This window comes from Podarcis erhardii, assembly GCF_964252035.2.
Source record: "Podarcis erhardii genome assembly, chromosome: 4".
Lineage (NCBI taxonomy): Eukaryota > Metazoa > Chordata > Lepidosauria > Squamata > Lacertidae > Podarcis > Podarcis erhardii.
Window position 1 is genome coordinate 69208411 of NC_138508.1, and position 942007 is coordinate 70150417.

At 41.5% G+C, this 942007-nt stretch overlaps 6 protein-coding genes and 4 long non-coding RNA genes across 28 annotated transcripts; 4 read left to right on the forward strand and 6 right to left on the reverse strand.

Annotated features, from left to right (window-relative positions):
- Positions 1 to 794: 794 nt before the first annotated feature.
- On the reverse strand, positions 795 to 25385 carry PRPS2 (phosphoribosyl pyrophosphate synthetase 2). 2 transcript variants are annotated; one of them, XM_081858765.1, is made up of 8 exons: positions 25144 to 25385; positions 16370 to 16553; positions 14806 to 14820; positions 9621 to 9719; positions 7483 to 7607; positions 5014 to 5187; positions 3978 to 4137; positions 795 to 1300 (listed from the first exon to the last, which is right to left on the reverse strand). In XM_081858765.1, exons 1-8 carry the CDS (start codon positions 25263 to 25265, stop codon positions 1208 to 1210), a joined length of 972 nt encoding a protein of 323 aa, XP_081714891.1. In that variant the 5' UTR covers positions 25266 to 25385; the 3' UTR covers positions 795 to 1207. The 2 variants fall into 2 exon arrangements, with proteins under 2 accessions (XP_081714891.1, XP_081714892.1); XM_081858766.1 differs by lacking the exon at positions 14806 to 14820 and having other exon boundaries at positions 25144 to 25380.
- A 69-nt stretch (positions 25386 to 25454) lies between these two features.
- On the forward strand, positions 25455 to 31044 carry LOC309340195. Its single transcript, XR_014155853.1, has 3 exons — positions 25455 to 25513; positions 25548 to 25654; positions 30848 to 31044. It is a non-coding gene; the product is annotated as an uncharacterized lncRNA (long non-coding RNA).
- A 7144-nt stretch (positions 31045 to 38188) lies between these two features.
- On the reverse strand, positions 38189 to 236211 carry FRMPD4 (FERM and PDZ domain containing 4). Of its 4 annotated transcripts, none has more exons than XM_081858658.1 (17): positions 235877 to 236211; positions 113657 to 113770; positions 95684 to 95844; positions 94025 to 94127; positions 76435 to 76480; positions 64780 to 64884; positions 62792 to 62899; positions 60219 to 60350; positions 56067 to 56186; positions 54346 to 54482; positions 51350 to 51476; positions 48049 to 48138; positions 47494 to 47676; positions 46043 to 46181; positions 44486 to 45550; positions 42864 to 44150; positions 38189 to 40138 (listed from the first exon to the last, which is right to left on the reverse strand). In XM_081858658.1, exons 1-17 carry the CDS (start codon positions 235915 to 235917, stop codon positions 38793 to 38795), a joined length of 5304 nt encoding a protein of 1767 aa, XP_081714784.1. In that variant the 5' UTR covers positions 235918 to 236211; the 3' UTR covers positions 38189 to 38792. The 4 variants fall into 4 exon arrangements, with proteins under 4 accessions (XP_081714784.1, XP_081714785.1, XP_081714786.1 ...); XM_081858659.1 differs by lacking the exon at positions 235877 to 236211 and adding an exon at positions 154438 to 154657; XM_081858660.1 differs by lacking the exon at positions 235877 to 236211 and adding an exon at positions 126648 to 126708.
- A 107998-nt stretch (positions 236212 to 344209) lies between these two features.
- Positions 344210 to 362412, reverse strand: MSL3 (MSL complex subunit 3). 4 transcript variants are annotated; one of them, XM_081858709.1, is made up of 13 exons: positions 362044 to 362412; positions 358004 to 358086; positions 357447 to 357542; positions 356499 to 356596; positions 354599 to 354690; positions 353602 to 353724; positions 352678 to 352838; positions 350797 to 350955; positions 350275 to 350537; positions 349586 to 349695; positions 348966 to 349065; positions 347956 to 348040; positions 344210 to 346206 (listed from the first exon to the last, which is right to left on the reverse strand). In XM_081858709.1, the coding sequence occupies exons 1-13, from the start codon at positions 362395 to 362397 to the stop codon at positions 346107 to 346109; spliced, it is 1824 nt and encodes a 607-aa protein (XP_081714835.1). In that variant the 5' UTR covers positions 362398 to 362412; the 3' UTR covers positions 344210 to 346106. The 4 variants fall into 4 exon arrangements, with proteins under 4 accessions (XP_081714835.1, XP_081714837.1, XP_081714836.1 ...); XM_081858711.1 differs by lacking the exon at positions 362044 to 362412 and adding an exon at positions 361451 to 361903; XM_081858710.1 differs by lacking the exon at positions 362044 to 362412 and adding an exon at positions 361276 to 361423.
- Positions 362413 to 386675: 24263 nt separating this feature from the next.
- Positions 386676 to 584086, forward strand: ARHGAP6 (Rho GTPase activating protein 6). 7 transcript variants are annotated; one of them, XM_081858669.1, is made up of 13 exons: positions 387491 to 387613; positions 536958 to 537117; positions 552872 to 552955; positions 560861 to 561117; positions 563614 to 563809; positions 565934 to 565989; positions 567236 to 567386; positions 569073 to 569221; positions 570256 to 570435; positions 576205 to 576302; positions 578997 to 579262; positions 580137 to 580217; positions 582143 to 584086. In XM_081858669.1, exons 2-13 carry the CDS (start codon positions 536979 to 536981, stop codon positions 582847 to 582849), a joined length of 2364 nt encoding a protein of 787 aa, XP_081714795.1. In that variant the 5' UTR covers positions 387491 to 387613; positions 536958 to 536978; the 3' UTR covers positions 582850 to 584086. The 7 variants fall into 7 exon arrangements, with proteins under 7 accessions (XP_081714801.1, XP_081714795.1, XP_081714796.1 ...); XM_081858670.1 differs by having other exon boundaries at positions 552872 to 552943; XM_081858673.1 differs by lacking the exon at positions 387491 to 387613 and adding an exon at positions 403259 to 403459.
- On the reverse strand, positions 513639 to 519781 carry AMELX (amelogenin X-linked). Its single transcript, XM_081858788.1, has 6 exons — positions 519626 to 519781; positions 517709 to 517779; positions 516306 to 516344; positions 515296 to 515340; positions 514461 to 514892; positions 513639 to 513809 (listed from the first exon to the last, which is right to left on the reverse strand). The coding sequence occupies exons 2-6, from the start codon at positions 517769 to 517771 to the stop codon at positions 513804 to 513806; spliced, it is 585 nt and encodes a 194-aa protein (XP_081714914.1). The 5' UTR covers positions 517772 to 517779; positions 519626 to 519781; the 3' UTR covers positions 513639 to 513803.
- Positions 584087 to 589519: 5433 nt separating the features above from the next.
- MID1 (midline 1) lies at positions 589520 to 873487 on the forward strand. 5 transcript variants are annotated; one of them, XM_081858699.1, is made up of 12 exons: positions 589520 to 589581; positions 591152 to 591204; positions 657730 to 658030; positions 806001 to 806716; positions 845926 to 846021; positions 856132 to 856239; positions 859814 to 859962; positions 863117 to 863244; positions 863688 to 863831; positions 870132 to 870293; positions 870997 to 871204; positions 872219 to 873487. In XM_081858699.1, the coding sequence occupies exons 4-12, from the start codon at positions 806057 to 806059 to the stop codon at positions 872565 to 872567; spliced, it is 2004 nt and encodes a 667-aa protein (XP_081714825.1). In that variant the 5' UTR covers positions 589520 to 589581; positions 591152 to 591204; positions 657730 to 658030; positions 806001 to 806056; the 3' UTR covers positions 872568 to 873487. The 5 variants fall into 5 exon arrangements, with proteins under 5 accessions (XP_081714825.1, XP_081714826.1, XP_081714824.1 ...); XM_081858700.1 differs by lacking the exons at positions 589520 to 589581; positions 591152 to 591204; positions 657730 to 658030 and adding an exon at positions 725188 to 725396; XM_081858698.1 differs by lacking the exons at positions 589520 to 589581; positions 591152 to 591204; positions 657730 to 658030 and adding an exon at positions 761640 to 761901.
- On the reverse strand, positions 633627 to 641068 carry LOC309340197. Its single transcript, XR_014155855.1, has 3 exons — positions 640950 to 641068; positions 634181 to 634273; positions 633627 to 633683 (listed from the first exon to the last, which is right to left on the reverse strand). It is a non-coding gene; the product is annotated as an uncharacterized lncRNA (long non-coding RNA).
- Positions 854690 to 882786, reverse strand: LOC309340189. Of its 2 annotated transcripts, none has more exons than XR_014155845.1 (3): positions 870533 to 870988; positions 860641 to 860765; positions 854690 to 855294 (listed from the first exon to the last, which is right to left on the reverse strand). It is a non-coding gene; the product is annotated as an uncharacterized lncRNA (long non-coding RNA). The 2 variants fall into 2 exon arrangements; XR_014155846.1 differs by lacking the exon at positions 854690 to 855294 and adding an exon at positions 882647 to 882786 and having other exon boundaries at positions 860444 to 860765; positions 870533 to 870649.
- Positions 882787 to 886732: 3946 nt separating this feature from the next.
- On the forward strand, positions 886733 to 888765 carry LOC309340194. Its single transcript, XR_014155852.1, has 3 exons — positions 886733 to 886887; positions 887080 to 887230; positions 888478 to 888765. It is a non-coding gene; the product is annotated as an uncharacterized lncRNA (long non-coding RNA).
- Positions 888766 to 942007: the final 53242 nt, after the last annotated feature.

A 942007-nucleotide genomic window follows, 5' to 3' on the forward strand; every position in this document is an offset into this window, starting at 1 on the left:
AGGGAGCCCGGGTAGGGAGCCAGGTCCTAAAGCCCGCCGGAAGGAAGGGGAAGACCAAGGGGGGTCAGCGTCAGAGGAGTCCAGGAAGGAGGAAACCCCAGAGGGCAGAAGGACCCAGCGAAGGAAAGAACAGCGTAGGAGGTGGAGCCGGGCTAGGATCTTAAACTGGTGTGGGAGGAGCAGTGAGTCAGAGGGGACTTAGCCGGTCTAGCGTCGAGACGTGGGTCTGCGCGCCCAGAGCTTTGAAATGGAAACTAAACTTCAATAAAGACTTTTGTATATTATATCCACCGGGCGTTGGTCCTCTGTGAGCTGGGATCTAGAGGCAGACCTGACAGATGCATTTTGAAAGAACTGCATATTCTTTGCTCTCTAAGTCAAGTGAGTTAAGCATGTGATGCTCCTCCAGATTGAGGTCCCTCATTGGCCAAGACACAAAGAGGGGGAAAGAGCAGTAGTTCTGCAAGCAGAAATTCCAGGTAGGACTGGGAATGCCCCGTCTGAAACCCTGGCTATCATAGTGCCAGTCAAGTCTAGACAATGCAGAGTGGGGTGGACTAATAAGGCAGTTTCCTATGGCTGCAAGTGCAGCCATAACTCAGCAATCCATGAAGCACTGTACTATGCTATTCCAGGTCACAGCTGTTTAGAAGCATTTTGGCGCAGTGATTTCTCAGGATGAGAGGGCAGCCGAAGTTCATCATTATGCCAGGGGCACTTTAAGAGGTGCCAAAAATTATTACCTGACCACAAACGATCTGCAAGCTTAAGATAGACACTGATTTTGTCAGAAGTGAATTTCACAGGCCATTTAATCTAAATCTGTAAATGACTACAAGTTTCTGTTCTAAGTGTGGCACAGTTAACTCTCAGCAAGTGCATGCCTCTCATGTTACCAACCCTGAGTTAACTTTTGGCCTTAGCAAAAATACTGTTTTCCCATATGATATATGCACATCTTAATAAATCACAGGCAAAAAGCATAGTTTTCTCTTTTAAAAACCCAAAGAGAATTTATAAAAAGTTGTAAGCAAAAATAATACACATATTTGCCCGGTTTAGTTATTGTCCATATTAAGAGAGGGGTAGGTGTGGTTGAGCTGAAGCTTTGCGTAGACATTTGTTACCTTCATCATGAGCTGCATTATCTGATGTGCATCCCCCATCCCCCACCCCCCGAATGCAGCAGGCCAAAGCTGGTTTGCAGTTATAGTGGGACGTGGCTGAACAGGTACGACACAGATTCGCCGTTGTGTGTTCTTCGGATCGCCTCAGCCAAAATCATAGAAATATCAATAACCTACAAGGAAAAGATAGTGGCTTCCATTGTTATCCGGACATGCCAAAGTGAGTCTCATTCAAAACCTCAATTGTCTATTGGGCGGGGGTGGGGGTTGGAGGAGGAGGAAAGGTGCCAATCACTTGTTGTTGTACAAGCTCTATTCATAAGACCCTGCAGATATGCTGGAACATCTTGATTAAGTTTTACATTTCACATTTCCCAAGACTCCAAAAACAGCCATTCTGCAGACTGATGACTAGAGCTGGTGGATAAATTGTCTGAGAAATGTGGGCTTCATATCGCTATACCAGTTTCAGACAACTTGAGCAGGCAATTCATTGCACCTGAGAAGGCGCAAGCACCACTCTGTGAGCCGGAGTGCTATCTGGGCTTGCTCAGCCAAGGGGCAGGAGGCTTCCTGCCCCCAGCTGAGCAGTTTAAGAAAGCCCCTGCAGCTTGCATGAGCCAGAGCAGTACGGGGGCTTCCTCAGGGATGGGCAATGTATCTTGGCTGCTTCTTCCTATCCTAAGGTGGGGAGGCAGAAGCAGCAGAGATACATTACAGACATTGTATTTATATATCAGCATATTTAGCTGCTGATATCTGTTTTTCAACATTGTGACTTACCCACGCGTCATCAGTAGGGCTGGGCGCTTTGAGACAGAAACTGTGCATAACGGCAATGAGAGTTGTTGCCACTGGAGGGCAGTGAGAACTGATATTTACAATGGTTCCCCTCCAACGCCTGTAGTATTATTTTTTATAATTTATTTCTCTTGTTGCGTTAGCCATGCACTGACCAGACTTGTTTTGTGTTGTTCTGCAAGGTAGGGGTGCAGTGTGGGATGGGGGCATAGAGCCAGATGTGCCCACCAAAGGCTGTGTCAGCCAGCCAGGCTCCCTGCTGGACTCTACCCAGTGATAGGGTTTGGCTGGCGCAGTGGGTTTTGTTTAGCCTCCGTGAACACCTGTGCCCCAGCTGCCATCGAAGGTCACGATGCTGCTGCTGCTGCTGCATGGTGCACATGAGACAAGTACCAAGTAAGCAGGATGCACTTTATTTACTAAACCCCAAAAGAAAAAAAATGTGTAAGGATGCTGGGGGACTGTAAAGTGTGTTCTAAGGAATCATTTCCCAAATAAGGCACCACAGGGACTTTTAACTGAGGTTAGGTAGCCACCACGGATGCCTGGTATAAGCCATAAATCAATAAGGACCTGATTTTTAGCATGTTTGATATGTATTCAGAATGTAGAATTGACCATAGATCTCTCTCAAAAGTCTTAGGATTTATACAGGGGCAGGGTGTGGAGGGAGCCTGCTGCAGCCTCACTGGCCCAGCCCCGTGTGGGATCAGCTTTTCAACATCGTAGTCTGGTGCTGCTGAAACAACAAGCTGCATTGCCCCCAGCCACTGCTCGGGATGACACAGCTTGTTCCCAGTGCTTGGGGGGGGGGCAGAGCGACATTGCACTACAGTGGTGCCTCGCAAGACGAAATTAATTCGTTCAAGTTTTTTCGTCTTGTGAAGAACGGTTTCCATAGGAATGCATTGAAAATCAATCAATGCGTTCCTATGGAGACCGTCCGGGGACAGAGGGGAAGGCGTGCGCCTTCCCCTCTGTCCCCGGAGATTGCGGGGCAGGCAACGGGGAGAAGCAATCTTCTCCCCACCACCCCTTGCTTCAAAAGAGGTCCGGGGACAGCGGGGAAGACGCGCTGCGCTTCCCCGCTATCCCCGGAGCTTGCGGGGCAAGCTTCGTTTTGCGAAGCAAGCCCATAGGGAGATGCGTCTTGCGAAGCGGCTAAGAAAACGAAAAACTCCTTCGTCTAGCGAGTTTTTCGTCTTCCGAGGCGTTTGTCTTGCGGGGCACCACTGTACTCAGCTGGCAGGTGCAAAGGCTCCCGCTCCTCCAGCTTGTGTGCAGACATAGCCTACCCTCCCAGGTAGCAGCAGCCAAGTATATGGAGCCTCTCAGGCTCCACTTGGAAAGCTGCCTCCGCCTTGCACGGGCAAGCTACCTTTCTCCAGGGAGGGCATGAAGCCCCCACCTGCGCAGCCCCAATCCTCCTCCTGCTCATTTGCAAGCAGAAGGATTGGGACTCTCCCAACGGGGGAGCAGTTTAACGGAGACCTCATTGCACTGCTGGCTCATGAGAGTCAGGGACTCCATAAAACTGCTTGGCTGAGGCAAGGGCAGTGGCACACTCCTCAGCCAAGCAGTTTGAAGAAGTGGGGGGAGGAACAAGCTGTATTGTGCCTCATTGATGCAGCATGTTGCTCCCTCTGCACCAGTATGAGGGCGGCTTCACCGAGTCCCCCCTGCCTGGATGCAGCTTGCTCTCCCTTGACACGCTGGTAGCAGAGGGACTCAGGAGCAGCAATGTACCCAGTGAAGCCGACATCATATATTGCCCAGGCTTAGGAGGCTGTGATGCTGTCATGGGCTGGCAGCATTGGACCATCGTGCAATGAAGCTGCCTTGCGCACCAGAGCCAGACTTGAGTGCAACATCCCTCTCTGCTAATCTGGCCTTGATGAGAAAGCAGCTCATTGCACCCCCCCTCAAAAAAGATCTTTCTTGGGGGGTGTCCCCAGGCACATAACTATTTTTATCCCCTTAACGTGGCTTATAATACTGCTATATAAAGCTTAAAAAGATGACCTGCTGCTGTAAATCAGCGCACCATACCTGAATCTTGGGACAATGCTTCATTTTTTCTTCCTGTGGGATCGTGTTGGTGACGACGACTGCTTCGAAGGCAGCATTATTGATCCGCGAAATAGCAGGGCCAGAGAAGATCCCATGAGTGAGAATAGCATAAACCTTAGTCGCTCCTGCAGACACTAATCTATAAAACATAGGAAGGGGGAGAGCGGGAGATGTATGAATGTCAGCACAAATCTAGAGTGCAAGTTTCAGGAAACGACAAGAGTAATTACCCACTTGGACAAATGCAGACAGACGCACAGAGCCTGAGAACGTGCTTCTCAGGCTCCATGCACCAGTGGCGGAGCTTATCTCCAAGGTGCAGGTGTGCACATGGCTGCACCCGTGCCAGGGGTGGAGGACCAAGAGGGCATGCCCAGCTGCCAGAGGGGCAATAGCCCTGAGTGGCTTTGCAAGGTCTCACCCCCGGCAATTGCCCCAGTGGCTCCCCCAAACACTACACACTTGTCGTCTGCCTGCCTTCACCCAGGACGGCAGGCTGCATCTTTCCTCCTGGAGCGACTGGCCGCCCCAGAAGGAAAGACACAGCCTGCTTGCTTGGGTGAAGGCAGGAAGCCCCGATGCCCCTCCTGCCTGCATGAGCCCCAGAGGCCTTGGGGCTTGCTCACTTATCTTGGCTGCTTCCTCCTCCCAGCATATTGTGGTGTTTAGCTGCCAACATATCACAATGTTGAAAACCAGTTATCACCCCGCCCTAGTATGCAATGATCCTGCACAGCTGTAAATGAAGACTTGACTACAAAGTTCATCTATATAGCTAGGTAGGCTCAGGGGAGTAAATTAACAGGCTATTTCCTAAAACGGTGTATTTCAATTAAGACTGAAGCTACTCATAAAAACATACTTAAGTCGTAGCAGTCAGAGAAACCAATGTTTTGTGTGGGCAAGATCTCTTTTTCTGAACTAAAATGAAACCCATCCCCTCCCCACCCCAAAGAAACCTCTGCTGCTACCCGATTCTCTTCACCATGAAGGTCTGCCTCAGTTTTTTACTCACTTGTCCGCAGCGTGACATATTGTGCCACATGTGTCTGCCATGTCGTCTACAAGAATGGCTACGCGGTTGCTCACATCCCCAACCAAGACCATCCGGTCCACTTCGTTGGCTTTCTTCCTCTCTTTGTGGATCAGCGCAAACTCGACATTCAGTCTGTCAGCGATGGAAGTGACTCTGCATCAAGCGGGAGCAAAACATAGTCAGGGCTTTTGAATTAAAAGAACTGATGCATCGGAACAAAACTTTTAGATCCTATAAAAATTTTACAACAGCAGTAGATGAGTCACATGGAGCAAAATTCAACCCCCACCTCCCCTCAATTTAAGGCAGGCGAGCATTTATAATCAGGATCTAGATTGGCTTGATGGAGCATTTTAAAAATTAGCTGCATTTGATAACATTAGCTGTCTCAATTTAGCATAATGGGTAGCTTGCTCTTTAGAGTGCAGAATTTTGTGTTAAGTACGTCTCATGCACATGATAAGCAGCTCTCGCTTGCCTCTACCACCTGTGTCTTTGTGCATATGGATGAACCTGCGAAAGCCTGCTTGTGACCCAGAATCCCAGTCGTGTAGGATGTCCTGTCTGGCATGTGAAGTCTCCCATGACCACAGAGGACCTCTCTGCTCTTCCCACAAAGGCTAGGGAGGCTGGGACTACTCAGCACGTTCCTGCCTGCGTTGAATAAAACCAGAGTGCTAATTTCTCAAGGAGGCTTTGGTAACCCACAGACTACCACCACCACCATATGATGCTGGAGTTGAAAAGACCTGCACTGCTGGGCCAGTTTCAAGGTACTTGTACCCAGAGTAAGGTAGACCATGTACAATTCCAAGTTTATCACTACCATTATTTGGGGTGGGGTGAGAAGCACTATTAGTGGTTCTCTATCAGCCAGGAGCAGAATTCCTGTCAGTGAGGAGTTGTGCTTTCAGTATTGTGGTCCCTAGCCTGTGGAACTGCCTCCCAAAAGAAGTTAGGCAGGCACCATTGCTAATGAGTTTCAGGTGCCTGGCGAGACCTAAATGCAAAGGCCTATTCCACGTTTGCCTTGGCAGCTGAAAGCAGTTTCTACATATATCACAGTGGTAACTTTTGCAAGTGTGGGTTTAGAGGGGTTTAGTGTGTCAAATTCCTAGCCAGCCATGAAGCTCACTTGCTAGCAAGTCACTGCTTCTTTGCCTCACAAGGTTGCTGTGAGGATAAAATGCAGAGGATGTGAGCTACATTTGCCAAGGAAACAACCAAACAAAATGCCAATCAGGTCCCAAGCAGACCTGGCATGGAAAGAGCTTTAGGCTCTCCAACTTGCTTGGGGGTCAAGGCCCTACTCAGCACTCCAGTTCTGGATGTGGGACATCATTGCAATCAAACCAACAAGTCATGTTTTGCCAGATGGGCACATGACGGGGCTGAGGCTCACAGAGCTTTCCTGTAAAATTTGCCAGAGAGAACTCTGTAAGATCACTTCCTTTGTCTGCTTTGGCAGTAAGCGGTAACCCTCCATACATCCTGCTGATCTGAGCAGCCTCCTCTTTCTTCATCATGCTTCCAAGCTGACTGCATGTGCATGTCTCAGCTCTGCAGCCCATTCACCATATTTGAAATCACATTTTGTACTTTTGTAACTTAGTGGTTATAAACGTGCCTTCATTTTGCTACTGTTAAGTGTTTCTTCAAGACCAAGGTTATTTAAGTAAATACAATTTTTACTACTTCACAAAACTGTGTGCGATTGTTGTTTTTAAGGGGGAGGAAATGGGCAATACCAGGGAAAATCCAGTGTGCCTTAAAGCATTCTGGATTATTGTTTCTAGGAGTTAAATGAACCTTGCCTTAGCTTCCAAGTTTAAGCTGCAAAGGATGGTACTGTGTTGTACTCATGTGAACCAAGAAGGATAACAACAATATATCATGTCCCAATGTCTGAATCCTTTCCTGCACTGGGATGATCCTGTGGGATCTCACACAAGCATCCCTAGCATTCAGGAGCTGATGCACTCAGTGGGCCTTGCCCACCAAGCAAAGTGCAGAGCTTGGAAATCATCTGGTTGGCCACTGTGAAAACAAGGCTAGATGGATCTTTGTCATGATTCAGCAGGACAAAGAAATTATTTTAAGAAGGTAAGTTTCCCAGTGCTTGGAACTCGCTGCTTTCTAAAAAATGTTCCACCTACAGAAGTTAAGCAACCGATGCATCAATCACTTAGATAAACATTAATTGCCAAAGTGGTTTCTGCTCTGTAAAAGGAATGCTGGTGAGATTGTTCCTCCCAGCATACGGTCTGAAGGCCCCTGTGGTCAGCACTTTTCTGAAGCTAAGGAAGCCTCGGTCTGGTCAGTGCCTGAATGGAGAAACCACCTGCAGAACACCATGTAAGCTGCCTTGGCTTCCGTAACATAAAAAAGGTGGGTTCTGCATGTTAGAAACTATATAATAAAACAGGTTAGCTGGAGATTGCATCCTACCTTTTTGCTCCTCCCGCATCTGGTGAGACAATGACACAGTTCCTCCAGTCTACAATATTTTCTTTGATCCACTGCAACACAGCTGGTTCTGCATACAGGTTGTCCACTGGGATATCAAAGAAACCCTGGAGATTGCAAGAAAAGAGGCAGCCAGGTATTAATTTACGGAGGTACAGATCTTTATACGATTAACAAGCTGCAGAGGCAGGCTAACAACTGCCAAAATCTCATGCAAAATAAGCAGATGAGGAGCTTTCTCTGCCACACCCATTGTCTCTCAGATAACTTCCTGGGGACTGTTGGTCAGTATTGAGTGGGACCAGTGAGAAAAGTGGGCAGGGTCACAAGAAAAACTGGGCAGAACAATGGATGAGTCTCTTATCTTTGCACTGCAGGCAACACTTCAGCCGCGTAGAAGCTGGAAGCTCCCATATGCACCCACCCACCACACCCATCTTTATCCAGACAAACTAGAGGTATTGTCACAGAACACAGACACATTCCAGCCAGGCAAAAGCACCTGAGGGAAGTGTGGAGCAGGGCTGGTACGTCCCTGATTAGAGTATATAAAGGCACGCCCCTGATTAGAGTATATAAAACAAAAGGCAAATACAGACATGGGAAGAATCACATACCACCTTTGCTCCAATATATGTCCAAGTGCAACATCTAAATGGCTGTGCTTCACCATTTTAAATGAGATGCTGTTCATGCAGTCTAGCATCAAACCCTCTTTTTGATATGTCCGTTTCACTGAAATGCTTGAAACAAGAGAGGCAAGGACACCCCAACAGCTGCGAGGAAAAAGCTTACTGAATACATTTCAGACTGCATCTAAGCAGCCATGTAACAGCCACTGCTTTGTGACAGTGACTAAATTTAGTGACTCCAAAAGGGTGGGTGGTGTTCATTTTAATAAACTGCATCCCAATTCTCATTAGCATCCAGGCTGGTCCTCTGCCTCTCTTGATTCTACCACTTAAGGGAGCCGCTCTTCACTTCTTTCTTCCTTCTGAAAAAGTTGTCACTTTTTGAGAATGAAAGAAGCCATTTGGACCTTCCTACACAATTACGCCCCCATCACATGCACAGCAAACTCAAGAGTTTGAAGCCCATGGGAGCAAAACACAGGTGTCTTACTTGGCCTTGAGAAAACTTCCAAGACTGTGTGTGTTGTCTACAGCTGACAGTCAACAACCTGAGGCTTTATGAGAGAGAGCTGGAGAGATAGCAGTTGCTTGTTACATATTCAAAATGCCCCAGCCTGGAATTTAAACAGACCACTGCAGTAACAAAGCCCATGATGCTTCAAAGCAACCCTGGAGACCACAGGATTGCCCAAGGGAAATCACTGCACCTGGCTTCAATTTTAGTAGAATCAACTGCAACATATGGATTGCTGCAGTGCAGGGCTGCTCTTGAAGGTCCAGATGGTCAACAATCGTGCCATCAGTGGCTAGCAGGGTGGATCATATGATGACAGCTGAATACATCCTCTTCACTGGTTGCCAACTTGTCTCCAGGCTCTACTCAGGTTGGTGGCTTTAGTTTTTAAAGCCATAAATCGGCCTGGAACGAGGATTTTCCCAGGAATCGCTTGTCCTTTCGAACCTAGTAAAGAACCGCACTCAGCTTCTGAAACTCTTTTTGTTATCAGCTGGGTGAGGGGAAAGGGTCTTTGCCTGTTGCGCTACTCAGATGATGGAGCAACATCCCTAGAGAATGACACGTGGCCCATACGGCCTATTTTAAGTAGGCACTGGAGACATGCTGTGAGCGTTCGAACTATCACTTTACTGCTCCCACAATCAAGCTGACTTTTTGTTTACAAAGGTGGGGCACAAATTTTAGTAGACAGATAGATAGAACAAAGGGTGGAATCAAGCTTCTACTCACACAATGGGATTTCACCTTCCTCTCCTCCCATCTACAGCCTCCTATAACCCCCCCCCCAAAAAAAACCCCCTGCACAACAGATGCGGTGGGCAGCTGGAGGTGGGAGGAGCAGAAGAGCAGGTGTCTATTCTGCTTGCATGCAGACCTAGCTGCTCATGACCCAGCACATTTTCCTGATGGCAGTGCAAACACACAAAGGGAAGCAGCATACAGGAAGGAGAGAGAAAAGGAATCCTCATTACCTGTATCTGGGAAGCGTGCAAATCCATGGTGATGATGTGATCTGCTCCAGCAACTGATAACATGTTGGCGACAAGTTTTGCAGATATGGGAGCGCGGCTCTGGAGGGAACAAAAGACGGGTTTTATGAACTTTTGGGTTGCGGGGCGGGTGAGAAGGAAGTCATAAGGTCTCTCGGTTCAAGCGATGCAAGTGGACAAGTGATCAGAGCTCTTCCACACTTCTTATAATATCTATGCATCTCTCTATATAAAGCAAGTGGGATCTGCAAACAAAATGTTGCAGCTGTATCCTCATTCTCTAACACAGTGTTTCTCAAGCTTGGGTCTCCAGCTGTTTTTTGACTACAACTCCCATCATCCCTAGCTAGCAGGACCAGTGGTCAGGGATGATGGGAGTTATAGTCCAAAAACATCTGGAGACCCAAGTTTGAGAAACGCTGCAGTCTAACAGAAGTGCTTCTGCTCAGGGTTCCAGCCACATCTTCACCTCTAGCCTCCCTTCTAGTTGCCTTTTTTATACACCTTACACTCAACATCCTCCGGCTCTTAGTATCCACTGAGCATTCTCAGTTCTCATTGGCACCAGGAAGACTATTACAGGTAAGGAGTCCCCAGTGTGTGCTTTTCGGGCTTGCATCAAGAGTTCAAATCACTTTCTTCACACACTTCAAATGTTACCTGCTGTTGCTCTCAATTCTTGTCCCAACCCAGGGGCAGATGAACTCATGTTTTTAATGGTAAAGGTAAAGGGACCCCTGACCATTAGGTCCAGTCGTGGCTGACTCTGGGGTTGCGGCGCTCATCTCGCTTTATTGGCCAAGGGAGCCGGCGTACAGCCAACATGTGGCCAGAATGACTAAGCCACTTCTGGTGAACAAGAGCAGCGCACGGAAACGCCGTTTACCTTCCCGCCGGAGCGGTACCTATTTATCTACCTGCACTTTGACGTGCTTTCAAACTGCTAGGTTGGCAGGAGCAGGGATCGAGCAACAGGAGCTCAACCAGTTGCGGGGATTCGAACCACTGACCTTCTGATTGGCAAGCCCTAGCCTCTGTGGTTTAGACCACAGTGCCACCCGCGTCCTGTTTTTAATGGTAGGAAAAGGTTAAGGAAGGGTTGCGGTAACAGAGAGGAACAAATGACACATTGCTTTTAATGTTCTTAATGCGTTTTTAAAATGTGACACCAGAGGGAGGTGCAGAGCCACCAGCAGCGTTTCGACGAATATAAACCAACAACGAAGTAAGAAAAACCATTTAAATTAAAAGTACGCCCTGTGACGTTTTAGAACAATATACCTAATGCCCTTCTAATAATGTTAGACAGGTCGGTGTAGATCCACCTCAGGAATCTGAACACAATTGTTTGGCTTTTCGGAAAGCAAGGGCTTCTGTTTTAGACCTCTTTGGATATTTTTTAAGCCACTTGCTAACTCCAGACATCCAAACTACTTTAATATAGTCAGGGCCAAACACAAACACAAATGCATGCTGAAAACCACGGCTTCTTATAAGGAAACACAACGGGGGGTGGGGGGGGGTGGGCGGGCAATCTGCAGCAGAGACCTGCACAAATGAACCACTTGGCTTCCTGTTGTTCTGCTGCAACTTCCCTTCCCCACTCAAACCCATTTGCCTTGTGAAGATAATCTGGGGGCAGGGGAGAGATCAGCTCTTCCCTCATCCCCTTACAAACACTTCCTTGACAGTTTTTTTAAACCAAGGGTTGAAAATCTGGGGCCCAACTGATGATATTAGACTACAGTTCCCCTAATCCCTGAGCACTGGCCGTGCTGGCTGGGGATGATTGGATTTCATAGAATCGTAGAATTGGAAGGGACCCTGAGGATCATCTAGTCCAACCCCCAGCAATGCAGGAATAAGCAGCTGTGCCGTTCAAGGATCGAACCTGCAACCTTGGGATTATCAGCACCACATCGTAAACAATTGAACTATCCACCTGGAGGACCACAGGTCCCCAGAGATCTCCCAAGGAGGCTGTGAGAAAAAATGGAGACCTACTTGTGACAGAGGACTTTGCATTCTTCTCTCTCTCTCTCTCTCTCTCTCTCTCTCTCTCTCGTTTAGATTTGTTATTGCATTGCATTGTATTATGAAAGATCTTAAAATCTTTTTTGAAAAAATTCTCCTTAACCCCAAAAGGAAATCTGGTTTCAGATACCTGAAACAACTAGGGGGAGAAACCAGCAGGGCAGAATTTTCAAGGTGTATCAATGGTGCTGAGCACCCCAGCCAATTTCAAATGGTCCTCTACCCTTGCCCCCACCACACATTACATTAAGTGTTGCCTAAGCAAGTGTGTATTTGGAAATATTTGGCTACTGAGGTAATATGTAGTTTGGAACTAAACAGTGAACAAATCATTCCTCTTCAAGTAGTAAACAGTGACATCATTTCCCCATGTGATGAAGTTTAGTTCTTAGGAATGATGAACCAGATTTAACTGGGAAGTGGGCCTTTTCCAAAATGGCATTTAGATACTTTGAAAGCACTAAGAAGTGTGTGTGTCGGGGGAGGGGGGAATGGAATGCATTCCAGATCACCCCATTTTTTGATGCAAAACACAACCATAAGCTGATTCCTCCATAAAGGTTTGCCTCACCAACCACCAGGTTTATCATGACTTCCATTCAGGTCAAAGCATGCAATATTTCTAGTACAGAATGGGACATACAGTATTGCTACAGAAATTCGTCTTGCTAAGATGTAGCATTTGAAAATACTTGAAATGCAACTGTCCCACTAAGGGCCAACTCTTCCAAGAACCCCCACAACCCCTAACTTTTTTACTGCTTCTTTTACATTTCATTTTAGGAAGCTTGTCCTAATTCCTACACAAATGCTCAGGATGCAAAGCAGTTGCAATGCCTGCAGGAAGTGGAAAAAGTCAGAAGAAAGGAGAGTTCTAAAAGACTGAAAATGGACAAAAGGGGATAGAGAAAGAAAGGGGGGGAGCAGACACTCAGAACAGAAAAGTAACGCAGAACAACAGAACTGAGAAAGAAACCACTACCTGCACAGCTGATACACAGACAGCCATGATATGGGGCTGAGCTCATTTAACTGAGATGGGGCAATCAGCTTCCCCTTACTCATAGCAGAGTCACATGCATGACACAATCCACCAACCGCTTCTGCCATATGGTACACATTCATTGCAATGTAGTTTGCTCAGAAGTTCTGCACCTCTCAGAAAGAATGAATGGGTGACTGCATAGCACTAGAGCTTGTGATTACACACACCGCAAACTGCCCACTCTTTCAAGAATAAATTCACACAACTGAAAATCCAAACAGTGACATTAGTGGAAGACAATATAGTCAAATACACATATTTTTCAAAAATATGGCTAATTATAAAAAATGTGAAGAATTTCATTCAGCCAAAGCACATAGCTGAAGACATACCTCTCTTCCCTGGCTATTCTGCAACATCAGCAGCCAGGAGGCAAAGTTCAACATACTGCGTACATTATTGATCTCGGGACTGAAAAATGAAGTGCTAAAGCAGCATTGATAGATGCCAGAACCAAGAGCCACTGCTTATAAGCTACATCTTGTCAAGACGCCAGTGTGACAAGCGCAGAGAGGACATCTCTGATAATTAGTAGGAAGTCTTTACTTTGCCTCATGGGATGTTCTGGCCTCTCAAAGCCCAACTGTGGATAGGTCACATCCAAGCTATTTATCTTGTTCTCATTAGCAAGGAGGGAAATTGGTCATTAACACTTTCTGAAGACTAAGGTGTCTTCCCGTGTGAAGCCATTAATATGTTGTCACTTTTTGAATATTCAGAAAACCACATCCACACACCAGCGTAAGATTTACTTCAAATAATAGCTTGTTGATGCTGCCAAATTGTAAGCGCTCTGGGTGGCATCCAGTTTGTGTCAGCCTAACTTGCACAATGGTCTTCTCCTTTCTTTCCTCCATCTCTGCCCCAAACTGCCCAAAAATCTGCTCTTCAAGGTTGGATGATACGCAGGTGGAGGAGAGAAAGAGCAAGCAGGTGCAATGTTGGCGATCGCCTTTTAGTACAAACACTGGGCAAGGAGAGACTTGCACAATCAGGTTCCACGTCATCTAGACTGCAATGTGCCTCCAAGAGCACCATGACAAAAGGTGCCTACAGGGAACAGCTTAGCAAGTAAACCCAAGTCACCCAAGTGAACAAGCCAAGTCAGACAACACGGGAGAAGACCCAAAATTCGAGGGCTGCTAGCCAAACTGACCCAAGGGAAAATGTTGTTCCTTCTCTAGTACAGCAAACATTTCCACTTAGCATCTCTTTTTCTGACTGGGGCAAATCAATGCTTCAAAAGGGAACCCAATGAGCCAACAGAAGAACCATTCATAAGTGCTAGTCTGGCATGTATGCTTCGTGAATAACATCTGGAAATCAGTGAACTGTCTAAGTTGGCATTTTTTAAAACCCTTCTAAAAACCAAATTCTTGAACCTTCAAGGAGTTAGCTCCTGGACATTTTGCTCTCTGCTTACAAATTATACTTTAGGATTAAGAGCAAGAGACAAAGCTATTAGTCACAGCTCCTTTATGTAACACAAACAACAAATATTTCAGAATGACATTAATATTTTTAGAAGATCTGAAACCTGGAAATTTCCAGTCACTTTCTCAGCATCCTATAGAACCACACCAAACTTCTGGGTCTGGACAGGTGAACTTGTCTACCACACTTTTTGGCTTATATGTTTCTACTGTGTGTGTGTGTGTGTGTGATGCCTACACAACCCAATTTCCAGTTTTCTCCTTCCAAACTGTGATTGATTTATGCTGCTTCTCCAATAATCAAGGAATTTGCTCTGCATGTGCGGTGAATATCCTATATAGACACACATAAGTCTTAAATAGTGGCTTAGATTTAAAACTTTCCTGCTCTGAGTTACCTAATTTTTCATTTACTTTGGGAAAGGTCTGATATAAACTTCAGTATGAACTTTGTTGTGTTGGCAAAAAGTAGTAATGTTATCTGGAAATGCAAAAATCCCAGGTTTTTTTCCTTTCTTGATAAGGGAGGCAGAGCTTGCTCAAACATAGTTAAAAATTATGCAATTAAACTGAAGTTGAGATCAAAATGGGTCAGCTGAGATTCTAATAATCCATGGTACATTTTAAATCAAGATAGCTGTAAAGTACCACTTACCCATCTACCTTGGTCCTATATAGGAAAACACAACAAAAGTCAATTAATGAAATATGCAAATCCTGTTCTCTCATCTGCAAGAATAGGATAAATTTTAAAAATCATTTCAATCAGAATTCCCATTGACCTCTTTCATATGCGGTGAAAATTTTAGTGTTGCGAAAAGAATGTGTATACGGGTTAAATATCAGGTAGTGAGATTTGACATATTGAAAGAAGGATGTTGCATGTGATTTGAAGAACTAAAGAGAATATTGCATCCTCAGTGACTTCCCTTTAAGGTAAAAAACTATAAAAGTCAAAAATGGAACTCTGAGATCACCTGGTTCAGCATCTTTTTTTTTTCAACCTTTAAAGCAGCAAAAGGTCATTATCAAAAACTTGTCATCTTATTGTAAGAGATCTTAAGTAGAAATAAGTTTCATTACTGGGGAAGAATGATCAGCTCTCCAATATTCTAATATGAATAGAACAAAATGTTCCAAAATGGAAAAGTGAAGCAGGTTTATCTAATTTAAAAGGGGGGGGGAATCACTATAAAGTTGTGGGGTACTGTACTTCAAACAAGTTGCATAAGATTTATAATGGTAAATAATGACTGGAGATGCAATTTCCCATGGCATTCCCTGCCCTGTCATTCCAAGAGTGTGGTTAGAACTAATTATAACTTATTGCTCAGTCCCAAAACTAATCTCACGTGGTTGTCTAAGCACAATATTTTTCAGAATGTGTTATGCCTCTAACTGATTTGTTCACAGCTGCAAAAATTGTGGTAGCCAAACACTTGAGCCCAAGAATGCCTATAATTAAAAGAATGCATTACTAAAGTATGGAAAACAGCACAATTAACATAATTGAGTAAAAGAATTAAACTGAGGCAGAGGACACAGCATAGGAAGATTTGCTAGGAGGCATCCTTTTGATTTGTTTAAAGCAAAGGTGTAACATTGACATGAATGCATACAATTATTTATCGGTATCTAAGCATGAAAAATAACGAGAACTATACTGCATACAATAATATATTCCTTGCTTCATACTATGCTGCACTATTTTTATGCCAAACACACCCACAGGTACTTACATTTGGATTTTTCAACTGCGTTTGTGGTAGAATGTACTCAGCTCTCATTTGCAACATTAATATTTGCTGTATCAACTACCAAGTATGCCATATTGATCTCAGGACCATCATGATGGGTTAGGGAGGAAGAATCCTCTTTGCCACTTAAGATAAAAAATCATTTGGGAGCAAAGTTGACCAATTTCACTGGAAACTTTGCTTCTAACTAAGAATTCTGCAGAATGCAGCTATAACTACACTAGGTTGTTTATAATAGTCTAAATGAAGGGTGGGGAACATTTGGCCCTCCAGATGTTGCTGAACTTAAACTCCCCTCATCCCTGACCATTGGCCATGCTTTCTGGGGCCAATCAACATCTGGAAAGCCAAAGATTCTAAATACATTTCATAATTTGGCAAATCAGGGCAAATGTGCGGGGGCAGGAGAAGTTGACTCTTATTTTGACAAACACCTTCAGAAAGTAACCACCGCTCACCTACCTTGTCTTTCTTATCTTGCCTAGCGTAAGGGAAACATGGGATTACAGCCGTAACTCGGGAGGACGACGCAATCTTGCAAGCATTGATCATGATGAGAAGCTCCATCAAATTGTCGTTTATTTCACCACAACCACTCTGGATAATGTAGACATCTTCCCCTCTTACACTCTCACCAATCTCTACACTGGAAAGAAAGATGGAGACACAACGATGACATGACTGGGCATGTTAAGTCTATAAAGCAGACAAGTAATACTTAAATTCTCTTCCTAAACAATACATTTTAACTAAGCAGCTTAGATCTCTGCAGATAATGTACCAGACACAGGCTTACTCCCCAAACCCAAAAATTGCTTTTCAGGCAAGAGGGGTCCTTAAAAACCAACAAGTTGTGGCAACGTGATCAGAGGCTTTACGTGTTATGACAGACTTAACCACAGGCTTCGCCTTTATAGGGTGTTGTACTACTTGGTATACTGTTAAGTCTCAACTCACTAACTCCTGGGAAGAAGAATTGATTGTTAAGCCATTCTGAGAAGTGTAGCTCTCGGCTTCCCAGCAAACTAGTTTGAAGGTTTCTAGGGAGGAAGCCATGACTATTTAAAGTGGTGCAGTACTACTTTGTATAGTGCAGACGGGGCCTTAAGAGCATAAGATTAGAGGGTTAACTATTATTCCCGCTGAAATCAGTTGAGCGTAAAAGGGCTTAACTTTGGCTCAATTCTGCCTGGAATTTGCATCATTTACCGAGTTACAAAAAAATCCACTGTATTCCAAATGTATCAAGGGCAAAACTACTAGTTAACCATTAAGATTCTACCCCATCTCCACCCCCAACCTCCAAGGTTAAACAACATTCTGCTGTGGTGATACAGATAAAATGGCAATCAAGCTAGATCTTCCCCAAGAAGAACATCAATGTTTGTTTTATGCAATTTATCAAATTCAGCCATTTGGAACTTTCAGTTCAAGTTCGAAGGGTGACGGGTGCAAAGTGCCCAAACCACTAGACAGCTGAGGAGATTTTATACACAAAGGCACACTTTTAAACCTCCTTAATTCACTTTGAATTTGCACCATTTTATAAAATGCAAGGCAGGGACCTCAGCACAATTATTAAAACAATTCCCCTCCGCCCAAAATATATTACATTCCGAATGGAATCAAAGCTACGCAAGTCAGTACTTCAGCTATACCCTCCTTATGCCATGGTACCTTTGACTCAAATGAGTATCATTCGCCTATGACAGAAATAACACACTTATATTTTGTTTTGTTTGATTCAAAGGCGTGAAGCCCAACAGCTAATGTAAGTTTCACTTGTGGACATGGCCTTGGCCTTTAATTTACAGTATCCAGAAGAGGCCCTCATGCAAGTATTCTAAAACAATTTAGGCACAATTCTCTCTCAGACCCACTCACCACCTAGGCTTATGGGTTCTCTCTTCAGTCCACAGGAGCTCCCCTATTATTTTATTTAGTATGATGGGGAAGGTACAGAGGTGAGCAAATGTACACAGAGGGGAAGAGAACAGCTAACTACTACTACTGAGCCTAGTTGGATGATCTAAGTGACATTAAGCTAGCTCAGCTTATGTCCACCTGGGTACTTGGTGCACCACCTGTCAAGGTCAGAGGAGTAGGCTTGCTATTGTTCATAAAAATGCCATCTCTCTCCTCAGAAGTCCAATCTGAACTGTGTCTGAGTTCAAGGAGATAGCTTGAGGTGTCATGCGAGAGACAGAAGGGGGAGGCTGATAAGTGTACTGTCCAGCCTGCTGCACTACAGCTTCCCTAGCTAATTTGGTGGAGGCAGTTTCAGATGTGGAGTTGGGGGGCTTCAATATCTGTGTTAGAAACTGAGATATGAAAGCCAGGAGCTAAATGGCACCTTAAACCTAGGTTAGGGGCACCACAATGGAATGTCTAGGCGCACTTTATCATAACAAGAATACAAAGCTGAAAATGAATGAACGGCAGTGAAGATATTATGTTCATTTTTCCACATGATCTAGTCCTTCCCCTGCCCACCCCCCTAATATTCTTAAGAGGGTCTCTTCTCCAGTCATCAGAGAGTAGCTGAAAGTGCAGAGGCAGAAAAAGGCCCTCCTTTCCTTTCACTCCGCAGTTTTAATCAGAAATCTTAGGCACAGTACTGTACCCAGAGCTCAGAAACTCCTTGCACCAATGAAATTCCCTGTTGCAAAATGCATTTAGAACAATTGGCGTTTCGAATGCTGTTCCAATATCCAATAATTGCAGGACTTCATGGCCCCCATGATAACTAAGGGTCTATCTCAGTACATTGTTGGTACGGTGCATATGGCTGGACATAGCTTGACCTGGTCTTTGCCACAAAATGGATGGGAGGGAGGGGCTCATTGTGAGCCTGCTGTCATGTATGGCTCACTCCCTGGTCCATCCACAAAGGCTTATGGAATCCAGTGGATGTTTTTAGAACCCACCCTATTCTCTTGACTATCATTTATTTTAAACTTTTAGTTTTGTATTTTTAAATTGCGATCATCTGCCCTGGAACCTTTTGGTGACAGGTGGGTAAGAAATTTAACTAATTAACAACAACAACAGCTGCTTCAGCTACTTGCTGCATAATCTGCCCTCAGATTCCCCATCTGGGACAATTGGGACTGAGGCTCCTTTACCATGGGCAGGGTTGAGAGTTCACGACTCGTATAACCCTAGAGCTCAGGATTCACACAGTGATTGACAAGAGGTTCGAGCAGAGACAAGCAGCAAATGGATCTCATGATGCACTTTTCGGGACTCGCTGCCATGAGAAGTTGAATGTAGCAATGGCCAATGTTTGCTTATGCTTGATAGCCTTGCCTTATGTCCATTAAACTTGCAGTCTTTGTATTTGACCACGCTCCAGACTCGGGCAATAAGCTATGCCTTTTTGCAGTAAGCTAAGCAACTGCTTTGGCCTGAGAGAAGGAAAGGAACAAGAAAGCAGGTACTTCCCAGACTGGGCCTGAATGCAGACCCCTAAAACCTCTGCTGCAGCACCAATCGCCTATTTATGGAGTGTGTCTGGATAGGGAAGGCAGATTCTTTCCTCCTGCTTAATTGGGAAATGCAGCTTTCACATTCTACACCATGTAATCATTTACATGTAATGCTGTACTGCTGTTATACCAATATTTTTCACTGAAATGCTATCCCTACATCCCCTCCCCTCGTTTTGGGATGTACATCACGCCATTCAGTTTGTATGCATTGTATTACTGCACCCGAACATAACAGCCCGTACGCAATTATGTGCAATTTTGGCAGCCGAACTTTGGGGGGCTGGATGCGCTGGCAGCCTATTGACTCTGGAACTTGCCCCCTAAGCTGGTCCAACAGAACAAGAGTTTGTTGACCCTCAGGGCAAGGCTTATCAATGTACACAGGCATTTGCCTCAGGGCTTTTCTGGGAGAGGATTACCATATTTTAATACTGAGCCAATTGGTTAATTGTTCACTTCTATTAATGCGTAATGCTGAGCACACACTTGCAAACTCCCAGCGACAGTGTTGCAATAAGCAGTGAACAAAAAAGCATGCCGCGAGGCCTGTTGGGGTATTAATCTGGATGGCCAAATTCATATTTTGCTTCTGTTCAAAAACAAGAAGAATACTTTCCCTTAAACTGCACAAGCAGTATTTGTTTTTCCAACCACAGTTGGCGGCTGCGGCTGTTGTTGACAGAAAACACAGAATGCTTCACACACATTTAAAGGGACAGATACACAGCGTTTAAACGCTATATTTGGGGGGAGGGGGAGTTAATGTATGTGAGCCACTGCATGTATTGTCCAGGACACATGCAACTTCCTGACTTGCGAATATGTGGCAGAAAAACGTGTGTTTGATGACATACAAGGCACTCCAAGGCACAATGTCAACCACCCCTGCTATCAATCAGCACCTTATCATTCCCTACTAAACAGTCAAGTCTTTGCTCTCAGCCTGCTCAAACATCCGAAGTCAACTTAGTCATAGATCCAGTGCTTGAGTGCTGTGCTTGGATGTGGGGAAACCCCAATCCAAACAGCTGGTCAACTAAGTTAGTATCTCTCAGACTAACTTGAACGCAGGATAGTTGCAAGGCTAAAATGTCACTCTGAGCACACCAGTGGGATTACACCACCACCACCCCAAGCAAAAGCAGTCCTTTCAACATCCTCCATTATTATTTAGGTCCCATTCTGATTGAGAAGATATTCAAACTTTTAAAAAAAGCTGCTAAAGAAATATATCTCATTATCAGAAAGGAGAGGAGAGAATAACAGTAACTTAAAAATGCTAAATTTTTTTTGTGGCAAGAAATAGAGCTGTCAATTGGGAGGTTGTAGACTCTCTTTCCTTGCAGGTTTTAAAGCAGAGGTTGGATGGCGCTCTGTCACAGAAGGCTTTTGTTGAGATTACTGCATTGTTACAGGGGGTCCCTTACAACTCCATGATTTTATGAAAGACTGAATGTGGACTTGCAATGCCAGGAAATCAGACATATTCAAAACAAGAGACATTAATAATGTTTTGTTTTAGTTGGCCAACAGCTACACCAAATGCAACTCTGATCCCACTAAGTGCTCTTTTCTGTGAGATATCCTTTGACTATGTGCTTCCTTTGCAACAGAGCAAGGTGCACCAAGCAAAAGGTAAATGGGCCGTCTTGCTCACACAAATTACCATTTTGTCTCACAGCAACAAGCTTAAATGCATAGTTAGTACCTATTCGTGTACGCAGAATGTGCAGCAACGAGCCCGCATGCATGCATTGCTTCTGTTAGCGTTAGTGGCACAGCCCGCCAGGAAACAAGGGACAGCAATAAATAGCAAAACAGATTTGAGCTCTTGAGCAGCAAAAAGCAGTTATACGAATGAAACTTCAAAGTGACTGAAATCACAGCTTTACACAAATTTAAATCAGTGAAACAAATCAATGAAGGAACTTGTACTTTAGCTCAGTTATTTCAACTTTATGCTATTTTTTGTTTTCACAACTATCCCAATAACACCAAGAGCCATCACTATCATTGGTGGTGTGTGTGTGTGTGTCTAAAGAAACACAAGCAATAATCTTCTTTTGTTTACACACGTGAAGCAGATGTGATTAGAGTGCACACAGTGCTTGTTCTAAGCCCCAGGCCAGATCACGTGCTGGAAAATTAGAGAATGCAGCAGCAACAACAGAGTTGCTGTGGTCCTCTTGAGTCAGTTTAGGACAGCTTAAGGTTAAAATGTTTAGCCTGTATGCTTGAAGTCAACGAGGCTTACTTCCAAGCATGAACTGTTAAAATCAGCAGTGCAAGAGAGTCATAACATCCATACTGTGCTATTCATTTTAAACGTGAACGTTTGCAGTTTCATAGGATGAACTCCTTAAACTGATGTCACTTCTCCATTCTAATGGAGCATCAGTGAGATACAAAGTTCTTTGTGCCTCTGACTTCTTGTGAGCATGTTTTTTGCTTTCATGCACATGCAGTACAAGAATGGAATACTTATGCCTAAACCAAGACTTGCTTAAGTATCTAATGTGCACTAACTCTAAGGATCCAAGCTAGGTATACAGTATACAGTGGTACCTTGGGTTAAGAACTTAATTCGTTCTGGAGGTCCGTTCTTAACCTGAAACTGTTCTTAACCTGAGGTACCACTTTAGCTAATGGGGCCTCCTGCTGCCGCCATGTGATTTCTGTTCTCATCCTGAAGCAAAGTTCTTAACCCAAGGTACTATTTCTGGGTTAGCAGAGTCTGTAACCTGAAGCTTCTGTAACCTGAAGCATCTGTAACCCAAGGTACCACTGTACTAAGGGATACAGCCCAACCACCACAGCTTTTGCACAGAGTAGCATCTCGCTTCTAGCTCAAGCATAACTTAGTGTTCAGTTTCACTGAAATAAACTCAGGTGTACTTCTATAAACAGCAGCATGAACAAGCTACAATATTTTGGTTCACCTGGCACATCGCTGCTCGCTAACTGGAAATGGCTGTTCAGGTTTAAAGCCTTTTGAATCACCTGCTACCCAAGCCTTTAACTGGAGAGGCTAGGGATGGGCCTAGGGACAAAGAATATAGGATGACAGGGAAGAATGCCCCGTTACAAAGAAGACAACCATAGAGTTGCCCATCCCGTAGCCTCGTTTTAATTAAAAAGTTGCCAATTTTATTTGTGCAATCAAGAGCAGAAAAGGGAAACTTATAGGCGTTTAGTGGTGCAGCAGTAAAACGGTTAGCATATTTGCAAAGCTAAGCAGGGTCCAGTACGGTTTCAATTTGGATGGGGGACTGTGTGTTGAGATTCCTGTATTGCAGGAGGTATAAAGTGTCCAATTTTAGTCTCTTAACAAGTTTAGAGACGCCTCTTAGCTACATTTCTTGCCAAGGTATAACCAGCTGTAAACTAGGCCAAACCCCTCACAAAAAACCCCCAAACCTAAACCGTGATTCTGGGAAGCATTCTTGAGTTGGTGTGCATGCAGCAGAAAATCTTTTTTCTGTTCCTGTGACATTCTACCAGCCACAACTACATGACAGACTCATCTGAAATGGCAAGAGCTATCTGACAGAAACAATTATATCTACCCAGGCTCTAAAGTGCTGGGAAAATGAGATAGCACTTCAGGAAAGAGATCTTGGATGCTCTACAATGGAAGACAATCAAGAAAGGCTATAGGAGCTGTGAGTAACTTTCCCATCTCAAGGAGAAACAGCCACATTCCTATGTCTTATGAGAGGAAACACAGAAGCAGACTGTTCTACCTCAGAGTAGAATTAGGGGAAACAGAGGGATAGGATATGTATGTGTGATCTAGGACAGCTCGTAAACAGCTTTGGTCCTTGAATATGAAATGTGTTATTGGACTGATCAGTCAAACCACATTTCATATTCAAGGACCAAAGGTGCAAGAAGAAGCACTTTCTTTTATCTGTCTGGAATCTTCATATGTTCAGCTTCGTCAGAAGTTCACATGTTCCAGTGTTATGAGAGGAAGAAAAACTTTTCTCTATCCACTTTCTCCATGCTGTGCAAAATTTTATAAAATTCTATCATGTCACCTCTTTTTGGTTGCTCTTTTCCGACTCTACAATATCCTTTTTGAGGGGAGGTGACCAGAACTGTACACAGCCACACCATAGATTTGCATAATGGCAATATGCTATTGGCAGTTCAGTTTTCAATTGATTTCTTAATGATTTCCTAACACGGAATTTGCCTTTTTCACAGCTGCTGCACACTGGGTCAACATCTTCACTGAGCTATCTATTATGTCTATTATTATTAGGTCTCATTCTTGGTCACTTCACACCTCATAAGTGCATATGAAATTAAAGTGGCTTTTTTTGGCACCAATGTGTGTCACTTGACACTAGTTTACACCAAATTGCATTTACCATTTTACTGCCTATTCAGTCAGTTTGCACAGATCTCTAGGAGCTCTTCAGTCTCTATTTTAACAATTTAGGGCAGTTATTGTAAGCAAACATGGCCACCTCACTGCTCACCCTTAACTCTAGATTATTTATGATCAGTAGTGCCTTTTAAACACTCTTTTGTCCTGTCACGATCAAGGTTGTCAGGAAAAGGGCAGCCTGTAGGCTTTCAAGACATGCTTACAGGCAAACACAGATTATCGGTGAAGTGCAGACTCACAATCAGATCAACAAGTGACGTACTCTTACTAAGATATGGTAGTTACTCAAAATTTGTTAATAGTACAACCAGGCATGTGGACTTTCAGATTCTGCATTTAGGCACACTTTGAGAGCCAAGAACTGGTGCAATCATTCTAAACTACAGGCTAATAATTCACACATTATGCTTTAAAACATGAATAAGGCATTTCATGTGTAAACTAGAGATGTGAAGGCCCAGAATGCATGCCTCACTCTGGACAAACGTAAATCATTCTCATCACCTCCTCTAGTCCAAGCATTAAGCTATAAAATGTGAAAGCAAAGGAAGAAAAAGAATACTACATGCAAAGACATATGTAACAGACACTTCTGAGTAGCTTCACCTGGCTACAAGTGCCTGCTGAATCTACAATTTGGGGGCCCTGAGAAATAAAGCATGCAGAGAGAAAAGCGGCAAGTGGTTTTTTGTTTTGTTTTTGTTCTTCCTAAAACGGGACAATGAAAGCGTGGCCAGAGCTAAGCATACACTTGAGGCCTCAGATATCTATCTATCTATCTATCTATCTATCTATCTATCTATCTATCTATCTATCTATCTATTATCTAGTTTGTAGGCCTCAGACAAATATATTAAACCACCCTCTTAGGGCAGAACAATTGATTATCCTGCGACACGGAGGACGCCCTTTTCCCGCGCAGGTTTATGAGCAAACAGGAGAGTGTCCACTTTGCATGAGCGTTTCCATACTTTGCATACGCACACAAAACACGCAACCCGGAGGAAAGCGCGCTTCAGCTTTCAAGGGGTTTCTTTCTCCCGCATCCCCACGCCCCCACCATGCCCGTCACTTCACCCCTCGCTTTCTCAAGACAGGAAGCTCTTCTCCGGCCCGTGCTCCTCTCCACGCGGCCCCCGGGCAGGGCGAACGCAGGAAGGCTTGGAAGGGACCGCGAGGGTCATCTAGCCCAACCCTCTGCAACGTGGGGCGACCCTGGGCTTCAGGGCCTCCGTTGTTGCTTTTAGGGAGGGGGAGGCACCGGGAATGGCTTGCAATGGAGCCGCGGAGCCGCCTAGCCTGCTCGCCTCTCCTCCCCCCGCATCCCCAATCCGCTTTCCACGCCTCACCTGGTCTCCTGGTTGCTGAATTTCTTCGTCACCACTTTCCCCAGATCCAGCCCCAGCCGGTCGGCCACGCGCTGGGACAGATCCTGGTGCGAGCTGCCGCTGAAGAGCACGATGTTGGGCATGGCTGGGCGCGCAGGGGCCGCGGCAAGGGTAGCGGTGGCGGAGGAAAAAAGGAGGAGGAGGAGGGGAAACGGCGAGCAGACGAAGAAAGAGAGAGAACGGGCGCGCGCGGCCAGCGGGTCAAATAGCCGCGGACACGCCCCCTCAGCGCCGCGGACACGCCCCCCACCGGCGCGCTCGCTCTCCCGCGCGCCCCCTTGACTCAAGAGGGCGGGGACTGAGTGGGCGGAGCTACCGGGCGAGAAGGACGGTGCTCACGCTGTGAGGTGGCGAGTAAGTGGAAGAAGGTTCCTCCAAGCGAGGCTTCCAGTGTGGGGAAACTAGAGATAAGAATGAAGAGAAGCCAAACTTCCGGGTAAAGATTGAAAGACTCTTTACCTCGCTTGTCGAGGTAACCAAGCTGCGTTGAACAGGCTGTATATGGTTTACATCGGGCAGGGAAGATTTGTCGGGATCATCTCAGATGCGCCTGACCTAGTTTCTGATGGATTCTACTTTTTTCCCCTCCTATCTCTATGGGTGGAGCAGTGCATTGTGGGCTGAAGGGGATTAGGGAAGGTGCAGGGAGGAAAGGGAAGCGCGCAGAGCGATCCTAACCTTCCTCCCCCACTCCGGGATGGAGCCCCTCTGAACTGCAGGGGATTTCGCTTGTTTAAATTCCCACCCCACCCAGGGTGGCGGAAGTACCAATAATAGAACAGTTCTGCATAGAGCAAGTAAAGCTCCGCCCCAAAATCAAAACACTAACGTTGATCATAAAGGTTTTAAAAGTCATATTGTCAGGAAAGCATTGTTTAATGTGTGGATCAGATATAAAGATCTATTGGAGAATAAAACTCCAAGATGGCTTTCGCCAATGGAGGCAAAAGCTTTGAAAAAACTTAATATGGAGTCCACATGGCCGAGGTACTGGGAAATTTTAGAACAGGAGGGTAGCAATGTTAAATTGAAGAGTTTTGAGAAATTAAAGGATAAAGTCAGAGATTGGCTTCATTATTTTCAAATAATGGAGGCTTATAAGATGGATAAGAAAATTGGCTTCCAGGTGGAGAAATCTAAATTGGAGACAGAACTGTTAGAATCCAATACTAAGAATTTATCTAAAATGTACAACTTGCTGTTGAAATGGAATACGGAAGATGAAATTGTTAAATCAGCTATGATCAAGTGGGTGCAAGATATAGGTCACAATATTATGTTTGCTGACTGGGAAAGGTTGTGGACCACAGGCATCAAATTTACGGCATGTAATGCCTTGAGAGAAAATATTATGAAAATGATATATAGGTGGTACATGACCCCAGTCAAGCTTGCAAAAATTAACCACTTGTCAGATAACAAATGTTGGAAATGTAAAGAGAATGAAGGTACTTTTTTTCACCTTTGGTGGACATGCCCAAGGATTAAGGCTTTCTGGGAAATGATATATAATGAAATGAAAAAGATGTTTAAATACACTTTCCTGAAGAAACCAGAGGCCTTCCTCCTGGGTATGGTAAGCCATGTGGTGTTAAAAAAGGACAGAACGTTGTTTTTGTATGCTACAACAGCAGCAAGAATCCTTATCGCAAAGTATTGGAAGACGCCAGATCTACCCACTCTGGAAGAATGGCAGATGAAGATGACGGACTACATGGGACTCGCAGAGATGACGGGCAGAATCCGAGACCAGGAGAAGGAGACAGTGGAAGAAGATTGGAAGAAATTCAAGGACTATTTAAATAAATACTATAAGATTGAAGAATGTTAGTTTGACAAGGATTTAAAAAATATATTGGTTTTCAGAGACATTAGCGTAAGAAAAGAAATGGAACTAGTAAAATTATATGGTGAAATAAGGGAAGGGACTTGCTGATGGAATAATGAAACTAGAATACAAAATGGTGAGGTATGAGGAAGTCGGGGAAATAAGGTTAAGAAATAAGGTTTTGAAATTATTCTTGTTGTTTTTTGTTGTTGTTTGTGTTTGTCTTTATTGTAGTTGTTTTGTATTTGTATGTTTTATTGGAAAATTTAATAAATATTATTATATAAAAAAAACAAAACAAAACACTAACGTTGAAACCATCTCATCACCTGAAGGTTTTTTTGAAGGGCCGTTGGTATCGCAGGAACTCTGCCCATGGCTAAGTAGGAGAGACTTCTTCTTTTTTAGGACCAACTAAAATGACACAAAAGAAGTCAGCAAACCTTCAGGCTGCTTTTTGTGCCGTTTTGTTGTTGTTGTTTAATTAAACAACAACAAAAAATGGCACAAAACAAGTCAGCAAACCTTCAGGCTGGGTCACAGTCTAGAGTCATGTGCGAAAGTTAGAGTTCTCAGGTTTCTGGCATGGGACATACAGTACAACAGATAACAACTGCCCACTCAAACCACAAAAACAGCTCAATTCCACAATCTGCCCCTGCCTGGCCCAAATGGCAAACTGCAGTCTTCGAAGGTGCAGGAGTTGTTAAGCAAAACCAATTCCAGATACTACTGTAGTACAATAAGCCCGCAACTTATGTGGGGGGTTACACTCGGGCTCAAGCACCTAAAGCCACAACACAATGGGTGCACTTAGTGGGTGGGAGTGGCAAAGTAATTTTTCTCAGATGCCTGCTACATTTTTTTTTTTTTTTTTTTTTGCCAAGCACATAAAGCTGAATGCACACAGGTTAAATGTGGCAGAGTCCAGCCAGCTGACACAGACCTTGGATCATCCCAGTCTTGCAAAGTGGCGCAGGGCTGGCAGGGCAGCGTGAGGAGCCAAATGTGCAGCACCCCATTAAAAATGTGCCCCAGCATTCCCACCCCCACTATGCTCCGTCTTCATAAAAACTTCAAACAACTGTCATAATTCCATTACAATCATTTGCTCTTTAAAAGCAAGGCAGGATGAGAATAATGTTTTAAAATGCCTCCCACTTTGAGGCAGCATAATTTATTTTGCCTATTCCTCTGCCATCATACCTGAGACATACATAACTTGGATGTGAATAGACCCTATAAAAGGGAAAGCAAGGCTATGATGGGGGTAATTAACCTCCTTAACCCCCCCCCCCGGATTGTGGGGGGACGGCCCTTGCCTGCTGTGCCCTATACCACCCCCGAATTTGTGGGGATGGGGGCACTGGGCACAAAGCCCTCCTGTGGGATTCTGGCACTCCTGGACGCCGTCCCTGATCCGCACCGCTAGTTGCAAGAATCTTCAAAAGAAACAATCTGGACAAGATAAATTGCACATACTTCAAGGAAAAAGGGGGAGTAAAGATTGCTGACAGAAGAGATCTCTGATAACAAGACAAGAATAAAATATGAGAAGATACGTCAAGATACGGTACGACAAATGACTGAGGGGGGAGGGAGGGAAAATCTGCCTTTCCTTTTTTTATGTGATTAAACAAGAATCCCCTCCCCTAACGAGTCAGAAATTAAGGACTTAAGCTGTGGATTTAAGGCTGTGTGGAGATAAACTTTCGAACCAAACAATGTTTCAAGACGAAGCTGGAAAGCTAAGAGTTTTGGAATGACGCAGTTAAAAATGCCGTCGCCATTTTGGGAGGCATTGTTGGAGCTCTTGGGTCTGGGAGGAGAAAGAGAGAAATCAACTTCTCGGTGGGACTTAAGAGTGACAAATGCCTAATTTATGATGGAAAGAGCGATGTTATCTACGAAGGAGATATATGGAAACCATCTGGACTTAGTTTGGAGGAATGCAGTAATAAGAAGATGATCTGAATCCCCCTTTGGATCTTGAAGTATGGGTTCCCCCAACAAAATTAAAAAATTTGGCTTTGTAATTTGGAATTTATGCGATGTGATTTAATTTGATGTGATTGGCCAGTTAATAAAAATTATTTTTTTTTTTAAAAAAAAAGGGAAAGCAGAGTGTGACACAGGCCTTTAAGTAACACACAAGGCAGCTGCCCCCCAAGCCATATATTGCTACAAAGCACACACCATACTTCCTAGCAATAGGTCACTGCCAGAGGCAGTGTGTCTCTGAATTGCTAAAAATTGCAGGTGAGTAGAGTGCTCAGGTACTACTTGGAGGGTTCCTCCTGGCATCTGGTTGGCCACTGAGGACAGGATGCTAGTCTAGATGGGTCATTTGCCGGATCCAGTAGGGTTTATGTGCTATGCCATTGAGCTATGGGCCCACTTCCCCATTGTTATGTTACAAATTGGGTGCTGCAAACTTGGGCAGAGCACAAGACAATTCTTCTGGGATATACCTTGCCTTCTACTGCTGACCTGCAGCCACATCATATGCATACAAAAGTATGCATACAGTTGTAACTTTACAGTGCAAGCCGATATTTGTCTATTCAGAAGTAAGCCCCACTGAGTTCAATGGGACCTACTTCTTACCAAGTGTCCTTAGGATTGCAGCCTTAACCAGAATTGTGGTCACATTTCATGGTAGCTAGCAAATATGTTTCAAAAGGAATCAATTAAAAATAGACTAAGAGAAAATATAAATATATAATAGGCAAAAACTACGTTTTTTATCCATCTCATGCCAGGACTAACAATTGCTTTGGGAAAAAAGGGGAAAATGTTACAGACACAACTGAACTGCATGTTCAATTTCCTGCATGTTTCATCGTAATTTTGCAGAGCAAATGACTAGATGCGCATCAACAACTAAGCTTCTGAAACCAGAAACTCCCCAAAATGATTAGATGAATGGATGTCGGGAAGTTGATCCTCCTCTGTTGGGCCTTTCTTTCCTGTCGCCTGCTGAGAGTCTTATGCTTATCATGTGAATTTTTTTTCTGGAAAGTTTCAAAACTTGTATTGTAAGAGAGAACCTCGTGCTTGTAAACTAATGCATGGATGAATTCACAACGTTTCAATAAGTGGGTTTTAAAAACATCTCTATTATAGCCAATTGTGTGAAAGTGAATTAAATAGAAAACAATTTTTTTGGATGTTCTCTCTTTTCTCTCTCAAAAGTTCTGCTTAAAATCTTTGCCAGGAAGTAATCAAAATGTGTCTATTGTGGGGTTATATTATTTTCTTATTGTTATTTAGAGTATGGTGTGGTCCACCAGATATTGTTGGATTCCCAACTCTCATCAGCTCCAGCCAGCATGGCCAATGCTGATGAATGATACGAGTTGTGGTCCCAGCAACATTTGGCATGCCACAGATACCCAAACCCTCGCTTTAGAGCTAAGACTGGATTAAGGACTTGTGCCGGATGAAGAATGATAGGGGTTCCTATCTTCTGCTTCGTAAATGAGCCTCCTTCAGCTTCATGGGGAAAGAGGAAGGAGGAGCTCATGGCTGCCGTTCACTTTTTCATATTTCTCTCTGGCTGAAGCCCAGACATGCTGGATGGCTGGGAGTCTCAATGGCACCCCTCTGGAGGCTTCACCCGAGGCAGAAACCCTGGCTAGACCCACCCCTCAGCTATGACTGTGCATTAGGTGTGGGGAGATGGGCTCCACCGAGGGTATAGACTAGGCTGATCCTGAAAGTCAGGCCCTTTAGCTGTTAGCTTTTGCCAGCAAGGGACAAGCATAAAAGGAGTGATGCAGCAGAGCCTGTGTCCAGCATAAATGCTTACAAAACTCCAAATTGCTTTTCTTTCAGAAGGAGCCTTGGATATATTTGCAAGGGAGAAACAGAAGTAGATGTTAAGCACCGCCACCACCTGCCTACCGAATGTCAACCTTCTACATTAACCATCATTCATGAGTTGGGGGGGACGACACATTTTTGCTAGTATAACAATTCTGTCTTTATCCGTTAGTCACTGTCATTGTATTGCATAAAATAATATTCTTTTAGGAGATGACTGCACTTGCACATTTCATTTTACTTGACATATATACTTTACTTTATATAAGTGGCTGCTTATACAAAATTGATCCTGAAAATATTTAGTCATGAAGTACTTGACATCTGTACTGTTCGTAGTATCCCTTTAGAGAGTTTAAGCTACTGTTGTTTCCTACTGGTCTTACATCTGCATTTGAAACACTTGGGCTATCCTGTATTCTCATGAAAATGAGAAGTTACTGTCTTGGATGGGAAACAAACACGCTAGTGAACTGCCTCCACTGTTACTGCCAGAGGTTGTTCTACCATCTCAATCATCCCAGGTGAAAGGACTGCAAATTACTGTTGGATTCGCCACAGTAATTGAATGCCAATTACCACTGGTTGGATGTGAATCTTAAAGCAGCTGGAGCTCCAACCAGTTCCAGTTCTCATAACATTAGCAGCAAATACACTCTCAGACTCAATGCCAACACAACACAACAAGGAGCTAGGTATTTAAAGAAGCATTACAACCTTGTAAATCCCTGCGGCACTCTCTCAGAGGCTGTCTCTTCTACCTCCCATCATGGAAAAAGCAGGGAAGGAGTAAATTTTACATGTCAAGGTTTCCTCTTTTCATCACAACAAATGGCAGGATAACCCAACAAGCTTTCCCCCAAAATTCTCATGCACCTCCATTTCTCATTATCCCATTAACCATGTCTGATGCATCGTGATGTGGGTCAGACAAGCGTGCTTTACAACTGGATATGAAAAACTGGTATCAGCATCCTCTCCACTAACCCACCCACCCCTCAGGAAAATGGCTCTAATATTAGACTAGGAAGCAATTACCTTGAGACAGTGCTTCAGGGGCTGTGCATTTAGCCAGGGAAAGGATCAGATGCTCTCCAGTACTCTGCTGTCAGCTTCTCTCAGGAGAGACGACATAGCAATGTGCAGGTGGTTAGTCAGGCTGATCTCACGGGTAAGAGTAAAATGCACAGGGGAAATGAGGACCACAGAAGGCTGGTGCTGTGCCAATAGGTGCATCAAAGGCATTCTGATTAATGTATTTACTGTAACTCCAAGCATTCCCACAGCATAACTGGGCAGTTTAATTAGCAATTCAATCCCTAAAAGCATGTGCCAATAGGACTTATTTTATGGTAAGAATGCTTAGGGTTGCCACAACTGGCATGTGGCATGCAACTTCCAAGCAAGCCTGAGCCTCTGCACTTTTAAAGATACTAAACAATGGTTAAGATATATCAGGACTGTATAATCCATCTCTCCCCCCCCTTTTTTTGTTCTAAAAAGTATTGAGCCAACATTCTCTCTTATTCACGGATGGACAAAAATCTATAATAAAAGTATTTTCATAAGAAGCAATTTATCTAGCCCTTAATGTTTATTTTAATATGTTATGCATGATTAGATAAATAAGCACTTGTGCTCATTACTGCGTGAAAACTGCCACATCTGTACAATGGAATCATTTCTTTATTATTATTGCTGTCATTTTCTTCATGGAAGACCTGAAGCCTGAATGTGTATTAAGCTTTCAGAGTAAAGCTATAACACGATCTTTAAATGATTTGTGTTAAATGAGTTCAGCATAGTGTGCTGACAAACCTGAAGTATGAATTAGCTCTCCATTTATTCAAACTGTCAGTACGATAGAACTGCTGAAGGTTTTGAAAGTAAAATGTGTGCGTATACCTATATCTATATCTATATCTAAATGTAAAGGTACCCCTGACCACTAGGTCCAGCCATGGACGACTCAGGGGTTGCACACTCATTTCACTCTATAGGCCGAGGGAGCCACTGTTTGTCCGCAGACAGCTTCTGGGTCATGTGGGTGGCCAGCATGACTAAGCCACTTTTGGTGAACGAGAGCAGCACACAGAAACGCCATTTACCTTCCCGCCGGAGCGGTACCTATTTATCTACTTGCACTTTGACATGCTTTCAAACTGCTAGGTTGGTAGGAGCTGGGACCGATCAATGGGAGCTCACCCCATTGCGGGGATTTGAACCGCCGACCTTCTGATCGGCAAGCCCTAGGCTCTGTGGTTTAGACCACAGCACCACCCGTGTCCGTATATCTATATCTAGTTTTCTTTAAATCTATGGGGCTTCTTTCTAAGAAAGCATCTACATGATGTTAGACTCATTTCCCAATCCAAAAGGTTTAAGGAAGGGGTGGTTCTGTGGTTCTCCAGATGCTATCCTCCCCACCCCCAGCTTCCTTCAGCCCCAGCTAGCATGGCCAATGGTCAGAGATGATGGAAAGTGGAACATAAATTTAATTGGGAGGAAGAGTGAGACGTACATTTCATAAATGAATAAATTGTCCAGAAACATCTGGGATGCCCCCAGGAGCTCCTTCCCTGGTTTAATGGGTTCCAAAGCATATTAATTCAATGCTACACAGTGGTCTGTTTGGGTATTTTCACAGCACAGGGAAACAGTGCATGAGTGTTGTACAGAAGAGAGATAGATTTTTCTCTTGCACAGCTCCATATCAGAGCACCCATATTTGTCTATAGTCGGGATCAGATTTCCACACACAAAATATGAGCAATGCCTACCAGGAAGATCTACTGTGCAGCATGAGAACAGAGCAAATATATTCTGCCCAAAAACACATTCTTCCAGATTGGTCCACAGAGTGCTGGCTCTGTTGGGCTAGGCATCTGCAAGTAGGTGTTTTACTGCCCGCAACAGTGGCTGGACCAGCAGCAGAGGGAACTCCAATTGATATTGACTCATTTAATGGAGCAGGTTCCTTTCTAATTTCTCTCCCAGATGCTATGGTAGTCTCCCTGGAGTTGCTTCTTAAAGAAGACTCCCAAGAGTCTCCCTTTAGCATCATTTCCACCGTTGTACTGTGCTAGAAAAGGGGTGTGGGGACCAGGTGGACTCTGGCTCCCAACATTAAAAGTTGTATTTATTGTTTATTAAATCTGTATACTGCCCTATGTTCTCAGGGAAGTTACAACATAAAGTCACAATATAAAAAACACAAAATACATAATAGAAACAAAAACAACCTAATAACCCACTTCCCTCCGCAACACCTTTTAAGAGGGCATTGGATGTCAATCAGCCAAAGGCCTGGTTAAAGAGGAACATGTTTGCCTGGTGCCTAAAATTGTATAATGAAGGTGCCAGGTGAACCTCTTTGGGGAGAACATTCCACAAATGGGAGCCACTGCAGAAAAGGCCCATTCTCATGTTTGCACCCTCTGGACCTCTTGTGGAGGAAACACCTGAAGAAGATGCTCTCAGGGTCCGGATAGGTTCATATGGAAATAATTAACACTTCAATCTCCTCTTCCACTCACAACCATCATGTTTGGTAAACTGCAGCTTTTAAATAAAACATACCTTTGTTAAACGCTTGCATTCTTGGGTTGCCATCTTTAGTAGAGCTATTTTGATGTGAATGAGACCTCTTCCATATAATTGTCCTGATCCCTCCAGAGGCCATCTGCGTGGAAGCAGGTTTCTGTACATGGAACTGTACATTGAAATGAATTTCCTAGGCTGATTCAAAAGCTGGAACTATGAAATACATCATCAGTCGTGCAATTCAGCTGTTTGGGAGGAAGAGGGGCTGGGATTCTGTCTTCCTCACTCTCTGCTTCCTGACAAACTGCTGATCAACACACAGTGGTAAGTTATCTGATTGGGTTATACATACACATAGTTGGACCACAACTAGTGAGATTGGCTTGAAGATGCAAATGTGATGCTGCAGACCATAGCTTTGTCTTGAATAGTGACTGAAAAATATGCTATGATGTTTCTATCTGTTTGGTTCCACCTCAAGCTACAGAGTTCAGACTATTAGGTCCAAGAGTTAGGCTAAGTCAGAAATGGACATTTCAGGGGCCACTCGATTCCCCCAAACAATGTCTAGGGAGCCAAAGAAATGTGGTATATGCCAACTTCTTCATGGGCTGTCAGGCTCTGTATTAGTGTAATAATGGCTTCTAGCCAGGCCATTACTCCACTCAGCCATAAAGCTTAGTAGGAGACACTGCAGCAATAAAAGATTGGAGCCCTCTCTGGGTATAGAATTCTCGTAGACTTTAGGGGCCTCATAAAGTTATTTGAAGACTAGATTGTGGGATAACCGGCCTCATAACAAACATGCTTAGGCCTAATTAATGCATAAAGGGACTAACACCATAAATTCAGCTGTCCTGCCAGGCTTAGCTCACCTTGGAAGGGACTAGGTTCAAGCTTTTGTTCACTCTTCAGTCTCCCTTAGAAGCTCAGCATGTGAAGAGGGCCACATGGCTCTCACCAGCCACTCTTGAGTTCCTATACCAATAATTTAGGAACTTTCACCACTGTAACTAAGCCAAGTTTTACTGTCTGTGCAACCTTTTCCGAATGCTGTATGGAAAAGCACATGAATCACACCTTTGGAGAGTTTGTAAGTAAACCGTTTTTAACTTACCAAACGTGTGGTCTTTTTCTGTCCTAGGGGAAGAGGGATTGTTTTGGAACTCACAAGGGCATATTTTAAAGGTCTAACAGCCTATATTTCCACACTTTGCTGCATGTTTTGTGATTTAAAATCTCTGCAGGGGTTCTCTCACTAATTAGTATTATTAATTCAATGCACAGTCATACCTTGGCTCCCAAACGCCTTGGGAGTCGAACGTTCCCGCTCCCAAACGATCAAAAACCAGAAGTGAGTGTTCTAGTTTTCAAAAAAAAAATTGGAAGCCAAATGTCTGGCACAGCTTCTGCTACTGTTTCCGGCACGCCTGCACAATTGGGAACCAATCAGAAGCTGCACCTTGGTTTCTGAACTTTTCAGAAGTTGGACAGACTTCCAGAACAGATTCTGTTTGACTTCTGAGGTACGTCTGTAAATACTGCCCTTAATCAAAAGATCTCAGCGCGGTGTACAACATTAGAAACACATTACAAAACATAATAGGTAAAGGCAAAGGGACCCTGACCATTAGGTCCAGTCGTGGCCGACTCTGGGGTTGTGGCGCTCATCTTGCTTTATTGGCTGTACAGCTTCCGGGTCATGTGGCCAGCATGACTAAGCCGCTTCTGGCAAAGCAGAGCAGCACACAGAAATGCTGTTTACCTTCCCGCCGGAGCGGTACCTATTTATCTACTTGCACTTTGACGTGCTTTCGAACTGCTAGGTTGGCAGGAACAAAACATAATAAAATATAATAAAAACATAGTAAAAAGCACACTGACAGACAACCTAATCGTAAAATATTGCAGTACTTGCCCCAAACTTGGATCTTGGCAACCTAGGAATTATTATTTTATACATATTTTTTCCCTTGAAGCAACATGAATGGGACCATAAATATCAGTTGATCAACTATGGGTATGGCCTAGTTATTTAAGCTAATCATCATCTCTGGGATAAGCCCTCACCCTGCAGCCACACACATGGACAGCAGCCATATTAATTATGGACTTTGGGGGATTGTTAGTTTGACATAATGTACATTTATAGGCTTAATTTGAAAACAAAATTTGCACAAAACGGAAGGCATCCTATTCCTTTTTATTTTAAAGCATGATTTAATGGTACTAGAGGTTTTAGTCATGAATGTTCAATGACTTCGGGAAATTCCTAAATGGGAAAACACAAGCAAGATTGATGTGGAAGGCTGGTGACTAAAAGTAGAGCCGTCGTATCTTAGATGTTAGCCTGAGAAGCCTAAAATCTTGAAGACAGATTCTAGCTGTTGAGAAACGCTTGAAAACAGTGTCTGGCATGTACCCAAAGGGCACAAATAGCCTTTAGACAAAAAACTAAGTCTTCTCAATAAATATCTCATTTGTTCCTCAGATAACTGTGTTGACACAGTCTCTGCTGCGTATGCTCTGGGATCAGCTGGAATAGCTGCAGATGTTTCTATGCAGCAATGTGCTCTCATCCTCTCTTCTCACCAGTATTAAGCACATGAGTGTGTACACTCCACATGGTACACACCGTAGTTTACTAGCATCCTATGGAGAGAGAAAAGACCATTTGTATGAGAGAACCAGTTTAAGTAGGCACTTCAGTTAATGCTGGAAATGATCCAGATTTACCAAGCTAAAATGGATAAAATAAATGAAGAATGCAATCATATTGTCGTTGATTAATACTTCGCTGCATTACTTGTTCTTCGTGAGCTGGAGATACGCACCATATTGTTCTGAATATTGCTTAGATCTGAGATGGGGCAATCTGTGGTACTTCAGATATTGTTGGTACACTCCAACTCCCATCAGCCTGAGCCAACATGGACAATTGTCAGGTTGATGGAAGTTGTAGTCTAGGAACAACTGGAGGACCAAAGGTTTCCCTTCATGTACACTGATATGTTCCCAAGCTTTATAGGTAATCACTGATTACTGCAAGTCTGAAATAGGAAAACTGATGTGCCAGGAAATTACAAGTTGGTTATATGACATCCTTTCAAAGCTCTATATATTGACCTATTTGAGCAAAGAGCAGAGCGGGAAAACAGACCACAAATCACCAAATGCATAAAGTAACAGAAGATGATACAAAGGAGTAAGAAGACTAGGAGATGCCTTAAAAAGCCGATATATAGAAATCAAGTCACTCTGTTCAAACTGTCCAGGATGTTATTTCATGTAATGCACAAAGCTATCTGTGGCAAGATTGCTTTTGATTCTGTTTTCAAAGGGTTGGGTGCCTTAAATCCTCTTGGGATTCAAATGAAAGTGTTCCCCACACACCAGCTTTTGTGACACACCATCTTGACATGGCAGACTAACCAAAATAACTTTGAGCAACTGCTTCAAGCCACAGCGTTGAAAAAAAGACTCAGTGTGTAGATGTGGATATAATATAAGGCCAAGCTGCCCTTTATTTTCATAGGAGGAATTGCTACCAGGGAGGGTGTGTGTGGAAAGACAGTGGGGTGAGCTTCTCTACCTGTTCTAAACCACCCCCTTTTACAGGGAATCATATATAAAAAACTGCTGTCTGGAATGTAACTTAAGGGGAGTAAACATCCCCCCCCCCGAATGTCATAAGCTGCATTTACGTGTTTGAATTTTGTATTTGCGTTAAACATTTGAGAGCAGTGCCTTTTTGATTGAGCAGTAGCACAGAAACAAACTACCAATGTAACAGATGCATCAAGCAAGCAGTATGAACAAAAGAGTAATTTATTATGCGCATATATATACACATATGTATATATATATATTTATATATATATATAATCTCTATTCAGTCACAATAGTCTCCGGGTTTTAAAATGTATTTTTGCTATATTCAATGCTTTAAAAATTATAATTCAAACATTAAATACTGTTATATACATTATGATTCAATTTCTTAGTTCTAACCATGAACAATATAGTTCCCAAGTATAAACCTGGAGGGGGAAAGGAAGTAAATCCTCTAGCATTACAGTCTTAAGAAATTAAGATCAAACACCTGTAGATTTGACTATGGAAAAAGTCAAACTTCCAAATGCTTTTATGTAGTTTATCCTTCAAAAAGAAAGAAAGAAAGAAAGAAAGAAAGAAAGAAAGAAAGAAAGAAAGAAAGCGAGCGTAGGATAGAACTGGTCAGAAGTCCCATAGTTGTTGTTTTTTAAATGTCATACCTATTTTATATAAAATAACAAAATATACAGAGAGAGCGTCAAGGTTTGTTTTTTAAAACATTATTTCATACACGTACAAGTAAATAAAAGTTTTTTTTAATGTATGGCTTTGCAAAGGTAGATTATGAAGTGACTTCTGTTTATTTATTTAAAAGCATTTTAAGAGAACGTGTTAGTGTGCTTACGATAGTGGCCATGGTGGTCGAATTACGAGCCAAGAGTTTAATGCTAGAGTTACCGGAGGTCTTACCAGACACTGCTTCCGCAGCTTTTAGAAGACAAATGTAGTTTATTACAACCTCATCTATTTTAGCTACAATTTCCTCCTGCTGTGTTTCTGAGTTCATGATTTTAACTAAACGCATGCAGGCTTCTGTTAAGCAACAGAGTACTTGAAAGCTGGAAGTCATAGCTACAAGCATTTCCTCTGGGCTTTTTTCAGCCATGGCCATTTTCCTGCAGGCACTTCCCAACTGTCTCGATTCTACAGATAACAGTTGTTTATACTGAGAAAGTTTAAGGTCATATGCTTCTGAATGATCCTCCCTCTTCCCCATACACGATCGGACCAAACAGAGGAGCTCATTGGCATCTTTTTGTGCTGCAAGAAATCCATCAGGCACTGCATAATTCTTCTCCTTCATTACGCCGAGTCTCGCTATTCTTGCATCGAAGGACATGTCGCTGAGATTCCTATCGGTTTGACCATCCTGGTCTCCATGAGTGCTCTTGCTGCTTGGGCTGCTTTCGGCATCGCTGCCAGTCTTTGTGCCCTCCTTCCCATTCTCCTCACTTTCAATGGAAGGAGGCCGAGGGGACAATTCTGCTACCTGGCACTGTATCTCGGGACGATAGAGGAACGAGAGCCGGGCGCCACCTCTGTGCTCATCTTCATCCTCGTCCTCTTCGGCGTTTCCTCTCGCTAGGAAACAATAGCTAAAGGGGCCGCGGCATTTCCAATTGCTGGCATCCAGCTTTCTTAATGGCAACGTTCTGTACTGCTTGGACTCCTTCCGGATGGCGTTCAAGACAGGAGATCTTTTGCTGCCCATGCTGCTGACATTCACAGAGCTCTGGGAATAACTTTTGGAGAACGTTTTGCCCAGAGGAAGTTCTCCTCTTTTTTCTGATTTTGTTGAGCCACCTGCTTCAGCGATGTCTGTACATAACACACTGACTGGGGCTTTCTTCTTCCCGAGAAATGTCTCGAGGCTTGTCGATTCTGCAGTGACGCTGCTGCTTCGTCGCAGAACTTTCCTGTTGTGCGGCATCTTGAGGCTTCCCCCCATCATCTCATATGGCCATAAACTAACCGCTACCCCACCTGACTGGTTGACTTTGGGAACATCAAAAGAGTCTTGGTTTCGACTTGGCACCTTTGATTCTGAGTGAATGTGGGATGATAGCGTGATGGAATCAGCTCTGGGCTGGTTAGGAAAAGCTGAAGACATGCTTCCTTGTCTTCCAGTCACAGGCTCTGTGAAAGCTACACTAGGGGGAGTAGAAGAACAAAGGGAATAATTAAGCATCGCCTCAAAAAGCCATTTAGTGGCCAAGCATTTCAGCCGTATAGTCTTAACTGTTGCTTTGGAAATTTTAAAAAGGAAAGGTTTAATATTCTGAATACACATTTTCCAGACCCCACATGCAATCACAAATCTTTCAGGAGATGTGCAGTTCATCAAAATGAAAATTGTAAAAAAATCTTTACATCAGTCATAGAATTATAGAATTGTAGAGTTGGAAGGGACCCTTTAGATCATCTAATCTAACGCCCTGCAATGCAGGAATATGCAGCTCCCCCATACAGGGATTGAACCTGCAACCTTGGTGCTATCAGCACCATGCCCTAAAAACTAAGCTAACAGTTCCTTCCATATGTTATTAGTTAACTCGGATGAAGAAGATAGATATAGGATGGATCTACACTGATCTAAAAAAAAACGCTAAGAAAAAAAGTTATATACAGTGGTACTTCGGTTTTTGAACGTCTCTGTTGACAAACATTTCAGTTTTTGAACACCATAAACCCAGAAGTAAATGCTTCAGTTTTCGAACATGCCTCGGAAATCGAACATGCCATGAACTCAAACGGTCTTCCAGAACGGATTACGTTCAAAAACGGAGGTACCACTATAGCTCTCAGTACAATTTTCCATTTACTGCTGTACATTTTTATAACTCATTTATAATGTTTTAACTCACCAGTATAGTCTATGGTGTAAAAAGAGAAAACGCACCACCTCAGCTGTGAAGCTGCTTCACAATTTGAAGTGCACTTGTCATAGAAGTGATAAATTGAATGCTTGTTTAGCTGTTGGTTTTGTCCTTTCTCCTGCTTGAAGGACGACCCCTGCCCCCTGACTTTAGGAATCAGCATATACGTTATTCTGGTCATTCAATGTTTTGCTCCATTCTCAGAACTACAATTCCAGGAGTTTCATGTGAAGAAGGATTGACTGTGAAACCAGCTGAGAATTGTAGCTCCATGAGGGGAAATAGGGGTTTCCTAACAACTCTCAGCACCCTTAGCAAATCATACTTCCCAGGATTCTCGGGGGGGGGGGGGCTATGGTTTTTAAAGTGGCATAAATGTATGATGCAGATGAAGCCTTTAAGGAAAAAGCAAACTTTCAGGAGAAAAAACACCAAACGGCATGCATCACATGGTTTGGGTTTCAAGCAGGACTAAATCAATGCAGTAACATCTCCAGCTCTGGCCAATAGAGGAAGGAACTGCAAGGAAAGAACATTGCCAAATAATATTTAAAAAAAGCTTTGTGGCTCTGATAGGCCGGAATGGGAGCTTTTGCAATCCTATACACACTCACCTAAGAGTGAATCCAATTCTGCTCAATGGGGTTAATTCTGAGTAGGCACGTGCAGGATTGCAGAGTTAGAGGCTTGTTAATACTGCCTGCCGGCACACTTTTGCCTTCTTCCTCCCTATCTTGCTTTGCTTTCCCTACCCACGGTCGGCCAGGTCTAACTGGTACCTCAACCTCCCTTCAGTTGGTCTCTGGGTTCCTGCTACAGCCTCTTATTTCAGTATTTCCAATTCAAAATATTCTTCTGAAGAGTTTGATTCTTTTATTTGTAGGGCTCGATTCCACAAATCAGACAAATGTGCATGTGGCCCAAAGCAGATAATGGAGCATGTGTTTTGGATATGCACAAAGTCTACACTCCACTGTACAGGTGGGATTTCTAGAGTAGCGACTGTGTGAAACCATGCTAAGGCCACACTCTTAACACTTGAAGTACTGTCAGGGCTCTGAGGAGTGGGGGGAAGAGATAGCGGGGCCAGAGGCTGACCCAGGAGCCCTATATATACCTGAAGGAGTATCTCCATCCCCATTGTTTATCCCGGACACTGAGGTCCAGCTCCAAGGGTGTTCTGGTGTTTCTCTCATTGCTAGAAGTGAAGTTACAGGGAACTTGCAGAGGGCCTTCTTGGTAGTGGCGCCCTCCCTGTGGAACACCCTCCCTTCAGATGTCAAGGAGAAAAAGAATTGCACAACTTTTAGATGACACCTGAAAGCAGCCCTGTATTGAGAAGTTTTTAATGTTTGATGTTTTATTATATTTTTGTATGTGTTGGAAACCACTCAGAGTGGCTAGAGCAACCTAGTCAGGGTGGGATATCAATAATGAAATTATTATTATTATTACTATAAAGGGGTAATGATTTATGGGATGTTGTGACCCCCATGAGGCAGGAGCCAGAGCTGGGGGAAGGGTCTGAGCAGTCAGAGATGGGGGAGGAAGGACAGGATGTACCAGAAGTGGATAGAGAGATGGCGCCTGAAGGGAGGGAGCTAGCAGAATCCCCTCCCCTGCTGTCCCCCAGGACCAGGAGGGCCTTAAAAAGGCAGACACAGTGACATTTCTGAGTAGGAGAAGTTGCAGGTTGCCTGTGCTCTTGCCATCAGACAAAAGTACTTACGTTTGCATGCAGGCATGGTCCCATCATTGCTCCAACTTAGAGCACAAGCCTGCAAAGGGGTGCCAGCTACCTAGCTACCAGGCGCATGTGTGTGCATGTTTAGTGTGCTTCAGGAGCTACTGTTTAGTTTGTGCTGGTTGTTTGCCCTTCTTGGGCTGTGTGTGCTCTGGACAATCACTTCAATTTTTTATTTATTTTAATGGTTTAAAAAATGCTGCCCACGTCTCTTACACACATTCAGATTAACACTTTGGTGCTGCCGTACCTGTAGTTTCTTTAATCTTGGGGATCCTGTGACATCCATCTCTCAACGTGCCGAAGAGTGGGTCAGCGGAATTGACTGTGGGATGCATAACAGGCACTGCCATTCTGTGGCACACAGTTTCAGGCTGCTGGTGCAGCTCCTTGTATGTTGCTCCGTGGCTGGAGAGCATGGCGGCTCTTTCGTCTGCCGGAATAATGTAGCTGAGGCCCTTTCCTGCCGAGTCAGGGATAATGTGCTTCGCGTCCGAGGTGCAAAGAGGAGATTCGACCGGGGTTCCGCACGTGCTGCTGCCTGTGCTGCACCCTGCGTCCACTGAGGAGCACTGCGAGCTTTGCAGAGAAAAGTGGCCTTCACTCTGCAGGGATGACATGCGCTTAGCTAGGTGATACTCACACAATCTAGTCATGCTCTGCTCTGCTTCCGGAAGCTTTGGGAGGTGGCCATCGCCAGGTGAATTAGCATCTTCGGAGTCATTGCGCTCCTTGGGTGAAGAGAGAGTAGTCACATCTGAAACAAAATGTTCATCTGGCCCGTGCCCTAAAGCCCCACTAGGACTAATCTCAGGGTGCATTTCCTCTTTACAGTCCACCTCTGTTTTCCCAAGGCTTGAAACTCTCGGAACTGCCTTTCCGTTCACCGTTTCTGAATTTGGCTTCTCTGCCGCTCCCTCATCCGAAGCAGCATACCATCTTTGGCCATCCTTGCGAAAGGCAGTTCTTTCCACATTAAAAGTGCTTATGCGCTGACCCTCTCTTGAGGAGAGAGTGCTGACTTTGCCCTTTTGCTCATCGGCTTCTGTCTTTTTAGCCCCTGGCTGTTTTTTCATAACAACATTGCCATCAGGGGTTGCTTTCCCTTCCCCTTCGGCCGCCTTATTTTTCCGTTTCGTAGTGCAAGAATATATCACGGACCCCATGTGCAGCTTGCTGAAATATTCAGTAACGGACTTTGTTTCCATGGTTTCCGGTTCCATCTCCATGTTGTCTGAATGGAGAATCTGCTTGGAAGGCACAACTTTTGACTGTAGCTCTGCAACTTGCTGATTGGTTGAGGACTGTACAGATTTCAGCAGCAGCCCTCCAGCCTGGCTCTTGGTGATGGAGAACTCAGCCTGCTGCTCCACAAGCGGTTGATAACCTTCGTTTGTGGGCAAAAACAGGCGCGTGGCATTTTCAGACAGCTTCTGTGCTGTGGCCAATTCAGAAGTTTCAGTCATTTCGGAAGAGTTAGTCTCATTGCCAGAATCTGAGGATGATTCGGGGCTATATGCTCTCAAGATGGCTACACCTGCATGCCGTAAAAAATAAGAGCCAGTTAATGAAATCACGTCAGGCACTTCAATATACCGATAAGGAAAAAAAATATGGATTGTTTTAAGTTTTTTTAAAAAAATGGTTCTAGCATACTGATTCACATATTGCATAGTTTCCAAGAAAGGCAACTTAACATTATGGTAGTTCTATCACATGGTATGTGTAGGTGATGGAGGAAAAACAAAAACAAAAACTAATAATGAAATGTTTCCAAAAAAAAATGGGCTAATGATGAAAAGGCTAAATGGTGAAAATGGATGAAATGGTATGGTTTGTTTCAGTGAATAAACGTAACAGTGGTGTAAGAACCTGAGTTGTCATTCGTCTGTTGTTCCTCGGAAGCAGCCAAGGCCTCCAGTGCTTGAAGAGTAGAAACCACAGCATCATCCAGACCCTTTTCAGATTTCCCTTCAGTATTTGTAGGAACAGCATCAATAAGCGACACTGGAATATCATCACTCCCTGCATTATTAGTCTCTTCCTTGTCCTCTCCATACTGCACTGTGTGATTCTGAGAGTCTTCTTCGTCAGAGCTATCCCTGAATCCAGGTGGAGGAGCCGCAATGGCCATGTTCAGAGAATGCAAGAGGAAGTCGTCTTCATTGTCATCCCCTTCCGGAGGTGGGAGCGATGTCAAGTCAATGATGTCATCACTGGAACCCGAAAGGCTGAGCAGAGCAGGCCTGTTGATCTCTCCCACCATCATGTCTTCCTCACAGCTGACGTCGTCCTCATCTTCAGCATCGTCTGTGTTCTCTGCATAGCAAATGTCATGCAGCAGGGGCTCCTCTATTCCTTCCGCAGCTCCAAATATTTTCCCATCGTTCAAACCTGCATAAACGGAATTTGCAGCAAACTGAATGCTTTCAGCGTCAGGGGACAACTCCAAACTCTTGATGTCGTTGGCATGGCTTATATAAAGAGCTCTCTGCTTTTCCAGTGCTTCTGGACTTTCATCCAATAGTCTTTCATAGCCAAGGGTTTGGGGGTTAATGCCATCCAAACTGTGATCTCCAAAAATAAAGGATACTTTTGCAGCTCTTGGAGATCCCTGCGTTTTCTTGTTTGATTCTATTCCTCCTGAGTATGACAGTGCAGATTGCTGGTTTAAATTTTGGTTCTCTTCTTCTGCCTCTGCAGAGTCCTCTTGTTTGGCCAGCTGCTGATCAAGGACACTAGAATTATAAACACTCTCTATGTACAAGTGCCTGTGTTCTTTTGGGCAGAAAGTGCTGTCATTAGCATCTGCAGTTTTTTGTCTCGAGTCTATATACATGTGCACCTCCTGCTCTCCTTCCGCTGGGAATGTTGTCATTTTTGCTACACAGTTCCACTCGGGTCCATGGAGGTTATGCTTCCCCTTAGTTTCAGCCCCTAAAAAATGGAACAAGGGGGTAGAGAAGAAAGGCAAATTATCCAATCAATTTATGCTATCTCGCCAACTTCAGATTAGATTGCTATTCCTAAACAACCATGTTTTAAGATTGATCCTTTCCACATAACCTTGAAATAGGTTTCTAACAGTTGCCTATTCTTAGGCTACTCCTTACTTCTCAACGAAATCAAACGCTGAATTCTTATTGTGAGAATAAATCAAAAACTCAACCCATTTTGATTGCGTAACCTAACAAGCAGACTTAATAATTCTACTTGGGTTGGTTGACACCCCGATACCGATAAGGGAATTTATATGGCTCTGAAGTCACTTTCAAGTTCAACATGCCACCTGCAAATCGGATTTGCCAAGATACATACTTTTGCTTTCCTAGAAGGTCTCTGCTGACTGAAAGCAAAACTTACCTGAAAGGTAAACTGGTACATCATTTTGTATGTCTGTGTAGTCATCACATGATAAGTATACATTACCTGCTTCACGGTTTCCACTATTTTTCTTGCAGGCCATGTTAAATATTGAACGCCTGGAATCAACTAAAAGTCTATAATATCCAGCGGTTAAACAGGCAAGATTCATGGCATCTGACGATTCCATTAGCAAAGTGATTGGCTAAGGGAAAGGGAGGAAAAGCACAGCAAAGTCAAGGCTATAATCTCTGGTGGGGTGCCAGATTTAGAGCACAAATTGGTTTGTATGTTTTTTTAAAAAAGAAAAATAGTAAGAAAATATTCTAGATGGAATTAAATTGATAGTATGATCCTAGCCACAAGCAATTTCCACTAAGTTGAATGGGATTTCCATGAATTTGAGAGAGGCATCCTTATATGTCAGACCCACCCCTGCTACACACTCTGTGTTTTCCAGGCACAACATATCTTGTGATCTTGACTCCCATGTCTTATAACATCAAAATAATAGCAGTAGAAGGTGAAAAGACTTAAAAGGTCTTCCAGAATGGACACTTGAAATTATGAATGTTCATTTTTTTAGGTGGAACTGCCAATTGAGGCAACTGAGATCTGTTTTCTTAAGCCCCCACCCCCCAATTATTGGTCCAGGACCATTGTGGACTGTGTTTTCTTCTGTCCCAGTTCTCAGGGGATAAGCTGTAGAGATAAACTGAGACAAATTCAGGCCATGCATCAATTCCACCTAACAGCCCTATAACTGTATATGGGACTGGATGCTTTTAGAAATCTACCACAGTTCAGTATTTTGCCAACAATTGGCTCTGTGCCATTCCCACAATGGTAGAGCATGTAAAATATTAGCTCATATGAAAAACACATTTTCTGCTCGCTTTTGGTCAAAAAGTTTCACTTCTAAACAGTCATTCATTTTACGCTGAATGACAAGAGTTTTGGTATAAAGCCACTCAGAGCTGTCTTGGGGGAAAATAGCACAAGTTAACAAAATATGGTGAATTCTTAGTTTGGTGGTTTAGAAAGAGCAAGGCTGCATTTTATTTTTCAATGTTTGAAAAAGGTTTGTTGATATTTATTTTTCTGAGGAGATGTGCTGAGGTTAATGTTTCCCAAATGCTTTCAAAATCCATTGGAGCATTATGCAAATAAACTGTTGCTGGTCACTTCTTTCACAAAAGAAGTACTGAGACTGAAAATAAACATTAAAAAGCAGAGAAAAACAAATATTCTTCAAAATAATAATTGTAATTATGGTACTTCTAATCAGAGAATAAAGTTCAAGCTAAGCTTGTTTACAACTACATAGTGAGCTTTGACAGTAACTAAGATTATTATTCCAAGGTACGACAAGAAAATGAAAAGAAAGGCTAATTGAACTAGACCTGATGCTGAATTTGATGGATCACCAAATTTAAAGGGATAATTGAACTCTCCTTTTTTATTCTTACGATGCAGAGCTGAGAGTCTTACTGAAACAATTGTGACATTCAACTTACTTTTACATCTAGCACATGAAGCTCAACTCGAACAATAGTTTCATCTTCTGTAAACATCTCAATTCTGTTCACGTGGCTGAAATCTGCCAGCAGAGCTACCAGATTTGTTTTGGTGTTTATTACGTGGCTGATACCATATCGTGGCCCCACTAACAGTGTCACCTCGGAACGTTTTTCACCCTGCTGCAACACAGGAAGCAAAAAGAGAAGGGGTTTTCACAAAGCAAGGAAATACATGTGGATTTAAATCAGTATACCTCCACTTAAATCAACATTATGCATCAAATCCACATTATCTAACTTAACCAGCTAAGTTGTGGATCCTCACAGAAAATAATTTTACAAGATTTTCATCAGTGTATATACTTGGTACTAAGGGATGAAAAATCTATTTTAAAAGTACCTGATTGAAATGAGCCTGCTGGAAGCTGTACTAAAGCTATTGCATGATTTGGCTCAATATTACTTGTGAAGCAAATGATTAATTGTCTCATTAATTAGCCACTTGCAGAATACTCAGCAAACATTAAAAAATGATGGTGAGGGAAAGCCTACCAATAACGTTGCTTTGAATACACGGCCCCCATAAAGCCGTAGATCACTGAGGAACTTGAGATAGTGTACCTTGGCTTGCAGAGCAGAAAGCTGAAGATAAAGAGAGAAAACAATCAAATGACCACAGGAGTTAGGCGCAATGGTGACTATAATTCACTATAATTTTATTACACACCCCAGGCAAGCTGTTAATAAGGACTTCTCAAAGCCCATAGGTAAGCCATTCTTTAGAGAACTTCCTAAGGGCAGAAATTACTTTTAGATCTTGAAATTAGAAGTCTTATTTCATCCAGTCAGATGTAGTTCAAACCATATCGGCAGCAGTGCTTGAGAACTAGAAATGATCTAGTGCAAGACAGATCTGAATGACTCATTGAAGGATTTCGGAGGCAGAACACAGCATTCCATATAGTCAGAACTAGCCCCTTTGTGAAAAGTTTTAGAGTAGCAATATACCAGATTTTTAAAACCATGTGGTGGCAACAATTCCCCAAATGTCTACTGATTAATCCCTCTGTGAGTATGTCTCATTGCTACATGTGTTATGTGGACTGGATGAAGCTCAGAGCTACCGTACTTTACCATGTATAAGACTAGGTTTTTTAAACTCAAAAATAAGGTTTAAAAACTGGGGGTGTCTTATACACGGGGAGTGGGTATGGGTGACGGGTGACTGTTTGCAGCTGCGAGCTGCAGATTGTCATTGGTGATTTGTATTGGCTGTGGGAAATGGGTGTGTGATTGGTTGCTGCATCAAGAACTGCTGAGGATTGGCTGCTGCTGTGGCAATTGCGCTTGCAGTTTACTTTTGCTGTTGGTGATTGGGCAGATGCTTGTAGCAGACGCAAGCGATTGCAAGCGTCGGGTTAGTGATTTACTGCATTCCGCCCCCCAAAAATTGGAGGTCCCCCAAAACAGGGGGCATCTTATACACAGAAAAATACGGTACTTTTTTTAAAAAAAAAAATGTTAGCCACAGTTAAAAAGAAAAGCCTGATACTATTCCACCTTCAGCTCTTGCAATCCACTCAAACTGAGGCTTGAACTGCAGCAGCTACAGCAACATCCAACCCGAGGAAACTGAGGTATAGTTGTGTTTCGCCTCTCCTCTGACGCTTCCACAGATCCTTCTAACCACCTCATAACTTTCTGCCAGCACCACAGTAATAAAGTGGAAGGGACTGTTCACACGGGCCTTAAGATGCCATACAACCATATCCTTTAATGTGGGACCTTTTCTCCCAATACTATTGGAATATCTCAGTGCAGAATGAGATGCCTCTACCCAGCAGAATGAAGTCTTAAGACACTTTTTCAGTAGGTACCTTTTAAATAGCACCATCCCTAGGTGCTGTTGTAATGTTTAAAAGTCTTCAGATTGTGTAGACAGGGCCATTAGCACCCCACTGAGGAAAGACTGTGGGTCTTTAAAATTATAGCAGCAGCGTGAGGTGAAACCACAGAAAGGTGCCTTTCGCCACATGAAACCTGCAGCTTTCTAGCTGTAGTTGGAGTCCAACTCCTATCAGCCCTGGTGAGGAATTATGAAAGTTGAAGTCCAACAACATCTGGTGGGCCACAGATTCCTCCATCCCCGATTGAGAAGTTCCTTGACTGATGAAGGAACTGATAATGGACAGTCACATGCTGGCTACTGGTGTGATTTACAAATGAGGCATAATCAAGTGATTTCCCCACTCCTCAGAAGCCAGAATAAGTAGACTGGCAAGAAGGGCAAGTCTGAGGGGGGGGGGTGCTCTCTGCTCCCATCATGATATTATGTTTTGCCCACAGGAATATCAAGATGGTGGTAGGCGCCACATCTGCTTCACATGGTGTCTGCCTTTTCAATGCCAGGTTGAGCACTGGTGCCTACCCCCACTACTGCCCACTTTCTCTCTATCCGTTGGCAATCTTACCAGAGGAGCAGCAGGTAGTAGTGGGAAATGGCAGGGATCGGGTGCATTATTCAGCCCAACACTTAGAAAATCTGGTCTAAGTGGCTACAGGTGCCATCTTTATTTTAGACCTGAAGGTGCATCTCCACCCCCATCGCTGACTGAGGTCCAGCTTCGAAGGCCTTCTGGTAGTTCCCTCACTGCAAGAAGTGAAGTTACAGGGAGCCAGGCAGAGGGCCTTCTCGGAAGTGGCACCCGCACTGTGGAATACCCTCCCATGTCAAGGAGATAAGTAACTATATGACTTTTAGAAGACGTCTGAAGGTAGCCCTGTATAGGGAAGCTTTTAATGTTTGATGTTTATTGTGTTTTTATATTCTGTTAGAAGCCACCTAGAGTGGCTGGGGCAACCCAGTCAGATGGGTGGCATAGAAATAATAACAATAACAATGATTACTGCTGCTGCTGCTGCTGCTGCTACTACTATTTTCCCTTCCCCATCCTCTGGGTGCCCATGTAGCAGAGGCATTCTGGGAAAATGAAAATGGCAGTAGTTCCTTGCATCTTCATCAAATGCATCACTTCACAGCACAAAGTTATGTGCTGCCCCAGCAAATGTCAGTAACCAGCATCAGCCCTCTATGCTAGCTGCTGACTCTGGGCCCTGATCATAAGAATTAAATTAACATGTGTGTGTGTTTTTAAAAACCCCTGTGTTCTAATTTTTTTCCCATATTTTGCCAAACTGGATGTTCAAAGTGGTCCAAAAATATACGACATGATCTAGTCTAACTGATGCATTTTAAAGCCTAATAATTTCAGGAGGAGAGAGCTAAGTATGTACTTAAGTCTCACACGGCAATTGAATTAATGGAACTTAAAATTGCTTCCGTTCAGCTGAACAGTGTCTTAAAAGTATGAATAAAATTTCAAATGTATCCAATGTGATGTGCATCTCAAGGAGCCATGCCCATTAATGCCAAAGGCAGATCAATGGACCGGGATATTTCACTCACAGAAATGAATGTATGGCATGGTGAAGAAGATGTGTGGCCGTGGAAGACTCCTAGGGTAACACAGTTCGGAACAGAGAAAGCAATTTCCCAGCAATTGTGTTATGAAACATAGAAGCAAAATGAATACAGGTAGAAGGAAACTGTCATGCCCCTGTGGTTAACTAGCAATTTCCTACCATTTTCAAGATAAAATAATGGTTTTGCTAAACTAATTCCTTTTAATTGTTCTTGAAAAAATGGCAATAAGCAGTGCACATTGTACAGGCTGGCAATCTCTGAAAAATACACTGGCCACTTATTTCTCTGAAGGATGGGATGGAAAATCTCTGTCAGATGCAGTCCTCCTGATTATGAAAATCTATGTCTATTAAGATGCAAATGCATTACCTTTTTACCCGGAGGAACTAGGTTTTGATTTGCTTTGACAAGGTGCGAAAGTGCTTTCTTTATGTTCTTTTCTTTCATGCTTTGCAGTACAGCAGATGGGAGGAAAGTCTCCAGGCCCCATTCTTTTCTGCAATACAAGGCACAACTTTAATTCCACAGTCCTCTGACAATTACCTCTTCTAAAAGGTATCCCACAAGGTTGAGGAAGCATGGAGAAACCAACTGGGGGCAAACGCAAGTTGCTCACCTGCACCCAGCAGATGCTATTATCACATGGAAAAGTACTGTATAAGAATTTCAAACGCTAGAAAAATGAATAAAAGGTCATTTTGAGAAGTGGCTTTTGTTCTAAAGCCACAAAGCATGATTGTGTGTTGGAATATGTGATGGAAACAAATTGCTGATTCACATGTTCAGTCTTCAGCATGACCCAAACTGAAGGGGCTGCAGATAACAGGCTCCCTAAGCCATTCAGAAAGTTTGCTTGCGATTGCAACCCTCACACTGGGGATTTTGATGTTCTAGATAATCCATGTGGGAAGCTTCTCATGCAATTGGCTTACCCTTGCACAGTTCCATTTCAAGTGGCCATAGCGGCTGCCATGGGCCCACCAAGCCTAAGGTGTGCCCCATTTAAATGCTTTAGTCATGGACACTGAACTGCAGCTATTAATCCTTGCTTAGAAATCCTAGTTGGGCTACTTGTTTAGGCCAATAGGACTATGAGCAAGGATTCATTTGGAACAGTATACGTATTAACATAAATTACATGACAGCTTGTGTGATTAGAGATGCTGCGGGAACCCAACAGAGTCAATTTCCAGTGTAGATATTATAGTCCGGATATTATAGTTCCACCAGTGTGGAAGTGCATCCCAGACTCTCCCCTCTGCCCAATTCTCTCATTCTCTCTGATTTAATTTCCATTAAGGGTTTGATAACTTATTGGCAGCTGGATACATAACGTTTTGCACAAGCTTAGAGATTTGTGTTCTTAGTTTGCAGAGTGACAGGATCGATATTCCCAAACCTGGTTCCCTTAAGGTATTTTGGAGTGTAAATCTCATCAGGTTGGAGAAGGCAGGGCAATAAAAAAAAGTGTGGATAAGCCCCAAATCTACAATTCTTTGATAACTTAGGAAGTTATGGAATGCTATACCCCAAACCATATGCTTCAGGAGCTCCTCTTCCAGGGAGGTTTTTCAGTGGCCATAGTATGGGATGCCAATTTTTTCCAGGCAAGCAGCTATCCATTTGTTTGTTCCTAAAGGCTAGTCACTGTTTTATTGTGGCAATGGTTTGATATAAAATAGTTCTGACACTAGGCACAGGAGACTTTTAAAGTATTGCTGCCATCTCAAGAGTGCCATTTTAAGGGTCAGTAAGCACACTACCCCAACCACATGGAGGCTAGCTAAAATAAGTTCTGTCTGGCCACTTTTCTATGCTGTTGGTGTGACATTATTGAAGGAACCCAGGTTCCTCCATCTGAGCTGGATGGCAGAAGCTTCAGAACGGGCAAGTGGAAGCACTTCTTCACACAGCAAATAGTAAACCTCTGGAGTTTGCCACTCCCAAGGTGCAATGGCCACCACATTAGATGGTGACACATTATTTAGTCACAATAGCCTTGCGGATCAGAAGTACCATGCTTCTGAAAACCAGTTGCTGAGGAAGAAGAAGAGGAGTTTGGATTTGATATCCCGCTTTATCACTACCTTAAGGAGTCTCAAAGCAGATAACATTCTCCTTTCCCTTCCTCCCCCACAACAAACACTCTGTGAGGTGAGTGGGGCTGAGAGACTTCAGAGAAGTGTGACTGGCCCAAGGTCACCCAGCAGCTCCATGTGGAGGAGCGGAGACGCGAACCCAGTTCCCCAGATCGCAAGACTACTGCTCTTAACCACTACACCAAAGCAGGAAAAGGGTATTGCACTCAGGTTTTGCTTGCCATAGGTTTCTGGTTTGCCGTTGTGGAGAGCAAGACGCTGGACATGAAAATGTCATGGATATATCTAAGGCATCACAGCAGCTATTTTGTCAATGGCACCCCCAGCATTCCCACAAAATTAAAAATGTTTCCACTGGTCCAAAAAGATGGAAACCCCTGATTTACTGTATGACTCAAAATAGGATGAATCTTACCTTATTCATCTGATCTATGATTATATAAATAAGCCGGCTGCTGGACATACAAACATGATGCTTCCGCTATGTTAGCTGTTGAGGCTTCCGCCTTATCATAGCATTTAGTCATAACCATCAAGGGGAGCCCTATTTTATACACAAGACCACACCACTGAGTGTTTTGCCAAAAGAAATATTGAAAGGCATGGTGCGGGGGGGGGGGATAATCACACACTGACCCCTTTTTTCAGGATTAACAGATTACTTTGATGAAAACAGTTGCCTAGCTGTTATCCAGGCTGCGCATGAGGTGTGTGCATATTTAATGTGTAGCTGCTGTATGTAACAGAGGTCAGATCGCTGTAACTCGGCATTGTTGTTTGACTCGTGAGAGACCTTTTGAGTAGAAGGCAATGGTGTCATTTCAACAGCAGATATAAATTAAACAGTAAAAAAGAAGCAGTGCTAGTGGAGAACTAGTAGTATGATAAGACATACTGACTTAGCAACTGTCTCAAAGTTTAACTTTAAGGTTCTTAGGAGGGCTTTGCTGAAAAATTAGCAGCACAATCCTAACATGTCTACTCAGAAGTAAGTCCTATAAGTAGCAATGGGGTTTACTCCCACTTAAGTGGGGTTAGGACTGTAACCTAAGGCTACAATCATAGCCCCACTAACCTGGGAGTGAGCCCCAATGAATTCAATAGGACTTACCTCTGAGAGGAGATGGTTAGGATTGTGCTGATACTGAAAGTATCAAATTTTACTTGGCATTTGCAGTTCCATTTCCACCACAAATTCAGCTTGCACATCAACAGACCACATAAATGGTAACCACAGATATTACAAGGTTTGCATTCTATACTTACTCAATGTATTTGAGAGAGATTTTCTGCGTGTGCTTCGTGGTCACGGTTGCAATATACATTTGCAACGCAGCCAGTCTCAGTGCAATATCATACTTGAGCTCAGGTCCAAACCTCTCTTGAACCACATCGTTACAACTCTGTCAAATAACCAGCAGAGGGAGTATCAAGCTCAAAAATCTCTGATTTTGAACATAAACACCGCATTATGACTAATTCTTCTTTAAAAGGCAAGCTTATAATTAACAAGAACTGTGACTGCCAGATGAGCCATCCATAAATCCTTGAAGATCACAGAATGAGAAATGGCCAGGAAGACACATGAAAATGTTGATATGTAACATGGAGCTTCTTAAGTGGGAGTGAGCAGAAAATCACCCTGTATACTTTCCATGGCATGGACAGAGAACATCAGCTGTTCTAACTGGTGTGCTGGGTATGACAGGTCAGAATCTAGTCATGTTCAAGGACTAGGAGCAAGGAATCTAATTCTCTTTATTATCCTTTCTCCATCCAAAGTGGTGTTCCTTAGCCAATTCATGGTGAGTGAAAGGGCAGGTGACCAATCTACCACTTGGCTTCAGCAAATTAATATGCTACAAGGTGCTAACACTGTAGCTCCTCACACACGAAAAGGCCTAAGAGTTTGCACAACCTCTTTTGGCAGAACCAGGAAGAAGGAGCACAATAGATAGGTTCAGGAATGCAGATTATAGGATGAGCGTACATGCCAAATAATGAAAAAACGCACACTGGCATCCTCTTACAAGAGCTTTTGTTTGCCTGAGGAGCTCACTGCAAATCAGCAGCTGCTTTGCATGTGGAAGGTTCAGTCCCTGGCATCTTGACATGGGGCTGGGAATGGCTCTTGGAGAGTCGCTTACATCAGTTTAGACAAGACTGAGCTTGATGGACCAGTTGTCTGACTTGGTATAAAGCTGTTTCCTGTGATCCTCACTGAATGGTTGTTAAAAGGATGAGGTGGGCCCCATGCTGCCCTAGGCTCCTTGTAGGAAGGGTTGAATAACAGATAAAAATAGTCAGCAAGGAAACCTAGGCAGTTTCATCCATGCCTGTTATTTCAAGAAGATCAGTGATCCTGGAAACTAGAGGTGGTTAACCTGTGGTCCCCCCAGATGCTACTGGATTCCAGCTCCTATCAGCCCCAGGCAGCATAGCCAATTGCCAGAGGAACCACTTAAAGGGGGAACCGCTGCGCACACAGCTTTGTGAGCCCTGTGAGTCAATGCAGCAGGCAACTTCAGTGGTGGGTGGGATAACTGAAGCCTGCTTTTTGCAAGCACTGGCTCTCTTGTTCAGCTGATTTAGCAGGCTTTGGTTTTCCTGCCCATCAGCTGGGGTTGGGGAACCGAAACCTGCTTTCCCTTGCAAATGCACCATTGCCCGTGCACTTTAAGGCTCCCAATTGTGCATGGGCAGCAACAACTCCACCTGCACACACTGATGTCACATGAGATGTTGACTGTGGAGCTGGGGGGCATGGTTTGGAGAAAATGGCCTAGTGGGATGAATTTGAACCACTAGCAAGAGGCCAGGTTTGGCCCACCCCGATCTAAACCCTTGTGCCGTTTTCCTGCTATTCTCATCATAAACAAAATGTTGTTTTCTATTTCTTTTCTCTGCTCACATGTCACACGCCTTTAAAAACCTTCTCTTAAGGAAGCCCAAATTGCCCTGATTTATAGTAAACCCATCCAACTCACCTGTACATACAGATATTCAAAGGCAACCGCATCCCTTCGTAAAAGGTCAATGGGATCCTTTGGGACAAAACTAATTCTGAAGAGACATCTCATCTTATGGGAGCTTGGCCTCTGGGTCACCTGGAACAACAAAATGCATGTGTGGAATTCCTGACATTGCATCCTATTTTGCATAACACACAAACCTTGAGATGACTAGAGGAAAATCCTAACAAAGGGTATTATTATTATTATTATTATTATTATTATTATTATTATTATTATTAGTTCCCTCTCCCCCTTCATTTTTTTTTTTTTTTACAAATGGTAAGCCAAAGCAGCTTACAAAATAGTACAAATATTAAAACTAGTATAAAACCAAAACAAAATGAAAACCCAAAAACACAGGCAGGGAGCCACCACAGAAAAGGCTCGTTGTCATACCACCGCCACCACCCCGTGCCTCCTTTGGAGGAGGCATATGAAGGAATAATCCTCATCAGGACGAATGGTCTTTTAACCAAAGGGCAAGTTATTATCGCTCTGTTTATTCTAACAGAATGGGGTCTTAACAGTTATCATAAGGAGGCTATGTAGTATGAAGAAAGAAATAAAGGAACCAAAATCAGTTTACTTTGATTTCAGAAAAGGAGGAATCCTAAATTATTATCATCTCTTACACACACACACACACACACACACACACACTCCATACGCATCAATGGAAAATACTAGTATTTCTCTTAGTTCTGAAACATCCCAGACATCTTATGCAGTGTTTCATCATTGCACAACCTACCCAGGACAGACTTTCAGAAAGCAGCACTCCCCACCCAGATTGCTAAACACCAATAAAGCACAATGAAAATCTAGGTACTCATAGTCCTATTTCTTCCCATAGTCCTTCTCCCTGACCTATCTGCTGAATGCCTCCGCCTGTTAGCATGTGTCATTTTGACCTACGTTTACGCTGCTCCTGACCCATCAGGGTCTCCACCATAATCTCTGAAGACTGGCACACTGACTTATATGGCACACAGGCCATTTCCCACACTTTCCAAATTAAACAAAAGGCTCTATGGAGTAGCCAGAAATTTATCAGGAAATCATCTCACAGAGAAAATACAATCAAAAGACAAACTTGGTGTATTATGAAGCAGAAAATCTTAGCTAATAAGCTAATTATTCACAGAAATATTATACTGCAGTGTGTAATACTTGCTTGCTAATATCAACATTGGACAGCAGTTTGATTCAATCGTAAGATTTTTCTTTAGTTCAATTGGTTTTTGGCTAAGCCCTGTTATACCCAATCGAGAGATTGCATTAAATGCAAGCGTCAGTCAGAAAAGGTATTGTGACCCACTCATCCAATTACAGTGTTTCCATTTCCTAGTAAACAGTAAGAAAACAAGGTGGATGAGCATTAAAACAAACCACCACTTGGACTAATATAAAGAGCAGGAAATCAAGGATATAAAAGGGAGAAACTGAGGTTGACTATTGATAGCTTAATCATTGTTGAACTTCCAGGTTTATGCAATGTAGATCTAAAATATTGGGACTGTATACAGTAGGCTTCCCCAACCTGGTATCTTACAGACCAGAAGCCCCATCATCCCTAATCATTGGCAATGCTGGTTGGGGTTGATAAGAACTGTACTCTAAAACATCTGGAGGGCATCAGGTTGCAGAAGGCAGCAATAGAGTAACACAACCCAGAAACCTACCTATATATTTAACAATAGTAATTGGGTAGGGGAAATGGCCACCACTATGCACCCTTCCCCATGCATTCCTTGTATGTAATTCTGTCTCCTGTCTCTTGTGGTCTCCATTTCGCACAATAAATGGGACAAGATGGTGAGTGATGTGACAAAGGGAAAGAAATAAAGCAGGGGATGCTGTATGGGCAGTTTCCTGAGGCGCCTGTATTGTTAAAAGGCACCAGTGAAGGCCTAACAAACAACTCCACATGACATTAATAGCGTTGCTTGGAGCAAGTAATTTTAAAAATAGGCATGGGGGCCAATTTTGATTGGGACTGCAATGCACAGGGAGGGATGGGTTAAACCAGCTGCAATGCCACAGTGCAATTAAAAAAAGCTCCATTTGGCACCAACACTAATTTTGTCATGAATTTAAAATGCTAGGTTGGTCTTATGAAAATGAATGTTTATTTGGATTGCCGTATGTTTTGAAATAAATTGGTATTAGAAAGTTTGTGGTAATGATGTACTGATATATATTTTTTATATTGTGCTGCTGTTATATTATGGGCTGCTTTGGACATTTTTATGAGGAAAAGTGGCTTATGAGTTATTATTATTATTATTATTATTATTAATGGCACAGAAGGAAATCACCACAAGATCAATTTATTATTATTTTTTTAAAAATCCCCTGATATCACAGTGACACAATTAATGCAGAGGACCTACTGTCTAGGTGGCAAATAAGCAATCTGAGAGCCAATGTTTGTGCTTAAATCTCTCCTATTGAAGCCAATAGGAGATAAAGATGCTTAACTTTGGCTGAATTGTGCCCAGCTTTGTTTGCTTTGATTGACAGGAAATTGGCAGCATTGTTCTTCAGCCTTTTTTTCTCTTCAGTGCCCATAATACAGTCTCCTAATTCATAATACAGTCCTCTGCTTTCCTTGCTCTAACAAGCTACTTCCTAATCATCAAAAGGCAGGCAGGCAAGCACACAAAGGAAGAAGCACTAACAAGCTATTGGTGAGCTTTTGAAAGGCCTTTCCAAAACAAATAACAAAGAAAATAACAATTGATTCCAGTGACAGCAGAATTAGGCCAGAACCAACAGCTTCTAAGAATCCCACACTGCTGTTTCCACAATGAGCTTAATCTTCCTTAATGATCTAATAAATGAAGTCACCCAACAGTGTTTTCTGCATCACCATTTATCACCGCAGAAGTGGATGGATTATGGCATTACTGAAACAATCAGGGAACAGGTTTCGTTCGAGCAGGCTTGAGGAAACATACTCAGTGTGATTTGGATATATATATATATATATATAATATTTGCTTTCGTAGATTTTCACGGGTACAGGAATGCAGGTTTTGGTGTCCTCGGGTGTCTTCCCGTGTAAAAGTTGGGGTGTCTAGGCGACGTTTCGACGAGGTCTCACTCGTCATCTTCAGGCTGGTGCTTTCGGCTTCTTGTTACTGGAACAGAGCAGGATCTCAGTGTTTGAGTTCCTATAAATACTGTAGAGGGGGTGTGGTGTATAGCCTCCAATGTTCTGGGCAGAACATTGGAGGCTATACACCACACCCCCTCTACAGTATTTATAGGAACTCAAACACTGAGATCCTGCTCTGTTCCAGTAACAAGAAGCCGAAAGCACCAGCCTGAAGATGACGAGTGAGACCTCGTCGAAACGTCGCCTAGACACCCCAACTTTTACACGGGAAGACACCCGAGGACACCAAAACCTGCATATATATATAATATATATATATATATATATATATATATATATATATATATATATATGTAAAACGAGGAAGACGGAGGGGGGGTAGCTCAGAGATCAGGCAGGAGATACAGGCAGGGGTTTTTAATTCTCTGCTTAATGCTACTCTTCTGCAGCACAATACACAAAAGTGAAGGAAGGAGATCCCACACAATACAGCACCTATATTGCTGACCAGAGCACACACATAGAGCCCCACCCCTGGGATACTAGCTGGATGGGGACGGAAAGGCTCCTTTTCCAAGCCGCCAAGGGCAGGGGGAAGAACATGCAACAAGGGCAGCCATAGACACACACTGTCACCAGAAACCAGGAGATAGATTGGGCCCCAACAGAGGCAAAGGAGCAACCTTTTTTGCATGATGAGGGTGGGAGCAGAGAGTCCTGCCAGGAGCTAGAGTTGCAGAGCTCCCAAGAGTTAAATACACACTGCAGACTTCACAGAGCAGTTCCCTAACCATTTCAGCTACAGCAGCAGGACAGAAGATCCTGCTTATAGCGCCATCTTTGATTTAAGTCTAGTTCATTGCATTATAACTAAACACATTTATATGCTAACAGTAGTTTTCTGACACTGCTCTAGAAATAATAACAATACTATATTCCAGAAACTTTATTTCAGGATCCACAACGCTTCATCGTTGCATGCTTAGTTGCATTATTGCACAAACCTGAGTAAGAGTCTCTTGTTCGTGTAGCAAGAGAAGTTTGGTTCCAGACCCATCAGTCTTCTGCTCCAGCATCAGGGAAAAGTGTTCAATACACTTAATTGAGAGCTTCTCTTGAAGCGTTAAGATGACATCCTTCAAAAGAGAACAGATTGAAAACAACCACCCAGAAGAAAAGAAACGGATAGAATGGGGACCTTGTTTTCTCTCACTCTGAAATGTAATTTCTCAGTCCAAAGGGGTAGGAGTCTGTGGGCCAGACCTGGAGTTGCTCAGCTGCCAATCACATGATGTCCCACTGATGTCCTCTGCAAGGCACTTTGAAGTCCCAAGGTCAGGACTTCAAAGCACCTTGCAAGGCATTGCTAAAAGGTTTTCAAGAATCCCTTGCTAAAATGATGGTTAACAACCCCCAGCTCTCTAAGCAGGAGATTCAGATACACACTCTTTCTGAATTTGGCTGAGAACTGCCTGCAAAAAGTGAGGGCTTTCCCCTTGCTTTAGCTGAAGTCCACTTTATGGCATTTCCCCATATACTTTCCCTCCACTTCAGTAATAAGCAATGATGCTGTCATAAAAAAAAAAAGATTTGTCTCCCCCCTCTCTTCTTTTTAAAAGACATTTTTTTCCATCAGTAACATTCTTGTTATCTTCCCACTGCTAAACATCTGAGTGGATATTTTTGAACAAGCTTTTGTATCAATCTCTATCTTCTGTTATTACATCTAAAATGACGATTAAATGTCGATTTCCCTAAATGCAGTTCTGATTTCATTCAAAACTGACCACCCATCCGTACAGATCCGCGTTATTTTCAATTTATCTCTGAAGGTTATATATAGGTTAACCTTGCCACCTGACAAAAAAATTGGTGAGTTCAGTATTAGAAATGGATACCTAGTAAACTGAACATAAGAATTCTTGTTCACAAAATCATTATTGATGCTAGGGAGATAAATAAATTATTGAAGCAGTTAAATAGTTCCAAAGATTTTTGAAATATATGACTGAGATGCATCACAGAAATATTGATGGTACTTCCTCGCAAGTTCACTTATTTTTGCTAAACATTTATTTTTAGATCAGAAATTAGGCAAAAATGTGCACACTGAGTATATAACTAAGGGAAACTGACTGTAGAAAGGACAACACATTACTGCAAATGTGAAGTTCGAGAGGTTAGGAAAGCTATCAGTAGGGAACCAGAGCGAAGTCTCTATTCTCAGAAAAATAAATAAGTCACAATGTTGATTGAAGTGTATTATATAATCTGCATTTATCAACATGCTTAAGTTGTGCTAATGCATTATGGGTCAGAGTTGGATAAAGGCTTTGTTTTCCTCAGATAGGAAGGCACTGCCCATCCACAGAAGGCCTTTGATCAAAGTGCCGGGGACTGTGGCAGGGTTAGCCCACCCATGAGGCAAGTTCAGGCAACCGCCTTGGAAGGCAGGATCCAGCCTCTGAGGAGTGCATCACCTGCTGCTGCCGCCTCTGCCATGGTGGCAGCGACTGCTACGGCATGCACCTTGGGAGGCCAGATGTGCCTCCTCCTTGGCAACCCTACCCCAATACCGCCTCTATTGTGGCTTCTCACAAATAAGAGGCACTGCTGGTCTCCTCCCACTCAGGAAATGACATGGGCTGCTCGCTGGGGTCTCCTGGGGTCTGTACCTGCCCGGCATGATTTAGAACAGGCCCATTTCCCTCTGCGCTGGTCTTTGATTCCCAAGAAGGTGTCATTTTGTGGTTTGCCTCAGGTGCCAAAATATCTTGGGCCAGGCCTGGACAGTAGGCTGCTACTTTTGTTGACTTTCTCCTCCTACTGCATCCCAAATGCTGCCTCCTGCACTGTTCCAGAAGATCACTAAAGCCAGAGTAGCTTCCGGCTCCCATTAGTACCATTCACATTGTGAATTTATTTCACAATATCCCTTATTCGTTTAGCCTGTGGTCTACTTACTAGTAATACAATTCACTGCTGGCATAACCCTAACATACCTCCAGTTACAGATAGGTAGCCGTGTTGGTCTGTCATGGTCAAAACAAAATAAAAAAATTCCTTCCAGTAGCACCTTAAAGACCAACTGAGTTAGTTCTAGGTATGAGCTTTCGTGTGCACACGAAAGCTCATACCTAGAACTAACTCAGTTGGTCTTTAAGGTGCTACTGGAAGGAATTTTTTTATTTTGTTTTGTCCTAACATACCTATTTCTCATCTTATTGACCCATATTTGTTGCAAGTTATTCAATTAGCAATCAATATCTTAATTTCAGCTGGCACAGCATGCTGACTTCTGGCAGCATATCATGACTTCTTAGTGAGGTCCATGTAATTTTAATTAAGTTGCAGTAATTAAAGCCGTCACCCCTATTTTTGAATCACTAGCGCCACATTAGAGTTTATGAGCATAAAATTCATTTAAATCCACAAAATTCGTCACAAGGAAGCCTTATAGTACAAGCTTGAATCCTGCATACAAAAATGTTATTGTAAGGCTTGCTGGAACTTTATTCATTGATTTTTTGCAGTTTAAGATGCAATGTATGTTGAAGATTCTGAGCAGCGAGCCTACCTTTATTGAAGTGCTGCAATCAAACCGAAAAGATTTGGTCTGCCCATTTTCAAGATACACTTTCAGAACGTTTGGCATGAAAAGAAGTGAATTATCTTTAACAGTTTCCTGTCAGAGAGTCAAAACAATGAACACGATCAGAGCTCCCATATAACAAGGCTTTAAATTAGCCTAGAACTCCGATTCAGGGGAAGGAACCACACAAGCTGACTGACACTTGAAAACAAGGACTCTGGATCCCCCCTAAGCAAAATTAATTATTATATTTACCACTAATATTGAGTCATTTTCTGGTGGCCTTCACATGGAGGGATGGTGCTCAAGTTGTCCTTAAGCCACTGATGTTACAATCCTGGTACTTATTACCAGCGCTGAACTGCCCATGAGGCTGACTGAAGCAAGTGCCTTGGGTGGCGGAATCCCATGGGGCTGTGACCCTGCAGGTGTGCCCCTGCCACCACTTGGGCCATGCAGTTGTGGCTTCCAGCAAGATCTCATAAGAGTTCCACAAGATCTAGCTGGAAGCAGCTGCCCCGCGACCCTGGAAAGTGACACTTTGGCGGGGAGCACCTTCTTGTTTCACCTCAGTTGACGAAATGGGATGGGCTGCCCCTGCTCATTACTCATAGTCAAAAAAGAGTTAGAGAAAAAGATGGGCTCAGCTTTGATACAATATATTGCCAAATTACTGTCAGCAGCCTGGTCTCCTTCCCCAGCAGTACCTTTTATGTAATATGGCGCAGCATGAATACCCTTTTTGTGCATTGGGGGGAAGGAGTGATTGCAAATCCATCTGCTGCTTGCATGTTGTTCTTCCATTGTGCACCTCCCAGGGTTTATTTGTTTTATTGCCCACAGATTGAATTCTGATCTGAATGGGTCACTGGCGTGACCCAGGGTGGCAATTATTATACCCCTCTTCTTTTATAAAATTACAAATAGAAATGTGCAACTGAGAGGCCATGTTGCAGGGATTAGTTTACGGAAAGGACGAGACAATGATTAACACAGTACTCGCTAATTGGTGCTCGTTCTTCACAGGAATGAGCAAAGGTAAAAGTTGGAAGCTTGAAATTCAAAGAAACAAGATACAAAATTAAGCAACGGTGAACTCTTTTTAAAGCACAGCATTTATAATATAATATTTATAATATAGCTCCTATATTAGGAGATGATGCCTATGAAATATTAATGCAGAGATGTTGCTTACTTTGCCAAGAACCAAAGATTTCATTGTGCCCTTGGTTTCATAACGGGATTCTTTAAATTATTAAGAAGGATCAAGGAATAAAAAACATACTGTTGCATTTTCTGAAACACCTTCTTTCTCAGGTAGGCAATTGTGGGGCCTTTGTGTAAGCGGGAAGGACAGCTCTGTCCCCCCAAGTCTCTTCTGAACTGCCAACAAACCTTTATTATGGCTCAGGCACAACCATTCAGTTAATTACACAGTAAGGTACTTTCACATGATTTCACACATTGAGTTGCTCACTTGAAAATACTCAACGTCAAAACTAAGAACCTTGTGAAGAGTTTATAGATTTGTGAGAGAGAATGCTTTCCGTCTTAAGAACTTGTGTGTCATAATGGATGTTCACTGTTATGTAAGCTTTGCACATGATGTATAATTTCAACACAGAGATATTTCCAAACAAGCAGCGTTGAATAAAATATGCAATGGTACAGAGGAGCATAGGGACTATAACATACCACTGATTATATGCTTGAATTGATCCTTAGAATCCTGGATAACTTCGCTTTCTTTCTTTTTTTAAAGCATTAATTTCCACCCCAAATCTTGGCATGGTTTGGATATAATGTCTATAATGAATACATTGCTCACACATATCTAGGCAATTTATCATACTATTGTCCATTTAAAACTTTAGAGAGTGATTTTGAATGAATCTCTCTCTCTCTCTCTCTCTCTCTCTCTTGCTTAAAAGAGAATTATATTTTAAAATGAAGAAATAAATATTCACACTCACAGAAACCTGGCCATTAATAATGACCTCTTCTGAGAATCGCACTTTGACTGGATTCGACTTCAATCTGGCCTTTTTTGCAGCGCTGATAAATGCCGATTTAGGAGACTAGAAAGAAGGGATGAAAAGGGTGGAAAAGGCAAAGATGACTTGAATGACAGTTAACTGCCAACCACTGCTATAGATCTTCTGATCAAGTCTCATTTGATTCCATCTGTCAGAAATATTACTGCTTCTGCCCAATGCTATTTATTATACAATGGAAATAAAAGCAAATCACATCTTTCTGTTAGTGGTATGAAAAAATGTAAACACAGTCGGTCAGATGCAACAGGAATAGGCTGACATTCTTTCAGTGACATGAAGGCGGGAAACATTAACCCCACCATATGGGAATCCCTCAAAGACGATCACAGTGCCTGAAGGCAGACCATCAGGTTATGTAGCTACAGCAGTGACCCGAGGAGGAATGGTTGCTGGGAGGAGCAGAGAAAGAAGAAACACCATGGTTTACCTGTAGCAGCACAACTGGGCACCTTCATCTCCTCCACCTGAAATAAAACATGTGTCTCCTGTATCACCCTCCACAGCCATAGTTGGCACTGTAACTCTCCAATGGTTTGATTTTACCTCCAAAGGGGCACTCTTCCACTGTCTCCCGAGACAGATGGATGCCAACAACACAGTCCGTAAGAGGGTATGCAAAATATTTTCACCAGTGTAGGCTTTTGAAAATAGAGCAGCTGTAGTAGACTGCAACCACTACTATGCTATAAGATCCACTATCCTGTAATATTACATGTGAGCCTGTTCTACTGATGAAGCCTAGGATGGCGAAACAAGGCTAATATTCTGGAAATCCTTGTCTTAGACTCTGTGAAAGGATTCTGTGGAACTTTAACAACCCTTCATGTGGATTATTGGACTCTTTGAACAGACAGGTGGAATAGATAGTTTTACATGTATGGACCTTATGCATGAACTGACTAGAGAATGAACTGATCCACTGGGTCTTCTGCTTTTTTCTGTTGAACTTTATGAGACTTCCGTTGAAATCTACAATTTGATACAATGAATAGTATACCTTATTGATTCAAAAGTACAGCTGGTTACATCTTGTGTGTTTATTGAATAATGTAGTAACTGGGTCTTCGCATGGAAAGAGAAATTCATAGGCAATTACTATGAAAAAAATCCAGGGATTTTTATTTTTTTAATATAGTACAACTGTATTGATCCAGCAGGCTGCAATGGTTTGCTGCCATAGTCTGCTGCAACTTCAGTTCTGCCACAGACTTGCATTCAGGATGCAAAACGATGCACCAAACTTCTTTCCAATGAATAAACTGATAAGGAGCATGTGAAACAATGTACTGCACAATGTGCATTGGGGAAGCTGTCTATTACTCTATATATGCCCCCATTTTAGGTGGGACCAATATGTGCACAATTGTGCACAGCGCCGAACCTGGAACTAACCTGGAAATGTCATAAAATACATCACTTAAAAGGTGTAACTGGGGTGGAGGCAGAGCAGGGGCACAATGGGGCAGAGTGGGGAAGGAGTGGGGTGTTTCAATTGCATGCGATTTCACACAAGTGTGCAATGACTCTGAATGCAATCCCCGTATATGTGTCTGTGTACGTAGGTGTGTGCCTTTAAGAAAATAAGTTGTTGTTATTTTATGCCATGGAGAAACAAAAGAATCACAAGAATTCCCAAGTTGTGACCTTCATCTGACTGGCTGGGCAAAAAGGTCATTACAATTGTTTTGCTAATTAATAGAGTATGGCTGCTGTCAAAGTAGCATGTTTTATATCCTTTTTAAAGGTTCTGTAGTACAAGTAAAAAGTTTTTCTTTCAATTAGAGTAAGAGAATGGCATGTCTGGTAATTTTAATATTTTCTTTTTCTTGCCATGGAAATCTAATGCAAATGTCCAGAGCACAGGTGGGTGAATGTATGCAGATGTGAGTTAAAGGTCCCTTAACCATGATGGGTTCTAATGGGTGTCCTAAGTATCTACAGTATGACGGATTTTCTGGTGCTTCAGGCATGGAGATTTCCCTGTCCAGGGCTCCGAAATGCAAATTAATAGGTGAATACGGAGTATTTGACTGCATTGGGGACTAAGAAGGGAGAAAGGCACCTGCATACTCCAGAAGTCTCACATATGTTGCATGAATATCAAGAGCTACTTCTATTCTCTGTTAATGGAGGTGAGCCAAGGTGCACATGTTGCTTACTTGTCCTAAGTCTCAGCATAGCCTACCTTCTTAGGTAAAATGGTGACTTTAGAGGCAAGGTGCTAAGAAATACCAAAATGGCAGCAAATTTGAGCCTCTTGGTCATACTAGCAATCACATGAGATCAGGAATGGGGAAGTTCAGGTACAAGAGCTGATAATGTTAATAGTTCTTGTCTAGACAGAGGATGGAGAGGGATGTGTGAGTGCAATGGAACTAGCCTCTTGTACAAAGGTAAAATTCATATCCATTTCACTGCCCATGTTTGCCTTTGGCACCACTGGCCTGTGATCCCTGGAAGGTTGTCTATATGGCCTTGAGAAGAAAAAGGATTCCCCACCATCACCACTCTTGCATTAGATGATCCAGGCTTATCAGATCCATTGCACCCATCATATATGGTGATTCATGCTAAATACAAAATACAAACTTTCCCAGTGATCTAGGGTCAAATGTTTAAATACTGTTGTTTTAGAATCTGAACTGCAATATCATTGAAGGCTGCTGCTTCAGCTTTTAAATGTTTCAAAAGGTGCTTCTCTTACTAAAAGAACTTGATTTATATTTTCAGAGCTCATGTGTACAACAATAAGTCCAGCAATAAAACCAAAACTGATATGTTGCAACAATTTCTATTTTAATACCTTCATATTCATATTGTGAGTATAAGAGTGATTAACGGTTCATGGACCAACTAGTTCATTTTTTTATTATGAAAGCACTTCTTTTTAGCTAAATAGAAGACATTATTCTCATTTAATGACCTTAAGCAGGAGCTTAAGCAATGCATTTGTCAGGGAATGCAGAATATAGAATATTTATAGGGTTTGTAAGATATAGTCTGTAATAAAATCAGCAATAAAGCCAGTCTCATTAGCACTATGTTGTTGGGAGTAGGAAGAATGAGAAAACTCTAATACCTTACCGTAACCAATGCCAGCAAGAACTCTTCTGTGTGGACCAATGACATTTTTTCATGGCCACAAGTGTGGAAGCAAATTGCTTATGATAGTATGAACACAATAGTAGGAATGAAAGAGCACTACAGTTGTACCTTGGTTTTCAAACAGCCTAGTTCTCGAACGTTTTGGCTCCTGAATGATCAAAACCTGGAGTTTCCTGCAGCCAATCAGAAGCTGCGCTTTGGTTTTCAAATGTTTTGGATGTTGAATGGATTTCCGGAACAGATTTTGTTCGACTTCCAAGGTACGACTGTATTCCAAGGCACTCTCATGTGCTTCATTTGTTTGCTTTATGAAACTCACAGTTACAAAACCATATTAACCTACTACAAATCTGTTAACTGCACAGAATACAACAGAATACAACAGTAACAAAGGAAGCTTCCTTATTCTGAGTCAGACTATTGGTCCATTTGGCTCAATATTGTTTACACTGACTGGCAGAGATTGAACCTGGAGCTTTCTGCATGCAAAATATGATGTACTTTACCGCTGAGCTGCAGCCCAGTTAAGTCCATAGATAACTGTGCACATAATGTTCAAAAGACATTGACTGCACAAATGCAAAATGCCTATCCACAATATCTTATCCTAGAGTTACTGGTTCCCATAAGAGATCTTACACCATATCATGTTGCTACATGACCTTGTGACAAATATTGTCTCCTTTATTTTCCACTATTGTTATTTACAGGATTGTGAAAGTTTCAAAAAGGCGCAGCTATGGTTGCATATAAAAAAAATACAAAGGGGTTTTAGCTTAATAACAATGAAATGGATTACAACACGTGTATTAGGTGGGAGAGAAAAAAACGTTCTATGAAAGTTATGGGGAATTTCATACTTTAACATTCACTGAGAATGAGACAGTGAAATCAGATATAATAAAAGATGAGCAAGGTTTGCATATCTTCTTAGATGCTCACATTAAATATGCTATTAAATGAACTTCATCATTACATAACAGTAAACACATTAACTATGGTAATTAATAGCCACAAGCTACACGCCGGCTAGTTTACAGCAACAAGAATTGGTTCACTGGGAAATAACAAAATTAAAACAATAAGAATTGAGAAGACACATGTCTGCAGCCTTTATTGTGAGGCAGGCTTTTTTTCTTTCTTTTTTTTGAGAAAAAGTTGCTTAGATTTCCACAACAAATTTATGTCCCTAGTACTTATCCCCATCTCATTCATTCTCTCTTCCCAGCACTATCCATCATGGCCAACTTTTTCTTGACTAATAATTATGCAGCAACAGATAGGTAGCCGTGTTGGTCTGCCATGGTCAAAACAAAATAAAAAAAATTCCTTCCAGTAGCACCTTAAAGACCAACTGAGTTAGTTCTAGGTATGAGCTTTCGTGTGCATGCACACTTCTTCAGATACACTGAAACAGAAGTCACCGGACCTTTCTATATAGTGAGAAGGTGGGGAGGGGTATTACTCAGAAGGGTGGTGGGAATGGGTGATTGGCAGATAGCTGCGATGAGCCTGTTGACGACTCTTAACGACTGCAATAGGTCTAACAGGAAAAAGCAAGGGGTGAGAAGGTGAAAAATGGCTTTGTCATGTATAATGAGATAAGAATCCAATGTCTTTATTCAAACCAGGTCTCTCCATAGTTTTAAGTTTGGTGATAAGTTGCAATTCAGCAGCTTCTCTTTCCAGTCTATTTCTGAAATTCCTTTGTAATAGAACAGCTACTTTGAGATCTTGTATAGAATGTCCTGGGAGATTGAAGTGTTCTCCTACTGGTTTTTCTGTCTTGTGGTTCCTGATGTCGGATTTATGTCCATTTATTCTTTGGCGTAAGGTCTGGCCTGTTTGTCCAATATAGAGAGCTGAAGGACACTGTTGGCATTTTATGGCATACACAATGTTAGACGATGAGCAATTAAATAGTCCCGAGATGGTATGTGTGATGTTGTTGGGGCCAGTAATGGTGTTGTCCGGGTGTATGTGGCAGCAAAGTTGGCATCTGGGTTTATTGCAGGCTCTGGTGCCAGTGTCCGTGTTAAGTCTGGTTATAGTATTATTGTGGGTTAGGAGTTGTTTAAGATTGGGGGGCTGTCTGGAGGCAATGAAAGGTCTTCCTCCCAGAGCTTGAGAAAGAGAACTGTCATTGTCCAGGAGAGGTTGTAGATCTCTGATGATGCGTTGTACTGTTTTAACTTGGGAGCTGTATGTGATGACTAGAGGTGTTCTGTTATTTTCTTTTTTGGGTCTGTCTTGCAGCAAGTTCTCTCTGGGTATCAGTCTGGCTCTGTTGATCTGTTGTCTAACTTCATCTGCTGGGTATTTTAGTTCTAAAAAGGTTCTTTAGTTCTTTTAGAACTAAAATACCCAGCAGATGAAGTTAGACAACAGATCAACAGAGCCAGACTGATACCCAGAGAGAACTTGCTGCAAGACAGACCCAAAAAAGAAAATAACAGAACACCTCTAGTCATCACATACAGCTCCCAAGTTAAAACAGTACAACGCATCATCAGAGATCTACAACCTCTCCTGGACAATGACAGTTCTCTTTCTCAAGCTCTGGGAGGAAGACCTTTCATTGCCTCCAGACAGCCCCCCAATCTTAAACAACTCCTAACCCACAATAATACTATAACCAGACTTAACACGGACACTGGCACCAGAGCCTGCAATAAACCCAGATGCCAACTTTGCTGCCACATACACCCGGACAACACCATTACTGGCCCCAACAACATCACACATACCATCTCGGGACTATTTAATTGCTCATCGTCTAACATTGTGTATGCCATAAAATGCCAACAGTGTCCTTCAGCTCTCTATATTGGACAAACAGGCCAGACCTTACGCCAAAGAATAAATGGACATAAATCCGACATCAGGAACCACAAGACAGAAAAACCAGTAGGAGAACACTTCAATCTCCCAGGACATTCTATACAAGATCTCAAAGTAGCTGTTCTATTACAAAGGAATTTCAGAAATAGACTGGAAAGAGAAGCTGCTGAATTGCAACTTATCACCAAACTTAAAACTATGGAGAGACCTGGTTTGAATAAAGACATTGGATTCTTATCTCATTATACATGACAAAGCCATTTTTCACCTTCTCACCCCTTGCTTTTTCCTGTTAGACCTATTGCAGTCGTTAAGAGTCGTCAACAGGCTCATCGCAGCTATCTGCCAATCACCCATTCCCACCACCCTTCTGAGTAATACCCCTCCCCACCTTCTCACTATATAGAAAGGTCCGGTGACTTCTGTTTCAGTGTATCTGAAGAAGTGTGCATGCACACGAAAGCTCATACCTAGAACTAACTCAATTATGCAGCAGTTGCTGACTACCAATATGGCTCCAAGGCTGTCATATTTGTCAATATTTATTTTAATGAAAGTATCTTGGAAAGGCAGTGAATTATCTCCAGGCAAATAATGGTACATAGTCAGTATGCACTTTTTACTGGGGTAGACCTCAGAATTCCATGGAAACAAAGGGTGTGTAATGTTCACACATCCAACAGAGGAAAGAGCACAATGATGTTTAAGTGGAAGTTATAACGTCTAATGATATCTATAATTAGGCTCTTCCCTAAGAGCTTAAAACACTTCACATAATTCTCTCTGTGGCATTAGAAGCCTTACAACAAAAGTGCAATGCAGGCCAGCATTATTATATATCCATAGGACCGACAGCACACGGGAGGACTGAGTCTGCAAGACACCCAGATCTGAACTAGGGGACTACCTGCTCCACCACCAGGTATTGGAATGTTTTTAATAAAGTATGACTGAGCATCACAATGTATTTGAAAACAGTCAAGGAGTGTATGAAGGAGGACTGGTGAGGAATGCGCCCTGGAGAGAGTTCTGAGGGGCATAAATGCCTGGAGGGCCACATTTGACCACTGGGGCTGAGGTCACCTCCCCCCCCCACCTGCCCGATATGAAGAAACAGAATTAGGAAATAAAGGGAAAAACACATCAAGAGAAAGACAGAAATTCAGGAGCAGCCAGAAGTGAAGCAGAAAGCAGCTGCAGTAAGAGATCAAGCCACTCTGCCCTTTGGCCCCAGGCTAATTCACTGACTCTCCCTCTCTCTCTGCCCTCTATTTTCTTACTGCAGGATTTGCTGGTAAACCTTCAACTTCACTTCATGGCAATAATTTGGAGCAAATAAAGACTGCCATGCCTACCCCAGCATGGAAGAAAATGTTTGATTTTCTAGCAAACATCTCTGGATAACTGGGGGTGGGCAGGAGTGGGGGTGAAGACCAGAGCTGTTTTCCTGATTAGGTCTATATCAAAATACATTCCCACAATAATTTCAAAACACCAAATAATTGTAAGTCCGCAAAACAACCCACATGCTGAAATCAGTTTGTATAACTGTGTATACTTTATTGTTTATCTGTATAGACGTTGAGCTTTACAGTAAAAGGATTCATGGGGATGATTAAAGGGTCTCCTTCCATTGCCAGCCTCAGTAGGAGCAAAGACTTGCTTATGCTGTTCCCTCACAGCAAGATACCTTCTTAGGATTTAATAGCTTTCCAGAATGATGGCTTATCAGACCCTCAATTGAAATTTATTCTCCAAGCCTGAATGCGCAGCACAATGGATAAATGATCTAATTGGAAATATGCCTAAGCCTAATAAACTACCCATTGCAATGATAACCCATTTACAAAACAAAATGTTTTCAACAGATAATCAAATAAACTTCCAGAAAAGTGAAACTTCAAAGTGCTCCAAGTGATTAAGCTCTTAAATCCTTTCCTTATCAGTACAGATGACATTCAAATTAACCTGAGAAAGATTTATTAGATTGACAGGAAGCACAAAAGAAGAATGTTTGGCTTTGGTTGTAATTAAACTGAAAATGAATGAGCTTAAGCAAAACTAATCTGGAAGACACTGAGTGAATTATGTTCAACAGATGACCAGAGTACTGTAATTCTATAATAGTGTTAGTTTCACTGAGTTGTTTTCATGATGGGTTAGTAGCAAGCGTATATATACTACTGGTTTTATCCAATTCAGAATACACCTTTGCTCTCTCTTCTCTTTACACAACTGCTGGACAGACAACACTTCTTCAGGAGTGGATTATGGGAAATTGTTTAGTTCAGTGGTGTATTTTTTAATGTTCTGTTTATTGCTCACAACTACAACATAATAAAAGTAGTCATGTATTTTTTTATGTTGTAAGCCACCTTGACCATGGTTTGAACTGTGGAAAGGTGGCATAAAAATAAAATTATGTTTGTAAGTATGTATGTTATGGGCAAGTTCAGAGGCTCTGCTTTTATTTCCTTTGGTTCTTTATTTTAATTCAGACTTGGGCTGGACAGCCCTTCAAAGACAGGACTGTCCTCTGTAAACTAGGAAACATGGCTACTCTAAAATGGTTCGTATTGTTTTGTTTCAGCCAATGAGAAAATTCAGTACATATAATAGGAGAATTTTAAATACACACACAGAGTAATGCACTAGGTCCTTCTGAGGTTATTGTAGTGGTATGAGTACATCTGAAGCTTCAAGTTAACTACCTTGGCTTGTTTATTCTTGCAGTTGACCTAATATGCTTCTATGTTGTTGCTTAAAAAAAACAACACACCAAGCAACAGTTCATTCTGAGTACACAGCCAGATACTGTTTCAGCATTCTAAATCTCAGGAGCATTATAAGTGTACAAGAAAAGGATTGCTGCCATCCAATCAGAGGTAGCATGGCCTCAGGCCAGGAATAAAATTTATAACATGCATCCCTCTGATTGCATTTAGCACTATAAGAATGTCTCCAAGCTGCATACAGCTTCACTGCAGGCTGTATATTTTTGCTTTCTATATTATTAAATCCAATAACGGAACAAGCAGTTGTGTTTCTTAATAATAAAATGTGGAATGAATTTCCTAAAAACCATGGCATCAAATGTACTGTGAGTTTAATTCTGATGCCATTTTATACTAACTTACAAACCTTCAATGGATCCCTGCTATGACTTCAATTAACTGGAGTCAAAAGGAATAAGGTACATCAAAGACACAGACTTTAGGCCACAAATAGATCTCTGTTTACATAATAATTGGTGCAAACATGATCTATTCCTTGCTGCTAGCCTTAGCTACCTGGAAAAGATGCGGAATAAAGGCAAGGGGATATATTATTACCATTTAAATAGGGGGCTGTCCAAGCATGAAGGACACTACTCACTTAGGAGAATTCTGCATAATGAGTTCTGAGATCTATGAGCCAGATTTCTTCCATCATTTGCTCACCGCAGTGAAAGCTACCATTTTATCACATAGTGTAAATAAAATGCCATGTAAATTAATAAGCACATTAAATAAAATGCCAGTAGGCTAAATTGTGTAGATAAGGCTAAAGGGAAAGAGAATGATGCAATATTTTATGGTAGAATAAGAAGTATCAGAGCATCTTAGGAAGTGTCTATATCTCAGTCTATCAAGCGCTTGCTTGGTCAGAATCAGGGATGGGGCTGGACTCACCTGATCCCCACACTTCTCAGGTCAATGTAAAAATCAGACTGTGACCTTATTCAGAATCTGCACTGGACCAAATTCCTCCATGAGGTAAATCTGAGGGCTTTAAAATTGTTCCCCCTCCCTTTTGGATGACTTGTACTCAGAAAGGTATATAATAAAGGTATATAATAAAAAAAGACAAAAAGAAAGGTATATAATGTTGTGACGTGGGGTTTGTGATTTCAGCTCTCTTGACATAATATGCTGGAGTCAGTTCTCTAGTAACACTTCTTTATTAAAAGCAACAAGACTGAAACCTGAGGAGGGGAGAACTACATTTATAGGGACAGGGAACTAGTTAGAAGGGATACATTTTGGAGGGAACAATATCAGGCAATCACAGTCCTGCCTTTTGGAGGCAACCAATAAGACAGAGGATCCAAATACAGCAGCTTAAATGAACCAATAGTAGCTGTACCCTCTGGAACCAAAAGGCAGTTACTTTACCCTAATGCAATTACAGACAATAATAATATAGATATAAAATCCTTTGACTCAATACAAAACATATAATAAAAAAGACAAATTAATGTGAACATCCCAGGCCCTCACCACCCAGAGTGGCTAGGAAACACTTGCTGTGTGGTTTGCAAACAGGGTCACAAATTCCTCTGGGAGCATTGGGGTGCAATAATGTTCCATCCCTTCAGAGACATTATATGGGGAGGAAGCATGACGGCTGCATGGGAGGAGTAGGATGTCATCACAGCTTGACACTATTAGGGGCATTTATAGACCATGCTGCAGCAGCTACACTTCTTAGCTGATCCAGACAGACAGTTTATAAAGTTGGGAGAGAGTGAGCTTTAATGCTCTTGGATGACCTTCATAAGCACTTACTTTTTGTTATATGCAGACAACTCTATGAGGCCGAGGTGTCTTCAGCCCCCTCAATACCTGCTGGCAGGGAGCCAGGCTCCCTCAGTGTTGGGGGGGCTGAGCGTGGAGCCAAGCATGGCATGGTTCAGTGACCAGCTTGCTCCATGCCCCCACAATCTTGGGTGCAGAACCGCACCTCTGGTTATATCTATGTAGATTATTTGCCAGGGAGGGCAGCTTGAATATTAACTGCAGAAATGGGATTGGACTGTTTATATCCAAAACCAAAATGAACATGAACTAGGTTTGGAGAGATCTATTCGTCAGTATGTCATCGTCCACATTTGTAGCTTGGGCACTCAGAGTCTCCTCTTAGCTTAAAGCACTCAGTTGTCAGAAAATGGACATCATATGTACCCCAGGCACTTTTGGAGGAGTCTTTCCACCTGTTTGAGACAGGCCTGTATTTTGCACTGTTTCGTGTGAACAAAGGGATATTGCCTGCCACATGCCTGTGCACTTGCCCGTACTACATAAAAACAGGCAAATGTTGCTTTTGTGTCTTACAGTCTGCAGGGGTGGGGGATACCATGAATTGCCACATCACTTTTTGCTCTGTTACTTAACTCTAGCTGGGTCTTTAGTCTGCTTGGGTCTTGCTCAAGGGGAATAAATGCAGCCCCGTCACCAAAAAAAGGGGGGAAAGACCCCCTAGTCATTTAAAACCCACTGAAAAGGAATATAATCACGGTGTTGCTAGGGGGAAAACGGAAGCAAAAAAAAATAAAAAAATAAAAAGATTGGCTAGTATACTTGTGAAATGTCTTGGAGTAGAATTCAATATCCTTGTTCTTCTGCCCCCAAGAAGCACTCCTCATACATAAAGGGACATATCCATATTTATTTAAATTACACTTACATTGTTCCACTTCTGCCTAGAGTAGTATATAATCATCACATTTATCTTCAAAGACACAGCTCGTACTTCACTTGTGCTATTGGTTATGCAGATAAGGAAGACACACACAGAGAGAATAGGCAGACAAAAGCAGTAAATGTTGCTAGGAAACTAATTCTAAAAAACACGATAACTACTTACAGGATAAGGCTGAATAACAGTAAGGAGGATCGATTCTTTGCAGCTTCTGTAAAAAAGGAGATGAGAATGACGATTCATATTTTTATGCTCCAGAGATAACAAGGTTTCCTTTTTTAGTGGAGAGAATTGGGATCTTGTAACAGGACATTTGTTAACAACAAAACCAAGAGTATTGAGAACAGAGCTGAGCCAAGACAAACAGCAGTTTCCCCAGATATTTTTGGCTACAATGAAATGTCCACACCATACCTGCTTTCTCTGAAACAGGGTGACAGTTTGCCCATCAAGAACGAAGGCAATTCTGGTGAAGAGAGTCTTCACTCTGACTTATATTTCTTTGCCCTCAATGATGTTATTACACGGTCAAATCTGATTAGTTATAGAGTATCCTGGTATCACTCCATCTGCTATATGGTTCCACACTAGCTGGGGACCCAGAAAGAAGAAATATGGGGGCTGGCAATTGTGCCAAAGCAGTGGCGACTGATGCTGGATTCAGATATCACTTTATTCCATCTTCACAGCATTGTCTTACCTGTTCATTTTTTGCATCTTATGCTATCTTTAACATGACATAAAAGTCACTTCTGGAAACCTTGTGGAATCTAATGAAAGTTTAGCACTAATTTCCATGTTTATTGTTTCCATAGAAAAATCTGCTTGCAAGCCCCTTAACTCAGAAAACTGCGGGAGTTTTATGTTGATGAAATTTCAGGTGGTATGCAGTTTCTCCAGCCATTTATGGCAGTATATTGATTTTAAAAAGGCCACAGTTCCATAACACTGCAGTTTAAAGGAACATTAGAAATCAAGACAGAAGCACAAGCATTATAACCAGTAAACCCCATGTCTTAATGCAGCCGGAGAGGGGGGTGGGGAAAGCAGCAAAGAAGAAGAAAGTAAATATTACTACATTATAGTGGCTTTTAAGGTATTTCAAGCTCTTCCTACTTCTTGCAGTCCACAGACAAACAGACCAACATCTGATAAAGCCAGATTGACAGCAAAACAAATGAACATATGTACATAAATACATAAATATAGGAGTCAAAAGTAGTATAAGAATTAAGGCACTTTAACGTGCATCATAGCAATCCAACTTGTATATTATTACTTATTTTTCTAATGAGAACCAATAGTGTCATATGCCTGTACACATATGTTATCTGGTGTTTGCTTTCAAAGTGGAACAGCTTCCCTCAGGAGGCTAAGGACTCTCCTTCTCTGGAGGTTTTTAAGTAGAGGTTGGATGGCCATCTGTCATGGATGCTTTAGCTGAGATTCCTGTAATGCAGGGGGTTGGACTAGATGGCCTCTGGGTCTCTTCTAATTCTATGATTCTATGAGTCAACACTTAGGTTTCAATCCTAATGCTCAATTTTCTTGGGAGTAAGCCCCATTAAACACTGTGGGACTGACTGCCAAGCAAACTTGGATAAACTTGCACTTTTAAAGCATGGATAAGATATTTGCAAGGCCCTGTTAGGATTTTCAGATGTTTGTAGCATGATACTTAAAAAGATGTCTTTCCTTCTTTGTGCATTTGCTGCCAGAAACGCACGCCAAACATGTTTGTCACATCAGGTGTGCAGCTGCCCTAAGAAAATGTGTTTGCACGTAGTCAAAGGTAATTTTGGGTCACACAAGGATAGACTCAGCCATTCAAATCCTTCAGCATCCTCTAAAGGCTAAGAGGAAAGATTCTGAGGAAAACCACAGTCATTATCATCTACTTATAATTAATTTAAAGTAATTAATTGATAGCTTTCTGAAAAGTTGAACCAGTACATTGGTAAAGCAGCAAAATGGGACACAGAGATTGCAAAAAGCCTGTGCTGGAGCATTCAAAGCTTTTGCTAAGGAACTGTTATGAAGTGTTAATCTTATTGAGTATCTCAGAAACACATAGATAAATGCATATTTATTTGCCATGTAAACACCCTCAAAGCCAATATTTGTTTTATTACATCAAGGGGCTGTTTTTCTTTTTAACATTTGGGAAAGGTTAGTTGCCACTTGATGGTGATGAACTTGAGTTTCTGTTGGCTCCCCCGATTTCCAATGCAATTAATTGCCTGCTTCTGAGATTTATTGCCGGGTTGACTGAAGTGCAACTAATTTGCATGCCAGTGCTGCTCAGTTGGAAAAACAAAATAAATCACCACCACTGCATTAGCCTGAATGAGTGCAAAGCCCAAAAGAATTTGCTCATGAATAATCCAGCCGCTGAAGTAACTGGGGACTCCTGGTAAGTGGTTCCACATTTGCAACTTACGTGACTGGTCTTAAAACACTATTGATTTCTCCATCCCATTCAGTCTACAACAACTCCGCGAAAAGCAACCATGTGTCAGGAAAGCATTCTAGTAGCAGCTCTTCCTTAAGGCACATGACACAGACTCTGTCTCCCCATTCCCACCCAAGGGACAAAGTCTTTTTCAGTCTTTTCAGCCAGAGTGGAAGGGGGGGGGGAGGTATTGGTCCCTGTAACTTTAGAGAGAGGAAACAAAAATTCAGAGAAAGGCCCATTTGTGAGCAGCTCTTTGGCTAAAAGGGAGGCTTTCAATGCGACACTGTCAGGGTGGAAAACATATACTTGAAGATTTTGTGGTAGTTGTGTACTGGATGAAATCATTGTATTGCCATGCTGCTTTGTGTAGTTCTTTGGACAAAGAGAGAATAACCCTATCCTTTTATATAGCTGTGGAGTGAAATATTCCCTTGGAGGTTTATAGGATGCCTCGTCCGTGGTTATCTTTGTCACAGCAGCTTGTAAAATCATGCAGCTGGTTAGGATAGGCAAACATGCTCAAGTGTGACAGGTTATCATGGGCTGATTAGTGGATGGACAATTTATTTCAAAAGTGAAGAATGTTGTAGGACTGAGAGACATAAACTCATGAGGCACCACCAGAGTTCAATGTAAGGCCACCAATGCTATACTTGCCATTTTTCAAACCCATGATAACCATAACACAATTGGATATTCCTGTTTTACAAGTTATTCTTGAATGATTCAGACTTCAGAAATACATCTCCTGCCTCAGTCAGTCAATACAGTGAACCTTGCACCAAATGTTATTAAGAACCACAGCAAATGCTATTAATTTCAGCCCTAGAACTCAAGAAGCAAAATCTCCCTTTGCTGGTGTTTCCATCCCTTTGCTAGCTATGCCTCCCTAGATACAGGAAGAACGGTGTAAATGTATATTCCACCCTGAACAAAGGCAGATTTGAAAAGAAACCAGAGATCATAAAGTGGCTTTAGTTAATATGCTCTTTGTGTAGCTAACAAAGAATCCATATGCTAATAACCAGATTTTCTTTATTTCCAGAGAATTAACACTTGCTTAACAACAGCAACAACCTGAATGAGGATTTTTCTAAGATTAGGGGGATTTCAGGGCCATCCACTTTACATTTACGGTGCATTCCGCTTGGACTGTATTTGGCAGTTCTACCCAGTTTCATAGAGATACTTAACATGCAAGAAATGTGGAACATAAAGGTGAACAGAAGTACTGTATTAGATGATGGAACATTACAAAGGTCAAAGCAGTATTGCTAAGTATTATCTGTCTCGGACTACATGAAGCATGGGAATTTTAATATAAGATTTGCCATTGACTTTGTCTGTGAACTTGCAGGTGCAGAGGTCTCCCCCCCTTTCTACTTATTCAGTGGAGAAGGAAAGAAAGAAATTTTGAGAATAATGTCCCTGCATGGAGATGAAACATGAAACAGCTGACCCTGAATCATATTCTGATGACAAATGACTTATGAGACATTAGTGGGATAGGAGGCCTGATCCTAACAGAAGGCACTAGAAAATATGAAGGGCATTGATGGATATTGGCCACCACAGAACAAAAATCCAATCTTTATGGGTCAAAAAAGACAGACAGAATAGCTAAGGCTGTTGGCAGCGCAACAGGAGATAATTCCATGTGTTACTTAGAGTTCATTCTCTTAAAGTTAAAATGATCTAGCCAAGAGGGGACAGGTAATGCTCAGCAGCCAAGCAGAGTGGCATGCTCTATATTGAGATAGCATGTGTTCTGACTGGCTGTGTTGTTCTGATGGAGTTTTGCTCTGTACATTTGGTCAAATGACACCCTGCTATGTACAAGGCCTAAAATAAGAAAGGCAAAACCTCTCTCTATTCCTTTCTCTTCAAATTATTCTCTGTTTTTGTTCAGTTTTCTTAGGAAAGCCTTCTCGAGACTTTTATCTCTGGATTCAGATTGCATTACTTAAGTGGCTTTGCTCACAAAAGAAAGGGTCAAGCAAGGAACTATGTGTGTGAGAGGGGATATACAGACTTCAGGGATAATTTCACAATGCAAATTCAGTATGACACATTGCACAGGAGACAACATCTTTCTCTAGAGAGCTTGACATTTACAGGCAATCTTAATCAGAGAATGAAGTTAGAGAACAAACATAAAATTTATTTGCATGATATAAATACTAATTATTATAAAAATATGCAGAGGGCCTTTTCGGTAGTAACACTCCAGTTATGGAATAGCCTCCACAGAGAGGCTTTCCTGGTACCTTCTTTATTATATTTTTGGCACCAAGTACAGACCTTTTCTTATTCACCCAGGCATTTGAACAGTATTTTAAACCACTCTGGGGCTGTAGCTGCTTAGTGTAGTTTTGATCTGAGCTGTGAACTATTTATACTGCCTCTGTTGCAAGGAAATTTTTATTGCCTTTTATTGTTGATTTTAATTACCATAAATTGCATTTTTTAAAATATTGCCTGTTTGTAAGCCACTCCAGGGAATATTTGTTGCTGGGTGGCCCTACAAATCGAATAACAAAATGGCGAATTCTTCACTGAAATGCACCCAAAACTTTCATAACACCCCTCAAGAGCACAAAACAAAACTAATCCTTTTAGACATTATATGAAAAGAGAAGGCAAGAAATTATGTATCTAGAGATTAAAGTAAAAGGTTGGAAGGGACCTCAGTCTGTTTGTTCCATGCTTTTCAGTCACCAACCTAGTTTTCTTGAACTCCATGTTCCTTTGCAATCTCTGCATGCACACACAAAAGTGGCCAACAATTGAAAAATATTTCTAAAAGCAATAGATGATATTGATTCATTGCACAAAGGAACTAATTTTGAAATGTTAGAATCTTGCCCACCATAATGCCAAATAACCAAATTTCCTATTGAACCAAAACAAACAATAAAGGCAATTGCTATGCAGTTAAGTTAGCATTTATCCCTCCTAAATAACCTGATGGTACAAAGCTGTTTTAGTTGCTATGGGACAAACAGAGACTTAACATTGGCATGCAAAAAAAAAGAGATGAAAGGGTCCTACTCTTGGTAAGTAGGGCAAGGCTTCTGGGCTCTGGTTAATTGACATGAAAAAATAACAACACTACAATCCTTGGCTCAACACCTACATCAGCACCAGCTTCTGGATCATTCAAAAGAACCTTATGAAGCCAGTTGTTTGGCAGCAGGGACCAGTAACTATTGTTGATGACTAGGACGGAATTCAGCTTCTTAACCACAGACCCGATATCAATCATTTTATGCTAGCAATCCATTTCATAATATTTTCTACTGTCTATCTCTCTTATTCCCAACAACTCACCATACACTATTATTTAAAGCAGGGGTCAGCAAACTTTCAGCAGGGCGACAGTCCACTGTTCCTCAGACCTTGGGGTGTGTGGATTATATTTTGGAAAAAATAATGAACAAATTCCTATGCCCCACAAATAACCCAGAGATGCATTTTAAATAAAAGGACACATTCTACTCATGTAAAAACACGCTGATTCCCGGACCGTCCATGGGCCGAATTTAGAAGGTGATTGGGCCGGATCCAGCCCCCGGGCCTACCCATGATTTAAAGCAATAGGCTTGTGAATGGCTATTTGCTATGAATGGATTCTTTATGTTTGGACTGAGTATATCCTTGATTGAATTATGATACAGATTAATAGTAGCAATAATGAACTTTGATTACCAGATGTAGGTGAGAAACAACAGAGATTGTGGTACATAAAGTTTTAGTATGCCATAAACACCACAGCACCATTGATTTACGTCTAAGTGCTAACATTTATTCCTAATATTGAGGGATGGAGCCAGGTTTGAGAGAACCCTTGGCAAAGTGGGACCCTTCCTACATCAATGAGCCCTGGCGGTCTTATCTTACAGCAACAGCAGGCAAATTACCGGTAGGTCTCATCCAAACTTCTGCTTGTCCAGGCCTAGAAAGCATGGGTCTGAGCAGTTTTGCCTTTGCCCCACTGCTTTCCTCCAGAAAACCCACTCCTTAGTGCTAAATCAGATGAAATGTCAATCCAGATAAAACTGACGTATGCTCCAATTAGCAGTAAAGAGCGGGTTTCCCTGGAGGAAAGCAGTGGGGCAAGTGGCAGTATGGATGAGCCCTTAAGCAGAATTCTGGAGAAGGGCTGGATGGCTTGGATTCACCACTTGAATCTCCTGCAATGTCCAAGAATGATTCTTCTGGGGCATTGTGGAAAATCTAAATGGTAGCTCCCAGCACCAGGTACTTTGTAAAAGGAGATCCTAAGCAAGGCATGAAAAATGAGCCCTGTAGCTGCCCAAGGATACAGTGCTTTGAATTCCTTTGGGTAAGAAAGTGCCGGATCCTTATGGTCTATTAGTAATATTTGCTTTATTAACAAATACGCAAACAGAGCATAAGAAAAGGCATGCTGATTTTAATAGTTCATCAAGGGCCTAACAGAAGAAGAAGAAGAAGAAGAAGAAGAAGAAGAAGAAGAAGAAGAAGAAGAAGAAGAAGAAGAAGAAACCTTCGTTCCAGAGCCAAACACTGCAATCCATTGTCAGATGGAATAAATCAGATGATTCCGCCCAGCAAAGGAACTTGCTGGCTCAAAGGGTACAGATTAAAAATAGGCATTAGAACAGAGTCAGATCACAGGAAGTAGAACAACCAGCCCCTTGATCCCATCTAATCTCTTATCTCAATGCCACCTTATCTACATTGTTCAAAAACGTCTTCATCATTTCACTATAAAGAACTCGAATCTAAGTGTTGGGGGTGCTGAGCTGAGATGGCCCAACTGCCTCTTGCTTGTTCAAAGCAGAATAAACATGTCCTAATTATTTGCAATGAGAAGCAGGGTCATCCTAGGGGAGGAACAGGGCCCGAGGCAAATCACTTTGTGTGCCCCCCCCCCGGGGCCTTTATATCCACCCCCTCCTCATAGTGATGGCAAAGGAAAGAGCCCTCCTCCCCACAGCTTTCTTCTTCTTCTTCTTGACACACCCCTCTCTCTATCCACCCCCAGCTTACATTTTTCTATTTTGCCACTGATGTATCAGTGATGTGCCTCTAAGACCCTTGGCCTCCACATCCTCCCTTCACTGCCTTGCTTTAAGATGAGAGGAGGTGGAGAGCCTCAGCAGGTGAATGGAAAGGTGGCAGGAAAGGCAGGACAGCAGGTTGTGGCCGCTGGAACCAGGTGCTCCCCATCCTCAAATGTGAAGGACTGAAATAGACACCTGTTCCAGCCCTGCAGGGACAGCCTTGCCAAAAGGGTAATGCGTTTGTTAATTAAAATATTTATATTATGCCTTTCAGATCCTCATCCCCACCTTCCAGCAGCCCACAATATTAATTACAGATTTTTTATAACCAGGGCTATTCTTCAGCCGGAACTCACCTAAGCTACTTTGTATTTAGGCACAGCTAGTGATTTTGCCTCAGAAGGAAGACAGAAACAGCCTAAGCTGCGTAAGTACCAAATTTACAGATATCTGGACAAGGGAAGGGATAGAGCTCAGCACCTAAGCATATGTTTTGCAGGAAGAAGTCCTGTTTCAAACCCTTGTGCAGGCAGGGGAAACCTGTTTCAGCCCAAATGCTGCATTCCTTTCTGGACAACCTTGGGGGGATTCAGGACAGATAAAAGAAAGTACTTTTTCACACGATACACGGTTGAATTCATTCCCTTAGGAGGCAGCGATGGCTACCATCTTGGGTAGCTTTAAAGAAGATTCAAAGGAGACAAATTCAATGCTTTTTTCGGCAGGGGTGTACGCATACCCCTAAACATTTTGTGAATCTAAGTTTGGCCTCATTGAGGGGCAGTATTTCAATATGAGTAGGAAAATGAGAGTACCCCTAAACATTTTTTAAGAAAAAAAAGCACTGGACAAAGTCATGGGGAATACAGCTATCAGTGGCTACTAACCATGATGGCTATGTTCTGCCTCCACAGCTGAAGAAGAAGAAGAAGAAGAGTTTGGAGTCTCAAAGCTGCTAACAATCTCCTTCCCCTTCCTCACCCACAACAAACACTCTGTGAGGTGAGTGAGGCTGAGAGACTTCAGAGAAGTGTGACTGGTCCAAGGTCACCCAGCAGCTGCATGTGGAGGAGCGGGGAAGCGAACCCAGTTCACCAGATTACGAGTCCACCGCTCTTAACCACTACACCACACTGGCTCTCATGCTTCTGAATACCCATGGCTGTAAACCACAGGAGGGGAAATTCATATTAGTGGGTTTCCCATAGGCATTTGGTTGGCCCCAGTGAGACCATGATGCTGGCCTAGATGGGCCATGGGCCTGATCCCACAGGCTCAGGTTCTTACGTTCTTAACAGTCTGGCTTGGTATATGGCAGCTTCGTATCTATTACCTACATATTTATTTTTACAAAAACAAAATGAAGGAAGTGGGTTAGTTAATCTCCTACTTTGTCACGCCGTAAAGCTTTTCAAGCTCAGGAATTCTTCAAAGCTTTAAGATGTGAACTGCCCTGAGACTTGCAGGTATAGGGCAGTATGCAAAGTTTAGTAATAATGATGATGATGATGATGTCTTTCCTACAGACAACCTCATCATGAGATGTTCCATTTCCTAGATTATCAACATACATAGCATTAGAGAAAGCCAAGCAGAGTTGCCAGGTTAGGAAAGAAGATTCTCATTTCAAAAGAATGAGTGAGTTTTCCAAATGCTTTGCAAATCTTCTCCTATGGATTGCCAACACACACACACACTCATGTAAAGTTTTATGTTTCCCTCCATCTCCAGCATAGAGTGCAAGCCAATATAAGAGAAGGTAGGATCGGCTCTCAGTTGACTTAAAGGTCAACTGAATGAGGGCAGAAAGCTCTCAGAAAATCAACCATCTGTTATGACCACGGAGAAAACTCCATTAAAACTAGAAAATGTGCTGGTTTCTTGATGTACTTTGAGGAGATAAACAACCAGATCTATAAACCACCTGAGGCATTCCCTAACTAAGGTCACATCCAGAAGTGGAGGATGTGTTAGTTCAACGTATGAGAACAAGCACTATGTTATTTAACTCTTAATTCACATTACACCAACAAGGCCCCCCCTTTCTAATTCTTGGAATAGCCAGGCTAGCTTTCTGGTGAGGTGATCATCTGAATGATGGGCCATTAAGGGGAACAAACGAAGTGGATTTGTGCAAGACAGCAAATGGGTGGGGTGCCCCTCTCTCCCAGCTCATTGGTAGTTAGAAAGACAAAGTTGAGAGCTGAGAATTGGAGTGATGTGAGCTGGATGCAAAGGAGCAAACTGGGGAGATAGAAACAGAGCATTTTTTTTTAATTTCTATTTGAATCCAAGGCTGTGGCTGTGGGCAAAGCAAAGCCCTCTTGGGTGCTAAAGCTATGAACCCCTCCATCATAGGCTCAGGCTGTAGAAATGCATAAATAAACCATACAGACATCACAGACTCTATGGAACCTCATTCCATGGGTAAGTGCCTGGAACTCCTGGAATCTTGCACTGCTCTGAGATTGGGGTGATGCTCAACAATATTATTCCAGTAATACAGATGTCTAGGTAGACTAAAATAAAACATTTTATCTGTGGCTACACACCACCCTAAACAATGAAGGAATTGCATTTAGCACAATATTTTATCAGAACTTTGGAAAGCTGTAGCTTTCTGAGAGACAAACTCTATGGGAACTTCTACCCCTCCCCCCCAATGTAAATGTCTCTGAAAATAAATCGGAACCACAGCAGTTAGAGGAAATGGGTAAAACTTCCCCTGTCTACGGTCCTAATCTGGATCAGGCCCACTCTGCCTCCAACTGACTTTGTAAGAGCCATTTATGCAATTGCTAATTGTGCAGATGGCATCCCTTCTAGTTTCGATCTGAGAATATCCTGATGTTAAGATTGGCTGGCTTGTGGCAGGTTTTACGAGTTTTGTTTGATGCATTAAAAAACCCTTCAAAGGCCATTTGACCATACATGACAGCGAGGTAAGTGCACACACCACAGGCAACATTGCCTCTTTCAGATCACCTTCAAGCCTCTGAAACAGCTACCCTCTGTCTCCTTTCTAAGTTCTGCATATTCTTCCATGGTTAAATCCAGCAATTTCTGTGAGTGTCTGACAAATGCAGGGGACACATGCTGTTTGCCTTGAGCCAAATGGTGCACAGCTCTCCTCTTTCCTCTCTTTTGCACTAATTAACCTATTTCCTTTTTTCTGTATTAATTAAAAACTGGCTCTTTTGGCAAAATATGTATTAACTTTAGATTACTGAATTTTTCCTCTTTTAAATGAAACCTCTCTTTTTTGGCTATTTCCCACATTTGAGAATAATTTTCAAAATCAAGGCTAGTTAAAGAAATAATAGCTTCCCCCTCCTCCCAGGCCTTTAGAATTCTCTGCAGCTTGCTGAGGCTGAACTTTCCTGTATACGGTACTTAGTAAAGTTAAAGAACCCCGGATGGTTAAGTCCAGTCAAAGGTGACTATGGGGTGTGGCACTCATCCTGCTTCAGGCCAATGGAGCCGGTGTTTGTCCACAGACAGCTTTCCAGGTCATGTGGCCAGCATGATTAAACCGCTTCTAGCGCAATGGGACACCATGATGGAAGGCAGAGTGCACGGAAACACCATTTACCTTCCCTCTGCAGAGATATCTATTTATCTACTTATCTATTTATCTACTTGCACTTTTGTGTGCTTTTGAACTGCTATGTTGGCAGAAGCTGGAACACAGCAATGGGTGCTCACCCCATCCTGCAGATTTGAACTGCCAACCTTCTGACCGGCAAGCCCAAGAGCCTCAGTGGTTTAGACCACAGTGCCACCCACAGCCCCTTTTATACTAAGTACTGACATACGTACTACTACAATCAAATGCATTAACATGAATCAACAGCTATTCTAGGTTGCATCAACAGAAGTATAGTGTCCCAATTAAGGGAAGTAATAGTCCTGCTGTACAGTGGTACCTCGGGTTACATACGCTTCAGGTTACATGTGCTTCAGGTTACACACTCTGCTAACCCAGAAACAGTGTTTCAGGTTAAGAACTTTGCTTCAGGATAAGAACAGAAATCGGCTCTGGCGGTGCGGCAGCAGCAGGAGGCCCCATTAGCTAAAGTGGTGCTTCAGGTTAAGAACAGTTTCAGGTTAAGAACGGACCCCCAGAACGAATTAAGTACTTAACCCGAGGTACCACTGTATTCTGCCTTGGTTAGACCACACTTGGAGTACTGTGTCCAGTTCTTGGCACCACAACGTACGAAGGATATTGACAAGCTGGAATGTGTGCAGATGAAGGTGACCAAGATGCCAAAGGGTCTGGAAGAAGAACAGTTGAGCGAACTGGGTATGTTTAGCTTCTAAAGAGGAGACTGAGAAGAGATACCATAGCCATCTTCAAAAATCTAAAGGGATGTTACATGGAGGATGGCGCTAGCTTGTTTTCTCCAGCTCCAGAGGCTAGGACCTGAAACAATGGATTCAAGTTATAAGAAAGATGATTCTGCCTAAACATCAGGAAGAACTTTCTTACAGTAAGAGCTGTTCACCAAAGAACAGACTCCCATAAAGGTAGTGGGCTCTCTTTCCTTGGAGGCTTTTAAGCAGAAGTTGGATAGCCATCTGTCATGCATGATCTACTTGAGATTCCTGCATTGCCAGGAGGTGGACGACATGACCCTTATTCAATGATTCTATGAAATCTTTTAGTCACTATTTTCAAAAGTTTCACTAATACTCTAAAAAAGTATGGAATTTATGTCAATTGATTGCCCAGATCAGATTTGTTCCTTTGCTTATTATAAACTTACAAGCTATATCAAAGAACTACACAAATACCACGGTATCTACTATCTTTAGGTACCTAAGAGCTTTCACACAATTCTATGCAGTCAAAGGAAATAATAGTCTTTCAGCATCCTCATGTGTTCAGCAACAAGCACCATTAGTGTCAAATAAATCCATGTTTATGATTCAAATGCAGACTCCAGGTTCTTTAATTGTTTGGGAAAACAACACAGAGAACCATAGGGATATATGCTAAACAATGTGACAATTTGTTTTAGAGGAGTGTTACTCACTTTTCTCATGTATGAAATAAAACTGACAGCACAGAGATTCAAATGAGAAATCAAAATGTTCTCAACTGTGCCACATTAGCAATTAGAATATGTTGTGGCAAACTGGGAAAAATTGAAAACTTTCTTAAAACAGTAAATTAGTCTCAGAGAGACCATTTCAGTTTCTCCCAGCAAAAAGTACTCATCCAATGATTGGTCTATAAAACATTAAGAACACTACCTTTCCTAGGGAACCAACAGGCTTGAACCAGGAACTCTGTCAGTGAGAGTCAAGTGTTTTACTCCCTGTGCCAATGGGCAGCTCTCAGGTAAGAGGAACTTTAGGACTCATTTTGCTGCTATAAAGTACTATCCAGATAATGGCCAGAACGATGTACTGCAGCCTATCAGCCCAGGCCACGTGGACCCAGGAGCCAATAGGGGACCAGCTAGTCTTATATAATTGCTGCCTCCTCAGGAAAAAATCAGACAGAGTAGCTGCTTCCCTTCCACTGCAATGCTGCCTTTGGAATATCAGCCACCTGTCTGCCTGTACTATACAGGGTAGACAGAGGTTAGATTGGAATCTACGAGTAGATTACTGGATTATTTTTGTAGATCTGACAGGCTGACTCCTGTAGTAACTCAGATATAGGCCTGTACTTGAATATACAGCTCATCCAACTAGCACCTGGCATCATTCTTGAGCCATTATTTTGGACCTAGCTCCACCCCTCAAACTGCTAATATGCCCATAATAGGCATAAAATCTGAAGCTTAAGCCAGATAAGGCAGATTTAGCTTTAAGTCCCCTAGCATCACAAATTTGTGGATCTCTAACTTCATTCCATCACCTCCAACAGGTCTGTCAGTCAAGTCCCCTTGGCCATTAGGTGGATGCCACACCTAACGGTCAGGGGTATCTTTACCCTTTTACACCTAATGAGTGCAGGATACTGAGTAGTAGCCTCAGCTGTCCCTGGAATACAGCAGCAGGAGCACATAGTCAAGCACTGTTTGCTCAGGATATTTGTGCAAGGAAAAACATTCACAAAGGACAGAAAGGATAAGTGGTCACAATTTCTTTGCGTATATTACGTTATAGGATTTGGCAGCTGGTTTCAATGCTGGCTGCAGGTCTCAACCAAGCCTGTGGTTTCCTATCTACAAGAGGGGAGTTTGTCGTAGAAGGAACTGCTGAACTGGTCAGAGCAGCTTGTTTGCCAGGCTAATATGCCATAGGTGGACCTGTAAGCACACTCTATTTACATGAATGAAGAGCAGGCCATGTTGCCAGAGAGATAAATGGGTGGGCCTTCCCCTTTCTCACCTGGTCAAGTGTTAAATCAACCTAGAGGCAGAAGAACAATAGCCAGGGCTAGTCCCTAGATGATGTTGTCTGGGGCTGGAAGGTGGAAACAGAGAGGCTTGATTTTATCTCTGTGCTAAAATGATAGCTATGGCTTTGCAAACCCACCTGGAAGCCTTCTGGGGAGGCAGGATCTGTTGGAGTGTTATTGCAGTGAGCCCTTCCATCTACTGCTCAAGGGCTGCCACCTGTCCTGTACAATACAGAATGCTGCATCCTGTATTGATACAGTTTTGTCCTATATTTTGGGTCTTCTCTCTCTCTCTCTCTCTCTCTCTCTCTCTCTCTCTCTCTCTCTCTCCCTCTCCCCCCCCCCCCAAGTTAGGGATCCTCTCCAAATGCACGTGTTTGCAAGGGTGCAGGAAAGGTCGTGTATTTAAGCTCTGGGTAGCCAAGCGCAGACAGATTTAGCAATTCATGTGTATGTGTGCGCACGACAAATTCCAGAGGGGCCATCCTGTTAGGCTGCAATAGACTCTAACAGATTGCTTTGAAGTCACTTTAGTACCAGATTGAAAACAAAAACCCAACTGCCTTGTCCTTTATCTTGCCAGAACGAAGGTGGCAATCCTAGTTCAAGCTGTATATCTGTGTAAATGAAGCCATATATCCTACAGACACCACAGTTGCCACTGACCTTCATTCCAAAGAAACCAAACCTGGGTAAGTGCTCAAACCCCTGAAGCCTCTCATTGCTTGGAGATGAGGGTGTGTGCAACAATACAAACTGAAAATCATACCTCACTCTTGGCGATTAAAGGCATAAAATTCCCTTCAGTCATTATTTGTATTGTACACTTTGCAGCATGCTCGACATGGAATAAATGGAGCATTTTCTGGGGGGAATGCAGAAGTCTGCTATGGTGTGTGTTGATACATACATACATACATACATACATACATACATACATATTTAAAATCACTCTAATTCCAAACTATACTGTGATTAACTTTAAGACACCAGAACAGGCACCACCAGTATAATAAAATCAGTAGCAGCTGCTGCTACGTAGCAACACAGCAGGTTCTTTAAATAGACCTCAGCTGCTTGGCATGCACGTTAACCACTCTCCTTCTGCAGTTTAATAATATAGTAAGAATTGAGCTTGGCTTTTAGAAGCAACTTATTCCCTGTTTCTTTGCTTGTAAAAGAAGCACCTCTGCCCCTCTTGTAAAGCACAAGTCTGGTTTACAGATACTGATATAAGCAAGCCGTTTTCTTATTTTTTGTCCATGGGGGGGGGGGGGTCATTCACCTGCGGGAAAAGAAACCCAGCAGAGCAAAACGCAAGAAGAAGGGCAGTTCAGTGTGCCAAGGAATAATGAGAGCTTACCGATGCAAACTATACTATAACACTATCTGAGCAACTGGGCTTCAAAAGGCGACGAACACTCTAATTAAGCATGGTCAGCATAGCAGGAGCCCAGTAAAATGAGAAATGTGGATGAACCACAGTTCATTATTTTTTAATGAATCTACTTGGTAGTCTCTAGACCTTTAACTTCACGTTCTTCCAGAGAGAGTTTTCCTACAAGAAGGCTGATCAACATGAACCGTAATAGACTCTCAGTCAAAATTCCTACCGCAAGGCAGGAGTCAAAATGCACACATTCAGAAATATCACTTCAGATACACATTTGGAATACAGCTGGAGGATCACATTTGTAAATCTTTTGCGTCCAAAAACTACTTGCCTGTAGACACCTAAGGACAAGAGTTCCTGACCAGATGCTTCAGTGACATGCCGCTTTTCTATGATTTTTTTTTAACCTGTTAAGCAGTAAATAATGTAATCATGTAATAGCCAGCAAATAGCCAATTATATGTAGAGTGGATATATATAAGACGAAGCATTAGAGGAGAGCTATTATGTTATTGGCTCGGTATGCCAAACATTTAGAAAACTGCAAACACTTTGCACCTCCCCGGTTTTGCTTACTGCTACACTGCCAGAAGCTAAGCTATGGTTTCACTTAGTGATACATACAAACCTGGGCCCTGTGGTGTGTCTACCCCAAACCCTGGTTAAAACTCATGGTTTGTTTAGGGAAAGACAAACCATGAGCCCAGGTTCGAATGTAACATTAAGCCAAACCATGGCTTAGCTTCCAGTAGCAAAGCAGCAGCAGGGGAGGAGTGCAGCAGCCCTGGTTTTCTAAATGTGCACCAACATGTTTGCTCATTCATATTAAGCCATAGTTTGGTTTAGTATTACTTGCCAACCAGGCCATAGTTTCATTTTGTTAACTTTCATTATTTTGTGCAGAAAAATCATACCCCTTGGATTCATGTATCTTTCAAGTTTATTTTTTAGAGAGAACTGTGGGTGCAGGAATGTGGGAAGGAAGGGAAGCCCAATTTCTGAATACATAAAAGTACCCAAATCATTTATAATCTTGGGCTATGTTGCCTCACAGAAGGGATGCCTCATCACATTGTCACCATGGATTACTTTTTGCCATGATGTGGTGATTGTACTGTACTTTTCCTAATCATTCCAGATGTCCCCATTGAGACGATAGTAAGCTCTTTATGTGGAATGAAGTATTATGTAACTGTAATACAGCTCACTGAAACTCATTAAAGGGAAGACAACTGCTGTCAAAAGTTCCAGCGGCAGGCAGACACAGGAAAGAAAGGGTAGCATTCTACAGTAAGGACATCACCATTGCAGTATTCCTCCAAGAATTCAGTACCACTTACAGGATCCGTTTACAATTGCCTGACTAAATTGGTATCAAAGGGGTTACACACAGAATTAGCCCTGCAAAATGCATGGCTCATCTAGGATTCTAGAATGACAGAAGTTTGCTTAAAAGACCTACAATCAACTGCCTGAATTCGCCTGCAGGAAACTGCATACTGTATGGTCCAGGATTGCATACACCATTGCTTTGAAGCAAAAAAAGAATCTGATGCCTAGGATGGAGTACAGACTCCTGAGACTCTCTGCTTTCATTTAAAAACCGAATGTCTCCAGTTCTTATGGAGGCTGAGAAAATCACGGAAGTCACAACAGGACAAAGTAGAAATTCCGAGGGGGGTTCTGCTCACAGCAAAACTCCTTGTTCTTCCTTCATAATCTCATATTCCTTGAAGCTGGCTTCAGTAAGTTCCCAGTTTCCATGGCTCTCTTTCTTATAATCCTTCTGTCTTTGTCAAGATGATTCTAATACACAAGTACATATAACTAGCTATTAATTTTATACTTGTCACCTGCCAAGCTGTTTCACTAGTAATTTGTTCAAGTCGACAGCTTTTGTGTCTGCCATAGTCAGACTGTTAACCTGTATAAAATCCCTGCTTGTCACAGGTGGTCTTGGGGAGTAAAAAAAAGAAAACACCTTTTAAAAGCCATAGATAGCTTTTAAACATATTTTCTTTTCACAGACTACAGTTTTTCATCTTTTCCTAACATCACCAACACTTGGGCAACCTAATTCCAATATATGTAGAATAGGAACAATGAATGTACCACATACAGCCATATACAATATTTGTAAGCTTCTTCCCCACACAGAGTTACAGTTCCCAGAGTGGTTTAATAATCCATCCATCTGGGAAATACAGCTCTATGAAGGGAATATGGGTCTCTGAACAACTTTTTGCACCCATAAGAAACTACAGTTCTCAGGATTATTTGAGGGAACACATGGCTTTTGAAAGCAGTATAAAAGCTGAATTTGTACCTCAGGTTTGAGGGTAGGGTTGGCTTTCTGTCTTGTGGCTTATAGCTAAACCAATAAAATTATTACCTACCTATTAATACTACTAATACTGAATGCAAAAGTGAAATGGTGTTTATCAAACCACAGCTTGCTAGAGTAGTTTATTACTCAAAATAAAACAAAAACAAACAACTACCTGACGAGGTCGATGACTCTCTCCCTTGGAGCAGTGTTGACAGGCTCATCATTAATCATTATGATCTGATCTCCCGGTATAAGTTTTCCTTCAGAGGGACCCCCTATAAACATATGACATTCAAGCACAGATTATACATCATTTCAAATGTGCCAATAAAACGTCTCTGTTAGGCAGATAGTAGATATTCATTATATATTACTATGATGGAGATGTGAAGTACCTTCTACATCCAGATCATCCTTGTTGAAGGCTAGTTTTAATCATTCAAAAATATTAATTCACTTTGCTTTTAAATTGCCCTACATGAAAAACAGATCCCCGGGTGGCTTACAAAATATTATATAAAACAGAACCCAATCTCAACAACAGACACAATACAGTTCTGTTGATTCTATCATAAAACTGTAACACCACCAACAAGCAAGTGAGAAAATGGTTTTTTTAAAAAACATCATTTCAATAGATTCAGCAGCAGTACATCATAAAAATAAGATAATACTCAAAATGATAAATTTCCACCAAAAGCTTGGGTGAACAGACATGTATTTAACTAGATGCTGCAAATCTAGAAGTACAAGGACCAGTCACAGCACTGCAGAGAGAGAATTCCACATTTGGGGATCCACTAAGGAGTAGATCCTATTCCACTTCACCACACAGTGAGCTACACTCACTAGTGGGATACCCAAAAGGACCATCTCTACAGATCTCTGGGCTGGCTCAGCTGATATAGGAGGTGGCACCCCTTCAAGCATTTTGCGCTGGAGATATCAAATATCAGTGGGAAAGCAATGATATCTGCCCGTCCACGTGAGATGTATAGATATACAGTCAAAACTTGCTGACAGATCAAAGAATTGTACCAATAGTAGTTTTAGTATCAATTTCAGCTTCTTATTTCAGACTTCTGAAATTCCCTCCTGGCACATGAAGCAGGGATAACGCAGGGATGGGCAGAAGCTAGACCAGGGTCTACTGGTAGATCACTGGGTGATTTGCAGTAGATTATCAAACATTTCTTACTTCCAAGAAACAGCAACATTAGTATTTTTTTTACTTTTCAAATTAGCCTGCTAAAATGAAGAAACAAGGCAAAAATGGGAATGGATTATGAGCTTTGTTCAGGTCCTGAAAGCAGGAATTCCTGAGCTCTTTCTTAATTCCAAGTGTATGTCCATATTGCATTTGTACTTGATTCTTGCAGGTTGACCTAGGGGTTCTAAGGGTGGGAAGAAGAACCGAAGTAGATCCTGGTTAGGCTCTGCCTAACCACAGATAACCATCTACCCTTGCACACTTCCCAGAAGTGTGGTCCTTGTGCTTTAAGAAGCATCCAAGATATCCCAGATCCTGGGATACTGAGTAGGTAAAGCAGGCCAGGTCTGTGAGATGCTGTTCTCCATTATTAAGTGACAGCCACAGTGGAGGAATGATTGATAGTAATGTGCCACCTGCTAATTAATTTAAGATGAGGGAAAGAGCCAACCAAGTCACCAATACAAGCTTTAATGTTGATTATGGCTGTACATTAGAAGGATTCACAGCAGAAAGCAGAAATGTTGAAATCATAATGCAGTCAGTTACACACAATAATCAGATCCATTCTTCTGCTAGGTCATAAGTTTTAGAATAACTCAAACATAGAAGGAACCATACCTGGTGTGACAGAGCGCACCACCACAGGCTTTTCACTGCCAGCCACAAAACCAAATCCCAGCACTGGATCTCGCCTCATTTCCACTTTCCGAGGGGCTGGAGGTGTGATTTGGCAGCTGTCTAATCGTGGGTCATCAAAAGGGGCAGACTGCGTTATGTGACTAAGGGGAAAAGAAACATAAAATATAAATGTTTGTTATCTGTTAAAGGTTACTTACCTAGGTGACAGAGTGACATGGTGATAAAAACTGAGGACAAAGTCATATTACTTTAAAATTCATCATCTTATGTTGGAGAAATGAGGAATAAAACTTCAAATCTACATAAAACATCCTAAGTACATATCAGCAGAACACTCATAATTGGGTTCACCTTGTGCCTTCTTGGTGTTTACACAATACATGCAAGTCCAGTCAAAGTGTTCCAGAGAGTAATAACAGTAGTAAAGTTACACTTCAGTACATCAGCATGGACACTTTCTTACCTAGTAAATAACACACAGGGGGACTAGCAGATACGGCACTGGTAAATTTAATTCAAATTTTGTCTCCTAAACCAAGGTTTGGAGGCTGCGGTGGAGTGGATGGCAGTGGGATGGATGAAGGTGAATAGTGAAGGGGAAAACTGAATTCAGACAAGTTGGAGAAGAAGGATGCTGAGATCCTGAGTAGGGTTAATTTAGCTGTGATACAGTGAACTTAGAAAGCTGCCTTATACTGATTCAGACTATAGGTGATGGTAACTCCATCTGATCAGAAGGTTCTTGGAAGTGATTTGGCAATGATTCTAGAAAATAGGCTGTTATAAAATGTAAGTATTATAAAGAGCATTCATAATAGACACCAGCTATGTGTGAGAAGATGTTCAGGAGCAGTCACATCAATGGCATTCCACCCATCAGCCAGGAAACTCCCCAGAGCTATCTGGAAGACATCTGGATCAGTCAACTTCCAGGTGTGGAATATTCCTATATGTCAACAGAATGTTACCTGCCCATGACAAGGGGACAGTTGTAAAATCTCCCACTTTCAGGTCACCCTCTCTTCTTGCCTGGCTAACAAAACCAAATCCAAAGTGTGTCAGCATGAATACTGACATTCCCCAGGACTAAACGCGGGGTTGATCAGCACCATGTCCAAGGCAGCAATCTGTCCAGCTCACCCAACACAAATTACAAACATTCAGCCAGACAGGAAACCTGGAAAGAGTGATAGATGGACTTCTCATAGACTACCACAACCCCCTCCAAAACCCTATATCCTACCCTGATTTAAATTTTCTATTGTTAAATTTGTATAGTATTTAGATCTCTTTTCAAAGTCAACTTAGACCTTCCTGTTAAAGTATTAAAACCAGGAGGAATAAAATAGGAACACTGGAATAATGTGTTTGTTATGTATTTATCTCTCTACCTACAAACTAACATCACACAACAAACCATTAGTATTTGGCAGTCAAATAAGTACTGTGAAGTTAACATCTTCTGATCATTTAAGGAAAATGCCTACAGGGTGTAAAGCAAAGCAAAGCGAATTATCATGAGGACTCTTGTATGAATACTTTGTCTGCTCAATCAGCTAAAAAAATATTCATTTCTAAAAGTCAACTTCCCCTTTCCACAATTCTGCATTTATAATCTTCCTTTTCTGCCCTTTCTCTAGGAAGCTCAAGGTGGTGTAGATATGGAGTCGTCAGACAGTCTTACATCAAGGCAACAAATAGGCCCAGACTAGATTACATTCAAAATGGCTGCTTCGTTGTCAGGTGCCTCTCATGCCCTGGTTCCTGCATTTTCATCCTTACAGTGTTTTACTCAATATATATACTCAATATATAGGCTATATGACAACCACATCAGGTGAATGGGAAACTTCGCATCAAAGCAAGGGGAGGGGAATTCTGATTTTTTCCCCCTTTTCTGACAAAGTGTCAATTCTATTTGTTCATAAGCTTCTTCAGCGATTAAATCCTCTGAAGTTAGGTCATTTTATAGCGCTCTATAAGTAGAAGCCATCTGGATGAGCATATGGTAGAAATGTAATTAGAAAGGGGTGGGGAAAAGGATCTGTTTTTTGTTTTTTATATAAAGTCCATTTTCTTTTTAAAAATAAAGTCACATACAGCTTTTACATAAAATTGATCTTGGTCAAATCAATCATATACAAACATGCCAAAGGCTGCCTTGCCTTCCTCATACAAAATGTAGAACATCTAGACCTAAACACAAGAAAGCAGAAATACATCTACAAACCTGAACAGAGAAATGGTGCATAATGACTTATAACTGGGGACTTTGGTATTTGTTTTTTTTCTATATTGCAATTTCCCAGATACTTCTGAACCCCACATAAATGTAACTCATCTCTCTCTGGTGTATACTAGTGAAGTTGTTGTAGGGTGCCCAAGGCTGACGGAAGAACTCTTCAGTGAGTGAAGAGGTCCTTACGAAAGTAGGAATCTCGTCCTGTGAGTGGGAACGCCTTCCGTTACATCTCACACAATTTTTTTTGTATGGAAGCCACCCTGGCAAATTTAATTTGAAGGTTGGGATAAAAAATCCATTTAAACTTGAAGTTTCTATTCACAGAATGAAAATGTTGGATGCAGCCAATTATGTCGCCGAGTCAGCACACTTAGTAATCACTCTGAAAGGGCATCAAGGGAATCACTCTTAAGTTGTACAGGTGTACATGGGCATGTCCAGATCATATGTAGTACATACCTTCATGTGGAGTATTACTAAATTTGAAATTGTGTGAACACAAGCCTTTGAGGATTTTTCTCTATTCACATTACCGCTGATATGTGCTTATGCCATCTTCCTACGTTATTAGTCAACAAACTTATGCTTTAGAAAAGAAATTGGCCTGAGAAGAAAGAGACTGAGAGCTATTTTTTCACCTCATAAAAATGCATCAGTGAACCCGGTTGCAGAGTTTTAATGAAATGCAGTTTACAAGATAAAGCAGAGTAAAGTGGGCTGGAGAACTGAAAACACATGGTAAATTAATTGAGGTTGAAGGGCTCTGTACTAAAGTGGAATGAACAATTCTTGTTAGTTGTGTCTGTGACAGGTTTCATTCTAAGGGGAATGACAGCAACACATCTGCTTAAATTGAACCTCAGTCTACAAACAGAACTCCAATATGCCTTCAGGTGATGTTCTCGAACTTTTCTTCATCATGAAGAATAAGGCACTGATGTGTCTAATCTATCATGAAAAAACACCTGTAAGCCCAGCAAAACTGATATACATGCATACAGGCATGTGTGTTTGTGTGGTCTAGACATTAGAAGACTAGAGTACACAGTACTCAAATGCTTCTGAACAAAAGTTCCCAAACCAGTAGCATGTAATCAGAATGCTCTTAACATTTTTGCAGCGATCCCAGGCAAATTTACTCACTAGTCGCTTTAGCAACAAGAGAAGAGACGATTATCACACTTGACATTGCATGTAGACAAAGTTCAGGTTTTTAAAAATGCCAACTGCCTCAGCTGTGGGAGGGGCTGGTATGAATGAGAATAATGGGGAATTCTCCCTCCCCAAAGCTTCCGTAGAGAGGTTCTTCTCAGGCCTGCTCTGAAATGTCTAGTGCAGTTTGGCCCATAGATTGCTGTCAACAGAAAATCTAAACAGTTGTAATAAAGTAACTCTTATTTATTCCTCTCCTTAATGTCCATTCGCATATCAATTAAGTGCAGAGATAAACTCCAATAATAAATACATCTTACCGTATTTTTTGCTCTATAACACGCACCAGACCATAACACGCACGTAGTTTTTAGAGGAGGAAAACAAGAAAGAAAATATTCTAAACGAAATAGTGGATATATGATTTTTGTGGTTCATGCTGTGGCCACAGACATGTGATCTGACAGTGAGTTTGGAGTAGCCCAATGCAAAAATCCTGAGGATCCACGTGGATCCATGCTTTGTAACCACGGAGGAGGGAAGGAAGAGGAACCATGGATCCTCTGCTCACGACTGCAGCAGATCCCCCCCGCCACCCGCAGGCATTCGCTCCATAACACGCACAAACATTTACCCTTACTTTCTAGGAGGAAAAAAGTGAGTGTTATGGTGCAAAAAATACGGTATATATTTAACAAGACACAGAGATCACTGTGCTTAAAGACCTTTGCAAACATTAGCTCAGCAAATCTATAGGACAGGCCAGTATCCCCATATGAGGAGTTGCTTTAATGGATTTTGAAATGTATGCATTGCCTTCTTATTAATTTATGTTTCAACTATTGAGATACTGGAGGCTGATTGTTTATGATTTTAGGCATTGCAATATTTTTGTCAGTTTGATGTAAATTACCTGGAGTATATATGGGAAGGGGATATGCAAATAAAACTGGTGTTTGCATTATCAGATGGGATGCGGGTGGCGCTGTGGGTTAAACCACAGAGCATAGGTGTCAGGTCTGCCTCTAGATCCCAGCTCACAGAGGACCAACACCCGGTGGATATAATATACAAAGTCTTTATTGAAGTTTAGTTTCCATTTCAAGGCTCTGGGCGCGCAGACCCACGTCTCGACGCTAGACCGGCTAAGTCCCCTCTGACTCACTGCTCCTCCCACACCAGTTTAAGATCCTCGCCCGGCTCCACCTCCTACGCTGTTCTTTCCTTCGCTGGGTCTTTCTGCCCTCTGGGGTCTCCTCCTTCCTGGACTCTTCTGACGCTGACCCCCCTTGGTCTTCCCCTTCCTTCCGGCGGGCTTTAGGACCTGGCTCCCTACCCGGGCTCCCTGCTGTGCCGCTCGCCTGTACATTTAAACTTGGCGCGCGCGCCCAGCCGGTAACCTTCCTCCTGACCGTTTCCCCGCTTCCTGATGTGGGCGTGACCAAACCTGACTCCTCTCCTCCCGCTGGTGGTGAGAGCACTGGTCCCGATTCCTGGGACTCCCCCTCCCCACTGCGCTCTGGTGGGGAAGCTGGTCCTGATTTCCAACTGCTGCTCAGGGACTCCCCGCTGGCCCCTTCCTCCTGGGGCTTCCCCCCTGGAACCCCCCTCGCCCTGGCCATCGGCGCTCCCTTCTGTGAGTCCTCCGATTCGCTGGAGAGGCTTGTGGAATAACTCTTTCCACTGTCACTGCCTGCTCCCCCCTCATACTCCTCCTCCTCACTCTCCATTTGCTCCCCCTCCTGTGTCTCTCCTTCTGAACCCCTGACAATAGGACTTGCCAATCAGAAGGTCGGCGGTTCAAACCCCCACGACGGGGTGAGCTTCCATTGCTCAGTCCCTGCTCCTGCCAACCTAGCAGTTCGAAAGCATGTCAAAGTGCAAGTAGATAAATAGGTAAACGGCGTTTCCGTGCGCTGCACTGGTTCGCCAGAAATGGCTTAGTCATGCTGGCCACATGACCCGGAAGCTGATCCCTCAGCCAATAAAGCGAGATGAGCACCACAACCCCAGAGTCGGCCACGACTGGACCTAATGGTCAGGGGTCCCTTTACCTTTTGTATTATCAGAAGAGCGGGGATAATGGCTTGCCTAAGTGAGTTCACTGGTAAGTTTAGACCAGGGGTAGGCAAACTAGGGCCCGTGGGCTGGATGCAGCCCAATTGCCTTCTCAATCTGGCCCGTGGACGGTCCGGGAATCAGCATGTTTTTACATGAGTAGAATGTGTCCTTTTACTTAAAATGCATCTCAGTGTTATTTGTGGGGCATAGGAATTCATTCATTCCCCCCCCCAAATATAATCTGGCCCCCCACAAGGTCTGAGGGACGGTGGACCGCCCACGGCTGAAAAAGGTTGCTGACCCCTGGCTTAGACCCTTCTCTGCGTGTGTTTGTGTACACATGCATGTAACTGCTATGCAACTGAGGTTTCCAGCTTAGAATGTGAAAGGGAAAAGTCCAATGACATGCAAATAGGTGACCACACTCATTCATGCAAAGAGGCTTGTTGGACTGTAACCGTGTAAATGGCTTGGATATGCTGTACTGTGAAATGTCAGGAAATTACTACAGCCAATGCTGCTGTTTAGGCTCCAGGTGTTACTTGTGTATAACTTACTTCCCCTCCAGTCAGTTTTTCTTCTTTCCACTCCTTCCCTAACAGTTACTTCAAAATAATTGAACTGGAAGTAATGTGACATTTGGATCTTGACATTTACATTTGGGGTAATCAAGGAAGCATTGCAACTCTCTAATGAAACAAACAAAACAAGAAATGAGAGTAAGATAATTCAAGTTATTTCAGGGTTTGGGTTGAGTTCTTTTTTAAACAAACAAACAAAACCAACTTCTAAAGCAAAATATGCTACCCAACTGTTTTCCATTAAAATTGTGAAGCCTTCTCTTCCAACCTTTCTCAAAGTCAAAAGCAAATGGTTTTATTATATTGCATTTGGCAGAGAGCCACATTTCGGAGCTAGGAAAATCCTAAATAGACTGCATCAATTTTTGATACGGGCTGTGACAATGATATTTTGAGAATTATATTCCACTGGAGTCATCCGTACTGAGTAAACTTTTGAGCACTCAGGACTGGGAAGTCTAAAGTTCCAAATGTCTTAAAAATGTCATAAGTCCTGTGGATATGTAATGGCAAGAAACATCAGATCCTGAGGTGGAATGGGAGGAGCCCAGAGAATTGGAACTAGGTGACCTTGGGGAAGGTCCAAGCAGGATGAAGGAGGTGAGTCTGAAGAGGTGTTCAGTAGTCCAGGGAATGGAGAGCTGGATGCAGGAGAGGGACCAAGAAAGTTAGCAGAGGAATGTCCTTTTCCTGTGACACTGGAGACCTCCTGACAATGAGAAATCTCTTTTGGAGGAGGCAACTGAGAATAAATCTGATGAGCTGGTGCCACCTTTGCCTCTGTATCCAAGGACACAGAAACACCAGTGCTGGCATGAACAAACTTTGCAAACCCAGGCCACTTGAGGTATGCCCATTTGGTTGCCCAGTCCTGGGACAATGGCCACTTGTCATGCTAAATGCTGTGCCCACCCTGTCTTTTAAAAGAAAAGTACTGGGGTGTGTCACTTGTTGGATCAGTGTCTTAGTTTGCTCTTGGCCATGCATCTCTACCTGTTCTGCACTTGTTGCCCTGTGGAAACTGAGCTTTGCCTATGAACTGTTTTGATTAATGCATTAGGGCTTTTGGAAGCCGAGTCCAATTCTTCATCCAGCACTGAGGGCCAGGACACAAAAGAATAAAATGAAGTAATATAATTCTGATGGAATATGCACAAGATTTATGTATATTAACTTGTAGATTTTTGAATTGCATTTGGTGAAGTCCAAATGAAAATGAACAGCATAATTGGCAGAACAACACTTTTAATTAATAGTGACATATTTAAGTTGCTCAAGTTAAATAACATATTAATATCAGGAAATCTAATAATTTATTAATCCCCAATTAAATTAGCATGCCTCCTTATTAACCCTAATTTAACAGAAACTTTCTAATGTAATTGATCATGACCACCACCAAATGCATGCCATTTACTGAATTCAATCATAACTTTATGATAAAATATTTCTCAGAATTAGGGCCTCAATTCCAGAGTTCTTTAGCACTGGTTCATTGTACTTAGCAAAAAGTAGGAGATAGGAAAGCCCTATTCCATGAGCAGAAATCTATTCATGGTAGTTAGGATTAAAGCCAGAAAGTTTTGCTGTCATTTCCTCCTTCTGTGATGGCCAAATTACTGGTACCTGTGATGCTAAACATGTCAGCTTAAAAAAAACCAAAAAAACCAGCAACTGGGAATTAATTTTCAATTGGCACTGCAGCATGGGGGGGGGGGAGTTAATCCTTCTTTCCCCAGCTACAATGCAGATGAAAATTCTTATTCTTTGCTGCCTCCAATGAAATTATTATATAGTTGCAATATAATTGTGTTATCAATAAATAATCTGTGACCTTGAGAATACCGATATGTAACTCATTGCTTCATTTGTAATCACAGGTATAAGACTTTATACCTGTGACTTTATGCTAAGTCAAAGGATCTCTTAGCAACTAGGACCTTAAAACTTGCCTTACTGAGAAAATCCTGCAAACTTATCACTTAAGCAACTGTGCTTATCACCATGAATAATGAGCCCACAGTTCCATCACATGCAGCCCTTAAATTGTTATTCACAAAAGTAGGATTTTCTTACTTTCCTGCATATTGACAAAAGGTTTATAGTACCCATTCAAAGATAAAGCATAACCAAAATACACTGAAGTTGAGGCGCTGTTTTTTGTAGTTTCTACTTAAACTCTTCTGCATAGAAAAAAGGGAAAAGGCTACCATATGAGACCTAAACTCAAGTTACTAAGTAGAAGAATTGTTGCCTCAGCACAAATCTATACAAAGATGGGCCTCAGTAACCAAGGTAACAAGGTAAGTTCATGTAAACTTAGTATATAAATAAGGCAAACCTTTTGAATTTAGAAAAACAAACAGTAGTTAATAAAATACGCAAAACACACTTTCATCAAGGCAGGCAGAAGATATGATTACATTGGTTTAAGAAGCTATTACCCCCCCCCCAACAGTCTAGTTTATAAGCCAAACAAATTGAATAAAAAGTGAACCTGGAAGATAAAATCAGTATATTTAAACACACTTTTGCCAGCTCAGAGATTTCACTCTGTCACAGAATCCATAAATTTAGTTGGACAGTAATATCATTTTATGAAGCCGCATTTCATTTCATTTTCTTTTGTGAAAACCTTGACAAAATATTTGACAAAGAAAAGAACAGATTTTGCTTTCTCATTTCCATAGAAACTATGGCCCCCCAGGAATTAGCAGAATCCTTTTTGTCTTCAGACCACAAACTTGTCAGAAACGGAGAAAAAAGCATATCCCAAGCTCGCCTGAGAACTGGAGGGGGCAAACTGGGCAGTAGTAGGCTAAATGTTTTTACCCTTGCTTTGGAGCCCAGTTTGCTTTAAAAGAAGCATTTTGAGTGCATGACATAAGTAGGGCTTGCCAGTTGACCAGAAAAACCAACGGTATAAGATGTAGCACACCATCACTTCCTGAAAATGCTGCCTCCTAAATCTCAGTCAGATGACTGAGTAGATGTGTGTTCAAGTGCAGACTCAACAAAATCAGAAGCAGCTTATACAGTACAGACACAGGAAAACAGCCTTTCGGGGGGCTTCTTGGCAACCTGTTCATTGTTGTTGTTTTATTATTATTACACTTATTAATTGCCTTGTAAACCACCATAAATTACACATAAAAAAGTTTAAAACGTTAAAAACCACAAATGCATTTAAAACAAGATGAAAGCCCTAACACATGGAAACACGTGGTAAATACTGGTTTAGCCAGCTGGGGAAGCTTGTCAGGATAGTGGGTACCTGTTGTATCTCAACAGGAATGCTATTCCACAGAACTGGGGCATCCACACTAAAAGCCCTACTACAAGTTACTGTGGAGTTGGTTTCTGAGATCTTTGGAAGGAGGATTCTTCCGTAGTCTGCAGCAATCTACTGGGTGTATAAGGGATTAGGCCAGGCTTCCTCAACCTCGGCCCTCCAGAGACTACAATTCCCATCACCCCGACCACTGGTCCTGCTAGCTAGGGATCATGGGAGTTGTAGGCCAAAAACATCTGGAGGGCCAAGGTTGAGGAAGCCTGGATTAGACAGTCTGCTTATTGAACATTCATTCTGCTTCCTTTGCAGGGAGGTTAAATAACCATCTGCTTGTGTCCTGTAACCTGAATCTCATCCAAACTGGGGCTTATGGGTGTTCTGCCAGAATTTCTTGACATATCTTTAAACTTGAAAGTGTAAATAAAGGGGCATCCATTGAATGCCCCCTGTAGAAGTATGCTATCTTCTTATAGCAAAAAAAGGTCTGATCTTTTGAGGGAAGTGGGGTTGTTGCACAAGACCTCCCAATCAATGATTGTGCAACCAGAATTTGTCAGTATGTGATTTTCACCTCAAAATAGCAACCGCCTGGAAATGCCTTAAGTCCCTAGTCACATGCATTCTTTATAACGGGCTGAAGTGTCATCCTCATTTGCTTTTGGTGCTCTCAGGTTGCATCAGCTACTTTTGCCTACTGAGTTCTCTCCTTCCTAAATCCTTCCGGCCATTTCAACAATACCAATGTAATCTTCAGGTGAAATGAAAACAGTCCTAGCCATGCTGAAAGCACTTAATTTGCTTTCCAAATCATGATGCAAATGCTTTCTTCCCCTTCCTGGGGGTTGGACGAGAAGGGCAAGGAGAGAAGCAGAAGGAAGAACAATTAATCCTTTCTGTCAGTATAAGAGTGTGCAGCAATGTTTTGATCAGACACTCAGAGTCACAAAGTGAAGGAGTATTTGTGATTCATAGCAGGCAAATTCTCTGCAGCAAAATTAGCTATTCATCTCCATTCTTAAAGGAGCAAAACGGGTTGCAGCCAAACTGTGGGCCTCTACAGGCTGTTAAATCATTCTGAATGCTCTGAATGCACTGAGAACAGGCACCCGGTAGTGATTAGTTGTCAGTAATTGGTACTGCTGAGTTTTTAAAAATAGAGAGAGAGAGAGAGAGAGAGAGAGAGAGAGAGAGAGAGGATCCCATTATAAAATCCTGCATGAAAAAACCATCCTAAGCAGATGCAAGGATTTGTGTTTATTTTTAATGACTGCATTTTGAAGAGTTATTTGTTCATAAAATAAATCATGAGGCACAGAACAATCTTTGAAGCCAAGAAGCTAAGACAGCCATACTCACTAAGAATTCTTAAGGCAATTCTATTCAGGTTATCCTAGCACCACACCCAATATAACTAAGGTGCAGTTGGCATTGCTAGTATTGCCCCTTCTTTTTATTTCTTGGCCAATAGTGTGTGGTTGATTAGTCTGAGGAAGTACAATACACAACCTTCAGAAGAGAAGACCTATCACTTCTTTAGTTGGTATCAGTCAAACATAGATTGCATGAAGTGTAGCTGTTGTGGCAGAAACAAGTTCTATCCTCCACTAGGCTGCACCAGTTCAAAATGCAGGTGGGAGATTGCATTTTAAATGCCCCTGTCTTGTTCCCTGGTCTCCAGCTACAACATATTTTACCTCTCAAAAGAAATACAGTACTTTCAAAACCCGATATTTGAGAAATGAAGTTTGCACTTCAGTATCAAACCAATCCAAGCCACTATGGTTCTCACATATGCTGCTGTGCTCTTAAAACTCCTTTTATTTTTGGGCCTCCTATATGGCTTTCTGTTACACTTATATCAGCAGCAAGTATAATCTGTCCCAGAGCATAACTAGGGAAGGAGAAAGAGGGGGCATCTGCCCTAGCAGGCTCTTGGAATTCAAAACAGCGTGCAATATATTCACAGTGGTTAAAATAGTGTTTAATTATGTAGGTCAGGGTCAGCAATTATTTTATCTGGACAGGCAGAAGGTGGCAGCATACAAACCTGGATATGTTAATTGACTTGTTACTGCTGCTCCTATTTGTGCAATTGTGTAAACTTCCAAAACGCCAATAAAATATTGCTGATGCACTGAATTTCTTGTCCAAACATTTATAGCCCATTTTACTGCTTTTACTTTAATAAGATTGCAGGTGTACTTCCTTTTTAACTTGAAAGAAAATTGCTGGGTTTTTTCCCCTTGACCATTTCTTCCCATAAATAAATGAGAAACTACATTTCTGCAGCTGCCTTTCGATGGTGGCAAAATGGCTTTTTGGCAGAGCTGTCATCCATCATATTGTAACACACTGCATTTAGCAACTACTATTTATAGTGTGTCTGATGCCAAAGCAATTTTTCAGAGCATGCACTGACTTGAGAAATGTTATTGTACAAATCCATTGGTCCAAACGTGCATTGGAAATTACCTGTAGCTCAGATTTATTTTATGTAAAATAATGGTTTCCCTTCATTGGGGTCACTTAATATAGTTATGTTTTCTAGGGGCAAATCACTAAGATTCTAGGATAACAAAACAGAACACAACTAAGACTGACAGAAATATATTTAGTCCACCGTGACCAATTCAAGTGCTATTTCCTTTTTGCAGAATCACATCCTGGTAGCTGAAAGAAAGAAAGAAAGAAAGGAAGGAAGGAAGGAAGGAAGGAAGGAAGGAAGGATGGATGGATGGATCACAATAGCGATTTTGAAAAAAGGAAACCATGCTTCCAGTCCTGACAAAATCTTGGTACTTGAAAAGTGGAATAAAAATCCCAAAGCAGATTAGTCAAACTACAATGTGCATGTGCAGAGTGGACACAATAAGCAAAGCAGGCTCTTATAGGGGCTCTCCTTATCTTCCTCTTCCCCAAACATGTTACCTCCAGGTTTCCTGTGTCTTGGCAAGCTAGTTACTGTAAGACTTTTCCATTCATCACACATTATGGCATCCAACAGAATGCTTCTCCCCCAGACTCCCAGCTGCTTTCACCAAATTGGGATCTTTCCCACCTTGGATCATGGCAAGTTTAGAGCTCCAGTTGCCCCTTCCCCCTCCTATGGCTGCTGCAACAATCCCATATGTCTGCCGGCCTTTCTTACATTTTTATCGTTAACACGCAGATAGACACACTTGCACCTCAGTTATTTATTCATGGTTTGCATGTTTATATCTGCACACACACATCGCACCCCTCTGCATTAGGCCAAGGAGCATCAAAGCAGGAGAAACGGTGATATCAGCAGGAAAGGAGACACCTGACATACCAGAACACCCAGGAGAGAAACAGGGTTTCTGCCAGTTTTCCAAAACCCCATACCTCATCATCACAGCCCCCTAGATTCTGTTGCTCCTCTCCCTCTATACTGCAGGTATAACTTCAAAAGGCTTCAAAATGTCATGTGCCAGCATTTTTTGTTGTTGTTTAGTCGTTTAGTCATGTCCGACTCTTCGTGACCCCGTGGACCAGAGCATGCCAAGCACTCCTGTCTTCCATTGCCTCCTGCAGTTTGGTCAAACTCATGCTGGTAGCTTCGAGAACACTATCCAACCATCTCGTCCTCTGTCGTTCCCTTCTCCTTGTGCCCTCAATCTTTCCCAACATCAGGGTCTTTTCCAGGGAGTCTTCTCTTCTCATGAGATGGCCAAAGTATTGGAGCCTCCAGCTTCAGGATCTGTCCTTCCAGTGAGCACTCAGGGCTGATTTCCTTAAGAATGAAGAGGTTTGATCTTTTTGCAGTCCATGGGACTCTCAAGAGTCTCCTCCAGCACCATAATTCAAAAGCATCAATTCTTCAGTGACCAACCTTCTTTATGGCCCAGCTCTCACTTCCATACATCACTACTGGGAAAACCATAGCTTTAACTATACAGACCTTTGTCGGCAAGGTGATGTCTCTGCTTTTTAAGATGCTGTCTAGGGTTGTCATTGCTTTTATGCCAAGAAGCAGGTGTATTTTAATTTCGTGACTGCTGTCACCATCTGCAGTGATCATGGAGCCCAAGAAAGTAAAATATCTCACTGCCTCCATTTCTTCCCCTTCTATTTGCCAGAAGGTGATGGGACCAGTGGCCATGTTCTTCGTTTTTTTGATGTTGCGCTTCAGATCATATTTTGCGCTCTCCTCTTTCACCCTCATTAAGAGGTCCTTTAATTCCTCCTCACTTTCTGCCATCAAAGTTGTGTCATCTGCATATCTGAGGTTGTTGATATTTCTTCCGGCAATCTTAATTCCGGCTTGGGTGTCATCCAGCCCAGCCTTTCCCATGATGAATTCTGAATATAAGTTAAATAAGCGGGGAGACAATATACAGCCTTGACGTACTCCTTTCCCAATTTTGAACCAATCAGTTGTTCCATATCCAGTTCTAACTGTAGTTTCTTGTCCCACATAGAGATTTCTCAGGAGACAGAGGAGATGATCAGGCACTCCCATTTATTTAAGAACTGGCATTAGGCATGCAGTATTTTGGTACCAGTGAGGTTTGGTCCAAGTAAGAACTGTGCAGGCATGCAGATACTACATGCATATGGGGAAGAGCAATTCAGATGTAATGCCAGATGTGTGGAGGTCACTTACACAGGTAACACTTTTTGGCAGATTCCATCAGGCTTTTCACACATTTAAATCAGCTTTCAGTGACCTGAATGCACAGGCAAACTGACCCTGATGGATACAGTGCTTCATCCTCTTGCGTATGTGCTTAAGAACAATGAAGGCAATAGACTTAACCACACCTCATAGGGCATAAGGGCGTACTCCAAGCAAAACATACAGTTAGCATAATATACAGCAAATTCTTTCTCTCTCTCTCTTATACACACACACACACACACACACACACACACACAATATTGGATTCCTCATATGCATTTATTTTCACGATTGGTGGCTTTATTGTTCTTCTGAACTATATTGAGGCACAAACATTATTACTGTGCATATTTCCTGTGTCCAAAAATAAAACACAAACCTTGATTTTAATTATGGGGAAATGATTAAGCCCTAAGGAAGCACATCTACATTTTTGTCTGCCTTGTTCCTATTTGTAATCCCTGCTAATTACTTCCCTTGTCAGAAAAATATTCTCTGAAGTCCTAAGACACAGGAGAAACACTTCAGTTCCTTTCATTTTGTATGAAACGGGTTGGATGAAGTTAGGTGCATTTGTGGCTTATTGACTGATGAAACCCAAAGAGCACTCACTAATAGTTCCTTATCATCCTGGATAATTTATGGGTTAATTGCAGCAAATTAGTTGCTCCTCAAGGTTGACCAGAGATATTTTGCCACCTGGAGAAAAGGATAAGCTGGTGCCCCTTTCTGCATTCCTCATATTGAAGCCAGCTGGCAGCTTAATCTTATTACAGCACTGGTAATGGGACAGAACCCTCTCCCTGTATGCCACCCCCTCTCCGTGGGGAGTCCACAGAGCAGGCTTTGAGGGGTCAGGATGCATCAGAAGAGGAGAGGGTAAGTTCTGATGAGCAGACAAAAACCTTTGTACTCGCAGAAGCATTTCATTGAATACTGCCCAATATGGCTTTCATTAAATATTCTAAATCTCCACATTCACTTTGAAGTTATATTCACTCATCTGCATTACTGAATGATCAACAGCTGTATGAGTTTACTGACACCACAAATATTATTTGAAGTGAGCTGAGGTTATATGAAAGCACTGTGCATCTCTGGAATTTCCCCAGAATTATGTAATGACACAGAACGGAAAGCATCCAAGTTTTCTATAAATCATGTTGCTCTGATCTCACCAAGACAGAGGCATCTTCTAAACTGCATCTGTGAGGCTTTTGTTTAACTTTTCTAGCCTGTAAATTTTTAACTATTAGCTTGCAGAGATCTGCACAGTAACTGACATGATGTGGGCAAAGTATGTTTAAAGGGTAAAGGGACCCCTGACCGTTAGGTCCAGTCGTGGATGACTCTGGGGTTGCAGCACTCATCTCGCTTTACTGGCCGAGGGAACTGGTGTACAGTTTCTGGGATAGGTGGGCAGCATGACTAAGCCGCTTCTGACGAACCAGAGCAGCGCACGGAAACGCCATTTACCTTCCCGCCGGAGCGGTACCTATTTATCTACTTGCACTTTGTGCTTTCGAACTGCTAGGATGTCAGGAGCAGGGACCGAACAATGGGAGCTCACCCCATCGTGGGGATTCGAACCACCGACCTTCTGATCAGCAAGCCCTAGGCTCTGTAGTTTAACCCACAGTGCCACCCGCACTGTTTAGCAATCTCTAATATATATATATATATATATATAGATATAGATATAGATATATATAGATATACACACACACACACACACACACTCTGAAGGTATAAAATATTCTAAGAAAATTACTGCATAGAAAGTTCATTCCTTATTAAGCATGTAGTATTTGTTTGTTTATTTACAATCAAAGTATTCGCAAAGGATGCACATTCCCTTCAAACATCATTCAGAACAACACTGGGTCTTTAAAAGAATTGTACCGCCCATGTAAAGAAGCCTCAGGGACATTCAGGATTACAGGTGTTAAGTAACAACTGGGAGTATCCCTGATTCTGTGATCAAGACAAAAAGCAGCAAAAATATATAAAAAATTCAAGCAGAATAAACATTTGGGCCTGATATTAGGAAAAGCAGGCAATGTATAATGCATGCCCAATAAAATATATGAAAGCAACACAGCCTCAGAGCTGGAAACTATAAGTAGATGGGAGTCAAAAACCTTGACCTTCTCATTTGTTCACTATTGATCTCGAAGCATAAATTGATGAGTATGTTTGTGAGCCTCTGTGTTGAATACTGTAGGTGTTATTAGTAGTTAGGGAGCATCGCCTACCAGTGACATGCCATTAATAATATAAATGATGGAGTTTGGCTCTCTCAGAGCCAAGGAAAGCTGCATTCACAATAAAGAAAAACAAAACAAAACTCATTTGGTTGCATCTGCTTGGGTAATTGCATGGCTTCTTCAAGGTGCTTAAAGAAATACAAGGCAGACGCAACTAAAGAGCAAAAGGAAGCATTGTAACAAATGCACTACTTTATTACAATTCAGTTCTTTGGGCTATATATGAAATTAAATTCTATCACTGTGAGTCCCAGTGCAGAGAAATGAAGGCTGTTGTGTCTGAGAGTTTCAGTACCCAACATAGAAGCTTTTGCGTACTCATCTGCATGGCTAGAGAATTTAATCCAAATTTTAGACTCATATGAACTGCCATTACTGGTAACAAACCACTGTATCCTTTTCATAATACTGTTGTGAGTTTGGGGCAGGTGTAGGCTGTATGCCTGAGTCCCTTCTAATTCCTAAACGGCCTCGGTCCTCACTGGGGTTGCGGCGGTAATCTTCATAGAAAGGAGGGGGAGAGAGAAAGAGGAAAAAAGATCAGGCTAAGTTCAAATTGAAAGCCAGGCGGAATAGCTCTGTCTTACAGGCCCTGTGGAAGGAAGTTAAATCCTGCAGGGACCTGGTCTCATGGGACAGAGCATTCCTCCAAGTCGGAGCCATCACTGAGAAGGCCCTGGCCCTGTTGGAGGATAATCTGACTTCCTTAGGGCCCAGGACCTCTAAACTGTGATTATTCATTGACCTTAAGGTCCTCTGCGGGGCATACCAGGAGAGGCAGTCCCGTAAATACGAGGGCCCTAAGCCACAAAGGCTTTGTAGCTATGTAAGGGGTAAACTACAATGCCCAGGATTCTTTTTTTGGGGGGGAGGGGGAGGAATGCACTTTAAATGAGCTTTAAATATATCATGCACATGCAGCCTTAGAGCTCACTCTCAGTGGATTGGTATTAAGGTATGTTTGGGCTTTTGATGCACCTGAGAAAGCAGAAGTACAGCAACAAAGCACGTACAGCCCCGCCCCCCCCAGCATTTGTATGTCCCTCAATGTACATCCACTAGGAACGGAGACCTCAAAAAGGAGATGAAACAACACACATTTCTTCCTTTTTATTGTCCCTGTTCTGGAACACCTTCTTCTTTTTTCCCTTTCAGCTGAATGCTTTGAGTAGAGACCTCTTTTACATTCAGAGTGCTGAATATATGGCCTTGGCCAATTAACTGTATTTCAGACATTACCTCTGCACCCCGGGACCTTCAAATCAGAAACGCTTATTTGAAAACAAGGAGCACTCAGGCACACAATGGAGACCAGCAAAGCTAAAATGTAACATGCTGCATGCTTGGTTAATGAATTCAACAAGCCTACACCTTGTCTGAAGCCTTGCATATTTGCTCAGGAACAACCTGACATAGGCACAATGGACATAGGAAGAAAAGTAGCTGTGTTATATTGGTGAGAATGCACTAACTTCAGATGAACAAACTAAAAGAAAATATGTTTGACATGTTTTAAATATCCAGATTTCAAACACTGAGATGCTGTTGTTTTTCACAATACACATGTAAGACTCTTCGTGGAAGATGCTGCATACAGTTCATGTTAACATATAACCTATTGGCTAACAAATTTGCAGCTAGCACATAGCATAGCATACTTAGGTTTGAACTCTACACTTCAGTCTGCATACAAAACTCATCAAGCAGCAACCTACTTGAAGTAGTCTCTCCCATCTCTGTTTGCCGTCATCTCCCATCCATAGGAAGATCCCTGGTTCAAGGTCCAGGTTCCTGAAGGGGGAGGCCAGCCTGAAGACTTGGTTCTGTGGCTAAAAACAAATGAAAATCATTAGTATTTCAAAATGAGCCTGATCCATTCAATCCAACAGTGACTTTTCTGTATTTCTGAGTGCAAGTGAATTCATGTTAAATCCTATTATATGTGTGGAATTGTGACATAAGCCAGTGATAATTAATATAACCATAACACACTTTAGGACCTAGATGTTTAGATGCACTTTGTTGAATAATCATCGGACTCCTTGTTTTATTAAAATCTAGATTTACTTTGACTTTGGCAGACCAAATTGAACTTTCCAACTAGCTTTTCACCTGTGACCTTAAAGAGAGGCTGTTTCAAGAAGACTCTTTAGGGAGGTTCATATAACCACCCTTGCATATTAACAATGGAAACTGTGTGAAGGGGCCTTACATACATACCAATGCACATAAACAGGTTTCCTGCATGGAGGATCAGTGTGCACCTACTACCCTTTCACACAGCTGCCAAATGCATGGCTGGTGCATATGCCACCATAAGTGTTAGAGTAGCTGGTATGACCCCCAAGACCCACTCATGGGCGCCTTCAACCATTGGGAAGGTTGTATGAACCTCTTCCATGTTGTGCACACATGATAAGAAATAGACCTAAACTGGGTTTGGGGAAATACATAATGCGAAGTAAGGACCACTCAGCTTTTTCCCCAGTCAATGTCGTACTGAGTGCCCTCATGCTTTCCAAGTATTAGTCACCTTAGACCATTTCCTGAAGAATGAAAGGATGAATAATTCATGAATAGATTCATCATAGTACACGCCGTAGGAGCACGGTTCCACAAAAGAGCCTTTGCCCTTCAAAAAAGGTGTCATGGTTGCTGAAAATCTCAACGGTGGGGGGGAGTGCTCTTGAGCTCAGGTCCCACTGCAGGTTTCCCAGTGGTTGGCCACTGTGAGAACAGGATGCTGGGCTAGATGGGCCATTTGCCACATCCAGAAGACTCTTCCTACGTCCTTATGGCATTGACCCATTTCTAAGGTGCTACTAAAATACATATGGCAAAATCTTAACTGCAGTGTCAATTTAATCTGGATGTGCTCAGTGCAGAAGAAAAGCAGAGAAAGACAAAAATAACTGAGCCGAACTGGATACCCTCCTGATCATCTTCTTTTTTTAAAAAAAAGAAAAAAGCAACAGAAATTATTTAAACACAAACATAATTTATCTTCACTCTTCACATCCGTAATTATTAGTTACTTTACAGGGATTTATTTTGCGTTTCCCATTGCTGGATATAAACAGTAGCAGGATTATGTTATAATCTCCTTTGAAAGCAATCCTTCAAACGTCAAAGTGCACCACTCAGAGGCTGTAAAATGTGCGCAACAACTCTCTGTGTTGTATGCCAGTGTTTACAATGCTGTTGTATACTTAAACTAAAAGAAGCAAAATTACTCATGTAGTACCCTAGAAGTCTCCATACACATTAATGGCATAGCTTCTAGAAGAGAGGCTATTGCTGACTGCTTTGCATGCAGAAAATCCCACGCTCAATTCCTGGTGTTTCCAGGTAGGGCTGGGAGATAATCCTGCATGAAACCCTGGACAGCTGCTGCCAGTCTGTGTTGACAGTACTGAGCTAAATGGGCCAACACAGACTGAGGTCAGTCAAAAGGAAGCATAGCTAAAACTACAGAATTCACCAGCACGAAGATGTAGCGATGACCGTCAAGTTGGATGACTTGAAAAGAGAACTAAACAAATTCACAGAGGTCAAGTCTATCAATGGCTTCTAGGCACGACTGCTGCATATTAACTGCACGATCAGAAGCAGTAACCTCTAAGGGCAGTTGTTGTGGTATGTGATTTCTGAACTGCTCTGAGATTTTAAATTAAGGCTGGCATATGCATGAGTTTAAATCAATAAAATCCTAGGTATGTTTACTCAGATGTTTCATTGTGACTGAGGAGTTGGGCAGAGCAACCCAAGTCACCTTTTGGCCAGGATGGGAAAGGGGGCTGGGTTGAATGAAGGTGTCCCTCCATCTAGCTCTTCCAGTTAAACCAGTTTCCTACTGGCTGACAACAACAGACTGATGAAATTCTCAGTCCATCAGTGTGGCAACTCCCCCTACTACCAGCAGTACCCAGCAGAAGGCCCTGAAACAGGGCATTTCAAATTCTGCAAGGACTGAGCCACCTTTCCATCTATTGGATCCTGAGCTAGTCTTACTGCCACTGCACAATGGCATCCAGAACAAAACAGCCCTGATAACTATGCCCGATAGCTCTGTAAAAGCCACACTGGCAGGGAGGGGAAAACTGCATCTTAAGCCTGTTTAGTGCTGAAAGCTAAGAAGCTGACCTTTGTGACAAAGCTGTTTATGACACCATCTGATATAAAAAAGGACTCCAATCTTAGTATACACTGCTCAAAAAGGAGGAGTGAAAATTTAAGGCAAACAAAAATATGGCAGCAGTAAAAGAAAACTCTCTCATCCCGTGAGGTGAGATGCAAAGAAACGGTTAAAGATATAAAACACTGAAAAATGGCATTGTTTCTGTGGCAAACAAGGAGAACTCACTCCTAAATCTGCTTTCATCACATGCTTTGATGTGTTATATTTTCTCCATGTAATCTTCAGGTTTGATCCGACCATTAATATTTACAATCGTATCAATTATGAAATAGATTCAAGCACTCAAAACTATGACAGTAGTAGTGATTGCCACTGAAAATGTTCTTGTATGAAGGAAGAAATAAAAGATATGCTGAAAACTATGCTGCAGATGAACAAAAAAAATACATTTCATGTGCATTTAAATTAATACACCTTTAATATGCTTCTCTGTTCTTGTTTGTTTGTTTGTTCTTGCTATAACTGCATTTCAGATAAAGATGGCTTTAATATGGACGTACAGATCACCTTATAAAGAAGGAATAACAAACAGCACGACAACATTTACAATGTTCATTCCAGCATCATACACAGCATGGTACAAAGTACTGTTTTTCACAGTTGCTCACATTTTAGCAGATTTTAGCAGCTTGCCCCCCAGAGTTCTTCCCTGAGGAACAAGGATTGATTTCCACTGAAAACATATATGCCAAAGCTGTAGGACAGCAGTTCTCAAACTTTTTGAGACCACTTGGAAATTGTTGAGGGTTTCAGTAGACCACTTAATAAACTTATTTTTGTTCTACAAATCAAAGCAGTATGCAACACATATTTTAATAAGCAGTTTTGACTTTCTAATGTGATGGATATGTTTGTTGTCAGTGTCGGCCTTAACATTAGGCAGAGCAAAGTAGCTACCTCAAGCAGCAAATCTGAGGGGGGATGGCAGAGAATAATGGCATCCCAGAATAATATTAGAGTTGTGTGTGCCGTGTGACCTGATGATATTCCCTAAGCTAGCCTGCTGCCCTCAGGTTGTGGCAGATATCTTCAGAACGGGATTTCTCTGTATGAAGTTTACAATGCATTTAACTGAAACACTTCTCTGATGTGTCTAGATCCAGCCTGGATTAGGAGGGGAGGACACCATCTTGTCCACGGGTAGACAAACTGTCAGACTGAGTTGTGATTACATTGAATATACAGCGGATGTAAATATGCCTATGTTGACTTCAATTAAAGTTAATTTTCCTTACTGAATTGTTATTAAGCAGGCTAGTTCATGGTTGTTGTTGTTGTTTAAAAAAAGAGATAGTCTTTGAACAAAAGCATTCCCCCCCCCCTTTCAAAACATACCAAGATATCTGCCCCACTTAGTTTTCAAAACTATGGTCCTGCTAATAAAAAGAGAAAAGAAGATGATGACGACAAGGGGAGAAAAAATAAGATCTACTCTAATTATACAACACATACACACAGCTGTAACATCTTGTCATTGCTCTGCGCCAGCACCCCCTTGAATTTGCTGCCTGAGGCAGCCACTTCACTCCGTCTAATGATAGGGCTGGCCCTGACATACTGAGTAATTCAGAGTCTGTTTGTCCTCAAATTGCTTCTCAAATTCTTCCCCATTTAGTGCTGAGTTATCCCACTTTGCTGATAATATTAGGAACCGATAAGAACAGTATCCTTATGAAAATGAGCAGGCTTCTTGTTTTTGACCTGCTCTGAAATGTGAGCTTGAACATGCTCTAGAAGTGGGAGGGGGGGTTCCCCCCTTACTTTCCTTGGGACTTAAGAATTTCAGAAATAAAAAGTATTCTCCCTGCTACTGATATCCGAAAAAGATTTTCTAGCTATTTTCTTGGTAGCATATTGACTAGAAAACAGGAGTTGTTACATGATGGATATACATACTGTAGGAAAGCATTCATCTCATGAAGCTTAGGAAAGCTTATGACAAACTACAAATGTTTATCAGCTTGTACTGCTGTGACTTGGGTTTCTTGGAAATCATAGGCTTTCTAAAAAAAAAAAAAAAGGTACTAAGAGTTAAAAAACAACTCTCATTTTTAAAGCCCCTTGTCATAAACACAAGTCCCAAGATTCTTAATGGACTCAACACAGAGTCTAATAGACCCTCAGATCCCCTTATGAAACTACAGTTCTAATAATAATAATAATTTATTATTTATACCCCGCCCATCTGGCTGAGTTTCCCCAGCCACTCTGGGCGGCTTCCAATCAAGTGTTAAAAACAATACAGCATTAAATATTAAAAACTTCCCTAAACAGGGTTGCCTTCAGATGTCTTTTAAAAGTAAGATAATTGCTTATTGCCTTCACATCTGAAGGGAGGGCGTTTCACAGGGCGGGTGCCACTACTGAGAAGGCCCTCTGTCTGGTTCCCGGTAACCTCACTTCTCGCAATGAGGGAACTGCCAGAAGGCCCTCGGCGCTGGATCTCAGTGTCCGGGCTCAATGATGGGGGTGGAGACGCTCCTTCAGGTATACAGGGCCGAGGCCGTTTAGGGCTTTAAAGGTCAGCACCAACACTTTGAATTGTGCTCGGAAACGTACTGGGAGCCAATCTCTCAGGACCGGTTTTATGTGGTCTCAGCGGCCACTCCCAGTCACCAGTCTAGCTGCCGCATTCTGGATTAATTGCAGTTTCCGGGTCACCTTCAAAGGTAGCCCCACATAGAGCGCATTGCAGTAGTCCAAGGGGGAGATAACTAGAGCATGCACCACTCTGGCAAGACAGTCCGCAGGCAGGTAGGGTCTCAGCCTGCGTACCAAATGGAGCTGGTAGACAGCCGCCCTGGACACAGAATTAACTTGCGCTTCCATGGATAGCTGTGAGTCCAAATGACTCCCAGGCTGCGCACTTGGTCCTTCAGGGGCACAGTTACCCCATTCAGGACCAGGGAGTCCCCCACACCTGCCCACCCCCTGTCCCCCCAAAACAGTACTTCTGTCTTGTCAGGATTCAATCTCAATCTGTTAGTAGCCATCCATCCTCCAACCGCCTCCAGGTTCCCTGGCTAAAGAAAAATACGGATAATCTGTAAGTCTGTAATATCATTAACCCCTCAGGTGCCAAAGCACTTTTTATTCAGAAGTTCTTGTAAGGAAAGGAAATATTATTTATAGAGTTCAAAAATTCAAATGCTTTTTTAAAAACAAAAACAAACAAACAAAAATGCTGTTAAAATCATACTTCACCTCTGAGGCAGTCTTTTGACACCCTTATTTGCTGTTTAGCTGAGAATGTAGAAGAAAATATTGTAGGGGGAGTGGAGGGCTAAAATCAGTATGTGACAAATGGGTACTGCAGAAACTGCCCTATTTTCAAGCTGATGGGAAAAGCTTTGAATGATGCACCATAAGGAGTATTAATCTTAAACAGCTCATTCTCTTTTCCTTTTGAGGAATGGGAAAGTTAGCAGGCTCTTTGCACCTCTGCAGGAAGAACTACAAGCTAAAATATTCCTTCAGGCACCAAAACAGGTCATTTTCACTTTTACATATAGCAGAATGATTTACTGTACAAAGCCAGGGATACATTTGCTTTGTTATTGTTTCCAGCACTGTAAGAACTTAGGGAGGAATGTGAGGGAAGAAATGGAAGCTCTCAGACCAACTAAATGCATAAGGTGCCCGGAGCTCCTGTAAATCTGCACAAGGTGGAGAATGCATAAGGCAGGTCAGGTTGAGAAGAAAAAAGACAAAACCATTTTTATTTACTTTTTCTTGGAAAAACGACCTTGTAATAAATTTTGAGGGGGGCAGGGGAATGAAATGAAATGTGGAGGGCTTCAGAATTGGCTGCTATCTCAGGCTGTCCTGTGGTGATTTTGATTTAAACAAAATAATTGTGCTTATTAAATGAGTCACTACTGTGGAGCTATGAGCTTTTACTGATTGCCGCTGATGATCTGCTGGGAAGCTACGTTGTTTATTTATTTGTTAATTTACTGAGCTGGGCATAACTCTTTGAACCTGGAAGGCATTATATAAATGCTAAGCGTTATTTTGTATTTAGAACTTGCGCAGAACCTCTGGAGTGTTCAAAGTGATTTTGGGTACATTATTTCAGCTGTTCTCTTACCACCTCCCTGTAAGGTAGGCCTGCATTATTATTCCCATACCACAGAATATTAGCCTTCCCCAACCTTGTGTTTCAAGAGGCTGTTGGACCACACATCCTATCTCAGCCAGGCTGGATGGGGATTAAAAGAACTGGAGTAACACAACATGTGAGGAACGCTGCCATTGTGACTGCTTTGTACTGAAAGATCTCTCAGCTATAATTTGGGCACAACACTACAGGGTTGTTGTTTTTTCTGTCTTATGCAATTTCCAGATATCATGTATTACCAGGGGAGGGGGGAAATGATTTCATAATAGACTTCCATCAGCCTAACCAATGAGCCTTCACAACAGAGGCCAGATGTTCCTACCAGTGAACTATATTGGGGGGGAACCTGTGGCGCAATGGGTCAGTGTAACTGGCTGTTAACCAGAAGGTTGTTGGTTTGAGCCCACCCAGGAACAGCTGCAGGCAAGATTTCTGCATTGCTAGGGGTTGCACTAGATGATCCTTGGGGTGCCTTCCAACTCTACAATTCTATGATTCTGTTTCGCAGACCGAATCTTATTTCTGCCATGGTCACTTGGAGCACAGTTCTTCAATCTTGGTTCCCCATATGCTGTCAAACTACAACTTCCACCATCCCAGGCCAGCTTAGCCAATGATCAGGGGTGATGGGAACTGTAGTCCAACAACATCTTTGGCCCCAGGGTTGAAGAAAGCCGACTTAGATAATTTGTTCAGTCAGATATTAATGCAATGCTATTGACAGCAGCGAACAAAAAACACAAAAAAAACCCACCCTTACAAAAAATATATTAAAATCCATCATTGACCCCAAAATGTGCCAGTTCAGGAACTGCATCATACACAGAAGGTGGATTTTTAAAAAATCAAAAAGAGCTTGCAGGTGCATAGCAATTTCACTTTCCATCATTCTCTGTAAACAAATGCCGCTATTACTTATCTGAACACATGTCAAATGGTTTGCAAGATGCATTTCACATTTTCCAGTGAGTGTTAATTTGTTTCTCTTATCCTCTACAATTATTGTCTTAATTGCAGATGGCTATTCATAAAATGCGAAGGAGTTTTAAGGATTCTGAACATTCTTTCATCTTTGAAGACTATAGAAGGCTCCCCACCATGCCTGTCCCATTGACAGTCCTAGTCGCATTAAGTGTATTGTGGTGCACCTGAGAGTAAGGTGCCACACAGAAATGCAATGCAATAAAGGTATGTGGAAACAGCCAAGAAATGAAAAACAAGAGAACCAAGTTTCCCTCTGTCTTATCTTTAAGTGAAACTTTTTTTTCTAGAAATATGCTATAAAAAGGGGGATATGCTTAATGGCAAAATACCTGTATTTAAATGCAGGCTTGTCCCAATCATGGGTATAAAAAGGTAAAGGGACCCCTGACCATTAGGTCCATTCGTGGCTGACTCTGGGGTTGCGGCGCTCATCTCGCTTTATTGGCCGAGGGAGCCAGCATACAGCTTCCGGGTCATGTGGCCAGCATGACTAAGCCGCTTCTGGCGAACCAGAGCAGCGCATGGAAGTGCCATTTACCTTCCCGCTGGAGCGGTACCTATTTATCTACTTGCACTTTGACGTGCTTTTGAACTGCTAGGTTGGCAGGAGCAAGGACCGAGCAACGGGAGCTCACCCCGTTGCGGGATTCGAACCACCAACCTTCTGATCGGAAAGTCCTAGGCTCTGTGGTTTAACCCACAGTGCCACCACCAGTCCCATGGGTATATCGGGGTCAAAATACAAAATGGGCACAAGATAGGCGTATGTGTCCTGAATTCCTTCCCCTTGTATCCTGGTCCCCCCACTGCCATCTATCCCCTAAGATATTCTTACTCCAGTAACCAGATGTGACCCTAGGCAAAAGGGGGAAGTGGCCTGGAGTCAGTATGGAGGGGAGACAGTCATGGTATAAGGAGGATTCAACACAGCTACCTGATTTCCTGTTTTGTACTTTATATCAGTACCCTCAGTTTGAAACCTTCAGTTTAGATACCTGGCTGAAGGATATTTGCATTTGATGATATGATTGGCCCACAGAGAGCCCCTGGTGTTGTAATACATTAGTCTTTTCTGCAATTAAATTCCCATTAGCAATTATGGCATTCCACTACAATAAGAACCTTTTGGCTGTGCATATGAATAACCCTTGACTCCCCCCCCCAAAAAAAAAATCAAATGAAAAATGGTAAGTTATCTAGTCTTGTAGGTTGTGCCCATCCAGCTAGAATTAATATGAAGAGCCACACTAAGTGCACACAGCAAGGAGAAAATAATTAACATATGTACTCTTGAGCGCCATTCATGTCATAATGCCATAACGCCACATAACAGAAAATACAAACACACAGCAGATTCTGAACGCTGTATCAGAAATACAGCAAAAGCCTTGTGATTATACACACAGCAACACAAAAATAACCACCCAAAAGCTGGCAAGGGAGCAGCATTAAATACACAAATCAATGGGGGCCTAATTATCAGAGAAATGTGTAAGGATTTTAACACAAAGGCCTTTTTCCAGTAAGAAGTAAGGAGTAAATGTTCATGTATTCTAGAAACAATCAAAAACTTGAGAATGCTTGAGAGTTCATGATTTGGAGGAACTAAAAAGATACACAAACACATATTTATCAGAGTTAATAAGAGGAAGATCAGTCCCTTACTCTCTACTGAAGACACTATGGAGGGAGATAAATTGTTCAAGCTCCTTTCTCACTACTAAGAAAGCCAGTGGAACAGTTTGCTAAGGAAGCAAACATCTGTCATGGTAGCTACTGTGCAACTTGGGGAAAAGCCTCAGGAAATACACATGTACTGAACTTGAAAATAGCCTGCTACTACTACTACGACAAAAAAAAATCAAACTTGCAAGGTATTGAGAGAATGCTCCATGGTACAATCATAATTTACAGTACTAAACAAAAGCCTTGTTATTTAATCTGAAAGCAGAGATTCTTATTGCAGATAGCAGTTATATACACAAGAAGAGTTAGACAAATAAAGGCTTATTCCTGGCAGAATGACACATGTCCCCTCATATCAGTTTACCAAAAAACAAAACCCCTACTCCAGGCATTTCTTCCAATTACCTCTTCACTTTCGGTATGATTTCCCTTTCCAGGGTTCTGTGAGACAAACATTTTAACAGTTCGGCTCATGCTGTGAGTTGTCTGTGCTCACCTTCAAAATCTTAGACTGTGGTGGCAGAAGCCAACATTAATAATTCATTTCTATAAATAAATGAAAAATTAATAGCCAGTCTAGTATTCCAGGATAGCCACTTAAAGACCTGGAGCTACACCACAGTATCATCACAACCCCCCAAAGTATACAAAGTGGTTTATTTGTGAAACAAGTAATGCTCACAGGATTTATGTCCAGCCAATGTTTCAGTATATACATTAGGAGTCTGATCCTATCAGTCCCTTGCATGCATCATTTAGCTATGAGCTGTTCTCTCCTACAGGGAAATAAAATCGATGAAGCCTTGCCAAGGGAAGTCAAGGTTGGTGGAAGAAAATACCCAGGGGTGGAGCGGTGACACTGAATAGGGAGGGGTGCAGCGGGTGGCTCGAGCAGACCCTTTGAAACTACTGAAAAATAGGTCTACTTGTTGACAACAGAATGTAAAAGTTTGAAACAGGATTTACTTCCAAAAAGGTTTGTAAATAGCCTGGGAAAATGTGTTTTGAATTTGCTATTTTTAATCAAAACATAGTTATTTAGGAGAAAGCAGTTTTAGGCCAGGATCCAAGAAGGAATAGCAATTTTACAATATACGCCCCCTTCCCCTTTTAAAGAGCTACCTTTGCAAAAGCATCCCCCTAACTCATAGCTCACTTGGTTAGAGCATGGTGCTGATAACGCCAAGGTTGAGGGTTCGATCCCAGAATGGGGCAGCTGCATATTCCTGCATTCCAGGGGACTAGAAGCGACCCTGAGTATCATCTAGTCCAACACTACAATTTTGCGATCATCATCTAAAATTCAGTCCACATAAGACAGAGTTTCTCCCAATAGGTGCTTCCCCCCCCTCCCACAGCTGAGTGGTGTTCATGTGGGAGGTAAAGGTAAAGGGACCCCTGACCATTAGGTCCAGTCGTGGCTGACTCTGGAGTTGCGGTGCTCATCTCGCTTTATTGGCCGAGGGAGCCGGCGTACAGCTTCCGGGTCATGTGGCCAGCATAACTAAGCCGCTTCTGACGAACCAGAGCAGTGCATGGAAGTGCTGTTTACCTTCCCACCGGAGCAGTACCTATTTATCTACTTGCACTGGTGTGCTTTCGAACTGCTAGGTTGGCAGGAGCAGGGACTGAGCAACGGGAGGTCACCCCGTCGCGGGGATTCGAACCGTCGACCTTCTGATTGGCAAGTCCTAGGCTCTGTGGTTTAACCCACAGTGCCACCCGCGTAGTAGGGGGTGCTCATAGATTCAGCATTGCAACTGGAGGCGCAAGTAGCCTTCATAGAGAGATATACAAATATAATAAATAAAATAAAATGCTGTTTGAAGTGCTCAGACATCAAGAACTAATTGCGTTCTCTTTCAAGTATCATTGGGAAAAGGCTATTTAAAGGGTTACACTTTGATTACGCAAAGAAAAATCTTCTGAAAAAGTTGGTTGGAGAAAAAAGCCTAAGAATTAATCAAGGATTAAATATACATAACTAAAACCATGGCACAAAAAATAAAAATGAGAAAATAGATATTTTAAGACATATTTGATTATCTGTAAGTTTCTGCTAACTTTAATGAGTTTTACAAAGTGGCACAAGATTAGTCTGTGGAGTTCAAAGTTTTTAAATATGTCTAAGTTCCTTCTTTCTATGCTTTCACTGTAATTAGAATAGAACAATGGGCTCTGAGATACTAAAATATATATGCTGCGAAAAGAACCTTCTCTTTAGAAAAACTATTTTGCAACTTACCAACAGACTGAGAAGCCCCTTCATGTCTGCCTTTGATGTAAATGTACAATCAAATTCCTAATACATTTAAAGAACAGGCAAAGTTTATAAAACCAAGCTGCACTTTGTTTAACAAATGTGGAACAATAACATTTATCTAGAACTTTTTACAACTTCCATAGCATTCAATATTTTTTAAAAAATCAAGTGTTGACACAGAGTTTGAAACTTTACCAATGAAGTGCTGCATTGTGTTGCACTGGAAAGTTACAGGTAGGGCTCTTTTGAATTTTGTGAATTTTTATGTTAAGGTTACCTTGATCAGCAACTCCTAAATAAATGTGGCAGATCGGAATGTGATTATGCTTCAGATTTCACACTTCTACAAATACAGTGCTCAGCTCAGAAACATACCATGAATACATATTAAGTGCATTTTCCTGTGATAAAATGAGTCTAGTAATGGATACGTTCAAATGAATATCTCGTGATAAAATATCTAAATATGAATTTAATGTAGCTTTTTAATTAGTTGTTAAAATAATTAAAGTAGAAAAATGCAGATTAACATGGAAACAGGATGCAGCAAATTTATAAATAAACATAGGCAAAATTGGTACAAACCAAAAATAGTCCAATATACCTATCTTTTGTTATAGTTCAGATCTCTTCTCATTGGTTTGTCTTTCCCCTTCCCTCAGCCTGATCTATCTCGCTGGATTTTGTGAGAATATAATGAGAAAACCTCACATACATAAACCTTAGACTTTTTGAAGGAAGTATGATAGCTTGAATTATCAAGCTCTTTGAAAATTCACAGGACAGAAAGGTAAGGAAGTGCTTTAAAAAGAGAAAAAACAGGATAAATTAGGGAAGTAAAAATAACCACAGAGATTTTAGTCACTCAAGTAGCAACCCACCCAAAGGATACATGGTATAACAGGGCATGCCCTGTATGTTTCATAATTGGGAAATCAAATCCTTAATTTCAGAGGAAGTTTTCCAATAGCTAAAAATGACTTCAGTTGAGAAATGTGAAAAGATTTCTGCAGCACTAAGCCTGCAGTCCCTGCCATTAATCTTGCAAATGGTGCCTATGTGCATCAATGGAAATCCTGCAAAATAGAACCTCAGAAAACATACCTCAAGGGAGAAAGTAAAGCAAATATTGTCCCTACCTCTGCCTGTCCCTTTAAGAGAATGCCTCTTTACCAGGACCATGCCATTAACTAAGAGATAGCCAGCCACCTCTAAAGCATCTCCCATCTTCACATCCACAGGTGGTGTCCTTTCCCTAATCCACTCCCCCCACCCCAACCCCTACCCCGCACAGTTATCTGACAGGAAAAAAGAAAGAGGAGATTGGCCTCATTGACATGCATTGTTCCAACAAGCTTGCAAACACAAATGACAAAATCCCCCTCTGAGTATATGATGGATCTCCAGGATGCTAAGTAGAGTTGGATTTCCTGCATTGGTGGGTCACCTTCATACCTTTTAATCTCCAGGCCCTCCCCTTTTGCAACTGCAGAGATAAAAAGAGCAAAGCTTCCAGCTTTCTTCCATCTCCCATTTGTGTGCCTTCGATGAATCACCTGGGATGACCCATACGGTTTTGCACGTCAACTGAACATATTTTTTGTCAGTTGCTAAGACAACCTCAGATAGTGAGTATGTGTTTTCTTTCCCTTTAAAGCCACTTCCTACTCCTTCCACTCTCTCGTACTGATTTAAATAATTCTGCTCTTTTGATCTGAACTCAGAAATGGACAACCATTTTGCCTAGTCAAAGGACCTGGTTTTACTCATCTTGCCCCACCGGTTCAAGCTTCCAAGGAGAGGGACTGGGAACTGCAGACTGTACTCTGGCTGCCCCTCGCTCAGATCACTGTTACTTCTTTAAGTCCACACCTCTTTCCCCTTTAACCCGTCTTTGTCTCTGGGTGGGAAATTGGGGTTGGTGCTACCCGGGAGTAAAAAACTGAAAGAGAGCATCAGTCCTACAATACACGTGTGAGTGTTTCCTTTGTGTTCCATAAAGATTTTGATGTAACACAAAACTGATTTTTGTTTTTAAAAACTCCCCCCCCCAAAAAAAACGGGCAGGGCTGGCCCTATCATTAGGCAGAGTAAGGTGGGCACCTTAAACGGCACATGCACAGGGAATGATAAGTAATGGTGACAAAGTATTGGATAACAGAGCTGTGTTTGCCATATGCCTTTCCTGTGCCCCATACACAAATCTGCTGCTCTCAGGATGTGCCCTGTCACTAGTGTTGAAAGAAGATTCAAATGAGAAGATTCAGCTATCATCCTGGTCAGCTTCTATACATGAAAATACATGTCATTCACCTCAGGCAACAAAATGTACTGGGGGTTCTGCAACATATGCCAAAGAAGGTGGCTATCTAGCATTTGGTTTTCTTGGACTCCCTTCCTCTTTGCTCCACTTCTTCAATGTGTGCAACACTAGGACTTCAGTATACTGCTTCATTTGACTGCATAGATGCAATATTGTAGGTATGGCATAGGACTAAAGCCGTTGCTTGATTGTGTATTACCAGGACAATGGGCAACCCATGAGGGGTCTTTTTTATGCAGCTGGTTGTCAAAGGCAACTTTTACTCAGAAAGGCTTTTTCAATTCTATGCCAAGATGCATTGAAGACTGTAGCATTTCCTTCCCCCGACCAAGGAATCCATGCTGGCTGAATTAATGAGAAGGCCTTAATTAAAGGAGTTCATACTTACTTGCTTATGTATTCTGAATGTTGAGGTCTCTGGTGGGTTACATTGGAAATCAGTACAGTTTCATTTATATGCTGCCTAACTCCTACCTACCATACGCCCCTTATAGCTCAACTGTTTCCAAATCCAGGAAAAATAACTTGCTTTTCATGAACATTTTCAAAAAGTCTATTTTATAACAATGACCACTGTCAGATGCTTGTACAGCATTTCCCTCCTATTGCTGGAGCACCATAATGTAGGCTATTCCGTCTTGATATATAATCAATTGAAATGTGTCCAGATTTCTATCAAAAGCATGCTATGTTCTACTGGTGACCAAGCATCACACATTTTTAATATAACTGGCTGGTTCTCCTTCACACAGCTATTTTGTGTGTGTGTGTGTGTGTGTGTGTGTGTGTGTGTGTTTTAAAGGAAATCCATAGCTTTGTTTCTTTTCTGTGCACAAATTTTCTGGGTTTTTTTTAATTATTGGTTCATTCCTCAATTGGCATATTTTCAGATTGAATGGTTACTATTGACTCTGTTTTCTGTTCATTTTGGGTTCAGAAGGGGAGGGGGTAAATAATACCTTAATGTGCAATTGGATTCCATTTTTGTTATGCTCTAATGCTCCAGAAAAGAATGAACTGCAAAACAAGCTGTGAAAGCAGCGATTTCAACAAGGTTTTTCTGCTTTACTTTAATATGAATGTAGGTCATTGCATCAGATGCGCACTAGTTGAAAAGAATGAAGAGGATAAAAGAGAGACGGCTGGAATCGCCATCTAGAATGCCACTTAGTAAACTGATAAATATTATGCAAAAGTGGGTTGTAGAGTCAGGGGATTCATGTCGCAGTCCAGAGAACCACAAGAACTGCATCACCATCATCATCAACAACAACAACATTTGTATACTGACCTTCACTCAAGGATTGCAACAGAAAAATACAAAATGAGAACACAAAATACATAATAAGACAAAAGCAAACTAATAACCCCACTCTCACAAATACATTTAAAATGCTGCAGAATGTTAATCAGCCAAAGTTATAGAGAAACATTTTTGTCTGGCGCCTAAAGATATGTAATGAAGATGCTAGATGACCCTTCCTGGGGAGAACATTCTACAAAATGGGGAGCTATCGCAGAAAAGGTCCAGTCTCGTGTTACCACCCTCTGGACCTCTCATGGAGGAGGCACACAAAGAAGGGCCTCCGATGATGATTGCAGGGCCTGGCTAGGTTCATATGGGGAGAGATTTTGTGGTCCTAAGCTGTTTAAGGTTTTATATGTCAAAACCTGCAAAACTTGCCCAGAAATTAGAAGCCAGTGCAATCAGGGCCAGGATCAGGGTAATATGCTCAAACCATCTTGCTCTGGTGAGCAACCTGGTCGCTGAATTCTGCGCTAGCTGAAGTTTATCAACCATCTACTGAGGCAGCACCACATATAACATGTTGCAGTGCTCCAAAATAGAGGTTACCAGAGCACAGACAACAGAAGTTAGGCTACCCCTATCCAGACAGGGGTGTATCTGGGCCATCAGCCAAGCTGACAGGAGGCACTCAGCATCACATGAGCCACCAGAACCTCAAGTGACATCAAAGGATCCACTGTAGATGACTGTGTGTTTCCTGATGTGCTCACAAATATCAAAGAGCTGTTGGGTTGTTTCTTTGAATAAAGGGTTAACTTAACTGATGCCATGTGAGTTATTACTGACCTGCTCTTGGCATCACCCCTCACAATAACTGTTCCTCCTTTAGCTCATATCATAAGCCCCTCAAAACTTCACTTACAGATGCCCATTTCATTGTTTCTGCCCCATAAAACAATGCACATATTTTCTGAGGGACTTTACTAAGAAGCAGTTTGCCAAGACAATTTGACACACCTCTGTAATTATTAATTTTGTTTTATTGTATTTTGCTATGATTTTAACTGCGAGCCACCTTGAAATGTCTTCGGTTCTAAAATTAGCATAACATTATTTTAAATAAACAATTTTTAGCTTCTTTCATTGTACAGATGCCTGTGTTGCCCATATTAGGTGGCTCTATACATAAAAACTTACCTCCATAGGAATTAATATCAGTATCAAAGGCCTTGATTTCAGTATCTTGGAGATTTAGTTAGTGAGTTTGTTAGTGAGCATGAAAGGTAGGGTCTTTCTGTGGTGACGCTGCAACTCTGAAAATCTCTCCCAAACTAAAAGTGTCAGACTCACTCTCAGTTTCTCTTTTGTCAGAAATTGAAGGCACTTTTATTTTGATGGACGATGAAGACAAACTATTAATTGTATGAAGCTTTCAATGCAGATTTGAAAAAACAGGAGAGACAACAAACTGGAGAGAGGGAACGGAGCAGGAAGAATAAGGGGTAAGTGTTAGCACATGCAATTAAACACATCAGGGAGAAACTATTGTTTAGTGGTAGAGAGCATGTTTGGATGCAGAAAATCCCTGGCGTCTCCAATAAACAGAATCACAGGTAACAGAACTGGAAAGGACCTAAACCTGAGACCTTGGAGGGATGAGGCCAGTCATTAGCTATGGTACTGGGATAGATCAGTGGTCTGACTCAGGATATGACAATGTGTACAGCGATTCTGAAGCCCTCTTTGAAAGAAATTTGAGCATTCGTTCCCCTTGTTTGCTATTTGCTGCCAGAGTTCTCCACTCTCAAGCTCAGAGTAAGACAAGAAGCGGGAGGATGCACCACTCGGTGAACTAAAGCTTCTCATTCTGGCATTTTCCAAGCTGGAAAACATGGTCTTACTTGACGGCACACATCCCCATGAAGTTCTCACAGTAGCATGCCATGGGAGCCAATGGATATAGAATCAGGCAACACCACTTTTTTTAAAAAACCAGACCAATTCTCAACTGGGATAAGGTCCAAAGTGGTCCCAGGTGAGCCAGCCTTCAGAAGGCCTCAGCCTTCTGCTGAGGTGACTGTTCTCCCTATGTGAGTTAAAACACTCCAGCCAGCACCTTCCAGAATGCTCTGTCCAGGGTCCTGACAGATCCTGCCTTGTCTGCCACGATCCTCCTCCTATTGCAGTCAGCTTCCCTTAAGCTTCACGCTATAACCCACAGAATAGGACACAGTTTTGGCATTCTTTTCCTAATGGAAAAATATAAGGCCACATCACATATTACATTTTTTAAGGGTTTGCCTCAGTTATGATATGTGTCCCTGAAAGGGACTTCATTGGAAGATGGTGAACTGTCATTCCCTGGAGGTTTTTAAGCAGAGACCGTGGATGCTTTAGTTGACTTTCCTACATTGGAGAGGGTTCCTTCCAGCTCTACAATTCTATGATTCTTTAAATGCTTCTACTGTACAGTTACAATTGACAGGAAGCCATGACAGGAAGTCAGCAACCGATTGAGTACACACAGTGGCAAGCCTGGCTTGCTTCTACTAGGTGTGTGAAGTAGCCCTCAGTGATTACAGTAACATGACCCCATATATCAAAATGGATTCTATTGCCATTCAATCTCAGCCGGGGGCAAAACTACATTAGGGTTGAATATATAAAACCCTTGTTTACTACAGGAATTAAAAGTATAATTTTATTCGGCATGATATGTCATGGAATAAATGCAACCAGCACACTGCATTTATATAGCTTGCTTCTTGCTGAACATTTCTGAAGTGTCACAATGTTCACTTTATAGCATATTATTCTGCTTATTAATTTGCACTATCTATAGTCCCTCTTTTCATCCTTCTTGAAAATTATTAGTGCTTTTCAGGCTAAGGATAATAATTTTAAGGAGGGTTTATATTATACCGATCAATATCTGGCTAATGACTTAACTCTGACCTTTTACAAACATTTAAAAGAGCAGCCTGTTTTTATTATGAACATTATTAATTTTGTGGTGTGTAATTGTCATAACTTTTATGGCTGGCCATAAAAGGCATGTGAATTACTTGCTCAGGAGCCAAAATAGCTAGTTTCTAGAAATGAAACATTGCAAAGGCTTTCAGTCAAGCCATAAATAACCAAATCGAGGTTAACTGGAGAGTGGCACAGATCCATTTACCAACTGATGGTTATATGCACTGATCTCTGCCTTCATACTTCAGCAACACTAGCTATGGAATATCAAAGACCAGGTGGATTGTTTGTGCCCGGTTCCATGAATTCACAACCCTTTGTAACATGAACCTTCTGGCCTAGAAAGACAGGGCCCTTTGTCACTATGGCAAAGATTGTTGTGGGGGGCGGGGGGACTGGAGGCTGTGCTGGAGAAGGAAGTAGCTCATTTTCTGCCTTGCAACAGGCAAGAATACATTCAACCAAGGTCTCACATGGGCAACGAAGAGGCAACAGCCTGTTTCCCATCTGAGCAGCCAGTAGACAGAGTAGACAAGGAGCTGTTTGTGGTGGTAACAACATCATGGATGCCAAGACCATTGAGAAATACAGCTTCTCATGGCCTCCAGTGCTTCCAGTTGCACTTTGGTATCCAGTGCCTTTATCTCCCTTGGGTTGGTCCTAAAGAGGAGGCTATGACTATAAATGTTTGGTCAAACCCTGAGCCCTGATGTTCCTAGCCACTGTTGGCATGCTGACAAATTCTAAGGAATCCATATGGCTTTTGTGAGGAGGCACCTCTTCTTTTGGGTACATCAAGAACATATTAAAAGAAGTAAAAGAAGTAAAAGAAGAATAACCCATGCACACTTCAAATAGATTTGATGTGTCAGAGCGGGGGTCAGAAATACAGACAGGGAATTTTATATTTAGCAACAGATTCCGGCCAGATGTCATGGTAGAGGTTAGAAAATGCCTGACTTTTGCTCTCCTTTACAGCATTCCGGAATTATGGTACTTTGTTAACTATAATTACTGGAATCATTAAAAAATTGGGGTAGACTTGGGGGTGGCTTGAAAGTGGAACCACAAGGATACAGTATGAGGGGACATGGCAGAAGTTTTTAAAAAGTATGCATTGGGGCAAGGAGAAACTTTTTTTTACCCATCTCTCATGATAGAAGTCAGTGAAACCCAATGGAACTGATCAGCAAAAGATTCAGGACACACTGAATAGTTATCCACACAGCACATAATAATTGTTTATGGAGTTCATTGACACAAAGCATGCTAATGGCTACTAGGTGCAATACTAAGTATGTGTACTCAGAAGTAAGACCTATTGAATTCAATAGGCTTCTTCCCAGGCAAGTGGAATTAGAATTGCCATTTTAGATCCCTTAACTGGAAAATAAATCTACCATTGGCTACTAGTTGTGGTGGCAATGTGCAGGCTCTTAAATTCAGAGGCAACATGCCAGTAAGTACCAGTTGTTTGAAAGGAACAATAGAAGAGGGATATCACATTCATGAGCTGCTTATAGGCTTCTCAGAAGCATATGAGAAACGTAATGAATAAATACATAAATAAATAAAATAAATCTGAGTGTCCACAATGAGAAACAGAATGCTATACTACTGTATGTGCCAAGTTGGTCCAATACAGCAGGATTATTATGGTCACAGGGTTCTAGAAAGCAACTCTGAGCAACTTCATGGCAAATTACTCTAAGACAGTAATTTGCACATTACTGCACCACTGGTGGTGTGTAGTGCAAGAAAAAAACATTACTCAGTAACTCACAAAAGGTTCTCTGATCTCAGACTTCTTACCCACAGACAAGTCTCTTGCTGAACTTCTGCATTATTCCCTTTTCTATCCCCATCTGTACAAGTAATTCTTATCTTTGTATTGTGTATCATTCCATCATTCCCAGTACACAGATATTTCCAGAACTGAATGACTGTGGAATCTCTTTTGCTCTGCTCATCCCTAGCACTAACTCTTATGCACTCAAAAAGTAATTCTGTAAGTGTGTGCATTTGCATGTGTTTAATTTTTAAACGCCCTTAATTAGATTAAAACAAAACAATAATTTTACAGAAGCATATTTCTAGTAAATTGTTCTTTCAGTTTTAACTCTGAAGAAAATACTACAACAAGATTTAGGCTGCAATCCTGTACACACTTTCCTGGGAGCAAGTCCCACTGAACCTAGCAAGGACTTAACATTATGGAAACATGACAGGATTGCAACGATCACTTTAAACCCCACAGAATATACACATCTACACAATTATGTTTGCTATCTCTGTCTCTTCCATAGTTACTTACAGGGAAAGCTTCACTACACAGAAGAAGTAGCACAATCCAATCATTTGAAGAAGAAGCAGAAGAAGAAGCACACAGAAGAAGTAGCACAATCCAATCATTTGAAAGAAAATGAATGCCTAATAGAGAGCAATTTGAGATTGAAATAATATATGATAAGAGAACAAACATGAAAGAAAAATATTATCAGCTTGTTAGAAACACCTAAGTTATGTGCAACACAGAACTGGAATTCTCCAAAACAAAACAAATTCCTTCCAGTAGCACCTTAAAGACCAACTTAGTCAGTTCTTGTTATGAGCTTTCGTGTGCATGCACACTTCTTCAGATACACTGAAACAGAAGTTTCCAGACCCTTCTATATAGTGAGAAGGTGGGGAGGGGTATTACTCAGAAGGGTGGTGGGAATGGGTGATTGGCAGATAGCTGTGATGAGCCTGTTGACGACTCTTAACGACTGCAATAGGTCTTACAGGAAAAAGCAAGGGGTGAAAAGGTGAAAAATGGCTTTGTCATGTATAATGAGATAAGAATCCAAGGTCTTTGTTCAGACCAGGTTTCTCCATGGTTTTAAGTTTGGTGATAAGTTGTAATTCAGCAGCTTCTCTTTCCAGTCTATTTCTGAAATTCCTTTGTAGTAAAACAGCTACTTTGAGATCTTGTATAGAATGTCCTGGGAGATTGAAGTGTTCTCCTACTGGTTTCTCTGTCTTGTGATTCCTGATGTCCGATTTATGTCCGTTTAACTGGAATTCTCCAGACATTAACCAATTTTGCATTGGATTCATAAAGTACTGGGTATAGCGGCAATGGAAAAGCATAGCGCAGGAACTAGCCAACATTAAGCTGCTTTAATGATGTTCCATTCATAGAAATTTTTTAACACACACTTGTTGCAATCAACGGAACTTTAAAATGCTCAACTATGGCTGGCTCAGGATCCTGCTGCCTGAACATGAAGAAAGAATGAAACACAGGGCTGTGCACACACTATACTTTACAAGAACATTTGAAGGACATTATCCCCATCTCAATGAATTCTGGACACTGTAGTTTGTTAAGGGTTGCTGGGGATTGTAACACTTTGATGGCTAAGCTACATTGCCCATAATTCTATGAGTGGAATAATGCGCTTCAAATGTGCTTTGAAGGTATAGTGTTTGTGCAGCCATAGTCTGCAAATCTCCAGAAGAAAATACATTTTAATTGCTATATAGAATAGCCAAACAGAATAGCTACATTCACTTGCAGAAGTTGAAAGAACACCTCTCCCCACCCCCTTGACTTTATAAAGCTGATTTGGGATAATCATTCAACTAAAATTGTTTTCTTTCCTTGTTTGTGGAGAATTTCAGCTGTTAAATCATATACTTGGTTGGAGTTCAAATAGCTGCCAACTGCCTATAAAAGAATCCACAATACATGCTATTTTTCCTGTCATACCTTAGTAGGCTTAGTTAATGGATTACATAAGTGGTATCACAAACTATTTTCCATCACATGAATGGGCCATGAACCCAGTCAGCACACTTGGATCAATTTGCAATAAAAACATTTCATTAAAGAAGAATACATAGAATAAAGGTGCTTTGTGAAAGAAAAACTATTATACATTCTAATGCTTTCAAAAGATACTTACACTCTTGAAGTCTGAAGGAAAGCACAAACTCTGAGTTCCACAGCTCTTTAACAGCCACCAATAATCTCTTACTACATGTGCTACTTCTGGGTTGTATCCAACATGAGTTCTACTCAGAGGAGACCCACTGAAATGAATAGGCATGCTGATAATAAGGCATGCAGGGAGACAGAGACAGAGACAGAGACAGAGACAGAGACAGAGAGAGAGAGAGCGAGAGCTGCAGCCCAAGATAGGAAAAGAAGCAGTAATGGAAACCTTAGCTACTGTAAATGAATTCAAATCTGCAGGGCCTGATGAACTGCATCCATGGCTACTTAAGGAATTTGCAGATGTAATCTAAGAGCCTCTGTCTATAATTGTTGACAATAGGTGAGGTCCCAATAGATGGGAGGTGGGCAAATGTTGTCCCTATCTTCAGAAGGGTGTGGGGAGAAGACCCAGGCAACTACTGACTGGTTAGCTTGATGTTGATACCAGGAAAGGTGACCTCCTCTACTTCCTAAGGAAGGAGCTATTATTTGCTTTTTAGTCCAGAACCAAGCTTTGTAAGAAGGATGAAGCCCCATTACATGTTCAAGAAGTCTTCCTAGAAGCCACTCAATGCTGAAGGTCACTGTGGCTGCTTGTCCCATATCCCCCCCCCCAACTACAGCACTAAAACATGGGAAAACATCAGCAGGAAAGAGATTAGGCCACAAGAGACTCACACATAATAGGGAGCAACCTAGTCGCCACCACAAACTCCATGAACTAAGCAAGGACTGATAATCTGAGCTTTTCCATCAACTCTTTCAACAATAGTTTTAGCTAAATTCCACTCACTTCATTCTCATCCTAAATCCATAATTTCAGTGGTGCCCATTATGTTTTGGTCCCAGATATTGTCTTATTTTTACTTTCAAGGTATTGCCACTGCAGCTCATTAATCTTTCCAAGACAGGAAAGAACTCAAGCAAAACTAGCATCCACTATCCCTTGAACTTGTCTGTCTGATAGTGACAATCCAACCTAATATCTAAAGCTTGAGTCCTGATACTTGGGGAAAAGGGCAAAGGAAGATTGGACAAGTTTTCATCTATCTCAAGGCTAAACATTATTGAGTCCTAAAATAAACTGTCACTGGTTCACATCAACACATGATGGGATATACAAAGCTTAGACTTTGTAAACTTCTGCATGGTGTATCTTCCCCATGCTCTGCAAGAAAGCCATTTAACAGGTGCATTAAATAGAGCCTTTAGGAATGCCAGCCCACATATACCACCTCAAACTGAAGAGCATGGTGGGGATGCTCATCTGGAAAATGATAATTCACAGTTGCACAGCATGCGTGTATGTTTATAATAAGCTCTCATATTTCAAACTCATGCAGAAGACCACTGTGCTTATGGAAAATGTAATTGAGCTTGTGAAGTCAAGATGGACTATGCCGTTCCCTACATCCTGAAAATAAATGACTCAGCTAGAAACTTAATGCCATGAAGCTATTAGCTGCAGACTACTATTATCAATCAAATGTTCAGTAGGAATTTTTCCTGTCTGTAAATACTAACAGTGATTTGAATCCAGATCACCTGCCTGAGAGGGCTCATCTGCACTTTTTGTTAGTCCCGGTTAATGTTTGTTCTGATTCAATGGTAAACGCTAAGTTTTCCCGAGGAAAGTGGAATGACCCGAAACAAAACCAAACAAACCTGATAAGACCCTTGCCTACAAATCATGGACTGTGTCTAGAAATCGCGGCATAAATGGAAGTGTGGGTGACCCCTGTGTCATAACACTCCCTCTACTATACCACATGTAGAGGACAGCATGCCACAAAATATACTGCTGATGTCCCAAATAATCTTTATTTTAAAAGGAATTTTAAGGCATTTCTATCGTAGCTGCATGGAGACTGCCAGATACCTATAATCAAAGCTTTCAGACACCATGCCATGCTTTTACAAGAGAGAACAGGTTGACTCTTCCATACCTAACAATTTTCTAAATGTAGCAACTTAATGTAAAATACTTTTTATGGCACCATTGTTATTGTTTAAGTTGCAAGTTCCACGCAAGAGGAAAAGAATTCACTGGACACAAATTAATGCCAAGGTACCACTTGACTAAATTGTCTGTGCTGCAAGATGGAGAGTTTAAGAGGTATTTGGTAATTGACAAGACTTCTATAATTTAGGTGAGGTAGTTGCTTCAAGCAATTTCAAACATCTCTCTTGGAGTCTCTGTGCTGTGCTCATATACATATAAATTCATTTTATTGCACAAAAATCACAATTCAGCACAGAGGGAAAGAGAGAGATAACTGGATGCCATATAGCCAGCCTCAATTGCAGAGTGCTGTCAAGCTGAACCTGCCATAGAAAGATAAAAAACTGTAAAGCAAGGGATATGCACAGTTCAGAAGGTAAGGAGTATAGTAATTGACTATTAATCAGTTATCCAAATTGCTTCCATTTAAGCAAGATGCAAGATGGTGATGCATTGCTATGAAAGGCAGCCAAATTTGGAATTATGCCCGCTCTTCTCAGTTAAATGAATCAGAAAAGTACTCAGCAAGTGTACTGTCCATTTGGGAGCTGGCAGTCTTTCCAAGGTTCAAGGTAGCTCTGTTGGGAATGGATACTTAAAGAATCAACAATCCTACAAATCACAAGAGGAGAAAAAACACTGCAACAGTGCAGATGGGGGAACATCCACCCACCCAAAAACCTGGGGAAAGAGGTGCATCTTGACCCAGTGCCAAAAATTATACAACAATGGTGCAAGATTCAGCTTGGAAGGGAAGCCATTTCACAACCTGGAAATAACAGAGGAGGCCCTCTCACACAACACATATCCCTCAAACCACAGCATGTGGCAGTTCTGCTAACAGGGCTTCTTCTGTCCATCTTAACACAGAGAAGCAGGCTAATAATGAGATAAGTGCTCCTTCAGATATTTGAGGCCCAAGTTGTTTAGAGATTTGTGTGTCAACGTGTGTGTGTGTGTGTTGTTGTTGTTGTTGTTGTTGTTCTTGTTGTTGTTTAGTAGTTTAGTCGTGTCTGACTCTTCGTGACCCTATGGACCAGAGCACGCCAGGCACTCCTGTCTTCCACTGCTTCCCGCAGTTTGGTCAAACTCATACTGGTAGCTTTGAGAATACTGTCCAACCATCTTGTCCTCTGTCATCCTCTTCTCCTTGTGCCCTCAATCTTTCCCAACATCAGGGTCTTTTCCAGGGAGTCTTCTCTTCCCATGAGGTGGCCAAAGTATTGGAGTCTCAGCTTCACAATCTGTCCTTCCAGTGAGCACTCAGGGCTGATTTTCTTCAGAATGGATAGGTTTGATCTTCCTGCAGTCCATGGGACTCTCAAGAGTCTCCTCCAGCACCATAATTCAAAAGCATCAATTCTTCGGTGATCAGCCTTCTTTATGGTCCAGCTCTCACTTCCATACATCACTACTGGGAAAACCACAGCTTTAACTATACGGACCTTTGTTGGTAAGGTGATGTGTAGTAATATGTAAATAAAGTAATGAAGACATGACATCTTAATCGATATGCATATGGATGTATATTCTACAATGCATTCATTATAACTTAAAGGCAGAAAGAACTTCTGTGAAAGAAAAGTAGTTTTCTTTTTTTAGTTACCACATTTTAAAAAGGTGATATTCTTCATGTGACTGATACTTTGAGAATTGAGGTTTTATAGTTTTGCCTTTTCATATGTGGCATACTGTGATTAATGTTAGATTTTTGAGCATTTAAGCTTTGTGTGCTGTACATATTGTGATTGAATACTGTACTATTTGTTGCATTCAGTTTCTTATGTTGGGTATTTGGCTTTCTTCAGTGTATAATTTTATCTCTGCTTTTAAACACATTTCCCCTTGATAGATAGTTTCCTTGATGCACAAACCCACCCATGCACCTTCCTTTCCCATAACTACTTATTAACTGAATGTGTCGTTAAAGAATTCAGGTAATTTATATGCAGTTCTTTTATTTGTCATATAGCCATCTGAAGTATTTATGTTATTCTAATACTTTGCCTCAAACCAAACATCTACCTTTGTGAAATATATTTGCTTTTAGTGGGTCACAGCTAAAGGGAATTTGCAAAGCAATTTATATTAACCTGGGTTGCCTTTGATCAATATGGAGCTATGAAGCCACACAATTTGTCCTTGCACTTAAAATAGCTGTAAGCCATTTAGAGTTGGAAAGTAACACAGAGATGCAACCATAACAACAGGTGAGGCAAACAGAAGCTATGCATAAAATTCGTTGTGGAGCTTCACATTAGGGAGAAATATTTTTCATTTAGCAAAAGTGAATGATGGTAAACTCAATAAATTATACGCAGGAGAAGCCAAACAGCATGGTAGCTAGCCTACCTGCAAGTATATTATGAGTGAAAATTCTTAGGATGGTTTTGCTTTTTATTTTGAAAGAGATTCATGATGAGAGACAAATTACTTATTTGCTCAGGGAATTGGTTTCACAAGGAACATGGAAACTATTTGCAGCAATAACACAAAACAAAACAATAAAAATGTATCTTTGCTCAGCTCCATGCCACACAATGACAACATAAAGATCAACCCCTTTGTCTGCAAAAGAGGTCACAATAGCCAATAGCAATTAGCAGCATTGGTTTGTGACCTGCACATAAATTAGATAGCTCAGGGTAGCGGCTGTGCACTAATGATATATTGTCTGCAGTATTTAAGTGTGCTGAAATAATACCCTCTCTCTCTTCCCAGGTTAGCGTTCCCTTTGAAATTTACACAGCTCTCATTTACTCTGGAGGTTTCTAAATACTTTCCCCACACAGCCAGTTATCCTGTGTAAGAACTCCTGGAATAACTTAAAACTCTGCTTTGCTTACACATTTGAATCAGAAGCTTTCCTGAGCTGAAAAGGTGCAAAATCAGGTGCAAAAAAAAGGTGCAGAATCTTTGTCAATCTGGGGTAATTGGCAATATAAAACAGTAGCATGATTATTATGCCTAGAATGCAAATTGTTGTAGAAACATGATAACCTCTGTAAGTGGCCCATGAAAGGAGGGATGCACAGATCAGAACATTTCTAGTTCATGTCATTTTGTTTCTGTTCATTCATGTCTACCCCATTTTGTTTATGATGTAATGTGCTGTTTTTTAAAAAAAATAAAATAAAACCCACAAAAAATCCATTTAGATACATATTCATTGCTAAAAGTGTGTTTTATCGTAAAGATGCATTTCAAAGCACATTTTTGTACATTTTCAAGCAGAGAACTGTATTATAAAATTTGGAGGCCTGTAAAATCTGAAGGATCATTGTGTTTGCCTTCTGTACATCTGTCTGGAAAGTGTCGACCAGGGTTAATTTGCATCACAATTCACAGAAATCAGAGTGACGAAAAAAGCCCAAAACACATAGTATAAGGAATTATTTGTATATGTGCATGGCTAGCGCAAAATACAGCAACTAAGGAAGCTCAGTTGTGCATCCTTACCACACTCACATGATGCTGTGTTAAAGGAATTGCACTGGCTGCTGATTAGCTACTGAGCAGAGTTTAAGGTTTTGTTGCTAATGTTTGGGGTTCTGGACATCTTAGGACCAGGCTATCTGAGAGAACACCTCCTTCTGTACAATCCAGTCCATTCACTGAAATCACTGGAGGAAGCTGTTCTCATCACACCATGCCTGGAGATCTGACTACCTGAGGAACGGCCTTCTCCACAGTGGCCCCCATACTATGGAGCAGCCTTTCCCAAGAGATAGGGCAAGGCACTTACAGTAATGCTGGTACACTGACTGACTGATATATACTTATTCATGAGATCATTCACAAACATTAGCTTTTAGTACTGGTTTTATTAGAATTTTCAGATATATGTGGGTATTTCTGGCTTGGTTTTGTCTTTAGTAATTTATAGTCTTCTGCATTCCATCCTTGTTAATTTATATGAAAGGCGATCTATGGATGATTTAATGAACATATCCTGTTGTTTCAGGATGGCAACTCAGGTCTAATTCAAGATCACAAATCATACATCAGAGACAGAAAGAGGTTTCATATTACTGCTCTTCACAACAGCATGGATCCAAAAATTTGCAGAAAGGATTTCTGCTCATTCAACAGGACCTTCTTGACCCCCTTCCTCCTAGAGTCTCTTATTTCCTTCCCCAATAGGTTGTTCCTAAGAAGTAGAGGATTTGGCATTGGGAATCCAGGGTGGAATTGGCAGAAATCATGCATACTTTCTGCTCCTGCAAGGAACTCTTTGGAGTCCATATTTTTCAGTGGAGGCAGCAGCTGACACATTCATCTATAAGGTACTAGCTGACTGAGCTCTTAGCAATGGGAACGTAAATGATGCACATACGTATATGAATCAGCCCTACAGCAACAGCTACTAAAACCCTTGATCATGAAACCATGATTTAAATCTAGAGAAATTAATTAATACCAGACATATCCAGCACACTGCAACTGCCACCAAGAAAGAGAAAGACAGGCAGAAAATGATTTAACAATGAAACTCTAGTTCCTGTAGATGCCACTTTGGTTCAGAGTCTCAACATTTTTCATAGGAAGCAGATTTATTATTTCCAACTCTGTATGCTCCTTAATCACATTATCTTGAAAGAGGCAGAATTCCTTCATTTTTCATAAGCTGTTTACAGTATATATATATATTTAGAGAGAGAGAGAAATACACCACAACCTGAGGAACCAGTAGGAACTATAATGTGCACAAGGCTTTGCCATCTGCAATACTGACAGATTCACAGAACTGTCCCAGTACTACAGTTACCACCGATCTTACTGTGTTTCATAGGAGCCAACTTCTAGGATCGGAGGTCTCTTCACCACCACCCCAATAATATATTTGAGGAGGCCAGGGCCTCACAAAAGTTGATTGCCATTCAAATGGTGTGTGTGCACCACATCTTGTGATCAATTATGCGGGGCGAGGCTTACCTGTCCCCCCAGTATTTTATTCAAGTTGGCACCCTTTCTGTGTTTGTCTATATACACATAAAACTTTTGCATCACTATAGCAGATATCTAATTGCATCTGCTAGGGTAGGGGTCAGCAACCTTTTGCAGCCATGGGCTGGTCCACCATCCCCTCAGAACACATGGTGGGCCAGACTATATTTTGAAAAAATAAATTGAATGAATTCCTATGCCCCACAAATAACCCAGAGATTCATTTTAAATGAAAGCACGCATTCTACTCATGTAAAAACACCAGGCAGGCCCCACAAATCACACACCGATGCATTTTAAATAAAAGGACACATTCTACTCATGTAAAAATACGCTGATTCCCAGACCATCCGCAGGCCGGATTTAGAAGGCCCCCAGGCCTTAGGTTGCCTACCCCTGTGCTAGTGGATCAAACTTATGTTTCTGAAACAGGATTTCTGCTTTCTTTCTTACCCCCAGCATGTGTTGCCAAATCTGCTCTAGAAGGTCTTATTATGGACTGATATGGCATTCACCAATCACCAACAGCAGCACCAGGTTGCCATGACAACTCAGGATTTACCAGAGGAGGGATGGCTCAGCAGAAGCCACAGCCTTCAATTGTCTGTCACCTTTTCACTTTTCCAGGCCAAGCCAACCCAACCCACAACACCATAAATCCCTTTGTCTGTGAACTGGGCAACCTTGGCTTCTCCCTTTCCCTCCAGCAATTCCACTCTCCCACGCACATAATTCACACCTCACTGTATCAAGGTCAAAACTACTTCTGGGTAGACTATGCAATTCTGTCACCACCAGCAGCAGTAAGATATTACAAATACTGTAAGTTAGAATTCATCACCACAGAGATACCAAAGATCTTAAGAGCATACTTCAATTAACTTAAATAAATAAATAAATAAATATTCAAAGTCCTTTTAAGACCATCAATTTCATAAAATGCTATTAGTTTTCAGGTATAAAATGATGGTGAAATAAACTGGAATTAGTCAGATGTAGCTTGTAACAGAAATGGCTCACCAACAGGTAATCACAACAGTGCCTATGTGGATGACGTGTTTAAATTAAATTATAATAGAAATGGAAGATTCACAGAAATGGTTGCTGCTTTTTACCAAAGTTCTGCTGTAAATCAAGATGAGGAGTTTACAGAACCACAGAATAGTATGCTTAGAAAGAACTTGAGAGATCTGATGAAGTTCCAGCTCTTTCCTTGAAAGTGGAGCATCTTAAATCTAATGCATCTTTGACAGCTGCCTGATAGACTCTCCTCAAATGTGGAAGGCAAGCATGGGAGCCTATAAAGCAGCTTTGGAGTGTCCACTAAGGTTTACTGGACATCACATTAATCTTACTTTGTCTATACAATTTTCCTTTAATAGTTTGGTTGTAGGATATATTTAGGATTCAGTGGCTTCCCTCAGTTCTGTTCTGAGATAGTTCTGAGAATGGACACAGAAATGGCAATATAGAACAAGGTGGTAGGAAACTATTTTATCCACCCAGGATGCTCTGTAACTAACTGTAAGGTGGCCATCCTTGAGCAGACAAACTTCTAAGGGAGACTGCAACATGAAAACATTGAACTACAATACACAAGAGGCTCAGCACTATCACTTCTGGACTAAATCAGCATTATGGATTTTAAAATTCCTCTATATGTATTAATTGGCTTCTAAATGCCAGGATTTGTGAATGGCCGGTGCTAATAAGGTAATTATCACTGTCTATACATTTTGGCATTTCCTTTCCTTCTGACATTTCCTTCCGCTATTGACAAACACCCACACACGTGTAAAGAGAATGAAAACAAGTAATGTACCTGCAAATCAGGATAGCACTTCATGCATCTGAGTAAAGACTGTAATGAATTAAAGTTTATGCCTCAATAAATTCGTTAAGGTGCTACAAGTCTCTTCTTTGTTTTCGTTGCAAGAGACTAAAACAACTACACATCTGGAAATTGTGGCATCAGTTTGTGAGATTAAAGGGATGGGGAGAAAAGGCAAGATATAAAAGTAATCATAAATATTCCAGAAATGTATCTCATGAACAGTAACTGGTTCCAATGTGTTGAGCTCTGTTTCAAGAAACATATCTGTTATGGAAGAGCCTCAGTATTTGGGATGGAATTTGGGAGTGGCAGATTCCATAAGCATCGCTAGTTATTGTCCATTGTTATGGGCATTTCCTAAATATGACTATTATTTAGGAAATGCCCATAACAATGGACAATAACTAGCGATGCTTATGGAATCTGCCACTCCCAAATTCCATAATTCCATAATGATTATAATAAACCCTCAATGAATGAATCGCCTTCTAAACCATCATTGCAAGGTGATTTACACTGAATATAATTAAAAGCAGTTAAAAAAACAAATATAACAAATAAATGTAAAGCAAGACTAAAACCATACAAGAGTAGACACTTGTGGTAAAGACCCCTTCTTATCCAGCAGGGATAATGGGGTCAATGATGGTGAAGAGGTCAATACCCTCAAGCCTAATAGTGTCACCAGTCTCCCACTTTGAGTTATGGGTAGGCAAAATGATGGAGCTCAGTCTATGATTTGGGAATCTTATGGTAGGTGAAAGACTTAACCCACATTGTCATTTGCCAGATGTTTTCTAGAAACATAGGAAGCTGACTTGTCTTATACAGAGTCATACCATTGGCTCATCTAGCCTGGTAATGTCTACAATGATGGGCAGTGTAATTATTAGCTCTTATGAAGTCAAATACTGTATAACAGCTGCCCAAACTAAGTATTGTAAATAAAAAGCATCAAAAACACCAGGTGCACTATATGACTGAACTACTAGTATATACTGACATTATGTAACTTCAATGATAATGCCACTAAGTTTCTACCCATTAAGTGGTTAAAATTATCTTGTGAATGTATGTTATATAAACTGCCATTAAATGCTCACAAATATTCTGCAAAGAGGATGAAAGTGTCAGCAATCAAACCCTGGCAGAACAGTGTCGTTTTTATTTTATTTTATTTGGGAAGAAAAGGTTTGTTTTTGCTGAGTACCTGAGCCCAGGGCTGAGTACTGCTAGCAGAGATTGCAGTGGTGGGATTTGATTTTTATTTGGTTGCATGAATTATATTTATCTGGTTTTATATATTAAAGCTCCACCGATTACAACAATTGACTTAATTCTACCAGTAATTAACATTAAAATAACTCAGCATTTTTATTTCATGGGTTAGTTTCACAGTACAGCTGGATAACAACAATAATCCATGAAAAATTCTGTCTGGGCTTTGATAGCAAGTTGTGCCTGTTCAATGGTCAATTCCCAATCTCTCCCATGGTAGATTTTATGCCTGCACAGTAGATACCTGGTTGTCTGAGCTTTCGAAGTACCATCCAATAGCAGATTAGAAACACAGTGTGCTCCAGATACCATGTTAATAAGCATTATGCTAGTTTGCAAAATTAGTACAGTATATTGGATCTATACTTAGTCATATGTCTAGCAAAGACTCACTCTACTCTACTCTACTCTAAATCATGACTAAACTAACACTGATTTTGAAGACCTCCTCCAAAGTTTGCTGCAAACAACCCATCAATTTCAATGAAAGTTTATCTTTTAAAAATGTAAAGAAATAATGTGTGGATTCATCACATATAGCACATTGCCTCCAAGTAGGATAGAAATATAAACTGTAAAATATCACCATCAACAACAACAACAACAATGGCACTTAGGTCCTCTAGACAGCAATGAGATATACCGAATCAATGTTAACAAACAACTTGGCTACATACAACACTTTCAACCAGTCCAGTATTCTTTTTTCAAAAAACAAGAAAGCTAAAAGGTATGCTATGTTGGTGATTGACACATTTATAAACAAGCAGGGTGCATTCTGTTGTTGTTCTTGCCTGCATGAGTGACTACAATCACTATTATGGATTGTTCCTAGTTTGAGAGCTCTGTCCATATTAAGCAGGTAAATTTAACAGAGCTCTAGAAAAAACAATTCAGCAGAACAAGAAGAATAAAGGGTGGAGTTTGACCCTCTTTTTGTGGGGAAGATACAATTGTGTGTCTGAAGAAACTTCTGTGTTTAGTTTTAAATATAGGAGGCAAAGAGTAATCCTTACTATCCTTCAAGAATAAAACTACAAACAAGGACAGGTTACCTTGTAGAAATATAGGTCAACATCCAGTTGTATCAGTTTAGCCCTACAATGGATGTTCTGCACAAGTGAACTCATCTTTCCTCTCCTCTCCCTGCAGCTCCTTGTACACACCTAGATCTGCTCCAGAGGCTTGAAGGGCCCTCTGGGGAGGATGTGGGGAAGGGAGGAAGGGGAAGTCCCACTGCATGTCTACAAACATGATATTACCCATAATGTTTATTGGGTAAGATACAGGTTGGTCTTCTTTGGTGAAGCTCAAGAATAGATGTTTTCTATATTACTTGTTTTGAAAACTGAAATTGCTGTGCCATTCAATAATAGGAACAATGTGCATATTAGCTATGGTGGTTACACTCTGCTTCCATGGTCAGAGGCAGTAATGCTTCTGAATATCAGTTGCTGGAAACCACACAAGGGGAGAGTGCTCTTATGCTTGGGTTCTGCTTGTGGGTTTTCCCACAGGCATGGGGTTGGCCACTATGAGCTAAGGTTGCTGGACCAGATGGGCTATTGGCCAGATCCAGCAGGCTCCTCATAGGTTCTTACATGACCCAACAGCCATTGAAAAAGATGGTTACAACAAACTTTTAATATCCTATTTTGCCAGCAGTGGTAAATGGCTAGACTGACTATAGTGTACCAAGTGAGAAGGTGGAAGTCTTATGGAGATGGGTAATTCAGCAAATGTGCAGAGCACTTCTATGTAGACAATGCAGGCTTCCCGTATCTACTTTGAATATCTGCTCTGGAAAGAAGCCTCTCTATGATTCATTGTCCTGTGCCATTTTGTAGCCACCTTCTGTCACCTTCTCAGTTTGCTGCAAACTAATAGTTCCCCACCCTTTTTACCACAATCCATTATTACAGTCTCCTGAAATTTAATCTGCCATTTAGTCCTTGGAAAATGGAACAGAACAGAGTGATTAATTGTTGTTTTTACAGCAATATCATCATCTCATCCTCATTCTACCCTTTGGATGAGGCATAGGTAGTCGTCTGTGCAAAAGTTAAGAGATTCAAGGACAGTTTTTGAACACAAAGTGCTCTCAGCTCCATTTTCCTGCGTTAAAAAAACTCTTCAAATCTGTCTCATAATGAAAGACTTTTATTGTTTTAAACTGGTGTTTTAATGCAAAGATTGCATTTTCAAAATAAATATCATTTTAAAGTACGGTAGTTCAAAGGCACCTTTGGGTAATTTTCTATGTAAATGTAAAGTTACATATACGTGCTTTATCTTCATTATTCCATCTAAACCTTTTCATTTATACTCCTCCCACAAAAGATTTATTTCCCCATGATCTCTGAAGCTCTTTAGTTACCAAGGAGATCTGTTCCTTTGTCAGCTGTGAAATACGGCCTTTGATATTTTATTGATCTGGTGTAAACCTGCCAACATCCCTATACAGCATGAAATAAACTTATATTTCAACATAATCTAATGGAACATCAATAAAATAACCTTTCTCTAGTTACTCACAAAATGAACTATTTGCATAATTCATTTCATCGTGAAAGTCCTTAAAACAAAATTATTTTACTGAATTTCTATGCAAGGACTTTTAATATCTGCATAGAAATGTGTTTCATGCTTCACTGGGATGATATTGTATGTTTGAAACGTGAAGCACTAAATTTACACTGAGATTAACATGTTCCACAAAAGAGAAATATGGGTGGCTATTGACTAAATACTTGAGCCACTGAAGTCTCCAACATAGGTCTTACACCTCTAGCTTCATATGACTTTCGCAGTTCATGGAACTTAGTTTAGTTCCAAAACTACTGCAGCTATTTGAACTAATTTTCCAGTCTTCTGTAAATGTGAACCAGCTCTAAGAGTATACCCCTCCCCCATCCACCCCAAACACCTTACAGTTTAGAAATATCTGTAGGAGGTGAACTTATTTTTGAGAACAAGAACTGCTCTTGTGTTACAGTGACTTAATTCCGCTGCTCCACTGGGATCACAAAAACTATATTTGCAATTGCTGAGCTACATGCTCAGCAAATTCATATTCTAGAGTTGTACCTGGAGTATTTGGATTCAGACTGCACATAAGAAACTGTATTTTTGAAGGTTAAAAAAAAAGCTAGCACTTGATAGAAACAAGGTTCTACTAAATCACACCAGTCCAAAGAGTGAAATGGTAGGTTTATAATTATACCCTTCCCCCTAGTACAGTCATACCTTGGTTTTGGAACAGCTTAGTCCCAGAACGCTTTGGCTCCCAAACACCACAAAACCAGAAGTGACTGTTCCGCTTTGCTAACTATTTTTGGAAGCCGAACATCCGACAGGGCTTCCACGGCTTCCAAGGAAGCTCCTGCAGCCAATCAGACGCTGTGCTTTGGTTTTCGAATGGACTTCCGGAACTGATTCTGTTCGACTTCCAAGGTACGACTGTATTTTGCTGTTGTTGTTTTATAATGTATCAGACCTTCATAGCCCACATGCATAGATGCTCAGAGCAAATAATAACTTTATGGACTGCTTCATTAGCATCAACAGAAAGTAATGCACAAAGTGGTCTGTACCTCATTTATTTGCATTAGTATCCGACCACCGCATCAACTCCCCTCAATTATGTTTTTTGGGAGGAGGGTCTATAAAGAGACACCAGTTTCAAATAAATGTGAAGCAGTCCAGCTCCTAGAATCCTAGTATGGAAGGGACCACAAGGATCATCGAGTCCAACCTCCTGCAATGCAGGAATCGTTTGCCCAACGTGGGGCTCCAAAGAAAACTCTAAGGAGTAAACCCTCTCTAAGACGGTTAGATGGCACCTTGTTCTCCTCCTTCTGGCAAGTCCTGCAGCCAAGCAGGTGCCAAACATATTGCTCTGCATTCCTTTGGACCACATCAGTGAGGCTGAGAGTGGGGTCTTGTTGTCTGGGAAGCCCAGGATCTCCATATGCACTGCCCAGGCTTGCATCCCAGAGAGGTCACTTTGGTGCTGCTAATGCAGCAAAATCAGTGCAGGATGGAGCAGTTACAAATCAGCTTTCCCTGCAGCCACAGCAGGTGCTGTGATTCTCCAGAAGTTTAACTTCACCCCTGGAGGTGCACTCCACTGTCTCTTGAGACAGATGGATGCCAACAAACCACTTAATATTCTGAAAATCTTTAAGCAGTGTGTACAACATAAAAACAGTAAACAATCTCACTAAAGCAACAAGAACATAAAAACAGTTTTTTAAAAAAGCATATTAAAACATAGCAGGGATTCGGGGAACTCATACAGATAAAAACAGGGGCTGGCTGGTCTTACAGCCCAGGCAAAAAGATACGTCTGTACAAAATGTCTGAAGCAACTGAGGGTTGCTGCTTCTTGTATTGTGTCAAATTTATGATCCTGACCCTGGCATGAAACATTCTGCTGAGTTAGTTTGCCCTTGTTCTTTCTATTACTTTATCATGCTGCTATTCATAAAAATGGGATTTTATAGGTATAATACAATATTTCTACGTATTAGAGATGAACAGATTTTTCCTGCCAGTTGCACTGTTGTTATGTGGCTTTGCTCTCCCAAATCTTCACTGTCTTCTTCCTAATTTAATATGGAGAATGTCTGAACTTAAATCCTGGGAATGGTGCATGGCAGATTTTGGAATTTCACCACTTTCCTTATTATGCATAAAATATTACACTAGTTTTCACTTATGCCCAGGGCTTTTTTTCAGCCAGAACTCGCCAGAACGCCATAGCCATCATAAGAGAACAAGAGAGGCATTCGTGGTGAGTTCTGGCACCTATTTTTCTAGAAAAAATAGCACCAATTATACATAACGAACAAGGAATACCAGATGCTACATGGAATTCCAACAGGACAATCCCTATGGTCCAACGGAGCCACAAAGGGCTCGTCTACACTTCTGCTTGTTCTGCGCCTAGAAAGCATGGGTCTGAGATGTTTTGTGTTCTCCCCACAGTTTCCCCCTGGAAAATACACCCTTTAATGCCAAATTAGACCATATGGCAGTCTGTGGATAACCCGATTGCTGTTTGGTCTGATTTAAGAGTAAACCCCAGGTTTTCCCAGGGGAAAATGGTGGGGCAAACAGAGGTGGGGTCTAGCTGGTGTACCGTAGCCACAATCCTATACCAAATCTAACAGAAATGACATAAGGTTCCTCTGAGGAAAATTTCCTAGGAGGAGGGTTCAGCTCTGACTGTGGTGTATGATTTTACACACACAACACTAATAGCATGGCACATACCATTGGGACTGGCCTCTCCATCAGGGGAAGAAGATTTTGATGAGGGAAAGGAAAGGAAGACACATTCATTTCCTTTCAAGGAAGAAAGGAAACCAAAGCATACAGGATCTACAGGAAGCAAAATGATGGCACCCCATTTATTTGTGGCACCCCTTTGCTTCCTTTTTCTGCCATTCCCATCCCCTCCCCCATTTTTATTTGCTGCCTGAAATTGGGTCACAGAATCTCCAGCCTTGTCTTAGGACATGAGATGTTTGGGACAAGCCTGTCCCTGTACATCTGGCATACACTGGGGATAGCAACGTGCCGCAAGCCAAGCAACAGGGCAAACCCTTCCACCTCCATTTTCCAGCCAAGATAAAGATAAGATGATAAAGATAAAGATAAAGATAAAGATGATAAAGATAAAGATAAAGATAAAGAGAAAGAGAAAGATAGTACTTTATTTATACCCTGCCCATCTGGCTGGGTTTCCCCAGCCACTCTGGATGGCTTCCAACAAAATATTAAAATACAATAGTCCGTCAAACATTAAAAGCTTCCCTAAACAGGGCTGCCTTCAGATGTTTCTAAAAGTCTGATAGTGGTTTTTTCTTTGACATCTGGTGGGAGGACGTTCCACAGGACGGGTGCAACTACCAAGAAGGCCCTCTGCCTGGTTCCCTGTAACTTGGCTTCTTGCAGCGAGGGAACTGCCAGAAGGCCCTCGGCGCTGGACCTCAGTGTGGCTAGTTTCCAAGGATACACAAATTACTGTGCCTAGTGGCTAGATGAAACTGTTCTCCAAACCATATCCCTGCAAAGGACACAGGTTACCCAAGAATATGATACTTATTACCCTGTGTAGTGCTGATCACTCACTGAAAATATACAGTGATTCATTTTAATAAACCAGGTGTAGGCCCAAGCAAAATAGACACATCTTGCTGAATATACACACTGCCTACTATGTGAAAGGTAGAGTGCTATTTAAATAAGAGCAGGTTTTGGAACCACTAGATATGTAACCACTTGTTTCCTATTTCATGTCTGCTAATGGCAAAATATTATTTAATTTCTCCTCATATTCTCAGTGAGAATATACTTTCCTTTTTAAATATCACAATTCCCAGTTTCCATACTGTTCAATATAAAGAATAATAAGACGGTGCGATGTTGGAAATAGGGAACTTTCATAGCATTGTAAACAAGGAAATCACACCTCCAAACAAAAACATTAAGGCATAAATTCCAGAAAAGTAAGTTTTCACCTCCATTAGACGAAACAGCACTGCCATTAATGCCTGCACTTTTCCCCCCAACAAAACACTAAAAATATTAAAACACATGGATATTACCAAGACAAATGTAAGCACTTTTAAAATGCTTTTGTTTCAGTGGGAGAAATTCAAGAATGCACTTAAACCCTTCCATTGAAATCAATGGGACTTAAGGATAACCCTGACTTGATCACCTCCATTCAAAAAGGCTAAAAAGTGAAACTTGAGAAAGCTCATTGTTAATATGAGGCAAAAGTTTAACTGAACTTCACAACACATCACTTTGCTGCTAACACAGAAGAGAACACAGAGCACACAGAAAGAACATTCCCTTACCTCAGAAGTCTTTAATGGGTCGGAACAATTTGGATTGTCTCTTGCCCTTTTTCTATGCACAACCATAAAATTTTAAAAGAGCTCTTTGCTAGTCTCCACTGCACCAGATAAAAATAAAATGCACAAGCTAGAGCATTTGACAAATGGAGGTACCAATGCAATCCCTCACCCTAATTTATTGCCAGACAACTTGTCACTTTCTCCCTCTCTTTTCTTATTGGATCCTTCTTGGAATGTGAGCCAGCTCACATTCACATCAGCCTAAAGCAGCAGAAATAGCAAAACAGTCTCACAGGTCTTTAAAAAAATGTTTCATATGACAACAGTTCACATAATCATTTGCCATCCAGAAAAATAGCTCCTTCTGAAAAATTCACCAGGGCATTAATTTACTAGTGCAGCAGGCTCTGTTTATTGAGAATTTGTGGTCCTCATGTATAGGACTGCCACAGGCCTTCTTAAATTATCAGTCTTAAACACGGATTAAATCTACTTTCATGCAATAAATGGAAAACAGCCCCTTATGATACTCCTTTCCCAGTGTGCATGAAATAAATTGCAGCCTATGACTAGATTGTAATATTCAAAAGAGGACTCCAGCCAGTAAACGTGAGGATATACTAGGCTGAACTCACATCCAGAGAATATATATGCTCAAATAGCAGTGACATGAGGCTTACTACACAGTTTTGCAGCTGCTCTTTCAGGCACACCAATCAAGTGGTTCCAATGGCAAGGCTTGTTACTCATTAGTGAAATTCTTCAGCAACGCAGTGTGTGAGTGTGTGTACAAGTGTGTACATACACTCATGTGTGCATACATTTTTAATCTGAAACTTTTTGTTCCTTACAGGAAGTAAATTTTCACCAGCAAACTCTGCAGATTCATAATAAACTGAGTATTAGCAGCAAACATTTTCTACAGATTTCTGTCTCTGAAATATCATTTTCATCCTTTGCATAAAATAACAGTGTTGCAGTGCTATAGAATATACTTTTTGGCTCAGTGAAACTTGAGGCCTCTTTAGTAATGCAAGTTGCCTAATGTTCAAGGAGGAAAACACACGAGAAGCAAATCCTCACTGACATTGTGCAATCACTTCCAAGAGAGTAATTTCTCTTTTCTCTCAATATAGCTGCAAAATCTGAAGCCAAATAAGTTTGAAACATGCATGTGCCTGGAAGTTACACAGAACATTAATCTTAACCTTCTTGTTATTATCTAGTACTCTCATTCATTTGCTGTGCCAAATTAATACTGTTTCTAAAATATCAAGTAAAGAAGCAAGATGATACCCATACCCCATTGCAAACAAACATCCGATTCCACTTAAATGAAGAATTTAGTGCAATACTGAAGAAACGATCAAGTCTAGGATTGCTTCTCTGTATATTAAGCTTCCATGGCTATGAACGCCCAATAACCAAAAAGCATGTCTCAAAGGTATACTTTTACTCACAAAAAAATATTGCTTTAGGATAGTCATATCAAACATTCTCATTTACAGTCTCATTTCGTTTCAGCACTAAAATAGAGAGATACAGGAGGGGGGGTGAGAGAAAGAATGAGGGAAGGGGGAGAGAAAGTGAGAGGAAAAAATGAATGAGAGCTCTGCAGTGCTGTTACAATTTTAAGAAGCAAAATGAAGAAGGAAAACCTGGAAAGACATTTGAATCCTTTGTGGCCCCTGACACAACACTATCCATTCCACAGAATGCTACAACAGGTGACGTTGTGACGAATGCAACTTTGTAAAGCAGTTATTGGTTAAATTTCGTCCAGACCTGGGCTATGCAGAAATCTGTAACCTTGCCAAACGATTCTTTGAAGAATGTCTTCAGCGTGCAGAAAGACCAGCAAATAAATATCCAGTAAAAGAGTAGGGTAAGTAGCTGACAGCTTTAACCTTTCCTCCCCGCTCCCAATAAACCGGTAGATAAATAAATAAATAGACAGACAAGCAGACAGACTGTTCCCTGTTTGCTCAAGATGCTTCTCCTTCCAACATTCAATTTGAATGAGCCAGTGCAAATGCACTGCTCATCCTCTCATGAGGCCAGGATGCATTTATGTGAAACATGAGGAGAATGCCTAATGCTGAAACATACTCTCTGCATCTTCAATGAGATTTCATTACAAGGCTCTCTTTTCACTTCACTAGCACATACTATGGTACCCTGCAAAGTAGTCTCTATCTTCCCTGGTCATTCATTGCAGATGCAGGAAAATGTCACTTTCAGATACGTTAACTATGCCCTCTGCAAACACCAAGCAACTACCATTCCCAGCACCCTTAACAAACCACATTTTCCAGGATACTTTCAGGGAAGTCATGTGCTTTAAACGTATGGTGTGAATGTGACCTATCTTCAAAAGGCGGTGCAATAGCGTTCACAAGAAATGTGCATAAACACACATGCATTGCTGCATGTTTTTAGGGCACTGAAATATCCTGTAAATATGAAGGGTACCGGGCAACTGCTCAGAGCAGACCCATTGAAATCAACATTACGTCTCTGGAGCCCATTGATTTCAATGGGTCTGCTCTGAGTATGACTTACGTGGTTATCACCCATTGTAATATGAACCATGTGTATCTATGTTAGAGCTGAACACAAGAATGTGGGGGGGAAAACCTGGATAATCTCAGGCAAAAACAAGTAAAGTGCCACCGGCTTTAGTAATACAGTGGTACCTCAGGTTACATACGCTTCAGGTTACAGACTCCGCTAACCCAGAAATAATGCTTCATGTTAAGAACTTTGCTTCAGGATGAGAACAGAAATCGTGCTCCGGCAGCGCGGCGGCAGCAGGAGGCCCCATTAGCTAAAGTGGTGCTTCAGGTTAAGAACAGTTTCAGGTTAAGTACGGACCTCCGGAACGAATTAAGTACTTAACCCGAGGTACCACTGTATTATGTTTTTGTATGTGTTGGAAGCCACCCAGAGTGGCTGGGGCAATCCATCCAGATGGGTGGGGTATAATAGAATTAGCAAAATTATGAGGAGCTATTTGGGAAGGTCGCCTGTGATGTGCCATTCTGGTGGCATTTACTGTGCATGTATAAGAAGATGAAATGTGCTGAAGATCTAATTGCTGCTAAAATCTATCATTGCAGAGAACACTGAGAACTGCAGAGGACTTTCCCAGCCCCCGTTAGAGAAGGGGAAAATGTAGGTTAGGGTGATTGCTTAGAAGCATTTCATAATGACAGTATTTTCTACCTGAAGAAATATTTATTCATACCCACTTCCCCTATAATGGAAAACCTGTTGACCGAGACCATTTATTGCTGCCTTTATAATGTCTGGTACTAGACCCTTATTTAGCAGCAGCATATAATGGTGACTAATTCCACAAGTTGTAGGGACACCTTGAGGATAACTCTCTTATTTTCATCGACCAGAAGCCTGCAGGCAACATTTATTCCTTTTTAGCACAATCACAGCACAGTGCCTGACATTTGAAGCACATAATTTTTTCTTATTTTATTATCTGACTTCAGGTTTTCTAAACTGCTTCCTCTGAAGGAAAAGATTATACTGCACATATGGAACAGGCCCAGGCACTATAAAAAATAGGGAAACATGTTGACCTTTGGAAGTTCCATATACTCATGTGATTTTGACTCTGGTTAGGGGAGAGATTTCAGGCAAAGTGCTGAAGGTAAGTTTCAGAGGAAGACTTCATTATCATTGCATCTACCTGCCACTATAGTGAAACAGAAAGCCTATTTTTTATTGCAAGAAAGTGGACTGTAGCACTACAATTTATGCTCATAGCAGCCTTCCTTAATATGGTGCCCTCAAGCTGTTTTGGATTGCTGGGATAGCTCAGTTGGTAGATTAATCTCAGGGTTGTGGGGTTGAGCCCCACATTGGGCAAAAGAGTCTTACATTGCAGGGTGATGACCCTCGTGGTTCCTTCCAACTCTACAATTTTATGATTCTATCAGCATTCCTGTCAAGATACGACAGGAAAAAACTGGAGACATTTTTGTTCCAACAAGCTATTCACAGTTGGATCACTATTTCTCTGCCAGAGTCTACACTTTGTTTTGTTTGTAAATTCATCATCATGTTATTTTATATGCTGTTTTTAATCGTATTTGGTACACTGCCTTGGGATATATGTGGAAGGCAATTAATAAACACCACCACGGATAATAATAATAATAATAATAATAATAATAATAATAATCAGCCCCAACCACCATGTGGTTAATGGGATTTCAGATCCAAAATATCTGGAGAGTCCAGCCTGGAGACGGCTGGTTTATAGCAATATTTAGGCTACAGCTTAAACTGGATATATGGACATCTTAGAAAAGTAAGTCATTTTCATGGAATTTAATTGTGGCACAGGATCTTAATCCACCTGAACAAATTGACCCAAATATAATATAATCAGCTTTTTTTGCCACCTCCCATTCTTATTTTCTTTTTAAAAAATGATTCTGAGCCCTGGCCATAAATGTAAAGCATAGCAGTTTTGAAAACTGAATGAATTTATATCCATGTCTGCTCAGAAACAAGCCTGAACAAGTTCCATGTGGTTTAATGCCCAACAAGCAAGTTATCAGATTGCAAACTAATTCTTGATCAGCGTACTCTGATAATTTCTTCTACTCCTTTCCAAGCCTCAGTCCTTTTCTTTGATATTATTTACAGGGCCAGATGTCATAAAACAGTAACTATTGTCCAAGGGTGAACATCAATGACTGCACAATATAAGTAGTTATTAAAGTGAAAAGGAGCCTGTATTAAAGTTATTTTATTTCTACAAAATAATAATACTAATAATAATACGCACAGTTCTTTAGAGTTCTTATACAAACTTTCCCATAAACCATGCTACATTGAACATGCCTCTAAAATGCAACTTAAAGTTTCCAGTAACAGCATATTCCATAGAACATATTCCAAATTCTTCACAGTCTTCATTTAATTTGTACACTATACCTTTCCTTTTCCTTTTTAGATCATTTTATCCTTTCCAGGTTGCCTTCCCATTATTAGGGATGTGAATTCTGTATGAAGCTGGATGTGGGGAGGGTTGTGCGCATCTACTTTATACAGTTGCTTTCGTACCACTGCTTCCCTCCAATGGCCCAGAACTGACAGAGTCGGGCCAAGTTTATAAAAGCCTGCCCACTGCCATAGTTCATTACCTTGGGCATGGTGTAAAGCAAGGAAAAATGACTTTAAAAGACTTACCAACCAACGTATTGAAATCTGTATTGAGTTAGACATCAAGCAAAGGAAGAAATTAAATACAGATCTGCAGCTAAAATGCTGCAACCCCACAGCAAACATTAAAATATATATATTTATATTTATACTTTTCATTCTACAACAAATACAAAACATAGATTTAAATTATTCCACGCATCATATTTTGACTCTCCTCCCCCCCTTTCTGCGGTTTCTTATATTTATACTACTTTTTCACTGCATCTCCAAGTTAACCCTATTTATTTTTTATCCCAATCAATATATGTCTTCTGTTACTGCACATTTTTACTTTAATCCTGCTAATGTCTTAATTTGTTTACAATAATTTTGTAAATATTCAATAAAAGGGTTCCATTCTATATTTAAAAGTTTATCGTCTTGGTTTCTTATTCTTCCAGTAAATTTCGCCATTTCTGAGTATTCTAATAGCTTCTGTTGCCATTCTTCTTTGGTCGACATTTTCTTCTTTCCATCTTTGGGCAAAAATCACCCGAGCGGCAGTGGTCACATAAATAAATATTTATATTGCTTAATCCACATATTTCCCACAGCAAACATGGTGGAAATTGAGACCTGTCTCCAATCTACGTAGAACAGCAGGGTAATGCTCCTTTCAGTAGAGAGACTTTGCTAATTATGAGACACATTGCTAATGGGTAGTGTGGAAAATAATTCTTCCACTGTCTGTACCCTGTGCTAATCTTCCAAATTGCTGCAATCAATTGACTGGTGCAAGAAAAAAACCATTGTGCTGCTGAAATATTACGCAACAATCCCACAAGCTCATCAGTGAGGGAAGGAACGGCCTGGATCTATCCATACCCCCTCCCTTTCAATTGGCAATTAAGCCCACAAATGAGAGAAATGGTTATGTGCTGAAAGTAGGCTTTACTGACAAAAGTACAGGTAACATACCTCAGGTCCCCCTTCATATCTGATGTATAGATGGCTATGACGGCACGGGGACAGCTGCTGAGACTTTACCAGGCCAGGAAGCTTTTGACATTCTTGGACAACATGGCCCAATGGGTACCATCTCAGTTCCCTCTGGACTGGGGCAACTGCATTGTTATGACTCCATGGATACCATGGAGTCTTCTACTTCCTGATTAGAAGATTATTCTCTTCCTTGGAGAATAAGAGTCTTCCATTACAAGCAGCTGCTATTTCCACAAGAATTTCCTTTTAACATTAGTAGCTCTAGTCTGGCAGCTCCGTCAATTTAGATAACCAATGCATTACTCCAGTATAGTTTCAGTTACTCCTAAGTGTTCAAAGTACACCAAGCTCTCTAGTTTAAAAGGCTTTGGCTTCTTAAAACTGAGGGTCTTGGGAGCAAGCCAAGCAGGAACAAGGTGGGAAGATTTTATGAATGCGCATCTTTGGCCAAGAGTATAGAGAAACTCAGTATAGAAGGCAAGTTCCCTGTGCCAATCTATATCCATTATGTAACCCTCAAGGACCCCAAAGATCAAATTTAACTGCAAGGGGCTTCTCCTCACTTGCCAGAGTCCCCTCCCCCCACATAAATTCTAGGGATTTGTTCTGATTTGCAGTATGTGTGAATTATATTCATGCATTTAGCTCTATGGATGAAAAGGAGAATTACAGCAGTAGAATAAGAGTGATTCCTTTCTTCTAGCTGTCTCAGAGGATGCTCTGCTTCATGCAAGTGAGCTGCAGCAAATCAGGTGGTAAATCAGAAGCTTGAGTGCTCTTAACCTTTGAAGAGTTGGTCAGCCAATCTAGAATTTGATTGACAGTCCAGCCTGAGGCTGCAACCAGGCCCTTAAAATTAGAATTTCAGCTGGATCTTTCATAGTTTAGCAGCAAGACAGGTCACCTTGAGATATCCTATCTCTCTGCAGATAGCTTGCTCTTGAGGAAATGATTGTCAGCTCACTGAATTGTCCATTAAAAGTGATCTGCTTCTCAGCCCAGTGACTCTTTTAGTCTTCTTCTATTAGTTGCTCTGTGATTTCAGACAGCAATCTGGATAAAAACCTCAGCCCCATGTATAAACTTCCAACAGCACCCTCCTTTCTCTTTAGCGCTGGTATAGTTATGGGGAGGTTTAGTCTTTCCTCATGCAGATCACTCTCTAAGAAGCTGAGCCACACTCTGTATCCCAAATAAAGTTTTCTAAAGCAGAGAGTAATCTTAACTCTGAAACAGACCATTCACTAATTGCTAACCCAATTCCTATGGTACTTCTGTATCCCCCCCCCCTTTCTTCTTACACTGTTTCTTCCCTCAAATGCTTATATCATGGTACAAACTTACAACACAGAACAAACACAACATGTTGGATTAATCATAACAGAAAATGCTTAAAATAAAACTGTTGGTGACATTAAGTCTTCTGAGAAATAGAAAAATACAGAAATGTTCTCTGACATTTATTGCCGAATTCCAGTCATAGGTTAAAAAAAAAAAGAACAAATTCGCCCAAGGCTCTTAACTATGGTTGAATTTACACACATATTAAAAAGTTCTGAAAATGCTTTTTTACAAAGCATTTTTTAAAATGCATTGAATTTACCATAAGGCTCACCGTCATCTAGTGTCACGTTGTATATTGCACTTAAAACACACTTAAAATGTCGTATTTGCAGCTATATGTTACATATAGGTTAAGTGTTTTGTTTTTGTCACAAAAGCAAGCAAAATTAATTTTTTTAAAATAAAAAATCCTAGATGAGAAAGGCAATTCCCTTTATTAAAAAAGACTACAATAAATTGCTAGTTTTTCAAAGCTTAAACAAAGCACACAATGTGAATACATAAAAAAAGTTAGATTTGTGTGGTTCTGTTGGAAACATGTTGATAGTTAATACAGAGTAAACAGATACCTAAAATGCTATGAACTAATGGTTCGTGTTTGGGAACAGGCATTTTCTTTTTACTGAGTACAGTAAAAGATATCATACCAAAAAAGGTAAATTCCTTTAAATGTCTCTGTTCTTTAGTATCTTTGGCTTGGTGCAAATGTATTACACACCATGGAATTCAGCTTCTGGGAGCGTGCCCCTCCCCCACCTCCTTTCTCTGGAGCAGGGATGGGAACCTGTGGCCCTCCAGATGATTTTAGACTCCAACTCCCATCAACCTCTGTGAGCATTGCCAATAGTCAGGGAAGATGGGAGATGTAGTTCAGCAATTTCTGGAAGCTCACAGGCTCTCCAGGCCTGCTCTAGAGCAACACTTTCCCATGACTTTTCCATCCTGACATTGAACATTATTTTACATTACCTAGGTGCTGATAACCATAGATTAAGGGCAGGGAACATTTTCTAGCTAAAGGGTCACATTACATTATGGGAAACATTTCAGGGGTTTCATGCCTGTGGGGTATATAGCCAGAGGTATAAATAGCCAGCCGTGACTTTTACTTTTTTATTTTATGCTTCATTTCAGCCATGCAATAATAATAATAATAATAATAATAATTTATTATTTGTACCCCGCACATCTGGCTGGGTTTCCCCAGCCACTCTGGGCGGCTTCCATAAAAACCAGAAATACATTAAAATATCACAGATTAAAAACTTCCCTGAACAGGGCTGCCTTAAGATGTCTTCTGAATGTCAGGTAGTTATTTATCGCTTTGACATCTGATGGGAGGGCGTTCCACAAGGCGGGTGCCACTACCGAGAAGGCCCTCTGCCTGGTTCCCTGTAGCTTAGAATCAGAGAATGCAAGAATCAGAGGTTTCTACCCGCTCACAAATATCTCTCCATTCTCCACCCAAGTAAGCAACATATGTTAATAGGTTAATTCCAGCCTGGCAAAGGTACTCAAGGAGGGTAAAGAGAAGGGCTGGTGGGAGGTGTGGCTTGGGGAAAGGAAAGGGTATGGCTTGGGCCAGAGGCTCAGAGAAAAAGAATTTGACGGTCTTATTTGGGAACCTGAACTTCCCTATTCCTGCCATTGTTAATACCAAACATGTAAACTTAAACCTATGGTTTTAAAGCTGCTGTTGTATCGTTCAAAATATGCTGTTGTATCGTTCAAAATATGGGATCATTTTATGATGGCACCATGGTTTGCATTAGCTTGCATGTTGAAAGTCTATGCTTCAACAAAGGCAAAAAACCGCATGCCTTTTTTCTCCGGAATTCAAATGTTTTTACTCCAGTCTTAGGCAACTGGGGGGGGGGGGGGAATGCAACAGCTAGGTCAAAAAGACTTAGTAAGCAGAAAGCCAACCTGCCTGCTAATACATTTTTCCAAGTCCTTCAGATAAGATCACTTTACCCTACTCTATTACCCTATTAAGATCAATGAGGCTCAAATTTAAATTGGCCAGTTCTAGAACATCTTTCTTATGAATCAAATATCTGAAGTAGTCTTTGTCCAGAACACAGAGGTATATTCACAGAAGCATGTTTGGAAAAGTCTAAGTCATAATTTGATTGACTAGGACCTTTCTTTAAGTTCTGGATCACAGCAAGGACACTGCCTCTGTAATAAGCCAACAAGCCAATTGCTATTCCTTATTGCACAGCTCCATTGGATTTGATATCTGATTTGATGTTCCCATCACTCAATCTACTTGCACATTCCTCAAATGAATACACTGTATTTCCTAAAACGACTTGGCTATTAACCCTTAACAATTATGTCCCCTCCCACTCTCTGCCAAAAAGCTGGAATGGCACAATGCTAATATTTACCTCCCCACCTTTTGCTATTATCTACAGTGGTACCTCGGGTTAAGTACTTAATTCGTTCCGGAGGTCTGTTCTTAACCTGAAACTGTTCTTAACCTGAAGCACCACTTTAGCTAATGGGGCCTCCTGCTGCTGCCGCGCTGCCGGAGCACGATTTCTGTTCTCATCCTGAAGCAAAGTTCTTAACCCGAGGTACTATTTCTGGGTTAACGGAGTCTGTAACCTGAAGCATATGTAACCCGAGGTACCACTGTATTTAAATTCTTACAGACATTTTGAAATTATAATGAACTTTAAAAAATAATAATCAATGTCCATTTGTTACCATGCCTTTGAGTAAGCACATTTCAACATCATGGAAAAAGTCGGGAGGCCAGCATCCATCCATCCAATCAATGATTATTGCTTAGAGCATAATCACTGTGGCCTTTTTTTTTTTTTAACCATATAAGTAGGTCTCAACTCTCTGCAGGACAGAGGTTTGCCACACAAACAAATGCACCACAGACATTATCAGATGTTATTTGAAAACTATTAACCGTGACATTCCAGGTGATCTTTCTTGTTTGCTTCACAATAAAAAAAAGCAAGCACTGGCAGATTAATATTTTTTAACACAAAACCTTACATCTGCTCACAACAGATGGCTCAGTTTTCAACTTCTTTTATGCACATGTTGTGTTTCTTCCATATTTAAGTGTTGCATAAATAAAAGCTCTTTCATGATATTGCAAAGTTACTTTCAAAGTGCATATGCGTGGGCAGGGGCAATTATAGGAATAGCATACCCATTTCTATTTAACTTTAGAAAAGAGAGGTTTCAGTCGCTGCCTGCACAGAATACTAGTCAAGGTTAGTTAGTATACAATAAGCCAGGAGTTGCACACCTTGTCCCAATGCACCCTAGCAAGTAATGATTCCCTTGACCACACTGGTGAAGTATCCAAGCCTAAAAGACTTCAGTGAGTTATCTCTGCCCATCCCACTCCCCACAACTTCACACAGATGTGTGTTTTCAGAAGGGGTGCTGGTTGGCAAGTGAATCCCTAACAAGCTAGACAAAAATTCGAGAGCTTTGGGGCTTATATTTCTGAACTAGGTACAGTTCACATTCCAACACAGTTCAGTCCTGAAATGTTTCAAGTACAATGGCTTTCTATACTCTTCCCTTGATTTAAGATACCTACTCTTGATCACCAGGCAATCTGTAAGGAGTTGATTGTCTGTCAGATATTATGTGGTTTGGCCCAAAAAGTCTTATAGTCTTATAACAGAAACTATTGGGGAAATGCTGTCAGATTTTGGCTACAGTGATAGATTTAGCACAAGCTATAACTTATCAGACATCAGTTCCCCTTTTTGTAGTCTGCAGAGGATCCAATGTTTATCAAAGATGTTTGCACACTTGCCTGGAGGGTATGGTGTATAGAAGGGGAAAGATGCCTCTTCAAGGATATGTGTGTGAGACAGAGGTGGGGAGTGCAGAACTACGAGGGGAAAGGCGATTGTCATAATCTACTTGGCTGTTCTATGCATTTATATGAAGAGCACAGATTATTCTGACATTTGGTTTCTTCTTCTTGTACACAGGACAGCCACCCAAAATAATAGTCCCATGTCAATTTTCACCTTCCCATTTCAATAAGGTTTAGTTCATCTTACCCTATCTTTACTAGTACCCCACATTACTATCACGTGTTTCCCTGCCCAGCACCCTTGGCTGTCATTTTCAGATAGAAGGAAATGCACTTCACAAAGACATGAGGACATAGGATGCACTGAACTAGAAACACACCTACTATTTGGGGGTGGGGGGACAGTCTCGTTTTCTTAACAGCATGCAGTTCTGCATCAAAAACACCAATTTATGTATGGAGTTATCCTATCTGCTGCTCATGTTCTGCTAGCAGCCAATCATTCTCAGAGCCCAAGCTTTTAACACCCATACTCTGTAAGTGCAACCATCACCACATATTTGACACCCTAGGGCTTATCACATACTCATGCTGACCGAGAGCTTACTCTTTGAGCTGTTTTATTCGCCAGTACCAAGTTTAAGTTGGGTTCACAAACAGCCAATTGTACATGCCCATACAAGCAGATGCTATGACAGCATTAACCTTAAATGCAAGTTGTTGACACACCGCTGCAATAATAGTGGTGAGGGAGATCCCAAAGAAAACAATACGTTGATTTAACACTTAGATGTCTGAAAACAAGTGCAATTAATATATTAGAGATCTCTATAACTCTATAATGCTGAACATCAAAACAAAATTACTTTTGACTGAATAGCCTTGAAAGACCATAAGGTCACAACCCTTTCATATATAAACCTCAGTTTAAGAGCAGTCTGGTTTAAGAACAATTTGGTTTACGAACTCCACAAAACCGGAAATAATGTCTTGGTTTGAGAACTTTACCTCGGTTTAAGAATGGAATCCAAATGGTGAAAGGGCACTGGCCGCAGAAAGCCTCATTAGGGAAAGTGCACCTCGGTTTAAGCACGGCTTTGGTTTAAGAACTGACTTCCAGAACTGATTATGTTCGTAAACCGAGGTACCACTGTACGTATATACTGCAATCCATTTACTTCAACTTGATAATAGCCAACCAAGCTGCTTCTTTTAACTGCAGCACAATAGGCTTTTATTTTAACATACCATAAATATTCATGCACTTCCTCATTTTCTGAAGTTGTATCTTGTACAATGAATAATACAAGTCATTTTAGTCTAAACGAGGCCCTGCTTGGTCATTTGGTAGCAGGTTAAAAAGCAGCCCAAGCCGGCACTGAGGATGTATCGGCTACACTGCATCATGAAGAAGGAGGATGTAACATGATTTCTTCCCTCGGGCCTTTCTTCTAACTGAGCCAAGGAAGGAAGCTGCAACTTGGCAAATAAAATGGCTGCATAGGAGCCAAGCAAGGAAGTGGACTGAAACATGAAATGCTGCCAAGATTTGTTCAGCTTTCCCAGATATGAAAATTAATTGAGTAATGAAAATGAACCACAATACAGTTATTATAAGAATGTTTTCGTAATAAACCTTATAATGGAATTTTAACCCCATGCACCACATTTTATTTTTTTCTCATAAAATGTTTGTTTCACACCTCAGCACCTCCATGTATCTCTCAAAACCCTCTTGAGAGGTTGCACACTATTGTGGAACCCAGCACCATGAAAGTATTGAGCGGATGATCATCAAATTTGCAGACACCAAGCTGGGAGGGGTGTCCAATGCTACTGAAAACAGACTTGGGATTCAAGATGACCTTAGCAGATTGGAGAACTCTGCCAAAACCAACAAAATGAATTTCAATAAAGACAAATGTAACGTTCTATACTTAAGTAGGAAGATAAATCTCTGCACCAATGTAAGATGGGGGACACCTGGCTTGCCAGTATAAGTGTGAAAAGGATCTAGGGGGTCTTAGTAGACCACAAGCTTAACATGAGTCAACAGTGTGATGCAGCAGCAAAAAAGCTAATGCTATTCCAGGCTGCATCAACAGATGTATAGTGTCCTGATTTAGGGAAGTAATAGACCCTCTCTAGTCTGCCTTGGTGAGACCACACCTGAAGTACTGTGTCTAGTTCTGGGCACCACAGTTTAAGAAGGATGTTGACAAGTTGGGACGTGTTCAGAGGAGGGTGACCAAGATGATCAAGGGTCTGGAAACCAAGCCTTGTGGGGAAAGATTGAGGGACTTGAGTTTGTTTAGTCTGGTGAAGAGGAGACTGAGAAGAGATATGATAACCATTTTCAAATATCTAAAGGGCTAATGGCAAATAAATAATTGCAAACTTTATTCATCAGGGCAAGAGACCTAGACTGCAAGTAACTGTATTGAATCAATATTCCCAGAGAGAGGATAAGGGTATTTGGCGGGGGGGGGGGGACGACGACACACCATTATGTCATTATATACAATGTAATGGAGAAGATTTGGATAAAATTACAATTTAGATTAACCAGTGCAACACATATTACCAGACACCATCCCATTTTTTTATTCATAACAAAACTATCTTAGAAATGATAATAAACCCATTTGCAAAATTTTCAAGAAAAAGAATATATCTAAAGGGATGACACAAGCTTGTTTTCTCCAACTCCAAATTCAAGTTGCAAGAAAGGAGATTAGGACTAAACATCAGGAGTAACTTTCCGACATTAAGAGCTGTTCGACAGTGGAACAGATTGCCATGAGTGGTGATGGACTCTCCTTGCGTGGAGGTTTTTAAGCAGAGGTTGGATGGCCATTTGTCAGGTATGATCTAGTTATGATTCCTGCATTGCAGGGAGCTGGACTAGATGATCCCTGGGATCACTTCCAACTCTACAATTCTATGATTTTATGACCACAAATCAACTTCCACTAAATCCCTGTCCACAGGTTCTCTTTACTTGTGTGTAAATAAGTGTGTGAGAACCAGTTGGGGTGAATGTCCAAAGCAGGGAGCCTGCTCTACCCTTGGGAGGTTACCTGCATGATTTAACCCCTGGATTGTGCAGGTCACATATTTCCAGTTACTCTGTCCTTAACAAAATCACATTCATCACTTAACATGGAAGAATCAGGGGCATGAACCCAAAGCAGCTGTAAAATAAAAGGCAAATATGTCTGATTGACAGACATGAAGTTATGTTTTACAACTGAGTGAAGTCCTTACCACAAAAGAGGCTGAACCAATATGTTAGCCAAACACCTTCGGCAAACAAAACATGTAAAAGGAAAATAATTTCCTACCCATTAATTTTATTTACTAATAAATCATTTAAACATTGAAAAATGTTACCAGGGGTTTCCAAGGGCTTATAAATCTATTATGCATCTATTATACAGGCTTGTCATCGTATATTTTACCCAGCTATAAGAAATGTTTTCACCTAAGTGACTAGAAGTCTTGTGAAGTGTTCTAAATCATATCATATTTATCCAACACAGAAATCAAGTTAAGCTTTCAAGTGTCTCATGGCAAATATAAAATATTTATCAATCTGAGCGACAAAAATTTGCATGTATATACGTCACAGAGCAGCCTATGGGGTGACATGGAAATGTCACTTACCCCAAGCTCATGGAGAGTCATAAGTCAAGCAAAAACATTTGTCTATTGCTCGTGAATAAACAAAATGCAAGGCTAATGAGTCAATGGGCATCAGCTACTGTATATAGTAGCCTACATCACTAGCTGATAAGTAAACCTTTGCTGTAATTTCCTTTCCATTACAGTCTAAGTAGACATTACATTTGCTATTAATGAGGTGACGAGTAGACTAAGGAAATGATGTGGCCGATTTGAACCAAAGAAGCACTTAAACAACAACATTCCGCTGTAGATCTTCTGCATGATGAAGTCTGTGACCTTCTTGGTTTGGATCACAGAATATAATTTGTCAGTTGATGTGCAATGCAGCATTGTATCAGGTGCAGAAAGACTTAAAGACTTATACTTTACCGACTTTCCACTTGATAAGAGATGGCACCCTTGATTAACAATTCTCCACGCGTTAGGCCTTCAGTAGAAACTTGTTGAAGCAACTTTATGCCTATTACTGGTCCAAATCAAATCAAGCTAATTTTCTCTTTTGTGTTCTCAAATGCATATAGGAAATTAATTAGCTGGGAATTCAGATTAGGTATTTTTGGTATGCACACTTCCTAGGAGTGATTTATAAGTGTCACAATATTTGATTTATTTGACAACTTCAGAAATATACATCCTTTAAATAGATTCAGCAGGAAATTGCATCAAGATTCATGACTCCCAACACATTGAGGCATCGCGTGCAGGAGCTTTATAAATTCTTAAGCAAAAAAAACAATTAGAAGAATATTGGCTATTCTTCAACAAATTGCCCATAAGTTTTCTCATTGTTCTTCTTGGTACTTAGCAGTCAACTTTAATTCTGAAGTGGCTAGAAAATTGTTTCCCTATGTCTATGACACAGCAAATGATTGCTGCAGCTTCTGTAGAAATTTGTGCGGAACACAACTAGCTTTGGTGAGCCAACTTGGTGAGCCAACTGTGTAGGGCAGAGCTTTGAAAACGGCAGAGATTTCCTGATTTAGCAGCATATAAGAGGGTCTCCATGGGAGGAATTCAACTGAGTGCCATGGCCATTGCTCCATCAGTACAACCATTTCAGCTTGCCAAACAGAACAATCCATTGTCTCCCTGTACAGTGTTTTGGGCATTCTCCTAGCCCTTGCCCTGAGCCAGTTGGAGGAATATGAAGTTAAATGATGGGCATGGGGGGAAGCTCTGCTGTACTAGGGGAAGTCCCTGCACATATTTCCATTACTCGGAGTCATTTCTTAAATCTGCCCCTTGTTTCCCAATTGCCCAGGGTCTGGTCTTGTGCCACTATGGCAGACTAACCCAACTTCCCAATAGCTCTTACTGAAATTTCACTTTTAGACATTCAGCACAGCATGATTTAAAATCAAGAATATAGCTTTTCCACAGTTGTTTTGGACTAATATCAGTGCTCTTTAAGAAGGGAAATGGGGGCACAATTTTATTTTGTTTTTGTAACTTTGATTATTTCTTCTGCTGAGTATTAAGGGAGGGTCAGTTCAAATAATAAAGGCATTATAAGGGAGAAACAAGTACAAGAATCTCCACATTTTCTGTTCAAGAAAGTACCTAACTTTTAAATATATTACTTAGTAGCATTATCATTTTGCCACACATTTCCAGCTTGTGATTTTTGCATTAGAGAGGCAGGATATATTATTATTAATATTTATAAAAATCATATGCTGCCCTTCATCTGATGATCACAGGGTGGTTTACAACATAAAAACACAAAATACATAAAACAACAACAACAACATGCCCCACAAACACAATTTAAAGGTCATAGATTGTTTAATCAGTCAAAGGCATGGGAGAAGAGGAATGCTTTCACCTGGCACTTAAATATATGTAATGAAGGCGCCAGGCAAGCCTCCCCAGGGAGAGCATTTCAGAAGCAGGTAGCCACTGCAGAAAAGGCCTGCTCTCGTGTTGCCATCCTGTGGAAGGGACACACGAAGAAGATTGTAATGACTGAGATTGTAATTGCAGAGTCCAGGTTGGTTCATATGGTAAGAGGTGGTCCTTACATCATTGCAGTCCTGAGCTGTTGGTTTAATCAAATCTAGTTGTAATGAAGCAGCATGTTGTTGATTACAATGGGGGCAATTTTTATGTGGTGGTGCCAATATGTAAAGGTAAAGGTAAAGGGACCCCTGACCATTTATTGGCCGAGGGAGCCGGTGTACAGCTTCCGGGTCATGTGGCCAGCATGACTAAGCCGCTTCTGGCGAACCAGAGCAGCACATGGAAATGCTGTTTACCTTCCCGCCGGAGCGGTACCTATTTATCTACTTGCACTTTGACGTGCTTTCGAACTACTAGGTTGGCAGGAGCAGGGACAGAGCAACGGAAGCTCACCCCGTCGCGGGGATTCAAACTGCCGACCTTCTGATTGGCAAGTCCTAGGCTCTGTGGTTTAACCCACAGTGCCACCTGCGTCCCTTAGTGCCAATATAGAAAGGCACATTTATTTTGATGGTTTTGTTATTGTAACTTCAAAAGAAAAACATCAAAGGTAGCACTTTGGAAGTGAATGGTGGCTTTTGTGTATTAAACAGCATTTCATTCAGCATCTCAAACATGGCACCTAAACTGAATTTTTGCTTATATGCAAATTTTAAGAGACTGGTAATTAAGCAGTTAATATTATTTAACTGAGAGAGTTCCATTACAATGGTGGAAATGGACCTAACCATCACCATCATCTTCCATATTCTATACTAGCCTACTGCAGGGCACTCAAAGCTAAGAGAATAAAACATTTGGGCTGTTAAGTAGCAATTTACTTCTCGACACTCAGAAAGACAGACTTCAAATATGAAAGCCTGTCCTGAGGGTTTCCTCTAGTCTGAGGGAAGTCAGAGAAACTTGGAAAATGTGGCCTGAGGACATCTGAAGAGCAAGAGTTATGGTGGGAAAGTTACACGGGGGGGGGGGGGGAATGAAGATACCGGTAGTTGCACTGTCAAAAAGGAGAAAAAATGCAACCGCACAAAAATTGCATATCCTAATTTATACAAATGCAGATTTAGAAATAATTGCTATAATTTAAACAGAAATATTTTGCATACTATCATAGTAGGGACAACTGTGACTAGGTGACGTCTGTGCCTGCTCGGTCTGCTTTCCATGTGCTTATTGCCAATGGACAATATCCAGGCCTCTGCTCCACTTTCTTATGGTTCTTTATCTTTAAACCAGACTTGGACTGGGCTTCCAAGAGGTGACTCCTTTAAGTAGACTGGTGGTCTCCATAAAGTAGGACATGTGACTATCCTATATCACATCTCTATGGTATTAACTATTTTTCACATTTTATCCTGGCCCCCTGCACTAAACATTTTGACAGTGCATATGTTACAGGTTAAGCAGGAGAGAGAAACTACGGTAGCCTCCTACTTTCAGGGGGAGGAACAGGCCATGGACCTAGGCCTCCACCATTGCTGGTTTCTGGTTTTTGCTATAGCCAAATCCACAAATTGCAATATTTAAATAATATCCTGAATGTAGGCTGATTTTTCAAGCAACCCAGGTTAAAGCCCAGCCTTTGGAAAATCTGCTGTAACTTGTAAGCTGAGACACAGATAGCCTGCCACAGATGTTCGCTTTGCAATGCTTAGGCCAAATCAGCCTACCTAGCCCTCTGTCTGAATAAAATAAATGCCTTGCAGCATTACTAAAATCCTTTGCAATACACAGTGGTTCCTTGGAGGATGTTGGAGAACAGCCTTTACCAAAGGTGTCATGGACTTTAAGACACTCGAACTACCAAAGATGTTGTTTTTATTCCAGATGTTACCAATATTAAAAGGAGTGGCGATTTTTAAGGAATGGCAAAGGACGATTTCCAGATACATATGGCAGGGCAAAAAGCCGAGAATTAAGTATAAATTACTAACAGATGCAAAGGAAAGGGGAGGCTTTGCCCTGCCAGATCTGAAGTTATACTACGAAGCATCGTGTCTTTGCTGGTTAAAAGAATGGATTAAACTCAAAAATACAAAACTCCTAGACCTGGAAGGATTCGACAACAGATTTGGGTGGCACGCGTATCTTTGGAAAGAAAAGAAGAAGGGATATAAAACTTTTGAAAACCACATCTTCCGGAAATCGTTATGGGAAGTTTGGGACAGATACAAAAATATATTGGAAGGGGGGGTGCCACATTGGCTATCCCCGTTAGAGGTCATGGGGGTCAAAAAAGAAAATATGAGAAGCGATTGGATTACCTATGGAGATTTGGTGGAGAAAGAAGGAGGAAAGTGGAGATTAAAACCATACGAACAAGTCAAAGAATATGTCTTTGATTGGCTGCATTGCCATCAAATAAATGAAATGTTTAAAAAGGATGTGAAAGAAAAGGGGTATAAAGAAAAAGATTCGAGATACCAAACAGAGATAGTGAATAACGACTCCAAAACAATTTCTAAAATGTATAAAATTTTGTTAGAATGGCACACAATAGATGAGGAGGTGAAAGTAGTTATGATTCAATGGGCCAAAGATTTAGGATACAACATAGACCTCGGTGATTGGCAGAAAATATGGAATGAAAACTTGAAATTTACGGCATGTGTCACATTAAAAGAAAACGTAATGAAGATGGTTTACAGGTGGTATATGACACCAGCAAAATTAGCAAAGATGTACAAAACCTGTAATAAATGTTGGAGGTGTAAGGAGAAGGAAGGTACATTTATGCACATGTGGTGGGACTGTAAAAAAGTAAGGGGGTTCTGGGAGATGATACACAATGAACTAAAGAAAATGCTAAAATATAGCTTTGTTAAGAAACCAGAACTCTTTCTGCTGGGAATAACAAGAACGGATATAAGTAGGAGAGACTGTAAACTGTTTCAATATGCTATCGTCGCAGCAAGGATATTGTTGGCCCAGAGGTGGAAACAAGAAGAGGTTCCGACTTTGGAGGAATGGAGGTTAAAACTAACAGACTACGCAGAGTTAGACAAATTAACAGGGAAAATTAGATACCAAAAAGACCAGAAATTCATTGAGGACTGGGGGAAATTTACAGAGTATTTGAAAAACATATGTGAGGATAGCACAACGCTAGCGTGTTTCAAAGAAGCTTTGTGAAAATAGAAGGAGTATTGCCAAAAGGCAAGCAAGGATAGAAATATAACATTTAATGGCAATATTTAATGAAGGAATGTGAGGAGAGGATTTGAACTACGAAAGATTGTCAGAGAAGTTGAGGGAGGTCCAAATAAGGCGAAATATGTGATATATAAATGGATTGGTTTATTGTTTTTTATGGAAAAATTTCAATAAAAATTTATTGAAGTGGCAAGACACTCGAACTCAGAATGCAAGGGAGAAAAATGCTAAGAGGAAGGCACGCTTGGCAAATCCACACCGTGATCAACTCCCACCTGGGAACCAACGTCCCCACTGTGGAAGGATGTGTGGTCCAGAATTGGCCTCCACAGTCACTTACGGACTCATTGTTATAACATTGTCTATGGAAGACAATCTTACTCAGCTATGAGTGATCGCCAAAGAAGAGGAAGAAGAAGTGTGGAGATTCCTTGGACGCATGAAACCTACCGATGTAGGATGTACACTAAGAAGTATGACTGGAGGGTAGAACAGTGCTTAATTTGCTTTTTTAAAATTATATTTTAAATATTTCTTTTATCTGGAATATTTATAAACTGCTTAACATTCTAAAATGCCAGGGTGGCATAGAATAGTAAAAAGCAAAACAAGTTACAAAAATAGTACAGTTCAAGAGTTCTCAAATAAATAATAAATTCATCCTTCAGTGAAAGCTTGGATTAATTTTACAAAATGTTTTTAGCATCTGGTGAAATGTGTACAATGCTAAAACCTGTCTAACTTCAGCAGGCACTGTGTTCCATTTTTATTTTTTTAAGATCAATACCGCATTTGTCAACATGCTTCATTGGAAAGCCCGATTGATTTCAGTGTTTACAAATAAGTGTTCTTAGGATTAAATCAGAAGAACTAGGTGTTCTTAGACGCAACATGAAAAGTTTTGACATACTGATTGATTCCATCAGCAAGAACATTTGTCAACAAGCCTAGCAGGATTCTGCTTGTATGTGAACACACCCTAAATATCCAATTCAGTTGTAGTTTCTTACTTATCACTAAGCCAACCCCTACAGCTCAGTTGGCTGGCCCCACTTGTTTTCCTGAAATCAGGAGCACTTCCTAGGTTCAAGCAACACCAGTGAAGACTGGCTGCATTTAAAATAGCTTGCTCTATATTTAACTGACAGGAGCTCATTTTCCCCTGTAATGAGTGCAGGTGCAGGGCACTCAGAGAGCAGGAAAAAAGAGCAAAACGTTTGGGTAATTAGAAAAATTTCAGTGCCTGAGATGCAGAAACCCAGGCGTTCACTGGGAAAAGGCCGAGGTTTTCCAGTAATCCAAGGAAAACCAGGGAAACTTGAACACAGTTCGTATTTCTCATCACCATTCCAATGAGCAATCAGTTCTTCAGAAGACAAAATACTCCCCAGGGACACCAAAAAGGGGAGAGGTGATATAGATTAGTCATTCTGTGCAAACAATAAAGGTAAAGGGACCCCTGTCCATTAGGTCCAGTCGTGGCCGACTCTGGGGTTGTGGCGCTCATCTCGCTTTATTGGCCAAGGGAGCCGGCGTACAGCTTCCGGGTCATGTGGCCAGCATGACTAAGCCGCTTCTGGCGAACCAGAGCAGTGCACGGAAACGGCATTTACCTTCCCGCCAGAGCGGTACCTATTTATCTACTTGCACTTTGACATGCTTTCGAACTGCTAGGTTGGCAGGAGCAGGGACCGAGCAACGGGAGCTCACCCCGTCGCGGGGATTCGAACCGCCAACCTTCTGATCAGCAAGTCCTAGGCTCTGTGGTTTAACCCATGGGTTATATTCAAATTCACACCAGAAAGCAACTTGCACAACTGATCTCTCTCTCCTCGCCTTCCCTTCTCCACGGCTGCAGCCCCTCAAATCCTCTTCATAGCATTTTTTCAATGGGGGGTGCACAATCACCTGAACTATGTCTGCTTTCTTGTAAGGGTCTGCAGTGGGAGGATGGAGAAGCACCTGAAATTAGGAAGAGGAACCTTATCTAAGTACTCCCGGCTCACCTGTTGATAGAACGTACAAGTCTTTCTGACCAGCAATAAGGTGTGAGGTTAAAATACATGTCCACAGTACAAAAGAAGAATGGCAGATGAAATTAATAGACTACACAGAATTGTACAAGATGACAGGAAGGATTCGAAACCTGCGGAATCAGAGATTCTTAGAGGACTGGAGTAAATATGTGAACTATTTGAAAAGCAATTGTAATCAACAGATTACGCTAGTAGGATTACAACAAGTTTTGTAAAGAGGACTATGCGAAATATTACAGAGAAAATTTGCGAACAGAATTATTAGTGAAGGACTATAAAGCAATAATGAAATAATGAAATGCAGACTAAGTGATAAAGATTGAAAAATCTTCAGATGTAGTCCAAAAACATTGTATAAGATAAGAATAATAATAATTTTTGGAAATCATATGCAAATCAAATATAAAAATACATGTCCACAGTTTGTGTACTGTTTCCTCCTCAAGAAATGGGGGAATAATTTTGCAGCTCATCTGCAAATGTTCTCTCGCCACACATTATACTGGAGGCAAGATGGGACCATGTAATTTCTCATTCTCTCCTACGGTAAGTGACCATACGCACACAAAACTCTTTTCTCCTTCCCCAACCTTGTTCTGTATACAACACCTACTGTCTCACATATGTAACTGATATATGGAAAATACTTTACAACCTGAGAAAAGAGACAATGCACATACTTTGGTAAACAAAAAAAAAATTAATAAAAATATTTTTTTAAAAAAGCCACAGAAGCGTTTCTATGCTTTTTTGTAAGCAATGCTCTTTGTGTTAGTGCTATTAGACTTCAGTTCTCTCTCTATCTCTCTCTTCTTCTTCTTCTTCTTCTTCTTCTTCTTCTTCTTCTTCTTCTTCTTCTTTTAAAAAAGGAAAGTCGCATGCAGAAAAGCATCCTGAAGTTTTCTGCGGTCATTCAGTTCAAGCAGAAAAGCAGCACAAACTCTGCAATTTGTATTTTCATTTTGTATTTTTATGTCACAAACCACCCTGGGATCTTTGGATGAAGGGCAGTACACAAATTTAATAAATAATAATAATTGGTACCAAGCAACTTTTCACAGTCATTTCTCTAGTGGCAGCTTTCTCTTTTGATGATTATTTTTAAAAGCATTTCAGTAACATGGTTCCAGTAGGAAACGTCTGAGGATTCTCACTATTATGCATTTATGTCAGTGGCCTAAGGGAATTCCTCTATGCTTAGAAACATGCTTACCAAGAGTGGGCGGAGGCGGTGTGTATAAGGAGGATGCTATCTGTTTCGTTACAGTGGTACCTCGGGTTAAGTACTTAATTCGTTCTGGAGGTCCATTCTTAACCTGAAACTGTTCTTAACCTGAAGCACCACTTTAGCTAATGGGGCCTCCTGCTGCCGCTGCGCCGCCGGAGCACGATTTCTGTTCTCATCCTGAAGCAAAGTTCTTAACCTGAAACACTATTTCTGGGTTAGCGGAGTCTGTAACCTGAAGCGTATGTAACCTGAAGCGTATGTAACCCAAGGTACCACTGTAATTTTTTTTATGAAAGGGAGGACTGCACAAACACACACACATGTGGGTGGCTCCAGTGAGAGGATGTTAAAACATACTAGAACATAAATAAATAAATAAATAAATAAATAAATAAATAAATAAATAAATAAATAAAATACAGTAAATGAAAGAAATTATTCAAACATTGCTGGAAGGAGCTCTCCGATGGAAGGTCATCATAGCTCCATTATTATGGGCTACGTAACAAAATCATTTAGCCCAAAATATGCACTGCATAGATTTTGTGTTCCATTAGAGTGCTTTATCAATAAATGGAGCACTATGCTCCAGTAAAGCAGAAAGTAGTTCTAGTTTCAACATGCACCACTGGACATATTAGCCTACTTTCCTGTGTTTTCCGCTACTACATCTCTATTTCCTCAGCCTACCTTTTCTTTATGCTGCCTACATACAAATGCTGCCTAAGGCCTCTGTTATTCATATCATTATTATTATTATTATTATTATTATTCATGTCAAAAGTGATTGCATCACATAAGTTGATGTTTCCTTGCATGTTTCCTTCCTTGGAAAATATTCATTCTTCAAAACAATTCAAACCTTTGATACTTTTTATGTACTTCCACATTACTATAATTTACTGACTGTATAGGTACTTGCCATTGTTTCATGAGTTGAGGAAATCTGCTGATCCAAAACAAATGCTTACATGAATCTTCTCTCTCAAAAGTACATGAATTGAGGAATCCAGGGAGCACTTACATCTGAGCTCCCACACCTGCAGCAAATCTCTGGACTGTGATGAGCATGTTTATAGAAGATTCTTCTTTAAAAGATATTCTCCTGTCCATATTTTTGGTGAAACAGTCCAGACTCCTTTGAATGTGGACTGAATAAAGCCTCTGAAATGTTTTTTTTTCCTAATAAAAATAAGAAATTGCTGTATCCCATTATATGAGACACAACATTTATTGTAAGGTATTAGTTTTAATAACCAACTTATTTAAATAGTGTTTTGTTGGGTATGTCATGCAATGGAAAACTGTCATCCTTTCATATATAAAAGAGATTCTCCTTTTTAATGAGGTACTTTGAACATAACTTGTTCCATGAAAACTGTCAATCATAATAACTATATTGGTTTTTTTGAAGGATGACTCACAGTTTACTTTGCAAATACAGTGGTACCTCTGGTTAAATACTTAATTCATTCCAGACGTCTGTTCTCAACCTGAAGCACCACTTTAGCTAATGGGGTGTCCCGCTGCTGCTGCACCGCTGCTGCCACGCGATTTCTGTTCTCAACCTGAAGTAAAGTTCTTAACCCAAAGTACTCTTTCTGGGTTAGCGGAGTCTGTAACCTGAAGCGTATGTAACCTGAAGTGTATGTAACCTGAAGCGTATGTAACCCAAGGTACCACTGTAGTAGGAAGCCCAGGCCTTGGTTTCTTGGAATTTTATACAGAGAGAAATTGAAAAGCAAACATGAGCAATAGTATAACTCATGGGTAGGCAAACTAAGGCCCGGGGGCCGGGCGGGCCCAATTGCCTTCTAAATCTGGCCCGTGGATGGTCTGGGAATCAGCGTGCTTTACATGAGTAGAATGTGCCCTTTTATTTAAAATGCATCTCTGGGTTATTTGTGGGCCATAGGAATTCGTTCATTTCCCCCCCTTCAAAATATAGTCTGGCCCCCCACAAGGTCTGAGGGACAGTGGACCAGCCCCCTGCTGAAAAAGTTTGCTGACTCCTGCTATAGTATAGCTGATGCCAGGGACCAGCAATGTAGGGTTATGTGTCACCCACAATCCAGAAATTGGGGCTGAGGGAAGAGGAAGAGTCATGGCTGTCAAAGGGGGGGAGTGGCGGGAAGTATCTGAAGGGGAGTGTGATGGCCTGGGATTCGGAGTCAGATGCTGAACCTGAGGAATCCCAGCCTGCATAGGATTCCCCGCCTCCAGAACCAGCTGAGCTGGGGCTGGGGCCTGAGCCTGAAGGGTCCTCACCTGTGCTGGATCCTCAGGTGTAGGCACCAGCTGAGTCTGCTCTGGCTCCTGAGGTGATGGAGGACCCATTGCCTGCAGGTGCTCCAATCTCAGCCCCGGCAAAGGAAGCTGAGGTTGCCTCTGGGTCCGATAACCCTCCAGCCTCTCCTGGGCTGCAGAGGCTTAGGGCAGAGAGACGGAGGGAACTAAGTTCCCGCAGGAGGAGTGCTCGCCTCCAGGCCAGGAGAGGCGAGTCACCTGAGGACCAGGGCCGCCCTGTGCCTCGGGGCAGATAAAAGCCAGCCAGCCCCAGTCCCAAGTTGCAGAAGCAACGTTGTTGGTTGTCAGATCCTGCCTGTACCCTGCCCTGCACCCAGCTTCAACTTTTACGGACTGCCTCCTGATTGCATCATTGACCATGGACTGGACTTGGACCTCACCTCTTGGTTAACCCCCGGGACCAGCACAGGGAGAAAGAGATAGTCCCTGGGAGAGCTGGGCCATTAGGATCTCCTATATCCCCTCCTCTGCTGTCTCTAAGGACAAGAAGCTAGCTATGTAGCAGGAGAGGTGTGTATATCCTGTGCACTTTGAGAAATGCTGCAATTTAGTGCTTTGCCAATAAATAACTTACTACCCTTTGTTCTCCGTGGGCTGGGTGTGCTCAGGACAACCTCTTATTAAAATTGTTGTTGTTGTTGGTTGGTTGTTTAGAAAAATCAAATATTTTGGAGCAAGTACCATTTTTACATATCAGGTTGGGCATATAACTAGCTCTTCTAAAAGCCATGCATATTGTTTAGACAGTGATGCGCTGTGTATGTTGTTGAAGCTCTGACACTGATTCTCATTGCTATATATTCCTATCTGAAGCATCATTGGTGATGCTAGTAGTTGTGTCACAGGTCAAGTATTTTGCTCTTTGCTGTCACGCACATGTCTTGGGAACACTGTTCTTACTGTACTCAAAATGACAGCTGTTTCCTCCAGAGATTGGATATATTGCACACGGTAGTGTCAACCATGACAAAAGTGTTAAATGATATGTGGTTTGTGTGTGTGTGTGTATTTCTGCATTACTGCCACAAGCTCAGACTGTTGTTTACTCCCGGAATGGGGGAGACAGATTTCTGCTGCTTTATGTATATCAGAACAGGCTGTGCATCTGTATGCACGCTGCCAGGAGTGCTTAGAAATATATTTCAAACTTTAAAACCAACTTCTTGAGGAACATCAATATCTATACAGCTCATCATTTTGGCAGTGACGATAGAAATGCTCCATAATGTCAATGTTAGGGTAGGGCAGGCATAGGCAAACTCAGCCCTCCAGATGTTTTGGGACTACAACTCCCATCATCCCTGGCTAACAGGACCAGTGGCCGGGGATGGTGGGAGCTGTAGTCCCAAAACATCTGGAGGGCCAAATTTGACTATGACTGGGGTAGAGTTTGACAACAAGCATGGAGAAGCTAATGAGTCAACCAAAACTACTGAATTAAGATGAGAGGTAGGTAGGTAGCTAAGTATATTTCTAGGCAAGAGGAATAAATTAGAAAGTTCAGACCAAACCAAATATACATATGGAGAATTAACAGGAACAGCTAAAAAGTGAAAATCAGTGAGTTATTCTATAGAAAAGCCCAAACAGACCGTGTTGAAAGTAGCGTAATACTGTACACAACGCATATAAAATGAATATAAATCCTGACCCATTTTCAGTAGGTCAGAAATTTACCGACTTATGAAATTCCAAGTTCAAACCCAAAGAAAATATTTGCGCCCTATTTCAATAGAGCAGAGAAGTTTTGGCACTTTGTACTTAAATATGCTCTGCCTTATTGCCCATTCTCTTGCTCAGTCTAAGGAATTCATTTTGGAACTATGCACAGTTTGCTTGGGATTTAACCTACCTAAATCATTTGGTAGCTCACTTTAATCAATCCATTTTTAAAGGAGTGTGATACTTATTATCCATTTAGCCACCATACTTTCTATGGTTTAATCACTATGTGTTAGTGGGATTCTTTCTTTCTTTCTTTCTTTCTTTCTTTCTTTCTTTCTTTCTTTCTTTCTTTCTCTCTCTCTCTCTCTCTCTCTCTCTCTCTCTCTCTCACACACACACACACAACACACACACACACACACACAGAGAGAGAGAGAGAGAGAGAGAGAGGGAGAGGGAGAGGGAGAGAGAGAGAGAGAGAGAGAGAAAGAAAGAATGTTCTCCATGGATAATGATTTGTATTCAAATTTGCTAACAACACTGTAGCACAACTAAACCTCAACCAGTAGCTCATAATAAGAAACATTTGGATGTTTTGATTGTTGGCCAACCTGTATGCAGCTGAATGTGCTTTATCCACACGTTTCATCTTTAAAAATAACATAAGAAATAACTTATGCATTGCTATTTATATTTCTTGTTAGAAATTTGCTTTTCAATGATGTGGCTGAGTGATATGCCTTTGCATACATCTGCAAAAATTCAGTGAAGAATCTGGCAGATGCTGGCTTAATTATTTTTAAATGGATAAACAATGCAAATTGATTACAGTAAAAAAAAATTAGCATAGTAAGAATGGATATGCTAAATATGCACCCTGAAGCAAGCAGTAACTTATGTGACAACAAGTTATAACGTAGTTTTAAATATACACATTGGAGCCAGGCGTCACACACATATGGCAATCACACTCTATGCATAATTCAAAATGCTAATTATGAATACTGTGCATCTTAATATTTTAACTACATATCTTTCCTGATGAATGAAGAAAAATGATATTTAAATTGAGCTTTGCCCTTAGCTTTTTATCTACGTTAAACCTTTCCATGCAATATATTTTCAAAGTGACATCCTAGAGGTAAATCTGCAAAACAGAAATTTCAGTGCCTACTCGGAATAAAACAGGGTTGTATCAAATGCTGCAAAAATGGAGTTCTGCTTGTAAATTGGACTCCCCCCTCCTCTTATGCCCCCAAAACTGCTCCAGAGGTTCCCCAAACTCTCTGGTGCAGATGTGGATGGTGCATGGGGGCGGGGCTACAGGAGAGAGGTGAGGAGAGGGAAATTCCATTGTGCAAGTAGAAGTCTGTTGCATAGGAGGAAAAGCAGTGAAGGATTCAACTCAAATAACTCAGAGCACAGCTTTCACTGTGGCTGCCCCTGTTCTGTGAAATAGCATTCCTGTTGAGATATGGCAGATGCCCACTCTAAACTCACTGAAACAAATGAAGATGTTTTTGCTCCAGAAGGCTTCCCCAGCTGGATTAATGGGACTTTGCCATGAGTGTCTATTTTGTATTGTTTTCATTTGAATTTAGAAGTTCATACTGTTTTTCTGTGTTTTTAACTTTTTTTGCTGTTTTAACTGTACATTGCCTTGAGATAATCGTGTAGAAGGCCGTTGTTGTTGTGGTGGTGGTGGTGGTCACGGTAGTGGTTGTTATCATCTATCAACAACGAGAGTCCCTTGTGGTTTGCAATAATACAGGATATAAACATGTTTTGGGGTGGCATCCCTAAAGCTACTTGCCATGAAGTAGTCCCAATGAAATTATTGGTACAATTCAATAATGCATCTTACCATCTTGGAAGTTACACCAGATGAGTACAATGCTGGATGCTATGGAATAACAGACTCCATTGCATCACATTAGCAAGTAAAAACAATATTGTTTCTCCTACGACCTGCTTTCACATGTCTTAAATTTCACATACTTGGGGACATAGCCTAAAGAAAAAAAAAGTCACATTCATCCCACTGAATTAATTAATTAATTTTCCATTACACATTCTCTGTAAACTTCACACAGGGTTATGTTTGAAGCTCTAATGTAAAAATATCTCATTCAGGATTGTTGCAGGTCATATATGCTGATACATTTCCTCCTACAAGATAATGGGTTTTATAGTATTTATGTTGTCATGCTAAATTACATGACAAATATCTTCCAAAGGAAGTGAACTAAATTCCAGACACGCAGCATTCAAAATGAGTTAACTGGGGAAACAGCTATACTGGAAAGTAAATAAAAGTCACTTTAAAAGATTCAAATATATATTTAAAGAAATGAGAGCATAATTTTCATTGATATCAAAATCCTATCAAAGGTAACTGACCCTTTTCTGGCCCTCCAAAACAAATAAACGAACCTGTGTTTATATCCATTTTCTGTCTTGCAAAAAAGTCTTTTAGTAAAGCATGTTAAGTGGCCCAATTACTTTCCATTTTTGTTTCTTTCAGTGTCAGCAGATAATTTAATCCATGACTCATCCTAGATATGAGTATATGCCACATTTGATGTTCTGCATAGATCTCCCCAGTAATAGCATTTTTTTAAAAAAAGCAAAATAGTTATTCCTCCCTCCAATTCCGTTCAATCTTTTGACACTACTCTAGTCCCTAAATCTTAAAAAAAAAAAAAAATCCTGTCGATCCTATACTAAATTTCAAGACACATGTGGATACAGTCCAGATAATTTTAATTTTTTATATTCCATTAAGTGGGGGGAGAGTTCGTTCTTTAACATTTTCCTGTTGAAATGATAGCACTTGAAAGTGCTTCATTTTGTCTGTATCATGACCTACAGGTCTAATATGTCTCATGAGAAAATAAGAAGTCAATATTCTCTCCTATGTGCACATACCCCTTCATTTGGGTTCTGTATTACTACTACTACCACTACTACTACTACTACTACTACTACTACTACTACTACTGAAATCAACATGTTTCTCAGTTGTAAAAGAAATGTGAGTGGTAGAAAGGGTGATTAAAAAGCCCTGTGCTTATTTTGCTTCTGTGAAGCTGGGGAGATAGCAGCCCTGCAAGGGATGGATCATCTGAATCAGGCAATGATGGTGGTCTCTCTTTTGACTTGGAGGACCCATACCCCCACCCAGGGAACCAGCCTGAACCTCACCCTATTCAGAGTCATTTGCAACTTTAAAAGATTCTTCCAAGAAAACTTCACAGAGCCTACTGGGGTTTTTTTTAATGCATTAGCACTGCTACTGCTGAGTCTTGCTGCTGTGCCCCTATGCTTCCTGGTCATTCAGCAGACTTGTTTTTTTAAAAAAATCCATAGGCAGTGTATATTCATACGTCTCTTTCCTGCACAAGGAACTTGCCCTGAAAAAGCTGGCAGCCTTGAACATATTGCTGCAAAGTGAAAGGGACAAGTGCACAGCCATAATCACAGCAAATGCTGAAAGGTCTGGTCCTAGCCATTTTCTCTCTTTTTTGCTATTAAGGGGTTTTAAAAATAAAGACCACTGATCTCAGCCAGGTACATCCAACTCCCAAGAGACTGTGATCTACTCCCAGTATTTTAAAAAACTTTTTTAGGATGCGGGTGGCGTTGTGGTCTAAACCACAGAGCCTAGGACTTGCCAATCAGAAGGTTGGTGGTTCGAATCCCCACGACGGGGTGAGCTCCTGTTGTTCAGTCCCAGCTCCTGCCAACCTAGCAGTTTGAAAGCACATCAAAGTGCAAGCAGATAAATAGGTACCGCTCTGGCAGGAAGGTAAATGACATTTCCGTGCGCTGCTCTGGTTCGCCAGAAGCGGCTTAGTCATGCTGGGCACATGACCCGGAAGCTGTACGCCGGCTCCCTCGGCCAATAAAGCGAGATGAGTGCTGCAACCCCAGAGTCAGCCACGACTGGACCTAATGGTCAGGGGTTCCTTTACCTTTACCTTTAGCCAGAGTTGTTCCAACTCCCTACTGAGATAACATCTGCAGCACGAGCTGTCTGAGGTCTTGTCTTTGCCTCTTTGCCCTGTGAGCCTCAAGCTCCCATGGAACTGGAAACCAAGGCAGCCAGAACCAGGTAAAAACAATGATTTCCTTCCAGCTCTGTTGTTGTTTTTATTGAAAATATTGTAATCATTATATGGACATTGCCCAAAAATGATTGTAAAAGTGCCTTTCTTCTCTTAATGGCCATTTAATTAATGGCCTTCTGGTGAACCCTACAAAAAGCCAAACAGTGTCCTTCTATGTCAGTTGTTGCTCCATTTCCTGATTAAAATCATTGCTGGGCAATAAAACTCATTAAATACCGGGGTGGAAACACTTTTGAAAAGTCATCTTAAACCAGAAATCCATTGTTGACCATGCATATGCTTTGCAGCACTAAGACTACAATCTAATAAACACCTACCTAGAAGTAAGTCCCACTGAACTCAGCATACATACACACAACACCAGTGGGTATTACTCACAAGCCCATTTTTGCCTTTAACATGCAAGTATATTTAATAAACTATAATACATAGATCCAATTAAGATGTTAAAATAGATGGTCAGCTATTTAAATCTTGAGGGAACAAATACAAAATACTACAATTTGTGAGATTTACATCTTCTGCCAAGCACAGGGAATGTAGTCACTGTGTGAAAATGCTGCCATTGATTTTATGGACAAATACATTATTAATTGCTTTCAACATTTATGTCTTAACAAGGGATTCATTATATCCTGATGACAAAACCTTATTATCCTACAGTTTATATATTGATTTAAAATATTTATGCCCTATCTTTTTACCCTAGCACTGAAGACCACTAACGCATATAAAATCCTATGTAATCCCTTCATAATTCAAAATAATTCAAAAATAATTTGAGCAGAAGGGTAGCAATAGTTTTTAAAAGTTTATTTCTAAAATTCTCACCTGAAAAAACCAAAAATATCTGGCTTGACACTGGAATGATAAAAGGGAGGGAGTAGCCTGGATTTCAAGAAAGAATTTTCAAAGTAAACTACTATATGATTGGGAAAATCAATCACCATGTGATCAGAAATGATTAATTGTGATTAATTTCTCCTTCCTCCTCTCCTTCCTCACTGTGCTTTTTCTTTAAGACTGTGCACACAAACATGAAACTGGGAACATTTGAAATTCCCCTCCCCACTCCAAACTCCCCTCAGCTACTAATACGCAGAAGCTGCAAACCGTTGGGTCCTGCTGCCAAAAGATGATTTGCAGCAGCTAAGCTCTTCAAATGGGCAAAGTTGTCTTGCCATTTTGGTCTTTTGCTGCTAGGCAAGGCTTGCAATGAAAGGGATTTATATTCAAGAAAGAAACTTTTAAGGACATGACTTTGAAGCACATCACCAAAGATAAATTGTGGCATCTTATTTTAGAACACTGATAAAATAAGATTCAGAATCACAGATGCTGTGATATTTCCCATCATGTAAGTGTTGTGTTATTGCCAGGCAGTTATACAGTTCACAGGCTAAAATAAATGTCTTCCAACAAGGCTTGACATGACAAACACTATGTTTACTTGCCAGATGCAACAGCTACAGTGAGAGGAGCAAACAATGGCATAACTGTAGCTCTCAAGTTGGCTTGAGATACAAACTAGGTATTCCGTCCTTTTCTGCAGTTCCTTTCTGCAGAACATTGGCACTGCTCTTCATTCTTCTTTCCTCCATGGTTCTACCCATTTTTGCCTCTGGCGCTGTGCACCACTGGCATGCAGCTCTTGGGAGCTTGCCCATAAGGAGATATGACCCTTTGTCTGAAAAATGTTTCCCATCCCTGTTGTGCTGCGTGAGCTGAGAGCCTCTACATATGTAGCAGAGGAAAGCTTTAACTGAGTTTACAGGAATCACATGGAACTACTAGTCAGCTGTTAGATAACAGAATGAGAGTCAAATTACATGTTTCACAGCAGCCACATATAATATTGCAAAAAGGTCCATTTTCTATGCAAATCAGGATGATTATACCTTGAACCACATTAAGTATTGCAGGACCCCTGAGAACAGAGGAAGGAGGCAGGTCATAAAGAGGCAGATGAGGAAGCAGATGGAGATAACAGTCAAAAGTTTAGCAGAGCTGAAATTTCTCAGTTATTTTTTTTCTGAGAATTCAAGATTTTTTTCCAACCTCCCCACTCTGAAAAAGGCCACTTTGCAGATTTTACTCTGAAAACTTTCCACCACAATTTGTGGGCAACCCCACCCCCACAATGCCCTAAAACAACTCTGGGGGTGGGGCTTTGCAGCAGTGGGGTGGTATTGTTTTGTTTGTTATTATGGTATGCATTTTTGTGTTTCTGTATTGTAAACTGCCCTATGACCCTTGGATGAAGCACAGTATATAAATTTAATAAATAATAATACCTAAAATAAATACAGTGGTACCTCAGGTTACATACGCTTCAGGTTACAGACTCTTTGCTTCAGCATGAGAACAGAAATCGTGCTCCGGTGGCACGGCAGCAGAAGGGGGCCCCATTAGCTAAAGTGGTGCTTCAGGTTAAGAATGGTTTCAGGTTAAGTACGGACCTCCGGAACGAATTAAGTACTTAACCTGAGGTACCACTGTAAAGTGGTACATAGTGGTAGCTTGGGGTGTGAATGGGATCTGTTCCGGAGCCGCGTTTGCATCCTGAATAGAACGTAAAACGCAACAGCGTGTCTGCGCATGCGCAGGTCGCGTTTTGCCACTTCCGCACATGCGCGTGACATCATTTTGACTGTCTGCGCATGCACGAGCAGCGAAACCTGGAAGTAACACACTCCATTACTTCCGGGTCACTGCGGAGCGCAACCCAAAAATACTTATCCTGAAGCATATTTATCCCAAGGTATGACTACATAATAACAAAAGGTAGTTGGGATGCTTACCTGGATTTTCTCCAAAGCAAGCTAACCCACACTGTTCTCCTTGGGTGATGCAACAGTACTCCCCCAGGGCTATAGTGCTTATCAGGCCTGGTATTCCTCTTAAATCGAGCCAAAAACTGTACAGCTTCTCGCAAATCTAACCTAAAAATCATCCTGTTATGGTTATGACAGTCAGTTTTATGTGAGTTCCCTTGAGCCAGTCTGTCTGCTATGCCTTATTCTTTTTACAGTCTCCTATTACATCAATAAATCATAATATGCATTCTGTCATCTCTCCTGCATGGCATATGCTATAAAGAGCAGGTAGCTTTGAAGTTCCCTTCTGTAAGAATTTCTCTCTGCTCCCCGCTCCCCACCACCTTCAGACCAGAATATCTGTTCCCTTAAAGCAATATACTATATTTTAAGCCCACACTAGGATACAATTCTGATGCAAAAACAACTTTAATTGGTGCACTGCTAAGATAGTGTAAGATGTTGAAACGTTGCCTGCCTATCTTACACACAACTTCACGCACAGGAAGAGTATGTATCTGAATACCAGTTCTCAGAATCACAAGTGGGGAGAGTTTTACTGCGTTCATGTCTTACTTCTGGGGTTCCCATAGACTCTTACTGGGCAAAATGAAAACAGGATGCTGTAGCAGATGTGTCTTTGGCCTCATCCAACAGACTTCTTATTATATTCTTATGAGATCTGCTGGCTTCTCTCTCAACACAGGGTGGGCCAGTCACTATTAGAAGTGCTAAATGTGTTCCTGTCCCAGTGTATCATTTTCTCTAAGCCAGTGTTTTATTTCTTGTTTCATCTCTCTGAACTGTGTCTGGTAAAGCGAAGCACTCCTGAAGATGATATGGGTGGATATTAAGAACGCTTTTGGTTATTCCTGTCTTCTGATGCGAGGGTCTGTTCTTAACCCCTCTCAGTTACGTCCCAGATTGAAACCCACTTATTCCCCCCCCCCCATATAACTCAATAGGAGAATCTGAAAATGAATTTATATCTTCCAAGATTGGTAGTAATGTGATTCTGTGTTAGGGTTTGTACAGTACAGACCTGAACCAAGGCTTCTGTGAACTGAACTGAGCAGCCATGGAGTCCCTTGTGTCTTCTTCATATGAACACCACCCATTTTAAGAAGAAAAGTTACCACCTGGGACTTGGTTTTTATTTGGAACTGTTATTTGCTGTTCGTGCTGATAGAACAGGCTGCCCATAGACCAGTAACAGCATCAGCCTTGACATCAGTTTTATAATTCTGACAACTGAATGTCTGGGGAAAATATGGGTTTGGGAACATCAGCAAGAAGAATGTCATTGAAGTAGAAATATATTTTAAAAGAAATTACAGATTGAAAGCTTCTGTTCAACAGATAGATGTGCCATCAAAAATGGCATAGCATTTATCTTTGGTAGACTGGCACTGCTTGGCACAGTTAAGGACCGGTTTATAGACAATACATTAAAAAGCTAGTTCCCAAGGTTCTTCCATCACACTCTAGCAGTATATCAAGATGTGAAACTTCTTGCAATAAATAGGTGCAAGTGTAGGGGCATGCAGAATGGAAATGATTCAGTTCTCAAGGACTGCAACACAATACACACACACACACCACTTTATTGAGGTCCATAGACCCAAAATACTCAGTACAACAAAAGATTATATTAAACCCAGCATGGGGCAGTGTCTGTCAGGGCCATTAGGACTTCCTCCAAGTCATTTTTTAAAAGATTAAACAATAGGGGAGCAAAAATACAACCCTGTCTGACGCCTCTTGACATCATGATTTTGTTAGAGTGTTGTCCCAGTGGATCATATCTTACCTGCATGTTACTATCACTATATAAGGCAGGCATAGGCAAACTCGGCCCTCCAGATGTTTTGGGATTACAACGTCCATCATCCCTGACCACTGGTCCAATTAGCTAGGGATGATGGTAGTTGTAGTCCCAAAACATCTGGAGGGCCAAGTTTGCCTATGCCTGATATAAGGTATAGGAGTATTTTGTCCTCCATCACCAAATACAACTTTGACCATAATTTGGATCTTGGGATGGAATCAAAGGCATATTTTAGGTCCATAAAGGCCACATATAAATGGCCTTGGAGTGGCTATGAGGGGAAATCAGATAGTCCACCAATAATAATAATAATAATAATAATAATAATAATAATAATAATAATAATAATTTATTATTTGTACCCCGCACATCTGGCTGGGTTTCCCCAGCCACTCTGGGCGCCTTCCATAGAAACCAAAAAACACTAAAATGTCACACATTAAAAACTTCCCTGAACAGGGCTGCCTTAAGATGTCTTCTGAATGTCAGGTAGTTGTTTATCGCTTTGACATCTGATGGGAGGGCATTCCACAGGGCGGGCGCCACTACCGAGAAGGCCCTCTGTCTGGTTCCCTGTAGCTTTGCTTCTCGCAATGAGGGAACCGCCAGAAGGCCCTCGGCGCTGGACCTCAGCGTCCGGGCAGAACGATGGGGGTGGAGATGCTCCTTCAGGTATACTGGGCCGAGGCCGTTTAGGGCTTTAAAGGTCAACACCAGCACTTTGAATTGTGCTCGGAAACGTACTGGGAGCCAATGTAGGTCTTTCAAGACTGGTGTTATGTGGTCTTGGCGGCCGCCCCCAGTCACCAGTCTAGCTGCCGCATTCTGGATTAGTTGTAGTTTCCGAGTCACCTTCAAAGGTAGCCCCACGTAGAGCGCATTGCAGTAGTCCAAGCGGGAGATAACTAGAGCATGCACCACTCTGGCAAGACAGTCCGTGGGCAGGTAGGGTCTCAGCCTGCGTACCAGGTGGAGTTGGTAGACAGCTGCCCTGGATACAGAATTGACCTGCACCTCCATGGACAGCTGTGAGTCCAAAATGACTCCCAGGCTGCGCACCTGGTCCTTCAGGGGCACAGTTACCCCATTCAGGACCAGGGAATCCTCCACACCAGCCTGCCCCCTGTCCCCCCAAAACAGTACTTCTGTCTTGTCAGGATTCAGTTTCAATCCATTAGCCGCCATCCATCCTCCAACCGCCTCCAGGCACTCAGTGATCATTCCTCCCACCCAAGGGGCACGTTTGGCCCTGCCTGGAAGTAACTGGGCAAAGTTTGTATGTGACCTTGCTGTGGAGTTAAGTAGTTCCCTGCTGGGACCAGGGAGCAAGTTCCTTGCAGACAAATTGGGCACATTTGCCTTCCTCATAGCAACTACCACAACTTTTGGTGAAAAACCCTAGTCTAATCCACAGGGTTGAGAGGGAGCCTCACCCATTATACAAGTCAAAATCTCAGTAAAGGGGTCTGGGTGGAAGGTTCTGTCTGAAGGTCCAGACGGGGGCAGATGGGCCATAGAACTTCACAGTTGGTAGCCTTAAGGGGTGGGGAGGGTCACCTTCGTTGAGTTTCACTTTGAGGGGACCTTTAATCCAGGACAGACCCTTTTGAACAATCAGCCAGGAGTTGGGCTGGTTGGTTCAGGATACTTATCCAATTGTGATGCCAAAGCCTACTATTATCTGTAATCAATAAAGTTGCGGCCATTTCAATTCAAATATGTTGTAATGTCATTTTTGCTGCTTCTATCTCCCACTTCCCCACTGGTTTCACTGGGCTCACTGGACTTGGGTCCACAAAACTAAGGATCATGCTAACTCACTCACCCATTAAGGCCTTTCTCTCTCTCCTATTCACTCCAGATGCGTACATAGACACATTATCCATCCATCCCTCTCTCATACACACACACTCACACACATTAACTCAGGAATTAATCTTGCATTTTTATATTGTCCAAAGAGCCTCATTCTATCAGCTAATACTGCCAGGAAAGAAAGTGTTTCAAGTGAATGCAAAGGCACTTTTGATATTAAAAGAGTGCATTCACAGCAAATGAAACAGCAAATGAAACTTGATACAAATGACAGCGAGAATGAATTAATGCAGAGCAACTCATCTTTTCAAAGCAATGAGCAATCTGAATATTTTTTTTCCTTTACAGTACTGACAGTTTTCAGCTTCAGTCATTTAGCCTTCTGCAGGCAATATCCCATAGCGTGTGTGTGTGGACTGTTTTTACCTGAGATAACATTTTTACTAAAATCTGTTGCTTCTGTTAGATTAAAATTTGCAGAAGATTTTTCTTAAAGTAAGCAAGTATGGTAACAACTGTTCCATGTTATTTTACTGATCTGACAAGTTTAAAATACAGTGGTACCTCGGGTTACAGACGCTTCAGATTACAGACTCCGCTAACCCAGAAATAGTACCTCGGGTTAAGAACTTTGATTCAGGATGAGAACAGAAATCGCGTGGCGGCAGTGGGAGGCCCCATTAGCTAAAGTGGTACCTCAGGTTAAGAACAGTTTCAGGTTAAGAACAGACTCCAGAACGAATTAAGTTCTTAACCTGAGGTACCACTGTATTTCTTTCAGTCCGCTCACATAAAATAATTATCAACATGTATGCAATATTTTTGGAACAATGATGGAAACACCTCATTACAGAGGATGATTGTCAAACCATCACAACATTCCTCAAACATGTTAGCTCAGGAAGGTTCAGAATTTTGCCCAGAGGTAAGAAGTGCATTGTGGCAGTGCATTCACGCACACCCCAGCTCCCTAAAAGCTTGCAGCATGTCAACAATGACTTCTTGTTTCACAGAAACAGTGTAAGCATGCCCTGCTCCCACTGCAAACAAGCCACTTTCTTTTCCTGTCTGTCTTCCACAGTGAGAGGCTGGAAGGCGAAAGGAAAGATCCCAGGTGAGAGCTCAGAGGAGCTACTGTCCTCTGTGGGTGGTAAAGGCCAAGAATTACTTGGATTCCATATTTTACTTACTCGATTTGTAATTTCTGTAGTTGTAATTTTACTGCATTATGGAAAAATCTTAATCTTTATTCATGAGAATAAAATCCACTTTATTTCCCAATGACTCAACAGGACACACTGTCAAATCCCAAATCTTTTTTAACTGGCTATCCACTACTAATTGTGTGATTCCCCCCCCCAAAAAAAACACACTGATGTCTAGTGTAACTGCTTCCTATTTTGAGGCAAAGATAGCTATGACTCACAGAGTAACCAACAAACCATTTACTCCAACAAAGTTTGCCTGGCTTGGCTCTGGTTTAATTATCATGGCCGATTTCTTAACGCTACTTTAAAGAGCTGGTTTTTAAAATTGGTATAAAAAAAAATCTTGTAAATGTCTTTACCTTTTCCATCAAAATATTTTCATGAGAAACAAATATCTCAATAATTTAGGAGTGTTATGACTCAGTGTCACATTGAGTTTTACGCTATACCTCTAATTACTTTCAGAGCCACAACGGAATCTAGCTGGGGGGGGGGGCAAAAACCCACCAGGCTCTCCACTCCCCTATACACAACTTTTTATTTTATTTTATTTTATTTTATGGGGAAAAGATTCCACTGTCTAGAACATCTGCTGTAAATCACAAGGTTATTATTCCAAGTTGACAGAATGCCCAGACCCACTGAAATTAAATGTTGCTTGCTCATCCATGATCCCCAACAGCATATTGCTGATGTTCACCATATTACTAATCCTCACATGCTCACAAAAGAAGCCTGCACAGAACATGCGGTAATGTTATTACACAGTTACCTGTTGCAGCAAACCCTAAGAAGAATATTAAAGTTAATTTTTAAGTGTCAAATATAAAGAAGAAAACAAAGGTCGGAGCGAAACAATACAAACTTAAAGCTTTTGCAGATGACCTAGTTTTGACCCTGCAGGAGCCAGAATCTAGTACGAAAAGAGTATTACAATTGATTCAGGACTTTGGTCGGGTGGCGGGATTTAAATTAAACAAACAGAAAACCAAGGTGCTGGGAAAAAATTTGACAGATACAGAGTCGGAACGGTTTCAGAGAGAAACAGAACTAACTATGGTTAAAAAGGTAAAGTACCTAGGGGTAAACATAACAGCAAAAAATCTGAGTCTATTTAAGGATAACTATGAAAAATGTTGGTCTGAAATTAAGAGAGACTTGGACAGTTGGACAAAACTGAAGCTTTCTTTGTTAGGCCGAATTGCTGCTATTAAGATGAATGTATTGCCAAAAATGTTGTTTTTGTTTCAAACACTACAGATTGTGGACAAGACGGAGTGCTTCCAGAAGTGGCAGAAAGATATATCTAAATTTGTCTGGCAGGGCAAAAAGCCCAGAATTAAGTTTAAGATATTAACAGATGCGAAAGAAAGAGGGGGCTTTGCCCTGCCAGACTTAAAGTTGTACTATGAAGCCGCAGCTTTCTGCTGGCTAAAAGACTGGCTACTTCTCGAAGACACTGATGTATTGGACTTGGAAGGTTTTAACAATGCTTTTGGTTGGCATGCATACTTATGGTATGACAAAGTTAAGATCAATAAGGCCTTTAAGAACCATATTGTCAGGAAAGCAGTGTTCAATGTCTGGACAAAATATAAAGACTTATTGGAAAATAAAACTCCAAGGTGGCTTTCACCTCTGGAAGCTAAGGCCCGAAAAAGACCCAATATGGAGGCCAAATGGCCAAAATATTGGGAAATATTAGAAAAAGATGGAGACAATTAGAAATTGCAGAGCTTGGAGAAAATGAAGGATAAGGTGCGAGACTGGTTACATTACGCTCAGATTAAAGAAGTTTTTAAAAATGACAAAAAGTTAGGGTTCTAGGTGGAGAAATCGAAGTTAGAAACAGAATTGTTAGAACCAAAGACTAAGGTACTATCTAGAATGTATAACTTGCTGTTAAAATGGAATACACAAGACGAAATGGTTAAATCGGCTATGATAAAGTGGGCGCAGGACATTGGGCATAACATTATGTTTGAGGATTGGGAAAGGTTGTGGACCACTGGGTTGAACTTCACTGCATGTAATGCTCTGAAGGAAAATGTAATGAAAATGATATATAGATGGTACATGACCCCAGTTAAACTTGCCAAAATATACCATTCGTCTGATAATAAATGTTGGAAATGTAGAGAAAATGAAGGAACATTCTTTCACCTCTGGTGGACATGCCCTAGGGTGAAGGCCTTCTGGGAAATGGTATATAATGAGCTGAAAAAGGTATTTAAGTATACCTTCACAAAGAAACCAGAGGCCTTCCTTGTGGGTATTGTCGGCCAGAAGGTGTTAAAGAAGGACCGAACATTCTTTATGTATGCAACAACGGCAGCAAGGATACTCATCGCAAAAAACTGGAAAACTCAAGATCTACCCACACTGGAAGAGTGGCAGATGCAGCTGATGGACTATATGCAACTGGCCGAGATGACTGGCAGAATCCGAGACCTGGGAGAAGAGAAAATGGAGGAAGACTGGAAGAAATTTAAGATGTATCTACAAAAACATTGTAATTTGGTTGAATGTTAAGAAGGATGCTAGATTATAAAAAATTGGCCACCACTAAATTAGATTTAAATTTGATGATAAGTGAGACTAAAGAAAATATAAAATTTTTTGGAAGAATTGCTAGATTATATTTGAATGAGTGGATATGAGATTGTAAACAGGTTGATAATTTGTTTGGAAAAAAACTTTTAATGATGTAAATGGGAGCGGGAGACGTGAGGGAGTCCAAAGAAGTGATGAAACTATGTTTGTGACAGAAGTAAGATTGTTTATTATTTGTGCATTTATATTTAAAAACTTTAATAAATATTTATACAAAAAAAAAAAAATAAAGAAGAAAACAAAGATACATTTTTAAAGGACAGGAGGAAAGCACACACTGCTGGCAAACATATAAGGGAATGAATGCCCTCCAGATAGCTTTCCACAGAAAACTGGTGTATATGAAAAATACATGCAAAAGCAGCCAGGGAAGTGAGGTCCTCAGACTACTGCATAATTGATAGTGGGTATTTAGCCTTCCAGGCTTTAAGTATAAGTCTCAAGGGCCACTTTTGTTTGTTACTGATATGCCCAGTTATTATTTGTCAGTCAGTTTTATGATTTTGGATCATACAAAGGGGTTGAATTAATAAGCATGTAGTAAGTATTTACTTTTTCTTTCATGGAACAAGATGCATCAGTTCCATTATGAATTGTACAAGGAAGTGCTGAGATAGGAGAAATGAATCACTTCTATTTCCTTCCTCTTACTCCTTCTTACCCTAAGGGGCAGGTGTGGCTCATCAACCTCACAATACAGGTGGATGCCAACCAGAAACCCCTTCCCCCAAGAGATTCTGCAATACACATACCCACTTATCCTCAGTTGTTACAGGAACAAGGCACATGGAGTGGGAGAACTCTCCAGAACCCTGTCATTTGTTTGGAGAAAGACCAGAAAATATTGCTCTGAGTGATCAACACCTCCACATTTACTAAAATTATTAATTAGTCCATTGCAGCAAGTGTAGAAGCCAGATGGCCATATGGAGGAAGCTTCACAATGATTTGGAAGCAATTTGATACATGATTCTTTATAGGTGTTTTAAATCAAAACTCATCTAAGAAAACAAGGCTTTCAAGCTTTTCATCCTTCCAATGTATTTCTGTCTCCCAAATGTAGGACAGGAGCTTTCAAATTGTGGCATAATTACTCTGTGTATGTGTGTTTAAAAAAAGCTTTTTAAATAGTTTGGGTTTCCTAAGGGTATAATTGAGAAGACACAAAAGACAGATCACATGGCTGGCAGAACTCTTTCTCCGTCTCCCATCACTGCCTTGGAAAGAAAGGAATAGGCAAAGGCATATGGGCTGGCCAAATGTTTCATGGTTCCCAGTGGGGAAACTGCACAGTAGCAGAGCAGTTTAAAAAGTGGCAACTTCCCCTCCCCATCTCCTTCAAACATAGAACCCAGCCCAGAGGCAGCCCTATGCAAGTGGACCCAAACATATGCTCCCCACAGACCACTTAAATGATTCCCCCCCCCCGCCTGCTGTAGCAAATGTAACATTCTGTATAAGATTCTATATGTTTATTCTTTTATTTCTTATATACTGTATTTTATTGGATTACAATTCGAATTCCATAGACTCAAACACAATTAAAAATCATTATGAATATTGAATTTTCATCCAACGCCACAGAGTACCTGAATGAAGCTTACAGACCACTGGTGGTCTGTGGACCACAGCCTCAGAAGACCCTGCCTTTAAGAACAGTTTCAGGTTAAGTACAGACCTCCGGAACGAATTAAGTACTTAACCCGAGGTACCACTGTATGCTGTAAGTCACCCAGAGTGGCTGGGGAAACCCAACCGGATGGGTGGGGTATAAATAATAAAATGATGATGACGACGACGATGGTGATGAGTAACTCAGGTGGTGAATGCCAACATTAGAGCCGAAATGGGGCTAGTGAAAAAAAGGGAAAGAATATTTAAAAAAAAAATAGACATTAAAACCTGCCCAATGATAATGTTGGAAATGTAAAGAAAAAGAAGGTACTTTTTATCATATGTGGTGGGAATGTAAGAAAGTAAAATGCTTTTGGGAAATGATTTATAATGAATTGAAGAAAATGTTGAAATATACATTTGTTAAGAAACCAGAAGCATTTTTACTAGGCATTACAGGTAATGAGATAAATAAGAAAGAAAAGAAGTTATTTTTATATGCAGTGACAGCAGCAAGAATATTGATGGCCCAGAAATGGAAACAGGAAGAATTACCTACGATAGAAGAATGGAGAACTAAAATGATGGACTATGCAGAATTGGACAGAATGACAGGAAGGACCCAGAATCGACAAGATCAAAGATTTACAGAAGATTGGGAAAAGTTTATCCAATATATGCAAAAACTGAGTGATAATCAAATTACATTTGTAAGTTTTAGGGAAGCTCTGTGAGGGGAAATGGTTAAAATGGCAGAAATGTGTAAAAAGTAATAAAGGGAAGGAATTTCAGACAAATTGAGGGAAGTCCAAAAAGAGAAGCAAGATGTAATTAAGATGTATGGAATGTATAAATTTGTTTTTATATTTGAAAACCAATAAAATATATTATATAAAAAATAAAACCTGCCCAATGATATTGTGTGACAGTAGGAAAAGAAAAAACATAACATTGGTTGGTGGAGGAGGAGGGGGAACTGAATGGAATATTCTTGAGCGAGAAATGGAACCCTGAACAGATACGCTGGATACACTGCAACATTTTGTTGTAAGACCATTTGTTATACATCTTGGGACGATATGGTATGGAGAACATTGTCCCCTTGAACACAACTGAGATGAAACACAGCCAAAGTGGTAAGATTTGAGAGCTTGCATTTCTTCCTTAGAAACTGTCTATGTACCATTTCCTTAAGAAGGCTTATCTATTATTTTGACAGCTATAGATCTAGAAACACAGCAGTTATTTAATTTCACTATAAGAGAAGACATTTGATTTCATTTTATGAGAAGACACTGTTATAGCATCGTACTGGGAAAAGTGTTGAGAATACCTTGTATCAGTCATACACCCCTTTTATACAGAGTATAAAAACCCCAAGCGACATCTTCTTGCACAATGGAAATTTTCCAGTTTCTCCCCCCTGTATGCCTGAAAATCTGGTCTGAAGGACCCCCAACCCTATACAGCAGATTTTGGGGGTGCACTGGGGGTGGAACTGCAGAGAGGAGATGAACAATCACTACTGCATGAGCTACTGCATGGACACACATTACACCTATGGATGTATAATCCATGGGCACGCATCACACCTATGGATCAAAGGTTCCCAAATGACTTCTTGAAAAAAGAAAAATGCAGAAATGTGAAATATATATATATATGGAGTGAAGTAATGCAATTACATCTAGCCTAACACTTTTGCAGAGAGTTTATCCTTCAACACCTATGCCAGATCAGCCTACACGACCATGCCAGCAGTGTGCCAGAACAATATGGGTGTTCTATTGCCTGCTATCATCTTCACTGAGGTCAGGGTTTTTCTCCCTTTGGGAAAGTATGTTTTCTGCCAAAGGAAAGGAGGGACAGAAATGAAGTATGATGTAGTTCAGGTGAGGCTCTATTTGGAATTGTGATCAAACTGAATTTAGACTGCTTTCATTGAACATTTCCCATAACAAACATTCAGTGTAACCCCCCACAATTTATTTTAATTTATTTTTATTTTTGCATATTCCAACCTAATATGTCATGGGCAAGACTACCTTAGAAGTCTTCCCCTAAAATGCTAAGTTCTTTACATGTGCAAAGGACCTTGTGTGAGGAAATGTTCATCAGATATTTGAAATGGCACAAGAAGATTATGAGATAAAGCTTTCTGTTCTGAACACACAGAGTTACTAATGGATGTCTAAGGGTTTTTTTAAAAAAATATATATTAAAATATAAAAAACCGTTCCTGAAAGACAATATCTTTTGGCACCATGTGGGAATAAGCTGATACATATTCCTTGAGAAAGAACCACACAACCAATACATAATTTAAGATATACTCATATTACAGGTATACTCCAGCCCTGAAAGTTATAAAATATGGGCAATTACCTTATTATATACAATTAAAGGTCAATCACCTGAATGAAGAGCTGACATGCCCTATCTCAGCTGAGGAACTCACAGACGGATTTGGCTTCTTTGGATTTTATTCCAGATCACTTTTATGAGTAGCAGCGCTTTCTTTGATATACCACAATAATCCACAATGAGCTCAATAATTTTCATGTTGAACAAAAACTCTGCACGGTTTTACACCTTACTCTATCAAGGGGCTTAGTTAACAAATCCTTTGAGAGAAATTTGTAATAGATACCTAAATGATTTTTTTCTGCTCAGTCTGCAGTTTGAACTTGAACAAAATGGGTACTTGGGTGCAGCAATAAAGATTCAAGTGACATTAACAAGTTGTCATTTCGAGATGGGTACGGTGCTTATCTGAGCATTTGTGAAGGGCATAGATATTGCTATAAGAAAGCTTATGCTTGAAGCGAGCCCTTGGATGATTTATTCTTAATAACAGAAGCGTAACAGAGATTTATGTGGGGAGTTTGAATCCAAAGAGGCATATAGGCCATGCCACTTTTATTTCCCCATAAATAAAGTTGGGAAGATGAAGATAATGAAAGTAAAGTTCAAACCACCAAGATTAAAAATTTAATAAGATCATCATTTGAAGTTTTGCATTCAAAGCAGAAGCGTAGGCATGAGATAGAGGCAGAGTGGGGTGGAGAGTTGAGATGACCTGGAATAATCAATGAAAGGGTATTCCTGTGAACCAGTGTAATATATTTAACTTGTGGGTCTTGTAGCTTGTATACTCCTGATATTATGATGCCAAATTGGTATATCACAACAGAATCAAACTCTAATATAGCTCTTTAAAATATTGCCTTCAAATGCTACAGTTCTACATTTTAGCTTAATGTTGTACCCATTAAATCTGCTAAAGTATCAGGCTATTAAATCCCATATATATATGGATTGTGCCTGTGACTTACTGTCTCTTAACTCTTATTTGAGCTGCCATGTCATGTCTTACTGATACACAATTGTATATTGCTTGTAACAACCGATTCATGAACAGTAATGCATGATGCTGTGCGTCTTTTCATTGTGTGTTGATATATGGAAGTCAAAGTTTCTGGTCAGAGTCAAAGTCAAAAATGACACATTTGTTGCACGCATGGTGTAATCTAGGCAATGAAAAAGGCTGGCCACCCCTCTTGGAATGGACATGTGAATTGGTTGTTACCATAAACAGAAGGACAAAAAGATTTATGCAATTATCAGTTTGTATAAAAGTTCTGAACTCCATCTGGATTATGATTAAATGAACCCTGTGGGAACATATATGTGATGCTTTTGAAGTCACAGTGAATTTGGTAATGAAATACTGTATGTTTTTGGGTCTGAATGATGTTTCGTTAGCAAGAGCTTCTGGATTGCAATTCTTTTTAACAGTACTGTTTACAGTTCTCCTCATGGGAATTTTTTTAAGGGTCCATTGCATATAGTTATATTTTATTACAAAAAACTATAGTTGAAAGTAGTAACATGATTACAATGAAAAGAATGTTTTGTAGAACAAATTTTTTGCTATACATTTTAAAGTACCTGATTTATTTCCATGAGCAAGTTTACAATGTTTTGCAACGATACAATCAGAAACTGTAGTGTATGCTTTTTCCCAAACACTTTCATCTAAACTTAGCTTGTAAAGGATATGCAGGTAGTAACCATTACATTTAAGAAATCATTTTTGTTTGGTATTCATAAATATCAATGTTTGTTTGTTTTATTAAAATATTTATATCTGGCTTTTTGATTTTACAGAATCTCCGCTGGCAGCTCTTTTAACAAATATGCAAAGTAGGAATTAAAATAATAAAACAAATACAACAATGTAATAAAAAATCAACAGAACCTCTTAGCAATTTTGGCAACAATAATAAAACACCTCCTTTGATACATAGTAGAGATGGATTTTGTTGGTGGCAGGAGGTTGGGTATATTTGATCTCTCAACTTTTACCAGCAGATGGGAGAGCATTAAAGGCAAAGTAATGTCTAAATTAGAGCTATAAATTGAGAAATATCCGTGGTTTGGTATGTTGAACTTTGACTTCATAACGAAATACTTGCTTATTTGTTTTATTTTATTTATTTTAGACCTTTTGCCTCCACCATTCATTATAAAAACATGTTTGTAAACAATGCTAATAGAGTTTGCTTCATGTTACAGCTGGCTATAACATGTTTTTGAAGAGATGTTACATTGGCCAACTTGTGATTTGTTCAATATTAGGATCTGTTAGACTGAGTCATGTCCTATGGTAACCCCCAAATATTTACAAGTACAAACACACGAACACGCGCGCACACACACACACACACACACACACTTGCATGAAGGAAACGCCTTTGAATAAAATTGCCTCCAGGATTATGGAAGTGGGTTCACTTAACAGGGCTTATTCTGAAATCTCATAAATGTTGATTCTGGGTAGCTGCCCCCAAATTAAGAAATTTCTTTCTATGGGCACAAGTTTGAGAGTTAGTATCCTTCAGAACCATTATAGACATTCCTTTTGGGAAATACATATCTCATGCTTTGAAGGGTTTTTATCTTGTGTGGAATGAGTTATTTATTCAATTTATTTTGATTTTGTCACCTGTCGTGTTCATTCTGAAGATAGTGAAAACATAAATAATTAAGAGTCTAGAACTTTTTATCATTCAGTTTTAAAACACAATCAGAAAACTACTTCATCTGAATCCAGGGATATTTGCTGGATGATTTTCCTACATCTGTGCCCATAGTATACAGCACAGATGGGATAGAAACCACATACAGATTTGAGTGAAGAACAGGTCATAGCTACATTGAATTGATCATTTCCTTCGGCTGATTTAACATTCTATGGACTTTAAAATGTGTTTGTGAGAGGGAGATTATGGGTTTGTTTCTGTTTTATAAAGTATTTTGTGTTGTCATTTTGTATTTTTATGTTTTCAACAGTTTAGGATTAAGAGAGCAGGGCACAAGTGTTATTGTGGCCTAGTAACTAGAAATTGACACTCTCTCTTTCAAATTATATTTCATCCACTCCATATTAATAAAACCTGGAGAATGGAGACGGTGGATGGGCAGTGTTTGGTGGACAGTAAACAGGACTCTAGAGATCTCTCATTATCACCAGCTATTGGGGGGGGGAGCAGGCTGCCTCCAAAAAACATTCAGGACAGCATTCTTCAAATGGATCACTCCAATTAATGACCATTATAAATTAACTTCACTGTGTGAATTTTTATTTGTGGGCCTATCAGAGTGTTTTACAAAGCTATGCTACATTCAACAAATGCCAAGCTACATTCCAAACAAGTTCAATATAAGAAACTAAAACTATTAATTTAGAGGTACAATAATTCAAGTTGATACAAATGTTGAGCTATTAGACAAGACCTATAAAACAAAAAGCAAGTAACCTGAAGCAAAATAAAAGCTAGTAAATAGTAGCATTACTGCAATGCAATATGACTGGCCACTTGGAAATAAATAAAATACACTCTATGCAATACTCTTAAGAGAAACATATTCACAAAATAAAATATAAATCACAGCTAAAGAGACAGTTTTATTGTATTCTTTTCTGAATACTTCACTGCCTTTAGTATCAGTGAACCTATTTTAATACATGCATTATTGTTTCACATTATGATTTAAAAAGTAGCTGCAAAAAAGAAAGGGTTTTTAAAAAGCAGATATGCTTGTCTCTCTGCAAGGCTCTGCAGATGTTGCTGAACTAAAACTCAGAACATCCCTAGCCATTGCCCATGCTTGTTGGGGCTGATGGGAATTGTAGTTAACCATCTGGAGGGTCAAATATTCCCTACAGCAGCTCTGAATACAATAACAGCTTTATCAGCCAGCCATTAAGATACACGACTGCACTAATATAAGATTACCATAGAAATACAAATTATTTCAATAAGGTCAACTGGGTCACTTCAACATTGCTCATTCAAGTAGTTTTCAAGTCAACCTCAGATTGGCCTGATATTTTCCCCTCCTGCCTACATGCAGCAAATGTATCATTAAATCAAAATGTTATGAACTATTGAGCAGTCCATATTTTAAATATATTTGGTGCTAGGTTTTTCCCCCCTTTAGAGAAGCTTATCTTGATTTACCATCATTGGGTGTTTGCAGAGTTTTTTCTGCAATCCTCTTAATGCTGTCATATTCTTTTCCTGCATTATTAAACTTGAATCATACTCTAGGTATTTTTAGTGGGTAAGACTTCATGAATTATGCAGCTGGCTACTGCTCATTTGTCATGACCCAAGACAAGGATATGAGGACACAAAGGGAGGAAGGGAAAAGGTGTGTTGTGAGAATGATTCCCATAGCAAAACTCCAGAAGATGCCACTCTGCCAGAAACTTCTGTGAGAGAAGTACCCGAGAAGCCAGCGCCAACTACACATAAGCAACCCAAGGGAACTACTCTGCTTTCCATGTATTCTGAAGACTCCAACTCCAAACCTTTGGAACAGCAGGGTCTTCCTGCCCTCATCTCCTTCACTAGAGACAATGCCAGAAGAATCAATAAAAGCCTCTTTAAGCACCAACAGCTTCCTCAGAGGCAGTGAAGCTAAAAACACTTGCCATCGCCTACAACTTCAGGCCTTTATTCCAGCTGTACTTGGAGCTGTCCATGGTTCTGCTTCCCTTACTCATATATGACTTGTATCTGGATAACCACGAAAATGTTGCAATGAGGTCATAAGTGATCTAATTATTATAATTAAAAATAAAAGGCTTGATTTGGCATAGAAACAGATCTAGGCTGTTTCACAATCCACATACTTCTCTCTGTGCAATAATGGTTTTTACAATAATTATTAGCTCTACTCAGGCATTCAGCCAAACTTGCAAAGGTACAAACTGTATGGTGGGCACAGAGCCATGTGTGCCCACCAATTCCACCCGCCCCCACTGTATGCCAGCTCAGCCTCTTTGACTCCAAACCTTCATGAGGACAGAATACAGCTTGTGAAGATCGGGGGAGGGGGCAGGACTAGTATGCTGTTTGTGCCATTTATTGATTATTCATCAGTTACATACAATGAAATTTACATAGGCAATTCTTCAATGCTTGTGGGTGTTGGTTAGTAAACAAACTATCAGCAAGTATTCAAGGACCAGTGTATCACAAAAATATTTATTTATGGGGGTTTTGCTCAGATAACAACGTTCATTCTACAGCCTCTATTAGCCCAACACATTTCAAGTCTTATGACTCTTCCTCAGGGGCAATCCATTTTGAAGCCATTTAAAAGATAACCAAAACTAGTATGCTGTTTGTGCCATTTATTGATTATTCATCAGTTACATACAATGAAATTTACATAGGCAATTCTTCAATGCTTGTGGGTGTTGGTTAGTAAACAAACTATCAGCAAGTATTCAAGGACCAGTGTATCACAGAAATATTTATTTATGGGGGTTTTGCTCAGATAACAACGTTCATTCTACAGCCTCTATTAGCCCAACACATTTCAAGTCTTATGACTCTTCCTCAGGGGCAATCCATTTTGAAGCCATTTAAAAGATAACCAAAACTGTCTGTCACACTGTCTCAATGCAACTCTGAGGTCTCCTTTCTTTTTGTTTTTATATGTGCATCCTCCTTTCCCCTCTTCTCTGACGATGCTGACTTAAGCATTCAAGTTTGCTGTGGCTATTTTGTGCACTGTGCAAATTTGTACCCCAGCATTGTACCATCGCACACTGTTCAGTTCTATTATTTAATCTGAATCCACTTAACAGGAGTTGCAATGATGTTTGTAAAACCAGGAGTTCCATCCTACAGCTCAGTTCAAGCTACAATCACTTACCCAGGAATTCTGTGAATATGCCATAGTCTCAGTACACACAGAGAAATCCCTTTTATAAAGCATTAGTTCATTCCCTAGGGTTTTTTTTTTTAATGTCCTGACTGCTCTGTGCCCTAATAATCTATTGGAGATCAGCAACATTACACAGCCTTGCAGAACTGCTCAGTAATTGCTCTGATATGCCATGTCAGAATGATGTTATATAATAAGACACCAGCTCAGCAGAACATCTGAATTTATTTCAATTTCATTCTGGGGTTTGTTCTCCAATAATTATTTCCCACTAGTCTTACTTATGTATTACCACTGGCATTTAATACAAAACATTGAAATCAAGCATACTTGATTCTTGGTGATATATTCTTTTTTTCACAGACTCGGAACTAAAACACTGTACTGTACACTGAAACCAAGTATTTATCATTTTAAAAACATTGGAAATAATATGAAATTAAAATTATTGCATTAGACTTTAATACTTTACTCATTGTAAGCTTTAATACACACACACACACCCCAAACCATTTTTCTACTAAGCTTCATGTTTTATCTTTGCTTTAGAATCATTCCCTTCCTTTTAAAAATTCCACAAAAATGTGGAAAAATACCTTCTGTCTAAAAGAAGAAACATATCAGTATTTCAGTTTTAATTTTTCACTTTAAAGAAGAATCCTTTATCCAGAGTAAAGTTTGATTCCACTTCTCTCCTGATAAGACCCAGAGAGCTAGAAACATTCCCTTTTGCTGCTATGGTTACCTGAAAATTTAAGCTTGAAAGCTGTCTAAATTGAGGCAATTATTTACAACTACTTGAAATGTGTCCAACATGTCACTATTTATCCTTGCAGAGACCAAGGTAAATAATCAGAATGAGCATAAGCACCCTCCCAGTATTTACCAAAGGGCCACAATACCCTTTTCTCATAGAAACCTGTCTCTCCCACTGGTTTTAATGGGAAGGAAGAACTTATATGGGTGACACACTTGCAGAAGAGGAAGAAAATGCCCAGTGGTGACCACTGTTGACAACTTATTCAGGACCTGAACTGCAGAGAAAGAATGCATGGATCCTAAAGTGTCTCCATGCTAAATCACAGTTAGTTTACCAGTTTATGTGCCATGTTTATATGGTGGCTGCTGTTTAAATCTGGACCCAACCCATGCTATACTGTTGGGTATGCATAGCAGCTATCATCACTGTTACCACAAGCTTGAGAAGTACCCTTCTGACATGAATCCATTGCAGTTCCAGAATACATGGTGTATCAGCACAGAATGGAACTCAATTATGCAGAAGCCTCCTTCACTATAAGACTCCTTCACTGAACTCTTCTTGGTGCCTGAGAAAAAACATGCTTGTTTAGACAAGCCTACCCAGATGCTGAGAAAGTTCAGCAATTTTAATACAGTATGTTTTAGCAATTTAAATTTTGTACATTTTAAAGGATGGCTATAATTTTTGTTCTTGATTTTATTGTTTTGTCTTTTAGTACAGCACTTTGTGGTGTGTGTTTTTACAATCAAGTGGTATATAAATTTGATGAAATAAATCAATAGTGTCTAAATAGATCAACCAAACCTAATGGGTTGTATTCCAACAAAGTTGTACCAAAAGCACAAGGACTTCTGCCTGCATAACAGGACGTCCTCTCCCTTTGCTCTACCACCCCAAAATCTGCTCTGAAACATTGGTAAGAAATACAGAACTCATTTGGGGGAGTGGAGGGAACATGCAAAGAAAGAAGAAATCCCATTGTGCAGGCAGACCCAACAAGACAACTTTGTTGGATATAGCCTACTATGTTTCCAGCAAAATCCCTCTAAATATAGAAAAATAATCCTCCTAGTCATGTGCACAATTGTTTATTCCCCATAGTCATATCAAAATAGGACTTGTGGAGTCAAAGAAATCTGTCCCAAATCAGACCACAGAGCTTCAAACACTCCATCATAAAGCCTTCAGTAACATTAAAAACAAAGAACCACTGCAAAATAAACCAGTGAATTCTATGTCCAAACAATACAAAAGGCCATTTAGAAATATACGTATAAAACCTTGTCAAATAAATATGAATGTAATCTACCAAAGAAGTAGCAACCTAAAAACCACTCATTTCAGATAAAAAAAGCAATCATATCAAATCATTTGAATTTTATGCTGTGCTACATCACAGATTTCTGAACAGGTGGCTACATACTTCAGACGAACCAAAGGAAGAGTAATGGAAAATACTTTGCCAAGCAAACATCAATCCTGGTAGACTACATTAAAACACTAAAGAGATGATCAAAAGAAAAGAGCTTGCTCTAATTTCTAGAAGAAATGTTCTGTTCTTTTTAACGAAGCATATGTATTCAAACAGAATGCACAGAAAAATGTCCCACCAGGTCTCAAAGTACTAGTTAAAATATATTCATGGAAACCTTTGTTATGGCTTCATATACCAGTATGCCTATTATGGCTTGTGGAGGGTGTCTGTGTACGTGTGTGGACTAGGATAGTATATGCTTGCTTTCCATGCATTATGCATTCAATACAACTCTTCCCAAGTGTGCTAGGATAGCCATCTCTGTACAGCTGTATGGATGGAGGATCTTTCAGGCTTTATAATGATCAAATGGAAGTTAAGACAAATTAATCCACCGCTTCCACATATTCATATGATGTCTGAATAGAACATTATTAATGTCTTCTATTATCCCTAACATTATAGGGGATCCCTAAACCCCTATATGGATCCCTGAATGGATAATTGTTAAAGAAACTTTAAATGTCTACGTTTAAAGAACCACCACCACCTCCTGGGCTGAGAGACAATGTGATAACCAAGCACAATAAATCTTCATTATTATATCCAGAAGCAAAACCTCAGAGTGATCCATACCTATTGAAAAGTTTCATGCTACTCTCTTTTTTTCACAAGACCAGGGATATACTTTATTTTCTATCACAACAGGATAGAATGGAATGGAAGAAAAGTATGACTGCATGGATCTACCCTAAAGTATCCAGTATAAAAGCAAAGTACTTAAGTTTTGAATTGTGCACACTTCACTTTTTCCACAATGTCAACTCAAGACATTTTGCTGCCTGATGCATAGCATCAAACTGTCCCCACAACAACAGGACTAGCACTTTAAAAAGTCTTGCTCCTCATTTCAGACATCAGTTTGACAATCTATTCTCATGAATTTAACAGCCTGAAGGAGCTAGCTTCACCCTGCTGCATAGTAGGGCTGTTTTCCAAACTACTTTAACACACAACTTTTAAATTGATTTGGAGATACACAGTACAACTGATTAAAGATTCACTGTTGAAATAGTATTTGCTGATACATCCTATTTTTTTCTTGCGGCTCTGTGCTTAGGTTTAAACAACATATAGCATGCAAGCACGCGCACACACACACACACACACACACACACACATCTTTCATAATTTATTTTATGTCTGGTGATGACTAATAGTGATTTCTAAACTTTTATATTAAAAAAAGCTTCAAGTTAAACAAATACAGTGGTACCTAGGGTTAAGTACTTAATTCGTTTCAGAGGTCCATACTTAACCTGAAACTGTTCTTAACCTGAAATACCACTTTAGCTAATGGGGCCTCCTGCTGCTGCCGCGCCGCTGGAGCACGATTTCTGTTCTCATCCTGAAGCAAAGTTCTTAACCTGAAGCACTATTTCTGGATTAGTGGTGTCTGTAACCTGAAGCGTATGTAACCTGAAGCGTATGTAACCTGAGCTACCACTGTATACAGAAGTGGACAGACTCCCATATTCACTTGAAACAAAAAGAATGTCAAAAAAGCCAGCATTCCAAAATAGGTAAAAATAAAAAAGGCACATGTAACTGTTTGCTGCTTATCAATAAGAAAAATTGACTGTTCAAATACGTACAAGTGACAAAACATATGATGTGCTCTAATTTCCATTGGAACAAAACTACACAATTCTTAAAACAAATCATAGCTACAATTCCAAATGATCTGTGGTGAGGAGCCAATATAGAGCTGTAGATTGAGTTTCACTGGGTGGTTTATAAACATTAAAACATTTGTTAACTCATGCATCAAGAGGAATGGGATTTTAAAATCAAAATTAGAAAGACTGTTTAACTTTACTAACTGAGTGAAATGAACTTCTCAAGCCTGCCATTATCAAAGTAATATCACTTTAATATTTATTTTGTGTTAATGCTTGTATATGGACAGATTACAGTTTGACTTTGGGGGGAAACCTACTGAGTATTTTATATCTGAATAAGCTAACTATGGAACTTCCGGGTTGGCGCCTCCGGCAATGGCTGAATTCCTCTGATCGGGAGGAATTTGCCTCGTGGAAATCTGGGTCTGGCCGCCACAGTGAAGGCAGAGACCCACCAAAAATCACAGGCGGGTGAAGCCTGTGAACGTGGGATTCGGCTGGCACCTTTTGCACCTCCCCTACTCGCGGGGAAACCCGGTTTCGGGGATCCGGAGTGACGTGGGGTGAGCGGCGCAGTGCTTCGAATTGACTGCTTCTTCCACGGAGCGAAGCCGCATAGCTGTTGCTGGAGAGCGCTGACTTTTTCCTGTGGTCAATTTTATCTTAAAGCAACTACCCGTGAGTAGAGCGGAGAATTGGATTTTTAAACGTCTTAATTTGGTGGGTTTTTTTGTTTTTGTATTGTATTGTATTGTATTGTTTAACTCTTTTTCTTTCTTTTGTAGTCTTTAAAATGTTAATAAATATTATTTTTTAAAAAATGAATAAGCTAACTATGCAGCTTTCACTTTTCCTCCCTTGAAAGGTGACAGACTGACTAAATTGTGAAGCCAAGTGCTTTCCTTATAGATTTTTTATAATATGAGAAATATCTACATAACCAGCTGAACTTGCATGTTTTCTCCCCTTGCAAAATGTAGTATGTAATGAAAGTTTCACTAAACCAATTAAAACAAATCACAAATTAGCCAAGACTAATTTTTCCCAGTCTGGAGAGCACCATGTTGAGGAAGACTATTATTTTAAAGTAGTCTTGCTCTGGTCTTCATCCAAAAAGGCTCTCAAAATAGCTTATACTAAAATCAGCAAAAATAACCCTTAATTAAAAATGGATGTTTGAAGAAGTGGGAATGGTGACAGCAGCTTTCCTCTGCTTCCAATGGCCACTGTGAGGTGAGGTGGGTCCAATCATAGCTGGTGTAGCAACAGCAAGTGGAGAAGGCAATGACTGCATCTTTTGTTCTCCCAAGTCCCAATTCTCCTGAATCCTGGAGAATTTCTAAAATTAATTCCAAAAACTGGAACATGAGCAGGTTGGCACAGATTTCTGTCCTCCTCTGAGTTACCACATGTTCACAGATAGAACAGAATACAAAGGAAACAATATTGGCATGCTAGTAAGTACAATTTCATTAAGATTCTTTTTTGAACAGTGTTTTATTGATCCTGCACATTCAGCATACTCTTGCACACCAGTAAAACACATTTAAAAAAATAGTGAACTACATGTACTATCAAATCAAATGTGCTTCTTTAAAGTGTTCTCAGTGCATCATAAAAACACCAATCGCACATATGTCAGGTGGAGGAGAAGAGGACAGAGGCTGGAAAAGGAATGTCACTCCTCGCAATGGTAGAGGAGTTCCTGGGCTGGGACACTGAAGCATTCTCAGGAAGAGCCTGATTTTTTCTTTCCAAATAATTCTTCAGAAACATTCAGAATTTAGATGTCAGATTTCACCCATCGCCACCTTGCGTTCATTTCAATTTATAAAGCAATCAGAAATCATCGAACTTCCATGTGAGATGACCATTCCACTGAATGGTCATCTCACATGGAAGTTCAATTTTAAAGCTAGTAGTTGATCTGCAGGAATCTTGATTAAAACTAAATAACTACTTAAACAATGTATTTATGGCATTTTAAAACGTATGGCATTTTAATATACTATTTCAAAATTTGCTAAGGTTTTACACATGAGTGGAAATGGATGCTTTCTATCCCAAACTACAAAATGTCCCTCCACCATTTTCATCTGCTTCCTGACTACAGATTGAAGAAAACTGAATAAAATCAGATTAAGTTAATCTGAAGCAGTTTGTCTGAAGTCAACTCTTCATGCACTTGGCTTTTAAAGCCTCGGATTAGCAAACCAAAGAAAACTTTTTTTGAGCTGCCATTTCAGTGTCATATCTACACATTTGCGTATTATTAAAATAAGCATAAATATACTGAGTTTTATATTGCTGCATATATATATATATATATATATATATATATATATATATGGCTACAGATGGTCCAGAGTAGCCTCTCCCTCTACCCATTACAATCTTTAATACACTGGTGAGGATGAGGGATTGTCCTCATAAAAAGAAGATAGACTAGCACAGGAAAGAAGAGGCAATTTGGCAGAGTCTAAGCAAATGCAGATTAAAACATGCAAGCTACTGCAGACAAGTACCAGGATAAATAACTCATTACTGCTTAGAGAAGAGACAATAGTTAAAGGCACAACATGTAAAGCTTATGTAAGAAAATCACATTCCCAGCAGCAGTAGCTTTCAGTATTCATTACTGCAAAGTTCATTTTGTATACGTACTAATATTGGGGAGGATAGAAATTTAAAAATTAAGTCAACACTGGCTCTTGCATTGCAGGACACACATCTCTTTTCTAAACAATTTGGAGATGTTCATGTGCTATTACACTTAATTTGTTTCCTTTCACTGTTCCAGGAGAAAAATCAAACCAACATAAAAGTAAAAAACTAACTGTATTTGCTTTGTCATTTGGTATATGGAGCATTAAGAGTAAAGGAACACCTGTTAAGTAACCAATTAAATTGTGCATTGAAGTAGAAGTACCCCCCAAAAATCTGATCATTCCCCCTTCCCCTCCCCCAAATTCCACTACAGTGGTATCTCGGGTTAAGAACTTAATTCGTTTCAGAGGTCCATACTTAACCTGAAACTGTTCTTAACCTGAAGCACCACTTTAGCTAATGGGGACTCCCCGCTGCTGCTGCGCCACCGCCACACGATTTCTGTTCTCATCCTGAAGCAAAGTTCTTAACCCGAGGTACTATTTCTGGGTTAGCGGAGTCTGTAACCTGAAGCGTCTGTAACCGAAGGTACCTCTGTAAAAGCTTAAAATAAGCAACAGTCATCAAATCCTTTAGCTTATGTGGGTCTATCCCAACAGCAGATGGGTCCATTAACCTAAGGTTTGCCTACTTTTTTAAAGGCCTTCTATATTCTGACAAATTTTATCTGGCTTGTGCTTATAGCTTTAAACAACTTCCACCATTTCCTTTATAGCATGCACTTTATCTAGTATCTATTATAGGCAGTGGGTTTTTTTCTGGGGCTCCTCAAGGGTACACAGTACAGGCACCTTTCTTAGAAGAAAAGCACTGATTACAGGAGTCACTATAAGAAAAGGGGTTCTTCCCGAAGGTATGCCCTACCTATTGTAAGGTTTTATACTAAGGTTACCAGATTTTTTTTTCAAAGAATCTGGGGACACTTTTTTTAAAAAAAGAGAAAAGTTATTTTTAAAAAATGGTTTTGTTGTTGTTGTTTTTTAAAAAAGAAGTAATATCTTCTCTTCTGTGGTCTCCTCTGTCACGCAGCCTTCCTCTGGGCCCCGGCCTGCTCTTTTGGAGCACTAGCCACCGTGGAGTAGGCTCGGGTCGGGCCTGGGCTCGGCCACGTGTCCTTGCCCTCCCGGTGCTCTCCTACCTCTTCTCCTCAGCGGCGGCAGCGGCGCGGCAAGGTTGGGGAACCCCTCTTTTTTCTCCTTCCTTTACTCTCTTCCTTCCTCTTCTCCTCTCCTCCTTCTCCCTGCGTTGGCTCCAGGGTTTTCCTGGCCCCGGAGTTGGCCAATTGCTCTCAGTTCCAGCTCAATTTGGATCAAGGGGGGGTCAGCGGTTCCCCCAGTTGAAGCACCAGGGGTCCCTGGTCCCCCCTTGGCAGTGGCAGTGGCAGTCTCAGCAGCCCAGAGTCAGCCTGGTAGCACAGTTGGCTCTAGTTGGCTTCAGGAGCTGTTTGCTGCCATGGTGCCCACCATTTTGCCTCACTGGAAGTCCCCATATGATGTGTCTTGTGTTGTTGAACCAATCACGCAACATTCATTCCCTACTAATAAATCCATAACACTTAAAATATAAATCCGGGGACATTCCGGGGACAGGTTTTGTCCGGGGACTGATTTATAAATCCCAGGGGACTGTCCCTGGGGAAACAGGGACATCTGGTAACCATATTTTATACACCTTCCATCTCTCTCGTGGTTGGGTTCTTTCAAATATCCCTATATGTGTTTTCCTTAAAGTCAGTTAGCATTTCAGAAAACCGGTTAAGACCAGTGTTTCATTAGTCTCAAAGTATGTACTTAATGCAGAATTCTAGTTTCTATTTTCCCTTGTACTAACTTCATTCATACATTTAGCTATATTTTGTTCAAAGATGTTGCCTTTTACTTGTTTTAATTACCGTGCTGTAATCCCAGGCAGCAAGGCAGACTCACTCCTGATACAACAGAACCTGTAACTGGATCTTTTTCTATGGCATTCAAGACAAGGATTAATCCCAGTCATTGCTAAACCTCTTAATGCTGCATGTGAGCATAGTACTTTTGTTCCTAAAGTAGATCCTGTACAGTGGTGCACAATGGAAAATTAGCCAAACAGAAACCTTTTGGTAGATTTATATCTTCGTCTTGCTTCATCTTCTTGCCAACCACTCCTCTCAAGTCCCCAAACACATGACAGTAGCAGCAACCTCCTGGTTCAGTCGCCAATTATTTAACATGCAACCTGCACAGTAAATGCTGACTGACCATCATGACTCTCAACTCTCTGCCCTTCTTTTGATTTTCAGTTCTTTTGCTTTAAGGTTGTTTAAACATTTCTAGACATCTGGAATGCCCCTTCTTTGCTACTTTTATGCTTAGCATCCACAAAAGAAGGGCAGTAAAGTAGTAATTTAAGAGTCTGATTAGCATGACACTCTCAACGATGCCTTGCTGTCTTAAGCTAATTTCAATTTTTATTGCTCCAAAACAAAAGCAAGTGCCACTGTAATGACTAGCTTCCCAGAAGGGAGGCCATAATTACGCCTTCCATGGAGCTGCCAACTTTTTTTTTTAAAGTCATGAATTTCCAAGGCATGCAACATGCTTTTTCAAATGTCTCTGGAGTAAAATCACCACATAGAAATATGTAAATACAAATGTAATATTGCATTTTATATACATGTGCACTCTGCCTTGTCTAGACACAGCTCTCTTTAAGACTTCTCCAATGCTTTTCAGTCTATCCACTTTGGGCTTCTGCCATATGTCCACTAGTATAAAAGATGTTGTTTGAGAATTACTCTATAGCAGCATTAGAATATGAAGCAATATAGTTACATATTGCTTCAATCCATACTGCCGCTCTTTCATACCATGATAAAGGATAAAATAGGTATAGCGATAGAGATATAGGAACCATTTCACTTCCATGCCCTAAATGGTGATCAGCTGCAATCCCAAGTAACTAGGAGAAACATTCCCTTCAATTCTTTAATTCTAAGAAGTAGTACCCAAATTATATTCCCTCTTCTGCTGCTGGAGCTTTCCACTCTCCCTAATTATTGGAGGACCTTAAAACATCAAGGTTCATAATAATAATACCTTTATTGTCATTGTACAATCTGTGTACAATGAAATTAAATGAGCTTCCCTCCCCCCCCCCACACTCAATCTCTTATCAAACAACACACCACCTCGCGCTATGTTATTTTCTGTTCAACAGCCTAACAGCCCACAGATAGAAGCTATTTTTTAGCCTGTTGGTACGGCTGATTATACTTCTATATCTCCTGCCCGAAGGTAGAAGATTAAAGAGGTGATGGCCGGGGTGTGCATCATCCCTGAGAATTTTTCTTGCTCTCCTAAGGCAACGATCCCTTGCGATGTCATCTAGCAGACTCAAGGGACAGCCCATGAGATCATGTGCTGTATTTACCACCCTCTGTAGAGACTTTCTGTCTGTGGCTGTCAGGCCAGCATACCACAGTGTGATACAATATGAAAGGACACTTTCTATTGTGGACCGGTGAAAGGAGTTCATCAATTGTTTAACATTATTCTTTTGCAAGACCCTGAGGAAATGGAGTCTCTATTGGGCCTTTCTGACCACCTGAGTTATGTTGATTTTCCAAGTGAGATCCTCACTAAGGTAAACTCCCAGGAATTTAAAGGAGGAGACTCTCTCTACACACAGCCCTTCAGAAGGGAGTAGCAGTATTCTGTAATGGAATCTGGTTATCAACAGATGTTGTGTGTTGTGTTCTGGAAATTTAGCAAGGAATGTGAATGTATGCTCTAACCAACCTACCTGGAAAGTGTACAGAATCATAAGGGCCCCGCAACACATCATCATCATCATCATCATCATCATCATCATCATCTCTTTCTTCTACCCCACCCATCTGACTGGGCTGCCCCAGGAACTCTGAGCAACTTCCAACACAATATAAAGGAACTCAACAAAACATCAAGCACAAAAAGCTCCCCAAAACAGGGCAGTAGCCTTCCTATGTCTACGAAAAGTCATATGATTGTTTCTCCCTTTGACATCTGACGGAAGGGCATTCAACAGGGCCTGGTGCAACTACCAAGAAGGCATTGCATACAACCACTTTTGACAGTCTTTAGATTGTGCTAGAATGCATTTCATCATTGTCATTTCTAGTTTTTGATGCTGCAAGGAGCCTAATATGCAATGATCCGTTAGAAAGATACAAAGCAAACAGAAGTTTGGACAGAAGTATTTATTTATTTCATAAAATGCACATGCTGCTTGATTGTAAAATAAATAAATAAATCTGAGAACAGTACATAAGAAAAGCCTGCTGGATCATGTAAGATGGGCGTGACCCATCTCCTCCAGCATCCTGTTCTCTCAGTGGCCAATCAGATGCCTATGGAAGGTCAACGAGGAGGGCCCAAGTATTTCACCTTTATTTGGAATAAAATATCTCCCTTAAAAGGAATAAAATATCTCCCTTATCCCTAGGCAGGTGGTGAGGCTAACCATGCAGCTTCCTAATCTGCTATTTCAGATTTGGGTGAACGTTGCTTTGCTTTCTCCTGAGCTTGAGCCATTGTGGGAAGGGGAAGGACAATGAATCAAAAATAAACAGTAGAGCCCTTTCCAATGCTGTCTGCCACACTGGTAGCTATGGCACACATTAGCAGCACAGGGGGCAGGACAAGCCCATACCACCCCCCCACCTCACCTTTTCATATGCACACAAGCCTTTCTATGTTCTTCATTTTTTTATCCAAAGGGACTGTGCACAATGCAGGTTGGCTAGTCCTTCTGACAATCACCACATCTCCTCATATTCTCTCTGGAGCAGATTTTCAAATTTAAAAAAAAATAAAATCCATCTGGTACTGTGTGCAAGGCAGAGCATGGGATAGGAGGAGGGTGAAAGAGGAAAAAAAAATAGCATTTGATTTGGGGAAAGTATGCATGCTGTCTGGAAAGCAAAGTTGAAGGAAAGCTGGACTTAAAGCAGAAAACAGCACACTGGACCATGTGTAGATACATCTGAACACAGCAAATGTCCCTGTGCATTTTGCATTATTTACACTGAACATTTGATTGATGGACATCTATGCTGTAGTCCCATAAAGCCAAGTCTAAGAATCTGGGGATTATTTTTTTTTTACTTCAGCAATTTAATCACATTTTATATGTGAAGTAATGGGTACTGAAAACGTTAGCCTCAAGACAGGAGGCAATCCATCATTCCTTCAATTTTACTGAACCTGACACAATAAATCTTCATAAGACTAAATGTATTTGCTGACCTTATTATGCTTAATTGCAAATTACTGTAGCAAAAGTATCAGGGTATCTGGTCAAATCACATAAAGCTACATCTTATCTGTTCCAAGGCAAAGCAGTGAAATAAGCGAATGTTCTACTCTGTCACTCTGTTTCATACTGAGTAGCAATGTGCATTAGTGCCAAAGGATATGAAATTAACCTGTGTCACCTCCATTGATCCCTGCTGATAAAACATTTTTTGACATGTAAACCTCACAGTGTTTTCAGGATGGATGTTTTGGGTCTTAACCATTCCTTCCTGGGAATATTTATTATCTCTCTTTCGCTCTCACTCACTCATTCGTACAGAGTTAGAAAAAGGATAATGAAAAGGTAATGGCTGGCTTAGAGAGAGCTTTTCTAACTATTACTTGGAAAGAGCCTGGGCTGTTAAACATCACCATTTGAAGATAAAGAAACGTCTACCATCAACTTTCCTCCAGGATACTGCAGCACACATCCTTTAAATGTAACAGTCAATCCAATGTGTTAGCGAACAGTGGATGCAGTGTTCTAAACTACCACTACACTTTCCTAAGAATTATGCTTTAAACATGTGGGCACATGTTCAGTTTATTTTGCTCTTCTTAATACATGTGTCTGCCTGATTATCAAATATGCTCAGATTCTGGTGTTTTTTACATTAGCCTAGAATAGCGGTGCTGGAGGAGACTCTTGAGAGTCCCATGGACTGCAAGAAGATCAAACCTATCCATTCTTAAGGAAATCAGCCCTGAGTGCTCACTGGAAGGACAGATCCTGAAGCTGAGACTCCAATACTTTGGCCACCTCATGAGAAGAGAAGACTCCCTGGAAAAGACCTTGATGTTGGGAAAGATTGAGGGCACAAGGAAAAGGGGACGACAGAGGACAAGATGGTTGGACAGTGTTCTTGAAGCTACGAACATGAGTTTGAGCAAACTGCGGGAGGCAGTGGAAGACAGAAGTGTCTGGCGTGCTCTGGTCCATGGGGTCACGAAGAGTCGGACACGACTAAACGACTAAACAACAACAACAACAGAATAGCGGTGGAGTAGCCTATTTTCATGTAGCCTTCTGAACAGTACAGGTCAACTCTTGTTCTGTGGACTTCCCCACTGGGAATTGCTCTGCCTTCTGCTGTGTGTGTGTGTGTGTGTGTGAGAGAGAGAGAGAGAGAGAGGGGGGGGTGGTTGCCATGGTGTTGGAGGAGCCTAGAGGACGAGAAGGAGGGTTAGAGGAGAAGAAAAATGGAAATAGATAAAGTGGTGGAACCCAGGAATACATAAGAAAATAATCAGTTCTGATTTGTATTAATTGAATGGGTATGGTGAGACAGGCAGAGAGGAAATGAAAGAGAGAGAGATCACTCTATGAGATTCTGCAATGTTGCAACCAGCACACATGTTTGATGGGGACTCTGAACCCATCTGGTACACGCACTGCCCATTTATGTTTCTTCCCACTGCAAACCACAGACTGTAGCACATATCTGAGAACAGAGTCCATTCCTTTGCTCAAACCTGTATACAGCAGCACCAAGTCAACGATAGCAAAACTGAAAATAAATGGAATGTAACAAGAACTCAAACTTAGTATCTTTAACCACTCATAGTTGCAGTAAGGGAGGTAAAGGTAAAGGTACCCCTGCCCGTACGGGCCAGTCTTGACAGACTCTAGGGTTGTGCACTCATCTCACTCTATAGGCCGGGAGCCAGCGCTGTCCGCAGACACTTCCGGGTCACGTGGCCAGTGTGACAAGCTGCATCTGGCGAACCGCCAACCATGCGATCGGCAAGTCCTAGGCGCTGAGGTTTTACCTGCAGCGCCACCCGCGTCCCTCTTGCAGTAAGGGAATGAATACAATTATCTCCAAGTTGCAGGAATTCCATGTTCTTTCTATCTATCTATCTATCATCTATCTATCTATCTATCATCTCAACAGATATTAAAGGGAGGAAAGTGGCCAGGCCAGCTGTAATTCCTTTCAGTTGCACTCATATGTGTACCTGCGCTTTTCATAGCATGAGCTTCCCTGCCAGTAGTTCAGGCTCAGTTATCTCACTTTCTGATTTGTGCTCCATCTATTGGCTTAGCAAGGAAACATCAGGCAATCAAGCAACTATCAATTAATTTGTTGCCATTAAGAACTGAATTGCACTGAAAGAATAAGGGTTTTATAAACTGCAGAACACTTCCCACAGAATGTGAGCTGATAAGGGCAAAATCAAGGCAGGGACCTTAAATATAGCACTTGACAAAGAGTAAATGGCAGTTTGTTTCAATGGAGCATTAAGATATTAACATATGAAGAGATTTGAGCCCTACCTACTGAATCATACAGAGGGATCACAGACTAGTCATGGTGCTTCTAAAACTAATACTTCATGCACAATATGGTAAAGAATCCCCTTCTTAAATATACACCATATTGTAAATATGTCTTCACAATATGTTTATAAAATGACAATGGAGTGGATTAAGTCTGGATTGAACCCATTATGCTATTTCCTGTTTCATTTTCCATCGTTTTCCTAAATCATTCTTTGTAAATTGTAGCTGTAGCACAATAAGTTGCTTAATTCAATGTGCTCTCTGCCTTAACATCACAGTTCTCCTATCTTTTTTTCTTACGTGGTCTGTTTTCAAGAGCATTTATTCTCCCATTTAAAAAATCTACTACCGATAGGTTGAAGGAAAATCAATGCTACGCTAGATGCAGTGATTACTTCTACCTTCAAACACTGAAGTTGTCTTTAATGATAGTGAACTAAATCATATGCCTAAGAGTAACTAACTTCATACATCCCAGAGTAATCTTCTCATGGAACACTGTAGGTTGGGGAAATAAACACAAGGGGTTGTATCCAATGCTGCTGTTTAACTTGTGTAAAAGAACACCCCCTCCTCTTCCCTGCATATGTATGCACACCCTCAAGGTCTGCTCCAGAGGACTTAGGGATCCTCTGGGGAAGACTGGGGGAATCACAAGGAGAGGAGAGGAGAGGAGAGGAGAGGAGAGGAGAGGAGAGGAGAGGAGAGGAGGGGCATTCCCATTGCACGAGGGGAACAGTGCTCACACAGCATTGGATATTACCCAAGGACCTGAGCTTTAGTGTAGCATGGTAGTTGAAGTGTTGGACTGGGAACTGAGAGACCAGAGTTCAAATCCACCTTCAGCCATGAAGCTCCAGGAGCAACACTGGGCCAGTCCCTGTCCTTCAGTCAAACTTACCTCACAGGACTTTTTAGAGCATACAGTGGGTAGGAGGAGATCCATGTATACCATCCATGTATACCACCTTGAGCTCCTTATAATACCATATTTCCTGTAACTGTAATAATAAACTCCGTGTTCAGTAGGTATAATATTTCAAATATAGGACTGTATCCAAAGTTGCACTAAGTTACTGCTTGCATGATGAGAATGCCTTCCACTTGCAGTACAGTATTGAATGAACCTTATTACGGTCACAGATCAAAATTAAGAAAAGCATATAGATAAAATAGCAGTATTTTCCCTTTACCCCTCGCTTCATGCGCCTCCTAAATACGTCTGGGTTTTCTCCCATCCAGAGAAATATCCCTCTGGAGCAGATCTGGGCATGGTGCAGGTGCACATGGGGAGACGAGAGTACATTGTGCAAGCAGAGGTTGCTCCTCTCACACTTTAGTTGGATACCGCCCAGAGCACCAATGAAGTGGATTATTTTACCAACAGAGATTATTGGTGAGGGACTTTGAGTCCAAATAATACTACTGCTGCTATTTCTCTCCCCCCGCCCCCCAACTCAATAGTCTGTTTTTATACTCTACAACTTAGGCCTTTTAAATAAACCACAATCAACCACAACCATAAATCAACTTAAAATCAAACATAATATTAGAAAAAGCTGCTCCCTATTCAAGTGATCTTAAATATAGAATTAAAGTGTTGCTGAGTGCTAACAGAAATGAATGCCAGACCTGAAAGCGGCAAACTTGACTGGCTTCTTTTTTGGACTCTGCCCCATCACCTACTGCTGACAGATGGGTAACAAACCAGTAATATTCCCAAGCTCCACTGGCTATGCCAATTTTATTGTTATAAATGCTGATAAATGTTTTCTTTATCAGCAGCTAAATAAAAGCAAAAAAAACAAACAAACAACAACCTTAAGTAATTCTTGATAACATTTTTTCTATCAGAAATTAAAAGCAATTCTCTGCTCTGTTTCAAATACGTCTTAAATAAGCATAGAAAACAGATTTTTTATCTGAACTGACTCAAACATCCAAAAGCTTGAGGGTAGAAGTTGTTCGCCTTTTTTACTTTTCAATTAGGGTGATATGCTTCACTAGAGGTCTATTTTCAGAAAGCAATGTTTTCCGGTACTATAGTCTTCTCAAGTCCTTTTCGTAAAAACTGTCAAATATTTTGACAGCTATGTTCTTTCGAGTGCTGTTCGATTTGGAATCAGATGCATTTTGTTTGGCCTTGTCCTGCAGTAAATGTGAACATTTATTATCTTTTCCAATCTACTAGAAAAGCTATTTCTGCAGGTTTTAGACGCCCATAGCAGTGAAAAGAGAGAACAATTCCTATATTGCTCTGTGAAATTTTAGAAAGGCCTAGGCTAGAATGTGCAGGTGCTACCAGGTAAAAAACTGTACGAGAAGGAAACCTGTCTTGCTGTTAAAATGCATCCTATTGAAAGAAGCTTCCAACATAAGAAAATACATAAGGATCACAGTGAATTTTATTACAGCAAGAACGACTGCATTACATCGACCTTCCTTTAAAGAAAAGTACTCAAAAAGGTTCTATCATATTTTAAAAGATACAAAACTGAATCTATGATTAAACAGGCCCCAAATATATAGAATATTCCATTGGAAATCTGGGGAACTTATGGGAAAGGACACACACATTTTCTTTAAGCATAGTTGGGAAAATAAGCAGTATGAATAGAAGTTATCCAGGCATATCCTGGAAGTGTAAAAAAGAAAGGGGAATTATGATATATGGTAGGAGCCGTAGTTTGGTTTAAAAAGGGGGGAGGGAGACAGAAAAGATCAAATGCATAATAATTTCTATAGCATGTTTTTGTTTGAGTGAGTTTGAAACTGCACCTGCCTAGCACTGCCAATTAATGACTGATTTGATTTTGATTTATTATATTTCTATTCCGCTTTTTATTCAAATGAATCCCAAAGCAGCTGGCAAATACAGCATAAATCACATAGAGTAATTATCAAATTATCAATGAGAGAATTATAATCTAGGTAAAGGTGAAGGACCCCTGAACGGTTAAGTCCAGTCAAAGGCAACTATGGGGTGCAGCGCTCATCTCGCTTCAGGTTGAGGGAGCCGGCGTTCATTCAAAGACAGCTTTCCGGGTCATGTGGCCAGCAGAACTAAACCACTTCCGGCGCACAGAGGACTACGACGAGTGTCAGAGCGCACAGAAATGCCAGATTCCAAGAGCTTGATATACAGCAAGGATCAAACTCAACCATGATGATGCTAAGTTCCATATCTTTTGTTCCCAGTGACTTTGACCAATGCAAATAGGAAAGAGAGGTCTTGACTCCTTCCCCTTAAGCCATTTCCCCACTCAAAATCATCCCCTTTGATTGCTTTTGACTGTGGGGAACAAAAAGCAGCTAGGGAGGCATGATTTTGGGGAAAACCAACGCGACCCAGAAATGGGTAAGGATACCACTGCCCAGTACCACTTTCCACATTTTTTTGCCTTAACTCCACTTTACTGGGGACAAATTACACATGACTAAGTATCACATGCAATCTAGCCCTGAAAAGTCATGCCAATATGACTCTACAAATTATCTTTTACAAGGAGAATTCATTTTGCTAACAGAACTCATTGCCATGAAGGCTCTATTGCAAATGGGATTTTTCTTCCAGATACTCTTTCAAACAAAACAAAAAGAATATATCCAAGTGACACCAACAAATTAGTTATAATATGTTGCTGATAATGAATGTCTACCTTCCCTTCCCTCCCCCACCCCACCCCAAAAGACAACCTCTTATACCATATTGTGTTTGGGACACATGTTTTGAGGGGTGGATGATTAATACTAGTCTACTAAGCAAATTCCAGCATTCATTAATATGACAAACACCACGAACTAACAAGCTATCCTGATTACACAGTGTGGCTGAAATGAAGATTTGGCAGAATAAAGCTGATTGAGTGGGCTGAGGAGGGGAAAAAACTAATGAAGGACAAAGAAAGTAGGGCACTATGAAAGAAAATCAAGCAGTTAAGTGTACTAGAAAAAGTGAAATAGCAAAGAGAGGAAAGCAACTTGTTCCACATGACTGCTTTTGCACACAATAAAATGTGAAGATCTCGCTGATTTATTCTGCAAGATTAGAGCATCTTCCTTCAAAGGTAGTACTTTTGCACCACATTCTGCAACTACATATAACACAGAATTTTATATTGCAGAAAGGGCACTTTACCCCACTTCACACACCAACTAGTATTGTGTCCATCATATGAAATGTAATTGCTTGAGGGACGGGTAGCTACTGGATATTGCCAACAAATGAATGAAAATAAATGAATCAATCCCCACTTCCCTGGCCTGTGCCTTTTTCTGAAGTTGTATTATTGGCAGCACAAACCTATAAATATCTACTCAGAATTCAACCCCATTCAGTTCAAAGGTACTCACTCTCAGGCAAATGTACCGGTATATAGGACTGAATATACAATGTTTCTTTTAACACATTAAAAACAGAGCATCCCTATGCACTATCATCACATAGAACAAGGCAGATAGCACCAGTATTCAAAGATATCAGAAGCAAAAGAAATTAATTGACACTAGAGGAAACAATGTGACTTGGGAACTGCATTTTTAGCTGTCATTTGGGTTGGGATGTTGAGCAACTGGAATTCAAGTTACAAATAAGAGACCCTGCCAGAATATCCAGACACCATATTTATCATTTATTGTAATGCAGGTTAGCACAACATTCGACCCATAATACCCAAATGGGGGCTTTTCTAGGATTTCAAAATGGGTGTGTATTAAGAATACATGGCTGGCAAGATGCAATTGGCTTGGTGCAATACGAGGACAGGCCTGCTATAATGAGACTAATAGGTCATGAATTTAAACATAAAAACATTAGTAGCAGCATAAATGGAAGAAATAGATTTTCCATAAAATGAAAAATATGTTCATTCATACAACTACACAGATGACTGCAGAGAATGCAGTCGAATTCTCACTGTTAACATTATCTTCCATGTCATCAGATGTACATAATCATGACATGCATAATCATAATAATGACCTGTAACAGTGAACAAACTGATAGCATTTTTAAAAAGCACATTATATTATGGTTTAAGGAAAGCCTTGGAAAGCCCAACCAGGCCATGATGTTTATAGAAAATATATTTCTATAATTTAATGGAATTTAATATATAATTCTATATACTAATGGAAAAATAAAAAGATGCTGATGAAACAAAGTGAGATTTAAAGCTACTCTATCATGAAGGTTTTAACTTCCTCAAATAGGATGAAATTTCACAAAGTTGTTTCCTCAAATCACCTGTGATAAAATCCACATTATACAAATATAATGCTTACTTCTGAAAAAGTACCATTACACAAAATCTGTATTTCTTTGGGATTACATTCAATTAGACACAAGAGGCATGTTTAACACAACATTTGTATGCAGTATCAAAGGTGCATTCATTACCAGAGGTCTGCAAGAGAAAACAGTTGAAATGAGAAGCAGGAAACAGAGGAGGAAGGCAGAGATGAGGTACCTGTGACTCTCCAGATGTTGTTGGACAATAACATCCTTAGCCCAGGCTGTTTGAGGCTGACAGGAGTTGGAATTCAACCATAGCCCCTGAAGGTCCATAGGTTCCCCTTCCCTGAACTAGGGACATAAAGTATTTGTTATATATTTCAACATATATAAATCCACACAAGAACCAAAGTGAAGTAGAAGCAGTAGTTAATCTTGACACTAAAAAATAGCATGCTGAAAGTTTATTTCAAATTATTGGCCACGCATATATTTTCCTTTCATAGCCAGGCCACCCGGCTTGCTTTATCAGTATAGAACTAAGTAACAAAGGTGAATTGAGCAGCTAAGCTTCCACACCCAATCCAACATACATTGTGTTCTACTAAGACACTCATCTCCTGCATCCTACTTCCAGAGAAAAAGATAATGTCCATGCTGAGGTATAACACTAAACCATGGTTTCACAGTGACTTTCCCCCCAGTTCATCATAACCACAGTTTGCTGATTTAGACAACACAACAAGACGCTGTTGAGTAAACATGGAAGCTTTTGGAACCCTCCTGATAACCAGGCGAGAGGAGAAGAGAGGTGGTTAGAATGTGCAAGCCTAATATTAGCTTAGCCTCATACACATCTCACTAAACAATGTGATGCACGGGTACATCTACTTTGTTAAAATATATTTGAATAATTTTTAGAATCTACAGAAGGCCAGGATGACACTTCCAGTGATCATGAGATTCCTAAAAAATGCTATGCTCCTAAGATCTCCCCTATCCTTTTCTACCCCTATCCAATTTTAGCAAAATCCCACCACAGAATTATGCCTTAGAAGTTAAGCTTATGCCATCACACAATCAACTCCAGGCATGACTATGACCACCATTTTTAGCTAGCACATCTACAGTTCTCTGCAAAAAGTAATTTGATCAGTGATAAAATGGAACAGCACTAGGGCAAAACAAACAAAAGCCTGATCTCTCTCTCTCTCTCCCTCCCTCCCTCTCTCTCTCTCTCTCTCTCTCTCTCTCTCTCTCTCTCTCTCACACACACACACACACACACACATATATGGGCAGCTGCTGATTGGTTCATCCATTTGACTAGATAATGCTGAACATGAGGAATTCATCTTAAAAACCATAGACTATATTTTTAGTACTTATAGCATTAATGTTCTTTGTAATGGTTACAGATAGGTAGCCGTGTTGGTCTGCCATAGTCAAAACAAAACAAATTCCTTCCAGTAGCACCTTAAAGACCAACTAAGTCAGTTCTTGGTATGAGCTTTCGTGTGCATGCACACTTCTTCACTGTTGTTCTTTGTAATGATCTGCATGAAATATCGTAGTAAGTACTTTACTGTATACTATATGAAGCTAAGATGGTTAAGGCAATCCTAAAAATCAATCCCTTGCTAGATTTTTGCATCAGCACCCTTATGCACTGGATTGCAAATCTTTCTAAGCTCCCTTTCTCCTAGGGTTTAAAAACCATAGTAGAGTGTGACAGTAGAAAAAAAACAAGGTACATGAATGGAAGCTGCACACAAAGCTGTAACAGAACTTACTCCCACTGAGTTGAAGCATATTTACCAGGGTTTGTAAACTTACATAGAATTTGCTAGTGAAATATCTAAATGTACACACACACACTATACTAGAACAATTTGCTACAGATGAAAAAGAGAAAAGAAGCAGTGCCTCAGAAAAGTCCTTGCCATAAGTAACATTCTTGGATTTCTTCACCTTTTATAAAGCCTTCCAAACCTTGCAAGTCACACATAGCACTTGGGTTAAAATTATTTGTAAAAGTCTCAAAAAGTGCCATAAGACCACAATAGTTTGGCTGCAGGACCTCCTAATCCTCTTTTAGCTGTCCAGCAGCCCTCGTGACAGTTATACTATCCTTAGCAATAGCTCCTTAATGGAAAGATCAGTACACACTTTCCACACCCCAGCAATGACAGAGAGGTTGGGGTGCAAGGAAGTTCACATATCACTGTGAAATAATTTAAAAATTACAGTAACAATAACAATTCCAGTCTAGCAACCATATAGATTCTAGGAGTCACACATTCACTGAAACAAAAGATCAGTGGGGCAAACCACCTATGGAAGAGGCAGAATATCCTTTGACAATAATCCCCCCCCCCCCCGAAAACAATTGTTCAAGGATCCATCCAAGATACTTTAGGTGTCTCTCACAAAAAGCGGAAGCGTCCCACAGAATGTTTAACAACTCTTCACATTTCCTTCAGAAACCCTACATTAAAGGGTTGTGCACATTTTAAGGTAAGATGTGCAATGAGTAATTCTTAAATAATTTGTGAGTGAGTGAGATTTTTTGTATAACTTTATTAATCAAAGTTTGGCACAAGCTATGGAACAAAGGTGAAAGAAAATGTTTTTAACAAGCACTGATGAAAAATGATGCGAAATTCAAAGTCAAACCAGAAATAACTTTTCCCAGTTATTGGTGACTCATACCTTCTTAAGCCCTACTTTGGCTCGTTCATAAAAATTCCAATTAAAGTTTCATATGGCATATCTGGAACTGAATTTTTTATCTACAGTTTCCTTGAAAAATGGACTTAATATATTAAAAAAAAGTCTCTGGAGTCTCATTTGGAGTCTCCAAATAATTTCTACCAAGACTAAAAGGAATAATTCCTTGAAGATATGGGGAATTTAGTGAGCTTCTTACCCCTACCCCACATGTATTCTATCAAGCAGTCCTACTTTCTAACAGCTTCCTTCTTCATAACTGCTTCACCTTTTTACCTGACTTTACCAGAACAATGTACCCATTTCCCCCCTCTTTCAAGCTTTTGAAGTCCGCTAATTGCAGTAAAACCTAGAAGAAACTGGTTGTATCTAGCAGATGTGCTGCTAAAAGAAAACAGCATTTGCACCCTGAAACTTTACTTATAATGCCTTTATCATAAAGCAATTCCTCACCTGAGAGATGTTCTTCCTTTGCTCATAATCATTATTTGGCCCTGTTGTGGAAGCTCCAAAATTTTCTAGTAGCAATTTCCTTTGCAGACAACAGCATAATAATCCCCCCAGCTCCTTCAGAAAGAGAAACTCATTAATCCCTAGTACTTAACAAGAAAATCTCCTGTTTAAAGAGCATCCTATTCGCCCCTGCCCCATCCCAGGTCTTAAATCATTAGATAATGAAGAAATATTTAGGGTGTGTTGATGCCACTGGGACTAGTACAGCAGCTAACAGTAGATGGAGCCAGAGCCAATGACAGGTGGAGTCAAATAATTCTGGTTTTGTCTCCATTCCCCCTCCCTGCTATGTTCTACAAGGGCAACACTGAGATGAGGAAGTTAACAGCTAAGGTTTGGCTGTAAGTAAAAAGGCAGGAAGGTGTGGGTGGCTAAGGGCAAACCAACATTGGTGGGGCACTCCCTCATTCACTCTAATGGATCAGCCTATACTACGGATGGTAATACCAGATTCTTCTCTATAGCATGCTCAATACATTTGTGCTTCCAACAGTTTTTAAAGATGAAAACAACTATTCCTGTCAACACACTACCCAAAATCCCCACCAACTCAACAGAGAACACAATAGACTTGTTCTGAATAAGGTGTCCCAAAAAACTCTGTCCAAGTGGAGAAATTCATGAGAATGGGACTCATGCGCATTAGCAGGTAAGCAGAAAAAGTAGGGAGGGCACAATTTTGAAGATTAGCTGCATATTATGGAAGTGTTGGATGCTTATTTCTCGCGGGCTATACCTCCTATAATCTATATGAGAGTAACAGAAACCTCATAATCTACATGAAGTGGTAGCATAAGTAAAATGTTTTCAGCCCTCCAAACAAATAAGCAATGAACAACATTCTGTTGTACTGCACAGGAAGCATAATCTAATGCATATTTACTGGGAAGCAACTAGAGATGGGAAGGCCAATTTTTCTGGGGGTTTTCCAGGCCTTCCCAACTCTAGAAGCAACTGAGCTTGGGGCGAGAGGTTACTCTCCAACAACTGTATTTAGGATTGCATTCATAAAGCAGGAAAGGCACCCCAAGACCTCAAAGAATGAATTTATATGAGGATCTTACACTGACAACCGTATACGGTTCGGATGTCTGGTATGCAAACAGTGCATTAACACTTGAGGTTTGGGGACATGGTTTTCAGACCTACAGGCATACATCAAATGGAATGACTGTTTGACTGACTGTTTTATATTGCATGAGTAAACTTTTTGTATTAGTATTATGAACCCAGTTGATAACGCGGTCAATACAGCAGGGGTGGACCTTGGTAATATAGCGCCCTGTGCAAGACCAATATTTGACACACATACACACCTCACCCATCCCAAAGCTGCCTTCCCAGAGTCAGGTAAGGGAGGCGCCAGGCTTTGGAAAGGAGGAGTGAGGCTCTGGCAGGGTCATAGTGCCCTCACACCTCCTTTCCAGAACTGCGTAAGTGCTAACTAGGCTTTGAGAAGAAGCAAGGCAGTGCCCATTGGCCCCTGTAGCCTGTGCTGGGGAACCGGTTGTGCTGCCCTAAATCTGCCTCTGCTTCCAGTTCAAAGTGTCTGGCAAGGGTTGTATTGATTTCCAAAGCTATGCTATTGAATAAATGCAATCTGTGATGGTTACAGCCATACTGCTTGCAATCTTGACCCAGCTCTGTAGAGAAGGTGAATTTGGTTCTATTTTGCATTCAGCTGTTCTGCTGAACTCAATAGTAAAATTTCTTCTGTCTAGTTGTCTTTTCCTTAAAATTAATTACACACTGTAACCCAAGCAGTAAAATTGTTCCAGAAGAACATAACTGCCCCAAGGCCAAAAGTATACAGTATGGCTTCTCTCATCCTTCTAAGTTTCTGCCTTAGGGTTGTTGCCTTCTTCCTCTGTGGATTATGAAAATTAACATCTACTTTCAATATACATTATATTTTACACTTTTTAAGAAATGTTGCATCTTCTGGCACTTGAGGAAACTCAGCATGTTTACAAATAGGCCTAACACTTCAATTAAAGATATGTTAGTAGATTTATAATATGAGGGTTAGTTTATGAATTGATTAATTAAGTTAAATATTTTTTAAAGTTATATATTACACATTTCAACTACATTAATTCAAGGTGGCATACAGCATAGACGAGAAACAAATACAAATATATACAAATTGCACAATAAAATCAAAGTTTTATGTATGGGTGAGCAGATAAAAAGTGGGGAAATGAAAGATTCTACTGAACGTGTTTGATCCTAATCAGCTTGTTCATGCTCTGCTATTAATCCAATCCAAAATCTTCAACATCTATCATTTAAATATAAAATTTTGAGGAACAATAATGCTATTGTTTTTAGAACTTATCCAACTATCAAGCTGCAATCCTAAAACCCATTGAATTCAGCAAAACGTTCTTCTGAGTAGGCCTGGTTAGGACTGTGTTATTTATAATTATTGTGTTGTTACTTTTATTTATTCACATTTATCTCAGCTATCTTCTAAACTAGGAAAAGACTGAAGTTGAGTTCCAGAAAACACTAAAGCATTTGTAAAAGTTTATTGAAGGATTGGTCAGCATATTTTATGATGTTTCCATTGCAGTATATACTCTTAAGCACACTCAGGGGAATTTCAGTTCAGCTCAGGGGGACTTCTGAAAAAGCTTGCACCGTATAGGTTCTAACTGAAAGTGATTTCCCTTCCCAATTCTTCTTAGCAGTGGAGATCCTCTGCTTAGATATTAGCCAGTTGGTGCTTTTGTGCATGGTCATGTGCTTATCTTGCATACATTTGATTGGTGTAGAGAGATGCCAAGAGCTGTACATACTGCATTTCATGGTGTTCCACTCCCATATTACATTGTTTTCCTCTACAATCGTGCAACATTAGACACATACACAACAGAGAACGAGCTCCCATGCATCATTTTGTGGCCCTATTCCACAGCCGCTCATGCCACCATAAATTGGATAAGGTGCTGTGGAGCATGTTACTCCAAGGAAACTGCAGACAAGAGAAGGAAGGCTCTTTAAGCAATGATATCCCTCAACTGTACATAAACATATCTAAAGAGTAGCCCTACTTGTTTGAAGAGTCCCTTTCTTCTACCTTTTCATATTTGATCTTGTGCATTAATTCACTTTATACATAGTAATGCACTGTCAGTTTAGAGAATAAAGAGCGGATCTTTACATGTATCCACTCTGGCTTTTTTTTACTTTCATCACTTAGATGCTAAATTGTGATATACACAGTAATCCCTATTTCAGAAAATTGTTGAGAATGCAATAGAACATCAATTCTTTCCAGCAGACCTGAGAATATCTACAATCCATTTATAATTTCAGGCTCAGGCTTAAAATACAATTGGCTGGCATACCATAATAACTGAAAATGACACTAAATAAGAAAAACCTACCTTCAAAGTGTCTCCATGTTACAGGCAATGAAAAGCACCCTTAGCACTAAAATCGTCTTGGTCAATTTAACAGTGCTAAGTGCAGAACAAATTGATCCTAAATAGAACCAAGCTCTTTCCTGGCATATGCCTACACTGAATAAAATCCAGCAAATCCCATGCAACCCTTTCCCCTCTTTATCAAACATTCCATAATGGCCAGGCTAGATTTAAACGCTATCATATAATGCTTGAACCAAATGGCACACAAAGTTGGCAGTAAAATCCCAGTTAGTTCAAAGTCACTGGTCAAATATGTCCCCTTCTAGCATTGCAGAAGACCTATTCTCAACTTCTGAGTGACAGAAGTATGTGGAAATGAAAGAAGGCTAAACAACATAGCCCTTTGGGGCTAAATTTGCTTATAAACTTATTTATGTCATGTTTTCAAGCACCACTCACACAAAATGGCTTCCATATAAGAAAAACACAAAACATACCAGAGAATTTTAGGTGGCAACACAAAAAAGAAAACACAGAGCAGTTCAAAATAAAGCATCTGTAGATATTCTAGCAGCTGAAAAATTAAACATTCAAAAAAAGTTCTTTTATGTGTGCTCATAAAATAAAAGTCTAAGTCAGGAAAAAGCAGCCCAAAAGAAATAATTTTCCAAAGCTCACTTAAAGATTTGCACAGCTGAAGATCTGCAGAGTTCTACACTTCCATGGAAAGGGAGTTCTGTAATCTTGGAGTCACTACAAAAACGGTCTTGTTTTTCATTTTTTAGCTTCACAAAAAGTTTTGGCACCACAACTTTAACAAATACAATTAAAGGCTTTATCTTCACTATCCTTTAAATACAACATAAGGTATATGGTACACCAACAAAACACAACTTAGAATGTTATGCTACATGTGCAAAGCTTCAATGTTGAGCATTCTAGAGCACTTCTTCAGTTTAACAAGTAATGTGTGTGTAGTTTATTTAGCAACTGGAGACAGAAATGCTTCAAGATAAATCCAGCATAAACAGCAACTACTCAGAAGCAAGTCCCATTGCATTCTTTGGGGCTAACTCCCACGTAAATAACTCAGCATAGGATTGTAGATTTAAACTACAATCCTACATGCAATTTCCTGGAAGTAGGTTCAACAGAACTCAATGGAGCTTACCTCTGAATAAACAAACCACGTGATAGGACTTTAACAGTGCAATCTATGTAACAAAATATATCTTTCATCAAAACTCCCTAGCTTGTATCTATAGAGAGAAGTTGCATTGGTGCTGCTACAGCAGCTTATAAACAACCGTTCCACCTGGGAAAACTAATAAACTGGAAAAGTTGTTTCTTCTTTTTTTGAGTCACTACTGTGTCATTAATTAAGTATTAATTATGTGTGGGCAGGCAATCAACTACCAATTTCAATTGTATTCACAAAGCTTAATTATGTCCAGAATATTGACATGTCTGAATGAAGGCTTTCAAAACAACTGAATGAGGGAAGGGGGTCACCCCAAACCACTTCTGCTTCCAGAGACATGAAGGGGGCATCTGACCCAGGCTTCGTTCCCTGTGTCAAGTCATTAACACCATCAGCAGTTTTCCTTTCTCTAAAGACACATTTTATTTTATTTTTAATAGAAACAATTTTATAAATCCAAACACAAGCAAATTGGCCACTGAAATTAGCATTATGTTCCCTCAAAAGATGATATGTGGTTAATTCCATTATGCAGAAAAATAAAATGTGATCAGTTGTGAAGTTTTTCCTGGGCCATGGGGGGGGGGAGCATTTACAGTACTTAAAACATGTTCTCATACATGCACAGTTTGTTTGTTTGTTTGTTTGTTTGTTTGTTTGTTTGTTTACTTATTTACTTAATCAATCAATCTCCATAGCTCAGTAGCAGAGCACATGCTTTGTATGCAGAAAGTCCTATGTTTGATCTCTGGCGTCACCAGTAAGAATTGGGAAAGTCTCTGGTCTAAAATCCTTGACTGTTGCTGTTATTCTAGACTAGATGGATCAACAATTTGACTTGGCATAAGGCAACATGTGCAATGTGACACAAAGTCAACTGTATTCATCACAACTTGCTACAGAAAAAAATCTTCCTGTTTTATGGTCCTAAAATGATAGAAAACTATCCATGAAATGATAGAAGACGGCAAGATCTCAGATCAACTATCCTAAAAAAAATAAGGGTCTACTGCTTAAGTTCCACAGAAGCTTGGGAGTAAGCTTCATTAAAAACAATGCATTTGAGTTCAAGTAATTTGAATTAGCCTGCCTGTAAGGAACAATCTTGTACTCCACACCACCAGACAACACTTAACAAAGCTAAAATTTTAGGCAAAAAAGAGACCACTTTTAGTTAGACCTATATTGATATTTGTAGATGAACACAACCAGTTCACATACGGAAGTTTTTATCCTAATTCACAGGTGCTCCTTGCATATGAAGAAGACTTTCCACGGTAATTGATAAATTGATTTATTTATTATTTATTAAATTTATATACTGCCCTATACCCGCAGGTCTCAGGGCAGTTTACAGAATAAAATCACAATATAAAACCACAAAATCCATAATCAAAATACAAACAACAATCCAATAACCCCTCCCTGCAAAAAACCCCCCACATTTTAAAAGGGCATAGGATGTCAACTGATAGACCTTCTAATGCCATGACTATAACAGTTATCACTTGAAGTGATCCTGTGTCTTAAAGAACAATTCATCAGATTTTTTATTATTAAATGTGTTTCATGCACAGAAAATTAGAAATAGGCCTTACTGGTTAGCACAATCTTGCATCTGTTTTCTCCCATCTAAATATGTATAGGATAAGTGCATTGTGAGGGATCAGTCTCACATCTGAATCCATGTACAAGCCTGAGAACAAACTAGAATTCTAATTGTACGCGCACTTATGTGAGCATACGTCCCACCGATTTAAATTAAATTTATGTCAAAGTAAGTATGCTTAGAATTTTGACGTTCACACAACAAGGAATAACTAGCAAAATGCCTCCCAAATGATGGAAGTGTGTGTTCATGGAAACATGGCCATAAAAAGACTACTTCTGATCTGACAGGCAAGTGTCACCCTCAGTTCATACTTCCTGAGGACTTTGCCCCACATTTCCCCACGACTTCCCCTGTCTCAAGTCCTCCTCCCATAGAACTTTTGCTTCCATCATTCTTATTTGCCCCTCCCCCACCATCTCATCTGCTCTCTTTCAGTCAGGTCTCTGCTGTCCCCCACCTCTTCATCGTTCCTTTGCTCCCCTCTACTTCCAAGTTCTCTCGTCCTTTTCTGGATTTTCATCCAATTTTTAGTCAGTTGATCCCCATTATTCAAATTCAGATGATTGCACTATTAACCACCACCATCAAATTTGATGATCATAAAATATTATACATCTTGAACAAGGAATACCAGATGTATTTTAGGAGTCAATTTATACATCTAAATTTCCCCCTGATGTATTTCTATCTGTAGATTTTTAGAGTATGCAAGTCTTAGGACGGGATCAGGCATTCCATTATACACATGATAAACGTTATAATTATCATTTATGACTGTGAAATAATAAAATGGATATAACCCACTATCATAAGGTTGCACATCATAGGTCAGGTTCTTTCATAACGTTAAGCAACTTTTGCAAATATCACATGAGAGGTATAGCTTCAAACCTGATTATTACCTCACCCTCTGAAGGCCATTTATAATATACCAAAGTAGCTTCTGAGATGGGTTAGGTCAACCACACAGCTAAAAACCTTAGCAATTGACACAGGAAGATGTAATAGGGATATTTTGGGTAGAAATAATTTGAAAATACGGGGGGGGCGGTTATAAAGACAATGGATTTTTTTGTTGCTTTTACTGGAGAGGCAGCTTGGCTTAATATGGTTTCACACCTGTGGCATTTTCCAACTTTAGTACACACTGTACTATAAAGCAAACATTTGTCAATTTGGCAGGTGCACAACCTATAAGACCCTGATATAACGTATCTGCTTTTTACAGTGGTACCTCGAGTTACAAACGCCTCAGGTTACAAACTCCGCTAACCTGGAAGAGTTACCTCAAGTTGAGAACTTTGCCCCAGGATAAGAACGGAAATTGTGTGCCGGTGGCGCAGCGGCAGCAAGAGGCCCTATTAGCGAAAGCACGCCTCTAGTTAAGAACAGTTTCAGGTTAAGAATGGACCTCCGGAACGAATTAAGTTCGTAACTAGAGGTACCACTGTACTTCTGCAACAAGAGTTTTCTTCTTTGACTACATCTCATTCCAGTCAGAACCTCAGAAATGGATAAAGACCAGTGGTAAATATGACATGTTAACCAGCATATATGAACATAGTAGCAACTCGGAGTGTGTTGCAATCTAAAGTAAACTCCTTAGTAAGATTATCCTTATCAAAAACCATGAAAGTGGTGGACCACTTTCACACCACAACCTTGAGAATGTCTGTGGTTTCCATAATACCTTTTTCCCAAGAAAGCCTAGTCCTGTTTTTTAACCACAAGGAAATGGCTTTCAATGGTCTCAGCTTCCTTGTGCATGCATATCTCTGTGTAGCCTTAGGCCTAACTTTTCTCTAAAGAGCTTTCCTTTCTACAGCAATAGATCAACAATCAGCTACTATTGGGAGAAGAGAAGAGATATCTACGCATAGGGAGGTGGAATGTATCAGACACATAAATTCATCCTCTGGAAAGATGCATTTTCCACCTGCTGTGCTAAGTAAGGACACAATTAACTCCTCATCACTGATCAGCTGGTACCAATGCAAGGCAGAACTGAAAGGCATGAGCATTGGTACACATCTTCTCTTTTAAAAAAACACACAACTCTTAGTGCGCAACATTTCTAATTTACTAATGCCAGCTTGATAACCAAGGAGCATCACCATAGTTCAGTAACCAAGTTGGGGGTAGCTAGTTAACCAAGACCAGGTTGCAAGTTAATTCACAAGATTTCTAAAAACTATATAATGCTTTCCGTAAAATTGTGGATCCTCTTTCCTTCTCATCCAAGCAGGTCTTCAGGGCATCTCAATTAAGGCTGGGGAGGGGCTTTCTCCACCTAGGGTCACCCAACCAGCTTTTGGAGTGCTGGTGCGGGAATCGCCCACGAACTAAAGAGGACCTACACCTGGAGCTCAGCCAAAGAGTTCTGACACCACTGTCCAAACCCCCCGATCCCACGTTCCCCTGTCGAGGAGCATCGTCAACATGATGATCCATGCAGCGCACATAGGGAGCCTCTGGCTGCATGACAGGAGCCCAGAGCAGCTGCCTCGGGCGGGAGGAGGGAGGGGGCGCCCTCCGCCAGCAAACGCAGGACCTCCGCTGGAGCGGCGAGGAAGTTGGAGGGGCTTCGCGGACTCACCTCTCACGCCCTTCCGTTTCTCCAGCGCCAAACGCCCAGCATCGCCCCAAATGGACCAGAGAGACCAAGAGAGGAGGAGGAGGAGGCAGCAGCAGCAGCTGAAAGAATTCGAGACAACCTAAGAAAGACCCAGTGAAGAGAGGGAAGGACCTACCCGGAGAGCTTGGCAATCTTGACAAAGCTAAACACATCCATCCATGCAGCCGCCGGAGCTCTGCCTCGCTTCGTGCCCCGCTCGCCCGCTCACTCACTCCAGCAGCAGCTCCATGCCAGGAAGGAGGGGAGGCATGGCTCTTCTCTTCCAGCACCAGCAGCAATCCTTGCCTCGGGAGAAGGAGCTGGCGACGAAGGCGGTGGCTGCTGCTGCTGCTACCCCCCTCCGGCCGCGAGCTGAGCGTGCAGCATCTCCCAGCGGCGGCACCATCGATAGCAATGAAACTGCTGCTGCTGCTGCCGCCGCCGCCGCCGCCTGGGCTGCTTGCTTGCTTGCTTGCTTGCTTGCTTGCTTGCTTCCCCGCGCACGCGCGCACGCGTCAGCCCGGCCAGCTCTGGGGCTAAGCCGGCGAGGCGTCAGGCCGGCTAGGCGAAGGGAGGAAGCGCCTCCGCGTCTGCGCAGAGGCCCGCTCGGCGCAGCAACCAAGCCGGCAGCCTCCTTGCTGTGGCGCGAGCGAGCAGCCTCCTCTCAGGGGGCGGGAAAAAAAGGCGCCTCGCGCGGCCCGGAGCCTCAGCCAACAGCTGGGGAAGCAGCAGCTGTTGCTAATCCCGTGCACCTGCCGACGGGGCCCACCAGCTGCCTCGCGCCCGCCACTGTCTTCCCTCAGGCGCGCAGGGCTTCTGCTCCATGGCGGGGGGCGGAGGCGGCAGGATTCTCCCTGTCATAGCCGCCCGCGAGGCCATCTTGGAGGGGCTGCTCAGTGGTGACACTTCGTGTAGGCACACGGTGTTTCTCATTTGTTGCTGCAAGACACTCGCACCGTGGCAAACAAGTCCCCGGGAGAGTTGCAAGCGAGCCCCTTCTCAAAATGGAGCTGTGCTTGGAGATGCAAGGTTGAGAGTCAATGGGCGCCATACAAGCCAACTCCTAGGGGCCAAGCGGAGCAGGGGGGAAGCTTCCCCTCCTAAATAAATAAAAATCAATAAAAATACTTAACTGACATGCCCCCTAACAAAAATCGTGTCTATGCCCATGTGCCCCCCATAAAAAATATTTGAGGGTGCTTGGTGCCCCCAAAGTTAATGGGCATTGCCATGCAAATGGTGTGCTTGCACTGCGTCTTGTAATCGATTACAGTGGTACCTCGGGTTACATACGCTTCAGGTTACATACAGTTCAGGTTACAGACTCCACTAACCCAGAAATAGTGCTTCAGGTTAAGAACTTTGCTTCAGGATGAGAACAGAAATCGTGCTCCGGTTGCACGGCTGCAGCAGGAGGCCCCATAGGCTAAAGTGGTGCTTCAGGTTAAGAACAGTTTCAGGTTAAGAACGGACCTCCAGAACAAATTAAGTACTTAACCCGAGGTACCACTGTATGTAGTGCGGGGCTTACCTGCTCCCCCAATATTTTATTCACGTTGCCACATTTATTTTTAAGCACCCTGAGTGTTTCACAGCCCCTCTTTCATTTTGAAGGAAAAGCAGATCAGCAGCTCTTGCTGGTTGGGAAAGAGGATAGAAGCAGTAAAAAAAACCCAATCCCTTCTTCAAAGGGAAAGCAGTGTGAGGTGGAAAGAGCCCCAGTCAGGAATCCCCTTAGAAACCATTCCTGCTGGGTGCCACCTTGGGGAACAGCTGCAGCTATGGATGGCCTCAGGTGGAGTCTCTGGCATCTCCAGCTAAGTTTGGGAGAGATACCCACCTGGAATCTGGATTAGCCCCTGCCAGTCAGTGCTGACGTGCCTGAGTTAGATGGATCTAGCATTTGAGTTGGTTTAAGGCTGCTTCCTTTATCCCTCTTCCTCTGAGCTCTGCCACTTCCAGGGAAGCCTGCTGGTCCCACCTCCACAGTCTTGTTCACGCTCTCTCTTGGCACTGCAGCAGGAGGGATTGGGGCCATGGTGCTACCTATTAGAGAAACTGTAAGCAGCCACTTGTGCCTCCTCACTGGCTCATTCTCCTGCTGTTGGGCCTGTGGTATAGACTGGTTGGCACAATGGTTGGGATTCTGTCCAAGGAGCCCAACCCTTCCCACCATGCTTCCCACAAGTGAAGACAAGCAGAGGGCTGGGCAAACGATGGTCGCTACTACTGCCCTTGATAATTGCCCACCTGCCCTCTTCCCCACGGAAAGCTCCCTCTGCTCACATGTCCTCTGCCTTATGGGATTGAAGCAAGAAGGGCTGAGTCCAGCAGATGCCATCCAGAGGGAGCCTGTTGGCAAAATAAGGCAGGCCCCCCTCTCTCGCTGGGTGGTGAGGATGGCAGGATTGGGGTTTTGGACCCAGTTCCAACCACTGCACACACACCCCACCCCAAGGGAGAGTACGGGTAAGAAGGAAGAGGCTGTTCCTTCCATAACTAACATTCTGGGCCAGGGATGGGGGAACTGGCTGTGGCCCTTGAAATGTTGTTGGGCTCCATCTTTCATCAGACCCCAGCCAGCCTGGGATTATGAGAATTGTAGTACAACAACATCTGGATGGCCCAAACCTCCCCTCCCCTTTCTCTGTGCTGCACCAGAGGGAGGGAGCTGCTCATAATGGACCCAGTTCTCCCTGCTGTAGTGCCCAGAGAGGATGAGAACGAGAGGAAAGGGAAGCAGCCACATAATAATAATAATAATAATAATAATAATAATAATATTGTACCCCACCCATCTGACTGGATTGCCCCAGCCACTCTGGGCAGCTTGCAACATACATAAAACATAATAAATATTACACATTAAAAAGCCACTATCTTTTTCTTTCTTGCATACTTCCCTGACACCAAGTGGAACAGAATGGATGAGGAAGTGCAGCTGGGGAGATGAGCACCTGGTGTCTTCCTGACGGGGGACGTGGGTGGGTGCCTGTCCTTTCAGCCTCTTGCCTTATTCATGGCAAAGGAAAGGCTGAGAGATTGCTATATTTTTGCTTCCCGTTTGATCTCCTCTCCTCACCAGCAACAGCTGCTGATTGGCTCCCCGCACCCTCCACTTCCAAAATGTTGTGAGCTTGTCTCCTGAGAAATTGAAAGGCGTGATCTAGAAGATGAGGCTGTGTGCAGTCTGACTGTGGGAAGTGCTGTTGTTCATCTATTTGGGAAAGGGGGGAGGGGGGAGGCTTGATTGTCCCTCCTCGTACACATATACGCACAAATGTAGAAGCGCTGTCTTGCTTGTTTTTAAAAGCCAAGGTTGATTTTAAAAAATAATGTGTGTGCTTTCTGCTGTGTGTGTATGTGTGAGAGTCACACACCACCAACGGCCTGCATCTTCCCAATACAGCCCTCAAGCTAAAAAAGCAAGGTTAGTGACCCCTGTTTTAATTGCTGTGTGGTAAGGTAAGGAAATGTTTGTTAGGTGCAGATTATTCTGTCTCTGTGGCACTGTGTATGGGGAAATCCACCTATGCTATACCGTCAGACTACTGATCCACCTCTAATGGTAAAGGGACCCCTGACCATTAGGTCCAGTCGTGGCTGACTCTGGGGTTGCGGCACTCATCTCGCTTTACTGGCCGAGGGAGCCGATGTACAGCTTCCAGGTCATGTGGCCAGCATGCCTATGCCGCTTCTGGCGAACCAGAGCAGTGCACAGAAACACCGTTTACCTTCCCGCCGGAGCGGTACCTATTTATCTACTTGCATTTTGACGTGCTTTCGAACTGCTAGGTTGGCAGGAGCTCACCCCGTCGCGGGGATTCGAACCACCGACCTTCTGATCGGCAAGTTCTAGGCTCTGTGGTTTAACCCACAGCGCCACCCGATCCACCTCTAGGTTAGTATAAAATCTGCCAACTGTTAGTAGCTGTGTAAAGCTCTGTAAAGCAGCCTTCTCCAGTGGCGTTTTCTTTGGAGATGCCAGGGTCAGGGACAGAATAGAGGTACTTCCATTTGCAAAGTGTGGGCTGTACGTTAACTAACGTATCATCCTCCACTAATGTCTTCTCAATGCCTGCTATAGATGTAACGTTCTGTGTGTTGTATAATAGGCTAGTTTCTACACACACACACACACACCTCTATTGTCCATCAAGGCAACCAAGAGGCATTATCAGAGTTGAAGGATACATTCCGGCCAAGCAAAAACACCCAGAGTGCAAATCAAGGGCAAGTGAGGGGGTATGTGGCTTGGAGAGAGTTCTGCGATCCAGAGTCCTGAATGGCCATTTTTGGTCCCTGGGCCTGAGGTTTCCCACCCCTGGCCTATAAACTGAAGCCAGAATATTCATACTGGAACTTTCTCACACAACCTAAATCAGTCCAGGATGTGGAGTTCTACAATAAAACAAAACTAGGATCCTCCCACACCACCTACATATAGCCTGAAGAGAACAAGGAAGCAAGTAGATGGAAAATCATGAAATACCTGCGGACGGGAGTTGTGGAAGGGAGCACCATCCATCATTGGGATATTGTTGACAGAATCTACCCTTCACCCTCTAATATTTTTGGAGTGGTTTCTGTAGGGATCCATAGGTGGGAGGGCATTTTCTGCTTCAGGCACACCAATAAGAGCAGGATTTATTCATTGTTTCCTGTTGTAATTTCTGCTTGACAAGAAGACTTGCAGCCGGTCTGTGCCTGAGCTTCCTGATCTTGCTCAAAACCCATGCTGTGGAGATACATGCTTGTGTACAGTCCTTTCCCCAAAAAAAGTTCATGTGAACATTTTTTAAAAAAATCTTCACAGGTTTATCCGTCTCCTCAGCCAGCTTTCTACCACATGTCAGCCATATCTGCTACCATTCCGCTCAATGCCACCCTTCCTTATCTTGGAACACCCCGTTTTTCTTCAAATGAGCATGTTTACAACTCATGCATGCTAAATACGGATGAAATCAGTTTAGAGTTGGGTACATTTCTTCATAGTAGATAAACTATGCAGTCTAAAATGGTCTAAAATAGTCTTTTCAGACTGCAGGAGCAAATCTTGCCCTAAGTCGTCTTTTATGCTCATCTATATGGGATGCATCTCCTTCACCAAAGCTGTGGGACCTGGTAAGATCTAACCACTGCATCCTTGAAAGATCCAGCAGATCCTTATTTGTGTTCAGAATGGTACCGGGTAAAAGAGGAACGTTTTGTACAAACACACAAGGAACTGTTGGTTTCGTGCTATTCTATTCTTTAAAGCAACAAAGAAGAATAATTGACTGCCTCCTTACCTTGTGAGAACTCTGAGCACCCTTGACAAGAAACACCCATTCATCTTAGAAACATACCACGGGCAATTACACAGCATAGCATTTAATTTAGTGTTTGTGCTAAGGATCTGAAAACTTCCCAATTAAATCTTCTTGTATCAATTCAGAATTAAAATTGTACCAAAATTAAATTAAAACTACAGAATCTTGGCATGTCATTTATCTTAGGACTGATTCACAAACATGTACCCAAGAAGATCCAGTTTTGCCTACTGTAGTACTATCAAAGCAATACAGTAGTAAATACAGATTTAATTCTGCACACACACACAAATGCCCTCCGCTTCCAAGTTTGGGACAGAAACCTCTTTTCACATCTCTCCATTCCATGATCTCACATGCATGCACAGCTCATCCAATTTTCATACATATATTCCTGAACACCAGTGTGATTTCCCTTCTTTCTTTGATCTGAGACCAGTGCACATGTGTGAAAGAGGAATGCTTTTACCTCTGCCTTGCATCTGCCACAGTTATTATCAGAGCTCCCAACCTACATCATGACCTCTAAGAATCACAAGAAATGAAGTTACTGAAATATTAGGTCTTTTCAGGCAACCACCAATTTTCTCACTTGCTCACACCCCCATAGATTAGAAAAGAAGATAATTCCAGAGGACATTTCTCAAGATGTGCCAGGCATTCAACAGTGCTAGACCTAGCACATTATGATGCATAGCATATGTTATAAAATATATTTAGGGCATTATTAGAGTGCATTTCCAAAGGGGCAAGATCTCTACATTTCATTTTAATTCACCAAGCAATTTTTGTTGTTTTGCAGGATACATCTAGAAAACTCTGATAATTTCATTGCACTTTTGACTCTACAGCAAATGAAAACTAATTAAGTCAGTTTGAATGTAAATACTTTTCATAACTTCCAATTTGCTTTAGTCCCAGAGAAGCAATTAAAAGCTCATTTTCATAAACAAGCTTTTTATTTTGTTACTATTAAATACACCTTTGTGCGTTTCTTTTTCGTGGCAGATCTGTTGATTTAAAAATACTGTTTAACAGAACATAATTCAAGCTGGATGAAGAGCCAAACGGTAAACTCAAACTCCTTTTGCTTCTATATCATTTTTGTCTATCCCACTACGTAGTCCCTGGTTTTTCTGTTATACATTTATAATATTGTTGTGTACGCCCCAAACTCTGAGAGGCAAGAGAATTCAGGAATTCCAGCACTTATTCAGGGTTCAATTTCTTTTGAATGAAGATGGTGTCTTTAATGCATATGTTGTGAGCATAGGCTCACAACACTAACTATCCAACCTATCTTGCTTCCCCATTAGGTTTCAATGGGGGAAGGGTTCCCCAAAGCCATAGCTGTGGATTCAGTACACAGAACAACTCAAGTCAGCAGCAGTTCTGTTTAGCTGATTGTAGCCTCTGGGAGCTCATGACATGGACTTGTAAACAGGGGCGTTTGTGTGGGCATTTTAAGGGGGAGGCCCAGAGTAAGGTAACTAGCAGGTCGATTTGCGTGGACAGGCGGAGTCCCCAGATCCCGAGCATTCCCCCCCCCCGTCATGTGGAATAACGACTCAAGTCAACGTGCTATGGGATTAAATTGGCCACAACTTTATTAAATTTCAAATGTGGGTAGACCTTGGCTCAGGCATTGGGCGTTCTCCCTCCCCAGTCCCCAGCCGGGGACCTAGGGAGCATCAGGGTTATCCAGTGTGGGGGGGGGATGGGCCGGCTCTGGAGAACATATGTTCAAGCAGAGATAGCCGCCCCCATTACGCCGCCGCCGCAGGGGAGAGCAATGACGACCTTTCGGCGTACGGTCAAAGCCTTCCTTCAGAAACCCCTTTAACGGGGAACCCTGGTATCGCCGCTGCAAAGAGGAAGATGGACTAAAGGATTCCGCCCAAGGCCTGATACCGCCAAAGTTGTGATGTTTTGCTACGGGAAAGGCGAAACCTGTCAATGCAGGGAAATTCCTTTCCGGCCCTTTAACAGCGACCTTAATGTAGCAGCGCCCACATACCTGTGAAGAAAAGTTAACCTGCAAAATAAGACATTAACTGAGGGTGGGTAGGGTGGGAGAAGCTCTGGAGCCAAGTGAGGATTCCCAGGTAAGATCCTCCCTCTATTGTGTGGGCAGGTAATCCCTCCCCTACCTGGCCCGGTCTCCTTGGCAACGCTTCCCCCAGGTGGGATTGGACAACTGACTGAGGTAGGCGGAGACCTCCAGGTATCCCACCCGAGGGAAGGCAAAGCGAAGCCTATGCTGATGGAGCCGCTCCAGATCCAGGGGCTGCGCGCATCCACGCAACGGGCGCCCCCCGTTTTAAGCGGGGAGCGGTCATTGTAGCTGGTTGACTGGCCAAACAAAAACTGACAAGTGGGGTGCTGCAGGGTTGTGTCCTGAGCCTGCTGTTGTCCAACCATTTTATGAACAACTTGAATGAAGGAATTGCGGAGATGCTCATCAAATCTGCAGGCTTAGAATAAGAAATTATTGCCCAGCTGCTAGCTGGTGCACCTTTTATCCACCTCCTTACCTTAGCTGGCTTGTGGGCACCACTTCTGCTGTTTCTGCAATTTGTATCCTGGCTCCAGTTTTAACCTTCCTTCCTAAGTGAATAGCTCCTCTGTCAAGCCCATGGCTCCAGGCCTGGCAGTTCTTGTATTGGCAGGAGTAGGATAGTTGGCTGGGAATAGTGAGCAGGAGAAGCCAGTTATTTAGATAGTGCAGAATGATGAACGGGAAAACCAGGCTGAAGCAAGGCTACAGTGCAGGAGGAAATGAAATGCAGACTGGTGACAGCAGTGAAGCACACAAAGATATAAATGCCGTAAGTAAATAAAGAAATAAGACCTCTCGCTATAATATGACAGCTTCCATTCTCACTCAAGCAGCTCATTTAGTGTGGCAATACGAAACCAGCAATGTGTGGGGATGGGAGGGAAGTATCGCAGCAAAAATGAAACAATTAGCATGTGAGGATGGGTGGGTGTTGAGCTAGAGTACCTGTGTTGGAATGTGCCACCTGCTGATCTTGCAAAGCCCAAGTCTGACACTTTTGAAGTCGAAATGAGAACTGACCCAGCCTAGGTGCAGCTTGTGAGTGTCAGAGCAGGCAAGATCTAAGGTAGGGTCAACAAATAATACAAATAAAACAATAAAACAAATACAAACAAAGAAACAAAAACAGGAATATGCAATCTTGTAAAGACAACGGATGGTCTGGAAACAGTATTCTATTTCTCTTCAGCTCATGACAGTTTCCTGGAGGCGAGAACGCTAAGGAGACTTCTGAAGCCATCCTGAGTGTAACAGCTCAACCATGATTGCTGGACAGCTCCCTTGGAAGGTCTGTGACTTTCAAGGCAGGTTTCGCCCCCAGCAATTACCATTTCGTAAACCCCAGAATTCGGCAAACCCTAGGCTCTGTGGCTTAGACCACAGCGCCACCCGTGTCCCAAGAGACGTTTGGGCCATAATGAATAACTCAATGAAGATGCCAACACAGCTGTATGTGGGGCAGCTGTGAAACAAGTGAATTCCATGGCAGAGACCCTTAGGAAGGGAACTGAAAATAAAATTGCTGATATCATGATACCATTATACAAATCTATGGTGCAACCACACTTGGAATACTGTGTACATCTCGGGTCACCTCTCCTCACCTCACCTCCCAAAGGATATTGTAGAATTGGAAAAAGGTTCAGATAATGGCAAAGGGTGGACCAACTACCCTATGAGGAAAGAATGCAGCTTTTTGAGCTTTTGGGTTTACAGAAAAAGTGAGTAGGAGAAGACATGGTAGAAGTTTATAAAATTAGGCATGACATAATTTTCACCCTCTCTTATAAACTGGAACTCAGATACATCCAGTGAAGCCGAATGTTGAAAAGGTTCAGGACAGATAAAAGAAAGTGCTTCCTCACTTAGTATTGTAACTGCAGATACCTGGTAATCTAAATGGCTTAATAAAAACACTCCTGAGATAAAGAACTATGGTTACTAAACAAAGCTTGATATGCTGTCTTGTTCAAACCCTGACTATACGTTCTTATCCAAGTCAAGTGCTGTGTGAGTTTTATTTTTCTAAAATGCTTTTGATAGCTCTATATTTGCCTTAATAAATAACTTTTTTTGTTAGACCTGGGAGAAGAAAGGATTGAAGAAGATTGGAAGAAATTTAAGACTTATTTACAAAAATATTGTAATTTGGTTGAATGTTAAGAAGGATGCTTGATCATAAATAACTGGCCACCACTAAATTAGACTGGAATTTGATGATAAGTCAGATTAAGGAAAATATAAACCTTTTGGAGAATTGTTAGATTATATTTAAATGATTGGATATAAGATTGCAAACAAGTTGATAATTTGCTTGAAAAACTTTCCAACGATGTAAGTGGGAGCAGAAGACGTGAGGAAGTCCAAAGAAGTTATGAAATTATGTTACGATATAACCAATGTTGTTTATTATCTGTGCATTTCTTTTAAAAAAAAACCTTAATAAATATTTATATATATATATAAAAATAACTTTTTTGTTATGCTACGAGCTACAGAATTGCGCTTCTGGCTCCTGAGTGGTTCACTGATATTATCTGTGACTATGCGAATGACTTGTGTAACAAGTCTGCTAATGTGCCACTCTCTATTTTGTCTTAGGTTAACCAGGCTGAAGGGAGCCAAGGAATAAGATGCATCCTGGACCCAAACGAAGTTTACTATATACCCTCAGGTATGAAAAATGCCTGGTTACAAAGAACAGTTCTGACAGCAGCACAGAGATCCTTGTCCAGCCTCCATCCTGAGCACCTGAGAGAGTGAATTCTAGTCATGGAGTGGAGCAGTGATGGGCATGTGAATTTATTGCTGGGGGATTCAGCATGCAAATGACAACGTGTGGAGGACAGAAGAACAGCAGAAAACTTCACAGCCTGTCAAACCAAACAAAGCTAAATGGAGCTGAAAGCAAATTCCAAAGCAACAAGTAAAATATTCCACTATTTTTCATTTTCTTGGAGCAAACAGTTTGACATCACCACAATATGGAAATAAATGTATGTGCTTGCCGCTGCAGTGACAGATGAGTTCAATATCTCCTCAGTTTAAGGGCCAAACTAGATATTACATGTAGATCTGTGCAACATCCACACCCCAGTTCATTTGAAAAGCAAAATAACCAACACCAAGGAAAGGACGGCACAAGCAGGAGCATAGGAACTGCATGGGAGCTGGCACTTAAACTCTTTCCATTCTAACCATCTAGCTGTTCCAAATTGCCATCTACTGCTTCCTGCCAGCTTCAGAGTTCTAAATGTGGGCACACATGCTGGAAATATAAGGAGCTGTTGCTTTGCAGAGAGAGAGAGAGAGAGAGAGAGAGAGAGTCTCAATCACAATACATTAATAGATCAATCAATCTATAGATAATAGAGATTTCAAATCAGATTTCAAGATAGAATAGGAAACCGTGTCTTCAGTGTATCCAGGCAAATTACCAAATGAGAGTGGCCTAAGTCCTTAAAAAGAAATGGCTTCAACTGGCTCTCTGCCAATGCTTCATTTACATAGTGGTATGGTATGGTTGTTCAGATAATCTCAGAATGCCACTAATATTAGTATGCAGAGGGAACAGAATTTGTATAAAGTTGTAAATTGCCTGGCCAATTGCCATTAATTGATACAAAGCATGACAAGGTGACAATGCTGTCTGCCAATTTAAATCTGTTTTCCCATTTCTGTGATTCTTTGTGATGTGTTGTGTATGCACTTTTGCAAGGCAATGGGGAACTGCCAAGTGTGACATGTTAATCTACAAAATAAAGCAAATTGGTTCATTAAAAATGGCTTCCGAAGGTATCCTTCCTCCAGCAAACTCAACTGAATTGACTTGTCTCACACTTAAAAGTATGCAACAGGCATATATTATCCAAAGTTATGAAATATCATCTAAAGCCATTTATGGATTCAGTATACTACCACGCTGCAAATAGCACAGCTCATATTTTCACTAGCCTGCCATCCCCTACATACTGTACTTGTGTTAGCCACTTGAGGAATATTGACAAGCTAAATGAAAATGCAGACAACCAGCTACATGTTGGCTTACAATCCTATACACTAGTAAAGGTGGTCCAAAGCGATAGACCATGACTGCAACTGCTTCAAAACAGAAACAGAACATAAAGGGAAAAATAAGTTTGCATCAACAAACACATCTACAAGGCAGGCATAGTCAGGAACAACCACTGCATCCAGGATTCAAATTACCAAATGGAAAGCCAGCACACTGGTTATCTGAGCAGACAGGTGTAGCAGATAAAGCATTGGACCAGCGGTGGGAAACCCAGATTCAAGTCGCTTGCTCAGCCACAGACTTCACTGGCAGGTCCATAGCAGTAGCATCATGGAGTGCTCCTAGTGAGCAAGTTCTAAGAAGTTAACTCAGAAATTAACCGAGGCCTTTTGAGCTTTTGCCTCCAATCCCTCTTTCCTACGCTCCTCTATCTTCTGGTGCAAATGTCAGGAGATACAGACCACATTGTGACATCCAAATGCAACAAGTATGACAACATTCTGGTTGATTTTGTTAAGCAGTGGAACGACTCAGCCCCAGCTCTCCATTAGATCATTTTAAAGATGGCTTTGCAAATGAGCTCTGCTGGACTTCCCTATACCCTCTTTTTTCCTGAATACATGCACAGTAATCTTCTACACAAACCCTTACTTGGATGAGCAGTTCAGGCCAAGAGATGGGGTTAGCAGCTATACAACTGGGCAGTTTTGCATAACCTTGAGAAACTCCACTGAAATCAGTAAGATTATTCTGGAATAATTGGTTAGGTGATTGCAGTCTCAGTATCAAAGGACCCCGAGCTCTCGGTGCTGTTATTAAAACCAGAGCAGGCACATAATTCTGAAAGCCACATTTTGTAGCAAAAGAGGACCCTGGTTTGTTCAATGTTCATAGGCAATGCTGGGGAGTAATGAAAGCCAGAACCTGAAGATACCTGAAGTTTACCCAAAATGTTATGTGTGTTGTATTAAATTTTGACTCATCCACTTATTAGACACTCTTAATTGTTTTCTGATAGGATAGGAATAGACTTGCACTTTATTTATTTATTTATTTATTTATTTATTTATTTTTCTGTAGCTGACATTGTCATCTTTTTTTCTGTGCAAGCTCATGTCATTGCCAAGAAAAGAAGCAAACACGCTGAAAGGCAGCAAATGCTTTCAGTGTCTGCATTTCAAAGGGAAGTGTTTCACCCCATGGAGAAGAGTAAATATTAGGAAATAGTTCCTCAAGTTTCATTTGTAAATTTCCCTTTGTGACAGCTTGTTATTTTACCATTTTCTTCTGTAGCAGCTTGTTAGGAGAGCAATTGAAACCATAGGGGATTTTATTATATTTCCCCCCATCTTTGAAACTATACAAAAATGGCAAGACAGATGTTTCACTGCAGATTTGTTTCAGGCCACAGCAATTTTAAACTGACAAAAAATGTAATACTCCCACAACGTAGCAGTTAGGAATTATAATAATGAGAGACTATTAACTGCACTACAGACAAGAAAAGAGCATTAAAAAAAATAAAAATAAAAGGAAACAAAAAAACCACTAGAGTAGGCAGAGGGAGGATGTTTTTAGAAGAATGTAAATGTATGCGAAGCAGTAAATTCTTCTGCTCTCTCATTCAAGCCGTAAGAGCCAGAGTTAGACTTGGAGCAGAGAGACCTTGGTTCAGCTCAGCATCTTGGGCCAAACACTATCTATCTTCCTAACCTACTTCATTAGGTTACTGAGAGCATGAAATGATGTAAAAAGGGTAAAGGTAAAGGACGGTTCAGTTAAAGATGACTATGGGGTTGCGGCGCTCATCTTCACTTTCAGGCCAAGGGAGCCAGTGTTTGCCCATAGACAGCCTTCTGGGTCACGTGACCAACATGACTAAACTGCTTCTAGCACAACGGAACACCATGACGGAAACCAAAGTGCACAGAAATGCAGTTTACCTTCCCACTGCAACGGTACCCATTTATGTACTTGCAATGGTGTGCTTTCAAACTGCTAGGTTGGCAGGAGCTGGGACAGAGCAATGGGAGCTCACTCCATCATGGGGATTCAAACTGCTAACCTTCTGATTGGCAAGCCCAAGAGGCTCAATGGTTTAGACTACAGTGCCACCTGCATAATCCCATGAGTACCACCTTGAGCACCAAGAGGCACGGAAGAGGAAGTAAGCATGAGCTGTGCATTCTGTTTTAACATGGCATTGTAACACTAGGCAAGGAACTTGCATGTGGGAAATATATAACCAATTTCACCATTCAGAGGCTTCTGTTCAAGTTCACTTTCTAACGTTACCTTTCCTCTGTAAGAATTGAAATTATTTACAGTGGTACCTCAGGTTAAGAACTTAATTCACTCTGGAGGTCTGTTCTTAACTAGAACTGTTCTTAACCTGAAGCACCACTTTAGCTAATGGGGCCTCCTGCTGCCACTGCGCCACCGCTGCATGATTTCTGTTCTCATCCTGAAGCAAAGTTCTTAACCCGAGGTAATATTTCTGGGTTAGTGGAGTCTGTAACCTGAAGTGTATGTAACCTGAAGCGTATGTAACCCGAGGTACCACTGTAATGGAAATTACAACTCTCCTACCCTTTATGTGCAATGTTTGAAGCACATATACAATAATGGCACATACAATGGGTTGGATCTAGAGTTAATCATGGTTTACTTAAGCCCCATTAGTTTCAGCAGATCTACTTAAGCATGGCTAAGTCTGGATCCAACCTATGATTGCCATAATACCAATGCATTGCAGGGGTTTGGGCTAGATAACCATTTGGGTCCCTTCCAACCCTACAACTCTATGATTCCCTATTATGTTAAAAGTGTTATTATTGCAGCCACATTATTTACTTCTTTCCTTATTTGCTATAGCATGTATATTTCATCTTTCCATCGTTGGCCCTCAGGATGACTGATGATGATAAAAGTTTAAACAGACAATAAAAACTGAACAGTGAGGCTTAAAAAAAAAAAAGAGAAGGCACACAAAAAAGCAGAGATAAAATAGGGAAAAGCTTTACACAGCACAGCAGACAATTCTGATCAAAGGCGTTAGTTAAAAGGCAAGCTTGGCAGCATATGTAAATGCAAGAAGCATATCAGCATATCAGTCTTTCTAGGAAAGGCATTCTACCACTTCAAGAAAGCCCTGTTTCATGTCCCTGCCTACTATACTTCAAACAGTAGCACAGCAAACAACTTGGTATCAAGTGTTGAGGGTATGACCCGAGCTGCTTCACATGGAGACATATGTTTCTTGAGATGAACTGGTCTCAGATACTCAAGACCAGCATTTTGAATTGGGCTCAGAAGCCAACTGCCACCTAAACCTGTGGCTCAAGGAATGTACTGAGAGATCCAGAAGAATTAGCAAGATAAGAATTAGCAGAAGTATCAGCAGGTTCACAGTCTCCCTCTCCCTTCTTCCAGCAAAGCCCATACACCAAGGTGACCAAGGTAGATATGAACCCCAAACCAGACCAGATGTTTGCTGGAATCTCACCCTTTTGTAAAGAGGCATTTTTAACTTTCAGCAACCAAGATGCTAGTCCCAAAATTTAATCAGCTTGCAGGATAGCGCAAGTGGTCCATCTCACTTTTCCAAGAATCCTGACCACATCTCACGTGGCATAAGCTGTAAAGAACCATATGCATGTTTAGAACAAGAAGAAACCGTATGAATGATTAGAAACCACATCTCTAACTCTGCAGTCCAACTTGGAATGGATGTGAGTGACTTTAACAGCAAGTTGTACTACGACCTGATCACAACAAGGACACCACCATCCCCCCATATGAGCCGTATGAAACAGATGCCTGCCTGTCCATTAAAGTTCCACTGCATTGCCCTAAGAAGATGCAACAGTGGTAGGAAAATGATCTCTTCACCTCTACCATTGCCCAAATGAATTCTAGCTTGTCTTTGTGGTATTTCCTCCACATTCGCTTTTGCCAACATTACAGGCAAAAACACAGTTGCAAACACTTAAGATCAAGAAACCATCTGCTAATGGTTTGGTGTTTGTGTTTCTAAAGTTCGTTTTCTCAACTAAATAATGATGAAACACATTTATGAAAAGGGGGGGGGGGTCACTTGCTAAAACTGCCATATGTACAAAAAGGAATTTGTTCTTTCTTTGGCCAAGAAAAGTCTCACTCTCAAAACACCAACACTAGCTTGACATAGTTACAAGAGCCATACTGAAAATCAGATTCTACTTTCTGCAAAGGAACAAGCTGCTCCATGCACTAAGTAAAGTGGTTGATACGATGTACTGCTTTAAACACAAGATAACTACTCTGGTGAGTGACCATTCCAAACACAGAAGGCCTATGTTTTATTTGTGCAGTTGTGGCTGCCAATAAACAGCATGACGTGTCTCAGACAGATGTTTGCTGCCGGCTCCAAACATTGATGCTGATGAGTAAAAAGGTCTGAAAGAACTGTGCTGTCAAACAAGATAATAACCCTTCAGCAGGTTGCCTTCTGCTTCCATGTGACACAGATACAGACAGTTCTGCATACAATGGAATGACTCTGCTTCATCCTGCATCTGGGAAAAGAGCTTTCTAAAACTGACAGCTCTTCTCCAAAGTACCAGGTAGTTATCATCATAGTGAGAGCTATGGTCCATAATTTGAAGAGTAAAACAAAACCAATAAAGATGGAAGAGAGATGAATTTGAAATCCAGCTTTGAATGCCTTTGAATAAAGTGGTCTCAGTACAGTTACAAAAAGCTAGAATTTCAGTACTGATGAGCTATACTGATGAGAGGTATGTGGATAATACCATATTTGGTTCCCAATTCCTTTAGGTTATTAAGCCCCAGTTTATGATTGCATAAACCTGTGTTTTAAGGAGCTGGAAGTTGCATAGATCCTCCTCCCATTACAGTTCAAAAGAAATGAACCTACGAAAGGATTACAACAATAAGCATGTATCAAGTAGACCATAAAAGAAGATACAATTTGTGTGTGTGTGTGTGTGTGTGTGTGTGTGTGTGTGTGTGGATCTTCATCGGAAAGAATAGGTTGAAATGGCAAAATAATAATAATAATAATAATAATAATAATAATAATAATAATAGCAACGACAGCAACAACTATCTGCTATATGAGAAAGCTGCAGTTTCTTATTTTCACAATAATTCCTTTTGGATACAGCTAGTACTGATTACTGCATACTGCTTTCTGAGTTGCAACTCGCAATAAGCTGTCCCAAAACCAAGCCTATAGAAGCGCTCCTAGGCTTATTGCCCTTTTACAGGGGAACAGCCCACACTGCCCTAAATCCAGCGTCACTGAAAGAGTACAACATGAGATCAGTGCAAAATATGCAGACCACAAGGCTGGTCACCTGTCCTCATGCTAGTAGAAAGTGCTCCCTTTCCTGGGAACATTTCCTTTATTTTACAGAAGTGCCCAATTTAAGCAGAAGACAGCAGGAGAGAGAGCTGGAGAGCCAGGAAAAAATGGACATACAGAAGCTTTTTAGAGGCTGCTCCCCATTTTATGCAATTTCACTTATGTGCACGGGGCTCCGGAATGAATCCTCCGCATGGGGGGGGGAGGGACCCTGTACATTATTCTGATTGAATCCTGGAAACAGTATTCACTCTTCTGTTTCTTTTGTGTCTGATCAGAAGGAGGGCAACTGTTATGTAACTGGGTTAAAAAAGAGAGAGCATGTGTCAAGGGAGTTTCATTGAGTTTTAGCACTGAGCTTGGCTGGGCATACACAAAGTGGAATCCTTTTGGAGCTGGAAGTACTTAACCGTATGTGAGGTTGGAGGATAAACAACTCGCAGCAAAAGAATAATATAGACCCCCCTTTTTTGGCACATTGTCTCATATAGCAAGGACTTAGTCCCAATTTTTTGCACATTGTCTCAAAATGTCAAAATTGCACAAGGATGGAGTCCTTCTTCTGCGGAACAATTTGAACAGATGTGCAAATGTTTGGCCTCGACAGCCACTTCTTTAAGGCATATTGGAAAAAGAGATTATCATGCAATATGTCATAACTCATAACTAAGTGGAACTGAACTCTAAATTATTTTCTCTCTCCCCCCCACTTCCCTGATAGCACACCTCTCAGTGCCTCATAAGTACTTGCTATCACATCCTTCAAGTCTTAGAACTTCACAGAGAAAGATAATTGGACGTTCACATTTTCCTTTGACATTGCAGTGATTGACATTGCTATTAACAGTGACAGCTGACCTTCAAAGTCTTGGACTTGAAGTTCATTTGGGATAAGCTCACAGAATGTTTGTAGGATTCTCAGACACAAATATGAAGTAGATGAGCATTGTTTCGTGCACCTCTGTCTACCTTCCAGAAGTGGGTTGGCAGTGGTGAACCAAGCATGGAACTGCTTCAAGAAGGCTGAACAACCAGATGGTGAAAGAAGAAGCTGGAGTCACCATGGGGAACTGAGCCTCAGGATCCTTTGTATCCTGATCAGTACTCTTCTCTGGCTAGTAAATGAATCAGAGTGTGTTAGAAAAAGAGATCTTTCCATTACTCATGCATTCCCCACTAGATATGTATTGATGACATCTGCTGGGAGCCGCCCAGAGTATACCCCACCAAATGGGTGGGGTATAAATTATTATTATTATATAATTACACTTGCTTAGGTCTGAAATTTGTTAACAAACTTTGATAAGAAAATTTGCAACAATAGCTTTTCACTACCCTATGGCGCTGTGGGTTAAACCACAGAGCCTAGGACTTGCTGATCAGAAGGTCGGCGGTTTAAATCCCCGCGATGGGGTGAGATCCTGTTGTTCGGTCCCAGCTCCTGCCAACCTAGCAGTTCGAAAGCACGTCAAAGTGCAAGTAGATAAATAGGTACCGCTCCGGCGGGACGGTAAACAGTGTTTCCGTGCACTGCTCTGGTTCGCCAGAAGCGACTTAGTCATGCTGGCCACATGACCCGGAAGCTGTACGCCGGCTCCCTCGGCCAATAAAGCGAGATGAGTGCCGCAACCCCAGAGTCATTTGAGACTGGACTTAATGGTCAGGGGTCCCTTTACCTTTACCCTATATTCTGCCACAATTTTGGAATCCAGCTAGCAATGATTATCTACCTGCTAGGTATTTAGCAACATTAAATAGTCCTGGACACAGGAGATCATTTCTGTTCAATGCTTTGCCATCAGCACTTATGGAAGGAAAGTTTGGCAGGTTGCCTTGGCAATTGGAAGTTTCCCCTTATGAAAGTGACTCAGCCAAGATATTGGCCCATGCTCTACAGGGGTTGCCAACCTTTTTGGACCAATGGGCACATTCTGAATTTTGAGGTGTAGTCCTACTCACAGAATGACTGCCCTCGGGGCTTAGTATAAGACAAACTTCAAGACAATGCAGTCATTGCTGCTAACCCTCATGCCCCAGAATCTGAAGCTGACTATGGGAAGTCAGCTGTGTCCTGCTGGTCTTAATTATTTCTGGAGTTAACTCCAGTAAAATTAGCAAAAATGTATAAAAATAAAGTAAGTGTTGGAAATGTAAATCAGCAGAAGGGACATTTTTTCATATGTGGTGGGATAGCAAAATTGTTAAGAAGTACTGGGAAATGATATATAATGAATTGTAGAAGATGTTTAAAATAATGTTTGTTAAAAAGCCAGAAGCTTTCCTACTAGATATTACAGGAGTGGATATACCAAGATCGCAAAAAGACTTATTTAAGTATGCAACGACTGCCGCACAGATATTATTAGCACCATCTTTGGTGTGTCCAGACATACTAACTGTGGCGGCTGCAAGGGAGCAGGAGTAATGAGTGAATAATGTTATGCAGGCAGGCAGCTAGGACACTGAAAAGAGGCTTTAGGAATTTAATGAAATGATTGACTCAACTGTCACTAACCAGTCGGATCATTAGCATTACATTGATCTGCTGTCGTTCACCTATCTTGTTATTCAATTGCCCTTCTGCTGAACTATTGCTATTGAACTAACAGGTTGCTAGTGCTCTCAGGAACCGAGGGCCCTTCAGATTATATATATTTTTAATTGAATCGTCTATAACCATTGATGCTAAAGGCCTACATACGTACACTTAGGGTAAAGCCCCATTGTGTTCTCTAAAACTAGCTCACACATAAGTAAATTGGTTTAGATTATGGTGATGTACACATGGAGCTTCAAGCATCTGTAGGCTATTCATTCAATATACCAGGCAGTAGCCTAGAACCTAGGGACGCGGGTGGCGCTGTGGGTTAAACCACAGAGCCTAGGACTTGCCGATCAGAAGGTCGGCGGTTCGAATCCCTGCAAGCTCCCGCTGTTTGGTCCCTGCTTCTGCCAACCTAGCAGTTCGAAAGCACGTCAGAGAGCAAGTAGATAAATAGGTACCGCTCCGGCGGGAAGGTAAACAGCGTTTCCGTGCGCTGCTCTGGTTCGCCAGAAGCAGCTTAGTCATGCTGGCCACATGACCCGGAGGCTGTACACTGGCTCCCTTGGCCAATAAAGTGAGATGAGCGCCGCAACCCCAGAGTTGGTCATGACTGGACCTAATGGTCAGGGGTCCCTTTACTTTTAGCCTAGAACCTACTGAGGTTCTTTGATCCCACAACAGTTAAAGGGTTGCTCTATGGGAAATATATGTTGGGAGCCCCTGCTGATATTTTGCCTTTCCTCAGTATAACATTTATCCAAAGCAACTAGTAGGAGTGATCATGCTTCTTAGTTAATGGCAAACATATATCTATATTGATGACCTTGTTGTGATATATTATATTTTTGTTACCCTACAGCTGTTTTAACAGCGCTTTGCCCACCATTTGAACTTTGCCATAATTTAAAGTAATATCCCAAGTGTCTATACAATTTCCAAAAGGTGTGTTTTTAAAAAGATTTAGTAGTGCAATTTCAGAAATATTTCCTTCTTTCTCTGTGTGATACACTGACCTAGGTCTGGGAATGGGCTATATACATTTCAGGTGTTGTGATATGATATGTTTACTGTCTTATATTGCAACCCATCAGGGACAGGAATGAAAGTTTTACTGCTGTGTGAATGGGAAAGAGCCAGCTTTGCAATGGAGAAATGCACCATTGTGATTGATTCCAGACTACTAGACCACACACAAAAATAATCCACTGATGCAATATTAAAGTGTCCTTTGAGATATTAAGCAATAAATCCCTCCAAAACTTGTATAGTCCAACTAATATTATTAATATGGACTTTGTAAGGCAGAAAGATACCAAAACCTTCAATGAAACTGTTTTTTGTATGTTGACTAGTCAAACCTTACCACATATGACATGGATGGGGAATCTGTGTCTCTTAATACAGTCCACTGCCATTAACCATTCTGACTGGGCTGATGGGATTTGGCAACAACAATCTTCGAGGGCCACAGATTCCTGATTAAATTCTCTATCAACAGATGAGCTGGAGATATGTTGGTGCATCTACAGAACATACTGTATTTTTTGCTCTATAAGACTCACTTTTTCCCTCCTAAAAAGTAAGGGGACATGTGTGTACGTCTTATGGAGCGAATGCAAACTGCGCAGCTATCTTAGAAGCCAGAACAGCAAGAGGGATCGCTGCTTTCGCTGCGCAGTGATCCCTCTTGCTGTTCTGGCTTCTGGGATTCAGAATATTTTTTTCTTGTTTTCCTCCTCCAAAAACTAGGTGCGTCTTATGGTCTGGTGCGTCTTATAGAGCGAAAAATACGGTATATTGTTACCAACAATGAAATCCTGTCACTTAACAACTATGACAAAATGATTGTGTGGATGGTCATAATAAGTCATAGCAAAGGAACAGACATTATGAAAAAACTGCTGGGTTTAGAAAAATCATTTTTTCCCTTAGAGTTGTGCTTTTCTTTCTTGCATTCTGGAGAGCACACAGAATCCTAGACTTAATCCTGGGGGAAAGCTTAACCGTTTAGGTACGATTCTCTTTGCTTGAGAGATGCCATCGTTAAAATGAAGGACTAGGACCACAGAGATCAGGCTTCAAATCTTAACCAGTCATAATGTTCACTGAGTAACATGGGCCAGTCACCATCTCTCAACCAAACCATCCTCACAGGGTTGTTGTGAAGATAAAAGATGGAGGAGGAGAACCATGTTGTTGAGAATAAAATGAAGTGGGGAACACCTTGTATATTTCCTGAGATCCCTCAAGGAAGTGTGTGAAAATGTAACAACCAAACAGGTAGCAGCAGCCTAAAGTCCAAGTGAGCAAATTTATCAGGTTGAGAAATCTTTCCTCCTCTACTGACAAAAACAAATTAACTTGGCCCTACAAATGTAGGAGAAAATTCTTCATGGCAATAAGACCATGGAAACTCAAATGTTTCCCTCTTGTAATAGTCATCAGTGAGCATAAGTTCACTGATTAGAGTCCGATTAGTGTTAAATTGGCTAGATTTTCCTTCATTAGACTTTTAACAGCTGAAATCTTTAGTCAACACAATCCTCAATATATGGAAGTGCAGACACTCAGATCAAATACGCAAAGGTTGAGCCACTAGAGGAGCAACCAAAAAAGATGACTCAGAAAACACTGATCACCTGCAGACAAAGTCATGAACATATCTGGTGGCCTTGCAAGTACAGTGGTATCTCGGGTTAAGAACTTAATTTGTTCTGGAGGTCCATTCTTAATCTGAAACGGTTCTTATCCTGAGCTACCACTTTAGCTAATGGGGCCTCCCACTGCTGCCGCACCGTCACCACGTTATTTCTGTTCTCATCCTGAAGCAAAGTTCTTAACCCGAGGTACTATTTCTGGGTTAGCAGAGTCTGTAACCTAGAGCGTCTGTAACCTGAAGCGTCTGTAACCCAAGGTACCACTGTATTTATCTCTTTGGAAAAAACAAAGGAAGCACATTGTTTTCCATTTATTACGTACAGAGCCATTACACTGAACTGATTCCATTATTAATTTAAAAATCTACCAAAGACCTAAATCTTCAAATATCCCCATCAGCAACAGTTGTTGTGTCATTTCCTGTATCAATTCCTGTATGGGACTTGTTTAATTATACTAGATGATAAATATGCTTTTTGTGTTATCCATAGGAAATGCATAATTCCTGAATTTCCTTTTCAAGTTTATCTTCCTTTAAGTGATAATTTTGATGTATGATTTAAAAAAAAATATATTTCTTGAAATTCTTTTAAGACAAGTTGATTTTTTTAAAAAAAGTTAAGTCTACAGTAGTACCTTGGGTTAAGCACTGGAGGTCCGTTCTTAACCTGAAACTGTTCTTAACCTGAAGCACCACTTTAGCTAATGGGGCCTCCCGCTGCTGCCGCGCTGCTGGAGCACAATTTCTGTTCTCATCCTGAAGCAAGGTTCTTAACCTGAGGTAATATTTCTGGGTTAGCAGAGTCTGTAACCTGAAGTGTATGTAACCTGAAGTGTATGTAACCCGAGGTACCACTGTATATGCCAAATATACTGCTAATAAGAAAAGAAAGCACATAATGCTATACAAAGTGACAGTAAACGATGAATTGATGGATTCCTACTTAACATATTAGAAATTTTTACTATTTTACTTTTTCTACTTGCCTGGGAGTAAGCCCTATTCAACTTAATGGGGCTTACTTCTAAGTAGACATGCATAAGATTTCATTGTTAGTTAATTGTGTCCTAAACACCAATAAACACAAGACAATGCACTTATTTTCAGTAGATTCCCTTCTGCCTTTTTGGTGTAATTCTTTAGCTACTGTATCACAAGCTTAATCTTCCTCCCACAGAACTATTTCCTTAGTTACCCATCTTCCCCCACTCAATGAATGCTGTATGCTTAATTATTGAAAGTCAGAAAAAAAACCACAATGGCCACGGTCTTTTTCAAATGTTTTGATGAGGATGAAGGTAAAGACTCTCCTCCCTGAAAGAGAGGGGAGTGGTTGTGGGCGGGATCCTGAGCACCGCCCAGCAGGGGGCATTTGCCCCCTGCCTCCAGCTCACCTGGCTGGCGCTCATTCCCCCTCCCCTGTGGCCATCCAACCAGGTGCCACGGAGGGGGCGTGTTCAGCAGCCTTTTGCTGCAGCGCCAGCCTTTCCCTGGCCTCATTCCTCGTCGTCCCGTTGCGAGTCAACAGGTCTAACCTCCTTGCTGTCTGCAGAAGCCAGGAAAGTATTTCGCAAGGCCTAGAGTGGGGGGCGGCTGTTTATTGCTATTGGAGCTAATTCCTTGTGATTAGAGTACTGGGAGAGTTTGGATCTTTGCTTGGATGTAAATTGCTTCAGTTTACTTTTCGTTGAGCTAACTTCCCTATTGCCCCCCATTTCTGGTGTCCGGTTTAATTTCAGGGTTGTTAAGCAGGGGGTTCCTAATTTTTTCTAAATCCAAATCTGCTGGACTGCTGTCTTTCCCCCACTCCTAGTGCCTGGTTACACACATGCACACACGCACGCACACACACACACACACACACACACAAAGTATCCTTTTCTGGCTAGCCCCACTCATTTCGCGCGCAAGTGCAAGCAGTCCGAATTTGGTTTCGCCACCGTGTGTGCTGGGGGAGTGTGCATCTATTTGTGATCCCCTGCGCCCCGCTGCAGCAGATTTACTAATATTACCGCAAAACCGGCTTAACCCCTGCTTTTATTACGTTACCCTCCGTTTGCCTCAGCCCACATGGCCGCTTCCGTTTATCCTCAGCTACTTTTAAGCCTCCCGCCAAACAGCTGATGGGAGCAATTTAAACAGCTGTTTTGGCAGTAATTCTCCAGAGTTGCTGTAGACAGCGGGACATTTGTTGGGGCTCCCCAGGGGGTTCCCCCCCCCCAGCGGCGGCCTGCAGTGAGCGCGGCTCATGTTGCTTGGGTTCGCCGTTGCTTTCTTGCGACGAAAAACCACTGTTAAATTCAGTTCTTCAACCCCCCCCATTGGCCCCCCACAATGGCCACAGTCTTTTTCAAATGTTTTGATGAGGATGAAGGTAACATGAATACATATATACAGCATTTGTGCCAAAGAATACACATTCAATTAACCAGCTATCTTAAATCCTATATTAGACACTTCAGTGTTTCACTGAACAAATATTAACCGTTTCCAACATGTAAATGGCAAGCGACTCCAGTTTGATTCTTTTCTAACAAAATTGCTCATATGGAACTTGCAGCAGTGCTCTTGTAAAACTTCATGCTCCATTTATCTGCCTTCCAAATGTTTCCCAACGTCTTTAAATAAGTTATGTACAAATTCTCATGAAAGGGATACATTTCTACAGACTTCTTTATGTGCCCTTTGATCTTGGCCTACATCTTCTTCTTAAAGGATTCCTGTTCATAACATTTCTTGGCAAGTGTATTTCATAGGCTCCTTTGGGATGAAGGGTGTGGGGTATACATTAAATTAATAGATGACTATTCACAAGACAGAAATGACAGAGCAGTATAGGTGCTACTACCTCAGTCAGGAACAGGCAAATCTGTCGATTTCAGTTTCACTCATTTCTCATTTTTCCAATCTTGAATTCATTCCTCCAAATTCACATCAGTTTGCAAATTTTCAATTCCTCATGAAAATTCATCACTATTTTTGTGTGAATTTCCCTTATACACACCTTTTATGCAATTTTACTTAGTGTACACAGATTTATAAGTGATTCTTCCTAATATAATGCATTTTTGTATGCTTTTTTTTACAAATATGTGCATTTTTATGCACACTTTATCACAGTAAATGCATTTTTGTATACAGTACCTAACTGGCGAAATGCACTGCAAAATTCAGAGAAGTGTGAATTTTAAAATACAGCTGCATTTCAGTTTGCATATTGTTCGGGAAGTTAGAATTAAGTAATTACCCCTTTTAATGTAAACTGAACCAATTATCTACACCATCCTTACTCTCAAAACATATCTGACAAGCACTGTAGCAGTGACATGCATCTATATCCACATCTATGATGGTTGGTGTCATGTGCTATCATGTTGGAAAAGTTGTACTAGGAGTGTACAAAAGATTTGGATGAATCAAGAATGGAAGCAGCCAACTTAAGGCAAATTTGTGGCATGTCTAAGTTGAAGTGGAATCTCTCTCAAGTGCTTCAGGCCCAAGCACTACGTGGTGCTTCAGAGATTTGAATGTTTTAAAACTGCTGCAAACAGCATACCTCTGAAATTTGAAAAGTTTCTCTCCGAGCTTGCCACCTGAGGAAAATACCAGGGAAGAGAGAGGTGGAGAGTAAATAAGAATTTTTTGTGATGAATAGTTCCAGCTTGTAATCGCAGAGTGCTGAGCTTACTGTATAACTGGGTGATCCAGGCAAAGGCACAAAGATTGTTTCAGACTGCTAGACTTTTGGGAAGACATGTTTAAGTTATGTATCACCATGTTCCTGTCTGTTCTGTGCTCGTAAATAGCTGGACATTCAAGTCCTTCTGACTGCACCACATGCCCACCCATCCACTCCACTCAAATCATCCTTACACTTAGTTTCTGTGGCTTTTGGCACCAGCTGAACAGAGCACAAGCCTGAAGCTCAGATTATTATTTTTTCTCCATTCAACATTACTCCCTAGCTCCTGCTGCTATCCTGAAATTTTGCAGCTTACTTTCCTGGGGGCACCAATACTATGAATGGCATTTTCATAATAAAACTGTAGCCCAGAAAATCACAGGGAGAGGGGCAAATCTGTCTTAAAGGCATCAAGCAGACACAAAAAAGCAATTTTCCTGTAATCTGCCAGTTTTCTTACCAGGGATTGCTCTCCTGTGTTTGAAATTGTCAGACTAATTGCCCACAAAACATTAGGGGACATTTTTTTTTCTTTTTTATGTGTGGCAAACTGTAACCATTGCCCTCAGCCACTACAGCTATCCTTCCAAAATGTGTCAGGCTTCATCCCTTCAGATGCAGCTTCCATGCCTGCATATTTCATCCGATTCTGCCCCCAAATAAAGATGTTTCTGAACTACAATTCCCATCACCTCTGACTATTGGCAATGTTGAATGGGATTGATCAAAACTGAAGTCCAAGAACAGCTGGAGGGCCATAGCTTCCCCATTCCTGATTTACTGTGTGTGTGTGTAACAATTGAGAAAATGAGGTAGTTAACACAGCATGAATTGTAGCATCTGTACTCCATTGACAGTAGGCATGTTCACATATCACACTGAGCAAAGGGTACAAATGGTCTCTACACTTGTAACAGCGTTCGTGCAAAAGTGTGTACACTTACTGATTAGTACATAGGTACACAGGCTCCAGCGCTGTGGGTGGCGCTGTGGGTTAAACCACAGAGCCTAGGACTTGCCGATCAGAAGGTTGGCGGTTCAAATCCCCACGACGGGGTGAGCTCCCGTTGCTTGGTCCCTGCTCCTGCCAACCTAGCAGTTTGAAAGCAAGTCAAAGTGCAAGTAGATAAACAGGTACTGCTGCGGCGGGAAGGTAAACGTGCGCTGCTCTGGTTCGCCAGAAGCAGCTTAGTCATGCTGGTCACATGACCCGGAAGCTGTACGCCAGCTCCCTTGGCCAATAAAGCGAGATGAGCGCCGCAACCCCAGAGTCAGCCACGACGGGACCTAACAGTCAGGGGTCCCTTTACCTTTACCTTTACACAGACTCCACACTCGTTGAATGTCATGTGTGAACATTTCTAGCCATAAACACCTACAAATGTTAGACCTAGAAATCTAGCATCAGAAGAGCATGACTATGCTGTACAGTGCAGACAAACAAGGGCAAAAGAAACCTTTAGTGAAAATGTACACACGTATACATTTAATATTGCTAACTGAAGCTCTGCTTTCCCACTGATTATAATTCCAGTCATTCAGTTCATCTGGGCGAGAGGCAGTAAAATGAAGTGCACTGCATCACTTAAGATACAGAGTGTGAGATACAACTGATAAGAGCAGCTAAAAAAAGATGACCAGACTCCCCCCACCCCCAGAGTTATAGGAGAAAAACAACCTGAAGGTCAGATGTTTCCAGTTAGTGATTAGAGAGGTCAATGGTCAGCTGACCATCTACTGCCAAGAAATGTATTTAGCAGGAGCCATTATTGTATTAAATTCCGGGAACATAATACCTTAAGTTTTTCTACTTAGCAAAAGTTAAGTCAGGAAATTCATATAACTCAGTATGTACAATTATGCCTGTATCCCAAGGGGATTCATTTTTAGCTGATGTCTCCTATTGCTGAATATACCCTTCCTACTTTTCCATCTAAACAAGCTTGGTGGAGGCCATGGAATTTGGAGAAAAGAGCAATAAATTTATTTACTTATTAACAGGTTTACACCTCAAAGCAGTTTACAAAAGATAAAACAGTAAAATCCAATGCACATTATTATATGAAGGATAAATTCTTAGGACCAATCCTTTCGCATTGAACTCTGAAGCCAGCTAAGTTTGTTGTAGCTCAAATGTTGCAGCCTGTGACACTGAGATGATGCCAACCTATATGTTAGGGACTTATTGTGCTGCACTCCAAAGATGGGAAGGTGTGGGGGGCAGGGGAAGGAAGGTGGAATTGTTGATGGCCTACAGCATGGATGGGAAAACCAGGTACTTTCCAGATGTTGCTGTACTACAACTTCCACCTTCCATGATCATTGGCTCTTCTTGCTGAGGCTGATGGAATCCAACAACATCCAGAGGTAAACCATTTTTAGCTTACCAAATGTGTGCTCTTTTTCTATGTAAGGGGAAGGGGGAAGTTTCTGGAACTCTCAAGGACATATTTTAAAGGTCTAACAGCCTATATTTCCACATTTTACTTTGCTGCATGTTTTGTGATTTTAAATCTCTGTTGGGGTTCCCTCACCAAAGAGTACTGGTGCCATACCTGGTTTTTGGCATCCAGGGAATTCTCATTTCTATATCTTTTTTCTTTCTTACAGCAACAAACCATAGGCCTGCTTACCTCTCTTCCCCTGCCCAACTCCAGAGGGCCTCTTGGGTGGTTCTTGTATTCCATCCAGCTAGTCCAAATATTACTGGACTCCAGCTGCCACCATTCTTGACCATTGGTCAAGCTGGCTGGAACAGATGAGAGTTGGAAACCAAAAACATCTGGACAGTCTCAAGTCTCCCAGCTCTGAAATCTAGCAGCGCCTCATCTGCACTGGTTTCTGACCCTTCATTGCAGGCAGATGCACAGCCAACTCCTAGAGCTGCAGTAAGAGTAGCTTAGTACACATTGGATCACAACCTCAGATGGCTAATTTACACTGAATAACTAAGAAGAATAACTCTTCAATATCGTAAAAGGTATGGAGGGGAGATTTAATGTGTACTGCGTTCATAAATACAAGGATGCCTTTGAAAAATAAGAGAACTGGTATTTATGATAACAATCTAGGATTAGGGAGATTTTCCTTTCCCTGCTGAGCAAAGACACCTAGATGGCACAGAGCCTAGAAGTGGATTACCTTTAGAATGTTGTGTGTTATGTCCATGAAACTGGGTTTTATTGTACCTTTGCAAACTGGAGCACTGCCTAGAAACAGAAGAAATTATAACAGGCCTCACTACTCTTTCGACGTCAAAAAACGGCAGCCTTTCTGTTCACAGCGAACATTTCTGTAAGAACTTCCACCAACAAGACCAGTGAAGCTAAAATTTGTGACCTTTGCCATGAAGAAAAACTGCTAATCTTTTTCATGGAAGTGAGCTCTTAATTGCAAGATTTGGAATAATGAAGAGCAGGTTAAAAAGAACAGCAGCAGTGTAAACCAGGGATAAGGAACCTCTGGTTGTTGAACTCCAACCCTCAGCAGTTCCAATCAGTATGGACAGGAATGATGAGAGTTATAGTCTAGTTGACCACAGGTTCCCCATCCCTGTGTTGTTTTTTCCTCACAGAGAAATGTGTAGGATTGCAGCCTCAATGTTTGGATTTTTGTAAAGTACAAATTTCTCTGGATCACATACAGAAAAAGGTCTACAGAGCAATAAACTACCCAAGCAGCATCTACTTTCTCCACTCAATGTTTCATTATATTTATCAACTCAAATTAATAATTTCTTGATATAATGCCCTTAACTACTTAAGCATATAATTCCTTCTTGCAGCAGTTTTCCGTTTAAGTGTTCACCAAGCTTGAAGCAACGCTTAATTTTTTTTTTATTAATTACATTTCCATAATTTTATTTTTTTAAATGAAAATGGAGCATGGACTGAAAATCTTTTTTCATTTCTTAACCAAAGGTAGCACTCGCAGTCGGTATCCTGTGAAAGCCAGCCTGTCTCTGGTTCTTCCAGATGGATAGCAGCCAAATGATCAAATTACAGAGAGCAGGGGGTTGTAAGGTCTTGGCCCCTCCCATTTTGTGATGCCCTGCTTTTAGAAAGCTATGGCCTAGCAAAAATTCAGGTGAATCAGGGAAGGAGGTGTGCTTGCCGGAAGCACAATCAGGCATGAATAAACTCAGAGACAGCCTCTCAGAACTGAAAGAAGTTGGAGCTGATCCAATAAGTTTGAGGAGTCGGCGAATAGGAGGGTTGTTAGACAGGAAGCAAAACAAGAGATGTAAGGGTCGTAAGTTCAATATCTGCTGAAGACGACAGAAGAAGTCTTAAGAAGGGTCATCTTGAGTAATGATGCCAGAGGCTTTGTTAGAGCCATCTGGAGCTATCTGTTTGTTTTTGCAATAAATCCTCCTTTTTAATTAGCTACACTTACTGGGGCCCTAGACTCCTGACAGTTTCTCTATGGCTTCCCTCAAAGCTTTGAGCATAGTTATTATTCACTCTGACCATCAGTGACTCTCCAAGGGTCACAGACAGATGCCGTACTACCTGAGACCCTCTTAAATTGTATCTGCATTACAGACATTGATTACAGATGGTGATGCCCCCCTTTTTGTTGACAGAGAACTGCATGCCAGAGAAATCCAAGAAATTATGGCTTTTTTGTTGGCTTGACAAATAGATTATTGTTATTATCCAGCAAGGCAGTTCTTTTGTTCTTAGGAACATTGTGGAATAACCTCAACTTGGAAAGCGTCCTCAAACATGCATTTGTTTTCGACAGAAATTTAGCCTGCCAGTATTAGCCAGAATTCAGTTACTACTTGATGTTCATACACTTTTTTTTTTCCTACAAGGAGCTCCCACCCACTGGTTGAGCTACTAACCCTAATGTTTCAGTCAGCTAGCAACAATATATGTAAGCCACCCTCCCCCAACCAAGTACTACTCACAGTTGTTGGACTACAACCCTCTATCATCCTCAGGCAACATGGCCAATGGTTAAGGATGTCCAGCAACTTCTGGAGGACTGGCCTTTTTTAATCTGGTCACCACAGTTAGAATCCTTGGTATGTAGCCAGCAAGAGCTATGGCTTTCTCTCCATCATCTGCTTGCCCTTGTTTTCCTAGACTTTGACAGCTATCCTTCCTCACTAGCTCCTTTTCTTGCCTGAGCCTCCTTGCTGGTTAACAGGATATCGACCTTCACAACCTTCAACAAGACTTCATTCCTAGGATTAATGTACATAATGGATTTTGTGGCCTAACTCAAACAAAGCCCAGTGGCCCACAACTATTTACAGCTTGGGACCAGGATGCCCAAAAGATCATCTCATCCCCTATATACCCAACCCACCACTGTGCTCTGCAGGAGAGGGGTTCCTGCAGATATCTTCTCATTAGGAGGACCATTCCATACAATGCAGGAATTGGACCCTCAGTGTGGCAGCACCTACCTTTTCGAACTCTGTCCCACTGCTTTCTGACTGATGTAATCTCTATTATCTGTTGGAAACCTTTCTTTTCCAACAAGCATTTTAGAAGATATTGTTATCCCAAGCTAAAACTGTGTTCAACTAGAAATTGTATTTCTTGTTGATTTTTAAAAAATTATTAATCACTTCAAGTTGTTTCATGGGAAGTGATTACTAAATGAAATAAATGGCTTTGCAGCTAATGCCCAGGCTTCTGGGCAAAATGCTGGATAAGATTTGAGAGGAAGGACATGAGCATCAGCTCCCCTCCTGGTATATAGCAAGGCTCGCCAAACACTTGTCTGAAATGCAAGAATGTATTGTGGAAATTTTCTTGCTTTGCAAAGCTGTTAAAATTCAGCATAAGACCTTGCACTAAGTTCAAGGTACCATCAGTCAGAAAGTCAGCTGGTATAAACTAGCAGAGATTAATTTTGTCCCAAACCCTGAGCCATATTTTTCTGTTGTAGAAATCTCCTTTTTCTGCAGTAGTACTTAACCTCTTCTGCCGTTGCACAAGCCTCAACTAATTCAACCACTTTGGGATTTGAGATGTTCACAGGAATACTAATATGGACCTGGAGAATCTTATCTTGTATTTAGCATCTGCAAAATATTTGCATACTAGGAGCTAGTTCACGCCTTACTGCGGGGAGGTTTTATCATCTTAGAGTTGTCATCAGCTTGCATGAACAATACAGCTTTATTACTGTTGATTAAGATAAAAGGGGATTAGACGAATCCATGGGCTTGGTCCTAACAAGGCTTCTGCTTGTGGAAATATCCCCTGAGTGGGATTCAACTCATGGGACATTCCCACCAACAGAAAGTGAGGAGGCAACTTTTACTGATTCCCCTTTTCCCCTGCAGCTCCTTGAAAAATCTTCTCTTGAGGTTCGTGGATTCTTCTGGAGTAGCCTGAGGGTGCTGCAGTGGTGAGGGGAAACAATCAAAAAGAGTATCCTGTCTTTTGTTTAGTGGGATACTTTGCTCTCACTCCTATCCATGAACAGAGGGAAAGCTTCTGTACAATAGCATTGGTGTACAACATCATTAAAATCACCTCAGAACACTAAAACTTTAAATTGAGTATTATTGTGAAGATATTTGATCATGAAAAAGGAGGGAAACCATTCCCTCACACTGCTGTTGATAGCCTCTCGGAGGAGGGCACATAGCAACACAGGAAGGTGTCTTATACCAGATTAGATTATTTGTCCAGCGGTGTGTTGTGTACTCGTGTCTTGCAGCAGCTCTTTAGAGTGTTAAGCTGTGAACTTTTCTATGAATCGCTGCTTTGAACTCAAGGCACTCTTGGTTAAACCTTCTGCCTACAGCTCTTTTGGATTAGAGCTCCCAGCAGTCCAGCAGAGTGTGGCTGAGAGGTGCCATCTGGGGCTGGGTATGGTGAAAGCTGTTAGACAGACACAAAAATTGCTCTACAGTGAGTTACCATGTTGAAAGATGAATTAGTTATGCACAGTTTGGTCCTTAGCAGTTTTGGGTGCCATCTTGCACTCTGTGTAATCTGAGCAGGATGCAGAGCATCCTCATAAATAAAAGAAATCAGTGCAACCTGCCAGCCAGGGCAAGTGAGCAATTGGTACTTGGCTCTCAATGGATACCCTTCTGTATCATGTATCCCACAGCCCAGGTTTTATTCTGCTTTGATTGGAAGTAGACACATGCTCTTGTCTTGGGGGAAATCGGGCTGTTGGGTGACCCTGAGGTCAGGCATTTAGAGCAGGGCCCTCCAGATGCTTATGGATGATACAATTCCCATCATCCCAGACCATAAGCCATGCTGGCTGAGGCTGATAGGAGTTGAAGTTCAACAGCATCTAAAGAGGCATTAGTTTCCTATCATAGATTTTGAAATATGAAGCTGCTGAGATGCAATGGACTTGGAATGGCAGTGATACACTAAGTAGACAGTGGAAAGGAGGCCTTCTGGTAGAGCAAAGGGAAGCTGTAGGGGCTTCTTACAAGAGGCCACTGAGCCTCCTTCTCTGCTTAGACAGGCTGCAGGATTCCATCTTTTCATGGCAACATTTGAATAGATTTTCAGTGATAACAAATTTGTCCCTGCAGAGGATAACACTTACATTTATCTGTAGCCTGATAAAATGAAAGCAATAAACAACTTCCAGGATGCCAAGAAGAAAAGACGGGGGCTAATAAAAATGTTCCCTAGTCAATATTTAAAAAATAGCATCTCTACCTATCCCTGTTTAGGTAGAAATTAAAACTGAAAGAGTTTTTGGAATGAAAGAGATCTGTGTTTCTACGCTGTGAAGCAGAAACAAGGAACACCATATGCTATCACTGTCTAAACTGGTTACGCCAACTTACTAAACATGTGATAATAAGTGCAAATGAATATTTGAAAGCAAAAAAGGGAACAGCGCTGCCGCTCTGTCCTGCACCTCCGCTTCAAGTGAGGGCAATAGGAAGGCTTCATTAGCCCTCTATAATGTCACCATGGCCAAATCTGGTTGACTGCATGATGCCATCACACTGGTCACGTTCACTATGTGATCTCCTATAGTCTTCAATCATGCAGAGAAGAAGCCCTTGCAAGTTTTGTTTTGTTTAAAGATGATGTACCAAAAGCAGCAGCAGCAACAGATTTCTGAAAGAATGGCTGTGAACAAGCATGAAGGAATGGGAACAGTGTTCTTGCCATTCCCACCACCCTAGGTGCTGCATCAACACCTAGGCTTTACAAAAGAAAATGGCACAATGCCATAACAGATTTGTTTCAAAAAGCTAAAAGGCAACTGAAGCTTTATATCTGAGAGGCTTTGATTACTTCTCAAAGCGCAGTCCATCATGAGCAGACAAGGCTTAATACTCCTACCATTATCTGTAGCCTCTAAGCAGATCCAGCACCTCAGACATGGAACTATGAGGATAGGATGGAGCCCTGTGTAGATTCCCCAAAGTTTCCAGGTCCCACTCACATGAATGTATGCTTGAAGCCAGAATGCTTCTCTGGGATGACACAGACATGACACAGTCTGTATAATAATAATGATGATGATGATGATGATGATGATGATGATGATGATGATGAAGCTCAAGCTTTTGGATGAAGACAGTGATGGAGATGTTCTCAGCATTTGGAGGACTACGTACATCATAGTATAACTGTTGCGTCAAAACTGAACAGATTATTTCAACAGTCATGTGGAGTAATTGATTGTGCAGTTCTGGCCAGGTTACAGATCCCTAAGGAAATTTAAATGTGTAGTGCTCATAAATTATATTGTAGCGTTACTGATTTAAGTTGGATGGATCTGAATAAATATAAATCTGCCATAAAATAGAGATGCAGAATGTTATGAGATGGTAGGTGCAAGGCACCCAAAATACCAGATCAAGCTAGTGTTAGAATTTAACTAAGGCTTGTGTGTTAAAATTGGTTGCTAGACCCATGTGTGCATTTAAGCTGTGTACTAGAAACTTCTAATTCTCTGGAGTCAATACGCATAACAGCTAATTAAGTCAAGTTCGTGCTTCCTGTGATATGTCAAAAGTTAACTAAGCCAGGACTAGCCTTCTGTATGAGGCAAAAGCCTGGAGGGTAATGAGAGATTATGACGACAAAGGGTCAGGAGCAAATCTCATTTGCAAATGAGTTGGCTCCCTCAACAGAGAGTTACTTTAAAAGACAATGCCAGTTGTTAAGAGTTTTAGGATTGCAGTTAGGAATTATTATGCAATCAAGTTAGCAAGCAGTGGGCTGGAGAGAGAGTCAGACAGCTACGTTTGAGAGCAATGGTTGGGGTTAAGTTCAAGACTATCAAGCCAGAAACTCTTGGGGTGTTAAGGCTGTGAACACTTCCATTATATATATATATATTTTTTTATAAATTTTTATTGGATTTTCAAATTTTTTAACAACAAACAACACATATGACTTCCCCCCACCCCCCCACATACATCCCACTTCCCCCATTTAATTCAGCAAGTTCTTATTCCTCTCTCTAAACTTAATCTCATTATTCTCCAACTTAGTTCATCTTATTAAACCCTATATTATTACCCTATCTTCTTATATGCAATAAATCCTTTTTTCTAAGATCAATCAAAATTTATATACCAATCTCCCCTTTTTTATATTAAAGTATAAATCAAATTTACAATATCCAAAAATCATAAAGTTTTTCAAAAATCTGTTTTCCCCCCTCCCTCCCTGCCCGGGTATCTGTCCCTTCCCAGATAGTTATCCTCCCATAAAATTCCTAGCCAGTAATACAGTTTTGTCCTTTGTTCAGCTGTTTGACAGCTCAGTTGACAGCTGTCAAACTCCGATTCCTTAAGGCTAGATTGGTGCAGGACGTTCCCAGGTCCAAGGGGGGGGGGTCACAAAAGTTTCCAAAGTTCGTCTCTTCCCTCCAGCACAACTTGGCAAAATAAAACTTGTTCTTAAAAGTTATTAAAGTCTCTTACCAATTTCCGTAGACATAAAATCTTTTTTCCGATCTTAGATTTTCGCTCCTTGCTTCCAATTGTCTGTATGAAAGGGGGGTGCGGACTTCCCTTTAGCACATCCCCCCGTTTGCCCGATTTACAAATAACGATTTTTTTAAAGTCCAAGTTTTCTTCTACTCACGGGGTGTTTGTATCCAATCGAATTTTCAGGTAGAAAGTTGACGCTCTCCGGTGAATGGCTTGCGGCTTCACTCCACTGAGGTAGCGGTTTTACTCTCAGCACCACGCCACCCCCCGTACCTTCTCCGCAGCCTTTAAAAAGGCTCTTCGACTGTCAGGGGGGGCGCTTAAGGTGCCCACCGAGTCACCAGGTCCACAGGTATCCGCACCTGTGGTTTCTAAGGGTCCCCGCGTCGCCGGCGCGGCAAGACCCGTCCTCAGAGGAGCCGATTCCCTCCGGAGCTCGGAGGGAATCCGCCATTACACCGATCGCGTCAACCCGGAAGGCTGAACACTTCCATTATAGGCTCAGGTTGTATATGTGTGTGTAAATAAACCATATATCATAAAGACACCACAGTCTCTTCTGTGCCTCATTTCCAAAAGGGAATATGAACCCTTGGTAAGACCCTGGAAGCCCTTGATTCTTGTATTGCTGTGGAGATTGGGAAGGGTGTAACACAGAAAAAATATTTGTGGATTTGGTATGTGTGTGATTTTATCAGTGTCATATAAAGCTGAAGCACTTGGCATTAAGGCACCAGTATTCCTAACTTTCACTACTTTGTTCATTCCATTGCGTCAGTGGTGAGTTCTCTTTTTCCTATTCGAATCTCCCAGACCCGTATGACATTCATTTGTGTCTCCTGTTTCCTCAGCACTTTACGCATGTGACAAATTCTTCCACCCCATTCCAGTTATTTAGCAGAATACAGAGAGAGCAGTAGGAAAATAAGGTTTATTCGATACACATCTTGCACTTTCATTTGACTATGAGATTGCTGCTCTATTTCTTTTAGATTTCTAGCCATTTGATTGCGGCTATAAATAGTTCCTGCACAGCTCTAATATTGCCTAGCTCCTCAAACTAGGATAACTACCTTTAAAATTGTGGCAATAATTCTCCCCTGAAAACTGAATCTTTTGTCTACCCTATTGATCTGAGATTACTACAACAAGCAATGGCTTGTGTCCAGTTGTGCCCTTTTGCTCCAACAGAGGCCTCTGTGAATGGAAGTGGGGCGGAGGAGATTGTAACAGATTTCAGCTATTTCCTGCAGCATCCTTCACCATCTTTCAGCCCTCCTGAGATGGTTTTGGGGTGGTACCAAAGGAGGCTGCAGGAGGAAGGGAGAATCTGCAAAGAGCCTTCCATGAGTGAGGAGACAGGTACCACCCAATAATTCCAAGTGGCTATGTAGACACCATACACTTTAAACACATTTAAAGCACATGACTTTCCCAAAGAATTCTGGGAACTATAGTTTGTTAAGGGTACTGGGATTAGTACAGTTCCCATGATTCTTTGGGGGAAGCCATGTGCTTTAAATTTATGGTGGGTACCTAGCCAGAAAGACTATTATGATTTCCAGTAACATGGAATCATTGGGTTTTTTCTCAGTTGCGAAAAATATGTTTTGAGTATACCTCCTTATTCCATTACAGGGGTTCAGTGAATCAGATAAAATCAGCAGTTCATTTGGAAGGACTTTTAATGGAATTAAATACAAATTGAAATTAAATTTCAATTTATGAAGATAAATATTGACTTCATGCGTTGTAGCCAATTTGTGTCATGTATACATCAATCCCATCCTATTACTCCATAGGGTGTTTCTGAGCACAATTCAAATTGTTGGTGTTGACCTTTGAAGCCCTAACAGCCCCTGCCCTGTATACCTGAAAGAGCGTCTCCACCCCCATCCTTCAGCCCGGACACTGAGATCCAGCACTGAGGGCCTTCTGGTGGTTCCCTCACTGAAGAGAAGTGAGCCTACAGGGAACCAGGCAGAGGGCCTTCTCTGTAGTGGAGCCCACCCTGTGGAGTGCCCTTGCATCAGGTGTCAAGGAGATGAGTAATGATATAATCTTTAGGAGACATCTGAGGGCAGCCTTGTATAGGGGAACTTTTTAAGGTTTAATGTTATACTATGCTTTTATATATGCTGGAAGCCGTCCAGAGTGGCTGGGGGAACCCAGTCAGATAGATGGGGTACAATTATTATTATTATTCCTTTCCATTCAAATCTCTCTGCAAATTGAGATTTTATACCTGCTGTTTTCTTATGTGTCCCTAATAGAGGGGAAACAAATTGCTAAACTGTTCTCTGTCACACTTTCTGATTGCTTTGCAAAGGTACAGCCATACCTTTTACCTCTTCTTGCGAACACTTCGTGTTACGTTTTTTCAGGTTGTGAATGCGGCAACCCGGAACTGTTTACTTCCGGGTTTCGCCATGCGCATGTGCAGAAGCATTCTGCACGCTTCGAGCATGTGCAAAAGCGTTCTGCGTGCTTCGCGCATGTGCATAAGTGCTCTATGGCGCTTCACACATGCGCAGAAACACCGCTCTGGTTGTGGACTTTTCAGGGTGCAAATGGCACCCCGGAACGTGGCAGAATCCGAGACCAAGGAGAAGAGTTGGTGGAAGAAGAGTGGAAGAAATTTAAAGTTTATCTTCAGAAATATTGTAAAATTAAGGAATGTTAGAAAGATGTTGGGAAAAGAAAATTATGTGGTTTTAGCAGAAAAGATATAAAGGATTAAGTAAAAATGATTGGTGAAATAGAGAAGGTAAAATTATAGTATATTAAGACAAATTATCAAGATAAAAATAAGGTTGGAAGGATTTGCTGAAATAACAAATTGAATTAGAATACAAAAATGGGAGGTGTGAGGAGGTCAAAGAAATAAGTGAATGTAAGCAAGTGATGTAAAGGTTTGACTTGTTTTTTTATCCTTTTTTCTTTTTTCTGTTTTTTGATGGTGTATTGTTTTTTCTTTTTTCTTTTTATTTTGACTGTTATTTAATCTTTAAAACTTTAATAAAAATTTAATAAAAAAAACAAAAACAAATGGCACCCCGGAACAGATTGTGTCCGCAACCAGAGGTACCACTGTAGCTGTAGACGTCCGATAGGCTGCTTTTTGCTATAGTGGTCACTTTCAGACAAACTGTTTATTGAGCGTTCATCATGATTTGTCTGCACAAAGATTGTGGAGAGTTTAGAAGTCATCAGCTATTGACTTAGCACACATTCTGATTTGCTTGCAGGGAGATTATACGATGTTGGATCAAGCGTTTTCCTACACTTTCTAATGCATTTTCCCAGAATGTCAGATTCTTTCAGGAAGTGGGTTTGTTGTGTAACAGATGCAAAAGAATGATTATTGCGCAACCTGAATTTGCTGGTATGTGATTGAATATCACCCCCCCCCCAAAAAAAAAAATAGTGGCAGCCTGGAAGCACGCAGTACAGTGGTACCTCAGGTTACAGACGTTTCAGGTTACAGACTCCGCTAACCCAGAAATAGTACCTCGGGTTAAGAACTTTGCTTCAGGATGAGAACAGAAATCGTGCAGTGGTGGCACAGCGGCAGCAGGAGGCCCCATTAGTTAAAGTGGTACCTCAGGTTAAGAACAGTTTCAGGTTAAAAACAGACCTCCAGAACGAATTAAGTTCTTAACCCGAGGTACCACTGTATGTAACTAATTAAGAGATAATAAAAATGTAAACAGCTCTAAGGAAGGATCATAATTGAACCAAACTAAATTGAGTTTTGGATTAGATTATCAATAAGGTAGCCTCTGGCAAAAATAAAATAGAATAGTGCAAGCTCAATGACAAACCTAATCACCATCAGGATTTCTTCCACCTAATAAATGCAATCAAATGTATTACAAGTATTCAAATATGGTGTTGAGTGAACTATTTAAATAACTGCAGTGAGCCAAAACATTCCCAGTATTTTCCCTGCAAACGGCTAAAAAAAGAAGGTTGCAAATCCAGTTTTCATCTACCAGCCTGTAGTATCTGTCCAACTGCTGCTGCATGCACAGCTCTGTGATGGAGTTTAACTGCCCTGATTAGAGAACAGAGGTCACTCATCATCATCCCCATTTGGCAGGTGAGGGCTTTTTGGGTTTGTTTTTTTAAGAGAGAGAGCTCATTAAGCCTGCCAAAAGCTGCATTAAATAATCCGCTCTGCATCACATTTATAGGCACCGTAAAATCACAGTACAAACTATAATAAAGACTGGGAGATTGGTTGTTGATCTGACTCTAAGGCTACAATCTTATGCTTGCTTACCTGGGAAGGTAATTTATTTTAGCGACTTCTAAATAAACATGCATAGGACTGGGCAGAATAGCAAAGAAAAGCAAATAATTTCTAAGTTTACTTTAATCATGGAAAAGATGTTATTTTGTTATTTGGGTATTTTTTTGTTTCTTTGTTCTTTTTTGGTAGGTGGGTAACAAATAAAAAATTATATTTAAGTTCACCTTCCACCTGCCATATGGACAACCATAAGATAATTAATGAAGTCAATCATGTGATGCATGGGGCTTACGAGTACTGAGTTTGCATTGTATAGACCAGGTGACAGCTTCAGTTAAAATCTGATTATATATTCCCTAGTAATTTGCATGCTTCTGATCTCCATGACAGGGAGATCTGTACAGCTGGCTTCAAAAGACTGGCATTAAATAGTTTTGGAATAGTCACTCTACTATATCTCTGGTTCTGCTCCTAAAGTGGCGAATTAGTGATGGCACTAAAGCCTGTGATTTTCTGATCCAGAATATCAATTTGTGCCATTTGAACACTGCAGATAGCATGGGAATTATCACAACTTCATAAAAGCTCAATAATTTTCCAAGTGATTATCAACTTGACCCAGTCACACTGACCACACCAAGTACAGTATAGCACACTTATACAGATTTAGGCAAAATACGTCCCAGAAAGACAATATGTACATATACAGAATGTTGTATGAATTGTCCAGTTATGAAATGGATATTGGAACAAAGTGAAATCTTAGGGTGAGCACAATCTTATTACAATATCAGGCTTTTTCTGAAATATGGCAGAAAATAGCTTCCTGCTTCTTCAAGCCAAACAAGTGTTGATCAGGAAAGAAATCCACATCAAATTTTATCCTATGACAAAGCATTGCTATGATGCTATCAAACATTTTATAAGTTAACCAAGCAGAAAGAAAGAGTGTTAAAACAAGATCTATATTGCTGTAAATGTTATCAGATTATTCTCAAGATTTAAAAGTATTATCTTACTCACTGGATCACAGTAAATATTCCCAATGGCTTATCATTAACATCCATTGTATTTAAAGTAGATTGCAGAAGCAGAAAGGTCCTTTATTGGAAACCTCTGTCTCTGGTCTCTCGCACACTCAAGATCTTCTGGGTCTATCCAGTTCCCTTCTCCAAATGAAGTCAACCACAACATGGTTAGTACTGTATTTGTGGCTTAAAAGTAAAAATAACTGGTGCCCGCTAGGCAGAGGACTGCTATTGTGTCACACTTCACATTGCATCTCTCTGTCAATATAGCAGACATGAGGAGAATCAATGCAAAAGCCATTGTCCCAATGCTCTATGCTATGACAATTATGTGACAATTTAAAAGCATTTAAACTCAACCTTGAAACTTGCCTTGAGATTAACCCAAATACATGCAGTTTGATGTACAGCTTTAACTGGAGCTCGTAATGACTATAGTTATGTGCTTGTGTGTGCTTGTGTGTTTCCATGCAGAAAGTGAGAGTGGGCTTTTAGTATATATGATATCTACTATTCACTGCCCTTAGTAGAGGAATGTTTAGTTCTCTTAGGCTGCAATCTTTTCCACACTTTCTTCAGAGTAAGTCCCACTGAATATAGTAGGATTCACTCTCAACTAGGTAAACAAGCCTAGGATCACACTGCTAGCACATTATGATGGATCTGTGCTTTTCTATTGTTAAATGTACAGCTAGTCATCTTGGTTTAGGGGTTATTTGAATGAAGCACATTGGGTTGTCTCCATAGCTGTGCCAATGAGGTTCCACTGGCACAATGGAGCTTCCCTTTCCTCTCCTCCCCCATGTGTTCCAAAAATATTCTCCAGAGAATCCCCCAAGCCTCCAGACTTCGTTTTAAGGGTGCAGAACAGGAAGCCCTGCAGTGCATGCAGAAATCTGTTGTGCCAGTAGAATCTGGTGTACACAAATCCCCCACTTTCTGGGATTTAGCACAATGCCAGTGAGTTGAATAAAAAAAGCAGCACCTGTAACTGAGGCACCTACCGCAGTGGGTTTTTTTTTATAAGAAGGAAGCAGCTTTTTACTGCTGCTCCAGCAGAAGCTCATATGTGCAAGAATATTCAATTATATAATAATAAAAAAATCCCTGCCAGTTTAAGATCAGAGTTAAAGCTATCTGATGCTGGCTCAGGCTCCACAAAGCCAGGAAATTGGAAGCTAAGACTGATGCCATAACTGACGTGCCCTGTGATCAGCAATAAAGTTGTGCAATGTCACAAATTGTGCTTGCTTACATATATTGCTTCTATATATTAGCCCAGCAGATGCCATTTTTATAAGCTGTAGAACTCTGAGGCTTATAATAATGGAACCTTGTTATTGCTACTTGCCTTAACTATAGGAGAACAGAAGCAAGACATGAGCATAATAGCCCTCCTGTGCTCAAGTAACACAAGAACACCCTGGGATCAAGCCAGAACAGAGGGGGCCAGGTGATTTTGAGAGAGCCTACTCTGAGTCCCCCTAGTAAAGGCAAAGGGGGACCCTTTGGTAAATATCATTGAAACTGAGCTTACATTTCCCATCTGACCTGAGCCTATTACCAGTTTTGCATGGCCCTGCCTGGGCTCAATAATCTGATGAAGGGCGGTCTAGAAATCAAAATACTAATTAGCAAAGGACCACAAACCAGTTCACACAACACATTCATTGTCAGATCAAACAGTCTAAGATTGGCCCAGGAAGATGCTTGCCATGGGTAAACGGGCAATTTGATTTTCCTTACAGCTGCATCTGAATAAATTGACCCACTGCTGGTTATCTCTTTTACAACGAAGTTCACAAAATGCATTCATCCACATCAATGCACTGAGCAAGGAGGGCAGGCTGTTGATGCAGACAGGGAATGTATTGTGGGAACAGACCTAGATCCAGGACTCAGCTACATTCATAAAGATAAAGCGCTTTATATGCGTTATAATGCTGTGACACCAGATGGTGCTGTGGAGTCCCGTCTTTCGCCTATGGGATTTCCCTGTATGAAGTTTACAATGTGTTTAACTGAATCGCTTCTTTGATGTGTCTAGATCTAGCCCCAGAGTAGGTGGCAGTACTGATAGCCTGATGTTTGGGGCTCAGAGTGGCGGCATTTTGCTAGGGATGCATTTCCCCCCATCACAGTGGAACTTTGCCTTTCAAACAGTTCTTAGAGATACAGAAGTCTACTCTGCACAAATTATCTAGCAAACCTTTATAAGACAGGGACAGTACAGCTTCTCCAAGCAGGTGATTCCTGTAGTGATCCAAATAACTAATTAATAAAAGAGATAATAATCTAAAGAACTAATAAAAAAAGAGATAAGAATCCAAACAACTTAATTAGGATATGATATGGCAAATTAAGCTGTTTTCCCTACTTTGCAAAAAGCAGAACGTAGAATGACAATAATTGCAAACTTTGGGAGAATTCTGGATCTTTCATTTTCTTAGCATGGACTCAGGCACCCCTCTGAAAGCACTGAGCTGGCTCCCTTACAGTGAGGCTCTATCTCATGTTTTGTTGTTGTTTAGTCATTTAGTTGTGTCCGACTCTTTGTGACCCCATGGACCAGAGCACGCCAGGCACTCCTGTCTTCCACTGCCTCCCGCAGTTTGGTCAAACTCATGTTTGTAGCTTTGAGAACACTGTCCAACCATCTCGTCCTCTGTCGTCCCCTTCTTCTTGTGCCCTCAATCTTTCCCAACATCAGGGTCTTTTCCAGGGAGTCTTCTCTTCTCATGAAGTGGCCAAAGTATTAAGCAATTACAAATCCGGGACAGTTCAATTTTTTCAAATTTGGGTATCTTAGAGTGATGCACATATTTTTGATTGGACAGCGATTTCCTACGTGGTTGTGTTAGCACAGAGATGCTAACTTCATTGCACACCTCTAATTACTCAATCACCAACTTTAATGAATGATCTTGTATGAAAAGCAAGCTCTTAAGAAATGACCACATTTGTTCAGTGAACCAAATGGAAACCCCAGGAACTGAAATTACTACCATGCTGTTTTAAGAGGTGTGCTTGTTCATATTGGTAAGTGGCTGAACTACAAGGTCTGAACATCAAGCATTTTGTCTCAATGACTAGACATGATTATTGCAGAACTGAATGGCGCACAGCTGTGCCATAATAGTAATTATGGTACAAGACCCGAGAACTGGCACGGCTGAAGTTTGATTCAGAGAACACAGTTAGTGGATGAAATTCTACAGCTCCATTTGATAGTAGCAGGTGATATGTGTAACAAATGAGATCAGTAATACTAATACTAATAATTTTAAATAAATTATACATGTTTACAGTTACAAAGAAACAATGCATGTTAATAATTACAATAAACCAAAACATATACAAGGTTGAATATTGTCTAGAGCATCACAAATGAGTTATACTTTCTATTCAGAACATCACAATTAAAACTGGCTTTCTACAAATTTATTCTGCCACTTTTCATTACTTGCTCTCAATGCAATATGTTAGTTTAGATAGTATTACTCCATGTTCTAGTAAACCATTCGGAAATTATTTGAGTGTTGTTGCTTTTTTAAAAAACAGCAGCAACATATTTTTAACCAATGTAGACAGGGATCATTCTGCCGACTCTAATTGGAAGCATATAGAAGCCCATTGCTTATCGTGGTACGTTCCAAAGAAAAATCTTTTATTGTATTTCAAGGACAGCCATTGCTGGTGCAGGTGCAATAAAAATTCTTTCCTGTTCCCATAATTGGCACAGTCTAGAGCAAGAGTTATCTGGGTGAGAGAATAAGATTTGTTCACACTCCTGGGGGATTGGGGAGTGCACAGTATTCTTGCTGCTGGAGCTGCCTGTCTCTGGGGATCTTGGTGTGCTGGCCAAGAGAGGCTTAACCTAGCCCTCAGGAGGACTGTAGGAGTTCAGCAGGACACATTTGGGTCTCTCCAGGTGCCTTCAAGACAGCTGTCAGGTGATCAGGGGCAAAGAAGAAGGACTTACATTTCCACCTCAAGACTAAGAATCTTATTAGATTTTTTTTACTCTTCCTTTCAGTGAAGAATCAATCTGAATATTTAAGACTATGTTTAACTGAGATAATAAGACTGGGATCACCTGTACATTATCATTTCCTGGTAACTGCAGATCACACTAGCATTTTTTTCCCCTGCACTAGCCACTTGTAGGGCAATCGCAGATATAACAAGGAGCTTCTGACTCTGCTCCTGGTGCCAGTGTCCTTCACTGACCCTTCTCCTTCACTGTCCACACGTTCTGCATGTTGTGGGTATGGTACCTATGAGATATCCTATAATCCCTGTTTTAATATAGCTGCACCTGCTGCATACCCCCCCAAGTGTCCCCATTTTCCAGGGATGTCCCTGATGTATAAATAGTAAAATTATCATTATGGAATGGGACATCCCTGTTTTCATCAGAGAAACGTTGGAGGTTATGCTGTTGCCCATTCATTTCTGGTCCCAATTCAAGGTGCTTACAATAGTGTTTAAAGTACTAAATGACTTAGGACCGAAACATCTGAAAAGCTGCCGTCTTCCCTACACACCCTCTTGGTGCTAAGGGCAGCAGAGGAGGCCCTCTTGGTAGCTCTGTCACCTTCAGAGGCTTGGTGGGGGAGCGGGCATGATCTGTGGAAGCCCCCAAGTCATGGAACTCCCTTCTCCACAAAAGTACACCCAGTACCTTCACTATGCAGTTTCCGGCAAATGTTGAAGGCACACCTCTTTACCCTGGCTTTTGACACTTGAAGCACATATTTTTAAGTCCCACCTTGCTTTTGTGACTGTGGGTTGTTTTCAACCATTTCTAATGTTGTGTTTTAATGTTGTAATCCGCCCTTAGGGTCAAGGGCAGGTTTATTATTATTATTATTATTATTATTATTATTATTATTATTATTATGGACCAAGATATTTAAAGAACCTTCTTTAGTCACATGCCCTAGCGCACTCACTGCAATTGATGTACGAAGCCCTGCTTTGTGTCCTGTTGCCATTGGAGGTTTGGCTGGCCAAAATACAGGATGAGGTATGTTCAGGTGCAGCGGCGCCTGGGTTATAGAACCCCACCCCCCACCCTAGATCCCCCAATTGCCCCCCTCTTTCTAGGTGTTTTGTCACATGCCCAAAATGCGGATATCTTCAACTTGGTTAAGTTTCCCCCTCCCTCCCTCCTTTTAATGTCAGGCTTAGTCTTTCAGCTTTTGTTTAGTATTTATGTTTTTATGTCATATTGTTTTGATTCATATTCTGAGCCACTTTGGAGTGATGGTTCTGAAATTTATTGATATGTAAAATGCCCCATAGTCTCTGCATAGGTTGTCTAAAACAAATATGCATGGATTTTCCAGTTAAGGAAGACTATGGTGCTAAAATGCCTTATTGAAAAGATCCTTCCTGTAGGTAACCGACAGCGGTATAAAATAGAAAGAATTTTGACTCCTAAGCCAATTAACTCTTACCACTTATGGCCATGTTGTTCTGTGTGTGCATCTCCGTCTAGGCAGACAATGAAATCAGGCTAATTGCCTTTATTCTGCTCTGTGCTGTAATTAGTTTCTCGTATGGGAGGGAAGTGTGGCTGTATTTACATTTTCAAAACAACAAGGGAATGTTTAATCCAACTCTCTTATTCCCTAAAAGCCTTACTTACCTCTTCCAGTATTAATGAATCATAGGTATCTATCTATGCATCTATGTTAGGCTTTCCTTAATGATCCAGAAATAACTGCTGTGATTTACATTCAGAATGCTCTTGGTTTTAAGCCTCTTGAGAAGCCTTCTCTAGCAACTGCGGCAACTACCTTGAGCAAGGCTTTCTCCCTCTTACATCCTGTTAGGAAGAGGAACACAGGAAACTGCCTGATGCCAAATTAGACTGTTGGGTCCATCCAGCTCAGCCTACACTGATTGACAGCAGTTTCAGGCAAGGACTCTTTCTAGCCTGACCTGCAGATGCCAGGGATTGAACTTGAGACCTTCTGCATGCAAAGCAGGTGCAGTGAAATAAATAATACAGATTCTGGTTATGCTCTCTAATTCCCTGTTGCAACCCCCTCCAACAGAAATTCTTTTTGACTTGCTTGGAGGTCCCTGGTGAACATGGCAGAGCTGAGACCCTGACCTATTTGTTCCGTCCTAGTTGAACTTTGCAGTAGCTTGTTGTTTTTTTTAAAGACCTCTAGTTCCATGAATGTGAGAGAGAATTTTACAGCAAATCTGAGTGTATGCTCTTTTTAAAAACAAAAAAATGCTATTTGTAAGCATTCGGTGTTCAATAAATGAAGGATAAAAATAGTAACTTGTGAGCTATTATCTCTGATTACTCTTACATATAAATTATATGCAAATCAGTGCTAGTCAGCTATAGCACAGCCTTTGATGACTTAATTGCTGTGTGTGTGCCATTTTCTCTATAAGAAATAAGGACAATAAAACTTGAGCTTGTGAGCCACATGACACTCCCATAGACAACAGCTTCCTAAATCATCAATAGTGGGATCATATACAGTTGACAGGACAATTATTGAGCCGTGGGATGGGTAGTTTGGTAGGAAAAGCCCATGCTAGCGTATCAGTTAGCTCTAATGAGGACAAAAACGCAGACTGCATCAAGCTGAAAATATTAATAGGTTTCAGCTCCGCATTTCCTGTTTTTGGCTTTAGGTTTAAATAGATCTTCCCTGCACAATAAGTGCATTTATTCCTCTGCTAAGTAAGTTACAGTGCATCCCAAAATATGGTTTCATACTATTGTACTCCTCCATAATTAGCCTGATTGTTCAAGTAGGTCAGCACCCAACTGCTCCCATCGAGAACAGGAGCAATTAGAGGCTGAGTACTTTTGAAAATTGGCTCTCTCTCTTGTTTATGCTCTCTGCTTTTAAGCAAAATCTTCCATTCTTTATCTTCATATTTATACAGATGTAGCAATGCCTGAGCACTTAGGACTTTAGGACTTATTAGTGTAGTTAACTTTAGGATAGATAGATAGATAGATAGATAGATAGATAGATAGATAGATAGATAGAGACATTGTATCCTGAATGCGGTAGGCAGGTGCTGGACCATAATCCCTAGATGGATAATTCAGCACCCCTGGGGTCTGCTTGTTTTGCCCAGCTTTTTAACTATAATATACAAACAGGCACGTTTATCAACAAAAACACAAAAATATCATTCAATAACTGTCCTGATTTAAAACTTGAACATTCAAACTGATGAGCTTTTTCAGAGTTGGACTCCGTACATCTGCAAAATTGCTCTCCAAGCTCTCAGATAAAAAGCAAAGGAAGGCAGAATGTGCTACCCTGTGCCACTGAGGAAACATTAAGCTCTCTGGAGACACCTGAAGAGAATGTAGAACAGCTACCACAGAGGGCAAGGTTGGGAAAGCATTTCCTACCCAAGGGGCATAAGGACAAACTTCTGGAGGTTGTATTCCAGTGCCGGTTGGGGGCCTAGTGTAAACATAGGTAGAGAGAGTCCTGAGAACTAGATGGAGAGGCCTGGAAGGCTGCATTCAGCCTCTGGGCCTAAGCTTCTTCATCTCTTTCTAAGGCTAAGAAGAGATACCGAAATGAAAACCTCCAGGAAAAAAAGATCATAATCATGTGAGCAATTTATAAGAACTCTGGACAGCAACGTGGGGCTATACCATTTTATTCTCACAATAGGATATGAACAAGTCATGGCTTGGTTGTTTTTCACATACAAGGGAGATATAAAACAAATCAGAATGACCCCCCCCCAGTAAATTACAATATGGGTTGTCTTGCCCAGATCCGAAGTGCTTTTGAAAAGAAAAAGGCAAAACATTTTTTTTCTTCCTTCTATTTTAATTTTACTTATTTATTTCATGAGATTTATATACTGCTTGATTGTAATGAAGCCTCTAAGACAGTGTTTCCCAAACTTGGGTCTCCAGCTGTTTTTGAACTACAAATCCCATCATCCTTGACCACTTGTTTTGCTAGCAAGGGATGATGGGAGCTGTAGTCCAAAGAAGAGCTGGAGACCCCAGTTTGAGAAACACTGCTCTAAGCAGTTTACAAAAAAAGAGAGAACTATATAACTTTCAGTAAAAAATAAAAGGTTAAACACAACTATTTAAAACATTCAGAAAATAATGAAAATCGACATAAGCTGAAAACCAGATCAAAGCACGTGTCAACATTCTATATGTTGACAAAATACACGATATTTTAATATGTTGACGACAAAAAGGCACCCCAAAGAGTACAGTGAAGGTGCCTGCCTGCTGCCAATAGGCACGGAGTTCCAGGGTTTTATTTTTAATCGCAAATTCAAGAGCAAAAGAATATAAGAATATCCCTGCCAGTCAGCTGAAAGGCCCATCTAGTCCAGCATCCTGTTCTCATATTGGTAAACCATATGCCTATGGAAAGTCCACAAGCAGGACCTGAGTGCAACAGCACTCTCCCCATTTGGGATTCCCAGCAGCTGATATTGAGAGGCATACTGCCTCCAAGAGTGGAGGCAGAACATATCTGTCATGGCTAGGAGCCACTGACACCATTTTGATCCTCCATCATTTTGTTCTCTTCATTTGGACAAGACTTCCATTTTCTGAAAGAAGTCTTCTTGTCTGCAACAGCGTCCTTGACTCTGCTCATTAACCACAGAGGCACCCTCTTGGTGCTGGGGGTATCTTCCCTGATCTGCAGTGTGCATTTCCACTGGGCTTCTCAACCCCCAAGAATTCTGGAAAGATTTGACCTTCTTCACTTTCCCTTTTAACTTCCTTCTCCCCAATCCTTTCATTCAGGGGAAGTTTCCTCTTTTTTTTTTTTTTTTTTTTTGAAGTAAAATGTGACTGTGAGCACAGAGCTTATATTTTCAGGCTGTCACAAAAATTTGTTCCTCTGTACGACTGGGTTTGCTTCATTGCTTTTTATTTTCAATTCAAGTGCCTACAGAGTTCAGCCATTCTTCGCTTGTGAGATGACATGGAATCGCAGAGTAAGGAAGTAGCACTGGGGAGAAACACTAGCATTGCTCAGCATGATGACTGGAATGCCATTTTTTGTTTCCAAAAACATAGCTGATAATTGCCACCTGCAAAAATCAATTACGGCAATGACTATACCTGCCTTAACGTTATTTAAACTACAGAACCTCAAACCGCAGAAAATACCATGCGGTGTTTTCAGCCTTTTCAACCAGCATTTATTCGATCCTTTAGACCAGGTTTGCCCAAACTTCAAACATTCTGAAACAGTATTTCACTGGTTTAAAATTGTATATACATTTGTTGGTTGGCTGGCTAGATGGTTTGTACAAAAATCCTCAGTCCCACCCTTGTAGTGTTCATTCATCACTCAAGGTGGCTCAGGGTTGCCGACTTAAATAAAATAAGGGGGGCAGGTAAGCCCCGCCAAACATAATTGATCACATGACATGGTGTGCACACACCATTTGGATGGCAGTGCTCATCAACTTGGGGAGGGCATGGCCCCCTGGAACATTTTATTGGAGGGGGTGAAGACACCACAGCCACTAGGATTTGACCCCTATGGGGTGGGCTATAACATTTTAATATCAAAATACATATCTATCTATGTATGTATCTATACATGCATATGTACGTACGTACATGTACACTCAGCTCACAACTTGTGCAGGGGTTAGGTTCCAAAGATTGCACATAAAGCTGTAATTGCATTTAGCCAGAACAATCCTGGAACTTCTCCCTACTATAGCTGCTACAACTATTTCTACTTTTCCAGAACTGGTGTGCTAAGCAGGCCTTGCCCTGTGCCCCCCAAGGCAGAGAGCTTTTAAACTCTCTATATTCCTTACTGGGCTCTGGAAAGATTTCGTGGCTGCTATAGGAGGCTCCTGCAAAATCTGCCAAAAACCTCCCAGAACCCACAAAATACCTTTCCAGAGCCCAGTAAACAATGCAGAGAGGGTTGTTGTTTTTTTTAAATTACATGTTGGTGAAACCTGTCACAGAAAGAGCTTTTAAGCTCTCCGCCTTGCATACTGGGCTCTGGAAAAGAATTGTGTGGGTTCTGGAGGCCTTCACAAGACTTCTCCATAGCTTGGTAAGCAGGGCAGAGAGCTTCCTCTCTTCCTTAAAAACCCTGCAGGAACCACTGCTGTTATTTTCTCTAGCAAACTGCCTCACCGACCACGGCTTGTGACCATGACACTCTGAAAGATGCAGACATTTGTACAGCCTTTCCTTCTCAAAGCAGAAGCAGGAGGGAATTGACATTTAAAATGGTTTATTTTCCAGTTAAGGATCAGCCATATTCTGTTCAGCCATCCAGAAATAAACTCTCTCCAGCCCACTGATTGATTTTTAAGCTATTTAGTTTTGCTAGCAGAGTACAGTTGGATGTAGTGCATTGTACAGACTAGTTTCAAGGAGAGATGTCATATTCTGCTACAACAGTTCATAAAGCATTCCATCTTTTTATTGGAGCTTGTTTCCTACAACACTTTAGAAAGGCTATTTCCACCCCATTAATCTCAGTGTGGAATCTTTCGTTGACCTGTAAGGCCTCCAAATGAATTATACCAGAAATATTTTTCTCTTCTTATTTCTGTATGGCCAGCAATTTAAATTAATTAGTACCAAATTCTCATGTGTGGTTTGATATTGTGAACAAATTTCTTTAATGCATCTATTCAGTGTGGCACAGGTTCACTTGCAGAGCTCTGCCAGTTAGCTAGGGTACTCATTCTTAATTTGTGTCAAGATGCTCTTGCCTAGGAGATAACAGGTCTAAAGTTGCAGTCAATTGGCTTCATCAGGTCAGCCTTTGGAGTAGGCAGTGCTCCACGGTTTTTTTTCTTAGAAACCTATTCACAATCCTCAAACTAAATCATATTTTGACTCAGGAAGAGTTGTACTGGTGTTGAGATCAAGCTTTCATGCCAGTCTTCTTGGTCCTATTTCAGCATCTCAACATCACCTGTTATTTGAGATCAGCTGCAGCCCAACTGATTGCTGGGGCTATTTACCAAATGTCCTTAGAAATTCAAGCAAGCATCAGAAACCCCTAGAACTTTTGGTGGTAGTGTTTCTGGTTTCAAGAGTGTTTCTGTTTGTATGGATTCCCTTTCCTGCTTGCTTCTGAAACTGCATCTGCCTGCCTGCCTGCCTGCCTGCCCTGTTTGCTGGAAGCTGGAATTCTGGTCTTGCCTTGGTTGTCTAGAGTTTCTGGAACTTCACTCTGTAGAGACTGTTGGATTTGCCTTGGGTTCCATTGCCTTGGCTCTACTCCCATGTGTCAACATGCCTCGTGATTATCTCTGTACAGTATTCATATAGTCCTGCTGCTAATCATGGCTCCAATCTACTTGAAGGTTTTGTTAGCCTTCCAATATCATAAGACTAGCTGGATTATGTCTGGATTGTTAGAGCAGGAAAACCTGATATATTTAAAATATGCTGCTTCGTTTACATGCTTAATTTGCTGTGAATGTACAGTGAAGAGTTGAAGATTATGAAAGTCATCTTTGGCAGAATGGTAATTGAATTGACCAATAATTCCATTGCCATAAAAAAAAAATCACTGCCCCAAAAACCAAACTCTTATTTATTACCCTGATAAATTCAGCCCATAAATGAAGCCTTTGCTATTGCTCTATAAACACTTCCTCGGTGGCTGGGATCCAGGAGTTCTTGTGAGCAGAACACTGATCCTAGTGGTGGAAAGGAGAGTGGGATGATTTTTGTGAATTCTTCATCCTTAACCCCTTATGCCCCCTGAATATTTGACAAGTGGTGTATGTTTTTAAGGGGAACTGTGAAAATCACTGTCAGATTATACAGTGGTACCTCTGGTTAAGTACTTAATTTGTTCTTGAGGTCCGTACTTAACCTGAAGCTGTTCTTAACCTGAAGCACCACTATAGCTAATGGGGCCTCCTGCTGCTGCCGCGCTGCCGGAGCCCGATTTCTGTTCTCATCCTGAAGCAAAGTTCTTAACCTGAAGCACTATTTCTGGGTTAGCGGAGTCTGTAACCTGAAGCATATGTAACCTGAGGTACCACTGTAGTGTGATCTGCAAACAGAAGGAATTCCTCCATCTATGGCAACACAATTCATGGTCTAACTCAGCAGGCTAATTCTTTTGCTTGAAGTAATTTCCTTGTTTGCACCATATCATATAGGTATGTATTTTTAAAAACCCCAAATTCCTTATCAAAACATTGTGACAACTTCAGTAAACCATGAAATGAGGAATATTTCATTTGATATTTGTTCAGTTGGAACAAATCACTGAATTCCATGAACAGTTACTGTACATCTAATAAGAATTTATACAATGAAGTTGCAGCAGACTTTTGATCTACAACTGAATATGCAGTCCCTTTATGTCCATGGGGTCTGATTCCCATGCAGCTGTTCTTAGCTAGAAGAGGGCAATAACATTTTAAGCCTTTTTAGATCTGTATTATTATTATTATTATTATTAATCAACAATATTCAAATTTTACAATTTGGAATTTGAATTCAACGTTCAAATTTTATGATTCACATATTCCGTCAAAATTCAAAATCTGACTGAGATTTACTCCCTACTGAAGACCCTCTTTTGAGATTAGGTAAATGAACGAACATAGCATAAAATAACAAACTTCATGGCAAATGTCATTTGTCAGCTAATGTTAAACAACTGTTGCAACATACCAGCTGTCAGATACTGCCAAATGCTGACTATTTCTGAAACATCACTCAATGTCAAATGCTGAGATTAAGTATGTTCTTATATTTCTACTGCCAGGGAATAGGCATTGTCTACATTCACAGAAGACAGCACTGAAAGGAGTTTTGGGGTAGAAAACTTCTTGTGCACAGGGTGTTAAAAGGCCAAGTTATGAGGAAACAGCTTCAAATCAATCTCACCCTAGGGCAGCAGCTCCTGTCTTCATGACTACTGGAACGGTATAAATTTAATCAGAGTGTCTTTTAAAGGCCAGACCTTGCCATTGAGCTCTGTGAAGCAGTCACTTTCGGTAGTGCAAAGGGAATTTGTCATAACAGCAACCAGGAATTATTTAGATCAAGACCCAGCTCTTTTCTCTTGGAATCACTGTAGTGACTTGCCAGAAGAAGAATTCCCTGGCCTGTAATCCACTCCACTTAGGCACCACTTATGCCACAGGCTTTAGAGGGACAGAGCCTCTGTAGCTCAGTGGTAGACAGACCCAAGGCATGTTGCTGCCCAAGGCAAAGGACCGAATGCTACCTATTTGCATCACATGTACAAAAGCCAACCAGACTGGCAACTGAATCTTACTTCAACACTAGTGACGGGATCTCCACTGCATCTGAGGGCAGCAGGCTAGCTTAATGGGTGCAGATCAGGCCATAGATGAGGGACACAACTCCATCTTCCTAACACCTCATTGCTGTTCCCAACGTCCCAACATATGTTGCCTTAGGCAGCTGCCTAATGGCAGCAGAGCACATAATATGCATGCAAAAGGTCCCAGATTCAACTCCTGGCATCTCCAGACAGGGGAAGGCTCTCCTCCGAAACCCTGAAGAGCCCCTTTGGTCAGTGGAGACAACACTGTTAGATGGACCACTATATGGCAGATTAGAATGTTGATAAGGAAATGCTTCCACTTGCTTGTCAGGTGACCCCATGGGGTTTTGTCTGGCTCTATCAAGGCCAGCTTGGGAACTTGTCTTTAGGAAAAGAGACTTAGCTGATGATATGACCTTCCCCCCGCCATGCTGTCCGCTCATTGGTGCCTGACTTTCTTCTTCCCTGAGTTTCCAGACTTCATGCCTTGACATAAGCCCCTGTGAAAATATCACATTACCAGATGCTGGGGAGAACTGCAACGTGAAAGAAGAGATGGCGTGAGGGGGGAGAGAGAAGAATGAAGAGAAGAGAACATTTCAGCTGACAGCATGTTCTGTCAGCAGAATCATATTTCTAATTTAGCAGTGTGCACCACATGGATATTTCAGCAGGGAACTCATGCCTGCAATGCACACATGTTACCCGTGGGATTGGACACTTTCCTTCTTTCAAAAGCAACATAAGAATCAATGGCAAAATTTCATAGTGAGTTTAAAAAGCAAGGAAATGTGGGGCTGAGCAATTCGTCTGCTTGGTGGATAGGAACAGCAGCAGCCTTAACTAGGAAATGTGACATAAAATAGTAGAAAGAATCCAGGCCTCTGCAGCAGGGATGAAGAACCTGTGCCCCCAAACATGATGTTGATGGACTCCAACTCCCACCACTCCCAGCCAGCATGACCGATGGCCAGGGCTGATGGGAGTTGTAGTCCAGCAGCATCTACCAGGCCAGTTTCCCCATCCCTGCTCTACCATCTTGAAAAGGGTGCCTGCCTCTTGCCTTAACTCTGTGCTTAATGTGTCTGCCAATTAATATGCCCGCCAAGTCCAGGATAGCTAAGCAGTGCTTCCAGTTGTGGCACACAGAGTGATTAGTGTTGTCAGGCTCAGATGGTAACTTATTTTGTCCTCATTATAACCTTGGGAGGGGGCGCTGAAGTACTTTATAATTATGCTGCTTGGTTGTTGAGCTCTCCTCTGTTGCATTTTAGAACTTCCCAGCCTGTTTTAAGCATTTAACACTCTGCACTGAAGCATCTCTCAGGTCACCTCTAACGATCCTTAAATATTGATTCTTTCTAATGAGCTTTGCATAAGTCACAAGGGGGACTTTCCAATTAAAATATACTTTTGGAATACACTAAGCAAAAGAGGCTAATTCTGCACCAGCTAATTCAGGGGCTAATTGATCTAAATTTATTTCCTGAATCTTTTCAAGAAGAAATAGATCAGATTACCCGGTTCTAGCCACCTTTGGTGCCACTGGCAATTCTTTCCACTTCAAGTATAATATTTCATGATGTACCCCTTCCTACATACAGTACAGTATGGTATATTGTCAACATTTTTACATTCCTTAATTGGATTTTTTTATTTATTTAAAAAAGTGAAGTTATGCCTTTAACAGCTCTGAACAAAATTTGTGAATGTAGAATTTTTTAAAAATGCCATCTGCTGTTAAATAATGCAGGGCATTGTTGAAGTTTCTGCCACAGTTGTTTTTCTCTAAATATGAAGCAGCACGAGCTACTGGGCTCTGCTTTTGAATGTTAGCCTTGACTTATTTCCTGTGCTGCAAAAAAGCCCACAGTAAGTCATGGAATCAAGATGTTTTCGCCTGTCATCCCCTCCTTCTTTATTCCATTATGAATCAATAAGATCCCCAACAAATTGCTAATGAAATTCATCAGAATTAGAAGTTTTAATTAAAAGTAACAATTGTTGGCATTTTAAAATGTACATCACTTGGTGCATGTACTAGCAAAACTGTGAGCCATATATTTTAATCAAGATGATACTGACATAAGCATGTGAGAGAGCTGATTCTACTATCCTAGCAGCTAGGTTATTTATTTCAGTTTACTTTTGCAAGATTGTTATGCTGCCTTGGTGTATACAATGCAGGGCAAAAGCATTAAGGAAATTCAAGCGTATTGAAAAAGAATTTCAAATTAATTTCCTGGCATCACAGACGCAGATCCTAGTGGGATGTTAATATAAATGCCATTTCTTTTGAAACATAATGTGAGTCTGTTTAATCTTTCATCATTAATCTTCATAAAAAAATGAGTTAGCAGAAGAGGCAAGGAAGAAGAATCCTTACCACATCCTGCTATTTATAACATCATGCAGCTTCCTTCAAACAAGCAAAAATATTATCAATTTGCTCCCATTTACTCTCTCAATTGCCACATTTAAGCAACAGATTTTGTTGTACAATATACGAGCAATGTGGTGGGTTCTAAAATTAATCTGTGCACTGTCATAAAAACTGCATTTCTGATATACCATTTGAATCATGGACTCCTCTGTACACAGACAGCTAATCTTAAACAGCTCTTTATGCCTGAGAACTGTTGCCGCATTTTTTTTTAATGCCCTGCTCTTGATTGGAAAATAGGATTCTACAAGTCGGAACATGTTAAAATTCACAGATGGCAGTGGGAGAGATTTGCATAGCCTATCTGTGTTTTAGCTAACGTTGGATATTATACCTACGTACTGTACCCATTGCTGTTCCTATTGCCACACCCCACTCACCCTCCTAGCCTTTCCCAAGTATTCACCCCATTCAAACAGACACGAATTCCAGTCATAGTAACAAGAGAAGACATGGCTGAAGGAAGACAATAGAATCCTTAAACAAAGTGGATTCAGTAGCACTGGAGTCAGGGAATTGGGGGAGACAGCTCCTCTAAGGACTGGGAGAGGTTAAAGATTGTGCCCCTGTGGTCCAGCATGACTCCACATTCCCTTGGCCCCACTCAGCCGAGCCATCGTGAAGGACTCTGGCAGGCCAAGCAAGGAGAAGTGAAGTGGTAGACAATATGCCACATCCAAAGCTCTGCAGGCTCACATCAGGTGACCAGAGGGAGTTTGGATCCAGGGGAACCCAGTGACCCTTGCCCTGGATCACCTATTTAGGAACAGCTGTCAGTGGCAGATTTACACTTGAGAATCTTTGGGGCCACTTGGGTGAACCCTGCCCCTCCTGTTAGTGGATGGTCACTTGTTCCCCATGCTAACCGATGGGTCAGCGCATCTGGCTGTTTACCAGAAGGTTGGTGGTTCGAGTCCACCCAGGGATGGCTGTGGGGGGTTGGATTAGATGATCCTCAATGTCCCTTCCAACTCTACAATTCTATGATTCTTTTATTCTAACCGGTTTATCTGTGTAGGATTGCATGAACTATGTAACTGGTCATATGTAATGGATATTCTGTGCATAGTTTTTAAAGGTAAGAAAAAGTCAAAGATAATAGGTTTGTGCCCCTAACACATTGGTCGTGAGAGCTAAATAGAACCTCCACATATATCTCTAAGTACCAGAGGAAAATGACAGGGAATGATTTGCTTGCAAACTTCTGGCTGGTCACTATTGGAGACTGAAGATTGGATTAGAGGGACTCTGGATTAAGTTTGTCCCAAGCAATGAGCATGTACACCACCAAAAGTCTTGTGCAAACAAGCCAACATGTGCAGTAGCATGCAGAGGAAGGTGACATCACTCAACACTTAAATTTAAGCTGCAGTAGCACTTGAAAATGCAAAGACATTTGAGTCCATTGCAGTACATGTTTCCATGTCTCCTTCCATTATGTATTCCTCTTATGATGCCTATTATTTCCATTCCGTGAACTCTTCTATAAGGCAATGCTGCGTATGTGTCATAACGGTTAAAGCTTCTCAAGATGATTTTGCCCTAGACTGCAAACTATGTGCCAATCATGTGCTTTTATATCTCTGTGAGAAAGACCTGACTTAGTTAACAAGGCATGTCTGCTATTGTTATGGAAACGGCATTTTTATGAGCACATTCTCTAGCATTAAAATAGCTCTGCGCTTATACTTTGGGGTGAGTATGGTTAAGATTTCTTATCACGAAATAGAGACTCTAATATTCTGAAAGCGATTCTCTCTTTAGGAAATTGGAGAGGAAGATAGTAAAAAAAATTATAGGTATCTCTACTCTACTTGTCTTAAAAAGCCTTCTTTACCTGCAGTAGCAGAAGTTTCTTTTTGTGCCATATCAGCAGATTCCTGTCTACAGAGAGCCAGTGCAGTATAGTGGCTAGAGTGCTGAAATAGAATATGGGAGTCGCAGGATCAGATCCCTACTCAAGCTTAAAGATCACTGGATAACCAAGGACCAGTCATTTGGTTGTATCCAGTCTTAGTTCTACTCAGAGTAATTGGCATTATTAATTTAGGTCCATTAATTTCAATGGGTCTGCTCTAAGTAGAACTTAGTTAGATATAACTTGTTGTCTCTTGTCCCAACTAACCACATAGGGCTGTTGTGTGGATACAATGCTAAATTTATTATTGTTATATTTGCATCCCATTGGAAGAAAAGTGGAGTACAAATGTAGTAATATTGATAATGATGCAGGCCTGGACTCTCAATAGTACATTTCTTAGACTATAACAGTATCCCAGCTCCTTGAAAAATGTAACACAAGTACTTCAGGGAAAACATTTTTGTATCCCAATATAAATTCAAATGTATCTTGGGATAATAAAGGACTCAAAACAAAGCCATTGTGTGTTGAGTCAGAATAAGGCACCTTAAATCTTTTACTTTGGAATCTGTTTTGTTTTTTTTTTCAAAAAAAAAGGCACAGGCCATTATTATCCCAATAGCATTAGCTGGAAAAAGAAAGCACGCCAGTGGCAGATTCCTTGAGATATTGGTTGCCCCAGGTCTTTGTTTTGTTTTCAGAAAAAGAAAACTGCTTGGGGCTGAATTATAGAATTGTAGAGTTGGAGAGAGACCACAAGGGTCATTTAGTGAAACTCCCTGCAATGCAGGAATCTTTTTGCCCAACATAGGGCTTGAACCCACAACCTTGAGATTAAGAGTCTCATGCTCTACTGGATGAGCTATCTGAGATAAAGAGCAGTTTTCATTATATATTTTTTACCTCAGCATTGGCTAGGGTGAAAAGCATTCCACATGTAAAAATCAATTGGTTTCATTCTGATATCCAGCCCCTCCCAGCATTTTGTTGTATGCTTTTTGTCTACAGAAAGAAAACTGTAAAGGGGAAGAGGCTGAAATTTGGGGATGTTTTTATTGCTGTGCAGGTGACCATGTCCTAGAATACAATGTGATAGGTCGACTTCTGTGTCAATGGGTTGATGAAAAGTGCCCCAGCAAAAGTAATTGCACTACAAGGTCTGGGTTAGGGCTATATCACGATCCTGGTTTTCTTTCTGTTGATTAAGTGAAAGAACATGAAAAAGTTTCAGCTTCCAGTTCATTCTGTAGATGTTGGGAACTCAAACAGAACAACTTGCAAACAAGGTACCATTCAATATAACCCCAGCAGAGCCAGCTCAATACATTTTGCTGCCTGTGTGACATACACAGCTCTGCCTACTTCCTGCCTCTGAACACCTGCCAACCCTAATTCATGCATGCAGTCTTGACTTAGCATCAACATGTGGGTTCCCACATAAGAGATTGTGGCTGCTACATTCCTCCCTGGTTCCTCTTGATGCTGCACTGCTGGGAGCTAAGCTATGTTTTGGGTTAATGTGTTATCCATACCCAAGCTCATGGTTTGTCTCCTCCAGACAAACCATGATACCAAGTTTGGATGACGCACTAAACCAAACCATGGCTTAGCCCAACTCAGTAAGTAACTTCAAAATCTTTTGTTATAAAGAGCAATAAGCTTTCATTTTTAGAAACCAAATACCATGCATGGCAGCCCTAATGGAATAACTTTAGTATACTACAGAATTGAGAATTTTGAAGGTACCAGATAAAGTATGTACACACACACACACACACACACACTTACAAACACCCAGTTTAAAGCATTGTTTTACCTTACATAACAAAACGCATTGAGCCCACAGAGTAGAGAAAGGCAATACCAATTGCAGGCAATAATAAGATCATGTAGGGTAGGGACATCTGGGCTACAGCTGATCTCTCACTCCAATATGTCATAGCTCATGAGAGTTACTCTTGTGAAGAGATGAATCAATCTGCCAAAGAGCTAAGCATCCTCACTTCTCAGTGGCCAGCAAAAAAAAAAAAAAAAAAAGGCACTCGAGCCCTATGATTTCCTTACCAGTCCTATCCTGATATCTAGACAATGCAGGAGAATTGTGCCCAAATGTATTGACCTCTGTATTACATTTTTGGGGACAGAAGAACATGGAGAACCAAGGAAGTGTCACTTCAGATCAGGTTGTTGTGTGGTGAATGGACATTTCACAGGCTGGCTTGAGACATCTCAAAATGGAATCGCTTATTCACAGATGAAATGCTGCTCTTTCTTCCATCAATTTTTAACTTCCTTGAAGGGAAAGCATCTTTTCTTGGAGCAGAATTATTTATATATTCCCCTTTAAAGTGCCTTTTTTCATATTATAGATATAGGCAATCCACACTGCTTAGAAGTGTGTACTCATTTTAGAAAGTTCGCTAAAGTCTTTGCCTTGGTTACCAACATCTTACGGCAATGATTTCAAGAGGGTAATTAGCCATTTAATTTACAACCGTTTGTAATTTAGAAACCCTTTGTGCTACACTATTTGGTAATTTAGAAACTTCAAGCTTTGTTGGTCTTCTATCATATGCTGTGTATAAACAGAACAGCCTGATCCCATGATGGCTGAGGACCTTTTTCTACACACCTGCTCATTCCAAAACACTTCGCTTAGTTAGTGAAGCGTTTTGAGAGCTTTGAGTCTCCCTTCTGAATGGATAAATCTTTTATCCAACCTTACAGTTTTGTTGATAATGTTAGCTCTTTACCTATGATGGCCTGACCTGGCCAGATAGCTGGCACATATTTGGACCTTGTTGGTACAGTTTAGTGGGTATAGGTTGGGAACAGGATTTCACTCTTAGCACAGTATAGTAGTTAGAAAAGACAAAGGTCAGAGCTGAGGTGTGTGAGCTAGAAGCTAGAAGCAGGCAGAAGTTAGAGAGAGAGAGAGAGAGAGAGAGAGAGAGAGAGATTTCTGCTTGAATCCGATGCTGCGGCAATGGAGTGTTAATGCTGTGAACCCCTCCATCATAGACTAAGGTGTGTAAATAAACCATATATCACAAAGACAGCTTCGTCTCTGCTTTTCCTCATTCCAAAGGAAACATGAACCCTGGGTAAGTGCCTGGAAGCCCTGGAATCTTGCAGCTTTCAGAGATTGGGGAAACATGCAACAAACACTATGTATGCTTAACCAAGAAACAAAACACATAAATGTTTACTACCTTTAACGAACAAAAGCAATTACATTTGTTGTTATACTTTCATATAACAAGATTCTCTTAAATTATGGTCAGCATTTTTAAGTTGCTCATCCGGTTGTAGTTTATTCCACTGATTCCTTCAGGACAAATTTATTTTCTTTTTCATCCCTTTAGAAGATATTTGGCCAAAAAAACACAAACCTTGTATACCACTGATTCTGCTCTTGGCTAATCAGATACCCTCTTATTCTGCCTTTCCCCTTTCATTAACTTAGATAATATTTTCCTTTAAAATGTCTGTTCCAGCCAATGGTTGTGCAATTATCAACTCCACAAAGCTGTTATGTGGTTTGTTGCATTGGTAAGCAATTATTACTTAGCTGTGAGCTTCATTGCATTCGCAGGAACAAATACCAATCTGTAATTGTAAAGTTACAAATACAAGCTGTAATTCTGTTCAGCAAATCAGTTGCTATAGCTTTGATTTGGAACCGTGATTGCCTTGGCCAATATATTGTATAACAGACAATCCCTGTGCCAAAAAATTGTACTAACTTGTTAGATAATGATCAGAGCATACCAAAGATAATTGGAATTTGGGACCATCAGGCTACCTCACAAACTAAAACTTTGGCCAGGCAACCCAGCCCACTGCTCCCTCATTTACCAGAATGATATTTCCGGTTTTCAGCCCCAAATCCTGCTAATCTGATTGATTGGTACATGGCCTTTCTGTACTTTTTCTTCTTTCCTTCTCTACCTGCCACTGCTCCTCCCTCCCACCAGCTTATTTGACTTGATCATTCACATTTCCTTTCTTTTCAGCCATTGTATAGCAACATAGCACAAGTTATAAAGCCTGCATATGACCCAATAATATGGTATGTGCTAACAGATGTTTCCAGACAAGGCTGTGATCTTTTATCCAGAGCTGTAGCTCATAGCTGTCCACTTTTCCCTTTACTTGTGAGAAGTCCTATTCGGAATAGGGGAATTTCCCTTAAAAAAAGGTTAAACGTTGACAGCTATGCTGTAGCTTGCCATGGAACGACGCACTGTATTCTTAATTACTTGGTTGCGGTCAAGGCTAGGGGCTAAAAAGCACAATTGCTAATCAGAACAATGCAGATTTCTCACCACAGTATGGCTGAGCAGCCTTAGAAGGCAAAGGTAAGGGTCATGACCCATGAGCCAAAAAAGAAGATTGAGTATTCTACCTCTATACCAGATTTGAACTGGAGTGCCCAAGATGTGCCACATGCAGAATGGAGGCAGAAGAACTTTGCCTTAAGAAAGTGAAATGACTACCCATTAAGTTGCTGGAGGCTTTCGTCATGACCAAACGTTTGTGTTGGCAAACAGATCAAGCACATACATAGGACATTGAATTAGCATGCATCTGGAGTTCTTGCTCCTCCACATGCAATGAGGACAAGTTTGTCTGCTAGCAGCAAATATAACTGGTGTATGCAGAGGTTTGCTTCCTCTTTGTCCTTGAAAAAGCCAGCACTCATTGTACAGAGTGCAAAAGAGCAAAGCTAAAAAGGCCAAAGCGTACAGGTGCCAGCTGAACTAAGCACCTTGATAACACCCATGAATACAGTATTTACGCTGTTGGCTACCCTACTTTATACAAGGACAGTCTATGGGCAAAAATATCTAGTCAACCAGAGCACGGAGTACAACATCTTGGCACTCTTTTTTTAAATTTTTTTCACCTGTGAACCTATTAATGCACACATCCAGAATTTCAAACAGCGCTACTATGATTACTCGGAAACCTGTAGAAGAGTGTAAAGTGCCTACATCCCATTTGTCAGGCTACTTCACAGAATACCATATTACATCTTAGAGTAGACAGTACAAATTAATAAAATGTAAATCTTTAGGCTACATTAAAGTGCAGCTCTTGAATTCAAATATTTCACTCTCTTTCTTGCAACCGTTCCCTTCACACCTCCTCCAGCCAGCTCTGACAAAGCAAAATATCAAGATGGATTGTTTTCTTAGCACCCTCGGGGCATTACTAAATGTGGATAGTACATTGCAAGAGAACCATGCTGAATTTGAGAAATGTGTGTCTAATGCAGTTAGTTTACTAATGCAGACAGGCTGCTGACAAGATAGCTGTTTCCTTCTCCTAGTGTGCACCATAAGTGGTTGCAATTATTGAAGAGTTCACATAAGGAAACAAAATCTAAGGCTACGGTCCACCAGGATTTTTTCCCCCTGTGCAGACTTCTGTCAAATTAGCAGGTGCAGCTCCCATTTCAATTGTGCTTGCAAAGAACTAACTAGCACAAATGTGCCATTTGAAATGGAAGAGTTAGTGTTCCCTATACCACCCAAATAACAGGTCTTAAAGTACTGGCATCAGGTCAGCAAAGCCTTTGGGATAAATATTGCCATCTAGTGAATAATGCTAAAAAGCCCATGGTGTTATTCTAATAGCAGCAGGCTACAAATCAAGAGTGTGTGTGTGTGGCTTTTGTGAGCCAAACCTCACCAGCACATGCTGTAAAACTCTCCCCTATGTATTTTTGTATTTAGCAACAGATAAAATGTGACTATGCCCCTAAAGAATACTAACAACAAGTATATAGACATAATTGCACATTACAGCAATACACTTCAACCAAAGCTACTTTAGAGCTCTCCTGGGATATATAGGTAGAGATAGAGATAGAGATAGAGATAGAGATAGAGATAGAGATAGAGATAGAGATAGAGATAGAGATAGAGATAGATACAAGTGTAGGAATCAAAACTTCGCCTTCCTACATACTGTTAATTAGCAACATACTTAGGTCTGAGACTCTTATTCCCACTATTGCTGGTTTCTTGGGAAGGGTGAGTTTTTATCTACTATTTTAGTTTTGTTTGTTGAGGGTCTGTGTTTTGCCTGCTACTTTTTGGTTTGGTGGGTTGCTTGCTTTGTTTTGTTTGATTTGAGGAGTGTTTTCCCTCCTTTATTTGGTTGTATTTTCTTTTGGTTGTTTGGGGTAGGGGATTGCCTGTTTTTTGTCTGTGTTTTGTTTGGGTTTTTTGTATCTGTATGCATGTGTTATGCCTCTTTTGAGAGTAGGGGCGTTGTTCTGAGCATACCCATTTCACAGAAGAAAAACTGATTTTGCATAGCCCGTGATAGTTTATTGGGTTTCTAAATGTGCCTCCAGGCTAAGGTTGGGGGTGGGAATTTGATTCAGTTTGCATTTAAAGGTAAATCTACCTAACTCTCACTTTCTGAAACATTGCATGAACCGAAACATAACCGTCCTTTCAACTTCACACTTCCCTGAATTTTGTAATGCAGTTCTCCAGCCAAGTCATATGTGCAAAAATTCATAGTAGTGCATATATAGCCCCCCAAAAAAACACACACAATAGAACACAATATAAGAAAATGTATTATATCAAGAATCAGAGCTTTGCAAAAATGTTATGTTAGGCAAAATTACACACAAATTACATGGAGAAATTCACACTAGAGTGCTGGTGAATTTTCATGGGGACTTTTTAAAAATGCAAACTCATGTGGAAACCTGAACTTAAGATTTCAACAGTGAGAAACTGAAATTGACAGATTCGCCCCAGACCATAAAAGGCTGTAGACTCCATAGAGTCTGGCTCTACTCAGTGTTTTGGATCTCCCACCCCACTCGACTGTGTCTCTGCCACTCCCACTGACTTGAAGCTCTCCTGTTCCTTGGGTTGTCAAGGAGTTGCCTGATGACACTTAACTGACCACATAAACTTTGGCAGCAACATTGCTACTGAGTGGGATGCTGTAGCAGTGTCAGAAAAAGCCAGCAGAAAGAGTCCAAGAGAAAATCAGTAGTTATTTTAGGATTACTGATTCTGGTCTTATAACCCCAGAAAAAGAAATGTTTTGGGGGGAGGACCCTGAAACTCAGCACATATTGGCAAGTGCAAAGAGGAAAACCATCTTTCTCCGCTACTTTTCTTTTCATGCTTAAAACAATTGGCATAGATATATATGTAATACCGTTGTCATTCTCTGTGTGGCTCTTTATGCAGCCAAAACATCACACATAACAGGGCAGCATCAGCAAGCATGAGAAAATCTCAAGGTTTGCAGAAGTACACCAAAATCTTTAGAAAAGCTCTATGTGGGAGGAGGCATAGCAGGTCAGTAAGGTGCTGAGTATGATGAGTGCTGCTTAGTGGGTGAAAATGGACACTTCGAGCAAGGAGGGGAATGGAATGGAGTATCCTGGAAGAAGGCATGTCTGGCTAGAATACTGAACAGGGGCACTCCACACTGCAGTCTTTTGCTGAAAGGCACACTTGAGGGCCTCATCACAGGCTGTAGCAGCAGTGTCCCTTGTAAGGTAAGGCTCTTTGATCCAGCAGAGTCTTCCCTCAGTGGAACAGGGAGGGAGACATTTTTCACTGATTTCCCTTCACCATCTGCCACACTGGTCTGAAGGGTACTCTCCACCCTCTGGAGCAGATTTGTGGGTTGCGCAGAAGGGAATGGGTGAAAATCACCACACACCAGTGGTGTAGCGTGGGGGGTGCAGGGGGGGCCGGCCGCACCGGGCGCAACATCTGGGGGTTAGGGTTAGGGGGCGCAAATCCACGGGTTAGGGGGCGCAAATTACTTGCCTTGCCCCGGGTGCTGACAACCCACGCTACGCCACTGCCACACACCCCATTCCACTGACAGATGCTTCCATGGAGCTTTCTGCCAGCGTGATGTACATCACTGGATACAATCCTAAGTATTTTGCTAGGTGTTAAGTATTTGCTCTAGTCAACTGAGACGTTTTCTAGAGCAGTGTTTTCAAACCGCTTTGCAGTTTCAGGTTCCTTGGAAGCTTGTCAGCAGGAATTAGTCAATGGGCAGGTCAATAATGGTCAACGTTCCTTGAAAGTTTTCCCACTGTGACCAATCTTCCTTAGCTTGTATTTATTTAATGAATTTTATATACTGTTTCATTGTAAGAAAACCTCTGAGAGGTTTAGGAAAAAGTATTTAAAAAACATTAAAATTATTGCTAGAGAACAGTTAAAAACAGGTATTTAAATATATTCCTCATACCGAAACATTGTGTTGAAGTGCACAGACTCATTTCACAGAGGGCAATGAGAAATCTCAGCAGGCCTGGCCAGGGCATTAATTGAATATGCATCCCAAACATGACCAGAATCCTTTACTGTATTGCCAAAGCTCCATGAAAAATTTTTTGCAGGACTTCCTTTGCAAATGTGTTCATATAAAAGCCATTTTGGCATATAAGCTGTGCAAGATTCCAGGGGTTCAGGCACTTACCCAGGGTAAGTGGAAATAAGGAATCGTGGAGACGGTGGTGTCTTCATGATATATGGTTTATTGGCACGTATACAGTGGTACCTCAGGTTACATGCGCTTCAGGTTACAGACTCCGCTAAGCCAGAAATAGTGCTTCAGGTTAATAACTTTGCTTCAGGATGAGAACAGAAATCGGGCTCTGGCAGTGCGGTAGCAGCGGGAGGCCCCATTAGCTAAAGTGGTGCTTCGGGTTACAAACAGTTTCAGGTTAAGTACAGACCTCCGGAGTGAATTAAGTACTTAAACTGAGGTACCACTGTATACAGCCTGAGCCTATGATGGAAGGGCCTTTACAGCATCACACTCTGAGAGTTCTCACTTCTCCCAAGCCCACAGTCTTGGATGCCAGCAGAAATCAGCCATGGCCCTCTGTCCCCCTGTCCCAACTTGCTGCTTACACAATTAACAACCCCCCCCCCCCCGTAGCTCACATCAGGCAAACTGCAATCCTAAACACAACTCTGCTAACTAACTCGAAGCTGGAGAAGGGACCCCACCCCTCTGACACCTGGCACAGAGTCTCTGCTAATGGTGCATAAGCTTTGTTTGCTTAATGATTTGGCCATTGTCAGCAATTGAATCCCTGCATCTGGGGAAATCAGGGGCCTTGGTTAAATTCTAACCCTTTGCTGGTTCTCAGAATTTAGGGGACTCTGAATGAAATATACTCAGAGTCGCAAAGTGATTTCATGCTCTTTATTCAGCTCATAGTGGTGAGGAGGAATGAATGAAAGTCCCCTCACAGTATCTGCTTTATATACATTATTTACACAATGGGCTGCACATGATTGGCTAATTCCGGAATTCTACTGTAAGCCAATCAGGTTGTGGATTCACTTCTATCTGGAGCATGATTGGGTGGTTCCTGCCAACCAATCATACTGCTGCATTGTTCTAGGACCAATCAGACTGCTGCATTCTGAATCCTATTGTTCTAGGACCAATCAGACTGCTGCATTTTGGATCCTATTGTTCTAGGACCAATCAGACTGCTGCAGTTTGGATCCTATTCAACTCAGTACATAACACTGAACAATAAGTTTCCTTGAAGGAGAACAGGGTTGGTGAAGCTGTGGTCCTTCAAATGTTGTTGGACTATTGCTCTCATCATTCCTGACCATTGACCATGGTGGCAGGGGCTGATGGGAACTGAAGTCCACCAACTCCTGAAGGACCACAAGTTCCCCATCCCAGTGGTAGTGCATTAAAAAAAACACTGTTCCCATGCATTACAAAATCTAGAAAGTGTGGGCTTCCAATTGCAACTATAGTATAAATATCAGTAGCAAAAAAAATGTACTGATTTTTTTCCCCCAGCAGGCAGCTTCCTGAGTTCCCATTTTTTCCCATTTCTTTAAGTAACTCAAACACCAGAAGTAATTTGCTATGTTGAACTATAGGTCTTTCTGGAATTCTACCATTTCATGGGCTATTGACTTGAAAATGTTGCCATCAGTCCAATATGACATATGGTCTTCCACCGTAGGAAAACACTAGCACAGCAGATGCACATTTTCACAGGGTAGCTATAGCAGCAGGAAATAATACTTAACCAGCAGCAAATAATAATGTGCTGGAATGAAGGCGAACATATGGTATTTTGACATACTACTCAGCTGAAAAACGGGTCAATAGGACCCTGCCCTCCCCACTCCCAAACGAATAATGGGCTTACTCTTTAATGGAAAGGTGCTAATTGTATAAAATTGAGTGTTGAGTGTAATTCAGCCCCTTATCAAAAAATTATGCAAAGCCGTGTGACCCTTAAACTAACTAAACTTTACGATTCATCATGTTTGATGAATACTTGCAATTCAGCAAATAATTACCTTTATCTCCTTGTGCTGAACATGATTGTTGGTGTGTAGATAGACCTAAAACATTCGTTTAATAATAAGTATATTTAACAGAGAAATGTTTTCCCCCTTTTGGTGGTCATTCCATAATGTATCTCAGTTCATTTCTATTTAATTAAGCAATCACTAGAATTCTATTATGCATGAAATATAAAGTCATATCTAGATTTGAAGGCTGTGTCTTTTTTAAGTCCTCCACTTTTAGACATAAAAACAGTTGATTGAAAACATGTTAAGCCCAATTAAAACCAAATAAAAACTCAAATCAGCTAGCTCAATGTTATGTTGACCGGAAGCTGCTTTTATTTCAGTGTCTCTGCCTTGGGTTTTTTTAAGTCATATATCCAGATATTCCTATCTGTTCCAAAACATAGCTTTTATGGACTCTCCCACACACTTTCTCATGATGTTGTGCTGGACACATAATAAGTTCGATCCAGAGGAACTTCCTCTGATAGAGCAAACTCCTCTGGATCAGACGCAATGAGTCCTCTCTTTTCTCATGGCAGTTGAAAATCTATTTATCTGTGAGAAGTCCATACAAGTGTAGAATAAAGCTTTCATAGATAGCACTCTTGACGGCTGATGTGGATGCCAATTCCAGTAGCAGTGGGGAAGGGCCATAGCACAGTAGTGGAACAACTGCTCTTCATGCAGATTCAATTTCCAGGTAAGACTTGAATATATCCTGTCTGAAACATTGGAGAGCCACTGCTGGGCATTCTGAGCTAGAAAGCCAATGGCCTGACTTGGTATAAGTCAACTTGGTATAAGTCATCAGAGCTTGCAGGGCAGCAGCTGAAGAAGGAGCAAAAAGGGTTTTCTTGTGTGTGTGTTTCTTGTGGCTGATTAGCTGCTCTCCCTGTGCAAAGGTCAAAGGGGGCAGGGTTTCTGTTGAGGTAGGTGATTAGCTGTGGGAGGAGCTTATCAGAGCTTGCAGGGCGTGTGGCAGGCAGGGCAGTTTGATCCATCTTTTAGATTTAGGGGAGCTAGTCTCAAACGTTTGTTGGGAGAGACCTAGGTTTTTTGGGGGGGAGTTATTTGTCCTGTCTTCACGCTTTTTGTGATGGAGGACCGCTGTAGTCACCCCCAACGACACATTCTCAAGATGGAGGGTGAGGGAACAGCTGCAGTCGCCTGCAGTTCCTGCGCAATGTTTGCCATCTTGCCAAAGGTTGCAGGCAGCTTTACCTGCAGCAACTGCATGTTGATTGCCCTCTTAGAAGACAAAGTCCAGCAACTGGAGGAACGTGTAGCTACGCTCCAAAGAATTAGAGAACTGGAGCTCTTCTTGGAAGCAACAGAGCACACTGTCTCCACCAAGGAGGAGACAGGGGACTCCCCTGAGAAGGAGGCTAGTTCACCAACAAAGGAGCCAGATATATGGAGAAACGTGACTCAAAGAAGTAGGAGGCCCAGGGTTCGCTCTGATTGTTTAGAAATACACAATCGCTTTGTGGTCCTCTCCCCTAGCACGGAAGACGAAGAGCAGACTCCATTTGAGGATCTCTTCCTCATTACAGTCGATCAGGTATATGAAGACGAGCAGCAAAGTCAGTCCTCAGGGAATGTGCAGGCGACCTTGGAACAGACAGCTCACGGAAGAACCCCGACCAGACCTAAGAGGAGGCATGTAGTGGTGATAGGGGATTCCCTACTGAGGGGAACAGAAGCAGTGATCTGTGGGCCTGACAAGATGTCTCGGGAAGTGTGCTGTCTCCCCGGGGCTAAGATCCAAGATGTAACTGAACGACTGCAAGGAATCATAAAACCCACTGACAAATACCCCTTCCTCTTGGTTCATGTGGGAACCAATGACACTGCAAGCAATAGCCTCCAGAAGATCAAAAGAGACTACGAGGCTCTGGGCAGGAAATTGAAGCAATTAAATGCACAAATTGTCATCTCATCTGTCCTCCCAGTTGAACGACGTGGCCCAGGGAGAGAGGGAAAAATAGTGGAAGTGAACAGCTGGCTTCGCAAATGGTGTAAACAGGAATGGTTTGGATTCTTAGATCACAGACTGCAGTTTCTTGAAGATGGACTTCTGGCAAGCGATGGGCTGCACCTCACAACGTTTGGGAGGAATGTTTTTGCCAAAAATCTCAGAAACCTCATCAGGAGGGCTTTAAACTGACTAATGTGGGGGAGGGAGACAGTGCTCCTGAAGGTAGGAATCTATCAATTGATGAAGATGATCATCCAAATGTCATAGACCAAATGGAGCAAACAGCACGCAGACCTAGTGGTGGGAGGAAAAAATCCTTAAATAAGAGACACGGGGGATTGATTAATGGACTTCAATGTCTGTACACTAATGCGCAAAGCATGGGAAATAAACAAGATGAGCTTGAGCTCTTGGTACAGCAAACTAAATATGACATAATAGGCATCACTGAAACCTGGTGGGATAAGTCCCACGATTGGAATGTAATAATGGAGGGATACAATCTATTTCAGAGAAACAGACCAGACAAGAAAGGAGGAGGAGTGGCGTTATATGTCAGGGATGTGTATACCTGTGAAGAGATCCAAGATTTAGAACCTCAAAGCCAAAGTGAGAGCATTTGGGTCAAAATTAAGGGAGAGAAGAATAACAGGGACCTCATTGTGGGAGTTTACTATAGATCCCCAAGCCAAACGGAGGACATAGATGATGCCTTCCTGGAACAGATGGCCAAGCATGCAAAAGGAAGGGAGATAGTAGTAATGGGGGACTTCAATTACCTAGATATTTGTTGGATGTCAAACTCAGCCAAGAGCATAAGGTCAAACAGATTCCTCACTGGCCTTGCAGACAACTTCATTGTCCAGAAAGTGGGAGAAGCAACAAGAGGAACAGCCGTTTTAGATCTGGTCCTAACCAATGTTGATGACCTGGTTAGTGGGGTAGAAGTGGAAGGATCATTAGGCGCGAGTGATCATGCTCTTCTGAAGTTTACTATACAGCGGAAAGGAGCAGCCAAGCATACTAGGACTCAATTTCTTGACTTTAAGAAAGCCGACTTCATAAAACTTAGGGAAGTGCTGGGTGAGATCCCATGGACAGTAATACTAAAAGGAAAGGGAGTTCATGATGGCTGGGAGTTTGTTAAGAGGGAGATAGTAAAAGCACAACTTCAGGCAATACCAATGAGACGGAAACATGGAAGGTGCCTAAAGAAGCTAGGGTGGCTATCTAAAGAACTTTTAACTGAGTTAAGATTAAAAAAGGATGTGTACAAAAAATGGAAAAGGGGGGAAACCACCAAAGAGGAATTCAAACAAATAGCCAGCACGTGTAGACACAAAGTCAGAAAAGCTAAAGCACAGAATGAACTCAGGCTTGCTAGAGAGGTTAAAAGCAACAAAAAAGGCTTTTATGGGTATGTTTGTAGCAAAAGAAAGAACAAAGAAACAGTGGGGTCATTCAGAGGAGAAGATGGTGAAATGCAAACAGGGGACACAGAAAGGGCTGAACTCCTCAATGCCTTCTTTGCCTCAGTCTTCTCCGATAAAGAAAACAATGCCTGACCTGAAGAATTTGGAGCAAATGATTCAGCAGAGGAAACACAGCCCAGAATAACTAAGGAGATAGTACAAGAATACTTGGCTAGTTTAGATGTATTCAAGTCTCCAGGGCCAGATGAACTGCATCCAAGAGTATTAAAAGAACTGGCAGATGTGATCTCAGAACCACTGTGTGCTGGTCCCGGGGGAAGGTACCGTGGGTGTAAGCAGAGTCCACACGAAGAGGGGCGAGGTCCAAGACGGGGAGCCGGGCGGGGAACAGGTACGCTGGAACAGGAGGCCGAGCTGGGAACTGGAACACCGGATAGTCAGGAACAGGAGGCCAAGCAGGGATCAGGAACACAGGAAGGTCCAAAGCCAACAACGACGTTGCTCCCGCAACCTGGGGCCAGGCTGACTGGGCTTTTATCCTCTTCTAAGGCCGGGGGAGGTCCCGACCCCCAGGAGCCCCGCCTCCTCTGGCCTTAAGGCGAGCACTCCTCCTGGGGGCAACCAGTTCCCTTCGCCTCTCTGCCCTAAGCCTCTGCAGATCAGGAGAGGCCGAAGGGTTACTGGGCCCTGGAGGAGGCTCACCTGTGGCCACTGAGTCGTCAAGCCCCTCTGGGGCCAGAAGGGCTTCACCTGGGGCCAGCTCCTGATGCTCTGTCACAGGTGCAGGCTCTTCAGCATCTAGGCCTTGCCCCAGTTCAGCCGGCCCTGGAGGCGGGGACTCCTGTGCAGGCTGGGATTCCTCTGGTTCATCCTCAGAATCGGAATCCCAGGTCATCACACCATCCCCCCTCCCAGGCCCCCCCCTCAACCGAGGGTCCGGACCCGGCTTGCCGGGGTACGTCGCATGGAACTCTCGGAGGCAGGCAGGTGCGTGGACGTTGGCCGCTGGTTCCCAGGAACGGTCCTCCGGTCCATACCCCTTCCAGTCAATGAGATACTGCAGCTTTCCCCTGCGGTATCGGGAGTCCAGGATGCGTTCCACCTCATACTCAGGCTCTCCCTGAACCAACACTGGCTGCGGACGGGGACGGTTCGGGTGGAACTCGTCGGGTGGGGCCACCGGACTCAGCAGGGACCTGTGGAAGACCGGGTGAACCTTCAGGGTTGCGGGTAACCGGAGACGGAATGCTACAGGAGAGACTTGGTCCACGATAGGGAACGGGCCGGTGAAGCGGGCGTCCAACTTCCGCGAAGGTCGAGAGGGGTGGAGGTGGCGAGTGGAGAGCCAAACCAGGTCACCGACGCGAAGTTCCGGCCCCACCTGGCGGTGGCGGTCGGCCTGGGCTTTGTATGCTTCCTTGGCCTGGTGCAGTTGCTCCACCAAAAGCTGTTGCTGGGACTGGAGCTCTTGAAGCCACTCCGTCACCGCCGGGACCGCGGATGCCGGCAGCACATCTGGAAACAGCCGTGGATGATAACCGTAACTGGCCTGGAACGGGGTCTGCTGGGTGGATGCATTCACCGCGTTGTTGTAGGCGAACTCCGCCAATGCCAGGTGGTCGACCCAGTCATCCTGCTGGTAGCTGCAGTAACACCGGAGGTACTGCTCCAGCACCGCGTTCGCCCGTTCCGTCTGGCCATCGGTCTGTGGGTGGTAGGCTGACGAGAGGCAGACCTCTGTCCCGAGGGTCTGGTGTAATGCTCGCCAGAACCGGGATGTGAACTGAACGCCCCGGTCGGACACCACGCGCTCTGGTAGGCCATGCAGGCGGAAGACATGCTGAAGGTACAGCTGAGCGGTTTCCTTGGCTGTGGGTACAGATGGGCAGGGGGTGCAGTGCACCATCTTGGTGAAATGGTCGGAGAACACTAGAAGGCAGGTACAGCCACGAGACGGGGGTAAGTCCACTACAAAGTCCAACGAAACCGTGTGCCAAGGGCGCGGTGGAACTGGCAATGGCTGAAGTAGGCCGGGGGGTCGCCCGGTAGGACCCTTGGCGCGCCGGCAGACATCACAACCAGCAACGTAGCGAGCCACGTCGGCCTTCAGGCGGGGCCACCAAAACTCACGACTGACCAGATGGGTGGTCCGATACCGTCCAAAGTGCCCCGCTGCTGGGGCATCATGGGCCATCCGGAGAACCTCCAGCCGCAGTGGCCCTGGCGGGATGTACAGACGGCCGTGGTGCAGCAGAAGGCCCTGATGCAGGGCCAGCCCCGGATACTGTGGGCTGGACCCTTCAGCCAGCTCCCGGAGTCGTTCCTGGGCCCAAGCGTCGACCCGCTGCTGTTCCCGCACCCGAGCCTGCAGTGGTTCCGCCTCCTGGGTGGCCAGGAACGCAGCTGGAGGTAGGATCGTGGTGGGTTCTGCTTGCTGTACCGTGTCTGCGTTGTCTTCAGGTTTCCGGGACAGGGCATCTGCCTTCTGGTTCTGAGAGCTAGGGATATAGCGGATCCGGAACTGGAACCGGGAAAAGAACAACGCCCACCGGATCTGTCTTTGGTTCAGCTTGCGGGTGGTCTGGAGGTACTCCAGATTCCGGTGGTCGGTTCTCACCTCCACCGGATGTCGTGCCCCCTCAAGATGGTGGCGCCAGACCTCAAAGGCCACCTTGATGGCCAGTAGTTCCCGCTCCCACACAGTATAGTTACGCTCCGCTGGTAGGAGCTGGCGGGAATAGAAGGCACAGGGCAAGAGTGGCGCTTCAGGTCCATTCTGTTGAGACAAGACGGCACCGAGAGCCGTACTGGAGGCGTCGGTCTCCACCACAAAGGGTCGAGAGGGGTCAGGATGTTGTAAGATCGGCGCCCTCTGGAAACAGGCCTTCAACCCCTGGAACGCCTCCTCTGCCTCCTCGTCCCAGGAAAACGGCGTCTTTGGGCGCAGTAGCCGGGTCAACGGGGTGGTGCGATGAGCATAATCTGCGATGAAGGTCCGGTAGTAGTTGGCGAACCCCAGGAAACGCTGTAGGTCCTTGCGGTTCCGGGGTGCCGCCCATTCTCGAACCGCTGCCACCTTCCCAGGGTCCATCTGCACCCCATCTGGAGAGAGCCGGTGACCAAGGAAGTCCACAGTCCGCTGATGGAACTCGCACTTGCTGAGCTTTGCGTACAAACGGTGCTCACGCAAGCGCTGCAGCACGGTCCGGACATGTCCCTCATGGCGAGCCGGGTCACGGGAGTAAACCAGTATGTCATCCAAGTACACCACCACGTACTTATCTAACAAATCCTGGAACACGTGGTTGATGTAGCGTTGGAACACAGCAGGCGCGTTGCATAAACCAAAAGGCATAACCAAGTATTCGAACTGCCCGTACCGGGTCCCAAACGCTGTCTTCCACTCATCCCCGGCTCGGATCCGAATCAAGTTGTAGGCCCCCCGGAGGTCCAGCTTGGTGAACACCTGTGCCCCTTGCACCCGCTCCAGCAACTCCGAAATAAGGGGCAAGGGGTACCGGTCTGGGATGGTGATTTTGTTCAGGGCTCGGTAATCATGGCAAGGACGGAGTTCCCCACATTTCTTCTTAACAAAGAGCACTGGTGCCGCAGTAGGCGAGGTGGAAGGCCTAATGAACCCACGCTCCAGGTTCTTGCGCAAGAAGTCCTGCAAAGCCTCGCGCTCTGGCTCTGTTAGAGAGTATAAGCGACTCACCGGTAGGGGCGCTCCGGGCTGGAGGTCTATGCCGCAGTCAAAAGACCGATGCGGCGGCAGCTGGTCTGCCCCCCGTTCCTCGAACACGTCTTGGTAGTCCCGGTACACGGCTGGGAGCGTGGGTGCTGCCTCCTCCGTGGGTGCGGCCGCTAGCATCTGCGACTGAGCATGGGAACTTGGATCTGGGAAGTGTACGGTCCGTTTGACCCAGTCAATCTGAACGTTGTGAGCCTCTAGCCAGTCCATTCCGAGCACCAGGGGGAACCGGGGCATGGAGGCAATGTCCAAGGTTCGCACCTCCCGGTGCTGCTGGAGACACAGGACCAAGGGCTGGGTCTCCCGAGTGACGGCACCCGAACGCAGGAGCCGTCCGTCAATTGCCTCCACCTGTACCGGTTCTGGTTTGTTCTGAAGTGGCACCTGATGATGCGCGGCAAAGGCAGCGTCCATATAGGAGCGGGTTGCCCCCGAATCTACCAAAGCGTGGGTAAGAATCCAGGGCCCACCTGGAGGGTAGAGACGCACCGGTACCATGAGATGTCGCAATTCTACTGGTGAGGGCCCTTCTTGCATGGTTTGGGACCCCACGTTGCTAGGGCCTTCGGCTACCGAGGTTGGCGGTTTCCCTGCGACTGGTAGCTTCTCGGGACAGGAACGGGCGTAATGTCCACCCCCACCGCAGTAAAGGCACAGGTTCCCCTCCCGACGCCGCGACTTCTCCGAGGGGGAGAGCCGAGGTCGCGCAGCCCCGAGCGGCGTTGGCTCGACTGGTAACTCGGCTGTGGGCGTGGACCTGCTGGGAAGGACTGGCGCCAGGAGTCGGGAGTGCTGGCGGTCCCGGGTCTGGCGACGGTCCTCCAACCGATCGTCTATCTGCAGGCTCCGCTGAATGAGGGTATCCAGTGTGGTGGGACGATCCATCATGGCCAACTGGTCCAGTATCTCGTCCGACAGTCCCTCAAGATACTGGTCCCGTAGTGCAGAGTCATTCCAAGACAAGTCTTGTGCCAACAGCCGAAATTCTGTGGCGTAGGCGGCGGCTGTGGACTTGTCCTGTCTCAACCGACGAATCGCCCGATTGGCTTGGCTCTCCTTCAGTGGGTTACCAAACGCAGTCTCTAAGTGGTTACAAAACCCCACATAGTCCGTTAGCAAAGGAGAGTCTTGCCGGAGCAGAGGCAAAGCCCACTTGGCCGCCTGGTCCTTTAACAAACTGATTAAAAAATGCACCTTGGTGCGGTCGTCAGGGAAGTTCCGGGCTCGCCCCTGAATGTACAAATTGGCCTGGGCGAGGAACATGGGAAAACTGGCCTGGGTCCCATCAAATTTCTCTGGCAAGGCCACTGGGTACTTGCCTGGAGCTAGGGCGTCGGCCCCAGGATCTGGAAAGGCTTCCAACCGCTGCTGAAGCGCCGCAACCACATCGCTTAGCTGCTGAACGGTGTGGGTCAAGGCCTGGTTTTCCTGGGCCAATGCCACCAGCGCAGCCGCCTGGTCAGCCATGGCCTCTGGCTCTTCCCGAACGCACCCCAACGAAGGGGGAGTGCGGGGGTGGCGGGAGCAAACTGTGCTGGTCCCGGGGGAAGGTACCGTGGGTGTAAGCAGAGTCCACACGAAGAGGGGCGAGGTCCAAGACGGGGAGCCGGGCGGGGAACAGGTACGCTGGAACAGGAGGCCGAGCTGGGAACTGGAACACCGGATAGTCAGGAACAGGAGGCCAAGCAGGGATCAGGAACACAGGAAGGTCCAAAGCCAACAACGACGTTGCTCCCGCAACCTGGGGCCAGGCTGACTGGGCTTTTATCCTCTTCTAAGGCCGGGGGAGGTCCCGACCCCCAGGAGCCCCGCCTCCTCTGGCCTTAAGGCGAGCACTCCTCCTGGGGGCAACCAGTTCCCTTCGCCTCTCTGCCCTAAGCCTCTGCAGATCAGGAGAGGCCGAAGGGTTACTGGGCCCTGGAGGAGGCTCACCTGTGGCCACTGAGTCGTCAAGCCCCTCTGGGGCCAGAAGGGCTTCACCTGGGGCCAGCTCCTGATGCTCTGTCACAGGTGCAGGCTCTTCAGCATCTAGGCCTTGCCCCAGTTCAGCCGGCCCTGGAGGCGGGGACTCCTGTGCAGGCTGGGATTCCTCTGGTTCATCCTCAGAATCGGAATCCCAGGTCATCACACACTGGCAGTCATCTTTGAGAATTCCTGGAGAACAGGCGAAGTCCCGGCAGACTGGAGGGGGGCAAATGTTGTCCCTATTTTCAAAAAGGGGAAAAGAGAGGACCCAAATAATTACCACCCAGTCAGTCTGACATCAATACCAGGGAAGATTCTGGAGCAGATCATTAAGCAAACAGTCTGTGAGCACCTAGAAAGGAATGCTGTGATCACCAATAGTCAGCATGGATTTCTGAAAAATAAGTCATGTCAGACTAACCTGATCTCGTTTTTTGACAGAATTACAAGCCTGGTAGATGAAGGGAACGCAGTGGATGTAGCCTACCTTGATTTCAGCAAGGCATTTGACAAGGTGCCCCATGATATTCTTGTAAAGAAGCTGGTAAAATGCGGTCTTGACTATGCTACCACTCAGTGGATTTGTAACTGGCTGACTGACCGAACCCAAAGGGTGCTCATCAATGGTTCCTCTTCATCCTGGAGAAGAGTGACTAGTGGGGTGCCACAGGGTTCTGTCTTGGGCCCGGTCTTATTCAACATCTTTATCAATGACTTGGATGATGGACTCAAGGGCATCCTGATCAAATTTGCAGATGACACCAAACTGGGAGGGGTGGCTAACACCCCAGAGGACAGGATCATACTTCAAAACGACCTTGACAGATTAGAGAACTGGGCCAAAACCAACAAGATGAATTTTAACAGGGAGAAATGTAAAGTATTGCACTTGGGCAAAAAAAATGAGAGGCACAAATACAAGATGGGTGACACCTGGCTTGAGAGCAGTACATGTGAAAAGGATCTAGGAGTCTTGGTTGACCACAAACTTGACATGAGCCAACAGTGTGACGCGGCAGCTAAAAAAGCCAATGCAATTCTGGGCTGCATCAATAGGAGTATAGCATCTAGATCAAGGGAAGTAATAGTGCCACTGTATTCTGCTCTGGTCAGACCTCACCTGGAGTACTGTGTCCAGTTCTGGGCACCACAGTTCAAGAAGGACACTGACAAACTGGAACGTGTCCAGAGGAGGGCAATCAAACTGGTCAAAGGCCTGGAAATGATGCCTTATGAGGAACGGCTAAGGGAGCTGGGCATGTTTAGCCTGGAGAAGAGGAGGTTAAGGGGTGATATGATAGCCATGTTCAAATATATAAAAGGATGTCACATAGAGGAGGGAGAAAGGTTGTTTTCTGCTGCTCCAGAGAAGCGGACACGGAGCAATGGATCCAAACTACAAGAAGATTCCACCTAAACATTAGGAAGAACTTCCTGACAGTAAGAGCTGTTCGACAGTGGAATTTGCTGCCAAGGAGTGTGGTGGAGTCTCCTTCTTTGGAGGTCTTTAAGCAGAGGCTTGACAACCATATGTCAGGAGTGCTCTGATGGTGTTTCCTGCTTGGCAGGGGGTTGGACTCGATGGCCCTTGTGGTCTCTTCCAACTCTATGATTCTATGATTCTATGATTCTATGATTCTAACTTCCTCTATTCCTCCTACTCCAGCCAAAGACCCACTATTTAAATTCCACTGGTTTCTATGGGAAATACTTAAGATGGATTCTAACATCAATGTGACATGGCGCTACAAAGGAGTGAATGTTCTCACATTTAGACAGCTATCTTGTCAGGTTTACATGTTGTTGTTTTCTAAAAGATAGTCGAGAATGAAGTCATGTGCCTGTTGCAATACGATCACTGTGTAGAAATGTTGCAGTCAGTCCTATTATCCAATTGGGACAAAAGCCAGACTAGTGAATGGTGGAGTATTGGATCAGATGTTTCCCTAACGCTAATTGAAAATACATCAGCAGGGAGGCAACCATTAGTTAAATGAGAAACCTTATAGATGCTCCTTGAGCTACATGCCAGATCTGTACTTAATAAATCTGGCTTGTGAAGCAATACTTTTTCATCATTAATGTCAAACTATTAACAAGCTTTGCTAATTCATATTTACCAAAGATACTAGGCTTTAATCACAACCAAGCATATAGCCTGCCATGGAATTCAGTTATCCTCAAAACTACCTTGCAGCTTCTTATAGGGTTCAAATTTAGCAGGACAGTGTACTCTTCAGGGTTGTTGTTTTTTTTTAGGGAGTGCATTGCAGACTGCTAGATTTCTCCAGACACCATGACATTTAGTAGGCATAAAGGCGAGGTTACTAAGCAGAATTAGGTAGTTTTGAAGGGACTGCTATATATACAAGACCCCAAGGCCATAATAGTCTAACGTATCAACACCAAGGTAATTGCAATAATTTGCTGCCTTTGTGATACATTGGCTTCTAACTGCTTTGTAACCATAAAATGAACCTAGTATTGGGAAGAAATGATTTCTGTTTATTCAGTACCCGATTGATTTTATATCCCACCACTTCCACAAGATGGGCAGGAAACTTACAACAGTAATAAAACTCAATTATGCATGTAGCCCTGCGTATTGCTCCAGAATGAAGGCATAAAACTTTTGTAAGTTAACACTGTACATAAAGCAATTAAATATATTTAAAAAAAACTTAAACTAGGGGTGAGGAATCTTTGGCCCTTTGGATGGTGCTGGACTGTAACTCCCATCAGCCCTAGCATGCAGGGCCAATAACCAGGGATGATGGGAGTTGTAGTTCAGCAACACTTCTGCCTCCCCAGGACACGTTTGCATACAGAGAGAGGGAGAGGGAGACCTTGAGCTCTTAACTGTGTTTTTTATTTATAGGCTCTTCTAGTTTTGAGAAACGGCAGTGGCTAGTGGAGAATACCCAGATGTATTTCTACACATCCATATTTGGAAGTATATTCTACTGAAACCAATGGGACCTTCTTCCAAATTATGGAGGTGTAAAGTTCACAGCCCCCTGACAGAAAAGGTGACTCAGCTTAACAATGAAAAGAACAATTAATTAGCCAATCTTGTTTGTCACAGCGAGAATCCAGAAGTTGACTGGACACTGTGTCAAAGCAACCTGAGCATTCAAGGCAAACAGCTTCATATTAATCAATGTCTATTTTGATTCTCATTAGATTCAAGGTCAAAAATGGCATTATAACTCTGTACTATTTCTTACATGGTGCAGAACTATGGGGTCAGAATTATTGAAGGAAACCACGATTCCTCCACTCCGTTATACATTATAATAATATGTTCTTCATTCTTAAGCAGGGGTTTTGTTTTTTGCTTTTGTTTTGTTTTGCCTTGAATGCTCTGGAAAGGCCAGCATTCCTCCATATGCATGAAAGCATTTTCTTTTTTCATCTTTTTTTCCTGACAGAGGCAACCATCAGACCTCAGAGATATTCCTGACAATGCTCTTTGGTATTGTGAAAAATAAAACCCCACTGTGGAATATGGGGTGTTTACGGAGGCAGGAAAGATGCAAGATGCAGTCGGTACAAACAGTCTGGTTTTGCTGAAATGCAGCGGTACTTGGAAATCGTCCAAAGCCACTCCTAAACTGTCAGGTTTCTCGGATCCCTTGGCTGTTCCTCTCTGTAAAATGCTATATTTGGCTGCACAGCTTCTGACTCACCAGGCTGAAAGCAACCCACCAGCCATATATACAGAAGCTGCCAGGTGCCTGACATTAGTATCTACTACCTCCAGGATCAGAAGCACCATCCCAATCACTGTGGAGCAGTCACAGGTGGGGTTGCTACACACACATCCAGCTTCCCAGACACACCCTGGTTAGCCACTGTGGGAATGGGATGCTGGAATAGGTAGGCCTTTTGTCTGATGCAGCAAGACTCTCCCTGCATCCTTATGAGTCTCCCTTGCTTTTTTGCATCCCTGGGCAGACAGCAGCAACAGGAGAATTAGTTTCTGTTGCGAGTAGTGACTGCTGATGTGTTCCATGTTTTGATCGCCATCTTTGTCATATGGGCTGCGATGCATATGGAAAAATGGCATCTTGGCAAAATGACTATTGTAAAGAAGGGGTCCTGATCTCTGTCCTTCATTCTGCCTCAGGAAAGAAGCCATGTTTTCTCTCAAATCCACAAGTTGTTGCTTTAAGACCTGTCTGTCAGAGGGACAGAGAAATCCTGTGGCCGTCAGCACTGTGACAGCATCTCCCCAAATTCCCTAAAGGTGTCAAACCTCTACCTGCTGGATGTGACATGACCTTATCTGCCTGCGCCAGCTCCAGAGCCAACCTTTAACCCGAATGTATGCCAGAACCCTGCCTCTGTGACTGGCCAGAGTCTGACAGGTCCTTATTTGTATACATGGCATTCAAATTCCCATGATAAGATAGGTAGAACGAATATTTCAAGCATCTTGTATAAGGAGGTATGTGCAATTGTAGAAGAGTTTTCAAATACTTGAAACTGGCATTCATGATAGCGTCTTCAAAGACAAAAAGGCACAATCAAAGCCACAGCTATAATTACAAAGCTTTTCATTCCAAGAATCAGAAACTCAAAAAATGCATGGATGCTACACTAATGGTATATCCAAAACTTCAAGCAACAACACACAACCAGGGAGGACATAATAACATGTAGAAAATAAATTCTTAGAGCAAAAAGATCTCTCTTTGAATGGCTATTCATCTCTTAATAGCAATCAGATTCTCCCCACCCCCCTCAAGTACATAATTTCCTGCTTTTCACCTTCTGCAATTATATGCATCACAAAGCAATGAAAGAGATGCGAATGGGGAATGTATTTCAGATAGATCCGTGTGTCAATGGGAGACTGTTCTATAGACTGAGAAACAACATTTTCTCTGGCTGGTTACAATTCAATGAAATCGGCTATCATTATGCTAGCTGTGTATATATATTGGAATGGTACTTTGCAAGTAACTCCACCAACCCAGTTACACACAAAAAGCCCTGAAAGCGGCAGCTGTTGAAATGAGACCCAATTCTCTGAAGAGGATAAGGTGCAGTATAGGATCGCTAGACTGTTTTTCAGGATAATCAAAATAATGTATATCTGTGGAAACAACTAAAAAGGAGACAAATCTCAACTTGATACTGAGTACAGTAGTTCCCAGGATTTGGTGTGTGATGAATTGACCAGGAACAATAACCATGGTGTTGTCAAATGTGTGTGCATGGCAAGGTGCCTAGAAGGTCAACCTTTCCTAATTTAAGGAATGTACAGACTACCTTTTAAGCACCAAGTTCATTAAGTGGCTCACAACAGTATGTATTAATAAGTAAGCTATAAAATTTTAAAACCATGTAAAACCAACTATTGCATTTCAAATAGCACAAAATATTACTAAATCAATCAGTAACAAAACAGCATTACTCAGCAATTCATGCCCATACTAAGAACCAAGACACTTCCACGAACTAGCAACAGTAAAAGACTTTGTGGTCCATTTAAAAATGTTTAAAGATGGAGTCATGGGCAGATCCACACTATACATTTAAAGTAAACCCAACACACATTTCAAGCCTTCTGGGTACTGTAGTTTTGTTAAGTATGCTGGAAAGTGTGGCTCTGTGAGGGGAAAACTATAGATACACACACACTTCTATTGCCACTAGGCAGCAGACCCTCCAAGTGTCCCTGTTTTCCAGGGTATACTCCTGGATTTACAGAAGCCATCCTGGTTTCTAATTTGATCCCAGAATGTCCTGTCCCCTCCCCCCTATTTTCACTGGGAAAATGTTGGAAGATATGGAGCTATGTGACCTTTGAGCCAAGAAGATAAGTAACTATACAACCTTTAGAAAACATATAAAGGCAATTATGAATAAGGAAGTTTTTAAAATGTTTATTGTTTGATTATATTTTTATATATTTTGGAAGCCCCAGAGTCGCTTCCCCAGAGTGGGGTATAAATAATGTTGTTGTTGTTGTTGAATAGGATGGCCCCTATTTTTATTGGAGAAATGTTGGAGGGTATTAGACCAGTGGCTGCAACTGAAGCAAAAATCCATGTAGAAGTAGGCATGCAAATTATATAAAATTATAAATGGTGGAAGATTTTTTTTAAATTGAAAGATTTTGCATGTGGTCCGAATCTACCATGGCAATTTTTCTAAATGGTTCTCAGTTGTTGCTGCTGCTTTTAAAATAAGCATTCTTTGTAAGTTTAACATGGAAATAAGTTATGTAACATCACAGATGAAACTAAGCCTTAGAATTTGAGCACTGTGGGGGTGTGCTGATAAAGTGTTTGATTTTAACATTCAACCGGTTAGCTTCATAAACAAAATACATACACACAGTGTGTTTTGGAAATATGTGGAAATAAAATATGCCAAGAAATAAAACACAGTGAAAATTGGGGCTTTTAAAATAAATAAATCAGACCCAGAAGAATCCCAGGCTTGCCTTGGGTGTCATTAGTAACACTGGCAAATGTGCAGCTCACTCCTCCTGAAATTCCCAAGGGAGCACTCATACAATATGTACATATTTGAAATCTGCACAAATCTGTTATGCCTCTGCAGGCATTACCACAGCAACTCAAGATTTGATCAGTGAATCTGGTTAAGGTTTATGAAACGTGTGTGTGTGTGTTTGTGTCTTAAAGTATATTTGGTTTTTCACCCCAGTAAATTCATCTTGCTAAATACCGGGAAAAGGTAATCTTGATTCTGTATACAATGGGCATCACAAATGAGAATACTGTGGACATTGCACATGGACCGCTTTTGGACAGCCAGCTGGTATCTGTTTCAAGTAATATCTGACATCTGTTGCAAGAAATAATAGGTCTTGCTGGAGTTGATGTGATTTACACTCCAAATTACGTGGAAGGCACCAGGTTGGTGAATGCCTATACTATATTCAAAAGTATCCAGAAATGGAAGTTCTGAGGTTGCAAATAAACCTAAAGATTATTAATCTCATCCTCAAAGAAGCATGTACAGTTTTCTGTACACAAGACTGAGGAAAATACGTTGCGGGAGAGAAAACATAACTGTACATTTCTCCAGCTTGGGGTTGTTCCCTTTGCGATACAGCTCTGTACTGGCTTGTTAACTTTCCTGAATACAAAGCTCAAACCAGACAGTACCTTTGTTCTGCTTTCAGATGTCACAAGGGGAGACTTTTTCTGCAAACAACAGCAAAAGCAGATAAATTATTTAAAAATACCTTTTCTTTTTTTTTTTTGGAAAAGTGCCTGCTGTTGAAAAGGAGAAGCAAAAAACAAAAAAACCCCAAACAACTGAAAAACTATCTTCTACAGAAGTTAACTTGATTTTCACTAAACTTCTAGCTTGAAAAATCATATGATGTGGCTTATATCTTGGAGGAAATAATATAGATGAAAGTGAAATTTATACAGGAACCAGTCCTAAGAAGCCAGTTTGCCATTGCTTCTATGGGAGAGGTGGAGAGCATGCAACCCTCCAGATGTTATGAACACAGCTCCAACTCCCATTGGCCTCAGCCAGCATGGCCAATAGTCATGGATGATGGCAATTATGGTCCAACATCACTGCTAAGGCCACAGGTTCTCCATTTCCGTTGTATGGTATAAACTGGGTTGGGAAACTTCAGGCCTAGGATGGGATGAAGGACACACACACACACACACACACACACACACACACACACACACACTTTCTAAGCCATTGACTTTGCTTGACGCATTCCATACCTGGAATGTGTCATTTGACCATGATAATACCTTTGGCTTAGTTGCTTGGATGGAGCAGTAGGTGTCTGTCTGCCTGCCTGCCTGCCTGCCTGTCTCTCTCTCTCTCTCTCTCTTGCTGTGTGTGTGTGTAGAACCCTCTAATCTTTGTGTGATTGTAATGTACCGTACAGAAGGAAAAGTTGACTCTATTGCTCCATCTACGTCCCCTTCTATCATTGCTGACCCTGCCCACTGAAAGGTTATCCAGGAAGAAACAAAGGTTTTGGGCTGAAAAAAAACCTCCCCATCCCTGGAATAAAAGGTGAAAAATTATTGCACCAGGTACTTCCCCAGCATCAAGTTTTGTAGGGCCAGATTATTATTATTTCTTAACATGGATGGCAGGCTCCTTCCTTTCCCAGAGGAGAAGTAAAGCTCACAGCTTCTGTGGTGTGTTAAAGGGGGAAATATTGTTATCCAAAAAAAGACATCAAAACTGAATTTATGTTGAATTTTGTTTCCTGGTACCAATACTCATCAGGGCTCAACACAGAAAAAATGAATTACTGCTGAGGCACATAATGAATCTGATGCCTTACAAGTTTTGAAAGTGAAATACAGCTCCCAGTTCTTTTGAACTACAATCAGCCATTACTCCCAGGAGTTCCAGTCCGAAACAGCTGGAGGGAACCAGGTTGGGGACAGCTAATCTAATAGTTTCAAGACATACTTCTAGGTTCATGTTACCTGTATCCATGTGTGATAAAATGGGCAAAGTAACAGGAGGGAGCACAAAATCAGGAAATACGGACACAGATTTTCAATGTAAACCTGCTTTCTTCATAGATGTCAGGAAATTGTTTTTAAAGTAATACCAACAAGGTATCCTCATAGCATAGTAAAAAATTTGTTCCAATAACATAACACAACATAACAAAATCCTAGTAAGTGTTGGAGCAGCCATAGCAACAGAGAAACCTACCTACATTTTTGGTGGCAATGTCCAATGAAATCTGACATTGGGCAAGTTTCCTTAGCTGAATAAATAGGACTTTTGTTAGGAACAGCCCAGTTTCAACTGGCATTATGATGGAAATACCTCTAGGTTCAACCTATTAAGCAGTATTTTAACAAAGAATAGGGATGGGAAAGGAGTCAAGATGGCAACACAAGCAACACCGTCTATCTTTCACTCTGCTTTTTTCTTTCTTTCTTTTTCTTTCTTTACTACTGACCCGTTTTAACTGCTTTATCTACTACATGCCACCCCACGTTTTCCACCTCAAGACAAAAGAAAGGGTATTGTAATGAACAAAACATAATCTGTGCAATTGGGAGCCCTAATTTCAAGGATGATTTCTTGGAAATGCAGTTCCTGTTTCTGATATCTCTTGACTCAAAAGATGAATTTGGAAAAGCCCTGTCCTTGTGATACCGAGAAACACATAAACAAATCAAGCCAAACCCACCCCCCCACCCTGTCATCCTTTTTATTGTGCATTGATGATGAGTTGTTATCATGAAGGAATCAGGCAGTTATACACCATGCCACTGTCAATACTGCTTGCACATGCAAATGTTTTGGGATGATAATTGCTTTGTTTCTAATCAATGCATATACCTTAACGTCCCTCTGAATCACATGACTGTAGATACCACAAATTTTCAATTTTTTGTCTTGCTTTTTTGCACTATAGTTCAGGAGAGTCACTTCAGACAGCAATAATGCAGTAACAATGGTGAACCACTGCAAAACAACTAAAATTGTGTCAATTACATACTGTAGAATACGCCTTCAAAAAACCAAAGCGAGGCAACCCCCCCCACCAATTTGGAGGGGCCTGAAGTTTTAAAAAAAGATGATGATGAAAATCTGAACAGAGACTTTCAATTAATTTGATCTCTGCTAACTCTGAAAAGAGAATATGTAAGTGAAAATTGGTGCTTATGTTTGAAATGAAAGGTTAATGAAATATTGGTCCATGTGATGTTCTTCTGTAATTGAAAAATCTTCAAATATAATAGATTTTTTTTTAAAGGACAAGTTTCTCCTGAAAGCTTTTGCCGTATTAGAGTAAGTCAAATATTTCCCTGTACCATTTTGCCATTTAAAAACAAACAAACAACGATCTCAAAGGTAACGTGGGGTGATTTGGGTATTCCTCAGCCCGGGCTCTTTCTATCCTAATGGATTCAAGAACGAGGCAACCAATTTAAACAGGATAATGTAAACAGGTTTAATAGTATTGAAGTCACACCTGTTTAGCTGCATTCCCCTGAGCTTGGACTGCCACGAAGTTAAAAAGATAAAGGTACCCCTGACCGTTAGGTCCAGTCGCGAATGACACTGGGGTTACGGCGCTCATCTCGCTTTATTGGCTGAGGGAGCCGGCGTACAGCTTCCGGGTCATGTGGCCAGCATGACTAAGCCGCTTCTGGCAAACCAGAGCAGCACACGGAAACGCAAAATCATGCCCCTCTCTTTAGATTGCATATTAACTACAACGAGGCTTTAATACCATCTATCAAAGTTTGTGAGAAGGAAGTACAAGCGAACAAATGCAGCCTATAGGTAGGAAATTGTGAGGCCTTCAGATGCGGAGAGTTCAAGTTTCTGCAGCCTTCTCTCCCTTCCTCTGCTTCTCAGTCAAGATAAATGATCTATTAAATCACAGAAATCCCAGGCTCTTCAGTTCCTGCTCTCTGGGAGGATTGCATTAAACCCAGTCAGCAATTATCTGTAATGTGAGATAAAAATCTTTACTCTAAAAGCAAGCTCTAAAAGGTCAAAATGTAATCACTGCCTTCAAAGGGGACTTTTTACTGTATGTTTGGCGGAACGAAGACAGCAATATAAAATGCATTCAACTTCCAGGCCTGCATTTCACAACATAAAATCCTTTGGCTTGTCAGAGTTGTGGGAAATGTAATGATAGAACTCTTTTAATACTATCTGTAATGCTATCTGAAATATTCTAGGCTTTTGTGACCTTCTTATTTGGAGTCTTTACATCTAATAACAAGAAAAACATAATGGACCTTTGAGAAATGGGAAGTCATGACAACAGGGCAGTTGGAAATTAAGTTTCTTTTTCTTCTTTCAGGGCCAAGCTAGAGGTGACCTGGGAATGCACAGATTATTCTGTTAGCCAAAACATATGTGGACAAGTAAGCTTTTACTGGTGGGCAAGCCAGCAGCTTCAAGTGGGTGATCTTCATCATTCAGCCCGGACACTGAGGTCTAGCGCCGAGGGCCTTCTGGCGGTTCCTTCACTGTGAGAAGTGAGGTTACAGGGAACCAGGCAGAGGGCCTTCTTGATAGTGGTGCTCGCCCTGTGGAACACCCTCCCATCAGATGTCAAGGAAATAAACAACTATCTGACTTTTAGAAGGCATCTGAAGGTTGCCCTGTTTAGGGAATTTTTTAATGTTTGAAGTTTTATTCTGTTTTTAATGTTCTATTTGAAAGCTGCCCAGAGTGGCTGGGGAAACCCAGCCAGATGGGCGGGGTAGAAATAATAAACTACTACTATTATTATTATTATTATTATTATTATTATTATTATACATATAGTCTACCCCCTTCCCTACTCTGCTACAAACTTGATCCCCCACCCACAAGCTGCTATTTTCAAAAATTTAAAGAGACTGGAGTGCTACTCTTATCCGTGGTCCTGCCTAATTGGGTCTTTCAATGTTAAGCAGTTTCATTTTCAACTCATCTCATGGTTCTGCCAAAAACAATGGCTACCACCATTTTACTTTTCATTCAATTTTTCTGTTATTAACAATGGTGATGAACATTACACACACATACAAAAAAACCCCAAATCAGCTTAGTTGAAGTCTGACTGCAGCATTCTGTTACCAGAGAATAAGGGCATATGGATGAATGACCAGAAGTTGAATGCAGACAAGATGATAGCTGGCAACACATAATGAGCAATGAAATAGATAGAGGTCACTTACACTGCAATCCTATACATGTTGGCTCGTTTCTCCCATTGTTCTCAGTGGGGCTCTCTCCCAGGTAAGCGTGTGTACCATGCCTTTTATATTCAATTCCTTAAATGCATGGGTTGGTAAGGAACGAAGTTCAAACTAGACATAAGTTGTGGTGGTATAATGGTTTTGTGTATGTAGTACCCTAAGGGGTATATGAGGTGTTAGGGGATGGGTACCTCTGGGGAAGGACATGCTGTGGTGCTTCTTTTTCATCTTTGGTCCCCACTCTGCACTCAGCTCTCACCTGTGGCTCCTAGAAGCTGTCAGCAGGTGACACTGGCCACACCCCAGGAAACAGCTTCAACTGGCTGGCTAAACCAGCTGTGGGTAGCTGATGAGTCTCAAACCCTCAGTAAAATAGGGACTTCCCTCCATTGTGAAGACAGCCTCCATTGGACTGAGTGAACAAGACTAAAAGTGGGTCCAGCGGTCAAGGAGGGGATTTCTGAATGTGCGGTAGAGAGAAGTCAGGGACAGGTGGGGCTCGTCAACCTGGGAAGGTAGCCCATCTAGGAGAAGGAAAACTCTGATCCTAAACCTCCACTGCCTTGTGAGCTATCTTTGGGAGAAGAAAAGGCTAAGGAGTAAACCCTACACAAATCTAGAGTGGAGTTCCTAAGATGGCTGGATGGCATTTTGTATGCTTTCTTCTGGCAACTCCTGCAGCCAAGCTGGTGCCAAATATATTCTTCTGCATTCCTTTGGACCATCTCAGCAAGGCTGAGAGGAGGGTTTTGTCATCTGAGCAGCCCAGCACCTCCATACGCACTTCCCAGACTTGTGCCCCGGCGAGGTTACTTCAGTGCTGCTATTGCAGTAGTTTGACTTATGTTAGAATTACTGGCTGGTAGGGCCAGCCACAGTAGATGGGTTCACACCTCCATTAAGAATGGGAGAGAAATTCAGTTCAGTTTGCATTTCAAGATAAATCTACCTACTTCACACTTTCTGAAAGGCTATGTGGAACCAAAGCACAACCATCCTTAGAAATTCATACTTCTCCAAATTTTGCAATGCAGCTTACTGGCCAAGTAATTGTACAGAAATACATATACTATGAACACATATTAGTGCAAAATGTAGTATATCAGGAGAAATATGCATTGCAAAAAAATTGAGCACTAAGAGAAATCTGTAATAAAATGCTGGTGAACTTTCATGAGGACTTTAAAAAAAGGAATTCTCAAACTGATGTGGAAATAATGTAAAGAACTGAACTTAAGATTTTATTAAAAAAGAGAAACAGAGAGAAATGAAAATTGACAGTTTTGCCCATCCCTATTTCTCATCTATGTTAGAAATAATTATAGCAGCTCAAGTATATTTTATACTTATGGAATACGAATGCTTCTGCAGTGCTCTCTAAACAGTTTCTCAGGGCTAGTTCTGCTTCAAGTATTGAAATACTGCCTGGGAAATGTGAAGCTCTCAATGCAGGATCGCCCTCTTGTACAAACAAATTATCTGCCTTAACATGGCAGGTAGCTACTGCTGAGGAACTATTGACAATACACCTCCAAACTCTATTTTTATTCTCAGTCTGCCTCTGCTTCTTGGCAGGCGTCGCATGTAAAAGCCAATGTAAAGATGGCAAAGTGGAAGAGGCTGCCTGCTACTAAGGTCTGTTCAAAAAAATTTTTGACAAGTTTAGGGGGGAGGGTTAAGGATGGAGCCGTGTTTGTGGTGCTCATTTAAAAAACCAATTCAAGGGAAACGGATAAGGGGAGGCAATGCAGCGGAAGCAAAAGTTCAGACATTGAAGGAAAAACCAGAGCGACACTGGTCTCAACAGCAGAAGGGTAGTGTAGATAGAGTACTAGGCTTAGGCTGGAGAGCTCCAAGTTCAAATATGTGTTCAGACATGAAGCTCTCTATTTGACCTCAGCTACTTGTCTTTTATTCACCTATCTTATCTCACAAGGTTGTTGTGTGGATAAAATTGGAGGGCACCATGTGTGCTGCCCTAGAGGTAAAAAAAAAGGGGGTGATAAAAATGGAATATATAATTATAATAAATAAAGAAGTTTGGAATCGGGAGGATTTTGTTTCTAATTTTTAGAAATAAAACCAATCTATCTAACTTATTTCTCTGCAGTTCTGTCAAGCAGCAGATAGAAGATGCCTGGATGAAAATAAATGGCAACGTTAGCAAATTCTGAGGTAGCAAATATGCCACAGCCTCTCTATTATATTTTTTTCATTTACCGAAAAAGTACATCCATTCATAGCTACTGCTTTGATTTAAATAAATAAAAAAATCACATGCATCAGCATGTGCATGGCCATTTGTTAAGAAAATAAATGCAGTGGCATATTTTGTACTGATCAAAAGAGACATCAGCAATTACTATTGAATTTTTCAAAATAGTGCTGCACTTTTTTTTGGTACAAAATTAAAATGTAAGGAAAACATGACATTGAAATAGCATTGCTCTGTCAATCTCCTGCCTTTCTGGCTTCATCTTTGCAGCTGCATTAACCACACATATCCTGCGTATTAAACAGCATACAGACTATCCTTATGCATATTGATACAAAGGGCAAAGAAGTTGTGAATAAATAATGTATACGTATTTCGCAAGAAACTACTTTATTGAAAAACATTGAAGAGAAATAATTTATACAACCAACATTATTCCACAGAGCAGTAGCAACTAATTTACTTTCATTCATTCTTAATTCTGTGTGTGCATGCTATACAGTTTGCATGATGTGTACAAATGGAAGCACCCAACCGATAGGACAATGAACTGATAACGTTCTCTCTTGAGAACATCATCTCTAATTGCACTCATCAGCAGTTACATACAAATGCAAGGGGCCAAAAGTACTTTTTTGCTTTTTCGTATCTCTTATGTTGATTGTGCTGTGATGGATCATATAGAAATCATGAAAAGGATGTTATAAAATTAAATATTTTACTCACTGACAAAACTGCTTCTCATCTTCATCTGTGACTTTGGCTGTGCCCCAGGAAAGGGAGAGGGTCTGCTGAATTTCTTCTTCAATGAAGTTTCTCTCCATGATCTTTAGAAGTACAGAAACTAATTTATATATTTGCTCTTCATTAGACCAACAAGAGAGACAGCTTTGTTACTGGTATTTTTCAGAAGGACAGCAGCTAAAGTTCTTCACCGGTGAAAAGAGACAGCCACAAAAATAGCGAAGTGTGCAAGCATGGCTGTGGCACAGAGACTAGGAAAACAGAGGCAATAACAGCTTGGAGACCAATCATATTTCATTATTCTGCTGAGTAGAAACAAGATATGCTTAAGAGGTCATGTGCTTTGAGTGCCTTTACAGAAGCAAAGGCTCTGATAAGATGTCTCCTCACCCTTAACAGAAATATGGTTTTCTATTAACGGTCAGATTTGATGGTCAGACATACAGATTTCCATCAAAACATCCAGGATGGCACCAAATGCTGAGCTACTTTAAAAAAATATGTTTTTAAACCCTAAACGTTTTTTTCTTGGCTTGCTTAGCAAAGCTTAGGATTTCTGCCCTTCTGTAGCATACTTGAAGTCGCTAAAGCAGAAAGTGGAACGGTGTGAGAAAATACCTCTGCCAGATAAGGAAAACTTTATTGAACCAGAGCAATTTACCACAGGGATAAAGAAAGAGCAGAAATTTAGAGCTTCAAGACTGTCCTCTCAAGGAAGGCATCAGAGTTCAGCTGTACAGAGAATTAAGCTTCATTTAAAATACACAGCACTATCAAACCACTTACAGACTATTCTGATTCCTCACAATAATCCTAAAAGGAAGGGGGTTCAGAATTGCTTCTATTCTAATAAAACCTTTGAAAAACAAACATACCAAGGAGCTGTACAATATTTAAAAACCTGGAATTAAAAACAACAAGAAATAATAACAACATATAGGCTTATATTCTAAATACACAAGAAGGATGGGAGAATGGGAAACATGTGAATATCTGTACTCGTTTGACAAGTAAATTATTTAAGGATATAGATGTGCATGCGAAAGTGAAATGGAAGATTCTGTTTGCCAATCATGTAACAGCGCAATTAAATAAAATTTCTCACAGAAAATAAATATGTATTTATGAAGCAAAGGGTTGTGCACTATGCATTTGAAATAAAAAGCATAGACACCCCAACTTTTCAAATTCTGTACAGCGGCAGAGGAAACAGAATGGAAATAATTGAATGGAAATAATCACCCAACTGATTTTTCACCTTCCCTATTCTCCCCTACAGTCCCATCCAGAAGTTCAGGCGGCCGAACGGGGCATGAGAGGTGTTATGCAAGAACAGACTCTTCTGCAATCATATGGAGATAAGCCAAAATATGCAGTTCCATATTGAACACCCCTCACTCTTTGGGGAAGGACAGAGGATTCTGCATCATATCTGAAATGAAAATGTGAATTTCCTCATTCTTAGGACTACCGTTCTACAATTCAGGCCCAGCTCAGCAAACAATGATTAATGTCGAACCTAAAGCAGAGTACTGTAGTTAGAAGCATTTTACCACTGGGCCTAATGTTCTTCCTGTTCATGCCAGTATTTTTCAGAGTTCTACTAATAAAACATATTGTATATGGCAGTGGTTCCAAAGCTTCTTTTCTCTGTGAACTGCTTGAAAATTGCTGAGGGTCTTGGCAGACGATTTAATAACGTTTCTGTCTGTTGTGGCTATGGTAATGCACTGTGCTATATGCTGTATGTTATTTAATTGCTTCTTTTATTTACATTGCCTTTTATTGTAGTACAGTTTTAATGCTATACCTTGAAGGGTTGTTGCGAGAATAAATCAGATCATTACTGTAAGCCCTGTGCTTTATTAAGGAGTCTTATAGAAATGATTAGCAATTTAAACAGTAATAATAAACGAAGCATCAGCAGTACCTGTTCAGCATACAGAACTTACCGTCTAGCACTTGTAATGTTGATTCAATAGAAAGGGGCATCATCACCTTCTTCCAAGACAACTAGATCCACTAAAGCAGGCTGGGATGCTGGATGCTACTTTGTTTACACCTATGGAGTAAATTTAGAATATTCAGTTGCAGGTGAGCAGCATATTGTCCCCAAACCTTTTGAAATACGTATGATCTGACCCTTGTTGCCTCTTTGGAGAGATAATCATGTTGGACTCTTCTTGGGGAGTGGGGTAAGAGGGAAAGAGAAGGCTAATTTTGCCTTTTGGGGTCCAGACTTGTTATTTTGTTGGTGGGGTTCTGTCACATAATGGCAAATGCAAGTTGCGCAGATGAAGTAGATTTGGAGCTTTTGCACAACAAACCTGCTTCCAAAGACTTCTGCAGTAAGGAAAATGTACTGACAGGTGCGAGATAACAGTTGCATGATGTGGCCATGTAACCTCCTTCCAGCAAATCAGAATGAATGCTCGATAAGCAGGTCCTCGAGAAGCAACCTTTCTAATAAATAGAGGCCAATGCCTTGAACAACTGGTAGCTACAAATCGACATAAACGTTTCCCACTATGGAAGTTTTGGGCTTGTCAATCCACTTTTGTCCCATTTGTATTAGCCTGGACTAATCCCCATACACATGTATTTGAATTTGTATTCACTGGGCAACTTTGGTTTTTCCTATTCATACCAGTAGGTGCTTCCTTTTGTGCTTCCTCCTGGCTTCAGATCTATTGTTTCTGTTATGGCAATTAAGTACCAACAGGGAATGCATGCACATAGTTGCATGTGCACCTAGTTTTTAAAAAATCCCCACCTAAGAAGGGTGGTAATGCACACTCAGGCAATTGTAAATTTGCTTGCTCAGTTTTCTAGTTTTGTGCAAATCTGAGGGCTGGTTCAATACAGTAAATGAAATCTCCAGTAGGATTTAAAAGGACTGCCAGCAACAATTTGGACTGGCAGCCTAACCTTATATGGAGAACTAACTGTGTGATTTTATTGAATGGTTGATTATTTAATTTCTATACCACTTAATATATTAAAAATATTGCAAAGCAGTGTACAAAAAAACTGAAGCAGCAATCAACTTAAAATATTACAAAAATACACAGTTACATAAAAATGTTTTATTAGTACAAAGCTACTAATATATGCAATGGGACGCGGGTGGGTTTGTGGGTTAAACCACAGAGCCTAGGACTTGCCGATCAGAAGGTCGGCGGTTCAAATCCCCGCAACGGGGTGAGCTCCCATTGCTCAGTCCCAGCTCCTGCCCACCTAGCAGTTTGAAAGCACATCAAAGTGCAAGTATATAAATAGGTACCGCTCCGGCGGGAAGGTAAACGGCATTTCTGTGCGCTGCTCTGGTTCGCCAGAAGCAGCTTAGTCATGCTGGCCACATGACCTGGAAGCTATACGCTGGCTCCCTCGGCCAATAAAGCGAGATGAGCGCCGCAACCAACCCCAGGGTCGTTCGCAACTGGACCTAACAGTCAGGGGTCCTTTTACCTTTACCTTTACAGCCTCCCTCTCAGTCTCTAGATTTGATTTCCAACTTGCGGTGTGTTTTATTTATGGGTTTCATGGACCATTCAAATTAAGCCAATTTAAGAGAAGGCTATCTCCTGCTATTGAAATGAAATGTATTTCTTTTCTTCCCTAATATCCATCCTTCTTAACTATTGGTTTTTATGCTGGCTGGGACTGATGGGAGTTGGAGTACAAGCAACAACATGTGGAAGGCAACCATTCTCTAAACAAGAAGATGGGGGGAAATTTCATCAGATATTCAGATGATGCAAAACAGGGAGGAACAGCTTACATATCCAAAGAGAGGAATAAAATTCAACATGACCTTGACAAAACACAAAACTGGGCTGAAACTAACAGAATAAAATTCAACAGAGAAATACATCATTCTCCACTTAGGCAAGCAAGCAGGTAAACAGGCATAGAATGGGAGATATCTTACTTTGCAGTAGTGCCTATGCAAAATATCTGGGGAATTGTAGTGTCTCATAAGAGGTACATAATCAGCAGTGTTTTGTGGCTGCATAAAAGGCTAATGTAATTTTAGGTAACTGCCTAGACTCCAAAGACTCCTCTGAAGAGAGTTAAGTTATGGGGAGAATATTTCTTAATCTCGCTGTGTTTTACATGGTTATTTCACCAATCATCACTGACTTTATTTTAAGATGCAATTGATCTAAGTGATTAGAGAAGCAAATTGAGCAGCATTAAAAAGAAAATAATTAACACATTTCATCTTTTAGTTAATTTATCAAAAGCCAGCAGCAGAGCCAGCATTTAGTGTTTCGCCTCAACAGCAGAAAGATCAGGAAAGGACGTTATTCATGGGTCAGACCTCCAGACTGCACCCTCCCCCAATCCGTTTAGGATGGTCAGGAAAACCTTCAGAACAGTTCATGGGGGGGGGGGGATAGCTTACAGTGATGAAATGATTTCCTTAGGGCTATGTTGAAACACACACACACACACCTTATTGTTTGGCTGCAAACACGGTATGGCTCATGCATCTGTATAAAGAAACAGATCTGACATAAGTTCTTCAGTACTGCTAAATGCACTGCAAGAATACTGAACGGTGGTGTTGAGGGAATTATGAACATGGTTTCCTGCTTGCTACCTTGAAATCTGTTCCCAGAAGCATTTAAATACAAGCTCTCTCACATATTTGTTTTGGTAGATGCAATTTAATTGACCCAGGTGCTTACTAGGATAGAGTTGTGTTTAATTTCACAGTCCAGCAGCTAAAGATGAAAAGGAAAAGATGCAAAAGAAATATATTCTTAGATATGCCATAACCTGGCAACTGCAGTGCTAAATATTTCCAGTGCCTCACTAAATGAGCAAGCACATAAATATACAGATAGTCACTGGGTTTTACCCCTCATTCCCAATTCCCAGTTTTGCTCCTTAAAATGAAGCAAATGTTTCTTTCCTTGGCTGCATATACTTAGTACAGTGGTACCTCTGGTTACGTACTTAATTCGTTCCAGAGGTCTGTTCTTAACCTGAAACTGTTCTTAACCAGAAGCACCACTTTAGCTAATGGGGCCTCCTGCTGCCGCCGCGCCGCCGGAGCACAATTTCTGTTCTCATCCTGAAGCAAAGTTCTTAACCCGAGGTACTATTTCTGGGTTAGCAGAGTCTGTAACCTGATGCGTATGTAACCCGAGGTACCACTGTAATGCATTGAATGACTAAAGGCTTTACTGTGAAGGACTGGGCATATGCAAAGTCATGAGAAAAGCAAACCAGATTTATTTAGTTTTTAAGCAACTCCATTTTAAGCAACTCCATTGTACTTAATCACAGGATATACTTTGACTATGAAAACTACAATGAAAGCCAGTTGGTTTCTAGTGCTTAATAAGAAACACAGGCAACCTCATCTTTGAAATAAATATACGTAGAAACATAATGCATTATATGTGGTTCCACAATGTGGGCATACGCATAAGAACACAAGAAGAGCTCCACCATATCAGACCAGGTGAGCCAACCAGTTCAGCATCTAACCACAAGCTTCCAGGGAGCCTGAAAGAAGGCAAATTGCTTTCTTATGTCAACCCTAGTCAGGCATCTGGTAAACTGCAGGTAACAAATGCATTAAGGGTCCAGTGAAAGCATGAGAGGGTTAACCTCACTCCCCTCAGTGCCATTGTACATGCTGGTCACAGCCCTGGTGACTCATGCTCAGTGTCCTTCTGAAGGAGGGCCACTTCTACACCCATAGGGTTTCCAAATTTGGCCAGGATTTTGGTTCCTGTTCTCATGAAGGAAACCCCATGCTTGTAGAAGTGACCCCCTTCAAACAGATGCTTGTTATCACAGTATGTGGTCAGCTTATGCAGAAACATCAAGAGGGTGGAACCCTTCCCATTCCTACTGATCTCTTCCCAAGTTTGGTATCCATGGTTACGAGATGCCTGAATATGGCCTGCTGTTGCTCCCAGTAACTGGTACTGCCACTGAAGACAGGCATTTCATGTTCCAGAGAGTCTCATAGATTGCATACTAAGTATCAAGGCTTTACTCTTCATAATGAATTTACACTGAGCAGAAATTTGTTGATAATCGGATAGAACAATATATCTAACTAGATACTATATTTATGTCTCTCTTTTTTCACTCACTGCACACACCTCAGAGCAGCTAGGTTTACATCTGCTATTTGCCACAGTAGTCTTATTCTGGCAGATCTGCTGTAATGACCTGTAAATGGTATCATCCAAGCCATCAGATTAGATCATCATTACTAATAAATGGCAAAGCGTGCTGGAACCTAAGCCAAGGTTTTCCTTGCTGTTATTTTACTACCATACTAACAACAACCTATTACAATATTAGTCATATATCAAGATCAGTCTTGTAACTAGCTATTTTTGTTCTATATTCAGAACAGGCTCCATACTCCCCCGCATTAGGCCCACCACACAGATTCAAAATGACTGTCCTGCCTTCTCAAAGGTTATATTGCTATTATTATGTCCTTTTAACGAAATCAGCATTATTTGGGACAGGAAGAGATTAAAGAGTGTACATGGTTTCCTTTCATACCATTATAGCTCATGAACAGCTGGTGTGTTATCATTAAGAGTGTTTGACTAGATAGTAACCAAATGAGCAGAAATTTCAGGTTCAAATCTCCCCGAAACCACTAAGATCAGTGGGAAAGCGCTCTCTCTCTCTCTCTCTCTCTCTCTCTCTCTGACCTCAGACGATTGCTATGAGGATGAATGCACAAATACCATATTCCTCCTCCTCACTTGGGGGGGAAAGGCAGGATAAAAAGGTAATAAAATGTTTGCATCAAAATGAATGCCTGCTTCAAAGAGCCATGCACTTAAACTAGTCTGGTTCTTCTTCCTTAAATAAATATACCACAGAATTTAATATAAAGCATTAAACCATTACATCCCCCAGAAGTACATAACAAAACCACCATCCGCAGAGCTTAAAGGTCAGAAGCAAAGTGGGCATTAAGTATCTACTCTCAGTTCAATGTGGTTTACATTTCTTGTTCTTTACTTTACAGTACTTTTATTGAGCAGTCCAGGCTACTCCCATATTCAATCAATTTCTTCCTGTCTTGACTTCAGTTTATTTATAGATTTAAAGTTAGCAGTCCCCATGTCTAACTGGGCTTTTAGCTTTTCATTTAACTTCTTTACTTAAGAAAAGGTGGAAATCTATAGTCATACCCTCCTGAAAACAGTATGTGAAACTGTTGCAAGAGGATCTGTCTACTGAGCCAGTGATGACTCATTGCTACCACATTCCATTGTCAAATCCTTCTTCCTTACTTCTTCCATCACATAATGCACATCTTTATAAAGTATTGTGAAAGAGCACCTACACAAAACACTTTCTATTCATAAATGTAGACCGTTAACAAAATATTGCAGTGTATTTGCACTCCCTAAGGGTCTCTCCATACATCCTTTCTGTTGCACATTCATGATGATTTGTGCTCATGATGCTAACGGGGCAGTCACATGTGATCCTGCTTTCAATATTTGTTTGCACCTGCAAAAGTTTTGGGATGGTCAAACAACTTCATTCCCAATCGGTGCATAGACTTTGTGCTGAAATTCCATAACTTTTTATAACGCTAATGCTCTGTTTATTTTTCTCTCGCTTTTGTTGTGCTATTGCCACTATGAACAACATTGATGTGGTAGCACAACAAACCAAAGCAAAATAAATCACCACTAATGCACTATCAAGCTGCTTAATTCACCTCTTCCTACTACTTTTTATTTTTTCTCTTTTCCACTGCACTCAATATTCCATGGTTTGCCCCCTCGGGATTTCCCCCCACTCTAAAGATTTCTGCTTCTGCCTCACTGCTATGCAGACATTGCATATAATTGTGTGTGTGTGTGTGGATGCACGCACGTGCACACACATCACTTGAATTGAGTGAGTTTATGGATTTCAGCAGCAGCAGCACATGTGCCTATCTGCACATGGTTCCCTCTCTGTTCCCTCTAGAGCACAAGATCCAGAAAATCAAAGGAACACAGACGGGCATCACGGCTGTAGCAGAATCTTGACAGGCACACACATTAAACAATTTCAGTGATAATGATAATAAAAGCGTACTTGCAGCTTAAAAAAAATACTTGCAAAGACTAGCGTATTATACCTTTTATCTATCAAATACTTTTTAAAGAGAAATATACAAGTGTACATGCATCTTACAATGCCATTAAAATGTGGTGGTGGTGATTTTCTAAATACAAAGAAGTATACAAGCTCAGTTTTTACTGGGCTGCTGAACAGGGTAGTTTATTTGTCTAATTCATATCCATCAAGACCAGATTTGAATTTCCAAAAGGTATTGTCTTTTTTTAAAAAAGAAAACCTCAATAATCACTCGTGCCTATAGGCAGTGCTTTTTTTCTTTAAAAAAATGTTTAGGGGTACTCTCATTTTCCTACTCATACTGAAATACTGCCCCTCAATGAGGCCAAACTTAGATTCACAAAATGTTTAAGGGTATGCGTCCCCCTAGGAAAAAAAGCACTGCCTATAGGGGTTAAACCAGTGTCTCCTTTAAGGATAGGGACAGGAGGAAGCTAACTGAGTTAGTAGTTTACTCATAAGCACAGCACTCACAAATGGCAAAGGTAGGAAGTTGGCTTCACCCGCACAACTGCGGAATAAAGAGAGACTGTGGCTTTATTCTAGGAAGGGCTTTTTAGAAGCTGAACTGTATTTCAACTCCCTGTCAATATCATTGGCTCCATAGTATCATGTAATCACACAGATCGATAGCCTGCCATTTCACATACTTGTCATTGTGAACAGAATCTTTCTTTTCTTCTCCACAGTAAGCATATTAGCTTTTCTATTGTGCAGTAAAACCTGCATGTTGTGAAACCCTGTGGCTGCCCCCAAAAGTCAAGGCACTGAAACTAGATTTAAAGCTGATGATTAGATGTGATACAATCACCACAGAAAAGCAAGATATGAAAAATGAAGATGCCATAAAAATGACTCACGGATGAATTATTTATCACACTGGTGATCTTGAAGTCCATTAATAGCTATAGGTCCAGAAAGTATCTGAAATTACTCAAAGTGACAGTCTTAGAGCAATTCTGTATAACTCGAAATGAATCTATGGACACCAAAAGACATCAGCAGACATATTTAAGTGAAGTGTGGTTGGCGGCCGTCAACAAGCTACTGAACTTTTCCATAATACTACTAAATGAAGCTTATACCCTTCAAGAATTGATGTATGCTTTTAGTGCTGCCTTCTTCAAATAGTTGTCTGAAGTGTTGTCTGTAAGCCAGGCACTATCCAAAGTACAGCCAGACTTGCTTTGTAATAGGATACTAGATTCTATTTTGAAGTTCATTTTATCTATAAATAAATAAAATAAATCCAATTTTCAAATAACAAACAATATATTTTAGTCTGTGTGCTTACCAACTTCAGCTTTTTAAAAATGCTTTGATCATTTTTCGGTACACTTAATTCTGCCCCTCTCCATTTTTTTCTATGGAAGATTTACAGGTGTCTTTCTTGCATCATTTTCCAGAAATCCCTGGTGACCCAGAAATACTTTTAACTATTTTTTTGACAGGTCAAGAAAACTCTCCACTATTCTTTTCCTGTCAGCAAAGGGACCTACATTCTTAGAAGAACCTAGAGACACTACAAGTAAAGCCCTCTTCAGGCTTTAACAAGCGCATGGTGATAACTGAGGGAGGAGAGTCTCTCTCTAGACTCAGATCATGACAGGACAGCCTGTCAAATACATGGAGGCTGTCCCCAAGAGCTGAAATCCTGAATGCTCAGAGTTGCAGCTCATGGGAGGCTCGCCTGGCATCTTCACTATACGTCTTTAGACGTCAGGCGAGAAAAGGTGTCTCTAGAACTAGGCCTTTGGCTGACTAACATTCAATGGTCTTTTAAATGTTTTTGTGGGAGAAGGGTGTGGTTGGCTTGTATTTGTATTATTATGTATTTAGCGTTCTCATTTTGTATTTTTATGTTGTGAAGCTGTATTTTAATTCAAAAAGGAGCCATATACCAAACAAAATGAACTTATTCTCTCTCGCCTACCGCCCCCTCCTCCACCACTGGGCAAAATTGTCTATCCTTAGTTACTCCTTATTTTAACTGAAGTGAGAGATTTTGAGATTTTGCCTGGAACAAACAAACCTATTCCATTTGTGTCAGTCTATCAATTTTATATTGACATACAATATCTCACATATGTTACAGGCACTTTTCTTTCTCCAAAGCTACTGAAGCTAATGGAATCACAGCAATCAATCAGATTTGCTTTGCACCTGCTGCTCACAAACATATCAAATTCCACTCCTTATTACTAACATTCTATTTAACCATTAGAGTAATTTACCTAGTTTATAATAGCTGAGGGAAAAGTAAAAACAATCCATCTCCCAAGTATCAAAATAGTATAGTGTTTCACAAACTCTCAAACACGCAACAGTGTTAAAAACAAAAAGAACAAAACAGTCCTGTCACAAGGTAACAAAAGCTGAGGTGCACCACAAACACATTCAGGTTCACACATCACCTCAGTGACTCACTGCTGCTTGCTCTATTATTAACTATTATTATTAGATTTATTACCTTCCCCATAAGGTTCTGGGCTGGGTTACAGCATTATAAAATGCAGCATTAAAACAGTTAAAAAACTAATTACCATCACAACTAAACATATCTCTGAAGTATCAAAGGGTAAGGAACTGCATCTTCAGCAAATAAACAAGTTACCTGAAGGATTTGAGCTGCATTTATTGTACGAAGATAAGAAATTACCACAGCAGACATTTATGAGCAGGCCACAAGAGTGAAGAAAATGACCTGAGGTAAATTGTGAGCCAGCCCTTAGGTCTGCAGTAGGAAAACCTTTTGAGGGAATAAGAGAATGCCAAACAACACAACTCATCTCACAGGTTCCCAGAAGGTAATTTACAGTGCAATCCTAAACAAATCTACTCAGAGCCAATTCCTATTGAATTCAGTGGAGCTTACTCCCAGCTAAGTGGTATTAAGATGACTGCCTAACAGATCAGGAGTCAGAAAGTTGTAGCCTCCCTGATGTTGTTAGACTTCCATCAGTCCCAGCCATGATGGGAGTATCTGGAGGACCACAGACTCCTCATTTATAGCCTTTAGGGCTATGTTGGAAAAGGGACTACAGTGGTACCTCGGGTTAAGTACTTAATTCGTTCCGGAGGTCCATTCTTAACCTGAAACTGTTCTTAACCTGAGGTACCACTTTAGCTAATGGGGCCTCCTGCTGCTGCCGCGCTGCCGCAGCACCATTTCTGTTCTCATCTTGAAGCAAAGTTCTTAACCTGAAGCACTATTTCTGGGTTAGCGGAGTTTGTAACCTGAAGCATATGTAACCTGAAGTGTATGTAACCCGAGGTACCACTGTATAGGCATCAATCGGATGGACTCTGAAATATTTTGAAGCCTGAAAAGAAACAGTTCCCTTGAACACAGAAAAAGAACTGTTATGTCAACACATCAACATACTAGGTTTCTGTAGAGAGACATAAAAGCACCCATTTCCTTTCAAGTAGGCAAGTTCGAGACACAACTGGCACTCCATCTGCTGGAATCTCACGACCAAATTCTTTTATCTGTCTTTGGAGACATTGCAGAGATGCTGTGTTACTTCTGCCCTCAAGGTTCTTAGATGGCTGGAGAGAGACAGTGATGTGTATGAGCATAAAGCTTGAAAACGTGAGTCTCCACTTGTTCTCGACATCAATTGGCAGGGCATTTTTCACGCGAGTGTTCTCAGGATGTGCAGCAGCCTTCCTTTTGCTGAACTGTTGGGTTTATCATGGCTCGTTCCTTCCCAATCCTGTGTAATATTGCTAGCATTGATTCCTCCAGGCTGCTGCTGACCACACCAAAGTCCAACCCTTTAACAGAGGAAGCAAACCACTTATTTACAGAGTTACAGGTGGTGTTTGAACAGCACAAGAATGGTGGAGGGGGGTGCATCTTTGCAGACTCCAGTCTCAGAAGAGCTGTCAGGACCACAGCCAGATAGCGACACCTTTATTATCCCCAAATGTGATTTGACCATCGTGAACACACCATGGTTCGTTTTCCACAACTGGAAAACGAACAAACCCATGACTGCAATGGTAAATCTATATTCTAGGGATTATTTTTTTAAGTGCTTACCAGTTCACATACACTGAAAAGCATGGAAGACATGTTAAACTTGAGAGCATTCCACAGCAGGAATGGGGGCCACCTGTAGGACTTTACCTAATGTCATGTGGGTGAGTGGGGCATGGATGGCAAAGGAGCTATCTGCCTTCCACCAGCAGCGTGATGGGCAAAGAGGAATGAGGTAGGAGTCAAGGGCAACATAAAGTAGAGAAAGGTAAAAGGGTGACCCCACCCACATCTGTCTCTGGCCATGCCAACTACCAGCTTCGGCCTTGTCTACATGCATTATCCCTGAAAAAATGCCCAGGGCTGTCCATGGCCTTTGGTACATAGATTGCCCACTGCTGTGTCTTTTCTACTCATTGATTCTTAAATAATATGCCAATATTGTCATCATGAAAATGTGTAACTTGTCACTGGACACAGGGTTTTCACTGGGAGGAACAGTAGAAGGTTAGGCATGACTTTGTTACTTTTGGTCAGGAGAAAGAAGACCGAAGGGGAAAAGAGAGTACTAGCAAGTAGTGGTTCTCCAGTGGAAGTGAAGAAGGCAGCAGCAGATAGCTGCCATCGATGCTGGGAGGATCTGCAGGAAGAGTTTGTGCAGCTGTAGCCACATTTATGAGCTATAAGTTCAACAAGGAAGCTGAGAGTCTGCGTAGCTGCGAGCCAATTGGGGTGATTCAGATGGCTGTGTTCTAGCTCCATGGTTGGAGGAGTATGCTTCTGAATACCATTTGCTGGGAACCATAAGCAAGGAGAGCTCTGTTGTACTCACCTTCCACTTGTGGGTTTCTGAGGGGCATTTGGTAAGTCACTGCGAGAACAGGATATTGGACTAAACTGACATTTCACCTGATCCAGCAGGCTATTCTTATGTTTTCACACACACCCTGCATCAAACTGCAATGGCAATAACTCTCTGCCTGAGCCAGATCAAAGCCTCTACAAATCCTCATGTTGCTATGTCATTTTTGTACTTTTCTGTCCTGTATGTTTACCTATAGGGACGCGGGTGGTGCTGTGGGTTAAACCACAGAGCCTAGAACTCGCGGATCAGGAGGTCGGCAGTTCGAATCCCCACGACCGGGTGAGCTCCTGTTGCTCGGTCCCTGCTCCTGCCAACCTAGCAGTTCAAAAGCATGTCAAAGTACAAGTAGATAAATAGGTACTGATCTGGCGGGAAGGTAAAGGGCGTTTCCTTGCGCTGCTCTGGTTCTCCAGAGAGCATTCTGGCCACATGACCTGGAAGCTGTACGCCGGCTCCCTTGGCCAATAAAGCGAGATGAGCACCGCAACCCCAGAGTCGGCAACGACTGGACCTAATGGTCAGGGGTCCCTTTACCTTTACCTATGTTTGCCTATATCTATTTCTCTAGGTCCATGAGCTTTGCAAATGAGGCTGTGAAATGTCTGTGGAGCACTAAGCAGCTCTATACTGTGTGTGTTTTTAAACGCACAGCAGTGGAAAACTTTAAAAGAGGTAACAGCTTCATTTAAGTTTTAAAAATCCTATACTGCTATGCTTTATGGAAAAGTTCACAGGAGCTTTTAAGAATACTGCATGCAGCATTCCAGTCTCACATTTTAAGGCCTATCAGAGGACACAAACAAACCGAAAAAGTGTACAAGCAAGAACACTCTTAATTATTTTAGCATAAAAGTAAGACAAACCCTGGTCCCCCTTCCCTCCAATAAGGGATTATGAAGGAAAGTGAATCTCTTTTACTTCCCTCTGGGGAAAACCCCATAGACCTATGTGTGTCTAATCTGTCAAGCTTAATTCACTCTTAATCCACATATACATGCACACACTCAGTAGATAACTGCTGGTAAGTAAGCACCGAACAAAGCCTAATTCTAATATCTAACCTGTTAAGTAATTGTGTTTAATACTTTGGTTCAACCTTAAATAAATAATCTTGTTCTGTTGGACACCTTAAGCTTGACTCAGCTACTGTTATAAAGGGGAATAAGGAACTGTACCAAAAGTAGTTGGTGGCTGCATAATGTAAAATAGGTTCACTTTTGCATAATGGCAAGGATTTTTCTAAGCATAAACACTTCATACATAGCAACAATTGGTTGGATTTAAAAGTTACCATATTTTGACATCAGTATGAATATAGCAGCAGCATTTTAAACTCATCTTCAACAAGCAGTGGGACTCCAACACTGTAGCATAATATATCCCATACCAACTTCCAAAGTAGTTCCAAAGAACTTCCAAAGAACTTCCAAAGAAGAACTTCCAAAGAACTTCCAAAGAAGAACTTCCAAAGAAGTTTCCCATACCAACTTCCAAAGTAGCTTAGCTTGAATGGTTTATAGACCAGCTAACCTAATTGGTGTCAAGAGTTCATCATTACAGCTGCAAAGCCAGATTGATGTGTGTCAAGTTGCTTCCCTGTAAATAGTAAAAACGATGTTCTATCTAAGATGGGGTTCTGTTTCACAACTGTTTCATGTTTCGGCCTCAAGAGGCGTTCCCCCCCCCACCCCCCACACTCAAAAGCTTGCTGGCTCTTAAGCAGTTAGTGCTTTATCATAATTATAAATGTCTTCTCATTTTTCCCTCAACGCCCGTTGGATGCATTCTGTACTCTAGGATCATCACACAGATGGAGGAAAGACTAATTGTCAGGTGGAGAAAATAGATGATGGCAGCAGAATTACCAATCTAGGTCTACTCTCACTCATACAAATTGAAGTAGCCTTCTAACAATAGAAGATTAATAGAAGTGGCCAACTTGTTTGTCTAGAAAGGGCATCAGTACATAATTCAGTGATTTTTATCTCAGATACAGGGGTCATCCACACTTCTGCTTCTCCTGTGCCTAGAAAGCACAGGTACAGGAGATTTTCTGCTTGTCCTGTCACTTTCCCCTTGAAGGCCCGCTTTCCCCTAGAAAACTCAACTGACATTTCTTCCAACTCAGCCATCAAGAGTTGGGTTTCCCTGGGGGAAAGCAGAGGGACAAGCGGATGTGTGGACAAACCTAGTCATGGAAAAAGTTGTGGCTACTTGTGTCTATTTTTTGCATTTCCTTAGAAATAGTTATACATAGTGTGATATGAATATAGATAGTAACACAAGGCAGTGCTTTATTTTCTGTACATGTGCATGAGTACATACCTGGGTAAACAAGTATGTAGAATAACTTAATCGGGGCAGATGAGGCCAGTGAGTTATCAAGGTAATCTGAAGAAAGCAAAAAAAAAGGCCTTGGACTTCCCCTTTAAAGTCCTAAGTTTAAAGTTTCTCTACGTAGCAGTAGACCCCTTTTTCAGTTTTGTGAAATAGCATCTCTCATTCAAGAAAATATGCAAAGTATCTATAAAGAAATTTTAATTATGCTTCCTTGCATTGTGATTATAAGAACCCATACTCTGGGTTACATGCAAGAAAATGTAAGAAAGAACTGGATATGGACTGGATTTTTGAGTGAAGTACTCAGAAAACAATCTTTTTGAACAGGGTTTTAAACTACCATGCTGCACTAGCAAATTAACAGATACACAAAGTAGTATTTTGCGCTCCCAAATACACTTTTTTTTCTTTTTTCTTTTACAGTTTAACAGCAACTACACAGGAATGGTTCACTTTTGGTCATTAAGGAGAAGCAGCCCAACAAGGATTAAACAAGACCCCATGGAGGGAAGTGTATAGAAGTCAAACTGTAAGATAAACAATACTGATATATATAAAATGCATAAATGAATAAATAAAGGAATGGTTCATTTCAGCCATTTTATTTCTATACACTGAATACAACAAAAGACATTTGCCATACAGCTGAACATACAATTGAAGGAATTACGGATCAAGTTTTTGGTATTATTCTATATTAACTTACTAATTATTGTAACCATTTTGTACAAACAATATTTATATCAAGGCTATCAAATGCTTTTGTCATTATAAAACTTCAAACTGGAGACCAAAATCATTCAAAGCACTTTACGACCTATTGTCGGAAAGCAAACCTGTGTGGAACCAATACATTTATCAAACTCTAGCACCCAAAACAGCAATAGTCCACAAATTAAATGGCCCTGTGACACCTTGCAACCGTTCTACCCGCAGTTGTCTCCTGCCTGCACAAGCCAGCCTGTTACAATAGTAGGCCTGCTATCTGCATGGGCATACTGGTACCTCTAACATTCTCTATGTTATCTCAAGAAGCTACAATGCCTAGTAAAGCTTTAAGGTGTGAAAGTGTGTCAGTGGGGTTGGAGTCTAAAGCTATTTCCCCTGCAACTTCAAAATTATTAACTGACTAGGCTCACAACCTGGGATTTTGTTTTAAGAAAACAGGTTGCAATCATTTGTTAGGGAGAAATCATCTAGGTGAATTATCCCAACATTTGGGAGCAATGCCTGAACCAATTGCTGCTGCTACTACTAGAAATATACAACTTAGTATTCAGGGAACTCCGTCCCATGGAAATATTAAATTCTTAATTCATAAATTAAGCTGACCAATACAAAGCCTAATAAAATTAGGGGGGGGTGGTTCAAGTAGTGTGGATACAGTATCAGACTACTTAAGTGATAGTGTGAGCCCTTCTTACTTGCCTACTGGCTTTCTCGATTACAGAGACTAAATTAAAGTCTTTTAAATGAGCAAGCTATTTTTGCTGGCATGGGCATATGAGTCTAACTCTAAAGGTTATTTAGGTCTAGTTAGTATATGAAACAAGATCTATTTCATTTATGCATCATCACAGTCACCACATTAAGATAACGCCAGCAGGCAACTGTATGCCCAGATCTCTACCTATGTTGCAGCACACATACTCCTAAACTAATCTAAACAAAATCTGCATCTCAAGCTGAACAATCCATATCAGAGATTCATTTAGCAGCCACTGTTGGTTTTCAGAACTCTTGCCAAAGTAATTGTCACTGTGGCATTCTTCATTCCCGAGAACAAGTACACCCTGTTCTTAACAATTGCTGACAAAAAAAATAAAAAATCACCAAAGCAATTCAAATCACGTATGGGGTGTATTAATCCAAATCCAAGCTATTCAGGCATTGCCAACACACCTACCGTGGGAAAATGTTAATGCAACCTTAAAAGCAATCCTGGGTTCCTCCTCCCCCCATAACCACAGAAATCTTGAAGCTGAGATCATGCTAACACAACACTTGCTTATTCTTTCTTCTATAAATATTGATTTATGTCAAAATAGCTTCATGTAATGAGTTATAAATTCCAAATGAGAAAAACTTGTACAATAGTCACTCCTAGATTCGCCTTAAATGGAGGTGGTGTTCCGGGAATTCAAGGTGAAGCAAGCTTATGTTAAAGTGGAACGAAGCATGGTTGGTTCTCGTGAAGTCTGTTCTAACGCATCTATTCCTTTTCCTCGCTTTATTGGTATGCAGTTCTATGCATCAGCAGTCAATGCAGAGCTTCTTTTATCTAGAAGTGAAGGTTATCTAGTGCTAGAATGCAATGTCAGCATACCTCTGAAATGAAATGTGATTCTCTTATGTCAAAAGAATGACTTAGAGCAACTCCCTTTGTAATTTTACAACAATGTATTTTGATTTTTCTCTTGAAGTAGTGAAGTAAAGTAGTAGCCATGGAGTATGTACAATTGGTTATGTCAATATGGATTGCTTCAGTAGATGGCTCGTGGGTTTTTTGTACTATAGTAGGCCTCACAGGCAGCGACATAAGATGATTCTGGGAAAAAGTCGTCATGGTATTCTGCCAAAAACCTGGAAAATCAGAATATGTATTAACAGTTCTGTAATTCTTTAACATACCTACATAGGTAATTTTTCAAACATCCAACACAGAATATTACAAAATCAATTTCCTTAATGGGAGTCACACCTTCAGGATTTTGGAGTCTTTTTGCCACATTTCTAGCGATGCTGCTGAAGATCAAAATTAGTCAGTTCACAACTCAAATTTGGTGAGCTTGTAATTCTCTAATGTATTATTTGCTGACTTCAAGCCAAGTATTTTTGTAATTCAGAGACATGTTACAATTTGTATTTCCTGTGCAATCTGCATGGTTTCTGAGATTAAGAAGCTAAAGTCTACCATCACTGAACATGCACAGTTATTTGTTGTTGTTGTTTGCTTTTTGATTTCCCAAGGACATTAGAATGTCATTTGTAATACACATGAAAAGGTTTTAATTTAACCCTTTGGTGTTCTCCTTGAATCTGCAATATGCTTACAGCAAACACTCTTTGCCTTCTCTCTCCTCTGAGGGATCAACAGAGTGCTGGGCTCTCCACAGGACCTGGTGCCACCTCTACTGTGTCCTCACGGTTTCTCTCTCAAATCACAAGGATAGAGAGAAGAACAGAAGGTGGGAAATATTGTTTTCAAATAATAAAAAGAGAGTGTACGGAGCTGCCTTCTCTGAGCAGGGAGGATGAAAAACTGGACTGGTAGGTGTGCCAACAGTGAGGTTTGTTCTACACAGCTCTACTTTTTGGCATAAGTAGGAGCAGCAATCTCACTTTCATAGGCCACTAAAGCTGCCTCATGCAGAGCCCTTTAATCCATTGACACAGAATGGAAGTGGCAGAAATCCTTCCCAGCCCAATTGGAGATTGCAGGGACTGAGCCAGACATGTGTTCTATGATGGTTTCATGCTGCAGTGCGAGAAATAAAAATAAAACTCTTTTTTTTGGGGGGGGGAACCGATCTTATGTCATCTCTCAGTTACAGCTTCTGATGATACTATCCTACACTTGTCTACTAAGAAGTAAGCCCACTGGGTCTTATGGGGCTTACTCCTAAGTAAGGGGCAGAGGGTTACAGCCTAAAAATACTCTAGTTTCTCTAACTAAGGCTTAACTGAATATACTTGCAGCCTCTCAGTTATGTATTATAGCTAATGTTGCCTGGCACTGTATTAACTGCATACTGGTACAGACTAGTGGTCACATATCATTATTGCAAGTTGAATTCCACAGTGCCTACTCCTCCTACAAATAAGACTAGATGCAAGCTCAAATCAGAAAAATGATCAAGTTAGTATTATACGGCAGAAATGCTAATTCAGTGTTCTATATAATGAACAAATATCAATTCTGAATGGCAACTGTGTGCGCACCGCATAGATGGTAGACCAATCTGAAGCACTGGTGTATCAAGAATGGATGCTAAGGACAGCATTGGACATCATGTAATGATCATGCATATCCTGTTGTGCATCTAAAGCACTCCTTACACCAAAGCTCCCACTTCCCTTCACATGTGCAATCAGAGGATACACAAATCAAACAATGTGTCAGCTTCTTATTATATAAAATGTTAACGGGAAGCCCTTTGTGAAGGTAGAATTAACTTCTTGGGCACACCCTCTCACTTTTCTTACAGACTAAGCTGTAAGACAGTCACATAGCACAGGACTCTTCCATTATTAAAATGATTGCTCTTGCAGTTACTAGGTGCCATTGAACATTTAGACTTAAAGACTTTCTATAATTCACGGTCAAGTTACCTTAGGAACAACTCAAAGTGCTTTACTAATGCCTTTAGGTTTTTGTCAGGAAAGCTCATCTTCCCAAGTATCTCTGGAAGCTTTACTGTAGAAGCAAAATGGGGAAAAAACAATATCATAGTTAATTTTTAATCAGTTTCTATGCAACTGTCTAAAGACAAAAAAAAAATTGTGAATTTTTAAAGTTTAGTTAAGTTTCCCACTGCTCAATACAACATTCCATTTGTAAAGGTATATTGATCCTCAAGGCATACAGAATGGCTTGTGGCTCAGCCTGTAAGAGTTTCTGAAGAAGATAGTAAATGTGCCCTGCTATGCTGTTCATCAGAATTTGAAACAACTAGATCAAGTCAAGAGGTGCCTCTAGTTAATTGGACAAGTGATTTATTATTATTTTTGGAACAAAAAATGTGTAGATAAAAGTATTTAAATCAAATGAGAAATATGCTGCCAGGATATGCAGCTCAACTTTGCTAAAATAGCTTGTCTTCCAGTTTGGAGCTGTACTACCAGCTTTTTGTAACACTTCAACGAGTGACAGCTCAGGTGAATCTGCATTGACTCTCAACAAAGCAGCTCCCCAAAATACATGTGATGTTAAACCAACAACCACTGTATCCCATCCTTATTTCTCCCCCAGCACAACAGTAAGTAGAAATGAACTAGCTGAGCTTCCCATATTAGCACCCAGTTTGAACAAACATTATGTTTTTAAAACGACCTGCTTGAGAGTTATTAAGCCAATACTAGTTTAACAGGAAACACTCAGTATTTGAATTCTTGCACCAGGGTCTGAAGATGGAGTAGATAAAGTATATCTGGATATGGGAGACTACCTAAAAGAGAAACTCAAATTCTCTCAAGAGCTCAAATTGCTTATTTGGAAGAGTGTTACTGTGGCAATCCAATCCAAACTTCATTGCGACAAAGCGTTATTTACATCCAAGTAACTGTGTACAGGACCTTAGCGCTACACATAATCTATTTTCAAAGTGAAAAATGTATATTACCAAACATGCGTAGCAAATGTTGAGATCCATAAATGTAAGAAGGCGGTGGTGGCTGATCACCTGGGGGATAGCTCTCTGGCATAAGTTTCCATGACAACACCTAAACATAAAATTAGCACGTTTAAGAATACATCAAAGCATGGTCCATAATAATATCCCCAAGAGATTATATAGGCCCAGCTCATACATCACAATAAACCATAATTAATGGTTTATCGTGAGTGTAGATCTCAGACTCACTGTGTTCCTCACCTAGCATCAGTGGGAACAACAAACCACGATCACTGCTTCAAATGACATCTGAACCAGGGATCTCAGCTTGTTTTGCTCAAACAAACCACAATTAGTAATTCAAGAGCAAACCTTGGCTCTATGCTATGTTGTTTGGAGAGAAACAAGCCATAAAGTCTGTTTGGACACAATAATCTGGTCTGGAACTCAGAGTTTGTGGTTTATTGTTTCCGCTCATGCTAGGGAAGCAGCAAAGTGGGAGCCATGTGTACATTTGCAGGTACAGCTATACTTTTCCGAAAGAGATGAAGGACAACTTGGGTTCACAGCTAAATTTGGTTCTTTTAACATAATTTAATCTTAGGAACCTGCTAAGATTAAGAGCTTACCTCGTTTAATTCATTGTTTCTTCTGCCTTCAAAACCAGCAAATACTGCCCCACCCTCTTTGCTAGGAGTCAACGTGATGGGTGACGATGACCCACTGTGGACAGGAGTTTCTTCAAAAGAAAAGCAGAGAGCTATATTATTCACTGATGCATCAGGAACAGAACTTTTATTCAAATGAACTTGATGCAACCAAATTAATGCATGATTTATTATTTTTGTTATTTATTAAACTTGTATACCACCCTTCATGGGAAGATCACAAGGCAGTTCACAACATAAAAATACAAAACGAGAACACAAAATACATAATAAAAACAAGAACAAGAACACACCAATAACCCATCCCATGAACATATTTAAAAGGACATAGAACATTAATCAGTCAAAGGCTGATTATTCTGGGCTTTATTCTATGTTTGAAGCAAGTCTACTTAAGCAGAGTGGGGAGTGAAGGCAGCTGAAATTATATGAATCAAAGCTTAAGATACCTGCTACCTACCCAGAGGGAAAGGTTTCGGTGCCACCAGTACCTACTTTTCTTCCACAACTAGTATAACACTCAGCATGCACATGTCAAATGTCCTTCCCTACTTCTTAAAAAGTAACAGATGATAAATAATGTTTACAACAAAATGGTGTCTGCCCCTGCCCCCACTAAATAATTTCTCCACCTCGCTACAACGACATACTCTTTTCAAGGTGCAAAAACAATTTTGGCATTGAAGTAGGAGCCTCAATGTTCCGTCGCTTTGGTTGTGGTGAAGAACTGCTTTCTGACAATCTGTCACAGTTGGATGTGTGACGTGTAGAGCGCCTTAGGGACTGTAGTATTTCAGGTTCGGTTTTTCGGCGTTTTGGTGTTACTGATTCTCCCGTCACAGGCTGACTGTCCGTAGACTGGGGAGTCGATGGGTTCAGAAGTGGTGGGCTTGGGGAAAGCTCTTCTTGATTTCTGAAGAAAGAGAAAAATAAAAGTGCACTAAAGTGGTACGTGTTTACCGATGCAACTGTATGTTATGCAAAAAAGTATTAGCTATAGTAACTATGTGACTTCCATGTTTTTCAAAACTACTTTCTTCTACTTGTTCTTAGCCTACTGGAAACCAAGCTCACTATCACAAAAAGCAAGCAAAGGTTAAACGCACTGCAGTTACACCATCTACTTAAATTATACTCTAGAGAAGAGGGGGGAAAAGAAGCACCAAACCTACCTGTTAGTGTTTGCTACACTCTCTTTGATTGGAAGAAAAAATTTGGAGGAAGTCACCTTCTTAAACTGTGCTTGCTCATAGGGATACAGAAGAATCAGAGGAAGAGTGAAGTCGAATGTTATTCTTAGCCCATCCACCATTTCTTTACACAATTCAACACTAGAAAGTTAAGGTTACAAAAGAAATGCATAAATATTTTCTATAATTAATATGTTTATGTTAACATGTCATAAGGCAGACAATTTTAAGAGAAATTGTAAGTGAATGTACATTTTAAGTTATTTGAACTCTAGGGAACTGCAGTCATGGGGCCTGACACACAAGAGCACAAATTCATGAACATTTGCGCTTCTTGAGTACAGGTCCACAAATTTTGGAATGCCTTCCTTGATAGCCAGCCAAAATTTGAAGTCACCAAGGTTCTTCCCCTGTGGAGGAATGGATGGGTCTCGCATCACGCCACATGGGAGAATTCCCTTCCCCACCCCAAAGCTCTGGAGAAGAGCTGGATTCATCGATGTTTCACTGTGTTTATGAACTGGCCAGAGCTTCTCTAAGCTATCACAAGCCCCAGCTCTTGCTCCAGGCTGGAAGCTGGGGACTATATCTCTGAAGTTTTGCAGAAGAAGCTGAAAACTGACCAGTTAGTAGTGATCCTCTACTCCTCGCCCACTGACTGAGCTGCACAGGGATGATGCTGACAATAGAAAGTCAGATTCACAGGAAGTCAATTCCTCATTAAACACAGAGTAGCTGACATACATTGTAGAAACAACTGTGTCACATTATCACAAGCATAAAGGGTGTGAAAGTATATGAAACAAGCACGGACAAAGATACAACACTGTAACTGAACCAAACACTTTGTCAGGTGAAAATATTCTTTACGCAATGTGGGAATAGCAGGCTGGCTGGGGAAGCTGGAAAGCTAAGGTCTGGGAAGCTGAAATTATGAAAAGAGGGCTCAGAAAAATGGTTGCTGAAGGAAGGGGAAGAGTAGATCATATGCTGAGAATAAACAGACTTGAGGGAAAGGGGTGACGGCAGGGGAAGTCAAAGTAGGACTGGAAAAAACTCACATAGATCTTAGGGACAGGATGAGTTATGTACTGCTGGCAAGCAGAGAGGTGAGGTCATTTGAGGCGAGCAGTGAGCTTAGAAGGTTTTGGAAACAACTTAAAACTTATTGTTTGAGTTTAGAATTTGGACTACTAGCATGAAACATCTGTTTTGATATTATCTTTCTTACTTGCAAGAGATGTATCTGGTGAGGGAAACTGCATTTAGATATTATGACTTGGTAAACAACCAAATCAACAAACACCCAGGCAAAACACCACACACCCTTTAAATAACACAGTGAAGATTTAAACCCTCTGCTACATCTTCACCCTGCTTACTATCTTAACTATGCAAGATGACTTTATATAAACATAAACGACATACAGAAAAGGCTCTATATGTACCTGGTGTTTCCTGAGAGCGGCCATTTAGGGAACCTTAAATTTTGGAGCTTATGCTCAGGGACAGAAAATGAGGTTGATACTAAAAGGACTGCCAAACGTTATCTCTATTTAAAAACAATTGCCTTTTACTTCCAAGACAAAACCTGCCCAAACCAATTCCTTAAGTTGTATCTATATTACCCCCACTAGGAAGGTAATTTTAACAGCTCCTAAAATGGCCTTTACAGCTCAACGAGATCCATCTCCATATTGCATTTTCAAACATTATGATTTGCTTGTGTAAGCTAACCTTTCACTTTATCCTCAGAGTGACCGAGTTCATTTACAGTAAGTGAGCACATACCACTTTGAAAACTTATGCCTTCATTTCAAGAGGGATACTTTAGATACATAAAACAAAAAAACGCTTACTTACTTCTTTTCTGGTGGGATATAGTGCAGATTCAAGTTGGTGTGTGAAGACATCTGATGGTGCCGTGATCTTTCATTGGCTGAAAAAGCTGCATTGATGGCAAAATGCTTCACGTACGATTCCAAGATGGTTATTATATTTGTCTGACATGGCAGTTTCACCAGCTAGATGAATCAATCAAGGGCCAAATTGAAGGAATTGTTTATGCAACAACATAATAAAAGTTCATGACATCTGAGATCTGCTTACCACCATTCTTTTGAAATACACATTTAAGTAGACAAGCCTGAACTCAGAAAAATAAAGTGTACAAGAGAAACTTGCATCCAACCTTTTCTGTTTGGAGAGTAAAGCAGCCATAGAAATTCCAGTAACACCAACTACCTACTGAACACCAATAAAACCTATATTCATTTTACTTATATGTTCCAGAGTCTAAATGTTCAGTGGGACCGAACTTACTCTCTTGTATCCACACATTTGCTGTATTGTCTACGTGAGTGGTATAAAAAGGGATATGTACATATACCCCAGCACATAATTTGAATCCATTGGTTTGGGTCCTGCTGTCTGGAGCAACAGAAAACAAGCTTGTTCCATTTCCTATGTGACAGCCCTTCTGATACTTGAAGATGGCTATCATATTGCCTCTCAGAGTTCCAGAGCTTAGCAGCACAAAACGTACTTTCCTTAGGCTATAATCTCCCTCTGGGATACCATGGATGAAACAATACTCTTGCAGAATTCGGGTTATTTTTAAAATTACTCCTTCTGCAGTATAAATTAGCTATTCATCATCAATCCAGAACTCTTTCACTAGCTTCCATAAAGCTTATGAAACAAATAACTAAAATGGTTCAGTCTTCTGAATACAAGAATTTGATATAAGTGCTTTCAAGCATCTTCATTTGATTAAGTTATTCATACCCGTTTTCTCCTATTAATATAGTAACAATCTTCTTCAAGCTTTTTTTTCAAGATTTCAGGAATTTCAATGTTTATTGCTCTTTCTTCCATGTCCCATTTAGTATGAGTCTCTTGCTCTTCTTTCTGTACAAATACATACAAGATTTTTAAAAGTCTTTTCGTACATTGTAGCTGAAGTACCGGTAAATTACATAGAGAGAAACACTGGAATTATTTATAACATACGAACCAGGACTGATGCTAGTAGCTAGCTAAAGTTAATCCTAACCAACTTATGTCCACTAATTACTCCGCATATGACTTAGCTGCACCACCCACCTAAAACAACTGCGCACTAACACATTTTTTTTGCATAGAAATGTTAATGTCATTTATAACATTTTTTTTAAAAAAATGTAACGCCACCCATTATTTTGATAACAAGTCACATTACATTTAGGTTTCACTTTGAAACAATACGCCTCTACGATCAGTGCGAAAAACAATTCTGGAGTTATATGGTATACTACAAAAATGGGAAACTGGATCCAAACAATGGGCCAGATCCTGATGTTCTCCAACTCCCATGAGTCACTTTTACAGATGGATGGAACCACCCACTTCTCAGCCACCTGACATCAGATTTAGTATTTTCCATTGTGGACTGGCTTGAATTCAATGCGGCAGGAATCAGTTCCCGAGTGGAACTCCCAGGTCCCATTGGAGCTTGCTTGGATATTAGCAATTTGTGAAATATTAAGTGGTATATATTTGATGGGCATAGCTTGGGAAGAACTAGGCTCATGTGTCCAAGGTTACCATCACTGGTCTGCCGAGATATACCAGTGACAAAAATCATAGGGTACATAGTACCATGTTTTTACATTGTATGCAACCATTAAGCTAATCTTTCGCGAGTAAGAAACTGTCTCTACACTTTGTACCCAGAAAACTCTGATTATTGCCCATGAAGTATTTTATGGCGTATCATTTATTTGTTGGTCAAGATATGGCATACCATTTCTATTTTTTCATCCACGTCGCTTTCTTCACTCTTTATTTCTTCATCTGTGCCTTCATCACTGTCATCAGAAGAAGAACTACTTATAGCTGTATAAGAAAAAATGAGTTACCTTTGACATTTAGCACACTTACCCAGTCACTTCATTTGACAAAAGGAGATGTACCGGTAATCCTCAAGCTAGATTTATCTGCCTATTTAAAAATGTTATCAATTTTCCTTTTAACTAATTAAACACATTTAAACACATCACAAACTGTGTTTTATATAATCGACTTTTATTTTGTTCTGTGTATATCACAATGTTTTTTGTTGCTATGGCTGATGGCTGATGCAAATAAAGTTTCATTCATTCATCACAAAATGTGGAAAGTTTCTTGATATCAGTGAAAAATAACCGTAATTGGGAAACTTCTTAGTACAATGCTTCAGTAATTGGAAATTTACAGAAAATAAATTGGTTTCACAAGGAACAATAAGTTGGACATTACCCAACAGAGATTCTGAAGAGTTCTAATTGCTGAAGTGTCAGAACAAGCAGGAGGTATGGTAAACCATCCTAATTACCACTACCAGTGTTGAAAAGCTTAAATATTTGATGTGCTTCTAAGGCTACGGTTCCATTCCAATCCCAAATATGTTCATTTCCAAACCTGAACTCAGAAGTATTGCCAAATTCCTTACAGGTGAATGTACTTTTTAGAAGGACATACACTATCATCAACAAAAAGCAATTCAAACCAATAATAGTGTAAGTTTTCCTGTACATAAGACTTACATGTGAAGTTTAACCGATAGTAAAGCTGCACCTTCTGCTTTCTCCCTCCTTTCCCTTATTAGCTTAAGGCTGTAAGCTTCTTAGGACTAGAGATCAATCTTTTTGTGCTGATAAAGTTGATATATAAATACAGTGGTGCCCCGCAAGACGAACGCCTCGCAAGACGGAAAACCCGCTAGACGAAAGGGTTTTCCGTTTTGGAGGCGCTTCGCAAGACGAATTTCCCTATGGGCTTGCTTCGCAAGACGAAAGCCCATAGGGAAATCTCCGGGACAGTGGGGAAGCGCAGCTCGTCTTCCCCGCTGTCCTCGGACCTCCTCCAAAGCCTGGCGGTGGGGCGGGGACACCTCCTCCCGCCGCCGGGCTTCGGAAGGATGCCCCGATGCCGGGCGGCGAGGCGGGAACGCCTCCCCCCGCCGCCCGGCATCGGAACGATGTCCCGAAGCCGAGCGGCGGGGCGGGAAAGTCTCCCCCCGCCGCCCGGCATCGGAACGATGTCCCGAAGCCGAGCGGCGGGGCGGGAACGCCTCCCCCCGCCGCCCAGCTTCGGGGCGGGAAAGCCTCCCCCCGCCGCCCGGCTTCGGGGCAGGAACGCCTCCCCCCCCCCCGCCCGGCTTCGGGGCATCGTCCCGATGCCGGGCGGCGGGGCGAGAAAGCCTCCCCCCGCCGCCTGGCATCGGAACGATGTCCCGAAGCCGGGCGGCGGGGCCGCGAAGCCTGGGCGCGCTGGCAACTCTCCGCAAGGAGCGCTCCCGCTGCTTGCGGAGAGGTCCGCGAAGCCTGTCCTGGACCTCTTCTGAAGGCAGGCGGGGGGCAAAAGTCTTTGTCCCCCCTGCTTGCCTTCCCAGGGGCTTTTAAATCGCCCGGACAGCGGAGAAGTCCTCCGCTGTCCCGGGTGATTTTAAAATGCCGCCCGCCAGAAGAGGTCGGGGGAAGGCGGTTTCCATAGGAACGCATTAATTGATTTTCAATGCATTCCTATGGAAAACCGTGCATCGCAAGACGAAAAACTCGCAAGACGAAGAGACTTGCGGAACGAATTAATTTCGTCTTGCGAGGCACCACTGTACTTAAATACACAGTTCAATCATAAGCAGAGAAAACAGACACCAAACTTACATTTTTCACTGCTTTTATCATTCTCTTCAGCAGGAAGGATCTTCAATACAGAATCAACACCAGGCAGTCTGCAACGCCCTTTCTTTCCTTTTCTTCTCCTAAAAGAAATTTAAGAAAGCCTACCATTCAACCTAGCATTTTGTTATTTTACTTAAAGCAGTAAGGGTACAAAAATACCATACAAACATAAATATTTAGGATATGCCTGTGTTTTGCCATTCCCCTGAACATGAAAGGATTCAAAGACATAGGTACTGATGTCTAGATAGTGCTAGCTATAGGTTGTTGCTACACAAAAAAGCCTTGGCAGATTATTATTATTATCATATGCTTCCTCATTTCCTTGTGTGCTGCAATCCCCTCCCTTGCTGGCAGTAAGCCATAGTTTACTCATTCACCCAAACCAGTTAACTATGGTCTAGTTTTTTAAGGACTACTGCAGCAATGGGTTGAGAGAAGACTGAGACTGGTTTGCTGGTGTCTTTCTCACTACCAAGGAGAATAGCAAGCTATAAAAGCAGTAGCTGCCGCACTCATATAGGTGCGCGGCTTCTCTCATGAAAACAAAAGGTATTGCTTAAAAAAAAATAGCTATAGCTAAATAAATCACAAAAGCGGGGCAAAATTAGTAGTGGTTCCCTCTTCTAAAAAGCACTGGGCAAAGCAATAAAAAGCCTGTCACCCATCACAACTGTTCTGACTACTAGGGGTAGGACGTTTTAAGAATTTTAGCTTTTGGAGCTTTTTTCCTTTTAAGAATTCCCAAAGGGAACAGATGGACTCGCATCGATGTGCTAAAAGAGTTTAGTGAAAATCTTAGTAAAAAAAATCACTTGGAAGTACAGAATAGCTACATCCACCTCAGCAGGTATAAAGTCACAATTGTATGTAAAAGGAGTATGCATTTAACAGATATTACTATTGGTGCAAACTTTGTTTGATCCTTACATGCGAGCCACAGCTTTCCTTGCCAATCTACGTTGTAATCTGCGGTTTTCATCAGAGTCACGAAGAACATGATCTTCAGCTGCCCATCTGTCCCAACTGAGTATTAAAAAAAAAAAGAAGCATGAGAATATAAGATTACAGTAGGGAGTAGTATTTGAAACAATACATACGATTTCAGGTCAGTTCATAATTAAAAGGCTAATTGGGATTTAGTTAATGTTGATTTTTAGTTTGATAGCCAAGTTAGTGAGATCATGCATACATTTTTTGTATGAGTGGATGCACAAGATATTGCACAAAACAGTTAAGTTGGCACGCCTCCACTTACACTGAGGGCAGGTCCTCACGATCTGGCCATGGACATTGTTACTTAGGAGCAAATCCAATTTTAGTGAGATTTACTTCAAAATAAGCATGATTAAAACTGCTGTCTGACTTTCAGGTGGGTATTACAGGTACCAATCCCTGCAAAGGTGTGATTATTTGACATTTTATTTATTCGTGAATTATGAAAAGAACTTGCAGCACTATGCACAAAGTACTAAATACATCCTCACCTTCGGTTCCAACCATTAAAATGGATCAGATATTCTGGAATCTTTCTTCCTTTCTCATCCTTTCCAATAACAATGTCAACAATCTGAAATTATAAATGTTTGTGCATTATTATATAAACATGGGAAGAGATTCTACAGGTTTGTACTTCAGACCAAGAGAATTAGTTTCGTTTCCAAGTAAGCTTGTTTATTTTGAAGGCTTAGAGACAATATCATATGTGAAAGCAATAGTACTGCTGTTTCAGAAAGGAGTTGGGGAACTAAGCCAAGAATACCACCCAGAGACAATACATTTAGTGACTGAGAATATGTAGGGGATTGTTGAGCGGCTCTCTTTTCAAATGCATTATTTGTTTTGAGGATGGATCACCAATTACTATTTGTCACAACACTTCAGAGACTGGATTTCTAGCCAATACTAAGAAAGGAACTGGTGCTGTATTCAAATCCTGAAGAAGAAACCGCAGACACCTGCACTTAGGAACTGCAGTTTTTGCTGAGGGAGTAGGCGGAATGTAACTGCTGAGTGTAGCCAGTGGTGCTGCTACATACAGTATGAGGAAACCCTGGGCTGGACATCATCTGGGAGGCCTATGCCACTGTAGCCAGTCTCTCTCACCTGCACCACCCTGGCCACTCTGCTTCTTCCCCCACTTCCCACTGAACTGAGTAAAAACAAAGCAAACACATTGACACTGTTTCACACCTTTCTACTTTTCCAGCCTTAACAGTACAATTCAAAACATGCCATTGAGTTTAATGGGTCTTGCTCCCAGGAAAATAGGATTAGAAGATGGTAGCCTTATTAATAGCCATTATTGCCAGACACTGTTTGAAACTCCCATTGTTCTAGGTGCATTTTGCGACAGGGAACTTCATTAGCGCGAGCAGTTTCTGAGCTCTGGGCGCAGTACTGTACCTAAGATTTCAGATTAAAACTGCAGAGTGGAAGAAAAGGAGGGCCTTTTTCTGCCTCTGTATTTACAGCTACTCTCTGATGACTGGAGAAGAGACATTTTAAGAATATTAGGAGGGTGGGCAGGGGAAGGACTAGACCATGTGAAAAATGAACGTAATATTTTAGCTGCAGTTCATTCATTTTCAGCTTTGTATTATTGTTATTTTAAAAAAGCATGCCTAGACATTCCATTGTTGCACCCATAACCTAAGTTTAAGGTGCCATTTAGCTCCTAGCTTTCATATCTCAGTTTCTAACACTGTTACCAGATCTGTGGAACTTGTGTCAGGGGTGTTTTGAAAATAGGGCTGAGATGGGCAAAACGTTTGCAGATCAAAGTCAATCAGGCACTTGTCATAAACAGAGGAGAGAAGACTGAGTGAGGAAACCAATGCAGAAAAGAGGAAGAACCTGATTGTGCATACTCTGGCCATTTGCTTCTGCACCACAGTGTGCTGAAACTCTCCTCCACCACCACTTCCTATGGGAGCTGTCAAACCCCCGCACACTCCACACTACCCTCGTCCTGGTGCTCACCCCACCCCACCCCCATCAGGTGTCATCAAGAATTGACCCTCCTTTCCTTTAATCAGAACTTCTTTTTCTTTTCCTTTTTTTACAAAAAAGAAATAACCTTCTCCCTTTCTGATACACCATCTGGCAAGCTGGGATGAGGGAAAAATTAAAAAACAACCCTGCTTTTCCTGACACCAGCTTGGTAAGGGGGTGTTTGTGTAAAGAAATAATAGCAAGGTAAATGCTAGTTTCACTCTGCTTTCCCCCCCATCCCCTTACCAGGTGGCGTCATGTAGGGCCATAGTTTCTCTTTCCTGTTGTAGCAGCAGTGAAACTCCTGAGCTGACTCTAGCTATATTCACCTGCTACCATCCTTGTTTCCCAGGGTGCCTGGACTAGACGCACTCTGGGAAACAAAGGCGGTGACAGGTGCAGCTGGCTTGGCAGGCGTTTTGCTGAACAGTGTGCCTGCTACTGAAGATCCATTTTAAAAAGCAAATGAACGTATGTTGCCACCTGTCTCTAACAGTCATCATCAATATACACACAATTTCATTCAAAAGCCACAAAACAGGGGAAAGAATACCACCACAACAATATGCAGGGTTAAGTATACTAAAGCCCTTTGATTTCAAGGACTTAGGTGTGACAAACTCTGCATAAGATTATGCTGCAGAGTATAAAAGCAATATACGTTTTTCCAGTTATTTCCTTTGCAGTTCCCTATAGAGTTTATGGCTACAATCCTAAGCACACATCTATATATCTTTTACCAAGGCTTACTTCCAACTAAATACAGTATACACAGAATTTGGCTGCATAATCTGGTTTGGACCAACAGGAATTGGAAGGATCTGGTGTACATACCAGGGAATTGCCATCACTGTATTCAGTATTAAGCTGCAGTCCTGAGCTATTTTGCAATATATTTTTCAAGCATATGAAATGGTTTCAAATACGCTTGAGATTACAGCCAAATATATTATTTTCAGTCCTACATCCCAAAGAAACCTCTCATAAACTGCTAGGTAGATGGCAAAGAATTATCTACAAGTTTGCTTCAATATATAGATTACCTTAAATGTTTTAAGCAAGCCTCGTTTATAGCTTATAAATATTACTATAAAACAAAGTATGCTTGTCTTTAAAAAAAAGCAGTTCTCATTCACTATAAACAAGAGTATTTATGCTATGCCCTTTTATTAAAGGTCTTTGATTTTCAATGCATGGGGAGAGTGTCGAAAGTCCATACTGAATACGTATACGACAAATCCATCCATGCTAAAAAGTTGGTAGTGCCTTCATTATCCAAAGTCCTATTTACTTTAATAGAACTTGGATCCAGTTCAAACATTACAAAATGCATGAGGCAGTTTTGTTTTTCTGCCTGAACACCCAAGTACCACACTCTGGTTAGCTGCAAAGGGTCGTGCCGTCCAGTGCCTCTGCAGTCAGTGAATAAACGCAACTTGAGTTACATGCCAATTACTACATGGAAGCAATTTCCACATGTGGCTTTTAAGAATATTTAACACTTGGATAAATATTACTTCTAAGTAAATTAGCATGGAATTGAGATATTCGTTTCTAGTGTTGCCAAAAGAAACCAGCTTTCTTATAGGAAGCCCACAGCTAAGAAGTCACTGGGAAGGCCTTTCTCTCCTATGGAGAACAATGGAATTGGCCTTGCCATTGCAGAAAAGGCACAACTGCAGCCTTCTATATAACCTTTGCAGCAGCTTGAGCTAATAATATTCGGTAAACAGAAGCCAGGCCATAAAATGCAATCCCCGTTTACCTGGGCATAAGCCCCGCTGAACTTGGTATGGCATACTTCTAAGCTGATATGGTTAGGGTTGTTCTACAGCTACAGAATATAGAGCCAGCCAGCAGTAAACACGGTGGTCTGTATTGTCTTTTAAGAAGTGGGGACAAGAAGATCCGAGAAATGTCCAGGCGCTGGCAAGACGCACCTCTTCCCTCAAGAGAACACGGGCAGCCAACTTGGCATGCGGTTACCCCACAGACACGTGTGTCAAGTTGTCCCTGAAAAGGACAAGCCCCTTGTAACCAGGTAACCTATACTAGAAAAGCGTCAAAATACGACGAAGAGACTAGCGGGGGGGGGGGGAGAGAGAGCAGGAGGACTGGCGCCTATTTTGCGTTGTCTCCTTTCTCGTTCAACGGTATGTGCAATGGAGCAAAATAAAATAATATATGCCCCAATAATATGTGGGGCCAAGCGAGGTGGAGGAGCCCAAGGCAGCTGCTTTCGACCTAAGCCCCTCTCTTCCCTCAAATGGCTGTGGGGCGAGGGTGAGTTGCGGGGTTGGGGGGCAGCCAAACAGAGCTGGGCTCCCCCGCCACCCAGAGGGGAAAGGAAACAGCTGCAACACCCGGAAGCGCCACCGAAGAAAGAGGCCGCCGCTTCCGGTAGCGGGCGGGTTGCTGGGAGGAGGGGGGCGCCGCGCGCGCGCACGGGAAGGGAGGGGGCGAGACGGCCAGGCGCGCGTGCCCGCCCGCCCTCCCTCCCTCCCTCCCTCCCTCCCGGCGGAGGAATCCTCACCTTGGCATCATAGAGCACCTTCGCCTTGGTTGGGTCCGGCTCGAAGCAGAGAACTCTCTCGCCTTTGCGGAATTTAAATTTCATTCCCCGCGAGGTCATTTGTTCATCATGGCGAAAGGGAAGACTCAGCCACGCCTCGCGGCAGAAGGGCTGAGGGAAAGGCAGGCAGGCAGGCAGGCGGCTGGGCTGAGCCCGCCTCCTCCTCCTCGTCTTCTTCGTCTTCTCCTCCTCCTCCTCCGCGCTGAAAAACAGTCCGCGAGCGAAGAAAGAACGCGCGAGAACAGCGGCAGCAAAGCAGCTGGGCGCCCTCCCGAGCAAGTGCACGCGGTTGCAATGCTTCGTTTCGCTAGTCATGTGGGTTGGGATGTGCTATAAGGACGGGAGTGATGCTACCGCTGCCGCTGCTATTCGCGCGAAGAGCGAGGAACAAATCTCCGCTCAGCCATGGAGCCCGCTGGACCACCGGTCGCTTAACCTCATGCATCATAACTGTGGTGCAGAAACCATAACATTCATACCTTCCCTCCCAACATTTCTCCGATGAATATAGGGACGTCCTATTCCATAATACTAATAGTCCGTTTTATTATTTATACCCCAGCCACTCCGGGCAGCTTCCAACATACATAAAAACAAAATACTAAACATTTTTAACGTTTAATATTCAGATGTCTTCTAACTTATTGCTCAGGGGACGCATAGCTCTCCCAACATTTCTCCTATGAAAATTGGACGTCCGAAGCGAATGCGGGACATTCCGGGATCAAATCAGAAATTGGATGGCTTCTGTAAATCTGGGACTTCCTGGAAAATAGGGACACTTGGAGGCTCTGTATATACCTTGCCTTGAGCTCCTTGGAGAAAAGGCGGGGGTGGGGAGCCAAAATAGATAAACCATAATGAATACATACATCATACATTCTGGTTTTCAGTGTGAAGTGGGCTAGCTGCCCTAACTCTAGTTCTGCCCTTAGAGCTGCCAAAATCGATCCAAATTCTCCCATTTGTGAACATGTATTGAAATTGTATGCTTTGCTCAATGCACGGCTTGGTAAAAAAAGGCCACCTGTTTATTCAGCTGTTCTCCAGTGTCATGGACAGGCTGGATACAGAGGCACCAGCTGGGGAACCTCCTCAGAGCCCAGGAAGTGGGAGAAGAGGGAGCAGACTGAGAGAAAGAGGTATCAGAAGATGTAACACGGCTTAGTGAGCAGGAAGAGTCTGTGGCAGACAGAAGTGCAGAAGCAGGAGGGGAGGAGGGCCCAGAGACAAAGATGAATCAGGCTGCTGAAGAAGCCAAGGGGTCTCTCCCTCCTTCTGCTACTAGTTCCCCTCTCCCCTGTCTCCCAGAAGCAGGAGAGGCATGAAAAGGGTAGAACGATTGGCTGCATGCAGGTGCAGTCTCTGTTTGCTTGGAAAAGGCCCTGGAGAGGAGGAGATTTAGGCAGATGTGGGAAGGAAGGGGTCTTCAGCCTCCACAACTGCCTCATGGGGCAAGACCTACTAAGAAGAGTTGAGGTGCTCATTAGGCCTGGGTCCCTGAGCTGGCCTGGTTTCTCCTAATAAAGAGTTAATTTCACGTACTCCATGTGATTTATAGCTGGCATCCAGTTTTGCTTGCCCAAAGCTTAAGTGGTGATTAGACTATGCCTGGTCTTTACTGAACATTTGTTCTGATTTGTTACGGGTCACCCTACATTTATCCTAGTTTGCTTGTGTGTGTTTATATGTCTTCCAGTTAATTTGTTCATTGTTGCACTTTTCAACACATTTCCACCTCACTTTCCAAATCACAAAAAGTCCAGTTTATAAAACGCTATTTGGTTGCACCTCCAAGATAGAAAGCTATTGGCCTAATATTTGCTGTGCTGACCAGAAGTGGTTTATTGCAGCTCAGCCCAGCTGTACTAAGTGATATGAAAAACCAATAAAAAACTTGCTGGTTATAACTCTTTATTCAGGACTAGTGCTTAATCTGAACCATTTTTAGATGGAATATCTCTTTTAGAAATCTGTTTCTGTGGAGTGCTGTGGTTTGAAACCTGACTGGCTATGTACCTGCCCTTTATTCTGTTTTCTGCTCTGGACAAAGGCCTTTTAGCATGACCTGAAATACATACTTGTCTCTGACCCTTCTGGCTAATCATTTTTCAGCTTAATTCCTCAGGGGTTTAACAGGCACTATATCAAAACTTTTTATTTTCAATCAAGACTTTTAAGTGATTAATTGCTGCTGTTTTAGGCTTCTACTGTTTTATGATTCAAGATCTTAGTCATGTTTAATTATTTTCCTACAGCTCTTCTGTTTCATTATTGGGCTTTTACTGTTAGTTGGTTAATTATTTTATATCTGTCACCTTGACTACCTTGCCAGAAAGGTGAATAATATGTTAAATATAGCCTCAAGCTTCAGATACCAGTTTCTCTTACTTGCATCTTTAAAAAAACACACACACTTGTGGTTATAAGAATTGTATAGCCATTGAGGACTCCTATTCCCACACAACTTGTGGGATACAAATAAAATTGTTGTTGTTATCTTCAAGGGCAAACTTCCTGCTGGCAAATAGGAGCTACTTGAGTCTAGTGTACAACCACTAGATATGACTGACTGACTAGCCTAACTCCTGAAGCCTTTCCACAGTGACCCACCAAATACTGACTCTGTGAAACTGAATTAAATCCCCAATCCATTTTTGCTCCTGCTTTCCATGTAGGAGAGCCAACTTCTGTCCTTTGCTAGTCTTAATACCTACTTATTCTTCCTATATTGCTGCATGTTAAATTTCGATAACTGCTTTTGCCTCTTGGCTTTCTCAATTACATTGAAACTTTTTTAAAAAATTAACTGTTCTTTTTGTCAAAATCCAGCTGTGCAACCACAATGTTCTAGTAGAAGCATTCAGAAAAAACTCAAGGGTGGGAATTAGCACAGTATTTTTTTTCTGGGAAATGGGATGAGGTCATTTGTTTGGAAACAATCCTGAACTTGTGACAAAGAATGAGTACTCAAGGGGCGGAGTAAATTTTAGCAAACGAAATGCTGTTTGTATGTTTTCGGAAAATTCCAAAGACATGATTATTTATTTTAGTTTGATCTGTTACTATGTATATAGAAAATGCAGAGAAAAGAAGGCAATCTTTTGAACTAATTTGCCAAATGTACTTGTTCCCATTTTAAGTCAAATGAGACAACGCATATTTATAAGAGAAAGCTTACTTGCTTTCAAAGCCTCATATGGTACGTATTTAATATCATGTCTAAATTGGTACCAAGTTCAGGTCTTTGTAAAATAAGACAAGGTGTGTTATTATGCAAAAACAACAAACTAATAGTGGGGTAAAAGAAACCAGACTACCAATTCTTATGTGCAACAGCAGATCACGAACAGGGAAGGGACCTGTGCAACAGAAGAAATATGGCCCTATGCAACACATCATATCATCAGATTTATGTCCTTAACCATTTATTTATGGTATTTATATTTTGTTTTTCAAATGGACCTCACAAAACAGTTTACATAAAACCAGTGCTATTTTTTCTGGAAAAAGAGGTGCCAGAACTCACCACAAATACCTCCCTTGTTCTCTTATAATGGCAGTGGCACTGACCCGAGAGGTGCCAGAACTGAGCTCCAGCTGAAAAAAAGCCCTCTATTGCCATTGAAGAAACTGCTTCTGCTTTTTCTCCCTACTCCTGAGGGAAGGATGAGTTTATTAAAAGTCCTTAAAACAGCAGTTGGGGAAGGAAAGAGTAATATACAACAGTGGTTTTACACCAGGCTCCTGCATGTGGCCTGTTTATTGAGCATTCATTCTGATTTGTTTGCATGGTGTTTATACAGAATCATAGAACTGTGGAGCTGGAAAGGAACCACGAGGGCCATCTAACCCAATCTCCTGCAATGCAGGAATCTCAGCTAGATCATACATGAGTGATGGCCATCCAACCTCTACTTAAAAGCCTCCAAGGAAGGACAGTCCACCATCTCTTGTGGTCTGTTCCACTGTCAAAACAGCTCTTGCAGTCAGAAAGTTCTTCCTGATGTTTAGTCAGAGTCTCCTTTCTTGTAACTTGAATCCATAGGTTTGGGTCCTACCCTCCAGAGCAGGGGAAAACGAGGTTGCTCTATCTTCCATGTAACAGCCCATTAAATATTTGAAGGTGGGTATATATCTCCTCTTTTCCAGGCTAAACATACCCAGCTCCTTCAACCGTTCCTCATAAGGCTTGGCCTCCAGACCCTTGAACATCCTGATTGCCCTCCTCTGAACATGTTCCAGCTTGACAATATCCTTCTTTAATTGTGGTGTCTACAACTGGACACAGGACTCCAGGTGTGGTCTGATCAAGGCAGAATAAAGCAGAACTATTACTTCCCTTGATCGGGACCCTAAACTTTAGTTGATGCAGCCTAGAATGGCATCAGATTTTTTTCCTGCTGCATCACACTGTGGACTCATGTTACGTTTGTGGTCCCGGGAACTGAAGCTGGAATCTTCTATCTGCAAAGCTTTACCACTGAGCTACAACCGTTATCCAAGATAACCTCTACCTTAATCATTCATTCACTTAATCATACATTCGCTTTTTAATGCATTTCCCCATCACTTTATTGGTTATTTAAGGCTAGCCTGGAAGAGCAGTCATTTTACAACTTTCTACATTCCTCCCGTGAAGTACATGAACCTAAAGTTTTGAGAAGTTCACCTTACAACCTGAAATCTTCGCTTCTAGAAAATGTCTTCCTTCTTTGATATTGCAATCAACTTTGTCTGCCTATTGCTATTACAATTGATTTCGTGTTCTACATTACCTGCTGCGTAATGGAATCGAAGTGTGTGATTTCCAGACAGGATGCAGTTCTCTTTGCTTCCCACTAGATGGCCTGGGTACCTTCCTTGTTTTTCAAGAAAGAAAATGAAAAATATTTACGTATTTCATAAAGCAGTAGGTTGGACTAACCACATGGATTATTGGAGCAATGAAACTGTTGAAAATGAATAACAGCTGTCTCTTCTTCTTTTTTTAAGATGTAAAAAAGAAGAAGAAAACCCTGGATTCTCAGAAGCAGTACTATTGTTTTCCTGTCAATATTTCCCTGCCCTTATAAAAGCAAGATGATTCTTTTGGTAGGCTACAAGTACTTCAATCTTTACACACTTAGCTTTTATATATTTTGGAAAATTAAGGTATACAGAAGAACACAAAATCCATCTGGGGGCCAATTCTGTACCATGAATAATCAATAGGCACGTGACATCATTGTTGTTGTTGTTGTTAATGAATCAATTAAATTTCTACACCACCCTTCATCTGAAAATCACAGGGCAATATTTACAATATTAAGCAGGGGCACCAACTTGGGCCCCAGATTATGGGTGCCCAATGGCACCAGGGATGTAATGTGCCATTATGACGTCATGTTACATCAGTGCGCTGCAGCAGCACTTTCAAAGCCTTGCAAGGCCTCAGAGGTCACGTCCGAAGCCTCATGAGACCTCTGACGCAACTTCTGGTTTCTACTGGAATTCGCGTTGGAGGTCTGGCAGTGCCGCAGACGTTGCTTCCGAGGCCTTGCAGGCCCTTGGAGGTCAGGTTGGAGGCCTCACAAGACCTCCAACATGACTTCTGGAAAGTGTGTTTGAGGCTTTGCAGGGCCTTTGACATCACTTCAGAGGTTGTGTTGGACCTCTGACGCAACTTCCAGTAGAAACCAGAAGTCACATTGGAGTCCCACAGTAAAACTGTGCATGCCCAGGGCCCCTGTAGTTTGCACCAGTGATATTAAGGTAGATATGGGCACTAATTCAGAACCCAACCTGAGTTCTCTGTTACTGGACAGAGATCCTGTTTTCCTGACTAACGGTGATGCTATCCCCAGCTCTTTTCCAGTAAAATGCAAATGAGACATTGGTAGCAGCTGTGAGTCTCCTATATCACTGTAGTGTATTCTCTGCTTCTTCCACTGAAATATACTTGGAGTCCTGTAGTGATTTCATGCTCTTTATTGCAGCTTGTAAAACAGTGATTCAATCCCCCCCCCAAAAACCTCAGGCTTTTATATACATTATTTACACAATGAGTCCCATCTGATTGGCTGGTTCTGCTTTCCTCCTGGAGCCTGATTGGTCTTTTCCTGCAAGCCAAGCAGTTGTTGCATTCTAGGATCCTACTTGCGTATTTTTCTAGGATCCAAGCTTAGTACATAACACCCACCTTCATTTAATTTTTGTCTCTCCCTTTTGTGGGTAGGTCGACCCTAGAACTCCCAAGCCCATTTCCCTTGCCTTTGGTTTCCCATACTCTGCCTACTATGTTGTTGTGTAGGGTAGCAAAATCAAATGAAAAGTAAAAGGCCTTTCTTTTCAGATTGAAAGTGGGTTCTTGAGGACTGAGACACATGTTCTTGTCACTGTGGGTCGTGGCCCAAACTTTTCAGAGAACAATGTGATGCACTTGCATTAGACTGCAAATTCCAGAAAAGATTCAAAATAGCCAAGCCTGAAACTCTAAATCTTGTCATTCTCTGCCACATACTTTTAGGTTGCACTAAGATAGTTTAGGAATATTTAATAACATGATGCTTATGGAAATAATAAAAAATAAAAAATTGTCCAGTAGCACCTTAGAGACCAACTAAGTTTGTTCTGGATATAAGCTTCCTGAAACGTATCTAAAACATATCTGAAGAAGTGTGCATGCACACGAAAGCTTATACCCAGAACTAGCTTAGTTGGTCTCTAAGGTGCTACTAGACAATTTTTTAAAAAAAATGTATTTATTTCGATTGCGTCAGACCAACATGGCTACCTACCTGAATCTAGAATGATGTTTATGAGATAGTTCATATTATATTGATAACCCATATCACATTGAGGGAAGTGAGTGGCTGTGATATACTTAAGTACTTTGTGCTGAAAGTTCTGTAGAGACGAAGCAGACAAAGGCACTTAACTAAATGTTCTGATCCTTCATATGCTGTTCTCTTTTGCATGTACAATTGACACAAACTGCCTACAGTGCCTTTGTTTCAAGGTCTCCCCAAGGGTTGGGCAGCTGTACACTTTGGCCAATATTGCAAAAAAGCATGTCTCTTCCTGCCCCTTAGTGCAAATGTTCTTCAGAAAGTTTATGACCTGCTGTGACTGAATCATGACTGAATGTTTTCTCTATTTGTTATCAATAATGAATAGGAAATGTCAATTAAGCATTAAATTCAATACTATATTTGGCCCACTTAGCAAAAGGAACAAGTTTGTCATCAGCAGAAGCTGGTGAGCAATAACAAGGGCTGCTACAGAGAAAATGCATCACTTTTCCCCAAACTGGAAATGCCTCGTTATAATGACTGTGGCTACCTTGATCCATTGGTAGCTTTTGTACAAGTTTACAGCTCAGTTAGCATTTAATTGGATATGATATACAGTGGTACCTTGGGTTAAGTACTTAATTCGTTCTGGAGGTCCGTTCTGAACCTGAAACTGTTCTTAACCTGAAGCACCACTTTAGCTAATGGGGCTTCCCGCTGCCGCCATGCGATTTCTGTTCTCATCCTGAGGTAAAGTTCTTAACCTGAGGTACTACTTCCGGGTTAGTGGAGTTTGTAACCTGAAGCATATGTAACCTGAGGTACCACTGTATCAGGCAACCTCATAATGTTGGGAGGCATAGATTTATCATTTTGTTTATGTCATATTTCAGTGATACTAAAACTGTTGTGGTATAGCCATCTTTACTGTTTGCTGCTAAAACAGTGTAAAGAAATGTGCTGATGCCCACATCCCATTTATTGGACTAATTTCAAAGCCGGCCTGCCTTTTCTTTTTTTCTTTTTTAATCAATGTGTTCAGTGAGTGATCCAGGTTTGCCACATGTCTTGATCATCAACAGGACCAGCCATGTTTGTATCATTTTTAATAGAGGTACCTGTTCAGGTAACCTTGCTATATGGTGAACCTCCTCAAATTGTAAATGACTGCCTGATACTTTTGAAGTAGTTTGGATTGATTCTTGGTCTGTATAAAAATGGATCTCAAAGTCTTACACATGAATGTGGTTTGAAGATCTGGATGTCCAACTTTGGGTAATTTCACACTGGCAGTTGACTATTGAGTTTGATGTTGGGATCCCTTCTTGAAAACACGGATGTGCTGGATTTAGAAGGTTTTAACAATGTATTTGGTTGGCATGCATATTTGTGGTATGATAAGGTAAAAGCACATAAAGCATTCAAAAACCATATTGTTAGGAAAGCATTGTTTAATGTTTGGATAAGATATAAGGATTTGTTAGAAAATAAAACCCCAAGATGGTTGTCACCAATGGAAGCGAAGGCACAGAAAAAACTCAATATGGAGGCCAAATGGCCGAAATATTGGGAAATTTTGGAACAAGATGGAGACAGGGTAAAATTGCAGAGTTTTGAAAAATTAAAAAACAAAGTGCAAGATTGGCTTCATTATTACCAAATAATGGAGGCATATAATTTGGATAAAAAAGTTGGCTTCCAGGTGGAAAAATCAAAATTGGAAACAGAATTGTTAGATCCCAAAACTAAGAATTTGTCAAGAATGTATAATTTGCTGTTGAAATGGAACACTCAGGATGAAACGGTGAAATCTGCTATGATTAAATGGGCACAAGATGTTGGACATAACATTATGATGGCTGACTGGGAACAGTTATGGACCACAGGTATGAAATTTACGGCATGTAATGCCCTAAGAGAGAATTTAATGAAAATGATTTACAGGTGGTACATGACACCAGTCAAGCTTGCAAAAAATTACCATTTGCCCGAAAATAAATGTTGGAAATGTAATAAGACTGAAGGTACATTCTTTCACCTTTGGTGGACATGCCCAAGGATTAAGACATTCTGGGAGATGATTTACAATGAAATGAAAAAGGTATTTAAATATACCTTTCTGAAGAAACCAGAGGCCTTTCTCCTGGGCGTGGTTGGCCAATTGGTGCCAAAGAAGGACAGAACTTTCTTTATGTATGCAACAACAGCAGCAAGAATACTCATCGCGAAGTATTGGAAGACACAAGATTTACCCACCCGGGAAGAATGGCAGATGAAGTTGATGGACTATATGGAATTGGCGGAAATGACTGGCAGAATCCGAGACCAGGGAGAAGAGTCGGTGGAAGAAAATTGGAAAAAATTTAAAGATTATTTACAGAAATATTGTAAAATTAATGAGCTATAGAAAAACGGTGGAATGAAGTTATATGGCTTTGGCAGAAATGTTATAAGGAACTAGGTACAGATAGATTGTTAATGTATTAAAGGGAAAAAACAAGGTTAGAATATGTTAAGATTAATTACAGGACAGAAAATAGATGAAGATGGAAAGGAATTGCTGAAACAGTTAATTGAAGTGGAATACAAAAAGGGAGGTGTGAGGAAGTCAATGAAACAAGTGAATGAAAGTTAAGATTGAAAATATTGGAAGTGTTTTTAATTGTTTTTGTTTTGTTTTGTTAATTCAATGTTTTATGTAGTGTTTCTGTTTCTGTTTTTGTATTTTATTATGTTGATTTGTTTAATTCTTTTTTTTCTTTTTGTAATCTTTAAACTCTTAATAAATATTATTTTTTTAAAAAAAGAGTTTGATGTTGGGATCCAACCTAATGTGCTTGCCTGTAAATACTTTAGTATTTACTTCTAGAAGCTCCAGTAGGTTACTGCTGTTTTCTGGGTTGTGTTTGGTAGGATCACCCCCAACCCTGCCAGCAATGCCCCTGGTAATCCTCCAACCTATCTTTGACCCAGCCAGTGCAAGCCTTAAACACTCTGCTCCTCGCCCATCTGCTTATCATCATGCTGCTCCAGCAGGAAGGAGGGAGGGAGGAAGTTCATATGACTGTACGTAGAAAATTTAGCATTTGGGTTCAATCAGATTATTAGCCATGGGAAAATCAAATGAAGGAACATGAACAAGAAAGTAAAATGTGCAAAGCAAATGTATCATTGTTTGTACAAATCATTTTAATGCTCTTCGTCATCCATTCACGAGGCTAAAGTGGCAAACAACGAGGACTAAACACAGGAAGCCATCACTAAAAAATTACGAAAACCAAAATTGCGACAGTATAATAAATACCATCACAGCTGTTGATTCCCAGTATAGAAACATTACAACTCTTGTCACCAACAGATTTTTAAATTTTATATGAGCTTCAGTTATATACTGAAATATGGGCCATTGATGTAAATACTAGACAGAATGCATGTACCCACTGACCAAATTTTTAGATTCCTAACTATGGCATGTGTATTGTCTATTAAACTGTGTGTGGATACAGACCTAGTCAGTGACTGCATGCTAGTTTCCACAGATGGCTGTCCCCATTTTGGTTTTCTCCTTTGTTTATTTTGTTTCCATCTTCCTGTCTTGTTCTCTGGGGACACAGTTATTCCTAGATATCCCTCTTTAAATGTGTGTGAAGTGTAATAGTTAATTTTCGTGTGTTCAGAAATGATAATCTATTTAAACAAGCTTTCATCATGCAGAACATTATCTGTTAGGTTTTTTAAAAGAGAGAGAAGAAGCAAATGTTTGAAGCAAAAGAAGCAAAAGAGAGAGAGAAGCAAATGTTTTGTCCAATTGCACATCAGGGAATTTCAAAACAAATGTGAGACAACACTGAATTTCTGATTGAAAATCAGGTTAGGTAAATTTTCAGCTATATGTCAGAACTGATTCCAGGGCTCAGATAACAGTAGAAACATGTTTTCAGTTGAGAAAGAAAACACATGTGTTCTTCTGAAATGAGAAGGTTTTCTAAAATACAAGCATCATGTGTAGCAAGAGAGTAATTAAAATATTCCAGCACTTAAGAACCGAATATAACCCCCTTTCCCCATTAACATTCACATTTTAAGTGACTTTTGGGATAGATGCAGTAGCAACAATAAAGTTGTGCTCGTAAAAAACCAGTTTAGCAGGCAACTGCTCCAGTGTCATAAGATGCCGTAAATTATGAACCAATGGTGGTGGCGGCAAATTCAACACCCATCTGACGGACTGCCAGCTTTTCAGCCAGCCATTGTAACTTTAACAGCAGCTTGAGATGAAGAAATTAACAGCAGATAAATGTTTGTCTCCTCCTGGAATATCTTTACTGTTGATCTCTGTCCAACATTTTCCTGGCAAAAGAGCAGTCTGTGGCGATTTTGCTCCTTCCCTGCACTGGCAATTCCTGCCTTCAACGACACTAGATAAAAGTTCCTCTTATTGAAAGATCCATAAATCAAGCCTCCCCTGAAAAACCTCTAAGGACATTTCTAACATGACTAATGCAAACTCCTCATTGTTTTGTCCTTGTCCCACCTCTGCCCCTTTCGCCTCTGTTCAATATACTGCTGTTCAAATGGTTCACATCTCCTGTTTTGACTATATGATGTATCCTTAAATCCCTATGCTGGCTTCCCATATACAGCACACTTCCCATACTTGCTTTTAGGCCTGCCCTGCCCTTGAATTTTCCCTTTATTTTTGCCCATCTTTCCAAGTTTCACTCCTCCATCTCTATTATTCTCCGTCTCTCTGAAGTTCCTGTCTTTCAGTCAACTCTGCCCATTCTCTCTCATTCTTCCCTGTCCTTGGGATTCACTCCCTGAATTCTCGGTCCCCTTTCAAATCCCCCCTCTTTGTCAACCAGGACTTTGACTTAACACTGTAATTCCCATCCTCAACTGTAACCAAATTTAAGTAAATGTAGCTAGATTTGTTCTCTTCCATACCCTTCCTGTCTGCCCTTCCCTTCCCTCTGTCCTCATCATTGCCTGTGGTAAACCCCTTTACAACTGTATCTTTAGTTTATAAAATACACACACCACTCTGCAGAAAGTGCATTGCACACTACATGATGCTTTATAAAGTACAGTGGTACCTCAGGTTACAGACGCTTCAGGTTACAGACTCCGCTAACCCAGAAATAGTACCTCAGGTTAAGAACTTTGCTTCAGGATGAGAACAGAAATTGTGCGGCGGCAGCACAGCAGCAGGCCCCATTAGCAAAAGTGGTACCTCAGGTTAAGAACAGTTTCAGGTTAAGAATGCACCTCCAGAATGAATTAAGTTCTTAACCAGAGGTACCACTGTAATAGTTACTCTGAAGTGTTTGTTGTGCTTCCCAAGCGACCTATATTTTAAGTCTCCCCCACACTACCATTTCCCCAGTTTCCCAACACACTCTTGCAACCATAGGCATCAATGCCTAGGGTCCCAGGTCTCTTTGCCCCCCCCCCAATATTTGAGGGGATCACGGGGCCCCAAAATTGATAGGCACTGCTGCCTTTCTTTCTTTCCCATGTTTGGACTTCATTTCCCAAAAAGCTGTAAAGGGACTTGTAAAAGTGTTGTGAGGTGGCAAAGGAGCTGGGATTTGGCAAAAAACCTCTGACATAATTTATTACAGCCCCCGTGAATTGACTAGAAGGAGGCAGGAGGCAGCTGAGCAGACAGAGGGAATCCCAGCACCTCAACTTCCAAACAAGAAGAGGAAACTGAGATTTGCATTCTCTAGCTACTTCTGCAAAGGGTGTGTTGCTCAGTCTTGTCTTCCAACAGCAAGAGAAGCTCCCGTTGACAGTCCCAGCTGCAGGCTCCTCTCCATTAAATCCCTCCTAGAGGGCAAGAATTTGATTTAAATAAATAAATGTCTACATGGGGGAACATTCGCACATAGCACCTCTTACTTGCATTCTGAAGTTGTACAAGACTGTAGCCAACATTTTCCGTCTGCTAGCTCAAGGACTCTTGCACTACTAGGTGGGCAAATTGTAACATTGCAATCCATGGTGCAATGAAGTTGCCACAAACCTGCTTGTGCATTCTTTTGTACAACACCACTGGTGGTGCAAAACATTTCGCCAGGGGAACAAGTATACTGCTGATGTCGGGGCCTCTTTGGAAATGTTATGCTTATAGTAAGTTATAAATAGAATTCTTAGGGAAAATAACTTTTCACAATATATGTAAGTAAGAAAAAGTAGGTGGTTCATTCTTATCCTTAATACAACCCAATCTGTTACAAACTTCACTGTTAAGGGGACAGTCTACAACTGACTAATTTTTATTTTAAATTGGCACTTCTTTCCTCACTCTCATACAGTGTGGTGTAGTGGTTAAGAGCGGTAGACTCGCAATCTGGGGAACCAGATTTGCGTCTCTGCTCCTCCACATGCAGCTGCTGGGTGACCTTGGGCTAGTCACACTTATCTGAAGTCTCTCAGCCTCACTCACCTCACAGAGTGTTTGTTGTGGGGGAGGAAGGGAAAGGAGAATGTTAGCCGCTTTGAGACTCCTTCAGGTAGTGATGAAGCGGGATATCAAATCCAAACTCTTCTTCTTCTTCTCTTCTAAGTGTCTTTAATGAGGCACTATGTTGAATACAACCCATAGTCCAGAATTCTCCTGCCTCCATCTGTTTGGGCTTGGCAGTAGGCCTTTTATCCTGTACATTGGAAGTTGCTCTTAGAAATTGGCAGGGCAACAGAGTACTTTGATACCAGTTGAACTGCAGTTAATAAAAGCATCTATATATACACATATATAAGCCCCACTAAATACACAAATATTTAGTTGAGCTTCTCTGCTTCTGAAAATTTATATTGTAAGAACAGTTTCAGAGGTTTGCCCTGAACTATTTTTACTCATAATTCAGTTGTTTTCTTGCAAAGCTTTCTTTGCAAGATGCAGATAAAAAGGAAAGGAAAGGAAAAAACATTGCACGTGCATTTGCTAAGTTTTAAATGTGAGCTGATGAGAATTTGAAAATATATGGGGAACAATGCTATTTCTGCATTAAGCCAAAAAAACCTTGGAAACATGAAATCTGGTTCCAAGTTAGACCACCAAAAGAGATACTAAAGATAGTACTAAGAATAGAGCCAAATTAGTTTCTATTCTTAGATTTATCCAGCAACACAGAAGAAGCTGAAAAGGCAAAATAAAAAAGGGTGGCGGGGGGACGGGACATAGAATTAATGTTCATTTTAGAGTCACACTTAGTTTGGAGTCCTACACAAGCACCTGGGAAAAAGTCCTATTGAACTCAGTAGGGCTTACTTTTGCATAGACATCTATAGGATTGCACTGGAAGTATGAAATCTTGTGTTATTACTAGCCATCTTAATTCAAAAGGAATTTTTACTGAGAACCCAAACACTAGCATGTTATTTATTTACATAGTGCAGGGGGGGGGCAGCATTTGGATGCTGGAAAACATGCAGACTTATTTGGCAGATGAAAGTATTTGTAAACCAAACCACAAATAAAATATGTGGCATTCGGAAAGAAGCAATTAAAAGTTGCATTTTTATTATTATATGGAACCTCACATTTTGCATGCAGCTTATGACATGAACTATTGGCTCCAATACAAAATCAAAACAAAACTCTCTCTCTCTCTCTCTCTCTCTCTCTCTCTCTCTCTCTCTCTCACACACACACACACACACACACACACACATACACCCTGCACCACAGAGAAACTTGAATATGCAACACCTAAGAACCAGGGTTGTGCATTTGCTTTGAAGACAGTCAAACAACTTTGGATCCAAAGCAACTCAGGGTTGCCAGGTTGGAGTTGGCTGGTGCCAAAGCTTCAGAAATGCTTTGGAAGTGGTTTGGTGGGGGTTTTTTAAGAAAAAATAAAAACCCAAAACACTTTCCCCCCACCTGGTTTGATACCTCACCCAATCACTCCATAAATCGATAATGCCAGACACAAAAAAGCAGGGAGTGCAGCTTTACCTTGGCTCTCCTTGTTCTAATGATGTTGCTTTGGGGAGGGATGTATTTAAAGGTAAAGGGACCCCTGACAGTTAAGTCCAGTCGCGAACGACTCTGGGGTTGCGGCACCCATCTCACTTTACAGGCTGAGGGAGCCGGCGTTTGTCCGCGGACAATTTTTCTGGGTCATGTGGCCAGCATGACTGAGCGGCTTCTGGCAAAACCAAAGCAGCACACAGAAATGCCGTTTACTTTCCCAGCGGAGGGGTACCTATTTATCTACTTGCACTTTTTGGCGTGCTTTTGAACTGCTAGGTTGGCAGGAGCTGGGATGGAGCAACGGGAGCTCACTCCGTTGCGGGGATTCAAACCGCCTACCTTCTGATCGGCAAGCCCAAGAGGCTCAGTGGCTTAAACCACAGCGCCTCCCTTATTCACTTTTGTGCAAACAATACGCCCCAATCTCCCCCTTAAAGCCTCTAATAATGTTACTTATTCTACACACACACACACACACAAACAATTACAGAATTCATTTTTTGCTTAGACCATGGAGAGGACCCTCCCCCCCCCCAAACACCACAGCCCAGAGGCTTTCCTGTGCCTGCTATTTAGAAAAATAAAAAGTGCTTATTAATTTCATATTAACCTTGTATCCAGTTTGGCCCTTAGGAACCACAAGGAAGGTGTATTATACTAGATTAGACCACTTGTCCATATAGCTCAGAACTGTATACCTGCTCCATAGGTAGAGATCTTTCCATCACCTGCTATCTGACCCTTATAACTGGGGAAGTCATATGTTTTCTGCTTCAAACGACATCCTCCATGATTGAGGCAGTGTTTAACGAAAACACTGGGTGGGGAGAATGACACAACTTAGCATCATATATAGTTTGGGTCACCAGAGGGTCACTGGGATTTTTTGTAAACGTGCAGGCCTTGAGAGAGGGATTGGACATTGATATCAATATTGGAGACAATAATGGATATTACAATACTACAGCCATGCCTATGGACATTTCCTTGTGGACTTGGCACATTGCCTTTCCAGTGCAAATAGATAGTGGTTGATTTCTTAACTATCTTGGTAGGAGAGTTGAATGCGTTCAAGTTTTCTTTTCCCAGAGAGATAATATTTTTATGACAATATACTTAATCTGCTTCACAAAGTCTCACAAAAAAGGAAATATTAACATCTGAGCCCTGGACCCCCCTTAGAATAGTTATTTCTGTGAAGGAATTTACCGATAGGAGTAATGCCTGGGAAAGTACTGGTAGATTTAAAATGTGCTTTGACAGAAAGCCACATGTAAAAATATAAACTCAGGCTTCCCTAGTTAAAGGTTGAGTCAGGGTCCCCATTCCCCACTGAGGTGGCTTTATTTTTTTGACACGATTTTCAGCATCAGCTAGGTCAAAGGAAACGCACACAACAATAATAATAGCAAATTAATAATAAACTCTTTTAGTCAGCCACAGCCTCATCTGTTCCATGCTGCCAAAGAGGCTCAACGCAGGGGTTGCTGTTCTCTAAGTCATGTTACTTCTGGCACTTTTTCTATTTTCAGTGTTTTTAATGTTTCCTTTCCAACAACAATGAACGTCAAACTGGGATGCTGAAAAGTACATCTGTGAAAACAAATGTCTATCTTCCTACAAGATCAGTAATAATAGACCTATCTGGAATTCTCCCAAGTAGTATGTAGCCCTTGGGTCTTGTCAATTATTTTGGAGTCACATTACTCCAGTATGGTTCCGATTTCTACAAGTTGGGCTAAAACGTTCAAAAAATAAGGTAAATTTTCAGAGGTAAATTCTACACAGAAGATGCTAAAAATTCTGCATCGAATGATAAACTTTTGTCATATTCTCTCCTCTGAGGAAACTATGCAAGTTAGCTAGATTATGTTTGATAGTCATCGCTTAGTAACTGCAAGGTGGCATTGAACCAAGATGAAGACTACACATCTATAATGCATCCAGAAACTGGAATAAGCTGCTGACTTATAGCTTGTACCCCCTCCCCCCTCTTCCTTTGTTATACATTTCAGAGCACAATTCAAAGTGTTGGTGCTGACCTTTAAAGCCCTAAACGGCCTCGGTCCAGTATACCTGAAGAAGTGTCTCCACCCCCATCGTTCTGCCCGGACACTGAGGTCTAGTGCCAAGGGCCTTCTGGTGGTTCCCTCACTGCGAGAAGCCAAGTTACAGGGAACCAGGCAAAGGGCCTTCTTGGTAGTGGCACCCGCCCTGTGGAACACCCTTCCACCAGATGTCAAAGAGAAGATCAACTACCAGAATTTTAGAAGACATCTGAAGGCAGCCCTCTTTAGGGAAGCTTTTAATGTTTAACAGACTACTGTATTTTAATACTTTGTTGGAAGCCACCCAGAGTGGCTGGGGAAACCCAGCCAGATGGCCAGGGTATAAATATTATTATTAGTAGTAGTAGTAGTAGTAGTAGTAGTAGTAGTAGTAGGTTGCTTCTCCAACATATACAGGATCCACACACATGCCCCATCCTGTTCTCTGCTGAGTATGAGAGGAGCCCACCCTATGAACATCAGCAGCAGTGACCATGGTGTTCCCAGCTGTTCCTCCATGGGATTGTTAACTTTTGTGTTCCAGGACAGTTATACAACAGGTGAAGGTGTTCACAGCATGAAGTAAAATAAAAATACTTAACTAACTGACCAATTGTGTCACAGATAACTCACTTCTGCTCCCCCCAACATAATTCCTGCCCCCACTAAAATAAATCCTGGCTGCGCCCATGTGAGGTAGAGCAGCAAGTTCTATTACCGAGCAGAATACTTATTAAACTCTTGTTTGTTCAGGGATTTCCTGACCAGTTTTAGATTGCACTGCTCAGTAGTTTATTGATGGTTTATTGTGGATGTTTAGTGATGGTATGTAGTTTTATTTGTACTCTTGGCCTTGGTTATGTGGAATGCTAAGGATTGTAGGAAAGGATATATTGAATAAGTATTATCCTTCCTTCACTCATGCTAGTAAGTGATGTAGCAGAGCAAATTCCCCTCAATATAGCTGGAAGCTAGTTTGAAGATTTGTTTGAATCTCTTGGTTAAGATTATTTCCTGGTGTCCCCTTTTGATCCCTCTTAAAAGAATAAAGACACAGGAGTCTTTCTGAGTAAAGTAACAAAAAGTTTACTCACATTTCAGTTCACGATTTGATCCCTGAAAGGCAGGCTTTACTTGGTAGTTACACAAAGAAACTGTGAGTTCATATCATATGGAGTCTGCATTCATGGGCTGCTAGCTGAGAGCCAGCAGACAGCAAAATTACATTAAGAATACAAAATGGCTGCAGGAGAGCAGCACTGACTGCACCAATGGATTACACCCCACAAGTTATATAGTTTATAACTTTGTAAACTATTTAGAGAACTTTAAATAAATCAATTTAATGCAAAAAGTAACAACAACAACAACAATTTATTATTTATACCCTGCCCATCTGGCTGGGTTTCCCCAGCCACTCTGGGCAGCTTCCAACCGAATATTGAAAACAATACAGCATAGTGGTTAATTTGATAAATAAAGGCAACACCCCAAAGTCAAGTTGCCTAGTTATCATTTCCTTGGCTAGTCTAGTTATTTTGGTATCTGATGCAGAAAAACTCAAAAATGCTACACACACCACCAGCACCAATAAGGTACATTAATAAATTGAAGATTTGTTTCCTTAGGACACCCCAAATCAGCTGCCTAAAGTGGCTGCCTCACGCTACGTAATGCAGAATTAGACATAGCTAAACCCATAGATAAGCTTTTGTCTGCCTAGATGAAAGTGATGGACTATATGGAACTGGCGGAAATGACTGGCAGAATCCGAGACCAAGGTGAAGAGTCGGTGGAAGAAGATTGGAAAAAATTTAAAGTTTATCTACAGAAACATTGCAAAATTAAGGAATGTTAGAAGGATGTTGAAATGAAGTAATGTGGTTTTAGCAGAAATGATATAAGGGATTAGGTAAAAATGGATTTGTTAATTGGTGAAAGACGAGAATGTAAAATAACAGTATATTAAGATAAATTAATAGGATAAAAACAAAGCTGGAAAGGATTTGCTGAAATATCTAATTGAACTAGAATACAAAAAAGGAAGGTGTGAGGAGGTCAAGGAAATAAGCAAAGAAAAGAAAGTTATGTAAAGGTTTGATCTGTGTTCTTTTTAAAAAAATTGCTTGTATTTTTTCTGTATTTTTTATTTTTTATTTTTCTCTTTTTTGTTTTTTGTTTTTTTCTCTTTGTAATCTTTAAAAATTGAATAAATATTATTATTATTTTTTTAAAAAAAGATAAGCTTTTGTCTGCCTAACTAAGCCTAGGATTGGGATGATGCTAAATGGTTTTTCAAACAGGATGCATAAGAAGTGATGCAATATAATAACTATATTAGGCAAAACTTCTGCATAAAGTGCTTTGATTTTATTGCCCTCGTTTTGTGGTTTCAGTAGAACAGTTTTGATATGCTTCAAAAGCTGCACATATACCAGCAAAATGTTTGTAATCCCCATGGCAACTGTATTTTCAAATCACACTGCACTATCCCCAAACATTTAACCATTGTTATGTGCCAGTAGTTGCTGGGAGAAAAGGTATTCTGTGCAAGAGGACTGTCCACAAATTGCAAACCACCACAACAATAAAGTACGTACATTACATGACAAAAGGTTCACTCAAATTGGAACTACATTATCTTAAATGCAAGTGGTCTGAACTGAAAGAGCTTTGGGATCATGTTTTTAAAATTGTAACTACCTGCTGCCTTGAAACCAATTTTAGGTGCACTTACGTTGAAGTAAATCCCATGGCAATCAGTGGGATTTACAATGCGTTTTTACTACTGGTAGCAGTGGCATTCTACAGGACAGTCCAAATTGAATTCAGTCCTATTGAATTCAGTGGGTCCTCCTCTCTAGTAAGTGGAGTTACTACCACAGCCCTAGACATTTAGCATGAAGCTAATTCCACAGATCTGTATGTATCTGTACTGAGGCGCTGATCTCGTGCCATTGATCTTGGTTATTTTATTGACGCCAAGCACTGCAAAGCTATCCCTGGGTAAGTCTGCAACTCTATTCTTGCCCTAGGGGAGCTTGATGGGCTTTCAAAAGGCCACAGAATGATATTTCCTTTATTTATAGTCCCCAAAGGCTCCCAGAGCACCTTACTAAAGATTTACACAATAAAATAAAATTCAGTAAGAATTGCATACTTAATCAGAAATAACCCTGTGCCAAGTTTATTATGGCAATATTTTTTTGCCCTCAGTTTTGGTGTTCCCTGGTACTGCCAGGCAGCAGGTCCACTGGGGATCTCTGAAGTGAGGTTGAGAAGGCTAGACCTTGCTTAGTCTTCCCTTGCCAGTATGCTTTATTCGGACCAGCTATTATACTTTTTCTCTCTCTAATCTAATGGATAAACATGGCTGTCTAAAGTTTGTTTGCTCTTGGCATTTATGTCAATGCAAATAAACGGACAAAGAAATGGCCTCACAATCGCTCTTATAAGCTGTTCTTCTGGCAAATAAACATTCAGGATGGAGTGAAAGAGCTGCCACATAAAGCAGCATTATGACATGTCCTACAGTATCTTGACAGAACAACAAATGGTCCCATTCACAGTACAGCGGCATGAATCATCATTGTTACTGAGGCAAAGCTGTCACTGATATACAACCCAGAATTAGATGGACGGTAAGTTATGCTGGCGTGGATCACTCTTATTTCTGACACCTTGATGTCATTTATTGTGAAATCACTTTGATATATCCTACGGAAAGTGATTTATAAATCTAAATAAATATATTTAGATCAGAAACATCTACACCCTTGTTGTTCCATAAGCTGTTTTCATAGCTATACCCTCCTCAGTTGCGCAAGTGGGAAAATAGGTCATCATTCATTTCCGTTCCCTGCTGGACAATCTTGTTACCCTATACCAGCCTTATAGTATCTGTGATATGAATAAGCTCCTGGTTTCGACAAGAATACTGGAAAACAAATCTTTACAGCGTTAAGATTTTCCCAAAGCTGTTCTGCAGGAAGTGGACAAGCTAAGCGTGGATGTGGCCTACTTCATCTGGACTGCATACCATCTGAAATTCTGTGCAAGGCACAAGGATAGCATGCAGATAAGTTTCCAGCATGTATTTGGGGTCTTCAGAAGCTTTCAGGGAGTCTTCAAAGTTGTTGTTTCAATTTGTATACCACCCTTTATAAAAGATCGCAGGGTGGTGTACAACATTAAGAACACATTACAGAGCATCCATAATAAAAAGCTTAATAACAGACAGCAGAATCATCATCATCATCATCATCATCATCATCACAGCCCCCTACCAGCTTTAACAGGCCATAGATTATTTAATGGCTAAAAGCCTGGGTAAAGAGGAATGTTTTTGCCTGGCACTTAAAAACATGCAATGATGGCGCCAGGTGAGCTTCTCTGGGGAGAGCATCCCAAAGTCGGGGGGCCACCACAGAAAAGGCCTTTTCTCTTGGCATCACCCTCTGGATATCTTGGGGAGGGGAGACACAGAGAAGGGCCCTGGATTACAAGTGCAGGGTCTGGGTCGGTTTGTATGGGGACAGGTGGTCCTTAAGGTATTGAGGTCTTGCACCATGTCCTGCACTTTCCAGGCATGGTAGAGGGGAGACAATGCAACTTCCAGGACTGGTGCCCCGCTCCCTACAGACTTGAAGTGCCCCTATGTTTGAAACCCACTACCTGGCCAACGGACGTGGATGGCGCTGTGGGTAAAACCTCAGCGCCTAGGACTTGCCGATCGCATGGTCGGCGGTTCGAATCCCCGTGGCGGGGTACGCTCCCGTCGTCCGGTCCCAGCACCTGCCCACCTAGCAGTTCAAAAGCACCCCCGGGTGCAAGTAGATAAATAGGGACCGCTTACCAGCGGGAAGGTAAACGGTGTTCCGCGTGCTGCGCTGGCTCGCCAGATGCAGCTTGTCACGCTGGCCACGCGACCCGGAAGTGTCTGCGGACAGCGCTGGCTCCCGGCCTATAGAGTGAGATGAGCGCACAACCCTAGAGTCTGGCAAGACTGACCCGTATGGGCAGGGGTACCTTTACCTTACCTGGCCAACATCACTAAAGGTATGGTGGGGGGACTGTTGTTATGATTAATTTATTATAAAATGTGTTCTTAATACTGTCCACCACCCCGTGATCTTTTGATAGAGAGTGGTATATAAATCATCACCATCATCATCATCATCATCATCATCATCATCACACTATGGTGCAACTGCTGCTTCCCACATGCTCCTGCCACTTGGTCCTCTGCTGACCCAGAGCTTCCCCTGTATCTGGTAAAGGCTGTAAAGGTATCTGAAATCTTAAAACATTTGTGTGGATTTGGAAGAGAAAAACTACCTTGGGAAGTGACTGTCCTTAATGAGGACTCTCCAAAACTTAATCGGGTGTTTTCAGATTGTCTGCATGAAAATTTCAAGCTGTCCAACCTGTACTGGTGGGATGCTGGTCCAATCCAACCTCCTGGGTATTGAGAAATTGCTTCACAGTTCCCTCTGCTTATATCTGTGATTTTGTCCGAGAATGTGCCCAGCAGTTAATGTCTTTAAACTAACTTCTGTCTTCACCATCAAGGGGAGGAGTAGCTCAAAGAAAATGTTAAGAGTTATAATTGCGCATCTTTCTAAGTTGCTTTGCTCTCATGTGGGTACTTCAACTTCCCTGATGCCATCCCACTGGGGGTCAGCTTATCAGCCTGTACTCCTATCTGCTTGAAGGGGAAACTGGAAGGAACCAATGCAATCCAAAGGTGATACTCCACAATCCAATGGAAGTACTTCTCATTGACCATCCTGGTCATTTGCTGGGAAGAGGTACAGTACATGCCTCTTTCTGCAGATGATTCAAAATCACTGTGCAGAAGTACAATGGCAGAATAAATAGACATGTGGGGTTTTCCCTGCCGAGAGGAACATATGGGAAATACTTTGGATAAACTTTGAGAGAAAACCTTTGCTGTGAACATGTTTATATAAAAAGGTTTTGTATTTGCAATTCATCTTTTAGAAAAGCGGCTATGGGGCTTACACATGTATTATGCAATTGGGTTTCAATAGAATAGGAAAGAGCGAAGGGTTCTGAACTCAGCCCAGAGGCTCATGTTGTTTAAATAAATGTATACAGTAATCGTAAGCAAGAGAGCAAAAGTATCCAACATAGCCGACACAGAAGAATGCTTGCCATGGTATTTTATAAGCAGCCCATAATAGGAAGGGAATGTGTCAAGCGATTTTTTAATGGCTTGTATGTTGGGAGTTTATACAGCCAGTCATGTTTTTGCAACAATATAGAGAAAAACCACCAAAGCCCTAAGTGTTGGAAAAATGAAGTTTCTTTTCATGAGACATGGAGAAAGTGCAAAAAAGAGATAGATAGATGATAGATAGATAGATAGATATTTAAAAATCTATTTTGCTTTTACATTGTTGCAACGTGACAAATCTAGAGCCAGGAAGTACAAATTTTCAAGGTACTTTGAAAGAGATCTAATCAATTGATGTCAGTGTTCGAAACCCCCATTATTCTAGGCACATTTTGTGACAGGAAATTTCATTTGTGCAGTTTCTGAGCTCTGGGCGCAGTACTGCACCTAAGATTTCAGATTAAAACTGCAGAGTGGAAGAAAAGAAGGACCCTCTTCTGCCTCCGCACTTCCAGCCGCTCTCTGAAGACTGGAGAAGAGACCCTCTTAAGAATATTTGGGGGGTGGGCAAGGGAAGGACTAGACCATGTGAAAAATTAACATATTTCAGCTGCAGTTCATTCATTTTCAGCTTTGTTATAAAAAAAGTGTGCCTAGACATTCCGTTGTTGCACCCATAACATAAGTTTAAGGTGCCATGTAGCTCCTAGCTTTCATCTCTCAGTTTCTAACACTGTTTGAAGTGCAACTCACCAACTTTGGTCATGAACCTATTTTGGGTGTTAGGGCTTAGCTTCTAAACACCTGAAATAGACAAAGATGTTTCTAACTATGTAGGAAGTACTTTTCTTACAGCTGTGAATAAGAGCGCTTCTAGATCACTGCTTCCAGTGCTTGCATGCATTTTGTTTTTTAAAAACCAGAATCCATACAATGTTGTTGGCATCAAAATACCAAATTGCTATTTTTGGGCCCCGTTTAATCTGTATTTACCCTTTCTACGGAAGATCAGATAAGCAACAAAACAAAACCCTGTTGTAAATGAACTGTTTGGAAATTAAGCCCCCTGCAAGCATCCCAAGATCGGGGAGAACTTGTGAGGTTGGTTTCACTTCTAGACTAGTAGGAATTCTTTCCCCACTTCTCACTTTTAGGTATACCGGTCACACGATGCCAGGTAACGACTAGAATGGAAAGAGGGATGGAGAGCATTTGCAAATGCCATCTCCTCCTTTATTCACATTTAGACCAGGGCAACTCCCAGGTTCCAGTTCTCATAAGAAGAAGAACCGTCCCGTTTCTTCTACAATATATAAAAAAACCACCGAGGAGACGCAAAAGGGGGCGGAGTAGGAGGGCAGGTAAAAACAGCCACCTGCAACGCACTCCTCCTTCGGATCAAGCCCGTGCTGTGAAATCCAATAGCTGTGGGACAGCGACCTGACAAAAGATTCCAAGCAGCGGCGCCCATTGCGCAACGGGGAAGGCGGGCAAGGCAACGCGCGGGGCTGGTCAGCCTCAGAGCGCGGCTGCTTGTGGAGCCTGTGCGGAGAGAGCCAAGCCTCCCTTTCAGGTGGGGGCCCCGGCCGGGCCGGCGGGGAGAGAGAGAGAAGGAGCGAGGAGGGCGAAGCCAAATTAGGCTCTAACCGCGGAGTTCACTTGGCGGGAGCGGGGCCAGGAGGACAAGCACGCGGCCACCGAAGCCACACGGGCGAGGAGGGAAGCGCGCGAGCCGCCTGTTGAGGCGACAGCAGTAGCAGCAGCCGCCGCCTCTGGGGCCGGCGAGGTGCCTGAGGGAGGGAAGGGTGAGCTCCCGCCGGCTCCATAGCAGCAGCGCCGGAATAAAAAGCAGCGGCGGCGTCTCCCCTCCCTCCTCTCTCGCGAACTCTTCTCCCGCCGCCTGAGAGCGAGCATGCGAGGAGCAGCCCCTCGCGGCGGCCAGGAGGAGGAGGAGAGGGTGGCGGCGGCGGCAGCAGCAGCTCCTTGAGGCGCCTGGGGCTGAGGGGAGTCCTCCCGCCTCGCCGCCGGGATGTCGGCGCACAGCCTCCTCAACAGCGTCTTCTCCTGCTCGTCCTCGCCGGCGCCCGGCGCCTCGCCCTCCTTCCCGCCCAAGAGCCTCTCCAAGCGGAGGCTCCGCCAGACCCGCAGCCTGGACCCGGCCGTCATTGGCCGCGGGGAAGAGGCGGCCGACGGCTCGCTCCGCGCGCCCCGGGCCAGGGCGGCGGCGGCGGGCAGCCCTTCGACCGAGTGCTTGGCGGCCTTCTCTTCGCGCGCTCTGCTGCGCCCGGCCGCTCCGCCGACTCCGCCGCCGCCGCCGTCGCTCTCGACGCCCAGCACCCCGCTCGACAAGTCGCCGTCGGGCAGCTTCCACTTCGACTACGAGAGCCCTCGAGGCAAGAGGCACACCGCGTGGGAGCTGCCCTTCCTGGCGCGCGCGCCGTCCGCTTCGGCGCTCGGCAGCGCCCCCGGCGGCGGCGGCGGCGGCGCCAACAGCATCTTCTTCTCTCCCCGAAAGTGGCTCCAGCAGAGGAAAGGCCAGCAGCTGCCCAGCAGCCATGCGTCCGCCTACGTCGTGTGGAAATCCGAGGTAGACAACTGGGCTTTGCTGTACTTGGTCCGCAGCTTCCCTATTCAGTCGCCAGGCCTGTGGTCAAGGTCTGGGTCTGGGCTGCCCATAGGAGCCAACTCCTAGGGGCAGAGGTCCCCCCAATAAAATATTTGAGGGCGTGCGCCCCCTCCCAAAGTTGATAGGTAAAGGTAAAGGGACCCCTGACCATTAGGTCCAGTCATGGACGATTCTGGGGTTGCGGCGCTCATCTCGCTTTATTGGCCAAGGGAGCCGGCGTACAGCTTCAGGGTCATGTGGCCAGCATGACCAAGCAGTGGCGTAGCATGGGTTGTCAGCACCCGGGGCAAGGCAAGTAATTTGCACCCCCTAACCCGTGGATTCGCGCCCCCTAACCCTAACCCCCAGATGTTGCGCCCGGTGCGACCGCCCCCCCTGCACCCCCACGCTACGCCACTGTGACCAAGCCGCTTCTGTGACCAAGCCGCTTCTGGCGAACCAGAGCAGGGCACGGAAACGCCGTTTACCTTCCCACCAGAGTGGTACCTGTTTATCTACTTGCACTCTGACGTGCTTTTGAACTGCTAGGTTGGCAGGAGCAGGGACCGAGCATCGGGAGCTCACCCCATTGCGGGGATTCGAACCGCCAACCTTCTGATCAGCGAGTCCTCGGCTCTGTGGTTTAACCCACAGCGCCACCCGCATCCTAAAGTTGATAGGCCAGTCAAATAGTGTGCTTGTGCCGCATCAGGTGACCGATTGCACAGGGTGGGGCTTACCTGCCCCCCATATTTTATTCAAGTAGGCAGCCCTGGGGCTGCCCCCACCACTGAATTAAGTACAGAAGGTGGGGGTCCAGGTCACAGGGTGGTGGCTTCGGGGCAGGGGTGCCAACTCGAATGAAATATTGGGGGTCCAGGTAAGCCCCACCCCACATGATTGATCACAAGACATCGCGTACGCACACCATTTGAATGGCAATGCCCACTCATTTGGGGGGGGCAGACCCCTCAAATATATCAATGAGGGTGACAAAGGAACCTCCACCCCCAGGAGTTGACTGCTATGTTTGCGGGGGCCACAGGCCCTCTCTTTGCAAGTTAACTACTTTTTCTTACACTTCATGTCTCTGATTATGGAATGGCAGGCATGGACAGTACTGGGGGCTGAAGAACTGTGAATTGGGAAATTTCTGCTTCCGATTTTCTCTTCCATGAACTCACCACGATGTCTGGGAAAGCACTGAAAGGCAGTGGTTCCCAGTTGGTGGCTCTGGACCCCAGGGGATCTGTGTCACCATTCACGTAACAAAAAAACTACCCTAGAGATATCAAAACTAGGGGTTCCATAGCCTGGCTTTTGAAAATAGGTGGTTTGCAGTACTTTGCTAATTGGGGACCACTGCATTAAGGCATGTCTTACTTGCACCAAGTTAACCTATGTATCAGCCCCAAGTATAGACCTTTCCCTTTTCCCTTCTGTCTTCTTTAAGTGCTTTGTCTTAGGTTTCTATATTTAATATTTTACAACGACAGATTCTGGGGTTGTAGCATGTCTGGATGTTCCCCTGTGGCTTGATTCCTAACCCTATTTATATACAGGAGTGGTTGTACTGAAGAGGGGAAGATGCTCAGAACATGCTTGGTAGCATTCATTTTTTTAATACGGAAGATTTGCACATTCCACGAGACCAATCCACGATACTGGGTAGGATCCTAGTAAGCCTTGCTTATATTTCCATGGGTAAAGACATGTGGTGTTAAGTACTTCTGTGGTGTATATGTCAGTACAGTATTTGGGAACAATGTGTTGCCTGTATTGTGGCTAGTTCCACTATCCCCCCCACCCCCCGGTCATTAGGTTGTGTTACATGTTTCAATGACTTAGAGAGTGGATGTGTTCTCTGCCAGTTGCTCATAATTAAAGTTGAATTATAGAAGCTTGAACATTAAAAAAATCTTCACGCCATTCCATCTCACCAAGCATACAATGTGCATATAGCACTGTTATAGTTGTCTAAGGGCAGATAGCCCATCTGAATCCCTTATGTATGACTTGCTGCAAACCTGTTCAGACAGACTCAAGTGTGAATTGGTTGCTGTCTGAAGAGGCATAAAGGTGACAGGGCAGTTTTCAAAAATGGGTGTTTTTATAACCATGTAGTTGAAGTTACTGATAGACAACCATCTTCACTGATTGTCATCTGCATCAATACTTGGCTACGTTTGGTTAGTTAATATCATTTATATTATGATGTGCTGCGGGTAGAGAGTAGGAATAGACAACACATGCAAAGCAAAATGTGCATCTGTTGGAATTGTGTTACAAGCATTATTCTTTATTTAACTTGTGTGCTGTTCTCACTGAGTGAGAGAACAATAAGCAGTAGTAGGCTGGTTTCTCTGAGGATGGGAAAGACAGAAAAGGGAATAATTTGGATATGTTCTTCAGTCTTGTGAAGGGCAAGTAGTCCATGTAACACTGTTTGTAAAATGTGCTTAGGACATGTAGAATTTCCTGGTGCTGAACACATCAGTTCAAGTAGTGGAAAACTTTGAACTCATGATTCCTTTCCCAATTATTGTTTGAGTTTCTATATGTCTACTCTAGGTTGTTCTATATGAATTATAATTGTAACATTAGGTGCATGGGTTGGACTTCCATTAATGAGAATGTTTTGGCTCTTGGCAAAAGATCTGGAGATGAGGCTGTTCTGAACGCTATATAGAGCTGTGCTTTCACAGTGCTCCGCATGTAGTTAACTATGGCTGTTGGCTGAGGACAAATCCTATCTATATCAATTGGGAACTGTAATATGTATCAGAGCAACTGAAGCAGGTGTGCTAACTTACAGGGTAATTGACTGAAAAAGAAGTGATTTAATATGGCACATGGCCCCCCTCCATGTCCGTCACCTTGCTAGATGGTAAACGACAGCCCCTTGAGTGTAACCCCTCCCAAACAATTGTTAAAATGTGTGGGATATACCTTGGATGGTACATTGCTGGGGTCCAATTATATTCAAAGGCACTGCATTTTTTGAGCCATGTAGATAGGTAAAAGCGCTTCTACATTTGGGCTAAGGATTGTAACTTTGTTTCTTATGCATTTCTAAACCTATATTTCTGCCTTATGGGAACCAAAGGATAAATGAGAGGATATAATCAAACATAGTTTCTGTGGCTGGATACAACTCCTCAAAAAGCATAAAGAGGTTTTTTTTTTTTGTTACCCCCTCATATGTTCCAACTGAAGAGAATTATTTAAGCTCACATTGAAAAGTAAGCTGTCTGTTTGTAGGGTCAATTGCTATACCCTTGGTTTATTCCATATATAGTTGTAATGCGTACATAAAACTTTCCTCGCAAATGATTAACTGTAAGCATGCATGACCCTGGTAGGATTAATTATTTCTGCTGTATTCACTCAGGCCATTTTTGTAAACTACGTGGTAGTACAATATTATTACGTACTGAGGAAGCTGTGGTGTACTCTGTCATGTTGACAAGTATGCAGAGGTTCATTTAGAATTCTTGGGTGCATATGAACTAACCCACCTCTTCTGGGTGGAAAGAGTGCAAATATCCCTCCCAACTAATTTTGACTATATATGGATGAAAAATAGTTGCAAAAGTAAAAGTAACACTCAGTCAAACACAATGAGGTTGATAAGTTACTGTATTTTATTCAGAGATTTAGGAAACAGACACAAACACTGCTGTGATGTATACAAATATATACAGGTATTGAAATAGCTCTGCAGACCTAGCATTCCCAGGCAAAAATGGCTAGCTTTGCATGCAGTACAGTTACTAGAATTACTTGAATGTAAGTAAGCGCTGCTAAAATTGGAGAGACTCGGAATATGTTCACATGACCCCATTAGCCTGTGATAGATCCAGTTTTTAGTTGGCCTGTTGGCCTGTACAGTGATGGGGGATGAAGCAATTGCATACACATTGCAGCCATAAGCAGCCTTCCTTGGGTTTTTGAATCATAGAATTGTAGAGTGGGAAGGGACCACGAGGGTCATCTAGTCCAACCCACTGCAATGCAGGAACATTTTGCCCAATGTGGGGCTCGAATCCACAACCCTGAGGTTAAGGCTCTCATGCTCTACTGACTGAACCATCAGTGTAGCATTCTTAAGTGAGCTGTTTAGATGTAGCTTTCTTAAGTAAGTTATTTTGCAGGCACATACTGTAAGATTCAGTAGTAAGTGAAGAATCTTTGCAAAGCAGAAAAATAAAACATTTGTCTACTTTTAGGATGCTTCAACATTGTCACATCCTGGCAGATTATTGTCACACAGTCAAAGCTTATTTGAAGCTCTTGCAAAACAAACCAGCTTCCCCAATAATCATACTTTTTATGACAAGACCAGTGACAGTAAGATGCACTGGAAAGTGTGGGATAACACTTTCTTTACACAATGTCATTGAATTTCCTCACAAACAAATAAGGATGAATGCCCATTAAACAGGTCATCTGGAAATGGCCTTAGTTAGTGCCTTGATCAGTAGTACTTCAGAACCAAGTCTGAACAGGTGATCAGCTACCACTGCCTCCTTTTTTCTTTTGCAAAGAGCTGCTCATATGACTGGTCTTTTCAGATGAGTTGTATAATATTGGAGTTGTAAAATCATGCAATATTGCCGCTCCTCTTCTGTCAACTTGCAGTTCATAGAAAGGAAGTTGTAGCTCCCATGACTTAGTTGTTGCCACATTAGCAACCAAGCAGGTTTTTATTTTTTATGTGCAAGAGATGGTTGGTTATCAGCTCTGACCCAAAGAGGGTGGAATTTAGGTGCTTCAAAACCATATTGGAAGTTTTGTAGCTATATAGGCAATACAAAAGGGTCTGAATCTTTTATTCACGAGTAGAGAAACTAGTAGATGTTTGTCTTCTCTAATCCACATGTCAGATTTTTTATTAGGCAGCAATCAAATTTTATAGGCGCAGCACAGTTTCAGTAGCAGGAACACACAATGAGATATTGGCAAAGGCAATTGGGTTTAAATGTGAAATTATTGATTGTAATTATTCTAAGACAAGACAGAAAAATGGAGATCCTACATGCATTTACAGACTGCACAGCCTTACAGTTTAGAACATTAAATATATGATACTTTAGATGGTTTCTCCCCTTCATGCATCACTGCCTTGCCGTGGCGAAGGGGCTTGAAGAACTCAGAGAAGCTATGAACTATGCCGAGCAGGGCACCCAAGATGAACAGGTCATAGTGGAGAGTTTTGACCAAACATGATCCACCTGGAGGAGGAACCGGCAAGCCACTCCAGTATCCCTGCCAAGAAAACTCCATGGACAAAGACAACAGGCATATAAAAGTTATGACACTGGCAGATGACCCCCTCAGGTCGGAAGGCGTCCAACATGCTACTGGGGAAGAGCAGAGGACAAGTACAAGTAGATCCAGAGCTGATGAAGCGGCTGGGCCAAAGCAGAAAGGTCGCTCAGTTGCGGATATGCCTGGAAGCGAAAGGAAAGTCCAATGCTGTAAAGAAAAATATTGCGTAGGAACCTGGAATGTAAGAACCATGAACCTGGGTAAGTTGGATGTGGTCAAAAATGAGATGGCAAGAATAAATATTGACATCCTGGGCATCAGTGAACTAAAATGGATGGGAATGGGCAAATTCAGTTCAGATGACCATCATATCTACTACTGTGGGCAAGAAACGGAGTGGCCCTCATAGTCAACAAAAGAGTGGCAAAAGCTGTACTGGGATGCAATCTCAAAAATGATAGAATGATCTCGATATGAATCCAAGGCAGACCTTTTAACATAACAGTAATCCAAGTTTATGCACCAACTACTGGTGCTGAAGAAACTGAAACTGACCAATTCTACAAAGACTCACAACACCTTATAGAAGTGACACCAAAGAAGGATATTCTTCTCATTATAGGGGATTGGAATGCTAAAGTAGGGAATCAAGAGATAAAAGGAACAACTGGCAAGTTTGGCCTTGGAGAGCAAAATGAAGCAGGGCAAAGGCTAATAGAGTTCTGTCAAGAGAACAAGCTGGTCATCACAAACATGCTCTTCCAACAACACAAGAGACGACCCTACACGTGGACATCACCAGATGGGCAGCATCAAAATCAGATTGATTATATTCTCTACAGCCAAAGATGGAGAAGCTCAATACAGTCAGCAAAAACAAGACCTGGAGCTGACTGTGGCTCAGATCATCAGCTTCTTATAGCAAAATTCAAGCTTAAACTGAAGAAAGTAGGAAAAACCACTGGGCCGGTAAGATACAATCTAAATCAAATCCCTTATGAATGCACAGTGGAAGTGAGAAGCAGGTTTAAGGATTTAGATTTGCTGGACAGAGTGCCTGAAGAACTATGGATGGAGGCTTGCAACATTATACAGGAGGCAGCAATGAAAACCATCCCAATGAAAAGGAAATGCAAGAAGGCAAAGTGGCTGTCCAATGAGGCTTTACAAATAGCGGGGGAGAGAAGGCAAGCAAAATGCGAGGGACATAGAGAAAGATACAGGAAATTGAATGCAGATTTCCCAAAAATAGCAAGGAGAGATAAGAAGGCCTTCTTAAATGAGCAATGCAAAGAAATAGAGGAAAACAACAGAATGGGAAGAACCAGAGATCTGTTCAAGAAAACTGGAGATATGAAAGGAACATTTCATTCAAAGATTGCCATAATAAAGGACAAAAGTGGTAAGGACCTAACAGAAGCAGAAGACATCAAGAAGAGGTGGCAAGAATACACAGAGGAATTATACCAGAAAGATATGGATGTCTAGTACACCCCAGGTAGTGGGGTTGCTGACCTTGAGCCAGACATCCTGGAGAGTGAAGTCAAATGGGCCTTAGAAAGCACTGCAAATAACAAGGCCAGTGGAAGTGATGGTATTCCAGCTGAACTATTTAAAATTTTAAAAGATGATGCTGTTAAGGTGCTACACTCAGTATGCCAGCAAGTTTGGAAAACTCAGCAGTGGCCAGAGGATTGGAGAAGATCAGTCTACATCCCAATCCCAAAGAAGGGCAGTGCTAAAGAATGCTCCAACTACCGCACAATTGCACTCATTTCACACGCTAGCAAGGTTATGCTGAAAATTCTACAAGGAAGGCTCAAGCAGTATGTGGACCGAGAACTCCCAGAAGTGCAAGCTGGATTTAGAAGAGGCAGAGGAACCAGAGACCAAATTGCAAACATGCGCTGGATTATGGAGAAAGCTAGAGAGTTCCAGAAAGACATCTACTTCTGCTTCATTGACTATGCAAAAGCCTTTGACTGTGTCGACCACAGCAAACTATGGCAACTTCTTAAAGAATTGGGAGTGCCTGATCACCTCATCTGTCTCCTGAGAAATCTCTATGTGGGACAAGAAGCTACAGTAAGAACTGGATATGGAACAACTGATTGGTTCAAAAGTGGGAAAGGAGTACGACAAGGCTGTATATTGTCTCCCTGGTTATTTAACTTATATGCAGAATTCATCATGCGAAAGGCTGGGCTGGATGAATCCCTAGCCGGAATTAAGATCGCCGGAAGAAATATCAACAACCTCAGATATGCAGATGACACAACCTTGATGGCAGAAAGTGAGGAGGAATTAAAGAACCTTTTATTGAGGGTGAAAGAGGAGAGCTCAAAATATAGTCTGAAGCTCAACATCAAAAAAACGAAGATCATGGCCACTGGTCCCATCACCTCCTGGCAAATAGAAGGAGAAGAAATGGAGGCAGTGAGAGATTTTACTTTCTTGGGCTCCATGATTACTGCAGATGGTGACAGCAGCCACGAAATTAAGAGATGCCTGCTTCTTGGGAGGAAAGCAATGACCAACCTAGACAGCATCTTAAAAAGTAGAGACATCACCTTGCCAACAAAGGTCTGTATAGTAAAAGCTATGGTTTTCCCAGTAGTGATGGAAGTGAGAGCTGGACCATAAAGAAGGCTGATCGTAGAAGAATTGATGCTTTTGAATTATGGTGCTGGAGGAGACTCTTGAGAGTCCCATGGAAGAAGATCAAACCTATCCATTCGGAAGGAAATCAGCCCGGAGTGCTCACTGGAAGGACAGATCGTGAAGCTAAGGCTCCAATACTTTGGCCACCTCATGAGAAGAGAAGACTCCCTGGAAAAGACCCTGATGTTGGGAAAGATGGAGGGCACAAGGAGAAGGGGACGACAGAGGACGAGATGGTTGGATAGTGTCTTCGAAGCTACAAACATGAGTCTGACCAAACTGCGGGAGGCAGTGGAAGACAGAAGTGCCTGACGTGCTCTGGTCCATGGGGTCACAAAGAGTCGGACACGACTAAACGACTAAACAACAACAAGAAGATGGTTTCTTGGTAATTGATGTAAAATCCTGGCACAGGAGATGGCTGCACCCCCTTGCCCTGCTTCTTTCCCTGATGGATGCAGACTGCTTGTTAGGACTTTAAGCATGAATGCTGTAACAGATCTGTATTTCAAATCTTACAGTTGTCTGTGATCTTAACAATCTAGCCACCTGCTTCCAAGCATGCTATGCATTGTTACTGATGAACTTCAGAGATGTAGTCGTGCATGAACTTCTGATGCTAGCTGCATGCATAATTCTGATCGAAGGTCAATGAAGAGTGTTGCTGTCTAAACGTGGTGGTTGCTGAAACTGGAATTTGTCCACCAGAGCAGCTGACAGTTTGCTAATGCATCAAAACCAAGTTGCCACTTGCAGAAAATTTCCTCTCCTTTTTACTACTGGTGATTCACTCAAGTGTGCGGAGGAATTCCTACTTTACTACCACCATTGCCTTGCCTTCTGCTTTCAGCCTACCCTTCCAGATTCTTCATCTGGTCAGCAGTCCCAGACAGTCACACCCACACACATTGGTGGAACTGACCTATTATGCCTACACTTTGACAAATAAGCTTTGAGTGGCACAGATTTTTTTCTCCTCATCAAACCACTTTTTCTGTCCAATGGGTGACCAAGAATTTCTATCCATCGAGCCAACCAGAATTTTACACTCTTCTTCCTCTGCATAAAAAGAACCCAGCTTCTCCCATACCTCTTACAAAACTAAGTATCAGCTAACTGCCAGCCAGAAATGGGTGCTTCACATTTAAAGCTTAACCCTTCTCAGGACCCCACAAACATGGTAAACATTGTATACAGAACAAACCTTGTCTCAGTCAGCACACTGTAAAAGTGATTCCTCTACACACCTACTACAAGCCTTCTTGGCTGGACAAGATATGAAGCCAGCAAGATTTTTAATTTCTTTGGATTTTTTTTTTTTGGGGGGGGGGAGGTGGGTATTTAGGAAAAGGATGTAGTGGTTGAACTAGGACCTGGGCTAAATTCCTGCTCAGCCATGAAACTTACTGGGTAACCTTGGGCCAGTCGCTGTCTCTCAGCCTAAACTACCTCACAGGGTTTTTGTGATGATAAAATGGGGAGGAAGAGAACCATGGATGCCACCATGAGCTCCTTGGAGGAAATGTGTAATATAAATGTAATAAATAAAAAAGGCAAACTTACCTGTGGGTAAGGTGAAATCCTTAATATCTTCTCAACAGTATTTGGACTTATTATTTTGGGGTTAGCCAACTTACTGCCTCCCAGATGTTGCAGGCTACAACTGTCACCATCCATGATAATTGGCCATGCTGTCTGGAACTGATGGGAGTTGCAGACTAGTAACATCTGTAAGATAGTGTTGGTTATACCCTTAAGTTGGAGCAGAACATGATTTCCTTAGGATATTTACTAGAAGTTTACTTGCACATCTATTTTATAGGCACTTTGGATGATATGAAACAGACCAGCTAAAAATCCCTCAAATGAAGTTTTCAGTCTTCCTTAGGTGTGCCATTAGAAACTCCTGCTCCTTCTATAGACCACAGATTGTTTTTGAGTTGTCAAGATGTGTATTCTCAGGACAGTTTTTCTGCTTTTCATTAACTAGCATTGGCTGGATGAAAGGCAGGCGAGGCTCAAAATCTTTTTTGAGCAATTGCTGAAGAACAAGCAGATTGTGAGGAGTACTGCTGTAAAATTAAAACACAGACTTTATCTATTGACTGTCAATCTCTGGAGTGGATTCATACTTCTGTGGAAAACGATTTGAGGGTGAAAAATATGGATAGAATTTTGCTTGATTATTGTCTCCTTACCTGTGGTATTCTACCCCTACCCTTACCTGTTCCTATTCGCAAGTTATTTTTATGACCAGCTATCTACACAAAAGGCTTTTATGGTCCTCAGATTTCAAAACAAGTTCCTCATAATGATTAGAAGGGTGATACTGCAGAGCAACTTTTTCTGCATCTCTTGGAGTCATGACAGTTGTACATTGTGTACATTGCAGAATCCATGGGGAACCCACAAAGGAAATTATTGTGAACCTGATAGGAAGATACCTCAGGCCCTGTTTTGGGTGTTCAGGCAATATGTGGGTAGAGTAAGTGTGCAGAGGGTATAGAGTTTATATCCTGTCTCCAAAGTTCTTGTCCTGCATGTGCACTGCTTCAGCCTCAAACATCCCTATCCAGCATGTGCTACCTTGACTTTTCCATGTTGAGCAGAAGAATGGGGCTTCTAAGAGTGTTTGAATGAATGTGCTTAGAAGTGTTGGATTTGGACCCTTGATAACATTGGATTCTGGATCAGTTAGATGCAATTTCGAGGCCATTTCAAACTTTTGTACTCAGTTTGTGAGAGTCTCCTGTGGGCATGTGGATACTGGGAATGGGGCTTTCATGCACCGCCTTCATGCCCTTCTAAACAGAGGTATTTGTTGGATAACAAAACTGATAGAGCCCCAGAACCACTTTTAAAATATATTTTTAATTGATTTTCAACATTAACAAAATAGAAACTACAAGTATTCATAAACACAGGGATTACTATTGAAAGCAAGAGCAAAATGGAAGGTAAAACCCATGGAGCAAAATAATACAGCAAACTTCCTGCTCAGGGTAGTTCATTTACGACCCTGTGGGGCTACCCTTTTAATGCTGCATTTGCCAACCCAACCCCCTCAAGGTGTTTTGGACTACAATTCCCATCAGCCCCAGTTAGGATGTATTGGAGTGAACCTGAACGATCTTTCTGGAAAAGGTGGTGAGAGAAATGCAAGCAAGGTTTCATGCCTACACTACATGTGACCTAGATTGTGTGCTATTGTCCTTCAAGAAAGACTTGAGCTATCCTCCAAAAGCAGCACCTGTTCTTTTGCATACACACTCCTTTTCTTGGTTATGATTCTGTAAATAGACTCTTGAAAGAGCCAGCAATAAGATATGTTCAGTTTTCAAGTGGATTGTCCTTGTCTTACAGATACATCTTGCATGCTTGTGTTGTACATGGCCCAAGGAGGATTACAATATTATCTGCCAATGTGATTAAGTGTTCACATAAAGATAGCCGATGGTTGTTCTGCTATTTAAACTGAAAGCTCCTAAGTTTGCCATCTGGCAAGCAACCCTGAATTTCTTAATATCTGGTTCAGGAACCGCTAGAAACATTTATTGTTAATTCCTCTTACACAGTAGGTGATCCATTGACTGAAGACTATTTTGTTTTCAAGTTTGGCTTGGAAGTAATAGTTTGGGAAAGCAGAACACAGCCTAGCTGGATGCACTGAAATATAAACAAAAACCTTTCACCTTAATGGGCAAAGTATAGTTATACTTCTCCCCTCTGATACTTCTCCCCTTACTGTGCCAGTGGTACTTAAACTAGGCCCCTGTCAAGTGCTACTTGAATGTTGTGGTGGTTCCAGTACTACTTTGCTAATGCCAAGGTAATTTGACTCCTTAGTTTTAGTTATTAGTTTGTTCTTACTACTTACACTTAGGATTTGTATTGTATCATGCGTTATCTTTTAAACAAAACAAAATGGCACACTTGCAACATTTCACTAGTTAGAATCTAGACAGTTAAAACACTTTGTTTCTCCAAAATATTATTGGTAAGTGTAGTTTACCCCTACAATTGCCAGCACTCTATTTTTTTAAAAAGTACGGTTCCCAGGATTATTTGGTGGAAATCATGTGCTTTAAATGTATGGTGAGTGTGTTTGCAGCCCTGCTTGGAGCTGCTTTGGTGAGCAGTTACCCAGCTCATATTTCTTTTTGTTCTCTGGCGCTCTGAACAATCTAAAAATATTCCTCAAACAGGAAATGTTTTTCATTCTGTTATGTCATTTGCTTCCCATGGGAGATATTATATCTAATTTATAGAATAAACTTTTGGGCTGGATTCCCATAGGAACCTAGGTACAACTGATTGTTTGGCATACTACCCAAACTATTCCTCTGTTTTTCAGAAGATGCATAATCAATGTCAAAGGGATTGTAAGCATTAGAAAGACTGGAGCCTACAGAATGTAAGGCAAGAGGAAATAACCATACTTGGTTTGCCTGCAGGTTAAAAACAAGCACCAAAGGACTTCTTAAATTTCACTTTGAAGGCATTTCTTGGCTAAACTATGAACAGAGTTTTCTCTCATCATATATATATCTTTTTGCCCAGTTTCAACCACATTCTCATTAGTGGTACATCTTTTGTCTAAGTGTGTTTTCAGAGACTTAACTTTTTATTACAACATCTTGTTTGGAAGAAGGATATATTTGATAGTTTTGAATGTGGATGGCATTCCTCTAAACCAAAGGATCTTATCCAAGCAGCTGTGCTGCTACTTCATAATCTCATTTGAAAATACGCACTCACTCTTGTGGCTTTAATAGTATACTTGCTATTTTCCCTGAGAGTTTAATTGTACATCTGAAGTCCTGCAATAGCTGGATTCTGAAGCAAGGATACTATGGATGCCCGGTAAAGTTTACATGGTTTGATGCAATGTTCAAAATTCGCCAGGTGCCAGGTGTGTTTTGCACCTGCCTGTCAGCCACTTGTGACCAAGTGAAGATGCCTGGGCACCAGGGTGGCTCCTGATGTCTCCACCATCTGGTGGTGCTTGCCTGGGGATTCTTGGATCTTGACTGTTTTCACACACCATCATCACATCCTGTGGAACTCTATCTGTTATATTTTATCTGCACAATCAAAATGAATTTCAGGAACCAATAAGGGTGACTTCTTTAGACAGTATTCGTCTAGCTCAATTCCCTTTCCCCATGGTTTTCTTCAATTGGATTCTGTTATCATTGGTCTCGCACTTCTCTTCCAGGGATAACATGGAGAACTGAACTACTGAGGTCCTAAGGAATTTCCTTTAGTAAATTCCAACAATCATGAGGTTGAAAGCCTTGTTTGAATATTCATCCAGCTAGACCTTTTGTGCAGGCAGTAACTGAGTTCAGCTGAACACTGCTGCTTAGAGTCATGATCAAACTTTGTTTACTTAACCCTGGTCGTGTATTAAGCGGGCCTCAATGACAGCCATATTATGAGTCATGTTTCTTTACAGCAGTGCTTAATAAAGTCTTAAATTCTGCCTGGTTATCTTTTATTGCTAAGAAAAATAGATTAATCTTTGTTTTTAAAGCCAAACTAGATGTGATGGCAGAAGCTATCTTTTTGTTCACAAGTCGGCATATTAAGCAATGTGAGGTCTAATTTTAACCTCAAAAGGCATGCCTCGGTAAGTGGAGCTGAATTCTGCTTTTCTTTGCTGCAGTCTATTGTCTCTTTTACTACCTACCCTAAAGGATTATTGTTTTGTGAACCGGGGGAAGCAGAATAACATTCATTTTTCATATGAATTGCCTGCTACTTACCAAGGATCACAATTAAAACAATAAACTTGCAAAACATAATAAACAGTTAAAATAGAAATGAACTGATAACATTACATGCAGAAAGTAAGCAAGAATTTCACATTCCCAAATGCCTGAGTCAAAATATATAGCCTTGTGTTTACTGACAGTCCCCAGAATTGGGCCAGGCAAATATCAGGAGGCAGAGAGTGTGGGAACCTCTGAAGGTGATGGAATCACCAACAAGTTATTTCCTGTTGATCTTTCCAGGGTAGCACTACCTTATTCTGGACAGGTTTCAAACATCAGACACACATAGTACCGCCATCTATCTGGATTAAAATGGAATTTGTTGGCTCTTATTCAGCCTATTGTCACCTCCAGACACCTTGATTGAGATGCAACAGAGGAAGCTGAGTGATAGCAGCATTCTGATGACACCTTAATCCAAATCTCCTGATGACGTCTTTCCACTGTGTTGAAAAAATTGTTAACGAAATGGAACATGCTACAGCTCAACTGTGATACTGTTGAGATTTCCCCGGTACCTTTTGTAACCCATGGGACTTAATCCTGCAACTAGGAGTGGAACTTCAGTAAAGCCATGTCCCCAGTCCCCATCTCTTTATGCCATTCCAATATGATACTGTGGTCCATGGTATCAAAATCCACAAAGAGGACAAGGAGAACAGGCAAGGTAGCACTCTCCATGTTTTCAGGGGCCCTTGGTGTTTCAGGCCATGATAACAAACACATCACACAATAAGACCTGGGATATCCTCTCAGAATTTGTTGTAACTGCAATTTCTAATTCTATATGAATCTGAAAAATTTTATCCTCAAAGTGCTTCATAGAAGTATCACAGCAGTCTTCTGACAACTCACTTAATCTTCCCCACTAGCCAGGTGTAATAAGCCTATTTACAATTTGGAACAGCTCTGTTGGAGCTACTCAGTGGAGAAGTAGTAACCTTTATTCACCACTAGATGGTAGATTCAAATAATATACTCACCCAGTGTTTTTTTTTTCTAAAAAAATGTTTAGGGGTGCTCTCATTTTGACTCAAGAAAATCACTGGGAAAGGAAATAAAGCTGCCATCAGAGGTGGTAACAACGAAACTTACCGATCACTGTGCTAGATTCCAACTCCTACTTCACGCATTAAACTCTCACTTCCGTCTGAGACTCAGGAAACACCATGACAGGAAATGAGGCCGCCATCAGGGGTAGCAATGGAACTGATGATTCACCGTGCTAGAGAAGAAACTAACAATTTAATTTTTTTAAGTTTCTTCTCCCGTTAGATTCACAAAATGTTTAGGGGTATGCGTCCCCCCAGGAAAAAGCACTGCTCTCGCCCATCTTAGATCAGGTCACATCAATTGTGTTATGCCTCTTGCCATTCCACTGCAAGACTAGAGCCCTGATAGGAACAGGACTGGAGCCCTGGCAGGATTTTATCAGGAATCCTTTGAATTTCATAGGTCTCCAATAGGTTCACCACGTTTGCACCACAACTATGTCAGCCTTCACCAAGGAATGGTCTGTCTATGACAATAGGCTGAGTACCATCTACTCCCTTTGATGTCTTTAATAGATCTAACCTGCTTGGTCTCCAAAACTGACAAAAGTGTGTCTGGCCTCTGATGTATTTGGATAGCACCATGGTTGTCATGGAGATCATGACAGTCCTGATCTGTAAGGCTAGATGCCTTCTTGATGGGAATGTCGAAAACACAACAGTGCACTGAAAAGACTGACTCCTTTGTTGCCCCTCTACACACCTCCCTTGCAAGGGAGCACACGGTAAAGGGCCACAGATGTTGAGCTGAGCACAAAAACTAATTGTTAGCCAGTGCAGTCATGTCATAATTGGTGTTATGTGCTCAGACAGTCCTGCCCCAGTCAGCTGCCTGGTAGCTGAATTCTGTATCAGCTGCAGTTTCCAAGGCATCTTCAAAGGCAATCCTACATATAGCATGTTGCAGTCATTCAATCTAGAGGTCAACAGAGTGTAGACAGCAGACGTTAGGTTACTCTTTTCCAGGTAGGAGTGTAGCTGGGCCACCAACTGAAGCTGATGGAAGGCACTCTGCACCACCACAGCCTCAAATGGCTGCACTGGATACAGAAGTCCTCACAAGCTATGTGAGTACCCCTTTCAGAGCAATCTGGATAGTGAGATGCAAGGGTGGGGAAGATGAAGTTTTATGTATGACAGGAAGTAGTACAGTATATGCTACTAAGATAGCCTTCATAAACCTGGTGCCCTCCAGCAAGTGTTGGCTGCAGCTGATTGGAGTTGTCGTCCAAAACATCTGGATGGCACCGGATTGGTGAAGGCTGTGCTAAGATATCAGTACTGATTTAATTCTACTCCCATTGGTGAGAAATGGTGTTGGAACTCTGTGAAGTTAAGCCAAGAAAAATCTATTTGGACCATAGAAAATACACATTTCTTGTCCGAGGAATCTTATTGTTTCCCTTTATGGAAACTTAGCTGTCAGCTGGTAATTAATACATGTGATTTGTTTTGAACACTGATGAAAATCAGCAGCTCCTTGTAGTCCCCACCTCTCCCTTAATTGGCATTAATTAATAGAACGTTTTTAGTTCAGTATTACATTTGGGCTATACTTGTGTTCAATAATTGAATTCCGCATGTAGACTTTCAAAGACTGGCAGTGCTCCAAGCACTGAAAAGTCCTGTTTTGTAAATTTAAACTCCAGCTATTTTTAGCTTTTATTTTTAGTTAAAACATCGCATCACTACTGGCATGAAGTCAGAATGATCTTGATACTTATGGCTAGGATCTGTTCATTCTCAGCACTAGGGCCCCGTTTGTGCAAGCAGCGGTGTAGCAGATATATTAAAATGTAGCTACATAAAAGTGAATGCAGAGGAGGAAATACGATTTGTCTCTTTTCAACTAAAAATAGTTTGGTGTGAGGTTAAAAAACCCTGGCAAGATTAAATAGAATTTATGGGTTTAGTGACCTTAAATGCTGGAATTGTCAGGCTGACTGTTCATCTTCAGGTATGGTGGGAATGCTCATCAGCTGTACTTTATTGGAGAACAATTTCACAATGTCTCTCAAATACTACAGACTGCATTATAAGACCTAGTGTTTTGATGGTTTTGTTTAAAGTGGTTGGAAACGAGGTGGAGAGGCCTCTAAGATTGTTAGCTTCTATCTTATTAATGGCTGCAAAGATCATGTGGGTAATGAAATGGAGTGATCAAAATTCCTGGCCACTCTCTGGAAAATGGCTTTGACTAGGTGGCTAAACCAGATAAAGGTAGCTGATGGGTCTCGAACCCTTAGTGCGTTAGGGACTTCCCTGCATGCAAAGACAGGCTCTGGTGCGTTAAGCAGATGATAGCAATACAGTGGTACCTCGGGTTACAATACGCTTCAGGTTACATATGCTTCAGGTTACAGACTCCACTAACCCAGAAATAGTGCTTCAGGTTAAGAACTTTGCTTCAGGATGAGAACAGAAATTGTGCTCCGGCGGCGCGGCAGCTGCAGGAGGCCCCATTAGCTAGAGTGGTGCTTCAGGTTAAGAACAGTTTCAGGTTAAGTACGGACCTCCGGAACGAATTCAGTACTTAACGCGAGGTACCACTGTAGTGGCTCCAATGGTCAAAAAGTTGGTTTCTGCACATTCTGTAGAGGGAAATGAGGGGCAGATGGGGCTCGCCCATCTGGGAAGGTAGCCTATCTAGGAGAAGAAAAACAATGATGCTCAACCTCTGCTGCCTTGTGGGATATCTTTGGGAGAAGAAAAGACTAAGGAGTAAACCCTACAACAAATCTGGAGTAGAGTCTCTAAGGTGGTTGGGTGACATATTGTATGCCTCCTTCTGGCAACTCCTGCAGCCTGGCTGGTTCCAAATGTACTGTTCTGCTTTCCTTTGGACCACATCAGCAAGACTGGTGGAGGGTCTTGTTGTCTTGGCAGCCCAGGGCCGCTATACACATTGCTTAGGCTTGCATGCCTGGAAGGTCACTTTGGTGCTGCTAACACAGCAAAAGCAACACAAGCAGGGCCGTAGTTAGGGGGTGGTGAGGTGGGCCCTCGCCAGGGGTGCAGGTGGAGGGGTGTGTGCAAAATCGGCTTTTAAAAATTGTCCATAAATATGTCTACAAAAATATTAATTATTGCTTCATAAGAAAAGGTTTTAAATAGAGGGTGAATTGAATGGGGAGTGGGTTTGGAGGAGAGGTAGACAGAAGAGCTAGTTTGTCAGTGGCTAGGTGGTGCAATCTGGACAGCTCTGCCAGGGGTGCAAAATCACCTAGCTTACGGCTCTGAACACAAGAGGCAGCCATTACAAGTTACCGGTCTCTGCAGCCACAGCAGAGCCACAGCAGACACTGTGATTCTCCAGCAGTTTTTGAAGTCACCCGAGAGGCACACTCCATTGTCTTTTGAGACAAACGGATGCCAAATGATGTGCCTGGGATCTTTGAATGTCATTTATCCCAGTCTGTATTTGTTTTTGGATTTTATATGAAATTGTTTTACATATGTTTGTTGCTAAATCACTTTGAGATGTTTTATTCGAAGCTATTCATAACTAGAATATAATCAATCAATACATACATAATAGTTGTAGGCTACCTTGAAAACACGGTGAGTATATCAGAAACGAAGGCTAGGAGAAGAGAAATGGCCTCGTAGATAATGGTATGGTGGCTTTCGATTCTCCTTATTCCACATTTTTTGCAATACATTTCAATGCTTGGGCTCGAGGCCCTGCTATCCACGAGAGGATGTGCAGAAACAGAGTCCAATATTGCACTGAGAATATTTGAGTTATATCAGGGAACAAAAACATCGTAAATCATCAGTCATTATATATATATTTTAAACCTCAGGGAATTCAGAGCTGAAAGTTGTCATGATTCCTAAATATCTTTCCTTAACTGAGCCAGGGAATACTTGGTTCAGATTCATGAAACATTTTTTAGCTAGTAGAGTGAGGTGCATGTTGCATGGTATCATTCTCAACAAAACGTTGCTTGTTGCAGTGGTAATTTTATCTTGGCAATAGTTCAGTATGTTGGATCACATATTGGGGTTGCCTACTTTTCTCCTAGGTGTAGCTGAGTAAGCAGTCTAATTAACATGTGAAGTGGCAGTATACTTTTTTCTGCAGAAGGTGTCATGGGTGAAATCTGTGAAGTGTATGCAACAAAGTAATTTGCCAACTGAGTAAGCTGCAAAGGTCTGAAGGTATGCATAATGGAATTTAACAGAACAGGCCTTTGCTTCATCTCATAAATATTGACTCTTTAATAATAAGATAGATGGGAAATTGGACGGTCACTTCTCCCTTTAAGTTTCATTCTCAGTAGCTTGGATCAGTTTTTCTGACTTTGTTTTTGGAAGTTTAGTGTGTTTTGTTTATATGCACAGGGAACCACCTTGCCAATGATCTCACCATACCACATATCCAGATACTGTACAGTTTTGAAGCCTTGCTAATCTGTGATAGTTAGTAGTAGTTGTTGCATGATTTTGAGACATTTGCTCGTTTATGGATGAGATGTACAGAGAAAGTGAATTGCTATTGGCTTGTGTGTGTGTGTGTGTGTGTGTGTGTGTGTGTTGTAGTCAATACTTTGTAAAGCTGTACGAATATTTCTAATGCAACTACCAATATCAATAGGCTTTATTCACAGAGCTGTTTCTGGCCCTGTTGGACATGCTAATTTTTCATGTCAGTCTGCAGCTGGAACTTCTTATCCATTTGGATGCCATTTTCCTTTGGCTCACCTTAAGCTCTGTGAAATTTCCGTGCTTCAATTGATATGTCAGAAAAGTACATGTGAAATAATGTGTTATGATGTGAGTGGCTGCATGAAAACAATGGAGATTTAATATAATGGGGTGGGGGTGGGGAGATGGATTTTTTTTTATTGCTTATGCCTTTCTGTTCCCTCCTGAAGGCCAAGGGGACTAGCAGCAAACAAAGAAAAAGAACAAATTTGAAATATCAGGATAATGATAAATCATAGAATCTTAAGAGTCATGGAATTGTTATAAATGTAACAATGTTTCAGAATTTAGCACGAGACAAAAGCCAAGCGTCTTTTCCTCCCTAATTAACTTTTATTGATAAAATAATAACAAAAGTCAGCTTTACAGAAACATGGAATGGAATAAAACAAAAACAAAAAAATAGAAAGTATTACAAAGGGATATTAACTGAGGTGGAATACTCATTGGTGTAGAAAGATATCACAAGTACATAAGCAAAGATACAGTGTTTTACCTTGCATCAGTGTTTCCCAATGTGGACCCCTTTTTTTCCCCAAAAGCCAAGCCATGGACCCCCTACTTTTGAAATTTTTTGATATCTCCTTGGTAGTTTTCGTTATGTGAATGGTGCTGCAGACCCCCTGGGTTCTGCAGACCATGTTAATACCCTGAGGTATGCAAACTACCAGTTGGGAACCATTGCTATGGATAAACGAGTCCTCTGTAGAGCAATACCTGAGGGACCAGAGGGCTAACATGCAAACAGAAAAATACATACTATGAGAATGGATACTACACAGTGTCACAGTGGTCTTATCATGTCCACTCAAAAATAAGTCCCACTAAGTTAAATGGAGTTTTACTCTGTAAATCCTATAGGATTGCAGCCAAAATCTTTTAATAAGCACATAAAAGCATTACAAAACAAACAGTACTCTTTCAAAGCTACTAATATTAATAAGCATAAAAACACCACAATAATCCCTGTATTATTAAAAAAACACAATGAAAAGAACATTAGCAAATAAACCTATGAACAGAAGAGGCAACTTGAGTATGAATATTTATATTTATGCTTTATTTATGAATTTTAACAAGGCAAAAATAAGGAATGTGTTAAGAGCTAAGCTACAATAAATATTATTGCCAAATGCTAGCTATAATTTATTGAAGGGGGTTTAAAATGCATAAGTGACTGCCGGTTCTGCATTTTATCCAAAGTCAGCCTAGTTATCCCCACTGCCACAAATTTTCTTTTCAAATTGCCTCCTAGCCTCTAACCTAAGCATTTCTTATTTTGTATTGCATACTCATCTCTCCTCAGTTGTGAAAGAGGTGCTGCCTTGAACTGACCACAGTTCCTGAAATGGCAACCACTAAACGGGAGATTTCCAAGGGAAAGCTACGTACTTTGGAGTTGTCTCCACTGGTGTGGACACACCATCTGTGATGAAGCTCAGGAGATACTCTTCTTCTCCAGGAAATAGGGACTGGAATCTACACATCAAGATGCTGACAGACCTTGTGGATTGGTGTTTCTGTGCCCAGTTCAGAAAATGTTCCTCCCACCTTGGTTTCTGGCTTGCCTCTGACATGGCAAAAACAGTGTTTAGATGCAACATAGCATGCTCATTTTGACATATTATGATGTCTGTTGTTGCTTTCATTGTTAATATTTTTGCTATGCCAGGTTTATTGTTTTTTCGTTAGGTTTCTTGAGCAATCCGCACATGTTTCAGCCACTGACAGACGAAGGTGGGGGTGGGGGGAGCTGTCCGCCCCGGGTGCCATCCGGGAGGGGGGGGTTGACATTGCGGCTGCCCCCACCCCCCAGGATGTTCTGCGCTCGCCATGCACGCCCTGGGGTGCGCACCACGCCTCCTGGGACGCACACCAGCCCCACCCCACGGATGTACGCCGCTCCCAGTGTCAGAGCTGGTAGCTTCGCCACTGGTTCCAGCTTTTAAAATCCTCTATGTAGTATGGGATTTTGGTTTTTTCATACAATTATTTCTCTCACCTCCCACCCCCAGTGTTTTTGGGGGAAAGGATGTTAGCCTTATGTGAATTTTGGAAGAATCTAACAATGCCTGCAGTGTACTTTTCAGCAGTCTGAAATGATGTGCATGAAAATGCGAGCAAGCTAAAAACTTCTCAGCTGATTGCTCATCAACAGATCCCCTATGATTTGGCAGCTATATTAGAGGAAGCAAGCTTAGTAATGTTGTGCTTGATGTTCCTGCTGAGATACAAAGATAAAACTGTTCATAATTACATAGGCTTGAACCCAGGAAATTCAGATCTAGTAGATATTTTAAAGTGAGTCACTATCCATTAAGGATATGCTGGAATTGCATTTAGATCCCTGGAGAAGCAGCTGCATTGCACTACAGTAGGAGTTAAGTTCTTCTATGGCTGGTTGGCAAGTACACAGGAAAAATAATATCTGAAGTTATTAGCATATCAAGGGAAGCATCCATTGATGCCAATAGAGTCTTCCCTAGAAATGCAAATAGCCACTTTGGAATGGCAATTTTTTCCTCTGGACCATGGTAAAGGGTAGGATAGGAGGGTTAAACACCCATTCTCTATCACTTAAAGTTACTAGACTTATCAGACTGTCCCATTGCTGCCATTTACTTAAGAAAAATGTGTAAACATCCCATTTACCATTCTCAGAGATGCTCAACTTGTGCAGATTTATTTAACAATTGACAACATTTGACTAGTCGTTTGATTCGTATTCCAGCCCTAGATGATTGGGGGTGAAGGTTCTTCTTTCAGCAGTAACACTGATCTTAAATGAAAGTGACTCTTAAGTTAGGCGTTAATGTGCAATTGGGAATTCTTCTTTTGTAACCCTGAGGTCAGAGTGGGCTGTCTCTAAGCCTCACCCCTTGGAAAGGTGAAGCTGTGTATCATTTTATACTTGCATTAATTAAAAATCCCGGTTATGAAATTGTCCTCAGGTTTCAAAGTTAATTAGTTGAAGTGGGGGAATTGACTGCTAAGTTTTGTTCAATTCTGTTCGGATAACAGCCTGTGGGGAGCATTTGACAGGTCAACCTAAGGTCAGGTGCCATTGCATTCATTAACATGCTTAGCAATAGCTAACAATTACTGCGTGACTAGAATCTATATCAACTGCCTGCTATGAAATGAGTCCTTTCCGTAAAGTGTGTGTTACACATATGCAACACAAACTTTCCCCTGCATCTTCTATTAACTTACTACAAATTACTTGCATATTGAAAACAGAGCATTTTCCTGCTTGATATCGTCATCTTTCTCCCTGCTCTCCTTTTATTCTAGAATAACTATTAACTACTATGGTGTAGCAGGTTATCACGATGGATCAGTGCAGTTTGTTAGAACCTCAACTTGTATGGTGTGAAAAGTTCCCTTTTTTTGTTAACTATTGCAACCCCCTGCATGTGAAGACAGGCTTGAGCATTGGTGGGTCCAATGGTCAAGAAGGCTGCATGTACTGTAGGGGGAGATGAGGGGCAGATGGGGCTCATCAACCTGGGAAAGGTAGCCCATCTAGGTGAAGGAAAACTCTAATCCTCAGCCTTTGCTGCCTTGCAGCTACACTCATTTGTGATAAAAGCTTTGGGAGTAAATCCTGAGGAAAGATATGTACCCACTGCCTTGCAAGACATCTGCAGGAGAGAGAAGAAAGGCAGAGGAATAAACCTTACACAAATCTGGAGTGGAGTCCCTAAGGCGGTTGGATGGCGTCTTGTATGCCTCCTTCTGGCAACTCCTGCACCAAAGCTGGTGCCCATTATATTGTTCTGCTTTCCTTGGGACCTTTCAGTGAGGCCAAGAGAGAGGTTTTGTGGTCTGGGCATCCCTGGACTTTGATACACACTGCCTAGGTTTGTGCCCCAGAGAGGTCACTTTGGTGCAACTATTTAACTCACCCCTGATTCTTCAAACCATGGTTTGTTAGTTCACCTGAATTCAGTCGTTGTCTCCAATTTCCTATTAATTTGGAAGCTGATGTGATAAAGAGAAAGCCTCTCCTCCCTCCAAGAGGGGAGGTGTTGTGGGTGGGATTTCTGCGTCATGCAAGGGGCATTACGCCCCTTGCCCCACTCACCTGGCTGGCACACCACACCCACAGGTAAGCGCCCAACCGGGTGGCTTGGAGGGGGTGTGGTTTGCAGTTTAACTTACTGCTGTGCCAGCCATTCCACCTCATTTTCCACCTTCCCGTCGCGAGTCACCCACCCTCCACTTCCTTAGAGTTTAGGGTTTAGTTTTTCTCTTGGCCTTGCTCTGGACCTTAGGTTGGTCGCCCAGGCTGTCCTGGGGGCCTGGTAGGAATTTTTCCATCTGGCATTAGGCCATGTGGTTTTTTCGCCTACCTCGTAGCAATCGTCACAACTTTCTTGGTATTGGTGGGTAGGTTAGGCATTGGAATGTGTTCATGGTGTGTGGAAGGGCTAGGTGTGGCCATCGCCTACCCCTTCAATTTTGGGTATTCCGTTAAAGGAATCTGGCGGTCATGGATGCTGTCCAATGCCTGTGTGGCGGGGGGCCATGGCACGACCCTCAGTGACATCAGGGGAGAGCTTATAGTTGTATTAGCATCAACAGGCTCCACCTTCTGGTGAATAAACCCCCTTCGGGCTCACCCCCTCTCCGAGTTGGTGGAGTCAATCTGTCGTGGTCCAATGCCTAAGCCAATACCTTTTCACTTGCTGTAATCAATAAAGTTGTGGCCTTTTCTTGCCCATTAACCTTATATTCCGTGTCCGTGTGTCTTCATTCCACAAAGCGGGGATCGGGTCCTTGAACCACAATAGCCTGTTAAAAAGTAAAATAATAATAATAATAAAAGTCAAAAAGAACAAAAAGAACAAAAAGTAAAAAGGAACAAATGTGATTTTCTTCTGTTGTTCTAAATTCAATTCAAAGATTACTTATTTGTACAATTTATAGTTAAACAAAACTCTAAGATGTTTACAACTTAGGTAAGATAGAGGTCTCTTAGATGTGTCCATACAAGGAGAAAGCAAGACTTAGCAGGACAAAACCTTAATCAAGTTCCATCATCCAGCTTATTTAGAAATGTTTGCAATAATTACAGAGAATTTACAGTATATATTTTAAAACCTGGATAACTACTACCAGGTTGGAGTTTTAGTAACACTTCATTTTATGGTAATGGCCATCATCGAAGCAGTTGAAAAGTACAGCGTCGTTCCATCTTTGATATTCTCCCCAATTCTTAGTCATCATTCCTCTGTGCAGAGGCTCTACAGACACAACACCATTCTTGTCTTCTGCCAACATTTATAGTCCTGATCAGCACAGCATTGTGTTGTTAGCTTGCCATCGGTGAAACTGCAGTTGTAAAGTAGTAACTTGCATTGCACATGTGGAATTACTTATCCTATCTGGGAAGAATGTATGAGGTGTGCAAGTTTTCTTATCTGCCTTTCAGTAAGTGGACAGATAAATAGTTTAATTTAAAATATGAAGCTGTGACTTCAAAAAATATATATATCTCAGTGATGGCTTTTGATATCCTGTAGCTTGTCAAGGGAGCACGTGACCATACAGTCTGCTAGTGATGTTGGAGAGCTGCATGTTTCAAGCCTAGCCTCCAGGGAGGAGGAAGAGGAAGACAGTTTAGATTTACAACAGGGGGTTGAGGGAGGTCACAGCTCAGAGGCAGATGAAGGGAAAAGTTGGGAAATCATGGGCAAGCCAGAGCAACACCTGGCTGACACGTTGTCATTAGAAAGCATTCCAGACCCTCCATCTCCTAGAACCCAGCGAGCCTTAAAAGTAGGAGAGCAAAGAGCTCAAAGGCAGAGGGCACATAGCAGCACCTGTAGAGGAGGTGATGATGACGAATGAGGAAGTGGGAGAGATGGGGGACAATGGAGATTCACCCGGGGCAATGCCATTATCCAAGAGGCTGGGTTCTATAGCTCCTCTCTGTAAAGATTGAAATAAAAAAGGACTGTAAGAAACTTTTCCTTGTCTTATACTTTCCTGGGCAACCAGCTGGGAGCTGCTGACAGCATCCTGACACTTAGGGGAGTTGGAGCCTAACAACATCTGGAAGGCCACAGGTTGTCCATCCCTGGGTAAGATGACTGGATGCAGGATAACTCCTAACAGCTACCTGAACTTTACCTTTTGGATTGCACCTTACAATATAAGCCACAAGGTGGGCTTTCATTGGTCTAGCACTAGGTGCAAAGATGCATTACAGTGGAACCTTGGGTTGCGAATGTGATCCGTGTGGGAGGCATGTTTGCAACCCGCAGCATTCGGTGCTTCTGCACATGCACAAGTGCTGAAACCCGGAAGTAACCCGTTCCGGTACTTCCAGGTTTGTTGCGGTGCGCAACCCGAAAATGCATAACCTGAAGTGTCTGTAACCCAAGGTACCACTGTACTGAAAAGATGTACAAGTAAACACCTTGGGTGTCTGGCCTTGTAGGTCTCACAAGCACTTCTGAATTCACACATTAGCCTTGAGGGGCTTATCATTGAGGGGCTGCGTGGTTGGTGGTGATGGTACATAAGAAGAACTGACTTTGTGTTTGCCGATGTGTGTGTATATACATAGTAGTTATGTTGCCTTAGATGAGCGAGCACCTGTTAATATTGTTTTACAATAACTAGATTCAGGGTCATTTTTATGAGGGATAAATAGTTTTGAGTCGGAAAGAATTTGAAAACTGGAATAGCTTGTTTAGAGCTTATTTGTTCAGTAATTTATTAAATGGATAAAATATGTGTAAATATGGATAAAAAAGATGTCTACTTAGGCATTTCCAAAAAGAAGACGAAAAGCACCACAAAAAAAGAGGACACAAAATTGCATACAGGTTGCAAATGCTTATTTATATGTATAAATGAAAGTTTGGAAATCCTTGGCTTTGCCAAATTAAAGACACTCGCATTTCTGTTTATTTCTTCTGTGCCTACCCAAGGAGCCTGTGCATTTCAGTTTAAAGTTTGAGACAGATCTGGGTTACATTCCATACTTCATTTTTTTTTCAGAGCGGGGGAATAGCCATTGTTTCTTTATCCTAGAATCCTAGGTGTGCAACTTGATATCTGTAGCATTTGGGAAGGATTTATTCAGTCTGTAATGGCATCTTGAAACATCCATTTAATTTTTGTACTTTTTTGTACATTTGTACTTTTCTGTATATCTATATCCACACAGACTTTTGGACCTTGATTTTCTGCTCATCTTTTTGTTGGGGTGGGTTGAATTGGAGCTGATCTTGTAGACTTCTTATCAGTGATCATTTTAGCCTGCTACATAAAAAAACATCAAAAACAAGTATATTAAGTCACTGATGTCACCTGCTTAGCATTAGAAGGGAATCTTGGACCCAGTGTATAAGTATGCAGACTAGTGTGATAAAATTCTGCACTGTACCAGTTCAGACTGCAGATATACATAGGATTAATGTTTGTATGCTGCTGCATGTAGGAGAACATGTCTGGCACACCAGTGAGAATTATTTAGCACCACTCTCTCCCTTATGGGCTGGTATGCAGAAGCTTTTGTTTTGTGGGGGAAGCTTTTAAAAATATGATATCTGCTTTGCTCAGGACTGACCCTACCATTAGGCAGAGTGAGGCGACTACCTCAGGTGGCAAATGCAAGGGGGTAGCAGTCACTTCTTAAGTGCCCAGCCATTCCGCTCTGTTGGAGGACAGACTTGTTTATGCTAGACAGCCAACCTTGCCCACCCTAAACTATCCTGTTGTCCCATGTCAATGGGGTGCCATCTTGTCTTTCACCTCAGGCAACAAAAATGTATTGTGTCCGCCCTGGAATCCAGAATCCTGTTACCTCAGTTCCCCTCATTTTGCACAATGTATAGGTCTGCTCTAATGCCTCCTGTTTTACTTAATTCTCCAAAAGGCTGTGTGGCCTAGTGAACCTTTTCAAGTAGAGTGGTGTGGACCAGTCATACTGATATCAGCGAAAAAACTCTTTTGGGGCAGCATAGAGCTTAATAGTAACTTGCCGTTTGCTTTTTAAAGTAGCAGTTTTACTGTAGCTTGTTATTTCTGCTTCCTCTCCTCTGACATTCCTATCAAATTAGTTTTGTTTGTGCAAGTAAGGCTTTATGAGCTTTTAAACAAAGTACAACATTTAATGTATGTGTACAGGCAGCACCACAGCAGTGTGACTTGAGATAAATATATTCAGCTGCCTCCACGGAAATGTAAAACATGACCCCTTGGGCATGTCTCCTAGTAGGCTAGAACGATGCGTATATTGGCAGGTCATTTGGAATTGTTCAATACTTGTTTTATTATGATGAAGCTTAGAACAAAAATTGGAATCTACATATACTCATTAAGCACATTTTTTCCAGTAAGTTGTTCTCAAGTGCATGATGAGGTCATCCTTCTCAGAAATTATAGCTTGTTTTCTTACAGATAAGTTCAAGTAGATTTCACAAGCCATTAAACAAAAACATTGTTCTGTGAGAAACTTTCTCTGCTGGTCAGACAACATGGCCGCTTTACATATAAATATGTTGTAGCAACATACAAGTTTGTATCCAGTCTTTACAACAAAATCACTTGCAAATCTCCAGGAGATTGCAATCTCTGTCCTAAATCTTGTGCTAAAGATATTAGTTCGTTCCTCTTTGATGATGTAATGCTACAGAAATGTAAAGTTGATACGCCGCAGCTTCAAAATAGGGACTATCTGGCTCATGGTCTGCATTATCAGTGGTGTAATAATACTCCTTTTGATCAAAGTCTTTTTTAAATCAATGGTCTCTCTGTGTGTGACTACATAAAAGTTTCAGCATGTCCAGTGTGAAGTGAAGCAGAAGGATGCTGGATAAGCTAAGGTCTTAGTCCTTGAGTAGGTTAGTTCATCAACAGGCAGACGATATTGGGTAAATGGTGTGGGAAGTGGGCAGAATCTGACCTGAATGGACTGTCTCGGGGGTGAATAAAAGTTGAGTACTAACTTTCTAAGTCTTGACTGGACCAGAATAAAGAAGTGTTCTCAAAAAGCTACTCCATGCCTCCCCTTCCACACAGCTGGCGAACCTCTGAGCAATTCTTGTTTTCTGTGGTATGGGCCAATAAACTTGCTGAGAGCTATTTTCCCTAGAGCATTTTCCTCCAGACGGCATTAAACAACCTACATCTGGAGTGTTGTTGGTGTAGTATGGCTTTCTTATCTTTGCTTATGTGAGTCTCAAAGCTCCCTTCTTGAGTTTGACATTGTACCAATGAATTATCTATATTTCCCCTCTAAATATCTAGAGTAATTATTTCAGAGATAAAACGAGGAGAGTTAAGGTCATTACAACAAATTCAAACACCAAAAGCAAGTTAAGGCATATGACCTTAACTTCTGTGCCGTGCAGGTAGTTAAATGCATTTTGCAGCCTTGCATATTATGCTTCCTTGCAGCCAGAACCCAGTCTCTTGGTCTTGCATCTCTAATTGCCTTCCTCCGGAAAATGAGATACTGAATTTGCATCGTGATCGTGGATAACTGATGGACTATATGAAGATCAATCCTGACAAGATGGGCAATTTTAATAACAGCACATAACATTCGTAAAGCATTTTCAAGTATTCAAAACATTTTACATGCATTATCAAGTTGTAACCCTCACAACACCCGGATAGGTTCACTTTGGTTCAGTGAAAGGGTCTTGTTTCTTGTCCCTGGATCTTAAGGGCATGTCTATTGTTAAGCTTGCCCATCCTTGATGTTGCAGAGTTGTCCTGTAATGGAAGAGGTGAGAAGGAGGGAGATGGTGAGAAAGAACTTTCTCCATGAGCCTCACCCCATGTCATTTTCACCAAACTGCTGTTCCATTCACCATGTAAGCCAAGAGCAACCAAGGCTGGATCTACACTGATCTGTTTAGCGTTATTAAGGGGACGACAGAGGACGAGATGGTTGGATAGTGTTCGCAAAGCTACCATCATGAGTTTGACCAAACTGGGGGAGGCGGTGGAAGACAGAAGTGCCTGGCGTGCTCCGGTCCATGGGGTCACGAGGAGTCGGACACGACTAAACGACTAAACAACAAAAACATATATATATATCATTCTAAAATGTCGCAGGGCAGACTTGTAAATTAAAAGCATTTCTTACTTTGCTTTGTCCATCACAACGCTGGTTCCCAACTGCTGGTTCTTGGTTGCTCTGCAGTGCCCTCTTGTGTCACATTTTAATAAAGCATTATGAACATTAAAAGCAGAGCGTTAATGTGTCGCTCTATGTTATGAAAACCCTTCCTTAACGTTATAAACCATGAGTGTAGATCCACCCCAAAAGGGTTTAGGAAACAATACATTTAATGGGAAGAGTGAAGGAAAAGAGGAGAAGGGCAGAAACTGGTGTGAGGGGAGGCTAGGAAGAATAGAAGAGCCAGGGGAGCAAAGGAGGATCATTGAACCGTAGCATTGTACAGTTGGAAGGGACCCTTGGGGTCATCTAGTCTAACCCCACCGCAATGTGGGAATCTCAACTAAAGCATCTGCAACAGATGGCTATCCAAACCTCCCAATATGCATTTGCCCCAGGCACAGCCATAGTATTTTCACACAGTTCATTGTTTGTATAGAAATGTAGTCGAGTGCCTATAGTTTTGCTTATAGTAAAATCTGCTTTGTGTGTGTGTATGTATGTGTGTGTGAGAGAGGTGAATGAGGGGAGAGGGGCTGGAAAATTGACCTGGCAAACCGACCTGGCCACTCCAGCAGTTCACAATCTGTTAGTGAATGTTCTAGACATCAATACCTGATAGAAATAGCAGCCTGCATGTAAACAGTGTCCCAATGGGCTCAGAATGTTTAGACTATGTGTCTTGTATAGCTAGATGCTTTCTTGTGTTGGAACCAAGTATTTCTGCACTTGAAAAGCGGGTGTGTAGATTGTGGAGTATGAGTAATAACATTTTGTCATGTACTTTATTGAGGATTTACTTGCTGGGAAACAAACCCTTCTGTCTTCTGTAAAATGGCATCTCAAAATGCATACAAAGCCAGCAGGACCAAAACATGCTGGGATTTGTATCTACTTATGGGAACGTCTCAAAGTATTTCATATTCTGCATTGGAAAGGACCGCTCGAACACGTAGCTGATAACCCTGTGGATTCTTTTTGTTTATGTGCTTGTTCTTTGAACGGCTGAAGGCAGAGCACTTCCAACAATCATAAAGTAACCTCAATATCAGGAAGGCACAGAAATGTGTGGCTGAACTCTGAGCTACTATGTATGCAGAACAAATCTGATGGTGGGCCCTCCTGGATTGTACTGCTATTAAATGCAAGTTTCATTTGTGCATCTTCCCCTGTGTCAAACTCCCTACTAAATGAAAGCTAGTATGTCAGGGGAAAATATTACAGCCAAGTCATTCTTATTCTTACTCAAATGTGTGTGTTATTGCAAGCGGAATATGTTATGGAAAGGAAATGATACGCTATTTTTAAAAAACTCTTTGAGCAAATAAAGGCACAAAGAACAGACATTTCAACTGAAACAAGTCCCTATCAGAGCCTTTATCACTACCTCCACCTTTTGGGGATTATCTTTGTTATCACAGCTGCTTGACCTTGACTAGGAATCTGATAGATGCTACTATCTTTGCAACAAACTCTGTTCTGAAGGATGAACTGAGAAATGTGAAAAACTAGTGTTTCTATTAAAACTGTTTCAGTGATACCTGTTTTTGATGGCACTAAGCCACTTTCCTAAACTGTTGACTCATTAAAGATGTCCCATTAAACCAAACATGGGAAAACTCTAGCCCGTGGAACCCAATTAGGCATCACAGAGGGCCTAAGTTGGCCTACAAGGCTGTTTTCCTCACGCCACATCCACCTGCCCTATTCTTGATGTCATATATCAGCTGATTGACAGCACTTTTCAAACCCCTGTTTGAAATCAAGTCACCAGGGCAAAGTCACAGTAATGTCTGGTAGTTAACAGGTGAGTAGCTCTGCCCACCTGCAAATTTGGCCTGCAGTGGTTGTGGGGTTTGAGGTTCTAGTCTGCTGGCTGGAAAAGATTACCCACCCCTGTGCTAAACCATAGAACCATAGTTTAGTATGATGAGAATGAGCTGCAGCAAGTCTTGGTTTCCTGTGTTCTCCCTGTGATCTGTCATGACCACAAGGAAGCATTCAGACACATTTGTTTTCAGTTTAGATTAACTGTAGCTTGACATTTTGTCCACAGTCTGGTTAATCTTAACCATGGTTTGTCAGAACCATGCCAATTTCAAATTGTAGTTAATGAAGCTTGTTTCTTTCTGCAATTAAGATTAACCACAGTTTATAGTTTAGATAACTTAACAAGAAGTAGTTAATTTAAATTAGAAGCGGAAGCTTCTGAACCTCCAGTGATTATGTAGGTGGAATGGGTGAAGGGAGGACATATGTGCAAAGCTCCCTGCTCATTCTCAATGACTTAGTTTAGCATAATATCCAAATGTCTTCTGTTTACACAGCAGCGCGTTCATCAATAAAAGGCTGTCTGTAGTTGTCAGAACATATTTCTTACTGCTTATGTAACTTTACAGCTCTTGCTTGCTTGTTACAGTCAACGTTATTATTCTTAATCAGTAGAGGGAAATATAAGCGTGGAACATGGGCCAGATCTGTTTAGCTGGTACGCAGTGACGATGGAGAGATTATCTGAGCACAGCATGTGTTTTTTTGTTAGCAAATTTTAATTTGGATATTGTTTCACTGTGCAGAATAGTACAGTGGCACCTCGGCTTACATACGCTTCAGGTTACATACGCTTCAGGTTTCAGACTCCGCTAACCCAGAAATAGTATCTCGGGTTAAGAACTTTGCTTCAGTATGAGAACAGAAATTGTGCTCCGGCGGCACGGCGGAAGCAGGAGGCTCCATTAGCTAAAGTGGTGCTTCAGGTTAAAAACAGTTTCAGGTTAAGAACGGACCTCCGGAACAAATTAAGTACTTAACCCAAGGTACCACTGTACAAAGCTAAGTTTTGAGTGTTAAAAATGTTTGTTTATAGGTTCAGTTCCAGGTGCTCACATTATTATTTAAATCTCTAAATCAATGAAAGGCTGCCTCTATTCCTCCTGACCTTGTTGAGCATGAGGATCTGCAGAGGGAGCTGTCTTGGTAGTCCTGTCACCCTTTGCCAGAGCAGAGCTTTCTCTCTGGCAGTCTCCCTCCTCACAGAGGTGTGTCTAGTATCTTCATGGTGCAGCTTTCACCATATGCTGAATTATACTCTTTGACCTGGCCTTTGACAGCTAAGATGTTTTGTTTCTGCTCTTGTGTTGAATTTTGCATCGTTCCATTCGTAATGATTTTACACGTTGTGTAACTTTTATGGTTTTATCTGCTTTTTTAAAAATAATTGCATATTTTATTGTTGTGACCTACCATAGAACTCTTGTCTATTTAGAAAAGTATTTATATGCTGCCCTCTCATAAAATATCAGGGCGGTGTGCAGCTATATGAAAAGATTTAAAGAATGAAATGCCGTGCAACCCAGTCATTAAAACGACTGGCTACTGCAACACGCCAACACACTTCAACAACTGGTATATTTAGTATACATTCAGTAGGTCAGTTTGTAGATATATCAGGCTCTATTGAACACTGGTCTGTGTTAAATCATAGTGTAGACAGGCCTGCTGTCAGATCAGTTCAGCATTGGTGAGCAGGAAGCCTGAAGGAGCCTAGAGATCTCCTTACTTGGACGTTTCAAGGAATTGCTGGGCTGGTAACTGTTCAGCCTTGGAACAGGGGAATGACTACATTTCCCAGAGTCCCCTTCAGTTCTGTCTCTATAGAACTTTCCCTTCTTGCCAATAAGACTCAGCTCCTCCAATGGCAAATCATGTAGATGAACATTTTGAATGCCAGAGGCCACAATTATAACGTGGGTTGTTATTCATTCTGTTCTGATTTAGTTGAGTTGTCTTGGTTTCTCAATCCTCTAGGGAGGGGGTTGGGTCAAGTTTTCATTGTTATTATTATTTCATTTGATAATGTATATACAGTGGTACCTCGGGTTACATACGCTTCAGGTTACACACTCCGCTAACCCAGAAATAGTGCTTCAGGTTAAGAACTTTGCTTCAGGATAAGAACAGAAATCAGGCTCCAGCGGCGTGGTGGCAGCAGGAGGCCCCATTAGCTAAAGTGGTGCTTCAGGTTAAAAACAGTTTCAGGTTAAGAACGGACCTCCGGAACAAATTAAGTACTTAACCCAAGGTACCACTGTAAAACGTATATAAAATGTTAATGACAGACAAAAATTAAAAGCAGAGAAACAAAATTATAAAATAGGAACATAGAATGAGTAGTTGCACATGAGTTAAAATAAGAAAGTCCAAGTAAAGGCTATCAACTTTACCAGATCATCAAGTATAGTGTCAGATTTACCAGGCTAGTGATGAGGGTTGCCTTGAAAATGATGGTTCCGCTGTATATGTCTTAAAGGAATGTCCAATCATATCAAAAGGTGCCTGGAGATTCTAGTCCTTGTCGAAATCTCTAATGATGCTCAATCTTAGATTTAAAAACAAGCTGGTGTGATGCTTTCAGGCTTGATAATCCTATACAGTGCATGGCCCTGGTCATGCTCATTCCTGATTTCCTGATGTGCTTATTAGGTATTCAGGCAAGAAGGGCTAATCTCCAGTATCAGTGTGACTTGTCCTCCTTGCTTTCACATGCTTCACTGCAATAAACAGGCTTGTGCTGGAAAAGCCACTTGACAGCTGTAAAGTTATTTGACAGCTGTAAAGTTATTTGGATATAACGTTTCAACAGATGAGGTCTTGCTTTTGTACTGTTTCAGGCTAGAGCGATCTCTCTCTCTCTTGCTCTCTAATATGCTAGTTTTCCATGTGCAGGGATCTTTTGCCCAGAGAAGCATTTAGTCATCTGAAGTGGTAGCACTGAGAAAAATAGTTACCACCTCTAACGTGCATGAGCCAGCATGGTGTAGTGGTTAAGAGTGGTGGACTCATAATCTGGTGAACTGGATTCGCTTCCCCGCTCCTCCACATGCAGCTGCTGAGTGACCTTGGGCTAGTCACACTTCTCTGCAGTCTCTCAGCCCCACTCACCTCACAGAGTGTTTGTTGTGGGGAAAAAAGGGAAAGGAGATTGTTAGCCACTTTGAGACTCCTTAAGGTGAGTGAAAAGTGGGATATCAAGTTCAAACTCTCTTCTTCTTCTTCTTCTTCTTCTTCTTCTTCTTCTTCTTCTTCTTCTTCTTCTTCTTAACATAGGAAGGCATTCCTTGAGTCAGATCATTGGCCCATCCTAGTATTGTTTACACTGGCTAGCAGCAATCCTCTAAGGGTTTCAGATGGGGATCATTCCCATTCTTTGTAAATAATTGGTCTTTCTTAAAAATCTTGTTCTTGTGGCAGTGAATGTTAACAGAGACCTTTTAATGCAGACCCTCCATTAGGAGCATGCAAACGAAACTCAAAATATTTGTAGAAATGTATACTGTATTAAGTCAACATATTTGTAAGAATCAAATAAATGTAATTCAGGGGCACTAAATGGAAGCTGGCTTTTTAAGCATAATATTTGTTTTGGCAGTGATTCTGAATTTTGAAAACCTGGTTTAAATTGTCTCGGAATCTGCCAGCTATAATCTCTCTCTAGTTATTAGAATCAAGGCATTCTTTGGGTAATGCAAGTAACATAAGCTGTTCACCTCAAAATGAGGTGTATACCTTTGCATAAGATATGTTTTAGAGGCATGTGCATTTTATGTGTCCCTACAAGAGTGTGGCAATATTGTGAAGTGCTGTTTTCCAGATGGTTTTTTGAGTGAACCAGATTTAGTGTCAGGGAGTCAGAGTGGTTAGTATATTGGAGTGGTTGTGTTCCCTGTGCCAATTTCTTTATAAGCCATTTTGACCAATTTTTTTTTTAAATCTACAAAGGAAAGCCAGTTTTTGTAATGTCAAGTTAGAAACAGTAATTTCCCATTGTGAGCCTCCCAGCTGTGTCATCAACACAGTTGAATTTGTAAATTTAAGATAGAAACTTGAACACATGTCATGTCCTGATCCTAAGAGGAAAATAATGAGTCTGGGATTTTGGCTGGTTCCCTGTTCGGTATTGAGATGTGCTCCCTGTTAATGAACAGGTCAGAGTTTTGAGGTGCTCCTGGGTCCATCTTTGTCATTGGAAACTCAGGTGGCCTCAGTGGCTAGGAGTGCCTTTTACTAGCCGCAGAAGGTACACTAGCTATGGCTGTTCTTGGACAGGGATTATCCATATATGGGTAACCTCGAGACTCAATTATTGCAATGTTCTCTATGTGGGGCTGGTCTGGAGGCTTCCGCTGCTGCCAAATGCTGAATCTAGACTATGGATGGGGACAGACAGTGAATAATTACAGGGTTCAAAAAATTTCAGTGGCTGCTGATATGCCACCAGGCTAGGTTCAGGATCCTTGTGTTAATTAAAAAGGTCTTTAACATCCTGAATGATGGATACCTCAAGGACTGCATAATCCCTTGTATCCCTGTCCAATCACTGAGGTCTTTGCAGGGGTTGCTGTTAGTGGTCCTTCATGACTCGTATCTACGAGGAGCCGAGAATTTCATATTGTGGATGCAATTTTATGAAATTCCCTTCCAGTTAATGTCACAGAGGCCCTCTCTTTACTGAACTTTCAGTGCCTACTGTGTGTGTGTGTGTGTGTGTGTGTGTGTGTGTGTGTGTTCCAGCAGGCATTTTAATCAAAGTTTATTTCATAGTTTTAGGAAATTTTTACTTTTTTTGTTATTGTATATGTGTAAGTTGCTTAGAGACAGTTGTAGTTAAGCCAATTTATACATTGCTTACATAAATAAATACTGCAATAACAGAATATGAATTAAGCTGGAATTATTGTCGATAGGTAGTGTATAGTACGTGGAATAATGATCCTGTGCTCATTGTGTATGTGCATGCTACTGTTGAATATATCCTTGATTAATCCTCAGAGAATGTTTTATAAACTTAAATAGTATTCATCATGAATAGTTTTACTATTGAGGAACTGTCTGCAGACAGTTGCTTATAGTGTAGAGGCCTGTAATTCTTAACGAAACAAAAACATGGGAGACTGCTGTTGCTGCTTCTTGTTACCTCGCTGCTACTCAGGTTTTGGAAATGATAACTCATCTTCTGTAATCCTTATGCAGGACTGTGGCAAATTAGTGTCTCGGATATCTTTATTTCTCTGGTTTAGACCTAGCTGGGATTGCCAATATGGTGCCCAAGAGCACCAATCTGTCTCATCCCACCCCCCACCCCCCCAGCCACTGCATTCAGCCAAGCTACAGATGCAGCAGTGATCCCTCAAGGTGGGAAGGGTTTGGATTACTCCCTTAGTTGCATTAATTAATTTTGATGGGTCTTATCTGCTTCGGAATAACACTGGAAATGACATCTAGTGTTTATTGTAATTCTCTATAAACCATCTTAGAGAAAAGATCTATGTACATTTCAGATTATTAGTACTTGATATCTGGGATTGTAGTTCCATTTGTGTTCCACAGGCTGGTCTCTGACCGTAATAAATTTCATGTTCATGTACTTGATATCTGCCAGATGGCTGTTGCGGTTGCTCGAGAGTAAGCAGGCAGGACTCCAGACCTGTCATTTACAGGTTTTATTGTGTTGCAAACTATTTACAGTGAAGAGCCCCAAAGCTCATGTCTGGCTCAATCGCTAGCAGAGTCCGGGAGTGGTCTCTTTTTGGACCTCCCCCAACATAAGAGTTTCGTTACCCCCAACCTTCTCCTTCCCTCTTTGCGCCTTAGGCTACTGCGCAGGATGGGCGATGGCAAGGGCGTGTTTCCCTCCTGTCCGCCTTGCCCAGGAGCAGTGTTAAGGCTCCCACAAGCATCCTCTGGTCCTTGCACCTCTTCCCCACTAGAGGTGGGGCTTTCCCCCTCCCCGGAAGAGGAACTGCTTTGCAAGATTTTCGGAGGCTCCCTGTAACACAACTGCCCTTCTATTCCTCGCCTCTAAGCCAATGGCAGTTCCATGACAATATCATTTGTGAGTCGGTGTTAAGGTAGTCTTCGGTTTCAAGGATACATGGACTAAAGTTGTCACTATTCTGCTGTTGGGGTTTTTCAGATTCTAAAAGCTACAAGTTCAGTAGTTAGAAACCTGATCAAATTCTTACCACTCCATGTAAAAGCGTTGTTTAGACTGGTGCTTCTAATTCATGGTGATGCTTAGGGAGACTACAGGAACACTGAATTTCACCCGTTGACATAAAACTTATTCCAAGTAATTGCTGGTTTCTTAGAAACAAGTTTTTAAAGGTTGGTTGTGGTGCTTGTGATGTGACACTAATTCTTAGGTTGCACATTTGTATAATACTTTAGGTATGTGTGACATTATACAGAATGAGCAGGTTTCCATTTTAAAGCACTGCTTTTATCATTGCAGAACTGTAAAAAGCATACAAAAACAATGGCACAAAACATTCAAAAGGTTACAGGGAATTTATGTAGTGTGTATGCTACCTTTATTTATAACACATTTCTAAAGAGGTTGGATTGGGATTATCTGCAGACTGACTCATTTAACTGGTGGGTTTGGAATGTATGGTACTATTGCCATCAAGTTTGTGGTACAAAGGAGGCAAATTTGCAGCTTCATTGATTCTTCCATTTATTAAGTACACTCTCTTTTGATCTACCTCAAACTTCACTTGGGGAAAATGGTAAAGTAGCTGGCTGCTATAAAGACAGAAGACTGACTAATGCAAATAACTTGAGCTGTGGCAGGCATGGATTGACCTATTCTCAAAAATTAGTACATCAAAACTATGTACTAGCTAATGTCTGCACTGCGGTCATGACTGGCTTTAGCATTGTGGTACTTTATAAGATGCTTAATCTTTCTGCTGCTCCTATTTGTGCTTTCTTACTTGGAATTGGGCACTGGAAGGACTTAGCAGAGAACGTGCTTGCTTTTCATCTTAGGGAGATGGGAGGGTTAACCCGCTTCTCAATGTACCATGGTCCCAAAACCTGCCCCACCCCAAAGATGTCTTTTACCAAATAAAAAAATGATAAACAGCATGTCAAGTGAAATTATTTAGTGTCACATCTAGTTTAACCATCACATTGACTTTATCATGTGGCAGTAGAAAGCGATGCTCATAAAACATAACTTTGAACATGGAATGCACAACAGATGGTGTGCGTGTTAGTGTTTTCGATAACTTTCTTAAAGCGCTAATTTGCAAAGCTTTAGGAAATCACAGATGCATTTCTGATTGCTACTGGTCTTGCTGTATTTGTTGACTCAGTCAGCTACTGAATTGAAGGGCAGCCCCAGAATATGTTATTAGGATGTGCATGTTTGCAGAAAGAGAGAGAGAGAGAGAGAGAAGTTGCGTTTTCCCAAGCAGCAGCCTGAAAGCTTGCAAAGCTGCTTAATGGTTTCTAGATCCCAGCCTTTCCATCTCACCTCCTTACTAGACTGTGTGGATTTCATGCTGAACAAGACTATTTTAGGACCTTAAAAAAAAACTCCATCTTGCGGTGCTCCTTTTCCTTCTTTGTTTGTTTTTCACAGGTGTCAAATGTTTCTGGGTGCAGGTTCTTGGCTGAAGCAGCTTGAGCGAGCAAAAGTGATCCCTTTGGAGGTGTAACCATTTTAATTTTCCTTCCCACCCACAGGCTAAACCTCTTGCTGTGGTCTCTCTCTCTCTTTCTAATGTCTTAAAATAATGTTTGCAATCATATAGCACAAGTGCTTATGTCCCCACCCCAACAGTACACACACAACCCATTCTTGCTGTCATTGTCTTTATTTTTCAGATATATGAAATAATAATAATAATAATAATAATAATAATAATAATAATAATAATAATAATACATTTTTACTTGTATCCTGCCACTGTAGATTTTGGAACTGTCTGACTCAGACTCAAGTCCGACTGTTTGACGCCCAGTGAAATAGAGCAGTGGCACAAGGGCTTGGAACTTTGCAACAGCCAAGTTTTTAGTGGGTTGTCAGTATCAGTTTTATTATTAAGCATAATATTTATGATTTAGCACAGTAGTGTATAAATATTTCAGTGTGGAGTAAAACTAACCATTCTGAGCTTTGGAAAGGCATATTTTGTGCCAAGCCTCCCATGATATACCAGCCCCCCCCCACCTTGCCCATCCACGTAGTTGGAGAATGTTAGTACTAAACATGCTAGGAGCAAGGAAAAGGTTGGTTTGGAAGGAATGGCAGGCACCCTCCTACTAGGTGGTCCTGAATTTGGCCAGGAGCTCAGCCACTATCAGAGCTGGTGCAGAGCACATTCCTTTTCCAGGAAAGCATTCACTTCAGGGCCTCTGAAATGGCATTTGCTGCTGTGTGTGGATTCTCAGATTCCAGAGTGGCTTCCCCATTCCAGTGGCAAATTTGAGAAGTGATATCAAATCATGTCTCTGATTTAGGAAAAAATGACACACACACACACACCCCGGAAGCCGTTTAAGTTAACCTTGAAGACTTCACTTGAAATGTTCGTTCATGCAGATTTTCATTTGAATTATTCCCTCTAGTACAATAATTCTTTAATGAGGTTTAAAAAAATTCTGTTGATTGGTTTGAATTACTTATTTCCTTTTGTAGTCCTGCTGCAATGATTTGTAGCTCAGTGTATCTGCCTGTGTGTATAAACTTCATTTGCCATAACAATAAACTCACATTTCAGGTCCCTCGTCCTGTGTAATAATGTAACTGCTGTACAAGCTCTGAATATTTATTTGAAGAACTCTTGATCAGTTTCAATCTGTCAAAGTTGACCTTTCATATATTACTCTTCACATTACTCTACTTCCTCTTCATATATTAATCGCTTTGAGAAGCAGACAAAAGATACCATGCCACTGTTTTTAGGGCCGGGGGGTGGGGGAAGAGCTCATAAAGTGACTTTTCTGCTTAAATACTTCACTGAACTCAGTTACCCATATAACAGAATACTAGAAATAGAAGTGAGCAGGTAAATCAAAGTAAAAGACTGAGGAAAAATAATCTGTCAGTTGAGAAAATTTCATGACAGCTCATGACAGCTGTATTTCTGTTCATATTGTCCCCCCCCCCATTTTGTGATTGCTTAAATTTGGTGCTTTCCAAATGGGAATAGTCTTACCCCATACAACTTGAGTTTAAGGATTAGATTCCTTTTAGAAATAAACTACTCTTCATATCTCCGACAGAGTATGCATTTGGGTGCAGGATGGAATTAACTTAAAATAACTGAAAGGAATGAAGAAGTTTCTTTTTATAAACTACGTCTTCACACTCTAATATTATAGAACTTCTCACAGAAAAGTTTTTTGTTTTGTTTTTAAGATTGGAATAAAGGCATTTTTTGTCTTGGCAAACTAACAGCAAAGTATGGCTGGGTAAATGGGCAAGACTGCAACTTCAGTAAATTCCTAAAAACAATCCCAAGTGGGTAACTTCCAAAAATAGTATTGCATGCTTTAGAAATTTTACTCGTGTCCGGAAAAGCCTTAGAAGGAGAAAACAAAAGGCAAACTATTGTGTTTATATACCTGATGTAAAAGAATTACATTCTTTTCTGGCGGTTCCCTCATTGCGAGAAGCAAAGCTACAGGGAACCAGGCAGAGGGCCTTCTCGGTAGTGGCGCCCACCTTGTGGAACGCCCTCCCGTCAGATGTCAAAGAGATAACTACCTGACATTCAGAAGACATCTTTAGGCAGCCCTGTTCAGGGAAGTTTTTAATGTATGACATATTAGTGTATTTTTGGTCTTTGTGGAAGCCGCCCAGAGTGGCTGGGGAAACCCAGCCAGATGGGCGGGGTACAAATAATAAATTATTATTATTATTATTATTATTATTATTATTATTATTAAAACAGATAGCAACGGAGGGTGTGCGACATCCTGGTAAACGACACAATAAAAAAATGTGAAGATTACCAATACTTGGGACTACTTGTAAAGTTCTGCAAATTTTCCTCTTGCACACTGGCCCAATTTTGTTGTGCATTCTGCAACATAGTTGCTGCTAGGAACACAAACCACTTGATTGCGATTCCGTACAGCAAGCTGTTTGTGCAGAGAGGTGGCAATGAGGTTTATGCTGGTTTACAAAGGACCCCTGTGGCAAAATGATAGCCTTTGTATGATATGATAAAAACAATTTTGAGCTATGCTTCGGTAAAGTGGTCTAGTGTATGGCTGGAGTCCATGTGTTTTACGTCCTCTGAAATAACTGTGTTTTGTGATGCATATATGAAACAAAAAACCAAGTCAAATAAACAAGTCTCCTGTGTTCTTATGCAGAGAGCAGACTGTTCTGGAAGACCTTAGTTGCTACCAAAATGCACTAATGCGCTATGGTTCAAGTAGACAAAACACAGAGTTGTAAGGTTAGTTATTACTACTTTATCACAAAACAGGTCATCAGGTTCTAAATAAGTTATTTTTCATGCTTGTCAGACAGTGTATGTCTGGACCCCTGAAAGAACTCTTCTTGGAAAAGATAACACTGACAAATTGACCAGTTCATTGTATCATTGGCCTCATTTGTATACTTAGGCATGGGAGAAATTTAGTGCTAGTTACATTTTCCCTATCTTGATGGATAAATACTTGCAGTTCACAAAGACATCCAGTACTAGTAATCTGTGTCTGAGTAGATACAACAGCTTCCTGTCACAGTACAGATATTAACAAGATCATTTTAGAAATCTTGAGTAAATTAATAATAATAATAATAATAATAATAATTTATTATTTATACCCCGCCCATCTGGCTGGGCCTCCCCAGCCACTCTGGGCGGCTTCCAAAAGAATATTAAAATACTATGATACATCAAACATTAAAAGCATCCCTAAACAGGGCTGCCTTCAGATGTCTTCTAAAAGTCTGGTAGTTGTTGTTCTCTTTGACATCTGGTGGGAGGGCATTCCACAGGGAGGGCGCCACTACCGAGAAGGCCCTCTGCCTGGTTCCCTGTAACTTGACTTCTCGCAGTGAGGGAACCGCCAGAAGGCCCTCGGTGCTGGACCTCAGTGTCCGGGTAGAATGATGGGGGTGGAGACGCTCCTTCAGGTATACTGGACCGAGGCCGTTTAGGGCTTTAAAGGTCAGCACCAACACTTTGAATTGTGCTCGGAAACGTACTGGGAGCCAATGTAGGTCTTTCAAGACCGGTGTTATATGGTCTCGGCGGCCGCTCCCTGTCACCAGTCTGGCTGCTGCATTCTGGATTAGTTGTAGTTTCCGGGTCACCTTCAAAGGTAGCCCCACGTAGAGTGCATTGCAGTAGTCCAAGCGGGAGATAACCAGAGCATGCACCACTCTGGCGAGGCAGTCCACAGGCAGATAGGGTCTCAGCCTGCGTACCAGATGGAGCTGGTACACAGCTGCCCTGGACACGGATTTAACTTGTGCCTCCATGGACAGCTGTGAGTCCAAAATGACTCCCAGGCTGCACACCTGGTCCTTCAGGGGCACAGGTACCCCATTCAGGACCAGGGAGTCCTCCACACCTGCCCGCCTCCTGTCCCCCAGAAACAGTACTTCTGTCTTGTCAGGATTCAATCTCAATCTGTTAGCCGCCATCCATCCTCCAACCGCCTCCAGACACTCACACAGGACTGTCACCGCCTTCACTGGTTCTGATTTGAAAGAGAGGTAGAGCTGGGTATCATCCGCATACTGATGAACACCCAGCCCAAACCCCCTGATGATCTCTCCCAGCGGCTGCATGTAGATGTTGAAAAGCATGGGGGAGAGGACAGAACCCTGAGGCACCCCACAAGTGAGAGCCCAGGGGTCTGAACACTCATCCCCCACCACCACTTTCTGAACACGGCCCAGGAGGAAGGAGCGGAACCACTGTATGACAGTGCCCCCAGCTCCCAGCCCCTCAAGACGGTCCAGGAGGATGTTATGGTCGATGGTATCAAACGCCGCTGAGAGATCCAGCAGAACCAGGAAACAGCTCTCACCTTTGTCCCTGGCCCGCCGGAGATCATCAACCAGTGCGACCAAGGCAGTTTCAGTCCCATGATGAGGCCTGAATCCCGACTGGAAGGGATCCAAATGGTCCGCTTCTTCCAGGCGTGCCTGGAGTTGTTCAGCAACCACTCGCTCAATCACCTTGCCCAAGAATGGAAGATTTGAGACTGGGCGATAGTTGGCCATCGTGGCCGCATCTAAAGATGGTTTTTTAAGAAGTGGTTTGATAACCGCCTCTTTCAGTGGGTCTGGGAAGGCTCCCTCACGGAGGGAAGCATTCACCACCTCACGAAGCCCATCACCCAGTCCTTCCCGGCTAGCTTTTATAAGCCAGGATGGGCAAGGATCAAGGAGACAGGTGGTTGGTTTCACTCGTCCAAGCAGCCTGTCCACATCCTCGGTGGTAACAGATTGGAATTGATCCCATGCAATTTGACTAGACAGGACTCTAGCACTCTCCCGCCCCGGCCCTGCTCCCACGGTGGCGTCTACCTCTTCCCGAATCTGAGCGACTTTATCTGCAAAAAACTTTGCAAAATCATTGCAGGAGATCATGTGGCCCGTACTGGGCCCCGATGTAGCAGGTGGTTCCGCTAAATTGCGGACCACCTGAAAAAGTCTCCTGCTGCTGTTTTCTGCAGATGCAATAGAGGCGGCGAAGAAAGTTTTCTTCGCCGTCGCTACCGCCACTTGGTAGGCTCGACATTGAGCTCTAACCTGTGTCCGGTCAGCTTCAGAATGAGTTATCCGCCACCGGCGCTCTAGCCGTCTCAACGATTGTTTCATTGCCCTCAGATCCGTGGAAAACCACGGGGCTCTCCGGGCTCCATGCAATCGGAGAGGGCGCTTCGGAGCCAAACAGTCAATAGCCCTGGTTAACTCCACATTCCAGCGGGCCACCAGGGAATCAACTGAAAGGCCATCAACATGGGATAAAGCATCCCCTACCACTCTCTGGAAACCATTTGGATCCATTAAGTGGCGGGGGCGGACCATCCGAATCGGTCCCACCTCCCTGCAGAGGGGAAGGGTCGCGGAGAAGTCCAGTTGCACCAGGAAGTGATCTGACCATGGCACTTCTTTTGTTTCACTTTTAGTTAGTGTCAGATCACCAACATCCGTAGAGGTAAACACCAGGTCCAAGGCATGTCCGCGGCTATGGGTTGGGCCAAACTTATTCAGGGACAGCCCCATGGAGGCCATGCTTTCCACGAAGTCCCGAGCGGCCCCTTGTAAGGTCGTGTCGGCATGGATATTAAAATCCCCTAGGACAACCAAACTAGGCGTCTCCAGGAGAACATCCGCCACGACCTGAAGCAGCTCGGGCAGGGAATCCTTGGTGCAGCGGGGAGGTCGGTACACCAAAAGGAATCCTGTACTGCCCCTATTGCCCAACTTCCAGAACATGCACTCAGAAAACTGGGTCTTCCCAATAGGACGCCTGGTGCAAACTAATGACTTCCTAAAAATCACTGCAACCCCCCCTCCCCGCCCACAAGGCCTGGGTTGCTGTGCGTAAGAGAAACCTGGTGGACAAGCAGCGGCAAGAACAGGCCCATCTGCTTCATTCAACCAAGTCTCTGTTACACATGCCAGGTCAAATCCTCCATCCATGATCAGGTCATGGATGGCAGTGGTCTTATGAATCATTGACCTGGCATTGCACAGCAGCACCTTCAGGTCATGTGGGTATCCCTTGCTGATTCTAGTATCCATCTGGTCAGGACCAGACCTGGAGGCAGGGATAGTCCTCAGACAACGACTAAACCTGCCTTCTCTGTAATGACATGGTCTGGTCTTAGCGTAACTCCTCCTCCTACCCGAGATCACTGAGATCGGTTGTCCCAACGCATCCCCCCCTGTGGAACATGCCGCAGCCATTTTGTTGGCTGGGACCCACTCCCCGGCAGCCCTGACCCCTCCCCTTAAAAATCTGTTGCTGTAAAAGGATTACTTTGCTTATTTAATATTCATGTTAAGTTCTGATTGAATGATCATTGCTTGTACTTTTTGTATTCCATTGCCATTCAACTCACGCCTTACATTTTTAATATTTGTATGCATATTGTCAGGGGTTCAGGGAGAGAGGCGCAGATGAGGGAGGAGACAGAGAGCGAGGGGGAAGGATTCCAGGGTGACGAGGAAGAGGACGACAATGACCCAAGATTGTCCATGAGTCCGTCCAGTGAATCGGAGGACTCCCAAAAGGGAGCCCCTCTGGTCAAGCCAAGGGGAGCTAGAGGGGGAAGCAGTCAGGAGCAGGGAAACGAAGGGGGAACCCCCAGTGGGAGTTGGGGATCGGGACCGGCTGCTCCGCCGGAACGGAGTGAAGGGGGTGGAGTGACCAGTGTGTCAGAAAGAGCAGAACAGGAAGCAGAGAGGGGAAGGAGATCAGGGCAAGACGTCCTGCCGGAAGGGGAGGAAAGTAGTATCGAGGGCAGTGTAACTGTCAAAGGGAAGGTCAGGAGCAACGTACGCGCGCCAAGTTCAAAATGGGAGGCGCGCGGAAGTGAAGAGAGTCCTGGGGAGGAGCCTGGTCCCAAAGCCCGAAGGAGGGGGGAGGAGGCGCCAGAGGATTCAGCCTCTGGGGAGTCCCGAAGGGAGAGAACACAGGGGGGCAGAAAGACCCTGCGGAAAAGGAAAGAGAGGAAGAGGTGGACCAGTACAAGCCTCTTAAACTGGTGTAGAGGCGGGACTGACTCAGAGGGGACTTCAGCGGTCTAAGCGTAACAGACGTAGAGTCACGGAGCTCGGCTGTGAAGCTAAGAATGTTCTTCAATAAAAACTTTTGTACATAAGCCGGACTGGACTTTGGTCTCTTGTGAGCTGGGACCACGGGTGACTCTGACACATATATACAAGAGTGTGCGTATACATATATATCGCAAAAGCTTATGCTACAATAAATACAACCGCTAGTGTTTTTAAGGCACTACAAGACTTGGTTGCGTTTGCTGCTACGGACTAATGCTATCTCTCTGGAAATAATTGTGTATTACTTGCCATCCGTCTTCTCCTAAAAGTAAGACTTTTTTTTTAAAAAAACAACATTTTATTTTCTTGATTGTGTTTAATGGGAATATCTCATCTGTAGATGTAAATTCTTGCTCTTTTTCTGTTATCAGGACTTCTTTTATAAAAGAATAGTTCTTATATAAAGAAAAAAATAGTTTATATGTAAAGAATAGGAAGGCCTTACAAGATAAAATGGGTCATACCAAGAGTTCTCAGGGGGCAACACTGGCTGTACGTGATGGTTCTGTGGGCTGCCTTATTAGGACTATGCTTTCCTTTGCACAGCAATTGTAGTAACTTGGAATGCTTGTTCATCTCAACTAACAGTCTGGATCCAACACAATATCGTCAGTATTCCAGAAAGATGTATCAGATAGTCCTAATGAACTCTGAAGGTTATTCAAATGCAGCTGCCTGGTCACAAGAAGCCTTTTGCTCTCTAGAAGCCGTCATAATATGGTTCTTAAGTGGAACGAAGGGCAAACACACACCTGCCACGTTGCCTGAATATGTGGCAATGGATAATTCTGAACGAAGCTATAATTTATCGTAACTTTCATTTCACTTTCTGACATCACTTAGTGCAGTTCTCAGATGCCACCAAGTGGAGATCGGAAGTATATTGCTTCAGCCTTAATATGCAATGTTTCTCTCATCACCTGTTTTCACTGTCAGATAAAATTACGAGCAAGCATTAAACAAATTTAACTCTAGTTTGTCCTTAGTAATGCTATTGTGTATCCAGTGTTGCTTTTTTTTAATTGTTTCTCAAAACAGGCGTTGCATTGTGAAAATATCTTGCATCTTGCTTGTGAACTGATGCTTGGTTATTGAGCTGTGTTTTTGTTTTTACTGTTGAGTCTGACTCTTTATTGTTAAATTAGTTACGACTAAATTTGCAGTTTGGTTTTAGTTTTCTAGAAGGCACGCTTGCTAGACGTTTGTGGAAAGTCGCCCAGTTTATGAGCATTGTAGTCACAAAGGAAGAGCAGATGTATAATTCTTAAATACTTTGCAGGCTTGGACACTAATAGATTTTAAAGGGGAAAGCTCTGAGAAATGCTATTCATGAGATACTGGAAATATTGCTCCACTCATTGTGCAAATGTAGACGATGTTTAAAAACAACTTTTTATCTTTAACTCCCTGTGAATTTAATTTTATCTTTCAACTCCCTGTGAATTTAATTTGCTGACCACAATGCATCTCAGAGAATTATTTGACTTATGCCTCGCAGAAAAAGCCATAACCATAGATTGAAACATTTTCTTTTAATGTAGTAGTTAAGTTTTCTGCATGTGCTGATGGAACGACATTCCCTCTCTTCCTCCTATGCACTGCTGGGGGGGTTGTCCTCCTGAGCCCTCCCCCACAAGCCACTATGAGGAGCATGGGGAAGCAGAGTGGGGGAAGCCCTGTTGCATCAGCAGAAGCCTTTCTGCTACTGGGACCAGTTATTTTAATCCAGCCCTTGGTCATAATTTAACAGTAGACCCATTGACTTATCTTAGTAAGTCTGGATCTAACTCATTATTTTTTTCTCTGCAATGATACTTTTGTATGATTCTCAATGGGCATTAAACATCGCAGCATCCCATCTCTGCTTGAAAAGGCCTTTGGTTATTTTCTTTTTTCCTGGTTTATTTTGATGTTTAGTTCTGATGCCTGTCCTGGAATTTGTTACTGCATTTCTTATGTTAATATTTTAATACTAGGATTGGGGTTGAAGTGGGGAGTGATGCTTTGGATTTGTTGGCCACTTTGAGATTCTTTTGTAAATTGGGTGGAGTATACTTTTTTAAATAAATAAGGGTCTGCTCATTCTAAAATTTCAACATTAAATTAGAAGTCAAGCATGACTATCGGAGTCAGTTTCCTGTTTTACTTGGGCTGGCCAAGGAATGTGGTGTTTTTTGGTTGCATCTGGAGTCAATTGAAAATATGGTGTGTGCAAACATGAAAAAAAATATTTTCAAACCTCAAAAGAATCTGGTTCTTTTTTCCTTACTGCAACATTCTGGCTGGCTGTGTATCCATGTGTGTGTGTGTGTGTGTGTGTGTGTGTGTGAGAGAGAGAGAGAGAGAGAGAGAGAGAGAGAGAGAGAGAAAGAAGAGAGAGAGAGAGAGAGAGAATTTTTGATTATCTCTTTTAACCATAAATGGCATGGTTATAAATTTTCAAAGCACTGTACAGGTATTTTTTTAAAAAAAGATAGCACCTGCCTGCAGGTTTACAGTGACATAAAAGGGCACATAAATGGGGGGGGGGGGAGAAAAGGAAGCACTGGAGCAGCAAATATTTCACTGGCTACTGAAAGGGATCAGTTTGATTCATGATGTTGATCCTGGGAGTAAGTGGGTGGAGTCTCCTAGTTGTTGGCAGACGTCAGACCATCACTTTCCATTACTGAAGTTTTAGTTATTATTTTTTGATGTGTTGTTGTGTTGCTCTATGTACTCTCCACTTTGATCGGTAATTCAGTTCATAAGAAGTTCTGTATAAAATGAAGGTTTGTGACTCCCATTCACTATAATGGGGAATTTAAAAATGGTAATAACTTTTCCCCCTTTGGCCAAAATGGATTAAATTAAGCCTGACCTGCTGGAGACAGATATATTCAGGGACTTTTTATGTGGGAAGTAAAAGGGATTCACTTGCCTCCATGATCCCTGCAGAGGGGAGCAGAGCTTTGCTTGCATGCTCTTTCTGAGCTTAAAATAATTTAGAGGTAGCCAAGTGGTTGATGCTTTTGAATTATGGTGCTGGAGGAGACTCTTGAGAGTCCCATGGACTGCAAGAAGATCAAACCTATCCATTCTTAAGGAAATCAGCCCTGAGTGCTCACTGGAAGGACAGATCCTGAAGCTGAGGCTCCAGTGCTTTGGCTACCTCATGAGAAGAGAAGACTCCCTGGAAAAGACCCTGATGTTGGGAAAGATGGAGGGCACAAGGAGAAGGGGACGACAGAGGACGAGGTGGTTGGATACTGTTCCTGAAGCTACCAGCATGAGTTTGACCAAACTGCGGGAGGCAGTGGAAGACAGGAGTGCCTGGCGTGCTCTGGTCCATGGGGTCATGAAGAGTCGGACACGACTAAACGACTAAACAACAACAACAAAGTGGTTATGCATTCTTGCATGTACATTGCAGCTCAGTCACCGCAATTTGCCTTATTATTCAGCTTCCATGCATAGTTGATGCACACCCCTACTGTCTATTATTGTTTTACAGGTGAACTTATTAGGTGAAGTTATTTGTTGTTGTTTAGTCATTGAAGTTATTAGGGTTGCACTAAATGAGTTAGAGCAAAGGTTTATCAGCAAAAACCAAGCTAACTGCAAAGTATAAACTATAAAGTTACAAAGATCTCAATCTCTGCTGATATTTCTAATCCATTATTTTAAAAGTAACTACAGAGAAGTGCTAACCTAATGAAGACACTACAGGCAAGATGACTATGTTGCAAAAAGTAGCATTGCATTGGGTGGACAAATATGAGTTTGTTAGTTAAATCTGATTACGTATTTAATAGTATGGTACATTGATGCTTCTTAAATTGTGTAACCTGTGAATATAGCATTGTATTTTCTGAATACAGTGGTACCTCGGGTTACATACGCTTCAGGTTACATATGCTTCAGGTTACAGACTCCGGTAACCCAGAAATAGTGCTTCAGGTTAAGAACTTTGCTTCAGGATGAGAACAGAAATCGTGCTCCGGAGGCTCGGCAGCAGCAGGAGGCCCCATTAGCTAAAGTGGTGCTTCAGGTTAAGAACAGTTTCAGGTTAAGTACGGACCTCCGGAACGAATTAAGTACTTAACCCAAGGTACCACTGTAATTTCAGTTATTCTGCTTGAAGTTTTTAAGTAGCTTAGGCTGCAGTCTCAACCGCACTTACCTGGAAGTAAACCCCACTGAAGTCAATAGAACTTACTTCAAAGAATTCATAGTTGGGATTGCACTGTAAATTTCTTAACAAATAAAGAACAGTAGTGTCAGTATCAAAAGCACTGTAGCTTGATGAAATACTGTATATTTCAGTATGCTTTCTCTCTGATTCCCAAAACACCAATTGTGATGGTGGTAATTTGAATGTATTGGGAACTTAACTGATGGTGCTTAATACTGGAGCAGACCATTGGTCCATCTGGTTTATTTACACACCTGTGTTGTATACTGTCAGCAAGTGACAAATCTCCCAAGTTGTCAGACACAGAATGTCCAGACCTGATTCCTAGGTTAGCTTCAGGTGGAAAACCTGGGTCTTCCTGTGTGCAATGCATGTTTTTGCCAGTGAGCTTTGGTGTTTCCCAATACGAGAACAAACTCCACGACCAACCACAGGGTTCCAGGAGTGGAATTGTTTGCTGTGAAAGAAGCAGAATCCTCAGCTCCTGTCTCTCAGTCAGAAAGCTTGATCAGATTTCTTCCTGGCCCTGTCAGCTGGTGCCCAGTCCATGTCCAGAACAAAAGAGCTAATAGACTCTGAGTAAGACATCATTGCAAGAAGGATGGGTGGAAGAGAAGGCAAAATGCAAGTTGGCCCATTGATCTGGCCGCCCCTTATTTATTCTTCAGGAATGGGCTTTGGAGGATTAATCAAATCAATCAGAGTGGGTCATTCTCAGCCTTTGGTGTGGTGGGCCTGAAGGCTTCAAAGCTGAACAGCTGCCTGCAGCAACTCTCATCTTGTCCCCTTGCTCGTTCTTCCACACTGAGCACAAAGGGGTGTCCTGCCTAAAGGTGAGTAACTGGACATAATAAGGTACTGTCGTCTGTAAACGTGTTTGGAATTATTTCCCCCTGCAGCGTTTGGAACAGTATTTGCTTCAACTTGATAGTGAAGGAACGAGTTTCCTGCCGAATAAAGTTTACAGCACTTCCTTGTTTTAATGTTTGACGAGTGCATATTTGAAATACTTTGATAAGGCAAGCCAGGTCACAGTACAATATGTAGAGCATTCGAAAGCAAATATTAATGGTTGCAGGGGGTGGGGATGCCTATACTGAAGATTCAGAAGAATTAAACATAATTTAGGAATAGGCTATTCCGAATAGCTTGTGTTGTCTGACCATAGATCAGCCCAGATTAAACCATAGTTTAATTGTTGTTTTTTTCCCATTGGCATGTGCTAGTGGGGAGGCCATTATATGGCAATCATTAGTTCTGCATTTGAATAGACACGTAAAATGATTTATAACCATAATCAGCTCTATTAGACAGGTACAGCAAAATCATATTGGATAGCACAGTTATCTTTCTGAGGGGGGAAAAACCTGACTTGAACTTAGAGCTTAGTGAAGTTAAACTTTACAATTTTGTTTTGGTGCATTTATTTTCAAAATCTTAATGTTTCAAAATGGGAGGAGGAGGAGGAGGAGAAGAAGAAGAAGAAGAAGAAGAAGAAGAAGAAGAAGAAGAAGAAGAAGAAGAAATAACAACAACAACAACAACAACAACAACAACAACAACAACAATAACAACAACAACAACTATTCTCTCGCAATACAGTTCACACACAGGTCAGCAAGCAAGAAGCAGAGTTTGCCAGTGAAGTTAACTCTTTATTCAGAGAAACGGCATACAACTCAGCAAGACTTCCCAGTATCTCTATCCTCTATAGAGCAGTTGCCAGCACTAACAGTTCCCCACCTTCAACTCCCTCTAAGGCTCCTCCTCTGCTGGATGTTTCCCAAGCAGCCTCAAACTGCGTCTGGGCACCTCTAATCTCTGTTCTTCTCTATGCACCACTCTGTATGTCCTTGGAGACAAGGGTGGAGGGGAGCTTGTCACAGTAGGAGAGGCAGGCTACCTGTATTCCTCCGCAGCCCCTTGCCCCTCCTCCTCTGCTTCAGCCTCTGAGTTGAAACTGCTCCCTGTCACAGGCTCTTCCTGTTCACTAAATCCTCTTGCCCCTTCAGCAGCCAACAACTCCTTCCTCTCTTCTCCCCCTGACACCTTCTTGGTGTTCCACCACTAATTCCTGGGCTCTGAGCCTTCCTCCTCTGGGGTTTCCCTTGCGGGTTCCCCAGCTGTGCCTCCCACCAATCTTCGTCATCTAGCCTGTCCCTGACAGTGATACTCAAAGAATCATGTTCAGCATAATAAAGAATTTACAATCAAACATAAGTGCAATTGTCTTAGTAATTTACTTGGTTTCTTTTTCAATTTAGCATGTATCAACTCTTACCTTCTCCCTGTTGTTGTTGTTTAGTCATTTAGTCATGTCTGACTCTTGGTGACCCCATGGACCAGAGCACACCAGGCCCTCCTGTCTTCCACTGCCTCTTGCAATTTGGTCAAACTCATGTTGGTAGCTTCAAGAACACTGTCCAACCATCTCGCCCTCTGTCGTCCCCTTCTCCTTGTGCCCTCCATCTTTCCCAACATCAGGGTCTTTTCCAGGGAGTCTTCTCTTCTCATGAGGTGGCCAAAGTACTGGAGCCTCAGCTTCACAATCTGTCCTTCCAGTGAGTACTCAGGGCTGATTTCCTTCAGAATGGAGAGGTTTGATCTTTTTGCAGTCCATGGGACTCTCAAGAGTCTCCTCCAGCACCATAATTCAAAAGCATCAATTCTTCGGCGTCCAGCTCTCACTTCCATACATCACTATACCTGCTTCCTATTACTATTAAATTAAAATAAATGATTGATAAATAAATTGCAAAAATGTAAGTGTCATTCTTGCTTAACATCCTGGCAGTGGTTCATATGCCTTATTCTGTGCCTGCTTCTTTTAAAATTAATACACATTTTATGTGCCAAGCTTATTGTGAGGCTTATTGTGGAGGCTGGGCTTTGTGGGTGATGCCTGGGGCCATTCAGCTCCCAGCCAGCAGATGGCATCCCAAATGCCATGAATGGCACTTGCTTTTCCCACCCACCGTGTGGCTTGTGTCACTTGTGACCTGTATGGAAAACTGCTGCTTGAAGTCACAGCATCAATTTTAATAAAGAAGAAATATGTAGTTGAAAAAGAAGTAGCAGCAGTTTTGGATTGTGAGAGAACAGGTCACCAGCAATCTGCTATCCAGGCAGATGTTAAAAAGGGACCTGAGGGAAGGAAGTAAGAAGGGAACTGTGCTACTTGACAATGTAAAGGTAAAGAGTAAAGGGACCCCTGACCATTAGGTCCAGTTGTGACCGGCTCTGGGGTTGCGGCACTCATCTCGCTTTATTGGCCGAGGGAGCCGGCGTACAGCTTCCGGGTCATGTGACCAGAAACTTGCAACCTTTTGAGAGACAATTGTTATTTGAGTTAGAAGAAAATCTCCACATCAATCAAGAGAAAAATAAGAAGCCACAAGCTAGATCACACAGTCTCTTTCTTCTTTGTATTGTGCCAAAGGATGTCCCAAGATGCACATTCATGTAATACAGGGCATTCTTCATCCTAGTCCTGAACCTTCCACAGCTTCCTTGTTGTGGTTTGTACAAGGACTGGCACACTTATTTAACTGCTATTATCACAGAATCTATTTCCAGGCATCTTGTGGGGGACTAGGGTCATAAATTATATTCCTCATGTGAGTGCGACCCTCTAGAAAAGTCAGAATGCTTAACGTGGGGAAAGATTTTGGCACTGAAAACTGTTTCTATGCTATCAATTGCCTGAAGAATGTAGTGGAAGTATATTTTAAAAATTATTTCAATAAATACTATAATCTAGCTTTATTGAGGCAAATGTGTTCCCTTTCTACTTAAAGTATTCTGGAAGGCTTTTTTCTCTAAAAGATTTTGAACACAGCTAATTTAAAACAGTATTTTTGGACAACTTGGATAGCATCCCTCTGCTGATAATACACTGATGGGAGCAGTATTTGTGTACTAATAAAAGATCTGCTAGGAAACAGAATGTGTTTTCGTTCCTTATTTAGAGTGTTTTATCATGACAGCTTTGGATGTTTTTAGTTCCCTCAGTATTTTTCTGGATGGCTCTGTCATTTAAGGTAGAATGTATTAGAGCTGAAATAAGTTGTCTACTTGCACAAAATGCTCTTTCCCATAAGCTGAAGATTTGTAGTGTCAAGAGCAAACCATTGATACGATTTTATTTTGGGATTGGGGAAATGTGGGAAATACAGGATTAGCACACAGTCTGTCTAGACTGTAGTTCTCTGAAAAGAACTGAAACTTGGCATATCTGCTCTGTCCACTCCAGTGCTTCCAAACCATGTTGTGTGCCTTCTCTTTACCCAGCAACAACAGAGGATTAGTGTAGGCTGTAGAGTCCACTTTGCTCCCAGTGCTCAAGCTGGAAACTCCATTTTGAAAATCTTTCGTGACTTAACAGTATATGCAGAAAACCCTCAGAAAGACACTGATTATGTTATGCTAGGCATTTAATGCAAATGCAGTAAGAATGGATGTGCTACTAAATAGATTGTAGAAGCGCTTAGGAAACATACAAAATCCTGCAAGTACATTAGAACCAGCATGGCATTTTTCTTGGGGGGAAAACGTAATGGCCTCAAATACAATGTATGAATTTAAGAATCCCAAGTCTTGCCAGTAGATGGCATTGAAGAATATTATTTTGTCTGGGAACTCCAACAGAGCACAACGTTTTAGAATAGAAATAACAAAACAAAAAAATTGTGTGCCACCTATTTAAATACATTTTCTTCTTTGACAAAAATAGCAAACAAGAAGCAGTAAATAAATATAAATATACAGAACAAGATCGCTCACCAGTTGTTTGGGGCCTTGCATGTTGTTTGGTACAAATCACAAGGAAATAAGTTCATGCCTTTCTCTCTGTCACAGAGCTTATGTTGCCCAGGTGAATGACCCCTGGACAGTTAAGTCCAGTCAAAGGTGACTATGGGGTGTGGCACTCATCTCACTTCAGGCCGAGGAAGCCACAAACAGCTTTCCGGGTCATGTGGTCAGCATGACTAAACCGCTTCTGGTGCAATGAAACACCATGATGGAAGCTAGAATGCACGAAAACGCCCCCTTTACCTTCCCGCCACAGCGGTATCTGTTTATCTACTTTTACTGACGTGCTTTTGAACTGCTAGGTTGGCAGAAGCTGAGACAGAGCAATGGGAGCTCACCCCGTTGTGGGGATTTGAACCGCCGACCTTCAGATCAGCAAGCCCAAGAGGCTCAGTGGTTTAGACTACAGTGCCGCCCGCATCTCTAAACTACTACTACTATTCACCTTCTATACAACTGTCCCAATGTTGTGTACAATAAAAAGTTTACTAAACACTTAAAAAAGACAACCAGCAACCAACCAACCAACCAGACACATTTTAAACAAAATTAAAACCATGCAAAATGACAAAGACCAAATTATCTAGTTTTCTCTTAAGAAGGAGGGGGAACATCCTGAGATTTTCATCAACCTGCTTTGGAGAAGAGAAGAAGAATCTAACTTCCATCCAAATTGTGTGTGTGTGTGTGTGTGTGTGTGTGTGTTTGTTTGTTTGTTTGTTTGTGTGTTTTCCATTCACTAAAATATCATCAGTGGTCTGAAATCTCACATGTCTACATATTGATGATTACTACAGAGATGCTCTTGGAGAGACCTGCAGGTAGATTTCTGATGTGTCCTATCACATTGCCAGAACAGCCAGGAGGCTGTTTCTGGTAGTCTGCAAACCCCACCAAATTATTGGCTGCTGGGGGCGGTTCACAGTCTATACTAGTACTGCCCTACCCCAGAGAGCAAAATCACTGTGCTGTCTGTCTGTCTGTCTGTCTGTCTGTCTGTCTGTCTGATGCATGCCAGTTTCATCCTCTGCTTGAGTGTATGATTGCACACACTGTGAATTTTTCTATGTGTGAGAGTATGTGTGTGGCTAATGTAGAATCTGAACCCATGTCTAGGCTGTTGGGCTTCATTGGATGATAAGCCTCATTCAGAATATGCATGAGGTAATGTTTTCCTTAAATAAAATATGCTTGCCTTATCTGACACACAGAGACATCAAAGCTGCAAATAATCTTTTAGTTCACACAGAGTGAAGCTAACTCTTATTTTAACTGGTGTTAGTGTTATTGCAGCTGTAGATTCCAATGCTAGCTTTTGTTGCTTTTAAGAAGACACTGATACTCACTAAAACTCTTTTGAACTCAAATGCACATTTATATTTGAGCCGGTCTTCTCCATCATTTGCCCTGTTGCAGTATTGCTGCTTATTCAAATGGCACCCTGAGACACTGACAAACCTGGGTGCACAGCTTCAGAGAAAGTTCATAACTCAGTCAGCAGCGGCAGGCAGACAATACTTTGTGTGCGCACGCCTCAGACAGTCTCAGAGGGTCTCATGGCCACCCGCCTGGTTGTAGGCCACACCCTTTGAGAAACGGGGTGCTCAAGAGTGGTTAGAGGAGGTACTAATATATAGGGACTAGTGCCAGATGGGGTACCAGACTTTGAACTCTCCTTTCTTTTAAAATGTGTGTCTACCACTAGAGCTCTAAAAGTGATGAAGCAAAATGTGCTGGCATTATTCAAAGCAATTTCTTTGTGAAAGCTTGTGTCCATCTTCCAGTGTTTTTAGCCAATAAGTGGAGTCAGAGTGATTCAATTCTGTATAGAAAGTTAAACAAACCTAAAGGAAGACCCAAAACCTGGAGAAGGGACTTCCTAGTTCATTCTGGGGCCATTTTGGGTTTTTCCTGGGCATAAGTTTTCCTCAAGAATCACATAGTAGAGGACTGCCTGGTTTATTTTGAAACTCTTCTTCTTATTTTCCTCCCCTCCCCCTCCCCCTCCTTCTTTCTTTCCCAGTTTGTTGCCATAACTTGAGAAATCTAGAATTTTAATGTAGCTGTGACTGTGCAATATTTACGAAAATACAATTATCATAAAAGTTCCCTGTTGATATTCTGCCTGTCAGGCACATTATTTTTATGTGTGGGCTCTGATTCGTTTTTTGGGGGAGCCCTTCACCTGTAAAAGAGGACATATATTTGCATATATTTGTATCCTTTTGTGGGGGTGGGGTGGAGGGCTAAAACCACAAACAGTGTACTTGACCATGAAAATTCTGTTGCCTCTCAGTAGCTACCAGTTAGAAAGCATCACTTTTGCCGTTACCTTCAAAGCACATTATGAGAATTACAATGTCTTCTTGAATACTTCAGAGAGGAAAACCAGATTGGACAGGGCATGAGTTTCTTAAATCACCATAAATTTCCAGTGTTGTCTTTCTTTAAGTGAAATATTAAAGTTCAGTGTTTTGAGGGTGTACCTTTTTTGAGTTCAGAGAGCTCAGTGCTTTTTGTATACATCCTGGATTCTATTGTATGTAGGATTTTTTTTTAAAAAAGTTTCTCTTTGATGTCCTTCAGGAACCTCTCAAGTTACTTGTTTATTCCAAGTCTAAAAATCATGGTCATGTAGGATAAAAGGACTGCTCTAATTTTACTTGTCTAGGAATACTTTGCTCCTGTTCCTTCTTATTATATCTGTGCATAAAGTGCATAAAGTGCTACAACAGTGCAAGAAGAGGGACTGGTCCAACACCACAAAAACTGATGGAGCGTAAAAGATAGCAGGGTCTGTTCTGTGGTGAACCTCAGGGTACCAGAACACCTCAAATCAGTGCATAAGTGCAAATTTGGAGAATTTATCCAACATCTGTGTGGCAAAACGCAATAAGGTGACTGATTTCTTTTTGCGCTTGGGAACAGCAAGGAATTTTCCTGGTTATTGTCTGATGGATCTTATGGATCCTACAGACTTCACTTGGAAGATCAAAGTTGTTCATTTGCACTGGAAGCTGCTTGCTTAATGTAAATATACAAAAAACGCGTACTTTCCCCTGTGATAAAAGTATAGTACTTCGCAAGAGTATATATCAATCAAAAGGTTTGCAATTCCAAAAGTCCTATGGTATACCTTCTCAGACTGTCTCTTCATTTTTGCCCCCAGGAATTTTGTGTTACTTTATGATACAGTACTTGGTTGGATAAACAAAATATGTTGTCAGGTTTTCCCTCTTCCAGAGGCCCTATCTCCAGACGAAAGAAGTTGAAACTTCGAAGCTTTCTGGCTAGCAGGAAGAACTACCCTAAATGACATCACTGACCTGTTTTTCACTGTACAAATGGCACAAAAAAACCTTTCTTCTATCTTGTTACATATTGATCTGTGTGACAAATCTGAAGCTTGCAAATACATCAGTGTTGACAAAAGCCAAGCCAGATGTCTTCACTTAATGGGGGTTTATTGTATATTAGTCACCATACTTTCTTCCTGTTTCATAGTTCTTAAGGCGGCTGGCTTTCCTGGAATATGAGCTGCGTGAGGCTTTCAGAGTGGGTACAAAAGCCTATACAGAATGTTATGTAGCAGCATAGCTATTACTGAGGCAAAGAGATAAATAAACAATAAGTCGTTGTCCCCACCCGAGCAGAAACTGAGCTCCACTTACCCATCTTGCCCACTTACCCTGAACATCAGCACTCTAGTGCTATGATGAAATTGCCCAATGGCACAGACTAGGTTAGGTGATTAGGAACCTGCTTATCTAACACAGAAATGCAGAGCAGGAAGGGTAGTGTTCTTATCTCTTTTCTCCCTATGGTGTGTGGGGAAGTGTGGGAAAGAGGGCAGGAATCAAAGTCAAGGAATGTGTGCTTCACCACATGCATTCCCAGAACATCCTTTTACTCCTTCTTCCAGGATACTTCTTTTTTCCTCATTATGTTTTCTTAAGTGTCAACGTTTTTAACATATACAATCAAAACGCAATTTCATATTTTCTCTCATTTTTATTGGCTTCCCATCCCATTTTCCATTGAGTTGTTGTTTCTCCCCTTCTGCTGCACCCTATCTTCTATCTATTGCTTCCAAGATACTTCTAAGCTGTTTCAAGCCCTTTCATAATTTGGAGAGTACTTGGAGGGTGTGATTAGAAGTAACATCTTCCAATCTAAACCTCCCTCCATCCTCTACACCACCAAACTCTTTTTAACTTCAAAGGGATCCCAGGCCTTAAAAGCTCCTACCAACAAACACTGAAGAGGGGGTGGGAATAGGATTAGATGTGTACAGTTTAAAGCTTGTGGGAAATTGGTAGGTGGGAGGAAACAATTACACTACTGTCAGAGCTGCCTCTAGGTCCCAGCTCACAGAGGACCAACGCCAGGCTGATGTTATGTACAAAAGTCTTTATTGAAGTTTAATTTCCATTTCAAAGCCAGAGCATGCAGCCCTACGTCTAAACTCTAGATCGGCGAAGTCCCGTCTGAGTCTCTGCCCCTTCCACACCAGTTTAAGATCCTAGCCCTGCTCCACCTCCTGCGCTGCTCTCTTCTCCTCTGGGTCCTCCTGCCCTCTGGGGCGTTGCTCTTTCTGGACTCTTCCGACGCTGAGTCGCTTAGCTCCTCCCCCTGCCTCCGGCGTGCTTTAGGACCCGGTTCCCAATCCTCACTCTCTGCTGTCCCGTGCTCCTGTACATTTGAACTTGCTTCTCGCGCCAACCCAGTGACCTTTCTCCTAACCGTTACACTACTTCTATCACTGCTTCCCTCTTCCGTGACACTGGCCGGATCTGACCTCCCTTCCGTTGTCCGACTCTCCGAGGAAGGCGTGGTAGGCTCTGCCTCGTCTCCTCTCCCTGGTGGGGAAAGCACTGGCCCCGATGCCTGGGACTCTTCCCCCCCACTCTGCTCTGGTGGGGAAGCTGGTCCTGATTTCCAACTACTGCTCTGGGAGTCCCTGCTGCCCCCTTGCTCCTGGGGCGTTCCCCTTGGGACCCCCCTGCCCCTGGCCACTGGCGCTCCCCTCTGTGAATCTTCCGATTCGCTGGAGAGGCTCATGGAATCCCTCGGACCACTGTCCCCTCCTATGCTCCCTTCGGATTCCTCCCCCTCGTTCTCCATCTCCCATCTTCCCTGTGCCTCAGCTCCTGAGCCCCTGACAAGTACCTTTTCACTTTCCCACCCTCCTGCAGTCGTCCCCTTTTGCTAAAGGGTTCAAGACTGAGCCTCAGTGGTAGTCTGGTAGAGCATAGCCTCTGCATGGGAAAGGTCTCTGTATTAATCCCTGTCAACTCAAAGTAGGTATAGGAAAGACCCTCCCTGGAATTCTGGAGAGCTGCTGCCGTTCAGACAATACTGGGCTAGACGGACAATTTACAAACTCATATGTTAAGGAAGTCCTCCAAATGTTAAAAAAAACAACCCACCTTGTCTGTGCCAAGCTGATAAGTACCACACCACCAAGTTTGCAGGGGCAGGCTTTGGTAATCTTTTGTAATATGGCACCCCGTGCAAGACCAAAATTGGGCGTCTCCAAATGGGATCTTTTGAATTACGAATATTCTCAGTTTGGCACCCCTTCGGCTTGGTGCCTTATGCTCACACCACTTTTAATTTGGCTCTGAAGTCTGGTATGATGAGGGGCAAGTGCGGCCTCCAACAAAAGGTGGTGGTGTGTTCTGCCCCCTTAAAGTAGTGCTTTCATTGCCATTCCCTCGAAACAGAGTGTTCCTCATTCCTATTCCATACCATCCAACATTTCTCTGATGAAAATAGGGACGTCCTAAGGAAAAGTGGGACATTCTGGGATCGAATCGGAAACTGGGACAGCCTCTATAAATCTGGGACTGTTCCTGGAAAATAGGCACACTTGGAGGGTCTGTAATATTTAGGGAAGTTGACCAGTAATGGAAGACAGTTTTGTAACTCAGTTAATCTTCAGACTATTGGTTGAGGCAGTTTGGAAAGGCATATGTGTGGTTTTGAATGTGTTCAGTGACTGTGTTGGGGAATTAGGTAGCAATTCTGTGGAATTATTATCTATTGACTGTTAGTGCAGGGAAAATAGAAATTTGCATTTTGAGTAGGAAAACATAGTGTGTGAAGCCCCCACTTAATGTATGACTATAACATCTCTTATGCAAACACACTTCTACCTCATTGAACTAAAGCTATGTGTAGCAAGATTAGCATTGCTGAACAGGGCCATGGCATTTTTTTCTCTTAAGTAATGAGCAGTAGTCATCCGTTAGTATTCCTGGAAGCGAGAATGAAAACAAGATGTTAAAGTCAATAATGAATCCAGCTCTATATTTTTCACAATGGTGGCTTGAACAGCACGTCAACATTTGGGGAAAACCCTACTCTCCCTTGTGAGCTCAGCTTGACATAAAATAAGAACTTCTGTACGCTAGAGAATAATCTCACATTTTCCTGTTCCCACCACTTAATAATTTTGCTTGAAAGTACAAGTTATAACAGTAAACTTCCTCAATGTTTTCTGAAATGTATTTTAAATCTCACTAATTTCAGTATTTTTAGTACTGAGTGCAAAGACATCTAGTAAGAAATAGTGTGGATATGAAAAGTTGTTTTCTTAAAAAAAGAAAAGCAAGGGCAACCTACCGGTACTTATTTCTGTGTAGAGATGTGGTTTAGAGTAATTCTGGAAAATAACTGGCATAATTGGTAATGCAATTAAGCATCAAAAGTTCCTTGGAACAATGGAAATGAATGTTGAGTATAAGTAATTGATAATTTAGGCTGATGCTCCAGTGAAAATGGATATTTCAAGGCAATCTTGTGGCAAAATCTGGGAGCTCTGAAGGGTTTTTTTCAAAATATTGAACTACAGTGGCAACATGGAAAGCTAATACAAAACACAGCATAAATAATGAGTTCATAGAATCATAGAATCATAGAGTTGAAAGAGACCACAAGGGCCATCGAGTCCAACCCCCTGCCAAGCAGGAAACACCATCAGAGCACTCCTGACATATGGTTGTCAAGCCTCTGCTTAAAGACCTCCAAAGAAGGAGACTCCACCACACACCTTGGCAGCAAATTCCACTGTCGAACAGCTCTTACTGTCAGGAAGTTCTTCCTAATGTTTAGGTGGAATCTTTTTTCTTGTAGTTTGGAACCATTGCTCCGTGTCCGCTTCTCTGGAGCAGCACAAAACAACCTTTCTCCCTCCTCTATATGACATCCTTTTATATATTTGAACATGGCTATCATATCACCCCTTAACCTCCTCTTCTCCAGGCTAAACATGCCCAGCTCCCTTAGCCGTTCTTCATAAGGCATCGTTTCCAGGCCTTTGACCATTTTGGTTGCCCTCCTCTGGACACGTTCCAGTTTGTCAGTGTCCTTCTTGAACTGTGGTGCCCAGAACTGGACACAGTACTCCAGGTGAGGTCTGACCAGAGCAGAATACAGTGGCACTATTACTTCCCTTGATCTAGATGCAATACTCCTATTGATGCAGCCCAGAATTGCATTGGCTTTTTTAGCTGCCGCGTCACACTGTTGGCTCATGTCAAGTTTGTGGTCAACCAAGACTCCTAGATCCTTTTCACATGTACTGCTCTCAAGCCAGGTGTCACCCATCTTGTATTTGTGCCTCTCATTTTTTTTGCCCAAGTGCAATACTTTACATTTCTTCCTATTAAAATTCATCTTGTTTGTTTTGGCCCAGTTCTCTAATCTGTCAAGGTCGTTTTGAAGTGTGATCCTGTCCTCTGGGGTGTTAGCCACCCCTCCCAGTTTGGTGTCATCTGCAAATTTGATCAGGATGCCCTTGAGTCCATCATCCAAGTCGTTGATAAAGATGTTGAATAAGACGGGGCCCAAGACAGAACCCTGTGGCACCCCACTAGTCACTCTTCTCCAGGATGAAGAGGAACCATTGATGAGCACCCTTTGGGTTCGGTCAGTCAGCCAGTTACAAATCCACTGAGTGGTAGCATAGTCAAGACCGCATTTTACCAGCTTCTTTACAAGAATATCATGGGGCACCTTGTCAAATGCCTTGCTGAAATCAAGGTAGGTTACATCCACTGCGTTCCCTTCATCTACCAGGCTTGTAATTCTGTCAAAAAACGAGATCAGGTTAGTCTGACACGACTTATTTTTCAGAAATCCATGCTGACTATTGGTGATCACAGTATTCCTTTCTAGGTGCTCACAAACTGTTTGCTTAATGATCTGCTCCAGAATCTTCCCTGGTATTGATGTCAGACTGACTGGGCGGTAATTATTTGGGTCCTCTCTTTTCCCCTTTCTGAAAATAGGGACAACATTTGCCCTCCTCCAGTCTGCCGGGACTTTGCCTGTTCTCCAGGAATTCTCAAAGATGACTGCCAGTGGTTCTGAGATCACATCTGCCAGTTCTTTTAATACTCTTGGATGCAGTTCATCTGGCCCTGGAGACTTGAATACATCTAAACTAGCCAAGTATTCTTGTACTATCTCCTTAGTTATTCTGGGCTGTGTTTCCTCTGCTGAATCATTTGCTCCAAATTCTTCAGGTCAGGCATTGTTTTCTTTATCGGAGAAGACTGAGGCAAAGAAGGCATTGAGGAGTTCAGCCCTTTCTGTGTCCCCTGTTTGCATTTCACCATCTTCTCCTCTGAGTGACCCCACTGTTTCTTTGTTCTTCCTTTTGCTACGAACATACCCATAAAAGCCTTTTTTGTTGCTTTTAACCTCTCTAGCAAGCCTGAGTTCATTCTGTGCTTTAGCTTTTCTGACTTTGTGTCTACACGTGCTGGCTATTTGTTTGAATTCCTCTTTGGTGGTTTCCCCCCTTTTCCATTTTTTGTACACATCCTTTTTTAATCTTAACTCAGTTAAAAGTTCTTTAGATAGCCACCCTGGCTTCTTTAGGCACCTTCCATGTTTCCGTCTCATTGGTATTGCCTGAAGTTGTGCTTTTACTATCTCCCTCTTAACAAACTCCCAGCCATCATGAACTCCCTTTCCTTTTAGTATTACTGTCCATGGGATCTCACCCAGCACTTCCCTAAGTTTTATGAAGTCGGCTTTCTTAAAGTCAAGAAATTGAGTCCTAGTATGCTTTGCTGCTCCTTTCCGCTGTATAGTAAACTTCAGAAGAGCATGATCACTCGTGCCTAATGATCCTTCCACTTCTACCCCACTAACCAGGTCATCAACATTGGTTAGGACCAGATCTAAAATGGCTGTTCCTCTTGTTGCTTCTCCCACTTTCTGGACAATGAAGTTGTCTGCAAGGCCAGTGAGGAATCTGTTTGACCTTATGCTCTTGGCTGAGTTTGACATCCAGCAAATATCTGGGTAATTGAAGTCCCCCATTATTACTATCTCCCTTCCTTTTGCATGCTTGGCCATCTGTTCCAGGAAGGCATCATCTATGTCCTCCGTTTGGCTTGGGGATCTATAGTAAACTCCCACAATGAGGTCCCTGTTATTCATCTCTCCCTTAATTTTGACCCAAATGCTCTCACTTTGGCTTTGAGGTTCTAAATCTTGGATCTCTTCACAGGTATACACATCCCTGACATATAACGCCACTCTTCCTCCTTTCTTGTCTGGTCTGTTTCTCTGAAATAGATTGTAACCCTCCATTATTACATTCCAGAGCCGTGGGACCTATCCCACCAGGTTTCAGTGATGCCTATTTTGTCATATTTAGTTTGCTGTACCAAGAGCTCAAGCTCATCTTGTTTATTACCCATGCTTTGCGCATTAGTGTACAGACATTGAAGTCCATTAATCATCCCCCCGTGTCTCTTATTTAAGGATTTTTTCCTCCCACCACTAGGTCTGCGTGCTGTTTGCTCCATTTAGTCTATGACATTTGGATGATCATGTTCATCAATTGATAGACTCCTACCTTCAGGAGCGCTGTCTCCCTCCCCCACATTAGTCAGTTTAAAGCCCTCCTGATGAGGTTTCTGAGATTTTTGGCAAAAACATTCCTCCCAACCGTTGTGAGGTGCAGCCCATCGCTTGCCAGAAGTCCATCTTCAAGAAACTGCAGTCCGTGATCTAAGAATCCAAACCGTTCCTCTTTACACCATTTGCGAAGCCAGCTGTTCACTTCCACTATTTTTCCCTCTCTCCCTGGGCCACGTCGTTCAACTGGGAGGACAGATGAGATGACAATTTGTGCATTTAATTGCTTCAATTTCCTGCCCAGAGCCTCGTAGTCTCTTTTGATCTTCTGGAGGCTATTGCTTGCAGTGTCATTGGTTTCCACATGAACCAAGAGGAAGGGGTATTTGTCAGTGGGTTTTATGATTCCTTGCAGTCGTTCAGTTACATCTTGGATCTTAGCCCCAGGGAGACAGCACACTTCCCGAGACATCTTGTCAGGCCCACAGATCACTGCTTCTATGGTTACCGGAGTTGAATTTTCCTGTTAATTCTAATACAATACACTAAATCACAGGATAATGGGGCAGCTTGTGGATTTGCCCTGTTGCAATGCTCAGCTTTTGGTGAATGCGGTATTGCCACAAACTGAATTGTGTTTCTGGTGGATGGGTGGGCGGGCAACACCTAAATTTATTCTTTCTGTGTTCTTCCACTGTAAGCTATGGGCAGGAATACAATTTACTTCCTGCACTTCAAGTGGAGTCTAGTGCTGTCTCCATCTCATTTTGTTAGAGCCACACAGTGAATGAGACATTGCTGTGAGGGTGGTCTTTGTCCTCTCCCCTTTCTCCACCGCTCACAATCACCTTACTCCTTTATCTTGCTATTGTAAAGTAGCTGATTTCAGTACTGTACTCTGTGTATGTTTTTGTTTTCAAACCAGTATAGATGCACATCTTTTTTGAAAATATAGATAGGTGTTGTCAACTATTCTACTGTTAGTGTAATTACATTTTTTTTAAAGTGCCTAAAATAGTAGTGATTAAAATTTGACTAATGCTACAGCTTCTAGGTGACATACAGTACAATGAACTTGTTTGAACAACACAGTAAGCCAAACTATGGTTTACTGAGACCACACAATGTGTGAGCATTCTGCCAGGAGTTCACAGTCACTTGGATCCTCCCTAATCCTATTTGCTTCTGCATCACGCTTAGCTAAACCAACAGCTTCACTATCACCCATGGTTGTATTTTCAGGCTGACAAGAGTTGTAGTTCAACAACCTGGGTCTTAGCTCAGTTTGGTTAGAGCATGGTGCTGATAATGCCAAGGTTGCAGGTTTGACACTCTTATGGGACAACTGCCTATTCCTGCTTTGCAGGGGGCTGAACTCAAAGTCCCTTCCAACTCTATAATTCTATGATTCTAACCTCTGGAGAGCACCACATTTGCCATCTCTAGTCTAAAACCAGGAGAAGTTCATATAAATTTAGGCCTTTTCAAGAAACAGAGAAAATGTGAGAGGGAGGTGGGGAAATATAGTTCAAACACAAAGCTTCTTTTTAAAATATGTAACTCCAACACTTCAAACTGCAGTATTGTATCACCGTATGAAACTTTATTTTGGTATGATAAATTTGCACCTGTCACCCTGTCATTCTTTTCTTCCTGCTTGTGACAAAGAGGTTCATGATTGCAGAGTACAAGTGTTATGTGTGTGTGACCATAGCCTTTATGTAGAGAAAGAGACGGCAGGGCTTCTGTGAAGTCTTTTAATTTCTATATTGCCCCCAAAATGCACTTTTTAAATGAAGTATCTTTCTGGTGCCTTTAAAAGCAAACTAGATTAGTGAAATCTGTAGGTGTAATTGCCAATACTAAATACCTTAAAATACTTTTTGGGTGGGCAGTATAGATTTCATTTCAGTTGCAACTTCAGCACCAAATGCCAGTTTCTTATTTGTGTGTACAGTATGTGTGGTGGGGAAGTCTTGGTTCTGTTCACTATTTTTCTAGGGCTCAGAACCTTCAGAATTCAAATGGTTTGTTCTAGCCCTTGGTTGTGGTCAGTAAATGGTTGGCTTTCTATGTGCTCCACAGTACTGACACTAGCACATGCAGGATGCTATCTGGAAGGCTGAGACTAGGGCAGTCCCATCCATGAGACAAACCGAGGCAGCCACCTCAGGCAGCAGAATCCAAGGGGCACCTCTGTGGACGCACCCTCTCACCGCCAGAGGAGCAGCTGCTGTAGCTTCCAGATTCTAGCGAGATCTCACGAGAGCCCCATGAGATCCTTCAAGGCCTCTGAAGGCCTCCACATGATTTCGCCAGAAGCCACAGGCCTGACCATGGTAAGCAAGGATTTGACCGGGGCAGCAAGGAGATGCGGGCGGCACAGGTTCAGAGCAGCCCGTTCCCATTTCAACTCAGGTTGCAAAATTGGATGGCTGAGGCAGACAGCAGCATTGACACCTACTCCTGAGAAGTCACTGCCACATAATTTGCCAGTGCTTTGCTACCACAGGAAAGACTCCTGGAGCCAGCAGCAAACACTGTCAAAGCCTAGGGGTGTCCTGATCTCTGGGAGTGTTGACAGCTTTGATAGCAGGCTCAGGGATTGGTGTGTTACTGGAAAGCCACCGCAGGTGGTGGGGCGACATCAAAGAGGTGTTGCCGCAAGGGCTGAGGTGATCAACAAGCCTGTTGGACCCGATGAGAGACAGTGCCTAGGTGACACAGGATTGGGGTCCTCCTCCCCACCCTTTGCTAGCAGTTTTGGGAAGTTTTCTTGCATTGCTCAGCATGCTCTGAGATCGAAGATTTCTGTTCCGGGGGGGGGGGGGATTTCTGTAGAGAGCAGTCTTTCTTCCTAGATTGGCATTTGATTTGCTTTGTTTGCTGGAATATAAATTACTGGTTTAATTTTTTTTTTGCTGTTTTGACATATTTCTGAACCCTCCCAGTTTTTCAGAAAGTAGGGGAGTGGCCTATACAGTGGTACCTCGGGTTAAGTACTTAATTCGTTCCGGAGTTCCGTTCTTAACCTGAAACTGTTCTTAACCTGAAGCACCACTTTAGCTAATGGGGCCTCCTGCTGCCGCTGCACCGCCAGAGCACGATTTCTGTTCTCATCCTGAAGCAAAGTTCTTAACCCAAGGTACTATTTCTGGGTTAGCAGAGTCTGTAACCTGAAGCGTATGTAACCTGAAGCGTATGTAACCCAAGGTACCGCTGTAAGTGATTTTTGTATGTGTGTGAAATTGGTAACTACTATGGAGGTTTTATGGTTGGTCTGCTAGGTAGCCCCAATTTCACTACTAATAACATCACCTACTTCATAGGGCTGTTAATCTCCTTGGAGGAAAGGAGAGATATAAATGTAGTACAGTACTGTAAATCTATTGCTGTGCACATACTAGCGTCACTTATCTCAGATGTCTGCATGAGAACCGTGCCTCAGTAGACTGCCAGCCCCTTTGTCTTTGGGTCTAGTCCATGACTTACTGGATATGCCATGTAATATATTTAGCCCCATCTGGAGTTCCATCCAATTCTGAAGATTAATTTGTAGGTACTGTGTCACCTTGAGTAGTTTTGGAATTGGCCCAGGAACTTAATGGTATGAGGAATTATAGATACTGATGTCATTAAAGGCAAGTTTATTTTAAAGCTGTCACCTCTTTTTTTACATTCCTAGTTAATATATATTGGAGGGGGAAGTGCTATAATTTCCAGATTCTAAGATGGGCAAAAGAAAGACCATAATATAAAATTATAAAACCATAATGTAATGTAAAACCATTCCTAGTAGTGACATTAGCCTGCATGCAGTGGTACATTACTCCATTCAGAAGTGAAATTTGGGATTGCGGGAAGGACATCTTATTTCATTTAGAGAGTAGGTCTGGCTGTTATCTTGGTGTCTCAGTATGTAAAGTTTTTTTGTGTTAGGTTAACAGAAAATGATAGACACATTTAGAAAATGTCCAGTTCTCTCCCCCCACCGCCATTTAATTTATTTTAATCATAAGGCACACCAACCGATTATTAGATTGTAAAACAAAAAGAAAGCCCCAACAGCACATGGCCTAGCAGTTTTTCTGGCTGAGATGAGACGTTCTTCCAGCTGGGAGAAGACTGCTAAGGAACAGAGCATGTTAAATATTCAGAGGTCTGACCTTGTGGGCTAGTCTGTTCCGTCCCCTTCCTGTGGATTTTCTCTTCCCTGAGATAAATTCTTTTTAAATACATACTTTCTGTTTTGCGGGGAGAAAGCATAATTTCAGGGGGAAGGACAGGTCAACTTTAAAGAAGCTGGAAGGGGAGCATAATAGAACGTATGAGTCAGGAACTTCATTTCCCATTAGCACCCCTGCTGACAGAATTCCACTTTCCTAGCAGTTCTGCTTTGAGGGTATGTAGGTTATTTGTAGAAGCAAATATGCATTCAAGTCCTTGAGATAAGAATGCTTTTGCACAGGAAAGGCTATCGGTCTTTTGGACTCTCTAGTTAGAGCTCTAAAAGTCTGGATTAAGAAATTTTGATTCAAGGTAAGATTGGTACTTTTTTGTGAAATCACCCAAGGCTTAGAGGACCAACTTGAGTGCAGGAGAGGCAAGCAATTCTACAAATATGACAATATCAGGACAGATAAAGGATTCTGTCAGACAGTCTTAAAACCATCCCTTTTTGAGTCCATGATTTGTACAGATTTTCCCCATTGTTCGCCTAACAAATCACTTGTTTGTATTTTAAAGTACTCACAGTTGCATTAATGTTACAGAAATGTTGCACTTTAGTGCTGGTTTTTCTGCAAGGAAAAGGCAACAGTAGCAGACATGGCCTCAGTTTACATGTTCAGGTAATGAAACGAAAGTTTGTGATAGAACACAGGCCCTCAAAAATCTGCCTCTGGATTTAGAGGCTACCCCAAAGTTGATGGGCATTGCCATTCAAATGGTGTCAATGTATTGCATCTTGTGATCAATTATGTGGGGTAGGGGCTACTTGGGCCCCCCCAATACTGTATTCAAGTTGGCACCCCGGTGGGAGTATTGGATTAGATACTGCATTGGCTGTGCCAAGGCAGCAGAATCCCATGCAAAACCCATTAAAACAATACCAATTTATAATACAATTATTAATACCAGTCTTTCAAATACCAAATTACAGAGGCACCTCGAGTTACAAATGCCTCAGGTTACAAACGCTTCAGGTTACAAACTCCGTTAACCTGGAAGAATTAAGGCAGAACGGAACTAGAAGCCCTGATTCAGAAAGAGGTTTGTATGGGAATCTTGCAAAAACAAAAGGTTTTCAGACAGTCCTGTGTTTTGAAGTTCTGACAATCATGGCTTCAGAGCACGGTATCACCTGATGTCATAGTGATGTCAGGTGAGTGACAGGTGAGCGGCCACTCTATGTTTTCTATTGATAGTATTTGGGAGGAGGTGCAGTAAGAGGGCCACAAGACTATGTTTTGCCCTGGATCCCAGGTTACCGCTGGGGAGCCCTGGGCAGTTCTCTCATTAGTTATTGATAAGATACTGGGAACATTTTGGCTGACTTTCCGCAGCTAAGCATAGATGCACCAGGAAATATGTGAATGACCTGTGGTATCTGAGCCATTTTGAAGAAAACAGAGCCACTAAAAAGAAAATGGAATGATTCTGAATACAAACTCTGCTTTCCAGTTTCTTAATTCAATATTTCTTGTTTGTAAGTTTTCCTCCCCTACCCTGCTTAAAGAACCTTTTGGTCTCTCACCTTCCGTTTACCTTTTGTCTGCTTTCTGGCAGCCACAGTAGTATCTTCTTGCCAGTAGGGTGTGTGAGCACATCTGTTTGAAGCCAACAGCAATATTGGTCTTAGGAGTCTGTTTTCAGGGCCTCTCCCGAAGACTGGACACTTTCCTTTATGCACTGTGGCATTCCGCACACAGTCTTAGTGCCTGGGAACCCCATACTATTCATTTCTGAGAGAGGCTATAAAAACAAAAATTGTGCCTGGATTTGTATTGGCTTGTTTTTTTGCATGAGGGGTTAAATTCCAGTTTTGCACGCCAAGCTTTTCCATGCTGCTGTTCATCCGAGACACAAAGAGAATACCAAGAGACAAAACAGGATGGAACTCGAGTAAACAACATAAATGTCAATAAAGGTTTGGAATGCTGAAAGTGAATTGCTAGTTGTTCTTGACATAGCTAAAACATATAAAAGAACCTGAAAATGTGAGGTCTTGGTGTGTCATATGGAAAACTACAGCAGTCAATTGCTTTTACACTGTTTCTTAAGCAAACGTGAGGATCTGAGACTCAGCTTGGATGGGAGAAAGACACATGGTAATATGTTCAAGGTCTGGCACCATCACATCAGGCGCACACAATTGAATTCAATTGGCCTTTATTTCTCCTTGATGTATCGGGTTTGTATATGTAGGGGGTACTTTGGCTGTGTCTCATACACTTAGTAAGGCAAATATGTATGTGATGCACACCTGTTTTGCTTCTCCCTTTGGACCAGTGGTCAATAACTTCCAGACAATATAACCATTTAAACATGAGTAAAACTACGTTACTTTTGAGCATAGTTTAATTCAGGGGTTGGCAAGGTTTACCTCGCCTAGGCCGGTTCACTCCAGCGGAGATCCCTCTGTGGGCCAGATTACGTGCGTGCCCATGATTTCTGGCATCTGCGTCTGTGCAGACACGATTTCTAGTGTCAGTGTAGACGCGATTTCTGGCACCATGGAAGCAAGTCCCCGCGCCACACTGTGCTGGTTTAGCTCAGTGCACGGGGACAAGACGAGCAGGCGACTCAGTTCTGGGGCGGCTTGTGGGCTGGTTAAATGACCCCCATGAGCCGCTTGTGGCCCATGGGCCTTAGGTTGCCTACCCCTGGTTTAATTCATAAATGTGATGTCTTATGGGCCCATAACTTGGCATTCTCAACCTCAAGATTAAAAGGCATTGAACAATCTTTATAAAGATCTTTATAAAGGTTAGACAGTGCTATGTGCAAGACTAAATTGCAGCTCTGCACTGAATTGGCACATTGCATCAGATTGTTTCTATACCTCTGCTTATAATAATTAGAGTCATAGGCACCCCTTAACGAATAATCAAGCATAGTCTGAAACGGGGGGGGGGGGGGAGCTAATCCCTCCCTCCCTTAATAGCCCCTTTAATGTTTCACAAGAATGCCAAGATAAAATGAGCACAATGTGATAAATTAGCAATAATCTATAATTTTCTGCTTAGGAGTATTGATATAAGCGAACATCTTTTCCCAGCCAATTACACAATACATTAGAGGTAACTCTACAAAAACATAATTTTGTCACAAAATCAATAAGTCAGTATGGTACATTGTTGGATTTGGGATTAAATATCCTAATTACACTGAAGTAATGAATTCACTCAGTATTCTTATCCTTCCTGGATGTGTTTATCTCCCAGCTTGCTTTCTTGACATCAGTAGAATTTGGAAGTACCATGGGAATCAAAGTGTTACCTATATGTGGCAATAACACTGATTGGCAACTGTGCTGTGTGTGGTTTTTTAAAAATCAAATACAAGGTGCATGGCTTATGAGAATTCCAGTTTGCAGGAAGGGAATGGTTTAAGCCTTCATTGCCCACCTGCATTCTCTGTGTAATACACAGAGAGAGAGCTATCAAGACTGCACAGTACTGACTTTGCCTGCAATCCAAAACAACTGTGTGACACTAGGTTGGTGAAGGTTGATGTCCTTCGGCCACGCTAGCTGATGTGCTAAATTAAATGCGGCCAAGATGACTGGAAGATTACATCAACTTTTTGTAATCACACTGTTCTTTTTCAGCAGATAGCCAAGCATGGCTTGATTTGTTTTTATCTTTGCTGTCAGCTTATTTACCCAAGTTGGTTGTAAATTTGCAGAAAGTTTATTCTGTGAGTAAAGGCATATAGGTGTCATTCCTCGTCCCTCTATATCCTAAGGTCTGTCTTAAGCAATCAAAGGCTCTGAAGCGTGTGGTGGTTTCTTGAAAAGAGAAGCACACTATGTAGGAGCTGAGTCTCTTTGGTCATTCCTACTGCTTAAGTGGCGGTAGCTCTGCAATATAACAAATGCCTTGCATATAGTTTCAAATCGGTAACTCATGACTTCCTGCCTTCCCTCAGCAATCCTTTGTTGTGGAGATAAATTATGAGACTTGGATTCAAAGTCTTGACGTGGCTGGTGCTCTCCAGGTGTTTTTGATGACAACTCTCATCTGATGCGAATTGTATTCCAAAACCACTGGAGGGCATCACATTGATAAAGGCTGCTTCAAACGGTGTTGGGATAAGGGAAGGGAAAGAATGCCACAGGCCCCATGTTTTCTGTAATGGGTAGAAAAAACAGTGGACAACATAACTGGGGAAATGACACTTGGAGTTTACTTATAGAAGGATGGGGGCCGGGAAGTAACTCATGCACTTTGGCAAGGCTTTAAACAGGTACAGAAGGGGGCAGATGGACTCCAATAAATGATTTATTCACAGGTGAGCTCATAGGCTCATAGAGTTGAAAGGGACCACGGGGGGGGGTCATCTAATCCAACCCCCTGCAATGGAGAGTTGTCTCTTACTGCACAGCCTGGGCTCACAAGCTGCTGTAGACTCCTGTCTCCATCACACCTTTGGCTGTGGAGTTGCAGCTGGATGACTTCTACATGGGGACAGAAAGCTGCTGTTCTCCTTATGCTCTTCTGGGCAGGTGTGTATGTGTATGGTTGTTTTTATTCACAACCTCTGTTCTCCCAAGTTCCTTTTCTGCTCTCAAATCTTCAGTTTGTAATCTCTCTGGTGGATTCTCCTCTGAAAAGCTCTAATGCAATCTCTTTGGAGAAATCCTTTGTTGCCTATAGCAGTGGTTAAGATCTCCACCCCCTAAAAATGATTGTGCTCCAGGCATCCCACAGAGAGCTCCACTGCACAGAATTACACCAGTATTTCTGAATTTACAGCATCCGCTGTAAAACATTTTCAGCAGTAGAGTGTGAGTCCTCTTAGACCTTTATTTGACTATGCAGTCTGATTCTATATAAGGCCTTTCCTGTTATACCTTCCTATAGAACTTGTTTATGCAGGTATTCTATACATAAATACAGCTTAAATAACCTACAAAGTGGTCCACCTAAAGCTGGAATTCTCACTTGCAGACATCTTCCAACAGATGCCTTTTCTGGTGGGAAGATACAAAACTTTATAATGAGGAAACCAGCTCATTTCATAGGGTTATCCATGAAAGAAATCTCTCCCATTTTTGTGTCCAAAAAACTGTCACACCAACCATGGTAATGTTAAGAACAGTATTTCTTATTCCTACAGAAATGTTAACTTGGTACATACTTTGCTATCACTGTCTTTTAGACTGTAATCCTGTATCGTCTTACCTAAGAATAAGCACCGTTGAGTTCATTGGTACTTACTTTGAACAGACAATGATATGATTCTCTTAAAAGTTTTGAGGAATTAAGTTAAAACAATAACACTTGAACTGGTGTGACTTTCTGGCACACAACTTCCACCTCGTCACACCAGCTGCCTCTATTGCAGTAGCAACAGCTTCTGTCTTCCACTGTGATGCAAACTGCTACCTAATGCTGACTTTACAAACATACAATTGAGTTAGGTTACAAAAAAATCTACTTTGTAATTTTAAACCTGAAAATTCCAGTAACTCCTTCAACTCTCAAGCAAGTTCCTTTTAAGTCTGTTTAATAGGAGAATGCACAGAAAATTATTTGTGCATATATTTCAATAGAGGGTTGCGCCCCTCTGTAGGGAAGAAGTTATATTTCTTGTTTTTTTCCATTATCATATGAAATATACCCATAGAGTCCTGCAATGATTTCATGCTCTTTATTGCAGCTTGTAAAACAGTGACTGAATTTCCCCCCCAAACCTCAGGCTTTTATATACATTATTTACACAATGAGTTCTGTCTGACTGGCTGATTCTGCTTCCCTCCTGGAGCCTGATTGGGCTGCTACTTCAGGCCAATCAGTTGTTGCATTCTACGATCCTACCAGCCTGATAGGCTGATTAACTTCCTCCTGGGGTCTGATTGGGCTGCTGCTGCAAGCCAATCAGTTGTTTCATTCTAGGACCCTACTTACCTATTGTTCTAGAATCCAAGCTTAGTGCATAACACCATACATTGGGTTCTTTTTGTGTACTGTATTTCAAAACTGCCTTCTGATTTAACATGGGGAGTGTCTAAGATGAATTCTGGAGCTGACACATTAAGATTTTACAGCTTTTTTTCATCCATTCAATCTTTTCGTAACCAAGGGGACGAAACCGCACATGCACCGGGGGCCTGTTCAAAGTTGATAACAAGCTCAGCAGGTTATTGACTTTTGTTCTTCTAAAAATACAGAGTCATTTTGAATTCCCAAATCTGGGAAGCATAGGAATAATGTAATAAACATAGGGATAATGTAATAAGCATTCCAATCTGGCTTGAGTTTTAAGATGTGAGTGAATAACCAGTGTTTTAGCCATGTGCACAGTGAGCTCTGTTCTGTCGCTGATTTCCTCCCTAATTTGCCATTTAGTTTAAGTCTGTCTCACTATGCAATTGTCATGCTGAAGTTTAGACTGCATTAAGTGTTGTCACATGGGGCACTTGCACAACTGCATTGCCATTACAAATGCAGGAAGAGGATTAGCAAAACACTCTACCTGTGGCTTGCATTGTGCTTCTGAAATGTTAAGTGCTGGTTGTAGTGTGCTGCCAGGAGCTTCTAGATGGGGATCAGTTGCTGAAAAATAAGAAAAGCCCACATTTGTTGACTTCTAACACTTCACTTTCATTTATAGGGCCATTTGAGTTTTTCATCTTCGGGGAGGGGCATTTTAAACACATAGATACCCACAGTGAATGTTATGTGGAAGAAACCATCACGTCTGCACACTGGTGGTCTGTTAATTTTTAGCCATCCCTCCACGAACTTCTAAGGGAAGAGTACTGGTGAGTTTGTTGAAATCATTTCCCCAAATGGAGGAAAAACAAACAAACAGAAATGTACTGAATGTGTTTAGATTTCAGTTTAAGGCTGACTTAATTTTCTTTTGACAAAGAAAAGCACTTTCTTGAATGAAATAGATACTGTGTGTATTTACCTGAGGCTTGTAGAAATAGTTTATATGACTGGGCTGGCTCCGTAAACCCCAAGATGTCTGGCTCAGCAAACTTTAAATATGAAGAGGTCTGCAAATGTGGGACAGCAGCTTAATCTGTTCTAGGCTAGGCCATCCAGATATCTTGGCCTGCAAAAACAGAGAGAAGCATATTTTTTTCCCCTGGGATGGAAAGAAGTGCCATAGAAAGTGATTTACTTTCTTTAGGATTTAGAGAAAGCTCGTCCCTTTGAAACTCATCGATATTTAAATCCTAGTCCAAAAGAGATTGTGTTAACAAGAAGCAATATAAAAAGTGTTCAGCTAAAATGTGGCTTCAGGATGTCTGTTGTCCATCCACTTCTGAAGCATCTGGGACTTTAGAGCTTGTCTTTAAAATATATTTCACGTAATGATGGTACCTATTCTGCACTTTCGCTATGACTGTTTAAGTAGTTTCTTTTTAAACACTTTTTCTAATTGCATGGATAAGTGACCTTGCTTGTGGAGCATGCTATATGTTGACAGAGTGCATTACTTCATTTTGCCTCGTTGGCAACTTGAGATCTTAAGAAAACAATACTGAGGTTACTCTCATTCTGCTATCCTTGGAATGTTGCTTGGATTTTAATTTAACTCTGTCGCTGCATGATACCCACACGGAGAGTTGCTTTTTCAAAGGCAGTAGAAATAAAACGCCTGAGATCAGGAAAGCAAAACTACCGCTACTTTCTACTCTCCCCCCACCCCCATAAGAGGTCTTGTAGCACTTAAGTTTTTGCATTACCAATTACATATTTTAGGACCACTAGAAGAATAAATGAGAAAGTAAATGGCCTCCCTTCCTTGCAACATCTTGCAGCTGTTCTGCAGAGCAGCTTTAGAGACTGAATGTAAGCTTCATTTAATTTTTCTTTTAAAGGCACAGCTCTCAGGATTCAGTCTGGCAATCTATCTGTGTTCTGGCTTTGCTTGAGTACTCAAATTATTATTCCCAAAACTTTCCCTTGAGATTCTTATTCAGAGGAAGAGGGCAGGGGAAGCGAAGGAATCAAAGCCAGTGGGAGCTAGATTCCTGCTCATACTTATCTGTGGCCAGTGTGCCAAGATTTTTAACTCTTCGCAGTTTATATTTAGTTCTATAAGTTCATTTGCCAACAGTGATGACTGTAGTCAAAAAGTCATGTTTTCCCATTGTATTCAGTAAAATAGTTTCTTTGAACATTAGCTCACTGAAGTAACTTTGACACAATTCAATTTAACTACTTTTCATTGCAACCCCTATGCATGTGTGTCTACTGAAAAGCAAGTCCCATTCAATTCAACTGGACTTTCTCCCAGGGAAGTAGGTACTAGTTCAGACACTAGTTCAGACACCAGGGCTGGCCTATTTGGGCACCTGGGGTGAAGCACAAAACGCGAAGATCTACATTGGGAACAAGGGTGGGAGGAGACCAACAGCACTTCCTATTCACCAAGAGGCTGCTGTGGCGGTGGCTGGGTGGAAGCTGCTGAGGATACGACAGATCCATCAGCCTTCAAGGAGCATGTTGCAGCTATTGCTGCCACTGCAGCAGCAGCACCATCATTGGGCAATGCATTTCTTGGAGGCCAGATCTGCTGCCCTTTGGATTCCTGTTGCCTGAGGTGATCTCCTCACCTTGCCTCATGGGTGGGCCAGCCCTGCTAAACACCAGACCATAGATGCTTTAGTGATTTGACATCTCTGCTCTCAGGATATGCTTGCTTAATGTACCCTTGCATAAGCCTTCCATGACCATTGTGTCAGCCATCACTTTATTTTAAAATGTTTATTTTCATAACATTTTAAATTCGCCCTTTTATCAAATCAGATTTCAGGATGGTATACAACAAATATAAACCACGAAACAATAGAACACCATCATCATAAATGGCTGAGAAAATAAAAATATTTCAACACCTGGCATAGATGGACTAGTGAAATAAATGCCAGCCATGCTTCCTTAGGGAGGGCATTCTAAAGCTGGGCTGCCATGACTGAAAAGGTCATCTCCTTTGTTATTACGTAACACACTTCTGATAAGGAAGGCACATGGGACCAGGGACTTGGCAAAGAGGCTAGCATGGACTGAGGAGTTTCCTCAACAGTTTGGGTCCAAAGCTGTTTAATTAGGGTTCTAAAGTTAAGTATCATCAGCATCTTGAGTTGGACCCAAAAGCAAATGTGTAACCAATGCAGTTTTCTTAAAATGGCAGTTATACAAATGAATCTGACAATACCAGTTAAAAATTACCATATTTTTCGCTCTATAGGATGCACTTTTTCCCCTCCAAAAATTAAGGGGAAATGTGTGTGTATCCTATGGAGCGAATGCAGGCTGCGCGGCTAAGCCCAAAGCCAGAACAGGGAGACGGAGAGCTGCGTAGCGCTCCGTCTCGCTGTTCTAGCTTGCGGACGGCTGCGCAAAGCCTCCGCAGGGCAGCGGGGTGCCTTCATCCCACTGCCCTTCGGAGGCTACAAAGTCTGTCCCCGCAGCCAGAACAGCGAGACAGAGTGCTGCGGAGTGCTCCATCTCGCTGTTCTAGCTTGGGGATCCCTGAAGCCTTTGGAGCGCAGCGGGACCTCGCGCTGCACTCCGAAGGCTCCAGGGATCTTTGAGGCTGGCGGTGGGGGAAAGCAGCGCTTCCCCCCACTGCCAGCCCCACAAGCTCGGGGGGCAGCGGCAAGGCTGCACAGCCTTTGCACTGTTCCCCAACCTGCTCTTTGGGGCTGGCGGTGGGGGAAAGCAGCGCTTCCCCCTGCCAGCCCCAAAGAGCAGGTTGAAAGGAACCTGAAGCCTCCGGAGCCCGGTGGGAACTCCCACCGAGCTCCAGAAGCTTCGGGTTGCCCTCACTGAAGCCTGGAGAGCGAGAGGGGTCAGTGCGCACCAACCCCTCTCGCTCTCCAGGCTTCCAAGGTAGCCACCGTAAGCCTCCAGAGCGCAGCGGGAACTCACGCTTTGGGTGAATGCACCTTGAATGCACCTTGTTTTAGAGGGGGAGAACAAGAATTTTTTTTTTCCTGTTTCCCCCCTCCTATGGTCCGGTGCGTCCTATAGAGCGAAAAATACGGTAAATTCTGGGAGCTGAATTCCGCATGATTTGGCACTTCTGTGGTCTCCTCAAGAGCAGCCTCACACAAAAAGCATTACAGTAATCCAGCTGGGAAGATACCAGAAAATGAATGGCTGTGGCTAGACTATCCTTGTCCAGGAGGAGCTGCTTCTGGCAAAGCAGCCCAAGTGCCCACTTGCATTCCTTCTTCACTATTGACACATCTGCCTCTCTTCTTACTCCTTTCAACCAAAATTCATGGGTTACTTGCAACCGTTAGGAACTGTTCTGGATGTCTTCTACGTGCGGCCTGCAGCTCAGAAGGATTAGCATGTTATTCTCCATTCAGAGTGTAGCTGCAAGCTATATTTGTACAATACTTTTCTTCTTGGGAAATTGGTTTTGTTTATACATTCCTTTAGTGGAAGCAGCTTTTGTTATTTTACAAATGGAAGGATCATGGCTGAGTGGGAAAATAGCCGAACTGGTTTTTATATATTTCAAAATGGTTACCATTTGTTACTTACATTAGAACATTAAGTTTTCAAAGGGCGCAACAACATTTTTGTGTATTTGTCATCCAAATAATGTGAAGGGACCCACCATTATTTCCATTTAGCAGATGGGGAACTGAGGCCGATGTCAGACATCAACTTGCTTAGGGCAACACTGTGTGCCCTGCATCCTCGGTATAAATTTATCACCTATCTGAAATTACCTCAGCGTCTCATGCAAATAAGGCCATTTGACCCTCTCAAAAGCTGAACAATTTAAAAGTTAAGTTTGGAATGCCTAGATTCTATTGCATCATGCCCCACCTTGCATTACATTTCATTTCTTGACTGTGACAATGTGTTCATGTCTTTCTGTTTATATTAAAGGCAATGTCCAATGTTAGTCACATTCAGAGTTGATCATATGCCACTGATAAATACCAAAACAACAAAAGCTAATGTAAAAGGTATGTTAGGAGTCTTCTTCCTTCTTCTTTGGTGATCACTCGTAGCCGAGTAAAGTTGTCTTCCATAAGCATGGTCTTAACAGTGAGTCCATAAGTGACTGTGGAGGCCAGTTCTGGATCCGCATGTCCTTCCACAGTGGGGACATAGGTTTCTGGGTGGGAGTTGATCATGGTGAGGGTTTGCCAAGCATGCCTTCCTCTTAGCACGTTTCTCCCTTTCTTCCTGAGTTTGAGCATCTTCAACGCCCATGACACCTTTGGTAAAGGCTGTTCTCCAATTGGAGTGCTTGCAGGCCAGTGTTTCCCAGTTGTCGGTGTTTATACTACATTTTTTTAGTTTTGCCTTGAGAAAGACTTTAAACCTCTTTTGTTGACCACCAGCATTACGCTTTTCATTTTTAAGTTCAGAATAGAGTAGTTGCTTTGGAAGATGATAATCAGGCACAACATGACCAGTCCAATGAATGTAAATGGTGAATTAGGAGTGGTACTCTATTCCCCATGCATAGGGCAAGTACTACCTGGTTTTTCCACAGTTCTGTAGTAGCTGAATTCATATTGTCATCTTAAGTTAGCAGCAATGATCACATGCCTAGAAGTAAACCCCGCTGAGTACAGTGGGGCTTAAAAAGGTAAAGGTAAAGGGACCCCTGACCATTAGGTCCAGTCGTGGCCGACTCTGGGGTTGTGGCGCTCATCTCGCTTTATTGGCCTAGGGAGCTGGCGTATAGCTTCCGGGTCATGTGGCCAGCATGACTAAGCCACTTCTGGCGAACCAGAGCAGCACACAGAAATGCTGTTTTCCTTCCCGCCGGAGCCGTACCTATTTATCTACGTGCACTTCGACGTGCTTTCGAACTGCTAGGTTGGCAGGAGCAGGGACCAAGCAACGGGAGCTCACCCCGTCGCATGGATTTGAACCGCCAACCTTCTGATTGGCAAGTCCTAGGCTCTGTGGTTTAATCCACAGCGCCACCTGCATCCCATTACAGCGGGGCTTACTTCTAAGTAAATATTAATCGAATTGTGGAATGAATCACATTTAAATGTATTTATGTACAGTAGACATGTTCTTGTATCAGTTTCTCTCTTTTTTTAAAAAAAGGTTGTTTGATTCTTACTTCTTTTTAGTGAAGAAACATGTCTTTTTAGATAGTTTGCAGGTTTGGCCTCTTTGGGGTAGTCTATATATATTGTATAGTGCTTAATAGGATTGTAAAACACTATGATAGTGCAGTACAATACCATACAATACAATCTAATTTAGCATGATATTGTAATTGCATAAGTTAGAGAAAAATTGAAAAGAATATGTAATTCTTTCTTTCATACTTGAAGGTGGTTTTAAAGTTAATGCTATTTTTAAAAAATAGTACAGTAACATCTTATAGCATAGTCCAGACTTAGAAACATCTAGCTGCTTTGATAATTAGTCATATTACCACTCAGAACAGAAACCAGTAGGTGGGTTTTACAATGGTCCTCTGCCAGAATTATTGTCTTAAGACAGCATGAATATAGTCAGAACTGAGGCAGAAGAATTCATTATGCTGGCAATTGCAGTTTTCTTCTTTTTAGAAGCTGTAGTTTCTAATACTTAAGTATCATTTTCTAATTATTTCATTTTCTAATGATTTCTCACAAACCAGTGTATTAGAATCATACAGAGCACAGTTTAATAAGCCTGGCTCGGTTGTTAACTAACTGCAGAATGATGGGTGGGAAAGGTGAAACATTATTCATTTGCTGATATATTTCAAATTCTATTTGGGGACTAGTTTTGTTAGTTAGAGCCCAGGATGTCTAAGAATAAATCAGAAGCAGGAAATTGTCATTATTGAATATAAACACTAAATCCAGTAGGTCAGAAAATGTTCCAGATGAAAGCATCATTTCCCAATAAAAGCGAACATTTGTTCCAAACAGATTTTGAAAACCTTCCACAGAAAAATACAAGTCAAACCTTAGTTCTGATGCTTCAAAAATTTGCAGGCCTGGATTTTAGAAGGAATGATTGTGCATGATGTAGAGGGAGGTTTTTCTACATCTCTTAAGACTAGAACTCAGGGAGCAGGGCATTCAGTGAAGCTGAATGTTGCAAAATTCCAGACAAAGAAAAACTTATTTGCACAGCACATAATTGCACTATGCAGTTTGTTCCCATACAATATAGTGATGACCATCAATTTGGATGGCTTTAAAAGGGGACTAGACAACTTATTGTAGGAGACTAGCACTGTGTTCTACCTCCACTTTCAGAGGCAATTGAATACCAGTTGTTTGGTGTATCACAAATGGTCAGAATGGTAGTGCATGGATGCACTGTTCCTATGTGATGACTTTTCTTCTTCTATACAGACTTTTTTCTATATAGCTGTGGCACTTTCTCTTTATGGGAGTTATAGTTAAATGGAGCTTCCACGAGCAGGAGCACTATACACCTAAATACTAAGCACTGGGGAGGAGGTGCTAGATTGGAGAAACTGTTTGCTTGTTTGTCTGTTTCTTAAAATTTATATGCCACTTGATTGTTGTTGCTGTGTTTAAAAAAACAACAACTTGTAAAAGCAGTTTACAAAAAATAAAACAGAAAAATAAGGGGGGGGGGCAATACAACCATTACTGTCACATTCATTGCCTGCTTGGCAACAGCAGGCTAGCCACAGTTGGGAATAGGTTGCTGCGCTTCATGGGCCTTCTGCCCAGATTCTGTGCTAGTCTTGATTTTGGAACTTCATACCAAGCTATTTTATTGATTCCATTTGCAGACTGCATGTCAGTTCATAGCACATCACGAAAACAATAAAATACTCATCAATTGTTACTTGACCGGTTTCACAAATTAAAAGCCAAAGGTTTAAAATTCCCAGTAATGATACTGCAGCAGATGTCCAAACAATGGATCCAGCCCAACACAGGAGCATGTCCCAACAGCCTGGGTGCATACGTGTGTTCTAAGTTCACGACAAAAACTCAACACAGTTGGTGATCATTGTACCTCCAGGGTAGTAGTCTCCAGCCTTTACAGACCAGGCCCCTACCTTTAACCCAAACATGTATTTTAGGACCCGTTTCTTATTCATTTTTGCCTTCTATTTGTCTGGCAGTAGTGCTGCTGCTTTTGTGACCTACCTTAAACCAGACTGTGGCCCAGTAGGAGCTCCTGACCCACCAGTTGAAGACCAACGATCTAGGGCAGGGCTTCCCAAACTTATGTCACCAGCTGTTTTTGGACTACAACCCCTATCATCCCTAGTTAGACCTCAAGGTTTGGCACAGGAGATAGCAGGAGACTATCATGCTAGCCGTACCTTCAAGTACTTGGGCCCTAAGCTGCTGCTCTATATCTGGAAATACATGTTGGATTAAGGTCTGCTCTGCCTGCCCATTCATAATAGTTGGCTTGCCATTCATGTTAGTTGGCTTGCCTTCTCTCGATGATTTCTGACACCTTTGTATGTCTGTTTTGTATGTTCAGTTCACTAGTGAAGGCAAGACAAAGAAAACGGGCACCTCTTAGCTTAGTAGACAGAGCTGGTGTGTAGACTGCCCCTTCATTGGCTTCCATTTTGAATGGAACCCAGGGCCTAAGCTTTTGTCTCTTTTTCTAGCCTGGGCCCTTCTCCAGGGCTCTGGTGCTTTACCCAGGCACAAAGGGCTTTCTTGACCACCTCTCTCTTCTGGGGCAAAGCTATAGTTAGAATAATAGAACTGTGGAGTTGGGAGGGACCACGAGGGTCATCTTGTTCAACACCCTGCAATGCAGGAAACTTTTTGACCCTTGTGGGCTCAAACTCACAGCCCTGAGATTAAGTTGTTGGAAAGTTTCGGCTGTCAAAGACGCAAAGTTGTACCCATTCACAGCACCTTTGCATAGCTGTCAACCTTTCCCTTTTTTAAAGGGAAATTCCCTTATTCCGAATAGGATTCCTCGCAAGAAAAGGGAAAAGTTGACAGCTATGCACCCTTGGAGACATTGAGTTTGTCTGTGTTAACTATGGTCAAGTGTGGAAAGGACTCGTAGGCCTCAGTGGTAGCATTCTGAAGAGGCAAAGTATATTGCTAGGTGGCAGGGGTGCCAACCTGAATCAAACATATTTTTTTGGGTGGGGGGAAGGTAAGCCCCACCCTGCATAATCGATAACAAAATGTGTGCATACACAACTTTCAAATGGCAATTCAACTTTGGGGACCATCAATTTGGGGAGCTGCCCCCTAAAATATTTGAAGGGACCTCACTCCCTAGGAGTCAGCTCCTGCTCTAGGTGGGCAAGTTGTGTTCAACAGGGCAAGATCTCTGAAACAAAAATAGCACTGTGACAGGAGCCCATCAGGAGTAGGGGTGTGTGTGTGTTTTCTTTCTTTGGGGTGCATGCGGCAGCACCCATGGTGGGCCTGCAAGTGGGAAGGAGGGCAGGGGCAGTTGGGTGCCACCAGTGAGAGGGCTCTGTCGTCGTTTTAGAAGACAGACACGGCATATTCGTCGTATACAGAGAGGCATCCTCTTTGCCTTCTGGGTGGAGCCGCTGCCTCCGCCTTGTCAACGACGGCGGCTCTTCCCTTTGCTGAGCAGAGGGGGGTTTACGAGCGCCCCCCTCTCCTCCCCGCCCTCTTTTCTCCTCTCTCCCAACTCCACTGGTCCCAGCCAAGCGCCGCTAGGAGGGCGGGATGCCGCGGCCCCGCCCCGAGGAGGCGGCAACCTCGCCTGCCGCGGCTCTGGCTTAATCCCCGCCGTGGATCCGCGGGGCTGAAGCGGCAGCGGGGAAAGTAGTTTTGCGAGGGTGATGCTGCGCCGCTGGCTTCCGCGGGCGGCGGAGGAGCGGCTGCCGCCTCTGGGACGCCTTGAGCGTGTGTGAGAGGGACGGAGGGAGTGACTGTGAGACAGGCAGACACACACCACCCACACGCGAGCCAAGCGGGGCGAGGGAGAGTCCCCAGCCAGCCATGCTGCAGCGCCGGGGCGACCTGGGGGGCTCCCCTCCGGCCTTGGCGGGGGGCCCCGTGTTGAACGTGAAGCCCTGCCTCTACTACGCGGTGAGTGCCTTCGCCTTTCTCGACGGGCTGCCGGGAGCGGGAGAAGGGGGCGAGGCGCCTGGCCAGCTCCCCTCGGAGAAGCCGCGCTTCTGAGCTGCTCCGGGTGTGGAGCGGGGGGTGTACGTGTGCACACGCAAAGACACGGGAACGGTGCAGCTTGGAAGAAGCGCGGAGTTTAAGTTGTGCCGCGGTCCCCCCCCCCCGCCCCTCCGACGTGGTTCCTGCGCCCGTGTCAAGGGGGGCTCCTCTGCTCCGCGCGCTCACCTGCAAGTTGGCGAGAGCGGGCATGGCGCGGAGAGCTTGTCCCTCGTCCCCCGTGTAACATGCATGCTTAGCATGGCTTCTGGGTGGGTCGTCCAGAGTGGAGTCATCCTGCTGCCTTTCGTTGTAGGAACTGTGAAAGATCCCAGCTCCGGGTATTGGTGGTTGGGTAAGGCTTTTGGAGACCGGGAAAAAAGTCCAAGCCAAACACCCCGCACATGCCTAATGGCTCTACATTTTGCAAGCCTACTATTTTTATTATTATTTATTTTGAGGGGGCGTGGGTGGGGTTCCTGTACTTGTTGCTAGCCCTTTTTCCCACCCCGCCGGTCGCTGGGATTGAATTTGGCACCATAGCATATGCTCCTCTGCTGAACTTCAGTTCCTTCCCTGCACCACCGCATGCATCTCAAGTGCTGATGGTATAAAACTGTGGTGGTTGACCAGATCTCCTGCCACATGATTCCCTATTTGAGGCAACTTTATTCTGGAAGAGGTTGTCAAATAGTTGGAGGTGAAGATGGGCTATGTGTGTATGGGGTGTGTGTGTAATTGCTGCACCTGGTGCTTGCAAAAATAAGAGTGTCCATTGCCACTGTGCTGTGTCTCAGGAGGACCCCTTGGGCACCCAACCCCTGGCCAGGTGCTGCAGAAGCCCGTGGGAGGTTTGGGCCCCTTGGCTGGGTGCATGCTCTCTGCCTTGCATATCAACACCTTGTTCTGCTCAGACAAGGTCCGGTGGTGCAGGACAGCTGTTGCTTGCATGCCAAGGCAATTGGATAAGTGAGTAGTGCTTGGTTCAGAAGAACAAGTGCTACTGTCTACAGTTGCTTACCTGTCCTCTTGTTCTGGGCGATGAAACTGTGAGGACCGGATCTTGCTCAGGGCAAGAGTGCGGGTAAGAAACTCAGCAAGAAGAGGTGGCAGCTGCTCTATCTGGGCACCAGCAAGCCTCTCTAGAGAGAGCTTACAAGCCAAGAGGAGGCAGCAGCTGCACATTGCAAAAGCAGCCACTGCTGCCTGCCTCCCCCCTTTCCGTAGGATTTGGTGAGGGTTGGGGGCCTAGTGATGCTGCCCAGAGAGAGAAGCCTCTGTCCACTCACTTGCTTCCTTTCTCTGGTAGGCAGATTAGGAAGGATTTCACTCACTGCTCAATATGAAGGTGTAGATAAGAGAGGGAGAGGTTAGAGGTAGTTGCTGTCTTGATTCACCTGAATGACAGTGCTGTTCCATGGCATGTATTGGGGGACAGAGCCAGCAAAAAGAGCTCTGTAGGCAGTGCAGATGTTCCAATCCACCCCACCACCACCCTGCCCCATGCAGAGAGAGAAACTGAGGCAGCTGACCACCTCCATCCCCTTCCTCTCTTTTGGAAGAGTTGAGCTGTCTGGAAGGTGAGGAAAACGCCCCCACTTAAGGCAAGCAGCTTGCCCTTTCAGTGCAGTGATCCCACTGTTGCTTGGCTGAAATTGTGTCATTTAGTTTGTTTGGCCTATAATTTTATTTCATTCAATAGTTGTTGGGTTTTTTTGGTTTTTAAAAGAAGTATAGAGGAATAATTCCTGCTGGAATAATGCTCACTTACATGTCTGGAGCTGGAGCTGTGTAAAGCTAAAGTGGTTGATTTTGGATGTTCTTTGTAGAAAAAGAGCTACTATATCTCAAAGTTTGAGATGTCCCAAGTGCTGTGTGTAATGAACTTGTGATCTAGTGAATGATATTGCCCTTAATCTTGGTTCAAAACCCTGTCTAACATGGATTCATGGGGCAAAGTGGAGCCTTTTTCCTGTGAGTTTTCTTGTTCAAAAATGAAATTATGGTGGTCTGCTTCAGAAAAAAACAGATGGCTGATCATTTCACACATTGAAACTGCTATAAAATATTGCAAACACATAATATAGCATATGCTAAAAATAATCTAGATGAAGGATCTAGAGTATTGTAGTTGTATGATGAAACACATGGCAGTATTTAAAATATTAAACGCTTCAACCTTTCAGTGCTTCCAATGCAGTACAGTAACAGTTTAATTGAATCCTGACTGGTAAAACTAAGACATTGCTACATAACATTTCAAGGATGACATTTCAAGCACAGAGTTACACAGGGATTTTGTTCTTTTCTCATCTCACTGCATTGGAAGAAGAATCACTTGTACTTGAAAGTATTGTAAGAAAGGGTCTCCTTTTCTGTTCTTAAGCTTCTTATGTGATAAGATTGCATTGTATTCATGTCTTAAAGTTGAAAAGTTGAGAAACTGCTTCCTTTTTTGCTACCCTACATAGCAGTTGTAGCTGAGGTTTTTTAAAAGGCTTGACTCCCTTATCTCTGCGCAGTTTGTTCCTTGTAGCCATGTGTAAATATTAAAGCAGTTTTAAAGCATGTAAGACATGCTGTTGCTATTTCTGCTGGTGTAATTGTGCAAAATGTCACTTGAAGAAAAACTTCTGCTTTTTAAAACCAGTATTGGAATTCAGCTGTTAGGTGGATATTTAATTTGACCTCTAAGTGGAAGACAGATGTTGTAACTTCGTGAACTGCTCCAGCAGTACTTGAGCTTGTGGTTTCTTGTCTTCATGCTGCTCTTGTAGACAGATTCTGATGTAATGTTTCTCCAGCCATAAAATTAATATTGGGATAAGTACAGACGTAAGACATTACTCTAGAATATACAATCCACTTGGCTATTGCATTTCAGAGAAACATTTCCCTTTTACATGTATTGCTCAACAGGTTTTCTTATGTGGGGAATTTGTTAAGCCTGAATAAACCCATAGTTAACCCGTTAAAAGTTTAGTGACATGCAGCTTTGGTAACAGGAAGGTAAAGAAAACTTGTCAGTTCTACACATTGTTCATTCTTGTGATATTCTTTAGACCTGGTCTCTGATATGTTTAGTTACCTTTTAAGTTGTGCACCAAGTTACATTATTGATGAGTCCAAATCATGCAAATATATGCACTTACTGTAGATTTCAGAGAGGCATAGTTTAGTATACAGAATTCTGTCTTGGACACCACACTTAAAGTACACCCTATTTCTTGTTAAAGTTAGGAATCAAAATGTAAGGAATATATTCTTAATAAATGAAAATCACAGTGGAATAGGTATGCCTAGCTCTATGTTGGCTTGTGACCAACATGTTTATTTTGTAGAAGGTATAGTTCAGTACTTCTAAAAATGTGAAATGCTGTATTGAAATCCACTTAATTTAGGGTTGCTGCTATGATCCTCTTTGCCAGTTAATGTTTTGTCACTTGTTTCTTTATTTTGTTTATAAAGAGTGTTTTCATTCCCATTGAGCAAACTAGCACCGTTTTCTTAAATAAACGGCACGTTTACATGTCTGTTCTGATGTGGCAATTATATCAATGTGTTAAACATGTTCCTTGGGAAGTCTTATCCTTTCTTGCAGGATGATTTTGTTTCTGAAGCATGTATTGCAACAGTGTTCCAAAATATTAAGTAGTTAAATTCCTCCCCCCCCCCAAATAAAAGGAAATGTGCAGAGGAAATGTCAGTTACAAACTTGTGGATGAGTATGTCTTGTGGTTGAGTGAGAAACTATGTAGATGTTCTCATGAGATTAACTTGTTAGGTTGACTTTATGTAGTTTGACAACTATCAAGATCAAATGTGTTAAGTTTTCTAAGGAGTGCTCTGTGCATTAGATATCCAGCATATCAATTTAAGTCATGATGGCGAAAGGCTGGTCTTACTGGTCATTGCTTGATCATATATTCATTTAGAGTAGTGAATTTAATGGCTTCAGTAGGAATGCTTTCTCTAAAATATAAAAGCCAAAGTAGATGTTGCATAGACGAGTTGTGAGATTTCCACTTAAAACCAGGGAATCCCGAGGAACAGTGCTATTGGGGGAGGGGACCAATAGCAGGCAGCCTGTTAACTTTTGCACTGCAGGACTAACAGCAGGTAGGGGAAAGAAAATGAACAGAATAATGTCCCTGAATGTATTTACTTTTGAAAAGTATATAAGGGAAACTTGATGCGATGGAAAGAACCTATTTGAAAGTGCATGGTTATTTCTGAATATGAATGCCATAGGAAGGATAAGAAAGGGCATATTGTTTAAAAGATATGTGTTTAATGTGCATAAAATGCCATGTTTACGTGTATTATGTACGAAACTTGCAAAATGCCTGTTTTTGCAGAGAACTGCAGCAAGTGCAAAAAGCTGCTTTTGCAGTTAAAGCTGCAATAAGAGGGTGGAATCTTTGTTTTAGCTTTGTTTGTGTTAATTGATGACTCATCCCTGCAAGACTGGGTCTGGGTCTCACAAGCTGCCAGCACAGGTGCTTTCTCTCTATTACAGCAAAGAGGGCACAGAATCCAGAAAGCAGGACAAACTCCTCCACGGAATCACTATGAGTGATGATACCAGACCCCAAGAATAACTTAGTACTGGAGATGTACTATCATCCCTCTGATGTCAAGATGGAAAATGAAATCAAATAGGTATCTAAGAGTGCAAGTGTGCTAGCAATGGCTTACTTCAGCTACCCTCACATAGACTAGGTAAATGCATGTTCGAGTTGTGACAAAGCTGTTAAATTTTTAGATCCCCTAAACGACTTTTGGTCATCAAAGTTACTGGAGGCCAAGAGGATTCCAGCATGGTCAATGAATGAAGTTCAGTATTGGAGGCAAGAAGATGTCCTTCAGAAAATTCTTGGCATCTGTCCTCACTGTGTAAAATACAGTATAGGGCAGATCTCCATACCTGAACATCAGTTAGTCTCTGTGAGAACAGGTTGCCAAACTAAATGGACTAAATGGATCAGCAAGGCCTCCTTATGTTCTTAAATTGCCCCACAACAAAACTATTTCTTGATCAGGTTATGTTGTATTTTACGCACAACAAATCTTTTCAAACAATAAAGCCTTTCTAGTAAACATGGTGGCTTGTGTTCAGTGGTCTTAAGGAAGTGTTGGTGCCTAAAATTCCATTGGGGAGATGTTCTGCCTGTTCTATGCTACTTGGTCTTTAGAAAAAGAACATTAACTGTATTGCTCTTCAGAACTTTTATCAGCAGTGTGCAGCGGAAAGGATTTCCTGCATTTATTTGTGTGCTAAATGCAGTGCTGCTAATACAAGCATTTAGACCTCAGCGGTTCCCATATTTCATGGGTGGGTACAAATAAATAAATGAGGAAAGATTTTTTTTTCCTTTTTTGACAGCTAATGTTCTGACTTCTGAGGTAGTAGATGTATATAAAAGACTTGAAGACTTAAAGCTGCTGTTACAAATAACTGAGTGTTCCCTTCTGTGATTCTAGCAAGACTTACTTCACATTTTGGTGCCATTGCATTGAATATTTTCCAGTTAGTGGTAGCTATAATGTTGTGGCAGCGGGAGCCAGTATTTCTCTAGGAACTACTTTTTGCCCTTTTTTGTTCTCTTTAAGTAGCATAAATCTTGGGTTTTGTACTGTCAGATATATTGATTAACTTTATTCAGTGAAAAGTAGGTTAACAGCGCCCTGCTGTGATAATTCATTTTCCAGACTAGATTTGAATGAACAAATAGGACAATAAATGGGCTCGCTTATGTCAAACACTGCTAAGATCAGAAATATTTCTGTGTTGCAACACGGTAAGATTTCTTACCTTGACTATGCTTTCAAATGTGAGGTTGTTTTTTGTTTAAAAAAACCTAACTTCTACACAAATATTTTTCCCCCTCTGATCAGGAAAACAACTGTTTCAAACCAGCTGTTGGCATTTGGGAGCCTATTTGCAAAAAGGATGGAACAAATATAGGGAATGTTTTTTAATAGAGGCCGTAGTTGTCTTCGGTGTTAAATGTTGGAAATCAATCAGCTTAGTAGTGCTGTTTTAACCTGTGAAGTGAGAAAACGGGAGAACAATTTTTATAGCTTTTCATTGCTAATTGGTTTTGAGCACAGTAGATTCTAGACATACACTTGAAGAAGAAGAGTTTGGATTTGATATCATGCTTTATCACTACCCTAAGGAATCTCAAAGTGGCTAACATTCTCCTTTCCCTTCCTCCCCCACAACAAACACTCTGTGAGGTGAGTGGGGCTGAGAGACTTCAGAGAAGTGTGACTGGCCCAAGGTTACCCAGCAGCTGCATGTGGAGGAGTGGAGACGCGAACCCGGTTCCCCAGATTACGAGTCTACCACTCTTAACCACTACACCACACTGTCAGTCTTGCATGCTTGGTGTGGTTTCTTAGTGCTGAAACACCACATGAGAAAGATAAACAATGTCTCCATTTTCTAATGCAGTGAAAAGCCAAATATATGCCAACCATGAGGTGTGTGCCCTGTATGTGGTGTGAACATACTCAGAGAACTGAAGTACAAAAATGAGCACTTAACTGTGCATATACCAGAGGTATTCTATGTCTAGTCATTGCACATTTGACTTGTAGCTGGTGTGCTATTTGAGTAGGATCTTAAAATTGTTCTTAAACGTGTTGCGTTTGCAAGTACTCTCTGATAATGACACTGGAAAATACCATAATGACTTGAGTATTCCATCATTATTCAAGCTCAATTTACTTTAAGCTAATCTTATTGTAAGCCATGCCTGCAGGAAAGCAGCATGACTAATCTCTTCCATGTATTGAATTCCAATTTTTCTCATAGATAGGGCCTCTTAGTGTGCTATGCCTCTATGAAGCAAAAAGCTCAATTAATGTGTGGACAAGAAATTCAGCTACTGCATCAAGGAAATATGTAATGAGCAGGAGAGCCACAACTATTTTGCATGCTGTCTGAATAGTAATTGGAATGTCTTTGTGGTCATAGCAGATATCAAACTGCAGTCAGATGTGTGAATTTTTGTTTTGCATTGCAAGGTGTATAAACAGGGGTCAGCAAACTTTTTCAGCAGGGGGCCGGTCCACTGTCCCTCAGACCTTGTGTGGGGGCCGGACTATGCAGTATTTTGTAGAAGAAGAAAAAAGATGCACGTGCCCCGGTGGCTGATTACTTGTGTCTTGCGAGTGGCAGGGGCTGGCGGTGGGGGTGGGACGATGAGCGGCACGTGAAAGGGCTCCGTAAAGGGGCTGCTTAAAATGGCGGCCGCTTGAGTGCTGCTGCTGCTGGCACTAACAAAGTCCAGCCCCCTTCCTCCTCTAGGCAGGGCGGGAAGAAGCCAGGAGGAGGGAGAGGGAAAGAACGTGCGTGCTGCTGACCCCCGCAGTGATCCCCGGACCGTCCACGGGCCAGATCCAGAAGACAATTGGGCCTGATCCAGCCCAAGGACCTTTGTTTGCTGACCCATAGTATAACTTCAGACATGAGCAATTTGAATCTAAGGTTATATATGTATAAACTTTGAAAGCATGAGAGTTCAACTGTGCCTTGTATTGGTACTGTACTTCTTTTCACATGACTTTGGAGAGCAGCGGCATGACCAAATGAATATGTTTCATTCTGGAACTGTTTGTATTGTACTATTGGTCAAAAGGTTCTTGTATTGACCTAAAATTTGGTACTTATGCATTTACAGTTTCTGTAAGTATTCCCCACAGGTACTGTGGGGTAATATTGAGGTAATAGCTCCTCTGAACTGGACTGTGGAAATTTAAACAACACTTCTGCGTGCAGCATTCAGTGGAAATAGTATCGTATTGTTTGGGCCACTAGAAACCAAATGGCTAGTTTTTGCTCAGCTGAGGAGTAAACTGAAGTAAGGCTGTGGCATTAGCAAACTACCCACCAAACCAATACATGGAATAAACCCCCCACCCCGCAAAAATGGTTAATGAACTCCCACACTAGCAATAACCAGGGATGTATGGTGGATTTTTTTTCTTACTGTATAGTTTTTTTGCAGTAAATGTAATTTGGCAATAAGCATGCATCTTAGAAAATATGAGCGAAGCAGATAGATGGAGATGAAGTTGCGCAAGAGGACCACATTTACTACTCTAGCTGCAGCGGCATGCTGTCTCTTGTAAGTGGCATGTGGGGTCAGAGAAATACTTGGCACATCTGACCCCTTTCAAGATTGCCGGGACACACACTTAATCTGTGCAGACAGTAGCTGGCAGGAAAATATTGTCAGTGTTTGTGAGAGATGCACGATGAACTGTTTGAATCTCAGGATTTTTACACTGTTTCAACCTCACTTTGAGCTCTGTTAGATACCTTTTCTAAGCTTCCCAACAGCTAGAAACACACTTTCCACCTTTATTTTGGCAAGTAATGTATGAAAGCATGTCCATTTGTGTGCACATTTTGAACACAACTGGCCTTTCTAACGAACAGAAGAGTGCTGCAGAAACTAGCATCCCGGTTTAGCCAGTTCATGAAGGTTTTTTTTTAGGCAGAAGCTATGTAGCCTTAAAAGGAGTTGTTTAAATTTTGTGTGTGTGTGTGTGTGTGTGTGTGTGTGTGTACGCGCAAGGAATATGTCAAGCTTGTAAAAAGCAAGCAAACCTTCACTACTTTTATAAAGTTAACATATTTTCTTCTTTCATATTAATAAAGGAAGAGCCTGCGTTGCAACTTTTACAAATTGAATATAGTATGGAAACGCTTTTGTTCTGTTTGCATTATTTGGTTTTTCGGGGGAAAGGGTAGATATGTGAGAGGAAAGAGATTATTCTATCCCTACAACCTTGACATAACCATCACAGAATCACAAATGTAAACAATACCTTTTAAGGCTATATCAGAAGTGCAACTAATTGCTGAGGCTATAGGTGCTGTATAAATCACTGAATGAAATGATCCTTGAAAGACTAAAAAGAATGAACAGCTGAAAATTGGAGCAAAAGCCGCAGCACCATACAAAGATACCAAGAACTATGCTATTTTTGCAAATTTACTCTGAAAACATGTGGTCATTGTTAAGAATAAAATTTAGTCCATAGTATATATTTCCACGAATTCCAACAATTCAGGCCAATAAATGCTTGACACTGAGTTCAAGGTCAAGTGAGGGTATGTTCACATTACCATTTAGTGTATTAAGTAGATACTGTAAGTAGATAAATTAAGTAGATAAATAGGGACCGCGCCCCAGCAGGAAGGTAAACGGCGTTTCCGTGTGCTGCGCTGGTTCGCCAGCCGCGGCTTAGTCACGCTGGCCACGTGACCCAGAAGCTGTCTGCGGACAAGCGCCGGCTCCCCGCCTCTTGAGCGAGATGAGCGCGCAACCCTAGAGTTGGTCACGACTGGACCTGATGGTCAGGGGTACCTTTACATTTTATATATTTCCACGAATTCCAACAATTCAGGCCAATAAATGCTTGACACTGAGTTCAAGGTCAAGTGAGGGTATGTTCACATTACTATTTAGTGTGGCTCCAGTGTGCACTGCTGGTTTTTAAGATGGGTTCATACAACATTAGCCACAATCCATCTGCATCCTGTTCCTTTTAGAGAAATACTCCTCTCTAGTGTACTCAGAATTTCTACCACACTTAAAAACAATATGGTTTTCTTCTGCTGCCTTATCTTCCACCCCTAGGACTAGCAGAACTTCTACAGATTTTTCTTACTGTATTTTCTTTATCGAATACTGTTCTTCCATCCCTGGACAGTAATGTACTCTCTGTTTGGCTGGCTAGTTTATTTCCTGAGATGAATTCACGAGTATTTTAAAACAAAACATAGAGAACAGCACAGAGAGATGAAAACCATGTTTTAGGCATGCACCGTCATGGCTAAACTTGAACACAAGGTAAACCATCTTGTGTCAATACTGGGCACTTTAAAAATGATAAGATATTATGAGATATTATGTTAATCTTGGAGTTCTGTATCTTGTTGGCTTTATGAGGGATAATGAGTAATTTGTATATTGGTATATGGCAATCTTTGCCAGCATGTTACTCTCCAGCTGTTTTGGTCAAACTCTTCAGCCCAAGTGGGCATGGCTGTGCTGTTAGGACTGATGGCAGTTGTCACTAGGTTGGGCAAAGGCTGGTACCATGGTACCTTGGTTCTCAAACTTAATCCATTCCGGAAGTCCGCTCTAAAACCAAAGCGTTCCAAAACCAAGGCATGCTTTCCCAAAGAAAGTAACGCAAAATGGACTACTCCGTTGCAGACTTATTACCAAACTTAAAACCATGGAGAGACCTGGTCTGAACAAAGACATTGGATTCTTATCTCATTATACATGACAAAGCCATTTTTCACCTTCTCACCCCTTGCTTTTTCCTGTAAGACCTATTGCAGTCGTTAAGAGTCGTCAACAGGCTCATCACAGCTATCTGCCAATCACCCAATCCCACCACCCTTCTGAGTAATACCCCTCCCCACCTTCTCACTATATAGAAAGGTCTGGTGACTTCTGTTTCAGTGTATCTGAAGAAGTGTGCATGCACACAAAAGCTCATACCAAGAACTAACTTAGTTGGTCTTTTAGGTGCTACTGGAAGGAATTTTTTTATTTTGTTTTGTCCTAAAACAGCAATTTAACATAAATTTTACTATCTAACAAGACCATTGATCCATAAAATGAAAGCAATAATCAATGTACTGTACTATAAAATAAATAAGACAGTATTGTAGATGATAAAAATTAAAATTACATCCCCCCCTTACCTGTACTGATGATAGTCATTGTTTGGATGGGGGGCTTTTATCCATTTCTGCAGTCACAAAATCAGTCCAATCAATCAATCAATCAATCAATGAGTAGCTGAACTGGGTTCCACACAGTCATAAAAACAAATTAACCGAAAAAGCCTCAAAAACAAAAACGCAAAATAGCAAAAACAAAAGCGCCAAACTTAATCTGTTCTGGAAGTCCGTTTGACTTCTGAAATGTTTGAAAACCAAGGCACACTTCTGATTGGTGCAGGTGCCCCAGAAACAAGAGCAGAAAGCCGCATCGGACGTTTGGCTTTCAAAAACCGGAACACTTCTGGGTTTTCAGCATTTGAGAACCAAGGCGTTTGAGTACCATGATGTTTGAGAACCAAGGTACCACTGTATGTGGAACAACATGTAGACATGGTTATTAAAGTGCCGTGTAAAATACTCTCTACTTTTACCATGCTATTTCTAGAGCCAGTACAGAAGCATTCCAAACAAAACTCTCATTTTTACGCAACGTATATGACTTAAGAGATGTAGCCTTAAGCAAAACACTTCCACCGGACAATAGTTCTTCATATTGTTCCACTGGAAGGATGGCCATATATCAACACTGGTAAATAGTTCACTAACTAGGTTTGACTTCCAAGCCTTCAAGCATATGAACTTGTATACTGTGAAGCTGTTGTATACAGAGTCAAAACATTGATGTCCTGTGCAAACATTGGTTAGGGAAACTCAGGCCCAGGGACTGAATGTGGTCCTCAAGTTCTTTCTGTCTGGCCCACCAAGGTGTCCTTAGGCCCATTCCTGCCAGAAACTATATCTATAAGCAACTCCCCATTTGCATGTGTTTGAGTCCTGCACAGCTGCTAATGCACAGGTCATTTTCAGTAGGGCTGGATTACAGTGGTACCTCTGTTTACGAACTTAATTCATTCTGGAAGACCATTCTTACACCAAAAGCGTTCTTAAACTGAGGCGTGCTTTCCCTAATGAGGCCTCCTGCCGGTGGTGCCCTTCCACTATTCGTCTTCCGGGGCAAAGTTCGCTAGCCAGAAAACCTACTTCCGGTTTTGCAGAGGTCATTCCCCAAATCGTTCGTTAACAGAACTGTTAGTAGATCGAGATACCACTGTATGTGTGTCCTGCTGACACACACAGTGCCTCGAAAAGCAACCACCACATAAATGGGAATTGCCTGTATACTTCTTTAGTTTGTGGGTAATACGTTATACTGTGGTACCTCAGGTTACATACACTTCAGGTTACAGGCTCCACTAACCCAGAAAGAGTACCTCGGGTTAAGAACTTTGCTTCAGAATGAGAACAGAAATCGCGTGGCGGCAGCGCGGCAGCAGGAAGCCCCATTAGCTAAAGTGGTGCTTCAGGTTAAGAACAGTTTCAGGTTAAGAACGGACCTCCGGAACGAATTAAGCACGTAACCAGAGGTACCACTGTACCACAAGAAAAAGTATGCATTTTGTCTAGAAATTTTTTAATGAGTCAAATAACTGGGCACAAAATAAGGTATGAGGGAGAATGGGAGATATATGAATAAAGATAACACCACTTATACTGTAGGCTACTGTGGAAAAAACATCAAGGTTCAGTGGCTTGCTAAGTACTGTCGTTAATACTTAGGAGGAGAAAAATATGATTATAAATTATGTTCCTTAATTGAATAGAGCAATGGCATTCAAAGGCATACACAATTTCCTGTGGAATAATAAGCACAAAACGTGATTGCTGAAACTTTATTTTTTAAAAAGTGCAAGAAAAGAACATGTAACACAATTACATTCACCCGAATATTTCATGAAAAACTAAGTGCTTTGTTTAATAAAGTACTGACCTTAATATGAGAGAATCTTTACATGTTTTATTTGCTCTTGGTTGCTTCATACTTTCTGAAAACGAGTTTTATGTTGTATTATTATCAAGAGTTTCCATAATTAAGCTTCTTGATACATCCTGTGCACTGAGCCAAAGTGTTTAAAATCTTTCACACGTCCGGTTCTAAGCTTTCGAACTTGGCTTGATGTCAGCAGGTATTTTTAAGTTAATACAATATGCAGTACTAAAAAACGTTCACCATTTCTGGTAGCACAGTGGCTGGGGTGTGGTGTGATAGTGTAATGCTTTGTGTGAGTGTGAGAGAGACCACTTCAATGTAGTAATTTCAAATGGGTACTTGCAGTACATTTTATTTTATTGCAGTTTTCCCTTCTAATCAAGTCTAAATTCTGATTTAGCCTATAGTAATGTAGTAGTATTCATTTCATGCAACCTTTATCTACTGAAAGTGATATATGTGCTTGGTACAGGGAATGTACTATGTAAACATACAGTGAAGTTTTTCAGAAAGCTGGATTTGTTACTAAGAAACCAAAGATTTCAATAGTAAATCTTATTACAAGACCATGTGTAACAAGTAAATTTTTATTAGAATGGTGTTTAATCAGGACGGCTCATTCTTAATTCTCTCAATTGTTCTTGTTTTAAGCCAACATGTTGACAGACGACACTACCCATTTATTTAATTGATCTGCGACACTGAACACCATTCTAATAAAATAATAAAACAGCTTACACTTTTTCCCCGATGATAGGATGGAAATAGATGGTGGTAGAGAATCTAGTGATTGCCATATAGCGAGCAGCAAGGGGCACTTGGGGCCCCAGAAGAGGCGCAGAGGACCTTTGATCTCACCAGGGCTAACTAATTAACACGCACCTGTCCCTTATCATGTTGGAACTAGGGCTTTACTGTGGTGGCACCTACCTGTTGCATATCAGGAAGACACCCTCCTTTTTTGTATTTTCATTGAAGAGTTCCAGCAAGCCTACTAAGCAGTGGGTTTTTACCCCAATCAGTATCTGTATTTATTTTGAAATTGTTCATATGCAGTTGTTTTCATACAAGCAATTATTTTGTGCATACTTTCTATTGTATTGTGACATCACTTTAAGATGCTTCATAGGAAGTGATTCATAAATGCAATAAAGAACAGTTAGCTTGCATTAGCCATGGCAAGTCTTGTAGCCACATAATTAGGCATTAGCATGCATCTGGGGCCTTGGGTTCCTTCCAAGAATAGGACCTTCATCCTCCAAGGTGGAGACGTAGAAGAGTGTTTGTTAGGGAGAGGCTTTTTAAGGCCTTTCCTTTTCATTTGGGACATTTGTCCCCTCCCCCTTTGGGGAAGGCATAGCAAGTAAAATATCTGTATCTGAAGAAGTGTGCATGCACACGAAAGCTCATACCTAGAACTAACTTAGTTGGTCTTTAAGGTGCTACTGGAATGAATTTTTTTAGCAAGTAAAATAGTTAGGCAAACCTTTGGAAATAAAATTTCCACCAATATTAAACCTAAAGCCTGGAATCTAAGGTCTTAGTCTAACACTGAAGCCCCAAGTCTCAGTGATCATGTGCTAGAAACCAAAGGCCCAGAAAGGATAGGGCTCCCTGTAAAATCAGCAAAGCCTTGACAGCTAGGCAAGCCAGCATCAGGACAAAGATATTCCAGCAGGTGGGGGAACAGAAGTGTTGGTGGGGGAACAGAAACACTGAAAAGAAAGGGGCATAAACCTGAAACTGTGTCTTCATTTAGACACATGTTCCAGTTTCTGGCAGATTGACGTAAGCCACAAATAGGTTTATGCAACCGCCACAGAAACAATGCCCTAAAAGCCAAGGAATATATCCCTGCCAGCCCAAGACCCACAAATAGGATGGAAGCGGCCACCAGCCTGCCTGGCCTCTGCTGAAATTGCATGCAAAACCTTCCCACCAGAATGCAAAGCAACAGAACTCCACACCTCAGGGCCTACAACGTTAGACCCCAGCTGCTGCTCCATTCAGGCCTTCAGCCTGCAACTCCCTACCAGGCTGCTGCATGCAGGCAGACAAAGCCACTGCAGCTTAAAACTGCTGGGTCCTCATCACCTCAGGGCATGACAAAGTGACATTTCCCCATGCAGAGAAGGCTGCAGGTGCCGCCGACCACGCTGCGCTTAGGCCCTGCTGACTGCAAAGAACCAGAAGAGGCTGGGGAAAGGGTGCAGTGGACGTAAAAAGCCCCTCCCTGGTGTGGCCCGACAGCAGCACAGCATGCGTCTGCATACAGCGTGGCTGAGGCCATACCACAATTTCATTCCTGGCATGGCTACAAAGGTCTGCTGTTCCCAGAGCATGCTGCCCCTCCCTGGCAGCTGAACTGATTGGTGATTGGCAATAGTTCTTTTCTTTGTTGCACAGACAACGCCCCCCCCCCAATTTACTCAGGGTTTAGGTTCCAAGGCCCTGCGCATTTCAGTGAAATCAATAATAATAATAATAATAATAATAATAATAATAATAATAATAATAAATTTATTTATACCCCACCCATCTGGCTGGGTTTCCCCAGCCGCTCTGGGCGGCTTCCAGCAAAATATTAAAATACAATAATCCATCAAATATTATGTTGGAAACGCCACTGAAAAATCCAGCATACCCTTTTTTGTGACTCTTTGGGTCGCTTCCGGATTTGGTGTGATTGCACCCATATTGAAAATGTTCTACAGGTTTCTTCATCGCCAGTTTTTTTTTTCTTTTGGAAGGCTTGCAATGCAGTGGAGTGGAGATGAGGTAAGGAATTTATTGGAGCCCACCTAATGTATTTCCTTCTCTTAACATTAAGCACGTCTGAGTGGTACCTGGGGGAGAGACGTTATGTGAAACCCAGATATATCATTCTTAGCCTAAACGCTTTATTTTCTGTCCATTAACATATACACCTCTTCTTCTTTTTCATGCTCGATTATATTCATAAATCATCAAGGAGCTTTATGTTGGTCTTAATGTTATTTATCTGAAAGCTGGTTCTTATATTTGAGTAAAAAAAGGACACATGTTTCTTTAAGAAGATTGAAACTCTTAAACAGCTGGAGGTTGTCTTAACAACACAAGAATAAAAATGGTACTGTTGTGCAACCATTCAGTGCTTTTTGTCAGCCATTTCTCTGTAGGAAACATGACGTGCCTCTGATCAGATAGTGGGAATGTTTTCTTCTACTTCCCTGAGTCACTTGCGAGGAATGTTAAGATTAATGTACCAGATGAATTCTGTCACTGCTGTAATAATGGAAATCACTTTGCTTTTGAACTTGCCACACATTTTAAATAAAAGCCAGGTATTTGAGAGGTCTAGTATTGATTTAAAGAGAAATTAGTTGCACATTTTGGTGTTAGGCATTGCTTGTTTATGACCAATCCTGGATTTGCTTAACTTAGCCCCTTACGTATGGAGTTTGGCACACTGTGTTCCTTTGTTTCTGGAAGCAGCTTTCATATTTATATATTGCTTCATCAGGAACGGTTATTTTACTCAGTTTCTTGCCACCATTCCAGCTCAGCTCAGCATAGAATAGGATCTGCAATGTAGCCCAGTCCACTACTCATAAGCAGCTTTTGACTTCAGTGGAACTCTTGAGTCCAAATGCATAGGAGTGCAGCCTTAAGTGGATAGCATAAATAAACTTTTTAACAGAAATCCAAAAAAAGACACCACACTCATCTGACCACACTGATGCCACAATGTTGTGGGCTGAGCTTAACTGTGCTAAAGTGCAGCTTTGCATCATAGCAACTTAGTTGGACAAATTATTCCACAAGTGGAAAGATCATATTAAAAAGGAGTGTGTGGTAACTATATATTGACTGGGTACTTTGAACTTATTTTTTTCCATGAACTTTTCTGAACAACTTATTTTTATCACATGCTTCAAGTGAACTGAGATGTCAGTGCATACACAGAAAAGCGCGGACACTCCCACATACATATTCCAAAACAGGTATGAGTCTGTAGACAAATTGACTCAATGGTCATGTTGACTAACACTTGAGTAGACAAATAGTTATTGCATTCAAAATAAGTGTGTAAATTTGGCAGAAATAAGCAGCATGTGTTGGAATAATCAGTAGAAAATAGTGTTATCTTCTGTTTTTGAGCTTTAGCTTATAGTGGAGGCTCTGAACTTTCAGCAAGTGATGTAGACTCCAAAGGCCTCTCCATAAATGACCTTTTGTTGTTGATGGGAAGCTTTGCATGATGTTGTGATTTTAAAAATAAATATATCCTACAACTAATCAGCCTAATAATTTAAAAAAGCAAGTTCACCCAATGTCATAAACTATTTGGAAGGAAATACTAACTGCTAGCAACAAAGGGCTTTTCTAGACTCCTTAACTTCAAATAACATTTCTGTTCCTTTTATAGCAGGCATTCTCTAGTTAATTTTCAAGCATAATAGAAATCAAAGGAAAAATAAATGGAGTGTCATGCCTGATCTTATTTCAAAATATGAATAGCTTATTGCTTCAACTTCATTTCTGAAATGGGCTCCTTTAAGTTTTGTTATGAAGTAGCATTGGCCTCTTTTACCTGTAAACAGAGCACTGATGATGATCACCTGTATCATAAAGATGCCATGCAAAGTTTATTTGGTATTTGGTATAATGATTTGAAGATAAAATATATTGTGCTAATTGCTTAATCATGTGTGCAGCTTGGCTTAAAAATGCAAATGAAAAAGACTGTTTCCTGCATAAAAGCTGTGCTTGGCTTTTACACAAGTACAAATATTTAAGAGAAAGATCAAAATGATTCATAACTTGCTCAGCATCACATGTGCAGTATTATTTTAGGTCCAGAGGGGTATTATTGGGAAATAAGAATAATTCTTATTCTGAATTATTAGTGTGTGTCCCACACATGATTAGTACAGGCACGTCTTGATTGTATAATGTACACCCCCAGGACATTGGTGCATCTGATAAAGGGCTACTGTTTGGTCAGTTGCCACATCTGCTCTATTAATACAAATGTTTTCTGCTTAGATTTATTATTTCCTGCATTTATAAACTGCTTTTCATCACTTTGCTTGATACAGTTTCCAACAAAATGAGTAAACAACCCCCTGCACATCATACAAAGTAATAAAACTTTTTAAATCCTCATGAGTTAAACAACAAAACAATACTACAGTACAAAATTATTATGAGATTGAGAGCAAAAACAATGCAGACTTAGGCTTCAGACTTCAGGCTTCAACCAAAACAATTCAGACTTCAGACTTGTGAGATCTGCTTTGTAAAGGACATACAGTTAAGATCAAAGACCAGGGTGCCCCTGAGTAAATTCTAAGCCTGGGTGAGCAAGTGTGTATTAAATAGCTAATCGAAGCTCATTAACCATGGAGCCATCTGCTTCCAAGAGAAGGAAATTCCACAGTCAGGGCACAGATACCCAAGAAGGCATTAGTGCAGGTCTACACACAGTGAGCAACACTTGCTAGCAATACTGGAAAGGGTCCCTCCACCAATCTCAGAACCCAGGAAGGCTGGTTAAGATGCCAGCAAGAACGAGGCAGGACCCAATGGTTACCAGGAAGGATTATTTTGTCTCTGAAAAGCTTACTTTTATTATAGGGGTTGTCTGTATTCAGGAATCCTGCTTGCTTTCGTTAATGTGTCCTTGCAAGCCAGAGTTGCATGGAAGCTATTGTTATAACCATTTATTAACCTTGTAGATAAATGTATGGAGTATATGTGTTTGGGGTGAGGGAGGGGAGGGATACTGTTCTGAAATAAAAACCTTAATTTACAGTAAGCGTGATGAAGGAAGTTAGTTAACATTGCTTGTAGATTCCAAGTCCCCCCCCCTTCCCTAAATTAAACTTTTTTTCCAAATAAACCTTGTGGTACAAACAGTTCTTAAGAAAATTCTATAGATAGAAATTATGTACACAAGGGGGAGTTCTGTATATACAAACCATATGCTAGTACCACTACCAGACAGACATTTTATCACGTTCTGCTTCTCTGGAGTGGTCATAGTTCTCTTGGAAAAAAGAAAAAAACCCCAGCTAAACTAAACTGTATAAAGTCTCGCAAATGCTTCGTGTCTAAGTTCAAAGCAGCAGTTAGAACTAAAATTATCTTGTAAATGCTGCGTTTGAGATAAGAGGAAAATAGCTAATTCTGGTGCCTAATGGAAAAAAGATTAAGTTGCTGAAAAACCTATTGGAAATGCGGTTGGACAGATTAAACTGGGTTCGCCTCCTCTTTTCCTATTGTATGATTATAGTAGGTATTGTACAGCCTGGCCTTTGTGAGTTCTTTGTTAGTTTGGATACAGATGAGCCTTCTGTGATGTTTGCATCTATTTATACGACTTTATGCACACCACATTTTAAATACAGTTGTACCTCGGTTGTCAAATACCCTGGAACTCGTACGTTTCGGCTTATGGACAATTGAAAACTGGAAGCGAGTGTTCGGGTTTTCGAATGATTTTCGGAAGCCGAACTTCCAGTGCGGCTTCCGATTGAGTGCAGGAAGCACCTGTAGCCAATTGGAAGCTGCGCTTTGGTTTTCAAACATTTCCGGAAGTCGAACGGACTCCCGGAATGTATTCTGTTCAAGAACCAAGGTACAACTGTTTTCAATTTCTTATTATTCAGTGTGTTTCAAGATTATGACATAGTATAAACGAACAGAGCCATACAGGGCTTCCCCTATGGACCTAAGTGGATGAACAGGTGCATGTACAGAGTTGTAGTTTTTCAGGTAACTTTCAACTCTGTATGTCAATGCTAAACCACGCAATCTTTTGTGGCTTGTAATTTTTGTGAGACTTAATATCAAGCGAGGTTTCTACTGTTCCAGGGAAATTAAAACATTAAGCTTGGTTGTAAGAGCTTTTTTCCGTTACAACTACCTTTGGTTTGCTGATTTTTAACCTGCTTTTCTCATCACACTATTTTCAGATGCTCTTGTAATATACAACAGTCTCCAAGGTTAATTTTCGTTAACTTATTTCAGCTGCCATCAGCCTTTTAGGAAAAGCAGCACATAGAAGCATTGGCCCATCCATTGCAAACAGATTCGTCATAAATTTTCCTAGGACTTTTGAGAAGTATTTGTTTGGATTATCATTAGGAGGTATTCATCTTGGTGCTTGACTCGGGTGGTGAAGCGTACACCCTTTAAACAAGTATTTTAGAAATTTCAAAGGAATTTATAACGGAACAAGTTGCATCACTTTATTGTTAAAAGTGCTGCAGCTGTGTGTACGACATAGCTGTTGGCGTTTTTAGTAGGCAATCAGTTGCAGGTATCATGAAGCAAAATGGTTATCTTCAAAGGATTCTTGCAGACAAAAGGTTCCACAACTGCCATGCACACACTGTATAACAATCCTTTCTCCACTAAATTTCTCTTAATCTAAAGTGCCTTCTCCTCCTCCACCCCTATTTCTTGCTTAATGGAACAACCATTGGAGAAACATAGTATTAATCATGAAATCCACTACTCCCATTTTTGCAGTTGTGGGTTGCTGTAACTAGGCCTATTCACAGATTCATTAAAGGTGGATAAACATTGTTGAGTAATATGGTGGCTCCTTAGATGTGTGTATTTTAACAATTAAGCAATAAAATATTTGTGTGTGTGTGTGTGTGTGTGTGTGTGTTTGCCTTGATAGATTTGATGTTATATCTAAACTTACCATGGAAAATGGAGCACTTTGATAGATCAATTTTCCTCTTTGCTTTAAAGATTTACTGATGTTAAGCTGTGTGCTACACACTTCTGCTAGGCCAGCTGTTGGTGAGGAAAACGTCACCTATATAAAATGACCTGTCAGATAACAATGTCATTTTAAATCCTTCACTTACTGCAGTTCTGCAACGTAATGGGGTTTCTGTCAACCCAGAGAACATTGCTTTAAAAGGTTTATCAAGCTTTTCATCATTTCGACATAGGCTTCCAAATTATGGATTGGTTTACAGTGGAGTTGGTTTACCACTCTTACCAAGCCAGCAGCTGCTTAGACACTTATTTTTTTTTTAAATAACCTAGGCAATCAAATTTCTGAATTGTAGGGGGTTGGACCAGATGGCCTTCAGAGTCCCTTCCAGATCTTCAGTTTATGATTTTATGTTCTTCAGGGCTCATGCAGCTAGTGTTGTAACAATCTGGTGCCAGGTGGCCAGTTAGAAGAAGTCATATGGCAAGATCACCGAGATCAAACAGATTATGACCATCTTACATTCAGTCTTGATTATAGTGCCTCTGAATGCTTCCGGAACACCATTTAATGGTGTCAGTTGGATGAGGATGTTGACAAGATGCTCAAAAGGGTCTGCTGGGCAAGGTGTGGAAATTCCAGCGTCTCTCTCTGCTGTACATGGCAAGTAAAGATTAGTACGTGGTGGTGTTACAAGATGTTTTTCAGAGAAACTTGTCTCTTTTACTAATCTTTCAAGGGTTTCTCAGAACATGGACAGAAACCTAGAGTGACTAACTCTCTCCCCACACATCCCACTCTTCGCCAACTGTTTAGATGCCGCACATCAGCTGTGACTGTGGACAAAACGAAAGAGGAGAGGGCTTAACTTAACATTATGTGGCCATCCCTCTCCTGCTCATACTAATACACAGCCAAGCACACACACATATATAAAGCACACTCAGAACACACTGCATTGCTCATACATTTTCATTCAAGTCCCTCTTTCCTCCCTTTAAATTTGAAACACCAAGGTGGTAGGGAATGGGGAGAGAATTAATGGCCCACTCTTCATCCTTTTTCTGAGGTTAGGGGGCTTTCTGTGCCTAAAGAACACCTCTGTTGACTTTCTCAAGTTTTGCAAGCATACTCTTCCTGAAAACTTGAATAGAGTTAGGAACAAGTGCATCTCTGCTTATAATATTGTTACGAGTTTGGTTGCTAGAGTTTGTGGCTGCAAGGCACCCATAATTCCTGGATTTAGTCAGTGTTATAATTTAATCAATGCTTGGTGAGTTAAACTGAAAGTCAGGCTTCTAATAGCTGGACTCAGATTTCCGTGTAAGACGATTGCCTGAGATACGATTAACAGAGAACAAAGACAGGGAGATGGGCTATCAGTGAATCGGAGACTCTTGTCAGCTGGCAGATGGGTGGAGCCCGACCTTGAGGTCTGAGATCGTTATTCAGAAGCCAGAGTTTTTGTTAGGAGGAAGTTTGAGGATTTCGGTTGGCTGTGGCATGATCGAGGGGAAAAGGTGTCACTCTGTTAAACGCAGCAGGCTGGGGGGGGGGCTGAACACAATACTGGCTGACAGTTTAAATCAGAGACTACTACAATGGGAGAAGCAGAACCCTTTTGAAGTGTGATGCTAGGAGCCCCAACGTTATTGGCTCAAGTTGTATATATGTGTCAATAAGTAAATATGCATACTGTGTCTCATTGTCCAGAAGGAAACACAGACCCTGGGTAAGAGCCTGGAATTACCTAGAATCTCATACTGCTGTGAAGATTGTGGGTGGTGTTCAACAGTATCCTGTCTTTACCTCAGTTCCTGAGGTTTGCCAGTCAGATAAAGAGAGAGAGCAACCATGTCTATACAGCCCTCCTTTTTCTTGTGTGGGCAGGAATGATTTTTATGTAAAATAAAAAGAAGTGGGCAGTGTTATAAGAGTACAGTGGTACCTCGGATTAAGTACTTAATTCGTTCCAGAGGTCCATTCTTAACCTGAAACTGTTCTTAACCTGAAGCACCACTTTAGCTAATGGGACCTCCTGCTGCTGCCACGCCACCGGAGCAAGATTTCTCTTCTCATCCTGAAGCAAAGTTCTTAATCTGATGTACTTTTTCTGGGTTAGCTGAGTCTGTAACCTGAAGCGTCTGTAACCCGAGGTACCACTGTACACAAGATTTCAGGAAATAGAAATGAATGTTTCTTCCTGTTTCCTGAGGAATTAGAGAAATACTTCTAACTATGCTGCCATGGCTATGCCAAAACATCCCCAATGCTACTAACATGTAGTTATTTTTTTATTAATATTTTTGCTGTTGCAGATGCCCTTGCAGATAAAATCAGTGGATTTTTTTTTGGGGGGGGGAGTAGAAAAATACTTTTAAAGTACTTGGGTATTGGACCTGGCATGCCAGTTAGCAGTTTTCCATCCCTGACATAAGCTATAATTCTCACTCCTTCATTTTCAAGACATAATTTTTATTTATTATCAAACCTTTATTAGGCATTATGCAAATAAAACCATAAAAGAGAAAATAACATATAAAAACCTTGAAATGTATATAAAAAAAGGCAGCAGATGGCTACATACATATATATATATATACATATAAAATCAGTAGTTTCCCTTGTTAACCTGCTCCTTGGAGGACTGCTGCCAAAAACTCAGCTACCCCCGCCGTTACCCTTTGGTCAGCGTCGGATAGGTAAAGTCCCACACATTTATCTTGCTGGATGTGAGGGCGATCTGGCTGCGACATCTGTCACCCCATTGATCGCCAGGGTTGATTCGGCTGATCTGGCTGGCTAGGCGGGTGTCCCCTTCCTCCCTCACCGCTCCATGTGCGTCCCTCCCGAAGCTGCGCGCTCGGTGGAAGAGGACGACCATCCCAGATAGAAGGAGTGTACCGTTCTTCGGTCAAGGGTATACGATAGCTGCGCTCCCCTGCTAGAACCTCCAAACAAGCTCAAGACATAATTTAGTTTTCCACAATTGAGAGAGAGAAATCAGTTGTAGCCTTTAAAAAACACACGCATTCAGACACAATATTTCTGTTTCATTTACTCATTCTAGAATCATTAGTGGTTGTGTGATCAGTCAAGGTTTTTGGGTACTTAAACGGTTCTAGTTAATTAGTGCTAACTGCAAATGAATGGGAAATTATTATTTTAAGGTTTCATTGAGTTGTAAAACTCCAGCACTTGTGGTAGTGTGGTTTTCCTAATGTGATCCTGTATTTTTAACAACTCTGGTTTGTGGTTTTGCTGAAGCATCTGCATTTCCCCCCCAAATGTGTACCTTTTTATAGATAAAACTAGTTCATAAGACAAGCGTGTTGGATCAGGCTAATGATCTATCCAGTCTAGCATTACAGGGGCTGACCAGATGTCTGTGGGAAGCCTGCAAGGTAGACAAGAACACAACACAACCTACCAGCAACTTGTATTTAGAGGCTGACAGCCATTGATAGCCTTTGTCCTCCATGTTATTTGTCCAGTCTTTCAAAGCCATTCAGGTTGGTTGCCACCACAGCCTCCTGCGGGTTTTGAGTTCTATATTTTAACTGTGTTCTGCATTAAGTACTTTTTACCTGTCCTTAATCTTCCAACATTCAGCTTCATGGAATGTCCATGAGTTCTAGCATTATTAGAAAGGGAGAGAAAACTGTCCTCTATCCAACTTTTTCCATGCCATGTATATCAGTGCTTTTTTTCTGGGGGTACGCAGGGGGACACATACCCCTAAACATTATGTGAGTCTAAGTTTGGCCTCATTGAGGGTCAGTATTTCAATATGAGTAGGAAAATGTGAGTACCCCTAAACATTTTTTAAAACACTGTGTATAATTACCGTATTTTTCGCTCTATAGCACCAGACCATAAGACGCACCTAGTTTTTGGAGGAGGAAAACAAGAAAAAAATATTCTGAAATCTCAGATGCCAGAACAACAAGAGGGATCACAAGCAGCAATCCCTCTTGCGGTTCTGGTTTCTGGGATAGCTGCGCAGCCTGCATTTGCTCCATAAGACGCACACACATTTCCCCTTACTTTTTAGGAGGGAAAAAGTGAGTCTTATAGAGCAAAAAATACAGTATATAAAACTTCTATCATGTTACTGCTTACTTGCCTTTTTTGTAAACTAAAAAGTCCCAAATGCTGCAACTTTTCCCTATCGGGGAGTTGCTCTATCCCCTTGACCAATTCGGTTGCCCCTTTCTGCACTTTCTCCAACTCCTTGCTTTTTTACAATTCATGAAAATAGCATTGCATGTGTGCTTTGGGATTTGAGGAATAGTAATGCATGGGCATACGTGTGTGTGTGTGTGTGTGTGTGTGTGTGTGTGTCTATTTGTGCAGATGCAACTGTTTTTGTAGTGCCAGTTTTTTGTTTTTGTTTTTAAATAATTCGTAGAAGTATTGTAAATGGATGCATTTAGTACATATAAACGTAAAATAGTATCTTGGCACATGTGTGTCTCTATGTGAAGCAGAAATTAAATACTCTTTAACATACACACACACACACTTTAATGAAAATGGCTGTGCTTGAAAATGGAAGGTGCTATGCAATTAAATGCATTTGATATGATGTGCACTTTTATGTACTAAATAGAGATTTATTTATTTATTTAAAAAAGCTTTGTAAAGTGGCTTCAGTTATTATTCAGTTGTTATTATTATTATTTCCTGTTTTAGCCTTTAAAGCATTAGTAATCACCAAGACTGGCTCAAAACAACTTTTCTTCACCCCAGCCTCACCCAACCCCCAAATGAGAACATGCATTGGCAGGAAAATGCATTGTTTAGTTTGTGATAATTTCACAAGAGGACAAAGGAATAAATCCTATAATATTTTCTTCACTGGGCTTTAATTCAAGGCTTCTGTTTAATAGAGAAAGTTGTAGGCTGAGTGATAGCTATGGATTTGTGATTCAGCGTGTGATTCAGTGGTCTTTCATAGTGTTCCATGGTGTCCTCGTTTTCTGTATTGCACATTTTGGTGTTTGCAAAAAATACCACAGAACTAACAAAGAAAAACATGAGAAAAATTCTGCATACTCTTGTGTTACTGATATTTTTGCCAACCAAGACAGTACAGTTTTAGAGGAAATTCATCTGTGGTTTTGAAATGTAGTTACAAACTGGTTTACCATTAGAAGAGTCAGCTACATGGACTGTAACATGAGAAGATGTTGAGTCTTCTGAAGAGCTCCTGAAATTTTATCACTCAAAGATGCTAGTTCATAGGCATCCCTAATATTCTCACCTGGTGATGAAGGGGCTCACTTTGTTTTGCTCGTTCCATGTGAGGCACTGCAAACAGGTCCATAAGAAGGAACCATCTCTGGGTCAGCTTGGTATTGAGTGGTGATCAGCAAACGTGCCCTGTGCTTCATGTGTTCAGATTCTATTAGAACCTGCCAATTTTTTATTCTGGGAACCGCCTTGAGATCTTATGATGAAGGGCGGCATATAAATTTTAATTAATTAATGCCAGGTCCGGATTGAAACTGTGAATGGCCATTTTTTAATTTTGTATTTCATTGTTTTACATAGTTGTTTCTTTAAAAAAATTTTGCATATAAAATGTGAGAGGAGGATGCTGCCATTGAGTGAGTGATTGAGAAATGCTTCAGCCGAGATGTTGAGCAGGGGGAACAGGATATAGATAGGTAAGGCAGCCTACAGGACTGTCGTCAGCATTGGATTGCAGGTTGCTGCTGTTGTTGTTTAGTTTTTTCTCTGTGCGCACAACATATATCTATCAATATACATATATTTGCTATTTTTGTAAAATACCTAAGAGACTGTTTTGGTATTCAGCAGTGAATTACCGTATTTTTCGCCCTATAGGACGCACCGTCCCATAAGGCGCACCTAGTTTTTTGGGGGGGAAATTTTTTTTTCCCCAGGCTGGGGCAGGGGGAAGCCCGAGCTTTCCCCGACCCCAGCCCCCATAACAGGCAACTCTCCGCAAGCCGCGAGAGCCCAGTGCTGGGCTCCTGCGCCTTGCGGAGAGCTGCGTGAAGCCTGGGCTTCCACGGCTTGCGGAGATCTGCGCGAAGCCTGGAGATCGAAAGCCTGCATTCGCCCCATAGGACGCACACACATTTCCCCTTCATTTTTGGAGGGGGAAAGTGCGTCCTATGGGGCGAAAAATACGGTAAATCCTCATCTGTCTGTTTGGATAGTAAAGGTATAATTTCAAGAGCTGTCTTCAGTGCTAATTGGTTAGAGTTACTTACCTAGTTCCCCTAACTCACTGGATAAGGTAACTTTCAGGTGTATTTGTAGCTGGTTGACTGACTGAACCTGAAGAACGCTCGCTAAAGGTCCCTGGACTTAAGTGACAAGTGGGGTGCCGCAGGGTTCTGTCCTAGAACCATTGTTGTTCAACGTCTTGGTAAACAACTTGGATGAAGGAATTGAGGGGATATGCATCAAATTTGCAGATGACACCAAACAGGAAGGGGTAGCTAATGCCGCAGAAGACAGAATCGGAATTCAGGAAGCCCTTAACAGGTTAGAGAACAGGGCCTAAACTAACAAAATAAATTTCAGAAGGGACAAATGTCAGGTTCTACATTTAGGCAAGAATAACCAGCTGCACAAATATAAGGTGGAGGACACATGGATTGGCAATAGTATATGTGAAAAGGATCTAAGGGCCTTAGTAGACCACAAGTTTAACATGCATCAACAGTGTGATGTAGGCACAAAAAAGGCTAATGCTATTCTAGGCTGCATCAACAGAAAAATAGCATCCTGATCAAGGGGAGTAATAGTTGCACTTTAGTCAGCCTTGGTCAGACCACACCTGGAGTACTGTGTCTAGTTCTGGGCACCACAATTTAAGAAGGATATTAATAAGCTGGAATGTCTGCAGAGGAGGGCGACCAGGATGATCAGGGGCCTGGAAACCAAGCCTTATGAGGAATGGTTGAGGGTGTTGGGTATGTTTAGCTTGGGAAAGAGGTGACCAAGAGGAGATATGACAGCCATCTTCAAATATCTAAAGGGTTATCACATGGAAGATAATAAAATCATAGAATTGTAGAGTTGGAAGGAATTCCAAGGGTCCAACTTCCTGCAGTGCATGAGGCTCTAACCCATGACCCTGAGAATAAGAGTCTCATGCTCTACCAGCGGAGTTGTGTATGGAGCAAGCTTTTCTCCTGCTCCGGAGGGTAGGACCCAAACCAATGGCTTCAAGAAAGGAGATCCTGACTAAACATCAGGAAGAACTTTCTGACAGTAAGAGCTGTTTGACAGTGAAACAGACTTCCTCCGGACCTTGTGGACTCTTCTTCCTTGGATGTTTTTAAGCAGAGGTTGGATGACCACCTGTCATGGATGCTTGAGTTGGGATTCCTCCAATGCAGGAGGTTGGGCTAGATGACCCTCAGGATCCCCTCCAACTTTACAATTCTATGATTAAATTTACTTTGTGACATGTTGCTGAATCCAGGCAGGAGAAGAAGCAATGTATAGGTAGCAGTGCATGCATCCTCCCATCCCCACTTCATGGTGTTTATGGTCCTTGGATGCTCCCACAAAAAGATGGGGAAAGAGCAGAAACAGAAGGTATTCAAAAATATATCCACCAAAATATTGCAAGATAGTGTTCAGACTTAAGTTACTCCTGAACTCTTGATTGACCTACCAAAATGTTCATCAAGTTTATGATTTCAGAAAAGAGTGACTTAATTGTGGATTTTGACACTGGGAACTGGGAAAAATTAGTGTCACCTAAATGAGCCAAATTATGTGTTTTGCTTTTCCAAATGATATTGCCTTTTAAGATGGTTTTATTTGCCTTTTTTAAAACCATAAAGTGTACATTTGCTAATATAACTTTTCACTGCTTTGAGAGAGGCAGCAGTTTGGTTTGGGGCTGCTGCTTTGCTCGGATTTCGTTAAGTGCTGAAAATGCTGATTTCTTTAAAAGGGGCATTTCAAGTGGTGTGGTACTTTTATCTCTGCAAAGGAAGTCCTTTTTTTTTTAAAAAAGGAAACTGTTAATGTCTGTACTTCTATTCCTGCCAGTTTCAGTTGAGTCATCTACAGTTGTGAAGCGCATCTCATGACCAGCTGTATATACGAATTTATAAATGGAAAGCAGAACCTGTGGAAAGCCTGCTTTGTTGATGCACAGAAAAGAGAAACCCAATCTCTTCTTTCTTAAACACACACACATTTGTCTTGGCTTACGTTTTGTGTGTTCCCCTTCCTCCATTTATATTAAAAATAAATATTGGCTAATAATACTTACCATTATTATAGCTTTGTTGTACTGTCTGCCCTAAGGTCTCATATTGTTTTAATGTAGAATGTTTACATGTTATTCATTGTAGCTGAATTATTGCAGAATTTGTCTGACATAGTTTATTATTTTTTGTCTTTCTCATTAAAGTATGTTGCTTTGTGTTCTTTGAGAATGTATATTTTCTGTATTGTTTTTACAGATTTTCCTTACAAAAAAGAACATCTGAAAATGTGTTTGGAACCAGTTTCTGTTGTTCTTTTTCTCTCTCTCCCACCCCCGCCAATTTTATGATCTTGCCAATACAGTAAACAATTTTGAGAATGCAATAACATATTGTGCCATACTAAAAATTTTCAAATAGGCAGCAATCGGCATTGTTTGCATTGCATGGGATGTGATTTTGCAGGATCTACATGTCTTGTTTTTCTTTTTTAAAGGACTCAGTAGCTGTATTTCTCTAGGACACCCAATATTTTCTTGGTTGCAGTCTATTGGAATTGCCTAGTACTGGCAGAACTGGGTTCTCTTTGTGTGTCAGGAGTGTTTTATTTTTTTGTTGTTGTTGTTTAGTCGTTTAGCCGTGTCCGACTCTTCGTGACCCCATGGACCAGAGCACGCCAGGCCCTTCTGTCTTCCACGGCCTCCCGCAGTTTGGTCAGACTCATGCTGGTAGCTTTGAGAACACTGTCCAACCATCTTGTCCTCTGTCGTCCCCTTTTCCTTGTGCCCTCCATCTTTCCCAACATCAGTGTCTTTTCCAGGGAGTCTTCTCTTCTCATGAGGTGGCCAAAGTATTGGAGCCTCAGCTTCAGGATCTGTCCTTCCAGTGAGCACTCAGGGCTGATTTCCTTCAGAATGGATAGGTTTGATCTTCTTGCAGTCCATGGGACTCTCAAGAGTCTCCTCCAGCACCATAATTCAAAAGCATCAATTCTTCGGCGATCAGCCTTCTTTATGGTCCAGCTCTCACTTCCATACATCACTACTGGGAAAACCATAGCTTTTACTATACGGACCTTTGTTGGCAAGGTGATGTCTCTGCTTTTTAAGACGCTTCCTCCCAAGGAGCAGGCGTCTTTTAATTTCGTGGCTGCTGTCACCATCTGCAGTGATCATGGAGCCCAAGAAAGTAAAAGAAAGTAAAAACCTCCATTTCTTCCCCTTCTATTTGCCAGGAGGTGATGGGACCAGTGGCCATGATCTTCGTTTTTTTGATGTTGAGCTTCAGACCATATTTTGCTCTCTCCTCTTTCACACTCAATAAAAGGTTCTTTAATTCCTCCTCACTTTCTGCCATCAAGGTTGTGTCATCTGCATATCTGAGGTTGTTGATATTTCTTCCGGCAATCTTAATTCCGTCTTGGGATTCATCCAGCCCAGCCTTTCGCATGATGAATTCTGCATATAAGTTAAACAAGCAGGGAGACAATATACAGCCTTGTCATACTCCTTTCCCAATTTTGAACCAATTAGTTGTTCCATATCCAGTTCTAACTGTAGCTTCTTGTCCCACGTAGAGATTTATCAGGAGACTGATGAGGTGATCAGGCACTTCAGGAGTGTTTGTTCTAGATTAAAGTTACCAGATTTTTTTCAATGAATCCGGGGACACTTTTCAACTTTAGTAGGAATGATAGGATTTAGTCAGGGGACTGATTTGTAAATCTGGGAACTTCCCTGGGAAACAGGGATGTCTGGTAACCTTATTCTAGATGAAATAGTCAGCTCAGTAGGAGAGAAATTGGTTTGCATGCAAAATGTCCCAGGTTCAATCCCTAACATCTCTAGATAGAGTAAAAAACCCTGGACAGCTACTTCCACTTGTTCCCTTCACCAACAGTGGTGGCTATGTCTTCATACAGGGTTGCATTTGGAAGGAAATCCACCCAGGATCACTTGAAGGGATGTTGTAACAGTGGAACAAAACAATCCTCATATTTCTTCAGGCATGGATGAAGGGTAGGAGTTTTTATGATCACAAGCTGTTGCCAGAGCAAATGATTTACTTGCCAGAAGCAAACTGACAAATTACAGCTGTTGATCCATCATTTGTTGACTAGAGTGAAGGTAGATGGTTTTCATCTGTGGATATGTCAGAAAAACGAATAATTGATCTTGGTTTGGTTGTGACATATCATAACACAAATTTCAAGCAAAAGTTTGTTTTACATTTTTATATGATACATTTTGGCATTTGTTTGGCATGTCTGGAAAGTGGATGGTGGTGAATTTGAGGAAATAGAAAAAGCCACATCAACTGAAACAGTTCTAGTTGAGGAGAGTAATGGTTTTCACACCCCCCCCCCATTATTGCTTGCATTATTGTTACTATTATTATATCCTTTAAGGAGGCATTTTCTATATTGTGACATTTGTAGTTTGTTGTACTATTAATACCAACTGACTTGCATGTAGAACAGAAAATTTAACTAGACTTTACCACTGGTGTTACATCTGATCCCTAATTGTCAGAACACCAGAACCAGCCAAATACATTTTGCTGCATTAGGTGAAGGAAAGAATAGTTTCATTTCCCATTTTAAATGCAGAAGCCAATAGGGCTGGCAGATAAATCATACTTGAGCACTGACAGGACAGGGTCTTCTACACCTTGGGGAAGGAAATATGGCAGCTGGCTTGATATACAAAACACCATCACCTTGTTGCTGCTGCCTGCTCCCAGAATCTGTTGCCTGGAATGATAACCTTCCTCTGCACAAGGGCCAGCACTTAATTTCTTAGTTTGCTTTTTAAAATAAAAAAAATGAACTTACACAATATGATTTGGGGCACATCTCTCCTCTCGTTTTTAACTAGTAACATATTTGTTTTTAATTGATCGAACTGGGAAAATCACAGAAACAATAGGATTGACTGTTCTTCTTTCGTCGTGTTTGTGTATGTGTGAAGTAATTTATAAGTTCTGCTGACTGATCTTGGTACATCTTCAGAATTGTAAGGAAGTAGTAAAACGTACCTGGCTTCCCTACTACCCCATTATACTTCAGGAAAAGCAGAAATATACTTTGCCTAATGAAGGATATTGTGTTGAATGAAACATTCATATGAAAGAATTATCTTGAATATTCATTCCTTTATTGCTTTCTAATGCAATGTGTTTCCTGTAGATAGTTTGAGGAAATTCCTTGTATAGGGCATGTGACAAAGTACATATTTGGAGGCCCCTTTCAAACAACTATATCTATACTGAAATGAAGTGTGTCATGGTTTCCTGTGACTGCCCCCCCCCCCCCCGGTTAGTATATTTAAGTTTCAAACTTTGCTATGCTTTCTCTGGGCATCATGCTCCAGCTTGGTCTATTTTAAATAGTTGTAAAGCTTCTCGGATATAAATACAGTACACTGTTAGAAAGGTTAGATGCTGGTCAAGTGTTTCTTGTCAACTGCTTCATTTTCTTCACCTTTTCGAGTTTGCTAGGATGGCCTTTAATCAGACATTGGCCAGCTCCAGTTAATTACGACCTAGATCTTTTCCACATTCCAAAGAAATCCATCTTGTGTTGCATTTCTCACTTCAAAGGACTTTTGACTGAATGATGATTGCTGATCACTTTTCAGCAGAGTATGCAGAGAGCTGGACAGAAGGGCTTAAAAAAAATGTGATTCACTGATTTGGCCTTGCAGTCGTAGGGATGGGTCTGTGTGAATTAGCTGACCTTTGTTCCGTCACTGTGACTGGGGTTATTCTTCTGGTTGAATAGTTAAAATAATGCTACAGTCATTTTCTTCATTTTCTCATACATAAATTCTGGGTCTTATATATTTTTCACCCAATCTATTTCCCCCAATGAAGCTTTATGTTGCTAGGTTTGTCTGTTTAAGTTCAAATGAACTGTGACCCTAACTTGTGTCTCCATCCTTCAGGATACCTGAAGTATTACTTAATTATAATGTATTAAAAAGAGATATAAAATGTGGCAATAAGTGTTAAACATGGGCTGCAGGCACAAGAAGATTGGAGACTGTAGTTAAGGAAAACCGGGGCTATCTAGTTAAAGATTGTCAGGTTGGCTGGAACGTTAAGAAAAAATAAAATGCTGCATTTCCTTGGAATTCCTTCCCACTAAAATGTGGTGTTGACTAGATTAAATTCTGGGAACACTGTCATATTTTAAGCTCCGGAAATAGAATCTGATTTTCCCCCCCACTGGCAAAAGGAGAATTCCTGGCTTATCATCAACTTCTGCTTCCTCATTAATCATATTCTCCCCTTCCCGTTCTCTGATATTACGTGGCTCAGACTGTGATAAACCATCCTCATAATAAAATCTTTACAACAGTGTACATGTAGCTACTTTTAAAATAATATTTAACAAAAACAAATAATGATTAATTAACTATTTTTAAGGGACACGGGTGGCACTGTGGTCTAAACCACAGAGCCTAGGACTTGCCGATCAGAAGGTTGGCGGTTAGAATCCCCGCGACGGGGTGAGCTCCCGTTGCTCGGTCCCTGCTCCTGCCAACCTAGCAGTTTGAAAGCACGTCAAAGTGCAAGTAGATAAATAGGTACCGCTCCGGCAGGAAGGTAAATGGCATTTCCGTGCACTGCTCTGGTTCCGCCAGAAATGACTTAGTCATGCTGGCCACATGACCCGGAAGCTGTACACCGGCTCCCTTGGCCATTAAAGCGAGATGAGCGCCGCAACACCAGAGTCGGTCATGACTGGACCTAATGGTCAGGGGTCCCTTTACCTTTACTAACTATTTTAAAGCAATATTGCACAGTAATCATAAATTCTGCAACTACAGGGCAGAGATGTGAGTTTCAAAAGTACCGCATTTTTCGCCCTATAGGACGCACCGGCCCATAGGGCACACCTAGTTTTTTTTTGGGGGGGGGGGAAATAAAGAAAAAAAAATCAGAAAAAATCTCAGAACCCACAGGTAAAACCTTCCTTTTACAGAGTCTTATGTTTAACCCCCTTTTTAAAAAAGCAACCACAAAGCACAGCTTCGCTACAAATAATTGACTGCTCAGAAAGTTTATACACAACCAGCACTGATAAGGTTTCCATCCTAAGAAGTCTCTACAGTGCCTAGCAGTTGTGAATATGGGATCGTGCTCCTTATGGGGCAGTGATGTCCAGAATTAAGAGACAGTCCCTGAAAATGAGGCGGAACCCTGACAACCAAGCACTTTAAGTTGTTTTGTGTTATTTATAAAAACTTTGGGAGGGGTCCGCACCATAGCCAAAGCAATGATGCACAAACTGACATTTCAGAAGTTTGACAAATGATGCATTTGCAAAGGCAAAGAAGTCTGCAGTCGTTCACTTGGAGTGTTGCTTCCTTTACCTCTCTAGCCTTAAGGCTCACTGCCTTTTAAAAAGTACTCCGGCGGGGCTAAGAAGGCATATCCCCGTTTTTTTTGCAGTGACTTGCCCGTGAATGAGCCATCCGGGCGAGTCACAGGCGGCAAGCAGAACTCTTCGTCTGCTCCGAAGCTGACTCAGGCGCACTGCACTTCAGCGGAGAAAGTTAGCACATTTGGAGCTAGGCGTCTCCAAGCGACAAGTCCACAAGTGATAAGCAGGCGCGCGGTGATCAGCCCCAAAGCGCCACCAGAAGCAGGCAAATCCGGAAGGCTAACGAAACAAGAACAAGCAATGCCTCCTCTCCCGCCACTCCTTGGGCAGATGCTTCCCCTCGCCACCCCCTCTGCTAATGCGAAGTGCCGAAAGATCAGCGGTTGTTTTGCAAGCAGCTCTTTGCCGCCTTAAGCGCGCAAGTCCCTCTCCCTCCGCAGCGCTCCGAAAATAAGTTGGGAGATCCCTCCCGAACCTCTCCGGCTTCTCTCCCCGGTGCCTCCCGCCGCCCACCCCAGCTCAGCTGCGTCCGGGACTCAGGCCCGCTGTACCGGGCAGAGATCTGGGATCCCCCCTTCCCTCGCAGCCTGCACCGCTTCCAAGGAAAGAGGGGCAGCCGGACGCACAACGCCAGGCAGCCCCGAGGTGGGTGGGCAGCCGAGGAGTGCGTGCTCCAGTGCGGCGGGGGTCTCCATGGGTGGCGCCCCGCTGTCCTCCTGCAGGGGCTGCGCTCGGCTCTCCCGTTGGGTGGCTCCGTGGCCCCGTGCTGCGTGCCCACCTGCTCCCCCAACCAACCCCGCTTGGCCGCCCAACCTGCCCGCCAGCTCACCTGGCCGGGGCCGGAGGTGCATCGGCTGCATGTCCCTGGTTCTCCCCGCGTCAGGAGCAGCTCGACTTTCCAGAAGCAGCTGCAAGTGCGGCTGCAGGCACCGCGGAGCTCAGCCGGACGCCCCAGCATCGCCTCATCTCCTGCCCAGGTGGAGGCTCCCCACGCGCCACGTCCCTGCCAGAGACGGAGTGGGCGCCTTCCGCGGGAACTCCCGCCGGGCTCCCAAGGCTTTCGCTGAAGCCTGCATTCGCCCCATAGGACGCACACACATTTCCCCTTCATTTTTGGAGGAGAAAAAGTGCGTCCTATAGGGCGAAAAATACGGTATGATATTAGATGTGAATTTCAAAAGTATGATATTAGATGTGAATTTATAAAAGGTTGAGTAATAAGTTGCAATATTTAAATGTTTGATAACTCTCACTTTTTCTTGACCAAAGCTTCAGAGCAGGTAAAAAAACAACTCATTTTTTTGTTTTCCGGAAAAGGAGGAGGTGCTATCAGGTTGTTATGGCATGGGCACAGGCAGTGAGAAGACTTCCAGCCATTGATTCTTAAGCAGGCAGCCAAAGGTTTCATTCTATCTGTTAGGTATCCAAGGGGTTGCTCGTGCGCAAGCAGGCAAATCTCTCCCTGGCTGGCTGCTAATGTAAACTTTATCTGTCCGGAGAGCCACTCACCCGTGGCTGACTCAATCGCTGGCAGAATCCGTGAGTGGGCGTTTCTTAAACTTCTTCCAGCAAAGAAGCTCCTTGACGCCCAGTCTCCGCCTTCCCTCTCTGCGCGAAAGCCTTCTGAGCAGAGAGGGCGTAGGCAGCGGAGGACCCCTTCCTTCCCCACTTGTCCCAGGCAGGGAGTCGTGGGACCGCCTCGCCATTTCCGACTCCTGCACCCCCTCTCCACTGGAGCTGAGTTTATTCTCTTCCCCAGAAGAGGAGCTGCTTCTCCCGATCCCTGGAGGCTCTCTATAATCCCTCTGGCTTTTGCTCTCTCCCTCCGGCACTGATGGCAGTTCCCTGACACTATCCCTATGGATTAGAGTCTCATTCAACTGCCATATCACAGAGGTGTGGACAATGAAGCCTGGTGGTTTGGCCAAGTTGTTGCGGTTTGTTCTGTATCCTCCCTTGCAAAGATACTGTGGACACTTAAGTGTTGCAATTGTACAGATATTTAGCACCTTGCTTAAGGTTCGAATCCCCGCAACGAGGTGAGGTCCCGTTGCTTGGTCCCTGCTCCTGCCAACCTAGCAGTTCGAAAGTACGTCAAAGTGCAAGTAGATAAATAGGTACCGCTCCGGCAGGAAGGTAAAACGTCGTTTCCGTGCGCTGCTCTGGTTCGCCAGAAGCGGCTTAGTCATGCTGGCCACATGACCCGGAAGCTGTACGTCGGCTCCCTTGGCCAATAAAGCGAGATGAGCACCACAACCCCAGAGTCTGCCACAACTGGACCTAATGGTCAGAGGTCCCTTTACCTTTACCTTAAACTGAAAAAAGTGTCTTTCTTTACCTCAGAAGGGGGGGGGGGTCCCCCTGCTGTTAACAGTTACTTCTCTGCTGGGGGGAAAGTTGCGTGGCTCCCACCTATTCTGGTTCTATCCCCATCCTCCTCAGCAAACAAACACTTTACGTTGTATCATTCCATCCATTAAAAGCTGCTACAATTTGTAATGTAAGTTCATGCCATGAATAACTGTTACATTGCACAGAAGTACAGTGGTACATCGGGTTAACTAACTAATGTACAGGATTGTAGCCTGAATGGATAAGTCTGAAAGGTATCGTGCAGAATTCTATATCTTTTTTGTGATATAGAATGGATGGAGGGTTATTAAGTGGACTAGAACTTGGGAAACCAGGATTAAAATCAGCCGTGAAGCTCAAGTTGAGACCTTGGATCAGCAACTGTCTGTCAACCTAACCTGCCTCCTTATAGCTTTGCTGTGAGGATAACATGGAGAAAGGGAGACCCATAAATGGTACATTGAGCTCTTTGAAAGAAGGGTAGAATGGATATAAATGGAATATTGCAAATAAAGAACAATAGACTTTTTAATATCTTCAGCTGCCTGTTTCTTATTTTAAATTGCACGAGGCCCTGTTTGGAATCACAGGCCAAACCAGCTGGGACACAACCAGTATATTCAGGCCTACAGACATTGGGTTTTGCATGAAGACCTTCAGTAAATCAGATATATGATTGTCTGCTGGGATAGGCTTGCCCGGGGGTAGGGTGTGCATTCAGGGTACAATATACTATCCTGTACTACATGTTGGCTCTGCACACTTGGGTTCTCATCTGAAGCATCCCATCCACCACCCTACTTTTGTAATAGCATTTTAAATTTGCCAAAGTGTTTCATAGGGTTTTTTTTTAACCCTGTTAAATAGATCACAGTGCAGTTCTAGCAAAACAAGAACAACTCTACTGGGATCTTAAAGACAACTTTATTAAGGTCTAAGCTTTATTGGACTACATTTCATTAGATACTTAAACTTTCATGGATTGCTAATGACAATTTGCTAGCCTTTAAACAGTTACTGGACTATTGTTTTGTCTCTTGCTGTAAGCCATGGCTAATTGCCTACCACTTTGATTTAAAGTCTGCTAAAGTAATATACCCAATATGAAAACAATGAGCCTATGGCAGAGAGGAACAATTTTAAATTAGGTTTCTAGATCATTTGGTGGACTGTTTGGTTTGTTTTTAAGTGTAAATACAGTGGTACCTCGGGTTACAGACACTTCAGGTTACAGGCACTTCAGGTTACAGACTCTGCTAACCAGAAATAGTACTTCGGGTGAAGAACTTTGTTTCAGGATGAGAACAGAAATCGCGTGGCAGCGGTGCTGCAGCAGCGGGAGGCCCCATTAGCTAAAGTGGTACCTCAGGTTAAGAACAGTTACAGGTTAAGAACGGACCTCCAGAATGAATTACCGTATTTTTCGCTCTATAACACGCACCTGACCATAACACGCACATAGTTTTTAGAGGAGGAAAACAAGAAAAAAATATTCTAAATGAAACAGTGGATATATGATTTTTGTGGTTCATGCTGTGGTCACAGACATGTGATCTGACGGTGAGTTTGGGGTAGCCCAATGCAAAAATCCTGAGGATCCATGTGGATCCATGCTTTGTAACCACGTTTTTGCGCCATTGCGACCCCATGAAACAGTGGGTGCGTGTGTGTTTTGGTGCAGGCTGTAGCCATGGATATGCTATGTGATCTGATGGTGAATTTGGGGTGACCTAGTGCAAAAATCCTGAGGATCCATGTGGATCCGTGCTTTGTAACCACGTTTTAAGTGGGGAGGGAAGGAAAAGAACTCAAGGGACAAGGAGCTCGCGTGGGGGGCGTGGAGAAGGATGCTGCTGATAATGCAGGAGAGGCTCCTCTCCAGCTTTGCTCCTTTAGAACAAGCAGGCTCTGCGTCTCTCCCTCCTCCCCGGCAAGGAAACCATGATAGTAACCACTCTGAGACAAATCAAGAAAAATTGCGACCAACACTCTCCCCCAAGCGCAGTGAGGTCAAAACACACACACACGCAGAGAGGGAACTGGCCCTAAAGTCGCAGGGCGCTGGGGGAGTGAACGGGAAGCAAGAGAAGGAGAAGGAGCCCTCACACACACAGAGACACACAGAGTGTCAATTCTAAAGTCGGAGGGACAGCGCAGGGAGAGTGACGGGAAGCAGGAGGAGGAGAAGGAGCCCTCTCTCTCTCACACACACACACACAGAGTGTCAATTCTAAAGTCGGAGGGACAGCAGGGAGAGTGACGGGAAGCAGGAGGAGGAGAAGGAGCCCTCTCTCTCTCACACACACACACAGAGTGTCAATTCTAAAGTCGGAGGGACAGCGCAGGGAGAGTGAAGGGAAGCAGGAGGAGGAGAAGGAGCCCTCTCTCTCTCACACACAGACACAGAGTGTCAATTCTAAAGTCGGAGGGAGAGTGCAGGGGCGCAGGGAGAGCGAAGGGGAAGCAGGAGGAGGAGAACTATAGCTCAAGCACACACACACACACAGCCCCTACAGTGGCTAATCCAAAATCGGACAGCAAAAAACTGCAGGCAGGGACAGAGAGTACGTTTTTTTTTAAAAGCAGCCAACCCCGCTCTGCTTCTCTCCCTCCTCCCGGCTAGGCTGGCTGAAAAGCTTCGCTGCTACTTAGCAGCTCTGTGGGGAGGAGAGAGGAACATAGAGGACGGGTTTTTTTAAAGCAGCCAAGCCCGCTCTGCTTCTCTCCCTCCTCCCGGCTCGGCTCGCTGACAGGAGCCGCTTACACCCGCTTTGCTGTTTCAAAGCAAGCCACGGACTGCTCACAACTGCAGCAGATTCCCCCGCCATCTGTAGGCATTCGCTCCATAACACGCACAGACATTTCCCCTTACTTTCTAGGAGGAAAAATCTGCGTGTTATGGAGCGAAATTTACGGTAAGTTCTTAACCCAAGGTACCACTGTACAAGGCTCTTACCAATTGGTTTACTGAGAAGAAAAAGGTGTAGGCCAGTCTTCCTTAAACGTGGCCCTCCAGATGTTTTGAGACTACAATTCCTAGCATCCCTGACCACTGGTCCTGCTAGCTAGGGATCATGGGAATTGTATGCCAAAAACATTTGGAGGGCCGAGTTTGAGGAAACCTGGTGTAGACCTTCAAGGAAATAGTTCCGGCCAATGTAAGAGCATATGTGTGGTTCTGATAGCTCTACTAGGCTAATGGACTACCATGGCTGCAGACCTACTAAAGTGGTATTGTGGCTGTATGCTAATATCTTGATTGGCTGAATTGCTGAAGATGTTCCTCCTTAACCTGGTTTTTGACACCTGAGGTATATTTTTTAGGACCCACCTTATTTTTATGGTTGTGGGTTTTAAATTGTTTTTCGTGTTGTTTGAACGCTACCTTAGGATGAACAGCATGTCATAAAAATTATCATCATGAAATTAGGTGTGGGGTTCTGCTGTACTGCTGGGGATAAGGAGTTTGCAACATTAATAGTAGAATAAAAGGTTTTCAAATGTTTTTGTCTGTCTGGTGGTGGATTAGGGGCCTCCTGGTCACAGCAGTAGTTTTTGGCATTAGATTTGGCTGACTGGTGCAGAGAACAGATGACCAGAGAACATGTGCTTAGTAGAAATAGCTCCAGGTTCGAAATTCAAATGAAAAGATAGGAGTATCTGAGGGGCACAAAATAATGTGACTTTGAGATTTTGAAAACACTTTAAAAAAATTTGCTTGACATTCGACTTCATAGGACAGCGCCCTGGTTTTCCTTGATGGGTCAACCTTCACTGACTTTGCCTCATATTTTTTGAGCACTATTTGTAGTTGATCTCAAGTGAACATCGGTAAATAAGACATTTTCACATAGACTTTGTTCTCTGACATTATTTTGGCATTCTCTTGTTGTGGTTCGTTTATATGTGTGTGTCGATGTGACTCCATTTTGATTTGGTAATGTTGTTTGTGTATCATGACTCTTGAGGTTTTTTCCCCTTGATTTTGTTTTCGTTTGAGGGGGTCTCTTTAGTTGCACTTTTTAATTCATGTTAAAACTATGTTTTCTGTTTGGCACACAGCATACAGCACGTCCATATTGTAACTATTTAGTTCTTGAAGTGGTAGATTGTGTTAGTGCTTCATTTTGGAGCTTGTAATTAATCTTTTGAAATTGAAGGCAAGCTTAGAAGAACTATCACATGGAGGCTTGAGCCTCAGTGTGACTCATCTATGGGACTGGTTCTTTGTGTGTGCATATTTTAAATAAAGACATGCAAATGAATGATCTGTGATATTTTTACTGTTCGATAGGAGATGCTGTTTTAATCTCCTTTTAATGGCTCGATTGACTGAAGTACTTTTTAAAGAAAAAGTCAGAATTCTATTAGTATTGATTTAAAACAAGTTTTATTATTTACTACTTTGTGTTTGTTTGCTTTCTAGCTACAGTATTCTCTAAGAATTTGGATTAATATCACTGCAGTAGAACGATGGGTTTTTGAAAGCAAGTGAAGGTGCCTAAAATACTCTTCATTATTCTGGTTTCCTGGCCCCTTTAATCCTGAAAGAGAAGGGAGAAAAGAACTAAAATTAAAACCAGTATCTGAACAGAAATATTACCATGGTTATTGAGATTGCTTGCTTCATTCAATGAAAAAACAACAACAAAAACTTTACCACCCAAATAAATACTATTTTAACAATAAAACAATCTTATTATATATTTGATTTTTTTAGTTAAGAGGCATAGGCACTGGCATGAATGGTTGGAAAGTACTGTGACTTTGTTTACATGTTTATACAGAGGCAAAGTCTTGGAAACAAGCTGCAATTTCATGCAATTTCAAAGATATAGGCAGAGTTGTGGCTTGAAGGTGAGTCATTTTCATCTGAAATATGTATTAAGTGATATTTGCCTAGGAGTGGGAAGGACTATTTGAGTTGATATGGCAAATAGTACTACTTTAATATTTTTGTTTTTCGTAATTTGTAATGGTTCATATGAGATTATTGCACGTCAGCTTAATTTGAAAGCTGGCTTCATGTCAGCTTAATTTGAAAGATGTGAAACAGCCAATATGGCTTTTCCTGGACCATCTCACGTCTTCTTTTTTTAAAATTCTGATCATCAAAATAAATATAAATATTTTAAAATGATACCTTTTTGTTTGATGTATTTATGAAATGTAATGCTATTGCAATGATTTCTTACCACTTCTTCTTGCTTGGTCTTGTCAGCTGGTGGCCATGATTCAAGGGGTGTATCTGGTATCATTGGAGGCAGGGGAGGCATTGGGTACATCGGCTGGTTTGGATTCCCTGGTTGCTGAGGGTGCATTGGCTGGTTTGGACTGCTTGGTGGCAGTTGGTGCATTGGGTGCTCTCCTCCATGTGGTTGAAGCGGGTGATGAACTGGTCCCACATGACTTGGTTGATACTGTGGCATGATTGTGTTTTGCCCAGTCATCGGCACGTACGGGCTATGACCATGACCAGGTTGCGGCATTTGTGGGTTTGGATGTGGAAACGGCTGCTGCTGTGGCTGCATTTGATGGAGGTGCATTGGATAATGAGTTTGGTGCATCATTGGCCCGGCATGGTGGTGCATCCATCCTCCCATGGGCTCAAAGGCGTAATGTGGATACTATGGAAACAAATATTAAAGATTTATTAGAAGATTTACATAATATTGATTACTTAAAATAAGTGAAAAGGTCAAAGTGGCAGCTGATTAAAGGTATCTATGGGCAACAAAATATTTTTAGAAGCACTCTATTGGGACAAATAATGTGAAGGCAGTTACTCAGAATTTTGAAGGGCAGTGATTGTGAACTATGCTGCAGCTTTCCACAAGACTTTTTTAGTCCTTCAGATGTTGCTGGACTTACTACTACTTTCTTACTGTTGGCCATGCCAGCTGTTGCCATGTTGGCTGCCCTGTATCACTTCCAGTAAAGCCTGTTTTAAATAATCTGGACACACCTGACCTTCTGAAATCTTGGCTTGAGAAATCAGTTCATAGGTTGCATATGTTATAGATGCCATACCTGGGGTCCCATTAGTTTCTGGTACCACTTTAAAGGTGTCATCACCTTGAAGATACAAATAAAGAGAAACATTTCTAAATAGCAAACAAACATTTCACAAGGATTATTTCATTTAAATTGTTGAGAAAGGATAGAATTCAATCTCGTGCTCTTCCAGTTGTTTGATCTGGGCAAGCATTGCTGCTTGTCAGAACAAACAGGCCCTTTCTGTTCCTTGTTCTGGGGGTCCTCCTAGCCCCTAGAACCAATTTTGGTGATGTGAAGGCAGTAACATGCAAAGGAAGGGAGCCCCATTGCACAAGCAGAAGTCCTTGTACAGGGCTTCCACTGACATGGCTGCTTAGGTGAATCCTGCACTTAGTGTTCCAAGTTAACAGGCCATGATAATAATGTTTTGTTCATTCGGAAGATCTCGTGCAGGCACCCCAACCCCACCTTTCCTATGTCTTTCTTAAATAAATAAACTTCTGTGCTGTGAAATCACACCACACATTAAATATCCAATGAATTATGTAAAATCAGTATCCCCAGATGTATTCTCCTTTGATCCCTAATGTTAGGTTCCATTTTTACTTGATTGCATATTTCCATTTTAAGTAAGACTGGGCTTTACTTGCTTTGGGGGTTTCCCTGTTGAATGCAAGTAAAAATTAGATTGTATGTTGTTAAGTATTTGGTTTTATTGATCATTTCGATTAGTGGTGCACTTGTCTGTAGGAACAATACAGTTGCATTACAAATTCCGTTTCCATCACATTTAATTTCGCTTCTAGTATATCAGTATAGGTTTAGTCACCTTAATTTAGCAGAGTGAAAGCAGCATATTTTGTATTTAATCGCATCACCTGACAAAATAGACTACTAAACAAATTCACTTTCCCCCTTGCTGATTAATAGTGAATATATTTTGTGCATGCTGTCATATCTAGTGATACAAGTCCTGAAGTGATCTACTTTGTTTTTAATTTACACACAAAGAACATGAATGAAAAACATTTAAAAGGTTGTACCTCGTAACTGAAATTGATATAGCCAGGATGTTGTGGCAACTGTGGAAAAGTTTAAAAAAATAAATCACACATTTGCATTTGGAGATAACTTCAGTTCATTAATTCTTCCCAGTAAATGTTTTAGCTACAACTTTGGATGAAGGGTTAGGTTGAGATACTTGCATAGTTCATAGTTTGACATAGGCCAGTTGACATACTACTTTTTTCAAGTGTACATCTAAGAAGATTTAAATGTACACTTGAAAATGTAAATTTATGAACAAGCAGAAATACATGTTTTTTCAGTAGCATATAATTGACATAAACACTTATTAGGAGGCCAGAATTGCCTGTAATCCCCTTTTTGGTTTGTTTCCACACTGGCAAACTTGCACTGTTACTTCACAATAAGTGAATAGGTCTGAGCTATTTCCTGAAGGCATGTTTTAACACACTATCTAGATAACTTCAATCATCTAGTATAAAATGCTACATGTTTTCCTTTACCGAGCAAGATTCTCATGCAGTAGAAGTGCAAAAAGACTCTCATCTTCACCAGTTTGCTAACTGTTAAGTCTTGGGTATATAGCTTTCCTGACATATATACATGCATACTTTACACATTTGCTAAAATCTTCTCCATGCATATGCTGCTGCCTCCTATTGTGTCCATAAAGCACTTTTGAATATAGAAAGAGAAAATGAATACAGTATTTGCTAGGGCTGGTATACCTATGTTCCTTTCCCCACCACCCATCATTTCAGACCTTTTCATAACAATTTTTTAAGGTTGCAGCTGTACTGAGTAACTACAGTACTTGGTATACCATATTATCCTTGTCATAATAATATTAATAATATTATCTGTATTGCTTTTAAATATTTTTACGTCGGTGTACACTGCCTTGGTGTTTTGTAACAGGGTAGTATATAAATCATTTTAACAACAACTACTACTGCTACTATTGTAAAAAAAACCATTGGTTTTAATTTGAGAAAACTCATCAATAGGTTATGGTAATACAGGCTTCCTCAACCTTGGCCCTCCAGATGTTTTGAGAATACAATTCCCATCATCCCTGACCACTGGTCCTGCTAGCTAGGGATCATGGGAGTTGTAGGCCAAAAACATCTGGAGGGCCAAGGTTGAGGAAGCCTGTGGTAATATATGTTAATGCTTAGTTTTCTTCATAGGTATGTGGTAAATCAGGGTTTCCCAAACTTGGGTTTCCAGCTGGTTTTGTACTACAACTCCCACCATCCCTAGCAAGCAGGACCAGAGGTCAGGGATGATGGGAATTATAGTCCAAAAACAGCTGGAGGCCCAGGTTTGGGAAACTCTTCTGTAAATCTTCACCTGTCTTTTAACTCTGATTTCAATTAGTGAAGAATTAAGTTACTTGAAATTAGCAATTAGCACTTACTGGAATAGCAAATGTAGTGCTTAAGAGGCACATAACAATAGTCCAGCCCTCCATTTTCCTCATGGCAGGTCCTGCAATATACAACATACAAGAGAAAGTTTCCACACATACACACACACCGTTTATAGGTCAAGCCAAAGTATACAACCATATATAATTAATGTTGCTAGGTCTCATCTGTTCTTTGTTAAAACAACTTTTAAAATGTAAGGTGAGCTGTACTGTCTCTGTTGGATGTTAATGGCTTTGCGAGGAATGCAGTCAAAGTCTATTTTACACTAGAGAGGAAAACGTAGGCACATCAGTTCTCTCCACTGAAACTAATACAGCTGAATGTGCTTAAGTTGGAAGCAACGTCTTCATGGATTTTAACCTCCAATGTGAAAAGCATAAATTTACCCATCATCTTCCACATCCTAAAATTTGCAGCATGTTATTAATCTGTAGCTTTGGCCCTCTTGACCTTGGTTTAACATTATAGAGATTATTTTTGCATGTCAAGGAAGCATGCACAGACTGCTAAGAAGTTCCCGATTCTTTCTTCTTCCTGCTAATCCTTTGTTGCACCAGGAAAGAAGCAAACCATGCTGGCTGTATGCTAACCAGCACTCATGGTTTGTTTCCTCCAAATAAATCACAGCAAGGAAGCCAGGATTTGTTTGCACTTAATGCAAAGCTAGCCTCTTGTTCTTTTCCTTCTCGGTATGGGGAAGGATTAGAAGGGAGTAGAACATATCAGAGATTTTTGGTAGTTCACTTTAAACCATAGTGCGTACTAAACCATGGGTTTAATGAGACATGCAAACTGGTCCACAATTTGATATTTGATAATTTAGTGCAGTGTTTCCCAACCTTGGGTCTCCAGCTGTTTTTGGACTACAACTCCCATCATCCCTTGCTAGCAAGACCAATGGTCAGGGATGATGGGAATTGTAGTCCAACAGCAGCTGGAGACCCAAGGTTGGGAAACACTGATTTAGTGCATAGCCTTAGGTGTACATTGACAGAGCTATTTTTTTCAATTATACAATACGGTGGGAAAATAATGTAGTAGTATGGATGTTTTAATTATTTGATGTTATAAATTAACAGTTTTAATAGATTAAAACTTATAGTTCATTTAATCAATGAAGATGGAAAAAGCAAATATGTCCTCCTCTGTCCCACATTTGGTGAAAAAAGAACCTAAAAATGACAATTTTTTGCATTATAGGCACATAAAGGTGACATGGCTCCATTTAAATAAAAAAGCAGTGCATCTATCAAATGTGTTTTTCTATAATACCAATAAGCCTTAACATTGAATAAATATTTCATATTCCCCAGTGGAAAGTGAGTGAAAGATAGCTTTTCCTACAATACAAGTGTTAGCCGACCAGATTGTCAAACTGCTTTCTTACTTAAGAGTTTCCACCAATTCAAATCTCTCAAAAAGGCATCTTCTGTACATGATTTAATTCATCAGTTAATTGACAGCTTAATAGCCCAATAGCTAATTAAAGACAAACAATCAGTTAACAGGTCTGATTGTTAATGAAAAGAATAAAAAAATCTGAGAGCAAGGCTGCAGCAGAGCAACTTTTAATTAAGTTCTAAAGATGAATGCTGGCATTAAAGGAAATAAGATAATGCACAGAAGATCTTGAATGTTCACCATTAAAGTCTTTATTTCAAACTTTTTGAATATAAGGACACTAAGGGAAAATTTAGAACTTGCATACTCTGCCCACTTAAATCTCCACCCCATCCTTTTTTTGGGGGGGGAGGGGAGAACAATGCAGAAACTGCACCCCTAAAAAAGCTTTCACATAAGCAATATGCATATTATTATGAATGAAGTTTCGTTTCTATGTCTTAAAAATCTCAGTGGATAAAGAGAAACGATAAATAAACTGTTGACATAATGAATAAGTTTACCTCTTGGAAGTACTCCTTGAATCTTGCTGTGTGTGTTGCTCCAGTAGTCTTGGTAGCTTAAGGACTTTACTTAACTTCAGCTCATATTTAAACAGTTTTCACACCTCTGACAGCCAATGAACATTTAGCTTTTTTTTTTAAAAAAAAAAAAACCCAATAAAAAAAACCTGCTGCATCATGTGTTTTCAGACATCAAATCACGCCCAGAACTGAGTATTATGATTAGAGTGTGCAGTCTTTTATTATGTTTGCATGGCTTGGTAAAACATATTCTTTTGCAACTTCTAATTCTCTATGGTTCTTGTGTTGGGTTCAGTTTCTAATCTGCAGTTCTGCCTGACTTCAGTGATAATTTTATCCTTTTGTACAAATTCCCATACAGTTCATTTTAAAATAGAGTTCTGTTATGGTGTATGTAAGGCAGAGGAACCCCCATATCCAAGCCCTGACATTGCTTGTGCCAGCCAGGACAAAAACCAGGTGAGGTGGCTTTTCCCAGTGTTGTCATGTCATGTCCCACCCCACTTCCAAATAGTTTCTATAGGGGGGGGGGAATTAACTATACCAGCTTCAGGGCTGGCATAGCCTTCCTCACATATTATTATTAGTATTATTATCTCCATTTATTACCCATCCTTCAGCATCAGGTCCTAGGATAGGTTAACACAGTTTAAAAATCAATATTAAAGACAGTTTAAATTACAGGCTTCCTCAACCTCGGCCCTCCAGATGTTTTGAGACTACAATTCCCATCATCCCTGACCACTGGTCCTGCTAGCTAGGGATCATGGGAGTTGTAGGCCAAAAACATCTGGAGGGCCACGGAAATAGGAATTTAGAAGCATGCTGGGGATGTATTGGAAGAAGGTCTCCCTCAGTCATACCCCACTGTCCTCCTTTTTCTCTCTTGCACTGTTGGAACATCAACATATAGAAAAGCATTTGAACAGTGTTTTGCTTTTTAACCTCCCTGTTTGTTTAGCCCTCCTTTTCTTCTCTAGACTCCATAGCATGCAGTCTTCTTTCTCCACGCCAACCATTACTCGCCCATTTTATCTTTCCCATCTCCCTGTGGCTCCCTCTTTTATCTCTCCAACTTATAGTGCCCCGTGGCTATTTTCTCTCTGCACTTCTGCAGGGCTCTCCGAACCCCAATCTTCCCATTTCCCATTGTCTTCTTTCAATTTCCTTCATTCTGGACACTTTTGTTCTCTCCCCATATTTCTGCTTCTCTTGGTTGAATATTGTAGCAACATGTCATGGGGCTTATGCTTTCCCAACAATTCATGGACTACGAAAGCCTGCGGTGCAGGAGAACCATGCAGTTTGGGGTTTTTGAAGATTCTGAGGTGGGAAAAAGAAGCCAAGTCCTTCACATATATCAGAATCTAGTGGGAATTGGTAATGATAAAGGCACTTTCCTAATTTTGATAAAGTTTGGGCTTAGCTGTTCCCATAAAGATCTGGGCGGACTCCACATACAGTCGTACCTTGGAAGTCGAACAGAATCCATTCTGGAAGTCCATTCAACTTCCAAAACGTTCAAAAACCAAATCGCGGATTCTGATTGGCTGCAGGAAGCTCCTGCAGCCAGTCAGAAGCCACGGAAGCCCCGTCAGATGTTTGGTTTCCAAAAGAACGTTTGCAAACCGGAACAATCACTTGTTGTGGCGTTCAGGATCCAAAACGTCCGAGTTCCAGGGCGTTCGACAACCAAGGTACGACTGTAATGTAATAGGTATATTCCAGTTTGTTGCAAATAGAGAGGTGTTTGTGATCTATCTTTAGGCCTTAACTTGTGTCCTGGTTTAAAATAACACACACAAACAAACTATTAAGGAAAGGGAGGAGAATAGATGTATTGTATTACAGATATCTAACATTTTGTAACTTTACATTTCATCTATAGTCCTTGCACGCACGCATGCACGTGCGCGCACACACACACACGGAATCAGAAAACTGGTTATGAACTGCTTATTGCGGGATTGTGTTGCTTTTTGAGGAGCTGCCAACATCCATATGTTTACTTGTTTACAATAAATGGTAGAGCTATACATTTTTGTTTCCTTTTCACAGAAATAACGAAAGCTATATGTCCCCACCCCCCTTTAAAACAAGTACCAGTAAAGCTAGCAACACTAGCCAAATTATCTGTTTAGCTTATAATTTCAAGGAGTTAAAAGAATTGGTAATTAGATGTCAGGAAAACTTCCTTGACTAAGCGAGAATGATGTGTGTGAATAGCATTTACGGCAGAAGATGAATAGCTATGGTAAAAACAGAGTGAAAATTGTTTGTCTGTCCAATCAGCAAAAAAACCCTCTTGTATTAATAGAAGAGAGAAAAAAGTTTTTTTTTTTTATAAAAAAGAAAAGAAATAAATCTTGTGTATTCATAGTAAGTCACCCCAGAAGATACAAATATTTAGTGGGAACCTATTTGTTTCTTCAAGATAATGAGTAATAGAATCATATAACTGCAGAATTTGAAAGGATCCATCTAGTACAACCCCCTGCAATGCAGGAATCTCAACTAAAGCATCCATTATTGTGAAATTATTATGAAATGATTTGCAACAGTTAATATCAAAAGTACTATAACTGAGCTGTTGTGATGTCTTCCAGAAAAGCTTAGCAATAGCAATATAGGGTAAATTTAACTGCAAGGCTGCCTAGAAACTTCGCACCAAATCCCAGGATGGAGCAGAAAGTATGTTGGTGCTGTCCATGCAGAATTCTGAGTCAATATAGTTAGTGTTCAAATTGGCACCAGCTTTCATCTCCGGGAGCAAACTATTGTTTCATTGGCTTTCAGCCTAACTTTTCACTTTGTGAACAGAAGGAGCTTTGGTTCATGAAAGGTGAGTTTTGCTTGTGGAAGGTTCCCCCCCTTCCCCCCGTGAGTAGAACTAAAAGTTGGGATCCAAGCCACTGATTCCTAAAAATAGGAAGGCATATTTAAAAACAATATGTAAGGGTAACAGTTTCCAGGAGCCCTTACAGCTGTCTTTTTCTGATGAGGAACAGCTGCTTGGAGTCTTTTCTCCCTAAGTTTCAACTGCCCAGTAAGTATTTATTATATTTTGAAGACATAGAAGACATATAGCATGCGCTCGCACACACACACATTGTGATTTGCAATATATCACCATGCTGAATATTATGAAATCATTACCACGGTGTGGACTTCAAACTGATTTTGGACAATGTATCAATACATTGCCCAGCCCTAGCCTACATCTCAATAAAACTTTATTTATTTTAAAAAAAGAAGCTCATGAATTTGAATGGGTTACCAGTAAGAAAAGGTGTTTAAGCCAAATTGACATTAGTTCAACGGTTGCTGCTTTGGTTATTGTAGCTACAAACGGATGCGCTTTGAAAGCCATTTCTTTTTTGCAGTCTAGAATCCTAATCCTTTTTTCTGCATCTTTTCCAACTTTGCAGTATCCTTTCTGAGGTTTGGCAACCAGAATGGTACACAGTATTTGTATAACGGCATGGTGATTGCGGCATTTTTATTTTCAATTCCTTTCCTAATGATCCCTAGCAAGCAATTTGCCTTTTTCACAGCTGCCGCACACTGGGTTGACATCTTCATTGACCTATCCACCACCACTCCATCCCTGGTCAGTCACCACCAGTACAGAACCCAGGCATGTGTATGTCAGATTAATTGGCAGTTTGCTATCTTCTTTGTTGTGTGACTGTTTGTATATATATATATACAGGTGCACTTTTAGAACAGTGCTGTGCAGACAGCAGCAAGAGATCACGAACAATTACTGTACCAAGCTTAAAAGGTAAAGGTAAAGGTACCCCTGCCCGTACGGGCCAGTCTTGACAGACTCTGGGGTTGTGCGCCCATCTCACTTAAGAGGCCAGGGGCCAGCGCTGTCCGGAGACACTTCCGGGTCACGTGGCCAGCGTGACATCGCTGCTCTGGCGAGCCAGAGCTGCACACGGAAACGCCGTTTACCTTCCCGCTGGTAAGCGGTCCCTATTTATCTACTTGCACCCGGAGGTGCTTTCGAACTGCTAGGTTGGCAGGCGCTGGGACCGAGCAGCGGGAGCGCACCCCGCCGCAGGGATTCGAACCGCCGACCTTTCGATCGGCAAGTCCTAGGCGCTGAGGCTTTAACCCACAGCGCCACCTGCGTCCCAGTCCAATCTTTGTCTTCTTAGAAGCAAGTCTTTTGCTTTAGTAGGACTTGGTTCCGCTGTAGCCTCAATGCTGCTTAACTGTTTCTAGAGATTTTTTTACACCTTCATGAAAAGAATTGAAGATTACTACTTCCATCAGATTAGCAGTTTCTCTCTCATCAGCTCATGGTTGGAAAACTGGTTGAATATGGTGTTATGGTTGTAGAGGCTGCCTCTTCATTATCCGCTACCCAGGAAGAAAGAGAGCCAAGATTTAAAAGCAGTCGAGTTCTACCCCAGACTGCAAGAATGTTGCATGGACCAGACTTGTGTAACTTTCTAGCTACACCCACACACCCTTACACACAATGGGGTCCCACAAAAGAAAAGATAGAAACTCAATAGCCAGGGCAGAAAGAGAGGAGAAAAGAGGTTCGAGTTGGGTTTTGCAATGAGTAGTGGATTTCAGGAATGGAAAGGAAAGGAAACAGAAATTTGGGATCAGCCAGGAAGAACAAGAGAGGAAAGATTATTGCTGGCAGGAAAATCAGCACTGTGCTTCAGCTCAGGGGGCGGGGAAGGGGAGGAAGGGATATGGCACAGCAAGAGATGGGAAGAAAGGATGGGAACCAAGCTGAGGACTGCTTCAATGATCTAGTAACAACCAAGGGAAGGCAGGGAGGACAGGCAGGTCAGGGAGCCTTAAAAAATACCACTTGGAGATAAATTGGGCTGAGCAGAGAATTCTGCTCTTCACAGGATGATCCTTTTCATGCTGCCTGCGCTAATAGCTTAGCAATGAGCCATTTGCAGATACCAGTGCTATGGCGCAGTGAAGGAAGGATGATTGGTGAAGGCACGATAGATATTGGAGCCTGTTCACTAAGTCCTTAAAACCACAGCTTCCCATTTTAAATTTTGCACCTTTGATCTCCTGCTTCGAGGCAGAGCTGGAAGAATATCGGAGACATTAGGACTGGGTTCCCTGTGTGGGAGAAGGTTGAAGGGGAAAGCTCTTCTTAGTACCGGTTCTGAACCTAGGAAAAAATAGGGTTTTGACTTGAATGGTTAAGAGGAAGAGACTATAGCGCTGAAAGTGTGAGATAAACATGTGCATTTTTCTTCTTTTCTTTACGTCTGTGGCAAATGGGAACTTGGGGATAGGGCAAAAAGGAGCACTTCTGAGTGTGACATACCGTGGCATTGCAGGAAATACTGGGTCAAGTGGTGTTGGACAGGGACATTTATTTGCAGGAGGCTCTGATCCAATCTCAGATTTGTTTTCTTGAGTAAATCACTTGTCTTAATCTAGTCCAGCACTCTGTTTTCCACACTGGCAATCCAAATATCTTTGCAAAGCTTAAGTGAAGGCGAATGCATTAATCTTCTCCATATTTTATGGCCTTAGTAAATTCAAACAAGTAGCGTTTTGTCCATGATATCTGGTATTCAGAGAGATGCAGTTGAACACAGTGTTTCCTTGTAGCTATGACAGCTGTTAGAAACCCTTTCATGGTGTGTGTGGAGTGGAGCAGCTTTGTTGGAAAAGGGTAAGGGAGGCCTGATGGGAGAAGTGGGAAATGTAGGCCAAAACTGTGGCTTTGGAGGTTGCAGTATTCTATGTAGGGAAAGGGTTAATAGGAAAACCACACAAATTTGCAAAATAAAATGATGTGCTAGTTTGTATTAATATAAACACATTTTTAAAGAATTTCTGTAATTTAAATAGAAACTTAAAGGCATCTCACTATAGCTGGGCAGCTGACACAGTAACTTGCTCGTAATTAATTTGTGCAATTATTTTTAGTGTGTCAGTTATGAGTTTTGATCATGTTGACCATCTTTGAGATGGTTATCTTTGGTAGAAAGGGTAGGAAGTTGAGATGCATGTGCCTAAAATGCATGCATGCATGCACGAATAAAACACAACATAACTATTTGGCTTCCTAAGTTGACGATTATCTTTTGCAAATCATCCGGGTAACAATTTCTCTAGTTCTGCTTATTTTAATCAAAAGTAAAATCACAGCAAAGCAAATAGCAGGGACAAAGGGATACAGCAACTAGTGAAACTAAATGCTTCCCAGAAGCAAACAGGGAGATATTTAATTGGCATTTAACAGCTTAACATAGGTGCCTGTTGAAAGAAGTTGGATTGTTCAAATTTTTGGCTGCCACCAAAGAAAATGCCCAATTTTTATGGCACATACACCTTATCTCCAGAGGTGGGGACTGCAACCTCTGCAACAAGGAATCTAAATATAGAGGTCGCTTCATCTAGGTGTAGGTGGTCTTTAAGATGCTCCAGACTCAATCTGTTCATGACATTGTAGGTCAAAAACAACACTTTGATTTGTGCTTAAGTAGCGGCCATATTCCATACTAATTGAAGGTTTCAGCCTTCTAAGATAGCCCCACGTGTAATGTAGTGCAACAGTCTATGCTTGATGCATAAGGCATTTTCACAAAACAAGTCTAGGTTTCCCCCTGTTTCTAATAAGGTTATATTGCATTATACAATATATAGCAAGTTCTTTGAAAGGCTACAGTCTTAAAAAAAATAGCTTTATTAGAGGGACATAAAATGGGGGAAGGACGTAATAAAAGGTATGCTCACATCTATCAAAAGGGTCATATCTAGATATAGATTTATTTGAGATACAGATACAAGAAATGCTGAACGTTATTTTAATCTTCAGTTAAAAACCCATACCCACCCCCATACAAAATTAGTCAGGGATGGATTGGTTCATAGTATTTCCCCCTCAACCCATTTTAGCAGTAAAATGTTATTGGCTTATTGTAAAAAGCAAGTTTTATTTTTCAAAAAGCATTTATCACAGTTTAGCATATGTGTGGCTTGTGTTTCCAATAGGTTTGCCGTTGGTGTTGCAACTTCTTGTTTGTTAGGGTCAGAGAAATTGCACTAAAGATTGAAAATCAAGGACTGACCGTCCTAGATGAGAGAGAACATGAGATGTCTTTACCATACTCAAAGGGATTTTACCAGATGTGTGCAGCATTCTTTGGAGCGTTCCTAATAAGGAAAGTTTGCACAGTTACAGTGCAGTTCTGCATTTGAAGAGCCATGTGGAAGAGGATTTTCTTTGGAAGGAGGGGAAAGATAACCACTCCTTGCACTGCTTCAAAACAACATTATGGAATAAGAAGCAGTTATAGATTGTGTGTACCTTTTTCCAACATGCAGACTTATCTAGAATTTGGCAATGCTAAACTTGTTGAACTTACTTGGAATTCCAGTTAAGAGATTAATTTTCATTTCTTTTGATTCTTAAGATTTATGGTGGTAGAAACCTGTGGCAACTAAAGTGATTGTAGGAGTTACAGTTTGGGCTGTCTCTAAGATACCTGATATATACACGTCTCCAGGAAAAAAATGTGCCTTTCTTCGAATAGGACTTTTACAATGGATTAATCTTCATCAAGTTTGGTTTCATGAAGTTAACAGAGGACGACTGTGGAAAAGCAGATTTGGGTTAATGGGTAAGAAAATAGTTATGTGATTGTGGATCACAGCTGTATTGTAGTACTTTTGAATAGTAACTTGCTCTGTTTTAATTTTTACTTGCTATAGCTAACTTGGCAGAAAAAAACAACCCTACCCAAACAACTTTTCACCATTCACAACATATTTCTTGCTTGGTAAGGGAAACAGCTCTACCTGCCACTTAGCAGGCTAAGAAGTCAACAAGCAGCGAGTTCTCAAATACCCTTTATTTTGTCTGTTTTCATGACTTTGCATGTACTGCTAACAAGTCTGAGAGGAGCAAAACCCCTTCAATCAGCAGTGGTGTTGTGTAATTAAAGTCAATTATATGACTAGACTTAAGTTGGCTTGGCTGAAAATTGTTTGAAGTCTCTGATCACTTTTTATCATGTTTATAAGTGAACATACAAGCTCTGTAATGCTAGTTACTGAAAACTGTGTGGAGGGAAGTATTACGTAGACAATGTTTAAATGCAGTTAGCGCAACCAGTCAAAGGCAACATGGTGCCCTCCAGATTGTGTTGGAATCTAACAAGCAGCAGCCACAGACAACTTGGCCCAATGGTCCGGGATGATAGGTAATTGTAGCCAACAACATCCAGAGGGCACCATGATAACTACCTTGGCTATAGAAGCATATACTCAGTGGTTTTGCTCCAAATTTTATAAAGCAAACTAAAATGGATGGTCAGTTTAATGACCTATGATTTGACTGCTCTGTTTTCTGGCTCCTAGCACCCATGCTAAATGTTAAGGAGAATTGGCATGCCTTTGGTTTCACTCATAAAGAAGAGAAAATGTTTTACTGCTCCGAGAAACAGAAGTATTTCCCAACTTAATTTTAAATCTCTTTGAGATTTGTTATCTAATAACTTGGGCTGTGCCTGAGCCTGTTTGTACTGCAAGTGCTTGCTAGTTGATGGCAGCAGCTACTTTCTAGTCTCCAGATCTTTGGAGATTAGTGTGAGCCCCCCAATGGCCATCCATGATCTGAATCTTCAAATTTATAACTTGTTGCAGAGCATAGTCCCAACTAAAAGCCGGTCATCTCTTGGCTCAGTCTCAAGAGTATCTCGTAACTCTAGCAATTGTTTCTGTTTTTCATAACAGTGGGAAATTTTATGGCTATTTTTTTCCTTCTCCCTGTCCAAAATAAATGCGCTGCTTAAAACGAAGAATGAAACCAAAGGGCACCATTTGAATTTCAGCGCACCAACGATTGAAGATTGCAAAGGGCTTCCACTTGATCTGTCCTAATCACGTGCGACACTTTTCTAAAGAGAGTCCGAGAGCTCTGACATGGGAAAGGAATGAAAGACAGTCATTGGGAGAAATGCTTTCATGTTGGTCTAATGACTGTATAAAATGCAACATGCACATTCTTAAACCCTGGCAAGTAACTGATAAGTCTAAAGGGAGCTGTTAAGTATATGTGTGTCTAATTTCCAAGAAAAACTACATCCCTCTTTTTGCTTCCCATTCTACATGTTGACTGAATTCAGGGGCGGGGGGAGTAGGATCCCACTTCCTGGCCCTGTTCCTTTGAACATTTAGCAAAGGGTGAGCATAGAGCTTCTATGTGCCTATAGCTGTAGGCACACAGATTCCACACATTCAGAATCCCTCTTGTTGAGGGGCTCCTGATCATGTCAAAGAGTCTACAAGCACACAGCTCTATGCATGGAGAGGCCTGATTTAACCTTCTGCTGAACTCACAAAGGGATGGACACCTTTGGAGGTTGGCAGGGCCAAGAGGTCTCTCCATGCATTTGATCAACATGTGGAAAGATGGATGGGAATAAGGTTAAAGTGTATCTTGAGACCAGGGAACAAAACAAATGTGTGCGTCTGTGCTATTCCCGTTTTATGCTGGTCACTTATACAATTACCAGTAGGTCAAAAGTATTCCGATTCCTCAATTGTTTCATTGGTTATATTTTATCCCCTGCTATTTAGTAAAGATTTGCTTCCAAAGTGGTATACAGTCATACCTCGGGTTACAGCCGCTTCAGGTTGCGTTTTTTCGGGTTGCGGACCGCCGAAACCCGGAAGTACCGGAATGGGTTACTTCCGGGTTTCGGCGGTTACACATGCACAGAAGCACTCAATTGTGCTTTGCGCATGTGCAGAATCGCAACCTGCACATGCGCAGATGCGGGTTGCGAATGCTGCCGGTTGCAAACGTGCATCCCGCATGGATCACTCCACAACCCGAGCGTCCACTGTATAGCAGTTACACTCCAGCATGTATGCATCTTTGGCGTGCCTTTTCTCATAGAATCATAATCACAGGACTGTAGAGTTGGAAGGGACCAGAATGTGGGGCTTGAACCCACAACCCTGAGATTAAGGTTCTCATGCTTCACCAACTGAGCTATCCAATCTGACTCTTGGCAGCTGTTGACATAGTCTAGGTTCCAGGCTGGGACAGCAGTGGGGGTGGGGAGTGGGTTGCTGCTGGATTTGAGCTCCCTGATAGTAAAGGTGACAGTCCACTGAAATGGTCCCTGCATTTATCTGTGGTATGCCTGGAAGTTGTTGACATAGTCCAGATTTAGACCATTGCTGATTTGATTTAGAATGGCAGACTAGAGTTAAAATGCTTGCATGATACTTGATTTTAATTGCATTTGTAAACATAAGTGGATGTATTGTGGGGCATACTCCTCCAGTGTATATTTAATAGGTAACATGACATCTTCTATAATTTTAGACATCTCTTGTCCAGAGATGAGCAATATGGTCAGCTAAACTCAAGCATTGTAGTGTCATAAAGATACCAATGCTTTCAAAACTGAGGCTGTGACTATTTTCTTTTCACAGAGGTCTGCTATAGTTAAATCAAGCCTCAGAAATTAGGATACTGTTTGTTTTGTTTGAATTTTCTGGGTTACTTATTTCACATTGCTGCATTCATTGTTTGTCTACATGGCCTGATTTTTTAAAAATAGTTTAATTGGATTATAATGGTAACAAGACACACAAAGGAAACAAAATAGGAGTCATTAGAGTTCAAAATAATGGGCAAAGAATCTATATACAACAAAGAGGATGTGTTATGAATATTGTATCAATTTAAGCATGAACTTTAGGGAGGGTTAATAAGAGGTCAGAACGTACATATATCCTCTCCATAGAGCAATTTGAGTCAATAGTTGACATCAGATATTCATGTTTCTATTCACATAAAACAAAAAGTGCCCTCAGATACTATCAGATTTTTCTGCCCCCCCCCCGCCCTAAGTACCCTAAGTACCCTCAGAACCACCCAGTCTACTGATATTAAGTAATGCCAGAGGTGAAATTGTGGAGGGGGTGTTGTCCTATAATAGCCTATAGTTTGGGCAATAACTCCATCCCAGTAAGTTTTCACAAAACAACATTCCCACCAAAGAAGTAACCCCTCCCCTCTCCACAACATCTCCAACAGAAATATTTGGATTTATGGTGTTTTAATTTAAGCAGAGTCCAGTGCCACCTATGGATTGTTTTTAAGGTTGCTTCTTGGATGCTTTCTGATACTGATTTCAATGTCACTTTCCTCCACGTTGCATCCCACACACTATTTTAATATTTAAGGAGGTACCAGCTTCTTCAATAAGTACCTTACATGTTAGGTATTTCTTCCCTTTCATATTGCATCCATCCTGTGCACATACCATGTAAGGCATCTTCTCGCATTTTCCACCCTTAATTATTTTCATGCAAATAACTGGATTTGAAACATCTTTAACTAGGATGGGTGCGGAGGGTATCAGAAGAATGGAGCACATTTTGTGCCATCAGGGGCTGGCCATCCTTGCGTAGGTCTACAACTTGATAACTTCTTGCCTCCTCACATCTCTGAAATTTGTGGTATTCATCAGATGGCATGAGCAATCTTCAGATGAAACTGAACTGTTGCTAACATTAATAAATAGTGTGCCTATTGATTTTGTAAGAAATCATGTTTGGATTATAAGAGACTGAAGGATACTTTCTCCATTGCAGGAAGATTTTGTCTTACATGAATTTTGTAGCAAGTAATACACGAAGCACAACTGTTTCATAGTGAATCTTAATATCAAGCTGTTTTCACACTTCCTTCATGCTCTTGGAATGCAACTGGGTTTATGTACATCCGCCCCTTTACTATGATGTAAGCTTGAACAATGATTCAGCTACTCTTGTATGTATCTGATGCAGACATATACTGAATTTAAGTTTGAAGTATGTAAGTTGTATTTCTCTTGTGCATGTAAATTTAGCCTCTCCGTGGACAGAAGGCAACGTTCCTCATGGTGAAATGCTATGCAGAACTTATGAAAAGGGGTAGACAGACATAGAACCATAGAATTGTAGAGTTGGAAGGGATCCTGAGGATCATCTAGTCCAACCACCATGTAATGCAGGAATACACAGCTGTCCCATATGGGGGTTGAACCTGCAACCTTGTCATTATCCGCACCATGCTCTAACCCAGTGTTTCCCAACCTTTTTTGGGCAAAGGCACACTTGTTTCATGAAAAAAATCTCGAGGCACACCACCATTAGAAAATGTTTAAAAAATTAACTCTGTGCCTATATTGACTATATATAAAGTAACTCTCTTTAATAGGAATCAAATAAACACAAAGAAAGTATTTTATAATTACTTTATTATGAAATAGTAAGTACCGTATTTTTCATCCCATAGGACGCTCCGTCCCATAGGACGCACCTACTTTTTTGAGGGGGGAAATAAAGGAAATTTTTTTTCCCTTTATTTCCCCCCCAAAAAACCAGGTCGGGGAACAGTGGGATGGCGGTGCTGCGCCTCCCCGCTGTCCCCCGAGCTTGTGGGGCTGGCCCATGTCTGCCTGGCGCGAGGGGCGCTCTGCTTCAGGGCGCCCCGCGCGTCCGGCGGCAGGCTACAGTCCGCAGCATGGGGAACCCTCTGTTTCAGGGCGCCCCATGCGCCCCCCGGGTGCGCAAGGCTTGCCAACACGAGCGCGGAGCACGGGGCGTCCTCCGAAGGGCGCCCCGTGCTCCGCGCTGCCAGCTGCCGCCCGCAAGCCTTGCGCTCCTGGGGGGAGATCCCCCGGGTGCGCAAGGCTGGCCAACACCAGCGCGGAGCACGGGGCGTCCTCCGAAGGGTGCCCCGTGCTCCGCGCTGCCAGCTGCCGCCCGCAAGCCTTGCGCTCCCGGGGGGAGATCCCCCGGGTGCGCAAGGCTTGCGGATACCAGCGCGGAGCACGGGGCGTCCTCTGGAGGGCGCCCCGTGCTCCGCGCTGCAGGCTGCTGCCCGCAAGCCTTGCGCTCCCGGGGGGAGATCCCCCGGGTGCGCAAGGCTGGCCGACACCAGCGCGGAGCACGGGGCGTCCTCCGGAGGGCGCCCCGTGCTCCGCGCTGCAGGCTGCAGAGGACGCCCCGCGCTCCGCGCTGGTGTCCGCAAGCCTTGCGCACCCGGGGGATCTCCCCCCGGGAGCGCAAGGCTTGCGGGCGGCAGCTGGCAGCGCGGAGCACGGGGCGTCCTCCGGAGGGCGCCCCGTGCTCCGCGCTGCAGGCTGCTGCCCGCAAGCCTTGCGCTCCCGGGGGGAGATCCCCCGGGTGCGCAAGGCTGGCCGACACCAGCGCGGAGCACGGGGCGTCCTCCGGAGGGCGCCCCGTGCTCCGCGCTGCAGGCTGCTGCCCGCAAGCCTTGCGCTCCCGGGGGGAGATCCCCCGGGTGCGCAAGGCTTGCGGACACCTGCGTGGAGCACGGGGCGTCCTCCGGAGGGCGCCCCGTGCTCCGCGCTGCAGGCTGCTGCCCGCAAGCCTTGCGCTCCCGGGGGGAGATCCCCCGGGTGCGCAAGGCTTGCGGACATCAGCGCGGAGCACGGGGCGTCCTCTGGAGGGCGCCCCGTGCTCCGCGCTGCAGGCTGCTGCCCGCAAGCCTTGCGCTCCCGGGGGGAGATCCCCCGGGTGCGCAAGGCTTGCGGACACCAGCGCGGAGCACGGGGCGATGGGATGTGGGAGGGAGCTCGCTCCCCGCCCCGCGTGTGCTCGCCGCCGCCGCCCCGCCTCTTGCCGCCCGACTCGCCCGCCTCCCTCCCACGGCACACCAGCCGACGTCCCGCGGCACACTAGTGTGCCGCGGAACACCGGTTGGGAAACACTGCTCTAACCAACTGAATTATCCCAAAGTGGTTCATGAGCCATCTGAAAGGTAAGAGAAAGTGAAAGGTCATTGAGTAATTGCCAAGTTTCTTAATACAGGAAAGGCTTGTTTCAGTGGATTATATTGACCCCATGGCTTTTGACCAAGGCAGGACATCTGTATTCAGTGACTAAAGTGCAGTCAGGAATCTTACTCAAGAACAGTAGGCTAGGGGGCACTAACATGAATTCAGTCCTTTAAAATGGACATCTAGCTTAGCATTACAGTCATACTTCAGGTTAAATATGCTTCAGGCTGAGCGTTTTCAGGTTACGCTCCGCAGCGACCCGGAAGTAACAGAATGCATTACTTCCGGGTTTCGCCGCAAACACATGCACAGATGCTCAAAATGACGTCACGCACATGCGCGGAAGCGGCAAATCGTGACCCGAGCACGTGCAGACGCGTGTTGCATTTGCTTCAGATGCGAACGGGGCTCCGGAATGGATCCCGTTCACATCCAGAGGTACCACTGTACTGCCTCCCAATTCAACCTTTAAATGAAATTGGATGCATTTAGTAGCACCATTTACATCCATTTCCTACCAATTTCTGCATGTTACTCCATTTTCTAGCAAACCCCTGCACCTCACCCTTCCCACTCAGTAGGTTAGCAATAAGAAATCTGATCATGGGAAGACATCGTGTTAAAACGTTGTCCAGTACAATGTGAACAGTCTCCTGCACGTCCCACCTCACTGACACCAGCTCCAAGGAGGCATTCAAAAACGTTCACTTCCTTTTTAAATAAACAACTATAACTTGTTTCATCCAAATCAACAAACTGTGCTTAATATTAATTATGGTTGGATTAAAAGATGCCAGTATGAAGCCATTGCTTCTTGAGATACCCAGTGCTTACTAGGGACCTTCTGTCTGCAAAGCACATTTACTCCCACAGAGCTTAGTTAAACAGATCCTTTGTGTTCTTCTTGAGAATGGGGATGGAGGGCAGGGCTTGTAACCAAGCTAGTTCTTCCTCCATTCATCAGAGGGAAGGCCTAGGTTCCATAAAGGAAGGAAGATCTACAACTGGCAACCCCCCTTCCACTTCCCCCCATAATTAAGTTGTGTTGGGACAAAATGAGCTTCTTGAACAAATGTTTAGTGTACACAAGGTTTTTAGTCTAATGAATCTTATTGTACTAGCTTGTGCCCCTCTTGTGAACGGTCTAAAGTTTTATGTTACTTTGGTTTGTTTTAATTCATTTAGTTTCTAAATAAAGCAGACAGCTGAAAGTAAACATTTATTGCTCATCTCAGTTAGATCAGGAGATTCCAGTGTTCATAACAGAGCATTTTCCAAAAATATTTTGACAGATATAGTCTTCACTAACATCATGTTAGAGTGGCCTAGGAGAGAATTTACTGCAGCAAAGTTAACACATGCTAGATTTCTTTGCACTACTGGTGGCAGGGATACATGCTCCCTGGGCAAAAAAAAATCCACTGTGGTCCTTTGTCTAGAACTGTTATTTTTGTGCTTATCTGTGAACTTGTTAGTTTTCAGGATTGGATCCTGAAAACAGTATTAAGGAGTAGCCCAGACTTCCAAAAGAAGTTAGTAGGCTACCTTCCAGATGACAAATTTAGTCTTTAGCCTTAATTACTATTAATATTGCTAAGGAATTTTAAATGAAGAATAGCAGTAATTAATCTTTCCTGCCCAAATTCCCTTTATTGATATATTAATCTTTGTCTGTTGCTACCTTACTTCATTTCATTCTGCACAAATTGTAACATTAAGGCTGCAATCCTATACCAATATATATGGGAGTAAGGCCCATGTAACTGAATAGGACACAGAGGTAAGTAGATATGTATAGGATGCTTCTTGTTTAGGTTGGCTGAATCTTCTCATAAGTGAATCACGATGCATATCTTTCAAACCACACCTGACATTTTAAGTGTCACAACGTTGAATAATACCAAAGACAAGTGCAACTCTTTAGAACCTGCGTGCCAAATATTCATTAAAGTTTCAGTGGAATGTGACTTAAAACATACAAAACATGTATGCAAATATTGTTCATGCTTATGTGTTTGTGGCATTTGCTTGAAGATGTTTATGGATTTACACATATGTGTTGCATTGAACAGTATAAACATAGGATGCTTTTTGCTTTCATTGAAAAGCTTTTTATGGTTGGAAGTTCATGACAGATTTCAGCCTTGTTTTGCTTTCTGAGTATTCTACACTGCAAATATTCTGGTATATGGTGACATGAAGTCCTTTTGAAATTTATTTCATCACTGGTCTAGCTTTTCAAGGTTCCAGACAGGAGTCTATTTGCTTACCCTTACCTTGGAGATACTGGGGACTGAACTTGGGAACTTTTGCATGCAAAGTGGATACTTTATCATTAAGCTATGGCCATTCTCTAAATTGTAAACTATTATTGCTTGTTCTCATATCCTTGGCTCTGTTAATAAGTAACATGCCTCACATTTTCAGAATACTCATTTACATGTATAATAAATTAGAAATGAAAAGGCATCGTTTAGTTACCATATTGGCCTGAATATAAGCCTCACCTCCCCCCCAAATTCCGACAGTGAAAAGCTAAAGTGCAGGTTATATTCACGACCTTACGGTATGCAGCCAGGAGTGCGGCAAAGCAGCGCCCGCCCCGTGCATAGTCCCCTGTCCTCAACCCCAAGGCCAGGAAGGGAGAGAGTGAGGAAGGGGAAAGGCCGTCGGCAACACAGCATGACTCTCCCCCCCCCCGCCCCCACTTTGCAGCCAGGTGCAGCAAGGATTTGAGCAGTTTATATTCGGGTATTTCTGGCGCTGTGGGTTAAACCACAGAGCCTAGGGTTTGCCAATCAGAAGGTCGGCGGTTCGAATCCCCGCGTCAGGGTGAGCTCCTGTTGCTCGGTCCCTGCTCCTGCCAACCTAGCAGTTCAAAAGCACCTCAAAGTGCAAGTAGATAAATAGGTACCGCTCCGGCGGGAAGGTAAACGGCGTTTCCGTGCGCTGCTCTGGTTTGCCAGAAGTGGCTTAGTCATGCTGGCCACATGACCTGGAAGCGGTACGCCGGCTCCCTCGGCAAATAAAGCGAGATGAGCGCCGCAACCCCAGAGTCGGCCACGACTGGACCTAACGGTCAGGGGTCCTTTACCTATTTCCCCCCCTTCCAATTTTAAAGGTGCGGCTTATATTTGGGCCAATATGGTACTTGTTCCTCAACTTGAATAAATGAAGACATGCTATTGCCATGTACATTAGAAGTGACACAATCCTTGGTGGGAATTACAGTGGTAGAGGTTCAATAAAGAGCCCTCCACAGGCTTCGTATGTGTCACCGGTTAAGCCAGATAGATGTCCTTTTCCAACCAATAATGTTAAAACAAGTTTAGAACGCCCTTCTGCAAAAATTATGGAATGTGCATGGTGACTGTGGGTGTTTAATAAAGCGTAAGTTAAATGTTTAGTTATGGGATAAAGGGCTGAGTGGCATTCTCAGTGAACTGTTGATTATCCATATGACCCTTCATACTTTTCCACTTGATTTCCTGCAGGGTGACTTCACTTGGAACAGCATGTCAGGGCGCAGTGTTCGGCTGAAGTCTGTTCCTGTTCAAAGTCTTTCTGAATTGGAGCGTGCCCGGTTACAGGAAGTGGCCTTTTATCAGTTGCAGCAGGACTGTGACCTAGGATGTCAGATAACCATTCCCAAAGGTGAGATGTGATCCTGAAGTCTCCTGAGGACAGTGCTGAAATGGTCGGCCCTGTCTGGTACATTGCAAACTGTTATTTCCATTTGAAGTATATAATGGGGGGGGGGGGGAATTCTTTCTATGAAATTAGTTTTTGCCTGCTGTTTTTAAGTGGTTGAATGCGGTCTCAATGTATACTACATAAATGTTCTCTTCAAGGATTGTATTCCCCAAACAGTTAAAATACCAATTTTGTTGATAACACAATCACATACGGTAGTTTGCCATTAACCCCATGAGGGAAACTAGTTACACACTGATAGCCCTGATTTTAGAATTACCCAAAGGCTCTATGCTACTCCTGAGCAGCCTTTAAAATTGCTGTATGAACTGGTGAATTAAAAATATTTGTTGTTTTTAGATATTTAGGTCTGACTTTCTAGGGAGGATAGTAAAAACAATCTCATTTTCAAGGGCTTCTTATATGCAAAATATTTATGAAGAAGAAAAATTACAAAATGTTGCTTTCTTTAGGCTGTGCCTGCGTCAATGCTGGTACTTAGCAGTGATCTATTTTATCCTTTTTATCTTTTTTTTTTTTAATAACGAAGGCAGCTGAAGAGCCTGGGAACCCACAAACAGGATTTTACTAGTGATAATAATGGGGTAGCTGTTATTTACATTATTTGCCCGTGGACCCATTGAAAGCAACTGGCTAACCACTATAAATAGGATGCTGGTGTCACTAGAATATCTGTCTGATCCAACAGGGCTCTGCTTATGTTTAGATGCCTATCTATGCATATTGTTCAGACTGAACTTGGGAGGAAAAAAATTGAGTGGGCTGCTTATCTCTCATCTATACTACAGACTGCAGCACTATTCATGCATTAGGCTTTTTAACTGGGAAAAGTTAGAACAATTCAGATGCAAGAGAACATAATGCAATTAAGTTTTATTTGGGAAAACGTAGCATCTACTAATGTTGCTTTAAGGATCCTCTAAAGGTCAGAGAATAGCTGTGTTATGAGTCAGAACCATTTATATGCCTCATTATGGATTTCAATAGTTTCTATGGTCTTCTTCTACTTTAAAGTTGCCATGCCCAAAGTAAACTAATTTAAGAAATTGCTTCTTTGGAGATTTGGATGGATCATTTTACTGCTTGCCATAACCTGCAAGCAAACTGGAAATATGTAAAGAACCTCACACTAACAAAGGGCACTTAGTTTAATCCTTCCTTTTCATTCTGGCTTCTGGGCCTTGTTATAAAATATTGAACTTATCAATGCTTTTTCTTTTCTTTCTTTTCTTTTACTGTACTTGACTAGCCAGTTGACTTATTTTGATTGACTGGCCTGTGCTGAACTTTTCATAGATAAAAAGCATAGTCTTGGAGTAAATTGTGTCCAAACGGAGCAAGAAACAATTTAACATTCAGAACCTTTATTCTGCTGTGTTTGGTTTTGTGCCCAGTATGTTACTGCTCGCCTATGAAAAAAATGGCAATGTGCTTTCTGCCTTGTGTTTATTTTGGCAGGGGGCGGGGTTGGGATTTTGGACCTCTGTTTATATTGCTCTTTGTTGTGTTTAATTACCTATTTGTCATCTTCATTCACTGTGACTATGGTTTTTACATTTTTTTGTCGTTACTTGCCATTGGTCCCTTGTATTTAGCCATTCACGATGGTGTTAATGTATCTGCATTTTTGTACAAAAGTGGAAAGGATCAGAGTAAATTTCCATGGATTATGTTTCCAAATTTTAGCACCAATTTGCATATGGTGCCTCAGTTCCCAAATATACAAGGCATAATAGACATGTACGCTATATGACAGGAATACATAGATGTACACATTTTTTCTACACAGATCTAAACCAAGATAGGGAGTAGATAGAATAACTGAATCGGCCCTCAAACATTATTAGATAAACAAAGGGTTCTGAAACAACTTGATTTCTTGTGGAAGAATGTATTCAAACAATCAGAGTGATGGCTACTTTAAATATAACTCTCACAGAGAGCTTTTTACACAACTTCTTCAATTCACACTTTGCTGCTGCAGCCCTGCAGATGGCAATGGTTGACACTGAGATTGCAAGGAAGGGTGGTACAATAGGCAGCAGCTTTTGTGTGAAAAGGTCTGAGATTGCTTCTAAAGGTAGAACTTAAGTTCTAAAATATGCAGTGAGCAAAAATAAATAATAACAGCTGGCCCTTTTTTCAAGTTTGTTTTCCCCTTTTGAGTCTTTTATTTGTTGCTGTGGCTCCCTCCTGTTCCTATGTGTACATGTATGTGTTTTGCAGTGACAATGGTAGTTTCAGGCTGTACATGATTGTTCCCATAAGAGCGAGCTCTGCAGTCTCTTAAATCCGCCACATGTGGTTCCTAGTCATTTGAATCTTCTTCCCACAGTCAAATGCAGAAAGCTTATATTTGTTTTTCTTCCATAGTAATGAACATTGCCTTTCTGGTATCTTGGAGTGAATTAGAATGAGAAACAAAGCAGTTTCACCTCCCAGACCTTAATCCTCTTAAGTTCTCTCTTGGTTTGCAAAAGTGACCATGCATCAAAGAAGCTAAATAAATGGCTATCTAAAGGGCTCCTTTGCTGTTTGGAACTAATTGACAGCCCACAACAATGCAAACATGAGTCATTGCCTCATAAGTGAGATAAAATGGGAGATGTCTCTTTTATGATGGTACTTGCTATGCTATTGCATATACGTGCATCATCTGAAAATTAGGAGAATATACTTACGGCTTCATAGCCATTTGAAACGTATGCAAACGTAACTGGTGGATATAATCATATGATTTAGTCAATGAGTTGACTAAGATTTATTTAATCTAGTTGTATCCCTGCAAATAAACAGTCATTACAGATAAAAACAAGAATTGCTAAAAACAAAGAAAAATCATTAAAATACAATTGAACATTGATAGAACTATTTACATATATAAAATTTGTATAAACCACACGTAAGTGTTAGTATGTGCTTTAGTGTGGGACTGATGTAAACAACAACCCCCAGATTCCATCTATAAATTCAGTTCAAATATGAGACTATTCAAATGAAACTCTTCTGAGGCTTATAAGCATTATAAATGTTAATAAGAGTATTGGTTGTAGGAGATTTAGGAAGGATTTGTTTTTGCTGCATCTTTATTTTTACTCCCACCCCCAAAGTCTATCTTCCTTATTTGATGTTAAATACTTTCATCTGGTTATGATTTATTTGTAAGCAAAACATCCTGCACATTTTGTAGAATGGAATCCATAAACCTTTGTAACCTTCCTATAGAATAGTTTTGTTTGGAAAGATTAAGAAATATGCAAACCAGATAGAACTTCGACCTTGAGAACTTTACTTTAAGGAAAACAAAATAATGAATTTGCAGCAGGATATATGAAGGAAAACTCACTATCTTCTGACCACCTATCTTGTTTCGACTTTAAGTTTCAATTTGTTCACTCTTATCTGGCCCATTGTTGATACTGGATATTGATACCCCTTTGATCTTGATATTCCACTCACCCCAGATAGACCCGGTGTTAAGATGGCTGCCATGCACTAAAAAAACCCTGTCCAAGAATAGAGTATTGGAGAGTCACTGGAAAATACCCAACATGGTTTATTTCCATGGGGGCTTTTTAAACTCAGTCATCCATCTCTTTTAGATACCGGGAAATATTTAGAGCAGAACTCTAAAACTCTGTAGCTCTGCAGAATATAATATGCTCAAAATATTATGCCCTAAATGAGCAATGTATGATATAAAAGTAACATCACTTCTTGAAATGTGTAGCCATCATGGGAAGGTTTTTATCTAAATGTTGAATCTGGAACTCAAGACAGGCCTAAAAGTATGGTCTAACTATTCTGAATGAACATAGGATGAGCCTGCTAAATCAGGTCAATGGCCCATCTTGTCCAGAATCCTGTTCTCACAGTGGCCGACCAGATGCCTGTGGGAAACCAGGGAGCAGAACATGAGCACAAGAGCACTCTTACCTTCCGTGGTTTCCAGCAGCTGGTATTCTGAAGCATTGCTGCCTTTAACTGTGGATATAGAGCACAGCCATCATGGCTAGTAGCCATTGATCACTCTCTCCTCCATGAATTTATCTCATCTTCTTTTAAAGCCATACAAGTTGGTGGCTTTCACTGCCTCCTGGGGGAGGAGTTCCATAGGCTGACTATGCACCATGTGAAGAAGTACAGTGGTACCTCTGGTTCAGAACTTAATTCGTTCCAGAGGTCCGTTCTTAACCTGAAACTGTTCTTAACCTGAGGTACCACTTTAGCTAATGGGGCCTCCTCCTGCTGCCGCACCACCAGAGCACGATTTCTGTTCTCATCCTGAAGCAAAGTTCTTAAATCGAGGTACTATTTCTGGGTTAGTGGAGTCTGTAACCTGCAGCGTATGTGACCTGAAGCGTATGTAACCTGAAGCGTATGTAACCCGAGGTACCACTGTACTCTCTTTGATCTGACATGAAACTTCCAACAACGTCCACAATTTCCAGTGTTATGAGAGAGAAAAACTTTCTTTGTTTACTTTCTCCACGCAGTGCTTAAGTTTATAAACTTCTTACTTTCCTTTTCTCTAAACTAAAATGTCCCAAACTCTGCAACCGTTCTTCATAGGGGAATCGCTCCATTCCTTTGATCATTTTGGTGGCCCTTTTCTGAACCTGTTTCATTTCTACAATATTGTTTTTGAGGTGAGGTTACCAGAATTGTACACAATATTCCAAATGCCATTGCACCATAGGCTGGCATTATGATATTGGCAGTCTTATTTTATTTTTTTCCCAGAGTTTCTGCGCTTACACTAATAAGTAGGTAGAGAGATTAGGGGGAAAAATGTGTTGCTTTAATACTGCAGTTGTTGTATTTCTTGGTATATAATTTCCTAAAGAAAGTTAGGAGCAAAAGAGTAACTTACCTTTTGACTGAGGAGTGGGGAATTTATGAATTCCTTGTGCAACCAAGGTTCGTTTTAGTTCACTTGAAAAAAAACACTCTTTAACTGGGAAAACTCAATGGAATTTATTGGCTGAAGCTCTTGGAATTTCCTGTTGTCTTTTGTCTGTTTATACATTGCAATTGGGACTGATTCTGACGATGTTACAAGAAATATTCTGTCAGTGTACCGTGCAATGGTTGCTGCAGCTCTTCGGGCTTATATTAAGCAGTTCATAAGCCTGTTGTTTAATTTTATTTTTAAGAGAATAATTCTGGTTTTTGAGGTTGGTAAAGAATACTTTAGTCATTATTTCCTAATGCCTCAAACTAGAACAAAACTGTACGTAATTACACATTTATTCACTTTTAAAATCTCATAATTATTTGTACATCTAATTATTTTGAAATTTTGGCTTCGGTCCAGTATGCAGGATATGACACGCTGTGAAATCATATGCAGTGACCTTGCATCCTAAAGCATGCAAGAGTGCCTACATTTTTGAAATGCAACACACCTTTAACCACTATCATTTAAGATTTGTTGCAGATGGTGATTATATGTGAACACAAATTAATGATTAATCCTATAACCCTGTCCCTAATAGGTTCGCCAAATAGCTCCTAGTGCCAAACATACCACTTGGCTGTGGAATGGATCCCGCAGCCCTCCACTCCCATTTCCATCCACTTGATTCCAATGCTTAGATATTATTTTAGTTTTGGAAAGCAATAGCAATAAATCATTTGTTGTCAGGCACCTTCATTTCACCATAGTAAAGGTAAAGGGACCCCTGACCATTAGGTCCAGTTGTGACCGACTCTGGGGTTGCGGCGCTCATCTCGCTTTACTGGCCGAGGGAGCCGGCATACAGCTTCCGGGTCATGTGGCCAGCATGACTAAGCCACTTCTGGCGAACCAGAGCAGCGCACGGAAACGCCGTTTACCTTCCTGCCAGAGCGGTACCTATTTACCTACTTGCACTGTGTGCTTTTGAACTGCTAGGTTGGCAGGAGCAGGAACCGAGCAATGGGAGCTCACCCCGTTGCAGGGATTCGAACCGCCGACCTTCTGATTGGCAAGTCCTAGGCTCTGTGGTTTAACCTACAGCACCACCTGCGTCCCTTCACTTCACCATATCTAAGTACAAAAAAAGATTGTTAAGAAAATTACCAAAAAAAAAAAAAAAAAAGATTTGGTCCCTGTGAAACATTTTCGAGACTTTACTTCTGATTTAATTTAAGCCATATTTCTCAATTGCTTCCTCTCATTATAAAATGATGGGATGGGGATTAGGGGTTGGAAGGTAGAGAAAGGCACACTAAATTGGGCCAGTGTTCTGCGGCAAAGCTGTAGGGCTCTAGCAGCATGGCTTTGTGCCAAGGATCTGTGATTCAATCCCAGAGCCGGGAGTTGGGGAAAACATAGAAGGTTATGGCCTGTCAATAGTTTGCTTGTTTTGATACTTTTATGGCATAGAAAAAGAGTTAAATTGGCATAGAATAGCAGGTCTTTTTCTTGACGTAGCCACTTTTTACATTTAGGACTTGTCAGACTAGGTTGTGTACATTCTTCCCACATACTTGCTTGATAGCACTGTGTTGAAGATTTCTTCCATATTTTTTTCACCCATTTTGCATCAGTTAATTGTTAAATGCAGTTTCTTTTCTCATGATCAAAGGGAGAGAAAATTCTCACAAGATGTGTGCAAGGTTTAGCTATGCTTACCTTGTGTTTAGGGTGGTTGAGAGGTGCTTGTGAATTACCATTCTGTCATTCTGTAAATCCTCCAAGGTCCTTGGTTGAGAAATTAAAAGAACGGAAAGAAAAATTGAAAAAGAAAGAGAAAATTCATTCAGAATTAGATTTCCCTTCATTTTCATTTATAAAATCTGAAATAAAGACAAAGTGTGGTTCTCTTCTTTTTATTTACCTTTAATATTTCCCCAATACAGAAAATATTATTCTAGGCAGAGAGGCTTTACCACTGTGCTGTAGTTCCCTTGTGAATTATAACATCAGACTGTTTTGTGCAATGTGGTTCCTTTGCCATCACCAAAGTTTCCCCTTGGCAACTCTTTTAAGTATGTACAATACAGAGCCAGAGAGAAGGAGCCCAGTGCTACATGCCCTATCATATGAGTTATGATCTCCTTGTGTTGGGTTTATGTTCATGTGTGATGTGCTGAATTATACCTGTGCTCAGGTTGGGTGGTGGTTTCGGTAAAATTCCCTCCACCAAGTCCGGGACTGGTGTAAAAGTTGCACCATCAATGGGGATGCATAGACTGTAGGTTTATAGCAGTCTTCCCTGACATGGTGCCATCCTTATGCCTCGGGCCACATCTCCCATCAGCTCCAACCAACATGGGCTGATAGGAGTTGTAGTCCAAAATATATGGAGGGCACCATATCCAGAAGGCTGGAGTATAGCACCCTCCTCTGTTTCAGCTCTGTTCTGCTGGATTATATTTGCCAACAGAATAGTTCAGCTGCCAGGGAATTCAGCTGGTGCATTCAGTTGCCTGTCTGTCATATCAGCAGTGTATATGATATTCTGTGCACTTAGCAAGGCTTCTGCTGAACCCTGTAACTCTTCAGCCAGCATTCAAAGTTTTGATTATATTTTAATATTCAACAGAAATCCTTTTAATTGATTTGAAATAGCAATTTCACGAGGTCACTAGTTGTTAAACTGAGAAAAAGAAACTTGTAATTTATTTAAGAGACTCAGAGTTTTCTGTGTTCCAGTTTCCTTGCATATTTTTTCCAGTATAATGATGTTTTGAGTTTTAGTTCAGAGATTAAGTATCTCTCTACTGGTTCTCCATAAGGATAATAATCTTTATTAGGAATGGAATTGCATAGTGATTTTGGAAAGCAGCTGTATTAAAGAAGGTTTTGTGGATTTCATGTTAACTGTGTATATTTAAATGCCTATATATGAATTTATGATGAAGGGGTAACAGCAATACTGAGTGAAGCATCAGTTTCAAACCCAATAAGCCTGTCCTTCTTGTGTTATATGCCTGGTCTAATAATAATAATAATAATAATAATAATAATAATAATAATAAATTATTTATATCTCGCCCTCCCCAGCCGAAGCCGGGCTCAGGGCGGCTAACAACAATAAAACAGTACAAAAGTACAGCACAAACAACACTCTAAAATCATTCATTATAAAATTAATTAATTCAAGCCACTGGCAACCATTGGGCCAGAGCTCCGCGAAGATTGCCAAGGGAGGGAGTCAGGCTGTGCCCTGGCCAAAGGCCTGGTGGAACAGCTCTGTCTTGCAGGCCCTGCGGAAAGATGTCAAGTCCCGCAGGGCCCTGGTCTCTTGTGACAGAGTGTTCCACCAGATCGGAGCCACGGCCGAAAAAGCTCTGGCTCTAGTTGAGGCCAGCATAACTTCTCTGTGGCCTGGGACCTTCAAGATGTTTTTATTTGAAGACCGTAAGTTTCTCTGTGGGGCATACCAGGAGAGGCGGTCCCGTAGGTACGAGGGTCCTAGGCCGTATAGGGCTTTAAAGGTTAAAACCAGCACCTTAAACCTGATCCTGTACTCCACCGGGAGCCAGTGCAGGTGGTATAGCACTGGGTGAATGTGAACTCGCAGTGAAGACCCCGTAAGGAGTCTCGCTGCAGCATTCTGCACCCGCTGGAGATTCTGGGTCAGTCTCAAGGGCAGCCCCACGTAGAGCGAGTTACAATAATTCAGTCTGGAGGTGACCGTCGCGTGGATCACAGTGGCTAGGTCAGGGTGAGAGAGGTAAGGAGCCAACTGCTTAGCTTGGCGGAGATGGAAAAATGCCGCCTTTGTTGTAGCTGCAATCTGCGCCTCCATTGAAAGGGAGGTGTCGAAGATTACACCCAAACTCTTAACGGACGGTGCTGGCACTAATTGCGCCCCCGCAAGAGATGGGAGTTGCCCCCCCAATCCCATATCGTCCCGTCCCAGCCACAGGACCTCTGTCTTCGAAGGATTTAGCTTCAACCGGCTCCCACGTAACCATCCAGCCACAGCTTCCAAACATCTGGTCAGTGTGTCTGGGGCCGAGTCAGGATGGCCATCCATCAACAGATAGAGTTGGGTGTCATCAGCATACTGATGGCAACCCAGCCCAAAACTCCGGACAAGCTGGGCGAGGGGGCACATAAAGATGTTGAAAAGCATCGGGGAGAGTATCGCACCCTGAGGTACTCCACACACCAAGGAGTGGTGCGATGACAATTCCCCCCCCCCCAGCGCCACCCTCTGTCCCCGACCAGAGAGAAACGAGCGCAGTCATTGAAGGACTGTGCCCTGAATCCCCACGTCGGCAAGGCGGTGGTCCAGAAGTTCGTGATCGACCATGTCGAAAGCTGCTGACAGATCTAAAAGAATCAGCAGCCCCGACCCACCTTGATCCAGCTGTCTACGAAGATCATCTGTTAGGGCAACCAGAGCCGTCTCGGTCCCATGACCAGCGCGGAAGCCGGACTGGAATGGATCCAGAGCCGATGTTTCATCCAGAAACCCACCAAGTTGTTCAGCAACCGCTCTCTCAATCACCTTACCCAGGAACGGAAGATTCGAAACCGGGCAGTAATTGGATAGATCTAAAGGATCTAATGATGTTTTCTTTAAGAGCGGGTGCACCACTGCCTCCTTCAGTTCCCCTGGGAATGTCCCCGTGCCAAGGGACAAATTGATGATATCCCCCAGGAGGGCCCGCACCTCATCTGGACACGCTCTAATCAGCCAAGACGGGCACGGGTCGAGAGGACAGGTGGTGGGCTTTCCAGCTTGGAGGAGTCTGTCCACATCGGCTGGGGATATCCGGTTGAAGTGGTCCAATACTGGACAGTCGAGGGGCCTCCAGTTCCTTTATTGTATCCAAATTGGCAGGGAGGTCATGGCGGAGCAACAAGACCTCCGCAAAAAAGCTCGCAAATGCCTCACAGCTGTGTGTCAAATTGTTATTTAAATTTGGCTGTTCCTCAAGGGACGTTAAAGACCTGATTATACTAAATAATTGTGCCGGGCGAGAGCTAGTGGATGCAATGGAGGCTGAGAAGTAAGACTTCTTAGCAGCCTTCACTGCCATCTCGTAGGTTTTCATAAAAGCCCTATAAGATGTTCTTGAGGCTCCATCACGGGCACCCCGCCATACTCGCTCTAGCTGTCTGAGGTCCCGCTTCATTTTCCGGAGCTCCTCGGTAAACCAGGGAGCCCGGTTTCTGTGGGGTCGCAGAGGGCGCTTAGGTGCGATCTCATTGATGGCTGCCAGGAGCTGGATTTTCCAGCCCTCAACAAGCTCAGTCAATGAGTCGCCAGGGGGAGCAAGGTCCCGCAAGGCTTGGCGGAATCTATCAGGGTCCATCAGCCTCTGCAGGCGAGCCCAAATCGGCTCGCCACCTAAGCAGGGTGGGGGTGGAACGTCAGTCCTGGCTTTCAGAGCATAATGATCAGACCATGGCACCATCATCGAAGGAGACATTATCACATCTATACCTACGCCAAAGATCAAATCCAGCGTGTGGCCTGCTTGATGTGTGGGGCCCGAAACAAACTGGGAGAGCCCTTGTGTCGCCATGGAAGACACCAGGTCCAGAGCCTGTGAGGAGGGAGTGGCATCAGCATGGATGTTGAAGTCCCCCAATACCAATAGGTTAGGGAACTCCAAGGCCCAGCCGGCCACCGCCTCCAATAGGCCTGACAGGGTGGCTGCTGGTGCACTAGGTGGTCGGTACACCAGCCAGACAGCCAAGCTCTCCTCGGAGCCCCACACTAGGCCAACACATTCAATGCCGGGGATCGATGGTGATGGTAGAGCCCTGAAAGGACAATCTTCCCAGATTAATAATGCCACCCCTCCCCCCCAGCCCACAGTCCGCGACTGGTGGAGGACGGAGAAACCCGGGGGCGCCATCTCTCGTAAGGTAACTGTTGCCCCTTCGCGCACCCAGGTCTCCGTCACACAAGCCAGGTCGACCCCCTGCGAGATAAAGAAATCTTGCAGGGTGGCAGTTTTGTTGCCTATAGACCTGGCATTGCACAGCACCAGTGATGGAGGTGAGTTAAAGTGTGTTGGGCCATTCCGTGTTCTAGATAACTTTTATCTGTATTTCAAATTGGCAAACAACAGGAGATACAGGGGAACTATGCTTGAAGAGTAACCATTTCAGTGAACAATAGAAGCATTCATTTTTCTGTGTTGTATTGCTATCAGAACATGAAGCCGTGTAGAATATTTGTACAAATTTTCAATCAGATAAAACCCAGTCAGTGCAAATGGATCAAAGAGGAGGAATTACGTTTCAATTAAATGATAACATTTGCTTTCAACAAACATAACGTTGATTCTGTTGGAGCTAGCAGAAACTCTTAAATTGAAGCAACCAGAAGAAAAGCTCTTTTCTGCATTTAAAAATATAGAATTGAAACATTGAGTGGCAGAAAGTAGATGGAATTTTAAAAGCAAACTTGTGGGCAACCAGCCCCGGCTGCCAAGCAACAGGAACGTTATGGTACCATAGTTTTTCAATACTGAACTTCAGTAGCTTGCACCTAGTTAATATTTGATCAGTTAAAAGCATGCACATTCTTGATCATATTCCATGGTATGTTTTGGTGCATTAAGCCCTCTCCTTGTCTAATCAGAGAAGGAAAAGTTCACCAATGGCTATTTGTCTATGTCACTGGGGACAGAACTACAGAACTTGGGATTCTGTTTGGCACAACCCTTTTCTACCTTACTGGTTTTGGAGAAAAACATGAGCTTCAGTCCCAGTTGTGTCCATAGACTTGAAATCTCCCTGTGCTCAGGAAATGCACTTTCATTTATCAAATGCTGAGGGCAAGCCAAAGGCACGATTCCTCCTACCATGCCCTACTTTTGAACTTTCCGGGTTCACAATGGGTTGGGCTCATAATTTAAGGTTTGATGAATATCTGCCTGACATCGTATGGCAACTCTTGTATTCTTCACCATCTGAGGTGTGTCGTTAATAAAACATTGGATATATTAGGTACTTGAAGTACAATTTGTTTGTTTCCTATGGATACCATTTGATCATCTATCTCCCACTTGCAGTCTTAAGTTGTACAGCCCAGACCTAAAAACTGAAACAGTTAAATATTCTCATGATCTAAATTAGGGTAGCTTTATTACTGTTTTATACAATTGTATAAAATCAGAACAATAAGATTTACTGGATTAATTAATCCAGTACACTGTAGAAAAAAAGCTGTAGGTCTACTACACTTTAGAAAGTTAGCTGACATGTTAAAACAGGCACCTAGTTTCAGTGACTGAATTGTGCTAATACATGTGTTGAAAGTAAAATATCGTTTTATGGCAGACAATTTACAAAAATGCTTCAGGAAGTGATAGCCCACCATTGACTTGCACTGATGCAAGAAGAAACTTGTCAACTGAGCTGCACAAGTCTTCCTTTACAATATCTTAAAGAACTGTGGAAACTTATTATTAGGGGACAATAGATGCTACAATAAACATGTTTACTTGAGAGCTAATGGTGACTTATTCCACGGGGATTAGGTTTGCTGCTTAAAGTTGTATGTGCTTAAACTACTTCTGACATATTATTTATTAATTTTGCGAACAGATACTTTATGCATTTGAATATTATACACTCTTTCTCTGTCTCTGTGTCTCCCCCCACCCAGTCCATTTCACTTGTAGGACTGGAATAGTATGTTCATATTAACATGCACACACACACACACACACACACACACACGTATGTTAAGAACAATGTAAATTGAGCAGTTAATGTGTATAGCAATTAGTCATTATGCATATTCACCTTCCATGAAGAAGTAATTATGCACATTTCCTAGTTAATAGACATAATCTTCAACAGGCCTTGGGAAATATGCATTTTTCAACCAAATGGTGTATGTTCTCCAGCCATTATGTATAATCTCCAAGAGGCTGCGAGGAATGTGTCTCTTGACCACATTTTGTACATTCTCTGGACAGTACACATATTTTCCAGTCAGTATATTCTATTTCTTGTTCAGAAGTTGTATTTTGTACTCCCTGGGCTGTTCCTGGCCCATTGCCTAATCTTAGGTGACCCACAACTTCCCTCCCACTGATCAGCCAAGCAGCACGAAGAAAGGGGGCTCCGGAGAAAGATAAACGTTTTTCTGCAGTCCGGTTCCTTTTTCACTACTGTCTGTTGTTCCCCAGTCAGCTGAGCAGCACAAGGCGCACTGCAGGGAGAGGAAAGTTTTAATCTTTCACACAATTCTGATGGAAATTCCCCTACTCTCCCATGTTGCTGTTAAGCTTAGAAAAAAGAAGCATAATAGCATCATGGGGCCAGTCATCACAGGAGAGGCGAGATTTACCCAGCTGAGGAAGGGTCTAACTGTATTCCTGCAATGCAGGGGGGTGGACTTACCAGTAGATGGCGCTTGGGGTACCTTCCAACTCTACAATTCTCTGTTTCTGTGGTTTCCCAGCAGGGGAAAGAGGGCTTGTGGGAGAGAAAGTGTGTGAAGTACAGTGGTACCTCGGGTTAAGTACTTAATTTGTTCCAGAGGTCCATTCTTAACCTGAAACTGTTCTTAACCTGAAGCACCACTTTAGCTAATGGGGCCTCCTGCTGCTGCCGCGCCGCTGGAGCACGATTTCTGTTCTCATCCTGAAGCAAAGTTCTTAAATCGAGGTACTATTTCTGGGTTAGTGGAGTCTGTAACCTGCAGCGTATGTGACCTGAAGCGTATGTAACCTGAAGCGTATGTAACCCGAGGTACCACTGTACTCTCTTTGATCTGACAAAGTTCTTAACCTGAAGCACTATTTCTGGGTTAGCGGAGTCTGTAACCTGAAGCGTATGTAACCTGAAGCGTGTGTAACCCGAGGTACCACTATACCTTGGATCCTACCCACTGCCATTGCTGGCCCAGTCCACTGCTATCAAGTTAACCTGCCCCTGCTTTTCACCTTGGCAGGCATGAAAGGTTCCCAGATACGCCAATATTTGGGTAAAAAGACTATATTACTGTTTCTGTTACAGCTTTTCATAATTAGATGTTAACGATAGAGCTGTAAAGTTCTGCCCATTTTTAGTTTCCTGCTTTGAAATGGAAGCTTGTTTGATGGTCTTCTCATAACGACCGGAAGATGAATTCACATTCTCTGACATAACATCAGAGATTTTGCATATGACCTGTTGTTATTTCTTGACGCTGCAATCGAATCCCTGATTTGGGAGCATCAGGGAGGGCTAAACGAAGCCGCAGTACCACCACTGCATCTGCAATCCTGTTGCTCATGCCAGCCAGGGCAAAAAACAGCAGGGTCAGGAAACATGGCTGAGCCAAACCTACTGTCATCACAGGCCAATTTGCACTCCAGGCTGGGTCAGTGATTTGACTGCGGCCGCTACCTCCCTTCTGGTGTGAGTAGCAATTAAACCATGATGTTTTACCAGCCAGGGTTTGGAATATGCATATATGTTGTGTTAATGATCTGCCAACATCCAGCCCTCAAGGCTTGAAAAGGCTACAACAATGAGAGTATCTTTCAGGGGCATGATTGGGCATGGCCCTCCCCAACCATGTAATCATGTTTGGTTTGGCCACTTGAGCTACGTGCAGGTAGGAGGGAGATTTGTAGTGCAGTGCACTGTCACACAGCATCATGCTGTATGGCAACACGTGATACTGCTTTGATCTGAGTATGAAAAGGAAGGCCATGCTCTTGAGGGTTACAAAGCTCTCCCAAGGGTCATTCCACTTCAGTTCAATGCATACAAGGCCAAGGATCTCAAGAGGGACAGAAACACAGATTTCACGAAACTTTGAAGTGCTATAAAATTAAAACCGTTTGAGATAGAGGGAAAAAATTTAAGGGGGTTTCTTTCAACCATAAGGGAAGGGTGTACACCAAGTTTCATCAAAATCCGAGACGGTGTGTGGCGAAACCCTTGTTTTTTTGCTTTGATTTGATGTGGAATGACCCCCAAGCGCTTCTTCAGAAAGTAGTGAGGGACTCTGTGGAAAACTCGAGGATCTAGTGGAGTAGACACATTAGTTGTCCACCCCCCAACGTCAATGAAAATTCAGCTGTGCAAAAGATAAGAAAGTATTTTGGTGAAAGATGCTATTCTTACCATGAACTTTACCAACGAGTGCTTTAAATGTTTGGTCCCTGATAAATTGCTTCCCTGTGTTTGCCCTTTGAAACACCTTGTAAAGATTTCATTGCTGTGAGCATATAAGTAGTATCACCTTTAGACGGATTAAAGATCCGGGCTAGATAGATTTCAGCAGGCATTTTAACATAGTTTTCTATTTTTAGGATTAATTTCAATTTTTCTTATTTTTTAAAAAAGCATTTTCTGTACAGCACTTAGAAATTCTGAGTATTAAGTAGCATATAAATATTTGAAATAAAAAAGACATTCACCTGATTGACCACATCTTCAGGTACATGGGTGTGTACACACACACACACACACACACAATCAGTTTCTCAAAAGGTGTAGCAAAATAGCACTCCACACATGTATTTTCCTAGGCAAAGATTCATTCTTCTTTAAGAACTGTAATATTATATTAACTCTTCTAGAAGTAAGTACCCATGTCCTTTGGTATTATAACCAGGTGAAGGGTTTGTAGGCAAGACCTCATTTGGATGGTTGTTGTTTTTTAATAAAAGAAAATCTATATGCTCTTGTCGTGGGGGACTAGTTATTGTTCAATATCAGTTCTGCTGCATTCTTTTATCTTAGCACTTTTTTCTCTCCTTAAAATATAACAAATGTTTTTATTTGTAGATGGACAAAAGAGGAAGAAATCATTACGAAAGAAACTGGATTCCCTTGGAAAGGAAAAAAACAAAGATAAAGGTACAGTAAAACGTATGTATTGAATACTTGGTGCATTACAAAAATGCAGTCACAGTTAAAATACAAATTTTGTAAAACGTATTTATTTACTTGTTTTCGGGTGGACAGTTTTTCTTTAAAGAAACCCTCACTTTAAAGAGATGCATTATATATATATATTTTAAAAAACTATGACATAAATATTCTATTTGCAGAGAAACTTGAACTTCATTAACATGGCTGTTGCCCCTCTGCTTTTGATGTGATTCATGGGCAGAGCAGTCCAAACCCCCTTGTGTGTCAGTTGAATGTTTTTAAGGTTTAATGTTTTATTATGTTTTTATATATGTTGGAAGATGCCCAGAGTGGCTCGGAAAACCCAGTCAGATGGATGTGGTACAAATAAATTATTATTATTATTATTATTATTATTATTATTATTATTATTATTACATAAGGGCAAGGACTATAATGAGCAGAAGTATTGTTCTGCCCAGCCTCTGACTAGTTGCCACTTGTGGGGTGATACCATTATCACTCTGGCATAAACTTTTACCTTCTCCCAGCCAAATAGGTGGCTGGAAGTGTTGGTGGTGGGATCCCTGCCTGCAGAAAGCACCAAAACAAAGCATATTGAGGGTCAGGAGGGGTTCCAGTGAATCCCATTCTGGCATTTGGCCTGTGCTAGCCCTCCAGATCCCCTCTCAGTAGAGACCGGGGTTAGGATTGCCCCCCTAAAGCAAGCAAGCGACTACAGAAAGACTTAAAGGCGTTTAAGCCATAAGATTGTATCAAAACAGCAATGTTCCATTTGGAAATCTCACAGACAAAAGAAGTAAGGTGAAGTCAACATTTCTGCACACACACACACACACACACCCCGCTGCTAAATCCTGTTTTCTGAAAGCCGGACAAGCCATTTCCAGCACTTGGAGAAAAATAATAAAAATCCAATTTCCATTTTATCTTCATCCGAGCATTCATCCTCTATGCTTAAAGCCAGTTGGCATTGTATTTTGAGAGTGGCAAATCTTACGTCATACTTTCATTATAGCTAAGGAGAAGATTTCACAGCCTAACAATGAAAGGAGTTATTAATGGGCTGCTGCAGTTCTGCTGGTTCCAGTATGAATCTAACTTAATTAAGTTTGCATTGGTTAGCCGTGAGACTCTCGGTACAGCTGCACTTTTAAAGTGAGTTGAGGGCAATATTAATTTTTTTTAAGTTGAAAAAATATATTTCTTCAGGTCTGGCCACAGATCAAATGGTGTTCCTAGGTGAGGTGAATCTTCAAGCACCTGCTTCCATTTGTTCTGTGTTTGAAATCCCCATTTTTACTTACATTCCCCCCTCTTTTATGTCTTTGATACAAATATTTGTCCTGATTTATCTCTGCTGTGTAAGGTGATATATTTGCATGCATGGATCTGATCAGAATCACTCACACCACTTAATTTTTTGGAAGAAGTGCTAGATTATATTTGAATGAGTGGACATGAGATTGTAAACAAGTTGATAATTTGTCTGGAAAAAACTTTTAACGATGTAAATGGGAGCGGGAGACGTGAGGGAGTCCAAAAAGTGATGAAATTATGTTTGTGACAGAAGTAAGACTGTTTATTATTTGTGCATTGATATTTAAAAACTTTAATAAATATTTATATATATAAAAAAAAGAATCACTCACACCACTTGAGTAGATAGCCTGTGAGACGTGCCCCCTGAACAGCCTTCTAAATCTGGCCCAAGTGTAGTCCTTCTCTATTGTTTAGGGGAGAGGGTGTCAGAAACAACCTAAACTGTTATTAATTGTATCACTCGGGATAAATTTTGAGAACTTGTGGTCTTGGGCAGCACACTGTTCTTACGATTAGCTAAAACTGGGTTTGGTAGGGGTAAACTTGCTTAGTGTGACTGCTTCCCTATATGATATGCATTCTTAAAAGTATTACAGTGGTACCTCGGGTTAAGTACTTAATTCGTTCCAGAGGTCTGTACTTAACCTGAAACTGTTCTTAACCTGAAGCACCACTTTAGCTAATGGGGCCTCTTGCTGCTGCCGCACCGCCGGGGCATGATTTCTCTTCTCATCCTGAAGCAAAGTTCTTAACCCGAGGTACTACTTCAGGGTTAGCGGAGTCTGTAACCTGAAGCGTATGTAACCCGAGGTACCACTGTACTAATATTATAATACAGTCTTTACTCTGATTTCCTAAATTGCCTTAAACAGGAATCAGGCGAGCTATACAATCCCCATCCCTGGTGCAAGTTTGTGTGGCTCACAATTTAAAAGTGTTAGCGTGCTTTTAGGAAGATAAATTCACTGGGATAAAGTATTTATTTGTGTATTATCTTTCCACAAAGGAAGTTTGTGTTCAAGGGCAGATCACAATATACAAAGCAAACAACAGCAGCAATATATTAAAGCAAAAAACAAAACAAAAAAAGCATTTCAGTACTCACTTCAGCAATACATTTCAAAACACATCAGTGTTGCAATAAGTCCTTAGTAATTTAGAGCCGGGGAGGGGGGAGAGGTTTCAAAAAATGAAGCAAATCAAAACCTCTGCATGGATATTAGGTAAAGGTAATGGGACCCCTGACCATTAGGTCCAGTTGTGGCCGACTCTGGGGTTGCGGTGCTCATCTCGCTTTATTGACCGAGGAAGCCGGTGTACAGCTTCCAGGTCATGTGGCCAGCATGACTAAGCCACTTCTGGCAAACCTGAGCAGCGCACGGAAACGCCGTTTACCTTCCCGCCGGAGCAGTACCTATTTATCTACTTGCACTTTGACGTGCTTTCGAACTGCTAGGTTGGCAGGAGCAGGGACTGAGCAATGGGAGCTCACCCCGTCACGGGGATTCAAACCGCCGACCTTCTGATCAGCAAGCCCTAGGCTCTGTGGTTTAACCCACAGTGCCACCCGCGTCCCACATGGATATTAAAGGCACCATAAACAATTAGCTCAGTGATGAGAGTTTTCCAAAATGCAACAAACGGGTTTGGTAGCCCACTTCACACCCTGGTTGACCTCCCTGACCCACCTGTGTCAGCCTCTCACACCATGCCCTGCCTCCCAACCAGGGACATTCTTTCCAGGGATAAATGGAATGGCACCCTTGCCGTGGATTTTATGGTGGTGTGTGTGTGTCCCTCTGCATTTCCTCCCAGCAACAACTTCTCCTGGAACAGAGGAGTGGGATAAGGCAGGTGGAACTAACCAGGCTCTTGATGACACCCAAAGACTGCTCTCGCCCACATGCATGCGCAGGGTATATTAATAAGCAGCTTCCTGATGTGGTGGATTCACTTGATGAGGCTTTGTACCATCGAGGTTATTTTTGTGGCTGCCACAGATTATTTTATTCGTTGTTTATATTTGTATCTTTTTGTCTGGCTTTCCAGATGGCTCCCAAGACAGTTAACAATTAAAAATAACAACACAATGAATGACGCAGCAATAAAATGACTGAGACAAAATTAGAATGTCAACTAAAAACACCAAAACAGATAGCAAGGTAGCTTTAAGCTGCAACTAGATAATGCAGTCAGACAGAATCAGGTACCATTGAGGTGACTGTATTTATGTCCCTCTTTCCTTTTTTAAAAAAAATTAATTTTATTTTTCATTTTTTTCAGAGATATTTTGACATAAAAACAATCCTATATTTCCCAACAAATACGTATTTTTTTTTTACTTTCCCCCACTCCTTTTGCCATTTCTTATATTTTTTTTAATTTGCAACACTGCCTCTCCTTCATTACTGCAATTAATAATTTATCCCTAGTGATCTTTTATCATTAACTGTTTGGTTTAAGTCAATCCTGCTAGTGATCTTATATGTGTACTATGACATTTCAAATAATCCACACATTTTCCCCAGTCTTTTATACAGCTGTGCCATTTCGGCACAGTCTGTTAATTTAGTCTTCCTCCTTGGTTGGTACAGAATCTTCTTTCCATTTCTGAGCATAAATCATCCTGGAATGTCCCTCTTTCCAGTCCTGTCAACGTACGCCAGCAGTCCATGTCATATTGAAAGTCACCTTGAAATTGAGTGCATATCTGGACTTCACACTTCCCTGAGATTGGTCCTTTGGTAACCTTAATGTTCACTGCTGTCCTTAACATTTTTCAGACCATGGTATTTTGCTTTGGTAAGCTGTCCCAAGCTGGTTACTGGGAGTGAGCATTCTTTCTGTGGAACTGCTAGTATGTACGTGAAATATGAAAAAAAACCTTGAAAAATGGTTTGCCTTCCAAGCAGATTATGCCTTCATTTTTCTTTGTGGGGTGTTCCTTTGTGCAGCACAATGAACCGCTCAGTATTGTTCCTCTCTGTGAGGATGTGAGTACAGTGCAGTGACTTGATTCATGGTCAACCCACGCCGTCCTAAGCAGCATTCGTAGCCAACCCCCGACCCCCCACCCTTCCCCTTTATGCCTGACAGCGAGTTGAAAAAATGTTCTCCTCTGTGCTCGCACAATTGTGTTTTTTAACAAGCCTTTCAGAAGTTTATTTTATAAAATGAATGCCTTCCATTGCCAGGCAACCTATCCAAAACAAACATTCTGCTCAGAACGGCACAGCACGTGTAGGCGTCCTAGCACAGATGTGTCTTGAGTGTTCTCATTCACCGTGGCTTTCTCCTAATTCCGCCTGCCTGCAAGCGCTGCTTTGCAGCTGTCTCAATTTTTTTATACTAAGCCTCTGGTTTAGTTCTTGGGGACTAGTGAGGAGGCACTTACTGACATCAGGGAGGATGTCGGTTTTAGATTTAGATTATGTTTCATAACCCTACTTTGACATGATTTTATGCGGAGAAGCTCATAAACGGTTGTCTTTCGTTAAGCAAGGGCTTCTTTACACAACTAGTGTTGGGGTAATTCAGAGGTACAGTGGTACCTCAGGTTACATACGCTTCAGGTTACAGACGCTTCAGGTTACAGACTCCTCTAACCCAGAAATATTACCTCAGGTTAAGAACTTTGCTTCAGGATGAGAACAGAAATCGGGCTCTGGCGGTGCAGCAGCAGCAGCAGGAGGCCTCATTAGCTAAAGTGGTGCTTCAGGTTAAGAACAGTTTCAGGTTAAGAACAGACCTCTGGAACGAATTAAGTACTTAACCTGAGGTACCACTGTATTGTTGGTTGTTATACTGACAGAGAGGTCTAGGAGGTCTTTGAGCACACGCCTGCTGTGCTGGTCATCGTGGGCTATACGTGTCACACTGTGCTTCTGTTGGGAACGTGAGACTTTGCAGACCAGAAATAATCACCTTCCTTCTGTTGACATCAGCTCCTGTGGTCCTCCAGCTCTTGCTGGACTCCAGCTCCCATCATTCCCAGCAAGCATGATAATTGGTCAAGGATGATGGAACTTGGGATCTAACAACATCTGGTGGGACAGCACAGGTTATCCATTCCTTGCTTACATGATCACTTGATTCCTCAGGCATCAAGAGCTTCTCGTTTTCCTATTAGTTTTTGACTTCTGCTGCTTTGACACACTCTTGGACCATGTGAACAAATGAGAAACAAATTAGAAATTGAAGTGAGCGTCTGTAGTTATATCGTTTTAAATCATGTCTTCTTTTAAGTTGGCTCAGTTGATTACAGTGACTACTACTGCAGGAAAGGTTGTTGTATGTAAGGTAAATTTCTCTTTAATGGAGGCAAAACAAATTCCCTTCTGTCCCAACCACACAACTCTGTCTTATACTGTATCTTTGCAGAATGGGTATGATAGCCTTCTGTAATAATGCCCCACAACTGAACAAATAGTTGCGTGGATGTGCCTGCTTTTTCCTTCTGAACCACTTTGAGCAAGACATGAAAGCTTAAAATTGAAGACTTTTGAGGTTTTGGGTGGGGGCATGGCTATTCTAATAAAAAGCCCTCTCTTGTCCCTTGTATATTCTTATTAGGAAATATATAGAGCAAAACAAATTTATTGCAGTTTGAAAAAGAAGCCTTCAGTGCCTTTGTGATGTGACCATCCCTCTTCTCACAGCTATTTACATCACTCCATCCCTTGGCAGTACATTTTCCTGCTATTTGATATATTGTTAGTGCTCTCCAATACTTCAAGACTGAACAGAAACCAACGGTGCTTCCATTCCTTTAAAAGCCAAGCAGTCTTTCCTTCCTTTTATCGGTGAAATAGCTTCAGTGGCTAAATAAATGCTGTCATCTTTAAAGGTCATTTCAAACAAAATAAGGAAAGGGCTGCTGCAAGGCGTTAACGCCAACCTTGTTTTGATATTTTTGACATCAGTGCCTGCTGTTTAATTAAAAGGAGGAAGAGTTCTAAAATCTGATTAGTCTTTTTCATTTATTGTTTTGCATGGCTCAGTTCAAGAGGACAAACAACATTGCAACAGTTGTAGGAAAAAAATAAAAATTGAAGTTTAAAACCGAGCTAGCTACTGCAACTAAAGCTTTACAGCTTATTAATTAGGTCTTCCTCACCTCTCCTTCACTACATTTCTCTCTCTCTCTCTCTCTCTCTCTCTCTCTCTCACACACACACACACACACACACAGAGAGAGAGAGAGAGAGAGAGAGAGAGAGAGAGAGATTTTAATCTTTTCACCTTTGTAGCCAAGTAGAAGATTCAGTGTTTGCAGACTAAGGAAGAAACAATGTCATTGTTATATGAATAAATGGTTCTCAAGATTTCCAATCAGTTGGCAGATTAGTCCCAGTTCCTTTGTTCCTAAAACATTTTATCCTTGAGATGGCTCTAAGCACCACCACACTCTCTGAAAAATGATACAGTAAAATATTATCCTTGAACTCTTATCAAGAGAAGATAATAAAATAGTGTGTGTGTAGTATCGGAGCATTTGAATGCTTTAAAGTTAATCTTAGGCAGAGGGTTCTTGTTGCATTATAATTAGGCTTTTTCTTTGGATTTCAATGTGGATATCTCCCTTGATCATCATTTCAGCAACTGAGAACTTCCCAATTTGGCTATGTAGGTTCTGTGTATCATAGGAACTGCTGTTTTGCTGTACCTTGTGGAGTGCTGATCCTTGTCTTATTCCGTTCCTCATTACTTCCAGGAAAAGATGCACTGCTGTGAATAAATATTTGATTTTTTTCATTTATTATAGCCAGAAAAATAGATATATTCTTTTTCCATGTTTACTTTCTACCCATTCTATGATAATATAAAGTGTTACTTTCTGTTTATGTTTGAATTGTTCAAACAATTTCAGTAATGACGTTCGTATGCAATTGCCTATCCAAAAGAGGGAATTCTCCTGGCGAATGTAAAATGGCATGTTCTTTATTTATCAGAAATGTTTTTCAAGCATTGTTTGTTCCGTATTTTGCTGCTTTTACAATTTTATATAACTTCCTATTATGCTTAGTACTTTCGCAGTAGTCAAAAGAAATCTAAATCACGATATAAAACTATACATACACAAACTGAATTGAACAGAACACGTGTCTGTGTGTATGTTGGGGGGAAAACAACAACTGTTCATATTTGGTAGACGATGGGGGGAAATAATTGGGTTCAAGTTTGCATAGCTGCCATTTTTTCCACACATAACACCTGAAGCTTAACATAAATCACCTACTCTTTAAAAGCCATCCTTCAACAAATCACATGGGCTTTGAGGTCATTAGAGGGAAACCCTTCTTAATACTTGAGTCTTCAAGCTCCCTATCCCCTTCCTAATCTCTCTTTCTACCTCTCTCCCACCCACCATTCTCCACCTATTCTGAGACTTTGTGGAGACTCACCGAGCAGATTTAAAATTATAACTCTCCGCTTCGTACAATAATATCTGTTGCCTGGGATTCGTGGAATCCATTTTAATGTGTTCAGTGACATTATAAAAAGTAAAAAGGGTCCTCTTGAGGTTGTTTGCCTTAGCACTTGAAATCTAAAAAGTAATTTGTAATTTTTGTTTTCCAGAATTCGTACCCCAGGCTTTTGGAATGCCTTTATCACAAGTGATCGCTAATGATCGGGCCTACAAATTGAAACAAGATACTCAGAGGGGAGAACAGAGGGATGTTTCAGAATTTGTACCTTCCCTTTTACCATTTGGGAGTAAAAGACAGAACAAAGAACTCTCAAGCAGTAACTCATCTCTTAGCTCCACCTCGGAAACACCAAACGAATCTACTTCTCCTAACACACCAGAACCAGCTCCACGAGCAAGGAGGAGAGTAAGTTTTCTATCAGTGGATTTGCATGAGCTGCAGGCTTTTATGGGACTTTCCCAGGCGCTGCCTTTCTTACAGAAGTTAAAATCTCAGAGCTGGTCTTCCATAGTTAAATTAAAGTCAGCCCTGATTCAGTTGATAGTAGTTGCAATTTTAATGGTCATCTCTCATTCCCAGCTGTTCGTGGGAGAGAATGAAATGGACACAAGTCTCTTGCCAACACCTCAGGGGACACAAGGATTCTTTGGAAACTTTCCTTTTCCCCAGTCAGATTCTAGTTGGTCTTTCTCAAATTATTAAAGCACTCAGTCACTTTTAAAAAGAAGAAGCTGTTTATAGTAGATGGGTTACATGCTTATGAGACTATTGTTCATCCAGTTACTCATTTCATCCCCAAAATATAATAAAAAAAAAACTTGTGTAATTAGACTCCTGGTTCTATTCTAACATTTTAAAAAATAGCATCGGAATAAGTTAAATTGCTTTTTCCTTGATAGGTTAAAAAAAACCCCTATTGAGGTTCATAAAAATAACTGGAGTAAAACTTCTAAAACCCACAGTCATGCAACCTGTTATTAGGACTAACCAAAAAAGTCACGAAGGAATGGGCAAGATTTCAAGTTATCTAAACTAGCTTGAAGCCACACATTTTATTTATGCATATTGTTTGACTATGGCTTCCTTTACTTATAGGATAACACTTGTGACATTACAGGTAAAGAATCTTACGACTGGAGATTTTTATTTTATGCCAGTGTATATTCTCCAGTGTCAGTCAGGAGTCAGTCACACATCCATATGCTTTACACAAGATAATTAAGAGAAAGGTTTTTCCTCCCTCAACAGATACAGGATAGGCAGTTTGTGCTGCCCATTAGTGGTATTTCTGGTGGGCTTTCTTTCTTTCAAAATGAAAAACCGATGTTTATAATTCTTTCCTCCCTGTATTTTCTACTAGGACATCATCCAATAAAATAAGATTCACAAAGTTGGAGCATATTACACTGATTCTGTACCAGCTCCAGTGGCTGCTAGAACATTTCCAGGCCCAATTTAAAGTCCTAATTAGCTAGAGACAAGACTTTTGAAGGCCTACGCCCAGCCCTTAGATCTGGTGGCAGAGTCTTTGATCATGGACTCTCTCGTAAGGTCTTTCACCTTTGTGAACACAAAAAATAGCCTTCTTTTTTTTAGTGGTGGCCCCATCATTCATTGTGAAAATTCATCCCAGAGGAGATATATTTAGTTCTTTTTTATTGTTTTCAAATGAGTCTTAAAGACCCACTTGATTAATTGTGGTGATAATGCAATGCTGATGTTGTTCTACCCTCTTAAGATGTAATTTTAACTGTCATTTTATTGCTGGTGTGGAATGAAATGTTTGTATGTTCTGCTTTGTAGTTTTGCCTTTAAATGGTTTTATGATTTATGCTTTGCCCTGAAAGGCAGTATCTTCCATTATGTACACTTTTTCTATTGGACTGGTTGTGCCCATGAATAGCAGATGCCTCTTTTGGCCTGCTCAAGGAATAAAGCAATTTCCCCTTCTAAAAATGGCTATTGTGTTTTATTATAGTAGAAGTATAGTCTTCTGTTCTGTAAGGTGCTAGCAGGGAATGCTGGGAATTGCCTGGAACTTGGAATAACAACCCCCCCCCTTTTTTTTAAATGTGATTTTTAAATGGATAGTGTAATTTGTGAATTTTGGGACTGTGTACCCACATACAGCAGAATGCATGGCTCATTGCATCCAATGGTATTCTAACATGATCAAAACCACTTTCTCCACCTCAGTAAACCTTGTTTGTAATCATCACACCAAATTGGGCAAAGCCACACAAAAGTCATATTTCAGTCTGCCATCCTGATTCAAAATGGTACCCAATGTCCAAACATAGACGAAGACCACCACCTCCACTTCAGGAACCTTCATGACAAGTTGGGTTACAATATCTCAAGAGGCATCCAAATGGGCGCAGTTGTGAGCTGTCCCACCAAATTGGGTGAGAAGATCCAAACAGAATGATTTGCGCCCAGGACAAATTTGGGCAAAGTTACATCAAACTGGGCAATTATGTCTTTAGAGGCCTCCACACTGGTGCAGGTTGGACCTATCACACCAAAAATCAGGTGCAGTCACATTTCAGTCCACCATCTTAATTCAGAATGGTCCCTAGTGTCCAAACGCAAATGAAGATCACTGCCTCCCCTTCAGGAATCCTTGTGTTGAGTTGGGTGATGATATCTTCAGAGGTATCCAGATCAGTGTAGTTTGGCCCCATCATGCCAAGAATAGGGCAAAGTCATAACAAAGTCACGTTTCAGACCACCATCTTGATTCAGAATTGACTTTCCTATTTTCTGCTTATGTAAGAATCTGTCCCATGTGTTTTTGGAGGTATTTTTAGTCATGGCTATCTCTGCTGTGAAGGAAGACTACGAATGGAATTCTCTCCCACCAACACCCATGTTGATTGTATGTCTTTGTGTATGTTGCAGGGTGCAATGTCTGTGGACTCCATTACGGATCTTGATGACAGTCAGTCTCGACTGCTAGAAGCCCTACAGCTGTCATTGCCTGCTGAAGCCCAGAGCAAAAAAGAAAAGTCCAGGGACAAGAAACTAAGCCTCAATCCTATTTACAGGCAAGTTCCTCGAGTTGTGGACAGCTGCTGCCAGCATTTAGAAAAACACGGTAAGTATGATTCAACCTGGCAGTGAAAGGCAGGTGACAGGCCGTCTTGTACTAGCCATTGGCCTTGACGACTTTTAAAATAAAACTTCAGTATAAAGTTTCAGATATATAAACAATGAAATAAAGATAAATAATAAGATAACAGTTAAAAGACAGTATAGTTATATTAAAACCTTTTACCCAATACAATAAAAAACCTGACACAACTTCTTTCCATTTAAAGTTTCTTTGCAGCTAAAGGGAACAGTGATGTTTTATGTGTCACAAACAGATAAATAACTCCTGACAAAAAGTAGGTAATTACTTGATCAGAACTTCTTGTTAAACTTGAAAAATCTTATTTCCTTTGGACCCTCCTTAAGGGGACATTTCAATACATAATGGATTACAGTGGTACCTTGGTTCTCAAACTTAATCCATTCCGGAAGTCCATTCCAAAACCAAAGCGTTCCAAAACCAAGGCACGCTTTCCAATAGAAAGTAATGCAAAATGGATCAATCCATTCCAGACTTTTAAAAACAACCCCTAAAACAGCAATTTAACATGAATTTTACTATCTAACAAGACCACTGATCCATAAAATGAAAGCAATAAACAATGTACTGCAGTCACACAATCAATCAGTAGCTGAACTGGGTTCCACACAGTCACAAAAACAAAAGAAAAAAGAGCCACAAAAATGCAAAATAAATAGCAAAAATAGACAGACCTCAGCGTAACACTCAAAATGGAAGCGTAACACTCAAAATGGAGCATGTTCGGTTTCCGAAAAAAGTTCGCAAACTGGAACACTTACTTCCAGGTTTGCAGTGTTTGGGTTCCAAGTTGTTTGAGTACCAGGCATTTGAGAACCAAGGTAACACTGTACATTCTCCACAAGTTTCAAATTACAGCTGCAAATCTGTTGGGAGACATGTATCCATCCAACACAGCAGAAGGCAAAATTTGTACATGTATTTATGCCTACTCCAACCTTATGTCTACTTCAGCTTTGCCTTCATGTAGCCTACTCCGTCATTCTTCTTCTTTTTTTTTTTTAATCTAAAAGATCTAAAAGTGCTGCAGGCAGATTATACATCTGTGACAGACTTGGATATTGCCACTTTGGTTTCCCGTGCTACTTGAGAAAAAGCAAGTGTGTTTTACCAAGTATATAACTCTGTCATGGTGTAAACAATGAAATGAATAATATGTGCAAGTGTGGTATATAAGAAAACTAGTATTTCACATTTTTTTAATGATTGTGCACACAGGTAAATGAATACCTGTGCATATACCTACAATGGACAAAAGGTTTATGAAACTCAGGCAGTGCAGGGAAGCACTAATTGAGGGCGGGGTAAGGTAGCACACAGGGCAAATACATCCCATCAAACATAGCCTACTAGAGTGTCAACAGAAAACACTAAGATAGAGTTCAATTGAAAGCACTTACGTGTAAAAGAACAAAGATAAACATAGACGTGGAGAAATAAGATGAGTGCAACTTACATGTGCATTAATATTCTAGTGTATACACATCCTGAGCTGCTGCCAGTCATAGGATAGAAAGGGAAAGTATCTGTCCTTTGTTACTAGGAGATAACTAAAATGGTGTTCAAATTAGCATTTTTAAAATTCTGGGATGAAAGTTGTTCACATCTACATTTACCATTTCCAGCCTCCTGCTGTTGCCAGGGAGAAAGCAGCGCATGAGCCAGTGCAATACTAAGTTCATCCATAGGCAACTTTTTTCTCTGTGCACTTAACTTTTATGCCTACATTAGTGAGCTGAGGCTGAAGTATTTTTATATAATTGAGACATGCGTGTTGTGGTTAAGATTGGTCTTAGGCTTCCCCCTAGTGTCACCCTTAAATAGTTACCACCAAGTTGCTGAAAAGCAATCATTGATGCATAACAGCAAGCTTCACTGAGGAAAGTACTCACCAATTCTACCTTTTTCTGAATTATAGGCAAGTTTGGGTTTTATGTTTGGCGTGGATGGGGAGGAGGAGTGATAGCCCCTGAGTGTTGTTACAGTTATTCATAGGATGTTTGCTGCAGAAAATGTAAAAATGCTATGATAATGCATGTTCTACCAAAGCTTTAAATAATGAAAGAAGTGATTTGTTGTATTTTTCAGGCCTTCAGACAGTGGGCATATTCCGAGTTGGTAGCTCAAAAAAGAGAGTAAGACAGGTGAGACTATAGTACACCTTCCTTTTTTGCCCTTACTTTAATGCGTACTGAGAATCTGATTTTTAAAAAGTCTAAGTGAACAATAATGCCTTTATAACTTTTCTAGACAAAGCAGTTTACAAGCCACAAAGCAAACATACTAGGGGGGAAATTATGACCACAAAAATCTCAGAACAATATTTTGAAACATTGCTAAAAGCCATGCAGACTGATACTAATACTGCATAATATAAAATTAAGAGAGTTGGGCAAAACTTGTGGAGTTCAGCCATTCAGATCAAATTAGTTGCTGAAGGCACTGGTAAAGAGGTACCATATTTTTCGCCCTATAGGACGCACTTTTCCCCCTCCAAAAATGAAGGGGAAATGTGTGTGCGTCCTATGGGGCAAATGCAGGCTTTCGCTGAAGCCTGGAGAGCGAGAAGGGTCGGTGCGCACCGACCCCTCTTGCTCTCCAGGCTTCAGGAAGCTATCCGCAAGCCTGCAGCGGCTGGGGGAAGGTCCCCCGGGAGCGCAAGGCTTGCGGGCGGCAGCCTGCAGCACGGAGCACGGGGCGCCCTCCAGAGGACGCCCCGTGCTTCGCACAGGTGTCCGTAAGCCTTGCGTGCCCGGCGGGAGTTGCCGCCGGGCTCGCAAGGCTTGCGGATAGCAGCCTGTTCTGGGGGCTGGGGTTGGGGGAAGCTTGGGGGGGGGATATTTTTTTTTATTCATTCCCCCCCAAAAAACAAATGAGGTGCGTCCTATGGGCCAGTGTGCCCTATAGGGCAAAAAATACGGTAGGTCTTTAAGATCCATTTAAAACCCACAAGGGATAAGATTTGCTTTATAAGGGCCATTGTAACCAATGACATGGTCTGTATTGTTCATAAAGGATTTCACTTTTGTACTGTCTAATTAAACTTCCTTTTTTAAAATTTAAAATTTAAATTTAAACTTAACAGGATTCCTGCAAAATTGAATGTTGGTCCCATACAATGAAATAACAGTGTACGTTGAAATCATTAACAAAAAGTGTCCATTTGACTCCTAATAATACTGAAATCACTCCATTTCACCTTAAAACAATACAGACTTTGGTCCATTTCCTCAGATTATACTGTTTTCTTAGCAGATGTGGAACATGGCACATTTTCCAACTGGCGGCCAAAGTATTAACCTAATGCATCATCTCCCCTTATTTATGATTTGTAGATTAATAATGTAGATGTCTAGATGTGACCTTTTCCCTTTGTGTTGATTTTTCCAGTTACGCGAAGAGTTTGACCGTGGTGTGGATGTAATGTTGGATGAAGAACACAGCATTCATGATGTGGCTGCTTTGTTAAAGGAATTTCTTCGTGACATGCCTGATCCACTCCTGACTAGGGAGCTTTACACTCCTTTCATCAATACTCTCCGTAAGCAGAGCAACCTCCTCTTTTACAGATTCCTTAAAAACCTATACCACACAAACTCTGCGTAAGGTGTAGAGGTGCAGTTGAAGTGATTTGTTCCTAAATTAACATGTTTAAAATGTGTGTAGGGTCCTAAACACTTCTTTGTTAAATTTTTGAAATGCGGGAAACTTAAAACCAAGTACCTAGTGTGGTTTAATGGGTGGAGTTCTGAGCATGGGCTAAGGATGAAGTCCCTAGATAAAGTAATCAGTTCTTGGTGTGTAAAATGAGAGTTGGGAGGACACAAAAGTTAAAGTATTTTGATTTCTGAGCGTGAAATAGATGATGGCTATATTCTGAAGTTGGCAAAAGAAAAGTTGGCTGTGCCATTATTTCCTGTTACACTTATTGCCTGTTCCTGATGAACCTCTATGGCTAATCCTAAGCAGCTTTCCTCAACCTGGTGCCATCCAGATGTTTTGGACAGCATCTCCAGCGTGGCCAGTTCCTAATGTTCATCATGTGTGCATGCAAATTGACTGCAGTTTGTAAAGCTATTATGCTTTCCCAAGCTTTAAATAGTAGTGCCAAACGCTTGGGGTTATAGCCAACATTGTGCAGTGAAACATAAGTACAGACTACAGGTCTCTCATTTCTTTCCTTCCTGCAGCCCTGCAGAGCACAATTTTCTTCACCGATTTTTCAGTAATTCCTCCTATCCACTGCAGCCATTTACAACACAACCCTTACTCCCTGAATGACCCCTGACCCTGTAGAGAAGCTTTTTGGGGAGTGCAAGTGTTGGAGGGCAGAATGGAGGAAGGGAAAGATTTGCTGTGTAAGCTTGCCTCCCACTTGTGGAATATTGGATCCATTGTCTACCTGGAACTAATGTGAGAGACAATGTATGATTTTGTCCACTTGTACACAATGCTGACAATACTGTATTCAGCCCCACTCACTGATTGAGAATAAGACTAAAAATGTGATCTGTAGTTGAATTTTCTCTAGAAACTTCCTCAAATGTTGATTTCATGTTAACCTGAGATGAACTCCATTAGAATATATCTGTTGCTTCATCAAGTTGACGTGAATCCTGTTTTTTCCAGACTAGAGCTGTGCACGAATGCCTCTTGAAATTTTTCTTCCTATTCTCAGGGACGGGATTCAAAATTATCAGTGACAATGGTGAAGCTTATTTTCTTTTCTCAACAAGTGACAACAGCAGCAACTATGATGGCAGCCTGGCTGCCATTTTGCATTCCCCACAATGGCTCAAACCTAGCATTATCCCAGGTCATGGGAGAAGAGAGGAATTGGTGGCCAATGATGAAGAATAGTCAGAGAAAATTCTGTGAAGTGACCTTTTCTTCTAGCAAAATGAGAGAAAATCCTCAGAAACTGTCTGAGAAAAAGGGAGGTGTTTTGGCTCAGCTCTAGATTATGTTCTTGTACAGGCAACAACAGTTTTGCCTGTGTTCAAAAAATATGCGACAATGCACACATGGGCTGTTCCACACCTGGAAGAGGGTGTGACGGGGGTGGAGTGGGGTGGAACAGAAGCAAATTGGGGGTTGCCCGTATTTAATTGCAGTTGATATAAATTATATAGGAATATCATGTCAGTTGAGAGATATGTAACATGCCTGTCCTTGTGTACATAACTGTGAGCACATTCCTTAGAGTACTTCCCCCCTTCTCTTTTAGTATTAGAGCCCCATGAACAACTAAGCACCCTGCAACTTCTTATTTATCTTCTACCTCCCTGCAACTGTGACACCTTACATCGACTACTCCAGTTCCTTGCGACTGTAGCTAGCCATGCAGAAGACAGGATAGACGAAGACAGCCAGGATGTAAGTTCAGATCATTCATTTTTTCTATGGCTATTTCTGGAGGATGCTGTGAAGAACAGAGAACTGAATCACCCCCCCCCCTCATTTTCTTCATTTCCCAGTACAGCATCTTAGTTTTTATTAACAGTTTCCATGTTTATTAATATTTTTTATTGTTAACAACAAAATAAGTGATTTTTCAAAAGTGGCTTTGATATTTGCCACATTGCGAACAAAAAAAGGGGAAAGAAATGCTTTAAAATGAAAATTCCAACCCGAATGTTTTGATTAAATTTCATATATAAATAAATTCTAGTTGGAAACAAAGCATTTGCTGTGTTTAACTCCTCTCTCCTTCCCTAAACCATACTAATCTCAGTAAATTTTATTGCAGTTAGTATTATAAGTTAGCAATTCCTATTTCATCTTTTCAATAGTTTTGTAAACTTTAATTTTAAATAATGGATAAAGTATACTGTACACAATGTCCTTTGGGTTATTTGTGCTCTGGTATAGATTTCTTTTGGAAGTTGAATATTAGGATATGTTTTGTGCTTTCCAAATATTACTTTCCCTTTCCTCGTGCATTGCAGCATAAATATGGGAGGGATGCCCTCACAGAGGAGTTTTCCACTTCAGCAGTGCAAGTTTCCAGTAACCACTGGTGCTTGAGTGGAAACTTACCACTTCATGTGGCATTTGTATAGAAGAGCCTCACCACTGAAAAGCAGCTTATCAGAAAACTGTCTCCAGCACCGCTATTATAAATATAACAGGTCATTGCTTGATGTTCTTTCCAGAAACAGTTGTGTTCCTAATCTTCAGGCATCCTTGTATAAAGCACACATAGTTGATAAACTAAAATAATAATAATTGATAAATAAAGATGCAGACATATTGAGAACAAATTTGGATCTTTTTTATGGCAGATGGTTCAAGAGTATAAGACGATGCGGGGTTCTAAACTGGTTAGGCAAATGAATTCAGCCTACGCTAAATTCTGGGCAGCCATTTACAGAATCAGGTAACTCAACTTTATTTCTGTTTTGTTCCAGATTCCTGGCAACAAAATGACATCACTTAATCTAGCCACTATATTTGGACCTAACCTGTTGCACAAACAGAAGACAACAGACAAAGAATTTACCGTTCAAAGTACAGCGCGAGCTGAGGAGAGTACTGCAATCATTGCTGTTGTACAAAAGATGATAGAAAACTATGAAGTGCTTTTCATGGTAGGCAAAGTCTTCTTTATTTTGCATTATTGCAGGTTATGAATACAGTGGTACCTCGGGTTAAGAACTTAATTTGTTCTGGAAGTCCGTTCTTAACCTGAAACTTTTCTTAACCTGAGGTACCACTTTAGTTAATGGGGCCTCCCGCTGCCGCCACGCCACCGCCGTGCAATTTCTGTTCTCATCCTGAAGCAAAGTTCTTAACCCCAAGGTACTATTTCTGGGTTAGCAGAGTCTGTAACTTGAAGCATCTGTAACCTGAAGCATCTGTAACCCAAGGTACCACTGTACACTTCAAACTTTTCTCCTGTGCTTTCATTTCAAAACATGAAACACTCTCTATTTATATATTATATATCAGCTGTGGCATTGTCTTTTTAATGTACGGCAAAACACTGCTGAAAAAGACTATTGTCAATATGTGGTGAGATAATCTCATGAGATAAAAAACAAAACACCAGTCTGGCATCATGAACTTGAGATAGCATCATATATTTTCAGTTGTTGATAAATAAAGTCCCTTATATACTAGCATACAGTGTTTTTATCCTGTGGAGTACAATTCTTTGAGAAGTAGCTCCATAAGCATTGCAGATGTTTCTCACTTCAGAAGGAAAAAAAGAATGAACATGGATGCATATACCTTCACACGCATTGAAGGCCTTCTATGGTAAGGTGAATAGTGTGGATTATGAGGTTGACAATTATAGCAGAAAGACCTTGGGAACGACAAAATTATTGCTTTCTTGCATATGAGGTAGAAAGTGGAACAGCAACTCATAATTGCTAAATGAAATTCAAAACAACAGTTAGTGTTTCCTCATACTGTCATGTTTTCTGTGCAGTAAATATGAAATAAGCATCTTTCATCAAGGTTTCACTTCTGCTGCAGGGATTCATGCACACTTCCCAGTATTGTTTACTTGGTGATGAACTTCTGCAAGATAGTGCATTGTTTTGTACATGTGGGTACTATGGTTGCATAACATTATTCCTTAGCTTGAAGAAATACAATAACTGTATCTGACACCTCCTAAGCCGAAGGGGGGGGGGTGATGCTGATTATTTGTAGCCCAAATGGACCAGAAGGATCAGTGCATGTGGCACAATCCAAAAAAGCCTATTGTGGCTCCAAAATGCCTATGGGAAGTCCAAGAACATGATATGGATTCAACTGCCTTCTTCCACTGTTTCAACCCAGTGACTGGTATACAGATGCATAATGCCTTCAATCCTGGAGGTAATGCATAGCCATCAGTATGTTATCCTCTATAAATCTGCCTAATCCTTCTTTAAATTCATCTATGTGATCATTGTCACATCTTGTTGAACCGAATTCCATACTTTAACTATGTGCTTTTGAAGTACTCCCTGGAGAAAACAAGTTCAGGCACCAGTTCTGTTTAACACAGAGCAGAGGATATTACAAACCAGAGGCCAAGGCTGCTGCTGCCATGCAGTTCTTCCTTCAAGCATCTATCTTGATGGCACTGAAATGCTTACAAGAGGGGACTGATAGAGTTGGCCTCCTCCCTTGCTAACGACATGGGTGGTCCTGGCTGCCTCGGCTGCAGAAGTCTCTCTTCGTAAAGGCAGTTGAGTTCCTTGCAAACCCTTTTTGCTTTTACCACCCTGAGTAATTGGGTGTCACCAGCAAACTTGGCCACCTCACTTCTCACCCATATCTCCAGATCATTTATGAACAAATTGAAAGGCATTGGTCCCAGTACAGATACTTGAGAGAATCTGCTTCTTACATCCTTCCATTGTGAGAAGTGTCAATTAATTCCTTCTCTCCACTTCAGCTGTTACAGAACAAAAGTGCCCGAACCCTTAGATAGCTTCCTCACCCCCCTTTCCACTTTCATATTACAGTTGCTATGGAAAATCTCCATCTGGGTACAGCCTTAGAAAGATTAAATACTTACAGCAATATGGTACCTTATGTAAGTAACTGAAGTATAGCTAAAGCAATCAAGTGTTAGAAGGCAACTGTGGTTAATATCCATGGTGTCTTCCTGTACAAATAGGTTCCTTCTTCCCCTATTCCAGCAAATGATTGATTGAGTTTGTGGGGGGTTTTTTGTGCTATTGACTTTTTACATGGTGCAGTGGCAGCCATGGGAGCCTTTGGTTGAAGAACCTCCATCTGATCAGTGGAAATGGCCAACATAGTTAATGTTATTTGTAGCTTCTAGAAGAGAAAAATATGTCATTGAATGTATGCTGGACATGAATAAAAATATTTTATTCTGTGAACTATATATACATGATCTGGTTTCCCTTATAGTGGAAAAATGACTCAATTCCTATGACTTCTCCTTTTTTGAATCACTTGTTGTCAGTATTGCTTGATTGCTTAATTGATTGATTGATTGATTGATTGATTGAATGAATGAATGATTGTGGGTTTACTAAAGCTAAAGGTAAAGGGACCTCTGACCATTAGGTCCAGTCGTGGCCGACTCTGGGGTTGTGGCGCTCATCTTGCATTATTGGCCAAGGGAGCCGGCATACAGCTTTCGGGTCATGTGGCCAGCATGACTAAGCCGCTTCTGGCAAACCAGAGCAGTGCACAGAAACGCCGTTTACCTTCCCGCCGGAGTGGTACCTATTTATCTACTTGCACTTTGACGTGCTTTCGAACTGCTAGGTTGGCAGGAGCAGGGACCGAGCAACGGGCACTCACCACGTTGCGGGGATCCGAACTGCCAACCTTCTGATCAGCAAGTCCTAGGCTCTGTGGTTTAACCCAAAGCGCCACCCATGGGTTTAATATTGCATAGCAAATGTTGATGCGCAGCAGTGCCCTTGGGCAGTGTATGGGCAACACATTTCAATGCATTACTCTACAGCCCACATTTAAACGAGATGAGAAGGCAAGAGGGAGTGGATAAATATTTGTGGGAAAAGCAGGGTGTGTGGGTATGTTTTATTTAGTTCAGTACAATTGAAAATACCTCTAATTAAGAAACTTAAGTTTTAAAGCAGTGTTATAGTATTGCAACACAGTCAGTTTGCATTCTGCACATTGGTTTTGAACCAAGCTTAAAAAGTAGTAGTATAATAGTATTGCCACCGTGTTTGACTGGAAACAAGTGAAGTGCTTAAGGCAGAGACTGGTAACCTCCCACCCTCCAGATGCTGTTCGACTACAACTCCCATAAACCCACATCATGGCATGGGGAAGATGGGTTTAAACCCCCTTCCACCAAGTTGCTTCCCGAACACTAAAGCCTGCTTTTAACTTCCTTAGAAACAAACAGGTGTTTCTGACATGGAACACTGACATCTCATCTAATTGCTTCCTAAATCTGATGAGCACAGTTGTTCTGACTGGGGCTGATGTGAGTTGTAGTTCAAAACATCTGGAGGGCTTCAGGACACATGGACTCTTGCTGCTTTGGCTTCTCACTTGCCTCATATTCCTTCACTATAATATTCAAGCACAATATACAAATTGAGTTAAGGTGCTCCTTTCAGTTCATGCAGAACCTTCCTTTTCTGAAGTCCATAAAGGATATATTTTTTAATTCCAAAAGACAGGTTCTAAATATAATGAGGTGGGATCCTGATTGTGGGGTGGGGGCAAGTTATCTTGATTCCCCTGCACCAGTCCCTACACTGTTTCTGTGTGTCCTTCAGTCCTCAACAGTGTGGGGATATTGGGTGCTGCAGTGGAAGATCAGTAAAAGAAGCTTTTCCTTCTCTCTGCCAGCAGGAGCTAACAGGAGCGATGTTTGGACACAATCTATTAAATTAACAAGGATATTTTATTTCTCTAATTGGGGGGGTGGGGGAGGGAGAGAGCGATAGGGTTAAAACACTGAGCTAGTTATCCACTGGATCATTGCAGCTGTAGTAGCCTTTTTCTACCACATCTTTCTTACAATCTGTCATAGATTACAGGGTGCGGGCAATGTCTGTCTTCTTTGCTTTTTTTAGAGCAGGTTTTATTATTTTGTTGGAGCTGATAAATATTTTGCCTCTTTGTAGGCCAAGCTAAGTGCCTTGCTGGATGCAAGGGAACAATGTACCATTTCAAATGACGTGTTTATAATTAGAGAGTGCTGCGGATGTGTGTCAGTTTGACATCAGATACGTACAGTGGGAAAGCATCTCCGTAGAGATTCTTCCTATTTGTGCCAATGTGTTTATTGACTGAACTGAACTGCTTCAGTGAATCTGGTTCAAACCTCTGCCCCAATTTAGCTGTTATAGTGGAATATACTTATATCAAGCTATTTGTGCTTATTTCTTCATTTGCTGTTAGCATTTTGTCTAAGAAAACAACAAGGTGTGTGAGTCTGCAAATTGGACCCTCATATTCTTTGCTAAGGTGGTAGATTGATTGACAGATATAGGCGTGTTGACTCTTTGTAGCAAATGCTGATAGTTCCCTATCAAGCAGCAGCAAATTGTTTTTCAAACCCCAGAAGTGGTAAGAGGCCAGGGCTGCTGTTTATAGTTAAGACTTTGACATTTGCACTAGTTTCAAATAGAGAAACATTTGGACGAGAGCGTGGATCCACAGTGTACAACTTAAGTGTGTTGCTGCCAAGTTTTCTTTCGCTCCTCCAGCTGTGACCGGTTTCACCACTGAAACTGGAGCAAGATATGCGAAATAAAATCCAGTAGAACAGAATGTGATATTTGGCCTACTGCATGGGTTTATCGTCAGGTCAGAATGGTTCTGCTTGTCAGGATGGATACATAATATTACTACAGGTTGTTTGTGTTTCTTCAGTGAATTAGGATCAGCAATCTGCTGCTGATTTTAGTTCTGTAGTAAATAGTCAGGTATCAGTTTCACATATTTTTCAAAGTTGCAGCAGAACAAAATAGAGAATACATGCACTCTACAAGTAAATTCTAACTTACCGTAAGTACATGGAGCTGTATTAAAAATTCTTTCTGCAGGGATGTGTTAAAATCCTAAATAACCTGTCAGGATGATGGAGGCTCAGTTTGGCAATTGTTTTCTGAACAGGAGTCAAACTTGAAAGCATTGTGTTTGTTTGTGTGTGTGCGCTGTTCTGCCTCCCAAGTTCATTCCATCCCAGTGTGAGTCATGAATGCCAGGTGTCTCTGCCAGGTGTTGTACAGCCCATTAAAGTCAGATATGCATGAATGAAATAAAATGTGCTACTTATAATAAAATTTAGAATGAAGAGCAATTAGTGTTTTAACAGACATGAAAATCATTGCACACCTCGTTCTTTTTCTAAGCATGATGAGTATTGATGTTTTAGAACAAATTATGCATTCAGCAATATTGTCTGATACTTGATCAATATTTTATTGAACGATCAGTAAGAGCAGTCTTTCTACAAACTGTGTACAGTCCATTATTTCATATTATTAGAACCACAGTCCTGTGCACTTATGCATAGTAAGAAAGAAATGAGTGGAAAGAGAGAGAGCATTTGTTAAATAATACTGCTTTCCTTATATACTGTATTTTTCTGTGTATAAGCCTAGGTTTCCCCCCCCCCCAAAAAAAATGTCAGAAATGGGGGGGGGGTCTTATACACGGATATATCTCCCCCCATTTTCTTAAATCTGAGTCCCCAAAATGTGAGTCCCCCAAAATAGGGGGGCATCTGATAGACGGAAAAATACGGTACTTATTTCACACAAATAGTTGTAATCATTGATCAGTTGTTCTGTAGTGTGTTTGTTTCATTTTGTTGAAGCTTAGCCTTTGACTGTATAGTACACCGGTGCATGATTCTGTACTCACCTTTCTGATGCTTCATTCATTTTTAGGTCCCTGCTGACCTTCAAAACGAAGTTCTGATTAGTCTACTTGAGACTGACCCAGATGTTGTAGACTATTTGCTGAGAAGGAAAGCTTCTCAGTCATCGTGAGTAATTTGTTTTCCTTTTCCTTCATTGTTTCCACCAGGGATGTGTTTTCTAGCTGAATTATTCAAAAACGTCTAATTTCAAAACCCTGTTACATTGATTTAAAAGAACAAGAATGTGCTGTCAACAATTGTGTCCCTTTCATAACTTAATGTGAGTGGTTGTGATTTTAGTGCCTTTAGAATCATTAAATGGTCTTCATGTTTATTTTCCATAGTCCATTTGCTTATAAAATAGGCAGGAAACTGTAATAAACTAATTTAATTGGTTCCATGGCAGCAGTTTTTAAGCATCTTCAATGATATGTATTAATCAGTAGCCTGGTTAGATTGATACTCATGAATGTTGATGGGGTTCATCTTTCACATAGCTGTGATCCTGATGTTCACCGAGGGCACAGAAATTCCAATATGTGCATACATGTTCCTTATACAGTTCAGCAAAGTGGACAGAACTGCGTACACGAAAGGAACTGACTCCCCCATTGTGGGGAATATACTTGGACAGGATGGTTTTGCCCGTATTGGGCACACAGAAAGTTTTGGATCATATCCGTGTTAATTTGTTTCTAGTGCGTGCCAATGCAGCAGCTGTTAGAATCTCAATAGCATTCTCAGCTATACATTAAGTCATTTTAAAGGTTTCCTGGACAGAGTTCAGAACTGTTCTCTCTCTCTCTCTCTCTCTCTCTCTCTCTCTCTCTCTCTCTCTCTCTTTTACACACACACACACACACACACTTCGTTGTGTCATCAGTCCAATAGTTTCCAGCTGAGTTCCATGCAGATGTGTTTATCAATCTTCTCTGAAAAGCATGATGGCACTTTCTTAAGAAACTATGTTCAAATGATGGTTGCAAATTGCAGTCACTGTACTTCCCAGGTCAACAATGGAAAATGTATGTGTCTGAGACTTATGACAGAATTGTCACTAAGCTATTGTTCTGCTGCTAATATAATTTGTTCTTTTTCCATTCATTTCATTAATAATGAGGTACCTAGAAATCACTTTTTATATGTTTTAATGTTAGCGTGTTTCCAGCCGTCATTGCGAAGTCATGGGGAAGAATTTGGCTAGAAGATGAGAGGGACAATTGTTCCACATGAAAAGAATGTGATCCTCATAAGACATGGCCCGTTCCCATTCCCATTTGGAGAAATGGCTACAAATAAACTGGGCTGTCCCCACCCCCCACCCCATGAGAAGTTGGAATGTGAGATACGCTTTTAGTTAACAACAGCCACAAAAATCTATAACCACATATCTCTTGGGACTATCCTGGTTACACTTGATTATGGATTTTTAATCTGGACAAATGACAAGGAAAATGGTGAAACTCAACAGTGTGAAGTAAGCAGTGGAAATAATTGGTTCCATGCAAAATATATGAGAACTACTCCAACACTTCTTTCTCAGGATGGCTGTCTTGAGACTGCTACTTGTAAAGTGTACATTGCGAGTTCCTCTCTGGCCTTTTCACTCAATGCTTTCTCGCCTCTGCTTTTAACTGATTGCCGATGTTTCCATTTCCTCTTATTGGAGTGCAAAACAAAGCTTGCCATGTTTATAACATATCCTGTCAGAATGGAAACAAAAAAATACAGCTGTGTTGGGCATTGTGTAATATTGCTTGCTACTAACACTACTGGAATGACCATCTATTTCTGGATTGCCCACCCACTTACATACCTGGAATTGCAAGGATGAATTTTCGATTCTTCATCAGTATACTAATATAACTAACCAAAAAACTGGCGGTGAAAGCTTTCTTGTTAAATCTCTTATAAAGCAGACAGTGTCCATCTTAAGCTTTTATCAGGGATTCTTTTTATAAGAAGGACAAGTCTTATTCAAGGTAAGGTAAGACTTTATGTAACTTGGAAGTTTGTTGTATAGTATTTCCATGAATGTTTCCCTTCACCCCACCCTCCACATATCTTGTGTTATGTCACTTTATTAGACATCTCCTACATAATAATTAGGGATGCGGGTGGCGCTGTGGGTTAAACCACAGAGCCTAGGACTTGCCGATCAGAAGGTTGGCATTTCGAATCCCCTTGACGGGGTGAGCTCCTGTTGCTCGGTCCCTGCTCCTGCCAACCTAGGAGTTCGAAAGCACGTCAAAGTGCAAGTAGATAAATAGGTACCGCTCCGGCGGGAAAGTAAACGGCGTTTCTGTGCGCTGCTCTGGTTCGCCAGAAGTGGCTTAGTCATGCTGGCCACATGACCCAGAAGCTGTATGCCGGCTCCCTCGGCCAATAAAGCAAGATGAGCACCACAACCCCAGAGTTGGCCACGACTGGACCTAATGGTCAGGGGTCCCTTTACCTTTACATAATAATTTGCCAAATTTTATATTACTTTCCAAAACTGAAATACAGCTATTACACATACATGTCAGGGAACCTTTTTTATCCTTTGATTTTAAAAATCAAATTGTAGAGAAAACCTTCGGTGTTAACACAAGAAGTGAGTTCTGTTTGAATTATAATTTCACCTGACATATTCTGCAAAACTTCTGTTGTTGTCTTTTTGAAACATCTGTTGATTTGTTTTAGATATATTGTGGCAGTGGCTTTTTTTGTTGTAGAAGCACTTTCATCCCAGTATGACCTGCCTTGCGCGCTTGTTGTTGAAATGCACCATTGATTTCCTTGGGCTGAACTTTCTGTTTTTGTGTCAAACTTTATCAGAATCCCTGAAATGCTCCAGTCAGAAGGTTCATTCTCCATGGAAGGCCGACATCCATCCATAGACTCAAATCGAGCCTCGAGTGGTGACATCTCGCCTTATGACAACAATTCCCCAGTGCTCTCTGAAAGGTCTCTTTTGGCAATGCAAGACGATATGGCCCTCACCTCTGAGTCAAAGTTATTCAAAGTACCAGAGCAATGTACATTGATCAGCAGTTTGCACCCCAAATCAAGAGAGAATTCCCTTGGATCGTGGTTTGGAAAAGGTACAATCAGCACCAAACCTAGATGTTTCTCATTGCACTGTGATGTTATTGCTGTGTATTACATATTTTAAAATAGTTCTAGGCTGTCTTTTTGGGGGGAGGGGAGTCCTCTGAAGGAAATACACATAAAAAGAATAAAACACAATTCCAAAAATTGCAATCAACTGAAAGCAGTAGTAAAGATATTTCAAAAGCCACATTCGTACAAAATTCATTTCAACACTTAAAAGAAGTAATTGAAAACCTTCAGCAATATAACACATCAAAAAGTTATATCCATGCGACCTCTTAATTAAAAGTGGGTCAGAATGAATTGTTTTTGAGGTTGCTCTGTGGCAGGGGGCAGTGCAGGATATATGCTCCACGGTATATATCGCCAGTTCCAAAAATCTTATTTGGTCCAGTATTATCTGCTGTTAAATCTCTGTGCAATTTTCTCTGGTCTCTACTTTCTGGATACTAAACATGATTGACAGTACATTTCCCTCCAGTTATTTGGAAAGAAAGTTCTTTAAAGTGTCCTAGCATGCTGTTTCTGAAAACCAACTCAGTCCTGTTTTGAGTTTTTCAATTAATTCACTCTAGAGAATGGAGCCAGCACTATATTGTAGAGTAGATACAGTTAAGCAAATAAAATAGTTTTTTCCAGCTGTTGAATAATGATCCACAGCTTGGTGCTAGATAAAAAAATCATGGGGTAAGTTTCATTGCTAAGATACTGCTACTGGACAGGTATTACCCCTGGTAGACCCCTGCCTCTGAGTTAGCACAAGCTCTTTGTGGCAGGCTAAAAAATTTTCTGGGACCTTGCTACTATTTCCGTTGTTTGACTCTTACAGAATAATCTGCATTTATGTTTCTCCTCATTTTGCAGATGCTTCAGAAGACTATTTCGACATCTGGGGAACCTGGCATTCAACACTGAAAAGTGGTTCCAAAGATTTAGGAATGACAGGTATAAATTATCTTGCTTTTAAAGCATACTTGTATATGTTGCAAGATTTTGAACATTCACTTCAGAGTATTACATTACTCTGACGTCCTGAATCCCACTCATACAGTTAACAGTCTTGTTTCATTATGAATTTTGGCCCCGCAAGGGAGTCAGGTGTGCCCCTAGCAGGCAATCTAGGATTCATTTTTAGTAGATTACTCTGGGTTTGGAATTGTGACAGGTTCCATTAAGGCTTAGATCACAGGAAGGAGCAGAGCATGGAAGCAGAAGCCTGCCATTATCATTCTCTAGAGAGCAAGAAAGGGCAAGAAAAATAAAAAAGATCCATTTTAACTGGGGGGCGGGGGGCAAGGGCGGGGAGAACTAGAAGTTACTTCTCTCCTAGAATAGACTTGTGACTTGTGACTTGTACTTTTGCTTTGTCTCCAAGGAAGAGCGATTCCTATCACCCTGTCTTTCCAGACTCTGGCTTTCTGTGTCCTTGATTAGGTGACTGCTCAAGATTGTCACTGCTGTCTATAAGCTTCTGTGGCCTTATATGAACCCTGAACTTTGGATGACTTGCATCCCCCCCCCCCCGCCTTTCCATTCTGGACACAGCTTTTGGCTTCTCGGATGAAGAGAGATGTTTCTTGGGCAGCCTGAATTAAACTGGAGGCAGTCCTAGATGGTTTTTTTTTTTTTAAAAAAGAATTTTATTAGTATTTTCCGCACAACAACACAAAAGATAACAATATGCAACACACAAAAAACAACATTCGAAAACTAAAAAGACAAAAAAACCAAAAACAAATCCATATCTTACAAATTAATATTATAAACACTAAAACAACAACAACAAGACATTGACTTCCACCAATCCCACAGCATCTCCTTTATCTCTCATTCTGTCTTCCTACATGGTTACTATCAGGAGGTTACTCCATGATAGCCATTCCTCTTGTGTGTTTGATTTAATACCTGGTGCGGGTGGTGCTGTGGGTTAAACCACAGAGCCTAGGACTTGGTGATCAGAAGGTCGGCGGTTCTAATCCCCGCAACGGGGTGAGCTCCCATTGTTCAGTCCCTGCTCCTGCCAACCTAGCAGTTCGAAAGCACGTCAGAGTGCAAGTAGCTAAATAGGTACCGCTCTGGCGGGAAGGTAAACGGCGTTTCCGTGCGCTGCTCTGGTTTGCCACATGACCCAGAAGCTGTACGCCAGCTGTACGCTGGCTCCCTCGGCCAATAAAGCGAGATGAGCGCCACAACCCCAGAGTCAGCCACGACTGGACCTAATGGTCAGGGGTCCCTTTACCTTTACCTTTGAGTGGAGATTCTGTTTAGAAATTGGAGGTTCCATTTAGCTAATAGCTATCACTCGGCAGACATTTAGAAGATAGTTTGACTTTTGTTTTTTAATGCCATCCAACCAGTGTTGATAACCACATCTTGTGGTAAGGAGAAGCCCTAAGCTATGAATGTATTATATGAAAAATTAATTTTGTTCCGATGTTATTTCTAATCAGTTTCATCAGGTGACCATGTGTTCTGGAAATAGGAATAAGAAAGAGAGATTTCTTCTGTCTTTTCAGACCTTTAAAAAAGAAAAAAGCTGGCAGCTCAGGTGCAACGTTTTATATTTTGACATTTCAAGCTGAGAACTATGTTCTCCTGAAGGCCCTAGATAGTCAAAATATTGTGGTGGCATTCCAGTGCAAAGCGGACTAGCCTTGGCTATACTACCTTAGGGTAGCTTGCACACATGAGCAAAGGGAGGTGTATTAAAGTCACCTACAGTATTTTATATTAGTAGGCTGCAGTCCTGTCCTAATATAATTGTGCATACGTTATGTAAGATCTTGGTGCCTGTGTTTTTGCTGCTGCTTAAATGTTGTGTCAAAAGTTACTATATGCTTTATTGACAAACCTTCTCCATGGGCCTGTAGGGTCATACGGAGACATCTACGAGAGCAGCTCACTGCGGCCAGGGCACTGCTCTCTTTCTCAAGGGAACCTGTCTTCACCTCGGTGGCAGGGGAGCGCCACAGAATTAGACAATGGAAAGCAAATTATCCGAAGGAGTCAGACAACGACTGCCCTTCCGGAATGCCGCCCTCACCCTCCCCTTTCTCGGATTTGCAGCACCCCGCAAATGGAAGTTGGCCGGAGGAATTCCAGCCAGTGTGATTCGGAGCAGCATTTTCCTACGAGTAATGCACAGCACCTCGTGGAGCGTGACTCGGATGCCGCTTGTTTGCACAACGCAGTGAACCCGTTGTACCCAAGGCAGGGCGAAGCACTTTGGAAAGATAGGCCTCCGCCACCACCTTATCCCAACAAGGCAAAGCAGAGTTCTTCCTCGTGCCTTCAGCCAACGGTCTCTCCAGCAGAACATCCGCTGTGGAGGCTCCAGAGGGCAGAATCCCGATCCGGGGCCACGGGAGCAAGAATAATGGCGCAAGTGCCTGAACAGTCTACCCTGTTTGAGGAGCAGCAGGACAAAACAGAGAGAGAGTGCTCCGCCACAGACAGCGAGCAGAACAGTAAAAATTTGTCAGAACCAGATTGGCATGACTGGCAAAGGGATCGATGGCAGATCTGGGAGATTTTATCACCTGATAATCCAGATGCCCTTCCTGAAACATTAGTATGAGTAGAAACCAGCACTGGCCATGCTTTTTTTCCAGCTGAAGAAGGAAAGGTAATGGTGGACTGGATTCTAGCTTTTATAGCAAACAAACGTCATTTAATTTAAAACAACAACAACAATGTTCACTTTATAAAATAATTTTAATAGCATTGTGAAAAAATATATATGAAAAAAGAATTATATTCCTGGTTTTGCAATCATCAAAGGAAGGGGAAATGATATGACAGTTCCAGACCTAACCACTCTGTAAAATATAAGCTGTGTGTACATTAAAATCTACAGCCTTGGTGTTGCTAAGATGTATTTATGTATCTGCCATTCAGATGCTTGTATATTCTGCAAAAGTTTTTTGGAGTTTTTTTGGTACGGTAGTATTGTGTTCATAGGCAGAAAACAAGCAACCTTAACTGCTTTTTTTTAAAAGAAAAAATATTTTAATCACTGCACTTATATTACCACAAGATGCATTGAGGCTCTCTTGAAGGTGCACAAGCTGGTTTCTGTGCTTTTAATTTAGCCTGTCTGTGGGAGACATATATTTTCACTGCCTACGAAAAACACTAATGTGGGATAAAACAGTTAAAAAGCCATATATTTTATAGTGAGCAAGTTAGAGAGTAAGCGTATGTACCATGTTATTTGCTTTCAAGCAAAAGAATTAAAAATTTGATGCAATATGGTAAAGATAGATATATATATTTAGAACCTTATTAGAAGGCAATTTAGTTAACCCTTCAGAAGCAAGGCCGCGCCTACACCAAACAAAGGGAGCTCAAATTCCTGCCTCCCATTCCAGATAAACTGCAATTTTATATACACAGTATATAATATATATTTATAAATATTATGGTTTTAAAGTAAACTGGAATCCAAATTTAATAATTGAAGTACTACTTTTCCTTTAAAAAAGGTTTTCCAAAGTATTATGGAAAAATCCTTGCATACCTTAAGGGACAAGTATTTACTGAATCCCATATATAGATTCCAGACTAAGTATGACCTTTTTACAGGCAGATTGTGCCAAAAATGCAATGTCATATTTGTTAAATGTTGATGTTCCTGCAAATATTAGCTAAACGGCAAGAATGTTTAGGGCCAGCAGGTGGCAATACGTTGCCATTTTTAAGTATTTCCCCCCGTTTTAACAAGGGAAATATCTGCCCATGATATTCTTATAAATATGATTGTCTTTAAGTTATATCTTGTGCCAAAAGGATGGAATAAAAGTCTACCAAAAATATATTTCCATTTGTTGGGTTTGAAATAATGGTGTCAACACACTTGAGAAGGCATATCACAGTACAGTGTGTGCAAATATATTATTTGTTTTGCTACCATACGAGACCAAACCTTTTAAGGCAAACTGTAAGCAAGGGTGATTTTTGAAGTTCTCCCATTCGGCGGTATCTGGTATGGTTTACTGCTACATTAGGAATACTCAGTTACTCCATTAAACAAACAAACAAACAAACAAATTTCTAGGTTTTGTCCAGAGTATTGCATGTGTGAAGCTAGTCGCATTTTCTTTCTTTCTTTCTTTCTTTCTTTCTTTCTTTCTTTCTTTCTTTCTTTGGTTAAGTTCACTTTCTCTTCTCCTTTGCCAGTGTATCCATGCAAATTTGTAAATCAAGAGAGGACTCCATGCGTGATGGCATTTAGATTCTTTTCCTGTTGCCTTTTTCTAATGTGCAAGATCATTGGGCTAAAGACTGCAACAAACAAGCTGGATGCTATTGTATATACAGCTGCATTAAGATTCTTCTTGTGTGCATGTGTGCATTTCTGAAAGACCACACAAAAAGGATATTGATGTATTCATACATATTGTCACATTTTTTCTAGTATATTCCCAATGCCTATCATTAACGTAGGAGAGAGTTGCAAATAAACCGAAAGATGCAGCACACTGGCAATACTCCAATTCCAAAAAATAATTTTAGAAATTCTGATTAAAAGCAGTGGTGGGATGTAGGGGAAATGCACAAGAATATTGGCAAAGCAATGAAATTGTGAAAGTCCATTTATCTATACAATAATTTTGATCCTGCCTGTAAAAATGAAATAATTATGGGGCTTCAGTCGGGGTGTGTGTGAAGGTTTATCACCAAATATAGCTAAAAAGACATTAATATGAAAACAGAGCATTTAGACCCTCCTGCTTTCATTACTGGGTGGGGTGAGGAGCTTTGGGATGGGTGGTTCTTTGCTCTACCAGAGTCAGATTGGATGGAGCTACACAACAGTACCTTCAAGTTTCTTATTTGGGGAAATATCAGCAGACAATTTCCTAAGGTTAAAAACCAAGAAGAAGGAATTGAGAGGTCCAGAAAGCATTTTGTCATGCAGAAAATAATGTATGTGTGCAGTGACTTTACCAGGTTGGCTTCATGAAGCAAAAACACAATGTGCACTTAATAAGAGAGGGGAAGGTGGCAATCAGGAAAAGGCATTTCAGAAATGGACGAGATGCTGCAGGAGTTCCTGCCATTCTGATTAAGAAAGAAAGAAAGAAGTGCAAACTAAGTGTTCCATTAAGAATGAGAGACATTTTTCCGAAGAACTCAGCCTTTCCAAATAACTGAATAAAGTAACTGCAGCACCTCTGAAGTCTGAACTGCATGGACCTGAGTAATCCAGAACAGGGACCTCTCCTCTGAGAACTTCCGCTGTATATCCCCTGGCAGTCTGTTCACATATGCTTGAGTTCATGTCAAGAGCAATGTGTATCATGCAGAGGTTGGAAGCTTCATTTTTTTAAGAACTATTCTGGTTCAAACTGTCCAAAAAGAAACTTGATTCCAGTTCACATCCTTTTCTTTAGAAATTCAACTAGCTTAGTTCATGTTCAGTTCACAGTTCAGTTCAAGTTGATCCAAATCATCGCTTGGCAAAAATAAGAAAAGAAATCATTCAGAATGTTAGAAGTTGCTGTGCTGAAGTAGAAAATGACCAATAAACATCAGTACATATAACACAGAGAGAAATCTGACTAGTTTAATTTGTTTTCCCCAACAATTATTATATTTAACCTTAAAGGCCCAAAGAATCTAAAGAGTAAGGAAAAAAAAGGTAATGTCAAAGAATGAGCTTGAAGATAGACTAGAAACAGTCCAAAGTTTTGCCTAAAGTAAAAGCAACCTTAGTACACATTCGGTTCACCCAGCAATTATGGAAACTACTTTCAGGTGTAGGGCCCTAGCTGCACTCTGCATTTAAAGGTGTATTATACCAATTTAACAGTTTTCAGAATGGTTTAGCAATCAATCCCTCTTCCCAGGGAACTCTGGGAATTGTAGCTCTGTGAGGGAAATATAGGCGTCTTGGAACAGCTCTCAACATCCTTAAACAAACCTCAATTCCCATGAATCTTTGGGTGAATCCATGGCTATTTAAAGTGGCATAGTGCTGCTTTTAAATGTGTAGTGTGGATGGGGTGAGGTTCAGAGATTTTTGTGGTGAATGTTGTTGACTGAACTGGTTCATTCCGAGCACAGGTATGTGGTATTACTTGATTAAGTTACTATTTTTAATCCACCCCCCCCCAATAAAAACATTTTTCCAGGATAGAGATCTGGCTGAATCAAGAGCCATCATCAGTTTAGGGTGTATGAATTAGATTCAAAATAGTCATGATTGTGTGTACTTTGAATGTACCAGGTAAACGCACCTTTAGTACTACTGTGCCCGATGATTGTCTTCCAAAGCAACTACTCTATTCCGAACTTAAAAATGGAAAGCGTAATGCTGGTGGTCAACAAAAGAGGTTTAAAGACTGTCTCAAGGTAAATCTAAAAAAATGTAGTATAAACACTGACAACTGGGAATCACTGGTCTGTGGGTGCTCTGGTTGGAGAACAACCTTTACCAAAGGTGTCACGGGCTTTGAAGACACTCGAACTCAGGACGCAAGGGAGAAACGTGATAAGAGGAAGGCACGCTTGGCAAATCCACACCGTGATCAACTCCTGCCTGGAAACCAATGTCCCCACTATGGAAGGATGTGTGGATCCAGAATAGGCCTCCACAGTCACTTACGGACTCATTGTTAAAACCGTGTTTATGGAAGACAATCTTACTCGGCTACGAGTGGTCGCCAAGGAATACTTTGGGTAACAGAAAATTCAGTTGTTAGTGTTTGTCTAGCTCAAGTAGTCAACAAGCTTGCTGAAGATAAAATACTGTGAAATGTTCCATTATTTGAGGACAACTTTTATTATAAACTGCTCGCTGGGTACAATAAATGCACTTTTAAAGTATGTATTTTGTATGTGTGTGATATGAAAAATCAAAACTAATCCATGAAATTGCCTTAACAGGAGTAAACACATTGTCTTCAGCTTTGTCTTTTTATTTCCTCAACGAGTCTCAGCTGTGCTTAGGTCTCAAGAGAAGAATATAAACCTCTCACAATGAATGGTGGATCTGCTTGCTGTTTGTATATGGGTGACCAATAATGTAGTTTGAAGCTTGTTGGCTGTATTGATTTAGCCCTCATTATGCATGGATAGAAAGGACTGTGGAAAGTTGCACACAGATCAGTCAAGATGTGTGGCCTTGAATAGCCTTGTGTTAGACCAGAGGTTACATTTGCAACTTCACCAGAACTTAAAATAAATTCGTGCCATTTGCACATTTAATGCTCTTTTCTGTTATTCTCCTTCCAGGGACTTGTTATTATGATGGCAATGTCACGTCTAAGTTTTGTTGTTGTTTTTTGTTTTTGTTTTGCCAGCGCATGAAATTCTAGGAGTTTCACAGTGTTTGTCATATATTTATTTTAAAATCAACTGGAAATGAGTACTCTCTCAGCTCTGCTCTGAAATACTGTGAGAAACTGTTGAGTCCACAGAATATTTGTCATGTAGCCAAGGATCTCATCTACTGAATACCTTGTGGTTGGCTACAATCGGAAATAACATTTTTGGAAGGAAGTGTTGTTGGAACTAAAGCATTCTGTTTGAAGTATGTGCACTTGCACTGTTGCCAGAGAGATTCAAATATGGCCACTAGGAGGCTGTCTTACCTCACAATACGCTAGATGTGTTTCTGTGTTCCAAGCCACAGATAAATAAATGTGTAGACAAGAATGATCACATCTTTAGAAAACTAACAGACTGGGCAAATCTATATGGCCTCATAGAAAAGCCGTGGGCATATATTCAAAATTGGCTACTGATTAAATAACCTAGATTGATTACCTCTTAATTCAATTAGAGTTTTCAGACTTGCATTAATAATTTTGAATATGAGTTCTGTGTTACGCGGCTGAAGAGAGGGAAGCTATTCAAGCTGCTAACAGTGGGCATTTAGGGACTATAAGGCAACTAGAAAAACTGGTTCAGAAAATGAACAGTGGCAATTCTGTTTAGTTGTAGAAGGAGTTGTTGGCATCCATCTGTTTCGGGAGACAATGGAGCAGTGTGCCTTTGGGTGTGAAGTCAAACTGTAGGAAGGTTGCAGTGCCAGCTGTGGCTGTAGAGACCAATACAGGAGAGACATGTTTTGTTGCAGCTGGGGCAGATGAAGGCGTCTGGTTGTGCTGTTGCAGATGCACCATGGCGTTTCTCCTCCCAGTGGTCATTCCTTCTCCGGTCACACGACGACTGTCTGTCTCCAGGCACTGTGGTCATCTGCAAGGGATTCCCACATGATGGGCTGCCATGTTTGAAGGCATCTTTGTAAAGGGGTAGAGTGTCTTCTTTTAATAAGGCACGGACCTGTCCCCAGGCTTAACCATTCAAGGGACATAAGAGAGATGGAGGGGACAGGCAGATGTGATAGGATTGTTCTGAAAATACCAGGACAAGAGGTGCATTGTAAACAGACATTTGTGTGCAGTGGTACCTCGGGTTACAAACACCTCAGGTTACAAACTCCACTAACCCAGAAGTAGTACCTCAGGTTAAGAACCTTACCTCAGGATGAGAACATTGGCGGCATGGCGGCAGCAGGAGGCCCCGTTAGCTAAAGTGTTACCTCAGGTTAAGAACAGTTTCAGGTTAAGAACAGACCTCCAGAACGAATTAAGTTCTTAACCAGAGGTACCACTGTGTTTATTATGGCCAGGCTGAACTCCCACTGGTCTTATGGGATGGAGTGGCCTTTGTGTCTTCCTTCCTCCCACATCTTGTTACAACAGTCACGTGGCAACTGACAGTCAGAACCCACTGGTGCCTTCCTCTGGTTACAAACTTAATTTGTTCTGGAGGTCCGTTCTTAACCTGAAACAGTTCTTAACCTGAGGTACCACTTTAGCTAATGGGGCCTCCCGCTGCCGCCACGCGATTTCTGTTCTCATCCTGAGGTAAAGTTCTTAACCTGAGGTACTCCCACTTTCCCTTTTTTATGTCTAGCCATAGCAGAATGCCAGATTACCATGAAACATGTGTTCAACAACAATTTGTTTTTTCGGTGTTCTACCTTCTGCCTATTTTATTCACAAAACTCGGCAGATAAATTTAATTAACTTAATTAAATCAATGCATAATCACAGTGAACCCAAACTGCATTTGGTAATACCCCATAGGCTGCAAAAATAGCTACTGCAAGCCATGCTTTTTAAGGGAAGGTGGGTGAGTGTAACAGGCACATCAGGAAAATTAACTTCAGCTGTGCTCTCAGGCTACAGGGAAGGTAAGTCTCATTTTTCTTAGCAGATGACTTAGGACTGTGGTGATAGCTATTTTTAGTTGGATGGCCTCTTTATTTACAGCTCCAAAGCATGTTTACCAGGAGGTAAATTTTATTTAACTTTAATGACTGAAATCATGTAGGAGTGGGCATAAAATAAGAACAGTGGGGAATATCAGCATCCCTTCCCCTTTTATAGTCGTTTGTGCATCCCTCAGATCGTCCCCAAACTGTACTAAAGCTGATTTTTGGGACACGGAGACGGGGAGGAAATTTATCCTGCTGGTGGATGTACCCCATTGGCTTTCACCCAGGTATAATCCACTAAACGTTTTGCTAAATTTGATAAAACTTGAGCCAGTAATCTGAAACTATTCCCAGTGTCTGTAAGCGTGAGCAAAGAGACTTCAGTGAGATGGAACCTAGAATAGCAGCAAGGTTTTTAAAGGCCTGATGTTATATTCAAAATGAAAGTGATTTGCAGACAGTGTGTGCTTTTAAGAATATGTATTTTTCTGCCACTCGGAGTAGTGATGTTAGTCTGTTGCAGCAAAACAGTTTTGTGGCACCTGAACAAAGAGACTGGAAGTATAAGAATATCAGTGGCTATCAGCCATGATGGCTTTACTCTGTCTCCATAGTCACAGGCCATATGCTCCTGAATAGCAGTTACTGGAAACTTCAGGAGGGGAGAATTGCAATCAGCCCCTGCTTGCAGGCTTCCCAAGGGCTGGCCACTGTGGGAACAGGATTCTGGATTAGATGCGCCATTAGTTTGGTCCAACAGGGCTATTGTTACGTTCTTAAATTTGTTGCCTATAAGATTTGGTTGAGGAATATTGCATAGTCTGAAACCTAAGGAGGGGAGGGGGGTCTGTGTTTTCCTCATAATTTTTCTGAAATCACTGGTGCTATGTAGGGAGAGTATCTGCAGTAACACAAACTTCTAATTTTGATTTGTGTGTTCTGCCTTGTGGGTAGGTTTTATTGGCTTGGCATCCTTATGTTACTGGCAGGCACAGAAACCAAATTGCTCTTTGAAAATCACATGGAAGCATATGATTCCCTTGTTTACTTCCAAAGCAGGCTTGATGCTGTGAATCAAGATAACTGAGTGAATCCTCAATTTAGTCATGCAGGCAAATTGATTATGGAAATTGGAAGAGAAATAGTAAACAGAATTTGGTGTGACAATAACACGTTGTGATCCAATGTCTCCAGAATGCTTTTCTCCACGAAGAACAATCCTTTAGCCGCCTTGTCTGTCAGTCACCTTGCCACTCAAATGCTATTCATGCCTGGAGGCAAAAGAAAGTTCTTAAACTGCGGAACTGTTCTCTTCAAATTACCTCAGCCAGAGAACTATATAGTTTGGTTTGGTCTATAGGGTTTTTAAAAACAAACAAACATTGATTTGGCTCCAGAGGGATGTTTCATTTTCATAAATGTGTCATCTGTAAAGGAGCATCCTATAGTTTCTTCCTATTGCCCTCCATGTCTTCTGGATGAATACATATTGAAACAAAATTCATATAAGCTGTACTTATAAGGATTTTAGAAAGCATATTTTCATTTAACATGTACTATTTATTTCATATCCTTTATGTAAGGAATGTTCTTAGCTTTTATATTAAAGGCTTACTGCGAACTTATGCTCCCTTTTATTTTCATTTAGAGTAGATGATCTGCATGCCTAGAACCCCCAAGTTCTGTTCCTGACACCTTCAGGTAAGAAGAGGACTTTTATCTGAAACCTTGGAGAGCAACTACCAGTCAGTGTAGACAATACTTAGCTAAATGGGCCAATAATCTGCCTCTCTGTATAGGACACTTTTCTGTGGTTGTAATCCCTGTCACTGTCACTGTTCTGTGTGTCCTGTTGCCGGTGAGTAGCTGTGTTAGGTTGGAAGTCTGCCTGTAAGCAAAGGCCAGCCTATATCACTCAGGGCCTCTGAGAGGAATTATCAGGATGAGTTGTAAATCTTTGATTATAATTTGGAATATTTCCTGTTGAGTGAAGTCTAAATTTGTTTGAATGATACCTTTGTTCATTTGTTAAGAGGTATGCAGAACATAATCTATTCATATAGCAAAAATCCAAACTTATTTAAAAGTGTTGGTCTTAACCAACAAAGCCTTTCATAATACCTCATGGACCAGCTTTACCTCATACATGCCTACCCAGGCCCTCAAGTTATCATCAAAAGCCATCTCCTCTAGGAGAATTCCAAAGGGTAGCAACATATTCCAAAATATGTGGAATGGTCTTCACAGGGAAGCTTGCTTAGTGCCAACGCTAACAGATGAAAACTTTTCTGCAACTATTCCGGATGATATTTTCGTTGTGTGTGGAGAGGGTACTTTTATTTATTAATTAGTGGCCATTCACTTTTAGTTTGTCATTGATTTTAAACGCTGTATTTTCATGGATTTTATTGCTGTTAATTTCCTTGAGACAGCTGTGACAGATAAATCAAATACATAAATAATACTACAGCATCTCTCTCTTAATAGTGGCCAGTCAGACTTGCTTGCTGGGAAGTGAGAGCATTTCATTCTCTGCATCTAGTATTCAGAGTATGTTGCTGCTATGTATGTAAAGGTTGTCTGTAGCTGTTGTGGCTTATAGTCTCTGAAAGGCCCATCCATCATGAATTTCCTAATGCTCTTCATAGCTTTCTAATCGAGTGGCCACCATTGTGTGTTGACTTTCATTTGTTAATTATGTGTTTTGTCTGGGGCAGGGACGGATACTTCCACTGATACTCAGTTTTGTTGGATAACCCCAGTTCTAGTGTTCTGAGAGACGTTAATGTCTTGACACTGTTAATAGCTTTATTGACCTCGGTGATATCTGCTTCATTTTTTAAAACTCAGCAATAGCTGAGTGATAGCTATTTCACATCCTTGGGAATGCTGCTGTTTCTTGGTTGTTGTTTTTAAGTTGTTGCTCTGATTTGAACACCCTTCGCCGCAGCTGCGAGTGACGTCTGCTTGACAAAGTTATCACCAAGTGACGATATGCAGAGGCTGTCAGGCTTATGGTGTCAGCCCTCCTAACACTATACAGCCATTCATTCTTTATAATGTGATGAAGCTGGAAAAAGAATGCTGTCGGGGCACTTGCCAATACTTGTCAAAGGTGTTGCGTATCACGACAGATCATGTTTGGTAATATGCCTCTGTGAAATAAGAATCCAGTTTAAACTCTGCTTTTATAGTGTAAAAACCACCTTTCTCTTTATAAATAATTATTTGGCTTGTGGGGCAGGGAGTAGCTGTGTGCGGTGAAGTAGCTGTAGAAACCTGGATGTCTGCATGCTGACATCCTATTCCTGAAGAATGTGTAAGCAAGGATTTAGCTTTGTAACCAATAGCAACTTCTCCCCATGTAATTATTTATACATGCTGTAAAGAAATAGCTTGATTATAGCTTGGGAATAAGTAAGTGTCACAACTCCAAAACACTCTGCTTGCAAGGCAGTGTGGATAAAAAACCATCTTTAGAAATAATAAAGCTGGATCTCAAGTCAAAGTAGTTCCTGAATATTAACTATTTACTTTCCCACCAATTGGTGTGGAGGTCTTGGCCCTGTTTGTCTATTGTTTAGATCCAGATTCTGGAATGTGTCCCTTTTATCCACTCTTAATTTGTACAAGAGTTGTAACAGAATTGCTTCTAGTTTTGTACTGTTAGAATTTATTTATTTTTTTTATAGACACATGAGTTGCTCATATAAATTGGTGAACTCTAGGATTAAGATGGGGACGCGGGTGGCGCTGTGGGTAAAAGCCTCAGCGCCTAGGACTTGCCGATCGAAAGGTCAGCGGTTCGAATCCCCGCGGCAGGGTGCGCTCCCGTCGCTTGGTCCCAGCGCCTGCCAACCTAGCAGTTCGAAAGCACCCCCGGGTGCAAGTAGATAAATAGGGACTGCCTACTAGCGTGAAGGTAAACGGCATTCCGTGTGCTGCGCTGGCTCGCCACGTGACCGGAAGTGTCTGCGGACAGTGCTGGCTCCCGGCCTCTAGAGTGAGATGAGCACACAACCCTAGAGTCTGTCAAGACTGGCCCATATGGGCAGGGGTACCTTTACCTTTTACTAGGATTAAGATACCAGATGTGGAAGTATTAATATTCTGCTGGATGCATCAACTTTTTTAAAAAATACCCTACCTATATTTTTTATTTATTTACACAATTTATATCCCATTGACAGAAATTCATAAAGAAAATTAAATACAATAAAATAAGAAATGCAAAGTAATATGGCAAGCTAAAATGGCAATAGTCCAATAAAAGAATCTCAGAACAGCTTATAATTAAAAATGCTAAAATTAGCTATTCTCAAAACCCCTCAAGGATAGAAGTATTTTCCCTAGTGCCTCAATGTGAGTATCAAGAGCCTCTGGCCAGCCTTCCTGCGGTAGGGCTTTCCAAAGGTGAGGAGCACAACACACTCCTTTTATTGTTAAAAGTTAAGCCTCCAACACATCCCTGCTTTGTATACGAATCACTGCATATATGTTTTTTTTTAAGAATGCTCACATCCAATTAGGCCCTAAGGCTAAATCATTGGAATGCCTAATGGGGAAGTGTGAGCAAACCTAAGATTGAGAAAGCAAAATAGCAGCATGTGCAAGTGAGCACTGTTTTGTACTTAAGGGGAACATGGCTATTGTGTCAATAAAAGGATTCCATATATGTGATAAAGTGGGCCAGCCGTAGATTTCATAGCCTTCAACTTTCAGGTAAAACAACAATTGAAATAAGGATATTTATAATGAAATTGAAGGCATCTGAAGTCAGCCCCATATAGGGAAGTTTTTAATGTTTCATGTTTTGCTGTGCTTAATGTGTTTAATTTGATGGAAGCCACCCAGTGTGGCTGGGGCAACCCAATCAGATGGGTGGCATTTAAATAATAAATAATTGAGATTTTGCTCTCCCTGTCCTTTGAAATGTTTGTGAGCAAATACTGCTATTCGATTTATATTTGACATTTATTCCAGGGCTCTGCTTCCCCTTGTCCCATGTCTTCAACTTGTGCTCATGAACTCCTTTTCTATGAGGTCAGATTTCCCAATTTTTGAGGGATAAACACAGCAGTGTGGGTTCCTTTAAAAAGAAAACCGCACACATACACAAGATTTCACATTTCTTGCCAAAATACGTGCAAGAAGCGAACCATTCCTCAGAGGGAATATTGTTGATGCTGGCATCTTTCCTTCCCTCTCCTCATCTATCCTGGAGAATTGTGCCTGTCGTCATGACAATGGACCATGATCTTCAACTTTGTTTAGCACTGAAAGGAAACTGTATATGAGAAATTCTGCATTGCTCTTTAAATATTTCCATTCTAGTGTGTCTGTGGCTCAGTTCTGCTGTCATCCAAATGAGAGGCATCACTGAAACTTATCCCAGGCACATTTGTATCTGCTGTTCCCTTCTCTTTTTTCAGCCGTGTACTTTTCATGGCACCTGAATAAACATTTGCAAATATTTATCATTTTTTACCTCACCATTGTGCACTTGAGATCTTTCCCACAACTCCCCTATGTAAAATAGCGAGCACGCGCCTCCTCTTTAATATAAACATGCAACTAATGTGCCCCATGTCACCACAGACATCTGTTATATGTAAAGTAGGCATTATATTGCTCACAGATCAGTCACTTTGTATCAGCACATGTTTGCATGGTGATCTAAACTTTGCAATTTATGTAGATAGAAAGCAGGGTCTTTCTGAGTATCGCATACGGTAATGTCAGCCCCATGGGTGGCAGTCAGCTGTGTTTTCCTTGGAGTAGACCCACTGAAATTGGTGGACCTATTTTGGTCATGTTCATTAATTTCAGCAAGTGAACTCTGAGTAAAACTTAGTTGAATACCACCCTATACTTAGAACTGAATGGCGTACACTTGTTTTGTTCTGTAGACCTTGTTAAAATGAAATGGGCTGGTGGCCCAAATTTACCACCCAGCAGTTGACAATAGGACATCATGGGGGAAGGGAAGGGTTTTTTCCAGCTGGAACTCACCGGAACTCAGTTCCAGCACCTCTCAGGTGGGCACCATTGCCATTATAAGAGAACAAGGGAGGCATTCATGGTGAGTTCCGGCACCTCTTTTTCTAGAAAAATATCTCTGGAGAAGGGGGAAGTTGAAACACACCTTTAGCCATTGATTCTTTTTCAATAATATACTTACAGTGAGGAAGGTGACTGTAGTTCTAGCAAGCTACCGTAATCTGTTCTTAAATGGGTAAATTCTACATAAAGACCTTGCAATCTAGGCTCCTCACCACTGACGCCACCTGGCTTCAAGGGACTGCATTGGCTCCAGGAGTATCTCTGACTACTTCTTTATTCAGGCAGTGTGTGGCTCCATCAGGAACAGGCCACGTACCCAATTCCTAAATCCAGAAACCACCCATTAGTAGTCCCTCCATTTTGTAGTGCTTCAACTTCATTTTATTGGATGTCACCCAGCCCACTGCTGCCTCCAGGCATCCATCCTGTCATCCCAAGCACATGGATGTTCAAGGTTGGGTGATTTAGTTCTGGTATCAACATCCTGGAATGAGTCTAGCACAGGCTTAGGAACAACCCATGTGATTTGGCTGATCCCACAGTTGTCAAAGCTGTAATGCAGAGCTCTGATTATACAGAATTGTGTTTAGTAGTAGTGACCACATTGCCATGAGTCACATTGCCATGAGGCTTCAAACACACCTGCTTGTGGGCTATAGCATGCATGTCACCAAAATGTGATGCTACAGATGATTGCCTGGGAGCTGCCATCCAGTTTGAAATTTCTGTCCCTGTCACCCCAACACATTCCTGGAGTACCACCACATTATCTCACTTAGTTGGCCTTTCTAAAACTGAGATTATTATGCTAACAAATAACACACAACTGGCAGAAATACTACATATCTCACAGCCTTGGTGTTAATTCTGATTTTGTAATCTCTCCTGTCTATATCTCGCTGGATACTTAGATGCCAGAACAGAGGATTACGGTTTAAACAACTGCTTGCCTTAGAGACACTGAATCACTATTGTGTGGCCTTTTTTCTGTTTCTGATAAGGATTACAATTTAAGCCATTGAGTCCCTTGGAGGCACCAATTCACTATATGTTGTCATTCCTCTTCTCCTTTCCATCCTTCAGTTTTCCTGCCAAACTTTATAAAGATCGATTCAGAAAACATCCCACAGCCCATATAAACCATCAACTCTTTTGAAAAAATCTTTTAGAACATCCAACCTAACAATATGCAGCTTCATAATGAGCAAAGCTAGGTTTTCGTTATCTCAGGAATTTATCAAAGTCAGTATTTTTATTTTCTGTTCTCAGACCTGCCTGTCCTTGTTTCCGCTCAAAAAAGCCATGCTTCTTCCATTTGATGAATATATAGTATGGGCCATGCCTGTTCAGATTTTTCAGCATTGTGCAGTGTTCCCTCTGCAAATATTTAAAAATTAAGCTGAAGTATGTGGCCCATACCCCCCCAGGCTCATGGTATGTAGCATACATTCTTCAGACTATTTTGGTGGTGAATAAATGCCGTGGAATGCACCCAACTCAGAACTTTGGGAAGAGGAGAAAAGAACAGGCAGCTTATCCAATACATTAAATGTGAAGGATGGAGATTTTTTTTTAAAATAGTAGCTTTTGAAATGATGCATTAATTCCTAAGCTATCTCCAAATAAGTTAGACTTTCTAAAGCTGCCAAAAATGATTAAGCTGTGGCACTATAAATTGTGCAAAGGAGTTGTGAAGTGGATCCAAGAGTGTGCACATTTCTGAACACATGCTTGACTTTAAAAAATAAAAAATTACAACTGCCTTGCAAAACTTCGTTAAAAGGGATACATTTGGCAATTAGAAATAATCGCTTTTCAAAGGAGGAAAGTTGCTGTTATGCATGTACTGGTTCCCACTGATTTCTGTTTCGAAACCTATTGCTCCTGGTTACCAAAGTGCAGTATTTTAATTCATTCAAGGGAGCTCTGTTTAGGGACGCATTCTTCATTCATCAAGAACTCTGTGAATAGCAGGGTACGTGCATTTGTTCGCAAGCCCCTTTGGGATCCAAGTCTAAGGGATGTGAGGAAGCAATTGCGTGGCTGTTTCACCACCTGCCTGGCTCTGCACAGATCCTCAAACAATCCCTTGTTTGGCTCTGTGAACTTGCCTTTCCTAAGCACTGCAGTGAAGTTAAGGCACAGCAAAAATCTCTAATCCTAAACAATCTTGTGTTTAAATTCCATTGATACCAACTGCATTTATTTAAGGTTGCAGTTAAGATTTAAGATCGTGGGACTATCCTTGACTTTTGGGGAAACCTGAATTGCAAAGATAAAGTGAGCATATAGAGAAGGCCGAGTCTAATCCATTCTTAAAACAAATACATGAATTAAAACTGTGCATCCAGTCATTCCGAGTTCTGCACTGAGAGAAGCTGGATTCTGTGACATAATTGCAGAAATAGAGGTTTGCATAAATTAATTGGCATAATTCTGTGGTGTTGAGGGTAGTGTTTTGCATTGTTTTCTTCTAGGTTTGCTAGCCAAGGGAAGGGCCCCAAACCAAGGCCCCAAAGCTCTATTCTTAATCACTGAAATCAGCCATCATCTTGGTTCTGAATATATCAGCAGTTGCTGACATGCTTTCAAACACGTCTTTTCATCCATAAGGACCACAAAGATGTTGCTGCTGTTTTTATGGGTTTCTACAAAACTTGAATCGCAGTTATGCACAGAACCTGTCTTTAAGTCGCATGTTCTAATGAGGCTATACTAATATACTTGTAATAGTTTCTGTCTCATTTACACTTTTTTCAGTTGGTTGCAAACCTCCAGTTAAATTACTTTCCAATTAAGACACTATTTGTCACAATTTATGTTCCCTCCCCCTCCCCCTATTTATCCTCATTGTCCTTGGGCCCTGTGTATAATAATAGAGTTGATATCACCCTTAATACATTGCAGTATTCATGAAACACCTGAAAATCCCAGTAGATTTTAGTTGCGGAGTCGGTTGTCTGAGCTGAATTTTTGCCAGGTACAAGGTAATTAGTTACAACAGATATGAGCTAATGCCATGCTTGAATAGCATGTCCATCAATAATCAGCTCTATTAGGTAATGTGATAAGTGTTTCCAAAGCACAGATGTTGAACAGAGCAAACCTATCTAATCAATTTAGTGCAAGGGTATTTACCTGTCACTTTGTGAAGGGTAACAGGAAGTAATTTGACTGTAAACAAGTCAGTATTAACTATGATTGCAGCCGCTTTAGAAAACAGAGTTTTTAAAAAATGATCTCCATGAAGTGAAACGCTGGGCTGACAAGAATAAAATGAACTTCAACAGGTAGAAATGAAGGTGTTCCACTTAGGAAAGAAGAATTAGCAAATACCAGTGATGTGTTAACATCCAACTTTTTTCTATATAGAGATTGATGTGACATATGTGTGTGTGTTCCTCCTGATCTGTGTACCTGCAGTGAAAAAGATGCTTTTTCACCACTTGTGAAGTGATCCAAAGTATGTAGCTTTCTTCTGACACACAAATCACAAACATTTAAAGATTAGTCTTTAAATTATGGGCCAATCCAGGGGACATTGATTGGGTGGCATACAAATGACCAAAAAAATAATAATAAATAAGTGGAAGACAACTGACTTGGAAGTTGCATTACTTGTTGACTTGGGTGACCCAGGCTGCACACATTTTAACAATGCCATCCTTTGGAATGGAAGTTCAGTACAATTTTGATTGCCTTAACATAATCGTTTAACACCTAGAAAAAGGGGGGCCAATTCTCTCCTTACTCATATCTGCAGTACAGTGGTACCTCGGGTTACATACGCTTCAGGTTACAGACTCCGCTAACCCAGAAATAGTGCTTCAGGTTAAGAACTTTGCTTCAGGATGAGAACAGAAATCGTGCTCTGGCAGCGCAGCAGCAGCAGGAGGCCCCATTAGCTAAAGTGGTGCATTAGGTTAAGAACAGTTTCAGGTTAAGTACGGACCTCCGGAACAAATTAAGTACTTAACCCGAGGTACCACTGTACTGCATTAAGTGTTAGTGTCAGTCATCATGTTTCAAGAAGGAGTAAGTATCCAGCAATTTAACCACTAGCACATTTGCAGAGCTAAGCAGGGTCCAGTATGGTTTCAAATTGGATGGGTGACTTCATATTGAGATTGCTGCACCGCAGGTGGTTGGACTAGATTTTCCTTGGGAGCCCCTTCCAACTCTTAAGTCCTATGATTCTATGATCCTTGTGAAACAGGGATATGATGTTGAAGCATAGTTTCCATTAGTCCTATTCAGAATGGCCAATGGTCAGTGATGATGGGAGTTATAGTCCAGCAACATCGAGGGACATTGGTTTCCCATCCCTAGTTTAGAATGAAATTTTATAAACAATGTTTTAACTGAGAAAAAAAGATAGTGGAGTGGTGAATCTACTGGGTTGGAGCCCTGCCCCATAACTAAAAGTAAGTGGTTGTGATTGGAATATCCATATAAATGGAACATCAGTGGCCTTCAGACCATTTTTTGTCTTGATGTAGTTTTCCTTGCTAAAGCGAAGTTTTGACAGGAAGCTGGTTTGCAGTCAACATTTTGACCGTGTGTTATCTATAAAATGGAGAGTAGAGTGATGAACTGGTTAGGTGGGGAAATTGTCACATTTAACAGTCCAGAGGAACTACTGATACCTGCTATCTGCACCTTGCTTTTGTGGCCCTAAGAGAAATCAGTTCATGCTGCAGAATAGTTTTGTGCCAGCGCTGACCATGCAAAGGAAGCCCCTGAGCCATCTACCTCTCAGTTCTGTTAGAAAATGGAGGCTCTGGGTGTTTTAAGTATTTTATTTGCCTTTGAACTTTTTATCCTTTCCAAGGGCCTGGCTTTTATGCCCAGGGCTACAGTCATACTTTCCTTCAATAAATCATACTACCAACAGTTCTAGGGTTGCTGTGGTATAAGTTGCTGTTCCACCGAATGGGACGTGTTATTAAATAGTTTGATGCTCTGGAATATTTATCGGCTTGTATTGTGTGCCGTTTTCTTCTCTTTGAAGTCCCTAATGTGCCATTTAATTCTCTTGCAAGAATAAATTTATCTGTCCTTTCCTTTCCATCATAATTTTAGAAAACTAATAGGATCTCATTGCTGAATAGATAAAAATAAATAAATCCAGTAAGTACCCGATGAAGAAATTAGTTCAAGACTGAGCTGCCTGCTTCTTTGCTACGTTCTACATGCCTCCTATACTGTGGGCAGGCTGCCTTTTCCATCACTTCAGATCAGATCTTATACTACTTTTTTGTCATTTTGACCAGTATGAGAATTGCAGGCAGATTGCAGCATATAAACGTCTCCATTTCCAAAGAGCTCACTAATTTTCCATTGACATCAAAGGAACAATGATTGATTTGTTTCCCTTATATGTAGGAATGGAAAGCATTATTTTATTAAAAATTGTTGCCAATATGAATCCCCATTAGACTGTTCTTAAACAAAAACACTTACATTTGCCAAATGTATTTGCATCTTTGAACTATATTAGATTTGCTTCAGTGCCTCTTCCAATAAATAATTTGGGCCACAGAAAAGTTGCTTTTAAAAATTAGCTGGGGCTTGAAGGCTTCAGATTGAATGCAAATAAAAATATGTTGTGTTGGATCTGAGGTTTACCTCATGTCCAAACACATGACTTCAATAATATCATCTCATAGCATACAGTATTCCCATTGTGAACTGGATTCAACAGCATTCTTCAATATACTGATTAGAAAATACCACAAAATGAATCAGTATCTGCTCTGTGGAATGTCACCTTTCCAGAATATTGATCATTCATATATTACTCCAATCAGAAATTGGAGCATTATGATTTCAGTAATATTAATTTCATGGCATCGGGCTTCCATTGTGCATTGGCTTCAATAGCATTTGTCCAATGTTCTGACAAGCGGCTACATCATGTGGTGCCACATTTTCACAATATGGGTAAGAACAGTGACTAGATTAATATTCCTGAGATGCTGGTACTCATTAATGTGTATGTCAAAGAAACCGTTTCTTTCTCACTTTAATGCAACTTCCCTATTCGTTTTTGAAGTAGCAAATTAAACATGGTGAATTGAACATGTCCTTTTCCTGCACCTCCGGTAAATATGGAGTTCAAGAGAGCTTTGAGGTTAATGGGTGTAGGGTTACAGTCTAAAAGTGCTCCCTCGATATTCTGGAAATATTACATGTAAAGCACATCAAGACCTACTCTGGACCTCACCCCCACTCTCACATACATATGTATGGACACTGGTGGCGCTGTGGTCTAAACCACTGAGCCTCTTGGGCTTGCCGATCAGAAGGTTGGCGGTTCGAATCCCTGCGACAGGGTGTGCTCCCGTTGCTCTGTCCTAGCTTCTGCCAACCTAGCAGTTTGAAAGCATACCAGTGCAAGTACTGTAGATAAGTAGTCAGAGGAAGGTAAACAGCATTTCTGTGTGCTCTAGCTTCTGTCACGGTGTCCCATTGCACCAGAAGCAGTTTAGTCATGCTGGCCACATGACCCAGAAAGCTGTCCGTGGATAAACACCGGCCCCCTTGGCCTAAAGCGAGATGAGTGCCGCACCCCATAGTCAGTTTTGCCTGGACTTAACCATCCAGGAGTCCTTTACTTTACCTTTTACATATGTATGTGTGCGTGAATCAGGAAGTGCTGTCTAAATTTATTTTCTATTAGTAATGGAATCATCTTCTAAAATGTCAGTGACCAGAGCAGAAATTCAAAGGATGCTCAAACTCCACCATAAAAGAGAATTTGAATTTTACGAAACAGTTAAGATGAGTTTGAGGGCCATGCTGTGACAAAGACTTGTTTTATTTGTTTGTTTCCATAAACAGCCTATTCTATGCGTCCCATTCCATCTGGCTGCGTTTAGCTTAAGATTGTCAACAGTAGTGCTTTTTTCCTTTTTTGAATTAATTTCCTCATTGAATTGTTTTGAGTAATAAAAAAAAAAAAAAAGCTTTTGCACAGTACAGTATTAGTTTGAAATTTAAAGTTTATTGGTGGGGGGAAAGCACACAAACATTCTGGGACATATCATTAAAATCCCAGATAATTAGACTGCACAGTCAGGCAAAGATGGTTTGCAAAGCCTGCCTTGCTTCTGATTCATCCATATTTAGCCAGCCATGCAACCTTCCTCACAGGGTCAAGCTGAAGAGCAGTTAATTCTTCCCATTTCCAGAATAACATGGCGGTGCATCATACTGATTGGCTAGACCTTGTGACAGTAATGAAACTACTTCTCATCCCCAGCTGCAATAGGGTTTTGAGGTTTTTAAAAAGAATATACAATGATGCAGATAAACATGCCGGTTGCCTGACTTTTTAAAAAGCAGACTTTCTCCCTGAAACATGGGGGAGAGGCAAAAAAAAGAAATCAGCACCAGATTATGGGTCTGATATGGGTGCTCTTAGGAGCAAAAACATGGTAGCTAGGAGCCATAGGAGCCAACTCTTATGGGCCAAGGTCCCTTCTGTAGTAGGGAGCAAGACTTTCATCCTCAGGTTGGCTCTCTGCCGTCTCTGATAAATACATAGTGCAAATACATGTAATTTTGTATAATGTTTGCAGTGGCAGGATCCAGCTTTTGCAAGTACCACATCCGAGCTTCTTTACAGAACATTTCTTGCAAAGGGTATCTGAAATCCTTGGTATACCTTTATGAGCACTGTGAACAAAGCTGATCTAACATGATACGGCATGATATTAATGGTCCGAAAGGTAACATTTTATTTACTTTTTTTATGTAAGAACTGTATTCCCTGCTTTTCATCATATGAATGGGTTTATAGAAAAAACAAAACATATAATACTCAATAACCTATTTTTTAAATCTATAAAAATAAGGACTGCAAGTAGGCTTTATGAACTATCCCTACTGCTTGATAAAATGGCAAATGGGGAATGTGCTTTTAAAATGGGTAGCCCAACACCACCTCTTCATTTACAAAAACAGTACTTTGATTTTTATATGGATGACGAGCACTGTATGTGTAAATCGACATACACGCTCTGTTATGCAACACTTTCTGGCCTCACTTGGCAGTAAAACAACTGAGTACTGTCTATTAACAGGAAAAGTTCATAGAAACATAGGTTGTGTGGTTTTTAACTGTCTTAATTCTAGTATAGCTACTTAAACACTTGTAAAACCACTCAATAAAAATTATTTCTGCTCATAAAAAGGACTATTATGAAATTATTGATATAATGAAGGCGTTGTGGTGAAAAGTTTTGGGAGTTTGGCCCACAGGAGTGTGGGATTAGTTTGAAGGAACTAAAAGTTGTTTTGATGTTCTTTAAGTAGGAGCATGTGGGGAGTCAGGGAAGCCTTTATGCACTTTTCTCGGGGGAGAGAGAGTACTCTGGAGACTTTGGGTTTCTTTGCTAATCCACATTTGTTCCTCAGGCAAGTAATGTTCATCTTAAAGCAGCATCAGGCTCAACTGCCCACTCTGGTCTTTTCCACCCAAATGTAAGCTGTTGGTATTCACCTTACTCTCCTTGTACACCTCCTGTAAAATTGGGCAAAGCTAGGTGCAGGAAAAGTTTTTCCCCACCCCCTTATTACAGCCTGGAGGTGGGTCTCCACCTGGGCAAAGACACATCTTTAAACCCCCGTGGCACCTAAGTGGCTAATTCACACATGGTGGGATGACTTTCATAGGCTAAAGTCCGCTGTGTGTTGGATCCTGGGAATTAACAAGTCTTAGCTTTAGTCCATGTGTGTCCTTACATCAGTTTGGGACTCTCTGGGTGTCCTTTTCATTGCACGTTCATGATGATTTGTAACAAAATAATAAAAAAAATTCCTTCCAGTAGCACCTTAGAGACAAACTAAGTTTGTTATTGTTATGAGCTTTCGTTTGCATGCACACTTCTTCAGATACACTGAAACAGAAGTCTATCTGAAGTGTATCTGAAGAAGTGTGCATGCAAACGAAATCTCACACCAGTAACAAATTTAGTTGGTCTCTAAGGTGCTACTGGAAGGAATTTATTTTATTTTATTTCGACTATGGCAGACCAACACGGCTACCTACCTGTAACTAGAATGATGATTTGTGCTAATGATGCTAAGGAGCAGTCATATGCGACCCACTTTCAACACTGTTAGTGTCTGCAAAAGTTTCAGAGCGGTCCTATTGCTTCATACTGCATATCCCATAACTTTTCATTCCAGAAACATAGTGGGGGGTGGGGTTGTCCTGCTTTTGTTGCTCTATAGCCCCTCCGGACAACAATAAAGTGGTAGCAGAACAGCACAGAACAACTAATAAACCGGGGGGGGGGCAGGCTAATGCACTATTACTGTGTCAAGTTCATTTTGCAGAATAGTCTACATGTGCAATAAAACACCAGCCCAGAGGAGCCATGGATGCCCTTCTTTACTTTCTAAATATATTGTCTCACCACAAGAGCTAAGAAGAAATGCAATAATGTTTTTTTGCTGGCAAGGGAAGCTGCTCTCCCTCAGCTGGTGGTAGGATCTTAATGCCAGGTGCTAACCAGCTATTGTGAGTGAACAAGTCACTGCCACAAAGTGAGATCTGGGGGTGATGACAGAGGAAAGAGGAGGAAGTGGAGACAAAGTGAACGAAGGAATTGATAATTGGGGAGGAAGCAAGTGGCATCATACAGGTGTGAAATGTCTTCTCCTAGAAAGATGGTCTCACCGCTGTATAAATAATTCTATATGAGATAGTTTGTGTAAGGGGGTCTTTGTCCAGTTCTGCAACAAAGTTCAGTATGTTAGACTGTGGGGGAAATTGACTAGAAATTCTGCTCTGGTTTGGTTCAAACTGGAAAGCCATAATAACGATGTAATTTTAGTCTTTCTGAAATGTGAAAAGAGAGGCATATTATCTGAAGCAATCTTTCTTGATATTCTTTGGCACATTTGGGATTTGCATAATAGGCTGAATAACAGTGAAGTCAAGTGATTAGCCTAACTTTTTCAGCATGTCCCGATGTATATTGGATTGCTGCCCACTCCCACTTAGAAGGCAAAAGGAAATACAGACAAATGTAGTCAGGGGAGCCATTTCAATGGAAAGGGGAGGGGAGGCAACATTTAGAAATTTCCAAGAGCCTGATCTTACTTACCCTCAAGGTTAACTTTTTTAAAAGCAGACTATTTTGCATTTTGTTGTGATTTCCTATATTTTAAAAATGTCTGATATAAATTTAGTGGGAAGGATGGGAAATCATTCAGGCTGAATGAATGTCCCGTTAAAACCAGCCACAGAAACGTCAGTGGCACAGTGGATGAACCAGCGGGGTGCATGAGATCGGATTAGGTGATGCAGTTACACTTTCTTGGTTCTCTTCTGCCCATAATTGATAGAAGCTTTTGCTGCAGTGTCACCTCTTCCTTTGAGATCCAAATAAATCAGGAAAATACAGACAAAGAAACAATGTTTTTGGTGGAAGAGAGAAGCGACAGAGCAGAACAGAGCTGCCCTGGCTTGTAATGACCGTTCCTCCATGATGAGCAGGAGCAGAGCCCCTAGTTAGTCATACTCCAGTTAGGTCCATTGAAATAATGGATTTCAATTACTGTATCCATTGATTTTGGTGGGTCTACACTTGAGGGTTACTTAGGTGTTTATCACCCATATTCAGCAAAGGAACAAGGTTTTATATACAGCCAACAGAATGCTTTCATGCATTCTATGGGAACTGCATGTAGATGCAGTGGAGACTGAAGATACTAAGGTAAGGGTATGATCGCAAAACTCCATATGCACAGTTTGAGAAGTGAATCTTCAGATCACGCTTGTTGCCTTCTCTGATTAAATTATTTATTTTTCTGGCATGCAATACGGAATCTATCTTGCAGATTCCTTGTCATAGCTGGGTTTTTCTGCTAAGAAAACAAGCAAACATTATATTAACCACTATGAAGGTATTTGGGTAAGGGTTACCTTGTGCACAGATTGTCTTTATTTTTGTTAACTATGCTTTCATTAGTGCTTCAGTGTGATATGTTTGGACACCTAAGAAGGGGAAATCAGCAATATCAAAGAAACATTTACTTATCAAAACATCATGGGAAAATGCCACATCAGAAAGTATGTAAAGATGCGATGTTAAGATCAGATTTCTTGAAATGGAAATCTGAAAAGTGATACTCATTTGAAATAGCCAACACAAACAAGGCATATTCTGAGAATGTTCCTGAGATTAGACAGGAATTTGGGGGGGGGGAGAGCTGTTTTGGGAAAACAAGTAGACTTATTTAACTTAGTTATTATAATAGTGAATCTTAATATTAACTTCTCAGGAAGTCGCCCTTGTTTGTTTTAGGGATTTTCAAAAACTGTGTTCCAGTGGATGCAGAGCCTTTTACACCTCTTCTGGCACTGATGCAGGAATAAGTAATGGACAGGGAGATCCTAGAAATGCACTTTAGCTGCTCTTGAGTCAACATCAGTTTTGTGCCACGACAGTTAAAGAAGGCTGTGCTATATTTTCAAGTGAAACAGGACACTTGAGTTTACAAAATGTCCAAGGAATATCGTTGCATCTGAGTTTCCGGTTCCTAGGCCTATAAGCAATCTGCAAGATGACACACGCAAACCAGTTTGTCTGCAAGAAAGGAAATGTTGACCCAGAGGTACTTTGAACATCTTTGTAGCAGATAAAAATTAAGCAGGCGAAGGTTTAACTAACATGGACACAGGAAAGTGGTGCCGGTTATTTTTTTGCCTGTCTTATTAAAGCCAAAGGACCTCTATTGCATTAATGCAAAGGATAATGCATTAATGCAAAGGTGAGCCAGAGCTTATCCATACTGTCCTTTCCTCTGTGCTTTCCAGGCGCAGTCCATGCTTTCAAGCTCTTTACCGCTAAATTGGAACAAACAGCAATTCATGGAAAATGGAAAAATTCCCATTTGTTGCACTTAAGCTTTTAAAGCAGAGACCTGTTCTTGGAAAGCTAGGAGCAGAAGGCAACTGTTTTCTCCTCTCACACACATATATGCATAAACATTAAAATAAAAAAATAATTGTGAGGCTGTTCCATTCCAGCTGTAAACCTTTGGTCTGACCTTGACTTCTGGTCGGAAGAAGAAGAAGAAGAAGAAGAAGAAGAAGAAGAAGAAAGAAGAAGATATTTTTACCCCAGCCACCTGGCTGGGTTACCCCAGCCACTCTGCATGTGGTGAAAGTTTCTAAAGCTTCCTCATAAGGCCATTTCTCCAAATAATTACATCTCAAATTGCAAAATGTGTGCATACAGTGATTTATATTTTTTTTAGAAAAAAGAAAAAGAAGTAGAGTGAAATTGATGCTTCCTGCATTTTCATTTGTTTATTAATTACATTTGTCAGTCGCTTTACCTTGCTCGGGGCAACCCAAAGTGGCTTACGATCAAACAAGTTGACAATACACCTCATATAGATACATTAAAATCAAGAGCAGAGAGAAATACAACACACACACACCCAGACTTCTGAAAGGCCACAGATAAAGGCCAAAGATCTGGTTATAGAGGAAAGTTTTTGCTTAACACCTAAAGATAAAAGCCAGGAAAAACCTTGTCAGTTTTCATTGGATACTAGCTGAAGGGAGGGAAGGAGGTATCATCAATTTCCGCTGTGATTTAAATATTACTGTGCCTTCCAGTGTTGGCCTATATGTATACCCCCTTTTTTTAAAAAAAAGCTTTCTACATGGCACCTGTCTTGCAAACACTACCCTTTTTTGCTAGATTCCCTCTCCCCTCCTGAGGTGAAAGCAAGGGAGTTAGTTTATCTCACTGAAGTGACTCCAACATTGGAAATGCAGTGATGAGGAAAAGTTAAAAATGAGAAAATTGCAGCCATTCGACTGCATCTCTGTTGAGAGGTTTTGCATTGAGCACAGCCCGCTGGTTGCCTTAAGATACACACTCTCTGCAATCTCAGATGCAGGCAACAGGGTGACTCCATAGTGAAGTACAGAAGCCATTCCAGATTCTGTGGTACTCCAGGATTTTTGAGGAGTGAAATGCAGTCATTTCACTTTCTGCCAAAATTTACTGGCGCAGAACCAGTGGTCCTGGCCAACAACTCCACTCCCCCCCCCTTCTCCAGCCACACCCTCTTTGGCTTCCTAGCCAAGGTGCCCTGGGTTCAGTTTGGCATTCTAATCAGACATCTGTCGGATGTGAAATATTAAGAGCTGGTACAGCCCACTCAAACTTACCTCCTGTGTCTCAGTCCCACTGTGCAGCCCCTTAATTTCTCATTAGGTGATGCAGCCACAAAAATGGGTTTCCTCTTTTTAGTATATTCTCTCTCCATTAGCAAAGCAAATCAGAGTCAATTATTTTTGTATTAGGTTACTTTATGGAAAGTATATCTCTCAACAGCAGGAAAGTCTGATGGCTTCTAAGACTCACAAGGGCATAATGAAAGCTGCCAACAAAAACGTAAAGTAATACAGATTCATATGAACCATGAAAATATCATATTGGAACTTAAACAGTAACCTTTAAACCTTAGCATGAGAACAGCAAAAACACCAACCGGGAATTTAAAATGTGTGCATATATACACATTTTTCTAGGCATCTGTGGTCTCAGACCTTAATTTTTTTTATTGGCTGGGAAAAAGCCGAGACGTTAAATCAGAAATCTGCAAACAAATGGAAACCCTATAATTTTGTGGAAACATTTTATATAGGGTTTCTTCTTTTTGTTTCTCCATTAGTTCTACTGTGATCAATGTGGTTATGATCACAGCAATCTATATCATTTCTCTTAAAAGTTTAAAATGTCTCTTTCATTCCACTTTTGTCCTTTTAATTTTGCTTCCTGTTGTGCTCCTTTCCCAGTCATATTGTGGAGACATTCCACTGGCAAAAGATCTGCTGGTTCAGTTTATATTATTTTATGGTATTTATACCCCAGCTTTCCGACATCATGGAACCCAAGGCTGTATACATCAACGTGGGAGTCAGGAACCAGTCAGCAATAACTCACAAGGTGTCAATGAAGTTAACTCTTTAGTCAAAGAAACAAAACAGCTCAGGCCTAGTGAGCACAGCACAGTACAGTGGTACCTCGGGTTAAGTACTTAATTCGTTCCGGAGGTCCGTTCTTAACCTGACACTGTTCTTAACCTGAGGCACCACTTTAGCTCTGCGCCGCCATGCGATTTCTGTTCTCACCCTGAAGCAAAGTTCTTAACCCGAGGTGCTATTTCTGGGTTAGCTGAGTCTGTAACCTGAAGCGTCTGTAACCTGAGGTACCACTGTAACTCTTCCCAGTAGGTCTTGCCCCAATGAAGCAGTTATGAGGACTGAAGGCCCCCACCTTCCCACAGTTCCCTAAGTCTCCTCCTTCTCCGGGTCCTTCCCAAGCAACCTGAGACTACTTCACCTTGTCTGTTTCTCTTCTGCCCTCTTCATACCTCTTTGGGTTCTGTGAGACCAGGGAGGAGGGTTGCATGAACAACAATCCTGGTTGCAGCAGGAGGGGGAGACTCCCTGGCAGCCTGCCTCATCTCTGCCTCTTGGCCCCTGTCCTCTCTTGCCTCTGAATCAGGACTGCTCTCTGTCATGGCCTCTTTCTGCTTACAAAACCCTATTGCCACTTCAGCTTCCAACACCACCACCTCCCAGGCTGCTCCCCCTTCTCCCCCTTCTCCCTCTGACCCCACCACCACTCCCTTGGCTCTGAGCCTTCTTCCCTTGGGGGTTCACTTGAGGGGTCCCCAGCTGGTGCTTCCCACCACTCCTGCATCCAGCCAGTCCATGACACCAGATCTGCTTCGTTTCAGCAAGGTTGTAGCCTCAGGTGCCTTCAGACTATATGCAGGTCCAGGTAGAGTATTTAGTTCACATTGCTGAGTATTAGATGGCTTGGATTCGGGAACTCATGAGTGGAGCTCTGCTCATGGAATGGGCTGCCCATAGCATCCACTACCAGAAAGGACACGTGACTCCGGCCAATTTTCATCCTCCTTCCGTGACCTCTGTACATTTCCAGAGAATTAGTAGGAGTTAGCAAAGAGGGAATTGGCAACAACTGCTCTCCGTAACCTTGCTGCTGCATTGCATACCTCCATTTGCAAAATCCCCCACTGGCAATCAAAGCCTGTTCCACAAATGGAAGGGGATTGTTGGGTCCAGTCCTATGGCACCAAAAAATACTATTAGAATCCAGTGATTTGGGGTGGAGTTGATTTGCAGATACACGTGCACTGCTTGCTGACTCACTGTGGAATTTGTGGACAGACTCTGTTTAAAAACACTTTGTTTGATGTGCAGGGTTTTTTCTGCAATTATGAGGGAAAACCAGGGTTGGGGACAGGAACCCCGACTTTCTCTCACAACTTTTAAGTTGGCCTTAGGTCACTGTTGCTCAGTAGCAGATGAACAGGTTTAGGTTAAATGTTAAAAAAAAAACACATTTCCACAGAAAATAAGGAGGCTCTCTTCTCCATTGTACATTCTTTCCCCAACCCTCTACATGTCAGAATCTCCGCTACGACCGAGCTGAAAAGCTCATCCTCTGGTGGTGACTCCATGCACTGCACAGTGGCACAAACAGAAACCAACACTACATAGTTGCGCGTTGAGCATTATGGGTTGCGAAGAGCACATCAGTATGGGGTGGAGAGGGTTAAATACAGTGTATACATTTTTCAAACCAAGTTGTTCTTCAGGGTAATTTTTGACTGACAAAATCTAAAATGAATATGTGTTTTGGGGACTTGGGAAGTGAGACCCACCAGACAAAAACAGCTTTTGGGCAGAGGGGTGGAGAACAGGGGATGCACAGAAGAAGAGAGTTACAAATCCTGCTGCGTCTCCATTTTATATTATTTTATACCCTCTTCTGTATCAGCACAGCCACGGTCTAACTGTTAGACTCTTAACACATCTGTGGGAAGCCTTTGGCCCTCTAGATGTTGCTGAACTACAGCTCCCACCATCCCTGGCCATTGTCCACACTTGCTGGGGCTGATGGGAGTTGTAGTTCAGAAACATCTAGAGAGCCAAAGGTTCCCCACTCCTGCTCCAACAGATGGGCCACGCCACTGCCCTTGAGAACAGCCTTCACCAAGCTGGTGCTCTCCAGTTGTTTGGGACTACAACTTCCATCAGCCCCAGCCAGCACGGTGGGAATTGTAGTCCAAGCCATGGCAAGAGCCCAAGTTAGAGTCTGTTGAGGAGATTTGATGACAAGCTACTTTAAGGCTGGTTAGTTATTTCTTCCCTTCCCCAGAACTCCAGGAAATGCTTTAAATGACATGTCTGCTTATTTACATTATAGCATGAAGGGTTTCAAAACCACCACTACCAGCACCCCTTAACTTCTCCTGCTGCTCTGCCCCTTTAGCCTCGTCTCCTGCTGCTCTGGATGGGGTAGCCCTTCTCTCGTTTCAAAATCAAATAAGGAAACTATTTTCGATCAGTCATTCAGAATGCCCTTGCTTTGAACTAATTTTGTTTAGAGAGTTGGGTTAGTGACTCCAGCCAAGTTTGACAGAAGGTACACAAGTTGAAGAAAACTCTGCCTCGCATCTGCCCCTCCTTCCCAGCATCACATTTTTTTGCCAGAGTAAAAAGATCCAGTCAGCTAATGAACATCCAACTCTGGAAATGTGAAGGCCTTGGAGCTTTGTGTTGGGGACATGTAAGATGCACTTTCAAAGATGATTCTTTAAAAAAAACTTACGTGTGAAAAGCTCTCTCTTCCCTGTACCAGAGCCAGATGTCAAATTATTTTGTCTGAGAAGCCTCTATGTAGAATAGTGACATCATCTTCCCTTTGCAGTTCTATTCACACATGTATGGGAGTCAGTTTCGTTGAATTTAATGAGCTGCACTTCTGAGTAAACAAGCACAGGATTGTGCTGTTAATGTGAATGCATGCACTTGCACATCTAAATAGAGATGATCATATTTAATGACAATCCTAATGCTAAGGAGTAAACACTGTTGAACACAGCAGGATTTCCCTTTCAGTAAACCTGCCCAGGATTGCTCTGTTAATCCTGGGCCTAGCTGTTCAATGTTTATCATTTGTATTGTTCACAATTATTTTCCATATGTTTCTCATGGAAATCCCTACGACTACACCATGCCTCAGGTAGGTTGCTAACAGAGACCCTATTTTTTTTTACAGTATTTATTTTTGATTATACATTTAGAAAAAAAATATTTATATACAGTGGTACCTTGGGTTAAGAACTTAATTCATTCTGGAGGTCCGTTCTTAACCTGAAACTGTTCTTAACCTGAGGTAGCACTTTAGCTAATGGGGCCTTCCGCTGCCGCCGTGCCACCACCACGCGATTTCTGTTCTCATCTTGCAGCAAAGTTCTTAACCCAAGGTACTATTTCTGGGTTAGCAGAGTCTGTAACGTGAAGCGTCTGTAACGTGAAGCGTCTGTAACTCGAGGTACCACTGTACTGCTATTCATTTTTTTAAAAAATCAAAGCGGTTTACAGTGCCAGTACATAAAACAACACTATGAAAACCATAGAAAAACAACACTATGAAAACCATAGAAAAACCAATCGGTGTGATGTTAAGTGTTTTATGAACGCTTTTAAATCAATCAGTAAAATTCTATCTTGCTTGTCCTCCCCTTTTTTTAATTCTCAGGTGATCTGGCTTCTGAGACAGGAATGCCAGCCACAACGGCTGCTGCCTTTTTCAAAAGTAAAACTTGTACCGATGTGCAACATCGTTGCTTAAACTTTTCCTTTCAATATTCCTAGAGAGTCCACCATAGCCATTTCCAGAGGGTTAGCCATGCTAATCAGTTGCAGCAAAAGCATTATTGTGGCACATTTATTATGGCGTAAGTTTCATCAGATGCACGATCAACCAAACTCAGTGAGCTTTCCTTGGCTATCTTGGCAATGGTGCAGAGCGACTATCCTGTATGAAGTGAATTATTATTATTTTACCTTGATAAAGACATCAAAATATATTCATTGCTATATTTAAGGGGGTGGAGGAATCTGTGAACTGCTTGTTAGGCTACTTTGTTCCAGTTGTCCCTGTCAAAAGTGGTCTACAGTGGGTGGGCCAGTTCTGGATCCAGGTCTCCAGGTCTGACCTCAGGGTTTCTAAGATCTTTTGCCCTTCACTCTGTATCCTATCCAGTGCTGCTACTGTGTAATCTGATAATATCTACTCAAAAGTGAACTCCATTGGATTCAGTGGGGCTTACTCCCAGGTAAGTGAGCATAAGATTGCACATCAGACGACCACTTGATGTCCATTTAATATTTACACGCCAAGCTAAATTGTTCTAAAAATTCTCAAAGAATATGGTTGGCGTGAGCTGTTCATTTAGTCCCTTGAACACTCTACATTGCATTTGGTTTCATCTGCCAGTGTTCATACTTGGAAAATATTCTTAATACAACGGAGACATTTATGTTGAAGAGTGCATTAATCATTCACTTCCCAAGCAGTCTCCCCTGCTGCTCCCGAACTCATATTTCCCATATCTGGGTTCCCTTTGTGTGGAACATGCTGCATCAATGCAAGCAACTAATGCAGCTGTCAGTGCTAGTCCCTGAAGGCATCTTTTATTCTGTCATGATGATGGCAAAATAAATGCTAGCACACATCCTGCTGCTCTAGGCAAAACAAATAAAATCTATTTGAGATGACACTTAAGGATGAAATGAGTTGGCTGTAGCTGGGACTTCACAGTGTGCAGTTACATAATGCCTGGCAGAACCCCAGCTCCCTGACCTGAATAACCAGGTGAATGGCCAGAGTTGTGGCAGCACAAACGACATAGTGTTAATTCATTTGGCCACCCCCTGGACCCATAGAGCAAATGTCCTTTTTGGTTCCTGCAAAAATCAGATCGTCAGCGTGGATGCAGTTAGGCTTTAGCTTGCCAACATGGCTGCCGTTTTAATTTCTGCACAACGCAAGGCCCACAGTGTGTTCACTGTGAGGAAATTTAAACAATGGCTGCTGGCCTTGCTATACTATCAGCGTTGCTGCTGGCTGCTGCTTCTGCCCCTCTGTGACCCCACCATCCCAGCCTGGTGCCACTGGTAGACCTGGTAGAATTCTTTGGGGCCTTCTAATGGCACTTTGCTGAGGGTTTCTTAGACATGATTCCAACCCCACAAGACATCATCTGGGCTGTGTGTGGGGGGGGGTGTGCTGTAAGTCAGCCACCAGGAGCCGCTGATGGTGGCATCATTGCTTCTGAAGATGAACATGAGCATAAGACAAATGAAATGCTAATGATTAAACGCAAATCAAACAAGATTTTAATGAATGAAACAGGAACTGAATAGGGTTTTCAGAAGCTGAATGCTAAAATGAAAAAGAATTTATTGCACATCTGTAGTATTTGCTACTTAAGCTGAGCTCTCCTTCCATTTGTGGGCTTGATTCTCAACAAAACTGAATTATATCCCCCCCCCACCATTCCATTATGGTTTGGGGTAAAATGCTCTTGTTGATGACTCATGGAGAAATTAAAAATTGTTTTTCATGCTACTCTTGTTTTTTTTAAAATGACCCATTTGAAGCATATGGCTTGCTGGTATCTGTGTCTTGCTGTATCTGGAACCAAGATAATGCAATCCACACATAAACTGATAAAAAACATTTCTTTGGGGGGGGAAATCACTGCAAAAAATATAGAGGAGTAATGAGAAACCCCTGCTGCATTTCTTTCCTATTATAAATAAGTTTAATTTACAAACCACTTAGTTTGAAGGCTTGCACATATGCTATTTTATACCCATTCAAGTCAATGTAATTCATCAAGTTGAAATGGATTGTGATTTGCAAGCTAAAGCAGTAAGCTATTATGTCAAGCTTTGAATTTTGGAACAAAACAGCATCTCTGACTTTTCCCTACGTAGCAAAGTATCCCCTGCCCTCCCCCCAACCCTGTAATTTAACTGTTATTTAAGTCTCTTGTGTTTCCTTATTTGCTTAAGGTCTGATAATAACAACTGCACAAAAATCACCACTGATCCTGATGCTGTTGTCAAAATGGATGTATTGATTCATTTAGTAAACAAGATTTAGATGAATGAGATGAATCACATTTGCCTTGGGCGATAGAATACAATCAATGCTGACCAGCTGGTCCCCTTCTTCATTCTATATGGCACTGATTTCAATAACTGTTAAAATATGTTCATGGTAGTACAATATTGAGTATTTATCATAACCAAACAAAGAATCAATTCTCCTACTTAACGGTAGAAAAGGTTTATTATTAAAAAATATATATTTCCAGCCATGGGAGCAAGTAATGATTTTTACTTACTTTTTCTATTCCATAAGAACATTATCCCAAGGACAGACTTTATATATTTTGCTTCTTAATAGCTCTCTCTTTTATCTTGTTTTCTTTTATCCATCATTGTCTTTCTCCCTTTTTCTAGCCTCTTTCCATAGAATGGGGTAGCTAAGATATTGTTGGAGTACGACTCTTATCCTCCCTTACCACTGATTCTCTGTTTAGAGCAGATGCGAGTTTATTTCATAGAATCATAGAATTGTAGAGTTGGAAGAGACCCAGAGGTCATCTAGTCCAACCCCCTGCAATGCAGGAATCTCAGCTAAAGCATCCATGACAGATGGCCATCCAACCTCTGCTTAAAAACCTCCAAGGAAGGAGAGTCCATTTCATATCTCTCTATCCCATCTCATAGGTCCCATAGACTTAAAATGATTCCCAGAATAAATTCATGCTTGAATCTGGAGTAGGAACAAAAATTAGATGGTGAATCTGTATGGAACTAGGATTATTCAGCCTCTTGTTCTTTGTGCGCTCATACCAGCTGATACAAAGGAGTGGGGCTGAGCATTTGGATCTTGCACAGTCTATGATAGAAATAAGTTTTTTCTAAGTTGGCAGTTGCTAGTCAACAGCTCCCCATCCCCACTGACCAGATTTTCTGAGGTCTGGGAGAGGGCTGAGCAGCTGAGTTGGAGTCTAGCACCGTATTGGGCACCACAATGGCTAACTCTGACACAGAAAAATGAAATCACCAGCAGTCATTTTCTTACAGCATTCCATCTGCGTTATAATTAGCTTCTTTTGTCATACAATATGTTGATATTGCAATTGCTATGCTCATAATTATAACTGGTAAATCTTCCTTGGCCTAGTTTTGTGATAGTTGAAAGTGCCCATAATTGCCTGTTCGCGTTCTGTTTCTTTCTTTGTGACGGAAGTTCATTGGATCTTGGTGTCTACAAGATATTGTTACACTAGTAAGATGATGAGCTGTGCCTATTTATAAAAGGGAGGATCTGCCTTAAGGTTTTGAATGTGCCATTAGCAAGTCGAATACAGCTCAATGTCTACTGCTTACTTGAACTGTCAGACCTCTTCCCAGGCCCAATCAAGCACTTAATCTACTGACCTTCACAGCCTGGTTGTGCATAGGACACCCAAATCCCCACACACAAACACATCAAGTAAGACCCAGCCAGAGCAGGTATTTGGTCTTTGATGCTAACTATTTTCTCCCAGCTCAGGTAACGCACATGCTCCAAAGATGCACAGCAACCATCTTTGGGGGGCGGGGGGCGGGTCCCAGATGGTTGCCAAATCCCTTCTGATTTTAAACCTCCATGATGCCAGTTAGGAAAACATTTCTGCACAAAATGAGAGAACATCAGAAGGATCTCTATATATTAAATTCTACAGGTGGAATTAAATTCTATAGGTGGGATCCACTGGTAGAATCTGTTCCAGTGGATGTCTCCATTAATGGAAGAGGAGATGTTATTTTTGCTGATTTCCCCTGTTTCCTGCAGAAACAGTTCCCCAATAGGAGAGAGTTCCCCAACAGGAACAGATTTGAGGGGTGCTGGGAGCTACAGGAGGGGCAAATTACTGAAAACACCTCCCCATCTCTCCTGTTAGGGGCGACACCTGCAGGATCAAAAGTGCTCCTTCAAGTGGAGAAGCACTGTTGCATATTTCTTAGTAAACTAAATGGGGCTTTCTACTTCTGTTTGAAAATAATCTGATCATTCTGAATCACCAGATGCCAGCATAAAGGTGTTATTCACAAAGCTAACCATCTTCCCCTAAGTTTTGGATGACGCCAAATATATGACATTCCTTCCAAGATAACATTCTGTGGGGGATCAGCAGAATCAACATGTTCATGAATCAACTTGCCTGCTTCAGGTGGGTCTTTTCCCGTCTTGAGCAGGACCTCACTTATCCTTGCTTTGTCACCCAAAGAAATGTGAATTTAAGGGATGCCTGCACTTGACAGTGGCGTCCAGGTAATTACTGTGCATAATCCACATGGTCCGTTCTTTCTCTGTCATTACTCTGGTCGTACCATGTAATTGTGAAAGGAATGCCGTAAATGTAAAGAATTTCTGCTCGATATGGTTTGGATTTTCCGAGGCATTTGCTCTCTGACCCTTTTTATGAGATGATTGAAAGGGCTTGGGTCCTCACCCCCCCCATTTTATTTTCAGTTCACAGTAAAATCACCCTGTGTTTGAAGAGCAGCTCACTTCATATGCCTGGCCACACAGTGCTTTCCTTTACATGCTGGGACAACATGCCAGTCAATGGACTTTGGCAAATTATGGTTGGAAATCAAAAGCGGGGTGGAGATCATTTAAGCTGAGTGAAATACGACTGAAAATAACGTTTTGCCTACCTTTTTCAAAATACTCTTCATATCTTAAGAATTCCCCTCTTACATCGCAATTATGCAGAGCCACACACTGTTCCATACAGAGCAAAAGGAAGTATTACATGTAATAACTATAAGCATACAAAACATAACCCAACAGGTATAAACGATAAAGAGGGAGAACAGCTTCAAATAACAAAGTATAATTCAAAGCTTTTTTGATGTGTTACTAACAAAGGGAAAGCAAGTCTAAACCCAGATAATTTAGTATTTGTAAAGGGAGATTTAAGAGAACTCTTTGAAGGAGTTCTGTTAGTAAGCTGTGTCTTCCTTTGCATTTAAGGTAATTTATCTTTTTAAAATTGGCGTCGTTAAGGTTTTTTGAGTGCTGTTTCTTATGCGGCCAAAAGAGAATCACCCATGCAAAAGAAGGGAGATTTCAGCAGGCTTGGGGAAACCCCACAGTTTTCAAAACTATGAAAACATTTTTTATTGGAGGGGGCAGGGAACCCTAGTTGAAAGACAGCCAAATGAGGACTGAGCATGCTCAGTGGCCACAGAATGCTGACTGATGGTTGGGGTCCACGATACAGAAAAGCAAGGGGGGGTGGAGGAAAGGAAAGAGGAATGGAATGCTGCGGAGCAGAATGTACCAGACCAGCTGAAAGTATTCCACACTGCAGTCTTTTGTTTCATTTCCCACATATACTTGGTGTAGGCAACATTTTTGGGCCCCAAGGGCTGCATGCCACAGTGGGGTGAGGTATGGGAAACACATTGCACTCCTTCCCTCACAAACACATTCACCCTCCCCTCCTTTGGACATGCACCCCTCATTTCACAAGCACACACATAATAGAAACAAGCATCCAAAATAATAATTGCTCAGTGTGCAAGAATACATCATAATATAAGTTTTAAAAAAGTTGATTACTATTATTATTCATATTTATTTATCTTTTTAAAATCATGTTCAGTTTTACTTTTTTAAAATGCTGCTATATTGGCATCACTCCCATTACTTAGTTTTGTTAAAAATTAATGTTCATTTTGATCTTAGCCCTTTTAGGCAGGCATTAATGGTAGTCATCCATTCCCTTTCACTCCACACTGTTGGTTTTCAGGATGTGAGACCCGTCATCACCTGATGTTCTGAGATGAGTACTGAGCATGCCGGCTGCAGCAGGTGGCCATAGAGTTTGTAGGGCAGAGGACCAAGTTGTGGTGCCTGACAAGTCTATAGAAGGAAGTAGAAAGAATAAATAAATAGGAAGCAGGAAGAGGAAGCAATATCAGCACTGAGCAGAGCACTGCAACTGAGATACTTAAAAGGGAGCAGGGAGCAGGGCAATAGCTACAATTTTGGTGAGAAGTCCAGTGGTGGTAGACTCACTTCTAATTCCAAAGTGCATTGAATTTCCCCCCATCATCATCTGAGACCCTTCTTCATGTGCTTCCTGAGAGGTCCAGAGGGCAGCTACATGAAAATGGGCCTTTTCTGCAGTGGCTCCCCATTTGTGGGATGCTCTTCCCAGGGAGGCTCACCTGGCACCTTCGTTATGTATCTTTAGGCACCTGGCAAAAACATTCCTCTCCTCCCTGGCCTTTGGCTAATTAAACAGTCTATGGACTTTTAAACTGTGTATGGTGGGGTAATGGTTTTTCTTTGTTATTATATTTTATATTGTAAACCACCCTGCGATCTTTGGATGAAAGGTGGTAGAGAAATTTAATCAATAACAATAATAGTAAATTTAATGGCCATGGGCAACCAGCAGGCTACAAAGGAAAAGACTGCCTGTGATGTGCTAGACTGATATTTTAACTTGGTTTGGAACAGCTTCTTATGTTCCAAAGAATCGTCTCTTGGTACAACAAGAAGCTGTCAAAAGAACAAATTGCATTCAAAAGAAAGGAGCATAAGCTTTCACACGCAGAGGTTTGGAATGGGGTTTCTATAGCCAAGAATCCTCACTGAAGCACCTTTTGACATTACTCTAGCAATGACTCTTTCCTCCTTCAGGCAGGGCCTTAGCTGTTGATGAGCCAGAGATGTCTGCCGCTATGGAGTCTGTGGGATGGCTGGAACCTCTGTTGGTTTTGGCAGCATTTACGGAAAAAAAGGAAGCTGCATTGGTTGGCCCTATATGCTCAGCTGTGCTCTGTGAGTGTGTTTGGTAGACCTGGAGCCAACCAGGGTACAAAGTTCTCAAAAATATTTCTTAAAATCTATCTGTATTTTGCATTGCTGTAGGTTACATTCCTGCTTTCAAAGCCCCACTCTGCTGTGATGATTCAACTGATTTTAGTTCAGGTATTTGTCTGAGGTATTTTATTTATTTTTTAATATGCTTTGTGAACTACCTTGAGACCAAGAGGAGAGAGGTGAGTAAATTGGACACAGGAGCTGTTACTTGAGCCTGGCACCTTATGAGTTGTATCCAACTGAAGTCTTCGCATTCGTGTTAAGGTCTTTCCCTTGCACAGTGTAACTTTCATCCCCTTTCCCTAGATGCCCTCACCCCCAATCTGCTCCAGAATAGAATTGGCAGGCAAGCAGAAGGAGGGGAAGTTCTTGGGCAAACAGGACAACTTGGTTGGATACAACTCAAAGCAACAACACCTCTAGCACTGGTGGGAGAGTCGACTGGTCTCTCTTCTTTCCTCCTAATATACCCTGTGAGTGGGTTCTGACCTTTTATTGTTCCCTGTTGAGTGTAGCAGTGGGATAACTGATGAGCATCGGGCTTGGTTGTCTCCCGATTAGGATTGTGATCTCACAATAATGTGTAGCTTCTTTATATTCTAACAGCTTTCTATAACACATCAGTTGTAAAAGACTGCAGCGAACTAGATGGCTTAGTGATGACAAGAAAGCCACAGGTTCCACTGGTTTAAAGGACAATGTATTCCGCCCATAGACCTCTGCCTGTGGTCTTCTCCCTCCCCTTCTTGCTTTTCTCTACCTTACAGTGAGGCTGGCTCCATTGCTAGGTTACACAGGCCTAGCTGTAGCTGATGAATATCTTGAAAAGAATTTTATAATTTAAGAAGCTGGGTAACTGCTTAGAAATTGTGCCCCACCCTCTCTTATCAAAGGACCAATATAATGAAATAGACAATATCTCACACACTCTAACAGGATGAAACAATATGATCTGGAAACTGAAACTGCTGTGGGTTTGGAATGGAATTCTTTGGGCTTTAAAGTTGTGGCTTTAGCCGTTGTATTGTTGGATCAAACTTTGCTATTTTGGAAATCTCTGTTTTTCTTTAATATTCCACTTAGTTGACAAAAGACTTTCACTCTCCAAAGTACATTAAGTGGAAGGGGCATTAAAATGGCATGACTTGCATTGATTTTGAAAAGGATGTGGTGAGTTTTTGTTTTGTTTTAAAGCTAATTCACAAAATATGTGCTTCATATTTTCCTCTGTGCTACTTACCTCACCAAACTATAATTTTTAAAAATAAAAGGTTGATATGCAGAGGCTACTAGTAGTAGTTCTCTCACACGCTATACCGTAGGCCATATTTCCTTGCGCAAATGCCATTGAGCTCATGTGTCTTCCGTGAAGCACATGCACACGGCTACTTGTGATTCCTGGATTTGAAGTGACAAGTATCAGGGTCCCTGTAATATAGGATCATGTCAGTTTTGACACAGTTGACTCCAAGAGGCTCAAACCACCTCCTTTCTTTCCCTGCCAAAAGGCAAGTTTTAAGGTAGCTACTTAGAAGGAAATCTGTTAAATTGCCTCTGTCCCTGATAGGCAAGCCTCTGTTCTGGAGACCATTATCTGCCTCTCTGAAATTTAGTATCATGTAAGCAGTACTTTTTTTTCTTTAAAAAAAATGTTTAGGGGTACTCACATTGAAATACTGCCCCTCAAAACTTAGATTCACAAAATGTTTAATGGTATGCATACCCCTTCGTCTCCCCCAGAAAAAAGCATTGCATGTAAGAATGGTGAGTCACTGGGAGAGGGACAAATTCATCAGTCAAAACAGAAAGTCCAGTTAAGTAGTTTACTATAGGACTGTGGCGCTGTGGGTTAAACCACAGAGCCTAGGACTTGCCGATCAGAAGGTCGGCAGTTTGAATCCCTGTGACAGGGTGAGCTCCCGTTGCTCGGTCCCTGCTCCTGCCAACCTAGCAGTTCGAAAGCACGTCAAAGTGCAAGTAGATAAATAGGTACCGCTCTGGCGGGAAGGTAAACGGCGTTTCTGTGTGCTGCTCTGGTTCGCCAGAAGCGGCTTTGTCATGCTGGCCACATGACCCGGAAGCTGTACGCTGGCTCCCTTGGCCAATAAAGCGAGATGAGCGCCACAACCCCAGAGTCGGTCACGACTGGACCTAATGGTCAGGGGTCCCTTTACCTTTATAGGACTGCTGTACCAGGCATAAAAGCAGGCAGCTCTATGCTGGCTGAGGGCAGACTGAAGTTGGTGGGGCAGTGCCCCATTTACCTTATTGTCCAGCCTGTGTTGCCCCATCCATCTTTCCTTTCCTTCCCCCTACCCTGCTACTCACCCTGACCTAATATTCTTTTCTTTCTCGCTACTGGAGCTGAGGGTTTTGCAAATCTGCCTATCCTCTTTCTTGTGAACCTTTTCAGGTCTGTGGGGAGATGCTCATCAGTGGTCCAATTTCTTACCACACTCCTCCATTCCTTTAGTTATCCCTTCAGTTCTTGGAGACCCATAAGTACTCAGGAAAGATTTTCTAAAAGAGGTAGCTTTTTTCTTATTCCTTAAGCCAGAACATAAGAGCTTGTCTACAAGTTCCACGATGCTCATCTCCATGCATCATTTGTAAACAAAGATAGGCCCTGAGTAGACAGAAGCTCCTTACAACTGGCTGTTGTCTTTCCTTTCACTCAAGCACTGCCATTTTCTTGGGGACTGAGAATTAGTTTGGAGGTCAGGGAATGGCAGAATTGGAAGATGCCCTCAAGGCAAGGCCCAATTTGAAGCCTACTCAAGGGAGGCCATGCCTAGAGCTGGGATCTCTCTTGAATTGTTGAGCAGTCAACACTCAAATATTTATCCCATCTCTAGTTCAAGCACTGGCATAATGCTGGGGATTTGACTTGACAAAGTAAACCAAAATTCTACAGAGGATGGCAATCACTGTACCATCTTATTGTCTTGAAAGCCTTAGCATTCTCTCTTTGTGTCAAATATAGTGATCAGCACCCTAATAATAATAATAATAATAATAATAATAATAATAATAATTTATTATTTATACCCCGCCCATCTGGCTGGGCCTCCCCAGCCACTCTGGGCGGCTTCCATAGAAACCAAAAATACAGTAAAATATCACACGTTAAAAACTTCCCTGAATAGGGCTGCCTTAAGATGTCTTCTGGATGTCAGGTAGTTGTTTATCGCTTTGACATATGCTGGAAGGGCGTTCCACAGGGCGGGCGCCACTACCTTGTACTGGTGCTAGAAACTGACCAGGTCCTAGTGTGGAGTTTTTTTGTTTTTTTTTTTAATCATTACTCAAAAAATTGATATATGTTTTCTCTTTTTGTTCTGCTTCTGGCTATTTCAGCGATGTTGCAACCTTGCAATGATTGCATTGTGTTACGAAGTCTCCGTGTGTTTTAATTTCCTAATCCATCTGAAGAATGCTAGGGGGGAACTCTTCTAAATTAGAAATGACTTCTCTCTATATTTTTATTTTTAGAAAGTAAGCTCTTTTTGTTAGAGCTTGTGGTTATATTTAATTAAGAGCATGGTCTTTTTAGGAAAAACAGCATTCTTGTTGAAATAGAATGTTATTGCCTATGTTGTGTGTATATTCTGCTCTCAAGGCAGTGATTCTGTACATGGAAGATTAATATTACCATATTCAATCAATGTCATTCTGTCACTGCAGCCTAGGTCAATCAGTTTTCAGCTGTCTGAAAGGGACAGCAGAACCCAATGGGCACAATCCAGGATGAAACAAGTTCAAATCCATTAATTCAGTGGGCTGAAGTGCACCTGGCTGTTTTGGATTATGGGCGGTGACAAAAAATATACAGCCAAAGTTCAGCTCTAAATCTATTAAAATTTAGTTTACTAAATTAATATGTACTGATGATTATGATGATCTTCACTGATTTTATTTAGAGTGATTGTTTCTGATAAAATCTCTCTTTATGTGCTTGAAAATGTATTGGGATGAAGAGATATGAATTTCCGTATAAGTTTTTAAGGTTACAGTTGAAACGTTGAATAAAAAAAGGCATAGGAGATCAAACAAGACTATTGCCCTGGGCAGTAAATTTGAGGCAGCTGTATAGAGTATGTCTAGAGCTTATGTGCAGTGTTGAATGTTTTCCTGTTGAAAGATTTGTGAAAATTGCCTCCCACTTCTGTACAAGGAAAACCTTCACAGGTGCAAATAGCCTTCCATGAGGAGAAGGGCACAGTTGGAAGCAGTTCCTTAGACTGTTTTAGAAGCAATGCTGTATGGCAAAAACATTTGCATTATGGTCACCTCATGTTATATGATGACTAATGCGGCTTTGCTGTTCACCATGCACTTATCATTGCTTGTTTTGACAGAAGTCACAGGCAATTCGTTCACTAACGTATATAAACAATCTTATATGCAATCACATGTTGTCACATTCACCCTTTATATTTCTGGATGTGTGGGGCTTACAACAGCAAAAGCAAGCCAAAAGTTAACATTTTCATTAAAGTGAAGAGGAATCTATGGCCTTCACTTGACATAGCCATTTAATTGCAGTACGTTCTCTCTGTTTGTTGTGGATGTAAGGTGAAGCCCGTTTTGTCTTTTAAGGAAGATGCCATAACTGAGAACAAAATTGCATTTCTTGGCATTTGTTCCAGACTTAGATGACATACATTTTCCTTCTGCTGCAAAGCTTCCATTTGGAAGGTGTAATCAGAGATACTTTGAACTAGATGAAGGATGGTTGTCATGTTTGCCCTGTGGCCATAGCATGTGTGTCTCGATACTATGTTTTAGTATACCAGTCCCTCTGAGTTTAAATAGTAGAGAAAGAATGACTCCGGAAACACACCAGGATTCCACTCCCCACCCTCTTACACACTTGTAAGAACAAAGCCTCTTATTATTTGTTAAATTTAGCTGATTGGGAAATATACTCTCTGTTGCTAAGCCTGTAGATGGAGTTAGGGAATTCAATAAAAGCTGTTTGCCTCAGTTCGTAATCCTGGAAACCAATAATAAGGATACACACCTCTGTTGCCTACGGACTGACAAGGTCATTGGAGGAGGCTGTTCTATGTTTATTGCAGAGACGGGAATTGTGGGGCCCTCCAATTCCTTGCCAACACTCAGGAATGATTTGAGCTATAGCCTAGTAATATTTGCAGGGCCACTGGCTCACCGTCCTTGCTCTACTAAAACAAGAGGGAGCACTTCCAAGATGGGGAAAGCGCTGAATATGTATCAAAGCCTTTGCGCCTGAAGAAAAATCACAAGCAAGCTTATTATCAAATTGAAGTCCTATTTGTGTATAGGGCTGCAGTCCGGTTACTGGTAATTAAAAGTAAGCAACGGCTTCTAGAGAGCATTTTGAGACCACTAGTGGAGTATGTAATCTACTTAATATTGCAGAGGAAGTTTTTCCATATAAGTCACCTTTAAACCTAGTCTTGAAGGTCAGGATGCAACATATCAGCTCAGAGTCATGCAGCTCAGAATGTGGTTAAATGTTGTGAGGAGAGGCAGTGCCTAGTTACAAATGCTTTCAGGTAGGACATTTGTCTTCCTGAAATGAAGGGGGTTAAAACTTATTTTAAGTCCAGGTAATATGATTGAAGTGTTTTGTGGAAGGCTGCCATAGTGTGAAAAATGTAAAACTCTTTTATTCTGCTTTTAAATTTTGATACAGTCTTTCTATTTTGAGGATAATATGCAGCATTGGCAGTGGGCTATTAAAGTAACTGAACTATGACTTAATGCCCATAATCACGGGCTTATGCAGCGCCTGCCATATGTAACTGATATCATGAAAATAATCAATTTTTAAGTTTTTCCTATATTACATAAACATGTAATGATTTTTTATGAAAATGAAAACCAATATTGAGTCTACATGCTCTGCTGTGCCAAGTTACTTATACTTATTATGAGTAATGTAATTATTCAGAGTTGAAAATCTGTCTCTTGTCAGTATGTTGCATGATACCATAAATCCAGAGCTCTAAATGCCTTGTTCATTCTCTTAGGGTGAGGGGGAGCACTTAACAGGTTTTGTCATTGTGGTGGTTTTCTTTTGTTTTATATCCTCATGGATCTCATGACTTATACCAAGTATCTTCCTATAATGCTAAATCATGGTGAGCATTTCTAGCTCAGAAGCTGCATAAATAATAAAAACAAGGGGAGAGAAAATATGTATCCAGATTTTCTTCTTGCACTAACACAGAGGTTGTCAACCCAGCACCCCAGACCCTCCCAAGTGTCTCTATTTTCCAGGGACAGCCCCAGATTTACAGAAGCCATCCCAGTTTCTAATTTGATCCCGGAATGTCCCACTTTTCCTTAGGAAACTTTTCCTTAGGACATCCCTATTTTCATCGTAGAAATGTTGAAGGATATGGAGTCATCTGACCCCTGAGCCATCTGAAGACAGCCCTGAAGTTTTTAAAATGATGATGATGATGATTGAATAGGATGTCCCTAATTCCATCAGAGAAATGTTGGAGGGTATGATCCCCATGAGCACCATCACACCCATGAAGGTTTCCCAGGCTCTGAGCTTTCATTTTTTTAAAAGAACTTCATAAAGTTATGGGGCAAAGAGTGCAGGTCCCTTCTAGGAGATTTCTGTGAAATGAGAGTGAAATAATTTTGGTTGGTATAATTATTTATACAGTGGTATCTCGATTTACGAACTTAATCCATTCCGGAAGTCCGTTCTTAAACCAAAACTGTTCTTAAACCAAGGCGTGCTTTCCCCAATGAGGCCTTCCGCCGCCGGTGCCCTTCTACTGTTCGGATTCCGTTCTTAAACTGAGGTAAAGTTCTCAAACCAAGACACTATTTCCGGTTTTGCAGAGTTTGTAAACCAAATTGTTCTTAAACCGGACTGTTCTTAAACCAAGGTACCACTGTAATTGAAACATCTTCAGACGGAGCATTGATAACAATGTGGGGTTTCTAATGAACAATTCACATCAAGTACATTTATTCTTTCTTGGCTGAATCTAGTTTTACATTTTGCGTTAGCCACATGACTTCCAATAGGAGTGTGCTGCTTTGTTGACTTAGCATATGCCAGCTGATGTGTGAATATTATCTCTCAACACAAACATACCCCATACGTTACACTTGTTGAACTTTAAATGTTCTGCTTCCTATCAGTGCAGTCCTATCTCCTAGGGCAGGTCGTGATGCTCTCCAAATGTTATTGGACCACATTTCCTGACCATTGGCCTTGTTGGATTTGCTTCAGAATTTCATCCAGTTATCGTTTGTTGGCATGATTTGTATAAAATAAATGTTTTATCTGAAGTGTGTGTGTGTGTGTGTGTGTGTGTGTGTGTGTGTGTGTGTTCCAAACATTTCAGTCAGACTTCAGCTTTAAAACTCTTGAACCATTTTCTCTTTTTGAATAGATGTAACGGGGTGGGGGGTGGGGATATGCATTTGGATTTGGCATGAGCCAATCCATCCTGCCTCTACTTCTGAATTTTTAGAAAAGGAATAACACTCCAGGGAAGATAGAGTTTAAATCTGTAAGATGTGCTAGAAGTTGTAGCAATAGTGCTACGTGAGAGAGTACAGCAACACATCCTGATTTTGCAGCTAGAAGGATTATTTTATGAACAGGTGATGGATTAATTATGCACTTAGGACACAGTATTTGTTTTCTTTTTACATAGTTAATTTGATATTCATATCCATAAGCAGCCAAAAACATTTCCTGAATATATACAAAATGAAATGATTGAATATTAAATTTGATATGTGATCATGTGATACATGAACAAGGGACAAATATGAATAAATAAAAACACAGGGAGTCGGGCAAATGTTACAACTGAATATGAATTTTGACTCTGGGTTGGTGTTAGCTATTGCTATGCTATAACTATTAATTTTAGCTTAAGAATTCTTTATTTATGGATCTGAAGTATTTCTTAGTTGTGGTGGCTTGTAAGCCTGATTAAGAATTACTAATATTGTTGTTGTTGTTGTTTTGTTTTGTTTTTTTCTTACCTGTCCTTCACCATAAAGTTCCTGAGCTGGTTACTTCTGATTAAATTACATTAGTAAAATGCTCTCAGGTGTCAAAGGCCTAGGATAAAGAGGTGCATCGTTAACATTGTATGGCAACTACATAATGAAGGTACCAAATATGTCTCTGGAGATGCAATTCCACAACTTCATACTATACAAGATGACTACGTCATATAGGTTCAGAGGAAGGAATATTTCCTCTCGGGGCACTCTTTTAGTTTGTTGTTTCTTGTTTTGTTTTGTTTTAAGCCTAGTTGTCATTGTTGGCAATGGTGTTCTACATATGACCTACCAGCAAATTCTGAGCCTTTGGGATATTTATTTAATGGGTGGGAGAAACCCTAAAGTGTTTTACGGTATGACTTGTTCACTATTGTTCATCTAGACCAAGTTCTTGCTTTGCTGGGTGACCATATTGCTTTGGCATTTTGTGTGACAGAGAAAAAAAGAAAGAGCCCTCTATACAGCACTGAACTTAGAAATAAACTTTTCGTGTTTGCAAATATCAGACGACACAAAGGCACCCTGTGTTTCAGACTGACGTACACTGGGGTTGCTCAATTATGGAGCATCAAATTAAAAATGAACTATATACGCTTGGTACGGGACCCCTGGGGCAAGTGGATGCCCTACTTGGCAGCATTCCTTAGGGGCCTATTTAAATCAGGCCAGGTTACACTACATAAAACTAACTCTGAGCCCCCTAGGTGTGTGCACAGGGGTTTGAAGCTGGAAACTTAGGGAACGTAACTACACTAGTGTTAGACGGGTTATCCCATATCCCTTCAACTTAAATCGGCATTTGTTCCAGTTGCTCAATTTCAGCTCTCTAATGAAACTGAACTTGTATTTTCCTGTTTCCTTTTAAAAGAAGAAGGTCATGACCTGAATTGAAAATTCCTGTCTGTCTTCTCTTCTCTGACCCCTGACCTTTTTTTAAAAAAATGTTCTCGTCTTCAGCTGTGCTTGTCATACATAATTTCTGGCCACATTTGTGTCAGTAGTCTGCAGCACAAGCCTATACATGATTGTCTACACTGAGTTCAGTGGGAGGTACTCGTGCTATAGGACTACTGTACAGCCTCAAACTTGTTAAGTCATCAACTTCTTTTTTTAAAATATTAATTCAAGGCAGGGTTTTAGAGCAGTTGTGCAGAGAAATGCCCCTCTCCATGCATCATGGCTGGCTATCACATTTTGAACTTGGGGGTTGAGGGGGGGAATCTGTGATGATGGACATATTGTTGGACTACAACTCCCATTTGCCCCAGGCAACATGGCCAATGACCAGGAGTGATGTGAGTTGTCGTCCACCACCATTTAGAAGTCTATGGGTTCCTCAACCCTGAAATAAATGTGGATATACACATCATAATATAAAGACAACCCCCATCTAAAGTTAACTAAATGCACCACTGTTCATTTAACTGTTACATGCAGAAGAGAGTTCTTGGTAGAGCCTCAGATGCAGTTAGCCATGACTCAGAGGTATAACAACTAGAGAATGTTTCTCAGGAAAATGCCCTATTGGTTCCATCCTGTAGCAGCAAAACTGAATGCCAGAATAAGCCAAGTAGTTTTGAGGTTTTCGTTCACTAGGGGGAAAACCTATTTTGCCATCACTTAAGGATTTCCTGGATAAAGTCATCTCACAAACCACTCATGGTGGTGGAGTACAAATACGAGATAATACGCTTGGAAACTCCCCAAGCAAAATATATTACGTCTTTGCTTGGGAGCACCCCCAGAAACTCCTGCAGACTATGTTAGAGGAGAAGTAGGATTTATGCTTCTTGAAATAAGAATTGCCATGGAATTTGTGAGGTACAATCTTAAGCTGAAACATTATGAATAAAATAAATTGCCTAAAACATATTTTGCAGCAGGGGAGAACTCAGCGCAAATAAATTTGTGACTGTTTGTCATATACACGCACATTTTAAATCATTTCTAAATTTGAAGGCCTATTGGAAAAAAGAAAAGCTATACAAATATTATATGCAGATGTATCTGTTGGTGAACCAGTCCTCTCATTCTCCTGGGTTTTTATCGCTTCATTAAAAAATTGTTCACATTTTGAGATGTTATTTACACAACTTAACTTCTCTTTCTCCCTTTCATTCCTGGGCCCTAAGACTGAAATCATGTCATCACAGTGACACAGTCCTCATGATTTTGAATATGCATGTGGTGTGCATTGTAGGAAAGCTTTGATAATTATTTGCTTTACTGTATTATATTATAGAGCGCATTGTCATGTTGTCTTGCATAGAATATCCAAGAGCATCCACTGGCATTTTTGCAGTATTAGATGGCATCTGCAACATTTGTCATGCTTCATCTTGAAACGGGGGTAGAAAAAAATCTTTCACAAACTTTTGCTCAGACAGAATAACTTCTTTGGATCAAGTTTTTCTTTTCTCACACAATGTTTCAGCATAAGACAGCCTTTTAGGCAGCGGAGAATACTACCACATGTTGAAGGGAACTTTTGAATCTGAATTTACATGCTATCATAAGCTTTATAGCTGGCAGGTCTTTTTGTCTTTTAATGCCTTCTGACAGTCACATACAACTAGTTTGTGTTAATCAACCAAAACAAGACTGGCTTTGATGTGATTTATTTTTTTTAAAGGAAGATTCCTTAAAACTTGTTAAAGGGCGGGGGATAGTCTGGGTAAATGACCATGTTTTAGCTTCTCCAGTTAGTCGGATTTCCTAAGAAAGCTCTTAGCTGACAGGATATGATGGAAGAAGTGGTTATCAGAATCTACTGTCAGAAGTCACTGGGCAGTTTCCTGCTGAGTAAGCGATGTCTATGCAAGAGAACAAATGTGTTATGTCGTTCCTTATGAACTTCGATTGCAAAGAAAATGACAATGTATTCCCAAGTTGTGCAGCTAAAAATACGCGAATTATAGCATGAAGTATTACGCATTGCTCAGCAGTGTTGTCAAGCCATATTGGAAGTTTTCAAGTGTCAACAGGGTAATTGGATGAAGATTATGGCTCAGAATGCCCGATGCCCAGATGATTTGATCTTGTTGCCAAATCGGTTGGCATGTCGTCCAAGGACCATGGTATGTTCTACTGTGGAATTAAATTTCCCTGCTTTTTTCTCCTTCTGAAAATGATATAACCACAGGCATTGATTTGTACATACATCATTTCAAACAATGCCGCCAGTATTCTTCAGATGTCCACAAAGTGTATTTAAAAAGCTATGGGTGAGAAGACAGACACCAAGAGGCTAAGTGGTTCTGGCACATTGAGCTTGAACACCTGTTCAATAACTAGGAATGAGACAGCTTCAGATTTCCATGCCTTTGTCACTTCAAATTAGACTCATGACCTCATTTTAATTAGTGCGTGCTTACATTTATTAATATGATTGCTGGGGGTCTGGGAGCAGATATGAATAGTCTCATTAACATTCAGTAGCAGGGGTCTAGCAACAAAAGAAAACAAGAAAATAGTCCTCCTCATTGGATGGTCAGTGTTACATTTAAGTTTTTCACAGGTGCACCACTAGTCAAGTCTAGTAGGTTTGCTACAGGGTTACAATTTACCCATGAAATAAGACTATGTACTACAAAAGTTCCCTAGGTGTAAGTGAACATATCTATTGAGCTGGGCTGGATCTACACTGACCTGTGTAGCATTATTAGAACAGGGCAGACTTGTAAAATAACAAGTTTCTTACCTCCGCCGAAATGCTGTTTCCCTACTGCTAGTTGCTGGTTTCTCTGTAGCAGTCTCTGGTGTCACATGTTAATAACGCATTATGAACATTAAAAGTAGAACGTCATGTGGCCATATGGTTATCAAAACCATTTCTTAACCCCTCCTTAATGAGTGTAGATCTGCCCCTGGAGTCAATTAACACAGTGCACTAGTAGAATATAAAACAAATATTCCTCCCCTTGCCCCTCATGCCTCCTGTGCTGATTCCAGATCTGCTCTGGAGGGTCAGGAGAACCCCAGAACAGTGAATTATACTTCTAAGATCTAACTTTTATTACCCTTAGAAAAGCCCTTCATGATCTTTGTTTCTAAACAATGCCTTCAGCCAATTTGGAGGGAAAGCATAAAGGGATTCCTTATGTCCAGCAGGCATGCGTTTGTAGTACTAAGGAGGTGCATTATATTTTGCATTACCCCATCTTACAGTTCATATTTGAGAGCAAGAGCTGGCTGGTCCCTGACTGATGTTGTTTGTGATGTGTTGGCAGACCACAATAGATTCATTACAAACAAAGTTGCATCCTTTGGCAGTAGCATCTTAAAAATTCACCACAATTTTCTAAAGATGTTTGCCGTGCATAGCAAAGAGACCATCCACAATAGTATTTTGATGTTGTTAGTTTCGGTTTGAATTGATAATTAGTAGTGCTATTATTAGTGCTATGTCTTGACCCTGCTTCTCTGGTGTTTGTCCTAGCAGGACTTTAGATTTGCTACCAATTTGTGATTGTAGGCACTTGAATCATAGAGTTGGAAGGGACCCTGAGGCTCATCTAGTCCAACCAATGCAGGAATACGCAGTTGTCCCTTAACGGGGATCAAACCTGCAACCTTGGCAATATCAGCACTATTCCCCTGTTTTGTACCAGCCATTGTGCCACAGACATATAAAATCCCTGGCTCACAGAAAGGTGGAGAATTCAAATTGTATAAATAACGACAAAGTATATAAAAATCAAATATGGTCAGGCACAAATGCAGATTATGAATACATTTCCTTTAAAAAGCTAAGCTATTTTAACATGGGGAGGTAAAATCATTTGAGGAGTTTTAACCCTGAATCCAAATTTCTGTGCGTTTTCAAAAATAAAAATGCCTCTGTGCCAAAGCGAACAATTAAAAGATATCTGTACTCCAGTGCCAACCACTGTCAAGACCACGGCAGGGACTCGGCCTACGCACCAGAACAAAGAAAGGAACTGCACAGAGATTAGTGCAACCTACAAAAGCTACCCATGGCACCTAAGCTGCCTAAGGAGGTCATGTGAATGAAGTCTGATTACCCCTTGCTCTCTCCAAGAGTATCCAGGCCAGGCACCTGTTTCTTTGCTTCCAGCAACAAAGAGGCTCAGGGGATTCTGCTCCTCGATTCAGACTCACTTCACCTAGCCTTTGCCAGAGCTTTTCTTCATCTCATCCGCACTTGCTTTGCCTTGCCAATGCCATTTGACCCACGCTGATTGGATGGGAGCCAGATCTGATGGCCTCCTGACTTCAATCGTGTCAAGTCTGCTTTTTTAAAAATAAATAAAAATAAATTGGTTCGGTATAAAGAAATAATTAGAAAGGTGGAATATGATTGAGTGGCACCTATATATGTACACATCATGGTCTGGCTCTCTTACAGCGCGGCGGAAATGTGGTGACGTGTAATGGGATCTGGTTGCAGGGATTTCAAAGCCACTGCTACTTTTCACTTGGAAATTAAGCCCTAAAAAATCAATAATAGAGCTTCAATATTGGGTTGTATATAGTATTTTCATTGTGGTTTTACTAGACCTGTAAAATGCCCACTGTGGAACAGTATCACAAGGAACTAATTCATGGTGCTGGTTTAAGATCCAATGTGTGCTTAAGAATTTGCGTGGAGGGAGACTTCAGAGTAGTGACAGACCCATAGAGGTTTTCGTGTTTAAAAGAGCTCTCTTTCTTCAAATGAAAGGCAGGGTAACTAGAAACTAAACTATAATAAGGTAGGTATTGTAGGATTTGAAGCTTCAAATTACCTTTTTGTGGCTGTGTGAACTGCAAAGGGAAACAGGGCTAAGGGTCCTAGCTCCACCACCCCACGCTTTCAGGCAGCTGACGCAGCTGACTTGCTGGAAAGTAACAGACTTGTGGTAAAGCAAGATTTAGTAATAACAAAAGAGCTCAGCAGATGCATTAGGAGGATTAGGGCCAGCAAAGTATTGCTTTAGTTTGAGCTTTCTGATTGGTCTTGTAAACTGTAATCCGGAGTTCCCAAGAACCCATGGAAAGAATATAAGACAGAACGTAAGAACAAAAGGGAGAACATAGGATGGGAAGGAAGGTCCATCTAATTCTTTGCTGGTTTCTGTCCCCTGTGGCCAGCCAGCAAACGCCTTTAGATCCACACATATAGCATGCTAGGGGGAGAGATGAGATTCAGGATTTCAAGGCATAGCCACCTAATTTTCACTTTCTGAGACAATGCATGAACTGAAACACAGCCACTCTTCAGAATTCATGCCTCTGCGAATTTTGCAATGCAGTTCTCTGACCAAGAAATGGCTGCTATGTTTGGCCTCCACCTCTCATAAATATTGGTAGGTTTTCGTTTTCCACGGATGAAGGACATTTCAGCCAGGGAAAGGCTAGTGTTTTCCTCCTACACATCTCCCTCATTCACACACACACACAGAGAGAGAGAGAGAGAGAGAGAGAGAGAGAGAGAGAGAGAGAGAGAACACTCAACTTTCCTCCAATGGTCATTTATATCCACCCTCATCCTCCATGGGAACGGAAAAGTAGGAATGAAATAAGAATAGTGAAAGAGATGGTGAGAATCACCTCCCTGTTTTCTATTGCTGGAGAGTTCTGCTAGATCAAAAACCTTTCTCTGATCAGGTCAATTTTGGAAGCAACCCCTTCTTTCTCTCCATTGAGTTCTGTATCTAGACTATGCTGACTGAGGTGACAGTGCATTAATGACATGAATTCTTGCTTAACCCTTCCCTCCCACCAGCACACACCCCTACTATTATTCTTTCCTTGTACAGAAAAAGTTGACTGAAGTATTATTTTTATTGTCATATGGCTGTTTGTGCAAATATTTCCTTAATGTTGTGGCAATTTATGTTATGGGGCAGCATAGGTAAAGGTAAAGGGACCCCTGACCATTAGGTCCAGTCGTGACCGACTCTGGGGTTGCGCACTCATCTCGCTCTATAGGCCGAGGGAGCCGGCGTACAGCTTCCGGGTCATGTGGCCAGCATGACTAAGCCGCTTCTGGCGAACCAGAGCAGCACATGGAAACGGCGTTTACCTTCCAAATGCCATAAATAAATAAACAACATAGCAGGTAGCTCAATCCTATAAGGCAAATTTTATCCTGTGTCACCTTGGCTAAAAATGCATATTTTGCTTGGCAAGTAAAGCAGATTTGGCCATTTCTTGCCTTTGCTGACAAAATTATGTCACACCACGCATTTGCTGTCATCAAAATAGCATGCATGTCTAACTTTCCTTTCTTGTGTCAAATTCTCCAAAATAATTACATGTGCCGGACATATTTGTCCACATTCTAATGTTTGAAACCAAAGTTTACTCGAGGTAAGTTTAATACAGCATCTTTCTTGCTGTGGTGCAACTATTTGGAGCCTATAATCTAGAAAGCAGTTATCTATAATTCACATTTTACAATAGCACGTTCCCTGTTTGCTCAAATAGATGCTCTGTCTGTTTGCCCTGTGCCAGCTGCTCTTCAAACAAAAGGAAGTGGTTGCCAAATGACTTAGCATGCAGTTAAAATAGCCTCCAAAAGTGATTACTGTATATCTAGCATCTGGTCCAAAGACAGAAGGCATCTGCTGTCAAAGATTAGGGCTGATTTTGTAGTAGTTTCTATAATGAGCTAAATAACCTTGCCTCAGATTCTACTGATGTGAAAGCAAAAATCCATTGTGGGTGGCTTGAAAAAGAAAATCTTTGTAGTCAGTGCCTGTTAGTGCCATGGGGGATACAGATGCCTCTTTTTGATGCCCTTGGTAAATACATCCTTTGAGCACAGAGGCACAGTGAGAATGAAAGTTTAGCCTTTTCCAGGTATAGCTAAGAGAAAACCATCAGCTGTATGAAGTCTGACAAAACTCTTCAGGAATGTTCCTAGTTTGTACATCTGTAGAAACTTCAGTCATTAAAAACTATAATTGTACAGAGATGTCAAATTCAGATTTACAGTCTCTCGCATTTAGAGGTGTTGACTCAATCCACTGCAGAGTACTGTGGGTATTTAAATAATTAATCAGAAGATCACAAAATTAGAAGATAGGATTTCACACACACACAAAAAAAAATTCTAGTCTGCTAGGAGGCCTATAATTTCCCACATAGCTGGAATACGTCAGTTGGAAGCAGTGTCTGGGTGGAAATCACTTGAATTTCTGGGAGAATCATGGCAACCCATGTTGGAAGTCTTGATTTTGCTGAATTTCCTTAAAAATAGCTCAAAGACTAGACTATATATATATATATATAGCGAGAGAGAGAGAGAGAGAGATTTTGCAAAAAATGTCAATGCCATTTGTGTCCAGATTTTCACCTTTGGAAATATGGCAACCCTATATTGATATATAGAAAGACAAAATATCCTCTTATCAGTAATCAAGATACCCATCCTATCAGAACACAGCAAACTTCAAAATCTGCTTTAAATTAATTGCAACAAGCACATGAAACAGTCCACCATTTTGTAAGTAGACTGTTCTAAAAATGAGTAAGAAAATACTGGTAAATATGTTTTTCCAGTAACAAGCCAAATTCTATTCTATGAAACCTTGCAGTTTTGGTGGTAGAAATATAATGCTCTTAATCAGAGGTAAGGCCTTATAAATAACTTGTAATAAAGGAAACTCTTTGAAAACTGTAGTATCAACTTAAATCACTTAGAAGAAGAAAAAAATGCATTTTAGAGAAAACAATAGAAACGATGCTTTATCTTCTCAAAATGAACACCTGATGCCTTCACAATGGTTGGTATGTGGAGCTGCAGGCAGAAAAAAAGAATTGGATGTCTCCACTGATTGAAAAACCTGTCACCCAATATATTAGCACAATGTGCTTATTCTGTAGCATTTGGAGGTGAGGCACATGCATGGACAAACTAGGATTGCTTTTCCAGATGCAGTAATTGGCCAGCATTTGCTTGTTTCATTATATCCTGCCTTTCCTTCAGCATAGAACCCAAGTCTCTGTGTACATGAGGTTCCCAGGCAAATATTCATCCAGACACTGACCAGACCCAGATTTAGTAAGCTTTATCAAGGTGATGTTATCATGTGCCTTTGCAGGCATTCCTCTTTCAGACAAATGTTTCATGCTGTGGAAATGGGGGCTACTCAACATTTCTGTGAAGTGCCCTACAGAGATCTGTGTAACAGATATTTTCCTTCTAAAATTCCCCTCCTCTGAACTTCCCCAAATTTTGGATTTGTAATTCTTGTTTCTGAAATGACAAATTAGGAAAACAATACATTAGGAATCTTTCATTGTTGCCTTTAAAGAATCTCTAAACTTTATTCAGAATGCGATCTATTTTCAGCAGCTTCTGTTCCTTTGTCTCTTCCTCCCTCTGCATTCCCGATGCACAGAGCTGCAAGGATTAAACACTGCAAAACAGAAGCAATCACGCCGTGATCTTATTGGGCATGTCACCGATTGCAGCACAATCCCTTTTTGTACGGCATTTTACCAATATACATATTTGCACATCAGTAAAAGATAGCACAAAAGGGATCTTTTCTGAGTTACCTAGAAGTATGAATGCATCATGGTTGCCTCTTGGGAGCATTTTAGTAAGGTGAATAAGCACACCTGTAATGCAGGGAGAAGCACGAAGGAACCGATAGATCTGAAATATGTTGGAAATTGTACATGTTCTAAATCCCCCCCCCCCCACTTCTTGTTGTGTTTTAAGTTGCATTCTTACATTGCTCTGCAGACCAGAGAGCAGGTGGGGATGTCTCCACCTGAGACCTATTCCCCAATTTCTTTCCCTGCCTCAAATTCCAATTCACTGAAGTTGCCTTCTGCGCATGCACAATGTCTGCCTGAACTATACACACCTCAGCTTAACCACGGCTTCTGCTTTCCAATTGGATGGAAACTGATTTGCAGGAAAGCACATCAAACAGCAGCATTCCTCAAGCAGTTACCTGTAGATTGTGGCTAACATCATGTAGCCTCTGCTTCAAACTCTAGTGGTGGGAACATGCTGGAGCAACACAGCCAGGGCCGGATTTAGGTTTGATGAGGCCCTAAGCTACTGAAGGTAATGGGGCCCTTTATATGTCCAGCTGTCCTTTGTCAACAACAAATTGTTGCTGTGTTTTGTGTTGAATATATGCTACATGGTAATTTATGGGCCTACACAACACAAAACCCTGCTGCTGTATGTAGGTTTGATTTTATTTGTTTTTTATCTTATATTTTGGAAATGTACATCCAGTTGTTGTTTTCCTTTAATTTTTTTGGGGCCCCCAAGAGAGTGGGGCCCTAAGCTATAGCTTGTTTAGCTTTTACGTAAATCCGGCACTGAACACAGCTGTGTATACAGCCTCAGTTTCTCTCTCACACACTTTCCCTCAAGATAGCTAACTTTCTAACACCGTGGAAGCAAAAGATCCCCATGTTAAAACAAAACTGTTGGGGATTCTGATGAACAACAGCAATATCTTCTACTTTTGTTAAGAGGGATCCGAGAAATTACTTTATGTTGCTGTTTGTTTTTAAAGGCTTTGATAGGCAGTATCAGACACCTGCAAAATTGAAACCACAGATGCTCATTTTATGAGTGTAGAGAGAAAATGCAATATTAATAATCTTATATTAATCTAGCACCTTGGTTTGGAAATGATATTGAAACCAGATTTAAGAAATTACTCTAGGGATTGACCCAAAATTAGTTTCCTAACCAAATGGCCTTCTGATTCATATGGAATAGGGAATGCATGTCTGTTTGGGTGGTCCCTAGCACTTCAACTGTACTGAGATAGGCAGGGTTCACCAGGGTTGTGTACAGGGAAAGTGTGTACCCGTGTCTCCCCACTTACGCAGGGGTTACATTCTAGGCCCTTGCACGCATAAGTGAAAATTGCATTAAGTGGGAAGCACCCTCTTAAAAGTCTCTACAAACCCATTTTGTCTTGCTCTCCAGCTCTTGCTCCCACCTTCTCTCCACATAACTGTCTCTTTAACTAAAGTTGAAGAATTGGGGCTGGTTGGAGGATGCGCAGGAAAGCGGCTGCTGCTGCTGTGCTGCCCCATGCATCAGCTGCTAGGCAGGGAGGCTGAGCAGCCTAAACAAAACCCCACTGCACCTCTGGTCTCTTTGGGGCTTCCTCCCCCTCACTGAAGTCCTTTTCAGGCTCCAGGGAGGGTCTTCTCACCATTTGCAGGTTTTAATCTAATTATTTCCTAGGCCACACATATATGTGCTTGTGAATAGTTAACACCTTCATTATATATATTTTTCCATTTCTGAAGAAGTGTCTGTCTGCTGTTGCAATTTGTTTTATGTGAATCATTCTGTACAAGTCTTCTTCTATCATGTTCAACAATGTATAATTGAATAATTTTTCATTTAGCCTTGGCAGAAATATAATTGAAATACTTGATCATTATTTTCTACCAGAAACCATTTAAATTGTTGGTTTTCTATTTCTGCTTCTACATTTGCACCCATCTATGAATTAGTTAACAACAAGCCAAGCATAGTCTTTGACCATAAGAAATGAAATTTCAGTATGGAAGACTGGAGCTGTCCTAAAAAATAAATTGTGCTCTAATAACTTTAAACCACAAACCTGCTTGAGTGCTTATAGAAAATTACAGAATTCCAATACTTTTGAACTGCTCTGTGTTTTACATGTAACTGTAAAAAGTTCAAACAGAAGTCTGATTTGCACTTTGAAAAGCTGCTTGCATGACCATAAAGTTCTGTTTCAATCAAGGCTGAGGTAGTAATGCGTTCAAACCAGGCTGGATTGTGGTAGTTATTAGTCTAACCTAAATGTAGAAGACAAGTCAAGAGACTAAGCCAGAGGAGAAGCAGGTGGGGTAAAAAGTGAACACAAGTACTTCGGTATTTTGTAACTTGTTTAGACATGCAGATGCAGCGTTTGATTAATGCACATCAAGTGGTGATTTGTATTTGTGAAGTGAACCATCACAAATATAATGTCATATTGCCTATGATTTACAAGTTCTTGTTATTAATAAATAATTGATCATACAAAAGGCAAAACACAGAGTGGACATACGGAGGCACAGTCAGTTACAAATTTCATCAGTGAAGATTTTCTCTATACTTGAAACTACAAAATTAAGATTTTTCCTTTGCTTTCTTATTTTTATTTCCTTGGCTTATTCACATGCTCACAACATCATGAACTCAGCTCTTGCCTTACCTCCCCTACCAAATATCTGATTGCCATATCCCCTCTCTACACAGTTGTTTTATATTTTTTGTGGATTTTTTAATTACACCAGTCAGTTTCATGAGTTCCAACCAAGCTCAGCACCAGCTTTATGGGGACTCTTGAGCACTGGGCATCAGTGGGCCTCCTGCCCCCATCTTTCTTCCTCAAACCACACTCCTTGTCCACCCTTGGCCCACCTCTTATCTTTTCCTCTCTGCTTCTTCACGTTCTCATATATTTCTACCCTTTCTTCTTCTCCTCCCCTCCTTCCACTTTTTTTCATTTTATGGTATTGCCTTTTACTCTGCCTATGGCCTTCCCCTCCTTTTTTACTCACTTTCTTCTGTCTTGCATCATCTTCTCTGCCGCTTTCATTCACCTCGCTGAGATTCTTGCCCCATCCCAATGTCACCTTGCATGGAAGACTAGGCCAGATGTACACAGTAGCTTCAGCAACTGTACACAGTGGCTTTAGGCAACTAAAAGAGAAGAGGACAACTAGGCTCACAGCAGATGAATCCCACATAGTTGGCACCATCAAAGCTGATGAAGTGGATGCACATAACCACATTCCATCCCTTCAAACCCATTTTGGGTAAGGAGACACTACAAACAGTTCTGATATTGCTGGTTATTGTCTTTCACTGAATTGGAGCATTTATTTTGGAGGGGGGTACTATTTTTCTCCCTGTATGCAACTATTTAATTGCCACAGTGAAATAATTGGCATGGTAATTTAAGGTGATAAATGGTCATATTGTTCAGCCATAAAATTGGACAAGATTAATGATTAGGGCTGCTATAATTAAAGTATGGTTAACTATTAGTACTTGCACTTCAATAATTCCATGATTCAGTTCCTGATAAAAATTTGGTTTTTAACACGTCCTATTGCTAAATATAATACAAATGTTCCGCTGCGGAAAGGCACCGAAGTTGAGAAATATATTCATGTTGTTCTTAATCAATGTTTTTCTTAATGAAGGGAAAAGCAGCATTCAAAAGAAAAAAGAAAATAGAAGTTACTTCTTTTGTTAAATCTATTTGTTTGTGCCCTGTACTACTTGTAACAATGTAGCAGAAATTAATGGATTCTTGAAAGAAAGAGACATTTTAGTATATACGGTAATTCTGCTATACATTTTGTTGTTTTACAAGTTACTGTTAATTTCCACTTGCTTCCAAAAACTTGAACTGCTTGAATAAAAGTAACAGGAAGACACAGGCAGCTGTATTATTCTGTTCATTGTGCTATGAAATGCCTGTCAAGACCTTTGCCAAATTGTGGCTTCCCTGTGTGCCCTAACTTTTTCCCAAGCACGTTCAAGTCTTCATGGGAAAACAGGAGTTTAAGTTGTTCGTCGAGATCAGCAGTCTCCTGTCACTCAGGCATCAGCAGCTTGGAACTGATCTGTCTAGGGATATTGGTCAAGTGAACTGAAGCATTTGGGCCAGTTTTATTGCATATTATGCCGGGTTGTTTTTACTACAAATAATAAATATTAACAAGAAGCAGTTTGAGTGTTGTTAGGACTAGCTATTCCTCTACATATTAGGGCTAGTAGGATGTGGGAGAGATGGTTAAGGATGGATGAATCTATTTTCAGTCTGTTATGTATGGAATAGAGAAAGTGGATAGTTCTTTTCCCTCTCTCATAATACTAGAATTCATAGACTTCCAATGAAGCTGAATGTTGGAAGATTCAGGACAGATAAATAAATAAGTACTTCTTCATGCAGCCAGCCCATAATTTAACTATGGAACTTGCTCCCACAGGAGGCAGTGTTAGCCATAATCACATGGACGGCTTGCCATGATGGCTATGTTCTGATTCCACAGTTAAAGGCAACTGTGGCGTTTGCCTCCAAGGATGCGTCAAGGAAAGGGTTAAATGGGTGTGATGTGATTGGCCAGTCAGAATGCAAGGGGGGAGTAAAAGATAGAGTGGGAGGTTTTGAAAGTCAGTTGAGGATTGGGAGTTGAGGTTTGTCAGTTGGGAGTTGAGGCTTGGGTGTTGGAGAAGGAAGAGGGAGGCTTAGGTGTGGGTTGGCAGAGTTGTATTGTGAGAGAGTGAGAGGAATTGTTAGGTTGAGTCAGATAGATAGGAATAATTCAGTTTGAAGTCATTAGGAACTAAGATTAGGAAACTGACAAGAGAAAAATAAACTGTAACCATACGCTTGTTCCTACATTTAAAAATAAACTTGATTATTTGTTTATACAGTGGTGCCCCGCAAGACGAATGCCTCGCTAAACGAAAAACCCGCAAGACAAAAGGGTTTTCCGATTTTTAGCGGCTTCGCAAGACGAATTTCCCTATGGGCTTGCTTCGCAAAACGAAAGCCCATAGGGAAATCTCCGGGGACAGCGGGGAACCCTCCTCCCACCGCAAGCCCCGGGAAGAGAGGAGAAGCTGCGCGCCTTCCCCTCTGTTCCCGGACCTGTCCTGAAGGCTTGCGGTGGGAGGTCCGGGAACAGAGGAGAAGGCGCGTAGCTTCTCCTCTCTTCCCGGGGCTTGCGGTGGGAGGAGGGTTTTTCCTCCCCACCGCCAACATTCAGAAGGCTGTTCTGAAGGCTGGCGGTGGGAAGAAAAGCCCTTCTCCCGCCTCCAGCCTTCAGAAGAGTTCCCCGCAGGGCTCCCCAAGCTGTGAATGTCTGCCGCGCGCGAGGGGCGCTCTGCTTAAGAGCGCCCCTCGTGCGGGGCAGCAGGCTGCTATCCGCAGCTTGGAGAGCCCTGTGGGGAAGTCCGGCAGGGCTCCCCAAGCTGCAGATGTCTGCCCCGCCCGAGGGGCGCTCTGCTTAAGAGCGCCCCTCGTGCGGGGCAGCAGGCTGCTATCCGCAGCTTGGAGAGCCCTGTGGGGAAGTCCGGCAGGGCTCCCCAAGCTGCAGATGTCTGCCCCGCCCGAGGGGCGCTCTGCTTAAGAGCGCCCCTCGTGCGGGGCAGCAGGCTGCTATCCGCAGCTTGGAGAGCCCTGTGGGGAAGTCCGGCAGGGCTCCCCAAGCTGCAGATGTCTGCCCCTGGCGAGGGGCGCTCTGCTTCAGAGCGTCCCTCGCACCCGGCAGCAGGCTGCTATTCGCAGCCTAGGCAGCCCTGCAGGAACTCTTCTGAAGGCTGGCGGCGGGAGAAGGGCTTTTCTTCCCACCGCCAGCCTTCAGAAGGCTGTTCTGAAGCCTGGCGGTGGGGAGAAAAGTCCTCCCCCCCCCACCAGCCTTCAGAAGAGGTCCGGGGAAAGACTGTCCCCGGACCTGGTCTGAAGGCGGTCTCCCTAGGAACGCATTAATTGATTTTCAATGCATTCCTATGGGAAACCGTGCTTCGCAAGACGAAAAACTCGCAAGAAGAAAAAACTTGCGGAACGAATTAATTTCGTCTTGCGAGGCACCACTGTATTAACAACTGTCTGGACTCCATGTGTCCCCGTGAGCAGCGGGGTGGTGGCAGCGAAGAAAGCAACCGCAGTGGTGGCACAGGGTCAGTAGACCGTGAAACGTCTGGGGGCCCTGTGTGATCGCCACAGCAACATTATTTCTGAATACCAGTTGCTGGAAGACACAGGAGTGGAGAGCACTCCTGAGCTCAAATCCTGATTGCTGGTCTCCCATGGGCATCAGGTTGGCCACTGTCAGAACAGGAGGCTGGACTCCATGGGCCATTGGCCTGATCCAGCAGGCTCTTCTTATGTTCTTAAGCATAAACGCAGGTAGGCAAATAGTATTAAAATGTTGATCCTCTTAGCTTATTTTCTTGTATATTCTGGATTCATTGCCTCCTTAGGCAAATGCCCACTGAGAGCAGCGGATTAACTATGGGTCTGTTTGTAGTGGATTTTAAAAGTTGCAGAAGTGATTGATGATCTAGATGCCTTTGGAAAGCTAAGAGGTAGAGAAGAAAGGGATGCCAAAAGCAGCAAATGAAGCTTAAGGGTCTAAATATATGTGGTATTAATAACATGATTAGCATTGGGTGTTCTCTCTTAAAAAAAAAAAAAAAGTTAATTGCTGGGGTGGGGTGGCATTCCAGATTGTGGCTGGGATTGTGATAATAAATTGCTGAACTTTTAATACCATTGGCTCACTAGGCTTTGCATTTAATTTTTTAAAACACATGACGTGATTCCTAATAATGTAATTACCTTCCTGTGTAGTGACTTGGGCCCTTAGAGTTGCAGGTGATGGGGTTCAAACTGAACTCAAGGGTATAGAATTTTTCATAAAGTTAACCAGACAGTATTCAAGGCTTCTGCAAGACCTACCTTCCAAAAGCATTATCCTTCATCTGAGAATCATAGGGCTGTTTACAATATATATAAAAAATACCATAATAACACACACACACACACACACACACACACACACACAAAACAGTACCCACCCCAGTTTAAAAGGCCATAGATTGTTTAATTTGCCAAAGGAGAAGAGGAATGGTTTTGTCTGGCACCCAAAGATATGTAATGAAGGTGTCAGGTGAGCCTCCCTGGGGAGAGCATTCCACAAATGGGGGCCACTCTAGAAAAGGCCAGTTCTTGTATTCTCACCCCCGAACCTCTCATGGAGGGGTCTCAGGAAGAGCCTCAGGTGATGATTGCAGGGGCCGTGTTGGTCCATATGGAGAGATGCAGTCCTTGAGATATTGTGGTCCTGAGCTGTTTAAGGCTTTATAGGTTAAAAACAGCACTTTGAGTTGGGCCTGGAAACTAATTGGCAGCCAGTACAGTCAGGCCAGAATTTACCTTATATGTTCAAACTGTCTTGCCCTGGTGAAAAACCTAGCCCCTGAATACTGCACCAGCGGAAGTTTCCGAGGCAGCTCTTTGTATAACGTGTTGTGGTAATTTAACCTAGAGGCTACCAGAGCATAGATTACAGAAGTTAGGCTATCTCTGTCCAGACAGTGGTGCAGCTGGGCCACCAGCCCAAGACGATGGAAGACACTCTGTGCTACTGAGGTCACTTGAGCCTCAAAAGCGCAATTGCTGGATACAGCAATGTATCCAGACGTTACTCCAAGGTGTGTACCTACTCCTTCAGAGGGCGTGCAACCCAATCAAAAACAGGCAACGTCCCTCCATCCAGTCTAGGGAACCATCCACTAGCAGTGCTTCAGTCTTAACTGGGTTAAGCTTCAATTTATTGGCTCTCAACCAGTTCATTACCAAGGCAAGACAATGGTACAGAACATCCACTGCCATACCTGCAGGTGCAAAAGAGAAGTAGAGCTGTGTGTTGCAAGCATATTGCTGACAACATATTAAGAAATTCTAATGAGGCAGTCATATGAAGTCTAGAAAATGGAGCATCCTTTGCAGTCTTTTTTTGGATTAAAAAACAACTTGGAGAATATTGCATACAATGTAGACCTCTAGACCATGGGTTTTAATCTCATTATACATGATAATTGCTGTTACAGGGATGTTGGGAATAATACAAACACTACTTTGTCAATTGTCACTATAACGGAAATGAGGCTGCATTTTAATGTTTTAATGTTGTATTTTAATCTTGTTTTTTAAGCTTTTATTTCAATCAATTGTCTTTATATTTGGTGTTAGCCTCCCTGAGCCCGGCCTTGGCTGGGGAGGGTGGGGTATAAATAAAATCTATTATTATTATTATTATTATTATTATTATTATTATTATTATTATCACTTTTTAAAAAAGTTTCCTTCTAACCTTACTCCTCTCCACCCCCACCATGTTTGTACATGCATGTCTGCTAATCAAGGATAACATTTCATGCATTTAAGAAGTGGACTTCAGCCCATTTTTGCTGCAACGGACTACCCTGCTTGTATCATTCCACACTCCCCCCACTGTATTAATTCTGAATGAACTAAGCCTTTCGTACACCTGTTGGGCATACAATCTTTCCATCTGTTCTGCACCTTCCATCGGCTTCCTCATATCATCTGAGACATTGAGGAGGATGGTGTCCAGAATATACAATAAGACCTTCTACCCTATAACATAGCTGTCAGAGGCAGTTTGCCAGCTGATAGTTATTTGTATGTATGTTTAATTACAAACTGCTTTAGCAATTCATATAATATCTGCAAGCATGTACTAGTTAAATGTTCCTCATGAGCAAGCTTTCCCTCATGCGCTGTTTTCCCTCATTTCCAGAACTGCAAGGCGCTGTGCTCTCCAAGAAATTTAATTTGTTCTTTATGCACGAGATTGATAGGTCAAATCTTTTCATGGATTAAAATAGCATTTATAATCTACTTGGGATCACAGTCCTGGCCCTTTCCTTTCCTTTTTGTATATTGGCAGCTTTTGACAATATAATAAATCATGCAGAAGGGACATTAATTTTGAAGAGACACTGCTGGGTTACTAAGAGCTCTGTTTTGGCACAACTGATGTATTCTCATGCTCACAACAATTTCATTCCACTTGATTTCTTTTTCTTTACATATAGCTTTTCCAGGCTCTTTATTCGGATTGTATTATACTATGTGCTTTTGTTAAAACTAGACTGGCCACATAAGATGGCAAGTCATCCTTGCTGTTATGTACTGAGTTGAATAGGATCCAAACTGCAGCAGTCTGATTGGTCCTAGAAAGACTCTCCTCCCTGGAAGAGAGGGAAGTGGTTGTGGGCGGGAGCCCGAGCACCGCCCCTAGCAGGGGGCATTAGCCCCCTGCCCCCACCTCACCTGGCTGGTGCCCACGCCCCTCAGCAGGCATCCAACCAGGTGCCACAGAGGGGGCGTGTTCGGCAGCCTTTTGCTGCAGCGCCAGCCTCTCCCCGGCCTCATTCTTCGCCGTCTTCTCGTTGCGAGTCACCCACCCTCCACTCCCTTTGTGTTAGGGCCTAGGTCATTGGCCTTGCTATGGACCTTAGGTTGGTCGCCCTGGTTGCCCAGGGGGCCTGGTAGGAGTTTTTCCATTTGGCATTAGGCTTTTGGTTTTTTCGCCTACCTCGTAGCAATCATCACAACTTTTGTGGTATTGGTGGGTAGGTTAGGCATTGGAATAATGTGTTGTGGTGTGTCGAAGGGCTAGGTGTGGCCATCGCCTATGCCTTCAATTTTTGGGTATTCCATTAAAGGAATCTGGCGGTCATGTATTCAGTCCGATGCTTGCTTGGCGGGAGGCCATGGCACGACCCTCGGTGACATCAGGGGAGAGCCTATAGTTAGATTAGCATCAACAGGCTCCACCTACTGGTGAATAAACTCACTTGTTTTAGAGATCCAATGCCTAAGCCAATACCTTTTCACTGCTGTAATCAATAAAGTTGTGGCCTTTCCTTGCCCATTAACCTTATATCACGTGTCCTTGTGTATTCATTTCACATTGCGGGGGTCAGGTCCTCGAACCACAACAATAGGATTCAGAATGCAGCAGTCTGATTGGTCCTAGGACAATGCAGCAGTATGATTGGTTGGCAGGAACCACCCAATCATTCTCTAGATAGAAGTGAATCCACAACCTGATTGGCTTACAGTAGAATTCCGGAATTAGCCAATCATGTGCAGCCCATTGTGTAAATAATGTATATAAAGCAGATACTTTGAGGGGACTTTCATTCATTCCTCCTCACCACTATGAGCTGAATAAAGAGCATGAAATCACTTTGCGACTCTGAGTATATTTCACTTGCCATGATGTTTCATCCCTAAGCATCATTTTGTTCTTGCAGGAGTCTCCTGGGAACTTGTATTGGGACACTGAGTAGGCACCAAACGATACTCTCATCCACTTCAATAGAATTTTAGTGAAGTGTAGCTACTCCCAAGGTCAATGTGTAGCAGACTGTTTTCTTCCGGTCTCTGTGTAAGACGATTCTCCTGCTTTCTCTCCCTCCTGTCACTATATATAGCATTCTTTCCTTGGAGGCAGTTTTAAAGTGGTGGTGCCTCTTTAATGGTTTGTTTTCACCTCAGCAAAGGGCATCTCCCAAGTGACACTGATAGGTCTCTCCAGCCATCAAAATGTCTCCTTGTGGCAAGCTCCCTCTAAGCCTTTCAACCATTGTATGTCTTGCTTCTGTGGCTTCTTGGCTTGTCGTATGTGTCAGACTGAAAAATCAAAATACTGTTCTACCCAGAAATGTAGTTCAGGTCCTAAATAGCCTAAAAAGAGAAAGTACTCAAATTGAGGGAAGGCCCTCAGTGGTAGGATCAGGGCAGGCCCACTGATAAGATAAGGTGCACCAGGGCAGCAGATCCTGATATCAATATTTCTTCCCTTTCTTTCCTGGTCGAGGGGTGCATGTACCATTTTGGGCTCTTTCTCAGGTGCCATAATTTGTTGGGCTGGCCCTGGGTAGGATATCTGCTTTGCACGCAGAAGGTTCCACGTTCAATCCCTGGCATCTCCAGGTAGGACTGGGAATACCTGCCTGTCTGAAACCCTAGAGACCAGCTTCCAGACCGGAAGAAACTGATGAGGCAGTTTCTTATGCTTATTTTATTCAGCTCCAGGCTATTTCTTTCCTAAGCAGGTAGGAGGGCATAACCTCCCCCAATAAATTTCCTTACTACCTTCCAGTGTGCAAAGCAGTTTCATCATTCCAACCAGGGGTGGAGGAAGGGGGGTGCGGTGGGGATGGCGTGTCCCGGGTGTCACCACTGGGGGGGAAGGCACTCGCCACGGGGCCTGCAGTGTGCCTGAGCCACGCATCTCTCCTGGGAGTGACACAGTGGATTGGGCGCCTGCAGGCTCTGTGCTGCCCAAACGGTCCGCCCGCCACCTCCCCCTCAGCTGTAGGGCGGCTGAGTGGGAGGAGGCAGGCAGACTCCTTGGAGGCCCCATGGAGCATCCTGCCCCGTGGCTGGCTGGCCCCGCCGCTGGGCGCAGGGCACGCACACCACCCCAGACAGTCAATCGGCTTGCTCCGCCGCTGATTCCAACAACCCAATGAAGTAACTACTAGAAATTTTTTTTCACACATGGGACCATGATCCAGAGACGTATTTTAGGCTGCTCAAGAGTTGTTACTACAAGTAAATGCAGGAGTGTGTGGGGTCTGCCATTTTTTCCCCACCTTTGTCTCTTTACTCCATTCCATTTCTTTGATCCGAAGGTTTGAACACCTACAAAACCTCAGGAGACTGGTGCTTCAAGCCAAATTACTAGTTGTAGTTTGTAGTTTCAGCATATTCATTACAATGAAGAAAACAAACTGTCTGTGTGAACTAACCTGAGAAACGCCACTACTCTGTGCTGTGCATTGTCAGGAAGAACGATTTGACACTCTTTGTTTTTGGTGGCTCCAACAAGGTGAAGAGAATACCTACACCTGTCAATCTTCTCTCTGCCACACAGCCATTATAAAAGCATAGAAAGAAATCATATTTTGCTTCATAACTGGGAAAACTATGTGCATTTTCTTTTGTAAGAAATCACAGGGCTAAGGATTGTTGCATGGCTAACTCATGCCAATGTTGTGGCTGTGCTTAGATAAGTCAGGAAATGCATTGTGTGCATAAATCCATAAGGGCTTCTTGTCACATTAGAGTGCAGATTAGCTTTTCAATTTTGCAAGGCTGCAATAAACAATAATGGCAAAGGCTTAAAACTTTGCTGACTTACCTGGAAGGCTCACACACACACACACACACACACACACACACACACACACACACTTCTAAATCTGCATGCCTCCTCCACTAAAGTCAGCAGCCTCATGCTGATGTACATTGTAAAGAATCTAGGTCAGGGTGTTTGGGTTTTCTGTGGTGGTAATCAACAATGTGATATTCCTAATTAAACATATGCATTCATTCCTTAGGTGATTAATCTCGCATTCAAAACAAAGAAAGAAACCTGAGACTTTCCCTTTCCTTGAATTATAAAGCTGCCTTTCTTTTCTTACTGCTTTCCTTCCCACTTAATGCTTTTGTTTAATTCTCCATTCATTGTTCTGAGTTGAGGTAAGTATCTGGAATTTAATAGAGTTGCAGGAAGGAAAAGTGCTCTGTTTATTTTTAAGAGAGAAAAAAAGGAAGGAAATCAGAATATACATTTTCAGTAATAGAAAATGTGCTATGTAGAAGTAAAATTCACACACGGCTCTGTATCCACTTGTTTAGATGTCACAGAAAATTAAGCATGTATATCATTCCTTTCCACTAACATTCTTTCCTCTCCCCATCCCCCATCTTTTAGTCAGATTTTAGTAGGCTCATATGTGGCATGTTGTATAAGCTACAAATTTCTTGGGTTGTCAGATTATATAAGAACTTAAAAATTGTGCATATAGGAATTCATAATACAATGAGTGTGTATGTGTGTGTGAGACAGAGAGAGAATTGGGGAAAGGGTGGGCAAATAATTCACCTAAATTCCATTTTTTAAAAATCACAATTACTTAAATGTACATAGGCTTGAGCAAAGAGAAAAAGGAATAAATTCTACAACCTATGTCATGAATGGAAGAATAGTTTGTTATAAACCAGAGGTATATTCACACGTGCCCAATGACATTGTGGGTGGGTGTTTACTAAGATCGTGACCACCACTTCCTTCTTCACTCACTAGAGGTAGATGTGGGAAGGAAAAGGCTAATCAAAGAGGAGTTTTCAAATGCTCATCCAGTAACCACACAAGGCGACTCAAGTCTAACTATAAAATTTTATGTCTCATTCTGGAAGAGAAAGCAACATGATTTTTAGGTGTAGATTTTGAAGTCATGTGTTAAATAGTTCTAGAGATAGATGACAGCAGTAAGGACTGGTAGGACAAACATTTCCCCCCATGGTCCAGTGGGCCATTACAAATTAGGGCTATGGTTCAATAAGTTTGGAAGTAGGAGACAAGAGGAGAGAAAGTCACAGAGATGGTTTTAAAAGCTGATGAACTAAGAAATAGGGGAGGGTATTTAATGTAGCTGTGAACTAAGTCTGTGGGGAGAAACGTTTTGCATTCAGTCATTGCTCTGCTGACGTATTCTGCACTGATGCATTGACACAAAACAGCAAGCCCTAAACTGGGCCAAGTGGAATTTAGAAGGCCCTCAAGCAGAAATGCTTGGAGGAAGTACTGAGAAAGTTTTCAAGCCAAAAAGCTGACAGCTATTCCTGGGCAAATGGAAGACAACATCCACCCCACCCAGTAGTGGTTTCTGAAGCCAGCCAATGTATTCTTTTAGAAGAAGATGGACCAACTCTGTGTCTACGGAAGCATGTGGTGGGTGGAACTCTTGCCTTATAATTGTGGGATACAGAGACAGAAAACCAGCTTTCTTATGCCGAAGGATTTTTGAAGCATACTTGGTCTTCAGGGATCCTTGATCCTAGTGATTGCAACTTAGTCCTACTTTAGGCAATTACTCTAGAAACGTTCACATATGCAAGCATGCTGAGATTCAAACTCTTTTTAATGTTTAAATGATAGTATATTTCTGTACCTGTCAACTATTGTTACTAAAGCCTTATGAGGATTCAGATTCAAGTGACTAACATTGAGTCTGGAATGTATACAAAGACAGTGGAAGGCCTGGAGTAAGTGGAAAGTTGTACAAACTGCAAGTCATGGTGGGTGAGGCTGATTGACTGAATTGGGCTTGGCTTCCCTGATTAGTAACCTGTATCAGGAGAGGGACTGATGAGTGTGACCCTGCTATACTCTTACAGCAGTTTTTTGAAACTTGGCCATTGTATCCTCCAGAATTGACTGAGCAGGATGGGTACTGGAGGCAATGAATTACAGTGGTTCCATTCATACCAGCAAACGATTGAGCTGCCACATTATGTAATGGCTGGAACTTCCAGGTCAGTCTCAAGGGCAGCCTCACATAGAGCACAGTGCACTAATCCAATCTGGAGGTGACCAAAACAGTGGTTGGGCTATGGTCAGTTGGGTGAAATATATTTGGATAGCTCAAGATGATATGTTTGCATCATTCTAACACAGCCAGTTTAGCTAGGTTGGAAATCCCTTTCAAACCCAAACGAAGACTCAGGGCCAATGCTTCAAACAAAATCCCTTTTCATGCCCTTTCACAAACTAAAACTCCACCCCAGTCAGTATGCCAGACCATTAACTTCACAAATAACCAACTCCTATTCCTTATAGTCCATCTTCCCTTCTGATGGAAAATATGATTGCAGTTCTTGAAAAGTTGAAATTGCCTTTTCCCTTTCTGGAAATAATCAGAAGCCTCAAGTATGACATATATCTTGACTAGGATTCTTTAGGATTTGAGGTCCGTCCCATGGAAACCAAGAAAAAAAATATTGAAGCTCAAATATCCTTTGGGAACAAACCATGAAGCATTTGAACAACATATAATTACACATCATAGCTTGTTCTATCACCAGTCTTTTATTCTTCTTTTTTCGTGGCAAAAGTTAAACAGGATACTCTGCTGAAAGTATAGGAAACACAGACTAAAATTCAGCTCTGGATTATGTTTCTGAAGGTCATTGATCTTCGTACTACCTAATTTCAAAGAAGGTTCCTTATGATTCAGTTGTTGTTGGGGATGGGAGCAGCATCTGGAACTCCCCTAGAGTCTAAATCAAGACCTCCAGTTGTATCTCCCAAAGGAAGACAAGTGTCTGGAGAGAATATTGCAGTGACCATGGGACCTGCTAATAGTCCACTTTAAAGGATTAATCAGTGGTGCTAACCTTTGTTCTTCTTCAAATTCACTCCAATATAACCTATTGCTGATTAAGGCTTTAGAATAGTTAACTATACATGTATACACTTGGATTTCTAAATTTCCTGGGGTATAATATTTTCCTTTACTGGTGAAGATCTGCTTTCTGCTTTCCTCTACTGTTCAAGCAAAATGTGTAGTGGAAGGAAGAGGTGGGTGTGTACCCTTAGCTTTATTAAGGCCAGTTCTGCTATCAAACTAACCCTTCCTTGTTTCTGCTTCAGATTTTCTCAGGATACCTTACCCAACTTTCCATGGGTATTGTCTGTTCTCAAAGCCTGAGGCATATGGTGCTGACAGTAAAATGTTTGCATACAAGCATAAACCTGTTCAGGTCACGAAGCCCAATCTACTCTGATTAAAAGGAAGTAATTTTATTTAATCCTTTGCTTTTTGTGCATGAAATAAGGAGGTGTTAAAAAAATGGGATTAGAAATGAAACTTTTATGTAGGAATAGATATGACTGCCTGAAGTGTTCCCTGTTTCTTGAACTGAGTTCCCACCGGTAGTGCTTTCATTTTTATTGGCAAGCTCAAGTATAGTCCTTTATACTTAAGATTACCAGCAACTCAAGCATAGATCTCCACAAAAATAATTCTAGTGGGAGCAAGCTCTATGACCTGTAACTGCAGGTTGTTGACTTGCCTATTTGCAGTCTTTCTAAAACTGAACCCCACACGCCATTACACGGTGCTGAAGAAAAGTCATGAGAAACTGTGGCGATTTACCGTATTTTATGGGATAGTACTTTTCAGAACTAACTTATTCCAAATCAGGAGTGCCAACTTGGCCCCACGACCGTGGGTGCCTGGAGCCGAAATTTGAGAGGGCCTGGCCCCTTCATGGGGAATTTTGTGGGTCCTCGGACACCCAGGGTCCCAGTGTGTTGGCACCTGTGTTACAAATTGCTTTATTTGCCCCTTTAATAATAACAGAGTAAGGCAACACTGAACAGAAATACTGTCTTATGGATTGTAGAGATCGGCTTTGCTTCTGGTCACAAGACAAACAATAAAATTTGATGTGCATGATGCACGCAGCAACTGGTAGGAAAGTTTTCTTGTCTTGGTGTTGCTTGATCCTGCTAATTGCTTGACTTACAAGACAACACTGTCTTTCACATAGCGTTGGTATGTTGGATATTAGATGTTGTCTTTGCATGCTGTCACAGAATGTTTTATGATGGCTTTAATTGTGCAACTGTATTATGTACATCACTTGTACTGTTCAGATCATTTACATTGAGATTAAGTCTACGGGATGAGCAGTGGACACAGGTTGCCTGAGGATAGATTGGCCTGATTTGTTCTCTTTCTTTCTTTCTTTTTTTCTTTCTTTCCATAGATGAATAACCATTGTATCCTTGTCCAACTAATTCAGTGGTTCTCATAGGGTGTGGTACGCCACACTGGTGCTGCAAGAGAGGATGGGAAGTGTGGTGGGAAGATTCAAGAACAATATTATATTTTGGGAATGAGTCATGTTCTTAAGTAGCTGCATTGTTTCAGACTTTCTTGATCATTTTCTAAAGTAGTTGTGTTCTATGTTCATTTGGACTTGTTTTGGCAAGGCCACATGATCAAAATGGATCTGGATACCCAAACTCCACCTTGTGGAATCATAGAATTGCAGAGTTGGAAAGGACCTTGAGGATCATCTAGTCCAACCTCCTGCAGCTTCCCCATACGGGGATTGAACCTGCAGCCTTGGCTTTACCAGAAAGGATTGTTCCTCCCTCCAGAAAGTAATGAGAAGTGGGGAAATGAGGAGGCTCCCATTACACAAAGAAGGCTTTGTACACTGGTGTTCAGTTGCATGTTGCATATGCCCATCATCTCCGGTAACTAATGCAAAGGGTGTGTGTGTGTGTGATTGATGGTGATGAAGGGCTCTAAACTTGATGGGAAGGCACTGGACCATTTCACAGTTCAGATGACATCATTGGGGACACAACTGGGCCTAGACTGATGCAGGTTGGGCTGCCTTCAGAATAATTAAATCAGGGCATCTGCTGGATACCTGAAATCAATTAATTCTCCCAAGTACCAATTGTCGACAGGATGTGTCTGGTCTGCCCGTCACCATTAATGAGTGCAGAAACAATGCCTTCCACCCTTCTTGATCAAACAAGCAGTCGATTTGTGTGTGTGTGTGTGTGTGTGTGTGTGTGTAACAGCTAAAAATGCTAGTTGTAGATGACCTGAAATCAGACTCCTTTCTGCTCCAGTTCATAGACAGAAAGACTGGGGATTTTTTATTCTATAAATAAATAAGTCTACAGGCTAATTTGTTAAGGTTTCCCACATTCTTGTTTGATGGTGGGATGTGGCAGAAATAAAATCTCTGAATGTGACATTATCTGAGAGACGTTCCAGCCCATTTGGGAGAACTTGTTTATTGTATGTGATAGATGTTATAAAGAAATATAACTCAGTGAACCTTCTAACTAAGGACTTCTGACAGAGTGAAGTATGTGGTTTTAGGACTGGACCCGTCATTTAATTAACAACAATGAGGAACGAACACTGAGAAGACTGTGTGTGCATGCATGAAGTTAAAAAACAAAGGTTTATCTGGTGTCCACCTCCTTTTTTTTAATGCACTATCTAATCTTTCTGTTAGCATTTCCGTTCTGTCTGTGGCTTCTTTTGGCATGGTATTCCATCACTGCCTTGTTGTTCTGATTAGGAAGCTTTTCTCTATCTAATCTAAACTGACTCTTCTTTAATGCAGAGTAATGTGTTTGTGCAGATAATGCATTCCCTGGTCAAGCTTCAACTTCCTCTTCTATTGTTTCCTTCATCATATATATATATATATATATATATATATATATATATATATATAACTGGCATTGATTATTTTTTTTGGGGGGGGGGTTATTTCAGAAGCTTAGCCTTGTCTCCTCCTGCACCGTGAAAGCCAAATATTAATATCTTTGAGGAAGAGGAAATGATAGCTAAGTATAGCATCCATGAAAATGTACTAAAGATAGTGTTTGGGTAAAGTACATCATAAAGCGTTGATATTGAGATTTGATATATTCCCACTTGAGAAGAGAACAGAGGCAGTAAGAGAGAAACTTCTGCACAGAGAGGCTTCGCTGGTCCTTTTAGGTCACCACATGTCAGAACATGTCTCTGTCACTGGTGCATCTCCTGAGTCATGGGCTAATGCTGCAGTAGAAAGAGAGGCTGACCTTTGGGCACTCTCAGCTTTTCCCCCAAGATGTTCCTATCAACATACCTCCTCCAGCTGTTCTCTCATTGCCAGCATTTCACCCACTATTCTGTTTCCTTTGAGTGTACAATTGTTGTTCTCTCCTACAGAGCAGATGGACAACTGAAGCCTGCAGATAGGGACTTGCCTGGGGCAAGGCTTGAATCAATCTTTCACTAATCTAAGTCACCAAAATATCCATGTGGGGAGGGGGGAGGAGAAGGGGTAGATGGAGGACAAGAGTAGGGCACACACTACAGCAGGGGTCAGCAAACTTTTTCAGCAGTGGGCCAGTCCCCTGTCCCTCGGACCTTGTGGGGGGCCGGACTATATTTTGAAAACACACACACACCAAAAAAAAATCCTATGCCCCACAAATAACCCAGAGAAGCATTTTAAATAAAAGGACACATTCTACTCATGTAAAAACACGCTGATTCCCAGACCGTCCGCGGGCCAGATTTAGAAGGCAATTGGGCTGGATCCGGTCCCAGGGCCTTAGTTTGCCTACACAAGCACTACAGCAGTCGCATGGAAGGCACTTTAAATGGTTGAATGCTACATCTGGTGAAATATTAATCTGCTGACATATTCATGTACAATAGCTTCCTACATGGATTGGGCAATTTCTCTACACATCATGGTGGACTTCAGTTTTTGCAGAAATTCACCCAAGTTTTACAGTGAGGTGCTTCAGGGTGTAATACAATGATACAATGTGCTGAAACCCACACATTGTAGCTGCAGTTCATACGCCAGACTTCTGGTTGGCTGTAAGTTAAAAAAGCAAGGTTTAAAAATGGGGGGTGGGACCAAAATAGCAGAGGAAGGATTGGAGTGGGGGAAGGTGGTGCAGGGTGTGGTCTTAACACTTACAAGGGCATTTAATTACACATAACCCAAAAGAAAATTAGTTTTGAAGTTTTTTTTTATAAGAGCGTTCTTTTTTTTTGTAGTGGCTGCTTTATCTCAGAATGTCATCTCCCCTACTAACTGAAAACTACTTATTGAAAGAGGAACATTTGTTTAATTTCTGTAGGTAATCAATAGTAGTTTTACTCATCAAGGAGACCCATTGAAATCAATGGACTTACTTGATTTCAGTGGGTCTACTCTAATGTTTAATGTAATGCAGTAATATGCATCACCCTAAGGCACGCTTTCAAAGTTTTACCCATTTTGTAGTGGCTTCCAAGCAAATTGCATTTTATTAACTCATTTGGCATTTCTTGAGTTAACTGAAAATAGTTTTAAGTTACCTATTCTTCTCTGTCTTCTTCCAGGAATGCAATTTACAGTTATGTATATAAGGAAACCTGTTAGACTTAAATCAGCCCGGCTGGTGTTTAAGCTGCCTAGAGAGACAAGTAAGCAGGCAGCCCACACCCTGCAAAGTGGGAGTGATTGGTAGGCTAGACAGAGCACAGCTTCCTGAATCAAACTGACTACAAAACCGTTCAGCTGGTCCTAAGAGAAACAACACAGACCAGGAACAAACACACACACAAGAACCCCTATCAAGTTTTTACAACAGAACTTCTGGAAAATAGAATCAACTAGCACAAAAGAATAATGGAGGAAGAGGTAAGATATTTGAGCTTTTTGTAGTATCTTTATTTTCAAAGTAGAGGAGGGAAATATCAGATTGTCTAGTTCTTTACAGCTGTGATTTTTGATTTTTTAAAAAATAAAAAATCTCGTAAAATGGCTTGTGTGTGTGTTATAAATATCTCCAGACAGTTTATAGTGGTTGTGCTCAGCACCAGCTGTGTGGGCAATCAGTTGTTCTGGCTTATCCGACACCCCATGCGCTTCTAATTATGCTGCACTTTCTTTTCCAAAGAGACAACAAACTTTCTTATCTTAGATGTGGAATCTGAAGGGAGGGGGGAGGGGAGGAGGAGAAGATGTGAAATTGCCGGACAAAAACAATGATTTGCACATTGCATCTTTCGGTTTGGAATTCCAAGGGAATTTTCCTTAAATCTGGAGAAAAGTAAAAATCCCAGTCTTGGAGAACACGCATTGGTGTCCTTTTTCTGCTGCACAGCATTTCCTAGTACTTGCATGCAGAAAAAACAAGTAGCAACTATTTCATCACAGTAGACTGACTGATGTGTCTGGAGAGTTGTGAGTGAAAGGGATTCTTAAACTGTTTTCTTTTGAAACAGCCGTATTCTAGAGCACCAAGTGGCATACAAAAAAACTATTCCAAAACAGGTGCAGGGCTTTTAATAGTGTGATACAGTTTTTCTTTCTCTCTAAGAATTAATTATAAGCCTTGAAGAACCACATTACCTGTATTGTAGGCTTTGATTTCATGAAGTGCTGAGAAAAGAAAATACAGTGTTAATATTCCTGAAAAGTAGTATCTGTTAAGCAGTTGGTAGTATTAGTGTTGTCACAATGTTCCCTTTCTTACCACTAAGTATTTTTCTATCTATGAATGCCTATATAATAACTAGGCAATAGAACTGGGAGCTTCATGATATCTGTGGAGTTTAAAATAAAAATTCAGAATAAAGGACAAAAGCAACTTAAATGTATTTATTAATCTAAGTCACACTCATAAATATCTATCTATCTATCTAGCATTAATAAACTGCTGCAATTCAGATTGAATTAATTAATGTATTTTCTTTTAAGAGTTTCTGCAGAGGAGCAGTGTGACTTAGCTATCTTCGGAAATGAAATGAAATTTCATTTCTGGCTGTCATTTATGTCAATGTCCCTCCCCCCCCCCCATTGATGTGCATTCATAGGCATTGCACAAATAAAATAAATGAAACTTGTCTAGGGCAGTATATGAAAGTAATATTGGGATTACACGCAAAGCTGATGGATTGCTGACCACCAAATATAATAACTATGCTCAGTAATGTGTTTCTGATTTCAACCTCTTTATGTTTGTACAATGCCATTTATTACAATGGTATTTGTCTGCAGTAAAAAATCTGGAACCTGAGAACTAGAAGTTTCCTAACTGTAAATGTACTTCATGCATTTCTGGGTCGGTTTTTATTGTGCTCCAAAATGATTAATGTAAAATGTTTTATTTATGTAAGACATTTTTATACAATCCTTCATCAATGATTCCATGGCAGTGCACAACAGTGCAAGTACCTTTCCAATGAAATTGACACCAAATACAATAAAATAATCCAAACCCATATTAAACAATCCAATTTGTATTAGTGGCTAAAGAGAAATGTTGGTAAATCATGCTTTGTTAGACTAACTGGAAGCCAGCGTGGACATATTCACCTGGAATGGAGGATCTTCAACATCTTAAGGAACTTGGCTTCACAGGAAACATGAGCATGACCTCACAACATGCCATAATCACTCGTGGTTGTATCCAATGATGTCTTTGCGTTAGTGGAAAGCAGTTCTATTTGTGGAAGGTGATACCCTACTGAGGGTTGGGGAGTCTCTAGAACAGGGGTAGGCAACCTAAGGCCCAGGGGCCAGATACAGCCCAATTGCCTTTTAAATTCAGTCCGTGGACGGTCCAGGAATCAGTATGTAGAATCATGAGTAGAATCATGAGTAGAATGTGTGCTTTTATTTAAAATGCATCTCTAGGTTATTTGTGGGACATAGGAATTTGTTCATCCCCCCCAAAAAAAATATAGTCCGGCCCCCCATGGCTGAAAAAGGTTGCTGACTCCTGCTCTAGAACATGGCACAGAAGGCTACAGTAGCTAGGGTGGAGTGGCAAACATTAGGTGTGCTGCGTGGACAGTGTTAGGTATACCCCTTTGTCTCAATACAACAATGGTAGAAAACCTGTGGTTCTCTAGATGTTATTGGACTACAACTCCAAGCATCCCTGTCCACAGGATTGTGTGTAGTTGCAGTGGAGTCTGCTGGTGGCTTTGGACTGGTGAACAAACTGAAGTGTAATTCAGACAAGACAAGCAGTGCATATATTTAACAGAATTTGTATACTCCTTAATTGTAAAAACCTCTAATCAAATGAGGTTGTGATGATTCTGAATGAGGTATTCAGCCTTTTTCTGCACTCCTCCTGAAGAAACAAGGATGGAAATGGGGGTTTCTTAACTTCCAAGACCTGGATGCTCAGTTATAATGGCAGTGGCCGCAAGCTGATTTTTTTTACGAATCATCTTCTACTCAAAATGTATCCTGTCCTAAAAGAAAACCCAGACTTAGTCTTAGTTTGATGCAATGGGCCTTGTGTGGAGCTGCCTCTGAAAATTGTCTGGAAGCTTCAGCTGAATTAGCACACAGCTGGGATGGTAATGATGGAAGGTGCCTGTTCAGGCCATATAACACCAGCGCTTTCTCAGCTTCACCAATTACTAGTTTTCTTCTAGGCTCAGGTCAGTGTGCTTGCTCTCACACTTTTAAATCCTGAAACAATTCGGGACCAGAATATCCTAGGAACTGCATTCCTCCATAGGTACCTGTGTGGGAATTCAGTTACCCTACAAGGGCACTCCTTTGGGTACCACTAGGTCTTTATGGAATGCAAGTAAGTAGCCAGGAAAGAGCCTCTTCTGTTGTGGCACCCAGGAACCTTGCATAGCTTCTATATAAATATTTATTGGCTCTTCTTGCTGTCTGATTTTAGGCAGGCAGAAAAAAATCATTTTATTTAGACAGACATTTCATTATGTATCTGTTGCTATTCATTTTAACAGCCTTTGTCAAAACCGGTTGCTTTATTGTTATAGTTCATTTTTAAGATGTGCTTTATTGCGTGCGGTATCCTTTAGAATTTATTTCTTGTATATATTTTAATGAAGGTGGGATATTAATGAAACTATAGTAGGAATAATGCTTTGTCATTTATGTACAAAGCCATATCTAGAAGTACCTTTGGTCATTCTGGTGCAATGTCTGACAAATGTTTAGCCACTAGGTGTCTTAAGTGTGCTAGAAATTAAGATGATTGAAAAAACAGTAATTATTTCAGTGGGGTGTGTTTTTTTTTTTAACTATAGTTATTTTCTCCAGTTCCTACATCTATATAGGACAGAAACTTTGCACTCTTTTGTGAGTTGTTCAAAATGGCAAGATCTGATACACTTTCTCCTTTCTCATTTTTTGCAATAATGTGCGAAAGATGGAGTTTTTCCTTTTTTTAAAAAAAATAATATTTATTACTTTTAAACCTTACAAAAAAAAAGAAAAAAGAAAAGAAAAGAAAAAAAGAAAAGAAAAAGAAAAAGAAAGAAAAAACTACATTACAATATACACAACGCAACATTAACACATTAAACTAAACAAAACAGAACAGAACAAAAACAGTTTAAAGACATACATCATACCATTTCAAAGTCTTATCCTTCATTCCCTTGTTTCCTCGACCTCCTCTCACCTCCCTTTTTGTATTCCAATTCTATTAATTGTTTCAGCAATTCCTTTCCATCTTTCTCTATTTTCTGTCTTATAATTATCTTGACTTATTTTAACCTTATTTTCCATTAATACTATAATACTTATTTATGCTTAACTCCTTATAACATTTCTACTAAAGCCATATAATTTCATTCCAACATTTTTCTAACACTCATTAATTTTACAATATTTCTATAAATAAACTTTAAACTTTTTCCAATCTTCTTCCACCGTCTCTTCTCCCTGGTCTCGGATTCTGCTAGCCATTTCCGTGAATTCCATATAGTCCATCAACCTGGTGATCTTCTGTCCGAGGCTCTTAACTCTTTTCCAAGTCCCTTTTGCATGTCTTCTTCATATTTATACATGCACTTTACTTTGTCTTCTGCTGATCTTGTTCTTAATTTCCTTCCTTTGATGCTGAAGAGTAGATCTCGGGGAAGCTCCGACCTAGCAATGTTTTTATTCCTTCTCGACAGGTCAACCAAATCTCCGTAGTTAAAATTAAAATCCAAAAGATATTTCAGGACGTGTTTCAAAATTCCTCCAAATCTGAAGGTCCCCACAACTCCAATCTCCTCCTGACCCAGGTCCAGGTCCCAAAGGTCAGTAAATCCCTGCATGAGGGGATCTATCCAACTTTCCTTCTCCAGTCCAAGCAGGGCTCCAATCCTCAAAATCTGACTTTCTCTGAATTCACTCATAGAAGGCAACAACTTATAATCATCAAATTGCCTCTGTAAAACTGGGGCTCTCTCCCTCTCCACTTGTATTACTTTAGGTTCAGCAACAACAACTTTCTCCCTCGCGTTCTCCACAGTTTGCCATATCAAAATAGATTCCTGTGTCGATTCCTGAATAGTTTCTATATAGATATTCACTTTTTGTCCAAAATTAGTCACTTTTTGACCCAAATTGTCAATTTTAATAGTCATCACGTCCATCTTCTTGTGGAGCTGTTCCAATGAATCACTTATCTTACAAAATGCAGTCACTAAGGCTTCTTCTGTCGACATTCTTAAACAATCCAAGGTCAATCCCTAGTTCTCACAATTTTTTATCTTGCAGCTGGAAATCCCCCCAGATCAACTCCTGTAACAGCTTCAAAGGCTCCCTCTAGAGGGAAACAATTTCTATTTGTATCAATCCTTTTAGGCACAGTTCGAGCAATAAAATTTGTTTCAATTTTCAGTTACTTTTACTCCTTTTTAAACGCAGAAGGAGACAATGGAAACAATGTATTTCTCTTATTTAACTAGCTGTCAACAACAATGAACTTTCCCAAAACGTTGGTCTTGCTAGCAGCCCGTTTCCAGGTTCAGAGTGGTGGTAATTTGACTTTCTTCCCTCTCTCCTGCAGGCTTACGCGATCCAAATTCCCCCCCCCCTTCTCCTGCTTCCAAGGGGGGTTTAATAATTTTAGCCGATGGAAGTTTAATCCTTTACAGAGGACTTTCCAAGACTTTAGCTTACAAGCTCTTTGCTTCAATCTATTTACAAAAGGGGAAGGCGGACTTCCTGTTTAGAGCCTCCCCGTTTCGGTGCCAAATTAAGACGTTTAAGAATCCAATTTTCCGTTCTACTCACAGGTAGTTGTTTAGAATCAAATTGTCCACAGGAAAAAGTCAGCGCTCTCCGGCAACAGCAATGCGGCTTCACTCCGTGAAAAAAGCAATCAATTCGAAGCACCGCGCCGCTCACCCCACGTCACTCCGGATCCCCGAAACCGGGTCTCCCCGCGAGTAGGGGAGGCGCAAAAGATGCCAGCCGAATCCCACGTTCACAGGCTTCTCCCGCCTGTGATTTTAATGGGTCTCCGCCTTCGCCGTGGCGGCCAGACCCTAATTTCCACGGAGCGAATTCCTCCCGATCAGAGGAATTCTGCCATTGCCGGAGGCGCCAACCCGGAAGTCTCCGAAAATGGAGTTTTTCCACCTCTGGAGTTTGGGCATCTCCCTTCATGGAATGTGTGCCTTCCTCTCTTGTAGCTTACACTGTACTGGTGAAACAATGAAGTGTTAATTACTTGTTGCTTCCTCTTTTGCAAGTTCCTGTGAGTCCCTTTAACTGTTAGCTGCAGTTCTCTGGGTTTAAGACTATAGAGTCATAAGAAAACACCTATATCTGACCAGGGGTATGAGAATGTCTGCTTACCTGGTCCAGAGGTGGGCAGAGGTGGTGGCCCAGTGCGGCAGCCCCTCACACCCCCAGGGGGAGAAAATGACTTTGCCATGGCAGCTGGCCATTGGGGCACCTCCCTGACTGGTTGCCCTCCTGAAGTTTGAATGTGCCCTATCAGGGGCAAGCTGATGGGCGGAGCCTGGGTGGTAAAGTAATAGATGATTTTAAAAAAATAATTTGTATACTGCTTATAAGCCAAAATATGTGCATCTAAGGCATGCAATAGGGACGCGGGTGGTGCTGTGGGTTAAACCACAGAGCCTAGGACTTGCTGATCAGAAGGTTGGTGGTTCGAATCCCCGTGATGGGGTGAGCTCCGTTGCTCGGTCCCTGCTCCTGCCAACCTAGCAGTTCGAAAGCATGTCAAAGTGCAAGTAGATAAATAGGTACCGCTCCGGCAGGAAGGTAAACAGTGCTTCCGTGCGCTGCTCTGGTTCGCCAGAAGCAGCTTAGTCATGCTGGCCACATGACCCGGAAGCTGTACACCGGCTCCCTCAGCCAGTAAAGCGAGATGAGCGCCGCAACCCCAGAGTCGGTCACAACTGGACCTAATGGTCAGGGGTCCCTTTACCTTTACTTAAGGCATGCAATATCCATACAATATTGATAAATGAAGATGATAATTGTGATTTTAATGAGAAATAATGCGGGCACATACAGAGAGCCATATTTTATGTTGTGCTTTAGGGAGACCGGATACTGTAATGTACCTTAATACCAGCATTTTCCTGACCACTTTGCCTAAAGCGGTAGCTGTAGAAAAAAACAATATAACAGCCTGATCTGTCTCAGAAGGAATTAAGGTCACAAGATTATTATTATTATATTCATTCTGAGGAAGGCAACTAGCCATAATACAGAGTATTATGGGAATTCAGTTTCTTAAACTGTGCTAACCCTATAGCTTTCCTCCATAAGCCTTGGGGTAATATATATTTTTAAATAAGATTCATCAAAGTACTAAAACATTAATATTTTTGAATAGTTCTGATAGAAAAGCAGCTTTCAACTTGCAATATAATCTGTGGAGCAAAATTAAAATCTAGTTTCATAAACTGATTTCTGATCACAAGGCATTTGGTTCTCTGATTTCCAACTTAATCTTTGTGAAATATGAAATGCAGCGCTATTGTTGAAAGCTGCCCTAGCAAAAAGAAAATGAAGCATTCTGGTGCCATGTCCCAACAGACCTCCTGAGTTCATGTAGGCACTTGAGGCACTGTCTTTATAGTTGTCTAAACATGAGGCAAGGCTGAAGGGAGAGAAAATCTCTTTGATATGACAGACTGAGCTTTAACATATGACTGGTTGGGATTTTTTGTTTATGTGCCAGGCTGTGAACCTCTATACTTTGTAGCTATTGCTCTTTATGGGAAAGCTGCAGTTAGTTAATTTTATACTCTGAACAGAATGAGTATTGCAGGGGGCACTTTTTAGATGGAAATACAGTCGTACCTTGGATCCCGAACGCCCTGGAACTCGGACATTTTGGCTCCCGAATGCCACAAACCCGGAAGTTATTGTTCTGGTTTGCAAACTTCTTTTGGAACCCAAACGTCCGACGGGGCTTCCGCGGCTTCTGATTGGCAGCGGAAGCTTCCTGCAACCAATCAGAAGCCACAATTTGGTTTTTTGAATGTTTTGGAAGTTGAACAGACTTCCGGAACGGATTCTGTTTGACTTCCAAGGTACAACTGTACTTAAAATCATAGAATCTTAGAGTTGGAAAGGACACCAAGGGTCATCTAGTCCAACCCCCTGCAATGCAGGGATCACTTCTGTCATTTCAAAATTTAGTAAGCCAGCCCTGGGGACCTCCTGCTCATTCTGCAAAGTAGGGATCTGTGCTTCCAGTTCACAATCCTGCCCAGACAGCAACGCTGGAGACTTGATCTGTTCTCAGCACTGCTAGTACTAATTTTGCCCTTTTATGCACTTGTCACTTTACTATAATTCAGCAAGGCAATGCCTTTGTTCTTGTTTATTTTTGTACCACACCCTTCCTCCATTGAGCTAAGGATGGTGTACTTGACTTTATTCTCACAACAATCCTGTAAGGTAGGTTATGCCCATATGGATGGCATAAACCAGAGGTAACTGCTGTATAGATTTCAGTAGAATGTGCTTAACTCTCCTTTTGCAATCAATAGAACTTAAAATTCTGGCTAGGCACACTATTCTTGCTACAGGGTGCAGGAAAAGAAATCTCAGGAGGAAGGACTGTAAAACAGAGTGGTATTAAATCTAGAGTAGGGATGGGTGAATCTCATAAACCTCATTTCTCTGTTTTCCATCTTGTCCAAACTTAAATTCAGTTCTCCACACCAGTTTGCGAATTCTTTTTTTAAAGGGTCCTCATGAAAATACATTAGCCTTTTAGTGCAGTTTTCTCCTATTGTACACACTTTTCTGTGAAATTTTGCCCTAAAATATTCTACTCATTTCTGCAAATCAGTTTTCTCTGATATACCATAATATGTTTTATATGTTGTCTTCACTAATATATGTGTGTTTGTGCACACTTTATGCCAAGTATATGCTTTCGTGTACACATTACTTGGTTGGAAAACTGCATTGCAAAATTTGGAGAAATGCAGGTTTCAAAGGATGAGTGTGTCACTTCTCAAACTGTTCTAGGAAGTGTGAATTAGGTCTATTCACTTTTAATGGGGAACTGAACCAAATTTCCTCCCCATTCCTAATCTAGGGTTGTATTCAACCTAAAAGCTGATATTTGTAGACAAACATATTGCTGCCCTATTTAATAGCATTTTTCAAACACTGGGGCATGATTTACAATGTGGTAGCAAGATATAGCGATCAGTACTCATATCTTCCCTACTTCCCACTTTATGCTTTTTTAAGGCAGCAGGTAGCAGCTTTGAAATTACTTCCTCGTTGTATAATGTCATGGTTCGATTTTCTGTTAGGACACCATTTATGCACCAGATAATTGTAATTTTTTCACTTGATATTGAATAATGCCACATAGCAGTTTGAAATGTTCTGTCTCTTGCCAGAGTTATGCAGCTGCGCTTAAAACTCTGCTGGCCAAGTCAGTATATAATATGTTTTGCTTCTGAAACACTGCCATATTACCTCCATTAGCACAGTGGTTGGTTTGCAAACATCTGTTTGCTCTTATTTTGCCTATGCTTCTTCAGATCTGTTTCTACATGACGTAAATCAGTGGCATTTGACTGGGATGTGTGATTTGTTTGCTAAATAAAATGTTAAGAAACCGAGCGAAATAGCTACCCTGGAGCAATGACATGAATAGACACATACAGGGGGAAAGATGCTGATTGTGTGTGATGTCTTTCATGAATTCAGATAGTCACGTGATTATCCATTTAGAAATAATTATTGGCCTCAGAAAACCCAGACCTAACCAGAGAAAGGATAAACAAAATCAAGGAAGTGGAATATATATATACATATATATGTATGCATGCTTGGATGCAAAAGATTTTTGTTCATGGAATATCTTCTCACTGTCAGAAGCTGCACTGCATAGTCATTGCCAACTCTGCAGGATGGCTGGAAGTAAACCCAGTTGTGTTGGAGGTGATGTAGTGTTCCCAGACTAACTCTCAGCACACAGCAGACAGAATTTTGGGAGGAGCTTGCTGCAAACATTGGTCAAGAGACAGAAGAAAGGATACAATGGTACCTCGGGTTACAGACGCTTCAGGTTACAGACTCCGCTAACCCGGAAGTAGCACCTCGGGTTAAGAACTTTGCTTCAGGATGAGAACAGAAACCGCGTGGTGGTGGTGCAGCAGCAGTGGGAGGCCCCATTAGCTAAAGTAGTACCTCAGGTTAAGAACAGTTTTAGGTTAAGAACGGACCTCCAGAATGAATTAAGTTCTTAACCCAAGGTACATCTGTATTTTTGTGGCCCAATGGACATCTGGTTAGGTAAAACATCTGGGATTCTATAGGGAGTTTTGATCCCTTAGTTCCACATCTTTGCTGGGAGCAGTCTGTTAAGATCTCGTATGGGTAAGAGATTCTAGCTGTCCAGAGGATGATGCCAAAACTGTGGGTGTGTATATGAGATACTATACAGGTCCAATCAAAGTTATCCCTCCATTCACTTTAATGGGCCTCAGTTTTGTTGATTTTTAAAAAAATTCTCCATGCATAAACTAGGCACATTGCAAGGTTCTAAATGGACTCAACTTGTTTTATATATCAACATTCTTACTGTTCCAATAACTAATGAAGGATGATAAATTGTGTGCAGTTTCCTCTTACATAACTGGCCACTTTTGCCGTTATGGAGGTCATTTATGTATGTTCAATTCTGCATGAAGTTCAATTTTTTTCTAGCACTTTGCACACACACACACACAATCTTAGCTACTTGACCTTAATATAATATTAAATGTCTACCTCATATCTATCTATCTAATTGCAAAGGCTAAAAGAAAGTGAGTTATGTAAGCTAGAGATCGCTTTAATTGAAATGGAAAGCAAAAATTATGTGCTATGGGACATAACCATCATGAATGATAATAATGGGCATCAACATGTGTCCTGCATTTCCAATAAATAGAGTCATATCTGCTGATAATTTTCCTGAGATTGACTAGGGTGATTTGCCATCTGGTCATTATTTTCAGAAACTTTTCTTTTAAGTTTGAATACAAGAGAACGGTGTTATTACGTTTCAATATCTATTCCCATTATACATATGTCAAAGGTTTGCCAGTATTTTAACCATATAGTTTTGCTTACTCTGCCTTGCCTTCTGTGTCCTGGGAGGCCATATAGACTTTTATATTTACTTCAAAAACAGAAAACAACAACTTTTCCCCCAGATTTTGTCAATTCCCTTGTTTAAAAGTAGAATTTTTCAATTAAGGGTCACATGCTTGGATCTTAAAATCAATTTCCTTACGTTTCCTGCCCCCTTCTCCCACTGTGAAAACCCTTGAAACTGCCACCCCATGACTCTGCAGGACATAGGCGGCGGCTGCTGAACAAAGAATAATGGGGCATGGTGAGGGGCTGCTGGCCTAAAGAAAGAATGTCCCCAGAATTGATGTGGCTTATTTACTTGGTCTCCACATCACATCCCACATGGTTCAGGATAGCCCCTCCCACTCTTGGAGGGACACAGGTAACTGGTGGTGGTGGAGAAACTTTCCTTCTGTAAGCTTCCTTAGTTTTCATTTTCAACCCAAAGTAGCGTATCCTCCTGCATGCATGCTTAATCAAAACTCAGAAAATCAAGCTCTACTTAGCAATATCTATATACTGATATTGATTAGCTTTCCATTTAAATTTTCCCAGTAGTGCTCACTGTCTTTACATTCCAGAAGCAACTGTTGACAGATCTGTTGCAGTGAATTTGGGGAATGGCAAGATGTGGGAGGTATCTTCATTGTATGAATTAAGAACAAGTGTTTGAATTGTCCTTTATTTCAGCCCATAAATTATGGCATGATTCACATAGTAGTCACTCTAGTTTGATGGTTACGTAATCCCCTTTGGAAAAATCCAAGAATTTATTCTTGATCTGTGTTGCCATCTGTCTATAGTTATTTTTACTTCTAGCTTTAAACTATAAAACAGGAGAGTATTAATTCAGATTCGTGGATGACTTGTTTCTTGCATCAAATAAAATAATACATTTAGAGCGATAATGGAAATGTTCAGAGGAAATAATATTAGCAATAATTGTGCATCTATTGAAAAATAATAACGATAAACATTAGTACTATTCATTATATGGCATGCTGATCCTAAAATCCTGGCAAGGCTGAGATGGGAGTTTGTAAGTAGTTCTGTAACTCATCTCAACAGGAGAATTAAAACAGAATTTAGGAAGTCAGCTGCATAACTGTAGCACAAGGTCAGTCTCGAGTAAGTAACAGGTCCAGGTCAAAACTGAGGAGTAAGCCTGAAGAAAACTGGAAATTGGAAGCAGTAGGCAGACAAGGAAGTTGGAAGATTGAGAAGGAAGCAGGTGGCAAGAAGAGCAATGGGTGGGTGGGAAGGTTAACAAAAAGAGACTTTTCAGCTTCCAGGATATGCTTTAGTCCAGGCAAAATGCCAGCTATAACCTGGAAGCACTTATAACCAGGCTAGAACCAAACAGCCACCAAGGAGCCATGTTTGTGGCCAGAAAGAATTCCCCCTTTTCTCTCTTGACTTTATACTTTATACTTCATTCGCTCTTGATATAAAGTGTGTTAATACCAAAGAGAGACTAGGAAGCACCTGATTCAAACCCTCATGCTAGTGATAAAATGAACTAGTCAAATATAATTTGGTTGAAAGGTATGGGTATGAAAATGCATCTATGAATAGTTTGTGCAATGCAATGCAAAAAACACATATCCACCATAAAATATAACTTTAAACAAGAAGAGGAATGGAGAAGAGAAGCATTGTCTGCTGACTATATCTGGAATGTGCGAGATGATGGCTGCGTGACAATAAAACAATGAATAAAATTTGTTTTGGGGCTTAGGATAAAGCACTGACTTGATACAATCAACAAATCTATACTTGACATGTCCCCTGTGGTCCTGCCACAGCACTGAGTCATTAATTACTGTGGTTTGTGTGGATCAATGTCCATTTTTTGCAGGGTATCCATTATATGTACTTGCTTTAGGGACCAATGTTATGGTCCTGTATGATTCAGGATAAAAATTAGTCAGTGAACCAAGATCAGGGTAGGTGGGGGGGAAGGACGAAAAATAGCAGCAGAGAACCATGAAAAAAGGAAATGGGATTGATTTGATTTTTTTTTATATACTTTCCATTACCTCACATTTGTGAGTCAGTATTTCTGAGGTCAGTCAGTAACTTTAGAAGTTGAGTTAGAGCAAACTTTGTGAATAGGTTTTCTCTTTCTTTGTTAAGACGGTTGCAAAGTTCCATTGTATGTGAACTTTCTTTTTGTCCTTCAGAAACAAACCCACACAAGATCAAATCTGAGAAGCTGATTTGTTACGTCAGGTGCTTTCAGACTTTTTGCCTTCATGGGACTTATCCCACATTGATTTGTCTGCCAATGAACTCTGGTCAGTTCATGTGGAAAGTTGGCCAGCTTGTCCTGAAAATGTACTGTGGGATATACTTGACACTTCCCCAAAGTTGCTGAATGGCGGTGAAGTGCAAACTATTCGCCAGGGAAACTGCAGTTACTGATTTTCTTTTTGGGTTACTCTTATAAGTTTATCTGGACTTCTCAGAGCACCTCCTGTGGCATTTTTCAGGATGGGCTTGACCTTCCAGAGAGGCTTTTCAGGGGGCTGAAGTGGGGAGAAGGGGGTGGAAAACTTTCTTTCTTTTTTTTAATATAATTTTTATTAACAGGCCAATCAAATCACATTATTTCCAAACCACATTAGTTCCAAATTATACAGCCAGATTTTTAAATTTTTGTTGGGGGTACCCATACTTCAAGCTCCGAACAGGGGTCCAAGCATCACTTATATTGCTGCTTTAATTAAACAGTTCTATCCAGTTCTGTCCAGATAGTCTCTTTATTACTTTCTTCATCTTCTTGTTGTTATCATATATTCCTTTCTTTGCGATCTCTGATAATCTTCACAAGCGGGTTGAAAACAAACATCCTCTGTGTGGGTTATACACTCTCCAAAAATCATATCACATAGGGACAGATGCCATTTCCACACCTCCGTAAAGAACTTTCCCTCAGTCTGTCGGTTAATTTTCCCAGGCTTGCCAAGCATATCTTAGAGGGTTCTGCCAGGTCTAGATCACATTCCAATCATCCTTCACATTCCGATGACCCTGGACCACCTCCCCCTGTCCTTCTTAGGCAAGCCTGTCTTAGCGAGACGCCATTTAAAACTGCGTCATAAAACTTTCCTCCATTCTCCGATGTTTACCAATCCTCTCTTTAATCAATAATTCACTCCACACAGTTCTTAAATTCCTGCTTGTGATTAATAAAATGCAACGATTCTTCTGTCTGAGGTGGAGGGTTATTAATACTCACATAAGGCAAAAAAAGAAAAAAATTTCCTCCACCCCCTTTCCATTTCACTCCAAACATACCAGTCTGTTAATGGTGATTCATCACTTGATTTATTTGTCCCGCCTATCGCTCCGCTCACAGAGATCCATTAATCAGCGGTCTTAACTCCCGATCTTCGCTTGATGTATGTGCTTTAGCTTCTTTCCAATTATATATTTCCAATTATATATTTCGAGCTAAAGCGAACCAGTGCGCTGATTGGAGACAGCATCAGGAAGAGCCGACTTCACCCGAAGGCTTGTGCCAAGTGTCCGCACCCCCTTCTTTCGAATCCGGGGGTGAATTATGGACACCGCTGGCAAGGCAGTCCCCCCCCCCATCTCCTTGGGGGGGCTTGGAAGGCTGCATACTTCCCATAGCAGCCTCTTAATTACCTCGTGTGGGTCGGAGAGATGTTATTGTCGGCCATCTTCCAATGCGCCACCTGGTGGCCCCCTGGAAAACTTTCCTTCTGCAAACATCCCTAACACAACCTATCTTAGGATCCAAGCCTATGTATTTGGTAGTGGCCATCCTTGAACACAGTAATGCACGTTGCTGACACTGACACGACAATCCTGTAAAAGGGTTCGTATAAGCACATATTTGGGCTGGCAATTCCACGTATTTGTAATGTAAACAAGCTTTTTCAGTTGGCATGAAATGAGCATTGACATCAATCATACACGTCCTGGTCATTTTCCTCTTCTGGCCGGGAAGAGAGATGCCACAAGGACCTCTTCCTGTTGCACCCAGCTATGTCAGGTGCACTAAGCAGGTAAGCCTGCCGCTGAAGAGTAGACATATGCCTAGGAATGCCAGGATTGTTAAAGTAACTAGTGGGACAGGAAGAAGATGAACTAGGTGGCTCAAATATTAAGCTGATAAGAACAGATTAATTAACATAGATGTTTTCACCTTCAGACTATGAGCTCTGTTTGTTAGAGCATGGTGCTGATAACGCCAAGGTTGCAGGTTCAATTCTCATATGGGACAGCTGCATATTCCTGCATTGCAGGGGGTTGGACTAGATGATCCTCTGGATCCCTTCCAACTCTGTAATTCTATGATTCTATTATTTTAGCCATCTAAATGTCTGAGGAAGATCCTGGTTGACTGCAAGGGCATATAACAGAACTCTCTGGCTCTGCTAATAAGCACAAAACTCAACATTCTATTGACAGGATTCTTTGCTAAAATATCTTGGTACTGCTCTGTTACTGCTTTTCATTCATAGTGCTATTGCTACAGAGTGATAACCAATGTGCGCCATGTTTTCCACATCTGAAGTTTGAATAATATGGTACGTCAGATATTGCTATGTTGTAACTGCTGGCAAATACCCACTTTTTAATGCCAAGCAGCTCTTTAGATCTCTGTTGACTTGGTTGATGTAGGTTCTTTCACGACTTTCTACAATATCAAGCTCATTCCTATAAAAAATGAAAGTTTAATTAAAGCTCTGCATCTAAAATTATTTTGTAAAGATTAAATCAAACCGTAATTCGTAAATGACAGTAATTACAGAGAGCTGCAGTTCCATATGTCTGTTCAAAGCCATTGTCAGGTAACTGCCATCGGCGCCAGAGGTGGAGGGAAGGCTCCAGAGTGATGCCGGAGAGGGTCCCAGCAGGGAGAGAGGCAGCCCATCTGCTGGGGAAGGAAATCAGCGCAACACCAGGGGTGAAGGGGGGCAGATGGGGGAATCGGAGAAAAGGCTCCAGGACTCTTCACCGGAGACCAGTGGGGAGAGCACGGGTGCTCCGCTGCCCACACCCTCTCTGAGCAGAAGACTTCCGCGCAGGGAGGGTAGGAGGAGACTTGGCGTCAAAGAACTTCTTTGCTGGAAGAAGTTCAAGAAACGCCCACTGACGGATTCTGCCAGCGACTGAGACAGCCACGAGTGCAAGGCTGTCCAGAGAGAAAGGGTTCAACCAGGCAACCTAGCCAGGAGTGGCGGCAACTTACGCACGAGCAACCCCCTTAGAACCATTACAGCCATCTTTTATCAAGTTGCCTGGAGACTTTTTTTTAATACTTGGGCAAGCTAAAGACCCAAGTAAGTTTGGAAGAAGACTTTTTACCAAGTATGATTTAGTAATATTCCTATATCAGAACCATATCTATAATTCATAATGTTTATATTTAAGACAGATATAAAATAAAGCGGGTTAATTAAAAAATCTTGTCCATCAACCTTGGGTGGCAGATAAAGCTATCTTTTAGTTGATCACAATCCTGTTAGTTTTTGTAAATATCTTGGCTGGAGTATTTGTTTCTGTGAAATAGCAAATTAAATGCCGTGTGTTTATACTGTTCTTAGATTTTTGTAAGCTTCCTTGAAGCTCCCTTGGGCCTGAAAGTGCAAGGCGTTGGGTATTGTAACAAAGTAAAATGAATAATGTAAGCCCTTTCCCTCATAACTGGAAATTATGTACAGCGAATAGATGCAGTTGCAGTGAGAGTGTATCCGGTGTCAGCCTACACACATGTATGACTTGATGCCCCCTGCTTTTCTCTGCACCCTAGATTGCAAATATAGAGCCTGGGGGCAACATGCACAGATTCTGTACAAAACAGAACCAATGAATGCATAAGGGTTAGGGGAGCAGGAACAGTTGGTTTGATCCTGCTTCTTTGTACATAATTTTCAAACACATAAAGTGACCATGATAAATGAAGTTCTTCTGGGACAGTGAAGAAAAGACAGAAAGATATGAGCCTCTCTCTGCCCCGAGCAATCAGTGGGGAAGAGCGTGAATGAGAAAGCAGAGGTATTGATTTGTATTTTAAGTTTCAAAGCCACGTTATTGAACCAAAGCTATGAGCAGATACAATATGAATATAGGTTATACGGCGGAAATATATGAAGTTGTATTATTCATCAGGGTCCTGAACGCACATGCAAATTTGATGTAATGAAAGAGTGAACAAAAGTTCATCATTAAACAATCTGCCTTTGACGTTTGGCCAGGATTCAAAGAGTACCCCAGTGACAGGCTCTCTCTCTCTCTCTCTCTCTCTCTCTCTCTCTCTCTCTCTCTCTCTCTTTGTATGTGTGCAATCGCAGTTTCTACTATGGAATTGTGATGTCATTCTGTTTAAGGATGCCAGAAGTAGTGGGGAAAGGGCCTGGAATACTTTAGGGATGATATGTATGGGAGTTTTCCTCCCCTATATACAAACTTTCTGAATTTTCACTCTAAATGTTTTGATAGCATTAAAAGATTGTGTCCCTCCTGTTACTCATCACAGTTTGCTAAGCAGCATGTTCATGCCAGGTTTGCAATGGAAAATGGTAAAGTTATATCATTTTAGGCTGTACATTTTTGGGAGCTTTCCAGGAGATCAGTTTTCTTGCATGGGTTGAATACTTTTGGGGGGCAATCAGAACTTGGGCTAGTTTCAAAGGTTGAGATAACTGATAAATGATAACAAAAAGTTAGCTTAATTAGGTGTTTCATGAAAAAGCTTTTCCCACCCATTTTATTTAGATGAAAATGTTTTGGGGTGGAACAAAACCACCTAACACATTGCATGTAACAGGTAATTGATGCAATTTGATACACACTTACCTGGGAGTAAGCTACTTTTAAAAATGGACTTCCTTCTGAGTAGACATCTGTGATTGCAATAAAAAAGAATGGAATCTTTCTACACACATCCGAAACACTTGTATTAAACTCTTTCAGATGTCCCAGAAAGTACTACAAAAGTGTGAGTGTGCTAGTACACAGATTTCATTCATTTCCATGGGACTCTTTGCATACATTTCTAGCATGCTATGCTTTTTAGAGTTTTAATGAGGATGTCTCTGCCATAGGCATAGGCCCATTCAGAGGAAGGAAGGAAAGACCCACCCACTGACAACCACTAGGAATTTCTACTGTGCAAGTTGCACCAAAACAAATCCAAACAGATTGCAAGGGCACAGAAGGCAGAGGTCCAGCATGGCCTTCACATTACCAGCCAGCCCTGTGGTTTGGATAGTCATTTATGCATTGCCCAAAAGGAGGAAATGCATCACCAGAAAAAGTGGATGTAGAATTTACATAGGTAAAGGTACCCCTGATCATTAGGTCCAGTTGTGGCCGACCCTGGGGTTGTGGTGCTCATCTCGCTTTATTGGCCGAGGGAGCCAGCATACAGCTTCCGGGTCATGTGGCCAGCATGGCTAAGCCGCTTCTGGCAAACCAGAGTGGTGCACAGAAACACTGTTTACCTTCCCGCTGGAGCGGTACCTATTTATCTATTTGCACTTTGATGTGCTTTCGAACTGCTAGGTTGGCAGGAGCAGGGACTGAGCAACGGGAGCTCATCCCGTCGCGGGGATTCGAACCGCGACCTTCTGATCAGCAAGTCCTAGGCTCTGTGGTTTAACCCACAGCGCCACCCGTGTCCCTAGAATTTACATACACAAATTTAAATCTGTAGACAATGATGATGATTCAATTTATTACCTGCGCATCACCAGCAGGCCCCGAGGCGAGACGGGTGACAAAAATGTAAAACAACAACAAAAACAATTAAAGCAGGATACAGTCCTGTATACAGTATTCCAGTATACAGGAATAGGGTGGGCCTTGAAAACAAATGCAAATTTGGAATGAATTATTCTAATTTAAGTAGGAATATGGTTCATCTTACCATAGCAGGGAAGACTGGTGGTCAGCATTGAGTGCTGCCCATTGCAATTGGTAGGGCAGAAGGCAGGAAGACCAGCTGTAGTGGAAGGCAACGCCAGTGACAAGCAGACCCGCTCCTTGACTGGGTGGGGACTGGCTGAGAACAGACTAAGGTTGGTTAGCCAGTATCTTGTTTATGGATACAAGTGGGTCAGCCCCCACTGCTGGTGCTAACTGTTGATGGGCCATTACAAGGCACTAGCTCTTTCTTATTCTCCTTTTTTTATCTTTAAACTGGACTTGGCCCAGAGAGCCCTTCAAATAGAAGCTTGTCCTCTATAACATGACACACATTGGCCACCCTACCTGCAGTAATAAAATAGGGCCTTTATGCTATGTTACCGGTAGTTGCCCTCCTGGGTCAGTGGGATTCATGGGTCTTTCAGCCATTCTGGATTGAAGTGGAGCTATGTTCTTATGTCTAAATATAGAAACACAGGCTGCAGTGAGCTGCATGTTTTGTGTGTGAGAGCAAGTGTGTGAAATGTTGATTAATCAGGAAATAGAAGTTGTCAGCTCTTAGTTCTCTAATGGCAACAATGTTTGTCCTAAGCCTCAGCTGAAAGTGTTCTCTCTTTGTGTTATTGTTTTCATTTGGTTCCCTAGAGGAATAGTAAGATCCTGTTCATAAACTGGCTGGATGTTTAGTGAAGGGTAGGAAAATAATTTAACCCATTTTTACTGGTTTCTCCTGTGTGTTTGGTGTACACTTGAAGGTCACTGTGTTTGTGGGTAATGAAAGATTAATTGTGTTGTGAAATATTAAAGAACTTTGCAAGAGAGCTTATTTCCAGTTTCTTTCCTGGATAAGAGTCCAGAAGTAGGCTAGAGAACATTGTGGTAGATGGAACTATGGATGGAGAAGAAACTCAATTCACACTTTCTGAAACAATATGTAAACCAAAATACAGTCTAGTCTTCCTAAGGTTGGCTGAATATGTCAATTATGGTTTTTCTCAGTTTCTCCTTTTTCCCAATCTTAAATACAGCTCTCTGCATTTTCACATCAGTTTGTAATTTTATTAAGAAGTCCTCATGAAAATTGAACAATGCAAGAATCTAAACACAGCCATCCTTCAAAAATTTCACTTCTTCAAATGTTGCAATGCACTTTTCCAACCAAGTATTGCGTGCAAAAATGTGTAAACTAGGGTAAAAATGAATATATTAGCAAAAGTAACATTAAAATGTGTTATATTGGAGAAAATTGCTTTGCAAAAGTGTGTATATCAGCTAAAATTTCATGGAATCATGTGTATATCAGAATAAATTAGCACTAAGATGATGGTGAATTATCAAGAGGACTCCATCCCCCCGCCTTTAGTCTGGTGTGGAAAAATTGTCCCATATCAGTAGATTAGGATCCAAGTGGTCTGCGTATACATAAATGTGCCACCAGGTGTGAGTGGGGTGGGGATGCAGGTGGATTTTTCGTATTGTTTTGGTTGTCAATTTGCTAAAGTCTTACACTTTGCTGAAGTTCTCACTTCACTCTTTTCTAATACTGTATTCCTGATCTGGTCTGACTGTTGTAACTTTATATCTATATATAATATAGATATATATTAGTTGTTATTGTTATTAATTATTAAAATGAGCTGGTGATTTCCCAGGCCGGTATGCATCTTGCCTCAGGGTTTCTGTCTGAGTGACAAGGTGATCACCAACACCCTGCAGTTAAAGCAGTTTATGCAGCTGTATTTTTATTTTACCTGCTATGTAAAGTGGAAACTTGAAATCTGAATGGAATGTAACTTAAAGCCATGAACTGTGTCAGAAGTTAACCAAAAATTGATAAAGCTTGAAAGATCTTCCACCACTGCAACAAACTTTTTATTGATTATTTTCCTCCCTCCCTCCTCCCTCCCATCTCACCTCAGCCATTTATATTCAAGTTGCCTTGGGTTATTGGAAACAGACTAGCAGATAGCAACTTTTATTGTGAAGCAAATGAGTGATCCATTTCATTGATAGATTGGAATATTGAAAGAGAAACCCACACCACCCATCCCACCTTTGCATTCCAGTACAGAGACTGCAAACCAGAGCCCTCCTTGCGAAGGATACCTAAAATTTTTATATAATTGAACTTAAATTCTTATACCAATGGGAAGGTTTGGTGCTCAGTTTTCCTGTAGCAAGTTTCTCCACCATCCCTGGTGGTGGCACCCATCTGTTTTAACACCTTATCTGTTTTAACACCTTAATATTTTCTTCAGTACAGTGCTACCTCAGGTTACATACGCTTCAGGTTACAGACTCCGCGAACCCAGAAATAGTGCTTCAGGTTAAGAACTTTGCTTCAGGATGAGAACAGAAATCTTGCTCTGGCGGCGCGGTGGCAGCGGGAGGCCCCATTAGCTAAAGTGGTGCTTCAGGTTAAGAACAGTTTCAGGTTAAGTACGGACCTCCGTACTTAATTACCGTAAGTACTTAACCTGAGGTGCCACTGTATTCATTCACTTTTCAGTTTAGTAGGTCATTTGTGCAATGCTGTTTGCAGAGCCATTCAAAAAGAATATCCAAACAGAGGCATTGATGGTATTCATTAATGGAGATCAATTCCTTCCATTATCATAAAAGAGCAAACTCTTATCATATAAACATAGAAGCTGGTGGTGCTGGAAAAGGCCCTGCGATTTTACTGAGTGCAAAGCTGAGAGTCAGTTGAGGTATTTCAGGGAAACATTTCTGAAGCAGATCTAATATGAATAGAAATAAAATTTTCTGAATGGCATCCATACAAAAATGTATTTGCAGCTAGTACCTGTGCAATTGCAGCATGGCTAAAACATGTTCAAAGGGGCTTACTCCTAGGTAAGTCTACATAGGATGTGTTGTAGTGAGGTTATAATGGAGGGAGAAAGTATTAGGTAATTCCACCTTGAGCTGTTTGGAGGGTGGTAGAATATAAATGTAGTAAATGATAAATAAATATGTAATATCTGCCTTTTTGAAATGTGTAGAAATTTAGTGGTTCATCATCTATGCCTGGAAAGTGCATATACTGGCAGTTCTAGTTAGCTCAGTGTTTGAAGGAAAGGGAAAGGGCTTTGAAAGATGTTGAAGCAACAGTCCTTGTTTGGGCACATGGCAGTCTGTTGCCAGCACCCCTGGACACAAGACAGGTGTCTTTTCCATAGCCTATCTACAGATTCCAGGAATTAGCACTTTGTTTGAAAATAATATTCCAATTTGGAAGGAAGTTGGGGGGGAAATATTAAATAAATAAAATGTGCACATGTGGGACATCACTTAATATTTTAGTTAATGAGTGATTAACCAGCCTTCAATCAGACGCACCTCAGAAAATGTTTGTGTGCGTAGTATATAAATTTTTCTCCACCCTCCCAAGACTCCACTAATTTTGGCAGGAGTGACAAACAGGAACAAATTCAAATAGCTATGGCACTGGGGTGTATGGAACAGTTTATATCTCTTTGTCAAGCTCAGGAGCCTATTAGGGCTGCAAAATTGCCTGTCCAATTATCAGACTGATTATTTGATGTTTGGGGAAGGAGCAAAAGGTTCTCAGCTGATTTGCGCAGATCCACCTGAGGAGCAAGGATGTGTTTCCTGTACTTTTGGTCACACCCATCATTAGAATGAGGCTTCCAGAGGGTTGGTCAAAAGCGAATGCAGTCCTTGGCCATAAAAAAAATGGTAGCCACCCCGATCTGCAGTTTTATTATCTGTAGTTATAGGTCATTTTGGCTGCTTTCTGAAGAGAACAATTTTTACAGCTTCAGCTGTGCCTGAAAATAACAGTGGCAGCTGAATATATTCCTTTGAAATCCTCCTTTTATGCAACTAAATTCTTATTTTTCTCCGTGGGATTTGTCTTATCAGCCTCAGCCTCTCACTTAACGCTTTCCCCTTGAACTTTGAAAAATGATAGTGGAATGCAATTTGTTCAGAGATGAACATGGGGCTATTTTCCCAACAACTTGCTATTTACACAGACTATCCTAATCAAACGCCAGCACCAGTTAACATGCTAGGAAATATTGGTGGCTTATTCTTAAAGCCAAGTTGGGAGAGACTGCCATCTGTTGTCAGCTATTAACAGATAATGTCACTTCAGTAAATCCCCGTCATAATGTAATTGGTTCCTGATGATGCAGAAGTGCTGAAACACGTATGGAAAAATAAATGTCAAAAGTGAAGCCTGTTCGTTTCTTGGAGCAGGAAATGCTGATCTTGTGATCATCTTCCAAAGGACATTTTCTTTTAAAGGCAGCCCAAGCCTTTGAAGGTAGAAAAAAAATCTGTCTTTACAATGATGAAGCAGGATTTTCAATGGCTTTATTGTTCCTTAAAATATATATATATTGTGAAATACTCCGGAAACACCAATGTTCAAAAGGTGTGTAAGCTCAATAAAAAAAAGTCCGTAGAATATCTCTTCCACCAGGTATGTTAATTCTCAAATGATCTTTATTTTGAAATTGTCTGAGTCCAGAATTCATACTTACAGTCTGATATTTCTTCTTGAAATGAAACATGGTATATAAATTATTTTTATCATCGTCATTTATCCCATATCTGGCACAAGCAAAATACACCTGAGATGCAGCCATTAGCTAATAATTTTGAAGACCAAATGCAGACCACAGTACATTCTGAATTTTTATGTTCCTCTGGCAGAGGAATAACTCCTTCATTCTTTTTAGATTAATCTGTCAGCGGTATAGAAAAGGTGAACTGTAAGATATAAAAGCTTAGTAATATTCACTCTTCTTATGCACACTACAAGTTGAAAAGGAATGTCTACCTATTTTCCTTTGGCTTTAAAGGACGATTTCAGGGCGTTTAGCGCCATCTCCACCTCCTGACAATCCACAGGGAAACTATAAAAGGCTTAAGGAATGCAAAACACAAATTCTATCTATAACAAGAGAGAGAAATGAAGTGAGCTTCATAAAACCCATACACAGCTAATTAACTCTGCAATGCACACAAATGATTACAGATGTTCCAAAAATGTAACCTTTCCCTAGTCTGTATTTGAGAATCAGACTGTCGGGATTTTAGGTTTCCTCTCCGAGAATTGTCCAGAATGAAAAAGAATATGAAAAAAAACTTGCGGTCACAAATATATATGTTATATATAAGTTCACATTATTAATCAACCATCTGAGCCTAGCTGAAGCTGCAAGAATAAAATAATTATACCTCAGGGATGTTAAGAACCATGCAGGATTTTGTGTGTGTCATTTCTTACAGTCATTTCTTCCGTTTTTCCCATGTAGCCTGTCTAGCAATAATTTAATTCTAGAGCACTATAATTTAATATTGTGTTATCGTTTGCCAAACAGACTTTAAATAAGGGTCTGAAAGAACTAAAGCCAACCTTTATTTCCCCAACTGCCAGCTCCGGGGTTTTTGGGGGGCTTTGAGCAAATGTCCCTAAGTGACAAGAGGTTCGTTTCAGTTGCCTTTTTCTGTTTTCTGCACCTTTGGATCTGGGAAACTACCCACTGAGTGGAATTTTCTTTGTATGCAAGTTTTCAGACTTCTTAAACATCTCCTGGTTACAACCAAGGCAGTTAAACAACTGCAAGAGGGCCCATTTCCCTACCAATGTCGTTCCTGTTTATGCATCCATTGGGGCTTCCCGTCCACATTGGCCAGCGGTCCTTGTGAACACAAGGCAGGACTGCTGGTGTTCTAGATTTTTTCACCGCATGGTACAGAGGTGTGAGCTTGTCAAAACAGCAATTTAGACTAACGGCAATCTGTTTCTTCTGCCCAATTTTAAAGGGCACACTGTGGGATTCAGGGCCTATAAGCTTAAAAATGTTCTCCCTAGCTATTTGGGCTTAGGAGATAGGTGCCCTTTATTTAAAAAGCATGCTTGAAAGTCACACCCCCTGCTTACTGTTTTACTCTTTAACAGCCTAACACGTTGCATCTGCCAAGAAACGTGAAGGATGTTAAATGTTGCATAGTAGTATTAAAAAGTGCAAGCGCACGATGGCAAAAACAGGATTTTAACATTGCTGATGTAAATTTCAGGGAGGCAGAGTTATTTTATTATCCTGATTCACCCACCCACTTACCTCAAAAAACCTGGAAGGGACCAGACCATAGTTGAGGTAGGTCTATCTGTGTTGCTGAATACAGGTATTCCTAAGAGTTAGATCTCCAGGCAGTTCCTCTGACGAAGCAACATACATGGATCCCTCCAACCCTGGCAAGCAATGCATTTGTGTCAGAATTTCTTCCTGGTGAGATGTTCTCTAAGGAACTACAGTAAAGCTTTCAAGAACCACTGTTGTTCCTGTGGCTGTGAGTACTGGTGTTTCTACAGTCATACCTCTGGTTAAATATACTTCAGATTGAGCATTTTCAGGTTATGCTCCACAGCAACCCGGAAGTAATGGAACGCGTTACTTCCTGTTCACATCCAGAGGTACCACTGTACAATTTAACAGTTCTTGTGTGGGGACATTAACTACTAAACATTGACATATAGGTATTGCTTGCTATAGGTCCCATAATAACAGTATAACATCTTGGATCTAGCAGGATCCAAGCCACTCCAGAGTCTTCCATAATTCCTGGCATTGAATTGCAGGAAGTACCAGGAGTGAAGGTAACACAGTAGGAAATGGGTCTCAGAGACTTCAATGGCTTGCAAAGATTTACCCTGCATTGTACTATGGGTTTGGGGATTATTTATTTTTATTTTAACTGAGATTCATTCACTTAATGACCATATTAAAGTTTCAACTTTTTAGGTCCTGAACAAATCTAACAATCTAATGTGCATGGCATAGTTCACTGAACCCTTCATTATAAATTATACTGTTGCACATAAAGTGATATTAGCATTGGTTGATTTACTCTACATTTTTCCCCCAAGTGTGAATCAGACTGCAGGATTTTGATTGGAATATCTTTAATGATGTTTTCATATGTGGATTCTTTTTCTTCCTTTTTTATATAAAAAATAGGCTTTCGTATTTTGATGAGTGAAGCACAATTTAATGGTAGATTTGAGGTTTTCTTTCTATGATTAAAAACATTTTAAACAGATTTGGAGACCATTAAGCTATAATAGAATTGGTGCCTCAAGGTAGAAGAATTATTATAAGAATGCAGAATTAATTGATTTTAAAACTGAAATTCTTTTTGGAACATGCTAATTGTGATCTAATCCCTGGCATAATGTCTATTAATTTTATTAGGAATTAGCACACATGCATGAAGGAGTAAATGTCACAATATTTTCTTTCTTCCAAAAGCTCATAGAGAGCATTTGGCATGAGAACATAGTCCACATTTATGATAGCTAGAATAATATGAGTGACCACAATTGCTGCAAAGGAGCATTATACTTTATTACTTCAATAATCCTACTGAAAAATGAAGTTGTTTATTGTACTCCATTGAACAATTAATATGGGTCAGTTGAAATTTCAAAAAACTTGGCATCAACATCTGAGCTCTGTGGAGTTAAACAGTATTTTACTATCGTGGAGAATCTGAATCTGACCTCTATGGTTTCTGTAGTTGGTTGGTTAGATTTGCCATATTTATTAGTTTTAACTTCATTGTGTGGATTGGCAGCACTTCTGTTAATTTAATAATTTACTCCATATGATAATCTGGATTGCTATGATTATTCAGTTGCTCCAACATGCCATGTTTAAATTAAGGAAGGAGTAGGTTAAGAATGTAGCTTATATTCACAGTTTCAGCTTGTTTACTCATGTTCTCGGAGCATTTTAAATGGAATTAACTGGTGGCTGTTTTTCTTTATTTATTATGGTTATAACTTGCTTTTTTCAGCCATGATTGGCTTCTAAAGCAGCTTCCAATGAAAACAACTGAAAAATAGATACCATATATTACATGGAGTAATTTATGGTTGTTTTTTTCCTGATCCCTGCAGTGGAGAACTTATAACAGGGTGCTGGTTAGGACTGGTATTACCGTATTTTTCGCTCTATAAGATGCACCAGACCACAAGACGCACATAGTTTTTGGAGGAGGAAAACAAGAAAAAAAATATTTTGAATCTCAGATGCCAGAACGGCAAGAGGGATCGCCGCACAGTGAAAGCAGCGATCCCTCTTGCTGTTCTGACTTCTGTGATAGCTGCGCAGCCTGCATTCGCTCCATAAGACGCACACACATTTCCCCTTACTTTTTAGGAGGGAAAAAAGTGAGTCTTATAGAGCAAAAAATATGGTAAGTCCTATAAACAGTGCATACCAATAAGGCAGGTGCTGCTTTGTCTATTGTAATGATTACATAGGAAACACCTCCAATCAATAAGTGATGCTCTTCAGTAGAACACTGAAGCTTAGCTAAAGCCATGAGCCCATTACTGCTCACTCTGTCTCCAGCACACGCCTGTTGTTGATGTATGAAGCTGAGGACACATGGCGTTAGCCACAATTCCATAGGTGTCCTGTCGCTTCTTGAGAAATACTCCTGTTTGATGTGGTTTCCCTCAAACTACCTTCCACGCGACTTGAAAATGAAAGCTGTGGTTAAGTGGAGGTGTGTACATTTCAGAATGCCTTTGCATATTGCAGAGATGAAAGTCTCAGTGAGTCGGGAGTTGGAGAAACAAATCAGGCATTGGGCGAAGACACCCCCACCAGGTCTGCCTGGGAATGTAAAAACGTCACTTGAAGCACAGCAGGGGGGAAGTTCCTGAAAAAGTTAGATCTTTGCTGGGAGCCTGGGCTGTAGGTTAACTTGCGGATCCTTTCTACTTTGTTCCTCCCCCAAAAGTATTACACTGTTTTATCCTTTCCCCCCTCCAAAAGTGAGTGTGGTATTGGAGCTGTGATTTGTACTTCTCTTGACTTTTTATTTGCTGCTTTCAAGGAAGAGATAGTATTCTACTGTGTTTACATGTTTAAAACCTCAGCGCCTAGGAGTGCCGATCGTATGGTCGGCAGTTCGAATCCCCGCAGCGGGGTGAGCTCCCGTCGTTCGGTCCCAGCTCCTGCCCACCTAGCAGTTCGAAAGCACTCTTAAGTGCAAGTAGATAAATAGGGACCGCTTTATAGCGGGAAGGTAAACGGCATTTCCGTGTGCGGTGCTGGTGCAGGCTCGCCGGAGCAGCTTCGTCACGCTGGCCACGTGACCCGGAAGTGTCTCCGGACAGCGCTGGCCCCCGGCCTCTTAAGCGAGATGGGCGCGCAACCCCAGAGTCGGTCACGACTGGCCCGTACAGGCAGGGGTACCTTTACCTTTACCTTTGACTTTTTATTTGCTGCTTTCAAGGAAGAGATAGCATTCTACTATGTTTACATGTTTTCTTATACTGTACCATTGGGGGGAAACTGGCGTGGCGTTTGTCTGGGATCCCCGCTAGTAAATATAGACTGTGTCCATTGAGCTCAGTATCCTGTTCTCACAAAAGCCAACCAGGTGGTCTGAAAGGAATATTTTGTAAGCAATACCTTGAAATGTGTCCTGAACTGTGTCCTAAATACTGTAAGTGTATCATTTCTTTTTGATAGTTTACTGATCAGGTGGATTGATGCATAAGAAACAAGTTTATAAATAAGATGTGGAGCAGGCCATTAATACAGCAAAGTTTCCACATCTTTAAGTCAGTTCCATTTTGCTCAGGAATGAGGAGTGAGTGGGAATTTGCTCCTAATCAGAAAGCTTAGGTCAGGGTGGGAGGGAGATGTAATTCCGTGCTGCTGTCTGAGTTATGAGCTTTCTGCAGTACTTTTTTCTGTGCCTTCCTGCAATCTTTTGTATATTCCATTATATCAGGTCTTTGACCATTTTCTGTGATTTATGCCCCAGGCTGCATAAAACTTCTTTTGCTTTGCCAAGCCTTCCAAAAACGTTTTTCATAAGGGTGTGTGTGTATCGAATTTTAGCCAGCTTTTTTTTTTTAAGTCAAGCATTCTGTTTGATGTCTCCAAGTTTGAGGCCTAACTTTCAAATTAGCTGAGCACTTTTGAACTGTTGGAAAAACATCTCTCAAATGTATCTTTTTAATGACGATTACAGTATTTGTCAAACCTTTGCAGTACATTCTGCAGGTATCCTCCCTTTTGAGGTGCCTCTTGAAGACACTTTTAATGCCAACAGACCTATGCAGTTATTTAAATTTCTTGAGTATGCTGTCATTTTAATGATGATTGTTTTATGGAAGGCTGGGCTGTGTCTGTGTGAAATTTATGGCTATATTCATTATCACTGTTACTTAATGCAAGTGTATACCAAATGGTGTTTAAATGTTTCCCACTTATTGCACATTTCTAGAATGGTTCAACCCTAGGAACGCCTTTATTTGTTGTATTCGCTTTTTTATTCCTTTTACTATGTAATGGCATGGCACCATGTAATGAATGTGCACAAAAAATAAGTGCAATATAATATTTATTGCAAAGGGGAAGTAGAACTTAGGCTTGGACCTGTGAGAGCAGTCCTAAATTGACCTTAAAGACATATCTCCTCATGAAAGATGACTTGAGACCTGATAACTTTTGCTCAGAGCAAGAGAACTGAAAAAAAGTGTTTTAAAGTAATGAGGTGGTGTTTGTTTTGTTTTGTTTTTTAAAATGCAAATGCATTCTTAAGGGAAATAATTTTCAAACCAAAAAGTGTGTGCCGTTCATTTGCATTCACAGAGCTTTATCCCCACCCCTCACTTCCATGCTATGATATTTGTATACCAGGGACAAAATAGGGGTTGATTTTGAGGATATAGCTGTGCAGCAGAACAATTTTTCAGAACTGATTGATCTATTGGTCAGAATCAAAGCATGGCGTAGATTCAAGAGTTCTCAGTTTTTATTTCTAAGGTACTTTGCTAAACGTTTGGTTTTTCACCGCTCATTTTATGGATGCAAATTCATTCGCTGTTGTAGAAGTGTATCCAATATTTTATTTTGAAGAGCAAAACAGCATTCATTATTCCAGGTTTCACCAACGTGCAACTTCTTCCTTGGGTATTATTATCTCCCAGCATGTTTTATCTGGAGTGGGTTTCTTAGCAACTAGCTTTCTTCTGCCTTTTCTGTGGCTCAGGGGACACTCCTAATCTCTGGGAAAGTAAATCCCATTGCCATCCTCCATTACATTTTCAAGGTGTAGAAAATTACAATGTGGTTTTATTTTGGAGCATCAGAGACAACCTACTTGTATTTAAAAGTGTTTATTTTTCTCTCAAACGTATTATATGACCTAATAAGTTTTGATATTTTAGGTTCAGAATTTGTGTATGCATAGTGTATGACATGATTAGTTTTACTGAAGCTTAACTATATTTTATTCTTGTTTATTCTTTTTGAAAGCTTTTCCAGGAAGGAAGGACAAAATATAAATAAAACTATATATATATAGTTTTATATATATATATATATATATATATATATATATATATATATATATATATATTGCTTTTTGAAAAGTGCAGATTTTTTTTAATCCACAGCAGCAGCTTATTGAACATAAGCAAATGCTGTAAAGAATCTACATTCATATTATTATGTTTTATGTGTTGTTCAAGATACTAATGTTCCAGACTGGGACTGCTGAACTCAGAGAGAGTCTTTAAAAAAACAATTTCCCTATACCTACTGAAATTCATCCCCTATGTGCTATTTAAAGCAAATAGCAGCTGGGGGGTGGCTTTTAAGTGGGACAGGAAGAAAGGGTTAAATCCCCTCTGTTCCATGGTGAAAGGCATTTTGTAGATTTAAGTACATATTAGTAACTCACCTTTATTGCGGTTTACAAATAAATGAGCCAAAACAATCAGAGTTTGGGTATACATATATCTTTGGTAAAAAGAATGCCTTAATAGTAACTATGACAGTTAGCTGAAATAGTGTCGCTCTAATTGAGTCCAAGCTGCTTTCTAATATCTAGATTGTATTTGTTAAAAGAAACAAGCATGCACTAAATAGATTTACACAAAAAAATTTGTTCCAAAGCCCAGCCATGACTACAGTCTAGCAGCTCCATTGTCATTGATTTCAGTGAGATGTCAGTGTGTGTAACAATACATGGACCTCAGCTATTGTATACTCACAGAAAAGATATTTCCATTTCTGTCTGCATCTACTTCGGTTAAGCTTTAGACTGTTAGGTGACCTTCAATTTACCTTGTCTAGCACAGTCCCAAAGGACCACCTGCATTGATGTGCCCTTCAGGCTTATTATCTATATCACAAGTAACAGGCATCTTCCTCCCTGCCACCCCAGAATTTATGCCATTGTTAACATCACTATTACAAGTTTCATGTGTAAATATGAGCTCTCTAAGGCAACCAGTGTTAGCTTTTGCATATGACTGGTATGTTTCCGGCATCCATTGTGCCGTTCAGTGCGGCTTATTCCCTGCTGAATGCATGTAAGTCTGGAGCTGCAATAATAATAATAATAATAATAATAATAATAATAATAATACTGGCTTTGAGTTTTTTCTGGCTCAGAGGGGAAAGAGGCATCATATGGGGAGCCATCATCTTCCCGGCAGTATATTACAGATGTGGCTTCAGACTTGGAGGGCATCCTCACAACATAGGAGTCATTGACTGAAGAATCAGGCAATACTTTAAGAAAGCAGACAGGGAAAGTGGGGCTAATATGTTCAGACAAGCCAGCATGCCATTGAAACAACAGCTGTCCATGGGTGGTTTCCAGCCAGCACCTGCCACAGCAGGTTTAACCCAAGAAATTTTGCTGCCTAAAGCAAAGTACAAAATGGTGCCCTCCCATTCCATATTTGGAATCCAACTGCATTGGCAGCTGACTCTTGGCTCAATGTTGGCAATGGGACCTTAAGGCATAAGGATTGCTCAGGAGGGGAATGGCATACACTGTTGTCTTCCAACACCCCATTGCTGCTCTGTGTCTCCCAGCATCTGCTGCTTGAGGCAGCTGCCTCACTCAGCCTAATAGTAGGGCCACAGTGGTCTGTCTTGGATTCTGACATACCATGATTTGCCTTGCCTGTAATCCTGAATATCACATGTGACTCTGCTGTGCTCTGGGGGAGTCATGACCTGTTGAGTTCCACAAACTTAAGACTGACACTGATGGATAGCCTGCCACGCCCTGGACTGGTGCTAAGTAAGAAGGCATGCAAGAGGAAGCTTGAGCCCAGGGGTGGGCAATACCCCATTTTCCCTATTGGGGCAGCCTTCCCAGGATAGACCCAGCTTTATCCTCCCACAGAGGTTAATGATGCGACAACTTCAAAGCACCCAAAATTCCATTAGGAGGAAATAATTTTAAACTGAACAGTGAAGTCCTCTAAGGAGTGAGAACTGATTTCGATCAATATTCATAGAGAATATTGTGCTAAATGTGCATTTCCCCATTACCTGTCCGTAAATGATTTGTTTGGGTTGAAGAGTAAGTATCATTTTGTGCATTGTGAAATTTCCAGATCTCTCCAGCAAGGGGGTGTGGATCCAGTTTCATAGGGTGAGTAAATGACTAAACACGGGGAAATGGAAATTGATTGGGAGGCAGGTGGCTCTGTGAAATGCATATAATCAGCAACACAATAAGCTATGTGCCCACTGCCCAGTTGGCACCTTGCCCAACGTTGACTTAATTTTACACATCGTAAAATTAGTCCCAGGAGCCCTTCTTTGTTGGGCTGGTTTTTGATGCATGAAAGTACACTTCATGGCAGCACGATCTCATTACCTTCACAATGGGAGAATGCGGAGACAGGCATAATTGCTTACTTTGAAGGAGTCTCAGACGTATTCCACAAGCAGGGCGGGGAATAGAACGAGAAGAAATGTCTTTTGGAAACAACCAAAATATAATGCAATATTTTAATGTTCTTTGATTGGGCTTTTCTCTTGCTTGACTTACACTCATTCATTCTTTTCCTGGACAATCACTTATTCCAGAACATTACACATTAATCAAACATAATAGCTATATCCCCCCCCCCCCAGAATATCCCATTTATATTCTGTTGCATTGAACCATCTCACACTAAGCATTATTAAACTAATTTTCGACACTTAACTGGTTTTTGCCCTCTCCCCCAACCGCCTCTAATAAAAGCCCCATCTCACCATGGTCATGATGTAAGCTGATTCTCTAAATCACTGAAGAACTTCAAAAGCAGTTTGATGCAGCATGGAGGGGATGAGGAGGGAGATAAAGCTTCACTGGATGTGTTCCAACTCTTTTGCATGTCATAAGTATTAGTTGAATCATTAGTATGTGATAGGACATAAGTCAACAGAAATCATGAATTGTATTTAATTTTGCAATTCTATACAAACCTTTGAGTAAGCTCCTCTGGACATCACAAGGCTTCTAGAATGGCACTGCGATTCTCACTGCTTTCAATGGGAGCTATTAATCGTGTCTCCAAAGCATTTTAAACAAATATGTTATACGTAGATCAGTTCTCCAGTGACAATTAGGGTTTATTTAAATTTTGAGTGGAGAAAGGAAGTTATGGGAAAGTATAAGTAAATGATTTCTGAAATACAGGAGTCTGGAGAAATGCAGAAGCAAGTTTTGTTGTTGTTGTTGTTGTTGTTTAGTCATTTAGTCGTGTCCCACTCTTTGTGACCCCATGGACCAGAGAATGCCAGGTACTCCTGTCTTTCACTGCCTCCCACAGTTTACCTTTACACTAAACATATGTTAAGGGTTTTATTAATATTTTGTAAGGAATGAGGTAAGGGGCATAATTGATGCTTCTTATCAGAATATCTGTATACACCCTGAGATTGTACTTTACTGTTTTGCTGATTAAGTTTTGCAGATTCGCATCATATTCAGACCTTTGTCTCAGATGGGAGATTTACATGTCACAGAGAGGGAGCTGCTCTGATAATGAAAAATGCTTTAGAGTGGGACCTCCAGTTACGAACTTAATTTATGCTCCAGAGGTCTGTTCTTAGGCCGAAACCGATCGTAACATGAGGCATGCTTTCACCAATGGCGCCTCCCGCTGCTGGTGCGCAACTTCCGCTCACATCCCAGGGCAAAGTTTGCAACCGGAGGCATCTACTTCTGGGTTAGTGGAGCTCGTAACCTGCAGTGTTCGCAAGGAGGACGGTACGTAACATGAGGTTCCACTGAATTACAGAAACATGAGTAGAGTGGCACAGTCAGGTTATGTAAATGCCACAAACTAGCAACACCAAGCCCTATGAATTCGATGCTGGTAGTAATCACCCATTTACCCATGCTAGTGCTTTCACATAAGAGTGTGAGTTGGCATTAGATTTCAAGTCACTATTTATCTTTTGCTAATGCCATGAAAGCTTTGTGTCAATGTTGTTATTTGTATCTTCTTTGGCGATCACTCGTAGCCGAGTAACATTGTTTTCCATAAGCATGGTTTTAAAAGTGGGTCCGTAAGTGACTGTGGAGGCCAATTCTGGATCCACACGTCCTTCCACAGTGGGGACATAGGTTTCCAGGCAGGAGTTATCATGGTCAGGGTTTGCCAAGCGTGCCTTCCCCTTAGCACATTTCTCCCTTGCGCCCTGAGTTTGAGTGTCTTCAAAGCCCATGACACCTTTGGTAAAGGCTGTTCTCCAATTGGAGCACTCGCAGGCCAGTGTTTCCAAGTTGTTAGTGTTTATACTACATTTTTTTAGATTTGCCTTGAGAAAGTCTTTGAACCTATTTTGTTGACTGCCAGCATTATGCTTACCATTTTTAAGTTTGGAATAGAGTAGTTGCTTTGGAAGACAATAATCAGGCATCCAAACACCATGACCAGTCCAACGAAGTTGATGTTGAAGAATCATTGCTTCAACACTGGAGATCTTTGCTTCTTCCAGTACACTGGCATTAGTTCCCCTGTCTTCCCAAGTGATGTTATTTGTATATCCTGGGCAATAATCACCTAAAGAACCCTGTCAGTGTTAGCCATGTGCAAAGTGTTAGGAGATCCCAGAGATCCCTCAGAAGAGGGGTTGGTTTTTAAACCACTCTGGAAACTAGCTCTGTGAGGAGAATGAGGTTTCTTGAAAATTCTCAATGAACTACAGTTTGTAGGATTCTTTGGGGTGGGGGAGCCATGACTGTTCAGATGGCATCGTATTGCTCTAAATCTATAGTGCAGATGTGGCCTTAGGTAGTATATTACAGAAACATAGACAATGGTCACAAATAGCACAACTTAGATTAAGTAGAGGTTTTAAAATCTGGGAATTCCTATTACAATATTTGGTTCACTCGAATTCGAGATTTACTCACCTTAAAGATATTGGGTGATATCCAAGTGAGTCATATGTTTATTACTTTCAGTGGATCAACTCTGTAATTAATGTTGGATATTACCCATTGATTGATTTTTCAGCTGCTTAGAATGTATTTTAACCCAAATTTGCTTTTCACAAGTACTTTACTGAAAATAGAAAGGGAAAAAGGAATGTCTTATTTCCACTGAACATTGAATGCCTTATTTCTGAGGGAAAACTTGGAGATTTTTTCCCAAAAATAACTGAAGAAACATGCATATGTGGGAATAAAATGGGAACTGAGGCTTGTCCATATCTCTGAGATCCTTGAGGAAAGCACATGATAAATATATAATAATTATGTAATTTATGGGTGAAAAGAGAGGTAAAGGGAAAGTCCCTTCTGATAACGGTCTTAAAATATATTTCCACCACAGTGTTGAGCCATCAACTATAAGTGAATCAGTAGTTGAAATAAATTAAGTGATTGGAATCTCAGGGTAAGTGATTATGCTAGGGGGAAAAAACATATTTAAATATTGTTGTAGTTGTCTCCGAGGGAACACTGGAAGAAGATAAGAATTATAGCTTGCTGAGCTTGAATTTTGAAACTCCTGGATCACTGTGGGGGTCCCCCTGGCCTAGCAAAATGTTCCAAAGGAAAATAAACAACAGTTCTCCATTAGTAGTAATGAATGAAGGTTGTTTGGCGCTGCACATATGTAAACAACAAAATTGACCACATTGTTAGCTATTGACCCATGAACTTGCATTGATTCCTGTGCAGGGGGTGAGTACTGGCAAATGAATCAAAGAGGAGTTGGCAACTGCTTTGTAAATGTCGTCTAGATTTTAGAGAAGTAGAAAGTCAAAGAATCTGAGAAATATGCAGAACTTTTAAAACTCAAATAAACATTTAACTGATTATAAAAATGTAAATCCACACGAGGCCACCTTAAAACAAATACATGTTGTAGCATATTTCCACCCAAATTGTTTCTCATTGTCTAAAGGCAGAGTTTCATCTGGAGTGTAAAAAAACAGTTTAAGCTGCAGGCCTATAGTTGTATGTAGCATTGTTGTGGAACAGTTGTGGTGGAAAAACTAGGTCTGCAGCTCAGATTGGGGCAGGTTTTAATATGAACACGTTTGGGCCAACAGGATCTTAATCCAAAGGAGATTTTTTTAGCAGAGTTCATCTTAACTAGAAAAAAGGGTTGTTTAAAAGCAAAATGCTAGTAATTTATCCAAATTCAATGCTTTTACTGCAATTAATTCAGTTGTTTCATCTGTGTCAAATCATATCAAAGATAATTACATTAAGAAAATCGGTTAACAGTGGCTAGAGCCACAAAGCCCATTTTGGATGGCCTTTTTTTCTTAAAAATGTTCCAAAAGAGAATAAAAAAGTAAAACAATTGCTGATAGAACATTTCTAACATCCGCTATGCTTCCGTGAGGCACTGAATACAGACAAACCTAAAATATAACCATTTATCCCCTATAATGAAGACTCACAGAAAATGCAACTCAGAGCCAAACCATCAAAACTGGATGGATTTAATTGTATAAGACTAACCCCAGGTTAGCTGCTTTGCTCTTTGCTTCTGCTCCAAGTACAATGAGTGGCTCAACTGAAGCCATTTCTTGGGTTCTTCTGTAAAGCTCTGTGATTTCACTGCTTAAAATTATGACTTATACAACCTTTAAAACTGTTCACTGCCTTGACCCAATGTGGCTTAGCTATCTCTTCTCTCTATATCGGGGTATTTTATATGGTTCCGTCCAAAAGTTGTGGACTACATATCTCAGCATCACTGACCATTGGCCATACTGGCAGGGGATGATAAGAGTAGTAATCCAGAACTTCAAGAGGGCACCATTTTTTGCTTTCCCAGTCCCATATGTTTTTTTTTTTTTTTAAATAATTTTTATTGATTTTACAACATAAACAAAAAACAAATAAACATAACACGACTTCCCCAAACCTCCCCTTCACTGCATCCATATTTTAAAATTTTTAGCAATTCTTCATCCCATTTTTATATTTAATTCTCTTTAAAAAAATTCTATTTTATAAATTTCAATTTATAGCTGTAATTCTTTGTATCCAATCCCTTGACATCTTAACATTCCGAAATTTTACAACAATTTTTAAGATAGATTTTAAATTTTTTCCAGTCCTCCTCCACTGTCTCTTTCCTCTGGTCACGGATTCTGCCGGTCATCTCTGCCAGTCCCATAAATTCAGTCACCTTGGTCTGCCATTCTTCCAGAGTAGGTAATTCTTTAGTCTTCCAATACTTCGCCAAAAGGATTCTTGCTGCTGTTGTTGCATACATAAAAAAGGTCCTATCTTTCTTTGGTACCAATTGGCCGACCATGCCCAGGAGAAAAGCCTCCGGTTTCTTTACAAATGTCCACTTAAGGATTTTCTTAATTTCATTATAGATCATTTCCCAGTAGGCCTTAATCTTTGGGCAGGTCCACCAAAGGTGATAAAAAGTTCCTTCACATTCATTACACTTCCAACAATTGTTATTGGGCAAATGATATATCTTTGCAAGCTTGACTGGGGTCATGTACCACCTATAGATCATTTTCATTATGTTCTCTTTCAGGGCACTGCATGCCGTAAATTTAATACCTGTGGTCCATAACTGCTCCCAGTCAGCAAACATAATATCATGACCAATATCCTGTGCCCACTTAATCATGGCTGATTTAACCGTTTCATCCTGTGTATTCCATTTTAGCAGCAGATTATACATTCTAGACAAATTCTTAGTATTGGGTTCTAGCAATTCTGTTTCTAACTTTGACCTCTCCTTCTGAAATCCTAGTTTTCTGTCCTGCTTAAAAGTTTCATTGATCTGGAAATAATGTAACCAATCTCGGACTTTAGGTTTCAATTTCTCAAAACTCTGTAGTTTCAACTTTTCACCATCATATTCTATAATTTCACAATATTTTGGCCAATCTGTATCCATGTTCAGTCTTTTTACCGCCTTGGCTTCCATTGGTGACAACCACCTGGGGGTTTTACTTTCAAGCAAATCTTTATATCGATTCCATACATTATACAATGCTTTCCTAACAATATGGTTTTTAAAATTTCTATGTACCTTTACCTTATCGTACCATAAATATGCATGCCAACCAAAACTATTATCATAACCTTCCAGGTCCAGAATGTCTGTATTCTCAAGAAGTAGCCATGGTTTCAGCCAGCAAAAAGCTGCTGCTTCATAATAAAGTTTTAAGTCCGGCAGGGCAAAGCCCCCTCTATCCTTTGCATCAGTCAAAATCTTAAATTTTATTCTGGGTTTTTTGCCCTGCCAGACAAATTTAGATATGTCTTTCTGCCACTTCTTGAAACAGTCCATCTTATCTAGAATTTGCAATGTCTGGAACAGAAACAACAATCTCGGCAATACATTCATCTTGATAACAGCAATTCGGCCTAACAAGGAAAGTCTCAATCTTGACCATATATCGAAATCTTTCTTCACTTCGGCCCAGCATTTCTCATAATTGTCTTTAAATAGGTTCACATTCTTAGATGTTAAATTCACCCCCAGATATTTTACCTTTTTAGTAATTTCCAAACCAGTTTCTCTTTGAAAACTATCTTTTTCCCCCACCGTAAGATTTTTTTCCAACACCTTTGTCTTATGTTTATTTAATTTAAATCCTGCTACCTGACCAAATATTTCAATAAGTTCCAGAACTCTTTTTGTACTGGTTTCTGGCTGTTGTAATGTCAAGACTAGATCATCTGCAAATGCTCTTAGCTTATAATGTTTAGTTCCGACCTGTATACCTTTAACCAGCTGGTCTCTTCTAATCATATTTAGGAAAACCTCCAGTACCGATATAAACAATAGAGGGGAAATTGGGCATCCCTGTCGTGTCCCTTTCTCTATTGGAATTTCGTCCATAACCATACCATTTACAATTAGTTTGGCCTTTTGCTCAGAGTAAATTGCACTTATACCATTTTCAAAGTTCTTGCCTACCCCCATCCCTTGGAGATTCCTCTTCATAAAGCTCCAACAAATGTTGTCAAAGGCTTTCTCTGCATCCACAAAAATCAAAACAGCTTTTCTATTTATGTCAGTTTCCAGAAGTTCTAAAATGTCTATAATATTCCTCACATTGTCTGACAATTGCCTGCCTGGTAGAAAGCCAGTTTGGTCCCTGTGAATCTCCTCTAACAAAACTTTTTTGAATCTTTTTGCTAAAATGTCTGCAAAGATTTTATAATCCACATTCAAGAGTGATATAGGGCGGTAATTCTTAACTTGATGTTTCTCAGTTTCTGTCTTCGGTATAAGTGAGATGAATGCTTCCTTCCACGATTCGGGAGCCTTTTTCCCTTCCAAAATTTGATTGCAAACTTCTTTCAATGGTTGTATTAACCAATCCTTCAGTACTTTATAGTATCTCGCGGTTAGTCCATCTGGTCCTGGTGATTTTCCCAGCTGCATATCCTGAATGGCGCTCTCTATTTCTTGATCTGTAATTTTCTCATTCAAACTCCTTCTATTATTTTCAGAGATTTTTGGTAAGCCGTATTTTCCAATAAATTCTTCTATCTCCTGTTCGTTTTTTGGCCCTTGTTTGTATAATTTCTTGAAGAAACTTTGAAAACAATTACTTATCTCATTTGGTTTATTAATAGACTTCCCATCTACTTCGAGTGATGTCACTGTATTCAATTTTTGCCTCTTTTTCAATTGCCAGGACAGTAGCTTCCCACATTTATCTGCGGACTCAAAAGTCTTTTGTCTCATTTGTTTAATTTTCCATTCTATTTCCTGATTCATCAATTCCATATATTGTGTTTGATAGAATTTTATTTCTCTTAATATCTCTTGAGATTTAGGCTTAGATCTCAATTTCTTCTCTCCTTCTTTTATTAGATTCCAAATTTTCTCTTTCTTCTCATTCTGTTTTTTCCTCTTTATTGAATTCTGTTGTATTAGGAAGCCACGCATCACGGCTTTACTTGCATCCCAAATAACTCTTTTTTCGGTGTCTGATCTCATGTTAATCTCGAAGTAGTCTTTAAGTGTTTTTTGGGCCTTTTTGCAAATTTCCTCATCTCCAAAGAGGGTGTCATTCATTCTCCATCTAAAGGTTCCAGCTGTTGTCAGTTTCATTTCCATCTTGACAGCATTGTGGTCAGAACAGGTCTTTGGGCAGATTTCTATTTTTTTAACTTTTGATGCCAGATTACTAGAAGTCCATATTTGATCAATTCTAGTCCATGTCATTTTTGCTTCAGAGAAGAAGGTCCCCTCCCTTTCCAGAGGGTTCCTAGTTCTCCAAATGTCAATCAGGTCCATAGTGTCAGTCAGTTCAAAGAATGTCTTTGGTAGTCTTCCATCATTAGATATTGTTTGTCTTTGGGCCTTGTCCATGTTTGTGGAGACGACTCCATTCATATCACCCATCATTATAATTTTAAAATCCAAAAAGTCCATTAAAGTCTCGTGCAACTTCTTGAAGAATTCAGCCTTCCCCTCATTTGGTGCATAAACTCCAACAATCAAAATCTTTTCTCCATAAATTTGAATTTCCACTGCCAGGTATCTTCCTTGGTCATCCTTAAAGATCAGTTTTGGTTCAAATTTTTCCTTGACATAGATCACAACTCCTCTTTTCTTAACTCTATCTGATGAAATAAATTCTTGTCCTAATCTCTTATTTATTAAAAGTTTTCTATGTATCCTGGCAATGTGAGTTTCTTGTAGACAGATTACATCTAGATGTTCCTTCTTTAATAGATGAAATACTTGGCCCCTTTTTCGAGGGTGGTTCAAACCATTACAGTTCCAGCTGAAGAGTTGCAGAGACATTTTTGTTACTGGGTAGCTCTTCCACCGACTGCACCAAGTTGTTGTTCCTCCTCGGTCGGTGCTCGGTTCAGTCCAAATGATAGATTTGAAATGTCCGGTACTTCCCCCTCACTAACAGTTCCTTTCTGAAGATCCTCTTGATTTCTTTCCAAAAAGAGTTCTTTATCCTGGTTTGTTTTTATTTTAATTTTCTTCCCTTTAAAGTTAAAGGACAGCCCTTGTGGAAATTCCCACCTGAATGGGATATTATTCTGTTTAAGTAGATCAACTAATTCTTTAAATTGAGATCTAACCTCCAAAAAATATTTAGGAATATCCTTGAAAATCTGGATCTGAGAATTTTTAATGACCAAGGCCTTCTGGAAATGTAGGTTCAGTATTTTGTCTCTTTGTTCCTTTGATCCCAGGGTAATTAAACAGTCTCTTGGCTTCTTCCCTTGCTTTCTGCCAATCCGAAAGGCTGAGGTTATCACAAATTCATCTTCTTCTCCATCTAACTCATCATTCCAAAAGTCTTGAAATTTATCTGTGAGGAATTCCCCAAGCTTGTCCTCTTCCTCTTCTGGAACCAGTCTTAATTTCAGGTTCTTGCTTTTCCTTTCCAGTTCTAGTAGGGCTAATACTGTATCATGTTCATGTACTTTTTTTGCAATAGGCGCAAACTTTCCTTTGGTTTCTTCGGCAGTAGACCTAGCACTCTCAGCTATTCTCCTTGTTTCCGTAGACTCTTGAACCAAACGGTTTATAGAATCTGTATTAGATGAGATTGTTGTTGTGTTCAGGTCTAGTCTTGTTGTCAACTCCGTCAGTTTCTTAGAGTTCTCTGTAGACTGTTTAGTAAGTTCTGCAGATTGCTTGGTGAGTACTTCTAATGACTGATTTATTTTGAGCAGAGCCTGTGTCATTGACTCCATTGATGCTGCTGTTATTTTTTCTTGTGCAGCTGCTGCTCCTGATAAAGAGCCTCTTTTTTGAGCTTGTTTTTGAGCCTGCTTTGTTTTACTTCTTGTTGAAATCTCTTCTGGCGGGTTGCTCATAACTCAAGGTCATTCACACAGGAAAGTTGCAAGTGGAAAATCCCGCTGGATACACCGTAATACAACTAAAGCCCTCTAGAGGAGGAAATTGTAACCATCCAAAGGCACCCACAACAAAGAAACAGAAAGTCCAAAGGCAAAAGTCCCACTAAGAGTCTTTAATTTGTAGCACTTTACTGTTAAAATTGTAATCCACCAAAGTCCCGTTAATATGTTTCAAATAAGTCTTATTTTGTAGCCACTGTCTTTTGACAGCTCACTTGACAGTTCCTTTTTCAGGCGATCGCTGCTCCGGCAGCCTGACCAGAAGTGTCAGCAGCAGAGGTTTTTTATTCCTTATCCCTTTCTTTTGCAGGTTAAATTAATTCTGTTTCCTCCCCCCCTTCTCCTGCACAACAGGGGGGAGATCCTTTCGATGTCTGGTTTAATAAGAGTTAAAAGGAAAGTCCGTTTAAACACAGCTCAGTCTTTTCATTGCTCCGTTAATCATGCAGATCCGGGAGGCTGACTTCCTTAATTTTTGCCTTCCCGTTTTCAGCCAAATCTTCTAAATTTTTAAGTCCCGTTTTAATTTTGCATTCTTACTCACGGGTATTGTTGTTGCCAATCTTTAGTTTCAGAAAGGAATCGGCGCTCTCCGTTAATGGCGACGCGGCTTCACTCCGTAAGCTGGGTAGCGATCCTCAGCACCGCGCTCACCCCGATGCCGCTCCGGAGCCTTTAAAAAGGCTCTTTCACGATGCCGGGGGGGCGCAAAGGTGCCCACCGAATCTCCTTGCTCACAGGCTTCAGCGCCTGTGATTTTAGGGGTCCCCCGCTTGCCGTAGCGGGTAAGACCCGAACTTACGGAGCAGTCCTGCCTCGGAGCTCGAGGCTAGGACCGCCATCAAACGCTGGCGCCGACCGGAAGTCCTTTCCCAGTCCCATATGAACCTCAGTGCTCGCCTTGGAATTTCCCCATTGAGGGAACTGAAATCAACAGCGTCTAGGAGTAGGGCTCTCAACAATTCAGCTCCCAGGCCAGGAACTGGCTAGGGAAAGATGCAAAGATAAAGAAAGCTCAGAAGAACATGTTAAATGCTTCCCTGACATCTGTCTAGGCAAAAATTATACCTTGGCTTTCTCCAATTGGAGGGGAAGGAGTTTATAGTTGTGGACTGGATGAGAAGGCAGTTGCAAAATCAGCAGAGTGCTAAGACTTGAAGAGCTTTAGCCATCCTTTGATTCATGGTTTGTCAGACAGTTTAGCTTGAAGCAGTTCTTGGAGTGTATGGGAAACACAGAACTATCTTTAAATCATTTTGCTCTTTAGTCTTTATGCCACTGACACCATTCTGGTGTGTGTATGTCTGTGAGGTACTGGTTTAACTACATACATTTTGTGGCTTGAAACCACACCAGGGGATTACAGAGAATTAATGTTTTGTGGGCTTCCATGAGGACCGCAGTGTGCACGGAATGAAGGTTATCCCATTCATTCCCAGCTGTGATCCCAAAGGAAATCATCTCCAAGCTATAATTATGCATAGCAAAAAGCCTCCACTGATACCTTCTTTCCTCAGCCAGCCAATGCTTGAGAGAAATGGTGATACCTTGGCAGTTCTTGGCAAACCACAAAGGGTTTTGGTACAGAAGCTAGGTGTTCGAGAGGAGAGGACCACAAACCAGTATTGAGCAAAACAGTTTATTTGATCATCTGTGTGGGTTATCCCTTCTTCAACAAACCATGGTTAAAGCCAACTATGCATTACATACAAAACACTGCTGTTATGTATGTGTATGTATGTGGGAAAGCTAGAGAAAGATCTATTTCTTACCTATCCCTCTGGTTCAGCATAAGATAGCAACACTTGAACAGCGCCCCACTTCAATACAAACAAAATTCCAATGCAAAATTTCTAAACCTGTCTTTCCTGAATGGTGTGTGAATGTTGATTACTTGTATATAAATAAAACTCTGCATGTGTGTGCATCCACACACACCTGCATACATGTCTGCCTCTCTGTCTTCCCAAATCACTACAGTACTTTATTTTGAGTTGCAGTCCTTGAAACTAAATAGTTGTGGGACTGGCTGTAATGCTGCATGTAAAGATCTTGCCATTGTGGAGCAATATCCAAGTTGGAGTCCCCGATGAGGTCTCTTGTTCTAAAAAATTATGTCAGCCGCAGAATGTTGTGCCAGGTGCTGGGAAAGCGTGTCTGAAAAGTTGCAGGAAAAGAAAGCCCCAAATTTGTATAACATTTCTTGGAAGAATTTCAGTGGATTTAACTTTTAGAAGAATGTCAATATCAGATGGGGAAAGACTGGCATTTTCCACGGCTTTATTTTTCATTATGTTCGCAATCTCACATCCTTTTTCTTTTGCGGGGAAAATGATTATTCCAGGTAATTTGGAACATTTCCCTAATGACAATGGGAGAAGCTGTTCAGGATTTTCCACAATTAGATTTGAGGCCACTTTCACACATGGCCATTGGTTCTCTGTGGCTGCTTTGAGTATGGCAACAATCCCAGGACTCACACCACATGGTTGTACGGGAGTATGGGCACTGCTGGTTTGCTATTCAGTCTTACCAAAACTGGTGCTCATCTTATATTTGGTACTGTTTTAGGGTAAACTTTAGTGGAATATACAACAGCAAGCGAAAGCATCATCATTTGATTTGACATTCGTAATTCAATCGTTGTGGGTTCTGATATGCATTCACTCAGTGGCGTAGCGTGGAGGGCACAAGGGCAGTTACTCTGCATGCAGAATTGTTAGGGGTACATAATTTCAACACCCTGTGCTGCCTTAATATAGCTGTGTGCTTCCTTCACTGGGCTCTGTTGAAAATAGCTTCTCCATGTGAACCTTAAAGTGTCCTCTCCAAACAATGGAAGACTCTTAATTTTCTTATATCTATGGCTGTGATCTCCTGAGTGACACGGCCCTGGCAATCCGTGCTACGCCACTGCATTCAGCTGACCTGTATGTGCTTCCCATACCAAGGTGTAGATCAGAACTTGGCTACCTTCCTTTCCTACCTACAAAATGGGTTATATCCAATTCTGAACACATGCGGAACACATGCAACTGAGACAGAATGGAAATAGACTGAGGCTGCAATTCTGCACTCACTTGGGAGTAAGCTCCACTGAACATAATGGAACAGACTTCTGAGGAGGCATGTATTATAGGCAACTGGGATTCTTTTATTGTGCATTTTGATGTTTGTCTAACTGGGTTGTTTTTTTACTTTGTAACCCACTTGGAAGCCCACTTTGGCAAAGAGGTGTATATTAATCAATTCATTTAATAATTAATATAGGATTGCACTGTGATTCACCTATCTGTACAGGAAATAATTCAAGCTAGAAATTCTGGAGACCTTCTGTGCTCAAAGAATGTGCTTTAGCATGGAGCCCTCCCCAATCACTAGTGGTGAAATGGACTGGATCAGATCCAATGCATCTGTTCTAGTCAGTGTTCCTTTTAAGATTTTTTTTTTTTAAAGAAGCAACTATTTAATGGCAGAGCATTGCTAAAGCAGAAGACTGGATCTTGCACAGTTCTCCCTCCCCCAGGTGGATAAAGGATCATGTGGGTAAATGGGATATGTACTCATTCTTTTAATTTCTTGGAAAAACCATGGAAATCCAGCTGTTGGGGGGGAGTACTTGGCTGAAAAGCTCATCCTAGACTTCCATAGAGACAAGATTGTGCAAGATTGAGACAAGATTTTTCTTTTAACCCTATGTGCCCTCTTGTCAGAAGTGGGAGGCTAAACTACCTAGCACCTTTTGAAGTGGTCAAACAAACTGAACTTATATGGAGCAGTTTAGGTTTGGGTGCTTCATAAAGCACTGACTTCCTGCAAAACTGGAGGCCTGCATCATATATAGGATGCATATATAGATCCAGTGAGTTGGTGGTGATGTGGTCAACTGCAGCAGCTCTGCTGAACAATCTTGCTATCTGGAATCAACGTGCTTTCTAACGTAAGATTCCAACATATATATAATAGCGCAATCCTGTGTCTACTCAGAGGTAAGTCCTGTGGAATTCGTTGAGGCTTACTCCCAGGTAAGGACTCCAGCCTAATTTATTATTTTAAGTAATTGCTGCATTACTTTGTACTTTGGCAATTGCATTAAATCGTTAGGTTGCAGATTGTTTTGAAACGGTTCCATTAGCCATTTTAAACTTTACAACAGGCTCCCTAACTCAAACTAAAAATAGAGTTGAAAGGGGTGTTCATGTAAAGAAATTGGAGGAAGTCTCCTTAATTGAAAAATCATTTGTCTGCTTTTCTACTTGAAAATATACTGGAAGGCCTCATTAGGCAGTTCTCTAGTGCCACACTCTGAGACAAAAAGCTACTGTACTTTAATGTCTATCTTCATTAGACTTTATAATATTCTGGATTATAAAGGCTTCCACTTGAGCACCCTCCCACATCTCTGTAGTCTACATCTAAGGAAGATGTAGGGGAAAAAATGGAGAAAAATTGCACTTCATTTTAAGTTTGTTTATTAGGAGTACTGTAGTTTTCTTTACCTTAGTTTTAAAATGACTTATACTTAGAACTGTTAATATGGGTGGGACACAACAAAAGGTTTTGTGTAGAACATGGGGTCCTAAAAGATTGTATTTCTTTGTTTTTTAAACAACATGTTTCTAGTCCTCATGGACTAGTCCGCATGTGCTGAAAATATAGGAGCAGAGTCTGAAAATGGTATAAAATCCTCTGGCCCTCCAGATGTTGTTGAACTCCAGTTCCCATCAACCCTGGCCTATTTGGTCAATGGTCAGGGATGATACATACATACATACATACATACATACATGCATGCATACATAATTTTAGTTGTATGCTTCCTTTCCACTGTTCCAGCCATGCTCCAGGAGGCTTACAAGATGAAAAAAATCACATAAATACAACATAACAAAAGTAGAACTAAACAATAAATAAAACATTTAAAAACACACAACCAAACTGAACAATTTCCTTATAATTCACAACAATATCTAAAATAAAGATTCAAAGGAACAACAACATCAACAATTCCCTCCTCCCACCAACAACACCCCAGCCCAAGAGTCTGTTCTTCAGCCTCAACTTTTGTAGCTGGAGTCAGTCCCAGGCCAGGTGGAAAAGGCCTGCAAGGCAGGCAGCAGGCCTTCCAGGACTCACAGCCAAGATGGGAGTTGAAGTGCAACAACACCACAGATTTCTATTGGAACCTGAAAGAGAGGCATACTTAGGGGTGATGTAGCTCCCTGTCATTTGGAATGTTATCTATTTCTCCATCCTTTCCTTTGATATATCATTTTTCCTTGATATATCATTTCTCCTTGATTTTTCTCAAGAACCATTGTGATAAAGAAGGGACTTACTCACAGACTGGAATAGGAAGAAAGACAACTCCGCCGCTAGCTCAGGACTTGGTCTTGATCTGTCTCAATATCCTCATATAGCAAATGCACCAGCCAGAAAATGCTCATGACTCATAACAATCTTCATTGCTATCCATATGCTAGAAAGTGATTTTGCAGCACTATCAACGGTATGCAGAACTTTGGAAATGTCATGTTCTAAAACAATTTTTTAAAATGCGCTTTTTCTCATCCCATCATCTTTCTCTTGTGTCTCCATGACTACTTTGCTAATGGTGTACATCTTATTCATCTGTCTAGAAAGTATGATAAAGTTACCAGGAGAGACAATATTAATGTGCTGTCAGGTATTCAGGGCCAACGTGACGGCATGAGAACAGACTTGGCAGCAATCTGCAAATGCGAAAGATAGTGTTCAGGGTTTTGTTTTGTTTTTTTATTCTCCCTCCCCCCTTTCCCCCACTCTTGGGGCACAAATCTGACCTCATCACTCAGGGAGAGTGACCTCTGTCAATATGTTTGAAATGCTTAGAACAAAGTTCCAAGCAGAGTGGAAGTTTTAGCCCAGGTTTTAAACAAACAAGGTTTTAATAACGGCACCACTGTTTTTCCAATGAACACATTCAATACTCTTTTTGTTTAAGTGGAGTACATCTTGAAGAACCTTTTAGGGCAAGATCTGTGAGAGCCCAATTCCTGCATCTTTTCCAGAAATGTCAGCAAGAAGAATTTTATATGTTTTTGTCAGGCACTCAAAGGAATTGATGAATTTTCACTGCTGCAAGAGAGAGTATCAGATTTTTGTTCCCATCCACATTTTTGTTTGTCCCATGATTTTTAGTATTTTGTATTGATCTACCGTGAGTCCGAAATGTGGCTTTTGTTTTTGTGTCCCACCACTTCCCTGGGAAAATCCGCAGTTTACTGCTGAATCAGAACAAACGTCAATCCATGGAAAATCCAAAGAAAAAATTGTCCCTCTTCTGAACCGGTCCTAAAATAGCTCCTGGGGGGATTTTGCATGCTTTCTTGGGAGCTGTGTTTGGGGCTGTCCATTCCTACCTTTATTCCAGCAGGATAATTTTTCCAGTTGTCTCTCCTGCTTCGAGCAGTGCAGTTCCAGTTTTCTTGGCATGCTTAATTTGTTTGTTTTACTTTTGCCTGTTTAGCATTCATATAAAAATTGCAATCAGATAATATACTATCCGTGCAAAACATGTGCATTGGAAGGGTCTCGGCTCCTTTTGTATGTGTTAGATTATTGTCTGATTCTCTTGTTTTCTTATTCTCTGGCTTTCTTATTCTCTGACTCTAGCCTGGGTGGGTGCAGCTGAAGGTGGACAGAAAACAACAAGTGGACTATTGGTTATAATGAACGGGAAAACATGGGGGTTCAGGGGTCTTTTCCCAAGTAAACTCCGAGGCAAAAATCACAAGAGGGAACACCCAGACCCAAAGCAAGTTGAAAATGGGGCAAAGAGGGACAGGCTTAAGGGAAAGTTTGGCTGGGCCATTACTCAGAAGAATGAGTATTTATGTGTTGTGGCCAGGTGAGAATACTTCAGGTTATGTTTCTTAACCATCAAAGACTGATGTTACCTGGCTGAATGGATTTTTATCTCCTGTTTTTATTTATTCTATTTAATAATATTTATATACCACCTTTTCTCCAATGACCTTAAGGTGGTGTACACACCTTCCCACACTCCTGTGAGGTAGATTAGACTGAGAGCTGGTAACTGACTCAAAGGTACCGATTGGGTTTCATGGGTGAAACGCAATCAGGGGATTTGAGCCCTGGTCGAGCCCTCTAACCAGAACTCTAGACTTGATCTGTTTATACTGTGTCTGTGAGTGGGGTTGTCATAATGTTTGTATCTCCATCATAGTGACATTGAGAGTGGTCTTCTAGCTTGCTTGTTTCCTCCTGACCACATCGTATGTAGAAAGTAAATACTGAACCAGATAACCCTGCAGTTGCTTCCACTATTAAGAGCTGATTTACTCGTAACAGTAAATCTAAGTTCTTTGCATAGGAAGCTGCCTTATACAGTGGTACCTTGGGTTACATACGCTTCGGGTTACAGATTCCACTAACCCAGAAATAGTACCTTGGGCTAAGAACTTTGCTTCAGGATGAGAACAGAAATCGTGCTCCGGTGGCATGGTGGCAGCGGGAGGCCCCATTAGCTAAAGTGGTACCTCAGGTTAAGAACAGCTTCAGGTTAAGAACAGACCTCCAGAACAAATTAAGTTCTTAACCCCTAGGTACCACTGTACCAAGTTAGACCACCAGTGCACCTAGCTCAGTGTCACCTACACTGAACGGCATTGGCTTCACAGTATTTCAGACAGTGTCTCTTTACCTGGAGATGCAGGCGATTGAACATGGGACCTTTTGCATGCAAAATGGATGCTCTATCACTGAGCTGTGGCTGCCCACCCACAGAGCTACCTGGAAGCTTTTAGAAGTCTGTGGATTTTACCTTTTCTGTAAGTCTATTCTGAAAAGCTATTTGGAGGTTTTATGAGTGGAGCTTGTAACAATTATGCAAGTTTACTAGTCAATTATTTCACAAGTAAAGGATAGTCTGGAGTTGTGATAGCAGCCGTATAATGTTAAGGTTAAAAATTATGAGCAGCCCTTTTAATAAAAGAAGGCATTTTGCAAGTCTAGACTCAGCGTTACCCTAAACAGTGATAAAGAGACACTTTTAATGTGCATTTCCAGCAAGGACCGGGCCCAACCTCTGCTGACTTCAGTGGGAAATAGCATGTGACTGGCTTGTCAGCTAAAATACATTTCTTTGTCAGGTATATTCTGTAATGAGCACACGCAACTTCTATAGGACCAAAGGCTTCCTCACTCACTTCTGAGTTCGTGACAAAAAGAGACATGCAATCAGAGCTGTTCTCCAAATTGAAAAGACTGGTACATCTTTAATCACGCAAATTGCTTCTGTACACACAAGAAAGAACTTGGTGGTGAGGTTCAGATCATTTCCACTGAAACCACACCAATATGGATGAAGACAGAGCCAGGTTTACCCTAACTCTGTGGCATTATCTCCCACAATCCCCCCCCCTTTTACCTGTTGGCCCTGATTCACATACTCAAATTATAGCACTGGACCAACCATTTCCCTCCCTCTCATTACTACAGTGAAGAGGATAACACTGACAGCTCTTAAGTTTAATGGAGCTGGACTGTGACATGAGTATTTTGAGGAGACAGAAATTAATTGCTGCTAGCAGTAAAATATGCAGGCTCAGTTCACGATATGGTTTCTTTTGCAGAGATAAAACAGGCAGACACATTGCTGTTCTGTTATAATTTTTTTTTATTCCATGTTCAAAGCTTCTTGTCGGTAATACTGTGCCATTTCTGAAAAATCTGGATATAAATCTGATATTCTTAAAAGGGGGGGGGGGCACTAGATTATTGCACACATGATGAAAGTTGCCATGTGTAGCCTATAATTTCAGTTGCCAGTATCAACAAGTTCCTGAGAGAATTGTACGACCAAGCCTTTGAAATACCCTGGTACCTTAATTTTCCAAGAAATCTGAGGCACCTAGTAGAATTTTTTAAACTCTCTTGGTGACTGTATAAGCATTTAATAGAACCTACTAATGAAAAAATGTGTTCGTGCAGGTGTTGAGTGTACTGCTGAGAAATTACTGCACCCTGGGGGTTGTTTACTGTGCTCACAACATATTCTGTAATAGCTGAAGGCATTTATACTGATGTCAAACACACTGGAAACACCTATTCGTTCCTGTTTTGACTACAATGTTTAACAAATGGCTCGACCTTTTAACTGTAAAAATGAAAACTTGATTAACATAAAGGATATTGTCTGTCCCGTGATTTTCCAAATATAAATCAATGAACAAGTGACTAAACAAAGTACTATTGCTAAAATTATATGTAGCCTAGTCAGGAGAGGTATAAACTGATCTGGTCCAAGAGATTTGGTGAAAAAACCTGACTTGCTATAATATTTAATATTAATATAAATGTATATACGTCAAGCAGTTTCAACTCAGGAGTGAATAATTGTATTATTAATTACATTATTCAAAATCTGGTACAGTTTGGGAGCATTGGAATTGTTTTGACTTGAAGATGCAGATGCTGTTTATGATAAAACTAGGGAATGAGCTGGCACAATCCATAGAATTTTGAACACTTAAACAGTGCTGAGTCATTTTATTGATTTCTTAAATGTTCATTCCAGCCTCCTTCCAATGAGTTAAAGGTAATATACACAATACACAGTATTTTATTCTCATAACCACCTTCCCCAGTTCACCCAACCCAGCAAGCTTCATGGCTTTCTTGGGGTTTTAAACCAGAGTCTCTCTGCTCTAAATTCAACATTCTTAACTGGCTACACCAATAGGATTGCAATGCAACTTAGATCTGAAATGTGCATAACTGTGCACAGGGGTCATGCTTTTGAAGGCAGGCTTACGGCCCAGAGCATCATACTGGACATTGACCGTAATAAAATGACTTGACTATAGCCCAGAGCATGAAAAGCTTTCCTAAATTCCTTTTTGCATGCCCAGCACATTTTAAGTTGGCGCAATGCCGTTAGCAGTACATGGTCCTTATTCTCTCCTCCCCCATCTTCAACCATATGTTTCTTAAGAAGTCAACATTGCATTTCTATAGGGGAGTCACTGTGAATGATTCAACATAAGGGCTTGGCTCCAAAGAACTACTTTAGGAGTGTCCAAAGCCTTAGTTGTACTCTGTGGAATTCACTTCTTTTCCTGTTTGAGTGGCTGACAAACTGAGCAGAAACTGCTTAAGAAACTCCCATCAGTTTCAAAAGAGGTTGGTCCTGCAGCATGGAGAGTCGCTGTTGGGTTAGACAGGCAAAAAAAGCGATCCACACCCTTATTCACAGAGAAGGGACTGCAGAGTGTAGGGATTGTGTCATTGAAGGGCATTTCTTATAAAGAGATGCTTACTTGGGAGATTTCTAGTGAGCACTATAAAATGAGTGGCAAGGGGCAATATTGAACATATGGATAGGGTGTGGCTAACTGAAAAGTGGGAAATATCTCTTGGCAACAAGTTTTAGTCAAGGAAACAGGTATGCATCAGATTCAGACAATTATCAAAATATCAAGGCGAAGTGGGGTGTTTAATGGATGGATTTGGGGCATAGCTGTCAACTTACAGATTTGAAAATAAGGGACCAGCAGCCTCGAAAATAAGGGATCAGCAGCCAAAATAAGGGATTTTGTGGGCACAGGTATGTTCAGCTTCTGAGCCCCTCCGAGCCAAAGGCAGAAAGCCCAGCCAGCAGCCAAACGAAGCCTCAAGCGGTGGTTCCCACAACACAGCAACCCGGCAAAGGGGATGCAGCAAGGAAAACCACCATCACCTCTCCGCTGGGAAGCGCTGAGCAAAGGCGAGTCCCCAGGCAACGCGGCCGATTTGATTGGCACAAGGCATGCAAGCTCCACTCCCCAGTTGTTCTTAGACTCCTTATTGGCCGGCAGGGAGGGAGGGAGAGGAGCTGCTTCCTTTGAAACCCGGGAAATTTAAGGGACATCATCAATAAGGGACAGCAGTGGGACACGGCGCTGGGATAAGGGAGTTTCCCGCCAAATAAGGGATTGTTGACAGCTATGATTTTTTTTGGGGGGGGTGCTTGTCGGAGGCAAAGCAGGATCTCTCTACAGCATCCCACTAGCACTAAAACCGCTTGACCGATTTGTCTGCAGATTGGCAAGCTTCTTATCAAGGGGCATGTCTCTCGCACCTGCAGTTTTCAGACCAGTTGCAACCGAAACACTAGAAGATACCATGGTGCCTATTTTACCCACTCCAAAAAACGCTAAGAGCTGCCCATGTAGGAAAACTCCAGTTATCCATTTCAAAATTTGACAGCATTTACATCCTCAGAAGCCCTTTGCCTGCAGGGTTCATCTACTACTGCATATATGTGTATGTTCCTTTTAGTGTGTGTGTGTGTGTGTGTGTGTGTGTGTGTGTGCACGTGTAAAGGTAAGGGACCCCTGGACAGTTAAGTCCAGTCAAAGGCGACTGTGGGGTTGTGGCGCTCATCTCGCTTTCAGGCCGAGGGAGCCGGCGTTTGTCCACAGACAGCTTTCTGGGTCATGTGGCCAGCATGACTAAACCGCTTCTGATGCAATGGAACACTGTGATGGAAACCAGTGTGCACGGAAATGCCATTTACCTTCCTGCCGCAGCGGTACCTATTTATCTACTCGCACTGGTATGCTTTTGAACTGCTAGGTTGGCAGGAGCTGGGACAAGCAATGGGAGCTCACTTTGTCGTGGGGATTCGAACCGCCAACCTTCTGATCAGCAAACCCAAGAGGCTCAGTGGTTTAGACTACAGCGCTACCCGCTTCCTTCCATATATTCAAGATAATTTAACTGACCATTTAATTCCCCCCCCCAATATGAATGTAGTGTGAGGAGGAATGAAGCAGATTCAAGCACACCCTTAGGATATTTTTTGAAAATGCATCTTTAAGCCATTATCATATCATTTGTGAACCATCAATGTGGTATACAATGCAATTAATGAATGGTTGATTGGGCTACAGTATAGAGAATCTCTGCCTTTTATTAACTAATGTCACAGCACAGTGACAATGTTTCTACCCAGGCATTTGCTCAGTATTGTATTATGGTAATTTTTATTACATGTAATAACCCAAAAAACTCATTTCTTCATTACACACACACACACACACACACACACACACACACACCCTGCTTGGTGGTAGGTTTCATCACAGAAGATGACAAACTATAACAAGTTTATACAGGCAGCTAAGGTAAAAAATGTATATGCTGTAGTTTTACATCCTGGGGAGCTTTCTAAAGATTTTCAGGAGGAACGAGCTAGAAGCAAGCAAAGGACAAGTTTGTAAGCTCTGAGCGTAGCAGATGTTCGCTTCGCTTTTCCTTGCCATGGAGTTCATGTGGACATTGAGATATCCTTGCAAGCAGGCTTGCCTGCTGATAATGCAGTATGTTTGGCAGCTGTGACTTCTATGCTTTCATAATATTTTGGCCCAGGGGCATCTTTAATGCTATTTTGCAATTGCTATGCAATCTTTCAAAGGCCAAAATATTAGCCTTGGAGAAACAATTTCTTTTTCCTTAAAATATTGGCAAAGTGTAATTGAAATATGTTTATGAAGGATTGCTGGCAGGCTGAGCATTTGCAGCTTGCCTTGAGGTTTTGATTTGATTACAGAATGTAATTAGCATCTCACCTTTGCCCCAAGCAAAATCAGGTTTTTATCTGCCACGGTGTATGGAAGGCAAAATTGGAGTTATACCAGATACAGGTTTCTCCAAGAAGCTATAATTTATGGGTTTCTTTTCTGATTGGAGTTTCATCAGCCGACTCCAGATGGGAGTTGATCAGCCATAGGAGGGAGCTCTTCCTTTTGCATAACCTCTGCATGTTAAAGTTCTCAACCTTCTCTTTATTCCTACTATCAGTTATTCTAGAAGCACTGAAATTATTTTATTTCATTGAACTCTTAGCAATCTCAGCATATCACTCCTACAGACTTATTGGATTCCAGATGTAGACAGGAGGAGGAAGCATTTAGATTTTCTTCATGTGGCATGTGAAGATGTAACACTTAAGCACTAAAGGGCCAAACTCTTTTAAAAACAAAAAAACAAAAACAGCCTTGTGAGCATCAAACGATTTCGTTGAAGGGAGAGAATGTTTACCTTCCTGATACTTGTTGCTGTTTCCCAGTGACAGCTGGACCTTCCATGCATGAGATGTGACAAAGGATTGCAGCAACCATCTCAAAGTTGCAGTGCTTTAAGGAAAATCAGTTTTAAAACTGATTTATTCAAACCATATGGAAACTTTTTATGGACATGCTTGACATTTTTTCACGAGTGACACATTGATTTGTTCTGAGAGGGAAATTTATCTGATGGAAATGGATACCGAAAATGTAGTATGGAGAAGAAGGGAAATGATTGTGAAGTTAGCATTTCAACAAGGACTAAAAACTAGATGGGGAGAAAAAAAGGGGGAGAGGAAGTGTATTAATGAACATTTTAATTTTCTATTGGCCGCCATATGCCCCATTATGTTTTTCCCCCTCACTGTAATTTTTGGAAGGAGCCACATAGTGCATGCAATATGAGTCCTTTCACGGGTTTATTAAAGCCAACCACATGCAAATTTATCCCATGATTTATCACTACGTTGCCATTCAACTCGGTTTGTGCATGTGTGTTAAACAGGTGAATTGCTCTTGTAAATTGGCTTAAGATGCATCAAAATGCAGTATTTCATAAGCTTTGACATGATAGATATGGATTGTGTCTAACGTCATATGTACATCACTTTTCAAAACAGCAGTGGAAGTGCAGAGAATGCAGAGCTGAAGCAGTTGTGTTTCTAGCCATCCTGGAGATACATATGAATATCACTGTCACCAGTGCAGAGGAATGGAGGGGTGGGTGGGATCACTGATGTATTCTGTTTCTTCCCCTACTTCTCGCTGCTTTGCCTATTTTATTGGATAATAGCGAGTTAAAGTAGCAGAGTCATTTTCTTGTCATATAAATTCAACCACCAATATCTGATGAATACTCTTAAGGGATTGGTATAAACTTGTGTGCCTTCATACAATACTGACATTAATTCAGAACCTAGACCTAGAAATCTTTGTTTCCATAAAGAGTAATTATGACGTAATGAATTTAACAGAAAACAAGGCAGCCCAATAGTAATAAAAACTATATTCAATGGTACCTGCAGAAGGCACCCCAAAATCCAGTGGTTTTAATGTGTGCTAATTCTCAGCTCTCGTGAAAGGGAAGAAATAAAACATGCACAACCACAAATGAGACCATAACCAGTATATTTCCCCAAACACAAATCACATACCATATAAACAGAAACCAGGGTGTGATCCAGTCTGTCCTGCAAACTAAAATATGTGTGTACATCCACTGCACAAGTGCAGATCTCCACACAGAGGAGGGAGTTTAGAAGCCGCGGGATCCAGTGAATGGGAGTGGGTCAAGTAAAGAAGTGATAGGGATCTGAATCACACACCCCCCCCAGAGTACTCAGATATAATCCGGGATGAGGAGGATGCCATCAATGTGCATTGTGTTTTACAGAATAATAGGAAGAGAGGCACACTTTCCTAGGAAGCTCACCATCTAAAATTTGAAAGTAGCATTAAAAAGTGGGATTATAGAAGTGAGGGTAAAAAGGAAGAATATGTCCTATTTTCAATTATACACAATTAAATTCTATATGTATGATTTAGCTGAGATTCCTGCATCGCAGGGGGTTGGATTAGAATCATGGGTAGGCAAACTAAGGCCCGGGGGCCGAATCCGGCCCAATTGCCTTCTAAATCCAGCCCGCGGGCGGTCTGGGAATCAGTGTTTTTACATGAGTGGATGTGTCCTTTTATTTAAAAGGCATCTCTGGGTTATTTGTGGGGCATAGGGATTCGTTCATCCCCCCCCCAAAAAAATAGTCTGGCCCACCACAAGGTCTGAGGGACAGTGGACTGGCTCCCTGCTGAAAAAGTTTACTGACCCCTGGATTAGATAACTCTTGGAGTTACTTTCAACTCTACAATTCTATGATTCTGTGATTTTCAGTGATAGACGAAGACTAAGGAGTGAAATCAAAGACATCACAGAAAAGCTGACTTTTCAGGAAGGATTTGAAGGAAGTAGAGTCATGGATGTGTCCAGGGGAGGCAATGGCAGGCATGTTAGCTAATTAGTGGGTTAAGAGAAATGGAATTCCTAACTGGGACATAATCTACAATGGAACAGGTAACCCTTGGCCCTTCTGATATACAGTTCCCATCGTTTCTGACCATTCGCCATGCTGGCTGGGAGTTGTAGTCCTCAAGGGACTACAAGACTCACAACTGATTTCCAGAATTTTGTTCTAATGCCAGAGCTCAGCCCCGTTAATGTTAAGTAGATGATGAAATGCACTTGCTTCCTTAGGTTGCATGCACACCATACATTTAAAGCACATCCACCACCACCCCAATCCTGGGAACTGTAGTTTACCCCCAGAGAGTAACAGTGCACAGCACCCTTAACAAAGTAAAGGTCTCAGGTTATTGGGAGGAGGGGTGTTTTAATTGTATGGATTGTACCCAGACCAGGCCTTACCATATAAAGGAGAGCAATTTCCCAGCTCCTCTTTGCATCTTTTCAAGAAAACGCTGATTTACAGGATGCGCTGGAATCCTAAAAAGGTAAAGGTAAAAGTACCCTGACCGTTAGGTCCAGTCGCGGACGACTCTGGGGTTGCGGCACTCATCTCGCTTTACTGGCCGAGGGACCCAGCATTTGTCCGCAGACAGTTTTTCCAGATCATGTGGCCAGCATGACTAAGCCACTTCTGGCGAACCAGAGCAGCGCACGGAAACGCCATTTACCTTCCCGCTGGAGCGGTACCTGTTTATCTACTTGCACTTTGACGTGCTTTCGAACTGCTGGGTGTGATAACCCACTATAAAATGTGTGCTCTAACTAGGCTGATGTCACCAAGTTGGAGAAGAATTTGCTTCAGTGTTTGCTCTGAGCTGGAGCTCCTTAAGTAGGCTGTTACTTGATTTAAAAGCTATGCTGGGGTCTTGGAATCCAAATCTCCCCTCTTATGCATTTGCTGATTCTTATTTTTCTCTATACTTGCAGGCAACAATTAGGAAAGAAAGTGTTCTGCATCACACACAGAATTGCCTTTCTTTTATAACTAAGTAACCCCTTGAATTTTTGGCACTGAAGGATTACCGTGAGGCTCAAGACCCTGTGCCTTTCCCTTTTATATATATAAATAAAATACTGTTTATAAATTTCAGTGTGTCTGTTTGCCAATTATTTGTATTACAAATTTTGAATACAATAAACTCTCATTTGCCCTTGGGCTCTTATATTATCAAAGTACTTTGGATGATGATCTTTCAGTTGAGATTTATATTGCTTATGGAAAATTGGATTTATTATTGCTAATAAGGGTTTATTAGCATAACCTACTAAGAGCAGTATCATTTCCTATCTGAATAATGACTCCAATGTTACTTTATCATTTCCATAGCACTTTAATGTGCAATGTGCTTTGCATTCATCATTGTCCTTGGAAATGAACCAAGAAAGCACATGCATGCATACAAGCAGATTGCAAATGATGAGCTCAGTCTTAAAGACATATAGTTGGAAGTAAACTCCACTGTTCAGTGGAACATGTTTCTATGTAAGCTTCCTGTTTATTATACACCCTCTCCACATTCTTATATATATTTAGGGATGCGGGTGGCGCTGTGGTCTAAACCAATCGCCACCAGGTTACACCACTGCTGTAAGGACGTGGGTGGCGCTGTGGCCCAAACCACTGTGCCCCTTGGGCTTGCCGATCAGAAGGTCAGTGGTACGAATGCCCGCGATGGGGTGAGCCCCCGTTGCTCTGTCCCAGCTCCTGCCAACCTAGCAATTTGAAAGTATGCCGATGCAAGTAGATAAATAGGTACTGCTGTGGCAGGAAGGTAGATGGCGTTTCCGTGCACTCTAGTTTTCGTTCCATTGCACCAGAAGCTGTTTAGTCATGCTGGCCACATGACCAGCCTGAAAGCGAGATGAGGGCTGCACCCCATAGTCAAGTTTGACTGGACTTAACCGTCCAGGGGTCCTTTACCTTTACCTTTATATATATTTATCCTATTTGCCTTAATCTTGCTATCTGCGCATGAAGGCTCATCAGATTTCATGTGTCCATTTCATTTATCTAAGAACCAGTGGAAATATGCAAAGAACAAGCTTTTTTAAAAAAACAAACAAAACAAAAACAAACCCTTCCGAATGTGAATTTCTTCTGTTTACTGAAAGAGAGTTGGTTGTGTGTACATTTGTGTTTTTTATTTATTTAACTCAGCTTGCTGAGTTATTTGGAATTATTTGTGCTTTTCTGGACTCAAGTATGATTTTTAACCAGAAAGAGAAGAAGGAAATAGTATTCCTGGCACACTATCTGCCGCCTTGTTTGTTTTCCCAGTCTCATTCCCCTGCATCCTCTCCCCCAACTGCCTGGGACTTCTCTCTTTCGAGCATCCACATACTGAATATGTGCAAATAAAATACATTATGTATTAGTTTACTCATTTAAATGTTCGCCTCAGTCTTTTCTCAGGCTCTGAACAGCTCGTGTTGTTGTTCAGAAAATAAATATAGAATAAGGTCAGCAAGATAGAAATATAGAGATACGAATTCTGGTCCAAGATATGGAGATGCGGGGGAGGGTGGACAAACATTGAATGTGCTTTCCTGTGCATGCTTAATATTTATCTTTGCACAGAAAGGCTGTCCCTTCTTGGCCCATGAAGACTGAGAGGGGGGAAAGCAGCCATGAGAGTGTTCAGGGCATTATAATTCAAATGTGGCATCTTAAATAGTGTTGGGAGAGCTACAGGAAACCAGCACTGACTCTAGAGCTTCATAGTAATGAGCTTTTCAGCATCCTCACAGTTGTATTTTATTTTTAAAGATACTGTGCTAATTAAAATCACAAGTTGCTGGCTAGAGGCTTCCATAGTCTAAAAGCTTTTGGAAGTCCTTATATAAATCAGCAGTGTATCAAGGAAATGGACAAAGTACTTTTCAGATTGGTATCTTTTAAAGACTGAAGAAGTGATGCCTCCTTTTGTGATGCATTGGGGAAAGGGAGCATTTTCAATGGGTGATGGATGTCATCTAGAATAAGACCAGTGCTTTTTTATTTTATTTTTAGAAAAAAAGGTGCTGGTACTCACCATGAAGTTGTTACACTAAGTGCCACACTTTTAACATTTTTTTAAAAAAGGTGCCAGTACTGCGTACCCTTGAGTATCCCCAGAAAAAAAGCACTTTGCGTTACCCATGTAGCAGAAGTTTCCCCCAGTTCCAGTCAACACACAGAGGCAGTTTAAGTTCCAAGATAATTTATTATTGCAGAATATTAGGCTTCAGTAATACAGCTCCAGTGGTTGACTTATACATACAGTTTGTAGGCTTTGCAGATACAGATACAGATACAGATATATGCAAGTACAAAATATTTGTGTTGCTCCAGCATTTCAAGACATAATGCAGACACCAATTGACAGATTCATTGACTGATTAATGAGCTGATATGCCTTAATTATTTATATAGACGGCACTGGGCCGTTGCCGTAGCACCTGGCTTGGCTGAGCTTGCACCTGGTGGCTTATCTCACACAGGGGATGATTTGCAATCATGAAGAAAATTTACCCCTTCCTCCATGTCCAGTTCCTCGAACAGTAAATTGCACTGGAGTGCTAGAGAATCGTAGGAAAGTTGGGCAAGACAAGGGATTGGAGAGCCAAAAGAGGAGGCTCTTCCACACAGAGATTTCAGGGGTTGGACGTTTGAGAGCAGGAATTGATGGATGTTGGCAACAGCATCTCTGGAGATCAGTTGTCATGACAAATCAGTGCGGTATGGGATGCAACTAGAGCATTGTTATATACAAGTGAGTCACTCCATGATTTTGCCCAAGAAACTACATGGAAAGTAAAGATTCTTTTCAGTGGTGTAGTCAGGTAATTTTAGATTCTGAACTTCATGGTTTTATTGAGGCGGGGGGGGGGTATGATTTATTTATTAGTCCCAAGAAAACTTTCAAACAAAATTACAATACTGGCTTTATTTTTAATTTTTTTTCTTTTATTTTTTGGAAAAATCTGTATTAAACTTTCAACATTAACCTACACAACAATACAATATATACAAACTATATGCACATACTTTACAGAAATAGAAAAGGGAAAGGAAAGAAAAAAGTAAAGGATGAAATACAGGGTAAATAAGATGAACTTCCGATTGTTCTCATTGTACTGTACTGTACTGTACTGTACTGTACTGTACTGTACTGTACTGTATTGCGAGTACAATACTGGCTTTAGAAGGCAGAAGTAATCCATATACTAACAAAATAATGCCCTCAAAAATTGCATTGATGACAGCAGAGCATCAGATTCTACCAAATGCCTGGGAGAACAGATGGTAATGTGTGTTACTTCACTTATTTCAAAATATGGAAAGTCAGCCCGTTTTGCATTGGCAGGAACCCTCCTGCTTCTTCTGCTGAGTAGGGACCCTGACATCTCTCCCAAAGGTCTGCACTGATGGCATCAGTGGAGCTCTTAGAGTTATTTTGGAATTCAGAGGTATATCAGAAAGCAATTCTGTCTCTCTAGCAGCAAATACCATTCCATTTAATTGAATTGCAGAGTTAGTTCTTTTCATTGTGTGATTGCAATCTCACCTGTTAATCTGGAGGTTGCAAATGGATGCTGTAGTTTCACTTACTCTGGTAACAATGTTGTTACTTGACCCAGACCTCTGTGGGAGAGATTGCAGCAGGGCATTATTCAACCAGTTAGTGGGCTAAAGAATTGAGCACAGTTAACCCCATCGTGAGTCATGCCACCAAAAACTGGAGCATCTCACCAGCTGTTGCTGCTCCAGCTTCTGTCTCTGATAGCCATCTGGCTGGACACTCCAGACCAGACCAGCAACCTACCATATTGCTGGAGCCTCTTTAGAGTTGTAGTTGAGCTGTGTGAGAGATTCACTTGTCCTGCAGAAGCACAGTAATACATAAGATGATCCCTCTCTTTTTTTCATTGAGACGGGGAAACATGAAGTTAGATTTTAAAATCAGCAAAGCTTTGTTTGTCGTAATAGTGTGTTTCTCCTATATAGCCTTTGGCAGAAAATATTTGGTATTATTCTGTTTAATTTACGCATTTCCCCCTCCCTGGAATGCACAATATTTAACTTAAATAATCAAGAAGAGTGCTGTAAATTGCTAGCATTATGCTGGTTGTTGCTTCCACCTAGGCTCTGTAATTACAGAAAATTTATTTCAAGCAGCAGAACAACAAAACAAGCCAGTATTCTGGGCTAAACAAATCAGTTCCACTGGCAGCCCTCAAAGAGTTTGGTATTCTTTAATGTTGAGTTTTTTGGGAATCCTTTCCAGTGCAAAGGACCTACTCTGCTCTACTTACCAAAGGAGGGCATTTGGCAAACACTTACAAGTGCTATTAAAAATTTAGGGTTTACTACCAGGGTGTTTTAGCTTTGTTCTTTCTTGTGAATCCAAGAAACACAGAAAGGAGTCAGTGCTATGCAAATCAGGTGTTAAAGACATACAGGGTATGGATCAAAGGAGGCTTAATTGGGAGCAAGCGAATAAGAAAAAAATATATCTGTAGTCACCTTATGTGTGCCAGCTTCCCTGCCCCCCCAACAAATCTGTCACTCTTCCCCCCTGCCAGTTTACTGACATGAACCAGTACATATTACAGCATGCTTCATACTTCCAAAGCCTGACTCTTAGAGTTAACTGGCTGACTCTCTCTAGAAAGGAGAATTTAATTTCCCTTTGGGGAAATACAGGACATATATGTTGATAACCAACTGATTTTGATTGTTGACTTGCTGGGATCCTCTCTTTCTTTGTTTATCTATGAACAAAGGCTGATTCCATATGTATTTGCTACCCATTAGTGCAATATAATGTTGCCAAGATAATTTAAAATTTTACATGTTGGTACCCCTTTCATAAGACAAGCATAGCACATGGTGACTGGCTGCTCTTTGTTAAAGCCATTGTCTGAATGAAGCAGGTTCATTCCTCTATGGCAAATGCCAGATTCAGTTCCTTTCTATCAGTTTCTGTCAGCTGTTAAGTAGCTGGCTTGTCTACCATATGCTCATGCCTATTGCCACATCCCCCAAGTTTCTACCCACCTTTGTCTTATTTAGATTCCAGTTTGTGTGCAGTTTATACAGATTTCAGTTTTGCTCCTGGTTTATATGGCCCTGGAAAATAACAATTCATAGAATCATAGAATCATAGAATCATAGAGTTGGAAGAGACCACAAGGGCCATCGAGTCCAACCCCCTGCCAAGCAGGAAACACCATCAGAGCACTCCTGACATATGGTTGTCGAGCCTCTGCTTAAAGACCTCCAAAGAAGGAGACTCCACCACACTCCTTGGCAGCAAATTCTACTGTCGAACAGCTCTCACTGTCAGGAAGTTCCTCCTAATGTTTAGGTGGAATCTTTTTTCTTGTAGTTTGGAACCATTGCTCCGTGTCCGCTTCTCCGGAGCAGCAGAAAACAACCTTTCTCCCTCCTCTATGTGACATCCTTTTATATATTTGAACATGGCTATCATATCACCCCTTAACCTCCTCTTCTCCAGGCTAAACATGCCCAGCTCCTTTAGCCGTTCCTCATAAGGCATCGTTTCCAGGCCTTTGACCATTTTGGTTGCCCTCCTCTGGACACGTTCCAGTTCCAATTACTGTTGCTGATGCTGTTATTATTCAAGTATAAAAGTTTTTACCTATGAACGAAATTCAAGCCTCACCTTGAATTTAATTGCTTGAACCAGTGTGTTGTACCCAGAACGGAATCTCAGGTAACACAGCCCCAGGGATATTTGCATACAAAGTACATGTCAGTGCATAGTTTTTTCTAGCAGTAAAGTGTACTCCATTTGCCCCTGGATCTTTTTGGCTCTTTGTGTCACTTATTCCCACTGGGCCAAAAACTGCAACACTCTCTCTGACCATTTGCAGTGGTGGCACTGCAGATATCAGGCTAGCAGTTATTTCTATGTGCTGCATGGGGGTGTTAGGGGAGGAGTAATAGGAAGGAAATGTCATGTTCCTTCTGGGGTAGTTTGTCCACCTTTGGTCCCCACCCTGCTGGCTAAACCAGGTGAGGGTCGCTGATGGGTCTCAAACCCTCAATGAGTTAGGACTTCCCCTGCATGCGAAGGCAAGTTCTGGCAGATTGAGTGGATGAGACCAACAGTGGCTTCAGTGGTCCATAAGGCAGTTTCTGCATAGGTTGTAGAGGAAAATGAGGGGCAGACAGGGCTTGTCAGGCTGGAAAGGTAGCCCATCTACGAGATAGAAAACTCTGATCCTAAACTTCTGCTGCCTTTGGGGAAAGGCTAAGGAGTGAACGCTACATAAATTTGGAGTTGGAGACCCTAAGATGGTTGGGTGGTGCCTTGTACGCCGCCTTCCAGCAACTCCGGCAGCCAAGCTGGTGCCAAACAAGTTCTTTCTGTTTGAAAGGCCCCATGTCTTGCAGGGTGTACCCCAGTGCCAGAGCTCCAAGGTAAGTAGTTACCTATTACCAATATGCCACAGTGCCTGCAGAAGTGTCATCTTGACTGCTTATAAGACAAGTAGTTTGCAGCACAGAGGGCAACCTAATCACAAATTCTACCTGAGAATTGTGTTCTCGCCAGTATCATGGTTGGGGCTTTCATTCTGCTAGGTGGAAAGAGTGAAAATATAAAAGGTGAGTAAGGCAATCTTATAGATCTCCATTTTTTGAGTGGCATTGTTGTGTTCCCTACTGAACAGCATGCAAGTGTGTTGTGGTGCATGGGATATTTACTGGGCAGAAAGGGAAAACTTAATGTGTCCTATCCTGAGAACCTTTCAACTACCTTAGAGCTAGTTGTTATTTTCATACATGAATCACTTCCCATTGAGGCATCCCAGTTGCAAATATAAACACTATTTGAAAAACAATTGCAAACATAAGAACAGTTTAAACTAACAACAGCACATAATTCAAAGCAATTCAAATCCTAGTCCGGTAGCAATTTGGATAATTTTTTTTTAGAAGGCTTGCTGAAAGCATATCAGTGAAACCACACCAGAATCCAAAGAGCCACAAGTTCAATCAAGTTTTAGGTTTTCCTCTTATGCACTCACGCTACTTGGGAAACTGCTTAGGAAACAGGACTTTCAGAAGCCATTGCAGTATGTATTTATTTCACATTATAGACTTCTTGATCATAGTAAAACTTAACATTCTAATATGATATAGGAGTCAGTTGTTCAAAAGAGGGGAAAGCCAAATATTTCACTAGACTAATTTTATTTCCTTGTGTGAGACTAAGCAGTTCTTTGCATCTCAGCTGATGGGGTCATAATGGGATCACAACTGGCATGCAATGTTGTAGAACAGATTTCCCCCGTTTGAGTTACATGGAATAGTGCTGTATAGTGTGGGTTATTTTTAGGGGGCTGTCAAGTATGCCACCCTACCTGAGTTCACACCTCTTTCTCTTTATCAGGGTTGACACCTATTCTCTTCTCTCTCCCTCTTGGTCCAATCCGCACTTCTTATCAAAGGGACATGACAAGACATGCAGGATCATTGTGCTATTCCCTTTTTTGTTGTCCCATCTCTTACTCTTTACTTTCTCAGAGCAGAGCAGCCAAATCAATGAGGAGGAGGAGGGAGAGGGAGAGGGAGGAGAGCATTGTCCTCAACAAATACCTGTCAATGATGTTCCTTCTCTTGTAAGCTATGTCCAGTAAAAGTCCATCTATGTGCCACCATAGATCTACCTATGACTGGGGTATGATCCTACAGAGTATTTAATGGCACAAGCCCACTTTCTTTAATAAGAGCATATTGGTGTTAGTGGTTACTGTATGCTTTCCATTAAGAAATATATTCCATGCCTGTTTTAGTACAAAGTTGATGCTTGAAGCATTATAGTACAGGAGACCTCTAGCTCGTTTGAGATTATTAAACAGCCTTGTATTGAACTTATTCATTTGTATGTGAGGATTTCCATGTTTAAAGCTTTTTGTAAAATTAATGTCGAAACTTTTACAAACTGTGTTATAAGGACAAATTCAGAAAAAGCCACATGCTTCTTGCTGATACCCATAAAACAAAATGTGCCTTGCAGAAGCTTCTTGTTTTTCTGAGCTGAACTAAGCTTTGTTTGGAGGTTGATGACATCACCTCATCTCCTAGTAACATCTCTTTAGCTATCGCCTCCCACACTGGTTTGAGAGAGAGTGAGAGAAAGGAAGGATGGAAGAGTGCATTCCTATCACTCTGGTCCTCTAGCTTTTCAGCGTCCATCTGCTTGCTCCATTTTCATGCTTAAAACAGCTTTATGGATCGTTTTGTTTTCGTTTTGGCTTGGGACGAACAATAATGTTGGCACATAGTTATGAAGTGACAACCTATATTATGAAGGGAGGGAACCTCATCCATCAAAAATCACATTTTGGTACAGGGTCACAGGCGAACAAAGTGGCTTGTGTCAGGTTGAAACAGCACTCGTAAAAGTTAGTGTGTTTGAAGCTGGTGGTTTGAAGTCTATTTATTTTGCTTGAAAAGCTCAAATGGCCTGCTGCTGAGTGCAGGACCAAAAAGGGGGGGAGGGGTCTTCATAAATTATTACTTGAAGGCTAACCACCGTCCTTTATGAGGTGGAATGGTGCCATCTGCTTTTTCAGATCTTTGATTTATCTTTCTTCCCATTATGGAAAGGAAATGCTCCTGTGTAAATAAACTTGTGTACATTCTTGGATAAATTTATCTTTTCCCCGTCAGCTCATTTGGCCTGTACAATTTACCAAAATCTGAAGATATTGTGTCCACTGAATTTTGAAATAAAATGCTTCACTTTACCTCAGACCCTTACTGGAAAAAATATATACATCTTGCCCATATATTACTTTTGAAGTACAAATGTATACTTTTACAAAACTTTCAGCCCCTGTTGTGGTGATGACAAGGGAGGCACAGACAGAATTGCAGCCAGCTCGTTTAGGCTCATTATCAACTTTAGAAAGCCGCTAATCGGGAATTAATGTCTAATTTTGTGTGTGTGTGTGTGGAATAATGAAGCCCATTAGCAGAAGTTCAAGAAGTTTCACGGGGCGTGTCTTTGAAACAGTAGCTGAGAGGTTGATGAATTGGGTTTCTATGCCTTGTCATGAAGCATTATTGGTATGGAATGTGGATCTGGGTGCCCAAATGTGTGTAGGCGACTTTGTTTGCATCCCCGCTCTGAGGATTAACATGCTGCGATGCTTGAATGCCAGCAGAATCTCTCCCTTCCCCCTTTCACTCTCAACACTCTCCCCCCCCCCCCAACCCCACCTCATTCTGCTGAAGTCGTTTGGTTTGTGCTGCTTTTTCCTGTGAGAGGATTAGGGAACAGGAGAATGGCTTTGTGAGGAGAGAGAGAGAGAGAGAGGAGAGCTGAGAAGAAACTAAACTAGAAGACTAGCCTTTCAGAGTTCTTTCCATTGAGGCGAATTGCATGTGATGCAGCAGCTGGGGGCTGTTGGTTTTCTTTTCAGCTCCCTACTGTAAGAGAAGCTGGTAAGATTATTTTTCCCCTTGTTCTCCTGTTCTGTGATGCTCTTGTAATTGCCTTATTGAAGGGACTCCTTCAGGAGGAAGGGAAGTTGGTTAATGATACTGAGGACACGCTGCATTGTCTTTCCTCCCCCCCCCCCCAGTAAAGCTACCTAATATTTGAAGAGGGACTATTTACAGTACAGAGGGGGCAGTTTTTGGTAGGAAAAGTTGTTTTTCTCCTTTTTGCTAAAGTACTCTTAATCTAAAACGGGGGGGGGGGAGCATGGAGGGAGGGAGAATATTTATCAAGTCGTACCAAACTGTTCGGATATATTTAAAGTTTTCAGAAGTATTTTGGGTGAGGGGGAGCCATTCCATCCGTTTGCAGCCTTCTTGATGTTATCAGCTTTGTCACTTTCCTGGACTAATTCCAGATCTCCTGGGGTGTGTGTGAGAAACATATATTAGAACCCTATTTTTCACAGGCTCCACAAAGACAACAGGGACTGCTTGTCTTAGCAACAAAAGCTAAGCAAGCAACTCCTTCTGGAAGGTGAAAAGGAAGGAATACCTTCTGAAGAGGTAGGGAGAAGTGAAATTAATCTAAGAACAAGGAATGAATGCAGTAATGTTTGGCTACATTTGAATGAAGCAGCATGGCTCAATATATACCTCAAATGCTATTTGAGTTAACTATGATTATTCCAGTTTTTTTACGGAATATATGCCACAGTGGCAATTTGTATTTTGTTTGAGTCTCTTGCTTCATTTTATATATGTGTGGGAACTGTTAAGTTTTAAATTCCTTGACAGAGCAGAGATATATAAACTTGGCTTGACGGCAATTTCAAGGAAAAGTTGAAAAATTATTGTGCCTGTCATGGATAGCATAGACGTAATTACAAACAAAACCTTTCTTTTTGGTCAAGTAAGAAATCACAAATCAAGAAAGTAAGGAATGATTGACAATAATTAAAGTGATGATTGACATGTTTTTTTGTAGCACCCTTCCTTCCTTCCTTCCTTCCTTCCTTCCTTCCTTCCTTCCTTCCTTGTGATTAAATTCTTACTCTTTTATTCAGCATTCCTATCTGAAGTAACACTTTATATTTATTACTGTGGATAAAGACATGTTCTTTCTCTTCTTCTGCATCCCACCTTCCCAAAACACTTCAAAGAAGCGACTGTGTTATATTATTTACATTATTATCTTCAGCTTTTCCTGACTTAGATCTCATTCAAGCCATCAACTGTTAGGGCAAAAGTCTGCAGGCCATAGTCATGCATAAGTGGTATAGGAAGCAGGTCATTACTGTGGGTGCTTTGTAGCTTGGAAAGAGGGTGCTAATTTTAGGAAATGGGGTTGTCATGGAGCCCTAAAGAGTGGTGGCGGGTGGGGTGGAGTGTATCTGCATGAACATTAGTGTTGCTGAGTCATGTGATTTCATTATCTCAAATACAAGACCCACTGTAAACAATTTTTACATTTAGCCCTTCCTCCACCTCCTCCCTCCATTCTTTCCTCTCACACAGACACTGGTTGCTAGGGTAATACGGTTTTTAAAAAATTCTGTCACATAATACCACAGTGGTGTTAGTGGTTGGTTACTTACTGAGTTGTTTCATGCAAAGCCTGAGTAGTCTCAACAGGGGTATTCATTGTGCTCAGTGTTCATTTAGATGTGTCACTAGTTCAAATTAGTTTTCTGAAATATAAATATCACTAGTATACACCCAGTTTTGCCAACTCTTTAACCAGCAGCTTCTTTTTTTAGAAACACACCCACCAAATGGCCATTTCTGGTTTTATATAGATTACTGCGTACTTTAACTGTGTGTATTCTGTGTTTCAATTCCACACTTTTCAAAGTAAGAATTTATTCATTAACATGTATATGCAGAATGACACCTACACAGCTACACACCTGTTGAGAGCAGCTATGGAAATTGGCTGCTTTTTCCATTTTACTTAGTTCATAAATGCCAGGCTGCTCATCCTGGTTTACTAAAGTGCTCTGCTGTGCCCCAATTGGTTGTCAGCTGATGGTATTAATTTATTTTCATTGAGGCATAAAACTCTCAAATCTGATTTGTGAAGGAAAATGGCAGATCTTTGAATCCAAATTAGCAACAATCTCTACTGTGGGGTTGGTTTATCCTAACAATTTAAGGAAAATAAAAAGCACATGCTTTGCAATCAATGGGGAATTTGCCATCACCCTTGGAGGGAGTTAGGATTTAACAGTCTATAAGAAGATTTGAATACAGCAGTGTTTGCTCTGTAGTCCTCTTCAGATAAATAACTAGGGAACACTATACAGAACCTATATACATATGGCAACATCCTTACACAACAAAACTTCTGGTTTCTCTTCTCTGTCCTCCAGCCTTTCATGCCCCTCCCCCCATATCTGCTCTGTGGGGGGTCTCTAGATTTTATGGGAATGGAGGCGAGGTGGAGATGCCACACAGCACAAACAGACACCTGCTCATGCGATACTGGATCTCACCCTTATGTTTTCCGTTTTTTGCTCTGTGGAGTTCTTCAGCTGAATGCATCAAAGTTGATGGCTGAACCTTCTAGAGCAGCTGGGGGTGGTGCTAGGGGCTACAAGGAAGATGAGAGAAAGGGAAGAGCCTTTGATGTTGTCCAATAATAATTAGCCAATTGGAGCATCCCTTTCAGGAACCAGTCAGGGGCAGGTTAGCAGTAAAACTTAAGTGAGGTTAACTCGTTATTAAGAGGAACCAAAACAGTGCACACCTAGTGATCCCACCAACTCTTCTCAGTAGGTCTTGCCCCAATGAGACAGTTGCAAGGACTGAAGGTCCCCACCTTCCCACCTCTCCTGATTCCTTCGCCAGCTGCCTAAGGCTCCTTCACCTGGCCTCTTTGTTCTGCCCTCTTCATTTCTCTGCCTGTTCTGAGAGACCAGGGGGAGAGGAGCTTGTCACAAGAGGAGGGAGAGCTTCCCTGGCTTCTTCAGCAACCTACCTCCACTCTGCCTCTTGACCACCCTCTGATGATGCTTCTGATTTTGGACTGCTGTCTGCCACAGTCTCTTCCTGCTCATTTAACCCTGTTAACTCTTCCATTTCTGACACCTCCCTCTTCCAGTCTGCTCCTTCTCCCTTTGACCACTCATCATCATCCCACCACCAATCCCCCTGCTTCTGAGCCTTCTTCCTTTGGGGTTCTCCAGCTGGTGCCTCCCATCATTCCTCTGCATTCAGCCAGTCCATGGCAATCTCATAATGTCAATACTCGTAGAAGGTTGGTTGAGGATACCAGAAACTGGGAACTTTGCAGATCAGATTTTCAGATAACTGGAAGCTCTGCCAGAAGTTCTCTTTAATTCTGCACTTTTCAAATGCTGCTGCTTTTTATTATGTTTTTAAAATACTGCATATGATTATAACCAGAAAAATATGATCTATTTAATATTTTTATTCAACATGAAAGTTGAATGAAGTTGGGTTTACCTTTTCAGATGAATGGTGGGAAGTAAATGAGTAAGTACCGTAGTTTGCTTACAAATGTTTTGTCTTCTGAGTGATGTAAAATGGGAAAACTCGAAAAGCAATGCATCCCATCAGACATAACCCAGTAGTGTAGGTGGGAAACACTAAGACTGAGTTCAGTTTAAAATCGGATGAGTTCAACTCACATATGCATATAAACACTATTTTTGTGTATGCAGCCTGAATCGCAACTCTGACAGATCTTAAACAAACACTAACAAGAACCACAAAAAATATATTTATTATAGGGATTAATATAAAGTATGTACAAAATCAGGTGAATATAAAGATAGGGGGTAGCATTGGAATCACCTTTGCCAAATTAACCCCCTGTTTAAACAGAGCTGGTCATTCAGTCTTGCAAACACTAGGTCTTGTGAAACCCTGTGCACAGGGCACTTCAATGACTTGACAGTCAGCTGATCATCAGAGCTTCATGGGCAAAAACTGGTGATCTGACATCATTGTGAAGTCAAGTGATTGGCGGGTAGGCAGCTTCGTCCACCTTTCAGACTTGGTCCACTGGGGGAGGGATAGGTACGTCCACACCTGTACACAAATATGTGAGCATCTTGGATTGTTCTGTTTTACTACCATGTGCAGAAGTTGAAGAATAGTCCTAAAAGCATGTTTAAAAAGTTAACTATAGCCATTGCACTATCATTAAGCAGAGTGAGGCAGCTGCCTCAGGCGACCAATGCCTGGGAGTGGCAGCAAGGGCCTGGAGTACAAAGCTATGGGTGCCTTGTCCCCTGCCCTGCGTCTCCTGAGCCCCCTGGGAATGGGGGACATAATGACCTGGCTTCAGCTGTGGTGGAGCCCATACTGAAGTAACCATCTCATGTAGAATGTAGGGTGCCATCTTATCCTTCACCCCAGGCAGCCAAATGTCATCAAAAGACCCCCAACTATAAGGGTAGTTTTTAAAGGGACTCACTCAGTCCTTAAATTAGACTGCTTAGGTTTTTAGTCAACTGCTACTTTCTTGCACAGCTGGGAAGAGTGATTTCCTTTCATCTCTAATTGACTGTGAAAGAGAAAGCTTTTTCTTTTTGTTGTATTCCCCCTCTTTGCTTCCTCATCTCTTTGATATAATGCATATCTCTTTGTGAAATGCACAAGACTTTAAACAACTGAGGTGTCCTCCTGCCCTCTGCTACCTTACTGGTCTTTATGGCTACTGCTTGTGGACATAGCCTTTCTATTTCTGCTTCTGTGACCCAAGCGGATAGAAGCACCCCAGAACTAATTTATACTAGATTGTGGACGAACACTATAAATTCCTAGTTCGGGCCTCAAGTGAAACACGTTACAAACCATGCAACTGAATTTAAATAAAGCAAATATAGATTACATCAGTTACTAAGCAATTGTTTATAGTAAGATTGTTTATAGTTCATTTTGCTTGTTTTTTGCTCCATTGTGATGAGTGATCAGGTTGGTTGAAAGTGAACTTAAGGATGCAGAGTAGTACCTTATGGAATCGTTTCACAAGTCTGTGTTATCTCAGAAGCCACTTTTCACTCTTGTGCTGCGATCCCTGCACTAGGCAAGCCCATTCATGCTCTCAGTCCTGCAGAGAGGAGGAGGAGGAGGAGTTTGGATTTGATATCCCGCCTTTCACTCCCTTTAAGGAGTCTCAAAGCGGCTAACATTCTCCTTTCCCTTCCTCCCCCACAACAAACACTCTGTGAGGTGAGTGGGGCTGAGAGACTTCAAAGAAGTGTGACTGGCCCAAGGTCACCCAGCAGCTGCATGTGGAGGAGCGGAGACGCGAACCCGGTTCCCCAGATTACGAGACTACCGCTCTTAACCACTACACCACGCTGGCTCTCTGGAGAAGTTCCAGAGACCAGCAGTGATTATTCTCTGCAACCTTTCCCCAGGTATACAAGTCAATGGCACTTTGGGAGAGATAAAATATGCTTTTCTTCCAGTCTGATTAAAGCAGAGAAATATATGTCTTTGCATACAGGATATTTTCTGCTTCTCTCAATTATTTTGAGGCTCCGAAGCACTGGCAGTAGAATTCATTCAAAGTTGCATGTTAAAAGTATATTCAACTCTTATTACTATTTTATAGCAGATGCAGTTGAATTTTGACATTTTTCTCACGCTGCTTGTTAAAGGCTGATTCCTTTTAGAATGCTAGGAAGGCAGTTGGTATTGGCAGCTAAACACAAGAAACACCCTGTAATGCCTACAAAAACACAGCCTCTGAGACAGCCAATGGCAAGCCTCCATTTCTATCATTCTTGTCTAGGCATTCTCAGAAATCTGCTCAGTATTGCTGTGACCTCAGTAAGTGGAACAATTTGTGATTTACAATGGATTAAGTGAGATCAGAGTTAATGCCTGTTGTGTTCTCTGATTTCATATCCCATTTAGAAGGCAATTTATCTGCTCCTGTATTGGAGATGGGAGACTGAACACACATCAAATAGCTACTACTAAGTAGCTTTCGTGACCTACATGCCCAGTGTATAGGGTTGGGTTTTTCAGGCAGCATTAGTTAGTGAAACCTTTTCCAGAAAAATGGTTGGAAATGTACTATTGATTCACACCAGTCTCAGCAGACCAAAGCCAGTAGTGGATACATTTTGAAAATCTGAATGTTCACATTACCCCAGATAGAAACAAGAGGGTATAAATTGTCTTTGGTAAATTGTAAACATGTTTCTAATAAATTGTGCGTTGTGGGTTGGTAGAACGGTTTTCCATTAGAAATAGACCACAGGGAACCTGCTTTAGGCCAGTTCAGTTTGCAATACATTCAGTAAAGTTTGCAACATGCCTTTTTTCTTGAGTCCTGCTTCTTTATTTCAGGGAATCATATGCACGTCAAATCTAATAATTCCTTTACTTCAAAACAATGCAGTCTCTGTTGCATTCTATCAATCAATGGATATCGACAATATCCCCTGTTTTATTTTATTTTTCAAATCTTGCTTTGATAAATCCTAGTGACGTTTGTAAGATTAAGAATAGTATTTCAAACTGAAGATAATTTGCTTATAGTCAAAAATCAGTGAGTAAGACCAAGTGCATCTTCCATTCATAATACTTTCCTACAAATAGATATTATTAAGAGATGATTGGGGGAAATAATTGTATTACAGTTAGAAAATAGTTATAGGAATCTACCTCCTGCTATGTGTTCTGAAGTATTTAGTAATCGTTATTGCACCAATGAACTTGGGACCAATGTGCATTGCCAATTTTGATATTGTACATTTGGTATAATATTTGTTAATTGTTGTGATTATAATGTTTGAAAATCATGCAGGATTTTGTACTACTTCCTTTACCTTTTGTGCTTCATTTATACATTCATCCACATTGCTATGTATTTTTGCGACAAATATGACATCACACTACAGAGACTAAATGCTATATTGCTGTTTCATCACTAAATTTGCAAAGTCCCAACAAGATCCGTAGAACTAAAATACGGAAGGTTTATACTGAAGATGCTGACATTGGGATAATGCTGACAAATATATTAAGCTGAGATAAGGCAATTGAAACCTCTGGTCTGCAGCTGTGTGATGTTTGCCTTACTTAGTGTCTTGAGCCCACTGAATCATGGCTACGAACCAAACTGCTTATAAATGTGTGTCTGCATGTGCAAATTTGCGCCTCCTTTCCACAACATGCTTCTCTCCACCCTCAAGCCCAGGGATCAGCAGACTTTTTCAGCAGGGGCCAGTTCACTGTCCTTCAGACCTTGTGGGGAGCCAGAATATATTTTGGGGGGGGGGGTAATGAACAAATTTATATACCCCACAAATAACCCAGAGATGCATTTTTTAAAAAAAGGGGCACATTCTACTCATGTAAAAACATGCTGATTCCTGGATTGTCCGCGGGCCAGATTTAGAAGGTGATTGGGCCGGATTCGGTCCCAAGCCTTAGTTTGCCTACCCATGCTCAAGCCTATCTCATGATTTTTTTAAAAAGCAAAAACATCTATTTTCACATGGACACTTCTTATTCTAAATGCAGCCATTGTTTGTTATGTCTAGCCAGTAATTAGACCTCAGATGGTGAGGCAATTTCAGAACATGGTTTACCAATTTACATGCTAATCCGGCAGACTGTGGTGGAGCCATGATTAGTGCAGACTCCATCAACATCTTAATTAGCCCTGGTCCCAGCATGGAGCAGTGGTGGCTATCTTTGTAGCTCTGAGAATGTTTGCTTTTTTTAGGACAAATGCATGTTCCCCAAAGCCTCCCTCCCCCCCCCCCGCTAATTGCTGTTTAAAGGAAGAAACCCAGTTCCTGAGAGAGGCTAAACATGCCTAAAAGAATGAAGCAGCAACCTATTCAGGGGACGTTCCCATTCTGCAGCTTATATTAGAGAGTAGCCAAAGTAAAAAAATGAAATACTAGTAAGGCAACTGAACTGATTTAGATTGTCTTAAAGTATGGCATATGTTGAGGGGGAAGTGTAACAACTTTTTGACACTGATATGGACGGCTGACAAAAAGAAGAGTGATTGCTAAATGTATATAAATATTTAGATACACACGCATACATATATACACACACAGTGTATATTTATAACTGTAACTGTTATATCAGTTAATTTGGATAATTTAGACTAGACCAATGACAACAGGTTTTTTTAAATAGAGGTAACTGGTTTAAATACTCATTTTTAATGTCTAGTCCAGGGGGGCTGCAGAATTACTCATGAGTACTTGTGAATTATAACTACGGTAATCATATAGCAAAAGTTAAGCAGGAAATAAAAATTATTGTTTGCATATGTGGGGTAAATAACTTAAACATATAACTCTGTAAAAGCTTCAGACATGCTGAAGAACATAGCAGAACAGGTACACTAAATTAGGACAAGTATAATAGCCTAGGAAGGTATCATGTTGTGGTACAAGGAATCCTGTAATGTGTTTTCCACCTGCATATGCTCTGTGCTAAGCCACAAATACTTGGTGGTTTTGAATGATTTAAAATATTTTCCTTTAGCATCTAGTAGACCATATAAATTTACATCTGCAATGGAAGTGTTAATCTGGTGCCTAGATTACATACATAGGAGTTTCATTGCCAAATCTAAAAAAAAGAAAAGAAAAGAGTTCATCTAGTCCAACAGTTGTCAGCCACAAGTCTCTGGGAAGCTCAAAAGCAAGGCATGATGGAGACAACTATGTTTTATAGACCAAACCACCGAGTCTCTTGGACTTGCCAATTAGAAGGTTGGCGGTTCAGAACCCCACGACAGGGTGAGCTCCTGTTGCTCCGTCCCAGCTCCTGCTAACCTAGCAGTTCAAAAGCACATTGGTGCAAGTAGATAAATCGGTACCGCTGCAGCGGAAAGGTAAATGGTGTTTCTGTGCACTCTGGCTTCCGTCACGGTGTTCCGTTGCATCAGAAGTGGTTTAGTCATGCTGGCCACATGACCTGGAAAGTTGTCTGTGGACAAACTCCGGCTCCCTTGGCCTGAAGAGCGAGATGAGCGCCGCAACCCCACAGTTGCCTTTGACTGCACTTAACTGTCCATGGATCCTTTACCTTTTTTACCATTTATAGTGTATCTAGTACAGGACTGGGGATCTTCCAGCCTGCAGGCTTCATAAGGCCCACCAGACTTCTTTATTTATCCTGTGAAGCCATTTCAGCCAAGCCACACCCTCCTGCCCTACACTTAAAGTTATATATGTTACCAGGTGTGGTCAGGTAAAAAGCAGGACTTGGACAAAAGAGACTTTGCAGGCAAAGCCCCTTGTGCAGCACTTCCAAGTGCTGGCTTCTCAGCTGGTTGTTGTCACTTGGGAAGCACTGTAGACAAGGCTTCCCCAACACTAATCAGCAAATTTTTAGTGCTTCAGAAGTATGGCAAAAATGTGTGAAGGAATGCTTCATTTTGTTTGTTCTGAACCCACTGTCAACCAATCCATTCTGGTGAATTTCTATCCATTCTCTCCACACTACTAATACTAATATAAATGCCTATCATGAGTCTACCTTAGATGTTGTCACCATCTGAGCAACTTTAATCCTTTTTTCTGTCCCTTCTCTATGACTTTCTTCTTGGGACTCGGTAATAAAAACTGACCATAGTATATGAAATGCAGGTGCACCATAGATGCAATAATTAAAGGCATTGTGAGATTTTGTGTTGTATTTCCAGTCCATTTTCTAGGTTGAAAATGTGTCTGTCAGCTCTTCCCAGTAAGCATCTTTAAAGTTAATCACAGTATCTGCCCAGGGGTAGTGACCCATAAAATGGAGATTGCTGTAAGTCCAAACTCCAAAAATGGCAGAATCAAGGGACAAATTTAAAAATTTTCACTTGCTGCCTCAAGCTGTTCCTCCAATAAACAAACGAAAACATGCCAAAATTCTTCAGAGTAATGCAGAATAATGATTTATCTTCCACTCTTCTGTACATTTTGCAATAACAATTTTATAGTACCACAAATATTGACCTAGGATAGAACATTAAGACACCAAACCTCCAAAATAAACAGGCTTCAGAATATGTTTTATACTAACATTTTTTATGGACACTCTTGCAAAATAAAGGGGAGATTTATTTATTTTTGTTTGGCATGTCCTCTGCTTTAGCTAAGATATTTGTGGCTTTGGTCAGTCCCCCTGCATATACGACCGAGAGCCAAGGACTCAGGGGAAATTTGTCAGAGCAACCACATTCTTCCTGGGTTCAGAGACTTGTGAATGTTTGTGAAAGTCTAAGGAGCCTGTACCAAAAATATAACACATAATTTTTGTGTATTTCCCTTCCCATTAAAAAACAAATTAGGATAAAATTGATATGACATGTCAGATAGAGAGCCTAGATTGGGACTGGAAGGAAGTAAAGGTCACTTTACACTTAATGGGGTATCACTTGGATCTCTTCCTTTTCATGTGCTAATGTCATTTGGGCACTGCAAATGCTTTTTCCACATGTGATTTTTGTTACCATGGTTAAGAACCATGAAACTGAGTGCCCCTCTAGGATATTCTCATTGCGATTGGATCTGTGTTAGGCATCTGATCCTTATGTGTACATTGCCATTCATGCTGTGCTCACCATGACATCTGTTGCCATTTGTGATGTTATTCTTCTCTTTTTTATTATTTGAAAAACGAATAACATCTTGTTTAAGTTTCATGAATTGTCAGCTAGTCCCACAGAGTAGGGGTTCCTTTTTCTCATCCCTCCCGCACATCCAAGAAGACCCTTTGCTGTAGGGATACGGTTATATTTGTTACAAAGTCCCCTCCTTTCTCTTTGCCATCTTTGACTACAAAGATCAGCTTTTATGCGCTCCCCTATTTAGTACACTTTAACCTCCTGCTCTGTGCAGCCTCTGTGCATAATTCTCAGTGCTTCAGCAGGATGCATTCCATTATTATTATTATTATTATTATTATTATTATTATTATTATTATTATACCTCCCTTCTTCTATGTACTCATCTATAAAGGAGGAGGGAAAGACTTGCCAATTTTATCTTCTAGTCTTTACAGCCTCTGCACGCACTTCTTAGTGACTATAAAAGATGCTGTGTATCCCACCACCATTCTCTCCCCCTCCCCTGTGCAAGGGTTTGTGCATTCAGACACCAGTACTTTTCACTTTAAAGCAGTTCCAGCACAGTACACTGTTCCACCTCAGATGGGGACCTTGCCTCTTCGTCACTGCCTCCTGACCTCAACTGCATCTCTCATTTTCTCCTACCCCTACCCATTCACTGTTGACAAGATAGCAACATGAACCCTCCATGCTTCATTTGAAGGGGCCCTTCCTCAGAGTGAGGCATTGTGGGTGAGGCTGCCCGTGGAGCATGAGGAATTGTGGGAGAGTTCATCAGGTGCCTGCACCACTGCCTTCCTGCCAGTGGCGTAGCGTGGGTTGTCAGCACCCGGGGCAAGGCAAGTAATTTGCGCCCCCTAACCCGTGGATTTGCGCCCCCTAACCCGTGGATTTGCCCTAACCCCAGATGTTGCGCCCGGTGCGGCCGGCCCCCCCTGCACCCCCCACGCTACGTCACTGCTTCCTGCAGCGGCATCAAACTCTTTTCAGACTATTTTAGTAATTGCTAAAATTTTGGATCTTATACAGTCATTGGATGCTATTGTGGCAAAATGATGGTGACAACACATGTGCTCCATGGGTGACCTTCCTCACACTGCCTTGTTCTGAGGAAGGGCCCCTCCGAGTGAGAAATGGAGCATTGTAGGTGCAGTTGCAGTCGGCTGTCCTGTCAGTTACACCTCATGCATAGCCTTGTGGGCAGTGGATGCAGAGTTGGGGCACATACAATGCGCCTCCCCTCCTATTCTGCTACCTGAACCATTGGGTTCAGTGAGGATCATGTTAGGGCTTGCCTTGCCTCATGGAAAAATGATAAAAGTACCACAACATCAAAGCAGATTCAGGATTTATAGCAGTGGCCAATACCGCTCTTGTTCCTCAACAGGGCATTACAGAAATAATCAGTCTCGTGGGACACTGAGTAATGCTCACAGACAGGTAGAAACTGAGCATAATTTGACAGGAACAATGACACAACCTACAGAAAAACTAGTTACAGATAGGTAGCCGTGTTGGTCTGCCATGGTCAAAACAAAATAAAAAAATCCTTCCAGTAGCACCTTAAAGACCAACTGAGTTAGTTCTAGGTATGAGCTTTCGTGTGCATGCACACTTCTTCAGATACACTGAAACAGAAGTCACCGGACCTTTCTATATAGCGAGAAGGTGGGGAGGGGTATTACTCAGAAGGGTGGTGGGAATGGGTGATTGGCAGATAGCTGCGATGAGCCTGTTGACGACTCTTAACGACTGCAATAGGTCTAACAGGAAAAAGCAAGGGGTGAGAAGGTGAAAAATGGCTTTGTCATGTATAATGAGATAAGAATCCAATGTCTTTGTTCAAACCAGGTCTCTCCATAGTTTTAAGTTTGGTGATAAGTTGCAATTCAGCAGCTTCTCTTTCCAGTCTATTTCTGAAATTCCTTTGTAATAGAACAGCTACTTTGAGATCTTGTATAGAATGTCCTGGGAGATTGAAGTGTTCTCCTACTGGTTTCTCTGTCTTGTGGTTCCTGATGTCGGATTTATGTCCGTTTATTCTTTGGCGTAAGGTTTGGCCTGTTTGTCCAATATAGAGAGCTGAAGGACACTGTTGGCATTTGATGGCATACACAATGTTAGACGATGAGCAATTAAATAGTCCCGAGATGGTATGTGTGATGTTGTTGGGGCCAGTAATGGTGTTGTCCGGGTGTATGTGGCAGCAAAGTTGGCATCTGGGTTTCAGAAAAACTAGACTAGGAATCCTGCCAGAAGGATCCTTGTAGGATACATACACATGTTCACTAACATGTATGCATGTATTGTGCATATAAAACAATACTGAACCTATCCTATGCCCACATGCATGTAAGGAAATCTCCAAAGCCCTTCTAGTTGAAAAACAGTTTAAAGCAAGAGTAGTATGAAAAGAAAGAGTGGGAAAGGGTTTTTTTACCCTCTCATTAGCAGCAATTTACCCAAACTAAATTGTCCCCAATCTTCCCCTAGAATTCCAGATAGTTTACTTCTATCATTCTGTAATCAAGTATCTTATGAGGAATTGTCCAAACTGTCTGTAGAACAATCTACATACTGCTCTGCCTACTTTCATTTTTCTGCTAAATTTTGCACTCTCCTAAGGTTTTATTTCAATTGGGGAGAAGGGTGTGTCCTTACTTACATACATTTCCATGTAATTTTTATTTTGCTACTCACATGAAATTACTTGAAACCAGTACTTTTCCTGCTAGAAAAAAAAAGATGGCAGTACTGCGTACCTTTGAGTACTGCCAGGGAGGGAAAATCACTGTTTGAAACCTACTTGGGAACCAAATGATGTTGTTCGAATTCCACTGTGTGTTTCCTGAGCCAATACTACCAAAGGATCAGGGTGGCAAAAACAAAAAGAGATTATAAAAAGCTCTGAAAGGATTTCTTCAGACTGGGTGATTGGGGATTATAAAGGCAAATGTAGTTCAGTGTGAGCAAGTGTAAAGTGATCTACATAGGAGCACAAAATCCTAGCTACACATATATACATATACACTAACAGTGATTGACCAAGGAAGAGATATTGGGGCCGTCTTGGAGACCTCAATGGCAATGTCAACCCAGGGGTGCAGCTGTGAAAAAGGCAAGCTATATGTTAGGGATCATTAGAAAGTGAAATGAGAATAAAACTACTGATATTGTAATGCCTTTATACAAATATATTGTGTGACCACACTGGAATACTATGTACAGTTTTGGTCACCACATCTCAAAAATTGTTACTGTTGAATTGGGGGGAAAAACCAACCCAAATTATCGGGGACTGAAGCGACTGCCCTAGGTGTTATGAGGCAGCATACAAATGATGAAAGCAAACAAACTACATAGTTTGAGGCTTTATAGTTTAAGGAACGTAAAAGGCAAATGATAGGGAGTTTTAAAATTATGCATGGAGAAAGTGGATACCTCTAACAATGTACAGTGGTGCCCTGCAAGACGAACGCCTCGCAAGACGGAAAACCTGCTAGACGAAAGGGTTTTACTGTTTTGGAGGCGCTTCGCAAAACGAATTTCCCTATGGGGTTGCTTCGCACGACGAAAATGTCTTGCGAGTTCCCGCAGTTTCCCCCCCGCTTTTTTCGCCCTTTTCCTAAGCCGCTAAGCCGCTTAACAGCTGATCTGCTGATAAGCCGCTTCTCAGCTGATCGCTAAAAGCCGCTAGACCGCTAATAGCGCTAATCCGCTAAGCCGTCAATGGGCTTGCTTCGCAAGACGAAAAAACCGCTAGACGAAGAGAATCACGGAACGGATTAATTTCGTCTTGCGAGGCACCACTGTATTCTAGGATCAGGAACCTGAATGGTGAGAGATTCAGAAGGCAGACAAAAAGACCAGCATCTGTAAAGGGATCTTGAGCCCATGTCCTGCTTGTCATCTTCCCTTAGGCACAAGATTGGACACGGGGGAACCAGAGGCTGGACTTGGCAAGCCTTTGTTCTGATCTCATCATTCATCATCCAAGAATGAAGGAAATTTTGTACATCCTTAATTTCTTAGTCGTGTTCTAGATATTAAATTGAATACAACACACACACACACACACACACACACACACACACACACACACACTTTACATAATGGGGGAAAGGCTGAAATAGGAATAAATAAATCAATGTTCTGTTGAGGTATGCAAAAAACAGATAAAGCAATTGTATGATGCTTCTTTTTCAATAGCAGTTTACTTGATGATTTAATGGTGTTCATTTACTACCCAGGACAAAAGTCATTAAGTTTCTCGAAATGTCTCTCTGACTTCTGGGTGATGCTACTGTTGCCTTTCCCTCATTACTGTTTTTCTTCATTCTTGCAGAATGCCTGCTGTGCTCCTTACAACTAAAAATTGCCTGTGGTGATAAATGGGATCATGAATTTTTGCACCTGACACCCTGCAAAGCTATAAATTACTTACAGGCTGGCTACATTGAAGCCTCCATATTCCTCATTCCAAGAGTAGCAGACAGAGGGCTCAATGGTAGAAAAAAAAATCACTAAACTTGTTAATGTGAAAAACAATTAATTGTTTTAAGGTTGGCAAGCATTTGGCAGTCATATCTTCACTGTTAGGAGGTTTATTTGGGGCTTATTTTTCATCTGTATTCTTATGTGTCATCAAGGTGATGAAAATTTGGGCTCCGCTCTGGTATATTTAAAAGCAACAAAACATGCATAAGAATAAATTAGAAAAAGATGCAACTCTCTGTGTTAACACTTTTTTCTGGCTAATTGAAATGCTTTGTGCTTAAACTCCCAGCCCAAGAGTGCTTAATAATGCAGAGGGATAGCTTCATATATTTAACATACTTGCTATTACTATAGGGTTCTATACTAGGCAGCTTAATTTAATATTGCTATGTTAGGCACCTCCCTCTTTCTCAAATATTAAAAGGTTTAGGTATCTTGGGATGTGACAGATCACAGTGGAGGCTTATGGTGTCTTTGTAATCTGTTTTACAAATATTCTATAAGAAGCAAGGATACTCTTAAAAAAATAAATAAGAAAAATGCATATTACCCAACCACCAATACTACTTCCGCTAGGAACCATAGGGTTAAAGTATAGGCCCCATCATGCCTGGCAGAAAATGCCATCTGCTATGCCATCCTGGTCCTCTTCCCAAAGTTCACTTCCCTTTGGGGACATGGTACAAATCAGTGATGGAAATTGTGCCTCTTCAAGCACTCAACCCAACCCCACTTGAAAAGGCCCAGTTCATTTTCAGGGTGAGTGTAAGCCGCTTTCCCATGCATACATGTTTTCCAACAGAAAATACTACTCACAAAAGAATATGGATATAGGACAGGTTTTCTTCTTTATGGCAAATGACCTTTCTTGTGCCCTTAGGGCTACATAGCACTGATTTTCAGTATAAAGCAATGTGGGATTTCTGAAGTATGTTGCAGGAATTCCACTGGGATTTCTGCAGAAGCAAACTCTCTCCCCTCCCCTTCAGTACTTAAGACATCAAGCAGTTCTAAGACATCAAGGACTGTATTCTTTCCCGGAATATATTTGTGGAAGTCCCAATGGTTTCAATGAAAATAGTACATGCATACCACAAAGGGAAATTGGCTTGGAATATCAACTAAGGCTGCAACCTTATATGTGCTTATCTGGGAGTAAGACCCATTGAACTCAGAGAGGCTTACTTCTGAATAGACATATTCATAGTGTAGGTCTAACTGCACGTATTAGGAAGTAAGACCCAATTGAACTCGGCTTAGTTCTGTGTAAGTACACATAAGATTTCTCTCCGTGTGGACCTTTGCTCTGCTCCAGCAGAACTCCTTGTGTTCTAATGGAATGGCTATCTGAATAAACTCATTTATTTAAAGCAATGTACTTTATGCCACAATTTAGTCTGACAACTCAAAGGGCAGCTTACATCAACAATAAAACAACAACTAAGTTACAAAATAAATAAAGTATTTAAATCATCAGAGACAGTAAAACGTACAATGGTGCCTCGCAAGACGAAATTAATTCGTTCCGCGAGTTGCTTCGTCTTGCGGTTTTTTTCATCTTGCGAAGCACGGCTATTAGCGGCTTAGCGGCTATTAGCGGTTTCGTCTTGCGAAGCAAGCCCATAGGGAAATTCGTCTTGCAAAGCACCTTGAAAAACGGAAAACCCTTTCGTCTAGCGAGTTTTTCGTCTTGCGAGGCATTCGTCTTGCGGGGCACCACTGTACTCTTCACAGCTGAAGGGAGCTGTTCACAATGTTTGTTGGCTGGCCTGTCTCTTGAGAACCACAACCATGTTTCAGTGCTCAGCAACACTGGAACTGGTAAATATGAAAAGCACTTGATTTAAAAAATAAAAAGGAAATAGGGGGAGTGGGCACCCTATCTGAAGCATAGGAAGATCTGAAGACAGCATGTTTTATGTCTGAGAAGTGAAGGCAGGGGAAGGCAGGATTTGTGCTATAGCATCTGTACCTCACCCTGTTTTGCAAGAACATATGTCTGCCTCCCAAATTAAAAATGAATAGAGTAGGTGAAAAGATTATTGAGGTGGTAGACAACACTGTGGAAATGGTTCCCTTGAGACTTCCACCCCTTGCCCCTCCCACACACATTTTTCAAAATGCTACAGTCAATTGAAATTGGAATAGAAGGGAATGAATGATTGGCTTCCTGCTAAGCTCATCAATTTGAGAGCCAGCCACATGAATGCACACTCCTGTTCTTCCTTGGGGCAGATTCCCCCCTTAGCTGTGGCTAAGGAAGTTTGTGGTACTAACCTTATCCATGGTTAAGGCTAACAGGGATTTCCACATAACACATGGTTTGAAACCTACCTCAATACTATTGATGGAGAAGTACCACATTCCCATGTTGAGTAATTTGTTCAGATTGTTGTTGTTGCTATTTATTAAGTTTGTTAGTTGCTTTATCATGCCAAAGGCAACCCAAAGCAACTTGCAGCCAAACATTGGAACTGGTTGGAATTGGAATTCTTCCACTTATTCATTGGTAGGGCCAATGGTGAGTTCTTAGTGTGTTCATCCTCATCCATTTCTATATATATTGTCCACGTTCTCAGATGCTGGCTGATTCCATAAGAACTGTTTTGTGAATCTGCTATATGAGGATTCAGCAAAGCAATAAACAGATCTTCAGATCAGTTCCCACTTTAACTTAGACCCCTTGTTGCTCCTGCAACATTCGTATCATTTGAGCTAGCTTGCCACCTTTGCAGTGGTTACCCCAATCTATGAGTTGCTGACTCCTATGCTATACAGTGGAACCTGGGTTCCCAAACTTAATCTGTTCCAGGAGTCCGACTCCCAAAACAATTTGGGAACCAAGGGACAGCTTCCAATTGGCTGCAGGAGCTTCCAAAGAACATTCAAAAACCAGAACAATCTCTTCTGGTTTTCGATTGTTCAGGAGCCGGAATGTTTGGCTCCCAAGGCATTTGGGAGCCAAGGTAGTGGCCGCAATTGCAAAAAGTGTCCACTAGTTTCCCAGCCTAAAAGAGTTCATGCATAAAAGTGTTCATGGAATTTCAAAGGAATTGATTGCTATCTGAAAATATTAAAAACCACATCTTGGGGGAAATAAAATGCAGGATGTATCTTTATATTTATCTAAATCAAGGATATTACTTGTGTGGTCCAGCCAGTGTACACAGAACTCCTATGAGAGTAATGGATTCCACCACTGATTTATATGCCAGGTGCAGTTCTCCTTGTACATTCCCCTTGCATATGTGGATGTGGGTCCCTAGAGGTGACACCATGGTAGAGGCTCCCATGCACAGATCACACGCACAGCTCTGCAGCAGAGCAATTGATCTTAGAGGGAATCTCTTCACTTCCTCAGTGCTGTGTGAATATGTGATCAACCATTTCTGAGGCAAGAAGTTTTAGCTGATTACGGTATTTCAAGCTAATAAGCATTAGGAAGTCTTTCTACTATGCCTTCCAGTTGTGCTGCAGGCCTTCTAAAACACTGTGTTTACAAAAATCGGAGCCCAGCGTAAAGCTGCTAGAGTTATCCGCTGATTTATTGTACCAGATGTGTTGGCACATTCTAGTTTGTGATAAGCAAGATCTGTGGGAAGAAAGAAGCTGGTGATTCTTCATTGAGTGTGTGTGTGTGTATGTGTGTATGCTGAATTTTTATGGCTAAAAATGTTTCAAGAACTATGAAGGGACTCTTGAGTATGATCCAAATGTATTGATCCAATAAGGACAGGATGCTTATTATCCACATCTGGATCCAGGAGGAGATACTTGTAGGAACAGTGAAAGATAGTAATCAGCCTATCAATTCTCAAGTTGTCCAGGAAACAGGATGGTGTATTTTAAATAGAGCACAATATAAAATATTTTTGAGAGTGTGTACATCCTCTGGTTATTCATTAGAATTTCTTCTCCTCCTAAAAAATCATAAGTGGGTCACCAACCAGGTATCTAAATCTTCTTAGTAGATCTTTTCCATGTAATTTTATGTTTTGAAGTATTAATATTGTAATATTTATAATGGTTAAATTTGAATACAACCACATGTGTAATAGTGTGCTGATTCACAAGGTTAATCTTATGCGAGGAGAAAAATTACAATGCTGGTGAAGCTGTCTCAAACCATGCTCAGAAATAAACTTTGGCGGCTGGCTTGTAATCTATCTTTTCTAAGGAGAGACAACTCCTCAAACTCTTCTCAGTGTTGCAGCAAAATCCAAGGCAGAGAATAATCCCCAGCTTTACCACTCCAACGAACCTCCAAGACCTCACCATTCCTAAAAGCTGCCCCAACAAGCCCCCCATCAGTCAGATGCACCACCCTTCTTCCTTGCCAGGCAATAGAAGTGGTGGGAGCAAAGCAGTCCCAAGGCATTTTGCTACCTGAGACAAAGGACAAGATGCTGACTTCCTCGTTCTACTCACAGAATCCAACTGGTCTGGAAGCTGAATCTTAAACATAGGGGACAGTGTCTTTAACGTAATCCATAGTGAAGCAGTCCACCTTAGGGACTTCAAGGCAGATGTCCCCCATCAGCAGAGGGGAACAATTATGTGAACCTGCCTGTACTCTGACAGCCACTGCCTGAGGCAGCTACTTCAGGGCCAGCGGCTGGTGGGAGCAGTAGAGGTGGCCATGTGGGGAACAGGGGGAGGCTTCCCGTTTTCTCCCTTTTTATTGCTCTGAGCTTCTGGATAACAGGCATGCCACAGCATCAAGCATGAATAAATGTCTCCTATGTCCCCTTCAGCTGTGGTGTCCCAGCACACAGCTAGCTAATCAGCACAATGAAAAGCAGGAGAATTGTGAGGGAGTCCCTCATTTCCTCCTTTGCTGCTTCTATCATCTCCACCATTTGTTAACTGTAGAGAAAGCGGGAAAAGGTTTTGATGAAATGAGGGACGGGCTGGGAAGCTGCTGAAGGCTTGTAAACGAGAGCAAAGAAGCTGAGCGGATATTTTCCCAAGCCCTCAGATTGGCTTGGGAAAATTATCCAAGTTTTTCCAACTCAATAAGGGGAAAGTCAAATAATTTTTCAAGTTAATACAAAGAGAGCGTTGGAAAAGCTGCCGATCTGGTGTGTGCACATGTCTGTGTGTCGGTCTAAATTGTCAGTTGTGATTTCAAGTGCTATATGCAACTCTAACTCTCTTGGACAAAAATGGATCAGTGGTTCATACCAGATCCAAGTACAGCCTGACTTCAGCCCCTGAAAGAAGCGACTTACCTGATCCCAAAGTTCTTAGAGAGCTTTCTTTTCTGTTGAACCCTTTCAGTGTTCGGTTTTAAAAAGCAACATTTGGAAGATACTAATAGATGAATACTACTGTGAATATATTTCATATATACTTAACATTTTATTTTTTAAAATAATCATTTGATTTTTAGCATACAGAAAAATAAAATATATTTTAATATAAACAAAAGAGAAAACAAAATCTAATTGCAACAAATAAAATTTATGTTAAAATTATCTTTCTAAGTCATCTGTGCCTTGGAATGGCAAATTTGGTGTGTGTTTGTTTTAATCTTATTTCTGAATTGCATTTCAGCAAAGCCAGTTAATAGCTTCAATTCTGAAAGACCTTCTGGTCGAGAGCTGTCATAAGAACAGATGATATTTATTAATGGCCACCAGAGGCTGCTCAGACACCACCAGACTCAGCTCCCTGAGGATTAAAATCTGTGTGGTAAAAGAATAAAGATAGGATGTTCTGCCACTTTTTTGAATTATTTCTCCTATAAAACAGCAGTGCAGTCCTTGGTGGTCTTCTCTTTGCGGTCATTAATTATCTTGTATAAAGAGGCATAAAGGAACAACGGCAGACTCAACTATCCAATTCACCTTGTTTGCAGTCTCCTATTTTTCTTACATTCTTTTAAATGCTCTTTGAAAACTGACCTCCTTCCGGATATAAAACTTCTTTTATAAAGTACATTTTATAAATCCCCCCCTTCAATTCTATAGCCATTTTTGTTTTATGGGTATTTGTGGCTACTTTTACAAGTTTTTCCTCCAGAGTAGTCTTATTTCTTGTCTCTGCACAGCTCCGCTTCACAATGACTTGGAAGAAAATGGATGCTAACACTAGAAACATAAGCAGCAGAATGATAGCCAATTTATGTGTTGTGAAACGAAAGTCTTTTGTAAGCTATAGACTGCATTCCTCATTCTGCACTTTTGTCGCCTAGGACTACCGTTGACAATTTCAGTAGCAACCTCAAAACACTCTGTGAGCCACAGGAAGAAACTGATAGGAGGAAGGATGACAAACCCTCTCTCTCCAGGAGAGAGTTTTTAAAAAGAGATCAGTACAGGGGGGTAAATTGTTGGTAAATGAAAAATATTCACTTTAAAATTTATTTTAAAAATTGAACACATGGCCATTTTTAACATGGTTCACTGTATCACAAAAATATTTTAAACTTTAATTTTGATGCAAGAAATATACTGGCTATTTTGGGTTTTAAATAAAGTGGTTGCATGTTTACTACTCATTTCTGTTAAGCATATAATCCTCTTGGGCTGCTGGTTAATGCTTTTTTAAAAGTAATTTGTTTAACATGAAACATGTCCCATTTTAGGATATTCTGTGCAATTATTTTGTACAAATTTGGAAAATGATCCTTTGAATATTGAAAGATGACTATAGTTGTATTCATGGCATCAGGCTCATATACTTCAGTGGGTTAATTTATGTGAGTAGTCATTCACCAATTGCTAGAATGGCATAGTTTCGATTCTTAGTTAAATTAATTTCACTGTTTAGAAAGTGTTTCTTTGTTTGGCGAATGCAGTCTTCTACATTTCTTCATGACAAAAGGCAGCGATGCAAAATAATTATTTAAGGGGATCAATGCCCGTTAATATTCATAACAGAATAAATGTATGAAATGAATGCTACAGGTACTAATTACTCAGTAGAGACTGACAGAGATTAAGCAAAATGTTTTGTTCATATTTTTAACAAACCTAATAAAATACACATTTTTATTGACACAGAGAGCAATCCAAAGCTCCTCGGGGGGGGGGGGGAGGTGAATGAAGAATATTGAGTATCTCCATCTCTGCCAGTGGAGTGGGAGGTCCATTGGTGGAGAAGAAGGTCCACTGCTGGAGACCTCCTGAGTGGAGTGGTGGAAAGCTCCACCATCATAACTCCTAATGTATCTGAGAAGAAAAGGGGCACGCAGGAGCAGATTGAGAGAGGCCTTCCATTCCCCAGAAACACCACATGGGAGAGAAACTATGGCGGTTGGGGGGTTGGCGTATGTAAATGATGAGAGGGATTTTTTTTAAGAAATAAAAATAGAAGGGGGAAGCAGATGATGCCCAGACCATCTGGTCTGGTCAGTGCAAGCTCAGCAGGATTTAGGAAGTGGTTATTCGCCAGAGGACCAAGCCAACATTTGAACAACTGCATCTAAACCAAGAGTCAGCAATTTTTTTCAGCAGGGGGATGGTCCACTGTCCCTCAGACCTTGGGGGGGGGGGGCAGACTAGATTTTGAAAGAAAAAAAAATGAACCAATTCCTGTGCCCCACAAATAACCCAGAGATACATTTTAAATAAAAGCACACATTCTACTCATGTAAAAACACACATTCCCGGACCGTCCACGGGCCGGATTTAGAAGGTGATTGAGCCACATCCGGCCCCTGGGCCTTAGTTATAATAATAATAATAATTTATTTACGGCTATTAGCCCATAAAATATGTACAAACATAAAAGCACAGAAACATAAAAACCAATACATCTAACAACAGAAGGGGAACACCATGATGGGTGTGTCATGAAGGGTGGGTCATTGAGCAGTGACAAATAACAGCTTGAGGCCCGGAAAGATCCAAGGGACAGTTCACAGAAAAAGGAGAACTGGAGACGAGATCCGTCATGCACTCTCATCATAACTGTCCGATTAGTTTTTGTTGTTGATGTTGTTTTTTGGTGGTTTTTGTGTGTGAGATAACCGCATTCAGGAATCTCGCCACCTGCAGAGTTACAGAAGGATCTGTATCCTGCAAAAGCAGTGCGGCATGTGACTCAACAGGCCTGCCAACCAAGCGCAGTAAAGCAGGACCCAGGAATTTAGTCCTGGCTATGCTATGTAAGGGACAGTTGAACATTATATGTGGAAGAGATTCAACTGTTTTCCCGTCACACTCACATAGCGGAGACACCAAACCCTTGGAAAATCTGTGGCTCAGCAGGTTCGATGGAAAAACATTGAACCTTGCACGAATAAATGCAAGTCGGTGTGGTACAGATGAAAGAGATGACATGTATGATGGAAGGCCAAGTGGTGGGGTTATTCCATGATACCTGGGGGAGCAGACACCCCCACCCCTGGAGAGGTTGTGTTGATTTTCAATGTCTGCTAATCTTTGCTCAATAAGGCTTTTGGCTGAGCGTAGGTTCATCTTTAAGGAGTCCGCTGGGGAAATTCCGATGCTCAGAAGTTTGGTATGGATTTTCCCTACCCACGGATTAACAAAGTCATCCCGCCAGAGGCACTGAAAGAGGTAATGGTCGGGAAGCCTATGCCAGCAGGACAGCCAATAGCCAAAGACTCGCTTCCAGATGACAGTCTCCAATGATGCAATCCTTAGCTCCAGATGTATGGCTGCATTGCTCACACACATGGGGAGTTTCAGGAGGCGACGGAGAAACTGATTCTGCAATGTCCCCAGCGATGTTAAATTGGACCCTGGGGCCCAGAGCGGGACAGCATAACAGAGGGTGGAAACCACTTTTGCGTGGTACACCTTCAATGCAGAAGGGATGTGGGAGGCTCCGTCGACCGCAAAAAATTGGAGTAGAGTGTAAAGTATTGTTTTCCCTTTGTTCAGTAAATACTGTATCTGTGGCTTCCAGCTTAGGTTGTAGTGAAAAAAGACTCCCAGGTATTTAAATTTGAAAACCTGTTCTAATTGGACTCCATCTAACTTCCAGCTGTAAGTTTTCCGAGACCTGGTAAAGACCAGTACTTTAGATTTTCCATGATTAATTGTCAGATGGTTGAGTTTGCAATAAGCCACAAAAATCTTTAGAGCTCTGCATAAACCGACTCTATAGGAAAGGATCGCTGCATCGTCAGCATATAGGAGCAGAGGGCAGCGAAAATCAGCTAGGCGGGGGGCATGAATGTTGGCTTGAGACTCACTCAGAAAGAGCTTCATGTCGCTAATAAACAAGTTAAAGAGGAGTGGGGCCAAAATGCAGCCTTGGCGCACTCCTCTATTTATTGGGACCTCATTGGATAGGTTTCCCGCCGGTGTGAGTCTCACTCTAGCTGACGACCCGTGGTGTAATTGGGTTATAAGCCATAACAGCCTTCTATCTATGCCCCATCTCTCTAATTTCTTCCATAGACAGTTTCTTGGGATACTGTCGAAGACGGCCTTTAAGTCTATGAAAGCGACACATAGGCGCCCCCGACTCGGGGCAGAATATTTTCTGGCAAGATGATACATAATTACCATATGGTCAGTGGTCGAATAATTGTTCCTAAAGCCCGCTTGTTCATGGCCAATCAAATTTGAGTCGTATGCCCAATGGGACAGCTTAGACAGCAAAAATTTTGCATAGATTTTCCCGATGATAGACAAAAGGCTGATGTTCCGATAGTTCTCTGGGTCAGCAGGGGGACCCTTTTTATGGACTGGTACGATCACGGCCTCCTTCCATGACCTAGGGATAAGCCCCGTAGAATTAATTGCATCAAAGACTTTGGCCAGAATTTCAGCCCACCACCTCGGTTGCGCGGGCCTTAGTTTGCCTACCCATGATCTAAACCCACATATGAAACCCCATTTCCTACTCAAATCCCCCTTCTATTTAAAATCAATGGGACTGAAAAGCATGTAGCTTCAATGGCTCCTAACGATGGCAAGGAGAACAATTGCCACATATTGTTAGTGTAAAAGCAACTTACTTAAGCATGACTTTCCGACGGTATGAAAGCATATGCCCATGAATAATACCGTATTAATCTGTCATGATTTAGTGTGACATTTTTTCTTTCCTCACAGTTTGCACGTCTGACAGTAGATTTCCTAAATATCACCTTCAGGTCCAGCAATTTAAAATGCAAACCAGGTGAATCAGTTGTTGGTTGGATGAGCAACATAGAACAGCCATAATGGTTCGTTTAAAAAGAGAAGAAGAAAGGTTCAAGCTATTAAAAGTGACATGGTCCATTGCCATGCTAACATGGAGCACTTTGTTCAGAATAGGGCCTTGTAAACATCTTTCTATGATTCATTAAACCCTTTGGAAAAAGAAGGAGCTTTTTCAGTGCAGCCAGTGATTCACTCATTCTTCAATTTAATTATAAACTCTCTTGATAATGAGTTCACTAGCTTCCCTACTTTTTTTCTACGTACAAAAGAAGCCACAGAATTCTCCCTTGACTTAATGGATAAGCAATGTTAAAAAGTGACATTCAGAAAGAAAACCTAAAAGTTCTGGAAATTATTTCAAGGGTGGGGAGAAGAAGAGAGTGGAGCCTTTTGGAGCCAGGAGTTAAAGAATTAATTTATAATGAAAATTGATATGCACATAGGCTTCGTACATCTGCTTAGTATATGGTGTCATATAGAACATAGTAACTATAGCAACCTCTGTACCAAGGGATATGAATGTGCTTGAAAAACAGCAACTTCTTAATGAAATGTGCATCAAAATGCCACAATAGTTTTAAAAGTAGTGCTTAGAATTTGAGGTGGATAACAGCACAACAGGGAATGATATGACATTATTTAGAATCCTTGTTGTTGTTGTTTAGTTTAGTTGTGTCCGACTCTTCGTGACCCCATGGACCAGAGCACGCCAGGCACTCCTGTCTTCCACTGCCTCCTTTGTCCGTGGAGTTTTTTTTGGCAGGGATACAGGAGTGGCTTGCCGGTTCCTGCTCCATTAAGAATCCTTAGCAACTATTAAATGATTTAATGTGTTCTTCACATTGCCTTAAAAAGGTTTACAACAGCCCTGTAAATATATTTATTCATTTTCTTTAACAAAATATGCCACTTGATTGTAAAGAAAACCTCAAAGTAGTTTACAAATGGTAAAGGGCACCAGGTTACTTACCGTATCTCATATTGCAAATAGGAGATACTCACTAGTGATTTCATACCTCACACAAAGTTTCAACTGTACATTCATTTTTGCACAGAAATATTTGTATTTCTCTGTTTATATAAAGCTTGACTTTATATAACGTTTAACTGGAGGATTGTCAGTGGTCTAGTTCACACAGCATTGTAAGCCAAACTTTGCCTATAGACTGTGGTTAAGGAGCTTAAGTATGATCCCAGGTTTCGATGACCCTGGCATGCTACACTGAACTAAAAGGACTGGGGAATGTTGTCTCTCCAGGAAATTCCATGTTCATTTACCAAGCCATGCTTTGGCTTAGCAGTATGTACAAACACCATATGGGCAACACCAGGCTAGATGAACTGATGCTCTGACTCCATTTAAGGTGTTTATGTTCCTAGATTAAAATAAGGAAATGGAATAAGGAAATGGAAGGCAAAAGATGCATTCTGCATCGTGGATTCTATCCCCAAACCCACCAAAAACGACTGGGCTTATTTCCTTGCCTACACAATGAATAAAGTCTTCTTGAAAATGCTAGGTTTCCCCTCCCTTCTCCCAAGTTCACCCCCAGTTGCCTATGATCTCTGCACCCCCAAGCCCATAATGTTTGGATTCAAATGATGGCAACCTCACTGTAGTGTGGATCTCTGGTCGTAAGGCGGCTGTGTAACATGGGACAAGTGTCTTTTTCTAACAAACATTTCTATCTTTTATAAATGATGTAATGATATCTACACCACCCTGAATTTATGGGAGGAAGGGATGGAGATTATATATATATATATATGAATATTTGAATATATATATATATTTGAATACACTTTGAATATATATATATATATATATATATGGATTCATAAAAATGTGTTCCAGATTGTAATAGCTTAAGCAACTAGCTCATGAATGAATGAGTCTGGTAGATAGTAGTTAACAGCAACAAGCTCCATCATATCCTAAACTCTAAAGCATAGCAACTAATTCTGGCTTGGATCGCCAAACATCATTTATCTCTACTTGAAATTTTTACTGGCTGTGCCATAAACCCTTGTGCGCCTGCAGTAGCATTTTGGCCTCTTTCTTCCTCCTGACCTACCTTCATTTGTAAATGTAGTGGAGAAATATCCTAGCAATCTTCTCAGCAGCTAAGCCCAAGGCATTTATATGAAGGTGGATGCCTATTGAAATCAATGAGCCGTGTGTCCAGGTATGGCTATAATTGCTTAATTTTATGTTGTTGCAGTATGACAAGTTACTTTTCTAAGATCTGCTTCCTCCTCCCCATTACCAACCACCTCTTTTTTGTTCTGTGGTGTCCTGCTTATAATAATGTTGGGTAGTATACTGTACAGGTGAAATAATTTGCACTCTGTTCACACTGGAAGATTATAATGCTTTGCATTGTTACGGTGCTATTTCTTATCCTTGTGCATTAGGGATGATCACGTACTTCTTGCATTGTAGTAATTGTCCCATTCACTGGATCTGTTGATAAGTCCTGTGAAGGGGGGCGGAAAGGCAGATTGTTTAAATGTGCATGTTTACACATTCACAGAAAGGCACACAAGATTGTGTATGCCACGTCTTGAGAGTGCCCTCATAATGCACACAGAGGTCAGTCAATAAAGAGTTTTGTTGATACAAGGAATGCAAGATCAGGCTTGCTAAAGATGTCTATTCTTGGGAACAGAAAGTTTATTAAGCGGTGTGGGAAGAACAGCTGTAAAAGGAAAAAAGAACAGAGAGGGTAAAATTCTGAGCAAGTTTCTTAGTTACTTAGGTTATGATGATGATAAGAATGATGATGATGATATGACGAAGCCTGGTGAAGGAAATTAAAATACTTCATCCTCAGGTTATTAAAATAGGTTGATTTGCAATATTATGTGGTTGTAAAATCAAAATCTATGTTGCTGCTGGTGTTGCATTTCTTCTCCCTGCCTCCCCACCCCTGGTGTTCCTCAAAGCTGGGCATAAAAACAAGAATTGCTTTTACATAATAGAGAATGGGAGTTCGATGTTGGTGGTTTGACCAAGTAGACGAGAAAAAATAGATGACTGGATGACTACCATACTATCCAAAGTTTACATGTCCCTTCTACCATGTGTCGTACTTGTCCACTGTGCTGGGACATGGATCCAACTGCCACAATGGGTGACCAAACTATGGGATGTCTAGATGGGTGAAGGGCTCAGGAAAAGAGTAAACTGCCTGGAACACAGCCATTTTCCCACAGTTTGGAAGTTGCACCTATAGCCTGGATTGTCTGTACCACTATTTCCTAGTATTTCAAAACAAATTAAGCAGAGCAGGATGTTGAATGTTTTTGTTGCAAAAGGCACTGCCAGTTTATTAGCCTGAGAACACAATAAAACAAAAATACTACACTTCCTCTTTTTCCAGGATTGCTTGAAGTTATAAGGGGATGCAATGGCATTTCTTGATTTTCTTGTTATTCTGTCAGATGAGGAAGCCTATTTGTGAACGTGTTCTTACTATTAAGTCTTACTATGAAAACCTTTTTATTTGTTTGATAGGACTGTACATGTTAGGACTTCAGGTGAAGGGGAAAACAAAAGAGACCCTCATGATAATTTTAGATTCCTTGAGGAATAGTAATATTTCCAGTGTATTTTCTGTGCCCCCCCCCCTCTTTTTCCATTTCTGTTTATCCTAATCATTTTAAGAATGGCCTGTTTTTATTCTTTACTTTTGCTTAATACCTACACATCTATTAGCAAAGACCTAGGGTGACATGAAATGGCTTTTCTCACCCTTTGGAAACCATGAGATTAGGCAATATGGTTTGAACTCTATCATGTTGTGTATGTTTTTATTGGTTTGCTTAAATTTAATGCACTCCATTTCATTACGCTGTGGGAATATAATATCAGAAACTTCCTGTGCCTAATTTAATCCACATGAATTTTAACCAGACTCTGGAATCTAAAGGATTGGATATCTGTCCAGAGAAACACAGGCAATGAAAGGAAATGTAGCCAACACTTCCATGTGTTAAAAACCTTTTAATAAAAATGCCAAAAATATTTTTTGCTGGTACCAGCACAGATTTATTTTTAAAGAAAATAGATGCATTAATGTAAGTAGGGAAATAACTTTTCTCAGTAATGTTAGGTAAACAAATTGGAATAGCATTGTGTAAATTAATATTGATCATCCTACGGCCACTCCCACACATTCAACCATACTTCATGTATTTTCAGACATGATTTCAGGACTGTATTCTTGTGTTGTCATTCCAAGAAACCATTGGTTCAAGTGTGAATGAGCTCAAGTGCTATATTTCTGGTGCTCTTATGTATTTGCAACCTTGGGATGTTAGGACAAAGGTAGTACCTCTGGTGAAGGACACGTCATGCTCCTTCTAGGGTAGTTTGTCCTCCTTTGGTGTCCACCCTGCACTCAGCTCTCACATGTGGCTCCTAGAATCTGTCAGCATGTGACAATGACCACACCCCAGGAACAGCTTTGGCTGGCTGGCTAAACCAGATGGGTATCTGATGGATCTCAAACCCTCAGTGAATTAGGGACTTATCCTGCATGCAAAGGCAGGCTCTGGCAGATTGCGCGGATAAGACCAATAGTGGGTCAGATGGTCAAGAAGGCAGTTTCTGTACATGCTGTAGAGCAGCGGTTCTCAACCTATGTGTCCCCAGATGTTGTTGGACTACAACTCCCATCATCCCTGAGCTCTCGCCTTGCTAGCTCGGGGTGATGGGAGTTGTAGTTCAACAACATCTGGGGACACACAGGTTGAGAAAAGTTGCTGTAGAGAGAAGTGTGAGGCAGATGGGGCTCATCAACCTGGAAAGGTGGCCCATCTAAGAGAAGGGAAACTCTGATCCCAAACCTCCACTGCCTTGTGGGATATCTTTGGGAGCGGAGTGGGGGGAAGGCTAAGGAGTAAACCCTATACAGATCCAGAGTGATTCCCTAAGATGGTTGGGTGGCTCCTTCCAGCAATTCCTGAAGTCCATCTGGTGCCAAACATATTGCTCTGCTTTCCTTTGGACCACGTCAGCGAGGTTGAAAGGGGGGTAGTCATCAGGGCAGCCCAGAACTTCCATAAAACACTGCCCAGGCTTGCACCCCAGAAAGGTCACTTCCATGCTGCTAACACAGCAGTTTGATTTCACTCCCAGAGGTACACTGCATTCTCTTTCGAGACAGGCGGATGCCAATACTGAATAGTGAACTTAAATTTTAATTTAGCAAGATTCCATAGGCTCCCAATTTTAGGAACAGCCGATTTTGCTTAAGTTACCGTAAGTTAAGAAAACCTGTCTCCAACTCCCACCCTAGCTGAAGAGAGCCAGCAGGGCATTGGAAGCAGTGAGTGTCACTTAACTTCCCCTAACCCATTTAGGAACATTCTGTTACTTTATGGGTTACATTTGTCCAAGTTTTATTTTAATCTCCTTACAAAATCCATGCCCTCATCATGCTTTCAAATTATAGTTCAAATATTAATTATCTTCTCTTTTGAAACAACTTACATATTCTGCTCATATTATTGCTGCTTGAGAAATGAGAGTGCAGTCTTGTGCATATCTACTCAGAAGTCAAATGAGCGCATTCAGTGGGTAAGTAGATATAGGACTGCAGCAAGAATATCCTTGTCTTCTTCAGGGTGCTATTTCCAAAATCACAGATGAAGAGAATAAAGTAAGTTTATAATGTATTTCATTCAGTCTGGTTTCAATGGTAGAAATGCAAATGGCATTTTTTTGTTTTGTTTTTGTTTAATTCACTAGATATAAGTAGAATGGTCAGTGGAAATATTTCTGTTTCCCCTCCTTCCTCCCCACCTTTTAAACGCTTTTAAAACACACACTTTCTTTTAAAAATATGAGATGGAACAAATGTAAGTCAGGTGAAAAAAAATCTCTCTCCCCACTCTCACATCCTGAGCTCCAGTCGTTATACATCTGGTATAGCTCAGGAGGGGGAGGCAAGATTCTCCTCTGATCCTTAAGTGCTAATTTATGGCGGTTGTGCTTTTTGCTTTAGTGGCTGCCCTGAGAATTGGAAATTCTCATCTCCATTTCCCTAGCCCTATGACAACAACCGTGTTATTTTGGAAAGCAATTCAACGAAACCTTGATAAATCATAAGTTGAGCCCCTGCTGCAATCTACTGAATTCAAGGTCCTGTTTGATAAGGCCCAGATCCAGCAGCTCCTTGGCTGGCAAAATCTGCTGTGCACAATGCCCCTTATGCACAAGGGCATCCTCATTCATTTTAATGAAGGGACAGCTCTGCTTGTTGAGTACAGAGGTACTCTTGTCACTAAAGCCTGCACACAAAGCACATATCAAAGCACATGTAGTACTTGGTATACTAGGAAATCATCTCTACTTAGAGGTTTTGTTACAACCAAGTGGTATATAAGTTTTGTTAAATACAAACAACCAGCTGAAGACTTTTCTATTATCCTAGGCCATTTAAACAATGTACGCTTCACAGCCTGGCCCTCTCAGTTTTAAATTGTGTTTCAGTTTATTTCAATTAATTTTGCATTGATTTATATCGTATTTTTAATTAACGTTGTATTGCTTTGTGCACTGGCTAGCTGAATATAGTGAATGGATGAATAAATAAATAGCACAATTTCTTCCAATTCTAAAGGAGAATTTACACAATCATTTCCAGTGAAGCCACCACAGAGGTATATTTATCCTCCATCATTCTGTAGTTAAGTCCCCCTTGTGAAAGTAAACTTAAATTCTGAGCTGCGAAGAAAAAAATAACAAATCCCTCTTCTAAGAATTGTCAGACATGAATTTGACCATAAGAGGGCACTGTGAAAGCTTAAGTTTTGGAGAAGGACAATAAAATGTCACCCATCCAATACGATTCTGTGAATTTTCCATGATTGATCCTTTAGTTGGCAGTCTCAATAGAAAAAGAGGGCAGAGGAAGGATACAGCCAATCTGCTGGGTAAAAGAAAGAAAATCCTGTGTGAGGGAACTGAAACAATGTCAGAAACACTCGCTGCACCAATACTTTGGAACACCTTGTTCCATAAAGCATGGATGCTCCCTCTCTGGCTGCCTTTTGCCAGGTGGCAAAGACATCCTGGCAAACTTTTGTGTGCTAAGCAGCTGTTGTAAAAGTAATGTTTTATCGGCGGTGTCCACCTTTGTCAGACATTTCTAATGTCTTTTATTTTACAACATTGCCTCATTTAAATTGCCGTAAGGCCACCCTGAGTAATGCATAAGCACCAGGCAGGAAAGACAGAAATACCTGTATAATTAAGTAATCACTGAGTAGTGGCAGCCGCAGCAGGCAGTGGATCTGCCACATTCTCATCTAATTTTATAATTCCCTCCAGCTGTCCGGGACTGGCTGGATGCAGAGGAGTGGTAGGAAACTGTAAAGAGGTAACAGGATTTAAAAAAATAAAAAAAAAGAGGTAACAGGGTTTAGTGAGCAGGAAGAGCTGTGGCAGAGGGCAGTCCAGACTCGGAGACAGGAGAGGAGGGGGTAGCAGGAGACTGAGATGAGGCAGGCTGCGGAAGAAGGGAGTCTCTCCCACCTGCTGTGACTAGCTCCCCAACCTTGCTCTTCCAGAACATGCAGAGAAATGAAGAGGGCAGAACAAAGAGAGGCCAGGCAAAGAAGCCTTAGGCTGCTGAATGAGGACCCCAGGGGAGAGCAGTGGGAAGACAGGGACCTTCAGTCCTCGCAACTGCCTCACTGAGGAAAGGCCTACTGGGGAGAGTTGCAGTGATTACTAACCTTGTGCTGTTTTGGTTTATTTGAATAGAAAGTTAACTTCACTGACACCAGGTGTTTTACTGTTGAACAACTGCTGACGCAAACCCACATCTTTTACCCCCAACCTCTTAGAACTACTCCATTATTGACATCAGTGAATGGTAATTTTAACATGGAAAAATAGTGGTGACTAATACTGATGATTAGGTACATGCAAGTATATTATAGATATGTTTCCTTCTGCGACCAAGGATAAACAGAGTAATTATAATGGTTAAATGTATGCTTTCAAGTATGCCACCTACATCTAAATACTGTCGCATCAAAGTGCTGAGACTTGGTTGGCCACATAAAAATAGCTGCCTCAGCAGTTTTACCCTGCATGACATGCAATAGCTTGCAGCTTTCCAAGGTTCAGTGAACCTTAATGGATACAGCACAGTGAAAAGGCAAGAAGGAGGGAAAAGTAAAGGCAGAGAAACCATGAAGAAAATAGGATACACATGTCATCTCAAAGGCTCTAGTTTTCTCTAGAGAATTTTATTTCTGTTCTGACTTCATGAAAGGAAGGGAAGTCCATTTTTCCTAAGAGGGGGAAAAAAAGAGGAAGAACAGCTTTCTTCAAGTCGTTCTCAGGTTGGAAGGTGCTACAGATTATGTGTTCTTGGAATAAGAGTATCTGTTTAATGTAAAGATTCTCTTTTGACTCCATCAGCTCCTAGTCTCCCTGTTCCTTGAAAGGCAGCATTATAAGTTTGTGGCAGGAAGAGTAATAAGACTGGTAAACACACATGGGTGTAGCCAGGATTTTTGTTAGGGGAGGCAGGCCTTTTGTTAGGGGGAGTAGAACCTCAGTTTGCTATGTATCTATTGAATTTTATTGATTGGGGGGGTTGCTGCCCCTGCCTGCCTGCCCCTTTTCACTAAGATCCTGTTCAAATGATTAGTCCTCAGAATGCCACCCCTGTGCTCACTTCAGACTCTTAAAGCTGGGGCAGGAATCTCTGGTGGAAATGTGCTGAAAGAGTCAGTAACTCCTGACAAGGCCAGGCACTCTTGATTTGCCCCATTCATCTTGTAAATCAGCATGATATGATTGCTATTTCTTGAACTTGGGCATTCACAATTCTTGCAGGGAGGGAACTGCCAGTAGCCCCTTGGAACTAGACCTCAGTGTCCATTCTGAACGATGGTGGAGACACTCCTTCAGATAAACAGGTCTGAGGCCATTTAGGTCTTAGTATGCCTCTGGGTGGGATACGGGTGGCACTGTGGGTTAAACCACAGAGCCTAGGGCTTGCTGATCAGAAGGCCGGCAGTTTGAATCCCCGCGACAGGGTGAGCTCCCGTCGTTCGTCCCTGCTCCTGCCAACCTAGCAGTTTGAAAGCACTTAGTGCAAGTAGATAAATAGGTACCGCTCCAGCGGGAAGGTAAATGGTGTTTCCGTGCGCAGCTTTGGTTCACCAGAAGCAGCTTAGTCATGCTGGCCACATGACCCAGAAGCTGTACACCGGCTCCCTTGGCCAGTAAAGCGAGATGAGCACCACAACCCCAGAGTCGTCTATGACTGGACCTAATGGTCAGGGGTCCCTTTACCTTTACGCCTCTGGGTACCAGTCGATGAGGGAACACAAGTGGGAGAGTTGTGCTCAAGTTCAGTTTCTGGGATTCCTGTAGGCATCTTGTTTGCAACTGTAGGAACAGAATGCTGGATTAGGTGAACTTTTGGCCTGATCCAGGAGGCTTCTTTTTATGTTCTTACACTCTTACAGTGGCTTTTATTGCAGGATATCAAACCTGACCCTACATCTCTGGAAATCCATGTTATGTCCATGTTATCAGATTCAAATATTGTGCTGTGAGTGGTAAGCTTGTGTGTCATCTGTCAAAACCTTAGTAAACAGGAAAGTTTCATAATATCTTCTCACCCACCCAGAAATCTGGATAATATATAGGAATCAGTGGCGTAGCGTGGGGGGTGCAGGGGGGGCTGGCTGCAACATCTGGGGGTTAGGGTTAGGGGGCGCAACATCTGGGGGTTAGGGTTAGGGGGCGCAAATCCACGGGTTAGGAGGTGCAAATTACTTGCCTTGCCCCGGGTGCTGACAACCCACGCTACGCCACTGATAGGAATACTAATAAATTGTCTGGGTTTCTCCATATTTTTGCATGCTTAGGCACCTTGAAGAAGAGAGAGAGAAAGGGAATAGATTTATTGGGCTCTGGTATTTCAGTGTTGATAGTATACTTCTAACACATTTTTGTTCAGCTGCAAGAGATTTCTGACTTGTGAGGCATTTTCTGGGTAGTGATTTACTACTCAGCTAGATAAGTACAGTCATTGCTGTAGCAAATCCATGATTATGAGCCTTTATTCAGACTTCGGTTTTGCTTGATTGTACCTAGAGATCAAAAGACAGATTTCCATTTAGAGTGGAACCGTAACAGCCTATTTCTTAGCTGATCTTAAAAGCTGAGAAGTGTAAAAAGGGAGATGAGGGTTTTAGTACTTTTGTTTAAATGTGTACATTTATGTGCACTCTTCTTCTTTTTTAAAAAAAGAACAGTGTAAACAACCCAAAGGCCATATACTAGACTCAGCTTCAAAGCAGGGGTCAGAGAGACTAAACAAAATGAGCAGACAGACCCCATTTCAAGAAGGGCATAAAATCCCCTAGTAATTTTCTCTAGATTGTTTAATGTGTGAATCTATTGCTACAGATGTGGGGATAAATTATGGGCATTACTTTCGTTCCTTTCTTTTTAAAACACCTTTAAAAAATGCTATTCAAGGCTATTGCCATTTAGTATGAATCCTGGATATGAGAAAGTATATCATCTGCTGGTGAAAACTTTACAGTCGTAAAACGTGCCCGTTCTTTTGTGTAGCTCTCTGCATCGCTATCGGGGAAGGGTGTAGCTATGCAAATGCAATGCACATTCTTATTAACATTGTTGGAGCTTGTTAAGCAATTCCGCCTTTCCTAGCCACAGTTATGTAGGAGAGAGATTGTCACTTGAGTTTCAGCTTAACATTTTATTTTTAATCAAATATTTCATTGGCGTATCCCAGGAGCCTTTCAGGTTAAGAGTGGACACGGAGAAGTTAGATAAGAATGAAAATAATCTCTCATACCACAAATTGACTTCCCCCTTTGTAGCCTGAGACACTGTTTCCAGCTGCTTTTCAGCCTCTTAAATCCTTGAAAGCTTTCCTAATCCTCGTGTAGGCAGCCCTTTATGTGTGATTCCTCCCTCCCCCTTCTCCTGATTGGTGAGGCTATTTCATGGCCTAATTCAGCCAACTACGACATATCTGAGCTGTGATTTGAAATAGGAGCTCGGCGGACAGTTGGCTCGCTTCTCCTGACTTGCAATAGGCTAGCAGGGAGAAGAGGGCACAACAAGGTGGAGAAACTTGACATTGTCTTGACGAGCGCGCGCTCTCTCGAGCGGGGGACATACGGAAGGAGCAGGGAGGCGGAAAGTTGCCGGCTTGTTGGGAACTGCGCATGGGATTTCGTTTCCTCCTGAAACTCTCTTGTTTCTGGCTGGATGGATAATGGGATTCTAAACATGAGGCAGGTAAGACACACGCGGCAAAAGCTGCTCTGGAGGCAGGAAGCGAAGGGGGAAACCCAGAGAGGTGGGTTAGGGGAACTGGGTGGTGCTGATCCTCCGCATTTAATTACTTGATTCTGTAGAGCTGTGGGTCGTTTTGAGTTGGAAGCTGATTTTGCAAGTTTTGCCTTCTGGATTCAACATCCCCCCCCCAAAAGCTGGTAGTTGGTGACGTCATTGGCAAGGGCGATCGGTTTTGAAAAAAAGGGGGGGGGGCTGATGGCAAAGGATCCCTTCCCCGGGATTTGCCTTGTCAGCTCCCGTTTGCTCAGCTTTAAATGGGTGGCATCGCATCTATTGCGCTCCTACCTTTTGTTCGTGACAATCCACAGTAGCATAAGTTGCTGGGCTCCTGCAAGCATGCCATCAAATGCTGAGCGTATATAGCATTTCTACCCGAACGTCATTATTTTAATATTTCAACACCTTTTGCTCGTTAAGCTCTTGCAATTGTTTTATTTATTAAACGAAGGGAAATGCAATCTATTCACGTTCCAGTTTAGCACATGTAAGCGCTAACAAAAGAGTCTGTTGTTGTAATTTGTGAAGTTTTCAGTACTGACAGATAAATGGTTGATGATTTTTGAATGATTTTATATATATATATAATGCGCCATGGCAGATTTTTGTTGTTTCTTACAGTTTTCATTTTGGGGGAGGGGAAACCCTGTTCTTTAAAGATTCCTTTTTGATAATTCCATATTTAATTAACAACTGACTGGGACATTGCCAATACCTGGAAGGTATTTTTTGTTTGCAGGTGGAGGGGGGGGGAGAGCAAGACAGAGGCTGCAATCCTAAACCCCACTTACCTGGGAGTAAGTCCCATCGCATTCAGCAGGAGTTGCTTAGGCACTGTTAGGATTGCACTGTGAATCTGCTTAACTCTGTAATGACGAAGAGTAAAGAGAAGAGACAGTTTGCACCTGTATGGACAATAAAACTCCTCATATTCTTCCCATTTTCAGAAAATAAGATTGGAGGAGTATTTTAATGGTGATCAGAGTAATTTCACAAACAAGAATGAGAGGGAAATTCTGGGAAGATTGCTTCCCTTGAGATGCCTACTTGTGGAGCTGGCTCGCCTTGTAGGAAAGCAATTTATTTACTTGTGCTCAATCAGATCATTTTCCGCGCAGTGCCTGGAGCATCCTGAGATTCATTATAACCACCAGAGGGAGCTTGGCTAAGAGAAGTTTTCAAGAAAGAAGCTTAAAGATACTTTTTAAAAGATTTCATATGTACTCTTTTGAAAGTAGTCAGGACTCCGTTCTACATAAATGTTGAGTTAAGGTACTTCTGGTTAAAATGAAGTTCCAGGCGACCTTTAAAAAGCAAATGACAAATGTGCAAAGTATGGCTTTGAGAGAGAGGGAGGCAAACAAAAATGTAATAAGGAAGGGAAGATGTTTAAAAAGAAATGGTTTATGGTGGTAATGAAAAATGCACATAAGTGGTATTGATGAACACAAAAAGAAACAAGCGAGATGTTTTTTGCCTCATTAGACTTGTCCACCTCAATATACACTTAACTCCCCTGCTCAGGCTTGGTTTTTTGTTTGTTTTGGCCTGGTGATAATTTAGCTATTCTGAACAGCTATTGTATCTTTCCTGTGTACACTTGACATTGCTCGTATTTGTCAATTGTGCAAAAAGAGACACTTATGACCCTCCTTATGTCCTCCTTCATTAACATCCTAGTCACGGATGCACCTGTCCCTTCTATGCCTGTCACTTAGAGCCGTATCTCGCATTACAAGACCCAAGAGTGGTCTCAGAATGGCAAAGGGATATGAAGTGTTTCATCTGATTGTGTAATTCGCACTTCTGGCATGCGCCGTGAGAATCTTGATGTGTATTTGCAGTGCACATGTCTGAGCAGGAGTCAGTTGCATGTATTAGGGATTCTGGTTATATATTTTTGCAGCACCACAGCGTGCTCCTGTATCTTAAGATTGCAGTATAGGAAACAGACCCTGTTCTGAATCAGCAGTGCAGATACTCCACTTAAATTAGTTCCTTATTAAGGCTGTCAAGAGAGGGCTCCTGAGACTTACGTTTTTACTTGCTCTGTACTTGGAAGTAAACACACACACCCCAATGTTCTATGGGGTGTGTGTGCTCCTATCCTATGTTGGGAGTCCTGAGTACAGTTTCTAGGGATCTCATTCAGAACATGAATTACTTCTGCGTAAATGTGTGCAACGCAGTCCTAAGCATGTTTACTCAGAAGTAAGACTGTGGTGGTATCAAAGTATGGTTAACTGAACTTTGGTGTGTACCAGCCTTAGAAGTGAACTGTGATGGTCACATTTCTGTGCCCTATTTCTTCTTTTAGTAGCCTTTAGTGAAATATCTGTTTATCTTCGTGTACTGAACAAAATTCCATCAAACCAGCAGATCAATCAGCTAGCATTCTTCAGCAGATGGAACAGTTCATGCACATCCAGACAGAGACTGACATTTTTTCTAATGTTTATTGGAGGTTTGCAGAGCTGAAGAACTAACAGGGATTCAAAAACTGAGAGTTCAATACAATGAGATGAATGTGACCAAAAGCCAGAGATGTGAGAAAACTGAAAACTAATTCTGAATTTAAATTAAAAGTATAATAAATAAAATGACACTTGGACAAAAACAGGCTTTCTGTTATCTTCCAGCCAGTTTCTCATAACAATGGTGCTACAGTTTGGATTTATTAACTTTCAGGCACAGTGATGTGTCTTATTATGAAATGGAGGCCCTATATTGCCCTGATAAATGATCTTGACCAATGCAAAATATAAATTCTCAAGAATGACAGAAAGGCATAGATCTGTGTCTGGGTGCTGTCTGGAAGAGCAAGAATTAGCTACAGAAATGTAATATGCTGCCAGCCATACTGATAAAATTCAGCCTTCACTAAAGCAGAAGCAAGCCAGGAGGTTCTATAGAGAACTAACTATATAGCCTTGATTAAACAACTGCCTGGGACATTATTGGAAAAGCAAGCCACAAGTCATGAAATATATTAAAAATATTGATTGATGTGTTATGAGTATGCTGTGCTATGAAAGGTTGCAAGAACCAACATTTATTACAGGAATAACTGTAAACATAGGAGGAATGATATCTCTGTGGGCAGTGATGGAAAACTCAACTACCTATGTGGCATTTGAAAAACTACTTTTGCTCCTTTGAAGATGTGTCAGGCTTCCACACGGTCATCTAATCTCTAACCTGCTTTTTGTCATGCAAGGAAATGGCAGGAGGATGTTTTCTGCAGTTGAAGCAGCACGTATAGCATGCTCAGTTAACTCTGTGCCTCTTTCAGGATTATATTCTGTTTTAATATTTATCTTCCGTGTCATTTTTGAGGAAAAGCAGGTTACAGATTTAAAAGCACAAACTTTGGGTTAAGAATTCGCAAAGCTTAGTAAGGATGCTAGCAGGAGCGGTTTACTTGAAAACTGGAGAGGGCAGTGTGGGATCTTCTAAAGACTCCCTAACTCTTTACCTTATACACTAGGTACAATATTTCATTGCAAGTTGGGAGTAGCTTGCTTTCACAAATCCCCACCACCTTCTACAAACTCCTTCAGCACTGGAGATGCATTTCAGCAGTATTTTGCGATGGACTTTGACAGAAAGTGGGAAGACGCCAGCCAGCGCTCTGATTCCAAGTAGATAGAAGAAAATTTGGTTGTTAGCAAGTGGATGTATTTAGGACTAGAATATTCTGAGAACTGAACAGAGAGGGGAGGTGGGGGATTAGGAAGAAATTCATCTAAAATTTAGCACTTAGCTTAGCTTAACTTAGTTCTATGGGTGGCTAGCAGAAATCGTATGAAGTGTACTGGGCCTTACAGACAGGTGTGCCTAAGAACACAACCTAGCTACACACACCCCTACAATCGTCTGCCCCCTTTTGTGTATATTCTTTTAATATCCTCCCATTTCCCTACTGAACTGTTTCTATTCCGTAGCTTAATTATTGCTAGAAGAAGAAGAAAATCTCCTTTAAAGGGTTGACCTCAGCTTTTAGTGAGAGTTTCCCCATCCTTTTGTACTGCTTCTCTGACTGAAAGAAAAATGTACTTCGTGTCTGAGAATGTTGCTGTTGTATTTGATGGATAATAAGGGAAGAAAAAGTAGATGGAGTCCATAGGCTGTGTATCAGTTAATTAGTGGCTGGACATTACCCAGTAGGAAGTCTGGGAAAGGTTTTTGTGTATGTGTGTGTTGTCTGCTTTCTTTGATCACTTGTGTGGTAAATAGACATGCAGAGTAACTATGGCAACATGTGCTGTAGGTTTGTGGGAACAGGGAGACTCAATCACTCAACAAAGGATAGTTTGTTAGAATAGTTGGTTATGATTACAAAAAGGTGGTAACAATCAGGCTATTTAAAAACATGCGTTCTGGGAGGAAAATGCACATTTATGTTACCAATTTAAAAGCAAAATATGTTTCTGTAACTACAAAGGGTTTGCTTTGGTGCAAAAGGAAAGCAGAAAGAAATATGGGACTTGATTTTAAAAAATTGACCCTTTCATAAAATTAAATGGGTTAACATTTGTGGAGGCTTTAAGTATTGCACTGAAATCAAACTGAGAGGTCGTGATAATGGCATAGGCAGGGAGGGTTAGGTTGGAAGAACAGCTTTCTGCAAATCCACAAGCATTTCTGTACTGTACATGCTTTCGTAAACTTGTGAAAATAAAGTACCTATTCCTATTACCTGCCTGTAGAGGTCAGACTTGAAATTGAATTGCTTTCTCTAAATCCTTTTAAGGCAAAGTCATGGGAAGGAATGAAAGGGAATGCCACTTTCTGTATTAGTCATACATAGAAATACTCAATAATATGGTTGGTTTGTATAGTTTTAATTCCATAATTATATTGCAAAATGGATTGGTACATATATCTTCTTGCGTCCTGACTAAATATACACATTTTATATGCTTTTAAATTATTTAGTTGTATGGCTCCAGATGATCCCCAATAGACTTTTAGTTGTTCTGCCAGCAGAAAGCTTTTGTGACAGTAGGATGCTATAAATGCAAGGCGTGGATTTTTGGATTCAGGTTAAATCATCATTCCAGAGATTGTAATCAAAATACAAATTAATGTGTTGGTTAAAAACTATTTACCATTCGAAGCGCTGCCTCATACATATACTTACTCAAGGCACTATTAATTCCCATTTAACCCTATGGCCCAATTTGGATTTAACACTAAACCATCTTTTAGTACAACCTGAATGAGCCTGGCCAAGCCTTGGGTGCATACAGGAAAGAAGATGGAAGCACCTACAGTTCAAATTAACTAGTTTGTTGTTACATTTGAGAAGTTTAAACAATGGTTTATAGAAGCGAGCCACAAGCAAATAAACCATAGTTTAAAGTAACTAAAGTTCCCTATTCAAACACAACATCAAAATGTGGTTAGTTTAAACCAGAAAACAGTTGTGTTCTAGTCTCTTTTTGAATGAGAGATTGTCATCTCAGGACTAAAGCCCTGGGATAGCAGTTTTCACCTACCATTGTGCACAAAGTCTCAAGTTCATGCATGTGGTTAACTATGGCTTGATATTACATCCAAACTTGGTTTTTGAGTAGAGAATAATCTATGATAATTGCTTCAGTTGGTCAATCCCTGTCCTTTGAACACTAGCCATCATGTTACAAGAAAATTCAAATAGCAACATCAATTTAAAATCCTCAATAAAATATATCTGAAAGTATCTGGCCCAGAGGGACTGTAGAAAATAATGTACTGTACATGGTTTTTCTATGGGATTCATATCCATTGCAGTATGCACACTAAGAGGTTTCTGGCAACTTGAAGACTAAAAAATTATTATGGTATGAGCAAGGGTCAGAGACCTTTTCCATTTTGAGGACCACATCGTCTCATGGGCAGCCTTCCAGGTGCCAGTGTGGCCAGAGGCAAAAAAGACCAAGCAACTTATGTGCCTCTCACTTTGTCCATTAGGCCACATCAAAGTGGTTTTTCTGAGACACATCTTTCCATCATCCATCTTGGCAGGCCAGAGGCATCATCACAGTTCGGACACATTCCGGCAGGACAAAAGTTCTTGAGGAGGTTGGTGAGGAGTGTGGCTTAGGCACCGTCCCTGGGGCCAGATAGAGAAAGCTGGAGGACTATCCCCTGGGGCTGAGGTTCCCCACCATGTCCATGAACACAAGCCCATTTGATCAGATGAAGTGGTATTGAGTCTATAAAACCTTATTGATCTCATCTTAAATCATTTCCAGACTACTTACTCTGTAAGCTGTACTAAAAAACAACAACATTAAAGCAGCATTATAAAACTAGAAATTCATTGTACAACAGCGTTAAGTCTTTCCAAGATACCTGAAGCAACTGATGAATGATGGTTTATGAATGATGGAGGGGAGGGCATTCCAGAGCGCAGGGGCAATGGGAGAGTAAACTCCCTGTTTTTGAGTCACTGCCCTGTGGCATTCTATAGGGTTTGGTGCCACAAGCAAAATTTCCCCAGATGATCATCTGTGTGATCTTACAGGTCTATGCAGGCGTAGGCAGCTTGATCCTTTGGGTAACCTAGTCCCAAGTTGTTCGGGGCTTTATGTGTTACTTAGAAGACCTTTTGCATGGCCCTGTAGGCAGCCGGCATCCAGTGCAGTTCCCTCAACACATCCAGGTGTGCCACTTAGCCGCCTAGCCACAGTATTCTGCACCTGCTGCAACTGCTGGACCAGGCCCCACATAGAGTGTCCAGTTGTGACTTTGTGAATCACAGTGGCCAAGCCATAATGAATTTGTTAGAGTGAGGTCCAATTACACCTGCCTGCTTGCACAAAAGGATTTCCGCTAGCGTGATGGGACTTCCAGTTTCTCACCTCCATTCCAACCCTCTGGAACAGATGTTGAGCATATGCAGCCTGGGTGAGGAAAAGCCAGAAAAGCCCTGTTATGTTGGATCTCAACTTTAGTTTTTAAGGTGCCACAAGACTCTTGGTTGTTTTTGCTGCAGAAGACTAACAAGGCTACCCTTTCTGGAGATCACTATGGTATGATGCGCTGTAAGGTAAATATTTTTAAAGGTGAAAGCCCTGCTGTCTTCTTGTGCCCATGAATTCCTTTGCAGATTTTGAGCTTGATTATTTTACTGCTTGTGTTGTTTCAGTCATTCGATTGTTTGCTATTTAAATAGAATTTTAAAGTGTCCTATTATTTTATTGGAAGGTGCCTGGAAATAAAAAATAAAAATCAGTGCCCAAAGAACATAGCTTATATGTTTAAACACTGTTGGCATACTCATTTTAAAGCATCAACATCGTCAAATTTTTAAAGCATCAGTATTAGTCAGTACAGTATAGAGCCAGTGCTTTGTGATGGAGAGCAAGGGTCCCAGTAGAAGCAAGATTGGAAAATCCATGATCCAGTCTCTTGCTGTTTTAAAAAGTTGCTGTGGGTCATAGCTGTCAACGTTTCCCATTTTTTTAAGGGAAATTCCTTTATTCCGAATAGGATTTCCCTTTAAAAAAGGGGAAAGTTGACAGCTATGCTGTGGGTGGCTCGAGATTGAGACCACAGTGGGAGCGATGAGTTTTGAGGGGCTTTACTCAGTGCTTGATTTGCTCACCTGGCAGTTCAGTTGTGGAGAGAGGTTTGTACTGCTGCTGAAAAACAAGCTTTAAGCTCTCTTTTTAAACTATACTTGACTTCTGCCTTAGAACATCTTACAATATTACATTGAAAGTGTGAGGAGATGACTTCTAGGCACAGTGCAATATGGACTATCCATCTGTGGACAATTTATTTTTGCTATTCCCATGTATTACTTTTATTGGGCAGTCTGTGGGCTTTTGTTATTTTGCAATCCATCTTCTGGCCTGCCTGCACAAAAAAGGGAGGCATTTTTGTTTCCTGCTGTGGCTCTTTTCAAACTTGATTTCATCATAACTGGGGAACAAACCTGAGTGGTTTCTTTCCTGTTGACAGCTGAATCCTTATTTGCTAGTGAGTTACACTGAGTTTCAGTGGGGTTCAGAGGAAGAAAACAAAGATGGTGGGGATCAGGTCCTATGATGAAAGTCCGGATATAAGACTATTAAAAGGCAATATTTAAAATTTGCAGGGTTTTGACGTAGTTGATGGAGCAAATATGTTTCTAGTTGCACCAGAGTGTAGAACCCAAACAACAGGTTTATAGTATAAGAATGGGGATTTCAATTAAATATTAGGAAGAATTTCATAATGGTTATGTGTTATCTTACAATGTAACAGACTGGCTTCGAAGGTGATAGTCCCTCTTTCCTTAGGCAGACAAGCATGCCTTGGTTCTCAGTTCTGAGAAGGTACCATTGGAGGGTCACTGTAAGAGTAGGTAATATTAAGACAGATGGAGCCCCGATTTGACTCAGCATTAAGTAGTTCGCTATGTAATACTTGCAACTAAATCACAGAGTTGTAGAGTTGGAAGTGACCTCAAACAAAGGTTATCTGTTTAAAAATTTGTGTTGGTCTGCCCTAAAATATTTATAGTCCACCTTCTGGCTCCTTAAAGGAGCCCACCAACAGATATAATAAGAACAGAGAGTAAAACACTAAATCAGAGCCATTATACATCCCTTCTGTAAAGGGAAGCTTCTAGCTGAAGTTGAAGTTGACAGTGTCTTCAAGCTATACAGTTTCTACGCAATAGCAGCTGACTATGAAAGGCATAAGGATGACAATCTTAGTTAGACTCACTATGACAAAGTTTGAGAATCAGCATTAAAAAACCCAGGCAGTTGGTCAGGAATTACATATGCAACATGAGAAGACAACACACACAGAGAGAGAGAGAGAGAGAGCGCGCGCGCTAGGACAGGAAAATCTAGCTTTATACACAGTATTGTGTGTGTAAAGGAGAACTGAATCGCACTGCTAGAATGTAGGCAACATTTGGCTGGTTACTACGCAAATGTGCTTACAAGACAGTACGTCCTTGCATGACAGTCATTGAAAACTTGCGAAATAAAGAGCAGCATCTTCCATTTATGTCTCACCTTGTTGAACCTCAAGAAGCCTTTGTGCACAATGGTAGGTGAAAACTGCTATCCCAGGGCTTTTGTCCTGAGATGACAATCTCTCATTCAAAAAATTTCCAGGGTGCTGCAGCTGTGCTCACTTGCTAGCTGTCCTAGGTCATTCATTTTTTTTTTTTTTATAATAATTTTTATTGATTTTACAACATAAACAAAAAACAAACAAACATAATGCGACTTCCCCAAACCTCCCCTTCACTGCATCCAAATTTCAAAATTTTTAGCAATTCTTCATCCCATTTTTATATTTAATTCTCTTTAAAAAGAGTTTCTGCTTTATAAATTTCGATTTATAGCTGTAATTCTTTGTGTCCAATCCCCTGACATCTTAACATTCCGAAATTTTACAACAATTTTTAAGATAGATTTTAAATTTTTTCCAGTCCTCCTCCACTGTCTCTTTCCTCTGGTCACGGATTCTGCCGGTCATCTCTGCCAGTCCCATAAATTCAGTCACCTTGGTCTGCCATTCTTCCAGAGTAGGTAATTCTTTAGTCTTCCAATACTTCGCCAAAAGGATTCTTGCTGCTGTTGTTGCGTACATAAAAAAGGTCCTATCTTTCTTTGGTACCAATTGGCCGACCATGCCCAGGAGAAAAGCCTCCGGTTTCTTTACAAATGTCCACTTAAGGATTTTCTTAATTTCATTATAGATCATTTCCCAGTAGGCCTTAATCTTTGGGCAGGTCCACCAAAGGTGATAAAAGGTTCCTTCACATTCATTACACTTCCAGCAATTGTTATTGGGCAAATGATATATCTTTGCAAGCTTGACTGGGGTCATGTACCACCTATAGATCATTTTCATTATGTTCTCTTTCAGGGCACTACATGCCGTAAATTTAATACCTGTGGTCCATAACTGCTCCCAGTCAGCGAACATAATATCATGACCAATATCTTGTGCCCACTTAATCATGGCTGATTTAACCGTTTCATCTTGTGTATTCCATTTTAGCAGCAGATTATACATTCTAGACAAATTCTTAGTATTGGGTTCTAGCAATTCTGTTTCTAACTTTGACCTCTCCTTCTGAAATCCTAGTTTTCTGTCCTGCTTAAAAGTTTCATTAATCTGGTAATAATGTAACCAATCTCGGACTTTAGGTTTCAATTTCTCAAAACTCTGTAGTTTCAACTTTTCACCATCATATTCTATAATTTCACAATATTTTGGCCAGTCTGTATCCATGTTCAATCTTTTTACCGCCTTAGCTTCCATTGGTGACAGCCACCTGGGGGTTTTACTTTCAAACAAATCTTTATATCGATTCCATACATTATACAATGCTTTCCTAATAATATGATTTTTAAAATTTCTGTGTACCTTTACCTTGTCATACCATAAATATGCATGCCAACCAAAACTATTATCATAACCTTCCAAGTCCAGAATGTCTGTATTCTCAAGAAGTAGCCATGGTTTCAGCCAGCAAAAAGCTGCTGCTTCATAATAAAGTTTTAAGTCCGGCAGGGCAAAGCCCCCTCTATCCTTTGCATCAGTCAAAATCTTGAATTTAATTCTGGGTTTTTTGCCCTGCCAGACAAATTTAGATATATCTTTCTGCCACTTCTTGAAACAGTCCATCTTATCTAAAATTTGTAATGTCTGGAACAAAAACAACAATCTCGGCAATACATTCATCTTAATTACAGCAATTCGGCCTAACAAGGAAAGTCTCAATCTTGACCATATATCGAAGTCTTTCTTCACTTCAGCCCAGCATTTCTCATAGTTATCTTTAAATAGGTTCACATTCTTAGATGTTAAATTCACCCCCAGATATTTTACCTTTTTAGTAATTTCCAAACCAGTTTCTCTTTGAAAACTATCTTTTTCCCCCACCGTAAGATTTTTTTCCAACACCTTTGTCTTGTGTTTATTCAATTTAAAACCTGCTACCTGACCAAATATTTCAATAAGTTCCAGAACTCTTTTTGTACTAGTTTCTGGCTGTTGTAATGTCAAAACTAAGTCATCTGCAAATGCTCTTAGCTTATAATGTTTAGTTCCGACCTGTATACCTTTAACCAGCTGGTCTCTTCTAATCATATTAAGGAAAACCTCCAGTACCGATATAAACAATAGAGGGGAAATTGGGCATCCCTGTCGTGTCCCTTTCTCTATTGGAATTTCATCCATAACCATACCATTTACAATAAGTTTGGCCTTTTGCTCAGAATAAATTGCACTTATACCATTTTCAAAGTTCTTGCCTACCCCCATTCCTTGGAGATTCCTCTTCATAAAGCTCCAACAAATATTGTCAAAGGCTTTCTCTGCATCCACAAAAATCAAAACAGCTTTTCTATTTATATCAGTTTCCAAAAGTTCTAGAATATCTATAATATTCCTCACATTGTCTGACAATTGCCTGCCTGGTAGAAAGCCTGTTTGGTCCCTGTGAATCTCCTCTAACAAAACTTTTTTGAATCTTTTTGCTAGAATGTCTGCAAAAATTTTATAATCCACATTCAAAAGTGATATAGGGCGGTAATTCTTAACTTGATGTTTCTCAGTTTCTGTCTTTGGTATAAGTGAGATGAATGCTTCCTTCCACGATTCGGGAGCCTTTTTCCCCTCCAAAATTTGATTGCAGACTTCTTTCAGTGGTTGTATTAACCAATCCTTCAATACTTTATAATATCTCGCAGTTAGTCCATCTGGTCCTGGTGATTTTCCCAGCTTCATATCCTGGATGGCACTCTCTATTTCTTGATCTGTAATTTTCTCATTTAAACTCCTTCTGTTGTTTTCAGAAATTTTTGATAGTCCGTATTTTCCAATAAATTCTTCTATCTCCTGTTCATTTTTTGGCCCTTGTTTGTATAATTTCTTAAAGAAACTTTGAAAACAATTACTTATCTCATTTGGTTTATTAATAGACTTCCCGTCTACTTCGAGTGATGTCACTGTATTCAGTTTTTGTCTCTTTTTCAGTTGCCAAGACAGTAGCTTCCCACATTTATCTGCAGACTCAAAAGTCTTTTGTCTCATTTGTTTAATTTTCCATTCTATTTCCTGGTTCATCAATTCCATATATTGTGTTTGATAGAATTTTATTTCTCTTAATATCTCCTGGGATTTAGGCTTAGATCTCAGTTTCTTCTCCCCTTCTTTTATTAGATTCCAAATTTTCTCTTTCTTCTCATTCTGTTTTTTCCTCTTTATTGAATTCTGTTGTATTAGGAAGCCACGCATCACGGCTTTACTTGCGTCCCAAATGATTCTTTTTTCTGTGTCTGATCTCAAATTGATCTCGAAGTAGTCTTTAAGTGTTTTTTGGGCCTTTTTGCAAATTTCCTCATCTCCAAAGAGGGTGTCATTCATTCTCCATCTAAAGGTTCCAGCTGTTGTCAGTTTCATTTCCATCTTGACAGCATTGTGGTCAGAGCAGGTCTTTGGGCAGATTTCTGTTTTTTTAACCTTTGATGCCAGATTACTAGAAATCCATATTTGATCAATTCTAGTCCATGTCATTTTTGCTTCAGAGAAGAAGGTCCCCTCCCTTTCCAGAGGGTTCCTAGTTCTCCAAATATCAATCAGATCCATAGTGTCAGTCAGGTCAAAAAAAGTCTTTGGTAGTCTTCCATCATTAGATATTGTTTGTCTTTGGGCCTTATCCATATTTGTAGAGACGACTCCATTCATGTCACCCATCATTATAATTTTAAAGTCCAAAAAGTCCATTAAAGTCTCATGCAACTTCTTGAAGAATTCAGCCTTCCCCTCATTTGGTGCATAAACTCCAACAATCAATATTTTTTCTCCATGAATTTGGATTTCCACTGCCAGGTATCTTCCTTGGTCATCCTTAAAGATCAATTTTGGTTCAAATTTTTCCTTGACATAAATCACAACTCCTCTTTTCTTGACTCTATCTGATGATATAAATTCTTGTCCTAATCTCTTGTTTGTTAAAAGTTTTCTATGTATCCTGGCAATGTGGGTTTCTTGTAAACAGATTATATCTAGATGTTCCTTCTTTAATAAATGAAATACTTGGCCCCTTTTTCGAGGGTGGTTCAAACCATTGCAGTTCCAACTGAAGAGTTGCAGAGACATTTTAGTTACTGGGTAGATCTTCCACCGACTGCACCAAGTTGTTGTTCCTCCTCGGTCGGTGCTCGGTTCAGTCCAAAAGATAGATTTGAGATGTCCGGTACTTCCTCCTCACTGACAGTTCCTTTCTGAAGATCCTCTTGATTTCTTTCCAAAAAGAACTCTTTATCCTGGTTTGTTTTTATTTTAATTTTCTTCCCTTTGAAGCTAAAGGACAGCCCTTGTGGAAATTCCCACCTGAATGGGATATTATTCTTCTTAAGTAGATCAACTAGTTCTTTAAATTGAGATCTGACCTCCAAAAAATATTTAGGAATATCCTTGAAGATTTGAATCTGAGAATTTTTAATGACCAAGGCCTTCTGGAAGTGTAGGTTCAATATTTTGTCTCTTTGTTCCTTTGATCCTAAGGTAATTAAACAATCTCTTGGCTTCTTCCCTTGCTTCCTGCCAATCCGAAAGGCTGAAGTTATCATAAATTCATCTTCCTCTCCATCTAGCTCATCATTCCAGAAGTCTTGAAATTTATCTGTGAGGAATTCCCCAAGCTTGTCCTCTTCCTCTTCTGGAACCAGTCTTAATTTCAGATTCTTACTTTTCCTTTCCAGTTCTAGTAGGGCTAATGCTGAATCATGTTCATGTACTTTTTTTACAATGGGCGCAAACTTTCCTTTGGTTTCTTCAGCAGTGGACCTAGCACTCTCAGCTATTCTCCTTGTTTCCGTAGATTCTTGAACCAAACGGTTTATAGAATCTGTATTAGATGAAATTGTTGTTGTATTCAGGTCTAGTCTTGTTGTCAACTCCGTCAGTTTCTTAGAGTTCTCTGTAGACTGTTTGGTAAGTTCTGCAGATTGCTTAGTGAGTACTTCTAGTGACTGATTTATTTTAAGCAGGGCCTGTGTCATTGACTCCATTGATGCTGCTGTTATTTTTTCTTGTGCAGCTGCTGCTCCTGATAAGGAGCCTCTTTTTTGAGCTTGTTTTTGAGCCTGCTTTGTTTTACTTCTTGTTGAAATCTCTTCTGGCGGGTTGCTCATAACTCAAGGTCATTCACACAGGAAAGTTGCAAGTGGAAAATCCCACTGGATACACTTTAATGTAACTAAAGCCCTCTAGAGGAGGAAATTGTAACCATCCAAAGGCACCCAGAACAAAGAAACAGAAAGTCCAAAGGCAAAAGTCCCATTAAAAGTCTTTAGTTTGTAGCACTTTACTGTTAGAATTGTAATCCACCAAAGTCCCGAGTATGTTTCAAAATAAGTCTTATTTTGTAGCCGCTGTCCTTTGACAGCTCACTTGACAGTTCCTTTTTTCAGGCGATCGCTGCTCCGGCAGCCTGGCCAGAAGTATCGGCAGCAGAGGTCTTTTATTCCTTATCCCTTTCTTTTGCAGGTTAAATTAATTCTGTTTCCTCCCCCCCTTCTCCTGCACAACAGGGGGGAGATCCTTTCGATGTCTGGTTTAATAAGAGTTAAAAGGAAAGTCCATTTAAACACAGCTTAGTCTTTTCATTGCTCCGTTAATCATGCAGTTCCGGGAGGCTGACTTCCTTAATTTTTGCCTTCCCGTTTTCAGCCAAATCTTCTAAATTTTTTAAGTCCCGTTTTACTTTTGCGATCTTACTCACGGGTATTGTTGTTGCCAATCGTTGATTTCAGAAAGGAATCGGCGCTCTCCGTTAATGGCGACGCGGCTTCACTCCGTAAGCTGGGTAGCGATCCTCAGCACCGCGCTCACCCCGATGCCGCTCCGGAGCCTTTAAAAAGGCTCTTTCACGATGCCGGGGGGGCGCAAAGGTGCCCACCGAATCTCCTTGCTCACAGGCTTCAGCGCCTGTGATTTTAGGGGTCCCCCGCTTGCCGTAGCGGGTAAGACCCGAACTTACGGAGCAGTCCTGCCTCGGAGCTCGAGGCTAGGACCGCCATCAAACGCTGGCGCCGACCGGAAGTCTCTTGTCCTAGGTCATTCAAAGGCCAGTCAATTTCTCTATGGAATGTGAACTCCACTTACTAGAGAATGCTGCCCTCCTATTGTTGACACAGTCACTTATCCTAGGTGAAAGAGAGGTGAACCAAGAATGCCTGATCTTGCCATGGGCTGCTGATTCTCCATGAGCTTCACTTCAACCTCTGCTTTCTTGTCTTGAACAGTTAAACAAATGGTAGGCTCTGGGGTGATTATCCCAAGATATGTGCATCCTGGTCCACCTCCCTCTTGGGCCCTGATTTCAGTTCACAATGCTCAAACTAGTCTGCTTTTGCTAGACCAATTAATCAGTTTATCCCTTCCTTTTAAAAGCAACGTTAATAATTGGGGAGGTGGGGTGGCAATGTCAGAGACAGTGGTAAATGATGCAACTTTAATGTGTATCAGACCTATGAAACCCATTCACTGCATTAATTTCACTTTGAGATTTATGGTTTAAAAAAATGGGTTAAACCCTTTATTAAAAGGGTTTTTAATGTTAGGTTTTGTATTGTGATGAAAGAAGTCAAACAAAACAATTCAGCTGAGGATTTCTTCTGCAGTTAAAAATGCTAAAAATGGGCTGTGGTTGTGTTTGGTTTGATTAAACCAATATGGTGATAAGATATTAAAGGAGAGCGACAACATTATACACATCGATAACAGAGGACATTAATGCCTGCAGCCACAATCTACATAGTGAATTCTAACGGGGGACGGGGGGGGGATGGCTTCTTACGTTAGATAGGTCAATGTGATTTGACCTAGTTTTGCTTTGCTACTTAGAAATTATGTCAGTATTACTTATGTCACTCCCTTGGATGAGCAATTTAACATCCTTTTTTGCATTGCAGTATTCTCCTAATACTCTATATGTTTACTTATTCTGTCGTATGATCCTTCAGGCAAAATATTGCAATCTGGATATAGGACAAGAAAAAGCCACTAGGCTTTGTTTTGAAACATGTCCTTGCTTTTGGTGAAAAGAACCATTTATTTGTCTTAAAAATATATAGAAAATCACCTTTTAAATTCTAAAATCCTCTCCTACATCCCTCCATATAATCCTTATGAAGATTAAATAATGAACAAGGCCATGGGTGCAATTAGGATGTGAACTGATCCTGCTATTGCTATGATGTCTCCCATGCTATATTATTATTTTTGACATTTATGCTGAGTGTGAGAATAGTTATCTCTTGAGTTTTCCTTCAAATTCCTGAATGCACTGAAGCAATCTTAAATGCTAACAAATTTTATTTAAAGCATAAGCTTTCATGAACTAGAGCTCCCATCCTTAGTTGCAACATACTTAGGTTTAACACATTTATGGCACAATTATTATATTACCAAATGCAATAGATATCATTTTGACTGTTAAATGGAGACAAAGGGAAGGATTGTTTACGTGTCCTATTTCTGTTATAATAATAATAATAATAATAATAATAATAATAATAATAATAATAATAATTTATTATTTGTACCCCGCCCAGCTGGCTGGGTTTCCCCAGCCACTGTGGGCATCTTCCAACAAAGATGAAAAGTACACTAAAATGTCACATATTAAAAACTTCCCTGAACAGGGCTGCCTTCAGATGTCTTCTGAATGTCAGGTAGTTGTTTATTGCTTTGACATCTGATGGGAGGGCGTTCCACAGGGCGGGCGCCACTACCGAGAAGGCCCTCTGCCTGGTTCCCTGTAACTTGGCCTCTCGCAGTGAGGGAACCGCCAGAAGGCCCTCGGAGCTGGACCTCAGTGTCCGGGCAGAACGATGGGGAGGAGACGCTCCTTCAGATATACTGGACCGAGGCCGTTTAGGGCTTTAAAGATCAGCACCAACACTTTGAATTGTGCTCGGAAACGCACTGGGAGCCAATGTAGGTCTTTCAAGACTGCTGTTATATGGTCTCGGCGGCCGCTCCCAGTCACCAGTCTAGCTGCCACGTTCTGGATTAGTTGTAGTTTCCGGGTCACCTTCAAAGGTAGCCCCACGTAGAGCGCATTGCAGTAGTCCAAGCGGGAGATAACCAGAGCATGCACCACTCTGGCGAGACAGTCTGCAGGCAGATAGGGTCTCAGCCTACGTACCAGATGGAGCTGGTAAACAGCTGCCCTGGATACAGATTTGACCTGTGCCTCCATGGACAGCTGTGAGTCCAAAATGACTCCCAGGCTGTGCACCTGGTCCTTCAGGGGCACAGTTACCCCATTCAGGACCAGGGAATCCTCCACACCTGCCCGCCTCCTGTCCCCCCAAAACAGTACTGTCTTGTCAGGATTCAACCTCAATCTGTTAGCCGCCATCCATCCTCCAACCACCTCCAGACACTCACACAGGACCTTCACCGCCTTCACTGGTTCTGATTTAAAAGAGAGGTAGAGCTGGGTGTCATCCGCATACTGATGAACACCCAGCCCAAACCTCCTGATGATCTCTCCCAGTGGCTGCATGTAAATGTTGAAAAGCATGGGGGAGAGGACAGAACCCTGAGGCACCCCACAAGTGAAAGCCCAGGGGTCTGAACAGTCATCCCCCCCCCACCACTTTCTGAACACTGCCCAGGAGGAAGGAGCGGAACCACTGTATGACAGTGCCCCCAGCTCCCAGCCCCTCAAGACGGTCCAGAAGGATGTTATGGTCGATGGTATTAAACGCCGCTGAGAGATCCAGCAGAACTAGAAAACAGCTCTCACCTCTGTCCCTAGCCCGCCGGAGATCATCAACCAGTGCGACCAAGGCAGTTTCAGTCCCATGATGAGGCCTGAATCCCGACTGGAAGGGATCCAAATGTTACTATTGAAGCAAAACTAGGTCTTTCTGTGTCTTTTCATACGTTGGCTTTGATAGTTAAATAGCAGGGCAAAGTTACAGTACAATCCCATGCTTAGTCTGAAGTAAATTACAATGTAGTCAATATGATTTTTCCTGCATTGCAGGGGGTTGGACTAGTAACCTCAGGGTTACTTCCAACTGTACAATTCTAGGATTCTGGCTGATTTATTCCCATTTGAGGTTGCTATATTTCATCTCCATTGTCAGAAGCCATATGCCTCTGGATACTTATTGCTGGCAATAACAAGTGCGGACAAAGAGGATGAACTAGATGGGCCTTGGGCCTGATCCAGGAGGGCTCCTCTCATGGTCTCTTATGGCAACCTTAGGTGACTGACCTAGGATCTAAATTAGCATGCCATGCAACAACACCCTGATGCTTCTATGTTGCACCCAGGTGGTCATTTCCACTCAACCAAATTTAGCAAAATGAACATGTGAGGTGGAAGGAGGATGACGCCCACTCCCAACACATCTTCTGATCACACTGGTGATGGCGATGTATTTGCATCAGCTACAGGGAACTAGGCGGAGGGCCTTGCCCTGTGGAACACCCTCCTGTCAGATTTCAAGGAGATAAACTACCAGTTGACTTTTAGAATACATCTGAAGGCAGCCGTGTTCAAGGATGTTTTTAATGGTTGATGTTACCCAGTCAGATGGGTGGCATATAAATAAAAAATAATAATGCTTTTTAAATATTAATTTTATTATTACATTGTATGAAAAACAAAACCTTGTTGAGAAAAAAGAAAACAAAATGACCATATCCACTAAATCAGTTCATAAAGAAAATAAAATTGAGTGTACTGCAAATTATTCATACAAGGTCAAATTTTAGGGTGGACTTGAGATTGCACCTGAATCTTGCAGTCCAGACTACCTTAAAAGTTACATATCCCCTAAATAGTAATTTAATTTAACTTTAATTTAATTGTATTAAATTATTATTTAAAACACAAAATATTTCTCACTAGTTTAAGGAGCAACAAGTAAAATTAACGTTGGTTGTGGTTGTGGTGTGTGTTCATGGGGCTTTTTTTTTAGGAAACCATGCTATGTCAACACAAGTTAGAAATTTAATCAATCAATCTTTCAACAGTTTTGTGTTTGTTGTTTTTATGGGGGGTCATGAGGTTGGTAATTGCCTCAAACTAACATGGACAATTGCTTAACTAATATTTGTGTTGATATTGGGTAAGTAGTTCTGAGACTTTTTTTGCCAAGTCCTTGAGAATTAATCAAAAGAAAGTTGTTCAAGTTTATGTTGGCTGGTTTATAATGGCAAGCTCCCTTTGCTGGTGATGTGCCAGCTTGCATGTCAATAACTAATTGCAGTTTTGAAGTCTGACACTCATCGGCCACACATTTTCTCTGCTTGTCAACTCTTGTAAATAGACTATCGGCAAGTAAAAAAAAAATCACATTAAGTTAAAGTAGTTAGTGAGTCTTGAAGATTTATTTCAAAATATGGGCACTGGGTGGTATGAGCTGAGTTTGAATTAATCATTCGTCTTTGTAAAGAGCAGTGTCTAGCATCATCCTGAAGGTCATTACAAGCCATTGGGACAAATGAGATTATGCTTCCTCTGTACTGTGCTATTGTAAGCTGTCAGTGCACCACAATTACTATCAGGGTCTGAAAAATGTGTTCAGTGCACAATACCTATTCTGGCTTTTGAGAGTTTACCTGGCATTGCACTCACACTTTCAGGTATATCTTCAAATTTTGAGGATTAGTAGCATTATTTTTTAAAGGTAAAATAAAGCTGTGATGCTCAGGATGCTGAATTCTGGATCCGTTTTTTTCATTCAGTATCCCACATCACATTCCTGACAACAACAAAAGCTTTATGATAGTGGTGCAAGTTTGAGAGAATTCCTGCAACAGTTGTCTATCGCTTTCCCAAACTAATTCTTGTTGTAATAAGCATCCATAAGAATATTTCAGCAATTTTCTAGTAATATAGCTGACTCCCCCCCCCCTTTCCAGGAACAGGCAGAGCAGAGAGAAAGTATGGGGTTGCAAATATGCATGTTCCAGCACTCCATGAAAGTTTTTAAGATGTCTGGGGAAAGGTGAGATTTTCCCATTAGTCCCAGCACATTTAATGATTGACACAAAAGAAAACCTACTGAGTGAGTGACAATTTGACATTACACGTCTTGGTCCAATAAAAGTGGGTTAAACAACATCTTAAAGCCAAAAATAACTGTTACAGATCTGGGGTAACAGAGGTTGAGGATGCAAGGGCACCCATAGCTGTGAGAGTTATTCAATGTTATAAATCAGTAAAGGGAGTAGAATTTTGCTGATATTTGAAGCAATGAAGGGAAGATGCCAAGCGGTAGATTTAACATACAGGCTGAACTAGATCCCATGTTCAGATCACGGATAGTGATGCTGTTAAGAGCACAAGGAGAACTAAGTACCGGGCCATTGTGTAAATGTGAAGGACCTCTTGACAGTTAGGTCCAGTCAAAGGTGTGTGGTCCTCATCTCGCTTCAAGCCGAGGGAGCCGGCATTTGTCCACAGACAGCTTTCCAGGTCATGTGGTAAGCATGACTAAACTGCTTCTGGCACAATGGGACACCGTGACAAGTACCAGAGTGCACGGAAATGCTGTTTACCTTCCTGCCACAGCAATACCTATTTATCTACTTGCGCTAGTATGCTCCGATCTGCTAGGTTGACAGAAGCTAGGGTAGAGCAACAGGAGCTCACCCCGTTGCATGGATTCAAATCACTGACCTTCCGATCGACAAGCCTAAGAGGCTCAGTGGTTTAAATCACAACAACACCCACTCCCCCTACCGGGCTATTAAAGAGCAATTGACCATGCAGGTGCTGTCCTCCCCAAGTGTGTTAATTATCAGAAGACAATAGCAGAATTGAGAGGTGGAGGTTACAGGAGGCATGATGTTGCACAGGGAAAATGTCCTCTTTTTTGAAAAATAGAGGGTTGGAAAAGGCGTTGGGAGCGAGCAGATAGCTGGGAGGAGTTGCAAGGGTTCTTGGGAAGGAGAAGGATAGAGCCAGAACTCCAGGCAGAGCCCATGCCATCTTGGTAGGCTGGAAGAGAGATACAGTCAGGGATGCCAGCTCCTGGGGGCCTAGCCCTTTGTGGAGGGGGGAGTATTTTGGGGGTCCAAAAAGTACAGAGCACAGTGCAGCTCTAGTGACCAGCACTGGTGGTCCACCTTCAGCCTGAAGGACCGTGATGCAACCCCATTGCTGAAGCTAAGCAGGTCCAAGGTCTGGTCAGTGCCTGGACTGGAGATCACCTGGGATTCACGGCACCTTTTATTGAAGAAAGGCAGCATATAAATGTGATCAGTAAGATAAAGAATCCTGTTCATATCCTTGCACCTGGGCTGGGAGAATACTGTGCTGGCTGTTTGCTAGCCTGAAAAGTCCACACTGATCTAACGCTGGCTTCCGAGTAAACATGAAAGCAATACAGCTGTCATGTCACACCTGAGAGCAAGCTTCAGGGAAATCTTGTAAAAGAAATTTAAATTGGTTTCAGTGGGAATCCCAACACTTGAAAGAATTTTGTTAATGACTAGACAAAGTGACAGCTAAAAATTTTCTTTCTTACAGCATAAGGAAAAGCCCATAGGATTAGATCACTGGGAATTATCAAAACTTTGATATAAACCCATGCTAATAAAGAGCATGTTTTTTCTGACAGCGACAACAGACTTCAGTTAACCTTACTATTAGGAACAGAATGGCTATGGGGAGAGGGGAATCACAAAATTGAATTGCAGAGTGAAGGCCTCAGTATAGTTTGATGCTGGGAAAGCTGCAGAGTTAAAAAGTATTAAGAGGTTTTGCCTGTTGTCCAGTACCGATGTATAATTACACTAAAGTTTACATTTGCTTGCAACAGTGGCTTTTGTTATATTTGTTTCATGGTAAATGTGGATTGGAGATCAGCTGGGTTCTGAGTCTGCAGTATTTGGAACAGACAGCTGAGAATTGGTCACCTGTCTAGCTTTTGCTCATGTTTTGATCACTGCATTTTTACTTAAGCTGTCTAAACCATGCAACTATCAGTAAAGGCTGAGATCTGCCCCTACTGTTTTATTTTTAACAAACAAGATAGAGTGCCACTGTGGTCCTATGAATGCCAACTACTGCTTTTCTGCTGTGTTGCTAAGGGCACCCAGCAGCCCAACTTTATCAACCTGGCATTGCTATTAGGTGAACCACTTTGCACAGCAGAACAGCCACTGTAGATGCAAGCGATATCACCTTCCTCCTTCCCTCTGTCAGTCAAGATCCAGCAGCATATCTCCAAGCAAAAATGTGTGAGAGCTCACAGCCTAGAGTCTGAGCAGCAAGGAATATACACACACACACACCTTAAGACCGAGGGCAAGGGTGCTTGGCTTTTTATACAATACAGTTTTCAGAAAGCTCTGTCATAAGGGATAAACTATATGTATATGGTACAAAATGTGGCTCTTAAAGAACACATTATTAGAAATAGCTACTTGTGGGCCTTATCAGGACACTGGTGTGCTGGGAGGTAAGGAAAAAGATAGCATTGGGTAAAAGAAGGGATGTGTACATGTGACATTAATGTGGTTAAACCATCCAATGTACCCTTTTCTTGTCCCGAAAAGGGTAAAGAAAAAGGTGTCAGCCCTAGGAACGCAGCTTGGACTTTGTATTTGCAAAACTAAGGAAGACATTTAGCATGGCTGTATAGGTTTCTGAAGCACTATAGAATCTTTCCACATTTACAGCTGCCCTATGTAGTTTGTAAAGTAGGCACTTGTGTCAATTTTTTATTTTGGTTTTGAACTTTTACTAAGGGTCCCTCTTAGAGTGCTTGTGCTGAAGACAGTTCTATAGTAGCATGTCTATCAGCACAACAGGTGTCTGAATTTGTAGCACTATATTTTAAGAATATGGTGTGCATTTTCTCTTTAAGGTTGCTCTCAGGCCTCATTCAGCATTTAAGTCAAGGTTAACTCCATTTTCCATAGGTTTCAGAATCTGGAATTGTACAATTTTATCCTACCAGTACATTCCAGATAATAGAATAGGCAGAAGTCAGATGTCATGAAAGCAGCCTTTTCATTTTAATTTCTTTCTTATACATTTTTGAACATAACCTTATGATCTGAAATAAAATAGGGTGGGGGGAGAGAAGCTTATACAGCACAACCATCAGGGTGACAATAGGCAATTGTTCGAGGAAGGCATTGTTTAAATAGTTTTCCGTGGGAAGGAAAGTATTAGAGCATTTCTGTCTAGGTGACGGAATAAGGGATATACAGAGCAGGGAATATGTGGTAAGTAACATGTTCCTTTCTTTCAGAATCCAGGGGTCATTCTACTCACCCAAGTAAGTGTTTAGGTTTTGGTTGGTCCAGAGTCACTGGCATATGTCTGAGAGGTGAATAGATTCCCACAGGTCTCCTCCACACCTGCCTTTGCAGTCCCTAACATTATTTAAATTTATTGTCAGATTTGTCTTTCAGTTGATATGGTTGAGCAAGGTGTAGGGAGAGTTTGCTTGTCTGGGAGAGCTGGCATGGTAGTAGATTAATCCTGTCTTTCAGTCAGGATATGACACACTCAGATGTTATTTGAACATCTAAGGGTGCTGCAATTTATGTTCAAAAATTTCCCTTTCTTACGCTACCAAGTTTCAAAATGTTAGATGGTAGTTATCTGCAACAATTAGGTTATTTTATGTTTTGCTTAAGCTTTGGAGTGTGTGTGTGTGTGTGTGTGTGTGTTTGTGTGTGTCTACACACTCTAAGGGAAAACTAATAAAGTCTGTGGTAGCATGGGAAGGAAAGAAGAACAATTTTAATGCTTTGAAGTCTATCACTTAGAGAGAATCTTATTATCATAACATATTATGATTTATTCAGCTGAGAATAAGAGATAAAAGAGAGTAGAAAACAAGGTCATAGTTCCAGGAAGGAAGTTGAGGATTAGTGAACATTGAAATGGCATGGCATTGTAATAAGAGTTGCAAACAGTAGACATTTGGCAAACTCAGATGCTGCTATGCATAACTGAAACAATGAGATAATGCCTAAATGATAGACTATCCTGTGGCGACTCAAAACACCCCATTTAGACAAATCTAAATGGCCCATAGGACGCACCTAGTTTTTGGGGGGGAAATAAAGAAAAAGAATTTTATTTCCCCCCAAGGTGCGGGGCTGGAAGAACCAGGTCGGGGAACAGCGGGAAGGCGCGCTCCACCTCCCCGCTGTCCCCCGAGCTTGTGGGGCTGGCAATGGGGAGAAGTGCACTGAGCCCAGGACTAGAGGCAGCTCTGCGCAGCCATCGGGAGCCGGGCGGGACTTCGCGCCCCGCTCCCGATGGCCGCGCAGAGCCGCACTGAGCCCGGGACTGCAGGCAGCTCTGCGTGGCCATCGGGAGCCGGGCGGGAGTTCGCTCCCCGCTCCCGATGGCCACGCAGAGCCGCGCTGAGCCCGGGACTGGAGGCAGCTCTGCGCAGCCATCGGGAGCCGGGCGGGACTTCGCGCCTCGCTCCCGATGGCCGCGCAGAGCCGAGCTGAGCCCGGGACTGCAGGCAGCTCTGCGCAGCCATCGGGAGCCGGGCAGGACTTCGCGCCCCGCTCCAGATGGCCGCGCTGAGCCTGGGACTGCAGGCAGCTCTGCGCAGCCATCGGGAGCCGGGCAGGACTTCGCGCCCCGCTCCCGATGGCCGCGCAGAGCCGCGCTGAGCCCGGGACTGCAGGCAGCTCTGCGCAACCCTCGAAGCCGGTCTCCCGAGGGTTGCGCAGAGCTTCCTGAAGCCTGGACAGCGAGAGGGCTCGGTGCACACCGACCCCTCTCGCTCTCCAGGCTTCAGCGAAAGCCTGCATTCGCCCCATAGGACGCACACACATTTCCCCTTCATTTTTGGAGGGGAAAATGTGCGTCCTATAGGGCGAAAAATACGGTAACTTGTGAATACTATAAAGTTCTTTCTGACCATACCTGAAGCTTCAAATCTCATCGGAGAAAGTCCTCAAAAAGTCCTGCAAATAAAATTTCGTTTTGGACTTAGCGTGGAAACTGAAATCTTAAGGATGCTTTCATGGGAATGGGTCTCATTGAAATTGCAACACAGAAAAATTAGACAAGATCCTGCAGCTCATTGAGCCGTCCAAATGGTGGTATCAGTTGCATGACCACCTCAGCTTAACATGGCATCAAAGATAAAGTCAGTATGGAAAAATTTAAGCCACTGCCTGAAGTAGTCATGTTGTGGACTCTGTTAAGCTAGGTCATTTTAGCTGAACATAATTATTCTGCTTTGGAATAGTTTGCCAAATGCTACAGGCTTTCTTAGTTGAATCAGTGCAAAAAAGTAAATGTAGAACAAGCCAAAAAAGCTTGTTTCTCAAGGGCTATTTCTACTATATCACTTTCTGTAGATACTATTAAATGCTAGTTTGTGCATTTATTCATATATTTATTGAATATTTCTTTAGGCTGCCTTTTGGGGACACTTTGGAAGATTTAATGGTTTTCAGTGAAGAAGCACCCAGGCTTGTGTTGCTAAATTATTTTTGAGGAAAAGTTTGTCTTTGTGCTTTTAGGACTGCATTATTGCAGCTCATTTCATCTGTGCATCTAAACATATAGATAAAAAGATGTTTCCCACAAACTAAAGAAGGCTTTAGTGTGATGCAGAGCATAAGAAGGGGGCTTTAGGGTCCGGTAACCCGGGAGGTCTAAAGTTCATGGAGCTATTGCTGGAATTGTCCGCAGATTAATTTGTGATGCTGCCAGTCAGGATAGTGCTTAATACTCTCCCATCCCCAGAATTACTTATGCATGCTGATTTATCAGGTCACAAGCAGTGGAACAAAAGAAGAGGAGAAATAGGGGGAGCTGTGCACAGATAGATGGCATCTGAGCAGTTCTTTTATAAAAAAAAATCTCAAAAGAAAACAAGGGTTGGTGAAAATCAATTGATCAAGAAAGCTGAGGCTGAATCATTCTCTTCAATAGGCAGCCACATAGGAACAATTTCTGTATTCCTAATGAGTCACACATCACTATATGGTTGCCAAAGGAAGTGCAGGTCAATGAAAGGAAATGCCAGTTTGTGATCCTGAAACATGTTGTGTGTTGTACGCGCGTGTGTGTGCGCGCGCGTGCGTGCGCACACACACACACACCCCCCCCTCTGTGTTTGTGATTTTATAAAATAGTCATTTTTCAACTCTAATTTCCAGAATGCAAAGTTTATCGTTCTTAAGTTCAGCAATATTGCTTATGCACTGGTAGGTGGATAGTGTTAGGAAAGGAAAAGCTAGACTTTGTTATTATTGTAGTAAAATACAGGTAAATTCAGTTGTGCAGGCTGTTTCAGTTTACTTTGTTTATATAACCAACAAACATAGAAGGACTTCTTCCATTCTGTTTTAAAGTATGCTAAAGTGCCTATAGTTCTTCTTTAAGTCAACTTTATCAAATCATGATTGCCTCTAGCGTCAATTCCTGTTAAGCACTTAACTTTTTTGCAGTGGCTATGCAGCTGTCTAATTTAAGTTAGCGCTTAGTGCCTCTATTGTTTGCTTGCCAAACTTTCTTACGTAACTCACCCATGCTAATGAGAAGAGAAAATATCCTCTTCGTGATCATGGCTTGATCACCATATTTACTGCCCATCCTTAAAAAGCATTTCTTCAGCGTTTTGTATAAAATGGATGATGCAGCTGCTCCGTAATAGCATTATGCCCTTAAGCTTTAAGCACTCACAACATCTTCTGATAACATTTTGCTGACAGAACAGTTTGGTAGATTTACTTCATACTATCTGCAAGCATGGGCAGGCCTATGCTGGAATGTAGAGGAGAGACCTCTTCTGCATGTTCTTACAAAGTCTTTCCACAAGGGTGAGAACAGTGGGTGATGGCAGGTGGGGCTTTGGGGACTGGGGCAGTGTCTTGTGCTCTTGGAGAAAGTTGCAGAGGGCACTGCCAACCCCTAACCTATCCACTTCAATTCACTATCCAGTTCCATATTTCTTCCGTTAGAAGCCACCTTTACTAGTCAGAGGAGCTTGGCTGCTCTCAGATCAAATGTGGAACTGCTGCTTTTAAAAGACAGCTGCAATAGTTCTGAGGAATTAGTTTTTTGGTACTGCAGTGTGTGGTGGTTCTTGCATCTTTCTGCTCTCCAACAGCACAGGCTGAAATGGAAATGCACTTGTCTTCAGCACCTCTTTTGGAGTGTGTTACAGGGCCAGTCCAAGACATTTTGCTACCTGAAGCAGAAGAGCAAATGTCAACCTCCCAATTCAAGGTGCTTAGTACCCAAGCCCTGTCAAGTTATGTTAACACCTGAGGCAGAGAAGTTCCACAGGGGTGTCTGCCTCTTCCAGACACAACAGCAGCAACAACAATTATTATTATTAACCATTAGGTTTTTTTTCATAGTATTAAAAATCAGTTGCCTGCTTCAGTTTGCCTAATGATAGGGCCAGTCCTGCTGGGGAGCTTTGAGGAGTGTGGAGCAAGGAACTTTCTTCATTCGTCAGAATATTGAATGTGCAGAGGAGGATTCACATCAGCGTCTTACTTAGAAGAGGAACACGGGAACTGAGCCACAGGAATTACTCGGGAAACATTTTCCTATGCAAGCAGCAGTTAATATCACAAGAGCTAAAGTGGCATCCAGCCTTGGGCAAGGGAAAAAAGACTTTCCCATGTTGCACACAACTGATAAGATTTTCCCCAAGCCATTCAGGTGTCCATAAAGGGCACTGCCTTTCACTGTTGGGGCAGCCAGAATTCTTATAGATTGAACCCCGCTGGGCTTCATGGAATCATGACACAAGAGGGCCAGCCGCCATGTTTTTTCAGTCAGCAATCCACAAATGAATTATTTATATTGCAATGGAGTAAGTTGAACCGGGACTTCCATTAGGTGCAAGTGTTTTCTAAATCATTGCCTTGGGCATACTGTCACAGCTGCAGCTCCTGAACATGTGCATAAAGATGCAGAGGTATTACGAAATGGGGCATGTTATGTATCAGAGGGCACAATTGTGCCCTCAACTTGTAATTTTCTGCAAGGCACATGGAGTGCTTTCTGTAGCTTGGAGGTGAAGATCATACTTCGCAGCCTAGTTTTTCCCTTACCCACCTCTTGCATTAATGAAACACATATTGATCTTTTTTATGCATCTGCAAACTGAAGCACTTAATACACTTATTCTGATCACAAAGTGTGCAAGGAAAAAGCAAGCTGAGTAGACCCTTATTCCTTAAAATAAAAAAAAGTAAAATGAAGCGAGGTGACATTAGAAACGCATGGGTAACAAGATCTGCAACTGTATTGTAGATGGGAGTTGTAAACTTCAAAAGGTTCCTAGCCGCAGGTTTTGTGAGAATACGAAGTGTAAATGATATTTACATCAGTGTGCTGCCCTAGTGGCACTTATGCTCCTCACAAGGAATAAGCAAGCCAGTTGTGTGGAGAACAGTTTGCCAGTTGAGTTTAATTCCTAGAAGAGAACTTGTTTTCCAGCCAGCTGCAGTTTGATAAGCATTACTTGCCCTGTCTTTAGAGTGTGGACTCCCCACCCCAGCTGGCATTGCAATGAGAAGCTGAGGGGACATTCTGTTGTTGTTGTTGTTGTTGTTGTGATGGGATTTATGTGATATGATTTGTACTTTTTCCAAGGTTTGTTATCTGCTCAGCCATCAGGAAAGAAGTTTCTGTTCTTGCTGAACTCATATAGTACTGTACTTCCAGAATGTAGCAATTACCATGCTCTCAACTGCTGGTTACTTTATGCAATCTGCAGGTGATATCAGTATCGGGACACTGCTCTGGACTAGAGTGCCTTTGCTTAGATCAGGGATAGCGAACTTGTGACCCTCCAACTCAGTGCATTGCCAGAGGTAATGGGACTTGTAGTACGGCAACTCCAGGAGTGCCGCAGGTTCCTCATCCTTGGTTTAGATTATCAAGCCTTTGTTTACCTGTATTTGCTTTACATGCCTAAAGAGTACAAATTTTTGTTTAAGTGTATGATTTCTTACTTGTACATATAGTTAATGCCATTCCCACAAAAAGTGAGGTCTTTTCTACAGAAAGCAAATATCACCGAAAGGATAAGTAAAATAATTAACATTTAGTCCACTTTTACTGGGGGGAAGGGGGATGCAATTTCTTGGAAAGTCTTCTCTAATTCTGACCAAATTGGTTTATTTCATTAATTTTGTTATTTTCCATGACAAGCCATTCTTCAGTTAAAGAGTTCCAAGATTTTGATATTTCTGATTTACCCGCCATCAGTACCCATAAATGGCACTTGTGAATCGTTGCTTATGATAATACAGTCATCCTGCTGTACTGTTCTGTGTTGCTTCTGGCACCTCTTCTGTTTGTGGCTTGCTTATCACCTTGCAGGCATGGTCTTTGCAAGCATCCCTGGAAAGGAGAGGTCAGAAGTTCTCAGGTAGTCTTCCTGAATCTCCTGAATTGTATCTGATCCTTCACCTCTATTCCCAAAGCTGAAGTGTTGGCTTCGTTCTTAGCAAGCTCCTTCAGGCTTGTTGAGTGGCAACAGGGGTGGAAGTGAAACAGGGCCACTGAGAAACAAGAAGGCCAATGAAATAGGCTCATGAATCCTAAGGTATGCAGAAGTACAAAACATTTCCAAAATACATGCCTGCAAGTTTTAAACTGTTTTCTTTTTTAAAAAAGGAAAATGGAAGGGGTCCTGAAGGGGAAATTTGGGTTGGGGCTGTACATGCCATGGTTTGTTTGTTTTTTAAATCTCCTTGAACTATGTGGAGATGTTTCAGGAAGAAGAAAGGGAAAGTGCACCTTTTCCCTTCTCCAGAATTCCTCACCCAATCTATAAAGCAAAAGGGTGTGTGTTCCCTTTTCCCCCTCCCCATCGCCTTACCCCCTCCACCACTAACGCCCCTTTTGTGGGCTGAAGGATACACTGCACCATTTTTGTTGCAGGTTCCACATGCCCTCTCACATTGCAAAGTTGTGGCTCTCTAACCAGTGTTCTTGGTACAAATGAGTGGCTTCAGTTCTGGGCTAGTTTTCCCATAGGCTTTCACTAGAAGGAAAGCTGTATCTTGTTTTAATAATTGAGGAATTCTATTGCCCGAACACCATATACATTTAATGAATAATCACATTCAGTGCTGTAGTGATGTGCACTTTTTTCTTTTCTTTAATGCTTTAATTCTAAGCCTGAGTGTCTTCTCTGGCTTTTTTTGAACTCACAACGTTTACTCCAAATAGTTCCCCGCTCCCTTGGAAATGACCCTCTAGCTTGAAGCATGGTTTCACACCATATAACATATGGTGAGGAAAGGATCTTCTTTCTATGATGTCACATCTGAAGAAGGAACTTGTACAGCTGCCCAGCCATTTGGAGTCTATGCCTTTCTCTTTGAGGAGGATGGAGGTATTCAAGTGCAGGGGAAGGGCGATGTGGAAAATGGAAATGCAAGTGTATTCATGCACTTTTTTTGCTGTATATTGTAATGGGAAAACGTGTGTGTGTGTGTGTGTGAGAGAGAGAGAGAGAGAGAGAGAAGGGCCTTATTTATGTGCCTAATTTTCTTGGGCCCCTCTTGGGCAGGCATAGGCAAACTCAGCCCTCCAGATGTTTTTGGGACTACAACTCCCATCATCCCTAGCTAACAGGACCAGTGGTCAGGGATGATGGGAGTTGTAGTCCCAAAACATTTGGAGGGCCGAGTTTGCCTATGCCTGCTCCTGGGTCTGAAATCAATCAGCTAGTTCTTACTAACCAGAAAGGACAACCACTTGCGTTACAAATTTGTATGTTGTTTTTAAACCGCACAAGAATACCAAAGCCTACCACATATACTAGACATGTCCCATCCATGGCTACTGAATTTTATTGCTGAACATGTTGTTTATTTGATTCATAATTTTTATCCTGAGGTTCCAATTCCAAGAAAGCACTCAAGGCTGTTCACAACTGTAGTGGAAAAAATAAAATGATAAAAACCAAAGATAAACAATGAACCATAAACCAATATATGAAAAACAATGGCAGCATTACATAATCGAGAGCCAGTAATGAGTGTTGTCAATGCACCTGCCTAAGATGAGCAAAAGCACTCCAAGCAGCATCTGCTACCTAGGAACCTGGAGTCAAGACTTTAGGTTTGGGGAATGAGATATATAGTTGTCTTCAGTGCCAGCCTTGGATAACTCCACCTTACCAGAAGCCTCTCTGTAACAGGCCCCCATTTTGCTACCACCTCCTCAACCTTAGGACATTACATTGCTGTCTTCCAAGTCCAATTATTTTGGCCCAGAAACTCAAGTGGAGTCATGCTCTTCCGCATGCAGTTTGGCCCTGCAAAGGGCTGTTCCAGCAAAAGTGGAGCTAACCACCCAGACAGAGCTGAAAACCCCTTTTAAGTCTCAGTCTGGGGTTGCCTGAAGCATCATTTTGAATCTGCTCATATGCCATCCCAGCCTGAACAACTGCATGAAGCTATCCAGGTTCCTACATTGAACTAAGCTTTGCCTTGCCTGGCTCTTCTTGGGTAGAACCCACACACTTGTGTTGAAACCCCATCTGAATGAAACTTCCACCTGGGACACCACAGCAGTCCTTCTGACTAATATAACCTCTGTCTTGTAGCTCACACCACCCCAGGCCATCACTGATTTCAGAGATCCCTTCAGACATCGGGACAACACAGTGGTGTTGATTTTTAAGACAGTCTTCTGGGTCTGATCTACCATTCTTCACAACATCACACTAGCTGTCTCTCAGTTGTTAATATTTCATATTCTTTGAAATCCCAAGGACTGTGAACAAAAACAAAGGAATTGCAACTTCCAGAAGGTGTAGTGTTAGTTGATTGCAGCAAAAACCATAGAGAGGCTTGTGGCACCTTAGAAATGAACTGAGTAATTGTGGTGCAAACTTTTTTGTGAATTAGAGCCCTCCATCTTGTATCTGATACTGGTGTCTAGCCAATGAAAGCTTATGTCACAATAAATCTATTAGCCTTTTTATATGCCACAATACACAGTGGCAAATGTCTTTTTAGATTGTGAGCCTGAGGGAATGGACCATCTTCATACTGGTTTTTTAAGCTGCTCAGAGAGCCATTTTGGCTAAAGAGTAGGGCATAAATTCCTTAAATGAATAAAATAGTTTAACAGTCTTTTGCTGGTTATGCCAAAGCTTCTCACGGGATGTCAATTAACAGGCTATGTACTCCAGTTCCATTTTCCTTCTACTTATAGTACAATATATTTATTGAACTTGATCATGACCACTGGGTTCTCATTACATATACTTGGGAGAGGCCCAAAGCCTGTCTTCGGAAAATGCTAGATCCCTGGCAACAAATTTTCTTTGTGGTGAGTAACATACAGCCCTCAGCCTAATTTCATGTGGGTTGCAGGAGAGGGGGGAACCTGGAGTCTGGGAAGAGGAGTGATAGGGAAGAGGCACCAAAACAGATGCAACATGGGGGTAGGTCCTACGTCCAGACCTCTAGTAACAGCAGATTGACCCAGTCCCAGGAGCATGATGGTCAGGAAGGGAAGGTGAGACAGAGTTGCTGTGTCTACTTTTTGGCTGTGTTCCTACCCACCACTGGCATATGGACCCTAACAGATTTTCCCCAAGGGAATGTGACACTTAGTGGGTTAAAAAATAAATGTTTCCTACCCCTGTTTTAGTAGTTAATGTTTTGAACTCATCAAGTGTTGAAGGGCCAGCAATGTTGGCATTGTCAACGCATTCTCAGTGTCAAGTCCTGAGCCCGTGTCTCCCAGTCTAAATATCAACCAAGGCTTTGGCAAAGACCTCTAGTAGGATTATGCTGTTATTCACATGTGAGAAGAACCCTTTGGCCATGACTCAACATCATGGGATAAAATGTATGATATATTTAACAGGGAGGAGGTGCCTGCCAATTTTAGGGGCCAAATGAGATCCTGCAAACGTAGTTATGTATCCCTGCTGTAGTTTTGCGTGTATTGGTGCTAGCCAATGTTGGCATATTTTTTTCACTTGATCTTATTTTCTCTGCTTTTATATTGTGCTATTTTTATAATTGCCATTTTGTATGTGTGTTGCTGCTGTTAGTTCCTTTGGGTGCATTTTCATAGAAAGGTGAATATAAATTAAATGAATAATTGAAATGACATAGAATGCCTCAATTCTGAATGTGCTTTGTTTGCACAAGTTCACAGAAATCTCTTCTGTGTACAAATGTCAAGCTGAATTAGAATCCTAGTACCTTTCTTATAATTCATGGTCAACTGTAAATGAGTCAGGAATATGAATCACCTTGCTTCTTAGAGTCCTTCAGATGCACAATGCCTTTCCTCATATCCTTTTTGCAGATGAGGAGCCTGTTATCCTGTTCAACGGTAATGCTCTGATCACTTCGCTACCTTTCAAGCGGTCAAACTACAATTCAGGCCTTAATAGCAAAGTACAAAAGAGTTAACACTGTTTTGGTTTTGTTCCTAAGTAGTAAGGAAAACCCAGTTACTGAACAAATAGCTGCAGTCAGCAGACAGAAATGTAGAAAAACAAAGCTTATACAATAAGTTAAAAGGAAGTTGTGTGTAGTTCTTTTCTTTTTTAAAGAAGATGAGTGGCTTCATTTAATATTTTGTAAGGAAATGGGGCTTTTTATTGGCTAACTTTGAAAGATCGTTGTCTCCTAAACAAAGAAAATCTAGTGTTTTCTGGCACGATCACTAATGTATCTTTCTGCATCAGATATAATGCACAGGTTTCTTCAGCAAGATTAATAAGTATGTGTAATTCTATAGAAAATCTGGGTTTTGGATCATTTTGGGAACTTTAATACAGTATTATTTACAACAGAGTTCCTTTTTTATGGGCTTCTTTTTCCCATATTGCTTTCGTTTGAATTCATTTTGTGCTGTTTTGCACACTATGCAAAGGGAAATCTGGATTTTCCATCAGTTTTATATGTGACGTATGGTTGTAGCCAATCAGTGCTTGTATCTATTGGTAAGTGTATCTGTATTTAAATAAATGTTCACAAACAAATGTTGGCCACTCCTACACTTTAAACATTTTAGGTTCACACCAAAAAAGTAGTAGGTGAAATCAGCCCTTAGGTGAAAAACCCCTGACCCTTTTCCAACTGTACACTGTAGAAGCGTTTGTACTTTATTTATAATAATTTATTAGATTTCCATAAGGTCCCAGGGTGGGTTACAACTATAAAGTACGTGGTTATAGAATATGACTGTAACTAAAGCAAAAAGGTGTGAAAACAATTAAAAGCAGTTCCAGATGTTTTTTTAAGGCAGTTAAAAATAGTTCCAGTACAGATGCAGACTGAAATAAAGATCTCCACTTAAAAGGTTTGCTGGAAGAGTATGGTCTTCAGTAAGAGCCAGACAGATAACAGACACTACTGCTTCATATGGAAAAGGTAGGTGCCACCACACTGAAGGCCCAGTTTCTATATTGTGCAGAGCAGACCGTCTCATAAGATGGTATCTGTAGGAGGCCATCTCTTGTGGAGTGTAGTAAACCACTGAGCAGTGCTTTTTTCCTGGGGGTACACATACCCCTAAATGTTTTGTGAATCTTGGTGCTTTTGTCCATTTACTGTATTTATTTTCCCTGATTTGAACTATAAAATGGTGGTTCTCTTGAGTCAAAATGAGAGTGCCCCTAAACATTTTTAAAGAAAAAAAGCACTGCCACTGGGTATATAAAGGGTGAGATGATCTTCTAGGTATCCTGGTCTCGAGCTGTATAGGGCTGTGTACACCAGTATCAGCCACCTGAACTTGGCTCAGTAGTTAATTACAACTCTTTCAGCAGCAGGGGCGCTGCCTCCTAGGGACTGAACCCCTTTTTGTCCCCCTTGTATTTCTGGGGTTGGGGCCCAGGACCGCAGGATACCCCAGAAGTGTGGAGCTGAAACACAGAGCCAAGCATGGCATGCCTCTAGTGGTCTGCTCATGCTGCTGCTGCTGTTGGAAAGGAGGGTCAAAGCAGCCTCCTGGGGGCAGCACCAAGGGGAGGTGTAGGAGGAGCCACTGGCCATTGAGCTGCACTCCTTCCGGCATCCTGACTTCATGTGTGAGACATTGGGATGTAGAGACATCATGTGTGTGACATAGCCCTCCCAATCGCCATCGAAAGGTGGTCCTCTGTTCAGTAGTAGTAAAAGGTAAAGATAAAGGACCCCTGGACAGTTAAGTCCAATCAAAGGCGACTGTGGGGTTGCGGCACACATCTCGCTTTCAGGCCAAGGGAGCCAGCGTTTGTCAGCAGACAGCTTTCTGGGTCATGTGGCCAGCATGACTAAACCGCTTCTGGTGCAACAGAACACCATGACGGAAGTCAGAGTGCATGGAAACGCCGTTTACCTTCCCACCGCAGCGGTACCTATTTATCTACTTGCACTGGCGTGCTTTTGAACTGCTAGGTTGGCAGAAGCTGAGACAGAGCAACGGAAGCTCACCCCATTGCAGGGATTCGTACCACTGACCTTCTGAACAGCAAGCCCAAGTGGCTCAGTGGTTTAGGCCACAGTACCACCTGTGTCCCTACACAGTGTAACGTGGTGGCGATTGTCTGTCCAGTGAGCTTTCAAGCTTCTCCATGTTGCCATAATTGAACTTTTCAGGGCAGCCCAACATAGAGCATTTGAGGAGGTAGAATAAAGACTTGTTGATCATCTTGGTAAAGAGTTTTACTTGCTTTGGAAACCCTTTCCTCCAAATAGATCCTCTGTATCAAAAAGAGAAGTGAGTTTCCCAAAGTGCTTAACCATTAATATTTGACCATACATGTTTGGGTTGGAATTGAGAGAACCTCATGGCAGGGGAAATCAAAAGCCCTGCTGTGTTTTATGATCTATTGCAGATGGTGTCTAAAGCTGATACCCCTTGCCATGCATACACAACTGCAGAAGAGAGCTGCTTCCTTGTCATGTGAGCCCACATCTTTGGGGAGTGCGTCTGAAACAGGCAACAACAAGATGAGGAGGGTGATAATGCTGTATTTTCCCCATCCTGTTAGCACTCTGCTAGAAAAGGATCTCTGTATATAGACGCCCATTAAATTGCCCTATGATTGTTTAATTCACACGTTCCTCATAGTGGCATGGGATTGCACTATGAGAAATTGGCTCACACTGCACTCCTTATTTGTGCATTTAATGTGAAGTCTCAATTCTTACTATTACCCAGGCAGTTTAGGTTACTGCTGATTTTCCCCTATTTGTTTTTATTTTCATTATTTCATTTAACTGGCTATTTTTAAATTGTGCATCTATGCTGAGATCTAGCCTGGAGAACTGTAGCAGTCTCAATGTCACACTATTCCGGCCTTTCTCATAAGAGAGGAAATAATGAAGGAAATTCAATTACTCCGTAACACAAATGAAATGCAAGCTTGTTGCTGGAATGAAGAGCAAATGGAACATTGCTTTGGATCCATGCTTCCAAGCATTTAATGCATTTTTAATTTTGTGACAACAATTTAAAAAGGAGACATTGCAAGATGAAAAGTGGAACACAAGGAAGCGATTCATTCCTGCTGCTTCCACTTTCACATGAATCTTTTAACACATCCATTGAAAGCCGTCTGGTCTGTATTATAATGCTCAGGAAGATACGCAAGAAAATATATAGGGACTTTTTCATGTAGTTCTTGGACTGTCAAGGCTATGTCATAAATTGTTGTTGTTGGCGAGACAATGGAGTGTGCCTCTGGGGGTGAAGTTAAACCACTGCATTAGCAGCACTGAAGAGATCTCCCTGGGGCACAAGCCTGGGCAGTGTGTATGGAGGTCCTGGGCTACCCAGATGACAAAAAAGCCCCCTTGGCCTCCAAAGAAAAGCAGAGCTTGACCACGGGAATTGTCGGAAGGAGATGTAAAAGACACCATCCAACTGTCTTAAGGATTCCACTCTTAATTTTTGTAGGGTTTGCTCCTTAGCCTTTTCTTCTCCCAGAGATGTCCCACAAGGCAGTGAAGGTATAGGATCAGAGTTTCCCTTCTCTTGGATGGGCTACCTTTCCAGATGGACGAGCCCCACCTGCTCGTCACAGTAACTACCTTCTTGACTGTTGGGCCCACTATTGGTCTTGCTCATATGCAGGGCTCTGAGACTGATCAGCTACCTTGCCTGGTTTAGTTGGCCAGTGAAAGCTGTTCTCGGGCTGTGACCGCTGTTGCATGCCGACAGCTTCTAGGAACCACAGGTAAGAGCCGAGTGCAGCGTTGGGGACCAAAGGTAGACAAACAATGCCAGAAGGAGCACGACGTGTTCCCCTCCCATAACACCCCATGCATCCCATTGTCATATGTTAGAGGTAAGGAATCTGTGGTCCTTCATATGTTGTTGGATTCTAACTCCCCTCAGATAACATGGCCAATGGTCAAGGATGATGATTGTAGTTCAGCAATATTTGAAGGGTCACAGGTTAGCCATTCCTTTTTGCAAATGAAGGGACACTATTTCATTGGTGTGTATTTGTGTTCACAGCAAAGTTCAAAGGCCCCCTCCTGGATAGATTCAAAATTAAATGCAAAAAAACCAGGGTAATGTAATTTTAAGAATATTCTGCTTTACTATAGTGCTTTTAAGAGAGAGTCAGATGTAGTCTTCCATCTTTCCTAAATGGCACCGCTGAGAAAAGAAGTCTATTTTTTAATATTAACAGTTTATTACTGTGGTGCCATTTGGCTGATGAACTTGCACAAGGAATGTTTCAGATATACACTAGCAGAAATATAATAGTCAAATGTTGGACCGTGTGATATTTGTCCAGTAGGCCTCAATCTTCCATGAGAAAGTAATCGAGTTTTGAACTCTTGGTGGCGTGACAGGTTTTGCTGGTTCAGGTCAGTCTCCCCTTACAGGCATGGGAACTGAAATCCATTATTCAGCCCTGGATTAATTACACAGCAGGCTGAGCTTCCACTTGTTCAAATAATGTGGCAGCAAAGCCCAATGCCCTTATTACAAGCCATCATTGTCGGGGTGGGTTACATGGACGTACTGTGAGAGAATCTGATCCTTGCTGCTTTCTCACTCCAAACTGCTGGATGCTGAAAGAGAAAGGATAAAGTTTGCTTTAGTGTCAGTGACAAAAGGCAACCCAATTGCGGAGGCATTTTCTAGTCCTTAAACTCTGGCGGAGGTGATTAGGTGGAGCTGGCTTTCCTGGAATTGTAGGGTAGATTTTCCTGTTGTGCTTTCGGTATCAGCTGTCTCACAAAGTACACTGTTGTCGCACTAAAGGTCCAGGATTCATGTAGCTTAGCAGAGGCTTCCACGGGCCTCTTTGGCTTTTTACAATCTACTGGGGGGATCTGCGTGATCATTTAACAGCAATGTTTCAGCAAAAACAGGTAGGGCCTAAATCCGCTGGTGGGTATACTGGTTGGTATATTTCTTTGAAGAGGTTTTAAATGTAGACCTGTCGTAGGCTATACTGTTCAACTTTATGGTTAGCAAACTTGTCTGTAAACATTACTTGTGTTTATTTCTGGTGCCTTGGCATGCTTTGCAGCGCTGCCCTAATGTTTTATTTCATGTATATGTCTTCAAACATGTGATATGTTCAATAGTTTATACAGATGCTTGTTCATGTCAGGAGGCATTTGAGTTAAAAATAAAATTTTAAACAGAGTCTCCCCATTGCCATGCAGATTTTGTAATATCTGAGTTCTGAGTAATTTGGTTTCTAATCTACGATCCCAGCATTAGATATGTCTCAGCAACCAGGCAGCAGGTGATGAGAAAGAGAATTGTGCAATTCAAAGTAGACATGGCTGGGCTAGATGGATCAATGATTTAGAAAGAGAAGGGCTAGTTGTAAAATTTATGGATTCTTTTTTAATGCTTTGTTGTTGTTTTCTGTTATTGTTTTTGTAATTGATGAACCATGTCTATAATATATATATAAATTTTATGAAATAAATGTCTGCCTGTCTGTCTAACCACAGCTGCAGTCCGAAAAGTATTTATTTGGACACAAGGTCCTTTTTTTAGGAGAGAGCAATTGCCTCAGACCTCACACGTGGTCATAATGTAAACACTGGCAAACAACACTATGTTTTGCTGTTTAACATCATTGTATCTATTTTCGTCTAAGTCAGTCATGCTGGCCAATGCATCAGTAAGGATAGGACCAGGAGTAATTTCGGTGCTGTATGTTTGCTGGAGCTTTTTGACTTCAGTTGTGGTGGACGTCCCGGTATTAGTGATCCAATTGACCTAGAAATTTATTTAATCAGCGTATCTCTCATTAATTCTTTCCCCCACACCTCTAGGCAGACCAGTTGCTTGACCATCACCCATCCAATAGAAGCAAGGAATACTTAATAGCTAGGGTTTAACTTTGTACGTGATGTCCGTATACTAGCTGATGAAAAACATAGTTCTGTATTTTGCAACTGAATCCTATAATATTATTTTTATCTTTTAGTTTTTGAGGTATAAAATAAGCATACTTTAATATAGTGGTATTAAATTCTGATAAATATAAATAGTTATTGAATATATTATTTGTGCATAACCTTTTTCCAACAGAAAAAATATAGGATTCAGTGAGAAAGAAGGGGCTGATTGAAATGGACGTCCAACTACTAGGCCTCTGAGTCTTAAAAAGGATTTGCAGACACAGACTTTCTTACTTAAATTCCTTGACTAGACTACTTCTATGGTTCTATACACTGATATCTCCCACACATGGCCTAGTGAATTGAATAGGAGCTACATTCAGTGTAGTTTTGCCTTAAATATTCCTGGTCAAATATGTTCAACAGCCCAGGTACGGTATATGGCATGGTGGTTATTTTTTGTCTGCTAGTAGTCAATGGCTTGAAGTTAGAGATCACTGGGCTTTAGTGGGGAAAATGCTTAAAAATGCATTTTATGCTTGAACAAGGTAGCACTTGATTTCAGTGAGTTTTCCCGTTTGATCTGTATCTTTTGACTTGGGTTCATTCTGCTAAATACAGTACTGTTCCATGGTTTTCTTAGTTCCTCTTCACACTGCTTTACTCACTACATTCTTTGAATGACTTCATCAAAAATATGTTGAAAATTTGACTGGGTTCCACCCTAATGGTTTCTGGATTGCAGCCTTTCCTTTATAGGAGAACGTTGTTTTCCTGAATAATAATAATAATAATAATAATAATAATAATAATAATAATAATAATAATAATTTTATTTATACCCCACCCATGGGTAGTGATAATGGAAGGATTGACATTTGTTACCATAATGTGCTAAAAGGTAAAGGACCCCTGACAGTTAAGTCAAGTCGTGGACGACTCTGGGGTTGCGGCTCTCATCTCGCTTTACTGGCTGAGGGAGCCGATGTTTGTCCGCAGACAGTTTTTCTGGGTCATGTGGCCAGCATGACTAAACTTCTGTCGAAACCAGAGTAGCACACGGAAACGCCGTTTACCTTCCCGCTGGAGCGGTACCTATTTATCTACTTGCACTTTTTGGTGTGCTTTCAAACTGCTAGGTTGGCAGGAGCAGGGACCAAGCAACAGGAGCTCACCCCATCACGGGGATTCGAACCATGGACCTTCCAATCGGCAAGCCCTAGGCTCAGTGGTTTAGACCACAGCGCCACCCGCCGTGCTACTAATTTCTTAAGTCATAGAAGCATAATCATAGAATTGCAGAGTTGGACGGGACCATGAGGGTATATCTATCTAGTCCAACCCCCTGCAGTGCAGGAATCTTTTTGCCCAATGTGGGGCTCAAGCTCCCCAACCCTGATATTAAGAGTCTCATGCTGTACTGACTGAGCTATACCAGCAGTGCTCTTCTGATAAATGGTGCACATTAAGTGCACTAGGGTAGTAATGAAATCATGAAAACCTTCTGTTACTAGATGCTACGAGGCAGTATGTAATTACAGATCCTCTCCTAGCAAGGGAGACTTCTCTGTGTTGCTGTTAGTGGCCCTCTGCTATGTTGATAGATCCATCTCCTATCTGGAAAACCAGCAGAAGTACTGAAGTAAGCACCAAGTGCCTTGAAGCCGTCATTTATCATTTTCCACAATGTTTCCATTGTCCCATGGCATTGTGGGAAATAATTTAATTGTAGACATTCTAAGCCATGCGGGGGGGGGGGGCTGCCAGGGCCTTGGCATCTGCCTGATGATGTTACCTACTGATAATGAGGTTGTTCCTATTGTCAAAACAAAATAAAAAAAATTCCTTCCAGTAGCACCTTAAAGACCAACTGAGTTAGTTCTAGGTATGAGCTTTCGTGTGCATGCACACTTCTTCAGATACACTGAAACAGAAGTCACCGGACCTTTAAGGTGCTACTGGAAGGAATTTTTTTTATTTTGTTTTGACCATGGCAGACCAACACGGCTACCTATCTGTAACTTGTTCCTATTGGTCATTCCTGTCTTTCAGTTATTTTCTGAATTCCATACGCATTTTGTCTTTAACCAAAATGGGTAAAGGGATTAGATAAAGATTGGTTCTTGGCATGTGTGTGTTAAGACATGGATCCTTAACCCTGGTTGTATTTGTAGATTGCTGGTTCTGCGGGTTTTATGCACACCAAACATCCTAGTCTAAACCGGAGTTTTAAAATCACCGGCTCAGAATAATGTGTAATGCTATTTTCTGTAATGGAGTGTCAACCAAAATTTGTTTGACTTCCTGTAAGAACTTCTTTCTATCACAAAAATGCACCTTTTAAGAGGGAAAAAAGCCCATGAATGTCATGCTCTGTCCTTTGCCCTCAGTATTTTTCTGTAAAGCAAATGGATAGTGGCAGTTTCTCAGCTGAAACCTAAAGTGTGATCCTACCTTAGGGAAGAGTCAGGTGAACATTGCTTTCTATTCTTGTGTACCTTTGTAGGCTTTGTTGGCAGTGTTTGGTGATCTCTTATCACACCAAACTGCAAACAATTTACAAATATCTTGGTTGTTGAGGGGGGGCATCATGCCATGGACTCCTTTTAGGCAACTGAGAACAATGTTTACCCTACTACATACGGTGTTGGTGGTGGAATCCAATTGGTAGCCTTGCACTTATTTTTTGGTTTTTGATCCAACGGATGGACAAAAGAGAGACCAATTTTGTCCAATTCTCCTGCAACCTCCGATGCCAACTTCCACTGGGGATACATGGGGCTTGAATCAGCAAAACCTGTCACCCTTCCTCTTCCATTACCAGAGGTGCCACCAGAGGTGCCTGCAAAATCACTGTGTTAACAGTGATCTAATCCATTTTCAGTTATCCTATTATATAGTAGATGCTGGGGGGGGGGGGACCAAGCAAACTCTTATTTGTGATTGGGTTGGCAAGTTCTGAAAGTTCCACAGATTTTTGGCAAATAAGTGTGAAACCAAATGGTACATTGTTCTCTGCCTCTGTGGGACAAATGTTTTTCTCCCCTCGCCACAAAGCAAGTATGAATAAGAATTAAAGGTTGACTTGAACTTCACCTCCATTTGTTGAACTTTTCTGTGCTATTATGGTTTGGGCTGAGGTTATACATTGCCTTCCTGTCGTCGTAACTGCAGCCCCTGGTTTAATTGTGGGGAAATGGCAGAAGGTTCAAAGAGATTTGGTTCCCAAGCTTGCTAATGAGCATAAGGCTCCATTCACCCTTAATGAACCAAGATTTCTATGTGAATTTGGGGGGCAGGAGGGGAGGTGAAAGAGAGGGGAGGCAGAGAGTTAACACAACGGAACAACGACTTTACAGTGTGCAGGGGCTGCAGCTGGGGCCATCTGAAGCTGTCCTCGGTTATGAGCAACAAAGCTTAAATAGATTGTACTGTGAAGAGGTACATTTCGGTGAGTGTGAAGCATAGCTTTTGCTTCTGCTTCACTGACCTGTCTGCTTATAACAGTGATAGGGCCTTGACAAGAGCTGAGGGAAGGAGCACCACGTAGAGCGACTCTTTCAAAATCATTCCATGCAACATGATTAGTGAAAGAGGAAACAAAATGAAGTTTCGGTCATTTTTAGGGTTGATTTCTTTGGGCAGGGGAGGAGGGGGAAGCTGCTGGCTGTTCTTGAATCCCACGCTGGAAAAAAGTCATCGTCGAATTGTGTGCTGCATTTCCAGCTAAGCTCCAAGGCTATTAACATGAATATTTGTACAGTAGAACAGCTTTTGACCTTCTTGGCTTAAAACAACAGAAATGCCTGACACCTTCACATATTATAATAAAAACCAAAAGAGAGAACAGGATGTTTTAATTCCATCCATTCTCAATTCAGCAAATACTGTGTCACCCCCACCAAATTTTTGACAAGTAGCACTGAAGCACCACTTCCTGTTCTAAATTTTTTTCTTTCTTTTCTGATCAGCTGTTGAATATTGTGCTGTGCTGATTGTTGTGGCTATAAAAGCAGTCACGTATCTATGCACACCTCACTGCATATGACTTTGAGGTATTTTACACTGTATTTGTTATTATAATTTGTATATATTTATGTATTTGCTGTTAACTTAATCACAGATAACTTTTCATATAGTTAGACATATACAATACATACATATATATATATATACACATACTGCATATGTCCAAGTGCTCTATTGCAAATGTAAACAAAACCTGGAATCCTCAAAATGAGATTGTGTTAATCTTGAGAAACAGCAAGGAAATTTGGGTGTTCTATGCAATAAATCAGATGTTCTCTGCTGCCACTGTTGATCTTAAAAGTTAACACACATTAAGACATGGTAACTCATTATATAGTGTAACTGTGAAAAGCTTTTGCAACAGCATTGTGATGGATGTGTGTATTTTAAAACACGGTTACTGGTTTGTTTGTTTTTAAGTAATGCTAATATGAATGCATTCCAAACATCTGCTCTTGCTCTTTGTCTCTTCTGGAGAGAGAGAGAGAAAACAGATAGTTAAAAAAAACACACAACAACACTTGAGGATGAGGGAAGCACAAAAGGGAAATAGAAATTTAGGTACCTTGATTGCTGGTGCATAGGCAGATATCAAACATCGTGTAGCGTTCCAGTCTGGAGAGGTGGTCAGGAAAGTGGTGAAAGTTGACAACCCCCCATGGCTGACCCCTCTGCTCTGTCTCGCCTAATCGAATTTTATGTTGTGCTTTCAGATAGCTGATCAGCTTCCCTGGATTTTGCTGATGACACAGGAGAGCTTTGCCTGAAGATGGAAACACTGGAGTCGGAACTGACCTGCCCTATCTGTCTGGAGCTGTTTGAAGATCCGCTGCTGCTGCCTTGCGCTCACAGCCTCTGCTTCAATTGTGCGCATCGCATCTTGGTCTCCCACTGTGCCACCAACGAATCAGTGGAATCTATCACCGCCTTCCAGTGCCCTACTTGTCGTTATGTCATCACCCTTAATCAACGTGGTCTAGACGGACTCAAGCGCAACGTCACGCTGCAGAATATCATTGACAGGTTTCAGAAAGCTTCGGTGAGCGGGCCCAATTCTCCAAGTGAAACTCGCCGAGAGCGAGCTTTCGATAGCAACAACATGTCCTCCAGTGAAAAAGTTCTCTGCCAGTTCTGTGACCAGGATCCTGCTCAGGAAGCAGTAAAGACATGTGTAACGTGTGAGGTTTCCTACTGTGAGGAGTGCTTAAAAGCAACTCACCCAAACAAGAAGCCATTTACTGGCCACCGTTTGATTGAACCTATTCCCGACTCTCATATTAGAGGATTAATGTGTCTGGAGCACGAGGACGAGAAAGTTAACATGTATTGTGTGACTGATGACCAGTTAATCTGTGCCTTGTGTAAACTGGTTGGGAGGCATCGTGATCACCAGGTGGCAGCTCTCAGTGAACGCTATGACAAATTAAAGGTTAGTTTTATCTTAATGCTTTATTTGTTTACACTAACGAGTGTGGCGTCCTGAAACAATATATTCTCACCTCGTTTGTTGTGTCGCTGATATGTGCAAGCGTGTCATTTACAATTCATATATTAAACTTGTGTGCAAACACCTGCAGGCACTGGTCACTGTGCAAAATATATATTTTTGAATTGAATGCAAATTTTGAATGTGAAATAGACTTGGGTTTTGCATTAGGAAACGGCTAAGCCTATGTAGAAAAATCAGTATATTTATGCATATATCTCAACTTCTTCCAGTAACAATTTTCCTGCATGGTTTGTGTACAGGGATATGATGGGGTGTGTTTGGCATACCCCGGAGCTCCAAATCTGCAGGAGCTCCATTTGTTGCATGAGAGAAGATTTTGCAGGACTTTGTGCACACTTCAAAGCCTCAGGATCACAACCATGAGCACAAGATTGTTAAAATAACTGTTAGATCTTTACACATTCCTGTGTATGTGTACTTGGAAGCAAGTCCCACTGTGTACAGTGTGGCTTATTCTGTAGCAAGTTTATTTAGAATTTTCAGCCTAAATGAAGAATTGTATTTAATCCCGTTGTTTTTCTCTGTTTGCTTCTCTGTTACACACACAAAAAGCATTTTTGTATGTACTGTCTTCAAGGAAGGCACATATTCATCTAATCAGACAAAATGACTTACATATTTATGCTACCAGCTTTCAGTCACACATGCATAACACATAAAAGCGATTTTGAAAAAGCATTTTTATGGACTCTATACATCTATACTGCAAATTGCATCTTATATCTCCTGACCAGGCTGCCTGATATTCTTTGGGCTCTCTTCTAAAATGTCCTTAGTATTCTGTTTCTCCAGATTTAACAAGGGGCTGATTTAAGGAACCCAGATAGCAGCTATGGAGAGAGAGGTGTGTCGTATTTGTGTAAGCCATGTTTTAGCTGCCGCAAAAGATGTAGAGCAGTAGACTAGAGGAAGGAGATGGAAGAAGCAAAAGCCCCCTCACAGATTCCTTTAGAGAAATTGCTTATAGAAAATTACAGCAGACAGCTCATGAGTTGAAAGCAAAGGAGAGAGTACTATATTTTGGAACTCTGTTTATGTCTAACAGAGGTTTTCTGGCAAACAACTGCGTTTATTGAAAGATACTACCTCAAAAATATTGCTTCATTTTTGTTAATATAGCAGTTTTGCCAAGAAGTCATATGCTGCATCACATTAAAAATGTGATGTCGTGAAAATTTCCTTGGGAGAGGGAAAGCTGTTTTAATACATATTCGCAAAATGTGTATACGCACTTGTTTAATCTCCGCTTGCTTTGAACTGCAAAGTTATTGTTTGTTTTCTTTTAGAAGATGCCTTTCACACTTAACCTTTAGAGTAAAGATGGGAATTCTGTAGCCCTCAAGGTGGTGTTGGGCTCCAACACCATCAGCCCCAGCCCACAATGGCTGATGGTCTCAAGGGTGATTAGAGTTGTACACGAGTGACATTTAGAGGCCCAGAGGTTCCCTTACCCGCTTTAGAGAATAGCAGGACTTGCTTCCGTTTATGGTGTAGTCCTATGGCTTGTTCTGTGCAAACTCAATGGGAACAGCTGCATAGTTCTCGCTACTTTGATCTTTTATTGCCTGTGTTTGAAGCTACTCCATTGTGCTACTTTTATGGCTGGGTGAGGTTTTGGTACATTGCGTATTGATCTTGGTGTGTTTCATTGTTTTTTGCTAGCGACTCTAGTCATTCTTTTATGGACAGAGAGAGAGAGATTAAATGAATTTGAATAAATATAGTCAAGTTGAAGAGAGGGTAATATTGAAGTAGGACCATTTCAGTTCAAAGCCGCGCAGCCCTACCCATAACCCCTTAAATCAGCTTTTCTCAACCAGTGGGTCCCCAGATGTTATTGAACTACAACTCCCATCACCCCTATCTAGCAAGGCCAGAGCTCAGGGATGATGGGAGTTGTAGTCCAACAACATCTGGGGACCCGCAGGTTGAGAACCGCTGCCTTAAATGATCCCATTGATTTCATGCACAGAATTCTGTGGCCTTTCCACCATGTGTTCTGTACCTACTGGATCAGACAGACATATTAGACATACCAGCACATATCTCTCTGTACACATTTCTTTCTGAACATTTCGTTTTTTAAAAGAAGCAACAGCACATTTCTAACAATAGCATCTTAAATATTTACTGGTGTAATTCAGAATATGTCTGCTACTCGTTTCAGAATGCACCTGTGACTGTTGCTTTCTGGATTATACATTAATAGTTCCATTCTAACCATAGTTAGTGTTGAAATACTGCCTAAAATAATATTGAAAATACAATGATGCGACATGATTTTAAAGTCGCCTTAGCAACATCATGAGTATGAGTACTCATGGCTTCTCTTATAACAATTGTCTTTTATGTTATGGAGACTTGTAGCATGTTGAAGACTTGAAGACTATCAGATGTACTATAGCACAACCTTTTGTGGATTTTGTTGTTGTTAGGAAGGGTGTGGTGTTGAAACCTTCATCTCCTGCTGTGGGCCTTATATAGATAAAGGAATCATACTTTCATTGGAATAGTAGTTTCCATTGGTATGAGTAGAAATCTCCCCACCCCACTCCCACCCCGTGCAAATAGCAGACATAGAGAGCTCAATTCAGGTCAGGATCGCAGGAAGTGGAAATTGAGCCCCAAACAACAGCTAGGATTCTGATTCCCATCAGGGGCCCCATTCCCGCTATGTATTTTTAAAAGCCATGCAAGCAATTGTTAATTTTGTGAATAACGTTTCGTTTAAGTTTGATCTTAACATGGCTACCCCTCTAGAAATTGCCTTCTGTGTGTTGTTTAGAGATAGCTACCTATGTACAAGTTATCAAATGTTGTTGTGTTTGTTTGTGCCTCGTTGGAGTGACATTAAAGTAGAAAGTACCATTATTTTAATTTTAAGCCAATTTAGAAGTCATTTTCAACAGTATTTTTTATATATATATATTGACTGCAAGGGTTGGTTTCGCTTACAATTACTACTTAAGAAAATGCAAGTGTTAATGTAGCAGCAACTAATGGGGGGGAACCCATGTGATAGTTTGTGATTGCAATCTTGAATTTAGTTATTATAGTAAACCCTATTGCGTACACGGCAAACTACTTCTGAGTAAAAAAAATGCTTAGGATAGTGTTGTGTAGTGTGGGGTAAGTTTCTGAGAATGTAATCAATCCCCTTTAAACCACCCCACACATTTAAATAGTGCGTTTGTCTTCAGAAATTGCCAAAAACTCTGTCTCCCACATCCTAACCACATAGCAACTGGTGCCTCTTGAGGAGCAGCTTTGGGTGTCAAGCTATGCTAATTACTTGCATTCTCTCCCAGCAGTGTTGCTAATTATTTAAACAATATTTCATACTTCATTAACCAGTGGACAAAAGATGCCATTACAATCTAGCTCCTTTTGTGGCAAAAATGAAACCGTTTAATTAAGAGTTCTTGTGCGCTTGTCTAACTGAAGCATGCATGCTACGCTGAGTTTAACGGTGAATGTAATAGTCATTGTGAAAATCTGGAAATGAGTACCAAAAGGATAATGCATTTTCACCTTTAATGGTTAGGTTTACAATACTGGAAATCCTGAATCAACTTCAGCTCTTGCCAACTCTGTGCTTTAAAGAGAAAAATGGCCTTGGAAGTCATAGTGATCAGCAAAGAAAATCCTACTTTTTATAAATGTAGTGTTGGAACTCGTGAAAGTAATCTCTCCATGTGCCATATACATTCCATATATTAATTGTGAAAGTTGCTTAGCTCCTCTCTTAAATAAGTAAGATTTTAATTATGCCAGATATGTCTAACAGATGTCCTGAGATTCTGGGAATATATACATAGCACGTCATGTGCCTTATTTTATCCTTGAGAGAATTAAATTAATGTGTTATTCAGAGCCAGTTATCCAAATAATAGTTATCCAAATAATTATTTGGCTATACAAATAAATGTTAATTCATGTAGTACAAAAATTTCTTCGTAGATTTATTCATTCTTTAGGGAGAAGAAACGTGGGACAAAAATAATGCTGGTGTGCAGCAAACGTCTTGTATGCTTTAATTGCGTGCTGTATTTAATCCTTACTTAATCAAAACAACTCTTGCGGCCACCTTCCAAGGAGATGATAGTTAGAGTTGAATCATTGAAATCTGTGGAGTTGGTCTTTTTACTACTGTGTGGAATGAATTGTTCCTTGCATAGTAACATACTGAGGCTGTATTTGCACAGTGTGGCAAAAGCCACTCTTGAGATCACTTCCTTGTTTGTTAGATCAGATGGGTCAGTTTTGCTCTTCTGTGCAACACTAGACAAAGGTATAAGGCTTAGATTGAATCCTGAATGACCTTAAAAAAGAAGTGGGATACTTTCTTAGTGAATTGATGGACTACCCCTTTCCAATGCTATGCTATTTAAACACAGACATCATCAAACAGTAATATGATCCGAGTTTATGTCACTTGAAAGATATTATATATGTAGTTGTGGTAAGGTAAAAGGTAGCTGTAGTATTTAGAGGACACCTAAGCTAGTAATTGTTTCTAAATTAAGGCCCTTTTAAACTCTACATTCCAGCGATTGATGCCTAGTGGTAATGAAGTCTCTGTAGGTGACCATAACATTCTGTAAAGAAAAAAAGAAATTAAATTAAAACGCAGGGACTAAAGATTCATCTTCTAAAATACTACTAGACAGCTTCGTAGGTATTAGAACAATGCTAACATGCTCAGGGTTAGCCTTACCTTGTTCCTCAACAGTGCATTGCAATTTTAACTTGTCCTTTGCTTTCTCGTTCAGTATAGGCTATGTGTTCTTCCCAGCACTTAAGCCTACTGTCTGAATTAAAAAAAAAAGAAAACAAAATCTCTGTCTTGGCCAAGGCTGTTGCTTCTAACTGGAATGGAATTCAGCTCTATCTATATAATTAATGTTTCCCTATTATTGGGACTATCCCAGAAAGTGTGAAATGTATTGTGGGTGTGCTTTAGCTTAATCATCTGAAGAACTACTAATACAACTTTCTAGCTTACGCCAGCAACTGAATGCACTCCAGCACACAGCTCTGTGTATGGAGATTGATTTCCCGCCCCCTGCTCAATATATTTCTGGTTTTATTCATCAGATATTAATCATAATGACAGCATAATATCGTATAAATTTCACAGTATAATAGCATATACAGACTAATGTCATAGAATCATAGAATTGTAGTGTTGGAAGGGATCCCGAGGGTTATCTCATCCAATGAAGGAATCTCAGCTAAAGCATCCATGACAGATGACCATCTAGCCTCTGCTTTAAAACCTCCAGGGAGGGAGAGTCCACCACCTCTCATGGGAGTCCATTCCATTGTTGAACAGCTTTTCCTGTCAGAACGTTCTTTCCGATCCTTTGGATAGAGTCCTACCCTCTGGAGCAGGAGAAAACCAGCTTGCACCATGTGACAGCCATCTTCTAATATCTAAAGGGCTATCCTATCTCTTCTCATACTCAACTCCCTCAACTGTTCCTCATAAGGCTTGGTTTCCAAACCCTTTATCATCTTGATTACTTTCCTCTGCACACATTCCAGCTTGTCAATATCCTTCTTAAATTGTGGTGCGCAGAACTGGACACAGTACTCCAGATGTGCTCTGACTAAGACAGAATAGAGTGGAACTATTACTTCGCTTGATCAGGACACTGTACTTCTGTTGATGCAGCCTAGAATAGGATAAAAAAAATTGCTGCTGCATCACACTGCGGGCTCATCTTAAGCTTGAAGCCAATAAGACCTCTAGATCCTTTTCAAGTATATGCTTCTGGCAATTCAAGTGCCCCATCTTAGGTATTAGAATGCCTGCCAAAGTGTAGAACCTAACATTTGTCCCTATTGAAATTCATTTTATTTTATTTTTTATTTTAGTTTGGGTCCAGTTCTCCAATCTGTCAAGGTCATCTGAAATCCCAATTCTGTCTTCAGCAGCACTGGCTACCCATCCCAGTTTGGTTTGATCAGCAAATTTGATGAGCATCCTCTCAATTCCTTCATCAAATATAGAGAATATAAAAATAAATTGACAACCACAGTAAAGTATTTCAACTTAAACCACTGAAAAACTCCTCATGCCATATCTTATGTACCCTTACTTGGGAATAAGTCTCCTTGAACTTAGTGGTATTTACTTCTGAGTGTGCATAGGATGACAGTCTATCAACATCTAAATTATGAACGTCTAAATTATATCTTTATTTTATAGAGGTTTCATTCAAATCCATGGACTGGGTTGCAGCTGTTAGTTATTACTTTAATAGGCTTTGCACTAATAGGGAATATCCCTGTAGCACAACTTTTTAAAAGTTTTTATGAGGATCTGAAGATATGATGACATGAATTTATTATTTTAGATTCACAGTCTTAGCTTAAACATTGAGCAAGGTAAGATGGCCAGCAGATAAATCCCAAGGGAATTTCCCCCTATAGCCCTTTTCGTGTGTGTCTTATATTAGTTGACACTTGCTTTACTTTTTTAAATAGGTGACTTAAGAAAGCTAAAAAAATCACTGGAATGTGAACTGGGCCAACACACACCGATTGTGTAGCATAATTGAACATTGGAAAATTACTCATATTGAAATTTAGATTCCATAGTCTGATATAATTAAACCATTTTTTAAAAAATTAAGGCACATAGACCTAATCCGCTTAGCTTATGTTTATGCATTTTATCTAGCGGTGCAACTTTATCTATAATCCTTCCCCATCTCACCCCTGTCGCCACCCTGACACTCAACCAATCACATCCTAAAAGAGATAAAAGGAGAGGAAGGACAAGTACAAAAGGATGGTGTTTCAATCATACTGTAGCAATAGAGAATGAATAATTGAAGATGCCTGAAGAGATAAGAAATTCATGAAATGAAGAAAACAGGCCCTTGTATACTGTGCATGAATTTTTATCCTTAAAATTTCTTAACTTCCTTCATGTGTGTTTACAGTGTAGTAGCCAAGAGTGAGCTGTGAGCCACAAAGTCTATCTGATTCATATATAGCCTCTGTTTGTCAGTTCATTGGCTAGCATTAGGCAGGCAACTGTTCTCTCTTCCTCATTCCCCACAGAAGTCCCCAGAGTAAATGATTCAGTTTGGTAGCATGATTTGATGTCATGTTGAATGATTTAGAATAATTTGATTTACTCAGGAGTTAAGGCTCTGTGGCACCGGGGCACAACAAAGCCTAGAGAATCTAGGGCCTAACACAAGGTTGCTGTTCCATACCCTCCAACATTTCTCCAATGAAAATAGGGACGTCCCATTCCATAATGATAATTTTACTATTTACACCCCACACATCTTACTTGGTTGCCCCAGCCACTCTGGGCAGCTTCCAACATATAAAAAAAACATAATAAAACATTAAACATTAAAAGAAACTTCCCTGTACAGGATTGCCTTCAGACGGCTCAGGCGTCAGATAACTCCATACCCTCCAACATTTGTCCAATGAAAATAGGGGCATCCTAAGGGAAAATGGGACATTTCAGGGTCAAATTGGAATCCAGGACAGCTTCTCTAAATCAGGGATGTCCCTAGAAAATAGGGACGCTTGGAGGGTCTGTTGTTTTCCGCTGCCTGATAAGAGAAGAAAAGAAATATAAGGGCTTAGAGCAAATGCTTGGCATGCAGGAAGCCCTAAGTTAAAAACCAGAGAAGGAGGAGGTGCCAGGTGATGGGAAAAGCCCCTGGAGACCTTAGAGAGCTATTGCAAGGCTAGATGGACAAATAAGGTAGCTGTACTGGTATATGTTTGCAATTAAGCAAGGTAAGCTGATAAATAAAGACCTGGTCCTTGAAACACACTTAAATAAACTCTTTGGGTTTATAGCCTTTTATTTCTGTAGCATACAATACTCATAGAACTGTTGAAAGGTACCCTGAGAGTCATCTAGTCCAATGCAGAAATCACAATTAAGCATCCCTGAAAAGAATAGGCTTTCATTTCTGGTAAATATTGATCTCTGCTTCAGCCCTTTGGGTCTTTAACCCTGGGGGAAGAGGAGACAACTGTCATAGTAATGTGAAATATTTGTACTGGGAGAGACTAGGTGGACCATTGGTCTGATTCAGCATGAATCTTATTATCATATTTTTTTTTGTTCAATGGGAGTGTAATAAGCACATTGTACAACTTCATACATTCTTTTTTTTCCCCAAGGATTAACTTTCAAAGGCTTCTTCTTTTCTTCATTTCTCATGGTTGAAAAATGCTGATATGAAAACATTGCTCTAAAACTATGAGACAAATGTTCATAAGTACATTTAGCCATGACTACTTTGAAATTTTGACTTGTAGGAACCATAGTCAAGAAAAAATGGATTGCACACCCAACAGCAAAACCCCTATAATTCATTTTCAACAGTACTTTAATATAACAGAAGGGTCTTTAAAGTTAAAAAGAAAAGGAGATTCAGTAGGAGGAACTGTGACTAATATTCTCTTCTGATGATTTATCTGTTCAATTATTTTTGAGCTTCACAGTGACTTCAGTCCAGACTGCCATTGTCTTCTGGCTTTTCATTGTCTTTTAATGCATCACTTTCCAAAACCAAGTGTGTGAAAACTTGAATAGCAAGGTTATTAGGTTATTAACATGAGTCCTCTTTGTTTAATCATCCTAAATTTCAAAGCTCAATTAGATTTTCAATTGTAATGTGGTGTATTAAGAAACAATATTGGTCCATTCTGACAATAATTTATAGTCAAGCAGTGTTAATTTTGATTTGCATTTCAATGGTAGTTAACTGTTCTAATAAGGATTCCATTATAACATACAAATATGTGGACTTCTGGTTTGTAAAATACATTCCTGGTTTTAAGTCAATCCCAAAAATGCCAATTATGGTATTATTAAAAGGATTTCTACTATGAGATGTATCACTAGAAGGCTCAGGTCTGAGAGACTGCTGGGACCCAAGATCTGCATGCTTTTGCTAAATAGAAAAGGGAGGGTAGGGGGAGAGATTAGGTACACGTATGGTCTGATACAGCGTGAATCTTATTGTTGACCTTATAATGCTAAGACTCCTTATTCATTATTAGAGTTCCACTTCACTCAGTCTACAGTGGTACCTCGGTTTAAGAATAGACAGTTTACGAACTATTTGGTTTATGAACTCTGCAAAACTGGAAGTAGTGTCCCGGTTTGCGAACTTTACCACGGTCTAAGAACAGAAGCTGAATGGTGGCAGGGCAGCGATGGCTGGAGGCCTCATTAGGGAAAGCACGCCTCGGTTTAAGAATGGTTTTGGTTTAAGAACAGGCTTCCAGAATGGATTAAGTTCGTAAACCGAGGTACCACTGTACATAAATTGTCAGGAGACTTTTGGTGGCAGTCAGCGGTTGTGGAGTTCATCCTGACTAGCTGCTTTCTTCTAAAGAGCAACATGTTGCATCACTGCTTTGCCATATGCACTGGCTTCCAGTCCATTTCTGAACCCAGTTCCAAGAACTAGTAGCAAACTGTAAAGTCGTAAACAAATGTGGCACAGGATACCTGAGGGATTGCTTTCTCTTGAACATAGTAAGTCAGTCATTGGTTCATGTAGCTCTCCAGAGTTTCTGATGGAATTAGCTCCCTTTAAGTATTGTGAATGCAGATTCATAACTCCCACATTGCATCCTGTTATTAATAGTGCAATATATGTGAGAAGTTAGTTCTTCATCGGAGGACTTCTAGGATTACACTTGGCTTGGTAGGATGTTTATCTTTTACGATGCCAGTGCAGTTAATGTTTTAAAGTGATTGATGGTTGATCGTGCTTCAGAGTAAGCTCTGGCTCATCCTACTGCAAACAAACACAGTCGTTTTTGAATGGATTAAAATACCACACTGTTCCATCCATGTCACTTCTGAGGCACGCCCAGCATATTAGGGTTGAAAGAGAAATGATGTCAGAAAACTGCAGGAAATGTTTTCCAGAAGCTAAGGAGGAAAAAAGATAAGATTGCACAAATGACTCCTTATTCAACACAATCCTGTTTACTGGTAAAATAAATTGGTGCTTTGCTAGCACGTGCCATGGTTTCTCCTTAGAAAAGTGTAGCAGTCACTGTGAACAACACTTCCCTGCTCCTGGAAAACTGTTTTGAGACATTTGGTGGAATGCAGGGTATAAATTTCTTAAATAAATACACACTTTCCCAGTCCAGCCAACAGCTTACCACATCCCAGCAGTAGCACTTTAAAACTAAGCCTAGAGGGAGATTAGTTCCAGACGGTTGGTCACAGGTAGCCACCATTTTGAGTTCCTTGAAATATAATGCCTAATGTGACATCAACATCACATTGGACATTACATTTTGAGGTTTTAAAATGGTGACCACCTGTTATCAATGATTGGCTTATTATTATTTTTTAAATAATCTTTATTACTTTTCAAACTTATGGCAGACAAGAAAAAAGAACAAAAGAAGAAACAATACAAGAAACAATACAAAACACAACCTTAATACTAAATTAAACAAAACAAAAAACAACAGTTTAAAAAACATATAACATACCATTTCATTAATCTATCTTTCATTCCCTTATTTCATCGACTTCCTCTCACCTCCCTTTTTGTATTCCACTTCTGTTACTTGTTTCAGCAAATCCTTTCCATCTTTCTCTATCTTTATCATTATGAATGTCTTAACATATTTTTAACCTTATTTTCCATTAATACTAAAATACTTATTTATACATAACTCCTTATAGCATTTCTGCTAAAGCCATAAAGTTTCATTCCAACAATTTTCAAACACTCATTAATTTTACAATATTTCTATGTACAAACTTTAGACTTTCCCAATCTTCTACCACATTTCTATGTACAAACTTTAGACTTTCCCAATCTTCTACCACCATCTCTTCTCCCTGGTCTCGGATCCTGCCAATCATTTCCGTCCATTCCATATAGTTCATCAACCTGGAGATCTTCTGTCCGAGGCTCTTAAATCTTTTCCAAGTCCCTTCTGCAATTCTTCTTCATATTCTTTGATGCTGAAAATGCTGAAGAGCAAGTCTCGGGAAGGCCCCAACCCAGCCATGCCCCCATTCCCTCTCGACAGGCCAGCCAACTCTCCACAGCTAGAACCAAGGTCCATACAATATCTCAAATCATGTTTCAAGACTCCTCCAGATCCAAAGACCCCCACAACTCCAATCACCTCCTGACCCAGATTCAGAACCCAAAGGTCAATAAATCCCTGCATGAAAGAGTCTATCCAACCTTCCTTCTCCAGTGCAGGCAGGGCTCCAATCTTCAAATTCTGACTTTTTCTAGGCTTATTATTTTTTAAGCAGTTCACCTAAGTAATGGGCAATTGAAGATGAATGTACATATACATATATTGATTTCTCTCTGCCACATTTTTGGGGGATACTGTAACTGGATAATTCTAGACACTTTGGAGTTATAAAATACCCCAGTTTTAATCATATTTGTTTGTGGCGGCAGGATTATCTGCCTTCAGTAGAACTCAGTTTGAGATAAATGTGGTAAGGAAAATAGCCCCCGTCCACCCCAGAAGAATTAGAAGTAAATTCTTCTCTTGCACCATAAAACTGCTGTTTTAAAACTGTAAACATATGCAGTTCTATTTGTTTCTGGTTTCTAACCCATTCTGCATTTCAATTTTATACTTAATTGTAGAATATAAAGTAGACATTCTGTTTTCTCAGTTGCCAAATCATAGATAGGAGAAGCTTCCAGTGCATATTATTTATTAATGAGATCTAATTCAACATTTATCTTTTTTTTCCTGATGCTTCTGTCATGGGTTATGAGGCCTTGTGAGTTGCATGACCTTAGACAGAAAAGTCCCCATAGTTGGAAAAACCACCACTTTTATGCTGATAGTGATCCCCTTTAAAAAAAAAACCCAAAAAATACACCATGTACACAAAAACCTTGCCACCCAGCTTGTGAATTAGCCTTTTTTTCTGAAGTAAGATTGGTTGGTGTTGCACTCTAATAGGGTCAGTAGCTTAGTCAAACTTTTGTCACTTCATAATGAGATTCAGAAATAGTCCACAATGTGAAACTAATTCCTCATTTCATTTAAATGGAATTGAAAACTGGTGGCCATTTTAAAAATATGGTACCTTAAATTACTCAAATTATTAAGGCTTCCAAAAGGAACATATTGTTAATGTTGAAGCTAAGCCAATTTATCCATTTTTAGCTTGGTTAATCCTCAAATGCTTTTGCTTATAAGAGCACTGAACTGACTGAGAATAGATTCCTATTTAGGTAGGGCCACAATCCTGGTGCACTTTAGTTTGCTGAACAATCAGCCCTACAAGTCTTCAAATGCAAGCAAATAAACAAAAAGGCTTGTCATCAGTGCTGTCAAAGGTACATTGTGCCTAATGCCACAGCGGTTAAATTCACTGGGAACTTGAAAACCTAATAGATCAAGGCCATTGTGAACAAATTAGCAAATTACACTGCTTTGATTGTCTCCTGCACTACATTGTCTTTCATAAAGAAGCCAAGCCAAGCTCTGCATATTTGGTAGTGCTTACAAACTGGATTGTCATTAGAGGCTAAGGCTCAAGTGTAGGATTAATTCTTCTCCAAATCTTGTGTATTTATAGTTGTAATGAAAATGTCAAGAAGGATAAGAAACAAGAGGCAGGCCCATTTTGCATACAGATTAATTCTTAGGTACTTAATCAGAGCACCAATTTACGGTGTAGTGCAAGGAGGAGGCTTTCTTGTTGAATATTGCTGTTCACATAGTGGACTATTAATCTGCTGTTATGTGTTTTCCTTGGGGGAATGAGGTTCCTTCCTGAGGAGGTCTGCAAGGTCATGTAAATAACAGGAGTTGGGAAGCTCTCAACTTGACTGCCAATCTCTTTAAAGAAACAGAAAGAAGAAAACTTCAAGGAAACCCAGTTGCGACTCAGAACTGTGTTCCCTGTTTTATTATGTACTGTCAATATGTAATGTCTTGAGAATTTAAATTTACTTCACTTTACTGCCAAACTCTTCTGTCTAAAGAACTGCCTAAGTGCCAAATATCTTCATCCTTCAAACATGAGCCAAAAGCACCATTTTCAGTGTACTATTAGTGTCCCAGATGTGAGCAGCCCAGGGGGGGTCATCTGCCTTTGAGCATTACTTCACTGCAAACATGCTCCTTATACCTTTGATATTGGTTCAGTTTGTCCACACAGTTGCCACACTTTGGCTCTACCCCACCTTCAAGTATGGCGTTTTCCATCCATACCAGTCAGCGTTTTTCTGTGTCAGATCAAACCTCTTATTTGCTTTCATTCCTGCCTTAGATACTCGCACTCCCGCAATTTGTGGACTGACTACGCATGGACAACCTGGACAGTAGATCATTTTTCACACCTGGTGCTGCCTATTCTGCCACCCACCATTTAATAATAATAATAATAATAATGTGTATATGCTGGACTATTAGTTCTTCTCAGCAATACAGTCATACCTTGGGTTAAAGTAGCTTCTGGTTGAGCATTTTCAGGTTGCGTTCCGCCACAACCCAGAAGTAACAGAATGGGTTACTTCTGGGTTTCGCCACTCGCACATGCGCAGACGCTCAAAATGACGTCATGCACACAAGCGGTGAATGCAACTCGCGCACATGCAGACGCGGGTTGCTTTCTGCTCAGGATGTGAACGGGGCTCCAGAATGGATCCCGTTCACATCCAGAGGTACCACTGTATAGCCATAGATTTTAGAGCTAGCAAATATACCTTCTGCAGTGTGAAGCTGGTGGTAGAACAAGGCTTCCCTTGGTTGTACACACAATCAATGACATTCCTCCCTGTGTGTTTGTTTGTTTTTTAAATGCCAGATGTGTGGGCTTGCAAATCTATATGTTACATCTATGCGCAGATCTGAGGCTGTCTAAAGGAAAATATATACATGTATAACCAGTGCTGGGCTTCCACTAGGAGCACATCGGAAGTAGTTAGGAACATTGCCAGAATAAAAAGGAAAGTCTGGGATGAAGTAGTAGGTGTGGGAATGGGCAAAGCAACTGAACCACCCACCTGAAAACTCTGGAACAAATAGTATGAAAAGCCCACCGGAGTAATGTAGAGCCGATTTTTTCCCAAATCAAAGCACATTATCTGTGTTTCAGGTGGACCCCAACTTTCAAGGGGGCAGGGACCGTGTTAGGTATTGTTTGAGGGTCGAATCATGCAGAATAAACAAATTTAATGAGAATGCAAACAGATGCTAACACATAGTAAAAGTAAAACGCTGGTATGGGTGAGCCCAAAGTCACTACAAAGCCAATCGTTCTTCCTGGGGTGTTGTCCGCAGCACTTGCTGGTCTCTCTTCAGTTTCAGATTTCCCCAAACATACTTGAGCATCACCTGGAAACAGTTACTAGCTTTGTTGTTTTGAATAAGCATTTAGTAGTTGGAGATAGTTGTTTATTTTGTAAGAGACTAGGTAAACTAGAATCTAGAGACGTTTAAATTTATTCATTTTTTAAATGTTGGCTGATGTTGTTGTGACTTAGTACATGGGAAAAATGCTCCCTGGATGTTCTTGGTAGAACTGCTCTTTTACTGTAGGAACTTGATATTTCTGTATCTTGTACCCTTTCTGCAAGAAATCAATAGAGTTATTTAAATTCTTTTCTCTTTCACAATTTTTCCACGAAATGGCAGAAAGGAAATGGGATGGAAGTATTAAAAATCAATAACTGCACATAACTAAAGTGGTTATGCAGCTAAAATTGATATACTGTATTTTAAATAAGTGAATACAGTCAAATATAATAAATAGTAAACGTTACAAAATAGATTGCATAGTTTCCCTTATATCTTATACATCTTGGAATTATATACACTGAAGTTTTTTCTCTCTCTTGTTTTTATATTCCATAGCCCACAAACTTGCTTCAAAGTTACTGATACCATCCTGTTAAGTGGGAAATGTTGACTAAATGCAGTTACTGTATTTTTGATTTCACTAAGTATCCAGTTTTAGAACCCAGTTTGTACATTTGTATCAAAACCGGGCTCGAAACAATGTCCCTAAGTGAATATTTGACATTTAGACTTAATGACAACTTCACTAGAACAAGCCAAAGATGTTACCTACTATTCTTTCAAGCTAAGAAATTATTGCCAAAGGTCCAGATGGTGCATTTATTATCACCAGCTGCTGCTGCGAGTGGTAGAGTTTGGCTTAATTATAACAGGACAAGGAAGTAATCAAAACCTTCTGGAAAAAGAACTCTATATTATTATTATTATCCGATCTGTCAAGCATTATGTGAAATAGTTAGCCACAATGAGACCTATCCGCAAAACACACAGAGAGATGTCTCTATGGTGTGTTTGTATGATACCTGTCCAGTTTAACCTAGGCAACCTGCCAGTCTGATGCTGTGATGTGTGCTGCCAGGGATGTGGGGGGTGAGGTATCTCTGTGTAAGTGTGCAGATGTGCTCAGAGCAGCCCTCCCTGCTGTTCCATTCAGTTCAGTTAGCAGAGCTTAACAAGGTCAGGATGTGAATGATGTCAGACTGTGTTACATCTTTTATATCTTGAAGATACACTCAAGGCCAACACCTTAAGTTGCTTCCATAAATTCCCCATGATAGCAGCACCGAGAGTCCCAAAACAGAAAGCCTGTGTCCCAAGAGTAAATTTTACCTCCCCAACATGCAGCCTCTCCTCCTAAGCGGGGGCGTAATATGCGAGAACAAACTTTTAATTTTGTACTTCCCAAGCAATCCAAGCAATCCAAGATCAGTTTGAAGATCCTTTTCTCTTTCATCCATTTTACTGAGATGTTACAAAGCAAAGATCCATCCCTTTTCTTCTTACTCCCTCTTCCCATCAGATAGAAATGAGCAAAGCATATTCACAAGCTAATAACAAAAATAATACATTTCCCCTTGTTTCTGATGGTGACATAGGAGAAGAATATTTCCTTTTACCCCACGCCAAAGCTGTTTCCATGGGCTAATGATGTTTTCAGCATGGCCATTCTATGTACATGTGAAACCTGAGAGAACTCAGGACTCTTGCTGATTGGTTGTTTCCTCGCTGTCCTTGGAATACAGCATAAAAATGGAAGGTTTTTAACTTGCTTTTGTCTTCATCCTTGTTGCCCCAGGGAAATACTGCTTAATCCTACCCAGGGATGCACTCATGCCATTAGTTCACCGAAGGAAGCTTTGTTTCGATATGTAAGTTGCTACAACTAATTTTAGGATCTATATAAAGTATAAGGGCTAGATGGAGAATATTGGCTGAATTTAATTTTTAATGCAACGTACCTAAATCAGAAGCCTGAAGATGACAAAGTACTCTGCCTAGCCACAAGATCATCTCGCACATAATGCTTTACCAACATGGTAAATAAACAAAATAATAGCTAGCTGAAGACCAGAAGGTTTGAGAAGGGTTATTTCTCTTCTCACATGAAGTTCTGTAGCTCTGAAGTGCCTCTGAGGTAGCGGTGATGATTTACAGAGATTCTTCTTCCCTAAGGGCTCTTCTCTGTTCCTTACAGGATGTATTTAGAGACTTTCCCCCAACAACCCACTATTTACCGGTATATACTGAGAACTTACTTCGGTTGGAACTTTTAGAGATTTGGTGGGGTGGTGGTGGTGAAATCAAACACCGACTGAGTCTCTTTCAGAAACAATTTCCCACAAGTAGATTCTTAACATTTCCATTAACGCAATACTTGTTGCCCAATATCAATTCAGTCGACAGCGCAAGCCTATGTAGCAGCTTGTCCTCACCAGAATTTACTGTGTGTTTGCAGCTGTTTGCATTCCCATTTAATTTCTGTCAGCCACATGGCAGGACCTTCAAACAACACCAGACTTGATCCCCCCCCCCATAAATTCAGGTTTACCCAATACAGGAATAATTCAATAAGTTGGGAATATTATTATTATTATTATTATTATTATTATTATTATTATTCCTCAGATTTGCACAAAACCAGAAAAATGCACAAACAATGTGCTTTTACACACTTCCTGGGGTGTGGGTTTTTTTTAACAAGGTAACTTACCTTTCAGTATAACAGAATTAACAAATCAGAAGGCAGGGACAGACACAAAATGGACAGCCTCTTGGTATAAATGGGAAAGACAGAAGTAGCTCCTCATTTACAAATTCAAATGTGTGCAGGTACAGACTATTCTGGTCTAATTTGAATGGAGGAGGGTTGTAAAATTAACAGCTAAATAATCCTCAAATGTGGACAAGCCCCTTGTCTACTCAGAAGTAGGCCCTTTAGGGTCCAGTAAGGCATACACCCCGGTAGGTGGCTACAGTGGTGCCTCGCAAGACAAAATTAATCCGTTCCGCGCGTCTCTTCATCTTGCGGTTTTTTTTGTCTTGCGAAGCACGGCTATTAGCGGCTTAGCGGCTTTAAGAAAAAGGAAACAAACTCGCAAGAACTTGCAAGATGTTTCGTCTTGCGAAGCAAGCCCATAGGGAAATTCGTCTTGTGGAACGACTCAAAAAAATGGAAAACTCTTTCGTCTAGCGAGTTTTTCGTCTTGCGAGGCATTCGTCTTGTGGGGCACCACTGTATAGAATTGCAGCCTTTCCGTATCTTTCTTTCAAGATAGAGTGGGTCTAGATAGATGTCCTCAGGAAGCACACATTCCTATTCTGAGCAGGATTGGAAGAAATATTAGCAATAGCATTTGGCCTCGAGCTAAACTTTTGTTTCCAGCATAAATCTATTGTATCAGCAGTCTGAGGCCTCTTGAATTCAGCCTGCCAGAAGGGGAAGCAAAGACAGAGAAAGGAGGAGGGTGAGTTTATAGGTCAGTCATGGATTTTGTGTAATTCATTTGTTTCTTTTTCTTTTGTAGCTTTATGAACTCAAATCTGGCTGAGATTTGGGAGGAAAACATGAATTTATCATAGTTTTTTTCTTCCAAATGACATGTTTGTGCTGGCAATTCTACAGGAAGCATAAAAGCAAATCATCCAGCCGAACTGCTTAGCACAAAAAGCTCTGCTCATGCCAGTGTTGTTGGGCTTCCATGTTTAGCACCTAAGGACTTTCTAGCATAATTTAAGGCTGGGAAGTGTCCTCATTCTTCAGCACTATAAAACATTAATGAATAAAGGTCTGCCTTTCTTTCCTAGAACACCTATGTTTGGTGGTGGTGGTGGTGATTAACACAATAGCTCTTCTTCGACAGCTTGTCCTCTTTCTCTGTCCTTCATCCAAGAATTCTGAGACGTGTGTAGGTGTAATGAGACATCATTAGAATGGTTAACGCGAATGGGAAAATTGTCCTTCAGTTCCAAGCAAGTTTCTACCATGGCAGAAATAGCTGGAAGAGAGCAAGAAAGAGGAAAATTCAAATCATCATTTTCTAGGAAGGCATGTTAGGCCATTCAGGACAATGAGGTGGTAGAGTCCTGATGGTAGATGGTGCTGGTAGAAGGTGGCATTTTTAAATTCTCATTTGTGTAAAAATATGCAAGTAGAAAACCAGCCCATATGGGGGAAATGATCAGCTCAAGGTTGTGTTACGAATTCCAACTCTACGATTCTATGATCCTATGATTTATACTTTGGGGGAGTTTTTACGTAAGGGGGTATCAAAAAGTAGGGATACACAACCATCCATCCACTGACCTCAAAAGGTTTAGTTAGCACTATATGCAAGATCTCACAGAAATATTGCAAATACATTTCCTTTTGTCTCCCCAAATATCGTTTTGGGGCTAGGAATGGGGAAAACAGAAGCGGCATCCATTCTGTCGCAACATATTTTCCTAATTGTGTTTTGTTTTGCTTTTCCATGGTAGAGCATTCAAAAACCACTGTTTTCTACTGCAGCCTCAAATGGTACATTCTACTAGAGGACCTTTTTCTATCGCCTTATTCTGCTGAGTGTGCAGATGGCTGTCCCATCTTTATACACCAAATACGTCAATTTCAGATCCTCCAAGCATCCATATTTTCCAGGGACAGCCCTGGATTTTCAGAAGCCGTCCCCGTTATGATTTGATCCTGGAATGTCCTGTTTTTCCTTAGAACTTGCCTATTTTCATGGGAGAAATGTTGGAAGATATGCAATTTTGTTATATTGTAATGGGGAGATTCAGCATGACCCAGCATTGCTCTGTTCCTTGGAATAGCAGTAGTTTTACAAGTTGATCACAGATGCCTAGTTTGTTTGCCAACAACAGTTCCTTAACTTTTCTCTTTGATACTGAGATCTGGCAAGGAGAACCAGAAAGAAATAATTCAATTCTATATGTAAGAGCTCAGGGTGAAGGGGAGATCTTCTGTTCCGATCCTGCTGTTTGTTACTATTTTTGTTTTGAAACTTAGCTGTGTCTCCTATATATATATCTGAATAAAGGACACCCTAAAATTGTCTTCATTCTTCAAACCATTATTGTGCTTGGGTTTGTGATGAAGTTGATTTTATTTTGACATTAAGAAAACAGATACAAAGCAATGTTAATTTCTGAAAGAAGAAAAGCCTCGCAGCTCCTTCCCCCTTGACTAATCAAAGGTGTGTGTTCTATTTTCTGGGCAGTTCTCTTTCTAGCATTGCTTGATTTGATTTGATTTCTTCTATTTATATGCCGCTTTTCATTCAAATGAATCCCAAAGCGACTTACAAACAGTAAATAACAATAATAGAACATCACAAATTACAGCATAAGTCATGTGAAATAATTAACAAACCATAAATAAAACAATTACAATCTATAAAATCACTGTTAGGCTAAAACAAGCTAAACATCACAATTACAGTAAAATTACAGTAAAATACAATTAACAAATCAGTGTGGCATTTATAATCTATAAAGCAATATTAACAACAGAATAGCAACTAAAAAAATAAGCTGAGCACTGTTAAGGTCGTACACACACACACACCCTGCACATCTTGCAGTCTATTCAGTTCATTGAAATACACATAATGCATGTTGTTAAGCCAGTTTAGCCAGATGTTGTGCCAGCTGAGGTCCCCTAGTAGTGAGTGGGCCATGGTGTAGACAGTGCGGCAGAGGGATGCGGGTGGCACTGCAGTCTAGTCTAAACCACTGAACCTCTTGGGCTTGCCGATTGGAAGGTCGGCGGTTCGAATCCCTGCGACGGGGTGAGCTCCCATTGTTCTGTCCCAGCTCCTGCCAACCTAGCAGTTTGAAAGCACACCAATGCAAGTAAACAGTTACCGCTGCGGCGGGAAGGTAAACGGCATTTCTAGGCGCTCTGGCTTCCGTCACGGTGTTCCGTTGCACCATTACTGGTTTAGTCATGCTGGCCACATCACCTGGAAAGCTGTCTGTGGACAAACGCTGGCTCCCTCGGCCTGAAAGCGAGATGAGTGCCGCAACTCCATAATCACCTTTGACTGGACTTAACTGTCAAGGGGTCCTTTACCTTTACCATTTTACCTTAGACAGTGGGGCTCTCGTACTTCACCTTGCCAGTGGTAAGCTGGATGTGGAATCCTGGTAGCAGAGAGATTGTTTCTCTTGCTGCATTTCAAATAAAATTTGACGATCGCTTTACACACATAGCCAGTGCACCAATGAGGCAACGCAAAGCCTTGGGCGGCACACTCCACTGGATCAGGATATCCCAAATCCCTCTCCTGCTACACTGCTGCTTCCCCTTTCTAGCCTTGGTGTGATGCAGTGGCTTCTAATTCAGCTTTGTGTAAGTCAAAGCTGGGGAGAGCAGCAACACTGCGTCATAGAATGCCCCCTTTTTTTGCCAAGACTCTCAGCAAAAACTGGTTGTTCCTGCAGAGCAGCTGCATTGCTTCTAGTCTTCTCCCACACTACTGGGATGTGGACACAAACCAAAAGGTCTCAGGCCAGCCATGTTTCCTCATCAGCACAAGTTGATGTGTATCAGAATCACCTGCTGTATGTCCATACGAACAGGTGGTGACTATGAGGCGTTGTCTTCACCTGATAGAATTGCCTGGCTGGTTTCCCCCCACTGTCTCCAACTGTGGAAATCTGAAAGCAAAGGAAAGCTTCTCAAATGTACACATCTAGGATTGAATAAGGATCCCATACTCAAGTTGGGTTGAAGCTGGCTTGCATAAAACCACATCATTGCACAGTAATTATACAGGATAGCTCTAAATTCCGGATAACGTCACGTGTGCATGGATTCAAAAACGAGCTGTGGGAGCGCACTGGAACAGTAAGCGGTAATGTGAACACAACTTCTGTTTCATGCTATTCTAAAGGATGCTTCTATTTTATAATTCCTAGTTCATTTTTCTGTCTTTGGGGGCTTTTTGATTGGGTGGGGGTGGGGATAGAGAGAGAGAGAACTACATGTGCTCCTCGTTTTAAATATTATGCAGAGAGAACTGTTATATATGCTTCTGGTTCGGTTAACGTAAGGTTGCATGTCAAATGCCTAAATGTAACAAATTAATAAAAAATAAGGTGGTGATACTGCTCTGCAGGATGTGAAAGTATTTCAGACTTTGGAGATATTTCTACCAATGTACTGCATGTATGACTCTCAGGTTTCTACAGGGTTCTTACTCCCTTCAGGGTGCTAGGCTTCACCCTCCTTGCATTGTGTCTACATACTTTTCTTTGTGTTGCTGCTACCAAAATTAGTGGGTGTTTGGAGACTAGAGCAGGCCCACACAGAGCCAGTGTGGTGTAGTGGTTAAGAGCGGTAGTCTCGTAATCTGGGGAACCGGGTTCGCATCTCCACTCCTCCACATGCAGCTGCTGGGTGACCTTGGGCTAGTCACACTTCTCTGAAGTCTCTCAGCCCCACTCACCTCACAGAGTGTTTGTTGTGGGGGAGAAAGGGAAAGGAGAATGTTAGCCGCTTTGAGACTCCTGAAGGGGAGTGAAAGGCGGGATATCAAATTCAAACTCTTCTTCTTCTTCTCTACCTAATTTGTTGCTTAGTGCATCAAATATTGGTGGAAGGAAGGAAAATATTTTTAGATGTGCATGTTTTAATGGCGTCAAAGTAAGTACGATTTTTTAAGAAACACAAAAATTAAGAAATTCTGCTGTCGGTTGTTAGGAACTATTCGGTAGAAAATGCATAGAGTGGAATGGAAAACATTTCAGGTCTCGCTGCCATGAATGTTTACTGAATCTTTGCTATTGAACTCAGATGGCTCAGGAATAAGCCTTTTTTTGCAGTATAATGTACTATGAGGTACCCGGGGTGGGGTGAGGGCTGCCATTATGGTAAACAATGCTGCAATTGTTATACTATTTCCCATCATGAAAAGCGGAGGAGCTAAAATGTCATCCTCCCCACCCTCCGGGCTAGCTTTGAATGCCTAGAATGGATATAAAAACCCTTTCATTTATTTTTTTATTTGGCAACCTGCAAGCTGTCGCAGCATATGTATTTTCTGGCAAAGGCAAGTTTTGCTCGGTGTAGCGAGGTAAAACATGAGCCTTTCATGTCTTCAGACTTGGCAGGGGATGAACAACTAGAGCTTGTCTGCTTGTTTCAGATCAGCGGCTGGTGTATAATAGGTGACTTCACAAAAGCACCTTTGCAGTTTGGCAGCCTGGTGTGTCCTGCTTTTAAATGGGTGAACTGCTGATTGGCTTGTGGAAAGCTTTCTTGCTGGTCTGTATCAGGCCAGGGGTATTTTCACGTGTCTCAAAATGCAGCTTAAGATTGTCTCACTCCTGGCATTGTTGGTGCTGGACTGGTGGTCTTAAATAATATACATGCAGTTGAGTGGAGGGCAAGTGTGTAAAACCTGACTTTCCCAAAGCAAATGTGGCTACCCATCTCCCAAGAACAGTTTCCTGCTTAGGTGCACCCCAAATTCAATCTCAGTAAGCCATTGATGAATTTGAGATTGAATTTGGCATGTATTTCATAGAATCATAACAGTTAGAAGTGGCCGAGAGGATCTAGTCCAGCGCCCTGCAATGCAGGAATCCTTTGCTCAGTGCAGGGCTCGAACCCACAACCCAGAGATTGAGAGTCTCATGCCAACTGAGCTATCCCTCAGGGTAATTGGTATAATTCAGAGCCACTTTATACAATATGAGCCAAGGGCACTAATCTGTGTACATGCTGCAAGTGGTGATTTATGCATTAGTAACCTCAAGCCTTGATTTTTGCAATGTGCTCTACATGGGCTCGCCCTGGTCTGGAGGTGCCAGTTGGTGCAAAACTCTGTGCCTGGATTGTTGATATGGACAGACTATTGACAGTGCTCAAAATTTGCACTGTTTGCCCATATGTTACTGGGCCAGCTCCAAAGTTTTGCATTAATTTACAAGGCTATTAACAACTTGGGTCTAGGATACCTCAGGGACTAATATCCCTTTGGTATATATAGTCAGCATTAGCACATTTTTATTGATTATCGGAAGACACTGCACAGTACTGTAGAAGCCTATGGGATCTTATTTAAAGAAACATGAAGGCACTCTGCACTACCTTCCTGAATGCTCAGGCAATGCAATAAATGAATTAACATTCAGGAAAAACATTATTATAGGGATAAAAAGAAAGGATAGTATTCTGTTTTAATGTATTCAGATTTGTCAGTCTGTAGATTGGGTGAATCTTGTTATTATGTTAAAGGAATGTGATCTGCTTTACCAGAAACACAATGGATTTCTGCTTTTTCCCATCAGGAAATTTATTGTATTTTAGTTGTTTAGTCATGTGCAACTCTTCGTGACCCCATGGACCAGAGCACGCCAGGCACTCCTGTCTTCCACTGCCTTCCGCACTTTGGTCAAACTCATGCTGGTAGCTTCGAGAACACTGTCCAACCATCTCGTCCTCTGTCGTCCGCTTCTCATTGTCCCCACAATTTTCCCCAGCATCAGGGTCTTTTCCAGGGAGTCTTCTCTTCTCATGAGGTGGCCAAAGTATTGGAGCCTCAGTTTCACGATCTGTCCTTCCAGTGAGCACTCAGGGCTGATTTCCTTAAGAATGGATAGGTCTGAGTCCATGGGGCTCTCAAGAGTCTCCTCCAGCACCATAATTCAAAAGCTTCAATTCTTCGGCGATCAGCCTTCTTTATGGTCCAGCTCTCACTTCCATACATCACTACTGGGAAAACCATAGCTTTTACTATATGGACCTTTGTTGGCAAGGTGATGTCTCTGCTTTTTAAGATGCTGTCTAGGTTTGTCAACACTTTTCTCCCAAGAAGCAGGCGTCTTTTAATTTCGACTTTTAATCAGGAAATACTGCAGACTAAATCTTGATAATAGATCACATGAAAAATAGCCATTAACATTAAAGTGTTAAGACTCAGGGAACACATTTCATCAATAGCAGTTCATCCTCTAAACTTACTTTCAAGCTTTCTGGGCTTGGTACACTGCTTATAGGAGATTTCTGAGATATATGATGTTTTCCAAAGAAATTATTAGCCAATCATTGCAGACATGAGAAGTCTTAAGTCAGATTTGAGTGGCAGTCAGGATTCTTGCTTCTAATGAGTAAATGTTTGCAGTTTGAAAAATATAATCAGTTACATATATTTACCTTATCCTTCTGTTTTGAATTAACCTCTTCCATGTCTGTTATCACTTTGGTATCTCAGCCTCACATTGTAGAGTACTCCTCCATGTTCAGCTGAGAGAGCAGTTAACAGGGTGATCCTGTTTATTTCTATTCTAAAATAAGTACACTTTACCATAGACCTCCTATTATTAGTTCCTCTTGTCCCTTGGTCATTTTTCTTGCTTTACTGAATCACAACCAATAGCTTAAATGTATCTTACTACCTCATACTTGTGTTTCATGGCAAGACTTAACCCTGAAATATAATAAAAAGCAGAGCATACACACATATATATGGTGGGCCAAATTCAAGTAGCCTTCAGCCTGAGATCTCTTGTGCTGTAGACTTGCCTGTCTATCTCTGAAGACTGATATTAAGTCTTGATGAAATAAAGAGATAAAACAGAATGTGTACACAAGCTCAAATAAGCCCACTTAGTTCTTCTCTTGTACAAACATTGTCCATTGCATGTGTGTCAAGAGCTTGGAAGTACATACGATTCACAATTATCCTGTTAGATTGACTGAAGCATAAAGAGGTCACTTCACTTGCAAAGGGACTGGGGGATTCTGTGGTTTAATTCTGCCAAGCAGCTACGCTGAATGACCTTTATATTTTACTTAGAAGTTAGTTACTCATTATAGAAGTTAAGTGCTGAGATAATTAGCAATATATGCAGACAGAAAAAATGTGTTCGAAAGGCACATATGTACTAGTTCACATGCCATATCCTTTTAACTTTCTAGTGGTGTAATTATTATTCTCTGTAGGGTACAACTAATTTAACACATAATTATGTAAAACAAATTAAATGCTTTGTATCCAGGCTTTGCAGTCAAAACTTTTCCTTGCCTCAAGCTCAGCTGGTTGTAATCTGCGGAACTGAGATTGCTAGAACCATGCTTCTGCTGAAGTGGTTCAATGTAAGACTGGCTATTTGTTTTACTAAGGGGAGAATTTCTCCCTCTTGCCTTTTGTTTTCATTCTGCAATACAATTGGATCAAGACTATAGGCCACCATGTGACTTTGGGTTCATAATCTTAGCAAACAGTCACTACATCCATGTGGAGAACTGTCTGAATTTATAGCTACCTTCATAATACCATTCTGTAGCTATGGTAAGATCTACAGATGAACAGCTCCTCTGAATGCAGTGGCTTCTGGGCAGCAATGTGTTATCTGAAATGACACTCTCCCTCCTGAAGGAGCAGAGTTAAATATGATTGGCAAGCCCAGTCCTTCACTAAGCCACCTCATCTCCTGCTCCGTGTTCTTCATCCTACCCTTGTATTTTTGCACATAAAGGCTAGTTTGCATATGCTTATAATTAGACTGTGTATAATTTCAGTGCATCTGTTTGCATTTACTGTAGTGGTCTAGCCTGAAGTGTTGGGAGATGAGAAGAAGCAGTTGCTGCTCATCTCTGAGAAGCTACAATTACAGCAAGTTTATGTCAAAATGTGGCCACTTAGCTATGCTGCTTGTGGTGGGTTGCTTCCTCTCGTCTGGAATGCTGTTATCTTAGATATTGTATTTGCAATGCTGTCTTGTGAAACTTACATCATAGTCTCAAAGTGTCGTTTGCTGCAGCATTGCAGAAGTTCAGAACACATGTCGACCAAGACGTGATTCACTTCTGTGGTTGGAAATGTCATAGAACCACTTCGCTTTGGACAAAATACATACTGGCCAAGTTCAGATGAAACAATAGTTGGATGTTTTGAAAATGAGCCACAGTGAAACTCAGGCTCCTGTTCTTTGACATGGGCATGAGTAGGAGTTTGGAAACTCCATTTTCATTTTAGATGAACTGCAAACCACAGTTTGTTAGGCTCCGATGACCCAGCAAACTGTGAATAATGTAAAACACAAGCAAATTTCTGAATTCCTATTTACAACTGTGCCTGAAAAAGGAGGAAGCACCCAAGAATTGCTGTATCTCATTTTCAAATGCTAAACTCTGGTTTAGGCATGATATCTGAACCAACCCATTGATTTGAATGTAGATTAGAGTAAAATGGATTAGGCAACATGGATATGGGAGCTAGCCACAACAAGATCCGTAACACATTGTGGATTTAATGTAATTTGACAGGATAAGGTTTGGTCTATATTTTGTTAAGTACAATATGTGTAGCCTTTGTTATGCTGGAAAGTATATGCTAATAGGCATCACTTAGGTTCAGTTTGAAACCAGTAGGTCTTACTTTTAGTAATGTATTTACAACAGGAATATAATTTCAGAGACAAGCTCATGCTGATACTCTGAAATATTAGTTAGGTTCATGTTAACATTCTGAAAGAAACACAAATCTTTTTTTTCCCCTAATCATTTTCTATAATCTATCTTGCCTAACTACAAGACACATTACACATTACATAGAATGAAGCACAACACTGAGGTGGTAAATTATGCAGTGAAAAACCTTTTCACTTCTCACTTCAGGCTGCAAAAGGGAGATCATATTTTTAAATGCTCCTCCATTTGTACAAGAAAGCTCCCTTTGTTTGCTCAGACAGATTTTGCACAGCACCCCCTCTGATGTGATAGCTTTCTACTGCAGAGTATGTTTACATTGAAACAACCCCCCACTTCACTCTTCTGCCTCATTCTGTGTAACGTATAGATTAGCTCAAATTAAAACAAAGGACAAATCTATTTTAATGGGAGGATTAGACTGGCTGTGCCATCACTGCATCTGAAACCTTTCCAGCTCATGCTGGCCAGGGCAGAAGATGCGAGAGGCAGGTGTATTTTTTGCCACCTACTGTTTGCAACAACTCCATTCCCACCATGGGGGGGTCTTAGGCCCTCCCCTGTGGCGAAGTGTCCCCTGAAGTGCCCCCTCCGCTGTGGTGAAGGCGGTCTTTTAGGCTGGCAGAGAGGGGCCTGCCTACATGCTGTCCTAACCACCCAGTCATCAACATGGGGTGGGGAGGGGTGGGAGGAGCTAGTTTGGCAACAGGCCTAAATGCCAAAATTGGATGTGTATATTATCAAACCTGGAACCAGTGTCAAGACTAAGTCAGGCTACTCGGCATTAGTGTTTTTCGTAATCTTTTCCCCTTTCCTTTGTGACTACTACCTGTAAAACATTACCAGTAATTAAAGGTATACTTATTCTCGCCCTTCTTTAAGCCCTATAAAATTTTATTCAACTATTTAATGCTTTCACAATTTTTTTTAAAACTCCCATTTGCAAACTAGTCATTTTGTAGTACTCAAAGCTGCAGTGATTTGGGGCCTCCCATATTAGATTACGTTGCTAGGGGTTAAAATATATGATGCCTGTGAAACATGTATCTGTGATAAATAAGTAAATAAATTCATAGGAAGTCTCAGGGGCACAGTTTTGATCTTCTTGAGAGATCTGCCTCTTAACTACTTCCCAATGATGACAAATCTGCTCTAGGTCAAAGACCTTAGATGTTTTGTGATAGAACAGGAGCAAAGAAGTGTGTGCTAGTAGCTGAAAAGTGAACAAATGTAGCATTGCTCTTTGATTTTCAGTGTCAGAGTTCAAAGGAAGAAAGGAAAGGAAAACAACCCATATGCCTTTCTCAAAGTGTTTACAAGATTTGTTTTTCTTGCTTAATAGCTTTAGTGTTGACACTGTTTCCTCAACTTAAGAATGCTGATGATAGGTAGCTGGATATTGCAGATCATACATGGCAGTTGTCAATACTTCTGTCGCTTTCTAAGAGTCATCTAACCATAATAAATCAAACTTGCACCTTTTCTAAAAATGGAACCTAATAATACTGGCGTTGCATGGTCTCAGTCCAGAAGGGTAATGTGCTATGTCACATGCTCAATCCATTTATGTTATCTTAGCATCAGTTTTAGACTTTGCTTCTTTCTTTCTTTCCATGTTCACAAGCATTATGTTGTTTAGACACTTCAAAAATACTATTTAGACGCTAATATAAATAATAGCACAGCACCGATTTAATAATGAGACCGTGCAACTCCAATGAGTAGGTCATATATTAAAGACAATACAAGGACCTACATATTCCAGTCATTCAGTCTTAAAAATAGTACTCTGTGCCAAGCTATTAAAATTCCAAATCTGATTTTAGTCTTATGCAACTGAACCAGATGTTGCATACACAACTGTCCACTGTTAGACATCTAACATTTGAACTATTTGTCCATAGTGCACATCTGCTGCACTTGATTAGACAATCCTATAAGCTTGTTTCATGCTGTCGGCTTCTTGCAGGCTGCTGATGGCCAAACATTTAGTTACATCTATGAGTCCTGAAGCCCGAACAAGTGGTATATAGACACAAATATAAGAAGCATTTGGCATTGTTAATGATTATGCACTGGTTATAAAGCAGACCATATAATCAGAATAGTGATGGAGAACACAGTGTCCTTAAATTGCAAGGGCAACAAGAACTAGATAATATTATTGGTGTAGTACTTGCTTTTCTATAGAACTGATCTAAATAAAAATAAAAATTTGAAATAAATTATTCCTTCAGCTTCAGAGGCTTTCAATCAAATGTTTGTATGATTTTGGATAAAACTTGTTTGTCTTTTGCGGAGAGATTCCGCAAATACAAAAACCACCCCTTTTTAACCAGCCTTTTTGTATCACCTCCCTAGTTTTGTATTCACATGCACCAATATAGATTACAGTCTCCATCTCCTTTGCATGCAAACTGTGTTTTATAACAAATGGAAATACTGTGTTCTCAGTGTTGTAGGGATGGGGGACTGTGGTCCTCCAGATGTTTGTTTATTTTCTTACCTTTATATCCCATTTTTCTTTCATCATGGAACCTAAGAAAATGCAGGTGTGGTTCCAGGTGGTCAGCCACCTGTGGAGCAGGTTCTTGGTCATGCCAGCAGGTGCTGATGGATGTTGGAGCCCAACAACATCTTGAGATTCCCTATCCCTAATATAGAGAACTACTACATTTCTTTCAAGCCATTTGAACATTTTTATTCATTGCACAATGCAGTTTATTTGCCTAATTGGTATCTGGTTTTGAATGAAGGAATCTAACCAATTCATACACAACTAATTCCTAAATCTTAACTGATTATTGATAAGTATCATGTACAGCGAGGTGGGCAGATAAATCGGGATCTGATGGTAGATCTCTGGGCTCTTTGAATTGGAACCACATGGATTTCTGAGTCCCAATTGAAATGGAGAAAGCAGGGCATGTGGGGGAAGGTAACCAAGACTGGCTTTTGTGTGAAAGGAATGCATGCCCCATTCAGTTCTGATATTGAGAGCTAATTCCTGGGTTTAGAATTATTTAATTCTTTTGGACTATGCTCCAGTTTGCAGATTGTGCGCCTCTAGTGCAAAGCAAAATAGGTCTCACAGGTCTGACGTCCCTGTTCCGTTTCCCAATGAACATAAGGTCTTTATTTTGTAAATATGTGCTGAAAACTCCATAGTGTAGTCATTGGAACCTGTAGCACTGGATCAGAACCCAGTACTACCACTGCTCATTCTGTATTTGTAGTGTGCTTATAATACATGAAAAGTCACCTGAATAGATTTTTTTAAAAATGTACTAATTATTTTTTTAAAAAAATAGCTTCTGGCTGGTTTGTACCAGGACTCCTTTTCCTTCTCTGCAAAACCACAGTACCTTCCAGTATATGTGTATGTAGACATATATTTCTTTTAGAAACACAATTAAATACAGAAAAACACTAGAAAGGGAAATAATAAATATTGGAGCACATGCACAGCTGTCTTGCAGAATTCACTGGAGTAAATGCTACTTAGGCTTTCTTGGCTGCTCTTCATGCTTGTCACAATATTACATTATTTGATTTGTGTACGGCCCAAGGGGAATGAGGGAAGTTGGTGTATTTTAATCGCAAGTATGTAATATTATGTATAGAGTGACTTAAGAGTGAGTTTTCTCCCATTTTTGAAGTTGGGTAGACACATGGTTTTATATACCAGCTTTCTAAAGACACTGCAGAAATGCAGTAGCTCTGAAAACGATCTTTTACCTGCTTCTGCAAAAGCCCCTTTCCATTAGTGATGTGTGAAGTTAAGAGGTTCAGATACAAATGCAGGTCGCTTGATTAAACTCCGACTTCTGTGAAGTTTCCATTGCAAACTGCCTTGTAATACCCCAGTTTGTAATTCTAGCTATAATGAGAGGCACACAAAAAGGAACAAAAAAAGATTAAGGTATTCCTGATCACTTGGTATCAAGGAACCAGATGATAATTGTGCCTTAGTACTGTTTAAAAATCTTCTGAAGTACCTGCGTCTTCAGACCGCCGCACGCTTAAGAATTTATGGTTTTATCACTGTACAGCTGGATTTCTAAGACACTCTGCAGGTGAAACTTCCCTCAGGACTAATGTTGAGGACTGAAGCTGGTAGAAAGTGCTATAGGTCATTTGCTGGGAGGTATTTTTCCTCCCACACCACCTCAACCATGAATATATTGCACATGTATTGAGTGAATTACATTCACTGCCTTTTTAGCTATCAGAAGCAATCTTAAGTTTTTAGTGGTAGCATGTGAGGGCATGAAAGGCTTGTGTGGCCACTTACGCAGAGGAAATGTATCACCAAAAAAGAGAGAGCCAGTATTTCTGTAAAATATGCATCTGCTAATTTATATATATAGATTTACAAATGATTACAATACTGTATGTCTCACCATTGTGCGGAAGACTGTAAACAAGTAAACATGTACTTGCTTAATTTGCTAACTGCTGGTGGGCAAAGTCAAAGCTCTTCATCTCCCTTTTGATAGTTATTCATCTTTAAACCAAACTGGACACTCCTTCTTCACTCCAGACATATTCAAATAGAGAATTCTCACCTGCAAAACAGGACACATATGGACATGTGGGGCCCATGGATATGTGGGGCCCAGGTACTTGGATCGGCATCTTTGACACACACACACACCCCACGCTACAAAGAAGTTAGGTACCACTTCTCTTTGTTAGAACCCCAATTCAGGAAATAGATAATTCTTGTACATCTTCTCCCAAATGCAAAGATTGCATTAGCCTTTGGACAAAGTTGACATTTCTTCAGAATTATTCTGCTTCTCCTTAATTTGCTGGTAGTGACAAATTACCCCCTATAAATAGATGTATAAATATATATATATGAATAGCCATCTTTATTTATATGAAGCATTATATGAAAACACTAAAGAATGAATCACTGGAGGTTATACAGGATTACTGAGGGTCTTTACTACCGGGGGTGGGGGGGGTAGGGATAGAGGGGCCACCCCACAAAACCTTCCATTAATAAGCTTGCAACTGTGCCCTTCCCTCATCATGCTGAAATATCTCCTCAACAACAGAATGAGTATACTTGCACTAAACCTGAGACCACAAGGTGAGGTTTAGATCAGTGTTTCCCAACCTTGGGCCTCCAGCTGTTTTTGGACTACAACTCCCATCATCCCTAGCTAGCAAGACCAGTGGTCAGGGATGATGGGAATTGTAGTTCAAAAACAGCTGGAGGCCCAAGGTTGGGAAACACTGGTTTAGATTGTGTTTGCTGGTTTAGATTGTGTTTGCATCTTGGGCCTCCTTGGCCAACACATAGAGCATTCTGGGAATGTAAGAACATAGGAAGTCCCGTCTAGCATTCTGTTCTCACAAAGACCAGCCAGGTGCTTGTAAGGTATGCTTAAACAGAACAAGAGTTCAATATCCCTCTGTCCCACACCTGTTTCCCACAACTTGTATTCAGAGTCATGTGGCCTATAATACTGGAGGTAATAGCCTCCAAAATTTATTCAATGAAAATAGGGACATCCCATTCCATAAAGATAATTTTATTAATACCCCCCATATATTTTATTAATACCCCACATATCTTACTGAGTTGACCCAGCACTCTGGGCAGCTTCCAACATATATAAAAACATAATAAAACATTTAAAAAACTTCCCTATACAGGATTGCCCTCAGACGACTCAGTGATTGGATAACTCCATACCCTCCAATATTTCTTCAATGAAAATAGTTTACTGAGGAAAAGCAGAACATTCCAGGATCAATTCAGAAACAGGGACGGCTTCTCTAAATCAGGGACGCCCCTGGAAAATAGGGACACTTGGAGGGTCTGCCACTGATTCCCTGATCCTGTGTGAATTTGTTTTGTTCTCTTTTTAAGCCCTCTAAGTTAGTGGCCATCCCCACCTCTGGTAGGAAAGAAATTCCCACCTCCCTGACTCTCCCAAGGCATGATGGCAGCCTCCCTAGGGTATTCTGACCTGCTTGATTTCTGAAGCTTCAGAATGATAGGTCTTTTTCAGACAACAAATGGGGGTTTTCCTCTTCCTCCTCAGAAGGATCCTGTGTGGAATCCAAGGATATGTGTCTTTAATCCAAGGATATGTGCCTTGGGATCCCAGTTCCTTTCTCCATTCACTGTTTTGGTGGCAATGAGGAAGGCTCAGAGAATCTTAGCTGCTGAATCTTAGGTTTTACTTCTTCCTTTCTGTCCAACCCCACTTTGGTGAATTAATAACCTCACTTTATTAAAAGGAAAATTATCCTCAGTGAATTTTTCTGTTCTCTTTGTATATAGTTAAGTCTTTATTCCCCAATCAACAAAAAAGGGATGCTTTCGAGAGTGTGAGAAGTCATACTAAAAGGCTACAGCATCACAGATTGTGCAGTCTCACTGTATATATCATAATCATTCAAATAAGGCTTCTGGAGTTGGACAGCAATTAATTTGTAGTGAAGCAGGGGCTTTTTTTCCTTAGCATATGTGTGTTATCGGGCTTTAAGTGGAACTTCAATTCCCTATTGTCTGTCTGAGCTTAGGAAGATTATAAGGTTGGATCCAGAATTAGTCAAGTTTAGAACAGACCCATTTATTTAAATCAGTAGGAATGAATATGTCAGTACCAATGGGGTCAGATAGAAGTTGCCTAAATGTGACATGCATGTCAGAGACATCCCAAATGGAGTGTTTTTGTTCAGGGCACTTGCCAGATCCATGAATTGCAATGTTGAGGCAGACAAAATTTTAGGTGCTCTGATGGTTCCTAGATTCTGCTGATGCTTTTAAGAATAGTAGAGGAAAAGTACTTTGTTAAAATCTGTTTAGCCTTCCATCATCTTCCTCAAACACCTGTGCCAGTTTAACTGCCCCTGGAATGCCACACTATGGCTTAAACTTTAAAGACGGTGTGATTAAATTTTAGCTACCACATAGGCAATTCATTCATCACCTAAAAGGCATTAATTATATGTTGCATAAATACTGTAGGCCAGTCTATACAGCTAATTTTTAGCAATGATTATACTTAAAACTTTTCTCTGTGCCTATTGATTTGTAGTGATTTCACACTTTTCTTCTAGATGGACAACATATTTGTCTTCTCTGAGTTATGTGGGTATTAACCTGTGTTAGAATCTGACTGTGTAGGGTAGGATAATGAATGTATATTACTTGTTACGGATGAATTAACTGATGGGGGAATTGTATATGTGATTAAGGAGGCAGAGGACCAATGAAACAGGCAAAAAGCCTGAGGACAGTTCAAAATTGCTGTCTGGTTTTTCTCTGTTGAGGTCAAGGATCAGAGAAATAACTGTTTTGGGTAGGGGAAAGACATTAAGCAGAAACAGTCTTTTTTTGATGAAGATAATGTAACTTTAAAGAACTTATAAAGCATGCTAGAAACGTCCAGGAAAAGAATTCTGTGTTCTGCTCATGGCTTAATCTCTTCATCTCCTCTGCTACTCTTGAATTTTACATGTAAGTAGAATCAGGAGAATAGAATCAGGAGAACGGAATATGTATTAATTTAAACAGAAAACATTAAATGATAAAAGCATTGAGACTGAAGGTTCTTTTGTATTACATTTTAAATTTAAAAAAACTAGTCCTGGCCAATTAATCCACTCCATGGTTTCTTATTGTGTTTTTCCTTTGAACTGCCAAGGCATCTTCTATTATTAGCCATATCAATATCAACAGTGTTATTGTCCCTCAGCATCTCTAATATTAAGCTTTAGGCATTTGAGGCTTGGCCTAAATTGACCCACTGCAAATATAGCTGTTCCGTAAAAGAATGACTACAGAGAGAGCCAAAATCCTTCAGAATTATACACCTCCAGGCCCAATAGTCACCGTCAAAGGGCTTGATTAAAATATAATAAGTTTTACAAAACATTTGTTCACCTAGTCACTCTAGTCCTTGGTAGCCACTCTTCTTATCTCTGAAGCAGGGCCTAATTTAGTTTCTTTGTCCTATGAATCTCACATATAAAAATAGAAGATGCTGCAACAGAACATTTTAATCTTAATTGATTAAACAAAGAATCTATAAATGATGCCCAAAACTTTATATACATATTGTGGAAGGTATCGTTCAAAAATCTAGTGTGGGGTAGCCAATGTGACGCCTTCCATATGTTTGGATGACAACTCAATGAACTCCAGGTAGCAGGGTTTTCCAACTTGGATCTCCAGCTGTTCTTGGACTACAGTTCCCATTATCCCTGACCACTGGTCAGGCTAGCTAGGGATGATGGGAGTTGTAGTGCAAAACAGCTGGAGACCCAAGTCTGGGAAACCCTGGTCTATGGTTAGAGATTATGAGTATTGTAATCCAACAGCATGTGGAGGCCGCGCAATTTTGGCTGTTCTTTATCTAGGTGTTTCACATGAGTATTATGAAGGAGACTTTGATAGTTAAGATGTGAACAAGTACTCAAGCAGAAGTCTTCAGGGCTGATTCACATTATATCAACTGAAGATAGGAACGGAAGTAATCTACGGTTGCTGATTTCCATTCTCATCACTCCTAAAATCCTTTTTCCTGAAATCTGGCTTGCTATTAATTGTTCCAGAGGTTCCAGCTGCCAACATCCGAGGTTCCAGCTGCCAACATCCGAGTGGATGTTGGCAGCTGTGAAACAGTGGATCTGATTGTAAGCGTCCACATGGGTCTGCCAGACTGAGAGATGAGGTATTAAATAAATAAAATAGTAGATAAGAAATATAGAGAAGGTAACTTCTGCATCTAATAATCCCAGTCTTTTCCAGAACTAAGATAAATGCCTTTCTTTCTCCCCAAGGAAATGGTTTCTTCCAAGTAATTCTTTAGGAGTGAGGCAGGGAGCAACGGGATGGACAAAGAATAAGCAAAATTTCAAAATCTATATGCGAAGAATTCTAAAAATCATACTTTAAGAGGGAAGCGGGTGGCGCTGTGGGTTAAACCACAGAGCCTAGGACTTGCCAATCAGAAGGTCGGCGGTTCAAATCCCCGTGACGGGGTGAGCTGCCGTTGCTCGGTCCCTGCTCCTGCCAACCTAGCAGTTCGAAAGCACCTCAAAGTGCAAGTAGATAAATAAGTACCACTCCGGCGGGAAGGTAAACGGCGTTTCCGTGCACTGCTCTGGTTCGCCAGAAGCGGCTTAGTCATGCTGGCCACATGACCTGGAAGTTGTATGCCGACTCCCTTGGCCAATAAAGCGAGATGAGCGCCACAACCCCAGAGTCGGTCACGACTGGACCTAATGGTCAGGGATCCCTTTACCTTTACCTAACAACAGAATTAACCATGACTAGGCAGTTAACTGCAACTCCATTGCTGATATGGCACAGTGGACTTGTTTGACACATCAGTGCACAAATCGTTGAATGAAAACTATTCTTTATTTATTTCATATTTGTTTCATAACATATACTGTTTGATTGTAAAAAAAAAAATCTCAAAGTGGTTTGCAAAAACAAAACCACACATTTACACATTATGGAAAATGGACAAGCAAATCATCAGTTAATAAAATATACAGAGTGATTATAAAACACACTGGACACCTGCTGTGGTGCAGACATCAAAAAACTGTGCTAACAGATATATTTATTTACTTTTAGAAAAAGTATGCCAAACCTTTCAACACTTTATGACCGTATCTTGCTTTCTTCCACACACACTGCTTCTTTAGATTGTGGGTTAAGAGTTATGTCAGTGCAAAGCAGCACCTCAGTTGCAAGTACTATTTGATATGAGTCAAAGAAAATCCAAATCTTCTATCCAAAAGGGTAACAGAAAAAAGTACTAACAGTGCAATACACAGAGAGTATACCTAAAATGGAGCAAGAAACAAAAGAATTCAATTCTGCAAAAAAGGAGTAAATGCTAGCCAAAGAACTAGAGGAACATAAAGGAATTTAAAAAAAAATTCTAGGAAAATGGGCGCTTGGGAGAAAGGAATTCCATTAGTAAAAGAAACAGATTAAATTACCGGTGATACAGCACTGAACTGAAAGGACACTGAACTCCTTTCAGTAGGGAAAAAATGTTGGGCGTGATGAGTATCATCCTTTTTCTTATTAGGAATTTAAAAAGCCCTCCTCTTATAATTTCATTTAACAAGGGAATGCTGCAAAAAGGTGGTCTAGCTGTCATATTAATCCAGATTAAATCTTTAAAAAATATTTTTAAAATTAGTACCGCATTATTCATTATTCCACAGATAGTTTAATTGCTTTTTTATTAATAAATTTTTAATGTTTTTAGCTAATTGTGTTTTATTTATTTTACTTTAATTGTGCTTAATTTTCATGAGCCGCCCGAAGTTTTGGTTTGGGGGGGGGGGGAGGCAAGATATAAAGAACAGCAACAACTATTGCCCTGGGGTGGATATTTATGTTTTCTAGTATCATGTTCTAAGGGGAAGGGGAAATCTGAATCCAGCACCCAAGCAATCCAGCAAAGCCATTTATTTTCATGTCTGAAAGGAATTAGACTAAGAACATCGAATGAAGGTCAGTGTTATGTAATGGTTAGAATACCAGACCAGAGAGTTGCCAGTAAACTAATCATTATCTCTCAGCCTAACCTACCTCGCCCTTATTGTGAGGATAAAAAGCGTAGAGGGTTATGATGCGGGGGGTGGGGCTTAAATTATTGGGGGGTAAGCACCGCCTTGCATAATCAATCACATGATTTGAATGGCAATGACCATCAGTTTTGGGAAGGCCCAGCTCCCTCAAATATTTTATGGCCGGGGGGGGGGGCAAAGATCCCTCGGCCAGTAGGAATTGGCTCCTATGCTATGATGTATGAGTATGTAGTTCCTTGAAGAATAGGAGAATTTAAATGTAGAGGAGTAAGAAACCATTTTATGAGATATAACAGGATGTATACCACAAATCGCTATCAGCAGAATCGATATATCAAGGTTAATGGTACCTTCAGTATGATAACATTGAGCAAACATCTGAATTTAATATAATAAGTGAAATAAATGATCAACAAAGCATTCTTTAAAAAAGTCAAGTGTAAATCAAACATGATTTTTGTGGTGGGTTGTGTTTTTTTAATTGTGTGGTTTGGGCATTTAATCTATTTAATACTTTATATTATCCTCAGTCCTTGGCAGATAAGCAGATATTATGCTTTCCCAGAGAAACATAATAAACACATTACGTTTTTAGCAGATTTTCCAGTGAACTGCTTCAAAAATAAAAGTTTTCAAAGGTCTCCACCTCAAGGGCATTTATAAAATAAACAGGGATGTGGGAAGCCGCCATGTCATAACAGGCTAGAATATTTGTCCACCTGGCTCAATATTCTCTGCTCTGACTCCGGGCAGCTCTTTCATCACCTAGTGCCAGGGTCCCTTACAATGGCAAGCAGTGACGTACCCATTCATGTGCCCAGGTGAAAGCTAATAAGGATCATTGTGTATGTCTATGAATGATTCAGATGTGTAGGGAACATGTGGGGGGAAGACAATTGGAACTGTGCAGACTATTTCTGCTCCTGACCTATACATGCATTCATCTGGGAGTCTGGGAAGACCCTACATACCATCATAGGCCCTGGCTGTCACAAGGTTTGGATCTCATGGATCCAAAGAGCCTGTATCCTGACTATGCCTAAAGGTAAAGGGACCCCTGACCGTTAGGTCCAGTCACGGACGACTCTGGGGTTGCAGCACTCATCTCGCTTTATTGGCCGAGGGAGCCGGCGTACAGCTTCAAGGTTATGTGGCCAGCATGACTAAGCCACTTCTGGCGAACCAGAGCAGCACACAGAAACACCGTTTACCTTCCCACCGGAGTGGTACCTATTTATCTACTTGCACTTTGACGTGCTTTCGAACTGCTAGGTTAGCAGGAGCTGGAACCGAGCAACAGGAGCTCAGCCCGTCATGGGGTTTCAAACCACTGACCTTCTGACTGGCAAGCCCTAGGCTCTGTGGTTTAGACCACAGTGCCACCCGCGTCCCTTGAATATGCCTAAGCGATAGTCAAACTGAAATGCAGAGGTTGGAATTCTACAGCAAGCAGAATCCCACTCTCCACTCCATGTATTTATTATCCACAGATTTTTACCATCTGTGTACAGGGCAACGTATTTGACTAATTTGAAGTCAATGGAAGTGTTCCTTCTGTCAGTAACCTAGTTTAACCATGTCTGGTGCCCAGTATTTTACACATTCTTGGCTAAAACTGAGTCCACTTATGTGCTACATCCAACAGTGCAACAGTGCCCAACTTTAGACGGATTTTCTGCAATTTTGGATGCTTTTCCATGTATGTACTGTATTTAATTATAGTTAAGAATGGTGCAAGATAATAAATCGTTCTTCTTTTTCATCTTTTTTTCTTTTTAAACAGCAAAACTTGGAAAGTAATCTCACCAACCTTATCAAGAGAAATACTGAACTGGAAACACTTTTGGCGAAATTAATTCAAACTTGCCAACACGTGGAGGTGAGTATTTTTTTGTGTGTGCGTTTTAGTTACATATGTCATTTATGTGTTGAGTTTCAATGTTAAAATGCTACACAGAATTGGACCTAGTAGAATTTTGGTATTCTAGTTACAGAGCCATCAGGAAAATGCAACATTTCCTGTAACATTTTAATTTTAAAAGCCCACACAACCATGTTTACATGGGGGAGACCATGTTTAGGGAAGCTTTTAATGTTTGGTGTATTACAGTATTTTAATATATATATTTTTGGAAGCCGCCCAGAGTGGCTGGGGAAACCCAGCCAGATGGGCGGGGTATAATTAATAATAATAATAATAATAATAATAATAATAATAATAATAATAATTCACACTTTTCACATGAGAAACACAAGTTTGCTACTAAGTGACCCTCCCATACATTCAAGAAAAGGAACCTGGCAGATTGTACATCCCTAAAATAATATTTATTTATTATTAAAGGGGTATTATATGGGCAAAAGTAATAATAGGCAACAAACAGCATGAAAGGTACCATTGCAGGCTTTGGCCCTGCAATGCCAAACCATAGGGGAATCATAGAAATGTAGAGTTGGAAGGGACCACGAGGATCTAGTCTAGGGTTTCCCAGACTTGTGCTAATTTTGGACTACAACTCCCATCATCCCTAGCTAGCAGGACCAGTGGTCAGGGATGATTGGAATTGCAGTTCAAAAACAGCTGAATACGCAAGTTTGGGAAGCACTGATCTAAGTCCAACCAGAGTTCATGCAGAATGATGAGTCAGCCCCAGGGCCTTCACCAGATTCTGGCATGAGCTGAGTGGTGGTGCACAAAGGTTCTACAACAGATGGTTTGATGTGGACAGGGCTCCGCAAGAATAGGAAAATGAATTCCATATTTACCATGTGTTGTGTCGCATTCCAGTTCTGTATTATGGCAGTATTTCATAAAGAGTCACATATCTTCTGATTTTGTGTAGACCCCTTGAGTACCTTGATGGTTCATTTGGTGTCAGAGAGCCAGGAATACCTTGAGAAAGGTCAGGTTACTATAAGAAATCTATGCGTTCTTGGAGAAAGTTTATTTAATCTGGAGGGTCCAGAATGTGCTATTCAGAAACAAATAATGGGCCAAGTTCAAAGTACAAACCTGAAGAACTAGACAGATGGTCTTGACCTACAGAATGTTGCAGCTGTGTGTCAGGGAGAGAAGGAAATACCAAGTCCTTACTGAACAATTTAACTATAATAACTCATGTTTCTCAGTTCAGCCCCAGAATGACAAGTACAGTGATCAATGATTTGGTTGTTCTTGATCAGATCCAAGCCATTCCCCTGGCGATAAAAGCTTAGTAAGCATTCAGTGTAGTAAACATTCACCAACAACTTCACCACTGTTCAAATCACTGAGCTGGTTGCCATATTTGGGAAACACAACTACAGTGGTACCTCTGGTTACGTACTTAATTCGTTCCAGAGGTCCGTTCTTAACCTGAAACTGTTCTTAACCTGAAGCACCACTTTAGGTAATCGGGCCTACCGCTGCTGCTGCGCCACAACCGCACTATTTCTGTTCTCATCCTGAAGCAAAGTTCTTAACCCGAGGTACTATTTCTGGGTTAGGGGAGTCTGTAACCTGAAGTATATGTAACCTGAAGCATATGTAACCCGAGGTACCACTGTATTTGCCATCTGTGCTCCTTCTCTCTTATTACAATTCCTATAAGAAACAGAAATCCTGCTATCAATACAATCGTACCTTGGTTTTCGAACAGCTTAGTTCTCTAATGTTTTGGCTCCTGAACTTTTGGCAGCCAATCAGAAGCCGCATTTTGGTTTCCGAACATTTTGGAAGTCGAACGGACTTCCGTTTGACTTCCAAGATACAACTGTACTTCATATATGTATACACTATAGGTGACATCTACTGATGTCTGCCTATGTACAAAATGAAAATTTGTCTCTGGCGTGCAACTTCTGCTTGCATCCCAGAGCAAAGTTTGCATCTGGGAGCAACTACAGAAACAAGCAAATTTTAAAATAGAAGTAGTGTTGGACCAGGCCCGGCAATTTTATTATTAGACTGGTATAACTGACTTGTAAAAACTAAATAAATATATATTGCGGGAAACCATTGTTCAGTTGATATCAGTACTTTGCAGCATGTGTCAGCAAAGGGCATAACCTCATATGTGCCTACTATGAAGGACAACAGTGTTTGTTGTATGTAACCAACCATTTAAGAAGACCTGGCTGCAAAGTGGGGAGTTCATGTTTTTGCATGTTTATTGCAGCCTAGTAGCAGCTGAAAATGCTCATCTCTAGAGAACACAGAGAGCTGCATTTCTGAAAAAGCTGATATTGTGGAATCATTGAGGCTCACATTTCTGAAGGCCACAGCTTTCAGTTACATCATCCTTCATATTAAGTTAATATTAAAAAATCATATCAATCCTGATGCACATATAGAATTGATCTCTGGTGCACATGTTAATCCTGGTGCTCGTATAGAATTTGTCTCTGAGTGAACTTCTTTGATTTAAGTGTTACTGATATCTGTGGGACTTAAAAGCACTTGCCTGAGGGCTGGATTGTAGCCATTTTCTTTTTCTAATTTCTGGTGAGGCTATTGTTTTTTAAAAACAATATTTTTCTCATTGGCTTAATTTTTATCTTTTATGACCTGAATATAAATAATCTTCCTTTTAATTTTATCCTAGACCCAGCAATTCTTCCATTATAAAGATACAGCTGCCATACTGTAAGCAGATGTGTTGCTTCCCTTTGATCTTAATTTTACAGATTCCTCTCCATTGCCAAGGCACAACAGCTGCATCTCTCATATATCACTTCATCCTATTCTCCTAAAGTCACAATAGGAAGCTAAATTCACCTTATTTACGTGCTACTATGAGGACAGAAACCTCTGGCCGTTTATACGAGTGATATTTAAGCCATTTTTAAAAAAAGCACACCAGCTCTTTGCAGATGAAATGAAAAGGCTACATTAACCGGAACACAATTTTTATTTTAAAACAGCTCCTTTTGCCATTTGACTCAATACCAAAACAACAGCAGTGGCCACATTCAGGCATTCATCCCTGGCTTCACAAACCATGAAGAACCTGATTTGCACTAAGCCAGAGTTCCCAGTTTAATCCAAACCAGTTAAATCAGAACTTGGTTTTATTATCCTGGTTTGTTACTCAACATGAAGTATGACAATAGAGAGAGGGCGTGTGTGGCCATGATGCTCATCTGTAGCTTCATAAGAAGCCATGAGTGATCATCTGGATGATACCATTAAGTATGGTGCATGCCAGACTGAAAATAACTCTTAGAATGACTTGGAATACTATATATTTCAAAAAAGACACTTCCACGTATGAAATATATGAAAACCATAAATAAACATGTGCAGCCCTTGGCTAAGTTTCTCGTACCCCAGCCCTACCACCCCATGTGAACATGTTAATCTGTGGCAGTTCATACACATACACTGAGTGAATATTCAGCATATGCAACTATAACATGATGATTTGCATTGACAGCCTGGTATCAAATCCTCCTGTGTGTTTATCGTGCACATTAAGCTGCGCATTTCTTTGCTGACACCCCCACCCATCAACATTGACCTCTTCTAATGGGTGGGAAGAAACACCAGAGGGGTAAATTCAAAATGTGACTGCTATTTTCGCATGTAGTTCTGCCCTAATTTCCTCCTTGCTTTTTAATCTGTTAGCCAGCTATCTGCCCCTCAAGGCTGGCAACAACAATCAGGGTGAATTCATTATTACATGGGTGTTCCTGAGGTGACTCACATCTCAGATATTCCCCATATAATTTGTCAAAGGAATGGTAGAAAACTGAATGCTGCTAACAGCCTGCCTCCTTCTCATTGCGGAGCCTCATTTGTGATGGTGAGGGGGGCTGTTTTTAAACGTTTTAGGGTTTTATGAAAAGCATGTATTATTTAGCCAATAGAATGGAGTTGTTTCAGTCTGTTGCACAGCAACGTAATCAGAACACAGCTGTGGAAAAATCTGGAACAATTAGCAGAGAGGAGTGGAAGGGAATATATTTTCCTGTAGATGATTTAAATGCTTCCAATTCAGCCAATGTTTTCTAACACTGAATTAAACACACACACACACACACACACACACACACACACACACACCATGAATGCTCTTACAGAATTTTGTCATTTCCTCCCACCACCCTTGATTATACAGAACAGGAAAGACCTTTCATGTATTTCTTCAACTCAGCTGTGCCAGTTCTAATGGAAATATATATTTAAATTGCTTCAGCCTGGACTCTGTATATAAGGTGTAGGTCAAAAACGGTTGTTTATTTTATGTCCAAATTCTGTAAACCCACAAAAACAAAGGAGGGATGCTTATGTTCATAAAGCTGTCCTTCACTATGACAGCATCCCCAAGATAGGCAAATCTTCAGATCAGGATAATATTACCAGAGCCAGGCATGTTAGTGGCATTTAGAGGTACCTGGGGTTTCTCTTTCTTGTCCGTCAGCCAAATTAAAAATCCCAAAAGAGCAGTGGAATGTGAGAGACTGAAATAGAGATGGAAAAAGTTTAGAAAAATAGTATTTCATTACAAATAATGAAAATGCCAATACTTAAAAAGGCTCCAGCTTCTTCAACAAAGAGTTCTTTTAAGTTTCACAGCTAAGTATGTCTCCCTTCTGTTTTCCATGAAATGGGCTTAGAAAACTTCTTGTTTGTGGTTTAACAAAAATTAGAACTATGCTGGCCGGGTTCTACCCAATAGACTCCATTAAACAATAAGAAGCCTTTGTTCGCTGCAATAAAAATAATGCACACTGTGTTTTCATTATGTGGCCCAGTGCCAGAGCTTTTACTTTTTCATTCACAAACTGAAATTTGGGAATAATTTAATAGAATCTGAAGCAAGTTTAGAAGCAGAAAAGAAAGCAGCCAGCAGGAAGGATTTGATGGTAATCCTGTTAATAGGTCATGTTGATCAGAACATAGACTAATAATCCCTTTTTATTATCTGATCATTGGCATGTATTATTTGAAATTCAGAATGTTGCTTTGGAAGTTGTTTTGGCACACACTGTACCAAAGCATGTGTGATGGATCTTTGTATAGTGTGACAAAGTAATCAACAGTGTGTTTTAATATTTAGGTTCACCTTAAAACTAAAAACAGAAATGCCAGAGTCTTGCTCTTTTAGCATCTAGAGTTTGAAAAACAGAATGTGTTTATAAGTGCAATACAAGTCTCTTAAGAGAAAAGCAAAGGATGGGAGAAGATTGAATTTAAGTTCATAGAAAGTAACTGAAGGGAGATAAGAAATTATTAGAATTTTGACAGTAACATAAGCCTAAATTCTAAGAATGAATAACCATTTCCGTTTGTAGTTGCCTCAAGGTATCCCTGAACCAGTTTAATCATGGGTAATGGTAAAGTAAACAACCAGATAGCCACAAATTGAAGTTAACTATCATGACCCTTAGAGTCCAGCCACAACTAAGGTAACAGAGTCCCCTTCTGAAGAGCTAGACTAGGTTCCTAGGTCTGAGCCAGATGCTGGTGTTTAGGGAACCAGTGACTCCCAAGCTGGCGTGCAGGAGCCCACCAAACTTGATGCCATAAGGTCAGGATCCATAGAACCAGAACCAGGGCCCATGCAGGCACTTTCCCCTGAGGAAACCAAGCATCTTCCACAGTACCCTAGCAGTCCCAGTAGCTATGAAATGCTTATCTTTAGGCCTGAGGATTAGCCCTATCAGAGACGCTAGTTTTTGAAAAAGGAGCTGAGCTTAGGAGAGGTGTACTGGAGGTGAGGGCTCAAAAGGCCTTCGTTCATTTCCATTTCTTGTTGATGCAAGTGGCTAACTAGGAGCTTTCCATGGTTCTGTGGCAACCAAGCTGGCTTCCTGGCTCATCCCATGTGTCCACGGGGCCAAAAAATAATGCTTACATACAACCATCCAAAGAAAGGACTGCAACCACTGCAATGTGGTGCTGGCTATTCCAACATGAGCAGCCACACCAGCAGAATACCATGGCCAATGGTATCAAAAGCCATGCAGAGATCAAGTAGAATTAACAGGAACACACTCCCCCATCTCTCTTCCGACAGAGGTTGTCATACAGGGTGACCAAGGCAGTTTCTGTGCAAAAAATTGGATCTAAGCCCAGGTTGGAATGGATTTTGAAAATCAATTTCATTCACGCAAGCCTGGATCAGGCCATGACACCTGTTCAGGAACCTTTTCCAAAAAGAGTAGATTAGCACCCAGCCAGTAATTTCTTAGATTTTCTGAATCCAAGAAAGGTTTCTTAAGGAGTGATGCTATTTCCTTGAACCCAACAGAGCCCACCCCCATTTCACAAGGAGACATTATTTACCTTCCTGACCCAGCCAGGTATTTGAGTTTAAAAGCATAGGTACATAGAATGTTTGGTCAAATCTAATTTGTATATGAAGAGGTAAACAGAGCACTAATATTGCCTGTGCAATTTTAGCATAATCATATGGGGCTTCAAAACAGGGCTGATTATTTTTTGTGATATTTTTTTCTTGATGCATTTCTATTGTAATATGGAAAATCTATTATCCTTCTCATACTAACCATATCATAAAATAAGAATGAAAACATCTGCATACAGATGTGTCTTTAACTCCTTCATTTCCCTTGTGTATTTAATATGAACAATTAGCAAACATTTGCCTTGCTTCTTTTCCTTTAGCCCTGAGCATAATTGAGGTTGTTGTTTTTTAAAATCTTTGGCAAGATAAGCAGAAGAAAACGGCTTGAAGGAAATAGAGTTCATACCAATGTGGTGATAATTAGTGATCTCTTTACACAGTGCCTAAGCCCTTATGAGGGAGTTCAGAATGTTTATCTACCAAGCTAATGAGAGAAAGAGATAGCGTGTGGTGTTTTGCCAATTATTGTGGTGTGATTAATTATGCGGCATGTATTTCATTTGGTTTTAGTACAAGCAAGCCATTATGTGATTCTCATAAGAGACGTTTTATTACAAGTGTAGATATTGTATATAAGTTTGTAAATTCAGCTGGAACCAGAAATAGGCATTTACACACACAAATAGACATATATCAGGAGAACCTCACATTCTGTGCAGTTCAGCAATTCATTTCTTTCTTATAGGTCAAGCAGCTGTGGGGAGGGCAGGCAGTTGGGAGCCAAGAAAATAACTGTTTAAACTCTATTGTCCCTAGTCTTCTATTGAACCTCATGCAAAAGAGCCACAGGAGAGTTGCAATCCAGAATGCCATTATTCATAAGATTCCCATTTTCCTTTAAGAATTTTAAGAGATCACACACAACAGCAGTTTGACAGCTACAGGCAAACCATGGTTTAGTGTTACGGGTGGAGCCTGTCCCAACAGCTTGACTGTGGCTTTACTGCCAGCAAAACACAGCCTGAAGTCAGGTTTGTTGTTGGTTTGCAAAACTTGGTTTTCAAGGGAGTGTACTAAAGCTAGCTACAACCTGAGTGAGAAATTCAACAGTTGATGGTGGTAGGACTTGCTGTAGCACACGCCTACCAAATGCTGCCCCAGCAAAGGCATCCGGGTTGATTTTAGAAAGATACGTCTCAGCCATTGGTACCTATTTAGACAGTTGCTTGTGATTTGCCAAACATTTGGAGTAGATGACCCTTGGGGTCCCTTCTAACACTTCGATTCTAAGATCTGCTAAGGATTCTATGTCCACCATAATAGTTTCAGTTTATGCCCACATATTACTTTCCCTAGTTAAACTGAGATGTTTATAAGCAGCAGCAAAATACATTCCACATGGAACAAGAATGAATGGTTTCTTTTGCCTTTGTCATGGTGTTGTTTGTGTGTTCCAGCTCCTTACTAATACTCTGGGAATCATGCATTTCTTTATGCTTTTAGACATCTTTTTTGCCCCAGTTTTCCCCTGCACAAAGGAGTCACTCAAAGCACCTTACAAATAAAAAGGAAACAGAAAAGCAGCCGTAACCCAATAATTGAAACACAAACAAAACCAACAAGCCAGTCTTAGCAAACAAAGTTTAGATTTACAGAATAGCATCTATTCTCCTTTGTTGGTTTGTTCAAATTCATTATCTTCATTCAGAAAAAGGTTGGAGAAATTTGCCTAAAACTACACAATTCACTTAACAGCACATCAATGCCATCCTTATCTAGTATTTATGCTGGAGCAACCTTTGAGGTTATGTTTTGCAGCGGGTTAATGTTGCAAACAGTTAATATAAGACCTGCCTGAGATTGCCAGAGCCCTGAAAAAGGAACGCTTTGGTTGCACATTATGCAGCCAATTAGTAGACCACAGACCTCTACCTTTCCAGCCAAAGTGGTTTTTGAGATTTATCTGTGTAAATGTCAGAACTGGATCACATTTCCCATTACCTTTCCATAATACTAAGGAATTGCTGAGCAAAACACACACACACACACACTCTCTCTCTTACCTGTCAGTAGCTGAGCTGCTGTGCTATCACATGAAAATGTTTACAAACAGCCTTACTTCTCAGTGGGAAGTTGTCAGCTTGTCAGAATAGTTGACAAAGTGCAGGTTTTTTTAAGATAGTGAAAAGTTAGTGTGGCATGGCGGAAAAAAACATTAGATAGATTCTGCTGGCTAGATGGGGCAGCTGCAGATTAGGAGAGTTAGGCAGCATTCAAACAACACTTTGGTCCATTATCCCAATGCTTCCTTACCAGATAATTTTTATGTGTGCTTTCACACAACGTAAAAGCCACTCCTGGAAAACTAGCAACAGTTTTAACACTCATTTCTGTGTTACATGCTTCCAGGAAGAAGAAGAAATGTTTTCAACCCTGTTATCTGGGAAAACTGTGGGAGTTTTGTGCCATAATTTCCCCATGGTTTTCCTGGATCACACCATTTGATGAAATTTGGGACAGTGTTCCAACATGCAGTCCTTTCCTGCTGTTTTCTTGGGAGAACATAAGGGCACATGTGCATAAAGGGTGATGGCAGGAGCTGGAGTCAAGCGTAGGTCGGCAGTCAAAGAAAAACATGGTGTCAGTGAAGTTAACTTTTTATTCAAGAAACCAAACCAGCGCAGGCCCAGTGATCGTAGAAATGTCTCCCAGTAGGTCTTGCTTGAACAAGGCTGTTGTCAGGACTGAAGGTCCCCACCTCTCACCACTTCGTAAAGCTCCTCTTCTCCGGGGTCTTTCCTAAGCAGTCGCAAACTGCATCTGCACACAACTGCTCTGTCCTCTTCATCTCTCTGCATGATCTAGGAGTCCAGGAGGGAGGGGAGTTAGTCGCAGCAGGAGGGGAAGACTCCCTAGCTTCTTCCGCTGCCTGCCTCATGCCTGTCTCCTGGTACCCCTCCTCTCCTGTCTCTGAGTCTGGACTGCCCTCTGCCACAGCCTCTTCCTGCTCACCAAACCCTGTTACCTCTTCTGCTTCCAACACCTCCCCCTCCCAGGCTGCTCCTCCTTCTTCCTCTGGCCACACATCGTCATCCCACCACCAGCTCCCTGGCTCTGAGCCTTCTTCCCCTGGGTGTGCCCTTGAGGGTTCCCCAGCTGGTCGCTTCCACCACTCCTCTGCACCCAGCCAGTCCACGACAGGTGGTGACATGTTTGAGGATGTCCGCTGTTGTGTCACACCACACTAGCTAGCTAAAATCTTCCACATGGAAGACATATGGAGGAAATAATATGCGACTCATTATCAGTTAACTGACAGGCCCTTCTTCCCATGGCGATTTGTGAGGTCATGGTGAGACACTACTAAGTCACTGCCATCGTGTGAGTCACATCCACAAGTGGCATGTGTCAAGATTAATGCAACTAGTTTCGTGCAGAGAGAATTATCAATATTCCATTCTATGTCCCTAACCCACCAGTTCCTACTGTCAAAACTTACATGCATGTTTTTGTAGGTTGCTACTAAGTAAATAATGTTATAATTCTTATTTTTGCTAATTTCAATGAGAACGGGTCGTTCAGTTTGTTACTTTGTGAAAATTAAAGTGTCTAAAATGTGACAAAAGTTCAGTGAAAATGGAACTTGGTTTTACATCATAGACTGATGCATTTTCTAATTATTATTTTTATAAAAATAGGTGAATGCGTCCCGACAAGAAACTAAGCTGATGGAGGAATGTGACCTGCTTATTGAAATAATCCAACAAAGGCGTCAGATTATTGGAACCAAAATCAAGGAAGGGAAGGTAAGAATTTTTACCTTGGAAGTCCTCAAATAGATTAACATTCTTGATAGATGCTTTATGCTTTGTGACTTCTCTGACTTCTTGTTTTAGTTTTCTGCAAAATATACACAAGCCCTTGAAAACTCCTTGGCAGCTACTGCATTTCGTAGAAGGAAGTGCCTATGCTGTCATAACTCATTAAGCAAACGTTCAGTCACCATTTAAAATCTACTGGATGTCTATAATGTTGATAGTATCTCGTGCAATTTTTATTTTGCTGTTATGCTGTCTTACTGTTTTAAAAATGCATGCAAAGTTTCCCCACCCCAAGATGGCAGGAAATATGTTTTTAGTTTACCAAAAGTAACTTTGCTAACATGAACCTTAAAATCAAAACAAAAGGGAAATCATGGGGGAAGACCAGGAGAATCTGAGAACAGTAGTGGAAAATTACAGGTTATATGTTACAGAAGGGAGAAGGCAACGAAATATTTTAACGCATTGCAAGGTAGAAGGAGTTCAAGTTAAATGCCATTCCTTAATCACTGTAGTACAGCTATTTCTGATGTCAGCCCATTGTGTGAAGTAAGTATCAGTTATTCACCCAAGCTTTAAATTGGTTACCTAGCTAACTGTGAAATCAGTTTGACCATGATTCCTGTTGCTTTTAAGTGCAAGCCATTCAATCTTTAACTGCTAAAGTAGCTTGAAGAAGTCAAACATAAACTCTCCCTGTGTGGGAAAAGGCTTTGACAAGAAATAAAGTCAGGGGCAGGTTAAATGGTTCACTTAGCTGTCAAGATATTCCAATTAACTTAAAATAAAAAGCCCTGTAGGCAAGAGCTGACTCAAATATGCTTGAAGACCACCATTCCCCAAGTTGTTGTTTGACAGGCCCTGAACTTCTTTATGCTATTAGCAAAATACAGCTCCCTCCAAGATCTCATGTGACAACCTTCTGTATAATTTCCTTGGTTACATGATTGCAGTGGAAACCCACATTTTTGCACCAAAGTTCATGGCAAACTTTCCATTGAGTCAGACAGGCCTGTGTTGAAGGTTTGTGTTGAAGGGAAGGAAAAGGCTTATTAGTATTATTATTGACAGAAGTGATTCTTTTTCATTGCTTTACGCCATTGGGCTATGAAAGAAGTGCTTTAACAAACAAGGCTTGTACTTATTCCCAAAGTCTCTTTTTCTGCTGACAGCAGAAGCACAGTTATTTTCCAAGGAAGGGCAGTGTGTCATTTTTTCCAGCAAATTAAGCAGGTGTTTCACCAGCTGGATTAGCAGTTTGACCACATGGTTAAGCAACCCAGCAGATTTGCCATACTCTGCCTCTAGGTTTTAGCCCTTCATGTGGTCCCACTGCAAGCTTAAAATGTAACGCAAGACATTTCTCTGGTAATGTGCTGAGAAGTAAAAAATGATAAGAATGTTTGCCCACAATGTTAAAAGAAAAAAGCCTGGTGCTCTTCCAATCTAAAAATGTAGGCTGGCATCTACATTGTATGGATTTTGACATGCCACCTCACCAAGGTATTTGGGGGAGTTGAGGTACCCTTTTGTAAAGGGAGACAGCCTTCTGCTGTGAGCTTGTATAGTTGTAATATTTTTAACATATAAGCTGTCCTGGGGTTATTTATGATGAAGTAAGTATAGAAGTTTATTGAATAAATGAAATGAGAGTTTTTAGCGTTGCCTTTGGTGAAGTTGAAACCTGCACAACTTTTCTTAGATAATTTCATGGAAGCTCAAATATATCCAGAAATGAGTATCAAAGGTCTGCATGGTTCAGCAAAGAACAGGAGGAAATGAGATATAGGCTTTATCAACTGTTTCCAGATATCTGCTGTTGAAGTTGCTTTTGCTTTGTGGGATTTATTGCATTTCCACCCAGAACTGGGTCTGTTTATATTTTGTACCTCGTTGAAATGCAGTTATTTCCCCCAAAATGCTAATAGCAATGTAGACTTTATCTGTGTGACTGTCACACGTACTCCCTAGCAGTTAAGTGACTGCATTGCTTATCCTGGTTTTGGTATTAGAGTATTTTAAAAACAATCACCACTTTCTGTTTGGATATTCAAACCAATTAGGCTAATACTTAATGAGTTATCACCTCACAATACTTTAAAATGTTGATCCACCAAAATACAGATATAAGGAACAAATGTAGTCTCTGGTGCTGGCTAGAATATAAGTATAAAACCAGTTACTATTTAAAAATGTAAGGGTGTTTAAAAAAATAATCTACAGAACACTAGTGTTGTTGGCAAGAATAATCCTTTTAAATGGTTTTGTGTTACTTCATCACCTATAAGAGGGGAAGGCAGGAACCAACCAACATTGACTTCCTGGTGTTTCCTGTGGCACAATCCAAGGTGAACTATAGATTCTTTAAGGCACCAATTCTAACACACACACATGGGATCAAGCTGAACCATATACTACATGACACTTCTGCGGAAACTTGTTTAGGATTCAATGTAAATGGCAGTCCTCATTTTTCTAAAATGAAATAGAATTAAAGTGGTTTGGACTTAAAGCTTACTTTCAAAGAAATACTCTGATAGTGGACTGTGGACATAAATCTCATGTTTGTTGTGGCCTTAAAGTCAGGATACATAACTCTTATCTTAGTTAATTGTCTGCCAGCAGAGTCATGATATGCAATGTTTATTGCTTAATAAGTGCAACCCTGCAAGTATTTTTTGTGTTATCTTTACTATAAAATTCCAAACTTGCTGCCAGTCTATTTAATTATCAATTTCCTGTTTTTTAAACATGTAATCAGAGCTTAATGTGTTTCTTAGGTACAGAGTTATTAGATTTCCTTCCTCTTCCATTTCCATTTGGAATATCCAGCAATGTTGATGCTAATGACACTCTGCTGAGGGGGGCTTCCTGTGATCTGGGGCATTGCAGGACAGTATCTTCTATCAGCTGTAGATAGGCAAGCTTTAAATTCACAACTTCAGATAGATTTCAGTAAGTGCCTGCCTGCCCCCGCTGCAAAAATTGTGTGCAGTATACACATTTTCCAGCATATCACAGACAAACATCACAGTGTTTTCTTCTTAACTAAATTCAACCCAAGACAAAGCTGAAGAAATAGAAGCATCTGAGGCTTAACATTTATTTTATTGTCAGTTCACATGAATTACTCCTTTCAGTGAGGTTATATTCTAGGGTCACTTTTTTTTCTGTAAACAAGCTCAGGAATTTATAGCAATATGTAGCACACCTTGTAAGCTGCTTTGAAAACATCATTTTGGAGGAACTGGCCATCACAATAGACTTTTGTTATCTGAGAAGCAGAGACCGATGGGAAGTGACGTTTCCTGCCATTGGAAAAATCCGCCAGCTGTGCTTACTTTGGATCTCCCCAGTGAGGAGAATAAAGCTTTTACTTGGAACAATATAGGCTCAGAGAGAGCAGGTGTAAATGGTACTTTTGCTTCTTAGTTAAGCCACTTGCATTAGCACCCAATTTATGCTGTGGCCTTGAAGAATGGGAAAATGGTAGAAAAGCATGGTTTTTGAATTCATGCACCTGACTTTTTTTCTTATATTCTTCTCTCCCCTTTTGCAGGTGGTGAGACTGAGGAAACTCGCCCAGCAGATAGCTAATTGCAAGCAGTGCATTGAGCGCTCCACTTCTCTCATCTCGCAAGCTGAGCAATCTCTGAAGGAGAATGATCACGCACGCTTCTTGCAGTCTGCTAAAAACATAACTGAAAGGTAGTGTCACAAGCACACAGGGACAACCCTGCTGGGTCAGGCCAGACTGCGAAACATTCTGGTTCTAACAGACTCCAGTCAGGTGGTTCTGAAGATCTTATAAAGTACAATGTGGCTAATCCTCCACTGTTGCTTGTCTCCAGTGGCCAGTACAGTCGTACCTTGGAAGTCAAATGGAATTCGTTCCGGAAGTCCATTCAACTTCCAAAAATGTTCAGAAACTAAAGTGCGGCTTCTGATTGGCTGCAGGAGCTTCCTGCAGCCAACTGGAAGCCGCAGAAGCCTCGTTGGGTATCCGGCTTCCAAAAAAAGTTCGCAAACTGGAACAATCACTTCCAGGTTTGCAGCTTTTGCGAGCCAAAACAACTGGTGTTCGGGATCCAAGGTATGACTGTATTCAAAAACAAAATGCCAAACATTGTTGAGAAAACTGCTTCTGGAAATATATAGGAATCTGCAAGGCTGTAGATGCTTCCACATATTTAATAGAATGGTAGACTGGTGTTAAAAATATTGCCCTCCAAGTGTTGCTGAACTACAACTCCCATCATCCCTGACTGTTGGGCTATAGATGTTTCTCAACCCTGTCATAGAAGAGGGTTTGACAAATCATAAAAATGTTATACCACCAGTTTGGAGAAGTTATATCTAATAAGCAGAAAACAAAATACTACTTACATTTCACATCCTGTTTTAACTGGGCAAAAGCTTCATTTCAAATTCCAGTTCTTTAAGGATCCCAAATTTCCTGCAGCTATTTGAATTGGGTTTCTTTCTTTGGCATCATGGTAACTACATTTCTGCTTTAAAATATAGAAAATAGCAATATGCTGTTGTGTAGATAAGGTACAGAAAAGAACAGAACAGCCCCTGAAAATGCATTGCTAAAAATGTGCACAGCGAAAACCTTGTATTACTTCCCGTGTTTTCATTTGGGTCAACCATTTCCTCCAATGGAATCTTTCCTCCCAATATGGAGGATATATTTTTGTCAGGATTAAACTCCCTTTCCATGCCTGTTTTGATCCCAGTAATAGGGTCCCACTCCCCTGGCTGCAAGTTATGTTAAACAAAAAACAAAAAACTGTGCATGTTAAATGCAAATACACAATTAATGTCAAATCTAGTTTAATCTACAAGCTTAGGTCCCAGAAGCTGTGTGCTATGCAAGGACCAATTTTGAATTTATTTTTTTTATAAGGATGGTAGGCTCTATTAGTTAACCTCAGGAGCATTTGTAACCAAGTTGTGCTTCGACATACATGGGGGTCAAGACATTCAAAATGGTTTCTGCTTGGAAAGTATTGCAAGCACCATAGAAATCTTATTAGTGGTTGCACCCAACCAAACTGTGTACAGGCAATATTTAATAAAAAATTATACTTCTGCTTCAAAGCCATTTTGGCAAGTAAGTGGTATATAAATGAATTCATCATAATTATAAGGCAGCAGCTACATGCACTCCTCAGGATGATTGTGTAGGAGCTACCAGCATGATGTCTACTTTATTTAGACAGCATGCCTGCCTTACATATCTTTTTTTAGAGCTAGGGAAATAACTGAACATGGTTTGGAATAAGTGGCTATTTTTCAGCATTCATCTGAACCAGAAGAAGTTACCCAATTCATGAAAATGCATAATTCATACTAAATTTTTGATGTCATAAACTGAGACTGAAGTCATTACCATGAGTCTTGAACTTGAATTTTCAGTACTAGGTGGAGAATTAAATCTTTCATTTTGGGAAATCGGACCAATGGAGCAATCAAAACATTTTGATTTAGTATATATTATGAGTGTAATTGATTGAAAGTATGTAGCTGCTTCCAAAGAGGCAAGATTGGCTTATTCCCCACCGTACAAGGAGGAAGCTTATTCTCTATGCCTGAGTGAACGTGAATTTTCTTTTGAATCTGCTCAAAACACAATAATCCACTTACAGTTCTGGTATGCGTTGTCATGTCTTTGAGATCCCCGACTGAAAACTTCATTGCTTTGTAAGCTTTCGTACAGTGCTGAGACTTGTCCAAAACTAAATACAAGCTACAAAACAAACCTATACAGCTTCCCACCCCCACCGACATATTATTATGAAATATTATGGCTTTAGCTTCACCCAGCAGATTGCAGAGTTAAAATGGTGTGGCTGCTATAAGCTGGAGAAGTGTTCTACACTTCTCTTTATAAAAAGAAAATGTGTGAACACCTGGAATAGCATGCTAGTTAGTGGAGCTGTGTTAAGAAAAAGTGCAAAAGAACACCTGCCAAAATCATTTTCTACAAGAAATAAATACTGCATGCTTCTGCAGGGTTTCTTGAATGGTATGAAATAAAACCCTCATTCTGATGTTTCTTTCCAGTACGTTTAATGCTTAAGCTGAATACCAGTCAAATTTTCAGCAGAATAAATAAGCCCCATTCAGTTTACTGTGTTGCAAAAAAGATATTGTGATGACCAAAAACGGGGCCATTGTTCACCTCATTCGCCCCAGTCTTAACTTGAGATGCCTTCTTTTTTTTTTAACAAAAGCAACATAAGTATGACATTACTTTGAGTAGTTTTGATGCTTGGCAATATGACCCCTGCAGTGAATCTTAGAGCAACTACAGGTTTGTTTGAGCTGAAAGAATATTTCTTCCCTGTGTCTTCTTTCTAAAATAAGATAAGCTGGGGCTCAAGACTTTCTAAATTTGCCTTTTCCCTTAATAGCAGCAGGGCGCCCCCCCCCCATCACATTGGCTAATAGGGACTGTAGAGTACTGCTTTGCCTACAATAGGCCTCAAGTCAAGTCCCTGGCATTTCCAGTTAAAAAGAGTAGGTAACAGTTGGTGTAAAAGACCTCTTTCCAAGACCTGAAGAGCTACTGCCAACCAGAGTAGGAAATACTGCACTAGATAGACAGTTTGTTTGACTGTCTACTGCACTAGATAGACAGTTTGTTTGACTGTCTATAATATGGACTTTTTCTGTGTTCCAATGGCCATGGGAATGTTTATTGCTATTTGGTGCAGTAGAAACAGCGTTCAGCACATGCCCCAAGCACACTTCCCTCCCCTCCCCACTTGTGTTATGTATGTTATGTACCCAGACATCAAAATAATTTCCCAGCCTGAACCCAGGCTCTAAATAAGCCCTGTTTCTTCCACTGCAGAGTCGCCATGGCAACAGCATCTTCCCAGGTTCTAATTCCTGAAATTAATCTCAATGACACTTTTGACACCTTTGCGCTAGATTTTACCAGAGAGAAGAAACTACTGGAATGCCTTGATTATCTTACAGGTAAGATATTAGAATGTATAGTGTATGTCTGTGCATGTGTATGCATAGATCGATCGATCAATCAATCAATCAATATCTCTCTGTCTATTTGATTAACCCACCCAATGCCCAAGCCAAAAATCCATCTACATCTCTAATCAATAAAGTTGTGGCTATTTCTAACCCAGATGATTGTTTTTTCATTGTATCTTACATTTATCCACTGCCTGGGGGTGGGGGGTGGCACTGCAACTGGGCCCACAACATATCTAGTCATTTATTTATTTCACTGTGAGTCCCCCCCCCCTTCCCCCCAGAAAAAAAACACTGCGCATACCTGACAACTTTTTGAACATAATGCGAGACTATAGAGAAGAAGTGAATGTGATAAATGGGATGAATGATTGGAATGAAGGGGGAAAGTTATGTGACAAATGTTAACAGTTGTTTTTAATTTTTCACAGCTCCAAATCCCCCAACCATTAGAGAAGAGCTTTGTACAGCTTCTTATGACACAATCACAGTCCACTGGACGTCAGATGATGAATTCAGTGTAGTCTCCTATGAGCTACAGTACACCATTTTCACTGGGCAAGCTAATGTAGTTAGTAAGTATGAATCATTTTATATCTCGTGTTTGATTTTGATTTCCAACAAATCGCAAGCCAGTCAAATAGAAAACAGAAAGACGCTATAGCCTTTCCTCAATTTATGTCAATGCTTCATCTTTTGCCAGTAATGTATACAGCAATGTATACAGGACAGTGGCAATACTCTCATCAGTGTGTTAACAATACATCAACTATAGATACAGCAATAGAAATAAATTTAATGGGTGAAATCCAAAGCTTTCTTTCCATTTTTGGGGTGGCTTTTAATCTAGCAGAGTTATCTTGCTAACATAAGGAAATGGGAGGTGATTTACTCTGCAGTGTTCTACGATCCCTCAACCCTCTTAAATAGTTTTAGGGCAGGCATGTCCAAAGTCCATTTTGGGGATCAGTCTGTTTAATCTGGCCCCTGTGGCAGTTTATTTCCTGGGGTAAATTCCTAAAAAAAAAAAAAAAAAAACTTACCAACTTCAATCCTAAAGAAAACTCAACAACTTTGAGGTAAAATCCTAAAGAAAGCTGAATAACTTCAATCCTAAAAATTTTTGGCTCTCTTCGGAAGAAAGTTTGAACACCACCGGTTTTAGGGGGTGGTTGCAGGAAGAATGGGGAATTGAAGAAAGCTGCTTTTCCTTCTCTTACATTAATGGATGCCTCTGTGGATAACTACCCATTCTGTAGGTGAACGACAGCATTAGATTTTACCCGGATAGGTGTTTGTTTTTGAAATCAATCTCATTTCCATAATGGACCTGTTTATTTTATCACAGATCAAGTTTAACTTGCCAGCCCTTACTCATCAACATCATGTATCCGTCAAATATCATTATGTCAGTGATAAAGCTATACAGTTTCTATTGGTTTATGTTATTTAAATTATTGCTTTTTCTGAAGTATTTAGTGATGACAGAGCATTACTTAATGCTGAAGGTGAAAAGGTTTGGGTTATTGAGTTTGTGTATATATTTTACAAGTCATGTATTTTTTCCTCTGAATTAGTTTCCTTCTCCAAATATTAAATGAATTTTTTTTTGTTCTTGTTAGTAGTAAGATGTGCTGCTTTTTATTTAATTGTGACTGTTGGTGTATTTTGATATTTATTTGTGTTTATGTGGCATGCTTTTATTTTTGTATGCAACCTTGGACATTTTTAAGTTTTTAAAAAAGCAGCTGGTCCATTTTATAAATAAAGCTTTTCCTAGAGATTCTTTATGGACGCGGGTGGCGCTGTGGGTTAAACCACAGAGCCTAGGACTTGCCGATCAGAAGGTCGGCAGTTCGAATCCCTGTGACAGGGTGAGGTCCCGTTGCTTGGTCCCTGCTCCTGCCAACCTAGCAGTTCAAAAGCACGTCAAAGTGCAAGTAGATAAATAGGTACTGCTCTGGCGGGAAGGTAAACGGCGTTTCCGTGAGCTGCTCTGGTTCGCCAGAAGTGGCTTAGTCATGCTGGCCACATGACCCGGAAGCTGTACGCCGGCTCCCTCAGCCAATAAAGCGAGATGAGCACCGCAACCCCAGAGTCGGCCACAACTGGACCTTTACCTTTACTAGAGATTCTTTGTTGAAATATAGGATTGTGCAGTCATGCTATTTATGCTAGTTTGGACTGAACGTCAGGAGTGGAGTAGACTTCTGCATGCATTCTGATCTAGGTTCTAACATAGATGACCATTTGCTATTTTGAACTATTGCATCTCCAAATTTGAAGTAAACTCTGTATTTACTGATGGAAAGGCATTGGCTGAACCAGTCAACAGATGTTTTAGTTTCATGGTTCAAAACTTAAGACACCTCAGTAAATATAGTGATGTGATTTGAATTGTGAATTCTAAAATATTGAAAGCATATGTCTAAAAGCTTTCATGAATTTTCCAAATAGCACTTAATTTACATCAATGATGTCTAAATGTTTAATGGAGTTGCGCAGGAAAATATATATATGGAAATCTTCCTTAGGCACTTGAAATCTGCAGATAGCCTGACTGCAAATAATCTTAAGAGTTCTGCAAAAGAATTAGAGCAAAATAGATGAAGTGAAGAAGACACAGAAAGGGCTAGATGTTTCTTTGGTTAATCACTGACAAGAAGAGAGCTAAGTGATAAAAAGCTGTGCTTCATTCTGTCTGACCCATTTCTATGCATGGTATTACGCTGACAGAAGGCAAACTGGAGGATGGCGGGAAAGACATTAGGTCAGCTGAAAAGCACTAGGGTAGGACTTTAGAACAAAGCTTCTGCATTGTGAGAAAGCTAGTGAAGGATGCCAGTCTCATCTTTATGAAATGTAGCTTAATAATGACTCAGTATCTTGTCTTAAAGGGGTTGGGAGGCCAAGTATTTATTGTATGTCATGGTTTGAATAATCCAGCAGTTATACCAAAATGTGGGGTTATTAATTGCTGCTTATTGCCTGTGTGGCATATACTAGTCAGAGTGTCAAACGAGGACCTGGGAGATTCAAAAATTCCCATGTGCAAGGTTCTTAGATGGCGGTGTGGTGATTGGTGAGTTTTCCAGTTTCCCTCACACCCTTGTGCTTCTAAAAAGATTCCTCTTCTGAACAGGAATCAGACTTATGTCTCTCTGGAATGTATTTACTTTCCTGACTGGCTTCTTTTTCTTGCTGTTTTCAAACTTTTGCTCTAGCCTGGGGAAACAAAAGTGACCTATGGAGAGGAAAAACCTTTTCCTGTGTGGATGCTTGTTACACCAATATTATCACTGTAACTCAAACAAGTTAAAATTTCCTTCTTACATTTTTGCAACATTGTGGTCTTGTAGTATGTAAACCAGGTGTTTATTATTGTTTCTCTTGTTTGAAAGTCACTAAAATTTGCTAGTAGTCACAGATAATCTGCAGCCAGGGAGTGCATGGCTCATGATCTTTGAAGAGGAAGCAGATAGCATAGCAAACCATGTGCAACTGCCATGCATTCATTCCCTAGTGACACCATAAATGTATCATTCTTGATATATGGCCGCACATTCAACTTAGCTTGCTCACTGCTCCAGAATTTGCTCTGTAGAACTGAATAGTATTTAGATGTGAAGTGTATTTAGTTGTGTGTCATTATTTTTTAAAGGGATCGCTTCAGAGGCTTAATTTCTTTGGGGGTGGGTTGTAATGCAGAGATGGATTCAGATAAACAAGGGGTGAAATTTGTTGTCAAAATGGGATTATATCTAGATAGGCTTTTAGCGTGCCTCTTGCCATAATTTAAGAAAGGAAGAGCTTCACTGTTTGTTGAAAGCATGGATTCTACTGCAATGGGGATATTTCTGTGATTAGGAACTCATCATATGATAAGATGCCATAGGTTCTGAATTTCCTGGACATAGCCAGCTCATCAACATTTGTGTCTGGATTTTCACATTTTGAAATATGGCAAACCCTATCATATGAAGATTTATCTTTGGTACTGTGGATTGTATCCAGTTCTAACCCTACTGAGAATAGATCTATTGACATTAATGGTCATGGCTATCCTAGGTTCATTAATTTAACAGTGTACTTTGAGTAGGACTTAGCTGGGTACAACCCTTTTGTTCTACGGAATTAACAACAGATTGAAGGCACATTTACTCACAATTATTTCCCAACGCTAAAAGTGTGGGCTTAAGCACATGCGGCCAGCACATACATCTATTTTAACCAGCGGCTCTGTGTCCATGCAGCAGTCTAGTCACGCGAACCATTGTTGATGTACAAATTTATTTTGTAGACAGAATTGTATGGCTGTAATTTCCCACTCCCACAATGAAGGCTCCCCTTTGTTAGCTACAGCATGCGAAAGAACTTAATACATTTATGGCACTCCATTTCCTATAGCTGATAATGGAAAGTATTTGGAGCAGTTATTGGGTCAGTTATATGGGGGTTCCCCCCCTCCTCCTAAATGAACATTCCATACAATGATGCATGTGGAAAAAATTGTACCAGACCAGAAAATCTGCATGGGTTTTACAAAAAATATATAAAAATAATAGATTCCTTGAAGAGTTTTCCTGAAAATCTCATATTGATTTTCCATTGACATTTAGTTTATAGTATTTCCCCTGTGAGAAACATTCACAAATCATTGATTGGTTGGTGTGTGTTCAAAAACTCATCAACTCCTTGCCCAAACTGATATTAAAATAAATAAATGTAAAAGACATTTCAATTAAGTTCCTTTTGAAATAGCTTTGAAAACAATTACTTGTCTTCTGAATGCTTTGGAATCAAAGTTATGTAAAGTATTTTTCGCCCCATAGGACGCACCTAGATTGGGGGGGGGGAGAATAAAGAAAAAAGAATTTATTTTTCCCCCCCAGGCGCGGGGGAAGCCCGAGCTTCCCCCGACCCCAGAACAGGCTGCTGCCCCAAGCCTTGCGCGCCCGGCGGGACCTCCCTCCAGGCGCGCGAGGCTTGCGGATAGCTTCCTGAAGCCTGGAGAGGGCTCTCCAGGCTTCAGCGAAAGCCTGCAATCGCCCCATAAGACGCACACACATTTTTCCTTCATTTTTGGAGGGGGAAAAGTGCGTCCTATGGGGTGAAAAATACGGTAAGTAATACTTCATTTAGCAAGTAGCTGTGCATGATGTACTAAAAGTTGATCTATGTGCTAAATGTTGTCAGCTATGCACTTACAAAAAGCAGAGCAGAAGAGAGGACTGCAGCTCATAAATTCCCTTACCCAGCGGCATAGGCTGAACAGGGCTAGAATTAGATTTCCATTCTCTTTCCCTAGATGAGCATCTGTAGACTACAGTACAGGCTTGTGCTACTGCAGTGACATTGAATTAGACAAAAGTTTAGACTCCTTCCAGTTTTATGAGCCATAGGCATACGAGCAGAAGTAACAGCTGTGAAGTACTACTGTTGCCCGTCAATTCAGGTTTCTGATTTCAAAAAGCAGGGCTTTGAAACAAGGAGAGCAAGTTCCCACATGTGGTACAATAATGCATTTTTAAAGCCACATTTTATAAAATGAATGGAATGCAAATTAGAGACTGGAATAGTGCGTTGACTGTAACAAGGTTATCATGCAGGATTTGTGAGATACTGGAGGCAGGAAGAGAAGAAGGATTTCTTTCTTTTTTCATTTTACAATCTGGAGGTAAATCATTCATAAAACATCTTCTCCAGGATTTGTTGCTATTGAAGTTCAAAAAGCAGATGGGGGAAAAATATTCTCACTGCAAATCCCCCTATTGCTGGACAATGGAATGTTTCAGCAAGACAATGAACGACACCCATAGTGCAAAAGTCACAGGAAGACTATATAATCTCCTGATAATTTCTGGCACTTAAAATACAAATCTCATTTATAGAAGCGGAAAAAGTGTATCAAGAGAAGGAGACAGACATATGAAGCTTTCCCCTCAGGTCTCACACTAGGTTAGGAAAAAATAAATCTGCTGAACGCAGATACTTTTTGAAAATTGTCAAGGGGGTATTTTAATGCATTTATTAAAAATAAGGTCTTTTATTTATTAAAAATAAGGTCTAATCAGGGAGCCAGAGGCTGACCCTGATGTACAGGTAGGTTCCTGGTTTTTTGGGGGGTTTTTAAACCACTACCTATGAATGGGAAGTAAATTTGAATGCACTACCTTGAATGCACATCTGAATACCCATTCCATTATGATTCTTAAATCCCCAGCTAACTTGCAAAATAATTTCTGCATTCAGACACCAGTGTCTCCCTTGCCCGCATAACCATTTCTGCATCTAGCCACCAGTTTTTTTTTATTAAAAGAAAATAAATGAACATAAAAAGGATTTAGGATAATTGTCTACCGAAGCGGGGATTGGAAATCAAACTGCATCATCCATAAGATCAATGGATGTCTTCAACGAAGTCTTATTTCAGGATTCCGAAAGCTGGCTGTTTCTTAATTTACCAGTGTAGTGGCTACATGGCAGAAGATTGTTTTCTTTATAAATAAAAACCCTCATAGGCACAGTTTCCAAAAACGTGGATTGGCAAATAGGAGACAATTAATCATGGTCCTCTCAGTTATGAAAGCTACAGTGCACTCCCATTTAAAATGCCACTTTAAATATGTGTGGATCATTTACAGTTGGCATCTCTGAACAGGTATTTGCGGTTTGAAATCCTTTAAGAAATAAAGCGTGAATCTGTCCTCAGTGAGTGGACAATTCACTTGGCCGCATTCTTGCTATTTAGAGAAGCAAAGAGCTTATTTGCTTTTGGATTCTTCAGTGACATTTTTCAGGCTCACCTCATTGTTCAGGTGCATTCCAGAAATTCCTCCATGGATTGGACTAATGGTTTTGATTTGAAATTGCAGGTCTGTGTAATTCGGCCGACAGCTGGATGATTGTTCCTAATATCAAGCAAAACCACTACACGGTGCATGGCCTGCAGAGTGGCACCAAGTACATATTTGTTGTGAAGGCCATTAATCAGGCTGGCAGCCGAAACAGTGAGCCAGGAAAGCTGAAGACAAACAGTGAGTAATGTTGCATCCACCCCTCTGTGCACTTTGTCTCCCCCTCATCTCAGTTCCACTCAGCCTGACACTTCAGAAAGATACAGAAGACCTTATATTTCTAGCACTTTCCTCAATTGTGGGCCATTTGTTTCATTTGGCAGTCATGGCTGCTAATGTCCTTCAGCCTCTGCATTCATTTATGGAAGCTAATTTAGGCTGCCCTCCTATAAAGCCCCAGTTTACTCAGTAGAACTTACTTTTGAGTAGACATGCATGTCCTTGCCCATCACACTTCACTGTCTGTGTGGAGGAATGAAGAGGGCTTCAGATGTCAATCAGAGTCTTCAAGGAGCCTTATCCAGAACAAGTCAGCCCTGGAGGCATGAAAAAGAATGCTTACTTCCTTGTGAATAGCAGACAGTTTCAAACGCTCCACTTTAGTGTCCCAAGAAGCAAAGCAAAGATGGGGGCCGTGCAGATGCAACATGGCAAGCATGATTAAGAACGCGTAGCCACCAGAGGCAAAGAAAATCCTGTTTCTTCTGCAGCACTGGCCCTAAGCATAGTCCTTGGTTTTACACTCAAAAAGGAGCAATAGCAGTCATTCATTTAAACACAAGGACATCTCTCACAGATCACCTGCAGCTAAATTTAATCTTGTGCAATAAATAGGCTTCAGGATGCAGTACTCATTCAGTCTTTTATCTTGTTCCAAATCAAGGCCAGCCATTTAAACTGGATCCCAAGTCTGCCCACAGGAAGCTGAAAGTATCTCATGACAACTTGACAGTGGAGCGTGACGAAACCTCTTCTAAAAAGAGCCACACACCTGAGCGCTTTACCAGCCAAGGGAGCTACGGGGTAGCGGGCAATGTATTTATTGACAGTGGACGGCATTACTGGGAAGTGGTTATCAGCGGAAGCACATGGTAAGTACAACACATGTTTTCCTTCATTTTTGTGATGAATAGAAGCTCGAGATTGACTGCATTTTCTTAAGCGAAGAAATAATTATGGTAGGAAAATAATAATAAACATTAAACCATTATTTAATCTCCCTGCCTGCCCCCCCCAAAAAAGTTGGTGGTTATCAGTAAACATCATATGTGATATTCAGCACCTAAAACACTATAATTGCGCAAAGGTAGCTGCAATACCATCTCTGTCCATAGACTCGCAGCTTATTCTGACAAGACCTGCAAAGACAAGGATGGATCAGGCATCTACCTCAAACAGGTTCTGGACCGGAACAGAAGTGGAGATGGCTCTATAGCTTATTTTCTGGAAGTTCCTGGGCCCATTCCAGAAGCACATGGAGTTAAATGCTCCCACCTCTTACACCTGAAAGCCCATGGCACTCCAAGCATGTAGTTGCCAGTGCAGCGGTCTCCCTATAGTTGCAACAAATGCTTTGCATCTCATTTCCTGCCCAGGAATCAAGGGCTTTGTTGTCCAGTGGGACATTTCTGGGTGCAAAGATATGTTGTTTGCCTCCTTTATAATCCTTTAGCCACCAGCCAACTTCTTTAAGACATCAGAGACCATCTCCCCACCCCCTTCCCTGAGAAGTCTTCATTGCAGTCCTTGAAGTAGGAGGGCTAGCACACTGAAGAATTTGTGAGCAAAGCAGCATGCTGTCTGGCCATCGCTGGTTTCAAAGGAGGGTCACAAAACGTTACCAGGAAAACAAATATCCCATGCAATTGCATTGTTATAGCAAATAATATTTGTGGCAGTAAGATGTGCATGACCTGTCTTTCAGATTGTAAGGAAGAACATTAATTAAATATGTGTTGACGTTTTTGGTTAGCCTTCAGCTCATGAGAGTACGAAAGGCGCAAACAGAAAGAGGCATGCATGTTACTGCAGAGCACAGTAGGTTAAAGTGCAGAAGACTGCATGAAATTGAAAGTGCATTTTCTCAAAGCTCATTTGTTTTGCAGGTATGCCATTGGCATTTCTTATAAGTCGGCGCCAAAACACGAATGGATCGGGAAGAATTCTGCCTCTTGGGTTCTTTGCCGCTGTAATAATACGTGGGTAGTGAGACATAACAGCAAAGAAATTCAGATAGAGCCTGCACCCCACCTTCGCCGTGTTGGAATTTTGTTGGACTATGACAATGGTTCCTTGGCCTTTTATGATGCTTTGAACTCCCTGCATCTTTACACGTTTGACATTACATTTGCACAGCCTGTGTGCCCAACGTTCACTGTCTGGAATAAGTGTTTGACAATAATAACGGGGCTTCCCATCCCAGACCACTTAGATTCCACTGAGCATATGCCATGATTGTTGCTCAACAGAGATGGATGATGAATGTCCAGTATCCCTCATATATACTTCCCACCGAATTTTGACTGGAAAAAAAATATTAACAGAAACGCATTTCATACAAAAGCGACCCTAAATGCTTCAAGCCAGGACTGAGAATAATGGAATGACCTCGTCAGTCTTTACTGTTTCTTTTGTATTAAAGACAAGATAAGGCTTTAATAATTTCTCAGAATGCTTTTGTATTTAGTCTCTTTAAGGAAAATTTATAAATTATTTATATATTAAAAAAAGAAAGAAAAGGAACCCTAATTTGGATATTTGCATTTGGGCACCTCATAAGAATGACTTGTTTTTGCACATTAAGGGCTCTGTCACAAAGATTTTATTAGCCATTCCCCGTATTTTGATTTTATAAAAAAGAGAACAAGTTGGAATTATTTGAGAGGAAGGATGCAATACGAATGGCTTCCGTTTTTGTTCCTGCGGTACTTTCATAAGTGCCGCTTTTATGACATGAAACACCTCTTCACTTGGAGCACATTAACTTCTACATCGAGAAATGTCAGGATTCTAAATCAACCAGCAGTCAATGTTATGGATCGCAATGTCCTTTCCTACTGATGTTTCACCTTTGTCACTTTTTAAGGATATGTACATTTGATTCTTTTTTGTCTCAGATAACCAGGACAATTGAGAGAAGTCTGGCTGCATTTTAAGTATAAAAAAAACAAAGTACCACTTGAAGGTCAAGTTCTGGTGGTACTGATGTGGATGCACATCATTTGAAAGGTACCAGGAGCACCCACATATGCTGTGCTGCAGATGGGCTATGTACACCTGATAAAAAACTTAAATGTGAGCATTTTGTTTTATTATGTTATATAGTGTATCAATAAAAATAGCAGAGGTATCTGTTTGTAAACAGTGCCAGGAAAGAGGCTGCACTTGGGTGTATCATTGTGTTTGATGCTTGAAGGGGCCTAGGGCTCTGTCTACTCCTGCTATACACTGAGCAGCAATGTCACAGGAGTGACATTGCCAGGGCTTATTTGAATGTAGTGGAAATGAAATCACATATTTTTTTCTGCCCCTGTGCTTTTTCTCCTCCTGCTTTTCCACCTGTACTAACATACACACATCTTCAGTGTGTAGCTTTCCTTTCTGCAGTACCTCATCAATCTGTTCCACTATCATGGGTCTTCAGTGAAACAGGGGCATAAAAGCCTTGTCCATTTCAATAGCCGTATAGATGTACGTGTAAAAACATGTACATGCACATCAGCACAGGTGAGCATGGTAATTAAAAAAGCCCAAGGCATGTATAAAAATCGACAAAGCTTTTCTTGCAGGGAAGATGAAAAATATGCTTTCTCTATAACACATCCATCCACAGGTGGGATGATATAAACCCAAGAAGACTGAGTGTGATTTTAAATGGAAGTTCCTGACTGGGCACCAACTGATTTAAACACCTCACATGAGAACATTTCTGTTTCTTATACAGGCACCCCTAACATTACTCCAAAATGATTTATGTGGCACATGTGAAATTAATTCAAGGAGTGTTCCCTTTTTAAAAATATAGTCTGGGTAACAGGGCAGAGAATAAAAGGTTTGAAGAAGACCTCGTTTAAAGCGATAGGCAAATAAAAATAAGACAAGACGTTCATCATTTCCCTAATCTAATGCTTTCCTGTAATATGCTTGGTAAAATGCTGGAATGCTTGGAATTCTCTGCAGAACTTGCCCTGTATAAATATGACAACATTAGTCTGTGCGCTAATCTCTGTGTTTGGGGGGGGGGGTTCAGAAAGTACACATTACTTCACTTCACTGCATCTACAGAAATTAAACTAATTAAGACTGCTATCCTATGCCCACTTGGGAATGAGTCCCATTGAACTCAAGAGGACTTATTGTATAGGAACATGGGTATACACTGTAAAAATAGTTTGCATTGGTATTCTCCTGTTTCTTTTACAATGAAGCTATAATGAAGTTTTAACTTTTCTTACCTAGGGTTTTTTTTAAAGAAACATGGCCCACTTTTTAATGGCAATTGTACATTGTACAGTGAGATTTATATTCCAGCACTACATTCAAACAATTACATTCCTTTAGTGAAACTTTGTATGAAATTAGTGTGTCTTGTAGCAATGTCTATTGCACAGATCAACTAGCTACAAATTTAGACTCTTGACGTGTGTGTGTGTGTGTGTGTGTGTGTGTGTGTGTGTTTTAAGTTAAAATGTAGGTAATCGCATCATTAGAACTAGAAAGACCATGGGAAGAATTCATCAAACCAGCTGTTTTTATGCATTCAAAAATCCATGTAAACATCCGGGGCTTGCACAAACAGCTCCTTAAAAGACATTTCATCTTGAATTTCTGGTCTGAAGAGTTCAGTGTTTTACTAAGGGCTTTTTCCATGCAGCCAGATTTGAGGTGAAGGAGCCATGAATGCAGACATGGTTGGGGACGAGGCTGATCATGTGCTCTCAGGGTTGCAATCCTTTAAAAAAAATACCATTTACTGGGTCGTAAGCCACCGAACACAGTAGGATTTGCTTCTAAGCAATATGCGTATTGCTGTTGCACTGAACAGCATCTGTTTTAAATTGATTCCCAAGGTTCTACGGCACTTTGTGAACTCTATGCAAAAAAGCCAAAGGAAAGAGAATGCCAGATGTAAATAAAAGTGGGAACTTGAATAGGGTATGTTAGGCCTGAGTTTAGCTTACGAGGCCCCCCCCCCTTTTTTTCTCCTGTAAAAAGCCTGCCTCACTGAAAATAATGCAGAGCTCCCACATTCCTATTTAACAATATATTGTAGAGAGTGGAACAATAGTTCCTTCCCCCAAAGAATGTCTCTTCTGTTTTAGTAAATCCAACAGTTCCCCCCGCCCCCCATTATTGCAACTGGAAAACAGGACCTAACTTCCAGAACCAAATTATTAAATTTTGAAGGGAACAGAAAAGGCTAGAGATTATATTCCTCCATGCAGACTGAGCAACTGCTGCTAACGCCACTATTTCCTTGGCCTGTCATTAGGCAAGGAAAAACCAAGGCTGTCTACTGCTGTTGTATATGCTATTCCCTTGTCACTTTGGAGGTTGAATGTGCTGTTCTTTGGACGCTGTCCATCCCTAACTAATACCCCATATGGACATTATCGTGTTGGTGAGCAAGATACAGTAAATAGTGTGCATCTTCTAAGCAGGTATGTTTAAGTTGACCAAGTTCCTTGGCTATTTTTTCCATAAGGACAAACAAGGGAGAGGGCAGGTGCGGCAGAGATGTGGCCACTCATCCCCCCCCCCACTTTAATCCCCCCAAGAAGGGATAATTTTATTATGCTACGGGAATGTCTTTCAGCTCTCTGCTCCTGTCATGTGAATGACAGTGGTATTAATAAAAATGTCTTTGTGAGAGAGCACTTTATGAGAGGGCAAAAAGGGGTGAAATGCTGTGAGAGACAGCTCACAATTAGATGGCAGGTGGAAGCTTGCATCTCCCCAATAGCTGGGTTTCCTGCCTGCCCTCCCTCCCTTTCCCCCCTGTCATAAGCAAGCCTGCACAGATGAATCCATCTGTTGCTTTCTCGCCTGAGCCTACCCTGCATTCCTAAAATCAATGCTTGGGGATGTGTTTGAAATCCTAAACTGCACAAAACCAGTGGGGTAGGAATGCCTGTCCCCCCCCCCCAGGGCTTGAGTTCCGTCTCGCTCAAGCCGGGATTCCAGCAGCCCTTGCTTCAAAGCAGTTATTCTTGATTTACATTGGTGTAAGTCGGGAAGGGGCCCAGACTGTTCATCTTGACATTCCAAAAAAACAAAAAACCCACGTAAACATAAGCCCCACTCTGCAATATGAACACCAGCATTCTTCTCCAAATGGCATCTGCTTAGCAATTGTTAGTTTTGCTTTTTAAAAAATATCACTGGAGCTGATGCATAGCTAAGCAAGCTTGCTGTGTGGCCTGTAAGCAGTTCCCCTACACGCCAAAGATTTGGGAATACTCCGTGGTTAGCTATGAGGGAATGACACGCATGGGCCTTTGAACCACTCTCCTCTTTACAGGTTTACGTTGTCTCATCTGACAAGAGGTTAATTTTGCTCTCCAGTCACACATCCTGGTAGAACAGAGTGAGAAGGGGGTTCTCCGTTCAAGTTGTTTTCCCACCACCAAATTGCAGCTCTGTTCCTCTCCCCCATACATGAATATAGGTAAAGAAAAGGACAGAAGCTGGGGAGATTGCCCAGGGAAAGGTGTATCTGGCCCTCCTGTGCCAATGTTCTGAGAAACAGCCCTACTAGAAAAGCTAACCAACAAACTGAAACTAACACGGGGTCAAACAAAAGAGGACACCCTCACCCTGGTATGGCTTCACATAAACAGCCCAACAAGACAATGACATGAGCACTCCAACAACATACATATTGATATGGCTAATCTGACCCAAGACACACACCCCTTACACCCACAAACAAAACTCGCTGCAATCAACTAAACGCAACCATAAAGGCATGCTCTGGGCTCTCCAACCTCTGGCACAACAAACAAAGCAAAACGGATAAATAAAGAACCAGTTCCTGCAACGCTGACACAAAAACTCTGTACATACACTAAGCAAAAGAATGAGAAATCGCTACACCCTTCTTCCTCAACCGCCCCCCTCCCCAAATGTCTATGGTATCAATGCCTCACACCAAATGTAACGGACCTGTAGAAAGGACTCTATGAATTGAAGACAGAGATGCATGTTAACTATGAAAATCCATTGATAAGAACTTTTTTTAAAAAAAACATCCTTATGTAAATAAAGCATTTTAGTGCAAATTGCTCCTAAGATACACATTTTTGTATGCAAAATTGCTTTATATGCCCCCCTCTTTTTTTTACCAAAAAATGTTTCTTATCTCTGTAACTCAATGTATAAATATAGGAGGAACAGCTTTGGTTTGATGCCAGTCATAGAAAGAGGCACATGGTTTCTACAGCTCCCAAGTTTCCCCCCAGTCATTAATGACTGCATATTTTAAAACATTGTAAAAACTAATCCTGGTAGGCAGAGATTTTTTTTTATTAAGGGGGGAAAATACTGTTCATTTTTCTTTAAATGAATGAAGCGAGACCGCACTTGTCAGCTAAAGTAACAGAGTTCATTTGATACAGGGATTTGGAAATAATTCTGTAGATTCTTGCTCAGGGTGGCTCCTTTTATGTGTGTTCTCATGCATTAATGAATTCTATAATCACCGAACCAAATTGCCTTTTTTGTGGGGTGGGTGGGAAGGGGAATTGAATGGGATCCTGAGGTCCCAACTGCTTGTATCCTTTAGAGATCACATGGCATTTTTTAAAGAACAGCAGAGAAGCAGCCCCACTGTTCTGGCTCAATGGCTGATTTCGTAATTGTATCCCGAAGGTCTGCAGACAGGTCCCTATATGCTTTATAGAAAGCCCTGGGCTGAAGAGGTCATCTTCTCAGCAGGCCTTTTTCACTTCCCTTGGCAAGATCTGCAAGAACTTAGCAGCAGGGTGGGCCATGTGCAAATGAATGGAACATTCTAGGCCCTGCTTGAAAGCACTCCGTGTGAACTGCCTTTGCCAAATCTTACCAAATAGATTAGTTCCACTTTGTGGGAAAGCTTCACCACCTCATGGAGATCTGGACTTCTTCCAATATTCAGATGGAGGACAGCAGACACTTTGCTATGAGAGGAGACCCTCCAAGCGTCCCTATTTTCCAGGGACAGTCCTGGATTCACAGAAGCCGTCGTTTCTGATTTGATCCTGGAATGTCCAGCTTTTCCTTAGGATGTCCCTATTTTCATCACAGAAATGTTACAGTGTGTGGAGTTATGCTACCCCCAAGCCAAGGAAATAAGTAACTATACAGCCTTTAGAAGATATCTGAAGGCAGCCCTGTATTGGGAAGTTTTTAATTGTTTGATGTTTTACTACGTTTTTATATGTGTTGGAAGCCGCCCAGAGTGGCTGGGGCAACTTTGCCAGATGGGTGGGGTATAATTATAATAATAGTAAAGGTAAAGGGACCCCTGATATTAGGTCCAGTCGTGGACGATTCTGGGGTTGTGGCTCTCATCTCACTTTATTGGCCAAGGGAGCCGGCGTACACTTCCGGGTCATGTGGCCAGCATGACTAAGCTGCTTCCGGCAAACCAGAGCATGCACGGAAACATCGTTTACCTTCCTGCCAGAGCGGTACCTATTTATCTACTTGCACTTTGATGTGCTTTCAAACTGCTAAGTTGACAGGAGCAGGGACTGAGCAATGGGAGCTCACCCTGTCATGGGGATTCCAACCGCTGACCTTCTGATCGGCAAGCCCTTGGCTCTGTGGTTTAACTCACAGCACCACCTGCATCCCAATGATAATAATAATAATTATTAAATAAGATGTTCCTAGTTTCATCAAAGGAATGTTGGAGGGTATGTGAGAAGCAGTGAGATGTAGTAGCCCCAGACTCAAATCTCTGTTCAGCCATGAAGTTCACTGGTTAACCCTTGGACCAGTCACTAACTCTCAGCCTAACCTACCTCACAGGGTTGTTGTGAAGTGAAACTCTTTCTCATAACCAGAAAAGAATTGTGAGGGTTAGTCTGTGGCCAGGAAAATGTGCTCTATATGATCAGAGTCACTTACTCCATATGTTCCAGCAAGGCAAATTGTGGCTCTGAAATAGATTATGAGGCTAGACCTGGGGTCAAATCAAGCCCTGCCCTCTGTGTTGTCTTGAACCCTCCTGACACCATCCTTGGCAAATGTCAGAAATAGCTTTTTTTTTTTTTTTTTTGGCTCACATAACTATCCTAGCATGTCTTTTGAGAATGCAGCTGGCGTTCACCTAGTCAACCTTTCTGAATTCACCAATCATCATTGATTAATGCAAGTGTCTCCCACAGATTAAATCTGCTGAGGGGAAATTCAAATAGCTGCACCATTATATCAACCTGACAGTAAGTGTCTGACACGTTTTGTACAAAGACAATTACTAGACCAAAAGCAGACACAGCTTTGGGCAGGGCTGGGAAGTTTATTATTTCCCCATCAATATATGCTAGTCGGTGTCAACGTAATAGTGGGCCTGGTTTCATATTGCTTGAGGTAGTAGCTATAAAGTGGTGCTCTGACCTCCTTTGGGCAGTCTCTCCTCATGATCTCAATTGTTAGGAGACAGTGGAGCTGTGCACTGTTGCCTCACAAACACTTGTGTCCCATGCCAGCTCTCCCTACCCATGTTTTACACAGAGGAAAAGCCCACAGAACACCCAAAGTCTGCTCCTGTGAGCCATAATTCTGCATGTTCTGGATTCCTGCTCATGAAGGAGGCCTGGGAGCATCTGGTAGGTGTCTCCACCATTTCAGACATCCCTCCTCCAACACAGGAACAGCAGTGGAAGAGTTGGCGCAACTGAAGAGACATGGGTGTAGTCAAGGGGGGAGATGGGGAGCAGCTCCCCGCCCCCATCAAGTAAAACAATAGAAATACTTAACGGATCAATCACTTCAGTTCTGTCCCTCTTAACAAAAATCTTGGCTACGCCCATGCAGTAAGAGTATGCATGACCTCATGATTTGCTTCCACATGACTGATTTCCAGAGCTTAGAAAGTTCATTTTTTAAAAGGGACCAGTTCTCCTTCATGTTCAATGTGTCTGAAAAGGAACAAATTCTGGTTCACGTTCATCCCTTTACAAAGGCAACTAGTTCGGCTCACATCCAGTTCAGCACTGAGGATGTTAGAAGCTGCTATGCTGGCATATAATATATACTTAAAGGGGAGCTCACCCCGTCGCGCAGATTCAAACTGTCAACCTTCTGATCAGCAAGCCGAAGAGGCTCAGTGGTTTAGACCACAGTGCCACCTACTCCACTCTGTCCCAGCTTCTGCCAACCTAGCAGTTTGAAAGCACACCAGTGCATGTAGATAAATAGGTACCGCTGCGGCAGGAAGGTAAACAGTGTTTCCGTGTGCTCTGGCACTCATCACGGTGTCCCGTTGCACCAGAAGCAGTTTAGTCATGCTGGCCACATGACCCAGAAAACTGTTTTTGAACAAACACCAGCTCCCTCAGCCTGAAGCAAGACGAGATCCACAACCCCATAGTCGCCTTTAACTGGACTTAACCATCCAGGGGTCCTTTGCCTTACTTAAAGGAGGCTAAGAAAACATTTTAAAGAACACAGTGGAATGTGGATTGTGAATTTTGTGGTGTAAGAAAGCCTACCTTAGACTGTGAAACTGATAGACATGAGTGAAGCTCTTCAGGTTTTTTAAGGAATGACTTAGAAAATCTAGAAGGCAGATTTATCTTTAAAGTATGTCAGTATGATGAAACGAGATATATGCAGCTAAAGCATAGTGTAAACCAAAACCACCTGAGAGCTGGAGATAGACTAAATAAAATTTAGTCCAGGTTCATTTATTTTCAACAAAATGATTGACAAGAATTTTCTGATAAGAAAAATAAATAAATAAACTCTAACCTACCATATGGGACAAAAATGGGTTTGATATTTAAAAAAAAAAAAAAGCTTTGCCGAAGTTGCACTGTTGGGGAGTTGTAATAAACAGGATGTATTCATCCATTTCCCTTGCCTTTCCTCCACTATATTAAAAGACACAATGGTGTCTGTTTTTTACATTAAATATATGTTGGGAATTAACACCATTGCCCTACAAATCTGTTTTTTACAGTTCAAAATGAGCGTCACCAGCATGTGAACAACCATACTGTGTTAATTTGATGTTGTCTATATTTGTATCTTACACGGCCCCCGCTGAGTTCAGGGTGACACACATAAATGTGGCTAACCTCACAATATCCTCCTAACAACCTTGTGAGGTAGGCTAGACTTGGAGAGCAAATGGCCCAAGGTCAGCTGGTGAACTTCATGAATGAGCAGGGATGTGAACCCAGGTCTTCCTAGCCAAGGCTGAGCATGCACAGGTTACTACACTGTTACTCTCAGCTGATTCCTAATCAATTGGGTATTAGCTATGTGTACATGTAGATAGAAATCTCTGGTGGGTGGAGATATCTAGGATTCAGTAGAAATTGGCAAGGTGAAGCAGGTGGGGGCAGCATTCCTTACTTGGCTTCCCAAGTGCAGAGGTCACTATCAGTAACTGAGAGGGGAAGGGGACAGGTTGGCCTGGTACAGGTGCAGGAGCAGAACCAATCTGCTGCTCCTGCTGCTGCTGCTCCTGTGCCACTACTGATCGCTATACAGTTGCATTTTTGGATTCTCCTTTGGAGCATGTCTACAAGGGGCCATCACAGTGAACTCCCATGCTTCCGAATGTACTGCTCTTTCACAGGGATTAAGGGATGCTAAAACTGACCAGAGATGCCTGTGGCTTCATTCACATGCCAAGCAAATGAATCGTGCATGTGTCAGCTCCCGGGAAAGATGGATTATGCAGGATTTCTCCACACCTCTCTAAATCAATTGTGTTAAGGAATTATCTCTGAGTCATGAATTCTCAACTTGAAAAATAAGGAAAATGTTTAATAACAGCTTTGCAACACATTCCTGGACACTTGCGTCACAGATGCACTCTGTGCAATGTCCGTGAGGCTGCTCAGCAAGCCCATGCCGGAGGGAGAGCAAGCAGCTAGTCACCTATTATTGCTTTTCCAATGAAGTGCATATAATTTAGCCGAGCCAAGTATAATAACATTTATGATTTATGAAGCTCAGACATTTTTCCTGGCAGCAGCACACCTACAATACATGGTTAATCATTCTTCAAACTGGCATTCCTTATCATCTTGTCGGTCATGGCGAACTCCTATGGTATTTATAGTTCTCTTATGAGGTTGCCTTGTTTTCTTTCCTCAGTCAGTCAAGTCTCTAAAGGTTGCAGGATTCAGGCCATGACCCAAATAGTGTTTGTTTCCCTTTGTTCTGAGAACCTATGAGGTTTAGAGCCCACCAGCACCTCATTCTGTCAACTCAAAACTTATTTTAAAAGTCTGAGAATGCAGCCATTGGGTGGGGGCGGAGAGGTGAAATCCATGAATTTTTTGGAATGTTTAATCATAAAAAATACGACTTACTCTAGTTCAACTCTCTATTCCTTCTGCTGCACTGAGGAAATGTTTCAATATGACCGAATCTAGTAATAATATTTCGAAAATGAACTGTTGCTGACTTTGTGATGGTAGGAGCTTCCTTCTACCAAGTCCATCTGGTTCAATAGTGTCTGTGATGAATGGCAGAGACCTTGCCCAGTCCTGCCTGAAGGTGCCAGGGATTTAATCAAAGTAGATGCTCTCACACTCTCACCAAACGGCTCCAATTGTGTTACTCAGGCCACATCAGTTTCATATAATGTTGTTCTAGGAGAATCAAATTCTCATTATTCTAAATGATCTCTCATTATGAGCATGCAAACCTGCACTGAAGCCAGGCCTCTGGCCCAATCTAGGGCTCATTGCTGTGCCAGCCTGGAGCTGGTACCACAACTGATCCAGATTGAGCCGAATCATCCTCCCCCCCAACCTTTCACTGTGCCTGACATGAACAGAGATCGGGTAGTGGTTCTGCCAGTCCACAAAGCGCTGCCTGCAGAGAGGGAGGTTAGAATTATGTCATACTTCATAGTGAACCCTTCAATAAAAAGAACACTCGTGCCACTAAAAAAGTCTTAAGAAATTAGGCTGGTAAATCTTAAATGCTAGAAATTAGTGGATGAGGTTGACTTGAAGTGGTGCCCCATTTTTATTTTCTGAGGCCATCATTAGCTGCTTATCAGTGATCATTTCCCACATGGCTGAACTACACTGGCAATGCCAATAGTATGGTTCTCCCCCACCCCCACTGAATTGTCACTCCATGTCATAGTTTTGTTACTGAGCAACAGCATGCACAATGGGTGGAGTGGGAGTGGCCAGCCAACCAGAAGAGTCTCTGAAATGTACTTGCCTGGAGGCAGAGTTAACATCCGAAATCAGGTTGAGTCCTAGAGTTGGGCAAACAGCATTCCACGTGGTCCGATGGTCCAGGAGTCAGGAAATCCAATGATCATGGGTTCAGGGGTCAAGATGAGCGGGAAGCAGCAAGGTAGGCCAGGAACCACAAACATTGTTACCAGCATCTGACTGCTGCTGGAAGCTGTGCTTAAGAAGACTGAAGCCAGCTGGTTCTCATCAGCTCCTCCTCTGTGTCCTTGAAGGCTGATCAGCTGCAGGTGGAGTCACTCTGCCTTCTCCCCCTTCAGGCTGCTGTTCAGCAGGCGAAGCTGACTCCTGGCCCATGCTGCCCCAATGTCTTGGACCAGCACTTATTTTGTGGGGAAAGCCCACACACCTGGTCCCCACCCATGTGGTTGGATTACTCACACATAATCCCAGCTATGTGGGATTCCAGCTACCTACTGTTCCCACGCAGTTGAGAGAAGGCCTATGAGTTTAAACAAAACTGGTGCAAAACAGGAGAGTATAATTGACTATCCCGTTTAATACTGTACTATTTCATTGAGAAGATTCTGCACTCACAGGATTACATCTGATGCTGTTAAAGTATCATAAAAAATAAAATCATTTGTCTTATTTTGGTTTTGGAGCAGCCATTTTTTCTAAAAAAGAGAAGAAACATCATAGGAAGTTTCATAGGGATTTTCATCCATGGCCCAACTTTCTTTTCTCTTGCCTGTAAGAGACACTACTAAAGAAGTGAGGAATTTCAAAGGGAAAGGTTCGTAGTGATGGCATGTCTAGAGGCTTATTTTATATTGTCCTATTCCAAGAATGCTCTAAACATGTTGCAAGAGCCACAGAGATGCTGCAGTGCTCTCTCCTCATTGAATAACATGTAGCAGCCTCTATGCAAGTGATGTCATCATGTTGTGCAACTGCACATGATTGGCTGCATCTGTTGGAACTGCAAAAATGCACATTGTGATGTGTATGTCGGATATTATCTGTCTCTTAGCAAATGGGTTGTTGTTTTTTAACTCAAGCTTGTTCTATCATGCAGAATTATGAGGTCTTCTCTCCACATGCACTAAACAAAAGGAAAGACTTTTATTTTACTTTGCTAAAAACAGCCTCACATATTTGAAGGCTTATATCAGTGACTTAGAGCCAGTCTCTCTCTCTGCAGTGTTGGTGAAATTAAAAAACAAATATTTTATATGAAAAGTAATGGGAGGGAACACATATAAACACTGAATCATCTTCTGCTCTTAGTGTTTATCTTAAGATGTAATTTAGTTTAATGATAAAAAAAAAAAAATTCAAAGGAGAGCTCTTTCAAAAAGCCACAGCTCTTGCTCATACTTCCAGATGTACACTGACACTCAGCTTTCAAAAGCATTTAGGATATTAAATGTCCTTAATCATTTTAACAGTGGTTACATTTAAGCTTCAGGATCCTTGTCTTTTTCTAGACGCCAGCTTGATAGCCCGTTAAAAGCTCAGGGAGGCTTTCTACATTTTCCAGTGAACTCCTGGAAGGCTGCGTAAAAAGCTCGTTTGAAAACCCAAACCCAGTTATGGGTGCTTCAGAACTTTGAAAAGTTGGCAGAAAAAAACTCTTGCTCTGGAAAGTTCCATGCAGGCAAGTCTTTAGCATGTGTGCCGCCGGGGTGCAAAGATCCGCCCAGCACCCCCAAATTTAGTTGTGAACGCCGTCATGGAGTCTGACAAGTGCCGCTGTTGTGAATCATAGAATCATAGAATCATAGAGTTGGAAGAGACCACAAGGGCCATCGAGTCCAACCCCCTGCCAAGCAGGAAACAACATCAGAGCACTCCTGACATATGGTTGTCAAGCCTCTGCTTAAAGACCTCCAAAGAAGGAGACTCCACCACACTCCTTGGCAGCAAATTCCACTGTCAAACAGCTCTCACTGTCAGGAAGTTCTTTCTAATGTTTAGGTGGAATCTTTTTTCTTGTAGTTTGGAACCATTGCTCCGTGTCCGCTTCTCTGGAGCAGCAGAAAACAACCTTTCTCCCTCCTCCACGTGACATCCTTTTATATATTTGAACATGGCTATCATATCACCCCTTAACCTCCTCTTCTCCAGGCTAAACATGCCCAGCTCCCTTAGCCGTTCTTCATAAGGCATCGTTTCCAGGCCTTTGACCATTTTGGTTGCCCTCCTCTGGACACGTTCCAGTTTGTCAGTGTCCTTCTTGAACTGTGGTGCCCAGAACTGGACACAGTACTCCAGGTGAATGACAAGCACCGCCGCTGGCACAACGCATCTTTGGTAAATGAGCACACAAAGTCAAAAGTCCTTTAGTGAAACAGTAGGTATACATTTCGGTACTACCTAGGTATATATGTATTCTGTTTTTCTAGCTTGATCAAAACTATTTATTATTTCACAACAGGTAGATAGTTAAGAGCTTAGGCAGCTTCAGCGGCGGGCGCCTGGCACCTCCCAGAATTTGGCGCCCGGGTGCCCTGCACCCCTTGCACTCCCGGGTAAAGATGGCCCTGGCTCCATGTAATATACTCCCAATATGTATAGGGAGCTTCTATGGAGTTGACTATCTCATTCACTTCTATTATGCCCAAGCAGGGCTAACCTGTCCTTAAGGTGGCCTGCAGCAGCTGCCTCAAACAACAAAATTCTAGGGGTGGCAGCCACAGCAGAAGCGAAAAGTGGTGGCAGCTACCAGATTCCAGCAAGATCTCACAAGAGCTTCACAAGATCTCATAGAGCTCTTGCAGGATCTCACCAGAAGCCACACCCTGCCAAAACCTCATTTCTCCTGTGCACCACCCCCACCTCTCCCCTACCCATACCCGGAGAAGTGGCTCCAGTGGCAGTGGCCTGGTTCCAGTGATATCTCACAGACCTTTGGCGAGATCTTGTCAGAACCCAGAAGCTGCCACCGCACAACCCTTGTAAGTGAGGCTTCGGCAGGGGGGAGCTGGGGGACAGCACCTTCCCAATTTGCCTCAAGCAGCAAAACGGGATGGGCCACCGCTGTGCCAAAGTGACGCATATGCAGTGCCACCCACCCATCAAGATGAATAGACAGCTCTTGTGAACAAGGGTGTTCATCACAGGGATCCTCCCAGTTGCTGGTATAGAAAGACAGTGAATTTTTCAGATTAATTTAAAATTTTGCAATAGGGAAGTTTGCATAAATTATTCATTTAAAGTTATTTCAGTTATTACCTCACTCTTCTGTCAAACAGCATCTTACAGAAGGCTGTTGGGATATTTCTTCTCCAGGGCCAGAGCTGCTGGACTTCAGCAGCAGAACTGGGTCAGGTGCTTCCTCTGCCAAAAAGAAAAAGAAAAACGAGAAGTTTTGCATAAATTATTCTCCTGATCAGGTAATCCACAAACAAACAATGGAGGCTCTTATGTGTCTGGTTTAAAATTTTAATCTTGGTCATAAAAAATAGTACCCCAATGGTTCTTGAAAGCTCTCTTTGTGAAAGAGAAATTTAATAACCTTGCTGCACGTAGACCAGGTGTTCCCTACTAACAAGCTCTGGTGATAGAGTGATGTTTCATTTTGACAGTGACGTCTCTGAGGTATTCGATTGCACTCAAAACATCGTCCAGATGTGATATCTCCCAGGATTACAGAATATCTGGTCAAACCATATAATTTTATTACACTACGGGGTTAAACATACTGAATGGCAGTGCCAGGGAACATTTGGAAACACGGTAAGCTTGATGTTCAATGTGGGAAAATTTCAAGGTGTTTAATGGCTTCATAAAATGGCACACTTTTGTCTCAGCCTATAAGATCAGCAGTAAATTTTTGCATTACTGCTGCTGTAAAATGCGGTAACGGAAACCCCAAGTTGTATTATACGATACCCCTGAGGTAAAAGTAAGGGATAGTTTTCCCTTAGAGTGGCCATAGGAAAAGCCATTAATTACTGGAACATTGGAAAGATCTAACCAAGGTTTAGCCCTTTTAAGCCCCATTGATTTCAGTGCAGGCCTACAGCTAACTTTTTCATGCAACGACAAACAAAAATGCAGAACTTGGACAGCTTTGAGTCCAAAAACAGAAAGGGAGATCAGGAAGAACCTGTTACGTGTAAGGTCACAGGATGAAGCAGCAGTCTCCCAGCACCACTTTCTTGGACTGACCAGAAAGGATTGGAGCCACCTCAAATGGTACATCCCATTCCAATCCTAGGTACCAATTTTTGAAGGTGAATGAAGCAGAATTCACCAGTGCCTTTTGCAGGTTGACAATATGGTCATTGTTCTGCTGAAAACAAAAACAAAGCTCCAGTTCTTTGATACTGGAAAATGTCCTGCCAAGAGCCTCCAAGTTGTTGTCTAGTCTTGATAAATTTGTACAGCTTTCAATCTGGTGCTCGCTGGCAACACTCTAACTTTAATGAAATTCACATGGTGAAAATCCCACACAACACTCATAACTATCATATATATAGGTTTATTTTTAGTAAACACAATGAAACTGTATACCGTATATCCAAATGAATGACCGGCCACAGTTGTTTCCTGATGTAACTGTTGCAGGCAGAACCACTGCCAGGCTATTATTCTTTTTGTTTACTTCTACGCTTTTTATTACCAGTAGCAATAGGTCCTCCTTATGGACAAGCACAGAATAAGCATGCTGAAATGGTAACATGCTCTATTTGCAGAACTAAATGACGTATAGGGAAATCAGAGCACAGAGTGAGTCAAAAGAGTGATATGATCCCCAATGTAGTCCATTAGAGTTGTCACTATGGGATCTTTAAGGTTCAAATCCAAGCTCAGCCTTGGATTCACTGAATAGCCTTTGGCAAGTCAGTCCCAATCACCGTAAGTTTTGCAACGTGTACCATAAAAAAGTTAATGGCCAGCTTCTAGGCTGACAGGTATCCTGCCAGCATCCCACTATAAAGACTACCTCCACCCAAAAGCATATTCATTTGCCTTAGCAGAGTCGAAAGGTGAACCAGGAATTGAAATGAGTTGAAAGAAAATCAACATCTGCTGGCAAGATCTGGAGCTCTCGGCTTACCTCTCTTTCATGTCATGATAAGTGAACCTAACAATCAAAAGAAGGGATGGGCAGCAATCCCAGACAATAACCTCTGGATCTTGGTTGTGTAAACAAGCCATCGCTGAGTGCTTGCGAGGAAGAATGCCAGACCAACCAAAGTCACTGATTTACAGCCAGGTCCCATTTGTCAGTTCCTGTATCTAACCATTAAAACATGCAGATTTCAGCCTTGATATTGCTTAAAAAGCCAAACATGCTATTTCTAATGAAATCTGCTCCCCCTGCCCTCTCCTCCAGCATTATCATTGTGGCAGGTGCACTGCAATGTCCTGAGCTATTCTGTGCTTTCCATATGTCTCTTTCCAGCTGTCTAGCAGCCTGTCCCTCTCCAAGACCTCGAAACGCAAATGGAGTTTGGCTATTACCTGAAGGGTTTGATTGATTGGCAGGGCCGCCACAGGGTTCAGAGAACCCGAGAGTGTGGGGTGTAGCAATCTGTCTGCATTGAAACATGGAGCTTGTGTAAGCATTGGATGCCATGACAGGACCACTTCACCAAGAACTTAGACCTCGTCTACATACACAGATGAATCGCCTAGTGTAGAGTTCCTGCGAATTCAGGATTCAAGTAGGGCAACGTCTTTTTCAAAAAGTCACAATGATTTATCCACATGTGTTGATTAGAACCATGACTTAACTCATTTGCCAGCGTGCCGTGTTTGACATTGCTTCAAGGTCCATGTAAACAATTTCTTTAAATAAGTCAAAAGAGGAGTTTAGCAGAGAAGTCGAAGAAATGGTGTTAGTGGGAGAACTGAAAACGAGAGGAGTTTCGTTCATCCATTATTTAAAAATAAATAAATAACTTTTTAAAAAACCATTTCTCATATATCGTGCACACACACATACTTAAATACCACTCTTTTATCACATTCTCCACTAAAACCTGGTGGATGTGTGTTCATTTTGTTCAATTTAACATCTGCTTTTGACACCTTAAGCCATATGATATTCATTCGCCATTTATCATCTTAATGGTTAATCATGTGGCTTGGTGTGTATATTAGATTTAAGTTTTTATCTCCATAATCTTTTCTCTTTGCCATGTGTGGATCAAGGATTTCACATTCTTTGCTTCAAATAATGGCAAACCTCAAGGCTCAGTACCAGTTCCTATATATCTTTGATTATATTCACGTCCCTCTTGAAGTGTTGATTGGGTCATATGGCTTTCATTTTCCTTTGTGCTCTGATGATATTCAGATCGGTGGTTTCTTTAACCTTTCCTACTGAGGTCAGTAACTGTATCTTTGAGTGTCTAACAGCTGTCTCCTGCTGGACGTTTTATAATTTTTTGACATTAAACACAGACAATTTGGAGGTTTGGTTAATTGGGGCTGACAGTTTCCATTGTATGTTTGGGTCAGGTTTCACAGAGTAGCTCAATAACTCAATAGCTAAGAATCAGAGTGATATTCTTGCCACCAACTTGTTGCTTTTATCTAATACTTACATTCCCCCCCCTCCAAACACATAATAATGTCACCGCCAATTATTTAATATCTCAAAAATTCACTGCATTCACTTATCAGGGAAGCATTGTGTTATCATCAGCTAAGACCAACTGACATTGTATTTATTTATTGCAAGAGTAATCCAAAGCGTGGTTAAGCAGTGGCAGGATGTGGCAGAGCAGTGTAGCCACTACTGCATCTACCACCCTATCGCACATGTCAGGGGGTGGAATAGCAATAGCAATGGAGCTGGCACAGATTAGGTCTTCATGCTGTCAAGTAACAGCACGGAGGGGTCTGCTCAGGATCCAGCAGATCAAGGGCCAGTTCCTGCCCTGCTGTTTCAGGGCTTTCTTCAAGCTTTCTCCCCAATGTTTGCCCATCTGTATTTTTTTAGCAGGTGGAATGGGGAGCTCTGTGATAGATTGGCTGTTCTGAGCTGGGTGAGTTGAGATCTCTGCCCCATTGTACACTCCCCAGCATAGCGGTTCCATACCTACTGGCGCAAGTCATAGACCACAACATCTAGAGGTCACCACATTGACTACCCCACTCGGCTTTACTGAATGGAGCTGATGGGATTTGTAGTCCAAAACATGTGGAATGCTAACCAAGGAAACACTAGGGCTGCATATGGAAAATGAGGTAAATGGCCAATATAAATCTCACACGTCAAATTACAGTAACTGAACGACAACTACAGTTTTTTGATTTCTAATTGTATAATTTTCACTGAGCCAACTTGTTTAGTGCAGGGTTGAATGGGGAAGCTTACCATTCAAGCATTTTCAGCCAATAACTGGGATGTGCTTTGCTGGAACTCTGTATCTTCAAATATCTACCGTATTTTTCATCCCATAGGACGCTCCGTCCCATAGGACGCACCTACTTTTTTGGGGGGGGGGGGAAATAAAGGAAAAAAATTTCCCTTTATTTCCCCCTCAAAACCAGGTCAGGGAACAGTGGGATGGCGGCGCTGCGCCTCCACGCTGTCCCCCGAGCTTGTGGGGCTGGCCGATGTCTGTCCGGCGCGCGGGGCGCTCTGCTTCAGGGCATCACGCGCGCCGGGCGGCAGGCTGCTATCCGCAGCGTGGGGAACCCTGCAGGGAACTCCTGCAGGGCTCCCCATGCTGCGGATGTCTGTCTGGTGCACAGGGCGCTCTGCTTCAGGGTGCCCCGCCCGCCGGGCGGCAGGCTGCGGACACCTGCGCGAAGCACAGGGCGTCCTCCAAAGGGCGCCCCATGCTCCGTGCTGCCGGCTGCCGCCCGCAAGCCTTGCACGCCCGGGGGGAGTTCCCCCGGGCACGCAAGGCTTGCGGATGTCTTCCTGGAGCCTGGAGAGCGAGAGGGGTCGGTGCGCACCGACCCCTCTCGCTCTCCAGGCTTCAGCGAAAGCCTGCATTCACCCCATAGGACGCACACACATTTCCCCTTCATTTTTGGAGGGGGAAAAGTGCGTCCTATAGGGCGAAAAATACGGTAAATGCCTAAAAGGAACCATTAACTATAGATCCTGTGAAATACGTGTGTTTGTTTTTTGTGTTTAGAGCCTATGATTCTTTTACATTTATCGCTCTCTTTTATATTTATTTATCTCTTTCTTTCTATAGTAAAAGCATTCTTAACCGATGAGATTCAGCGTGCTTTGGTAGATACGCATCATTGGTCTCTAGTTTCCTGTCTTTTGGACAAAAGTCCTGACATTACTTACAGTGAGGAAACTTTACCAAACCTTTGCAATTCTTTCAAACTTAGGGAAAAGTTTGGTTTAGATTTCCTTCCTCAGGAAACTGAGTATTATGTAACCAATAAATAATGGATTATGGTAAATGTGTTTTCTTTGTCCATTAGAGTCACATTGTTTTTGCATGTCAGGTTAGGGTTCCTACTGGGTCGTGATGACAGGAAAGAACCGTTGTTAAGAAAAAAGACAAAATAATGCATTGGGCTTTTGAGGAGTTAGCTCTGCTCTTCAGTGGTTCTTCAGAGCTGCTTGGTTGCAACTTAATTTTTGAAGGTGCCTCAGCTGGGCTGTCAGAATTTTAAACAGGCAGCCCTGTTTAGGGAAGTTTTTAATATTTAATTCTGTATTGTTTTTAACACTTGATTGGGAGTTGTTATTATTATTATTATTAACATTCCTTGCAAGGAACATTTTCTTTGATTCCACAGTTTGGCAGCAATAAAAATGGGATCTTAATTTAGAAGCAACAAAGCAAAGGGAAAGGATGGGTTGATTAAATGAGAAAAAGTGAGAAAGCAAATTTGAGAATTTCATCATTGCCGTGTAGAGCTCTCCAAAATCTCTGCAGACATTTCTTTAGAAAAGTTCGAACTGAGTATGTTGTATGCCTTTGCATTGGAGAATGGTTCTAAGATGGCTGCCAGACTGAGATTTATGTAAAGAGAAACCTAGAAACACCCTTAGATGAAATTAAGGACATTTCTCACTCCCCTCAGGAGAATCCCCTGCTCATCCTCCTCTCTGAGCTTGGCAGCGGCGATGGCAGGGAAAATAGAGGCATTCCAGGATCAATTCAGACGCTGGAATGACTTTCATAATTCTGAGACTGTCCTTGGAAAATAGGGACACTTGGAGGGTATGTACAACCTGTTATTGTTTCATCTTACTGATGTAGCATATGTTGTGTCATGAGGAGAGTCAGTTAAATATTTATTTTCTACCTCTTAGATTTAGAAGATTGGAAAGAAACCTTTGTGCTTCTTTCCACAAAGTCTTTGTTCTGCATAGGAACCATTTTCGGCCAACCTGCTCAGAAGATAAGGCCTCAAAAACAGGGTGATGGAAGGAAACTGTTTCACACATGGAATCAACTGGCCCAGTTCCCAACCTCCATTAATTCATCCTAAGATTGGAATTAGCCCATGTGCAGAGGCTCCTTTCCAACTTCAGGATCAAAACACCAAAACAGGGAAGTGGGGGAAGGAGACATAATCAGTGGATTGAACACTTCTTCTTCCACTCACCCACCCACTATATTGGTAAAATATAGCAAAAAGGGTGGGTTGAAAGGGAGATGGAAAGAGAATGGAAAGCTGTGGAAAATATCTCACAGATGCAGCCTAATGAAAGGAAAGGTCATGGGTTATATCCAGTGTAGGATTTGTGCTTGTGCAATAGGACTTTCCCCATTCTCCTCCCCATGCAGCCTCAGGGGAGGACTGATTTAGGGGGCACACAGGGGACACGAGAAGGGAAAGTCCCTTTGATTCAGCCAGTTCAAAGGGCCACAACGGATGAGAGGTGGATCAGATGGCTAACCACCATTGAATCCAGGCATGTGCTAATTTTAAGATATTTGAGTTTGTTAGGTTTTTAGAATCAAAAACAAAGACTTTGGAAGCATTTTCCATGGCAACATAGTTCCAACCAGAAAATCCATTTAATTTCCTGCCCCATAATAAACAATATACCATATTTTTCGCCCTATAGGATGCACTTTTTCCCCTCCAAAAATGAAGGGGAAATGTGTGTGCGTCCTATGGGGCAAATGCAGGCTTTTGCTGAAGCCTGGAGAGCGAGAGGGGTCGGTGCGCACCGACCCCTCTCGCTCTCCAGGATTCAGGAAGCTCTCCGCAAGCCTTGGGAGCCCGCGGGAGTTCCCATCGAGCTCCCTAGGCTTGCAGATAGCAGCCTGCATCTCGAAGCCTGGGGCAGGCTGCACAGTGCACCCCGGGCTTCAGTTCCCCGACCTGGTTTGGAGGCTGGCGGTGGGGAGAAGACTGCTTCTCCCTGCCGCCAGCCCCACATGCTCGCGGGACAGCAGGGAGGCACACCGCGCCATCCCGCTGTCCCCCGACCTGGTTTGGAGGCTGGCGGCAGAGAATTAATTTTAAGATGTATTTTAATTAATTGATGCTTGTTTTTATGTATACTGTGTTATTTATAGAATCATAGAATCATAGAATCATAGAGTTGGAAGAGACCACAAGGGCCATCGAGTCCAACCCCCTGCCAAGCAGGAAACACCATCAGAGCACTCCTGACATATGGTTGTCAAGCCTCTGCTTAAAGACCTCCAAAGAAGGAGACTCCACCACACTCCTTGGCAGCAAATTCCACTGTCGAACAGCTCTTACTGTCAGGAAGTTCTTCCTAATGTTTAGGTGGAATCTTCTTTCTTGTAGTTTGGAACCATTGCTCCGTGTCCGCTTCTCTGGAGCAGCAGAAAACAACCTTTCTCCCTCCTCTATATGATGTTAGCTGCTCTGAGCTATTATTATTTAAAATAAATAAACAAACAAAAAAGGAAGTATGATGCTTAGAAATATTGTGCTGGTCAGGTTACATTGACCCGATTTTTAAGGATCTTGCCAATGAAGGTCATTATTATAATAATGTTAGGATTTAACTGATTTGAGGAGAGAGGAATAGAATGAAAGAAGAAATGTTTATACCTTCAGGTTAAAGGTAAGAAGACCAGGCATTTTGGTGTATGGGTGTTCCATAGGCTTGAGAGATGTCAATCCTTTTTAAGGGCCCTCTCATATTCTAGTTTCCACAGCGGAGATTCCATATTCCAAGCCACATATCTAGAAATTATCCCTTCCATTTGTAGTTTTGATCTTGCATTCCAAGTGTCACATAGGTGAAAGATTTCTCCTCCTTTATTTTGAGCCAGGTGGTAGGAAAATTGGACCAGGAGTAGATTCCAAGGTTCTTGACTCATCCCAAAGTTCAAAGCAGAATCAATAGCTAGAGGGCAGATCGGAATAAACAGAACTGAGATTGCATCTTGGCTCTGTGTGCACAGAAGATCACTTGGCTTCATTCCAAAATAAAGTAGGCATGATCAGGCTGTGACACCTGATAACAAAGAGATGCTGAGCAGATAATGTGATGGGCATCAGTTTGGCATGGGGGCTGGTGTTAGAAATGTGGGAACTCTCGATCCAAATTCCCCACTCGGTTGTGAAATTCATTTGGCCAACTCATGATCTTTCCTGTTCCCTACTTCAAAAGATAGTTGTTAGGACAAAATACTGCACTGAGCTCTCTTGAATCCTATTCATCACATCCACAAATGGATACCTGTGAAGAGAGCTGATGCAAGTGTGAAAAGGGAGCATGAAAATCTTCTTTGCCATTTCTTCGTATCATGTGCTTCCCTTAATAAGCTGCAGTCATATTTTTCTTGCTCCAGGGATGCCAAATGGCATGTTACGCCATGATTTGATGCAATCTGGGGTGGAGGAAAAGTCTTACCCAAAGCATGTAAAAGAGAGCAAGATGAGAGAATGCAATGAGACAAATAATTTATAATTACCATAATTATTTTCATGCTGGAGGGGAAGTGAGTTGAAACTTGGGGTTTCTTTTTCTCCTAGGGGAGCTGTAGAAAGATTTGCGTGAAACCTTTGCAAAATATGCCAGCATGAGAGAAGGGGGAAAGCATCCATACCACAGAAAGCAAAAATCCATCAGTAATTATTGATACTAATGTGACTCAGAAAAGCAGGCTCAGTTCACTGGAATATCTCCGTTAGCTTTAGGCTGAATTCACACAAACAAAAGAAGCAGTGTTGAGTACCTCTTTGGAGAACTCTCAGGAGCAAGTGGCTTCTGCACTGTTTACATTACATCCTCCCCTCCTCTGTTTTTTAACTGCAAAAGGGATCACATTGTTCAAAATCATGAGCAGCTATCCCAACTTATTTCAAGCTTGGCTGACACAAGCAGCCTGAACTGTGTCTACATTTGGCCAGAGGCATTCAGCTGGCTGCAGCAGCTTCTATGACAAATGCTACATACAAGTAGAAAGCTCTTTCCCCAGCTATCTTCTGGGCCATTGATGCCGTCAGTCTGCCTGGAAATTGCTCATAACATTGCCGCGATGCTGCAATTTCCTGTTTGGAGATGAAAAGGGATCTCTGTTCTGCTGGAAGCTGTGTGAGAGTGTGGGCAAAGATATCAAAGACCAACCTTCTCCAATCTCGTACTCCCCAAATATTTGGGGCTGCACCTCCCATGTTCCTTGATCACTATCCATTCTGACTGGGACTGAAAGGAGCTGGAATCCATAACATTTGGAGGCACCAGCTTGGAGAAGGCTGGTGTGGAGAGAAAGCTAGAAGAGGTACAGTAGTGGTTAGAGAACTGATCTCTGGAAGGTGGAAGTTTTTGGTTGTGCAGAGGATGTTTCCAGGCTCCATCTCTGAACCAGGCCCAAGTCCCATTGATTTCTATGGAATATGCCTGGCTGTGAGTCAGTGTGTATGCATATATTATTTTTGCCACATACAAATTTAACAAGTAGTTTACTTTCACATGCTGATGAGGGATTCATGACCAGCTACCAGAGGCAGTTTAACTGAGTGAGGATGGAGCTAAGGAGAGCACCTTCTCAAAGCCTGGCAAACATTTGCCTTGCTTTGGGAAGGAAGTGTGAGGGCTCTGACAGGGTCCTAAGGTCTTTCTGCTTCCTTCCCAAAGCTGAGTAAGTGCTTACTGGGCTTTGGGGAGCAGGTGAGAGGGCTTTAGGATCCCACCTGAATTGCATTTGCCATATCATGCTGTATTTCGGAAGACTTCAATTGATTCCTCATTCAGCTCATTCCTCATTCATTCCTCATTTCCAGTCATGGAAAACTGCTGTTGTAGAATATTGCGAACATTCTTTTGGGCATTCTTACATTTCCCCATTGGTGATGTCTCTTTTCATATACAGTCATACCTTGGTTTTCAAACAGCTTAGTTCTCAAACGTTTTGGCTCCCGAACACCGCAAACCCAGAAGTGAATGTTCTGGGTTGCGAACTATTTTTGGAAGCTGAATGTCTGGTGGGGCTTTCGCAGCTTCCAATTAACTGCAGGAGCTTCCTGCAGCCAATCAGGTTTGGTTTCCAAACGTTTTGGAAGTTTAACGGATTTCCAGAATGGATTCCGTTCAACTTCCAAGCTATGACAGTACTGCAAGGTTTCCTTGCCACATAAGTCAGAGTTCTCCTTCCATACAAAGCATTGTGTCAGAGCACTTAATCAGTTTCCATAAGAACTTTAGAAGAGAAAAACTGGTCATCACTGAATAGAAGATATTTAAAGTATTTTGGAACAGGGATGAGCATTTATGCATTACATATATTACTTAACCCAAGTGTTTAAGATGGAAGGAATTATATTGAGAGGGTTTGGCATCTAGGAGAGGAAGTGAAGTACACTTAACTAAATCAATTGTATAAGAAAGAGACATATGTAAAACACTTGCACCATTTTTTATATATTCTGCATCTTTTCCACTACCATTACTGTATCTGATGATGAACTAATAACAATATGTAATTCATTCAAAACTGTTTCTAATGCTGTATTTTAAATTATTGTGGCCCACCTTGGGACCTTAGGGTGAATCAAAATAAAATAACAACTGTAGTGCAAAAATTACAACATATTGACCCTCTCTATATCATATAAAACTAATTCTATAGCTATGTACAAGTTACTAACAAAAGAAGACCCTACTCAGAATGATCTTTGTGAATGCATGAACCCACAGAGGACAGAGCATGCATTCAACAAGCCGGATGCATAAGTTCATTGAACATGAAAAAGTAGACAAAAAGGGAACCTGATCCAGCTTGCATTTTGAATATAATGCTGCCAAAACTCAGAATCTATCAGTTTGTAAGTTGAATCTAACACGTTTGTAATTCTTGAGTATATGAGGAGCCCTGCCGTTCACCCAACCAGCTTTAATATTTTTGTAATTCAATCAGATACTGATGAAGAGTAAATCCATAGTTCCTTCACCTGTGGAGACTCCATGGCCATACAATTTGTGCTATTTCTGAAGGAACCAAAAATGTTCCATTATTATCAAGATGCTCTGAATCTTCCTCACCAGAAGGCAATTACACTTAACAGGGAGTTATGGGCTCATGTGCAAGGCTGCTCCAGTAAGAAAGACCAGCACATCATAGGGGATCTGCATCAACAACCTATAGAAGCTGTGCTTGGCATATTTATTTTCCCGGTTAATATGTCCTGAGCATGTTAGCAAAGCCATGAGTAGCAACTGGCTGAAGGACTCAATTTCATCAGGAAAATCATCTATAATTAGACCGTGTCAACTAGATTATTCAGCACTTTTCCCCTTTTCTTGATGGCATCCAGAACATCCTTGATTAGAGGCTCCCTTAATTATGAATATAGGTTGCCCACTCTGCTCTTATTAGGCAACATGTCAGCTTCACTGTATTAGCTGTTCTGAGAGTGGGAGACAGAAAGAGAAGTTGAAACAAATTTGCATCCAGGAAGGTCACAGGAATTCCTGCAAGGGCAAAGCAACTAGTTAGAATGCTCCTGGTACATTGTCTTTCCTTTTCCAAAGTGCTTCATGACACGTACATACTTTATCTTTCCCTCAAGAGATAGATTATATTTAACATTTCTACAGTGCACCTTATACCTCTAGCAAAATAACTCTATAAGACAGACTCCTTTTCTATTATTTACACCTTTATTCGTGGCTCCCATAAAATGCCATTTGCTCGACTAGAAATCTTGGAGCTTTTAATGGTTTCTACCATTCTGCTTCTTTGTTCTTGATTGGGTAGGACGTATCTGCACAACTTGTGTAACCTTCTAACTATGTATTTGGGCTCACCAAGTGTTGGACATCGTAGTTTTTGCAGTCCCAGGAAGCCATAGACCCAGCAGCTCTGGGTACTGTCTGCTTGTTGTTCCATATGATCAAATTTAGGGTTCTCCTCATCACTACCATTGGCACACATATTCAGTAGAACACTCTGCCTGCAACAAATCTACCCTCTTTTGCGTGATTTCTGCAGTCAGGGACACTTCGCTTGCCTTTGCCAAAGTAAAAGCGTTCATTTCCAGCAGTCTGCCTGTTTTTGCAATAATGTACTCCTCAGACATTTTGATTCTTTTTTTATTGAGTCAGCAAGATCTCCATGTTTGGTTCAGCCTTTGCAGATCGTAACAAAACTGAAACAATTCTTCATTTTGTGCTCTTGTATGAGAAACATACTTCTCAAAGACCTCTCCCCACCACTGCCCCAAGTTCCTCAAACTTGTTTACCGCAATGTCATATTTAGACTTTTTAGTGAAAATGTATTAAAGGAACCAATTGTTTGGAGCCCTGCAAGATTCAGTATATATTTAAAAACTTCCCTTTCTCATATCAGCTCCATTCGTTTCCACGAACAGGTCAAACGGCTATTTAAATCTTTCCCATTTGTCCACTTCATGGTTGGATAAATTTAACATGCTTGGGAATTTAAGCTGCTCCATCTCTCATCTTACTATTTCAGATTTCCTAGTCACTCTGTGGACCCCTGGATCTCACTTCTAATAACATGTGTTATTCCTTGTATTATTAAGCAATCCTGGGAACTATGGTACGTGAACATCACTTTATTCTGCTTTGGTACAAGAGTTTGTGCATTTCCTCTCCTCTCTTGCAGTACATGTGTCTTACCCTCACAGTTCCCACATCTGCTGTTAAGGAAAGCTGAGAGAGCATCTGCTGGTGGAGAGATCAGGCTCTTTTCAGATCATTTCTGGTGAACATGGAACACTGATCTCAGGAATGCTGTGTGTCTTGCAAAGCCACGCACCACCAGCTACAAGCTGTGAGAGATTCTCTGTCCAAGCACAAACTGTGACTCAGTGAGCATCTTGCTGTAGCTTTACCATTTTTCCTTAGGGGGGGGGGAGCTCATGACCCTTCAACCCATTATTTGGATATGAACAGTCCTGCCAACAGTTCAGATTTTGATAGCCTATAAGCAAACTGCATCCCCTGTCTTTCCCAGGCCCTGTTACTTTGCAGTTAGATGTTGTGACAGTTTCTAACTTGAACCTAATTCTGCTCTAATGTGGCAGGCAGTCCAAATGAGTGGTTTTTTTATGAGCATGCCACTACTGGTGGTTAGCCTGGCGCAATATGTTTTCAATTTTTTTCCTTGAAATTAAAACATTTGAGCAGTTTGTGGTCAGTGAATGCAGCCAGTTACCCTCGCTATGGAGAACCACAAAAATACTGAAGGAATGAGTCATGTTCAAAAATAGTGCTGGCATCTTTTTTTAAAAAAAAGGTAGCAGAGATCCAAATCTTTCTCCCTGACAAACAGATTTCTCTATCTTCTTCCTTCTTGTCACTTCTAGGTTTAGAAACATTCAGTTTTAAATTCAGGTGAAAATTGTAGTTTGCCTGGTTGGTTTCATGGAACATTCACATAACACCATCAGAAAATAGTATTTGTGTCTATATAGGGCATAGAGGTCCAACAACTCTCTTGGAATGTTTTGGAAAGAGTTCCTACATTCTGTTTCACCTGGTCTTATTTAACGAAACCATGTCTCTGAATTGCAGTGTTCTGCTGTGGTTGCTGTGGAAGAAGCAGCAGTCGCTGCTGCAGACTCTGGGATTGCGCAGTTGCAAAGACCATCTTACTTTGTTTGTTACATCTTATATAGCTCCAATATCTTTAGTGCCAACTAGTGACATTTACTGTAACTGCGCTGACTTCTCAAGTATCCGGTTCCATATAGTACAGAATGCCAACCACTGGAAAACAACTTGCGCTGTGCCAGAACCTGTCCTCCAGTTTCTTGAAAGCCCCGGCAGACACAAAATAGGCTTCTGGTTCTTTGCCTCATTCACACGCCATGTTATAATTTTGGTGGGGTAGAGCAAACCTTATGATTCCAAGTTGGCCAAGCGTGGCGTCTGTTTTTCTTTCCATTAAATATCTGAATAGGGAACAATCACACAGCATATGGTTCAATGATGGAACTTTGTTCCACAAGAGGCAGTGATAACCATTGACTTGGAGGCCTTTAAAAAAGCATGGAGCTACATGTATAATAAGACTATCAATGGCTACTAGCCATAATGGCTATGTTCTACAAATGCCTCCAACTACCTGTTGCTGGGAATCCCAAGTGGGGAGATCCTTTTGGCTTGATCCAGCCGAACACTCTGCAATTACACCAGCTTTTATTGATCTGAAAAAATCCCCATAGGAGGAATCATTTATGGTATCTTTCACTAGATTTTAATTGGCGCATGGGATGATAGGAAGGCTGGATAACAAGTTTCCTGCACTTGCTGATTTGGATGTTTTGTTTTTTTTAAAAAAAAATCCTTTAAAAAAGAAAAGAAATACTTTGCTCTTTTTTAAAAAAATAGCAATGCCTTTACGGGAGACCTCAGCTAAGGATGCAACCACCAGAGAGATGATCCACAAAATGTAGGACATTCACAAAACCCCTTGAAAGCAAGGTTAGCCCAGGAGAACTTCACTGAATTTTCCTCTCCATTTTGAATGCAAATTCTGTCATTCATTGAGGAAGAATAGTGAAAAGTAGTAGTAGCAGTGATATTTTTGGTACAGCGCTAGGAACAACTGTAGGAGGGGGCTATTGCCCTCGTGTTCTGTTTGTGGTTTTCTTATAGGCATCTTTGGGGCCGTTGTTCGCCATTCTAGGTAAGCCTTTCATATGATCTAGCACAGTGGTTTTCAACCAGCGTGCCGTGGCACCCTGGGGTGCCTTGAATGATAGCCAGGGGTGACATGGGTAAAACTGGCCTCTGTCCCTCTTTCCTTCCCTCCCTCCTCTGATGCCCTCTTGTGTCTCTGCCTCCCAAAGGCTTGCACAGCTGTTCTTTGCAGCAGCCCTGGCACCTCCCTTTGGGGCAGGGGGGGGCAGCTCAGAGACCAAGGGCGGCGTCAGCAGCGGCCCAGAGGACTCCCAAGGAGAGAGGAGAGGAGAAGAGGCTGAGGGAACACTCCACAAATAGGTTGTTTGAAAAAGCGTGAAAGGCTGCCATCATTGGGCTCCTGATCCCCACAGGGGTGCCTCTAATCTAGCAGGCTTCAACTCCTAAGGGTAAAACAGCCTGCAGGTCTTCCTTTCTGCTATCTACTCCCAGTCCTCCCCCTACCTGGTTATCCTACTTCCTTTTGATTATCCTATTTTCTTAGCCACTAACAGCTCCAGATACTTCCCTTCCTAACCCACCCCAATTCCAAAGATCCCAATTCATGTAATACTTATTTATTACATTCAACATAGCACAGCTTGTCCAACAGACAGGTGTTAGATTGTCTTTACAAGTATGATGAATGTACAAGCCCAACTTCCACAACTCCCAATCCCTTTTCCAATCTCCCTGCTCTGTTTCAGCCCTTCCTGCAGCAGATCCTTTTGCAGCCGACTGAGCCCTGTGACAACTCTTGGGCAAAGCACAAAGAAAATAACATTCATCTCCATTGATTCAATTGAGTATCTCTCTCTAATAGTGCCATTCACTGTACTTGGGGTTGGGGGGAAGTTCCTGACTGCTATTTTTAAAAGAACAGCTTCTTTTGAAAATCAGATTTCCAATGAGTCTGGCTAGCATCTGGTTATTAAACTGAATCCAACGTAGATCAATTTAATTCAGCAGCAGTCTAATCAAATGGCATTTTGAGATTCTGCCTGCTGAGGTTTCATTTGTTCTTGATTCCATGATCGAAATTTCCTGAAAAACCAAACACTGAAATGCCAAGTTCACATTAGTAATAGTGACTCATTAATTCATTAGTAGCTGTTGTGGCTAAACCACGGCAGGAAACATTTGGGTTCAGTAGCTTCAAAAAAGGCAAAGGAATCACTGCCTTACCAAAGGAACTTGCACTTCCACTCAGCAAATGCTGTTTCACATATACCGTATTTTCCTTTTTATGCAGTGTTGTGTTTTGATAACTTAGGCTGCAATTCTAAAACCGCTGACCCAGGAGTAAAGCCAATGAAATTCAATAGGACCTTCTTCTCAGTAGACATGGTTAGGATTGTGTTGCTAGTTTCTTCATTGGCAAAGATCACAAAGCAGGTTTTCCCATAGCACAGTCCTATAGGTAAGTGAAGTTTCCTACAAGATTCTCATAGACCTATGGAACAGCTTTAACCCTTCCTAAATGTCTGCCTCTGTGAGCCAAAGCTTGGGGGGGGGGGAGATATGTATTTATGCAAATTTGTTGTTATTTCAAGTTACACTGGCTTATTGACAATTTTTTGTAGACTGAAAAAGTGCCCTTGAGCATAAGGTTTCATTTAAAAGATGTATTTGGCTCTGAGCTGTACAAATTCCTGTGGATAAATTAAGATGAGTAGATGATGACGTCCATGCCTGGGAATTCCAGCTGCCAAAATAAATAAAGTAATATATTGTCCATATCTGCCTTTGGTCATTTTCTCCAGGACACATTTGTGTATGCTGCAGTTTTACCCTCACTTTATTTGCACCAGAAGTGTAGTTTTCTGCTTTAAAGCAGGCTTTGAAAAGGATTCTCCTAAACTCCTTCCACAATATTTGGATTTGTGTGTTTATTCTAGGATTCCTGACAGTGGGATTCAGTCCCCGTAGCTACTGTCTAAAAGCAATGGAAGGGGTGGCACAACATTGTAATATTTCTTTTGTGTGGATGTGCTCCAGCAGACTAAGTTTACTCACGTGCTCCTTTGTTATTGGATGTGAACAGAGATAAACAATGCAGACCAATTCATGAAGAAGGCTGAATGCTCCACCTCAGGTATCAAATTTAGGACCCAAGTTTAGGATAATACTTCATGACAGATGGGTGCCGGGTAATGTGGCTGATTTTATGGGTGTGTTAATAGGTTTTTGTCTGTGTATTTATTTACAAAAAGCTGTGTGTTTATCTGAACCCTGACATTCATAGTATGGGGAGGCACTTCTGGAAGAAACCTGTATGTTTATCTGTTAACATTCTATGAGGGCTTAACATTGGGTAGTTTCACAACAGAGCCACAAAACTTAGTTTAGAATTCTAAGTTTTGTAGAAAACTTTTGAACAGCATTCTTTATCGAAGTCTCAGGTAGACTTTTCCCACCTAGAATGGCTATCAGAGCAATACCCATTCATCCCCTTCTTGGATTCCCCTTCAAGGAATCAAAACTGTGTCAGAGGTGTTTTAGGGTTGTGTGACTCATGTGGGCTCCATGCTGCAGGAGGTGGCACAACAGTGCTGTAGAACGGAGCTTGAGAGGCAGGGCCCCTGAATTTTAGTGTCACACAGGGAACTGCTGAAATTGCAGAGCCAAAAGTCTGCTACTGACTGGATTACTCTGCCTAGCTGGATGCAAATCTTTAAAATTGCTAACTTACCCCCCCCCCCCCAAAAAAAACCACCACCCAAAACAAACCCAAACCTTAAAGAATTGCTGAATTTACAACCATTTGACAATAATTGACCAGTCAATAGAATGGGCAAATCACCAGTCCTTAGCCACTCATCATCATATCACAGTGACTGAATTCCTCCAAACAGGTGGATACATGCAAGGTGCATTAATAGTTCCAAGATGCTGTAGCCATCTAGCCAACTGCTCCAGGAAGCCTGTGTTCAATGCATGTTCCCAACACTTCTTGTGTTCTGCCTCTGACCTCATTGCCAGAGCAAGTGGCCAAATGTACTTGGTAGAGCAACCTAGTTGTGTGGGGCAGGGGAGGTAATCTTTTTGCTGTAAGGCAGTGGGAAGGGGGATGTTAAGGTTGGCCTTTGCAAATGAGTCCCGCAGCATTTCTCTGCCTTATATAGCTGGGCTTTGGTCATGGTCAATGTCTCTGCTGTCAACCGAGTAAACTGCTTTGACCAAGTATACATGCCTTTGAAAACATTCCACGAAACTCTCTTCTATTTGGATAAGGTTTGCAGCTCGTTCCTACTGGGTGCTATAAAAGCAATGCTTTGCAATAGCAAAAAGCCTGTGGAAATTAAATTTTGAAAGCAGAAGAGAGAAGATATGGTTGGCAACCTTTCCCCACTATTTTACTGTCAATCGGGCATTGAATAAATATACTAGGTAAGTGGAAACTGTGCTCAACCAGTATTGTCCAGCTGTTTAAATATTGTTACATGTAGCATAGCTTTGCTAAGTGTGTGAGAGAGAGAATGAGAGAGAGAGAGAGAATGAGATGGCGGCGGGGCGAGAGGGAAATTGTTGCCATAGCTAACTTTTCCTTTGTGACAACATATAATAAACTTGTAGACAACGAATTTCCTTTCACACTTCCTTTCTGGTTCCACTTCTAAGGGACACATGTAATCGGAATCTAAGGAAATGGGGACCATAATTTTTTCCAGTCATTTTTTAACCTCTGAAACCTGACGCAGTATTTCCTGTGCTGATTGGCTCTGAGAAGACACCTCTGTTAAAGTGCCCCCGTGATGTAAACCTGTAAAGGCTCAGAGTTTAACAGGGAGGAAAAGGACAAGCAGAAGCGAGCCAGTGCAAATAAACCAACAGCATTTGGTGCCAAAAGCACAAATGCAAGAGAAATTCATACCGAGCTACAATGTCCTCCTTACAAGCTAAGAAGGCGCTTGAATGCTGATCACTAGAAGCATCTGAAAATGGGGTCTTTTGCACTTCACTTGAGACCATGAAGTTTGTCTTATAAGTGGCTGGCAGTCCAGCTCAGAGTAAGTGGGTAATCGTATAGGGACAGAGCATCCACTATGCATACAGAAGCTTCCAAGTTTTGTCCCTGGCATCTCCAGGTAGGTCTGGGGAAAACCAGTGATGAAATCCCAAAGAGCTGCTGCTGGTCAATGAACACAATGTGGAGCCTAGAGGGGTCTAGGGTAGCTTCTTGTGTTTGTAAGTTGCACGGATCACAGAATTGTAAAGTTGGAAGGGACCAAGAGAGTCATCTAGTCCAACCCCTGCAATGCAGGAATCTTTTGCCCAATGTGGGAATCAAACCCACAACCCTAAAAGTCTCATGTTCCACCAAGTGAGTTATCAGATGGTCTATGCATGAATTAATGTTGGGTTGGGATAGTTCTAGTGCCTTTTTACTTGGATTTGGGGCAGGAGACATTTCTAGTTTTAGCAAATTTGCATTGTCACCTGACCACCTACCATTCTCTCACTATGACCAATGTAATAGTAAAGAGGGCCTACATTCTATAAGTGTGTGTGTGTTTATGTACACACAAACACACACAAACACACTTATAGAATGTAGGCTTTCTTTACTATTACATTTTACTAATATTACTATTACTATTACATTGGTCATAGTGAGAGAATGGTAGATGGTCAGGTGACAATGCAAATGATCTAAAAGGTTTTGCTAGATTAAGGGAAAAAGGTCTCAATAAGAAGGATGATGGGACAATGACCAAAAATAGGGTCAAAGTGAGACTTATGTCAAGATCAGTCACATAATATCATGCAACAATATACAATATTTTACATGCCAATAACTAGGGAAGTGAAGGTGCAGACAAAAAGAGAAGACAGATTGCATGATTATTTTGGAGCTGACAGGATGACCCCAATGTTTTGGTAAGTTGGGTTTTCCCATTAGTTAAGCGTTGAAATTAATTGCATCTCCTACAACATATCTTTCTATGCTCATGCACATTAGAACATTCAAAGACTATAGATACCCATTTTAAATAAATTTTCATGAGTTGCCACAGCTAATAAGGGAGTAGATAATGTGCTTATTCTTGAAATGTCTTATTGCTCTTATTAAAAGCATAGGTGCTATACTCTTTCCACCAAGTCAATGACAACATTTCCCTTTGATCATGCTCTATAGTTCTAATTCAATGAATTTCAAAAAGGAACAAAAACAGTCTTCTAATGGAAATGGAATCATACTCATAGAAAGGAGCAGGCTGGGATTTGCGGCTGTCCAAATACAATATATTTGCTCTAACTAAAGGGAGTTTATATAGGTCCGCATAGAAAACCTCTTGAGTGAGAGCAAACATAGACCTCTTATAAGCTTAATAGTTAATCTGTACAAGAGGTTGCTGTTTGAAGTCTAGTTACTTAAAAAACATCATCACTGACTCATGTGCTCTACAAACAATAGGCATCTTTAGGTTATTCTTATAATGGGAAGTTTGCTCTTCCAGCACTGACTAGCATTGTTTCTGCATTAATATTCTCCTGCACTCTTATAATAACTAGGTACTATTATACATTTATTTGTGATAATTGCATCCATAAACATTTCTATAGTTACCATTTTGATTTGTTGGCATTTCTTCTATTGCCTGTTGACTTTTTATTTAAGGAACTTTGGCTTCAGTTGATTCTTAGTATGATTGATGCATCTAATTATACTTTTACATTTTATGAAATATCAAAATATCTGAAAGCAGGCAGCTGACATTATCAACTTATTAATTGCAGGCAGATGGTGATAACCATACATAATACAACTTGCATTCTGATTAAAGCCTGCTGGTGTTGGCTACATGCCATAACCTACACTTTGCATACAGCTTATTTTGGGTCACATCTTCCAAAACAAGCGTTTCTAAAGTTAATTTTTGAATTGCTTCTCTTAATGACTTGTTTTTAAATTGTTGTGTTATTTATGCTAAACAACTGTGTCGTTTCTGCCAATAACTACTGTGCAGTAATTTCCCAATTATTCACTTACCTTCATTTTTATCTCTTTTTCTCTCGCCTTGTCATAATTGCTCAGATTTGAACTCGATTAACCAATTAATTGTCACAGTGCCAAGTTCAATAAGACTTTTCAGCTTCTTTCCAGATGTAATTTGCTGAGTCGTTTCTATATAAAGGAATGGCATGAAAAGGAGCCCTCAACACCTCAAATGAAAGATTATCCTTGTGGCCAACTACTCCTTATCAATATGCTTTCCATTAAGATTAATCCATGGTTATGTGTCTGAAGCAGAACCTAAGCCTGACTTAGAAATATCTGTATTAGAAATGCTCTACTATACCGCCTGGTTCTTTTGGTTCTTTAGTTGAAAAAAATGCATGTGGTTCCCCAAAGTCTCTGCTTCTTTTAAGTCAGTGACAAATGTTTAAATGGAGACATGCTTTTGCAGATGGAGCTTTCAGCTTTAAAAAGAAATAATCAGAAAGGATCTCTCTTCCAGGAAAACCCAGCCATTTAAATGCAGATATTTGTTGTACCAGAGTTCACCAGCTAAAGTGTGAATCAGCCCACACATAGTTGCATTAAAAAAATGATGAATATCATAAACATGAATGCAAGGTGTCTCATTTAACAGACAGACTAACAGCACAATCCCATGCATGCCTAATCAGAAGTAAGTCCCAATAATGGGGTCAGCAATTCCAGAAGAGGAGAGTTTGTTCTTCCCAATGCACTCAAAATCTGTTCGGTGGACTGAGAAGAGTGCAATTAACTGTGTCTTCCTCTACATTGCAATACAGTCCCTTAACCCACGCAACAGCTCTTTGATAGGCTGAAAGAAGTAAGGTAAAAGGTAAAGGACCCCTGGATGGTTAAGTCCAGTCAAAGGCGACTATGGGGTGTGGCACTCATCTCGCTTCAGGCCGAGGGAGCCGGCGTTTGTCCATAGACAACTTTCCAGGTCATGTGGCCAGCATGACTAAACTGCTTCTGGCTCAATGGAACACCGTGACAGAAACTAGAGTGCACAGAAATGCTGTTCACCTTCCCACCACACTGGTACCTATTTATCTACTTGCACTGGTGTGCTTTCAAACTGCTAGGTTGGCAGGAGCTGGGACAGAACAATGGGAGCTCACTCCATCACAGGAATTCGAACCGCTGACCTACTGATCGGCAAACCCAAGAGGCTCTGTGGTTTAGACCACAGCGCCACCCGCTCCCTGAGCTGAAAGTGGTATAATTTACATTGCACCCCAGCAACAAAAACTGCACCATGTGGGGATGGTGGGATGCAGTTTTGGGCCCTGAGCAACAGGGTACATACAATATGCAGGATTTCAGTCTAACAGATTGATTTAGGTTACCTTGAAATTAATGTGACCAGTTAGCCATGATTTAAGACCCACTGAAATACATGGGACAAGCACAACCTGCTTAGTTCATACCAACCCACTATATCATTCATTCATTGATTCATTTTATCCATATGCCACATGTAAACCACTTTGAGCATGACCTCTAACAGTGGAAGAGGGATGCATTTCAAACAAACACTGCCAAAACATGGTGAAAATTTCATAATAACATAGCAAAACAAAAAATATAGTAACATACATAAAACCCTATTTCAGTACTGTAAATATAAAAAGATTACTTAAACAATGTGTAACATCCAGTAGAAAAATAACAAGGGAGCTTTACAGTTTCATCTTAGTCCTACAGACAACCTTCCCATGATGTTGCTCAAGACTCTCAAGCTTATTCTGTTGTTAACATCTGACTTTTTACTTGCAGGGCAAAATGATCTTAGATTATATAAAAGCATACCGTAAACATCATTGCCCTCCATGAAATAGCACAAAAGATTTGTAATTCAGTTTTGTAGGGCAGTTCACAGATCAGGCTTTCTTCCTGATACTAACCCCACCAAAGTCAGACAAGTGAGGTTTTAGTCCAGCTCCAGAAACCCTGGAAGTAAAAAAGTCTGGCAGCCAGATTCTTCTGGAGTGATAGAACTGATTTATCTCTGTCTTTATAGGCCTTAACAAGGCTGCTTCAAGACACCATATTCTTGATGTTATTTTGTCTCTGAGAAATTCTAACCATCTGCAAGTTTTTATAACTTAGAGCATTAGCTGGCTGCTCCTCAGACAGCCATAACTTTACAGATGGTGGTGTGTTTGACAGCAGAAAGATACCTATTGAAAATCCCCAAATATCAATATCAAAGCATTAAAGGCTAGTATGAGAACATTTTCCCATCCTTTCCCCCTGTGGCTGTGTTCTAACATTTGGTTAAATTTGTTTTGTTTTTCCACTGTTTCCCATCTGCAAGACTTGGGCGCCGTCTTTCAGCTTCCCTGCACATTCTTACATGGTCAGCATTGCAAAAACTGTTAAGAGGGACAAGCTTGGCTGCTTGTTTTTCTTCTCTCTGTGGTCCATGGAATGCTCTCGACAGCCATTGCATAAGAGTTACACTAAAACTTAGTGTTGTGGGTGTTTGCAGAGACAGCAGAAGGGACATCCTTCCTGTTACATGATAGTAATCTGTGTGTCATCCTGAACAGAAGGCGGCATCCTAATTCCACAGTGTAGTCAAGTTTACCAAGAAAGCCTGCAGCAAAGCTAAGACTTGTGCTAGCTGGAAAATGGGTGAAGCCCCTTCTCTGAGGTCAGAGTTGGGCAGAAGAACAAAGGCCCATAGCAGAGTTTCAGGGATGCAGTTTGTCTGATGTAAGCAAGAGGAAAAATAGTTGTGTTTCGCAAGCAGTTTGCAAGCTGGAGAAAGGGCAGGAGTCAGAGCAATGTAGGATGACAGTCTGACTCTAAGACAGCAGCCATGGGACACACGGGACCCTCTTGGAATATAATGCTGTGAGCCCCTCCATCTTAGGCTCAGGTTGTGAATATGTGTAAATAAACCATATATTGTGATTTATATGACACCACAATCACTTCCAAAGGAAACACAAACCCTGAGTAAGTGCCTGGAGCCCTGGAATATCACACTGCTGTGGAGATTGGCATGCAGCAGGATCATAAAATTAAAATCCACAATGCTGCCCATACCAAAGTACACAGACATGCCTTGGGGCTTTTGTAATAATTTGCATCCTTCTGCTCCAATAAATATCATCCTCTCTATTTTTACATGTTATGCAAAACATTTGGACCAAATGATATATATCTGTTGCTCAGAATACTTGGGGGGGTATTTTATTTTATTTTTTAAATAGGCCAGCTATTCCTCCTGCCCAACAAGGGCAAAGAGAAAGACAAAACATCTGTCAAAATGCAGTCCATTTCCCCAGGTCCATTTCTTTGAAATTTTACTTTGATGTCATCTGTGACAAATATATGATACATGATGTATTCCTCTTGAGCGAGATGTAGCCATTTTTACTGCTTGGAAAAGCGAGGGAGTATGACTTTGCTATCTTTTTTTCTACCTGCGCTGCATAGATTGCACACATCAATTCCAGTCCACTGTAGACAAGAAAACCTTTACATGATCCCCAGAAAGTGTCTATCACCCACAACTGCCTTTCTTTTTTCATAATAACCCATCTATCAGGGAAAGTCTCTGTTACTGAGCTGTATTGGGTTTTACACTGAGTTATATAGGGGTTACCTATCATGGAAGTGCTGATGATTCTCAATTTACAGATGCTCACATTGGGGGGGGGGAGGGAATTACCATCTGAACCATGCTGACTTGTTGATCTTTCCAAACTTTGAGGAAAAGTAGGGCACATATTGTAGGCAGCAAGTTCTAGATGAACGCAAGTAAAAGGAACAGAGACAGCCACCATTTAGAGGACATTGCTATGACTGTTTTTGTTCCAGCTGGTTGATGTGTAGCAGAGCCATCATTTTCAAATCCTGGCTGCAAGGCTCTATGATATTCTTTATTCCATTTTCATTACTGGAATTAAACCTAGAAGTGGGTAAGGTATAATAAGGCCACGGAATGTTAGCAGAGAAAGGGGGATTAAGATAGAGCACAGAACTGGGATTTGATCTCAGCTACACTGGTGAGTTATTGACTATATGGACTCAACTATACTGGTGAGTTATAACGTTTAAAATGTGTTATACAAATGTGACATCAGAGGGCACTGTTGAGCAGTGATCCGTTGCTAATCGAAAACTGTATTGAGAGCTATATTTTATAGTGTATTTTAAATAGTGTTTTTCAGATCAGTGTCGATCCAGCCCTAGACTCATGGGTCTATAATATTTACTGAAAGTTTCCTTGGATCATAGAAATGTGACAGTTCATGATAGTTTTCTGAAATTCTTAGAATTCCAAGTGGTAATTTTATAGCTGAGTCATATACAACCTTGTTGTACAAATGTAACATCATGCTTATAGGTACTTAAATGTACTACCTGTGGACCTAAGTTCTATTTAAATCCTCTGTGCCAAAACACAGTTTATTGTGTCTTTCTTTCTGAACAGCTTGCTTGGTTTTATGAGCAGGTTTTTTTTTAATGTCCTTGCTGACCTCAGTATTGTGAACAATTAATTATATTCTGTAAGCCCTTGGATGTCACTGTCTTAAAAAGATAAACGGCCAACTAGTCCTAACCACTACGTATTTTGGGGGCCTTTTCATTTCACCTTGGAAAAAATAGCAAAATATATAATCTGTGGATCAGCAGTTCTAAAAGAACTTAATCCACACAGGAATGCAGCATTAAACATGTCCTTCAAATCTCTCTGATGACTGAACACATCATTTGGAATGACATGACAAAAACACAGGAAACATGATTGGGGGCAGGGGGGGAAATAGCTTGAGCTAACATCAAACGTGGCACATGCACTGGGCATTTTCAGAGGGATTTCCTGTATACTTAAAAGCTGCAATGATTTGGCATGCCTTGGATCTGCAGCTTCTGACCCACCACACACTTAACGAAAGCAAAGGGTTGAGCTCATTAAGTGAAAGGCCAGGTGTTTGCAAAGACAGAAACTCTCAGAAGAAGCTAATAAAAATCTGGCTTTGCCCCGTGAAAAGAAAGCCTGAACATTAGCAAGAAATGTAAATCAGAAATTGGAGCAAAACACATGGAAATTCAATTATTCCAATGGCAGCCTCGTCCCAGGGGAAGATTTTAGCTGCAGTGGCACAAGCAACGGTTTTTGCTGTTGTTGCTCAATTTCAATCTGCTTCCAGCTGGCTCTGCTCTTTTCTCTGCAAAGCACTGATTTGTGTTAGGCTTGTAGCCAGAAGCTTAGTGGTCGGGGCCACCATGGGGCAATGTGAAACAACAGTTTAGGGGGAAATTATCTGCTACAAGTAGTCTAATAGGTTCAAATGACAACTAAGATCCATGTTTGCATGTTGTTATTATTGCACATACTTTAAATGAAATACAAGTACAGTTTAATTCAAGTAAAACATTAGGTACAAACTATGCCTCTGAAAATTTCTGATACTTGGAAAGCTGTGTTTGAAATAATACGTAGCAGTCATCCAAAAGCTTAATAGGTGAATTGTCCACATAGTGTTTCTGCACAGATGTCCTGATATGGTTGTATCTGCAGAGTGCATTGATCAGTTGGGTATATAAAGGGTCAGAGGATCTTTTAGGTATCCTAGTCCCAGTGGCGTAGCGTGGGGGGTGCCAGGGGTGCCGGCCGCACCGGGCGCAACTTGGGCAGGGGCGCACTCGCACTAGCAGCTCTCTGCCCCTACTAAAATCCACTGGTTAGGGAGCCCGCGCTCGCTCGGCTTGGCGAGGAGGTCGCAGAAGGGGGAGAGCAAAGCCTTCTGCCGCTGGCAAAAAAAGGAGAGGAAGCCGGGCGGGCGGGCGGGCTGGCTGGCTCGCGGGGGTCTGGCTGCGCCTGCTGCTGCCGTTGCCGCTGCTGCCGGGCTTTGACAGCTTGGCGAAGCGGAGGGAGAGGTAATTGCGTCTCTCTTTCCACTGGCCGCCTGGGTAGTGAGCCGAGCGGAGCAGGGAGTCTGGCGAGGGGGCGGGAAGAGACTTTCCCCCCTTTTTCCCACCTCGCCTGGTCAAAAAGGAGAGCGGAGTCTCCTCAGGGTGCCCTCAGGCAGGGCAGGGCAAGGCAAGCAGAGCGAGGAGGAGAGAGAGGGGAAGGGGGGGGGAGCAGCCAGGAAACGACGCGGTGTGGAGGGGGAATCAATTAAGGAGAGAAGCCTCGCTGCTGCTGCTGCTGCTTGGGAGAGTAAATTACTGTACTTGCCTTGCCCCGGGTTAGGGGGCGCAAATTATTTGCCTTGCCCCGGGTTGGGGGGCGCAAATTACTTGCCTTGCCCCGGGTGCTGATAACCCACGCTACGCCGCTGCCTAGTCCCAAGCTGCCTAGGGCTTTATATCCCAAAACCAGCACCTTGAACTCAGTTTGGTAGCTAATTGGCAGCTTTCTTTTCATACCTCTCATAGTTTCTTCCTGTTTCATTCTGTCCAGTACTTCAGTGTCTTCAGGTTCTACCTAGATTCCCAGAAGAGATTCTACAAGTTTTATTTAGTTATTTGTTGAATTTATATCCTGCCCTTCCTCCCCAAGGTGCACCTAGGTTTGTGCCTCTCATGTGCTTGATAAAGGTTATGTTTGGGCTAAGACACCTGCAAAACTGAAGACATTTTGTGTCAGCCATGACCCTACCTTTCTTTGAAGCATTTATATTTTACAATCAAGTAACTGATCGTTGTTGTTTTTTACTTCAGCCCTGAGTACAGCACCTTTAATGTGTAACAATCCCTTTTTCTCAGTATCACAAAGTACTTACAAAGCTCCTTTCAGTTTTTGCCAGACTGTCTGTTTTTGATTCAGCAAAATGTATGTGCACTTCCATGAAAATCTACAGTTCATTATTTAAAACAAAACAAAAAAACCAAGCAGAGAGATTTTGTTGTTCAGAAGAATGAGTGTGTATCGGGAAAGAGAGAGCTCCAAAAATGTATAGCCGGAATACACTGGGCAAATAATGTTACAGCATACGTAAATTGTTCCCCTTCCCTTTTTTCTCCTTTTTGATGGATAAAATAGCAGGCTTCTAAAAGTTCCCACGAGAAATGAGAACATAACAAGAGCCTGAGGGGGTCAGTATCCTGTTATCACAGTTGGCCAACTAGATGTCTATGGGAAGCCTGAAAGCAGGACTTGAGCACAAAAACATTCTCCACTTGTTCCATACCCTCAAATGGAAATAGGGACATTTCTCAACCCCACTCCCATTCTTGTCCCCACCCAAGGATGGCTTTCATAATTCCAGAACTGTCCTGGAAAAGAGGGACACTTGGAGGGCATTATATTCAGAAGCTGATAGCCATTGATAGGCCTACCCTCCATGAATTTGTTTCATTTTCTTTTAAAGCAGTTGGTGGCCATCACTGCTTTGGTACTTCCAAGACAGAAGGGAGATCCTACAAACTAGGAGATGCCCATAAGGAATAATATTTAGGGGGAGGGCTATAGCTCAAGAAGAGAGCATCTGCTTTGCATGCAAAAGGTCCCAGGCTTAAACCCCAGCATCTCCAAGTAGGCATGTCCCCCTGTCTGAAACCTTGGAGAGCTGCTGCCATGTCAGTGCAGACTGTGCTGAGCTCGATGGAGCAATGGTCTGACTCTGTCTGAGGCAGCTTCCAACATTCCTAAGCGAGCTTCTGTCTGTGGAGCCAGGATAGATGAAAATGGCCTCCTAGGATGGACACTTCTCTCAACAGGCTGCAGCTGACAAAAATGGAAAGGAACTTTGAGGTACTGAGAGGAAAAGAGACTGTCATGCTATAAAGGTGTGCCATACTTGGGATTGATGTAAAGAAGGGATCAGTCACTTTATTGTAAAATAGCTCTGCTTTAAAAGAGAGGGTGGGTCGCACCCACAAAGCGGTGTCTTCTCCATCCAGAGCAAAGGCTGGACTGAGGCCAGAGTCTTTTCACATGTGAGACTTGCAATGCTTTTTAGCCTGGAACAATGGATGTCGCTAATGAGGGATTGATAGTGGAATACAGCCATTTTTAAATTGAATGCATATTCTCTGGCCAAGGTAGACTCCACATTCTATTTACAGACAAGAGAAATGCAAAAACGGGTTTCAACTTGATGTATTTTCCCAGACTCGCTTTCTCAGTAGGGCAATCTCACCCTGCCCCAGAAGCAAGCCTCTTTAAAACCCATTCATGCAATTCCTGATTGTGTGGAATGGTGTCGTGAAGAGGATGGGCGAGTCTTCCTCTTGTAGCACAATTCTGCACATGTTAACTCAGAAGCAAGTCTCACTGTGTTCAGGGAAGCTCACGGCCAGGTGAGTGTGCACAGTGTTATACACAACAAAGACACTCATCAATGAGAAGTCTGCTTCTCATTTCAATTCAGTACAAAAGACGTGTGCTTCATCTATCAGAAATTTGGGAGACACTGCACCATAGAAAAACTCTGTGTGTTTCTGAAAGCTTTGAATGATGTCATTTTCATGTATGTTGAACTAAAAGCCAAGCTATCACAATTATTTCAGTGAATTAATCATGTCTGTATAGCTTTCAGGAATAATGTTTATGTACAATATAGAATAATGTGTCCCAAACGTTTGGTAAGGGGCACCATATGTTGAAGAGTGAAATCCTGTTGTCATGTACAGCAATCATGTCACTGTTATTTTTGAAAGGTGCATTCGCAGTGCAGAGTCAAGTTATTTGCTTTTTCATTTCATTCCAAGTAGAGACTACCAAATCCCCCACCTCCACAAAAAACCAGACTTTTACCTATCATTGATTCATAACGCATGTCTTTAATCAAGATAAATTTGGCCCTGATTTAAAGAGTGTGCTAACCACTAATGTATGTGCAAATTCAGATAGCAGAGGAAGGTTGTTCCTGGCCCTTTGCTGAGGAGAATACAGCCAATCAATCACTGAAGTTTATTCAGGAATGGTGTATTTTTTGCTTAGAGACTATTTTGATTAAAGCTGTATTCTCTCAACTGTCATTCCAGTAAAGCTGAGCAAACAATACCTCCCAGCTGAAATTATACAAAAATATCTGCTCATTGTACATTTGTTATCAACGTGCAGAGAAAACAAAGCACTCCTTTTGCCAAATCCCCTTTCTAACCTACAGTTTGATGGCAAATAACTTAGGAGGGTAATAAAACAAATCGAAGCCAAATAAGCGAAATTTTACATTCAGTCCAAAACAACTAGAAATGAGAGGTGAATAAGCTAGCTGATCTTCCAGTAAAAGTAAACACGGCTACATACATGTAGGCTTCATGTGGGTACATGAAATGGTTGCACACCACCCCTATCGCCAAGCGGTGTAAGATTGCAGAGGTTCCAGGTGCTTACCCAGGGTTCAGTTTCCTTGAAATGCAGGACAGTGGAGATATATACAACCTGAGCCTACAATAAAGGGGCTCACAGCATCAACACCCCATGAGGTACTGTTTCTCTCATAGTCATAGCCTTGGATTCCAGCAGAAATCAAGCACAGCTCACTCTCTCTGGCTTCTGCATCTTCTAGCTCAGCTTCCTCTCACACAATTGTCCCTGTTGTCCTTCTCACTACCAGCCAGGTGAGGAAGTGTGGCCCATCCATTTGTCCTCTGCCACAGAGCAACTTCCTTCCTTCATACTAATGACCCATACTTAGGGACCATTATGGCCCTTGCCTGGCTATTTCAACAATGGCATCCTCCGTTTTAACGCTCCCTGGAATTAGATGGGAGACTCAGGCCCCACAAACTCACAACAATATGTAGGCACCGAAGTATTTCCCACTGTTATAAGCCTCACGTGAAGTATGGGAAAAGACAGTAACAAATTCCACCTGTCCCCAATTGTATGATTTATTGCCCGCCGCCCCACCCTTCACCCTAAGGTCCTAGGGTTACAACGTTAAAAACAGTTTAAAACAAATTATGATCATAAAAATGAGTCCTAAAAAATATATGACACCTCAAGTTTCAAAATAATAATAATAATAATAATAATAATAATAATAATAATAATAATAATAATTTATTATTTATACCCCGCCCATCTGGCTGGGCCTCCCCAGCCACTCTGGGCGGCTTCCAAAAGAATATTAAAATACTATGATACATCAAACATTAAAAGCATCCCTAAACAGGGCTGCCTTCAGATGTCTTCTAAAATCTGGTAGTTGTTGTTCTCTTTGACATCTGGTGGGAGGGCGTTCTACAGGGAGGGCGCCACTACCGAGAAGGTCCTCTGCCTGGTTCCCTGTAACTTGGCTTCTCGCAGTGAGGGAACCGCCAGAAGGCCCTCGGTGCTGGACCTCAGTGTCCGGGTAGAACGATGGGGGTGAAGACGCTCCTTCAGGTATACTGGACCGAGGCCGTTTAGGGCTTTAAAGGTCAGCACCAACACTTTGAATTGTGCTCGGAAACGTACTGGGAGCCAATGTAGGTCTTTCAAGACCGGTGTTATATGGTCTCGGCGGCCGCTCCCTGTCACCAGTCTGGCTGCTGCATTCTGGATTAGTTGTAGTTTCTGGGTCACCTTCAAAGGTAGCCCCACGTAGAGTGCATTGCAGTAGTCCAAGCGGGAGATAACCAGAGCATGCACCACTCTGGCGAGGCAGTCCACAGGCAGATAGGGTCTCAGCCTGCTTACCAGATGGAGCTGGTACACAGCTGCCCTGGACACGGATTTAACCTGTGCCTCCATGGACAGCTGTGAGTCCAAAGTGACTCCCAGGCTGCGCACCTGGTCCTTCAGGGGCACAGGTACCCCATTCAGGACCAGGGAGTCCTCCACACCTGCCCGCCTCCTGTCCCCCCAAAACAGTACTTCTGTCTTGTCAGGATTCAATCTCAATCTGTTAGCCGCCATCCATCCTCCAACCGCCTCCAGACACTCACACAGGACCGTCACCGCCTTCACTGGTTCTGATTTGAAAGAGAGGTAGAGCTGGGTATCATCTGCATACTGATGAACACCCAGCCCAAACCCCCTGATGATCTCTCCCAGCGGCTGCATGTAGATGTTGAAAAGCATGGGGGAGAGGACAGAACCCTGAGGCACCCCACAAGTGAGAGCCCAGGGGTCTGAACACTCATCCCCCACCACCACTTTCTGAACACGGCCCAGGAGGAAGGAGCGGAACCACTGTATGACAGTGCCCCCAGCTCCCAGCCCCTCAAGACGGTCCAGAAGGATGTTATGGTTGATGGTATCAAACGCCGCTGAGAGATCCAGCAGAACTAGGAAACAGCTCTCACCTTTGTCCCTAGCCCGCCGGAGATCATCAAGGCAGTTTCAGTCCCATGATGAGGCCTGAATCCCGACTGGAAGGGATCCAAATGGTCCGCTTCTTCCAGGCGTGCCTGGAGTTGTTCAGCAACCACTCGCTCAATCACCTTGCCCAAGAATGGAAGATTCGAGACTGGGCGATAGTTGGCCATTGTGGCCACATCTAAAGATGGTTTTTTAAGAAGTGGTTTGATAACCGCCTCTTTCAGCGGGTCTGGGAAGGCTCCCTCACGGAGGGAAGCATTCACCACCCCACGAAGCCCATCGCCCAGTCCTTCCCGGCTAGCTTTTATAAGCCAGGATGGGCAAGGATCAAGGAGACAGGTGGTTGGTTTCACTCGTCCAAGCAGCCTGTCCACATCCTCGGAGGTAACAGATTGGAATTGATCCCAGGCAATTTGACTAGACAGGACTCTAGCACTCTCCCGCCCCGGCCCTGCTCCCACGGTGGCGTCTACCTCTTCCCGAATCTGAGCGACTTTATCTGCAAAAAACTTTGCAAAATCATTGCAGGAGATCATGTGGCCCGTACTGGGCCCCGATGTAGCAGGTGGTTCCACTAAATTGTGGACCACCTGAAAAAGTCTCCTGCTGCTGTTTTCTGCAGATGCAATAGAGGCGGTGAAGAAAGTCTTCTTCGCCGTCGCTACCGCCACTTGGTAGGCTCGACATTGAGCTCTAACCTGTGTCCGGTCAGCTTCAGAATGAGTTATCCGCCACCGGCGCTCTAGCCGTCTCAACGATTGTTTCATTGCCCTCAGATCCATGGAAAACCACGGGGCTCTCCGGGCTCCATGCAATCGGAGAGGGCGCTTCGGAGCCAAACAGTCAATAGCCCTGGTTAACTCCACATTCCAGCGGGCCACCAGGGAATCAGCTGAAAGGCCATCAACATGGGATAAAGCATCCCCTACCACTCTCTGGAAACCATTTGGATCCATTAAGTGGCGGGGGCGGACCATCCGAATCGGTCCCACCTCCCTGCAGAGGGGAAGGGTCGCGGAGAAGTCCAGTTGCACCAGGAAGTGATCTGACCATGGCACTTCTTTTGTTTCACTTTTAGTTAGTGTCAGGTCACCAACATCCGTAGAGGTAAACACCAGGTCCAAGGCATGTCCGCGGCTATGGGTTGGGCCAAACTTATTCAGGGACAGCCCCATGGAGGCCATGCTTTCCACGAAGTCCCGAGCGGCCCCTTGTAAGGTCGTGTCGGCATGGATATTAAAATCCCCTAGGACAACCAAACTAGGCGTCTCCAGGAGAACATCCGCCACGACCTGAAGCAGCTCGGGCAGGGAATCCTTGGTGCAGCGGGGAGGTTGGTACACCAAAAGGAATCCTGTACTGCCCCTATTGCCCAACTTCCAGAACATGCACTCAGAGAACTGGGTCTTCCCAATAGGACGCCTGGTGCAAACTAATGACTTAATCACTGCAACCCCCCCTCCCCGCCCACAAGGCCTGGGTTGCTGTGCGTAAGAGAAACCTGGTGGACAAGCAGCGGCAAGAACAGGCCCATCTGCTTCATTCAACCAAGTCTCTGTTACACATGCCAGGTCAAATCCTCCATCCATGATCAGGTCATGGATGGCAGTGGTCTTATAAATCATTGACCTGGCATTGCACAGCAGCACCTTCAGGTCATGTGGGTATCCCTTGCTGATTCTAGTATCCATCTGGTCAGGACCAGACCTGGAGGCAGGGATAGTCCTCAGACAATGACTAAACCTGCCTCCTCTGTAATGACATGGTCTGGTCTTAGCGTAACTCCTCCTCCTACCCGAGATCACTGAGATCGGTTGTCCCAACGCATCCCCCCCTGTGGAACATGCCGCAGCCATTTTGTTGGCTGGAGCCCACTCCCTGGCAGCCCTGACCCCTCCCCTTAAGAACAAAATAAAGCCTTAAAACAATGAAAACAAAACAAAAAAGAAACCCCCAAAAAACAAAAAACAATACAAATAAAAAACTGTAAAAATTACAAATCCATCAAAATCAAACAAATTCCCAACTAAACATCCATCCCACCCCCACCCCATCCCTGCATATACAATAATAATAATGACAATAATAATAATAAAGAAATAAAAAGGAAAAGGAAAATTTTAAAACATTTTAAAAAGAACTCTGCACCCCTCCGGATCCCCCTGGGCCGCAGCAGCAGTGACAGTAATCGTCCCTGTGAGGCCTGTCAGGCCCTGCCCTGGGCCAGATGGTGAGTGGCAGGAAGGAGCAGGGCCCTCAGACACCCACACAGGAGAGTCCTCCTGGGCAGCAGAGCACAGCAGTCCTTATGGGCCTTCAGGCCCCGCCCCGGGCCAGATGGTGAGTGGCAGGAAGGAGCAGGGCCCTCAGATACCCACACAGGAGAGTCCTCCTGGGCAGCAGAGCACAGCAGTCCCTGGGAGAAGTGTGTCTTCAGCATTCTCCAAAAGCTGTATAACAGAGGTGCCAGGTGCAGTTCCACAGCTTAGGGGCCAACACAAAGAATGCCCTCTCCTGGGCTGGGAAACTACAGTTCCCAGAATTCTTGCTTTACATGTATGATGTGCAGGCAGCCTCTGGCAGCCTCAGTCCATCTCTCAGTCAGTAATATATTGATGACATACAGATAGCCTGCTATACAGGGCTGTTGTAGCAAGGGCTCTTGCAAGGTATACAAAAATAATGTACACAAAGCAATTTTCAAACTCTCTATAAATGCTTTGTATTATTATAACACTTCAGTACAAAAGATTGCCTCTATTTGGAAAGGATTGACCTAAAAGGCCTTTAGCTTTTCCGTAGAACGTATGTAACTAATTGCCTTGCTTTCATGTTTCTTTTTCCTACGTAGATGCTACCTTGAGCTAGGGATGAAATGTGGCTTTCTTGGTTTCCTTAGGCACTCTAAGCTTCTCTAACAGCCTGCAAAGTGGCGATTGTGTGGGCAAATTCTCCTCTCGCTAATTATAGCTGAGCACGGAGGACCACACTTTCCCTCCATGGATCATTAGCAGATAGATATGCCTAGTTTGTGTGGCACCAATCCTTTAAGCCTTCATAAATATTCAGCTCATGGTCTGGAAGGGAAACTGTCCTTGGCTGGCTAGCATGCTCAATGACTCATAGGGAGGTGTGAAACGGTTCCCAAATCCCAGCCCCATTTGGAAGGATGTGCAAACAGCTTTAGACACATAAGGGACATCTGTGGTTTTAAAGGATAATTGTCCCCCTCCTCCCAAATTTTTCTACTTTGCACTCTCACTCCCTCTCTTTCTCTTTTTCTCTCTCTCTCTTCATTCTCTAGTGGGTTTTAAAATAGCTCTCGATGAAAGCAGAAAAGCATCTCCTTAGCCTGTCAGTCTAGAAAGTAGATCCTCAGGGACATTTGCTACACAGTGGAAATTACCGTACTTTGGGATTGTCACTGCAAAAGATTAACGGTAAGAAGTCCAACGTGTATGTTCTGTGCATTTTAAAACAAACTTATGCTCCATGTGCAATTATAGATCACCTGCAGCAACTCAGTGGAACATAGCACAAAATGGCAGCCACTGAGTCAACTCTCTAACCAAGATGTGAGGCAGATGAAAGCAGCTCACCCAGTGGACCCCTGCTACAAAAACCTGCCGGGTTCATGATGACAACCTTGGAATGCTTGATAAGAAACATTGGCTTCAACTTGCTCTGACCAAGTGTCTCTCCTCTCCTCCCTTTTAGCTTTGATCAGTGTCTGCATTAAAGACTGACAGTTTTAAAAATGGAAGCCCTCAAGAGCTCTCTTCTCCACCGCCACCTTCCACAGCCCTCCAGTTTATCTAGGTATTCTCCTGGGAATCAAACATGACAGGCTGCAGAGACCTCAAGCCTGCCTGGTTTCCTTCTCGCTGCAATCTTTTTATCAAATAGCCAAGGGATTATGAGTAAATAAAACTGAGCACATCATAAATCCAAAGACCTTACACCGATGATGAATAATTGGCTATATGCTGCTTCCAGGATCACAGGCATAATTCAGCTTGACTGACCCAGGATTACTGGCTTTGAGTGCTCTTTTTCTGCACTCCTACTTCCAGTGGACTCACACCACTCCCTCTTCTTTTGGGATTTACCTACCTGATGCTAAGAATCCCCACTTTCTTTAGTTCTTTAGCTGCAGACTAAAGACTAGAGACTAAAGATCCCCACACCCCAAGTGTCTGAAAACAAGTTTGTAGGTTTCGACTGTGTGTGTATCACATTAAAGTCAGAATGATAACTTTAACTTGCTTTTAAGGACAATAGCTTAAATTTGTTGTCGTAAGCACACACACCAACAATTACAATTCTATATAGGATGTATACTTGAGAGTAACCCCATCAAATCCAGTGGGTTTTATTTCTAAATAGATTTGAACAGGACTGAGAGTTCAAATCTGAGGTAGATATGGTGAAAACTGAAACACATCAGATTTGTTTGTCCATCATCGGGTAATCCCAGAAGATTACCCATAAGGAAATTCAGCTCTTGATATGGAAAATAGAGGTTATTGGTGGGGATTTCTTTTCCTAGCAACTTCTTGGTTACAATAGCCAAACTATTGTTCCATCTCTCTTATGTGCCAAATCTGTACATTGCATTCTCTTTCTGGATATGGCCTAGGACTTGCTCCTGAATCCAACTGAGTACTAAAGACTACAGTTGGAATGGTATTGCGAACCATCCTTTTGTTCCACATCAATGTGTTTTGGATCAGTTTAGAACAGAAGTAACTTGAGCTGCAACACAACATAAACTCTGGTGGCAAAAGCATTGAAACAGATCGGTCCACCAATTCGTAATGGTTGCTGCTGCCCCAACTCTGTTCCAGGTCAGCCCAAAGCCAACATGATTCTTTGTTAGATCTCAGCTGACACATTTCTGCCGGCCAACATGAATTGCAAACTGGTCCACATTCCTTTCTTTCAATCATTATCATGAATTACATTGTTTTTAAAAAGGATAAGAATAAAATACTCTCTGGGAAGATCTGATGAGGCCATTCTTTGGTTTGTGTGTGTTTTGAATTAAATACAGGCATAGACAGGCAGCAAAGGTTCACAAGTCCTCTTTAGTTTGAGTATTTCCCCCCACCTGCACAGCTTTGGCTTCAAAATCTTGGTGAAATCACTTCCCCTCTAAGGTTTCAAGTTATTCTAGGCTCTAGTTGGCCCACAATTCATGCAATCTTTCTTTGTGGTGCTTTGTTATTCTGTTTGCAGACTCAATCCAATATTGTTGAGTGAAAACATCAAAGTCCCAAAACATCAGCCTTGCATATTATATGAAATTATTCGTATTTCTGTTATTGAATGCATCTGAATGAAATGTAAGCGGTATGTATCTATGATTTTTGGCCTTCAAAGTGTGTTGCTTCAGAATAAAGACAGAACTAAGAAGGAAAGATTAATATATCCCTTAAATCAGCCGTAGCATAGCATAGCTTGTGCCAACAACATGCTGCAATACTATGCTTGGTTACTCAGAATTAAGCCACACTGTGCTCAGTATAGAGATTTCTCCTAGGTAAGTGGACTTTGGAGTGCAGCTTAAGCTAAAAATCCCCAAATAAGCAGAAATAACTCCTGCCCAGTTGTGGGCAGCTGTGTCATATGCAAAATTCAGAAGATTGCATGGCACGGCAAGTGTACATTTGAGACATTTGACGTGGCTTGCCAAAGAATGAATCCTGCGTGGAAACATGGCTGCACATGACCAGCAGCTGGTGCACTGGAAGGCAGCCAGCCAACAGCAGCAGTATGTAGTCACATGGATCTAAAAATTGCACTGAAAGGGGTAGAAGCCTTGGCAAGCTTGGTCCTGCCCAGATCATTAAAATCATGAACATAAGGGATTTCTTTTTTTAATATAGATAGAGCCTTGGTATATGAAGTATGGAACAGATTTCTCTTGTCACTCATTCTATTACATAAATTTGGAGATATTAAAAAGTCCTGAAAAGGGGGTGGGGAGTAATATTGATATTAGAAGTTGATATGTTACTAGACTTCACAGGCAAGTTTTCCAAAATATTTTCTGGGGATTAATCTAGTTTACAGACTCCGTCTTCTTCTGCGTTTGCTTTGATATGAGACTATAGTAGCAAATGCATTTTCTGTCTGTGCATGATACACTGCATTTTTCTGCCCACCTGCCCATTCTCTTTGAACTCCATCTCACGTTTCACATACTTTTTAGATTTGAGATAACTACAGAACATGTTCCAACCATGGTGGCCTGAGATACAACCATGGTGGCCTGAGATACAACCATGTCATCCATCTTCTAATCTATGTGGCAGCCTTCATCAACCTGGTGCCCTCCAAATGTTGTTGGGCTGCAATTCCCATGAGCCCCATCCAACACACTTTGGTTGGCAAAGACTGCTGCATGGTGTCTTTGTGTAGCTACACCCCCTAAGTCCTACTTGGCTCTGTGTTTGAAAAGTATTCCCATAGCCTTAGGGCAAATGTGAAGCGATGGCAATGTTTTGAATGGAGAGGTGTTTTGTGTTCTAAGAGCTGACAGGGCGTGCCTGCACTATACCTGAATCTGGGGTGGGGGGGAAATGTCAGTTTCATTATAGTCAGGGTCTCTGACTAGACAGTGTGTTATCAGAGATCAGAGCCTATTGAACCACTGCAATAACTTATCCTGGCTTTAAACAAGTCAAAATGTTAGAAAATACTACATTCCACAGTACACTGTGTTCAATACTTCAAAGGGAGCTTCTCCTTCATCCACATTTCAGAAAGAAAGAAAGAAAGAAAGAAAGAAAGAAAGAAAGAAAGAAAGAAAGAAAGAAAGAGGGAGGGGTGGGGGAAGCAGGTCAAAGGTTGAGTGTTTGTAAACTAATAATCCCCAGATGACACAGGAAAAGACTCTATATAAATCAGCATTTTTTTTTCCTTCTCCCTTTCTCTTCTTGGATGTACATTGAAAAGTGATTTGAAAAAATAATTGGCTTCTAATGTAAATGTCAGCAGTCAGACTGTGCTGATTATGAGAGACTGGGGGCAGGGGGAGGTCTGCTCCACGCAAGGATCGCTTTCCTAAAAACAGATAATGCATTTTGCTTCCAGATATTACAATGGAAAACAAATGACAGTATCATGGACAAGCTTCAAGTTTCCTTTTACAGTGCAGCATATCCACTCGCACACAATGATGCAGCAATGGTTCAGGCAACTAATATCCCTACAGGACCTTCTACTTCCATTCTCATCACTCTCCCTTTCAAGGAAAATAATACACACTGAGAGATCCTTCTGTTTTACAATAGGGTGAGGGCTAACGGATTAGGCAGCTGTGGAAAAATCCCGTTATTTGATCAGCTGCGACTACTTCACTACCCCCTTGTCAAAAAACATTGGATGTTATCTACCAATCAGATACCAGCTGCTACTTTACAAACTTCATGCAAAAGATATTAGATGCTCTATAGCAGGTGGCCACATGGGCATAAATGAGGCTTCCTCATTGGCCACCGCGGAAAGAGGTTCAGATGCTCAATAGGCCCATCTGCCATAGCCAACAGTGGGACAGCATTTCGTTCGCTGATTGTACCACAGTGAGATGGTTAAGACCAACTATGGAATGACCCATCCTGAAGGTCTGCCGCTAGAGCATGTCAATAGGAAGTCTGTGCAAGTGTGATGCCAAGATCTCCTTAAACTTGACAGCCTTTCGGTAGATGCCCTATATAGTTATGCTTTTACATCTGGAAGTGCAATGCATTAAAATAAAATAATAATAATAATAATAATAATAATAATAATAATAATAATAATATGAGAAGCAGCCACGGATGCCTGCCATTTTCTGCAAAATCCTTCCAAGCCTTTCATATCCAAGACATAATATCATTTGTGTTAACCAGCTTTCTCCTTTCAGGTACAGCTCAATTTATTGCCTTCTCAGGCCATCCCAGGCATCTGATGAAGTCAGTTATTTCCAAAAAGCTTGTGACACAATAAACCTGATAAATCCAGACAGAATAATATTGTACCCAAAATTCACCCTCTGCATGGCGGGACAGTACAAAGCAGCTTTACACACTGCCCACCAGGCCTGCCTCAATATTGCTAGACATCCACACATGATATCTTCTCCCACCCATGTCTGAGAAATGTGACTGGTATTCCACACACACTGGACGTTACAGGCAAATGCCCTGTTCAAACATCATGCCCACATGTAGATGCCCAGTGGTCTCTGTGTGCCACCAAGTAGGTGGGCGGATCCTGCTTTCCTATGTACTGAGGCAAAATTCAGTCAGGGCCACAAAACTAATTTTCTGATGCTGCAGATAAGCACAACTGCTCTTCTGAAATCTAAGCAGTCTGAATGTGATCTGCTCTAGTCCTTAAAATATAATAATTGTTGCCAGGAAATTATGTCACATTTAGACTTTGGGGTTAAATGAATTAGAGGTTGCTAATCTAGCGACACCAACAGGATATGCTTTGTTTTACAGACAAGTTGAACCTGATTGGGTTCAGTGGATCTAGCTTTCTTTGTCCACTTAAGCGCACATAGTTTAATGTATAGTTTCTCAGAAAGTAGGAATGAGGCATACCATGTATCTGGGTTTAATTATTGATCCCACTTTGTTGTTGTTTAGTCGTTTAGTTGTGTCCGACTCTTCGTGACCCCATGGACCAGAGCACGCCAGGCACTCCTGTCTTCCACTGCCTCCCACAGTTTGGTCAGGCTCATGTTTGTAGCTTCGATCCCACTTAGTGACGTAAATGAATTACATGCTTTTTTTCAGAATTTTTAGAATTCATACCGGAATGCTTAAATTCAGTGGCAAATGCTTCGGAAACATTCTGCCAGAACTGTGCAATGTTTTGCCAATTCTTGTACTCCAGATCATGCTTCTGAACTTGCTTTCCATAGAGAATTTAGGCATTAAGAATTTCAGGCTGATAAACCGTGGGCTTTTGCCCTGCCCTGCCTCTCCTCATGTGCATGATTTCAGTGCTTCTATCCTGGCATGTTGAAACCACCATTTCCTCTGAGCTTAGTCCACACCAAGATTCAATCTCTGCTTATGAGGGATATGGAAGATCAGCTGGAAAAGAAAAATTAAATCAGGGTTTCCCAGTTTGGATGCCACAAGAAACTGTGGTTGAGCAAGCCAAGATAGTGAGGCACGTGTGAAGGAGTGGAGGAGCAAGGAGGGAGTCCATGGTCACAGGGCTCATTCTAGTTCTAATCATGGTTTCTTAGTCCAAGATTGTTGCTATCAGGCCACTTTGTGTTAAGTATCACTGCCTGAGAAAAGCCTAAACAAAACTCAAATAGCACTGACTAACAAAGAATAAAACCCTATTTAAAATGTTCCTGTTTTCTTCAGGCAACATTAGTGCCATATGGTTCTCAGAAGATTCCACTACAAGTAAACAACTTTGCTCTCCTTCTCAAAAAGAACACAAGCCAACCCACGAGTGCCTGTTTATCTCTTGAGTTGTCCTATTCAATAGCTTTTCTTTTTCTACAGTCTCTATGAACAGAATGTATCTCCTTTTAATGGGGCCACCAGGTAGGAAGCGTACACTAAACACTACGTGTCTCCTTTCAGCCTATTTGATGTCAAGCCTACCGAGTTCAATGATGTACACAAATGACTCTGTATCAAAAGATAAGACCTGCTCCTCAGAGACCGTGGGCAGCTCAGAGCTTAATTGCCCTGCCCAGCGAGGAGCTTTCGTTCCTTTCCTCCTCCGTCACGTATGTGCTGTGGCTAATTGCAAGCTTTTAGGATGGCGGCAATCATTTCTAAGCCTCATCTTGAGCTCGTTACGAAGGCCCTTATGTCCTGCCTTTTCACATAAATACAGAGTGTTTACGTGCCATTCATCTACAGAAGAGGACTTGTATCAAGGGAGATGGTAGCCCTTGAAGATATTTATTTTAATACACTGGCCTTTCACTTTTGAAGATTAGAGATTTCTCTCATGAGGCAGAAAGCCCCCACAGTGAAATTCAAACACTCTTGGAAATCTGGTTCATATGTATTCATTAAATTGCATATATTTAATGCCCCCCCCCCACATAATTTAACTTCATTTTTTAAAATCATTTTTCTGTTACAAAAATACACATTACCAGCCTCTAATCTGATGCGCTTAAAAAGTCAGCACAGTGTTGTGATGGACTTGGACTGAGCCATCATGAAGCTAACTGGGAAACCTTGGGACAGTCAGTCACACAATCTCAGCCTAGCCTACATCGCAAGGCTGTTGTGAGGATTAAAATGAGGTAGCCTAAATCCTTGCCAGCCTAAACTCCTCAGAGGAGGAGTGATATACATTTGTGGAATAAATATAACCATCTGTTTCCAAATTATTTTGCTGGCATTGGAAGGTGATTACATTTTGGTGCCCTTTCTGAACATCTTAGTGGACATGCATTATTTTTTTTTACATAGAAAACTATTGAATTCAGTGCAATTCTGATAAGCTACCATGGGATCACCTTCAACTGATCCCAGTTGTAAAGCTCAGGGTAAAGCTCAGGCTTGCTGGTAATTTTGAAGGAAAGCACCTTGCAAATGTTTTCCAGTTCAGTTTGCAGGACATCCCAGGCATGGCTGAGGAGAAGTCCTGTCTGAATCACTGGCCAGTTGCTGCCAGCCAGTGGAAAAAATACTGCACTAGATGGGCAGGTAACCAGACTCATTTATAGGTCAGATTTCTGTATTCCAGTTAATTATTATTCATTGTTTATTTATTATTTATTGCTGTATTGTTTTTTAATTGTAAATAAACACATATAGCATTTTCCCCTCAGTACAGTAAACTGTCTAGTATAGAATCTGAAACGTACCATTTTACTTTCAGTGAAAGTTACCCTGTCTTAAAATCTGCTTTTATTAATGTTCTTCCATGGTTATGGGTGCATAAAAGCAGTTAATGTGTTACATATGGGAACTTAAGGCATTAACTCCTCTCGTCCATATTGAGACAATCTAATATTTATTTGCAGGGGAAATTACATAAAATGTAACAGGGCAGTAGTACAGTACTAATTTTCCTTGTGTGGCATTTAAAAACAACAACAACGCAGAAATGATACATTTCAGGCATTAAAGCCAATAAATTTATTTAATGCCATTAGCTTATATAAATGTAATAAAAACTGTCATAAAGCAAACGGATGCAGTACACCTCAGGGAATGATATTTTAATTGTCATAAAACTGTCATCCAGATGAAGTGGCTAGCATAATACTTATCTCCGCAGGTGCTAATGCTATTCTAGTGAATTGTGGGAGAAACCGGGCCACTTCCTCTTCACTGATGGTTCTGAACAAGTAAGCAATCCATTTTGGAAGTGTCTTGCTATGGGGCGGAAAAGGTTTTAATTTGCTTTCAAATATGGCGACCTGGCCGAGTGAGCTCGTGTACCAAGCAAAGTCACATCTTTCATAACATGCAAACTGCAGCAACTCATCAAATTTCTGAAATGGGTAGATACCTAATGCTTCTCAACGTTCTCAGAGCACCTCAGTATCTTTTGGGCTTTGTGTTTCCAGCTTCAAGGGACAATGCAGAAAGTATTCCAGACTTTTTTAAGACAAGTGTTAACTTGTCTTATATAGTACGTATCTAAACTTGTCATACTTTGATTCAGTTTAATTAAGAATCAAACTACAGATTACCTACAGGTTACGCCTATCTTGCAGCTATTTCTTTGGGTTTTCTGTGTTCAATCTCAGGTGGGGGTGGTGGTCTTGATTCTGATTTGGACAGCAGCATGCACACAGCTATGAGGCTTAGAAAACAAGTTGCCATTGACACCAGTGTGATTACATCACATTGCCTAGGGAACAACTTGCACCTTAATATCAGCAAGACAAAGGAGATGGTGTTGGACTTTCAGAGGAAGAGAGGAGAACTAGGCCCACTGTACATCGAGGTGGGCTGTGTGGAGAGAGTCTCTTCCTTTAAATTCCTAGGAGTTTATCTCAGTGAAGACCTTACTTGGAAAATCAATACAACCCAGGTGGTTAAGAAAGCCCAACAGAGACTCCATCTCCTCAGAGTATTGCGAAAGAACAATGTCAATCAACATTTAATGACAGCATGCTGCTGTCCAAATCACAGTGTGGTACGCTGGTTTGACATCAATTGATAGGAAGTGCCTACAGAGGGTGGTGAATACAGCACAAGATATTATGGGCTGTCCCATGAATCCACTGGATGACATCAGGGAAGAACGTTGCCTCAGGAGAGTGAGGAAAATTCTCAGGGATGATTCACACCCTGGCCAGCACTTTCTTGATCTGCCCTCGGGCAGAAGATATAGAAGCACGATTAGACGCACCAACAGGGTAAAGAAGGGCTTCTATCCGTGGGCTGTTAGGCTGCTGAATGAAAAAATAACAACAGGGCAACTGACTTTCGGGTTTGGTGGGTGTGCATCAGTAAACAAGGGGAATTAAGACTAAGAGAGCTGAGTGGGAGGTGCTCATGTAATCTCACTGTATACAAGTTGTACAAGTGACAATAAAGTATTTCAATTTCAATAAATGATCTCTTCTTTGGAATGCTGCAAATTATATTGATATATAGATATTAGATTTCATCCAAAGCTGCATGAGAAGTGTTCCGCTCATGCAATAGAACTTCCCCTTCTTAACTCTTGACATGCCGATCCCCATAATTTACTCCACAGGGTCTCCCAAAGTCTGTTTCATGAGCAGAAGAGTAGCATTGCATAAAACCCATTGTTATAAAAATAATACTTTGCTATCATTTGATGACAATGACTTGAGAATGCAAGGACACCGTGTTCACAATGTCACCAGTATTTGTGAGTTAGATTATGACACAAAACAGAATAAGTACTATTTTACGATGTCAGTTTTAAATTGAAGAAATAGGTAAGATTAAAAAAAAACAAAGCCTTTCTATAGTATTAATAATTTTTAAATACTCAAGGGTAAATTTTATATATTCAAATGTGAAAAGGATTGCAGCAGACACCCCTAATAGAAATATGGAGTTCTGTTTGCCAAAGGATCGAGACTTTTAGTGTGTTTTGATTTTAAAGCAACCTGTGTAAAAATTGTTGTATTATGTTATTTGAGGCATTCATGTTTTACAGCAGTGCAGTCCTCTGGATGCAAAAATAAGTCCCATTCTGTTAAATGTGACTTCTTCTCAGGTAGGGATGGAAGAGAAATTCCATGGAAACCTTTTAATGCAAAACTACCTAATGCAAACTTCCCAAATCTATACTGAAACTGAAATCTGGCTTCTTCTTTGAAATTTGCACTTCCCTGGATTTTGCTATGCAGTTCTCCAACCCCAAAAATGTTTGCAAGCAGGAGTGCCAACTTGGCTCCACCAAAATTTGTGGGTGCCCGGCCACTTCATGGGAAATTTTGTGGCTGCTTGGGCACCTAGGGTCCCAGGGAGTTGGCACCTATGTTTACAAAAATGCATACATAAGAGGGTACTGTATAAAATCCATATATTCATGAAAATAATACACAACATGCATTATATTGGGGAAATTTGTTTGGAAAAAATGTGTCTGTTAGGAGAAATGTACACTATAATGCTGACTTTTTTTAGAAAAATGCTATTTATCCATCCCGACAATGCTGAGAGTGGTAAATGTTGGTTTGGAAACAGCATAAAGGTTGGCAAACCTTTTTTTTCCCCCATTTTTTGTGACAATATTTAAAAAGGAATTTTAAAAAATGGTAATTAATACTGGGAACCTATGGAACAAGTGGGACCCGCAAGTAATTGTATGCAGAGTTCCAGCCAACCAATAACCTTTTCCATTCCCCTTCAAACTCTTTTCTATTATTCACCCCAACCCACCAACATTCAATCAACACTCCATAGCCACTGGGCACCTTTAGTCTTCATTATTACAAACAAACACTGTGGGGGGGGGGGAGAGAGAGAGAGAGAGAGAGGCACATATATTTTCCCTAGACTGGAGAAGACATGTTTTCCCCCCAGCTCTTGCCCCCGTTTTCTTTATCCCTGGAAGAAGATTAACTCTTCAGGATGCCTATCATCAAATTGCATTGGTCCAAAGGGGATTCTTATGCTCGCAGGCATCTGGCATCAGCTGAGAGTTTAATCTTTGTGCATTGACTGTCACGCTAGCACTGGAAGAGGACTTCAGGCTTCAAGCCGTGATAGCCCTCTTTGAAAGGAGCTCACCAGCTGTCAGTGAGAATTTTTAAAACATCCCCACTACAATAGCCTTCCAGGCACTGATGGGCAATGTTGAAACAAGGCTTCATATGGTGGAGAGGTCATCAAGCGAGAGGGGATTTGCAGCAATGTAACGGGAAAATGTTACATAAACAAAAGATCATTCTAAGATGGACTTTATTGATCTGTTGCCCTAGCTGGAGCAAACAGGAGAGAATACCATCCATCCAATTCTGCCTCCACACACACACACAAAATACTTTTGATATAACTCTCAAACTTTTCATTTTCATGTAGTCAGGGGAGTATTAGATTAGTTTAATTAGTAACATTTAATGCATGGTCACAATTACTCCTCTACAGATGGTGCACAATTTTGGTTCCAGAGTATATGTCAGGGGATCCACCAGACTCCTTAAAATCCCATGTTTCATTTAGAAACCAATGTGTCTAGTGCTCATGAATGCTGAACTAAGTTACTGAAAGCGAGATTAATCAGAAAAAATACTGTTTATTTCAATCAACTTCAAAAGGTAAGGGTAGGTAAAGGACCCCTGGATGGTTAAGTCCAGTCAGATGTGACTATGGGGTTGCAGTGCTCATCTTGCTTTCAGGCCAAGGGAGCCAGCGTTCGTTTGCCTACAGCTTTCTGGGTCTTGTGGCCAGCATGACTAAACGGCTACTGGTACAACAGAACACTGTGACAGAAGCCAGAGCGCATGGAAACACCATTTACCTTCCTGCCGCAGTGGTACCTATTTATCTACTTGCACTGGCGTGCTTTCAAACTGCTAGGTTGGCAGGAGCTGGGACAGAGCAATGGAAGCTCATCCCGTCATGGGGATTTAAGCTGCCAACCTTCTGACTGGCAAGCTGAAGAGGCTCGGTGGTTTAGACCACAGTGTCACCTGCATCTGCACAGTTTTTAAAATGTAGTAGCCTCTTTGTTTGTTTGTTTGTTTGTTTGTTTGTTTACTTAATGAAAGTATTTATATCCCACCAGGTCATACAATAAAATATGATGATGAAGAACAGGCTTCCTCAACCTCGGCCCTCCAGATGTTTTGAGACTACAATTCCCATCACCCCTGACCACGGGTCCTGCTAGCTAGGGATCATGGGAGTTGTAGGACAAAAACATCTGGAGGGCCAAGTTTGAGGAAGCCTAATGTAGAACTATATACAGTGGTACCTCAGGTTACATACACTTCAGGTTACATACGCTTCAGGATACAGATTCCGCTAACCCAGAAATAGTACCTCAGGTCAAGAACTTTGCCTCAGGATGAGAACAGAAATTGTGCTCTGGTGACGGAGCAGCAGCAGGAGGCCGCATTAGCTAATGTGGTGCTTCAGGTTAAGAGCAGTTTCAGGTTAAGAACGGACCTCTGGAACGAATTAAGTATTTAACCTGAGGTACCACTGTATAGAATAAAATAGAGAACACTATGAAAAGTGTGTGTGTGTGTGTGTGTGTGTGTGTGTGTGTGTGTGTGTGTGTGTAAAATTAAAGTGGCTTATTTAAAAAATTAAAAAGTTACATAGCCCTGTCTACATTAAAAGGTCTCAGAAGACACCTGATGAACCTCCATTGGGAAAGCATTCTACAGAATGGGATGGACAACACTAAACACCCAACTTCCAATGGTGCTCAGCTGAGCTCTGTAACATGGGGAACAACTAGAAGCACCCCTCCAAATAACCTGTGACTAAGCTGGGATATAACAACTCAGACTGTACGTAAGGTGTACTGGACCAAAGTCCTATGTTAGTTAGGAAACATATGACACCTGTTGAGAAGACAGATGTCAGCTACCCAGATACTGGTAGCTCAGTACTGAAAGAGACAAGACACTAAATCTTTAGGGGAATAGGAAAAAGATATTTGGCATGGAGTATTAATGCAGAAAATATGATATTATACGACACTTTGGAAAGACATTGCAATGGGCGGGGGGGGGTGACTCATTAAATTGTTGACGTAAATATATCCCATTCTGGAATTTAAAAAAAAATTCAATATAGAAATATTGGAAAAGGAGTCCTGGAAGTAATATAGATTATAATGAAGAACATAAAAGCTATTATTATTCTAACAAACAAACAAGTATAACTGGAACATTTAATTACTGAAACAATTGTGGAATTATAAAAATGTATAGCTGCACAAAGAAAACAAGCTTTAATCTACTCTCTTTAAAAACCAACTCTTAAAAGGAGAGATGGAGGGACAATGTAAAGGTCTCACCCAAAGTAGCCATCTTAAACCTTTATAAGGACGTCTAAGTCAATGGCACCATTTTGAATTGTATCCAGAAACAGACCAGGTGCCTGTGTAGCTATCCCCAAACCAATATAATATGTTCCATTCTCTCAATCTCTGCAATTCATCAGAAGCTAACTTCTATATTTTAAAACTGCATTTTCCATTCAATGGGAGCCTCACACAGAGTACAATCCAGTAAGCTCAATGCTACCATAATAGGAGAATATGCAAGAAATGTTTGGTTTCAATACTTAATTCACTGTTATAATTAAAACATACTCATGTATTTTGTTCCCAATATTTAAAAATATTCACTATATATTCATGAGACTTACCTTCATTTCCTTAGCCCCACGTGTTTTCATTATCTTGCATTCCTCCAGCCCTTTTCTATCTTCGCTGTGAGCTCTGGAATATCTGCTCTCTGCCGTTACTGGCCTTTTCCCACCTGGCCTGGGAGAGCGAGGCCCTGACTGGCAAGCCAGTGGGTGGCAGTGAGGAGGATGGGAACCCATTGAAGTCTTCAAGGGCCCCTCAAAGTATTAAGCAGCACAACTGATCACTTCAACTTGAATTTGTAGGGTGTGACTGCACCTCCACTTCTCACACATCCCTACTAGGTTTGGGAAGAGTTGCTGCTTTATATGCATAGGACTAGAGAGCTTTCCTGGTTTTCCTCTCTAATGCCAGAGTTTGATGAGAGCACAGCAGCAGACAGCATGACAACACTGAAGGATCACTGCCCAATTTGCTGCGGAGGTTGCAGCAGAGGTGAGTGTGGCATGGCAGCAGCCCTCCCAACATCAACATCACTGTTCAGGCCTGGAGTGGAGCAGGGCAATGGAAAGATCAGGGCAGCACTGATGGGAGTGGTGGATTGGCTCCACTGGTGCCTCCATGCAGGCCTGATCTCACTGGCTCCCTTCCTCTCCCAAGTCCCATCCATGTAAGCTGCTACCCTGTACCCCTGGTTTACCTGGTGGCACGTCCTACTGGTGTACACAGTATGTCAAGCCAAAGCTCAACCGTCAGGAAGCATGGTCCGAGGTCAATCCAAAAAAGCCAAGTCCAAAAGTCAGGCAACACAGTTCAGAGTCAAACCCAAAGCACAGTCCCTAGAAGTTCCTGTAGTATCCAAGCCAAGATCTAGAAATTCAGCTCTGCTCCCCTTTCCTCTCTTGAGTCTTGATTGTAGCATCTGGGCTTGATGAGGCATGTGACCCTCACCTGCACTAAGTCTAATCAAGCTGAGGAATCACATACCTCCTCCCTGAGCTAACAAGACCCACCTGGGCTGTGGGCCCTTGCCTGGCTCGGCCTGTTGTTTCTTCAGCTTGTAAACCACCTTGTGTGTATAGAAAGGCAGTATACAGGTTAAAAGTGAAATGAAATAAAGTTGCTTTATACGTCTATGAGATGACCACATAGGTGGTCCTCATCAGTGGTTTTGGTTCTCTGTGTGTCTCTCTCTGTTGTACTTTTCAGACAGGATATGTAGTCTAGAAGGCCAGGCCCATTTGTGCTTCTCCTTATTCCTCAAAAGAACCAAAGCACTTTATCCAGCCATCCCATTTCCTCTGTCATGCTCACAGTAAAATGAAGAGACATCATACCCAAAAGTAATTTGTAATTACAACTTCATACTTCAAATGGTTGATAAATGTCATCTACTGTGACAATGTCATCTGCTACAAAATTAATAGTGTGTGCATAATTTGCTAGCATTCTAGGACTGTTATACTGAGTATTTGAATGCCATCTAGTGGTCTCAAATGATGATAGTCGTCTGGTTAGTGGACATCCATGCACATGCTGCAGTTCTCAGTAATGTGCAATATGAATTTTCCATATAAATTAAATGTTCCACCGAGTGTTGCTTTAATTACATATCATCTCAGATAGCGTATTTTCACTTAGCGTGTTTTTTTGCATCTGCATATAAACAGAGTACTAAATTACAAATAGCTGGTCTACCATCTGAAAGTGCCATATTTTTCAGCATTATTCAAGCATGAAACTGCTGATTTAGAAGCAATTCTATTCATTTGGAGATTAATAAGGGATGTGGTTTCCTATTGGTGTTAATCAGGCTCAACAATGCTAACACCACTGTGGCCATCATCAAATTCTGCTGTTGTGGTTAGTGCTTATTTTGTGTGCATTTAAACTTCAATTGAATTGTCACACACAATGTTTTTCCTCTTCAGGACATCCATTTACTTACTTATTTACGTATTTCAGAGTTCTTATACCCTGGCAACGCTTAGCCTAAACTCAAAACAGCATCAACACTGTCAGGTTTCAAAGGTCTGAACAGATGTAAATATCTTTTCACCTGTTGCATAAATATAGATAATGTTAAGTAGAGAGGGTGTGGGGAGGATTTGGCCCTTAAGATGTTGCTGAATTACAACTCCCATCAACCCCAGCAAACATGATCAATGCCAAAAAATGATGGGAGTTGTAGAGGAGCAGCATCAAGGTGGTCAGGAACTCTTTTGTGATTTTTCATTGGTCCTAGACAAGGCATTGGATTATTGCAGCTGAGTTTAACAAAGGTTTGTTTTCATTTGTCCGCAGGGCCAACAGCACTTGGTTAGCTGCAACAACATGTTTGGGCTCCATTGTTGTGGCTTAAAGGTGGCTTGTAGCGGGAAATAAATGGACAACTGTTCTGGCACAGCTGTGTTTGTATGTAGAGCAACACACTGTGAGTCACTGTCTTGCTGCTCTCCCACAGGAATGCCATTGTTAGCAGAGAAGGAAGCTGAGTCACCAAAGAAACACTTAAAAGGTTGTTCTGATGGGACTAAATTATGGCACACAGAAGTACTGCCGTTCCCTTGTATTTATTATTGTTCCTATTGAATTCAAACAGGAATTAGCAAACCATCCTAAAGCCTGGCCCCCTTCAAAATGGATTTGTATTCGAAACACAATGACCATCGCGTTCCTACTTTCCTGCCACGCTCAAAAATGGAAACTGGGTTGACTTTGTCTTTGAACTTTAATCACATAATTAGGCCCTGTGAATTAGGCAACTTTCACTCTTTTTTTGCATTAGTTTAACCTCTGAAAACAAGTGTGGAGGGTAAGCAAGCATTCATACTTGAAAAAGGAGGTATCAGAATAAAAGTCAGTTGCATGTTCGATATAATCTGTGCTTTCAGGGATGGTGCTGCTGCATTGTGCTGTGTTTTCATTTTATTTATCCATCTGAAGACGGGTACAATCGTCCCTTCAAGATGTAAACCAAATTCTATTCTTAGATTTTGGTGTTATTGCATCCAACAAACAGATCATTTAAACCAAGGTCCTCAATTTACTTGGCCATTGATAAACTTGTCCAATGAAAATAGAAGGGCTACAGCAGTGATGGGGAACCTGTGGAGCTTCAGGTGTTGCTGAACTACAATTCCCATCAACATTAGCCGGCATAGCTAATGGCCAGGGATGATGGGAGGTGTAGTTCAGCAACATCTGGAGGGCCACAGGTGAGTCATCATTGGGCTATAACCAGAAGGCCACCAAAAGGGCTCTTTCATTAATTTTTTAATCAATCACAAAGACATTTCAAAGTCTATACTCTTGAGGCCTAGAACTAGATTGTTATTTTCTACATAGATAAAGATAAATGGAAAGAAGTAATACAAACATCCAAACTATTTCATTGGTTTCTGGAAGGAACTGGAAGGAAGATGAGAGCTTCTGGGTTGCTGGCAGCAATAAGTGTCACTATACGTTCCAGCTTCTTTAGGTTTGCTGCACATTATTAACCAAAGTCAGGAAAAGAAATCAGAGTAAAAGGAAAAAAAAACAATCATGATTGTGTCACGCCAGCTGCCTGGAGTTTGCTTTATGGAAACCGTAAACTTCAGGTTAGGAAGACACGCAAGTATTCTGGTTGCTTGGTTACACAGACAGGCTGTTGTTTGTTTTGAATGCTCAGACTACCTATCCTACATGCTTTTTCAGGGAAAAACAATTAAGAATGAGGAACTGTCAAAGGAAAGGCTCGCCAATTCAAAAATCTTCATCTAGTCACTATACTGTGTCAATTTTGCCTGTGGAGGTGGCTTGGGCAAAAACAAGCCCCATGTGAAAAACTCAAGTTACTTTGTGAGAGAAAATGCTAGTTGAAGAATTTTGTGTGGTATGGTAAGTTTCCCACATGCAAAAGCATATTGGTTTTGAATATTATAATGGTGCCTGCCTGCCCACCCAGTCCCGTAAGACTCCTGCAAAGAATTTTGCTGGCTACAGTTCTACTCATTGTATGCAATCCTGCCCACACTTACCTTGGAGTAAGTCCCATTGACTATAGTGGAATTTACTTCTGAGAAATGAGACATGGAATTGTGCTGACAGAATTAGAGTTCTCAGGAGAGAAATGCTATTTTAGTCATGGGACGTACTGAAAACGATCAGCCATTTTGTTATCTTGCCTAAGCCTCAGAAAGGCCTTCTCCCTTCATTTAAAAAAAACAACCTAGCTTTTTGAATATAAATAAAAATGTCATCTCCCCTTCCTCTGGCTTTCTTTTGTAAACCACATGGATTTGTCACCTAAGTGAAAGAGCCTGGGAGAGGGGGACACCCTTTTCCTGTGGCTGAGCTCAGAATTATGAAATACCAACATGTTCAACCCAAAGCCCTCACTAACTTAAATTATTTGAACTCACTGCATTCCATGGCAGTTTGTTCCACCCACTAATTCTCACCGCCTTGTCCCTGAATGCATTACTTAAGCACTCAGAAATCACTTCAAGTGATGTCACAACCTCAGAATTCGGGTATCACGGCCTTCCCAATTAGCACACTGACCCATATTGGCAAGTCTTTGTGGAATGATATATTCATAACAGGAACACTGCGAAGCATCAAACAGCCAAGGAAACATGAATTATTGCTCTGGTCATATTGCATTCCCACCCACTCTTCTCCCCAGATATCTCACCCTGCTGTAAGAATTTAATATTCCCATTTTGATGCACTATGGGGGACACATTCCTCATAATGGAACTCACCAGCAAACAATGTAAATATGAAAACCGGTGGGGGGGGGGGAGGAGGTGTTGCTTGATGGTGGGTGATGGCAATACATATTTGACAGAAGCAAGTGATTCCCGGCACTTAGAAGAATTGATTGTAACTTATTTAGCAGTCTGGAGAAAGAGTACTGAGTTGCTTCTCTCTCACTTTTTCTCTCTCTCTCCTGAGCTTTCAGCCAACTCTGCTTGGATTAAGACAGGCTACTTAATCTTTAAAATATGTGTTTCCATAACAAAGGACAGATCATGCATAAATTCTTCATATGGCTGTGCAAGCCAGAGATGGAGAGCAGGGCCTATTGGAAACACACACACCCAGGGTGCTGTGTATGCTAACATTATTTTGTTCTTTCTGAAAAGCAGCCTGTTGACAGGGCTGCCACAAAAAGCTACCCAATTAACCACTTCTGGCCTGGGAAGAACTAACAGCGGTGTTATTTCTCCTTCCTTCCTTCCTTCCTTCCTTCCTTCCTTCCTTCCTTCCTTCCTTCCTTCCGCCTTTAGTCATGGCTGGGAAGCAGTAGTAGTGCTGGGTGGTGCAGGGGAGAATGAGTGGGGAAGGAAGAAAGAGGGGGCTAAAAATAAAAAGGGTATTTTGCCTTTAAAGAGAGTTGTTCTAATCTCTGTTTGCTAATGCCATCCAAAATGCAGATCTAGTGATTGTATGCTTCTGAGGGATAGTCTAACCATAGGCTAGCTTCTCAAGAAGCAAATGGTTTATGTTAATAATTCTGCACCATCAGAGGTTACACTTTGAACTGGATTAGTCCCCTGGCTGAATGATTAACCCCCTTTGGAGACCACTTCCTGTTCTGAAGAGAAATAAATGAGGCTGTGCTAGAATTTAGATGAGAATCCTCATTGCTCTACTTTCAGAGTGGAAAGAGGCAACGGAGTCATACATGAAGGGGATAGAAAGGTGAGAAGTACGGGGGGGGGGGAGGACACAATAATCCTAGAATTGTAGAGTTGGAAGGGACCATCAGGGTCATCTAGTCCAACCACCTGCAATGCAGGAAGCTTTCACCCAATATGAGGCTTGAACCCACAACTCTCATATTAAGAGTCTCATGCTCTACCAAGCTGAGCTGAAGAGCACTTTGTTCCAGAGTAAATGGGTAAGGATACAGCAGCTTTTTGTCTCTTTCACTGCTCTAGAACCGGGCTTGACTGGATACCCCCCGAGTGGCCATAGTACAGTGGTACCTCAGGTTACATACGCTTCAGGCTACATACGCTTCAGGTTACAGACTCCGCTAACCCAGAAATAGTGCTTCAGGATAAGAACAGAAATTGTGCTCCAGCAGTGCAGCGGCAGCGGGAGGCCACATTAGCTAAAGTGGTGCTTCAGGTTAAGAACAGTTTCAGGTTAAGAACAGACCTCCGGAACGAATTAAGTACTTAACTAGAGGTACCACTGTACATTAAAAGGAATTAACAACACAATTTAGATCTGGGTTTTTGTCCTAGTGGAATTTTAGAAGCTATTGCTCATGGGTTCAGAGGCACTGTTCAGTCCAGGAGCCTCAGGTTCAGGTAGGAAAGGCATTCATTTTTTCACCTGCCAATGACGGCTATCTTTTGCTCATAGTGAACTTTTGAAGCAGGACAATGTGATGAAATGTCTCATCCAACACAGACCGTAAGACTCGTTGTTATTAATCCTTAACTATTTTAAATTGTTTTTGGCATGTCAGGCCAAAATTCTTACTTACATTCTAAGGAACTTAGTACTTACATTCTAAGGAAACGTCTCGGATAATT

Coding starts and splice junctions, on each gene's coding strand:
- ARHGAP6 (XM_081858671.1), top strand. CDS start 472,843: ATGCTGCAGCGCCGGGGCGACCTGGGGGGCTCCCCTCCGGCCTTGGCG. Junction 537,118..552,871: donor TCAGATAACCATTCCCAAAG/GTGAGATGTGAT, acceptor TTTTATTTGTAG/ATGGACAAAAGAGGAAGAAA. Junction 570,436..576,204: donor ACTATGAAGTGCTTTTCATG/GTAGGCAAAGTC, acceptor ATTCATTTTTAG/GTCCCTGCTGACCTTCAAAA.
- FRMPD4 (XM_081858658.1), bottom strand. CDS start 235,917: ATGGATGTGTTTAGCTTTGTCAAGATTGCCAAGCTCTCCGG. Junction 76,481..94,024: donor AGAGTCATCGACCTCGTCAG/GTAGTTGTTTGT, acceptor CCTTTTTTACAG/AAGCTGCAAAGAATCGATCC. Junction 47,677..48,048: donor TATTCAAAGCAACGTTATTG/GTAGGCTTTCCC, acceptor CCTGTGTTGCAG/CAGGGTGAAAAACGTTCCGA.
- PRPS2 (XM_081858765.1), bottom strand. CDS start 25,265: ATGCCCAACATCGTGCTCTTCAGCGGCAGCTCGCACCAGGATCTGTCC. Junction 5,188..7,482: donor GATGCGGGAGGAGCAAAAAG/GTAGGATGCAAT, acceptor CGCTTGATGCAG/AGTCACTTCCATCGCTGACA. Junction 1,301..3,977: donor AGCATTGTCCCAAGATTCAG/GTATGGTGCGCT, acceptor TTTTCCTTGTAG/GTTATTGATATTTCTATGAT.
- MID1 (XM_081858699.1), top strand. CDS start 806,057: ATGGAAACACTGGAGTCGGAACTGACCTGCCCTATCTGTCTGGAGCTG. Junction 863,245..863,687: donor ATGCCTTGATTATCTTACAG/GTAAGATATTAG, acceptor AATTTTTCACAG/CTCCAAATCCCCCAACCATT. Junction 863,832..870,131: donor TGGGCAAGCTAATGTAGTTA/GTAAGTATGAAT, acceptor TTGAAATTGCAG/GTCTGTGTAATTCGGCCGAC.
- AMELX (XM_081858788.1), bottom strand. CDS start 517,771: ATGAGGAAAATGGAGGGCTGGACTATTGTTATGTGCCTCTTAAGCACT. Junction 516,345..517,708: donor GCACTACATTTGCTATTCCA/GTAAGTGCTAAT, acceptor ACTTTTCCACAG/TTGCCACAACATCCTGGCTA. Junction 515,341..516,305: donor ATATCAATTTCAGTTACGAG/GTACAACCTTTT, acceptor TGTATCTTCAAG/GTGATGACACCTTTAAAGTG.
- MSL3 (XM_081858709.1), bottom strand. CDS start 362,397: ATGACTAGCGAAACGAAGCATTGCAACCGCGTGCACTTGCTCGGGAGG. Junction 348,041..348,965: donor ACATTTGCTACGCATGTTTG/GTAATATACATT, acceptor TTGCTTCTACAG/TAAAGCTTCCAGAGATACTT. Junction 346,207..347,955: donor CACTTTGAGTTGTTCCTAAG/GTAACTTGACCG, acceptor CTGATTTTCCAG/GTTTTTGGCAGAATACCATG.